This window comes from Saccopteryx bilineata, chromosome 1, assembly GCF_036850765.1.
Source record: "Saccopteryx bilineata isolate mSacBil1 chromosome 1, mSacBil1_pri_phased_curated, whole genome shotgun sequence".
NCBI classification, from domain to species: Eukaryota; Metazoa; Chordata; class Mammalia; order Chiroptera; family Emballonuridae; genus Saccopteryx; species Saccopteryx bilineata.
This window is the reverse complement of record NC_089490.1, coordinates 224,777,553-225,930,985: the sequence shown is the minus strand read 5'-3', so window position 1 is coordinate 225,930,985 and position 1,153,433 is coordinate 224,777,553. Positions and strand designations below refer to the sequence as shown.

The window sequence follows — 1,153,433 nt, the reverse complement described above, 5'->3', positions numbered from 1 at the left end:
CGAAGCATCTGGAAGCTCCAAGTATAGGTTTTTCTGTTTCTGGTTGAAGATCTTGTTGAGTTTTGGGGGAGATTTATCGGTATCGCTTCCTACCCCGCCATTACTCTGACGTCATCTATGTTACATTTTTTGTTATGCTTTATAGAATTTGTAAAAAAGGGGTTAAAAATTAAAAAAAAACACAGAAAATTATCTTTTTATTTATTTATTTACAGAGACAGAGAGAGAGTGAGAAAGAGGGATAGACAGGGTCAGACAGGAACAGAGAGAGATGAGAAGCATCAATCATCAGTTTTTCATTGTGACAACTTATTTCAGGGGTCCCCAAACTACGACTTGTGGGTCACATGTGGCCCCCGGTCATTTATCCGGCCCCCGCTGCACTTCTGGAAGGGGCACCTCTTTCATTGGTGGTCAATAAGAGGAGCACATTGACCATCTCATTAGCCAAAAGCAAGCCCATAGTTCCCATTGAAATACTGGTTAGTTTGTTGATTTAAATTTACTTGTTTTTTATTTTAAATATTGTATTTGTTCCTGTTTTGTTTTTTTACTTTAAAATAAGATATGTGCAGTGTGCACCACTGCACCACCACAGGTCAGGCCATAGGGATTTGTTCATAGTTTTTTTTTATAGTCCAGCCCTCCAATGGCCTGAGGGACAGTGAACTGACCCTCTGTGTAAAAAGTTTGGGGACCCCTGCCTTAGTTGTTCATTGATTGCTTTCTCATATGTGCTTTGACCATGGGCCTTCAGCAGACTGAGTAACCCCTTGCTGGAGCCAGCAACCTTGGGTCCAAGCTGGTGAGCTTTGTTCAAACCAGATGAGCCCGTGCTCAAGCTGGCGACCTCAGGGTCTCAAACCTGGGTCCTCCACATCCCAGTCCGAAGCTCTATCCACTGCGCCACCACCTGGTCAGGCTCTTTTTATATATAGACACATTCTTAATAAGATTTAGTAGATTCGGCAGGTTTCGGCGCAAATGTGTTAAGTTTTTTCATTCTTGTGTTTATGAGAAACATGAACCTGATGTGTCCTAGCAATTTCTTCAATGTTTGGGCATATATTTGAAAAGCAAACTCTCATTTGATTCCTCATCAATACATTGAAGGATTCCTCTCTTTTTACTCTTAATTGTGTTGAGGGTAGAAAATTCTAATTCACTTAAATAGGATGTTGAAAATTGTAGTAAAATATTCAAAGCTTTTTTAGATATTGCCACATAGTCTTCCTTTATAGAACTCCAAAAGGCTTCAAGAGACAATTCCTTATATTTAATCAATCCAGAACCCCCACCATACATATCATCTTAACTTTATACCAAACAAAGGATACAAGAAACTTGCCTCCAGTCTTTCTGGGGAACATGGGGGGGGGTAGTATAAACAACCCAGCACCACAGCTTAATAGCGTTTTGCAAGCTAATCAGGCAAGTGAGGTGGGGGGTTGGGCAGACTGTCAGTTTACAGCCAATTCCCCACACCTCTGTTCCCCAAAAATCTAAACTCCAAAAACCCTCTTGGTTTTTTGGTCCCCAACAGGCACATCTTTCTCTGGAATACCATAGGGCGCACCAGTGCACCCTGGCGCACACTTTGAGAATCACTGCTCTATCCACTGAGCCAGCCGATCAGGGCTGGTATTAAACTTTCATGTCCATAATCTGTGACAAAGGTAATGAAGGATAGTTACTTAATTTTAAAATTAGGCCCTTTAAAATAAGAAAATGCATGCCTGGCCACATTGCTCAGTAAATAGAGCATTATCCCAGCACACCACGGTCCCAGGTTTAATCCTGGGTCAGGGTACATACAAAAAGCAGCCAATGAGTGCACAACTAAGTGCAACAAGTTGATGGTTCTCTCTCTCTCCTCCCTTCCCCACCTGCAAATCAATGGGAAAATTAAAAAATTGAAACAAGAGAAGGAAGAATCCTAAGAACAAAGAAATCTGAGATTATAGAGCTTTCATTCAAAACCACTTCAAACATGCAAGTGACAGGCATTCTTTAAAAGTGCCTTTTGTTCAACTGCTATGAAAAGAGTCTGTGACCCAACCAATTACCGCAAATAAATGTCTTGACCCAAACCAGAATGTTAAACTAGACTATTTTGATGATTGACTAGGACACTGAGTGTTATCATAATTACCAATAAGATACTTAAGAAAGAGTTGTAGCTCTTTTTGATATTAAAGGTTTTTATTTTTATTTTTTACTTAGAAATTAAATTTAATGGGGTGACAATGATCAATAAGAGTACATAGGTTAAAGGACTTTTTATTAAAAAATTCCAAAAAAAAGAGTAATTTTAATTTAATCATGCTGTCCTGATGGCGGGGGGACACAAGTACTGGTCTTAACATGTTTTGTATCCCCAGTGCCTTGAGTAATGAGTAGCTCATTAAAACCATTCAATAAATATTTGATGAACAAGTAAATGAGTAGGGAACTGAAACAAAACTATACTGAAAAGTACTACCTGAGAATTATAATCTTTAGGATGTAATTCTAGTTTCATTAAAGTTCTGTATTGTTTTCTTCACTGAACAGGAGTATCTGGCCTGCTAATATATAATTAACTTCTAAACCCTAAAGGTCTTCTACATTTCAACTTATTTTCAGAAGAATGCTAGGGTATCCTGAATTTCATTCTGGACATTCCATTGAGGACATCCTGGTTAACATCTTGTTTCAATTTGCAGACATTTCTTGCAGAAAATTGATACCATGTAATCTATACTTTTATCTAATCAAATCCAACAAATATACCTGAAGTTGATTAAGAAACCATACCAAACCAAAGAAAAAGTTAAGCATTTTCATCATTTTTGTGGAGATTATTGGTTATAGCAAGCAGTGCCCCAACCTGGATTAGGACAGAGGCATTGCCTCTCTTTGAGATAGATAAGCTCCATTTTGCTGTTGTTGTTAAAATACCAAGTCCCCCCCCCCCCCCCAAATGCTTTGCAAAACAAAGATCAAATTCAGAACATTTCAATGAGGCTCTAAATTTTCTGAAATCAGATGGCTATCCTTTACTGTCAGGGTGCTGGATTGATATTGAAATTTTGCCTCTTGTATAAAACATTCCAGATGGTAGCATGAGGATCCACACTAGTCATTATAATTTTCTAGGCCTTTTACCAAAATAACTATTGACCAGATAGGTAGAAAGGGAATGAGGCTTCTGAGCTGGGTACATACTTCCCTTTAATCTTTGCAATAGCTCTTCAAGGGAAAGTGATAGTATCCTTTTTTTTCTCAATGAGAAAACAGGCTCAGAAAGTAAAAGTAAATAAAGTCAGGTTGCTAGAAAGTAGTGAAAAGGATGAAAACCCGTTTGACTCCAAAAGACCATATTCTTTTTTTTTTTTTTTTTTTTTCATTTTTCTGAAGCTGGAAACAGGGAGAGACAGTCAGACAGACTCCCGCATGCGCCCGACCGGGATCCACCCGGCACGCCCACCATGGGGCGACGCTCTGCCCACCAGGGGGCGATGCTCTGCCCCTCCGGGGCGTCGCCATGTTGCGACCAGAGCTACTCTAGCGCCTGAGGCAGCGGCCACAGAGCCATCCCCAGCGCCCGGGCCATCTTTGCTCCAATGGAGTCTTGGCTGCGGGAGGGGAAGAGAGAGACAGAGAGGAAAGCACGGCGGAGGGGTGGAGAAGCAAATGGGCGCCTCTCCTGTGTGCCCTGGCCGGGAATCGAACCCGGGTCCTCCGCAAGCTAGGCCCAAAAGACCATATTCTTTTCACTACACAATGCTTCCTTCAGAAAAAGGAAAGCTCTGATCTCGTGTTTACCAAAGTTCATTCTGCGGATGTTCCACAAGCCTAAATGGATTCAACTCATGGTCAAGTAACTTTGGAAATGCCAAGCATGTGCAAGGCAGTGAAGTAGTACACAAAGGGAATGGTCAAGTAACTTTTGGAAATGCCAAGCATGTGCAAGGCATTGAAGTAATACACAAAAGGAATGTTTAATTTTATTTAATCAGCTTTTCCCAAACTTGTTTGACAACCAAACCGAGATTTTTTTTTTACTTGACATTATTAACATCTCTTGAAATGAACTACTTTGGCATATGCTTAAATAGAGTGGAAAAGGAGAAAGAGGATTGAATGAGAGTTTCAACATGGAAATTCCGTTTACAAAGCAATTAAAATGAAAAATTAGCAGTTATGAGGGAAGCAATTAAAAAAGTGTAAGATACAGTCTGTACTCTCAGTGTGGCTGGGAGGCGGGGGTGGGTAGGTAGATGAAGAGAGTAAGAAGCAAAAAGGGAAACATACATAAAATAATAGACAGCATATTTTCAGTGCAGGCTCTTCGTGATTAATGTGGGCTGAAGTTGAAGGAAAGATATGGGAGAGAAAAGAGACCTGGGCGGGATCCTGAGGGATATTAAACTTTAGATAAGGGGAGACACAGAAAAACAAACCATGTTTGGAGGAAAATGAAGAAACAATTGTCAGGAACTATGTAAGGAAAGGTAGGGTTCATCCAGATTATGGACAATCCTACAGAAGCCATTCTGTTGGTAATGATGGAAAGAATGATTAAAACCTGAAAAATAATTTAGAAAGTCAATTAATGTGGATATTAGTGGGATGAGAAAGATTTTTGCATTCTATAATCAACAAGAACCTTGTGCAAAGTTAACAAATGTCTAATGAATCAGTAGATCCTCTAATCCAATTACTCTTGCTCTACAGATCTGATCACTTTAGCCCAGAGGTCCCTTAATTTTCCTAATGTCACAGAGCTCACTTGCAACATCCTTGAGTTGAGAACTCATGTATTCCGACAACCAAGAAGCACAATACTCATGAATTGAGCATAAAATGGTGCCAAAGAAAGAACGTATAGAATGGTGGAGAAAGGCAAGAACGTAAACCAACACATTTGACAAAGGGGTGGTTTCTGTTTGAAGAGGTCCATTTAAAATAAAGACAAACAAAATCTGTTTTACCTCCTCTGCTGCGACTTAGTCCAGTACCTTTTGCAAACAAATGTTACATTTAGAGGTTACTGTCAATAAAGAAGCAAGAATTATAGAAAAAAAACATAAGTTATATTTCTAAAGGCAGTATATCTAAAAAAAATGAGTTAACAGAAAAGGATAAACTTTTTTAGGGGGTGAAGGTTAAACTTCTTTGATTAAAAAAGCGACCAGCTTGAATCCTCCTCCCCCTTTCACCTCGCATTATAATCCTTTTATTTTGGCATTTACTATTACGGACATATCCACATGTATTTGTTTAACTGTGTCTGGTGCTCGGGACTAGCTTCAAAGATACTAATAAAACAAAAACAAAAAAACCCACCACCACAATGAAACTCAAGAGTGACCAAAAAGGTAACACTGACTTAGAGTAAAAAACTTTAATATTAGACTAGGACCTGTGGCCAAGAACGCACACTGTGATACAAAATATATATATATAGGAGAAAGAAGCAGCGTTTCCCCATTAGTCTGGCGCTCACTTTTAGCACCAAAAGTAGGAGCAGAAAGAACCAAAAACACCGAGGGCAAACGGGTTTGCCAGAACAGAGATTATCACTTGTCCCACAACAACCGTGGCCTCACGATAACGTAGCGACTCTCCCGCCACAGATGTCACCCCGCGAGATCAAGAGGCGGGCGGAGCCGGCTGGGCGCGATCTCAGACAAAGACTACCATTCCCGATCCACTAAGGGCCCACGAGTCCAGCAGCTTTAGCAATTTAGTGCATAAAGCATTGTGGGAATCGTAGTCTTTCATTCCCTCAGCTTTTTGAAGGCGGGGAGATCCTATTTTATGTAAATAACCACCTTTTCCGACTACGTTTTTCTTTCCTCTCTTCTCTTCCCCCACCTTCTTTCACGCAGAGTTTAAAAATTCCCGCGGTGCCGGCGCCCAAGGCCGGAACGCTCGCGAGAACTCAGGTCCCCGCGCGGCGATCTCCCTACCATCGCCCCTCCTTCTCCGCGTTCCCTCCCCTCCCCAATCCTCCCCAACCCTCCCCGCTGGGGCGTGTGGGACTTGATCTGTCTGCCCAGGGTAATGCGCAAAGCTGGGCCGGCGCTGTCCAAGCGGAGGAGGCAGAGTCGCGCGGGGGAGGATCCGGAACCGCGGCGCGAGCAGTGTCTGCGTTTCAGTCGCTGAGCAGTCAGCCGGCCTGCTGCCGGTGCGGCACTCTCCGGTTGTGCGGATCCGAGGTGGTCAGGAAGGACACAGACGGAGGCCCGCGAGAACAGCAGCTTCCGCGCGGCAGATGTGTGTGCCTCCTGCCTGTGGTGACCGTGTCTCCCGGGAGATGTTGTGACGGTCCCGCGCGGAGGAGCTCGCGCCTCGCGCCCCACGGGACTCGGCGGCCGCCGCGGCCCAGTCACCCGCCCTTCTCAGGTAGGTAAGGGGAAGGGAAGGAGGGCGTCGAGCCCGCGCGGCGGAGGGCGGGTCCGCGTGGCCAGGCCCGGTGCGGCGACCCGGCTTCTGTCGCCTCGATTCGCTCGCGGGGCCCACCTCGTGTCAGGCCTAGGCCGGGCTTCTATCCACCCGACGAGCGGCTGCGTCCCGGCTCCCGGCGCGGGGACAGGCCCGTGGGGGCGCACGCCGGCGGTGGCGGTTGCGGCACGTTCCAGAGGCGGGTTATGTAAGCTGCGGTTCGGCGTTGCGAGGCTGCGGAGGAACGCTTCTGGCTTTACTCCCTACGCCTTCTACGCTGGCGGACAGGTCCTCCCGGTCTCCGGGCGGGTCTCGACCTCCCCCCAAAGCGATAGAGCGCATGGCGAGCTTCCCTTTGGCTGTTTTGTGTCGGTCTCACGTGGATGTGTACTCCACATTATACGGCGCTTGGCTCAAGTAGGTCCAGGGCGGGGAAAAGTTTGACTCGTGATTTAAAAGGTGCGGTGAGGTGATCAGACAATGGAGATGTAAAATAATCGTACACTTTAGGAGTGCGCATTAATTTGCCTTAGTGGTCCCACCTGGAAACTCGAGGACGATTACTTTTGTTACTGGTTGCCTGGTTTTTTGGGGTGGGGTGGGAGCGAGAAGGAGGGATGTTGATTTTTTTCTCAGAGCCAACAAGATTTATTTTTACTAGCTGTTTATCTTTCTTTTGAATAAGCATTGTAAGAAATTCTTGGAAGAACGTGGGTCCTTTAGGATAAAATATGTCTTTCGGGAACTCTGAATTTTATTTTCAAAGTATCCTAAGGAGCCAGGAGATTTTAAGAAACTCCTTTCGTGAACTTTTAACTGATGGAGTCTCTGAGGAGAGAAGAAATTAGGGCAGGTTTTCTTACTTTGGAGGCTTTAACCAGAGATGACAAGCCCAACTTCAATGAAAGCTTGAGAGATGCTCTTAGTGTGTTAAGCAGTATAGAAAGTCTCGGTTCTAAGCTGCTGAGCTACCTGGCCAGGGCTTTTCAGCACCATTTATTGTATAGACCTAATGTATGCTTTTGCCTCTTTTGTCAAATATTAATCATAAAGACTGCGCTTATTTTTGGGCTCTCTTCTTTGTTCCATTGATGTATATTTCGTTTTTTATGCCAGTACCATGCTGTTTTGATTAACTATCCTTTTGTAGTAAACAAAGTTTGCTGTCAGGTAACGTGATTCCTCCAACTTCGTTTTCATTTCAAGATCACTGTTCTCTTCTGTATTTTTAAAGTTTTGATTTTACTTAGATTTTTTGTTTTTAAGAAAGTATTTGTCATTGATAAAAAAAAGTGGCCTGACTTGTGGTGGCACAGTGAGTAAAGCGTTGGCCTGGAACGCTGAGGTCCCTGGTTCCAAACTCTAGGCTTGCCTGGTCAAGGCACATATGGGAGTTGATGCTTCCCGCCCCTTCCCTCTAAAAATGAATAAAAATAAAATCTTTAAAAAAGTGAAAAATATTTTTAAAATTTGAAAAGTAGCATTAACTATAAAGAAACAAGTCACCCCAAATTTGGATCACACAAAAGTAAACAGTACTTTTTGTGAATGCTTTAGGCATCTCTGTATGCAGATATACAGATAGAATTTATATAGAGACTAATTCTATGAAATGGAATAAACTATAAATACTACTTTTTAGAAAATTAATTTTGTAGATGAAATAAACTAAAATTTATGGAAGAGGAATTTTTAAATTTTCTTTTAATACAACTGTTATTTCTTATAAAACTGGTTTGTTTGTAAAGTCTATTGAGTGGCTTGTTATACTTGTTTTACCAACAGTTTCAGTTTGAAAGTGCTCATTTTCTTCTCTGAGAGTGTCTTGGGCTCAGTGTTCTAATTATGAGTGTAGTCCCATCTGGGAAACCTTTTTTTTTTTTTTTTTTTGTATTTTTCTGAAGCTGGAAACAGGGAGAGACAGACAGACTCCCGCATGCGCCCGACCAGGATCCACCCTGGCAGGCCCACCAGGGTTGATGCTCTGCCCACCAGGGGGTGATGCTCTGCCCCTCCGGGGCGTCACTCTGTTGCGACCAGAGCCACTCTAGCGCCTGGGGCAGAGGCCAAGGAGCCATCCCCAGCGCCTGGCCATCTTTGCTCCAATGGAGCCTCGGCTGCGGGAGGGGAAGAGGGAGACAGAGAAGAAGGAGGGGGTGGGGGTGGGGGTGGAGAAGCTAATGGGCGCTTCTCCTATGTGCCCTGGCCGGGAATCGAACCCGGGTCCCCCGCACACCAGGCCGACGCTCTACCGCTAAGCCAACCGGCCAGGGCTTTTTTTTTTTTAATTCAGTGGGAGAGCGGGAGGCAGAGAGGAGAGGAGTCTTCCTGCATGTGACCCTACAGAGATCCACCCTGCGAGCCCAGTGGAGGGCGATTCTTTGCCCCTCTGGGGCTGAGGCCATGGAGCCATCCTCAGTGGCCAGGGCCAACTCTCTCCAATCAAGACATGGCTGCAGGAGGGGAAGAGAGAGTGAGAAGCAAGAGGGGGAAGGGTGGGGGCGCAGATGGGCACTTCTGTGTGCCTTGACCAGGAATACAACCCAGGGCATCCACACACTGGGCAGATGCTCTATCACCGAGCTAACCCACCATGGCCTGAGAAACTTTTTATCTGGTTAAATGACCTGTACCTTGGACCAACCACTCTCCTGTCAGGGAGACAGACCCCTTAGACCAGTGGTTGTAAAACTTTTTGAAGTCGGGGCACATTTAAAATCCTACAAATGTAGGCACACTATATACAAATTTCTGAGAAATATGTTATAATAAGTCAAATATTAAAGAAAAAATATAAAGTCCAAGCATGCTTTTATGGTAAACAATAAATACAACAAAATTAAATTTATTCTGACATTAAAAACCATTTTTATATTACATTTTATGAGTTATGCTTTTTAGAATTCGTAAAAAAGAGGGGTTAAAAATAAAAAAACTACAAAAAAATTATCTTTTTATATATAGATACATTTTTAGTAAGATTTAGTAAATTCAGCAGGTCCTGGCATGAATGTTTTAAGTTTTTTCATTCTTGTGTTTGTGAGAAACAGGAACCTCATGTGTCCTAGTGATTTCTTCAACGTTTGGGCATATATTTGAAAGGCAAACTCTCATTTCTTCATCAATACATTGAAGAATTCCTCTTTTTACCCTTAATTGTGTTGAGTGCAGAAAACTCCCACCATACTTATCACCTTAAACTTTACACCAAACAAAGGATAGAAGAAACTTGCCTCCAGTCTTTCTGGGGAACATGGGTGTTGTAAACAATCCAGCACCACAGCTTAACAGCCTGTTGCAACCTAATCAGGCAAGTGAGGTGGGAGGTTGGGCAGACTATCAGCTTACAGCCAATTCCCCACACCTCTGTTCCCCAAAAATCTAAACTCCAAAACCCTCTTGGTTTTTTGGTCCCCAAAAGACACATATTTCTCTGGAATACCATAGGGTGCACCTTGAAATCTTCTAGGGTGCACCAGTGCGCCCTGGCACACACTTTGTGAGAACCACTGCATTAGACCTTTAATGCCTTTCTCACAAGAAAGCAACACAGTACACTTGCAAGATAGATGGCCCTCTGCTGAGGTCTTTGGTGTCAGTAACTAGAGTCTTCTAAGACTTGAAAATTTCCAATTTTTCTAGGATTATTTGTTCATCCCTTTAGTTTACTCCAGACTGAAGGGTATTAGAATTCTCTGGATTTTTTGAACTCTGCTTTATTGCTTTATGATGTGTATGTGTGCATGCATACTCACCTCCTTTTTTCATTTTCTACTAGATATTAGAGGAGTGGGTATATATTTGTAACCTATTTGCTGAAAATGAGTAGCAACTTGTATCAATAACAGTTTAATAGTCCATACTTCCTCCCTGATTTGAAATATCAAAACGTTTTTTATCTACGGAATTTTTGTGGTTCTCTGTCTAGATCATCTGTTTCATTCATCTTTCCATTACTAGCCTATATCAGATTGTTTTACTTATTGTAATAAAGTTTATGTTTTCACTATGTGATAAAATTCGTCTTCATTCACTTGTTTGGTTATTTTTAGTGTTTTGCTATTAAGAAAACTATTGTTGATATACATTCTTGTGTGTACCTCTTTCTGTACTGTTGACCTTGAACAATGTTGGGAGATGAGGTAAAGTAAGCTAGAGGAAAGAAAATGTTATTAAGAAAACCATAAGAGAAAATACAATACTTATTGAGAAATATCCTTGTATAAGTGGACCCATGCAGTTCAAACCGTTGTTGTTTAAGGGTCAGCTGCATATGTTTTCAACATGAGTAGGTCACAAAGTCTTTTTTTTTTTTTTTGTATTTTTCTGAAACTAGAAACAGGGAGAGACAGTCAGACTCCCGCATGCGCCTGACGGGGATCCGCCTGACCGGGATCCACCTGGCACGCCCACCAGGGGGTGACGCTCTGCCCACCAGGGGGGCCTCGCTCTGTCGCGACCAGAGCCACTCCAGCACCTGGGGCAGAGGCCAAGGAGCCATCCCCAGCGCCCGGGCCATCTTTGCTCCAATGGAGCCTCGGCTGCGGGAGGGGAAGAGAGAGACAGAGAGGAAGGAGAGGGGGAAGGGTGGAGAAGCAAATGGGCGCTTCTCCTGTGTGCTCTGGCCAGGAATCGAACTTGGGACTTCTGCACGCCAGGCCGACGCTCTACCACTGAGCCAACTGGCCAGGGCCCACAAAGTCTTAAAATGAACTAATATGTCTTTATTCTCTCAGACAATAAGAGGACTATGAATGCTTTATTTAAATTTCCTACATTAACCATTATCATTATTATGTAGTCTGTATTTTAGATTTACCATTTATTTACCAGTACTTGGACACACCATTCTTCTTGTATCTCAGGTCTTCTATCCAATCACTATTCTATGTGAAGTCTTCTACATAAAACCTTTAGAATTTCTTTTTAAGTAAGGTCAATTTTTGGTAAACTTGTTTTTTCTAAAAATATTTTTCATATTCCAAAGGATAATTTCAGTGATATATAATTATATGTTGACAGCTATTTTTGCTTAGAATTTTGAAGACATTCCAGACTTCTAGGTTCCACTGTTGTCATTTTTTTTTTTTAATTTTTATTTATTCATTTTAGAGAAGAGAGAGAGAGAGAAAGAAAGGGGGGAGGAGCAGGAAGCATCAACTCCCATATATGCCTTGACCGGGCAGACCCAGGGTTTTGAACCAGCAACCTCAGCATTCCAGGTCAACGCTTTATCCACTGTGCCACCACAGGTCAGGCACTGTTGTCATTTATTTATTTATGTATTCTATGTAGGATTCACTGGTCTTGATTTCAGAGAACTGGCGTATGTCTACAACTCTGGGAAATAGGTTTAAAAATTTTTCCTTGTTACTGTTAGTGTTAGATTTTAGGAGAATTCTGAATAAACATGTTAGGTCTTCTCCCTCCACTATTTGTTGAGTGGGTATGAAAGAATATTTGTAAGTTCCAAAGAATCATGATGTGCCACTGAGTTTTAGAAAAAGAACTTTACCATTACCTTGGAGACCCATGTGTATTTTTTTAATAATTCCTTTTCCTTCCTCTCAAAGGTAACTACTGTTGTATTCAGTATTGGATTTTGTGTTTATTATTTCCTCGTTTTAACTCATAAGTTTGCTACATGGTTGTATCTTTAGGTAGTATGTTTAGATTTCTGCTTTTTGCTTTATATAAATGTAATTATTCTACACGTATTTTCTACTTTAATCATTTGTTACTACATTTTTTTTTTTTTTGTATTTTTCTGAAGCTGGAAACGGGGAGAGACAGTCAGACAGACTCCCGCATGCGCCCGACCAGGATCCACCCGGCATGCCCACCAGGGGCGATGCTCTGCCCCTCCGGGGCCACTCTAGCGCCTGGGGCAGAGGCCAAGGAGCCATCCCCAGCGACCAGGCCTTGTTACTACATTTTGACGTTTGTCCATATTGTTGCCTGTAGCTGCAACATTCTTGTTTTTACTATTGAGTTGTAAATTTTACTTCATTTTTTAATTCTAGAAGTTTAATTTTTAAAATAAATTTGACCCTTTCTAATTTTTAAGATTTCTTCACTTAGCAAGCTAAATCTTTGATTTCTTTAAGCATATTAAACATTTCTTATTTTCTGATTATTACAATATCTGAAGGCTTCGATGGGCTACTATTGCTGGCTGTTGATCATGAGATCAATGTGATATTGTACTATTGTTATTTTGACTGTGAGCTCATTTTCATTGGAGCTTCATCTTTGAAAACTGAGATACTAGAGAATACCATATTTCTCCATGTATAAGATGCTCTCATGTATAAGATGTACCTTAATTTTGGGGCCCGAAATTTGAAGGAAAAAGAAAAGAACAAGCGCAAAAAGCAGGAAATGCTAGTAAAAACATCTACAACCACTGTATAAGACGCACCCGGTTTTTAGACCCCAAATTTTTTGGGAAAGGGTGTGTCTTATACATGGGGAAATACAGTATTTGGTGGTTTCTTATTGGTTGCTTGGAGCATTACCAACCTGAGAAGACAAGATTAGAGTCACCAGGACTGGATTTGGTAGCTCATCCTCAAGGCCTAAGCCAACTTACTTACTTGTCTTCCAGAATTCCTGCTGGCCCTTCATTTTTGGCTTTGCTAATTCAGTAACCATTGAATAAACATACTTTAATTTTTGGTTGTTTTCAATGGGAGGGTTATTCAGGGAATCTAGACTTGTATATATTGGAAATGTAAGATTTTATATATATATTTTAAAGACATGCGCCAAACTAAGTTCTTGAGGTTACTGTAGATTTGGACATTTTCCATGGACTTTGCCCCCTTTCACTGTAGCAGTTAATTTTCTAAAATTCATATTAATTTTTTTTGTGTGTGAAGTGTTCTTTGAGAGTCTGTCAGCAAATAAGATTAATTGCAATGAACTAGTTTTCAAAAAATAGGGAATCATGTATACCTTTAGGACATCTGGCTTAATGAATCTTCTTATTCTTCAAAGGCTGTTTGGGGAATGTTTTCTTATGAGAGAATACCTCAGACTGAGAGAAGCACATGATATATATTTTATACTCAGATTATAATATTTTAAATTTTTTTCTGTGGCTTTATCTGGTTAGAGATAACCTAGTGCATTATAATAGAAATACACTAATATTTAAAAAAAATATTTACAGTGGAAGTATGCAAGACCTAACAGCTCAAGTGACGAGTGGCCTTCTGCAGTTCCCAGAAGTGACTATTGAAGCCCTTGGAGAAGATGAAATAACATTAGAATCTGTACTTCGGGGGAAGTTTGCTGCAGGTAAAATAATGTTGCTGAATATTTACTAATTCGATTGGTAAGATAAATAATAATAAGCATGTATTGCAATTTCTTTAATGTGGGTGAGAAAAACAGAACTTGGTTAGAGAGAGTCCTTTTTTTTCCCCCCAGAGACAGAGAAAGAGTTACAGAGAGGGATAGCCAGGGACAGACAGACAGGAACGGAGAGAGATGAGAAGCATCAATCATCAGTTTTTCGTTGTGACACCTTAGTTGTTCAATGATTGCTTTCTCATATGTGCCTTAACCGTGGGCCTTCAGCAGATCAAGTAACCCCTTGCTCAAGCCAGCGACCTTGGGCTCAAGCTGGTGAGCTTTTGCTCAAACCAGATGAGCCCGCGGTCAAGCTGGCAACCTCGGGGTCTCGAACCTGGGTCTTCTGCATCCCAGTCCAACGCTCTATCCACTGCGCCACCACCTGGTCAGGCGAGAGTCTTATGTAAATATATTAACATCTATGACTACATATGTAATACAGTGTACATACTCTAGAATAGTGATTTTCTTTCTTTAAAAATTTTTTTTCTTTATTATTATTTTTTCTGAAGTTAGAAACGGGGAGGCAGTCAGACTCTTGCATGTGCCCGACCGAGATCCACCCGGCATGCCCACCAGGGGGCGATGCCCTCCCCATCTTCGGGCGTCGCTCTGCCGCAATCAGAGCCATTCTAGCGCCTGAGGCAGGGGCCACAGAGCCATCCTCAGCGCCCGGGCAAACTTTGCTCCAATGGAGCCTTGGCTGCGGGAGGGGAAGAGAGAGACAGAGAGGAAGGAGAGGGGGAGGGGTGGAGAAGTAGATGGGCGCTTCTCCTGTGTGCCCTGGCTGGGAATCGAACCCAGGACTTATGCACGCCAGGCCAACGCTCTACCACTGAGCCAACCGGCCAGGGCAAAAAAAAAAATTTTTTTTTTTAATTTATTGATTTTTAGAGGAAAGAGAGGGAGAGACAGAAGGAGAGAGAGGAGAAGTAGGAAGCATCAACTCATAGTAGTTGCTTCTCATATGTGCCTTGACCGGGCAAGCCCAGTGTTTCGAACTGACGACCTCAGCATTCCAGGTCGATGCTTTATCCCCTGCGCCACCACAGGCCAGGCGTGGTTTTCTTTCAATGTTTATTTTATTGATTTTGGAGAGAGGAAGGAAGAGAGATGAAGAAAAACAGGAACATCTGTTTCTATATGTGCCCTGACCAGCGATCGAGCCAGCAACTTCTATGCTTCAGGATAACCAACTGAACTATATGGCCAGGGCAGAACGGTGGTTTTCAACCAACGGTCTGCCAGATATTTTGTGCCAGTCCTCAAAAGACTTAACTACCCTGATGTTGTATGAAGATTATAGACCCAGTGATTATAAACTTTAAAATTTTCATGTAACATTATCAGCTCTTCTATAGACCGGCATGGAATTTCTGGTGGACCGGCATTGGTCTGCAGACTGGTGGTTGAAAACCACTACTCGAGAACACATTTTTGGTGACTCTCTGGGGGGAGTGTAGTTTATTTTTCCTTATTGAAAAATGCCATTTGGAAAGTAGAAAGAATACACAGCTGGTTTTTCTTTATAATCAGTAAGTTTTGGTGAGTTTGAATTAGAACCTAAACAGTCTTGTGAGTAGAAAAATTCTGATTTTGATGGCTCTGAGTAAGACAAAATATTCAGAAAATCTTATTTTCATAATTCCATCAATCTAAACAAGATCTCAGTATATGGTTTGGATTATATAATACAGCAGGAAACCATACCAAAGAAGTCATTAAACTGAATTTTAATCTAGTGAAAGATACTGTAGGAGACTTTTCTGGATTTGAATATCACAGCCATCCTTCCTTGCAAGAAAACAAAATATAAATATCGGTCATTTAGCTATTTACAGTACTATTCTGTTGAATATTAAAAGTAGAAATGGTACTGTATGCTAAGTACTGTAACAACTTTTCATTGAGCTAAATATTCGACTTTTCTAAGGAGTAACAAGTCTATGTAGCTGAGGAGCAAATGTGAAGTAACTGGATTTTACACAGATAGTAACAAAAATGAGATTTTAATCCATGCTTTCTATGTCTCCACTCTGCTGTGCTATCCCTTAAACTATACAGCCTCCCCTCAGCTATAGTCAAGTATATTCAACTATCTACTTAGATGCATGAGAGACATTGCAAATTTAGTAGTAAAAGTTACCACTGTCCATCTAGCAGCTCAAGGGAAAATTCAAGGTCTGTTCTTTTTTTCTTTTTTTAAACAGAGACAGAGAGTCAGAGAGAGGGATAGACAGGGACAGACAGACAGGAACGGAGAGATGAGAAGCATCAATCATTAGTTTTTCGTTGCGCATTGTGGCACCTTAGTTTGTTTTCTTGTTCATTGATTGTTTTCTCATATGTGCCTTGACCGCGGGCCTTCAGACCAAGTAACCCCTTGCTCGAGCCAGCAACCTTGGGTCCAAGCTGGTGAGCTTTTGCTCAAACCAGATGAGCCTGCGCTCAAGTTGGCGACCTCGGGGTCTCGAACCTGGGTCCTTGGCATCCCAGTTCGATGCTCTATCCACTGCGCCACCGCCTGGTCAGGCTCAAGGTCTGTTCTTAATGCTTCTGTTTTACTCAACCTTTGCCCCACATTTTATTTATCAGCAAGCAGATCCTTTTAGTTCTGCCTCTATTATAAGATGAACATTCATCCCTGTTAATGACTACCAATGACTAAGCATAAGTATGTATCATCTCCCTACTTCTTCTCTGTTTCCCCCTTATTGTCCATTCCCTGCTTAGCAGCTGGAATAACATTTAAAAACATAAATCAGATTGTCACTGTTCTGCTTAATACCCTTTGCTTACTTTACATTGCATGCATAGTAAAATCCAAACATGACTAGGAAGGGGCCAAGAAGAGCTTCTGTTATTTCTAACAGTTAGTTATGTTTTGTCTTAGATTTTGAAATTCTCTGGGATAGAGTAATTTGTTCTATTTATAACACCTAGTTTAACTGTCAAGGTATAATGTAGTTAAAGTATGAACTTTGGAATTAGACTTGGGGTCTACTTCTGGCTCTGGTATTTGTAGCTGTGTGGCTTTGGGCAAGTTATTTAACTGTTTGCAAGTTTAGTTGCCTTATCTCTGTATTGAGGTGTGACAAGAAGTAAATGAAACTATTTAATTACATAAGATGGTATCTTTACTGATTATTATTATTAAAGTAGTTCAATTTATTGTACTAATTTGAGGACCACTGTTTTATAAATATTTAGATGTCAATTTGGAGATAACATGTAAAGTTTTATATAATAAGTTATAATATATGTAAAAGCTTTTAGTTTCATTGTATACATACAATATTAATATAAGGAACATTTTCGCTTTTTTTTTCTTCTAGGGAAAAATGGACTTGCTTGCTTAACTTGTGGTCCTCAACTTGAGGTAGTAAACTCTTTAACAGGAGAGCGGTTGTCTGCATATAGATTCAGTGGAGTGAATGACGAGCCACCTATAGTCCTAGCTGTGAAAGAGTTCTCTTGGCAGAAGAGAACTGGATTGTTAATTGGATTGGAAGATGCAGAAGGGAGTATTCTCTGTCTCTATGACCTGGGTATATCAAGAGTGGTTAAAGCAGTTGTTCTTCCTGGAAGGGTAGGTACTGGTTAAGATAAGTGGACATTCTGTTTTCAGAACCCCTTCTGGTTAGACAGGTGTGTTCACTTTGTGAAAATTCATCGAGCTATATACACACTTGCTTTAATGGGTATTCATGTAAAAGTTCAAAATGAAAAGTTTATTAAAATATTTATAAAATATTTATTACTGTGGCCTTTTCCCTTTTTCTTTGAGACTATAATTGACTCTTGAACAATGCAGGGGTTAGGGGCACTTAATCCCCCCCACCCCTCAGCACAGTTGAAAATCTGTTTATAACTTTTGACTCCCCTAAAACTTAATAGCTTATGGTTGACAGAAGCCTTACTGATATAGTTAACAGGTACTTTGTATATAAAGTAAGCTAGAGAAAACAATGTTGTTAAAGATAAAATTATAAGGAGGAGAAAGTACATGTACAGTACTGTATGTACTATGAAAAAAATCTAGTGTATGTGGAGCCATGTAGTTCAATCCATGTTGTTTCAAGGGTCAACTTCTAGCCTTGGAGCAATATGGAAAACATGTCTTTGTTATTAAGATTTGAATACTTCATTTAATTTTTTAAACGACTTTATGCATTTTAAAGAGGGAGAAAAGAGAGAGAAAGAAGGGGGAAGCCCAGGGTTTTGAACTGGTGACCTCAGCGTTCCAAGTTGACGCTTTAGCCACTGCACCACCACAGGCCAGGCAAAAAAATACATTTAAATAATGGATTCACTTATAATCACCATTTATTCTAATCTCTGTATGCCCTCCATATATGCCAGGTGTCTTACGCAGTAGTAATTATAGAAGTACTTTGAATTTGGTTTGTCTTAGAAGCACTTAGAAATGTACATGTACACACACTGGAAGAGTAGAATTCTTACTATACTTGGTGTGAAAAAAATATGCATTTAAATATATATAAAAATGTAGGTAATGTATATAGTCATGGAGTAGAGGTTTTTAAGTTAAAACGGAGCTTAATGACAAAATAATGTGTTTTTACAGTTGAGGAAACTGGCCTTGTGGGATCTGAAATAATTTATAGCCTAGTATCTTATTTGTCCTTGCCAGGGGTGATGATTCTAAGACAGAATTAATTTGGCAATACATAGATAGAATGCTTACTATAAATCAAACTATGCTAGATTTTGAAGATAAATAGATGAATTGAACTTGGTCCATGCTGTCAAAAAGCCTGTAGTGCAGAGGGGAAGACCAACAATATGATTATATACAGCATACATATAAGTTTTTTCATAAATTCAGCCATTTAGAACATGGAGAACACCTGAATAAATTCTACTCAAAAAGATTAGACAGCCTGACCTGTGGTGGCGCAGTGGATAAAGTGTCAACCTGGAAACGCTGAGGTTGCCGGTTCAAAACCCTGGGCTTGCCTGGTCAAGGCACATTATGGGAGTTGATGCTTCCTGCTCCTCCCCCCTTCTCTCTCTCTCTCTCTCTCTCTCTCTCTCCCCCTCTCCCCCCTCTCTATAATGAATAAATAAAATCTTCAAAAAATAAAAACAAATAAAAGATTAGACATTTTAGGCTAAGGGACCAGCATGTAAAATGTCACACTATATGGAACATTTGGAAAACAACTTATTTAGAATTGTTTGGGGAAAGACAAAGTAGGAAGTAGGAGCCAGAAATGATGAAAACTAAGGTTGTGAATGGCCTGTTTGCAATTAGGGACCTCTTCCTAAAGTCTATAGTGAGTTTATTTTAAATTTAAAGCAGGCCCTGGCCATTTGGCTCAGTGGTAGAACATCCGCCTGGCCTGTGGAAGTCCCGGGTTAGATGCCCGGTCAGTGCACACAGGAGAAGCAACCATCTGTTTTTCCACCCCTCCTCATCTCTTCTCTTTCTCCCTGTCTCTCTGTATCTCTATTCTGCTCCTGTAGCCATAGCTTGGTTGGAGCAAGTTGGCCCCAGGTGCTGAGGATGGCTCCATGTCTTTTCCTTAGGTGCTATAAAATAAAATAGTTCAGTTGCCAAGCAACAGAGTAGTGGCCCCAGATGGGCTGAGCATTGCCCCATAGAGGGTTTGCCAGGTAGATCCTGGTCAGGGCACTTGTGGGAGTCTGTCTTGTCTGCCTCCCTGCTTCTCACTTAAGAAAAATACAAAATAAATTGAAAGCGGAACTTTAGTGTAAAAAGCTGCTTGGAGCCTGACCTGTGGTGGCACAGTGGATAAAGCATCAACCTGGAACACTGAGGTTGCCAGTTCAAATCCCTTGGGCTTGCCTGTTCAAGGCACATACAGGAAGCAACTACTACGAATTGATGCTTCCTGTTCTCCTCTCCTCTTATTCTGTCTCTTGCTTTCTCTCCCTCATCCTCTCTCTCTCCTCCTGTTCCCTCCCTCCTCTTTTTCAAAATCAAATCTTTTTAAAAAGCTCCTTGGATTGCAGTAGTTAGGTAACTAATGATGAACTTAACCAAGAAAATGACAGTAGAATAAGAGGATGGGACCACTTCAGTATGGACTCAGGAGGTGACTTTTTTTTGGAAAGGACCTTTTTTTTTTTTTTTTTTAAGATTTTATTTATTGATTTTAGAGGAGGGAGACAGACAAAGAGGGGGAAGGGGAGTGGGAGACATCAACTCTTAGTAGTTGCTTCATTTATGTGCCTTGAATGGGCAAGCACAGGTCTTCAAACTGGCAACCTCAGCCTTCAAGGTCGATGCTTTATCCACTGTGCCACCACAGGTCAGGTAGGACTTGTTGATTATTTGGATGAGAGTAATTGAGAAGGAATGTACTTAAGTTGTTTAGTTTGGTGCATGACCGGTATCACATAGGGAAGAGAATACAGGAGAAGGAGAGGTTTGGAGAGTAGTGATAGATAACGTCCAAAGAAGTTTAGTCAACTAGCTTTTTTTTTCTGGGTAGGGCACAATATCCTCTGTTAAATTTGTTTGCTTTTTTCCTGCCTTATTTTAAAATTAAATAAGGTAGCATTGTTGATTATTTTACATAGTATTTGTTTGAGGAATGTAGGCTGTAACAAATTTCTTACCCCTCACTGAGGAAATTGAAGAAAATATGCTGTAGTATTTATAGACATTATTACTATAATTTAGAAAAAGAAGACAGTCCATGAAATTACAGCTTTGAGAATTAGAAACACTACAGAATGTTTTGTGTACTAATGAAATATAGACAGAGCCAGAATTTTGTCATAATAAAAAATTATAGCATGAAGCAAACCTTAATTTTATGTTAATGCATATAGCATTGATAACAGATTTCCTCTTTTCTTTCTAGAACATTTATTAGTATTATAGTAGAAATCACCAAATACTTTATTGTCATGTTATACCTAGTTAATATTTGTGAATTAATAGGAAATAGAAGGAAAGCTAAGGATAAAATAAAATAATAGACTATTAGGTACAAACATTTAAAGTTTAACTCATGAGATGAAGAGGGAAACTAACTCTATAATGTAGCTACAGTATGATTTTCTTTCATTTCAGTCCTTGTCACTAAAATTTTGTGTGAAGTCCATTATATTATAGCCCCCTTTTTTTTTTTTGTATTTTTCTGAAGCTGGAAATGGGGAGAGACAGTCAGACAGACTCCCACATGCGCCCGACCGGGATCCACCCGGCACGCCCACCAGGGGGCGACGCTCTGCCCACCAGGGGGCGATGCTCTGCCCCTCCGGGGCGTCGCTCTGTTGCGACCAGAGCCACTCTAGCTCCTGGGGCAGAGGCCAAGGAGCCATCCTTGCTCCAATGGAGCCTCGCTGCGGGAGGGGAAGAGACAGAGAGGAAGGAGAGGGGGAGGGTTGGAGAAGCAGATGGGCGCTTCTGTGTGCCCTGGCCGGGAATCGAACCTGGGACTTCCGCACGCCAGGCCGACGCTTTACCACTAAGCCAACTGGCCAGGGCCCAATGTAGGTTTAAATTTTATATTTAATGAATTATGTGACTTGAATAACTCAGCTAAGCTTTCCTAGCCTCTGAGTATTGCATCTTTAAACAGGTATAGTTATAATCTAATATTAAAGGGTTATTGTGACCATTAAATTAACCAGTTTGCGCAATGCCTGGCTTATATTAAATTCTCATAAGCATCAGTCATTTGAATTACATGTGTTCTTTTTTTTTAAAGATTTTTTTTACTGATTTTAGAGAGAAGAGAGAGAATGGCATGGGGGAGGATCAGGAAGCATCAACTTATAGTTGTTGCTTCTCATTTGCACCTTGACCGTGCAAACCTAGGGTTTCAAACTGGCAACTTCAGCATTCCAGGTTGACACTGTACACTGTGCCACCACAGGTCAGGCACATAATTTTTTTTAATATATTGATAATAATGGTGTAGCTCCTGTTAGGAGATTTTATTATGTTATTTGGATTCACAAGTATCAAAGGCAGATTTATGTTTTGCTTTGTTTGTTTTTTTTTTTGAAGTGAGAAGTGGGGAGTCAGAGAGACAGACTCCTGCATGTGCCCTATTGGGATCCACCCGGTATGCTCATCAGGAGGTGATGCTCTGCCCATCTGGGCTGTTGCTTCGTTGCAACCGGAACCAATCTGGGGCCTGAGGCAGAGGCCTTAGAGCTATCCTCAGCACCTGGGCCAACTTTGTTCCAGTGGGTTTGGAGGAGGGGAAGAGAGAAATAGAGAGAAAGGAGAGGAGGAAGGATGGAGAAGCAGATGGGCGCTTCTCCTATGTGCCCTGGCCAAGAATCGAACCCAGGACTTCCACACTTTGGGCCAACGCTGTACCGCTGAGCCAACTGGCCAGGGCCTGATTTATGATTTTCTATTAGAAAATGTTTGAAAATATTTGTTATAATGAATAAGTTGCTTTAACCTTAAAATTTGTTATGTTTTAATTGTATTTTTTCAAGTTGAATAAGAAAAGCAAATCATATTCTACTTTCTAGGTAACAGCTATTGAACCTATAATTAATCATGGAGGAGCCAGCGCAAGCACTCAGCATTTGCACCCGAGTTTGCGATGGCTGTTTGGTGTGGCAGCTGTAGTAACTGATGTTGGACAGATCCTTCTTGTTGACCTATGTCTTGATGACTTATCATGCAGTCAGAATGAAGTAGAGGCATCAGGTAATTAGTCATTCTTTGCTTGAAACCAAAAATTGAGCACCTGAATAGTCTCATAAGGGATTGATTTTTAAAAATAAAAAAATTTTACATATAAACTTATTTATGTATTTTTTGCACTGTGGTTACTTTTTACATGTTAGTCTATTGTACTGATGAAGTGTCCATATACTAAAGTAGGCATTGAAAGAGATAAGGATAGTGATTTTCTTTTGTTTTCAGATATGTACTTGCAAAATAGCTATTATTAAGTAAATGCTAGAAGAAGAGCTAAAGTTATAAAATCTTTATCTTTAACCAGACAGTACAAAATTATCCATCCTTGTAGTATGATCTACTTTAGTGTTTTGGCATGGCATACAGTTTATGTTCCTGTGATAAGAGAAGACACAAATAAGTTTTTGTTATTTATTTATTTATTTATTTATTTATTTTTACAGAGACAGAGTCAGAGAGAGGGATAGATAGGGACGGACAGGAACAAAGAGAGATGAGAAGCATCAATCATTAGTTTTTTGTTGTAACACCTTAGTAGTTCATTGATTGCTTTCTCATATGTGCTTTGACTGTGGGGTTACAGCAGACCGAGTAACCCCTTGCTCAAGTCAGCACCTTGGGTCCAAGCTGGTGAACTTTGCTCAAACCAGATGAGCCCGCGCTTAAGCTGGTGACCTCGGGGTCTCAAACCTGGGTCCTCAGCATCCCAGTCCAACGCTCTATCCACTGTGCCATCGCCTGGTCAGGCAAAAATAAGTTTTTTTGAGTATCTTTTTTTTTTTTTTTTTTTTTTTATTAAGCTGGAAACGGGGAGAGACAGGCAGACAGACTCCCGCATGCACCCGACCGGGATCCACCTGGCACGCCCACCAGGGGGCGATGCTCTGCCCCTCCGGGGCGTCGCTCTGCTGCGACCAGAGCCACTCTAGCGCCTGGGGCAGAGGCCAAGGACCATCCCCAGCGCCCGGGCCATTTTTGCTCCAATGGAGCCTTGGCTGCGGGAGGGGAAGAGAGAGACAGAGAGGAAGGAGGGGAGGGTGGAGAAGCAAATGGGCACTTCTCCCATGTGCCCTGGCCGGGAATCGAACCTGGGTCCCCTGCACGGCAGGCCGACGCTCTACCGCTGAGCCAACCGGCCAGGGCCAAAAAATAAGTTTTTTATTAGGAATAACAGTGATTGAGAGTCTTTCCTTACAAAATAACATCCCAAAATAGAACTAATGCTACTCAAATGAAAAAAATGAAAAGAGGCAATTTTTCTATTTCATATTAATGCTTATATTAATATTTTATTGTTTATTAAATGCTTTTAGGATTTTTTTAAAGCATGAGATTCTTGATTGGTTTGTGTGGGTAGGGGAACTAACTTAAAAACTAAAAAAATGTATGTATTTCTTAAAACTTTGAGGAAAGGACTATTTGACCTTTGAGGACCTTCCTGATTTTAAAGCAATTCTATCATATTGCAGATCTGTTCACACACTGGATCAGCTAAAAAAATAGATAACAAACGATCATTATTTTATCCCAGTTTATAATGAGCATAACTAGTAAAAATTGTCATTATGTAATAAAACTGATTAGAACTGCAAGCAGTATAAATTTGAGCAGAAATTTACTGAGGAACTTAGCCATTTATACTAAATTTAAATTGGTAAATTAAGACCTGAAATAATTTGATTTGGCAGAAATAATGGCCACATGTGCACTTAAGAAAAAAAAATCCTTACAGTGATAAAAAAAACTATCAAGTTTATTTAAAGGTTTTTTTTATTTATTTGTTTTACAGAGATAGAGTCAGAGAGAGGGATAGATAAAGACAGACAGATAGGAACGGAGAGAGATGAGAAGCATCAATCATCAGTTTTTCATTGCAACACCTTAGTTGTTCATTGATTGCTTTCTCATGTGTGCTTTGACTGTGGGCCTTCAGCAGACCGAGTAACTTCCTTGTTCGAACCAGCGACCTTGGGTCCAAGCTAGTGAGCTTTGCTCAAACCAGATGAACGCGCGCTCAAACTGGCGACCTCGGGGTCTCGAACCTGGGTCCTTAGCATTCCAGTCTGATGCTCTATCCACTGCGCCACCATCTGGTCAGGCTGTATCAAGAAGTCTGTAACAATCAGTAGTTGAATTTGGCACAAGAAATAATTTTATAATTAAACTCTGTATTGTGATCAGAGATCTGAACTATTATGAGAATTATAAAGCCATTGAATTTTATAACACACAAAAAATTGACTTGGGCTTCAGTGCAAAATTTTTTTGTTTTCAAAAGTAAGTTATGATTCCAACTATTTAGATTTTTTTATTTTTTTTAAGATATCATTTATTGATTTTAAAGAGTGGCGAGAGAGGTAGGGTCAGGAAGCAGCAGCTCGTAATTGTTTCTCACATGTGCTATGACAGGGCAAGCCATAGGTTTCGAATTGGTGACCTTAGTTAGCATTCCAGGTCTACGCTTTATCTACTGTGGACCACCACAGGTCAGGCACAACTGTTTAGATTTTATTGAAATCCACATAACAAAGAAAATGAAGTTCCTAACATTTACTATACTATAAATGCTGTTATGTAATATTTCCAAACCTAATATCTATTTTTTATTTCTAATGGTATTTATTACATATCCTGCCACTTCCGTATATATATAGTCTACCTCATTTTCTTGAATGTTTACAGTATTTTATTGTATGAACTGTTTATTTTGGCAAAATTTAATCAGTTGCTATTCTCTGAAAAAAATGATCAGAAACAGAAGGTATCAGGAGGGTGGGTAACTGTTGAACAATGAGATATGATTTTTCATCCCTTCAAAACAGCACTGAGGGAATCTGCCCTTGCACAGCAGTTGCAGCAATATACAGGCCTGAATAGTTCTTTTCCTTATTAAAGATTTCCAACATCTTCAAGTAGATAAAAGAATATAAGAATTCATATATACCCATCACCTAGATTTAAGTTAGTTTTCAAAATTTAGTCTATGTGCATTTTTTTTTCATTCCCCTTCCCTGTTTTCTTCTGCATTAAGTTAAAGAAAATAATGGTGATTTTACTACATAATCATGATGTCATTACCACTCCTAATCACATTAATGTTAATTCTTTGGTATATTTTTTTATTTTTTTACAGAGATAGAGAGTGAGTCAGAGAGAGGGATAGACAGGGACAGACAGACAGGAACGGAGAGAGATGAGAAGCATCAATAATTAGTTTTTCATTGCACATTGCAACACCTTAGTTGTTCATTGATTGCTTTCTCATATGTGCCTTGACTGCGGGCCTTCTGCAGGCCGAATAACCCCTTGCTGGAGCCAGCAACCTTAGGTTCAAGTTGGTGGGCTTTTGCTCAAACCAGATGAGCTGGTCTCGAACCTGGGTCCACTGCATCCCAGTCCGACGCTCTATCCATTGTGCCACCGCCTGGTCTGGCTCTTTGGTATAGTCTAATAGTAGATTTCTGTTGTTGTCTCTAAAGCATCCTTTTGCATTTAGATTGTTTGAATCAGGACCCAGACGAGGTCTACACGTTACACTTGACATCTCATGTTTCCTTGTTTCCTTGAAGGTAGCACAATACCCTCTCCATCCTTTTCGGTTTTTAGCACCACTAACTTGCTGAAGTATATAGTATGATGCCCCACGTTTTGGAATTACCTGTTTCATGTGATGTCATTTACATTTTGTGTTTTCTGCAAATGTAAGTTATCTCTGATTAGATACAGATTTAACATTTGGCAAGGGTACTTTGGAAGTCCTGGGTTCTTCAAATTGTATCACATCAGGAGACAGACACATGGTACTTGTTTCACATTTAGGGTTCAGATGATGACAGCATAATCCTTTCACTTCCTAAATTTTCCCAGCAACCTTTGTGTCAGTGATTCTCAAATGGGGGTGGTTTTTGCCCTCTAGGAAATTTTTGATATACCTGAAGACATTTTTGGTTATCCTACTGGAGGGAGATGGAGCTACTGATATCTAGAAGGTAGAGGTTGGGATGCTGCTTAAGGTCCTCCAGTGCACAACAGCCCCCACAGTACAGAATTATCTGACCCAAAATGAAGGTATAGCTAAGTTTGAAAAACCCTACTCTAAATTTCATTTATTGTTTCATCTATTGAGATTGTTGCCTAAATCTCTTCTTTCATTAAGGTGCCTCAAAAAATGATTTTAAAATTCTGTTAATCTGAAGAAGAATTTTCTCATTAAGTAGAAGCTATTTGTTTAACTTGAAACACAATTTTTACAGAAAAGGCAGGATATGTGCTTACTCTTTCTCTAAGTACTAATTTTCTTTCTATTTTTTTAGTGCACGGGAGGAGGGGATGCAGAGAGAGAGGGAGGTACAGACAGACAGGAAGGGAGAGAGATGAAAAGCATCAACTCATAGTAGTTTAGTTCATTGATTGTCTTCTCCTATATTCCTTGATAGGGTGAATGGGGTGGGGGACTCCGGCTGAGCTAGCAACCTTGGGCTTCAAGCTGGCAACCATGGGGTTATGGGTATAGTTTTCTAGATATCTGACACTGAGATGTGCCAGGCTCACCTTATGTATTTTCTCCCTTAGACCTGAAACCAACCACTTCTCCAAGGGATTTATTTGGGTAAAATTACATAATTAAATATATTTTGAAACATAGCATTTAAGTAGGATAAGGGTGGCTATTTTATAGCTCATTATACTATACCACTAATCTTATTATGATTTATCCCAGTAGCTTCAGTTGCAGCTTGAATAATGGGTGACATATTTGTTTCTTTGCTGTTTATAATTTATCTTTTTTTTTTTAGACCTTGAGGTTATAGCTGGTATCCCAGCTGACACACCACACGTCAGAGAAAATGCGATAGGAGAAGGACGCCATTTGTGTTTCCAGTTAGTAAGCCCATCAGGAACAGCTGTTTCAACTCTTAGTTACATAAACAGGACGAATCAGCTTGTTGTAGGCTTTTCTGATGGCTATCTAGCACTCTGGAATATGAAAAGCATGAAAAGAGAGTAAGTATAACTTTTTTCTCTGGTTTGATTTTTGGTAGTTTCTATAAATTGTACGCTGTTAATATTTAAATATTAGCTTGAGAAAAGGGATAGATTAATGAGTAACTTTTTCTTTTTTTTGTCTGAAGTTGGAAATGGGGAGGCAATCAGACAGACTCCTGCATGCACCTGACCAGGATCCACCCGGCATGCCCACCAGGGGGCGATCCTTCGCCCATCTGGGGCGTTGCTCTGTTGCAACCAGAGCCATTCTAGTGCCTGAGGCAGAGGCCACAGAGCCATCCTCAGAGCCCGGGCCAACTTTGCTCCAATGGAGCCTTGGCTGCAGGAGGGGAAGAGAGAAACAGAGAGGAAGGAGAAGGGGAGGGGTGGAGAAGCAGATGGGTGCTTCTCCTGTGTGCCCTGGCTGGGAATTGAACCCTGGACTCCTGCACGCCAGGCTGACGCTCTACCACTGAGCCAACCGGCCAGGGCCCAATGAGTAACTTTTGATGGTATTAAATCATGACTTGATATAATAAAGGAATGAATTAGCACATGAATTTAGGTTGATTTAGTGCATACTTATTGATTGATTTTAGAGAAACTTTGATTTGTTCCACTTAATTTATGCATTCATTGATTATTTGTATGTGCCCTGACCGGGGATTGAACCCACAACTTTGGAGTATCAGGACGATGCTCTAACCGACTGAGCTATCTGTCTTTCAGTGTATACTTATTATTATTTTTTGAGAGAGAGAGAGGCAGTGAGATAGAGACAGGAACATCGAGCTGTTCCTATATGTGCCCTGACCGGGAAATTAACTGTCAGCCTTCCCACTCCAGGACAACACCCCAACTGAGCTATCTGGTCAGGGCTGGTTTTGGGTTTTTTTAAATTCATTGATAGGAAGAGAGAGAGAGAGAGGAAGGGGAAGGGAAGCATCCATTTGTTGTTTCACTCAGTCATGCATTCATTGGCGGCTTCTGACGAGGGATCGTGTGTGCCCTGACCAGGGATCGAACCTGCAACCTTGTTATTTTGGGTCAATGCTCTTAACTGACTGAGCTAACTGGCCAGGGCCTCAGTGAATATTTAAAAGGCATTTCAGTTTGCTAGTAAAGCATGGCTAAAGGTAAACCACATATTTATATGGTATGAATTCTTTCAAAGTATTTTCTTCATAACCATATGTAAATATATGTAAAGTAGCAGTTCTCAGTTGACAGAAAGACAAAGTCTTTTTTAAAAATCAAAGTTATAAAGTACGGTTTTAAAATTTTTATGCTGTGAAAAACTTCCCCCGAATATAATTGTATCGATACTTTTTATTAATATATATGGTATTAAAATTGCTAAAGAATTAACCCTTTTTTGAGGAAGGTAGCAAAGAGGCATTATAGGTTTTTAATCTCTATTAAGAGTTAAGTAAATGTCTTTTTGTCTCTTGTTGTCAATTTAATATTCTTCATTTTTTCCAAGATATATTGGACTGTTATTTTGATTAATTTATCTTGCAAATGAGTCAACAAAATAGTCACCCTTTTAATTTTCTACTGCTACTCTTGCCAACAAATTGGTTCCTACTTACCAAGTTTGAATTGAAGGGAAGAAGAGGTGAAAAATAAGATTCCCTCATCTCAAACCAAGCCCATTTCTTACTGTTGGGTTCTTTTATAATAATAGAGTATTACAAGCCCCTTAGGTAAACACTAACTTTGCACTTCCTCAAACTCACATTTTCTGTAAAGTAGCAGTGTTGACAGTGCTGATGCTATTCTCTAGCTCCCTCTGGGAAGTCCCATCTCCACTCTCTTTGCTGATAACTTTTTACCAGCTCTTGTCTTTGAATTGCTCCTGAGGGGAAGGACCTGGAGAATCTGGCTCTTACAGTATTTTCTCTGGCATTATCATCTTTTGTCTAATTTTGCTTTTTAATGGGTTTATGGTAACTTCACATTATAACTCATTTTGTCTTAGTAATGAGAAAACTGACTCTTAAACCCAGGAAGTTGAAATGGAGTGTTGTAGCAATATTTCATCTCTTTCTGGAGTGCGTCTTACTGGGGAGCAGTACACAGTGGCATACATTTATATGTACTGGAAGGGCTGTTCACACATACATGTATGTATGTGCCTTAGTAATCTTAGCTTTCAGTTCTAACTTGGGGTCGGGTGCTGTGCCCATTTTTTGATGTCTTGTACCTTATATATTTTTGCAGATAAGATGGTTATATGAACAGTGGTTGCTCTAACTCATATTTTTACCTTGAGGCACCTTCTTTTTTTCACATAATTATAATTTAAAAGTGAAGCATACTAATATTTGTGTCTGTTATAGGTACTTTACACAATTGGAAGGTGGAAGGGTTCCCGTATATGCTGTTACTTTTCAAGAACCTGAGAATGATCCTCGTAATTGCTGTTACTTGTGGGCTGTTCAGTCTACACAAGATAGGTAAGTGTGATATATGTGGTTTTTTAAAAGGATTTGTGAAAAATGGAGCAGTAGTTATTCTTTAGGAAAGCTTTGTATTTTGTACTACGCTGTCTTTAAGTGAAAGCAACAATTCAGTGAATTAGTGAGTGGTAGTTGAAATGATTTAAAAAGTTATATGATTATTTCTACACGTTTGAATAATTCTCAGATATCAGTAAGAAAGAAATTGTGTGTGCTTTCAATGTTTTGTCAGAGTAAGCCAATTCAGCCTGACCAGGCGGTGGCACAGTAAATAGAGCGTTGGACTGGGATGCGGAGGACCCAGGTTCAAGACCCCCGAGGTCGCCAGCTTGAGCACAGGCTCATCTGTTTTTTTTTGTTTGTTTGTTTGTTTGGTTTTTTTCTGAAGCTGGAAACAGGGAGAGACAGTCAGACAGACTCCCGCATGCGCCCGACGGGATCCACCCGGCACGCCCACCATGGGGCGACACTCTGCCCACCAGGGGGCGATGCTCTGCCTATCCTGGGCGTCGCCATGTTGCGACCAGAGCCACTTTAGCGCCTGAGGCAGAGGCCACAGAGCCATCCCCAGCGCCCGGGCCATCTTTGCTCCAATGGAGCCTTGGCTGCGGGAGGGGAAGAAAGAGACAGAGAGGAAAGCGCGGCGGCGGAGGGTTGGAGAAGCAAATGGGCGCTTCTCCTGTGTGCCCTGGCCGGGAATCGAACCTGGGTCCTCCGCATGCTAGGCCGACGCTCTACCGCTGAGCCAACCGGCCAGGGGGCTCATCTGGTTTGAGCAAAGCTCACTAGCTTGGACCCAAGGTCGCTGGCTCGAGCAAAGGGTTACTCGGTCTGCTGAAGGCCCGCGGTCAAGGCACATATGAGAAAGCAATCAATGAACAACTAAGGTGTGGCAACGAAAAACTGATGATTGATGGTTCTCATCTCTCTCTGTTTCTGTCTTCCCTATCTATCCCTCTCTCTGACTCCCTCTGTCTCTGTAAAAAAAAAAAAAAAAGTAAGCCAATTCAGATGAGCAGTCAACCTGTTATAACCTTAGGCAATTTTTATGGCCCTCTGTTCTCTAGTAAGAACATTTTTTTCCTCTTACAATCTCATTCCTTTGTTCTGTTTTGTATGCTTCATTTTCATTTAACGTTACTCTGTTTTCTAGTCCTACTGGCCTTTTGCAGTATATTTTTAGGATTATTTTGGTTAATTTTTTTCCTATCATAAGCTCTAATTTTGTTTCAGCTACAACTAGAGAGAAATTTTTCATTTCAGTTTAATTTGTAAGTTTTTACATTTCAGTGTAATTGGGTAAGTTTGTTCATTTCCAGTGCTAGAACAGTGTACGTATTGATTTTCTTTTATTTTTCTTAAGTATTTAGTTCTTTTTGGTGATCAGTGAAATTAAAGTTTCATTATAAAGTGGTGTTAATGCTATGATCTTGGTAACTCACTGCTTCCAGTACTTTCTCTTCTGAAGTCTCATCCTTCCTTAGATTTTATGTATCTGAATTGTGGACAGTTTGGGTTTTGTGTTAGATGTTCCCACTTGTGAAGTTTTGTTCTACCTTAAACAGTGGTAAGTCAATGAATGAAGAAATGATTTGTCAGTTCTAGAGAAAAACTGAGAATAATAGGGACAGCTATTGAGATACCCCCTCATTGGGTCAAATCCATATTTCCATTCACCTGAGTGTAATATGTGCCAGCAGCATTGAGGAGTGTGGCTTATGAAAGCTCTGTGTGGTAGGGAATGAGGGTGGCACCTTTATCTAAACAGTTTTTGTATTCTACTTATTTTTTCTTTTAATACTATCTCTTTTGATGATAGTTTTTAAAATTTATTATTATTATTTTTGCAAGAGAGTGACAGATGGGGACAGACAGACAGGAAGGGAGATGAGAAACATCAGTTCTTTGTTGCAGCATCTTATTTGTTTATTGATTGCTTTCTCATATATCCCTTTACTGGGTGGCTTCAGCCAAGCCAGTGACCCCTTGCTCAAGCCAGTAGCCTTAGGCTTCAAGCTGGGAGCCTGTGCTCAAGCTGTCAACCTTGGGGTTTCCAGCCTGGGTCCTCAGCATCCCAGGCCAACACTATCCACTGTGCCACCACCTGGTCAGGCTAAATTTATTATTCTTTGTGTGGATATTTTTCTTTTACTTTTTGTAAATTCTCACCCTAAAGTCTAGAAGGGTTTCCTCTTAAAATTGGTGCTCTCTCTGTTAATATAATCACAAAGCTATCTGAACTTTATCTGCTTCTGATTATTTTGATTTTAGTCTTTTTTTGAGGTAGTTTTTTGAGCAATATATGCATTTTAAGCGCAAATGAATCAGTTTAAAATAACAGCCAGAATAGCGTTTTCTGTTTTTTCTTAATGTGATGCCTCTTATTTATTTATCTTTATTATCTACAACACATTGAATAGTTAACAAATGGGAACAATTCTCTAAAGATTTTTATTTATTGATTTTAGTGAGAGAGAAAGGAAGAGAGAGAGAGAGAGAGAGAGAGAAACATAAATTCATTGTTCCACCTGTTCATGCACTCATTGGTTGATTCTTTTTTTTTAATTTTTTAATTTATTTATTCATTTTAGAGAGGAGAGGGAGAGACAGAGAGAGAGAGGACAGAGAGAGAGAAGGGGGGGAGGAGCTGGAAGCATCAACTCCCATATGTGCCTTGACCAGGCAAGCCCAGGGTTTCGAACCGGCGACCTCAGCATTTCCAGGTTGATGCTTTATCCATTGCGCCACCACAGGTCAGGCAGATTTTTAAATCACTTTATAGTACTCTAAATATTCTTTTACTAGGACAGGTTTAATTTAGTTTTTAATTTACATTATTAATTCCTAAATTACATTTGTCAATATTATTATGAGATTTTTATTTATTTATTTTTAATGTGAGAGACAGACTCCTGCATGTACTCTGACCAGGGTCCACCCAGCAAGCCTTCTGTGGGGCAATGCTTTGCCCACCTGGGATGTTGCTCTGCCCCTCTGGGGTATTGCTCTGTTGCTTGCAGCAGAGCTATTTTTAACATCTGAGGTGAGGCTAGGGAGCAATCCTCAGTGCCGGGAGCCAACTTGCTCAAACCATTCAAGCCCTGGCTGCAGGAGGAGAAGGGACATGTTGGAGAAGCAGATAGTCTCTTCTCCTGTGTGCCCTGACAGGGAATCAAACCTGAGACTTCCACACGCCAGGCCAATGCTGTACTGCTGAACCAACTCACCAGGGCTTGATGTGAGATTTTTTGAGGGGAATCGTATTTTTGTGGACCTCTAGTCTTTGATAACAAAACCTCTTCTTTTATCCCCCTGGACACTGAATACTGTAGCACCTAGTCATTATTATAAATATACTAAAATAATGTAAATTTAGATTATAAATGTATCAGAAAGACAGGTGATGTTGTCTCTTTTGCCCCTGCCTATCAGCGATTGTATGAACAAAAAGAAGAAAAGAATCACTATAGAATGACTATATCACTACACAATTACATGGCTATAGATCTTAAATTGTTGCCATAGTATTTATCAATTACAATAAACTGCAATTTTATTTATTTATTTATTTATTTATTTATATTTTTCTGAAGTTGGAGACGGGGAGGCAGTCAGACTGACTCCCACATGCACCCGACCGGGATTCACCCGGCATGCCCACCAGGGGCGATGCTCCGCCCATCTGGGGCGTTGCTCTGTTGCAACCAGGGCCATTCTAGCGCCTGAGGCAGAGTCCACAGAGCTATCCTCAGAGCCTGGGCCAACTTTGCTCCAATGGAGTCTTGGCTGCGGGAGGGGAAGAGAGAGACAGAGAGGAAGGAGAGGGTTAGGGGTGGAGAAGCAGATGGGCACTTCTCTTGTGTGCCCTGGCCAGGAATCAAACCCGGGACTCCTGTACGCCAGGCCGACGCTCTACCACTGAGCCAACCGGCCAGGGCCAACTGCAATTATTTTTGTAATAATTGAAAAGTAAATGAAAACCTGACTGGTATTCCCTTTAATGTTGGTTTTATTCTTTGGTTTTTTAAGAGGCTGTCTTTGCTTTATGTCCACGTGTATTTTTATTCAAAATTATTAAGGATCTGTTGTATGCTAGTAACTGTTCTGGAGATTGTAGCAGTGCCTAAAACAAATTTCTGTTCTAGATTTTATATTTTAGTGAGAAAGATACTAAAACAATATACTAGTACATATACTTAATATAGTTTCAGATAGTAAGACAGAAAAATTAAGCTGGGAATGGAGATAGAGAGTATGGTGGAGTAGGGAACTGCTGTTTTATATAGTGTAGTTAGGGAATTTTGAATGAAATTGGTTGGGGCAAATAGTAGGGAGAGCCATGGGGAGAACTAGGGGAAAGAATCCAAAGGCCTTTGTAAAATGTCTTTGGGAGAAGTAAGATCAGTAAGGGTAGATTGTGGAGTAATCATAGGTGAAGCCAGAAAAGTAGATCTGGTTTTATTATACGGGGTGTGTAGGTGGGGATACAGGTAAGTGTTTGAATTTAGTCTGGCTACCCTAGATGAATTACATCAATTTCTGGTGGTAGATCCTAAGCATTAGTATTTTCTCAAGGCTCCTCTAGTGATCAAGTAATAGGCAGACAGGATTGGAACCACTTGCCTCAGAATGAGACTAGCTAGAGAAAAGAGGAGAGCTGGGGATTGAGCCTTGCATACCTTCTATACTTAAGAAATATTGGAGATTGAGAATAAGAGGGCAGAAAAACCAGCAGAGGACCAAAGACAATGAAGCATGAGGAACATGAGGAGAATGTGGTATCCTGAAAGCCACATAAAAGCAATGTTTTCAAAAATATCAAGCTAGTAAGCAGAAAAATTCAAATTCAGACAATGTGACTTTGAAATCTGTGCTTTTAATACCTACTGCATGGGTACTTCAGTTTTACGGATTTGATTTGTATCTTTGATTTATATTCTTATTGAGCCACAGTTTGCCGACCAGGGGTATAGGGCAATATCTACATTTTATGTTAAAACCTAATAATATGGAGGATGAGGAAAGAAAGAGCCAAGGACAAAGGAGCAAAGCCAAAAACTTTTCTGTAGTGATGATTCTTTTTACATCCTGTTGGCCAGAACTTGGGTATACTGTAGCTGCAAAGGAAGCTGGGAAATGTGGTATATTTTAGGCAGCCATAGGCCTTACTAAAGCATACCTATTGAAAAGGGGAGAAGGAATCCTGGGCAAAGTCTCTGCTATGTAAGGTTTCACCTAGCAGTGATTTTCAACCTTATTTTTTCATGACACAAACACACACTAATTACTAAGGTCAGTGCCCCTGACTAAATATAACCATTTTCATCTCATGGCACAAATAAATTAGTTACTAAAGAAGAAGAGGTCAGGGCCCCTTTTTCTTTAGTAATTAGTTTATGAGTATGTGAGAAACAAAGGTTGAAAAATCACTGACCTATAGCATGCAAACACCATCAGCTAAGTAAATTGATCAAAATTAAAAATCAGTTTTTGTTTTAAAGGACTATTTTTTGTGAAAACAACCAAAGAAAACAGTTTTTCACAGTGACCTAAGTTTTATCACATACACTCAATATTGTGTGCAAATTAAATTGATTTGGACAGTAAGAGATGCTTAATGTAATTAATGTGATATTTAGGAGAAGTATTAAAGAAAACTAATCTGTTTTTCTTTCAGTGAAGGAGATGTTTTGAGTTTGCATCTGCTTCAGCTAGCCTTTGGTGATAGAAAGTGTTTGGCATCAGGACAAATCTTATATGAGGTAAATGGTATGGCAGTATGGCTTCATATTACCATTTTGTTTATTGTTCACTTATTTTAAGTTGTTACTTTAAGATAATAAAAGTTATTTTTATATTCAAGTTAGGACTGTATTCATAATATAATGGGAAAAGTAACCTATAGATGAGGGATTAGTGGCATAGCAGCTGTTTGGCCAGCATGGCAGTCTTAGCACTCCAGTATCTCTTTCCTCTAAAATGAGGTGTGTACGAAACTGGCTTGTGGCCTAAATAGTACCCAGGGAAATAACCCCATCCATGGTGTGACTTTATCAACAGTCTTTTTAAACATTTTTTATTTGTAAAAGTTTATTTGGGCTAAAACTGAGGAGAGTTGCTGGAGGTACAAGATATCAAATACTGTCTAAATAGTCTTGTCACTGACAATTGCAAAAGAGGCTTAAATGCATCTAGCCTCTCGTATGACTCTTTCTGGCTGAATTTTTGACGAAATTTTGGGGTGCTGCTAAAAGCCATATTTGGTCAACCCTCTCATTCCATTCTCTAGAGCATATTTTCTTAACCTAGTGTTTGAGGGTATAGGGATGGGAATTCATGAGTCCTTGAATTACATGTGGCTTTTTTCCTTTTAAACAAGAAGCAGAAGGGGAGACGGAGATAGATAGACAGGAGGGAAGAGAAACAGGAAAGGAGAGAGAGACAGGAGGGGGGGAGCTCAAGCTGGCTACCTCACAGTCAAGCTGGATGAGCCCATGCTCATGCCCGGCAACCTCGGGGTTTTGACTTGGGACCTCTGTGTCCCAGGTTGACTCTCTTTTCACTGCATCACCACCAGTCAGGCCGTGTGGCATTTTTGTTATGCGTTTTCCTGGGGAAAGTTTTGTAGCCTTTGTCAGATTCTTAAAGGGATTGATGAGCAAAAATATCTTAACATTCTAGATCAAGAATTTTAGTGAGAACTCAGGAGTAGGTTTGCTGGTCTAGCGTATATGTATATTTAATTTCACCAGTTACTCCAGTTTACACTCCAACTGATAGTGCTTGAATGTTCCCATGTCTGATAACAGCTCTAGAAGATTTATTGGTAATTAGTTATTTTTGAGAGATTAAAATAACTAGCCTTTTGAGTTTCATGCTATATAAAATTTTAGAACCCCTTTCTGTGATACATTCTTTTCATGGTTTAACTTTTTAAAACTTTATATTGTGTGAATCTTTTAAGTTTAGAGAACATTTATGACTTTGCTTAGAATCCTATTAAGTTAAAGATTTTTATACATATTCTCTTTCAGGGGTTAGAATACTGTGAAGAAAGGTACACACTGGACCTCACAGGTGGCATGTTTTCTTTGAGGGGACAGACTAGTAATACTAAACTGTTGGGATGCCAGACTATAGAGAAATTTCGATCTCACGGTGACAGGGAGGAAGGCATAAGTGAAGGTTAGTTAAAAGTACTCTTATATGTCATGTGAATGCTTGATTTAATGTTCATTTTGATTTAAAATTTGTGAAAACTTTTCGGTTTGTAGCATTTTCACTTCTTGCAGTTAAAAAATTGGAATACTAGTTAAGGCATTTATCCAGGTGTGTATGAGATACTGGGTATTTATTCTTCATATTGTTATGTAGAACTCAAGAATTGAACAGGTTAAAGAAATGAGGGATTATTGTGTTTTAATCTAAGTCAGAAAACAGACAAAATGGCCTAGTTTTGGCTACTGTGAATAATAGTCTACGAATAACATTTCTCTCTGTATTTTTTTGAGACACATGACAGGACATGCCTTGGTTGCCTTGAATATTTTGTCTCCTCTAGTGTGATTCCTTCTTCCTAGTAAACATCCTGGCATAAAATTGCACATATTTTAGAATTTAACATGGATTCAAATACCAGCTCTTGTCACTAGTTTTGACCTTTGAAGCAGAAATTAGCATTTCTGAACCTCTGCTTCTCCACCTGTGAGTGAGATAATAAAGTTACACCTTTTGCAAAGGGTAGCTATCAAGATTATATATTCTAATGTCATAGGTTCATTCAGTTCTGGGAATGCTCACTAGAGCTCTGGTTGTGTTTGCGTTCTTGTTGGGATTCATTCTCATGGTTAGCTCATCCACCCCAGAGGTCTCTGTCCTCCTCCTCACATCTCTGTTACTCATCCTGATATCACATCCAATCAAGCATGTCAAAACCAGACTCATCAAACTCTTTTCTTCCCTACTTGCATCTTGTAATATTTCCCATTAGTTGTATCTCACATTTTTACTTTCCTCTTTTCTTCTGTTGTTGTCTCCTACTTTGTTCCTATTTTTTCATTCCATAGTCATCATCCAGGTTTTTTTTTTTTTTTTTACCCTTTTACCATGTACCATGTACATCAGTCCTTCTCAACCAGAATTCCTCTAAAGAATTAAGCTCAAAGGCCTAAGGGCATCCATTTTAGGTATTGATCTTCTCTGGTACTAGCTATATACCATTCTTGACAGATTATTCATTCAAATCACTTTCTACTTTCTATCTCTGACACTTCAAAGTTACTAAGGTGTTAACTGAAAGTGAGCCAGAATATAACTTTTATAATGAATAGTTTTTAAATAAGGTGTTCTTGAAATAGAAAAACAGTCAAGGTACAACTGAATGAGTCTCTACTTACAAAATACGATAGAATGCTTTTCGGTAAATTAAATCAAGTACTAATTTATGAGAAAATCTTGCTATACTATTATTTGAGGGATTTTACTTTTGTATTCTTTTTGTTTGTTTGTTTGTTTCTTTTAGCTCTGTCTCCTGACACTAGTGTTTCAGTCTTTACCTGGCAAGTGAATATGTATGGACAAGGAAAGCCTTCTGTATATTTGGGAATTTTTGACATAAACCGTTGGTATCATGCACAAATGCCAGATTCGTTAAGGTACGATTCTCTTTCTCTTTCTCTCTCTCTCTCTCTCTCTCTTGGTATTTTTATGTGTAGCAGTTCAGTAACTTAACAGTTTTGTAAAATTTTCGTTTAGATCTGGAGAGTATCTGCATAATTGCTCTTATTTTGCATTATGGTCACTGGATTCTGTTGTAAGTAGGATGTCTCCACATTACATCTTGGATGTATTCGTACACGAGAGAAGTTTAAGTCGAGGAGTTTGTCCTTCATATTCACCTCCTGAACAGTTTTTTAACCCAAGTTCTTATAATTTTGGTATGTATTTCCCTAACAATACCTTTTGAGAAAAGTAAAATGCAAGAGAGTATGTATGTGTTTATAGTAGTATTTATTCATATCTCATTGTCAGCTAATGTAGGATAACTTTGGAAATTGATACATACATGTACATGAGAAATTTAATACGTTTTATGAAGAAATTATCACTTAAATTTAGAAAAGATTAAATATTTCATGTTTAGTGCATTTATGATAAGGTTTGGTGTCTTAAGATAGAAAAACCTGGAAAATTTATTTTAAAGTTTATTATATGTAATAATTCTATACTTTGGCTAGCAATCTGTTAAGATAAATTTTGTTATTTCAATGCCATCTCAAATATAATATATAAGTGTATTTTTCAAAATTTTTTTTAGATGCCACTTGCTTGTTAAACTCAGGAGTTGTTCATGTATCCTGTACTGGCTTTCAGAAGAAGGTAGGTAGCAGCTAACAATGTGGGCAGTGTTTCTTATTGAACTTAAGTTGAATCATGGATTTAAACTTATGGTAGCTTTTACTAGGTTAATGAGAGGTATTGGGATATGTTTTTTTTTGTTTGTTTGTTTGGTTGGTTGGTTTTTTTTTTCTGAAGCTGGAAACAGGGAGAGACAGACAGACTCCCGCATGTGCCCGATGGGGATCCACCCGGCACGCCCACCAGGGGCAACGCTCTGCCCACCAGGGGGCGATGCTCTGCCCCTCCGGGGCGTTGCTCTGCTGCGAGCACCTGGGGCAGAGGCCAAGGAGCCATCCCCAGCGCCCGGGCATCTTTGCTCCAATGGAGCCTTGGCTGCCGGAGGGGAAGAGAGAGACAGAGAGGAAGGGGGGGTGGTGGAGAAGCAAATGGGCGCTTCTCCTATGTGCCCTGGCCGGGAATCGAACCCGGGTCCCCCACACGCCAGGCCGACGCTCTACCACTGAGCCAACCGGCCAGGGCCTATTGGGATGTTTTTAGCAGCTTTCTGTGGATGTTAGCTACTTGAACCCCAAGGAAAAGAGCAAAGTACATCATTGCCTTACCACATTTTCTTTTATCCTTCTGAATTCTCTTCTCAGAAAGCTTATGAATAATTAAAGTAATGCAAAGAAGGTACCTAGCACAGTGGTGCCATGCCTGGTGATGGCAATGTGGTGAAAAATACCTTTCCACGGAACCATCGAAGTGACAAACCATTTAAGTGATACTCAGCTAGATATGGATGAATGCCATACTTATGCTTTATTTCAGATCCCATTTTTTATTAGAGCAAGAGGAATCAACTGCAGGTTGTGTTTGTGTGTGTGTGCACACATGTTCATTTCATTAGATCTATCATTAGCCTATCAGCTTTAGAAAAGGTAAAAGCAATATAAGCTACCCAAAACATCCTTATTATTTATAATTAGGAAGTATTTGGTTTAGCTCAAGAACCAAAAAACACTTCTCCTTCAAAGAAGTTCAGAAATGCGGTCTTCCACAATTTCCATTTCAGTATTTGTGGTTTTATTCAACATGTTATTGAAAAGTAGAGTAGTGGGTTTATTAAATATTCTTAAATTTGGTTATTTGAGTTGAGAAGTGATTGATATCTTATTGCTCCATCTGTTACAGACTTTAACTTTTTTAAAGAAATCGGGACCATTTCTCAATGAAGTCATTTCAGATGGTTATAATCGATGTCTTGTGGCTGGCCTTCTCTCACCAAGACTTACTGATATTCATCCTTCCAATTTAAGTCAAGTGAGATGATTTTTAACTTTGTTGCTTTTGTGTTTTATGTTATTCACTCTCTTGCTCTCTATCATAAAAATCTATTAGATAATTTCTGCAAAAGTCTGTTAAGTAATACAGTGCCTGCTCTGCATGATCATTAACTAAGATCTTGGATTGGGCTTAAAATTCATACTCCCAGGACCTAATAGGCCATAACTTGGCACCAAATTCACTTAGTTGCATAGACAGGGGTGCCCAAACTTTTTACACAGGGGGCCAGTTACCTGTCCCTCAGACCGCTGGAGGGCTGCCACATACAGTGCTCCTCTCACTGACCACCAATGAAAGAGGTGCCCCTTCTGGAAGTGCGGCGGGGGGCCAGATAAATGGCCTCAGGGGGCCGCAGTTTGGGGACGCCTGGCATAGGATATGGGACAGGAAACACATGGCTATATCAGGCATGTCATGAGTGGAAGTCATTATAATAGTCTAGGGTCCATTTTCCAGCTCCCGGAGAGAACAGGGTAGGTGCAAGAGTGGAAACCATATTGACTTTGAATCTCATTGTATGTAGCGACAGTGTGGTCTCTGATACCAGCTTCACTGGGAACTTGTTAGAATGCATGTTCTTGGTTCCTACCCTAGGGCTACTAAATCAGGAACTCCAGGAATAGAGCTCAGCAGTCTGAGTTTTAATAAAGCCCTTGCTGTGATTCTGATCCAGTGTTTTGAGAACCACTGCACTATAGAAATAAGTATCTTGTGAAAACCTATTAGTAAAGATACCAATTTCCTGCAAAACAAGACAGTTAATAGGACTCAGACTCAGTTATGGAAGCCAAAATCTTACCTTCTTAGTGGTAGTTATAGTCTATTCACAGTTTTCCTAGACCCCAGTATATGTTACCCATCAGGAGATGCCTGGTCATAGCTCATAATTCATATTTATTTTAACTCAGTATTTGCTAGTAAAATATGCTAGAGTAAAGCGATCCCATGGGTTACTTTTCCCATGGAGAAAGAGAGAATGTTTTAACTCTTTCTGCCTAAGCAGTATTTGACTTATTTACACAATTATAGATATATAACAAAAAGTGGGAAAGCCTTTTAAATATCAGATTCAGTGTAAATATTGCTGCTTGTGGTTTAACACCTGACATTTAGTAATTTCATAGAAGTAGAAACATTCAATACTATTGTTATCAGAGTTTTTTCCTTTCCTTTCCCTCCCTCTTATATTGTCTCTGTATAAATATTTATTCACTACATAGTGATCTATGTTAACATTTTTTTCTTTATAACTTTTGGTTTTTCTTAGTGTTCTCAAATGGCCTTAAAAAAAAATCCTTGCCTAGGCTATCATTCACACAACCTTAGCGTTTTCTTTCCTTCTCTCTCTCTTTTCTTTTTTTTCTTTTCTCTTCTCTTTCTCTTTCTCTCTCTCTTTCTCTTTATTTTCTTAACTCCTCAATTTGTTTTTGCTCTTTATGAAACCCCATTAGGCAAACGTTGGCTGTCCTGAATTGATCTTCTATTAACTTCACTCTACTTTCTAGCAGTTAATCTCTTTTGTCTCTGGCTCTATTTTCTGGGAGTTTATTTATTTTTTCCTATTAGATTTTTTAAAATTTGGATCTAATTAAAAATTTCTGTGAGCTAGTATTTTTTCATATTTTTCATAGTGATCTTATTTTTTATGGATGAAATCATCTATTTTTAAAGTTTACGCATTTCCCTGCATTATCTTTTTTCTCTGAGTAATCAAATCAGTTTATTGCTTTTAGTCTTTTTGATGCTAATGGCTATCCTCATTTTTATTTTCTTTTATTTTTTTAAGTTTATTTTATTGATTTTAGAGAGAGGAAGGGAGAGAGCACAAGACAGGAATATCAATCTGTTCCTATACGTGCTCTGACCAGGGACTGAACCGTCAGCCTCTGCACTTATGAACGATGCTCTAACCCAGTGGTCCCCAACCTATTTTGGGCCACAGACTAATGTCAGAAAATATTTTCTCGGACTTACCTTTAGGGTGGGACAGATAAATGTATCACATGACCGAGACAAGCGTCAAGAGTAAGTCTTAGATGGATGTAACAGAGGTAATCTGGTCATTTTTAAAAAATAAAACATTGTTCAGACTTCAATATAAATAAAACGGAAATAATGTAAGTTAGTTATTCTTTCTCTGCAGACCAGTACCAAATGGCCCACAGACTAGTACCGGTCCGTGGCCCCGAAGTTGGGGACCACTGCTCTAACCAACCGAGCTATCCGGCCAGGGCACCAATGGCTGTTCTTAAATATTTGATGGTCCTTAGTCATCTGTTTATATGTTAAGTGAGTCAGTAAGAGATGATAAACTAACTCATATATGTGGGTAGAGTTCATCCAGAGGCCTTCGTTAGGATGATAGATTGGATGTGCACCTTCTCATTAGGGAACCCAGATATTTTCTGGGGTCATTCAGTTTTTCTTTTTTTTTTTTTTAAGGAATTTTTTTTAAAATTTATTTTATTTTTTTATTTATTCATTTTTAGAGAGGACAGAGAGGGAGAGAGAGAGAGACAGAGAGGGAGAGAGAGGAGAGAGAGAAGGGGGGAGGAGCTGGAAGCATCAACTCCCACATATGCCTTGACCAGGCAAGCCCAGGGTTTTGAACCGGCAACCTCAGCATTTCCAGGTCGACGCTTTATCCACTGTGCCACCACAGGTCAGGCCTGGGGTCATTCAGTTTTTACAAAGATTTGTCAGGCTGACCTCCACAGCGTTTTGCTTCAGGGTAACAGAAGTGTGGGACTGTTTCATGTTCTGGTTTAATCTGTTGCCTATTTTCAGTATCATGTTTGACTACCCATTCTCTCCACTTTCCTCTGAACCTATTTTTCCAAGAATGTAACCTAATAAGATTCTGAGAGCCAAACTGCTCTATTTTCATCCCTAGTTCCTCTCTGTGGGGACTTTAGGACATGGTTTTCTTCACACTGCTAAAAAGCCGCATTTTCCCTATTCATTACTGCTTTTCAAAAATTTGTTGAGCTGTCTTAATCTCATGATGCCTTCTCTTTGTCCTTGTTGACTTATACCATCTTTACATAATGATTTTGTAAATAAGTTTTGTTAAGATATAATTTATATATTGTACAATTCACCTGTTTAAGGTATACGATTCATTAGCCATCACCTCTTTCCCTTCTCTCTCCCCCCCAACCTTTTGTAACCACTAATCCACTTTATCTTTATAGATTTAGTTGTTCTAGACATTTCATATAAATGGAATCTTAATAATATATGGCCTTTTGTGGCTGGCTTTAACTTAGCTTATGTTTTCAAGGGTCATTTATGTCATAGCATGTATTAGTACTTCATTTTATGGCTAATATTCTGTATGAGTATACCACATTTTATGTATCCATTCTTCAGTTGATGGACAGTTTTTGACTATTAGGAATAATGCTGCTTTATATAGAGTTCTGGTCTGGTCATGTGTTTTCATTTCTCTTGGTGTTGAATTGCTCGGTGATATGGTCATTTTTATTTTAAGGAACTACCAGACTGTTTTCCAGAGTGGGCTTTACCATTTTACATTCCCACCCAGCAGTGTGCGGATTCTAGATTTTTCCACGTCATTACCAAACCTCATTATTGTCTTTTAGATAGTTATCCTAGTGTGTCATAATGACTTCTAAGCCTTTACAATTTATATTCTGAGCTAGAACTTGCTACCTCTGAGATCACATGTTCTTAATCATTTAATTTCTTCCCCTTTTTTCATGCATGGTATAGGAAGAACAATTAAAAGCTGTATTATCAGCAGCAATCCATACAAGTTCCCTGGGACTTTTGACTGGATACATCAGAAGGTGGATAATGGAGGGTAAGATGATGATTTTTTTTTTTTTTTTAACAGAGACAGAGAGAGGGATAGATAGGGACAGACAGACAGGAAGGGAGAAAGATGAGAAGCATCAATCATCAGTTTTTCATTGTGACACCTTAGTTTTTCATTGATTGCTTTCTCATATGTGCCTTGACTGTGGGCCTTCAGCAGACCAAGTAACCCCTTGCTTGAGCCAGCGACCTTGGGTCCAAGCTGGTGAGCTTTTGCTCAAACCAGATGAGTCTGCGCTCAAGCTGGGGACCTTTGGGTCTCGAACCTGGGTCTTCCGCATCCCAGTTTGACGCTATTCACTGCGCCACCGCCCAGTCAGGCAAGATAATGATTTTTAATGAAAAATTACTTTTCTGTTTTCAGAATTTTATCAACTCACTGTTTGTGGATGTGCTTAAACTTCATTTGGAGATAGTTGTAGATTTGCCTGTAGTACACTATTATAAGACACAGTATAGAGAGATCTCATGCACTCTTGACCATCCCCAACATCACCACCTCAATTGTAAACTCTGGTGAGCCACTAATACAAAAATTAGGATTCTCCATGTTGACCTTTTATAGTCACATCCCTAACCCATGGCAATCACTGATCTATCCTCTATTTCTAGAATTTTTGTCATTTAAAAAAATATTCATAAATGGAGTCATATAGTATGTACCTTCCTGGATTGGCTCTTTTTCACTCATCAAAATTCTCTGGGGATTTATCCAGCGTGGTGTATCACTCACTGACTTTACAGACAACACATTATTTTTGTTTTCGGTCATGTGAGAATAAGTGGAAAACATGATGCTTCTTTACCCATCAGTAAATCAGTAATTTTTTCTAAGGACAAGAATGTTTACTTACAGAACCACTTTTCAAGTATAAAAATCATGAAAATTGCCTGACCAGGTTTTGGCACAGTGGATAGAGCCTCGTCCTGGGATGCAGAGGACCCAGGTTCAGCTGAAGCCCCTGGTCAAGGCACAGATGAGAAGGCAATCAATGTACAACTAAGGTGCTGCAATAAAGAATTGATGCCTCTCATCTCTCTCCCTTCTGTCTTATCTGTCCCTCTGTCTCTCACTAAAAAAAAAAAATAATGAAAATTAACATTGATAACTTGTAATTATCTAACCTAAAGACCTTATTGGGATGATGGGAAAGCAGTTTACAGTTCCCAGCAACACCTGGATTATAGGTCCTTCAATGTGAGTGATGAAAACTATCCCACGTCTCTGTTCAAGGTGCCTTTTTCCCCCTTTTGGAGAATTGGTGAGTTGCCTGGTAAAAGCAGGTAAGAAGTCCTTGGTATAAAGCAGGCAACTTTAGAATATAGATTTCTAAAATTCCCTTGTTTTCCCCCCTGAAACATTTCCCCCAAAAAACAGAAAATGAAACTTTAAATGGTAGAGGAAAATAATAATTCAAATAGCAGAAGGCAACTGCTTAAAAAAATTTCACAAGAAAGACTGCTTATTGAGTACATTATAGAGAGCACAACTTTACCGTGAAAACCCTTGTAATCCTCAAATAGAATTTTATACATATACAAAATACTACTTTATATTTGGGGAGGTATACTCCCAAAGAAAGGGCAGGGATGGAGTGGGTGGTGAAAAAAAAGACCTTATTGGAATCTTTTTTTTTTTTTTTTTTTTTTTTTTCATTTTTCTGAAGCTGGAAACGGAGAGACAGTCAGACAGACTCCCGCATGCGCCCGACCGGGATCCACCCGGCACGCCCAACAGGGGCGACGCTCTGCCCACCAGGGGGCGATGCTCTGCCCATCCTGGGCGTCGCCATGTTGTGACCAGAGCCACTCTAGCGCCTGGGGCAGAGGCCACAGAGCCATCCCCAGCGCCCGGGCCATCTTTGCTCCAATGGAGCCTTGGCTGCGGGAGGGGAAGAGAGAGACAGAGAGGAAAGCGCGGCGGAGGGGTGGAGAAGCAAATGGGCGCTTCTCCTGTGTGCCCTGGCCGGGAATCGAACCCGGGTCCTCCCCACGCTAGGCCGACGCTCTACCGCTGAGCCAACCGGCCAGGGCTCTTATTGGAATCTTACTAATTGTTCCAGTAATGTCCTTTTGTGGCATTTCTGGGCAGGGGGAATCCAGAATTTAATCCAAAATGTATACCGTATTTAATTTTAATGTCTTTTAATCTCTCTTAAATTGGTATAATTCCTAAGAGTTTGTCTTTCCAAAAAATTAACATTTTAAAAGAATATAACTGGGTTATTTTTTAGAGTGTCTTTCAATTTGTGTTTGTTGATTTTTCCTCATGATTAGATTCAGATTTTGCATTTTTCACATAAAGTGAGGCACTGCACTGAGAAGGATATGTGATACCTATTTGTCAACTCCATTAATGTTGATTTTTACCACGTGCCCTTGGTTAGGGTGGTTTCCATCAGGTCTCACCAATGAAAAGGTACTTGTTTTTTGTTTATGATTAATCATTCTTTGTTTTTTCCTTTTATATTTACAAATAAGAACAACCAAATTCTGCTGCTAATTTGCGCTTTGTTCTTGAATGGACATGGAATAAAGTGATCCTCACAAAAGAGGAATTTGACAGGCTATGTAAGTATTAAACTAATCATGATTTATGTTTTAAGTACAGTAACAATAATTTAATCATTTTGAAGTTATTAACTCTGTAAAGAAACCCCAGAAGAAAACTGTGCTTTAATATTAGAGTGACAGAATTACTTTTTGACCAAGATTTTTGCTACAGATGGTTAAACTGGCAAAATGCTGTGTCCACAGTAGCAAGTTGCAGAGTTATGCCTTATTTATCTTGATCTTAGGAGTTTAATTTACAAAAAAATGCTTATGATTGAGTACGGAGAATATGCCAGTTAACTTCTTACTCATTTTTTCTTTAAAAATATTTATGAGTGTAAAGAAGCTAAATACTAGGGTAAAAGCTCATCATCTCTGTTCTCTATCAAGTGTCATTATCAGTCATGCCAAGTTATTTTCCTTCTTGATAGTTTGTTTCCTACTCTGTTGTATGCTTTGAGTTTTGAGGTATCTTGAGACTATTAAAAAGCCATTATGCCCAGTTAGTCAAAACTAATGTTAAGAGGTAATATATGATTGCCCTGTACAAGAAAGGAAAATCTAAGTTTATTTAGAAGTATGACTTTTTTTGTTTTTAATTCTTCCATTGATTTTAGACAGGTGGGGGATGAGAAGGGAGAAAGAGGGAGAGAAGCATCAATCTGTCATTCCATTTAGTTGTTTACTCATTAATTGCTTCTCGTATGTGCTCTGAATGGGGATTGAACCTGTGATCTTTGCACTTTTCCCACTGAGCCACCAGGCCAGGGCCAGAAGTATATTTTTATTTCTATTACTGTCTTACAATGAATGAACAAATGGATTAAAAATTTTTTTTAAGTTTTTTAAAATTTCTATTTATTGGTTTTAGTGAGAGAGGAAGGGGGGGGAGAGAGAGAGGCGCGCGCGCACACACACACACACACGAACATCGATCTGTTCCTGCATGTGCGCTGACCAGGGGTTGAACCAGCAACCTCTATTCTTCAGGATGATGCTCTGTCCGGCCAGGGCAGAAAATTCTTATGAAGTATTAATTATAAAACAACATGGTACATAAAAGTTCTGATAGAGTTACTTGAAGGGGAAACATTTAATGAATATTACTGATTTTTAGTGAATCTGAAGTTAAACCTACATCACCTTCATCTGTGTTCACTTACTGCTGACATCATTCTACATTTAAAAAATACTGTATTTGTCCCTTCTAGTTTTTTTGAGGGTGTTAGCCATTTTTTGGCTGGTCTTTGTAAATCTCATAATGTATAGAATAATTCTGTAGTCAGTAGGATTTGATAAAGTTTGCAGTTGTGAGTTTAATCGGGATTTACTGTGCCGAAACTGATCATGTATTTTATCCTCGAAAGGTACACCGTTATTTGATGGTTCATGTCGTTTCATTGACCCACAGACTATACAATCTGTTCAACAGTGCCATTTGGTTCTAAGCAATCTTAATACAGTCTTACTCTGTTTTGCAACACAGGCCCAGGAGATCACGGAAAGAGGTCTGTTTTATCTTATATAAATGCTGTTTATCTTATATAAATAAATGTTTTATTAAATTTTACTTCTTGATTTTTGAGAAAGAATAAATTTGCTCTTTGAGATGGATTATTTCATTATGTCTCAAATGCTGGGGTTTTGTTTTTGTTTTTTAATGAGAAGCTACAGACTTATTATGTATATGCAGCATGAACTCTTGCTTAAATGAGCTTGGGAAATTTGGAAGTTAAATCTTACCAACTATTAAGGTAGTGCATTTACAGTAGAATTTCACATTTTTATATATAAGTTTTTATTCCCAGAGGTCATTGTAATTTTTTTGTTTTGCCATTTAAACAAAACAGTCAATTTTTTGAAAGGCCTGGTGTGAACAGTCTATATTAATGATACTGTATAGTTTGTATTAATGTTTAAATTTGTCTTTTGAGATTAGCTAAATGGAAGTATAGCTAAAATGGAAACATTTACCTATAACATCAATTTTAGTCAGTGAGTTATTTTATCATTTTGGAAATTATTTGTTCAAGCTAAGTTTGTTCAAAAAATACATGTTGTTAAAAATTACCAAGGAATTAATTTGTTTTTTAAAACCTTTGTCTTGGTATTTCATTTGTGGTTGAAAATCGAAAACCTGAGGTTTAACTCTTCTTTACAGGTCGTATGAACTTAACCAATAAGTGTGTGGTCTCCCAGCTCATCTGTCAGTATGCACAAATGGTTCTTTGGTTCTCTCAGTCTGGGCTTTTACCAGAGGGTTTAGGTAAAATATTAATCTATTAATACTAATCTATAAAAATTAATAAATTTTTGTAATTTTGTTTTCTAATATTTTCTTTCTTCTTCTACCTTACTTATATTTTCTTCTATACTTACCTTTACTTAAATTCTCTTGACTTTATATCTTCAGTATCTCACCCATGCCCAACACACAGATTTTGCATACATGTTTATTGGATTGGGTAACATTTTGAAGGACAGAATATTTGACAAAACATGCGTTCTGAAAGTTGGTTCAGCGATATTACCAGTTATAATTTAGGCCCATACAACTATACATTTTATAATCTAATTTGTCAGTCTTGTTTTCTTAAAGACTCTTTTAATACTGTTCATTACTAATTAATATTATTAGCCAGCATTTAAATACTTTTCTTTTATCTAATGATTCATGCTAATACCACGAATTAGAGAATTTGATTTGTTTGGAATACATTTCCAAGATTGGCATTAGATTTTTTTTTTTTTTTTTTTTTGTATTTTTCTGAAGCTGGAAACGGGGAGAGACAGTCAGACAGACTTCCGCATGCGCCCAACCGGGATCCACCCGGCATGCCCACCAGGGGTGAAGCTCTGCCCACCAGGTGGCGATGCTCTGCCCCTCCGGAGTGTCGCTCTGTCGCTACCAGAGCCACTCTAGCGCCTGGGGCAGAGGCCAAGGAGCCATCCCCAGCGCCCGGGCGTTCTTTGCTCCAATGGAGCCTCGCTGCGGGAGGGGAAGAGAGAGACAGAGAGGAAGGAGAGGGGGAGGGGTGGAGAAGCAGATGGGTGCTTCTCCTGTGTGCCCTGGCCGGGAATCGAACCCAGGACTTCTGCACGCCAGGCCGACGCTCTACCGCTGAGCCAACCAGCCAGGGCGCATTAGATTTTATTTAAAGGTGCTTTCCCACTGTCTATTCTTTCATAGTTCTCTTAGGATCCTTCTTGTTATAGATGTTTATGATAGACTTGGTTTTCTCATTTGTGCATTTATTAATAAAGGGATTGGTAGTAGTATTTAAATTTAACAAGCCTACAAATTAAATTATAAAATTATAGTAAAAATCAATGTGTGTAACCTAAGTATTGACGGGATATTTTGGAAGTATTACTAGCTTTTTTCTCAACTCTTAAAAAAAAAATCTAGATGATGCTGTGCAGTTGTCAAGGTTATGGTACAACTACCCTGTAATTCAGAACTACTACATTGGTCGTCGACAGCAGTGTGAGCGCTTATCAAGGTAAAGTACATCCAGAATCTTCACACAACGTTTTAGAAATTTTTTGTATAAGAAGTCAAAAGGACATCTATAGAACAGAGTCCATCGTGTTATAAAATGATTAAATGGGTGGAACTCTCAGTCAAGGATCAGAATTTGTTACCAACATGACTTTTATTTGTAATGTTTACCTTGACCTAATGGTCATACTTTTATTTTAGAACTTGAGTAGAGCTATTTATTATTTCCTAAATAAAACTTATTTACCATGATTGATTATTAGAGAAGATTCTAGTAAGCATTTTTTTCCTGAGAATTCTTATTCAGAAAAAGACTGGAAGCTGCAATTCATCAGAAAAGCACAAAATATGTTATCAGTTATTTTTTTACATTCTTGCATTTTAGCACTTGGGCGATTTTTTTTTCCTTATCCCCTCCCAATGCTTCTCCTTTTGATAGTAGGTCATTAATTTGAAGTGTTTAATGCTATTGTTTTGATAATAATAATGATTACCACTAATATTTTAAGGATCTTTAATGTTGCCTTGATTGCAGAGGGAAGTGGAACCATGATTATTTGATCATTGATGGACTGGTTTCTCGATTAGGAGACCAAGCTGAGAAGTTGTGGAAACGGGATGAAGGAGGCACAGGAAAATATCCTCCTCCTAGTCTACACGTAGGTTTGCAATAACTGATATCACTTAAAGAGTCTACAGAGTTGTTGGGAGGGAGATATGCTTATTTGTATTTTTCATTCCTGTCCCAGCCTTGGGAAAAACAAAGTGAGTGAATGAATGAATGAAAGAGAAAATGCACTGAATTTTTTTTATCTCTTCTGTAGGCACTACTTGACATATACCTACTAGACAACGTTACTGAAGCAAACAAACATTCTGTTGTATCCTTTAAAATTTTTATCAAAGAATTCATATATTACCAAAATCATAAAATTTCAGACTAGTAGGAACCCTACACATCTAATCCAATCTAATCCCATTTGAATTTTTTTTAAAGGAAGGTTCTTAGCCCATTATCTGTGGGTTGCATATAGATGGTCTATGGTTAACTTAAAACTAGCAAAATTTTGTTTTATTTTATGTTTATTTTTGTAGGACAGGGTCATACCTTTCATCAGATTCTCAAATATATCTGAGGCACTATCAAAATTAAGAACAGCTGTTCTAAAACAATGCTGGATAGTAATCATTCTCAAATAGGTTAATTTATGTACTGAATAGGAATATATTTGTTAGGTTAATTTTTTTTTAAATTTCTTCATTGATTTGGGAAGGGAGAGAGAAAGACAAGCATCAACCTGTTGTTAAACTTAATTATTCCATTTAGTTATGTACCCATTGATTGCTTCTTATAGGTCCCTAGACTGGGGGTTCATTCTGCGATCTCTGTTGCGCCAGGCCAATGCTTTATTCTCTAACCTAGCCAGGGCCTAAGTTAGCTTAATATTACCTTAGATGTTGTGTTGAGCCCTATGGTCTTTGCAGTAAGGTTTTTAAAATTTTATTTTATTTTTTTATTTATTTTTATTTTTTGTATTTTTCTGAAGTTGGAAACGGGGAGGCAGTCAGACAGACTCCTTCATGCGCCCGACCAGGATCCACCTGACATGCCCACCAGGGGGCGATGCTCTGCCCATCTAGGGCATTGCTCTGTTGGGACCAGAGCCATTCTAGCGCCTGAGGCAGAGGCCATGGAGCCATCCTCAGCGCCCGGGCCAACTTTGCTCCGATGGAGCCTTGGTTGCGGGAAGGGAAGAGAGAGACAGTTGAGGAAGGAGAGGGGGAGGGGTACAGAAGCAGATGGGCACTTTTCCTGTGTGCCCTGGCCGGGAATCGAACCCAGGACTGCTGTATGCCAGGTCGATGCTCTACCACTGGGCCAACTGGCCAGGGCCGCAGTAAGGTTTTTGTTCTAAGATATATGATGCATCTGCTTAAGCTGCCAGGTTTTGCTGGATAACTGAAATTTTGTCAATAGCTTTGTTTCTTAAATTTGCTAAGCTACTAACTTCGTGAAGAAAATATGCTTTAGTTCATTTCTTTCGTAGTGGTACCTACTGTTGAGGATGAATGAGTTGGTTGTGGGATTAGCTGTACCACATTTAATAAAACCATACTACCCCTAGCTGGATATCCACAATGGCTTTCTAAACACTGAAAGAAATCTTTCAAGAATCTTTTCTGCTATATTCTGTTGCTACCTATTACAGATATATAGGTAGGAGTTTTTCTTTTTATTATCCTTAATCCTCTTTTAAAAAGACCATTTATTTGCTACTGGATATTATGTATTCCTTCCCAAACAAAATGAATACTTCCATCGAATCATTTCCAACTCACTTTGCCATTCCTTGGGACCAGGTTAAACTTATTCAAGGGTGTTGGCTGATAGATCACAATGACTATGAGGTAAGTCTGTTCACTTAGAATGAAAGCTTTCATAAACTATAAAAATACATAACATTTAAATTTAATATTAGATATATGATGCAATTTACTTCTAGAGGTAACCTGAGGAGTCAGTTTAGGCCGTAAGAATGCAAAGATAAGAAGTGAAGAACCCCAGGTTTTTCACTGTCTGAAGAAGGAAACAAATAGGTAAACAGTTATTAACAGTGCAGACAGGGTGATTGTTATATTAGAAATAGTGTGTTAGCAGAACCACAGAAGGCAGATTTGGTGTTGATCTGTGAAGTTGGTGACAGAAAGATTTTATATAAGAGCTTAATGACACTTGAAAAGTATGAGGCTTTTTAAAAATTGATTTTAGAGAGGAAGAGAGATAGAGAAACATCAATTTGTTCTTACACTTATTTATGCATAAGGCTTTTATTTAAAATAAAATATACTATAGATTAAATTAGATATTTTCAATTTATATTTACCTTGGTTTTATCTTGAGTTTTGTGGCTTTAGTATTGCCTATCTTTTAAAGTATGCCACTGTATCTACACGCAAAGCATTATATTTATATTTCTCAATTTCATGTCATTTTTGCAGAATGGTTTGGATCTTCTGTTTCACCCAGCTACTGCAAAACCTGAGTTGTGGCAGCATTCAAAGATCCTTCAAGCCTTCATGAGTCAGGGCGAGCACAGACAAGCCCTCAGGTACATTCAGACAATGAAGCCAACAATGTCCAGTGATAGTGATATTATCCTTTGCCTCACTGTTTTGCTTTTTAATAGGTAAGTACATATTTCATAAGTACAGTAACACTTTTTATCTTATCTATTAATATAATGGAATTGATGAAATAGTAGCAACATGTATTTTGCTTTTGTTGTATTACATAATATTCTTCCAATTCTTCATCTTTTAACCTTAAGAAAAATGTAAGACATCTTTTATCTAGAATAAGATAAATAAGAAGTACCCTGAGTGTAAAAGAGGAAACCAAAATAAGGTTTAAAATTGTATCTGTTGCTAATTGATAATATTGATAGTTTCCTACATGGATAGTTAATATCTGAGTATACTGAAAAGGAGCCAGAAATATAGAGGAAGAATAAAGTCATGTTGAATGAAGTGATTGTATATTCTTTAAGGGTTTATTCCAATGAGGGTACTCTGATATTTTTGGTAATATTAGTTGCTTGGGTACTGCAGTTGTTTGTATATGATAGTTGCCATTGCACTCTTCTAGAAAGGAAATCTTGAAGCATCTGTTTAAATAAGATCTGAGCAGGGGGTATCTTTGTATTGCTTTATTCTTCCCTTGACAGTATTTTAATGTTCTCTAATCAGCCTGATATATTCACCACTTATAGCAATATTGCTGTAATTATACTTGTCATACATATTAATGGTGACAAGTTAAATGAGATGATTGAAAAAAAATAGTGGTCTGGTTATTGGGTTTTTCTGTTAAATTAGTTGAGGAAATTGCTTGGAACTAAATTTCTTACTATTTCAAACAACCTGTATTGGTTTTTTCAATCTTTTTTTTAAGAAATTTTTATATTAGAAATTGGTCATTTTACCTCAAATTGTCATTTGTGAACCAAATAGTACGTTAGTGTCAACACTCTGAAAGTCTTTATTCTCTTTGGTTAAATAGACTGTATTTCTGAGGGGAGAGGGTTGAATTGGAAGAAAAGTTCTGTAGTTAAATAGTAGGTTAGCGGCCCTGGCCGGTTGGCTCAGAGGTAGAGTGTCGGCCTGGCATGCGGGGGACCTGGGTTCGATTCCCAGCCAGGGCACATAAGAGAAGCGCCCATTTGCTTCTCCACCCTCCCCCTCCTTCCTCTCTGTCTCTCTCTTCCCCTCCCGCACCAAGGCTCCATTGGAGCAAAGATGGCCCGGGCGCTGGGGATGGCTCCTTGGCTTCTGCCCCAGGCGCTGGAGTGGCTCTGGTCGCGGCAGAGCGACGCCCGGAGGGGCAGAGCATCGCCCCCTGGTGGGCAGAGCGTTGCCTCTGGTGGGCATGCTGGGTGGATCCCGGTCAGGCGCATGCGGGAGTCAGTCTGACTGTCTCTCCCCATTTCCAGCTTCAGAAGAAAAAAAAAAAAAAAAAAAATAATAGGTTAGCTACACGTGTAAAACTTAAGTGTCCTCAAAAGTAATGTTATTTGTGAAATAAAAGTAATAAAGTATTTGTGGAAATTGGGTTTGCAATAGTGTTTGGATAGCAGAAAACGTCAAAAATGAATGTAAGTAACTAAAAGCTACAAACGTTTAATAAATGGGTTAAGAATCCAAATACTGAGTTGACTAGTAGCATGTAAATTTTTTCAGTTGCATGTAGGTTTCTCACTCTTGAGTGACTTTAAAAAGGTGGTAATTGATCACTAATGCTTAAATCAAAGAGCAGGTGTTGGTTTTTCTTTTTGATTCCGTTTGTTTATTATTAACATGTTTCTCTGATTTGCTATATTGTGATTTCTTCTTCCTTAGCTATAGCAAATATTAAATATTGCAATTCTAAACCTTATTTAAGTACAGTAAAGCTTCAATTATCCAGTCTCCAGAAATCTAGCAACATTGTGTGCTGTACAGTAAGCTCAGAAATAAAAACAAAGGACCACTCAAAATTTTCTGATTTACCTGGCCTATGGTGGCGCAGTGGATAAACCTTTGGCCTGGAATGCCAAGGTTGCCAGTTTGAAACCGTGGGCTTCCCTGGTCAAGGTACATACAGCAAGCAAGCAATGAATAACTAACATGAAGCAACTATGAGTTATTACTTCCCATTCCATGCTCCCATTTCTCTCCTGTCTCTGTAAAATCAATAAAGTATTTTTTTAAAAATTTCTGATTTATTTCTTTATAAATACGAATTGGTGTAACTTGGTTCACATAGTATTTTTATGTATATCAGTATTCATTTATCAGTCTTTTTTTTAAATTCACTTTTGAAAGGGCTGGATAGTAAAGGAGAGAGATGAGAAGCATCAGTTCTTCATTGCAGCTCTTTAGTTGTTCATTGATTGCTTTCTCATATGTGCCTTGGCAGGGGACTGGGGAGGGGGGGCTGTAGCAGGGTGAGTGACCCATTGCTCAAACCAGCATCCTTGGGCTTCAAACCAGCAACCATGGTTTGAAGCCAGATGAGGCCACACTCAAGCTGGTAAGCCCATGCTCAAGCTGATGGCCTCAGTGCTTCAAACCTGAGTTTTCCACATCCCAGTCTGATGCTCTATTCACTGTGCCACCACCTGGTCAGGCAAACACTGCTTCATTTAATGACCTATTGCTCAGAAAAGGGAGGGCATCAGAGGTGTCCCCACCTGGTGTCTAAAAACTAATTTGACCCATGTTCTCCAGTAAAAGCTTGCCATACATCAGCCAGAATCTACTATTACTAAACTAAACCTTCACCTCCCCATTTAAACACAAAATGCTTGTTTCAATCTTTGCTCTTTCTTTTTTTTAGTGAGAGGGACAGACAGGGAGAGAGATGAGAAGCATCAATTCTTCGTTGTGGCACCTTAGTTGTTCATTGACTGCTTTCTCATATGTGCCTTGTGGGGGGTGGTTGCTTCAGCCAAGCCAGTGACCCCTTGTTCAAGCCAATGACCATGGGGTCATGTCTGTGATCCCATGCTCAAGCCGGATGAGCCCATGCTCAAGCCAGCAACCATGGGGTTTTGAGCTGGGTCCTCTGGGTCCCAGGCTGACACTCTATCCACTGTGCCACTGCCTGGTCAGGCTTTGCTTATTTTCTTTTCTACTCCTCTTTCTCATGCTGTCGTTTCCTTAAAAGCCTGACTTTTCTCTGTGGCACTATACTAATCAATCAGTTCTATCTAGACCACATTAGTTTTTTATCTTCTTGAACTTCTGTGTTTTTACTTTACTTTTCTATTTTTTTTATCCTTAATAATGATGTAGAACAGCATAAGGTAAAGTCTTTAAAGATGCTTTTTGACATTAGTATACTTCATGCAGTGATTAGTAATCAATAAAATTAAGTACTCTTAAATTACAAAGTGTCTTTGAGAATCTAGGTGGATTACTGGTTTTGAATATTTTAAATAGTTTTTCTGGAACTAAACTTTGATAAATACTGATTTCAGGTGCATGATTGAGGCCTGGAGTTTACTGCGACACCATTCTAACAAATTGAATATAGAGGAGTTACTAAAGCACACATATCAAGTCTGTCAGGAAATGGGCTTAATGGAGGATTTACTCAAGTTACCATTTACAGACACTGAGCAGGTAATGGCTTATCAATAAAAGCTTGTGAGAAATTCAGGATATGTTCATAGCTTACAAATCTGCTATGTTCTTCCCTAGGAGTGTTTGGTGAGGTTCTTGCAGTCCAGCACCAGTGTACAGAATCATGAGCTTCTTTTAGTTCACCATTTACAGCGTGCCAACTACGTCCCTGCCTTAAAGCTGAACCAAACTCTGAAGATTAATGTTATGGTATAAACTTGTTTTATTATGGGGGTCAAGAGAATAAGGAAAACTGGTGAGTTGGTTATCAAAGTGCTTGTAGTTTGGTAACCAACCACTGGGTTTTATGTAAATTTGAGCTTAGAAAATCCTCTTCTTACCTTCTATAGTAGAATTAGGAATTGGTATTATTACTTACCTAATTCTTTTATATATGCCATTTCTGTTTAAGTATCTGCCTATAATTTTGCCAGACTAATGACTTCACTCCAGGAACATGGGAGGATGAGGTAGAGGACAGCAGGAGAAATTATATGGTGCAAAGAGCATAGATTTTAGGGATCAGGCTGATTCTCATTTTGCTGTGTGCTTGGAACATACTTTCTGTGCCTTGTCTCCTTGTATGTAAAATGGTATCTCTTTGTGAGGTTGTACAGAGATGTGTAGAAGCTTAGTAAATAACAACTGGTGTTTTCATTAGTTGTGAAGAATCAAACCTTGATGGGAGGAACTTCGAATTATTGATGGGTAAAGTTTAGTAAAGTATGAGATATATGAGGTATGTGTATATGAGGTTCTTGGTTTGGAAGAATGGGTATGTAGGGAGGAGGAGGTATTCTTGGTATTCATAATTGTATTTTAGTATATGTGCTGCCGAAGCGAGCACCATAATTGTATTTTAAATGGTAAATATGTAAACATAGCACCTAATATGTTTGAAGATTAAATTCTTAACCAGTTATGATATATGTTCAATAGAATGATCGTGATCCTCACTTGCGGGAAAGGTCAATGGCTCGAAATTCTTTATTAGAGCAGTATGGGAAAGTTCTTCCTAGAGTCCATCGAAAATTAGCCGTTGAACGAGCTAAGCCTTACCATGTTTCAACGTTTATTCGAAAAGGTAAGATTTCATGAAATATTACAAAATATTGAGTTAGAGTAGATACTGATTACCTTTTACAACCACTGCTATATTTTAGCTCTCTTTTGCTTTGAATCACTATAGTGGTGCCTTTTTTATTGGCCATTCTACTACAGGAAATGTAATGCTTTCTTGGAAGTTTTTACAGTTTAGTAATATAATAAAAAATGAAAGAACTCTTTTTATTTAATTTGAAGATTCTTATCCAACTTTTAGAGAACATGTAGAATAATTTATCACCATATTCCTAAAAGCCCAAATTGTTAAATTTCTGCAAAGATGGTGTTAAACCAAATACAGTATTAACTAAATTCTTACCTTGTGATGTTTTCCAGTCACTCTTATATTAATGTTCTGTTAAAATCCTGCTGTTAGAGATGAAATTATATCCTACATCCTTTATATTACAGTTTCTCGGCCCAAACCATTATCTGCAGTTCCAAAGCAGACTGTACTAGGGACTGTGTTAACAAGATCTACTTTCATCCACAATGTGTTATCTAAAATTGGAGAGGTTTGGAAAAGTGATGAACTGAAAATTAGCACCTTAGCCTATAATAGGTATGTTTTTTTTACACTTTTCATACTCATACTCATGTTACTTGTTCATCTTTCCTGGTTATCAGCATTCATAAACAGTCCAACCTTAGAGGTGATTAATATGTAAAAAGGAAAACTTCTATGTTGGCTACTTTCTTACAAGAAATTTTTAATTTAATGTTCCTTGTGATACATAATCAAAAGTTAACATTTTTATTTTGTTTGTAGTAGTCCTAAAATAGAAGGACCACCTCCTGTGGTATCTTTCCCAGATCCAGAGCTGCCTGGGGCATTTTTTGGAACACCAATTTTAAAAGCATCACAAAAAGTTTCTAGGTAAGAATTTATTAAATCACTTTTAAGACACAATGTTAGAGAATAATTGCACTAATTTTTAATTATCTTTAAAATTTTACAAATAATTTAATAAATTTTACATCAGCTGGTAGACTACTTAGAATTTTTGCTTTATGATTTCAAACTGCCTAGAGAAAAGAAGCAAAACTTTATTAAAATCCTGAGCAAAAGAGATTAACTTGGCTTTCTTTAATCTTGGTGATCTATAATCAAAGGGTTTTTTTAATAGTCTAATTTTGGTTGGCATTAGTGGGTAGTATGTAAATTTAATGGATTTTGATTAGTATATATATATATGATATGATATTAGTTTTTGTTTTTAAGTGAGAGGAGGGGGAAATAGTGATTCAAACTTCCGCATGCACCCGACCAGGATCCACCCAGCAACCCCCATCTGGGGCTGATGCTTGAATCAGCTGAGCTATCCTTAGTGCCCGGGGATGACATTTGAACCAGTGGAGTCACTGGCTGCGAGAGGAAAATAGAGAGAGAAGGAGGGAAAGAAGCAGGTGGTTGCTTTTCATATGTACCCTGACCAGGGATCAAACCCAGGACATCCACATGCCTAGCTGATGCTCTGTCCACTGAGCCAACTGGCCAGGGCCTTGACTAGCATTTCTTTTAATGAAATAGAATAGGATGAAATCAGTGGGCACTGCATACAGTAAGCTAAATGCTGTATTTTATTTTTTATTTATTTTTACTCAGAGGAGGGGAGGTAGAGACAGACTCCCCTGCATGTGCCCAGACTGGGATCTACCCGGCCAGCGCACTAAGGGGAGATGCTCTGCCCTTCTGGGGTGTTGCTCCATTGCCAGCAACTGAGCTCTTAGCACCTAAAGCAGAAACCATGGAACCATCCTCAGCACCTGGGGCCAGCTTGCTCCAGTTGAGACATGGCTGTAGGAGGGAAGGAAAGAGAAAGAGAAGCAAGATGGGGAGAGGTGGGGAAGCAAATGGGTGCTTTTCCTGTGTGGCTTGACTGGAAATTGAACCCGGAACATCCACATGCTGGGCCGATGCTCCACCACTGAGCAACCTAGCCAGGGCCGCTAAATGCTGTTTGACGTAATTTATATTTTGTGTATGATCTGCAGTGTGTTACTTATTTGGATCATGGTCAAAACAGTGAAGAAATCCTAAGGTCTAATATAATAATTAATACTTTCTTTAGAAAATACATTTTTTTTGCCTGACCAGGCGGTGGCGCAGTGATCAAATGTTGGACTGGGATGCGGAGGACCCAGGTTCGAGACCCCAAGGTCACCAACTTGAGTGTGGGCTTATCTGGTTTGAGCAAAAAAAAAAAAAAAAAAAAAAAAAGCTCACTGGCTTGGACCCTAGGTCGCTGGCTCGAGCAAGGGGTTACTCGGTCTGCTGAAGGCCCACAGTCAAGGCACTTATGAGAAAGCAATCAATGAACAACTAAGGTGTCTCAACGAAAAACTAATGATTGATGCTTCTCATCTCTCTCCTTTCCTGTCTGTCTCTATCTATCCCTCTCTCTCTCTCTCTGTCTCTGTAAAAAAGAAAATAAAATACATTTTTTCTTGATCGTTTTTTAGTATAGCATATTAAGTCTTGTTAGTATAAGATCTTGTTGCACAGACCCTGCTTTTGAGGAGCAGTCAATCATAGATACCTAAAATATAAATGTTAGCACAATGTAAGGCATTTACAAAATGTTTATTTGGGATAAAAATATATAAGTAAACAGTTTACAGATACAGAATTTGAATACAAATGAGGTAGAGAAGGAAAAGAAGAGTTAGAACAGGTAACAGAAAGAAATGTCAAGCAGACTGATTGGATATTTGTGTTTAATGGAAATCTCAAAGCTGTGCTTAATATAGAATAACAAGTGGGAAAGACCCTGTATTAATGTATTAAGAAAATGATTCTTGCCTGATCAGGCAGTGGCACAGTGGATAGAGCGTTGGACTGCGACTCGGAAGACCTAGGTTCAAAACCCTGAGGTCACTGGCTTAAGCATGTGCTCATGTGGCTTGAGCACGGGGTCGCTCGTTCTGCTTTAGGGCCCCCCCTGTGGCAAGGCACATATGAGAAAGCAATTAAGGAACTAAGGTGCCACAATGAAGAATTGATGCTTCTCATCTCTCTCCTTCCTCACTGTCCCTCTCTCTGTCTCTCTGTCACACACAAAGAAAATGATTCTTATAAATATGTCCCTAATGGTTAATAAGTTTGATCTTAAAGCACCTATTATCTCTGTTGGTCTGCCCCTGTAACTGTGAAAATCTCATCTGAACATAAAGGATAGAATGACAGGGAAAGGCACAGCAACTGGAATTTTTTATTTCTGGGCACCAAAACATGCTGCACTTTCCTAGTTCTCATCAGGGTCACATAGACATTTTGGGATAGTGATAGGTTATTGTTTTTCTGTTGCTAAAAAGCATAAGCATAAAATAGACTGATTTATTAGGAAATTGGGAAAGGAATGACTTCCTATATGGTTCACCAGATAATAGAACCTGAAAATTTTGTTTTCAGATTTTAATGATTTGTTTGCAATTTAAGTTTTTAAGCTGTTAGGTTATGCCAGCTTAATACAAGGCATCAATGAGATCAGTCTTATCCTCTGATATGAACTGGGTCCAGGGCATTATAGAATACTGTTCAGATTCCATGGTTGTCACTACCTTCATTAATTTGGAAAAAAAAGTGTTCTGTTTTGATGGTCAGTCTAGTGTTTGTTGTGAAAACCGTGAAGGTAGAATAAACCAGTTTTTGTTATGTGCATCACATGTAGGTGAAAGGACGGAATTTTTAAGTGTTGATGAAAATTAATTGTAGCAAGTGGATTGCTGGGGAAATATTGCCCTATTTTCCTTAATATTTTAAATTATTAGCAGTTCATTTTTATTTGAAAATACATGCATGGCACATAGTGGGGTTCAGTAGATATTGATAAAAAAGGAGGGAGGACTAGAATTCTTTATCAGTTGTTAACTGGAATTCCTAATTTTTTTTTTTGCTACTGAATTAAATTTCTGACATTTTGAACATGCATTTCATTAATGCACTTGACTAAGTGTATATATTTTATGTAGTTACCATATTTACCAATGAATGTAGAAGCCTGAGTATTAAATGGAACACTGAATTCTTTTGTTTATTATTATGAATAACTTAAGTTGCTGGGATTTTTCTATTATGTGTGCTCTCATTACAGATTGCTGGATTTGGTTGTTTACCCTGTTCCCCAGCTTTCTCAGTGTTTGGGGTTTATTCAGCAAAGCCCCACAAGACTTCCTTTATCCCTAACATCCAGTTTATCACCACAGAGTTCACAATTAAAAGGTTCACTTCACAATACCTCCAGGGCTTCTGAATTACATTTACTTGAAACTCCTGCAGTAGTTAAGGTGAGTACTACATACCTGCATTCATATGGAGCTAAGAAGCTAATATTTTTTAAGGAGGTAGGAGAAATAAGCTATTTATAACTGGTATTTCTGGATAATCAGTGGGTTTTTTCCAAAATGCTTTCTGTATTTTTACATATTCTTTTATTTTAGTTTTGTATTTTTCTGAAATGAGGAGCGGGGAGGCAGAGACAGACTCCACATGCACCTGACCGGATCCACCCGGCATGCCCGCTAGAGGGTGGTGCTCTGCCCATCTGGGGCATTGCTCCATTTCAACTGGAGCCATTCTAGTGCCTGAGGTGGAGGCCATGGAGCCATTCTCAACGCTCGGGCCAACTTTGCCCCAGTTGAGCCTTGGCTACGGGAGGGGAAGATAGAGACAGAGAGAAAGGAGAGGGGGAAGGGTGGAGAAGCAGATGGGCGCTTCTCCTGTGTGCCCTGGCTGGGAATTGAACCTGGGACTTCCACAAGCCGGGCCGGTGCTCTACCACTGAGCCAACCTGCCAGGGCCTTTACATATTCTTAAATAGACTTTACTGGATTCACCCTTTTTGCTTAAGTAGCATTATACTCAAGATTAGTAATTATATTGTCCTTAAAGTAATGCAAGGCTCTGTGTGGTCATTAGAAATTGGCCTGTATCCTTCAAAAAATGTTTTCACATTCTTGGGTTTGCTTTTTTCTTTTTTAAATTTTATTTCTGATATCATTTTGCTGTTCCTTTATCAAATGCTTTTTTTTTAGTTCTTAGGCTTATTTATTTTAATTTTGACTTTCAGTGCAATTATAAACTGTTACTTTCCTATTAACAGATAATTTGTCTTTAAATTGCCTCCATTCTCTAACAAATTATTAACAGAGAAACTACAAAACCAAATTTATATTGACCAATAACAGTGGTCTTTTACCTTCATATTGTCCAAATGTTTCTACATATGTTGTCCTGGAGCTCCTTGTCCAATGTTCTAGATATAATCCCAGAATCTTCTTTCCTTTTAAAAATGTTTTAAATTGTTTCTGGATACCCAGCATTTGTAGTGAGCCAGGGAATTTATTTTTCAAGTTATTAATAAATGTATTTTAGTAAATTCTCATCTTAAAAAAGTTATTTTAAAAAGTTAAGAAGGTTAGTAAGGTTTTGATCCTCATTTAATATGCAATACAGCATTTCAAACATTTTTTTCTTTTAACAAAAAAATCAAGTTTTATATTGTCTGCAGGTAGGTTAAAATGAAATTAAATCAGGATAATTTTATACTTGCTTCCAAAAACAGTCTAGGAAAAACATCAATGTAACCTTGTAACAGATTCAATAATTTAATGGATAATTTATTAGTCCTTTAGAGAAGAAGTTAAGTGAGGGGATTGTTTTTACTAAATAGTTTCTATGCTAATTATTTTTATAATAAATCCTAATTATTTTTATTATAAAAATTCTCTGAGGATTTATTATAAGGAATTTAGGTACTGTTAGATTCTAAAACATTAGTCTCATTTAGATTAGATTGCTATAATTAAGCTATGTACATACAGTTCATCACAGTTTATTTTTAAGTTGACTTTAAATTGGGAACATAAGCAAGACCTTTAGAATGATTATGGATAATACACTTTTATGTTTTGTAGTCTTAGATATAGAATGCTCTGAATAGAATTTTATATTTTCTAATAATCTGTAATAAAACTTTGTATTGATTGGTTTTATTGGAGTTGAGAATACAGCCACCATTGACTCAGTTGATCCTGTCTGTCCTTATGTATGTGCCTTTTGTAAACACTAATGGCTATTTACATTTACTCTTTGTCATAGAAAGCTAAAACCTTGGCCATGTCAGTTACTTCCTCTGGATTTGCAGAGTTCACTCCTCAGTCCATCCTAAGGTCTGGTCTTCGATCAACACCTTTAGCGTCTCCCTCTCAGTCACCTAGAGGGTCTCTTACTCCTCCTCTACGACTTAAAGAAACTAGAATTTCATTCATGGAAGAAGGCATGACCACAAAATGGATTGCTGGAGTAAGTTTGATATATTTAAGACAAAAAAAGACTTAAAACTATATTAGCTCCTACAAGTAAGAAGTTAGATAATCAATTTAAATCATGTTACTATAGAATTTTATATACAGTCTGACAGATGGGAAATACTGGATTAGTTTGGAAAGAAACTAGGATATTGACTACGCCAAACCCATCATTTACAGGTGAAGAAAGTAGGGCTCAGAAACACCAAGTGAGTTGTTTATAGATAACTATTCGGTATCAAAATTGGGCATATAATCGCCTGATTTTTAGTTGATGAATTTTTTTGTTTGGTTTTTGTTTTTGTTTTTTTTCATTTTTCTGAAGCTGGAAACAGGGAGAGACAGTCAGACAGACTCCTGCATGCGCCCGACCGGGATCCACCCGGCACGCCCAACAGGGGCGACGCTCTGCCCACCAGGGGGCGATGCTCTGCCCATCCTGGGCGTCACCATGTTGCGACCAGAGCCACTCTAGCACCTGGGGCAGAGGCCACAGAGCCATCCCCAGCGCCCGGGCCATCTTTGCTCCAATGGAGCCTTGGCTGCGGGAGGGGACGAGAGAGACAGAGAGGAAGGCGCGGCGGAGGGTTGGAGAAGCAAATGGGCGCTTCTCCTGTGTGCCCTGGCCGGGAATCGAACCTGGGTCCTCCGCACGCTAGGCCGATGCTCTACCGCTGAGCCAACCGGCCAGGGCTGTTTGTTTTTTAACCTATATTGTTTTTGTTTTTCTTACTAAGTTCCTAATTGGTTGTCCTTTTAGGAAGGTATATCTTCAGAGCTCCACTGTGGGTTAATAGGAACCCATTTGATTATTGGTCAGTCTTGAAAATACTGATTTATTTATTAGGGAAACATAAACCAGGAAGTTTATCCTAGTCTCCACCCCCACCTCCATAATTGTGTATGTGAATAGATTGAATTTAGAATACATGAATTCTGAGAAGAGAATCTGGGGAAATATTGAACATGGAAAGGGTAGGTATAATTGGGATGGACAGCTTAGACTTGACTGTGACTTTCTAGTAAAATTTTTTTAAAACCTTTTCTTTAACAGGCTGCAGAGGATGGCAAAACAAAAGTATTTACCAGCGTCCCTTTCTATAAGTGTGGACTTCCGGGAGAAACTGAATGGCTGAAGAACAAATATAAGACACCGTTTTGCCTGAATAGCCCTGCAATGGACCATCCAGAAATGGATATGAGGTCGCAGAATACATCTTCACAAAGTTTGGAGAACCTGGATTTGAACAAAGAAAATAGCAATGTTTCAACTGGATCAGTGGAGTATCAGGATGCACAGTCACCAGGAGAGTTTGAATATGTTTTCATGGCCTCTAAGCCAGCGAGCTCTTTCACTGAACTGATTACTAATTTAACTGAAAAAGGGAAGGACAGTGATAAAGATGTGTTTGAATCCAAAGTAACTCCTCTAGACCTAGAGAAACAATTGGGTAAGAGCTCATTTCCAAGTATTAAAAAGGGCCATTGATGTTCCTTATTTATTTATAAGAGAATGTTTTTCACCATAAGAAAAGCATTGTGATTAAGTAATTATCTGTTTCAATACACACATCTTATTCTTTCCACTTACAAGTAGGTGTGAAATATGAAAGGAGAAGAACATATGTATGTTCTCTTTTTTTATTTGGAAAAGAAGAGTAATGTTTAAGGAAGACTGTCAACTATCATTGTTATTTAAGGCCTTTTTATAGCTATGAGAAATAATACTGATTTAGATAAGATTACTATTACAATTTTTAATTTATTTAGCTTTTCTAAAAAACCACTCTGAAGCCAGGAAGTTTATCCTACTTTCCAACCCCACCTCCAAAATAATCACTGGACAATCCAAATTAATGTACAAAGGCCCATGAATTTATTGTTTTTATATTCATCTATCAAGAAATTTTTAAGTCCCTAATGTACGTTCAAGGTGTGCTAGGTATTGAGGTATGTAAAGTGGACACGCTACCTGCTCACGTATAATTGAGTCCAGTGGACTATGTAAACAAACAGGCACTTACAACGTAGTCGGATAAATGGTATGCTCCGGCAGTGGTTTTCAACTGCCAGTCAGCCAGAAATTTCATGCTGGTCCACAAAAGAGTTAACCACCCTGATGTTGTGTGAAGATTACAGTCTAATCATTGGTTGAAAACCACTGTGGTAGGGAACATAAAAAGGATTAGGGGATAACCGGGAAGGGGCAAGAGTAGGGTTAGTGGGCCAGAACACTTCATTTTTGTTTTTTACCCTTGCACAGTGTTAAGCTTATTTAAAGGTGATTACTAACTTTAAATCTGTCAAGCCAAATACTTTCATGAAAATCTGGGTCATAGTGGTTTCTTTTGGGAAATATTTTCTGCCTTAGCTGATAAGGTTTCTTAAAGTGTGAGTCAAGTGAAGTTTGGGCTACAATGTCTTTATTTCATAAACATAAGTATTATTAAATTGCTCTAAGAATTTAGGACAATTCCTTTTTTTTTCCTTTTTACATAACACTTAGTTATTCATTGATTGTTTCTCATATGTGCCTTGACTGGTGGGCTCCCACTGAGCCAGCGACCTTGGGGTCATGTCTGTGATTTCACGCTTAAGCCAGAGACCTCAGGGTTTTGAATCTGGGTCCTCAGTGTCCCTGGTTTGTGCTCTCTCCACTGTACCACTGTCTGGTCAGGCAGGACTATTTTCATAAACAGTGTATATCTAGAATTTTACATTAATCTTTTCATGTTCTGTGTTCCACTAAAATATTTAAATGGTAACTATTAGGTGAAGATTTTCATGGCAGTATCTTTGATATTCCTAAAATGATTAGGCAGTCTCAAATAGATATTTTTATTGTTTGGGGGGGTTATATAAGACAAATTTTAGAGCAAAATATGCTAGATTTGAATCTGCTGAGCTATTTAACTAGATTTGTGACCTGAGATAGGCAGTATAACTGTGTTTGTTTTTTCACCTTTTTTTTTTTTTTTTTTAATGACAGAGAGGGACAGTTAGGGACAGAAACAGGAAGAGAGAGAGATACGCATCAATTCATGGTTGTGGCACCTTAATTGTTCTTCGATTGCTTTCTCATATGTGCCTTGACCCCGGGGCTTCAGCTGAGCCAGTGACCTTGGGGTCATGTCTATGATCCCATGCTCAAGTCTGTGACCTTGCACTCAATCTGTCGAGCCCGTTTTAAAGCCAGATGAGCCTGTGCTCAAGCTAGTGACCTCAGGGCTTCGAACCTGGGCCCTCTGTGTCCCAGTCCAATGCTCTATCTCTGGTCACACTTATTTTTTCATCTTGAAAATGGGGCTAATTGTACTATCACTTGGAATTTCAAGGTTTAAGTGATTTGATACATGTAAAATATGTGTAGCAGTGCCTGTTATGCCAAAAGTGAGAAGTGGTAGAGTAAAGGGGGGTTGTCTTGGGCTAGACTCAAGATTTAGAAGGAACTGTTGGCAGTCTAATGTCAAGGGAGTGAACCAAAACAAAAAAAGCAGACCTGACAACTCGTTAAAAAGCGGTACTCCAAGACCATGAGTATTTGCTAAACATTTAACATAAGTAGTTATAATAAATATTCTTCACTGTATGGTTTGCAGGCACTTTAGAAGAAGCAGAGACGAAGGAGCTCTTTGCTGCAGAGGAGGCGCTTCCAGTGTTCAATCACATGAGCCCAAGTCAGGGGCCTGAAGCATCTTTGCATGTACCATCAACCCACGAAGGGTAAGTGTTATAGAGATCATTTGAAATGTTGATAATGTTTAATGAAACTGTAACCCAGTAGTAAAATAGTCTATGCATAAATTGGCTCTTACTTAGATCTTTGACATTTTCATATTGGGTAATGTTTTCTGTTATGAAAGAAGTTCATTTATACAATTATGGGCTTATTTAGTCATTATTATCAAATCTTAGAGTGATACTAAACATTTCCTGAATATACAAAAATATACTTGATTGATTGAATTAGGTCCTTTTGTTGAAGACCTAAAGTGTCACAGCCATTCAGTCCTCCATGCCCTTCCATTTTCAGTGGTTTCAGGATGATCAGGTGTGTTTCCTATATTCAGCACCAAGGTGGAGTGTAGGGAAATGGCTCAGAGGCAGTTTGATTGATAAAAGACTCGAGCAAAGTTGTCAGTTTTTAAACTGATTGATGACTTGAACTGTTATGCCCCCTCCTGATTCGTTTATCACTTGCACATTTAGGAGCTATATTAGGTGATGTAGGGCAGCACTACTAAAGCATGGTCTGGCCGATTGATGCGTTTCCAGTTTGTGGTCCACAACAAAATAAGCAGCTTTTGTTAAAATATAAATCAGTACACCACTTCCTATGTTGAAAATTAGTTGAACTAGTAATCAGTGGAGTAATTAATTTCACCTTTGACACAAATTGCAAGACTGGATATGTTTCACATCAGCATTATTAATGACAGTAACACCATTATAGAGGATACCAAAAACGTTGGCAGCTTCAATTAAGTAATAGTAAGAATAATTTACTAAGCTTAACCCACATAAAATATCTTTTAAGACATTGTAAATGGTTTACTTTATAAATCCTGAGAGTGACTTCATAAACCACTCACAGAAATCAGTATCATAGTAGTCACCTCTCATTCAGTAAACTAAATCATACGCTTCTTTTGTGAGAGATCCTAATTAGCTGGAATCTTTGCCAGGCTTTCTTGGAAAAAGTGGGAGAAAATAATATGAAAGAATTATCCATGTTGATTTATTCTGGGTTTTTTTTTTCCTTTTTTTTAAATTAAATTTATTGGGGTGACAGTAACATTAATTATACAGGTTTCTGGGTTTTTTTTGTGTTTTTCTTTTTTGGTGACAGAGATCAAGGGACAGGCAGGCAGGCAGGGAGAGGTATCAGTTCTTCATTGCAACACCTTAGTTGTTCATTGACTGCTTTCTCATATGTGCCTTGACGGGGGGGGGGGGGGGGGGCTTCAGTAGACCGAGTGACCCCTTGCTCAAGCCAGCAATCTTGGGCTCAGGACTGGTGAACCTTGCTCAAACCAGATGAGCCTGCGCTCAAGCTGGTGACCTCAGGGTTTCGAACCCAGGTCCTTGGCGTCCAAGTCCAATGCTCTATCACTGCACCACCACCTGGTCAGGCTTTTTATTTTTATTTTTTTAATTTAATAAAAACATTTCTTGCAATGGGTTTGATGGATACTTTTAACAGTTACGGGACAGAAAACTTTGTGGTCATCGGTGATAAACTAGGTTGGATATTCTCTGTCTGGGCAAGCTAGTTCCTTTGTAAATATAAACTAAGTTGTTGGTTCTTCTTACTATACATGGTGATTGAGATTTACAGATGTATCTTTAAGTTGTTTATAGTCTATATACATGCTTTTTCTTGAACTTTATTTCCCATTTTTAAAAATCAGTGTGGTTTAGATGGATTTTGGGGAAAGGCCAGCTTAGAACAGGAAGGACTCTTATCAGCGTATTTCCAGAACTTAACTTAGGGTGTGGATTAGTCAGGTCCCATGGGGCTCCGTTCTCTTTTTTTTCTTTTTCTTTTTTTTTATTATTTATTTATTTTTGTATTTTCTGAAGCTGGAAACGGGGAGAGACAGTGAGACAGACTCCCGCATGCGCCCGACCAGGATCCACCCGGCTCTGCCCACCAGGGGGCGATGCTGTGCCCCTCCGGGGCGTCGCTCTGCCGCGACCAGAGCCACTCTAGCGTCTGGGGCAGAGGCCAAGGAGCCATCCCCAGCGCCCGGGCCATCTTTGCTCCAATGGAGCCTTGGCTGCAGGAGGGGAAGAGAGAGACAGAGAGGAAGGAGGGGGTGGGAGTGGAGAAGCAAATGGGCGCTTCTCCTATGTGCCCTGGCCGGGAATCGAACCCGGGTCCCCCGCACGCCAGGCCGACGCTCTACCGCTGAGCCAACCGGCCAGGGCCGGGGCTTCGTTCTCAGTCATTTATCATGCTTTTTACCATTAGTAAAATACTGAGCCTGCTTCTGAGGAGATAGGAAATAGTCCATAATATTTGATAGACTTATTAGAAAGTGTGGCCACAGGCATAAGTGTAATTTATACTGGCCAACATTTAAAAATTATTGTACAAGTACTTGTAGTTTAAGGCCATACCATATTGCCAGCAAAGAAAATATTTAGAAAATGGGAAAAACAAATATAGTAATACTTGTTTCTAACTTCACCTGTAAATTTTATAGTGCTATTCAAAATGAACTTGCCTAATATTAATTTATCTAATCGTTGGTTTTCATCAGCAAAGTGACAAGTAGGAGAAGGAGTAGAGTTAAAGCATGTTAGCATAGATGTGATTGTCTCATGCTCTAAAGGATTTTTTTTCTGTTTCTAAAGGCAAACTCTCGCCCCAAAGTCCAAGGTACCAGTTTCAGACGAAGTATCAGTTGAAACCTGCACCTCTTCAAGTCAAACAGGTAACAGTAAATGTACTATTTTGACTCTAGAATTATTTCATTTTAGTGTTCTGAATAAAGAGTTCTAGTCTTAGAACAAAGGAATCTATTATCTAGATTTTTATTCTCTCAACCTTTTATTGCTGGTGTGTTTGGTGTCTGGAGGTGTTATCAGCTATCACAACAGTGGGTTGATTATAAGGCACTGCATGATCCTAACAGTGGAAATCTTACAGTAGTTTTTGTGGACATACTTTCCTTCATTACATCAAAGAAGAGCAAAGTAGATTACCAGACTGCATACCTGTTTCTTGATCTTCTGGGACTCGTGTCTATACAGGGCAACTTCCTTTATATTCTGTTTGTGATCATTTAAGACCAAGATTGGCTTTTTATTATTAGAAAATAATCATAGCCTGACCTGTTTTGGCACAGTGGATAGAACATTGACCAGGAAAGCTGAGGTCCCAGGTTCAAAACCCCAAGGTCACTGGCTTGGGGCCTCCCCCACCCTCAGTCAAGGTACATATCAGAAGCAATCAATAAACAACTAAAATGATGCAATTACAAATTGATGCTTCTCATCTCCCTCCCTTCCTCTGCCTGTTTCTCTCAAAAAAAGAAGAAGGAGAAAAATCAGTCAACAAATGGCTGAATTTACTCCAGGGAAATTAACAAATATATGGAATTAATTTTTTTTTTCCTTTTTAATCCAAATTGCTTTTTGAGTGCTTCCTATCAGTGCCTGGCTATACCGAGATGAGGAAGATACATTTTCCTTGGTGAATTCCCAGGTGGGCTGCCTATGTCCAGAACTTGTCCAAGCATTTTAGTTGGGCCATACTACTATGTTGTGGTGTTGGTGCTCTCTGACAGTAGAGCACATGCTCTTTATTATACCCTTCTGCTCATCATTGCAAATAGGGCTTACTTAGAACAGGCTTGAATAGACCTGTTTCCACCTCCCTCCCCCCAGTTAGGAATGTAGTGTGTTTATTGTAAAATAACCAAGAGAAAATAGTCTGACATGTAAAATAAAAATTCCCATAACCCTATTTAAAGAATCTACTGTCAATAACTTAAAGTGTCTTTTTTCTGAAATTTTTTTCTATGTATATTTCCCCCCATATGTTGAAAGGGGAGGTGTGAGGTGTAAGTTTGGTAGCCAGAGAAGAGGTGCTTGAACCAGAGTGGTTGGGTTCATAACCCAGGTCTGCACTTATTGTGTATAAGACCAGGCTGTACATCTGCTTATCTATAAAATATTAAGAGCTTTAAATGTTAAAAGCTCAGTGATATAAATTATTACCAATTATTATCAAAATAATTTTTTTCCACCTAATATCTTCGACATTTTTCCTTGTCATTAGTTTAGATCAGGGGTCCTCAAACTACGGCCCACGGGCCACATGCGGCCCCCTGAGTCCATCTATCCAGCCCCCACCGCACTTCCGGAAGGGGCACCTCTTTCATTGGTGGTCAGTGAGAGGAGCCCTAGTTCCTATTGAAATACTGGTCAGTTTGTTGATTTAAATTTACTTGGTCTTTATTTTAAATATTGTATTTGTTCCTGTTTTGTTTTTGGTTTTTTTTACTTTAAAATAAGATATGTGCAGTGTGCATAGGGATTTATTCATAGTTTTTTTTATAGTCCGGCCCTCCAACGGTCTGAGGGACAGTGAACTGGCCCCCTGTGTAAAAAGTTTGAGGACCCCTGGTTTAGATTAACTTTGTCCTTTTTAATGGTTATAATAGTATAGATGTTCTGTGACATGCTTAACTATTGAACATTTAGGCTGATCACTATTTTCATTTTGTTCTTTCATTCCTGAAGTCGATATTTTTTGTGTGTGTGACAGAGACAGGGACAGATAGGGACAGAAAGGGGGAGAGATGAAAAGCATCAATTCTTCCTTGCGGCATCTTAGTTATTCATTGACTGCTTTCTCATAATGTGCCTTGATGGGCAGGGTGGGGGGTTCCTCAGAGCGAGTGACCCCTTGCTCAAGCCAGTGAATTTGGGCTCAAGCCAACAACCATGGGGTCATGTCTATGATCCCACACTCAAGCCATCGACCCTATGCTCAAGCTGGTGAGCCCACATTTAAGCCGATGAGCCCGCACTCAAGCCAGCGATGTGGGGGTTTCAAACCTGGGTCCTCTGCGCCTCAGCCTGGTCAGGCAATATTATATGTACATATCTTTGCACATTCTGTGGCAGTGTTTCTATTAAGTAGAATCCTAAACATAGACTTGCCGGGTTAAGGAAGGACTTGCCAGGTTAAGGAAGGCACAGATTATTATTAATATTTCATTTGTTTTCTCCAATGAAGATTGTTTATGCTTTCATACACTGGTGATTGGGGGAAAGTGTGTATTTTCCCATTCCTCTTTGTCAACTGACAGGTAAAAAGCTTTTCATTTTGTTTTATAAGCAGTCATTGTATATTAGGGATACTAATCCCATTATCTTTTTTTTTTTTAATAAATTTTTATTAATGGTAATGGGATGACATTAATAAATAAGGGTACATATATTCAAAGAAAACATGTCTAGGTTATTTTGTCATTAAATTATGTTGCATACCCCTCGCCCAAAGTCAGATTGTCCTCCGCCACCCTCTATCTAGTTCTCTGTGCCCCTCCCCCTCCCCCTAACTCTCTCCCTCCCTCCCTCCCATGTCCTCCCTACCCCCACCCCTGGTAACCACCACACTCTTGTCCATGTCTCTTAGTCTCGTTTTTATGTTCCACCAATGTATGGAATCATGTAGTTCTTGTTTTTTTCTGATTTACTTATTTCACTCTGTATAATGTTATCAAGATCCCACCATTTTGCTGTAAATGATCTGATGTCATCATTTCTTATGGCTGAGTAGTATTCCATAGTGTATATGTGCCACATCTTCTTTATCCAGTCTTCTATTGAAGGGCTTTTTGGTTGTTTCCATGTCTTGGCCACTGTGAACAGTGCTGCAATGAACATGGGGCTACATGTGTCTTTACGTATCAGTGTTTCTGAGGTTTTGGGGTATATACCCAGTAGAGGGATTGCTGGGTCATAAGGTAGTTCTATTTGCAGTTTTTTGAAGAACCACCATACTTTCCTCCATAATGGTTGTACTACTTTATATTCCCACCAACAGTGAATGAGGGTTCCTTTTTCTCCACAGCCTCTCCAACATTTGCTATTACCCGTCTTGTTGATAATAGCTAATCTAACAGGGGTGAGGTGGTATCTCATTGTAGTTTTGATTTGCATTTCTCTAATAACTAATGAAGCTGAGCATCTTTTCATATATCTGTTGGCCATTTGTATCTCTTCTTGGGAGAAGTGTCTGTTCATGTCCTCTTCCCATTTTTTTATTGGATTGTTTGTTTGTTTGTTGTTGAGTTTTATGAGTTCTTTGTAAATTTTGGATATTAGGCCCTTATCTGAGCTGTTGTTTGAAAATATCATTTCCCATTTAGTTGGCTGTCTGTTTATTTTGATATCAGTTTCTCTTGCTGAGCAAAAACTTTTTATTCTGATGTAGTCCCATTCATTTATCTTTGCCTTCACTTCTCTTGCCATTGGAGTCAAGTTCATAAAATGTTCTTTAAAACCCAGGTCCATGATTTTAGTACCTATGTCTTCTTCTATGTACTTTATTGTTTCAGGTCTTATATTTAGGTCTTTGATCCATTTTGAATTAATTTTAGTACACGGGGACAGGCTGTAGTCGAGTTTCATTCTTTTGCATGTGGCTTTCCAGTTTTCCCACCACCATTTGTTGAAGAGGCTTTCTTTTCTCCATTGTGTCTTGTTGGCCCCTTTATCAAAGATTATTTGACCATATATATGTGGTTTTATTTCTGGGCTTTCTATTCTGTTCCATTGGTCTGAGTGTCTATTTTTCTGCCAATACCATGCTGTTTTGATTATCATGGCCCTATAATATAGTTTAAAGTCAGGTATTGTAATGCCCCCAGCTTCATTCTTTTTCCTTAGGATTGCTTTGCCTATTCAGGGTTTTTTATAGTTCCATATAAATCTGATGATTTTTTGTTCCATTTCTTTAAAAAATCTCATAGGAATTTTGATGGGAATTGCATTAAATTTGTATATTGCTTTGGGTAATATGGCCATTTTGATTATATTTATTCTTCCTATTCAAGAACAAGGAATATTTTTCCATCTCATTGTATCTTTTTCGATTTCCCTTAACAATGCTTTGTAATTTTCATTATATAGGTCCTTTACATTCTTTGTTATGTTTATTCCTAGGTATTTTATTTTTTTTGTTGCAATCGTGAAGGGGATTATTTTTTTGAGTTCGTTTTCTAATATTTCATTGTTGGCATATAGAAAGGCTATGGACTTTTGTATGTTAATTTTGTATCCTGCGACCTTACTGTATTGGTTTATTGTTTCTAATAATCTTTTTGTGGAGTCCTTCGGGTTTTCGATGTATAGGATCATATCATCAGCAAAAAGTGATACCTTTACTTCTTCTTTTCCGATATGGATGCCTTTTATTTCTTTGTCTTGTCTGATTGCTCTGGCCAGAACTTCTAGCACCATGTTAAATAAGAGTGGAGAGAGTGGACAACCCTGTCTTGTTCCTGATTTAAGGTAGAAAGTCCTCAGTTTTATGCCGTTTAATATGATGTTGGCTGATGGTTTATCATATATGGCCTTTATCATGTTGAGATATTTTCCTTCTATACCCATTTTGTTGAGAGTCTTAAACATAAAATTGTGTTGTATTTTATCGAAAGCCTTTTCTGCATCTATTGATAAGATCATGTGGTTTTTGTTCTTTGTTTTGTTGATATGGTGTATTACGTTAACCGTTTTGCATATGTTGAACCATCCTTGAGATTCTGGGATGAATCCCACTTGATCATGATGTATTATTTTTTTAATATGTTGTTGTATTCGATTTGCTAGTATTTTGTTTAGTATTTTAGCATCTGTATTCATTAGATATATTGGTCTGTAGTTTTCTTTCTTTGTGCCATCCTTGCCAGGTTTTGGTATGAGGGTTATGTTGGCCTCATAAAATGTGTTTGGAAGTATTGCTTCTTCTTCAATTTTTTGGAAGACTTTGAGTAGAATAGGAACCAAATCTTCTTTGAATGTTTGATAGAATTCACTAGTATAACCGTCTGGGCCTGGACTTTTATTTTTGGGGAGGTTTTTAATAGTTTTTTCTATTTCCTCCCTGCTGATTGGTCTGTTTAGGCTTTCTGCTTCTTCATGACTCAGTCTAGGAAGGTTGTATTGTTCTAGGAATTTATCCATTTCTTCTAGATTGTTGTATTTGGTGGCATATAATTTTTCATAGTATTCTACAATAATTCTTTGTATATCTATGATGTCTGTGGTGATCTCTCCTCTTTCATTTTGGATTTTATTTATTTGAGTCCTGTGCCTTTTTTCCTTGGTGAGTCTTGCCAAGGGTTTGTCAATTTTGTTGATCTTTTCAAAGAACCAGCTCCTTGTTTTATTGATTTTTTCTATAGTTTTTCTGTTCTCTATTTCATTTATTTCTGCTCTGATTTTTATTATCTCCTTTCTTCGGCTGGTTTTGGGTTGTCTTTGTTCTTCTTTTTCTAGTTCCTTAAGGTGTGAAGTTAAGTGGTTTACTTCGGCTCTCTCTTGTTTGTTCATGTAGGCCTGAAGTGATATGAACTTTCCTCTTATTACTGCTTTTGCTGCATCCCAGAGATTCTGATATGTCGTATTTTCATTTTCATTTGTCTGTATATATGTTTTGATCTCTGCGCTTATTTCTTCTTTGACCCATTCATTTTTTAGAAGTATGTTGTTTAGTTTCCACATTTTTGTGGGTTTTTCCCCCTCTTTTTTGCAGTTGAATTCTAGTTTCAAGGCTTTATGATCAGAAAATATGCTTGGTACAACTTCGATTTTTCTGAATTTGCTGATGTTGTCTTTGTGGCCTAACATATGGTCAATTCTTGAGAATGTTCCATGTACACTGGAGAAAAATGTATACTCTGTCGCTTTGGGATGAAGTGTCCTGTAGATGTCTATCATATCCAGGTGTTCTAGTATTTCGTTTAAGGCCACTATATCTTTATTGATTCTCTGTTTGGATAACCGATCTAGAGCCGTCAGCGGTGTATTGTGGTCTCCAAGTATGATTGTATTTTTGTTAGTTTTTGTTTTAAGGTCAATAAGTAGCTGTCTTATATATTTTGGTGCTCCTTGGTTTGGTGCATATATATTAAGGATTGTTATGTCTTCTTGATTCAACTTCCCCTTAATCATTATGAAATGACCATTTTTGTCTCTGAGTACTTTTTCTGTCTTGTAGTCAGCATTATTAGATATGAGTATTGCTACACTTGCTTTTTTTTGGGTGTTTGCTTGGAGTATTGTTTTCCAGCCTTTCACTTTGAATTTGTTTTTATCCTTGTTGCTTAGATGTGTTTCTTGTAGGCAGCATATAGTTGGATTTTCTTTTTTAATCCATTCTGCTACTCTGTGTCTTTTTATTGGTAAGTTTAATCCATTTACATTTAGTGTAATTATTGACACTTGTGGGTTCCCTACTGCCATTTTATAAATTTCTTTCTGTTAGTTTTGTATCTTGTTTGATTCTTCTCTTTTGTTTGTCTATCATTTGTTTTTGTTTGTTTGTGTTCTACACTTCTTTCCTCTGTTGCTACCTTTTTTAAGTTAAGTGTTTTTGTGGTGGTTTTTTCAAGGGTGGTTACCATTAAGTAATGAAAAGGGTACCTACCATATTCATTGTAGTACCCTATCTTATGAGTATTTCTGCACTTCATCGTCCTTCGCTACTGTTAATCTCCATCCTCTCCCCCCTTTTTTTCCTTTGTTGTCACCATTTAAGTTTGGTTTTATTGTGTTCTTGGTGGAGCTGTTACTTGTGGTGTTGTTTTCTTTTGTTCTTTGAATCTGGTTGGAAACCCCCTTTAGTATTTCCTGGAGTGGGGGCTTTCTGCTGATAAATTCTCTCATCTTTTCTGTATTTGTGAATGTTTTTATATCTCCTTCGTATTTGAAGGATAGCTTTGATGGGTATAGTATTCCTCTCTTTCAGGGCTTTAAATATTGGGGTCCACTCTCTTCTAGCTTGTAGAGTTTCTGCTGAGAAATCTGATGATAATCTAATAGGCCTTCCTTTATATGTTGTACTCTTCTTTTCCCTGGCTGCCTTGAGAATTTTTTCTTTGTCATTGGTTTGTGTCATCTTTATTATGATGTGCCTTGGAGTGGGTTTGTTGGGGTTAAGAAAACTCGGTGTTCTGTTTGCTTCTTGAATTTGAGGCTTTAGTTCTTTCCACAGGCTTGGGAAGTTCTCGTCTATTATTTGTTTGAGTATATTCTCCATTCCATTTTCTTTCTCTTCTCCCTCTGATATACCTATTATTCTTATGTTATTCTTTCTGATGGAGTCAGACAATTCCTGTAGGGCTTTCTCGTTTTTTATTATTTTTGAGTCTCTTTCTTCTTCTCTCTGTTGTGCCTCAAGTTGTTTGTCTCCTATTTCACTAATCCTATCTTCAGTCTGGGCTATTCTGTTAGCTAAGCTTGTTACCTCGTTTTTCAGCTCGTGAATTGAGTTTTTCATTTCTGTTTGATTTGTTTTTATAGTTTCAATTTCCTTGGTAATATATTCTTTGTGTTCATTGAGTTGTTTTCTGATCTCCCTAAATTGCCTTTCTGTGTTTTCTTGTATATCTCTGAGTATTTTTAAGATTTCTATTTTAAATTCTCTGTCATTTAGCTCCAAGGCTTCCAATATGTTAAGTCTTTTCTCCATAGATTTTTCCACATCTGTTTGTGTTACCTCTCTTTCTTTTGTATCCATAATATTCGATTTCCTCTTTCTTATTGGCATCTGAGGGGGTGGTCTTGTTGATAGCACACAGGCGCACTCCCTCCGCGGCTTGAATGAACGTCCCTGCGGTAGCTTCCTCCACACTCTCGTCTCTCAGATTCAAGTGATAACAGTCCTTTCGCTTTCAGTTTGTGTGGAATTCCGGAATGCTCCGAGGATAAATTTTTCTGTTTCTAGTTGATAAATTTGTTGTGATTTTGGGGAGATCTGTCGGACACGCTGCTCACGGCGCCATTTCCATGACGTCACCTAATCCCATTATCTATTAAATGTGTAAAAATGCTTTTTTCTAGTTGGTCTTTTTATTTTAAATCTTTATATTGATTTTTGTTAGACACTAAAGGATTTTTAATTTAAAGTTTTGTGTCATTTACAAACTCTTAAATCCAAAGATGGCCTGCAAGTTCTAATGACATAAAATTTTGGCAAAGAGGAAAGTGAAAGGAGGAATTTATTTATTTTTTACTTTTTTTGTATTTTTCTGAAGTTGGAAACGGGGAGGCAGTCAGACTCCCACATGCGCCCGACCAACCGACCGACCGGGATCCACCCGGCATACCCACCAGGGGGCGATGCTCTGCCCATCTGGGGCGTTGCTCTGCTGCAACCAGAGCCATTCTAGCTCCTGAGGCAGAGGCCATAGAGCCATCCCCAGCGCCCAGGCCAACTTTGCTCCAGTGGAGCCTTGGCTGCAGGAGGAGAAGAGAGAGACAGAGAGGAAGGAGATGGGGAGGGGTGGAGAAGCAGATGGGCGCCTCTCCTGTGTGCCTTGGCCGGGAATCGAACCCAGGACTCCTGCATACCAGGCCAATGCTCTACCACTGAGCCAACTGGCCAGGGCCAGGAATTTATTTTTAATGAGCCTACCCCCAAGTATTAAGTGGTGAAGTATATTTGTGGCCATTTGGGTGCTTTCTGCTGAGAGAGATACCTGTCTCCCAGCAGGTCATAGCCAGATTGCCTCCCTCGTGTGGTTCTGTTCAGTACAGTTCGCCATTAACCTGGTAAACGTCGTCATTTCAGGCTAACATAATAAGGAGCAAATACCTGAGCTCAAAGTGTTGATCATGTTGATGTTTCACAATAAATGTAAACATTTATATTCCAGTTGAGAAAAAACAATGTCATTTTTAAATATGAAATTTATCTAATGTTTTTTATCTTTGTGGAAAGCACATGTATTATTTAAGCTGAATAACTGGATCCTGAAGAAACAGGATTAGTGTGTAAATCCTCCTGGGCTTTTCCCCTTTAACATCTTAAAAAGCAGTATAATAAATAGTTTGTCAAGAGAATATTCTTAAATGCAGTGTGCCCTTTTTCCTCTGTTGCTTCCTAAATAGTGTATATATCATTTTTTTCAACTTAAAACATTTTTTTTTCAGCTGTGGCCGATGTTCTTGGTGATAGTGGAAGCTCTGGACTCAGTATCTCTGAAAGTCCTATTGTCTCTGAACATAGGCTTGACCAGGAAACAGCAGCGAATTTAAAAGAAGATGATGATATAGAAGTTGATATATTAAAAGAAAGTATCCACTTAGCAGAAGAAAAGCCTCGAATTTTTGACGGTTCGCCTGATACTCAAGAAGTTCATGTAAAAAAAATTAATTTTTTCATTCTGTCAATCTTTGTTTTTTATTAATTAGGTTTTAAACCATAGTTCAACCTAATGTAGTCATTTATTTTATTGATATATAAGCACCTCTTTGTAAAAATCTGTGTTTAAAAAGTGTATAAATAACTTTGTGGGATATAAAAATACATCTTTTAAGAAATTGTCTTTCTTAACCAAAAACAAAAAGGCTATCATAAAGAAGTCAGTGTTTTAACAATTTTAATTTTTGCTTAATATCTGGTTCAAATGAAAGAGGTTTAGCCATTAGAAAAAATATACTGGCTACTCCAGAGACAAGTATGACATTGCAACTATTCAGAGCGTATATTTGAAAATAATTGAATATGGTTAAATAGAATTTTTATCCCATGCATACTTGTGGGAGAATGTTAGTCACCTGATTGAGGTTGGACTCCTATACGTTGACTTATGGTTTCTAAAAATTCTACCAGTTCTCATCCTCAACATGCAATTTTTATATGATAAATGAATTTGAAATGAGGGAAAACCAACTGTGACGTTTACATAAATTTTGTCTAGTATTTGGAAAGTTTCTTAACTCATAAAAATGTCATAGTTGTCCATATTTATTTTCATGAGTATTCTCACTGTGAAATAGATGGATCAAGTCCCTACTCCTTTAGCTGGGAAGCTTAAAAACTCTGGGTATGGTATAAGTGGGAATCCTCATTTCTGGTTATTTCCAATCTTTCATCTCATTGAATGTTTGGGGCGTGGGAAAATGTCATTGTCTAGGTGGGTGGCAATGTTCTATCTTCTTGGTCAGGAGATCTCTCTGTTACTTTCTACCTCCTCCTTTTTCTCCCCTTCCCTTACCAAAAGGTAAATGCAAGGACCATTCCTTCTTCCACCAAACCCTTGCAGGAGAGGTACTGAACTTGAAAGCCTTAGGAATTTCATGGTTTATGCAGCCCCAGCAAAGGGAAGAGGATTGAGTCTAGCCCAAGGGAGCTTATGTAGGTGACTTCTTCTTCAACCTTATGGGGATCGTGCTGTTTAGAAAAGTGTGATTAGGAAGTTTGGGTGTTGTTTTTCTCTGGTTAATTTTTTCCTTGGGTGAGACTATAGAGTAAGTCCTTAATGCTTCTCACAACTGTGAGCATCGTAGTAATTTTCAGGGTTCTGTTAAGATTGTCTGTTTTAGCCAGGGAAATGTGGATGTTTAATTCCATTCAGAATCTCTTAAGTCTTTTTCGGTCTAGTTATTTTGACTGAGAAAGTCTGATTGCTTAAGTGGATATTTTATAAAGTAAACCCTTAAGTATATGCCGTGTCAAATATAGTTTATACTAAAATTCCTACACCAAGGATGAGATGGTCATTTTAAAACATTGTGTTTTAGGTTAAAATAAATACATATATTAAAATTCTCTAACCAGTCTCATACCTTTAACTCATTTTAGGTGATTGAAAATAAAAAGCTTGAAGTTGAAGATTCAGAACAAGAGACTAAGGATCTCTCATTTAATGAGTATCCCTCAGGAACTCTTAAGCTTCAATATAATTTTGAGACCATAGAACAACAGTTTTGTGACTTACCTGATGATAATAAAGACTCTACTGAGTGCGGAGACATTTCTGAAGTAGATGGGGAACTGTTTGTGGCTCAGAGCAACTTTACCTTGATATTGGAAGGTGAAGAAGAACTTGAAACGGGTGATGCTACAGCATCTAATGTGTTAGCTAAAGCAGCTCACACAGCAACTGAGTCAAAACATGTATACACTGGGGAAAATGGTAATTGTGGACACGTTGCAGATATGCCTGATCAAGAGTCACAAAAGATAGAGTCATTACCATATGTGCCTGAACCAATTAAAGTCGCAATTGCTGAAAATTTACTAGATGTAATTAAAGACACGAGAAGTAAAGAAATTACTTCCGATACAAAGGAACAGTCCATTCATGATAACATACCTTTAATAAGCCAAAAGGTAATACGTTCCACAAAGTTAGTCAAATCTACGTTTAAGACTGTTCAGGAAACAAGTACAGTGACTATAAATGTTAGCCAGGTTAATGACATGATTCCGTCTAGAATTCGAACAAGAAGATGGCGTGTCCAGAGCCCGGATGTCAAATCAGTGCAACAAGAAGACTCAGCAGTCATTGCTACTCCTGAGAGGCTAGGGTTTTCAGTTACAAAGAAAAGCAGAAAAACAAAAGAAATTTCAGAGGCTTCTGAAAGTGCCTTTTCTAATGTCAAAGGAATGTCTCAGAACCAGGAAATACCTCAAAATTCTGTTACTCCAAAGAGAGAAAGAAGAAAGAAAAACATTAATCAAGACATATTAGAGAATATTAATTCTGTGGAACATGAATCACAGGTTACTCCAGGTAGGAAATTGAGAAGTTGGAGATCATTTCAGCTCTCAGAACCAGCAACCATGGGAACTTCTTTTAGAAAAGATGTTAAGCTTTCATCTGTTACAAAAAAGACTCCTAAGAGAATGAAAATATCTGTAGAAAACCAGGAACGTGTTGAAATTGTAAATGATCTAAAAGTTAAGAAAGTAGCAAGTCCTAGCAGAAGTACTAAAATACTGAGACGTACAAATTTAGAAACTTCTGAGGATATAGGACATGAACAAGATGGAAAGTCCAGTGAACAGCAGCTGCCTATTGAGCATAGTAAAAGGGTTCAAAGGAGAGACATTAGGGCATCAGATTTTCGAGAAGACTCTAAACTTGACTCATCCCAGTTGACTGTTAAAGCAGAATTTGATATGCCTGCTACACCTAGGAGACGTGGTAGACCAAGAAAAGTTGCTCCATCAGAAGATGTGGGATCTGAGGCCATTAAGGAAGAGAAAAGTCCCAAGAAGAGCAAAGCTCTCAGCATCCAAAAGAGATCTACAAGAAACACCCCAGCAAAAAGTGAAAACACTGGTGTTGGAAAACCCACTTTGGAAAAATCAGTTTTAGTGCCAAATGAGGAACTTACTACAGTGATGAGCTCTAAGAAAAAGATTACAAAAAGGATTGAAAATCAAAGCCAGAAACGTTCATTACGCTCAAAATCAGAAAAACACATAGATGAAGAATTGATGCACAAGGAACCTAATGACAGAGAAGAAAAATTACTTGCCAAAACTGCTTCAACCAAATTTTCCCGTAGCACAAGGACTAGATCTAGCAAGGCCATCTTACTGCCAGACTTTCCTGAACCAGAAAATGAGTCTTTATTTTCTCCTCCTGTGTCGAAACGACCAAAGAAAGAGAGAGGTACTTTTATTTCTTTTCAAAGCATAGTTTTTATTTTATTCAGTCTTCAGCTTCAGAATTGTTCTAAGAATGATTTAAGGCTCTAATTGATTATTTTTTCTAAAGATTTGTAGTTACAGGGAATTTCATCCCCTACTAAAACAATTTTGATTTTTTAATAGTACAATTTAAAGATTTTTATATTTTAAAGTTTGAGATTCAAGAATTTCCTGATTCATTGTAACCTTTTAAATTCTATAATGCACTTGACTTAGGGTTTATTTATTTATTTATTTATTTATTTATTTTTTAGAATAGTATCATTTCTCTTTATTCTGCCTTTGTATCCTAAGTGACTTAATTTTGGTTCTCCCTGAATAGAATGAGCATTTTTAATCTTAAGTCATGGTATTTGGCCCTTACCCCAAGGGATAGCCATAATCTCAAATTGTTTTTAAAGGAAACAGCAGGATTTTATGGATTACAACACAGAAATATTTAAGTCCATATTCTGCTTCCCATAAACAGGCCTGGCTACATGGCCACCTCTCTCAGGACCACTTATGAGTGCAGGCCTGTACTGTTGGGTTGGCACAACTTAGACCTTCTAAGCAGAGATGATGTTTCTTTCACAAGGGTGAAAATAATTTAAAATCAGGTATACATAAAGTATACATATATATGTACAATCTACGCTATTAAGAATTCTTGCGGGGATTTATCAGAGAGGGAAGCAATTAAGAAAAATGGTCAAATGGTGAAAATGAAGAAAAGACTCAGACACTCGTGCAGCTGAGTAGATCCCGTTACGGTTAGTTCTTTGTAAAGGTGATGAACGTGGTAATATAAACAAATGTGATTATGTACTCATGTCGTGATTTAAGATTTGAATTTCAGCAAAAGAGCTCAGGACTTAACGTGGTGACTTGGTTGTTTTATTTAAACTGTTTTAAACCTTTGCATGTATTTTTAAACACATTAGAAGTGTTCCTGTATAGTTTGCTTCTGACTTGAGGAAAGCCAAGAGAAAGATAAGCCATTTAAAAATCTGCAAACTGCCCGACAAGGCAGTGGTGCAGTGGATAAAGCATCGGACTGGGATGCGGAGGACCCAGGTTCAAAACCCTGAGTGTGCCAGTTTGAGCGTGGGCTCATCTGGTTTGAGCAAGGCTCACCAGCTTAAACCCAAGGTTGCTGGCTTGAGCAAGGGGTCACTGGCTCTGCTGTAGCCCCCCGGTCAAGGCACATATATGAAAGCAATCACTGAGAAACTAAGGTGCCACAACAAAGAATTGATGCTTCTAATCTCTCTCCCTTCCAGTCTGTCTGTTCCTTTCTGTCACAAAAAAAAAAAAGAGAGAAATCTGCGAACTGATATATTCAACATTCAGTTTGCATAAACCTCTTTAAATATTTGAATTTTTGAGGAATGATACCATTCTTTAAAAAAAATTATACTTATGCAGTCATTTGTTATATTTATTTATATAGCCAGGAAAGGCCCCTTTGCCGTGGAATTGATTATTGTCCTAAAAATGATTTGTAGTTGTAAGGGGTATCCCCCAATTTTTTAAATTCAAATCTTTGGTTTTGGTAGTACTGTGTATATTTCAGTTTCTCCATGGTGTGAACAATGTGGTTATACCTTTGCTTTGCATGATGGAGAATGAAATGACAAAATACAACATTTTACCTAACTTACTTAGCCTGCTCTATTCAAGTTAAAATGGAAAAAATACAGCAGTGAAAGTGATGGAAGAATGCTGTAAGATCATTCTTTTATACTTTCCTCATGACTCAGGCAAAGTATAGTAAGTCATTTTGTATGCAGTAGCATGGCGAACTTCAACTCTGCTCTTTGTCATCTACATGGTCATCTATACACCTACTGCAGCTTTTTCTCTAATAAAAATAATGCATGCCCGCCATAGAAAAGTCAAATTTAAAAGTAGATACTCTAGCCATCTAGAGGACCACAAACCATAGCTACATTTTCTTTTTTAAAATTTTTCTGTTGTTTTGAGAGAGAAAGAGAAGGTAAGGGGAGGATGGATGAGGTGAGAGGACGGTCATCAACTCGCTGCTCCACTTAGTTCCATTTAGCTGTGCACTCATTGCTCACTATGTGTCCTGATCAGGACCTGCAACCTTAGTGTGTCTGGACGACACTGTCCACTGAGCAACCCAGCCAGGGCCCTCATTTTCTTACATATTCTTCCCAGTCACTACTGTGTATACAGTTGTTGTGGGTTTTTTTTAAACCAACAAACTGTAGCATGTGTGTATATATTCTTCTCCCCCACCCACTTATTTGGTGAGCTTTCTCAAAACCTGAGTGTGCATGGTTTTTGTATTTTTTTGCTTTTGTTTTATACACATAGGTAAGGTCCCTATGTGGCATTTCATCTCACTAAGTGCCACAGGCTGCATAAACATTCTTATGTTAGGTATTTGAGTTGATTTTTTAATTTTCTAGTGCTAGAAATAGGCACCTCCTAGTATGAGATGATGAATTGCAGAAGAGAAATTTAGGGCTGGGGTCTCTCATTTCTGCTACTTACTAGCTGAGCAGAAAGTTATTTAACCTTTCTGAATCTTGTTTTCTTATCTTTACAATGAAGGTAATAGTGCCTGCCTGGCAGGATTCTTGTGAGTATTCATGGCGTCATCAAGCAATCGCCACCATCGATGCAGTTAGTTTCCTTTCTTCTTTTGCCCTGAGATTATAGTTACTACACTCCTAACACTTCTCTCCACTGTGCCTGTTTAAATTCTAGTTTGTTTTGTTTTGTTTTTGTATTTTTCTGAAGCTGGAAACGGGGAGAGACAGACTCCCGCATGCGCCCGACCAGGATCCACCTGGCACACCCACCAAGGGGCGATGCTCTGCCCCTCCGGGGCGTTGCTCTGCCACGACCAGAGCCACTCTAGCACCTGGGGCAGAGGCCAAGGAGCCATCCCCAGCGCCCGGGCCATCTTTGCTCCAATGGAGCCTCGGCTGCGGGAGGGGAAGAGAGAGACAGAGAGGAAGGAGGGGGGCGGGGTGGAGAAGCAAATGGGCGCTTCTCCTATGTGCCCTGGCCGGGAATCGAACCCGGGTACCCCGCATGCCAGGCCGACGCTCTACCACTGAGCCAACTGGCCAGGGCTTAAATTCTAGTTTTAAAGCTCCTTTAGGGAAGGGTCGGAGGCACGGAGAAGAGTGGATATGGAAGTATTGTATTAGAAAATTAATCTAGATTACATTAGAGGCTGAGGCTTGGTCCTCTAGTCAAAACCTGTCAAAGAAACAGGTTTCTTAGAATTTTATTTAGATGTGTTTTATAGCTAAAAGAGTGCGGAGTTTTGACATTTTAGTAGATTTCCTCATTTCTATTTCTCGTCAGCAGACCTTTAAGAAAGACTTATTATATGCCTGAAGCTATATAGTAGAGTATACATTTATCACTGATTCTCACTGAAACACAGTGAAGTACATGTACACAGGGGAAATGGAAGTTCAGTGAGACGGAGCACCTGCAACGCCCAGGGAATAGGCAATGGGGTCCTGAACCTGGTGTCTGCTGGGTGGTGAAGGCCAGTTAATAAAAACTCAGGGAGTTTTGGAATCAGCCATGGTGGGAATATTTATGCCACAGAAATCGGCCAATACTATAAATTAGAGATAGCTTTTTTTTTTTTCCTTTCCAGAAAGCTATTTATCAGTACATTGCTAGGTCTGAACCCAGGTCTTTTGAACTCCTTAACCCTTAAGTAGCAAGACTGTCAAAATTTATACTCAGGAAGTTTACAGAGCTGGATGAGGAAATTAGCATACCCACACAATATAATAAAGTCTTGTCTGGCCAGCAAGCATATGGAAGGAATGGCGGGTGCTGAACATTTTTATACATGATAATATACTTTTGTATTTACATACCTTTTCAAAGAGTCAGTCTTTGAAAAGCCAAAGAAACTGTTCCTGTGACAGGACAGAAAAATAGAATGTGTCATTTTCAAAAACAGAATATTTGTATGTTTGCTTTTTGATAGCAAAGATGGGAAGTTATCACCAGTAACCCCAAATATTTCTGCCGCTTACCAGCTGGGAGCAAAGATTACTTTGATTTCTGACCTCATGTCTATTCTTTTGTTAAGAATCGTATGTTTTAAAAGAATTCAACACCTTATAGAACTCTTGATTATCCCAGTAAGTGAACTAACATTTAACTATAACTTAGTCATTTTATTTCAAGATTTGTTAGTTATATTCTTGAAATATGACAAAGGCAATCATCTATAAAGCACTTACGGCATGCCACACATTGTTCTTAATCCTTTAATCTTCGCAATAACTTGATCCCATTTCACAGACACTGAGGCACAGAGAGGTCTCATTAACTTACCTTGGGTTCCACAGCTAGGAAGTCTAGAGGCTGGGGTTTAATCTCTGGCAGGCTGGCCCAGCCACTGCATGCCTCTCCACAGTGACATTGCTGACTGCCATTCAGACAGAAGCCCTGTGGGCAGAACAAAGCCCAAGACCAAGTCTATGATAGATGTTTTAAATTCCATATTCTAAACCAATTCTAAATTAAACCGTTTTTATTTATCTGGAATAGCTTCCTATGAGCTTATTTTTTCTATACCAATGTTTTTACTTTTTTTTTAATGCTGTGGACTTTGTTGTTCCCCCTTAACTAGAACAGTTAACTCAGGATGAGCTGGAGGGAAAGGTTTGAGTCTCCTTGTAAATAACATTACTTTTTATAAATAAAATGTCTTTGAAACAGTAGGAATTAGTGAGGCAAACTAGTCCTTCGGTTATGTATAAGATGGATGTTTCCCTCCTCAGACTGAAGAGCAGTAAAGATTGAAACTAGTATAATAATACTGTTTTGTATCTACATACTTGAAATCCTATTTTTATATTATGACATTATTTAGTTTTGAAGCATTAACTATTCCTGAATAATTATCCTAATTATGTAAGGATTTTTCCTGTCATATATCTCATGGGTATCATGTTGTTTGTTATACTAGTGTTTTTCATGTTTGGGGATGTTCCCCCCCTCCCCGCTTTTTAAAGATTTTATTCATTTTGGGGGGAAGAGGGAGAAAGAAGGCAAAGAAGGGGGAGGAGCAGGAAGCATCAACTCCCATATGTGCCTTGACTGGACAAGCCCAGGGTTTCGAACTGGTGACCTCAGTGTACCAGGTCAATGCTTTAGCTACTGTGCCACCACAGACCAGGCTTGTTTACATTTTTCTAATGTACATCATTTGTTTCAAGCCTTTTTTTTCCAATGTGCATGTTATAGAAAGTGATATAAATGCAGTGTTCTTTTTTTTGTTTTAGCTAAAAAACTAGAAGCTCCTGAACAGCTGAAAGAACTAGTTTCAGATTTATCATCTCCATTTGTGCTCTCACCGCCTGCTCTGAGGACCAGGCGGAAGAACATGGCCAGTCCGCCCAGCCTAGCACGTGAACTGGTAAGACATGCAGGATTTAATTTGTATGCTTGTTGAAACGTGCTTGTTTTTTGTTTTTGAAGCAGTGTTCCTAAGTAAACTTTTTAAAAAAGAGCAGACATGTTAGTCTGAAACTGCCTTGTCTACACTTTTGAGACGTCCTATATTTAAAGTAGGTTTGTGTGGTATGTTACTCATGGTGTATTACTATCAAGCAGCTGAAGTTTAAATTACCAATTGGGGGGTAAGTTTTAAATTCTGGTGTCTCATCAGTTATCTGGATGCGTTTATTTAAAATGTAGGTCTCTGAACTTTGGAATGTTATTCATAGACTAGACTTGAAGAGACAGTGTTTCAAAATTGATTCTCTCACCTAATTGCACACAGCCCTAAAATAAAAAGAGTTCAGAGATTGACTATGAACTATGAGACCCTTATTGACCAACATGGATTCACAAGCATTTTTAAATTCTCTGCCATTAGCCAGCTGCTATATGAGAGCAGAGTTACACAGAAATAATTCAGGCAAATTTCTTGTCTTTTAGGAGCTCAGATTAATTAAAGAAGCAAAAACATAATTATTTTGTAGCATGATAAGAATAATTTATACCCCAGTACTCCTAGACAGAAGGTAAAGGAGACAGGCATTCCTGGCAGAGGAAACAGCTGGTGCAAAGATATAGAACCATGACAGTGCCTGGGAGGGGTGGGCTCCATTTGCACACTAGCGAATAGTGCTGTGCATATTGTTTAGATTTAGAAGGGAGTTGGGAACAGAAGGGCAGTGAACAATGGAAGCATCCAAAACAATGAAGCTGTCAGCCCTATCCAGTAGCTCAGTTGGTCAGAGCACTGTCTCAGTACGCCAAGGTTGCAGGTTCGATCCCCGGTTGTGGCACATACAGGTATGAGCCAATGATGTATAAATACATGGAACAACAAATCAATGTTTCTCTCTCTCCCCCTTTCTCTCTCTACAAAATTAATAAATAAAATGTAAAAATGAAACAGGAGACTTGGATGAGCTGAATGTGTGAGGATGAGGAATAAAAAGCTGTGCCAGATGACCAAGTTTTCTACTAAGGAATTTGAGTTCGTTTGGGATGTGTTGAGTTTGAATTCATCAGCATTGTTTGCCTATCCAACTTCACTCCAAATAGTAAATTTAAATTTCAGATGTGTAATTACTTAAGGTTTATCTTTTTTTTTTTTTTTTTTTTTTTTTTATTCATTTTAGAAAGGAGAGAGAGAGGGAGAGAGAGAGAAGGGGGGAGGAGCAGGAAGCATCAACTCCCATATGTGCCTTGACCAAGCAAGCTCAGGGTTTCGAACCGGCGACCTCAGCATTTCCAGGTCGATGCTTTATCCACTGCGCCACCACAGGTCAGGCTTAAGGTTTATCTTTTTAAATGTTTCCCTCCTAGGAAGAGAATGCTGTGGGGCAGAAGGAGGCCAAAAGGACCCGGGCAGACAGAACAAAGCCCGCAAGCAGGTATGGCTTTCTAGCACACTGTATTTTGTTTCTTAACCTGAGATTTAAGAGTTGATATAAAGGAGAAATTAAGCCCATTAGAGAAGGGTAATTCATAGAGGCATTTATAAGCAAGCACGGGCTCTTTGTATGGTTGTTGGTGGATTTCTTTAGCATGAAGCCCCTCCATCCTTTTTAAAGCAGGAGTTTAGTGCCTAGTGAGTCTGTTTCCGCAGCGGGTGGGGGTGGGAGTGCAACGTTCACCTTTTCTTTAGTAGGGATAGTGGCTATTAGTAAAAGTAATTACAGACTTTAAAGTCCTGTGATTATATCACTAATAGCAATAAAACTTGATCCATAGGGAAATTACCCCATTTCAAATGTATTCTATATGGTATTTTATTTATGTTGTACTTAGGCATCATTGAGTTTCATGACAGTAAAGTAATTTATTTTACCTTACTTTAGAAAACTATTCTAAGGAGGCTTTGACTATTAACTAATAACACTATTTACGAACAAAATGGCTTTATATGTATGTGGAAAACTACTTTATACATGTTAGAAAAATATATTCATAATTGCAAGTTGCTGTTTCTCTTATATTCCATGGCCCGCCGAGCAGTACTGGCGAGACCTCCCACCTCCCACACAGCAGTGTTTATTACCTACCATACGAGACATTCAGAGAGCTCTCAGAGTGATTTTTTTTTTTTTACTCTCGAAATCAAAAAGAAAAATTAGCTGCTACAACGTCAAGCTTCACTTCACTTCTCTCCTATAACATGAAAGCGCTGGGAAGGGTGGTCGCCACGGTTCCTTCTCCTGTGTTGGGAAGCCAATTATAGTTTATATTATGATGTCTTCTTACTTGAATTATATCTTTTTTTTCCCAGAATACCAGAAAAAGAAAGTCCTTGGTCACCCCCTCCAGTAGAAATTAAACTGATTTCTCCCTTGGCCACCCCAGCCAGCAGAGTGAGGGGCAAGCCAAGGAGCACTGGAGAAGCGACAGGAAAAGCTCTTGGAAGGAACAGGAAAAAACCATCTTCCTTCCCAAAACAAATTGTACGCAGAAAAATGCTGTAATTTTTTCAAGTTTTTATGTACACCTATTTGTAAAGTCCCAGAATTGTCTGAATTATTAAAAATCATCTAATTTGGAAGACAGTAATTTATATAAATTGTAAATTTTTGTAAGCAGAAGGTCTTCCACAAGTGAAATAACTCTGTATGGAGTCTGATTCTTTAAGTCAAGGCAGTTTTTCCCTATTTTATATTAAGACTTCATACATTTATATAATATGTAAATATGGCTTATTATTGGAATGTTAAATAAAGTATATACTTCACAGTAGTTTGTGTCTGTTAGATTTTTGAGAGGGAATTTGTTTTAGTAATTTTATATGCTAGCAGACATTGGTCCCATTTTCCTTCTCTACAGTTAAAAGTATTAGACCAATCTTAAAATGAGGATGACTGAACTGTTAAATTTTTAAGTTGCTATTTTATAATTTATGCACTTTGCTTCTGTGATAAGATTTCTAATCATACAATGTTTTGGGGGGTTTTTGGTGGTTGCTATGTTCAAATTGAATTATGTAACTTTGCCACTTTTTTGTAGTTGAACAAATTTTGTATATTCTACCTCAAATGAGTAATTTCCAAGTAATGCATTGGTTAAATGTAATTTTGGCATTTCTCGTTCAGCAGGCTTACAGGCTATTATCTTTAAAGTCTCTAAATTATTCAGAGACTAATTATTCAGGTTAGATTGACCGGTTCACTGCTCACTAGTAACTTCTTTAAAATGGTCTGAGAAGGAAGTGGAATGTAAAAGTCTCTCTCATGGATATTCATTGTATCCTGTGCACACCTAGTATTGCTAGAATGCAAAGTATGAACAAATTTTATACTGCTTTGAAGGGGCTTGCTGCTGAATCACAGAAATCCCATAATATTCAGGTTTTCAAACTGAAAGTCTCATAGAACCTCAGGCGCAGACTATTGAGGATGGGCAAAGAGTGTGAGTAGATGTGGGAAAAGGCAGAAAAGGCAAGGAAAAAAAATAAGCCCCTGTTCTCTGAAAAATAACTGTTTCAGTTAAGTGGTGATACATGGTGTAGGTTATAAAAGTCATCAATAAATAAGTGTTATCAAATAATTTATAATAGGCCATTGATAGCATGTAATGAATGGACCATTAATAATTGACAGTCTAGAAACAAACTCAGTTTTTGTTGGCTGAACTTTTAATGTGTTAGTGTGACGTGCAAGCAGTGTGCATTCTACATTATTTTTCTACCAAGTAACAGTGTGAGTAATGGGGAAATGGCAACGACGCCCACGCCAGGGGCCGACAGGGTGAGAGTCGCGGTGCGCGTGCGGCCCTTCAGCCAGGTTGGTGACGAGTGTTGCCTTGCCTTGTCAAAAATTTGACTATGACTTTATTTTTAAATTTTAATAATCAAACTTGTATTTAAGCTGCTTATCATTTATGGAATATTAAACTTATTTAAATGAACTTGTTAAATGAGTAATTTAAAGATCTAAATAATTCAGTAAATAATTTTGTTCTTTGCGCAAGTAGCACAATAAAAAAAATTGACGAGAAATGCACTGTCAAGTTAATAATTTTTAAAGCCAGTGTAGTTTGGTGAATACAGACGTCATATTTTTAATGTACTCCCCCCTCCCCAATAATAGTAAGTCATAAGCAAGCAAATTGCCAAATCTGAATAAATATACTTAACTTCTTACAAATACATTAGTCATTGACCTGTGTTGCTATAGCATTTTGTGATAAAATGGATTAGACTCATTTTAGGACCTTGTAGCATTCGATTTTCTTGGATTACCAGTGCATTAGTAACAGCTTGTTCAGCAAACTTCTGACAGTCTGTTGTGGAAGAAATGCTGTACTAAAGACTGAGGCTTTGCAGGAAGATCCTTTGTTCTCCACTGGTCTGCAGTTTTATGTGAGTGATTTACTTGTAGCAGTGTGTCTCACACAAGTGAAGTAGATGATCTTGGCACCCAGAAAAGAAATCAGGTATAGTTGTGCCTCAACAGATATCGAGGTCTCGAAGTCAGAAGCATTTGAGATGACAGTGAAGTATAAGATTTGGATAAGGGTATACTACACAAAACCACACAAAAATTTATTGGATGTAACTGATCCTGAATGGGAGACAATGAAATGACTTTATAAGAGGTCATCTTTCCCACTTGTGCAACCTGCTGCTTTTTCTCATCCCACAAAATTCAGTGTGTTACTTTGCACATTTTTAGTGTCACTTCTGACCCTTAACATTCATCTATGTTATAGAAAATACTTCAACAACCAGGCAGATATATAATAACTGAAAGAATTGACTTGTGATAAGTGAATTAAATACCTTCCCCCAAGAAAGGAAATAAGACCATTTTATATCCTAACCAATCCACACACTGAAAGCAGCTATTGCAGGGATTATTTTTCATTGGCCTTTAATATTACTAGAATAAGTAATTGCAACTTTTAAACCAAAGGATGTAGAAGTAGACAAAAGTTACATAATCTACAAAGCCTTTAGGTCTCCTCTTCAAAAAGACTGCATTTGATTTGTCTGCCCTGGCCAGGTTGATTAGCTCATGCTAGAAGAGTGGCACGGAGGAAAAAGGATGAATTCAAGAGATGATTGAAGGGAGTTGGTTATGGATCACATGGGGGCAACTGTCTAGGAGACCTGGACTGCCTACTTGCTAAGTTTGTGTAGTCTTTATCTTCATTGTGGGATCAGAGAACAACTTGATGAGACTTATAAGAGGCAATGCAGGCCCTGGCCGGTTGGCTCAGCGGTAGAGCGTCGAACTGGCGTGCGGGGGGACCCGGGTTCGATTCCCGGCCAGGGCACATAGGAGAAGCGCCCATTTGCTTCTCCACCCCCTCCCTCCTTCCTCTCTGTCTCTCTCTTCCCCTCCCGCAGCAGAGGCTCCATTGGAGCAAAGATGGCCCGGGCGCTGGGGATGGCTCCTTGGCCTCTGCCCCAGGCGCTAAAGTGGCTCTGGTCGCAGCAGAGCGAAGCCCCGGAGGGGCAGAGCATCGCCCCTGGTGGGCGTGCCGGGTGGATCCCGGTCGGGCGCATGCGGGAGTCTGTCTGACTGTCTCTCCCCGTTTCCAGCTTCAGAAAAATACAAAAAAATAAAAAAATAAAAAATAAAAAATTAAAAAAAAAAAAAAGAGGCAATGCAGGCCCTGGCCGGTTGGCTCAGCAGTAGAGCGTCGGCCTGGCGTGAGAGGGACCCGGGTTTGATTCCCGGCCAGGGCACATAGGAGAAGCGCCCATTTGCTTCTCCACCACCCCCCTCCTTCCTCTCTGTCTCTCTCTTCCCCTCCCGCAGCTAAGGCTCCATTGGAGCAAAGATGGCCCAGGCGCTGGGGATGGCTCCTTGGCCTCTGCTCCAGGCGCTAGAGTGGCTCTGGTCTCGGCAGAGCAATGCCCCGGAGGGGCAGAGTGTCGCCCCTGGTGGGCGTGCCGGGTGGATCCCGATAGGGCGCATGTGGGAGTCTGTCTGTCTCTCCCCGTTTCCAGCTTCAGGAAAAAAATAAATAAAATTTAAAAAAAAAAGAGGCAATGCATGCTCAGGAGCTATTGAAGTTAGATGTTCAAAACGACTTTTTCACTTATCCACTGTGTAGCCTTAAGCAAGATTTTAAATTCCCAGTGCCTTCCTCTCGTGCAAAATGGAGACATTCATACCTCACAGGGTAGTGGTTATAAAGATGAGATGAAATAAGGTATATAAATTAGCACAGTGCATAATGAGGACTCAATATTAGCTGCTAAAGGTTATTTTTTCACCATAATCTTTTGTAGGGAATCACCCATTTAACCTTCAACCCTCTATGACTTGGATTGGGAAACTTGAGTTAAAAGCCCTGAGTGAATGTCTCTTGGATGCAAACACCAAGAAGCTGTGTGACAGACCTTTTTGTGCAAACACAAAGGAATGCATGTGAACCGCTTTTGAAAATTTCTCTAGCCCCTAGAGTGGTGATGGCAAACGTTTTTATAAAAACCACCCACTTTTGCAGGGCTGGTCAACCTGGTCCCTCCCACCCACTAGTGTCCAGCTTTTCTGGTGGGCCAATCATGGCGCGCTATTTGGTTGCTATGCTACCCATCATAAAAACGCCCACTAGTGGGCGGGAGGTACCAGGTTGACGAGCACTGCAAAAGTGGGTGGTTCTTATAAAAAGGTTTGCCATCACTGCCCTAGAAGTTCTGGATTGCCCCTTCCTTTGAACTTATTAGCAAAAGAATAAGAATATTCTGACCAAATGAGCCCTTTCTCCATGTCAGCAAAATGGCCATTAATCATTCTTCCCCTTGTCACCTGATCTCCCTCCCTTGTAATTCTGTTACCTCTGTTCTGCTTCTGATAATAAAAGCTAAGGGAGAAGGAAATTCAGGAGGTCTCTCTTTTGCCTCAGTTGGCAGAGCTCCCCCTCTCTTCCTCTTAACATAAGTTTGTGTATTGAGTAGGTTTTTACCACTTGACACCAGTAGTTCCCACCGGGCTGGAGTACTACATACAATCTCTTAAGCAGTTTGAGATATAATTCACATCTTACACGTCTCTCATTTAAAGTGTACAATTCAGTGATTTTTAGTAATATGTAACCACAGTAAGTCTTAGAACATTTATTTATTTATTTATTTATTTATTTTTTACAGGGACAGAGAGAATCAGAGAGAGGGATAGATAGGGACAGACAGGAACGGAGAGAGATGAGAAGCATCAATCATCAGTTTTTCGTTGCGACACCTTAGTTGTTCATTGATTGCTTTCTCATATGTGCCTTGACCAGGGGCCTTCAGCAGACGAGTAATTCCTTGCTGGAGCCAGTGACCTTGGGTCCAAGCTGGTGAGCTTTTTGCTCAAACCAGATGAGCCCACGCTCAAGCTGGCGACCTTGGGGTTTCGAACCTGGGTCCTTCTGCATCCCAGTCGGACGCTCTATCCACTGCGCCACTGCCTGGTCAGGCCCTTAGAACATTTATTACCTCCAAAAATAATTTATGCCCTTTAGCTAGTTATTCCCCAGTCAATCCTAAGCAACCACTGATCTAATCCTTGTCTCTATTCCTAAATTGTTCTTTTTGATGGAATAGCTTCTGAATTTTGTTTTAGAATGTTCATTTTTGAATAGACTTAGAATTAATTTTGCATATCAATCTTGTATCCTGCAACCTTACTGAATGCATTTATTCTAAAAGTATTTTAGTGGGTTCTTATGCAAGATGATCTCATCTGCAAATTGAGGTCACTTCACTTCCTTTTCTATCTGGATGCCTTTATTTATCCTGCCCAACTGTCCTGGCTAGAACCTCCAATACAAGACTGAATAGAAGTGTCGAGTACAAATCATCTTGTTCCTGATCTTAGGGGGTAATACTGTCTTGACCATTAAGTATGGTACTAGTTATGGATTTTTCTATAGAAGTTCTTTATCAGATTAAGATTCATTCTACTCCTAATTTGTTGACTTTATCATGAAAAGGTTTGAGATTTTGTCATGTGTTTTCTACACTTGTTGAGATGAGAGGCATTTTTGGTTTTCAGTCCTGATATGATGTATTACATTAAATCACTTTAAGGACATCCAAGATTTGTTTTAGTCAGAGGTAGTAAGGTGACAAACAACTCCAGGAGAATGGAGCTTGCCACACAGAGCCACTTGATGGGGAAGTATCAGAAGGTATGAGGTAGATCAGAAGGTATGAGGAACAAAGAATTGGTGTAGTAGGCTGTTTTGAGCACTTTTTTAAAAACTTGCTTATTAATTTTAGAGAGGAAGAGAGAGAAACAGACTTGTTCCACTTATATATGCATTCATTGGTTGATTCTTGTATGTGCCCGGACCTGGGATAGAACTTGCAACCTTGGAGTATCGGTACGATGCTCTTAACTAGCTGAGCTACTGGGCCATGGCTTGAGCAAGATTGAATAGTTTGAGGAATTTCAGGGGGCTCTAGGGTATGGAGGTGGTCTCTAGTTGTCAGGTACCTGGTCCTGGGGTAATATAAGGCAGAGGAGATACTGGCTGGTGGGTGTGCAAGTTGGATGAAGGAGGTGTTTCGGATATGGGCTTCAGGTTGGTTGGTCTGTATGAGAGGCAAGTTGTTTTCTATCTCTAGTTCATTAGCCCCTGAGAGACAGTTGCTAGACCCCAGGATGCCAAAATATAAAACATGATTAATACTCATTTTCAAATGTTGAACAAAACATACATCCCTAGGATAAACTCCATTTAGTCCTGTGCATAATTCTTTCTAGGTGTTGCTGGATTCAGTTTGTTAATTTGCCGAGTAGTCCTACATCCAAACTTATCACAGATACTGGTGGTAATAGCGGTCATAAAAATAACATTGTTTTGGAAGAGTTTACGAAGAATTGCTTTCTTTATGTTTTTGGTAGAATTCATTAGTCAAGCCATCTTGAGGCCCTTTATGAGAAGTTTTTTTAAATTACTATTACTACTTCAATCTCTTTACTTGCTATAGGTATATTCCGATTGTCAATTTCTTAAATCAGTTGCAGTAAATTGTGTCTAAGAATTTGTTTATTTTATTTAAATCTAAATTATATCTCTTTTATGATCCTTCTTTTACTTCTTTACTAATGGTTTCCTTTAGTTCTGTGAATGTGTTAATGATAGTTCAGTCTTTTCCTGATAACTCCAGCATCTGGCCACTCTGACAGGGTCTGTTGCCTTTTTTCCAGTGTGTGGATCTTACTCTCCTTTTCTTTGCAAGCCTCATAGTTTTATTTCTTTCTTTTATTCTCTTTGCCTTATAGTTTATTAGATAATATTCTGTAGCAGATCTGAGTACTATTCCTCCCATCCCTCTGTACCTTATTGTTATTTGCTTGTTTATTTGCTTAGTGACCAACTGGGTTATTTTCCTGATGTCTGTCCTTGAGCCCCTACCTTTGTTGTTGCTCCCCAGAAAGGCCCAGCTTTGGTGATGCACCTATCACCCTAAGATAACAGCAATTTTCGTAGGGTTCCTGTCCACTCCTGATAACTCTTAGCTGTTAAACTGAAAGCTGTTTTCAAAAATGTCCTGGGGCTCTGGCCGGTTGGCTCAGCGGTAGAGCATTGGCCTGGCTTGTGAAAGTCCCAGGTTTGATTCTCAGTCAGGGCACACAGAGGAAGCACTCATCTGCTTCTCAACCCTTCCCCCTCTCCTTTCCCTCTGTCTCTTCCCCTCCCACAGCCAAGGCTCCATTGGAGCAAAGTTGACCTGGGTGCTGAGGACGGCTCCATGGCCTCTGCCTCAGGGACTAGAATGGCTCCTATTGCAATGGAGCAACAGCCCTGATGGGCAGAGCATCGCCCCCTGGTGGGCATGCCAGTGTATCCCAGTCAGGCACCTGCGGGAATCTGTCTCTCTACCTCCCAGCCTCTCACTTCAGAAAAAAGGACGTCAGAGAAATGGTGCCATGAGGGGTGCTCCTGAGACCTCTCCTTGAAATTTCAACAAATTCAACAACTAGAGACAGAAAAGCAATCTCAGGAACATCTGAAATACACATATATCAAACAAAGGTATGATTGGGTGAAAGGTGGCTGAATATATAATCCGATCTGAAGGAAATAAGACAGAGAATGGAGTATTCCGCTTTCCTCACTGACCTGAGGAAGGGCTGCTTTCACTTGGAACTGAGAGGAAGGGAGGGCTGGGGCCGTGGAAAAAGCTGGGCTAGGGCAGAGACATTCAAGCTGAGGAGAAAGTGTGCCCACAGCTCAGCCCACTTGGAGCTAATGCCAGTGGCAGACCCCGGCAGAGGTGGGCGAGCAGTTGCCTTGTTTACTCCCAGTTTCCCAGTTGGTGAGCGCGGGCAGTGTGCAAGTGGATTCACCTGCTGCTTCGGGTGTGGGTGCCCACGTTCCTGGATAGAGAGGCTGGGTTGGAGACTGTCAGCAGTGGCCCTCTGCGTGGGCTGTGACCAGAGTCTCTGTATAATCCCGGTGCCCCGAACGGCAGCATACAGGAAGTGTGCAGACAGCCAGCTTCCCTACAGGCACAGCACCTCTGACAGCCATTCCAGTGAACAAAGCACATTCCTGGGAAAAAGAACTGCGAAAGTGGTGGGGGGAAGGGCGTGTAGACAGCCTCTGGAGAGCTGACCCGCAGAGTGCTGAAAGGAGTCAAATCCACAGTCTGCTCACTGCCCGGCAGGTTTATGCTGACATCTCTGGCTGACAAAGCCTTCTTTCCCAGGCCTGCAATTTAAGCGGACCTGGAGGAGGGACTTGATAGTTCTCAGGGCCTCTTGCTCTGCAGGCAGTGGCTGGGGCAACTTCCAGCCAGCCAAGACAGGTTAAAAAGTACAGTTCCATGGAACAGACCTCAGAGAACACTGTGGAAGTTAGGTGGGCTGGGCTGTAGGCTTCCAACAAGGGAGAAGCCTGTGGAGAGCAGACCCACGGAGCACTGAGGCAAATTTAACTAGAACCAGAAATCAGCTCACTCCCTTGCTTGCTTGAGCTGGTGGCTCTTGTTGACAAAGCTTTCATACACAGAGCTGTGCTTTGAATGAACCTGGAGGAGGGACTTGGCAGCTTTTAGAGCCTGTTGCTCTGCAGGCAGTGACTGGGGCATCTTGCTACCAGCCGATACAGGTTACAAAGTGCAAAAAGCCTGAGGAGAGCCTGACCTGTGGTGGCACAGTGGATAAAGCGTCGACCTGGAAATGCTGAGGTCGCTGGTTCAAAACCCTGGGCTTGCCTGGTCAAGGCACATATGGGAGTTGATGCTTCCAGCTCCTCCCCCCCTTCTCTCTCTCTGTCTCTCTCTCTCTGTCTGTCTCTCCCTCTCCTCTCTAAAATGAATAAATAAAAATAAATAAATAAAATAAATAAATAAAAAGCCTGAGGAGAGTAAACCCGTGGAGTGCTGAGGCATACTAGACATGCCCAGAGGCTCATAGAAAGACACCTGAAAGGCAATTGGCTCCCAGCCCTGCCTGATTATGCTGGTGGCTCTGGTTGGTAAAACCTAACCCAGAACCCTGCTTTGAGCGGGGAAGAAGGGGGGATTTCTTAGCTCTTAGAGCCTCTTGTTCTCTGGGCAGTGGCTGGGGCAACTTAACATCTGGATCCCCAGACTGCTGGTTCAGGAAGGAGAGATTTAGGAAGAGGCTCCAAAAAAACGGACTCCCATTGTAGGAGCCTTCAAATGCTGACAAGCCCCACCTACGAACAGGACCGAGGCCTAGCTTATGTCATCACCATAGAGATACAACTGCAAATCTTTGCCTAAGAGTGCCACAGGGGCACAACGTGGGGTACAGTGCCACCAGCCAAAAAGAGAAGAAAGAAAAAGGAAAAGATGACCTCTCAAAACCAGGAAAAATTTACAGTCTTCATAACTTTTTCCGTTTTTTTTCTTGTATTTTTTATCTTACTTTTTTTCAACTTGGTCATTTTATCCTCTTTCCATTTTATTCTTTTCCTTTCATTATGAACTTTATTACATTGGTGTTACATTTTCTATTCTTTTTTTTTCTATGAGTGTTACATTCCAAAAAACTTAATTTTTCTCTCTCTGTTTCTTTTTGTTTCTTCTTTTCTCTTTCACTTTTTCTCTCATTCAAATCTCACCCAGAAACAAATAATTTTATTCTGGATTCAAAATTTTTTGTGTGGAATTTTGTGTGCTTTTTACTTCACTTTTTATATTTTTAGCATTTCCCCCAACTCCATCTCTCCATTCTTTTTTTTTTTTTTTCTGAAGCTGGAAACAGGGAGAGACAGTCAGACAGACTCCCGCATGCGCCCCACCGGGATCCACCCGGCACGCCCACCATGGGGCGACGCTCTGCCCACCAGGGGGCGATGTTCTGCCCATCCTGGGCGTCGCCATGTTGCGACCAGAGCCACTCTAGAGCCTGGGGCAGAGGCCACAGAGCCATCCCCAACGCCCGGGCCATGTTTGCTCCAATGGAGCCTTGGCTGCAGGAGGGGAAGAGAGAGACAGAGAGGAAAGTGCGGCGGAGGGGTGGAGAAGCAAATGGGCGCTTCTCCTGTGTGCCCTGGCCGGGAATCGAACCCGGGTCCTCCACACGCTAGACCGACGCTCTACCGCTGAGCCAACCGGCCAGGGCATCTCTCCATTCTATATAGTTTTTGTTTCACTTAATACAATAGAATTTTCATTTTTCACTGTATTTTTTCCTTTGTCCTCTTTTTCCTTTTTTCTTCTCTTCTCTTACATTGTTTCTCTCATTTGACCATCATTTACAAACAAATTATTTTATTCTTGATCCAAATTTTTTCCTTGTGGCATTTTGTGGGTTCTTGCCTCATTTTTTGCCTCCTTGTCACTTCCCCCCAACTCTGGCCCTCCATTCTATGTATTTTTGTTGCACTTAGCACAATAGAATTTTTAGTTTTTCACTGCATTTTCTCAAAAAAAAATTTCTTTTTTTTATCAACTCTTATTATTGTTATTAACAATACCACTCTCAAATGCCACTAAAGAAAAACAAATTGAATATCATGGATACAAAAGACAGTGATGTAGCTCAGATAAATGAGGAAAAATCTACAGAAATATGTTTCAATAGCTTGGAAACCTTGGAGTTAAATGACAGAGAATTTAAAATTGAAGTCCTAAAATTACTCAAGGATATACAAGAAAGCACAGAAAGGCAACTTAGGGAGCTCAAAAAACAATTCAACGAACAAAAAGAATACATCATCAAGGAAATTGCAACTATGAAACGAATCAAACAGAAATGAAAAACTCAATACATGAACTGAAAAACGAGGTAACAAGCTTAGCCAATAGAACAGGCCAGATAGAAGAGAGAATTAGTGACATAAAAGACAGGCAACTAGAGGCACTACAGAGAGAAGAGAGAAACTCATGAATTTAAAAAAATGAGAAAGCCTTACAAGAATTGTCTGACTCCATCGAAAGAGTAACATAAGAATAATGGGTATATCAGAAGGAGAAGAGAGAGAAAATGGAATGGAGAACATAGTCAAACCAATAATAGACGAGAACTTCCCAAGCCTGTAGAAAGAACTAAAGCCTCAAATTCAAGAAGCAAACAGAACACTGAGTTATCTTAACCTTAACAAACCTACTCCAAGGCACATCATAATGAAATTGGCACAAACCAATGACAAAGAAAAAATTCTCAAGACAGCCAGGGAAAAGAAGAATACAACATATAAAGGAAGGCTCATTATATTATTAACAGATTTCTCAGCAGAAACTCTACAAGCTAGAAGAGAGTGGACCCCAATATTTAAAGTCCTGAAAGAGAGGAACTTCCAGACAAGAATACTATACCCATCAAAGCTATCCTTCAAATACGAAGGAGAAATAAAAGCATTCACAGATACAGAAAAGATGAGGGAATTTATCAACAGAAAACTCCCACTTCAGGAAATACTAAAGGGGATTTTCCGACCAGATACAAAGAACAAAACAAAACTAAAAGTAAAAGCTCTGTCAAGATTGCAATAAAAACAAGATTAATCTGTGACAACAAAAACAAAAAGGGGAGAGGACAAAGATTACCAGTAGCAAAGGAGGATGGGGTGCAGAAGCACTCATGAGATAATGTACTATAATGAACATAATATATATCCTTTACATTACTTAATGATAACTACCCTTGAAAAAACCACCACAGAAGCACATGGCTTGAAAAAAGAAGTAACAGAGGAAAGAAGTATGGATACAACTAAACAAAAACAAATGATAGAAAAACAAAAGAGAAGAACCAAACAAGATACAAAACTATCAGAAAGTTATATATAAAATGGCAATAGGAAACCCTCAAGTGTCAATAATTACACTAAATGTAAATGGATTGAACGCACCAATAAAAAGACAAAGTAGCTTCCAACTGTATGCTGCCTACAAGAAACACATCTAAGCTACAAGGATAAAAACAAATTCAAAGTGAAAGGTTGGAAAACAATACTGTAAGCAAATAACATCCAAAAAAAAGCAGGTGTAGTAATACTCATATCTAACAATGCTGACTACAAGACAGCAAAGGTAATCAGAGACAAAAATGGTCATTTCATAATGATAAAGGGGACATTGAATCAAGAAGACATAACACTTTTTAATATTCAATATATATGCACCAAACCAAGAAGCACCAAAATATATAAGACAGCTACTGACTGACTTAAAAACAAAAACCGACACAAATACAATCATACTTGGAGACCTCAATACACCGCTGACACATCTAATTGTTCATCCAAACAAAAAATCAATAAAGAAATATTGGCCTTAAATGAAACACTAGAACAATTGGATATGATAGACATTTACAGGACATCTCATCCCAAAGTGCCAGAGTATACATTTTTCTCTAGTGCATATGGAACATTCTCAAGAATTGACCATATGTTGTGCCCAAAAATAACATCAACAAATTCAGAAAGATTGAAATTATACCAAGCATATTTTCTGATCATAAAGCCTTGAAACTAGAATTCAACTGCAAAAAAAGAGGTAAAAAAAACCCCACAAAAATGTGGAAACTAAACAACATATTAAATACTTCTAAAAAATGAGTGGGTCAAAGTAGAAATAAGCACAGAGATCAAAAGATACATACAGACAAATGAAAATAACAATACGACATATCAGAATCTCTGGGATGCAGCAAAAGCAGTAATAAGAGGGAAGTTCATATCACTACAGGCCTATATGAACAAATAAGAGAGAGCCCAAGTAAACCACTTAACTTTACATCTAAAAAAACTAGAAAAAGAAGAACGAAAACAACCCAAAACCAGCAGGAGAAAGGAAATAGTAAAAATCAGAGCAGAAATAAATGAAATAGAGAACAGAAAAACTATAGAAAAAATTAATAAAACAAGGAGCTGGTTCTTTGAAAAGATCAACAAAATTGATGAACCCTTGGCAAGACTCACTAAGGAAAAAAGAGAAAGGACTCATTTAAACAAAATCCAAAATGAAAGAGGAGAAATCACCACAGATAGCATAGATATGCAAAAAATTATTGTAGAATACTATGAGAAACTGTATGCCATCAAATTTAACAATCTAGAAGAAATGGATAAATTCCTAGAACAATACAATCTTTCTAGACTGAGTCATGAAGAAGAAGAAAGCCTAAACAGACCTATAAGCAGGGAGGAAATAGAAACAACTATCAAAAACCTCCCCCAAAATAAAAGTTCAGGGCCATATGGCTATACTAATGAATTCTATCAAACATTTAAAGAAGACTTGGTTCCTATTCTACTCCAAGTCTTCCAAAAAATTGAAGAAGAAGCAATACTGCCAAACACATTTTATGAGGCCAACATAACCCTCATACCAAAACCTGGCAAGGACAACATAAAAAAAGAAAACTACAGACCAATATCTCTAATGAATACAGACGCTAAAATACTAAACAAAATACTAGCAAATTGAATAGAACAACACATTAAAAAATAATTTATGATCAAGTGGGATCCATCCCAGAATCACAAGGATGGTTCAAAATATGTAAAACAGTTAACGTAATATGTAATCAACAAAACAAAGAACATAAACCATATGATTTTACCAATAGAAGCAGAAAAGGCATTTGATAAAATACAACATTATTTTGTTTAAAACACTCAACAAAATGGGTAGAGAAGGAAAATATCTCAACATAATAAAGGCCATTTATGATAAACCATCAGCTAACATTATATTAAATGGCAAAAAACTGAAGACTTTTCCCCTAAAATCAGAAACAAGACAAGGTTGTCCACTCTCTCCACTCTTATTCAACGTAGTGCTGGAAGTTCTACCCAGAGCAATCAGACAAGAGAAAAAAATAAAAGGCATTCATATTGGGAAAGAAGAAGTAAAGGTTTCACTTTTTGCAGATGATATGATCCTATACATCAAAAACCCCAAAGAATCTACAAAAAGACTACTCGAAACAATAAACCTATACAGTAAGGTCAGAGAATACAAAATTAATATACAAAAGTCCATTGCCTTCCTATATGCCAATAATGAAACATCAGAAAATGAGCTAAAAAAAAATAATAATCCCTTTCATGGTTGCAACAAAATAAAATACCTAGGAATAAACATAAGAAAGAATGTAAAGGACCTATATAACGAAAACTACAAAGCATTGTTAAGGGAAATGGAAAAATATTCCTTGTTCTTGAATAGAAAGAATAAATATAGTCAAAATGACTATATTACCTAAAGCGATATACATATTTAATGCAATTCCCATCAAAATTCCAATGTCATTTTTTAAAGAAATGGAACAAAAAACATCAGGTTTATATGGAACTATAAAAAACCCCGAATAGCTTGACCAGGCGGTGGCGCAGTGGATAGAGTGTCGGACTGGGATGCAGAGGACCCAGGTTCGAGACCCTGAGGTCACCAGCTTGAGCAAGGGCTCATCTGGTTTGAGCAAAAAGCCCATCAGCTTGAACCCAAGGTCGCTGGCTCCAGTAAGGGGCTACTCGGTCTGCTGAAGGCTTGTGGTCAAGGCACATATGAGAAAGCAATCAATGAACAACTAAGGTGTTGCAACGCGCAATGAAAAATTAATGATTCTCAGTGGTAGAGCATCAGCCTGGTGTGCAGGAGTCTCGGGTTCGATTCCCGGCCAGGGCACACAGGAGAAGCGCCCATCTGCTTCTCCACCCCTCCCCCTCTCCCTCCTCTCTGTCTCTCTCTTCACCTCCCGCAGCCAAGGCTCTATTGGAGCAAAGTTTGCCCGGACGCTGGGGATAGCTCTGTGGCCTCTGCCTCAGGCGCTAGAATGGCTCTGGTTGCGGCAGAGCGACGCCCCAAGATGGGCAGAGCATTGCCCCCTGGTGGGCATGCCGGGTGGATCCCGGTAGGGTGCATGCGGGAGTCTGTCTGACTGCCTCCCCATTTCCAACTTCGGAAAAAAAAAGATACAAGAAATACAAAAAAAACCCCAAAAAACAAACTAATGATTGATGCTTCTCATCTCTTTCTGTTCCTGTCTGTCTGTCCTTATCTATCCCTCTCTCTGACTCACTCTCTGTCTCTGTAAAAAACAAACAAACAAACAAAAAAACCCGAATAGCCAAAGCAATCCTAAGGAAAAAGAACAAAGCTGGGGGCATTACAATACCTGATTTCAAACTATATTATAGAGCCACAATAATCAAAACAGCATGGTATTGGCAGAAAAATAGACACTCAGACCAATGGAACAGAATAGAAAGTCCAGAAATAAAACTACATATATATGGTCAAATAATTTTTGATAAAGCTGCCACAACATACAATGGAGAAAAGAAAGCCTCTTCAACAAATGGTGCTGGGAAAACTGGAAAGCCACATGCAAAAGAATGAAACTCGACTACAGTTTGTCCCCTTGTACTAAAATTAATTCAAAATGGATCAAAGACCTAAATATAAGACCTGAAACAATAAAGTACATAGAAGAAAACATGGGTACTAAACTTAAGGACCTTGGTTATAAAGAGCATTTTATGAATTTGACTCCAAAGGCAAAGGAAGTGAAGGCAAAAATAAATGAATGAGACCACATCAGACTAAGAAGTTTTTGCACAAGAGAAACTGACAACAAAATAAACAGACAGCCAACTAAATGGGAGTTGATATTTTCAAACAACAGCACAGATAAGGGCCTAATATCCAAAATATACAAATAACTCACAAAACTCAACAACAAACAAGCAAATAATCCAATAAAAAAATGGGAAGAGGACATAAACAGACACTTCTCCCAGGAAGAAATAGAAATGGCCAACAGATACAGGAAAAGATGCTCATCTTCATTAGCTATTAGAGAAATGCAAATCAAAACCAGAATGAGGGGGAGGAGAGGGAGAGGGTTGAGGGCGGGGAGGGGCACAAGGAAAACCAGTTAGAATGTGACGGAAGACAATTGGACTTTGGGTGATGGGAATGTAGCATAATCAAATGTCAATATAACCTAGAGATGTTTTCTCTGAACATATGTACCCTGATTTATCAATGTCACCCCATTAAAATGAATTTAAAAATAAATAAATAAATAAATAAATAAATAAATAAAAATACTGTAGGGAAAAAAAACTAGTATGAGATACCACCTCACACCTGTGAGATTAGCTATTATTAATAAGACAGGTAATAATAAGTGTTGGAGAGGCTGTGAAGAAAAAGGAACCCTCATCCACTGTTGGTGGGAATGTAAATTAGTACAACCACTATGGAAGAAAATATGGTGGTTCCTCAAAATACAAAAAATAGAACTACCATATGACCCAGCAATCCCTCTACTGGGCATATACCCCCCCAAACTCAAAAACACTGGTATGTAAAGACACATGCAGCCCCATGTTCATTGCAGCATTGTTCACAGTGGCCAAGACATGGAAACAACCAAAAAGTCCTTCAATAGATGACTGGATAAAGAAGATGTGGTACATAAATACAATGGAATATGACTCAGCCATAAGAAATGATGACATTGGATCATTTACAACAACATGGATGGACCTTGATAACATTATACTGAGTGAAATAAGTAAATCAGAAAAAACTAAGAACTATATGACTCCATACATAGGTGGGACATAAAAATGAGACTCAAGCCCTGGCCGGTTGGCTCAGCGGTAGAGCGTCGGCCTAGCGTGCGGAGGACCCGGGTTCGATTCCCGGCCAGGGCACACAGGAGAAGCGCCCATTTGCTTCTCCATCCCTCCGCCGCGCTTTCCTCTCTGTCTCTCTCTTCCCCTCCCGCAGCCAAGGCTCCATTGGAGCAAAGATGGCCCGGGCGCTGGGGATGGCTCTGTGGCCTCTGCCTCAGGCGCTAGAGTGGCTCTGGTCGCAACATGGCGACACCCAGGATGGGCAAAGCATCGCCCCCTGGTGGGCAGAGCGTCACCCCCTGGTGGGCGTGCCGGGTGGATCCCGGTCGGGCGCATGCGGGAGTCTGTCTGACTGTCTCTCCCCGTTTCCAGCTTCAGAAAAATGAAAAAAAAAAAAAAAAAAAAAAAAAAATGAGACTCAGGGTCATGGACAAGAGGGTGGTGGTTACTGGGGGGGAGGGGTTGGGAGAGGGGAGGGGCACAAAGAAAACCAAATAGAAGGTGGTGAAAGACTATATGACTTTGGATGATGGGAATGCAACATAATCAAATGTCAAAATAACCTGGAGATGTTTACTCTGAACATATGTACCCTGGTTGATCAATGTCACCCCATTAAAATTAATAAAAATTTAAAAAAAAGAAAAAATACAAAAAATAAAAAAGAATGTCCTGGAGGCATAAATTGCTCTACAAATTAATCAAATTCGGTTTCTTTGGGGGGAAAAAGTTTTTGAGATCAGTGTTTGACAATTTTTCTGACCCTAGGTAGGTTCCTCCCAGGTCTCTCACTCCCCTGCAAACCAGAGGGCCTATCGTTTAACCTGCATCTTGAATCTCTTCCAGTTACTTTTCATCACCACCTCCTCTGTTCTTGAGAGTACCATTAGGATTGAATTACCTAAGGGGCCAATAGAAGTCTTTTCCTTTGGGAAGAGGTTTAGGTGCTATTCCCCCCCAGACAAGATCTCTCAACCAGAGCCCTGGATTTGTATCTGGGAGAAGGCCAGCTGCTCTGAGTGACATTCCTGCTCTGGAAGTCCACAAGTTGGCCAGGGAACAGCAGCCTGAGCACCTCAGCTGGCCTCCTGGCATGGACTTCAGGAGCAAGTGAAGTCAACAGCCCAGTATTCTCAGTGTTGGGGAGCTGGGTGCACAGGGAAACCCCACACCTCACCCACACTGTCTCCCAGGATGTAGTTCCATCAACAGGGAGATGAGGGCAAGGTGAAAAAAGCTGTGTCCTGCCCCTGCCAGGAAGAAAGCCTTCCAATTTGGAAGCAGGAAGTGAGGGAGCTCTGTGTTCTTGGCTCCAACGGTCTGGGGGAGAGTCTCTACCTTGCAGAGCCAGCAGGGGACATGGCAGAGGGAAGGAAGGGCCTTGCTTCAAGTAGCACAGGCTGCTTTCTTACTGAATTTTGATAGGTACTGCAGAATACATGTTTCCTCATTGGCTGCCTGTCCTTAGGACGATTTCCTGGGACTTCTGAATGGTTACTTTTTTATTATTTTCCCAGTTGCACTGGGAAGTGGACAGTGGGAGCTCCTTACATGGTAATGCTGGAAGTAGGTTTTCTACTGCTATAGTTACTGCTATTTATATAGCTGGGTGTTAGGCAGGCTATTCTCAGAAAGTAAATATGACTAGAGACAAGCCTTTCAATAAGAGCAACTGCTTGTCCTGGTAGCTGCTACAGTAACAGAGCAAAATGAATGAAGGGTAAGTTCCTGGCTTCATTTCTTACAAGATGTGAAGACTTGGGAAGCAATTAACGTGGACCACAAAGAAAAGCTAGCATGATTAACTCTGGATTTGTAATTTGACTACAGAGAGAGAAGAATGCTGGGAGCAAGTGTGTGATTTCCATGCATTCCAGGACCACCACCATCCATGACCCGAAGAATCCGGAACATACGAAGACATTTACTTTTGATCTGGCCTATTGGTCTCACAATGGATTTCAAATGGAAAAAGATGGTGTGTTTACTGCAGTGGGTCCTACTAGTAAATTTGCAGGCCAGGTAAATTGCTTTAAAATACAACATCATTGAAAGGTTATTTTTGTTGTTGTTTTAATGAAGTGTTAACAGTATAACAGCACACTATTTTTCTATGCAAGCTTATAATACATGCTTCCATTTGAGAATTTGGTTTTAAACTGATCCCTTTTTCATGCTACATATGAGGTACAGAAGTGCAGCTATTGTATTGCCTAAATAATTTGTAGGCATTCAAGTCAGTGGATTTCCCAAGGTATTGATGTTGACAAAAGAATGTCAGTCAAGGCCATACAGGTTGGCTCAGTGGTATAGCAGCAGTCTGCCATGTGGATGTCCCAGGTTCAATTCCCAGTCAGGGCACACAAAAGAAGCAACCATCTATTTCTCCACCCTTCCTTCTTCCTCTTCTCTTTCTCTTTCTCTTTCTATCTCTCTCTCTCTCTCTCTCTCTCTCTCTCTCCCCCCTACCCCCCCTTCCCCAGCCATGACTCAATTGGCTGAAGTGACCTAGTTTGTGGCCATTTGTTGTGGTAGTCCTAGCAAACTAACCAGGTGACAAGGTTCTTTAAAAGCAGTCTTTCAGCCTGACCTGTGGTGGCACAGTGGATAAAGCATCGACCTGGAACCCTGAGGTCGCCGGTTTGAAACCCTGGGCTTGCCTGGTCAAGGCACATATGGGAGTTGATGCTTCCTGCTCCTCCTCTGTTCTCTCTCTCCTCTCTAACAATAAAAATGAATAAAATAAAAATAAAGAGTGAAAAGCAGTCTTTCACCATTGTTGTGGGGATTTGCATATTCACATGGGAAAATATGATTTTTTAAAAATTTTATTTATTTTTTATTTTTTTACAGAGACAGAGAGAGAGTCAGAGTGAGGGATAGACAGGAACAGACAGACAGGAACGGAGAGATGAGAAGCATCAATCATTAGTTTTTCGTCGCGCATTGCGACACCTTAGTTGTTCATTGATTGCTTTCTCATATGTGCCTTGACCACGGGCCTTCAGCAGACCGAATAACCCCTTGCTCGAGCCAGCGACCTTGGATCCAAGCTGGCGAGCTTTTTGCTCAAGCCAGATGAGCCCGTGCTCAATCTGGCAACCTCAGGGTCTCGAACCTGGGTCTTCCACATCCCAGTCTGATGCTCTATCCACTGCGCCACCGCCTGGTCAGGCATGAATTTTTTTTTTTTTACAGTGACAGAGAGAGAGTCAGAGAGAGGGATAGATAGGGACAGGCAGACAGGAACAGAGAGAGAGAGATGAGAAGCATCAATCATTAGTTTTTCATTGCTACATCTTAGTTTTCATTGATTGCTTTCTCATATGTGCCTTCAGCAGTCTGAGTAACCCTTTGCTCGAGCCAGCAACCTTGGGTCCAAGCTGGTGAGCTTTACTCAAACCAGATGAGCCCACGCTCAACCTGGCAACCTCGGGGTCTCGAACCTGGGTCCTCTGCATCCCAGTCCGATGCTCTATCCACTGCACCACCGCCCAGTCAGGCAGAAAATATGAATTTTGATCTTTTCCTGCGCCATATACAAAATGAACTCAAAACTGATCAGAGACCTACAATGATACAGCCTCTAAAAGGAAGGACAGGTTAAAATGGTCATGATCTCAGACTTTGCAAAATCACTTCATAGGACACAAACCATAAAGAACAATTAAATAAACAAGACTCATTTTAAAAATATTCTGCTCTTTGAGAGATACCAGTAAGAACATGAAAAGGCAAGCCACAAAGAAAAACATTTTCTAAACAGATATCTGATAAAGTGTGCAAAATATATAATGAATTTTTACAACTTAATATTTTTTAAAAACTGAGTTGTTTTTTGAAATGGCAAAAGAGCAAATCTTTCATATAAATATAAAAGATTTAAATTCCCTAAAGCCAATAAAAAAGTGTCCAACTTTATGAAGGAGACGGAAATTAGCACCACAATGAGATAATACTACACGACCATGAGAATGACAAAAATTAAAAACTGACGATGCCAAATGTTCACACGAATGCAGGATAACTGCAACTTTTAAGAGGGTGCTCATGGCAATGCAAAAAAGGCTCAATTATTTTGGAAAGCAGTTTCTTTAAAATTTAAGCATATACAGTGTGTCCGTAAAGTCATAGTGCACTTTTGACCGGTCACAGGAAAGCAACAAAAGATGATAGAAATGTGAAATCTGCACCAAATAAAAGGAAAACCCTCCCGGTTTCTGTAGGATGATGTGGCAGCATGTGCGCATGTGCAGATGATGACGTAACACCGTGTATACAGCAGAGCAGCCCACGGCCATGTCAGTCGAGATGTGGACGGTACAGAGGAAAGTTCAGTGTGTTCTGTGGCTCACTACATTCGAATCCGTGACCAAAGTGCAACGTGAATATTGGCGCGTTTATAATGAAGTGCCACCACATAGGAATAACATTATTCGGTGGGATAAACAGTTGAAGGAAACCGGCAGTTTGGTGGAGAAACCCTGTTCTGGTAGGTCATCAGTCAGTGATGAGTCTGTAGAGGTTATATGGATAGCTACCTAAGGAGCCCTAAAAAATCTGTGCGTGAGCTCACATCGAACTGCACTGAATAGGTATGAAACTGGGAGAGTTTTCCTTTTATTTGGTGCAGTTCACATTTCTATCATCTTTTGTTGCTTTCCTGTGACCGGTCAAAAGTGCACAATGACTTTATGGACACACTGTACTTAACCACGCAATCCAGCAATTCCAGGAGAAATAAGAATATTATGTCCTCACAAACACCTGTAGACAAACAGCCATAGCAACTTTATATACAATAGTCCCAAACGTCCATCAAACCTGTGAATGGATAATAAAGTGGTGAAATATTTGATAGAATACAGTTCAGCAATAAAAGGAGCTAATCATTACATGCAAATCTCAAAGCCTTGTACTAAGTGAAATAAGCCACATACAAAAGACCACCCACTGTATGATTCACTCAAATGACAACTGTAGAAAAACAAACCTATAGTTACACAAAGTAAATCACTGGTCTCCTGAGGTTGAAAGGGGCAGACAGGGCCTGGGGGCAAAAAGGCTCAAGGGAACGTTTTGCAAGTATTAAAACATTTTTAATTGATTTTAATTTATTGTGTTTACATGGATTCACGTGTCCCCCTGAATGCATTCTCCCTCCCCCATATTCCTCTCAACATCCCCTTTGCCCCCCTCCCACCAACACCCTCACCCCTTCCCTCCAGGATTTACTTTTCTGCTCTCTATAATGCTGGGTTATGTGTATATAATTTCACCAATCTCTTTCCCTTCCCTGATCTCATCCTCTCATCCCCTTTCCCTCTGTCTGCTTTCCCTCTGGTCCCTTTGATCCCGCCTCTCCCTCTATTCTGTTCCTCAGTTCACATTGTTTATTAGATTCCTCAAATGAGTGAGGTCATATGATATTTTTCTTTCTCTGCCTGGCTTATTTCATTTAACATAATAGTTTCCAGGTTCATCCATGTTGTCACAAAAGGTAAGATTTTTTTCTTTTTTCATGGCCCCATAGTATTCCATTGTGTATATGTACCACTGCTTTTTAATCCACTCGTCCACTGACAGACACTTGGGCTGTTTCCAGATCTTGGCTATTGTAAACAATGCTGCCATAAACATGGGGGTGCATTTCTTCTTTTGAATCAGTGATGTGGTATTCTTGGGATATATTCCTAAGACTGGGATGGCTGGGTCAAAAGGCAGTTTCATTTTTAAGTTTTTGAGGAATCTCCACTCTGTTTTCCACAGTGGCTGCACCAGTCTGCATTCCCATCAGCAATGCAGGAGGGCTCCCTTTTCTTCAAATCCTCATCAGCACTTACTATGTGTCATTTTGTTAATGAGCACCATTCTGACTGGTGTGAGGTGATATCTCATTGTGGGTTTTTTTGTTTTTGTTTTTGTTTTTGTTTTTGTTTGTATTTTTTCCTGAAGCTGGAAACGGGTAGAGACAGTCAGACAGACTCCCGCATGCGCCTGACCGAGATCCACCCGGCACACCCACCAGGGGCAACACTCTGCCCACCAGGGAGTGATGCTCTGCCCCTCCGGGGCGTCGCCCTGCCGCGACCAGAGCCACTCTAGCGCCTGGGGCAGAGGCCAAGGAGCCATCCCCAGCGCCCGGGCTATCTTTGCTCCAATGAAGCCTTGGCTGTGGGAGGGGAAGTGAGAGACAGAGAGGAAGGAGGGGGTGGGGGTGGAGAAGCAAATGGGCGGGCGCTTCTCTTATGTGCCCTGGCCGGGAATCAAACCCAGGTCCCCCGCATGCCAGGCCGACGCTCTACCGCTGAGCCAACCGGCCAGGGCCTGTTTTTTTTTGTTTGTTTGTTTTTTTCTGATTTTTTTTAGAAGCTGGAAACGGGGAGAGACAGTCAGACAGACTCCCACATGTGCCCAACCGGGATCCACCCGGCACGTTCACCAGGGGCAACGCTCTGCCTACCAGGGGGCGATGCTCTGCTGCGACCAGAGCCACTCTAGCGCCTGGGGCAGAGGCCAAGGAGCCATCCCCAGCGCCTGGGCCATCTTTGCTCCAATGGAGCCTTGGCTGCGGGAGGGGAAGAGAGAGACAGAGAGGAAAGCACGGCGGAGGGGTGGAGAAGCAAATGGGCGCTTCTCCTGTGTGCCCTGGCCGGAAATCGAACCCGGGTCCCCTGCACACCAGGCCGACACTTTACCACTGAGCCAACCGGCCAGGGCATCTCATTGTGGTTTTAATGTGCATTTCTCTAATAACTAGTGATCTTAAACATTTTTTTATATGCCTATTGGCCATCTGTATTTCCTCTATGGAGAAGTGCCTATTCATTTCTTTTGCCCATTTTTTTTATTGGATTATCTTCCTGGTGTTGAGTTTTACAAGTTCTTTTTTTTTTTTTCTTCGTATTTTTCTGAAGCTGGAAACAGGGAGAGACAGTCAGACAGACTCCCACGTGCGTCCGACTGTGATGCATCCGGCACGCCCACCAGGGGGCGATGCTCTGCCCACCAGGGGGCGTCGCTCTGTTGCAACCAGAGCCACTCTAGCGCCTGGGGCAGAGGCCAAGGAGCCATTCCCAGCACCTGGGCCATCTTTGCTCCAATGGAGCCTCGGCTGCGGAAGGGGAAGAGAGAGACAGAGAGGAAGGAGAGGGGGAGGGGTGGAGAAGCAGATGGGCGCCTCTCCTGTGTGCCCTGGCCGGAAATTGAACCTGGGACTTCTGCATGCCAGGCTGATGCTCTACCACTGAGCCAACCGGCCAGGGTCGAGTTTTACAAGTTCTGTATAAATTTTGGTTATTAACCCCTTATCAGACATATTGTCGAATATGTTCTCCCATTGTGTGGCTTGTGTTTTTATTTTGTTCATATTGTCTTTAGCTGTGCAAAAGCTTTTTAGTTTGATATAGTCCCATTTGTTCATCCTGTCCTTTATTTCACTTGCCCGTGGAGATAAGTCAGCAAATATATTGTTGTGAGAGATGTCGAAGAGCTTACTGCCTATGTTTTCTTCTAAGATGCTTATGGTTTCACAACTTATATTTAAGTCTTTTATCCATTTTGAGTTTATTTTTGTGAATGGTGTAAGTTGGTGATCTAGGTTCATTTTTTTTGCAGGTAGCTCTACAATTTCCCCAACACTATTTGTTAAAGAGGCTGTCTTTACTCTGTTGTATGCTTTAACCTCCTTTGTCAAGTATCAATTGTCCATAAAAGTGTGGGTTTATTTCTGGGTTCTCTGTTCTGTTCCATTGATCTATATGCCTGTTCTTATGTCAGTACCAAGCTGTTTTGAGTACAATGACTTTGTAGTATACCTTGATATCAGGAAGTGTGATACCACCCACTTTATTCTTTTTCAAGATTGCTGAGGCTATTTGTGTTCTTTTTTGGTTCTAAATAAATTTTTGGAATATTTGTCTATATCTTTGAAGTATATCATTGGTATTTTAATAGGAATTGCATTAAATTTATAAATTGCTTTGGGTAATATAGACATTTTAATGATGTTTATTCTTCCTATCCATGAACATGGTATATGCTTCCACTTGTTTGTATCTTCCTTGATTTCTTTTATCAATGTTTTATAATTTTCTGAATACAAGTCTTTAACCTCCTTGGTTAAATTTACTCCTAGGTACTTTATTTTTTTGTTGTTGCAATAGTGAAGGGGATTGTTTTCTTAATTTCTCTTTCACATAGTTCATTGTTGGTATATAAAAATGCCTCTGATTTTTGAATATTAATTTTATATCCTGCCACCTTGCTGAATTCATTTATCAGGTCCATTAGTGTTTTAGACTGAGACTGTAGGGCGGTGTTTCCCAATGTGGGGCCCACGCCCCACAGGGGGGCAATTCGATAGTTAAGGGGGCAATTTGAAAATGGACTCGACACGACTTTAACTCTTTCGCCCCGGGCCATTTAAATGCAATGCTAGATATCAGTGCCAAATTTAACAAAAAATGCAATTCTTAAATAATTGCGGTAAATAATTATTAAGTATAATTTCATTTGATGAGAACAAAATATCAACTGGGTGATTGGTGTCGTCAAGTAAACTTCGTCCTGGGTTCACCGCGGAGTGTGCCGTCTGCCGAGGGGAACCCCGGACGTTTTAAAAACTCGCTAAACAACGCAGTTATTCTCACCTAATTGGCCCATCGCAACTTCTGTAGTGTTTCACTTCATGCATGCAGTTGGTGTTAATTTGAAATAAGTGTCAGTCAAAACTGTTGTAAAAGCTTGTTGATTTAATAAATATACATATATATAGTATAGATATAATTGGTAAGTATTTGATTTTATTTTTATCAATATTAAACTCTTTATTAAGTACTTCTTGCATCGAGGCTAGAAAGCACTAATATTTTATAAATATTATTGGGGCTATAATAGTGCATGCACGACAATTTTAATTTTATAAGCATAACTTTCCAGAAAATTTTGTCAAGTGGAAAAAATATAGATACCTTTTGATTTGCGGTGGTAGTGTAGTAAATGTGTTATATACATTTAAATAAATATGAATTTTTAGTATACATTTACTCTATGTCACATTGAATATATTTTAACACATATTTTAATATTAGTTTTTAATTGATCTTATTTTTATTTCTTATAGCCCATAGTAAAATGAGTGGTGCAAGCAAGAAAAAAACTCGTCAATATTCAGAGGAATATTTAAAATTTGGGTTCATACCCACTGTTCACGATGAGCGGATTCCTTTTTGTCTTTTATGCCAGCAATGCTTGACCAACGAATCAATGAAACGAGGTCGTCTTGAGGCACATTTGAAGGCAAAACACAGTGCTCATATTAATTCAGATTTGAGTTACTCTAAAACTTCAAAGAAAATTTTTGAAAAAAGAACAACATTAAAGTCTCTATTTACTGCTCATACTTCAACTAATAATCGTGTTCTTGAGGCTAGTTATCAAATTTCTTTATTCATCGCTAAAACTGGAGAAAATCACACTATAGGAGAGAATTTAATAAAACCGTCAATATCAGCATTTCTTAAAACGGTTCTTGAAAAAGATGACAAAGATGTAAAAGCTATGCCACTCAGTAACAATACTGTTAGCAGAAGAATAGACAAAATGAGTGAGGATATTGAAAAACAACTTATTGAAAAGCTGAAAACAAGAAAATTCTCCTTGCAAATGGATGAATCAACTTTGAGAGACAGTGAGGCAGTATTGATAACTTACGTAAGATATATTGATAAAGGACATTTTGCTGAAGAAATGTTGTTCTGTAAAAGATTAGAAAGCACCACTACCTCCAAAGATATATATAATAAGCTAAAAAACTACTTAGATGTCAATGATATACCAATGAAAAACATAACATCTTGTGCTGCAGATGGTGCTCCCAATATGATGGGCAAGAAAAATGGCTGCTTAAAATTGATGAAAGATGCGAATCCAGAAATGATTCTTGTGCATTGTGTTATTCATAGGGAAAACTTGGTAGCTAAAAACATCTCGCCTGTTCTGAATGAAGTATTACATACAGTAATAAAGTGTGTTAATGCTATTAAAGCTAGTGCCAAATGTGAGCGTCTTTTCAAGCTATTTTGTGAGGAACAAAATGAAGACCATGTGAGATTTTACTTCATACTGAAGTAAGATGGCTATCTAAAGGAAACTGTTTGAAAAGATTTATGGAACTGTTTGATACTCTTAGTGATTTTTTAAGCGACAAACCTGAAACGAAGTATCTGTTAACAATAGATGGTAAAGCATTTGTGAGTTATTTAGCCGATATCTTTGAAAAACTAAATATATTAAATAAGCAACTTCAAGGAACAAATAAAACTCTTGTTGATGCAAAAGCAAAGATATTTGGTTTCATTACCAATATTGAGTTATGTCAGAAACATATTAACAACAAAAACTTTAAACAGTTTCATTGGCTCCAAAAATGTGAAGTAACTGATACCGCTTTACTTGTTATTGTCAATCATTTGAATATTCTATCGGCTGATTTAAAAGAAAGATTTTCTGATTTAAAACAAATTGATTTCCCAACATGGATGATGCAGCCAATGTTAGTGGATTTGTCTGATATATCAAATATGCAGTATCAAGAAGAACTCACAGAATTGCGAAATGATGAGTCAGTTAAAGTTTTATTTAATATCAAACGAGCGATGGCATGGCTTTGTGAGGAAACAGAAATCAAATACCCAAATTCAACCAAATGTGCAAGAAAACTATTGCTACCGTTTCCATCTTCATTTTCAGCTGAATGTGGATTTAGTGCTGTAAATGATTTACTGGTAAAAAAAAGAAATCGGCTGGATATAACACAACGTGGAGACTTGAGACTAAAGCTAACCAAATTGGAACCTAATAAAAAATCTCTGTGCAGCAAGCATCAAGCGCAAGGATCACACTAAATTAAAATAATAAATTAATATAGAAAAATCTGTATTAAAAGTATTTGGAATTTAAATTTCTGTTTTTCATTATATGTTTTGAAATTTTACTTACTGTGTTTTGTTAACAATTTCATAGTGATTTCTTCCTAGAACCTATCATTTATGTTTATTAAGTGAACAAATCAATTTTTTAATGTTAAAAATTATGTATGTTACATAGGGGGGGACATAAAAATTTTAGAAAGGTTAAGGTGGGGCATGGCATAAAAAGGTTGGAAAACACTGCTGTAGGGTTTTCTATGTACAGAATCATATCATCAGAAAATAATGATAGTTTTACTTCTCCTTTTTCAATTTGGATGCCTTTTATTTCTTCTTCTTGTCTGATTGCTGTGGCTAGGACTTCCAAAACTATGTTGAATAAGAGTGGTGAAAGGGAACACCCCTGCCTTGTTCCTGATCTTAAGGGGATTACTTTTAATTTTTGAAAATTGAGTATGATGTTGGCTGTGGGTTTGTCATAGATGGCCTTTATCATGTTGAGGTATGTTCCCTGTATTCCCACTTTGCTGAGAGTTTTGATCATGAATGGGTGCTGCATTTTATCAAATGCTTTTTATGCATCTGTTGATATTATCATGTGATTTTTATCCTTCCTTTTGTTTATGTGATGAATCACATTGATTTACTTGCAAATATTGTACCAGCCTTGCCTCCCAAGAATAAATGCCACTTGATCATGATGTATGATTGTTTTTCATGTATTGCTGGATCCAGTTTGCTAATATTTTGTTGAGTATTTTAGCATCTAAATTCATCAGGGATATTGGCCTATAGTTTTCTTTCTTTGTATTGTCTCGTTTTGGAATCAGAATTATGCTCACCTCGTAAAAGGAGCTTGGAAGTTTTCTCTCTTCTTGAATTTTTTGAAATAGCTTGAGAAGAATAGGAGTTAGTTCTTCTTTGAATATTTGGTAGAATTTGCCTGTGAAGTTATATGGCCCAGGGCTTTTGTTTTTTGGGAGATTTTTGATCACTGTTTCTATCTCATTTGTTATAATAGGTCTGTTTAGGTTTTCTGATTCTTCCAAATTGATTTTTGAAGATTATATGTTTCAAGGAATTTGTACATTTCACCTAGGTTGTCTTAATTTTTTGGTGTACAGTTCTTCATAGTATTTTCTTACAATCCTTTGTATTTCTGCTGTGTTAGTTGTTACTTCTTCACTATCATTTATAATTTTATTTCTTTGAGTTATTTCTTTTATTTCTTTATTTCTTTTTTTCTTGGTGAGTCTGGTTAAAGGTTCATCAATCTTGTTTACCTTTTCAAAGAACCAACTCTTGGTGTCATTGATCCTCTGTATTTTTTTTTTAGCTTCTATGTAATTTACTTTTGCTCTGATCTTTATTATTTCCTTACTTCTACTTCCTCTGGTCTTTACTTGCTGTTCTTTTTCTAGTTCTTTTAGATGCAGGGTTAAATTGTTTATTTGAGCTTTTTCTAGCTTCTTAAGGTATGCCTGTAATGCTATGAACTTCCCTCTCAGTACTGCTTTTGCTGTGTCCCATAAATTTTGAGTTGTTGTATATTCATTTTCATTTGTTTCAAAAAATTTTTTTATTTCTTCCTTGATCTCATTGTTAACCCATTCATTATTTAATAACATGCTATTTAATTTCCAAGTGTTTTAGTGTTTTTCAGTTTTTCTATTGTGGTTGATTTCTAGTTTCATGCCATTGCGATCAGAGAAAATGCTTGATATGATTTCAATCTTTTTAAATTTATTGAGACTCATTTTGTGTCCTAACATGTGGTCTATCTTAGAGAAAATATCATGAGCACTTGAAAAGAATGCATATTGTGCTGCTTTAGGGTGAAATATTCTGAAGATATCTATTAAATCCAGTTGATCTAGTGTGTCCTTTAAGTCTTCTGTTTCTTTGTTAATTTTCTTTCTTGAGGATCTATCCAGTGCTGTTAGTGGGGTATTGAAACCAACTACTATTGTAGTATTGCTGTGGATCTCATCCTTTATGTTCATTAAAATCTGCTTTACATATTTAGGTGCTCTTATATTAGGTGCATAGATATTTATAATGGTTATATCTTCCTGTTGGATTGCTCCCTTTATCATTATGTAGTGACCTTCTTTATCTCTCACTATAGCCTTTGTTTTTAAGTCTATTTTGTCAGATATAAGTATTGCTACCCCAGTTTTTTTTTCATTTCCATTTGCATGAAATATTTTTTTTCCATCCCTTTACTTTCAGTCTATGTGTATCTTTTGTTCTGAGGTGGGTCTCTTGTAGGCAGCATATGTATGGGTTCTGTTTTCTTTTTTTTGTTTTGTTTTTTGTTTGTTTGTTTGTTTTTCTGAAGCTGGAAACGGGAGAGACAGTCAGACAGACTCCCGCATGCGCCCGACCGGGATCCACCCGGCACGCCCACCAGGGGCAATGCTCTGCCCACCAGGAGGCGATGCTCTGCCCCTCCGGGGGGTCACTCTGCCGTGGTCAGAGCCACTCTAGCGCCTGGGGCAGAGGCCAAGGAGCCATCCCCAGCACCCGGGCCATCTTTGCTCCAATGGAGCCTCAGCTGCGGGAGGGGAAGAGAGAGACAGAGAGGAAAGAGGGGGTGGGGGGTGGAGAAGCAAATGGGCGCTTCTCCTATGTGCCCTGGCCGGGAATCGAACCCGGGTCCCCCGCACACCAGGCCAACGCTCTACCGCTGAGCCAACTGGCCAGGGCCTGGGTTCTGTTTTCTTATCCACCCAGCTACCCCATGTTTTTTTATTGGAGCATTTAATCCATTTACATTTCAGGTTATTATTGATATGTAATTGTTTATTGCCATTTTATTCTTTCAATCTACATTCCTCTTTTACTTGATTATTTTTTCCCCTTTTTGTTCTGTTTATAACAGGCCCCTTACCATTTCCTGCATCACTGGTTTGGTTGCAGTGAATCCCTTGAATTTTTTTTTTTGTCTGGGAAGCTTTTTATTTCTCCTTCAATTTTAAATGATAGCCTTGCTGGATAAACAAATGTTGGTTGTAGGTTCTTGTTCAGCATTACTTTGAATATTTTTTGCCATTCACTTTGGCCTCAAGTGTTTCTGTTGAGAAGTCAGATGTCATCCTTATGAGGCTCATTTGTAGGTGATTCACTGCTTTTCTCTTTCAGCTTTTAGTATTTTTTTTTTATCTCTTAGCTTTGGTATTTTAATTATGATGTGTCTTGATGTAGGTCTCTTTGGGTTCCATTTTAATGGATTCTCTGTGATTCTTGAACTTGTGTGACTTTTTCCTGCATCAATTTAGGAAAGTTTCAGCTATGATTTCTTCAATCAGGTTTTCTATCCCTTGTTCTTTCTCTTCACCTTCAGGAACCCCTATTACAGGGGTCTCAAACTCGCGGCCCGCCCACCAATTTTGTGCGGCCCGCAGACTGGCCCGCAGATTAATCCATGAAGTTTGATTAGTCTGTGGGCCGCACAAAATTGGTGGGCGGGCCGCACGGCCGCGAGTTTGAGACCCCTGCCCTATTATGTGGATGTTGTTTCTCTTCATGTTGTCACAGAGTTCTCTTAGACTTTACTTAGACTTTTTGATCCTCTTTTCTTTCTGCTGTTCTGCATCTGTCCTTTCCCTTATCCTGTCCTCTAAATAGCTGATTCAATCCTCTGCTTCTTCTAGTCTGCTTTTAATTCCTTCTAGTGTAGTATTCATTTCTGATATTGTGTTTGTCATTTTTGTCTGATTCTTTTTTATGATTTCAATGTCCTTTTTGATGCCAGCTATCTCTTTGTTAGGTGCTCCTTTTGTTCATCTATTGTTGCTTTAAGATTCTTTATTTTTTTATATTTAAATTTTTAAATTAATTTTAGTGGGGTGACATTGATAAATCAGGGTACATATGTTCAGAGAAAACAGCTCTAGGTTATTTTGCCATTTGCTTATGCTGCATTCCCATCACCCAAAGTCCAATTGTCTTTCATCACCTTCTAACTGGTTTTATTTGTGCCCCTCCCCTCCCCCATCTGCCTCCCTCTCCTCCCCCCCACCCCGTAACCCCCACACTCTTGTCCATGTCTCTGAGTCTCATTTTTATGTCCCATCTATGTATGTAATCATATAGTTCTTAGTTTTTTCTGATTTACTTATTTCACTCCGTATAATGTTATCAAGGTTCATCCATGTTCTTGTAAATGATCCAATGTCATTATTTCTTATGGCTGAGTAGTATTCCATAGTATATATGTACCAAAGCTTTTTAATCCACTCGTCCTGTGACGGACACTTGGGCTGTTTCCAGATCTTTGCTATTGTGAACAATGCTGCCATAAACATGGGGGTGCATTTCTTCTTTTCATACAGTGCTATGGTGTTCTTTGGGTATATTCCTAACAGTGGGATAGTTGGGTCAAAAGGCAGTTTGATTTTTAATTTTTTGAGGAATATCCATAGTGTTTTCCACAGTGGCTACACCAGTCTGCATTCCCACCAGCAGCGCAGGAGGGTTCCCTTTTCTCCACATCCTCGCCAGCACTTATTCTGTGTTGTTTTGTTGATGAGCGCCATTCTGACTGGTGTGAGGTGATATCTCATTGTAGTTTTAATTTGCATTTCTCTAATGATTAGTGATGTTGAGCATTTTTTCATATGCCTATTGGCCATCTGTATGTCCTCTTTGGAGAAGTGTCTATTCATTTCTTTTTCCCATTTTTGGATTGGATTTTTTGTCTTCCTGGTATTAAGGTTTACAAGTTCTTTATGAATTTTTATTATTAACCCATCAGACGCATTGTCAAATATATTCTCCCATTGTGTAGTTTGTCTTTTTATTCTGTTCTTATTGTCTTTAGCTGTGCAAAAGCTTTTTATTTGATATAGTCCCATTTGTTCATCTTGTCTTTTATTTCACTTGCCTGTGGAGACAAATCGGCAAATATATTGCTGCGAGAAATGTCAGAGACCTTACTGCCTATGTTTTCTTCTAAGATTCTTATGGTTTCACAATTTACATTTAAGTCTTTTATCCATTTTGAGTCTGTTTTTGTGAATGGTGTAAGTTGGTGGTCTAGTTTCATTTTTTTGCAGGTAGCTCTCCAATTTTCCCAACATCATTTGTTGAAGAGGCTGTCTTTACTCCAATGTACGCTCTTACCTCCTTTGTCAAATATCAGTTGTCCATAAAGGTGTGGGTTTATTTCTGGGTTCTCATTTCTGTTCCATTGATCTATATGCTTGTTCTTATGCCAGTACCAGGCTGTTTTGAGTACAATGGCCTTATAGTATAACTTGATATCCGGAACTGTGATACCTCCCACTTTATTCTTCCTTTTCAAGATTGCTGAGGCTATTCGTGTTCTCTTTTGATTCCATATAAATTTTTGGAATATGTGTTCTATATCTTTGCAGTAAGTCATTGGTATCTTAATTGGTATTGCATTGAATTTATAAATTGCTTTGGGTAATATAGACATTTTAATGATGTTTATTCTTCCTAACCATGAGCACGGTATGTGCTCCCACTTGTTTGTATCTTCCCTGATTTCTTTTATCAATGTTTTATAATTTTTTGAGTACAAGTCTTTAATCTCCCTGGTTAAATTTATTCCTAGGTACTTAACTTTTTTGGCTGCAATGGTAAAGGGGACTGATTCCTTAATTTCTCTTCTGACAGTTCATTATTAGTGTATAAAAATGCCTCTGATTTCTGAGTATAATTTTATATCCTGCCACCTTGCTGAATTCATTTATCAGGTCTAGAATTTTTTTGACTGTGACTTTAGGGTTTTCTATATATAATATCATATAATCTGCAAATAATGATAGTTTTACTTCTTCTTTTCCAATTTGGATGCCTTTTATTTCTTCTTCTTGTCTGATTGCTATGGCTAGGTCTTCTTGAATAAGAGTGGTGAAAGGGGGCACCCCTGCCTTGTTCCTGATCTTAAGGGGATTGCTTTTAATTTTTGCCCATTGAGTATGATGTTGGCTGTGGGTTTGTCATAGATGGCCTTTATCATGTTGAGGTATGTTCCCTGTATTCCCACTTTGCTGAGAGTTTTGATCATGAATGGGTGCTGGATTTTATCAAATGCTTTTTCAGTATCTATTGAAATTATCATGTGGTTTTTCTCCTTCCTTTTGTTTATGTGATGAATCACATTGATTGATTTGTGAATATTGTACCAGCCTTGCCTCCCAAAAATAAATCCCACTTGATCGTGGTGTATGATTTTTTTTTTTAATATATTGCTGGATCTGGTTTGCTAATATTTTGTTGAGGATTTTAGCATTTAAATTCATCAGGGATACGTAAAGACACATGCAGCCCCATGTTCATTGCAGCATTGTTCACAGTGGCCAGGACATGGAAACAACCAAAAAGCCCATCAATAGATGACTGGATAAAGAAGATGTGGCACATATATACTATGGAATACTACTCAGCCATAAGAAATGATGACATCGGATCATTTACAAAAAAATGGTGGAATCTTGATAACATTATACGAAGTGAAATAAGTAAATCAGAAAAAAACAGGAACTGCATTATTCCATTACATAGGTGGGATATAAAGTGAGACTAAGAGACATTGATAAGAGTGTGGTGGTTACGGGGGGAGGGGGGAGAGGGAGAAGGAAAAGGGGAGGGGGAGGGGCACAAAAAAAACTAGATAGAAGGTGACAGAGGACAATCTGACTTTGGGTGATGGGTATGCAACATAATTGAACGACAAGATAACCTGGACATGTAATCTTTGAATATATGTATCCTGATTTATTGATGTAGCCCCATTAAAAAATAAAATTATTTTTTTAAAAAATAAATTCATCAGGGATATTGGCCTATAATTTTCTTTCTTTGTGTTGTCTTTGCCTGGTTTTGGGATCAGAATTATGCTTGCCTCATAAAAGGAGCTTGGAAGTCTTCCTTCCTCTTGAATTTTTTGAAATAGCTTGAGAAGGATAGGAATTAGTTCTTTGAATATTTGGTAGAATTCACTTGTGAAGCCATCAGGCCCAGGACTTTTCTTTTTTGGAAGCTTTTTGATAACTGTTTCAATCTCATTTGTTGTATTTGGCCTGTTTAGGTTTTCTGATTCTTCCAGATTAATTTTTGGAAGATTATATGTTTCAAGGAATTTGTCCATTTCATCTACATTGTCTAGTTTTCTGGAGTATAGTTCTTCATAGTATTTTCTTACACTATTTTGTATTTCTGTTGTGTCAGTTGTTATTTCTCCACTCTCATTTCTAATTTTATTTGAGTCCTCTCTTTTTTTCTTGGTGAGTCTGGTTAAAGGTTCATCGATCTTGTTTACTTTTTCAAAGAACCAGCTCCTGGTTTCATTGATTCTCTGTATTGTTTCTTTAGCCTCTATGTCATTTATTTCTGCTCTGATCCTTATTATTTCCTTCCTTCTACTAGCTCTGGGCTTTACTTGCTGTTCTTTTTCTAGTTCTTTTAGATGTAGAGTCAAGTTGTTTAATTGAGCCTTTTCTAGCTTCTTGGGGTATGCTGTAATGCTATGAATTTCCCTCTCAGTACTGCTTTTGCTGTGTCCCATAAACTTTGAGTTGATGTATGCTCATTATTGTTCGTTTCTAGGAATTTTTTAAATTTTCTCTTTGATTTCATTGTTTACTCATTCATTATTTAATAACGTGCTATTTAGTTTCCAAGTGTTTGAGTATTTATCAGTTTTTCTGTTGTGGTTGATATCTAGTTTTATGCCATTGTGATCAGAGAAAGTGCTCGATATGATTTCAATCTTCTTAAATTTGTTAAGACTGCTTTTGTGCCCTAACATGTGGTCTATTCTAGAGAATGTACCATGAGCACTTGAAAAGAATGTATATTCTGCTGCTTTAGGGTAAAAGGTTCTGAAGATATCTATTAAATCCAGTTGATCTAGTACAGTGTTTCCCAACCTTTTTTGTGCCATGCCCCACCTCAACCTTTCTAAAATTTTTATGTCCCCCCCTATGTGACATACATAATTTTTAACATTAAAAAACTGATTTGGGCCCTGGCCGGTTGGCTCAGCGGTAGAGCGTCGGCCTGGCGTGCGGGGGACCCTGGTTCGATTCCTGGCCAGGGCACATAGGAGAAGCGCCCATTTGCTTCTCCACCCCCCCTCCTTCCTCTCTGTCTCTCTCTTCCCCTCCCGCAGCCAAGGCTCCATTGGAGCAAAGATGGCCCGGGTGCTGGGGACGGCTCCTTGGCCTCTGCCCCAGGCGCTGGAGTGGCTCTGGTCATGGCAGATTGATGCCCCGAATGGGGCAGAGCATCGCTCCCTGGTGGGCAGAGCGTTGCCCCTGGTGGGCATGCCGGGTGGATCCCGGTCGGACACATGCGGGAGTCTGTCTGACTGTCTCTCCCTGTTTCCAGCTTCAGAAAAATACAAAAAAAATAAATAAAAGAAAAAAAATTGATTTGTTCACTTAATAAACATAAATGATAGGTTCTAGGAAGAAATCACTATGAAATTGTTAACAAAACACAGTAAGTAAAATTTCAAAACATATAATGAAAAACAGAAATTTAAATTCCAAATACTTTTAATACAGATTTTTCTATATTAATTTATTATTTTAATTTAGTGTGATCCTTGCGCTTGATGCTTGCTGCACAGAGATTTTTTATTAGGTTCCAATTTGGTTAGCTTTAGTCTCAAGTCTCCACGTTGTGTTATATCCAGCCGATTTCTTTTTTTTACCAGTAAATCATTTACAGCACTAAATCCACATTCAGCTGAAAATGAAGATGGAAACGGTAGCAATAGTTTTCTTGCACATTTGGTTGAATTTGGGTATTTGATTTCTGTTTCCTCACAAAGCCATGCCATCGCTCGTTTGATATTAAATAAAACTTTAACTGACTCATCATTTCGCAATTCTGTGAGTTCTTCTTGATACTGCATATTTGATATATCAGACAAATCCACTAACATTGGCTGCATCATCCATGTTGGGAAATCAATTTGTTTTAAATCAGAAAATCTTTCTTTTAAATCAGCCGATAGAATATTCAAATGATTGACAATAACAAGTAAAGCGGTATCAGTTACTTCACATTTTTGGAGCCAATGAAACTGTTTAAAGTTTTTGTTGTTAATATGTTTCTGACATAACTCAATATTGGTAATGAAACCAAATATCTTTGCTTTTGCATCAACAAGAGTTTTATTTGTTCCTTGAAGTTGCTTATTTAATATATTTAGTTTTTCAAAGATATCGGCTAAATAACTCACAAATGCTTTACCATCTATTGTTAACAGATACTTCGTTTCAGGTTTGTCGCTTAAAAAATCACTAAGAGTATCAAACAGTTCCATAAATCTTTTCAAACAGTTTCCTTTAGATAGCCATCTTACTTCAGTATGAAGTAAAATCTCACATGGTCTTCATTTTGTTCCTCACAAAATAGCTTGAAAAGACGCTCACATTTGGCACTAGCTTTAATAGCATTAACACACTTTATTACTGTATGTAATACTTCATTCAGAACAGGCGAGATGTTTTTAGCTACCAAGTTTTCCCTATGAATAACACAATGCACAAGAATCATTTCTGGATTCGCATCTTTCATCAATTTTAAGCAGCCATTTTTCTTGCCCATCATATTGGGAGCACCATCTGCAGCACAAGATGTTATGTTTTTCATTGGTATATCATTGACATCTAAGTAGTTTTTTAGCTTATTATATATATCTTTGGAGGTAGTGGTGCTTTCTAATCTTTTACAGAACAACATTTCTTCAGCAAAATGTCCTTTATCAATATATCTTACGTAAGTTATCAATACTGCCTCACTGTCTCTCAAAGTTGATTCATCCATTTGCAAGGAGAATTTTCTTGTTTTCAGCTTTTCAATAAGTTGTTTTTCAATATCCTCACTCATTTTGTCTATTCTTCTGCTAACAGTATTGTTACTGAGTGGCATAGCTTTTACATCTTTGTCATCTTTTTCAAGAACCGTTTTAAGAAATGCTGATATTGACGGTTTTATTAAATTCTCTCCTATAGTGTGATTTTCTCCAGTTTTAGCGATGAATAAAGAAATTTGATAACTAGCCTCAAGAACACGATTATTAGTTGAAGTATGAGCAGTAAATAGAGACTTTAATGTTGTTCTTTTTTCAAAAATTTTCTTTGAAGTTTTAGAGTAACTCAAATCTGAATTAATATGAGCACTGTGTTTTGCCTTCAAATGTGCCTCAAGACGACCTCGTTTCATTGATTCGTTGGTCAAGCATTGCTGGCATAAAAGACAAAAAGGAATCCGCTCATCGTGAACAGTGGGTATGAACCCAAATTTTAAATATTCCTCTGAATATTGACGAGTTTTTTTCTTGCTTGCACCACTCATTTTACTATGGGCTATAAGAAATAAAAATAAGATCAATTAAAAACTAATATTAAAATATGTGTTAAAATATATTCAATGTGACATAGAGTAAATGTATACTAAAAATTCATATTTATTTAAATGTATATAACACATTTACTACACTACCACCGCAAATCAAAAGGTATCTATATTTTTTCCACTTGACAAAATTTTCTGGAAAGTTATGCTTATAAAATTAAAATTGTCGTGCATGCACTATTATAGCCCCAATAATATTTATAAAATATTAGTGCTTTCTAGCCTCGATGCAAGAAGTACTTAATAAAGAGTTTAATATTGATAAAAATAAAATCAAATACTTACCAATTATATCTATACTATATATATGTATATTTATTAAATCAACGAGCTTTTACAACAGTTTTGACTGACACTTATTTCAAATTAACACCAACTGCATGCATGAAGTGAAACACTACAGAAGTTGCGATGGGCCAATTAGGTGAGAATAACTGCGTTGTTTAGCGAGTTTTTAAAACGTCCGGGGTTCCCCTCGGCAGACGGCACACTCCGCGGTGAACCCAGGACGAAGTTTACTTGACGACGCCAATCACCCAGTTGATATTTTGTTCTCGTCAAACGAAATTATACTTAATAATTATTTACCGCAATTATTTAAGAATTGCATTTTTTGTTAAATTTGGCACCGATATCTAGCATTGCATTTAAATGGCCCCGGGGCGAAAGAGTTAAAGTCGTGTCGAGTCCATTTTCAAATTGCCCCCTTAACTATCGAATTGCCCCCCCTGTGGGGCATGGTCCCCACGTTGGGAAACACCGATCTAGTGTGTCCTTTAAGGCTGCTGTTTCTTTGTTAATATTCTTTCTTGAGGATCTATCCAGTGCTGTTAGTGGGGTATTGAAATCAACTACTATTATAGTATTGCTGTTGAACTTGCCCTTTAAATCCATCAACGTCTGCTTTATATATTTAGGTGCTCCTATATTAGGTGCGTGGATATTTATAATGGTTATATCTTCCTGTTGGATTGCTCCCTTTATCATTATGTAGTGACCTTCTTTATCTCTTACTATAGTGTTTGTTTTAACGTCCATTTTGTCTGATATAAGTATTGCTACCCAAGCTTTCTTTTCATTTTCATTTGCATGAAATATTTTTTTCCATTCATTTATCTTCAGTCTATGTGCATCTTTTTTTTTAAGGTGTGTCTCTTGTAGACAGCATATGTATGGGTCCTGTTTTCTTATCCATGCAGCTACCCTATTTCTTTTGATCAGATCATTTAATCCATTTATGTTTAAGGTTATTATTGATATATAATTGTTTATTGCCATTTTATTCCTTAAAATTGTATTCCTCTTTTGCTATATTCTTTTTCTCCTTTGATCTGTTTACAACAGTGCCCTTAGCGTTTTTTGCAACCTTGGTTTGGTTGTAGTGAATTCCTTGAGTTTTTTTTGTCTGGAAAGCTTTTTATTTCTCCTTCAATTTTAAACGATAGCCTTGCTGTATAAAGTAGTCTTGGTTGTAGGCTCCTGTTCTGCATTACTTTGAATATTTCTTGCCATTCCCTCCTGGCCTCAAGTGTTTCTATTGAGAAGTCAGAAGTCATTCGTATGGGGGCTCCTTTGTAGGTGATAATCTTTTTTTTGTCTAGCAGCTTTTAATATTTTCTGTTTATCACTTAGCTTTGGTATTTTAATTATGATGTGCCTTGGTGTTGATTTCTTTGGGTTTCTCCTTAATGGAGTTCTCTGTGCTTCCTGAACATGTGAGATGTTTTCCTGCCTTAATTGAGGGAAGTTTTCAGCTGTGATATGATTGAACAAAGTCTATATCCCTTGTTCTTTCTTTTCTTCTTCAGGAACCCCTATGATGCAGATGTTATTTCTCTTCTTGTTGTCACAGAGCTCTCTTAGAGTTTCCTCAGGCTTTTTGAGTCTCTTTTCTTTTTTCTGCTCTGCTTCCATGCCTTTATCGTGTCCTCTAATTCACTGATTCGATTCTCAGCTTCATCCATCCTGCTTTTAATTCCTTTCATTGTGTTCTTCATTTCTGATAATGTATTTGTCATTTCTGACTGATTCTTTTTTATTATTTCAATGTCCTTTTTTATATCTGCTATCTATTTAGGTGTTCATAATTATCATCTATTGTTGTTCTAATATCTTTGAGCATCCTAACAATCGTTATTTTAAACTCTGCATCTGGTAATTTGGTTTTATCTGATTCATTCAGGTCCTTTTCTGGGGATTTCTCTTGACTCATTTGTGTTGCATTTCTCTGCCTTCTCATCTTCTCTGTGTAAAAGAAGGTCTTGGCCATTGGAGTCCACTGAGTGTAGCCTCAGTTCCCTAGGTATGGTCTGTCTGCAGGCCCACCACCCCCTCTGCTGTTGCTGCCTAGGGCGTTTTCCCTCTAAGATTCTTAAGCATCCTAACAATCATTATTCTAAACTCTGCATCCGCTATCTTGTTTATTTCTATTTCATTCAATTCTTTTTCTGGGGATTTCTCTTGTTGATTATTTGAATTGCACTTCTCTGTCTTCCCATTTTGTCTCCGTATAAATTAGATACCACTCTAACTATGGTTGTTAGGTCCTGAGATGATGATCTCTGTATCTGGCCACTGGATGTACCTTCCCTGTACCTCCCTTGCCGGAACCTGGTGCATACCAGTGCGGGTCACTGCTTTTGACTGGCCCTTAGCAACATTCTTGGAGCTACAAGTGATCCAGAATTTGTGACTGTCTCTGCTGGGCCCTAATGCCATTGTAACTATCAGCTGCATTCCTAGGCTGGCTTTTATCTACTCTTGGCCAGTGTTTGTGACCTCTTTATTCCTAATGTGAGGTCTTTCTGCCAGCTCCCATCTGCCTTTACATCCTCAGACACTTGGGCACCAGCATAGGCTACAGCTCTGGCTGCTCCATGGTGTGGGGGACTCCTTGCCTCTCTGGGCTCCACCCCCATGGATTTGTGGGAGCCTCTTTGGGCTCTATCCCTCTTCTTTCCAGCACTGACCACTGGACTCCACCCTCCGTGGGTACCCATGGACTGTCTCTCACTGGTTCTGCCCCCCCACTAGCATGCAGGAAGCCTCTTCAGGCTCCGTTCCTCACCTTCTCCAAGTGGGCTGCCTTGCTCCGTCCCCTACGGGCACTTGGCACTCCTCGCCGGTCTTTACCTCCTGTGGGTGCATGTGGGATGCCTCACTCTAGTGGGGTCCACCCTCTTGGGTGCCCAGGAGACCTCTCTGGGCTCCGCTCCCTGCCCTGAAGTGCAGGCTGCCTTGCTGGGCTCTGCTTCCAACAGCAGCTACAGCCACAGCCAGGCCCTCCTGCCCTTCGGAAGGTACTCAGCAGGTTTGTTGTGGCCATGTACCATGTATCTCAGACCTCAGCACTCAAAACCTGTGTCCCTGATACGCCCCCTGCTTCTAAGTGTCTCTCTGCACTGACTAGAGCAGGAGAGCCTCTGGTTGTGTGTGTGTGTGGGGTAATTGCTTCCCTTTGCTGGCTTGGTTCTCCCAGGATGAATGGGCACTTTAAGCTTGGGAAGTGACCCAGTACAGGGGTCAGGGTGGCTGTCCCCCATAGTCTCTCCCTGTGCCCCCAAGACTACACACTCTCCTCTTGAAACTCCAGTTCTCTCGGCACTCCCTGCTCCTGGAGCCCCGGGTAAGTGGCCCTTAATGAGGTTTCCTAAGCAGTCCCTTTAAGACGGATCCTGAGTCTAAGAGTTGTCGCCCTCTTGCAAAGAGCAACCCAGCTCTTCTTTCAGCTAAATACTGTCCATATACCTCCTCTAGTCTCTGGGGCTCCAGTCCTAGGGCTGAGAGTCCACAACTCTCCCGGAAACCCACCCCACCATGAGAGACCCTCCGGGCCACCGCTCACTCCTGGGAGCAGGGCAGCCCTCTCTGTGTCTCCTCTTTTCCCTACCTGCTCAGTGTGGCTCCTTCAGTGTTGCTTGGTTATAGATTCCTCTTAGTTTAGCCAAAAGTTGGTTTTTCAAGATGATTGTTCCTAAGTTAAGTTGTAATCCATTTTGGTTCTGGGGGTTGGGAGTGTCTGCCTACTCTGTCACCATTTTCTCTCTCTAAATCAAAAGCTTCTTAACTCTCAGTATCTGCAGGTATCTGTTTGTCTGTCCATAGGAACACAGGCAGCTAGAGGGCATCTGAGAGCCAGGCAGCCAAGTGGGATGATGCAGGATGGAGGGGAGAGAGGGAGAGTGGCAGGAGGGCTGGGGAGCAAAGGCAAGTGGAGTAGGGAAGGGGTCACTATTAAAATATTTTTAAAAATGTTCATTGTGGGCCCTAGCCAGCTGGCTCAGTGGTAGAATGTTGGCCCAGGAGCTGAGGCTCTATTGGAGCAGGGTTGGCCGGGATGCTGAGAACAGCTCCATGGTCTCTGCCTCAGGGGTTGAATGGCTCAGGCCACAGTGGAGCAATGCCTCAAATGGGCAGAGCATTGCCCCCTAGTGGGCATGCCAGGTGGATCCTGGTTAGGCACATGCAGGAGTCTGTCTCTCTGCCTCCTCACTTCTCACTTCAGAAAAATACAAAAAAACAAAAAGACAAAAGAGTTCATTGTGGTGGTCATCACATGGCCAAATGCATATGTCAAATTTACATAGCTGTATTTATTAAATTGATAAATTTAAGGAATAAATTAATTTTACTTCAATTAGATTAGTCTTTTTCAAAATAATAAAATACTGAGGAATAAATTTAACTAAGGAGGTGAAAGACTTATACACTGAAAACTATGACATTGATGAAAGAAACTGAAGAATATACAAATAAATGGAAAGATCATTTGTACCCATGTTTTGGGCATAAACGTTCACTTAACGTTGTCCATAGGTTTTTGGAAACTGCAACTTTTAAATAAAGTGACATATAACAAAACCAGTTTTACCCCAGGGTAACTGGTCACAAAAACATCACAAAACTTTTAAATAAAGAGTCAAAAACACTTCTGCCTGACCAGGCAGTGGCTCAGTGAATAGTATGTTGGACTGGGAGGCAGAGAACCCAGGTTCAAAACCCCAAGGTCGCCAGCTTGAGCGCGGGCTCATCTGGTTTGAACATGGGCTCACCAGCTTGAGCATAGAGTGGCTGGTTTCAGCATGGGATCATAGACATGACACCATGGTGTCATGGCTTGCACTGGCTCGAGCAAGGGATCAATTGCTCTGCTGTAGCCCCCTGGTCAAGGCACATATGAGAAAGCAGTCAATGAATATACAGAATTGATGCTTCTCATCTTTCTCCCTTCCTGCCTGTCTGTCTGTCCCTATCTGTCCTTCTGTCTCTATCTCTCTTGCTAAAAAAAAAAGTCAGAAACACTTCTGATATTAAACATTAAAATAAATGTTTTTAAGAAACATTGATAAAAACAAGTCAGATAATTCTTTTTAAACTGCTGATTCCAATGCAGGGTCAGTTGTGGCTGGAGCTTTTCAGGGCAGCTCAGGGTGCGAGGAAGGAACCCCCCTGGCCAGGACGCCCTTCCATTGAAGGGTCCCTCACACATACCTACACACTCAGAGCAGGACAATGTCAACACATCAGTTCGCCTCACATGCACTTCTTTGGGATGGGGAGGAAACCAGAGTCCCCAGAGAAAACCCACACAGACATGGGAAGAACATGCAAACTCCACACAGACAGTGGTCCCACTGGGAATCAGTTTTTTTTCACATCAACATTATAAAAGCATGACATTGAACAAACCCACATCATTCGGGGAACTGTTGGATACAAATTAAACGCAATCCCTATCAAAATTCCAATGCCATTTTCACAGAAATAAAACAATCCTCAAATTTATATGGAACCACAATAGACACTGATTAGCCAAAGCAATCTTGAGAAAGAACAAAGCTGCAGGTGTCATGCTTTCTGATTTCAGACTACGTTACAAAGCCATAATGATTACAACAGTATGTTATTGGCATAAAAATGGACACACAGCCCTGGCTGGTTGGCTCAGTGGTAGAGCGTCGGCCTGGCGTGCAGGAGTCCCAGATTCAATTTCAGGCCAGGGCACACAGGAGAAGCTCCCATCTGCTTCTCCACCCTTTCCCCTCTCTTTTTTTTTTTTTAATATTAATATTTTTTAATTAAATTTAATGCAGTGACATTGATAAATCAGGGTACATATGTTGAGAGAAAATATCTCTAGATTATTTTGACATTTGATTGTGCTGTATACCCCTCCTGCAAAGTTAAATTGTCTTCTGTCACCTTCTATCTGGTTTTCTTTGTGCCCCTCCCCTCCCCTAACCCCTCTCTCCTTCTTCACCCCCTCCCCCCTCCCCCAACCCCCCCGCCCCTGTTGCCATCACATTCTTGTTCATGTCTCTGAGTCTCATTTTTATGTCCCTTCTATGTATGGATTCATCTCAGTTTTTTTTCTGATTTACTTATTTCACTCCGTATAATGTTATCAAGGTCCATTCATGTTATTGTAAATGATCCGATGTCATCATTTCTTATGGCTGAGTAGTATTCCATAGTATATATGTACCAAAGTTTTTTAATCCACTCGTCCTCTGACGGACACTTGGGCTGTTTCCAGATCTTCGCTATTGTGAACAATGCTGCCACAAACATGCGGGTGCATTTCTCCTTTTCGAGCCGTTCTATGGTGTCCTTGGGGTATATTCCTAAAAGTGGGATAGCTGGGTCAAAAGGCGGTTCGATTTTCAGTTGTTTTTTTTTTTTAATTTATTCATTTTTTAGAGGGGAGAGGGAGAGACAGAGAGAGAGAGAGAGAGAGAGAGAGAGAGAGAAGGGGGGGAGGAGCTGGAAGCATCAACTCCCATATGTGCCTTGACCAGGCAAGCCCAGGGTTTTGAACCGGCAACCTCAGCATTTCCAGGTCGACACTTTATCCACTGTGCCACCACAGGTCAGGCCTCGTTGCGCGTTCTTAGTTGTTCATTGATTGCTTTCTCATATGTGACTTGACCGCGGGCCTTCAGCAGACCGAGTAACCCCTTGCTGGAGCCAGCGACCTTGGGTCCAAGCTGGTGAGCTTTTTTTTTTTTGCTCAAGCCAGAGGAGCCCGCGCTCAAGCTGGCGACCTCGGGTCTCGAACCTGGGTCCTTCCGCATCCCAGTCCGATGCTCTATCCACTGCGCCACCACCTGGTCAGGCCGATTTTCAGTTTTTTGAGGAATCTCCATACTGTTTTCCACAGTGGCTGCACCAGTCTGCATTCCCACCAGCAGTGCAGGAGGGTCCCCTTTTCTCCACATCCTCGCCAGCACTTATTCTGTGTTGTTTTGTTGATAAGCGCCATTCTGACTGGTGTAAGGTGATATCTCATTGTGGTTTTAATTTGCATTTCTCTAATGATTAGTGATGTTGAGCATTTTTTCATATGCCTATTGGCCATCTGTATGTTCTCTTTGGAGAAGTGTCTATTCATTTCTTTTGCCCATTTTTGGATTGGGTTGTTTGTCTTCCTGGTGTTGAGTTTTACAAGTTCTTTATAAATTTTGGTTATTAACCCCTTATCAGATGTATTGTCAAATATGTTCTCCCATTGTGTAGTTTGTCTTTTTATTCTGTTCTTGTTGTCTTTAGCTGTGCAAAAGCTTTTTAGTTTGATATAGTCCCATTTGTTTATCCTGTCTTTTATTTCACTTCCCCGTGGAGATAAATCAGCAAATATATTGCTCCGAGAGATGTCGGAGAGCTTACTGCCTATGTTTTCTTCTAAGATGCTTATGGTTTCACGGCCTACATTCAAGTCTTTTATCCATTTTGAGTTTATTTTTGTGAGTGGTGTAAGCTGGTGATCTAGTTTCATTTTTTTGCAGGTAGCTGTCCAATTTTCCCAACACCATTTGTTAAAGAGGCTGTCTTTACTCCATTGTATTTCCTTACCTCCTTTGTCAAATATCAGTTGTCCATAGAACTGTGGGTTTATTTCTGGGTTCTCTGTTCTATTCCATTGATCTATATGCCTGTTCTTATGCCAGTACCAGGCTGTTTTGAGTACAATGGCCTTGTAGTATAACTTGATATCAGGAAGTGTGATACCTCCCACTTTATTCTTCTTTTTTAAGATTGCTGAGGCTATTTGTGTCCTTTTTTGGTTCCATATAAATTTTTGGAATATGTGTTCTATATCTTTGAAGTATGTCATTGGTATTTTAATTGGTATTGCATTGAATTTATAAATTGCTTTGGGTAATATAGACATTTTAATGATATTTATTCTTCCTAACCATGAGCATGGTATATGCTTCCACTTGTTAGTATCTTCCTTGATTTCTTTTATCAATGTTTTGTAATTTTCCGAGTACAAGTCTTTAGTCTCCTTGGTTAAGTTTACTCCTAGGTACTTTATTTTTTTGGTTGTAATTATGAAGGGGATTGTTTCCTTAATTTCTCTTTCTGACTGTTCATTGTTGGTGTATAAAAATGCTTCTGATTTCTGAGTATTGATTTTATATCCTGCCACTTTGCCGAATTTATTTATCAGGTCCAGTAGTTTTTTGACTGAGACTTTAGGGTTTTCTATATACAATATCATATCATCTGCAAATAATGATAGTTTTACTTCTTCTTTTCCAACTTGAATGCCTTTTATTTCTTCTTCTTGTCTGATTGCTGTGGCTAGGACTTCCAGGACTATGTTAAATAAGAGTGGTGAAAGGGGGCACCCCTGCCTTGTTCCTGATCTTAAGGGTATTGCTTTTAATTTTTGCCCATTGAGTATGATGTTGGCTGTGGGTTTCTCATAGATGGCTTTTATCATGTTGAGGTATGTTCCCTGTATTCCCACTTTGCTGAGAGTTTTGATCATGAATGGGTGCTGGATTTTATCAAATGCTTTTTCTGCATCTATTGAAATTATCATATGGTTTTTCTCCTTCTTTTTGTTTATGTGATGAATCACATTGATTGATTTATGAATATTGTACCAGCCTTGCCTCCCCAGAATAAATCCCACTTGATCATGGTGTATGATTTTTTCCATATATTGTTGGATCCGGTTTGCTAATATTTTGTTGAGGATTTTAGCATCTATATTCATCAGAAATATTGGCCTATAATTTTCTTTCTTTGTGTGGTCTTTGCCTGGTTTTGGAATCAGAATTATGCTCGCCTCATAAAAGGAGTTTGGAAGTCTTCCTTCCTCTTGAATTTTTTGAAATAGTTTGAGAAGGATAGGAGTTAGTTCTTCTTTGAATATTTGGTAGAATTCCATTGTGAAGCCATCGGGCCCCGGACTTTTCTTTGTTGGGAGTTTTTTGATAACTGTTTCGATCTCCTTTGGTGTAATTGGTCTGTTTAAGTTTTCTGATTCTTCCAGATTGATTTTTGGAAGATTGTATGTTTCAAGGAATTTGTCCATTTCATCTAGGTTGTCTAGTTTTTTGGCATACAGTTCTTCATAGTATTTTCTTACAATATTTTGTATTTCTGTTGTGTCAGTTGTTATTTCTCCTCTCTCATTTCTAATTTTATTTATTTGAGTCCTCTCTCTCTTTTTCTTGGTGAGTCCACTTAAAGGTGCATCAATCTTGTTTACCTTTTCAAAGAACCAGCTCCTAGTTTCATTGATCCTCTGTATTGTTTCTTTAGCCTCTATGTCATTTATTTCTGCTCTGATCTTTATTATTTCCTTCCTTCTACTACATTTGGGCTTTACTTGCTGTTCTTTTTCTAATTCTTTTAGATGCAGGGTTAAGTTGTTTATTTGAGCTTTTTCTAGCTTCTGAAAGTGTGCCTGTAGTGCTATGAACTTCCCTCTCAGCACTGCTTTCGCTGTGTCCCATAAATTTTGAGTTGTTGTATGCTCATTGTCATTCGTTTCTAGGAATTTCTTTATTTCTTCTTTGATCTCATTCTTAATCCATTCATTATTTAACACCCTGCTATTTAGTTTCCATGTGTTTGAGAATTTTTGAGCTTTTCTGCTGTGATTCATTTCTAGTTTCATGCCGTTGTGATCGGAGAAAGTGCTTGATATGATTTCAGTCTTCTTAAATTTGTTGAGAGCACTTTTGTGCCCTAACATGTGGTCTATCCTAGAGAATGTACCATGAGCACTTGAAAAGAATGTATATTCTGCTGCTTTAGGGTGAAAGGTTCTGAAGATATCTATTAAATCGAGTTGATCTAGTGTTTCCAATAAGTCTGCTGTTTCTTTGTTAATTTTCTTTCTTGAGGATCTATCTAGTGATGTTAGTGGGGTATTGAAATCCCCTACTATTATAGTATTGCTGTTGATCTCGCCCTTTAAATCCATCAAAGTCTGTTTTATATATTTGGGTGCTCCTATATTAGGTGCATAGATATTTATAATAGTTATATCTTCCTGTTGGATTACTCCCTTTATCATTATGTAGTAGTCTTCTTTATCTCTTACTATATCCTTTGTTTTAAAGTCCAATTTGTCTGATATAAGTATTGCTACCCCAGCTTTTTTTTCATTTCCATTTGCATGAAACATTTTTTTCCATCCTTTTACCTTCAATCTGTGTGTGTCTTTTGTTCTAAGGTGTGTCTCTTGTAGACAACATATGTATGGGTCCTGTTTTCTTATCCACGCAGCTACCCTATGTCTTTTGATTGGATCATTTAATCCATTTACATTTAAGGTTATTATTGATATGTAGTTGTTTATTGCCATTTTCTTCTTTAAAGGTGTATTCCTTTTTCTTTTTTTTTTTTCTGTATTCTTTTCCCACTTTATCTGTTTACACCAGGCCCCTTAATATTTCCTGCAGCATTGGTTTGGTTGTAATGAATTCCTTGAGTTGTTCTTTGTCTGGGAAGCTTTTTATTTCTCTTTCAATTTTAAACGATAGCCTTGCTGGATAAAGTAGTCTTGCTTGTAGGTTCTTGTTCTGCATTACTTTGAATATTTCTTGCCATTCCCTTCTGGCCTCAAGTGTTTCTGTTGAGAAGTCAGATGTCATCCTTATGGGGGCTCCTTTGTAGGTGATAACTTTTTTTTCTCTTGCAGCTTTTAATATTTTCTCTTTATCGCTTAGCTTTGGTATTTTAATTATGATGTGTCTTGGTGTAGATTTCTTTGGGTTTCTCTTTAATGGAGTCCTCTGTGCTTCTTGGATTTGTGAGAGTTTCTCTTGCATTAATTTAGGGAAGTTTTCAGCTATGATATGATTGAACAAAGTCTCTATCCCTTGTTCTTTTTCTTCTTCTTCAGGAACCCCTATGATGCGGATGTTATTTCTCTTCATGTTGTCACAGAGCTCTCTAAGAGTTTCCTCTGACTTTTTGAGTCTTTTTTCTCTTTTCTTCTCTGCTTTCATGCCTTCATTCCAGTTGTCTTCTAACTCGCTGATTCGATCCTCTGCTCTATCTATCCTGTTTTTAATTCCTTCCATTGTGGTCTTTATTTCTGATATTGTATTTGTCGTCTCCAACTGATTCTTTTTTATACTTGCTATTTCTTTATTTAGGTTTTCAAACTCCCCCTCCATTGTTGTTCTAAGATCCCTAAGCATCCTTACAATCATTATTTTGAACTCCGTATCTGGAAGTTTGATTATTTCCATATCACTCAGTTCATCTCTCGAAAATGTCTCTTGTGGTTTCATTTGGATTGCACTCCTTTGTTTTCTCATCTTCTTCTTCTTCTTTTTTTTATTTGTAGAGTTGATTGAGTCTAGGCTTGGTGTTGTCTGCCTCCAGTTTTCAGTTGTGTTATTTTTAGGTCTTCGTGGGTTGGTATCAGCTATTATTTGTAATCCACTTTCGGATTTGGGCAGCTTTGAAGTCTTGATTTGTTTGTTTTCTTAACAGGTGATAGTCTTGTTAACTGATCTCAGCAGGGGGCTTCCTTGAAACTGTATCCAGGAATGCTGTGGGTGTAACCTGAGACGCTGAAGGTCTCTTCCTCCAACTAATCTCACTGGGGGCAGGGTTTTTTCTCTCAGCTTCAGTAGGGGGAGGTGTATCTCAGATCTCCATGGAGACCTGAGTTACTGCCCCTCCTCCCCACTTCTTGTTTTCAGCTGTGTCTTGTTGTGCTGATTGGAGCTGGATAGATGCCCGGGGATCTCTGATCCGGAAGCACTTCAGCTCTGTTTTGTGAAAGGTTCAGTCCCTCCCCCAGCTATGGCCGCCTCTAGCATGAATGAGTCAGCTTTTTTACTTTGTTTCTTGCATACCTTAGCCCCTCACAGTCTGTCCCTCTCCCTGTCTTTTCCACTTGGGAGATAAGCTGGTCTTTTCAACCCACCTTGCTCCCTGGTCGCCAGGTAAGTGGCTGTGAGCAGTAGTTTCTGCTCTTTTTCCTCTGTGAAATCCTCTCTGGGCTCTCAGCCTCACCCCCCTCCTTCCCTTCCTGTAAGCAGAGGAGATTCAGGCACTCCTTACCAGGATTATTGTGGCTTCCTCTTTGCTCCTTGGTTTTTGAGAGCTGTTCTTGCAGTTCAGTGTTGGTTTTTCATGCTGATTTTTTCTAAATTGATTTGTATTCCAGTTTGGTGTTGAGAGCTGGGTGTCTGTGCATCCGCCTACTCCGCTGCCATCTTCTCTCTCATCTTTCCCCTCTCTTTTCTGTCTATCTTTCTCTTTCCCTCCCACAGCCAGGGTTCCATTGGAGCAGGGTTGGACCAGGTGCTGAGGATGGCTCCACAGCCTCCACCTCAGGCACTAGAATGGCTCCAGTTGCAACAGAACAGTGCCCCAGATGTGCAGAGCATTGCCCCCTAGTGGGCTTGCCAGATGGGTCCTGGTCGGGCACATGAAGGAGTCTGTCTCTCTGCCTCCCCGCTTCTTACTTCAGAGAAATAAATTTTAAAAAAAGGACACACAGATCAATGGAACAGAAGAGAGAGCCCAGAAATAAACCCATGCATTCATTTACAACAAAGAAACCAAAGCATAGAATGGGGACAGTCTTTTCAATAAAGTGCTAAAAAAATGGACAGCCACATGCAAAAGAATGAAACTGGACCCATACCTTACACAGCTCACAAAAATTGACTTGAAATAAAGAATTGAATATCGACTTGAAATCATAAGACTCCCAGAAGAAAACATAAGTAGTAGGCTCCTAGACATCAGTCTTGACAATGATAATTTGAATTTGACACTGAAAGAAACAGTAAACAAGCGGGACAACATCAAGTCATAAAACTTATGTACATAAAGGAAACCATCAAGAAAACAAAAGGCAACAAACGGAATGGGAGAAAATACTTGCTGATTATATATCTGATACATTTTGAAATATCCCCTAATTTTTGTGAGCCGTATATATGAAGAACTCACACAACTCAGTAGCTAAAAACCAAAATTATCAAATTAAAAACCAAGCAGAGAGGCCCTGGCCGGTTGGCTCAGCGGTAGAGCGTCGGCCTAGCGTGCGGAGGACCCAGGTTCGATTCCCGGCCAGGGCACACAGGAGAAGCGCCCATTTGCTTCTCCACCCCTCCGCCGCGTTTTCCTCTCTGTCTCTCTCTTCCCCTCCCGCAGCCAAGGCTCCATTGGAGCAAAGATGGCCCGGGCGCTGGGGATGGCTCTGTGGCCTCTGCCTCAGGCGCTAGAGTGGCTCTGGTCGCAACATGGCGACGCCCAGGATGGGCAGAGCATCGCCCCCTGGTGGGCAGAGCTTCGCCCCATGGTGGGCGTGCCGGGTGGATCCCGGTCGGGCGCATGCGAGAGTCTGTCTGACTGTCTCTCCCTGTTTCCAGCTTCTGAAAAATGAAAAAAAAAAAAAAACACACAAAAAAAAACAAGCAGAGAAACTTTATAGATATTTTCCCAAAGAAAACATACAAACAGGTCCATGAAAAAGTGCTCAACATTACTAATTATCAGGAAGATGCAAATCAAAACCACAATGAAGCATCACATCACAGCTGTTAGAATGGCTGTCACCAAAAAGACAAGGGATGCTAAGTGTTGGCTGGTGAGAATGTGGAGAAAAGGGACCCCTCTGCACTGCTGGTGGGAATATAAATTGGTGCAGCCACTGTGGGAAACAGTATGAAAGTTCCTCAAAAAATTAAGGAGAATTACCTTATGATCTGAAAATTCATCATCTTAAAGAGATATCTGCACTGCCATGTTCGCTGCAGCATTCTCTATAATAGCCAAGACATGGAAACCACCTAAGTGTCCTTCAAAAGATAAATGGATAAAGAAAGTGGGGGATGGGGGTGTGAATATTATTTAGCCATAAAAAAGAAGGAAATCTTGCCAATTGTGACAACATGGATGGACTTTGAGGGCCCAGATAATAAGAGAGTCAGACCACATCCCCTCTTTCAAGCAATTGTGGGCACAGATGTCTGTGTCCTCCCCTCCCCGCCTTAAAGAAAGGATGCTCGTGGATATGTGTGTGTTGAAGAAGTGCTTTAGAACCAGCATGTCTTGTGAAAAAACAACAGAGTTCATCCCCAGAGGAATTAGTGTAGTGATTTTGTGATGTTGTTGTTTGAATTAAAATATACGGAGAAACTAGAAAATTCTTTGACCAGCCTCTGTCCCTTGATGCCTTGCAGGTTTTGTAGACTGACTGAATTTTGCAGAACTAGCCCATGTTCTGGAGAGGCTGCAAAATCCACAAATTCATTATTGATGTAAATTCATTATTGATGGGCACTAGCTAGCTGGAGATCCGTGGTCATCCCTGGGGGTCAGTGTTTTCCAAATCAACAACACCCTTGCTGGTTTCCAGCTTTCTTCCATTGGTTCTAAGACAACATCTGAGTCATATTTCAAGTAGGTTGCATGATGCTACTTAAGGTAGAAGTCATTGGAATGTTTAGTAGGTTTTAAGGGTATTGTTTAAAGCCTGTTAAAGCTGAACATGATGCCTGCGACCTTCTTTCCAGAGGGAGGTTTTCCATGACCTCGGCAGGGGGATTCTGGACAGTGCGTGGCAAGGCTACAATGCTACGCTCCTGGCCTACGGCCAGACCGGCTCTGGAAAAAGCTATTCCATGATCGGGTTTGGCGCAAACAAGGGGCTCATTCCTAAGGTGTGTGAAGAGCTCTTTCAAGCAATTGAGAACCGGGAGAGAAACCAAGAATACCAGGTACATGTTATTCTAAGAGACCTTCTTTAAGAAATTTTACTCCCCATTTTGGAAGTATGCCACCCAAATGGAAGTTACTGGCATCTCCATTCTAGGATGCCTAAATCTTTATTATGTGATCACCAAATCAAGTTGCAGCTAAATACACTGAATTGTTCTGGTTCTCTGGAGATAAACCCAGGGACACCTTTGTAAAAACCATTCTGAGTGTCATAGGAGCAGACACCGTTAGTACTAACGCTGATGAGGGGTTCTTGTTGGGGCTTATTTGCTGCCTTCTTCTACCGAGGTTGTGCATGTGTCCTCATCTTAATGTACTGATCTTTATTTTGAAATAATGTGTTTTGTTTCTTAATCATACCAGCATATTTTTTAAAGATTTATTTATTGATTTGAGAGAGAAAGAAACACTGATTTGTTGTTTCACTTATTTATGCATTCATTGATTGACTCTTATATGTGCCCCGACCCGGGATCAAACCCACAACAACCTTGGTGTACTGGGACAACATTTTAACCAACTGAGACACCCAGCCAGGCCTCAGAATAGTTTCTTACTAATCCTAGCATAGAAGGCACAAGACAATTTTAGATTCATTTGAAGGTTGGTGACATTTTCTAGATGAAGAGTAACCATTAACATAATTAGCTTTAAAACATGACATTAAAGGTCAGCAAATACATGTCAGTATAATCTGTTTCTGCTTTCTCTAAATGGAAAAGAGATTAGATTTATGTTATGAAAATTCAATAATGCATCATCTTTCTATCTTAATTTCTTTCTGATTTTTTTTCATTGAGAGGAGGGGAGATAGACAGACTCTCGCAAGCACCCTGACCGCGATCCACCTAGCAACCCCTGTCTGGGACTGATGCTTAAATCAACCAAGCTATCCTCAGTGCCTGGGCCCACTCACTGGCTATGAGAGGGGAAGAGAGAGGAAGAAGGGGGAGAGGGTGGGAGAGAGAAGCAGATGGTTGCTTCTCCTGTGTGCCCTGACTGGGGATCGAACCTAGGACATCGGCATGCTGGACTGATGCTCTATCCACTGAGTCAACTGTCCAGGGCAATTTCTACCTGATTTTTTTTTTACAGGAACAGAGAGAGAGTCAGAGAGAGTGCTAGATAGGGACAGACAGACAGGAATGAAGAGAAATGAGAAGTATCAATCATCAGTTTTTCGTTGTGGCGCCTTAGTTGTTCATTGATTGCTTTCTCATATATGCCTTGACCGTGGGCCTTCAGCAGACCAAGTAACCTCTTGCTCGAGCCAGTGACCTTGGGTCCAAGCTGGTGAGCTTTTTTTTTTGCTCAAGCCAGATGAGCCCACGCTCAAGCTGGTGACCTCGGGGTCTCGAACCTGGGTCCTTCCGCATCCCAGTCCGACACTCTATCCATTGTGCCACCGCCTGGTCAGGCAATTTCTCCCTGATTTTAAAGTTAATGTGTCTAAGTTAAATATATTCCTTATTTAATATTTTAAAAAGTGTTTTCTTAAACTCTATGCACTGTTTTCTCTGAGTTTATTTTCAATTATTTTTATCTCTTTCATATTGGAGCATTTCTTTGTCTGCTAATCCTTGGTCATTTGTTCCCTCTACAACGTGAGACACTCTGAAGCTAGTTGGGAGCTCTGTGGATCTCAGGTTTAACAGTCATGACTCACCTCAGGGTGACTAACATACAAGCCAGCTTTCCATGGAGGTGGTGGTGGCAAAATATCAGAATCTTAGGGCTTCACCAGAGGCAGCCACAAGCCATGGGTCACTTTGAAGTTCCTGGCAGCGTCCAACAATGACCTTTACCTGCACCAGAGTTCCTCCTAGGAGGCCCCAGAACCAATAGACTGGGTGGTGAGCTTCAGACCACATTAAAACATGACCCAATTAACTATACAAGCAGCACACTCAAAGGGAGATGTCAGCAGGCACCCAACCCTGCTGGGGCGAACCCTACTTCACAGGGTCAGCCCATGCACAGCAGCTCATACACTGTGGTCGGGGTCAATCCTCAGAGTCAGCCAGCCAGAGGGTAAACCCTGTCCACAGATGGACCAACAGTAACCAAGACTCTGTTCAACAACAGGACTCACATAACCCACACAAAGGCCATGCCTGGAGCACTCATCTCAGGTGGTCAAGGGGACTGCACCACTGGACTTCATAGGACACCTACTACATAAGACCACCCCACAAAGACTGGGAGTCACAGCAGATCTGTCTAATACATACAAATAAACACAAAGGGGAACCAAAATGGGGAGATAAAGAAACAGGCCCCAAATGAAAGATCAAAAGAAATCTCCAGAAAAAGAGCTAAATGAAATGGAGGCAAGCAAGTCACCAGACACAGAGTTCAAAGTAATGGTTATAAGGATTCTCAACAGCATGAAAAGGACACAGAAACCATAAACAAGGACCCGTCAGACATGAAGAATGCAATATCCGAAATGAAGGATACACTGGAAGAAACAGTAAGTTGAATGAAGTTGAGAATTGAATTGAATCAGCAACTTGGAAGATAAGGTAGAAACAAACACTCAATTAGAGCAGCAAAAAGAAAAAAGAATGAAAAAGAATGAGGAGAGTTTAAGGGACCTTTGGAACAACATAGGGGAAGGGAGGAAAAGTAGGCGGAGAAGACAACAGAGAGGAACATAGTAAAAAGAATAAAATGATAATAAATACATACCTATTAAGCATCACTTTAAATGTAAATGGCTTACCTGCTGCAATCAAAAGACATAGGGTGGATGAATGGATAAGAAAGCAAGACCCATGTATGTGCTGTCTACAAGAGACCCACCTCGAACAAAAGATACACGAAGACTAAAAGGAAAGGGATGGAAAAAGATATTTCATGCAAATGGAAATTTGAAAAAGCTAGGTAGTGATATTTATATCACACAAAATAGACTTTAAAACAAAGGCTATAAAAAGAGGCAAAGAAGGATACTACATAATGATAAAGGAATCAACCCAGCAAATATTGATGGAATAAAGAAAGAGATTGACAATAATACAGTCATAGTAAGGGATTTTAACACCCTATTAACATCAATGAGTAGATCTTCCAGAGGCCCTGGCTGGTGGCTCAGTGGATAAAGCACTAGCCTGGTGTATGGACATCCTGGGTTTGATTCCCAGTCAGGGAATACAGGAGAAGGGACCATCCACTTCTCTCCCCTTGTTCTCCTTCTCTCCCTCTTCCCCTCCTGTAGCCAGTGGTTTGATTGGTTGGAGCAAGGCCCTAGACACTGAGGATAGCTCTGACTGGTGCTAAAAATAGCTCGGTACTCAAGCATTGGCCCTCCACGGGGTTGCCGTGTGGATCCTGATTGGGGAGCATGTGGGAGTCTCTCTATCTCCCCTATAGATATTCCAGACAGAAAATTGGCAAGGAAATGGTGAAATTACATGACACATTAGACCATTTGGATTGAATTGATATTTTTAGAGCATTTCACCTGAAAGCAGCAGAATACACATTATTTTCTAGTGTACATGGGAGACTTTCTAGGATAGACCACATGTTAGGACACAAAACAAGTCTCAATACATTTAAGATTAAAACCATAAAGTATCTTCTCCAACTATCATGGTATGAAACTAGAAAACAATTACAAGAAAATAAACTGAAAAACACAAAAGCACATGGAGATTATATAACATGTTACTAAACAATGAAATCAAGTAATAAGTCAAAAGACATCTTGAAACAAATGAAAATGAGAACACAACAACTCAAAATCTACGGGACACAATAAAAGCAGTCCTAGTAGAGAAATTCATAGCATTACAGGCCTACCTCAAGAATAAGGAAAATCTGAAATAAACAATCTAACTTTACACATAAAGGAATTTGAAAAAGAACAACAAAGCCCAGATGAGTAGAAAGAAGGAAGTATTAAAGATCAGAGCAGAAAGAAACAAAATAGTCTAAAAAAACAACACAAAAGATCAATGAAACCAAGAGCCGGTTCTTTGAAAAGATAAACGAGATTGATAAACTTTTAACCAGATCCATCAAGAAAAAGTGAGAGAGGACCCAGATAAATAAAATCAGAAATGAAAGAGGAAGTAACAACTGACACCACAAAAATATAAAGAATTCTAAGAAAATATTGTGAACAATTAAATGCCAGAAAATCTGAAAAAAATGGATACATTCCTAGAAACATACAATCTTCCAAAATTGAATCATGAAGAAACAGAGAATCTGAACAGACCTATTACAACCCTAAAATTGAAGCAGGATTAAAAAAATTTTTCCAAGAAACAAAAGTCCTGTCCTGGACGGCTTCACAGATGAATTTTAGCAAGCATTCGAAGAACTCCAAATTCTTCTAAAGTTATTCCAAACATATTAAGAGGGAAGACTCCCCAGCTCATTTTATGAGGTCAGCATTATCCTGAGCTCAAAGCCAGACAAAGACATTGCAAAGAAAGAAAATTTATAGGAAATATTTCTGATGAACATAAGATTGAAAAGTCCTCAACAAAATATTAGTGTAAAAAAAAGTAAAATCTTAGCATTTGTAACAGCATGGATGACATAGAGGGTAGTATACTAAGTCAGAGAAAGACAAATACCATGCAATTTCACTTATATGTGGAATCTAACGAACAAAATAAACAAACAAACAAAAACACACTCATTGATACAGAGAACAGACTAAAGGTTGCCAAAGTACAGGTGAGTTGGGGGACTGGGTTAAAACGATAAAGAAATTAAGAAGTACAAATTGGGAGTTACAAAACAGTAACAGGGATGTGACATACAGCATCGGGAAGACAGTCATTAATATCGTGATAACTGTGCCTGGTGCCACGTGGAACTGGAAACAAAGGGGGTGGCTTTATAAAGTACATACTCACCTAACAGCTGTGCTGTACTGTATACTTGAAACTAATACAAAGTACTAGTGAATGTCAACTGTAATTGAAAAATTAAATTAAAAAAAAAGAATCTTAGGGCTTTTGCTCTAGAATAGAGCCATTCGAATTTCTCTAATCTCTTGCTTAAGAGGTGTGACCTTGGCTAGCAATATTCCAACACATGGTTCGATAAGGACCAGTTTTTCTTTACATATGTTTGGATTGGCGGGTCAGCCATGAAGGCCATAAAGAACCACCTTTTTCTGTTTCTGAGATACACAAACACACACACACAGTTTTGCATCTGTTTTTAATTTATATTAAGAATTTTCTCCATATCATTAAAATTATTTGAGATGGTCAGAATGCATGTGAAATAGAGTTTTACTACAGTAATATTAGCCTTTCACTTTGTTGGACATTTATATTGTTTTCATATTAGTTTTTTCCCCTCCAAAGAGGACAGTTTCAAGGGAATCTCAATTTACTTTATGCTCTTTTCCACGCAGGTGACATTCAGTATGCTGGAAATTTACAACGAACAGGTAATAGTGATCCTGCTTCCTGACACACACACTTGCAGCATCATATGACACAGTCAGAACCTCTCATCTGGCCCTGACCCGCCCTGACCTCGCTCTCCAGCCCATTTCCTGTCCCTTCAGCTCCACTCTGTGCATCAGCCACACAGAGCTGCCCTTCCTTTCCAGACATGTCATTTTCCCACATCTATCCTTTCTCTTGCCTGGAACACTCCCCGCCCCTGCTTTCTCTGCCCTTAGAGAGACAGGTGAACTTTAAGACCCAGCTCAAGCATCAGCTCCTCTAACAACCGGGGCGTGGGCTTCAGTCAGCGTGGCACTGTACAGGGGCTGGCAAACTGTCCTCAAAGGAACAGCTGGTTTGTGTTGTGGGCTTTGGGGCCCATGCACGCTATGGCAACCATTCACCTTTGCCCTCATGGCACAAAGGCAGCCACAAGTGCCGCCAGGTATCATGCTATCAGATGGATACAAAATGAATAGACGTGGCAGTGTTCCAACAGCACTGCTATGGACACTGACACCTGAATTGCACACAATTTTCAAGGTGTCATAAAAGTATTTATTTTATTTTATTTTTTGCCATTTAAAAATGCAGGAAAGCATTCTCACCTCCAGGATCCTACAAACACAGGTTGCGGGCTGGGTCTAGCCCACAGGCCACCGTTTCTACTCCTAGAGCAGTTAGGAAGAGTAGGGTGTCAAATGCCAGCTCTCTCACTTACTACTCATGTCACTCAGCCTGACTTTCCAACCTCAGAGCTCGGTCTGATCATTTATAAAGTAGAGAATTTAAAACAAGACACTACACATTGAGATGTACTAAATCTTACTTTAAAAATTTTTCCATTGATTGTGACAGAGAAAGAAAGAAAGAGCACGCAAGGAGCATCATCTCGTTTCACTTAGTAGTTCCATTTAGTTGTGCACTCATTGGTTTCTTCTCATACATGCCCTGACCATGGGATTGAACCCATGACCTCCATGTGCTGGGATGATGCTTTTACCCACTGAGCCAACAGCCAGGACCTAGATCTTACATTTCTAACATAGTGCCTAGCAAATACTAAATACTCAGCAAGTGTTTTTCCACTCTGTCCTTCCCCTTTGCACTTATTACTGTATACTGTAAAATTTGTGTACATATTTGTATCTCCAAATATAGATAATGAGTTCCTTGTGATTGCCTGTCTATGTGAAGCCCTTAGTGCAGTATTTGTTTTGGAATGGGTGCTCCCTAATGTTTGCTGAATGAGTGAATTGACGAAGGGACCTACCTACAATATAATTATAAATTTCTTATGGGCAGAGAGCATCTCCTAATAATTTCTGTGGACCCCAAGCACTATCTAGAGTCTTGCACTTATTCTTAAATATTGTAGAAGAAAGAAATCTGCAGGTGTTTTCATATTAAGGAGAGAAAATAGCTATTTTGTTTCTTATTTGTTTCCATGGGTCATTTCTTACTGCTGAAAGTTGATAGTAAATTCAAATGGGTCCCTTTTAAGTGTCTATTTCTTTCAAGTTGATGGGGTTGGAAGACAGTATGGCTCTTTTATTTTGCACCAATAATTTTAGTAGGACACATTTATTTCCTTTATTACCAAGTTCTTGTGGGGAAGAATGTGGAAAAGGCACCTCACTGTGGTTCCCCTACTGATGCTTACTGATGGTCATTTCTGGAATTCTGTGTCCTTGTCTCTCAGATAAGAACACTGTACATTTTAAGTCCATAGTCTTTTCATGCCTTATAGTCTATGAGCCTCTGGTAGTTTTCTGTTAGGTACATCAACAGTCAGGGAAAATGAAGTTCATTAGATACCTTTCAGGTTTCTGACATCATACTAGACTCTGCGCATGAATAAAACCCAAGATGTGATTCGTGCCCTAGATAGGTTTAGTGGAAGATAGAACACCCCTCCAGACACTAATATGTTGTATGTGCCACATCAATGGTGAAGAGAAGACACAGATGGGGTGGCGTACCTAGAGCTGCTTGGACTGTCTGGTGGCTGCCCACAGAGCAGTCAGACTGGGCCTTGTAAGTTTGGTGAGGCAGGAGGGGGGTTGGGACTGCAAACAGGGGCACTTTAGGCAGCAGGATGCATATTAACAAGTCCAGGAATACCTGAAAGTGCGTGGCATTTACAGGAATGGGCTGCTGGTATAGCCAGGCTTGGATGCGTGGAGGAGGAAAGGGAAGCATCAGATGGAGCTGAAGACAGGTTACCAGAATGCAAGGGGCCCTTGTCTAGAAGGCAATGGAGACTCGATGGAGGATTTCTATAGGGAAAAGCGATAATCAGAGTAGGGGTTTGAAAAACTGGGGCTTAGGTTTCTCTTAGCAGCAGACTGAGGTTGGATTTAAAGGCATGCCAACCAGAGGCAAGTGAGGAGGTTCTCACAGCAGCCTGGGTAAGAGATGAAGTCTGTGATCATTGGTTTTCATCTTTGGGTACAGCTGGGAGGGTCCTGCTGCCAGGAACTGCCCTGTCTCTGGGCCCCTATACTTCCCTTCTGTCCAGATGAACCTTCCTACCTTTCCCCCAATAACCCTTATTCAGTCACATCTTCACCCTACCATGCCACGTCCTGCAATTTATGAGACTCATTGGAAGTTAGAGAAAAGGCACTTTGATTCTAGGACTTAAAGCCATAGACCACCACAGCTGAGGACTACTTAGAGACAATTTAATCCCATCCTCTCCTCTTATGAAAAGAAAACTGGGAATGTAGGAGGCAGAACCGGGTTTTCTGATCCCCAGCCCAGAACTCCCTGCACTTTTAGCACCAACTACCCCTGTGGGGCCTCTGGCTCCCCCAGACCCCTATAGTCCCATAGCATGGCCCTACTTTGCCTTGTGAGAGGGGGCCTTTGTGGGGGTGGAAAACCCAACATGGACTTTCACCCATGACCGTGGTCTAAGTGTGACATTGCACAGACTTCCAATAATAAGATCTAAAGAAGTACTCATATTCTCTTATTAGGTTTGATTGTAGCAAATACTGTTTGGATTGAATAAGTTTCCCTTGGAAGTAGAGGTTCTAAATGGCCGCGGGGTTTAAGCTAGGCAGAACAGATCTTCCGCTTCCATTAGGTATCGTCAGTGTCACTCACTTCCTGTTTTTATTTTCATCTCTCCCTGTTCTTAGTAAAGTAAGATTTCATTACTTTGAAATAGAGAATTTGTGCTAATTCAGAAAAGGACAGGATGATTTATTTTTATATTATTTCCAAAGGAGCTGCTGATCAAATAAATGAGTTATCAAGTTGCTAGGAGATTTACATTAGTAAGAGAATGATGTTTTCAGGCACAGAAAGTTTAGAAGCTTCTCTTTGAAGTCAGGTAATGGTGAATGCCTATGAAAATATTTCATTATGCTACCCAGCCGTTCATCAGCGCCCTGCATGCAGAGTATCACACATTATTCGTAAGCCCAGCTCTGGTTACACGGTTCCATCAACAAGCATTCAATGAGGGACTACTACATGTCTGGAAAAGTGTTAGTAAAGAGACACGGTCTCACCTGAAGGGAGTTCATGGTTGAAGTGTTCAGTACTTGAAAGTAACAAAACTGAGTTTCTAAAAACAACAAGTTTTGCTTCTGACTTCACTAATTACAACAGCTTGCCCTATTTCCTTGTTTGCCACTTCTCCATTTTTTACTTAGATTATGAGGTTGCCTGTTATCTACAGAAATCCTACACTCATTTATTCATCCAAGAAATATTTGTTGAGCACCTCATATCCCAGGCAGAGCTCTACCAGTAGACAAAACCCCCCGGCTCCCCAGAGTTTACATTTTCCCACAGGTAAGAGATCTGCTGTCTAGAACCAAGAAACCCAGAGGGTTAAGGGTAAGGGAAGACACACAGCTGGGCTTTTATGTGGATGGACTGCGGTCCGTGCCTTGTGAGAACTACGCGCAGATTGAAAGGCTGATGGAACAAGGGACAAGGGTCAGGACCATGGCCTCCACCAACATGAACGCCAGCAGCAGCCGGTCCCACATGGTCATCACCCTTCAGTTCAAGCAGGTGAGAGCTGAGTGAATGCCACTGTCCCCGTCTCCCACCCAGGGTGTTTGTGGGAACGCCTCCTAGTAGCATATTGAGCTGGAGAATATTAAGAATCCTTTCAGATTTGACCTATGGATTAAGGTGGCTACTTCGAGTTATGAGGTTGTAATGTCAGAAGCAGGAGAAAGTTAGGCACTTGCTCTTTCCCCGCCTGTCCCCCACATCCGTGCCCACCCTGGCTCACTGTCATGATGACCCATGAACCTATAGGACCACCAGATATGACAGCCCCTTTCTGGTTTGGGAAGTACCAAAGCATAGTCTTTGAAACCAGCTAATCCATGTAACTCTTTACTAACCAGAATCTTTGGTAAATGAGAGCATTCTTTTGTCCTTCCTACTTCTTGGTGTGGCAATGGAGAGAGATCTCTACAGTGTCACCAGTTTGACTCAGAAGTGGTCACAGTCAGCCCTCCATGTCTGCAGGTTCCAATTGTGTAACACATACTCTGGTTTCTCTTCAGATCACATAAATCTTTCGCCTTTTACCAATTGTGTAACACAAATCTTGGGGAAAAAGTTCCGTTGTTGCTGATGGGTACTACGGGGTTAGGACTGCCCTGGTTGCATCTGTATTGAACTTGTACAGGTGTTTTTCTCATCGTTGTTCTTTAAACAATAACAATATTTACACTGCATTAGGTACTATAAGTAATCTAGAGATGATTTAAAGTGTCCAGGAGGATGTAGGTAGGTTATGTGCTATTTTATAAGGGACTTGAGCATCCTCAGGTTTTGGTACCCAAGAAGGGTCCTGGCACCGATCCCCCCCACCCAGATCTCGAGGAGTGACTGTGTTCATTAAGCCTGGCTGTTAACAATTAGCTATGATTTGACTGCGTCTGTCCCCTAAGCCACAGCACTGGGAATGGAATAATAAATGAAAGGTGTGCTTCTCTAAGCAGGAATAGCGGAAATGCGCTGGGCCATGGATGACTTCATGACCAGCTCCGGAACTTTGGGAAGTAACTTCTGCTTCCTGAGTCTGTTTCCTGTTCTGTAAAATGAGGTGAAGAGCTCTCCTCACAGGAAAGTCAGTAGGCTTGATAAAAATACTGCCTGTTAAAGAACTCTGTAACTTTTAAGTATGACTCACTTAATTTGCCAGATTAGGAAACTTTGTAAACTTTATAAATGGTTTGCCCTATTTTTTACCTTAATATTTTAGAAGAGAAGAAATCATCTAAAAAAAATGGGTATAAAGATCTATAGAGATCAATACTGTTGATTGGTGTCAGTAATAACAGCACTTGTTACTGTATGCCGGGCATGGTTAAAACCATTACATCTATTTTATCTTTTGCTCTCCACACATCCCAACACTGTGCTGATCCCTGTTTTACAGCTGAGAAAGCTGAAACTCTGAAAAGTGAAGTTACCTGCTCAGTCATGTAACCAGGAAGGGTGTCTGAAGGGTTTAAAGTCCATGTTCTCTCCATGTCACTACACACTGATCAGTTACTTCTTTTGCAGATTTCACAATATTTTACATTTAAAATGTTTATTAACTGTAGCAATACCAGAGCAATAATTGGTATCCAATAAATCACTATAAATAGCTTTGCAGAATTGGAAAGGGGCAATTGAGACACACTTGGGCTTCGTACTGTACTATTGTAAAATGTCATTGTTAAAAGGATGGCATTGTGATTTGTAAGTTATATTATATCCTTTTTTTTTTTTAGTGTGAAATGCAATTAGAAAAAAGTATTTTAAAATGTAAACTAGACTGACCTCCTGGGTAGCCTGCTACCTCTCTAATAGCATGATGTGTGGTGTCTTCCTACAGTTTTTCCCAGACAGAGGCCTCACCAAACAGTCCTGCATCAATCTGGTGGATCTGGCTGGGAGTGAAAGGCAGAAAACCTCAGGGTCCGAAGGAGACAGACTGCGGGAAGGATCGCATGTCAACTTAAGTTTAACCAATTTAGGGAATGTTATCAGGTCAATAATCAGTGCAGAGATATTTATTAGTGCCATAAAGTGGCTTCAGATACCAAAAATTAGATCAATCGTAGGTTTTGACTCATGCCTGTCTGGTCCTCCGAAATGTTTTATTCTAAACTAGTTAGTTCCTTTTAAATAAAAAGAACACTAATAAAACTACCACTCAACCCAAGAAATAGTTAAATATTTGGTGTTACTTTCCTGTGCTTTCCTCGGAGGTATCCATCATCTTGAATTTTATGTTCATCTCTCTCTTTCTCTCTCTATCTCTTTCTCCCTCCTTCCTTCCCTCCTTCCCTTCTTTCTTTCATCCTTCTTTGTTTTATCATGTGAATATTATTATTTAGTAGCACTCATTTTTGAACTTTATAAAAAGGAGTGTAAAATATATTGTCTTCTGAATCTTGCTTTTTTAAGTTAGGGTATAAATTAAACTAAATAAAATGCACAAACTTTAAATGTTCAGCTTAATGAATTATATGTGTTATCACCCATATCAAGATATAGAATATTTCTTAAATCAACAAATAACAAGTGTTGGTGAGAATGTGGAGAAAAGAGAACATTTGCCTGACCTGTGGTGGTACAGTGGGTAAAGCATGGACCTGGAATGCTGAGGTCACCAGTTCAAAACCCTGGACTTGCCTGGTTAAGGCACATACAGGAGTTGATGCTTCCTGCTCCTCCCCCCTTCTCTCTCTCTCTCTTTCCTCTCTCTAAAATGAATAAATAAAATATATTAAAAAAAAAAGAAAAGTAAACCCTTGTGCACTGTTGGTTGGAATGCAAATTGATGTAGTTACCTTGGAAAACAGTATAAAGATTCCTTAAAAAATTAAAAATGGAACTATTTTTTGACCTAGCAATTCCACTTCTGGGTACAGATCTGAAGGGGGGAAAAATGCACTCCTATGTTAATTGCATTGTTATTTACAATAGCCAAGATATGGAAGCAGCCCACATTCCCATCAACAGATGAATGGATAAAAAAGCAGTGGTACATATATACAATAGAATATTACTCAGTTAAAGAAAAGAATGAAATCTTACCATTTGCTACAGCATGGACTGACTTAGAGGGTGTTATGCTAAATGAAATGGCAGACAGAAAAAGAGAGATACCACATGATTGCAATTATATGTGGGATCTAAAGAACAGTATAAATGAACGAAGAGAATTGAAAGAGACCCATAAATACAGAGAACAGACTGATGGCTGACTGAAGGGAGGAGCGCTGGGGGGCTGGGTGAAAAGGTGAAGGGATAGAGAAGTACAGACTGGCAGTTACAGAATAGTCGTGGAGTGTCAAGTACAGCATAGAGAATATAGTCAACAATATTGTAATAACTATGCATGGTGCCAGGTGGGCCTTTAAAATATCAGGCAGATCACTTTGTCAAGTACCTGACTGTCAATCCACTATGCTGTGCACTTGAAACTAATAATAATAATAATAATAATAAAAGAAATACTGAATATAAACCAGACTTGAAAAATAAAATAAAAAATAGTAATAGATAACAAAACAATAATGGGAAGATAGAATAAAAACTAGATAAAATAAAACTGAACAAGGAGGAGAGAACAGGGATAAAATTTTGACTTCTCTGAACAGATTTCATTTTAGATTTCACTTTCAAACCAGGTAAATATATTAAATACTTATAAAACAATAATAAATTTACACAGGATTTTTATAAATAAAAGCCAGGTGAAATAAAGGGAAAAGAAAGATTTAGAACATTTTCAAGACCTATTAAGCTCCCTTCTAACTGCTCCTAGCTTTCACTCCCACCAAGAGAAACTGATCTTTGTCAGCAAAGATTAGTTTTGCCTAACTGATACCATGATTATGGTTTATATTTTGCCTTTTTTGTTTTAAGAAAATTTGAGTCAGAAAGGTGTCTCCCTATATTACACATTAGTTCCCATCAAACTGGAGTTGGTTTCAGTGTATATAACAGACATTCTTTTCTTTAGTTTTTTTTTTTCTTAGTAAGAGAGAGAGAGAGAAATGGACAGACAAGAAGGGAGAGAGATGAGGAATATCAGCTCATAGTTATGACAACTTAATTGTCCACTGATTGCTTTCTCATATGTGCCTTGGCCCCAGGGGCTCTAGCCAAACCAGTGACTCCTTGCTCAAGCCAGCAACCTTGGGGTCATATCTATGATCCCACGCTCAAACCTGTGACCTCACTCAATCTAGTGAACCTGTTTGCAAGCCGGATGAGCCCGAGCTCAAGCCAGTAACCTCAGGGTTTTGAACCTGGGTCCTCAGTGTCCCAGGCCAATGCTCTATCCTCTGCACCACCACCTGGTCAGGCTCATTAGTTTTCTTATAGATGATCAGTTTTTCCAGTTACATTTGTTGACTTTTCTCTCCTTCCGCCAGTGAGCTGCTATGCTGCCTCTGCCATATACCAAAGTCCAATACACACTTCACTGTTTCTTGTCTCTTTGATCAGTTGGTCAAAGTCTAAATATAATAAATACTTTACCCTCTTCCTCGATAATACACAGATCCTCATCCTACATATGTAATTGTTGATATGTGATTCAATTCTCTTCTTCTTTTTATTTTTTTAAGATTTTATTTATTCATTTGAGAGAGGAGAGAGAGAAGGAGAGAGAGGGAGAGATAGAAAAGAGAGACACAGGGGGTGGAGAAGGAAGCATCAACTCTCATATGTGCCCTGACCAGGTAAGGCCAGGGTTTTAAACCGGCGACCTCAGCATTCCAGGTCAACGCTCTATCCACTGCGCCACCACAGGCCAGGTTCTCCTTCTTTAACCCCAAAGACATTACTACTTTATACAGTGTTTAGTTACATTATTTTGGGAAGAAAATTATTCACTTCTTAAATCTCAGAGCTGCTAAGATCAATTGTATATTCTTTAGCATTTCCTTAGGGATTTTCTGCTGATGGCAAACTCCCAGTTTTGTTTCTTCCCCCAATCTGCTAGGTTACAGTTTTAGATTTCTTTTCTCTGTGATTGTTTCTCACACAGGGCACAGCCTCCCCTCCTCCTCACCATCTTCAGGGCAGCACTGCTTTCTCTGTGGTCCCTGGAGCGGGGTGGGGATGGGGACATGTTCTTCTCAGTCACTCTTATGTCTGGTGCTGTAGTACTATGGGGTCCTGACTTTCTGGGCTGTTCCTAAGGCTGTGTGACAAAGGCAGGAAACAGACTGAACCCCCTTCCCCACACCTCTCCACACCCTATTGCCTGCCACCCTCTTCGCTGGATCCTAACCCTCCCCTGTACACAGATCCACACTAGCCCGTGGGCTCATCAGGGTTTCAACACAGGTGTTAGGGGGTCAGTCCTTCAGGTCTGGGCTTCCTCTCTGCTCTGGCTTCTACGGGTCCATCTAGGAGAGAGGGCCTACTGAGCTGGTTAACTAGCTTCGGTTGTCTTTTCAGAAGGTGTCTCACTGGGTGTTATTTTGAATCATGTCTCTGATCAATGAGGGTGTTATTTTGAGTCATGTCTCTAATCAATGAGGTCAAGGAGGAATGTGAGACCCCTCTTTGACTTAGCCCCCGAGAGGCAGAGTTTTTCTGATGCATGTTTTTAACACGCTGTTTTGGGTTTTCTTTCTCTTTCAGTGCTCTGGCCGACATAGCCGTGGGGAAGAAAGTCTTGCACATTCCCTACCGAGACTCTGTTCTGACCAAACTGCTGCAGCCTGCCCTGGGTGGGAACAGCAGGACTGCTTTGGTAAGTGATTTTCTTACAACCTTTTAGACTGCTTCAGCCATTATTGTTGTTGTTATTATTACAATTATTCTCCATAGACCACTAACATAACACATGGCACTAACATAGCACATTCTCACCTATTATCTCCCGACTCCTGGAGCTCCTTCTACTACAGTCGTTCAGAGAAAATTTTACATTGATGACTTAAATTTTTTAATTCTTTTCTGTAGTTTTCAGGTTCTCTACAAAGAACATAGTATATTGCTTTTATTTTCAGAAAAAAACTAATCAATTAAAAACAACCAATGTCATATTATTCTAAATCAGCGGTCATTTCATGGCAAAGGTGGAAATTAATTGGACTGTTAGACCCACGCAGATGTTCACACTAGAAAGTAGCTGAATCATGTCCTCTCAGCAAAGACCCCAGACTCTTTTTCTTCTTTTCTTTTTCTTTTTTTTTTCTTAAATGAGAAGTGGGGAGGCAGAGAGATAGACTTCTCCATATGCCTGGACCAGGAGATCCACCGGGCAAGCCCACTAGGGGGTGATGCTCTGCCCATCTGGGGCCGTTTTTCTATTGCTCTGCAACTGAGCATGGAGCCATCTTCAGCCCTGAGGGCCAACTTGTTCCAACCGAGCCATGGCTGAGGGAGAGGAAGAGAGAGAGAGAGAGAGAGAGAAGGGAGAGGGGGAGAGATGAAGAAGCAGATGGTTGCTTCTCCTGTGTGCCCTGACCAGGAGTTGAACCCAGGACATCCACACGCCAGAGTGACACTCTACCACTGAGCTAACTGGTCGGGGCAACCCCAGACTCTTTTTTATTTTTATTTTTTATTTATTTATTTTTTTACAGAGACAGAGAGTGAGTCAGAGAGAGGGATAGATAGGGACAGACAGACAGGAACGGAGAGAGATAAGAAACATCAATCATCAGTTGTTCATTGCGTGTTGCAACACCTTAGTTGTTCATTGATTGCTTTCTCATATGTGCCTTGACCGCGGGCCTTCAGCAGACCGAATAACCCCTTGCTGGAGCCAGCGACCTTGGGTTCAAGCTGGTGGGCTTTTTTGTTTTTTGCTCAAACCAGATGAGCCCGCGCTCAAGCTGGCAACCTTGAGGTCTCGAACCTGGGTCCTCTGCATCCCAGTCGGACGCTCTATCCACTGCGCCACCGCCTGGTGAGGCCCAGACTCTTAATATTGAGTGTTGACCAAGTGGGTGCCATGTACAATGTATTAAATTTAGGGTGTAGGAAGGGCCAAACTGGGGAAAACTCTGCCTCCAGCCTCGTCCTGGCCTCCAGGCTGCTGACCTGGTTACAAGAGAAAAGCTCACTGCTGGGACCTGTCATAGGCATCTCTCTTCAAAATGTGGAGGAAAACACATCTCTTCTCGTTATCATCTAATCTTGCCTAACTATTTTAAATATTTCATTCTAAAGCTTTTCTGATTGTGGCTCTCAATGGGACCCCAAGAACCTGGAATAAAAGGTGGCCCATAAGAATCCAACAGGTCTGAGCAGATGTGTGCAAAGTCACCTGAGAGAGAAGGTGACCCCCAGGTCTGCGAGACAGGGCCCTGACGGAGGCATTACAGTGCTTTAACAAACTATGGGTCAGGTAGGATGTCATCAGTCATCTCAGTAGGCAAATAATAAAGAGAAATTGCAAAGCCAACATCCAAGCTCCAGCATCTCTGTGGCTCCCATCCCTGTTTTAGCATATTTATCTTAAAACCTCATTTTTCTTTAGCATTATCAAAGTAGAGATAATAACAGCCTCCCATTGAAAATACAGGTGGTCCTTGACTTACAATTGTTCAATGTGTGATTGTCCGACTTGATGATGGTGCAGAAGTGTTATGCAGGCAGGGAAGTTGTTATCTTTTCCCTGGCCAGTGATGTGCAGGGCGCCTTCACCCAAGAGGCTGGGCAGCGAGCGGCAGCTCTGTCAGCCACACAGCCGCGAGTATACGGGACCAGTGTGTATTGTGCTGCATTTTTCTGCATATTGTGTTTCGTGTTTTCGCATCCCACCATGTTTACAAAATGCCTGCCTGTGTCTCCTGCCTCTGGAGAGAGGAGGAGAAGGAAAAAGGCAATGACTCTTGAGATGAAACTCAAGAAAACTGCCCAACTCTAGCCTCATGTAAGTATTCCGGGCACATTTAAGCCAGGCTGGGCTAAGCTGTGATGTTCCGTAGGTTGGGTGTGTTAAATGCATTTTCAACCCACAATGGGTTTATCAGGATGTAACCCATCCCAAGTTGAGGAGCCTCTGTATTGCTATGATGATTAAATGCAGTATATAAAAGAACAAGCTTGGCCCTGGCTGGTTGGCTTGGTAGAGCATCCGCCTAGACTGTGGATGTCCTGGGTTCAATTCCCAGTCAGGGCACACAGGAGAAGTGCCCATCTGTTTCTTCACCACCACCCCCACTCTCTTCCCCTGGCTCTATTAGTTGGAGTGAGTTGGCCCTGGCTGCTGAAGATGGCTCAGTGGCCTCCACCTCAGGCACTAAAAAAAAAGAGAAAAAAAAAGGCTTGGTTGCTGAGCAATGGAGCAACAGCCCCAGATGGGCAGAGCATTGCCTCCTAGTGGGCTTGCCAAGTGGCTCCTGGTCAGGCGCATGCGGGAGTCTGTCTCTCTGCCTCCCCTTTTCTCACTAAAATAAAAAAAATTTAAAAAACAACAAGCTTTAAAGGCTGCAAAGCTAAACAAAAGAATAGTCACCAGCCTCTTGTGCTCCGGATCATGGCCTCCAGGTAATGGATTACACTACATGGGTCACTCCATGGGTCACCACAAAAGCAGTCACATTCCCTCCTGTTCACCCTCAGTGACCCTGCCTACCTCCAATCATCACAAAGTTTGTTTTCTCATTTGGATTTTAGAACAATGAACACAAACTCAATAGCCAGACTTACAGACCTACAAGTCATGAGCACCTTTTATTTTTTATGAGCAACTTTTATTGGTCTCTGTAATGCTAATAGTCAACTGTCATGTAAACCCTGAGTAAATCTTCCAGGGACTCCATGCTGAGGACCGTGGAATGAGAGGTCTGCAACCCAGGTGTTCAAGTTAATCAGGGCTGGTTCAAGTCCCAGCTCTGCCCGTTACTATCTGGGTGACCTTGGGCACATTGCTTTTCTCCAAGCCTCAGTCTTCAGAGTTGTCAAGTTTGAACAATACTGTAAATAACACAATGTTCTAGGAATGTTACTACATAAAATTAACAATAACAGCCTGACCTGTGGTGACACAGTGGATAAAGCGTCGACCTGGAAATGCTGAGGTCGCCGGTTCGAAACCCTGGGCTTGCCTGATCAAGGCACATATGGGAGTTGATGCTTCCTGCTCCTCCCCCCTTCTCTCTCTCTCTCGGTCTTTCTCTCCTCTCTCTCTCTGTCTCTCCCTCCCTCTCTCCTTTCTAAAACATAAAAACAAAAACAAAAACAAAAAAAAACAAAACAAAAAAAAAACAATAACATTAAGCCCCTAAATAAAAAACAAACCCTGGACAAGAATGTGATGGTAATGGGGGTGGGGGTGGGGGGTGGGGGAGGCGAGGAAGGAGAGAGGGGGTCGGGGAGGGGAGGGGCACAAAGAAAACCAGATATTGACTCCATCAAAAAGAATAACATAAGAATAATAGGTATATCAGAGGGAGAAGAGAGAGAAAATGGAATGGAGAACATACTCAAACAAATAATAGATGAGAACTTCCCAAGCCTGTGGAAAGAACTAAAGCCTCAAGTTCAAGAAGCAAACAGAACTCCAAGTTTTCTTAACCCCAACAAACCTACTCCAAGGCATATCATAATGAAATTGACACAAACCAACAACAAAGAAAAAATTCTCAAGGCAGCCAGGGAAAAGAAGAATACAACATATAAAGGAAGGCCCAATAGATTATCATCAGATTTCTCAGCAGAAACTCTACAAGCTAGAAGAGAGTGGACCCCAATATTTAAAGTCCTGAAAGAGAGAAACTTTCAGCCACGAATACCATACCCATCAAAGCTATCCTTCAAATACGAAGGAGAAATAAAAACATTCACAGATACAGAAAAGATGAGGGAATTTATCATCAGAAAACCCCCACTCCAGGAATTACTAAAGGGGGTTCTCCAATCAGATACAAAGAACAAAAAAAAAAACAGAGGCACAAGTAAAAGCTCCAAGAAGAACACAATAAAACCAAATTTAAACTGTGACAACAACAAAAAGAAAGAGGGGGAGAAGATGAAGATTAACAGTAGCAAAGGACGATGGAGTGCAAAAGTACTCACAAAATAGTTCGCTACAATGAACAGGGTAGGGACCCTTTTCATTACTCAAAGGTAACCACCATTGAAAAAACCACCACAGAAGCACATGAGATAAAAAAGATAGCAACAGAGGAAAGATGTATGGAATACAACCAAATAAAAACAAAAGATAGAAAAACGAAAGAGAAGGATCAAACAAGACACAAAACTAACAGAAAGCAAGATATAAAATGGCAATAGGGAACTCACAAGTATCAATAATTACACTAAATGTAAATGGATTAAACTCACCAATAAAAAGGCACAGAGTAGCAGAATGGATTAAAAAAGAAAATCCAACTGTATGCTGCCTACAGGAAACTCATCTAAGTAACAAGGATAAAAACAAATTCAAAGTGAAAGGCTGGAAAACAATACTCCAAGCAAATAACATCCAAAAAAAAGCAGGTGTAGCAATACTCATATCGGATAATGCTGACTACAAGACAGGAAAAGTACTCAGAGACAAAAATGGCCATTTCATAATGGCTAAGGGGACACTGAATCAAGAAGACATAACAATTCTTAATATATATGCACCAAACCAAGGAGCACCAAAATATATAAGACAGCTACTTATTGATCTTAAAACAAAAACTGACAAAAATACAATCATACTTGGAGACCTCAATACACCGCTGACGGCTCTAGATCGGTCATCCAAACAGAGAATCAACAAAGACATAGTGGCCTTAAACAAAACACTAGAGCACCTGGATATGATAGACATCTACAGGACATTTCATCCCAAAGTGACTGAGTATACATTTTTCTCCAGTGTACATGGATCATTCTCAAGAATTGACCATATGTTGGGCCACAAAAACAACATCAGCAAATTCAGAAAAATTGAAGTTGTACCAAGCATATTTTCTGATCATAAAGCCTTGAAACTAGAATTCAACTGCAAAAAAGAGGGAAAAAATCCCACAAAAATGTGGAAACTAAACAACATACTTTTAAAAAATGAATGGGTCAAAGAAGAAATAAGTGCAGAGATCAAAAGATATATACAGACTAATGAAAATGACAATACGACATATCAGAATCTATGGGATGCAGCAAAAGCAGTGATAAGAGGGAAGTTCATATCGCTTCAGGCATATATGAACAAACAAGAGAGAGCCCAAGTGAACCACTTAACTTCCCACCTTAAGGAACTAGAAAAAGAAGAACAAAGACAACCCAAAACCAGCCGAAGAAAGGAGATAATAAAAATCAGAGCAGAAATAAATGAATTAGAGAACAGAAAAACTATAGAAAAAATTAATAGAACAAGGAGCTGGTTCTTTGAAAAGATCAACAAAATTGACAAACCCTTGGCAAGACTTACCAAGGAAAAAAGAGAAAGAACTCATATAAACAAAATCCAAAATGAAAGAGGAGAAATCACCACAGACACCGTAGATATACAAAGAATTATTGTAGAATACTATGAAAAACTTTATGCCACTAAATTCAACAACCTAGAAGAAATGGATAAATTCCTAGAACAATACAACCTTCCTAGACTGAGTCAAGAAGAAGCAGAAAGCCTAAACAGACCTATCAGTAGAGAAGAAATAGAAAAAACCATTAAAAACCTCCCCAAAAATAAAAGTCCAGGCCCTGACGGCTATACCAGCGAATTTTATCAAACATTCAAAGAAGACTTGGTTCCTATTCTACTCAAAGTCTTCCAAAAAATTGAAGAAGCAATACTTCCAAACACATTTTATGAGGCCAACATAACCCTCATACCAAAATCAGGCAAGGATGGCACAAAGAAAGAAAACTACAGACCAATATCTCTAATGAATACAGATGCTAAAATACTAAACAAAATACTAGCAAATTGAATACAACAACATATTAAAAAAATAATACATCATGATCAAGTGGGATTCATCCCAGAATCTCAAGGATGGTTCAACATATGTAAAACGGTTAACGTAATACACCATATCAACAAAACAAAGAACAAAAACCACATGATCTTATCAATAGACGCAGAAAAAGCTTTTGATAAAATACAACACAATTTTATGTTTAAGACTCTCAACAAAATGGGTATAGAAGGAAAATATCTCAACATGATAAAGGCCATATATGATAAACCATCAGCTAACATCATATTAAATGGCACTAAACTGAAGGCTTTACCCCTTAAATCCGGAACAAGACAGGGTTGTCCACTCTCTCCACTCTTATTTAATGTGGTACTAGAGGTTCTAGCCAGAGCAATCAGACAAGACAAAGAAATAAAAGGCATCCATATCGGAAAAGAAGAAGTAAAGGTATCACTTTTTGCAGATGATATGATCCTATACATCGAAAACCCCAAAGAATCCACAAAAAGACTACTAGAAACAATAAGTCAATACAGTAAGGTCGCAGGATACAAAATTAACATACAGAAGTCAATAGCCTTTCTATATGCCAACAATGAAACAACTGAGAAGGAACTCAAAAGAATAATCCCCTTCACGATTGCAACAAAAAAAATAAAATAATTAGGAATAAACATAACAAAGAATGTAAAGGACTTATATAATGAAAACTATAAACCATTGTTAAGGGAAATCGAAAAAGATATAATGAGATGGAAAAATATACCTTGTTCTTGGCTAGGAAGAATAAATATAATCAAGATGGCTATATTACCCAAAGCAATATACAAATTTAATGCAATTCTCATCAAACTTCCAATGACATTTTTTAAAGAAATAGAGCAAAAAATCATCAGATTTATATGGAACTATAAAAAACCCCGAATAGCCAAAGCAATCCTAAAGAAAAAGAATGAAGCTGGGGGCATAACAATACCTGACTTCAAACTCTATTATAGGGCCACGACAATCAAAACAGCATGGTATTGGCAGAAAAATAGACACTCAGACCAATGGAACAGAATAGAAAGTCCAGAAATAAAACCACATATATATAGTCAAATAATTTTTGATAAAGGGGCCAACAACACACAATGGAGAAAAGAAAGCCTCTTCAATAAATGGTGCTGGGAAAACTGGAAAGCCACATGCAAAAGAATGAAACTGGACTACAGTCTCTCCCCCTGTACAAAAATTAACTCAAAATGGATCAAAGATCTAAACATAAGACCTGAAACAATTAAGTACATAGAAGAAGACATAGGTACTCAACTCATGGACCTGGGTTTTAAAGAACATTTTATGAATTTGACTCCAATGGCAAGAGAAGTGAAGGCAAAAATTAATGAATGGGACTACATCAGACTAAGAAGTTTTTGCTCAGCAAGAGAAACTGATAACAAAATAAACAGAAAGCCAACTAAATGGGAAATGATATTTTCAAACAACAGCTCAGATAAGGGCCTAATATCCAAAATATACAAAGAACTCATAAAACTCAACAACAAACAAACAAACAATCCAATAAAAAAATGGGAAGAGGATATGAATAGACACTTCTCCCAGGAAGAAATACAAATGGCCAACAGATATATGAAAAGATGCTCATCTTCTTTAGCTATTAGAGAAATGCAAATCAAAACGGCAATGAGATACCACCTCACACCTGTTCGATTAGCTGTTATTAGCAAGTCAGGTAATAGCAAATGTTGGAGAGGCTGTGGAGAAAAAGGAACCCTCATACACTGTTGGTGGGAATGTAAAGTAGTACAACCATTATGGAAGAAAGTATGGTGGTTCCTCAAAAAACTGAAAATAGAACTACCTTATGACCCAGCAATCCCTCTACTGGGTATATATCCCCAAAACTCAGAAACATTGATACGTAAAGACACATGCAGCCCCATGTTTATTGCAGCATTGTTCACAGTGGCCAGGACATGGAAACAACCAAAAAGCCCATCAATAGATGACTGGATAAAGAAGATGTGGCACATATACACTATGGAATACTACTCAGCCATAAGAAATGATGACATCGGAACATTTACAGCAAAATGGTGGGATCTTGATAACATGATACGAAGCGAAATAAGTAAATCAGAAAAAACCAGGAACTGTATTATTCCATACGTAGGTGGGACATAATAGTGAAACTAAGAGACACTGATAAGAGTGTGGTGGTTACGGGGGGGAGGGGGGAATGGGAGAGGGATAGGGGGTGGGGAGGGGCACAAAGAAAACAAGATAGAAGGTGACAGAGGACAATCTGACTTTGGGTGGTGGGTATGCAACATAATTGAACGACAAGATAACCTGGACTTGTTATCTTTGAATATATGTATCCTGATTTATTGATGTCACCCCATTAAAAAAATAAAATTATTAAAAAAAAAAAAAAAAGAAAGAAAACCAGATAGAAGGTGGCAGAAGACAATTTGACTTTGGGTGAGGGGTATACAGCATAATCAAATGTCAAAATAATCTGGAGATGTTTTCTCTGAACATATGTACCCTGATTTATCAATGTCACTGCATTAAATTTAATAATAATTTTTAAAAAACCCTGAAAGGAATGCTTTCTTACAGATAGCAGCCATAAGTCCAGCCGACATCTGCTATGAGGAAACTTTATCGACATTAAGATACGTTGAGAGGTACATTTATGAATATTTATTACCTACATAGTTCTAATTTCTAAAGCTAGCAAGCTCTTCTAGTATCCTGGATGAGTTGGCATATGTTGGGAAGGGGTACAGGGGAAGGTATAACGAAATGATTTGTGAGAGGAGTGAGGAAATAAAACAAGAAGAAATAGAATTGGGGACTCAGGCCCCACCCTGTGCCTGCCTGTCACCCAGTTCTGGGACTGGGAGGAAGCCTGGGCTCCCATTTTGACCCTTAGAGGTTAGAGCATGCTCAGTGTCAAGGGGTCTGGGGCCTGATTGTGTGTTTCTCTTTGCACTTGAAAGGGCTAAAAAGGTCCGGAACAAAGCTGTGGTCAACACCTCGGCACTGGTGAGAGAGTCGCGGGCAGCGAACAGCAAACTGCTGCTCCGATGCGGACACTCCAGAATGGCAGGTAAACTGAATCAATGCCGAGTCCAAACCAGCCGCCAGAGGGCGCTCTAGGAGCCTTGTCCAGGACATTTTGGCTCTGACTTTGGAAAAACAAAATACAAACAACAACAACAAAAAGCACTTCAAGCCTGACCAGGTGGTGGCGCAGTGGATAGAGCGTCGGACTGGGATGCGGAAGGACCCAGGTTCGAGACCCCGAGGTCGCCAGCTTGAGCGCGGGCTCATCTGGCTTGAGCGCGGGCTCATCTGGCTTGAGCAAAGAGCTCACCAGCTTGGACCCAAGGTCGCTGGCTCCAACAGGGGGTTACTCGGTCTGCTGAAGGCCCACGGTCAAGGCACATGTGAGAAAGCAATCAATGAACAACTAAGAAGTCGCATCGCGCAACCAGAAACTGATGATTGATGCTTCTCATCTCTCTCCGTTCCTGTCTGTCTGCCCCTGTCTATCTCTGTCTCTGTAAAAAAAAAAAAAAAAAAAAAAAAAAAAAAAGGCACTTCAAGATAAATGTAGACTCACATGAAGTTGTAAGAAATTGTGTTCCTTCCCTTTAAAATGGTCGTTTTAGTCTATTTTATGGCCATTTTTGAGTCCATAACTTCTACTTGGACGACTTTATCCTCACCAGAGTTGGACCGAGGCCATTTGACTTTTTATTCCACTGATGGCCTCGTGTGATGTTTTAAGAAATGTTTGAAGCTCAGGAAGTGTGAACAGCAGCACCCTTTCCTAAGACAGCTCGACCAGTGGCCGTGCATTACTGTCACCTGGGGAAGGGGCAAGTCATTCTTAAAGTGCCCAGGTGACGCGGCTGTGCAAAATCAGCGAGAACCACACGCGAGTTAAGGCTTGGCTTTCAGTGTGGCAGCACGGGGGTGTATATAATCTTACGCTCATTAATAATTTAGAATGAGATGGATAAAAATGGCAAAATATAGAACTAAGTAAAATTGCCAAAAGCATTCAGCATTCACTCAGTGTTACGGTGAAGTCCAAACCTTCCTATGCCAGTGCTCTGGCCTGAGGTCGCTACCCTGCTCTCAGTACCTGGTCCACTCCCCCAGCAGGCTGTTTTGCCCCAGAGGGACGCTCTGATGGGGGCACTTCTACTGACCAGACACAGCCCTGCGCACTCGGGCACACCCTTGCCCCCCACACAGCAGGCGCCTCCATGCGCAGCCCAGAGGGCAGATCGCCCCATCAGGTAAAGCTCCGAGCCCTACATCCTAACTCACTCCCACTTCAGCTCCAAAAATGCGCTTACTAAGTTCCAGTCCGTGCCTATCCTCGTCCAGGCATGGCTGTGCTTGGTCCCAGAACTCTGTACCACCGAAAACTGGGCACGCTTGACCTAAATGGCATCTAACTCATTGTCCATAAACATAGACACAGAACTGTGAAAAACGTGGAATAAATCATTCTTCCTAAATCCCCTGGCCCAAGAGGAATTCCCTCGAACCACAGTATCAAACGGAACTCTTTTCACATGCCTACACAAATAAAAAACAGAACATGCCTCCTCCTACGAGCACCTCCTTGCTCTAGTTTCCTCAGAATTAAAAGGTGATAGAACTCTGCAGAACTTACCGAGTGATTTCTTCACAGGTCTGTACAGTTCGGTCCCTGCCTCCTGCCGAGACCCCTGGGTCTTGACTGAGGATGGGACTCACTGTAGCCTCACCTTCCCCAACCTGTGGCATGAACATCTCCCCCTTCCAGAGCAACCAGCCGATTTGCTGGCGGAACTCGGGCTTGGGCCTCACACTCATCAGCTGACCTGGGCGCACCTGCTGGAGCAGGCTCGCGAGGAGTGGCAGCAGCACCACGTGGCCGTCGCCCAGGTGAGCTTCACCCCGTACACCTGGAAGTGCAGCCCACCCTGTAGCCAGACACGCACCGCTGTCTGCGCAGCTGCTGCTCAGGTGGGCGGCTGGGTGAGGGCTTCTTCAGTGAACGGGACATGTGACGTACACTAATGTTCTCGGCAAATTTAGGGAGAGACGGGACCGCAGCAATGGGAAGCGAGCCCAGAGGCCTGGCTGCGTATTGCCGAGCCAGGGGAAACTGGGCCCCGGTGGGGCGCGCGGAACCATGCTGTCTACCCTGACGTTCACAGCTCGCACGCACGTGGGCTGCGACGGGAATTTCGTGCATGGGTCAGGGAGAAGCCCTCTCTGCCTCCTGTCAACAAACACTACCACGACGTTACACCCCAAGAGCCACAGGCTGTGAACAAATGCCAAAGTCACGGGCCTGACCTGGCACACTACGGGAGTGGTGGGAGGGGACCAGTCTGACTTCTGAAGGCTCCGGAAGCCCAGGGTGGATGTGAGCCTCTGGTGGGGCAGTGAAGGAAGGAGGCGGTGTATGGCATCAGGGGCCAGGTTAAGTTAGGGTGCAAGGATTCTAGGGGGATGGGCACAACATGGGGTGCACACAGCAGCTGGATGTGTTGTTAGAGTAACAGCAGTTTATGTAAGGGGTAGCTGGGTTTTTGACTCTCACCTGCAAGGGTCAATAGGCATCAGAGTGCAACACAGGATTTGGTATTCTGTGTGGACTGCAAAGTGGGGAGAACTTTTACCCTTTTTACTCTTTTTTTTAATTTTTAAATTTTATTTAGAGAATTAACTTTAACATGGTGACATTGATCAATAAGAGTACATAGATTTCAGGTAAACATTTTTATAGCATTTGAACTGTTGATTATGTTGTATACCCATCACCCAAAGTCAAATCATTTTTCATCACCTTGCATTTTTCCTCTTTACACCTTCCCTCACCCCTCACCTCCCTCCCCCACTTCCGCCTCTCCCTGGTAACCACTTCACTTTTATCTATGTGCATGAGTCGACTCAGTCTTATATCCCCTATGTGTGAAATCATACAGTTCTTAGCTTTTTCTGGTTTACTTATTTTACTCAGAATAATATTCTCAAGGCTCAACCATGTTGTCATAAATGTCTCTATATCATCATTTTTTTTTTCTGTATTTTTCTGAAGCCGGAAACGGGGAGAGACAGTCAGACAGACTCCCGCATGCGCCCGACCGGGATCCACCCGGCACGCCCACCATGGGGCGACGCTCTGCCCACCAGGGGGCGATACTCTGCCCCTCTGGGGCATCGCTCTGTTGCGACTAGAGCCACTCTAGCGCCTGGGGCAGAGGCTGAGGAGCCATCCCCAGCGCCCGGGCCATCTTTGCTCCAGTGGAGCCTCGGCTGCGGGAGGGGAAGAGAGAGACAGAGAGGAAGGAGAGGGGGAGGGGTGGAGAAGCAGATGGGCGCTTCTCCTGTGTGCCCTGGCTGGGAATTGAACCCGGGACTTCTGCACGCCAGGCCGACGCTCTACCACTGAGCCAACCGGCCAGGGCCTATATCATCATTTCTTATGGCTGAGTAGTATTGCATTGTATATATGTACCACATCTTCTTCATACAATCCTCTGTCGAAGGACACTTTGGTTGTTTCTATGTCTTGGTCACTGTGAACAATGCTGCAATGAACGTAAGCCTGCATGTGTCTTTACATACCAATATTTTCGAGTTTTTGTGTAGATACCCAGTATAGGGATTGCTGGGTCATATGATAATTCTAATCTTAATTTTTGAGGAACCATCATACTTTATTCCAGGCCTTTTTTACTCGTTATCGGAACTTCAAAATGTAGAAACTGTCCTCTTTGCGCAATAGCAATCTATTGATACTGTATTCAAGAATGACATGCACTTAGGTAACCAGGGAGGCCAGTACAACACACCAAACCACATTGCCACCCACATCTGCTGTTCTGTGAGCTGGCCAGCAGGACATGGGGAAGACATTTGGGTAGCAGGTCAAGTGGAGACCTAGGGAAGGATTACCCATATTAGGTACAGAAGGGGCACCCAGAGACCCCAAAAGCCTGAAGGAAATGGTGGAGGTTGAAGTCAAAGTGGAGGGAACAATGTGAGGGCAGCTGGGAAGGGGACAGAGAGTGGGAAACTGGCTATGCTTCAGAACAGCCCTTTGTAGACGAACTCAGGCCCCTGACCACAGACCTGCTGAGGGTCTCACCCCTGCGACCAGAGAAGCCCCAGCCCCACCTGGCTTTCCTCCTCTCAGTTTGCTTCACTAAAGTTGATTCGGGCCCTGGCCGGTTGGCTCAGTGGTAGAGCGTCGGCCTGGCGTGTGGGGGACCCGGGTTCTATTCCCGGCCAGGGCACATAGGAGAAGTGCCCATTTGCTTCTCCACCCCCCCCCCCCTTTCCTCTCTGTCTCTCTCTTCCCCTCCCGCAGCCAAGGCTCCATTGGAGCAAAGATGGCCCGGGCGCTGGGGATGGCTCCTTGGCCTCTGCCCAGGCGCTAGAGTGGCTCTGGTCGCGGCAGAGCGACGCCCCAGAGGGGTAGAGCATCGCCCCCTGGTGGGCATAGCATCGCCCCTGGTGGGCGTGCCGGGTGGATCCCGGTCGTGCGCATGCGGGAGTCTGTCCGACTGTCTCTCCCCGTTTCCAGCTTCAGAAAAATACAAAAAAAAATAAAAATAAAAATAAAGTTGATTCTACAGGATGTGGGCTTTGAAGAGAAGTGGCTAGGAAAGGAACAGTGCTCTCTTGAGTCTGCTGGCCCTGTCTGGTGACAGGGACCCTTTCCATTTCTCCTCCAGGAGCGGCAGATGCTGAAGACCCTCCCTCACCTCCTCAACGTCAACGAGGACCCACAGCTCACCGGGGTCCTCAAGTACTTCATTCAGGCTGGTACTTATCCTCTGGACCCTCCTGGTCCTGCTCATGCTTCCTGCCCCAGGAGCATGATTCTTTTTTTTTTTTTCTTATTCTGCTAAGATATATATATAACATAAAGTTCACCATGTTAAGCATTTTTATGTATGTAGTTCAGTGGCATGAAGTACTTTCCCATTGTGCAACTGTCACCCCATCCGTCTCCAGAACTTTTTCATCCTCCCGAACTGAAACTCTGCACCTATTAAACACTAGCTCCCCATTCCCCTCTCCCCAAGGCCTTGGAAGCCACCCTTCTACTTCTTTTCTCTATGAATCTGAATACTCTAGATACCTCATGAGTGGAATCAGACCCAGTATTTGGCCTTTTGTTTGGGTTCTTTCACTCAGCATAATGTCCTCAAGGTCCAGCCGTGTGGTAACATCTGCCAGGATTTCCTTCCAATTTAAGGCTGGATAATATTCACTTGTCTGTGTAGATCACATTTTGTTTATCCATTCATCCATTGGAAAATGGTACAGAATTACAGTCACATCTAGCTTTCCCCACCATAGCTTTGTGAGCACCCAAGATAGGAGGGGGCTTGGCAGGCTGACAGATGGGCAGGGGTAGTGCTGTCAGCACTGGGCAGCAGCAGAGCCTCCCAGACCTGGACTTCCTGGTGGCCAGAGTTCAGTGCAAATCCTCGGGCCCAGATTCAACAGCTTTTCTTCCTCCAGGATTCCTATGAGGAAGGTGGACCTTTTAAAAAGTTAGGAACCCCCCCCCCATACACACACACACATGCAAATACAAAGGCAAAAAGTACAATTATTCCCAAAGTTAGGGTGATGTCCAAGTACCGTTCTGATTAAAACTCCCAGTGGGGAAATCCCTTCACATGATCCTACTGGAGAGGAAATGGTGATCCCCAAACACCAGAAATATTAACTGAAGGTCAAATCCTGAAAATACTTGAAAATAAGTTATACCAATTCTTCTCAGGTTCATGTGATGCTGGTCAGGCTGAGTCCAATGCCCTCACTCTCCAAGGTCTGGGGTAAGTGGACACGAACCATCTTTGTCCAGCATTGGAGATCAGTGACCATGCAATCTGGAGGGATTCTCAAAACCCACTGAGTCATGGTCAGCCCAGGGCACAGATTCTGCTGGATGACCGAGAACAAGAACTTCCCAGCCCTCCCTTCCTCACTGGCCTGGGCAGCCCGACAGATGCAGACGGGGGTGGGGGTGGGGGTGGGGCGCCCTCCCTCTCTCTCTCTTTCTCTCTCTCTCTCTCTCTCTCTCTCTGCAGTCCCTCCTGCTGCGCTAACCTGGTTTCCCTGGCTCTGACCTCAGGAGAAAAGGGAGAGTCAGTTGCTACACTCTGCCTGGTAATTCTTCACAAATAGACAGAAAATCTGGCAGGAAAGGAAGAGAGCAAAAGGGACAGGCCCACGACAGGTTTCTCATGGCCACTGCCAAATGCAAAAGCTTCCTCCAGTCTCTTTCTGTGCTTGCCGCCCTGGCCAGTGGGTCCACGCTTTGAGGCGACCACCTCCCCAAGGACACCCTCGGGATTCCCTAGGGGACCCCTGGGCAGCCCTATGGTGGGTTTTATAAGCTCAAAGCCGCCTTCCACCTCTGTGGCTTCTCTATTTGGGGGCTTCCACTCTAAGGTTCCTTCTCCTCCTTCCAGGACCACTGTGTCCTAGACTGCCCCCAGATTTCTAGCCAATAGACTTGATCAGCTTTTTAAAGAGATAGGCCTTACTGACCATCCCCCCACCCACCCCAGCCCTCCCAAACCCTCCTGGGCCAAAGCACCGGCCCTGAGGGTGGGGGGTCAGTTCTGGGTGAGGGGCAGCTGCCAGGCCCCTTCTCCTGACTCCGCCCGGTGTTCCCCTCCTCTCCCTTTCCAGTCCATGTCTGAGAGGGCTTCTAGTTCAACACGCAGGCCTGTGGGCTACCCAGTGTCTTTCCCACAGGACCCCTGGGCCCCACGCACACAGGGACTGTGGATGGACATGTATCTCAATATCCACAACATTCCATGACAGCTAACAAGTCCAGGAACATTCTAGAACAATTAGGAAGCTAGCCATTCAGGGCACACAGATGACATTCAGGAGCAGCCAAACGGACCCCTCTGAGATCCAGACCCAAACCTTGTAACATATAGAGTCTGGGTTTATATAACAAAGACTCAGAAACAGATCTAAACTTCCCCGTGACACATGAGGCTCATTATTAGTTACCTTCCCACACATCTCTTCTGAAACATCTTGGTGTTCTTCTCCCCTCTACTCAGTCCCAGCAGCCTGTGAGCTTTTGACGGCTCTAGCTGTGACCCCCGCATCTGTCTCCTGGCACCTATCAGCACTCCATTGGTGTTGGTTCTATTAATATAACAATGGCTGGTTGTCTCCCGCCTCTGTGTGCAGGGCCCCTCTGTACCCAGTCCTCCATTGCTGCCTTCAGGAGCCCCCAAATGCTTCAAGTCCCTCTTTAGCAGCTGGGGAGTCTCTCTTAAGTGTGCAAATGAGAAGGAACAACATAAACCATTTACTAAAATCATAATTTGTTTTTGGTCACTTAGACAAACTCGTTTTTTTAGAATTTCAGATAAACATGCTTCCTTCACAAATTTGGATGGTCAGGTGACAGTCACTCCATACAACAAATGCAATGTTGTCGTTAACGGGGTGCCAATCACGACCAAGACGAAGCTGCAGCATTTGGTAAACTGTCCTTCAGGGCCACAGGATTTCCTCAGTCGGACGTGCTGGAGTGGGGGCTGGGCGGGGCTGGGCAGGGCTGGGGGCTAAGCACCTCGTGTCCCTTTGCTACGGTGATATTAAACACAATAATGACATGGTCTCAGCTGTGGAGTTGGGATATCTGATATTAATTTGCTGTGTGTTCTGGGAAGTCACTTCACCTCTTTGCATCTCGCCTATAAGACAGCGAGGGATGCCTGACCAGGCGGTGGCGCAGTGGATAGAGCGTCGGATTGGGATGCGGAGGACCCAAGTTCGAGACCCCAAGGTCACTGGCTTGAGCACAGGATCATCTGTTTTGAGCAAAAGCTCACCAGCTTGAACCCAAGGTCGCTGGCTCCAGCAAAGGGTTACTCGGTCTGCTGAAGGCCCACAGTCAAGGCACATATGAGAAAGCAATCAATGAACAACTAAGGTGTCACAACGCGCAATGAAAAACTAATGATTGCTTCTCGTCTCTCTCCATTCTTGTCTGTCTGTCCCTGTCTATCCCTCTCTCTGACTCACTCTGTCTCTGTAAAAAATAAATAAATTAAAAAAAAAAAGACAGTGAGGGATGAGCTAAGTGGTCACCAAGATCCCACCCAACTCTCACATTTGATGACATTTTAGATTTTTTATTTTTTTATTTTTGTTCAGAGACAGAGAGTCAGAGAGAGGGATAGGTAAGGACAGACAGGAATGGAGAGAGATGAGAAGCATCAATCATCAGTTTTTCATTGCGACACCTTAGTTGTTCATGATTGCTTTCTCATATGTGCCTTGACCGTGGGCCTTCAGCAGACCGAGTAACCCCTTGCTCAAGCTAGCGACCTTGGATCCAAGTTGTTGAGCTTTTTGCTCAAACCAGATGAGCCGGCGCTCAAACCGGTGACCTCGAGGTCTCGAACCTGGGTCCTCCACATCCCAGTCCGACGCTCTATCCACTGCGCCACCGCCTGGTCAGGCACATTTTAGATTTTTTATAGGCCTGCCACTGAGTGGGACTGTGTAGCAACTTTAAACATTGTGTTCTCACCATCTCCCCCCCACCCAGCAGGGGTTCCCCAGCTTCCCCACAGCCCAGCCCCCTTCTCAGTCCTTTCTCCACACTGGAGCCCCACAGCCTGTCAGATAAGCGATTAGGCCACACCCTTCTGGAAATTCTCTGATTACAGCCCTGTTAGGACACCCGCGGAGCTGCCCCTACCTCCCTGCCTCCTCTGACCTCACTGCTTTGCAGGAGCTTCCCCTGGTCACTGTAGGTTGCTCAAAACATCCCCAGCCCTGTTTGGCAGCAGCCTCTCAGCCTCTTCAAAACTTCCACCTTGAAGCCTCACCTTGAAGTCTTCCACATTAGAAGAGGACTTCTCTAATCCCCGGTGTGAATCAAGCCCCCTTACACTCTGCAGAACTGCCCCCCCCCCCTTGAAGCAGCTCTACAGGTCACTACATTGTTAGTCTATAACGTCCTGGAAGGGAGGGTTGGGTCTCTTTGGTCCCCTCTGGTTCCTCGTGCCCGATGGAGAGTCAGTGCTCTGTGGAATAAAGAAAGAAATAAACAAAAACATGCACACAATAGCAAGAGGCCACCCCTTCTTTCCTCCTTTATGGGTCTCTTCCCACAGTCTGGGCTGGTTGCACGGCCTTGGCCTTCCTAGAGAAGGCTGACCTCAGAGGGAGGGTCGTGTGACGTCAGCAACCTTCCACTGAGCTGACCCTCTCTGCCCTAGGACCGCATTATTTTGGGATCCAACAGTGCCTACCTGTACATCGGGTTTCCTTCAGAGCGAGCCAGTGAGGACTTGAGCCGGTTTGACTATGACTTTTTCCAGCTGGAGAGAGCAGCTGCCCAGGGCATGAGTGTGGACAAGCTCGGTGAGCAGCCCTGGGCCCCACCTCTGGCATTTTCCAAGGGGTGATCTGAAAGCACCTGCTTTCACTGTGTGCTCTCCTGCTTTCACTGTGTGCTCTCCTGCTTTTACTGTGTGCTCTCCTGCTTTCACTGTGTGCTCTCCTGCTTTCACTGTGTGCTCTCCTGCTTTTACTGTGTGCTCTCCTGCTTTCACTGTGTGCTCTCCTGCTTTCACTGTGTGCTCTCCTGCTTTCACTGTGTGCTCTCCTGCTTTCTTTGGGAAAATAATCTTTCGTTTTGTCAAACTACAAGGTTAAGAAACTTATTATTTCTATACAAAGAGAGAGTGAACACATGTCATAGATCTAATTCATTAAATTGTTTCTCTCATGAAAGAAGGTATAGATGATTCAAAGGAATAGAGAGGAGGGTGGTATAATTTTGCCTACAGAGGGCAGAAGGCTGAAATGACATTGCTGAATCAGACAAGCTAATTAATGATCTTCAGGGCAATAATCTTCCACTGGACAAAGTCATTTTAATTTGCCAATATAGTAACTATACAATGTTACATTCCTTTGGTGAATCAGAGACTCCTGACACAAGGCTCTACTATGACATTGAAAGGACAGTCATTCGGCCTGACCTGTGGTGGCGCAGTGGATAAAGCATTGATGTGGAACGCTGAGGTCACTGGTTCAAAACCCTGGGCTTGCCTGGTCAAGGCACATATGGGAGTTGATGCTTCCTGCTCCTCCCTCCCCCCCCCCCTCTCTTCTCTAAAATGAATAAATAAATAAAAATAATTTAAAAACACTGAACTTGAAAAAAAAAACGACTTAAAAGAAAGGACAATCATTCTTTTACTTCTCTGCTTGGGATCCTTTGTCTTGACATCTTCTCTCTGCCTTTGAAAACCTGTTCTTCTGAGAACCTCATGTGGCTGTCCGGCAGCCTGTCCTTGGCGCTCAGACATGACCTGCCCTCGCTCTCTGGAGCCTCTTGCTGTGGTGGTGGAGCATCTGTGCATGATTCTTAATTTGGAAACAATTCTTGCAATGTACAGAAATGTTTCAAAAGTAACTCCTAGAACTCTCATACACACTCACTCGAAATTTCAAATTTGTGTTCTAACATGTTGCTATATTTGCTTCATTATGTGAGTGTGTATGGATAAATGTATATACTGTATGTAATATTTTCCTGACCAATTTGAGAACAAGTTGCAGACATGATGCTTCTTTATCCCCAAATGCTTTGTTGTAGCTTTCTTAAGGAAAAGGACATTCTCTTACATAACTACAATACAATTATCAAAATCAGAAAAGCCACATTGATACAATTATCTAATCTATGGACTTTGCTCATGCTTAACTGTTTCAATAACATTCTTTCCAAAGATAAATTCAGGTCCAGGGTCCAGTCCAGGGCCACATGTTGCATTTAGTCATGTCTCTTGGTCTCCTTAATTCAGCAGAATTTATCTTTTATGCCTTTATCTTTCATGACCTTGACGTTTCTGAGGAGTTGAGATCAGGGGTTTTGTGTAATGGTCCGTAGTAGAGTTAGGCTGAGGTTGTAGGTTTTGGGAAGGAATACTACAAAAATGATGCATGTCCTTCTCTGTGCCTCACTTCAGGGGGCAAATGGTGTCTGATTGTCCACTATTGGTGATGTCACCTTGGTGAAGGTGTTGTCTTCCAGGTTTCTCCATCTAAAGTTACTCTATTGTTCTAATTAATAAATATTTTGTGGGGAGGAACTTTGATATGTAGAAATCCTACTACTTTCGTCCACTAGTTTTATCATCCTTTGGTCATTCTTGCTTGGATTGTTTTTATGATTTTGTCAAATGGTGTATTTCTAGCTCTACCATTTCTCCTACCTTTCTGTGAAAAATTTTTACTGTAAGAAAGTTTTCTCTCCTATTTATTTGCTTATTCATGTCAATATGAACTCATAGAATCCTGATCTACTTGATGGGTTTAACCTGTTTCTTTCATAAATTATTTCAGTGTGTAAATGGCCCCAGATCTGGCCAATGGGAGCCCTTCAAGGTAGGTTGTGCTCTTTCTGACCTGTCCTCATAGCTTATTTTCTGGCACACACAGAAAAAATGTTCCAGTTTCATCTCATGGGCTCTCATTCCCAGCTCTGGAGTCAGTTACTGCTCAAGGATCCAGATTCCTTTTAGTGGAGAACAGAATTTATAAATCAAAATCTGGTCCAAGGCATGCAACTGCTATAGAATATATCCGTGTGACATGTAGATAGCCTCCCACACACACATATTTATAGTTTCACCTATATCTATAAAGCTATGAGTTCATTCTGGTACCTCCAATTCCAGTTCAATATTACAGGGTTAATTTTAGGTTTCCCTTTGTGAGGTAACCTTTTTTTTTTTTTTCCTGAAGCTGGAAACGGGGAGAGACAGTCAGACAGACTCCCCCATGCACCCGACTGGGATCCACCCGGCACGCCCACCAGGGGCGACGTTCTGCCCACCAGGGTGCGATGCTCTGCCCCTCTGGGGCGTCACTCCGCTGCGACCAGAGCCACTCCAGCGCCTGGGGCAGAGGCCAAGGAGCCATCCCCAGCACCTGGGCCATCTCCGCTCCAATGGAGCCCCAGTTGCGGGAGGGGAAGAGAGAGACAGAGAGGAAGGGGGAGGGGTGGAGAAGCAAATGGGCGCTTCTCCTATGTGCCCTGGCCGGGAATCGAACCCGGGTCCCCCACACGCCAGGCCGCCGCTCTACTGCTGAGTCAACCGGCCAGGGCCGTGAGGTAACCTTTAATGTAACACATTACATTTTTTGTCCATCTGTCCTCTGGTTTCCATCCCAGCTCCCCTTTTAAACATTTGTCCCAGGAGAGTCCCCTCTCTCCTGCATCATCAAATGCTCTCTGTAGGTCATTCCTGTCACATGCAGACATGCTCCACTATGTCCCACCACAAAAACAAACCCCTACCTTGACCCACATCCCTCTCTAGCTGTTGTCACACTTCCTTTTGGTCATTTTTATAGAAAACTAATAAGCTGTCTCCATTTTCTCATTCTCCTGGGCACGCCTGAACCTGCTCCAGCCTGCTTTCTGTTCCGACTGTTCCTTAACCCTGTGCCCTCCGTGGTCCAGATCTCGGAGCCCTTGTCTGCATACATCGTACTATGGTCTCAGCTACATTCTGCACCACAGCAGGATGCACCACCTTTGTGCAAAACAGTCCCTCCCTTCCCCTACACCAGAGCTTTTTTCTCAGAACTTTTACAAAATAAACTGGTTTGAAACTCACCTCCTTGCTCATTTGCTATTGAAGTTTCTGCCCCAAACCAAATCAAATTGTGTGGCACCAAGCCTGGATACTCTGTCTCTTCATTTATTTGTTCTCAGCGTTGGCAGCACACCTGCTTTCCATCCCATGGTGAGGAGGCTGAATAAGCCCAGACCCTGGACTAAAGGTGCTCAGCACCTACTGAAGACTGTGGGCTCTCAGCAAAACAGCTTTTTAATCACATGGTTGTAACTTTAAAATGTAGACAGTTGATGAACAACCAAATGAGTGAATGAATGAATGAATGAAGCAATGAGCATATCTGTTTGTGCCTAGCCAAACAGCACCCAGAACAAGAGACTAACTCTGACTTGCATCCTGACCTTCCCCAGGGGCCAGGCATGGCGGCAACAGGAGGGCAGACCCCAGTGTCCTGGCTGTGTTTCAGGACTACATTAAGCTCATGCCGCTGGTGGCAGAGGCGAACCAGATGAGTGAGGAGCTGAAGAAGGTGAGCGCTGGGAAATGGCGTCAGGCCCCAAGAGCAAGGGCCTCGGAGAACGGGTTCAGCTCCTCACTCCCATGGCCCCCAACGGCCTCATGGTATAGAGGGAGGCACGGAGGCCCCAGATCCCACAGTGAGCTAGTGACAGAATTTAGGCCAACATCCAGGCCTTCCCTGTCCCAGCCCCTGGTGACCTTTCTTCCCCTCTGGCTGACCACAGCCACTACAGTCACCAGGACACAGACTGACGTGTGCTCGCCACAGCCACCCCATCCCGCACAGAGGAGCCTCAGCACAGGCATCCTGATGGCTCCTCTACCACAGAGGGACCGGGGCTGGGGTCGGGTTAGCTCCCTGCTGACCCAGGATCCCAATCATCAGGAGACTTGCAAGAGACTGAGTCACTTTGGTGAGGACTGCAAGTGTCAGTTCCAGAATAGTGAGGAGTTCTGGTGCTTGGTTATAGCTCTGGGTGGGAATTTCAGGAAACAAGAGCTGGATCATCTTCTTCTGGAAAGCCTCAGTGTGGAGAGACTGAACAATGGCCAAGGTGCCACTGCCTGATAAATGTTGGACTATTAGTAAGACGTGTTTCTCTTACCAGGGACTTACAATGGAACTGAAAGTGAAGAATTTAGCATCATCAGATTCCAGGGGCTATGACCTACAAAAAGAGGTCATGGTGAAGGTGACCAACCAAAGGACTCATGAGGTGAGGCCCCCTCGGGGGCGGGCGTGAGCCCCCACAGGGATTTCTGAGGGCTTCCCTAGGGACAAGGTTAGAGTTAAGCAGCTATAGCCTGTGGAGACCCGGCTAAGGGGCAAGATGTGTTCTGAGTGTGAGCTGGGAGTCTGGGCACAGACTATGGGGAGCAGAGACCCTGCATGTGTTTCCCCTGCTGGGCCCCTCTCTCCCACACAGCACTGAGTTCTGGGATCTTTCCTAACCACCAGTAACGAGCCCTGTTTGTTTTTCAGCATAACTCAAAGGCATTAGTTCTAGCAGTGAGCATGAAAGTTTATCTAACTGATAAAAGTGTCCATGTGCATGTGATTGTGTATGTACATGCACGTGTGTGTATATGTGAGAGATCTGCCATTCAGAAGCAATCGGGAGATCCACACTTTCCTGAAGAATCCAGGAAAGCCTGTCTCTCAACTCTGCTGGTGGACCGTTCCCATTCCTCCCTAGGACCTCAAGACCTGTGTCCTCTTCCTCTAACAGGAAAGAGCAGGCTCATCCTTCGGTGTTCCTTATGTGTCATGCTTTGAATTAGCCACCTAGCTGAATGCTCACTCCTTAGCCCAGCTGCAGAGGATGTGCCCCTAATTCTCAAGTGACCTGTGGGAGAGGTACTCCCTTCCAAACCCTCGGCACACACATGACCCTCCTTAGCAACAAGTCTTGAATGAGCCCCTGGAGGGGCTCACCTGGGCTGGGGACTTTTTAGTCTCTGGATGATTTGCTGGGTTTAACTTTTCTACCCCTTGCCCTAATGTTGACAAAATTTTCTAGATAAAGATCAATTTTAAAAAACTTTTTAAAATTGTGAAATATGACACAAAGAAGCCAGTAAATGTGTATGTTCACATTATATAGTGAACATGTGCATTTGCCATCTGTTCAAGGGGTGTCACATCGTGTCTGGCACCTTGGAGCCTAACCGGCCCCCAGGCCTTGAGCAGCAGGGAACGGCCTGAGTCAGGGCCACTGCCGAGTCTCAACTTCTGAGATGGTTTCCTTTCCTTCCTCCTCCCTTCCTTTGATCAGCTCTGCCTAGGAGGAAGGAAAGGGACGTAGTCTCAGTCCACTCAGGCTTCTACAGCAAAATACCAAAAACGGAAAGGCTTCAACGACAGACATTTCTCACAGTTTTGGGGACTGGGAAGTCCAAGATCAAGGTACCAGCTGGCCTGGTGTCTGCTGAGAACCCTCTTCTTAGTTCATAAGGTGGCCATCCTCACATGGTGGACGGGCAGCGAAGTGATTTGAGGTCTATTTTATAAGGGCACTAATCCCACTCACAGGGCTCCACCCTCATGACCTAACCACCTCCCATAGGCCCCACTTCCTAAAACCATCACACTGGGGGTTATGTGTTGACATACATTCACTTGTGGGGACACAGGCGTTCAGTCTGTAGCAGCATGTGTGATGCTGGCTCACCTCACAGTGGGTCCAGGTGCAGACACAAGTGGCACTTCTAGTGGTAAACCTTGCAAATGTTCACCCACAGACCTTGTGCACCGGGGATGCCACCACAGCTCCTGGGAGGAGATGGCATCAGCCACAGGCAGTTTGTGTGACTCTTGGTCACACATTACAGGCACGTTCAGGAGCAAGCCAGGGCCATGTGAGGGCTGGGAGGGTTTTCTACACTGGGAAGGCTGCCAGCTTGAGGCTACTTTCCAGCAGTACCTTCCCAGAGGCTGTTGGCTCAGGTGAAAGCATTTCCAGCCAGGGAGTCCATGTGCCAGGCCTGCGGGCCCTCCTGCAAGGGTGTCCCTGCCCGTCCTGTCCTGCCGAGCCTCGCTGACCTGTTGAGGATAACATCAGTTTTACCTGCCGCAGGGCCTGTGGTCTGATGCCGCGAGTCATGACGCAGTGGACTGATTCCCTTATCTGATTCCCATGATCTTAGTACTTTACTCTTTGAAAACCCACACCAGCCAGAAGCCCCTTGAACTCTGCTTCCTATATAACACATGCCACTGCCAGGTTCTCATTCAGACTCTGCAACGCCCCTGGAGAGGAACACTACGTTTTCCACTTGACTGGAGGCAAACGGAGAAAGAGGGAAGTCTTTTTAGTATCTGCAGGAAGTCCATTTTATGAAGATATGTAACACTTGAAAGAATGACTTATGTTAGTTTTTTGTTGTTTTTCAAGTTACTCAGAGAAGGAATTGCTGGTTTTACATGGTCACCACTTCTGATGTAACATTTATGGTCAAGAAATTTTGTCTAACTGGAATCCCTTATCCTGAGGCTAATGCACTCATCTTCTCTCTCAGTAGCCAGCGTTGATAGAGGCCCCGTTCCTCACCTAGTGGAGGGACAGACAGTGGCAGGCTGCTGTCCTGGACTTTCTGCTCACACATACTTACTGTTCTGCAGGTTAGTCCCAATACACATCTTACTGGGTCAAAAGTGAGGTGCTGGCTGGGCTACTCTGTTTTCGGGAGGCCCGAGGAAGAATCCATTTCTTTGTCTTTTCAAGCGCCGAGGCTGCCAACCTTCCTTGGCTCACCGCCCTGCCCTCCACCTTCTAGGTCAGCTGACAGCATCTCTCTGACCTGATTCTGCCACGTGGCTTTTCCTCTGACCCTCTATCCTGCCTCTCTCATCCACATTTAAGCCCCTGTGATTACACAGGACCGACCTGGATCATGCAAGCTAATTCCCCTATTTTAAGGTCAGTTATAAGCAAACTGAATCCCCCTTGGTTCTGGAGACTGAGACACGGTCAGCTTTCAAGACCATTGGTCTATATACCACAGGCACCAAACCTTCCTTTCTCCTGGGAGAGTCCCACCTCCTTCATCATCTCCTCTAAGTCAAGTCCTGGGCTGCAGCAACTCAAGCAGTGCTAAATAATAGGTCAGAACTGCATATGGTGCACTTTAAGGACCTCACCCAAGCTGAGTTTGATAACATGGTTATGTGATCTTGGCTACCAAGATCCCAGCCCATCAGAAGAGGCATGCTAGGAAAAATCGCAGAAATGAACTGTTAGAGCAACAGATGAAATCAAATACTGGTGGTTTACCTCTGTGTTTACAGGTGTGGGTTTGGTCAAAAGCCAAGTTCATCAACAGGAAATTCCTGATGGAGGAATTGTACCAGCACCTTCTAGACGGAGAAGACAGCCACATAGCCCAGGAAGACGACCCTTTCTGGGATCCTGTTGAGGTCGTCCACTTGGGCTCAGCGCATATCTGGCTCCAGTCACTGGCCTACTGCATGCAGTTTGAGGAGCAGGTGGAGTTCCTGAACTGCGACGGGCTGGCGGAGGCTGTGCTGCACATCCATGTGACCCCCTGCTCCCCAGCAGGACGGTGGGTCTCTCCTCCCCCACCTTGCTAGTTCCGGGTTGGTCACACGGAGAAAACCCAGAGTGAGCCTGAGTGCTCCTGGGTGTGGGGGGTCACCTTGGTACCCCAGAAAGGTCATTAATGACTTGACCTCATCAAATCTGATATTTGTCATGGCAGCCAATCAGCTGACATGGAATATTTAAAATCCATGCCTAGCAGTATTCAAGCAGCTCAGCACTGCCCTGGGGGACCAAAGGGACAGGGAGGACATCCTGCAGAGTCAGAGAGAAGCTCAGGATGAGAACCAAAGACCTGGGCTGGCGCCCCCTAATGGGCACTCAGAGTACAGCAGCCAGGGTGGCACCTGTGAGGTCTGGTGTCTACCACACAGTGATCTCTCTCCCACACTGAACTCCCCACCCACACTCACTGGTGAGCCCCAAGAGCCAAAAGCAGAAAGCTCACTCCTTCTCCATCCTTGGCACAGGCGCAGTAATTTTTCTGTTCCTTTTCTCGAGGTAGGGGATTGGGGAATCTTTTGTTTCCTTGTCTGGCATCCCTCTGTCCTGTTATCCACCCTTTCTGTGAGTACAGGCTTTGTTTGAATTCTTCTCCACTACCTTTCACACTCCCCATTTCCTCTCTTTAGGCCAGAGGCAATTTAGGCAGTTTTTATAAAAGTGAAAGTCCCACAGCAATTCAAAGCAGAGGGTGGCGGTGGTGTGCATCTGGCCTAGGAGCCAGGGTCCTCACACTTCCAGTGCAATATTTGTGTGAAGAGGACACAGGCTTAAGAGGGAGCATGAGAACCACAAGGTCCCAGGACTCAGAGACCTAGCCGGCCATCGAGTCACCATGTTTACAGGGATTCAAAACTACTTTCTGGTCACTTGACTACCTCAGGCCTCTAGGCTTCCTAGTGGTTCTATTTCCCATCACAAATCAAAAAGGTGGAATTCTAGTTTATAGGTGTCTGTCTTTTGGAGCTTGGTTGACATAGGAGAGGTCCCCTGTTGGGAAGCTGTCCAAACTGCTTTTTGAGCTTGTCGGCTTGGGGTGGGGGGGTGGGGGTGACACTGAAGAGCTCAGCAAGGAAAACGTGGTCTTGAGAGGTAATCTCTGGGCCATCAGCTGGCTCCCCTTAGGTGGCAGCCTCTCTGTCCCAGTGGGAACCTCACTAGGTCTCCCCTGCCAGTTTAACACCCACACCTGGGTGTGTACTGTATGCAGCTGTCACAGAGTCCTGCCTCCTCCTTGGGAAGGTCCACATCTTACCCGAGTGCCAACATTGAGTGGGCTCCCATTAAGTGTCTCTTGAACAAATGAATTCTTGGTAATTTTACCTGTTCTTCCTTCAGTGAACATGGCCATCCTTTAAGGAGCCTATATATTTCCCTTTGACATCACCACCCCGACTTGCTCGGGCCAGGCTAACCTGTGAGCAATGTTCCTTTCTTCTGTTTCTAGAGCATGTGGTGAGGAGGATGTGGTTATTGACCCCTTGGAGCTGTTGGGCAAGAGGATGGATTTCCAGATCCGCATTGAGCGGTGCCTTGGTGCCAAGTGGCTGAAGGAAGACACGGAACGGGGCATTCAGATGGGGTACCAGCCACCCTCAGGGCTGCAGGGCACAAACAGCCCACTCTCTGGGCCCCGGGGGAGGGAGTCTTTCCTCAGTTTTTAAAAATGAGTGAAATTTTCTTAAGTTTCTCTGCTTGCTCAACCCCAAAATGACGATTTCCCTGTCTGTTTAATAAAGAGAAAAGCCACATGTCCCTCCAGGTCGATGACTAATTACTGTGTACTAATCCTTCTAAGTAACTGAAGAGGGTAGAGTCAGAAATTTTAATTATCAGGAAAATATCCAGTAAAATTATATTATCTAAGTAGAATGGTAGTTTTTGTTTTTTACTTGGAAACAAAAGGCTATGTTACAATGTGTCAGAATTACCACATCTGCTTACACTAATTAGGCTAAAAGGATATTATTAAAAGATAAAGCAAGAAAAATTAAGGGAGACTTTGAAGAACAAAAACCAACCACCCACCTCAAATAGAAAATGAATTTCAATTCTGGATTACCTAAAGTAGAAAGTATTTATCGCCTGACCAGGTAATGGCACAGTGAATAAAGCGTCACACTGGGACACAGAGAACCCAGGTTCGAAACCCCAAGGTCACTGGCTTGAGAGCGGGCTCACTAGCTTGAATGAGGGGTCACTGGCTTGAACCCAAGGTGCTGGCTTGAGCAAGGGGTCACTTGCTCTGCTGTAGCCCCCTGATCAAGGCATATATGAGAAAGCAATCAATGAACAACTAAGGTGCTGCAACGAAGAATTGATGCTTCTCATCTCTCTTCCTTCCTGTCTCTCTATCCCTCTCTCCATCACACACACACAAAAAATATCAAAAAATCCTTTTTTTCATCCACATGGTGATGACTGAGTGCTGGAGGCGGTGATTGTGAGGCGCAGTGGAGACCATCCCTTGTCACTAAGCAGTGCAGGCTACAAATCCTGGGCTCATCTGGTCCTTTTCTTTACACACGTGTCCCTCCCGGTTTTATGTGTTCTTTTCTCAGGTACAGAATCTATGACCTTCCACACCCTTTATATACCAAGCCTGTATGGAAAATTGCGAATCCCCAAATTGAAGAGTCTGTCCAATTTACGGCCCTAAATGCATCTCAGGAGTTTCTAAATTATTTACAGACAAATGCTCTCATTGTTGACTTATGGGGTCTTCAAGGTACGAAGTTTACTTGTTCTGCATGAGGCATTCTCCGTCAGACATCATGTCAATATAGCCAAGGCCGTAGAGGAGGTGGAGGAGGGAGGTGGCTAGGGTTTTGACAGCAATAGCTGAGAGCCATCTTCGCCTGGGTCCCTGGACTCTAGTCCACAGGTGATGATGTAGTTTAACATCTCACTCTCTGGGGCTGGACAACCCAGATGTTTCCTTCCTTGATGGTATCTCCCCCACACTGCAGAGGGCTGTGCTGGACTGAGCTGCTCTCAGCTGGACCTCGTGGTCACAGCTGAAGGCCATGTCATGGTGGACACCAAGAAAATTTCTACTCTGGCGGATGGAGGCCAGGTGTGTACATTTCTGTGACATTAAAATGGATGTCACAGATGACTAGGAAATCTCATTAGACAGGTGCTGGGGGATCATCAATGTTCCTTCTCCTTAACAAACGCTCTTGATTACTCCTGTGTACCCTGAGTGAGCCACCTCCCCCATCTTTTTTTCATATGGCAGTAAACACTGCCAGACTCAAAGGACATGCGAATGACCCAAAAAGAGGCTAATGTGACCTGTTTTTTTTGAAGATGCCATCAAACCAGATATCAGAACTTCACCTGAAGCTGCTCAAGTTAGAACAGGAGACAGAGCTGCTCAGGAACATCAACAGAGCCCTCCGAGAGGAAAACATGTTTCTCAAAGACTCGCTTGACAAAACTGGTTCTTGCCAGCAAGGTAAGAGGCTGTCAAGACGTGCTGTTCAGCTTCTCTGTAAACGCCCACGTTTCAATGTGCATTTGTCTAAGAAATGAGCTTGTAGACCAGTGCCTCCAAATCTTGTTTCATAGAAAAAGCAGTCCAAACCAGTGCCTGATAAACGCTGACGCCGTGGAATGCCACCATGATTCATAAATATATGAATACCTGGATCAATACACACATGAGTAACTGCTGGCTTTTCTTTGCCCCAGCACACAAGCCTCCAAATACCCAGACGGGAACTGGGATGACCACGCGGCTGCCACCAGCTCGAGAGGGGAAGCAGACAAGCACTCCGCAAGCCGGCTATGACAGAGAACTGGCCACAGCTCTGAAGGTGTTCTACCAGAGCATGAACATGGCGAGAAGACAGTTCCTCAAAGTGAGGCATTACAAGCCTCCTGTACGTAACCAGAATCCTGGGAGCCATATAATTCATCGTATTAAGATAGTATAGGAAAGTAGCCTGACCAAGTGGTGGCACAGTGGGTAGAGCATCAACCTGGGAGGCTGATGACCCAGGTTCAAAACCCCAAGGTCACCAACTTGAGCATGGGCTCATCTGGCTTGAGTGTGGGGTTGCTGGCTTGAGCATGGGATCATAGACACGACCCCATGGTCACAGGCTTGAAGCCCAAGGTTGCTGACTTGAGCCCAAGGCCGCTGGCTTGAGCAAGGGGTGACTCACTGTGCTGTAGCCCAAATGTCAAGGCACATATGAAAAATCAATCAATGAGTAAGCAATCAATGAACAAGTAAGATGCCGCAACAAAGAATTGATCTTCTCATTTCTTTCCCTTCCTGTCTGTCTTGTTCATATCTGTCCCTCTCTCTGACTCTGTCTCTGTCACAAGAAAAAAACATATTATAGGAAAGTATAATTGGGCTCCTGAAACTGGTATAATTGTGTTAACTAGTGGCACCCTAATAAAGTCAATTAAAAAATAAGTTATAGGAGAAAAATCATGATTCGTTCAATAGATGCTGAAAAAAAACGTGATAAAATCTGGTGTCCTGTCATAATAAAAACTCTAAGCAAACTAGGAATAAAATGACCATTTGTAATCTGATGAAGGCAATCTTAAACAGGAGCTCAGCAAGTATCATGCATAACAGCAACTCACAGAGAGCTCTCCCTGCACACCGGGAACAGTCAGGGATGCCAACTCTCTCTGAAGCTGCTGGATACTACTTTAGAAGTTAGCCAGGGCAGCAAGGCAGGAAATACAAGGTATAAAGATTGGAAAGGGGCCCTGGTCGGCTGGCTCAGCGGTAGAGCGTCGGCCTGGCGTGTGGGGGACCCGGGTTCGATTCCCGGCCAGGGCACATAGGAGAAGCACCCATTTGCTTCTCCACCCCCCCCCTTCCTCTCTCTCTCTTCCCCTCCCACAGCCGAGGCTCCATTGGAGCAAAGATGGCCCGGGAGCTGGGGAGGGCTCCTTGGCCTCTGCCCCAGGCGCTGGAGTGGCTCTGGTCGCGGCAGAGCAACGCCCCGGAGGGGCAGAGCATTGCCCCCTGGTGGGCAGAGCGTCGCCCCTGGTGGGCATGCCGGGTGGATCCCAGTCGGGCGCATGCAGGAGTCTGTCTGACTGTCTCTCCCCGTTTCCAGCTTCAGAAAAATACAAAAAAAAAAAAAAAGATTGGAAAGGAAAAAAAGTAATACCAATATAGCACACATTTATATGATACTAATTAAGTGCTTGCAGTTACTGACTCAATTCTCACAACAACCCTATAATGCAGTACTATGATTAGCTTTATTTGATGAGTCTAGACCAGGGGTAGTCAACCTTTTTATACCTACCACCCACTTTTGTATCTCTGTTAGTAGTAAAATTTTCTAACTGCCCACCAGTTCCACAGTAATGGTGATTTATAAAGTAGGGAAGTAACTTTACTTTATAAAATTTATAAAGCAGAGTTACAGCAAGTTAAAGCATATAATAATAATTACTTACCAAGTACTTTATGTTGGATTTTTGCTAAGTTGGCAGAATAAATCTTTATAAAACAACTTACTATAGTTAAATCTATCTTTTTATTTATACTTTGGTTGCTCCACCACCACCCACCATGAAAGCTGGAACGCCCACTAGTGGGCAGTAGGGACCAGGTTGATCAGCACTGGTCTAGAGCACTGAGAGGGTAAGTGACCTGTGTAGGGATACAAACTAGTAAATAGCAGTGTTTGCCTCCAGACCCAGCCAGGGCTGCTCCACATTCTCTATTCTTCCCCACTGCACTGGGCCGCCTGTTGATATTCCCAGATGGCATGTTTATATAAACAGAAAGTCCAAAAGTATTTATAAGTATATAGAATTACAATGCTTCTGAACACAAAAATCAATACTTAAAAAATTAACTACATTAAAACATAACAGCACTAAGCAGAAACACTTTAATAAAACATACCATTTATAACTGCATTAAATATAGGAACTGTAGTAAGTCCTCAGTTAATGTACATAGGCTCTGCAACTTTAAGAGAAACAATGTATAATGAAAGCAATTTTACCACAGGCAAATGATATAAACAAGAGTTAAGTTCCATCAGCGTCTCACCAACATTTTAGTGAAGTGACATTGAACAAATCGACTTGATTCAAAGACCTGCTGTACTGAGGCCTATGTACTATATACTTCTATAAAACTAGGTATGTCTATAGCAGCAGTTCTCAACCCGTGGGTTGCGACTCCAGCGGGGTCGCCTAAAGCCATCGGAAAATACATAATGCATATCGGGTATTTACATTCCGAATCATAACTGTAGCAAAATTACAGTTATGAAGTAGCCACCAAAATTATTTTTTGGTTTGGGGTCACCACAACATGAGGAACTGTATTGCGGGGTCACGGCATTAGAAAGGTTGAGAACCACTGGTCTATAGAGAACATTTAAATCCTTGTTTGAGAGACGTTAAAGATATAAAGAAGGAAACATGCAATGTCTCCATGGTTTGGAAAAGCTGCTACTGTAGATCTGTCCAGTCTCCCAGAGACTCAATGGAATGCCAATCAAATGTAATGGAAGCTGATGAAATGATTCCATAATTTAGATGGAACTGCAAAAGCCATGCCAAGACCAAGACCAACACCCAAAACAAGGTTGGAAGACTTGCTCTACCTGATATCTAGGCTTATTTTAATGCTATTATAGAAACTAAGGTGTGGCCCAAATATAGGGTAAGATAACCAATGGAAAAGAACAGAAGACCCAGGAATAGATACAGTCAGGACCAAAGACTTGATATAGGACTGAGGTGGAACCACAGATGAGTGGCAAGGATGGCTTTGCAATAACTGGTGCTGTGAGAATTAAAAATACGTACATGGAAAAATGAAATTGGAATCTTATCCAAAACTATACCCAAAAGTCAATTCTGGTGAGAATTAAAGACCTCAATGTGAAAGGTAAAACCCCAACGCTTTTTAGAAGTTCCTTTAGGAGACTCTTCATGTATGACTTCATAGTCAAAAGGATTTCTTAAACATGACACACACACAAACCACCTAGCATTAAAGAACAGTCACCTACATTAATAGACAATATAGGAATCAACTCTGTTTTGCATACTCACAACTGAGAACCTACTTTTGTCTGGCCTTGTATATCATTCCAATCTGAAATGTGTGCAGTATCTCTCCAATTTTTCCTATTGGCAGTAACTAAAGGGTCAGTCAGGTGGCCTTCCTGAACCAAACATACTCCCAGGAACATACAGCCTCTGCTAGCTACTTTCAAATGCAGCTTTCTAGGCCAGAGGGAGAACTTACTAGGCACCCCACTCACACATACAGTATTTTCACTCTAATGATGTATGTCTACTACTATCATTTTTTTTTTAGGAAGATGATCAAATGCTTCGACCATTTGTATATCAACAGTCGCAAATGTTAAAGGACTTTGGGGACCTATTTGAATCCAGCTTGTGGAAACTGAAAAATGATGTAGCCCTTATAGTAAAAAAGAAGAGAGAATGTTTATTGTATAACAAATAATGAGGATACACCAACTGAAAACACTGAGCTTTGAATTGTGAAGATTACTTGAGCAGCTAAGAAGCTTAATGATATAGAATTGTGACAACAATTCCAGTGCCATACGGACTTTTCCTGGACTCCTGCTCCTTGGGACAGCTCCTAACAGACTGAACTGGGGTGGGGTTGCATTTATCAGGGACTTGGCATGGTGTTGGGGCCAACTTGGACTTGGTGAACTTGTTAAGGACACTACTCTTTTATGGATTCTTGTTGTATTGGCCAAGAGTTTGGTTAAAGGCTTTAATCACTGTAAAAAAAAAAAAAAAGAAGACTGGATAAAGAAGATGTGGCACATATACACCATGGTATGCTATTCAGCCATGGGAGATGATGACATTGGATCACTTACAACAAAATGGTGGGATCTTGATAACATTATATGGAGTGAAATAAGTAAATCAGAAAAAAACAAGAACTGCAGGATTCCACACATTGGTGGGACATAAAAATGAGACTAAGAGACATGGAGAAGAGTGTGGTGGTTACGGGGGGCAGGGGGAGGGAAGGAGGGAGAGGGGAAAGGGAGGGGGAGGGGCACAAAGAAAACTAGACTGAAGGTGACGGAGGATAATCTGACTTTGGGTGATGGGTATGCAACAGAATTGAATGAGAAGATAACCTGGACATGTTTTTTTTTAATATATGTACCCTGATTTATTGATGTCACCCCATTAAAATTAATAAAAATTTATTTATTAAAAAAAAAGCTTAATGAACTTGGCTATCAGAGCTGAATTATAGAATCAATGTATTAATCCATTTTCCAATTACTCAAACCTATTTTTTCTACCATTTTTAAAGCAAAGCTCTTCTCCTTCATTTTGATTTAAAATCACATAAAAATGAACCCATATCCAGGTTGAAGGTGAAGAGGGAGATACCAGAAGTGAACGGCCAGCACTCTGAGCTCTGGGATCAAACAGCCTATGGTTAAGTCCTAGTTAAACCTGTCACTTATGAATTGTCTAGAATTGTGTAGTTTGAGGCAAATGACTTTCCTCTCTAAGTCTCTCTTTCCTTTTGTTATACGGGAATGAGAACAGTTAATAAAGTAAAATAAAGCCCTTAGAATAGTTCCTGGTACACAAAAGCAAACTGCCAGTAATATTTTCATGGTAAACAGTTTGAACCATCAAACAGAGCCCTTCTGGTGAGTTTCTTGCTGTCAGACATAGGGCCCAGTTGTTATTCATGCCCTCATTTTGTATCCTTGCTTCTGCACATCTTCCTGATATTAGAGATGATAAAAACTTTCCTCAGACATCAAGAACCCCAAAGACTCTACAAAAATATTACTAGAAACAATAAGCCAATATAGTAAGGTCGCAGATAACAAAATTAATATACAAAATTCCATAGCCTTTCTATATGCCAACAATAAAACATTAGAAAGAATGAACTCAAAAAAAAATCCCCTTCACGATTTCAAAAAAAAAAACCCACAAAACCTAGGAATAAACATAAAGAATGTAAAGGACCTATATAATGAAAACTACAAAGCATTGTTAAGGGAAATCAAAAAAGATATGAGATGGAAAAATATTCCTTGTTCTTGGATAGGAAGAATAAATACAATCAAAATGGCCATATTACCCAAAGCAATATACAAATTTAATGCAATTCCCATCAAAATTCCAATGATATTTTTTAAAGAAATGGAACAAAAAATCATCAGATTTATATGGAACTATAAAAAACCCCGAATAGCCAAAGCAATCCTAAAGAAAAAGAATGAAGCTGGGGGCAATACAATACCTGACTTCAAACTATATTATAGGGCCACGACAATCAAAACAGCATGGTATTGGCAGAAAAATAGACACTCAGACCAATGGAACAGAATAGAAAGTCCAGAAATAAAACCACATATATATAGTCAAATAATTTTTGATAAAGGGGCCAACAACACACAATGGAGAAAAGAAAGCCTCTTCAACAAATGGAGCTGGGAAAACTGGAAAGCCACATGCAAAAGAATGAAACTCGACTAGTTTATCCCCGTGTACTAAAATTAATTCAAAATGGATCAAAGACCTAAATATAAGACCTGAAACAATAAAGTACATAGAAGAAGACACAGGTTCTAAACTCATGGACCTTGGTTTTAAAGAGCATTTTATCAATTTGACTCCAAAGACAAGGGAAGTGAAGGTAAAGATAAATGAATGGGACTACATCAGACTAAGAAGTTTTTTCTCAGCAAGAGAAACTGACAACAAAATAGACAGCCAACTAAATGGGAAATGATATTTTCAAATAACAGCTCAGATAAGGGCCTAATATTCAAAATATACAAAGAACTCATAAAACTCAACAACAAACAAATAATCCAATAAAAAATGGGAAGAGGACATGAACAGACACTTCTCCCAGGAAGAAATAAAAATGGCCAACAGATATATGAAAAGATGCTCATCTTCATTAGCTATTAGAGAAATACAAATCAAAACTGCAATGAGATACCACCTCACACCTGTTAGATTAGCAATTATTAGCAAGACAGGTAATAGCAAATGTTGGAGAGGCTGTGGAGAAAAAGGAACCCTCATTCACTGTTGGTGGGAATGTAAAGTAGTACAACCATTATGGAAGAAAGTATGGTGGTTTCTCAAAAAAGTGAAAATAGAACTACCTTATGAGCCAGCAATCCCTCTACTGGGTATATACCCCCAAAACTCAGAAACATTGATACGTAAAGACACATGCAGCCCCATGTTCACTGCAGCATTGTTCACAGTGGCCAAGACATGGAAACAACCAAAAAGTCCTTCAATAGATGACTGTATAAAGAAGATGTGGCACATATACACTATGGAATACTACTCAGCCATAAGAAATGATGACATCAGATCATTTAAAACAAAATGGTGGGATCTTGATAACATTATACGGAGTGAAATAAATCAGAAAAAAACAAGAACTGCATTATTCCATATGTAGGTGGGACATAAATACGAGACTAAGAGACATAGACAAGAGTGTGGTGGTTGGGGGGGAGAAGGGGGAGAAGAGGGAGGGAGAGGTGAAGGGGAGGGGGAGGGGCACAAAGAAAACTAGATAGAAGGTGACGGAGGACAATCTGACTTTGGGTGATGGGTATGCAACATAATTGAATGACAAGATAACCTGGATATGTTTTCTTTGAACATATGTACCCTGATTTATTGATGTCACCCCATTAAAATTAATAAAAATTAAAAAAATCTTTCCTCCGGTCCCACAAATTAGGACACGGCTGAGACTAGATCCAGACCAGCACTGACAGAGGAAGCAAAGTTAGGATGAACAGGACTACCACCAGGAATCTTCCTCTTCAAGTTAGAGACCCTCTTCCTACTATACAGGTAGCACAGAAGGGACTGCTCACACAATAATAGCTATGTCATGCTTCTCACTGTACAGCAGAAATTCCGTAAAGGAAGTGGCTGCCCTCTTTACATAACTAAAGCACAGAACACTGTGTGTGTTTATTATAGGCTTACCACAAAAGAAAAAGTCCTGTGCTGTGCCTTATTTTAGGGCTATAGTAGAAAACCTAGTTAAAATACAAAAAGTAAATCAGAGAAAAATTTTGCTTAGGTAGTGAAAACCAACAGAAACTTACCAGCTGTATCATTTTAAGGACATAAGGTACCATAAAATGACACAGGTACCAAGTCGGGGAAGACCAATGACAAGCACAAGTGTCAGCTGTACACAGGAAGCACATTTCTAACCACTACTCAAATACCTAGGCAGGTCAGACACAAAACCACCATTCAATTGACAATCCTTTATTAGTCAACTTAGGTAAGTCCAAAGTCAATCAGGGTAGATAGGTGAAAAACTAGGCAAAAATAACAAAAAAGTGCAGTTTCATTTGGCAAAGGCCCGCACCATATGTAGAGAAAGAAGGTCACCGGAGAATAAGGTCCGCTCAGTATTATAGCAAGGAAGCCAGCAGGGCGGCCCTGAGCAGCTGGGGCGCCCAGCCAGGAACCGGTCAGTCAGGTACAGAGACACCATCCCACCCCCATCTGCGGGTTCGTTCATAAAAACTGACCATGATCTTCAGTGAATACGTCAGCCAAATACCAGTTCTCTCTCACAAGCAATAAAGTCATAAAATCAGCTAAGATTTGACATCTAGGGTAAGCTAGTATCATTTCCTGCTTTAATGTGTACATATTTTTAGATTTGGTGATCTTTTCCACATATTGGCAGACAGGCTTATAAAAGAATTTCAGATACCAAAAGAAAAAAAGAGCTATAATTCGTGCATTCTTATGACTCTGGTTAATTCTTTCAGTGTTTAGACTTCAGAGGTGCTAATGACACTAAATTCAATGCCTCGCTGGTTGAGTCTGTCAATCAGCTTTGTCTTGGAGAAAGCTGCTCCTGGCGTGAAGACCCCGCCCCTGGAAAACAAGAACAAGATACAACAGTATGCAAGGCTCTAGGCCTTTCCTCCGCTGGAGGACTAGCTAGCAGGTTCTACAGAGCTCAGGGAAACCTCCTTCTTTTGATTCTATTATGGAACAGTTTTGGTTCTACTCCTAAAGTCAGTCAAATGAGCAAGCAGCTACCACTTGTGGGGAAGCTAGTGCCCAGCATGCCTTTGGTTCAGCAACTAGTGCGGCTGTTTCCAGAAGATGTGTGCTCAGGGCTCCAGCGGCACACGGAGGGTCATCAACCGCGCAGCTGCTATTCATAAAGACAGCCCTCAGATCAGGATGATTACACAGAGACCAGAGTGAAATAAATACAGGCCATCAGTTATTTATGAACCATAAATAAGACCGACTGAATGAAAAAAAGTTTCTTTCAATGTAATGGCTTGAGGTAAACGTTAAATGTTTTCATGAAGGGTATAAAAAGTATTTGAAAAAATTTAATTAGGTTTCACTTTAGTTTTTATGTTTATTACTTAATACTATTTTAGTTCCTAAATTTATACATTCTAAGCCTGAGGGCCTATGCTCTTTCTGTGAAGCTGGCCTATTTTTAGGTAGCAGCTAAATGCTCCAGTAAAGTAGTCCCCCAGGAGGATGCCATGAGTCGACTCACACTGGTGTCATGGTGCCCACTGCCAGCAAGCTACCAGTTGGCACTGATTAGAGAGAGCCTCCTGTTAACATCAGGTAACAACAGGGACCTTTTCTGAGTAGTCAACTTTGGATCTGAGCTATTTATACAAGGAATCTAACTAAAATGACAGGGTTCTTCCCTCTCCTCTCATAAGGAATTTCTTTCTCACAATTTTAATATACCTCTATCTTTGTACCAAAGGAACTGTAAATGCTTATGTGCAGACCCAATGCCTGAAAATTAAATAAAAAAAGAAATCTAAAATAAAACAGATAAAAAGATTTTCAAATGAGAAGAAAACCAGACTTACGGCTTAGGAAGCTCAGAGGCATCATTTAGGAGAGTCAGGGCTGTCTGGACCATGGCTATGGGCGTAGCTACGTAGCCAGCCTCTGCAGAATATGGTTGGTCAAATGAAAAGAAAGTATTCTTGAAGTATGCATTCAACAGCACCCAAAAATCAAAGAGTAGGCTTTCTGTCTAACTCTAGGTACACAGTATTATCTCAAAAAATATTTTGTTCACTTAATCACAAATATAACAATAAACATTTATATATAGCACTTATGAAGTGTTAGGAACTGTATTAAGTGTTTTAAATTTACTAAACTGATTTAATTCTCCTAGCAAATTACATTAAATTAGCACTACTTTTGTCCCCATTTTTCAGATGAGGAAACTGAGACACAGACAGGTCAAGTGACTAGGTCAAACTCACAAAGTTAGGCAGTGGCCAAGCAGACCTGCCCCCAGACAGCTCTAACCCACCGCACTGTACTGCCTCTTGACCATAATCAAAGCCAATGATCCTAGGATTTCTTGTTTCTCTATTAATACACTAAACTTCACTTTTAAAAAAGGACTCAAGCCTGACCAGGCGGTGGCGCAGTGGATAGAGTGTTGGACTGGGATGCGGAGGACCCAGGTTCAAGACCCCAAAGTCCCCAGTTTGAGCGCAGGCTCATCTGGTTTGAGCAAAGCTTACTAGCTTAGACACAAGGTTGCTGGCTCAAGCAAGGGGTTACTCGGTCTGCTGAAGAGGCCCACAGTCAAGGCATATATGAGAGGGCAATCAATGAACAACTAAGGTGTCGCAACAAAAAACTAATGATTGATGCTTCTTATCTCTCTCCATTCCTGTCTGTCTGTCCCTATCTGACTCTCTCTCTGTCTCTGTAAAATAAATAAATAAATAAATAAATAAATAAATAAAATAAAAAAGGACTCAAATTCTTTTTTTTTTTTTTTTTTTTTTTTTTTGTGGCGGAAACAGATTCAGAGAGAGGGACAGATAGGACAGACAGGAAGGGAGAGAGATGAGAAACATCAATTCTTTGTTGCGGCTCCTTAGTTGTTATTGATTTCTCATATGTGCCTTGACTGTGGGGCTACAGCAGACCGAGTAACCCCTTGCTCAAGCCAGCAACCTTGGGCTCAAGCTGGTGAGCCTTGCTCAAACCAGATGAGCCTGTGCTCAAGCTGGAGACCTCGGGATCTCAAACCTGGGTCCCCCATATACCAATTCGATGCTCTATCCACTGTGCCACCACCTGGTCAGGCAGGACTCAAATTCTTAAATGCTGGGTAACTTTAAAAGAAGTCTAACTTCAAGAAGAAGTAACTTTAAGCAAGTTGGACATTAGTGTTTACACTGCGTCAAACAATAAAAACACAGTGAACTTATCCTAACAACCAGGAGAGGAATATGAAATGAAGGAAAGCTGAAAAGGTATCTTTGCCATCTCGCTCGATTAAAACTGCAAAACAAACCCCTGTTGCCTATCAGGGATGACAGTAACTAAACTTATAATTACACTATAATTCACTAGTGGGACTATCTGTACAGTTCTCGAAAATTCATAGCAAAAGTTCTAGAACTTTTTTGGACAACAGTTCCTTTGAACAACCTAACAAAAGCTTTTACTCTCCCCAGAAAAATGAACATGTGCAAACCCATTTTATAAACAATGTCAGGGTAACAGACTATAGAGAAATCTAGGATCAAACAGATAAATATCAACCAGTATCTTGTCTTTTTAATATTAAAATATGCCATTCAGAATTGAGTCATACTAAAAAAGAGAAGGAAAGATACACTAATAAAATTGGATTATACCAGTAATTTCGATTCTTCTTTTGACAGAATCATTTACTAGTAATACTTTAAAAATCTGTGCAAATGCATTTCCAAAACAATTATTCTTTGAAAAGAACAGCATACCATGTTATAGTTTAAGACAATTTAAATTCCCAAGCATTCTTAAGTCATATGTGAAATACCTGGTCCTTTCACCTGAGTACAAATTCTGATATTGGGTCTGTTCTTATCGATATCAGAGCTTTGGCTATATCCTTGACCAAAGAATGTCATTGTAAATGATGAGGCATCCATCTGAGAAAAAGGAAGCAAAAGGTTTATTTAAGAAATGTGTCATTTCCTCCTGAATACAATTTAATCTACTCTCCTGCTTCATATGAGACTATCTCAATAAATAAAAAACATTAATTTTCTATCTGCCAGAATATCCAATAATCCTTTAAGCATGGAGCAAAAGTTAATTGTCTGAAGATGCAAGTTTTGGTGCCTGGTGTGATGCTGGGGGAGGAACAGGAGGAGACAGAGATGAACCTTATATTGTGGCTTACAGAGAGCACCACTAAAATAGGCAGTTTCAGGGCAAAGGCTGAGATAGTTTTTATTTTAGGGTGACAGAATATGACAATCTGGTTTTAGATATCTGTTTGAGATGACAAGACAATAATAGCCAGCAAGTAATGGCAATATGGGCTTGAGGCCCGGATATGTAATTGCTCCACTTAGAGATGTAAAAATTCAATTCCATTTTAGAAGACTTATCAAAGCATCTCTCATAATCACTAAATCACTAAATAAGATCAAGAATTCAGTCATGGTCAATAAATTTTCATTAAGTATCAACTAAAGGTTAGATACTATGTTAGGCCCTGAGACATAAATGCAATATGGTCTCTGCCTTCTTTAATGTATATACTATCTATACACAATATGAGATACAAAAGTTTCAGGCCTCGTTCAGAGGAGGGTATTATTAATCTACTGAGAAAGAAAGTTGGGTTCTGAAGTGGGTTTACACCTGTGCACACACACATACACACACATGCTCTAACAGAAAAGTAGGGTGGATGCCAGAAAGAAAAAACCATTATTTAAATGCGAAGCCAAAGAAGAATGAAGCAAGAAAAGAAAATTATAGACCAATATTCCTGATAAAAATAAATGCAAAAATATCAACATAATACTAGCAAACCAAATTTAACAATACATTAAAAGGATCGTACACTATGATCAAATGGATTCCAGAGACGCAGGAATTATTCAACATCCACAAATCAGTCAATGTGATACCTCACATTCACAAAATGAAGGATAAAAATTACATGAGCACCTCAATAGAAGCAAGAAAAGCATTTAGTAAGATTCAATATCCATTTATGATTAAAAACTCTCAACAAAGCAGGTATAAAGGGAATGTACCTCAATATAATGAAGGTGGTATCTAACAAGCCCACAACTAACATTATAGTCAAAGGCGAAAAGCTGGAAGCTTTTCCTCCAAAATGAGGAGCAAGACTGGGATGCCCACTCGTGCCACTTTTGCCAACAGTATTGGAAGTTCTAACCAGAGCACTTAGGTAAAAAAGGAAAAAAAAGGCATCCAAATTGGAAAAGAAAAAGTAAAACTGTCACTATTTGAAGATGACACATTACTATACATAAAGAGTTCATCAAAAAGCTGTTAGATAAAAAAATTCAATGAAGTTGTAATATATAAAATCAGTAACAAAAATCTATTACGTTCCTATATACTAGTAACGATTTATCAGAAAGAGAAATGAAGAAAACAATATCATCTCTGTTTTTTGGCTAATTACTTCACCTTCCTTCCCACAGACACAGTCAACAGTGTGGTGATGGCCAGAGGTGAGGGAAAGGTGGCCAGAGGTGGGGAAAATGGGGACAGAAAGAGATGTTGCTAGGGCAGAGGGTGCAAGATGCAATGGGCAGATGATGTTTTGTTGAGTTGTGCACTTCAAACCTATACAGTTTTGTGAACCAATGTCATCCAAACAAATTCAATTCAAAAGAAAAGAAAACATAGACTGGCCTGTGGTGATGCAGTGCGTGAAGCATCGACCTGGAACACTGAGGTCGCTGGTTCAAAACCCTGGCCTTGCCTAGTCAAGGCACATACAGGAGTTGATACTTTCTGCTCCTACCCCCTTTTCTCTCCTCTCTCTCTCTCCTCTCCAAAATGAATAAATACAATCTTTAAAAAAAATATCTTTAAACAAAAGAAAACAATCCTATTTACAATTCTATCAAAAAGAATAAAACCTAGAAATAAATTTAACCAAGGAGGCAAAAGACCTGTATATTGAAAACTGTAAGATTTTAATGAAACAAAGTGAAGACGCTACATATAAATGGAGAGATATTCCATGCTCATGGACTGGAAGAATTAATAGAGTTAAAATGTCCATACTGCCCAAAGCAATCTACAGATTCAATGCAATCCCTATTAGAATTCCAATGGCATTTTCACAGAAAGAGAACAACAACAACAAAAAATCCTACAATCTGTATTGAACCGCTAAAAACCCTAAAAGCCAAAGCACAGGTCTGGAAGCTGAAGCCATTACACTCCCTGCTTTCCAACTATATTACTAAGCTTCAGTAACCAAAACAGCACAGTGCTGGCATAAAAACAGACACAGAGATGAACAGAACCGACCTAAAGCTCACGTGCTACCTGATCTGAATCCTCTCAGCTCAGCAAACATTCAGCTTTAGAACCTTCGAAAGTCTGTAGGCCGCTACTACCAATTAATCAGAGCTGGCATGAAAATGAAACCTGCCATCTAGGACTACTAGGTCATGAAGGGCCTCACACCTCCAGAGATGGACTTTCAGCCAGGGTGCTCTCGTGGTGTGAACCGGAGTCACTCAAACTTGATCTGGGACCTTCCTCCCTCTACATCAATGATCTATAGCCTTGGCAGTGTACCTATACTACTAGGGAGCTTTAAAAAAGCCAGAAGCTGGTCCTGGCCAGTTGGCTCAGCGGTAGAGTGTCGGCTCAGCGTGTGGAAGTCCCAGGTTAGATTTCCAGCCAGAGCACACAGGCGAAGCACCCATCTGCTTCTCTGCCCTTCCTCTTCTCCTTTCTCTCTCTCTCTCTCTCTCTCTTCCCCTCCCACAGCCAAGGCTCCATTGGAGCAAAGTTGGCCCTGGTGCTGGGGATGGCTCCATGGCCTCCACCTCTGGCACCAGAATGGCTCCAATTGCAGTGGAGCAATGCCCCAGAGATCGCCCCCTGGTGGGCATGCCATGTAGATCCTGGTTGGGCCCATGTGGGAGTCTGTTTGCCCCCGCCCCCCTCCCACTTCTCACTTGGGGGGGGGGGGGGCTGAAGCCCATGCCGCATTCCAGACCAATAAAATCCGAGTTTCTGGTCAGCAATTGGAGGCTCTCTCTTTGTGGCCCCATTCTACACCTACTAATTCAAAATGTCCAGATGCAGGGTTAGGACATGTATATGGAAAAAACTCCCTGGGCGATTCTGACATATAAAGCCCCAGGTAAGAATCGATGCCAGGACAGTAACAAGTCAGAGAATCATTTTCAAGAAGGTGACAACAGGGCCAGGTCTATGTCACAGATCTCTTCAACAGCCGTGGGAAGATGGATTAGAAAGGAATCATAGGAAGGCTGTGAACAGTTCAGTCAAGAGATAGGGGCCTGTACTAGTCAGAAGTGAAAAGACAACCCAGAAAATGGGAGAAAATATTTGCAAATCACATTGTGATAACGGATTAATATTCAGAGTATATAAAGAACTCTTAAAACTCAACAGCAGGCCCTGGCCCACTGGCTCAGTGGTAGATCATTAGCCCGGCACGTTGGAAGTCCCGAGTTCGATTCCCAGTCAAGGCAAACAGGAGAAGCGCCCTTCTGCTTCCCCACCCTCCCCACCCCGTATCTTTTTCTCTTCTCCTCCTACAGCCATGGCTTGAATGGTTCAAGCAAAGTTGGCCCCTGGGCATTGAGGATGGCTCCAGGGCCTCGGCCTCAGGGACTAAAATAGCTAAGTTGCTGAGAAATGAAGCTGCGGCCCAGATGGGCAGAGAATCACCTGGGAGGGGCTTGCTGGGTGGATCCTGGGTGGGGTACATGCAGGAGTCTCTCTGCCTCCCTATTTCTCAATTAAAACAACAACAATAACAACAAAAACTCAACAGCAAAAACACAAACAACCTGATTCAAAAATAGACAAAGGACCTGAATAGACATTTCTTTAAAGAAGATGTTCAGATAGCCAATGAGCACATAACAAGATGCTCAACATCATTAATCATCACAGAAATGCAAATCTAAACCATGAAATACTACCTCACACCTATTACAATGGCTACTATCTATAAAAATATAAAAAGGCAAACACACAGGAAATAGCAAGCGTTGTAAAGATGTGGAGAAGTGGGAACCCTTGTGCACAGTTAGTAAAAATGTGAAATGGTGCAGCCCCAGTGGAATAGTTTGGTGGTTCCTCAAAACATTAAAAATAGAATTACCAAAGGACCCAATAATTGTTCTTTTGGGTATATACCTAAAGGAACTGAGAGTAGGGTCTCAAAGAGATATCTGCACACCCACGTTCTTGCAGCATTACTCACAATAGCCAAAAGATAGAAGAACCCAAATGTCCATGGACCGACAAATTGGTATGCAAAACGTTAAAACCCTGCTGAACTCAGAGAGTGGAAGAGAAGTGGGCCAAGGGTGGAGCCCTTGGAATAATTTAATCGGCAGCAGAAGTGAGGATATAGCAAAGGAAGAGAAAAAACAGCAGAAACTTTGAGAGCAATAATCTCAGAAGCCAAAGGGAGTATTTCAAGGACAGTAACATCAAAGATAGCAGACAAAATAACTCAGAGCACTTGATGCTCTTGTAGCAGTTATATGGCCACTGAAGAGTAAAGGAAGAGGGGAGGTTTTTTTGGGTGGGAAAGGACACTGGCATAGCTACAGGATGAGGAGAAAGAACCTACAGAGAGACAGGAGGAGAATTTACAGGAGAGAATAGGAATACACAACCTATGGAGTCAGGAAGGATTCTAATCAAAAGGAGCAGTAATGGTACAGTGGATGGAGCACTGGTCTTGGATGCTAAGGAGCCAGGTTTGAAACCCCAAGGTTGCTGGCTTGAGCGTGGGATCATAGACATAACTCCATTGCTGCTGGCTTGAGCAAGGGGTCACTCGCTTTGCTGTAGCCCCCCAGTCAATACACATATGAGAAAGCAATCAATGAACTAAGATGCTTCTCATGTCTGTCTGTCTGTCTCTCTCTCTCTAAAAAAAAAAAAAAGATAGCAGTAATAGTAAAGACTCAGCTGGTTTGACTCTAGGAGCCACCAGACTCGCTATGTGAATGAAGGCAAATACATTCCTCTCTGATTATTTCTAAACCATACAAAGTGGAGAGGATTAGTATCTTCACCTAGGTGGTTGTGGGAGGACTAAATGAAATGTAGAGCAGTAACCCTGTGCCTGCGACACAGGAGTGGCTGAGCATTAAAGTGCACAGGTGGTGGGGTTAGTGCTGTATAGGACACTACTTCTTTGAGAGAGCGGGAAAGGTGGCGGCAATGGAGCGCCGACCACAGCTCTGAGAACAGGAAACAAAAGGCGCACACAGATGTTCTCAGCTCCTTGAGTGAGGGAGGGCTGCACACAGGAAGACAGCTGGCATTGAGGAGAGGTTGAAAGAAGCCCCTGAGAGGAGATGGAGAGATGACTGATGAAAAGCAAAAGAATCAGCAAGTGATGTTAACGGTTTCAGTGAGGGAAGCATGAATTTGGGGTGCTGCCATCCTCTCGCAGTGGAATCCCTCCCACCTGCCTCACAGTGCTTGGTGTAAAGGAGATGAAGGTGAAATGACTCATGGCTGACTCGGGATCTGTAAACCAAATGGTCCAAGATGAAGGCAGGTTGTTGAAAATACTGGACAGGTGATAATTCCATTTACCTACCATAGGGATCCGGGATACATAGAAGGGGGAGGGGGAGGGGGAAGAAGAAGGGGACGGGCAGCTTGGGGGAGGGGTAGCCTGGGGGAGAGAAAGAGAAGGGGTGAAAAGGAGAAGATAACAGGAGAAACATGAAAGAGTAAGATTATTTGAAATCTCGAAGAAGTAAAGAGAACGCAATTTGCGGAGTCAAAGGCTGGGTTCTCATCTCAGCTTGGCCATTTACTCACTGTAGGACTTGAGGCACATTTCTTAACCTTACTGTCCATCAGTTTCCTCATTCGTCAAATGGAGAGAACACCCACTTTAGAGGTGTTTGAAAAGATGAAGTGATCTAACTTATGTAAGGAATGTAAGCATGTCTGTTCCCTAGTAATGCTCCATCAGTCTTAGCTGTTACTTTCACCACACTGAGGAAAAGTAAAAACCAAATAAAGAGAGACCTGGATACAAAAGAAAGAGTTACCTGTTTGTGTGTTGGTCCTTGTTTTGAAAAATAACCAAAGGAGAAGAGCCATGGGAACTAAAGGAGGGAAAAAATCCTTAGTGATTTTTGAAAACTTATGAAAATACTTTTAGATGTAATTTAATAAAAATATTACTTACTTTTATGAGAAGCTGCCTTCCAATGCCAAACCTCACAAAGAATAAAAAGAAAAGTCCTGCAAACATCAGCTTAATGACAGAAGTGATACCTCCCACAGTGACATAAGCAGCATACTGAACCTAGATGAGGAACGTCAAGTCAATGTTACTCGCTACTTGTGTAGGCTGGCTCATATAAGAATGTCAGCTACTTATAACTTATTCTGTAGTCATAAATATCAAACAAACGCAATTTCCACTTAATGACTATGCTATGTTCTGAAAGCTTGTTCAGAAACAGACATTGGGAACATATTTTTAAGAGAACTTGGTCCAAATAGTAATTAGCTTCCTCACTTGAACAAAAACGTGCACATAAACCATATATATAAAAAATTCAATAATGTACCTGAATTTAGCAAGTATACATTACAGAACACTTACAGCCTCTTCTATAAGAAATACTCTTTGAACTTGAGATACTTCCAAGTCTCAGTAGAGAGAGAAACTGTGTACTTCCCTCAAAAAAAGGAGCTGGGTGATCTTCGGAGGTAGTGAGGAGAAGAGGCAAGCACCCAGATAGAAAGATTGTTCTAGCAGCTGAAACTCTGCACAGGGACTGTCCGGTGTTTATAAACCAGGGTTTTCTGTACTGAACTTGTTGCTGTTGTATTACATTAAAAAGGTATTCAGCAGGCCAGATATAAATTGTGGGGGGGGGAGGCTATTACCAACCCCATAACATGCAAAATGCTCTATTTTACTGAATCAGTATTCTTCTGGAAACTGAAGTATGCATTATTTATCTGTTTCTTTTTCTGCCTTATAAACATAAAAATTCTAAATAACCTGTTGGGGAACTATAACAAACATAGAACACTCTCTATTAAAAAATAAATTATGTACGCTTACAGGTGATTGCTCTAAATTTTCATGCAAGTAACGCTGAGTTCGCTTCACAACAGACACATCTGCTCCCAAGAAAGGAATGGAGTAACTGCTGAGTTCTCTGCAGTAAGAAATCGGCCACCTGTAAGAAAGATCCATGTTGCATTTTCTCCATTTACGGTGACCACAATTTTAACTGATAAATTCCTGAATAGAAATTTTAACTTTTCTTGAGGCAGTAATAACAATGAAGATGGCAGATCTGCTATCAATATTTCAGTATTTGTCCTTTGTTCTCTACGCCTACACCCAAACAAGTGACAGGTGAACACAGTAGTATCTTCACATCATGGGCACTTAGTACATGTAGTTTAACTGTTTTACCCCATCAATTTCACTGGACAATGATAAAAAGAACACTCATTTCAACAGCCAGGCTCTGAGGGTAGAGTTCTTACATATAAATACTGTTGATTAATCTACATAAGGTCATCACTTTAAATTGGTGGTTTTATGGCACAAAATTTAATTGATTTTATCAATTTTGATATTGACAGTGAAAAGTCAAAAAATTCATTTTATCCAAAGGTACAAATACATTATTATACTTGAGCTTACAGTAATGTATTACTTATACTTACCTTTTAAAACAATTCTGGACTTACAACCAAATAGTCTCCAGGGTTTTCTTAGTAGCATACTTTATTCATTGCCAGATCAACACAAAATACTTAGACTATGAGTACTAGAAAACAGATTTGGAATTAATCTACCTTCTTTTTAATTTTGGACCAACAATTGGGACAGGTTTCAGATTTGACTGAGTTCGTAGTTTTTTCAAGTTACTTTGATCTCCAAAACCATAAATTGCTGACTTCCAGGTACCATCATGAATGCACAAGCCCTGATAAAATAATTCAACAGTTAAAGAAACATATCTTAAGGGATAGTTACAAAATGTAAAACCAAGTAAGTTATAATCAGCACAAAGAACACTTCCCCTCATGTGACCAGGCAGTGGCGCAGTGGATAGAGTGTTGGACTGGGATGCAGAGGAGCCAGGTTCGAGACCCTGAGGTCAACCAGCTTGAGTGCGGGCTCATCTGGTTTGAGCAAAGCTCACCAGCTTGGACCCAAGGTCACTGGCTCGAGCAAGGGGTTACTCGGTCTGCTGAAGGTCCATGGTCAAGGCACATATGAGAAAGCAATCAATGAACAACTAAGGTGTAGCAACAAAAAACTAATGATTGATGCTTCCCATCTCTTTCCATTCCTGTCTGTCTATCCCTATCTCTGATTCTCTCTCTGTCTCTGTTAAAAAAACAAAAACAAAAAAAACAAACCAACACAAAAAAAAACTTCCCCTCTATTTACTCATGGCATATCCTTTTATGTGGTCATCTTGAGATGAGTTTTCATGACCAGCTAGGCAACAATAACACTCATTAGTTTGGTCATATTCTATGTTTACACCAACAAATATCCTTTCTTCTCTCTTACCATTATTTATACTTTTTTCAATAAGCCATCGCACTTTACTTCATAATTTTCACTCAACTAGTTGAATATAGTCCTTAAAAATTAGCCTCTCTAATCACAATCCTTATATTGATTCCTTAAAATTTCAATATATATTCACAACCACATTCATGCATATGTACACAATACTGTCCCCCTATTCCTTCCCCATAGTATTCAGTGCCCCACCTGCCCTTAACACCCCTCTTGTAGTCCCAAACTATATGTCTTCCACAGAAGTGTCGATAATTTGTTTTTCATTTTAAGGCTTATTAATATGATGTATATTTTAATTTCTTTCCCCAATTCCTCAGTTTCTTACTGATACTGGCCCAACATCGAATCCTTGTGTGATCACACCCACACTTGCAATAACCCACTCAATTCTCAGTTCTTTTGTGAGACTCCTAGCGCTCAGTACCTTACACTCATACAGTGCAATTACGCCTTCCGCAACCTTAACCTCCGACTCCGGTAATAAATGAGTGGCGGAAAGGAGAGCACAGGCGAGCATGTCACACTGGAACTTACTGTCTCAGTGCTGACCCTTCTTCACCTATCTTCTAGGTGGGCCTTTTCATTCTCCATTACGTAAATATTTCAAAAGTAATTTATAATTTTGATTATATATAACTGTATTATGTCCTGCCTTATATGCTGTTTACCTTGTTCGAATGGATAAAGTCATTTAGAAAGATTCAAAACCAGTTTTGTCACAAGACTTTGATAAGCCAGAACAAGGGAACCAATGAAACCATCAGAAGAGTTGGGTTTTCAAATCGTAGCCTTGACGACACCAAAAGGCAGAGAGGCACCAAACCTAATTTCCATTTTGGTACAGATTAATTTCTTCTGTTTTGTTAAAGCTAGAAAAGAGTTAAAAGTCTTAAGGGTTTGATTTGTGAAACTAGTCCAAATCTTGGCCTAGACTATTTGACCCATTTACAAATGTAAAGATTTCCAAACACCAGGATAAAACAGCTTTTTAAAAACCTAAGAATAACTTTCTTGACAAATAAGCCATCCAGAAGGTAAAAATTACATTCCATTTAAAATATCTTTTACTTTATTTCTCTAAAAAAATATAACATAAAAAGGTACACAAAACATATATGTACAATTTAATGGAATTATGAAGCAAACATCCATGTAACCCAGAAGACCTTCCTTCTGTAATCAAGAAAAATCCTTGCTTTTCATTAGAATCTTATCACCTAAGTAATCACGCATAAACAGTATAGTGAGTTTTGCCTATTAACTTTATAGAAATGGGATCATAGAATATATGGTATATTCCTTTGAGCTCAAAATTGTGATGTTTGGATTCATCATGTGTTAGAAGTAACTTCTACTCCACAGCTTAGCTAACTTTTCCTTTTTCTTAATGTGTCTTCTGATAAACATTCTCAATTTTAAATTTATACAAACTTATCACTTATTGTTTATATTTAATACCTCTATGTCTCTTTTAAAAAGCCATTCCCTATACAGCATGGTGACTAATACTGTACTGCATATCTGAATGTTGCTAAGAAAGATCTTAAAAGTTCTTATCACAAGAAAAAAAAATTGTACGTTTGGTGACAGATGTGAACTAGCTTCCCTGCCACGTCTCAAGCCCACACAGAGGAACAAAGAAGATGTGACAGGAACAGAAAGAGAAAAAAGAAAAAAACAGATCTGATAATACCATTTTACATCTAGATCCAATCATACTGTTCAATGGCAGGCGTTCAGTTATATGAATCATAACTATATATATATGTGTGCTCATTAGTCTGAAACCACAATCCACACATACAGAACCATGGCTCATTACTTAAACATGCTCCACATTGTCCCATAGTGATGTCTCTACCATACCATTTCCTCTCCCTTACCCATAGCTCCACAGCTTCTCCAAACATTCTAGATCTCCGGCCTCTCAGTTACAAATACTCTCCAGTCTCAGAGCCCCACAGTATTTGATCTGATCGCTGTCATAACGGACACTTTCTATATCCTGCCAAGCTAAATTATCTCTTTAAAGGCAGGGTTTGAATTTTCTGCATTCATGTATCACTCTATCTTGCACAACTATGTATACTTGCACCACTACACAATACTTGTTGAATGAAGATTTTTGAAAGAGAACAAATACTTATGAAGCATCAAGGAAAGGCACAAAATTGTGTTAAACACACTGGCAATAAAAGTACTATCATAAAAAATGGTCTCAGGCCTGACCTGTGGTGGCGCAGTGGATAAAGCGTCGACCTGGAAATGCTGAGGTCGCCGGTTCGAAACCCTGGGCTTGCCTGGTCAAGGCACATATGGGAGTTGATGCTTCCTGCTCCTCCCCCCTTCTCTCTCTCTCTCTCTCTCTCCTCTCTCTCTCTCCTTTCTAAAATGAATAAAAAATAAATAAAAAATAAAAATAAATAAAAAAGGCTTGCTTTCTAAAAAAAAAAAAAAAAAAAAATGGTCTCATCCCAGAAATACAACTATCTTATGTTCCCAAATAGACTAGTCAGTAAGATTATGTTTTACATCATACATTTCTTGTATCGCCAGAAGAGCACCAAGTTAGGAACAGACTAAAAATGCACTCACTCTGTTCTGAGGTGGTAACTGTCTTGACTGACAACACTTATGCATAACAATGACAGAGACTTCAGTTAGGGTCATGGTAATTCATTCTAAGATAATAAATTGTGTAGTTGTTTTAAAAATAGAGTCTAGCCTGACCAGGCGGTGGTGCAGTGGAAAGAGCGTCGGACTGGGATGCAGAGGACCCAGGTTCGAGACCCCGAGGTCGCCAGCTTGAGTACGGGCTCATCTGGTTTGAGCAAAAGCCCACCAGCTTGAACCCAAGGTCGCTGGCTCCAACAAGGGGCTACTTACTTAGTCTGCTGAAGGCCCGCGGTCAAGGCACATATGAGAAAGCAATCAATGAACAACTAAGGTGTTGCAATGTGCAATGAAAAGCTAATGATTGATGCTTCTCATCTCTCTCCATTCCTGTCTGTCTGTCCCTGTCTATCACTCTCTCTGTAAAAAAAAAAAAAAAAAAAAGAGTCTATTCTTAAAACAAAGGAATTCTCAGCAATCTAGTATCTTTATTTATTTTTTATTTTTTTATTTCTCCAAAGTGAGAAGTGGGGAGGCAGTCAGACTCCCACATGTGCCCCACAGGGATCCACTCCCCCCCCCAAGCATGCCCAGCAAGGGGCGATGCTCTGCCCATCTTGGGCATTGCTCTGTTGCAGCCGGAGCCATTGTAGCACCTGAGATAGAGGCCATGGAGCCATCCTCAGCACTGGGGCAAACTTTGCTCCAATGGAGCCTTGGCTGCAGGAGGGGAAGAGAGAGACAGAGAGGAAGGAGAGGGGGAAGGGTGGAGAAGCAGATGGGCGCTTCTGTGTGCCCTGGCTGGGAATTGAAGCCGGGACTTCCACATGCTGGGCCGACTCTCTGAACCAACTGGCCAGCGCTATATCTTTATTTTTTTTAAATTAAACAAACTGACTTTCATATACTAAAAATTACAAATATATATTAATTAATTGAAATAATTTTTTAAGAGGCAGGTATTATTTTCAAATTGTTTTCAATACTAACATAGAAAACACTTGACAAACAGAAAAACTAACCTCGGGTCCTGAATGTATAGTCAGGAAACTTTCCACTGCAGTCAAAATACCTACAAGAGTAGGGAAATGGTCAAAGTAAAATCAAATAAAATCTCTTTAGCCAGGACAAGTGACAATAAACTATTCCTACTTATTTAGGGACTGCTTTTACTAAGCTTACAGCTGATATTTTCAGAAAATCAATGCTGATAACAGTTTTATTGGAAACAGATTTAAAAAGGAGCTGCAGCCAGGTAAATTGTCAGAAAAGAAGAGAAAAATATGTATGACTTTCATGAAGAAAATATCTAAACTATAGACTGAAAATACTTTTTTAGATAGAGACACACCAGGTCTATGAATTGAAAGACTAAATATTTTAAAGATGCTCAATTCATGTTTTTCTTTTTATTGGGAACAGTTCTGGCGTTGCACTTTTAAGTACAAAGTTAGCTATTGCTCTCTGACATTTATTATATTAAGAAAGTATTCTATTCTTCAATTTTTAAAAATCTGAAATCAGTAAACGATAAGAATTTTCAAATCATTTATTGAGATGGGTACATACTTTTCACCTTTGATATTCTAATCTGATGATTATGTAACTTACTAATAAACAATGGTTTTGATATATTTTTCTTTTAAAATGTCACTGGGTATTTATTAAAACTGTATTTAATACTTCAGAACAAGCACAGCTATATTAAAAATTAAAAACAAAGCATGTTTTTAATATTACCCATTCATAATTTGTTTCTTTTCCCAAGCAGATTTTAGTTCACCACAACTGCACACATGAAACCTTTCTATTGTTAAATGCAGTTATGCTAACTGATCCATACTTACCATTTATTTTATTGCTGGTATATATTACTCCCAGATCTGCTGGAATGGAGTCAAAGCCACTGCTTCCAATGATATAAACCCCCTTTTCTGCTGCTTTTTCATGATACTTCCAATACATTAGTTCCAGAAACTAAAAATTCAAGACAAAACATTTGAGTCAGGGCCCTGGCCGGTTGGCTCAGCAGTAGAGCATCGGCCTGGTGTGCAGGAGTCCCTGGTTCAATTCCCAGCCAGGGTACACAGGAGAGGCGCCCATCTGCTTCTCCACCCCTCGCCCTCTCCTTCCTCCCTGTCTCTCTCTTCCCCTCCCGCAGCCGAGGCTCCATTGGAGCAAAGATGGCCCGGGCGCTGAGGATGGCTCTATGGCCTCTGCCTCAGGTGCTAGAATGGCTCTGGATGTGACAGAGTGACGCCCCAGAGGGGCAGAGCATCGCCCCCTGGTGGGCATGCCGGGTGGATCCTGGTCCGGTGCATGTGGGAGTCTGTCTGACTGCCTCCCCGTTTCCAGCTTTGGAAAAATGAAAAAAACAAACAAACAAACAAACAAACATCTGAGTCAGAGCTATATAGAAACATCTTGACCAATATTAAATGGTTACCTTTAAAGACAAAGCAAATAAAATTTAAAAATGCTAACCAGTGTGGCTCTGCAGTGAAATACGAACTGTCAAATGGTTTTATTTTAAATTTATCTACTAATTTGAGAGAGAGGAAAAGGGGAGAGAGAGGAAATAAGGGTGGGGTGAGAGATGGGGGAGGGGGAGATGATGGAAAGGGAGGACATGGGAGAATGGAGAGAGAGGGAGGGGGAGGGAGAGAGAATACCATCGGTTTCTGTATGTACCCAGGCTGCAGATTGAACCTGCAACCTTTGTGTATCGGGACAGCCCTCTAACCAACTGAGCTACCCAGTTAGGGCTGTCAAAATGCTTCTTCTCACTTATTTGGCAAAAATTTATCACATGTGCCAGGTGCTGATCTGACTTAATGACACTATTACTTTTTTAAAACTAATATCTCTTATAGAAATACCTATTAACACAGGAAAATACAAAGAAAGCAAAAAAGGATATCCCAAATCACATTACCCAGATGAACTTCATTATAGACATATTTCTATACACACCCACACAAAACAGAAAAACAGAGTAGCAGGAAAAGAGGGAATGTGAAAGGGGAATAATGTCTATTCAAATCTTTTGCCTATTTTTTAAAATTATTTTTTTAGAATAGTTTTAGGCTTACATAAAAGTTGAGTAGATTTCCCAAGTACCATCTACCCTGTTTCCCCTATTATTACATTTTACACTATTTGTTAAAATAAAACAAAACTGATACATTATCATCAACTGAAGTCCATAAATTATTCAGATTTCCTAAGCTTTTACCTAATCTCCTTTTTCTGTCCCATTCAGGACACATTACATTCATTGTCATGCCTCCTTAAATTCCTTTTGACTCTTTACAGTTTCTCAGACTCTCCTTGTTTTTGATGATCTTGACGTTTTTGTGGCATATTGTTCAGGTACTATGTAGAATGCCCCTCTCACTGTCATTTACTACATGTTTTTCCTCATGATGAGACTGGGGTTCTAGGTTTTTGGAAGGAAGACCACAGGGGTACAGAGTGCCATTTCATGACATCATATCAAGAATACATACTATCAACACGGTTTATCACTTGATGTTGACCTTGCAAACCTGGGCAAGGAAGTGTTTTTCAGGTTTTCCACTGCAAAGTTATTGTCTTATTCCCCTCCTTTCCATACTGTACTCTTAGGAGGAAGTGACTTTGTGAGGCACACAAGTGGGAGTGGGGGTTACGCTCCCAATCCTTGAGGACAGCAGAGCTACATAAATCATTTGGAATTCTCCTGCATAGATTTGTCTTTTTTCATCCCTTTGCCTATATTTAACTGGATTATCTGAATTTGTATCATGACTTATAAGTCTTCTATATGTATTCAGGATCTTTATTAGGTTTTTTTTCTTTTTTCTTTTTTTTTTGTATTTTTTGTATTTTTCTGAAGCTGGAAACGGGGAGGCAATCAGACAGACTCCTGCATGCGCCCAACCAGGATCCACCCGGCATGCCCACCAGGGGGCAATGCTCGGCCCATCTGGGGGGTTGCTCTATTGCATCCAGAGCCATTCTAGCACCTGAGGCAGAGACCATGGAGCCATCCTCAGCGCCCGGGCCAACTTTGCTCCAATGGAGCCTCAGCTGCGGGAGGGGAAGAGAGACAGGGAGAAAGGAGAGGGGGAGGTGTGGAGAAGCAGATGGGCGCTTCTCCTGTGTGCCCTGGTTGGAAATCGAACGCGGGACTCCTGCACACCAGGCCGACGCTCTACCACTGAGCCAACCAGCCAGGGCTCTTTATTAGGTTTTGATATTACTTTCATGATAAATTTTCAGCCCTGGCTGGATGGCTCAGGGGTAGAGTGTCAGCCCCGTGTGTGGAAGTCCTGGGTTCGATTCCCGGTCAGGGAACACAGAAGTGTCCATCTTCTTCTCCATTTCTCTCCCTACTCCCTCTCACTCTCTCTCTCCCCCTCCCACAGCCAGCTCAAATGGTTCAAGCAAGCTGGCCCTAGATGGCTCCATGGCCTTTTCTCAGGCACTGAAGTAGCTTGGTTGCTGAGCAATGAAGCAGTGGCCCCAGATGGGCAGAGTATTGCCATGTAGGGAGCTTGCTAGGTGGATCCCAGTCAGGGTGCATGTGGGAGTTTGTCTCTCCGCCTCCCTGCCTCTCACTTGAAAAAAACAAAAACTTTTAATCATTTTCTCTGCTCTGGAATATTTTAAACAAGATAGGAATTGGTTTTTGTTTCACTCACGCTTCCTAACTCTTAGTAAATAAATTTTGGTAATTTATCTGTTCCTAGTATTTTCCAATGTACATTATCAATTGATAAACTCAAGCAGGTACTACATTGGCACAATGACTATAGGGACATACAAGCTTACTGTTTTAAAGGAGGTAGTGCAGCTTAGTGCTATTAACACATCACTTCCTGCCATCAGGCAAACCTCAATTCAAGTCCTAGCCTTTCTATTTACTAGTTGCATGACTCTGAACAAGTTATTTAATCTTTCTAAACTTCAATTTACTCATCTATAAAACAGGGGAGAAAGGTGACACCTACTTTATCGGAACATTTTAAAAAGGTTATCTGAAATGCTTTGTAGCACACTGCAGAGCACATGGCAAGCACTCAATGAATGTGAACATTCAAAATTTTTAGGTTGAGGGGATTTGACAGTTATTTTTCTGTAATGCTGTAAAGGTGTCTGATTTTAAAAAGGGAATTTATAATGAAAGTTACCAAAATAAGATTCTGAGAATTCACAGCACATTATTTTAATTAATTCAGTTTATAGCATGCAGTAGCTATAAAAAATCAGCATAGCCTACATAAAAAAGACTTGAAATAAGTGAGATTGTGGGAAGGAAAAAAATTTAAGAAAACTGAAGCAAGACCTTACCACCGTGCTCTCCTGGAAGCCACCAATGGGCTACCATCTCTGAGCACTGGGGAGGAGGCTTCAGCTTCTAAAACGTCTGCAAAATTGCACCCACTATTTTCCACTTTAATAGAAAATTGTGCTATTGATTCTGATTTGTTTTTCAGTTTACATACCTGAGGTTCTCCAGAGATGTCGATACAGCTAGTCCCATTTTCAATACATGCTTTTACTACAGGTTCTCCATAAAACCGATACTGGGGGAATGAAGAAAACCAACAGTTTACTCCTACTTAGCAAGCTCAAATGAACGAAATACCATTCAGTTTTGGAAGTACAGTCTTTGTTATTAAGAATTCAAATATTAACAAAGTAGCCTAAAGATAAATTGAGAAAATCATGTAACTGCAATGCAACAGCTCACACAGGGCAATACAGAAGAACATCTGCGTACCTCTAACTGAAGACAAAATGGGAAGTTTTATACAAGTGATTCATTTAAACTGAATTCTGAAGTAGAATAAGGACAAAGTAAATGCAAAGGTGTAAGAAAGGAGGCTGTTCAGGACACCTGAAGCACAGGGTAGCTGAGGGGAGTGGTAGGTGAGGAGTCTAGAAAGAAGCACTTGGGCCCTATCAGGAAGGACCCTGCGTGCCATGCTATCAACACTGAACTTTATCTGTTCTGAGAGCATCCATTTTCACAGTATAAGTAAAAAATTTTAAAAACCCACAAAAATAAAACTCATAGACACAGGCAACTGTATGGTGATTAGCAGAGGGAAAGGGGCATGAGGGGAGGTAGAAGACAGTAGAGGGGGATAAATAGTGACAGGAGACTTGACTTGGGAGCTAAATACACAATACAATATACAGATGATATATTATAGAACTGTGCACTTGAAACCTATTTAATTTTATTAGCCAACGTCACCCCAATAAATTCAATAAAAATTTAAAATAAAATAAAAATCAACAGAAAACAGTAAGGAAAAGGGATGGATGCTAAAAGTGTGAGGAAAAAGAAGTTGTAAGACTGCTGCTTCCAAGAGTTACTCATCAGGTAAAGAGTAAGCAGAAAGTTGGAATAACCGTGATGGGTTTTTTCCAGAGTGCTGGGGAGGGAAGGGCAAAAGAGCTGGTGAAGAGTATATACGAAAGTAATACAAGCCTGACTGCTGGTGGTGGCGCAGTGGATAGAGCGTCAACCCAGAACACTGAGGATCCTGGTTTGAAGCCCTGTGATGCTAGCTTGAGTGGGGGCTTGCTAGCTTGAGCACAGGGTCACTGGCTTGAAGCCCAAGGTCTCTGGCTTGAGCCCAAGGTCACTGGCTTGAGCAAGGGGTCACTGGCTCTGCTGGAGCCCCTCAGTTAAGGCATATATGAGAAGAAATCAATGAACAACTAAAGTGAAGCAACTACTTACTTATCTCTCTCTCTTTCCTCTCTCTCTCTCTCTCAAAAAAAAAAAAAAGTAATTCAAGCAAAGGACCACAGAATCTAAACTAGTTAAGAATGAGATAAAGCTAAACAAAAATTTAAATATATCTTTACTTGCCAATAATCAAAACACCTTCCTGCCTTCATTTTTTTTTTTAAGATTTTTTTTTTTAAGTCAGAGTAGGGGAGAGACTCACAAAGGGCCACCTGTGATCCACCCAGCAACGTCAGTCTGGGGCAGATACTCTGCCCATCTGGGGCCTCTAAAGAGGAGGCTCTATGCAGCCATCCTCGGTGCCAGAGACTGACGCGCTCAAATCAATAGAGCCATCCTGCCTTCGTTTTTAAAATTATCAACAATTTTCTAGATGCTCAGTGTATAAATGTTTTACCAATTGTGACAGCTTCCTCAAATCAGTAAAGGCCATCAACATTCACCATTACATAGGTCAAAACTGTCTCTTTCACATGTAGTAAGTCCAAGAGCAAAAGTTAGTGGTTCTCTCAAAATACACCCCAACTGGAAGACTTCTCACAGCTCTAACCCTCCTAGCCGGTACCTGGCTTGCCTGGACCATTCCACTGCTACTCCTCTACCACTTACTCTTCCTATCAGAAGTCAAAGAACTTCAAAACTGTAAATCAAACCATGCCCTTGTTTCCAAGCATCCAACGACTTTACCATATTTATAAGAAAATCTAAACCTTGACCAGTCAGACCCAATGATCCCTGGGTATCTCCCCCCTCCCTGCCCTGCTCACGGCCTAGCCACACTGGCCTCTCATATGCTCATCTCAGGAACACCCTTCTCCTCATATACATACCTGCTTTACTCCCTCACCTCTCACGTCTCCAGCAAACGTCAGTTTCTCTCGGAGACCTTCCCCGACCATCCAACAAAGGCTGATGTGTCCATCTCCTAATCTCCTAAACTACTTTATTTTTTTTCCAAAGCACTTATCACTACTTACTATAACCTTATTTTTCATCTCCCCCACTGGACTAGCTCCACGAGAGAGTCAATTTTGTTCACCATTATGTCCCAGGAACCTAGACTAACAAGTTTACACACGTATAACAAAAATTCAATAAATACTGAATAAATGAATGAGTCCTTTTTCAGTCTCTATTTTTGTACAAGTTTTTAACAAATATATTTGTAGAATAATATTGAAATATAATTTATAGATAAATAAAAAGTATATTAGAAGTACATGCTCAAATCCAGACATTTTTAGTTAAGGAGTATGCAGTAAAGAGAAAAAAAGCTTGGCAATGATAGCTGTAAATAATAATCGAACCAAACAAGCCAACACACATTCCTTGAGTATGGTGTCACAGAGTGCCTGTCACTCTCTCTCTCAGGAGATTTTGGTCATATCTATTCGCTAATCACAAGAAGTGAAAACTCCCCGTATGGGGTTAGGCTCTGAACCATCTCTTCTGTCTCCTGCCCTTATGTTCCTCTGGAATATAAAATGCCAGATTGTGCTAGAAATGAATAGTTTGTTCTGATTCAAAGAAGGGCTGATTACTTACTGGCCCTACACAATTGAGGACAACTGCTGCCTGTTTGGCCATTTCATCAAGTGAGGCTGGATTAGTGATATCACAAATTATCGTTCCAACTTCAGATGACAGCGCCGGTCTTCCTGAAACCAGAAATAAATCATTTTAAGTGAATCCTGATGCAGTATTAGATCTTCCAGATCTAATCAGTGATGGCAAAATCCTGAAAGCTAACTCTCCCTTTCAAACAAAAGATAAAACTGTTTTTACCACATAATAAAAAAAAGGGAAAATACTATGGAGGGTGACTAAAAACATTACTAACCTTAAAGAATATATAGTAACATAAGTAATGTGTAAATGATAATCATGTGTTAAATGACAATTTTATAATTGTTTAGATACTGATAAGATGACTGTCCTGACTTCCTCTCTGCAAAGAATTAAAAAAGTTTCTCAACCAGGTACTAAACAATTACATGTGATAAAATGCTATGGGTTGTGGGAAATTGTTAATATCAATATCATGAGAACAAAAGAGGAGGCAGGTGAAAAGCACAGTCTAGGTAAGAACACTCATGCTCATAAAAAGGAAATAATTGGAATTCACTGAATCAAGAGAGAAATGCAGGTTTTGATAGGGCAAGGTGTGTTTCTACAATAACCTGATCTGGGCATCACTAGGCTGTACTGTACAGCCTTATCAAACAGGAAAAAGACAGATATATATCTTCTTTTAATATACCAACAAAAAAATTTTTGAGAGAGAGAAGAAGGCAGAGACAGAGAGGGAAAAGCATCAACTTGTTGCTTCATTTAATTGCTTCTCATATGTGCCCTGTCTGGGGCTCCAACCAGCCACCTCAGGGTCAAGCTGGCACCCTTGGGGCCAAACTGGAGACCTTGGGATTGGTAACATTGAGATTAGCAACCCAGAGCTCAAAGCCAATGATCCTAGGCTTGAACCAGCAACCTTGGCACTTTGGGGTGATGCTCTATCCACTGCGCCACTGGCCAGGGCTGGAAGAATATATATTAATAGTGATTTTTTTTTTTGAAAAGTAAAGAAAGACCAAAAAGCTCTTTGGCCAAGATCCTATATTTGGTAGTGGCAGCACAAAGATAACTACATGGTACCTTCTCTACATAACCACAAACAAAACAGATGCTACATTCCCACCATGAACAGGGCTTTGTGGGGAATGATAATGAAGTGTGATGAAACCTGAACAGGCTCTGGCCAGGTAGCTCCATTGGTTATAGTACTGTCCAGACATGCTGAGGTTGCCAGTTGAATTCCCCAATTGGGGCACATACAAGAATCAACCAATGGCAGAATAAATAAGTGGAACAACAAACTGATGTTTCTCTCTGTCTCTCTCCCCTCCTCTCTGTAAAAATCGATAAATAAAATATTTTTAAAATAGAAGAAAACTGAAGAGAAGAATACAGTATACTCAGAACTCTAACAGGTGCTATTGTCCACACGAGGGGAGACTAGAGACGGAAAAGCCCAGCTTTTTTTTTTTTTTTTTTTTGTATTTTTCTGAAGCTGGAAACGGGGAGAGACAGTCAAAACAAACTCCCGCATGCGCCCGACCGGGATCCACCCGGCACGCCCATCAGGGGGCGTTGCTCTGTTGCGACCAGAGCCACTCCAGCGCCTGGGGCAGAGGCCAAGGAGCCATCCCCAGCTCCCGGGCCTTCTTTGCTCCAATAGAGCCTCGCTGCGGGAGCGGAAGAGAGAGACTGAGAGGAAGGAGAGGGGGAGGGGTGGAGAAGCAGATGGGCGCTTCTCCTGTGTGCCCTGGCCGGGAATCGAACCCCGGACTTCTGCACGCCAGGCGACGCTCTACCACTGAGCCAACCGGCCAGGGCCGGAAAAGCCTAACTTAAAGGCTACCGAGTCCTAATGTAGAAGATGTTTTTTGCCCACCAAGAAGACAGTTTGTGTATGTGTCTTTCTCTCCCCCACATCTGCAGTTAGAACAAGATCTGGCGTAGAAAAGACCACACAATAAAAACCTGTGGAATGAATGCTGAAAAATAGATAAACGCACAAACCAGAAATACAAACTTTGGGGCAGGAGGTGGGAGGTGGATAAAAAGCAAGCCTGCTGGCCCTGGCTGGGTGGTCCAATGGATAAAGCCTGGACCAGGCATCAGAGGGGTACCACCTTTGGTCAGGGTACAAAGAGGAGCAATTAATGAGCGCACAACTAAACGGAACAACTAAGTGGAATGAGTTGATGCTTCTCTCTCTCCTCTCTTCTCTCTAAATTCAATGGAAAAAAATTGGGGAGGGAGGAGTAAGTCTGCCAGAGGATTTTTACGACCTAAATACTATAAGTAAATAACCACAACACCGTTACCAGTAACTCTTAAGCCCTCTCTCCCACCTCTAAAACACTAGACGAAGGGAGAGTACTTTCCTGCAGACACCGACGCTGTACTTCTCTATCCCACCAAACTCGGGAAACCTGCTGTAGAGGGGGACGGAGCGAAAACGAAAAAACTAGTTCTGTACTAATTCGCCAGGGGGGCTCCCCAAATTAAAGGAGAAATTCAAAAGGCCGAAAGAAATGAATAGTTTTCTTTTCACGTGGGGGGCAGAACAAAGCCACGACACTGTTGAGGCATCGCTGTCCTCCTGTCCTCGGGCAGGGTTCGGGGAGCCCGGGGCCGCACCCAGGGAGGAGAAACGCGCGTTCCAGGGGACGGAGCCCTGCGGCCCGGACAGGAGCTCCGGTGTGGCGGCGGGCCCGGTCCCCGCGCCCCCTTTACCCAGCTTCAGGGCCGCCCTCGCCAGCACTCCCTGCAGCTTCTCCTGGGAACGGCCCGCCACGGCCCAGGTCAGACGGGAGCTCCCCTTCGGGTCCACCTGCCCCCGGGCCACCTCCTCGGTCACGAACTGGCCGGTGAAGCCGGAGGCGCCGAACACCACCAGGTGGAAAGGCCTCTCCTTCGTCGCCATGACGAGCACACAGCGAGCCCAGACCCGTGGCGAACAAAGTCCACGGCGCCTGCGCCTTGGCAGCGACCACAGTACCGGGCGTAACAACCGCCTCCGTAGTGACAGCCACAGCCGCCGCCGCCGCCGCCGCGCTCCCGACGGCCCCTGCGCGCCGCCGAGCTGGGGCCGGGGCCGCGGCCGCGCCCTGGTCGCCGGCGCTGCGGCTGAGTTGCGTTCCGGACGGTTTCCGCGCAACCGAGTCGCTTCCGGGGCTGGCGGGACTGCGGGATGCCGCCCCTCCGGAGACCCGCTCCGCTCTGACCGCCGGGGCCTCGCATCGCGTGGCCTGCCCGGAAGCTGCCGCCGGCGGCTGTGCTGTAGGCGGGTGTTGCGCGAGGGAAGAGTTTGCGAAAACCTGAACACTGGAGGGGACTGCGCAGGCCAAGACCTCTTTTTGTTTTCGAAGCACGTTGGACAAGTGCTGTCTGGGTCCCGGGGTCTCCACGGATCATCTCAGCGCTGTCCGGGGCCCAGCCCTGCTCCATCACCTGGGCACCCGAGCCCGGGATCCCACCTCTTGGTCCGCGACACAGTTGTTAAATGTGGAAGCTGCGTGGGGAGATAACTCCCAGAGCCATCTCGCCATTTGGGCTGCGAAGTTAAGTGGTGTTCAGAAAATCCTCAAAATACAAAAGAAATCAAGTTTTTTGACCAATGTTATTCATATATGTAAAAACATTAATATAAATAAATGACTACTAAGTAAAATAAATGGGGCGAAGAGGCAAGTTTCTCAATACAGAGGTATTCCAAATAAATTCCTTGCCCCGCTTTGACTATAGGTTTTGCTAAGTGAATTGCTTCCAACGAGTAGAATATAGAAAGGCCGAGGGAGAGAGGATAACTTGACAGTATTGAAATCTGGTAAACACTACAGTCATCCGAATGATCAAGTTTAACCTCGTCTGGGATAAGTCATGTTGATAGTATGCAACCTTGAGATGATAAGAATGACACTTCACCTTTCTGGTTTTCCTCCCCAAACTCAGGACCTCCATTTAACCATGGTGAATATTCTTTAAAATATCTAAAAAGTATTCCTCAAACTATCAAAGTAATCAGAAACAAGGATAGTCTAAGAAACCGTCAGACAAGAGGAGCCTGGGATGACTAAATTCAATGTAGCCTTGAACAGAAAAAAGACATCAGAGCAAAACTAGTGAAATCCGAATAAAGTGTGGAGTTTAGTTAATAACAATGTACTGATATTGGTTCCTTAATTGTAACAAATATACTAAATTAGTGTAAGATAATAACAATAGGGAAAACATGAGGGATATAAGGGAATGCTCTACTTTTCTGTACAATGCTCTTTCCAACTTTTCTGTAAGTCTAAAATGATTCTCAAAGTTAAAAAGAATTAAAAACCCCATTTATATGCATTTGTTTCAGACACATGTAAATACGTTCTCTCGTTTAATGCCATTCATCAGTAAGCATTTCCAGGGAACCTATTCTGTGTTGAGCCCTAAAATAGATCCTGGGAACACAGTGAGTCCCTACTTGGGGAATAAACAGTTAGTTGTAGTACATGTGACAAAGGAGAAGAACTATCTCTGGGGCAAAAGAAACACTTTTCCTAGGTCACAAGGTGAGGTGATCTATGATAGAGACCCCTGAGTGTGCAATAATGGATACAATTCACTGAGGAGGAAATCTTCGAGAGGAACCTGGCTGTGACTTAAATTAGTAGGGTGTAGATATAAAAGGATTGAAAAAGGGTCTACATCCATACCACCCTGAACGCGCCCAATCTCGTCTGATCTCGGAAGCTAAGCAGGGTCGGGCCTGGTTAGTACTTGGATGGGAAAAAGGGACAGGTGTTCATTTATTGATCCAGTAAGCATTTATTAGGTGTGTCATATGTACCAGGTTCAGAAACCAGGGTCAGACTTGAAGTAAAGTAGTATTTTAATGAACAAGAAGTCACTTGATAAAATTCAACATCTCCTGATTTTCTAAACTTTCATTAAAATAGGAATAGATGGATGTTTTTTAAAGTTATGAAATCAGTGGTCGCTTTGGCAGCACATATACTAAAATGATAAAATCATACAAAAAAAGGTAATGCCAATAACAAAAAATACCCATAACACACAGAACCTAAGAAAAAATATTTCAGTTAGTAAGTCTTCTGGGCACCTATCCCTGAACACATTTTCTTCCCTGTCTCCAAAGTGGCCACTTGCCTAAATTTGGTGTTTATAATTCCTGTTCCTATCTTTCTATTTCTGCCATATATATATTTCTAAGCATTATCATATTGTCTTGTAATACTTTTTAAATAAATGCTAACCACTTTGCATGACCTTCATGATGTCTTTAGCTTAGTCTCAAATGGTTCAGAACAAAATATGTGTGGTATGTGTGTGTAGAGGGAGAGAGTAATACATGCAATGTTACAATGCTTTCGGACAATTTTTGCACAATACAAATTATGCTATAATGAAATTCTTGTGCATATCTTCTAGAGCGCAAACGCAAGAGTATATCTTGATACTGTATATGTCTAGGAATGAAAATGGTTAGTCCTAGAATATTAATATATGAGATGTAATTACATTGCTCTCCAAAACAAATGTACTAGTATACATCCTCAGCAGGATATGAGAATTCTCTGTTGTTTTACATCCTTGCCAACATTTGGTATTGTTCAAACTTTTAATTTTTGTCCATCTGGTGAGTGTAAAATGGTAGATGCTCACGTATTTATTGAGCACCTACTATATTCTAGGCAATGGGAATAAAATACTAGGGATACTGCAATAAACAAACCAAAGCCCCCTCTCTGTTCTTACAGAATTTACATAAAATATAATCTTATAGATATGCACAAATTTGCAAAAATATCTATGAAGAATTCTCATTACAGCATTGTTTGTAATAAAAAACTAGAAGCAACTGAAATGTCCTTTTATCAGAAGTCCTGTTAAACAAAGTATGGTATCATATCGAGTCAATAGAAATTACAGTATGCAGTTAAAAAGAATGAGGTACGTTTATGTATAGTAATATGAAAAATTGTCCAAGGTATATTGTAAGTGAAAAGAACAAGTTTCCTGACAATCTGAGAACACATTAAGATGAAAAGGATGAGTGTATATGCATACAAAAGGTTGGGACAAATCTTAACAAAAATGACAAATCTTAATAAAGCAATAGCTGTAAAATGCTTGGAAACATACCTTACATATAGTCACTGCTCAGTATGTGTTGGCTATTACTAATAATAGCAATAGTGATTGTTATTGGTAAATGGGTTTGTATAAATTATGCAAGAGGAAAGGGACTTACTTGTACCTTTTACCTGTCTATAAGTTTTAAACATTTTCTTGGAACAAATTCATACTACTTTTATAATCATAATTTTTAGAAAAGGGGCAGGTGCTGGCTCTGCAAGAGGGGCCAAGGAGTAGCTATAGGAATCACCCTTCATTATCTGCAGTCTGCCACGGAGGCCAGGTTCCTATTGCCACCAGGGCGTGTTTTTTTTGTTCCACTGTAACACATAACAATATGAATGAACTTCATAAACACTAATTTGAGCAAAGAAAGAGTAAATCTCTATAATTCCATTCATTTAAAGTTCAAAAACGGGCTACATCAATCTATGGTAGTAGGAGTCCTGGAAAAAATTTGCTTTTGCACTGAGCAGTCCCAGAAAGTCAGGTTCTTCTTGAAGTAATCCTCTATTTGAAGGATTTTAGAGGAATATATTCTCTCTAGGGACCGGCACAGAAGTTCATTTTGGCTCTACGGGGAGCACCAAGGAGAAGGAAAGCCCTTATTCGTACAAGGGAAGACAAGGTTGACATATGGACGAGGCTGCTGGCCACCATTTCATGAAGTCAGACATCCAGCCCTCTGAGGGTGAAACCACACATTCATCTTCATTATAAGTATTCAGACTCTGGTTTCAGCCCAGCAGGGAACGGGAAGTTAGGTTCACTGGAAGCTTATCAGGCTGATATATCACAGAACCAGAATATGTCCTGGCTACATAACGCCTCAAATAAACACTTAAACATTTGTAGGGGAGGTAGAAGAGGGTAAAGGGGGCATAAATGGTGATGGAAAGAGACTTGACTTTGGGTCGTGAACACACAATACAATATACAGATGATGTATTGTAAAATTGTAAAATAAATACTTAAATATTTTTCAGAGTGGAAATAACAGTATGTGAAACTTAGGTCTCCCAATTGTTTGCCGTTGTGATGGTTAACTTTAACTGCCTAGGCTACAGTATCCAGATTTTGCCACTCACGAGTGCAGTTGTTGCTATGAAAGTACTTTTAGAAAGTATTTAGGCTTGATCTGTGGTGGCACAGTGGATAGGCTGTTGAGACCACTGTTTTGAAACACTGGACTTGCCCTGTCAAGGCACATATGGGAAGCAACTACTATGAATTGATGCTTCTCACCCCCTCCCCAAGCCAATAAATAAAATATTAAGAAAAAAAATATTTAAACCAGTAGACTCTGAGTAAAGCAGATTACCTTCCATAATGTGGATGAGCCTCATGTAATCAGTTGAAGGCCTCAAGAGGAAAGACTGAAGTCCGCTGAGGAAGAAGGAATTCTGCCTCTGAACTGCCTTTGGGCTCAAGATTGCAACATTAACTCTTTCCTGAGTCTCTAGCCCAATGGCCTGTCCTGCAGATTTTAGATTTGCCACAATTGCATGGGCAAGTTCCTTAAAATAAATTTCTCTCTCTTTCTTTCTCCCCTATACCCCCACCACAGACCCTATTGGTTTTATTTCTCTGGAACTCTGACTAATATAGTTGGTTTAACTCAAATGGAGCATATTTGAATCAAATCAATTAGCTATTCCAAGAAGCAGTCTGTGGATACCTGTGAGTACCCTCATGATGTCCTGGCCACAGCATGTTAGCAGAGCTATGTTACACTGTGGGGGCATTTAGTTTCAACTGGTGTGTTAGTCATGAATAGGTAAAGTGTTTTATTTGTTTTTCCCACAGAAGACATCTAGAAGGCTTAGGGAAAACTTGGCAAACAGAATTTTGCAACATAGACTTCAGAGTCAACAAACAGGCAAAACTGGAACTGCCCTCATTAAAACCATCATATAAAATCATGATTAAACATATCAGAATAATTTGCTTGCTAGTGCCTAAAGGCTTTATGACTCTCAATAAATGATAGACAGATAACAGATAAAAAAACTTCTAGTGGGCATGCGTGCTGCTACTTAAATGGTCATACTATAGACCAGCAGTTCTCAAATGTCATCGTGTATCAGAATCGCCTGGAGGTTCTGTTGAACACAAATTGTAGGATCCCACCTCAAGAGTTTCTGATTCCATAGGCTTAGGACAGGATCTCAGAATCTGCGTTTCTACTGAAGTCCCAGGTAATGCTGATGATCTTGGTCCAAGACCACATTTGAGAAACTTCTGATAGAGAAGATTGATTCATGAGAAGAACTACAGAGAATAGGATGGACGCTGTACATTTGGTAGGTATATTTAGCATCCACCAGAACCCCTCATCTGAAAGTGCCAAATTATTTCAACACAATGATCACTTATTGAGCATTTGCAAGCACCAAGCTAGGTGTCATGCAGCTAAGAAAATATTCCTTGGTTCGTTCTGGCAAAGCCAGCACCTGGAAGGATGTGAGAGTGAGTGAGAGAAAGAAACATCAATTTGCTGTTCCACTTATTTATGCATTCATTGGTTGATTCTTGCATGTGCCCTGACAACCTTGGGGTATCGAGATGACACTCTAACCAACTGAACATCAGGACAGATCTTTAATTATCAAAAGAATTATGCCTACAACCCCACCAAAGATTTGTAATAGTTGTTTTTGGTCCCTTCTGATCTTCATTGACACATGTTCATAGTTGGTGAGTGTTCTGAGGTAGAATATCAATGCAATTCTATGATCTCCTTAACATTTTTGGATGGGCATGTTTCTGATTTCACATTACATTCAAATTTATGAAAAAATTCTGCATAATTCTGATAGACAATTAAAGAACTTCTCTATAGATGTGCATTTAGACTGTTTCTAATTTGTCACTATTAGAAATAATGCTACTATACACATCTTTATAGGGAAAACTTTCTTCTTCTTTTGAATAATTTTAATAGTGTACATTCCCAGATCTGTGATTATTGAGTCAGAAGACCTTGAGATATATTTTCTATTTGTGCTGTTTAACCAGGGAGCCGAATGGGTACAACTTGAACATATTTGCACATAGCAGTACTGCATGAACCTGAATGGCTTATTATAGCTATTGCCAGGATCAAGGTCTGCCAAAAGCAACATCCTGGTGAATGTGCAGTTTTCAGAATTGGGAGCGGAGTGCCTTTCTTCTTATGAATCGCAGCAATGAGGAACAGGTTATGTATTCTTCCTATGCAGTAAATAGGTCCTGATTCACCTTTTATGTGGCAGAAAAGGATTCTCCCAAGACATTCAGGCATTATTTGAATATATTCAACTCAAGGGCCACTCTGTCTTCTGCCTCCTGATAAAAAGTGCTATTTTTAAATAAATGCTTCAGTAAGAAGGAAAAATTTTGTCATTAAAATTTTTTTCATTAGATTCTTTCCCCCAATGTTTATTTATTTTTTTACTTTTATTAATTTTTAGAGAGGAGAGAGAGAGAGAGAGAGAGAGAGAGGAGGGGGAGGGAGGAGCAGGAAACATCAACTCCCATATGTGCCTTGACCAGGCAAGCCCAGGGTTTTGAACTGGCGACCTCAGCATTCCAGGTCGAAGCTTTATCCACTGCGCCACCACAGGTCAGGCCCCCCCAATGTTTATTTTTAAAAATTTCAAACCTATTGGCCCTGGCCAGGTGGCTCAGAGGATAGAGCATCCACCTGATGTGCCAGAGGGCACAGGTTCGATCCTGTCAGGGTACGTATGAGAAGCGATCAATGAGTTAACAATTAAGTGGAACAACTAGATGAAACAAGTTGATACTTCTCTCTCTCTCTCCCTCCCTCCCCTCTCTTTCTTTCTCTCTCTCTCTCTCTAAAGCCAATGAAAAAATTTTAAATTCAACCCTGTTGAAAATAATACAATGAATGCTCATATACTTTCTTCATTCACAAATTGTTAACATTCTCTTACCTTTTCTCTCTAGCCTCATATATATATATATATATATATATATATACATATATATATGAATCATTTGAAAGTTGTAGACATAGAGACACTGACCTCTAATTTTTATAGAACTTATTTCCTGAGAACAAAGATATTCTCCTGTATAACCATAACACTAGTATTCACACTCAAGAAATTTGACATTGTATAAATTTCAGATGCATTCAAATTTCAAATAGTCCCAAAATGTCAAATAAGACTTTTTAAAAACCAGGACCCAACTGAGGACCATGTAGTTCATAGGACCATTCATTTCATTTGACTGACATCTCTTTAACCTCCTTGAATCTAAGAGACTCACCTCACCTTAAAAAAATTATTTTTCACCTGACCAGGCGGTAGCACAGTGGATAGAGTGTTGGACTGGGACGTGCAGGACCCAGGTTCAAGACCTCGAGGTTGCCAGCTTGAGCACAGGCTCATTGGGTTTGAGCAAAGCTCACCAGCTTGAGCCTCAAGGTCACTGGCTTGAGCAAGGGGTTACTCGATCTGCTGTAGCCCCCGGGTCAAGGTACATATGAGAAAGCAATCAATGGACAACTAAGGAACCGCATCGAAAAATTGATGTTTCTCATCTCTCTCCCTTCCTGTCTGTCTGTCCCTCTCTCTGACTCTCTCTATCTCTGCCACACACACACACACACACACACACACACACACACACACACAATCATGACATTAACATTTTGAAGAGTTTATACTGCTTGTCGCATTGAATCTGGATTTGTTTGATTATTGTCTCAGGATTGGATTCAGGTTAAACATTTTTTGGCAAGTTGACTACATTGGTGTTTTGGGTTGGCAGAATTCTAAGATGATTCACAAATAAACCTTCCCCTTGTGTAATCTTCTCCCCCTAAGTGTGGGCAGAACCTGTGAATACTGTATTATGTTACTTAATATGCCAAGAGGGATTTTGCAGATGCAATGAAGGTTTCAGTTGACATAAAACAGGAAGATAATCTGAGTGGACTTGACCTAATCTCATAAAACCTTTAAATTAGAGACAGGAGGCCCTGGCCGGTTGGCTCAGTGGTAGAGTGTTAGCCTGGCGTGCAGGAGTCCTGGGTTCGATTCCCGGCCACGGCACACAGGAGAGGTGCCCATCTGCTTCTCCACACCTCCCCCTCTCCTTCCTCTCTGTCTCTCTCTTCTCCTCCCGCAGCCAAGGCTCCATTGGAGCAAAGTTGGCCAGGGCGCTGAGGATGGCTCCAAGGCCTCTGCCTCAGGCGCTAGAATGGCTCTGGTTGCAACAGATCAACACCCCAGATGGGCAGAGCATCACCCCCGGGTGGGCATGCTGGGTGGATCCTGGTCAGACGCATGCAGGAGTCTGTCTGACTGCCTCCCGGTTTCCAACTTCAGAAAAAAAAATAATAATAATAAATAAATAAATAAATAAATAAATAAGAGACAGGAGAAACTAAAGAGTCAAATCACAAGAAAGATTCAAAGTGTGGTTGCTGGCTTGAAGACAGGTGCTAAAAGCCAGCAAGGAAATAGGAGACCTCAGTCTTACAACCACAAAGGACTTGAATTCTGCCAACAAGCAGAATGACTATAAAAGCAGAATTTACGCAGAGCCTACAGACAAAAGCATTTTGATTTAAGTTTTGTGATATCCTGAGCAGACAGTACCCAAGCCTGCCAACTCACATTTTTAACCTAGGATTCTTCTCAAATCTTTTCTATGTGAGATAGGGTATCAAGATTTATTTTGGCCATATAAATATACAATGTTTTCATCAACATTTATTTAAATAGATATATTTGAAATTGATCTTAAAAAAGTGACAGCTGAAAAACATTGACAAGCCACTTGAGGAGTTCAAACACTAAATATTTGGTGCTATCAAAGGTGTTAATGTTATTTTTCTTAGGTGTGATAATGGTATCATGGTTAAGTATTCTAAATTTTTATAGAGATATGTAGTGAATTTTTTACAGATAAAATGATAGAATGTCTGGGATGGCTTCAAAATAATCCAAGATACTTACTGGCATCAAAAGTTAAAACCATTTTGCCTGACCAGGAGGTGGCTCAGAGAATAAAGTGTGGGACTGGGATGCGGAGGACCCAGGTTCAAAACCCTGAGGTCTCTGGCTTCTGAGCAGGGTCGCTGGCTTGAGCAAAAGGTCACTCGTTCTGCTGCAGCCCCCGGTCAAGGCACATATGAGAAAGCAATCAATGAACAACTAAGGAGACTAAGGAACTGCAATGAAGAATTGATGCTTCTCATCTCTCACCCTTCCTCTCTGTCTGTTCCTATCTGTTCCTCTCTCTGTCTTTCTCTCTGTCTCTGTCACACACACAAAGAAAGTTAAAACCATCTCAGCACCCTAATTATAGGAGTTATTTCTTCTAATCTGGAAAGAATCTGTTATGAAAATTACAATATTGTCAAGACAAGTAAGGAGTTATGTGTTACGTCCAATAATACATATTTAGCCATGTTGACTGAAGCTTATTACACACCCACCTCTAGCTGTCAGACACACTCTTTCCGGTTTTGCCATCTGTTCTCTGCACATGTGAGTTGCCCATCCACATGGGAGGTGATGACTCAGTCTTCAGGGAGATTGTGTTTTGGTTGCTCCATGACTCTCATTTCCACCTTCCATGAACATAAGCAGAGACATGAAGAATCCAGGCTTGGTGCCATCCAGACCCAGTTTTGCCACTGCCCCATGGGACATATTTTTAGACTTGTCTACATTTATGTGACATCTATGAACATTCCAGGAAATAGTGGGGTTTGCTGATTTTTAGAACTTTGTCTTTGGTCTTTCTCTCTCTCTCATTCGTGCACATGCACAGATGGAAAATTCATTTCCAAAATAGTTTTTATTAATTTTTTCTGTTTTACATGTTCTCTGAACCCAATAACATTGTTTTCTCCAAGATCTTTCCTAAATTCTAGTGAGAAAAGAAATCACCATTACTGCAAATTGGAACATTTCAAATAGTAAATATACTCACAAATAAAGATGATATAACTTATCAAACAAAGGGGTAAATACATTGGGACATAATAGATCCCATAATAAGGTCTGGGACTTCTAAATTAATGATTATGACTTAGTTGCCATTCTTGTTTTATGAACACAAAATTCTTCATATAAAAAGGAACTATCTCATTTAATTATCAAACGACCTTGTGGTGTGGATATTCTGACCTCTGTTTGCGCCCATCGAAGCCCCACATGTGGCTGTCCTTCAGCACTCTGAGTTTTATTTCCAAGACCGTCATTCTCTTTCTGGAGCTCCCACTCTGTGAGAAATGGGCCTTGCTTTCTCACTACTGAGCAGTGTCCCTTAAAAAACAGACTTTGTGAGAGCCAGTAGATGGTGTTCTTTGTTTCCTCTTGCCCAAAGGAATATGGTTTTTACGTTTTTTATATGTTGTTTTTTTAAAATTTATTTATTTTTTACAGAGACAGAGAGTGAGTCAGAGAGAGGGATAGACAGTGACAGACTGTCTGGAATGGAGAGAGACGAGAAGCATCAATCATTAGTTTTGCATTGCGCGTTGCAACACCTTAGTTGTTCATTGATTGCTTTCTCATATGCGCCTTGACCATGGGCCTTCAGCAGACTGAGTAACCCCTTGCTGGAGCCAGCGACCTTGAATTCAAGCTGGTGGGCTTTTGCTCAAACCAGATGAGCCCGCGCTCAAGCCAGCAACCTCGGGGTCTCGAACCTGGGTCCTCTACATCCCAGTCTGACACTCTATCCACTGTGCCACCGCCTAGTTAGGCGGTTTTTACGTTTTTTTAAATGTTTTCATTGATTTGGGTGGGGAGTATGGAAGAAGAAGGAGAGAGAGAGAGAGAGAGAGAGAATTAATTTGTTGTTTCACTTAGTTGTTCCATTCAGTTGTGCACTCACTGATTGATTCTCCTACATCAGGGGTCTCAAACTCAACTCAGCATGTGGGCCGCAGAGCAAGATCACAGCCATTCGGCAGGCCGCACTAGGTCTACAAAAAGCAACTGTTACGCAACACTTTTCTCACTGCAGTTGAAAACAAAAAAAAATCAGTACAACAAGCACAATCGTACATGCAGTTTACTCAGTGTCACAAAACGACCAGAAACTGTAGTTCGCATCACAACTGCTGTTAACTAAGCTAATATCTAGCTAGGATGCTAGAGAAATGAAAAATACAAGTAGGCCCCTAGGCTTACTTAATTTTATCCAAAATATTTTGAACTTCGTGGATTAGTCTGCGGGCCGCACAAAATTGTTCGGCGGGCCGCGAGTTTGAGATCCCTGTCCTACGTCCTCTGACTGGGGATCAAACCCATGATATCGGCACACTGGGGTGACACTCTATTCAGTGAGTAACCCAGCCAGGGGCCAAGGCTACGTGTGTTTTGATTGACATATGTGCTTCCAGGATGAAAGCACGTTGGGCAGTCTCATAATAATGCCTCCCATAGTCCTGGCTATAAATAGTGTCTCTGCCCACCACAGCCTTAGCTTAAGCTGTATTTGAATCCTATGGGAGTCATTTAGGAAACAAACTGAATCTGTGTTTTGTTCTTTTCCTGAAAACATTCACATAAAAATAAAAATCAGTGTTTTTAGCCCTGGCCAGATAGCTCAGTTGGTTAGAGCATGGTTCAGATATGCATAGGTTGCTGGTTCCATCCCCAGTCAGGGCACATACACGAACAGGATGTTTCTGTCTGTCTGTCTGTCTCTTTCCCTTCCTCTCTCTTTAAAATCAATAAATAAATTTAAATAAATAAATAAAACCGTGGAACTTAAAAGAAAAATCAGTGTTTTAGACCAACAGGAACACTTATCAAAATATGAGTTTCCACCTGCCTGTGGACACTACCAGCTGACCCATCCAGAACACAAAGCTGAGCTGACTGATGAATGTCTTTTTTAATTTAAATTAAGTGAGTGGCGGAGAGGCAGAGAGACAGGTTCCTGCATGTGCTTGGATCCACCTGTCAAGCCCCCTACTAGGGGGATGCTCTGCTCATCTGGGGCCACTGCTCCATTCCTTGGCAATTGAGCAATTTTAGTGCCTGAGGTAAGGCCATGGAACCATCCTCAGTGCCCAGGGCCAACTTTGCTTGAACCATATGAGCCATGGCTGTGGTAGAAGAGAGAGCGAGAGAGGTGGTTGAGGTGAGGGGGGTAGAGAAGCAGATGGTTGCTTACTCCTGTGTGCCCTCACCGGGTTTGGAATCCAGGACATCACACACCGGGTGGGTGCTCTACCTGATGAGAGCCAGGTGAATGTCTTTTCCTGCCGAAACAAACCTGTAAAATCTAGAAGAGGGGATCACGTACTCAAATGCACAGACTCAAACACAAGGATCCAAGATCACGAAGCATCAGGTAAACATGACAGCAGCAAAGGAAACTAACCAAGCTCCCTAAATAACTGACCCTAAAGACATGGAGATCCATGAACTGTCTGGCAAAAAAAATCAGAATAATCCTGTTAAACAAAGTCAGCAAATTTCAAGAACACACAGTCAACAAAATTTAAAAATAAAATACATGAACAAAACTGAAAAGTTTAATAAATAGAAACCATTAAAACAAACAAACTAGAAATCCTAAAGAATACTGTGACCAAACAGAAGAATTCAATAGAGATTCGGGGACCAGGTGAGAAAGGGACTTCCCCACATAACTTCCATGCTGCTCACTGTTCCGGGTGGAGGGTGGCTCATTTTCACTCACCTCCCGTTCCAGGGGCGTGTCCTGCCTGTCCATCAGCCCTTACAGCCCTGCCCAGGCCTCCCTCTTCCTAATTTCTGAAGGACGTGCGGAATGTCTGGAGGGAAGGTTCATGCGTATGGGGACCATCATAGTGCATGTGTTTGAATTCACCTTTACTCATCTCAGATGACAAATGTGAAGGCTTTTGTCTCAGTCTCGTATAATCAGCTAATAAAAACAGGTCCAGAGGTCTTACCTGTGTCCCTAACCACAGTAAAATTTCCTGGTTGCTTAGTTTCCATTTGATTTTTCACAAGGCTCTCTGTATTCCCAGTAGGCAGGAGTAGGCACCTTCATAAAGTAGATGGGGAAAATAGACAAGGCCCCAGGAGAGGTTTGCCAATCAGCAATTCTCCTACAGGGGAAACCGCCCCCCACCTCCTTTTCTAGGGGTAGCAGCCCTGCTCATAACCCACCAGGTGGCGCTGCTGAGAGACTACCCACCTCATTTAAAGACCCAGCACATTCCCACCTGACTGTCCGTTACTGTCCTGGCTTATTCATTGATTTTTCCATCTCTTCAAACAAACATCCTGACTGCTACCAGGAACCAAGATATGGAAACTGATAATGATTAATAATTAATAATATCACCTGACCACTTACAAATGCCTTTTCGGTAGCTATCAGGCCCAAGTGGAGCTGGGAGGTTGGGTAGGATGAGCAAGAATGTGGTGGGTCAGGTGAGGATTCGGTGGGCTGCACAGGCAGGTGGGAGTGCGCAGGGGCTTGTGGGTGGGACTGGACCCGAGCCAAGGTCCAGGGTGGGACTGACCACACCCTTCCCCAAACGGAGGGCGGCAGCCAAGATGCCCACTTCTTCAGATGCGTCACGCGTGTTTGCCTTCCTGCGGTGTCACGCAAGGTGCCCAGGACAGTGTAAGGTGTGAAGAGAAGGCTGAGATCAGGGGACGGACAGACGGACAGACCCACATTTAATCCAGCTCAGCCAGCTGCTACCTCAATGACCCTGAACAAATCACTTCATGTCTCTGACTTCCAGTTTCTTCTTCTAGAAACTGGTTGAGGATATTTACTTTCATTTGGGGGGAGGTATTCTGCCAGGTTTAAGAACCAGCAGACCTGGGTTCAAGTTCTGAGCTCTGCCACTTATTAATTGTGTGTCCTTGGCAGTCAGCGAACCTCACTGAGTCAGAGTTTCATCTCTAATATGGAGATATAAGATCTACCTCATAGGATTAATGAAAATTTAAGTAACATGTTTTAAACCCTGGGCCTAGGACATAGTGGGTGCTCAATAACTAATATTTCCTCCCTTTTAACTCACCCAGAAATACTCTGTCAGAAATATTGTTTAACAATGTATGCTGTTTTGTATTGCTCACAAATGTTGTACCTGTTTGCCTTGTCTCCACAACAACTTCATAAGGTCATGGATCATGTTGCATAGGTCTGTGCCCAGTACTCAGCAAAGAATAAACAGATCTCCAGGCCAAGTACCCAGCAGGGACACTCAGATGCTGGCACTCTTATTGATCCAGCTACTATCTGAGGAGCCACTAGGCTGAGGCTTATACATTCTGCAACTTTTCCTTTCAGGACTTGAACTTTCTCTGTACCAATGTTCTATCATAGAGGATGCTCATCAGATCACAGAGTGATTCTGTGGCTACTACTACTAACAATAACAATAATAATAGATAAGCTTTATTGAATGTCTCCCAAGTACCAGACAATGGGCTTTATATGCATTATCTTATTTAATCCTCATAACAGCTTTAGGAGGTGATTTATTATTATTTTCTTTCTACAGGTAAGGAAACAGGTTCAAAGAGGTTAAGTAACAAGCTGAGTGTCACATAGCTAGGAATATATAAAGCGGGAAAACTAGGATTTAAGTCCAGGTCTTTCTGACTCTAGAGCTCTTGCCCATGGCTATTCTGCCATCCTGCTTCCAAAGTCATTTGACAAGCATGCAAGCACCTCACACAGTGCCTGGCACATAATAGGTACTCAAAAAAGTTGGCTGTCTTCCTTTAATCAAGAAGTGTAGATACTGAGTCTAGGACGAAACAGGCCTTTTGGTGAACAAGGTGGTATAAAACGTTATCCCTACCCTTGGTGATACACTAGTGAGTCATAAGTTCTGATGCACTAAGAAAACCCTCCAATACCTGAGGATTTTCCAGCTGAGCGCCTGGAAAAAGGCTTGTTTCAGGCAGGCTGTGAGAAGGAGGATGTTGCATTCTCACCTCAGTGTGCATTGCCTTGTGTGAAGATGTCACCATTAGGTACAATGCTCCCAGAAGGTCTCCTTCCCAGGGGAGCGGGTAGGAAGGCAAAGAGTCGGTACAAGGGTCATTCAAGGACTTGGAAGCTCAACTTGGTTTTCTTGAGAGACAGATGCCTCTGTATCCTCTGTCCCAACCCTGAAACCTACAGCCTGCAACCATGTGTTGGTCTTGGGTATCTCTTCCTTGGGGGGAAAAAATATGAGCCTATCACAGAGCTTATTTTTGAAACAAACACAGTTATTTTGAGCAACTATCCCCAAGAATCACTCTAGCCCAACTTGTGTCACAGGAACAAAGTCACCAAGTCCTCCCACCGTCAGAAGGAATGCATCTGGAGGGTGAACCCAAACACAGGAGGGGGAGGGGGAGGGGAAGGGGGAGGGGCCCTCCCTTGGCCTCTTTTTAATCCATCCACCTTACTGGGGAAAACGAGATGCAAGAGAGACAGCAGTGAAGAGAACTAAGCATTTTCTTTTCAAATTGGCAATTACCTGACCACAAAATAAAGGCAAAATCACCAAGTCCTCTGGGTTTTGTGTTGGTATTATCCTTGCTGCTGAGGGTGATCGTGGAAACCAGCAGAGATGTCACAGCTTGGCACCGACATTCCCAGCTTTGAGAACAGATCCTGTAGTTACTCTGGAGTGAGCCTTTTAAAAATAGAAGCCATCTTGATCCTGAGTGAACGGACCCCAAAGTTCTGCTTTTGCCGAGTTCGGAAACGTTTTTGTTTCTCTCCTCTGGCTACACAGAATCTAATAACGCATCAAGAATTAGTTCTGGGCCCTGGCCGGTTGGCTCAGCGGTAGAGCGTCGGCCTGGCGTGCGGGGAACCCGGGTTCGATTCCCGGCCAGGGCACATAGGAGAAGTGCCCATTTGCTTCTCCCCCCCCATCCCCTCCTTCCTCTCTCTCTCTTCCCCTCCCGCAGCCCAGCCGAGGCTCTCCATTGGAGCGAGGATGGCCCGGGCGCTGGGGATGGCTCCTTGGCCTCTGCCCCAGGTGCTACAGTGGCTCTGGTCACGGCAGAGCGACGCCCCGGAGGGGCAGAGCATCGCCCCCTGGTGGGCAGAGCGTCGCCCCTGGTGGGCGTGCCGGGTGGATCCCGGTCGGGCGCATGCGGGAGTCTGTCTGACTGTCTCTCCCCGTTTCCAGCTTCAGAAAAGTACAAAAAAGGAAAAAAAAAGAATTAGTTCTGGCAAAGTCTAGAAAATGTTATATTTGGGCTCTTTTAAGTTGCTAAAGACGGAAACCTAAGTCAACAGAGGTTGGGTATGGAAAAAGGGGAGGTGTGTGCGGGGGATTCATTAGCCTATATGGGGGGAAAGGGCTAAAGCTGTTCTGAAAATATTCAGAGACTCAAAGATGCATTAAGAGTCTCTCTGTTTTGCCACCTCTCACCATGGTGACCCTGTGAACAGATGTCACATTCTAAGCCCCCTCCTGGGCAAGGGGTGTGACTACCAGCAGTCCTGAAGTAACACCTTCACTTTCTTTCTCTTTCAGTTCAAGGGAGAGAAATTGCTTTAGTCACAATAGTTACCCTAGCTGACCACTTGGGGATGCCAACCAGTACGTGTTGCTATCGTCCCCATTGCATAAATGAGGGCACCAATGCTTAGAGAGGTTGAGTGACTTGCCCAAGGTCATTCAGGGGACACAGGATGGAGCTGGGCCTGGAGCCCATGCCCTGTAATGACAAAGCTGTCATCATGATCGCTGTACAGCTTGTGTTACCAGAACATTCCCTCTTTGGGGGTGGGACTTTGATTCTTACAAGGTTGTTTTTCCTCAATCAATTGTCACAATGCTTTCCATGTAATTGGAATTTAATGAATATTATTTGAATAAATGAATACGGAATTCATATAATAGGTAAAGTCATCACAGTAGCCTTCTGTACTCAGAGATTGTCCCCAGAAAATCCAGTTGTTTTGCTATCTCTAGAAACTACCCTTGCCCGTCTTTGGGTATGAAGTCTGTGTTTATTTGAGAATGTGTGTGTGTGCTCTGGCTACCCTGGCCAATGTTAAGATCACCCACATTATGTTGGGAAAATCAGATAAATGCAAAAAAAATAAAACTAGATCATCTTCTTATGCCATATACAAGAATAAACTCAAAATGGATCAAAGACTTAAACGTAAGACTCAAAAGCTAGAAGGAAATGTAGGCAGTGAAACCTTTGATATTTCTCTTAGCAATATTTATTTTTTCTGATAAATCTCCTTGGGCAAGGGAAAAAAACAAACAAAAGTTAACGGGACAACATCAAACTAAAAAGTTATCACACAGCAAAGGAAACCATCAACAAAATGAAGAGACAATCTACTAAATGAAAGAATATATTTGCCAGTGATACATCTGATAAGGGGTTAATATCCAAAATTTATAAAGAACTTGTACTGCCCAACACTAAACCCCTCTCCCCTAAGCAATCCAATTAAAAAATGGGCAAAGGATCTGAATAGACTCTTCTCCAAAGAGGATATACAAGTAGCCAACAGACAGATGAAAAGATGCCCAACATCACTAACCATTAGAGAAAGGCAGATCAAAACTACAGTGAGGTATCACTTCACCCCTCTCAAAGTGGCTATTATCAAAAAGTCCACAAACAAGTGTTGGTGAAGAGAAGAGGGAACCCTTTCATGTACTATTGGTGGGAATGAAGACTGGTGAAACCACTATGGAAACTGTAGGAAGGGTCCTCAAAAAATTAAAAATGGAACTGCCTTATGATCCAGCTTTCCACTTCTGGGTATCTGAAGAAATCAAAAACACTAATTTGAAAGAACATATGCACCCCTATGTTCATTGCAGCATTATTTACAACAGCCACACTATGGAAACAACCCAGTGCCCATCAATAAACAAGAGGATAAAAAGGCAGAAATACATAGATACAATGGAATATTATTCAGCCATAAAAGGAAGGACATCTTGCCATTTGTAACAGCATCGATGGATCGAGAGGGTATCATGCTAACTGAAATAAGTCAGAAAAAGACAAATACCAGATGATTTCATTTATACATGGACTCTAAAGAACAAAATAAACATAACTGAAATAGACTGACAGACATAGAGAGGGGTCTGCGGGTTAACAGAGTGGAGGGGTGTTGGTGGACTGGGTGAAAGGAGAAGGGATTAAGAAGTACAAATTGCCTGACCAGGCAGTGGCGCAGTGGATAGAGTGTCGGACTGGGATGCAGAGGACCCAGGTTCGAGACCCCAAGGTCGCCAGCTTGAGCACGGGCTTATCTTGAGCAAAATTCACCAGCTTGGTCCCAAGGTTGCTGACTCGAGCAAGGGGTTACTCGGTCTGCTGTAGCCCCATGGTCAAGGCACATATGAGAAAGCAATCAATGAACAACTAAGGTGTCACAACGAAAAAAACTAATGATTGATGCTTCTCATCTCTCTCCATTCCTGTTGTTTGTCCCTATCTAGCCCTCTATCTGACTCTCTCTCTGTCTCTGTAAAAAAAAAAAAAAAAGTACAAATTAGTAGTTACAAAGTCATAGGGATCTGTGCACATCATAGGAAATATAGTTAATAGCATTGTGATAACTATGTAAGGTACCAGGTGGGTACTATCAATAGAAATATTGGGGAGAACACTTTGTAAAGTATATGATTGTCTAACCACTATGCTGTTTACTTGAAACTAATGCAAAACAATATTAGATGTAAACTGTAAAAAAAAATAGCATGAACAAATAAATAACTACATTTCAAAAATTAAGATTACCTGAATTAAGTATAGTACATATGATATTCATAGCTACTAGATTTAGGAAGGCAGCATTATTCTAAGAGGTTACTAATTGGTTACTTATTTAGCAGTTAAAATTCTGTATAATTGCTCCTTCACACATAACCTTGGTTGGCCCAGTTTTATGTAGTTACATACTAAATTTGATCTTTTATAATAACAGTGGGCTGGATGTGCACTAAAGGGAACTGTATATCTGGATGCAATAAAAGCTTAGGATATTGTTACAGGCTGAATTGTGTCCTCTAAAAATTTATATATTGAAGTCCAAAACCCCTGCACCTTCAAGTGTGACTTTATTTGGAAACAGGGCCTTAAAAGAGGTAATTTAGCTAAAATGAAGTCATATGGGTGGGTCCTACCTGTTATGACTGGTGTCCTTGTAAAGAGGAGATTAGGACACAAACAGACAAAGAGGGAAGACTATCTGAAGGCAGGGAGAAGATAGACATTTTCAAGGAAAGGAGAGAAACCTCAGAAGAAACCAAACCTGCCAACACCTTGATTTTGGACTTCTAGCCTCCAAAACTGTGAGAAAATAAATTTCTGTTGTGTAAGACACCCAGTTTGTGACATTTTGTTATGGAAGACACAGCAAACTAATACAGACATTAAGGTCTTTTTTTTTTTTTTTTTTTTTTTTGACAGAAACAGAGAGAGAGTCAGAGAGAGGGGTAGATAGGGACAGACAGACAGGAAGGGAGAGAGATGAGAAGCATCAGTTCTTTGTTGCAGCTCCTTAGTTGTTCATTGATTGCTTTCTCATATGTGCCTTGACCAAGTGACCCCTTGCTCAAGCCAGCAACCTTGGGCTCAAGCTGGTAAACCTTGCTCAAACCAGATGAGCTCGTGCTCAAGCTGGTGACCTCGAGGTTTCGAACCTGGTCGTCCGTGTCCAGTCCAATGCTCCATTCACTGCGCCACCGCCTGGTCAGGCCAGACATTAAGGTCTTGATCTGGGAAAGGGCCCTGGAGGACATCCAGTCTATCCCATCTTGGGAGTCTTGATTTGACCCCTTCACTCATCCCTTGTCTTTTCAATAGTCTGTCCTTGAACATCTCCTTTTTGAAGAGCTCCTCCCCTTCCCAGATGCCTATTTCATTTCAGGCACTTTGACAAATAGAAAGCTTTGCAGAGTAAACAAAACATTGGTGCAAATTCTGAAAGCAGCTCTGCAGTGTGATAACTCTCATGGCACAATTTCTTCACAGGCTGGGTTCTCTGGGGAGCAGGCTGTGAAGTGGACTTCAGCATGCAAGAAGTTTTTAAAGGAGTATCCCTGGGATAAGCACCCATGGCAGAGAGGGGACCAAAGCAGGAGTGGGTAGGGAAGAGTCAGGATGCAGTACAGGCTCAAGGACAGCCGTGGCCAACCCACAGGGATCTCCAGAGTTAGAATGCTTTCCGGAATTGTGCCAGTTTGGGCTGAGCTGGCTAGGTCTTCATACCTTGGCTTTGCTCCATCGTTGGATGTGAGCTGCTCTGGGAAGGGCTGTGGTCTTGAGAGGCAGCTTTCAGAAGCTGAGGCAATACCTAAAGCCTATAACCAGTAAGCAGAAGAGTAAGCTCTTCGTCAAGGCTTAGTCTTGAGAACCTCTAATTTGAAGAACAACAATGTGAGCTTGCCACGGAGCTTGTTTATGAAGCAAACTTACAGAGCTATCTTGAACGATCATTTCTAAGAATCATTGTAGCCCAGTGGGACTGGAGCTGGTCACCATGTAACCTCATTGCAGTGAGCACCCCTAGCAGTGGAGGCAACAGGTCTCTCCTTAAAGGGGATTTTGGTCACACTGCACCGTGTTCACCATACATTCTGGTTTCATAAGGTAAATTTGTATTAATGCAGCCTGAAGCATACGAGGTCACATATCACTATTAACTTCTGATGATGACCCATGAAGCCACTTAATTATTCATATGGGTGATATCTGCCTGGAGAGAGGCTCTGGAAGCCCTCAACAGCTGTAAGATTGATTTTCTGAGAATAAAAATTAAATATTTTTTATGTTTGTAACCTGTACGGTCTTCTCCCTGATCTTCATTAAGCTGCCCCAAATAAGACTCCATTTGCACAAGAATGTTATTAAGCAATGATGTATTGCCTGTACTAGGTGGACTTTTTTGAACAAGAGATGTGTATTTCAAAGGGAATTAAATTCCACTCATCAAATAGGAGGAGAAAGAATTTCCGTTCCCTGCAATGTCAGGAGTTGTGTGAACATCTGAGTTAAAATAGCACGTTTTCAATTTATTCCTGTGCTGCTCTAGCCCCTTATTGACTGGGGAAGTACTTAGCTGTCTGAGGGCCCTTCATTAATCTGGCTTTATGGGAACAGAGGGGAATGTTTCCACAGAAGTAGAATTGGAGCCAAAACAAACATTCCCAAACAGCATCAAGTCAAAGGGCTGAAGGAGAAAACAAGAGGAATATGAGAGTTGAGCTTGCAGCCCAGAGTGTGGACCACATTGCGGAGGCAAAGCCCTGGGAATTTGGGCTTTTGGGTACAGTGTGCTTGAAGCCACATCCGCAGAACACAGGACGGGAAGGGTGGTGCCCACCTGCCTTCTCTCTTACCTTGCACTGTTTTCAAGACACATATAGAGATCTTGATAAAAAACAATCCCATCAAATTAAAATCCTAACGACTGCCCTACCTTTGCCCTGACTCTCTTAGTTCTCTTCCACTTCTTTTTTCTAAAACAGTAGGAACATAGCAACAAAGACTTGGAGGCCCAGGTTTCCAGGCAAAGATTTACCATAAAGCTAGAAGATGAAGTGAATCATGTGGGCTTTGTTGACAAGAGCATGCTCTCTTAGTCTGCAGCCCTGATTAGTGAATCGAAGTAGGAAGCCTGGCTCTGATTGGCAGGAGAATTGGGGTGGTGGTGGTGCATGCCCTGATTGGTGGAGAGGAAGAGGAAGTCAGGCTCTCATTAGCAGAAAGTTTTTCCAGTACAAGCCAAGTTTACCCCGTGCCTCCTGTAAAAATACTCATTGCCTGTTCTAAGCCTCTTCTCTCTGGCTCTCACTCCCTCCAGCATGGGGCCCACCTTGAAAGCTATCTGGGTGCTCATCAGTCCCTCCCCACCCTAGAGGGAGACTGCCATGGGGTTAGCCCTCATGAGTTCATTAATGAAAGAAAGGTGGGCTCCAGGACACCGGCCCTGCACTTTCTTCAAGGTGAGGGTCCAGCCCTTTGGTTTACTGGACTTTTGGAAAATGCAGCATTAATTGTCCAAGACAGGCTCTGTGCCCTTTCCAGCCCCAGGTCCTAGCCCCTCCTCCATCCGGTGGCCCTGAGCTTCCACCAGTCTTTTGCTGGGACTGAGCCAAAAAGCATTCTTTCTGGGAATTATGTGAAGTCTCAGAAAGGAATCCATGGATCCAAGATCGGGGTTTCTCTCTGAGGTCTTCTGACTTGTCCCAATTTGTCTTTGTTGGAATAGGAAAAATTTTCATTTTTACCAGAGTATTCCACAGAACTAAAAAAATTCCATCGAAAAATAATATAAGGAAAAGGCAGTACCGTTAGAAACGGGACCTGGTATTGTTAAAGAGGTGAGGACCACGAAGGGTCTGCATTCTATAAGCAACCCCAGAACTAATGCTGCGACTGACTGTGCATTCAATCACTCTCATAGCTAAGACACCAGTGGGCACTGTGAGGTCGCAGAAAGGCTGCCTCTGAGAAGGGCAATGCAGGCGCCTCTGGTCTCCCCCCAGACCCTACCCTCTCTCAGGCTTGCATTTTGTGATTTTTAAAATACCATTTCAATGTTTTCCACTAACATTTACTGTTATTTTAATTATTGACCTCTGAAGCATTTATGCCTTGCTAGACTGAGCAACAACTAGATAGAGAGAAAAAAATTATATGCACACACTCATCAATATGCATGATTTCTAAAATTCTATTATCCTTTATTGTTTTATCCACTATTCTTATTTGTTTTTCCCTCTGACAAATCCAGGATGCTTTGCAGATGTGCAGGCAGACATGGCCTTTACTGAGTCCCACATTAGAATGCAATGGGCAGGGAGCTCAGGGGAGGACTCTTCCCAGGACACGCGGCTCTCGCTCTGTACAAGAGCCTGGCATCTGTCACCTGTGTGCACATGGCTGTGTCACTGGCCTCGCTTGCCCCTCAACCCTCCTCTTCCTGCCCTCTTGTCAATTTATTCCTGCACAGAACGGAAGAGACCAGACGGACCTGCGCCACAGCTCACACTAATGCACTTCTATTTACGAGTCATCATCCTGAACAGAAAATGGGGCTTGCTGTCCGGCAGAGGTCAGAGAGGACGAAAACTCTCATCCTAAGCAACCGGTCTCCCGGACTGAAAACAGAAGATCAGAGGGGCTCACAGTTGCTGCGGAAAAGGCAGTGGCAATGGAAAACTGAGGTCAGGAACATACACCACACGAAAAAGCCATCTTTTATCACAAAAGGAGGGAATGAATAATTTAGTTTTGGTGAGGTGCCGACAGTAGTCTTCTCCCTGGAACAAGGCCTGAATAAAAAACAAGATGACTAAGAGCTGAACAAAGTGGGTGTTATCACCCGTATTTAGCTGTTGCTATCTGAAAACCAGGAGTAAAACACAGTCTTGGGAGTCTGGCCCTGGAGTGTGATAAATACCCATAGGACACACAGCACACAGGTAAAACACGATTTTTTTTGCATTACATCCTAAGCTCTGATTACATTTTCCCTTTTGTGAAAGATTAAAAACATTTTTAAATTCTAGAGACTCAAGAGCTTTGAGTACCACAAATGCCAACGTATTCTGGCCAAATTCTGCCCCTTTGCAGACACATTGATCTCACAGCAGTGCTGATGCTAAATTTTGGTTTACAGACACAGACAGCACAGATGCCGAGGAGATGCAGAAAAGGGAGCTGAACTGCCCTGGAGCTCCTTGTGTTGAATCCCCTGATTCTCTCGCCCTGATGAACCTCTCCCGCTGGTCCTCAGCGCCTGAGCCATAAGACTGCCAGATTTAGCAAGAAACATAGGATACCTGGTTAAATTTGAACTTCAGATTAACAGCAAGTAGTTTTTCAATATAACTCTGTCTTATGCAATAACTAGGCATGCTGGACTTTATCTGGATCCTAGCCATCAAGTGTGTATGTACGGTTGGCCAGGGAAGCCCTCTGCTCCCTACACGGATCCCCCGAGCCTCTCACACAAACACAGGATGGCTACACACCAACGGTCTCAGTGCCTGTGGCTCGCAGAAATGAACTGCTTCTGTTATCTCTCCCACAGGTAAAACTCTGAGTAACTGACCCAGTTACAAAGTTGTAGGTAACAGAAGAGCAATAAGAAGAGGATGTAGTGGCAACTCCCCCAAAAATAGCCTATAGCTATTTCCAGCTTCTTGTTTAGAAGTGGAAAACCTTTCACTAGCTCTTGTTGAGTCTGATCTTAAGGGAGGAGGGATCACTGAAACTCAGATCCCAGCTTCATTTCTGACACAACAGAGCATACTAGACAGTATCTATAGTGGCCTCCTAATAAGTCTAAATGAACATTATTTTAAACAGCCAGGCAATGTTTATACAAGATCTGTTGGCTGATCTCTCTTGATTTGCAGGAAATAGATCCTTTACCAAGTCACTTTGTATATGGAACCACCTGTGGCAGTCTCTTCCTCAAGAAGGTGCTTGGGGCACAGTGGATGCTTCAAAATCTATGGGTCAATTAGTCTATTCTGCCTCTAACCTCCATATACAGCTTCAAAGAACTCCCATTCAACCTAATGCAACTACTGCATTGATCCACCAAATACAGATATCTAAGTTAATTTTTCTCAATGATGGAAAGTAGATTGCCTTTGGATATTCAAAGAACAAGCAAAATTTGAAGTTTAAAGTTATCTTAGAAATTACATATACAACGAAACCGAAGTCTCAAGAGAAGGCTGAGCAGCTTGCTAATATGATCTCATTCATCATTGGGATTCCCAGTCCAGGGATTGCCTCTCCTCTTTGGCCCTCATGTACCACCAAACAATCCTATATCCTGAGCTGTCCCCACAAGGTCGACCAAACTACTATTTCTATCCCAATTATATTAATTATATTTATTTTTCCAATCAAGAAAAAATGAAATTGGGGGGGGGAAGCAAATTGGCTCTATATACAGTCACTTTAGGACCAAATTCCTATCCAGACCAGAAGCTTAGGCAAGAATTATTTTCTTCTTTGTTTGGTTTGTTCAGATCTTATCAACCCCCCAGTCTTGTACTTGGAAAATAAGAACCAGCGTTTTACAGGCTGTCGTCATTCCAATGAATGATGTGAGCCTTCTCTGCTCCCTAAGTGCTTATCTCCTTCCTGACCCTTGATTTAAAGTGATTAAGAAAAGCAGTAAAATCACAAAACCTCACTTTTGATCAATGCATTCCAGTCAGAGGGAGATCAGGTTGTCCTTATAGAGTATCTATAATTAGATTGGGTTTGGAATTTGGACAGCTGCATTGATTGGAAAATAAAAAGCAAGCATCATTGTACATCACCATCTCAACATTTCAGAAGGATCTAGAAGGATCAAAAAGTTGTGAACAACAATAAAAAGCTATGAACAGAACTTGGACTGAAATCAAGGCATTTTGAACCAAGTTGCCTTTATTGCAACACTCTGTTAAGTAGCTAGTTGAGTGGTTAGGTCTTGTACAAACGAGGGGTGATACTTGGAAGCCACCAAATATTTTTTCTAGCCCAATTAAGCAACAATGGTGAAAGGGAGTAAGATATTCTGATACACATTAGGGACTCCCTTACCCCTCATAATACCTTGAAATGATATGAAGCTACAAGTTGAACGTTTTTTAAAATAGCAATGTTATTGAGGCATAATTTATGTCCACAACTGCACTGATATACAGTAAAGTGTATAACTCAATGCATTATGAGATGTAGATACCCATAAATTGATGGCAATCAAGGTTCATTTCTATCAGTCCCTAAAGTTGCCCCATGACCATCCTCCTACTATTCTTTGCCCCTCAGGGAACCACTGATGTCTTTCTGTCACTATGAACGAGTTTGCATTTTTGAACATTTTATATCAATGGAAACACACAATATATACTTGTTTCTGGTTTCCGTTACTCGGAGTGATTATTTTGAGATTCACTCATGTTAATTCATGTTACTCATGTATCCATCATTTGTTTTGTTTTTTTTTTTTTTTATCTCTGAAAAGGCTTCTATTGTAATAATGAAGGAAATGGGTCTTCCCAGTTTTTGGCCATTATAGATAAAGCTCTAGCTTTTACATTTAGATTCATTTTTTCCAAGTTAATTTTTGTTTTGTGAAAGGTAAAGGTCTAAGTCTTCTTTATTACCAATGGGATATGCTGTCGTTCCAGCATTATTTGTTGAAGACTTCCCTTTCTCCCACTGAATGACCTTGGCACTTTGTAGAAGACTGTTTGGCGATATACATGTGGATCTATTTCTGAAATATACTTCCGCCGTACCACGGTTGGTGAGTGTAGCTTTCAGTCTTGAAATCAAGAAGTATAAGTCCTGCTTGACCAGTGGTGATGCAGTGCATAGAGCACCAACCTGGGATACTGAGGACCTAGGTTCGAAACCCCAAGGTTCCCAACTTGAGCGTGGACTCATTGGCTTGAGTGCAGGGTCGCCAATTGAACATGGGATCATCAATTGATCCCATGGTCACTGGCTGTGGCAAGGGATCATTGGCTTGGCTTGAGCCCCCTGGTCAAGGCACATATGAGAAGCAATCGATGAATAAAGTAATACAATGAGTTGATGTTTCTCATCTCTCTCCCTTCCTGTCTGTCTGTCTCTCTCTATATATATATATACACAGGTTTTATGCATATTTTAAATTTGTCTTTCATGTTTCTCATTATTGTAAGTAAAATAAATTTATTCATTAATTTTAAATTTCATGTTTCATTTGCTCATTGCTAGTTTACAGAAACATTTGATTTTTCTGTGTATTGTCCTTACACTCTGTGACCTTGCTAAACTCACTTTTTAAAAAAAAATTTATTTATTCTTTTTAGAGAGAAAGAACAAGGAGAGGAGCAGGAAGCATCAACTCCCATTAATGCCTTGACGAGGCAAGTCCAGGGACTTGAACCAGTGACCTCAGCGTTCCAGGTTGATGCTTCATCCACTGTATCACCACAGGTCAGGCAAAACTCACTTATTCTATAGAATTTTATAGATTCTTTACTATTTTCTTTATAAAAAATCATGTCATTTGCAAAAACTTTTATTTCTTCTTTTCTAATCATTGTGCCTTTTTCTTTCTTTTTCTTGCTCTGATCATTTCTATTCAATATTGTATTTACAGTGGACATTCTTGCCTTGTTCCTGACCTTGGGGAGTAAAGCAATTGGTCTTTCTCCATTAGGGTTTTGATAGCAGCTGTAGATTTTTCAGAAATGCAGAAATGCCCTTGATCAAGTTTACTTCTAGCCCATTTGCTGAGTTTTTAAAAATGAATAGCATAGGAATTTTATACATTTATTGGTATGTTCTTCCTTTTTTTTTTTGTTAAAATGGTGAATTATACGGAGTGATTTTTGAATGTCAAACTAACATTGTATTCCTGGAGTAAATCTCACTTGGTTATGATAGTATACTATCCTTTTTGCATAGTTAGATTGGATCTGCTAATATTTGTTAAGGATTTTTGTGTTTAAGTTCATGAGTGATATTATTGGGGCTTTTGTTACCTTATTGTCTTTGGTGTTAGTATCAGAGTAAAACTGGCCTTACAAAATAACTTGGCAGGTATACTCTCCTTTCTGAAAGAATGTTTTTTAGGATAGGAATTGTCTTCCTTAAATTGATAGAATTTATTGGGGAAGCATCCGAAACTGGAGTCTTGTAAAAAGACTCTTTTACTCTTGTAAAAAGCTTTTCAGTTGTTCTATTCAGACTTTGAAGTTTGAAGAAGGTTCATGACAAGAAACTTTCCACTGCTGGAAGGCCCACCAGCTATTAACCCCACAAATGATAACTAGAAATGACAAGCAGTAATTACTAGAACTTTGGCTATGAGAAGAGATTCCCGTTTATCAAGTTGCTATGCAGGCGGACAGAACTTCTATTCGTCATGGCACCTGGCACCTGGGAGGAAAGAATGAGCTCAAACTTCCACCCCCACACCCTCCTGACCCTTGATTTCTTCACTTTTGTTCCCCCTTCACAAGTTCATTCTCCTTACCAGATGCTCTTTCAAACTGGTATCATTTCCAGTTGCTGAAGCCCCAGACCCCAACTCAGGGCTAGGCACATGGCAGGCAAATGTTTGTCAAAGTACGGATAGCAAGAAGAAACAGATACTGTTTCTGCTCTGTTCTCAGGGCAACAGACAAAAAGCTGAATGCAGGAGTAACTCTTAGAATCAGGGAGAAGAGATGCCCATCGGTTACCATACTCTTTCCCTTAGGGGCCTAAACTCAGGAATAAATTATACTAGAATTTCTTAAGGAAAATTTCAATTCACTATAGATTTTACAGGATTAGTACAGGAGGCTCAATAATAATTATCTTTAAAGTTGCTTTATTTTTTCATTTTTCTTTTTTTTTTTTTTTAGATGAGAAGCATCAATCATTAGTTTTTTATTGCTCATTGAGATACCTTAGTTGTTCATTGATTGCTTTCTCATATGTGCCTTGACCACGGGCCTTCAGCAGACCGAGTAACCCCTTGCTTGAGCCAGCGACCTTGGGTCCAAGCTGGTGAGCTTTTGCTCAAACCAGATGAGCCCACATTCAAGCTGGTGACCTCGGGATCTCGAACCTGGGTCCTTGGCATCCCAGTTTGACGCTCTATCCACTGCGCCACCACCTGGTCAGGTTATTTTTTCATTTTTCTTAAGTGAGAAGCAGGGAGGCAGAGAGACAGACTCCTGCATGTGCCCCAACTAGGATCCACCCAGCAAGCCCCCTACGGGGCGATGCTCTGTCCATCTGGGGCTGTTGCTCCATTGCTCAGCAACTGAGCTATTTTATCACCTGAAGTGAGGCAATGGATCCATCCTCAGTGCTTGGGGCTAATGTGCTCCAACTGAGCTACGGCTGCAGGATAGGAAGAGAGAGAGGAAGAAGGGGAAAGGGGAGGGGTAGAGAAGCAGACAGTTGCTTCTCCTGTGTGCTCTGACCGGGAGTTGAACCTGGGACATCCACATGCCAACTTGAAGCTCTACCACTGAGCCAACCAGCCAGGGCTGAAGTTGTTAAAATAGCAGACAGCACTAGAATTTACACCACGAACCCTACATCACAGTTACTCATTTTGAGGATGGAGGCAATGTGACAGAAGGGTAAGTATATTGAATTTGGGAGTTGCAAGACCTGGACTCCAGGGAATGTGTGTTTACTGATCCAAGTATCAAACAAATAAATGTGAAAACGCTATGACACTGAAGAAAGAAGTATACAAGGGTGGGTTACTATTAATCGAGCCAATAGAAACTAACACAATTAGATAGGTCATGTGAGTGGGAAGACAAAGATTCAGTCTCTCTCTGGACCAGGAGTAAATGCCACAAAGTCAGCTTTAGTGAAACAGGTTAACAGCTAAAGGGATTTCTTCATTCTGTCCCACCTTCTCTCTTTATTTCTCACTTCCCACCCTGCTACACCCACCCACATCCTCCCACCACTCCAGCAAGACCCAATTCACGTCTGTCTTGTGCAACTAAGGCCCATGTTCATATTTCAGACCCTCTCAGCACAATCCACAAATTCACAGCTTAGTAGAGTAAACACCCCAGAGGACTGTGATTTTTAAATGTAAAAGAATGAATCTTCAGAGCCAACTGTAGTTACTACACTAGTGTTTTAGAAGCGAAGGAACCTTTACGTAGGGGCCTATTTGACTTCCCAAAATATTTTGCTATCTACTGGGGGGGGGCAGGCCAATTTGTGAAAATATTTTACTTTCACTTTAAAGCAGTTTTTCTCATCACCTCAGGATTCAAATAAACTCTCTGAGACACTTTGTTGGTGTAGATTTTAAATTACAAACTTGACCTGTTACCCTCAAATACAGTTCTTAAGGAAGATTAGTTACAAACAGTTGTTGAAACTCTCACAGGGCTGAAATAATTACATTATAGTAAAGTTGGATGAATTTTTTATGTTTGAGATAACAATTCTTTCATCACCAGTTGGAATAACTCCAATTCATGCAATAAATAACTATGACATTTCTAAATGTTGTCCTAATTTTTCTAGTTGAGATTTTCATGCCTATTTTAAATCAAGACATCAGTATGCTCCTGAACTCATCCCACCCTCCCTGGGAAGTGGTGAGGACACACGTGGTTCTTCCGAGACTCAACTGGGCCCCTGAGGACCAAGGGATTATCTCAATCCTTTTGGCTCAATGTCAAGGTTCCAGGAAACCTTTGGTTTCAGAAGTAATGGCCCTGGTGGCATCTAGGCCAATACGACACTACAGTTTACTTAGGACTTCAATGGTAACCTGGAAGGGGAGAACAGGAGGGAAGTTTTGATTTATCTTGATATAAAACTGGCAAAAATAAAATTCACCAAATTCCCATAACTAAAAATCAAGAGGGTAAAACAGAAGAGGGTTATCCTGAGGGAGATGCCCCTCACAGCAGACTTTGTGGCTGTCTTTTATAGAACCACATAAGCTAGTACCAACTACATTGACATAGTTTACATACGATTTGAATACAAATTCTTAAAATTTATAATAGAACATCAAAATAATCCTCTAATAAAATCAGCCTTACATATAAGGAATCTAAATTTCAATATCTTGTATACTTCTAAATAAATATCTTTGATCTATACTCCTTGAAAATATTACAGTTTATGGTGACATGAGACAAGTCAGACAGTATTGTAAGTGAAAATAAAACATCAATTTAAAAGTAAACAGCCTAAAAACAGGAGGAACTGAATTTACAGAAAATCAAAGTACTAAGTACACAATAATTAAATATCTACATTGGGATAACAGAATGCGTGCTCAACAACACACTTTAAACGTGTATAAAAAGCCCTTTATAATTCATATGATCTAAATAAATAAGCAGAGACACAAAGGAGGTCCTGTACCAGCCAGTAACAACTAGAAAGTAATTTCTTCCCTTTTCTTTCAGATGATCCTGACAGAAAAAACCCCCACGAAATAATGATCACTTGCTAAATAACTGTAATTCAGGTGTTTTCTTTTAAAATGTTGCCTATGATATAAAAAGCCAAAGCAAGGCTTCCTAAAGGTTAAACCTTAGAAAAGGAAATGCAACCTAACTGACAGATTTAAACAAAAAGAATAGACATTTGCTTAAGACATGATTGAATTTTCACTTCAGGACCCCATAATAGGTCTAAATCAAGCCCATGATATGAGTGTACATTCAAACATCTGAATGCATGATCTGTTAATGCTAAATTATGTTAAGTGATTTATTTCATTTGCCAAAGTATTTTTTTTAATATAGGCCAGAATTAAAAAATCTAGAGGAGAAACTAACATCTTATTTACCTTTGTATTTTAATTTAGATTCTTAGAATGTAATAGGTGCTCAGTAAGTGTTTGCTGAATTGAGTCCAGTGTTCATCCTACTTCAGGAAGCATCAAATCCACGATGCAACTGGTTACCCAAGACTCAGAGGAAGCACTATAATTTTACCTGTAGGCTTGTTATTAATTTCTGGCTAATCAAGTTAATGGTTGCAGATAATTGTCACAGTTTCTCATTTCAGGGCCAAGATTTCTATAACTCATCTGTGCCATAGTTAAACCTTCTTTAAAGATTTGCGCCTGCACAAATCTATACTAAGATAAAAGAATAATTTTTGTTATTTTGTGTTGGGTATTTACTTATGAGTAATTGTCTGAAACATACATGCATGCACACACGCCCACACACACACAACCATTTCACAAATGGAGAACAGAATCTGAAAATAATGCACAAAGCCTAAAATTACACAGCTTCCAAGGTTAACTAGAAAAAGGACATCAAAACCATAGGTAACTCCTTTTGATTGTACACAAACTTATTGCGTACGGCTGGAAGCAATGTCTTTGGACGAACAAATGTAAACCAAGTGTCCTTTAACCGTTAGCTTGACAAGAAAGCTAAAAATGGCATGGCTCCAACACTGCCCTGTTTAATTCCACTCAGTGAGGAAGGGACAGACACGCTCTCCAAAGACCATTCTTCCATCCACAGTGCTCAGATCCACCACTGTTTGATTCTAAAAGTCTCTGCACTGCCATTTAAAGTTGCCATTTCTGATGTCCACAGTTCCTCACTGCAGGGAGGGGACACACATCACTTCACTCCTAAAATAAAAGCTGTTTAGAAAGTTTCACTTTGATTCTCATGGCCAGCATGCCCACGTCTCCAGGATGCTGCTAGGAGAGGTAGATCCAGTGTTTCAGTTCTGCCATTCCTTGCAGGAACTTAGTGTAATAGAAGTCCACGTTGTCTACAAAGTCCATACAGACAGGTGACTCCATGTCACCAAAAGTGCAGTATAATGCAGTTCCTCCAACACTCAGGAAAACCGTCACTATGCACAACAAGATCAGTAAAATACAGGAACCGCTTCCAACTTCATCTGTGAATGAGAACAGAGTAAGGTTAAACTGATACAACAGGGAAATGCAGGCTCCCACCATCTTCTCACTAAGATAACTAGACGTTTCTAATATTAGTCCTCTACGACAGGTGTCACCGACAGAAAGCTGATGCACCTTCTGACTCTACAAGATGCACTTATTAGTTACCATAAAGATATATGCTCATGGAGCTTGTCAATGCTCAACTTAAAACCAGCTCATTTGCCTGACCAGGCGGTGGCACAGTGGATAGATGTTGGACTGGGATGTGGAGGACCCAGGTTTGAGACCCTGAGGTCGCCAGCTTGAGCGCAGGCTCATCTGGTTTAAACAAAGCTTACCAGTGTGGACCCAAGGTCCCTGGCTTGAGCAAAAGGTCACTCGGTCTGCTGTAGCCCCCTGGTCCAGGCACATATGAGAAAGCAATCAATGAACAACTAAGGTGTCGCAACAAAAAACTGATGATTGATGCTTCTCATCTCTCTCCCTTCCTGTCTGTCCCTATCTATACCTCTCTCTGACTCTCTCTCTGTCTCTGTAAAAAACAAACAAACAAACAAACAAACAAACAAAAAACAATAAAACCAGCTCATTTATACAATGAGCTGAATATAATCATTTCCATAAAAAAAAGAAGGAAAAACAAGGCAGTACTTCTTTTGATGTGCTCATAGCATTCTTTTAGAATACAAATTATAAGCTATTAAAATGTCTTTGGAGTGCACATCATGGAGTGCACACCTTAAAGCAAAATCAACTTGATATTAAACAATACAAAATTACTTTGGGTGGGATCACTCTCTCATCAAAATTAAACTCAATTTCATTTTTTTTAAGAGATGAGAGAGACATAGAGAGACAGGAAGGGAGAGAAGTATCAACTTGTAGTAATGTAACTTTAGTTGTTCATTGATTGTTTCTCATATGTGCCTTGACTAGGAGGCTCAAGTTGAGCCAGTGACCTGGAATGCTGAGGTCACTGGTTCGAAACCTCGGGTTTATCCTGTCAAGGCACATATGAGAAGCAACTACTACAAATTGATGCTTCCTGCTAAAATTAAAAAGCTGCTAAAGAAGCCCACCACTCTTTCTCTCTCTCTCGAAACTCTTAAAAAAAGACACATGTGTCTCAGTGTGTATATCCACATATGCACATGTATATATAGAATGTGTCTCAAAAGGATAATAAGAAACTTCAATCAACACTTGGGGGAACCCACAAGAGAAGACTGAAGAACTTACTTTCTTACTTCATTACTATCTGAGTTCCTCATCATTAGCATATGTTACAGTGATATGTGATTATATTATTCCTGTGAAAGATCAAACACCAAAGTCTAAGTCGAGAGGAGACACTCCCCTTCTCCCTCCACAGGCAGACACCGTTAACTGTGGTATGTATTGTTCTTGAACAAACACAAATGGTTTCAGAATTTTCACCTAAGTAGGATTATGTTACCACATTGTTCTATGATTTACAAATTTATGGTTTAATAAATCTTAACAGTTTATATGCATATATGCAAATGAACTGTATACAAATGATTAAATATGATCGCATCCGACACGTTGCACATGTGTGTGTGAGTGTGTATGTTTTGTCATCAGTTCAGTGTTTCCCCACCTTTTCCTCTTTGGCATGAAGCCCTACCACCACCTTCTCTGTGTTCATCTCCTATGTGTCTTTCCTTCTGTTTCTCCATAATCATATATTTATATACAAAATTTAAATGAAGTTTATTTTAAAATATCTATTTTGGCCCTGGCCAGTTGGCTCAGCGGTAGAGTGTCGGCCTGGCGTGCGGGGGACCCGGGTTCGATTCCCGGCCAGGGCACATAGGAGAAGCGCCCATTTGCTTCTCCACCCCCACCCCCTCCTTCCTCTCTGTCTCTCTCTTCCCCTCCCGCAGCCAAGGCTCCATTGGAGCAAAGATGGCCCGGGCACTGGGGATGGCTCCTTGGCCTCTGCCCCAGGCGCTAGAGTGGCAGAGTGATGCCCCGGAGGGGCAGAGCATCATCCCCTGGTGGGCAGAGCGTTGCCCCTGGTGGGCGTGCCGGGTGGATCCCGGTCGGGCGCATGTGGGAGTCTGTCTGACTGTCTCTCCCCGTTTCCAGCTTCAGAAAAAAATGCAAAAAAAAAAAAAAATCTATTTTGTTTCATCTATATGCATTGAAATAATGTTAGAGCTGCACTGTCCAACACGGAAGCTGCGAGGGACATGTGGCCACTGAGCACAAGTTAAGTGACTGGGTTTGTGATGAGAGGGTAACTCAGGGAGATAGGACAGTCAGTTGTAAACCTAGGGCTCCATCCTCCCGGTGAGCAACGATGCTGAGCCCTTTAGCGCAAAGAATGGGACATTTTATCTGAAGAAGAATGGCAGCACTACGTGCAAGGCGCAAAGGTAAAATCAGGGCCGGGGACAGATTGTCTCCAAGGCTTCTACCAGCTTAATAGCTGTCAACATTTAGAAGCCTCTCTCACTTCATGTCATACTCAGAAAGCACAGCTACATGCTCACACTGTTATTTTATAAACACAAGAAGCACACCCACACATCCTGGTGATATTTCTACTCACTCTTACTTACCTAGTAGACCTCAGGTAAACCTAGCAACCACTGTAAGCAGAGGCCTAGGAGGGAAAAGTCTAACAGCAACAGTGTTAAATTGCTGCTCTTAAGAGATGCTTTCTTCTATAGAGTCAAGAAATGACTGAGGAGACTATACTTGTAATCCATAAAATTTTTCCACACATAAAAAATAGGACTATTAACTGCTGCTGACAAGACAAAAGTAGCAGACTCACTAAAAAACAAAACAAACAAAAAACAAAACCCCAAACAAAAAATCTGAAGTGAGTTCTGAATATTGAGGACTGTGTAGGGGATAGGAAGGCCATGAACTGAATTTGGACACTTATCTGAGCAAACAAAATGCTTAGAAATTATTTAAGAACTGATGATAGGTCAATTCTTGGCTTCTTTATAGAAGAGAAAACTATGGCCCAGATTTCTTTTAAAATCCCATCAGCTTTTATCGTACATCAATTCATTCTGTAGCCAACATTGAGAGTCGACCCTGTGTCAGACACCATGCTGAGCAGTCCACTAACCTTGATCCAAGTTATCATCTATTTCTTGGAATCTCACTCTTCGTTTGGATGGTTTCTGTTGCATCTGCGCAGGATGATTTCCTACAGTATCATTCCTCTTCTTTAATATAGAGACCAATCCTTCAGCAGGAACAACCTGTCAGAGATTAGAAGAACCATTTGTTAAATTATGATGGTAAATAATCAATGGTATTTTACATGTAACCCTAACAAGGCTAATTTGATTCCATAGGAGTATGAATTTCTATTATAGGTTTAATTCCTATTAAAAATCACAATTGACCATCAAAACTTAACTATGCAGACGACTGCCAAACACACCTGCACCTGCTCTTCTGAAGCCCTGAATCGATTCCAGGGCCAGGCAGAGTGACCCAGCGCACTGGACTGGCAGTCAGGCCTCCTTTGCCTGCCTTGCTCTGTAGCTCCATTTCCCTGTTCAGTAACCTGCAAAATGATCACTCACAACCCCTCTTTGCTTAATTACTAGCACTCGGTTTTGCTTAGTTACTATATAACTGAGGATGATAATCTAGCAACACTTTTTTTTCGTTTGTTAGCGATTTTTAAAAACTTTATTTTTTATTAAGTGGGAGAGACAAGACTCTCATATATGTCCCTACTGGGATTCACCTGGCAAACCCTCTATGGGGTGATGCTCTGCCATCTGGGACTTGCTCAGCAACTGAGCTATTTTAGCACCTGAGGTGAGGTCATGGAGCATGAGGTGAACATGCTAGAACCATTCAAGCCACAGCTGCAGAAAGGGGGGAAGAGATGGAGGAGCGATAGTCGCTTCTCCTGTGTGCCCTGACCTAGAATCAAACCCCGGACTTCCACATGCCAGGCTGATGCTCTACCACTGAGCCAACTGGCCAAGGCCTCATCAGCAATTTTAAAGAAGTAAACATGTGACACTTCAAATCTTTTTTTTTTCTATTTTGTATTTTTTCAAAGTTAGAAACAGGGAGGCAGTCAGACAGACTCCAGCATGTGCCCAACTGGGATCCACCCGGCATGCCCACCAGGGGGTGATGCTCTGCCCATCTGGGGCATTGCTCCGTTGTGGCTAGAGCCATTCTAGCGCCTGAGGTGGAGGCCATGGAGCCGTCCTCAGTGCTCAGGCCAACTTTGCTCCTATGGAGCCTTGGCTGCAGGAGGAGAAGAAAGAGAGAGGGGGAGGGGTGGAGAAGCATATGGGCACTTATCCTGTGTGCCCTGACCAGGAATCAAACCCGGGATTTTCACACGCTGGGCCAACATTCAACCGCTGAGCCAACTGGCCAGGGCTCAAATTTTTCATAACAACTTTTAACATCAAAATGAGTGTTCTCTCAGTTCCTCTGAGAAACAACACATTTATTAAAGAATACTCGACTTCTCAAAATATGTTAAGGACTTCTCTTCTAGAATCTCTCAAGCCAGTTTACTATAGACACCCCACTTCGAATACGCACAGGCTGGCAAACTGGTTAGTAGGCCAAAGCCCGTGCCTATATTAAATTCAGTAAGATTTAAATGGAACACAGCCAAACCCATTCATCTACATATTGTGTATAGCTGCTTTTGGGCTCTAATGGCAGAACTGAGTAGTTGCAACAGACCCAAAAGTCTAAACTATTTACTATTTGGTTCTTCATAGAAAAAGTTTGCTGTCTAATATCTCTTCAGTTCCCCACCTCTGCCCCTTTCTATGTTTCCTTCTGGTTTTCACTTGGGATACCTTTCTCCTGCCTCCATCCCAGCCCTTACATAGGAACAAAGACAAAAATAAAAACCCTTGCCATTTAGGAGTGAAAAGACTCCAACGCATAGGGAGAATGGGACGAGGGTCTGCTGGTGGAGCTGGGAAGTGGGAAGTCTTAGCAAAGGTCCTCTTGTGCAGCAGGTTGATTCAGAGGTTACCTTGCAAGTGGCTGGCTTGAACAAGTTGCTGGTGATGACATAGATGGGCACTGTGGGGCTAACACTGTAGGTGTCAGTGACCTGCTGGAATCAGATCACTGTAAGGTAAGCACTGCCTGTATGTCATTTAGCTGATCAATGGCATAAAATAATATGATTTCCAGTTCCAGGCCGCCACCTCTGATAATGTGCTATGCATAAATATTACAGGTTCTATTAGGTCTTTTTATAACTCAAGGCTTTTAGAGCCAAGTAACTCAATATAGTCTTCTACCAGGCTTTCCTGAACATGGGTTTATAGAAAACACTATCTCAAAACAAAAACAAAAACAAAAATACACCAAATCAATGTTAGCCATTTATTCTTTTTATAGGAAATATGTGTTTTAGATGATGTCCTTCTTCTGAGAAAACTAAAGTACTTTAGTGACATTAAAGATGGTAAGTACAAATATGCAAAGGAACAACCTTTCAAATCTTGCTTTAGAAAGCAAGGACGTTAAAGAATCCCTTCCTATAACAAAGAAAAATGATTAGACAAGCACCCTGCTGAAACTGAGAGGGAAGAAAGCCCTAACAGCTTCCTTAAGAGCAAAAGATAGAAAACCAAAATTAATTTAATGAATACATTACTACTATAGATATTTTTACTTTTAGCAAATGTAAAATAATGAGGTTTTCATAGACTTTTTCCTCATAGAGTCATACATATATCAATAGTGAATTCACATTACACAGGCATCTTCAAGTTGCTTTAACTCCTTAGAATAAACAATCTGAGGATGAGCCCCAGAGTGGCATTACTGCTAACTGTATTATCTTTGTGATATGGACTTTGAATCTACATATTCAAGACACAGACCCAAGTCATAAATCAAAAGACATTGCAAATATGAATACATGAATGTTGAAAGACTGAGAAAAACTTTGGAAATCATCTAGAAAGACACAGAATGTGCTTGCAATATCGACAAGCTGGTCCTAGGCCTAGCAGCTGGTAGGCCCTACCATAGCTCCTGCTTGGCTTGATCTGGGGTGCTTTGCTCTAAATGTCGTGCAGCTAAGGCAGTGGTCGGCAAACTCATTAGTCAACAGAGCCAAATATCAACAGTACAACGACTGAAATTTTTTTTTTTTTTTTTTTTTTTTTTTTACAGGGACAGAGAGAGAATCAGAAAGAGGGATAGATAGGGACAGACGGGAACAGAGAGAGATGAGAAGCATCAATCATCAGTTTTTCGTTGCGACACCTTAGTTGTTCATTGATTGCTTTCTCATATGTGCCCTGATCGCGGGCCTTCAGCAGACCGAGTAACCCCTTGCTCAAGCCAGCGACCTTGGGTCCAAGCTGGCGAGCTTTTTGCTCAAGCCAGATGAGCCCACGCTCAAACTGGCGACCTCGGAGTATCGAACCTGGGTCCTCTGCATCCCAATTTGATGTTCTATCCACTGTGCCACCGCCTGGTCAGGCCTGAAATTTCTTTTGAGAGCCAAATTTTTTAAACTTAAAGTATATAGGTAGTTACATTGTTATTAACTTAATTAGGGCACTCCTAAGCTGGCCTTTGTGCCCCCACTCAAGGAGCCAAAGAGCCGCATATGGGCTCGCGAACCATGGTTTGCCGACCACTGAGCTAAGGGATACAAGCTTCCAAAGTGGCCCCAGTTTATTTACTATGAGTGGGAATGAACTTTGGCAACTTTTTAAAAGAGGGAAAGCCTGACCTGTGGTGGCGCAGTGGATAAAGCATCGACCTAGAAATGCTGAGGTCGCTGGTTCGAAACCCTGAGCTTGCCTGGTCAAGGCACATATGGGAGTTGATGCTTCCAGCTCCTCCCCCCCCTTCTCTCTCTCTGTCTCTCCTCTCTCTCTCTCCTCTCTAAAATGAATAAATAAAATAAAAAATTAAAAAAAAATCTTTAAAAGAGGGAAAAGTAGAATACGAGAAGTTACAGTTGGGCCAACATTTTGACACTCTTCCTCATCAATGCTTCATTCTTGGCGAAAAAATCTAACCACACCCTACATTTTCTTTTCCTTTTTCTCTCCCACCAAAAACCTGTTGTTTCACCAGGGCCCACCCCAGTGTCTGAAGTACAGTGTGCTCTTTTCCATCTTTGCCTTTCAGGCTTGCTGAAGGATCTTCTCCAGGTTTCTGTTTCCTTTCTAACTGTCCTCTGGTCCTTCAGTATATACATGGAGAACGGGGATGGTGTGCCCTCGTTTAGGCACAGAAGAAGCAAGCCAAGCGAGAAACTCTTAGAAGACAGGTGGGTGTAGGCCTTTCTGTTCTGGCAAGAGTTTTGGGCGGAGCCCTTAGAACCTGCCCTAAGGATAAAAATTCCTACTTCACACACCAAGGCTGTGAAACATGAAGAGTTTAAAAAATGACTTCTAGAGTTTTCCTTAATTCTATGGTAGAAGGGAAGTAAGCCAAAACAAGGTCACAGTATTAGTTTGGGGTCTCAATCAAAAAAGTGCCCCATGTTTGTAGGTAGGGTAGGAAGTTGATTTAGGGCACATAGAAACATGTCTCCTCCAAACTACTCTAAAAAACATTCTTATGTCCCCCTTTTACCATAAAGTTGATATTAAAAGGTTAAGAGTTTGTAAATTTCAAAAAAAATATATATATATATATACATATAAAGCTTTAAAATCTAAATTTGGCTTTCCACTTGAATTGCCAAATTTCTTTGCTACCCAAACAAAATATACAAAGCCCTTCCATTATGAACAAAAAAGATGTTTAAGCTGTAATTAATGTAATTGTTACTTGGTGGTACTTACTCAACGAATACGTGCATAATTCAACAACAACAAAACATCCAACTGGCCTAGTCCTTTGTATTTGCAAACAAGTAGTTCTCTTGCACTTCCCTCAAACATCAATGATCATCTGAAATAACATTTTATGAATGAACTGGCTATAAAAACAAAATTATTTTGCAATTCTATGTGCACAGTAAATCTAATTGTGACAAAAAAAACCATTCAGAAGTCTTGGTCTTAGAAATGCCTCTTCACAAAATTAAAGAAACTAGATACCAAATAATATTCTTTTAATGACGTAGGCTTTACTCAATCCAGGACCTCAAGGCTGTTACATTTTGAACATGAACACATGTTTGGTTTCCAACTAACTTGAGAATTAATTTTCACAAGTCACATTAGCTTATTAAAAACAGCTTAAGCGCTAGTAATTTCACTGTAGCAGCACATCTCAAATTTATCACTGGTCTTCTTCATAGGGGAACAAGTGATGTTCTCTGCCTGCTCCTTTAGATGTGGGTTCTATAATAAGACCTATAATTTAGTGAACGGAAAGACATTTACATAATACATCACATTTAATCTTTACGACTTTCATCCAGGTATTATCAGCCCCCTTTAACCGCGAAGGAGCTGCAAGAACAGGCATAAACTTGCAGCACCAGTTACTGGCAGAGTATGAATATACTCTCAAGATTAAACCTCCTCCCATTTTTCCCTACGTGAAAAAGATCTTATTTTAGTACGACTACTAATATTTTGCTTTTTCTGTCTGACTTATTTTGCTCAGCATGATACATACTCTCAAGACCTTATCCATGTTGTTACAAATGGCAATATTTCATTTGTGGTGAAAAGGAGAAGAATCATATGATTCACTGCATGTGGCATATACACAGAAAACAACAAATGACACATCAAACAAAAAACACATCGACACAGGAAAGAGTCTCGTGGTAACCAAAAGGGAAGGGGAAAGGGAAGGGGGGGAGTTAGAGGAGTATAAAAGGGGTCAAATATAAGGTGACAGATTACATTTTGGGTAATGAGTACACAATACAAAATGCAGATGTATTTTAATATTGAACACCTGACACTTATCTAATCCTATTTACCAATGTCACCCCAATAAATTTAATAAAAAGCTTTTATTAGTATCATCTGTTATATTAAATTTAACATGTTTCTTTGTCTTTCCAAAGAAGTTTATAGCTCTAGTAACAAATCTTCATCTTACACATCACCTCTACTAAAAGATACTTAAACTAATGGCTAAATCCATCAATACAGAGACATGGGGGAGAAGATGGTTAGATGAAAGATCTTTTGTGTCATTCAATTAATCTGGAAGTGGACTAATGTAATAGTTACTACTATAACAAATTAACAACATGAGTCACAGCTGGAGCCAGAGGAGGCTGGTATGTGGAGGAGAGCCATCTTCCAGAAAGAACACTCACCTCCACACGCCCTTTTATAACTCGGCAATATGGAGAAAAAGAGGAAAATGAGAATGATGCCAAAGTATGTCCACGTGGAATTTATAAAAGATTTAAAAAGAAAAAGGTTTGTTTTAAATAAAAATAGGAGTTTTATAATGTATCTAAGTTTCTAGATACTTTAAAGGGAGCAATTTAATACAAATAAAATAGGAAAAGAAATGGTAAGAATGTCAAGATACCACCCCATGTTTCAGCCCCCAGTAAACTGCTTAGATAGGTTGCCTCCAGAGCAGAACTCTTTTTTTTTTTTTTTTTTTCATTTTTCTGAAGCTGGAAACAGGGAGAGACAGTCAGACAGACTCCCGCATGCGCCCGACCGGGATCCACCCGGCACGCCCACCAGGGGCGGTGCTCTGCCCCCCAGGGGGCGATGCTCTGCCCATCCTGGGCGTCGCCATATTGCGACCAGAGCCACTCTAGCGCCTGAGGCAGAGGCCACAGAGCCATGCTCAGCGCCCGGGCCATCTTTGCTCCAATGGAGCCTTGGCTGCGGGAGGGGAAGAGAGAGACAGAGAGGAAAGCGCGGCGGAGGGGTGGAGAAGCAAATGGGCGCTTCTCCTATGTGCCCTGGCCGGGAATTGAACCCGGGTCCTCCGCACGCTAGGCCGACGCTCTACCGCTGAGCCAACCGGCCAGGGCCAGAGCAGAACTCTTGATTCTCTTCCCCTCATAACTGGTCCTCTCCACCAAACCCCGATCTTCTCCATCAGCACGTCCTGCCAGTTCCTCCTGCAGAAATATATCTTCGCCACACGCACTGCTTCCCTTGAACCCTCAAAGGCATTACTTCTCTCCTGAGTAACTGCAGCGACCTGACTGCTCTCCTTTCTTTGGCCCCTGCCTCTCTATATTCTAGTTTCCACGGAGCAGCTGGGCAACATCAGGTCCCATCACTCTCCTGCTCCACATCACGCCTCTCCCCACTGTCTGATTTCATTCCAGTTTCTTACCCTGACCCCACAAGGCCCTTCAGGAACTGGCTCCAGCTTACCTCTGCCACCTAACATCCCACCACCTCCTTGTTCACTGGGCCCAGCAGTGCCGGCCCACCTGCTGTCCTCACAGTGCCTTCCCCTCCACCCTGGTTACAAAAGCCTGTTACTCCCTCTCCCCACCAGTTCAGACTCTCCATGTCCCTTTGTCCTGCTGCGATTTCTTCCTAGTCCCGACCAATATCTGAAAATTATACTGTTTATTTTATAGGAATTTGTTATTATGTGCCTCTCCCTCTATAGCATAAGCCTCACGAGAACAGGGGCTTGATCTGTGTTCACTAGTGTCCTAGAATATAGTAGGTGCTCAATAAATGTGCCCAAGAGTAAATGAATACACAGATGAGTAATTTACAGATACATAACACCTACCTATATTTATATGAATACTGTAGCTTTCCCCTTATTTATTTTTCAAAGTGAACTCAGTAAAATAAAATTAAAAAAGAAAAGTCTTACTGTGTAGAGGTGGCTGTTACTTACAATGGGCTATAAAGTTTGTGTTGGCTTTATCAAGAATACAAAAATGTATTCAACAGGGTCCCTACCCTTAGGGAGTTTGCAATTTAGTGCAGAAGACTCATGTATGTGTATGTGTGGGTGTCCTATAAAAACAAGGGAAGACGACAGCTAGCCAGGACTTAAGGAGGAATGACGCTGTGCACTCCCTCATTTGACATTTAGAGGAGTAGTCTGAAGAGAAACATTATGGACTTCAGTGATCAAGGAATAGTGGCAGCAGTTAGCATTTATGGAGTACTGACCATGAGCCAGGCACTGTGCTTGGTATTCCATATGCTAAAAAGGCACACCCTACCATGGGTCGGGAAACTATGGCTTGTGAGCCAGATGTGGCCCTTTTGATAGCTGCATCTGGCTAGCAGACAAATCTTTAATTAAAAAAATAATGTTAAAAATATAAAACATTCTCATGTATTACAATTCATTCATTTCCTAATGTTCATGGTTGTGGGTGGCTGGAGCCAATCAGAGCTGTCCTCTGGGAAAACACCAAATTTTTATTTGATAATGCATAACGTACATGGGTCATTGTATGGCTCTCACGGAATTACATTTTAAAATATGTGGCGTTCATGGCTCTCTCAGCCAAAAAGGTTCCCGACCCCTGCCCTAGACATTGAGGGTTGGGAAGCAGTGTATGCAAAGGAGGCTCATCACTCCACAGCAGAAAGGCATAGAAGGTAAGGATCAAAGGTGACAGATGCGAGGTGTATCTGGGAGGCTGTGGGAGGCCAACTTGACTACAGTATAAGCCAAGTACAAAGGAACAGCAGGAGATGATGCTGGAAAGGTAGACTGGGCCAGATCGCCAAGTCCTGAACAAGTCAAGCAGCACAACATTTATTCTGGAGCCAAAAGAAGTCATGGGAAGAGACTAACAAGGCAAAAAATATTTGACAGCAGAAGTTTAAGCTGAATGTATGTGTTAGACCCAGACCCTCTGGTGTGTTTGTTTCATCTGTAGTGATTTTTTTTTTTTACAGAGGCAGAGAGAGAGTCAGAGAGAGGGATAGATAGGGACAGACAGACAGGAATGAAGAGAGATGAGAAGCATCAATCATCAGTTTTTTGTTGCGACACCTTAGTTGTTCATTGATTGCTTTCTCATATGTGCCTTGACCGCGGGCCTTCAGCAGACCAAGTAACCCCTTGCTCAAGCCAGAGACCTTGGGTCCAAGCTGGTGAACTTTTTTGGGTTTTTTTGCTCAAGCCAGATGAGCCCGTGCTCAAGCTGGTGACCTCAGGGTCTCGAACCTGGGTCCTCTGCATCCCAGTCCGACGCTCTATCCATTGCGCCACCACCTGGTCTGGCTCATCTGTAGTGTTTTACAAAGCTGAATACCTCCAGACAAGGCATGGGAACCTTCTCCTTGTCTCTCTACAACTAAGTCATTTCATTTACTTTTATCACCTGACTGGCCCCTTCGAATATCAGTAAGCTTATACAGTGCTAATACAAGACAGTTTGAAGGGGGAGGAGATGACAATGAGGAGTAGGAAAACTTTATGCAGCTGCTGCAAAAGTCCAGGAAGAGGCAGGAAAGACGCAAATTAAGAGAATGGTTAAAATGGGAAAGGAAAGGAGCTAGGTGCAAGAGACCTGACAATCCAGAAACACCTCATGAATTAGAATTGAGAGCAGGACAAAAAAGAAAGGCAAGATGAGACTTTCTAGCACAAAGAGAAGATAGGCAATCTGTGGATTCTCCTTTGGGAACTCTCTAGACACTTACAAAATCCTGGGTCAACTATTTTGCATGAACCCACTGGAAGTTACTGGATGACTGCCATTCCTCTCCTGTAAGGAAGTTGGACTCCTGCTCCCTTCCAAAGAGCCATTCTGGGCAGAACAGCAATGATTACTGTTTCTAAGATGCTCCCTTGTCCAAGATGCACAGAATAGCTACCAATACGCTTTTATAAAACAGTATTGCTTAGTTCTAGCTTCCCATCTTAACTTCGTAAGGGTATCCATGGTGATTAGTCGCAATGCAACTTAATTTCCCTGATCCCAGTGATCTAGCCAAGAGACAGAGATGAAAACTGCAGAAGTCACTTCAATTAGATGGTTTCTTTGAAGACAAATCAACAGCAACATTGGGCTGTCAGAAAGTTTATGTTCTCCCCTATTTTATGTTCTGTGAAACAGGTAGACTTGAGATAGCTAAGTAAATGTTATCAATTTAGACTGAGGGCAGGGAACGTATGTCGCCCTCAGTTATTACATGATGAATTATTTCTAAAAACTGAGATGACTTAAATTGGAGCATTTAATATTGTTTTCTGAACATATGACATCTCTTCAAATAGATTACACGTGTGTATGTTAATGCAGAAAATGGTTTCTTTCCATGTGGCATATCCTGTTGTTAAAACTTCTCACAAAGCTTAGATGAGGATTACTGTTAAAGTCAATAAATTAATTTCAGTAAAATTTATCCAATATTTGAGTGTCATTTATTTAGAACACAAGACAGGTCCTTCACCCCCACCCATGTTACAGTTTATTATAGGCTGGATGGGCTCTGATTAGCTGTAGGGGGTTGGATCAGAATGTACCCTGAATTTGTATAGCAGATTTCCTCTCAGACTTTGATGCTAGGGACAGCTGAAGAATTTAAAAAGAAGATAATGCAATCCTTTCAGGTTCCAGAACCAAGCATGTCAATGACGTATTAGCATTATCAGGTCCCTCAATAAAGGGGGTTTGGGTTCTGACATGAAAATATATGATGTGTATTGTGATAAAATTTCATCTTTCCCTTAAAACTGGGATACTCAAATTCATCAAACAGATAAGACCTGGAGTCAGACACTGTTGGACTGAAGGTTTTGCACATGTACTGCCCTTAAATTTTAATCACCATATCTGTCACATGGTGGTACTCACACACAAGTTACACACAAGTCACTAAATGAGAGAGTGAGTGAATCTCTCTAACTTCCTGACACTACACACATGATAAACTTTTAAAATATTTATGAAATGAGCACAAATGGTTTGTGTTTGTTTTTTTTTTTACAGAGACAGAGAGAGAGAGTCAGAGAGAGGGATAGACAGGGACAGACAGACAAGAACGAAGTGAGATGAGAAGCATCAATCATTAGTTTTTTGTTGTGACACCTTAGTTGTTCATTGATTGCTTTCTCATATGTGCCTTGACCGTGGGGCTACAGCAGACCAAGTAACCCCTTGCTCGAGCCAGCGACCTTGGGTCGCTGGTAAGCTTTGCTCAAACCAGATGAGCCCACGCTCAAGCTGGCGACCTTGGGGTCTCGAACCTGGGTCCTCCGCATCCCAGTCCGATGCTCTATCCACTGCGCCACCACCTGGTCAGGCGAGCACAAATGTTTTTGATGCTTGTTTAAAACAGTGTAGATGACACTTGTGACGACAGTGTGTCATGCTCCTGTGTATATAACAGCAATGCTGAAGAGAGGAAGCTGTCGTTTTACTCACTAAAACTGCTGCTGGATTCAAAAAGGCTTCCCAAACCTAGAAAAATGTCATTTACACATGAGTAATGTGTGATACTAGGGAATCACTGTAAATACTGTTAGTTCTCTGAGATTTTTGTGTATATTATTTCATTTTATGGGATGAATCCAATTGCTTAAAAAAATCACAACAGGCCTGACCAGGCGGTAGTGGCGCAGTGGATAGAGCATTGGACTAGGATGTGGAGGGACCCAGGTTCGAGACCCTGAGGTTACCAGCTTGAGCACAGGTTCATCTGGTTTGAGCAAAAAGCTCACCAGCTTGGACTCAAGGTCGCTGGCTCAAGCAAGGGGGTTACTCAGTCTGCTGAAGGCCTGCGGTCAAGGCACGTATGAGAAAGCAATCAATGAACAACTAAGGTGTCGCAAAGAAAAAATGATTAATGCTTCTCATCTCTCTCCATTCCTGTCTGTCTGTCTGTCCGTCCGTATCTATCCCTCTCTCTGACTCTCTCTCTGTCCCTGTAAAATAAAACAAAAAAACAAAAAACAACACAACAAACACTTCCACAAATGCTTCCACTGGGTTGGTGGTAGTGATCAAAGCCAAGTCTCACCTGAACCCAGAGCTGAGGGATACAGAAGTTGACAAGGAAATGAAAGCAGAGAGACAAGAAAAAGGGGAGGTACTGGTGAAGGAAGAACAGAGCATGGTGTTCTGTCACAGACACAGTGGGAGAAAGAGTGGCAGGCAGTAAGGAAATATGTGCAGGGCAGTGTCACTGACAGGAGACGTGAGATCTGGGAGAGAGCAGAGGACTCACTGGGACAGGGCAGCCCCATGGACAAAGGCAGAGTGGGTCACAGTGTTCCCTGAGAGCACAAAAAATACTATTCATGAGAATACTCAGTTATTCAGAAACTAGGTTCTGTATCCTGTATTCACAAAAGTATGGAAACATAAATACTATTTCAAAAACAATGCCAGTGAAGTGGCAATGTGAGGCAGCATGGAGTCCCCAAATACCAGGGGCCTCACCTGACTCCTCACAGTGCCTTTGGCACCTGACACACCCAAGAGCCTTCAAAGAGCTTTTCTTCTTATTTTCCTGAACTTTAAAACAGTGTATTAGCAAAGGAGGATGGCTACTTTTATCCTGTCTTCCTCCTCTCTCTTCTTTCTTTTTTGGTATTGATTAGCCTCATTACTTTTAGAAAAACTTTAAAACTTTGAATTATTTGTAATATTTGTCTTAGTCAAGTAGTAAGTATTGTTTGTTCAAATCTAGAGCTTATAAATTAATACTGTAAGAAAGAGAACACTCAGAGCACCTAATTTAAGGGCTTACAAATCCATCCAGTATCTCCTAGTCTCACTGTATCTTAAATGTTTGCTTCATTCCATTATATTGTTTCAAAGAATTAAAAATACATTAACAAGAGAAAGAAACAGAGACACATATTCTATCTTCCAAATGCAAAAGAAGAAAAATGAGATTTCCTTATAAAGAAAGTGACTAATCTTATCTTGATCACAACTCCTAAGACTGCCAAATAAAAGACACAGGATCATAAAAAATGGCATTCATCATGCTTATATCTCGAGGCATGTAATATAACTTCCCAAAGCATAAGCACCACCATTAAATAAAACTCCTAATGATGAAAAATGTACATTAATTATATTTTCCCCTGGTGGTAGAGACTAGGGGAAATTTATAAACACTAAGCAAATAACATACTTGTGCCTCTTAAACATTGTTTTACTTTTCATAGTACTTATATAAATCTCAACTGTACCTCAGCAATCTCTATCCTTTTTGCAAGATCTTCGAGAGAAAGACAGCCCTCCTCAGAAGGCAGGTTTTCCTGTAGACTGTAGGATGCTTCGTCAGGAGAGAGATCTTGAGGGACATCAGAATCTTCCTCTTCGCATGAAAGAGAATCTTCAGCATCTTTTAAGCATCCTTCCAACAGGCTGTTCAGATAGTCTTCTGTTTCTTTATTGACCCGGGCGTCCTGATCTCCCTGTTCCTCTGGGGCCATACACGCCTCCAACAGCCCTGCACTTAAGTCAGAGACTCCAGCATTTCCACAAAGCACGCTCTCAGAGCCCAGCGAGCCGGCCTGCCCCGGTGGGGGCTTTCCATCCCCACCTGTGAGATCAGGTTGCTGCAGCTCCTTTAATTCGTTGTGCTCGTGTGGGTCTGCGGGCAATGCCTCTGAAGCATCCTCAAGTGGCAACTGGAGTTCTTTTCTTTGAGTCTGTGAATATTTCCCCTTGGAATGCAGCACCGGAGGTATGTGGTCAGAGCCTGGGAAAATCAACGGCTCTATCATCGAATGGCTGGAGGATAACACCGTGAGGTCTTCAGCGGTGCCCTCTAGTTGGGCCCCATCCTGGCAGGCCTCGGTCTGAGCCTGCTGCAAGCAGCTCTCATCTTCACAAGCATCCTCCGAAGAGCTTGTCCCAGACCTGCTCCCGGCTGTCTCTGAGGGCTGGGCGTTCAGCTCCTGAGTGGCTTCAGCACTGCGGAGTGGCTCCGCTGTGTGGTCCGTCCCTGCAGCTGCAGGAAGGCTCAGGGGATCTGCCTGGCTGGTCATCTGACGACAGCAGGGACTGTTCCCCAAGGACGCTTCTTTATGCTGGCTTTCTCTACTTGGCTCCATGCCAGGACAAGTTTCACTCTCTGAAGATGAAGAAAAACAAGCTGTTTTGAGATCTGAAACACTTTGTACAGGAGGAAAGAAAAAGAACATATAAATAAGCAACATGTACAACACCAGAATATTGTAACTGTTTGCAAGGATATATTATTTTCCCTCCTCCAGCTTCCCATTACAATTCAACACGCTTTGGGGCAATTCAATCTTCAAATGTTTACCTTACTATGGCTTTGTAAATATTATTCATACTGACCCACACTGCGTCCTGTGAGAAATTTTTCTTTCTCATTTACACATTATTTTCCTTGGTGTTGACAACAGACTCATTACTTCATTTAAAAAAAAAAAAAACTTACTATGCATCTCTAAACTCTGACAGCTGTATAACTCCAACAGAGGTCCCAACAATCTACCAGTTTTAAAACATACCCTTTCCGGCTCTGGAGAGCGTCAGCCTGGCGTGCGGAAGTCCCGGGTTCGATTCCCGGCCAGGGCACACAGGAGAGGTGCCCATCTGCTTCTCCACCCCTCCCCCTCTCCTTCCTCTCTGTCTCTCTCTTCCCCTCCCGCAGCCGAGGCTCCATTGGAGCAAAAGATGGCCCGAGCGCTGGGAATGGCTCCTTGGCCTCTGCCCTAGGCACTAGAGTGACTCTGGTCATGACAGAGCAACGCCCAGATGGGCAGAGCATCGTCCCCTGGTGGGCGTGCTGGGTGGATCCCGGTTGGGTGCATGCGGGAGTCTGTCTGACTGCCTCCCCGTTTCCAGCTTCAGAAAAATCCAAAAAAAAAAAACCAAAAAAAAAACCCCACCAAAGAAAACAAACGAACAAACAAAAAAACATACCCTTTCTGAGCCTCAAACCTGGAGCTGCTCCCGAGGACTGGTGTATATATATACAGGTGTTGCTCCGAATTTCCCTTCCTGGTGATCCTAGGCATTCCCTTTGGTTCTATGTTGGAAACCTTGTTTTCTGGATCCCAGGCACGTGCCAGGTAAACTTTTTAAAGATCCTTCACATCTGAACATCTTTATTCCTTCACCCCTAAAACTAGGGTAAAGTTTTCTAGGTCAGAAATCACTTTCTCTCACTTTTGAAGGCACTGCTGTCCTGTGTCTTGCTCCCAGGAGGAAGGTCAAGTTTCTTAACCATTCTGAATACCAACCTCGTGTAACCTACATTTTCTTCCCAGAAGATTTAGATTCTTCTTTTCCTTGTATCTTGAAATGAGAAGTTTTTTATTCTTTGTGTTAGGTCCTTGGTGGGGCTTTCAATATGGAAACTCAGGACGTTCAAATCTGGGAAATTTTCTTGTATTATTTCTTTGATAATCTGTTCCCTGCCCTTTTCTGTTCTCTCCCTTTAGAATGCTCATTATTAGGATTTTGGCCCTATGGGCTAATCACTAGACCTTATCTGTCCTACTCTTTATCTCTTTGTTTTTGGATCTCTTTGTGTTTGGGACACAGACTCAATGTCAGCCTTCAATTCTTCTAGTTAATTGTTTTTTATTGGCCATCATACATTTTAATTTCCACAAACGTTTCTTTAATTCTCTGACTGTACCTTTTTAAAAACACATCTTATTCTTACCTTCATATATACAATATTTTCTCTAATCTCTATGATAATATTCATTAATTTACAAAAAGTTTTCATCTGTTCTCTGTATTTTGTTTCCTCTGAGTTTCTTTTGGTTTGTCTATCTGATTGGGTCTCCATCTTTTTTTATTTGAGTTTTTCTTAAACGAGGCAACGAGACAATCTGTGATTAAAGGCAAGCCTTCTCCAAGAATAGTTCTTGGTAGGGGGCTGGGCCATTCGTTGGAGGCCCTTACTATGGTTTCTTGAGGTTTTATCTCCTAGACTAATTGCTAGTTTTCCAGAGAGGGAAAAAGATCTGGCTGCCACAGTTCTAAATGCTAAGCGCAGAAAGTAGGCTAACGTTCTCACCACTCAGTCCATAAGATTTTCATTGCATCCTCACTGTCTATATAATACCCCTTCCTTGACTTGTGTCTAAGTCCACAAATCTTCTGTTTCCTGTTCTCTAAAAAATAAACCTCTTGCTTGGTGGAGAGGGACAGAAAAGTCTCAGGGCTTCTTGAACAGTCTTTCTGCCCAATCTCCTGTTGGCAGTCCAAACCTACCTCCTGACGTAGACGTACCCTCTCTATTTCTGATTCCCACACCTTCCAGGCAGGAACCAACATCTTCCCTGCTGACACAGCTTTCGGCTTTCTCTGGTGTACTAAGCCCGTTGCCACCCATCCAGCTGTTTTCCAGCTTCTGGACTTCTCTGATTGGCACATGTGCTGCTAGTCCCTTGCCAGTCCTGTCCTTGTGGGTTTCTGCCTTTTAAGAATCCCTTCCTGATGTTCTAATGATGTGCCAGAAAAAAGAGGGATTAAGTGTTTGATCTACTATGTTTAACCAAAACTATTTTCTGAATTTTCTACATGTATTATAATATAAAACTTATTCTCATTAATATTAACATGATATGCGACCAAAGCATTCATGAACACATTTCTGATACTTTCTGAATATCTCATTAGTTAAGCCTGAACAGTTGAGTGGTATCAGGCTTGAAAAAATAAATTTTTACAGTAAATATTTATTTTAGACTAAAAAACATAAACTAAGTCTGAAATGCTGATAATAGTACAAATTAGTATATCTTCTACAGAGGTTAATTCCAAATTTAAAATGTACATACCTAGTCATCAGGGGAAAGCGAGTTAAAACCACAATGACATACCATTTCATATCTGCTAAAATGACTAAAATACAATAAAAAACTGACAACATTAAATGTCACCAAGTATGTGGTACAACTGAAATTCTCATATATTGCTGGTGGGGAACAAATGGTACAAGAGTGCCACACTAAAGCACTGTTTGGCAATTTCTTAAAAAGTTAAACGTACCTCCCCTATGACCCAGCGATTTCACCCTCATTTTTTTACCTAGAGAAATAAAACATCATCCACAAAGTAATTCCCTAGAATATTTTTTTATGTTCTCTATTTTTATTGATTTAGTCCATCTCCTCTCCATGAGATTGCTATTAGTGAGATGTCTGCTTTGGGGAAGTCTTTGATAATCTACATGCCTTACTTAGAAGCATGCTGCACTTAAATAAGAAACCAGAAGACCAGATTCTAGTTGTGAATCAAAGGATCAAGCAAGTGACTGTGTGCGGCGTCTCAGTTTTCCCATCTGTAACACGTCTCACAGCAGAGGCCAAGCTACCAGTGGTGCCAAGCTAGTCCTGGGCAAGCAACCAGGATTCAGTGTCACACTTAATTAATCAGCCTGTTATAGCTCTCTTCCCAATGTGCATGACACAGACACACATTCACACCCAAATAGGTGGCCATTTTGTGACTTTTTCCCTTCTTAAGATTTTTATGAAGCTAGTTTTGTCTGATTTCCAATAAAAAAATGACTAGAACAGAAGAGATGGGAAGGACAGAATGTAAATAGAATTGACCTAAGGCAATTTCCTAAAGTTGCCTCATAAATATAAAGGAAATAATGTAAGATGGGGGGGGGAACTTTATAAAGAGAAAAAGGAGAATTAAATTGGAGGCATCATCATCATCATCATTATTATCATTTTATCTCTCAGGCAATTCAGTCAAAACATCTGATGCTGCTTATTAATTTAATATTAGGGCTCAGGAACATAAATCCTGGGAATATAAACTAGTACTAAAATCATACATCAGAAAACATAAACATCTTAAAATGTATTCATTTATCTTTATTGTCTAAAGTTTTTATAGTGAGCACACATTACCAATATAAAAAAGTTTCTAAAAATCAGTAACTTTTGACATAAGACACAAAGTAGTACAAAATATATCATAAATACTTTAGAAATATATATGCAAATTACAGTATACCATATGTGAGTCAACATAAAAGGAAAGAAATCAACTGCTATGGATAAATAATCAAGATATATAGAGCTTTAGATAGATAACAGAACCCATTCTGGTCAAGTCCATATAATAATTATTGGCTTTTAAACAGAAAAGAATTCCTGAACACACCAAAACCAATTCTATCTCAGAGCACTTTTGTACACTCTTGTCAGACTGTGTTAGATACATACTCCTGAAAACATGGAAATAACTTTATGTTTTTATAAGAAGTTAGATTTTATAATTTCTATGACTAGATATCTAAAAATAGTTACATAATATAAAAAAAATATATCGCTTTGCTATTTGTCTAGGAAAAGTGTGTGCAAAAAAAAAGAGTAAATACAGAATTTCAGAGGTAACACTGGTAAATATTGTAAGAGGCAGCATCTCTCACAGTCCTCTCTAACTTCAAACATACCCGGCTCTTTGGCTGCTGCTCCACTCTCCTTTGGGTCTTCAGACACTAACAGCTGCTTAAAGCACTTCCTTCCCAGGGTCTTTTCTACAGCTGCTATCTGAAAGGTAAACATATACACACAAAATTAACCACTTTTGGGGAAAGTACTGCATTGTTAGAAAGGTAAAAATAATTCAAGAGAGGTTTATTTTCTAAAAGAGTTCTGATTATAGACATATGACAGAACATTTCTTCTGTAAATATTTTCAAAATACCAATTTCTTACCTTAGGTTTGGATAAAAGAGGACTGTAGAAAAAAAAGAGAAAAAAAAGAATTAGAAAAATTACAGCAGTGATGTGCTTCTAAACAAATGTCACTGAAATGGCTGTTACAAAAAAAATTACAGCTTCTCAGGATTCTAATATTAGCACAGAACACTCCACTGCTGAAACATTAACGCCGGCTCACACAGTTCAAAGGGCAGCAGTATCATGTGTGAATGTCTTCAGAAAGCTAATTACTAATGAAAGCTCCCAAATAAACTACAAATGCTAAAATCCAGAAAAAAGAAGAATGACCCTCTTTTGCTAATAGTGTATATAAAGAGTATTTCACATCTACGTATTTTTTAATTTTTGGTTTGTCATTATAATCTATAATAGATTATGGTAGAAGATAATTTTATTAGCATTATCCATGGAAACAGATTAAAAAAAGTTATTTTTAATGATATTTTAGGGAATACCCAATTTAACAGAATGTATATATTCACCAAGTGGCATGCACAAAAATGTTCACAGCCATTTTATTCACAATATTCAGAAACCAGAAACAATCCAAATGTCTATCAAGAATAGAATGAATAAATTAATTGCTACACAGTCATATAATGAATGCACACAGGAATAAAACAGAACAAATTACTATTGTACACAATAACACATTACACTGCAGACATAATAATGGGCAAAAGATGCTAAATACACTGCTCACAAAAATTAGGATATTTTTAGTCACTTCATATTCATTTTTGAAATATCCCCTAATTTTTGTGAGCAGTGTACAATATATAGTACATTCTGTATGATTACATTTTTATGAAATTACAGAACAGACAAATGTATTGGTACTCAGAAAGTGGTTGCTTTGGGGGGCTGGGTACTGACTTGGTACCTGCATGACGGCACTTTCTGAGGGGCAGGAATGTTCTGTGTCTCGGTGAGAGTAGTAGTTACACGGATACATACGTCTATGTAAACATTCATCAAGCTTGTTCACTTTAATGTACAGATTAACTTGAAAAAAAATTTTTTTTGGTATTTTTCTTTAGTTGGAAACGGGGAGGCAGTCAGACAGACTCCCACATGTGCCCGACCGGGATCCACCCAGCATGCCCACCAGGGGGCGATGCTCTGCCCATCTGGGGCGTTGCTCTGTTGCAATCAGGGCCATTCTAGCGCCTGAGGCAGAGGCCATGGAGCCATCCTCAGCGCTGGGGCCAACTTTGCTCCAATGGAGCCTTGGCTGCAGGAGGGGAAGAGAGAGACAGAGAGGAAGGAGAGGGGGAGGGGTGGAGAAGCAGATGGGCGCTTTTCCCATGTGCCCTGGCCAGGAATTGAACCCGGGACTCCTGCACGCCAGGCTGACGCTCTACCACTGAGCCAACCAGCCAGGGCTCGGAAATATTTTTTATGGTACAAATTTAAGAGTAATAATTTGGGGTCATTACCCAAATTTAAAGCATAAAATGCCATGCTCAGATTAAGTTCAATAAATACATGCTTTTTTAAATAATAAAAATTGTAACGTATTAAAAAATTATTACTTCCATGGGAAGGACAGGGAAAGTGTTTACACAGACTATTTAGAAAGTAAATAATCTCTTTTACCTATTTTTAAAAATTCCATTATTTTAAAACGCTATAAAGTTGAAAGTTAACATATTTAACTGGCTAAGAAGTTAGGCTATAATGCAAAATCCCTCCAAATACTGTTTCAAAGGTTCTAAATGACTAACACAAGGAAACTGTTTCGTGAGAGTTGAGTAAGTTATCACTTCTGAATCTAGAATCATTCTTCAAACACTGGTCTCAGATCCCAAAGCAATTTTCTATCTGCTGCATGAGCTAAGCAACAGTTACTTCTGTTTCTTAAATTACTAATAGAGTTTTAACAGATCTTTGTGTTTCTGAGTAAAAAGGAGAAAGAATTATCAATAGAATAGATTTTCAGCCTTTGCACTGAGGACTCCATATTAGTTTTACATCCCAATCTGCACCAGTTTAATCATTATCACGCTCCTCACCTTCATAATTCTAAGTCTTCAACTATGGATTAAAACCATATTTAAGTGCGATATTATTACTATTAAGATTTAAAGATCTAACTCTTTGATAACAAATCAAGGAATTTAAAATTATCTGGTAAACATAATTTTCCTTCTGCAGTATTTTGGTTAAATATTGTACTGTATTTGCTTTCCATTATTAGACTACTCTTTATAATGTGTTTACTATAATATAGAAACATTGACAAAGAACTATAATAAAAAGTCCTATATACAATTTTTTTCCATCTGAATTGCCCCATCTCTTAACCAGAGATCAAAATTAGAAGCTATATTTAAAATTTTCTAATTAAAAGATACTTTGAACCTATGCAATGTTGACCTTTAACTGAGATCAGTGTAAGAAACGGATAAAAGCTGAGAAAGGAACCTAATCATTTTATTTTATCTGGTTTAATTTCTCCACTGAAAACAGTAACAAAACAAAGAAATGAATCTTGTATCTCATATTCAACGCTACAATTCAACGTTCTTCAAGATTCTAGATTAAGCTCATTCTAAGCAAACATGGAAACACTTACTCTTGATGCGTTAAGCAAAATTTAGTAAGTTGCTCGAAATCTTCACCCTTCAATTCCTTTTCTGAATTCCTTAGAGACGTAACTGTATGTGGTTGTACAGTTTTCCATTTCGTTTCTAAATTTAAAATATTTGTTAGTCACTGACTATTACAAGTCACAATTTGGAGGCAAAAAATAGTTAAGTGACACCACTGATAAAGATTAGCACACTGAATTATCTTCTTAAATAACCCAAAAGTTAACACAGTTAGAAATACCTCAGTGATTACTTATCAATATATGTAAATATCATCTCAGAGACCAAATTAGTCAGTAAAGTATGCAATGGGATCAGAAGAAACGAAATAAGTTGCATGAGTTCTCTTTTTGGCATTGATATGAAGAACAAAATACAAAGAGAGGCTTTCTCACAATGACAAAGCCTTGCAGTAAAAATGCTACTTTCTTTGCAACATTAACTTGACTATAGAAACATTTATTTCTTGACTCAACAAAACCCAGTGGAATATGTTAACTTTCTAGATAGCAACTTGTTAGATGACTGGTAATTCCACATTCTCTGTACTCACCCCATTGTTAGTCTGTACTCACCCCATTGTTCTTGAATGGCAGAAAGATTTGCGAGCAATTGCTCATGATACAATCGTTCAAGCTGGATGAATTTCATTGCTTTCTCATCTGAATAGAAAACTTGAGGAAAACAGATATCCAGACTATTAACATTGAGTCCCACACGTAAAGAACAATGTCCTATATAAATTGAGAAAATCTAAAGCTGACTAAAATTGAGAGAACTCTAAATATTTTAAAATTTAAACAATTCTTAAGGTTTCTTGGTTTTGCACTAGGTACATTTTAATGTACATATTATGTAATAGCGACGGGTTCTATTTTACAAGCACACAGTTGAAACTAAATGAAAACTATAGTGCTCAAAGAGTGCCTGCTTGGTAATATATCTCTAGCAGTCCATTAAACATAACTGGAACCTGACCAGGCAGTGGCACAGTGGATAGAGCGTCAGATTGGATGTGGAGGACCCAGGTTCGAGACCCCAAGGTCGCCGGCTTGAGCGCAGGCTCCTCTGGTTTGAGCAAGGCTCACCAGTTTCAGCCCAAGGTCGCTGGCTTGAGCAAGGAGTCACTCGGTCTGCTCTAGCCCCCCCCCCCCCCTCTTTCAAGGCACATATGAGAAATCAATCAATGAACAACTAAGGAACTGCAACGAAGAATTGATGTTTCTCATCTCCCTCCCTTCCTGTCTGTCTGTCCTTATCTGTCCCTCTCTGTCTATGACACACGCACACACAAAGTAATTTTATTAAAAAAAGAAACATAATTGGAAATAGGACCCATACAAAATCCTGGAATCTAAGTGTTTCCCTTTTTTTCCTCTCTAAATTACTTTCTGTCAAGGAACTGTTAACCTCTTATCAACCTGTTTCTGATTTCAACTCAACTTGATCCTTTATTTATTTATCACTGAATGCTTTTCCCACAAAGCCAAAGGGCTACATGCCTAAACAAGGACAGAGCCAAATATTATATGGGTCTTTTGTAAAAATTTAGTTAACTTGCCATAGTGATTTTCATCATTACGTGATTCTACACTTTTGTAGGTTTTCTCTACAAAAGTGCCACTATCTCCATCTGTCACACATTTAGCATCCATGAGCTTGTGATCAATTGCCCAACTGTCTACCTTCCTTTGGGCCATGTTCTAAATGTTGACCCAGAAAGAAAAAAGAGAAACACTCACTGTTTAGTTTTTTGTCATTCCCAAGATCACTCAGAGGTTTAGTTCTCTCTCTCAGCTGTAGTCTTAAAGATATGCCAGGGATCACAAAATAGGCCAGGGAGAAGCAGGGACAATCCACAATGTTTCTCACTTGACCAAACATAAAAACTCCCTGAAAATTCTGCTAAAACACAGAGTCATGGGTCTGATCTCCAGAAGTTCTGATTGTAAGGCCCATGAGCTTGCATTTCTACGAAGCTCCCAGAGATGTTGATGCTGGTTCATCCCTGCCTCACGGCATACTCTGTTAGTTTAAAAAAAAAAAAAGCATTCTAGCTTGGTTTCCACCAGAACTGAATTTTCTACATACTTTGTAATAAACTTCCATTTTCTGAACTTGTCACCAGCTTATTTGATACAGTTCTGGGTGATAACTGCTTATCCCTCAATCTGCTCAGAGGTGTGATGCAAGTTAATAAGGTTAGGAGGGAAAAACATCACACAGATAAACAAAAACAGAGATTTATGATACTTCCTTTCTAGAGAGCATGTATTGAACCATCCCTCAAAAAGAAGAGTAATTTTTAAAAAGGGAAACTGAGGCCTGACTTGTGGTGGCGCAGTGGATAAAGCATCGACCTGGAAATGCTGAGGTCGCTGGTTCGAAACCCTGGGCTTGCCTGGTCAAGGCACATATGGGAGTTGATGCTTTCGGCTCCTCCCCCCCTTCTCTCTCTCTGTCTTTCTCTCCTCTCCCTCAGACTTTCTCTCTCCTCTCTAAAAAAAATGAATAAAAAAAAAAAATGGAAACTGAGACTGACCAGGCAGTGGTGCAGTGGATACAGCGTCAGCCTTGGAGGCTGAGGACCCAGGTTCGAAACCCCAAGGTCACCAGCTTGAGTATGGGATCATAGCCATGAGTTCTAGGTCACTGGCTTGAGCAAGGGGTCACTGGCTCAGCTGGAGCTCCCTGGTCAAGGCACATGTGAAAAAGCAATCAATGAACAACTAAGGTGCTACAATGAAGAATTGATGCTTCTCATCTCTCTCCCTACCGTCTGTTCCTGTCTGACCCTCTTTCTGTCTCTCAAGTAAATAAATAAATAGGGACACTAAAAAACTGAGGCAAGAATCATACCTATAGAAAGTTAACATACAGTCTCACTTAGAAGATTGTTTATTAAAAGTGAAAAAGTCAACCTTCCCCTTGTAGACATATGGAAGACCATTGTGAGATCTACTATGTTCAAAGTGCTTTGACAGGTTCTACCATGTGAGCATTAGTTGACTTAATACTGCTTTATTCTAAAGGAAGAAAATCCAATGAATTTTTGTTATATTTTTCAGCAATGTGCTCTCCCCTCCTAAACACACAAATATTTAGATTCTGGTAAAACTAGGGCTAATTTATTAAAGGCCAAATTTGGTTAGTTCTAGAGAATTTTCTGGAGTGACAGAAATTCCCTACATCTTGCTTTCTGAGGTGATTACATTGATGTATGCAACTGTTAAAAGCCATTGAAAATGACAGGTCTATACACTTTATTGTATATAAATCTCATTTAAAAAATCGACAGTTTTCTAAGGGTTCTATGAATTTCTTCCTGTAATTAGGAAAAGGATACAGTCCTCCTCCTGGAAATAGGACTCTGCTATCTGTGAAAAATAAACAACAAACAAGAAATTAAATTAAAATTTGGATAAAAAGCCAAATTTGGAAATAGACCTTGAAACTCTAAAAGTCTTTAATATCAAACTAAGAAAACTATTTAGCTACATTTACCAGTTCAGAGGATCTGACTGTGGGCACAGGACACACTGTACCAAAGTAAACAGAAACATTTTTTGGTTTTTATACATTATTCTTCCTTTTCTATTTCAAGTCAAAGCAAACTTCATTGATTCATTAGAGTTTAGAAGTAAGAACTCTAAGAATGAGGAAAATACTAGATAGAGGCTTATAAAGATGTAACACAAGTAAGTGAATGACTTTGTTTTTTGTCAGTTAAAAAGTTGACATGTCACACAATACATGAGACCTTACAATCCCATTTATTTCATTTCTATTACACAAACTACCTCACAGGACACTGACTTTTGGTTCTGTTAATATTACAGAGAAGCTGGGTCACGTGCTAAGAGTTGAGCAATGATGTTTGGAATTTATACAAAGTGCTGCCCAGTATAAAGGGCACTGGATGGAGGGTCCAAAGAGACGGGCTCTCATCCCAGCTGAGGCTTATCACTTACCGGAGTCATTCTAAGGCTTTAAATTTAAAAATTATTTGATTCTGAAAACTTTGAAATCTTTTATCTAGAATATTATTTATAAACAGAACCAAAAACAAGAAAAATTGAGAAATATCTGCATAAACTAACTGTTGTCAGTTTATAATATTTCATACAAGTACTGTATACTTTTTTTTTTTTTTTTTTCTCAAGCTGGAAACGGGGAGAGACAGTCAGACAGACTCCCGCATGTACCCGACCGGGATCCACCCGGCACGCCCACCAAGGGCGATGCTCTGCCCACCAGGGGGCGATGCTCTGCCCCTCCGGGGCGTCGCTCTGCCGCGAACAGAGCCACTCCAGCGCCTGGGGCAGAGGCCAAGGAGCCATCCCCAGCGCCCGGGCCATCTTTGCTCCAATGGAGCCTTGGCTGCGGGAGGGGAAGAGAGAGACAGAGAGGAAGGAGGGGGGGGGGTGGAGAAGCAAATGGGCGCCTCTCCTATGTGCCCTGGCCGGGAATCGAACCCGGGTCCCCCGCACGCCAGGCTGACGCTCTACCGCTGAGCCAACCGGCCAGGGCCAAGTACTGTATACTTTTAAAAGTTTTCACAGATTTGTACTAAATCTATAGTAAAAAAGGCATCCTATTTGTAGATCATTATCTCCATTTTCCAGGTAGCTGCCAATGCAGAGAGCAATGAGCTATTTGTCAAACCTGTAAATCTGCAAGGAAAAGTAATGGTTTTTCCAAATCCCACAGTGGAAACAGCATACTGTTAAAGGAAAATATATGCCTAACTTAAAATTTATTCTATTGCTATAACAGTTTTCTGTGAGCAATACAGGTGTCACCGTTCTGTAAATTTTTAGTTTAAAGTTTTATTCCAGCCTGACCAGGTGGTGGCGCAGTGGATAGAGAGTCAGCCTGGGATGCTGAGGACCCAGGTTCAAAAACCTGAGGTTGCCGGCTTGAGTATAGGCTTGCTGGCTTGAACATGGGATTGTAGACATGACCCCATGGTCACTGGCTTGAGCCCAAAGGTCACTGGATCAGCTGGAGCCCCCTAGTCAAGGCACATATGACAAAGCAATCTATGAACAGCTAAGTTTCTGCAACTATGAGTGGATATTTATCATTTTTCTCTCTTCTTGTCTGTCTATCCCTATCTTTCTAAGAAAAAAAGAAAAAGAAAAAGTACTCATTGTTCACGCAAAAGTTAAAATAAAACAGAAGTAATAGGAATAAAAAGCAAAGCTTTTCCTACTTCCCTATACCAGTTATTTTCATTTGAAGGGAAAATAAACACAGCTAGTTCATAAATATGTTATTTTTTCCCTAAAATTAGCTCTTGGGGAAGAAAGCTTCCTCAGCGCTGTCCCAACAGCCTCCCAAGCTCCTATATGCGGGGTAGAATCCATAACGGAGGACTGGATTTTAGGTTATTACTAACAATGGTCCAGAAGTTGAGTAAGGTTGACAGCGATGGGTTTAATGAAGTACCTGGTGAAGGCAAAGGGGAAGCGTTCTGGAGTCCAGCTGCTCCACCTCACCGCGGATGAGTGAGAACAGAGACTGCAGAGCAGGCCCGGGGGCTCGGGGCTGGTGGTTGGCATTCCCTTCAGCAGGTTCCTTCTCACTAACAGCATGCGAGGCCGCACTGAGCACTTTTTCTTGCATTAAAGGAGTGGAATCTCCTGAAGAAAGTCCTTTCGGAAGTAATTAAAATGCCAATGTTAGGATAAATTTCCATCACGGTGGAACACCTTAACACAATGATGCCTGTTAACAAAATTTTCAAATAAAATTAATTATATGAATAAGCCCCCAGAATCACAGTAATTGCCCCCGATTAAGACTGTGTTGAGCCTGACCAGGCGGTGGCACAGTGAATAGAGCGTCAGACTGGGATACAGAGGACCCAGGTTTGAGACCCCAAGGTCACCAGCTTGAGCACAGGATCATCTGGTTTGAGCAAAGCTCACCAGCTTGAGCCCAAGGTTGCTGGCTTGAGCAAGGGTCACTTGATCTGCTGTAGCTCCACGGTCAAGGCACATATGAGAAAGCAATCAATGAACAACTAAGGTGTCGCAACAAAGAATTGATGTTTCTCATCTCCTTCCTTGCCTGTCTGCCTGTCCCTATCTGTCCCTCTCTCTGACTCTCCCCGTCTCTGCCACAAAAGAAAAAAAAAAAGACTGTGCTGACATGTACTTGCTTCCATTAGCACATACATAAACGATTTTTTTGCAGAATTATAATTAAAAGAGATCTAAATAAAAGCATGCAGGTTAAAACCCGACCCAAAACCTGACTCTCTCAAAGAAACAATGGATTAGCTATATTTTGAAGTCCTACCTTGCCCAAAATGAAACAGAATTGAACAGAGAGATACAACCACTTATCACATGAAACTTCTAGCTAAAGAAGTTCAGTTTCCTCTTTAAATTCTGGTCTGGTGACTTTAGAACTATTTCTGGATCCCAGATGAACAGCAGCAATTCAGCTGCCAGAGCCAATGGCCACAGAAACATTTCTTCTAATTACAAGAAGTAATACAAACTTCTAAAAAGAAAAAGGATAAGGCCCTGGCTGCGTAGTTCAGTTGGTTATAGCGTTGTCCTGCCATGTCGAGGTTGCAGGGTCAATCCCCGGTCAGGGCACATACAAGAATCAACCAATAAATGCATAAATAAGTGGAACAACAAATCGATGTTTCTCTTTGTCTCTCTCGCTTCCCTTTTCTCTAAAAATCAATAAACAAAAATAATAAAAAACTTAAAAAAGAAAAAAAACCCATCAGTAAATAAATGCTTAGTCCATAGCTCCTGAAATGATACACAAAAATTTAAACATTTATTCATTATACAGTATGATAACATAACTTCAACCTTCACTAAAATCTCTGTATCAGCCTGACCAGGCGGTGGCACAGTGGATAGAGCATCGGACTAGGATGCGGAGGACCCAGGTTCGAGACCCTGAGGTCGCCAGCTTGAGCATGAGCTCATCTGGTTTGAGCAAAAAGCTCACCAGCTTGCACCCAAGGTCACTGGTTCCAGCAAGGGCTACATGGTCTGCTGTAGCCCCCTGGTCAGGGCACATATGAGAAAGCAATCAATGAACAACTAAGGTGCTGCAACGAAGAAGTGATACTTCTTGTCTCTCTCCCTTCCTGTCTGTCTCTGACTCTACCTGTCCCTCTGTCTGACTCTCTCTCTGTCTCTGTAAAAAAACAAAACAAAACAAAAACTCTGTATCAGTTTCTAGTTTCCATATTCAGATTGACAGACTGTGACCCTGCACAGACCTTCAGCTAGTCTGCCTCATAAAGGATCTTTCTCAGGAATTCAGTGTGTGTTCACGATTGAGGATGTCCTTCTCAGCTTTCCAGATTGTGTTCAGAGCCCTGTTCTACTGCCTTCTAAAGAAACTCACAGCTCTGGTGAGACTGGTCAATTCTTCACTTCCCTAATAAAATACTTTGTACCTTTCTGAGCAATTACAGGTTTCTAACAGTTGGAACATTTTCTTCTCATCTATGCCTCTTTATGGCCTCCCCTAACGAAACTCGGGTACCATGGTATCCTAATTATAGCCAGCCGGGTCTCAGTACTAAAATTCCAAGTAATGTGCTTTGTAAAAAATAAAATCACCTATAGTAATTTCTTATATTTTAGAAAATTATCTCTTATCTATTTTATATCATTTGGCTTCTGGTAGTAGAAAGTCCAGTGATGGCTGTTATTTTCCAGGGACAGTATTTGTGAAAACATGGGCGATTCTTCTGCTTTCTAATTTTTAAACCACATGGTAGTTCTAAGAAATTTTTCATGGAGAACTACAAAAATAATTAAGAGAATGACTTTTATTTCCCTTTTCTCCAGCCATACAACTAATTTCATATAGACTATGACAAGGGTAGACAGCCATAGTCTAAACTTCTTTTGATAAAATTCTTCCCACATAGTTATCAAATATTAACTCCATGCTTCTTCTTTGAAAAAAATGTTGAAATTTTATAATACTCATTTTCAGTAGAGGGGAGGAATTAAATAAAGTCTTCTAAGAATACTGCCAAAAAAAGTCAAGATTTTAAAAGTTTTCAAAAAAGGGACAGAATCTATCACTACTATCTAAAGGAGGCCAAAAAAGAGTTCCGAATGACAGACATCAAAACAAACATTGTGGATATCTCAGTTATTTAGACAGTGTAGATTCATAATGATCACGATTCCTGCTAAATCCATTTGCTCTGTAATAACGTTACACATAAGTACAATTTGTAAACAAGCAATGCATTAGTGAGTAAAATTATGTACCCAACAAAAGAAATTTTAACAGGAAAAATATTAATCCTATAATATAAGTAATAGACGTCCCAAAAGCCTACAGAAGTCTAAGGATTTCAAGAGAAACAGAAGGCTAATGTGAACAATTAGAAAGAATATAGTACTTTAATCATTAAGAGTAGGAAGTGGATGAAAATATGAACTAAGCTCAGATGGGTTTTTCCAGAGGTATTAATATGTCTGGGAAACTTGTAAAACTCACAACACGAAAGGATTATTTACCAGGGCTTGAAGATCATGAGCTTCAGAGGTGACTTAAATAAAATCATCTTACCTCTTGAGATAACATTTCTTGCTGGGACAGATAGGATAAATCAAACAGTACTAGAACATGAGCAAGAGACTTCAATTCTGTCATTACTGTCTTAGTGACCTTGGAGTAGACATTTTCTGTACTACAGTTTCCTCATCTTTAAGATAAAAGGATTGGCTAGATGAAATCTCAGGTACCTCCTAGATCTGACCATGATAAACATTCAAAATCTCCATAGCGATTCTGATATATAAGAAATGTAGACAGGACGACCCCATACCCCAGTCTACGAGACAGCTCTGACAGAGTCTGATCCCCGACTAACCCAGGGTCAGGCCAAGCCCTGCAGACCCAGCATCTAGGCAAGCAATCATGACCCCAGGCTCCAAGTGTACTCTCCAGCTACAGATACCCCTGTTAACCCTGGTTCCAGACTGGGTCCCTTAGACACAGACTCCCAGCCTGCACCAGAGCCAGGCTGGCCCTCATGGACTAATTCATCAGGCCCACCTCAACAGTCCCCATAAGTTGGCTCCCAAGGACCCAGGATTCAGGTTCTTCCACACAGACTCAAATTTCAGCCTCATCAATGGAAGATTAGGCACCAGGCTGGGTATAGTGGGCCAAAGCACCAAGCCTCCCCACCTACTGATCCAGATACCAGACTTGCCCATTAGGAGTCTAGCATCAAGCTAGCTCATCAACACCACCAATGGACCACCCAGAATCTCTGGACAGTCTGACCAGTGAAAGACCTGCCTGCTGAAGCCATTCTGCAAACACTACTTCAAATGTGTAGATACCAATGCAAGGCCACAAGGATCACAAATAATGAAGAACACAGTACCATCAAAGGAAACTAATAAATCTGTAATAACTAACCCTAAACACATGGAGAGCTGTTGGGCGAAGAGTTCAGAATAATTCTCTTAAAGAAATTCAGTGAATGAAGAAAACACAGATAGACAAGTAAATAGAATTAAGCAAATAATGCAAGAACAAATAAGTTCAACAAAGAAACTGACTTACCCCCCTCCCCCCCCAAAAAAGGCCCTGGCCCATTGGCTCAGTGATAGAGCGTCGGCCTGGCATGTCAAAGTCCAGGGTTTGATTCCCAGTCAGGGCACACAGGATAAGCGCCCATCTGCTTCTCCACCCTTCCCCTTCTCCTTCCTCTTTGTCTCTCTCTTCCCCTCCTGCAGCCAAGGCTCCACTGGAGCAAAGTTGGTGCGGCCTCAGGAGCTAGAATGGCTCCAGCTGCAATGGAGCATTGCCCCCTCGTGGGCATGCTGGGTAGATCCTGGTCAGGTGCATGCGAGAGTCTGTCTGATTGCCTCCTCACTCCTAATTTCGGAAACACACACACACACACACACACACACACACACACACACGCACAAAGTCAAAAAGAATTCCTAGAGCTGAAGAATACATAGACTAAACCAAAGAATTCAATAGAGAAGAAACAGCAGACTCTGCCAAGCAGAATAATCAGTGAACTTGAAGACAGATCATTTGAAATGATCCTAGTCAGAAGTGCAGGTACTTAAATATTTCTTAAGAAAAATGTTGATTAGATATTAATATATATCATGGAGAATACTATAAACTCATACATTCACTGTCAGTTCTCACGACAACCTTATAAAGTAGGTATTAGAAATCATAGATGGTGCAATTGAAATTCATGAAAGAAATTAAATGAAAACATGGGATCTGAAGTCTGGCTGCCTGGGTTTCAATTCTTAATCAATTGTTTTCTAATTCTATGAGTCTGGACAAGTCAATCTTTTTAATACTTATTTTCTCCATCTGTTAAATATAGGATATTGCCTTATTATCATATTGATTCTCTTAAGAACTTACATTTAGATAAGAAATAAAACAGGAGGCACTTCTATTTATCCACAGCTCCATAACCGCTCTTTTCTCTAATAACAACACTTAAGGATTTGGAAGAAAGGTATTAGGAAACGAAAGTACATTCACTGCCTTTATAAAAATATTTTCCTTGACCCAACTGTTGAAGTTCCGTTTCACTACATTGAGGCCAGATCAAATAAAGACTCTGAGGAAAAATTATACCAGCATTCAGAGTCAATCACTGAAACCAGTCAAGCTCCACCACTTCCCTTAGAGCAGTGGTTTTCAACTGTTTTTGCAGGCACTGTCCACGAAAGAGTTAACCACCCTGACGCTGTCAAATTTCTGGTGAACTGGCACCTGTCCACAGACAAGGGCTGGAAAACACTACCCTTTCTCTGATCATGTTCTATCTTGCTAAGGCTGATAGGCAGGAATTATTTGGATGATGCAGGCTGCCAACACAGAGGAAAGACATGTGTGATCATGGTTCTGTGTCCTATTATGGTACATCAAACATGAAGTGAAGTTAGTTTAAACACAAGTTAAATTCAGCAAAAGTGTGACTGCCTAAAGTGTGATTGCCTGGTGTGACAAATAGGTTCGGTCTGAAGACTGCCTGGGATCAAATCCTGAGAGAGTTATTTACTAGCAATATGATACTGAGCCAGGAACTTACTTCTGTGCTTCAGATTCCTCATCTATAAATTGAGGCTAATTGTAGTACTTGGTAAGGTTGGAGAGAATATTAAATGAGATATTCCATATAGAGCATTATCACAGTGGCTGGCACATAGTAAGTGCTCAATAAGTGCTCAGAAACTTTTGTTTTAAAATTCAGTAAGCTATAATCAAATTAACTGTGTGTCTAACACTGAATGCGAAGCTCTGTCAATTTTTTATGATTTTTAAAACATGAAATATAAAACTTACCATTTTAATCATTTTGAAGTATACAATTTAGTGACAGTAACTACTCTTGATGTTGTAAAATCCTCACCACTATTCATTTCTAGAACCTTTTCATCACCCCCAACAGAAACTGTACCCACAAAACACTTTCATTCATTTCCTTCTCTGCTCGATACTGGGTTACCACATTGACCCAGCAGTTCCATATTTTAGGTATGTACAGAAGATAGCTATTGTTGGTCAAATAAGTCTGTAAATATGATATATATGTTTAATTGCGTATAGTTTGCATTGGGTGTGGGGGACAGGCTGTAAGCAGGCAGGATCCTTATAGCCTAAAGCTTAGTTTTAAAACTAAGCTTTTCCCCACACCCTTGACTATTGCTTGATAGGGGGATTCTTATGAGGAATCCCATTATGCCTCAGATAAGTGACTCTGTATCAGAGACATCCTTGTTTGTATATTGGATTAAAGGTTTTAATTTCTACACTATAAAGTGGGGCAGACCAGGAGCGTGTTCTCTCTCTCTCTCTCTCTCTCTCTCTCTCTCTGTTTCTGAGATTAGCATTAGAGAGGAGAGCAAAGTAAGGCCATGTGGAGGAGAGGAGAAGCAGCCAAGATGGTGGAGTGCTGAAGGAGAAGCCAGTTTGTGCAGAGAGAAGGAGATGGGGAACAGAGGTGAGTAAGGCTGGTGAGCTAGAAACCTTTGATTCTAGGAAACTCGGATAAGTCAGTGGCTTTGGGAGCCCTGAATGGAAAGGGAAGGGTTTTCCCACTGTGTGTATTTCTTGCTCGCTGGGTGCAAGCTAGGATTAAAGTTCTTGGCTCCGCTGTTTCATTACCGTCTGTCCTAATCAAATGTGAACCCGTATGGGCCAAGCGGCTGTGACGGCGGCCGTGGCTACTGGCTTTACAGCTATATTTCTAGGTAACACAAAAAGTCACACAGACACACATATACAAATGTTCATAGCAGCACTATTCGCATTTAGCCAAAAGGTGGAAACAACCCAAATATTCATCAACAGACAAATGGCTATACAGAGATACAATGACGTGCATGCTGCACCATGGATGGTCTTGAGGATATTATGTTAATGGAAAAAAGCCAGTCACAGAGGACAAATATCATATGATTCCACTTATATGCGCTATCTAGAATAGGCAAATTCATATACACAGAAAGTAGAGCAGAGGTTACCAGGGGGTAGGGGACTTACTCCTTAATGCTTACAGTCTCTGTTTGGGGTAATAAAAATTTTGAAAACAGTGGTGATGGTTATACAACCTGTAATTAACATCATTGAACTATACACTTAAACTGGCAAATTTATGTATCTATTTTACTATGATAAAAAAAATAGAACAAAATGCCTTCATACCTGTGATTTCACATTACGATTCTTTGAGGCATACCTGAATTCCTCACATCTTCCTCATTTATGCTGATGCATACCTTGGCCATCATTTGGGGAGACAGACCAGAAATAAGTATTCAATATTAATACAAAGTTTAATTAAAGCAAGGTTTCCTATGCCAGACATTCTGTGGTTTACTCTATTCCTCCCACATTTCCTCACCTGGCCTAAGGCTCTACTTAGTATTATGTTAACAGAGGAGAGTGCTCATCATTTAAATATCTTTAATCCTGGGCTAAATGCATTTAAGTGGTAAAAAAGCTGTGTTTCTTCCTTTTCTTTAACTTCATATGAGTGTCTGAAAAGGAGCCAACTTCCTTCTGACCTGACCTGGGGCAAAGGGTACCTAATGTAATTAGGATATAATTATGCTTTGCTCCAAGTGACACATTATCCTCCTGAGCCCTCAGGCGACCATCTCAGTCTTCAGAGGTAGCAGCGGAGGTCTGTAGTTAGCCCTGCTGGCTGCAAACTGCCCTGTGACCTAAGGGAAGTGACCTACTATACACAGTGCACTCACCTGTCTATAGGCCCACCTTAGTAATTAAGCATTTTGCCTCCAGCCACACTGTCTTGAACTCAAAGACTATTATCTATTTTTTCCTCTCAGATGAAAGGCTCACTTGGTTAGGATACACACTTCTCCGAGAACCCTGAACTCAATATTTAGATTTTGTAGATACACAGTGGATCTGAGAAAGCACTTTGAGAAATGAACTTCATGAAACTCCAAGGGAACGCAATGAAAAACTGATGATTGATGCTTCTCATCTCTCTCCGTTCCTGTCTGTCTGTTCCTATCTATCCCTCTCTCTGACTCTCTCTCTGTCCCTGTAAAAAAATTAAAAAAAAAAATCTTACAAAGTCACAGTGCTTAGCTATCCCCTCAAGTGCCACCTCTTTCTTTCTTTCCCTCTCTCTCTCCCTCTCCCTTCCCTTCCTTTCCTTTCCTTTCTCTCTCCCTCTGTCTCTCTTTCTTTCTTTTTTTACAGGGGAAGAGAGAGAGAGTCACAGAGAGGGACAGACAGGGACAGACAGACAAGAACAGAGAGAGATGAGAAGCATCAATCATCAGTTTTTTGTTGTGACACCTTAGTTGTTCATTGATTGCTTTCTCATATGTGCCTTGATCGCAGGCCTTCAGCAGACCAAGCAACCCCTTGCTCGAGCCAGCGACCTTGGGTCCAAGCTGGTGAGCTTTGCTCAAACCAGATGAGCCCGCACTCAAGCTGGCGACCTCGGGGTCTCGAAACTGGGTCCTCAGCATCCCAGTCCGACGCTCTATCCACTGCGCCACCGCCCAGTCAGGCCCAAGTGCCACCACTTTTTAGAGTATGTTCCAAGCTGTTTTCAATTCATACTGAATGTACAATTAGTACATCTTAACATTGCTGGGATTTAGACTCTAAATTTTGTATAATATGCCAACTAGCACCAATGTTTGGGTTCCCTGAGTTTCCTCTTAGAAGTTTGATTAGACATTTTATACTCTAACATGTTTTATTAAACATTAAAAATATGCAAGGGACTTCCCTAAGCATGCAATTAATTTTTCTAATTTTTAAACTTATTATCCAGATCTACAGACAACTCAAGCATCCAAGTTTCAAATGCAATGAATACATTGTTTTTCCATTAGATGTACACTAACAGCTTTGCTAATATGAAAATATCTAAATTTTACTGTATTTCCTGGTTCTTTCTAAGCACATTGAATTCATCAGCTATCATATATACATATATACTATTCACTGGTTCTCCAGCATAAATAAAATTCTCAAAATTTTATGTGACCTCATATAAATTATATGATCTTCTTGTAAATCTAAAATTATAAATAATTTGCTCCTCTAACAAATATAAAGGCATATATTTAAGACCACTTATAAAGGTTCTAAAGTCAAAGCCAGGTACGTAAAAAGCAAACATGCCTTGAGGAGTCATACCTTACAGCAGGGGTCCCCAAACTTTTTACATAGGGGGCCAGTTCACTGTCCCTCAGACTGTTGGAAGGCCGGACTATAAAAAAAACTATGAACAAATCCCTATGCACACTGCACATATCTTATTTTAAAGTAAAAAAAACAAAATGGGAACAAATACACTATTTAAAATAAAGAACAAGTAAATTTAAATCAACAAACTGACCAGTATTTCAATGGGAACTATGCTCCTCTCACTGACCACCAATGAAAGAGGTGCCCCTTCCGGAAGTGCTGTGGGGGCAGATAAATGGCCTCAGGGGGCCGTATGCGGCCCCCGGGCTGTAGTTTGGGGACCGACTCCTACCTTACAGCATGACCAGTTATCACTTCAGATACCAGTTACTACATCAGTGGGCACGAGTAGGAAGGCACTGAACAGTCTTTAGAAATACACATTAGGGGAGAGAGGGGCAGGAATAGGTGAATCCAAAAAGAGAGTATGTATCACAAAGATCCCAGAAGAAACATACTGACAAAAGAGGTTAGATAGAGTTAGAGTCAAATTACACACATTTCTTAATTTTACTTAAGGCTGCTCCTAGTCACACGTCTTAAAACTCATCTTGTGACACACGTGTGGACAACAGCTACCACTGAGAAGCACCTGTTTTGTGCCTGGTACTTTAGAGTGCTTCACATTTTAAGGACATTCCTGCATTTTAAGGACAAGCTTGCAGGACATGCAGGATCTGCCTTCCCACAGGTAAGGAATGAAGCTCAGGGAAATGAGTTTTTTCCTCTAGCTTCAGGCCCCTTTTGTCACCTCCCGATAGCCACACTGTGCAGGCCTCCAGTGGAACCAGGCAGGGCACTGAATAGTGGCAAAGTCCATCTGGAAGGCTTCTTCCTTGCTCATTTTCCATCTGCTGTTTGTCTTCGGCTTTTGCTGAACTGTTTTGTGAAATGTTTAGATGCTATGGTGACTGAGTGAAAGACTGAAGTATGTTGTTATGGCAACCTCGAGAAACTTAATCTGAACTTGTGTTTTACAACCATGCAAAATTTATGCCCAGGAGATTTTCGTGCTGGCAAAATTAGTTGCCAGGGGGTGGGGGATGGAGGATGGGGGATGGGGGATATGAGGAGTGACTGCTAATGGGTATAGGGTTTCTTTTGAGCGGGATAAAATGTTCTGGAATAAGATGGTTGTACAACTCTGTGACTATACAAAACCCACTAAGTTGTACACTTTATAAAGGTGAATTTTATGGCATGCAAATTACCTCTAAATAAAAAAAACTATGGCTATAATCAAAAGAGCAAGGTATGATCAAGCACTGGAGAAATGTGGGAAAATTATAATCCTCACATATTGCTGGTGGGAATGTAAAATGGTGTAGCCACTCTGGAAAATAGTTTGACAGGTCCTCATAAAGTTAAACAGATACTGTATGATCCAATAATTCTACTCCTATCATACAAAGCCCCCCAAACGAAAACATATGTCCACACAAAAACTTGTACATAAGTGTTCACAGGAGCATTATTCACAACAGAGAAAAAGTAGAAATAGCCCAAACACCCAGCAGCGGACAAATAGATAAATGAAATGTGCCATATCCATGCAATGGTGTATCATTTGACCATAGAAGGACTAAAGTACTGATACATGCTACAACATGGGTGAATCTTGAAAACATTATGCTGAGTGAAAGAAGCTAGTCATAAAGACCATCCACTGTATGATTCCATTGATATGAAATGTCCAGAGTGGGCAAGTCTATGACGACAGAAAGTGGATTAGTGGTTGCCTAGGGCTGGGATGGCTCAGGGGAACATGGAAAGTGACTGCTATGGAGATGGGCTTTCTATGGGTGGTAATGAGAACACTCTAAAATTGACTGTGGTGATGGCTGCACAGCTTTCTGAACATGCTAAAAGTCACTGAATTATATACTTTAAGTGGATAAATTATATGGTATGTGAATTATATCTCAAAAAGGCTGTTACAACTTTATAGGCTTGGTGGGCAGCGCCATCTTTAACAAAGTGAGCATAATATATTTTATCTTCCCAACAGGTTTCCAGACTAAAAGAAGAAAACAAAACAAACAAACAAACAAAAAAACTTTATAGGCTCATTTTCATTAATTTTTGGATTATTATTTACCTAAAACTATGCCAGGGAGACTTGAGTGCAGCCTGTGATCCTGCTTAATTGACTATATTGTAAGGGATCAAATTCTCTTAAGGAAAAAATAAGCCCATAATATAATCACAATTGGACTTATATGAGGCCAAGTTCAAGGTTTTTGCAGGTTTATAGAAATGCTTCAGAAAATATATAAATAATTATATGTCTCTGAATACTACTGTCCTATTTTTTTAAAATTATACTAGCTTTGGGACACATGAAAAAGTACTATAAATTAAACTTGATAAGGGAGCATAAGAGTGAATAAATTTACCTCAATGTATGTTTCTAAGAAAGTATTGAGAGAGCACTTGCCTACAATAAACTTACACATAAAAAACTCTACAAAAAACCCCCCCAAAAAACAAACAAAAAAACCTCTACAGATATGCTAGAAGTGAACCACTACACTTTAATCAACTGTAGACTATGTACTATTTCTATTCAGAAATCTAAGACATTCACTGCTCAGAAAGGACTCTGATAGCTATGTGTAGATGAACACCAGCATTATACGTGAGGAAACTGAAGTATAGAATAATTAGGTCTCACTGAGTGACCTAGAACCAGATGATTTGAACTTAGGTTTTACAAGTCTTAATTCAGTTTCTTACACTCTTAAACTCATTTCATATAAGATATATAAAATAAGTTTAAAAAATAATCTGTATTAGAGACTATACCTAAGTTTTATAAATCATATTATTTAATATGCATTAGGGGCTAGTAATCCTACATATAACCTGCTCTCTGGTAGTAAGCACTAAACAACTTTAAATTATACAATCACACCTAGGGAAACTGGAACAAGGTCATGGAAGGGAGGAATAAAAGGATCATAATCTTGAAGCTATGACTGACCCTGATACATATGCAACTAGGTCTCAGTTTTAAATAACATCACAAAATCAGATTAAAGAGGCATAGTCAATCTGCCCTCAAATTATATAAAATAAATAAATTTACATACAAATAGTACTATATATATCATCTGCTAACTTAGGTCTTTTAAGAGAATGCTTTCATATCTCTTGTCAAAATCATTTTAATTTGCTTTAAGTCTACTAAGGAAAAGCAAAGACAAAGGGATCAATAAACTGGAGTCAAATTATGAGTTACATTAAAAAGTTATCCAGTTACCCTGCAGGATTTGTAGAAACTGGAAAGTTTCATCCTTTCACGCCAAATAAAAAATACAAATAGAAACATGATATGAACAGATTGCCTACACCTTTAAGGAGAGAGAACAAACATGAGAGGAGACACTCACTGCACTTCGCTCACAAGGGCCTGACGCAGAGACGTCTGGCCTGGGTGAGGTGGTGCTCACTGAGTCTCAGGGTAGAAAGTACCGGGACTCCCTAACCCTTGATCTGATCAAAAATAACCAGAGGCTGCCTTTTTCCAAGGCAGCTCTATCATTCAGGCAAAATAGGTCACAGCTCTAAACTTTATCAGCCAAACCACATATCTAATAAGAAATACTCTGCATTATTTTGTAGCCTAAGTGATTATAGATAATTACAGCTTGATGCCTTAGTCAACATTATATGCTAATGATATTATTCATCTACTGAGTGAGATGGAAAGGTTCTATAAAGAAGCAGAGTAAGACTGTACAAGCACATAAACTCACAGGTTAGAGCTCAAAGCCACAGTGATGACAAAAGGAAATTTCCAACGCTGACATTGGTAGAATATGGTCTACTTTATAAAGGAAGAGGACTCTATATATTTAACGAAATGGTTGAATTATTTAATGATGGTGCACCCATACTGCGGCACCCTGTGGAGATCCATCACGTGCATGGCATTCCACACAGTTGCAGCTGTATGTGCGACTGCAGAACAAGCTCCAGAACATATTAAGAGAAGAAAAGCAAGACGTAGGACAGAATACACAGTATGGGGTGGGAAGATTTCTTTTTAAGGAATAGTATAAATCGTAATTTTTAAGTTGAATTTATTGAGTTAACACTGGAAAAGATAATTATACAGGTTTCAGGTGCTAAATAGTAATTAAAAACAAATACCTTGTGGTGTCTTCTTCGCAGTGCCACTTTTGCTTCTTGGACTTCTTTTTCCAGGTATTATTTTGTTCCTTCCCAAGGAGTCCTGTCCATCTGTGAGGCCTTCGCAGGAAGTGCCTTCCGAGTTCTCACTTGCAGCCACCTCACAGCTTGGTGTGCTGTCATTGTTGTTGAGACTGTCCTGCTCAGACACTTCAGGTTTGCCCATTGCACTATCACTGCTAGTCAGACAGTCATGCCCATCCCCGTCGAGTTGATTTTCATTTTCATCTGATGCAGAAGGCAAGCGTGTTACTATACTTTCCACACTGCCACCAGGATGACACCCATCTTGTGGTTCTATCTGAAGATTATATGCAGGCGTTTCACTGTCATCCATTAGAGCATCTCTTGTTGATCGTTTAAGTTTCATTAAAGTCCTTCCATGCCTACAATGACAAAAAGAGAAAACCTGCTTCGTTTGTGTTTTTTTGTTGTTGTTGTGTTTTGTTTTGTTTTTTTTTGAGAGAGAGAGAAACAGGAAGGGAGAGAGATGAGAAACATCAATTCACTGTAGAGTTGTCACTGTAGTTGTTCACTAATTGCTTCTCATGTACCTTGACCAGGGGGCTCAAACTGAGCCAGCGACTCCTTGCTCAAGCCCACAACTTTGGGCTTCAAGCCAATTACCTTCAGGCTCATGTCAATGACCTTGGGTCATGTTGATGATCCCTGCTCAAGCTGGCGACCGTAGGCTCAAGCAGGCAAGCCCGCGCTCAAGCTGGCAACCCTGGGATTCTGAATCTGGGTTGACGCTCTATCCACTGCGCCACCAGTCAGGCTACCTCAATTTCTAAATTCTAGGTTCTCAGTGAGCTCTCATTTTCCTCTTCACTTGGGCTTTTGGACTGGAAGTAGAGAATAGCAGGACGTGACTGAAGCTCAACTCTTCCTCATTCACAACCCACTGCACCTCACCTCATTTAGTTCTCATTTGATACAGTGGTTCTCAACCTTGGCTGCATGTTTATTACTTGTGGAGCTTGTCAAATTCTATCCTAAATCTATTATGTCAGAATCTCTGTGGATTGAGCCCAGAGATTATGTATTTTTAAGTTAGTGTATATTAAGATTCTAATGTGTATTACATTGATCCCCGGTCAGGGACCATACCAGAATAGATTGATATTCCTCTCTCTCAAATCAATAAAATAAACATTAAAAAAATGATGTTAGCAAATTCCTTTTGTATAATTGAAAAAAATAAAAGAGGGCCATAATTAACTGTAGGCTATCTAGTTTAAACTTGAAAAAATCTAAATCTGTTCTTTTTTTTTTTTTCTGTATTTTTTTGTATTTTTCCGAAGCTGGAAACGGGGAGAGACAGTCAGACAGACTCCCGCATGCGCCCGACAGGGATCCACCCGGCACGCCCACCAGGGGCGACGCTGTGCCCACCAGGGGGCGACGCTCTGCCCCTCCAGGGTGTTGCTCTTTTGCGACCAGAGCCACTCTAGCGCCTGGGGCAGAGGCCAAGGAGCCATCCCCAGCGCCCGGGCCATCTTTGCTCCAATGGAGCCTCGGCTGTGGGAGGGAAGAGAGAGACAGAGAGGAAGGAGGGGTGGGGGGTGGAGGAGCAAATGGGCGCTTCTCCTATGTGCCGTGGCCGGGAATCGAACCCGAGTCCCCCGCACGCCAGGCCAATGCTCTACCGCTGAGCCAACCGGCCAGGGCCTAAATCTGTTCTAAGGATCCTGCTGACATTTTAAAGATCTAGAGCAGGGGTCCCCAAACTTTTTACACAGGGGGCCAGTTCACTGTCCCTCAGACCGTTGGAGGGCTGGACTATAAAAAAAATATGAACAAATCCCTATGCACACTGCACATATCTTATTTTAAAGTAAAAAAAACAAAATGGGAACAAATACAATATTTAAAATAAAGAACAAGTAAATTTAAATCAACAAACTGACCAGTATTTCAATGGGAACCATGGGCCTGCTTTTGGCTAATGAGATGGTCAATGTGCTCCTCTCACTGACCACCAATGAAAGAGGTGCCCCTTCCGGAAGTGTGGCGGGGGCCGGATAAATGGCCTCAGGGGGCCGCATGCGGCCCGCGGGCCATAGTTTGGGGACCCCTGATCTAGAGAATAGATTTCAAGCCCTTTATCAATCATGTTTTATACTGGTTTATAAAAAGTACATTACATTTAAAGGAAAATGATGCCAGCTAGATATGATTTATTTTTATGTTTGTCAAGCATTATTTTGGGTTTAAATTACATATAATATTCCAGTAATTCTGGGGGGGAAACCTCATTAGTGTATGTAACTAAAAGAGTGGAGACAATCCAAAAGTCCATTAATGAACAGGAAAACAAAATGTGGTATATTCATACAATGAGACATTACTCAGCCATAAAAAGGAATGAAGTTCTGATTAATACTACAACATGGATGAACTCTGAAAACATTAAGCTAAGTGAAATAACCCAAGACAAAAATTGAAAAATATTTCATTTCACTTACATAAAATATCTAGAACAGGCAAATTCACAGATAGAGGAGATAGATTAGAAGTTACCAGGGGCTGAGGGGAGGAGGAAAGGGGAGTGACCGCTTAATGGTGACAGAGTCTTTGCTTAGAGTGATGGAACAGACCTGGACACAGTCACAGTGGTAATGGCTGCATGACAGTGTAAATGTAATTAATGCCACTACACTGTAGATTTAAAAACTGTTAAAATGGTATTTTTTCACAATAAAAACAGAGAAAAGAAATTTATATGGCTATGTAGGACACATGTCAGTCCTTAAAACTGGTAATAGCCTCAGTTATTTTCTAATTTAAGTAAGTCATGTTCTACATGTATTTGCAGCTGAAAAGGTTTTACTTTTACCTGAGGTACAGAGGTCACGTCTCACAGGGACAGGGGGAAGGAGAAGGCAGTCTAAACTCTAGAGAGAGCCCCAAACAGTAACAGTCAAGTCTTGTTGGGTCACTTTCATGCATTAGAAACTGTGCCAGGTACTTTATGTGCCTTCTTTCTAATCCTCCAAAAGGACTACATGGGACATATTCATTCAGCGTTTTAGATGAAGATTCTGAAGGTCAGAGAGGAAAAGCCCCTTGCTTAAGATCATATTCCTAGAAAGAAGTGGGACTGGGTCTGAAACCAGGTCTTGATTTGAATCTGGAGCAGTTTAGCATACTGGCTGAGAGCAGGGGCAGACGGAGGCTCAGATTCTGGCTTTGCCATTGAACTACTGTGTGTGACCTCAGACAGTAACCTAGCATCTCCAAGCTTCAGTTTTCTCATTTGTAAATGTGGAGAATTTAATACCTATCCCGAAGCATCATTTTTGAAACTTAGAAAAGATAAAGCACTTAGCAGAGTACTTGGCCTACAGTAAATGCTCAATGAACGTTAGCCTAACACATTTCAATTGGAATATATATATATATTTAACCATGTAAGAGGCAAGGGGTAGAGAGACAGACTCCTGCATGTGCCCGGATGGGGATCCACCCTGTAACTCCCATTTGGGGCTGATGCTCTGCCCATTTGCTCTGTTGCTTGTAAACCTAGCTATTTTAGCATCTGAGGCGAGGCCACGGAGCCATCTTCAGTGCCTGGGGCCAACTTGCTCACTTGAGCCATGGTTGCAGGAGGGGGGAGGTGGGGAGAAGCAGATGGGTGCTTCTCCTGTGTGCCCCGACAGAGAATTGAACCCGGGACTTCCACACGCCGGCTGATGCTCTACCCCTGAGCCAACCAGCCGGGGCCCAATTGGAATATTTTAATTTAAGTAATAATATAACTTTCCTAATGGGCTTTCTAATCAGTATAGCCTGATTGCCTTTGGAAATAATTATAGATGTTATTTTTGTCTCTTTTTTTGTCTTTTCCTTAAAGATATGCCAACATTGTACGGAACCTGGAGTTAGAAAGAAGCGCAGTTGAAACACATTCAAGGTTATTTGCTATATCTAAATTGCATGTCTATTCAGTAAGAGTCCCTGTGTACTATAACCAATTCTCACAAAAGAGCGACACTGCGGTCACTACACAGCACTGATCCTGACATATTTTGTCTTTTAAAAGCATGACAGTGACCGGCTGCTCAAGCTTCCAGCCTCTTGTGGCAAAATAGCATTCCAAATATGTCCATTGTGAAAAAGTTATTTGCTATGGTGACTCTGCACAGCTGAAGAATTTCAGGCAAACATCAAAACCCACAAAACTTCAAAGAAGCTCTAAATAAACATAACACAGAGTAACTGAATAAAAAAAAATCTACATTTTGTCAAAAATATAATCTCAATCCAGGTTGATTTGACTTCATTTCTGATACATCTTAATGTATATCTGATGAGGCTATAAACATCAGGAGTTACTAAATAAAAAATACAGGAATAGTTAAATACATAATATTATACAATTATTTTATTTAAATGCTTTGAGGAAATTATACATGCTATTTCTCTGTAATTCATACTAATTAGGCCTAAATACTATATATCTACTTCTGAAAGAAGCCAAGATCCTTATGAACTAAAATGTTACCCCAAGTTTAAATCTGATAATGTCTAGCCAAACTGAAACTGAGAAGAAGCCAGTTACCAATCAATAAGGTATTCTATGAAGCATAAATTCAAATTTGGCAACTCAGAATTAAGGAAGAAGTCACCACACCCATATGTTATTGGGTTCATATTTATCAACATTGTGCTTATTATGGTGACTATTTACCACTTTACATTTTCCCTTTTTACTAACCAGACATGTTCAATACCACTCACTAGTTTGGCGATTAAGATTTTGTTTAGACATGTGTACCATATGTGTGAATATGCAATATTCTGTATATCAGCATAACTTGTTTCATTTCCCTCAGCCCTCCCTTTGAAAACAGGGTTCAGTTCAAGATGGCTTACTCATCTACAGAGCCCTTGTTCAAAAACCTATTACATATGTGGAAATGATGGTCAAAAGCCTCCTTTTGTGACAAAGTAGCCATCTCTCTCCTCTCCTCCTTCTCTCTCACACAGACATACACAAGCTTTACTTAGAGGTACAAAATAGAAGCAAATCTATGAAACACAATGTGCCCAAGGACATCTTCGGACATGCAGAAAACCATTCTAAGCAATAATTTCCAACTTTTTTTTTTTTTTTTGTATTTTTCTGAAGCCGGAAACGGGGAGAGACAGTCAGACAGACTCCCACATGCGCCCAACTGGGATCCACCGGCACGCCCACCAGGGGCGATGCTCTGCCCACCAGGGGGCGATGCTCTGCCCCTCCGGGGCATTACTCTGCCGCAACCAGAGCCACTCTAGCGCCTGGGGCAGAGGCCAAGGAGCCATCCCCAGTGCCCGGGCCATCTTTGCTCCAATGGAGACTTGGCTGTGGGAGGGGAAGAGAGAGACAGAGAGGAAGGAGGGGGAGGGGGGATGGAGAAGCAAATGGGCGCTTCTCCTATGTGCCCTGGCCGGAAATTGAACCCGGGTCTCCCGCACGCCAGGTCGACGCTCTACCGCTGAGCCAACCGGCCAGGGCAATAATTTCCAACTTTTATCACTTAATCAGTAATGAGAAATCACGCCTATTTCAGGGTGACTGAATTCATGATTTGAAATGTTCCTAGAAACTGACTTCTATATCACTTGAAGATAAAGGGTGGGCAAATCATAGCAAATGAAATTATCAGATAGCAACACAAGCATTTTCTTTAGTTTCACAGAGTTAATACCACATACAAAAAGGGAATCACAGTATAAAGGAAGGAATCATTTCCCTAGGTTCACACACAAGTTGTGTTTATTTGGTTTTAAATGCTGCTGCTTCTTTTTTATTTTTTTTTTAGTTAAATGCTTCTTTGTTATAAAACATATTGCAACCATACTTTGGAAGCCACACAAAGAGAATCTAAGAACTTGAAAATACTTTTTGGTTCAGACCATAACCACCCTTTTTAAAACAAAAATTAGCCCTGGCCGGTTGGCTCAGCGGTAGAGCGTCGGCCTAGCGTGCGGAGGACCCGGGTTCGATTCCCAGCCAGGGCACACAGGAGAAGCGCCCATTTGCTTCTCCACCCCTCCGCCTCGCTTTCCTCTCTGTCTCTCTCTTCCCTTCCCGCAGCCAAGGCTCCATTGGAGCAAAGATGGCCCGGGCGCTGGGCGTGGCTCTGTGGCCTCTGCCTCAGGCGCTGGAGTGGCTCTGGTTGCAATATGGCTACGCCCAGGATGGGCAGAGCATCGCCCCCTGGTGGGCAGAGCGTTGCCCCTGGTGGGTGTGCTGGGTGGATCCTGGTCGGGCGCATGCGGGAGTCTGTCGGACTGTCTCTCCCTGTTTCCAGCTTAAGAAAAATGAAAAAAAAAAACAAAAAAAAAACAACAACAACAAAACAAAAATTATATTTACTGCTACATATCCAGTATATATCATGGAAACAGTCTAACTAATTTTTAAACTTTGAGCACTTTTCTGCACAAATAGTGATATAACACAATCTATCTACACTTTAAATCATTAAATAGACATGTAAAACTATATATTTTGTTTTAAAACAATAATTCTTGTTAATATAGTGCCAAGAGAAAATAGTTTATTAGGACCTTACCTTAAGAGATCTGACAAAGGCCCTGGCCGATTGGCTCAGCAGTAGAGCGTCAGCCTGGCGTGTGGAAGTCCTGGGTTCGATTCCTGGCCAGGCACACAGGAGAAGCACCCATCTGCTTCTCCACCCTTCTCCTTCTCCTTCCTGTCTCTCTCTTCCCCTCCTGCAGCCAAGGCTCCATTGGAGCAAAGTTGGCCCGGGCGCTGAGGACGGCTTCATGGCCTCTGCCTCAGGCACTAGAATGGCTCTGGCCTCAACAGAGCAATGCCCCATATGGGCAGAGCATTGCTCCTTTGTATGCATGCTGGGTGGATCCTGGTCAGGCTCATGTAGGAATCTGTCTGACTGCCTTCCTGCTTCTAACTTTGGAAAAATACAAAAAACTAAAGGAGGTCTGACAAAATAGCACTGTCCGAATAAACAGCTAATTATTAACACTAATCAACAGTTATTGAATACATGTACTAAGTATTTTTATATATATATATAATTTAATCTTCCCATAGGTCAAAGTGTTTCTATAATTATATCCCTATTACAGGGAAGGAACAGAAAGATTAAATAAATAGGACAAGGTCACACAGTTCATACATAGCAAAGTCAGAATTCAAAGCTCCTGACTCCAGAGTCTATATCTTTAACCACTATAATCATTTTTATAATAATTTCAAAAATATTAACTATTCTCAGATGTATACTTTGTAATCACCAAATTGCTAGCTTTGAGGAGACAGTAACACAATTTCTAGTATCTTGAAATATTTTTTACATATATAACATTTAGAAAATAGGTTGAGACAAAATACAATAAAACCCACCAATAATACTATTTATTTGTTGTACTCTTTAAATGTGATGAATTCTTTTTCTAGGTTCACACGTTAATTTATATAACATCCCTGGTTAGATATCATCATCAAATATTGGACACATCCCCTTGTATACACAGAATAATTTCTACTAGGCGTATCACAGGTATTTACAGAGCAAACATCACAGCAAAATGAAAAATAAAGTGCAAGTCTCTAAACTTTGATCGTGTTCCCCTAATGAGCAAAGTGATTGATTATGCATATATCCACACATGCATATTTGTTAGTAAATTACAGGCACACATACTATACTAATATACAGATGCATTTTAATTTTTAAGCATGTAAAAATAAACATGAAGAAAGGATGAGAGAGTCCTAGATCCGGCAAGGACAGATGAGCTCATTTCAGACAAACTCTGCTGACGGCAGGGACTAGAGAAGCTGGCAGAAAGCATCAGTCTAGAGGCCAGAAAAGCTGAGCAGAGCCTTCAGCAGACTTACAGAACTGGCAGAAACACTGGAGCTCAGGGCCTGCCAAGAAGAGTGAAGCCTGAGGCGTTCAAGTGGGACTGAAAGGACTACACCCTAGCAGAAGAGATGAGCCTGAAATAGACCAGCCCCCACAGGGGACGTAGCTCAGTAGAATCATCTTCAGCTCTGGTTGAATTAAGGAGAGCTCTGCACTAACATGGCTGCTTGCTGGCAACACAACAAATTCTCTCTGGAAGATGGAATCCAATGGTGGTTCAAATTACCTCCACAAAGTTTCATCTATAATGCCCAATATACCAGGTGGGGCAAAAGTAGTTTGAAGTTGTTCGTATGGAAAATAATACAATAACTAATAAATAATAATACCAGAATAAACTCTGTGTTTCGTGTACTTATAACTGTAAACCTACTTTTGCCCCACCCTGTTTAATAAAAAATAACCAGGCATACAAGGATCAAGATTTGACAAAACAGACAAACAAACAAAAAAACTGGGAGGAAAAGTAGTTAACAAAATAGACGCATAGGAAATCCATTTTTGGAGGACTTTAAAATTACTTTCATTGAAATGATCAAGGACTTAGATGAATAGGAGAGAAAATTTCAGAGAACTAAACTGATAACACAGTAGCAAAAGCAAATAGTTTTATTTTGCTTTTATCTAATCACTAGATTTCATTTCAAAAAATCAAATGGATATTCCAGATCTAAAAATACAATAACTGAAATTACTCCAGATATGGAAGTCAAGGGTAACATTTATTAATTTCCAAAAGATTTAAGAACAACAAAGAAATGAGTGTAATTTTTTTATTTTATTCAAAATGGTGACTAATAACTCTTTAATCAATTTAAGAAAACGTCATTTAAATGAATTGCTAAGGGTAAAAACAGAGTAACTTTGCTAAACTCTATTTTCTACTTTTTAAATCCAAACACTGATGTGCACTGGGCCTGGCTAAGCACTCGTTACCAACAAGAACAAATCTTCAACCTCAATATCTGCTTCTTGACTTACACTGATATATGAACGTTTTCTCTCTGTGATAGTTTTAGAATAAATACTAGCCTGAATACAAACTTGAATCTCTAAACTTGTAAGTTATAGCTAAATTAATGCATATGCAAGATAATTCAATACTGTTTTTTACACAGCACACCAACCTATGTCTGTGCACCATCCACAGTCTTGAGTAACTTAAGAGTAACTAAAAGGCCCAGCTGTTTACATCTTATGTGTTTATCTCAAATATCTTTGATGTTTAATAAATTAGTGCTATGCTTCAGTCATCATGATTCTTTGCAGTTACTAAGACAAAAAGAACAGAACACTGAATTGAATGATAGCAATGGATAACATGGAATTATATTCAAAACAACTGAGATAAAACATTTCACTGCATTTAACTTCTAGCAAATGAATACTGTGCTGTGCTTTGCATGGAGAGACAGCAAGACAAAGAAGTTGACTAGCAACTATAATAAAATTATATCTCCAAACCATGACTCACTAGTGGGAATTATTAAATGTACCAGCAGAGATTCTCTGAATGACTTTTAATCAGAGTGACATGATCGGGTTTTCCTATTAGAAGGATCACTTGTGTTATTGTTAGAAGAGTTTTCTTGTCCCTTTTCCAGGATGAGAGAGGATGCTGACAGGAAAGAAAAGGGCCAGTTCAGAGGGAGAAGTAAGAATAACAGGAAAGGGGAAAAAAAGAGTAAACAGGAGAGACAGTGCTAAACAAAGATGATGCAAAGACTGAGGACGTGGGATGGCATCCAAGACACAGGCCTGGGGACAGCCCTTAACCGGGGGAAGGGGCACACTTTGCATTGAGGCAAAAGGATTTGGAGAAGGACATTACAATGGAGTTAAATTGGAGGCATTTGCATTCCGCTATATATCCTTCTCAGGGAAACAGGGAGCAGAATATTTTTGCTGGAGGCAGGTGGAGGTTACAAGGAGCAGTGGCTTGGGAAGCACAGAGAAGGTTTACAACAGCCAGTGGGATATTGCAGGGCTGCTGTTGAGGGCCCACTGAAATTAGTTCTACTATAAACTCATGGTCTCCATTCTACTTGGTCATATACACTGTCTTCAAGTTAATCTCATGGTGCACCCCGCCCCCCCCCCCCCCAATAGCAGCTAAAAGGAAACTCTTTACCATAATGTTCTACATCAGTAGGAACACTGGAGTTTTCTCACCATAATGGAAAGAGATTTCTTCAATCTATCTCATTACCAACTTCCATCTGTACTCCTGCCATTCATTCTGCACAGCTCACCCTTCTTCTCACATACGCTTCACGCCCCCAACTGAATGCAGACTATAAAATCCTTGCCTCTGGTTCATTTTATTGAAGGGGAATGAATTCTTAAAATCCTGATCAATGTTGCAATTGTACTCAAATGTAAACCAGAATTTTATTTAAAAAGTGATAGCACTGCATTTTAAATCAGAAAGCTTGAGTTGTTACTATCTCATTTCTAGGATCTAAGTTCCCTGTAGGATTCATCCTAACTTGGACATTTGATGCATCTCATTATTAATTCCCAAGTTCTCTGTTATTTGTCTTATAATGCTTCAAGTCTAAAACAAATATCACTTTCTAGTTCATTGTTATGTGAGCTGTAACACTCCTTATCTACTTAGAAGTATGGATGGCTACAGGCTAACTTACACATTTTCTTCTGCCACCTGTCACTGTTCACTGCCCCTTATCTGGAAAAACAATGCTACAAGGTTGCCCTCTGAATGGGAACATGACTCTCCTGTCCCACATCCAGGAGAATACTAGTTTTAAACTATTTACACAATACAGGCATTAATTCTTTGTTTTTCACCCAGTGCTCCTTGTAATCGAAAGCACACAGTTGGCCAGCACTAAAGGGTTAGTGTGAGGACAGGAAACAGATCTCCACATGGAGACTAAACTCTGATCTCAAAGCGCTGAGCTAACCTGATGTTAATGTCATCGATTGGGATTGTCTAAGATATACTTAATAGATACAGGGGGAAAAGAGAGAGACAGATGAGACACAACCTGCCCTTAAGCGTTTATAATCAGATAGAAAATGGCTAAAAACCCTGTCCTAACCTTCTTTCCAAAAAAAAAACAACCCAACAAAACAAAAAACCTTTGCTACAGAGAAATGTGATAAATGACAGGAAGGTTCTTTGAGAATTCAAAAGAAAATGACTTTACTAGTAGGGAGTATGTGATGGTTGAATATTTAAGAATATTCAGTTCTATTACAAAAAATAGTAGAAACAGACAAGGAAGAGAGATGAAACCAAGAACAGAATCAAACCGCCTGACGTGTTAGATATAGAGAGACTCAGTAGAGTACTTGTGTGCTAACCATAACTAAGATGGAATGAAAAAGCCTAAGACAACACAATATTTATGATGCCAAACAGGAGAAACCCAATATTCATGCAGGCACTGATGTTCATGAGTATTTAAGTCAACCATCCACTGATGACACACATTCTAGACCTGCACACCCTTTCCCCAGGAAACACAGATGAAATGCATAGCTGCTCATCACACTAGCTGGTGGACAACCACACAAGTCAGGTGTGCCTTGCCCTGTATCTCTTCCCATGAAGCATGTGAGTTCTGGCTCCAGGAACCTTCAGTCTGCTGAGGTGCTTGTCCATCCCCCGCTCTGGTCCATACCATCAGCTGGGAGCACTGACACAGCAGGGAGAGGACAGGACATAGGAATACCGTGTAACCCTGTCCTTGGGTGGGGTGGTTCTTCCACGCTACTTACACTTGAAAGAGCAGAAATAAACATGAGCAAATGAAAAGGTGAGCAAACACATGGTGTGTGTAAGAACAGCAGGTGGCCGGACTTTGGAAAGGAAGTGCTGTTGGAAAGCAGTGATTGGAGAGACTGATAAGCTGAGAGAGGCGGGGCTGTACCATGAAGACAGAGGAATTCAATCCTGCCATTCTCATACCACCTGCTGTGAAAGACCAACATTTTGTCCTCCAGTAGGCCTCGAACCTCTTACTAGAAAAGAGGTAAGAGTAAAGACATATAAAACACAAACTCGATTATATTCAAACACAATTTACTCTGTTGAAATGTCATGAAGTTTCTGAACATTCTTGATTTCTGTGATGAACTCACTGCATACAGGTAACAAACTCTCTGGTGAACTGTCACTGGCTGAAAGACCCCAATTGGAACAGCCCTGTTTTAGACTGTGGAAGAGACTGGGAAACCATGAAAGGCTTTTGAATAAGGGGGTTAGGCTGTCAAACTGTGCTTTATGTAGACTAATCTGATGCTGACAGACCTGCTGGGTTAGAGATGAGAAGCTGGGTTAGAGATGGAGAAGCAGGGTTAGAGACAGGGAAGCAGGGTTAGAGAAGGAGAAGCAAGGTTAGAGAAGAAGAAGCAGGGTTAGAGATGGAGAAGCAGGATTAGAGAAGGAGAAGGGTTAGAGAAAAAGCAGGGTTAGAGAAGGAGAAGCAGGGTTAGAGATGGAGAGGCAGGGTTAGAGAAAGAGAAGCTGGGTTAGAGATGGAGAAGCAGGGTTAGGGATGGAGAAGCTGAGTTAGGGATGGAGAAGCTGGGTTAGAGACAGAGAACCAGGGTTAGAAACGAAATGAGAGAAAGACGAGATCCTGAGCAAGGATGAGTGGTAAGAATTTAAACAAGAGAGACTCTGGAAGTAGAAGGAATGTGGAAGGTAAGAGATAGTAAAGCATCCAGGATCCCCCTAAGACTTTGGTCCCATGGGTCTGGGAGACAGCAGTGTACTGAGAGAACGCAGGAGGAGGAATTATTTGATTGACAGGTGCCTTCTTCCCAGTCACAGCTTCTCTGGCCGCCTGTCCCATCACTTTCCCCCAGCCATCAGAAGTAAATGACCAAAGAGAGACCAGAGTGGGAGAAGGCAGATGAAAAACCAGCAGCAGGGCCCTGGGCAGTTGGCTCAGCGATAGAGCGTCGGCCTGGCATGCAGGGGACCCGGGTTCGATTCCCGGCCAGGGCACATAGGAGAAGCGCCCATCTGCTTGTCCACCCCCCCCCCCTCCTTCCTCTCTGTCTCTCTCTTCCCCTCCCGCAGCCAAGGCTCCATTGAAGCAAAGATGGCCCGGGCGCTGGGGATGGCTCCTTGGCCTCTGCCCCAGGCGCTCGAGTGGCTCTGGTCGCGGCAGAGCGACGCCCCTGGAGGGGCAGAGCATCTCCCCCTGGTGGGCAGAGCGTAGCCCCTGGTGGGCGTGCTGGGTGGATCCCGGTCAGGAGCATGCAGGAGTCTGTCTGACCGTCTCTCCCCATTTCCAGCTTCAGAAAAATACAAACACACACACAAAAAAACAGCAGCAGAGCTGTACTTAATTTAAGCCTTCTGATTTGCGTGAAGGTTGTTATTCTTTGTGTGAAGTCAGAACATCTCATCATTCTTAGCAATTATATCTAAATAAAGTTTTATCTCATTAAAGATAAGGAGCACTTACAAGATATTAACAATTTCATACTTGAATGATATGTACAAAAATTTATAATTACTTTTTAAATTTTGACCAAAAAATGCCTCTTCAAACTCAAATGGTATTAATTATACTGGATAGCACTAAAATGATGAGAAATCATAAAGTAAAAAAATACTTTTGCTTATGATATCCAAAGGCAGATTCCTTAGGGAAGCATCAGAATGTGAGTGGATGTTGTGATGCATTAAAATTTTTTAAATGTGATAAACAGTCAGAAAGATACCAATGTTCTCAAAATTAAATCTAGATATAATATGCTCAATCTTTAGAAAATTATAATTCAAATTAGAAGTTATATGTACTGTGCTAACACTTTACATATCTTATTTTATTTCATTCTCTTAGAAACCCTACCATTTTCTCCATCTTACAGATGAGCAAACAGAGATCCGTAACTTGCTCAAGACTAGGCAAGCAGCAGCGCTAATATCTGAATCCGGGTCCATGCAAACGTGGGGTGTTCACTGTTAATTACCATACTCTGACACTTTTTACAACTTCTTCCTAGCACCAAGGCTAGTGCTAGCTGAACAGTCACTCAAAGACTGTCTGCTGACTGAACAGTCTCCTTCAGTGTATAAGTTTGTTATGGGAAACCCTGACAACAGCTAAGTACCTGGTAGATTTTTTTTTTTAAGGTTTTTTTTTAATTAATTAATTTATTTATTTATTCATTATTAGAGAGGAGAAACAGAGGGAGAGAGAGGAGAGAGAGACAGAGAGAGAGAAGAGGGGAGGAGCTGGAAGCATCAACTCCCATATGTGCCTTGACCAGGCAAGCCCAGGGTTTTTTTTGAGCTGGCGATCTCAGCATTTCCAGGTAGATGCTTTATCCACTGCGCCACCACAGGTCAGGCTGGTAGATTTTTAAGAGTAGAAATACTATTGGATGGCACTTCCAGTCATGTTTTATACTTGAATTACAGTAGTAAAATATTTCTCATGTTATTTGTGAAATCATCAGTTTTCTAGTGATAACAAGAGTTGAACAATTGTTTTATCTGTCACCATCACCGAGACAGAACTCCCTCAGAAGAATGTATAAGCTTGTGGAGAGCGCACGCACACACACATACACACACACACACACACACACACACCCTCATGGGGAGTAAAGCACAATAAATATTTAACAGGAAAAGTAAAAAGGAAGAGGAAGACTAGACCAGGCATCTGCAAAGCCAATGAATGATAAAAGTACATTTTCTGGTAACATCAATTCGCTACAAAAATTGGGGAAGGCAGGCAGATACTATTTTTATGTTAAAACAGATTTATAGCCCTGGCCAGATAGATCAGTGGATTCAAGCATCATCCCGAAGCACAAAGGTTGCCAGTTTGATCCCTGGTCAAGGCACATACAGGAACAGATTGATGTTCCTGTCTCTTTCTCTTTCTCTCCCTTCTTTCACTAAAATCAGTTAAAAAAGAAACAAATAGATTTATAGAACAGGGTAAAAAAATAAAAAACTCCAAGAAATCTTTAGGCTCAAATAGATGACCTAACAGATGTTTAATAACAAATATTTATACACTGCTTATTCTGTGCCACGCAAATATAATACTCTTTTATCTTCACAACAATCCTATTAGGCAATTATTATTAGCACCTCCATTTTATGGATAAGAAAACTATTGATTCATAGATTAAGCAACTCATCCAAGGTCAAACAGCTGTCAGATTGGATCTCAAACCAAGGTGGCCTGGCTCCAGAGCTTACTGTCTCTGGTGGCCACAAACACAAGGTGGAATTTGAGCTAGATGACAAAGAGTTTGGACAACTGAGAAAACGGAGGAAAGGAAGTCCTAAGACTTTTTATCATGTGGCCTGAGGAGATCATTTATCATCAGAGTTTGAGGCAACAGCTAATACAGAATATACACTAAAACATTTCAAAGACTTACCGTATATTTTAAAATAAAATAAGCACTGTAGTTTCCAAGTATCTAGTGGACACTATCTACAGCTTGCTTATGCATTACTGTAGTCTTTATCACAAGTAATTTCATGCCTGTGTGTTATTTGCTAAGTAGACTTCAAATGCCTGAAGCCACAGAATGGGTTTCTTCTTTTGCAATCCTTACCACAACAAAGCCCTAGGTACACAACCTTTTACCTAAGGTAATAGATTTAGAAAAAAATGGTTACATGACTTAGAATGATGTTTAAAATTTACATTTTTTTAAAAAGAGAGAGTAGGGGAGATACAGAGACAGACCCCTCCTGCATGTGCTCCGACCAAGATCTACCTGGCAACCCCCATCTGGAGCTCTGTCCATCTGGGGTTATATTTGCAACTGAGCTATTTTTAGCACCTCAGGTAGAGACTCCACAGATTCATCCTTAGCACCCTGGTGGCGAGCTTGAATCAATTGAGCTATAGCTGTAGGAGGGTTAGAGAGAGAGAGTAGGGGGAAGAAGGAGAAGCAGATGGTCGCTTCTCCTATGTGCCCTGACCGGGAACTGAACCCAAACTTCCACATGCAGGGATGATGCTCTCTACCTCTGAGCCAACTGGCCAGGGCCTAAAATTCACTTAACTATAAAAAAACAAAAATACTATCTGGAAGGAAACAGAAATAGAGGGGAAACTCCAAAGCAAAGAGTATTTTTGTCATTGAAAGATTAAATATAAGGACAAGTCAGCAAATTCCCAAAACAGAAGCATGAATTAGTAAGATGGACCAAGAGAATGGCTATAGGGTTTTAGAAAGAGAATTGGAATAAGGAGGTAAAGTAGGAGAGGGAAGGGGCTATGAGGGGATAACATAGGTGGGGGGGGTATAGAGGTAGAAATAAATAACGAAGTCTAATAACAGTACAAAAGAATTTTTTTGTGCTGCTTAAGTTTTTTCTATTTTTAAAGAAAGATAAAGGTAATGGGAGGAGTGGGAAGCATCACCTCATGGTAGTTACTTCTCTTATGTGCCTTGACCAGGCTAGCCTGGAGTTTCAAACTCAGCATTCCAGGTTGATGCTCTATCTGCTGTGCTATCACAGGCTAGCCTATATTGCTTAAGTTTTTATTTCAAAGGAATTATGAACTTTGAAGATGTTTTAACCACATAACATTTGCACCTGAATGATTTTTTTTGTTTGTTTTAAGTGAGGGGAGGGGAGATACAGAGACAGACTCCTGCATGCACCCTGACCAGGATCCACCAAGCAACCCCTGTCTGGGGCCAATGCTTTGCCCATCTGGGCTCATGCTCACAATTGAGCTATTTTTAGTGCCTGAGGCAGAGCTCAATAGGAGGCTCCACAGAGCCATCCTCAGGACCCAGGGCTGATATGCTTGAATCAATCGAGCCATGGTTGTGGGAGAGGAAGAGGGGGGGGAGGGAGGGAGGGAAGCAGATGGTCGCTTCTTCTGTGTGACTTGACCAGGAATTGAACCTGGGACTTCCACACACCAAATAAGACTTCAAATGCTTGAAGCCACAGAATGGGTTTCTTCTTTTGCAATCCTTACCACAATAGAGCCCTAGGTACATAACCTTTTACCTAAGGTAATAGATTTAGAAAAATCAGGTCCATGTTCTACCACTGAGCCAACCAGCCAGGGCCCTGAATGATTTTCTTAGTACATGTTCTTTTCCTTACTAAAAGTCATAAAACTTAAGCCAGGAGCTAACTTACTCTCTACTCTTCTTTTAAAAAAGGAAAAATTCATTAATTCTATCATTTCAGAAGTTATAAACTTTCAAAATGAGTTTCGGTGATGTTTACTTTTAATTAAGGCTCTCGTCATCTCACACAGCCCTTTTAATCCATCCTGCATATCAGAGGCAGATTACTCCTCAGAAAACACTACCTTTGTGTTTTACACCATAAAATCTGTGACTTGATCTATATGTGGAATGAATATTTCTTTATGTTGCAAAGATCTATAATGACATCTGATTGGTCAATTTAGCTAGTGTCACCCCAATCTTATCTTTTTACTGAGCAACAGAACAATCTAATCATGTCAGATGAGTATCAATATTTCCAACATTCCACAACCATTATCCGATTACCTAAATTCCTATTCTTTTGTGACAGAGAGAGAGAGAGAGAGAGAGAGACAGACAGAGAAGGAAACAACAGGGACAGACAGACAGGAAGAGAGAGAGATGAGAAGCATCAATTCTTCCTTGAGGCACCTTAGTTGTTCATTATTTTCTCATATGTTCCTTGATTGGGGGAGGAGGGACAAGGGCCTACAGCAGAGCGAATGACCCTCTGTTCAAGCCAGTGACTTTGGGCTCAAGCCAGCGACCTTAGGCTTCAAGCCAGTGACCACAGGGTCATGTCTATGATTCCACCCTCAAGCCAGATGAACCTGAGCTCAAGCCTGCAACCTCGGGGTTTCAAACCTGGGTCTTCTGCATCCCAGTCCGACCTCTTATCCACTGCGCCACTGCCTGGTCAGGCTCTAAACTCCTTTTCGCTCTCATTTCCTTATCGTCATTTCCCTGCTGCCATTACAAAGTTCAACCACACCAGGAACTCCTGACTCCTGCTTTCCATGGAAGACAGAAGAAGGAAGTAAAAGGTTAGGTTAGGAGAACAAGCTACAGGGTATTCTGGAAATCCTTTCACATGTGAGGAGCTAGAGCAAAACGGAAACTCTAGCGAAGGCTACACAAAATACATGCTTTCATACAAAGCATTACACAAGTCCATGGAAGCTTTACTTATGAGACAGATCTCAGAATATGTTTCCTCAGCCCAGACATATGTTTCCAGAGCAGAACATTTATTAGTTTTTTGCACACATAGGTATAATCTTTAAGGCTGACAGGGAAGGCAAGCCATATATACATGTCAAAGCCCTGTTGAAGTTCAATGGTAAATTCCTAGGTTTTCCCCAGATATACATCTGAGAAAGGTCTAAAAGTCCATAGGCATCAAAACCCACAAATTAATAATTACCCAAGAGGCCACATGATACAGTAAGAACTACCTCCTGAATGAAATAACTTTTATTTTTCATTTCTTTAACTTTAGGTTAATTTGAGATAGTTCTTTCTTTGGCTGGTGACAATGTGAGCTTTGGTGGATATAGGACCCAGTAGATAATTTTAAAATTAAAGTTCAAATATAAGACTAAAAAGACAAACCCTCATTTTTCTCCTTAGTCACAAAACATTTATAATATATATATTTAAAATAAGAAAGTCACATGACATTGCTTCTAATTTTGGCTCTTTACAGAGCTTACCCAATGCTAGAGGTATAACTAATTAGCATGGCAAAGAACCTCACAAAAAATGGTAAAAAAAAAAAACCAGTTGGAGAACCTAGTGATTTGTAAACTGTTGAAGAAAATAAAGCCTCATGACAATTTGGATTAAGAAGTCACAAAATGGCCTGACCAGGCATTGGAACAGTGGATAGAGCATTGGCTTGGGATGTTAAAGATTCAAGTTCAAAACTCTGAGGTTGCTGGCTTGAGTGTGGGATCACAGACATGACCCCATGATTGCTGGCCTGAGCTCAAAGGTTGCTAGCTTGAAGCCCAAGGTCGTTGGCTTGAACAAGGGGTTGCTGGCTCAGCTGGAGCCCCCATCAAGGCACATATGAGAAAGCAATCAATGAACAACTAAGGTGCCACAACTATGAGTTGATGCTTCTCATCTCTCTCCCTTCCTGTCTGTCTGTCCCTGTCTGTTTCTCTCTCTCTCACACTCTCTCTCGTTTAAAAAAAGAAAGTCGGCCTGCCCTGTGGTGGCACAGTGGATAAAGCGTCGACCTGGAAATGCTGAGGTCACCAGTTTGAAACCCTAGGCTTGCCTGGTCAAGGCACATATGGGAGTTGATGCTTCCAGCTCCTCCACCTTTCTCTCTCTCTGTCTCTCCTCTCTCTCTCTCTCTGTCTCTCCCTCTCCTCTCTAAAATGAATAAATAAATAAAAAAAAGAAAGTCACAAATGGATATAAATAGTCTTTTATAGAAAACTAAATTTTATAATTTTCTAATTAACATAGTTTCTACATAGTTTCCTTTCACTTGAGTTGAACTTAAGGGATGAAGTCATGTCATTTACTTGGTATGAATCCTTTTAAGACCTGATCTAAATTAAAAGTTTTGATTCTCCACAAATGGAAAAAAATATCTAAGGTAACCGTTAGTGCTTCATAAGATAAAAATAACCCTGTTAGGCTTCAATAAATTAAGTACATTTTCACAAGTATAAATCTTAGTCATGTTTTATAGCTCATCTAAAAATTCTTTTTAAAAGAAGTAGTTATAAATTGGTAATACCTACAGAGAGGAAATAGTGAACAAATAAAACAATGCATGCATAAAATCAAAATATAAATGGTATGCTCTCAAATATCCAGGAACAGCATTTTTTACATTACCATCAAGTCCACATATATATATATATATTTGTATTTTTCTGAAGCTGGAAACGGGGAGAGACAGTCAGACAGACTCCCGCATGCGCCCGACCAGGATTCACCCTGCACGCCCACCAGGGGGCGACGCTCTGCCCACCAGGGGGCGATGCTCTGCCCCTCCGGGGCGTCACTCTGTTGCGACCAGAGCCACTCTAGCGCCTGGGGCAGAGGCCAAGGAGCCATCCCCAGCGCCCGGCCATCTTTGCTCCAATGGAGCCCCGCTGCGGGAGGGGAAGAAAGAGACAGAGAGGAAGGAGAGGGGGAGGGGTGGAGAAGCAGATGAGCGCTTCTCCTGTGCCCTGGCCGGGAATCAAACCCAGGACCTCTGCACGCCAGGCCGACGCTCTACCACTGAGCCAACCGGCCAGGGCCGAGTCCACATATTTTAAATAAATTACTTATATATCTGTAATATAAAAACTATTTTAAAATGCTAGTTGACCTTCACTAAATTAGAAAACCACAGCCACCTAATTTACTGGGTTTTTAAAACGGACTAACATAAGAAAAACAAATGTGATTATTCATTCTGGTGTTACTTTACCAAGAAAAACAGGCGAAGTATTCTCATAAGAGAATTTAATAGATATGAGAATTACAAAATATTGAGAATTCCTAAAATCTCCTATATATTATCAATTAAAATGTTAAATGCCCAATGTCAACAATGGTGACTAATTTTGTCACTTACTGCTTCAGAATTCTTCCTAAAAGGGAAAAATAATATGATTTTTCAGTATTTTGATAGATACATACTCACTTTCCTTTTTATATTCTCAATGATGAATAAAAAACAGGAAGTCCTACGGAATGGCAGGGAGGAGCGGAATATGGTAAAAAATTTCCATTTCCCAATATGAGGGGACAAAAGTAGGTTTATAGTTGTTCATATGGAAAATAATACAATTAGTAAGTAATAATACAAGAAAAAACTGTTTTGCGGACTCATGACTGTAAACCTACTTTTGCCCCAACCAGTATGTTAAAGAGCAGAATCTCAAAACTGTTGACAAAAGAATTTAAGAAATCTCAAGCTATTATAAGATTGAGAATTTTTAAATGTGGTATTTCTTTTTTAGGATTTTCCAAGCCCTGGCTGGATAGCTCCATTGGTTAGAGCAGGCACGGCCCACATATGGCCGGTGTAATGAGTTTATGCAGCCCGTGATTAAATTTTTAATATTCTCCGCTACTTTAAAATCTCAGCTACTCAAAAGCAGAAGCGTCTTTGATTATTGGAAATCGAGATATTTAAGAGATCGTGATACGCGGAAAAGAATTCCATGTGTGACTAATCTAGGGTTAACTTCCAATAATTGGTCAAATGGATTCGCAATACTTATTTTTTTAAAAAATTCCATTATAAAGATTTACAACTTTTGTACTCGTCTGTACTCGATATGAACTGTTTGACGTTTAGCGGTGATGTGAAACCCACATTCTTTTAGGTGGAGTTTGCCAGTGCGCACCCAAGACCAAGCAATTCGTTATTTTTGTAGTCAAGTGTGCTGAATCAAGTGGCATTGAAGCATAGACAATAGCTGCAGCTGATAAGTGAAAACGTGTCCAGGCTGTTTGTAAAATGAAATAATTGTTTTATTTGAGATATAACCCCTCCAAGCTCATTCTATTAATTAAATATTGTTTCGGAGAATATATTTGACAATGTGTCTGATAAGGGTTTAATAACCAAAATTTATAAAGAACTTGTAAAACTTAATACCAGGAAGACAAACAATCCAATCCAAATATGGGAAAAAGAAATGAATGGACACTTCTCCAAAGAGGACATACCGATGGCCAATAGGCATATGAAAAAATGCTCAACATCACTAATCATTAGAGAAATGCAAATTAAAACCACAATGAGATATCACCTCACACAAGTCAGAATGGCGCTCATCCACAAAACAACACAGAATATAAGTGCTGGCGAGGATGTGGAGAAAAGGGAACCCTCCTGCTCTGCTGGTGCGAATGCAGACTGGTGCAGCCTCTGTGGAAACCAGTATGGAATTCCTCAAGAAATTAAAAATTGAACTGCCTTTTGACCCAGCTATACCACTGTTAGGAATATACCCCTAGGACACCATAGCACTGTTTGAAAAGAAGAAATGCACCCCCATGTTTATAGTAGCATTGTTCACAATAGCAAAGATATGGAAACAGCCCAAGTGTCCGTCAGTGGATGAGTGAATTAAAAAGCTTTGGTACATATATACAATGGAATACTACTCAGCCATAAGAAATGATGACATTGGATCATTTACAACAACATGGATGGACCTTGATAACATTATACTGAGCAAAATAAGTAAATCAGAAAAAACTAAGAACTATACGATTCCATACATAGGTGGGACATAAAAACGAGACCCAGAGACATGGACAAGAGTGTGGGGGTTACGGGGGGGGGGGGAGGAGAGGGAGGGGGTTGGGGGAGGGGGGGCACAAAGAAAACCAATAGAAGGTAATGGAAGACAATTGGACTTTGGGTGATGGGAATGCAGCATAATCAAATGTCAAAATAACCTAGAGATGTTTTCTCTGAACACATGTACCCTGATTTATCAATGTCACCCCATCAAAATTAATCAAAAAAAAAAAAAAGAATTTGTCTCACGGCTAATTCAGGCAGTTAGAAGAATAGTATAAGGATGCTAATTCTGCTTCTCAGGCCACATCCTGCAAAAGGGGCCCCAAGAAAATTGGTGATTTGGCTCCTCTGATTTTGCCAATTGGATTTAAAAAAAATAGGTCAGGAACGCCCTGAAATGAAACTAACAATACAAGGGCATAAATTTAAAGGACTTTTAGATACTGGAGCTGATGTATCTGTTATTGCTAAGCTACATTGGCCTCCTTCCTGGCCCACTCATGCAGCAGCCACAGAATTACAAAGTATAGGGCAGAGTAAATCCCCTCAACAAAGTTCTAGTTTTTTACATTGGGAAGATTAAGAAGGTCATTCTGGATTTTTTAAGCCTTCTGTGCTCCCTGGATGGCCAGTTAATTTGTGGGGTAGAGGTGTTTTGAAAAATATAGGAGCGTTGCTTGTCAGTCTTAAGGGTTTAGTCAGTAAAGGGTTAGATCAGATGCTTGATCGGGGCTTTTTGCCCACCAAGGGACTAGGGAAAGAAAAGCGAGGAATTCTCACCCCCATAGAAATGGCTCCCAATACCAGAAGGTGTGGATTAGGATATCAAAATTTAGCATGGGGGCCTTGGTAGCTCCTGCTACCCCAATAATGCATTGTGCAGACCCAATTACTTGGAAATCAGATAATCCTGTATGGGTAGACCAATGGCCCCTTTCTCAGGAGAAACTTAGGGCAGCTGCTCAATTGGTACAAGAGCAGCTACAGCTTGGGCACATTGAACCATCTAATAGCCCATGGAATACACTTACATATTTTGATCTTGTTGCCTCCTGGATTATCAAGGGGCATAGGCGACCCTTACAGCTTAGAGGTTTTGAGCCTCAAAATTATTGTTGTTCCTTTTTTCAAAGGATCAACAACAATGGCTCTGGGAAACTTCCACTAAATGGCAAATCGCTTTTGCAAATCAATGGATAACTTTATACTGAAACAGTCAACTTACAATCAGCTCAAAGACTAGAATTATATGCCATTATCATGACTTTTCAGCATTTGCCATATTCCTCCTTTAATCTATATACGGACAGCAAATATTTACTTATGGTTGTTTCCACTATAAAGACTGCTGCCTTAGGGACAACTGCTGATGAACTATTTCAGCAGTTCCTCCTTCTTCAAAGACTTCTGTATCAACATAGAGCTCCATGTTTTATAGGACATATTCAAGCTCACTCCATGCTCCCTGGAGCTTTAGCACAAGGGAATGCCCTTGTTGATCAAGCTACCCAAAAGAAAATTATTTGGAGCAACCATGACAGATTGAGAAATTCAGTCTCATACTATTCATCACCAGAACGCTGCAGCCCTGTGTAAAGTTTCAACTTTCTCGGGAAGCAGCACACCAGATAGGTAGGTAAATCCTGTCCAAGGTGTCCTATACGACAATCTGTCCCTTCATTTGGAGTTAACCCTCAAGGACTCCTACCAGGACAACTTTGGCAAATGGATGTTACTCATAAACCTTCATTTGGCAAACAGCCCTGTGTCCACGTTACAGTGGATACTTATTCTGGATTTATAGTAACCTCTGCCAGAACAGGAGAGGCTGCTAAGCATGTTATAGCTCACTGTCTGTATGCATTTTTCTATTATTGGATTTCCTAAACTGGTTAAAACGGACAATGCTCCTGCGTATGTAGCAAAAGCATTTACTGTATTTTGTCAAACCTTTCGAATTATGGGTATTTCTTACAATCTTTAAAGTCAAGGTATTATTAAAGTGTACCTAGCAAATATTTTAATGTCAATTTAAAAAAATTTTAAAGTGGAGAGTCATATCCTGGAACTTCTACAGGTCTACCATATCATGCTTTTTACTTAAAAATTTTTAAATTTCTTTTGAATGCTGATGAACAGGAGACGCCAAATTTTTTTCTCCTGCAAACTTCTACTTTCTTTTATTTGATCTAGCTAATAACACTGTTTTGCTTTTTCCAAATAGCTCCAGATATACAGAAAAGGTTTATATAGGCAGATGGGGATCCTCAAACCCTTCAGCGAGATCTTCTGAGCATGGCTTTTAAGGCACCAAGAGGCAGAAAAAGCCCAATAGAGATCAGGGGAACTACCAGCTTTTAGGATATGCCCTTAAAGGATCCAACGCCCCAAAGAGGTCTCATAGGATTCCATCTGGGTCCTGCTTCAATAGTGAAAAGGAAGGTCATTGAGCTAAAGCCTGCCAGGCTTACATGCCTTTGCTGTGAGGAAAAAGGGACACTGGAAGGTAGGCTTCCCCCTCCCTCCTCTAAGGGAGGGTTCAGTCTCTTCTAGCCCTGCTCCAGCCACCTATGACCTAACCTTGCCCAGAAAGCTGGGGTTTGCCACTGAAGGCTGAAGGTGCCCAGGGCCGTCGACCCCATCTACGACACTGTGGACAAACCTAGGGTATTTCTTCCAAGAAGCAGGTAAACTGATCTCATTTGCACAGGGGCCACTTAACCATGTCTTGCCTGAATAGTCAGGTTTTTTATTCTTCCCTTGAAGGTCTCTGTTGTGGGTGTTGATAGTTCTATTTTCTGCTGCTTTGTTTTATTGTGTTTCTTTTATTCCTCCTACCTCAATGCCCCACTCATATTTCAGGCTGGGACCTACTCCTAATTTAGAGCTCTCTTTCCCCTTTGCCAACTTCTATTATGAATTTACCTTTGCACCCAGCTTAGTGTATCCCAAGGTTCTCTTTACCACACCACAGTTGCAGAGCTCCAGGGAAAAGCACCCTGGTCTCATCTCTCCCGGCAGAAAAGAACAGAAGCTCCATCTCCACACATGCTGCAGATGGCTTTTCCAGTCTACCTGAATCATTACCAGCTAGAAGCAGTGGTCATTGGGACCTGGACATGAGCTGCAAAGTATAGAATTGTGACAACAATTCCAGTGCCATGCGGACTTTTCCTGGATGTGGACTTTTCCTGGACTCCTGCTCCTTGTGACAGCTCCTAACAGACTGAACTGAGGTTGGGTTGCATTTGCAGGGATCTGGAATGGTGTAGGTGCCAACTTGGACTTGGTGAACATGTTAAGGACACTACTCTTTTATAGATTGTTGTTGTATTGGCCAAGAGTTTGCTTAAAGGCTTTAATCACTGTAAAAAAAAAAAAAAAGACTGGATAAAGAAGATGTGGCACATATACACTAGGGTATGCTCCTTAGCCATAAGAAATGATGACATTGGATCATTTACAACAAAATGGTGGGATCTTGATAACATTATATGGAGTAAACCAAGTAAATCAGAAAAAACAAGAACAGCATGATTCCATACATTGGTGAGTCATAAAAACGAGACTAAAGGACACGAACAAGAGTGTGGTGTTTGGGGGGGGGGGGGGGAGAGGGGAAGGAGAGGGGGAGGGGCACAAAGAAAACTAGATAGAAGGTGATGGAGGACAATCTGACTTTGGGTGATGGGTATGCAACATAATCGAAGGACAAGATAACCTGGACATGTTTTCTTTGAATATATGTACCCTGATTTATTGATGTCACCCCATTAAAATTAATTAAAATTTATTTATAAATAAAAAAATATTGTTTATATTGTTTCGATTGATTGCGATACAGTTTGGATATTTATACAGCATGTAATTATATTTTTATTAAAATATATTAAAATTTTTTTCACTCACATTTATTCATAAACAAATTACATAATAAAATTTTGTCTACTTAAACAAATCATTTTTGTATTTAACATTTTTTCATTTTTTTTAATTTTTTTAATTTTTTTAATTTTTCTGAAGCTGGAAACAGGGAGAGACAGTCAGACAGACTCCCGCATGCGCCCGACCGGGATCCACCCGGCATGCCCACCAGGGGCGACGCTCTGCCCACCAGGGGGCGATGCTCTGCCCATCCTGGGCGTCGCCATGTTGCGACCAGAGCCACTCTAGCACCTGAGGCAGAGGCCACAGAGCCATCCCCAGCGCCCGGGCCATCTTTGCTCCAATGGAGCCTTGGCTGCGGGAGGGGAAGAGAGAGACAGAGAGGAAAGCGCGGCGGAGGGGTGGAGAAGCAAATGGGCGCTTCTCCTGTGTGCCCTGGCCGGGAATCGAACCCGGGTCCTCCACACGCTAGGCCGACGCTCTACCGCTGAGCCAACCGGCCAGGGCACATTTTTTAATTTTAATATTTCGTCCAGCCAGTGAAAAAAGTTTTCTTTCTAATCTGGCCTGGGGGCAAAACCTGTTGGCCATGCCTGGGTTAGAGCATCAACCTGAAGCACAGAGGTTGCTGGTTTGGTCCCTGACCAGGGCACATACAGGAACAAATCCATGTTCCTGTCTCTCTTTCTCTCTCTTCCTTTCTCCCTTCCTCTCTCATTAAAATCAATAAGTAATAATTGTAAAAAAATTGTTCAGACATGATTTTTATTATTTATGGAGGTATAATTGACCAACGATGTATTTCTTTAAAGATTATAAATGAATTACTTTAAATGCAAAAAAACCCAAAAATATTCCCTGACTAAAGCAAATATAACTTCCTCCAAGGGAATAATTCCTAAACAAAGAAAAGAAAAGCTGGGCCTGACCTGTGGTGGTACAGTGGAAAAAGTGCCGACCTGGAAAACAGAGGCCGCCAGTTCAAATCCCTGGCCTTGCTTGGTCAAGGCACATAGGAGAGTTGATGCTTCCTGCCCCCCTTCCCTTCTCTCTCTGTCTCTCTCTCCCTCTCTCTAAAAATGAATAAATTTAAAAATCTTTAAAAAAAAGAAGAAAAGTCTGTATTCCTGTGAATCCTAAAGGCCTCAAACTGGAGAGAATGCTCCAAAACAGTATCAAGACACAAACATTGAGCGTACAATTTCTCAATAAAAACATCATCCTTGCCTGACCAGACAGTGGCGCAGTGGATAGAGCGTTGGACTGGGATGCAGAAAACCCAGGTTCAAGACCCTGAGGTCACCAGCTTGAGCGCGGGCTCATCTGGTTTGAGCAAAAGCTCACCAGCTTGAGCCCAAGGTCAGTGGCTCGAGCAAGGGGTTACTCAGTCTGCTGAAGGCCCGCAGTCAAGGCACATATGAGAAAGCAATCAATGAACAACTAAGGTGTTGCAACACGCCACAAAAAACTAATGATTGACGCTTCTCATCTCTCCGTTCCTGTCTGGTTGTCCCTGTCTATCCGTTTCTCTGACTCTCTCTCTGTCTCAAAAACAAAACAAAACAAAACAAAAAAAACATCATCCTTGTAGAAGCCACTTAAATCGTATTAAAACTTAAAAAACAAAGTGAAAGTTTCCATACTATCAAGTATTCTTCCTCAAATAACAAAAAAAAATTGCTTAGACTATCTGGTCAGATAACTCAGTTGGTTAGAGCATCGTCCCGAAGGCATAGAGGTTGCTGGTTCGATCTCAGTCAGGGCACATATGGGAACAGATGGATGGTCTGTCTCTCTGCCTCTCTCCTTTCCTACCTCTAAAATCAATAAAATAAAAACATTTTTTTTTTTTTCATTTTTCTGAAGCTGGAAACAGGGAGAGACAGTCAGACAGACTCCCGCATGCGCCCGACCAGGATCCACCCGGCACGCCCACCAGGGGGCGATGCTCTGCCCATCCTGGGCGTCGCCATGTTGCGACCAGAGCCACTCTAGCACCTGGGGCAGCGGCCAAGGAGCCATCCCCAGTGCCCGGGCCATCTTTGCTCCAATGGAGCCTTGGCTGCGGGAGGGGAAGAGAGAGACAGAGAGGAAAGCGCGGCGGAGGGGTGGAGAAGCAAATGGGCGCTTCTCCTGTGTGCCCTGGCCGGGAATCGAACCCGGGTCCTCCGCACGCTAGGAAAATAAAAACATTTTTAAAACACAGAATATGCTTGTACCTCTCACACAACAAGCAACATTCCATAACTATCCCCCTCCCTAATTCTGACTTTGAGTCTGTTTACTGACCAGGTGGTTTAAGACTTCTTTATACCATAAAAGGTTGGGGAGGGAGCATGCTTTCTGTGTTAAATTACACTGAATACTAACTAATTAGGCCTTCGGATAAATTTCGACACTAAATGTTGATGTAAATCAGTGCAGCTAAAGTAATATTTAGGAAAGTTTACTAAAGTACAGAGGTCAAGTTAAGAACCATGATTGATCCCTTCTGATCCCCATGGAGGTAAGTTATCTGCAGGGTTACCTTTATAACAGGGTTATCTTTCAGTTATAACAGTTCTGAAGAAGAGAAGTTCCTAGGCAAATCACCACCTCTTTCGCAAAAACAACTTAAAGCTCATACCCTTACCAATCTGTCAGTAACTTTCTATAACTTCCATATTTCCTTTTAAGTTTACCTAAACCACCATACACATGCGTTATTATTCTTTTGTTACTACTCAGGTTCCCAGAGTTTTACAACCAAAAATCATATCCTCTTCCTTTCTCTTTTTAAAAAATATATCTTTAAAGATTTTATTGATTTTACATAGAGAGGAAGGGGCAGGGGAGTTAGAAGGATCAAACATAGTTGCTTCACTTTAGTTGTTTATTGATTGCTCCCTGTATGTGCCTTAACTGGCAACCTTAGGGTTCCAGGGTTGACGTTCGATCCACTGGACCACCACAGGTCAGGCACCTCTTCCTTTTTACATTTGGCATAAAAAATCTTATTTTATATTTGATACGAAATACCATCATATAGAGAAACACATCTAAAAAAACTCTTAGCCATACCTTAATCTTTTTTATTTTCGAGAAAATTTTTATAAGCTTATTTGAGCCAGGGAAGTGTGGTCTCAAAAACTGCCAGCCATACCTAAAATTGATTGAGAAAATAAGTCTACAACAGCAGGAATTCCACCTATTTACAATGAAGTTCAATCTTCCTGTATCCTTAACTTCTCCTACTTAATAATGATACAGTAGCCAAAACTTGAATAGGGCCTTGACACATTGTTGATATGCAGATGTAAATTAATGTAACAATGACACCCCAGGAAATGACTGAGCACACTATCATTTTATAATGCTCACTAAACAAGACACTGGACACCTGTCATCCGCCTCTTTATTAAGTCAACACCAGAGGAAATGATTTTTTGGAACCTTCTTCCTGCATAGAAACTTATCAGTTTGAATATGGCAGCACTTTAGGAAAAGAAATTTTAAATTTACCTCACAGAATTTACCCCAGATTTTCAGGGTAAGAAGACAACTTAAGAACCACACAGTAATCTTAGAGATACGTGCTGCCCAATGAGGTCCCAGCTACCTGTAGCTACTGAGCACTTGATAAGTGGCTAGTCTGAATTCACATATACTGTAAGTTAAAATACACAGCAGATTTGATAGGTTTAGTAAGAAGGAATGTAAAATTATCTCATTATTATCTTTTAAAATTAATTACATATTAAAATGATATGCACTGTTGTAGGCCTAAGCCTTAATTATGACAGCAAAGAAGAACTATCATTTGGCATTTTCCAATTACAACTGCCACTCAAAAGCCAAAAGAAAAAGCAGTATTTCCCCTTCTTTATCAATCACACTGAGATAGTGATAAAAATAATTTAAGAAGAGTATACAGATAATCAGAATCATTTTGCCCTGACACCATTTAAGAGAAAGGTTACCTCAAAAAGGCAAAAATAGCACAGGATGTAAAAACCATACCTTGTAAGAAAGTAAGATGTTAATACACAAACTAAGTGTTTCTAAGGAGGTTGGTCTAAAAGCTGATTACAAGGTTCATCTTTAAAGTGAAAAGGACATTTCCAGCATGTGGGGCCACAGAAACAAAATGCACAAGATTCGTTCTCTTTACTATTCAAATACCTTCAACCACAAACAAGTCATTAACACTATGAAAATGGAAATAATTATCATAACCTAATTCTTTACCTCAAAACCAAAAGAAAAGAACTACATCAGTTTCTATAGGTCAAGTTTGCCACAAATATTATATCCCACAAATATTTTGAAATATAAAAAGCATACTTAAAAGTAAATATTCTTAAACCACAATTTTGAATGTATTTTTTTCAAATGAGAAACTCAACAATACATTCCCATAAATGAACCATGTCTTCCTTTACCATAAAACATCATTTTGCTTTGATTTAAAAATATTTAGGCCTCCAGGGCTCTTGGGGGGAAAACTCCACGTATTTATGAATCTATGAAAATATTTCTTTAGGGGGAGACAGTTCAGTAAAGAATGGTATTCAGGTGTTTAGAGGATGCAAAAGTTACTTACAGAAAATTATTAATTTTCTAATGTACAATAAAAAAATTATGAAAATTAAGATCGAGTCCTCAGGGCCTCCACAACAGTTGATTAGATACTTTTCATAGTGTCCTAACAAATTTATAGTCCACAAAAGGCCATAGCTGTCAATTACTTATCTATTTGATATTCACTAGCTGAGTATAACCTTCAGACTTCTGGTTGATAGATGACACATTCCTTAGATACCTTTTCCTTGTGCATTTAAATGCCAAGCTCAATTACACTCCCAATACAGTAAGCAGAAAGGATTGTACAGTACTTGTTTTCAAATAGGAGTAGCTTGGCTGCAGTTTTCTTTCTTCATGGAAAGGGTAAACCATAAAGCTCTGAGTATAATCAAACACTGCAATCACTTGTAAGGAATCGAGTCCTTTCACATTACCCAGTAGGTAAAAAGCCTGCCAAGATTTCCATTAGAGCATCCTATTTTTAGTGTATTTGGAGCTGGACTTTTAAATTGCATTCCACAGTACAATTTGTTTGACTAAGTTTACACAGGGAACAGAGTAAGTATTCTAAAGTCTTCATCTTTTTTAATCTCCGAAAGGAATTTTAAGCTTTTAAATCTTAATTTTTCGATTTTTAACTTTAAATCTTTTCAACAGGCTAATTAAAAATTAAGGAGATATTGACCCAGAGGAAGGAAGGGAGGGAAGACACCAGGTGGTTCTTGACAACCAAAGTGCCCGGGGTGGGGGGTGGGAAGCAGGTACGAAGGAAAACAGAAACCCTGCACGCGGGGGTGCCGCGACTGCGGGCAGCAGGATGGAGAGGTACGGTGGACGCCGAACGCTCCCCACGGACCCTGGAGAGGACTGGCCACTGGCGCTGGTCCCCTGAGGAGGTAGAAATTGGCGCGATGTGCACGAACAGACCACACAGGGGAGAGGAGAAAGAGGAAAACAGGGGAGTGGCGAGGGGCGGGGGTGGGGGAACTAGGCTACACCTCACCCAGAGGGCAGGGGCGGCGCAGCCGGAGGAAAGCAGCGCAGACGGAGGAGCGCAGGGTGCCAGGAGGCTCTGCACCCTGGCTGTAAGCCGGCCGGCTCTCTGCATCCCGCTCTCGGTCTCCTCACCTGGGAACTGGAGGCGAAAGGAGGGCTACCGCTGGGCGCCGGGGCTGTTTGCAGCCCCACTCGTTGACATGGCGGCCGACGAGCTGTCACAGAGCTTGCTCGGGTCTCCCGCCGCTCAAGTAGAGGAGACACCTCTCCCTTCTCGCCCCGCCTCCCTCTGCACACCCTTCCCGCCTGGGCGGCCCGCGACCGCGGAGCACAGAGCGCTGGCAGCTAGAGAGGAAGCGCAGAGGGCGGACAACCATAGAGTACACTGCCGGGACGGTGCTTTTCTTTATCAGTCCACTCACAGTCCTCTAGCGTCAGCACCTGGCCGGAAACGGAAGTGAGGGGGAAAAGCAGGAGAGGTATTCCGCATGCGTAGTTTGTAGCGTTTGCAGCACCGTAGCTTACCCAGGTGGTGAGGAGATGTTGCACGTGGGGCTCCTCGTGAGGAGTTCGCCGACGTTGTAAGGACTCCGGGTGACATTGGAACAGACCCTAGGATGTAAGGATGTGGGTCTCAGTGGCGGGACTCCCTTTGCGGCTCACGCTGTCAGCCTTTTCTGGTGCTGGTCGCTTTTGCATTTTGAGTTCCGGAGCGGCGAGCTGGAAGGACGTCCCGGCGAGGAACCGCCGTGGTTTGTCTGACTTCCAGCCGCAGCTGGTGCCCAGTCAGGATTTTAGAGAATTGCCCTCGAGAGTGTCCAAGTGCCGCTTACCGTCCAGGCGTTACATAACCAATCCGACACTGGCTGAGACCGTGGTGCAGTTCCTCCTGGGGAAACGAGATGGTTGCAATCTATTCCTAGAATGCAATCCAGGTGAGTCCATCCTGGACTGCATTTTCTTAGATGTTCATCACATCTGCAAACTTTTGACCACCCGTGGGTTGCTGTATAAGACATGGCTCTTTCCTTTAGGCAGCTTATATGGTCAGTATTAATCAAGACACTACAAAATATTTCTGGAGCAGTTCTTATTTTACACTACATTTTGATAGAATATGCTGTTAAATTACATACACCATTTCCCCAAGATAGTTACAATCGCCTCTCCCCCCCTCCCCCAAAGGACTTTTACTTTGCCTTGGGTGAATCTCCTATAGACCAGGGGTGGGGAACCTATGGCTCATGAGCCAGATGTGGCTCTTTTGATGGCTGCATCTGGCTTGCAGACAAATCTTTAATAAAAAAATAACGTTAAAAATATAAAACATTCTCATGTATTACAATCCATTTCCTACTGCTCTTGTTCATGGTTGCCATGGTTGCGGGTGGCTGGAGCCAATCACAGCTGTTCTCCGGGACACCACCAAATTTTTATTGGATAATGCCTAATGTACACAGGTCGTTGAATGGCTCTCACAGAATTACATTTTAAAATATATGGCGTTCGTGGCTCTCTCTGCCAAAAAGGTTCCCGACCCCTTCTATAGACCATTAGTAGGATGCTGACAATACTATATAGATTTATAGACTTCATAAAAAAAAACTTTATAAAGCAGCATTTCCTATCATGAGGAGTCAGTACTGTTTAGGATAGCACATGATTAAATGGTAGGCTGGAGGCAACCCTGTTTGGTGTTTTCCTGAGAGGTAGTGAAACATTGTGATCTTGAGCGCAGGTTTTGCAGTCATTGCCAGAATGAGTTCAAAGCCAAGCAGCACCACTTAAACCAGTTGTGAAGTTGGAGTGCAGTGACTGTACTAATCCCCTGCTTCCTTATATATAAATAAGGAGTGGAATATCTACTTTGGGGATGTTGTAAGAATTAAAATTAGATAGTACATGTAAAACATCTAATTTTTTTGGTACTGAAAGAAATTGTTTCTTTTGTGTATAATTTTCTTGTTCTGTTAATATACTAACTAGGTCCTGGAATCCTGACTGAAGCATTACTTAAAAGAGGTGTCAGAGTGATTGCCCTGGAAAGTGACAAAACTTTTATTCCACATTTGGAGGTAGAGTTTTAGTTTCTGAAAATAACTTACTGTTCAATCAGCTGGTGTTGCAGTGGTTTTGGGAAGTAAACTTAAACACACTATTTATTTTTGTAGAGTCACCTTTAAGGGCCATGCCTTAAATATGTTGTCATCACCAGTGACTAGAACATACCTTATTTCCCCACATATAAGATACTCCCATGTATAAGACACACCTTAACTTTGGGGCCCGAAATTTGAAAAAAATGTATTACATAAAGTTATTGAACTCAAGTTTTATTCATCATAAAATTTATACAACTCATCACTGTCAAAACTCCCATCCATTAGCTTGTCCTCATCTGTGTCTGATGACAAATCACTGTCTTCATATATTGCCTCGTCCTCAGTTCCATCTATGGCATTTGAAATGCCACAACCACTGTATAAGACCCACCCAGTTTTTAGACCCCAAATTTTTCAAAAAAGGTTGCATCTTATACTTGGGGAAATATGGTAGTTAGCAATATTGTTAAATAACTAAAAGTAGAGAAAGTAAAAAAATAAATATTTGCCCTGGCCGGTTGGCTCAGTGGTAGAGAGTCGGCCTGGCGTGCAGAAGTCCTGGGTTCGATTCCTGGCCAGGGCACACAGGAGAAGCGCCCATCTGCTTCTCTACCCCTCCCCCACTCCTTCCTCTCTGTCTTTCTCTTCCCCTCCTGCAGCGAGGCTCCATTGGAGCAAAGATGGCCCGGGCGCTGGGGATGGCTCCTTGGCCTCTGCCCCAGGTGCTAGAGTGGCTCTGGTCGCAACAGAGTGACGCCCCGGAGGGGCAGAGCATCGCCCCCTGGTGGGCGTGCCGGGTGGATCCCGGTCGGGCGCATCCGGGAGTCTGTCTCTTCTCGTTTCTAGCTTCAGAAAAATACCAAAAAAAAAAGTATTTGTTGAGGGTGTTTATTTAGTTTTTTTAGGCTCTTTTTTGTTAAGATAGTTGTACTTTGTCAGGTATTAATTGATTTATATCACAAATTTTAGGGGATAGTAGTAATGTTTTCTTTACATTTGTATTAAGGTGATAATACTTTTTTTTTTTTTTTGTATTTTTCTGAAGCTGGAAATGGGGAGAGATAGACAGACTCCCGCATGCGCCCGACCGGGATCCACCCGGCACGCCCACCAGGGGGCGACGCTCTGCCCACCAGTGGGCGATGCTCTGCCCCTCCGGGGCGTCGCTCTGCCGTGACCAGAGCCACTCTAGCGCCTGGGGCAGAGGCCAAGGAGCCATCCCCAGCACCCGGGCCATCTTTGCTCCAATGGAGCCTCGCTGCAGGAGGGGAAGAGAGAGACAGAGAGGAAGGAGAGGGGGAGGGGTGGAGAAGCAGATGGGCGCTTCTGTGTGCCCTGGCCAGGAATCCAACCGGGACTTCTGCACGCCAGGCCGACGCTCTACCACTGAGCCAACCAGCCAGGGCCGATAATACTTCTTTTAAGAACTTTTTTTTGAAGTAGGTTTTTGCACAACACTGATATTTCTTTTTTTTTTTTTTTTTTGCATTTTTCTGAAGCTGGAAACAGGGAGAGACAGTCAGACAGACTCCCGCATGCGCCCGACCGGGATCCACCCGGCCCGCCCACCAGGGGGCGACGCTCTGCCCACCAGGGGGCGACGCTCTGCCCATCCTGGGCGTCGCCATGTTGCGACCAGAGCCACTCTAGCGCCTGGGGCAGAGGCCACAGAGCCATCCCCAGCGCCCGGGCCATCTTTGCTCCAATGGAGCCTTGGCTGCGGGAGGGGAAGAGAGAGACAGAGAGGAAGGCGCGGCGGAGGGGTGGAGAAGCAAATGGGCGCATCTCCTGTGTGCCCTGGCCGGGAATCGAACCCGGGTCCTCCGCACGCTAGGCCGACGCTCTACCGCTGAGCCAACCGGCCAGGGCTTAACACTGAAATTTCTTAACATTTTACCTCTGTCTTTTAGTCCCTAGGTAAAAAGCTGGGTGGAAAACTAGACGTGGTCCACTGTGACTTCTTTAAATTGGATCCTAGAAGTTATCTAGTAGTAAGACCTGTTGTGGATTCGAAGGTGCTTTTTCGGCATTTGGAAATAAAAACACTTCCTTGGTCAAAAGGTAATTTATGTAATTCACTAAAGAAAATACCTTATAGTTTGCCAGCTTTCTCTAGCAGTGCACCTGGATTGTTGACAAGATTTCTGTGCAATATATCGGCAGATGCTCTTAAGTTGAATATCGTTTTCCCCTCACCTAGACATGAGTAATCTGAGCAGTTGTGCTAAAGCCAAGTTCCATATCAAACAAACATGTGGAGGCTTAGTTTTTATTGAAATAAAATTAATATAGTTTGTTAAACTTAGTTTCATTCAGTAAAATAAGGTCACAGGAAAAAAGAATTTATTCAAACATTTTTGCTTATATTCTTAACAGGTATCCCTTTAAAAGTAGTTGGAATCTTCCCAAATAAAAATGAGAAAAAGGTGATTTGGAAATTTTTACATGACGTATATTCCTGTACCTCTCTACATAGATATGGACGGGTACAACTGAATTTCTTTATTAATGAAACGGACTGCCAGGTAGGTTGTTAACAACTACTTGACTAGTATTTTGTCTTGAAAGAGTTCTGTGATTTTTCTCTATAGTCTTTTTTTTTTTTAAATGAGAAAAGGGGAGATAGACAAACTCCTGCATGTGCCCTGACTGGGATCCACCTGGCAACCCCATGTTAGAGGCCAATGCTCTCCCCATCTGGGGCCATGCTTGCAACCAAACTATTTTTAGCAGCTGAGGCAGAGGCTGCATGGAGCCATCCTCAGCACCCTCGCCAATGTGCTCAAACCAATTGACCCATGGCTGTGGGAAGGAAGAGAGAAGTGGAGGCAGCAGGATGGAGAAGCAGATCTTCTCCTGTGTGCCCTGACTGGGAATTGAACCTAGGACATCCACATCCACAGGCTGGGTTGACACTCTACCACTCAGCCAATTGGCCAGGGCCAATTTTTCTCTAGTCTTAATCTGTATGATTTTATTATGGGCTCATGACATAAAATTCACCATTTTAACTATTTTAAAGTGTACAGTTTACTGGCATTAGGACATTTACATTGTGGTACAACTGTTAACCACCATCTGTGTTTTCTCAGAACTTGTTCTTCATTCCATACGGGAATGCTGTACCCACCAAACACTAACTCTATACATTTCCCCTTTCCACCATCCTCAGCTATCCCTCTACATTCTGTCTCTGTGACTTTGACTATTCTAGATTCCTCACATAAGTGGAATTATACAGTATTTCACTTTGTTTCTGGCTTATTTCACTTAGCATAATGTCTTTAGGGTTTATTCAAGTTGTAGCCATGTGTCAAAATTTTATTCCTTTTTAAGAATGAATAATATTCCATTCTATATATGTACATCACCTTTTGTTTATCTATTTATTTGTCAGTGGACACTTGAGTTGCTTCCACATTTTGATTATTGTAGAGAATGTTGCTGTGAACATCGGTGTGCAAATATCTCTGAGTCTCTGCTTTCATTACTTTGGGTATATATCCAAAAGTGAAATTGCAGGATCATATACTGATTCTGTGTTTAATCTTTTGAGGAACCACCACCGTACTGTATTCCACAGTGGTTGCCCTATTATATTCCCACCAGTTTATCCATATTTTCTCCAATGCCTGTTGTTTTCTGTTTTATTGTTTGTTTTTGTCATACATACTCAAATGGTTTAAAGTATCTCATTGTGGTTTTGAATTTCCATTTTCTTAAATGATTAATGATGATGAACATATTTTATGTGGATACAGATCATTTGTATATGTTTTTTGGAGGAATTAATTGGGTTGTCTATTTTTTTGTTGTTGAGTATTAAAATATTCTTGATATTAATCTCTTCCCAGGTACATGATTTGTAAATATTTCCTCCCTGTTTATAGGTTGCCTTTTTACATTGTTACGGGTTTCAGTCCCCAAATTTATAATTTTAATGATGTCCAATTTGTCTTTTGTTGCTGTTGTTGCCTGTGCCTTGATGTCATATATCAGAAATCACTGCCAAACTCAATGTGATGAAGCTTCCCCTGCTTCCTTCTAATAGTTTTATAGTTTTAGCTCTTATGTTCAGATCTTGATTCATTTTGAATTACTTTTTCAAATAGGAAGTTTAAGTAAGGGTCCAGGTTCATTGTTTTGTATATGGATGTGCAATTTTCCCAACACCTTTGTTGAAAGACCATCTTTCCCCATTGGCACCCTTGTTGAAAAACCACTTGACAATATACATGAGGATCTGTTTCTTTTTTTTTTGTTTTTTTTTTTTTTTTCATTTTTCTGAAGCTGGAAACAGGGAGAGACAGTCAGACAGACTCCCGCATGCGCCCGACCCGACCGGGATCCTCCCGGCACGCCCACCAGGGGCGACGCTCTGCCCACCAGGGGGCGATGCTCTGCCTATCCTGGGCGTCGCCATGTTGCGACCAGAGCCACTCTAGCGCCTGGGGCAGAGGCCACAGAGCCATCCCCAGCGCCTGGGCCAACTTTGCTCCAGTGGAGCCTTGGCTGCGGGAGGGGAAGAGAGAGACAAAGAGGGAAAGCGCGGCGGAGGGGTGGAGAAGCAAATGGGCGCTTCTCCTGTGTGCCCTGGCCGGGAATCGAACCCGGGTCCTCCGCACGCTAGGCCGACGCTCTACCGCTGAGCCAACCGGCCAGGGCGAGGGTCTGTTTCTGAACTCTGTTTTATTCATTTGTTCTATATATTTGTCTTTATGCTAGCACCACACTATTTTGATTACTGGAACTTTGTAAGTTTTGAAATGAGGAATTGTGAATCCTCCAATTTTGTTCTTTTTAGAGATTGTTTAGGTGATTTGTTGTCTCTTGAGATTCTTTATAAATTTTAGGATATTTTAATTACTACATAAATATATCTTTAGGATTTTAGTAGGGATTGCATTCGATTTGTTGATCACTTGGGTAGTATTTACATGTTAACAATGTTAAGTCACTCTGGCTATCAGAGGTAGAGCATTGCCCAGTGTATGAATGTCCCAGGTTTGATTCCTGGTCAGGGCACACAGGAGAAGCGACCATTTGCTTCTCCACCCCTCCACCTGCCCCTTCTTTTTTTCTCTCCCCCCTCCTGTAGCCATGGCTTGATTGTTCAGTTGGTTTGAGCGAGTTGGACCCCCAGCGCTGAGGATGGCTTTGTGGAGCCTCTGCCTCAGGAGATAAAAATAGCTCGGTTGCAAAGCAATGGCCCTAGCTGGGCAGAGAATGGCTGCAGTTTGGGGGCTTGCTGGGTCAACCCTGGTCCCAGATATAGGCGGAATTCTGTCTCTCTGCCTTCCCTCCTCACACTTAGAAAAAATAACAACACCCCACCACCACCAAAATAAAACAATGTTAGGTCTTTAAGTCCATGAACACAGGATGTCTTTTCATTTATTAATGTTTTGGTTAGTTTCTTTCAGCAGTGTTTTGTAGTGTTCAATGTAAGGTGGAATTGTTTTCTTAATTTCCTTTTCAGATTGTTCATTGTTAGTGTATAAAAATACAATTGATTTTTGTGTGTTGATTTTGTATCCTGCAACTTTGCTGAATTCCTTTATTCCAACAGTTTTTTTGTGTGTGGAATGTTCAGGGTTTTAGATTCTACTTTTAATTTGCTGTTATGGAAAGCCATGAAGTCCTTGATACTGCGATGAGAGTTATGTTTCTTTTCTGCCCAGGATGCCTCTTGATATTAATCTTCATACAACAGGAGATGCTTATTTGTATATTACAGAGCTATGGGTTAGAATAGTGGAGCAGAGGCCCTGGCTGGTTGGCTCAGCGGTAGAGCATCGGCCTGGCTTGCGGGGGACCCGGGTTCGATTCCCGGCCAGGGCACATAGGAGAAGTGCCCATTTGCTTCTCCACCACCCCCCCTTCCTCTCTGTCTCTTTCTTCCCCTCCCATAGCCAAGGCTCCATTGGAGCAAAGATGGCCCGGGCGCTGGGGATGGCTCCTTGGCCTCTGCCCCAGGCGCTCGAGTGGCTCTGGTCGCGGCAGAGCGACACCCCGGAGGGGCAGAGCATTGCCCCCTGGTGGGCAGAGCATCATCCCTGGTGGGCGTGCCGGGTGGATCCCGGTCGGGCGCATGTGAGAGTCTGTCTGACTATCTCTCCCCGTTTCCAGCTTGAGAAAAATACAAAAAAAAAAAAAAAAAATAGTGGAGCAGAAATGAAGGGATAATTTATTCATCAAGACCCAGATAGTAAGTAAATATCAATAGTAATTATCTGTGGAAGGAGAGCAGGGGGTTTAGAACCTTGTAGCTGGACATACAGTAAATACATGAACAAATGGAAGGAAGAGAAATGGGAAATGCTTTATCTGGCTTCATCTGGCTGCTAGAATGCTACTTTTTTTTTTAATTTTATTTTTTGTATTTTTCTTTCTTTTTTGGGGGGGGTATTTTTCTGAAGCTGGAAACGGGGAGGCAGTCAGACAGACTCCCGCATGTGCGCGACCAGGATCCACCCGGCATGCCCACCAGGGGGCAATGCTCTGCCCATCTGGGGCGCTGCTCTGTTGCATCCAGAGCCACTCTAGTGCCTGAGGCAGAGGCCATAGAGCCATCCTCAGCGCCCAGGCCATCTTTGCTCCAATGGAACCTTGGCTGCAGGAGGGGAAGAGAGAGACAGAGAGGGAGGAGAGGGGGAGGGGTGGAGAAACAGATGGGCACCTCTCCTGTGTGCCCTGGCTGGGAATTGAACCCGGGACTCCTGTACTCCAGGCCGACGCTCTACCACTGAGCCAACCGGCCAGGGCCTAGAATGCTACTTTTACCGTGGCTATTTTCACATGGAGTTTCCTATTTCTGAGGTGTTCTCCCCTTCCCTGAAGTTTAACCTCTTTTGGGTGTCAGCGTAAACAATTCTTGATTCAAAATTTAATAGCCCACATGGTGCATATTTCTAACACACTAGTCCTTCACAGTAATTAACACATTTTTGTTTTATTCTTTCTTTAGTGAGATTTTGCCCTAATGGGTTAGATATGGTTATAGGAAAGTAATCTCAAATACATTCTGTTTTATTAATTGTACATGATGATATATATCGATATGAAAGTTTAAAAGGCTTTTCTCTTCTTTGAAATGGTTACATTTAAGATTTTGCATTTAATTTTAATTTTCTTTAATGTTTAGGTACCAGTCAGATAATTACTATTAAGACATTTGGTTTTGACTGATTATAGGTTTGTATAACAAGTGCCTTCTGTTTTCCTCCTACTAGAAGATAATGGCAAGTCCCCAGAATCGAAGGAAGTACCAAGCATTGAGTGTGCTCTGGCAGGTGGCCTGTGAGATTGAGCTTCTGCATAAGGTGAGTGAAACCCTTCCCAGTTTCAGCAGGGAACTTGATTGCTTTCGCAGAGGCTGCATTTCAGTGACCAGTGAATGGAGAAAAAAGCCAAGATTAATTTTATGTTTTTTCCAATTGTGGAATATAATAGGGCCAGGTAACTTTGTGCTGTTGTTTTTGTCACAAATATTTTTGTCTTTCTCTGATTATAAAAATATCTGCTCATTTTAAAAATGTAAGCCATGTAAGCCCTGGCCGGTTGGCTCAGCGGTAGAGCGTCGGCCTGGCGTGTGGGGGACCCGGGTTCGATTCCCGGCCAGGACACATAGGAGAGGCGCCCATTTGCTTCTCCACCCCCCACCCCCTCCTTCCTCTCTGTCTCTCTCTTCCCCTCCTGCAGCCAAGGCTCCATTGGAGCAAAGATGGCCCGGGCGCTGAGGATGGCTCCTTGGCCTCTGCCCCAGGTGCTAGAGTGGCTCTGGTCACGGCAGAGCGACGCCCCGGAGGGGCAGAGCGTCACCCCTGGTGGGCGTGCCGGGTGGATCCCGGTCGGGCGTATGCGGGAGTCTGTCTGACTGTCTCTCCCCGTTTCCAGCTTCAGAAAAATACAAAAAAAAAAAAAAAATGTAAGCCATGTAAAAGAAAAGAATAAAAAAAATTACTTCTACCACTGAGAGGTCACTGTTGACATTTGTGGCATAATTTAAGTCTTTTTTCTATGTATTTTTCTTTATATAGTGAAGATTATATTACTGTCTTTTTTTCCCCACTTAATAGCTAATACTTATGTATTTTCCTTTGTCACAGAACATTGTAAGTTTTTTTTTCTTCTTCTTTTTCCAAATGAGAGGAGGATAGATAGAGGGACAGATTCCCACATGTGTCCTGACTAGGATCCACCTGGCAACCCCCATCTGGGGCTGATGCTCTGGCCATCTGGGGCCATGGTTGCAATTGAGTTATTTTTAGCACCTGGGCTGATGTGCTTGAACCAGTCAAGCCATGGCTGCAGAAGAAGTGTGTGTGGGAGGGTGGAGAAGCAAATGGTTGCTTCTCCTGTGTGCCCGGACCAGGAATCAAACCTGGGACATCCACACTCCAGGCTGATGCTCTACCACTGAACCTACAGGCCAGGGGGAACATTTTAAGTTTTTAGTGACTACTTAATACTTCATTATAAAGCATCCCTCCACCTCTGTTTTTTCAGTTTATTTCCTTAGGCAAAATCAGAGTTGTCTAATAGGAATATAATGCAAGCCAGATATGCAATTTTATATTTTTTAGTAGCCACATTATAAAAAAATAAGAAACAGGTAAAATTAATTTAATATTATGTTTAACCTCAATTTGAAATAGTCATTTTGTGTATATACTAGGCCTTTGAAATTCAGTGTGTATTCAACATCTCACTTCAGACTAGACTCATTTTAACTGTTCATTAGTTCTTGCGACTACTGGCTGCCATATTTAATAGCAGGGGTGTGGAGTATAAGAAAAAAATGATAAACATGGTTTCTTTCATATCATAATTTGTACATTCTTTTAGTATATATCAACTAGTTTTTGTATGGTATATGTATGTTTACATATTTTATGAGTCCTTGTTCTTCCAAGGATGTAGTGGTTCAGTTTTTAAGTTTTGCTGTGTGTCTTCATGGATTCCCTTAATTGCTTTTGTCCAGGAACACAGTAAGCCCTTTACTGTTGATACTTATTTGTTAGAATGCTATCTCGTTTGATCTTAGCTTCAGTTTCAATTATATTTTTTCTCTTTAGAACATCCAAGGTTTTTAGGTTGGATTTCTGTTCCTTGTCCTTCATATCTATTCTGCTCTCATCATTTTCCTGTATTCCCAGAAATCTTTCCACATTTAGCCTTCAGTGCGCTGGTCCTGCTTTCTGTCTGTACTGTACATTGTCATTCTGTACGTAATTCTTGGTTCCTCTGAAGTTGTTTCTTACCCCACAGATCTCCTTTTGTTCTGATCAGTGATCAGGATAGTTTTGTTTCCTTGTTACAGTATTTGTGTTCAGGACGCAATGTTGAGTTTTGCCATTTATTAACCTGCGGAAAGGAGAAGTCCTTGTGAACCCAACATTTTAAACATTTGTCTGTTATATATCTACAACCAGAGGGTCATTTGTGGAACTCAATTCGCAGGGTCTTTGAGGTTTCGTCTTCTGTGGCTTTGGTCCATGGTAGCGGGGCCTGCTCTGCACCCAGTGCTGTGAATAGGCCTGAGCGGGGCGGCGGAGGGGGCTCACTGCAGGCTGCCGCAGCCGCTGCTTTGCTTCCTCCACTTAGTGACGTTCCTGGAACTGCTAGCCATTTCAGGGATGGGTAACAATTGCATTTGTCATTCCACTTCCTTTGCCACTTTAGTTAGTAACAAATTGCCATTTTGACAATACTCTTTCAAACACATGCTCAGTATTTTGAGTTTTAGTCTTTTAAGTCTATGTCAGATGCTGCTTTAACCTACTCTTATTTCAGAATTTAATCTGTGTATATACATATATTCTTTTTATAATACATTTTTGGTTGGGCCATATTTTAAAATTGCTTCACATACAAAATTGTATAAACAAAGGTTAGATACAAAAAAGTAATGATCTTTTTAAAAATTGACACCGTATCTTTGTTTATTTCCTTTTATGTCCCAACATATTCAAATGTCCACTAAAGTTAGGGAAAAAATATTTTCATTATTGATCTGATAAACTCATAAACTGATCATGACTCTAATAGCAAAATGTGTAGGTTATTAAAAATTATAACTTGAAAATCTATTTGTGTAATTATATTAAGGATAACTTTCTTTTATCTAAATAAATAATAGAGATACCACTATTGGGATAGAACTTTGATTCTTCTTTTTTTTACATAAAAATAGAGAGAGAGGAGGGAGGTATCACATAATTTGTTTTTTTTAACCAATTAGATTCGTTACAAGGATTCATTCTGTTGTTTAGGGAAGATTTTTTTTTTTTAATTAATTTATTTTTTTTTACAGAGACAGAGAGAGAGTCAGAGTGAGGGATAGACAGGGACAACCAGACAGGAACGGAGAGATGAGAAGCATCAATCATTAGTTTTTCGTTGCGCATTGTGACACCTTAGTTGTTCATTGATTGCTTTCTCATATGTGCCTTGACCATGGGCCTTCAGCAGACCGAGCAATCCCTTGCTTGAGCCAGCGACCTTGGGTCCAAGCTGGTGAATTTTTGCTCAAACCAGATGAGCCCGCGCTCAAGCTGGAGACCTCGGGGTCTCAAACCTGGGTCTTCCGCATCCCAGTCCGACGCTCTATCTACTGCGCCACCACCTGGTCAGGCAAGATATTTTTAAAGGGAGCAATAATTTGGGATACTTTGATCAAATAGAACTAAAAGGAATATCTTTGCTTAATTTCCTTTCAGGAGCCTTTGTCATCATTTGACGTCTACACCCGAAGTAAGCAGCTGGCAAAGCTGGAGTATAAGGTAAGAATAAATGAATACCTTTCCCTTTTTTCCACGTGGAACATCTTTGTTTTCTTTAAGATGATTTGATATTCTGTATCTATTTCCATTTTTAATTTTAGAATATCTAGACATGTTCTTTAAATACCTCACTGCTTTTAATAAATTCATATTATTTTAGAAGAGAATTATATTTTTCAGCTATTTATAGAGAGTATGCTACTAGCATAGTAATAGGCTTAAACAGAATCTGACTTCCATTTTTATCCTTTTTTTTTTTGACAGAGACAGAGAGAGAGTCAGAGAGAGGGACAGACAGGGAGAGAGTCAAAGAGGAAGGGAGAGAGATGAGAAGCATCAGTTCTTGGTTGTGGTACCTTAGTTGTTTACTGATTGCTTTCTCATATGTGTCTTGATTGGGAGGCTACAGCAGACCAAGTGATCCCTTGGTCAGGCCAGCGACCTTGGGCTTCAAGCCAGCGATTTTTGAGCTCAAGCCCGAGACCATGGGGTCATGTCTATGATCTCACACTCAAGACAGTCACCCTGCACTCAAGCTGGTGAGCCTGTGCTCAAGCCGGTGACCTTGGGTTTTTAAACTTGGGTCCTCTGCATCCCAGTCCGATGCTGTATCCACTGCATACCACCTGGTCAGCCTCATTGCCTTTCTTTTTACCAATTGCTTAAGCTGCAGCTATCCAAAACTAGACACTAGAATTGATTATAATTTTCATAGGGGGCTGATATGTCTTCCACAAATATGATTTATATTTAAATATATATGGGATAATATATATTTAAAATATTAAATATTGAAGTATGTATAAAATAAATAAGTGATCACTACCTAATATGTGATATTTCCCAAGTAAACCTAAGGTTTTCTCTTTTCTGAGGAATATTTTTAGGGGGAAAAAGCATCTTAAACTTATATCTAGTCGTACATAGTTCTCATTTTAGTCTGTATAATGTTGCATGCTGGAGCAGGCAAGTAGACTTTCTGTGAGGGCCAGTGGGTAAATGCTTTGTGCTTGGAAGCCCTGTATAGTCTCTAGCACATGTTCTTTGGTTTTTGCTTTTTTTTTAAACAGTACTTTACAAATGTGAAAACCATTCTTAGCTCCAGACTGTACAAAAGAAGCAGGCTCTGGAGCATAGCTTGCCAACTCTATATTTTAAAATAAATTATCCAGTTTGAAATTAAATGTCAATAGTGTTTTTTTATTTTTAGGATCTGGTGGTGTGCTTCACTTACAGAAGAGATTCACTACATGTTAGTTTTATGTTTGGGATTTGATTTCCCCCTATATAAAAGTTAATAAGCTGTTACTTTCTATGGATGGTGGCAAAGGCACAGACTCCTGGCTCAGATGAAGGATTTCTTTTGCCCCCAAGTCCCATAGAGTGGTAGGAAGTGGCATGGTTTCATGGCGTGCATGTAGAGGGTTTCCATTGTTGCTGAGGAACAACACAGAGCTGGTGGAACCATGTTTATAGAAAACATTAAGCAAGCCTGCATTTTGTCTTGAAGGGGATTATTATGTTATTATCCGTCTCTGTGGCTCATGGCAGACCACCCTGAGAAATGGCCCAGCAAAGGGCAGTCAGGGCCTTGCGTTCTTGCATCCATTGCACAGCTGAGAACGAACAGGGTTTCATTCAGGCTCCATGCTGTTTGCCTTTCCAGCAGGTAACTTGAATGAGTAAGTGAACAATGTCTTGCTCTGGCAGTGTTTTATGACTAATACAATTTATTTTTCCTTCTTTCTAGGAATTGTTAGAACAACAAATACAACAAAACCTGTGTTTGGTTCGAATGACTCCTCGTAGAGATTTATTTACACGAAATTTAACACCTATTAACTATGATGTGTTTTTTCACATGTTAAAGCAGTGTTTTATGAAGCGCAATGCCAAACTAATAAATCAATTACAGTAAGTAAGAAGAATAAAAACAATCCATCTTGATTAACAGAATGAGGTACCATGTTCTCACTCATCTAATTCTTGAAAATACTTCCTTTTCCCTGGTGCATATTTTGAGAAAAGTATGTTTTTCACAATATCTGCTGATACCATAATATTTTTTTTCTTCTTTGAAAAAATAGCCAGGGATGCCTATAGTTTGTTTTATCTTTGTCAGAGTATATTCCTAGGATTAACCTTCATGAAGAACTAGCTTGTCACTGGTTGTGGAGAACATTAGCATTATTAGTGGCATACCCACCATCTACATGGTCATTGCCTGTTCTTATTGGTTCTCTTTCCTAATCTAAGTAGGAATGGATCATTATACCAACATAATTTTCCTGCCCGGGACCAAAATTTTTGTTTTTTTACAGAATGCTTTATAAAAATTATAGCTGATACTATCCACTTTGTATCTACCTAAGTATAATTTTTATGTAAGGTTGATGTGTACAATTTTGTTAGCTATGCATTACACCTTGTAATCAGCAGCCCATAGTCATTCAAAGCATTGTCAAAGGATGAGCAAAATGTTAAAATAATCATTTAAATTAATTTGATCATCATTCAGTATATAACTGAAGGAGCTATTGGTTGAACAGTATTATATATTGATCAGTAAAAACAATCCACTATTTTTTATTTTGTTCCCTTGTAGTGGTTGTTTTGAGTGAAACTATCAAGAATTTAGAAAATTTAGAAATAAATAAAGTGAACTGTGGTACAAAATGTTAAAAATTCCCCTTGAGATCTCTGAATTGAAAGCACGTTTCCATCTGTGATGAGAATTATGTTCAAAATCAAAAGTACTGGAAGTATTTTCTCCCAAAACATTTTATTGTAATTGTTTACTTGTTGTTATCAGAGGCTTACTGATGGTTTCTTGCTACGCTGATATGTTTGGCAGTTTTCTGCTTTATAATTTATTCACCATTAATTGTTACATAAAAATGTGAAAGATTATTCCGTCCTTGAAAACTGCCAGACAGCAGTTTCTGCTGTTTTGAACTTACTGAACTTTTATATGAACCTAAATAGAGTAAAGAATATTTTTTCAAAGAAGTAAAAGATGAAAGAGGCAGACAATTGTTTTAAAGGGCCACGTTAAACTAGAATTTTGTGTAGGAATTGATTAGGACATATTAACACCTACATCTGTTCTTTTCATTACAGGTAAGCCATGACACTTCAGGAATAAACATAAAGCTATATATAATATGCAAGCTCTTAAACTAAATAAGATTCATTATATATAATAAATTAGGCATTTTAGATTGGGCTTAGAAGCCAGCTCTATTAATATTAACTGACAGTTTTTATAAAAAAAACAATTTACTTTGAATTTCTTTTGCAGTTCATTGAGTCCAGTTGATGCACTGGAAATATTGAAGAAGATAAAACAAAAGGAAAGAACAAAAGTAATAGAAATGTATCCTCTAGAGTTTAAACAACTTTTTGAAACTATAGAATGTTCCAAAGATTATACCTGTAAGTGGCTGTATGATGATTTCATGGAAGACGTAGTTGTATAGGGCACTGACTGCCAAGACTGTAGCTGGAGCCATTTATTTTATTTGGAAATGATGACACAAATGAAAAAACTAAGTTTGAAAAGCTCACATCCTTTCAACAGAAGGCACAAGTGCACTGGACAAAACAATGGCTGGTATTTTATGCACAGCTGAACAAAATGAATACTTCACTTGTGGATTCAGTCAGCTTAGATTTGTTTTAAATTCCTATCTATGGTCAACATACTGGTAGTTGTAGGGAACTACCAGATGAAATTTAGTTTTAAAAATCCTTTCAGCCAAATACTTTCATTGTATCAATTAAAATATTTCATCTTCACTGTTGATTTTTGCATCCCCCAGGGGGACAAAGAGTTTGTACATTTTTAAGCTTAGAAAGTAAATTAAAACTGATTTAAGTGGTTTGGTTTACTTTTTAGTTTGTCGAAAGTACATATTCACAAATACTGTGCAATAAAATTAACTTTTAATGTGGTTTAAGCTTTCTTAGAAATTAAAATATTTTAAATAAGATATTGTGATTTTTTTCTTTTTTTTTGGTCTCTAATAAAACATAAAATTAAACCTAACCTATTCACTTTAAATTCTGTCATGTACAGTCAGTGTATGCTCAATGAGAAATTCAGTCTGTAATTTAAGTCTCTTGCATTTTTGTTGCATTTTGCAAGTTTATCTGCAGTTAGACCTTAACATGAACCTAAATGAAATTAAGAATGTTTTCTTAGCCCTGGCTGGTTGGCTCAGTGGTAGAGCATCGGACTGGCATGTGGAGGTCTTGGGTTTGATTCCCAGCCAGGGCACACAGGAGAAGCGCCCATCTGCTTCTTCACCCTTTCCCCTTTCCTTCCTATCTCTCTCTTCCCCTCCTGCAGCCAGGGCTCCATTGGAGCAAAGTTGGCCTGGGTGCTGAGGATGGCTCCGTGGCCTCTGCCTCAGGTGCTAGAATGGCTCCGGTTGCATGGAACAATGGCCCAAATGGGCAGAGCATCGCCCCCTGGTGGGCATGCTGGGTGTATTCCAGTCGGGCGAATTTGGGAGTCTGACTGCCTCCCCGCTTCTAACTTCAGAAAAATACAAAAAATAAAAATTTAAAAAATATTTTCTTGGATCATTGAAGAAGCTACCAGATTTTAGCTGAGATTTCGAATCTCCTAAATTAGATCTGTTTGCTATTATTACACTTCGTAATACCTAAGGCGTCTGAGTAACTTTGTGTAGAGTGTTTTCTTAATAACACTTAATCAAACCACTTCTTCCCAACTTCCCTACTGATGTCATTGGTTTACAAATCAATCTGACTGGAAACTAAATCCGTTTCTTATAATTCCTATCCTGCCATTACATAATCATTGTCTGTCTTCCCCCTTTTTCTTTTCTAGTCCTATGCCTTAAGCCTGAATTTTTGTAAATACAGAGGGTTTGGCTAAGTACGGAAACCAAATTTATAGTGGTGCCTTGGGAGAATATGGATGATTAATGAATAAAAGTTATATATTAAAGCAATTAGCCTCTAGGTCTGTGCAAGTGACTGATTTCCATTACTTATATAGAATGGGAAAGTAGTCTGATAGTCACCGTCTTTCATATGGGATGGATGCTGCCGAAAGGTTGTGGGTGTGGGCAGATCTCCTGTTGGGGGGAGCATAGTTGACTGGTATCTTCCTGCTTCTTACCCCCTGAATTCACCACTGTGTTTATGCCAAGGCTATATGTACTTCCTACAGGCTGTTTCTGGACAATGATAAGCATGGTGGAGGTACTAAGATAGGCCCCTAACTGTGGCATGTAAGAAAAGGTGTTAAGTAATGGACCTAATTTCAAGTTCCATGATTTGGGGGGGGGGAGGCAAGCCCCTCGGGTGACACCGCAGTTTTGGCTCAAAGACCCCCTGTTGGTCTGGTTAAACCTTTCTGGGTCTGGGACTTCCTATCCAATCTTCCTTCTCTCCTCCCACAGTCAGACCTGCAGTCACAGCCTGAAGCACCTCACGCCTTCTGCTCCCTTCTCTAAGAACCTTTTGCATGTCTAATCTCAGCATCTGTTTCTCTGCAGACCAAAACCAACACAGGAGTCAAGGGATGTGAAAGTAGCATGAAGAAAATGGTTGAATAGTAAAAGCTAGTTTTAAGTCATTTAGCTGCTGGTATCCAGATACCAGAAATTGAGTAATTCCTGGTGATGATGAGGTCCATTTCTGATACCAGTCAATTTAGGGCAAAACACGAACATATTTTGCCAAAGGGCCTTTTATTTTTGCTGGGAGCTGAGGATAAAAGATGCTTATCTGGTCTCTGAACCCTCCAATACCCGATGAACTTAGCAGAATGTTCAAATGGAATATTGGGAAGATGGCCTGGTATCTCTGAAAAACAAAATTTCACTAGAAGAGTGAAATAGTGACCCATGCAATTAGCTCTAATTAAGCTCATAGTGACTAAAAATGGCTAGGAGAATGAAGAGCTTGAATTATTACAACAGGAGACTCAGTGGTATTTCAGTGTGTTTGTTTTTGGAATATTGATAACTTTGCAATAAGAAAATACTGTAGATGGTTTTCTCTAGAATTTATAAGAATGCAGTCTGTAAATTCAGAAGGTGATTGGTACAAAACAGGCATGCTCTATATTAGTAGGATAAAAAGAATGTTCTATTTTATACAGTATTACCATTTCTTCTCTCATCAATAAATTGTAGAATGGCATTTAACAGGTTACTTATCTGAGCCTTGGTTTTGCATGTGTAAAATGAAAAGGGTTTAACTATGTGGCTTTGATATTCTATAATTATTTGACAATATATATTATCAGAAGTGCAACTCCCATAGGGAGGAAAATTCCTTCTTTGCCCACCACATAAGAAAAATTTTCTGGAGAATGAAGTCAAAAGAAAAGAGCTAACACAAGGAAGTTGGGGTACATCGTTCTGATAACATTTGAGCCCCTGGCTCCTGAAGCCATATACATGTTGAAAGCTAAGCAAATGCCTGAAGCCAGTCAATTTTCTTTTTTATTAAAACTGGTTTTGGATGGAATTCTATTATTTAATTTAAGTGAGAGGAGAGGGTATTGTGAGACAGACTCCCATATGCACCCCGATGGGGATCCACCTGGCAGCCCTCATCTGGGGTCCATGCTCTGCCCATCATGGGCTGATGCTCGCAACTGAGCTATTTTTAGTGCCTGAGGTGGAGGCTCTACAGAGCCATTCTTAGTGCCTGGAGCCTACCTGCTTGAATCAATTGAGCTATAGTTACAGGAGGGGAAGAGAGAGTGACAGAAAGAGATAGGGAGGGAGAGGAGAGAAGCAGATGGTCACTTCTGTGTGTCTTGACCAGATTTGAACCCAAGACTTCCACACCCTGGTTTGACACTTTACCACTGAGCCAACTGTCCAGGGCCTCTATCACTTTCAACCAAGAATCCTAATATAAATACTATCTTAATGGCAGTCATCAATAGCTTCCCATTCCTACATTACCATAGAAACTATTCTGAATTTATTAAAAATTACACATTCACTCCTGAAGCAATGACAGTGGTTAGTGACCTCCAAGCCACCAGCCTGGACCATTGGGTTAATAAAAAGAGGAAAAAATTTTTTTCAGACCCTGTCAGTATATTATTTGCAACATTCTTAAGACTTGAAATAGCAATTTTAGTTACCTGATGAGACATATAATAGACTTTTAAAATAATGCAGTAATTCTTGATTAAATTTCATTTGGTTTATTACTGAAAATGCTGGGTATTCTGTATTAAACATTTACAGCTACTACTTAATTTAGCTCTTGCTAATAAAATAGTGTGTTAAACTTTCAATTAGGGTTTATGGGAAATTCAGCACAACATTCTATGTTCTTATTTTTTTCTTTTTAATCTACTCATTAAAAGCACAGATATAAAAGTAATGAAAAATGATCACTGTCATCCCATTAAATTTAATTTTCTAAAAAAAAAAAAAAGTAATGGAACAAAAAGGCCAAGAAAGCATAGATTTCTATGTATTTTTAAAATTCAACTTAGATTCTTGGTGAAAGCTACCTTTATTAAAACCAATTAGTAGGGATTTTCACTGGAAACATCAAATCTTCACCAAAACTTGGAGAAAGATGGTGAGTTTCAGGATCCTACCCAGGATTTCCATAATATTTACGATACAGAAACCTCTATTCCATATAGCATGAACTCCCATAACATCCTCCAGGCAATTCTCTTTAAAATAAATTTTTTCTATGATTTTCATACAAAAGAAACCTCCCTAAAATTTGTTGAGTGCAGGATAGGACAGAAAGCCTAGAAATTCTGGGGTTCTGTGAATCTGTTTCTATAATAAATCTAAACAGTAATGTGGTCCCTTCTAGGCAACTTTAAATCAGTCATTTTTTATAGTTTCTGAGTAGTCTTTGTATAGGAAATCTGGAACTTGATGCTTGTGATTTATCATTTAAGAATTCTGCTTCCTAGAATTCTTTTTTTTTTTTTTTTCCAGAGAGAGAGGGACAGGCAGACAGGGACGGAGAGACGAGAAGCAAAAATCGTTAGTTTTTCGTTGAGCATTGCGACACCTTAGTTGTTCATTGATTGCTTTCTCATATGTGCCTTGACCGCGGGCCTTCAGCAGACCAAGTATCCCCTTGCTCGGGGTCTCAAACCTGGGTCCTCGGCATCCCAATCCGACGCTCTATCCAACGCCTGGTCAGGCTCCTAGAATTCTTAAATGCCCATTTTACAAGAATTAAGAAATCACAACAGCCTGACCAGACAGTGGCACAGTGGATAGAGCGTTGGACTGGGACGCGGGCGACCCAGGTTTGAGGCCCCAAGATTGCCAGCTTGAGCGCGGGCTCATCTGGTTTGAGCAAAGCTCATCAGCTTGAACCCAAGGTTGCTGGCTTGAGCAAGGGGCCACTTGGCCTGCTGTAGCCCCCGGTGAAGGCACATATGAGAAAGCAGTCAATGAAGAACTAAGGTGCTGCAACGAAGAATTGATGCTTCTCATCTCTCTCCTTTCCTGTCTGTCTGTCCCTATCTGTCCCTCTCTGTCTCTGTCACACACACACACGCACACACACACATCACAACAAATTTAAAAAAATTAAAGTTCATAATACCATAAATATCACAAAATCCAGAAAAATAACATTTATTATTCACTGTAATATATAATGTAAATGTAAAGGGCTCTGTGATACTTTGTTTCCCTTACATTTTTTTTTGCTGTATATTCTGATCACTTTTTCATATGACAACAATTTTATTAGTTTCTACAGAGAAAAAAATCACAACAAATTTGAAAAATTAAATAAATACCATAAACACAGACCAAATCTAGAGTGTTTTAAATAAGTATCTTTCATAGAAATGTACAGGTGATCAATCAGAGGTGTAGGACTCTTTTTATCCCATCATTTTCTGGAATATTGCTTTTATTTCCATGTGGGAGATAGCACACCACCAACCAGTGGAAAATGGGGGGGGGATATATACATACAGTCTAGAAGAAAGACTGAAGGGAATTACACGAACATTTGGGGCAGCTGGCTTTCCGGGTCAGGGTCAGGGGAACAAGGTATACATTTGGGGAAATGAATCATGTCTGGCTCGGTGGAACTATATCCCAGAATAGGAAAGACTAGTTCATCCCATCTCTTAGTATGGAGTCCAGCATAATGTCTTTCCTGAGAACTCTCATATTCTTTAGTAATTAGGAATATTCTATTATAGAATTAGCCCCTGGTTCTCTGGAACTCTTCATGATACTTTGTTTAGTTCAGTAAACAATCTTTGAGTTCCTTCTGTGCATCATGCTGCACTGAGATGAGATGATTTTACTGGTAGAGCTGGTAGAATACTGTATGCAGGCATTACACTATACTTACAGACTTAAAAGTTTAAAATTAAGCTTAGAATAATGTTTCCTTACATCTATGTGGGGCTTCGAAGATTTTTCAAAATACTTGCATGGGATATTTTGCCTATTACTCTGAAAGGTATCATTATCATCATTAAGTTAATAAACGGGTTTGGAAAAGTTACCGAAGGTCATATGGCAGAACTGGGTCCCTGAACAATATCTTTGAAACCTCATCAACTGCTCTTTTCATTATACTACAGCTACTTCTAGACTACAGGAAGTGTCAGAAGTCTGCCTCTCTTGGTTGTGGGAATCAGGGTAGTGCCAGAGTATTCCCTCACAGAGAGTATTTAACTTAATTGCAAAGGCAAAATGTACCTTTATAAGGAAGAGTTCTAGCAGCCATCACTTTAACCAATTAACCAAATTTAGTTTTATTAATAGTGGGACATTAGGCACATTCAAGGTCAATGTGATGAAACATGAAGTGAACAATATAATTTGCAATGTGTTTCTGCTAAAAATACACTTGGATCAAATCAAGCCTCTGAACTCTGATGTCTGGAGCTAGCCTTTATTTTATAGGAAATACAGGGAATAGAGGAACAAATTAAATGATACTGAGAAAAAAACAGCCAGATAAACAGAATGTAGACTCCTAGTTTGGACTCTTAAACATCATCCAACCAGGCGGTCGTGCAGTGGGTAGAGCGTTGGCCTGCGACGCTGAGGACCCAGGTTTGAAACCCTGTGGTTGCTGGCTTGAGACGAAGGTTGCTGGACCAAGGGCTCCGCTGGAGCTCCCCCATCCATCAGGGCACGTATGAGAAAGCAATCAATGAACAACTAAGGTGCCTAATTGAAGAATTGATGCTTCTCATTTCTTTCCCTTTTTTTTTCTTTGTTTTTTATTTTGTATTTTTCTGAAGTTGGAAACGGGGAGGCAGTCAGACAGACTCCCGCATGCGCCCAACCGGGATCCACCTGGCACGCCCACCAGAGGGGCGATGCTCTGCCTATCTGGGGGGTCACTCTGAGGCAGAGGCCACATAGCCATCCTCAGCGCCCAGGCCAGCTTTGCTCCAATGAAGCCTTGGCTGCGGGAGGGGAAGAGAGAGACAGAGAGGAAGGAGAGGGGGAGGGGTGGAGAAGCAGATGGGTGCTTCTCCTGTGTGCCCTGGCTGGAATCGAACCGGGGACTCCTGCACGCCAGGCTGACGCTCTACTACTGAGCCAACCGGCCAGGGCCTTCTTTCCCTTTCTGTCTGTCCCTCTGTCTCGCTTAAAACAACAACAAAAAAGAGTCAATGTCAAAAAGAAAGAAAGGTCATTGTCATGAAAAAGAAAATGGACCTTTGATTGGATCCTGTTTTTTTCTTTAAAAAAAAGTTACAAAAGCCAATGTGAAAGTGAATATGGTTTTCGCTTGCCAGTCTAGCTAGATTAACTTTTTCGTGTGAATGAGTTTGTAGTTTTATAGGACACTGTTCTTATTCTGAGGGAATACATGCTATAGTATTTAATTATTAAATATTATATTATAAAGTAACAGTTATGAAACTTTATGATGTCTTTAACTTACTTTTAAATGATTCCATAATACAATTTACTTTTAAGTGATTCAACAACAATGCACATATATGCATACAAACGGAGCGAGAATGAGCAGAGGTGAAAAAATACCCAAAATTGTCTGATGTACGTGGAGGGAACAAAGGTGTTTATCGTGTTGTCTTCTCAACTTCCCGTTTGTATTATAATTGTACAATATTGGAGGGGAAAAAAATGCCGCCTTTGCTCGTGCATTCGCCTAGGACTCCGGCAGCTCAGTGAGCCGGGAGGGCGCGCCGGGGTACCGCTCAGCCCGCGCCGCAGGGTTCGCCTCCGGACCCCGTCTGAGCATGCTCAGAGGCCTTTCCCGCCCCGCCCCTCGGCGTACGTGTGCGCTCAGGACGTAGGCGCGCGGCTCCCGGCGGCCCGCGAGAAGCTAGCTGCGGGTTGCGGCTGCCTTCTGAGGTTCGGAGCTGCGGCAGGATGGAGCCGCTGAAGGTGGAAAAGTTCAGCACCACCGACAAGGGAAACGGGCTGCGCGCTGTGGCGCCTCTGCGGCCGGGAGAGCTGCTCTTCCGTTCTGATCCCTTGGCATACACGGTATGCAAGGGGAGTCGTGGAGTCGTCTGCGACCGCTGTCTCCTCGGGTACGTACGAAGCGTCCTAGTCCCATCAGTGCGGTCCGAACACAGCCCGCCCCGGGACCGTGCCCGGCCGGGGCTGCAGCGGGGCCCGGCGATGCTGCCGAGGTGCGCAGCCCTGCACTCTTCCTCTCATGCGGTTCCTGGGGGCGCGTCGCGGCTGACGGATTCCGCCGGGCCACCTCGGGCTGCCGTGCGGGATGTGTGTAAGGGGTTGTCCGTCCCAGGCTCTGTCCCTGCAGCTCTGCAGAGCCGAGATGGACTCACTAACATCCACCACCTCCTGGACTGCGGTAGGAATTGGGGAGAGCTGGTGGAGCAGACTTAAGGGGAAGCATTGGGCCGGGGGGGGGGGGGTAATCTCGCTGGGGAACAAGAAGTCTGTCCTGCGGGACAGGTTTCATTAGTGTGGCTGTGGAAATCGCAGTTGGCGGGGGAGGAGGTCGGTGGGAGTAGGGTGGTATAAATCAGGCTCACAGCTGATGCTCCGGCAGGAGAGCACCACCAGGCTTGCAGGAGGTGGAAGAATCTTAGTTTTAGGGAGACACTTTCTATGGTTCCTGTTCTGTTTTGCCTGAAGATGATTGGGATATTCTGGAGATTCCTTAAACTGGAAACACAACTACAGTGTATCAAGTACTGAAATAGACATGCAATATACTGTGCCGTGGGAGCCTGAGTTAGTAAGGCTCCATGGTGTGCTTTGCGTTTAAACGCTGTGCAGGCAAAACTAACCTAGATGGGAGAATTCGTGTTTTATAAGCCTGGAAGTACTGGGCCAATGCAAAGTGTTATGCGCAAGCAATTTATTGAAATATGTGTTCAAGCAACAAATGTTATTGAGAAAAGCTCCGATGATTTTTTTTTCCATCACTGCTCTTCCAGACCCATTTAGCCTGGTATTTGGTTGAATGAAAGTAAGTGCAAAGCTTGACCATTAATCTTACTATGTCCTTATTGGATTCATAATTGAGGAATTTATTTAATTTTGTACTCTAAAGTTACCAAATAATATTTTTATCTGTTGTTTCCTGAAGTAACTGTTAACAGCAACAACAAAAATTTTGAGAGAAAGCTTTGAAATTTTTGTAAACTTTGTGGTTGAAGACCATTCATTCTTTTCAGGACTTGACTTTTGGCTGAAGGTTCTGACAATCGAAAGTCATAGATCTTTGATTCTCATTCAGGCAAATTAGAGAAAGTTGGGCTCTTTATCTTGTTAAATCCTTTGGGGGTGTATCTACAGTTTGAATGTAATCCAAAGTAGAGACTTACTGTTTCTTAAATCCTATGACAGTAATTGTGGAATATGTGTGTCATCTTGTAGATAAAAATCAGGCTACTAAGTTACTTAGTAGTTGGAATAGAAGAGTTTTGGAATGAATACTTGATGACAAATTATTCAATGAATTATCAAAGCTGGACTTGAATCATATGACTGGTGGAATCATCGTTTTCCAAAATCGACTACACAAATCAAGCTGTTTGTAGGTGGGATGCATTTAAAAAAAATTATTGATTGACTTTTAGAGAGAGAGAGAGAGACAGACAGACAGACACATTGATCTGTTGTTCCATTGATTCATTGGTTGATTTTTATATGTGCCCTGACTGGGGATCGAACCTACAACCTTGGCATATGGGGACGATGGTGAACTACCCAGCCAGGGCAGGATGCTTCTCGATTTACTACATTATTTTATTACTTCTATTACTCATCTTTTTTTAATTTGCAAGACTGTTATGATTTAAGCAAAAAAAAAAAAAAAAAAAAAAAAAGGAATTTCATAGACGAATACTGAAGAATTCTTACCATTGCTTTAAAGTCCGGAGGAAACACGACTCTGGAAATGGGCAGGAACCAAGGAAAGTTCCACAGTCAGAATTGTGCTTTAGAAGTAGGTGAGGTTGGGACTTGGGGAGTATGTCATTTCTGATGCTGTCTGTTAGCACTGGGTTCTGCAGCATGTATCACCAACACCCATGCCGTTGGACCCCAGCAGCTGCTTCTCGCTGCCACTGCCTCTGCTGCTGCTTGTGAAACTAGTTATTGTTGGAAAGTTGCTTTCTCAACCGTATTTCTTTTTTCTTTTTCTTTTTTTTTTTTTTGTATTTTTCTGAAGCTGGAAACGGGGAGAGACAGTCAGACAGACTCCCGCATGCGCCCCATCGGGATCCACCTGGCACGCCCACCAGGGGCGATGCTCTGCCCACCAGGGGGCGATGCTCTGCCCCTCCGGGGGGTCGCTCTGCCGAGACCAGAGCCGCTCTAGCGCCTGGGGCAGAGGCCAAGGAGCCATCCCCAGCACCCGGGCCATCTTTGCTCCAATGGAGCCTCGGCTGCGGGAGGGGAAGAGAGAGAGAGAGAGGAAGGAGGGGGTGGGGGTGGAGAAACAAATGGGCGCTTCTCCTATGTGCCCTGGCCGGGAATCGAACCTGGGTCCCCCGCACGCCAGTCTGACGCTCTACCGCTGAGCCAACCGGCCAGGGCCTCAACCGTATTTCTTTGTGATACTAGCTCTGACTCAGCATCCTCAGTGGGTGTCTTGGATTGGTTGAGCTTAGATCACTGCCTGCATCTGAGCTGCAAGGGAAGTTGAGAAGGTATTTGGGCTTTTAGGCTTTTAAGAAAGGAAACAGGCTCTACTTCCCACAGATATTACATGGTAGGAAAATCATCAAACATAAATATAGGAGAAGGGATATATATTAATACCAAGCACCCAAACAAAACAAACTAAAACAGATCCTGGTCGGTTGGCTCAGAGGATAGAGTGCTGGCCTGGCATGTGGATGTCTGGGGTTCCATTCCAGTCAGGTCACACATGAGAAGCGACCATCTGCTTCTTTCCTTCCCCCTCTCCCCCTTCTCTCCCTCTTCCCTTCCCGCAGCCAGTGGCTCTATTGGTTCAAGTGTCTGTCTCAGGCACTGAGGATAGCTCAGTTAATTTGAGTATCAGCTCCAGACAGGGTTGCCAGATGGATCTGGGTTGGGGCACATGCAGGAATCTGTCTCTCTATCTCCTCTCCTCTCAAAAAGAGAAAAAGAAAAAAGAAGGAAAAGAAAAACAAACATGGGAAATTTATACTGACACTTTTTTATTTAGTGCTTTACACACAAAATTTATTTGTACTTCTTTGGTTTTGGTTTGCTTTTGCACTTTTTTTTGTATTGCTAAGCTATAATTCAACTGGGCTGTGGCAGTAGGTGTTCCATTGAACCCTTCCTTCCTCTACAGCAGTTGTGTTTCTGAAATGCCTCGTTGAGAATCACTGCAGCCTGAAAATAGTGTTAGAGAAACCAAGCTTTAATGCATTGTTTTATACAGTTTTCTATTACTGAAAATCTGTCATTATGAGTGTTGGGAAAAGAGCTGTGTTAGGCTTGCTCCCTTGCACTTTGCATGATTAGTGTGTGAGCATGTGGCAGAGACACGTGTGTATAGCCTATATAAGGCTAAGGGTACCTTCCCTCAGGGCGATTTTCTCAGGTTGCTAGCTCACCACTGTTGTTTCCCTGATCCCTGGCCTGACACCCTGAGAAGTGGTTTCTCCCTGCCTGTTTGCTTGCACACCAGGGCGAGAATCTAATAAACAGGTATGGCCAACGCTTTCTGGCTCTGCAGTTACACTACTGTCTGCCCAAATCTAATGTGAACCTGCCTAGCCTCGGCCACTGGCATCACAGTGGGATCCACTTTCTGTGTTCCTTATCACCTTGTAAGTAAAATTTGTTTCTTTATGTATCATCAGTTTTGAAGTTGTTGAGAACAGAGATATATGTTGTAATTTTTGTAGCCTCAATGCCTAGCACATAGTATGCAATTAGTTTGTAGTATGAACGTCTAGCAGGATTGCCCTCTAGCTATTCTTGCCCTTCTGCTGTTTTCCATTTGAATTAAGAAATGGAACGACAATATTTGTAAAAGTTAACAGCAGTTCCATGGTGGGGGTAAGGGGGGAACCAAATATATAATATAAAAGAACAGGTGTTTATTACAATTACTTCATTGCTTTCCAAACGATTTATTGCCATCAGATTCTACCTCATTTCCTTTGGCCTTGGGTTGTTTTGATTCATGCCGTAGTTCTTGCATATTTATTTTTATTAAAGAGAAATTCAAACTTGCTTCATGGCTTTTCTTGCCTTTTTTTTTTTTCTTTTTCTGTTAATAAGGATTGGCTTCTTGTTTTTCATGTGAGTGGAAAAGAAAATGAAATATAAAATTAGGGAAAGATTAAGTGACAAATCATTACTAGAAATAACTTAATCCATTTTTAGTTCAAAGGAACTCAAAAGATTGACAGAGGGGTTATTTGTGCTATCTGGTTATTTTGGTAAATATAGCACATAAACTTCCATTGTAATTATTTTGGTTGTAGGTCTCCTCTCTACCCAAGGTAGTGACCTAAGTCTGGTATTCTTATATCCCTGTCTGAGGTCTAGAACACAGGAGACCCTAAGTGTTCAAGTTGTAAAGGGATAATGTTTTGGGGAGTTTTAAGACACTGTAAATTTGTTTTTTGTTTTCTAAACTTCCAAATTGCCTGCAGTTTCCATGTCAAGAGCTTCTTCTGGTGAACTCTAATAGTTTCTTCTGTAGGATAAAGAGGATATTTTTTCCAATATTAAGCCTGAACGTGAGGCTTAGTGCCTCCCCGGAGGAAAGAGGATGAATTGGAAGTGTTAAGTCCATCTTTCTTAACCCTGGTGAATTGTAGGAAGGAGGGAGACAGAGGTAGGGGAACAGACTATGAGAAATGTATGTTCTGGCCTGCCCTGTCTGGCCAAAGTTCTGAGGTTGAGGTGAGCATGTGAAATGAGCTGAGCAGACAATCAAAAGGAGAGGACTCTAGCGCTGCTCCTTATTTAGAATCTTGAGAGGAGATGGCTATGTAGGTTAGTGCTGTGCCAACATTGAATGCTATAGCACAGCAGTGGTAGAAGGAAGAGGATAGATCAGGGGTCGGGAACCTATGGCTTGCAAGCCAGATGTGGCTCTTTTTTTTTAAAATTTATTCATTATAGAGAGGGGAGAGAGAGTGAGAGAGAGAGAGAGAGAGAGAGAAGGGGGGAGGAGCAGGAAGCATCAACTTCCATATGTGCCTTGACCAGACAAGCCCAGGGTTTTGAACTGGCAACCTCAGCATTTCCAGGTTGACGCTTTATCCACTGCACCACCACAGGTCAGGCCAGATGTGGCTCTTTTGATGGCTGCATCTGGCTCACAGACAACTCTTTAATTAAAAAAATAATGTTAAAAATATAAAACATTCTTGTGTATTATCCATTCATTTCCTACTGCTCATGTTCATGGTTGCAGGTGGCTAGAGCCAATCACAGCTGTCCTCCAGGACAAACCAAATTTTTATTGGATGATGATTAATGTACACGGGTCATTGTATGGTCTTACAGAATTTCATTTAAAAATATGTGGCGTTCATGGCTCTCTCAGCCAAAAGGGTACCTGACCCCTGGGATAGATAGATGAGTCTCTGGTAGTGGGGGATTCCAAAATGCTTTTACACCATTGTGAGGGATGTGGAGGAGCTTAACTGTCTGGTGGAATAGCAGGCATCATGACAAAGGACTGTGTGACTCTAGACTAAAGGTTAGGAACATGAGTACCAGAGATTGGAGCCAGCATGAAGATGGGATGATACTAGTCCAGCCATGGCACTTATTTACCTCCTTGTAGCAGAGACCAGTGGATTCACAGAGACACCAAGATCCAAGGTTGTCTTCCCACCATGAGGATGTCCCATAAACCCTATTTGGAAAACTTTACCTGAAAGCAACTATTTAAATCATCTCTAGTTAAGAGTTAAACTTAAATGTTTGAATGTTAACTGAAAGAGACTGAGATATTCTGTGCCTTACCTTGTGTACTACTTCACTTAGTTCTTATAACGCTAAAAAAGCATCTATTGTGCTTCATAAGCATCAGTATGGACCAGAGAGCATGCTCCACTTGCTGTAGGAGTCTAAATTGATACTGCTCCTTGGGAGGGCAGTGTTAGTACCTATCAAACATGAGCACTGTTTTCCTGATTCTCCTTTTGGGATTCTGATGGAAATACAAATAACAGTGTTTGCGCAGGGATAGTTAACACAGCCTTTTGGTAATTTAAAAAAAGAGGAGAATTTTAATGTCCATTAAAAGATGACTGGTTAAATTATGGTGCGGCCACATTATAGGATACCATCTAGCTGTTAAAACTATAATGGGCCCTGACCTGAAGATGGCAGCAGAGTAGGCAGACGCACAGAATCCCAGCTCTCACCACCAAACTGGAATACAAATCAATTGAGAAACAATCAGCGTGAAAAACCAACTCTGGACTACAAGAACAACTCTCAAAAACCAAGGAGCAAAGAAGAAGCCACAACAAACCTGGTAGAGAGCGCCTGAATCTCCCCAGCTTACAGGAAGGGAGAGGGGGAGTAAGGCTTAGAGCCCAGAGGGGCTCTCACTCCAGGGTAAAGAGCAGAAAATACTGCTCACAGCCACTTGCCTGGCGACCAGGGGGCAAGGTGTGTTGAAAAAACTGGCTTATCTTCCAAGTGGAAAGGGGAGAGAGAGGGAAAGACGGTGAGGGGCAGAGGAATGCAGAGGACAACCTTAAAAGCTGACTCATCCAGTGCTGGAAGCGGCCATAGCTGGGAGAGGGACTGACCCTTCCACAAAACAAAAGACTAAATTGTTTCTGGATCACAGATCTCCAGATATCTCTCCAGTTCCAATCAGCACAAGAAGACACAGCTGAAAACAAGAAGTGGGGAGGAGGGGCAGTAACTCAGGTCTCCATGGATATCTGAGATACCCCTCCCCCTACTGAAGCTGAGAAAACACTCTGCCCCCCAGAGAGATTAATTGCCTGAAGAGGCCTTCAGAGTCTCAGGTTACACCCACCTCATTCCTGGATACAGTTTCAAGGAAGCCCCCTGCTGAGATCAGTAAACAAGAATATCACCTGTTAAGAAAACAAACAAATCAAGACTTCAAAGCGGCCCAAATCAAAAGTGGATTACAAATAATAGCTGATGCCAACCCAAGAAGACCTAGAAATAACACAATTGAAAACTGGAGGCAGACAACACCAAGCCTAGACTCAACCGGCTCTACAAACAAAACACCCAAACACAGATATAATGAGAAGACAAAAAAGTGCAATCCAAATGAAACCACAAGAGAAACATCCAGAAAATGAACTGAGTGATATGGAAATAACCAAACTTCTGGATGCGGAGTTCAAAATAATGATTGTAAGGATGCTTAGGGATCTTAGAACACTAATGGATAGTCATTACAAACACCTAAATAAAGAAATAGCAAGTATAAAAAAGGATATTGAAATATTAAAAAAGACTCAGTCGGAGATGACAAATAACATATCAGAAATGAAGACCACAATGGAAGGAATTAAAAACAGGATGGATAGAGCTGAAGATTGAATCAGTGTGTTGGAGGACAACTTGAATGAAGGCAAGAAAGCAGAGAAGAAAAAAGAAAAGAGACTCAAAAAGTCTGAGGAAACTCTTAGAGAGCTCTGTGACAACATGAAGAGAAATAACATCTGCATCATAGGGGTTCCTGAAGAAGAAGAGAAAGAACAAGGGATAGAGACTTTGTTCAATCATATCATAGCTGAAAACTTCCCTAAATTAATGCAGGAGAACCTCTCACAACTTCAAGAAGCACAGAGAACTCCATTAAAGAGAAACCCAAAGAAACCTACACCAAGACACTTCATAATTAAAATACCAAAGTTAAGAGATAAAGAGAAAATATTAAAAGCTGCAAGAGAGAAAAAAAGCTATCACCTACAAGGGAGCCCCCATAAGGATGACATCTGACCTCTCAACAGAAACACTTGAGGCCAGAAGGGAATGGCAAGAAATATTCAAAGTAATGCAAAACAAGAACCTACAACCAAGACTACTTTATCCAGCAAGGCTATCACTTAAAATTGAAGAAGAAATAAAAAGTTTCCCAGACAAAAAAATCCTCAAAGAATTCATTACAACCAAACCAATGCTGCAGGAAATGTTAAGGGGCATGGTGTAAACAGATCAAAGTGGGAAAAGAATATAGCAAGAAAGGAATACAGCTTTAAAGAAGAAAATGGCAATAAACAACTACATATCAATAATAACTTTAAATGTAAATGAATTAAATGATCCAATCAAAAGACATAGGGTAGCTGCATGGATAAGAAAACAGAACCCATACATATGCTGTCTACAAGAGACACACCTTAAAACAAAAGATGCACATAGATTGAAGGTAAAAGGATGGAAAAAAACATTAAATGCAAATGGAAATGAAAAAAAAAGCTGGGGTAGCAATACTTATATCAGACAAAATGGACTTTAAAACAAAGGATATAGTAAGAGATAAAGAAGGTCACTACATAATGATAAAGGGAATAATCCAACAGGAAGATATAACTATTATAAGTATCTATGCACCTAATATAGGATCACCTAAATATATAAAGCAGATTTTAATGGATATAAAGGGTGAGGTCAACAGCATTACTGTAAAAGTAGGGGATTTCAATACCTCACTAACATCACTGCACAGATCCTCAAGAAAGAAAATTAACAAAGAAACAGCAGACTTAAAGGACACACTAGATCAACTCGATTTAATAGATATCTTCAGAACCTTTCACCCTAAAGCAGCAGAATATACATTCTTTTCAAGTGCTCATGGTACATTCTCTAGGATAGACCACATGTTAGGGCACAAAAGTGGCCTCAACAAATTTAAGAAAATTGAAATCATATCAAGCACTTTCTCTGATCACAATGGCATGAAACTAGAAATGAACCACAACAGAAAAGCTCAATAATTCTCAAACACATGGAAACTAAATAGCAGATTGTTTGATAATGAATGGATTAAGAATGAGATCAAAGAAGAAATAAAAAAATCCCTAGAAACGAATGTCAACAAGCATGCAACAACTCAAAATCTATGGGACACAGCAAAAGCAGTACTGAAAGGGAAGTTCATAGCACTACAGGCACACTTTAATACACTAGAAAAAGTTCAAATAAACAACTTAATCATGCATCTAGAAGAACTAGAAAAAGAACAGCAAGTAAAGCCCAAATGTAGTAGAAGGAAGGAAACAATAAAGATCAGAGCAGAAATAAATGACATAGAGGCTAAAGAAACAATACAGAGGATCAGTGAAACTAGGAACTGGTTCTTTGAAAAGGTAAACAAGATCGATGAACTTTTAACTAGACTCACCAAGAAAAAAAGAGAGAGGACTCAAATAAAATTAGAAATGAGAGTGGAGAAATAACAACTGACACAACAGAAATACAAAATATTGTAAGAAAATACTATGAAGAACTGTATTCCAAAAAAACTAGACAACTTAGATGAAATGGACAAATTTCTTGCAACATATAATTTTCCAAAAATCAATCTGGAAGAATCAGAAAACCTGAACAGACCATTATACCAAATGAGATCGAAACAGTTACCAAAAACTCCCAACAAAGAAAAGTCCGGGGCCTGATGGCTTCACAAGTAAATTCTACCAAATATTCAAAGAAGAACTAACTCCTATCCTCAAGCTATTTCAAAAAATTCAAGGGGAAGGAAGACTTCCAAGCTCCTTTTATGAGGTGAGCATAATTCTGATTCCAAAACCAGGCAAAGACAACACAAAGAAAGAAAATTATAGGCCAATATCCCTGATGAATATAGATGCTAAAATCCTCAACAAAATATTAGCAAACCGAATCCAACAATATATGGAAAAAATCATACACCATGATCAAGTGGGATTTATTCTGGGGAGGCAAGGCTGGTACAATATTCGCAAATCAATCAATATGATTCATCACATAAAAGGAAGGAGAAAAACCACATAATAATTACAATAAATGCAGAAAAAGCATTTGATAAAATCCAGCACCCATTCATGATCTAATCTCTCAGCAAAGTGGGAATACAGAGAACATCCCTCAACATGATAAAGGCCATCTATGACAAACCCACAGCCAACATCATACTCAATGGGCTTAAATTAAAAGCAATCCCCTTAAGATCAGGAACAAAGCAGGGGTGCCCTCTTTCACCACTCTTATTCAACATAGTCCTGGAAGTCCTAGCCACAGCAGTCAGAGAAGAAGAAGAAATAAAAGGCATTCATGTTGGAAAAGAAAAGGTAAAGCTATCATTATTTGCAGATGATATGATATTGTATATAGAAAACCCTAGAGTCTCAGTCAAAAAACGACTGGATTTTATAAATGAATTCAGCAAAGTGGCAGGATATAAAATTAATACTCAGAAATCAGAGGCATTGTTATACGCCAATGAGCAGTCAGAAAGAAAAATTAAGGAAACAATTCCCTTCCTATTACAACCAAAAAAATAAAGTACCTAAGAGTAAATTTAACCAAGGAGACTAAAGACTTGTGCTCGGAAAATTACAAAACATTGATAAAAGAAATCAAGGAAGATACAAACGAGTGGAAGCATATACCGTGCTCATGGTTAGGAAGAATAAACATCATTAAAATGTCTATGTTACCCAAAGCAATCTATAAATTCAATGCAATACCAATTAAAATACCAATGACATACTTCAAAGATATAGATCACGTATTCCAAAAATTTATATGGAACCAAAAGTGAACACGAATAGCCTCAGCAATCTTAAAAAAGAAGAATAAAGGGGGAGGTATCACACTTCCTGATATCAAAGGCTACTGTATTATTATACTACAAGGCTACTGTACTCATAACAGTCTGGTACTGGCTTAAGAACAGGCATATAGATCAATGGAACAGAACAGAGAACCCAAAAATAAACCAACACTTTATGGACAATTGATATTTGACAAAGGAGGTAACTGCATACAATGAAGTAAGGACAGTCTTTTTAACAAATGGTATTGGGAAAATTGGACAGCTACTTGTGAAAAAATGAAGCTAGAGCACCAACTTACACCATTCACAAAAATAAACTCAAAATGGATAAAAGATTTAAATGTAAGGCGTGAAACCATAAGAATCTTAGAAGAAAACATAGGCAGTAATCTCTCCGACATCTCTCGGAGCAATATATTTGCTGATTTATCTCCATGGGGAAGTGAAATAAAAGACAGGATAAGCAAATGGGACTATATCAAACTAAAAAGCTTTTGCACAGCTAAAGACAATAAGAACAGAATAAAATGACAAACTACACAATGAGAGAACATATTTGACAATACATCTGATAAGGGGTTAATAACCAAAATTTATAAAGAACTTATAAATCTCAACCCCAGGAACACAATCCAATCAAAAAATGGGGAAAAGAAATGAATAGACACTTCTCCTAAGAGGATATACAGATGGCCAATAGGTATATGAAAAAATTCTCAACATCATTAATCATTAGAGAAATGCAAATTAAAACCACAATGAGATATCACCTCACACCAGTCAGAATGGCGCTCATCAACAAAACAACACAGAATAAGTGCTGGCAAGGATGTGGAGAAAAGGGAACCCTCCTGCACTGCTGGTGGGAATGCAGACAGGTGTAGCCTCTGTGGAAAACAGTATGGAGATTCCTCCAAAAATTGAAAGTCAAACTGCCTTTTGACACAGCTATCCCACTTTTAGGAATATACCCCAAGAATAGGATAGACCTGCTCCGAAAGGAGAAATGCACCCCCATGTTTATGGCAGCATTGTTCACAATAGCGAAGATCTGGAAACAGCCCAAGTGTGTGTCAGAGGATGAGTGGATTAAAAAGCTTTGGTACATATATACTGTGGAATACTACTCATCCATAAGAAATGATGACATCGGATCATTTATAACAACATGGATGAACTTGATAACATTATACGGAGTAAAATAAGTAAATGAGAAAAAACTAAGAACTATATGAATCCATACATAGATGGGACATAAAAATGAGACTCAGAGACATGGAGAAGAGTGTGATGGTAACGGGGGGGGGGGGGGGCGGGGGTGTAGGGGGGGATGGGGCGAGGAAGGAGAGGGGGTGGGGGAAGGGGAGGGGCACAAAGAAAATCAGATAGAATGTGACGGAAAACAATTTGACTTTGGGTGAGGGGTATACAGCATAATCAAATGTCAAAATAATCTGGAGATGTTTTCTGTGAACATATGTACCCTGATTTATCAATGTCACTGCATTAAATTTAATAATAAAAAAAAGAAAAAAGTATAATGGATCTCTCTGTACAGATGTAAATGGAAGTTCATAAATATTGCTGGGTGAATAAAGTTGTAGAACAATGTATTTTAAATGAGTATAGAAAAGATCTGGAAGAATGTCCCAGAATTCTAATATGATTATTTCTGGAGAATGGGATTTCCGGGAGGGGGTGTGGATATTTTTGTACTTGATATTTTTGTGTTTCCCTCCTAAATAAGCTTGTATCATTTTTGTAATTGCAGATTTAAAAAAAAAATTTAGGAAGTCTTTTTAAAACTTTTGTTTCATTTGAAATTGTATAACGGGATGTGTGCTGCTTGGGATGAAGATAGCCTTTGAAATGCTTGGCAGGTATGCCTTTTTTTTTTTTTTTTTTTTTCTGAAGCTGGAAACGGGGAGAGACAGTCAGACAGACTCCCGCATGCGCCCGACTGGGATCCATCCGGCACGCCCACCAGGGGCGAAGCTCTGCCCACCAGGGGGCGATGCTCTGCCCCTTCGGGGTGTCGCTCTGTTGTGACCAGAGCCACTCTAGCGCCTGGGGCAGAGGCCAAGGAGTCATCCCCAGCGCCTGGGCCATCTTTGCTCCAATGGAGCCTTGGCTGCGGGAGGGGAAGAGAGAGACAGAGAGGAAGGAGGGAGTGGGGGTGGAGACGCAAATGGGAGCCTCTCCTATGTGCTCTGGCCGGGAATCGAACCCAGGTCCCCCGCACGCCAGGCCGACGCTCTACCGCTGAGCCAACCGGCCAGGGCCGGTATGCCTTTTTTTTTAACCTGACATGTGATTAGATCAAGAGTGAACTTCTTGCTAGAAGGTGAGCCAGTTCACTGGCTGTCCATTGGTTATAGGATTTGAACACAGAGAGGTAGAACTCCTGTAGATAGACCTCACAATTTCTCTGCTCTGCCTTTGCTTAAGTTGGGTTATTCAACGTTTCCTTGGTATTTCTGAGATATCACAATATTCTTTAGTAAACTTCAGTCATTTTCCTCAGGGTGCATATAAGAGGTCTACATTTCCCAGCCTCCTTGCAGTACGATTGGGGCCCTGTGACCTTGTTTTGGCCAGTTGGTGTGTGGGCTACAGGTTATACAAGCCATTTCTGCACCAGCTATAAAATAACCCATGCCATGTTCCCTGCTCTCTCTTACCTTGTCTTGATGACTGGAGGCTATCTTGATACGCTACTGAAGCCACCACAGTTCATCCCTTTTCAGCTATACACACCTCATTTAACCTTCATAAATGCAGTATTAGTTTTAGTTTACTGTTTAGATGAGTAAAGGCAGTTATAGTGGCTTTCACTTGGACTTTTATATAGTAATAGCCATTACTCTGTGGGTAAGCAAACAGGGTATTCTGACAGTTGCTGAGGATGTCTATTCTAACTCTGCATTTTAGAACTGGAGAAAAGAACCATAAGTTGGATTTGTGGACCTACTGGACCCACTATGGGATGAATCTGATCCCAAACTCCATTAATCTCCCAAATTTCATAAGCTATTTCTGAGCATTTAGAACAAATGCTATTTTGAGTTTTTAATAATTAACTTAAGTTCAGCACCAAAGGCCAGTAATGCCCCCAAAGTTTGGTTATGTCCTCTTCCCCAGTTTAAAGTCATTTTTGTAAATGGAGGTAGATCTCTTGGAAAAACTAGGAAGGAGAGTTTCAGTATCCATATTTGATTCTGTCATAGTTTTTTTCAAGGGAACCTGACCATAAGTCTTTCATTGGCCCAAATCTGAGAATTGGTAGATGGTTACAGGTCTTTATTTTCCGTTGATTTCATGCGTCCGGTTACCAGACATAGAGCTTCCACGCTAACACTCATCAAGTAAGACTTTTGTAGATTGCTCATCTATTTCAGTTCTAGGGACACTGTGATTCATTAGCCAAGTCAAAGATCTCTGCAGTTCAACCCTTTCTGGTTACCTTTCGGTGCTATTATGGCATTCACTCCACTTTGGCTTTGGTGATTAAGTGCTACCACTTGGTTTGTCCTTGCCACCATGAGATTACATGATCCCCCACTAAATTCAGGAAACCCAGTTTGATGACAGGAGTTAACCACTTTTATTCTGGTCTTTGGGAAATAGCCACCACAAAGCTCTTGAAGGAGGTTTCTCTCATGAGTTTGTTTCTCATAGCTTGGTGAGGAGAATGTTTTCTGTATCCGCCCAAGGACATCATTGTTAAGGGGTGGTTAAGTAGTCTTTGTATGATACTCAGTACTCTGATCTGGCTAATCCATTAGATGCCTTCTTCCTCAGCAATTCAGTTTCATTCCATATTGGTCATTTTTAGGTCCAGTTTTCAGTCAGCCAACCAAACAGAGCATCAGTGTCATTGCCAGTGGCTTGCCAAGCTGTGAAATCCACCATCTCTGTTTAGTGCACCTATATCAATAAATTAAGTTTAATTCAGCACTATCTTCCATCCTAATCCCACAGTCTAGCACTTTTTTTTTTTTTTGCGACAGAGACAGAGAGAGGGACAGATAGCCAGGAAGGGAGAGAGATGAGAAGCATCACGTCTTCGTTGTGGCATGTTAGTTGTTCATTGATTGATTTCTCATATGTGCCTTGACTGGGAGGCTCCAGCAGAATGAGTGACCTCTTGCTCAAGCAACCTAGTGCTCAAGTTAGCGACCATGGGGTCATGTCAATGATTCCACACTCAAGCCGGAGAGCCGGCGCTCAAGCTGGTGAGCTCACACTCAAGCCGGTGACCTTGAGGTTTCGAACCTGGGTCCTCTGTGTCCCAGTCCGATGCTCTCTCCACTGCACCACTGCCTGGTCAGGCTCTAGCACTTTTAATATTCTTTCCTGTATGTGTTTCCCAAGTTTTTGGTGGCAAAGTCTTACAGTTTTTTGGTTTGTAGTGCCCCTGCTCATGAGTTGTACTTTTTAGTTTTATCTTTTGGGTCCTTTCAGGACTTGAGTCTGATCATAGACCTAGAAGCACTTGAGAAGTGGTGAGGCCAGTTTCTGAGGAGGGTTGGTATTCTTCCACAAAGCACATGCTGCAGGGGAAGCCATTGCTGGCTCTTCAGGCAAACGAAGACCAACCTCTTCAGAATGCTTTTCGTGGTAAATGCAATTCAACAGAATTTAGAGGTTCCAAGGTACCCAGTGTCATGTTTGCTTCCTTAATTTAGGCTCCTTCTTACCAATCAGTTCCCTAATTTTATGTAAGAGTTAAACATGTTAGTTTGGAAATTCAGTTAACATTGTCATCCAGTTCTTGCTCCTCCAAGTGTGTCTGTGAGTCAGCAGCATTGTTATCAACTGGGGGCTTATTAGCAATGCAAACTTACTAAGTCAGAGCATACATTTTTCTGTACATGATTTCAAGGTACCTGTGGAATTTGTATTCACAGTAAGCTAATTTCTGTAGGTACTTATAAAGTTCTCAGCAGCCCCGTTATTTGGTAAATATTTCCTTTGAGATTTTTTTTGAGGGGGAGTCTATGATTTGATTTTACATTTAATTCTGTATATGCTACATCTAAAATTTTTACCCATCAAGTTTTACATAATTTCCCATTTCCACAAGGGAGTTTCCTATGAAGTCTTAATTGGATGTGATACTCCCTCTGGTGGAAAGTGGGGTGAAAAGCATGCAGGCATTTTCAGAATAATGACTTGGTTTTCAGCTAATAGAACTTACTATTTCTGTGTGAACCTCCTTTCCAAACTGTTCTCAGCCTCTACAATTTACTGTGACTTTTGTTTTGAATTCTATCACAAATGCAAAGAAGTTAAATTTTATTATAAATAGCTCTATGAAACTCACCATGAAAGAGTACTTGTGCAATTGATATCTGTGCCTTATTAATAATAACAGTTATTCATGTTAAGAGTCAAAACTCTTGTCTGAAACTGCTGGTCACATTTGAATTTGTGGTGAGATAGGGGAAAAATTGAGCCTGTTCACTTACTTATAATGGAATTTATTACCGTGAAAGATTTTGTACAAACGATTTTATCCCCCTATTTTTTGCTGTAATAATTACTTGGTAGGATGAAAAGAATAAATGTGACTGTGTGGGATAATCTTATTTTTTTGTAGCTCATTCTAATCTTAAAACTCAAATGATTGCTTTCCAGAAATAGTTATATTTCTGAACCATTTCTGGAAAGGACATAACTCATGTGATAAACACCTTAGATGTTTTGTTTTTAAAGTAAAAACTGACAAGTAAAGCCATTATTTTACTTATGTAAATATATTAAAATCAGCAAAGTTTCCTTTTTAAAGTTAAGCTTGTTGCCAATTTATGGTTTTACATATGACTATTCATGTTTAATTTTAAACATTGAAGACATTTAAAATTCTACGTTAATACTTATTTTTAAATTCATTACTTTGATTGAGAATTATAATGTCAGGAAGTTCTCTGTTGTTATTGTTAGTCTTTAAGGCAAAAATAAAAAGAGAGCCTGACCAGGCGGTGGCGCAGTGGATAGAGCATCGGACTGGGATGTGGAGGACTCAGGTTCTAGACCCTGAAGTCACTAGCTTGAGCGTGGGCTCATCTGGTTTGAGCAAAGCTCACCATTGGACCCAAGGTCGCTGGCTTGAGCAAGGGGTTACTTGGTCTGCTGTAGCCCCATGGTCAAGACACATATGAGAAAGCAATCAATGAACAACTAAGATGTTGCAATGAAAAACTAATGATTGATGCTTCTCATTTCTCTTTGTTCCTCTCTGTCCCTGTCTATCCCTCTCTCTGACTCTCTCTCTGTTTCTGTAAATAAATAAATAAATAAATAAAGAAACCACACAAAGAGGAAAAGATAGGTTGATAAATTGAGAGATTTAACTTCATAATAGTGAAAAACATCTGTATGTCAAAGCACTGTCTTATAATAGAAAAGCCATGAAACTGAAGGAACCATTTGCAACAAAAAGCATATATATATATATATATATATATATATATTTTTTTTTTTTTTTTTTTTTTTTTTTTTAATTAAGTGAGAGATGGGGAGGCAGACAGACAGGCTCCTGCATGCACCCAGACCAGGATCCACCCAGGAAGCCCTCTACCTGGCGATGCTCTGCCCATCTGGGGCTGCTGCTCTGTTGCTTGGCAACTGAGCTATTTTAGTGACTGAGATGAAGCCATGGAGCCATCCTCAGTGCTTGGGCCAACTTGCTTGAACCTTGAACCATTCGAGCCATGGCTGCAGGAGAGAAAGAGAGAAAGAGAGAGAGAGAGAGAGAGAGAGAGAGAGAGAGAGAGAAAGAAAGAAAGAAGGGGGACGTGTGGAGAAGCAGATGGTCACTTCTTCTGTGTGTCCTGACTGGGAATTGAACCCTGGACATGCACATGCTGAGCCCATGCTCTACCACTGAGCAACTGGCCAGGACCAAAAGCACATATTCTTAATATATAAAAATCATTCACAAATTAATAAGAGAAAGCAACTTTTCTTCTTGGGACTTTTTCCCCCCCTTTGTCTCTGCTTCTGAACAGTTCTGATCTTTAGGTTTCTCTGTGAGAGGTTCTCTTTTGATTTATTGGCTCTCAACATTGGCTACACATTGGAATCATCCAGAGAGCTTTAAATAAATACTCAGGGTTCCACTGTAAACATTCTGATTTAATTGGTTTAGAATGTGGCTTAAGCATGGCAATTTTAAAAGCTTTCCAGGTTTTTATAAGGTGCAGTCTAGGTTGACAACTATTCTCTTTCTTTTTCATATTAACTGACTCCCTTGTCTGCGTCTTTATGTTCAAGGGCTAAGTGGAAATGGCCGCAGCTGGGTTCAGTCAAGCTACTTACGATATCCATAAATAAGTCTGCAAGTTGGATTTTGGACTGTACATTTATATTAGCATGTTCTGTTCACATTTAAATGATTCTCATATGCAGGACAGGCACGTACTACATTGAATTTTTAATTTGAATGTTTGTGATGTTTCTCACAGATGAATTTGATGAGTATATTAAAATTTAATTGTTAGCATTTTTCAGCTTCTGTGTTTACTTCTGTTAGGAAGTAAATGTTAATTAGAAAGATTTATGTTATACAGGTCATCAAGAAAATAGTGCTTGGATATTTAGTAACAGTTTCTCTGAGCAGCTTATTATTTTACTTATTTACTTAATTAGTTTTAGAGAGAGAGGAAGGGAGAAAGAGAGAGGAATATCAGTTTGTTATTTCACTTATTATGCATTCATTGGTTATTCTTATATATGACCTGACCTGGGAATGAATGCATGTCTTAAGCATATGAGAACAACACTCTAACCAACTGAGCTAACCAATGAGAACTAATTTTTTTATTAACTTATTTAATTATTTATTTTTTCCTGAAGTTGGAAACGGGGAGGCAGTCAGACAGATTCCTGCATGCGCCCGACCAGGATCCACCCGGCATGCCCACCAGGGAGCAATGCTCTGCCCACCTGGGGCGTTGCTCTGTTACAACCAGAGCCATTCTAGCACCTGAGGCAGAGGCCATGGAGCCATCCTCAGCGCCCGGGCCAGCTTTGCTCCATTGGAGCCTTGGCTGCTGAAGAGGAAGAGAGAGACAGAGAGGAAGGAGAGGGGGAGGGGTGGAGAAGCAGATGGGTGCCTCTCCTGTGTGCTGTGGCCGGGAATTGAACCCGGGACTCCTGCACGCCAGGCTGACGCTCTACCACTGAGCCAACCGGCCAGGGCCTAATTTATTTTTATTAATTAAATTTTTTAGCAAGTGAGAGAGAAACAGGAAGGGAGGGAGATGAGAAGCATCGACTCCTACTTGCAGCACTTTAGTTGTTCATTGATTGCTTCTGATACGTGACTTTACCAGGAGGTTCTGTCTGAGCCGGTGACCCATTGCTCAAGCCAGTGACCTTGGGCTTGAATCAAGCCAGTAAACTTTAGGCTTAAGCCAGTGACCATGGATCATTTCGATGGTCCCATGCTCAAGCTGGCGACCCCACACTAAAGTTAGTGAGCCTGCACTGAAGCCAGTGACCTTGAGGTTTTGAACATGGGACTTCAGTGTCCCAGGTTGATGCTGTATCACCTGCGCCACCACTGGTCAGGCTTATTTTTTGACTATATAATATTAGATGCTCAGTTTAGGTGCTGAAAGCTTAAGCATTTAATAAATGACTTTCTTAAAGTCAAACCCTTGAATTCAGAGTCTTTACCACCAGCTTTGTAACCAAATGAGTTCATAGCCACCTAGAAATCACTTCCAGTTCAAATCAGCTTCTGCCATCGTGATCCACCAGATGGCAGTGTGGGAACATCAAGTAGGAAAGGTGGCTTGGTGGAAAGCTCCTCTATTTGTACACAATGACAACAGTCTGTAACACAGTTTCATCTATTTGCAGTAGTAGTAGTCAAGTTGTTATAGTAAAATTGATAATAATATAGCATATCTTTCATATTAGAAAACATGTTGAGACAAGAGTTAATATATAAAACCCTCTTTGGTAATGTGTAGCTAGTCCAGTAATTTAGAGATTTAAGTTCAAGTTGTGTTTTTTTGTTGTTTCTTTAGTATATTTTAAAAATTCTTGTGAATGGCATCTGTTAAAATTGTGAAAAAACAATGGTAGACTTACTGAAATATGAAACATTATTTGGAATTAACCATAAATCTACTTGTACTGCATTGAGATTTTCTTTCCTTTTATTAGAAAGGCCCCAATCAACAAAGTATATGAAAGAAGAGAGAGAGAGGGAAAGAAAGAGAGAGGTACCAATCACTGTGTTCTCTGTGAGTGTTTATTGCTGGGGTTTTGGCCCCCTATGTTGTGCCATCATAATCTCTCCATGCTCGTGTGAGAAAGCTGATGTGAGAGTCACAGTTGTATGAGAGAACATAATTGTACAATTGCACAACCCCCTTTCCCATAAATGGTCCCTGAGGCTGTTAGGTCAGCGATAGAGATAACTGAGTGGCTGTTCTTCCAAAGAAGTTCTTCAGTTTCATTTTTAGAGAAAGAAGTCTTTGCATTTGCATACAACAATGCTTTGGCAAATGCTATGTATTTAAGGGGAAGAATAAGGTACCTAGGGGCTCAGGTACATATTTGATGTTAGTTTTAAAACACTTTCAGGCTGTGAATAACTCGAGATACACTGGTGTTCTGGAAGTCTTAATAGCTGTTCTTTTCATTTCCATTTAAGTATGACTCATTAGGCAATGCTCTTTAATGTTTTGCTTGAATTAATGTGAATGTTTTATAAGAATACCAGATTTCAATGACTTATCAACAGTGTAATTCTTAGTTTAATGTTAAAGCACATCAACCTAGGTATACATATCATCAAGGGGGAAATCCTCCTTTGGTTGCCTTAACTTCGGTAACTTACAAAGGAACCTTAAAAAAAAGTAATCTAGGTGCGGTAGAAAATGTTTGTTGCTGTGAACAGTAAATCCTTTCTAAGTATGCAATAGGTTTTGTTTAGGTTCAAGAAAGGGATGTTGAGCTCAATCTGTTAGTATAAAAACATACGGTCTAAGTCAGAAAAACCCCTGAAATTTGGGATAACTAGTTTATCCCTTTGGGAAATCTACTTAAGATTCTTGGGAATCTTAGAGGTTCCCTGGTCCATCCATCTTTGCTTGTGGTGCAATGATTTCTTTGTCCCTGACCCACAGTTTTCTTGCATCTTGCTGGACACTCCCCTACTGAGAAGTAAATGGCTTTGATGTCGTTTGGAACATGTGGAATTTACTAGCTTAATCTTATAGGCTAAAGTTATGTGTCTATTAGTTCAGGGGTTGGACATATCTTTAGAAAAAAAGTGCTGTACTGAGATTGAGTAGCTATGCATCTCCTGATGTGTGGACATTTGTGCCTCTGAGAGAGGGTTGTGGCTGCTAATCTGAGCTGAGGGACAGGGCTTGTACTTGGCCTGCTTTGGGCCATCCGGGGAGGGATGGCTTCCAACAGCCATTGCAGCAGTGACAATAATCTGAGGGATGAAATACCAGTTTATACTAAATGGATGCTTATGTATATGATGGATATGCTTACTGGATGAATCAGCTTATAGAGTGATAAGAAGCATCTGTAACACTGAGGATCAGATCAGTGATGCTTTACATACAACACCGTTGAGTGAGACCATTGGTGTAAAGATTAAATGCCCTGCCTGATCCAGAAGGCCATGTCACCTTTCATGGCAAACTGAGAATCACTTTGATGATAGAAGTTCTGAGCTCTTCAAAAGGAAGATAGCATATTGACCTGAAAGTATTTGAAACAGATTTATTCATGTGTAGTACTATTTTTGTTGGTTGTTTAAAAAATTGAGATCCAAAGAGATCTTTTGGAAAAAACTTACATCGATTGTATTGAGATTTGCTTTTATTTTATCAGAAAGGCACAAAATAGCAGAGTAGAAGGGGGCAGGGAGGATTGATTACTGTTTTCTGTGAATGCACATTGCTAATAAAATAGACTTTTGCTATGCAATGTCATCTTGTAGGAGACATGATGTTAGAACCACAGTTGTATCAGAGAATATAAATATTCCCCTTACCCCGTTCTCTCAGACAGGGTACTAATTGGTATATGTGAATAGATAGGTGTTTATTAGTCTTAACTTGCATAGGGTTTTTGAAACATTTTAATACAATAAAAATTGGTTATTGATGCTGGTTGATATGTGTATGAAGGTATATTATACTTTAATTTCTTGTATTTTTAACATTTTATTGTACAAAGTGTTCAATTAAAAGTGTTTTAAACATGTGTGACAGAAAATCTCACATGGAGTCCCAGGAGCTACACTTTTAACTAAAAATAAGAGTTTTAGGCAGTTGGCTCAGCATTAAAGCATCAGCCCAGTGTGTGGATGTCCCGGGTTCGATTCCTGGTCAGGGCACATAGGAGAAGCGCCCATCTGCTTTTCTACCCCTCCCCATCTCGCTTCTTTCTCTCTCTCTCTCTTCTCCTCCTCTCCTGCAGCCAAGGCGAGTGAGTTGGCCCCAAATGCTGAGGATGGCTCTATGGCCTCTGCCTCAGGTGCTAAAAAATGGCTCTGGTTGCAACCGAGCAAGGGCCCCAGATGGGCAGAGCATCACCACCTAGTGGGCTTGCCGGGTGGATCCCAGTTGTGGTGCATGTGGGAGTCTTATCTCTGCCTCCTCTCCTCTCACTAAAAAAAAAAAAAAAAAAAAAAAAAAAAGAGAAGAGACTTGAACTTATAGTGGTATTTATAAATGTATTCACTTAAGAAGGCTGAATCCAAGCAAAAGTTGTGGGAAAGGGTATAGTTTCTGACCTACCTGACCCTAAATAATTTATTCGACACTTACTGCAATGCAAGCCTCCTATGTGCTAGTCAGTGTTCTAGATACTGAGTTGGCAACAGAGACAAAACAGTTGTCTGCTCTGTTCTCGACAGGTGCCAAGCACGGCATATTTACATGTAATTCACAGTGCCTAGCACAATGCCAGATGGCTAGGTAGACTTTCAGTAAAAGTGTGTTAAATGAATAGCCTTATAAAGTAAGTGCTATTTTTATCTCCATTTGACAGTTGAAGTGACTGAGTCTTGAAGAGGTTTCTGGACCAGTCACACAGCTGTAAATGAGAGCCAGATATTGAACTCTAGTCTTTGTGATATCAAGCCCAAGTTATGAACCATGACTTTGGAATGCTTCCAGGATAGAGGACAGCTATGCACTTGCGTCTACATAGACATTAGCATTGACTTTTATACAGAGCATCCTTTGTGTTTAGTTATACTTTTAATTGAATGTTCTGAATGCAATTAAATTAAACCTCCTATCATTTAAAGCATCGGTTATTAGATACTCTTAATGTGGTTTACATTAGTTTATTTTTCTTGTTTTAAGTTGTTCTGATCCATTGTCTTAATGTTTGGTAAAAAATAACTTAGTACCCAAAACCATGTTCTCCTAGTAGGTCTCCAATAAATATTTGTTAGAATGAAAGACGGAGTGGAAAACTGATTTTTTTGATCCTCTTTGTCTTTAGCTACATGTGTATCTATTTGGAGATTGACTTTTACATTTTTTTTCTACAGCTAGTTGATATTTAATAATTGGTTGTCTTAGTCCCAACAGTGTAGATGGAGGTGGCTTTTGTGTTATAGTACAGGTATAGGCTTTTTAAAATTAAAGGTCCATTCTTAGTGTGTGAGAAATACTTTTCTCAGTGAAGCAATCAACAACTTCACATTAGAAATGAGATATTAGGCCCTGGCCAGTTGGTTCAGTGGTAGAGTGTCGACCCAGCATGTGGATGTCCTAGGTTTGATTCCCAGTCAGGGCACACAGGAGAAGCAACCATCTGCCTCTCTATCCTTCTCCCTCCTCCTCTCCCTCCTCCTCTCTCTTTGTCTTTCTCTCTCTCTCTTCCCCTCCTGCAGCCATAGCTGTGTTGGATCAAGCTCATTAGCCCCAGTTTCTGAGGATGACTCCATGAGCTTCTGCCTCAGGTGCTAAAAATAGCTCAGTTGTGAACATGGCTGTAGATGGGCAGAGCATTGGCTCCAGCGGGCCGTTGTCAAGTGGATCCTGGTTGGGGTGCATGTGAGAGTCTGCCTCTTTATCTCCCCTACTCTCACTTGGAAAAGAAGAAGGAAGAGAAAAAGAAGAAATGCGATAGCATATGGGCCAGAGGAGAAATCCTGGGCATAAGAGTCAGATAGAGCTGGACGTATCCCAGGCATTTTAGTTATAATGTCACCTTCAGTAGTTGCATACATTTCATGGAGTTTAATTTTCTTTTAAAAACATGGTTCTATAATATCTATTGCAATAATAACTATGTAATCTAGTGTTTACTATATGAAAACAAAGAATTATGACATAGTAAGTTTAGATAAACGGCCCATTGGTTACACAGTCACTAGGGTGAATGTGAACCCAGGTCTGCCTAATTGCCAAGCTTGTGCCTGCTTTCTGGTAGGTATGCTGTGAATAATACTTCCCTTCTTTTTCTTCAAGTAGTTTCTCTAGGTTTCAAAAAGAACATTAGAATATATTTATGTTAAGAGATGATTTTTGAATGTAGCATTTTAAAAAGTATGGTTCTTGTTTGAGAAAGCTATTTTTTTTTTTTTTTTCTTTTTCATTTTTCTTAAGCTGGAAACAGGGAGAGACAGTCAGACAGACTCCTGCATGCGCCCGACCGGGATCCACCCGGCACGCCCACCAGGGGCGACGCTCTGCCCACCAGGGGGCGATGCTCTGCCCATCCTGGGCGTCGCCATGTTGCGACCAGAGCCACTCTAGTGCCTGGGGCAGAGGCCACAGAGCCATCCCCAGCGCCCGGGCCATCTTTGCTCCAATGGAGCCTTGGCTGCGGGAGGGGAAGAGAGAGACAGAGAGGAAAGCGCGGCGGAGGGGTGGAGAAGCAAATGGGCGCTTCTCCTGTGTGCCCTGGCCAGGAATCGAACCCGGGTCCTCCGCACGCTAGGCCGACGCTTTACCGCTGAGCCAACCGGCCAGGGCTTGAGAAAGCTATTATAGTTAATTTGGTCAATAAGATTAAATTTTAACTTCTAAGTCTAATAAATTCCTTGATTGTATTTAGTCAGTACCACATAAAGAGGAAAAATATGATGCATAAACAAAGAAAACTAAATAGTCAAAAGAGACTGAACAAGATTGATTTTAAGAAAAAATTTGGTTTAAGTATATTAGCAATTAACCATATTTTAACATTGGTCTAGATTCAGACAAGCAAATTGGTTTTAATTCACATAAGAAATGTCTAAATGTAAGGGCCTAAAGCATGTTGTTTTTAATAGAGAAGTATGACTAGTTGGAACAATATCTTTATGTAATTCCTCCTTTGAAAAGTTGCTGAGTGGAGTAATCCAGAGACAAGTTGTCTTTTGTAGCTTTTTGTGGCATATTTGAGAATTGAATAGTCAAAGAGGTTTGAGACTTAATGATGTATCTGTTTTTACATGTAATTTTCAGTCAAATGCCAAGTTGAAAAGCTTGTCTGCTCTCCCCCACCTCACCCCCAAGGATAAAGGAGTTGTTTTTCTTCTGTATATTTACATGGGAATAAGGAGAAATTTGTTTTTGTCCTGAGAGTAGGAAAAAGAACATTGCTCAAATCAAGTATATTTTAGGTGGTTCTTAAACTTTATTGTAGTTTGAAGCTCTTCTTTTTTTCTCCTAGATGAGAGGAGGAGAGACAATGAGGCAGACTCCTGCAATGTTCTGGACAGGGATCCACCTGGCAATCCCATCTGTGGCTGATGCTTGAGTACCCAGCTATTTTTAGCATCTGAGGCTGCCATGCTCCGGTGGAACTATCCTCAGCTCCTGGGGCTATTCTCAAACCAACTGAGCCGTGGCTGTGGGAGGAGAAGAAAGAGAGAAGGGGCGAGGGTGGGGGTGAGAGGGAGAAGCAGACGGTTGCTTCTCCTGTATGCTCTGATCGGGAATTGAACCCAGGAGATCCATTCACTGGGCTGATGCTCTATCCACTGAACCACTGGTCAGGGTCATAGTTTGAAACTCTTAAGGTCACTTGAAAACAGCACCTTGCTTCATTACTTGAATTTAGAATATAAATGCCTTTTTGCTTACGGTGCTAGGTCCTTATATTTCATCCTCTTTTTAGTGCTACTTGGGCAGCAGAGCAATGGGTTTAGAATCTTTTTACTAAAAGTGTAGTCTGTGGGCCAGCAGCATTGGTGTAACAACATGTTTTTTGGAAATATAAAGTCTTAGGTTCAACTGGATTAGGTTAAAACTAAGTCTTTGGTAACTTTTGGTAAATCTAAGGTTTAATGGGTTTGAGTGGCCATACAGATTTGTTTTACTTTGCTTTGAAAGTCAGTGTTAGCTTTGTTAGTTATAGTGCATTTGGAAAACATGGTTTGGTATATGACAGCTGGCTTCCACAGGATTAGGCAACAAAACCAAACAGCCTCTTGCCAATGTTGGACAATCAGAGGCCTTCCCCTGAGGGACAGACCCACCTCTCTAAAACTTAGGACGTGGAGGAGTTGTCCCAGAAAGTACGCTGAAGGGCTTGAGTCATGTGTGCCCAACTTCCCAAAGTTACCAGTAATATGTCATAAGTGGCTTTTGGATTGCCAATGCATAGTGTCTGTCTACTGTGTGTGTGTGTGTGTGTGTGGGTGATTTTAGTACATAAAAAATGTTTTTCAAACCCTACAAGACCTAGTAGAAAGTCAGTAATATTCCTAGCTAGGAGCAACTGAACTCGTAAAACAATGTTTTTAGAAAAATGGTCCTGGAAGAAGCCTAGAGTGGTAATTTATAGAGGTAGTCATAAAAGACTTTTTTTCTCTGAGATGAATAGGATACTCATCAACAAAAGTAATAATGAGGTAAGGTACTTTTTCCAGTTAAAATAAAAATGTAATAAGTAACATTATAATAAATCAGATTTACTCTAAATATATTCTGGACTCAAACTGCTAAATTACTACTTATCTTCAGGATATAAAACAAGTTAGGTTTAGTTTACTGGTTTTCCTTGTTCCCAGAACCTAAACCACATAAAAAGATTAACTAAAAAATTAAGATACCTCCTAAATGAGGGAATGAGAAAGATTCATTATTGACCAGAAAGTCTAATATGAATCTTTAATAACAATCAAGCTGTTGAAAACCGGAAAAATCCTTAAATAAGGGAACTGTCTCACTCTCTACATTCAAGTAAACAGCAAGTCCTGACTGCTCTTTCTTTGGATGTACCTTGAGTTTGTACATTTGTTTTCACTGCTCCAAGCAGACACACATGCACACACATATACCACACACGCATATATTTATGCATACAGCTCTGTTTATGTATATATACACACATGAATATATACATGCATGCGTGTGTGTGTGTGCACATTTTGTCTGCTTGGACAAGGTGTGTGTATTTTAAAAGAAGAAATGGTCCAGTAAAGCTACATGCACTATATTTGGGAACCTACTAGAAATGCAGAGTCTTAGGCTATACCCCAAACCTACTGAGTCAGAAACTCATTGGGTAAGGTCCTTCAGTCTGAGGTTTTTTGTTTGTTTGTTTTTTAATTGATTTTAGAGAGAGAGGAAGGGAGACAGAGAGAGAGAGACAGGAACATCTGTTCCTGTATGTGCCCTGACTAGGGATCACTGGCAACCTCTGTGCTTCAGGATGATGCTCTAACCAACTGAGCTATCTGGCCAGGGCAAAATTCTAAATCTTTTTATTTTAAATTTTATTTATTGATTTTAGGGGGTGGCAGAGAGAAAGAGAAACATCAAGTCATAGTTGCTTCACTTTAGTTCATTGATTGCTTCTTGTATATATAATATGTACCTTGACCGAGCAAGCCTGGGGTTTCAAACCAGTGACCTTAGCATTCCAGGTTGACGCTCCAACAACTGCACCATCACAGGCCAGGGCTATCAGTTTGAGTTTTAACAAGTTCTCCAGGGGATGGTTCTGATGCACAGTGCAGTGTAAGAACCACTGCTACAAACAGTGTATGAGAGACTTATTTAATTGTGGCTGTAGAATGACTTGTGAATCTTAAGTCTTGGCAATGGAAAAAAAAGTGCAACTAACAGAAGTTGGAAAGAGATGCAGAAGACCAGGTACAAGTTCTCATAACCTTGTTTTGTAAAGGAGGAGTCAAGAGATTTGTAGTTGGTAGAACAAGAAATGAAATTGGAAGCATGTCTTAAAAATAGGCAACAGAAGAACTAAAATTGTGATATAGTGGAAGGGACAGGGAAGTATAAGTTGACTAAAGCATCATGTCCCAACAGGTCATGTCTCATAGATATTTAAAGGTGATAAAGAACTAGTGGGAAAATTTGTTCAGAAAATTGTGAGTACCTGCCAGAAGACCCCCAAACCGAAATGGTTAAATATGTTTGCTTTTGGGGAAGCCGTTTTGTACTTTGACTTTTTAACCATATGCTATATATTACTCTGATTAAATATTTAAAAACAAAATAAAATGTGTTTCAGTCTATTGTGGAGTAATATCTACTTACTAAATTGCAGAAAGGGGTTCCTGTCACTTTTCTGGGTTCTTTTTCACAATCCTCTGACTATTATAATCATACATGGCACTTTCCACATGGATTCAAGGTGAGTGGAGTTGTAGAAATGTGTGTGTTTTTCTGAGGCTCCTGTGACTTGTACTGGGTAATTAACCTTTAGTTTGTTTTCTTCCCATATTTTTATTACTTGAAAGAACATCAGGAATCATTGGAAAGCTGACATCAAGTATTGGTTGAATGCTTACATGTTTTTTTTATAGAATCATTCATGGGTTAAGACATCATAACCAGCACCTTCTTTAGGTTTTTGTTTTCCAAGATGGCCTGAATAACCTCTACATTCCACATTTGATTGTGCCCCCCGCAATTAGCTTTTAAAAGCCAGTGAGGTTAGGAGTCAAATTTGGTACCTGGGCAGTTCTTTTTTGTTTAATTATTAATTTTAATGAGGTGACGTTAATAAATCAGGGTACATATGTTCAGAGAAAATATCTCCAGGTTATTCTGACATTTAATTATGTTGCATACCCATCACCCAAAGTCAAATGGTCTTCCGTCACTTTCTATATGGTTTCCTTTGTGCCCCTCCCTTCCCCTCCCCCCTCTTCCTCCTCCCAACCCCGGTAACCACCACACTCTTGTCCATGTCTCTTAGTCTCGTTTTTATGTCCCACCTATATAGTGAAGTATGCAGTTCTTAGTTTTTTCTGATTTACTTATTTTACTCCGTATAATGTTATCAAGATCCATCCATGTTATTGTAAATGATCTGATGTCATGATTTCTTATGGCTGAGTAGTATTCCATAGTATATATGTACCACATCTTCTTTATCCAGTCATCTATTGAAGGGCTTTTTGGTTGTTTCCATGTCTTTACCCCTGTGACAATGCTGCAATGAACATGGGGCTGCATGTGTCTTTATGTACCAATGTTTTTGAGTTTTGGGGGTATATACCCAGTAGAGGGATTGCTGGGTCATAAGGTAATTCTATTTTCAGTTTTTTGAGGAACCACCATACTTTCTTCCATAATGGTTGTACTACTTTACATTCCCATCAACAGTGAATGAGAGTTCCTTTTTCTCCACAGCCTCTCCAACACTTGCTATTACCTGTCTTGTTGATAATAGCTAATCTCACAGGTGTGAGGTGGTATCTCACTGTAGTTTTGATTTGCATTTCTCTAATAAATAATGAAGATGAGCATCTTTTCATATATCTGTTGGCCATTTGTATTTCTTCTTGGGAGAAGTGTCTGTCATGTCCTCTTTCCATTTTTTATTTTTTTTGTTGTTGCGACACCCTAGTTGTTCATTGATTGCTTTCTCATATGTGCCTTGACCGCAGGCCTTCAGCAGACTGAGTAACCCCTTGCTGGAGCCAGCGACCTTGGGTCCAAGCTGGTGAGCTTTTGCTCAAACCAGATGAGCTCGCACTCAAGCTGGTGACCTCAGGGTCTTGAACCTGGGTCCTTCCTCATCCCAGCCTGACGCTCTATCCACTGCACCACTGTCTGGTCAGGCTCCTCTTTCCATTTTTTTTATTGGATTGTTTGTTTGTTTGTTGTTGAGTTTTATGAGTTCTTTGTATATTTTGGATATTAGGCCCTTACCGGAGCTATTGTTTGAAAATATCATCTCCCGATTAGTTGGCTGTCTGTTTGTTTTGTTATCAGTTTCTCTTGCTGTGCAAAAGCTTCTTAGTCTGATGTGGTCCCATTCATTTATTTTTGCCTTCACTTCCCTTGCCTTTGGAGTCAAATTCATAAAATGCTCTTTATAACCAAGGTCCATGAGTTTAGTACCTATGTTTTCTTCTATGTACTTTATTGTTTCAGGTTTTATATTTAGGTCTTTGATCCATTTTGAATTAATTTTAGTACAAGGGGACAAACTGTAGTTGAGTTTCATTCTTTTGCATGTGGCCTTCCAGTTTTCTCAGCACCATTTGTTGAAGAGGCTTTCTTTTCTCCATTGTGTGTTGTTGGCCCCTTTATTGAAAATTATTTGACCATATATATATGGTTTTATTTCTGGACTTTCTATTCTGTTCCATTGGTCTGAGTGTCTATTTTTCTGACAATACCATGCTGTTTTGATTGTCATGGCTCTATAATATAGTTTGAAGTCAGGTATTGTAATGCCCCAGCTTCATTCTTTTTCCTTAGGATTGCTTTGGCTATTCGAGGTTTTTTATAGTTCCATATAAATCTGATGATTTTTTGTTCCATTTCTTTAAAAAAATTGACCTTTTAAAAATAATTTTGATGGGAATTGCATTGAATTTGTATATTGCTTTGGGTAATATAGTCATTTTGATTATATTTATTCTTTCTATCCAAGAACAAGGAATATTTTCCCATTTCATTGTATCTTTTTTGATTTCCCTTAACAATGCTTAGCTTAGTAGTTTTCATTATATAGGTCCTTTACATTTTCTGTTATGTTTATTCCTAGGTATTTTTTTGTTGTTGTTGCAATCATGAAGGGGATTATTTTTTTGACTTCGTTTTCTGATGTTGGACTTTTTAATTTAATTTAATTTTTTATTAATTTTAATGAGGTGACATTAATAAATCAGGGTAGGCAATGGGTTTTTGTATATTAATTTTGTATCCTGCAACCTTGCTGTATTGGTTTATTGTTTCTAGTCATCTTTTTGTGGAGTCTTTGGGGTTTTCAATGTATTTAGGATCATATCATCTGCAAAAAGTGAAACCTTTACTTCTTCTTTTCTGATATGAATGCCTTTTATTTTTTTATCTTGTCTGATTGCTCTGGCCAGAACTTCTAGCACCACATTAAATAAGAGTAGAGAGAGTGGACAACCCTGTCTTGTTCCTGATTTTAGGGGAAAAGTCCTCAGTTTTATGCCATTTAATATGATGTTAGCTGATGGTTTATCATAAATGGTCTTTATTATGTTGAGATATTTTCCTTCTATACCCATTTTGTTGAGTGTTTTAAACATAAAATTGTATTGTATTTTATCGAATGTCTTTTCTGCATCTATTGATAAGATCATGTGGTTTTTATTCTTTATTTTGTTGATATGTTGTATTACATTAACCGTTTTACATCTGTTGAACCATCTTTGAGATTCTGGGATGAATCCCACTTGATCATGATGTATTATTTTTTTAATATGTTGTTGTATTCGATTTGCTAGTATTTTGTTTAGTATTTTAGCATCTGTATTCATTAGAGATATTGATCTGTAGTTTTCTTTTTTTGTGTTGTCCTTGCCAGGTTTTGGTATGAGGGTTATGTTGGCCTCATAAAATGTGTTTGAAAGTATTGCTTCTTCTTCAATTTTTTGGAAGACTTTGAGTAGAACAGGAACCAAGTCTTCTTTGATAGAATTCACTAGTATAGCCATCTGGCCATGGACTTTTATTTTGGGGCAGGTTTTTAATAGTTTTCTATTTCCTTCCTGCTTATGGGTCTGTTTAGGCTTTCTGCTTCTTCATGACTCAGTCTAGGAAGATTGTATTGTTCTAGGAATTTATCCATTTCTTCTAGATTGTTGAATTTGGTGGTATATAGTTTTTCATAGTATTCTACAATAATTCTTGTGTATCTATGATATCTGTGGTGATGTCTCCTCTTTCATTTTGGATTTTGTTTATATGAGTCCTTTCTCTTTTTTCCTTGGTGAGTCTTGCCAAGGTTTGCCAATTTTGTTGATCTTTTCAAAGAACCAGGTCCTTGTTTTATTAATTTTTTCTATAGTTTTTCTGTTTTCTATTTTATTTATTTCTGCTCTGATTTATTTTTTTGAATTTTTTTCTGAAGTTGGAAACAGGGAGGCAGTCAGACAGACTCCTGCATGTGCCTGACCAGGATCCACCTGGCACGCCCACCAGGGGGAGATGCTATGCCCATCTGGGGCGTCGCTCTGTTGTAACCAGAGCCATTCTAGTGCCTGAGGCAGAGGCCACAGAGCCATCCTCAGCGCCTGGGTTAACTTTGCTCCAATGGAGCCTTGGCTGCGGGAGGGGAAGAGAGAGACAGAGAGGAAGGAGAGGGGGAAGGCTGGAGAAGCAGATGGGCGCTTCTCCTGTGTGCCCTGGCTGGGAATTGAATCTGGGACTCCTGCATGCCAAGCTGACACTGTACCACTGAGCCAACCGGCCAGGGCCTGCTCTGATTTTTATTATTTCCTTTCTCTGCTGGTTTTGGGTTGTCTTTGTTCTTCTGTTTCTAGTTCCTTAAGATGTGAGGTTAAGTGGTTTACTTGGGCTCTCTCTTGTTTGTTCATATAGGCCTGTAGTGATATGAACTTCCCTCTTATTACTGCTTTTGCTGCATCCCAGAGATTCTGATATGTCATATTGTTATTTTCATTTGTCTGTATGTATCTTTTGATCTCTGCGCTTATTTCTTCTTAGACCCACTCATTTTTTAAAAGTATGTTGTTTAGTTTCCACATTTTTGTATGTTTTTTTAACCTCTTTTTTGCAGTTGAATTCTAGTTTCAAGGCTTTATGATCATATAGTATGCTTGGTATAATTTAAATTTTTCTGAATTTGCTAATGTTATTTTTGTGGCCCGACATATGGTCAATTCTTGAGAATGTTCCATGTACACTGGAGAAAAATGTATACTCTGTCACTTTGGGATGAAATGTCCTGTAAATGTCTATTGTATCCAGTTGCTCTAGTGTTTCATTTAAGGCCAATATTTCTTTATTGATTTTCTGTTTGGATGAATGATCTAGAGCTGTGAGTGGTGTATTGAAGTCTCCAAGTATGATTGTATTTTTATCGGTTTTTGTTTTCAGGTCAGTCAGTAGCTGTCATATATCAATATTTTGGTGCTCCTTGGTTTGGTGCATATATATTAAGAAGTGTTATGTCTTCTTGATTCAGTGTCCTCTTAATCATTATGAAATGACCATTTTTGTCTCTGATTACTTTAGCTGTCTTGTAGTCAGCATTGTTAGATATGAGTATTGATACACTTGCTTTTTTTTTTTTTTTTTTTTTTTTCTTTTTTTTCATTTTTCTGAAGCTGGAAACGGGGAGAGACAGTCAGACAGACTCCCGCATGCGCCCGACTGGGATCCACCCGGCACGCCCACCAGGGGCGACGCTCTGCCCACCAGGGGGCGATGCTCTGCCCATCCTGGGCGTCGCCATATTGCGACCAGAGCCACTCTAGCACCTGAGGCAGAGGCCACAGAGCCATCCCCAGCGCCCGGGCCATCTCTGCTCCAATGGAGCCTTGGCTGCGGGAGGGGAAGAGAGAGACAGAGAGGAAAGCGTGGCGGAGGGGTGGAGAAGCAAATGGGCGCTTCTCCTGTGTGCCCTGGCCAGGAATCGAACCCGGGTCCTCCGCACGCTAGGCCGACGCTCTACCGCTGAGCCAACCAGCCAGGGCCACTTGCTTTTTTTGAATGTTATTTGTTTGGAGTATTGTTTTCCAGCCTTTCACTTTGAATTTGTTTTTATCCTTGTTACTTAGATGTGTTTCTTGTAGGCAGCATACAGTTGGATTTTCTTTTTTAATCCATTCTGCTACTCTCTTTTTATTGGTGAGTTCAATCCATTTACATTTAGTGTAATTATTGACAATTGAGAGTTTCCTATTGCCATTTTATATATTACTTTCTGTTAGTTTTGTAACTTGTTTGATTCTTCTGTTTTGTTTTTCTATCATTTGTTTTTGTTTGGTTGTAATCCATACTTATTTCCTCTGTTACTTCTTCTTTCAAGTCATGTGCTTCTGTGGTGGTTTTTTCGGGGGTGGTTACCATTAAGTAATGGAAAGGGTACCTATCATGTTCATTGTAGTACACTATCTCACAGGTGCTTTTGCACTGCATCCTCCTTTTCTACTGTTAATCTTCTCCTCTCCTCTTTTTTGTTTTTGTTGTCACAGTTTAAATTTGATTTTATTTTGTTCTTGGTGGAGCTTTTACTTGTGGTTTTGTTTTGTTTTGTTCTTTGTGTCTGGTTGGAAAACCCCCTTTAGTAATTCCTGAAGTGGGGGTTTTCTGATGATAAATTTCCTCATCTTTTCTGTATCTGAGTGTTTTTATTTTTCCATATTTGAAGGATAGCTTTGATGAGTATAGTATTCTTGGCTGGAAGTTCCTCTCTTTCAGAACTTTAAATATTGGGGTCCACTCTCTCCTAGCTTGTAGAGTTTCTGCTGAGAAATCTGATGATAATCTAATAGGCCTTCCTTTATATGTTTTATTCTTCTTTTCCCTGGCTGCCTTGAGAATCTTTTCTTTGTCGTTGGTTTATACCAATTTCATTATGATGTGCCTTGGAGTAGGTTTGTTGGAGTTAAGATAACTCAGTGTTCTGTTTGCTTTTTGAATTCGAGGCTTTAGTTCTTTCCATATGCTTGTGAATTTCTCGCCTATTATTTGTTTGAATATGTTCTCCATTCCATTTTCTCTCTCTTCTCCTTCTGATATACCTATTATTCTTATGTTGCTCTTTTTGATGGAGTCAGACAATTCCTGTAGGGCTTTCTCATTTTTTTAAATTCGTGAATCTCTTTCCTCTTCTCTCTGTTGTGCTTCAAGTTGCCTGTCTTCTTTCTATGTCACTAATTCTTTCTTCTATCTGGCCTGTTCTATTAGCTAAGCTTGTTACCTTGTTTTTCAGTTCATGAATTGAGTTTTTCATCTCTGTTTGATTTGTTTTCATAGTTTCAATTTCCTTGGTAATATAGTCTTTCTGTTCATTGAGTTTTGTTTTTGTTTTTTGTATTTTTCTGAAGTTGGAAACAGGGAGGCAGTCAGACAGACTCTCGCATGCGCCCGACCTGGACCCATTCTGGCATGCCCACCAGGGAGCGATGCTCTGCCCATCTGGGGTGTCGCTCTGTTGCAACCAGAGCCATTCTAGCGCCTGGGCCAACTTTGCTCCAATGGAGCTTTGGCTGCAGGAGTGGAAAAGAGAGACAGAGAGGAAGGAGAGGTGGAGGGGTGGGGAAGCAGATGGGTGCTTCTCCTGTGTGCCCTGGTTGGGAATCGAACCTGGGACTCCTGCACGCCAGGCCGAGCGTCTACCACTGAGCCAGCTGGCCAGAGCTGAGTGGTTTTTAGCTCCCTAAATTGCCTTTCTGTGTTTTCTTGTATATCTCTGTTTATTTTTAGGATTTCTATTTTAAATTCTCTGTCATTTAACTCCAAGTTTTCCAATTTATTAAAATTTTTTTCTATAGATTTTCCCTCATCTATACATCTCTGTCTTTTGTATTCATGATATTTGATTTCCTTTTCCTTAATGGCATCTGAGGGTGGTTTTGTTAATAACACTAGTGAGAATTAATAAAGAATAAAAAGTAAAAAATATAAATAAAAAATAATTTAAAAAATTGTTTTTTTTTTTAGAAAGTATTGTGAAAAACTGAGAATTATATTGTGCTAAATGGAACAAAAACTACCTAGGACAGAGGGCCTGAGTTGGGGAGAAGTGACAAAGGGGCAAAAAACGAGGTAAGGACACACAAAATGCAAAAAAGGAAAATATTCGAGTCAAGAATAAAATAATTTGCTTGTAAATAATGGTCGAGTGAGAGATATATTGAAAGAAATAAGAAAACAAGAAAAAGAAAAAAAATACTATTGTATTAAGTGGAACAAAAACTACGTAGAATGGAGAGCCAGGGTTGGGGGGAATGCTAATGAGTTAAAAAGCGAAGTAAAAAGCACTCAAAAAGCCACAAAGAAAAAATTTGGATCCAGAATAAAATAATTTGTTTGTGAATGAGGATTTATTGAGAGGAAAAGTGAAAGAGAAAAGAACAAACTAAGAGAGAGGAAGAAGAAAGAAGAAGAAAAAGAAGAAAAAAAGAGAAAAAAATGTTGGTAGTTGGGGCTTGTTAGTGTTTGCAGGCTCCAACAATGGGAGAGTCCATTTTCTCGGAGCTTCTCTCCAAGTCTCTCCTTCCTTAACTAGCAGCCTGGTGATCCAGCTATGAAGTTGCCCCTGCCACTGCCTGGAGAGTAAGTGTTCCTAAGAGCTGGCAAATCCCCACTCTATCCTTACTCAGCACAGGGCTCTGGGTAAGGCTCTGCCAGTCAGAGCCACCAGTGTAATCAGGCAGGGCTGAGAGCTAGTTGCTCTAACGCAGCGGTTCTCAATCTGTGGGTTGCGACCCCGGCGGGGGTCGAACGACCAAAACACAGGGGTCACCTAAAGCCATCGGAAATACGACCCCCGCCGGGGTCGCGACCCACATGTTGAGAACCGCTGCTCTAAGGTGTCTTTCTATGAGCTTCCAGGCATGTCTAGCATGCCTCAGCACTCTGTGGGACCACTCTCCCCAGGCTTTTTGTACTTTGTAACTAACCTGTATTGGCTGGGAAGAAGATGCCCTAGTCACTGCCTGAAGAACAGGAGGTCTTAAAAGCTGCCAAGTCCCTCTTTTTAGTGCACAGCCCTGAGTATGAAAGCTCTGCCGATCAGAGCCACCAGCTTAAGCAGGTAGGGTGGTGTGTTGACTTCTGTTTAGGCTCCTTTCCAAGGTTCCCCGGGTATGTCTAGTTAAATTTGCCTTAGCGTTCCATGAGATTACTCTCTGCAGGCTTCTCTCTTGTTAAAAAGACTACAGCCTAGCCTGCCCAACTTCTGCAGTGTTCTCTGAGGTCTGTTTCATAGGAATGTGTTTTTCACCCTGTATCGGCTGGCAGGAAGTTGTCCTAGCTACTGCAAGCAGAGCAAGAGGCCTAAAAAATATCATGTCTCTCCATTGAGTTCTCTTAGATTGCTGACCTGAGAAAGAAGACCTTGTCAACCAGAGCCGCTGCTGGTGTAAGCCAACTGGGCAGTGAGCGGACTGTTGGTTAAGCTATTTTCAGCAATTGGATCCTCTGGTCTGCTCCAGAGACTGTCTGCAAGCTTCCTGTGCGCCCCTCCCCCTAGCATCTTTGTATTTTTTCTTCCCGAGGAATGTGTTTTTTTAGCCTGTATGGCTGGTGAAGGTGCCCTGCCTGCCCGGAGAGCTCTGGGTGTAGGGAAGTCAGCTTTTGCGCCCTCCCCACATGCTGCTGTTTGGGGTGCAGGGATTACACTGAGACTCTGGTTGCAGTTCACGCAGAAGGCTACCGCTGACAGTCTCCAACCCCGCCCCTCTGTCCAGAACATGGGCACCCATGCCTGGGGTGCTAGGAGGAACCACTCACACACTGTTCACGCTTGCTGACCAGGATATTGGGGATAATGAAGGCAACCGCTCGCTGGCCTTTGCTGGGGTCTGCCGCCGGCTTTAGCTCACGTGGGCTGAGCCACCACAGGCACACTCTTTCCTTGGCTTGAACATCTCTGCCCCAACTCATCTCTTTCCATGCTCCCCAGCCCTCACTTTCTCTCAGTTCCAAGTGAAAGCAGCCCTTGCTCAGGTCAGTGAGGAAGGCGGAGTGCTCCGTTCTCTGTCTTATTTCCTTCAGGGTCGGTTATATATTTAGCCACCTTTTTGCCCAATTGTACCTTTGTTCAGTGTGTGTGTCTTATGCTCCTGGGATCATTTTTCTGTCTCTAGTTGTTAAATTTGTTGAAATTTTGGGGAGAAGTATCGGGAGTCCTCCTCGTGGTGCCATTTCTCTGACGTCACTCTCTGGGCAGTTCTTAACTATTTGACTTTAGGAGCAGTCTTACTACGTTTTTTATAGAATTTCTTTTTATACAAATATAATAAGATATTTATAGACAAGAGATAAAATGTTGTAATCTTACTTAGGGGATCCCTGATGAGCCCACAATGAAATCCAAGTGGAACAATAAGCTGAGCACCAGTGTGTAATTGCTGTGCTAGCTGAGGCTTTAATCCTCTCATAAAATATTTACTCTTGGTATCACGTTGAGTTTTAGATCTTTCCATTGGAAAGTATATTTTGTTAGCTAGCCTAATTATCATTGAAATTAAAGATGAAATGTAAATGCATTTTTCTTTTTAAATATGTTTTAAAATTGGTCAAACCACTTAAAAACACTTTCTATTGGAATAACTTTAAATTTATAGAAATTTGAAAGAATAGACCAGAGAACTCTCATGTGCCCTTTACCCAAATTCAGCACATTTTAACATTTTGCCATATTAACTTTATCATATTTATTTATTTTTAATTTTTTAAAAATGATTTTATTTATTAATTTGAGAGAGGAGAAAGAGAGAGAGAGAGAGAGACAGAAGAGACACAAGGGGGGAGGAGCAGGAAGCATTAACTCCCATATGTGCCTTGACCAGGTAAGCCCAGGGTTTTGAACCTGTGACCTCAGCTTTCCAGGTTGATGCTTTATTCACTGCACCACCACAGGTCAGGCTATCATATTTATTTTTTAATCTATCTATCCATCCACACACACATTTTTTTTTAAACCATTTGAGAATAGACTACATACATACCCCTTTTCCTTAATACATTAGTGTTTCCTAAGAACAAGGATATTCTCTTACATAACAACCACTGGACACTTAAATTCAGGAAACATAGCAATACTTGTATCTATAGTCCATATTTCCAATTTTGTCAGTTATTCCAATAATGTCCTTTGTTGCATTTTTTTCTTTTAGTTTAAGATCCAGCGTGGGATCATGTTACATGTAGTGTCATGACTCTTTAGTCTTCTTTAATCTAGATTAGTTCCTCAGCCTTTCTTAGTCTGTTATGACAATATTTTTTCCTTTGTACTTAATAAGCCAGTCTGTGGAGAGACTTTTTAAAAAAAATTTTTTTTTAAGTTTATTTTTTTTTAAATTTTTTTCTTTATAGGGACAGAGAGAGAGAGAGTCAGAAAGAGGGATAGATAGGGACAGACAGGAACGGAGAGAGATGAGAAGCAGCAATCATCAGTTTTTCCGTGAGACACCTTAGTTGTTCATTGATTGCTCCCTCATATGTGCCTTGTCCGTGGTCCTTCAGCAGTAGAGTAACCCCTTGCTTGAGCCAGCGACCTTGGGTCTAAGCTGTTAAGCATTTTTTATTTTGCTCAAGCCAGATGAGCCCGCGCTCAAGCTGGCAACCTCGGGGCCTCGAACCTGGGTCCTCGGCATCCCAGTCCAACGCTTTATCCACTGCGCCACCACCTGGTCAGGTGAGAGACTTTTTGAGATCATGTAAATATCTATTCGTCTTTTTTTTCTCTGTACACAGAAGTGGGCAAAAGTAGGCTGATAGCTGTGAGTACACGGAACAGTTTATTCTTGTATTATTATTTATTAATTACTATCTGATTTATTTGTATTAATTTGCCTTATTTTATTATTATTGTTATTGTTTCTTTTTTTTTGTATTTTTCCGAAGCTGGAAATGGGGAGAGACAGTCAGACGGACTCCCGCATGCGCCCGACCGGGATCCACCCGGCACGCCCACCAGGGGCGATGCTCTGCCCCTCCAGGGCGTCGCTCTGCCACGACCAGAGCCACTCTAGCGCCTGGGGCAGAGGCCAAGGAGCCATCCCCAGCGCCCGGGCCATCTTTGCTCCAATGGAGCCTTGGCTGCGGGAGGGGAAGAGAGAGACAGAGAGGAAGGAAGGGGTGGGGGTGGAGAAGCAAATGGGCGCTTCTCCTATGTGCCCTGGCCGGGAATCGAACCTGGGTCCCCCGCACGCCAGGCCGATGCTCTACCGCTGAGCCAACCGGCCAGGGCCTTGTTATTGTTTCTTATCCTTACTTATGATTTATTTTTCAGGTAATGGTGGCCGATAATTTAACCTACTTTTGCCCACCCATATATGCAGCATCTATGATTGGTTTTTGCTTGAATTAATATTTACCATGATAGTTGTAAAATAATGCTTTTCTCCTTTACTCCCTCTGCATTTATAAATGTTTACTCTCTTCAAAGGAAGAGTCCCTTTTCCTTCATTTATAGTATGAACACATACTGATAGGTGTAAAAAATAAAAACCTATTTTTTTTATTGGATTACAATCAATTGTTGTTTCATCTATTTTGATGCTGAAATTGTCACAAATATGACTCATAGAAGCCCCTTCAGGCTGGTTTCTGTATTTCTTGATCTCCCTCCATAATTTTCTGGAATACTTTCTTATTCCCTGGCACAACAAAATGTTCCAGCTTTATCTTGTATCTTAACCCACTCAGTCTGGAATTAGCCATTTTTCTAATTTTTTTTTTTTAGCTTTTATTGATATGCTAATACCCAAGTCTAGACTATGAGATAGTGAGATTTACAATAATTTAGGGATTTTCCAACCAAGGGAAATTGTGGGAGAGGAAGAAGACCCAGATTAAAGAAGTAGTTCGTGAGACGTCCCTTGTTTGGGAGGTGTGTTAGATAGGTGATGGTGCTGATGGTGGAGAGCCAGATGGTCAGCAGCAGGGGCCCCTCTAGTGGGGGACATGCTCCTGATTCTTCATGACATACCCTTGTCATGCTGGGATTCTAGAAGTTCCCTTTTGCTATAGTGATGGGCTGTGGAGGTATTGAAAGGGCCATTGGGTAGGCATTGGCCTTGAAAATGACCAAAGGCAAATGATCTTAGTTGTAAAGCTCAGTAATGTGGGCTAGCACAGTGTCCCAAATGGCCATTTGGTAGGGTTAGGGGATGGAGAGAAGAATTGCCTGCAAACGAGTACTATAGAGAATGTTGGGTATGATAGAACTGTTTTGTCTATGCATTTGTGAAAAATTATAGGATTTTATATTAAAAAAGTAAATTTGACTATTTAAATTTTAAAAAGAGACATTGGGTAGTTTTTGACATAGTAAAGAGAAGCCATCCTATAGTGTATGAAAACTCAAATCATCAAATGTTTTGTCTCTCTTATTTTAAATAATATTAGATATTATTTCAATATGTCTTCTAAACTTAGAGCTTCCTTTATTAACTTATGTTTTATCATTAGCATTAATTCCCTATGTCATATGAGACATTATTAACAGTGTATTTGGCACAGTTCCAGAAGTAGATGATTTGGTCGTCTACAGAGGATGGCAGTTTGTAGTTCCTCCTATAATGCATTACTCCAGATTTGTGAATCAGTCCATTTTTCCTAAAACAGTTCAAGCAGTTAGGTAGAGAATCGAAATTATTTGGTAGATTACTATCTTCTGCCATATCTAATTGGGTCTGATGAAACAGATTTTTTACGAGATACTGTCAGTTGGTATTTGAGCACCGCCCCCCACCCCCAGTTTTATTGATATATAATTGATATATTCTATAAGTTCAAGGTGTATATTGTGATGATTTGGTACTTGTGTATTGTGAAATGTTTACCACAATGTTTATATTGTTCTGCATGATGCCTGGAGCAGCATGTATTTGGCACTCAGTAAACATTCTTGTTGACTAATCAAGAGTGTTATAACTTCCGCTATCTGATGGAGATTGGCACTCTTTACGTTAGATAATATATGTTTAAATTTATTTTCCTGGAAGTGAAATCAAAATTTTAGACTCAAGACACTTGGAAAATATAGGAAATACCAGAAAATGTCCAAGGCTTACTTGATGTGCTATTCTTACATTCTCTTAATGTTTTTTAGAAGTTACCTTAAACAATTTAGAATCATCATATGTCTTTGATTTATTTGAACATAGCCATCTTCTTTCTCATGGTCTTCTTTTATTCAGGGCTAACTTGTCATCTCTCTCTTTCTCTTTTTAATGTTTATTGTATTGATTTTAGAGAGAGAGAGTAAGGGAGAGACAGAGACAGGAATATTGATCTGCTCCTTCATGTGCCCTGAATGGGGATCGAACCAGCATCCCCTGCACTTCTGGGCAATGCACTAACCAACTGAGCCATCAAGCCAGGACAAAATTGTCATTTCTTGTAGCTTGATAGTTACCCTGGTGATTATAGGGATTTCTCCTGGTCAGCATTCATTGTAGGTATGGCAGGAACTTACTAAATTTATACTTAGCTAATTAAGAGTTTATAATAATTCTGACATGCTGATTTGAACTTTCTTTATACTATTTAAGGCAAAGAGAAAAGGATTGGTTTAGCTAATTAAAGCTGAACAAGAAGAAATGTTTAATCTACTTGACACAAACCAATAACTGTTTTCAAGAACTTGTAAAATCAACGCTAAGAATATGCCAATTAAAATTATAATATATATTTTTTATTTTTTTATTTTTTTTATTTGTTCATTTTAGAGAGGAGAGGGAGAGACAGAGAGAGAGAGAGAGAGAGAGAGAGAGAGAGAGAGAGGAGAGACAGAGAGAGTGAACAGGGGGAGGAGCTGGAAGCATCAACTCCCATATGTGCCTTGACCAGGCAAGCCCAGTGTTTCGAACCGGCGACCTCAGCATTTCCAGGTTGACGCTTTATCCACTGCGCCACCACAGGTCAGGCTAAAATTATATTTTTTATTAGTTCAAGTACTAATGAATTCTCTAAGGCACAACCTTTGACCATCCTCTTCTTTGGTATTTGTTGAGATTGTTAGGACAAAGAGACTCACTGGTATTTTTTATACTCTTTATGACTCACGGTAGTAAGAAATAGATACTATCTTTGCTATCCAGCATACACACACTTAACTAAAACAAAAGTTATGGAAAAACAGCCTGGCCAGGCAGTGGCGCAGTAGATAGAGTGTTGGCCTGGGATGCTGAGGACCCAGGTTTGAAACCCTGAGGCCACTGGCTTGAGCACAAGCTCACTGGCTTGAGCATGGGGTTGCTGGCTTGAGCATGGGATCATAGACATGACCCCCATGGTCGCTGGCTTGAGCCCAAAGATTGCTGGCTTGAAGCCCAAGATCACTGGCTTGAGCAAGGGGTCACTGGCTCAGCTGGAGCCCCTGGTCAAGTCATGTATAAGAAAGCAACCAATGAACAACTAAGGTGCCTCAACAAAGAATTGATGCTTCTCATCTCTCCCTTCCTATCTGTCTGTCCCCCCCCCCCCCCCCCGGTCTCTTCATTTAAAAAAAAGTTATGGAAAACAATATTTTTTACCTCTTGTGGTACACTCTGTTTTTATTCTCTTATATCTCAAACTTTGAAAACTTTTTGGCACTGACTATATTGATTTTACAAATTGATCAAGAGTCACATTTTGAAGAAGTAGGTACTAGAATTTGAACTTGAGTGTAGAGACCATGGCTTCATCATCTGTCCAATGCCAGGGGCTATCAGTGCCTGGCATGGAGTAGGTGCTCCTGGAAGTTATTGAATGAATTGGTGGTTGGACAAGGGGAGTAAGACATGAAACAGTTATCAAAGGAGTAGATGTTTTGGCAATGAGGTTCTTGGATGTAAGCAAGGCAACAGAGGCCAAGTACTTTTGATTTTTATGGCTGGTATAAGATTTTTGTTTTTGGGTAACACAATCCAGCTTAAGCTAGCTTACACTAAGAAGGATATATTAAAAGGATTTAGAGTGTCTCCTAGAACTGAAGGACAAGGCTGTATCTTGTAACTGGGGAAGGAATTGAAACTAGGGGCTGGAAAGCCTTCAAGAGCCCAGGCATGTTATCCTGGTTTTTTCATCTGTTTTGCTTTGCTTGGCAACTTTTCTCCTTTCCTGTGGAATGGTTTCCTCTGATGCTCAGTCCACATGACAGACAGTTGTGTCCAAATTTCAGTCTGCCTTTTTTATTGCTTGTGATTTATATGTCGTAGAATAAATTAGTCTTCTGATATGTACTGTATGCTACATGTTATCTCAGCTCCCTAGTTTTAGATTAGATCTTCTCTGATATTTGTTCTAAAATTTAGTGTTTCTAATGGCTTTGTTTTACCTTCTGGGTCATATGAATACACCTTATGCACATGTGCGTATATATAATTATTGCTTGCAAAAATGTTAATTAATTCAGCACACTTTCGCAGCATGCATTCTTGTACCAGGTTAGGTTGTAGGATTTTTATGAAGATAAATATAATGCATTTAGAATGGTTTCGCCCCTTAAGGGTTATGGCCCTGATCCAGAAAAGTGTACCAAGTCTGTGTGGTCATGATCTTGGTTCAAAATTAGTCATCAGTTTTTCTATACCTCAGTTTCATCTCTGCCTTCCTTGTTTTGTTCCTTTTACCTCTTACCTTCTCACTGGGATGAAGACTTGTTTTGACCCTTCTTCACTGTGGTTCAGTATTTGTATTCTACATGTGGACTCAGGCCTTAATTCCAGTAACAGTCCTTGTAGCCTGACCCACGGCCCCCCCAGGGAGTTTTTACTAGACATTTCCTGGCATCCTGGGCTCCTCTTGGACCCAAGTCAGAAGAACAAGAGAACTGGACCAGAATATATGGCTCTTATCTTCAAGAAATGCATGGACAGATGGAGAACATAAATTCACAAGTGTTTTTAAATACAACATTTTAACTGTCATAGCTCAAGTTTGAACGAAGTACTATAGGAATGTTTATGCCAATGTTTGTCCCATAGTAGGACCTCCAGAAAAACTTTTGGAAAGAATCAGTAAATGAATGAGGCTGTTCATCTGCTACAGCCTCATGGAAGAGGTAGCATCTGAGCTGATTTTTTGGATAATGAGTGGGTAGTGGATTGGACATTTTTACTGTAAGAACAGCTTGTGCATAGGACCCAAGTAGTGAACTGATGCAGAGCAGTTGAGTGTGAGTGTAGTGTTGATTACAGAGGGAGAATGGCTGAAGGGATTGGTTAGAGCCTGGTTCAAGGCCTGACTGGCCATGGTAGAGAATTTAGACTTGATTCTCTAGGAGCTATGTGAGAATTTCTAGTGAAGGGGTAAGGGGAAGAGATTTATTCTTCTAAAGGTAACTCTGTGGTCTGTCCTAGCCTGGAGTGCAAGAGATGGGCAGTGCGGACATGAATCAAGATGCTGTTTTAAAGGTCTAGGCAAAAGATCATGAAGGCTCCACCTAGAAGCTGTAGTAACAGTGAGAGTGAGAAACTTTAATTTGACATACTTTGGGGAAATAGACTTTTCAGGACTCTGCTCCAACGCAGGGTCAGATGTAACGAGTCTGGTTTAGTCAGTGTATAGGGTGAAGGCAGAGGAGCCAACCTTCAGTCATATCATGCCCTTTCCCCTGTGTCCTCCTTCATGACCGAACCCCTGTCTACCTGGTTAATCATCTTTTAGTCTTGTCTCCAGTTTTCTAATCTCGTAGTTACTTCTTAGACCTGACTATAGAGATTTGGTTAGTCTCTTTGGCTCTTGGCTATTACTCACCCTTTGGTGCTGCCCATTTGTGAATACTTTGAATATTAAAAAAGAAAAAGAAAAAAAAAGAAAATAAACCCCAACAAAAAAACAAAACAAAATTCCAGTCTTATGGGGGAGATAGACATCTACACAATCAGTTAAAATAAATGGTGGTAAATGCTTTCTGGAGACATGGACAGAATATTGTAGAAGCAAGGAGGAAGGACTGCCCATGCTCCTGGGGTCAGTTAAGGAAGGGGGGAGGAAATGCTCTCACTTAGTGCTGGTAGATGAGTATCTCAGGTAGGAGAGAAGTTTGAGGTGCCCGTGGGATATTCAGGAGATGATCCGGAGAGGACGGACTAGAAGATGTACAGGAGCAGTAGGTCTGGACCTTGACTGCTCCTTAGGGAAGCGAAACCACAAGATCGTGCCTTGGTGCTACTCAGAGAGACTCTGACTTCATTCACCTGGATTGACAGGTATGTTTTAAAAGCAACTGAGGTGATGCTGGAGTGCAGCCAGGGTTGACAGTCACTAACCCAGGAGAGAAGTCTTCATGGAGACAGTGGGGACAGGCGATAGCTGACGCCTTAGGTGCAGATTAGTTTGGGAACAGGGAGAATTAGAAGGAAATAGATAGAAAAAACCAGACAAAAATCAAGGAATGTCAACTTTGTAGTGGGGGCAAGGAGGTGCCAGCCGAGACCCTGCAAATATAAACCCTAACTCTTAATTGCACCATGTTTTAACTTAGGTTTTTGATGTATATTTAGCATAACTCTTCCCTCTTTAGACCTAGAGTGGATGTTATTTCAGGATACACCTTAAATGCCTGATTCACATGTATGTTGTTGATTGACAGAGTGATGCAGCTGATAAACATTAATCCTTTTATCATTGATGTAGAAAATTGTGACCTTTAATTTTTTTCATGACCTTTAATTCTTATCAGCAGCAAATATCTATATTTGCCTCCAAGTTTATTTATAAGAAGAATGCATTAATGTAACAATTTCCAGGAATCCATTTTATTTTCTGAATTCAGAGTCACCTGTCATTTTTGCCATAAATTTTTTGAGGCATGAAATAGCCTGCCAGTTGTCTATTGCTCTCAAAGTTAATGAATGGTTATCAATTTATCGTGGGTAATAACCTAGCTGCAAATTGTAAAGAAGGCATTCTATCACTTTCCAGCATTTGCCTCAAGGCTGTCTCTGCCCTTCTGTAGTATCTGCCTTTCCTCCAAGATACAGATGCTAGTGTCTCTAATGCTTTTAATTGAGCACAGTTCTCACTTGGAAGACTATGCTTGGTAATAGTGCAGTGAAATATTAGCTGGTTACATTTTGCTTTGTAATAGATTTTGTTTAAGTAAGATTTTTTGATTTAGGTCATTGTAGTTTTACACTCGACCAGTACCACATTATAGTTTTAGTGCCATTTAAGTTTTATTTTCAATTAATATTCCACTCACTTCTTACAAGTAAGGTGTAGTGGTTTTCCACATCTCTAGCCTGTTGGTTAATGACTGGGAAAACAGGACTGTTTCAAGGAACCTTACTTTATAAAGGCATAGCTCCCTCTACCCCTCCATAATGAAGAGAAGAACTCTAACATGATCTCTTCCAATTCAAGGTTTTGGACTCGACTTCTTCTGTATTTAAAACAACAGCAACAACAAACTGGGTCCATGTCTTTTTCAACTTCACATTTCTCGCACTGAGCATAGTATTTCAACTCAGTAAATATTTGTTGAATTAATGTGAGCTATCACCTGAACTTTCTCCATGATAAGTTTGTGGTATTGTAAAGAGGGTTGTCTTAGGGATGGGAGGATATTGACTTAATTCCATATACTATAGTGGTGAAGGGCATAGGCTCTGGAACCAATATTGCTTGGGTTTATTCCCACCCATCTTTACCATCTTGTTAGCTGCATGACTTTGGGCCACTTATGTTTTCTGGGCCTCCATCTCCCCATCTTTCAAATGGGATAGTTGTACTACTGCATAGAATTGTTATGAAGATTATATGAATTAAGTCAGGGGTCGGGAACCTTTTTGGCTAAGAGAGCCATGAATGCCACATATTTTAAAATGTAATTCCATGAGAGCCATACAACGACCCGTGTATGTTACGCATTATCCAATAAAAATTTGGTGTTGTCCTGGAGGACAGCTGTGATTGGCTGCAGCAACCCGCAACCATGAACATGAGCGGTAGGAAATGAATGGATTGAATACATGAGAATGTTTTATATTTTTAACGTTATTATTATTTTTTATTAAAGATTTGTCTGTGAGCCAGATGCAGCCATCAAAAGAGCCATATCTGGCTTGCGAGCCATAGGTTCCCGACCCCTGAATTAAATGATTTTATAGTTATAAAGTCCTTAGAATAGTGTCTGACACGTGGTAAGCATCATATACATGTTTGCTAAACAAAAAACATAACTTTGTTTGCTTGCATTAGCTAGGAGTTTTAGATCAGTATTAAAAAGTAATGGTGGGCCCTGGCTGGTTGGCTCAGCGGTAGAGCGTCGGCCTAGCGTGCGGAGGACCCGGGTTCGATTCCCGGCCAGGGCACATAGGAGAAGCGCCCATTTGCTTCTCCACCCCTCCGCTGCGCTTTCCTCTCTGTCTCTCTCTTCCCCTCCCGCAGCCAAGGCTCCATTGGAGCAAAGATGGCCCGGGCGCTGGGGATGGCTCTGTGGCCTCTGCCTCAGGCGCTAGAGTGGCTCTGGTCGCAACATGGCGACGCCCAGGATGGGCAGAGCATCGCCCCCTGGTGGGCAGAGCATCGCCCCTGGTGGGCGTGCCGGGTGGATCCCGGTCGGGCGCATGCGGGAGTCTGTCTGACTGTCTCTCCCTGTTTCCAGCTTCAGAAAAATGAAAAAAAAAAAAAAAAAAAAGTAATAGTGAACTTTCTTCATTCCTTCTAGATTTCAACAGAAGTGCTTCTAAAATGCTTCTAATGTTTCATTGTTTCACCAGTCTCCAATAAAACATTAGAAGGTTATGGGCTGATATAAAATTTTGCATTTTTCAGTTATATTAAGGAAATAGTCATAGTCATCTCTTGTTATTTTGCTAAGCATTAAAGATCAGGAATGGTTTAAAATTTTGTCATGTGCTGTTTTGGTCATTAACTTTTATTTTTTGACCTATTTATATAGTTATGTTTATGAGTAAATTTCCTAATATTTAACTATCCTTGTTGCATTGGAATGAACAGTTTGTGCTCATAGCTTGTCTTTCATTTAGAGCACTTCTGTGTTCTTTTCAGTATTACTAGTCAAGTTTTGCATTAGTATTCATAAATGGGATCTGACAGTAATTTTTAATGTGTTCTTTGTCAGGTTTTAGTGTCACTGTGATGCTGTGACTGACAGTTTCCTTCTTTCTCTATATCCTGAAAAGTTTAAATTGTATTATTTCTTCTTTTAAAATTACAAGAATGTTAAATTAGGAAGGGAGTTAAGAGATTTAATCTAGGTGTCTTATTTTTATAGATGAAACAGTGATTTTTTTTTTTTTTTTGTATTTTTTCTGAAGCTGGAAACAGGGAGAGACAGTCAGACAGACTCCCGCATGCGCCCGACCGGGATCCACCCGGCACGCCCACCAGGGGCGAAGCTCTGCCCACCAGGGGGCGATGTTCTGCCCCTCCGGGGCGTCGCGCTGCGGCGACCAGAGCCAGTCTGGCGCCTGGGGCAGAGGCCAAGGAGCCATCCCCAACGCCCGGGCCATCTTTGCTCCAATGGAGCCTTTGGCTGCGGGAGGGGAAGAGAGAGACAGAGAGGAAGGGGGGGGGGGGTGGAGAAGCAAATGGGCGCTTCTCCCATGTGCCCTGGCCGGGAATCGAACCCGGGTCCCCCTGCACGCCAGGCCGACGCTCTACCGCTGAGCCAACTGGCCAGGGCCAGTGTTTTTTTTTTTTATAGCTACCTAATGGTAGATACTTGGGTTGGGGTTGTGCCATGAAAGTGAGGAAATAACATTTGTGGAGCATTTACTTAGGTGTTTAAAAACAGTATCATACAAAGTTAACAGTATCATACTTTTATGTACTCATTAGGTGTGGGTTTGCTTATTTGAATATCTAAAGTCAGAATAAAATATTTAATTTTTAAAAATAGACTTAAAAAAAAAAAAGCAGTTTTAGATGCATAGCATAATTGAGTGGAGAGTATAGAGTTCCCATATGCCCCATGCACACGAACAGTCTCATGCACTATCCACTGCCCCCACCAGACTGGTACATTTGCTACAATTGGTGAACCTACATTGACACGTTATCATCACCCAGGTTATTTTGTCATTCAATTATGTTGCATACCCATCACCCAAAGTCAGATTGTCCTCCGTCACCTTCTATCTAGTTTTCTTTGTGCCCTTCCTCCTCCCCGGTCCCCTCTCCCTCCCCAAGGAGAGATAGTGAGATTCCCACATGTGTCCTGACTGGGATTCACCCACAACCCCCGTCTGGGGCTTATGCTCAAATCAACTGAGCTATCCTCAGCGCCTGGGGCTGACACTCGAACCAGTGGAGCCACCGGCTGCAAGAGGGGAAGAGGGAGGGGAAGAGAAGCAGATGGTTGCTTCTCCTGACTGGGGATTGAACTTCTATACTCTGGACTGATGCTCTATCCACTGAGCTACCAGCCAGGGCCAGAAACCACTGATCTTTTTACTGTCTCTATAGTTTTGCCTCTCCCAGAATGACTTATAGTTGGAATCATATTTGAATTCAGTCTTTTCAGATTGGCTTCTTTCACTTAGTAATATACATTTAAGGTTTCTCCATATCTTTTCATGGCTTGATAGCTCATTTTTAAGTTCTGAATAATATTCCATTTTCTGGATAAAGTTCTGTTGGTTTTAGATGACTGAATGTCTTTCCTGAAGCTCTTATCTCAGTCACCTCCTTTTAATCCCAGAATCTAGTCCATCTGCAAACAAATTTTTATTGAAAGCCATCAAAGTGCTTTGTCACTCTGATGATACAACAGTGATCAAAACAAACATGGGCAATGTCTGTCCTCATGAAACCTGGCATAATTTCTAGAACCTAACAGGTACCTGGTGAATGTGTTTGCTCATGGCCCATCGTTTGAAAGATTCTTTGTCTTCTGTAGTTTTTAAACATAGTAATATTTATTTATTCCCACTAGGTGGCAGTAGAGTCATGTACCCAGAACAATTTGCACCATAATTAAGACACTAATTGTTTACTTATAAATATAATTCTCTTTATAATAAGTAAAATTTAAATCTGTTTATATTAATTCACTGGAATGTAATCACTAATTAATGTAATCACCAATTAAAATGAAAACTTTTAACACATCTTTCAAAATGAATCTTTATAAGTAAAATTTCTCAAATTCTTAACTTTGTCCTTCTTTGTTTAATAATGAAACAGTTATTGCAATTCGGATCCATGCTAGGCATTGTGCTAGTATGGGGGATTCAGAGTTGAATATGATTCTCTTCTTATCTTGATGTCATAATTTAATGAGGGAGACAGACGGGAAAAGAGGTCCTATACATACAGTGAACTATATTGTGTCTTACGTGTACCATTAGATGAGTTTTGACAAATGCATGCACTGTGTAACCCAGATCCCCATCAAGTATACTCATTCCCATCTTGGGGTGGCTATTTTTAAGAGCCATATACAGGCTGAGTGAGCAGAGGAAGCCAGTTGAGAGAAAAATGGAGATGATTAAACCAAGCATTTTCTGAGATTGCAACCTTGTATCTTGAGTTATTGTTTATCAGTTCACATTTAGTGCTTGTGAATCCTGGATGTACTTGGGGTTTGTCCAGGAGATTTTACCTGAACTGGTTTTGGTGGTTTTCTGCCACTTGTAATCCAAATCGTACATCCATGTCAGAATGCCCATTCTTGATTGTCTAAGATGAGGGATTTGGCTCTATACTCCTAATAACATAGCTTAAAAACAAGAGAACAAAAAGTAATTTCCAAACCCAATAGCAATAGGTTATTGAATAGCAGGGTGAAAGGCTGCAATGCTGAAGACTGTAGCCTAATCAAAGCGGTAACTTCATTGAGCACTTACTTTGTGCCTCTATGTTCATCAGCTCCTCTCAGGGCAACCCTAAGCTGTAGTGGTTTTTGCTTCCGTGCCAGGAACGTCAGTGAGGAAACTGATGTTCAGGGAGGTTATAGAACTTGCCTAAGACCATAGCTAAAAGAGTCAGATTTTGAAACTCAGGTTTCTCTGAATCCAAGGTGAGGTCTCCCTGCTCCCCAGGCTCTGCACTTACTCTCAGAGTATGGTCATAGGAGCCGCAGGTTCAGCATCCTGCTAGCAATGCACATCGTCAGGCCTTTGCCAGACCCACGGAATCAGAAACTGTGGGAGTGGGACCGAGCACTTGACATTTTCACAAGCCCTACAGATGGTTCGGATGCATGCCAAAGTGGTGACTCACTGCTTTATATCGAGGAATCCTAACAATCACATGGCAGCGTAGACTGTGTTCCCATTTCATAGGTCAGAAAGTGATGCTAAGATTGACATATTGCTGTGGTGGGTACAGGAAATGATAGATACCAGAGTGGAATCCAGGCCAGTCTGACTGTAAAACCCAGGATCAGGTGAATTTTATGTTAGGTGAATTTCACCTCAGTAAAAACCAACTAATAATCAGCCAGCCGCCATCAACAAAAAACTGTATTAGTTTGCTGGGGCTGCCTTAACAAATTAAAAGAGGAATTTCTCCTGTCACAGTTCTGGAGGCTGGAAGTCTGAAATCAGGGTGTTGGCAGGACTTTCTGTAAAGGCTGTAGTGGGGGATTCTTCCTGGACTCTTTTGAGCTTCCGGCAGTTCCCACCCCGGTCATTTCTTGCCTTGTAGCTGCAAGGCACCAGTCTCTTGTCATTGTTCTCACATGGCTTTCTTCCTATGTGTCTGGGTCTTTATGGGTCCTCGCTGTATTTTTTTCTTGTAAGGACACAAATCATTGGACTTAAGGCCCACCTAATTCAGTATGATCTCACTTTAACGACATCTGCAAAGCCCTATTTCCAAATAAGGTCCCATTCTGAGGTTCCGGGTGGACAAGAATTTTGGGGGCATACTGTCCAATCCACTATAGCCCATTATAGAAAACCAACTGACAATATCTGAGAGTCTGTTTTTGGACACTCTATTCTGTTCTGTTGATGTATGAATCTGTCTATATGTCAGTACTATACCATCTTGATTACTCTAATGTGAGGCCCCCAACTTTATTCCTTGTAGAAATTGCATTAGCTATCTTAGGTCCTTTGCTTTTCCATATCAATTTTAGAATCAGTTTGTCAATCACAATGAGAAAAGCCTGCTGGGATTTTTAAAAATCTTATTTTTATTAATTTTAATGCAGTGACATTGATAAATCAGGATAGATATGTTCTGAGAAAACATCTCCAGATTATTTTGACATTTGATTATGCTGCATACCCCTCACCCAAAGTCAAATTGTCTTCTGTCACCTTCTATCTGGTTTTGTTTGTGACCCTCCCCTCCCTTTACCCCCTCCCTCTTCTTCCTCGCCCCCTCCCCACCCCTCCACCCCACCCTCTGTTACCATCACATTCTTGTCCATGTCTCTGAGTCTCATTTTTTTTTTGAGTCTCATTTTTATGTCTCATCTATGTATGGGTTCAAATAGTTCTTAGTTTTTTCTGATTTACTTATTTCGCTCTGTATAATGTTATCAAGGTCCATCCATGTTATTGTAAATGATCCAATGTCATCATTTCTTATGGCTGAGTAGTATTCCATAATATATATGTACCAAAGCTTTTTAATCCACTCGTCCTCTGATGGACACTTGAGCTATTTCCAGATCTTCGCTATTGTGAACAATGCTGCTATAAACATGGGGGAGCATTTCTCTTTCTGGAACCGTTCTATGGTGTCCTTGGGGTATATTCCTAAAAGTGGGATGGCTGGATCAAAAGTCAGTTCGATTTTCATTTTTTTGAGGAATCTCCATACTGTTTTCCACAGAGGCTGCACCAGTCTGCATTCCCACCAGCAGTGTAAGAGGGTTCCCTTTTCTCCACATCCTCACCATTGTTGATGAGCGCCATTCTGACTGGTGTGAGATGATATCTCATTGTGGTTTTAATTTGCATTTCTCTAATGATTAGTGATGTTGAGCATTTTTTCATATGCCTATTGGCCATCTGTATGTCCTCTTTGGAGAAGTGTCTATTCATTTCTTTTGCCCATTTTTTGATTGGACTGTTTGTCTTTCTGGTGTTGAGATTTACAAGTTCTTTATAAATTTTGGTTATTAACCCCTTATCAGGCGTACTGTCAAATATGTTCTCCCATTGTGTAGTTTGTCTTTTTATTCTGTTCTTATTGTCTTTGGTTGTACAAAAGCTTTTTAGTTTGATATAGTCCCATTTGTTTATCCTGTCTTTTATTTCACTTGCCTGTGGAGATAAATCAGCAAATATATTGCTGCAAGAAATGTCAGAGAGCTTACTGCCTATGTTTTCTTCTAAGATGCTTATGGTTTTATGGCTTACATTTAAGTCTTTTATGCATTTTGAGTTTATTTTTGTGAATGGTGTAAGTTGGTGGTCTAGTTTAATTTTTTTGCAGGTTGCTGTCCAATTTTCCCAACACCATTTGTTGAAGAGGCTGTCTTTACTCCATTGTATGCCCTTACCTCCTTTGTCAAATAATCAGTTGTCCACAGAGCTGTGGGTTTATTTCTGGGTTCTCCGTTCTGTTTCATTGATCTATGTGCCTGTTCTTATGCCAGTACCATGCTGTTTTGAGTACAATGGCCTTGTAGTATATAGCTTGATATCAGGAAGTGTGATACCTCTCCCTTTATTCTTCTTTTTTAAGATTGCTGAGGCTATTCATGTTCACTTTTGGTTCCATATAAATTTTTGGAATATGTGATCTATATCTTTTTTTATTTTTTTTATTTTTTTATTTTTATTGATTTTTTTTTTTTAGAGAGAGAGGAGTGAGAGAGAGAGACAGAGAGAGAGAGAGAGAAGGGGGAGGAGCAGGAAGCATCAACTCCCATATGTGCCTTGACCAGGCAAGCCCAAGGTTTCGAACCGGCGACCTCAGTGTTCCAGGTCGACGCTTTATCCCACTGCGCCACCACAGGTCAGGCCTGATCTATATCTTTAAAGTATGTCATTGATATTTTAATTGGTATTGCATTGAATTTATAAATTGCTTTGGGTAATATAGATATTTTAATGATGTTTATTCTTCCTAACCATGAGCACGGTATATGCTTCCACTTGTTTGTATCTTCCTTGATTTCTTTTATCAATGTTTTATAATTTTCCGAGTACAAGTCTTTAGTCTCCTTGGTTAAATTTACTCTTAGGTACTTTATTTTTTTGGTTGTAATAGTGAAGGGGATTGTTTCCTTAATTTCTCTTTCTGACTGTTCATTGTTGGTGTATAAAAATGCCTCTAATTTCTGAGTATTAATTTTATATCCTACCACTTTGCTGAATTCATTTATCAGGTCTAGTAGTTTTTTGACTGAGACTTTAGGGTTTTCTGTATACAATATCATATCATCTGCAAATAATGATAGCTTTACTTCTTCTTTTCCAACGTGAATGCCTTTTATTTCTTCTTCTTGTCTGATTGCTGTGGCTAGGACTTCCAGGACTATTTTGAATAAGAGTGGTGAAAGGGGGCACCCCTGCCTTGTTCCTGATCTTAAGGGGATTGCTTTTAATTTAAGCCCATTGAGTATGATGTTGGCTGTGGGTTTGTCATAGATGGCTTTTATCATGTTGAGGTATGTTCCCTGTATTCCCACTTTGTTGAGAGTTTTGATCATGAATGGGTGCTGGATTTTATCAAATGCTTTTTCTGCACCTATTGAAATTATCATGTGGTTTTTCTCCTTCCTTTTATTTATGTGATGAATCACATTGATTGATTTGCGAATATTGTACCAGCCTTGCCTCCCCAGAATAAATCCCACTTGATCATGGTGTATGATTTTTTCCATATATTGTTGGATTCGGTTTGCTAATATTTTGTTGAGGATTTTAGCATCTATATTCATCAGGGATATTGGCCTATAATTTTCTTTCTTTGTGTTGTCTTTGTCCTGTTTTGGAATCAGAATTATGCTCGCCTCATAAAAGGAGCTTGGAAGTCTTTCTTCCTCTTGAATTTTTTGAAATAGCTTGAGAAGGATAGGAGTTAGTTCTTCTTTGAATATTTGGTAGAATTCACTTGTGAAGCCAACTGGCCCAGGACTTTTCTTTATTGGGAGTTTTTTGATAACTGTTTTGATCTCATTTGGTGTAATCGGTCTGTTTAGGTTTTCTGATTCTTCCAGATTGATTTTTGGAAGATTGTATGTTTCAAGGAGTTTGTCCATTTCATCTAGGTTTTTTAGTTTTTTGGCATACAGTTCTTCATAATATTTTCTTACAATACTTTATATTTCTGTTGTGTCAGTTGTTATTTCTCCACTCTCATTTCTAATTTTATTTATTTGAATTCTCTCTCTCTTTTTCTTGGTGAGTCTAGTTAAAAGTTCATCGATCTTGTTTATCTTTTCAAAGAACCAGCTCTTAGTTTCATTGATCCTCTGTATTATTTCTTTAGTCTCTATGTCATTTGTTTCTGCTCTGATCTTTATTATTTCCTTCCTTCCACTACATTTGGGCTTTACTTGCTGTTCTTTTTCTAGTTCTTTTATATGCAGGATTAAGTTGTTTATTTGAGCTTTTTCTAGCTTCTTAAACTGTGCCTGTTGTGCTATGAACTTCCGTCTCTGTACTGCTTTCGCTGTGTCCCATAAATTTTGAGTTGTTGTATGCTCATTATCATTCGTTTCTAGGAATTTTTTTATTTCTTCTTTGATCTCATTCTTAATCCATTCATTATTTAACTACCTGCTATTTAGTTTCCATGTGTTTGAGAATTTTTGAGCTTTTCTGTTGTGGTTGATTTTTAGTTTCATGCCACTGTGATCAGAGATAGTGCTTGATATGATTTCAATCTTCTTAAATTTGTTGAGACCACTTTTGTGCCCTAACATGTGGTCTATCCTAGATAATATACCATGTGCACTTGAAAAGAATGTATATTCTGCTGCTTTAGGGTGAAAGGTTCTGAAGATATCTATTAAATCGAGTTGATCTAGTGTGTCCTTTCAGTGTGCTGTTTCTTTGTTAATTTTCTTTCTTGAGGATCTATCTAGTGATGTTAGTGGGGTATTGCAATCCCCTACTATTATAGTATTGCTGTTGATCTCACTCTTTATATCTATCAAAGTCTGCTTTATATATTTAGGAGATCCTATATTAGGTACGTAGATATTTATAATAGTTGTATCTTCCTGTTGGATTGCTCCCTTTATCATTATGTAGTGGCCTTCTTTATCTCTTACTATATTCTTTGTTTTAAAGTCCATTTTGTCTGATATAAGTATTGCTACCCCAGCTTTTTTTCCATTTCCATTTGCATGAAATATTTTTTTTCATTCTTTTACCTTCAGCCTATGGGCATCTTTTGTTTTAAGGTGTATCTCTTGTAGACAGCATATATATGGGTCCTGTTTTCTTATCCATGCAGCTACCCTATGTCTTTTGATTGGATCATTTAATCCATTTACATTTAAGGTTATTATTGATATGTAGTTGTTTATTGCCATTTTTTTCTTTAAAGCTGTATTCCTTTCTTGCTATATTCTTTTCCCACTTTGATCTGTTTACACCATGCCCCTTAAATTCTTTGCAGCATTGGTTTGGTTGTAATGAATTCCTTGAGGGTTTTTTTGTCTGGGAAACTTTTTATTTCTTCTTCAATTTTAAATGATAGCCTTGCTGGATAAAGTAGTCTTGGTTGTGGGTTCTTGTTTTGCATTACTTTGAATATTTCTTGCCATTCCCTTCTGGCCTCAAGTGTTTCTGTTGAGAAGTCGAATGTTATCCTTATGGGGGTTCCTTTGTAGGTAATAGCCTTTTTTTCTCTAGCAGCTTTTAATATTTCTCTTTATCACTTAGCTTTGGTATTTTAATTATGATGTGTCTTGGTGTAGGTTTCTTTGGGTTTCTCTTTAATGGAATTCTCTGTGCTTCTTGAAGTTGTGAGACTTTCTCTTGCATTAATTTAGGAAGTTTTCAGCTATGATATGATTGAACAAAGTCTCTATCACTTGCTCTTTCTCTTCTTCTTCAGGAACCCCTATGATGCGATGTTATTTCTCTTCATGTTGTCACAAAGCTCTCTAAGAGTTTCCTCAGACTTTTTGAGTCTCTTTTCTTTTTTCTTCTCTGCTTTTATGCCTTCATTTCAGTTGTCCTTCAACTCACTGATTCGATCCTCAGCTCTGTCCATCCTGTTTTTAATTCCTTCCATTGTGGTCTTTATTTCTGATATGGTATTTGTCATCTCCGACTGAGTCTTTTTTAATATTTCAATATTCTTTTTTATACTTGCTATTTCTTTATTTAGGTGTTCATAATGACCATCCATTGTTGTTCTAAGATCCCTAAGCATCCTTACAATCATTATTTTGAACTCTGCATCCGGAAGTTTGGTTATTTCCATTTTACTCAGTTCATTTCCTGGATGTTTCTCTTGTGGTTTCATTTGGATTGCACTTCTCTGTCTTCTCATTGTATTTATTTGGGTGTTTTATTTGTAGAGCTGGTTGAGTCTAGGCTTGGTGTTGTCTGCCTCCAGTTTTCAATTGTGTTATTTCTAGGTCTTCTTGGGTTGGCATCAGCTATTATTTGTAATCCACTCTTGGATTTGGGCCACTTTGAAGTCTTGTTTTGTTTGTTTTCGTAGCAGGTGATTGTCTTGTTTGCTGATCTCAGCAGGGGGCTTATTTGAAACTGCATCCAGGAATGTGGTGGGTGTGACCTGAGGCTCTGAAGTCCTCTTCTGCCAGTTAATCCCTCTGGGTGCAGGTTGCTTTCTCTGCTTCAGTAGGGGTTGGTGTATCTCAGATGTCCATGGAGACCTGAGTTACTGCCCCTCCTCCCCACTTCTTGTTTTCAGGTGTGCCTTGTTGTGCTGGTTGGATCTGGAGAGATGTCTGTATCTCTGTGACCTGGAAGTACTTTTGTATTTTGCTTTGTGGAAGGATCAGCCCCTCCCCCAGTTATGGCTGCCTCCAGCACTGAATGAGTCAGCTTTTCAGGTCGTCACTTGCATTTCTCTCCTTTCACCATCCCGTCTCTCTCTCTCTCTCCTTTCTTTTTGGAAGACAAGTGGGCCCTTTCAACACACCTTGTTCCCTGGTCGCCAGGCAAGTGGCTGTGAGCAGTATTTACTGCCCTTTTCCTTGGAGTGAGAGCCCAGCCTCACCCCCCCTCCTCTGTTCCTGTCAGCAGGGGAGATTCCGGTGCTTCCTACCAGGTTTGTTGTGGCTTCTTCTTTGCTCCTTGGTTTTTTGTTGTTTTTTTTTTTTGTATTTTTCCAAAGCTGGAAACGGGGAGAGACAGTCAGACAGACTCCCGCATGCGCCCGACCGGGATCCGCCCGACCGGGATCCACCCGGCACGCCCACCAGGGGGCGACGCTCTGCCCCTCCGGGGCGTCGCTCTAGCGCCTGGGGCAGAGGCCAAGGAGCCATCCCCAGCGCCTGGGCCATCTTTGCTCCAATGGAGCCTCGCTGTGGGAGGGGAAGAGAGAGACAGAGAGGAAGGAGAGGGGGAGGGGTGGAGAAGCAGATGGGTGCTTCTCCTGTGTGCCCTGGCTGGGAATCGAACTTGGGACCCCTTGCATGCCAGGCCGACGCTCTACCACTGAACCAACTGGCCAGGGCCAACTACTTGGTTTTTGAGAGCTGTTCTTGTAGTCCAGATTTGGTTTTTCACGTTGATTGTTCATAAATCAGTTTATAATCCAGTTTGGTGGTGTGAGCTGGGAGTCTGTGTGTCTGCCTACTCGACTGCCATCTTCAAGTCTCTCCCTGCTGGGATTTTGATTGGAATTGCTTAAAATCTATTGATCAATTTTATTTCCACATATTAAGTGAGTTTCCTGATCCTTTTATTTAGCTCTCCCTTTCGTTAGTGTTTAATAGTAAGTAGCTTGAGGTGTTTCTTGGCTTGTGGCTTTGTGACGCTAATCTCTGTCTCCATCTCCACTTGGCCCTCTGTCTGCATCTTCTCTTCTTCAGTAGATTTAGGCCCCACCCGGATATCCAGTATGATTTCATCTTTAGATTCATAATTTAATTATATCTGCAAATACCTGTTTTAAACAAGGTCACATTTTAAATTCCTGGGGTGAAAGCATGTTCATATCTTTTTGGTGTGTTTCAGAATTTGAGTAATTAGTTTATGTGTGCCATGAGATGAAAAAGGTTGAAAATTGCTGGTCTAGACAAAAGATAGAAAAATAACCACTTGCAAAAATGTTTAGTTTGAATCTAATCAAGCCTGTACCAAACTTTAAGATTTTAGGAAACAGCAGGGATAGAGAAACAGGTCAATGACCCCAAGAGGTAAGCAGTCACATCAGTTCAAAATGCATGACATTTAATAAGACCATTTTCTGTGACTTCTTAAGTCACTGTTATAAAAAGCAGAGAGAGAGAGAGAGAGAGAGAGAGAGAGAGAGAATGTGTGTGTGTGTGTGTGTGTGTGTGTGTGTGTGTGTGAGAGAGAGAGAGAGACTATTCTGTAGTCTAGAGGAAACTAAGGAGACATAATTACCACTTGTGATGTATGAACTTAGATTGGATCCAGGTTGAAAGGAGAAATTATAACAAACATTCTTTTACCAGTTGGAGATATTTGAACATAGAGTCTATACTAGATAATATCATGTAATTTTTATTTTCTTGGGTGGGAGAATAGTATGATCATATAAGAAATGTTATTCTTAGGTATCCCACATTGAAGGCTTTAGGGATGTGTTATGATTTCTGTGACTTTCAAATGAGTGAGAAAAAGAACATACACGTTTTTGCATATGTAGAGGGAGATGAAGCAGACATGTCCGATTGTTAACAAATGTTGGATCTGGAGTAAGAATAGGATTGTGATCACTATATCTTTTCCCTCTCAAGTTTTCTATTTGAAAAAAGTGGGAGGAAAACAGTTTTCTTAAAAAGCTGTGTGTGAAAGAGTAGAACTCAGTAATCCAGATGATGATTAGGTGGCAGTTAACTCCCTGGGGAGGTACTGCTGCCTTGAATGGGGAAAGGATGTCGAAGGAAGAACTGACTAAGCATGAAGCTGACCTGTCCTCTGTGATTAATGATATGTATGTGTCCTTCCAGCTCTCCTTTGGTTGTTATCTCTGTAGAATGTAATGTTGAAAAAGAAAGATTGGAAAGAATCATCAATGGTATTGAGAGAATCAATCTTAAAAGACAGGTGAAATAACTTCAGGTATGTGTCGTATGAGTTGGTCAGTGTCTCTCTCTTTCTCTCTCTGATATTACGGGAGAAACTAGGGAAGGTTAGGGTTGTTTTAAGATAGAAAATATTTCTAGTATTTTCCTCTTGTCATACGACTGGAACTGTCTTCTGGATTTTATAGCCAATAATCAATTTTTCTGTTTTGACACAATCAATATGTGTTACAGTATTGATTTTACAAATAATCTTTTTCACAGTGCATTTTGTTATTTGACATTGAGACAATTAACGGAACAAAAAAGTGTAATGCGCACTCTAATTTACTTAATTACTCATGCAATTTCTCAGGAAAAGGCAAAACGCCACATAATACCTTACAATGAAATCTTGTTTCCAAAGGAAATGGTATAATGATAATAATGCACTTTACACTTTAATTTTCATTTATTGGATTTGGAATTGCTTCTTAAAAGCTATATATTGTAAAGCAGGGGCCTCCAAACTTTTCACACAGGAGGCCAGTTCACTGTCCCTCAGACTGTTGGAGCGCTGGACTATAAAAAAACTATGAACAAATCCCTATGCATACTACACATTTCTTATTTTAAAGTAAAAAAACAAAATGGGAACAAATACAGTATGTAAAATAAAGAACGAGTAAATTTAAATCAACAAACTGACCAGCATTTCAATTGGAACTATGCTCCTCTCACTGACCACCAATGAAAGAGGTGCCCCTTCCGGAAGTGTGGCGGGGGCTGGATAAATGGCCTCAGGGGGCCGCATGCGGCCCGTGGGCTGTAGTTTGGGGACCCCCGTTTAAAGTATAGAACTTGCTCTAAGTTACAGTTTGATAAAATTATCTAGGATGCAATTTCTAAATTACTGTGTTACAGAAAAAATAGAAAATTTCTTTTAAATAATGCAGTGTCATTAGATACCTCAACTTACAGAGGTTCATAAAATTTATCCCCATATGGTACCAATCTACACCTTAGATAAGTTTTAATTGAGTTTTTAGAAATGGAACCTCTTGTAGCCAGCGATCCTATTACAAGCTCAAAGAGCTAGCTTGACTGGGTTTAGAAAAACAGCTTCTTAGATTATATCTATGAAGGTAGAAGTTCCATTTACTGAAGATTAGTATATTTTCTCTCCCAAATCAAAGAATTTATTGGATAATACAGCCTTTTTATTTTTGACATTCTTTGAAGGATTATATTGTTTGTATATAATAAATTGTTAACACTTTTATTACTATAGAAATAGAATTATTCCTAGAACTCTTTTGGACAAATGAGGTAACATGTTATCTTATGCTTGGAGGCCCGGATTCCCTGCTACTTGCTGTTTGCTGCATTTAGTGATACACTGTTTCATGGCTTATCCAGCAGTGAAATTGGCCATGATTTTGGGCTCTGCCTCTGCAGAAGTATTGGGAGACTATGCAGTATGCTCTTCAATATCTCAATATTTGGTCTTTGTTTTTAGAAGCAATTGGTATAATTATATCCTGGGTCTTATGATTTCCTTTAGTAAATGGGGAGGTAAAGATAAAAAAAAAAATCAAACCAGTTCTAGCAAAGTTTTAAAAGTATGAAATGGAATTAACTGCTTGTGATCTTGAATGAACTTCATCTGTGGGGTAATTCATGGGTTATGTGTTCATATGTTGTTCAATGTTAACATGTCTAGTAATGCCTTACTTTTTTTAATGAGTCATTGAGTTAATTTCTTCATTTCCAGGATTTTTTTTTTGAATGTCTACTCAAAGGCAAAGTTGCAGATCCACTTCATTTTTTTTTTTTTTTTTGACAGAGACAGAGAGAATCAGAGAGAGAGAGACAGATAGGGACAGACAGACAGGAAGGGAGAGAGATGAGAAGCATCAATTCTTCATTGCAGATCCTTAGTTGTTCACTGATTGCTTTCTCAAATGTTCCTTAACCGGGGGCTACAGTGGACCAAGTGACCCCTTCTCGAGTCAGCGACTTTGGGCTCAAGCTGGTGAGCTTTGCTCAAACCCGATGAGCCCACGCTTAAGCTGACGACCTCAGGGTCTCGAACTTGAGTCCTCGGCATCGCAGTCCGATGCTCTATCCATACTGCACCACAGCCTGGTCAGACTGCAGGTCCACTTCAGAAGTGAGAAGGTTTATGGAATGAAGTCTGGGTCATTCAGGCAGATTAAGTTCTTATCTGCACTAAGCTTTCCCAGACAAATGACTGGAAGTCCCCTTCATACTTGCACAAATTAAATTTCTATCTCTTGGTTTGCAAAAGACTATGTCTGTAGGGGCTTTCTTTTTTCTTTTCTTTTTTTTTTTTTTTTTAAATAAATTTTTATTAATGGTAATGGGATGACATTAATAAATCAGGGTACATATATTCAAAGAAAACATGTCTAGGTTATTTTGTCATCAAATTATGTTGCAAACCCCTCGCCCAAAGTCAGATTGTCCTCCGTCACCCTCTATCTAGTTCTCTGTGCCCCTCCCCCTCCCCCTAACTCTCTCCCTCCCTCCTTCCCATGTCCTCCCCCCCCCACCCTTGGTAACCACCACACTCTTGTCCATGTCTCTTAGTCTCATTTTTATGTTCCACCAATGTATGGAATCATGTAGTTCTTGTTTTTTTCTGATTTGCTTATTTCACTCTTTATAATGTTATCAAGATCCCACCATTTTGCTGTAAATGATCTGATGTCATCATTTCTTATGGCTGAGTAGTATTCCATAGTGTATATGTGCCACATCTTCTTTATCCAGTCTTCTATTGAAGGGCTTTTTGGTTGTTTCCATGTCTTGGCCACTGTGAACAGTGCTGCAATGAACATGGGGCTACATGTGTCTTCACGTATCAATGTTTCTGAGGTTTTGGGGTATATACCCAGTAGAGGGATTGCTGGGTCATAAGGTAGTTCTATTTGCAGTTTTTTGAGGAACCACCATACTTTCCTCCATAATGGTTGTACTACTTTACAGTCCCACCAACAGTGAATGAGGGTTCCTTTTTCTCCACAGCCTCTCCAACATTTGCTATTACCCGTCTTGTTGATAATAGCTAATCTAACAGGAGTGAGGTGGTATCTCATTGTAGTTTTGATTTGCATTTCTCTAATAACTAATGAAGCTGAGCATCTTTTCATATATCTGTTGGCCATTTGTATCTCTTCCTGGGAGAAGTGTCTGTTCATGTCCTCTTCCCATTTTTTTATTGGATTGTTTGTTTGTTTGTTGTTGAGTTTTATGAGTTCTTTGTAAATTTTGGATATTAGGCCCTTATCTGAGCTGTCGTTTGAAAATATCAGTTCCCATATAGTTAGCTGTCTGTTTATTTTGATATCAGTTTCTCTTGCTGAGCAAAAACTTTTAATTCTGATGTAGTCCCTTCATTTATCTTTGCCTTCACTTCTCTTGCCATTGGAGTCAAGTTCATAAAATGTTCTTTAAAACCCAGGTCCATGATTTTAGTACCTATGTCTTCTTCTATGTACTTTATTGTTTCAGGTCTTATATTTAGGTCTTTGATCCATTTTGAATTAATTTTAGTACACGGGGACAGGCTGTAGTCGAGTTTCATTCTTTTGCATGTGGCTTTCCAGTTTTCCCAACACCATTTGTTGAAGAGGCTTTCTTTTCTCCATTGTGTGTTGTTGGCCCCTTTATCAAAGATTATTTGACCATATATATGTGGTTTTATTTCTGGGTTTCTATTCTGTTCCATTGGTCTGAGTGTTTATTTTTCTGCCAATACCATGCTGTTTTGATTATCGTGGCCCTATAATAGAGTTTAAAGTCAGGTATTGTAATGCCCCCAGCTTCATTCTTTTTCCTTAGGATTGTTTTGGCTATTCGGGGTTTTTTATAGTTCCATATAAATCTGATGATTTTTTGTTCCATTTCTTTAAAAAATCTCATAGGGATTTTGATGGGAATTGCATTAAATTTGTATATTGCTTTGGGTAATATGGCCATTTTGATTATATTTATTCTTCCTATCCAAGAACAAGGAATATTTTTCCATCTCATTGTATCTTTTTCGATTTCCCTTAACAATGCTTTGTAATTTTCATTATATAGGTCCTTTACGTTCTTTGTTGTGTTTATTCCTAGGTATTTTATTTTTTTTGTTGCAATCGTGAAGGGGATTATTTTTTTGAGTTCGTTTTCTAATATTTCATTGTTGGCATATAGAAAGGCTATGGACTTTTGTATGTTAATTTTGTATCCTGCGACCTTACTGTATTGGTTTATTGTTTCTAATAATCTTTTTGTGGAGTCCTTCGGGTTTTCGATGTATAGGATCATATCATCAGCAAAAAGTGATAGCTTTACTTCTTCTTTTCCGATATGGATGCCTTTTATTTTTGTCTTGTCTGATTGCTCTGGCCAGAACTTCTAGCACCACGTTGAATAAGAGTGGAGAGAGTGGACAACCCTGTCTTGTTCCTGATTTAAGGTAGAAAGTCCTCAGTTTTATGCCGTTTAATAGGATGTTGGCTGATGGTTTATCATATATGGCCTTTATCATGTTGAGATATTTTCCTTCTATACCCATTTTGTTGAGAGTCTTAAACATAAAATTGTGTTGTATTTTATCAAAAGCCTTTTCTGCATCTATTGATAAGATCATGTGGTTTTTGTTCTTTGTTTTGTTGATATGGTGTATTACGTTAACCGTTTTGCGTATGTTGAACCATCCTTGAGATTCTGGGATGAATCCCACTTGATCATGATGTATTATTTTTTTAATATGTTGTTGTATTCGGTTTGCCAGTATTTTGTTTAGTATTTTAGCATCTGTATTCATTAGAGATATTGGTCTGTAGTTTTCTTTCTTTGTGCCATCCTTGCCAGGTTTTGGTATGAGGGTTATGTTGGCCTCATAAAATGTGTTTGGAAGTATTGCTTCTTCTTCAATTTTTTGGAAGACTTTGAGTAGAATAGGAACCAAGTCTTCTTTGAATGTTTGATAGAATTCACTAGTATAACCGTCAGGGCCTGGACTTTTATTTTTGGGGAGATTTTTAATAGTTTTTTCTATTTCCTCCCTGCTGATTGGTCTGTTTAGGCTTTCTGCTTCTTCATGACTCAGTCTAGGAAGGTTGTATTGTTCTAGGAATTTATCCATTTCTTCTAGATTGTTGTATTTGGTGGCATATAATTTTTCATAGTATTCTACAATAATTCTTTGTATATCTATGATGTCTGTGGTGATCTCTCCTCTTTCATTTTGGATTTTATTTATTTGAGTCCTGTGTCTTTTTTCCTTGGTGAGTCTTGCCAAGGGTTTGTCAATTTTGTTGATCTTTTCAAAGAACCAGCTCCTTGTTTTATTGATTTTTTCTATAGTTTTTCTGTTCTCTATTTCATTTATTTCTGCTCTGATTTTTATTATCTCCTTTCTTCGGCTGGTTTTGGGTTGTCTTTGTTCTTCTTTTTCTAGTTCCTTAAGGTGTGAAGTTAAGTGGTTTACTTCGGCTCTCTCTTGTTTGTTCATATAGGCCTGAAGTGATATGAACTTTCCTCTTATTACTGCTTTTGCTGCATCCCAGAGATTCTGATATGTCGTATTGTCATTTTCATTTGTCTGTATATATCTTTTGATTTCTGCGCTTATTTCTTCTTTGACCCATTCATTTTTTAGAAGTCTGTTGTTTAGTTTCCACATTTTTGTGGGTTTTTCCCCCTCTTTTTTGCAGTTGAATTCTAGTTTCAAGGCTTTATGATCAGAAAATATGCTTGGTACAATTTCAATTTTTCTAAATTTGCTGATATTGTCTTTGTGGCCCAACATATGGTCAATTCTTGAGAATGTTCCATGTACACTAGAGAAAAATGTATACTCTGTCGCTTTGGGATGAAGTGTCCTGTAGATGTCTATCATATCCAGGTGTTCTAGTATTTCGTTTAAGGCCACTATATCTTTATTGATTCTCTGTTTGGATGACCGATCTAGAGCCGTCAGCGGTGTATTGAGGTCTCCAAGTATGATTGTATTTTTGTTAGTTTTTGTTTTAAGGTCAATAAGTAGCTGTCTTATATATTTTGGTGCTCCTTGGTTTGGTGCATATATATTAAGGATTGTTATGTCTTCTTGATTCAACTTCCCCTTAATCATTATGAAATGACCATTTTTGTCTCTGAGTACTTTTTCTGTCTTGTAGTCAGCATTATTAGATATGAGTATTGCTACGCCTGCTTTTTTTTGGGTGTTGTTTGCTTGGAGTATTGTTTTCCAGCCTTTCACTTTGAATTTGTTTTTATCCTTGTTGCTTAGATGTGTTTCTTGTAGGCAGCATATAGTTGGATTTTCTTTTTTAATCCATTCTGCTACTCTGTGTCTTTTTATTGGTAAGTTTAATCCATTTACATTTAGTGTAATTATTGACACTTCTGGGTTCCCTACTGCCATTTTATAAATTGCTTTCTGTTAGTTTTGTATCTAGTTTGATTCTTCTCTTTTGTTTTTCTATCATTTGTTTTTGTTTGTTTGTGTTCCATACTTCTTTCCTCTGTTGCTACCTTTTTTAAGTCAAGTGTTTTTTTTTTTTTTTTTTTTTCTTTCATTTTTCTGAAGCTAGAAACGGGGAGAGACAGTCAGACAGACTCCCGCATGCGCCCGACCGGGATTCACCCGGCATGCCCACCAGGGGCGACGCTCTGCCCACCAGGGGGCGATGCTCTGCCCATCCTGGGTGTCGCCATATTGCGACCAGAGCCACTCTAGCGCCTGAGGCAGAGGCCACAGAGCCATCCCCAGCGCCCGGGCCATCTTTGCTCCAATGGAGCCTTGGCTGCAGGAGGGGAAGAGAGAGACAGAGAGGAAAGCGCGGCGGAGGGGTGGAGAAGCAAATGGGCGCTTCTCCTGTGTGCCCTGGCCGGGAATCGAACCCGGGTCCTCCGCACGCTAGGCCGACGCTCTACCGCTGAGCCAACCGGCCAGGGCAAGTCAAGTGTTTTTGTGGTGGTTTTTTTAAGGGTGGTTACCATTAAGTAATGAAAAGGGTACCTACCATATTCATTGTAGTACCCTATCTTATAAGTATTTCTGCACTTCATCATCCTTTGCTACTGTTAATCTCCATCCTCTCCCCCCTTTTTTTCCTTTGTTGTCACAGTTTAAGTTTGGTTTTATTGTGTTCTTGGTGGAGCTGTTACTTATGGTGTTGTTTTCTTTTGTTCTTTGAATCTGGTTGGAAAACCCCCTTTAGTATTTCCTGGAGTGGGGGCTTTCTGTTGATAAATTCTCTCATCTTTTCTGTATTTGTGAATGTTTTTATATCTCCTTCATACTTGAAGGATAGCTTTGATGGGTATAGTATTCTTGGCTGAAAGTTCCTCTCTTTCAGGGTTTTAAATATTGGGGTCCACTCTTTTCTAGCTTGTAGAGTTTCTGCTGAGAAATCTGATGATAATCTAATAGGCCTTCCTTTATATGTTGTACTCTTCTTTTCCCTGGCTGCCTCGAGAATTTTTTCTTTGTCATTGGTTTGTGTCATCTTTATTATGATGTGCCTTGGAGTGGGTTTGTTGAGGTTAAGAAAACTTGGTGTTCTGTTTGCTTCTTGAATTTGAGGCTTTAGTTCCTTCCACAGGCTTGGGAAGTTCTCGTGTATTATTTGTTTGAGTATATTCTTTATTCCATTTTCTTTCTCTTCTCCCTCTGATATACCTATTATTCTTATGTTATTCTTTCTGATGGAGTCAGACAATTCCTGTAGGGCTTTCTCGTTTTTTATTATTTTTGAGTCTCTTTCTTCTTCTCTCTGTTGTGCCTCAAATTGTTTGTCTTCTATTTCACTAATCCTATCTTCAATCTGGGTTGTTCTGTTAGCTAAGCTTGTTACCTCGTTTTTCAGCTTGTGAATTGAGTTTTTTATTTCTGTTTGATTTGTTTTTATAGTTTCAATTTCCTTGGTAATATATTCTTTGTGTTCATTGAGTTGTTTTCTGATCTCCCTATATTGCCTTTCTGTGTTTTCTCGTATATCTCTGAGTATTTTTAAGATTTCTATTTTAAATTCTCTGTCATTTAGCTCCAAGGCTTCCAATATGTTAAGTCTTTTCTCCATAGATTTTTCCACATCTATTTGTGTTACCTCTCTTTCTTTTGTATCCATAATATTCGATTTCCTCTTTCTTATCGGCATCTGAGGGTGGTTTTTTTTTTTTTTTTTTTTTTTTTCCATTTTTCTGAAGCTGGAAACAGGGAGAGATAGTCAGACAGACTCCCGAATGCGCCCGACCGGGATCCACCCGGCATGCCCACCAGGGGCGACGCTCTGCCCACCAGGGGGCGATGCTCTGCCCATCCTGGGCGTCGCCGTATTGCGACCAGAGCCACTCTAGCGCCTGAGGCAGAGGCCACAGAGCCATCCCCAGCGCCCGGGCCATCTTTGCTCCAATGGAGCCTTGGCTGCGGGAGGGAAAGAGAGACAGAGAGGAAAGCGCGGCGGAGGGGTGGAGAAGCAAATGGGCGCTTCTCCTGTGTGCCCTGGCCGGGAATCGAACCCGGGTTCTCCGCACACTAGGCCGACGCTCTACCGCTGAGCCAACCGGCCAGGGCTGAAGGTGGTCTTATTGATAGCACTAATTAGAATTAATAAAGAGTAAAAAGTAAAAAAAAAAATGGTAAAACACCCTACAAAAAAAAACAGTAATAATTTATTATTTCCCCCTTTTTTTCTCTCTTCTCTTTCCCTCCTCTCCCCTCCTCAGGGAAATATCGTGCCTATAATGGAGGGCCTGATTTGGGGTGAAGAGTTCAAGGGGCAAAAAAAAGGGAGTAGGGACCTACTAAATGCAAAAAAAAAAGGAAGAAAATCTTAGACAAGCATAAGATGATTTGCTTGTAAGTGATGGTCAACTAAGAGATATAATGAGAGGGATAAGAGGGAACCAGAAAAAAGGACCAAAAAATAATAAAGAAGAAAAAATAAAAATAATAAGTAAAAATCTGTTGTATTAAGTGGAGCGAAGACTAAATACAATGGAGAGCTTGGGTTGGGAGGACCCAAAATGCCACAAAAATAAACAAACAAGAAAAAAAAAAAAAACGAAAGCAGAAAAGAGAAATAAAGCCAAAAAAAAGCCTTGAGTCCCAAATTAACTAATTTGTTCGTGATTGAGGAGTATATGGGAGGAAAGTAAAATGAGAAAAGAAAAAGCGAATAGAAAGGAAAAAATAAGAAAAAGAGAAAAACGAAGGAAGAAATAAAATAGGAAGAGAAAAAAACAAAATAAAGCAAGACAAAAAAACAAACAAACAAAAGAGGAGAGAGTGAGAGTTAAGTGTTTTGGAGTATAACCTTAAAGGAGGGTGAGGATGAAGAAGAAAAATAAAATGCAACACTCATGGGTAGTGTAGTTCAAGAAAGGGGAAGCATAAGATGGGCAGAGAATAGAAGGACCGAGGTGGAGGAAATAAAGGCAAAAAGATAGAAGAAACAAACAACAACAACAGAAAAAAATTAGTGGATCAAGTTGTAAAGTCTGTGGGTTTTTCTTGATTTTGAGAGGTTAACTTCTTCCTTTTTCTTTTCTCTCCCTCTTCCTGGTCGGTGACTCTGTACCCCAGGCTCTGCCCCTGTGTCACTCTTAGGTAGGGATTTGCAGTTGATGGGATTCTATGGCAATGTCATATAATTGGCTTTAGTCTTGCTGGAAGTAAAGGCTTGTTGGCGTTTGCAGGGTCCAACGATGAGAGAGTTTGCTTTCCTGGATTCTCTCTCCTAGTCCCCCCTTTCTGAATTAGCAGCCTGGTGATCCAGGTATAAGGCTGCAACTGCTTCTGCCTGGGGAGTAAGAGGCTCAAAGAGCTGGGAAATCCCCACTCTATCCCCACTCAGTGCAAGGCTTTGGGAAAGGCTCTGACAGTCAGGGCCTCCAGTGTAATCAGGCGGGGGTGGGAGTCAATTGTTGTCAAGGTGACTGTTCAGCGCCTATCGTTTAGTTGGACCTCTCAACCCAGGCTTTCCACACTTTGTAGCCTGTTTTTGCAGGGAAGAAGAGGCACTAGTCTCTGCTTACGACTAGTGTAGTATAAACCTTATTATCTGCCAAGTCCTTCTTGTTAGCGTTTATCCCTGAATATGGAGGCTCTATCAATCAGAAGTTGCCCCCGCCCCTTTAGCGAGAGGCACTAAAAAAATATCACGCCTCTTGTCTTGGATCGCTGAACTGAGAGAGATCTTATCAATTAGAACCGAGGGTGCGCAGATTTTATGGGTTAAGCTAATTTCAGTGATTGGGTCGCATCTGTGCTTCCGAAGGTATTTTAGGCTGCCTGCGCGCGCCCCTCCCCCAACGCTTGATTGTTAGCTTGAATGGCTGGGTGAGGTGCCCCGCCCATGGAGAGAATCTCCCAAGCCTCTCCCGCTCGCCCCGCCGCTGGCGGCTGGACCGCACCAGGCGCAGGATAATGGAGCCCCCTGGGTGTGCGGGCCAGCAGGGCGCCCTGGGCGCGTGGAATGCCCAAGGCACGCGCTCGAATGGGGCGCTCCGGGCACCGGTGGCCGGCGACCCCCACTCGCAGTGTGCGGGCCGCTGGGAACGTCAGCGGTGCTCAACCGGACCGGTGCTCGCGGCTCGTGGCGGCTCCCGGCGGCTCGCGGTGGCTCGCGGTGGTGTAGGGGCTTTCTAACTCAGCTCCCTTCACTCATTTTCTTTGTTGGTAATTCTGTCATATGTTCTTAGACTATGGGCACCTTAAACACAATTTGAAATTCAGATGAAGATTTGAGAGTAGCTTAAAAAATAGTACAATCTTATTTGTGCTATGTACCCCTTAGGACAATAGTAAGAAGGGAAATTTCTTTTTTTAAAATTTTCCATTGATTTGAGAGAGAGAGAGAGAGAGAGAGAGAGAGAGAGAATGTGAGAAAAGCATCAACTCAGCTGTTCCACTTAGTTGTTTCATTTAATTGTGCATTCATTGATTGCTTCTTGCGCATTCTCTGACCAGGGGTTAAACCCGTGACCTCTGCGCGCCAGGATGATGTTTTAGCCACTGAGCCACCAGCCAGGGCCAAGAAGGGAACATTCTTATGCTTTTCTTAAAACTGTTCTCTGATTGGGTGAGATTCATGGAAGGAAATTTTAAAGACATAGACTGGCCTGTAATTCAAAATAATGTCTCCATTTTGTCTGAGTTGACTTGATTCTGTTAACAGTCATCTTCTTACTTTCATAGCTGAACTGCTGGCTGTTAACATTTATTAAATGTTAATTAACTACATGGTAGGTTTTATGCTAAGTGCCTCATGTTATCTCATGTATAATCCTCTAAACAATTCAGTGAAGACAGTTATTTAGAACATCATTTTATATCATCATTGTCATCATCATCATCATCTTCATTATCATGATATCATTACATTCACTCCTGTTTTATAGATGAGAACACTGAACCTGAAGCAGATAAAGGACTTTTATATGTAACCATGTGGCCTTCTTTTTGTTGTTGTGGAACATTCCTCCTTTATCCAATTTGTTGAGTGTTTTTATCATGAGTGGATGTTGAATCTTGCCAAATGCATTTTCTGCATCTATTAAGATCATATGATTTTACCTCTCATTCTATTAATTAATATGTGTATGTTGAACTCAATGGTGAATCTTAAAATTTTTTTCTCTAAGATCAGGAATAAGAAAATGCCCAGTTTCACCACTGCTTTTCAACAAAGTACTGCAAGTCCTAGCCAGAGCGATTAGGCAAGAAAAGAAATAAAAGTCATATGAATCATAAAAGAGGAAGTAAAATTGTCCCATTTTGCAGATGACACGATCTTATTTATATATAGGAACTCCTAAAGACTCCACTGAAAAACTGTTAGAACTAATAAACAAGTTCAGTGGAGTTGCAGGGCACAAAATTTAATCTAATGCACAGCATGGTGACTGTAGTTAATAGTGCCATATTGTGTATTTGAAAGTTGCTAAGAGAGTAGATCTTGAAAGTTGTCACCACACACACAAAACTTGTAACTGTGTGAAGTGATGGATGTGTTAACTAGCCTTATTGTGCTAATCATTTCACAATATATGCAGGTACTAAATCATTATGTTATATACCTTAAATTTATACATTATATGTCAATTGTATCTCAATAAGCTGACAGAAGAGGAGATATAGAACTTTTTTTCAGAGTCATGGTTCATGGTGATAGAGCTAAAATCCAAACTCTGGGCCTTATTTTTCCTGAGTCCACAGTCTGCACTCCCATTTCGAACTTGTATATTTTAAAGCTTTACCATGTTGCCCTGTATTCTGACTGCTTCTCTGCTTAGGACATTAGGAGCGATATGTTTTGCAGTTTGTGTGCCTGGCTTCCAACTTTGAGATCAGCTCTGGAGCTGTTTCTTAAATTTGTACTGGAGTATATATATACAACTGGAGTATATATACAACTGGGGTTTCATGGGACCTTTCCAGGGATTTTGCATGCAAAAGTAGTTTTGATGGTATTTAAATGGCCAGTGTACATATTTATTTTCCTGAAATTCGTTACCTGAGAGCTGATTATCCTTTCCTACCTTTCCATTCACAAATTGCTTTTCTCCCACTTGACAAAGACAGTCAGTCATGGTTCTCACCCTGTATGAACCTCTCAATAGTTGATTGCTTTAGTGAGTTAAACCTCTGTCTGATTCGCCCTGTAAAGGGCCCATTTAAGAATTCTTAGTTCCTGAGTGAGAATTTGTAAATAGCAAAACAAAATTGATCAACGTCATAGCTGGAATAGAGCCTAATTACTTAACTTGTTTTTTTTTTTTTTTTGTATTTTTTCGAAGCTGGAAACGGGTAGGCAGACAGACTCCTGCATGCGCCCGACTGGGATCCACCCGGCATGCCCACCAGGGGGCGATGCTCTGCCCATCTTGGGGCGTTGTTCTGCCGCAATCAGAGCCACTTTAGCGCCTGAGGCAGAGGCCACAGAGCCATCCTCAGCGCCCAGGAAAACTTTGCTCCAGTGGAGCCTTGGCTGCGGGAGGGGAAGAGAGAGACAGAGAGGAAGGTGGGGTGTGTGGAGAAGCAGATGGGTGCCTCGCCTGTGTGCCCTGGCCAGGAATTGAACTTGGGACTCCTACACTCCAGGCCGATGCTCTACAAATGGCAGTGCAAGATTCCATGACTTATTTCATTTAGAATTGAATGTGATTGTTGTGTGTGTAGGGGGGTTTATAGGGAAGGCACATTAGCACATTTATTTGAATTGAAAAATGAAGTCAAGCCTGACCTGTGGTGGTGCAGTGGATAAAGTGTCGACCTGGAAATGCTGAGGTCGCCGGTTCGAAACCCTGGGCTTGCCTGGTCAAGGCACATATGGGAGTTGGTGCTTCCAGCTCCTCCCCCCTTCTCTCTCTCTGTCTCTCCTCTCTCTTTGTCTCTCTCTGTCTCTCCCTCTCTTCTCTAAAATGAATAAATAAAAAAAAAGAAAAATGAAGTCAGGCTTTTCTGACAGAAAATAACTTTGATTTGGTTTATTGATTTGACAGTGAGGACAGGCTAGGAATTTGATTGTTTGGTGCACATATTTCATTAAGCAAATGAGTGAAGTTTACAACTTCCAGGGTCACAGCAGTAACATATTTATTTATTTATTTTTAATTAAAATTTTTTTTTTGTATTTTTCTGAAGTTGGAAACGGGGAGGCAGTCAGACAGACTCCCGCATGCGCCCGACTGGGATCCACCCAGCATGCCCATCAGGGGGCGATGCTCTGCCCATCTGGGATGTCGCTCCGCAGCGACCAGAGCCATTCTAGCGCCTGAGACAGAGGCCATGGAGCCATCCTCAGCGCCTGGGCCAACTTTGTTCCAATGGAGCCTTGGCTGCGGGAGGGGAAAAGAGAGAGAGGAAGGAGGGGGGAGGGGTGGAGAAGCAGATGGGCACTTCTCCTGTGTGCCCTGGCCAGGAATCGAACCCAGGACTCCTGCACACCAGGCCAACGCTCTACCACTGAGCCAACTGGCCAGGGCCAGCAATAACATATTTAGAATACATATAAACTGTGGTATTTGTTTGTGTGGGTGTATGTGTATATACACACACATATATATATATATATATTATATATTATTTAGCCATGAAAAAAGAATGAAATCCTGCCATTGGAAACTTCATTGATGAACCTGGAGGTCATCATGCAAAGTCAAATAAGTCAGACACATGATCATTTATATGTGAAATCTAAAAAAGCCAAACTCGTAAAACCAGTGAGTAGAAGGGTGGTTTGCCAGAGCCTGAGGGGTGGAGGAAATGGGGAGATGTTGGTCAAATGATAGAAATTTTCAGTTATAAGATGAATATATTTTGGTGATCTAATTAATGCACAGCATCGTGACTATAGTTAATAATACTGTATTGTACTCTTGAAATTTGCTAAGAGACTATATATTAAATGTTTTCACCACAAAGTAGAAGATAACTATATGAGGTGATGGATGTGTTAATTAGCTTTGTTGAGATAATCATTTCACAATATATAAGAGTATTAAATTATCCTGTTGCCTACCTGGAATACACAATTTTACTTGTCAATTATACCTCAGTAAAGTTGGAAAAATAAAGTACATAAATACTGTGCTGAAACTCATATTAAATTTATGAGTTTATTAAATTTATAAAAATTTAAGATGCCAACCTAAAAATGGCAAAGGACTACAAGATTGTTTGGAGGTGCAACAGCAAAGAAATTGAAGTTCATGGTTTTAGATCATTGTGCCCATCTTAGCCCCACACCAGCCTGACCACCCCTTGCCCAAAGCGGCCTGCAATCCCTGCTTGAGAAAGGACTTAGCACTCACTTCTTCCAAGTATTTTAAAATGAGATCATCTACTGCAGTGGTCCCCAAACCCTGGGCCATGGACTGGTTCCGGTCCGTGGACCATTTGGTACCAGTCTGCAGAGAAAGAATAACTTACATTATTTCCATTTTATTTATATTTAAGTTTGAACGATGTTTTATTTTTAAAAAATGACCAGGCATGGCCCTGGCCAGTTGGCTCAGTGGTAGAGCGTCGGCCTGGCATGCAGGAGTCCCGGGTTCGATTCCTGGCCAGGGCACACAGGAGAAGCGCCCATCTGCTTCTCCACCCCTCCCCCTCTCCTTCCTCTCTGTCTCTCTCTTCCCCTCTCGCAGCCAAGGCTCCATTGGAGCGGGGTTGGCCCGGGCACTGAGGATGGCTCTGTGGCCTCTGCCTCAGGTGCTAGAATGGCTCTGGTTGCAACAGAGCGACGCCCCAGATGGGCAGAGTATCGCCCCCTGATGGGCATGCCAGGTGGATCCTGGTTGGGTACATGTGGGAGTCTGTCTGACTGCCTCCCCGTTTCCAACTTTAGACAAAAAAAACAAACAAAAAAACAAAAAAACAAAACAAAAGAAAAATGACCAGGCAGCACCTCTGTTATATCCGTCTAAGACTCACTCTTGACGCTTGTCTCGGTCACGTGATACATTTATCCGTCCCACCCTAAAGGCCAGTCCGTGAAAATATTTTCTGACATTAAACCGGTCCGTGGCCCAAAAAAAGATTGGGGACCACTGATCTACTGGAAACATTGTAATTAAATTAATCTCAGTTGTCAAATCTCTTTCCTTAGGGACTGCCTCTTAATGTTACCTATGTGCTATGTGTAGATTCTGTAGGAGACTATTGGTGTTTGAGGAGTTATGTTCCACAGCTTAAAAAAAATTTTTTTTAAAGATTTTATTTATTTTAGAGAGGAGAGGAGAGAGAGAGAGAGAGACAGACAGACAGACAGACAGAGAAGGGGGAGAAGCAGGAAGCATCAACTCCCATATGTGCCTTGACCAGGCAAGCCCAGGGTTTTAAACCAGTGATCTCAGCATTCCATGTCAACGCTTTATCTTCTGTGCCACCACAGGTCAGGCTCTACAGCTTTCTAAGGAGATTCAGATTCAATTAATGTTTATTGAGGTCATGACTGTATTATGTCCTGTTGGAGAATTTGGTGACTATTTTACTGTACTTGTAGTAGGTAGAGAAATGTCCAGTTTGAGGACAAATACTCAAAGGTATTAATACTCAGAGGTGTCAAAGAGTTTAACATTATTATAATCTTATTCCTCAATGAAACCAGTAGAACTGATTGAGGTAAGAGGAAATTGAGCAAGTTAGTAACAGGAGATTATGCCAAAATATGTGTATGTGTACCAAAATTTTAATGTAAGAAGAGAGTAAACAAAAACAACCTCAAGGAATGGATAAAACCCAAAATAGAGCTACCACAAGTTTTTCTTTAAATAAGAACATTTTCAATACAGTAGAACTTCAAGTCTGAAGCCAGGTCCCTGAAGCACTTTGTATGGGAAGTTGGTAGGCAGCAATCCTGGAAGGTGGAAAAGGCATCCTAAGTTTGCGTAGGTGGGTGCAGTGATTAGGAGCAGGGACTGGGGAACTAACCTTCCTTCCCAAGGCGTTAGAGTTCTACCTGAGTTTCTCTCCTGTGATCATCCATCCATTCCTGCTTCATCTCACAAAAACTTTGAGTTCACTTTAATGGTTCTAATTCGCCAGTGAACATGTATTCGTTCAGAAGCTATAAACCTCTGGTCTAGTTCAATCTCCAGTTAAGAAACCAAAAACTTAACCTCTAACTGGTCTCTGGTTCCACATCAATACATTTCTTTACCATAAGATTTTCCCTTCTCATTTTCAAGGTGACCACTTTTATTTTTTACTTCTTCTCACTAAACCTTTTCAATAATCTTTTAATAAAAAATTTTCCTTAAGGGTCCATTATTTTGGTCCCCTGTGCTCTAGCTCTGATGGATTGTCACATTATCTACCCCGTCCTTGGCTGAGGAGAAGGTCTTTCACTGTATGACTCAAATACCACCTCCTCTGTGCTGCCATAGCACTTACGTATTATGGCACTTATCACATAGTACGTGGTGCTGTATAACTTGTATCCCGCAGCTAAGGTTGAGAGCCTGAGAGTATGTATTTTCTGGGATTCTTCAATCTTTTCCATAGAGCCAATCACATGGTAGGCATTTTATGCTTATTGATTGAATGAATGGATATATGAACTTCTAAGACAGTAAAGAGAAAGAAGTGAAAAAATAAACTAATAATAGTATCAGCCCACGTTTATGGTGTGTGTATTATGTGACATGGAATCCTCACAACTACCCCATGAATTACTTCTTAACTTTTATTTCATAGGTTTAATCAATTGAGACTGGCTTATAAACTTAGCTTTAAATCATACTGAAGTGAAAACACGAAGTAAGTTTTTGTAGTCCATTTGACTCACTCTAGGTGGCATTAGGGATTAAGACAATGTGCCTAAATTGCTTATCTGCAAAAAGGGGATGACAAAACAAAGTACCTTATATGACCTTTGTGGACAATAATAAGCTAAGGTTATATATATACAACATGCTAGCCACTACATGTTAACAAACAATAGAAATGATCCCTGAAAATATAGTCTTACATGTTAGGTGTCATTATTTCACGACTATGTTAACACTTAACACAATTCAATGTCTTGAATGTCAGACTTCTGGCTATCTTCTTTGTCTGGTTTTTCAGATTAGGTTTTAGGGGAATGTGTTCTCTATACAATTTGAAAGTTGCTTAGGCCCAAAGATGTCAGTGCTGTTCATTTAGCAAAAATGAGAAACTATTCTTTGTCCTTGTTTCAGTGCTTGCTTCAGTTGAGCCACTCGAATGCTTTCCAGTTTTTTGAAGATTTTAAAGTTCCAGTGATATTGGAAAAGGAGTGACCTGGCCAATTCTTAAATAAAAATCATTAGTAACAGGTAGTACCAACTTACCTGTTGTAAGTGAACTTCCGTTTGCTCATCGGGATGGTGGATGGTGGTACTTTCTCAGGGACTCTGGTTAGGGTGGAATGAGATGACTTGACACCCCTATAATCACAGGTTCTGCCACGATGTTATGACTGTGACTTTGCCCTTAGATGAAGTGACCCTGAAACACAGGTATTTTGGTACTTTAATAAGCAACCCCCCATGAATGAGATTCAAGAAAACCACCTTAGAATGAATTTTACTTACTATGATTACTCTCTATAGGTTTTTCTGTGAGCTTCCTAGTAAGCTCTTACAAAGTCATGGGGAAAAATTTCCTCCTTATTTAGCTAGAACATGTGTGCTTATGAATGGCAGGCTAAGGGGAGAGGCACAAAACAGCGATTAAGGGTTACCTGTAATTTGCTTCTGCATAATATAACCAGCTTGGAGGACAAGGTTCTCCACACTAGCAGGTGTGCATGATTCCCAAAGGCCTTAAAGAAGGCAACGGGCATAGGGCATAGATAACGTTACCCCCATGGTACCAAGGGTACTGTTCATTCATGGAGGGATTCCTTCCTCTCAGGAAAATACAAAGGAAGGGGGATATCAGGACGTGCAAAAGGATAGTCATAGATGAAAGCCGCAGCCCTGGAATTATGAAAGGGATTTCTCTGAGAGCTGCAGCTTGCTTGGATTACTCCTGTCTGCTCCAATATAGCAGTCAGACACGAGCCTTTCTTGTCTAGTCACATCAAAGTCAAGATTTTCAACTTCACTTTAAATATTTATGTGCATTTATTTGAATTATTTTTTGCTTTCCCTACCCCCCCCCCCCCCCATAGACATGTACTTGTTGATTTGCAGAGAGAGTTACTACATCATTAGGTTCTGCCTGGAAAGGCTTCTATAAATTTGACTTTGTAATTTTTTAAAAAGTACTGTTGTGATTATTTGGCAGTGACCCTAAATATTATTAAATATTAACACCTGTTTGCTCATAAGTATAATGAGCATGATGATACTTCCTTTTCAGATATTTTATGAGGATGAAAGAATTTATCGACAGTGCTATGTCTGCCATGGCTGGATAGCTTGGTTGGTTAGAGCATCGTCCTGAAGCACAGAGGTTGCTGGTTTGATCCCCAATCAGGGCACATACAGGAACAGATTGGTGTTCTTGTTTCTCTCACTCCCTTTCTCTCTCTCTCTCAAATCAATAAAATAAACAAATGGAAGTGCTACATCTAGTGCTTGTGGTAGATATGTGGTAGGTTTTATTATTGTTTATTTTTAATGAAATTTTAGTGGTATGGGACAAATAATCCTATTGAGTATAAAAGGAAATTACAAAATGGTATCCCAGGTCTTGAAAAAATAAAATTGTATACATATTTTGTGTGTGTATTGATTAAACAATGATTGTCTCTTTTTGTGATATCATTTTCCTTTTTTTCTTGTTATTTTACTATTATAAAGCCCGCACGGCCTGACCTGTGGTGGCACAGTGGATAAAGCGTTGACCTGGAAATGCTGAGGTCACCGGTTCGAAACCCAAGGCTTGCCTGGTCAAGGCACATATGGGAGTTGATGCTTCCAGCTCCTCTCCCCTTGTGTCTCTCCTCTGTCTCTCCCTTCCTCTCTAAAATGAATAAAAAAAAAAAAAAAAAAAAAAAGCCCTCACAACCAATACTATTTACCGGAGTGGAAGCTTTTTTAATTTTCATAACAAATGCTGTTAAAATCCGTCATAAACTGCCTTGAGAAATAATGTTTAAATTTTTCACCCAGTGAGTAAATTGAGGATCTCGCCTTCCCCACCCAGTTGCTTTGCAAGATATATGGATGACATTGTGGTTGGGACACTGACAGTATTGGTGGGAAAAATGCAGAATTATAGGATGGATGATCATCATAAACCTCTCTCAGAATCTATTTTGACTTTTTAAAAATTTTTAAAAAGATTTTTAATCTGAGGTAATAATAGTAAATGATCTGCCAATCAGATTTTTATTTCTTACATATTACATTTGGGTTAAAAGAAGATAAAACCCTGATTGATCCTGTGGTGATAAAATTTCTATCAAAGTTTAACATAAAAAGCAGAAAGTAGTAATCGTTGTTTTCATGTAAAGATATTAAACATTTTAGAACATGTAACACAAGACCAGGCAGTGGTGCAGTGGATAGAGCGTCGGACTGGGATATGGAGGACCCAGGTTCGAGACCCCAAGGTCGCCAGCTTGAGCGTGGGCTCATCTGGTTTAAGCAAAAGAATATGTAACACAGCCACTTCATTTCCAGCATTTGTTTGTCTATCTTCAGTGAAATACTAACCGAACCCAGTGGTAGTAACAGTGGGAAACTATGCTTTGTTGATGAAATAACTTAAAAAATGTATGGAGAGATTAAATTTTAGGTAAAAGTTCACCTTTTTCTTTTAGGTCCATAATATCATTCAAGAAATGGTAGTTGGAGACTCTGAGACCAGAAATGTACTAGAGGAGCTTGATTTCTTAATTAGGTTCCATATATTCTGTTATCAGTGAACACTTTATAGTTAGATCATTTGGGAGGATGGAGGTTTTTCCTTGGGTTATTATATATTCCAAATTAGTAGAACTCAAGAAAATGAAATAATCTTAGACCTAGGATATGTTGGACCCAAGACTTCATATTTGGACCATCATACCTCACTAGCTATCTATCCTAGTAGAATATTTCCTTTTGTGATTGTCTTTTTCCCTTGCCATAATGTTCTCAAGGTGTGTCCCTGTTGCAGCATGTGTCATAATTTTATTCCTTTTTAATGAATTATACAACATTATATACATTATATATACAACATTTTGTTTATCCATTCATCCGTAAATCTATACTTGGATTGCTTCTACCTTTGGCTATTGTGTATAATACAGCTGTGAACGTGGGTATAAAATTATCTATTCAAGATTTGTTTCTGTTTAACTTTCAATTATTTTGTTATTATATCCAGAAATGCAATTGCTCGATCATATGGTAGTTCTGTTTCAAATTTTTTGAGGAACTGCCATACTGTTTTCCAAAATGTCTATGCCATTTTATACTCCCACCAATAGTGCTTAAGGGTTCCAATTTCTCCATATCCTGTCAACCCTTGTTATTTTCTGTTTTTCTTTTTATTTATTTATTTATTTTTTGTATTTTTCTGAAGTTGGAAATGGGGAGGCAGTCAGACAGACTCCTGCATTTGCCTGACTGGGATCCACCCGGTATGCCTGCCAGGGGGCGATGCTCTGCCCCTTTGGGGCATTGCTGTGTCTCAACCAGAGCCATTCTAGCGCCTGAGGCAGAGGCCATGGAGCCATCCTCAGTGCCTGGGCCAACTTTGTTCCAATGGAGCCTTGGCTGCGGGAGGGGAAGAGAGAGACAGAGAGGAAGGAGAGGGGGAGGGGTGGAGAAGCAGATGGGCACCTCTCCTGTGTGCTCTGGCCAGGAATTGAACCCAGGACTCCTGCATGCTAGGCTGATGCTCTACCACTGAGCCAACCGGCCAGGGCCCTGTTTTTCTTTTTAAATCACACTTAAGTTTTATGGGTGCTGTAAGTTTTTTTATGTGTAAATATTGTTTCAGATTTTTTTGGGTACTCTGAATGAACCTAGACTAGTGTTTCCTGAACTTGTTCTGGACCATTAGACTTAACTGTAGAAAGAGTCCTTGCCCAGACCTGTCGAATCAGAATCTCCAGACCTGGATATACATGTATTTGACAATCACCTCAAGTTATGATTCTTATAACCAGACAAATTTCAGAAATACTGATTAGACTTTTCTTTCCCATGATTATTAGTCAGATAGGCTTCACAAACTTCCTATAATCTCCCTCTTGGAGAGTCCCAGTGAACATTAGCTTATTAAAGGATATGTAAAAATCTTCCCAAGACAAGCTGTTTTGTTTCTATTTAGCTTAGCATTTCCCACCTTAACCATAAACAATCTTTTGGCAGCGTATTTAACTTCTTATCCTATGTTATCGTTCCTTAAAACATAGTTCGGCAAATACTGATTTAGACAAATATTTCTTAATTCTCATTCCATGGGAAAACTTAACCATTCTGAAAATTTTACTGCAGAATGATATTAGATGTAGTGATTTACAGCCTTCCTTAACATATTCAGGCCATAACTATCAATTAATTTCCCATGTGAAAGAGGTCTTTTGTTTTCTATGTACATACTATAGTCTGTCTGCTTATAATTAGTGTTGCTGTTCTTTTTCAGTGATTTCTCTAAGGGGTTTTAATTATTTTAGTCTTAAGTTTATAGACTTATTTATTTTAGTTGTTTGATACTAGTGAAATGAAAGGATGTATACCTCGGTTAGAGCATCATCCTGATATGCAGAGGTTGTGGGTTTGGTCCCTGGTCAGGGCACATACAGGAGCAGATCGATGTTTCAGTCTGTCTGTCTCTCTCCCTTCCTCTCTGAAGTCAATAGATAAAATATTTTAAAAAGGATTTTAAGGCCCTGGCCGGTTGGCTCAGTGGTAGAGCGTCGGCCTGGCATGCAGAGGTCCCAGGTTCGATTCCTGGCCAGGGCACACAGGAGAAGCGCCCATCTGCTTCTCCACCCCTCCCCCTCTCCTTCCTCTCTGTCTCTCTCTTCCCCTCCCGCAGCCGAGGCTCCATTGGAGCAAGGATGGTCCGGGCGCTGGGGATGGTTCCTTGGCCTCTGCCCCAGGCGCTAGAGTGGCTCTGGTTGCGGCAGAGCGACGCCCCGGAGGGGCAGAGCATTGCCCCCTGGTGGGCAGAGCGTTGCCCCCTGATGGGCGTGCCGGGTGGATCTCGGTGGGGCACATGCGGGAGTCTGTCTGACTGTCTCTCCCAGTTTCCAGCTTTGGAAAAATACAAAAAAAAAAAAAAAAAAGAAAAAAAAAGGATTTTAAAATGTGAGGGAGAAATGCCCAAAGATCCTTGCTTTTTGTGACTTCAGTGGTCATAGTGAGCCAGGTACTGAAAAATGTTCTATGACCAACATAAACAAAGCACAGCTTGATGTCTGCAAAGCAGAAAATGCCAGGAGTTATCTAGAGCCGAACTTTCCAGTTCAATAGTTACTAACCACCAGCAGTTGTTTAACTTTCTATTAATTAACATAAAAAAATCTACTTTAAGTACAACCATTATGGAAGAAAGTATGGTGGTTCCTCAAAAAACTGAAAACAGAACTACCTTATGACCCAGCAATCCCTCTACTGGGTATATACCCCAAAAACTCAGAAACACTGATAAGTAAAGACACATGCAGCCCCATGTTTATTGCAGCATTGTTCACAATGGCCAGGACATGGAAACAACCAAAAAGCCCGTCAATAGATGACTGGATAAAGAAGATGTGGCACATATACACTATGGAATACTACTCAGCCATAAGAAATGATGACATCGGAACATTTACAGCAAAATGGTGGGATCTTGATAACATGATACGAAGCGAAATAAGTAAATCAAGAAAAAACCAGGAACTGCATTATTCCATATGTAGGTGGGACATAAAAGTGAAACTAAGAGACATTGATAAGAGTGTGGTGGTTACGGGGGGAGGGGGGAATGGGAGAGGGAAAGGGGGAGGGGGAGGGGCACAAAGAAAACAAGATAGAAGGTGACAGAGGACAATCTGACTTTGGGTGATGGGTTATGCAACATAATTGAACGACAAGATAACCTGGACTTGCTATCTTTGAATATATGTATCCTGATTTATTGATGTCACCCCATTAAAAAAAATAAAATTATTATAAAAAAAAATCTACTTTAATCACACACTTCCATTTTCTGTGTTCAATAGCCATCTATGGCTAGTGGTACCTGTATGGGGCAGTCCAGGCACAGAACATTAATACTATTGTAGAAAGCTCTTTTGGCAGTGCCCATCTAGAGGGTCTAAAACAATATGTTTTTTTGTGTGCACTACATGAAGTATGTCAAACTTCCATGTGTCATTTGTGGAGATGATTTGCTGAATAAAGCCATGTGGCCAGAAGAAGTTTTGGGTTTTTTTTATATCTGAAGATAAAGATTTAGAATTAGAAAATAAACCTAACAAAACAACAAAACGAGCAGCAACATACTCCTAAAAATACTCAAACAACAAATGTTGGTGAGGATGTAGAGAAAAGTACACCGTACTGCACTGTTTGTGGGAATGATGATTGGTGCAGCCACTATGGAAAGCAGTGTGGAGAGTCCTCAAAAAATTACAAATGAACTGTCTTATGACCCAGCGATTCCACTTCTGAGTATATATCTGAAGAAACTTAGAACACTAACTTGAAAGAATATATGCACCCCTATGTTCATTGCAGCATTATTTACAACAGCCAAGATATGGAAGGAATGTAAGCGCACATCAATAGACAAGTGGATAAAAAAGCTGTGGTACAAACAGTAGATACAATGGAATATTATTTGGCCATAAAAAAGAACGAAATCTTACCATTTGTGACAGCATGGGTGGACCTAGAGTGTGTTATGTGAAGTGAAATAAGCCAGGCAGAGAAAGACAATTACCATATGGTTTCACTTATATGTGAAATCTTAAGAACAAAATTAACAAAATAGAAACAGATTCATTGATACAGAAAACAGACTGATAGAAATCAGAGGAGAGAGTATTTGTGGGGATGAGTGAAAAAAGTGAGATTAGAAATACTAATTGGCAGTTACAAAATAGGAATGAAAAGTACATCATAAAGAATATAGTCAACAATATTATAATAACTATGCATGGTGCCATGTGGGTTTCTGAAATATTGGGGGGGGAACACTTTGTAAAGTAGATGATTGCCTAACTACTATGCTTTATAACTAAAACTAATACAAAATAATATTGAATGTAAACTTTAATTGAAAAATAAAAATTAAAAAACCCTCAAAAACACAAAGGATTTGTTTATAACCCTTTACATTCTTTACTTCCTTTACTTTTAATTGAACTATTTATACATAAAATACATGTTTATATATTTAATATATACAAAATATCTAAAATATATGTTTAATATATAAAAGCATATAGAAGTTATAGGTTGATGAAGACTTATAAACTGAACACTAATGTCATTAGCAGCCTATAAGGCTTCTTCCTTTTGTGTTGAAAGTATTGCAGAATTTGCTTATTTATTAACAAATACATTTTTATTCTAAATATCAAATGAATTTTGAAACACCGTGTCACAAGAACATTCCTCTTCAATTTATGAAAAAAAATTGGATTTTGAAGTAATTGGAATTGAGATTGTGTCTCCAATCCTTGGTAGTAATACTACCTCCAATTTGTGACACAAAGTAGGTATTTTTAAAAAGTAAAAATTATAGCTAAAGTGCAAATAATAGAATAATTATAAAATATAGCTTTTTAGTTTTTAAGCTGTCTTTTATTAGACATGAGTATAAGAAGCAACAAAAGCACTATTTGTGAACATTTGAGAGAAACTCTTGAATATTTAATACCCACTTATTCACTAGAAGATGAAACATCAAGATTACCAGTTATTCTGCGAATCACCCAAATTTCCATTTCATGTACATTGAAGAAGAAAAAGCTACTGAATTATCTTCAGATTTAGGACTACAAAAAATATTTAACAATATTTGGAGTGATTAAACTCTTCCAAAAAAGGACAATAAAACTATTAGTATTTTTTTCTAGTTGTAAAGTGAAGTTTGGGTCTTGGATGATGATGAAAACCAAAGCATAGAAATGGGTTGGTTTCTAGACTTTTTTGGTTCATACAAAAATCTGAAAATAGGAAAATAATCACATGAATAATTTAAATTTCTTCTATTTATTGAAATAATTTGTAATAAATACATAATTTTAAAATCCTACTTATTGAAGAAGTTAATACAGTGTTTTATAACTAGGTATTGTTAATGGTCTGCAGCAGAGACATTTACTTGCTATTGTAGACTTTTTTCAGAATATTTTGGACTAGAATTTACAAAAATATATATTACATCTTGAATTAGTACAAAATTTGTATACAGGAAGTGGCAAAAATAGGTTTACTGTTGTGAATATGTGAAACAGTTTATTCTTGTATTTTTATTAATTGTATTTTTTCTTTCCTATTTATTAAATTTATTAAGGTGACACTGGTTAACAAAATTATACAGGTTTCAGGTGCACAATTCTAAAAAACATCATTGATATTGTATTCACCACCCCAAGTCATGTATTATTTTCCATACAAACAACTGTAAACATACTTTTACCCAACCCTATATTGATAGTTGAAACTGGTAATACCTTACTACCTGTGATCTGTATATGGTTTATTTGATTCGTCTTTAATCCCTTGTTTAGTTCGTTTAATAAATGCTCTACTAAGTTGATTTTATGACCCACTAATAGGTTACAGCCAGTTACACGAAAATCATGTTCTAATTTCCTACAGAAGCCAAAATTTTGCTAATTAATTGAGGGGCATTTCTTTGTTCCATCTACACATGGGACTGATGGTATAGGTACTCTCTTCATTGGCACTGTTGGCCATCCAAATTGAGGTCTGCCTCAATTTTAGTAAACATATGAATTCCCACAGTCTTTTCTAACCACCACTTAACTAATCTTGCTTAACTCCTGTCTATGTAAAGCTTTGGCGTGGCATAAGGTGTACCCATTCTCCTATGACTGTGTGTTTATTGTGATTTCAGGGAAAAGCTACAGTGAGGGCATTGCTCTTCAGGGGGAGTCTGCAACCTGGCCACCATCACCCCTTCATTGTCTTTTTTTTAATCTCCCTTCATTTTTTTTACACAATTAAAAAATAAGATAAAATTAACACAACACAAAATTCAATATTTTAACCATTTTATTTTATTATTGTTTATTTATTGGTTTTAGAGAGAGAGGAATGGGGGAGAGAGAGAGAAACATTGATTTGTTGTTCCACTTATTTCTGCATTCATTGGTTGCTCATTGTATGTGCTTTGACCAGGGATTGAACCTGCAACCTGGTGTGTCAGGACAACACTCCAACCAACTGAGCTACTCAGCCAATGCTCTTTTCACTTTCTTCATAGTATTCTGTGATGTGCAAAAGCTTTTAATTTTGATGAAGTCCCACTTAGCTATTTTTCATTTGTTATTTGTGTGTTTGATGTCCTATTTAAGAAACTGTTGTCCAAAGCCTGCCTGGTCACTAAAATTTATATCTGTGTTCCTTTTAAGAGTCTTAGGCCTTCCATTTAGTTCGTTGATTCATTTTGAGTTAATTTTTATATACTGCTGGGTGAGGCAGGGGTTCAAATTCATTCTTTTGCATGTGGACATTGTCCCAGTGCCATTTGTTTAAGGACTATTTCAACCCCCATTGTATTTCAGACCTGTCTGTACCTTTATATATGGGAAGAAGGATGGGAATTCTTTGTAGACCTACTCATTGATTCAACATAAGATCCAATAATATTTTTTATTTTTCTTAGACAACTTCATTAAAGTATCACTTAAATATTATGGAATTACCCACTTTATGTATGCAATTCAATAATTGTGAGAGGAGAAGAGTAGGAAAGAACCAGACCCCATACTAGAATACTCTGATGGATACTGAAGGCCATAATTGCTGGTAGGTCTATGAGCATTTGTCTCAGGAGATAAAAAGTGCTTCTTCTGTTCCAAAAAAATCTACCATGTCGTCTTTTGAGAATTTTTTGAATGTTTCCAAGGTAAAGATAGGGGTTGTAGGTTTTTACATAAAAGTAAGTCCAGGGGGACTTGTGAATTGTTGGCCTATACCAGGAAAGTAATTTCTCTGGGTCTGAGTTAAGTACATTTTTCAGTGTCTTGCTCCAGCTGTCTCTCATCAGTCACCCATAAGCTTGTGCTTATAAAGTTCTCTTGATGGTTAAAAATTCAATTACTGTGTGGTTTTATAATAGAAATCTGATCACGTGATACATTTATAGGAAGAAAGATATAAATAAAAGACAGTACTTTACTATTCGATTTTCTATTTTTATTGTTGACATTGTTTATATTTTTGCAAAAGGGAATTGGATTTCATATAGAAAAATTCTCCCTGGATGTGTGCCAGAGTCAGTTTACTGTCATTTTTAGTTGAAAAGGTTTTTCTCTTTTCAAATTGAACATGCATCCTTTTGCATGGCAGATGGGGAAGATCAATAAGCTGCTATAGGGAATTATAGGGTTCCCCCCCAACCTTTGATCTTTGATCTTAAGACAGCTTTTAACCCTGTGGTAATCGCCCAAGAGATTTGAGGAAATACTTTGTAAAACAAAATTATGGGGGCTATGAACACGTAATTGGTGTTCACAAAGCATTTTGTCAAATATAAACGGAATACTTTTAAGAAATCATTATCAGCTGTTATGTGTTTTTATGAGGCTGAATTCTCAGTGTAGTTTATGTCTAAGTGCATTATTGTAATTTAGTTTTGAATTCATTTTATTGTAAGGAAATAATGAGACTTCTTCTTGATATAGCAATAGCTGGAAAAAATCAAATCAACGAACAGCCAAAACTTTCTAATTAGGTTTTAAGACTAAAAATTACATTAGAGCATTTTAATTTGGAATGTTGCTTTTAAGTTGACTTTTTAATAAGCTTTAAATTTGTTTCATAGTTTTATCTTTTAGCAAATAGTTAAATTGTGGTGCAGAAGAGCATTGCTTCTATTGGTAAAACAGAACAAAACAAACAAAAGCTGGAAAGCTGCAAGTTAATGACTTATTTTGAATTCATCAGAGAGTTTAGGATATAGGACACTCAAATAGCTTGAGGACTAAGGTGCCTGCAGAGTGAGACATGAGCCCTTGCATACCAGGGGCAGACATTCTGGGCAGTGGTAAGAATTTAGCTGAATAGTTAAAGAAACTGATGGACGCTGAATGTGGTTAGCAAGGGAGTATGAAATCGCTTGAGGTCACACATAATGGGGTGTTTAATATCTAGTTGTTTAATATCTCTACTAAGTGTTCCCCCAAAAAGACAGGTGAGATTCCTGGGAAAAAGCATCTTTTGGTTCAGGGCTTGGGGAGAAAAGTAGGTGCTACCTATGGAACAAGAAAATCTGCCAGGACCTTTCTTCTCTATCTTCCCTTTCTTTGCTGACTGGAAGCAGGGACCAGGGAGGAAATTATTGAAAAGGAGAAAAAAAATAAAAATAAAAGAATAGGGGGAAAAAACACAGCACAGAGTATCTTCCAGCTATGGAGCATATCAATAGATCTAACATAAGCACAGTTGGAATACTGTAAACCACTAAAAAATTAAATTGGAAGGCAGAACTATGGGGAGTGGAAACAGATCAAGGGTTACCAAGGTTGAGATTGGGGAAGGGGTTGATTTCAAAGGGCAGCCTGAGGGGAATTTCATGATGGTTGTGGTGGATACCTGAGTCTGCATTTATCAAAACCCACAGAATTGTATACCTCAAAGAGTGAATTTTCCTTTATGAAAATACCCCCCCCCCCAACAACCAAGATGTGAGGGGCATACGAATTTACTAAGAACCTAAGTGTTTTATAAATAAATAACATAACTTTATCTTTGAAGGTAGTGGGGACAAATGGAACTGGCCTAGTTAATGTTAGAACATGTAAGGCTAAGGACAGAAAAGAGCTGCACTCAGTCCTGAGTATTGCAGTTACTAAATTTGTTTTTCATGGAAATATGGATTCTTCTGAAACTTGTATGTTTACTAGGGTTGAAATATAGGTATAGTAGATAACAAGAGCCAGGTTTCTGATTGTCAGAGAAATTATAAGAGAAATTCTTGTAGGGAACGGTTACAGGTTAGAATGAACTCCATAGTAATGCATTGCAATTAGAAATGGCAGTTTGGATTTATTCTTTCTTAGCAAGAGATGTAAATACATGGATACAGTATGCAAGGGTTAGTATACATACATAAATTTCTGCTCTCCAGCTGCTGAGAGGGTCTGGCAGCAGGGATACTCCAGTGGCAGTGAGCACATCTGTTGCCCATATTTTGTTTCTAAGTATCATTCTTCAATAAAAGAAACCAAGGTTCCTTGGAGAAGTGGTGATTCTTGGACTGGGTTAAAAAAAATGCCAGATGAGCTTGGAACATCTTGTGGAGCCAGAACCAAGTTTAAAATTATTAAAAATAATAAAAAAGGCTAAAGGGAAAAAATAGTAGGCTTTATTTATTTATTTATTTATTTATTTAAAGAATTAGGGCATATCTAGGGGCATAGGAGTCAACCTGAAGGGCTCTTGGTGGCAAAAACTAGAACAGTTTAAGCAACAAAATGTCATAATAGTTTTGGATGATAACTCACAGAATAAAATAAGTATCTGTGAGATCATAGTGATATAAATGGAAGGAAGGAAGGAAGGACGCAAGGAAAGGGGGGAGGAAAAGGTCGCATACAGAAGACTTTTACTTATAAAGGTAGGAGGAATAAGGAAAATAGAAAGCTACAATTGGAGCACCACAGCAATAGTTACTGCAGGCAGGAGACTAAGGAGACAGGATACTTAAATGCATCATAGAGTCTTGGACAGAACAAAGATGTTACTGGAAAAACTTATTTGTGTGAAATCTGAGTAAAGTCTCTAGTTTAGTTGATAGTTTTGCATCAGTGTTTCTTGGTTCTGATAATTAGGGTATGGTTAAGTAAGATGTTAATATTAGGGGAAGCAGGGTGAAGAGTATATGGGAATTCTCCATGCTAGTATTGCTACTTTCCTGTAAGTTTAAAATTATTTAAAAATAAATAAATTAAAGGGAAAAAATAGCAGGCTTAAAAAAGCCACGCTGCTGCATGATCCCTGAGACAATCTGTAAAAACAAAGCTCCTACCCCAATTACTGGGGATTTCAACCTATGAGATTTAGTTCACTTTAGGAAGATGAGGTTCTACATATTTCAGTCCCCTACTATTGTTACATAGTTTTCTTAAAACAAAGGAGAAGGTTTTACAAATACATTTTCTCCTATAATACTTTAGGGCTTTTACATTCTATTGCTCAAGTGGGTGTGAAGGAAGTTTGAACATGTAGGTATTACTAAAAAACTTCAGGCTTAAAAAAATTTTAAAACTTAGCACCTATAGTCTACTGTTATTTGCATTACTGGATCACAAAATGTTGGAAAACAACTATGTGACAGGTGCGGGGCTGGAGCACATGGTATAAAGATTATTAAGGTGGGTCTCTCCCTTTGATGAACTTGCATTTATTATATTTGGAGAATTAAAAAAAAACGTAGTGAAAGTTTAGTCTCATGGGAAACATTTTATTTATTATTATTATTTAAAAAATTTTTATTTCTTTAATGAGAGATTGTGGGGGGGAGAGAGAGAGAGAGAGAGAGAGAGAGAGAGAGAGAGAGAAAGGAACATCGATCTGTTCCTGTATGTGTCCTGATCGAACTGAACTGGTAAACTCTGTGCTATAACCAACCGAGCTATCTGGCCAGAGCATGGGGGACATTTTAATCAATGTAGTTTTATTTTTCTCATTTTTTTAAAAATGAATTTTACTGGGGTGACATTTATAAATCAGGGTACATATGTTCAGAGAAAACATCTCTAGATTATTTTGACATTTGATTATGCTGCATTCCCATCACCCAAAGTCCAATTGTCTTCTGTCACCTTCTAACTGGTTTTCTTTGTGCCCTTCCCCTCCTCCAACCCCCACCCTCACCTACCCCCAACCCCATAATCCATGTCTCTCAGCCTTTTTTTTTTTTTTTTTGTAATTTTCTGAAGCTGGAAACGGGGAGAGACAGTCAGACAGACTCCCACATGCGCCCGACCGGGATCCACCCAGCACACCCACCAGGGGCAATGCTCTGCCCACCAGGGGGTGATGCTCTGCCCCTCCTGGGTGTCGCTATGTTGCGACCAGAGCCACTCTAGCGCCTGAGGCAGAGGCCACAGAGCCATCCCCAGTGCCCGGGCCATCTTTGCTCCAATGGAGCCTTAGCTGCGGGAGGGGAAGAGAGAGACAGAGAGGAAGGAGAGGGGGAGGGGTGGAGAAGCAGATGGGCACCTCTCCTGTGTGCCCTGGCCAGGAATCGAACCCAGGACTTCTGCACACCAGTCCGACGCTCTACCACTGAGCCAACCGGCCAGGGCCTCTGAGTCTCATTTTTATGTCCCACCTATGTATGGAATCATATAGTTCTTAGTTTTTTCTGATTTACTATTTCGCTCAGTATAATGTTATCAAGGTCCATCCATTTTGTTGTAAATGATCCGATGTCATCATTTCTTATGGCTGAGTAGTATTCCATAGTATATATGTACCAAAGCTTTTTAAGCTACTTGTCCACTGACGGACACTTGGGCTATTTCCAGATCTTTGCTATTGTGAACAATGCTGCCACAAACATGGGGGTGCATTTCTCCTTTTGGAGCAGTTCTATGGTGTTCTTGCGGTATATTCCTAAAACTGGGATAGCTGGGTTAAAAGGCAGTTCGATTTTCAATTTTTTGAGGAATCTCCATACTGTTTTCCACAGTGGCTGCACCAGTCTGCATTCCCACCAGCAGTGCAGGAGGGTTCCCTTTTCTCCACATTATCGCCAGCATTTATTCTGTGTTGTTTGTGGATGGGCGCCATTCTGACTGGTGTGAGGTGATATCTCATTGTGGTTTTAATTTGCATTTCTCTAATGATTAGTGATGTTGAGCATTTTTTCATATGCCTATTGGCTGTCTGTATGTCCTCTTTGGAGAAGTGTCTATTCATTTCTTTTTCCCATTTTTTGATTGGATTGTTTGTGTTCCTGGGGTTGAGATTTATAAGTTCTTTATAAATTTTGGTTATTAACCCCTTATCAGATGTATTGTCAAATATGTTCTCCCATTGTGTAGTTTGTCTTTTAATTCTGTTCTTATCGTCTTTAGCAGTGCAAAAACTTTTTAGTTTGATATAGTCCCATTTGTTTATCCTGTCTTTTATTTCACTTCTCCGTGGAAATAAATTAGCAAATATATCGCTGTGAGAGAAGTCGGAGAGCTTACTGCCTATGTTTTCTTCTAAGATACTTATGGTTTCATGCCTTACATTGAAGTCTTTTATCCATTTTGAGTTCATTTTTGTGAATGGTGTAAGTTGGTGGTCTAGTTTCATTCTTTTTGCAGGTAGTTGTCCTATTTTCCCAACACCATTTATTAAAGAGGCTGTCTTTACTCCATTGTTATTTCCTTACCTCCTTTGTCAAATATTAGTTGTCCATAGAGCTGTGGGTTTATTTCTGGGTTCTCTGTTCTGTTCCATTGATCTATATGCCTGTTCTTAAGCCAATACCAGGCTGTTTTGAGTACAATGGCCTTGTAGTATAACTTGATATCAGGAAGTGTGATACCTCCCACTTTATTCTTCTTTCTTAAGATTGCTGAGGATATTTGTGTTCTTTTTTGGTTCCATATATATTTTTGTAATATGTGATCTATATCTTTGAAGTATGTCATTGGTATTTTAATCGGTATTGCATTGAATTTATAGATTGCTTTGGGTAATATAGACATTTTAATGATGTTTATTCTTCCTAACCATGAGCACGGTATGTGCTTCCACTTGTTTGTATCTTCCTTGATTTCTTTTATCAATGTTTTATAATTTTCCGAGTACAAGTCTTTAGTCTCCTTTGTTAAATTTACTCCTAGGTACTTTATTTTTTTGGTTGTAATAGTGAAGGGGATTGTTTCCTTAATTTCTCTTTCTGACTGTTCATTGTTAGCATATAAGTATTAATTTTATATCCTGCCACTTTGCTGAATTTATCAGGTCCAGTAGCTTTTTAATTGAGACTTTAGGGTTTTCTATATACAATATCATATCATCTGCAAATAATGATAGCTTTACTTCTTTTCCAACTTGAATGCCTTTTATTTCTTCTTCTTGTCTGATTGCTGTAGCTAGGACTTCCAGGACTATGTTGAATAAGAGTGATGAAAAGGGGCACCCTTGCCTTGTTCCTCATCTTAAGGGGATTGCTTTTAATTTAAGCCCATTGAGTATGATGTTGACTGTGGGTTTGTCATAGATGGCTTTTATCATGTTTAGGTATGTTTCCTGTATTCCCACTTTGCTGAGAGGTTTTTTTTTTGTATTTTTCTGAAGCTGGAAACGGGGAGGCAGTCAGACAGACTCCCGCATGCACTAACCAGGATCCACCCGCACGCCCACCAGGGGGCAATGCTCTGCCCATCTAGGGCGTTGCACTGTTGCGACCAGAACAACTATAGCGCCTGGGGCAGAGGCCATGCAGCCATCCTCAGCGCCCGGGCCAACTTTGCTCCAATGGAGCCTTGGCTGTGGGAGGGGAAGAGAGAGACAGAGAGGAAGGAGAGGGGGAGGGGTGGAGAAGCAAATGGGCGCCTCTCCTGTGTGTCCTGGCTGGGAATCGAACCTGGGACTTCCTGCACGCCAGGCCGACCTTCTACCACTGAGCCAACTGACTAAGGCCTGCTGAGAGTTTTGATCATGAACGGGTGCTGGATTTTATCAAATGCTTTTTCTGCATCTATTGTAATTATTATGTGGTTTTTCTCCTTCCTTTTGTTTATGTGATGAATCATATTGATTGATTTGCGAATATTGTACCAGCCTTGCCTCCCCATAATAAATCCCACTTGATCATGGTGTATGATTTTTTCCATATATTGCTGGATCCAGTTTGCCAATATTTTGTTGAGGATTTTAGCATCTATATTCATCAGGGATATTGGCCTATAATTTTTTTTCTTTGTTTTGTCTTTGCCTGGTTTTGGAATCAGAATTATGCTCACCTCATAAAAAAAGCTTGGAAGTCTTCCTTCCTCTTGAATTTTTTGAAATAGCTTGAGAAGGATAGGAGTTAGTTCATCTTTGAATATTTGGTAGAGTTCACTTGTGAAGCCATAAGGCCCCGGATTTTCTTTGTTGGGAGTTCTTTCTTTTTTTTTGTATTTTTTTGAAGTTGGAAACAGGGAGGCAGTCAGACAGACTCCCACATGTGCCCGACCGGGATCCACCTGGCTTGCCCACCAGGGGGCGATGCTCTGCCCTTCTGGGGCGTCGCTCTGTTGCAACAAGAGCCATTTTAGCACCTGAGGCAGAGGCCATAGAGCCATCACCAGCGCCTGGGCCAACCTTGCTCCAATGGAGCCTTGGCTGCGAGAGGGGAAGAGAGAGACAGAGATAAAGGAGAGGAGGAGGGGTGGAGAAGCAGATGGCCGCTTCTCCTGTGTGCCCTTGTATGGGAATCGAACCTGGGACTCCTGCACGCCAGGTCAACTCTCTATCACTGAGCCAACCGGCCAGGGCTTGTTGGGAGTTTTTTGATAACTGTTTCCATCTCTTTTGGTGTAATCGGTCTGTTTAGGTTTTCTGATTCTTCCAGATTGATTTTTGGAAGATATTAGGTTTCAAGTAATTTGTCCATTTCATCTAGGTTGTCTAGCTTTTTGGCATACAGTTCTTCATAGTATTTTCTTACAATATTTTGTATTTCTGTTGTGTCAGTTGTTATTTCTCCACTCTCATTTCAAATTTTATTTATTTGAATCCTCTCTCTTTTTTTCTTGGTGAGTCTAGTTAAAGGTTCATCGATCTTGTTTACCTTTTCAAAGATCCAGCTCCTAGTTTCATTGATCCTCTGTATTGTTTCTTTAGCCTCTATGTCATTTATTTCTGCTCTGATATTCATTATTTCCTTCCTTCTACTACTGTTGGGCTTTACTTGCTGTTCTTTTTTTAGTTCTTTTAGATTCAGGGTTAAGTTGTTTATTTGAGCTTATTCTAGTTTCTTAAAGTGTGCCTGTAGTACTATGAATTTCCCTCTCTGCTCCTTTTGCTGTGTCCCATAGATTTTGAGTTATTGTACGCTCATTGTCATTTGTTTCTAGGAATTTTTAAATTTCTTCTTTGATCTCATTCTTAATCCATTCATTATCAAACAACCTGCTATTTAGTTTCCATGTGTTTGAGAATTTTTGAGCTTTTCTGTTGTGGTTCATTTCTAGTTTCATGCCATTGTGATCAGAGAAAGTGCTTGATATGATTTTAATCTTCTTAAATTTGTTGAGACCACTTTTGTGCCCTAAGATGTGGTCTATCCTAGAGAGTGTACCATGAGCACTTGAAAAGAATGTATATTCTGCTGCTTTAGGGTGAAGGTTCTGAAGATATCTATTAAATCGAGTTGATGTAATATGTCCTTTCAGTGTGCTGATATTTTTAAATTTTCTTTCTTGAGAATCTATCTAGTGATGTTAGTGGGGTATTGAAATCCCCTACTATTATAGTATTACTGTTGATCTCACCCTTTATATCTACCCGTCAAAGTCTGCTTTATATATTTAGGTGATCCTATATTAGGTGCATAGATATTTATAATAGTTACATCTTCCTGTTGGATTACTCCTTTTATCATTATGTAGTGGCCTTCTTTATCTCTTACTATATCCTTTGTTTTAAAGTCCATTTTGTCGGATATAAGTATTGCTACCCCAGCTTTTTTTTAATTTCCATGTGCATGAAATACTTTTTTCCATCCTCTTATCTTCAGTCTATGTGCATCTTTTGTTTTAAGGTGTGTCTCTTGTAGACAGCATATGTATGGGTCCTGTTTTCTTTTTTTTATTTTTTATAAATTTTTATTAATGTTAATGCAGTGACATCAATAAATCAGGGTACATATATTCAAAGAAAACATGTCCAGATTATCATGTCATTCACTTTTGTTGCATACCCATCACCCAAAGTCAGATTGTCCTCCATCACCTTTTATCTAGTTTGTTTTGTGCCCCTCCTCCTCCCTCTCCCCCTCTCCTCCTTCCCTCCCGCGCCACCCCTCCCCCCCACTCACAGTAACCACCACACTCTTGTCCATGTCTCTTAGTCTCGTATTTATGTCCCACCAATGTATGGAATCATGTAATTCTTGTTTTTTTTCTGATTTACTAATTTCACTCCGTATAATATTATCAAGATCCCACCATTTTGTTGTAAGTGATCCGATGTCATCATTTCTTATGGCTGAGTAGTATTCCATAGTGTATATGTACCACATCTTCTTTATCCAGCCTTCTATTGAAGGGCTTTTTGGTTGTTTCCATGTCTTGGCCACTGTGAACAATGCTGCAATGAACGTGGGGCTACATGTGTCTTTACGTATCAATGTTTCTGTGTTCTTGGGGTATATACCCAGTAGAGGGATTGCTGGGTCATAAGGTAGTTCTATTTTCAGTTTTTTGAGGAACCACCATACTTTCTTCCATAATGGTTGCACTACTTTACAGTCCCACCAACAGTGAATGAGGGTTCCTTTTTCTCCACAGCCTCTCCAGCATTTGCTATTACCTGTCTTGTTAATAATAGCTAATCTAACAGGTGTGAGGTGGTATTGCATTGTACTTTTGATTTGCATTTCTCTAATAACTAATGAAGATGAGCATCTTTTCATATATCTGTTGGCCATCTGTATTTCTTCCTGGGAGAAGTGTCTGTTCATTTCCTCTTCCCATTTTTTTATTGGATTGTTTGTTTGTTTGTTGGTGAGTTTTATAAGTTCTTTGTAAATTTTGGATATTAGGCCCTTATCTGAGCTGTTTGAAAATATCTTTTCCCATTTATTTGGCTGTCTGTTTATTTTATTGTCTGTTTCTCTTGCTGAGCAAACACTTTTTAGTCTGATGTGGTCCCATTCATTTATCTTTGCCTTCACTTCTCTTGCCTTTGGAGTCAAATTCATAAAATGCTCTTTAAAACCCAGGTCCATGAGTTTAGTACCTATGTCTTCTTCTAAGTACTTTATTGACCTGTGGTGGCGCAGTAGATAAAGCGTCGACCTGGAAATGCTGAGGTCGCCGGTTCGAAACCCTGGGCTTGCCTGGTCAAGGCATATGTGGGAGTTGATGCTTCCAGATCCTCCCTCCCTTCTCTCTCTCTGTCTCTCCTCTCTCTCTCTCTCTCTCTCTCTCTCTCTCTCTCCTTCTCCTCTCTAAAATGAAAAAAAAAAGACACTGGTGAAAAAGTATCAGTGTGGAGTTCTAAGTACTTTATTGTTTCAGGTGTTATATTTAGGTCTTTGATCCACTTAGAATTAATTTTCGTACAAGGGGACAAGTTGTAGTCGAGTTTCATTCTTCTGCATGTGGCTTTCCAGTTTTCCCAGCACCATTTGTTGAAGAGGCTTTCTTTTCTCCATTGTGTGTTGTTGGCCCCTTTATCAAAAATTATTTGACCATATATATGTGGTTTTATTTCTGGACTTTCTATTCTGTTCCATTGGTGTGAGTGTCTATTTTTCTGCCAATACCATGCTGTTTTGATTGTTGTGGCCCTATAATATAGTTTGAAGTCAGGTATTGTAATGCCCCCAGCTTCATTATTTTTCCTTAGGATTGCTTTAGCTAATCGGGGTTTTTTATAGTTCCATATAAATCTGATGATTTTTTGTTCCATTTCTTTAAAGAATGTCATAGGAATTTTGATGGGAATTGCATTAAATTTATATATTGCTTTGGGTAATATGGCCATTTTGATTATATTTATTCTTCCTACCTACAAACAAGGAATACTTTTCCATCTTATTGTATCTTTTTTTTTTAAAAGATGTATTGATTGGTTTTATTTATTTATTAATTTATTTTTAATTTTTTTCTTTACAGGGACAGAGAGAGAGTCAGAGAGAGGGATAGATAGGGACAGACAGACAGGAACGGAGAGAAATGAGAAGCATCAATCATTAGTTTTTTGTTGCGACACCTTAGTTGTTCATTGATTGCTTTCTCATATGTGCCGTGACTGTGGGCCTTCAGCAGACCAAGTAACCCCTTGCTTGAGCCAGCGACCTTGGATCATCTAAGCTGGTGAGCATTTTTTTATTTTGCTCAAGCGAGATGAGCCCGAGCTCAAGCTGGTGACCTCGGGGTCTTGAACCTGGGTCCTTCCGCATCCCAGTCCAACGCTCTATCCACTGCGCCACCACCTGGTCAGGCTCATTGTATCTTTTTTGATTTCCCTTAACAATGCTTTGTAGTTTTCGATATATAGGTCCTTTCCATTCTTTGTTATGTTTATTCCTAGGTATTTTATTTTTTTGTTGCAATCGTGAGGGGATTATTTTTTTGAGTTCGTTTTCTAGTATTTCATTGTTGGCATAGAGAAAGGGTATGGACTTTTGTATGTTAATTTTGTATCCTGCGACCTTACTGTATTGGTTTATTGTTTCTAGTAATCTTTTTGTGGAGTCTTTCGGGTTTTCGATGTATAGGATCATATCATCTGCAAAAAGTGATACCTTTACTTCTTCTTTTCTGATATGGATGCCTTTTATTTCTTTCTCTTGTCTGATTGCTCTGGCCAGAACTTCTAGCACCATGTCAAATAAGAGTGGAGAGTGGGCAACCCTGTCTTGTTCCTGATTTAAGGTGGAAAGTCCTCAGTTTTATGCCACTTAATACGATGTTGGCTGATGGTTTATCATATATGGCCTTTATGATGTTGAGATATTTTCCTTCTATACCTATTTTGTTGAGTGTCTTAAACATAATGTTTTGTTGTATTTTATCGAATGCCTTTTCTGCATCTATTGATAAGATCATGTGGTTTTTGTTCTTTGTTTTGTTGATGTGGTGTATTACGTTAACCGTTTTATGTATGTTGAACATTTGAGATTCTGGGATGAATCCCACTTTATCATGATGTATTATTTTTTTTTAATATGTTGTTGTATTCGATTTGCCAGTATTTTGTTTAGTATTTTAGCATTTGTATTCATTCGAGATATTGGTCTGTAGTTTTCTTTTTTTTTTTGTGCCATCCTTGCCAGGTTCGGTATGAGGGTTATGTTGGCCTCATAAAATGTGTTTGGAAGTATTGCTTCTTATTCACTTTTTGGAAGACCTGGTGTAGAATAGGGACCAAGTCTTCTTTGAATGTTTGATAGAATTCACTAGTATAGCTGTCTGGGCCTGGACTTTTATTTTTGGGGAGGTTTTTAATGGTTTTTTCTATTTCTTCTCTACTAATAGGTCTGTTTAGGCTTTCTGCTTCTTCATGACTCAGTCTAGGAAGGTTGTATTGTTCTAGGAATTTATCCATTTCTTTTAGGTTGTTGAATTTAATGTCATAAAGTTTTTCATAGTAATCTACAATAATTCTTTGTATATCTACGATGTCCGTGGTGATTTCTCCTCTTTCATTTTGGATTTTGTTTATATGAGTTTTTTCTCTTTTTTCCTTGGTAAGTCTTGCCCGGGGTTTGTCAATTTTGTTGATTTTTTTCAAAGAACCATCTCCTTGTTCTATTAATTTATGTATAGTTTTTCTGTTCTCTATTTCATTTATTTCTGCTCTGATTTTTATTATCTCCTTTCTTCAGCTGGTTTTGGGTTATTTTTGTTCTTCTTTTTCTAGTTCCTTCAGGTGTGAAGTTAAGTGGTTCACTTGGGCTCTCTCTTGTTTGTTCGTATAGGGCTGAAGTGATATGAACTTCCCTTTTATCGCTGCTTTTGCTGCATCCCAGAGATTCTGATATGTCGTATTGTCATTTTCATTTGTCTGTATATATGTTTTGATCTCTGTGCTTATTTCTTCTTTGACCCATTCATTTTTTAAAAGTATGTTGTTTAGTTTCCACATTTTTGTGGGGTTTTTTTCCTCTTTTTTTTTGCAGTTGAATGCTCGTTTCTAGGCTTTATGATCAGAAAATATACTTGGTACAATTTTGATTTTTCTGAATTTGCTGATATTATTTTTATGGCCCAACATATGGTCAATTCTTGAGAATGTTCCATGTGCGCTAGGGAAAAATATATACTCTGTCGCTTTGGGATGAGGTGTCCTGTAGATTTCTATCATATCCAGGTTCTCTAGTGTTTTGTTTAAGGCCACTATATCTTTATTGATTTTTTGTTTTGATGACCGATCTAGAGCCATCAGCGGTGTATTGAGGTCTCCAAGTATGAATGTATTTTTGTCAGTTTTTGTTTTCAGGTCAATAAGTTGCTGTCTTATATATTTTGGTGCTCCTTGATTTGGTGCTTATATATTAAGGATTGTTATGTCTTCTTGATTCAGCATCCCCTTAATCATTATGAAATGATCATTTTTGTCTCTGAGTACTTTTGCTGTTTTGTAGTCAGCATTATTAGATATGAGTATTGCTACGCCTGCTTTTTTTTGGAAGTTATTTGCTTGGAGTATTGTTTTCCAGCCTTTCACTTTGAATTTGTTTTTATCCTTGTTGCTTACATGTGTTTCTTGTAGGCAACATACAGTTGGGATTTTTTTTAATCCATTCTGCTACTCTGTGTCTTTTTATTGATGAGTTTAATCCATTTACGTTTAGTGTAATTATTGATACTTGTGGATTTTCTATTGCTATTTTATAAATTGCTTTCTATTAGCTTTGTATTTGTTTGATTCTTCTCTTTCGTTTTTCTATCATTTGTTTTTGTTTGTTTGTGTTCCATACTTCTCTCCTCTTTTGCTACCTTTTTTAAGTCATTTGCTTTTGTGGTGGTTTTTTCAAGGGTGGTTACCATTAAATAATGAAAAGGTTACCTACCGTATTCATTGTAGTACCCTATCTTGTGAGTGTTTCTGCACTTCATCGTCTTTTGCTACTGTTAATCTCTGTCCTCTCCCCCCTTTTTTTTGCTTTTGTTGTCACAGTTTAAATTTGGTTTTATTGTGTTCTTTGTGGAGCTTTTACTTGTCGTTTTGTTTTGTTTTGTTCTTTGGATCTGGTTGGAAAACCCCCATTAGTATTTCCTGGAGTCGGGGTTTTCTGATGATAAATTCCCTCATCTTTTTTGTATTTGTGAATGTTTTTTATTTCTCTTTTGTATTTGAAGGATAACTTTGATGGGTGTGGTATTCTTGGCTGAAAGTTTCTCTTTCAGGACTTTAAATATTGGGTTCCACTCTCTTCTAGCTTCTAGAGTTTCTGCTGAAAAATCTGATAATCTAATAGGCCTTCCTTTATATGTTGTATTCTTCTTTTCCCTGGCTGCCTTGAGAATTTTTTCTTTGTCGTTGGTTTGTTCCATTTTCATTATGATGTGCCTTGGTGTAGGTTTGTTGTGGTTAAGAAATCTCGGTGTTCTGTTTGCTTCTTGAATTTGAGGCTTTAGTTCTTTCAACAGGCTTGGGAAGTTCTCGTCTATTATTTGTTTGAATTAATTCTCCATTCCATTTTCTCTCTCTTCTCCCTCTGATATACCTATTATTTTTATGTTATTCTTTTTGATGGAGTCAGACAATTCCTGTCGGGCTTTCTCATTTTTACAAATTTTTGAGTCTCTCTCTTCTCTCTGTTGTGCCTCAAGTGCTTGTCTTGTATGTCACTAATCCTCTCTTCTATCTGGCCTGTTCTATTAGCTAAGCTTGTTACCTCATTTTTCAGTTCATGAATTGAGTTTTTCATTTGTTTGATTTGTTTTTATAGTTTCAATTTCCTTGCTAATATATTCTTTGTGTTCGTTGAGTTGTTTTCTGTGCTCCCTAAATTCCCTTTCTGTTTTTTCTTGTATATCTCTGAGTATTTTTAGGATTTCTATTTTAAATTCTCTGTCATTTAGCTCCAAGGTTTCCAGTATATTAAATTTTTTCTTCATAGATTTTTCACATGTATCTGTGTTACTTGTCTTTCTTTTGTATCCATGATATTTGAATTCCTTTTTCTTAATGGCATCTGAGGGTGGTCTTATTGATAGCACTAATGAGAATTAATAAAGAATAAAAAGTAGATTAAATGAAAATAAAAAAATAAAATAAAAAATAAAAAAAATTTTGGAAAAAAACCCAATAATAATTTATTATTTCCTCCCCCTTTTCTTTCTCCTTTTCCCCTCTTCCCTTTTCCTTAGGAAAATATTGTGATAAACTGTGAATTATATTATGCTAAATGAAACAAAAACTGCCTATAACGGAGGGCTTGAGTTGGGGGGAACTCTTCAGGGGGCAAAAAAGTAAGTAGGGACCCACAAAATGCAAAAAAGGAAAAAATTTGGGTGAAGCATAAAATGATTTGCTTGTAAGTAATGGTCGACTAAGTGATATAATGAGAGGGATAAGAGAAAACCGGAAAAAGGGGAAAAAGAACAAACTATTGTATTAAGTGGAGCAAAAACTGAATAGAATGGAGATCCTGGGTTGGGAGGAATGCTACCGAGTTAAAAAGCGAAGTAAAAATCACCCAAAATGCCACAAAAACATCCAAAAAAACTTGAGTCCCAAATTAAATAATTTGTTTGTGATTGAAGATTGAATGAGAGGAAAATTAAAAGTAGAAAAAGAAACTAATAGAAAGGGAAAAACAAGAAAAAGGGGGAAAGGAAAGGAAGAAAAAAGAAAAAACAAACAACAAAAAGAGAGGGAGAGTTAAGGGTTTTCTAGTGTAACCCTCATGGAGAGTAAGGAAGAAGAGAAGAAATAAAATGAAACACTTATGGGTGGTGTAGTTCAAGAAAAGGAAAGAGTAAGATGGGCAGAGAATAACAGGATCAAGTTTGAGGAAATAGAAATAATACTAATAAAGGCAAGAGGATGAAAGAAACAAACAAAGAAAAGAAATAGTGGAAGAAATTATAATAGTGTATGGATTTTTCTTGAATTTGAGAGGTTAACTTCTTCTCCCCTTTTCTTTCCTCTCTCTCTTCCTAGTTGGTGACTCTGTATTCCAGGCTCTGCCCCTGTGGCACGCTTAGGTAGGGATTTGCAGTTGATGAGACTCTAACAGGCATTCCCAAACTATGGCCTGTGGGCCACATGCAGCCCTCTCAGGCCATTTATCCGGCCCCCTGCTGCACTTCCAGAAGGGGCACCTCTTTCATTGGTGGTCAGTGAGAGGAGCACTGTATGTGGCAGCCCTCCAACAGTCTGAGGGACAGTGAACTGGCACCCTGTGTAAAAAGTTTGGGGACCCCTGCTAGTACGGCAATGTCATATATTTGGCTTTAATCTCGTTGGTAGTCAAGGCTTGGAAGCGTTTGCAGGCTCCAACAATGAGAGAGTTTGTTTTCCCAGAGCCTTTCTCCTAGTCTCTCCTTCCTGAATTAGCAGCCTGATGATCCATCTATGAGCCTGCCGCTGCCTCTGCCTGGGGAGTAAGAGGTTTAGAGAGCTGGCAAATCCCCACTCTATCCCCACTTAATGCAGGGCTCTGGGTAAGGCTCTGGCAGTCAGAGCAGCCAGCGTAATCAGGCGGGGTTGGGATCCAGTTGCTCTCAAGGTGACGTTCTCTGAGCTTCTAGGCCTGTTCAGCACACCCAGCACTCTGTGGGACCACTGTCCCCAGGCTTTCCACACTTTGTAGCCTGTTTTGGCTGGGAAGATGATGCCCTAGTCACTGCCTGCAGTACAGGAGGTCTTAACACTGCCAAGTCCCGCTTTTTAGCATATGTCCCTGAGTATGAAAGCTCTGCCAATCAGAAGTTGCCCCCACCCCTTTAGCAAGAGGCACTAAAAAATATCATGCCTGTTGTCTTGGATAGCTGGACTGAGAGAGCTCTTGTCAATTATAGCCGCGTAGGTCAGTTGGGAGGTGAGCAGCCTGTGGGTTAGGCTAATTTCAGCGATTGGATCCGCGGAATTTCTCCAGAATGAACTGCAAGCTGCGCGCGAACCCCTCCCCCAACGCTTGATTGTTAGCTTGAATGGCTGGGTGAGGCGCCCCTCCTGCCTAGAGAAGCTTGGTGTAGGCAAGTTTGCTTGCACCGTTGGAAGCTGCTGCTTGTGGCGGGGGCGAGTAGTCACATGCGGGTGGTTGCTAGGCTGCTTTTGGCCCGAGGCGCGGGAGGCAGGGCTGCTCGCAGCCTGGTGCGTGGGGGGCTGGGCTGCTTGTGGCCCGGCATGGGGGAGGCTGGGCTGCCCGGGGCCCGGGGCTTGGGCGGTCACTCGCAGCACGGGCCGGTGGCTGGGATGCTCGGTGCGTGGCGCACTAGCATTTTCTCGTGTGGGCTGATTCACCACAGGCACACTCTTTCCTCGGCTTGAATGAACGTCCTGGCCGCAGCCTAGCTATCTCCACACCCCTAGCTCCTCCCGACTCTCAGTTCCAAGTGAAAGCAGCCTTTGCTCAGGCTAGTGAGGAAGGCAGAGAGTGTCTTTGTCCAACTTATTTCCCTCAGGGTTGATTATATATTTAGCCAATTTTTCGCTCAATCCTACCTTCGCCTTCAGGGTGTGAAACTCTCGGATGCTCCAAGAATAGGTTTTTCTGTCTCTGGTTGTTGAACTTGTTGAAATTTTGGGGAGATTTTTCGGTCCGTGTCCTAACGGCGCAATTTCTATGACGTCACTTTGGGTCCTGTTTTCTTATCCACACAGCTACCCTATGTCTTTTGATTGGATCATTTAATCCATTTATGTTTAATGTTATTATTGATATGTAGTTGTTTATTGCCATTTTTTTCTTTAAAGGTGTATTCTTTTTTTGCTATATTCTTTTCCCACTTTGATCTGTTTACAACAGGCCCCTTAACATTTCCTGCAGCATTGGTTTGGTTGTAATGAATTCCTTGAGTTGTTTTTTGTCTGGGAAGCTTTTTATTTCTCCTTCGATTTTAAACGATAGCCTTGCTGGATAAAGTAGTCTTGGTTTTAGGTTCTTTTTCTGCATTACTTTGAATATTTCTCACCATTCCCTTCTGGCCTTAAGTGTTTCTGTTGAGAAGTCAGATGTCACCCTTATGGGGGCTCCTTTGAAGGTGATAGCTTTTTTCCTCTTGCAGCTTTTAATATTTTCTCTTTATCACTTAGCTTTGGTTTGGTATTTTAATTATGATAAGTCTTGATGTAGGTTTCTTTGGGTTTCTCTTTAATGGAGTTCTCTGTGCTTCTTGAACTTGTGAGAGTTTCTCCTGCATTAATTTAGGGAAGTTTTCAGCTATGATATGATTGAACAAAGTCTCTATCCCTTGTTCTTTCTCTTGTTCTTCAGGAACTCTTATGATGTGGATGTTATTTCTTTTTATGTTGTCACAGAGCTCTCTTAGAGTTTCCTCAGACTTTTTGAGTCTCTTTTCTTTTTTTTCCTCTGCTTTCTTGCCTTCATTTAAGTTGTCCTCCAACTCGCTGATTTGATCCTCAGCTCTATCCATCCTGTTTTTAATTCCTTTTATTGTGGTCTTCATTTCTGATATGGTATTTTTCATCTCTGACTGATTTTTGTTTTGTATTTTTCTGAAGCTGGGAATGGGGAGAGACAGTCAGATCCACCCGGCATGCCCACCAGGGGGCAATGCTCTGCCCCTCCGAGGTGTCGCTCTGCCACGACCAAAGCCACTCTAGTGCCTGGGGCAGAGGCCAAGGAGCCATCCCCAGCGCCTGGGCCATCTTTGCTCCAATGGAGCCTTGGCTGCGGGAGGAGAAGAGAGAGACAGAGAGGAAGGAGGGGGGGGGAGAAGCAAATGGGCGCTTCTCCTATGTGCCCTGGCCAGGAATCGAACCCGGGTCCCCTGCATGCCAGGCCGACGCTCTACTACCGAGCCAACTGGCCAGGGCCAGACTTATTCTTTTTTAATATTTCAATATCCTTTTTTATACTTGCTATTTCTTTATTTAGGTGTTCATAATGACCATCCATTGTTGTTCTAAGATCCCTAAGCATCCTTACAATCATTATTTTGAACTCTGCATCTGGAAGTTTGGTTATTTTTATATCACTCAGTTCATCTCCTGAAGCTTTCTCTTGTGGTTTCATTTGGATTGCACTTCTTTGTCTTCTCATGTCTGTGTTTTGAGTGTCTTGTTTGTAGAGCTGGTTGAGTCTATGCTTGGTGTTTTCTGCCTCCCGTTTTCAATTGTGTTATTTCTAGGTCTTCTTGGGTTGGCATCAGCTATTATTTGTAATCCACTTTCAGATTTGGGCTGCTTTGAAGTCTTGTTTTGTTTGTTTTTTTAACAGGTGATAGTCTTGTTTACTGGTCTCTGTAGTGGGATTTCTTGAAACTGTATCCAGGTATGTGGTGGGTTTAACCAGAGACTCTGAAGGCCTCTTCTACCAGATAATCTCTCTGCGGGCAGGGTGTTTTCTCAGCTTCAGTAGGGGAAGGTGTATCTCAGATCTCCATGGAGACCTGAGTTACTGCCCCTCCTCCTCACTTCTTGTTTTCAGCTGTGTCCTGTTGTGCTGATTGGACCTGAAGAGATGTCTGGAGATCTGTGATCTGGAAACAATTTAGTCTTTTGTTTTGTGAAAGGATCAGTCCCTCCCCCAGCTATGGCTGCCTCCAGCACTGGATGAGTCAGCTTTTTAGGTCCTCCCCTGCATTCCTCAGCCCCTCACCGTTTGTCCCTCTCTCTCCCTTTTCCTTTTGGAATACAAGCCGGTTCTTTCAACACACCTTGTTCCCTAGTCATCAGGCAATTGGTTGTGAGCAGCATTTTCTGCTCTTTTTTTCCTGGAGTGAGAGCCCAGAGGGCTCACCCCCCCTTTGTTCCTGTTAGCCGGGGAGATTCAGGTGCTCCCTACCAGGTTTGTTGTGGCTTTTTCTTTGCTCCTTGGTTTTGAGAGCTATTCTTGTAGTCCAGAGTTGGTTTTTCACGCTGATTGTTTCTAAATTGATTTGTTTTCCAGTTTGGTGGTGAGAGCTGAGAGTGTGTGTGTCTGCCTACTCTGCTACCAACTTCCGCCTCCTCTCTCCACTCTCATTTTTAATTTTCTTTATTTGAGTCCTCTCTCTTTTTTTCTCAGTGAATCTGGTTAAAGGTTCATCAGTCTTGCTTACCTTTTCAAAGAACCAACTCCTGGTTTCATTGATCCTCTGTATTGTTTCTTTAGCCTCTATGTCATTTATTTCTTCTCTGATCTTTATTATTTTTTTCCTTCTACTACCTCTGGGCTTTACTTGCTGTTCTTTTTCTAGTTCTTTTAGATGTAGGGTCAAGTTGTTTATTTGAGCTTTTTCTAGCTTCTTAAGGTATGCCTGTAATGCTATGAACTTCCCTCTCAGTACTGCTTTTGCTGTGTCCCATAAATTTTGAGTTGATGTATGCTCGTTATCATTTGTTTCTAGGATTTTTAAAATTTCTTCTTTGATCTCATTGTTAACCCATTTGTTATTTTTATTTTTTTTTATTTTTATTTTTTACAGAGACAGAGTGAGTCAGAGAGAGAGATAGACAAAGACAGACAGACAGGAATGGAGAGAGATGAGAAGCATCAATCATTAGTTTTTCATTGCCCGTTGCAACACCTTAGTTGTTCATTGATTGCTTTCTCATATGTGCCTTGACCGTGATCCTTTAGCAGACCGAGTAGCCCTTTGCTGGAGCCAGCGACCTTGGGTTCAAGCTGGTGGGCTTTTGCTCAAACCAGATGAGCCTGCGCTCAAGCTGGTGACCTCGGGGTCTTGAACCTGGGTCCTTTGCATCCCAGTCCAATGTTTTATCCACTGCGCCACTGCCTGGTCAGGCCCCATTTGTTATTTAATATCTTGCTATTTAGTTTATAAGTCTGTGAGTATTTTTCAGTTTTTCTGTTGTCGTTGATTTCTAGTTTCATGCCATTGTGATTAGAGAAAGTGCTTGATATGATTTCAATCTTCTTAAATTTGTTGAGAATGCTTTTGTGCCCTAACATGTGGTCTATCCTAGAGAATGTACCATGAGCACTTGAAAGGATTGTATATTCTGCTGCTTTAGGGTGAAAGATTCTGAAGATACCTATTAAATCGAGTTGATCTAGTGTGTCCTTTCAGTGTGCAGTTTTTTTGTTAATTTTCTTTCTTGAGGATCTATCTAGTGATATTAATGGGGTATTGAAAACCCCTACTATTATAGTATTGCTGTTGATCTCACCCTTTATATCGCTCAAAGTCTGCTTTATATATTTAGGTACTCCTGTATTAGGTGCGTATATATTTATAACGGTTATATCTTCCTGTTGCATTGCTGCCTTTATCATTATGTAGTGACCTTCTTTATCTCTTAGTATAGCCTTTGTTTTAAAGTCTATTTTGTCTGATATAATTATTGCCACCCTAGCTTTTTTTTTCATTTTTAAAGATTTTTTTTTACTTTATTTATTTTTAGAGAGGAGAGAGACAGAGAGGGAGAGAAAGGAGAGAGAGACAGAGAGAGAGAAGGGGGGAGGAGCTGGAAGCATCAACTCCCATATGTGCCTTGACCAGGCAAGCCCAGGGTTTTGAACCGGCGACCTCAGCATTTCCAGGTCGACGCTTTATCCACTGCGCCACCACAGGTCAGGCCTTTTTTTTTCATTTTTATTTGCGTGGAATTTTTTTTTTCCATCCTTTTATCTTCAGTCTATGTGCACCTTTTGTTTTAAGGTGTGTCTCTTGTAGACAGCATATGTATGGGTCCTGTTTTCTTATCCTCGCAGCTACCCTGTCTTTTTATTGTGTCATTTAATCCATTTACATTTAAGGTTATTATTGATATGTAGTTGTTTATTGCCATTTTATTCTTTAAAGCTGTATTTCTCTTTTGCTATATTTTTTTTCTCCTTTGATCTGTTTACAGATCAAAGGCCTCTTAGCATTGCTTTCAACATTGGTTCGGTTGTAGTGAATTCCTTGAATTTTTTTTTGGAAAGCTTTTTATTTCTCCTTCAATTTTAAATGTTAGCCTTACTGGATAAATTAGTCTTGGTTGTAGGCTCTTGTTCTGCATTACTTTGAATATTTCTTGCCATTCCCTTCTGGCCTCAGGTTTTTCTGTTGAGAAGTCGGAAGTTATCTTTTCATCTTTATGGGTGCTCCTGTGTATGTAATAGTTTTTTTTTTCTCTAGCAGCTTTTAATATTTTCTCTTTTTCACTTAGTATTTTAATTATGATGTGTCTTGGTGTAGATTTCTTTGGGTTTCTGATTAATGGAGTTCTCTGTGCTTCTTGAACTTGTAAGGTGTTTTCCTGCCTTAATTGAGGGAAATTCTTAATTGAGGGAAATTTCCAGCTATGATATGTTTGAACAAAGTCTCTATCCCTTGTTCTTTCTCTTCATCAGGAACCCCTATGATGCGGATGTTATTTCTCTTTATATTGTCACAGAGCTCTCCTAGAGTTTCCTCAGACTTTTTGAGTCTCTTTTCTTTTTTCTGCTCTGCTTCCGTGCTTTCATTTATCTTGTCCTTTAACTCGCTGATTAGATTCTCAGCTTCATCCATCCTGCTTTTAATTCCTTCCATTGTGTTCTTTATTTCTGATATTGTATTTGTCATTTCTGACTGATTCGTTTTTATTATTTCAATGTCCTTTTTATATTTGCTATCTTTTTATTTAAGTGTTTGTAGTGGCCATCTATTGTTCTAGTATCTTTGAGCATTCTATCAATCGTTATTGTAAACTTTGCATCTGGTAATTTGGTTATATTTGACTTATTCATGTACTTTCCCTGGGATTTCTCTTGATTCATTCGTGTTGCATTTCTATTCCTTCTCATTTTGTCTGTGTAAAAGAAGATTTTGGGCACTGGAGTACACTGGGTTTGGCCTCTGTCTTCCCTAGGTGTGGTCTGTCTGCAGGCCCACCACCCCCTTTGTTGTGGCTGTGTAGGGCATTCGGGTATGAGTGTTGCTGGTGCCTGTCCACTGGGGCTGTTGCTGTGGTTTCTGCCTCTCCTTTGTGGGAGTGGCTGTGATCATGTTCTCGGATGTACAAGCATCGGTGGCCTTGGCCTTCGCTCCGCTCTTGCTGGTGGCATTATGCTTCGCCCTCAGGGCAGGGGTGAGCACCTTTGCTCAGCTGCGTGTCTCTGCCTGACTCTGGGCTTTCTCCCTGTCCCTGCAGGAGGAGCCCACTCATGGGATGGCTGCAAGCCTTGGCTCCACAGGCTGGGTGGGACTATGCCCATGCTCAGTAGTGGGACTCTGCCTGTTCTGGGCTTTTGTTCCACTCCCGAGGGAGGAGCCGGCTCCCATGTCAGGCCAAAGCTTCGGTTGGTTTAGGAGGCGGGGCAAGGCTGTACTCCTGTGCCCTTGCTCAAGGGCGGTTCTCACCCCTTCCAGGGCTCCTGCCCTTCCCCCGCAGGCTGGATTGCAGGCAGCCCGCAGCTGGGCTTGACCAGTTTTGCACGTCCCCTCCTCCCCGGCCAGCAAGGCTGAGCTCACACCTGGACCTCAGTGGTGGCTAGCCAGCTTCCGCCCTTGCCAACAGAACTGCATTTTCACGTTCTGCCGCCACCCGCCCTCTGGCGAGCCCTCAGCCGTGTGAGTGGTGGCACTCCAGCTCAGACCCTAAGACTCACTATAGTAGTCCCGAAAGCTCCCTCCTTCTAAGCGACTCTGCTCTGAGTGCTGCAGGAGAGCTTGTTTGGCTGGTGTCCATCTTCCCTTTGCTGGTATTGCTGTTTCCAGGGGAAATAGTCACTTCAGGTTTGGGGAGTGACTCGTCCCAGGGCTTAGGGTGGCTGTCTCTCAAAATGTTTCTCCCTGTGCCTCCTAGATTATACTCTCTTCCTGCTACTCCAGTCCTCTCCTCTCTCCCTGTCCCCTGGAGTCCCGGCTGAGTGCTTTTGAGAGAGGTTTTCTGTGAGGTCTTTTTAAGAAGAATCTTGGGTCTGAAAAATCAGTCTCTTCCTCACAAACAGTATCGTGTCTTGTTTCCAGCTAAATACTGTCCATACACCTCTTCTAGGCTCTGGGGCTGCAGGCTGGGGCTTTGTTCCTGGGGTTCAGGACCCTCCCTCTATGCCAGGGGTCCCCAAACTATGGCTCGCGGTCCACATGCGGCCCCCTGAGGCAGTTTATCCGGCCCCCGCTGCACTTCCGGAAGGGGCACCTCTTTCATTGGTGGTCAGTGAGAGGAGCATAGTTCCCATTGAAATACTGGTCAGTTCGTTGATTTAAATTTACTTGTTCTTTATTTTAAATATTGTATTTGTTCCCGTTTTGTTTTTTTTACTTTAAAATAAGATCTGTGCAGTGTGCATAGGGATTTGTTCTTAATTTTTTTTTATAGTCTGGCCCTCCAACGGTCTGAGGGACAGTGAACTGGCCTTCTGTGTAAAAAGTTTGGGGACCCCTGCTCTATGCTAAACTCACTTCCTGCTACGTGAGTCTCTCCTGGCTGCCATTTGCTCCGGGCAGCTGGGCAGCCCTCTCTGTGTTTACGCTTTTCCTACCAGTCTCAGTGTGGCTTCTTCAGTGTTCCTTGTTTGAAATGTCCTCTTAGTTTAGTTCAAAGTTGGTTTTTCCAGATGATGGTTCTTAAAATTAAGTGTTAATCCACTTTGGTTCTGGGAGGTGGATGTTAGTAAATTCGCCTACTCCATCGCCCTCAATGTAGTTTTATTGAGCATGTTTTCTCCACTTTTCTTGTACCTTCTGCTTGGTATTTTCTATTATTTAGAATCTCAACACTATTACTTTTCCTCTTCCTACACCTCCACTCCATTGAAGTCATTTTTGAATTTTCAGTAGTTCCTGGTGGTTTTTCAAACTTATCAAGAGCGGTAATTGGTAATTTTTGTCCTGGATGTACATTATCTAGTATCATAGTTACTCAGAATACGTCTTGTCTTAACATACTTCTCTTATCAAAGAAACTTTTGAATATAAATACAATGCCTTCACTTAAAATTCTGTTTTATTTTACTTATTGCCATACAATAAGAAAATATCTTATGTAACCTGTAAACTCTTTGCAGACAAAGGTGTAAGTACACATTTGGCAATGATTTCAGATAATCACATTCCACGAAAGCTTATCATTTGACCCTCAGTAAACAGCCATGTTTTGGGGCAAAAATGAAGCATCTATTTATCTTGATAATTTTTTTGGTTCTTATTACATTAGTAAATGTATATTGGGGGGTGATTATGATAACTCAAAACAGTGAAAAGTTATATTAAAAAAAGACTGTTGGCTCTGGTCCGGTAGCTCAGTTGCTTAGAGCATTGTCCCAATATGCCAACATTGCAGGTTTTTGATCCCTAGTCAGGGCACATGCAAGACTCAACCACATGGAACAACAAGTAAATTTTTTTCTCTCTCAATTAAAAAAAAAAAAGACTATGGAATGTTTTGTGATGAAAACTGGGAAGGCGTACAGCAAGATCATTGTAAATTAGAAGGTTGCCTTCAAATAGGAATATGATTTAGAAAAAATCTGCCATCAGTTAGGCAGCCAAGACCAAGTAAGTGTGTGCCCTTGTTTTTTTTTCTTCAATAGAATGAGCGAGGAATGTAGCTGAGGATGATAGACATGGGAATCTCTTAAGTGACTCCGTGTCTCACCCGCAATTACTCCGTGAGGTCAAATTCTTTCACTTCTTCCCACTCTCCATTCTTGATGTGTTTTGTTTGCCTTTATGCTATTGCCCTGACATTGGTCTAATATGATTTTAAATGTGAACCATGTAGTTCTTAATGTTGTGTTGTTAAAGGGGTTGTACTGAATTCAGATTCCAAGTGTTTATAAAATGTTACTATTGGCAAACTGAAAAATTCCACTTTTATACACCTTATTTCATTTGATCTTAATTAAGTGAGGTTTTGAAAAATAGCTCAGGCACAATACCATTTTATTGTGTGGGCTGAACTGTCTTGAGAGAATTGTGTGGGAAACCTAAATTGGTCTTTTAAGAGTTACTCATGGAAGGTAGTGGGAAAATGGCATAAAATTTGTATAAAGTGACATACAGAAAGGGCAGTAAGACAATGGAAGTTGAGCTTGTGTGTATGTTTTGGAAGTTACTTCTAATACTGAATGCTAGTGATGACACATTTGCCTACATAAAACCATAATGAGTTTACATTTGAAGATGGAGTACTCATTCATAGAAATAAATTGCTTTATTATTCATGCATCTAGAAGGAGGGAAATGTATGTTACAGTTGTAGCTCGTGATTTGCTTGCTGATTGGTAATATCATGGATTCTATTATTATGCGGAACTTTCTTATTTATAGTTTAATTTGTAATGTATTTGAGCTAATTTTGAGCTTTGTTAGTCAAACATTATGATTTTGTTTGCCTTTGTCTCTTAGAAATATTCTAAGAATTCTGGAATAGTCATTCTATCATATAGTGAAGTCTCACAGCATTTTGAATACTTAACCTGACACAATGAAGAGGGATTTTTCTTCTCAAGTGGACATGAATAACCTTATTAAAGAGAATCTCTTGCTGTTTCTTTACTTTACACAGATTACATATTTTGAGTTTTTGATAAACTTTATTTCCTGGATGATGTCTTTTACTCGATGCTCTCTAACTTTTTAGAAAGCACACCTTGTCCACCTCCTCCACCTCCTTTAAAATCTTTTTTTTGAGAACAAAGAGAATGATTAACTTTTTAATTGATGTATGATGGTATAGTTATCTAAAATGCTTTCATTAAAGCAACTAAGTTTTTTTTAAAGATAGCAAAGTTAAATATGTAATCACTCTCAGAGTAATTAAAATGAATGAATAGATTTAATTTGAAATTGTGTCTGTGTTTTTCTAGGGCGTCACATAACTGATTGTTCTTTATATACATGAAGTTGATAATAAATGGTTCTGAAAACTCCTTTGAGAAAGTGCTAGAAGAAGTAGTAGTACTTTTACACTTTAGTCCAATCTGAGTTTGACATAACTTTTGTATCATTCTTGTGTTGCATCTGCAGTTAATGCACTATATATGTGTATTGTGCTGGGTTTTTTTTCCTCCAAAAAGTATAGCCAGAGATATGGTTTTCAAATAGTGGCTGGTTTTCTCAATCCCAAAAGTACAGGAAATTTTGAAAATTTTAATGGTTTCTTTTATTATAAAATAATAAGCCCCCCCCTTTTTTTTTGTATTTTTCTGAAGCTGGAAACGGGGACAGACAGTCAGACAGACTCCCGCATGCGCCCGACCGGGATCCACCCGGCACGCCCACCAGGGGCGATGCTCTGCCCACCAGGGGGCGATGCTCTGCCCCTCCGGGGTGTCACTCTGCCGCGACCAGAGCCACTCTAGCGCCTGGGGCAGAGGCCAAGGAGCCATCCCCAGAGCCCAGGCCATCTTTGCTCCAATGGAGCCTTGGCTGCGGGAGGGGAAGATAGAGACAGAGAGGAAGGAGGGGGTGGGGGTGGAAAAGCAAATGGGCGCTTCTCCTATGTGCCCTGGCCGGGAATTGAACCCGGGTCCCCCGCACGCCAGGCTGATGCTCTACTGCTGAGCCAACCGGCCAGGGCGTAATAAGCCCTTTTTAAGAAAAGAGAAACTGAGTACAAATGAAGTTTAGGATTGAAGTTTGGTTGCTTAGAGTCAGCTGGCACAGAATGTTGAAGAATTGGAGAATAATTTTTGTAGCAGATATACATAAATTTTCTCCTTTTTATTTAAAAAAATGTTTATTAATTGATTTTAGCAAGAGAGGAAGGGAGAATGAGAGAGAGACAGGAACACTGAATTGTTCCTGTATGTGCCCTAACTGGGAATTGAACCAGCAACCTCTGTTCCTTGGTTTGATGCTCTAACCAACTGAGCTATCCAGCCTCGGCAACTTTGCTCCTTTTAGAAAGCCATCGTACAAAAGGTGTGACCTCATTGACATAATCTTTTCATCAAATTTTGCTAAGCAATTTATTTTCAAGATTTTTGGTTGGTTTCTTTTTCTCAAAAAGTTACTATTGTATTATAATTAAAATAAAAGATGAGTTTGCTCAAAGTGACTAGTTATATTGTTAAATTTGTATTTTTTTTTTTTTTTTTTTTTTTTTTTTTTAGCGAGAGAGGCAAAGAGAGGGACAGATAGGAACAAGCAGACAGATAGGGAAGGGAGAGAGATGAGAAACATCAATTCTTTGTTGCTGCATCTTAGTTGTTCATTGATTGCTTTCTCATATGTGCCTTGACCAAGGGACTGCAGCTGAGCCAGTGACCTCTTGCTCAAGCCAGCGACCTTAAGCTTCAAGTCAGTGACCTTTGGGCTCAAGCTAGTGATCATGGAGTTATGTCTATGATCCCACCCACGCTTAAGCCAGTGACCCCGTGCTCAAGCCGGATGAGCCCCTGGTCAAGCTGGCGACCTCAGGATTTCAAACCTGGGTCCTCTGCATCCCAGGTTGACGCTCTATCCACTGCTCCACTGCCTGGTCAGGTCCTTTTAGTTTTATTGAGATATAATTGACATATCACATATTAGTTTTAGATGTACAACATGATTAGCTTACTTTTGAAAACTTTCATTTAGAAAGCAGTCTTTCCTATTGCATTTAAAAAATTTCATTTTAGAAAAATATGATCCAAAGTTTTGTTTTGTGGAAAACCCCTATAAGTTGCCTATTACTTTATTCTTCAATTTACATAAGAGCACAAGGAAAAGACACAATGGTATTCTGAGGAAGACTTAGAAAACCTATAATGTATTCCAATGTGCCATTTGCTTTCTGTAGTTAGCTTCCTTCCTTCTTGTGCACAATTGCAAGGCTGAAGGCTCTAGTTTCCTTGTTTCTTGTTCTACTAACCTCTTTCTTCTTGGTAAATTGCAAAAACATATACTTTCAAAGGAGTTCAGAAGTTTCTAAAATTATTTTTTTGACTATTATAACTGAAGTTCTTATGTGGAAAATTGTATTGTTTGCAAAGCATTTCATGGCTGTTTTCTTTTTAGGATCTCTAACATGTCGACAGGGCAGACATTATCCTGGTGTAGGTGAAGGAACAGTGACTTCTAGTTAACACAAGCATGGATGTGACATACATAAAAATATGTACTCTCAGTGCTAAACTAGCAAATAATCAGCATTTAATTTAATAGGGAAACATTAGAGATGTTCTCCCTAAGGTCAGAAACATTATACTGGAGGTATTAACATGTCAGGTGACAAGAGAAAACAATTAGAAGCATCATAATTGGCAAACTGTTTTTATTTTCAGTTGATGGCATTTTCTTGGAAAACCCTAGTGAATCAATGGTAAAATTGACTCAAACAATGAACCTAAAGAGCATTATGCCAAGTGAAAGATACCAGACAAAAGACCACGTAGTGTATGATTCCTTTATATGAGATGTTCACAATAGGCAAATCTATAGAAACAGAAAGTAGGTTAGTGGTTACTCAGGCTGGGAGGTGGGGATGGAGAGTGACAGGTTCCTTTTAGGGATGATAAAACTATTTTTTTTTTTTTGTACTTTTCTGAAGCTGGAAATGGGAAGAGACAGTCAGACAGACTCCCGTATGCGCTCCACCGGGATCCACCCGGCACGCCCACCAGGGGCGATGCTCTGCCCCTCCAGGGTATCGCTCTGCCGCGACTAGAGCCACTCTAGTGCCTGGGGCAGAGGCCAAGGAGCTATCCCCAGCGCCCGGGCCATCTTTGCTCCAATGGAGCCTTGGCTGCAGGAGGGGAAGAGAGACAGAGAGGAAGGAGTGGGGAGGGGGGTGGAGAAGCAAATGGGCGCTTCTCCTATGTGCCCTGGCCGGGAATCGAACCCGGGTTCCCCGCACACCAGGCTGACGCTCTACCGCTGAGCCAACTGGCCAGGGCCGATAAAACTATTTTAAAAGTAGATTGTGGTATTGGCTATACAACTCTATAAATATACTAAAGCCTATTGAGTTGTATATTTAAAAGGAGTAAATTTCATGATATGAAAATGGTTTCTTAGTGAAACTTAGTTTTTAAAACTAACTTAAACAGTAAAATAATTCATAGGGTAGTACAATAAAAAGTTAATATAAAAAATCAAAAGCCTTCATATATCATACATAAGTACTAACCAGTTAGAAGATATGATGGAGGAAAAATATACCATTTATAATAGCAACAAAAAAGATAAAATACTTGGGAATTAAACTTTAAAAAACTTAGTTTTAAAAACTTATGGTGCAAAACTTATGGTATATGAAGGTACACACTCCTGAAAGGCTTAAAGTAGAACTGGAGGTTTGACTTGAAAGCCGTTGCTTTGTTCTAGGAAAAGATGAGAGCACTATAAAGTTGTAACCAAGGGTTAGAGTGCTGTATATGGGAGCAAGTAGTGTATACGGAGCCGAGCCCAGGAAGAACCTGTGGGGATGGGGTGGAAGGAAATGGCTGGAATGAAACCTGCTCAGTCTGTGTTAATGAATGAGCTACCACTATTGGCAGCCGGAGCTCTGTCCGTTGGGGATTTCTGTGAAGCTAAGTTGTATAGAATCCACCTCAGAGTAATCTTACCTGAGGGCAAAGAAGTTGGAGTATTTCATCACCAACTTCTGTCCAGCGTTGGTGGCTGGTTTCTGTCTGATTTTGTGGGCTGCAGGGAAGAGCCAGTCATGAGCATGGAAGGGAATGGTGCATGCTGAACAGATCAGCAGCTTATGCTACCATGGTGTTCCAGATCTGCGCTGTGGAGATGTAGAAGATATTCCAGTTTCAGACCAAACTGGATGAACTCGTGGTCTTTGTTTTCTATTTGGCGTCCTATCTCTAGTACCTGGAGAGCTCTGGTCTTCTCTGAGTGAGACCATGAATGAACGAATAAGTCGGAGCAGTTTTGCTTTTTTTTTTTTTTTTTTTTTTGTATTTTTCCGAAGTTGGAAACGGGGAGGCAGTCAGACAGACTCCCGCATGCGCCCGACAGGGATCCACCTGGCATGCCCACCAGGGGGCGATGTTCTGCCCATCTGGGGCGTCGCTCTGCTGCAATCAGAGCCATTCTAAAGCCTGAGGCAGAGGCCACAGAGTGCCCGGGCCAACTTTTGCTCCAGTGGAACCTTGGCTGCGGGAGAGGAAGAGAGAGACAGAGAGGAAGAAGAGGGGGAGGGGTGGAGAAGCGGATGGGCGCGTCTCCTGTGTGCCCTGGCCAGAAATCGAACCGGGGACTCCCGCATGCCAGGCTGACGCTCTACCACTGAGCCAACCGGCCAGGGCCAGTTTTGCATTTTTTGTGCTGAAAAGGCTGGGTGGACTCCTCCTCCACCCGTCCTCTCCACATATCCTCTGTTCATGCCTGCTCACAAGTCTGGACTGGCTCTCGCAAGGGGAGCTGAGCTATTCGTGCTATGACAGTTTTGCATTGAGCCTGGTCAGGGTGAAAGATAACATAAAATGTTGTGTTCTTCATGATATCTTTCTCAGTGCTCAGAGTTAAATGTGATTGTTTCTTTTTAAAATTTTAATTTTTAAAATTACAGTTTACATTTAATATTATTTTATGTTAGTTTCAGGTGTACAGCATAGTGGTTAGACATTTATATTATTTATAAGTGATCCTCCCAGTAAGTCTGATACCCACCTGTCACCAACTATAGTTACTACAATATTATTGACTGTATTCTCCAAGCTGTACTTTATATCTCCATGACTATTTTGTAATACCTAATTATACTTTTTACATCCTTCACAAATATGATTGTTTCTTAATCTGAACTTCTTTTGTACCTTGTTGAAATGAAATATTACACTTAAATGTGCCTAAGAGGTAACAGGGCCTGCAAATCTTACTGAATTTAAAACATTAAGTATATTGGCGTAGGGCAGTCACGTTGACTCTCGGTTGGGCATTACCCTTCCTATTAACATTTCCACCTACAGTGTCTCAGAAGCTCTTCACTTTTAGATTCCTCTGTCCACGTGACTTACCTTATAGGTCTCCAACATCATGCACACCCTTAGACATGCCCTGGAAGGCTTACTCAAGACAGAGAGTATGCCCTTAGGCTAGACATATAATCTGGTTTTCTGTCTGTGTGACATCAGTTACTTTCTTAATTCAACCATTGAAGATAAAGTTTAAAAATTCCATCTCAATAATGTTTTTTATAATTGAGGTAAAATATATATAACATAACAATTGCCTCTGAAACCATTTTAAGTATAATTAATTCAGTGTCCTTAATTATATTTGCAATGTGCAATCATCAACACTATTTCCAAATTTTTTCCATCACCCCAAACAAAAGTTCTGTAACCATTTAACAATGAGTCTCCGTTTCCTCCTCCCCTCAGTCCCTGGTAACCTCTGATTATTTTATGTCTCCTTGAATTTGCCTCTTCTAGATGTTCATATAAGTGGAATTATAGCATATTGTCCTTTCATGTCTGACTTACTTCACTTAAAGTGTTTGATGTTCATCCAATTGTAATAAATATCAGAACTTTATTGGTTTTTGATCTTGGATAGTCATACTAATTTTCTCTTGAAACATTTGTATGGTTTTTAATGCAAAAATGAATTCTTTATTTTCCTCCATTTTCTTCAATATGAACTTAGTAATAGCTTTTTTTACTTTTCCCAGTGGATACTGTTTTAATTGTAGGCTTGTTGATTCATGCTGATGAACAGTAATTTCTTGCAAGTTTTTCTGGCACATAGGGTTCATTTTTCATGTGATTTGCATAAAAATAGTGGTGGTGAATATTAATCAAGTAAGAATATTAAGTCAAAAAGGGCTTAATTAGAGCACACAAATCACATTAGTGGTCCCTCTGCAGGGAACAAATGTTCTCCTAGTTTTGTAGCTTAAAACTTTTTTTTTATTTCAACCCATATAAGTTTATATACATCATTGTATGGATAAGAATTTTGGGGTGTGGTGGGGCAGAACTGTTGCTCATATGAAGTTCTCAAGATTGTTCATTATTATCAGCAGCATGTTTTATATCAAATTGTTTTCCCCAGAACAAAAAATATGGATTTATTCAAACAGTTAAACCAAGATGACTTGTTGAAAATTAGTATGTGAAGGCACTGCTCTGGGTGCCACATAGGAATACACGGAAATACAAGGAACTTGCAGCCTAGTAAACTTACTTATGGGGAGTTAGTACCTGAATGGATGCAGTTCAAGATATAAATATGTTCATCACAAACATGCAGAAAGTTAAACAGCAACATGAAATTAAACAGTGGATTAAGATCGTGGCCCTGGCTGGTAGGCTCAGTGGTAGAGTGTTGGCCTGGTATATGGACGTCCTAGGTTCGATTACTGGTTAGGGCACACAGGAGAAGTGCCTATCTGCTTCTCTGCCCCTCCCCCTCTCCCTTCTCTCTCTCTCTCTCTCTCTCTCTCTCTCTCTCTCTCTCTCTATCTTGCCCTCCTGGCTCTATTGGAGCAGGTTGGCCCTGGGAGCTGAGGATGGTTACACTGCCTCTGCCTCAGGAGCTAAAAAGAGCTTGGTTGCAAGCATGGCCCCAGATGGGTAGAGTATAGCCCCCTAATGGGCTTGCTGGGTGGATTCTAGTCAAGGGGCCTGTAGAAGTCTTGTCTCTGCCTCCTTGCCTTTCACCAAATAAAAAAAGATAAACAAAGATCACCATAAAGGTGATATCAAAGAATAAGTAATAATAATTAAAGGAAAACTAGACTAGAGGTATTCAGTATTTTTTATTTTAAATAGTTAAACCCTTTTTGCCTCCAAATGAAATCTTAAACTAAACCCAAATATATATATATATATATAAAAGTGAGCAATAGCCTGACCAGGCGGTGGCGCAGTGGGTAAAGCGTCGGACTGGGATGCGGAAGACCCAGGTTTGAGACCCCGAGGTCGCCAGCTTGAGCGCGGGCTCATCTGGTTTGAGCAAAAAGCTCACCAGCTTGAGCCCAAGGTTGCTGGCTCAAGCAAGGGGTTACTTAGTCTGCTGAAGGCCTGCAGTCAAGGCACATATGAGAAAGCAATCAATGAACAACTAAGGTGTTGTAACGCTCAATGAAAAACTAATGATTGATGCTTCTCATCTCTCCATTCCTGCCTGTCTATCCCTCTCTCTGACTCTCTCTCTCTGTCGCTGTAAAAGAAAAAAAAAAAAAAAAGTGAGCAATAAAAAAGTCTTATTGCTAGAAGTCAGGGTTCCAGATATGGCTGAGACTCCACCTAAACTCTAGGTTAATTTCTTTATTAGCAGATGGGATTAATAATGGGATTGTTGTGAGGACTAACAATAATGGAGATATCTATATCATATAAAACTCATCTGGAACCTTCTAAGTTTTAAATACATTTTATCTATTAGTATTGCTGATGGCATGAGAACTATTTATATGATAACCACACATTTTGGGTCTTCTAGTAAATTTATGTTAAACCTTAACTTGTATGGAGAAGAGAATGGGTCTCTTCTTGTCTGGATTCTTCTCTGTGTCCTGCCTGAGTTGGGATATTTGGTTCATGCTTCAGGGCTTTGTTAACTTATAATATTTTTAGCTTTTCCTTAGGTATTTTCCAAGAAAAATCTTTAAATGCTGTTAAAAATTAATTTATTTAGAACTTTTGCTTTTCTCTAATATATCAAATCCTTCACATATCTCACTGCTGACTTCATTTATGAATAACAGTGTGTGATGATTCAGGCTTGGTCTTCTCTCTCAAAAGACTGCCTACATTATTTTACGTTTGGTGGCCTCTTCTCCGCATATTCTACAGGTAGAGGGTCCTGGAGTTCAAAGAGAAACGTGGATTGGATTTCCAACTGGGCAAGTATAAGGAGATATATTTTTTTTGTTACACCATTAAATATCTATCCTCCCTTTCTACACATAAATAGCAATTATAGGAAATTATTCTTTAATTGCTTAATATTCAGTATTTACATTAGCACTTCAAAAGAGGATATTTAAGTCTTAAGGTTAATGGTTATGTTTTTTTATGAGTTTTAATAATTTGGGGACTAAAAAGAATCTCACTCTGAATTGCTTATGTACCTTTATGAAGATAGATAGCTACTGTTAAACTTTTCTGTTGAGAATAGAACTGTTATAACTCCATCAGTAACCTTTACTGATAAAAATTAGTTATTTACTCAGTTTTTGCCTACTGAGTATTAGTCCTGGCAGAGAGTATAGACTGATGATTAAAGGCATGGGTTTTGGAGTATGAGGGCCTAGATTTGCATATCAGTTGCACTGTTTACCATGTGACTTTGTTTAACCCAACTTATTTTCTCTATCTAGTTTTCTTATTTGTAAAATGGGGCTAGCTTTGGTATCTACCTCATAGTATTATTATGAAGATTAAATGAGATACTTGGTACAGTTTTTGGTATGTTGTTAGCACCAGTTCTAATAATTGTAATATGTTGTTGAGAGGCAACATGGTGTAATGGAATTAGACAGATATGGTTTATAACCCCTAGGACATGGGATGTGGAGGTGCCTTTTTTTTATTAATTATTTTAATTTATTGTGTTTACATAGATTCAAGTGCCCCACCGAGTACATCCCCCTCAGCCCTGTGTTCCCTTGCTCCCTTACCTCCCACACCTCTCCCCTTCCCTCCAGGATTTGCTTTGCTGTTATCTATAATGCTCTGTTATGTATATATAATTTCACCAATCTCTTTCCCTTCTCTGACCCCATCCTTTCATCCCCTTTCCCTCTGTCTGCTTTCCCTCTGGTCCTTTTAATCCTACATCTGTATCTATTCTGCTCTTCAGTTCACATTGTTCATTGGATTCCTCAAATGAGTGAGGTCATATGATATTTTTCTTTCTCTACCTGGCTTATTTCCCTTAGCATAATAGGTTCCAGGTTCATCCATGTTGTCACAAAAGGTAAGATTTCCTTCTTTTTCATGGCCACATAGTATTCTATTGTATATATGTACCACTGCTTTTTAATCCATTCGTCCACTGAGGGACACGTGGGCTGTTTCCAGATCTTGGCTATTGTAAACAATGCTGCCATAAACATGAGGGTGTATTTCTTCTTTTAAATCAATGATTTGGTATTCTTAGGATATATTCCTAAAAGTGGAATAGCTGGGTCAAAGGGCAGTTCTATTTTTAATTTTTTGAGGAATCTCCATACTGTTTTCCACAGAGGCTGCACAGTCTGCATTCCCACCAGCAGTGCAGGAAGGTTCTCTTTTCTCCACATCCTCGTTAGCACTTATTCTGTGTTGTCTTATTAATGAGGGCCATTCTGACTGGTTTGAGGTGATATCTCATTGTGGTTTTAATTTGCATTTCTCTAATGATTAGTGATGTTGAACATTTTTTCATCTGCCTATTGGTCATCTGTATGTCCTCTTTGGAGAAGTGACTATTCATTTATTAAACCCATTTTTTGATTGGATTGTTTACCTTTCTGGTGTTGTGTTTTACAGTTCTTTATAAATTTTGATTATTAACTCCTTATCAGACGTATTGTCGAACGTGTTTTCCCATTGTGTGGTTTGTCTTTTTATTTTGTTCATATTGTCTTTAGCTGTGCAAAAGCATTTTAGTTTGATATAGTCCCATTTGTTCATTCTGTCCGTTATTTCACTTGCCCGTGGAGGTATATCAGCAAATATATTGCTGTGAGAGATGTCAGAGAGCTTACTGCCTATGTTTCCTTCTAAGATGCTTATGGTTTCACGACTTATATTTAAGTCTTTTATCCATTTTGAGTTTATTTTTGTGAATGGTGTAAGTTGGTGGTCTAGTTTCATTTTTTTGCAGTAGCTGTCCAATTTTCCCAAAACCATTTGTTAAAAAGACTATCTTTACTTCATTGTATGCAGTTACCTCCTTTGTCAAATATCAATTGTCCATAGAGTGTTGGTTTATTTTTGGGTTCTCTGTTCTGTTCCATTGATCTATATGCTGTTCTTATGCCAGTACCAAGCTGTTTTGAGTACAGTGGCCTTGTAGTATAACTTGATATTAGGAAGTGTGGTATCACCTACTTTATTCTTCTTTTTCAAGATTGCTGAGGTTATTCATGTTCTTTTTTGGTTCCATATAAATTTTTGGAATACGTGATCTATATCTTTGAAGTATGTCATTGGTATTTTAATAGGAATTACATTGAATTTATAAATTGCTTTGGGTAATATATACCTTTTAATGATGTTTATTCTTCCTGTCCATGAACACAGTACATGCTTCCACTTGTTTGTATCTTCCTTGATTTCTTTTATCAATGTTTTATAATTTTCTGAGTACGAGTCTTTAGCCTCCGTGGTTAAATTTACTCCTAGGTACTTGATTCTTTTTTGTTGTTATTGTTGCAGTAGTGAAGGGGATTGTTTTCTGAATTTCCCTTTTAGACAGTTTATAGTTGGTGTATAAAAATGTCTCTGATTTCTGAATATTAATTTTATATCCTACCACCTTGCTGAATTCATTTATCAGGTCCAGTAGTTTTTTGACTGCGACTTTAGGGTTTTCTAGGTATTATATTATATCATTTGCAAATAGTAATAGTTTTACTTCTTTTCCAATTTGGATGCCTTTTATTTCTTCTTCTTGTCTGATTGCTGTGGCTAGGACTTCTAGAACTATGTTGAATAGGAGTGCTGAAAGGGGGGCACCCCTGCCTTGTTCCCAATCTTAAGGGGATTGCTTTTATTTTTGCCAGTTGGTTATGATGTTGGCTTCGGGTTTGTCATAGATGGCTTTTATCATGTTGAAGTGTGTTCCCTGTATTCCCACTTTGCTGAGAGTTTTGCTCATGAATGGGTGCTGGATTTTATCAAATGCTTTTTCTGCATCTATTGATATTATCATGTGATTTTTCTCTTTCCTTTTGTTTAAATGATGAATCAGATTGATTGATTTGTGAATATTGTATCCGCCTTGCCTCCCCAGAATAAATCCCACTTGATCATGATGTATGATTTTTTTTATGTATTGATGTATCGGTTTGCTAATATTTTGTTGAGAATTTTAGCATCTAAATTCATCAATTATATTGGCCTATAATTTTCTTTCTTTGTATTGTCTTTGCCTGATTTTGGAATAAGGATTATGCTCTCCTCATAAAAGGAGCTTGGAAGTCTTCCTTCCTCTTGAATTTTTTGAAATAGCTTGAGAAGAATAGGAGTTAGTTCTTCTTTGTATATTTGGTAGAATTTGCCTGTGAAGCCATCTTGCCCAGGGGCTTTTGTTTGTTGGGAGTTTTTTGATAGCTGTTTCAATCTCATTTGTTATAATTGGGTCTGTTTTGGTTTTCTGTTTCTTCCAGAGTGATTTTTGAAAGATTATATGTTTCAAGGAATTTGTCCATTTCACCTAGGTTGTCTAATTTTTTGGCATACAGTTCTTCATAGTATTTTCTTACAATCCTTTGTATTTCTGCTGTGTCAGTTGTTAATTCTCCACTTTCATTTCTAATTTTATTTATTTGAGTCCTCCTTTTTCTTTTTTTTTTAATGCTTTAAAAAATTTTTTTTAAATTCATTTTTTAGAGAGGAGAGGGAGATACAGAGAGAGAGAGAGAAGGCGGGGAGGAGCTGGAAGCATCAACTCCCATATATGCCTTGACCAGGCAAGCCCAGGGTTTCGAACCGGCGACCTCAGCATTTCCAGGGCGACACTTTATCCACTGTGCCACCACAGGTCAGGCATCTCTCTCCTTTTTCTTTGTGAGTTTGGTTAAAGGTTCATCAATCTTGTTTACCTTTTCAAAGAACCAACTCTTGGTTTCATTGATCTTCTGTATTTTTTTTTGGCCTCTCTTTTATTTATTTCTGCTCTTATCTTTATTATTTTCTTCCTTCTACTTCCTCTGGGCTTACTTGCTGTTCTTTCTGTAGTTCTTTAGATGCAGGGTTAAGTTGTTCATTTGAGCTTTTTCTTGCTTCCCTAGGTATGCCTGTAATGCTAGGAACTTCCCTCTCAAGACTGCTTTTGCTATGTTGTATGTTCAATTTTCATTTGTTTCAAGGAAATTTTTTATTTCTTCTTTGATCTCATTGTTAACCTATTCATTGTTTAATAACATGCTATTTAGTTTCCAAGTGTTTGGATGTTTTTTAGTTTTTCTATTGTAGTTGATTTCTAGTTTAATGCCATTGTGATCAGAGAAGATAGTTGATATGATTTCAATCTTCTTAAATTTATTTATTTATTTATTTATTATTATTTTTTTTCATTTTTCTGAAGCTGGAAACAGGGAGAGACAGTCAGACAGACTCCTGCATGCGCCCGACCGGGATCCACCCGGCACGCCCACCAGGGGGCGACGCTATGCCCACCAGGGGGCGATGCTCTGCCCATCCTGGGCATCGCCATGTTGCGACCCTCCTGGGTGTCGCCATATTGCGACCAGAGCCACTCTAGCGCCTGGGGCAGAGGCCACAGAGCCATCCCCAGCGCCCGGGCCATCTTTTGCTCCAATGGAGCCTTGGCTGCGGGAGGGGAAGAGAGAGACAGAGAGGAAGGCGCGGCGGAGGGGTGGAGAAGCAAATGGGCGCTTCTCCTATGTGCCCTGGCCGGGAATCGAACCCGGGTCCTCCGCACGCTAGGCCGACGCTCTACCGCTGAGCCAACCGGCCAGGGCCTCAATCTTCTTAAATTTATTGAGACTTGTTTTGTGTCCTAACATGTGATCTATCCTAGAGAATGTACCATGAGCACTTGAAAAGAATGTATATTCTGCTACTTTAGGGTGAAAGGTTCTGAAGATATCTATTAAATCCAGTTGATCTAGTGTGTCCTTTAAGGCTGCTGTTTCTTTGTTTATTTTCTTTCTTGAGGATCTATCCATTGATGTTAGCGGAGTATTGAAATCCCTTACTATTATATTATTGCTGTTGATTTTGCCCTTTATGTCCATCAAAATCTGCTTTTTATATTTAGGTGCTCCTATATTAGGTGCATAGATATTTATGACAGTTATATCTTCCTGTTGGATTGCTCCCTTTATCATTATGTAGTGACTTTCTTTATCTCTTACTATAGCCTTTATTTTAAAGTCTGTTTTGTCTGATATAAGTATTGCTACCTCATCTTTTTTTCATTTCCATTTGCATGAAATATTTTTTTCGATCCCTTTACTTTCTATTCTTTTACTTTCAGTTTATGTGTATCTTTTGTTTTGAGGTGTGTCTCTTGTAGACAGCATTATGTATGGGTTCTGTTTTCTTATCCACACAGCTACCCTATGTCTTTTGATTGGAACATTTAATCTATTTACATTTAAGGTTATTATTGATATGTTGTTGTTTATTGCCATTTTATTCTTTAAATCTACATTCCTCTTTTACTAGATTCTTCCCCACCCCACTTTGTTCTGTTTACAACAAACCCCTTAACATTTCTTGCAGCATTGGTTTGGTTGTAATGAATTCCTTGAATTTTTTTTTTTTCTTTCTGGGAAGTGTTTTATTTCTCCTTCAATTCTAAATGATAGTCTTGCTGGATAAAAAAGTCTTGAAGGCCTGACCTGTGGTGGTGCAGTGGGATAAAGCCTCCACCTGGAACACTGAGGTTGCCAGTTCAAAACCCTGGGCTTGCCTGGTCAAGGCACATATGGGAGTTGATGCTTCCTGCTCCTCCCTCTTCTCTCTTTCTCTCTCTTTCTCTCTATCCCCTCTCTCTAAAAATCAATAAATAAAATATTAAAAAAAAAGTCTTGAAGTCTTGGTTGTAGGCTCTTGTTTTGCATTACTTTGAATATTTCTTGCCATTCCCTTCTGGCCTCAAGTGTTTCTGTTAAACAGTTGGATGTCATCCTTATTGGGGCTCCTTTGTAGGTGATTGACTGCTTTTCTCTTGCAGCTTTTAGTATTCTTTATTAATCTCTTAGTTTTAGTATTTAATTATGATGTGCCTTGGTGTAGGATCTTTGGGTTTCTCTTTAATGGGATTCTTTTTGCTTTTTGAACTTGTGTGACTTTTTTCTTCATCAATTTAAGTAAGTTTTCAGCTATGATTTCTTCAATCAGGTTCTCTATCCCTTGTTCTTTTTCTTCTTCTTTAGGAACCCCTATGATACGGATGTTGTTTCTCTTTATGTTGTCACAGAGCTGTCCTAGAGTTTCCTCAGACTTTTTGAGCCTCTTTTCTTTTTGCTGTTCTGCTTCTGTGCTTTCATTTATCTTGTTATCTTAATCGCCTGTTTGATTCTCTGCTTCATCCAGCCTGCTTTTAATTCCTTCTAGTGTAGTCTTCATTTCTGATATTGTGTTTGTCATTTCTGTCTGATTCTTTTTTATGATTCAAGTGTCCTTTTTGATGTTTAGTATCTCTTTGTTTAGGTGCTCGTTATGCCCATCTATTTTGTTCTAAGATCCTTGAGCATCCTAAGAATCATTATTCTGAACTCTGCAACTGGTATCTTGGCTATTTCTGTCTCATTCAGTTCTTTTTCTGGGGATTTCTCTTGTTGATTCATTTGAATTGCATTTCTCATTTTTCCCATTTTGTCTTTGTATAGACTTCTCCTTTGGATGTGTTGTTTGTGTAGCTAGCTGAGTGTAGGGTTGGTATTGTCTGCCTCCAGTTTTCAGTTGTGTTGTTTCTAGATCTTCTTGGGTTGGCCCCAGCTGTTATTTGTAATCCGCTGTGGGCTACTTTTCTTCTGCTACTGTTCTTTTTGCTATTTGTGTCATTGTTTTTTATGTCTTAGCTGGGTTAGGTGTGAAGAGTCTTTTCTTAAGATAACACTCTAACTAAGGTTGTTAGGTCCTCAACTGATGCTCTCCATATCTGGCCACTGGATGTACCAGCCTTGGACAGACTAGTGGGGGTCACTGCTTATGACTGGCCCTTAGCATCCTTTTTGGAGGTACAGGAGGTCCAGAATTTGTGACTATGTCTGCTGGGCCCTGATGCTGTTTTAAATATCAGCTACATTCCTAGGCTGGCTTTTCTCTACTCTTGGCCAGTGTGTGTGGCCTCTCTATTCCTGAAGTGAGGTTTTCCCCACGGCCCCCCCTCTGCCTCTGCCTTTTCAAGCACTCTGGCACCGACACTGCCTGGTACACGGGCTTGTGGGCTCATGAGTCGCAGCTCGGGCTGCCCTGTGGGCATGGGTGATTCCTTGCCTCCCCAGTTCTGCCCTCCGTGGGCACACCAGACTCCTCCCCAGGCTCCCCCCCCCCACGGGCATCTTTTGACTGGTGGGAGGCCTCTCCGGGCTCCACTTATTGCTTCCTGGCACAGGCTACTGGGCTCCACCCAAACCACCCCCACATGGGCTGTCTTGCTGGGATCTGCCCCCCTGCTACGCAGGCCAAGCACCGCAGCAGCAGCTAGGCCTTCCCCCCGTTGGGAGGATATTCAGCAGTTTGGGGGGGCGGTTTATCCCAGACTTTAGCTCTCAAAAATCTGTGTCCCTGATGCGCCTCCTGCTTCTAAGTATATCTTTGCACTGAGCAGGAGAGCCTCTGGTGGGTGGGTTAATTGCTTCCCTTTGCTGGCTTGGTTCTCCCAGGAAAATTGGCCACTTTAGGATTGGGGAGTTACCCAGTACAGGGGTCAGGGTGGCTGTCCCTCACAGTCTCTCCCTGTGCCCCCAAGACTACATTCTCTTCTCATAACTCCAGTCTTCTTGGCGCTCCCTGCTCCCAGAGTCCCGGGTAAGTGGCTGTGAAGGAAGAATTCTGCTCGGTCCCTTTATGATGGAACCTGAGTCTGAGAGTTCTGTCTCTCTCTTGCTAACAGTAACCCAGCTCTTCTTTCAGCTAAATACTGTCCGTACGCCTCCTCTAGTGTCTGGGGCTCCAGGCTGGGGTTCTGGTGCTGGTGCTAAGGACCCACAACTCTCCGGGCAAGCCACCCCACTGTGAGAGACCTTTTGGCCGCCTCTCGCTCCGGGGAGCGGGGCAGCCCTTTCCGCATTTCCGCCCTTTTTACCAGCTCAATGTGGTTCCTTTGGTGATGCTTGGTTATAGATTTTTCTTAGTTTAGTCCAAAGTTGGTTTTTCAAGATGATTGTTCTTAAGTTGTAATCCACTTTGGTTCTAGGAGGTGGGAGTTGTAACATCCGCCTACTCCATTGCCCTTTTCCTGATCCCTGGAGGTGTCTTTATATATCACCTTAAACAAATTCTCTGTATTGATTTCTTCAACTCTGAATTGTGGGTAACCTTCTTTATCAGAAAATTGAGAAGGTAAAATACATAGCAAAATTTAAAAACTGCTACTATATTATTCTCTTATTTTCTTTTTGTTTCTTAGTTTAGTTTAGGAATGCTGAAAATCAGGAAACCTTTTAATTCCCTGAAGAAAAAATCAGCCAGTATCTTTTATAAGACATGTTAAGTAGCTCTCATTCAGTATGTTTTATTGGAATTTGTTTTTTTTAATGCCTACCCTATATTTTGCTGAATTACAGGAAATAAATAGAAGGCACTGAATAGCGGTTAAGTATTAAAGAGCTTTAAAGTTTTATATTTAAATACTAATTAAAAAGTAAAAGAATAGGCAATGCAGTTTTGTTTTCATTAGAAGCCATGAGGATAAGAAACTAAAGATAGGTCATGTATGTCAGGGAGATGAGAAAGGACTCCTGTGTTCTGTGTTTGATTTGCTGATGGAATATCTTCAGCATTAGGAACTTGTATTCAAGCTGGGAGAGTGCTGTAGGAACTGTCCAATGGATTGTGAAAGTCATCTTATTTCCTGGATGGTAAAGGTGCTGAGAGGTGTGAGATGATCTGGTGGTGATCAATTTAAGATCATGGTCCTACTCTGTCTGCTCCTGGAATGTGCTGACACAAGTAGTTGACTCAGTGTGAGCGGGCAGTGATAATAGAAGGAGGACAGCATATATTCATACTGGGCAGTCAGAAAGCTGGTGTTGGTGGAGCTCTGATTTTTCTATAGAGTAGAATATCAATAAGAAAATAGCAAGGTGGTATCACATGAGTTTATTCTGTGGACCACCAGTTTTCTCCCCCCAGCACATCAACCTTATGAGGCACAATGTCTCTTTTTCATAAACATAATTTTGAAATACACACACACATCCTGAAGAAAAATAGCTAATATAACTACTTATGCACACAATTTCAAAATATTAATATAATGCCCTAATGATAATATAAAGAAAATAAATGGAAAGCTATCATAAAAGAATATATGTTACCATATATAAATAAATAGTTTGGCACCACAAGACTTCATGGTGAAGAATTATTGTAATTGTGCAGCTCTAATGAAGACTGATAAAGAGTGTGGTGTGGATGATTCAAGTAGCATGACATTATCATCTGAAATGATGAACAGCTCTTGGTAAAGTTTTGGACAAAAAGAGTACCATTTCCTTCGATTTACTTAGTAGTTGCAATCTTAGAAAATGCAACGTATGTTAAATACATTAAACTAATATAAGGATTACTTTTGTTTATATGTAAAAAGGGATTTGCTTCTAGACCTAAATGCACTAGTTGGACATTTGAAAGCTGTGTATATATTATAGTATATAAACATCTTGTCTCCTTCAGTGTGAATGCCTATGGTACACCCCTAATCATTGTGAAAGATAATCACCCTCACAACTTTCTGCCATACTTCCCTGGGCTCAATGACAGCTTTTTTTGAGAGCTTGATTCCCCATCCACATTTGCCAGAGGCTCTGGAAGACAGTACTGCTAAGGACACACCCAAATCCCGGGAGACTTCCCCCTTTCCTATCACTGCCAAACCCATTATCTAAATTATTTCCTAACAAGTAGCTTGGAAATATTTGGTTTGTTTTGGAAGGGAGATGTCAGTATATAGAGACAACATTGCATAATGGTTATGAGCAGGGACCTGGGATCCACAATGCCTGCATTCCAGTCCACTCACTGCCACTTACATGAGTATCTGACCACTCAGGCCTCAGTTTTCTCATCTGAAAATGGGTGGATACATCAAGTCACCTACCGTGTGGGCTTGTGAGGATTCTTGACAGAAAGCACTGTGCACACTGTGTGGAAGAGAGTCTTGTGAGAATAGTGAATAGACAAGGACAGGGTTTCTAAAGGTGAGCAAGAAAATTATTGCATTGTCATTATACAGTGCAGAAAATTAAAAAGATTATGTAGTTTGATTTCTTCTCATAGCGAATCTTTGTATCAGAGTTCTAAATAGATTTTAATGGATAAAATTCATCATCAGTTTTTCCTTTACCTTGCTTTTGGCAGGGATAATAATGGTTAATAGCTAATAATTACAGAGCTCTTGATATGTGCCAAGCTTGGTACTAATAGCTTTACAAGTATTACTTGATTTTTAAACAAACCTATGAAGTTGTTACTATTATTGTCCCTGTTTTTACATATAGAACAATGAGACAGGCTGAGGAATTAATTCAACGATTGCCACAGTTTAGAGAGTCAGACACAAATCATTTAGTTCCAGAGTTCATACTTTTAATTACTGGGCAACATTAAAAAAGGAAATGAGCAGATTAAGACACCACTCCTGCAGAAGAGAAGCCTCCCCCATCCAAGCCTGGGAACAATTTTCGATCAGTTGTGCTGAGTGACTGCTCCTTGACACTTTCTGGTTGACTCTATGATTTTTATATTCAGTGCCCTGGGGAACGTTTGGGTTTTGCTTCAAAAGTGAGTTAACTAGCTTCTAAATCAGGATTTTCCAAAAGCACTTTCCATAATGATGGAAATATTACCTATTTGCTCTGTCAAATATGGTAATCTGCCACTAAACATATGTTGCCGAGGAAGTTAACTTTAACATTTTATTAAATTTTAGTTTTAATAGAAATAGGCTCATGTGACCGGCGCAGGTGAGTAAAGGGGACAGCAAGGAGGAAATGTGTGCAGGGCATTCTAATGCTGCAGTTTGTTGCCTTTTCTGTCTCCTGGATTTGCAGAACTGTCACTCTGCATTTGAACAGGAGCTGCAGTCCGCTATAAGTATAGAAATAATACAGGTACTGGGACCTACTTCTGCTTCTATGTGCCATGTCCTCAGGAGCATCCTTTGTCAGGCAGGTGGCTGCCCCTTGTGAAGTCCTCTGGTGTGCCCAGAAGTCACGGGCTTTAGCAATCCTGGTACTGCTGTACTGGCTCAGGACGCCTTTAATTATTGCAGCATATGTTTCAGCTTTCAGGCTGGAGGAAACGTATTCCCTCCAGCCTGAAGTCAGCACAGATGGGATCTTGAGCTGAGGCCTCAACACGAAAGAACTAACTGCTGCCGACCTCAACAGCTGTGGTTGCCATGGTATATAGAGAGCTTTTGTAACAAAAAGCAAAATTTCTGCCTGTAGCCGTCATCATGATTTGAATTCAAGGTAGGTAAATGAAGGGGAGCATATGTTGTTGGCTTTATTTAGTTTTAAAATAATCAACAGCGGCCCTGGCCAGTTTGCTCAGTGGTGGAGCGTCAGCCTGGCGTGCGGAAGTCCCAGGTTCGATTCCCAGCCAGGGCACACAGGAGAAGCGCCCATCTGCTTCTCCACCCCTCCCCCTCTCCTTCCTCTCTGTCTCTCTCTTCCCCTCCCGCAGCCGAGGCTCCATTGGAGCAAAGATGGCCCGGGTGCTGGGGATGGCTCCTTGGCCTCTGCCCCAGGCGCTGGAGTGGCTCTGGTCGCAACAGAGCGACCCCCCGGAGGGGCAGAGCATCGCCCCCTGGTGGGCAGAGCACCGCCCCCTGGTGGGCGTGCCGGGTGGATCCCGGTCGGGCGCATGCGGGAGTCTGTCTGACTGTCTCTCCCCATTTCCAGCTTCAGAAAAATACAAAAAAAAAAAAAAAAATCAACAGCATTAGAACAGAAGTAGATTGTTTGTGTTTGGTGTGCCCATGTATAGAGCAGTATACATTCCAATTCAGGTGAGTATCCAATCACGAATGAATTTATGTGACAATATTGACCTTGAATCAGGGTATCTGAGCTATTTCAGTGATTAGTGTATGTTTGCTTAAACATAATTTATTTCTTCTTTCTTTTGAGCTTTATAATATGGAATTATTACTGAATATAGTCTGATGGAATTTTTTAAAACTCAACATTACATTTTTAAAATGCATATATGTTATTGTCCCTGGTTATAGCTCATTAATTTTCACTGCTATATGATATTCCACTGTATATAGAACATACCACATCATATTTATTCATTCTCCTGTTGTTTCCTAGTTAAATGTTCTTTCAGTTGATTATACTTTCATTTCAGTTGCATTATTGTTTGAATGTAGCAAGGATAGGGTATAGACTATCTACATCTCAGAAAGTGGGACCAGTAGGAAGAGGGATCAGGAATAGAGGATACATTTAAAATGGAGAGAAGGGAACTAAATATATCCTCTTCTTTTCTGGATACCTGGAACTGTCACTTATGCCATCTCATTTAATACTCATAACAGTCATGTGAGAGCTTTTATATCTCCATTTAATAAGTGAAGAAATGGACATATAGAGAGGAAAAGTAACATTTCCAAGATCGGGCAGACAGTAACAGAGGGAGATAACTGTTCAACTTGAATTTTTCTGACCCAGGTTCGTTATGATCTCTCTGCAAGGGACTGACTAGAACAGCCAGGGTTACATGACTATCAGGAGAGAAAGAGTATATACATGGACAGAGGTAAAAGGTAGGCTCGGTCATTCATTCATTCATTCATTCATTCATTCATTTATTTATTTATTTCAGAGACAGAGAGTCAGAGGGAGGGATAGATAGGGACAGGCAGACAGGAATGGAGAGATGAGAAGCATCAATCATTAGTTTTTTGTTGCGACACCTTAGTTCATTGATTGTTTTCTCATATGTGCCTTGACCGTGGGCCTTCAGCAGACCTAGTAACCCCTTGCTCAAGCCAGCGACCTTGGGTCCAAGCTGGTGAGCTTTGTTCAAACCAGATGAACCCACGCTCAAGCTGGCGACCTCGGGGTCTTGAACCTGGGTCCTCCGCATCCCAATCTGACGCTCTATCCACTGCGCCACCGCCTGTTCAGGCAGGCTCTGTCATTTAAAAGAACAAAGTAAACATAGCACCAGGGACATTTGACTTCAAGGCAGACAAGTGAAGGAAAAGGAAAAGGAACTTCGTGTTTGAGACTCCGTGTATTGCTTTTCAATACAAATCGTTCTGACACTGCATTCTAACTTGGGCTGTGACTTATCTGACTAGCTCAGTAGTACTTACTCTTCTGGTAATTTTCCTTCTGTCGAGAGTAAACTAAAAATCTGTGTAGTCCCAGGATCACCCTTAATCAGCCACAAATAAAATAAGTTGACCCTGATTTATCAGCAATTTGCAATATGAGGTTTTTTTTCTTTAATGAGAATTAGGATAGAATGTGGTGCCAGCCCAGCAAATGAGAGAACTTGTTTTTTTTCAGCCTGCAACATTTTTTACTTCTGTGAGCACAATCTGTAATAGAATATAAGTACATATTCAAAATTTATTTTCATGATTTTGAGTTACTGACTGCTATTGCTAGCCCAAAGCTCATAAAACCTGAGCTATTGTGCAGCTGAATAGAAAAAAATCTCTTTCGGTAAACAGGGGCTGGAAATTGGTATTGCTCTTTGCAGGTGGCCCTTGAACTTGTTTATGTTTTATTTAGGTGTTTAGCAGTGCCATTTGAGTTTCTAATTAAAATTGTGCCTGCATTTTATTTATGAAGCCTCACATAGATTTAATCATCAGGTCAACTTGATGAGGATTTGCAAAGGTAAGCTTTATTGCTTCACACAATGGCTTCTATCCTCTGTCTTGAGTGTGAAGGCAGCATTGATTCATAAGAACATTACAAATATAGCTCAATGACCATTGGAGTATATTGAGTGGGGAATGAAATGCAGAAGTCTATTACAGATACTCTGTCTCTATTAACCTCTTTAACCCTTCCACTTAGTTTGATGGATAGAGGGATTTGTGCCCTGAAATCACAGAGATATTACGTGCTCAGGTGTGGGGTCATCTTTAAGACAGTGTTGTTAATCATGGTAGCAGATCAAGACTCAGTTTAACTGATTTTGAACAGTTTTGCTTCACATTTTATTATTATATTTAATAAATTTGAAAGATATGTAATCAGCAAATCTAATATAGACTTTACTCATTAAAATGAATAAACCCTATTTGTATTTTGATATTTATTATACTTGGTATTTTGGTATGCTAACTTCATGTATATTGAAATTGATGTTCCTCTAATTACCTTAAAAATATTTCAATTCTGTTTTTTGCCATTCTGTTAGGAAAAGAAATGATGAAGGTAGTGTGGTTTAGCAAGGTTAATTTTATACTAGGCTAGAATACATTATAATACTAATCTTAAAATAGCTTTTGAGTTACTGGGCTTTAAAAATATTGTTACTGGAATGTTTTAAAACTATATGATTATCAAATATGTTTTCTGAGTTTAATATTCTTAAAGTTTTCACTTTTAATGACCCTCTTTGGTTACTTCAGAGTAATTACTTTAGCATTCTGAGCAAGCTTTGCTTTGAAAATGATTATTAAATTAATGTAAGAAAATGTGAGTTTTACTACAATGTGATGAAGTTTAGTTCCCCAAACACTTTTTTTAAAGTTAAAGTTAATATTGTATTCATTCACCAGTTTTTTTTATTTCTCAGTTCCAGATTTTGTGAAATTTATGAATTTATGTCAAGTGTTTCTAAAAAGACAGTGGAAGAAATCATATTTTCCCCATATGAATGTTGTGTTCAGTATTATCTTAATAGTACGTGCTTGGATATCATGTAATTCATAGTCCTTATTTTGTGGCTAGGATAATTAAATAAAATGCTTTGGATCTTTTATCACATGGCTAATTATGTTTCCATGGCTTTTTTATTTTTTAACTAAAGTTTTCTATTTCAACTGCAGTTGCTGAAAGGGACAAGAATTAATTGTTTGGAAATGGCCAAGAAACTGTAGTGTGTCAAACTATTAGAAACCATAAAATAACACAATTAATGACTAATGCCAACCATGTTATTTTTTTCTTAAAATTGTCTGAATACCTAAAGTATTTGAAAGAAAATATTGAAATGCAAGAGGTTCCCAGGGTAGCTACAAGGACTGTTTGTAAAGAGCATGTCAGGAATTATGTTTTAGTTACTTATTACATTATTTCCCTGTTGTGAAGGCAGGTGCTGTTTCTCTCCTATTCTATGTTTACCCCCCAGTGCCCAGCATGGTATCTGGCTTAATGTATAATTGTTAGATGAATAAGTGAATGAAGGATTTCTTAAAGTGATAACAGTATCTTAAAACTAGTCACCTAGCTATTGAATTTTTTTTTTAGGGTTATGTTTCTTAAATATATAGCCTTTGGCCAAACGCATGAGGTATTAATCAGTGTCACCCTCAGTAAATTTAATAAAACAGTACCAATTAGAAAAAAATATATAACTTTTGATCTGAGAGGGGTTTCTTTGCCTTTTATTTCTTTTGAAAGTAGTCTAAAAAAAAAGACAAAGTTGAAGATTGTAGCATAAAAATGACAGTAACTTTAGTGGTCTTGTTGAATGGCTTATTAATGTCAGAGTTTTGAATTCTTGGATGCTGTGAGAGCATTACATAAATTTATAAATGTAGTGTATTGATCGTTAGATCAAAATCAGTAATTTCTGTGCTTGACTTTTATGTTTGTTCACACAGAGACTTTTAAAGTTGATGTTAATGTATCTTATTTATGGACATTGAATGCCTCATATATATGCTCTGTAATAAAGTTTATAGGATGACATATTAGTAGAAATCCATAAATGACTTTATAGTCTGGTAGGATATAAGATCTGTAGGAGTAAGTATGTATCTTTCTCACCTTTGTTTCTCTTTCACAGTTCCATTTACAATAATCATTATTTAAAATATATTAAAATATATGTATAATTGAAATCCAAGAGAAAAATCTGCAATTAATTCAAGATTACTCCTTTATGATATGATTGGTTATGCTAGGCAGTTGGCCGTGTGTGAATTAGTTTTTTCACTAATAGAATCCTATTCAAGGAATCTTTCTTAAAACGTGTATTAAGGAGTGGGGTTCTCAAACAGACATCCCAGGCCCTGGCTGATTGGCTCAGCGGTAGAGCGTTGGCCTGGCGTGCGGGGGACCCGGGTTCGATTCCCGGCCAGGGCACATAGGAGAAGCGCCCATTTGCTTCTCCACCCCCCACCCCCTTCTTCCTCTCTGTCTCTCTCTTCCTCTCCCGCAGCCAAGGCTCCGTTGGAGCAGAGATGGCCCAGGCGCTGGGGATGGCTTCTTGGCTTCTGCCCCAGGTGCTGGAGTGGCTCTGGTCGCGGCAGAGCGACACCCCAGAGGGGCAGAGCATTGACCCCTGGTGGGCAGAGCGTCGCCCCTGGTGGGCGTGCTGGGTGGATCCCGGTCGGGTGCATGCGGGAGTCTGTCTGACTGTCTCTCCCCGTTTCCAGCTTCAGAAAAACAACAACAACAAAAAAAAAACCCCCCCAAAACCCCCAGACATCCCATAAGTTACCATTGTCTTTATCAACTGTGAGTGGTGTAGACTCAACCTAATACACTCTGGTCTTTTTATTTTTCTTTTAGCTCAGATTTCTTCCTAAAGGGTACAAGCGATCAGCCACAAACTAAATTTCAGTACTTGAAAAGGATAAATATAACCAAAAGGTTGCAGGGCAGGGATCTTCAGCTCGAAAGAGGAGGGTGTAGTGACACACAGGGGCTCCCGGTTGTTTCCGGTTGGACAGGACCATGCTCCATTGGGAACAGTGCACTTCAGAGGGCAGGAGGGTCGCCAGGCTTTGCTGTGGAGTCAGAGCCTCTGCCTGGCCCTAATTGGTCAACAGTGAGTGTGTGGATGGCTAGTATTGAAGGAGGGATTCAACTGCTACGCACACTGGGAGACCTTTAGAACAGGGGTCCCCAAACCCTGAGGCCCCCTGAGGCCATTTATCTGGCCCCCGCTGCACTTTTTGAAGGGGCACCTCTTTCAATGGTGGTCAGTGAGAGGAGCATAGTTCCCATTGAAATACTGTTCAGTTTGTTGGTTTAAATTTACTTGTTCTTTATTTTAAATATTGTATTTGTTCCTGTTTTATTTTTCTACTTTAAAATAAGATATGTGCAGTGTGCATAGGGATTTGTTCATAGTTTTTTTTTATAGTCCGGCCCTCCAACGGTCTGAGGGGCAGTGAAACTGGCCCCCTGTGTAAAAAGTTTGGGGACCCCTGCTTTAGAGGATCAAGACTACTAATGAGTCCTGAATAATAAATATAGCACATACAAATTTGTTATAAATGTATTTTTTTCTCTATGGGAATTTTGAAATACATTTTGCAGGTGCCAGGTCTGGGGGCAGTTTGAGAGTCACCAGGATTTGTTTGCTTTCTATATCCTTTCCAGGTAACTTCCTTACCTTTACCTGGCAACTGGCCATATTATTGTAGGGCAGAGTTTCAAGCAGTAGGATGCTTTCCCCCTGATTACCGAGGACAGAGAGATGTGCCCTTAAAGAATACCCTAGTTGCTGGGATTTGAGACAGCCACTTTATCTTTTTTCCTCTTCTATATCATAGAGACAGTGATTCCCTCTTAGCCACATATGATTTAAATTTGTATACTGGGGAAAATATAATAGTTTGCTGTGTTTTTATTTTTCTTCCACATATCAGTTGCCCAGGCTCTTGGAGAAACTAATTATGTCCCAACCTTGGCAGAGAGGACTTGCTTTGCTCCATGAACTGCTATATCTGGGGCACTGAGCAAGAACTGTCTTTGATTTGACACTGTGTGCTATTGCATGTCAGAGCTTGTATGAACAAGTGACAGAGGATTCCTTTTTGCTTTTTTAGGGGGGAGAGCTAAAGACCACATTTATTCTGATATAAAATAATTTTACTATCTTCTCCAGTTTGGAGATAGCATATCATTATTTATCTCTTAGTGGAGGAAGAAAAAAGAAGTAAACATTTTTTGACTTTTCTGTTACTAATACATTCCTAATCTATTTCTTTAGATTGTTTTTCATTCAGTAATTCCAGACTCTTTTTTTTTTTTTTGTATTTTTCTGAAGTTGGAAACGGAGGGCAGTCAGACAGACTCCTGCATGCGCCCGACTGGGATCCACCCGGCACGCCCACCAGAGGATGATAATCTGCCCATCCGGGGCGTTGCTCTGTTGCAACCAGAGCCATTCTAGCACCTGAGGCAGAGGCCACAGAGCCATCCTCAGCACCCGGGCCAACTTTGCTCCAATGGAGCCTCGGCTGCAGGAAGGGAAGAGAGAGACAGAGAGGAAGGAGAGGGGGAGGGGTGGAGAAGAAGATGGGCGCTTCTCCTGTGTGCCCTGTCCAGGAATCAAACCTGGGACTCCTGCATGCCAGGCCAATGCTCTACCACTGAACCAACTGGCCAGTGTAATTCCAGACTCTTAACGAAAATCAATTTGTAAGCAGGATGTTTCTGCAAGCTGTGAAACTTGTGTAGTCATCATTTCTCTACTTCTTTGGGACTACCATGAGTCTTTTTTTTTTATTTATTTTATTTTTTTTTTTTCATTTTTCCGAAGCTGGAAACGGGGAGGCAGTCAGACAGACTCCCGCATGCGCCCAACCAGGATCCACCCGGCATGCCCACCGGGGGGCGATACTTTGCCCCTCTGGAGCGTCGCTCTGTTGCGTCCAGAGCCATTCTAGCGCCTGAGGCAGAGGCCACAGAGCCATCCCCAGCGCCCGGGCCATCTTTGCTCCAATGAAGCCTCGCTGCGGGAGGGGAAGAGAGAGACAGAGAGGAAGGAGAGGGGGAGGGGTAGAGAAGCAATTGGGCGCCTCTCTTGTGTGCCCTGGCCAGGAATCGAACCCTGGACTCCTGCACGTCAGGCCGATGCTCTACCGCTGAGCCAACCGGCCAGGGCAACCATGAGTCTTATAACATGCAAACCCTTTGTCATCTTCAAATTTGGTGTGTATTTGTTGGTTGCACAAAAGAAGCAGAACCAAATAATTTTGGTATTGGAAGGAAACTTACTGCATAATGTTGCAGTGCAGGAATTTTTTTTTACATCATGCCTAGCAAATGTGCCTAGTACATTCTCTTTGAACATGACAAGTGACTGGGATCTCTTACCCTTCTCAGGGCACTTCATTTGATTTTTAAACTGTTGCTAGAAAGATCTTCTTTACCTTTAGACACATTCCACCCTTCTCTAACTTCTATTTACTATTTCTTGTTTTAGCCTCTGAAGCTACTTAAAATAGGTGGTCCTTTTCTTTGTAAGACTGCTGATTAATTTTGCTTTTCATTTGACATGTACATTTCTGATTGCCTTTTTTAAAAAAAAAAAAGTCTTTCAATTGGAATTGATGAGCTGATTTTTTTATAAAAGGAAGAATATTTTCAGAAACTGTCTGGTGGCTCTGTTTCTGCTACTTCCTTTCCCCTCTTACTGCTGCCCAAATTTTTTCTCTGTAGGGAAACCTTACTAAGATATTACCATAAAGAGAAAAGCAGTAACTCTTCCAAGGCTCACTGGTTGATATCATCAAACACACAGCTTTGCTCTTGGAGTCAGTTAATGTGTTTTTTTTAAACTTGAGAACTTAAACTTATTTGTTTAGTTATTTGATATGTAAATCTAAACCCAAACATTTAAATGACTCATGTTAAGAAATTTTATTCACACATCAAATAGCAACTGAATGATTCAGAAACTCAGAATTATTATGCTATTTACTTTGCCAAAATTTTATGTTAAAATTATTAAAGCCTGTGGTTGGTAGCTAAGGAAGGGAGAAGATAAAGTTTAAATACTTGCTAGCGTGTTATCACTGAACTAAGGTGTGTTGATTCTCTGTTATTTATTATTATTATTATTACTATTTTTTGTATTTTTCTGAAGCCGGAAACGGGGAGAGACAGTCAGACAGACTCCCGCATGCGCCCGACCGGGATCCACCCGGCACGCCCACCAGGGGCGATGCTCTGCCCATCAGGGGGCGATGCTCTGCCCCTCGGGGCGTCGCTCTGCCGCAACCAGAGCCACTCTAGCGCCTGGGGCAGAGGCCAAGGAGCCATCCCCAGCACCCGGACCATCTCTGCTCCAATGGAGCCTTGGCTGCAGGAGGGGAAGAGAGAGACAGAGAGGAAGGGGGGGGGGGGTGGAAAAGCAAATGGGCGCTTCTCCTATGTGCCCTGGCTGGGAATCGAACCCGAGTCCCCCACATGCCAGGCCGACGCTCTACCGCTGAGCCAACCGGCCAGGGCCTCTGTTATTATTTTTTAAAATAAAAAACAAATGCTTTGTATATTTGGAGATCTTAATTTGTACACAACAGAAATAGCCTCTGAATAACTTAGACAAGAAAAAGGGAGATGAGGAGCCTGGTCTGTGGAAGGCAGGATTCAGGAGAGCCCCAGGGATCTCATCCTCAGCAGGGTTCCTACAGAAAGCATCCTCCCCCAAATTTGGCTGAACTTTTCAGATTGGCTGGACACACTGCCTTCTGAGTATCTTCTGACAGTTGGGGGCTTCTTTTGTTTTCATATCCATTGAAGGCCCCATTGCCTTCTTTGTTTTTTCACTACAACTATAGTGATTTAATTCAAGTGTAGGGCCTATTACTGGTTTTTTTCCTGCCCGCTCATGTTTTTGGGTTTGTCATAGATGTTTTCCAGGGTGGGAGTGATGGTTAAGTTTTGCTCTCTGATTTGTTATGTATTTTGTTTAAGGGGAAAGTGGGGAGATAGAAAAATTATGTCACTACTCTTATTTCCTCAGACTTCTCTCTTGTTTGTTTTTAAATCTCTACTGAATCTTGACTTAAAATTCATTTTATTACTAATATTAATTTGTGAAATCTTTTTTTCTTAAATAATCTTGAAAGATGTTTGTTGATGTTATTTGTCTGACTTTGTCCTTTCTGTTATATCCTTTTGTCTTTTTCATTTTGTATATTTGTCTTGTTATGATTTCCTACCCTTTGCTTTTCTAGGTTTTCTGTTATTTTAAAATTTAAGTTCTTATTTTGCATGTTTAACTCATTAGTTTTCAATTTTTGCTTTTAACATGAACATTTAAAACTGTAAATGGTCCTGTATTACTTTAGCTTTATCTCACAAATTTTGATTTTTAAAATGTTTAACATTTTCTAATTCATGATTATAATTCTTTGACCCTTGAATTTTATAGAAACACACTTTTAAATTTCCATACATATGAGGTTTGACTGTTTTTTTGTTAGTGATTTCTAATTAATTAAATTAGAAATTTATTTTAACAAAAAGGAAAGTGTAAGGTAGGAACAACAAGACAAATATTCCACTTGTTAAAAAACAAAATTCAACTCAGTACATTTCAGACATCTTACTAGCTTGATTCAGTGATTCATGAACTGGGCAGCATCCAAGCTAGCAGAATGGAGCTCCAAGGGGCTGTAAAATGGATGACTTTTATAGACAGCAGGGAGCAGGAGCAGGAAGTTATGTTAGGTGAGAAACTGGGTTGGTTATTACAAGGTCATTTTCCTTAGGCAGTGGCCGGGCTCTATCTGGAAGATTACCTAACTTGTGCTGTTGGGTGTTCCTGATCGACTGGTCTAAGATTCCATTTCTGGGAAAGCTGGAACTGTAATTACATCTCCATTTGATGTGGGGCTAATCTTAAACAACTTTGTTTTGGCCCTTGAATTCTCTTTTTAACACACCTGAGTATATACTTAGAAATGGTTGTAAATTGTATGCTAAATATATTTTCTCACAATGAAAAAAAGACATTGTTATGTGCAAGTCTCACATTGAAGATGAAAGATGTTCTTCTATGCAAAAATCTTAAGGGACCACACAGACGGAGTGAACAGAACATGTTGGTGTCAATACGTTGATTTACGTTTTCTTTCTTCAACCATTTATAGTTCTTGTTCCTAATGTGAAATTTATTTTTTTAACAGGAAGGAAAAGCTGATGCGATGCTCTCAGTGCCGAATTGCCAAGTACTGCAGTGCCAAGTGTCAGGTAGGAGTGTTCAGTGGTCAGGGAAACCTTCACATTCTCCGACTTTTCAGTTTGTCCTCCCATGTGCCTGTTTGTTTCTGTTTTTTCACAATCTGTGATTTATTTTAACTAATTTTCTTTCAGTTTCAAAATAATACATGTATATAGCAAAAGTTACATATAATATATACGTAAAAGTATATATATAATATATATCATGAAAAATAATTTTTTTCTGCTCTCCATCTTCTTGTCTTCATGATCTTAATCCTGTTTACTGGGTGTAACTGCTGTTATGTTTCTTGTGTGTCTTTGCAGCATTTTCTGCTTTCATGTATAAACATATTCATATATCTTTTATTTAAAAACAGAGGTTATTCTGGCACAAATTCTTATATACCTCTATTTTGTTTTTCATTTATTACTGTATCTAGAGGAATTTTTTGTATCATTCCACTTTTCCCATTATGAATATGCTACAATCATACTTTTTCCATTAGTGAATGCTTAACTATTTTCCAGTACTTTGCATCGCCATCAGTGCCTCTCTGGGCATCCTTTTGTGCACATTTTTGCACACTTCCACAAATTCATTGAAAGATAATTATTTTCTCAATTGTATTGATTAGTGAAAGGATATATACATTTTTTTAATTTTTAAAGATAATGCAAAATTGCCTTCCCAGAGTTTGAGTTAATTTATAGCAACTGACAGGTCATGAGAGTACTGCTGTTAACATTTTCTCTGCAATTCTCTAAAGGATGCTTAATTAACATTCAACATGACCTTTACTTCTAACCTTCTGATTAATTGTCTAATAAATGTAATTATGCTCTAATGAATTGTGTCATAATAAAAATTGTAATTGGAAGTTTTCTGTCTGTGTCACGTGTCCCCCACCCTCTGTTTATCCTTTTTGTTTGTTTTTTTTACAGAGACAGAGAGAGAGAGGGATGGATAGGGACAGACAGGAACAGAGAGAGATGAGAAGCATCAATCATTAGTTTTTTGTTGTGACACCTTTGTTCATTGATTGCTTTTTCATATGTGCCTTGACCATGGGTCTTCAGCAGACCGAGTAACCCCTTGCTCAAGCCAGAGACCTTGGGTTCAAGCTGGCGATCTCGGGGGTTTTGAACCTGGGTCCTCAGCATCCCAGTCCAACGCTCTATCCACTGCACCACCGCCTGGTCAGGCCTTTTTGTTTCTTATATATGTATGTGTATTCTGTGAATGCACGCGCACTTCCCCCTAAAGCAGTGGTTCTCAACCTGTGGGTCGCGAACCGCTGCCCTAAAGTTTCTTCTATTCCCTTTTTAAAATTGAGACCATACTTATCTGAGAGATTTCTGCTACCTCCCTTTCTCTCTCTCTCTCTTTTTTTTTTTTTTCTCATTTTTCCGTAGCTGGAAACGGGGAGGCAGTCAGACAGACTCCCGCATGCGCCCGACCAGGATCCACCCGGCATGCCCATCAGGGGGCAATGTTCTGTCCCTCTGGGGCATCGCTCTGTTGCATCCAGAGCCATTCTAGCGCCTGAGGCAGAGGCCACAGAGCCATCCCCAGCGCCCAGGCCATCTTTGCTCCAATGGAGCCTCGGCTGCGGGAGGGGAAGAGAGAGACAGAGAGGAAGGAGAGGGGGAGGGGCGGAGAAGCAGATGGGCGCTTCTCCTGTGTGCCCTGGCTGGGAATTGAATCCGCGCTTCTCCTGTGTGCCCTGGCTGGGAATTGAATCCGGGACTCCTGTATGCCAAGCTGACGCTCTACCACTGAGCCAACCGGCCAGGGCCTCACTTTCTCTCTTGAAAGTAATTTCTCTAGGCTGCAAATAGAGCAATCTTAATGAAAAAGAAACCAAAACGTGCAAAAAAGTTAGAGGGCCCAAATTTTAATGACAATTCTGCCATTAGCTAGTTCAGTTATCCTGGAAAAAACACAGATTTTCTGGGCCTCAGTTTTCTAATCTATCCTACGAATAAGAGCTAATATTTATTAGACACCTACTATGTGCCAGGCACCCTTTTATTTCATTTACTATTTCAGGAATCTTGAGAAGGCAAGTCACCATTTTTATGCTCATATTACTATCAAAGAAAATAAGGTATAGAGTTTGGGAAATGAACCCAGTTAGTGAAAATGTAGACTTTTAATTTCTCTTCTAACCCTAAATTTTATTCTTATGCTAGTATTCTAATTAGACATTGTTTTCATTTTTCTTTTGGATTCTCCTTTAATTTCTGGCTTTCGGTTATATTTTATTTTTGCTAAGGATGCACTCTATCCATCCCTGAGTAGCCCAAAAGAAAAGCTATGAAAATAAAAGATTAGCAATAACACTTTCCTTATAAAAATAGGCAATGTGAGTAATAATTAAATTATTTGTACCTTGTTTTGTAAACTAAAAATTCTGTCAAAGTTAGGAAGATGCTAGATTAGGTAAGATCATTAGCAACCATAATAACAACAACAACAAAAAGAATGGAATGTTTTTTCTAGAAAATAAATTCTAGAAAGATTATTTTATGGTGATGCTTTAGCTATTTTACTCATGTGAAATGGAGCTACCTGTTTCAGGGGACTTCAACTTAAAGTAGATGACATATATTGATAGAATCGATAAATTAACATTTTATTTGACACAAACCTTTTAGATGAACTTTTTTCTATTTTCCATGACTTAAACGTTTACTTTTATTTTCCCCTATTTTTATGAATGTTTTTTTTCCCTATGTTACTTTTTCTTTTTGCAGTACAGGGAGGAAAATAAAAAAACCCATTATCTGATTAGAATGAGTAGAGGGAGTGTAGTGGGTGGATATGTCATTTTGATTCATTATAGTCTATGTATTTTCACCACATTTATTAGCTGTTTACTGTAGCATCAATAAAAATGTCACCATCAGATATACTGTAGGAGGTAATGGGAAATAACCTAGTATGATGAAAGATACCATATATAACACTAGCTAGTGCATATGCTTATATGTGCGTGGGGGTTGGGGCGTGTGTGTAGTGGTGGGATGGGAGTCAAAGATTGGCCAGAACATATGCATTTAAACTGCTCTGTTTAGCTCGTTAAGGGACAGCCATTAAATATTGTAATTATTGTGGATACCTCTAAAGCAGCCCCAGATTAAACTGACAAACTGACCTATGAACAGTAATGAACAGGAGGCAAAAGCACTTGGAATGGAAATTGTATAGAAGGTGCGGATTTGTAGCATAAAATTTATAATGTTTACCCTTGGGGGAACATAACTTTGGTTCAGTAGCTTAGCATTTGATGTGTGGGGCCAGTGCCATCGATGCTTTGTTTATGAGAGCCTATAGAGTGTTACAGGGTGTTATGTCCCTTGTTCCCATAAGGGATGATATCAGTTTTTACATTTTATTATTAAATATAAGCAATATAAGGATACATTTTCATTATAAAAATCAACACAATGTAAAGTAATATGGAATGAAAAGTAAGTCTTACCTCAGCCTCTTCCTGCCATTCCTAATTCTATTTTCCAGAGGTAATCCCTGGTGTTTGTTTTGTGAGTGGAGGACATACACTAAACTGCTAGTCTGTACTTTATATATAGTGTATGCATATAGGGATATACTTACTGCTGTTGGCCAAAATATTTTCTCATCAGTGGCTTTGTATTCCCCTGTGTCTACCGTATTATGAGGTGTCAGATAATGCATAGAGCAGTGGTTCTCAACCTGTGGGTCGCGACCCCGGCGGGGTTCGAACCACCAAAACACAGGGGTCGCCTAAAGCCATAGGAAAATACATATTTATTATACAATACATTTTAAAATAAAATATGTATTTCCGATGGCTTTAGGCGACCCCTGTGTTTTGGTTGTCTGACTCCCGCTGGGGTCGCGACCCACAGGTTGAGAACCGCTGGCATAGAGGGTTTATATATAAGAACCAGTCTTATTTCTATGTTGGCATGCTCAGAACATTACAGATGATTATGAAATCAAAGGGGAGGAGCAGGTTAAGTCTTCATACAAAAAAACATTTTTAAAATTTGCAATATTGAAAGCAAGTAAATCAATTACAAATAAATTCACAAATTATTTCACTTTGGCTAGATTTAATTTGATTCATAATATGCACACTATAATTGAATTAATTACTGAGCAAAATAAGCAGCTGGGTACTGCATCAAACTGCAGTTTATATACTTTTAGAAAGTCCTGTATTATCAGAGAGAGGCTCTTTTTTGTTGATAATTATAGGCCTCTTTAACAATGTGTGTCCTATTTTGGGGTTTATATTTTATGCTTAGATGTAGAATGATTTGATTAATTTTTGATGAATCCCACACTAGTAAGCACTTAATAGGGTGATTTAATAAGTTGGTTTCTAGAATATCATACCCAAAGTGGTGATAGTGAAGCAAGCCAAGCCCTTTGCTTATTTCATAAACAGCTCTGTGCAGGCTTCTGACTGATAGGACATGCAGAGTGTTCTGTAGAGAAGTTGTTTTCATATCTAATTGGAAACAAAAAGGGAATACTATATAAAGCAGGGGTCGATAACTATGGCTTGCGAGCCAGATGTGGCTCTTCTGATGGCTACAACTGGCTCGCAGACAAATCTTTAATAAAAAAAATAGTAACGTTAAAAACATAAAACATTCTCATGTATTACAATCCATTCATTTCCTACCGCTCATGTTCATGGTTGCGGGTGGCTGGAGCCAATCACAGCTGTCCTGTGGGACAACACCAAATTTTTATTGGATAATGCGTAAGGTACATGGGTTGTTGTACGGCTCTCACACAATTCCATTTTAAAATATGTGACGTTCATGGCTCTCTTAGCCAAAAAGGTTCCTGACCCCTGATATAAAGGTTAAAATTATTTGATTGTACTTATATTTCTGAGTTCTAAAAGTGTCTTGTGGCCTGACCAGGCAGTGGCACAGTAGATAGAGCATCGGACTGGTATGCAGAGAACCCAGGTGCTGGCTTGAGTGTGGGATCATAGACATGACCCCATATTCACTGACTTGAGCCCAAAGATTGCTGGCTTGAAGCCCAAGGTTGCTGGCTTTAGCACCAAGGTCTCTCTGGCTTGAGCAAGGGGTCACTGATTCTGTTGTAACCACCCTTCACCCCCCGCTCCCCCCCCCCCCCCCGTCAAGGCACATATGAGAAAGCAATCTGTGAACAACTAAGCTGTTGCAATGAAGACTTGATAGTTTTCATCTCTCTCCCTTCCTGTCTATCTGTCCCTCTCTGTCTCTGTCTCACACACACACACACACACACACACACACACACACACACACACCTGGGGATCTGAGATTTTTCTTTTTTTTGTATTTTTCTGAAGTTAGAAGTGGGGAGGCAGTCAGACTGACTCCTGCATGCGCCCGACTGGGATCCACTCGGCATGCCCACCAGGGGTAATGCTCTGCCCATCTTTTGGGATGGCCTGAATTTCAAATAATCAATGATAACTATATGGAAAATTATATCTCTAAATGGTACTCGTTTTAGATTAAATGATGATATATCTATTGAACACCTTCTACATGCAAGATGCACATAATTAGTAGTTAACTTATTTACAAATACCAGAGATGAAGCTAAGTTGATAAAAGTTTATTGAGTGAGGCCCTGGCCGGTTGCTCAGTGGTAGAGCGTTGGCCTGGCGTGCAGGAATCCTGGGTTTGATTCCCGGCCAGGGCACACAGGAGAAGCGCCCATCTGCTTCTCCACCCCTCCCCCTCTCCTTCCTCTCTGTCTCTCTCTTCCCCTCCCGCAGCCAAGGCTCCACTGGAGCAAAGTTGGCCCCGGCACTGGGGATGGCTGTATGGCCTCTGCCTCAGGCTCTAGCATGGCTCTGGTTGCAACAGAGCAATGCCCGGGCTGGGCAGAGCATTGCCCCCTGGTGGGCGTGCCGGGTGGATCCTGGTTGGGTGCATGCGAGAGTCTGACTGCTTCCCCGTTTCCAACTTCAGAAAAATACAAAAAAGGAAAAGAAAAAAAAAGTTTACTGAGTCTTTGCATTGCAAAAGATTTTATTGATATTACCAAAAGAATTCATGGAAATGTTTTTTAAACATTTAAATAGTAATACATTTGAATCTTTGAGTTACAGATTTTCTAAAATAAACATTAAAAGGTTAAGTTTTTATTAAGCAGTAATTTTGTTTACTCTTCACATAAAAATGCCTATCCCCAAATCACAGTTACTAGATGTAGGATAATTACATATGCTTTTATTTATAAATATAACACATGATATTTATAGAAATTCAAACATTTGGGTAAATAAAAGGAGAAAGGCAAAAATAACTTTTTCTATTAGGAAAAATTAAAACATTATTCCCAATTTTTCAATTCAGTATGTTCAACAAATTTACCATGAGCATTCTTAAACTTCTGTGCATCATACCTCATTTAAATTTGTTAGGATTTATTCATTGTAAATGTTACTTTTGTGCCAACAATATGCACATTAAAATTTTTGATATTCATTACCAAAACGCACGAGAAATGAGGAGAAACTTACAGTTTTACCAGTAAGGCTAGTCTCTAAATCCCTATGCTCTCGACACTTCTAAATACTGTTAGTTTCATTCAACTTTTCTAAACTGATTGGTCACCTATGTTATCTAATTTCTGTTAGCATTTCTTTGATCATTGATGTGGTTTATATATATATATATATTTTTTTCTAGGTATGAATTTCTAAGTTGATAAAAGTTAAATCCCTATCAATTATTATTATTATTATTTTTTTTTATAATTTTATTTTTTTAATGGGGTGACATCAATAAATCAGGATACATATATTCAAAGATAACAAGTCCAGGTTATCTTGTCGTTCAATTATGTTGCATACCCACCACCCAAAGTCAGATTGTCCTCTGTCACCTTCTATCTTGTTCTCTCTGTGCCCCTCCCCACCCCCTATCCCTCTCCCATTCCCCCCTCCCCCCCGTAACCACCACACTCTTATCAGTGTCTCTTAGTTTCACTATTATGTCCCACCTACGTATGGAATAATACAGTTCCTGGTTTTTTCTGATTTACTTATTTCGCTTCGTATCATGTTATCAAGATCCCACCATTTTGCTGTAAATGTTCCGATGTCATCATTTCTTATGGCTGAGTAGTATTCCATAGTGTATATGTGCCACATCTTCTTTATCCAGTCATCTATTGATGGGCTTTTTGGTTGTTTCCATGTCCTGGCCACTGTGAACAATGCTGCAATAAACATGGGGCTGCATGTGTCTTTACGTATCAATGTTTCTGAGTTTTGGGGATATATACCCAGTAGAGGGATTGCTGGGTCATAAGGTAGTTCTATTTTCAGTTTTTTGAGGAACCACCATACTTTCTTCCATAATGGTTGTACTACTTTACATTCCCACCAACAGTGTATGAGGGTTCCTTTTTCTCCACAGCCTCTCCAACATTTGCTATTACCTGACTTGCTAATAACAGCTAATCGAACAGGTGTGAGGTGGTATCTCATTGCCGTTTTGATTTGCATTTCTCTAATAGCTAAAGAAGATGAGCATCTTTTCATATATCTGTTGGCCATTTGTATTTCTTCCTGGGAGAAGTGTCTATTCATATCCTCTTCCCATTTTTTTATTGGATTGTTTGTTTGTTTGTTGTTGAGTTTTATGAGTTCTTTGTATATTTTGGATATTAGGCCCTTATCTGAGCTGTTGTTTGAAAATATCATTTCCCATTTAGTTGGCTTTCTGTTTATTTTGTTATCAGTTTCTCTTGCTGAGCAAAAACTTCTTAGTCTGATGTAGTCCCATTCATTAATTTTTGCCTTCACTTCTCTTGCCATTGGAGTCAAATTCATAAAATGCTCTTTAAAACCCAGGTCCATGAGTTGAGTACCTATGTCTTCTTCTATGTACTTAATTGTTTCAGGTCTTATGTTTAGATCTTTGATCCATTTTGAGTTAATTTTTGTACAGGGAGAGATACTGTAGTCCAGTTTCATTCTTTTGCATGTGGCTTTCCAGTTTTCCCAGCACCATTTATTGAAGAGGCTTTCTTTTCTCCATTGTGTGTTGTTGGCCCCTTTATCAAAAATTATTTGACTATATATATGTGGTTTTATTTCTGGACTTTCTATTCTGTTCCATTGGTCTGAGTGTCTATTTTTCTGCCAATACCATGCTGTTTTGATTGTCGTGGCCCTATAATAGAGTTTGAAGTCAGGTATTGTTATGCCCCCAGCTTCATTCTTTTTCTTTAGGATTGCTTTGGCTATTCGGGGTTTTTTATAGTTCCATATAAATCTGATGATTTTTTGCTCTATTTCTTTAAAAAACGTCATTGGAAGTTTGATGGGAATTGCATTAAATTTGTATATTGCTTTGGGTAATATAGCCATCTTGATTATATTTATTCTTCCTAGCCAAGAACAAGGTATATTCTTCCATCTCATTATATCTTTTTCGATTTCCCTTAACAATGGTTTATAGTTTTCATTATATAAGTCCTTTACATTCTTTGTTATGTTTATTCCTAAGTATTTTATTTTTTTTGTTGCAATCGTGAAGGGGATTATTCTTTTGAGTTCCTTCTCAGTTGTTTCATTGTTGGCATATAGAAAGGCTATTGACTTCTGTATGTTAATTTTGTATCCTGCGACCTTACTGTATTGGCTTATTGTTTCTAGTAGTCTTTTTGTGGATTCTTTGGGGTTTTCGATGTATAGGATCATATCATCTGCAAAAAGTGATACCTTTACTTCTTCTTTTCCGATATGGATGCCTTTTATTTCTTTGTCTTGTCTGATTGCTGTGGCGAGAACCTCTAGTACCACATTAAATAAGAGTGGAGAGAGTGGACAACCCTGTCTTGTTCCTGATTTAAGGGGGAAAGCCTTCAGTTTAGTGCCATTTAATATGATGTTAGCTGATGGTTTATCATATATGGCCTTTATCATGTTGAGATATTTTCCTTCTATACCCATTTTGTTGAGAGTCTTAAACATAAAATTGTGTTGTATTTTATCGAAAGCCTTTTCTGCATCTATTGATAAGATCATGTGGTTTTTGTTCTTTGTTTTGTTGATATGGTGTATTACATTAACCGTTTTACGTATGTTGAACCATCCTTGAGATTCTGGGATGAATCCCACTTCCTATCAATTATTTTTAACCAGTGTGCTTGATCTTGATTGTTTGATTACAAAAGGAGAGGACTGATGAGATGTTACAATAGAAAGTACTTTTATGGACTTTTTCTTTTTTTCTCTTTTAAAAATTGAAATATTCATCCTTTTCTAAGTTATTTTGTAAAAACAACCTTGTATTCTGGAGACATTTAACGTTGTTCACATACATGTTTTAGATTTTGCTTTTCTGGTTTGTGCTCTATTTTTAAATCTTGTTTGTGGTATTAGATCTTCTCCTTCTGATGTATAAAAGTGATTTATTTTTATGTAGTTCAATATGTATATCTTTTCCTTTATGGTTTCTGGCTTTTATGTTCTGCTTAGAAACACTTTCCTCACCTCAGTATTATAAAATGTTCATTCCATAGGATAATAGTTTAGTGATTAGTATAGAATGTGTTTTGTGGTTTCACCTTTTTAACATATATAATGTTCTCTCTTTTTAAACTCAGTATAGCTTAGTGGTTTTCTTCAACCTTGGCTACAAAAGAATCCCATACAGTGATTAAAAACAATTCAAACACCCACCCGATCCTACCCCATTGTTGCTGTCAGAATCTCTAGGGTGGGTCCCAGGCTTTCTAAAAATTTCTTTTATTCAGTGTGAGAAGGGGAGGCAAAGACAGACTCCTGCATTTGCTCCAACTGAGATCTACCTGGAAAGCCCCCTAGGGGGCAATGTTGTGTCCATTTGGGGCATTTCTCCGTTGCTCAGCAACTGACCTCTTCTTAGCACATGAGGCAGAGGCCATGGAGCCTTCCTCAGTGCCTGGGGCCAATTTGCTCTATTAGAGCCATAGCTACAGGACAGGAATGGGGGGGGGGGCAAATGGGAAGGGGTGGTGAAGCAGATGGGCGCTTCACCTGTGTGTCCTGACTGGGAATCAAACCCAGGACGTCCACATGCCTGGCTGACGCTCTACCACTGAGCCAATCAACCAGGGCCCCAGGCTGTGTTATTTAAGAAAATATTTTTAAGTGTATGTGTGTGTGTGTGTGTGTGTGTATGTGTGTTGTACATCCCTATGTATCATTTTTCTATATCTGGATTTTTCAGCTGCTCAGATCCAACTTTACCTTTCTATGACAATTTTTATTGTACTCTCTACTATCTTGAAGTGAAATTTTATAGGTAATACAATCTACCTACTTACAAAGTTTCAGAATTCAGTATCAATATAATGCTATAACTGGAACATGAAAAAGAAAATTATGAGAACTTATAATGAAATAATATGTATGTATAATAAAATAATATGTAAATGCTTAGGTGTGATTAGACTAGAAAACAAGAAGTCATGTACACATACCTCTACAGAGTCACTGTGAAAAGGGAAGTACAAAATGCAGATCAGAAAATGTATTTTATTAGTCATGCAAACACTAAATATTGCTTTTAGTCACTTGCTTTTATGAAATATTGAATAACTTTAGCTAAAGTTCTTAAAGCAGTCTTCCCTTGATTTACCTAGAAAACTCAGTGTTATTCTGTTGGTGGGAATGTAAAGTAGTACAACCATTATGGAAGAAAGTATGGTGGTTCCTCAAAAAACTGAAAATAGAACTACCTTATGACCCAGCAATCCCTCTACTGGGTATATATCCCCAAAACTCAGAAACATTGATACGTAAAGACACATGCAGCCCCATGTTTATTGCAGCATTGTTCACAGTGGCCAGGACATGGAAACAACCAAAAAGCCCATCAATAGATGACTGGATAAAGAAGATGTGGCACATATACACTATGGAATACTACTCAGCCATAAGAAATGATGACATCGGAACATTTACAGCAAAATGGTGGGATCTTGATAACATGATACGAAGCGAAATAAGTAAATAAGAAAAAAACAGGAACTGTATTATTCCATACGTAGGTGGGACATAATAGTGAAACTAAGAGACACTGATAAGAGTGTGGTGGTTACGGGGGGGAGGGGGGAATGGGAGAGGGATAGGGGGTGGGAGGGGCACAAAGAAAACAAGATAGAAGGTGACAGAGGACAATCTGACTTTGGGTGGTGGGTATGCAACATAATTGAACGACAACATAACCTGGACTTGTTATCTTTGAATATATGTATCCTGATTTATTGATGTCACCCCATTAAAAAAATAAAATTATAAAAAAAAACAAAACAAAACAAAACTCAGTGTTATTAAGGCTATGTAAAAACAAGCTTTTTGTTTATATATATGAAAAAAGGTGTAGTTCTAGGCTTATAGCTACAAATAAGTTAATCACCTCATGTTGGACTTGGAACAATTCTTCATTATATAGAAGTATTCTACACAGGATGTCTGTCTGGCATCTCTAGTTCTTGGCCACTAATTGCCCATAGTACTTCCCAAGCACTAGTATCAAAAATACCTCTATGAATTTCCCAAAGAACCTTCAGGATTATCCTTATTGGTAACCATGGGTTTAATTAATGAGTTTATGTACTGAATCAACATAGATACTGTAAAACATGAAAATACAGGGTGGACAAAAGTAGCTGTATAGTTGAGAGTATGTGAAACAGTTTATTTTTGTGTTATTTATTAATTAATGTATCATTTTCCATGTAGATAACTCTAAACCTACTTTTGTCCCACCCTATATATAGATTCTGAAGTTGTTTTTTGAGTCATGTATGTACTGAAAAATGGAATTGACTCATAGAGGTCTTTATTTCCTTTTTTTTTTCATCTAATACTCTTGTCTCCCATTGTGTTTATTTCTTAACACAATATTTTAATTTCCTTTGTCTTTCATGCTAATTTGTGCTTATTGTACATCATTGTCGATTTTCAACTGTGTGAGCAGAAAACATTACAATAATATTGTGAACAAAATCTTAATTACAGCCTGTATTTGCAATAGTGGAAGAAAATAGGAAAATGTAAATCAAGAAGTTTATTTGAAAAACTGGCAGATTTCATGTTTCGTTATAGTATGCCATTGAGGTCCAGACCAGGGTTAAAGTTTATAGAGTGAAGATAACGTCTGATGTTTTTGTATGATTGCGGGGTTTTGCTTCAAAGTCAAATGCAGTTGCTTAAAAGATTTTGTTTGTAAGCCTTTTTTTGATATGCTTCTGTTAGTAAGCCTTATTAAGAAGTGATGGCTGAAGCTGAAAAATAAGTCTTAGCAATTAATCTTCCTTTTGTTTTTTAGTGAGAGAGACAGAGACAAAAAGAGACAGATAGAGGGACAGATAGGGACAGACAGGAAGGGTGAAAGATGAAAAGCATCAGTTCTTTGATGCGGCACATTACTTGTTCACTGATTGCTTTGTCATATGTGCCTTGACTGGGGGGCTACAGCCAAGCCAGTGACCCCATGCTCAAGCTAGTGACCTTTGGGCTCAAGTCAGCAACCATGTGGTCATGTTTATGATACCACACTCAAACTGGTGAGCCTGCACTCAAGCTGGATGAGCTCATAGTCAAGCTGGTGACCCTTGGGGTTTTGAACCTGGGTCCTCTGCATCCCAGGCCAATGCTCTATCCATTGCACCACTCACTGGTCATGCTAACTATTAATGGATTTAAAAACTTGGATTTTAATATCATGCTAAGAAATGGAGTAGGGTGATACTATAATTATCAACTAGTTTCAAGTGATGTGACTGCTTATAAAATTTATAGTATTTATTTAGATTTTATTTGGTTTTTAGATGAAAAGAATGAATATCTTTTTTTGCTAAAGCAATTGGGAAGATAAATATGTTGCCTGATGTTTTTATTCAGTGATCTAGGAATAGCCTTAGGAAACATATTATAGTTTCTAATTACTGTTGAGAAATGAAAGCTGAATATTATGTTAAAGTCCTAAAATTGTTTTTGATAAGAATTCTCAAAAACTTGGATGTTTAAATAATGTCATCTAACATCAACTGATTCATTACCTAGGGGTACATTTTACTGTTACTCAACTCTAGTAAGCTGGGCTGCTCCGATGTGGAGGTTTTCACGAAGTAGTAATAAAGACCTTTTGTAGTTGAGATAAGTGATCTGCTCTAAATATCTTTTGGTCCAAATTATCTTGGCCTTGTTTTACTAGGTGCAATCATTTTCAGCTGGACACTTAATCAGGCTTTGAATGGAGCCAAGGTGCTGTCTCAAAGACCCATTGGCGCTGTGTGGTTTATTTCTCCACACAGAGCCAGTCCATTGAGGGTACCAATCAGGCTTCTCTACTTTCAATACCAAATGAAAACTTCTGCCAGAGTTAGGGTTCTCCCTTCAATCAGCCATCAAAAATACCAACTCTCTAGTTTCCTCTTAATGTGAATGACTGAATTTGACCCACTCTCATTCAAAGACCAGATGAAAGAAAGAAAGTATGTAGCTATATTTGAGTCAGTATATACCAACCTAACTTCCCAAAGGATGGCAATTACAATCTGGGGAATATCTATTAAGTAACATATATGTTTCTTTAATGCAGCTTTTTAGAACTTCTATTATATACTAAGCTAAACATAATATTTTGAATCCCTAAGTAGGATCTTCATTATACTATGTTTTTAAAAGTTATTTGACAATGGAACCATATTTTTTTAGGGATCTTACACATATTGGTAATTGCTAATTGCTCTTCCAAGACAAGTTCCCTGAACAATGGAAACATTTTTCCCACCGAGTTATATTTTAATATTAAGCCTTTTAGTGAGTACAGGCATTAGAAGTAGCTGTATGAAAGGCCATTAAAGTTATAAAGTATTGTTGAAGGCATTGTCTAGTATGTTGATTAGCATTCTCAGAATAAATTCCTCCTATGATTTAATACTTGGTGAAGCTTTGTATTTTTCTTTTCTGTCAGATTAGAATTATATAAGCTATTATGCTTTTATTTTTTCAGCCTTGCCTTTAAGGCAACTCAAATAAGTGTGGTACACAACATAGTAATTACTTAGGTCACATTTAGCATAATAAGAATTTTTACCCCCCCCTTTTTCTATTTATGTAGCTGAGTAGTTAGATCCCAGCAGTTGAGTTTTACTTTCTTCACCTTTATAATAAGGACCTACATTTGGAATATTGTGAATATCAAATGAAATATCCTTTTTTAACTGCTTACTCATGTGTCAGACACACTGTAGAATGTTTAGTAAATGCTATAGGACTATTTTCATAATTTAAACATTTTCTGTATCTAATTTTACAACCTTATTTAATACACATCTTCGAAACAACACAGTCTTGTTTAGAAGTGAGAAGTATAAATACTAAAACAAAAGATTACAAACATCACATTCAGAACATTGATATTGCAGATATGAAGGAACACAGTGAGGTAACCATGAGTAGAGTTGATGAAAGAAGCGGTGTGCCTTTAGTAAACATTGTCTCCAGGATTCAGATGTTAGGAAGTAACAACAACCAACCACCCCTTTACCCAACAACTTGATAAGGTAGTCTTTCTGAGAAAAATGCAGACTTGACACAGTTTTAAAGTAGCTGCAGCTCTTTGGAAATTTTTGGTTGTGCTGTGTGTTTGTTCTACAAGTGGAAAAGAGAAATCCACCTAGGCGGATTGTATCAGCCCAGAAGTTGGGAAGCAGACTTAAAAACTCTGAAATAAAAAGTATCATGAGAGGCAGCAAGATGGTGATGGAGTAGGCGGACATACCAACTTCCACCTCCCAGAACCAAAGTGGATTACAACTTAATTTTAAGAACAATCATCTGGAAAAACCAACTTTGGACTAAACTAAGAGGATTCTTTAACAAAGGAAGACCAAAGAAGCCACACTGAGACTGGTAAAAAAAGAAAAGCTGAAACGCGGAGAGGGTTGCCTAACTCCCAGGAGTGAATGGCAGCCCAGAGAGATGTGGCGGGAAATAAGTTTAGTAGAGAGGGGAGGGCCCTGGGCCCCAGGAACAAAGCCCCAGCCTGAAGTGCCAGAGCCTAGAAGAGACATATAGACAGTATTTAGCTGCAAAACAAGCCAGTATACTGTTTGCGAGAAAGAGACAGATTCTCAGACCTAGGATTCTTTTTAAAGGGACCACGCAGGAAACCTGTTTCACAACCACTCACCTGGGGCTCTGGGGGACAGGGAGAGATAAGAGGACTAGAGTAGCAGGAAGAGAGTGTAATCTAGGAGACACAAGGAGAAACACTTTGAGGGACAGCCACCCTAACCCCTGGGTTGAGTCACTCCTTAAATCAAGAGTGAATATTTTTCCTGGAACCAGAAATACCAGCAAAGGGAAGCAGGTCACCAGCCAAACAGAAGATCTCCTGCTGCACTTAGAGCAGAGTCGCTTAGAAGGAGGGAGCCATCAGGGATACAGTATTGAATGCTAAGGTCTGAGCTGCATTGCCCCCCACACACACACACTGCTCAGTACTTGCCGGAGGGTGGACGGTGGTGGCGGGATGCAGAAATGCAGTCCTGTAGGTGGGGGTGAAAGCTGGGCTGGCTGTGACTGAGACTCGGCATGAGGTCAGTCCTGCCCGGTGGGGGAGAGGCTGAGGGTGGCCGTGGTGGCAGAAGGGGTGCACAAAAGTGGTCCGACCCACGGCTGAGTGCCGGATGAGCAAGAGTGGTCCACAGGGGCAAGGTAAAAGCTGGGAACCATGAGCGCAGGTGCACAGCCCCACCCGCGGCCGAGGCTTGTGGACCGGAGTGTGAGTGCAGCCCCACCAATGGGGGTGGGGCAAAATCAAGGCCAGCCAAGGCTTGTAGCCTGGGCGCATGAACACAGTCCCGCCCATGGAGGAGAGGTAGAAACTGCAGCGACTACAGCAGCGGACCAGCACTAGCAATGCCCTTACCCAAATGCCTGAGGGAGCGGCAGAGGGGGTGGCAGGCCAGCAGACAGACCACACCTAGGAAACCGAGAGGCCAAACCCATCTGATTCCTGTGGCCACACCCTTCTTATACTCAGACAAAATGGGAAGGCAGAGAAATGCAACCCAAATGAATCAAGAGAAATCCCCAGAAAAGGACTTGAATGAGTTGGATATAACCAAATTACCAGATGCAGAGTTTAAAATAATGATTGTTAGGATGCTGAAAGATCTTAGAGCAACAATGGATGGACATAACGAGCACCTAAATAATTAGCAAGTATTATAAGGACATTGAAATAATAAAATAGAATCAGTCATAAATGACAAATACAATATCAGAAATGAGAACCACATTGGAAGGAATTAAAAGCAGGATGGATGAAGCTGTGGGTCAAATCAGTGATTTAGAAGACAAGATAAATGAAAGCATGGAATTAGAGCAGCAAAAGGAAAAGAGGCTCAAAAAGTCTGAGGAAACTCTTAAGAGAGCTCTGTGACAACATGAAGGGAAATAACATCTGCATCGTAGGGATTCCTGAAGAAAAGAAACAACAAAGGATAGAGAGCTTGTTTGAAGAAATCATAGCTGAAAACTTCCCTAAATTGATGCAGGAAGAAGTCACACAGGTTCCAGAAGCACAGCAAATGCCATTAAAGAGAAACCCAAATAAATCTACACCAAGATACATCCTAATTAAAATACCAAAGCTAAGAGATAAAGAACGAATACAAAAAGCTGTAAGAGAAAAGCAGTCTATTACCTAAGAGGAGCCCCCATAAGGATGACATTGGACTTCCCAACAGAAAGTTGGCTAGAAGGGAATGGCAAGAAATATTTAAAGTAATGCAGAAAAGACCCTACAACCAAGACTTCATTATCCAGCAAGGCTATCGTTTAAAATTGAAGGAGAAATAAAAAGCTTCCCAGACAAAAAAACAAACTCAAGGAATTCATTACTACCAAACCAATGCTGCAAGAAATGTTAAGGTATCTGTTGTAAATAGAGCAAAGGGGAAAAAGAATATAGTAAAAGAGGATTGTAGCTTTAAGGAATAAAATGGCAATAAACAACTACGTATCAATAATAACCTTAAGTGTAAATGGATTAAATGGTCCAATCAAAAGACATAGGGTAGCTGCGTGGATAAGAAAACAGGACCCATACATATGCTGCCTACAAGAGACCCACCTCAAAACAAAAGAAACACATAGACTGAAAGTAAAAGGTTGGAAAAAAAATATTTCATGCAAATGGAAATGAAAAAAAAGCTGGGGTAGCAATACTTATATCAGACAAAATAGACTTTAAAACAAAGGCTATAGTAAGAGATAAAGAAGGTCACTACATAATGATAAAGGGAGCAATTCAACAGGAAGATATAACCATTATAAATATCTATGCACCTAATATAGGAACACATAATTATAAAAAGCAGACTTTGATGGATATAAAGGGTGAGATTAACAGCAGTACTATAATAGTAGGGGATTTCATTACCCTACTAAAATCACTGTATAGATCTTCAAGAAAGAAAATTAACAGCCCTGGCCGGTTGGCTCAGTGGTAGAGCGTCGGCCTGGCGTGCAGAAGTCCCGGGTTCGATTCCCTGCCAGGGTACACAGGAGAGGCGCCCATCTGCTTCTCCATCCCTCCCCCTCTCCTTCCTCTCTGTCTCTCCCTTCCCCTCCCGCGGCGAGGCTCCATTGGAGCAAAGATGACCCAGGCACTGGGGATGGCTCCTTGGCCTCTGCCCCAGGTGCTGGAGTGGCTCTGGTTGCGACGGAGCGACACCCCAGACGGGCAGAGCATCACCCCCTGGTGGGCAGAGCGTCGCCCCCTGGTGGGCGTGCCGGGTGGATCCTGGTCGGGTGCATGCGGGAGTCTGTCTGACTGTCTATCCCCGTTTCCAGCTTCGGAAAAATACAGGAAAAAAAAAAAGAAGAAAGAAAATTAACAAAGAAACAGCAACTTTAAAGGACACACTAGATAAACTGTATTTAATGGATATCTTCAGAACCTTTCATCTTAAAGCAGGAGAATATACATTCTTTTCAAGTGCTCATGGTACATTCTCTAGGATGGACCACATGTTAGGGCACAAAAGGGGTCTCAATAAATTTAAGAAGATCGAAATCATATCGAGCACTCTCTCTGATCACAATGGCATGAAACTAGAAATCAACCACAACAGAAAAACTGAAAAATACTCAAACACTTGAAACTAAATAGCATGTTATTAAATAACGAATGGATTAACAATGGGATAAAAAAAGAAATAAAAAATTTCTAGAAACAAATGATAACAAGCATATAACAACTTAAAATTTATGGGACACAGCAAAAGCAGTCCTGAGAGGTAAGTTCATAGCATTACAGGCATACCTTAAGAAGATAGAAAAAGCTCAAATAAACAACTTAGCCCTGCATCTAAAAGAACTAGAAAAAGAACAGTAAGTAAAGCCCAGAGGTAGTAGAAGGAAGGAAATAATAAAGATTGGAGCAAAAATAAATGACATAGAGGCTAAAGAAACAATATAGAAGATCAATGAAACTAGGAGCTGGTTCTTTGAAAAGGTAAACAAGATCAATGAACCTTTAAGCAGACTTACCTAGAAAAAAAGAGAGAGGACTCAAATAAATAAAATTAGAAATGAAAGTGGAGTAATAACAACTGACACAGCAGAAATACAAAGGAATGTAAGAAAATACTATGAAGAACTCTATGCCAAAAAATTAAACAACTTAGGTGAAATGGACAATTTTCTTGAAACACAACCTGGAAGAAACAGAAAACCTAAACAGACCAATTACACCAAAAAAGATCGAAACAGTTATCAAAAATCTCCCAACAAACAAAAGCCCTGGGCGAGATGGCTACACAGGTGAATTCTACCATATATTCAAAGAAGAACTAACTCCTATCCTTCTCAAGCTATTTAAAAATATTCAAGAGGAAGGAAGACTTCCAAGCTCCTTTTATGAGCATAATTCTGATTCCAAAACCAGGCAAAGACAAAACAAAGAAAGAAAATTATAGGCCAATATCCCTGATGATTTTAGATGTTAATATCCTCAACAAAACATTAGCAAACCGGAACCAGCAATACATGAATAAAATCATACATCATGATCAAGTGGGATTTATTCTAGGGAGGCAAGGCTGGTACACTATTTGTAAATCAATCAATGTGATTCATCACATAAAGAAAAGGAAGGAGAAAAACCACATGATAATATCAATAGATGCAGAAAAAGCATTTGATAAAATTCAGCACCCATTCATGATCAAAACTCTCAACAAAGTGGGAATACAGGGAACATACCTCAACATGATAAAGGCCATCTATGACAAACCCACAGCCAACATCATACTCAATGGGCAAAAATAAAAGCAATTTCTTTAGGATCAGGAACAAGGCAGGGGTGCCCCCTTTCACCACTCTTATTCAACATAGTTCTGGAAATCCTAGCCACACCAATCAAACAACAAGAAGAAATAAAAGGCACCCAAATTGGAAAAGAAGAAGTAAGACTATGATTATTTGCAGATGATATGATACTGTATATAGAAAACCCTTAAGTCTCAGTCAAAAAACTACTGGAACTGATAAATGAATTCAGGAAGGTGGCAGGATATAAAATTAATACTCAGAAATCAGAGGCATTTTTATACACCAACAATGAACTGTCAGAAAGAGAAATTAAGAAAACAATCTTCTTCACTATTGCAACAGTAAAAAAATAAAAGTACCTAGGAGTAAATTTAACCAAGGAGGTTAAAGACTTGTACTCGGAAAATTATAAAACATTGATAAAAGAAATCAAGGAAGATACAAACAAGTGGAAGCATATACCATGTTCTTGGATAGGAAGAATAAACACTATTAAAATGTCTATTTTACCCAAAGCAATTTATAAATTTAATGTAATACCAATTAAAATGCCAATGACTTACTTCAAAGATATAGAACAAATATTCCAAGCATTTATATGGAAAAAGAACACAAATAGCCTCAGCAATCTTGAAAAAGAAGAATAAAGTGGGAGGTATCACACTTCCCACTATCAAGTTATACTACAAGGCCATTGTACTCAAGCAGCTTGGTACTGGCATATGACCAGACCTATAGATTAATGGAATAGAACAGAGAACCCAGAAATAAACCCACAGCTTTATGGACAATTGATATTTGACAAAGGAGGTAAGAGCATACAATGGTGTAAAGACAGCCTCTTTAACAAATGGTGTTGTGAATATTGGACATCTACTACAAAAAAATGAAACTAGACCACCAACTTACACCATTCACAAAAATAAACTCAAAATGGATAAAAGATTTAAATATAAGTTGTGAAACCATAAGCATCTTAGAAGAAAACATAGGCAGTAAGCTCTCCGACATCTCTCGCAGCAATATATTTGCTGATATATCTCCACGGGCAAGTGAAATAAAAGACAGGATAAACAAATGGGACTATATCAAACTAAAAAGCTTTTGCATAGCTATAGACAATAAGAAACAGAATAAAAAGACAAACTACACAATGGTAGAACATATTTGACAATACTTCTGATAAGGGGTTAATAACCAAAATTAAAAAAAATACTTGTAAAACTCAACACCAGGAAGATAATCCAATCAAAAATGGGCAAACGAAATGAATAGACACTTCTCCAAAGAGGACATACAGATGGGCAACAGACAGATGAAAAAATTTGAATATCACTAGTCATAAGAGAAATGACCAGTCAGAATGGCGCTCATTAACAAAACAACACAGAATAAGTGCTGGCGAGGATGTAGAGAAAAGGGAACCCTCCTGCACTGCTGGTGGGAATGCAGACTGGTGCAGCCACTGTGGAAAACAGTATGTAGATTCCTCAAAAAATTAAAAATGAAACTGCCTTTTGACCGAGCCACCTGACATTTAGGAATATATCCCAAGGACACCATAGCACTGATTCAAAAGAAGAAATGCACCCTCATGTTTATGACAGCATTGTTCACAATAGTGAAGATCAGGAAACAGCCATGTCCATCAGTGGACGAGTGTATTAAAAAGCTATGGTACAGATATACAATGGAATACTAGGGGGCCATGAAGAAGAAGGAAATCTTACCTTTTGTGTCAACATGGATGGACCTGGAAACTATAATGTTAAGTGAAATAAGCCAGGAAGAGAAAGAAAAATATCATATGACCTCACTCATTTGAGGAATGCAATGAACAATGTGAACTGAGGAATGGAATTGAGACAGAGGAGGGATCAAAGGGACCAGAGGAAAAGAGGACAGAGGGAAATGATAGGATGGGATAAACCTGAAGGGAAAGGGAGAGCACTGTGGGGAGGAGGGCAAGGGAGATGTTGAGGGGAGTATGGTGGAGGGGGGATGCATTCGGGGCGACACTAGAATCTATGTAATCACAATATAATTAAAATCTATTATAAAAAAAAGAAAAATGTATTGTGAGCATCAGGTATTTCAGTGATGGAACTTCCAATTCTCAGTTAGAATAGAACATATTAGACATTTGGTCTTGCTTTCTCCCACTCACTAGGGCTAAAAAGTAGATACTCTGGGTTTAATTTCATGAAATTATTCATATAATTGAAACCATGGCATTTCTGTCTCAAGACTTCGAGAGAGAGCATCCTTCCCTTTAGCCCTCTCATCGCTAGAGTTGCAAGACTGGTGAGTGGCTCACTGGTCTCTTCAGCTATACCAGCTCATGGTTAAATCATGCATTAAGTGACCATATAATTTATCATCCAAACTACGCTTTTCTGAATGAAAAGGGGCACTGTTAATATTTAGGTCAGAACAACATAAATAAGTTAGCCCTGGGAAAACTAAATATTTGGCTAATTACTCCTTTTCTTTGTTAGCTTTATAAACAAAAAGGCTTGATATTTTTTATTCCATTAGCCTTCCTGATAGTTCTAACTCACTTTAGCAGCAGAGAAATTCAGAATGCTCTCAGCTGTGTTTTAATTTTCCTGAACCATGTGTTTTCCGAATTTAAACTGTATTTTCTTTTTGTATTCAACATCACTGTCTATTACTGAATCCTATATAATCAGCTAAATGACTGTCTTATAAATTTATGAAGTAAGTCATAATGATTCTTTCTTTGGACTTCACCAGCTAGGTAATAGCCGAGGGGCAAATTAAAGGACAAAGGTGAAGTGGGCACTCTTAATGCTCACCTGGTAATGGCACACTTGCAAAGACTGAATCCTGAATCATTAATGGTTTTAAAGTACTGCCTTTTTTAAAATTGCAGTTATATATAGGCTATTGCAATTAAATTAATGTTGATAACCGTCAACATTCAAAACCAATGTAAATGGAAGTTAAATTTTTATGTGTTGTGTACTCTCCTACCCTGTCTTCACAGAAAAAAGCTTGGCCCAACCACAAGCACGAATGCAAATGCCTCAGAAGCTGCAAACCCAGGTACCCCCCAGACTCCGTCCGGCTTCTTGGCAGAGTTGTCTTCAAACTTGTGAGTATAGAGCCTGAGAAATATTCTTGGGCTTTAATTTAATGAAAGCACTTGCAGTTGCATGTGTTATTTCTATTTAAGGCTGAATTGAAACCCATGGGAAGATAGAAGGTATATCAGTCCAGGGAGTGTCTTTAGACAAAAGCTGGCTGTTTTCATGTTGATCACAGAGTCAGTGGCAGTGATGAAGTGCATGGCCATGCTTTGAAGGCCCTGTGTGTCATCTTCTGGGACTGGAGACACAAGGTCCGATATCTGTCACATGAGACGTTAGTTACCTTGCCTGAAGTACTTTCCTTCTATGAACTAATGTACAGGGCATGTATATAATTTTGTTGGTTGCCTCTTCAAGTGAGATTTTAATGTGAGGATAATGAATCTTCCCTGGAAGAGTACTTATCTTTTTATTTATAGTCAAGATTCAGTGAAGTCGTTTCTTCAGTTCTTTTCCTCACTCTGCCAGAACAGCAAGCGGCTTCTGTGAAAGCCACCCCTTGTGACAACTTCCAGATGTTTTTGGATCAGGCATTAGTATGAATATCTCTTTATCAGATTATTGCAGGCTCCAGCTCTGTGCTGTCCTGTTTTAATAGACTTTTTTGGCTGTAGAATTTTATAGAGGTTTTGTCTTAGTACTGAATGTACAATGCATATATTACTATTTTCAAATGTGTACATTGTATTGAATTGAAAAATACAAATTTATTTCAAAGCATTAATATATTCAGAGCAACTTTATCATTATGCATCTTTTCACCCACAGGATATTAAAAGTACAATCATTATTATATTTGAGTGTGAACTTGTTTTTCTACTTTATTAATATTGAAAATATAGAGAGCCACTGTTAGAACAGAAATGGGTTGCTTCAGAATCACCCAAGATCCTGGTTCTCGGTTTCCACCCCGACCTGCTGAATCAAAATTGAATAGACAGCAGTAGTAATGATAGTTCATTTCTACTGGGCCCTTACTATTTCTGTGCTCTGTGATAATTGCTTTACATGGTGTACCTCATTTCATCCCCACAAGCCCAGCGAATCAGGTGCCATTGTTACTTCTGTGTTCCAGAAAAGGCTCCTGACTTCTCTTGACTTGAGGTTAAGTAACTTGCCCAAGTTCATACAGTTTGTAATAAATTTATTATTTTTATTCAATCACCTTTGCTTTTTTATGATAATTTGTAATAAAATTCTTAAAATGATACAACTTGTGTGAGTAGAGCTGGGGAAAGAATAAAAGTATGAAAACTTGTAAAAGAGTTTTGCATTTGAAAATTAAGCTAGGGATTACGTCACAACTTACATTTTATTTGAAAGTTGTTACTGATTAAATAGAAAGTAATGAAGAGAAGGAATATACTGTGTGGAAATTTGCCTTTTTAATAGACTTTCATTTAAATGTCTAAGGATACTCAAACATACTCATTTCTGTATTGGAAAATGTGAAGTTGTTTTTGGTGTTTTCCCTTCCTAGATGGAACAAACGCCTTCTGAATCGGAGAAACTTTACTCATTTTATGATCTGGAATCAAGTAAGTGATTGTCAATCAGCATCTTTAACAAAATTCCTGTCATTTATTGTCTGAGCTGGTGAATTGCTTTGTTTTTGTCTCTCTGTTATGTGAGGGAAATCTAACGTTGGTTTATTTAATTTATTCCAGGGTAGCTTTGGCCATATAGGAATTTATAAAGTGCCAGGTGAGGCAGCCAGGAGAGTGGGACACCTAGTCCAGTTGACAAAATAATTTTTGTTCTGTCTCTCCCTTTCTTAGTCTCTTCTTCCCACTCTTGGTTTCTTTTTGCTGTCAGGGAACAGTGATATGAATGGGGTGAGGTTGTGGTATTCCACATTTAGGTTCACTGGCCCTTGAGATAATAAGGAAAGTAGAGAAACTTAGGCTCTCTGACCGCACTGAGCGTTGTTCTTCTCCTGAACCGCCAGGATAGTGGTCAAGGTAGTTGGGAACACTGAAGGGCTTTCTAAATCTGAGTGTTAAGTAATTATAGGGTTTATTTTTCCTTCGTCTTGGCACAGATCCTTTTCATGGAGGTTATGAATAACTCTTACCCAAGAGTAACAAGAGTTCACAGAGTAAATTTGCTACACAGTTTAATGGTTTTGGATGGAGACAAATCTAGTACAGATTTATGGTCATGGAGTCCAAAGTGCCACTGAGAATAAATTATTATTTAAGAATCACCAGTCGTTAGAGAGATGCAAATCAAAACTACAGTGCGATAAACATCTCACACCCACTAAGATGGTAGCTATCAACGAAAAAAAAAAAGAGAAAACAGGTGTTGTCGAGGATGTGGAAGAACTGTTGGTAGGAACGTAGAGTGGTATGTCTGCAATGGCTAACAGTACAGAGGTGCTTCAAAAAATTAATTATACAATTTCCATGACCCTGGAGTCTGGTTATATACCCAAAAGACTTGAAAGCAAATATTTATTCATCCATATTTATAGCAGTATTAGTCAGAACAGCTAAAACAGGGAAGCAACCCAAGTGTCCATTGATGGATGAATGGACGAGCAAAATGTGTTATGTATCCACAATGGGATATTATTCAGCCTTAAAAAGGAAGGAAATACTGACATATGCTTTCATAGATGAACCTTGAGCACATTATGCTAAGTGGTATAAGCTAATCACAGAAAGGCAAATACTGTATGATTTCACTGATGTGAGGTTCTTAGAGTAGTCAAAATCGTAAAGACAGAAAAACAGTGATTACCAAGGGCTGTGGGGAGGCATCAGTGGGAAGTTCATGTTTAATGGGATAGTTTCAGTTTTACAAGATGGAAAGTGTTATGAAGGTGGATGGTCATGATGTTTGCACAACAATGTGAGTATATTGTATGCCTCTGAACTGTACACTTAAAAAATGGTTAAGAAAGATGGTAAGCCCTGGCCGGTTGGCTCAGCGGTAGAGCGTCGGCCTAGCGTGCGGAGGACCCAGGTTCGATTCCCGGCCAGGGCACATAGGAGAAGCGCCCATTTGCTTCTCCACCCCTCCGCCGCGCCTTCCTCTCTGTCTCTCTCTTCCCCTCCCGCAGCCAAGGCTCCATTGGAGCAAAGATGGCCCGGGTGCTGGGGATGGCTCTGTGGCCTCTGCCTCAGGCGCTAGAGTGGCTCTGGTTGCAACATGGCGACGCCCAGGATGGGCAGAGCATTGCCCCCTGGTGGGCAGAGCATCGCCCCTGGTGGACGTGCCGGGTGGATCCCGGTCAGGCGCATGCGGGAGTCTGTCTGACTGTCTCTCCCTGTTTCCAGCTTCAGAAAAATGCAAAAAAAAAGAAAAAGAAAAAGAAAGATGGTAAATTTTATGTTAGTATATTTCACCGCAATTTAAAAAAGGAAAAAAAAAGGAGAACTCATTGGATTAATTGTTATGTTGGACAAGTAATTTAAAGAATATATGTAGGCCTGACCTGTGGTGGCACAGTGGATAAAGCATCGACCTGGAATGCTGAGGTTGCTGGTTCAACACCCTGGGCTTGCCAGGACAAGGCACATATAGGAGCTGATGCTTCCTGCTCCTCGCCACCTTCTCTCTCTCTCTCTCTCTCTCAAATGAATCAAAGCTTTAAAAATTAAAAAAAAAAAAAGAAAAAAAGAGTACATATAGACCTGATATAAGCAGCAGAGCTATATGCTGTGGTTCAACTCATGTTTTCAAGTCTAAATAGAGAACTAATTAATAATTTTTTCCTTGACCTATTACTGCTAAAAAACTAACATCTCTTGCAGTGAGTTGCACTGTTAACATGAGCCCTGCTCAGCACCAGTGTTGTACATGCTGGCTTAAGTGTAATGTACTCAAACATTAATTGAATTGTGCACTCTTAGTTTTAACAACCCTTTGTGGTATAAATTAAACTGAGTTTTTAAAGAGGTGACATTGGCTTTTAAACTTTCTATTTCTGTTTTGGTTGAGGCAGCACCATACCTTGTTTATTGAACCAGGAAATAACTTAGAAATTCAGAGTTCTTTTGGTTGATCCATGTTTTCTTGTTGATGTCCTTTCAAGTGACAGATTTTACCAATTTGAACTTTAGATGAACTTTTTAGTTCTCTCTTTTTTTTGGCCTGTGTGACAATACTATTTCTGTTAGTCATGACCTGGTTGTAAATTGATTCATGGAAAAGTTTCCTTATATTCACTGACTTAATATGCATTTATCATGATTTGACCATGTGTACAGGATGAGGTAGACAACCTGGTAACACCCACTTTTACTGATTTTGTTTCTAATATTCTTTTCATCTGTAGGTTATTTATTTAGTTTTGATACGTGTTTGAGCTTCTATTGTAGATGAACTTTGGCAGAGTTGAATTGCTAAATATGTATCATGATTTGTAGTTGTAAAAAATAAAAAGGTATGTGTTTGCTCTCTGTCAGAATGGAATCTAGGGCAGGAAATATCTAGTTGAACAGTTACCTTTGAACACCTGACAATTATGCATTAAAAATTCACTATGTGATTGTGTTATTTCTTTCTCTTTAAAAAAAGATATTAACAAACTGACTGAAGATAAGAAAGAGGGCCTCAGGCAACTTGCAATGACATTTCAACATTTCATGAGCGAAGAAATACAGGATGCTTCGCAGTTGCCACCTTCCTTTGACATTTTTGAAGCCTTTGCAAAAGTAAGTGTGAAGTTTGGTGTCTTTGCAAATGCCATAAATCAACCCTCCACTCTATTTTGTTGTTGATTCAGGAAAATCCAGGACCCTTCATGTCTTACATCACTCTCCTACCTTAGTAAGCAGAGAATGAAGGAATGCATTGCTTATATTATAAAGGGCACTACTTTTAGTGTTTTATCAGTATCCTTATTAATGGCCCATGTGTGTTCATTGTCTGCTCTCAAGGCATACTCTGCCAATTGCATTCATTTAGTTTTGTCATGGTGTTTCAGCAATAGAGCCTTTTTAAAAAATTAAATTCATTGGGGGTGACAATGGTTAATAAGATTATATAGGTTTCAAATGTACAATTCTATGATATACCATCTGTTATGTTGCATTGTGTGCTGACCACCCAAAGTCACCATGTATTTGACCTCCTTTACCCTTTACAACTCCCTACCCCCTTCTCTCTGGTAACTACCATACTGTTTGTTGTCTGTGTCTATGAGTTTTTGTTTCTTTTGTTTGTTCATTTAAACTCATAAAGTATGTAATGATGCTGTTTATGACATATACATTAGAATTGGGTGGAGAACGCTGGGCAGAGACATGGACTCCTCTCTGCGGCCCTTCTCCTAAATTAGACCAAGAGAAGAAATGGGCACCACAGAATGCACTGCCTCCAGTTGCAACTTCTTTATGTCCAAACTGTCGGGAGTAGTTCCATGCTGACCTTCCTTTCCAAGCTAATTAAGAAGGCTGACCTCACTTGCCTTCAAAGAAGAAAATCCCGTTTTATGTTTTACTTTTGGTCTCACTCATTTATGTGCATCCAGGTTCTGTGCAGTTATTAGACATGCCAGCTTACATTTTAGCTCATCTCACTGTCATTTAAGGCAGTGGTCCCCAACCTTTTTTGGGCTACGGACCGGTTTAATGTCAGAAAATATTTTCATAAACCGACCTTTAGGGTGGGATGGATAAATGTATCACGTGACTAAGACAGGCATCAAGAGTGAGTCTTAGATGGATGTAACAGAGGGAATCTGGTCATTTTTTACTTTGACGATGGACTTTTTAAACATATACAAAAGTAGAGAGACTAGCAGAATGAACTCTCATGTCTTTTGTTATCAAGTCTCTTGGCTACATGAGAAGTGTTTGTTGCTGAATTCACTTATTAAGTAGCCCTTTAAAAAAAATTTAAGTAGATGTTTTTGTTTTTTGGTTTTTTTAAGCCTACTATGTGCAAAGCACTCTTGATACAGGGTTATAGAAATATGTGGCTAATTCTAAATCTGAAAATTATCTACCAAAGTAAAAAACCTCAGTAAGTCAAAAGTCTTACTTGGGGATATTATTATATTTATCAAACTTGCACCTGCCTGGAAAGGAAAAGGGTCAGTGAAGGTTGAGAAGGTTCTTAATCCTGAGAGCATGTTTCATTTCCTTCTGGGCTGATGGTTTTTTTCTAATAGAAGATTGTGATTAATTCTTCAGAAGTTGGCAGTTTATCTTTTGAACACTCTGGGCTTTTCTGTTGAAAAATAGATTGTACTTCCTATTGGACTGGGTTCTCAGCAACAAAGGTGCTTCTGCTGTTTAAGGCTTATTTTTATTTGTAAAACTTTCCTCTCATTACTCCAAAGACTATTGTGTAGTCAGATTTTGGGCATTATATCCAAGTGTTGCTCTTTTGTTTTCTTCTTCTGTAGCACCAGTATTAATCTCTACTCCCCCAACCCTGAAGAATAGCAACTGGTTTTTAAAAATGTTTTTTTTTTAATTTTTTTAAAATTTTTCAACTGCAGTTGGCAAACAATATTTTATTAGTTTCAGGTGTGCAATGTACTGATTAGACATTTATAAAACCTATGAAGTGATCACCCCAATAAATCTAGTACCCAACTGGCACCATACCTAGTTATTCCTATATTATTGACTATATTCCCTGTGCTTCATCCCATGACTGTTTTGTAACTACCAATTTGTACTTCTTAATCCCTTCACCTTTTTCAACCAGTCCCTTCCAGCCCCTCTCCCTTCTGGCAGTCACCACAATGTTCTCAGTATCTGTGAGTTTTTTTCTGTTTTGTTTGTTCATTTATTCTGTTTTTAGATTCCACATACAAATTAAATCATATGATATTTGTTTTTCTTTGTCTAACTTATTTTACTTAGTATAGTATCTTTTTAGATCCACCCATGTCGTTGAAGATGGCAAGATTTTATTGTTTTTTTTTTTATGGGCGAGTAATATTCCATTGTATCTGGGTACCACTGCTTTTTTATCCACTTGTCTATTGATGGGCACCTACGTTGCTTCCATATCTGGACTATTATAAATAAGGCTGCAGTGAACATATGGAATTATATGTATTTCTCAATTAGTGTTTTGGGTTTCTTCAGATAAATACCCAGAAGTGGTTTTGCTGGGTTCTTCTTTGTCTCTTGTTCAAGCCTTTGTTTTAAAGTCTGTCTTGTCTGCCTGGCTAGTGATGACACAGTGGATAGAGCATTGACCTAAGATGCTGAGGTCCTAGGTTTGAAACCCCAAGGTTTCCGGCTTGAATGTGGGATCATCAACATGATCCCATGGTTGCTGACTTGAGCACAGAGGTCTCTGGCTTGAAACCCAAGGTTGCTGGCATGAGCCCAAAATCACTGGCTTGAGCAAGGTGTCACTGGCTCATCTGGAGCCCCCCTGTGAAGGCACCTATCAGAAAGCATTCAGTGAACAACTGAAATTCCAGAACTACGAGTTGATGCTTCTTGTCCTTCTCCCTGTCTCTATTGCTAAAGTCTATTTTTTTCTGGTATAAGTATTGCTACTCCAGATTTTTGTTTGTTTCCGTTTTCATAAAACATATTTTTCTATCCTTTTACTTCTAGTCTGTCTTTCGATCTGAAGTGGGTCTCTTGTAGGCAGCATATGTAAGGGTCTCATTTTCTTACCCATTAAGCCACCCTATGTCTTTTGATTGGAGCATTTAATTCATTTACATTTAAAGTGGTTATTGCTATTTTATTCTTCATATTTTTGATGTTTTTCTTTTCTCTTTTTTCTTAAAGAGGTTCCTTTAACATTTCTTGTCATACTAGTTTGGTGGTGATGAACTCCATTATCTTTTTCATGTCTGGGGGCTATTGGGATTTAGATTGTAAAAGTTTGTTCTATAAATATATCCTGTCCAGTAATAGATTTGTTGCCTGGCTGTACAGTTTAAGTAGCATGAAATATGGGAATGAGAAATTTTTCTAGGGTATCAAGGAGGATTTCACAGGGAAGTAGAAATCTGTGCTGTGAATTTCAGAAGAGAGGACAGTGGTAGGAAGCAGTTACAGACAGTGGTCTAGAAATGTGCCAGGGGGCAGAGGGGGGACTGACTCCTCTAACCCCCTGAGCTGAGAAGAATTTGTTGACCTCCTATGAAGAATTGAAAAGATAGTTGCTTTCTGTGGAGTATGTATTTCATTTATATTTAGAACTTTAAATAAAGCTTGATGTTTAAAATGCTGGTGTTGCATTTTGGTAGTAGAAAATTTGTGAGGGAGGTAGTGCCCCAGAATTTCTATAGAGGGGGTGATATGGAGTGATGATCTGGTTGGATGGACAGACTGAAGTGATTTGCTTGACACTTTGTTTGCATAGCAGTTTGCTTTTTTGTTTTTTGGTTTTTTAGATTGTTACTTGGGGGTGCATGGCTGGATGGAAATAAAGGTATGAGGTATGAGGAAAGTGATGGTTGCCACCGACCCTAATGAAGGTGGCCATAGAATAGGAGGTGCACTGCAGGTTCTTATTTGTATGTTCATGAAAGAGAGGCCAAATTCATCTGTGCTATCTGTTAGATTGTATAGGGAGAAGAAGACACGTGTCTCCATCTCCACAGTGCCCTCCTCCTTCTCATCCCACCCCACATTTTTTTCTTCTCCTTCTGCCTTCAAACAAAGTTTCCCAATAGATTTCAAAATGGGTTTATTTTGGCATGACAATTACAATGGTTCAGTCTACTGATTGAGTTTTAAACATTTACTGCAAATATAGAAAATGTATATATGAGTAATAGTAAATATAAACCTTAAAAGCTGAGAAAATAACAGAGAGAAGACAAATTTAAATGGGACACTGACCATTATGATGGTTAAGTTGCTTTCTCATATTGTAAATGAAGTTCTCTCAACCTCAATCTCCATATGTGTAAATGGAAACAACAATAATAATAATAATAATAATAATACCAAGTTCACAGATTAAAGTACTTAGTGTGTCTCCCACTACTACTGTTGCCTCTTCTCTCAGCTTTATCTATGTCTGATTGTGAGACTTCAGTGTTCTATGTGTCCCTGTGCTGTCAAATTGAGTGCGGTCTGTGGCTGACTGTGAACCAGTCTCGGATGATTGCCCACAGTTTGCCCAGTTCTGATGTCTCTTGAGATGTTGAGAATTACTTATCTTGTTTGAGAAGAAATTTTGCAAACAGGAAATAGTGCCTTTCCTGTAGTAACTGACTTGGTTTCAGCCCACAGCTATTCTGGACAGCAGTCATATACTGTATATTTCCTGTGTTCCTAACAACTCCATGATTTCAGAGTAGTTCCTTGGGATATCACGTAGGAAATGTAAAAACAGGCTTTCTCTGGTGAATGAAATGTTTTTTTTCACATGTCTTAAGAAGATGGAATTAAATATCAAAGTTATTCAGTTGTCATGTTATAATTCACAGAAATGGCACAGTGTGTGTAATATTTTTCTATTCTCTTCCTCAGAATGTACATAGATAATTATTACATTGATCATTGGCAATGATTATTAATAACCTAAACTCAATGTCAGCAGACCTGCTTTGAGCTTATTTTCTATGCACAGAATATAGGTTGTAGAAAAATGTCCTTAATTATTTTTTTCTGGACTTATAACTTCCTCTTCTAAAAATGCATTTGGCAGATTGGAAATGTGATATGATCTGAAAAATAAAGCAGAAAATAAACTAGTTGCACAAAACGTTTCAAAAACAGACAATAAATTGGAAGTAGCAAGAATAAAAGTGACCTTTCTGACCACAAAACATGTCACTGTTAGTGTTTCCAGAGCATTGCAAAATATTTTTAACTTCATAAAATTGTACAATTGCCACAGAGTTTTTTGATTAGAAATTCCACATCTATTTGAGATGTTCCCTCCCATTTCCTTTCAAACAATATAACAATTCTCCTGGTAGCATGTTCTTTTTATTCTTCAGGGCACATATGTGACCTCCAGAACTTGCCTTTCCAAACTCTTATTTTTAATGCTGTTAGTGGCAACTGATTTTGCAATATATACTGTGATTGTATAGCTTTGAAAGTGAGGATTTTAGAAGGCGTTTTTATTTTCTGCTGTGATACTTACATTTTACACATGGTTTTATTCTTAGTAAATTCTTTTTTATTGGAAAATTCTTTTTTATTAGAGTAACAATGGAGACTATGTTAAAGCAAGAATCTTGCTAATTCATAATATGGAAAGAAATAGTAACAATATTTTTCACTGAGATATGTTAGAAAATGATATTATACTCAAGATTACATGTCTGCATTTGGCTGGTATGTGCCATTAGACGTAGAGTGTTAATAATGTGATGTTCTGTTGTAAGCTCTTAATTTTAGTAGAGTATATATATCAGTATGGAAAGGAAATTACTAAGTAACTGTTATTCTCTTTATTTGGTGAAGAATGGTGTACATTAGTAAGAAGCAAGAATACATTGTTGATGATATATTCAGTTTTTTATCTTAAATTTTCAGTTCTGTTGACCCTTTCATTCTGGATATGCTGGTGTTTTATTACTTCAGTGTTACTGATAGACTAATTTGTGGAAAGAATATTACCTTCATTGTTTTGAAAGGTCAGGGGTATGTGTGTATATTTGCCACTTGAGGGTTTCAAATTCATATTGGACCAAATTTTAGAGCTTTTTGTTGATCAGCTCAGTTGGGTTTCACCACTGTAGCATGCTATAAAGTAGTGAGGAAAGCAATCTTTTGAATTAATAAAGTGATGAATTATCTAATTACAAATTTGATGTGAAATGGCAGTATGATAACTTTCACTGCATTACTAAATGATCTCAGTGACTGATCAGATGTGCCTGGTCTCATTAAGGAAAAATATGCCATTAAATATTTAGTATTAAAAGCGAGGAGACACACCAGGATTGCTAACCTCCAGTCACCAGGATGCATGTATCTGTACATTTGGAGGTAGCTGCTGCATGAACATCTCTCTTGTCTGTTCAGAACAGCTGCTTGAAGACTTAGGTATTGGGATTATACCTCTCTTCTGGTTTTAAGTAAAACGAGCAAATAGCCAAGATACTTAACTGCATGCAGCTCCTGGCATTCTAATTATGAAATGCTGATGCATTTCTGATTTATATGTTTTTCCTTTATTACAATAGATTGAATCGCCGGGATTCAAGAGACCATTATTCTCACAAATGTTCTTCTAAGTTAAGTGACATTTGTAGGACATGTGGGCTTTCTAAACAAAAGAAGTCATGTGTGTTTACTGATGATATTTATTTGTCATGTTCTTCTCTTTTAGCCATTCAGTGAATATAGCTCTTCATTTATGTGTAAATAGCCTATGATGATTAGTATATGTTTATCATAGTTAAAGACCAGATGCCAGCTAACTTCTGAAGCTGAGAAGATAATCAGTAAGTTCTTAATTGGCATTTTTACTTATATCTGTGTTGGTCAAGGTAATTACTTCTATAAGGCTTATGCTTTGATTAAAACTATTGATGGCCAAACATGTATGCCAAGCCTGTTGCCTTATCAACTTGAGTGTATAACTTGCCACTAATTCAGAAGAGGTTATGTTTTTATAATGACAAAATGTCATTGTGAAGTGATAGTGGTTACTTTCACTGCTTTGACCTTCCCTTTAGTGACAGAAACCTCCACTAGGGTACTGTGTCTCCCTAATAGAATGTGACTTTCTTAGAGCCAGGAATTACATTATATTTATTTTGAATTCCCAGCAACCCTCATGGTACGCAGTAGGTATTGTTAATTGAATGAAGGAATGCATGACAACTGTCCCTTTGCAGATTTATGGAATATACTTTATTAAATACATTTTAAAAATAATACATTACTGTAAATATACAAGGCTGTGTAAAAAGAAATCTTTGTTATGGTAAAATTGAGAAGTTAGTAAGTTAGTTGATAGCTCAGAATCACAAGAGGCTGTCATTATTCTAAATTCTTCAGGGAATGATGAATCATTATATTAATTATACCAGAGTTAGAAAGCCTATTCTGTAAAAGCATATATAGTTGATATTTTTGGTTTTGTAGGCTGAGGCAAAATTGAGCTATTTCTGTATCATGGTGACTTGTAATTTTTAATAAATGGAGGTAAGGAGGCAGAGAGACAGACATCTGCGTGCACCCCGACCGGGATCCACCTGGCAAACCCCATCTGGGGCTGATGTTCTGCCCATCTGGGGCCACTGCTCAATTCCTAGGCAACCGAGCTATTGTAGCTCCTGAGGTGAGGCCATGGAGCCATCCTCAGCATGTAGGCCAACTTGTTCAAACCATTCAAACCATGGCTGAGGGAGAGGAATAGAGAGAGAAAGAGAAAGAAAGGGCGGAGAAGCAGATGGTTACTTCTCCTATGTGCCCTGACCAGAAATCGAATCTGGGACATCTATATGCTGGACCAACACTCTACTGCTGAGCCAACTGGCCTGGGCCAAGATAAGGCTACTTAAGGTTCTTGTGGCAATGCCTTAACTCTGACATTATAACCGAAAGCTTCTGTGGACAGTAAATAAGTGAATGTGTATGACTGTGTTCCGAAAAATTTGTTTATAGACATTGAACATTGATTTTTGTATCATTTTCACTTCTGCTTAAATATCCTTTTTAAAATTTTTCTCTCAACTATTTATAAATGTAAGAAAGCATTCTTAACTTGAATGCTGTGCAAAAACAAATGGTGGGTCAGATTTGGCTGATGGGCCATTGTGTCCCCGCCTTTAAGTTCTTATTTGTAATCCTGAAGTCTTTTGTGTGTAGGAAACAATATTCTACCAGAAAATTCTCTAATTTTTTTTTTTTTTGTATTTTTCTGAAGCTGGAAACGGAGAGGCAGTCAGACAGACTCCCACATGCGCCCGACTGGGATCCACCCAGCATGCCCACCAGGGGGCAATGCTCTGTCCCTCCGGGGCCTTGCTCTGTCGTGATCAGAGCCACTCTAGCGCCTGGGGCAGAGGCCAAGGAGCCATCCCCAGGGCCCGGGCCATCTTTTGCTCCAATGGAGCCTTGGCTGCAGAAGGGGAAGAGAGAGACAGAGAGGAAGGAGAGGGGGAGGGGTGGAGAAGCAGATGGGTTCCTCTCCTGTGTGCCGGGAATCGAACCCAGGACTTACACACGCCAGGCCGACGCTCTACCACTGAGCCAACCGGCCAGGGCCTCTCTAATATTTTTAAAAAATGATAAGAAATATTTTATCCATTAACTTCTAACAAATCATTAGTTCTACAGTTTTATGTTGCCAGCCACATTTGTAAGCACACTATGTGTACAATAATTTTTTATTGTGTTTTCTTTTTTACTCCAAGAAAACTTAATTCAATAACTTTAAAGTTGTTTTAATTCAGTGAAGACATACAGTATTTCACTAAGGATTAGGAAGAAAATGTATACTTTATTAATGTCTTACATACAGTATCATTATTGGTTTTTCTCCAAGAAATAAATAAGTTATTATTTATTAGTTATTTTCTATGCTGATCATTTGAGAACTTTTTATTAGTTATATGTCCTTATTTCCTATGGTTTCACTACAGGTGTTACATGTTTTTATTTTGCCTTGAAATGAAAATAATACAACTTTCTAGTAGAATTATTTTGACTATATAACTCAGGTTCAGATCGCTTTTTTAGAGCATGGATATTGCGTTCAGACTTTAAACCATAGTTTGACTATTTCTGTTATGAATGAGAAAAACCTCTCATGAGACCAAAAAAAGAAAAAAAAGGTTTAAGGGATATAATATTAATAGTAGTAAAATAATTGTGATTAACTGCTCTGTTAAATTTTGTAACAGGCAGAAACAGAATGATTTTTTTGATAGCAGAAATTAGACATTGGTATATATGATGTGGAAAATAAAGTGACTTGGCACATTATAGAGGTAAGCTGGCAAATTTGGAGATGGCTTCTGTAGGCCAGATTAAAAAAAGGTGTGTCCTGATCAGAGAGAAAATTGCCTCACTACTATCTGTGAGGCTCCATTATTTAATAAAATGTTTCTTTTCAGTACCTAAAGTCACATGTTTACAGTGATAATTTATATAAGTGCTCATTTATAAAGTTGATGAAGGAAGGACAGAAAGCTTGTCATATTAGGCAAGTTGATTGTGGCTCAGTATTTAGAGTAACTTTATCTTTAGAATGGTGTGTCGGGCTGCCCAAGTACAACTTGGAACTACCTTTCCCTGGAAGAGTTTCATTCAGGGTTGACTCACATGCCAGGAGGAGTTATCTCCATGAGTGTAAGATAGGGCTAAGTGATATATAAAGTGTACTTTGAGTTTATGGATTCATGGTAGTCCAAGTCCTGCTTATTCTTAGTTTCAGTTCCAGTCTTTTGGGAAATTCACCTAAACAGGATTGATCTTTCACTGGTATTTTCTATGCTGATCATTTGAGAACTTTTTATTAGTTATATGTCTTCATTTCCTATGGTTCCATTCAGATTTTTTGTTTTTGTTTTGTGGAGTCATGTTATTTAATTCCATAGTAGAACCATGTGATTTTAAGACTGAAAAGATCACAGAAACAATTCAGTTCCATAGCCTGCCTACACCTTCTCCTCTTCCCATGATGCATCAGTTGTGGCTCAGAGTAGGTTATATAATCACCCAGTGACAAGAAAAATGCTAAAATTTGGGCCTTTTGAGCTCATTCTGATGCTCTTTCTGTTAGTTGATGCCTAATTGTTCAAGAAGTAGCTTCTGAGTTGAGGTAAAAATGTGATAAGCAAACAAAACAGTATTACAAACAACTTTTCACAGTATTTATTATATACTTTTTGAGCTTTATTGAGAAGTAATTGACATGTAATATTGCGTAAGTTTAAGGTATGAAATGTGTTGATTTGATATACTTATTTATTGCAAAAGGATTCTGACCTTAGGGTTAGTTAACGCAATCATCATGTTACATAATTACCATCTGTGTGTGTGTGTGTGTGTGTGTGTGTGTGTGTGTGTGTGTGTGTGGTGTGAGAACATTTAAGATCTACTCACTTAGCAACTTTTTAAAAAATATTTTTTAGATATTTATTTATTCATTTTAGAGGGGAGAGGAGATAGAGAGAAAGAGAGAAGGGGGTAAGGAGCAGGAAGCATCAACTCCTGTATGTGCTCTGACCAGGCAAGCCCAGGGTTTCAAACCGGCAACCTCAGTGTTCCAGCTCAATGCTTTATCCACTGCACCACCACAGGTCAGGCATTAGCAACTTTTAAATATGAGATACAGAATTAGTAGTTCTAATGACCATGCTGTCCAATAGATTCCCTGAACTTATTCATAGCTGGAAATACATACCTTGGACCAATGCTTCCTCATTTCCCACACCCTCCTCTGTTTCTTACAATGAAGGTTAACAGAATAAAGCCAGAAAATTAAGACTAAGTTACACCGTAAGATTACTCTTATTAGCATATGAAACTAGATTAGGTTGTCTCTATAATGATGGGTTTCTATCTCAGAAATTCTGTATGGCCGTGTTTATGTGATTGTGGCTTTCCAACCCAGCTGCGTATCCTCCCTTTAGATAACTCAGTTATAAACAGAACTAATGTATTATATACTTGACAATAGGGGATTTGTCTTTTATTCCTCATTTTTTTTTTTTTTTGGTCCTATTCTCAGCCAGGAAGCCAGTGGATATCAGACACTGGCATTTGTCTTACATCAATAGATCAAGGGACAGTTGAGGGTTTTGTCATGTTTTTTAGTAATGCACTAATTCAATTTTATTTTATTTTTAAATTTAATTTAATTTTTTACTGACAAATACTTTTAAAAGATGTAACATTTATCTCCTACAATAACCCTTTGAATTGTTACTGATATTTTCTTTTGTAAATGAGAAGATGCTTAAGGTCATGTGATTTTTAAGTGAAGGAGCCATAGCTTCAGCTTAGCTCTCTTGATTTCACATTTCCCCCTTCCTGCCATATTGCATTCTGTGTTATGTTAGTTCTGTATTGGAGCTCTAATTGTGAACTAGTATAAGCCTTAGGAGAAAAATTCAGAATGTGAGAAATAAGAATATTTGATAAGATTTCTATCACTAACACTGAAGTATTGCTATAGGCAAAGCTTTCCATTATTTAAGATTTCTGTTATCCCTCATACAGGTGGGGTATCCTATCTCTCCCATTCATGCATTCAAGTTTAAAGTGCTGGTAGAGTGGGTGGGAGGAGGGTGGGTCTTTCACACCAAATGATTCTGAACTGATGCTTCCCCAATTCAATGTGAAAATAAAGATGATGGAAATAGAATTTGCATAGAACCAACTACTTTCTGAAATCTGGATTCCACAACCTTGAAGGACTGAATATTAAAACATTAATTATTCAGGAGCCTTCAGATTGGGTCTGTCTTGTTTTCCAGCTATTATTGGATGTGTTTTTCCCCCCTATGAGTCTATAAACATTGCATTTTCAGATTAAGATATTTTATAATGCAGTGGAATATAAATGCAATATAGAAGAAGATCCTTTTTGGTCTTATCGGCACCACTTTTTCTTTATAGGTATTTACTTGACCTTAAACTTTATACCTATACAGGCAGTTAATTTAGAAGTGCTATTTTTGAACAAGTATTGGAACTTCGTGTGACCGAACTTGGCAATTTTGAACCCTATTTCAAGTTTTAGTTAATATTTGTTTTTAGTTTTGATGCTTATATGAAAAATTCATCAAGGCACCGTGGAACACAGAGCTATTTCATTAGGGTCAGCTGAATTCAGAGCAGGATTAAGAATACCCATGATAGCACTTTCTTTCCTACCCTTCTAACCCCTGTGGTGGCAGCATTTTGTTGAGATAACAGGTCTAATGCAGCATCTGGTTGCCCTGTGACTTTCTGGTTGATGTCCTGGGACCTGTTTTATCCTTCATAGCCTTTCAGAGGCTTTTGCATTTCAGGTTTTTAGCAGATGCCAGTAAGGTACAGTATTTCCCCATGTGTAAGACATACCTTTTCCTGAAAAATTTGGGGTCTAAAAACTGGGTGCATCTTATACAATGATTGTAGTTTTTTTTTACTTACATTTCCCACTTTTTTGCACTTGTTTTTGCGCTCAGTGTTGAAGACAATGATTCGTCATCAGACATAGATGAGGACAAGCTAATGGATGGGAGTTTTGACAGTGATGAGGAGTTGTATGAATTTTATGATGAATAAAACTTGAGTTCAATAACTTTATGTAATACATTTTTCCCCAAATTTTGGGCCCCAAATTAAGGTGCGTCTTATACATGGGAGTGTCTTATACATGGGAAATACGGTATGTTATATTGGTGCCTTGGAAGTCTTCTGTAGTAGTAGGTGACTGTGGATTTTCTTGTTTTCCATTTGTCCAAGGTTCTATAGAACAGTACTTATTTAAACCTCAAGTATATAGAGCTTCAGATGGGATACTGTTCACTTTAGAAATCTGTTAATTAACTTCTTTGGTATGACCTGCCCTGATTCTCCTTCTGCCTTTCTTACCATTTTGTTTAAAAATTATTATTTGCTGCTTTCTTTTCCTCCCTCCCTCCCTCCCTCCCTTGTCCTCCCTCCCTCCCTCCCTCCCTCCCTCCCTCCCTCCCTCCCTCCCTTCCTCCCTCCCTCCCTCCCTTCCTTCCTTCCTTCCTTCCTTCCTTCCTTCCTTCCTTCCTTCCTTCCTTCCTTCCTTCCTCCTTCCCTTCCCTCCCCTCCCCTCCCCCCCTCCCCTCCCCTCCCTTCCCTTTCTTCCTTCCTTCTTTTTTTCCTTTTTTCTTCCCTCCCTCCCTCCCTCCCTTTCCCCCTCTCTTTCTCTTTCTCTCTTTTTCTCTCCCTCCTTGCTTTCCTTTTCTTTCTTCTTCTTTAACCTGTAGAATGACAACATTCCCACCGCTATGGCTGACTGGGCTGCCTATTGGCTGGCAGGACCCAAAGCTTCATCTCCAGCCTTGCTCTTTCTTCTGGTCTCCAATCCCCTATCTCCTAGCCACTGATAAAAAACTGTCATTGGCACGGCCTGTTTTAATTTCAGAGTCATCATACTTGCACTCTTTCTTTTCCTCAGTAAGGCATGTTCCTTCTCCACTTTGCTTTCTTTCCTCTTAGCATACAGTCTCCTGACTCAGCCCCAGGGGACCCTCTGGGCTGCCTTTGATTCTTCCCCTCACTTTCCTCCTTGTGCTGCTGATGTTGCCTTTGAACTACTGCTTACTTCTGTTCTTTCCTTTTTATGTATTTTTTTTTGCCACTGACCTAATTCAGGCCCTTTATATTTTGCCTAATCTATTTTTTATTTTTTTATCTCTGCCTTTCACTCTTTTCCTGGATCTTAACCCATTTTTAAATACTGTCACTAGAGATATCTATATTTAAAAAAACAGTTCTGATCATTTGAATCCCCTGTGTAAAAATGTCTTGATTTCTATTGTCTGTTGTCTAAAGTCAAAGTTTTAGAATATGACATTTGAGGACCCAGCAAGCCTCCTCCCATGTGAACTCTCCTGGTGCTGGCTGACTGCTTAGACAGACTGGAAGTGACTTGTGGTGTGACCATTTCTAAGCACCTTGAATAGTGACCAGTCAGTTGCACGGATTCAGTCACTGAATGCTTTTACTTCTTTACGTTGTTGCCTTGTCACTTGTAGTATGTTTTTACTCTTTCATATTATTGTGTTGTCAGTGTGTACAAATGCCCAATCTTGGTGATATCTGAATCACTGTTGCCATGACAGCAGTAATAAATGTAGGCAGGCCAAGTGCCTTTGCAGGTAGGGAATTACTTTGACAGGATAAGGAATTTTTTTAGCCAATTTGTAAAGTTGCCTGTGTATTTGAGAACACACAAGCAGAGTGACAAGTTAGCAAGGCCTGGTTGTGGCTGCTGCTGCTTTGTGTGTACATGCGTGAGCATGGAGGTGGAAATCACCGTGTTCCTTTGACTCAGCCTAAGGAAGTGTGCTTCTGTGTGTGTCATTCTGATTGAGCAGAGGAGATTTAGTGCTGAGTGATAATCAGCAGAAGTGATTGAGTGGGCTTCTGCTTTATCAATGTTGCTGGGTTTGATAATCAACAATTACAAAGATATGATCGGATTTTGGAAATCTATTCCTGGAGGATAATCCATGTCTGTTTGCTAATGGTGTCAGGCTGGCTTCCAGGCTTTCTTTAGAGCAGTGATGATTGTGACAAAGGTAATGTTTTTTTGTTAAATTTTTTTTTAATTTTAATTTTATTTTTTTAATGGGGTGACATCAATAAATCAGGATACATATATTCAAAGATAAGTCCAGGTTATCTTGTCGTTCAATTATGTTGCATACCCATCACCCAAAGTCAGATTGTCCTCTGTCACCTTCTATCTTGTTTTGACAAAGGTAATGTTTTTGTGCTGAAAATATTTTCCTCCTTTCAGTGAGGGTTGAATGATGTTTGTCTCTTCTACCCCCTCAAAGTCAGCAAAGAGAAGCTTGCAAAGTCCTTTGCATTTTGTGAAACTAAGGTATGCTATATAGTTAAAAAGTATTATCTTTCACTTTAATGGAGTAGAGGAATGTTTTCTACATGACAGGGAATATTTAAACTTGGAACATTTTGGTATTTAAAAGTTTCTTTTTTTATATTTTATTTATTCACTTTTAGAGAGAGAGGTGGGGGGAGAGATAGAACAGAGGGAGAAGCAGGAAGCATCAACTCCCATATGTCCTTGACCAGGCAAGCCCAGGGTTTTGAACTGGCAACCTCAGCATTCCAGGTCGACGCTTAATCCAGTGCACCACCACAGGTCAGGCCTAAAAGTTCTTTTGAAAGCAACTTAATGTTTTCAATTATAAAAATAATGCTTCAGTGAGTGACCATTCACATATGGACTCATAGTCAGCGTTAATTGAGTAGGGTTGAAAGCACTCTAAAACCTTGCCATTTCCCAAATGGTCAAGATCCCTTTCCTGATTCCAACCTTGACATATGTAGTTCTTTCCATTTGGCAAGTTATTTTTTATCCTTCAAGACTCACTTCAAGTGGCCCCTTTTCTAGGAAGCCTTAAACATGTCCCATTATGGCAGGAATGGAAAAGGAGACATATGAACTATAAGCAGATAAAAAAATGAGATTGGGCACTTCTGTTATTTTGTCCCTTCAGCCAGGTGCTGGCATGATGAGCTGGCCAGTTTATCACAAGGGAATAGTGAGAGCTCTAGAACTGAACAGCTACCGCGGGTGATTGACAGCAGCTCATGTCCAGACATTTTGAAAATCTTTCCTCTCATTCCATTCATGTCGTTCTCTCTTTTTAGGTAGTGTTTCCTCTGATCATTCTGGTTCTCTGTGAAGAATCAAAAGATTCATGTTTTTTGAACAAGCAGATCTGAAAAAACTGCAAAGTTACTTATTATTGCTAATTATCTTTACAGCAAAATCATAAACATAGGGATTAAATTGTATATAGTATTGTGTACTTTTTCATAAAAATCTTGCTTATGACTTTAATTTCTGTAAATAATATATCAAGTTATGTGAACTAGGAACATTTGGAAATTAGCAGATCCTATTATGAATCTTTTTCTGGGGGAAGATATATTTTGGTAAGCTCATTGCTTTGTTTTAAAAAACCTGGGCTTCCACATATTGTGTCTGATTTTTTACTAAAGCAGAATACATTTGTGCTGAGTTAATCTGCCTTTTCTTGTACCCATTTTCAGGGCTTGTAATTTCTTTAATAGACTTCACCAAATTCTTTGGGCCTGTTTGCACTTACTTTTCTAGAATGGGGTGGGCTCTGCGCTGCCTAATCGTAATTCATAGGAAGAGTGCTATGGGATCAGCTTTTTAAAGCCTCTTGATCATGAAGCCACTCAGCAAATGGCTTCTTCTTTTTCAAAAGCTAGTTGGTATCCCTGGGACCATTTCTACATGAAATACCTATTCCACAGTCCAGCTTTTCTTTTTCTTTAAAATTTTTTTCCCATTGATTTGAGAGAGAAAGAGAGAGGAAGGAAGTGTGTGTGTGTGTGTGTGTGTGTGTGAGAGAGAGAGAGAGAGAGAGAGAGAAAGAAAGAGAGGCATCAACTTGTTTCAACTTACTTGTTTTATTTACTTGTGCACTCATTGGTTGCTTCTTGTACATGCCCTGACCGGGTGTCAAATCTGTGACTTCTGCTTTGCTGGTTTGCAACATCATACACTGAGCCACCTAGCCAGGGCCAGCTTGATCTTTTCTAAGTAGAATTTCAAAGCCCAGTAACTTCAGCAGGTTTTTAGATTGACTTCAGTTAATTCTGATGTCTTTGACATATGGGAGCTTTGAGATATTTTATTTCCTTTTGTGATACACTGGTTGGTTCACTGTCCTGATGCCTGGAGCAGTATACTAATCCAGCTACCTGTTCTTATGCTCTTATCTGCATATATTGTATACCTTGACTTTCCGTTCATGTTCTATATACTGTGACAACATATTTTGACAAGTACATTGTTTTACTAGAATTTGAGTTTGTTCATTGAAATGGGAAGCCCAGATGAAGAGTTTGGGTTATATCAGGGGTCCCCAAACTTTTTACACAGGGGGCCTGTTCACTGTCCCTCAGACTGTTGGAGGGCCGGACTATAAAAAAAACTATGAACAAATCCCTATGCACACTGCACATATCTTATTTTAAAGTAAAAAAACAAAACGGGAACAAATACAATATTTAAAATAAAGAACAAGTAAATTTAAATCAACAAACTGACCAGTATTTCAGTGGGAACTATGGACCTGCTTTTGGCTAATGGGATGGTCAATGTGCTCCTCTCACTGACCACCAATGAAAGAGGTGCCCCTTCCGGAAGTGCAGTGGGGGCCGCATGCGACCTGCGGGCCGTAGTTTGGGGACCCCTGGGTTATATACTTGTTTAACATGAAATATTTCTCAACAATTTACAAATACTTACTGATTTTAGAAAAAATTTTGATGTTCTGTTGATTATACTAATAGATGATGATGCCTTGAAAAACTTTGGCTACAATTAAGCTTTTAAATCTTAGGCAAATAAGTAATTTGCATTTTTCTGTATCAATACTACTTTGGATGCTTATTTTATGTTGCTTTTTAGATTGTTGATATAGTCCTTCCCTTTTTTATTTTCAAGAGACAGCAGAATCCTCAGTATAAGAAAATGTGATTAATTCTCTCACATTGAAGTCATTTAGTCATTCTTTGCCCAACAGCTGCTTTCTATCCAGTACATTGAACATAAAATTCTGGAGTATCTATGTGCTATTATAAATTTTAAATGTGAACCATGCTTCTTTTAAGTATCATATGCTGTTGTTGTTTTAATTTGTCAGTTTGGTGGGCAGTTTTGCTAGACATTGCTTTTGTAGTTAGCCAAGAGACATTCCTTCCAAGCCCCGTATGCTGATGTCACTATGGTATTTAATATTATGTAATGGCAATAAAGAAGTGGGGGGAAATTGATTTGAGTGGTCAATCCAAAGCTCCCTTTATATCTAGAGATAGTGGAGATGTAGGGAAATAGGGTCAAAACACTGCAGTGGGACTCTTAATAGGATATTTTACATCAGAAAGAAGCAGCTTAATACATTTCAGCTCAGCACAGATTGATAATGTATTTTGCTTATTCATTGTAGAAATTTGTATAAATCTTTGGTTTTGATCTGTAATGCAGGCCAGGACAGAAATATATTGTGCAGTGCCACTGAGTGGGTTCCCCAGATCAGGGATGTGAATACCTGGCTCATCTTCAAGTCTAGCTCTTTACAAGCTTGAAGGGACTAAGTTACTTTGGTAACTTGGTTTGTCATAGTTGAATGTTGCCGTTGGATATCAAGAGCAATTTAAAGAAGAAAGTTGGGCTCTTAAATGTCATATTTATTTACTAAGACAAGATAATGAAGATGTTCCTCATATTATGATAGGGTTATGTCCTGAGAAACCCATCATAATTTTAAAATATTAGAAGTTAAAAATGCATTCAACACACCTACCCTGTCGAGAATCATCATTGAATCTAGCCTAGGTAAATGTACTCAGAACACTCACATTAGCTCATAGTTTGGGCAAAATCATCTTACTACTGCTGTCCAGAATTAGAGATTATCATAAAGCATATCACTAGCCCAGGAATAGATCAAAATTTAAAAATTGAAGTATGGTTTCTACTGAATGCTTATCAATTTCATACCTTTGTAAAGTCAAAACAATTGTAAGTTGACAATCATAAGTGTGGGCAGGGGTGGCGTCCATAGGACGTGCTAACTTTGTATACTTAAAAAAAATATTTATTTATTTATTTTTTCAGAGACAGAGCAAGAGTCAGAGAGAGGGATACATAGGGACAGACAGACAGGAACCGAGAGAGATGAGAAGCATCAATCATCAGTTTTTTGTTGCAACTCCTTAGTTGTTCATTGATTGCTTTTTCATATGTGCCTTGACTGTGGGGCTACAGCAGACTGAGTAACCCCCTGCTTGAGCCAGCGACCTTGGATTCAAGCTGGTGAGCTTTTTGCTCACACCAGATGAGCCCACGCTCAAGCTGGGGACCTCGGGTTCTCGAACCTGAGTCTTCCGCATCCCAGTCCGACGCTCTATCCACTGCGCCACTGCCTGGTCAGGCTAACTTTGTATACTTTTTAAAGAAAGAGACCTTAAAGTATTTTTGATTCCTCCTATTAGATTTTCTAATTAAAAATTCTGTGGTAATTAATAAAAGTCAAACTTCAGTTAGAATTTTCCTTCTAAAAATAACTATGTAAGCTTATCTTTTATTTTAAATTATCTTCAAATAGCTTTAGTTCCTTTATCATTCTCCTTAATATTCATTTCTTAACATATTTATGAGAAAGTAGCCCTTATCTGCGTATTATGAGATGGAAGCAGCCTGATTTGACCATTAAAATATTTCTAATGTAGTAGAGCTGTGAAATTACCATGAACTATAATATTTTATGTTAAAAGTACAATTTGGGTTATATTGAACATAACAGGGAGGCTCTTACGCTGTGACTTGTGCTAAAATGACGTTTTCTCTAAGTCTATTAATTTGTTGTTCAAGTTTAACATTTTTCTTGAGGCAATTTTGTATCTTGTGAGATTTTAGAATCAAATGTGAAACAAAATCCTTAGTCATTATTTCACTAAGTGCAGTTTGTCTTCTGTACCATGCTAGCTCTGAGCTCTTTTGTACTTAGTAATTACTATGAGAGCTTTAAGATACATCTCAGATGAGCTTGAGGCAACCTCAGGAAAAGAGAGTCATGTTAGGTAATAGATATTTCTGTAAAGTTACACTTGTCCCTTACCCCAAAAAATTGTATCAAACTTTATCCTACATCTTATGCGCCTCTTCTGCAGATTCAAGCCAAAGCAGATGTGTACTAGTACTTCTGGGGTGAGCTGTAACAAGGCTGAGTGGTACAACCCAGGAAAATAAAAATTTTCAACCAAGACGAAAGTGTCATATCGTATTGGTAGGTTTTTTTTTTTAATTTATTGATTTTAGAGAGAGCAGAAGGGAGAGATGGAGAGAGAGACAGAAGCATCCATCTGTTTTCTGTATGTGCCCTGTCTAGGGATTGAACTGGCAACCTCTGTGTAGCGGGACGATGCTCCAACCAATTGAGCTATCTGGCCAGGGCTTGTATTGGTAGTTTTTAAACAAACAAGCCTCAACCACAGAGATGTATCACAGGGCTGTTCATCTATTATTTCAGATACAAATTTACTAATTTGTAGCTATGGTTCAAAAGCAGCAGAGGCATTGGCAGAAAATTAAATGCAAGCTTACTGTCACAGATTTCTATAGCGACTATGGTAGTACAAGTATTCCCCACTTTCTGAAAGTTTGTATTATGCCACTTTGCTTTTGCGAAAGACCAACATTACTACCTGTTTTTGTTTACTGAGAGAAATCCAAAGAAGGTTTTCTCTTTTATGGAAAAAAACACATAAAGCAAAGTTAGTCTTCAGCATTTGTTTTGTGGTAAGCTGTTATATCTGCAGCATGTACTCCTACACTGAGAGTGGTCCCGCCAAACTTCTTCTCCGGGAACTACACTCAGCATCTCAGCATCAAGCTGCCGTAACTTTGAACTATATCTGTGAGCATCTGAGCTTTAGCTTCATTTATCCTGTGCTCTGTTCACAAGAAATCATCCTAAGGTATCAGATAAGCCTAAGAGAGCTTGTAAGGTTGTTATATTTAGTATAAAACTGGACATAATTATGTGTTTCCATCATGGTGAATGAAATAAAGACCTTGTGCATGCATTGAATTTTGGGTCTGAGAACACTCAAACAATTTTCCATTAAATTAATGGAGATTGCTTTTTTGCTTTATGTTATTTTGGCTTATGAAAGGTTTCATAGGCATGCTCTACTTTCAGAAAGCAGGGAAAACCAGTGTTTTCAAGGTAGTTATGACTAACTAATGTGACTAAATGCTGGGGTACAGAGAATGCCCCCAATGCTAGCTGTGTTCATTAGTTGGTGGGTTTTCAGGCATTGAATCGTGATTCACTTGGTTTTGAAAGTAAAGAAAAAAAATACCTTTTTTTAAAAAAATTAATTTTAATGGGGTGACATTGATAAATCAGGGTACATATGTTCAGAGAAAACATCTCTAGGTTATTTTGATATTTGATAATGCTGTGTTCCCATCACCCAAAGTCCAATTTTCTTCCGTCACCTTCTAACTGGTTTTCTTTGTGCCCCTCCTCTCCCCCAACACCCTGCATCTCCTCCCCCCTACCCCGTAGCCCCCACACTCTTGTCCATGTCTCTGAGTCTCATTTTTATGTCCCACCTATGTATGGAATCATATAGTTCTTAGTTTTTTCTGATTTACTTATTTCGCTCAATATAATGTTATCAAGGTCCATCCCTGTTATTGTAAATGATCTGATGTTATCATTTCTTATGGCTGAGTAGTATTCCATAGTATATATGTACCAAAGCTTTTTAATCCACTCGTCCACTGACGGACATTTGGGCTGTTACCAGATCTTCGCTATTGTGAACGATGCTGCCATAAACATTGGAGTACATTTCTCCTTTTGGAGCAGTTCTATGGTGTTCTTGGGGTATATTCCTAAAAGTGGTATAGCTGGGTCAAGAGGCAGTTCGATTTTTAATTTCTTGAGGAATCTCCATACTGTTTTCCACAGTGGCTGCACCAGTCTGCATTCCCACCAGCAGTGCAGGAGGATTCCCTTTTCTCCACATCCTCGCCAGCACTTAACTCTGTGTTGTTTTGTTGATGAGCGCCATTCTGACTGGTGTGAGGTAATATCTCATTGTGTTTTTTTTTTTTTTTTTTTTTCATTTTTCTGAAGCTGGAAACAGGGAGAGACAGTCCGACAGACTCCCGCATGCGCCCGACCGGGATCCACCCGGCACGCCCACCAGGGGCGACGCTCTGCCCACCAGGGGGCGATGCTCTGCCCATCCTGGGCGTCGCCATGTTGCGACCAGAGCCACTCTAGCGCCTGAGGCAGAGGCCACAGAGCCATCCCCAGCGCCCGGGCCATCTCTGCTCCAATGGAGCCTTGGCTGCGGGAGGGGAAGAGAGAGACAGAGAGGAAAGCGCGGCGGAGGGGTGGAGAAGCAAATGGGCGCTTCTCCTGTGTGCCCTGGCCGGGAATCGAACCCGGGTCCTCCGCACGCTAGGCCGACGCTCTACCGCTGAGCCAACCGGCCAGGGCTCATTGTGTTTTTAATTTGCATTTCTCTAATGATTAGTGATGTTGAGCACTTTTTTATATGCCTATTGGCCATTGGTATGTCCTCTTTGGAGAAGTGTCTATTCATTTCTTTCGCCTATTTTTGATTGGATTGTTTGTCTTCCTGGTATTGAGTTTTACAAGCTCTTTATAAATTTTGGTTATTAACCCCTTATCAGACGTATTGTCAAATATATTCTCCCATTGTGCAGTTTGTCTTTTTATTCTGTTCTTATTGTCTTTAGCTGTGCAAAAGCTTTTTAGTTTGATATAGTCCCATTTGTTTATCCTGTCTTTTATTTCACTTGCCCGTGGAGATAAATCGGCAAATATATTGCTGCGAGAGATGTCAGAGAGCTTACTGCCTATGTTTTCTTCTAAGATGCTTATGGTTTTATGGCTTACATTTAAGTCTTTTATCCATTTTGCGTTTATTTTTGTGAATGGCATAAGTTGGTGGTATAGTTTTATTTTTTTGCAGGTAGCTGTTCAATTTTCCCAACTCCATTTGTTGAAGAGGCTGTCTTTACTCCAATGTATGCTCTTACCTCCTTTGTCAAATATCAGTTGTCCATAAAAGTGTGGGTTTATTTCTGGGTTCTCAGTTCTGTTCCATTGATCTATATGCTTGTTCTTATGCCAGTACCAGGCTGTTTTGAGTACAGTGGCCTTGTAATATAACTTGATATCCGGAAGTGTGATACCTCCCACTTTATTCTTCCTTTTCTAGATTGCTGAGGCTATTTGTGTTCTCTTTTGGTTCCATATAAATTTTTGGAATATGTGTTCTGTATTTTTGAACTAAGTAATTGTATCTTAATTGGTATTGCATTGAATTTATAAATTGCTTTGGGTAATATAGACATTTTAATGTTTATTCTTCCTAACCATAAGCATGGTATATGCTTCCACTTGTTTATATCTTCCCTGATTTCTTTTATTAATGTTTTATAATTTTCCAAGTACAAGTCTTTAATCTCCCTGGTTAAATTTATTCCTAGGTACTTTATTTTTTTGGTTGCAATGGTGAAGGGGTTTGCTTCCTTAATTTCTCTTTCTGACAGTTCATTGTTAATGTATAAAAATGCCTCTGATTTCTGAGTATTAATTTTATATCCTGCCACTTTGCTGAATTCATTTATCAGGGCCAGTAGTTTTCTAACTGAGACTTTAGGGTTTTCTATAAACAATATCATATCATCTGCAAATAACAATAGTTTTACTTCTTGTTTTCCAATTTGGATGCCTTTTATTTTTTTTCTTGTCTGATTGCTGTGGCTAGGATTTCCAGAACTATGTTGAATAAGAGTGGTGAAAGGGGGCACCCCTGCCTTGTTCCGGATCTTAAAGGGATTGCTTTTAATTTTTTCCCATTGAGTATGATGTTGGCTGTGGGTTTGTCATAGATGGCTTTTATCATGTTGAGGTATGTTCCCTGTATTCCCACTTTGCTGAGAGTTTTGATCATGAACGGGTGCTGGATTTTATCAAATACTTTTTCTGCATCTATTGAAATTATCATGTGGTTTTTCTCCTTCCTTTTCTTTATGTGATGAATCACATTGATTGATTTGCGAATATTGTAGCAGCCTTGCCTCCCCAGAATAAATCCCACTTGATCATGGTGTATATTTTTTTTATATATTGCTGGATCCGGTTTGCTAATATTTTGTTGAGGATTTTAGCATCTAAATTCATCAGGGATATTGGCCTATAATTTTCTTTCTTTGTGTTGTCTTTGCCTGGTTTTGGAATCAGAATTTTACTCGCTTAATAAAAGGAGCTTGGAAGTCTTCATTCCTCTTGAATTTTTTGAAATAGCTTGAGAAGGATAGGAGTTAGTTCTTCTTTGAATATTGGGTAGAATTCACTTGTGAAGCCATCAGGCCCAGGACTTTTCTTTTTTGGGAGCTTTTTGATAACTGTTTTGATCTCATTTGTTGTAATTGGTCTGTTTAGGTTTTCTGATTCTTCCAGATTTAATTTTTGGAAGATTATATGTTTCAAGGAATTTGTCCATTTCATCTAGGTTGTCTAGTTTTTTGACGTACAGTTCTTCATAGTATTTTCTTACAATATTTTGTATTTCTGTTTTGTCAGTTGTTATTTCTCACTCTCATTTCCAATTTTATTTATTTGAGTCCTCTCTCTTTTTTTTCTTGGTGAGACTGGTTAAAGGTTCATCAATCTTGTTTACCTTTTCAAAGAACCTGGTTTTATTGATTCTCTGTATTGTGTCTTTAGCCTCTATGTCATTTATTTCTGCTCTGGTCTTTATTATTTCCTTCCTTCTACTACATTTGGGCTTTACTTGCTGTTTTTTTTTTTTTAGTTTTTTTAGATGCAGGGTCAAGTTGTTTATTTGAACTTTTTCTACCTTTTTAAGGTATGCCTATAATACCATGAACTTCCCTCTCAGAACTGCTTTTGCTGTGTCCCATAAATTTTGAGTTGATGTGTGCTCATTATATTTCATTTCTAGGAATTTTAAAATTTCTTCTTTGATCTCATTGTTAACCCATTCGTTATTTAATAACATGCTATTTAGTTTCCAAGTGTTTGAGTATTTTTTAGTTTTTTTGTTGTGGTTGATTTCTAGTTTCATGCCATTGTGATCAGAGAAAGTGCTCGATATGATTTCAATCTTCTTAAATTTGTTCAGACTGCTTTTGTGCCATAACATGTGGTCTATCCTAGAGAATATACCATGAGCACTTGAAAAGAATGTATATTCTGCTGCTTTAGGGTGAAAGGTTCTGAAGATATCTAATAAATCGAGTTGACCTAGTATGTCCTTTAAGTCTGCTGTTTCTGTGTTAATTTTCTTTCTTGAGGATCTACTATTATAGTATTCCTGTTGATCTCGCCCTTTAAATCCATCAAAGTCTGCTTTATATATTTATGTGCTACTATATTAGGTGCATAGATATTTATAATGGTTATATCTTCCTGTTGGATTGCTTCCTTTATCATTATGTAGTGACCTTCTTTATCTCTTACTATAGCCTTTGTTTTAAAGTTCATTTTGTCTGATATAAGTATTGCTACCCTAGCTTTTTTTTCAAATTTATTTACATGAAATATTTTTTTCCATCCTTTTATCTTCAGTGTATGTGTATCTTTTGTTTTAAGGTGTGTTTCTTGTAGACAGCATATGTATGGGTCCTGTTTTCTTTTTTTTTGTTTTTTTCTCAAGTTGGAAATGGGTAGGCAGTCAGACAGACTCCTGCATGCGCCCGACCGGGATCCACTCGGCATGCCCACTAGGGGTGATGCTCTGCCTATCTGGGGCATCACTCTATTGCAACCAGATCCATTCAAGCTCCTGAGGCAGAATCCACAGAGCCATCCTCAGGGCCCGAGCCAACTTTGCTCCAATGGAGCCTTGACTGCCGGAGGGGAAGAGAGAGACAGAGAGGAAGGAGAGAGGGAGGGGTGGAGAAGCAGTTGGGCTCTTCTCCTGTGTGCCCTTGCTCGGAATCGAACCCGGGACTCCTGCATGCCAGGCCGACGCTCTACCACTGAGCCAACCGTCCGGGGCCGGGGCCAGTTTCCTTATTTACGGAGCTACCCTATGTCTTTTGATCTGATCATTTAATCCATTTACATGTAAGGTTATTATTGATATGTAGTTGTTTATTGCTATTTTATTCTTTAAAACTGTATTCCTTTTTTGCTATATTCTTTTTCACCTTTAATCTGTTTACAACAGGTCGCTTAGCATTTCTTGCAGCATTGGTTTGGTTGTAGTGAATTCTTTGAGTTTTTTTTTGTCTGGACAGCTTTTTATTTTTCCTTCAATTTTAAATGATAGCCTTGCTGGATAAAGTAGTCTTGGTTGTAGGCTCTTGTTCTTCATTACTTTGAATGTTTCTTGCCATTCCCTTCTGGCCTCAAGTGTTTCTGTTGAGAAGTCGGAAGTCATCCTTATGGGGGCTCCTTTGTAGGTGATAGTCTTTTTTTCTGTAGCAGCTTTTAATATTTTTTCTTTATCACGTAGCTTTGGTATTTTAATTATGATGTAGTATATCTTGGTGTAGATTTCTTTGGGTTTCTGTTTAATGGAGTTCTCTGTGCTTCTTGAACTTGTAAGATGTTTTCCTGCCTTAATTGAGGGAAGTTTTCAGCTATGATATGTTTGAACAAAGTCTCTATCCCTTGTTCTTTCTCTTCTTCTTCAGGAACCCCTATGATGCTGATGTTATTTCTCTTCATGTTGTCACAGAGCTCCCTTAAAGTTTCCTCAGACTTTTTGAGTGTCTTTTCTTTTTTCTGCTCTGCTTCTGTGCCTTCATTTATCTTGTCCTCTAACTCACTGATTCAATTCTCAGCTTCATGCATCCTGCTTTTAATTCCTTCCATTGTGTTCTTCATTTCTGATATTGTATTTTTCATTTCTGACTGATTCTTTTTTATTATTTCAATGTCCTTTTTTATATTTGCTATTTCTTTATTTAGGTGTTCGTAATGACCATCTATTGTTGTTCTAATATCTGAGCATCCTAACAATCGTTATTGTAAACTCTGCATCTGCTAATTTGGTTATATCTGACTCATTCAGGTCCTTTTTTGGAGATTTCTCTTGATTCAGTTGTGCTGCATTTCTCTATCTTCTCAATTTGTCTGTGTAAAAGAATGTTTTGGCCACTGGCGTCCACTGGGTGTGGCCTCTTTGTTTCCTAGGTGTGGTCTTTTTGCAGGTCTGCCACCCCCTCTGCTGTTGCTGCCTAGGGCGTTTGGGTATGGGCATTGCAGATGCCTGCCCACTGGCACTGTTGCTGTGGTTTCTGCCTCTCCTTCACTGGAGTGGCTGTGATCATGTGCTCTGGTGTACAAGCCTCGGTGGCCTTGGCCTTCATCTGCCCTTGCGGGTGGTGTTATGCTTGGCCCTGAGGGCAGGGGTCAGCACCTTTGCTCTTCTGTGGGTCTCCGCCTGATTCCGGGCTTTCGCTCCGCCCCTGCAGGAGCAGCTTGGTTGTGTGCGGTTGCAAGCCTGGGCTCCACAGGCTGGCGGGACTGCATGCCCACGCTCAGTAGTAGGACTCCACCTGGGCTGGGCTTTTGGCTCCACCCCCGCGAGAGAAGCCGGTTCCCAAGTCAGGCCACAAGCCTCCCGATTCCACGGGCGAGGCAAGGCTGTGCTCTTGCACCCTTGCTCAAGGGTGGGTCTCCACCCCTTCCAGGGCTCCTGCCCTTCCCCCGCAGTCTGGATTGCAGGCAGCCCGCAGCTGGGCTTGACCACTTTTGCACATCCTCTCCTGTCCAGCAGGGCAAGACTGAGCTCACACCTGGGCCTCAGTGGTGGCCAGCTGGCTTCTGCCCTTGCCGACAGAACCGTGCTTCCATTCCCGCTGCCGCCTGCCTTCGGGTGAGCCCTCAGCCATGTGGGTGGGGGCACTGCAGCTCAGACCCTAACACTCACTATTGTTGTCCCAAAAGCTCCCTCCTTCTAAACAACTCTGCTCTGAGTGTCGCGGGACAGCTTGTTTAGCTGGTGTCCTGCTCCCCTTTGCTGTTATTGCTGTTTCCAGGGGAAATATTCACTTCAGATTTGGGGAGTGACTCGTCCCAGGGGTTAGGGTGGCTGTCTCTCAAAATGTTTCTCACTGTGCCCCCTAGATTACATTCTCTTCCTGCTACTCCGGTCCTCTCCTCTCTCCCCGTCCCTTGGAGCCCCGGGTGAGTGATTTTAGAGAGATATTCTGTGAGGTCCCTTTAAGAAGAATCCTGGGTCTGAGAAATCAGTCTCTTTCTCACTAACAGTATTCTGTCTTGTATCCAGCTAAATACTGTCCATACACCTCTTCTAGGCTCTGGGGCTGCAGGTTGGGGCTTTGTTCCTGGGACTGAGGACCCTCCCCTCTCTGCTAAACTCACTTCCCGCCACATGAGTCTCTGCCGGCTGCTGTTCACTCCAGGGAGCTGGGCAGCCCTCTCCGCGTTTTTGCTTTTCCTACCAGTTTCAGTGTGGCTTATTCAGTGTTCCTTGGTTGAAGAGTCCTCTTAGTTTAGTCCAAAGTTGTTTTTTCCAGATGATGGTTCTTAAAATTAGTTTGTAATCCACTTTGCTTCTGGGAGGTGGAAGTAGTTACGTCCTCCTACTCCATAACCATCTTGTCCAAGATTAAATATCTTTATGATACTTTTTTCCTCAGTATTTTTTTATATGTGTCATTGAAGTCTGTTTTTATTGTATTTGTATCAGGTGTTTGTCAATAATAATATTTAGAGAAATACGTGCTTTTTGTGCCATATTCTGTACATTACAGTGGAATTTTTTTAATTCAGTTTTTTGTGTGCTTTGAATTACTTTTTTAAATTTTGAAATATATTTCTGTATGTAAATAGCATGGTTATCACTGTGGGAATTTTTTCAAATTATATTTTGCTGTCTGCTTTGTATAGATTTTTACTAGAGTATTTCTTTTGTATATTCTCTGTAGGGATTCATTCAGATGTGTTTTATATATATTATGGCTTGTTATTTTAGTTACTAGTATCATCTGAAATATATTAGTACCATTATTTAATACAATATGTGTGGTATGGGATTTCATTTAGCAGTAAAATTATTATGCTTTGTTCTATGCCAACTATTTGTTGATTAAGTATGCTTTAAAAAATAACTTTGTGATGTTACATTTATTTTTGTTAGTTGACTGTCATTGTATATCTGACCTTGTTATTTTCACCTGGGTTCCAGTCTATAGTATATGAACACAGTAGTTTTCTTTTACAAAAATTACTTTAAAATCACACACTGTACATATATTATAAAAAGTATCTTTATATAATCTCTACCGGAAAGTTCTGTTCGTTTTTGGAATAAAACAAAATACAAATTTTTCTTACCGTCAATAAACTTTATGAAATAATATAATTGCCATTATTATTGATGATTTCTTGCCAGCGTGAGGGCAATTTGTATATCCTATTTTTGAAAAATGTTTTATCTTTTGATGCAAAAAATTGAACCAGTGCTTGTTTGATATCTTCTTTATTTTTGAATTTTTTGCCCTTCAAAAAATTTTGTAAGGACAAAAACAAGTGATAGTCGGAGGGTGATAAGTCTGGGGAATATGGTGGATGCGACAGACATGCTTCTGTAGCATTTCTTCCTTGTTGAAATTCGTAAAAATTACAGTGGCGTAAATGAACTTTATCAGTAGCCATGGGTACACTATGGCTTCATACATAAGACTAACATGAATCAACTTTGTTTTAGTTAATTTGCTATGTCAGTATGTATACATTAAGTGATAAAAATAGAGAGGCACACATGCACCAAATAAACATGTGCTTACGTGTCAAAACTTGTTGTGATAGAAACGGACAAAACTTTCCGGTAGATCTTATAAATTATCTGTTCTACTTCCTTATATCACTGAGGTTGTCCAGAAGAAACATGTATATATGAAAGAGATTTGTTATAAGAATTGGTTTATTGAACAGTGGAGGCTGAGAGTTCCCACGATCTGCTTTCTGTAAGCTGAAGAACAGGAAAGAGAGTGGTGTAATTCAATCTGAGCCTGAAGGCCTGAGAAATGGGCGCTGATGACAGAAGTCCAAGCTCAAAGGGGCCCGTGGTATAAGTTCTGGTCTGAGTCTGGAGACCCGAGAACTGGAACCACAGATGTCCGAGGGCAGGAGAAGTTGGGTGTCTCAACTCAAGCAAGAGCATGTTTGCTCTTCCTCTGCCTGTTTTTCTATTCAAGCTCAGAGTGGAATGGCTGATGTCCTTCCGCATGGATAAAGATGATGTTCTTTACTGGGTTTACAGATTCAAATGAGAATTTCTTCTGGAGACACATTCATGGACACACTCAGAAATAATGTTTTAGTGACTATCTGGGGATCCCTTAGCCCAGTCAAATTGACACACAAAATTAACCACTCCAGGATATATCTTATGTACTTGTATATCTTCTGTGCAGCAAATATTGTATGGGCAGACTGAATTTTTATAATCAAAATTGCATTTTAAATACATCAGAACATATTGTTTAATAGAATCCTGTAATAATAATAGCTAATATTTATTACAGACTTCCAATGTGTCAGGCTGTATTCTAAGTGTACTAGTTTTTTTACTGCATAACAAATTACTATAAACTTAGTGGCTTAAAACAGCCCCATTTAGTATATACAAGTGTGGGCCAGGGGGCAGGAATTTTGGGAGCTCTTTTAGAATTCTGCCAATCCTAATAAGTGTCCCAACTCATTTAATCCTCACAACAGCCTTACAAAGTAGGCACTGTTCTTAGTGGTGTTTTATAGATGAAAGGACACTTGGTCCAGAGTCATAGATGTAGGAGATCTTGGATAGCAACTTGGGCCCCCTGACTTGAGAGCAGAGACTCTAACTATTTCCATCTACTCAACAACAGTTTCTGTGGTGGGAGATCTGTGTCACAGCTCTTCTGCCACATCTTCTGTATATCTGTAATTCTCTCTCCCATTCTTTCTCATATAGCATTTCTTAGAAGACATACAGACTTGTGTGGTTTAGGAAAACTTCGCTTGGGTCCAATTTTATATATGGACTTGAATTTACTTTCTGGGTCATTTGAGTCATGTCTGAGTCACAAGCCCAACTATTTGCTGGATCTTGTCCATGGAATTGTTTATTTGATCTGAACATTGATATCAATTCATTTTGTGATACCAATTCTTTCCAATACTTTTCAAGTCTAGATTTAATCCATTTTGCTGAAAGATAGGGAGATGTGGCTGCACTGGGTTAGTTACCACATGGCAGTGCTTTTCTTGAGCTAGGCAGCAGCTACTCCTTTTAGTGAGGTGTGAGCTGAGTGCTGTACCCAATGCACTCAGCTCACCCCAACTAGTCTCTCAGATTCAATCTCAGCGTAAATTTGAGCTATACATTTTTAAAAATCATTATAACTGAAGCAGTCTTCTGTTTCTTTACTCCCCCTTATTGTTATGCAATTCTTTCCCCCTGGAATCCCCTCCCCATTGGAAACATACCACATTCTTCAGTGAGGAATTGTAGTTCCACCTTTGCATGAAAACTCTGAAGAGTTTTACATGACAAAAAATCCAGCGTGATGTTGAATGAAGCAAAGAAAGGTATTTGTTGGCTATGAACTGAAGAATGCCTCCTTTCAGCATCGCAAACTCCAGCAGGACAATATATGTCATTAGGTCCTGATCTTCCTCTGTTGCTAGACTTTCTTTCCATGAGATTCCCTCATTCTCAGACAAGCTCTCCCCATGCGGTGGCAAGACACTAGACAGTGGTCAGAGTGTCTTAAGTTTTCATCCTCTCAGCTTCAAATCAAGCATGAAGAGGAACTGTCTTTTTGGTTGCTTTACAAAATTCTCCAGGTTAGCTGTGACTGTATCTAATTAGCATGGCATGGGTCAGGTGTGCACATTTAGCCATTTGCTATATCCAGGGGGATGCAGTCTTTCTATTTGCTCAGCCTGGGTCACATGCCCACCTTTGGCATTAGCTCCAAGAGAGCAGGGAGACAGATAATGGGGAAGAGATGGTTACCGGAGGAATATGGAGAATGAATACTGGATGACATAGTGTATACCTTTATCTTCCCTGCTTACCCAATTGGAAAGGCTGTGTTTCTCTGCTAAACTTCTTTAATACTATCAGTTGGCTATCAAATATTCTGCTTTCTATTATAGTCCGTCATTTGTTTATTCACGTATTTGCCAAACATTTATTTAGTGCTAGTGATGTTTCAGGCATTGTGCAAGGGGCTGGGAATACAGAGATAAAATCAATTGTTCCTGGGGAATTCCCAGTACTAGTGTAAGATTTACTACCCAACTGGATTGTAAAGCTTAAGAGTTGTCAGGAACATTGTTGTGTTCCCTCATTATAGCATGTAACATAATATTTTCCACAAAATAGGATCTTGATAGATAAAGTTTGTGCGTGTGGCTTACTGAAACATAGTTTCATTACTATAAATTTGCTAGAGGAATAAATCTCAGTTTGTGACAATGTTGTTTGCATTCATACCTGAAGAGCAGGAAGTATACAATTTCTTTATCAGCCTTCTATGGAGCTTGGTAATTCTTATATCTCTATTACTCGTTGGCTTATCTTGGCTCCTGGAATAATATTGGATATTCGTGAAGGCAATGAATTGCTTAATACATGTTTGTTGATTGGAATCTGCTGGATGGTGAAAATGTATGTGCTTTGATTACAGGCAACAGTTTCAGTTCTTTTTGTTCATTATCTCTTTGTAGTTTATTTGTTCAGAAGATGTTTCAAGTTCTCATCTACATTTACCAGGCCAATTTGGGTTTTGTTCTTCATGAAGTTTCAACGTGCATTTTGGAACTGGTACTATTCTAATACCTGTCGCAAAGTCAGGGTTGGAATTGGTAATCAAAGAAGACTTATGCCTCTGAAAAGCTAGAACTATCCTTAGGATGGATAGCATTATTATAGAAAGAAAATGAACTCTGCTGACAGGTTGTGTTTTCTATTATCCAATCTGAAGTTAATATACCTTGTTTCTATTTGTTTGCAATAAAATTTAGGCTTTGATTTTCTGAGGTCTTTGTAATCCCTAATGAAAAAACAACTTATGGTATGCTTTAAGAAGTATAAGAGCCAACATTGAATATTGGCCATAGGCCAGGCATTGTGGTTCACATATATTATCTTTTACATCTTCACAACAATTCTATGGGCTAAGTACCATTATTATCCCTGTATTGTAGGAGATAAACTAAGGCTTGGAAAGGTGAAGGAACCTGCCCAAAGTAACCTAGCTAGTTAGTGTTATGAGATATTATTATTCTTTTTAATCCTTGACATTTTATAAGTGCTATAAGTACTAAGTCTTTGTAATTTTACTTTCTTTAGTTATTCATTTCTGTTGGGTTTTAAATTTTGAAATTTGCAAGATAAAACTTTGAGACTTTTGCTCTCCCCCCCACCCCTCCCCCCTCCCACCCCCCCATGAAATTTTTGACGCCATGACAGTTCTAAGCAGACCTAGATATTTTCTCTGGCTTTAAAAGGTAGGGTTGTTTCTTTCTTCTTTATGTAACAGAGTATAATATGCAGGGGATGTTGTATACCTTGATGGCCTAGTCCTCATCAGTACATGATGATAGCTTTTTGTACAGTCTTATTATTAAAGCCACGGTCTAGAAAGTTGTAACCTGGTAGAAGTATATCTTTTAATTTTAGAGCAGAATCACCGAATGTGGCAACTCCTGTATTTCTGAAATTGTGTTACACAGCAGAGCCTTCCGTATACAGTGTTTTGTTTTTTTTTTTGGTTTCGTTTTATATTTAAGTACTTTGAATTTATACCAACCCAGTAGGCATTAGTTGAGTTTGTAAGCTTTACTATGTCTTTTGGTTATAGAAGAAAAGATTAGTAGTCAATGTTTAGATTTCTCTCACTTGACTGCCTTTGCAGTGTTAGCCAGTGCTGTGCAGTTCTGTACCCCCCTTGCCTGCTGTAACAGTGCTAATGACTATTTTACTCAGTAAGCACGTTCCAATCTTCTATGAATCCTTTTCCTCCTATCAGTTCCTTCTTATCTCTGTCTATTAGCAAAATTGTCTCTGAGCCCGCAGTTTCGGTAGACAAGGGAAAAAGCCCATGTTGTTGTCTTTCCAGAAGGGAGGAGAAGAGCAACTATATGGCCCCGTGCCTTTTCATATTAAACATCTCTTAAAAATGAAAGATGATGCAGTGTTTTTCACACTGAAAAACTCTCCTCTACTGTGTTTCATAAATAATATTGGCAATTAAATTCAAGATGCTCTATTAACAGGAACCAAAAAGTAAAGCTGTTTGCCTGTAAAATATGGAGATCATTGTCCTATGAGACAGGGACAAACAGAAATAACACTCATTTAGGACAGAAATGGAAGTCTTGGAAGGAAGATCTTTTAATTTAATTGAAAAGCATTACTAATTCCAGATATATTTATAGCATCCTCTGATCAATGCAGTGGATCTGTGGTATTTATACATCAGAAAAAATAAATGAGTTTTTGACATTTTATGCACGAGAAAATATTTTTTGCCAAGGAATGTATTTAAACTGCTAGGGTAAAAAACAGAAAAGATGGGTGCTGCTTCCCAGCACAAGCCAGTAATTTCAAGGTCTTGACTATAAAAACACATGCCACTGTTGTTTCTTTTACATAAGGAGGGGCTTTATGGGTTTTAAAATTTGAAATATTTGATTTTATGAGGTTTGCTATAAACTTAACCATGTTTTATAAAAATGTCTTCAGCCAATTCTTTTCAGGGGTTTGGGGACAGTTCTCTAATTTTACATTGAAAGTAGAAGGAAAGCTTGACTTATATAGAAAATTTGATTATACAACATTTTCAGGAATGTATTTCAGAAAATAAACTAGTTAATCTTATATAAAAATATCATATATTTATAAAAATATATGTTGACATAAATACACATTTGATGTATAATATAAGATGTATTGTTAAAATAAAGTTATCTGTATATCAATGTGTACCGATAGTATATGTTAAGAAAGAATTGGCCAATGAGGAAAAAAATTTTTCTCTCATGAATGTTGATATTTTCTTACAAAGCCAATTTATTTGTTGAAGTGGAGGGAGTGCAGTTTCTAATCTGATTGTCTTCGAGAACATGGAGCATGCATGTGCTGTTCTGCAAAACCATTACAAAGAGAAAGGATTTGTTCACCGCTGAATTTGTAAGGAAAATGGTACCATGTTTTAGATAGCGGGAGAACCAGGAGGGAGAGACTGTGTGACTTTCATCATCATGACTGAGGCTTTGCTGATCGCATAGAAATGGTTCCTGTCTGCACAAGCAGTCTGCGTGTCCAGACTTCAGAGTGATCTAATTAATAACAATAACTCCTTCCTTCTTTGTTTAGAATCAGTTTATTTTGAATGTGCCCTTCTGACATTTTCTAGATAAAACAAGGTTAAATCATGCAAGGATGTCCTAGAGTTCCACCCCTCCCCTTGCACACATGTGTGTGTGCGTGCGCAGACACACACACACACACACATACACACTAAAACACTAAAATGAAACCTTTGAGCTTTCTTTGAGAAATGTAGTCTTTATAATTCATACTTCTTTTGAGGATTGATTTTGTTCTCCTTTTGATGAATTCTGACTTTCTTGTTTCATGGCTGTCATCCCAGTTGTTTAGCAATTTATTTTTCTTGCTCAAGGAACTGAGTTTTCCAGATCATATGTCTATACCTTGTATTGGGGTCAAGGTCAGAATCTTTTAATTTCATCGATGGAGCTGGTACTGTAACAGAGGGTCTTCTGCTGTATATTTAAATCCCGTCATATTGTCTAAAAACAGTCATATCTTGGCTTTTGGTCAAACAGATACTTTTATTAAATTCCTTGGCTACATCTAGTTTACTTTTCCTTGAGAGAAATATAGCACAATACCACCAGCATTATGATTGCAAATAGATTGTTACTGTGGCAACCCAGCAGTTTTTAATATTAGAATTTTCTTGTTCAAGCAAAGCTTATGACATTGGGAATCTTTCCCTGACTGTGAAAACTTTATGTTGTCTCTTACAGTGGGCACTACCCTGTGTCCATTAAGAAAACTTATTCTTTCGTAAGAACACAATTTCAACTATTTGTTTGCTTATCAATACCTCAGCTGCTATGTTAGGAAGACCTATACTTTGTCAACTGTATTCCCTCTTCAGTTTAGGGTCTTTTATAGTTAGAGATTTTTAAGAGACACTAAGGGAAGAGAATCACTTTGACATCAAAGAAGTTTGCCACCTACCAACTGCATGGGTAGGCATGGGGAAATTGCTGAGGTACCTGGGACTGGTTTTAAAAATTATGAGTTGGAGTATCAGTTCCTGTCTTATTTGTCTTATGGGCTTGTTTTAATAAAATAGCACATAAAATATTTATTACCAGTTTTATTCACAGTGGCTAACAAGAATAATATGTGTGCACTATTCAGGGCTGGGCAAAATTTGGTTTACAGTTGTGAGTAGTTATTATTTATTAATTATTGTATTATCTTTTATATGAACAACTGTAGACATATTTTGCCCCACCCTGTACTAGGATTATTATATATTATCTAATTCAACCCACATAATAACCCTGGAAAATAGGTGCATTATTCCTACTTCTTTCTACATGAAGACATTTATAAACAGAGAGCATTCAATTGGTTAAGCTCAGATCACACAACTATTAAATATTTAGGTGGACTTGGAGCCAGAGTTGTTTATTTGTATTTTCAGTGCTTTTCCCACTAATTCTTGTTCCCACCACAGTATCTGGCACATGGTAGGCACTGGATATTTGTTGAATAAAAGAATACTAAACTGAATACTTCCAGGAAATGATAGTCTGCTCTTAGAAAGAATCACCATTTATTGATAAGCTGAATCTGGACTAGTCAAGAAATCAGAAATTACTAATTCTGCAACAAGGTAGCCTCTAGTTGTTTCTGTAATTTCTTTATAATTACTCATTCATCAGGCCTTTATTAGACCTTACTGCGTGAATTCTGTGTGCCAGGGACCTGGGTATGCAAAGAGGAGTTAGATGGTTTCTGCAGTTGATGGCTGGGGACACACTGAGTAGTCAGGCTCTTTTGAATGTACATAAATTCCTATAAGTGTATATACTAATTTATTAAACATTTACTTCACTGTTAGGATAACTTTGTTATTAGTGCCGAGAGACTATTCCAAATCTTTTGATTCTTTATTAGTACTTGAAAATAGCTAGAAACATATTACTCTGAATTTCTGAGTATATATAGTTTGACATGGATACCTTAAGTGCTCTAGGCCTTATACTAGATGCAGACTTTAAGCCAAATGATTATTTGTTTATCTTACAGTCCTTGAATGCAAATTATGGAGTGCCCTTTATGCTAGCTACTTATATATTTAGTTATAATCTTTGTATAAAGATGATTAACTATAGGTTCATTTTTCAGCTGTGATAGTCACAGTACTAATCTCCATAGAGGGCTCCTGTCCCTAGAGCTCATGGAAGGACATCACACCCAGACTGTGGGTGCCCGGGAAGATGTTGGGAAGGACAAGACCTCTTAGCTGAGTCTCAGAGTCTCTGCAGCTAGACTGAGTTGGGAGAAAGGTTGTCAGGCAAAGGAAGCAGCATATGGCAAAGCACAGATAGAAATGATGTTGCTTTGGGGAAGCTGCTAAGCAATTCATTGCCACCAGAGCATTGCCAGGAGGCAGGAAGTTGATCAGAAATAAGACTAAATAAAGCTAGGCAGGAGCCAAGGCATTGGATCTTATCTTGAAGGAGACAAATTTTTAATTTCGCAGGAGACATGGGATTTGGTGAGTGAGATGTGCTATTGAGAAACATCATTTTAAAGAGGTTTGGAGGATGGTTGGCAGGAGAGTAAAACTGAGACTGGGAGACTAGTGTAGTAATCAAGTCAGGAGGTGACATGGTCCTGTGCCAGGGCAGTGGTATGAGTGGGCAGTGAGAAGGGAGGCCGGAGGGAATGAGAACATTTTAAGAAGGTGGGGTTACTAGGCTTGAAGACTGCCCACTGCGGGGGTGGTAGAGAGAAAAGGAGTCAATGAGGATGCTCATGTTTCTAACTTGGCAAACTTGGGGAGTGATTGGCAGTTCCTTCCAGGAAGACAATGAGTAGTCTTAGGTGTCATTTCTTTAACCCTGCCGGCATGAGTTTGGTTTCAGGGCTGCGGCAGGTGACCACCCACAAGGGACTGTCCGATGAAGTCATGGACGGTTGAAACTGCACCAACATCCATAATTAGTGGAAAAGCACCCCTGTGCCCAGCGATAGTGGCAGCCAATCAGCAAATGCCCTACCACCCTTCTTACCTCCCTACCCTAACCCTTAAAAAGTGGCCTAAGTCTGTAGCTAGGGCTACTCTCCCTTACGAGACAGCCCGGCAGGTTTCCTTTCATTAAAGCCTGTTATACTGGTCTTTTGGACTCCAAGTGATTCTATCAAGTAGAGCAAGAGAAGTTGACAATAAGGGGACGAGAGAGAAAGAGGAGAGGGAGTTGCCTGTGGAGATCATGAATTCTGTTTTGTTGAGATACTTGTGGAACATCCAAGTGGATATATTCAGAAGGACCTGGCCATATGAAACTGAATCTCAAGTGAGACTTTTATTTCAGCATGACCCTTTACCCTAGGATACTGTCAAGTAATAGGTTGCCAAAACCAGCTTACAGTACTTTGTGTAAGGAAAGCTTGTCATATATCACTACTTTTGCTGTGTAACATGGTTTCCTATGGCTTATACCTACAAAGATTTACTTGCTGTACTAGAGTGACTAGTATGTTGTAGTGAATTTTTATACTTGCCCATACAGTGATCATATCTGTTTGAATATGTGACAGTTATAGCGAGTTTAAGACACAGACATATTGGATTGGTTGTGGGAGGTAGAAATGACTCCTTTACTGCCTACCTGTAAGATAATCGAATTCATTTTCCCAAGACCAATATTTTCTTCTTTCTATTGTAATTAGTTTTCTCATTCTGCAAGTTAACTATGATAATAAATACTGAATACTTGGCATGTTTTCTCAAGTATGAAAATAAAAGCCTATACTTAATGTGTAAATTACAGCTGAACATAGGTCCAGACATATGGTTATTAGTGTTGTTTAAATCACTGGGACTTTTTGTCACTACTTTTACAAATGTTCTCAAAGGGCCTTCAGATTGCTTCCTTTTTTGTCTCTTGTTTAAAAAAACTATATTTTTAAATGCATGGATTTCAAATTTATTTGCCCCTTTATGTGGAGGTCCACATCAAACAGCAACAACTAGAATTGAGAAGTCCAGATGCACTGGGCTTGCTTAGATGCCTCGTGGTCTCTAAACATTTGGTCTAGTGTTTCTGGCTAAAAGCCAGCAGCAAATCTACTTTCCGTACAACTGTTAGCTCACTCTCTCCCTTCTCAGAGCATGATCTGCAAAATGTACTCACAAGACATCAAATTTGAATTGCAAATTTGTGTGTGAATATTATTTTACAAGTAGTCAGAAAAAAAATCAAGGGGAAACATTTGCTAATTTGTTACCAAGCTGTACACATAATTTGTAACTGATGCTCATCTTGACCATATAGTCATCAGTTTTCTGTAGGATACGGAAATGCCAATATTCTTTAACCTTTTTCTTTTTTAACTTTATTAACCTACATATTTTCTGTTGTACTCGAAGTAAAAGCTTGTTTAATTGTACCATCACAAGGTGTAAGAAATAGTCTTAATTTTTAAACAGGGGAATTATATATTGTTTTAATGTGTGGAAAATTGCCTGCTTTAAATTGTCGGAGAAATGTGCTTTGAAGTTTATTGATTGTTACACTTTATTCAAAGCTTTGCATTTGTTGATCAAGTAGTTGATGATGAAGATGTCAGTGTGATAAATTATGAGGATTGTGTGTCTAATTATTGTGTTTGCTTCAGAATAAAGCTAGATTTTTTCCATGCCTGGGCAGAGGAAAAAGAGATCAAGTGGGAAGAAAGAATAGAGTTTTTTCACTTCATTTGCTTAGGCTCATGTATTTTTATTTCTTCTGTCTCACCAGCCATGGTATTTATTGCTTATTGATACTAGGAAAACTAAATTCTAGACACTTGAAAGAAAAGCAGTGAAATGAAGGGTGACCAGATGGCAATGGCTTTGATGGTGCGTTGATTATCTGACCCTCAAAGTCAAAGTTAAGCCTTGAAGTTTCTTATAAGCCCACGTATAAGATTGTGCAGGTTATTGTTTTCACACGTGCACTTCCATCTGTGAAGAAACTGCCTGCAGAGAAATCATACCTACAGAGTCTGTAATGTAAGAAATTAACCATATACTCTCTGGATAGCTTTTGTCTCTTCGTTGACTAGTTTCCTCTTTGGACACATGCTACTTATAGTTAACTTTACTGTATTGCTTTTTCTCCTATAGCCAAGATCAATCACAGAGGTTTTGAATATTATAGAAACATTCCTTTAAAGTCCGGGGGAGCACACTTCTGGTCACCAAGGAGATGGCTTCTTAGATCAGGGTACTTGATTTTGATAAGTTATGGTTGTTTTCTTCCCATAGGTCCCATGTACTTATTGTGATAAATATGCAAGTGATTCTCACCATCTGCATTGATGGTTTAGGAATTGTTTTGAGTAGAGTGTCTCTCTATAGTCATAATATTGGCAGATGTTCCCCTCCTGAGGGAGCCTTCCAGTAACCACTAACTTGGGGTGCCCTTGATGACAGCTGTGGACCCCTGTTGGTGAGTCCGTGGCCACTGCTACAGGCCAGGTAGGTAAATCCCCTCTAGCCACTAGCAGCTATGAATAATAACATGCTTATCAAGAGGTTACTGGTGCTAAACTTACTTGAATTATCCTGTAAAATATCTAGTTTTGATTGGTGTCAGTGTGTATTAGATTTATTAGATCTGCAAAGAAAATACAGTATCAAAGTATAATTTTCAAAAAGTTGAAACCTGACTCTCAGAGAAATACACAATTAAATGTAAATGATTTATTAGCTTATTAATGAGGGAACCAGTCAGGGTTATTGCTGGTTACAAGAGAGTTTAGGCATTAAAAATAGTTTGAATAAGACTGCTAGGTTGGGGACAAAACTGATAGTGTTCTGCAGGCAGTAAAAACACAACTTTCAGGATTACATGGAGTTCCAGTGACTGCACTCTAATGGGATAAAGAGTAAATAGCAGTCAAATGCAGGGACATTCTTCTTGAGAATTAAAATAAACCTTGGGCATACCTGTTAAAGTGTTAAAAGGATGGTACCGAAGGGTATGTGACTCTCTTACCTTTTACTTTTTCTATGTTTTGGATAATTTGAGTAACAATGGCTCCTTTATATTCCATAATAGAGCTACTTTTCCTCACTAGCCTCCTTGTCAGCCTGGATGAGGAGAGGGGAAGGTGAGGACTGAGTTTTGCCAGTTTATGTGCCTCTGTTTCTTCTCATTCAGTTTTTCCTGGGTAGCACAGCCTCCTTCAGGTAGTTACCAACTATTCAGCCGTTTGCATTTCTATTTGCTTTCCGTGGTATTGGGAGCAAGGCTGTCCTCTGGTCCTTTGTGTTTCTGCCCAGGTGGTTTATCAGTCTTGTTCCTGGGCTGGACTTGGCCTCTGCTCCTGTGACCTCTCCACCTGGGCCTCGGTCTTCTCCTTCCATTCATCCTGCCCTGTCTTCACCCCCCACTAGGTTACAGCAAGTTCATGATCCCCTGCACACCTGACTCACATGGCTGTAGGAGGCCACTGTTGGTTTTTACTTTCTGTTCGGGGTTGGTTACAAGTTTTGAACCAAATGGGAAGTTTTTCTTAGAGCTGTTGTTTGAAGTCCAGACTACACATTAGAATTACCCGATGGCACATTAAAAATGACCAGTCCCTCATCCCAGACTAGCCCACATGTCTGGGGGTGGGGCAGGCAGTAGAATGTTCCAGAGGCTACCAGGTGACTCTCATGTGCAGCTGTGCTCTGGGGGGCAGGTAACCACCAGTGCCGAGGCTCTTTCCCTAATTGTTAAAACTGATGTTTAAGGGATTTAGAAAACACATTTTCTCCTGATAAGACTTGCTTTTCGCCTGACCAGGTGGTGGCGCAGTGGATAGAGCGTCGGACTGGGATGCGGAAGGACCCAGGTTCGAGACCCCGAGGTCGCCAGCTTGAGCGCGGGCTCATCTGGCTTGAGCAAAGAGCTCACCAGCTTGGACCCAAGGTCGCTGGCTCCAGCAGGGGGTTACTCAGTCTGCTGAAGGCCCATGGTCAAGGCACATGTGAGAAAGCAATCAATAAACAACTAAGAAGTCGCAACGCGCAACGAGGAACTGATGATTGATGCTTCTCATCTCTCTCCGTTCCTGTCTGTCTGTCCCTGTCTATCTCTGCCTCTGTAAAAAACAAAACAAAACAAAACAAAACAACAACAACAACAACAACAACAAAAAATACTTGCTTTTCAAGAATATTGTCTTGCTGTTGACTTAAAATAGGGATTTCTGAGTGCCACTGCTGAACATTGCACCTTTTTCTTTGTGGTCCTATTTCAGCAAACTTAAATATCTCTTAGGCAGATAGGTGCCTCTGGCAAAATATAGGCAGGGAAGCATAGAAGAGGAAAGCTAATTAATATACTTCAAGAATAACATACCCACAGATCAGTGTGGTTATCTCCGTTTTAGAGACGTGGTAACTGGGGCAAGGAAGGGTTTTGGTATCATTTGCCTAAGGTCACTCAGCAAATGATGGAACTAGAATTTAAACTGCTTTTGTTTGACTTTAGCCCTATTTGAACCTCAGGATAAGTTCTTCTAGCCTCCTGACTTAACATAAAATGCCAAATACATTTTTTTTGGGGGGGGGGGATAAACTATTAAACTTGTAATAAAGCTGTAAATTGAATTCTTTAGCTCATCTGACTTAATCATTCAAAGCATCATTTATATGAGCAAATATATTTTAAGTTCAGAAAAACTTTGGGTTTTAAATATCAGACTCTTGGGGGTTGTCTTTATTCATATTCTCTTATCAGTTAGTATTTAGGAAGTTCTAAAATGATTGTTAGTTTTTAAAATGTGATTTTTATTATGCTATGTCTTAGGATCAGATATTTTTTAGAAGTGCTCAACTCTATTTTTATAATGAACATCAATGGTAGAAAATTTAGAATTCAAGAAGTCTGATTATCAAACATTTGCGAGGCAACAAATCCTTTCTTTAATCAACAAACACTGAGCATGTGGTATGCGCCAGGCCCTGTTCTGAGTGCTGAATTTACACAGATGAACAAAAACGGTGCCTCTGGTATTCAGTTATACCAGTAATTTATCGACACATGCAGATTTCTAAAATACAGATCCCCCCCCCCCCCAGACATTGAAGGAGTTGGTAGAAAAGCACTCGTTTTCTCAGAATATGTATGCAGTTATTGTTTTTTTGTCCCACCCAAAAGTTTACATTGAGTGAAAACTTGGGGAAGCGATATGCATGGCAAATTTTAAAGAAATTTGGACTTCCCAAGACTGTGGAAAATACTTGCTTACAAGGGACATTTGTGATGGTCAGAAAAAGTGCTAGCAAGTGCCACACGGCGAGAATTTATTATTGTCTCGCGTTAAGCTTTTTATCGGGGGCAGGGTATGGGTGATGTTGAGGTTTACCTTAGAGTCAGAAACCTCAGAGGGTGGAAATTTTGCTGGAGTTTCATGGTATTGGGGGAATTCACCTTGTAGACCAGGTGACCCTCCGAAGGTAACTCTTAAGTCTGCAGACACTGAAAGGAAAGGGAAAGATCCTTAGCCTGCCACATTCTTTGTTCTGCGTCTGCGACACAATATACCAGATGCTGGATATGGAAAAGCCGCAGCCCTTGTCTGCTGGGGAATCCTCACCTAACAGCTAAAGCAGTACTGATGTGCACATCTGACCCCTTGTGTGTCACATAACGTCCCGATAGTACTCCAGGAAATGGGGAGGCCGCAAGTGACACAGAATGTACATCTCCAGCAACATTTCATTTCTAAGAAATATTTGTGGTCTCTTAACAAGAGCAACTTCCAATGTTTATTTTTTATTCCTCCTAGTTTGCTATGTTACTTCGCTATTGATGCATAGAATTTAAACACTTAACATTCATTTGATGTAAACACCTTTTCTTATTTCTTAATCAGTTATTACAAGCTGGGCTGTTCTGCATAGTGTATCTGAAGGTTGTGCGTAGGTCGCAGTTGTCATGGGGTCTGAAATCGGGAATGTGCAGCGGTCTTTGTTTATGACTGGCTGGTGAGAAGAGTGGGGGATGTAAATTCTAAAGACACAGCAAGCAGGGTTTCTGGTAGATTTCTGTGAGTGCTGTCAGTGCTGTGCACAGATGACCTTGCACTTTTGCTCTTATAGGTATGGCAATTATGATTTTCCTGGTCTCACAGAGGCAAGTGTCATTAAGGGATCAGAATATTTGAAATTTTGGCCATATGGGTTAATTCAAGATCTCTGGTTACCAAAAGAAGACTTATGCAAGTACATGGGTACATGTGAGTGGGAGCAAAGGAAGCCTTCTTGTGGTGCCCAGTATGAGCAGGAGAGGAAAAGGAGAAAGGCAGGCAAGATGGACTCATTTAACTCATTTAAAACCCAGTATAGCTGGAGCAAGGATTCTGAGGATTTATCTGTGTTCAGATTGAGAATCAAGGGCACAACATCAGGAAGGGAGTAACACAGGGGTTGTAATAATGGTAAGAACTCACGGTTATGGAGTACTTATGCTCCAGGTAGTCCAAAGCCCTTTGTGCGTGACAGCTTGGTTTTATAATTGAGGCGGTTTTACTATATTTGATTTAGAAAGGTGGGTGACCTGCCCAAGATTATAGTTGTATAACTTCAGTCTGAACTGAAGTGCTCTGAATGCGAAGCCCAGAAGCTTGACCACTATTTACTTTTCTATGGGGGATCCTGTTCATTAGTAAGCTTTAGATTTTTAAGGTGACCATTGTTGAGCAGAAGAACCCCATTTCTCCTGTCTCATGTTCTTACTGTACCAGAGAAGGTGCAGGAAGAGAAGGTTGAATTCCAGTCCCTCTGAAGGAATGATTTTGCACAGTGGTTTGATGTAGGGTGGGATGACATAGGAAGTATGCACAGTACTGAATCTGGGCTTATTTATTCCTGTTTGGGGAGAGAGATCGAATCATCAGTTTTACCTTAGTTAACAGCCACAACAAACCAGATTTATTTATCATTTTTGCTAGGCAGTTTTTGTTGACTGTTTAGTTATTTTAGTCACGAATACATTCTTCTCATTTTTTTCCATACCATATGTTGAAGCAGAAGTCTCATCTGCTAGAAGGAATATTAAAAGTGCTTACATAACAATAATGTTGATACAAAAGATCATTTGTATCCAAACAAAGAAGTTTAACTACTGTACTTCATTTATCTTCATTTGTCTTAAGGGACAAGAAAAGAAATGTTTAAAAATAAGGGAAAGGGAGGAAGAGAAAAATGCCTTAGCTTTTGGGGAACTAACGGAAATTATGGATCTCTATACTGTGTTTGTTTTCATGAGTTTCTTCCTTCTTCCTGTGATTCTTCTTTCTTTTCATGACTTTATGTTTTCTTTCTTTTTTCTCTTCTTTCCCTCTTCTTAATAGGTTTCTGGTTACAATAAAGTCCAGTGGCATTGTGTCACTACCCTCTGATGTGGGAGCCTTTTTGTTTTGTTTTTCAGCAGACTGGTGTGGAGCTGTGTTTCCATAGCATTCTGTTTGCTCATGTCTTGGGACCCCTTTTCTCGCCATAGTTAAGTATGGAGCTCTATGTTCAGGAGTCAAAACCTTTCTTCTCATTTTTTCTTCCACTACTTCCTCAGTGCTTAACACAGGCCATACATATAATATGCATTTAGAAGCTATGTTTGTTCAACAATATATCCATGTAGATTTTCTGCAGACACTTTTTGAATATGTACTATGTGTCAGGGATGTGGTTGGTTCTGGAGAGACAAAAATGACAATGTCATTATCCCTATGCTTAAGATTCTCACTCTCTTATAGAGGAGAAACTTCTTTTTAAAAGAAAAACATTGTAGTATAGTACAATCAGTATCAGAACCAAGCTTTTCTCATCCATGAAATAAGCATAAAAATACCTATTTCATAGAATTATCAGATGGGGTCAGTCTGCAAAGTACCAACGCATCAAAGCATAGTCCATGACACATAAAATCAACTCATGGCAGCCATTATTATCCATGAAGAATAGTAGGTTCATAAAGAAGGAAGAGATCAAATTTTCCTGAGTTGTCCAGAAAAGAATCTCAAGTGAACTGAGACCCATGGGGCAAGATATGCCACGAACTTGAAGGTAGCTCTGCTTTCTTATCACTTGTGTGGGTGTCCAGTCATATGCTAGAATTCAGTTCTCAAATGTATCTTTTCAATGATGTGTAAGTGCCCACGAGGACCTAGAGGGAAGCTGTTATACTTCTAAGCATCTTTGCTTTCCTATGGTCTTTAGATCTCTGTAAATGTTTGCTGAATTAGTTAACTTGTAGAATAAAATGGTAAGCTCTGGGAAATACTTCTGTGGAATATTAGCATGATTTTAATTGCTAGGTCTTTGCAGAGGCAATAGCTGAAGCTCTTAGGCTAGAAGATGTTCTTCCACTTGCATTAATGGGACTAGCCATCTCATCTATTTTTACATCATGCTTTGCTATGGCAGACTGATCAAATGCAGATTAACTGTAAGACACTGCTAGGTGCTGCAGCTTCTGATGAATGCAGGCACAAAGGCGAGGCCAGCAGGGGTCAGTTGAATACCAGCTTAAGTTGCAAGCGCAGTGTTTTTTTACTTCTCCTCAAAGTGGAATAAGAATAGAAACTGAAATATAGTATAGCCCAACATTTCTAGCTACAGCAGAAAATTGCCAGAAATTGAGGTAGAAATCTCTAATCATTTTCAAAGGATTGTCAAGTCTGTTAGTGACAGAGATAAGCTGTGGCAAAGTAGACGGTTTAGCTCTCTGTTTTCTGACATGGCAACAAATGACTTTCAGCCAAACTTGCTCTCCTCACTGACTCTTGCATTAATATAGGCAAGAAGAAGCTTGGCTTCGATTTTAGTTACTTGGTAAGTTTTATCACATAATACTTTAATTTATGACTATTTTTCTGCTTGCTGGCTATTCAGATAAAGTAATGGTCATCATCACTTTACACATACTACATTGTTCTCTTTCTAAGGTACCACACTGACTTTTTCCTCTCTATACCGTTTATTTGTTGTTCACTATTCTGCATATTTGAGTTTAATGCTAACTGTATTCTAGAAGTTGAGAACCTGCCTTTTTCTTGCACCCAAATTCTTTAGTTGTAGGATAGACTCGCATGCACCTAAGAACTGGTTACAGGCTCTTTGGGTTGTGTGAGCCTTGTCCACTGGGGCCACTTAGATCTAAGAGAGTGGGTGTCCCCAAGAAGGGAATAGGGCACTTGCTTGAAAGGACAAGGACAGTAGGTAACATGCTCCCTGCAGTGCTCTTAGGGACTGTTGTGAGGTCTGTGATGCATGTGTAGTAGCACTCTAGGGTCTGGGGGTGCTGGACATCTAGGGTGATGTCAGGAAGGACAGGGCAGCATTACCTGTTGAACTAAGACATGGCTGAATGGTCTGGATGGCAGGTAGGCTGCTCTGCCTAGTATTGTGTTCTGAAAAAGCCTGCTTAATGGGGCTACATTAAGTTTCTTCTTTTTACCCATTTAAGAATCTCCTTCTCTGTATATATTTTCTATTGTGAGTGACAAATTGCCACAAACTCTGTGACTTAAAACAATGCATATTTATTTTATCTTGCAGTTTCTGTGATTCCAATAATTACTTCCATATTATCTAAGTGTTACAAAACCTCTAATGTAGTCTTTTTTTGGTCTTATTATTCTAAGTTTTACATCTGGGCTTCTTACAATGTGTGACTTTTCTAGAAAGAACATAGTCATATAATAAAAAATACTGATATGAGCACATCAGTGTTTGACCGTGCTCTCTCCCAGGGCGCTTGCTTTGAGCCACTGCTTCTGGATGCTTCTGACGCCCTTCTCCAAATGTGCATGTTTACTTCATGCTTTAAAATAGCTAAATTGCTATATATAATTGAAAGCAATGTAGTGACTTTTAATAAATAATTCACAGTTTTCACTAAATCAGACCTAGAGTTCTTTCATCCTGTTCAGATTCATCCAGATTTTATTGACTAGCCCATAAAGCCTGTGAAATAAAATGCCTCACCATAGTTACAGGCAGTCTGAGAACCTGGTATACCCCATGGGGCACAGCATAAAGCATGTCTCCCTAACTGTGCAGAGAGCTGGTAATGCCCTCTCAGCCTCGCGCCTGGCCTCTGCCTATGTCAGAATTCAACTTTATAGGCAATGAATGGACTAGAAACATAAAGCCAACACTACTGGAGACGTCATTCAAGCATAATACTTGTCAGAATAAATTCAGAAGTCATACCATTTATGGGAGTAAGAATATGAATTTATAAATTGGCCACATCTGGATTCTAATTCTGGCTCCATCACCTACCACCAATTAGCCAACACCTTGAGCCTCAGTTTCCAGAACTAGAAAGTAAGAATATAATATCAACATGACAATGTTAAGAGAGTTAAATTAATTTCTACAATGATAACATAGAAGTCATTCAATCTCATATTTATTGAGTTGTTAATATAGACTGTTATTATATTACTAAGTATATCTACTACTAAGGACAGTGGCAGATCTGGAAAGGGTGACATCAATCAAAGAGCAAGCAGGAAATTGCGAGGCTTCATGAAGGAGGTAAGACTTAACCCTGGGCCTCGAAGGGTTGCTTTAGTTCGGTGTTCAGTGGGATACAGTGGGATTACTGACTGTTAGTGCTATGGGCAAAGGGAGAATTTTATTTATTTGTTCAGTTCAGGCACATGTACTTGTTGGTTGTTATTGATCCTGATTTAGTAAAGAGAACTTGTAAATTTTTATTCTTCGGCAGCTTAAGGATAACCAGTTTATCAAATTAATGGTGATGTTAATTTAAGTTTGGACCATTTTATTAACAGTGAAATGGTTCCCAATTGATAGTTGATACCTTGACAAACTATGTGAGCAATGATAGAGAAGCTGAAGCTTCCCAAAACTAAAAGATATCTGGAGGAATGTGAGTGTGTATCATGGGGCACAGCCCCACACCTGGGCATGGTGAAATACATGAGGCTTGCCCTCTCTCATGCTCACAGAAGAAGACAGAAAGGAGTTGGTTTCTTTAGGGACTGATAAGACAGAGATAAGGACCTTAGACTAGGTCTGGGAATGGAAGTCCAGTGAAATGAGGCTCTGGAATTGAGGTTGACTAAAAGCCTACTTTTTTATTCAACAAGTATTGTTGAGCATATAGCTCTGTGCTCAGATATAGTCTCTGCCTTTGGATTACTTTCCAGAGAGAATATCTCCAGGGTTGTAAGAGAGATACAGAAAAAAAATGGTCTGAGGATATATAGGCATAATGTCTAGTTGAATAGTGAGGAGAATTAGGGATGGCTTAAGAAGCCTGTGACATTGGCACTGGTTCTTAAAGAATGAGTGATATTTTAATAGGGGAGGTGGAGGTGGTATTCACATGTAAACCAGTGAGTTCTTTATAAGATCTATGTGTTCCTATTTTATATCAGGCACAGTTTGCTGCCATTTGGGAATTGCAAGGAGTATAGTCAAATGAAAATTTGAAAAATGTTTTTCCAAAGCATTATTCATATGAGATTTTAGGGACTTGCCTGTGGACTGGGAATAATCAAAAAACATAAACCATATATATATTTTTATTTTTTGAACTGGACCCAGATAATAGATTTATAAGTATTTCATCAACTGAAAAAACTTCAATTATTTGCTGACACATGATTATTAGTTTTGCAGACCATCTAGTCCATATTTGTAATTGTGTCCATTCTCTCTGACCAAGCATGTGCTCGGCAGTCTCCAGGCTGTTTTTGTATTTAGGCCATGCAGATTTATTTTAATATTGCTCTATTTTGTCTTCACTAGGCAGGCAAATATTCTGATAAAAAGTTGCAAAGTGAATTTTGTATTATTTAGCACTAAATACATATTTTGTAACTTTGGGGCAATACATTTGTCAGGTTTATAAAATTACATAATACTATTCATTAAAAAAATTGCCACTTAAGGGAAGAGAATTAAGAAACCATGAAAAAAATGAATGTAAAAAGGAAAATACTATATCTTTTTTGCAATTTGTATTTCTTACTTGGGATTATGCTGCATCTTGAGTTTTTACTTTTAAAAATATATCTTTTTCTTATTACTATTTTAAAGACTGGTAATATACTTTTTCTAAATAAAGTAAAATTATTAAGATTTTGATATACATTAATAAAACTAACAAAAACATATTGAATAACTACCCTGTGTCAGGCCCTTTTTGGACATATAAAGATGAATAAGTGATGTTTTCTGTCTTCATAGACAGTATTATTTGGCATATAGACAATGTACTGTAAAAAACGTTTTAGTACTATAACAGTAGTATGAACAAAATCACTTGCTAATGTAGAGGGAGGAACTTTAATTCAGTTATGGTGGTTTGGAAAACACATTTGAACTAGTCTTTTGCAGGATGAATGTTAAGTTATCTGATGGAAAAAGAATATGGTTGAGAAGGGAAAGGCATAGCATTCCTAGTAGAGTTCTCTCCTTGTCCTTTGAAAAATGCTCAGCTCTTTAAGGATCATAAACTTTAATATATGGTGAGCAAAAAAGTATTAGGTGACTATTAAGGATGGATGAAAATGGAAGAGTTGTTAAGAGAATTCACGTAATTGTCTTTGAAAATCAGATTTTCAGCACACAGAACTAAAAATGTCAGTGGTATCTTGAGGAATAAGCTCAAAATTCTAAGAGATGAGTCAGTTGCATCTGCTCTTTTATAAATAGCAAATATGTGGACCTTAAGTGTTGAAAACATTTGTGAAAGATTAGCTAACAAAGAACAGAAAATTCTCAAACCCAATACCTTGGAGGGAAAATTTATTTTTTCATTAACTGGAAGATTGTCAATGTAAGGGGATGGGACTAATTCTCCCATACTTTCACATAATCCCAATCAAGAAAGCAGGCACTGCGGGAGTATTTTTTGTTGAGCCATTGGTTCATCATTTGCCCTCACAGGAGAAGGCTTATGCAAGCTGGACACTGAGCCTATTTATTAAGATGTGATGGTCACCGAATGCCATTATGTTTCTGACATGTTTATTCCTCCTGCTGATTTGCTAGCTTTTCACTGCTGCTGTGTGTTTATATTGAGACTTGCTGACATGCAGATATCCCAAGAGCTATCATTTTTGAAAGATGTGTTGTTTAAGAATGAGGACTACAGGCTCTCTAGAGCAGTGATGGGCAATCTTTTGAGCTTGGTGTGTCAAAATTCGCCAAAAAACTGAGCATAACTCGGGTGGTGTGTCACTTCAAGAAAAAACCCCATAATTTCATGATATTTATAGTTTAAATAACAGAAATGTATAATTATAATATATAACTGTATTTAATAAACCAAAAACCTAATTATTTAACTTACCTGCTTAGTGACTTCTTTTTTCATCTGTCAGTCGGTTTCTTTTGTTGGTCTTGATATTATTTAACTTGTGTGGGGTGCCGTGAACTAAGATAAGTGAGGGGGAGGGGGAATTCTTTAACCTGCTTATTAGTGACTTTTTTGTTGCTGAATTTCATTGGCTAAATCTTCAATTGAAGGTGGGTATTTTGTACACTTCAAGCCCAAGCAAATGCTACTAACTTCATCTGTCAATCTGTTTCTTTTGTTGGTTTTAATTATTTAACACTGAGAATAAGGTCTCACAAAAGTACATAAAGGGAAAACTTGTGAGTAAAGCCATTGCTATATTTTTCAGGGTGCTAAAAGTGTCTGGTAATTGGTTCCAGGCACTCCAAATTTTTTGTTCGTAGTAGCACTCCTCTTGATTCTCCAAGCGTCACCTTTCCAGCTTCTCAAGCTTTGACCTCAAGTCAACAAACAGCTGAGCCCAGATGCTGTCTTGAAATTCTGCAAGTTGCATCTTATGTAAATTAAGATGGCTGCCGCTATTTCTAATGGCAGGAAACAGCACCCATAGCACAGGCCCTCGCCTCTCCCAGCCTCCCCCTCCCTTATCTCAGTAATGATGGTCAGTTAGAAATCCACGACACCCCAGAACAATAGATTGGATGATGGTTGCTGTGATTATGCGGTTGCTGGTAATGATGATCACAGGGACCCCAGAGATCCCCCGCCCCCCACATTCCGCTGCTCCCTACTCTGCAGGCAGGAAGTGAGGTCAAAGATCCCCTAACGGCCTAACCGGAAGTCCCAGAACTAGACGCTCTGTGCCGGAGTTCTGTTGTTTTGGCCTACAGACCTCCAGCACAGAGTGTCTGCACTACAGGAAATGTTTTATCCTCGAACGCTGCACCTGCCTGTGCAGGATGAAATGTCCTTCTTGGCATGTGGCCCCATACTTCTCTGGTATGTGGTAGCATGCGGCCGCGTGTCATTGAAAATGGCTATGTGTGTCAGTGCTGACACGAGTGTCATAGGTTCGCCATCACGGCTCTAGAGTCTTTTTTTTCTTGATTAATTTTAATGGGGTGACATTGATAAATCAGGGTACATATGTTCAGAGAGAACAGCTCTAGGTTATTTTGCCATTTGCTTATGCTGCATTTCCATCACCCAAAGTCCAATTGTCTTTTGTCACCTTCTAACTGGTTTTCCTTGTGCCTCTCTCCTCCTCCACTTCCCTCCCTCTCCTCCCCCCCACCCTGTAACCCCCACACTCTTGTCCATGTCTCTGAGTCTCATTTTTATGTCCCACCTATGTATGGAATCATATAGTTCTTAGTTTTTTCTGATTTACTTATTTCACTCAGTATAATGTTATCAAGGTTCATCCATGTTGTTATAAAAGATCTGATGTCATCATTTCTTATGGCTGAGTAGTATTACATAGTATATATGTACCAAAGCTTTTTAATCCACTCATGCTCTGATGGATACTTGGGCTGTTTCCAGATCTTTGCTATTGTGAACAATGCTGCCATAAACATGGGGGTGCAATTCTTCTTTTCATACAGTGCTATGGTGTTCTTGAGGTATATTTCTAACAGTGGGATAGCTAGGTCAAAAGGCAGTTCAATTTTTAATTTTTTGAGGAATCTCCATACTGTTTTCCACAGTGGCTGCACCAGTCTGCATTCCCACCAGCAGTGCAGGAGGGTTCCCTTTTCTCCACATCCTCGCCAGCACTTATTCTGTGTTGTTTTGTTGATGAGCGCCATTCTGACTGGTGTGAGGTGTTATCTCATTGTGGTTTTAATTTGCATTTCTCTAATGATTAGTGATGTTGAGCATTTTTTCATATGCCTATTAGCCATCTGTATGTCCTCTTTGGAGAAGTGTCTATTCATTTCTTTTGCCCATTTTTTTTTTTTTTCATTTTTCTGAAGCTGGAAACAGGGAGAGACAGTCAGACAGACTCCCGCATGCGCCCGACCGGGATCCACCCGGCACGCCCACCAGGGGGCGACGCTCTGCCCACCAGGGGGCGATGCTCTGCCCATCCTGGGCGTCGCCATGTTGCGACCCTCCTGGGTGTCGCCATATTGCGACCAGAGCCACTCTAGCGCCTGGGGCAGAGGCCACAGAGCCATCCCCAGCGCCCGGGCCATCTTTTGCTCCAATGGAGCCTTGGCTGCGGGAGGGGAAGAGAGAGACAGAGAGGAAGGCGCGGCGGAGGGGTGGAGAAGCAAATGGGCGCTTCTCCTATGTGCCCTGGCCGGGAATCGAACCCGGGTCCTCCGCACGCTAGGCCAACGCTCTACCGCTGAGCCAACCGGCCAGGGCCTCTTTTGCCCATTTTTTGATTGGATTGTTTGTCTTCCTGGTATTTTTACAAGTTCTTTATAAATTTTGGTTATTAATCCCTTATCAGATGCATCGTCAAATATATTCTCCCATTGTGTAGTTTGTCTTCTTATTCTGTTGTTATTGTCTTTAGCTGTGCAGAAGCTTTTTAGTTTGATATAGTCCCATTTGTTTATCCTGTCTTTTATTTCACTTGCCTATGGAGACAAATAGGCAAATATATTGCTGCAAGAAATGTAAGAGAGCTTACTGCCTATGTTTTCTTCTAAGATGCTTATGGTTTCACAGCTTACATTTAAGACTTTTATCCATTTTGAGTTTATTTTTGTGAATGGTGTAAATTGGTGGTCTAGTTTCATTTTTTTGCAGGTAGCTTTCCAATTTTCCGAACACTATTTTTTGAAGAGGCTGTCTTTACTCCAATGAATGCTCTTACCTCCTTTGTAAAATATCAGCTGTCCATAAAGGTGTGAGTTTATTTCTGGTTTCTCAATTCTGTTCCATTGATCTATATGCCTATTCTTATGCCAGTACCAGGCTGTTATGAGTACAATGCCCTTACAGTATAACTTGATATCAGGAAGTGTGATACCTCCCACTTTATTCTTCCTTTTCAGGATTGCTGAGGCTATTAGTGTTCTCTTTTGGTTCCATATAAATTTTTGGAATATGTGTTCTATATCTTTGAAGTAAGTTGTTGGTATTTTAATTGGTATTGCATTGAATTTATAAATTGCTTTGGGTAATATAGATATTTTAATGATGTTTATTCTTCCTTACCATGAGCACGGTATATGCTCCCACTTCTTTGTATCTTCCCTGATTTCTTTTATCAATGTTTTATAATTTTCTGAGTACAAATCTTTAATCTTTCTGGTTAAATATATTCCAAGGTACTTTATTTTTTTTGGTTGTAATGGTAAAGGGGATTGATTCCTTAATTTCTCTTTCTGAAAGTTCATTGTTAGTGTATAAAAGTGCCTCTGATTTCTGAGTATTTATTTTATATCCTGCCACTTTGCTGAATTCATTTATCAGGTCCAGTAGTTTTTTGACTGTGACTTTAGGGTTTTCTATATACAATATCATATCATCTACAAATAATGATAGTTTTACTTCTTGTTTTCCAATTTGGATGCCTTTTATTTTTTTTCCTTGTCTGATTGCTGTGGCTAGGACTTCCAGGACTATGTTGAATAAGAGTGGTCAAAGTGGGCACCCCTTCCTTGTTCTGGATCTTAAGGGTATTGCTTTTAATTTTTTCCCATTGAGTATGATGTTGGCTGTGGGTTTGTCCTAAATGGCATTTATCATGTTGAGGTATGTTCCCTGTATTCCCACTTTGCTGAGAGTTTTGATCATGAATGGGTGCTGGATTTTATCAAATGCTTTTTCTGCATCTATTGAAATTATCATGTGGTTTTTCTCCTCACTTTGTTTATGTGATGAATCACATTGATTGATTTGCGAATATTGTAGCAGCCTTGCCTCCCAAGAATAAATCCCATTTGATCCTGGTGTATGATTTTTCTCATATATTGCTGGATCCGTTTTGCTATTATTTTTTTTGAGGATTTTAGCATCTAAATTCATCAGGGATATTGGCCTATAATTTTCTTTCTTTGTTTTGTCTTTGCCTGGTTTTGGAATCAGAATTATGCTCACCTCATAAAAGGAGCTTGGAAGTCTTCCTTCCTCTTGAATTTTTTGAAATAGCTTGAGAAGGATAGGAGTTAGTTCTTCTTTGAATATTTGGTAGAATTCACTTGTGAAGCCATCAGGCCCAGGATTTTTCTTTTTTGGGAGGTTTTTGATAACTGTTTCAATCTCATTGTTGTATTCGGTCTGTTTAGGTTTTCTGATTCTTCCAGTTTAATTTTTGGAAGATTATATATTTCAAGGAATTTGTCCATTTCATCTACGTTGTCTAGTTTTTTGGTGTACAATTCTTCTTAATATTTTCTTACAATATTTTGTATTTCTGTTGTGTCAGTTGTTATTTCTCCACTCTCATTTCTAATATTATTTATTTGAGTTCTCTCTCTTTTTTTCTTGGTGAGTCTGCTTAAAGGTTCATCGATCTTTTTTACCTTTTCAAAGAACCAGCTCCTAGTTTCATTGATCCTCTGTATTGTTTCTTTAGCCTCTATGTCATTTATTTCTGCTCCGATCTTTATTATTTCCTTCCTTCTAGTAGCTCTGGGCTTTACTTACTGTTCTTTTTCTAGTTCTTTTAGATGTAGGGTCAAGTTGTTTATTTGAGCTTTTTCTAGCTTCTTGAGGTATGCCTGTAATGCTATGAACTTCCCTCTCAAGACTGCTTTTGCTGTGTCCCATAAATTTTGAGTTGATATATGCTCATTATGGTTCGTTTCTAGGAATTTTAAAATTTCTTCTTTGATCTCATTGTTAACCCATTCGTTATTTAATGACATGCTACTTAGTTTCCAAGTGTTTGAGTATTTTTCAGTTTTTCTGTTGTCGTTGATTTCTAGTTTCATGCCATTGTGATCAGAGAAAGTGCTCGATATGATTTCGATCTTCTTAAATTTGTTGAGACCGCTTTTGTGCCCTAACATGTGGTCTATTTTAGAAAATGTAACATGAGCACTTGAAAAGAATGTATATTATGCAGCTTTAGGGTGAAAGGTTCTGAAGATATCTATTAAATCCAGTTGATCTAGTGTGTGCTTTAAAACTGCTGTTTCTTTGTTAATTTTCTTTCTTGAGGATCTATCTAGTGATGTTAGTGGGGTATTGAAATCCCCTACTATTATACTATTGCTGTTGATCTCGCCCTTTAAATCCATCAAAGTGTGCTTTATATATTTAGGTGCTCCTATATTAGGTACATAGATATTTATAATGGTTATATCTTCCTGTTGGATTGCTCCCTTTACCATTATGTATTGACCTTCTTTATCTCTTACTATAGTCTTTGTTTTAATGTCCATTTTGTCTGATATAAGTATTCCTACCCCAGCTATTTTTTCATGTCCATTTGTGTGAAATATTTTTTCCATCCATTTATCTTCAGTCTATGTGCATCTTTTGTTTTAAGGTGTGTCTCTTGTCGACAGCATATGTATGGGTCCTGTTTTCTTATCCACGCAGCTACCCTATGTCTTTTGATCGGATCATTTAATCCATTCACATTTAAGGTTATTATTGATATGTAATTGTTTAATGCCATTTTATTATTTAAAATTGTATTTCTCTTTTTTTTAATAATTTTTTTTAATGTTAATGTAGTGACATCAATAAATCAGGGTACATATATTCAAAGAAAACATGTCCAGGTTATCTTGTCATTCAATTATGTTGCATACTCATCACTCAAAGTCAAATTGTCATCTGTCACCTTCTATTTTGTTTTCTGTGTGCCCCTCCCCCTCCCCCTTCCCCCCTTCCCCCTTCTCTCCCACGCCCCCTCATACCCCCCACCCCCGGTAACCAACACACTCTTGTCCATGTCTCTTAGTCTCGTTTTTATGTCCCACCAATGTATGGAATCATGTAGTTCTTATTTTCTCTGATTTACTTATTTCTCTCTGTATAATGTTATCAAGATCCCACCATTTTGTTGTAAATGATCCGATGTCATCATTTCTTATGGTTGAGTAGTATTCCATAATGTATATGTGCCACATCTTCATTACCTAGTCTTCTATTGAAGGGATTTTTGGTTGTTTCCATGTCTTGACCACTGTGAACAATGCTGCAATGAACTTGGGTCTACATGTGTCCTTACATATCAATGTTTCTGAGTTTTTGGGGTATATACCCAGTAGAGGGATTGCTGGGTCATAAGGTAGTTCTATTTTCAGTTTTTTGAGGAATCACCATACTTTCTTCCATAATGGTTGTACTACTTTACATTCCCACCAACAGTGAATGAGGGTTCCTTTTTCTCCACAGCCTCTCCAGCATTTGCTATTAACTGTCTTGTTGATAATAGCTAACCTAACAGGTGTGAGGTGGTATCTCATTACAGTTTTGATTTGCATTTCTCTAATAACTAATGAAGATGAACATCTTTTCATATATCTGTTGGCCATTTATATTTCTTTGTGGGAGAAGTGTCTGTTCATGTCCTCTTCCCATTTTTTTATCGGATTGTTTGTTTGTTTGTTGTTGAGTTTTATAAGTTTTTTGTAAATTTTGGGTATTAGGCCCTTATCTGAGCTGTCGTTTGAAAATATCATTTCCCTTTTAGCTGGCTATCTGTTTATTTTGTTGTCCGTTTCTCTTGCTGAGCAAAAACTTCTTAGTCTGATGTAGTCCCATTCATTTATCTTTGCCTTCACTTCCCTTGCCTTTGGAGTCAAATATATAAAATGCTCTTTAAAACCCTGGTCCATGAGTTTAGTACCTATGTCTTCTTCTATGTACTTTATTGTTTCAGGACTTATATTTAGGGTTTTGATCCATTTTGAATTAATTTTACTACAAGGGGACAAGCTGTAGTCGAGTTTCATTCTTTTGCATTTGGCTTTCCAGTTTTCCCAGCACCATTTATTGAAGAAGCTTTCATTTCTCCATTGTGTGTTGTTGGCCCCTTTATCAAAAATTATTTGACCATATATATGTGGTTTTATTTCTGGACTTTCTATTCTGTTTCATTGATCTGAGTGTCTGTTTCTGCCAATACCATGCTGTTTTGATTGTCGTGGCCCTATAACATAGTCAGGTATTGTAATGCCCGCAGCTTCATTCTTTTTCCTTAGGATTACTTTGGCTATTTGGGGTTTTTTTATAGTTCCATATAAATCTGATGATTTTTTGTTCCATTTCTTTAAAGAATGTCATAGGAATTTTGATGGGAATTGCATTAAATTTATAAATTGCGTTGGGTAATATGGCCATTTTAATTATATTTATTCTTTCTATCCACAAACAAGGAATATTTTTTCATCTCATTGTATCTTTTTTGATTTCCCTTAAAGTGCTTTGTAGTTTTCGTTATATAGGTCCTTTACATTTTCTGTTATATTTATTCCTAGGTATTTTATTTTTTTGTTGCAATCGTGAAGGGGATTATTTTTCTGAGTTCCTTTTCTAAAATTTCATTGTTTGCATAGAGAAAGGCTATGGACTTTTGTATGTTAATTTTGTATCCTGCGACCTTACTGTATTTGTTTATTGTTTCTAGTAATCTTTTTGTGGAGTCTTTGTGGTGTTCGATGTATAGGATCATATCATCTGCAAAAAGTGATACCTTTACTTCTTCTTTTCCGATATGGATGCCTTTTATTTTTATTTCTTGTCTGATTGCTCTGGCCAGAACTTCTAATACCACATTAAATAAGAGTGGAAAGAGTGGGCAACCCTGTCTTGTTCCTGATTTAACGTGGAAAGTCCACAGTTTTATGCCATTTAATATGATGTTAGCTGATGGTTTATCATATATGGCCTTTATCATGTTGAGATATTTTCCTTCTATACCCATTTTGTTGAGTGTCTTAAACATAAAGTTGTGTTGTATTTTATCAAATGCCTTTTCTGCATCTATTGATAAGATCATGTGGGTTTTTTTTGTTTTGTTCATACAGTATATTACGTTTACCATTTTACGTATGTTGAACCAATCTTGAGATTCTGGGATGAATCCCACTTGATCATGATGTATTATTTTTTTAATATGTTGTATTCGATTTGCCAGTATTTTGTTTAGTATTTTAGCATCTGTATTCATTAGAGATATTGGTCTGTAGTTTTCTTTTTTTGTGTCATCCTTGCCAGGTTTCGGTATGAGGGTTATGTTGGCCTCATAAAATGTGTTTGGAAGTATTGCTTCTTCTTCAATTTTTTGGCAGACTTTGAGTAGAATAGGAACCAAGTCGTCTTTGAATGTTTAATAGAATTCACTAGTGTAACCGTCTGGGCCTGGACTTTTATTTTTGGGGAGGTTTTTAATAGTTTTTTCTATTTCCTCCCTGCTAATTGGTCTGTTTCTTCATGACTAAATCTAGGAAGGTTGTATTGTTCTAGGAATTTATCCATTTCTTCTAGATTGTTGAATTTGGTGGCATATAGTTTTTTGTAGTATTCTATAATAATTCTTTGTATATCTATGATGTCTGTGGTGATTTCTCCTCTTTTATGTTGGAATTTGTTTATATGAGTCCTTTCTCTTTTTTCCTTGGTGAGTCTTGCCAAGGGTTTGTCAATTTTGTTGATCTTTTCAAAGAATCAGCTCCTTCTTTTATTAATTTTTTCTATAGTTTTTCTGTTCTCTATTTCATTTATTTCTGCTCTGATTTTTATTATTTCCTTTCTTTGGCTGGTTTTGGGTTGTCTTTGTTCTTCTTTTTCTAGTTCCTTAAGGTGTGAAGTTAAGTGGTTCACTTGGGCTCTCTCTTCTTTGTTCATATAGGACTGAAGTGATATGAACTTCCCTCTTATTACTGCTTTTGCTGCATCCCAGAGATTCTGCTATGTCGTATTGTCATTTTCATTTGTCTGTATATATGTTTTGATCTCTGCGCTTATTTCTTCTTTGACCCATTCATTTTTTAAAAGTGTGTTGTTTAGTTTCCACATTTTTGTTGGTTTTCTTTTCTCGTTTTTTTTTGCAGTTGAATTCTAGTTTCAAGGCTTTGTGATCAGAAAACATGCTTGGTACAATTTCAATTTTTCTGAATTTGCTGATGTTATTTTTGTGGCCCAACATATGGTCAATTCTTGAGAATGTTCCATGTACACTAGAGAAAAATGTATACTCTGTCGCTTTGGGATGAAGTGTCCTGTAGATGTCTATCATATCCAGGTGCTCTAATGTTTCATTTAAGGCCAATATATCTTTATTGATTCTTTGTTTTGATGACCAATCTAGAGCCGTTAGTGGTGTATTGAGGTCTCCAAGTATGATTTTATTTTTGTCAGGTTTTTTTTTTGTTTTTTTTTATGAAGCTGGAAACGGGGAGAGACAGTCAGACAGACTTTCACATGTGCTCCACCGGGATCCACCTGGCATGCCCACCAGGGGGCGACACTCTGCCCACCAGGGGGTGATGCTCTGCCCCTCTGGGGCGTCGCTCTTTTGCGACCAGAGCCACTGTAGCGCCTGGGGCAGAGGCCAAGGAGCCATCCCCAGTGCCCAGACTATCTTTGTTCCAATGGAGCCTTGGCTGCGAGAGGGGAAGAGAGAGACAGAGAGGGAGAGGGAGAGGGGGAGGGGTGGAGAAGCAGATGGGCGCTTCTCCTGTGTGCCCTGGCTGGGAATCGAACACGGAACTTCTGCACGCCAGGCTGATGCTCTACCACTGAGCCAACTGGCTAGGGCCTGTCAGTTTTTGTTTTAAGGTCAATAAGTAGCTGTCTTATATATTTTGGTGCTCCTTGGTTTGGTGCATATATATTAAGGATTGTTATGTCTTCTTGATTCAGTGTCCTCTTAATCATTATGAAATAATCATTTTTATCTCTGAGTACTTTTGTCGTCTTGTAGTCAGCATTATTAGATATGAGGATTGCTACGCCTTCTTTTTTTTGGATGTTATTTTTTTGAAATATTGGTTTCCAGCCTTGGACTTTCAATTTGTTTTTATCCTTGTTGCTTAGATGTGTTTTTTGTAGGCAGCACACAGTTGGATTTTTTTTAATCCATTCTGCTGCTCTGTGTCTTTTTATTGGTGAGTGTAATCCATTTACATTTAGTGTAATTATTGACACTTGTGGGTTCCCTATTGCTATTTTATAAATTGCTTTCTGTTAGTTTTGTGTCTTGTTTGATTCTTCTCTTTTGTTTTTCTATCATTTGTTTTTGTTTGTTTGTATTCCATACTTATTTCCTCTGTTTCTACCTTTTTTAAGTCATGTGCTTCCATGGTGATTTTTTCAAAGGTGGTTACCACTAAGTAATGAAAAGGGTACCTACCATATTGATTGTAGCACCCTATTTTATGAGTGTTTCTGCACTTCATCGTCCATTGCTAATGTTGGTCTTTGTCCTCTCCCCCCCCTTTTTTTTGCTTTTGTTGTCACAATTTATATTTGGTTTTATTGTGTTCTTGGTAGAGCTTTTATTTGTGTTTTTGTTTTTTTCTTTGAATCTGGTTGGAAAACCCCCTTTTGTATTTTCTGGAGTGGAGGTTTTCTGATGATAAGTTCCCTCATCTTTTCTGTATTTGTGAATGCTTTTATTTCTCCTTTGTATGTAAAGGATAGTTTTGATGGATATAGTATTCTTGGCTGAAGATTTCTTTCTTTCAGGGCTTTAAATATTGGGGTACACTCTCTTCTAGCTTGTAGAGTTTCTGCTGAGAAATATGATGATTATTTAATAGGTCTTCCTTTATATGTTGTATTCTTCTTTTCCCTGGCTGCCTTGAGAATTTTTTTTTTGTCGTTGGTTTGTGCCATTTTCAGTATGATGTGCCTTGGAGTACTTATGTTGTGGTTAAGAAAACTCGGAGTTCTGTTTGCTTCTTGAATTTGAGGCTTTAGTTTTTTCCACAGGCTTGGGAAGTTCTCGTCGATTATTTGTTTTAATATATTCTCCATTCCATTTTCTCTCTCGTGTCCATCTGATATACCTATTATTCTTATGTTATTCTTTTTGATGGAGTCCAACAATATTTGTAGAGCTTTCTCATTTTTTAAAAAATTTTTGAGTCTCTCTCTTCTTCTCTCTGTTTTGTCTGAAGTTGCTTTTCTTCTATGTCACTAATCCTACCTTCTATCTGGCCTGTTCTATTAGCTAAGCTTTTACTTCGTTTTTCGATTCATGAATTGAGTTTTCATCTCTGTTTTACATGCTTTTATAGTTTCAATTTCCTTGGTAATATATTCTTAGTGTTCGTTGAGTTGTTTTCTGAGCTCCCTAAATTGCCTTTCTGTGTTTTCTTGTATATCTCTGAGTATTTTTAGGATTTCTATTTTAAATTCTCTGTCGTTTAGCTCCAAGGTTTCCAATATATTAAATTTTTTTCCTATAGCTATCTGTGTTACTTCTCTATCTTTTGTATCTATGATATTCGATTTTCTTTTTTTTAATGGCATCTTGAGTGTGGTCTTGTTGATAGTACTTCCCCTTCAGTGTGTGAAACTTCCATATGCTCCAAGGATAGATTTTTCTGTCTCTGGTTGATGAACTTGTTGAAATTTTGGGAAGATTTGTCAGTCTCGCTCCTCACGGCAGCATTTCTCTGATGTCCTGTATTCTTCTTTTGTTATATTCTTTTTCTCCTTTGATCTATTTACTACAGGCCCCTTAGCATTTTTTGCAGCCTTGGTTTGGTTTTAGTGAATTCATTGAGTTTTTTTTTGTCTGGAAAGCTTTTTATTTCTCCTTCAATTTTAAATGATAGCCTTGCTGGATAAAGTAGTCTTTGTTGTAAGCTCTTGTTCTGCTTTACTTTGAATATTTCTTGCCATTCCCTTCTGGCCTCGGAAGTCATCCTTATGGGGGCTCCTTTGTAGGTCATAGTCTTTTTTTCTCTAGCAGCTTTTAATATTTTCTCTTTATCACGTAGCTTTGGTATTTTAATTATGATGTGTCTTCGTTTTGATTTCTTTGGGTTTCTCTTTAATGGAGTTCTCTGTGTTTCCTGAAAATGTGAGATGTTTTCCTGCCTTAATTGAGGGAAGTTTTCAGCTATGATATTTTTGAACAAAGTCTCTATCCCTTGTTCTTTCTCTTCTTCTTCAGGAACCCCTATTATGCGGATGTTATTTCTCTTCATGTTGTCATAGAGGTCTCTTAGATTTTCCTCAGACTTTTTGAGTCTCTTTTTTTTTTCTTCTCTGCTTCCGTGCCTTCAATTATCGTGTTCTCTAACTCGCTGATTCGATTCTCAGCTTCATGCATCCTGCTTTTAATTCCTTCCATTGTGTTCTTCATTTCTGATATTGTATTTTTCATTTTTGAGTGATTCTTTTTTATTATTTCAATCTCCGTTTTTATATCTGCTATCTCTTTTTTTTTTAATAAATTTTTATTAATGGTAATGGGATGACATTAATAAATCAGGGTACATATATTCAAAGAAAACATGTCTAGGTTATTTTGTCATCAAATTATGTTTCAAACCCCTCGCCCAAAGTCAGATTGTCCTCCATCACCCTCTATCTAGTTCTCTGTGCCCCTCCCCCTCCCCCTAACTCTCTCCCTCCCTCCCTCCCATGTCCTCCCTCCCCCCCCACCCTTGGTAACCACCACACTCTTGTCCATGTCTCTTAGTCTCATTTTTATGTTCCACCAATGTATGGAATCATGTAGTTCTTGTTTTTTTCTGATTTACTTATTTCACTCCTTATAATGTTATCAAGATCCCACCATTTTGCTGTAAATGATCCGATGTCATCATTTCTTATGGCTGAGTAGTATTCCATAGTGTATATGTGCCACATCTTCTTTACCCAGTCTTCTATTGAAGGGCTTTTTGGTTGTTTCCATGTCTTGGCCACTGTGAACAGTGCTGCAATGAACATGGGGCTACATGTGTCTTCACGTATCAATGTTTCTGAGGTTTTGGGGTATATACCCAGTAGAGGGATTGCTGGATCATAAGGTAGTTCTATTTGCAGTTTTTTGAGGAACCACCATACTTTCCTCCATAATGGTTGTACTACTTTACAGTCCCACCAACAGTGAATGGGGGTTCCTTTTTCTCCACAGCCTCTCCAACATTTGCTATTACCCGTCTTGTTGATAATAGCTAATCTAACAGGAGTGAGGTGGTATCTCATTGTAGTTTTGATTTGCATTTCTCTAATAACTAATGAAGCTGAGCATCTTTTCATATATCTGTTGGCCATTTGTATCTCTTCCTGGGAGAAGTGTCTGTTCATGTCCTCTTCCCATTTTTTATTGGATTGTTTGTTTGTTTGTTGTTGAGTTTTATGAGTTCTTTGTAAATTTTGGATATTAGGCACTTATCTGAGCTGTCGTTTGAAAATATCAGTTGCCATATAGTTGGCTGTCTGTTTATTTTGATATCAGTTTCTCTTGCTGAGCAAAAACTTTTAATTCTGATGTAGTCCCATTCATTTATCTTTGCCTTCACTTCTCTTGCCATTGGAGTCAAGTTCATAAAATGTTCTTTAAAACCCAGGTCCATGATTTTAGTACCTATGTCTTCTTCTATGTACTTTATTGTTTCAGGTCTTATATTTAGGTCTTTGATCCATTTTGAATTAATTTTAGTACACGGGGACAGGCTGTAGTCGAGTTTCATTCTTTTGCATGTGGCTTTCCAGTTTTCCCAACACCATTTGTTGAAGAGGCATTCTTTTCTCCAATGTGTGTTGTTGGCCCCTTTATCAAAGATTATTTGACCATATATATGTGGTTTTATTTCTGGCCTTTCTATTCTGTTCCATTGGTCTGTCTATTTTTCTGCCAATACCATGCTGTTTTGATTATCGTGGCCCTATAATATAGTTTAAAGTCAGGTATTGTAATGCCCCCAGCTTCATTCTTTTTCCTTAGGATTGTTTTGGCTATTCGGGGTTTTTTATAGTTCCATATAAATCTGATGATTTTTTGTTCCATTTCTTTAAAAAATCTCATAGGGATTTTGATGGGAATTGCATTAAATTTGTATATTGCTTTGGGTAATATGGCCATTTTGATTATATTTATTCTTCCTATCCAAGAACAAGGAATATTTTTCCATCTCATTGTATGTTTTTCGATTTCCCTTAACAATGCTTTGTAATTTTCATTATATAGGTCCTTTACGTTCTTTGTTATGTTTATTCCTAGGTATTTTATTTTTTTTGTTGCAATCGTGAAGGGGATTATTTTTTTGAGTTCGTTTTCTAATATTTCATTGTTGGCATATAGAAAGGCTATGGACTTTTGTATGTTAATTTTGTATCCTGCGACCTTACTATATTGGTTTATTGTTTCTAATAATCTTTTTGTGGAGTCCTTCGGGTTTTCGATGTATAGGATCATATCATCAGCAAAAAGTGATAGCTTTACTTCTTCTTTTCCGATATGGATGCCTTTTATTTTTGTCTTGTCTGATTGCTCTGGCCAGAACTTCTAGCACCACGTTGAATAAGAGTGGAGAGAGTGGACAACCCTGTCTTGTTCCTGATTTAAGGTAGAAAGTCCTCAGTTTTATGCCGTTTAATAGGATGTTGGCTGATGGTTTATCATATATGGCCTTTATCATGTTGAGATATTTTCCTTCTATACCCATTTTGTTGAGAGTCTTAAACATAAAATTGTGTTGTATTTTATCAAAAGCGTTTTCTGCATCTATTGATAAGATCATGTGGTTTTTGTTCTTTGTTTTGTTGATATGGTGTATTACGTTAACCGTTTTGCGTATGTTGAACCATCCTTGAGATTCTGGGATGAATCCCACTTGATCATGATGTATTATTTTTTTAATATGTTGTTGTATTCGGTTTGCCAGTATTTTGTTTAGTATTTTAGCATCTGTATTCATTAGAGATATTGGTCTGTAGTTTTCTTTCTTTGTGCCATCCTTGCCAGGTTTTGGTATGAGGGTTATGTTGGCCTCATAAAATGTGTTTGGAATTATTGCTTCTTCTTCAATTTTTTGGAAGACTTTGAGTAGAATAGGAACCAAGTCTTCTTTGAATGTTTGATAGAATTCACTAGTATAACCGTCTGGGCCTGGACTTTTATTTTTGGGGAGATTTTTAATAGTTTTTTCTATTTCCTCCCTGTTGATTGGTCTGTTTAGGCTTTCTGCTTCTTCATGACTCAGTCTAGGAAGGTTGTATTGTTCTAGGAATTTATCCATTTCTTCTAGATTGTTGTATTTGGTGGGATATAATTTTTCATAGTATTCTACGATAATTCTTTGTATATCTATTATGTCTGTGGTGATCTCTCCTCTTTCATTTTGGATTTTATTTATTTGAGTCCTGTGTCTCTTTTCCTTGGTGAGTCTTGCCAAGGGTTTGTCAATTTTGTTGATCTTTTCAAAGAACCAGCTCCTTGTTTTATTGATTTTTTCTATAGTTTTTCTGTTCTCTATTTCATTTATTTCTGCTCTGATTTTTATTATCTCCTTTCTTCGGCTGGTTTTGGGTTGTCTTTGTTCTTCTTTTTCTAGTTCCTTAAGGTGTGAAGTTAAGTGGTTTACTTCGGCTCTCTCTTGTTTGTTCATATAGGCCTGAAGTGATATGAACTTTCCTCTTATTACTGCTTTTGCTGCATCCCAGAGATTCTGATATGTCGTATTGTCATTTTCATTTGTCTGTATATATCTTTTGATTTCTGCGCTTATTTCTTCTTTGACCCATTCATTTTTTAGAAGTCTGTTGTTTAGTTTCCACATTTTTGTGGGTTTTTCCCCCTCTTTTTTGTAGTTGAATTCTAGTTTCAAGGCTTTATGATCAGAAAATATGCTTGGTACAATTTCAATTTTTCTAAATTTGCTGATATTTTCTTTGTGGCCCAACATATGGTCAATTCTTGAGAATGTTCCATGTACACCAGAGAAAAATGTATACTCTGTCGCTTTGGGATGAAGTGTCCTGTAGATGTCTATCATATCCAGGTGTTCTAGTATTTCGTTTAAGGCCACTATATCTTTATTGATTCTCTGTTTGGATGACCGATCTAGAGCCGTCAGCGGTGTATTGAGGTCTCCAAGTATGATTGTATTTTTGTTAGTTTTTGTTTTAAGGTCAATAAGTAGCTGTCTTATATATTTTGGTGCTCCTTGGTTTGGTGCATATATATTAAGGATTGTTATGTCTTCTTAATTCAACTTCCCCTTAATCATTATGAAATGACCATTTTTGTCTCTGAGTACTTTTTCTGTCTTGTAGTCAGCATTATTAGATATGAGTATTGCTACGCCTGCTTTTTTTTGGGTGTTGTTTGCTTGGAGTATTGTTTTCCAGCCTTTCACTTTGAATTTGTTTTTATCCTTGTTGCTTAGATGTGTTTCTTGTAGGCAGCATATAGTTGGATTTTCTTTTTTAATCCATTTTGCTACTCTGTGTCTTTTTATTGGTAAGTTTAATCCATTTACATTTAGTGTAATTATTGACACTTGTGGGTTCCCTACTGCCATTTTATAAATTGCTTTCTGTTAGTTTTGTATCTAGTTTGATTCTTCTCTTTTGTTTTTCTATCATTTGTTTTTGTTTGTTTGTGTTCCATACTTCTTTCCTCTGTTGCTACCTTTTTTAAGTCAAGTGTTTTTGTGGTGGTTTTTTTAAGGGTGGTTACCATTAAGTAATGAAAAAGGTACCTACCGTATTCATTGTAGTACCCTATCTTATAAGTATTTCTGCACTTCATCATCATTTGCTACTGTTAATCTCCATCCTCTCCCCCCTTTTTTTCTTTGTTGTCACAGTTTAAGTTTGGTTTAATTGTGTTCTTGGTGGAGCTGTTACTTGTGGTGGTGTTTTCTTTTGTTCTTTGAATCTGGTTGGAAAACCCCCTTTAGTATTTCCTGGAGTGGGGGCTTTCTGTTGATAAATTCTCTCATCTTTTCTGTATTTGTGAATGTTTTTATATCTCCTTCATACTTGAAGGATAGCTTTGATGGGTATAGTATTCTGGGCTGAAAGTTCCTCTCTTTCAGGGCTTTAAATATTGGGGTCCACTCTCTTCTAGCTTGTAGAGTTTCTGCTGAGAAATCTGATGATAATCTAATAGGCCTTCCTTTATATGTTGTACTCTTCTTTTCCCTGGCTGCCTTGAGAATTTTTTCTTTGTCATTGGTTTGTGTCTCTTTATTATGATGTGCTTTGGAGTGGGTTTGTTGGGGTTAAGAAAACTTGGTGTTCTGTTTGCTTCTTGAATTTGAGGCTTTAGTTCCTTCCACAGGCTTGGGAAGTTCTCGTCTATTATTTGTTTGAGTATATTCTCCATTCCATTTTCTTTCTCTTCTCCCTCTGATATACCTATTATTCTTATGTTATTCTTTCTGATGGAGTCATACAATTCTTGTAGGGCTTTCTCATTTTTTATTATTTTTGAGTCTCTTTCTTCTTCTCTCTGTTGTGCCTAAAGTTGTTTGTCTTCTATTTCACTAATCCTATCTTCAATCTGGGCTGTTCTGTTAGCTAAGCTTGTTACCTCATTTTTCAGCTCATGAATTGAGTTTTTCATTTCTGTTTGATTTGTTTTTATAGTTTCAATTTCCTTGGTAATATATTCTTTGTGTTCATTGAGTTGTTTTCTGATCTCCCTATATTGCCTTTCTGTGTTTTCCTGTATATCTCTGAGTATTTTTAAGATTTCTATTTTAAATTCTCTGTCATTTAGCTCCAAGGCTTCCAATATGTTAAGTCTTTTCTCCATAGATTTTTCCACATCTATTTGTGTTACCTCTCTTTCTTTTGTATCCATAATATTCGATTTCCTCTTTCTTATCGGCATCTGAGGGTGGTCTTTTTTTTTTTTTTTTTGCTTTTCTTTTTTTTTTTTTGTTATTCTTTTTTTTATTATTATTAAATTTAATGCAGTGACATTGATAAATCAGGGTACATACATTGAGAGAAAATATCTCTAGATTATTTTGACATTTGATTGTGCTATATACCCCTCCCGCAAAGTTAAATTGTCTTCTGTCACCTTCTATCTGGTTTTCTTTGTGCCCCTCCCCTCCCCTAACCCCTCTCTCCTTCTTCACCCCATCCCCCTCTCCCAACCCCTGCCCCTGTTGCCATCACATTCTTGTTCATGTCCCTGAGTCTCATTTTTATGTCCCTTCTATGTATGGATTCATCTTAGTTTTTTTTCTGATTTACTTATTTCACTCCGTATAATGTTGTCAAGGTCCATCCATGTTATTGTAAAGGATCCGATGTCATCATTTCTTATGGCTGAGTAGTATTCCATAGTATATATGTACCAAAGTTTTTTAATCCACTTGTCCTCTGACGGACACTTGGGCTGTTTCCAGATCTTCGCTATTGTGAACAATGCTGCCACAAACATGCGGGTGCATTTCTCCTTTTCGAGCCGTTCTATGGTGTCCTTGGGGTATATTCCTAAAAGTGGGATAGCTGGGTCAAAAGGCAGTTCGATTTTCAGTTTTTTGAGGAATCTCCATACTGTTTTCCACAATGGCTGCACCAGTCTGCATTCCCACCAGCAGTGCGGGAGGGTTCCCTTTTCTCCACATCCTCGCCAGCACTTATTCTGTGTTGTTTTGTTGATAAGCGCCATTCCGACTGGTGTAAGGTGATATCTCATTGTGGTTTTAATTTGCATTTCTCTAATGATTAGTGATGTTGAGCATTTTTTCATATGCCTATTGGCCATCTGTATGTCCTCTTTGGAGAAGTGTCTATTCATCTCTTTTGCCCATTTTTGGATTGGGTTGTTTGTCTTCCTGGTGTTGAGTTTTACAAGTTCTTTATAAATTTTGGTTATTAACCCCTTATCAGACGTATTGCCAAATATGTTCTCCTATTGTGTAGTTTGTCTTTTTATTCTGTTCTTGTTGTCTTTAGCTGTGCAAAAGCTTTTTAGTTTGATATAGTCCCATTTGTTTATCCTGTCTTTTATTTCACTTCCCCGTGGAGATAAATCAGCAAATATATTGCTCCGAGAGATGTCGGAGAGCTTACTGCCTATGTTTTTTTCTAAGATGCTTATAGTTTCAAGGCCTACATTCAAGTCTTTTATCCATTTTGAGTTTATTTTTGTGAGTGGTGTAAGTTGGTGATCTAGTTTCATTTTTTTGCAGGTAGCTGTCCAATTTTCCCAACACCATTTGTTAAAGAGGCTTTCTTTACTCCATTGTATTTCCTTACCTCCTTTGTCAAATATCAGTTGTCCATAGAACTGAGGGTTTATTTCTGGGTTCTCTGTTCTGTTCCATTGATCTATATGCCTGTTCTTATGCCAGTACCAGGCTGTTTTGATTACAATGGCCTTGTAGTATAACTTGATATCAGGAAGTGTGATACCTCCCACTTTATTCTTCTTTTTTAAGATTGCTGAGGCTATTCGTGTCCTTTTTTGGTTTCATATAAATTTTTGGAATATGTGTTCTATATCTTTGAAGTATGTTATTGGTATTTTAATTGGTATTGCATTGAATTTATAAATTGCTTTGGGTAATATAGACATTTTAATGATGTTTATTCTTCCTAACCATGAGCACGGTATATGCTTCCACTTGTTTGTGTCTTCCTTGATTTTTTTTATCAATGTTTTGTAATTTTCCGAGTACAAGTCTTTAGTCTCCTTGGTTAAGTTTACTCCTAGGTACTTTATTTTTTTGGTTGTAATTGTGAAGGGGATTGTTTCCTTAATTTCTCTCTCTGAATGTTCATTGTTAGTGTATAAAAATGCTTCTGATTTCTGTGTATTGATTTTATATCCTGCCACTTTGCTGAATTTATTTATCAGGTCCAGTAGTTTTTTGACTGAGACTTTAGGGTTTTCTATATACAATATCATATCATCTGCAAATAATGATAGTTTTACTTCTTCTTTTCCAACTTGAATGCCTTTTATTTCTTCTTCTTGTTTGATTGCTGTGGCTATGACTTCCAGGACTATGTTAAATAAGAGTGGTGAAAGGGGGCACCCCTGCCTTGTTCCTGATCTTAAGGGCATTGCTTTTAATTTTTGCCCATTGAGTATGATGTTGGCTGTGGGTTTCTCATAGATGGCTTTTATCATGTTGAGGTATGTTCCCTGTATTCCCACTTGCTGAGAGTTTTGATCATGAATGAGTGCTGGATTTTATCAAATGCTTTTTCTGCATCTATTGAAATTATCATATGGTTTTTCTCCTTCTTTTTGTTTATGTGATGAATCACATTGATTGATTTACGAATATTGTACCAGCCTTGCCTCCCCAGAATAAATCCCACTTGGTCATGGTGTATGATTTTTTCCATATATTGTTGGATCCGGTTTGCTAATATTTTGTTGAGGATTTTAGCATCTATATTCATCAGAAAAAAAAATTAGTGGATCAAGTTGTAAAGTCTGTGGGTTTTTCTTGATTTTGAGAGGTTAACTTCTTCTTTTTTCTTTTCTCTCCCTCTTTCTGGTCAGTGACTCTGTACCCCAGGCTCTGCCCCTGTGTCACTCTTAGGTAGGGATTTGCAGTTGATGGGATTCTATGGCAATGTCATATAATTGGCTTTAGTCTTGCTGGAAGTAAAGGCTTCTTGGCATTTGCAAGGTTCAACGATGACAGTGTTTGCTTTCCTGGATTCTCTCTCCTAGTCCCCCCTTTCTGAATTAGCAGCCTGGTGATCCAGCTATAAGGCTGCAACTGCTTCTGCCTGGGGAGTAAGAGGCTCAAAGAGCTGGGAAATCCCCACTCTATCCCCACTCAGTGCAAGGCTTTGGGAAAGGCTCTGATAGTCAGGTCCTCCAGTGTAATCAGGCGGGGGTGGGAGTCAATTTTTGTCAAGGTGACTGATCAGCGCCTATCATTTAGTTGGACCTCTCAACCCAGGCTTTCCACACTTTGTAGCCTGTTTTTGCAGGGAAGAAGAGGCACTAGTCTCTGCTTACGACTAGTGTAGTATAGACCTTATTATCTGCCAAGTCCTTCTTGTTAGCGTTTATCCCTGAATATGGAGGCTCTATCAATCAGAAGTTGCCCCCGCCCCTTTAGCGAGAGGCACTAAAAAATATCATGCCTCTTGTCTTGGATCGCTGAACTGAGAGAGATCTTATCAATTAGAACCGAGGGTGCGCAGATTTTATGGGTTAAGCTAATTTCAGTGATTGGGTCGCAGCTGTGTTTCCGACGGTATTTTAGGCTGCCTGCACGCGCCCCTCCCCCAACGCTTGATTGTTAGCTTGAATGGCTGGGTGAGGTGCCCCGCCCACGGAGAGAATCTCCCTAGCCTCTCCTGCTCGCCCCACCGCTGGTGGCTGGACCGCACCAGGCGCAGGATAATGGAGCTCCCTGGGTGTGCGGGCCAGCAGGGCGCCCTGGGCGCGTGGAATGCCCAAGGCAAGCGCGCGAATGGGGCGCTCCGGGCACCGGTTGCCGGCGACCCCCACTCGCAGTGTGCGGGTCTCTGGGAACATCAGCGGTGCTCAACCGGATCGGGCGCGCGCGCGGCTGCTCATGGCTCGTGGCGGCCGCTCGCGGCGGCGGCTCGTGGGGGCTCGCAGCGGTTCGCGGTGGCGGCTCGCGTCGGCCGCTCGCAGTGGCTCGCGGTTCCCAAGTATATGGGCTGACTCACCACAGGCGCACTTCCTTGCGGTTTGAAAGAATGTCCCTGTGGTAGATTTCTCCACACCCTTGTCTCTCAGATTCAAGTGATAACAGTCCTTTCGCTATCAGTTTGTGTGGAACTCCAGAATGCTCCGAGGATAAATTTTTCTGTTTCTAGTTGATAAATTTGTTGTGATTTAGGGGAGAGCTGTCGGACGCGCTGCTCACGGCGCCATTTCCGTGACGTCACTCTCTGCTATCTCTTTATTTATGTGTTCGTAATGACCATCTATTGTTCTAATATCTTTGAGCACCTTAATAATCGTTATTTTAAACTCTCCATCTGGTAATTTGGTTATATTTGTTTCATTCAGGTCCTTTTCTGGCGATTTCTCTTGACTCATTTGTGTTGCATTTCTCTGCTCTCCTATTCTCTGTGTAAAAGAAGGTCTTGGCCACTGGAGTCTACTGGGTGTGGCCTCTGTTCCCTAGGTATGGTTTGTCTGCAGGTCTGACACCCCGTCTTCTGTTGCTGCATAGGGCGTTTGGGTATGGGTGTAGCCGGTGCCTTTCCACTTGGACTATTGCTGTGGTTTCTGCCTTTCTTTCATGGCATGGCTGTGATCACCTGCTCGGGATTACAAACCTTGGTGGCCTTGGCCTTCGCCCCGCCCCCGTGGGTGGTGTTATGCTCTGCCCTGTGGTCAGTTGCGGGTCTTCGCGTGTTTCCGGGCTTCCGCCTCGCCCTTGCAGGAGGAGTCTGCTCATGGGACACTGCAAGCCTTCGCTCCACAGGCCAGTCAGGACTGCGTGCCCATGCTCAGTAGCGGGTCTTTTTCTGTTTTGTGCTTTTGTCTCCACCCCTTTGGGAGGGTCCGGCTCCCAAGTCAGGCCACAAGCCTTGGTTACCAGTCGGGGCAAGGCTGCACTCCTGCAACCTTGCTCAAGGGCTGTTCTCCACCCCTTCCAGGGTTCCCCCTGTTCTCCTGCAGGCTGGATTACAGGCAGCCCGCAGCTGGTCTTGACAACTTTTGTACGCCCCCTCCTCCCCAGCCGGGCAAGACTGAGCTCACACCTGGGCCCAGTGGTGGCCAGCCAGCTTCCTCCCTTGCTGACAGAACTGTACTTCCACGTCCTGCCGCCGCTCGCCCTCCGGCGAGCCCTCAGTCGTGTGGGTAGGGGTGCTGCAGCTCAGATACTAACACTCACTACTGTAGCGCTGAAAGCTCCCTCCTTCTAAGTGACTCTGCTCTGAGTGACTCTGCTGAGAGCTTGTTTGGCTGCTCTCCTGCTTTCCTTTGCTTGTATTGCTTTTTCTGGGGGGAGTATTCACTTCAGATTTGGGGAGTGACTCGTCCAGGGGTTAGGGTGGCTGTTTCCAAAAATGTTTCTCCCTGTGCCTCCTAGATTACACTCTCTTCCTGCTACTCTAGACCTTTCCTCTCTCCTTGTTCCCCAGAACCCCAGGTGAGTGGTTGTGAGAGAGGTTTTCTGCGCGGTCCCTTTATGAAGAATCCTGGGTCTGAGAAATCAGTCTTTTTCTCACAAACAGTATCCTGTGTTGCATCCAGCCAAATACTGTCCATACTCCTCTTCTAGGCTCTGGGGCTGCAGGCTGGGGCTTTGTTACTGGAATTCAGGACCCTCCCCTCTCTGCTAAACTCCCTTACCGCCATGAGAGTCTCTCCGTGCTGCCGTTGGCTCCGGGGACCTGAGCAGCCTTCTCCACATTTCCGCTTTTCCTACCAGTCTCAGTGTGTCTTCTTCAGTGTTCCTTGGTGGAAGAGTCCTCTTAGTTTAGTCCAAAGTTTGTTTTTCCAGATGATAGTTCTTAAAATTATTCTGTAATCCACTTTGTTTCTGGGAGGTGGGAGTTGGTACGTCCACCTACTCCAGCGCCATCTTGTCTTCGACCCTCTAGAGTCGACCCTTTTGTTTTTTTTCTGCTGGTTCCTATTCACAAGCCAAGAGTTTATTCTAAAAAAGGAAAAATATATAAATACAGGATGAGACAAATGTAGGTTTACAGATGTGCATATGGAAAATAATACAATAATTAATAAATAATAATATAAGAATAAACTATGTTTTGTGTACTCATAACTGTAAACCTACTTTTCCCCTGCCCTGTACTATGATCTGACTGGAAGCTGGGACTGAGTCATTGTCAATAAAGAACTACATGAAAGCAATTAGCTGGTGTTGAGTTCATATTTCACAATATCAGGAAAAACAAACACTAGCATAATTATTTCCTAGGCACCTTTGATTAAAAAGCCACTCTCTAGGTTATTATTTTTTTTCAAATTATCAGTTGGAAACTGACTTTCTTCATCTACTAATAAGATTGCCTGTACTATATTATTGCACAATACAGTTGTGAGCATTAAGTAACAAATCCATGTAAATTTTTTTCAACACAGTAAATACTCTGTAAATGCTAGTTGTTATTCTTGTCTTTCCCTACTTTAGCATCACAACCTTCATCTTTCTTTGTAAATGCTTGCTTCCATGTTTTCTTCTATACTAGTCACTAATAGGTGATGCAGAAGAGTAGCCAGCTAGATCTCATGTCTCAGGAATATAAGCATCCTGTCAAGTTTTGGACAGGGCCAGCTTTGGTCCAGACAATGCTCTTTCAACGACAGTGCCTGCGACCCTTGCAGGATGATACATAATTCACTGTATTATATTCAATATTATAGGCCATAATATTATAAAACTATTCCTTGAAAGACATAGTCTTAGAATCTTGTTGACATACCTGAAACTAATACATCATAATATTGAATGTAAACTGTAATTAAAAAATCAAAATTTTGAAATCTTGTTGAGGTGTGAGAATAATTAACCATAATGAAAATAATAGAAAAACTACCATATTTCATCATTTCTAAGATGCAGACTTTTTCCCACATTTTTTAAATGTCAGAAGTCAGTGAGTGTTTTAAAGTCAATGACATTTTATAAGTAAATTGACAGCATGTTTACTTTCTCAGTGGTACATCTTAGAATCAGTGGCATTTTAGACTTCATGAAATCTGGTAAGTGTTTAACCATGTGGTACTCATAAATAGGGCAGTGAGTGTCTACAAAGAGAAGGGTCAGGACAAGACCTTATGAGGAAGTCATTTGTCTCTCTGCCTGGGTTGTCAAGTGCTCTGGCTTCATTTCTACTGTATGTGGCTCATGTTCACATTTATCAGCTGGACCATCCTAACTGCTTCTGCCTTGTTTTAGACTGAAATTTCTTGTCTGGATTACATTGGTCATCTGCGTCTTTCTTCTTTCACCTTACTTTGAAATGCTCTAAGACTTCCTTTTAAAAATACATAGTTCCAATATTGTTACTACTCTCCTCAAAAGCCTCTAAACATAGCTTCCCCCCTTTTTGGCTCCATAATAAAATGAACACTCTTTTGTGACAGGAAAGCATGATTTGGAAGCATGATCTGGTCCCAGTCCTGAATGGGCCACTTACTAGTCATGTCTCTGGATAGGGTTCTTAATCTCTCTGAACTTTTGTGTTTTTAAGATTGAGGTGATAATAACTCTTCATCTTAGAATGTTTGCAGTTACCTTGCAAAGGCCTAGGTGCACAGCAGATGTTTAAGAAATATTAATTTTTTTTTGGTGACAGGGACAGAGAGAGACAGAGAGGGACAGATAGGGACAGACAGACAGGCAGGGAAAGAGATGAGAAGCATCAATTCTTCGTTGTGGCACCTTAGTTACTCATTGACTGCTTTCTCATATGTGCCTTGACGGAGGGACTACAGCCGGCAGAGTGAACCCTTGCTCAAGCGAGCGACCTTGGGTCCAAGCTGGTGAGCCTTGCTCAAACCAGATGAGCCCACGCGGAAGCTGGCGACCTCAAGGTTTCAAACCTGGGTCCTTCGCGTTTCAGTCCAATGCCCTATCCTTTGTGCCACCGCCTGGTCAGGTGAAATATTAATGTTTTTCCCTACCTCAATCACCTCATCTGTAAAATGGGGATGATCATTTATGCCCTGCTAACGTGGTAGAGTTGCTCTGATGGTCAATGGAAACAATTATGTGAAATCATAAATTATTTTTTATGCTTTAAAATTATTGTATTTTATGCTTTAAACTACTGTTTTGTAAAGTATAAAGTGCTTTGTTAAATTAAGAATATTTTTGTTGCAGTTTTGTAGGCCTTTAACGAATTGATTTCAAGGTTTCTTTCCTGGGTAGTGACTGCAGTGCTCCATTTCCTCTACCTTGGCTGTACATCCCCAGAGTATGCCAGGTGCAGTGCTTTTGTATGTTATAAAATTCTTCGCTGTATTTTATATTTGCATTCATGAAGATTCAGTTCCAATATTCTCACCTTTTTTTATTACACTAAAAAAATTGTTTTTTTCTATGTTTTCTCTCAGAAGTTGTAGGAGTTTGGCCTTTTTGATGTTGGTTGAATTCTTATTTATATTGCATTAATTGTTTTGTCTGTTTTATATCTATTAAATTGAAAACTACTTACAAGCAGGGATATGTCTGTTGGGCAAAGAAGTTTGTAAAATGAGATGAAGTCAGAGTAATGGCGGGGTAGGAAGCGATACCGATAAATCTACCCCAAAACTCAACAAGATCTTCAACCAGAAACAGAAAAACCTATCCTTGGAGCCTCCAGATGTTTCGCAATACACACGAAGGAATGGTCGAGCGAAAAACTGGCTAAATATATAACCAAACCCCAAAGGAAATAGGGAGTAAGAAATGCTCCGCCTTCCTCACTAACCTAAACAGGGTGGCTTTCAAAAGGAACTGAGAATATAGAAACTAAGGCGGGCAAAGGGGGTGAATAGATCCAGGCCGCGGCACAAAATGCCGAACCAGGCTATGGAACAGAGATCCAAGTCGAGGAAAAAATGTATCTGTGGCAACCTGGGCAATACAAGCTAACACTCGTGCCAAACCCAGACAAAGAAAGACAGGTGGGGCAGCCATTTTCCCCGATGCCCTGGTCGGTGTGCGCAGATAGTGGGCGAGAGATTCCTTCCAAAGCCCTGGGAGTGGGCGCCCATGTTATCCCACAGAGAGGCAGAGTCAGAGGCCTTTGTGTGGGCCGAAAGCGGAATATCCGGACCGTCCCAGTGCCCTTAAAAAGCCGCGCACGGGGAGGGAGCGAGAACAAATTCCAGCGCTGGAACTTTTCCTTGCGGGTGGGGTTTTCACTCAGAGGGTGAGGCGGCCGGCCTGATATCCTGGTCTGCGCTCACAGATAGTGAGCGAGAGATTCCTCCAAGTGCCTCAGCAGTGTGCGCCCATGTTATCCCACAGAGGAGCAGAGTCAGGGGCCTTTGTGTGGGCCAAAAGCGGACTCTCGGGCCTCCCCAGCGCCTTGAAAAAGCCGCACACAGGGACGAAGCGAGAGCCAATTCCAACGCTGGAACTTTTGCATGCGGGTGGGGGTTTCACTCAGAATGTGAGACTTCCGGCCTTATATCCCGGTCTGCGCGCACAGATAGTGAGCGAGGGTTTCCTCCAAGCGCCCCGGGAGTGGGTGCCTGCCCGTGTTACCAGACAGAGTGGCAGAGTCAGAGGTCTTTGAGTGGGCAGAAGCCCCGCCTGATTATGCTAGCAGCTCTGACTAACTGAACCTTATCCAGAGCCCTGTCCTGAGTGGGAATAGAGTGGAAAGTTGCCAGCTCTTTGAGCCTCTTACTATCCAGGCAGAGGCAGCAGTAACTCCATAGCTGGATTATCAGGCTACTAATTGAGGAAGGAAAGACTAGGAGAAAGGCTCCAGGAACACGGACTCCCTCACTGGCAGAGCCAATAACTGCTAATGAGCCTCGACTGTCAACAAAACTAAAGCACAATACATGACATCGCAGTAGAGACTTATCAACTGCAAACCTTTACCTGAGCGTGCCAAAGGGGCAGAACCCGGTGTACAGAGTCACTGACCAGGAAGAGGGAGAGAAAAGAAAAAGCAAGAAGATAACCTCTCAAAATCAAGAATAATCCGCAGACTTTATAACCTATCCACTTTATTATATTTGTTCTTTTGATTCTCTTATCTTCATTCTTGATATTTTTTTTTCCTCCTCCAATTTGGTCGTTTAACTCTCTGCCGGTCTTACTCTCTCCTCTCCTTGAAGTACACTACCCATAAGTGTTACATCTCCCATTATCTTTTCTTTCCTCTTCCTTTCTCTCTATGAGGGTTGCACTCCAAAACCCTTAACACTCTCTCTCTCTCTCTCTCCTCTTTTTCTTTTTTCTTCTTTTAGTGGTTCCCTCTTTTTTTCTCTCTCTCTCTCTTTCTTTTCTCCCTCTATATTAGTTTCTTCCTTTCTCCTTTATGTCTCCTCTCATTCAAACCTCAATAACGAACAAATTATCTTACCTGGGACTCAAATTAATATTTGTGGCATTTTAGGTGGTTTTTACTTCACCTTTTTAACTCATTATTATTCCTCCCATCATAACTCTTAGTCAACCAACACCTAAAAGTAAATCATTTTATTCTTGACCCAAATTTTTTCCTTATTTGCTTTTTGTGGATCCAAACCCCCTTCTTTTTTCTTTCTTTTTTTTTTTTGCCCCTTTATTACTTTTCCCCAATTCAGGCCCTCCATTACAGGCATTGTTTGTTCTATTTAATACAATATAATTCACAGTTCACCACAAGATTTTCTCAAGAAACACGGGAGAGAAGAGGAGAGGAAAAAAGGAGGGGAGGGGAATAATTTCCTTTTTAAAAAAATTTTTATTTTATTTTATTTTTATTTCATTATTAATTTTTTTAAAAAAACCAACTCTTTGATTTTTTTATTTTTTTAACTTTTTATTCTTTATTAAATCTCATTAATACTATCAACAAAACCACCCTCACATGCCATTAAGGAAGAGAAAATCGAATATCATGGATACAAAAGAAAGGTAACACAACTAGATGAGGAAAAATCTATGGAGAAAAAATGTAATATATTGGAAACCTTGGAGCTAAATGACAGAGAATTCAAGATAGAAATCCTAAAAGTCCTCCGAGATATACAAGAAAACACAGAAAGGCAATTTAGGGAGCTCAGAAAACAACTCAATGAACACAAAGAATATATGTCCAAGGAAATTGAAACTATAAAAACAAATCAAACAGAGATGAAAAACTCAATTCACGAGCTGAGAAACGAGGTAACAAGCTTAGCTAATAGAACAGGCCAGATAGAAGAGAGGTTTAGTGAAATAGAAGACAAGCAACTTGAGGCACAACAGAGAGAAGAAGAAAGAGACTCAAAAATTAAAAAAAATGAGATAGCCCTACAAGAATTATCTGACTCCATCAGAAAGAATAACATAAGAATAATAGGTATATCAGAGGGAGAAGAGAGAGAAAATGGAATGGAGAACGTACTCACACAAATAATAGATGAGAACTTCCCAAGTCTGTGGAAAGAACTAAAGCCTCAAATTCAAGAAGCAAACAGAACTCCGAGTTTTCTTAACCCCAACAAACCTACTCCAAGGCACATCATAATGAAATTGGCACAAACCAACGGTAAATAAAAAAATCTCAAGGCAGAGAGGGAAAAGAAGAATACAACATATAAAGGATAGCCCATTAGATTAATATCAGATTTCTCAGCAGAACCTCTACAAGCTAGAAGAGAGTGGACCCCAATATTTAAAGTCCTGAAAGAGAGGAACTTTCAGCCATGAATACTATACCCATCAAAGCTATCCTTCAAATACGAAAGAGAAATAAAAACATTCACAAATACAGAAAAGATGAGGGAATTGATCATCAGAAAACCCCCACTCCAGGAATTACTAAAGGGGGTTCTCCAATCAGATACAAAGAACAAAAAAAAAAAAACAAAGCCACAATTAAAAGCTCCAAGAAGAACACAATAAAACCAAATTTAAACTGTGACAACAACAAAAAGAAAGGGGGGGGAGAAGATGGAGATTAACAGTAGCAAAGGACGATGGAGTGCAAAAGTACTCACAAAATAGTGCGCTACAATGAACAGGGTAGGAACCCTTTTCATTACTTAAAGATAATCACCATTGAAAAAACCACCACAGGCCCTGGCCGGTTGGCTCAGTGGTAGAGCGTCGGCGTGGCATGCGGGGGACCCGGATTTGATTCCTGGCCAGGGCACATAGGAGAGGCGCTCATTTGCTTCTCCACCCCGCCCCCCTCCTTCCTCCCTGTCTCTCTCTTCCCCTCCTGCAGCCAAGGCACCATGGGAGCAAAGATGGCCCGGGCGCTGGGGATGGCTCCTTGGCCTCTACCCCAGGCGCTAGAGTGGCTCTGGTCGCGGCAGATCGACGCCCAGGATGGGCAGAGCATCACCCCCTGGTGGGCGTGCCGGGTGGATCCCGGTCGGGCGCATGCGGGAGTCTGTCTGACTGTCTCTCCCCGTTTCCAGCTTCAGAAAAATACAAAAAAAAAAAAAAAAAAAAAAGAAAAAACCACCACAGAAGCACATGAGATAAAAAAGATAGCAGCTGAGGAAAGATGTATGGAACACAACCCAATAAAAACAAAAGATAGAAAAACAAAAGAGGAGGATCAAACAAGACACAAAACTAACAGAAAGCAATATATAAAATGGCAATAGGGAACTCACAAGTGTCAATGGTTACACTAAATGTAAATGGATTAAACTCACCAATAAAAAGGCACAGAGTTGCAGAATGGATTAAAAAAGTAAATCCAACTGTATGCTGCCTACAGGAAACTCATCTAAGTAACAAGTATAAAAACAAATTCAAAGTGAAAGGCTGGAAAACAATACTCCAAGCAAATAACATCCAACTCATATCTGATAATGCTGACTACAAGACAGCAAAAGTACTCAGAGACAAAAATGGCCATTTCATAATGGCTAAGGGGACACTGAATCAAGAACACATAACAATTCTTAATATATATGCACCAAACCAAGGAGCACCAAAATATGTAAGACAGCTTCTTATTGACCTTAAAACAAAAACTGACAAAAATACAATCATACTTGGAGACCTCAATACACCGCTGATGGCTCTAGATCGGTCATCCAAACAGAGAATCAACAAAGATATAGTGGCCTTAAACAAAACACTAGAGCACCTGGATATGATAGACATCTACAGGACATTTCATCCCAAAGTGACTGAGTACATGGATGACTCTCAAGAATTGCCCATATGTTGGGCCACAAAAATAATATCAGCAAATTCAAAAAAATCGAAGTTGTACCAAGCATATTTTCTGATCATAAAGCCTTGAAACTAGAATTCAACTGCAAAAAAGAGGAAAAAAATCCCACAAAAATGTAGAAACTAAACAACATACTTTTAAAAAATGAATGGGTCAAAGAAGAAATAAGTGCAGAGATCAAAACATATATACAGACTAATGAAAATGACAATACGACATATCAGAATCTATGGGATGCAGCAAAAGCAGTAATAAGAGGGAAGTTCATATCACTTCAGGCATATATGAACAAACAAGAGAGAGCCCAAGTGAACCACTTAACTTCACACCATAAGGAACTAGAAAAAGAAGAACAAAGACAACCCAAAACCAGCTGAAGAAAGGAGATAATAAAAATGAGAGCAGAAATAAATGAAATAGAGAACAGAAACTATAGTAAAAATTAATAGAAGAAGGACCTGGTTCTTTGAAAAGATTAACAAAATTGACAAACCCTTTGCAAGACTTACCAAGGAAAAAAGAGAAAGAACTCATATAAACGAAATCCAAAATGAAAGAGGAGAAATCACCATGGACACCATAGATATACAAAGAATTATTGTAGAAAACTATGAAAAACTTCATTCCACTAAATTCAACAACCTAGAAGAAATGGATAAATTCCTAGAACAATACAACCTTCCTAGACTGAGTCAAGAAGAAGCAGAAAGCCTAAACAAACCTATTAGTAGAGAAGAAATAGAAAAAAACCATTAAAAACCTCTCCAAAAATAAAAGTCCAGGCACTGTCGGCTATACCAGCAAATTTTATCAAACATTCAAAGAAGACTTGGTTCCTATTCTACTGAAAGTCCTCCAAAAAATTGAAGAAGAAGCAATACTTCCAAACACATTTTATGAGGCCAACCTAACCCTCATACCAAAACCAGGCAAGAATGGCACAAAAAAAGAAAACTACAGACCAATATCTGTAATGAATACAGATGCTAAAATACTATACAAAATACTAGCAAATCGAATACAACAACATATTAAAAATAATACATCATGATCAAGTGTATTCATCCCAGAATCTCAAGGATGGTTCAACATACGTAAAACGGTTAACGTAATACACCATATCAACAAAACAAAGAACAAAAACCACATGATCTTTTCAATATACGCAGTAAAGGCTTTCGATAAAATACAACACAATTTTATGTTTAAGACTCTCAACAAAATGGGTAGTGAAGAAAAATATCTCAACATGATAAAGACCATATATGATAAACCATCAGCTAACATCATATTAAATGGCACTAAACTGAAGGCTTTCCCCCTTAAATCAGGAACAAGACAGGGTTGTCCACTCTCTCCACTCTTATTTAATGTGGTACTAGAGGTTCTAGCCAGAGCAATCAGACAAGACAAAGAAATAAAAGGCATCCATATCGGAAAAGAACAAGTAAAGGTATCACTTTTTGCAGATGATATGATCCTATACATCAAAAACCCCAAAGAATCCACAAAAAGACTACTAAAAACAATAAGCCAATACAGTAAGGTCGCAGGATACAAAATTAACATACAGAAGTCAATAGCCTTTCTATATGCCAACAATGAAACAATTGAGAACGAACTCAAAAATCCCCTTCACGATTGCAACAAAAAAAATAAAATACTTAGGAATAAACACAACAAAGAATGTAAAGGACTTATATAATGAAAACTATAAACCATTGTTAAGGGAAATCGAAAAAGATATAATGAGATGGAGGAATATACCTTTTTCTTGGTTAGGAAGAATAAATATAATCAAGATGGCCATATTACCCAAAGCAATATACAAATTTAATGCAATTCCCATCAAACTTCCAATGACTTTTTTTAAAGAAGTAGAGGAAAAAATCATCAGATTTATATGGAAGTATAAAAAATCCTGAATAGCCAAAGCAATCCTAAAGAAAAAGAATGAAGCTAGGGGCATTACAATACCTGACTTCAAACTCTATTATAGGGCCACGACAATCAAAACAGCATGGTATTGGCAGAAAAATAGACACTCAGACCAATGGAACAGAATAGAAAGTCCAGAAATAAAACCACATATATATAGTCAAATAATTTTTGATAAAGGGACCAACAACACACAATGGAGAAAATAAAGCCTCTTCAATAAATGGTGCTGGGCAAACTTCAAAGCCACATGCAAAAGAATGAAACTGGACTAGTTTTTCCCCGTGTACTAAAATTATCTCAAAATGGATCAAAGATCTAAACATAAGACCTGAAACAATAAAGTACATAGAAGAAGACATAGGTACTAAACTCATGGACCTGGGTTTTAAAGAGCATTTTATGAACCTGACTCCAAAGGCAAGAGAAGTGAAGGCAAAAATTAAGGAATCGGACTACATCCGACTAAGAAGTTTTTGCTCAGCAAGAGAAAGTGATAACAAAATAAAGAGAAAGCCAAATAAATGGGAAATGATATTTTCAAACAACAGCTCAGATAAGGGCCTAATATCCAAAATATACAAAGAACTCATAAAACTCAACAACAAACAAACTATCCAATAAAAAAATGGGAAAAGGACATGAACAGACACTTCTCCCAGCAGGAAGTACAAATGGCCAACAGATATATGAAAATATGCTCATCTTCTTTAGTTATCAGAGAAATGCGAATCAAAACTGCAAGGAGATACCACCTCACACCTGTTAGATTAGCTATTATTAACAAGACAGGTAATAGCAGATGTTGGAGAGGTTGTGGTTCAAAAGGAACCCTCATACACTGTTGGTAGGAATGTAAAGTAGTATAACCATTATGGAAGAAAGTATGATGGTTCCTCAAAAAACTGAAAATAGCACTACCTTATGACCCAGCAATCCCTCTACTGGGTATATACTCCCAAAACTCAGAAACATTGATACGTAAAGACACATGCAGCCCCATGTTCATTGCAGCATTGTTCACAGTGGCCAGGACATGGAAACAACCAAAAAGTCCTTCAATAGATGACTGGATAAGAAGATGTGGCACATATACACTATGGAATACTACTCAGCCATAAGAAATGATGACATCGGATCATTTACAGCAAAATGGTGGGATCTTGATAACATGATATGAAGTGAAATAAGTAAATAAAAAAAACCCAGGAACTGCATTATTCTATACGTAGGTGGGACATAAAAGTGAAACTAAGAGACATTGATAAGAGTGTGGTGGTTACGAAGGGAGGGAAAGGGGGAGGGGAGGGGCACAAAGAAAACTAGATAGAAGGTGACAGAGGACAATCTGACTTTGGGTGATGGGTATGCAACATAATTGAACAACAAGATAACCTGGACTTGTTATCTTTGAATATATGTATCCTGATTTATTGATGTCGCCCCATTAAAAAAATAAAATTATTAAAAAAAAAGTTTTTAAAATGTGATTTTTATGCTCACTTTTTAAAAAAAATGGCCGCTGCTCATGTGATGCTGCTGCCACGTGATACTGCTAATTACCTTTCTGTTTGGAAAGGGCTTGGTTATGCTGGAGAAGGGATTGTCGTGCCAAAAAGTTTTCAAAAAAAGAGGAGCTAAGAAGCCATTTTTGTAGAAACCACATTGTTGTAGGGAAAGCAACCAGGATGGAGGCTGCTGAAGGGAAACAGAGGTGAGAGTCTTTGTGAGCTCTGCTGAACTGTTGGGGGCCTTTGATTCTAGGAAAGCTGGGAGAAAGTCAGTGGCTTTCGGAGTCCTGAATGGAAAGGGAAGTGTTTTCCCACTGTGTGTATTTACTTGCCCACCTGTGCGAGGCTAGAATAAAGGCATGGCTGACCAGTTTTTGGCTCTGCAGTTTCATTACCATCTATACGAATCTAATGTGAACCTGCACCTGCTTGCCTGCAATGCAGGCATGACTACTGGCCTTACACAGGCAGGGACGTGTCTAATTTAACAAAGCCTTTTGTCTCCAGAAATTGTATACAGTATATTGACTTGAACAAAGTACATGAGGGAGTGAAGAAAGGCAGTGTAGACAGTGGGGTTAATGGCCAAACAGGTAGTGCACATGGAACTTGTAAAGCCAAGTCACATTCATTGCAATGATCAGAGTGTTTGAGAAAATTGTGAGAGGTTTTGAAAGGTAGAGTAGTAAGTATCTGGTTATGGAAGTCCACGAGACCAGCCAGTAAAGATGGAACCCATTGTATCAGGACAACAATTTTCAAGTTTTACCAGCAGAATTTTCTTTTCACATTTGTACACCAAAATCCCACTGCATAAGAAAGATAACAATAGAGTTGCTTTGGTTAGTGAAGATGCTGGATTCCCACTCTTCCTGGATGCTCCCTTTCCTTTATTCACATCATCTTGGCACCCCAGCAGGACAATTGGGACTTAAGGAAGCGAGGTTTGGAGACCAGTGTTTTGCAGATTAGGTTGTACCTTCTTGTGCAGGAGAATAACATTGTGAGAGCTGTGTTTCATGTTGTGTAGCAATGAGAAAGGTAGATTGGAGAGGAGCATGTTGATTTCTTTTTTAGTTGCTTCATTTTCTTTCTTGCTACCTGAGAACAATTTTCAGTCGTTAAGAATTATCCTGTTGAGGATGGGCAGAGCATCGCCCCCTGGTGGACAGAGCGTCGCCCCTGGTGGGCGTGCCCGGTGGATCCCGGTCGGGCGCATGCAGGAGTCTGTCTGACTGTCTCTCCCTGTTTCTAGCTTCAGAAAAATGCAAAAAAAAAAACAAAAAAACAAAAAAAAAGAGAATTATCCTGTTGAACAGTATTTTGTAGGGGACAGTATTAGTTCTTAGCTTGCTAGAGCTTATGCTTTATTCCAGTCAACTACTGCTTATTCAAAATGATACTTAAAATTGGCCTTTGTGAATATGCCTGTTTTGAATTATTGTATCCAGAGCAGTTGATATAAAGGAGATGAATAGCCAAGTGGTAGAATAAAGCCAGAGCTATTGTTTAAGATATGATTGATTTTGCTACTAAAAGGAAGTGTTTTTTATCATTTTGACTTCCGTCGGAAGCTTGTATTCTAAACCCGAGTTTCCTCATACCTATATGTAGGTTATAAATTTATAAAACAAAACACTTATTTATATTCTAGTGGAGTAATATGGTCTTTTGACTAAGACTCAGAAATTAAAAGCTTGTATATCTGTTGGGTGTATAGGCATCTTTTAAAATTAAAAAAATTTCTATTGATTTCAGAGAGAGAAAGAGGAAGCAGAAGAGAGGGAGAGAGAGAGAAGCATCAACTTGTTGTTCTACTTAGTTGTTCCATTTTAGTTGTGCACTCATGGTTGCTTTTCCTATGTCCCCTGACCAGGGATCAAACCTGCAACCATGGTGTGCTGGGATGATGCTTTATCCACTGAACCACCCGGCCTGGGCTGACATCTTTTTTCTTTTTTAATTGAATTTATTGGGGTGACATTGATTAATAAAATTATATAGCTCTGAGGTGTACTATTCTGTATAGGCATTTTACATCTAAGTATTTAGCTTGGCTTAAAGTAATTTGGAAAGAAAAGAGTAGATTAACTGTGTACCACCTGGCAAGGAGAAATACATTTTAAGCAATTACAATCTTATAAATTTTTTTATTTAAGATATGAATAAATGGTTAATATAATTTCTTTTTCTGAGACATACTTTTCTAAATGTTGAGATTTATTGATACTCTGGGTTTTATTATACTTTTGAAAAGAATTGGTATTTTCTTTTTAGAACAAAAAGGCATAATTTGTTGGGGAGTGAGTTATAGAGAAAGAAATGGGTAGTTTTCACATTTTTACTAAAGTTACATCATAAAGTTATTTTGTTTTTTTATTTTTATTATTTTTCTTTTAAAAATATTTTTATTTAGAAAATTAAATTTAATGGGGTGATACTGATGAATAAGAGTACATGGATTCCAGAGTAGACCTATCTATAGCATTTCAACTGTTGATTGTGTTGTGTGCCAATCACCCAAAGTCAAATCATTTTCCGTCGCTGTATATTTGTCCCTCCTATAAGCAGTTACTTTGAACAGTGGTATGAGAAAGTATTTTAAGCAAGATGTTAAATAAAGAAAAACATATAAGGTGATTTATCTGGAATCCTCCATTATGAGGATCAACTGATTCAGGAGCAGGGATTTTTCTGTGTGCCAGAAGGTTTGAAGGCTAGAGAGCAGAGGGAAGGTAGGCAGTCAGTGTCTAGTGTGCTCAGCCCAATGTCTACCTGAACATTTAGTCCCCAGCCTCCCTCATTCCTACTCCAGTATAAAGCTAACATTTAATGAACCCTGGGGCAGGTGCTGAATTTTAATGACCTGAACATATGCTGAATATTTTATATGTTATATCCTTTAGTGCTCTGGATAATCTCTGACATGTAGGCTCGGTGTGATCCTCATTATCTGCATTTACAACACAGAAACTGAGACTCAGAGAAGTGAAGTAACTTGCCTAAGAGCTTTTGAGTGGCAGAGGTAGCATTCAAACTCACTGATATCTGACTGCAGAGTAATCCATGCATTCATCTTAACATTACATGGCTTCTTTCTGTTGCTTTTCTGGCCAATGCATTAGAAGACCATGCCCATGTGATGATTATAATTGAATTAGGTATTCAAATCACAGAATCTTGAAATAGGTAATGTGCGCTGGTTTATTTGCAAACTGGGTTGAGGGAATGTGCTTCATGCTCTATCACATTTTAGTCCTTGGTTGTGTTAATCTGACAAGTAGGTGTTTGTCACTTGACATAGGCACTGTTGGATGCTCATAATCAGTGAAATAATTTCCCTTTAAAATTATTTTTGAAATATATCTGTAGTGTTGAATTTCAGGATGTCTTAAAATAATATCAACCTGGAATCAAATACCTATTTACATGTGTATTTTGTAGAGATCACTAACCAAATAATTCAGTGAGCCTTCCTTGGTAACGTGGTATGGTCAGGCACTGTGCTGGGTGGCTGTGTGGGGCAGGAAGGAGAAATGCACATGTAGGGTTGAGACTGTGCTGAGCATAGGGCCTGCTCCCTACAGAACATACTTTAGAAATTCACTGACTGCAAGTCGGACCATAGTTGAAATTGTGTGATCTGTCTAAACTGAGTTTAATGTCTCTGAGTTTGCTTTTTCATCTGCAATAAAGGGCAATAAAATCCATGTCAGAAGGATTGTTGTCAAGGTTAAGTGAGTTAAAATATGAACAGAAGCCAAGGATCGTGTCTGGCACTTACTAGATGGTTAGTAATTGTTAGTCACACAGTGAAAAATAAATAACATCATCCTTATTCTCAAGGTTTAGAGCTAGGGATTCTCATGCACTGTGAAGCTGTCCTGTAGTTGTCATAGCTCTATATTTGCTTTAAAATTCTGACTGAGCATCACTAATCATCCAAAGGACTTTTAAGTCTAAGAAGAAAACACACATATACAAACATACCCACATACTCCCCTGCTTCTGCACTCATATTTAATTCTCTTGTTCTATGAGAAGAAAATCTTCACAAAGTTATTGCTCAATGCCGTCAAATATTTTCACATTTAGAGGCCCCTGTATAATGCTGAGATCATGAGAGTGAGCAATAGATCAGAATGATCTTATTGAATAAAAATTTGGACACAGAAAGAAATGTGTAGGTGTTGAAATTTCAACAGCTTATTTTTCACTCACTTCTGCACCTACTATAGTTATTATAAACAGATTTATTGCATTTTTTTTCTCCTAAGTGAAAAGTGACTAATCTTCAGAAATAAAGCTGAATGATTCCAAAGGGGCATGATGTATTCATGACACAGGCTGCTGTTTTGTTTGTCTGTACAGGACGCCACTCATTCTAAAGAGCGTTTTCTTTTATTACTTAACAGGAAGGCAGAATGATCTGCTGTTCCTTCCAAACACCAGTGAACTGGTTTCTTTTAGTCCCTGTTGCTTTTTTTTGGGGGGGGGGGAAGATTGCTAGTGTGCAGTGTCTTCGATGCAAATGTGTGTGTGTTGCCTGACCTGTGGTGGCGCAGTGGATAAAGCATTGACCTGGAATGCTGAGGTTGCCGGTTCAAAACCCTGGGCTTGCCCGGTCAAGGCACATATGGGAGTTGAAGCTTCCTGCTCCTCCCCCCTTCTCTCTCTCTCTCTCTCTCTCTCTCTCTCTCTCTCCCCCCCCTCTAAAATGAATAAATAAAAAAAAATCTGTGTGTGTTCACTTTTTAAAGTTAATTCATATTTTAATAATATGTTTTGTGCTTTGTCTATCTTCAGAGTTAGCCATTTTTTAAAAATTTGAGCTTTAAACTAATCATTTTGTATAAAATCATCTAAATCTCATAGGTCATAGTAATGACCTTTCTATATTTTTAAAAGCCTTTGTTTGAAGATTATCATGCCTTTAGTGCTAAAACCCCCACACTTTTTGAATTTGGATTTGAATCACCATTAAAGGGTAAAATGCTATGCCAGTAAGGTGGCATTTAAAAAGCCAGCAACATTGATTAAATTTAAACTACTACTGTTCAGGCATCCATGCTCAACCCTTTTAGAAATACTTTTGAGTTAAAATTGAAATGTCAAATAACGTAAAATTTAAAATACACCTTAGGTTTAGTATTGCCATCATGCAGTATTAAATATTAAACATTAATTTATTTCACACTGCTGGCAGGTCACAATGATTCAGTGTTTAATAAAAAAAAATATTGTCTGCTTGATGACTTCTATGTACAGTAATACATAGAACTGTGTGTGTTTATTTACTGTATATTAATAGGCTTTGTTTTCCTGATGCATACTTAAATATGATTTATGTCATGTATGAATATGCCTGTTTCACACACAATCTATAACCGAAATCCACAAATTTTGGGGAAATATGTCTCTGTTTCTTCTGCGAAGGAAATATTTCTGAAAAGATGCCTCTATCTCATATACTATATTCTTTCCGGTAACCAAGGCACGTGTCATTAGAACCAGGTGCTTCAGAATATATGTACTGCTCACAAAAATTAAGGGATATTTTAAAATGAATGTGAAGCGATAAAAAAAGGAGCATTTGATTATTTTTTTTATTAAACAAGAACATCAGAAAAGCAAATGACAAGTCAACGAAAGTTGTTTGATTATGCAGTTGAGATGTAAAACCAACTTTTATTTCATTGGTGAAAACGCACTGTACAAAAGGCTGAAAGTACTGAAGTATCTGCACATTCCCTGATCCCCTAATTTTTGTGAGCAGTAGTAAAATCTTGCTGTAATTGACTCTATAAAGACTGCTTCTTTAAGTAAAGGGACTGGATCTAAAACAACAGAACGTACTACTTAGAGCAGAATTAAAGCCAAATCTAGAATGAAGAATATTTTATTATATTTTAGAGTTGATGCAGTTATATGTATGATTTGGTCATACCACCAGCTGTGTGACCTTGGGCAAATTACCTATCTCACTGTATTTCTGAGTCTGCATCTGAAAAGTGGATATAATTATAGCTCCTATCTGATGTTGTATATCTGGAACTGTGCCTGGCACATTGCAAACCCATCATTCAGTATGATATATGTGATCAGTTCTGCAGTAGTGCAAAGAAACAGAAACAGAACGAACCATTCAGTATCAACTGAAGTAGCACCATTTTTGAGTGACCTGCTATGGATGCAGGCTGGATATTGTTGCACTTGAGATGAGCCCCAATCACAAAATGATAGCATTCTGTGGAAGGTTTTTTGTATCTACAACTTACCTATAAATATCCCAAGGAGGATGCTACCATTTGAAGTCAGCTCAGTTACTTTCCATTATCAGAAAAAATTGTTCCCATGTGAAGCACTCTCATCCCGGTCCCCAAATTCAAATCCAGCAACTCAAATTTCTGTTGGTTCTAGCTGCTGATTTTCTTTGTATTAAGAAATCACATCTGAAGCCTATATGTGTGGTGCATTTGGTTTTTAGAAGAGCTTAAGGTAGCTGGCTTTAAGGTTTTCATTTTAGTTTATTGACATCTTAAAGCTATGAGCTATCATTGAACAATGGCTGCTTTTTAAAAAGTTGAGGTATAATTGACACATAACACTATTAATTTAAAGTGCGCAACATAATGATTTGCTATTTCTTTATGTTGCAAAATGATCATCATAATAAGTCTAGGTAACATCCATCACCATACATAGTTACAAATTTTTTTCTTGTGATGAAAACGTTTAAGATTTTTCTCCCTTAGCAACTTTCAGGTATGTGATACAGTATTAACCGTAGTCACTGTGCTGTACGTTATATCTCTGTGACTTATTTTATACCTGGAACTTTGTGAGTTTGACCCACTTCACCCATTTTTTCCTCACTCACTCCCTGCCTCTGGCAACCACCAATCTGTTCTTTTTATCTATGAGCTTGGTTTTTATTTTTTTTAAGATATAAGGGAGCCCTGGCTGGATAGCTCAGTTCGTTAGAGCATTGTTCTTATATGTAGAGGTTGCTGGTTCAATCCATGGTCAGAGCACGTACAGAAACAGATTGGTGTTCCTATCGCTCTCTTTTCCTTCCTTTCTATCTAAAATCAATCAATAAATTTAAAGGCCATCCATGTTGTCGCAAATCATAAGATTTTCTTCTTTTTTATGGCTGAATAATGTTCCATTGTATATGAGCATAGAGCCTGCTATACAGAACATACTTAAGAAACATTTATTAAAGGCCAAATTTGAAGTTGTGGTCTATCTCTTTTTTGTGTGTGTGACAGAGAGAGAGAGAAATAATGGATAGAAGGACAGATAGGGACAGACAGACAAGGAAGGGAGAGAGATGAGAAGCATCAATTCTTTGTTGCAGCATCTTAGTTGTTCATTGATTGCTTTGTCATATGTGCCTTGACTAGAGGGCTACAGTAGAGCAACTGACCCCTTGCTCAAGCCAGTGACCTTGAGCTCAAGGCCGTGACCTTGAGCTTTAAGCCAGTGACCTTTGGGCTCAAGCCAGTGACCGTGGGGTCATGTGTATGATCCCATGCTCAAGCCAGTGACCCCCCGCTCAAGCCGGTGAGCTTGCGCTCAATCCAGCGACCTTGGGATTTTGAGCCTGGATCTTCTGCGTCCCAGTCCAATGCTTTATCCACTGCGCCACTGTCTGGTCAGGCGAAATTGTGGTCTATCTAAACTGGGCAAATTAGTTAATGTTTTTACCACATTTATGTTATGTATTGATCTATCAATAGGCAGCTGGATTGCTTCCATATCTTGGCTATTGTAAATAATGCTGCTGGTCACGAGGGTGCAAATATCTTTTCAAGTTAGTGTTTTCATTGTCATCAGATAAATATCTAGAAGTGGAACTACTGAATTATATATGGTAGTTTCATTATTAATTTTTTATTATTAGTTTATTAATAGTTTCATTATTAATTAAGAAACTCCATACTATTTTTCATAGCAGTTGCACCAATTTACATTCCAACCAACAGTGTACAAGAGTTCCATTTCCTCCACATTTTCACCAGCGCATATTTCTTGTCTTTTTGGTAATAGCCATTTTTAGCAGGTGTGAAGGGATATCTCCTTGTGGTCTTGATTTGTGTTTCCCTGAGAATTAGTGATACTGCATACCTTTCCATATACCTGTCGGCTATTTGTCTCCTTTGGCAGAATGTTTATTCAGCTCTTTTACCCATTTTTTCCCCATTGTATTGTTTGTTGTTTTGCTATTGAGTTGTTTGAGTGTTTTATATATTTTGGATGTTAACTCTGTAAAAGATGCATGATTTGCACATATCTTTTTCCATTCCTTAGGTTGCATTTTTATTTTGTTGATGGGTTCCTGTACTGAGCTAAAGCTTTTTGTCTGATGTAGTCCCACTTGTTTGTTTTCGCTTTTGTTGCCTTTGCTTTTGGTGTCATTAGGGTAATTGTATTTACAGTCCAAAGGTTCATAGTCATCCTTAAAAATGTATATCAAACTTACTTTTTTTCCTGTTTGGTAGAATTCTAAACGTGTGAAAATAACTGTACTAGATGGAACTTCAATTGTAATTTGATTTCTGACTCAATAGACAGACATGTGATACTTTGCTACCATTTTGTCAGTGTTATTAGCTGGTCAACTATTCTGATATCAGTGGGGCTGCTTTGGGATTATTCAAGGTGCGATATAAATGTAATGATATTTTACTAGTTTTCTGTAAACTTACGTGTTTCATCTGGTGGAGATTTCTTTTTCTAGATAAAATATTCTTTTATAAAGTGTGAATGTCATCTGTTTTTGCATCTAGTTTATCTGAAAAATTGTCTGCATTGTGTGCTGTAGTTTTGCAATCACTGAAAATTGTGTTCTGAGCTTAGTTGCTTTTCTCTAAGTAGATATACCATGGCAACCAAATTTGTCAAGAAACAGTTGAAGATATGAATATTGTACTATGAAAACGAGATTTTAAAGGAGTAATTATAGACACAGGGTGAGAATAGATTACATAGTGTTAGACTGGAGAATGAGGAGGAAGTAACTCATGATTATTGGAAGTCTATTCTTTAATTTAATTTTTAAAATTTATTTATTTATTTTTAGGTGAGAGTAGGGTAGATAGTGAGGCAGATTCCCGCATGCACCCTGTCTGGGATCCAGCCAGCAACCCCATCTGGGGCTGATGCTCAAATACTGAGCTATTTTTAGCACCTGAGGGTGATGTGCTCCAAAGGAGCTATCCTCAGTGCCTGGAGCTATGCTGACACCAATAGAGCCACTGGCTATGGGGGGCAGGGGAGAAGAGGGAGAGAAGGGAGAGAGGGATGGGGAAGAAACAGATGGCTGCCTCTCCTGTGTGGCCTGACTGAGCATCGAGCCCAGGACATCCATAAACCAGGTTGATGCTCTATCCACTGAGCCACTAGCCAGGGCCTTAATTTTAGATTTCAAACTAAGATTTTTGATAAAATTTTGCAGGTTTGTATTAAGAAAGATGGAGAAAAGGGAAAACAGTTGGTGGGATGATGACGAGAAAGAGGAGCAGGGAAAGGATTACATCTGAATTTTCTCTGCAAGCACTTAAATTTAAGAATAGACTCCATAATGGTACATGCCAGAGGGGACTTCATGTGAAAGTAAACTAGCATAGAATAGACTTGACTACTTAGGGGAATTGTTCTCAGCAGAAAAGAGACAAAGCTTAATATAAAAACGACAAGATCATTCATCTGAGGGGAAATAACCTGAGAGATCATAGAATATTGTATCTAACAGTTGCCAAAGCAGATATTGCAATGAAAGGGCAATGGACTTGGTATGACCTTATATTATTAACTTATAAGAAAAGCTAGTTTTGGAAATACCAAAATACTCACATACATGTAATTTTTTTAAAGGGGAAAGAGAAGCTGTGTTTTATTATTGTTTTAGGTAAAATTGTTTGATCATGCTACACCATGATTTTCAAATATGACTTTCAATGATGATTTTTATAGAACCTATTTTTTTTCAAAAATATTCTCTTCAGTGCATTGAGGAAATTAAAAAAAAAAAAAAAAAAGAACACCAGTAACTATATAGGGTCCATGGTGGGCACTTTTTCATGAATTTAAGCCTGGAAAATATTTATACTAATTTTATGTCTTTTCTGCATTTTGTATGGAATATCAATAACAATAATATCATTATTGTCCAATGGTTTGATTGTGTTTTATAATTTTCACATCTTGTTCATGATCTCAGTTGACCTTCAGAACAACATGGTGAACCAGGTGGATGGTTTCCTCATTCTGTAGGTGAGGACATGGAGGCCCGACTGGCTACACAGCTTGTCCAGGAGAGATGGTAGTTGTGGGTTTGTAACCCTGGCTCTCAGAGCCTGACTGTGAAAGACAGCAGCACAAGCACAGTGAAACCCAAAAGCAGCTTTGATTTAGGAAAAGAACTATTTAAATATTGATCAGTAATTGATGGCGGGGCACACGACTCAGGCTAATCTTTATCAGAAAAACCGTGCCAAAGAGGCAGTCTTTGTGAGCGAGTGGAAGAATTGAAGTTAAATTGTCAGATCTAGATAAATTAGTTTATGTGTACAGATTTGGTCAAAGTTACTTTCCAATAAAATATTATGTCTGTTTGGAGAAGTCTCAAGTTGGAAAGAATGGCAGTTTTTGGATGAGACTTGAGGATTTTAATCTTGTGAAATTTTTTTAAAATCCACAAATCAGTGTGTCAGAGCCCAGCATCTGTTTTGTGACCAGACTTTTCCTGTGGTCACAAAAGGCTGGATAGAATTGTTAAATCATCAATTTTTGTCTTATTGTCCCCAGCCTCACTTTCTTCTGGTTGTTTTCCAGTTCTGAGAAACAGTTTAACCCCAAACACCTCATCAGTGCCTCAGTGTCTTAATCTTTACTTCAAAATTGGTTCTCAAAAGAGATACCCTGGTTCCCCATTAACTATTTCAACTGAGACCCAAACAACCCTTATGTAAACTGAATGACCTACCTGCAACTTTGGGTTTCAGCGTGCTGGTGGGAGGCATTTTGGTGATGAGGAACAGTAGAAGTGGGATAGGGTGTGTCCCCATTACTTACGGAAACATACCTTAATCTGAGGTAGCATTTACCCATAGTAGCCTCCCAATCCTGGCAATAATTAGCTAGATTGTACTACTACCTGGATTGTTTTAGGAGAGGACAACCAAATTTTTCAAAGCAAATATTGTAACCCACTAGGAGAAATTATTTTTGCAAAGAAAGTAGGTGACACTTAGCTATAAAATAAAAGTGTTTTGTGGTTTTTGTTTTCAAGAAGCATCTTTTTAAACAAAAGGTCCCATGTTTAATCAAAAGAAATAAAAACAAGCTTTTTAAAAATAACTTAAATTTTTTTTATTTATTATTGATTTTTAAATAGAGAAGGGAGGGAGAGACACATCAATTTGTTGTTCCGCTCATTTTTGCATTCATTGGTTGATTCTTGTATGTGCCCTGACAGGGATTGAACCTGCAACCTTGGTCTATTGGGACAATGTCCTAACTAACACAGCTGCATTGCCAGGTCCAAAAGTTGGTTTTTTAACATTGTACTTGTAACACATAAAGTTTGAGCTGGAGCTTGAGATATTTCCTCCCAAGCTGGACCTGTAGCTTGAAACTCTGTTACCTGCTTGAATCCAGTGCCTGACAGTCTGTTGTGCTGAGCAGCCAATTTCTCAATGTGGTTCTTGGGTGCTCAGCACAAAGTCTCACAACACACCTGACGCCTGAATTCAGATAGGGCGCCAGGTGCGTTTACAGTTCTTCAAGCCTAACAAGGAATCTGCTTACAAAATAGCATTTGGTCCCTAAATCCATTTAATGAGTATTTTAATGTCTGTAACTAACCAATAAATATGCTGAATGTATTTTCTCCTTAAAAACATTTCAGTGATCTGAAAAATTGGAATTTAGATGTCTTCACCTCTATTTGAGATAAATTAATCATATTCAACAGAGTAAACAACTGGAATCAGGCAAATTCTGTTCGAATTTTGGCAGAAACACTATCATTCAGGCATCTTCTCTGTGCCTCAGTTTCCACATCTGTAAAATGGAGATGCTAAAAAAAAAACAACTTCATAAGGCTGTTGTGGGGATTAAATAAAATGATAGATGCATGCACATTATAAAGTACTTAATATGTGGTATTCTTACTATGTTTTATATAATTCATTTATGAATATGAACCTTCAAGCTTCTTTGGTCATAACAAACACGTACACATAACAAATATATACACAACACATAATATGACCAGTTTATTCCTCATAAGTTATACTTGCTCTGAAATAATACTGTCTATTGGACTTCTCCACTTAGGATGATGACTCCACTTTGGAAATCTCATTACTCAGGATTGATGCCCTTTCCACTATAGCAGGAACCCTGCCTCACAAATAGACTTAATTGGATGAGCCAGTAGAAAAATGTACATTTATATTCCAGGTAGAATCTCATTTGAAGACTATAGCAATGTCCAGTTTACTCTAATAAGCACATTTCCATGGCTACAGTTTACGTCTATAAGCTCTATTCAGGATAAAGAATACTATTAAACAAGAAATTCGAGAAAATATATTTCAAATTCTCTATTGTCCTTTATTTGTACATTATATATAAGTATTGATCTTTGAACAATACAGATTTTAACTATGTGTGTCCACTTATACAAGAATTTTTTCAGTGGACATATTGTCATATACCTGTATCCCCAGGTTTCACATCAGCTGATTCAACCAACAGAATACCAAAAACAATATTTTTGATCCAGGGTTAGAAATTTGTGTTTGCAGAGTACCAACTCAAATTATACGTGGATTTTCAAATGCATGGGGTTGGCGCCCCTAACCCCCACATTGTTCAAGGGTCAACTGTATATTTGAATATCTTCATGGTGTTAAATATGCTTTTCTGTTTTTTTAAAAATTTTATTTATTGATTTTAGCGAGAGAGAAAGGGGGGGGGGAGAGACAGGAACGTAGATCTGTTCCTGTATGTGCCCTGACTGGGGATCGAACTGGCAACCTCTGCACTTCAGGATGACACTCTAACCAACCGAGCTATCCGGCCAGGGCTTAAATATGTTTTGTATAAGAAAAGTAGCTAGTCATAATTGCAGCCAGGGCATAGCAGGAGGTCTGAATATTTATTTTAATCTATTTTAAAGTTAGATTTATTGGGGTGACATTGGTTAATAAAATTATACAGGTTTCAAGTGTATACTCCCATAATACTTTATCTGTACATTCCACTGTGTTCACCACCCAAGTCAAATTTTCTTCCATCACTGTTTGTCCCCCTTTATCCTCCACCACCTGCCTTCAGCTCTTGTAATCTCCATACTGTTGTTTGTGAGTTTTTTTTCCCCTTGCTTAATCCTGTCACCTTTTTTGCCCAATCCCCAACCCCTGGAAGTATACATTTTTGAACTAAGTGCCATGGTTATCAGGGAATTAGCTTCTTTCACTAAATCAATGGGGCACCTTCAAGCTCACATTGCCTAGCTAACTGGAGCCTATGTCTTGGTTTTGGTCTCATCTCCTTTGCTGGTGACTGCCTGTTTCTTGGCATGTTCATTTTTGGTACACTGCTCTGAGCACCCTGGGTACCAACATAGAGAAGGTAATTTTATAAGAAAGAATTAAAAATATTCATTTACCCATTCTAGTCTCCACCCAAACTCCATCTCAGGTGAGAACCACACCCTGATTTATTGTCTTTTATATTTAATTAATATTTTAAAGCTATTAGGAAATAAATTACTTTGATTTCATGTCACATTTCTCTCTTGGGTCAGACTGTCTCATCAATATTAATGCTTAGCTCAAGTGAGAATGCTGTGCTGGTGTATAATTCATACTGGGCAAAGGTGGTGACATGATCTTAAGAAGGTGAGGACCCTAAATTCCTCAGGTTATTAAACAGAAACCCTCTCATCTTCTAATTATTTAGCCATTTGCTACTTGCATAGTGAAAAAGATTGTTCCTCCATTCAGTCCAATCCTTTCCATTTGCTCAAGAGCTCATCACCACGTTATCTTGTCCTGGATGAAGCTGGACCTTTGATTCTTTCATTTGGGTACTAAATTGGTAAGCAAAGCATAGGAACTTGGCTGTCACCTCCCACTCCTCAATTTCATTTTTTGTTAATTTCAGGCTTTATTATCTCTTGAATTGCTTGTTCTTTTTTACATGCCGTCTCAGTGGTTGGTTCTCATGTGACCTGGGTCAGCCATGCTGCATGGCCACAGACTTCCCTGGAGTAAACCTTTGTTGCAAATTATAGATTTTGTGATAACCAAACATAATCAGAGGGAGAGATGGCCATTATTTCTCTTTTTTTATGGAATGGCCCTGGTAATGAGTTACTAAATAGGATCTTGGTGTGTGTAAATTCCTGTATGTACGTCTGGCTAGAGAAAAGTCTCATTTATGAAAATCCTTGATTTAGAAAAATAATTAAGGAAGTGATTTTTTTTGTGATTTAAGAAGGATAAAACATATTATTTCTTTAAATCAGAAACTTTACTGAAACTTAGAAGATAGTTCAACCCATTAAGGGAAGGGAAGAAAAGTAAGGAAGAAGGAAGGGAGATGAATGGGAAATGAACAGGAGAGGGAAGTCTGAACATATCTTCTACATGGTGTGGTGTGACCAGAACATACTAAGATTGCACTGCTCTCGTCTGGCACACTTGGATTTCAGTTAAGAAGAGATACAAGGCTTAGTGAAACCAAATGCCTTGTATTCATGGATCCATTGTACATTAAAACTTAGCTTATAAAACCAGAGCCCAGTCCTGCCCTTTGGACTGTGATGGTTCACTTTGAGCCCACATTTCAGGCCTCAAGCAGATCCTACCACATGACTTTGCTCTCCTTACAGCCCATCCACAAACATTTCCTCAATGTAGTGTGCTAGCCTTTGTGTTGAAAGAAATAGAAACTGCCTCTGGCTAGCTTAAGGAAAAGGGGAATTTGTTGGCTGGACCCTGAATTGTTTTATAAGATAGGAATTCCTTGCTAGCCAAACCAGGTGAACTTGTGGGCCCAACTTATTCTCCAGCATACTGCCTTAGATGTGACTACTCCACCCATTTCCTGTATATGAATGTCTCTGGTTCACATTTTTGTGCCCTAGAATGGAAATCTCTCTGGACCAGTTTGGGTTAGACATCAGTCAGCAGGGCCATGTAGCTCAGAAATGAGCATTGGTGAACATTTCTGGGAATGAGGAATTTGTTAAACTAAGGCTGTTAGCACATGACTTAGCACATGACTGCTTGTATGCTGGGTGCTGTTCCGTCTTCACCCCTGTGGTTATGATGTTCCTTCCGTTTTGCTCTTTCTGCCAGTTGCCAGTCACATCTTCTCAATGCAACTCAGAGTCTCCCTCCTCTGGGCTGCCTTTCCTGCCATCTAGCCAGAGTCGCAGCATTGTGCGATGTTCCCAGAGCATATCATTTACTCCACCTCACGTACTCAGCTCTGTGTGTCTGTGCCCTCTCTTCCCTCCTGCCTCCCCCATCAGACCTGTATTGTGCATTGCTCTGAAGAGTTGACAATATGTGGTGGGTTTAACTGGGAATTGAATTTTTCTGGCAAAGACTACTTACTGATTTGGTTGTGCCCCCAAATTCCTCAGGTCTAATAAATGGACTGCCCACATATTAGCTAACAAGAAAACACTCAGTTGATTTTAATACTGTGATATTTGTAAAAAATAAAAACGTAAAAAGTGCAGTGCCAGTTTTGGGGCATTTGCATTACTTATTTCCAGAAAAGAGAGCTAGCAGGAGAAGGAGCCCTGGAAAATGTGGTCAAGAGCACATTAGTACCAGAGCTTAGGACCTTTTTACATGTCTCAACCTCTGCCAACCTCCCTGTCAGATACTGAGCAACTTCTATCAGAGTGCTGCACCTGCCGTATGGCGTGAGCTTGAATAGGGAGTGCTGTGTTCAGAGTCCTCCTTGCCGATTTACAGTAAAACTGCAGGGACAGTAAGAGCAAGATCGTATCACAAGGACAAAGACAAAAGCCAGGTAGTAAAGGGGAAAGGAAAAGTTTGGTTAAATGAATATATATATAAAACGAGTATATATAAATACATAGATACATATTTTTTTTTAACTAAGAAAAGTCATAATTGACTCTAGCCTTAGCCTTGAGTTTTCTAGCAGCAGGAAAGGAAGTGGAACCATTGTCTAGTAGTAGTCTCAGTAGTCTAGCATCTCAGTTTATCAGAACAGTGACATCCTTGATGAATTAAGATCCTAGGTTTTTGAGCTTTGGGGTTTCCTGTGGCTTTGGTTTCTAATTTGAATTCTGATTTCCTCATCCTGGATATCTTTAATGTATCCTATGTGATTTTACATGTGTAAGCTTTGTAAAACCCTTCATAGGAGAAACTGGAGCATAATTGTGATTAAGTAAGCAAATCAAAAACAAAAAATGAACACATTTAAAAAAGAATTTTATTATCACCATCACCAGAAACAAGTAAATGTCCTGGAAAACATGGCCGAGTCAGCAACTGACCAAGACCTTGGCCTTCTATGTTACCTGTGGTTAAACTGCAGTTACAGAATTAAAAAAAATGTAGCTGTAACTTTTCATATACTTTGGAGCATTCGTAGAAAAATTTGAGCATGAAAAAAATCGTCTTTGCCATCTTGAGGAATCAGTTCTCAGTGGTTCATTGGTGTGGAATGAATGTTAATTCAGGGAAATAGGTCTTTAGCAAGAGTGATGACAAAGTGTCATGAAACTTATGCAGAATCATGTTTTTTCAAACGTTTTCTACTTTAAATTTAACAATTTACCATATTTTTTGCTCCATATGACACACCTGGCCATGAGACACACCTAGGGTTTTAAGGAGGAAAATAAGAAAAAAATATTCTGAACCAAATGAAATGGTGTGTTAAAATAGTTAATAAAATATTGTATTTTTTGCTCCATAAGACACACGGGCATTTTCTTTGCGGAGGGGGGGGGGGAGTGCATCTTATAGAGTAAAAAATATGGTAATTTCTTAGATAAGAGTCTCCATTTTTTGATGGGGTGCTTTAACTTTTGTTTTTATTTGTAAAATGTCCATTTCACTTCTCTCTCTTTTTTTGGAGTGGGGATTATCTTGAGCATGTTGACTATCTGCTTCTCTCTTAATAATGTAGAAATTACATTATTCTAGCACATTCCAAAATATCTTTGTTCTCAATTTTTATTCTTTACACTTCCCTTTGTTGGGAGAGGAAAGTAAAAGGAAAAATAAAAGCTAATAGCTGCCTGATTCCACCAGGAACTTGGCAGAGCTCTAGTCCTTGGTCTGTCCAGTCATAGCAGAATTTAAGAAAACTTACAGCACTAACGAGGCCTGAAAGGCAGGTCGCCACACAGGAGATGGATGCATTGCCCTGCCTGATAGTAACATTATAGAAACTTGAAACCTCAGCATTTTAAAGATCAGTGAGAGATCATTTCTGTATGTGTCCAGAATATTTCATGAATAATGTTTAGGTGGAGTCCATATAAACCCACTTTGTATTAGTACTGAAATGTTTTTTTCTCTACAGGAAACTGTTGTCACTAGATGGTAAAAGAAGACTTATAGTAGGCACTAGAAAACACTGTGTAAAAACCCTGTAAAAGCAGTATTGGAAGTGCTTCCCGTCCTTTTTATTGTACCAAAAATATGAAGCAGAAACGAATTTTGGTTATATATGCAGAAGATCTGCTTTTCTGGTTTATGTTTTATATCTGCCATTATAGACCAAGATAGCATCTTTCAATGTCAAATGGAGTTAGCTGTGCTTCATATCATGGATGGCTTTAAAGCTATTTGCCATTAGTAATAAGGCATTTAAAAATGTGAAAATAAATGATTATTGTATGTACCACTGGTGCTTTTGGTTTGCTGTTTTGCATGAATTAAATCCTATTTATAAGGTAACATTATTCAGAATGAATGGGGGTGGGGGAATGATCCAGAAAATCAGGACTTTTTCACATTCCTAAGTAGAAGTTTCATTCTCCCCAGTGAAGTGAGTCAGCACGTCAGAATTAAACATTCTAATATGTACATAGACATTGCCAAGATGCATTTTAAAATGAAGTCACTCAAGAAAGTACAAAATGCAATAAATTTACATATAAGTATTCCTGAACTCTTTTAGAAGTAGGAGAAGAGTGATGAATAGCTGATTCATGAACTGTAGCTAACTTCTTTTATGGGGTATTTTAGAATCCAATAAAAAAAAGAGGAAAGTATTTTGTGTTAGTGATTTTCATGTGTTAGAGATGATAATGAAATAAGATATCTTTAAACTTTAAACATGAAAATTCAATCAGCAGGGACTCTTTTCTTGTACATTATCCTTTTTTTTTCTTTTCTGATTATCCTTCTTCTGAACCACAGGGCTTGGCAAAATTTGTCACAGTGGAGGGTTGAATCTGTGGTTGCCTGGACATGCATTTTAAATTTGATTACTCAAAAGTATGCATGTATGGAGTATGAAGTTTTTATTGATGGTAGGCTACATTTTAGGTTATATTTCACATTAGATGGGCAGATTGGTTGGCTTTGCACTTTTAAAACATCATCTTTACCTCCAAATAAGAGGGAAAATAACATTAAAAATCTCTAAAGTGTTGTTTCTTTCTGATGTCATTCTTAATCTGTTCTGCTCATTTTCTATGAACTAAGAATTTTTTCTTTACCAACCTTTCCAAGTAGAAATAAAAACAATATTGAAATAGTTACACATTTTTCCAAAAATTGCAGTATGATTTCAAAAACAAAAATTTAGCATATGGACCAACTAATGCAATAAATATAGCCAAAGACTGATTTTGAAAGTAAACTTCAGGAAAACTCCTAGAATATGTAAAAAAAAAAAAAAAAGAAAAAAGAGACTAAGTAATAGACAACTTTGGAAATAAAAGGTTAGCATCTAGGAAGATCAACGTCTTTAGGATATCCAGAAGCAGATAATGTCAAAATAGAGGGAAGGAAGTAATCAATGAAGTCATAGGAGAATTCTTAACAAATCTGCAAAAGCTGCACCAGCCTCAGATTGAAGACTCTCTATATCAGTGGTTCTCAACCTGTGGGTCACGACCCTGGCGGGAGTCGAACGACCAAAACACAGAGGTCGCCTAAAGCCATTGGAAAATACATATTTATTATACAATACATTTTTAAATAAAATATGTATTTCCGATGGCTTTAAGCGACCACTGTGTTTTGGTTGTTCGACCCCCGCCGGGGTCGCGACCCACACAGGTTGAGAACCGCTGCTCTATATGTTGAGTCAGATTAAAAAAAGAAATCCTCTAGTGATGTCAGAGAAATGGCGCTGTGAGGAGCGTGACCGACAAATCTCCCCAAAATTTCAATAAGTCCATCAACCAGAGACAGAAAAATCTATCCTTGGAGTGTCCAGGAGTTCCACACACTTAAGGCGAAGGTAGGATTGAGTGAAAAATTGACTAAATATATAATCAATCCTGAAGGAAATAAGACAGACAAAGGAACACTCTGCCTTCCTCACTAACCTGAGCAAAGGCTGCTTTCACTTGGAACAGAGGGGGTGTGGTAAGGGCGTGGAGAAAGCTAGGCTGCAGCAAGGACATAAGCCAAGGAAAGTGTGTGCCTGTGGTGAATCAGCCCATGCGAGCAAACGCCCATGCGCTGTGAGCAAACGCCTGTGCCACAAGCAGCAGCTGCCACTGGCACACGGGGAGTGCGCCAAAGCGAACTTCCCTATGCCTGAGCTTCTCTAGGCAGGCGGGGCACCTCACCCAGCCATTCAAGCTAACAATCAAGCATCGGCGGAGGGGCGCGGGCAGCTTGCAGTCCTTTCTGGAGCAGATCGGCAGATCCAATCACTGAAATTAGCTTAAACCCACAGTCTGCTCACCTCCCAACTGACCTACGCAGCTCTAATTGACAAGATCTCTCTCAGTTCAGCGATCTAAGACAAGAGGTGTGATATTTTTTAGTGCCTCTTGCTAAAGGGGTGGGGGCAACTTCTGATTGGCAGAGCTTTCATACTCAGGGATATACGCTAGAAAGAGGGACTTGGCAGATGTTAAGACCTCCTGTACTGCAGGCAGCGATTAGGGCATCTTCTTCCCAGGCAAAACAGGTTACAAAGTGCGGAAAGCCTGGGGAGAGTGGTCCCACAGAGTGCTAGGCATGCTGGAAAGGCCTGGAGGCTCATAGAAAGTCACCTTGAGAGCAATTGGCTCCCAGCCCTGCCTGATTACGTTGGCGGCTCTGACTGCCAGAGCCTTACCCAGAGCCCTGCGTTGAGTGGGGATAGAGTGGGGATTTGCCAGCTCTTTGAGCCTCTTACTACCCAGGCAGAGGCAGTGGCAGTGGCAGCCTCATAGCTGGATCATCAGGCTGCTAATTCAGGAAGGAGAGAGGCTCCAGGAAAATGGACTATCTCATTGTCGGAGCCTGCAAATGCTAACAAGCCTTGACTACCAACGAGACTGAAGCCTAATATATGACATTGCCGTAGAGTCTCATCAACTGCAAATCTCTACCTAAGCATGCCACAGGGACAGAGCCTGGGGTACAGAGTCACCGACCAGAAAGAGGGAGATGAAAGAAAAAGGAAGAAGTTAACTTCTCAAAATCAAGAAAAATCTACAGACTTTATAACTTGTTCCACTATTTTTTTGTTTCTTTCATCTTCTTGCCTTTATTATTATTATTTCTATTTCCTCCACCTTGGTCCTTTTATTCTCTGCCCATCTTATTCTTTCCTCTTCTTGAACTACACTACTCATAAGTGTTACATTTTATTTCTTTTCTTCTTTCTTACTCTCTATGAAGGTTACACTCCAAAACCCTTAACTCTCTCTCTCTCTTTTTGTTTTTTTTCTTCTTTTCCTTTTACCCTTTCTCTTATTTCTCCCTCTCTATTAGTTTCTTCTTTTCTCCTTTTACTTTTTCTCTCATTCAATCCTCAATCACGAACAAATTATTTAATTTGGGACTCAAGTTTTTTTTTTTTGGCGGCATTTTGGGTGCTTTTTACTTCGCTTTTTAACTCATTAGTATTCCTCCCAACCCAGGATCTCCATTCTATTTAGTTTTTGCTCCACTTAATACAATAATTATTTTTTTTCCTTTTTCCTGTTTCCCTCTTATACCTCTCATTATATCTCTTAGTCGACCATCACTTACAAACAAATCATTTAATACTTGATCCAAATTTTTTCCTTTTTTGCATTTTGTGGGTCCCTACTTCCTTTTTTGCCCCTTGAAGAGTTCCCCCCAACTCAGGCCCTCCGTTATAGGCAGTTTTTGTTTCATTTACCATAATATAATTCACAGTTCATCACGATATTTTCCTAAGGAGGAGGGGAGACGAGGGGATAGAGAAGAATGAAAGGGGGGGGAAATAATAAATTATTATTGTTTTTTTTTCCAAAAATTTTCCCATTCTTTTTTACCTTTTTTTTTACTTTATATTCTTTATTAATTCTCAATAGTGCTATCAACAAGACCACCCTCAGATGCCATTAAGAAAAAGGAAATCGAATATCATGGATACAAAAGATAGAGAAGTAGCACAGATAGATGTGGAAATATCTATGGAGAAAAAATTTAATATATTGGAAACCTTGGAGCCAAATGACAGAGAATTTAAAATAGAAATCCTAAAAATACTCAGAGATATACAAGAAAACACAGAAAGGCAATTTAGGGAGCTCACAAAACAACGAACACTAAGAATATATTAGCAAGGAAATTGAAACTATAAAAACAAATCAAACAGAAATGAAAAACTCAATTCATGAACTGAAAAACGAGGTAACAAGCTTAGCTAATAGAATAGGCCAGATAGAAGGTAGGATTAGTGAAATAGAAGATAAGCAACTTGAGGCACAACAGAGAGAAGAAGAGAGAGACTCAAAAATTTAAAAAAATGAGAAAGCCCTAAAGGAATTGTCTAACTCCATCATAAGATAGGGTAGTACAATGAACATGGTAGGTACCCTTTTTATTACTTAATGGTGACCACCCTTGAAAAAATCACCACGGAAGCACATGACTTAAAAAAGGTAGCAACAGAGGAAAGAAGTATGGAATACAAACAAACAGAAACAAATGATAGAAAAACAACAGAGAAGAATCAAACAAGATACAAAACTAACAGAAAGCAATTTATAAAATGGCAAGAGGGAACCCACAAGTGTCAATAATTACACTAAATGTAAATGGATTACACTCACCAATAAAAAGACACAGAGTAGCAGAATGAATTAAAAAAGAATATCCAACTGTATGCTGCCTACAAGAAACACATCTAAGCAACAAGGATAAAAACAAATTCAAAGTGAAAGGCTGGAAAACAATACTGCAAGCAAATAACATCCAATAAAAAGCAGGTGTAGCAATACTCATATCTAATAATGTTGACTATAAGACAGAAAAAATACTCTGAGACAAAAATGGTCATTTCATAATGATTAAGGGGAAGTTGAATCAAGAAGACATAACAATTCTTAATATATATGCACCAAACCGAGGAGCACCAAAATATATAAGACAGCTACTTATTGACCTAAAAAGAAAAACTGACAAAAATACAATCATACTTGGAGACCTCAATACACTGCTGACGGCTCTAGATTGGTCATCCAAGCAGAGTATCAGGAAAATATATTGGCCTTATATAAAACACTAGAGCACCTGGATATGATAGACATCTACAGGACACTTCATCCCAAAGTGACAGAGTATACATTTTTCTCTAGTGTACATGAAACAGTCTCAAGAATTGACCATATGCTGGGCCACAAAAATAACATCAGCAAATTCAGAAAAATTGAAATTGTACCAAGTATATTTTCTGATCATAAAGCCTTGAAACTAGAATTCAACTGCAAAGAAGAGGTAAACAAACCCACAAAAATGTAGAAATTAAACAACATAGTTTTAAAAAAAGAAAAGGTCAAAGAAGAAATGAACACAGAGATCAAAAGATATATACAGACATATGAAAATGACAATAAAACATATCAGAATCTCTGGGATGCAGGAAAAGCAGTAATAAGAGGGAAGTTCATAGCACTTCAGGCATATATGAACAAACAAGAGAGAGCCCAAGTGAACCACTTCACACCGTAACAAACTAGAAGAAGAAGAACAAAGACAACCCAAAACTCGCCAAAGAAAGGAAATAATAAAAATCAGAGCAGAAATAAATGAAATAGAGAACAGAAAAACTATAGAAAAAATTATTAAAACAAGGAGCTGGTTCTTTGAAAAGATCAACAAAATTGACAAACCCTTGGCAAGACTCACCAAGAAAAAAAGAGAAAGAATTCATGTAAACAAAATCCAAAGTGCAAGAGGAGAAATCACCACAGACATCATAGATATACAAAGAATTATTGTAGAATACTACAAAAAACTATATGCCACTAAATTCAACAATCTAGAAGAAATAGATAAATTCTTAGAACAATACAATCTTCCTAGACTGAGTCATGAAGAAGCAGAAAGCCTAAACAGACCAATTAGCAAGGAGGAAATAGAAAAAAGTATTGAAAACCTTCCCAAAAATAAACGTCCAGGCCCTGTCGGCTATACCAGCGAATTTTATCAAACATTCAAAGAAGACTTGGTTCCTATTCTACTCAAAGTCTTCCAAAAAATTGAAGAATAAGCAATACTTCCAAACACATTTTATGAGGCCAACATAACCCTCATACCGAAACCTGGCAAGTACGGCACAAAAAAAGAAAACTCCAGACCAATATCTCTAATGAATATAGTTGCGAAAATACTAAACAAAATACTGGCAAATCGAATACAACAACATATTAAAAAAATAGTACATCATGATCAAGTGGGATTCATCCCAGCATCTCAAGGATGTTTCAACATACGTAAAACGGTTAATGTAGTACACCATATCAAGAAAGCAAAGAACAAAAACCACATGATCTTATCAATAGGTTCAGAAAAGGCATTCGATAAAATACAACACAACTTTATGTTTAGGACACTCAACAAAATGGGTATAGAAGGAAAATATCTCAACATGATAAAGGCCATATATGATAAACTATAAGCCAACATCATATTAAATGGCATAAAACTGAGAACTTTCCACCTTAAATCAGGAATAAGACAGGTTTGCCCACTCTCTCCAGTCTTATTTAACTTGGTGGTAGAAGTTCTGGCCAGAGCAATCAGACAAGAGATAGAAATAAAAGGCATCCATATCAGAAAAGAAGAAGTAAAGGTATCACTTTTTGCAGATAATATGATCCTATACATGGAAAACCCCAAAGACTCCACAAAAAGATTACTAGAAACAATAAACCAATACAATGAGGTCGCAGGATACAAAATTAATATACAAAAGTGTATAGCCTTTCTATATGCCAACAAGGAAATATTAGAAAACAAATTCAAAAATATAATATCCTTCACGATTGCACACAAAAAAATAAAATACCTAGGCATAAACATAACAAAGAATGTAAAGGACCTATATAAAGAAAACTACAAAGCATTGTTAAAGGAAATAAAAAAGTACAATGAGGTGGAAAAATATTCCTTGTTCTTGGATAGGACGAATAAATATAATTAAAATGGACATATTACCCAAAGCAATTTATAAATTTAATGCAATTCCCATCAAAATTCCTATGACATTTTTTAAATAAATGGAACAAAAAAATCATCAGATTTATATGGAACTATAAAAACCCTTGAATAGCCAATGCAATCCTAAGGAAAAAGAATGAAGCTGGGGGCATTACAATACCTGACTTCAAACTATATTATAGGGCCACGACAATCAAAACAGCATGGTATTGCAGAAAAATACACACTCAGACCAATGGAACAGAATATAAAGCCCAGAAATAAAACCACATATATATGGTCAAATAATTTTTGATAAAGGGGCCAACAACACACAATAGAGAAAAGAAAGCCTCTTCAATAAATGGTGCTGAGAAAACTGGAAAGCCAAATGCAAAAGAATGAAACTCGACTACAACTTGTCCCCTTGTACTAAAATTAATTCAAAATGGATCAAAACCCTAAATATAAGACCTGAAACAATAAAGTACATAGAAGAAGACAGGTACTAAACTCATGGACCTGGGTTTTAAAGAGCATTTTATGAATTTGACTCCAAATGCAAGAGAAGTGAAGGCAAAGATAAATGAATGGGACTACATCAGACTAAGAAGTTTTTGCTCAGCAAGAGAAATGGAAAACAAAATAAACAGACAGCCAACTAAATGGGAAATTATATTTTCAAACAACAGCTCAGATAAGGGCCTAATATCCAAAATATACAAAGAACTCATAAAACTCAACAACAAAGAAACAATCCAATAAAAAAATGGGAAGAGGACATGAACAGACACTTCTCCCAGGAAGAAATACAAATGGCCAACAGATATATGAAAAGATGCTCATCTTCATTAGTTATTACAGAAATGCAAATCAAAACTACAATGACATACCACCTCACACCTTTTAGATTAGCTATTATCAATAAGACAGGTAATAGCAAATGTTGGAGAGGCTGTGGAGAAAAAAGAACCCTCATTCACTGTTGGTGGGACTGTAAAGTAGTGCAACCATTATGGAAGAAAGTTTGGTGGTTCCTCAAAAAACTGAAAATAGAACTACCTTATGACCCAGCAATCCCTCTACTGGGTATATACCCCAAAACTCAGAAACATTGATACGTAAGGACACATGTAGCCCCATGTTCATTGCAGCATTGTTCACAGTGGCCAAGACATGGAAACAACCAGAAAGCCCGTCAATAGATGACTGGGTAATGAAGATGTGGCACATACACATTATGGAATACTACTCAGCCATGAGAAATGATGACATCGGATCATTTACAACAAAATGGTGGGATCTTGATAACATTATACGGAGTGAAATAAGTAAATCAGAAAAAACCAAGAACTACATGATTCCATACATTGATGAGACATAAAAACGAGACTAAGATACATTGACAAGAGTATGGTCGTTACCGGGGTTGGTGGGGAAGAGGGGGTGCGGGAGGGAAGGCTGGAGATGGGAAAGGGAGGGGGAGGGGCACAAAAAAACTAGATAGATAGTGACGGAGGACAGTCTGACTTTGGGTGACAGATATGCAACATAATTGAATGAGACGATAGCCTGGCCATGTTTTCTTTGAATATATGTACCCTGATTTATTGATGTTACCCCATTAACTTTAATAAAAATTTATTTATAAAAACAAAAAAGGAAATGCATTACTTAGCTTTTCCTGTCTCAGAACTATGTGGATTAAAAATACATATATACCTACATATTTCCAGAGGGAATATATAAATTACAAAAGGTAGAGTACTAGACTACAGTCACATTTCGCAGAAGCTGCCTTGGATTCTAGTAGTTATAGTAGAGTAATATGTTCAAAGTTTGGAGAGAACTTTGAATTAAAAATCTCAAATATGGCGATGGAGTAGGCGGACATACCAACTCCCACCTCCTGGAACCAAAGTGGATAACAAACTAATTTTGTTTTTTTTTAATAATTTTATTTTTTTAATGGGGTGACATCAATAAATCAGGATACATATATTCAAAGATAACAAGTCCAGGTTATCTTGTCATTCAATTATGTTGCATACCCATCACCCAAAGTCAGATTGTCCTCTGTCACCTTCTATCAAGTTTTCTTTGTGCCCCTACCCTCCCCCTTTCCCTCTTCTTTTTCCCCCTCCCTTCGTAACCACCACACTCTTATCAATGTCTCTTAGTTTCACTTTTATGTCCCACCTGCGTATGTAATAATGCAGTTCCTGTTTTTTTCTGATTTACTTATTTCACTTTATATCATGTTATCAAGATCCCACCATTTTGCTGTAAATCAGGGCTCTCAAACTCTCGGCCCGCCGAACAATTTTGCGCGGCCCGCAGACTAATCCACGAAGGTCAAAATATTTTGGATAAAATTAAGTAAGCCTAGGGGCCTACTTGTATTTTTCATTTCTCTAGCATCCTAGCTAGATATTAGCTTAGTTAACAGCAGTTGTGATGCGAACTACAGTTTCTGGTCGTTTTGTGACACTGAGTAAACTGCATGTACGATTGTGCTTGTTGTACTGATTTTTTTTTGTTTTCAACTGCAGTGAGAAAAGTATTGCGTAACAGTTGCCTTTTGTAGACCTAGTTCCCGCCGAACAGCTGTGATCATGCACTGTGGCCCACATGCTGAGTTGAGTTTGAGACCCCTGTTGTAAATGATCTGATGTCATCATTTCTTATGGCTGAGTAGTATTCCTTAGTGTATATGTGCCACATCTTCTTTATCCAGTCATCTATTGATGGGTTTTTTGGTTGTTTCCATGTCCTGGCCACTGTGAACAATGCTGCAATGAACATGGGGCTGCATGTGTCTTTACATATCAATGTTTCTGAGTTTTGGGGGTATATACCCAGTAGAGGGATTGCTGGGTCATAAGGTAGTTCTATTTTCAGTTATTTGAGGAACCACCATACTTTCTTCCATAATGGTTGTACTACTTTATTCCCACCAACAGTGAATGAGGGTTCCTTTTTCTCCACAGCCTCTCCAACATTTGCTATTACCTGTCTTGTTAATAATAGCTAATCTAACAGATGTGAGGTGGTATCTCATTGTAGTTTTGATTTACATTTCTCTGATAACTAAAGAAGATGAGCATCTTTTTATATATCTGTTGACCATTTGTATTTCTTCCTGGGAGAAGTGTCTGTTCATGTCCTCTTCCCATTTTTTTATTGGATTGTTTGTTTGTTGTTGAGTTTTATGAGTTCTTTGTATATTTTGGATATTAGGTCTTATCTGAGCTGTTGTTTTAAAATATCATTTTCCATTTAGTTGGCTTTCTTTTTATTTTGTTATCAGTTTCTCTTGCTGAGCAAAAACTTCTTAGTCTGATGTAGTCCCATTCCTTAATTTTTACCATCACTTCTCTTGCCTTTGGAGTCAAGTTCATAAAATGCTCTTTAAAACCCAGGTCCATGAGTTGAGTACCTATGTCTTCTTCTATGTACTTAATTGTTTCAGGTCTTATGTTTAGATGTTTGATCCATTTTGAGTTAATTTTAGTACAGGGGGATAAACTGTAGTCCAGTTTCATTCTTTTGCATGTGGCTTTTTAGTTTTCCGAGCACCATTTATTGAAGAGGCTTTATTTTCTCCATTGTGTATTGTTGGCCCCTATATCAAAAATTATTTGAATATAGGCCCTGGCTGGTTGGCTCAGCGGTAGAGCGTTGACCTGGCGTGCGGGGGACCTGGGTTCGATTCCCGGCCAGGGCACACAGAAGAAGCGCCCATTTGCTTCTCCACCCCCCCCTCCTTCCTCTCTGTCTCCATCTTCCCCTTCCGCAGCCAAGGCTCCATTGGAGCAATGATGGCCCGGGCGATGGGGATGGCTCCTTGGCCTCTGCCCCAGGCGCTAGAGTGGCTCTGGTCGCAGTAGAGCAACGCCCTGGAGGGGCAGAGCATTGCCCCCTGGTGGGCAGAGCGTTGCCCCTGGTGGGCGTGCCGGGTGGATCCCGGTCGGGCGCATGCAGGAGTGTGTCTTACTGTCTCTCCCCATTTACAGCTTCAGAAAGATACAAAAAAAAATTATTTGACTATTTATATGTGGTTTCATTTCTGGATTTTCTATTCTGTTCCATTGGTCTGAGTGTCTGTTTTTCTGCCAATACCATGCTGTTTTGATTGTCGTGGCCCTATAATATAGTTTGAAGTAAGGTATTGTAACGCCCACAGCTTCATTCATTTTCTGTAGGATTGCTTTGGCTATTCGGGGTTTTTTATAGTTCCATATAAATATGATGATTTTTTGCTCTATTTCTTTAAAAAATGTCATTGGAATTTTGATGGGAATTGCATTAAATTTGTAATTTGCTTTGGGTAATATGGCCATCTTGATTATATTTATTCTTCCTAACCAAGAACAAGGTATATTCTTCCATCTCATTATATCTTTTTTGATTTCCCTTAACAATGGTTTATAGTTTTCATCATATAAGTCCTTTACATTCTTTGTTATTTTTATTCCTAAGAATTTTATTCTTTTTGTTGCAGTCGTGAAGAGGATTATTGTTTTGAGTTCGTTCTCAATTGTTTCATTGTTGGCATATAGAAAGGCTATTGACTTCTGTATGTTAATTTTGTATCCTGCAACCTTACTGTATTGGCTTATTGTTTTTAGTAGTCTTTTTGTGGATTCTTTGGAGGTTTTCGATGTATAGGATCATATCATCTGCAAAAAGTGATACCTTTACTTCTTCTTTTCTGATATGGATGCCTTTTATTTGTCTTGTCTGATTGCTCTGGCTAGAACCTCTAGTACCACATTAAATAAGAGTGGAGAGAGTGGACAACCCTGTCTTGTTCCTGATTGAAGGGGGAAAGCCTTCAGTTTAGTGCCATTTAATATGATGTTAGCTGATGGTTTATAATATATGGTCTTTATCATGTTGAGATATTTTCTTTCACTACCCATTTTGTTGAGAGTCTTAAACATAAAGTTGTGTTGTATTTTATTGAAAGCCTTTTCTACGTCTATTGATAATATCATGTGGTTTTTGTTCTTTGTTTTGTTGATATGGTGTATTACGTTAACTGTTTTACGTATGTTGAACCATCCTTGAGATTCTGGGATGAATACACTTGATCATGATGTATTATTTTTTTAATATGTTGTTGTATTCGATTTGCTAGTATTTTGTATAGTATTTTAGCATCTGTATTTATTAGAGATATTGGTCTGTAGTTTTCTTTTTTTGTGACATCCTTGCCTGGTTTTTGTATGAGGGTTATGTTGGCCTCATAAAATGTGTTTGGAAGTATTGCTTCTTCAATTTTTTGGAAGACTTTCAGTAGAATAGGAACCAAGTCTTTTTTGAATGATAAAATTCACTGGTATAGCCGTCAGGTACTGGACTTTTATTTTTGGAGAGGTTTTTAATGTTTTTTTCTATTTCTTCTCTACTAATAGGTCTGTTTAGGCTTTCTGCTTCTTCTTGACTCAGTCTAGGAAGGTTGTATTGTTCTAGGAATTTATCCATTTCTTCTAGGTTGTTGAATTTAGTGGCATAAACTTTTTCATAGTATTCTACAAGCATTCTTTGTATATCTACTGTGTCCGTGGTGATTTCTCCTCTTTCATTTTGGATTTTGTTTATAAGAGTTCTTTCTCTTTTTTTCTTGGTAAGTCTTGCCAAGGGTTTATAAACTTTGTTGATCTTTTCAAAGAACCACCTCCTTGTTCTATTAATTTTTTTTATAGTTTTTCTGTTCTCTATTTCATTTATTTCTGCTCTGATTTTTATTATCACCTTTCTTTGGCGAGTTTTGGGTTGCCTTTGTTCTTCCTTTTCTAGTTCCTTAATATGTGAAGTTAAGTGGTTCACTTGGGCTCTCTCTTGTTTGTTCATATATGAAGTGATATGAACTTCCCTCTTATCACTGCTTTTGCTGCATCCCATAGATTCTGATATGTCATATTGTCATTTTCATTTGTCTGTATATATGTTTTGATCTCATCGCTTATTTCTTCTTTGACCCATTTATTTTTTAAATGTATGTTGTTTAGTTTCCACTTTTTTGTGGGGTTTTTTCCCTCTTTTTTGCAGTTGAATTCTAGTTTCAAGGCTTTATGATCAGAAAATATGCTTGTTATAACTTCAATTTTTCTGAATTTGCTGATGTTGTTTTTGTGGCCCAACATATGGTCAATTTTTGAGAATGAACTATGTACACTGGAGAAAAATGTATACTCAGTCACTGTGGGATGAAATGTCCTATAGATGTCTATCATATCCAGGTGCTCTCGTGTTTTGTTTAAGGCCACTATATCTTTGTTAATTCTCTGTTTGGATGACCGATCTAGAGCAGTCAGCAGTGTATTGAGGTCTCCAAGTATGATTGTATTTTTGTCAGTTTTTGTTTTAAGGTCTATAAGTAGCTGTCTTATATATTTTGGTGCTCCTCGGTTTGGTGCATATATATTAAGAATTGTTATGTGTTCTTGATTCAGTATCCCCTTAGCCATTATGAAATGGCCATTTTTGTCTCTGAGTACTTTTGCTGTCTTGTAGTCAGCATTATTAGATATGAGTATTGCTACGCCTGCTCGGAGTTCTGTTTGCTTCTTGAATTTGAGGCTTTAGTTCTTTTCACAGGCTTGGGAAGTTCTCATCTATTATTTGTTTGAGTATGTTCTCCATTCCATTTTCTCTTCTTGCTCTGTTATACCTATTATTCTTATGTTATTCTTTTTGATGGAGTCAGATAATTCTTGTAGGGCTATCTCATTTTTTAAAATTTTTATGTCTCTTTCTTCTTCTCTCTGTTGTGCCTCAAGTTGCTTGTCTTCTATTTCACTAATCCTTTCTTCTATCTGGCCTGTTCTATTAGCTAAGCATGTTACCTCGTTTTTCAGCTCATGAATTGAGTTTTTCATCTCTGTTTGATTTGTTTTTATAGTTTCAATTTCCTTGGAAATATATTCTTTGTGTTCATTGGGTTGTTTTCTGAGCTCCCTAAATTGCCTTTCTTTGTTTTCTTGTATATCTCTGAGTATTTTTAGGATTTCTATCTTGAATTCTCTGTCATTTAGCTCCAAGGTTTCCAATATATTAAATTTTTTCTCCGTAGATTTTTACTCATCTATCTGTGTTACTTCTCTTTCTTTTGTATCCATGATATTCTATTTTCTCTTTGTTAATGGCATATGAGGGTGGTTTTGTTGATAGTATTAATGAGATTTAATAAAGAATAAAAAGTTAAAAAAATAAAAAATCAAAGAGTTGTTTTTTTAAAAAAAATTTATAATGAAATAAAGAAAAATAAAATAAAATAAAAATAAAAAAGGAAATTATTCCCCCCCTCCTTTACTCCTCTCCTCTCCTCCCCCCTCTTTCTTTAGAAAATCTTGTGGTGAACTGTGAATTATATTGTGTTAAATAGAACAAACAATGTTTGTAATGGAGGGCCTGAATTTGGGAGAAGTAATAAAGAGGCAAAAAAAAAAGAAAAAAAAAGAAGGGGGCTATGGACACACAAAAAGCAAATAAGGAAATAATTTGGGTGAAGAATAAAATGATATGCTTTTAGGTGTTCGTTCACTGAGAGTTATGATGAGGGGAATAAGAAAGAAACAGGAAAATTGGTGGACAAATTAAAAAATTACTGTTGTATTTAGTGGAGCAAGAACTAGATAAAATGGAGGGCCAGGGATGGGAGCACTGCTAATGAGTTAAAAAGATGAAGTAAAAACCCCCAAAATGCCACAAACATAAGTTTGAGTCCCAGATAAGATAATTTGTTCATTATTTAGGTTTGAATGAGAGAAGACGTTAAGGAGAAAGGAAGAAACTTATATAGAGGGAGAAAAGAAAGAGAGAGAGAGAGAAAAAAAGAGGGAACCACTAAAAGAAGAAAAGAGAGAGAGAGTTAAAAAAAGGAGAGAGAGAGAGAGTTAAGGGTTTTGTAGTGCAACCCTCATAGAGAGAAAGGAAGAGGAAAGTAAAGGTAATGGGAGATGTAACACTTATGGGTAGTGTAGTTCAAGGAGAGGAGAGAGTCAGACCGGCAGAGAGTTAAATGACCAAATTGGAGGAGGAAAAAAATATATCAAGAATGAAGATAAGAGAAAGAAACGAAGAAATATAATAAAATGGGATAGGTTATAAAGTCTGCGGATTATTCTTGATTTTGAGACGTTATCTTCTTGCTTTTTCTTTTCTCTCCCTCTTCCTGGTCAGTGACTCTGTACCCTCGGTTCTGCCCCATTGGCACGCTCAGGTAGAGGTTTGCAGTTGATAAGTCTCTATGGCGATGTCATGTATTGTGCTTCAGTCTCGTTGGCAGTTGAGGCTCATTAGCATTTATAGGCTCTGCCAGTGAGAGAGTCTGTGTTCCTGGAGCCTTTCTCCTAGTCTTTCCTTCCTCAATTAGTAGCCTGATAATCCAGCTATGGGTTTGCTGCTGCCTCTGCCTGGATAGTAAGAGGATCAAAGAGTTGGCAACTTTCCACTCTATTCCCACTCAGCACAGGGCTCTGGGTAAGGCTCAGTCAGTCAGAGCTGCTAGCATAATCAGGCGCATCTTCCTCCCACTCAAAGACCTCTGGCTGTGCCACTCTGTCTGGTAACACGGGCGGGTGCCCACTCCTGGGGCTCTTGGAGGAAACTTTTGCTCACTATCTGCGCGCGCACACCAGGATATCAGGCCGGCAGTCTCACACTCTTGAGTGAAACCCCCACCCGCATGCAAAAGTTCCAGCGTTGGAATTGGCTCTCGCTTCGTCCCCGTGCGTAGCTTTTTCAAGGCACTGGGGCGGCCCTAGATGCCGCTTTTGGCCCACACAATAGCCCCTGACTCTGCCCCTTTGTGGAGTAACTCGGGTGCACACTGCCGAGGCACTTGGAGGAATTTCTCGCTCACTATCTGCGCACGCAGACCAGGATATCAGGCCAGCCGCCTCATCCTGTGAGTGAAACCCCCACCCGCACGGAAGAGTTTCAGTGTTGGAATTAGTTCTCGGTCCCTCCCTGTGCGTGGCTTTTTAAGGGCGCTGGGGCGGTCTGGAGATTCCATTTTCAGCCTACACAAAGGCCTCTGACCCTGCCTCTCTGTGGGATAACATGGGCGCCCACTCCCAGGGCTTTGGAAGGAATCTCTCACCCACTATCTGCACGCGCCGACCAGGATATCGGGGAAAATGGCTGCCCCACTTGTCTTTTTTTGTCTGGGTTTGGCATGAGTGTTAACTTGTATTGCCCGGGTTGCCACAGGAAAAGTTTTTTCTCGACTTGGATCTCCGTGCCACAGTCTGGTTCAGCCGTTTGTGCCACGGCCTGGATCTATTCACCCCCTTTGCCCGCCTTAGTTTCTATATTCTCAGTTCCCAGTGAAAGCCACCCTGTTTAGGTTAGTGAGGAAGGCGGAGCATTTCTTACTCCTTCTTTCCTTCGGGGTTTGATTATATATTTAGCCAATTTTTTGCTCAACCATACCTTCGGGTGTATTGCGAAACATCCGGAGGCTCCAAGGATAGGTTTTTCTGTTTCTGGTTGAAGATCTTGTTGAGTTTTGGGGTATATTTATCGGTATCGCTTCCTACCCCACCATTACTCTGACATCATCTCCTCGATATCAAACTAATTTTAAGTACTATTATCTGGAAAAACCAACTTTGGAATAAACTAAGAGGTCTCTTCAACCAAGGAACACTGAAGAAGCGACACTGAGACTGGTAGGAAAAGCAGAAACGCAGAGAGAACTGCCCAGCTTTCTAGAGTGAACAGCAGCCCTGAGAGACTCATGTGGTGGGAAGTGAGTTTACCAGAGAGGGAAGGGTTCTGAGTCTCAGTAACAAAGTCCCAGCCTGGAGCCCCAGAGCCTAGAAGAGGTGTATGGACAGTAGTTGGAAACAAGCCAGGATACTCTTTGTGAGAAAGAGACTGATTTCTCAAATCCAGGATTCTTCTTAAAGGGACCATGCAGAACACCTCTCTCAGAACCACTCACCCAAGCCTGCGGGGTATGGAGAGAGAGGAGAGGACCGGAGTAACAGGAAGAGAGTGTAATATAGGAGGCACAGGGGGAAACATTGTGGGAGACAGCCACCCTAACCCCTGGGACAAGTCACTCCCCAAATCTGAAGTATTTCCCATGGAAACAGCAATATCAACAAAGGGAAGCAGGACACCAGCCAAACAAGCTTTACTGTGGCACTCAGAGCAGAGTCACTTAGAAGGAGAGAGCTTTCGGTACTACAGTAGTGAGTTTTAGTGTCTGACCTGCAGGACCCCACCCACATGCCTGAGGTTCGCCCGAGGGCGGGCTGTGACGGAACACGGAAGCGCAGTTCTGTTGGCAAAGGCAGAAGCCAGCTGGCCACCACTGAGGCCCAGGTGTAAGCTCAGTCCTGCCCTGCTGGGGAGGAAGGGGTGTGCAAAAGTGGTCAAGTCCTGATGCAGGCCGCCTGTAATCCAGCTTGTGGGAGAAGGGCGTGAACCCAGGAAGGGGTGGAGACCGGCCCTTGAGCAAGGACACAGAATCACAGCCTTATCCCGCCTGCGGAACCGAAGCTTGTGATCTTACTTGGGGGCCGGCTCTTCTCGTGGGTGTGGAGCCCAATGCCCAGTACAGGCGGAGTCCCACTACTGAGCGTGGGCACACAGTCCCACCTGGCCTGTGGAGCCAAGGCTTGCAGCTGTCCAGAAGCGGGCTCCTCCTGCAAGGGCGAGGCGGAAGCCCGGAAACACGTGGAGACCTGAAACTTAGCAAAGGTGCTCACCACTGCACTCAGGGCCAAGCATAATGCCACCATCAGGGGCGGGGCGAAATCCAAGGCCCTGAAGCCTTGTACACTCAAGCACATGATCACAGCCACTCCTTGAAGGAAAGGTGGAAACCACAGCAACAGCCCCAGTGGGCAGGCACCGGCAACGCTCATACCCAAACGCCCTAGGCAGCAACAGCAAAGGGGGTGGCGGACCTGCAGACAGACCTTTTCTAGGGAACAGAGGCCACACCTAGTAGACTGCAGTGGCCAAGACCTTCTTTTACATGGAGAAGATGAGAAGGCAGAAAAATGTAACACAAATGAATCAAGAGAAATCCCCAGAAAAGAAGGTGAATGAGTCAGATATAACCAAATTATCAGATGCAGAGTTTAAAATAACAGTTGTTAGGATGCTCAAAGATATTAGAACAACAATAGATGGTCATTACGAACACCTATATAAAGAGATAGCAAATATAAAAAAAGCACATTGAAATAATAAAAAAGAATCAGTCAGAAATGACAAATATAGTATCAGAAATGAAGAACACAATGGAAGGAATTAAAAGGATGGATGAAGCTGAGAATCAAATCAGCAATTTAGAGGACATGGTAAATAAAGTCACAGAAGCAGAGCAGAAAAAAGAAAAGAGACTAAAAAAGTCTGAGGAAACTCTAAGAGAGCTCTGTGACAACATGAAGAGAAATAACATCTGCATTATAGGGGTTCCTGAAGAAGAAGAGAAAGAACAAGGGATAGAGACTTTGTTCAAGCATATTGTAGCTGAAAACTTCCCTCAATTAAGGCAGGAAAACATATCACATGTTCAGGAAGCACAGAGAACTCCATTAAAGAGAAACCCAAAGAAATCAACACGAAGACACATCATAATTAAAATACCAAAGCTACGTGATAAAGAGAAAATATTAAAAGCTGCTAGAGAAAAAAAGACTATGACCTACAAAGAAGCCCCCATAAGGATGACTTCCGACTTCTCAACAGAAACACTTGAGGCCAGAAGGCAATGGCAAGAAATATTCAAAGTAATACAGAACAAGAGCCTACAATCAAGACTACTTTTCCAGCAAGGCTATTGTTTAAAATGGAAGGAGAAATAAAAAGCTTTCCAAACAAAAAAGAACTCAAGGAATTCACTACAACCAAACCAATGCTGAAAGCAATGCTAAGGGGCCTGTAGTGAACAGATCAAAGGAGAAAAAGAATATCGCAAAAGAGGAATACAATTTTAAAGAATAAAATGGCAATAAACAATTACATATCAAAAATAACCTTAACTGTAAATGGATTAAACGATCCAATCAAAAGACATAAGGTAGCTGCGTGGTAAGGAAACAGGACCCATACATATGCTGTCTACAAGAGATACACCTTAAAACAGAAGATGCACATAGCCTGAAGATAAGTGGATGGAAAAAAATATTTCACGCAAATGGAAATGAAAAAAAAAGCTGGAGCAGCAGTACTTATATCAGACAAAATGGACTTTAAAAGAAAGACTATAGTAAGAGATAAAGAAGGTCACTACATAATTATAAAGGGAGCAATCCAATAGGAAGATATAACCATTATAAATATCTATGCACCTAATATAGGAGCACCTAAATATATAAAGCACACTTTGATGGATTTAAAGGGTGAGATCAACAGCAATACTATAATAGTAGGAGATTTCAATACCCCACTAACATCACTAGATAGATCCTCAAGAAAGAAAATTAACAAAGAAACAGCAGACTTAAAGGACATACTAGATGAACTTGATTTAGTAGTTATCTTCAGAACCTTTCACCCTAAAGAAGCAGAATATACATTCTTTTCAAGTGCTCATGGTACATTTTCTAAAATAGACCACATGTTAGGGCACAAAAGCGGTCTCAACAAATTTAAGAAGATTGAAATGATATCGAGCACTTTCTCTGATCACAATGGCATGAAACTGGAAATCAACCACAACAGAAAAACTGGAAAATACTCAAACATTTGGAAACTAAATAGCATGTTATTAAATAACAAAGGGGTAAATAATGAGATCAAAGAAGAAATTTAAAAATTTCTAGAAATGGAGTGACGTCACGGAAATGGCGCCGTGAGCAGCGCGTCCGACAGCTCTCCCCTAAATCACAACAAATTTATCAACTAGAAACAGAAAAATTTATCCTCGGAGCATTCCGGAGTTCCACACAAACTGATAGCGAAAGGACTGTTATCACTTGAATCTGAGAGACGAGGGTGTGGAGGAATCTACCACAGGGACGTTCTTTCAAACTGCAAGGAAGTGCGCCTGTGGTGAGTCAGCCCATATACTTGGGAACCGTGAGCTGCTGCGAGCGGCCAGCCGCCGGGAGCCCCCGCGAGCGGCCGCCGCGAACTGCCACCGCGAGCGGCCGCCGCGAGCAGCCGCCGCGAGCCGCCGCGAGCAGCCGCGCGCGCGCCCGGTCCGGTTGAGCACCGCTGACGTTCCCAGCGGACCGCACACTGCGAGTGGGGGTCGCCGGCCACCGGTGCCCGGAGCGCCCCATTCACGCGCGTGCCTTGGGCATTCCACGCGCCCAGGGCGCCCTGCTGGCCCGCACACCCAGGGGGCTCCATTATCCTGCGCCTGGTGCGGTCCAGCCGCCAGCGGCGGGGCGAGCGGGAGAGGCTTGGGAGATTCTCTCCGTGGGCGGGGCACCTCACCCAGCCATTCAAGCTAACAATCAAGCGTTGGGGGAGGGGCGCGCGCAGGCAGCCTAAAATACCTTCGGAAGCACAGATGCGACCCAATCACTGAAATTAGCTTAACCCATAAAATCTGCGCACCCTCGGTTCTAATTGATAAGATCTCTCTCAGTTCAGCGATCCAAGACAAGAGGCGTGATATTTTTTAGTGCCTCTCGCTAAAGGGGCGGGGGCAACTTCTGATTGATAGAGCCTCCATATTCAGGGATAAACGCTAACAAGAAGGACTTGGCAGATAATAAGGTCTATACTACACTAGTCGTAAGCAGAGACTAGTGCCTCTTCTTCCCTGCAAAAACAGGCTACAAAGTGTGGAAAGCCTGTGTTGAGAGGTCCAACTAAATGATAGGCGCTGAACAGTCACCTTGACAACAATTGACTCCCACCCCCGCCTGATTACACTGGAGGCCCTGACTGTCAGAGCCTTTCCCAAAGCCTTGCGCTGAGTGGGGATAGAGTGGGGATTTCCCAGCTCTTTGAGCCTCTTACTCCCCAGGCAGAAGCAGTTGCAGCCTTATAGCTGGATCACCAGGCTGCTAGTTCAGAAAGGGGGGACTAGGAGAGAGAATCCAGGAAAGCAAACTCTCTCATCGTTGGACCCTGCAAACGCCAACAAGCCTTTACTTCCAGCAAGACTAAAGCCAATTATATGACATTGCCATAGAATCCCATCAACTGCAAATCCCTACCTAAGAGTGACACAGGGGCAGAGCCTGGGGTACAGAGTCACCGACCAGGAAGAGGGAGAGAAAAGAAAAAGGAAGAAGTTAACCTCTCAAAATCAAGAAAAACCCACAGACTTTACAACTTGATCCACTATTTTTTTTTTGTTGTTGTTGTTGTTGTTGCTTGTTTCTTCTATCTTTTTGCCTTTATTTCCTCCACCTTGGTCCTTCTATTCTCTGCCCATCTTATGCTTCCCCTTTCTTGAACTACACTACCCATGAGTGTTGCATTTTATTTTTCTTCTTCATCCTCACCCTCCTTTAAGGTTATACTCCAAAACACTTAACTCTCACTCTCTCCTCTTTTGTTTTTTTTTTTTTGTCTTGCTTTATTTTGTTTTTTTCTCTTCCTATTTTATTTCTTCCTTCGTTTTTCTCTTTTTCTTATTTTTTCCTTTCTATTCGTTTTTTCTTTTCTCATTTTACTTTCCTCCTATATAATCCTTAATCACGAACAAATTAGTTAATTTGGGACTCAAGGCTTTTTTTTGGCTTTATTTCTCTTTTTTGCTTTTGTTTTTATTTTTTTTCTTGTTTGTTTATTTTTGTGGCATTTTGGGTCCTCCCAACCCAAGGTCTCCATTGTATTTAGTCTTCGCTCCACTTAATACAACAGATTTTTACTTATTATTTTTATTTTTTCTTCTTTATTATTCCTTTTTGGTCCTTTTTTCTGGTTCCCTCTTATCCCTCTCATTATATCTCTTAGTTGACCATCACTTACAAGCAAATCATCTTATGCTTGTCTAAGATTTTCTTCCTTTTTTTTTTTTTTTGCATTTAGTAGGTCCCTACTCCCTTTTTTTGCCCCTTGAACTCTTCACCCCAAATCAGGCCCTCCATTATAGGCATGATATTTCCCTGAGGAGGGGAGAAGAGGGAAAGAGAAGAGAGAAAAAAAGGGGGAAATAATAAATTATTACTGTTTTTTTTTTTTGTGGGGTGTTTTACCTTTTTTTTTTTTTTTTTACTTTTTACTCTTTATTAATTCTAATTAGTGCTATCAATAAGACCACCCTCAGATCCCGATAAGAAAGAGGAAATCGAATATTATGGATACAAAAGAAAGAGAGGTAACACAAATAGATGTGGAAAAATCTATGGAGAAAAGACTTAACATATTGGAAGCCTTGGAGCTAAATGACAGAGAATTTAAAATAGAAATCTTAAAAATACTCAGAGATATACAAGAAAACACAGAAAAGCAATATAGGGAGATCAGAAAACAACTCAATGAACACAAAGAATATATTACCAAGGAAATTGAAACTATAAAAACAAATCAAACAGAGATGAAAAACTCAATTCACGAGCTGAAAAACGAGGTAACAAGCTTAGCTAACAGAACAGCCCAGATTGAAGATAGGATTAGTGAAATAGACGACAAACAACTTGAGGCACAACAGAGAGAAGAAGAAAGAGACTCAAAAATAATAAAAAACGAGAAAGCCCTACAGGAATTGTCTGACTCCATCAAAAAGAATAACATAAGAATAATAGGTATATCAGAGGGAGAAGAGAAAGAAAATGGAATGGAGAATATACTCAAACAAATAATAGACGAGAACTTCCCAAGCCTGTGGAAGGAACTAAAGCCTCAAATTCAAGAACCAAACAGAACACCAAGTTTTCTTAACCCCAACAAACCCACTCCAAGGCACATCATAATAAAGATGACACAAACCAATGACAAAGAAAAAATTCTCAAGGCAGCCAGGGAAAAGAAGAGTACAACATATAAAGGAAGGCCTATTAGATTATCATCAGATTTCTCAGCAGAAACTCTACAAGCTAGAAGAGAGTGGACCCCAATATTTAAAGCCCTGAAAGAGAGGAACTTTCAGCCAAGAAAACTATACCCATCAAAGCTATCCTTCAAGTAGGAAGGAGATATAAAAACATTCACAAATACAGAAAAGATGAGAGAATTTATCAACAGAAAGCCCCCACTCCAGGAAATACTAAAGGGGGTTTTCCAACCAGATTCAAAGAACAAAAGAAAACACCACCACAAGTAACAGCTCCACCAAGAACACAATAAAACCAAACTTAAACTGTGACAACAAAGGAAAAAAAGGGGGGAGAGGATGGAGATTAACAGTAGCAAAGGATGATGAAGTGCAGAAATACTTATAAGATAGGGTACTACAATGAATATGGTAGGTACCCTTTTCATTACTTAATGGTAACCACCCTTAAAAAAACCACCACAAAAACACTTGACTTAAAAAAGGTAGCAACAGAGGAAAGAAGTATGGAACACAAACAAACAAAAACAAATAATAGAAAAACAAAAGAGAAGAATCAAACTAGATACAAAACTAACAGAAAGCAATTTATAAAATGGCAGTAGGGAACCCACAAGTGTCAATAATTACACTAAATGTAAATGGATTAAGCTTACCAATAAGAAGACACAGAGTAGCAGAATGGATTAAAAAAGAAAATCCAACTATATGCTGTCTACAAGAAACACATCTAAGCAACAAGGATAAAAACAAATTCAAAGTGAAAGGCTGGAAAACAATACTCCAAGCAAACAACATCCAAAAAAAAGCAGGCGTAGCAATACTCATATCTAATAATGCTGACTACAAGACAGAAAAAGTACTCAGAGACAAAAATGGTCATTTCATATTGATTAAGGGGAAGTTGAATCAAGAAGACATAACAATCCTTAATATATATGCACCAAACCATGGAGCACCAAAATATATAAGACAGCTACTTACTGACCTTAAAACAAAAACTAACAAAAATACAATCATACTTGGAGACCTCAATACACCGCTGACGGCTCTAGATCGGTCATCCAAACAGAGAATCAATAAAGATATAGTGGCCTTAAACGAAATACTAGAACACCTGGATATGATAGACATCTACAGGACACTTCATCCCAAAGTGACAGAGTATACATTTTTCTCTAGTGTACATGGAACATTCTCAAGAATTGACCATATGTTGGGCCACAAAGACAATATCAGCAAATTTAGAAAAATTGAAATTGTACCAAGCATATTTTCTGATCATAAAGCCTTGAAACTAGAATTCAACTGCAAAAAAGAGGGGGAAAAACCCACAAAAATGTGGAAACTAAACAACATACTTCTAAAAAATGAATGGGTCAAAGAAGAAATAAGTGCAGAAATCAAAAGATATATACAGACAAATGAAAATGAAAATACGACATATCGGAATCTCTGGGATGCAGCAAAAGCAGTAATAAGAGGAAAGTTCATATCACTTCAGGCCTATATGAACAAACAAGAGAGAGCCAAAGTAAACCACTTAACTTCACACCTTAAGGAACTAGAAAAAGAAGAACAAAGACAACCCAAAACCAGCCGAAGAAAGGAGATAATAAAAATGAGAGCAGAAATAAATGAAATAGAGAACAGAAAAACTATAGAAAAAATCAATAAAACAAGGAGCTGGTTCTTTGAAAAGATCAACAAAATTGACAAACCCTTGGCAAGACTCACCAAGGAAAAAAGACACAGGATTCAAATAAATAAAATCCAAAATGAAAGAGGAGAGATCACCACAGACATCATAGATATACAAAGAATTATTGTAGAATACTATGAAAAATTATATGCCACCAAATACAACAATCTAGAAGAAATGGATAAATTCCTAGAACAATACAACCTTCCTAGACTGAGTCAGGAAGAAGCAGAAAGCCTAAACAGACCAATCAGCAGGGAGGAAATAGAAAAAACTATTAAAAATCTCCCCAAAAATAAAAGTCCAGGCCCAGACGGTTATACTAGTGAATTCTATCAAACATTCAAAGAAGACTTGGTTCCTATTCTACTCAAAGTCTTCCAAAAAATTGAAGAAGAAGCAATACTTCCAAACACATTTTATGAGGCCAACATAACCCTCATACCAAAACCTGGCAAGGATGGCACAAAGAAAGAAAACTACAGACCAATATCTCTAATGAATACAGATGCTAAAATACTAAACAAAATACTGGCAAACCGAATACAACAACATATTAAAAAAATAATACATCATGATCAAGTGGGATTCATCCCAGAATCTCAAGGATGGTTCAACATACGCAAAACGGTTAACGTAATACACCATATCAACAAAACAAAGAACAAAAACCACATGATCTTATCAATAGATGCAGAAAAGGCTTTTGATAAAATACAACACAATTTTATGTTTAAGACTCTCAACAAAATGGGTATAGAAGGAAAATATCTCAACATGATAAAGGCCATATATGATAAACCATCAGCCAACATCCTATTAAACGGCATAAAACTGAGGACTTTCTACCTTAAATCAGGAACAAGACAGGGTTGTCCACTCTCTCCACTCTTATTCAACGTGGTGCTAGAAGTTCTGGCCAGAGCAATCAGACAAGACAAAGAAATAAAAGGCATCCATATCGGAAAAGAAGAAGTAAAGCTATCACTTTTTGCTGATGATATGATCCTATACATCGAAAACCCGAAGGACTCCACAAAAAGATTATTAGAAACAATAAACCAATACAGTAAGGTCGCAGGATACAAAATTAACATACAAAAGTCCATAGCCTTTCTATATGCCAACAATGAAATATTAGAAAACGAACTCAAAAAAATAATCCCCTTCACGATTGCAACAAAAAAAATAAAATACCTAGGAATAAACATAACAAAGAACGTAAAGGACCTATATAATGAAAATTACAAAGCATTGTTAAGGGAAATCGAAAAAGATACAATGAGATGGAAAAATATTCCTTGTTCTTGGATAGGAAGAATAAATATAATCAAAATGGCCATATTACCCAAAGCAATATACAAATTTAATGCAATTCCCATCAAAATCCCTATGAGATTTTTTAAAGAAATGGAACAAAAAATCATCAGATTTATATGGAACTATAAAAAACCGCGAATAGCCAAAACAATTTTAAGGAAAAAGAATGAAGCTGGGGGCATTACAATACCTGACTTTAAACTATATTATAGGGCCACGATAATCAAAACAGCATGGTATTGGCAAAAAAATAGACACTCAGACCAATGGAACAGAATAGAAAGCCCAGAAATAAAACCACATATATATGGTGAAATAATCTTTGATAAAGGGGCCAACAACACACAATGGAGAAAAGAAAGCCTCTTCAACAAATGGTGTTGGGAAAACTGGAAAGCCACATGCAAAAGAATGAAACTCGACTACAGCCTGTCCCCGTGTACTAAAATTAATTCAAAATGGATCAAAGACCTAAATATAAGACCTGAAACAATAAAGTACATAGAGGAAGACATAGGTACTAAAATCATGGACCTGGGTTTTAAAGAACATTTTATGAACTTGACTCCAATGGCAATAGAAGTGAAGGCAAAGATAAATGAATGGGACTACATTAGAATTAAAAGTTTTTGCTCAGCAAGAGAAACTGATATCAAAATAAACAGACAGCCAACTATATGGGAACTGATATTTTCAAACGACAGCTCAGATAAGGGCCTAATATCCACAATTTACAAAGAACTCATAAAACTCAACAACAAACAAACAAACAATCCAATAAAAAAATGGGAAGAGGACATGAACAGACACTTCTCCCAGGAAGAGATACAAATGGCCAACAGATATATGAAAAGATGCTCAGCTTCATTAGTTATTAGAGAAATGCAAATCAAAACTACAATGAGATACCACCTCACTCCTGTTAGATTAGCTATTATCAACAAGACGGGTAATAGCAAATGTTGGAGAGGCTGTGGAGAAAAAGGAACCCTCATTCACTGTTGGTGGGACTGTAAAGTAGTACAACCATTATGGAGGAAAGTATGGTGGTTCCTCAAAAAACTACAAATAGAACTATCTTATGACCCAGCAATCCCTCTACTGGGTATATACCCCAAAACCTCAGAAACATTGATACGTGAAGACACATGTAGCCCCATGTTCATTGCAGCACTGTTCACAGTGGCCAAGACATGGAAACAACCAAAAAGCCCTTCAATAGAAGACTGGATAAAGAAGATGTGGCACATATACACTATGGAATACTACTCAGCCATAAGAAATGATGACATCGGATCATTTACAGCAAAATGGTGGGATCTTGATAACATTATAAGGAGTGAAATAAGTAAATCAGAAAAAAACAAGAACTACATGATTCCATACATTGGTGGAACATAAAAATGAGACTAAGAGACATGGACAAGAGTGTGGTGGTTGCCAAGGGTGGGGGGGAGGGAGGACATGGGAGGGAGGGAGGGAGAGAGTTAGGGGGAGGGGGAGGGGCACAGAGAACTAGATAGAGGGTGATGGAGGACAATCTGACTTTGGGCGAGGGGTTTGCAAAATAATTTGATGACAAAATAACCTAGACATGTTTTCTTCGAATATATGTACCCTGATTTATTAATGTCATCCCATTACCATTAATAAAAATTTATTTAAAAAAAAATTTCTAGAAATGAACAATAATGAGCATACATCAACTCAAAATTTATGCGAAACAGCAAAAGCAGTCTTGAGAGGGAAGTTCATAGCATTACAGGCATACCTCAAGAAGCTAGGTAAAGCTTAAATAAACAACTTGACCCTACATCTAAAAGAACTAGAATAAGAACAGTAAGTAAAGCCCAGAGCTAGTAGAAAGAAGGAAATAATAAAGATCAGAGCAGAAATAAATGACATAGAGGCTAAAGAAACAATACAGAGGATCAATGAAATCAGGAGCTGGTTCTTTGAAAAGGTAAACAAGATCTGTGAACCTTTAGCCAGGCTCACCAAGAATAAAAGAGAGAGGACTCAAATAAATAAAATTAGAAATGAGAGTGGAAAAATAACAACTGACACAACAGAAATACAGAATATTGTAAGAAAATACTATGAAGAACTGTACGCCAAAAAACGAGACAACCTAGATGTGATGAACAAATTCCTTGAAACATATAATCTTCCAAAAATTAATATGGAAGAATCAGAAAATCTAAACAGACCAATTACAACAAATGAGATTGAAACAGTTATCAAAAAACTCCCCAAAAAGAGAAGTCCTGGGCCTGATGGCTTCACAAGTGAATTCTACCAAATATTCAAAGAATAACTAACTCCTAACCTTCTCAAGCTGTTTCAAAAAATTCAAGAGGAAGGAAGACGTCCAAGCTCCTTTTATGAGGTGAACATAATTCTGATTCCAAAACAGGACAAAGACAACACAAAGAAAGCAAATTATAGGCCAATATCCCTGATGAATTTAGATGCTAACATATTCAACAAAATATTAGCAAACCGGATCCAGCAATATATGAAAAAAATCATACACCAGGATCAAGTTGGATTTGTTCTTGGGAGGCAAGGATAGAATATTCACAAATAAAGCAATGTGATTCATCACATAAAAAAAATGAAGGAGAAAAACCACATGATAATTTCAAGAGATGCAGAAAAAGCATTTGATAAAATCCAGCACCCATTCATGATCCAAACTCTCAGCAAAGTAGGAATACAGGGAACATTCCTCAACATGATAAAGGCCATCTATGACAAATCCACAGCCAACATCATACTCAATGGGCAAAAATTAAAAGCATTCCCCTTTAGATCAGGAACAAGGCAGGAGTGCCCCTTTCACCGCTCTTATTCAATATAGTTCTGGAAGTCCTAGCCACAGCAATCAGACAAGAAAAAGAAAAGGCATTTAAATTGGAAAAGTAGAAGTAAAACTGTCATTATTTTCAGATGATATGATATTGTATATAGAAAACCCTAAAGTCTCAGTCAAAAAACTACTAGACCTGAGAAATGAATTCAGCAAGGTGGCAGGATATAAAATTAATATTCAGAAAGCAGAGGCATTTTATACACTAACAATGAACTTTCAGAAAGAGAAATTAAGGAATCAATCCCCTTTACCATTGTAACCAAAAAAATAAAGTACCTAGAAATAAATTTAACCAGGGAGATTAAAGATTTGTACTCAGAAAATTATAAAACATTGATCAAAGAAACTAGGGAAGATACAAAGAAGTGGAAGCATATACCGTGCTCATGGTTAGGAAGAATAAACATCATTAAAATGTCTATATTACCCAAAGCAATTTATAAATTCAATGCAATACCGATTAAAATACCCATGACTTACTTCAAAGATATAGAACACATATTCCAAAAATTTATATGGAACCAAATGGGAACACAGATAACCTCAGCAATCTTGAAAAGGAAGAATAAAGTGGGAGGTATCACACTTCCGGATATCAAGTTATAGTGTAAGGCCATTGTACTCAAAAGAGCCTGGTACTGGCATAAGAACAGGCATATAGATCAATGGAACAGAACAGAGAACCCAGAAATAAACTCACACCTTTATGTACAACTGACATTTGACAAAGGAGATAAGAGCATAGCAGGCATCCCCAAACTACGGCCCGCGGGCCACAACAGGCCCCCTGAGGCCATTTATCTGGCCCCCCGCTGCACTTCCAGAAGGGGCACCTCTTTCATTGGTGCTCAGTGAGAGGAGTATTGTATGTGGCGGCCCTCCAATGGTCTGAGGGACAGTGAACTGGCCCCATGTGTAAAAAGTTTGGGGACCCCTGCGACAGCCTCTTCAACAAATGGTGTTGGGAAAATTGGAAAGCTACCTTCAAAAATGAAACTAGACCACCAACTTATACCATTCAGAAAAATCAACTCAAAATGGATAAAGAATTAAATGTAAGCCATAAAACCATAATCATTTTAGAAGAAAACATAGGCAGTAAGCCCTCTGACATTTCTCGCAGCAATATATTTTCCGTTTTGTCTCCACAGGCAAATGAAATAAAAGACAGGATAAATAAATGGGACTATATCAAACTAAAAAGCTTCTGCACAGTTAAAGACAATAAAAAGAGAATAAAAAGACAAACTACACAATGGGAGAATATATTTGACAATGCGTCTGATAAGGGATTAACAACCAAAATTTATAAAGAACTTGTAAAACTTAATACCAGGAAGACAAACAATCCAATCCAAAAATGGGCAAAGGAAATGAATAGACACTTCTCCAAAGAGGACATACAGATGGCTAATAGGCATATGAAAAAGTGCTCAACATCACTAATCATTAGAGAAATGCAAATTAAAACCACAATGAAATATCAACCTCACACCAGTCAGAATGGCGTTCATCAACAAAACAACACAGAATAAGTGCTGGCGAGGATGTGGAGAAAAGGGAACCCTCCTGCACTGCTGGTGGGAATGCAGACTGGTGCAGCCACTGTGGAAACCAGTATGGAAATTTCTCAAAAAATTAAAAATTGAACTGCCTTTTGACCTAGCTATCCCACTGTTTGAAATATACCCCAAGAACACCATAGCACTGTATGAAAAGAAGAAATGCACCCCCATGTTTATGGCAGCATTGTTCAGAATAGCAAAAATCTGGAAACATCCCAAATGTCCGTCAGAGGACGAGTGGATTAAAAAGCTTTGGTACATATATACTATGGAATACTACTCAGCCATAAGAAAAGATGAACTCAGATCATTTACAACAATGTGGATGAACCTCGATAACATTATACTGAGCGAAATAAGTAAATCAGAAAAAACTAAGAACTATATGATTCCGTACATAGGTGGGACATAAAAATGAGACTCAGAGACATGGACAAGAGTGTGGGGGTTACAGGGTGTGGGGGGGGAGGAGTAGGAGGGGGTTGGGAGAGGGGGAGGACCAAAGAAAACCATTTAGAAGGTGACGAAAGACAATTGGACTTTGGGTGATGGGGATGTGGCATAGGCAAGTGTCGGGATAACCTGGAGCTGTTTTTCTAAACATATGTACCCTGATTTATCAATGTCACCCCATTAAAATTAATCAAAAAAGTGGTGTTGTAAAACATATGTAAAAAGGTAAATAATCAAATTTTCAATGAATTTTTTTCAGAAATATTTATTGTGTATCTGAGCAGAGTACTAAATTCAGTATAGTAGTGAAAGTGAACAAATAATATGACTGATAAGGTTTAAAACACAATATTAATAACAACAGTATAAATAATAAAATTTAATTGTTCTAAAAATAATGTCATGTAGCCAAAAGTGTTTTTTAAGTAAGAAGGCAACAATAAAAAAATATATGCATGGATATAAGCAATTTATTACCTAAGATTTCTGTATGAAGATGAAAAATTTCGGAATTTACTTAAGGGAAATGATAAAAAATCCAAGAAAGAGAAGAACTTGAGACATTAGAAAGAGTTGCAGATAAAGTGAAAAAACTGACAGCAGTAAAAAATCGATTCCTTTATTTTGATTCTTGGGACATTTTTGTTAAACAGGAGACACATTTCTTCCTCTGTGGGTTTATCCACAATCCTTAGTTTTAAGGTTAATAATATTTATTTAATTATAATACTGTAGGTGATGTCTAGTGGTTTTTAATCTCCTAAAATTAACTATTGAGAAAGCACAAAAGTCTGAGACCTAATTATGAAAAAGAATTTAATGGTTTATAAGTAAACTCAGACAATATAAAATAATACCATAAGAAAAATCAAGAAGTAAAGGGCCTGACCAGGTAGTGGCGCAGTGAGAGAGTTGGAGTGGGATGCTGAGGACTCAGGTTCAAAACCCCGAGGCTGCAGACTTGAGCATGTGATCACTAGCCTGAGTGTGGGGTCGCTGGCTTGAACATGGGATCATGGACATTACCCCATTGTCACTGGTTTAAAGCCCAAGGTCACTGGCTTGAGCAAGGGATTACATGCTCTGCTATAGCCCCTGAGTCAAAGCACATATGAGAAACCAATGAATTAACTAAGGTGCCACAACAAAGAATTGATGCTTCTCATCTCTCCTCTTTCCTGTTTATCTGTCCCTGTTTCTCTCGCTTAAAAAAATAATAAAACATTATTTAAAATTATAATGATATCTGTACGAAAAATGAAAACATTTTTATGTGTTTGTTTTTCAGAGATAGTGCTATTAGAGAATGGAAGCTTTTCATTTTATACTTTAAAAAATTACGTGCATATGTATTACTTTTCTAGGTTTAAGAAAAGCTAATAAAACAATTGAGGATTGTTAAATTATAGTTCTTTCCAATAATGCGGCACATAAAATGAGTGAGGGAGATTTATACATGTACAGAAATCAAGATTTTAGTTAAGTAAAATAAACTTAAGTTATAGTATGATCTGGATGGCACGATATAATTTAGGTTAAAATGCTTTAATGCTTGTATATATATTCATGTAGAAAAAAACTGTAGAAGGCTACAAAACTCTCACTTCTATTATTCAGTTCTATACTTATTTAAAGGTATTTTTTATCCCTTTTGTAATTATAACACTAAATAAGGGTAATTTGAAGAAAGAGATTGTTTGTAGCCCAGCAAAGGGGAATACTTGCCCAAGACCATCAGGAAGTAAGTGGCAGAGTCGGGACTAACATCCAGTCCGTAGTGGTGTGACCAAGGCTTGCCCAAGGCTTGGGAAATTATAGCCTCCTTCTCTAAATTTCTATTAACCCTCCTAAGACATACCAAATAATAATAGTAACAACAATAAATGACAAACATGTGTGTTAAATTTTATGTAGAGTGTGAATAAAAGCATTTTCAGGAAAAAATAAAAGAGCATCTGCATCCCTGGCATCATGGTAGGGGATGACTATGATTAAGAAGGGCTTCGATAAAGGAGGGGCAGTTGAGCAAAGCCTGGAACAGGGAGCATAGTCTTTAACGGACCAGCGTGACAGTGGTGCGGTGGCCAGTTTCCAGATAGTTCAAGGACACCAAAAATAACTTGTGTGACAAATGCAGTCTTTCCTGTTACTATTCGTGTTTCTATCACAAGAATTAATTCACATACCCTGAAGAAATGGGATGATATTGAATTAACGGGCCGGTCTCTTTGATTTATAAGTGATTTTCCTGGCCTGTCACTGGTGTTTGCCACCAAATACTAGCAGTTGAACTCAAAGTGCAGTAACCGAGGATCACAGCCCAGCCAGAGTGGAGGAACGTGGTTGTGAACCTGAGGCCCCTTCTCTTGCTCGTCTTCACCTGGTTTGGTCATAGTTTTCCCCAGTTTCAGTCCATTTCCATAACTCAATGCCTTTCTTACAAACTACCTACTTTTAAAATATCTTTACCTTTACTCTAAAAGTTCTGTTGTATATTTACTGCAGTATTTCTTTATTAAGAAATTAATGTCTTGTTGTAATGGTGCTAGTACTTTTTGTTAGGTTTTTTAATTTTCTATTTTTTAGGACTCTGGTTACAATATTGTATAGGTTTTGAGTGTTCTGCCTTATAATCCCTCATAGTGCAAGATTTTACCCACTAGCTTAGAAAGCAGGGCTGTCCAATAAAATTTTCTGTGATGATGGAAATGTTTTATATCTTGTTTCTAATATTGTAGCCACTACCCACATGTGGCTATTTAATTTTAACCTCATTAAATGAAATACACAGTTGAGGTCCTCGGTTGTACTAGACATACTTCAAGTCTGCAGTTGCCACTCAGAGGCTCACAGCTCCATGTTGGACAGTGCAGCTACAGAGGGAGGTTGGAGCTCATAAGGATTTGTGAACCTCTTGCAATGACTCCAAGCGCTCTTTCCTGGCATTTCTCTGCCTAAAGGTTAGGAATTTACTCTAGGAGAGAAATTCAAGCAGTGGTTGTAGGATGATATATAACCCTGGGAGGGGAAGCTCTGATAGCAAGTGGCATTGCCATGAGCCCATTGTTGCCTCCAGGGCTGGAGACGGCCCACCCTAGCTATGAATTTCCCCTGGAGCCTGAGGACCATACTGTATTTAGTTCACCTGTGTAGTTATGTGTGCTTATGTATCCGTAACCAGATTATATGTAATTTGAGAGTAGGGATGTTTTTAATCCTGCATCTCCTCAGGGAATAGCACTTTTTTTTTTTTTGCATTTTTCTGAAGCTGGAAACGGGGAGGCAATCAGATAAACTCCCGCATGCCCCCGACCGGGATCCACCCAGCATGCCCACCAGGGAGCGATGCTCTGCCCCTCTGGGGCGTCGCTCTGTTGCAATCCAGAGCCATCCTAGCGCCTGAGGCAGAGGCCACAGAGCCATCCTCAGCGCCCAGGCCATCTTTGCTCCAATGGAGCCTTGGCTGCTGGAGGGGAAGAGAGAGACAGAGAGGAAGGAGAGGGGGAGGGGTGGAGAAGCAGATGGGAGCTTCTTCTGTGTGCCCTGGCTGGGAATAGAACCCTGGACTCCTGCACGCCAGGCCGACGCTCTACCACTGAGCCAACCGGATAGGGCTGGAATAGCACTTTTTAGTAACTCATACAGGAATGGCTTCATTGTCTAGTTTGAAGAAGATGTGTCATTCATATTCCAGTAGAAATGGAGAATAATTCTTCAATTTTAGTGAACTGAAAAGGATTAAATATAGGATGATTAGAAATGAGTGCAGGATTTATGACACTCTCCAATTACAGTGGCTAAAAAACAGTGTTAATTCTTGTTTTTTCTTCTGATTGCGCACATTTGGCCTCAGCCTTACACTTAAGAGCTGGCTTGTTAAGGAGATGTTTGACTTTTTATTTTACTCCAGGTTGCTGTGCAAAAGACCCATCTTTTTTAGAACTAGGAGAGTAGGAAACTAATGCAAAGTGAAATATAAGTCTGTGCTGGAGGATCAGACTCAGTGTCACGTCCCGCTTTGCAGTACTCTGTGCATCTCTGCACAACCCTCCCTTCCTCTTTTTGAACCAAAAGAGTCTCCTAGGCAAAAAAAAACAACCCCTCTTTCCATCCTTTGTATGGATTTTAGTCAATCTTTATGTTAGTTTTGCATTTGCTTCAATAAACACATAGTTTAAACAGTTCTAACTCCAAATTGTATAGCTACAAAAGTCTCTTGTACAAGTTTGATTTATAGAATTCTATATTTTTAAATTAACATCTATAGTGCAGCATGGTTTACTATTTAGCATTTATTAGCTTGCAAAGTTAAATGCAATACACTGTTATGATGAGTTATTTTGAGGTATTAAAATTTAAAACACACAGTGGTGTGTATGATAGGCCAGTAGGGTTCCTGTGTGGGTTGAAGGGGAGCTTTCCCCTGTGCCAGGCTTGCTCTTTAAGGGAGCAGCCATTGCTTTGTGCCTCATTGTAATTCACGCTGCATCCAGCGCTATTGGGAAACTAATGAAAATGCTGGGACTACAAGGCTTTATTTTACTGTTGAGAATTTGCAGTGGTTACAATATTATGTAGTGCCTAATTCTCTTGGTGCAGCATTTTTTTAGTAGTGGTTTTTATTTTCAGGCTAGTGATCCATTTCATTCATTAACCCTTCTAACCACTGAGTATGCCTCATGTCACAAAAGAGCTTCCAAAGGAAAAAGCATGCCTTGAATGTACTATAAATGTAAATGTTCTAATCATTCCTAAATCTCTCTCTCTTACTCCCCTCCCTCTGAATACATATAATATATATATTCAAAGTGTGTGTGTGTGAGTGTATATATATGTTCTCATTGGCAAAAACGATGGTTTTTAAGTCAAACTATGAGAAGATCAGAGTGCTTAAAGAAAAGAAGAAATACTGTCTTTACTAGAATATGATCTCAAGTGATACAACTGTTGCCATAGCAAAATTAGGTTAAATGTATGAAAATCTGTTCATTTCTCCCAAGGAAAAATTAAACTAGGGCATAAGGATTTTTAATGTCACTGTCCCCCTTTCACCTAATTCTCCATCCTTAACACAAAATAAACATTGAGGCTACCCTTCATTTTGAAAAATTGATTTGCTACGGGAGGTTGACTGGTATTGGATTTTGTGTGTGATCTGTATTTGTACCCAAAACAGTAACTGTCATTCGTGCTGCACTTTTGTGTGTCAAATGCTATATCTGATGAATGACTGGGCCACGTATGACTAAGGTGGTTTTGAAATGTAAGTGATATTATCTCTTGGATATTATAAAATGTCTTACAGATCTTATTTTGATGTTTTTTTCCCCTTGCAATTTAAAGCAGTGCTTTCTTAAAGCAGTATTGTATATCAAAGTGTGTGTATGTATTTTATAACTACCAATAACCAGTTTTGAATGTGAAGTTTAGAATGATTATGTTGATGTTTGTCTGAACACTGTAAAAATATCACAGCTGTCTCTTGTATGTTACACCGTACCCTATAGCAGGGTTATATGTGTACTCATTTAATTAAATCCATGGATTGCTGATGCCGATGTCAACTGCCTGGTGACTTCAGAGACTGTGCTCTGCACAGCATCTTTATTACACTCTGCATGTGTCTACAAGCCATATAAAAAAATCAGGAAACAGGAATGAAAACATACCTCTTTGAAAGTGGAATGTCAGCTGGAGTGAGAGAAGGGTAAGGATGATTGATAGTTTAAGAGAATGAAAGATGGCTTTCAGGAATGAATGAAAACAAGGATCTGAGGACATCAAAGATCATACTTAGCTCCAACCCAGGGAAGTCACTGGGCAAGGAAAACTGAATCCATGATTTGAAAAATTCTCTTGAATAAAATGTATTAGTTAGAAACTTAACTAAACTATTTATGTGAAAATATACCTCATATTAAAAATAGTTCTGTCTGAGTTAGAGAGCTGAGCAACTAAGAAAGATACTATCATGACAAATTTATTTTTATTTATTTATTTTTTCTGTATTTTTCTGAAGCCGGAAACGGGGAGAGACAGTCAGACAGACTCCTGCATGCGCCCGACCGGGATCCACCTGGCATGCCCCCCAGGGAGCGACGCTCTGCCCACCATGGGGTGATGCTCTGCCCCTCCGGGGCGTCGCTCTGTTGCGATCAGAGCCACTCTAGCACCTGGTGCAGAGGCCGAGGAGCCATCCCCAGCGCCTGGGAGAGGAAGAGAGAGACAGAGAGGAAGGAGAGGGGGAGGGGTGGAGAAGCAGATGGGTGCTTCTCCTGTGTGCCCTGGCAGGGAATCGAACCTGGGACTTCTGCATGCCAGGCCGACGCTCTACCACTGAACCAACCGGCCAGGGCCATGACAAATTTATATACACATACCTATGCACATCTTCAGCCTAGAACAACTTTAATTTAAATTAATTAAAATAACATCTAATTAAAAACTAGTTTTTTTTTTAAATTGCAGTAACCATATTTCAAGTGTTCAACAGCCACATGTGGCTAGTGGCTACCATATTTGATAGTGCAGATGTAAACCATTTTTGTCATTGCAGAAAGTTATATAGGACAATGCTGCTCTGAAAGAATTTGTCCTTAATCAAGAGAGGCACAACACATACAGTGTGTGTGTGTGTGTGAGTGTGTGTATGCACACACACACACACATATATATACATATATATACACAGACACACATATATATTTATCACAATTTAAGAAACCAAAAAGTTGAGTTTCCAGTGAAATCCTTGTTTTTTAATAATCGCCTGTTTTAAATGTGATCAGGACTATAATATTGTATAGTTATAGGGCTTTTGGGGAGGGGAGGGGAGGGGAGGGAAGGGAGAAGATGCTCTGGGGTTTTTTTTCTGCTTTTCCTTCAGGGTTTTATTTTTAATTGTTTTTTTCTTGTTGGCTATTTCTGTACTGCTGGCATCTGCTGAGCCTTACAGTGGCAAAAATGACATGTAGCAAGTATTTTAAAACAAAGTATTTTTCCTTTTGTAAAAAAAAAAAAAAAAAAAAAAAAAAAATCAAGAGAGGCACAAGGTTCATTACATTATTTATTAATGATAAAGATAAGCCAAACAGTACATTATTGGGGATATATTTTGCAGGTTGCTTTGCCAAGAGACATAATTGTAACCTGAGAGTTATAAACACTGAAGCTATCCCCAGCTCTGCTATAAACTTCTCTATGGAATCTTGGACCTGTTATTGGATCTTCCCAAACTTACAACCTGCCTTTCCTGTTAGTATGTCAGCCTCTCTACTGTTTCCCTGTATCCTTTCTGATTTTCCTTAGGTCATTATTTCATTTTATCTTTTTAAAAATTGATGTTCGCTTATAATATTGAATGTGTTTATGCCAACTACTTTAAATCTTTCTGGTGTGTGAGTGTGTGTTTGTGAATTAGAGAGGAACGACCCATTCTCTTTCTTTCAACCTTGTTTTCCCTACTTGTTAAAAAAAAGGGACTGATATTACCTAATATACAGATCATAAGCAGAATGAGAATTAATGAATTGATCATTGGGAACAATTGGACAAATGTGAAACATTCCATACAATGTATCACAGACATATGGGCCAGACCAAGTAGGAAAAACATTGGTTCTTTTTTTTTTTTTGTATTTTTCTGAAGTTGGAAACGGGGAGACAGTCAGACAGACTCCCACATGAGCCCGACCGGGATCCACCCGGCATGCCCACCAGGGGGTGATGCTCTGCCCATCTGGGGCGTTGCTCTGCCACAACCAGAGCCATTCTAGTGCCTGAGGCAGAGGCCATAGAGCCATCCTCAGAGCCTGGGCCAACTTTGCTCCAATGGAGCCTTGGCTATGGAAGGGGAAGAGAGAGACAGAGAAGAAGGAGAGGGGGAGGTGTGGAGAAGCAGATGGGTGCTTCTCCTGTGTGCCCTTGCCGGGAATCGAACCCGGGTCTCCTGCACGCCAGGCCGACCCTTTACCACTGAGCCAACTGGCCAGGGCCAAAACATTGGTTCTTAAAAGCTTGATGAATTATCAACTTAAAAAATTCTAAGGCATTCTTCAAATTAATGTTTAAATACTATTATATTGAAAATTTTTAATGTGTTTGGACAATGACTATGAAGATGACTATGAAGTTGATGCCTCAATTTTGACCTTCATCTGTCTGAATACCTGGAAAAGCCTATAAAGGCCCATATTTTAGACCTAAAGATATGTAAGAGTTTGTTGTTAGGTACTTATAGATGTAAAGAAGTTGCAATAATATACTATTTTCTGAAAACTCAAAATGCTTGAAATGTGCATATTTATCTTGCACATCACTATGAGATGGATAAGGGGCAATTAAATAATTGATGTAAAGCAAGCTTAGTAGAAACGAAGGTTCTCTGAGTAGTTAATGGAAAGGCCATCAAATAGCATTGACAGTATATTTAGGAGTGAGTCAGAGAGAGAGGACAGACAGAAGCAGACAGACAGGAAGGGAGAGAGATGAGAAGCATCAGTTCTTTATTGTGGCACCTTAGTTGTTCATTGATTGCTTTCTCATATGTGCCTTGACCAGGTGGCTCCAGCAGACTGAGTGACCCCTTGAGCCAGTGACCTTTGGGCTCAAGCCAGCAACCATGGGGTCATGTCTATGATCCCACATTCAAGCTAGCGACCTTGGGGCTTTGAACCTGGGTCTTCAGTGTCCCAGGCCAATGCTCTATCCACTGTGCCACCAACTGGTCAGGCTAGTCTCTCTACTCTCTTTGAGGACAGTGTCCAATCCATTTATGGATATAGAAATGCTACACTTTCAGTTCAACTTGAGACAGCAAATATATGGAAATTTATTTCGACGAATATAATAAAGAGCAAATAAATAGGTACTTATCTCAATGTGAAAGGTGACTGAAACACAGATTGGCTCTCCTTATTAGAAATAGATGATCCGATTTATAGTGAGAGTCTCTTGTTTCTATAGTGAGAGTCTCCCATTTCCAGGTAGAAGAGAATGTTAAAACCTTTTGTGTCCTGTGAGGTAGGCCTACCCTTGCAATCTTTTAATATAAAATGCTACTCATCTGCATGTCTATAAAAATGAAGAATATAATTGATACTAATCCATTCTTAAAGCTCCTGATTAGATGTGGAAGAAAAATAGATATGGAAATAGAAAGATTAGGTTTGGAAGAAAAATGTTATAGATAAAGAGGCTGAATCCAAGAGAGATTGGACCTTAGAGGTAGGTGTATGTGCTGTAGGTAGATATAGTTTATTCAAGAAAGATGTTTTTTAAAATTAGACTTCAGAAGGTTTGAGTGGGGAGATAAAGGGAAAGGATTAAATATGCAGTTTCTTCCAGTAACTTTTATTTTTACTTGCTTTAAGTGCAAAACACACACACACCTCTTGACTTAGGTTCTTTGCAGCCACTGCCGTGTTTCTGTGTGCAGTGATAACAAATTTCCCCTTTCTCATGTGGTCAGGATTTGCAGAGTGGTCTGCACTGGCCCCTCCTCCCTGGCACCTGCCACTCTGCTGGCTCCAGGCACATTTTCAGGCAGGGTAGTGTAGGTGCAGTGAGAAAACGTGTTTCATGAAACAAAAGCTGGTAGTTATTAGTTAAATCACTTCGAAGGATAAATAATTCAAACAATATCTACTTTTTAAAAGGCACTAAAAGTTACAGTGTATCTGATTGGAATTCTCTGCTTTCACCTTATTTTGACCAATTTTTTCAGTGGAGCATGCCCTGATTTTGAAATATCATGTTCATTGCTTATTGCTCTTAACAAGGTAACAAAGAACTGTGTGTATAAAGATGGTGAGAACAGCCTTCTCATCCTGCTGATGTCGATGCAAAGAAAGGTGTATTTTGCTACAACAGATGTTGCCTTTGAAAAGAGCCAGAGATGCCTGTATTTCATCATTTCTGTTTCTTTCCTGATTTTTAGAGCATCTACCTCTCTCCTTTCTCTTCCGAAAGCATGAAGTGAAGATTCATGGAGCCCCAGAACTAGCTCTTTTGTTTTCAGATAACTCTGTTGGGTAAACTTTGGGTGAATAAATTCAAATAACTCAGCCACTGAGAGAGAGAGAGAGAGAGAGAGAGAGAGAGAGAGAGAGAGAGTTGCTTTGAGCCTGAAGTGAACAATGTTTGAGACAAATAAAGTGAAACATTTTTATCATCTCTTCCTTCTCACCCTTTCTTCCTTGTCTTTCATTCTCCTATCAGCCCATTCTAGTGGGACTTTCATTCCCCATATTTCATGGAAACTGTACTAATAAGGTCACCAAAGACCTTTAATTTTGCCAAATTCAGTGCCTTCTCTGTTCTCTTGACTTTCAGAGGCCTTCACACAACTGACAACTTTCTTTTTTTAAAATGGACTCATATTCTGGGTCCTGGCACCCACACTGGCCTCGATTTTCTGTCACTGGGTAGCCATTTATATTCAACATCTTTTGATGGTTTTTGCTTCTCTTCCTAACCTTTAAATATTGGAATTCCCAAAGGCTCTGTCCTAGGTATTCTTCTCTTTTCTTTCTAATTAAACTCTCTCCTGGAAGGGCTCTCATTTAGTTCCATGGCTTTGAATGCTTTCTTGTATACCTGTATATGCCAAAATTTAGAAAGAGTTTTTCCACTGATTTGAGAGTGGGGGAGTGAAGGGAAGCATCGACTCATTGTTCCACGTAGTTGTCTCATTTCATTGTGTACTCATTGCTTGCTTCTCGTACGTGCCCTTACTGAGGATTGAACTGGCTACCTAGGTGCACTGGGATGATGCTTTATCCACTTACCCATCTGGCCCGGGCCTATATATGCCCCAAATTTTTCCCCCAGCTGGTCCCTTTTTTGAACCCTCAATCTAAAGGAGTACCCACTAAATCTACTATATTAGGTTATCTGAGGAGCATTTAGCATTGTCTTGAATTTGTCATTCACTTATTCACTTATTGTTCATTGTCTCTTTACTGCACGAGGACAACCCTTGCCAGTCTTGTTCACTGTGAGGGCAGTACACAGGAAAACCCTCAGGTGTTAAGTGAAAGATGCTCGAATGAATGCTTTGGAAATAAAAGGATTAAAATCCTCTTACAAATGAGAAGTCTTTACAGCCAGAAGAGGTTTTTAATTCTACTCAGCTTATAATCAAAACTGAATCTGGAAACAAGTGAAATGGAATGTTATGATGTGATTAAGTTCATGTGAGTGAAATTATAGAACTTAGCAATTCCAGTGTATTATAATTACTGAAGTTTTCTCTATCCTAAAGGTCCATTCAAAACGCACAATTCCAATCAACTGTACTTGTCAGATAAGAGGAAACTCTAGGGGTATGGAAGAGAAGGGAGACAGAGAGGGGGCAGTCATACTAAAGTGATACTAAGGTTGGGTCAAATCTTTGAATATCTTCAAAAACTATATCATAATGTTAAGTAAGGGGATACTGGGCATCCTCTCTAGTGCCTGTAACTCCATTTTCAGTATTTCTTGAAAATGTTGAAATTAGCAGATAAATACTTTGTGAAATGCTGTATGTCACCCTCAAGCAGGAAATATGGGGACAAAAAACTAAAGTCACACTAATTAGAAGGTTTCTGAGGTTTTGCAGGAAACTCAGGCTATATGGTTGATCTGGGAACAGCCCCCACTCCTGCTCTGTGGCAACACTTCTGTGTTCTTTGCCTGATGAGTCAGTTGTGGGTGGACATGTATCAGCAGCCCCATGGCTTCCCTGTGCCCACCTTTCTCCTCATCCCCAGCTACAGGAGACTCTGTCCCCCTTTCAGAGGAGTTGGGCAGAGAGGTATTTGCTTGAAGATCCAGGGAGGAATCTCAAAATTGCCAGTATCAGAAATAGGGAATCTGTGAATGAATAAGCCCAGGACTATTGGTATGTGACATGGAGTATACTATTTAACTGTGTAGAAAAGATATACATGTATTATTATATGTCAGATAACAACATTAGAGCATATATGTTAGTATCAAATGAAACATGATTATTATAAGGTGGTTCTGTCCCTCAATTACCCACTCATTGATTCTGTTGATTCCTACAGGATGTCTTTGAGAAGCCACTGAAGTGTGACTGGAGAATGCTCAGAGTTCCTGGCAACCTCCAGTTTACACCGATGTTTTAGGTGTTAGCTTTTCTCTTGTCATAAACCTCAGTCCCCTCTGACTCCTTTTGAAGAGGATAAAGAAGAAAATTTTGACTTTTTCTTGTCAACTGAGACTTCATTAATTAAGGAAGGATATACTTATTAAGAATATACTCTATGACAGGTACTCTTGTCAGGGATTTTTATAAATTTTATGTAATTCTCAGAGAAACATCAGGAATTGGGTTTACAAAGGAGATGGAGGCTCTGAGAAATTCGGCTATTTGCTCAAACTTTTTTTTTTTTTTTTTTTTTACAGAGGCAGAGATAGACAGGGACAGACAGACAAGAATGGAGAGAGATGAGAAGCATCAATCATCAGTTTCTCCTTGCGCGTTGCGACTTCTTAGTTGTTCATTGATTGCTTTCTCACATGTGCCTTGACCGCGGGCCTTCAGCAGACCGAGTAACCCCCTGCTGGAGCCAGGACCTTGGGTCCAAGCTGGTGAGCTCTTTGCTCAAGCCAGATGAGCCCGCGCTTAAGCTGGCCACCTCGGGGTCTCGAACCTGGGTCCTTCCGCATCCCAGTCCGACGCTCTATCCACTGCGCCACCACCTGGTCAGGCTATTTGCTCAAACTTTTGCAGCTAATGAGGCGCCGAAAAGCTCAAATCTGAGGTCAATCCATTTTCTGTGTTAACGTCGGTGTCTCCCTCTTGTCTACTATAGAATCTGCATAATAATACCTAACGTTTATCTTGTAGAACCATGAGAACTATAGAGGAATATGAACATAATACCTATAAAAATGCCAAGCTCTGTTATGATTATTAATAGCATTAATTTAACATTACCAACATGTCCTTTTATTTAACTGTCATTTTATACCAAGATTTCTGAATATATGTCGTGATTCTGTGAAGACGTCTCTCTGCAACAGTGGATATTTTAATTATTTGTTAGACTCCGTGTGGTTGTGTTTGGGTTTCTTTGAGAATGAATTTTACACCCTTCTGATTGTTGGCAAATATTCCTACTGAGGAAAAACTATCCATCTGTTCAGCTGGTAGCCAAAACATCACTCTCAAAATAGCAGACTCGGCTCTAACATGAAGTATGATGAGATAGTACAGCACAGAATATGTCATGTCCTAGTTAGCAGATGTGGAAAGAGTTAGTGTCAGTCTGGAAAAACTTTAAGATTTTTTTTTTTTTAATATTTTTATTTTATTTATTCATTTTTTTTTTTAGAGAGGAGAGAGAGAGAGAGGAGAGAGAGACAGAGAGAGAGAAGGGGGAGGAGCTGGAAGCATCAACTCCCATATGTGCCTTGACCAGGCAAGCCCAGGGTTTCAAACCGGTGACCTCAGCATTTCCAGGTCGATGCTTTATCCACTGCGCCACCACATGTCAGGCAAAAACTTTAAGATTTTTATCATATAAAGTTAAGACTGGGTTTAGGACAGTATAGAAAATGCCCAAAATTGCAGTTACAGATATTGGAGTCGGAGTTGAATAAACAGAGTAGTGGAAGGGAAAAAACTACCTAATTAGTTAGCTAAAGCCCAGCCTGTGTGCAACACAGGTTTGACAGCTCATAGGCATTCAAGGAAGGCTGCTGGTGCTCCACTGGAAGGGGTCCCCTTGAGAAGCGGGTCATTTGCTCACACTGTATATTTTTGTGGCACATGGATGTTTTGCTGTGATTATCTGAATGTTACTAGTTTTCTTTTTTCTAAGGCATGGTTCTTGCTTGCAGAACTAGTATAACCTTTATGCTTTTGGGTAGTATTCCCATGCATATTATTGCTTTTTTGTTTTGTTCAATAATTTTTATCATTAAACACATAGGAACAATGTTTATAACATAAGTATAAGACACATATAAAGTAAACAAAAACTTGTATAACAATCAAACAGCCTCAGAAATAGAATATTGCCACTACTTCGGAAGGTCCCTACAGCCCTCCTTTATCTTATCTCCTGTCTACCCCAAGAAGCAAACACGACCTTGAATTTTGTGTTATCTTTCACTGGCTTTTCTTTATATGTCTCCACATATGTACTGCAACCAATATTTGGTTTAGTTTTATATATATATATACTTACAGATATATATTTATTTAATTAAGAAAATTTATTGAGGTGACATTGTTTAATAAAATCATATTGTTTCAAGTGTACAATTCTATAGAACATCATCTGTATATTGTATTGTATGTTCACCACCCAAAGTCAAGTCTCCTTCCATCACTCTTTATCCCTTCTTTACCGTCTTCCACCTCCCTGCTCCTCCCTTCCCTCTGGTAATCACCATACTGTTGTCTGTGTCTATGAGTGTTTTTTGTTTATGTTTTTTTGCTTAAACCCTTCAGCTTTTTTACCCAGCCTTCACAAGCCCCCTCCCCTCTGATAGCTCTCATTCTGTTTTCTGTATCTATGGGTCTGTTTCTATTTTGTGTGGTTATTTATTTTGTTCATTTGATTCCATATATAAGTGAAATTATATGGTACTTGTTTTATTGTCCAAGTCTATTCATGCTGTCACAAAGGCAAGATTAGTTTTATATATTTTTAACTTTATTTAAATAAAGTGAGATTTTGCTCATTTTTTCCAACTTCCTTTTTGACCCAGTATTGTAAGATTTATCAATAATGATGCATCTCATTCAGTTTCACTGCTATATAGTTTTCTATTATGTGAATATATCATAGTTTATTTGCTTTCTGTTTTTTTTTTTTTTTTTTTTTTTTTATAATTTTATTTTTTTAATGGGGTGACATCAATAAATCAGGATACATATATTCAAAGATAACAAGTCCAGGTTATCTTGTCGTTCAATTATGTTGCATACCCACCACCCAAAGTCAGATTGTCCTCTGTCACCTTCTATCTTGTTTTCTTTGTGCCCCTCCCACCCCCTATCCCTCTCCCATTCCCCCCTCCCCACCGTAACCACCACACTCTTATCAATGTCTCTTAGTTTCACTATTATGTCCCACCTACGTATGGAATAATGCAGTTCTTGGTTTTTTCTGATTTACTTATTTCACTTTGTATCATGTTATCAAGATCCCACCATTTTGCTGTAAATGTTCCGATGTCATCATTTCTTATGGCTGAGTAGTATTCCATAGTGTATATGTGCCACATCTTCTTTATCCAGTCATCTATTGATGGGCTTTTTGGTTGTTTCCATGTCCTGGCCACTGTGAACAATGCTGCAATAAACATGGGGCTGCATGTGTCTTTACGTATCAATGTTTCTGAGTTTTGGGGATATATACCCAGTAGAGGGATTGCTGGGTCATAAGGTAGTTCTATTTTCAGTTTTTTGAGGAACCACCATACTTTCTTCCATAATGGTTGTACTACTTTACATTCCCACCAACAGTGTATGAGGGTTCCTTTTTCTCCACAGCCTCTCCAACATTTGCTATTACCTGACTTGCTAATAACAGCTAATCGAACAGGTGTGAGGTGGTATCTCATTGCCGTTTTGATTTGCATTTCTCTAATAGCTAAAGAAGATGAGCATCTTTTCATATATCTGTTGGCCATTTGTATTTCTTCCTGGGAGAAGTGTCTATTCATATCCTCTTCCCATTTTTTTATTGGATTGTTTGTTTGTTTGTTGTTGAGTTTTATGAGTTCTTTGTATATTTTGGATATTAGGCCCTTATCTGAGCTGTTGTTTGAAAATATCATTTCCCATTTAGTTGGCTTTCTGTTTATTTTGTTATCAGTTTCTCTTGCTGAGCAAAAACTTCTTAGTCTGATGTAGTCCCATTCATTAATTTTTGCCTTCACTTCTCTTGCCATTGGAGTCAAATTCATAAAATGCTCTTTAAAACCCAGGTCCATGAGTTGAGTACCTATGTCTTCTTCTATGTACTTAATTGTTTCAGGTCTTATGTTTAGATCTTTGATCCATTTTGAGTTAATTTTTGTACAGGGGGAGAGACTGTAGTCCAGTTTCATTCTTTTGCATGTGGCTTTCCAGTTTTCCCAGCACCATTTATTGAAGAGGCTTTCTTTTCTCCATTGTGTGTTGTTGGCCCCTTTATCAAAAATTATTTGACTATATATATGTGGTTTTATTTCTGGACTTTCTATTCTGTTCCATTGGTCTGAGTGTCTATTTTTCTGCCAATACCATGCTGTTTTGATGGTCGTGGCCCTATAATAGAGTTTGAAGTCAGGTATTGTTATGCCCCCAGCTTCATTCTTTTTCTTTAGGATTGCTTTGGCTATTCTGGGATTTTATAGTTCCATATAAATCTGATGATTTTTTGCTCTATTTCTTTAAAAAATGTCATTGGAATTTTGATGGGAATTGCATTAAATTTGTATATTGCTTTGGGTAATATAGCCATCTTGATTATATTTATTCTTCCTAGCCAAGAACAAGGTATATTCTTCCATCTCATTATATCTTTTTCGATTTCCCTTAACAATGGTTTATAGTTTTCATTATATAAGTCCTTTACATTCTTTGTTATGTTTATTCCTAAGTATTTTATTTTTTTTGTTGCAATCGTGAAGGGGATTATTCTTTTGAGTTCCTTCTCAGTTGTTTCATTGTTGGCATATAGAAAGGCTATTGACTTCTGTATGTTAATTTTGTATCCTGCGACCTTACTGTATTGGCTTATTGTTTCTAGTAGTCTTTTTGTGGATTCTTTGGGGTTTTTGATGTATAGGATCATATCATCTGCAAAAAGTGATACCTTTACTTGTTCTTTTCCGATATGGATGCCTTTTATTTCTTTGTCTTGTCTGATTGCTCTGGCTAGAACCTCTAGTACCACATTAAATAAGAGTGGAGAGAGTGGACAACCCTGTCTTGTTCCTGATTTAAGGGGGAAAGCCTTCAGTTTAGTGCCATTTAATATGATGTTAGCTGATGGTTTATCATATATGGCCTTTATCATGTTGAGATATTTTCCTCCTATACCCATTTTGTTGAGAGTCTTAAACATAAAATTGTGTTGTATTTTATCGAAAGCCTTTTCTGCGTCTATTGATAAGATCATGTGGTTTTTGTTCTTTGTTTTGTTGATATGGTGTATTACATTAACCGTTTTACATATGTTGAACCATCCTTGAGATTCTGGGATGAATCCTACTTGATCATGATGTATTATTTTTTTAATATGTTGTTGTATTCGATTTGCTAGTATTTTGTTTAGTATTTTAGCATCTGTATTCATTAGAGATATTGGTCTGTAGTTTTCTTTTTTTGTGCCATCCTTGCCTGGTTTTGGTATGAGGGTTATGTTGGCCTCATAAAATGTTTTTGGAAGTATTGCTTCTTCTTCAATTTTTTGGAAGACTTTGAGTAGAATAGGAACCAAGTCTTCTTTGAATGTTTGATAAAATTCGCTGGTATAGCCGTCTGGGCCTGGACTTTTATTTTTGGGGAGGTTTTTAATGGTTTTTTCTATTTCTTCTCTACTGATAGGTCTGTTTAGGCTTTCTGCTTCTTCTTGACTCAGTCTAGGAAGGTTGTATTTTTCTAGGAATTTATCCATTTCTTCTAGGTTGTTGAATTTAGTGGCATAAAGTTTTTCATAGTATTCTACAATAATTCTTTGTATATCTACGGTGTCCGTGGTGATTTCTCCTCTTTCATTTTGGATTTTGTTTATATGAGTTCTTTCTCTTTTTTCCTTGGTAAGTCTTGCCAAGGGTTTGTCAATTTTGTTGATCTTTTCAAAGAACCAGCTCCTTGTTCTATTAATTTTTTCTATAGTTTTTCTGTTCTCTAATTCATTTATTTCTGCTCTGATTTTTATTATCTCCTTTCTTCGGCTGGTTTTGGGTTGTCTTTGTTCTTCTTTTTCTAGTTCCTTAAGGTGGGAAGTTAAGTGGTTCACTTGGGCTCTCTCTTGTTTGTTCATATATGCCTGAAGTGATATGAACTTCCCTCTTATCACTGCTTTTGCTGCATCCCATAGATTCTGATATGTCGTATTGTCATTTTCATTAGTCTGTATATATCTTTTGATCTCTGCACTTATTTCTTCTTTGACCCATTCATTTTTTAAAAGTATGTTGTTTAGTTTCCACATTTTTGTGGGATTTTTTTCCTCTTTTTTGCAGTTGAATTCTAGTTTCAAGGCTTTATGATCAGAAAATATGCTTGGTACAACTTCAATTTTTCTGAATTTGCTGATATTGTTTTTGTGGCCCAACATATGGTCAATTCTTGAGAATGATCCATGTACACTGGAGAAAAATGTATACTCAGTCACTTTGGGATGAAATGTCCTGTAGATGTCTATCATATCCAGGTGCTCTAGTGTTTTGTTTAAGGCCTCTATGTCTTTGTTGATTCTCTGTTTGGATGACCGATCTAGAGCCGTCAGCGGTGTATTGAGGTCTCCAAGTATGATTGTATTTTTGTCAGTTTTTGTTTTAAGATCAATAAGTAGCTGTCTTATATATTTTGGTGCTCCTTGGTTTGGTGCATATATATTAAGAATTGTTATGTCTTCTTGATTCAGTGTCCCCTTAGCCATTATGAAATGGCCATTTTTGTCTCTAAGTACTTTTCCTGTCTTGTCGTCAGCATTATCCGATATGAGTATTGCTACACCTGCTTTTTTTTGGATGTTATTTGCTTGGAGTATTGTTTTCCAGCCTTTCACTTTGAATTTGTAGGCAGCATACAGTTGGATTTTCTTTTTTAATCCATTCTGCTACTCTGTGCCTTTTTATTGGTGAGTTTAATCCATTTACATTTAGTGTAATTATTGATACTTGTGAGTTCCCTATTGCCATTTATATCTTGCTTTCTGTTAGTTTTGTGTCTTGTTTGATCCTTCTCTTTCGTTTTTCTATCTTTTGTTTTTATTTGGTTGTATTCCATACATCTTTCCTCTGTTGCTATCTTTTTTATCTCATGTGCTTCTGTGGTGGTTTTTTCAATGGTGGTTACCTTTGAGTAATGAAAAGGGTCCCTACCCTGTTCATTGTAGCGAACTATTTTGTGAGTACTTTTACACTCCATCGTCCTTTGCTACTGTTAATCTCCGTCTTCTCCCCCTCTTTCTTTTTGTTGTTGTCACAGTTTAAATTTGGTTTTATTGTGTTCTTCTTGGAGCTTTTACTTGTGGCTCTGTTTTTTTTTGTTCTTTGTATCTGATTGGAGAACTCCCTTTAGTAATTCCTGGAGTGGGGGTTTTCTGATGATAAATTCCCTCATCTTTTCTGTATCTGTGAATGTTTTTATTTCTCCTTCGTATTTGAAGGATAGCTTTGATGGGTATAGTATTCGTGGCTGAAAGTTCCTCTCTTTCAGGACTTTAAATATTGGGGTCCACTCGCTTCTAGCTTGTAGAGTTTCTGCTGAGAAATCTGATGATAATCTAATGGGCCTTCCTTTATATGTTGTATTCTTCTTTTCCCTGGCTGCCTTGAGAATTTTTTCTTTGCTGTTGGTTTGTGTCAATTTCATTATGATATGCCTTGGAGTAGGTTTGTTGGGGTTAAGAAAACTTGGAGTTCTGTTTGCTTCTTGAACTTGAGGCTTTAGTTCTTTCCACAGGCTTGGGAAGTTCTCATCAATTATTTGTTTAAGTATGTTCTCCATTCCATTTTCTCTCTCTTCTCCCTCTGATATACCTATTATTCTTATGTTATTCTTTTTGATGGAGTCAGATAATTCTTGTAGGGCTATCTCATTTTTTTTAATTTTTGAGTCTCTTTCTTCTTCTCTCTGTTGTGCCTCAAGTTGCTTGTCTTCTATTTCACTAATCCTCTCTTCTATCTGACCTGTTCTATTAGCTAAGCTTGTTACTTCGTTTTTCAGCTCGTGAATTGAGTTTTTCATCTCTGTTTGATTTGTTTTTATAGTTTCAATTTCCTTGGACATATATTCTTTGTGTTCATGGAGTTGTTTTCTGAGCTCCCTATATTGCCTTTCTGTGTTTTCTTGTATATCTTGGAGGATTTTTAGGATTTCTATCTTGAATTCTCTGTCATTTAGCTCCAAGGTTTCCAATATATTAAATTTTTTCTCCATAGATTTTTCCTCATCTAGCTGTGTTACCTCTCTTTCTTTTGTATCCATGATATTCGATTTTCTCTTCCTTAATGGCATCTGAGGGTGGTTTTGTTGATAGTATTAATGAGATTTAATAAAGAATAAAAAGTTAAAAAAAATAAAAAAATAACAAATCGAAAAGAGTTGTTTTTTTTTTTAAAAAATTAATAATGAAATAAAGAAAAATAAAATAAAATAAAAATTTTTTAAAAAAGGAAATTATTCCCCCCCTCTTTTTTTCCTCTCCTCTCCTCTCCCCTCTTTCTTGAGAAAATCTTGTGGTGGACTGTGAGTTATAACAAACAATGCCTGTGATGGAGGGCCTGAATTGGGGAAAAGTAATAAAGGGGCAAAAAAGAGAGAAAGAAAAAAAAAAAAAAAAAGGAAAAAAAAGAAAAAAGAAAAAAAAAAGAGCGTATGGACCCACAAAAAGCAAATAAGGAAAAAATTTGGGTCAAGAATAAAATGATTTGCTTTTAGGTGTTGGTTTTCTAAGAGTTATGATGAGAGGAATAAGAGGAAAATGGAAAAATGGGGGGACCAATTAAAAACTTACTATTGTATTTAGTGGAACAAGAACTAGATAATATGGAGAGCCAGGGATGGGAGCACTGCTAGTGAGTTAAAAAGGTGAAGTAAAAACCCCCCAAAATGCCAGAAACATAGGTTTGAGTCCCAGATAAGATAATTTGTTTGTTATTGAGGTTTGAATGAGAGGAGATGTAAAGGAGAAAGGAAGAAACTAATATAGAGGGAGAAAAGAAAGAGAGAGAGAGATAAAAAGAGGGAACCACTAAAAGAAGAAAAAATAAAGGAGAGAGAGAGAGAGTTAAGGGTTTTGGAGTGCAACCCTCATAGAGAGAAAGGAAGAGAAGAGAAATGATAATGGGAGATGTAACACTTATGGGTAGTGTAGTTCAGGGAGAGGAGAGAGTAAGACCGGTAGAGAGTTAATCGGCCAAATTGGAGGAGGAAAAAAAAGTCTCAAGAATGAAGATAAGAGAAACAAACGAACAAATATAATAAAATGGGATAGGTTATAAAGTCTGCAGATTATTCTTGATTTTGAGAGGTTATCTTCTTGCTTTTTCTTTTCTCTCCCTCTTCCTGGTCGGTGACTCTGTACCCCGGGTTCTGCCCCTTTGGCACGCTCAGGTAGAGGTTTGCAGTTGATAAGTCTCTATGGCAATGTCATGTATTGTGCTTTATTCTCGTTGGGAGTCGAGGCTCATTAGCATTTATAGGCTCCGACAGTGAGAGAGTCCGTGTTCCTGGAACCTTTCTCCTAGTCTTTCCTTCCTCAATTAGTAGCCTGATAGTCCAGGTATGGGGTTGCTGCTGCCTCTGCCTGGATAGTAAGAGGCTCAAATTGCTGGCAACTCCCCACTCTATTTCCACTCAGCACAGGGCTCTGGGTAAGGCTCAGTCAGTCAGAGCTGCTAGCATAATCAGGCGGGCTTTCCGCCCACTCGAAGACCTCTGGCTCTGCCACTCTATCCGGTAACACAAGCGGGCGCCCACTTCTGGGGCGCTTGGAGGAAACTCTCACTCACTGTCTGCAACCAGGATATCCGGCCAGCAGTCTCACGCTCTGAGTGAAACCCCCAACCGCAGGGAAAAGTTGCAGCGTTGGAATTGAGTCTCGCTCCGTCCCCGTGTGCGGCTTTTGCAAGGCGCTGGGGCGGCCCGAGATTCCGCTTTGGCCCACACAAAGGCCCCTGACTCTGCCCCTCTGTGCGATAACACGGGCGCACACTGCCGAGGCACTCGGAGGAATCGCTCACTCCTTATCTGCGCGCGCAAACCAGGAAATGAGGCCGGCCGCGGTTCCCTCTGAGTGAAACAGCCTCCAGCACGGAAAATCTCCACCGTTTGAATTAGTTCTCACTCCCTCCCGTGCGTGGCTTTCCCAGGGCGCTGGGGCTGCCCAGAGACTCTGCCCTCAGCCCACAGAAAGGCCTCTGACCCTGCCTCTCCGTGGGGCAACACGGGCACCCACTTCCGCGGCTTAGGAAGAGATCTCTCGCCCACTAACTGCGCACCAACCAGGAGAACGGGTAAAATGGCCGATCCGCTTGTCTTTCTTTGTTTGGGTTTGGCGCGAGTGTTAGCTTGTATTGCCCGGGTTGCCACAGGATCAGATTTTCCTCGGCTTGGATCTCTGAGCCACAGCCTGGTTCGGCCGTTTTTGTTGTGGCGGCCTGGATCTATTCACCCCCTTTGCCCGCCTCAGTTTCTAAATTCACAGTTACCAGAAAAAGCCGCCCTGTTTAGGTTAGTGAGGAAGGCGGAGCATTTCTTACTCCCTATTTCCTTCGGGGTTTGGTTATATATTTAGCCAATTTTTCACTCAATCATACCTTTGGGTGTATTGCGAAGAATCTGGAAGCTCCAAGTATAGGTTTTTCTGTTTCTGGTTGAAAATCTTGTTGAGTTTTGGGGGAGATTTATCGGTATCGCTTCCTACTCCGCCATTACTCTGACGTCATCTCGCTTTCTGTTTTTAAACTATTACATACTTCATTGCCACAAACACTCTTGAAATTATCTCCTGTTGAACATGTACAGGAGTTTTTGTAGGGTATATAACTTGTAATGGAATCATTGGGTCCTGACTATGCTTATCTCAGCTTCACTAGATAATGTCAAATTGTTTTTCAAGGGGACTGTATATTTATAATGAACACTTTGTGCATCAGAGGTTGCATTGTTTTAAATCTTCGCCAACATTTGACATTGTAGGATTTAAGGAGTATTGTAAAAAAATAATTTTTTTGTATTTTTTTGTAGTTAGAAGTGGAGAGACTCCTGCATGTGCCTGATCAGGATCCACCTGGCATGCCCACGAGGGGGCGATGCTCTGCCCATCTGGGGCTTTGCTCTGTCACAACCAGAGCCATTCTAGCACGTGAGGTGGAGGCCATGGAGCCATCCTCAGCCCCTGGGCCAACTTTGCTCCAATGGATCCTTGGCTGCGGGAGGGGAAGAGAGGGACAGAGAGAAAAGAGAGTGGGAGGGGTGAAGAAGCAGATGGGCGCTTCTGTGTGCCCTGACCGGGAATCGAACCCAGGACTTTCACATGCTGGGTTGACGCTCTACCGCTGAGCCAACCAGCCAGGGCCTAATTATATTTTGCAGTTCTTGAAGGTTTTTGGGGGGGGCTTAGACATTAAAAAACGTTTTCTGCCTGACCTGTGGTGGCGCAGTGGATAAAGCACCGACCTGGAAATGCTGAGGTCGCCGGTTCGAAACCCTGGGCTTGCCTGGTCAAGGCACATATGGGAGTTGATGTTTCCAGCTCCTCCCCCTTCTCTCTCTCTCGGCCTCTCCTCTCTCTCCCTCTCTGTCTTTCTCTCTCCTCTCTAAAAATGAATAAATTAAAAAAAAAAATTAAATAAAAAAAAAACAAAAACAAAAACAAAAAACGTTTTCTCATATTTTTATCTCTTGTTTCTTTAAATGTAGTAAACATTTACTTTAGCTTCTGACAATTGAAATTTGAGATCTTGCATATTTCTGTTGAATCTTACTCAACAGTCTTCATTTTCTTATTTTATTTAATTTATGACTTTAAAAAGAAACTATAAGCTCATGCTTTTTTGAAGTTTTTTGAGGTCTGGACTGAAAGTGTATTCATCTAGAGTGGATTTGCCTTTTGTTCTGGTGGCTAATGAGGGCATTAACAGCCTTGGGTCCCTAAAGTTAATTTCTGTGCTTGAGGAGGCATCTTAGACCAGAAAGATAATGTGAATTTAGGTTGCAGCCTTGGTCAGTTGCCAAGTTATGCTTCTGATTTCTCTGGAAAAAGTTATTCCTCTATCCAGTGCTAAGGTCTAGACTGGCGACATTCTTGCTGCCCCTTCTGTGGAATAGGTTTATTCTAATTCACTCTAAGGGTAAAATCCTTTGGCATCCAGGTCTGTTCAGGAGTTTGGTTTTATATTCTCCACTCTATGCTTGCCTGGCTTAGTGCTCAGGTGGTTGTCAAAATGCAAGTTCAGGGTCCCCAGGTTAGCTAAATGTCTTCAGTGGAAAAGCTAGCTTGAGAGTGTACTCACCTCTCTGGTTTACTGCTTTGGCTCCAGTGTAAATTATCTTTGCAGATTTTTTTTTTTGTCATCTGAAAGGACTCATTTTATATATTTTTCAGTTTTCTTTTTTAAAATAGAATGTCTTATATGCTTTAAGTTTTATTAATATCTTTTTATGATAAACATTTTCAATCATGCAGAATAGAAGAAGGGATAGTATAGTCAGTGTGTATTACCTAGATTCCTTAGTTGTTAGTATTGCCGTTAGTGTGTGTGTGAGTGTGTTTCCTGAACCATTTGGAAGTCATGATATTTGACTTTGTATGTTTTGCTATGCATCTTCTTAAAATAAGACAATTCTCCTTTATAATCACAATACTATAACACACTGTAGACAATGAATAAGAATTCTCTAATATTTTATTTAATACCTAGTCAGTATTCAAATTTCCTGGTTGTTCCTACATATCTTTAATATGTTTCACTCCTAAATGAGAATACAGATAATGTATTTGAAAAGGTGTTTGTCAGCGGGGCTGTTTTGGTAATTTGGTTCATCACTCTCAGCAATGGAAATATATTGATTGGCCTTTTCTGAAGTCTGCTCTTGGCTTTGTTCTTCCTGGTAACCAGCAGTGCTTTCTCTGTCTTTTGCTCTCTATTCACTTTCCCTATGAGATTCCGATTATTTGCATATGAAGTTAAAGGACTATATATACATCAGGTTTTTGAATGATGTTACAATGCTGATGAGATGCCATAGGAACTTAACTCTTATTTATATCAATTAGCCTATGATAAAATTGTTTCATTTTATGTCATTTAAAGTTGCAGACCCTGTTGATATACTTCTTTCTGATGATTTCATAGTTATTTATGTATTTAGCTACACACATGAAGCCCCATGTTTGTATTTTTCTTTGCTACTGCACAGCAGCTCAGTAGGATTTTAAATATTTATATTTTATCTTTTCCTGCACCTGCCCCATGACAATGCACATAGACCATGCAAACAAAGATGTATTTAGTGAAGAGATTGTGAAACCGTTTTATTACTGTCCTGATCTCCATTGGAAATGAAGCTGCTCTTTCAAACACTGTTTAGTCATGCTATCTAGCAGTCAATAATTGTGCAGATTATAATCATGAGCTTCTCTTCAACATGTGTATTGCTATTGTCATAATAACTGGTAAATCATTGCATTTTAATTTGAATGAATAAAAAATAGAAAGCTCAGCAGGAGCATTCTTTAGAATGGGAAAATTCTGGAAAAAAAGAGAAAGACAATAAGGTATATTCATAAATTTTAACTTACTCGATGGTGGAAAATGAATTTGATAAAAGAATGTATGTATATATATGCTTTTATAGTACAGGTAACATTAACATAGGCATATACAATAGTTTTGAGAGTTTAGCTAGTTTAGCTGCAAAATGACTTTTCTCTATCCCTCTTTGTTTTTTAATTTCATTCTTCAGTAATAAAAAGGTACTGCTTCTTGATATTTACCCCTAAATATTGCAGTAGCTGTCTTTGGAAGGTTTTAAAAATATTTTCAGTGACCATTATGGAAATGTTGGCTAGAATGGAACCATGTCTTTGCATGGCAGGACCCAGTGGTCTAAAACATTTTCTATCTTAGCTCTACTTACTAGGGGCATATTTATTGTGTGTTTATTTATTTACTTCAGCATGCTAATATTTTGACTTCTTGGTTTTTATCTTGAACAACTCAGTGTATTTTATTTACCCCATAATAAGTAAGCTGATATTATGAACCTTAACGTGGTGGTTTCAAACCTCATTTTTTTTCTTTATTTTGCCTTGTGTATAGTTAATTGAGAGTTCTGCCTATTTTTCCTTTGAGATTTCTTGCCATGCTTGGTTTAACTCTCTAGCACAGAGTAGACACTATGAAGCTAAATTGCTATAATATTGACACTTGTCTTTTTTCTCGTTAGTCCATCTTGCATTCGTTTACCAAAAAAATATTTTAAAAAATATATCACCTCCCTACTGATTAGAGACCTCGGATGTGACTTCTAATCTCTGACTAAATTTTAAGACCCCTTTGTTGTCTCTTTAAATGTGGAATTATGAAGACCATGTTCTGTTTAGATCAATACTATCACTTTTTAAAAAATCTGGCTGATTATGGAAGATGGGGAGAAGGAGAGTATGTGTTTAATTCAGTACCTAGGAGATTAAGTCATAACCAATTAATTGCATCTTCTGCTTCCTGGTGTCAGAAGGGTTTTTTTTTTTTTTGGTGTTTCAGGAGAGCTTCCACACAAGGCAAGTTAAGGGGGCCAGCTCTGCAGAGTTCTTAACAGCAGGACTTGAGATAGTAGGATCCCCAGGGTATACCTAAAGGCTGTCTTGAAGGAAGAGGAACTATATTGAGTAAGAGAAAGCAGCAGGATAGAAGGAAAAGTACTTTATTCACAGGTAGATTTAAAACGGGTTTACTAAAAGCCAGTGGCCATTACAGATGTTTCCATAGTCCCAGGCATCATGGGAAGATTATCAAGCTGGAGGGAGGGGCGTGCCAGGCTGGGACTGATCTGGACCATGAACTGGGTCATTTTCCTTGCCTGGAAATACAGTTGATAGCACAGGTCTGATATAAGCCAGAAAGCTGAATATTTCCCTGCCCTTGATCTAGCAGACTGGGGAGTGTGGGGTCTGAGAAGTCCTGCTCCTTTTGGCCTCCCTGTGTTACCCATGAAATGGACACCTTTCTCCTAGCCATTTACTCTAATGGTGCATGTGCTAGATGGAAGGAGCGTGGACTGAAGAGGTAGATTGACCTAGGTTTGAGGTTATCTTCTTGACGATTAGCTGCAGGACCCTGTCCTACTTATGTTTCCGTTCAAACTCCAGTTTCCTCCTTTGATAATGGAGATATTAATATGTTCTCTGCCAGTTTAAGCATTGAAAAGTCTGCCCTTCAGTTTTTGGGCTTAGAAACTGACTTTGTCAGCACCCACAATCAGTGAGAAAAAGAATAGGAAACCTTGTTTGTATGTATACAAATAATATGAAATTTAGAGGAAGATTTTAAAGAAATACTGATTTCTATTGACAAGGATCTTGTAATTTTATTTATTTCTCTTTATCATTGACCCTTCAGTCTCTCCAGTGGTTGGGGGTGATCAGCTGTAGATAGTGTGTTCACCTGCCCAGATGCTACTGGAAACATATTGTGTGTACAGACAATATGTTTTTTTTTAATGCTTATACTCCATTGAGTTTATTCTGTTTTTTTTTTAATAATTTTATTTTTTTAATGGGGTGACATCAATAAATCAGGATACATATATTCAAAGATCAACAAGTCCAGGTTATCTTGTCTTTCAATTATGTTGCATACCCATCACCCAAAGTCAGATCATCCTCCGTCACCTTCTATCCAGTTTTCTCTATGCCCCTCCCCCTCCCCCTTTCCCTCTCCCTTTCCACCCTCCCCCCGTAACCACCACACTCATATCAATGTCTCTCAGTCTCACTTCTATGTCCCACCTACGTATGGAATAATGCACTTCCTGTTTTTTTCTGATTTACTTATTTCACTTCGTATAATGTTATCAAGATCCCACCATTTTGCTGTAAATGATCCGATGTCATCATTTCTTATGGCTGAGTAGTATTCCATAGTGTATATGTGCCACATCTTCTTTATCCAGTCATCTATTGACCGGCTTTTTGGTTGTTTCCATGTCCTGGCCACTGTGAACAATGCTGCAATGAACATGGGGGCTGCATGTGTCTTTACGTATTAATGTTTCTGAGTTTTTGGGGTATATACCCAGTAGAAGGATTGCTGGGTCATAAGGTAGTTCTATTTTCAGGGTTTTTTTGGGGTTTTTTTTGCATTTTCTTTCACATTTTTCTGAAGCTGGAAACAGGGAGAGACAGTCAGACAGACTCCCGCATGCGCCCGACCGGGATCCACCCAGCACGCCCACCATGGAGCGACGCTCTGTCCACAAGGGGGCGATGCTCTGCCCATCCTGGGCGTCGTCATGTTGCGACCAGAGCCACTGTAGCGCCTGAGGCAGAGGCCACAGAGCCATCCCCAGCGCCCGGGCCATTTTTGCTCCAATGGAGCCTTGGCTGCGGAGGGGAAGAGAGAGACAGAGAGGAAGGTGCGGCGGAGGGGTGGAGAAGCAAATGGGCGCTTCTCCTGTGTGCCCTGGCCAGCAATCGAACCCGGGTCCTCTGCACGCTTATTTTCAGTTTTTTGAGGAACCACCATACTTTCTTCCATAATGGTTGTACTACTTTACAGTCCCACCAACAGTGTATGAGGGTTCTTTTTTCTTCACAGCCTCTCCAACATTTGCTATTACCTGTCTTGTTAATAATAGCTAATCTAACAGGTGTGAGGTGGTATCTCATTGCAGTTTTGATTTGCATTTCTCTAATAACTAAAGAAGATGAGCATCTTTTCATATATCTGTTGGCCATTTGTACTTCCTCCTGGGAGAAGTGTCTGTTCATGTCCTCTTCCCATTTTTTTATTGGATTGTTTGTTTGTCTGTTGTTGAGTTTTATGAGTTCTTTGTATATTTTGGATATTAGGCCCTTATCTGAGCTGTTGTTTGAAAATATCATTTCCCATTTAGTTGGCTTTCTGTTTATTTTGTTATCAGTTTCTCTTGCTGAGCAAAAACTTCTTAGTCTGATGTAGTCCCATTCCTTAATTTTTGCCTTCACTTCTCTTGCCTTTGGAGTCAAGTTCATAAAATGCTCTTTAAAACCCAGGTCCATGAGTTGAGTACCTATGTCTTTTTTATGTACTTAATTGTTTCAGGTCTTTGATCCATTTTGAGTTAATTGTAGTACAGGGGGACAAACTGTAGTCCAGTTTCATTCTTTTGCATGTGGCTTTCCAGTTTTCTGAGCACCATTTATTGAAGAGGCTTTCTTTTCTCCATTGTGTGTTGTTGGCCCCTTTATCAAAAATTATTTGACTATATATATGTGGTTTTATTTCTGGACTTTCTATTCTGTTCCATTGGTCTGAGTGTCTATTTTTCTGCCAATACCATGCTGTTTTGATTGTCGTGGCCCTATAATATAGTTTGAAGTCAGGTATTGTAATGCCCCCAGCTTCGTTCTTTCTCTTTAGGATTGCTTTGGCTATTCGGGGTTTTTTATAGTTCCATATAAATGTGATGACTTTTTGTTCTATTTCTTTAAAAAATGTCATTGGAATTTTGATGGGAATTGCATTAAATTTGTATATTGCTTTGGGTAATATAGCTATCTTGATTATATTTATTCTTCCTAACCAAGAACAAGGAATATTCTTCATCTCATTATATCTTTCTCGATTTCTCTTAACAATGGTTTATAGTTTTCATTATATAAGTCCTTTACATTCTTTGTTATGTTTATTCCTAAATATTTTTTTGTTGTTGTTGCAATTGTGAAGGGGATTATTGTTTTGAGTTCGTTCTCAATTGTTTCATTGTTGGCATTTAGAAAGGCTATTGACTTCTGTATGTTAATTTTGTATCCTGCAACCTTACTGTATTGGCTTATTGTTTTTAGTAGTCTTTTTGTGGATTCTTTGGGGTTTTTGATGTATAGGATCATATCATCTGCAAAAAGTGATACCTTTACTTGTTCTTTTCCGATATGGATGCCTTTTATTTCTTTGTCTTGTCTGATTGCTCTGGCTAGAACCTCTAGTACCACATTAAATAAGAGTGGAGAGAGTGGACAACCCTGTCTTGTTCCTGATTTAAGGGGGAAAGCCTTCAGTTTAGTGCCATTTAATATGATGTTAGCTGATGGTTTATCATATATGGCCTTTATCATGTTGAGATATTTTCCTTCTATACCCATTTTGTTGAGAGTCTTAAACATAAAATTGTGTTGTATTTAATTGAAATCCTTTTCTGCGTCTATTGATAAGATCATGTGGTTTTTGATCTTTGTTTTGTTGATATGGTGTATTACCTTAATCGTTTTACGTATGTTGAACCATCCTTGAGATTCTGGGATGAATCCCACTTGATCATGATGTATTATTTTCTTAAAATGTTGTTGTATTCGATTTGCTAGTATTTTGTTTAGTATTTTAGCATCTGTATTCATTAGAGATATTGGTCTGTAGTTTTCTTTTTTTGTGCCATCCTTGCCTGGTTTTGGTATGAGGGTTATGTTGGCCTCATAAAATGTGTTTGGAAGTATTGCTTATTCTTCAATTTTTTGGAAGACTTTCAGTAGAATAGGAACCAAGTCTTCTTTGAATGTTTGATAAAATTCGCTGGTATAGCCGTCTGGGCCTGGACTTTTATTTTTGGGGAGGTTTTTAATGTTTTTTTCTATTTCTTCTCTACTAATAGGTCTGTTTAGGCTTTCTGCTTCTTCTTGACTCAGTCTAGGAAGGTTGTATTGTTCTAGGAATTTATCCATTTCTTCTAGGTTGTTGAATTTAGTGGCATAAAGTTTTTCATAGTATTCTACAATAATTCTTTGTATATCTACTGTGTCCGTGGTGATTTCTCCTCTTTCATTTTGGATTTTGTTTTTATGAGTTCTTTCTCTTTTTTCCTTGGTAAGTCTTGCCAAGGGTTTGTCAATTTTGTTGATCTTTTCACAGAACCAGCTCTTTATTCTATTAATTTTTTCTATAGTTTTACTGTTCTCTATTTCATTTATTTCTGCTCTCATTTTTATTTTCACCTTTCTTCGGCTGGTTTTGGGTTGTCTTTGTTCTTCTTTTTCTAGTTCCTTAAGGTGTGAAGTTAAGTGGTTCACTTGGGCTCTCTCTTGTTTGTTCATATATGCCTGAAGTGATATGAACTTCCCTCTTATCACTGCTTTTGCTGCATCCCATAGATTCTGATATGTCGTATTGTCATTTTCATTTGTCTGTATATATCTTGTGATCTCTGCACTTATTTCTTCTTTGACCCATTCATTTTTTAAAAGAATGTTGTTTAGTTTCCACATTTTTGTGGGAATTTTTTCCTCCTTTTTGCAGTTGAATTCTAGTTTCAAGGCTTTATGATCAGAAAATATGCTTGGTACAACTTCGATTTTTCTGAATTTGCTGATGTTGTTTTTGTGGCCCAACATATGGTCAATTCTTGAGAATGATCCATGTACACTGGAGAAAAAAGTATACTCAGTCACTTTGGGATGAAATGTCCTTTAGATGTCTATCATATCCAGGTGCTCTAGTGTTTTGTTTAAGGCCACTATGTCTTTGTTGATTCTCTGTTTGGATGACCGATTTAGAGCCGTCAGCGGTGTATTAAGGTCTCCAAGTATGATTGTATTTTTGTCAGTTTTTGTTTTAAGGTCAATAAGTAGCTGTCTTATATATTTTGGTGCTCCTTGGTTTGGTGCATATATATTAAGAATTGTTATGTGTTCTTGATTCAGTGTCCCCTTAGCCATTATGAAATGGCCATTTTTGTCTTTGAGTACTTTTGCTGTCTTGTATTCAGCATTATCAGATATGAGTATTGCTACGCCTGCTTTTTTTTGGATGTTATTTGCTTGGAGTATTGTTTTCCAGCCTTTCACTTTGAATTTGTTTTTATCCTTGTTACTTAAATGAGTTTCCTGTAGGCAGCATACAGTTGAATTTTCTTTTTTAATCCATTCTGTTACTCTGTGCCTTTTTATTGGTGAGTTTAATCCGTTTACATTTAGTGTAATCATTGACACTTGTGAGTTCCCTATTGCCATTTTATGTATTACTTTCTGTTAGTTTTATGTCTTCTTTGATTCTTCTCTTTTGTTTTTCTATCCTTTTTTTTTATTTGATTGTGTTCCATACATCTTTCCTCTGTTGCTATCTTTTTTATCTCATGTGCTTCTGTGGTGGTTTTTTCAATGGTGGTTACCTTTAAGTAATGAAAAGGGTTCCTACCCTGTTCATTGTAGCACAGTATTTTGTGAGTACTTTTGCACTTCATCGTCCTTTGCTACTGTTAATCTCCATCCTCTCCCCCCTTTCTCTTTGTTGCTGTGACAGTTTAAATTTGGTTTTATTGTGTTCTTCTTGGAGCTTTTACTTGTGGCTTTATTATTATTTTTTTTTGTTCTTTGTATCTGATTGGAGAACCCCCTTTAGTAATTCCTGGAGTGGGGGTTTTCTGATGATCAATTCCCTCATCTTTTCTGTATCTGTGAATGTTTTTATTTCTCCTTCATATTTGAAGGATAGCTTTGATGGGTATAGTATTCGTGGCTGAAAGTTCCTCTCTTTCAGGACTTTAAATATTGGGGTCCACTCTCTTCTAGCTTGTAGAGGTTCTGCTGAGAAATCTGATATTAATCTAATGGGCCTTCCTTTATATGTTGTATTCTTCTTTTCCCTCTCTGCCTTGAGATTTTTTTATTTACCGTTGGTTTGTGCCAATTTCATTATGATGTGCCTTGGAGTAGGTTTGTTGGGGTTAAGAAAACTCGGAGTTCTTTTTCCTTCTTGAATTTGAGGCTTTAGTTCTTTCCACAGGCTTGGGAAGTTCTCATCTATTATTTGTTTGAGTATGTTCTCCATTCCATTTTCTCTCTCTTCTCCCTCTGATATACCTATTATTCTTAGGTTATTCTTTTTGATGGAGTCAGATAATTCTTGTAGGGCTATCTCATTTTTTTTAATTTTTGAGTCTCTTTCTTCTTCTCTCTGTTGTGCCTCAAGTTGCTTATCTTGTATTTCACTAAACCTCTCTTCTATCTGGCCTGTTCTATTAGCTAAGCTTGTTACCTCGTTTCTCAGCTCGTGAATTGAGTTTTTCATCTCTGTTTGATTTGTTTTTATAGTTTCAATTTCCTTGCTAATATATTCTTTGTGTTCATTGAGTTGTTTTCTGAGCTCCCTAAATTCCCTTTCTGTGTTTTCTTGTATATCTCTGAGTATTTTTAGGATTTCTATCTTGAATTCTCTGTCATTTAGCTCCAAGGTTTCCAATATATTAAATTTTTTCTCCATAGATTTTTTTCTCATCTAGCTGTGTTACCTCTCTTTCTTTTGTATCCATGATATTTGATTTTCTCTTCCTTTATGGCATGTGAGGGTGGTTTTGTTGATAGTATTAATGAGATTTAATAAAGAATAAAAAGTTAAAAAAATAAAAAATTGAAAAGAGTTTTTTTTTAATTAATAATGAAATAAAGAAAAATAAAATAAAATAAAAATTAAAAAAAAGGAAATTATTCCCTTCCTCCTTTTTTCCTCTCCTCTCCTCTCCCCTCTTTCTTGAGAAAATCTTGTGGTGAACTGTGAATTATATTGTACTAAATAGAACAAGTAATGCCTGTAATGGAGGGCCTGAATTGGGGAAAAGTAATAAAGGGGCAAGAAAAAAAAATAAAAAAATAATAAAAAAGGGCGGGTATGGACCCACAAAAAGCAAATAATGAAAAAATTTGGATCAAGAATAAAATGATTTGCGTTTAGGTGTTGGTTGACTAAGAGTTATGATGAGAGGAATAAGAGGGAAACAGGAAAATGGGGGGACAAATTAAAAAATTACTATTGTATTTAGTGGAACAAGAGCTTGATAAAATGGAGAGCCAGGGATGGGAGCACTGCTAATGAGTTAAAAAGGTGAAGTAAAAAAACCCCAAAATGCCACAAACATAAGTTTGAGCCCCAGATAAGATAATTTGTTCGTTATTGAGGTTTGAATGAGAGGACACATAAAGGAGAATGGAAGAAACTAATATAGAGGGAGAAAAGAAAGAGAGAGAGAGAGAAAAAAAGAGGGAACCACTAAAAGAAGAAAAAAGAAAAAAGAGGAGAGAGAGAGAGAGAGAGAGAGAGAGTTAAGGGTTTTGGAGTGCAACCCTCATAGAGAGAAAGGAAGAGGAAAGAAAAGATAATGGGAGATGTAACACTTATGGGTAGTGTAGTTCAAGGAGAGGAGAGCATAAGACTGGTAGAGAGTTAAACGACCAAATTAGAGGAGGAGAAAAAAAATCAAGGTTGAAGATAAGAGAAACAAACAAAGAAATATAATAAAATGGGATAGGTTATAAAGTCTGTGGATTATTCTTGATTTTGAGAGGTTATCTTCTTGCTTTTTCTTTTCTCTCCCTCTTCCTGGTTGGTGACTCTGTACCCTCGGTTCTGCCCCTTTGGCATGCTCAGGTAGAGGTTTGCAGTTGATAAGTCTCTATGGTGATGTCATGTATTGTGCTTCAGTCTCGTTGGCAAACAAGGCTCATTAGCATTTATAGGCTCCGCCAGTGAGAGAGTCCATGTTCCTGGAGCCTCTCTCCTAGTCTTTCCTTCCTCAATTAGTAGCCTGATAATCCATCTATGGGGTTGCTGCTGCCTCTGCCTAGATAGTAAGAGGCTCAAAGAGCTGGCAACTCCCTACTCTATTCCCACTCAGCGCAGGGCTCTGGGTAAGGCTCAGTCACTCAGAGCTGCTAGCATAATCAGGCGGGGCTTCCGCCCATTCAAAGACCTCTGGCTCTGCCACTCTGCCAGTAACACGGGCGGGCACCCACTTCTGGGGCACTTGGAGGAAACTCTCGCTCACTATCTGCTCGCGTAGACCAGGATGTCAGGCTGGAAGTCTCGCCCTCTAAGTGAAACCCCCCGCCCTCACTGAAAAGTTCCAGCGTTGGAATTGGCTCTCGCTCCGTCCCCGTGTGTGGCTTTTTCAAGGCGCTGGGGCGGCCTGAGACTCCGCCCTCGACCCACACAAAGGCCCCCGACTCTGCCCCTCCATGGGACAACACGGGCTCCCACTCCCGAGGTGCTGGGAGGAGTCTCCTGCCCACTCTCTGTGCGTGCAGACCAGGATGTCAGGCCGGAAGTCTTGCCCTCTGAGTGAAACCCCCCGCCCGCACTGAAAAGTTCCAGCGTTGGAATTAGCTCTCACTCCCTTCCCGTGCGCGGCTCCCTCAGGGCGCTGGGGCGGCCTGAGATTCAGCTTTTTGGCCCACACAACGGCCCCTGACTCTGCCCTTCTGTGGAATAACACGGGCACGCACTGCCGAGGCACTCGGAGGAATCTCTCGCTCACTATCTGCATGCGCAGACCAGGATATCAGACCAGCAGCCTCACCCTCTGAGTGAAACCCTTGCCCGCACGGAAAAGTTCTAGTGTTGGAATTAGTTCTCGCTCCCTCCCCGTGTGCGGCTCTCCCAGGGCGCTGGGGCAGCCCGGAGGCTTTCGGCCCACACAAAGGCCTCTGACTCTGCCTCTCTGTGGGGTATCACGGGCGCACCCTCCCGGGGCTTTGGAAGGAATCTCTCGCCCACTATCTGCGCTTGCCGACCAGGAGATTGGGTAAAATGGCTGCCCCACTTGTCTTTCTTTGTCTGGGTTTGGCGCGAGTGTTAGCTGTATTGCCCGGGTTGTCACAGGAACAATTTTTCCTCGGCTTGGATCTCCGTGCCACAGCCTGGTTCGGCCGTTTGTGCCGCGGCCTGGATCTATTCACCCCCTTTGCTCGCCTTAGTTTCTATATTCTCGGTTTCCAGTGAAAGCCGCCCTGTTTAGGTTAGTGAGAAAGGCGGAGCATTTCTTACTCCCTGTTTCCTTCGGGGTTTGGTTATATATTTAGCCAATTTTTCGCTTTATCATACCTTTGGGTATATTGCGAAACATCTGGAGGCTCCAAGGATAGGTTTTTCTGTTTCTGGTTGAAGAGCTTGTTGAGTTTTGGGGGAGATTTATCGGTATCGCTTCCTACCCCGCCATTACTCTCAACAATATGTTTTGATACAAGACAAATGCTATTATTCTTGGAGGCCCTGAATCTTCTGGAAGGCCATCAAAGGAGAAGCAGTTATTGTAATCCATTCATAACATACCAAAATATCCTATACCCTGTGCTTGCTACATATTTGTTGAGTTGTTAAATAAAGAATTTTCTTTAGATTAAATGAAATTATATGCTTTTATTATAAGTCCTCTGTGAAAATATTGACTAATTTTATCAGATATTTATGGAAATGCAAAAGTGTTGGAAATACCAATGAAAGTTCTCTATCATTCAACTTGTCCGTACTTAGGAGAATAGCAAGGGCTGAAATTATTATCGCATAATACCCACTCAGATGGATCTCACAACTTACTTAACATATCTGTGTATATATTTTAAGCAGATATCAACTCTTTTTATTGGAAAATGTCACATAAAGTTCCTGGCTTTCATTCTTGTTTTTGCATGAAGATTCCATTCCTTGGTAGGAGATAGTGATGTATTTAGAATTTTATCCCCTCCTCCCAATTGTTATTATTGTGTGTATGTACTTAAGCTTGTAATTTATATTAGAAGCACTAAGTAGTTGAGCTGGTAAGCATGGCCCATCTGAAAGAATACTACCCTGTACTATCAGTGCAGAGACCCTGGCAAATATCGCTGCCATTGGTTATTAAGACTGTAACTAAGACATAAGTTTTAACAGAGATGTGAGATGTGTATGAAACTAGTTTGTAAAGATCATTTGCTTTTTGTTTTTTATGGCAGTACCTTGTGGATTTGCATTTAGAATAATTCATGCTAATGGCTTTCATCTCCCATGAGGTAGCAGAAATCAATTCTAAAATAGCAGAATGAAAGGGTATAGAAAATACAGTCAATGAGCTGTCAAAGAATTTTTTTCATCAAACAAGTCCCACAGCACCCTGTTATACTGACCTTCTCTCACTCTTCTTTCTTGGATTCTTATGGTGATTTGGCTCACGATTTTTTTTTTCCATAATAGGAAAGTAGACACATATGATCAGTGAAACAGAAGGTATTTAAAAATAATACGTTGGAGCAGTGTTTCAATCTTCAGGAAAATAGTGAAGAGGAAATACAGCATTGACTGCTGTTGCTAAGCAACGGCTTTCTCAGCAGATGTGCAGGGACAGTGGTGATGTAACCAGCACAGTAGGCAGGGTAGAGAGTAGCGCAGCTCTGTGATGTTTCCAAGGAATCAGAATCGGAGCCCCGCCTGCCTTCTTCCCTCACAATTTCTTGTGATCAGTCTTTGAGAAGTTAAGATCATACTGTCAGATAGATAGACTGAAAAATTTGGAGCACTTTCAGGATTTTTAGAGAACCATGAATGGATTTATAAAGCCAACTTGAAAGGAATCAGAATTCCTTTCTTTTTAAATTTCAGAAATAAATTTCAGAAATGTTAATTTCCCATTCATGCATTTATCCATTATTCAGGCATATGTTCTCACAGTTATCATATTTAGCCAATATTCAAGGCACTGTGCTGCTCTTAACAGTAGGATCTCTTTGGTATTGCTGACATGTGCATTGTAAGTGTGACGACAGGATTTTATAGAGGTGGCATTGCAACAGTGCGGAGGCCGCCCCAGAGGCTCCTCCGAGGACTCACTCTCTCAAGCTTTAGGCACTTGAGAATCTGTTGGGCAGCTTGTTAGGTTTCTCAGCCCCATTCCTGGTGATCCTATTACCAGAGGCCTGGCACGTAGTTTAGGAATGTGCATTTTAAACAAGCTGCCTGGGTGGTTCCGGTCCTGGTATAGGAGGACCACTCTGGAGTAGACGAATTCATGAAGATTTCATCACTTGCCTGTTTTAGTTCAGGAACGGGAACACTACTTGCTGTGGTTTTGTTTGTTCAAGCTGTGCCTCTTCTAGCGTGATACTTAAGTCCTTCCATATTAACACTACTTTTGATTCAGTAGACCTAGGCTAGCTTGGGTACCTTCTAGAACTTGCTTTGTTAATTTCCCTAACGAGAACGTTGAGGGACAGCCCCACACCTTGGCGCGTGCAAGAAAGAGCACCAAAGAGCAAGAAACCAAGAGGAAGAAATGGGTGTACATACATAAAGAACATAAGCCCTGACCTAAATAATCTGCAGTGCAAATCCCAAAAACTGAATTTTTAAGCACCATTCATTGAAAGCAAGAAACAAACGAATAAGCAAGTACCTGAACCCTCTGGTCAGCTATTTTTTTACCCCAAAGCTGGTAACCTGGCTGTGGCCTGTCCGTTGTGAATCTGGCAAGTCCTTTAATAAAACCTGGTGTGCTTATAAGCTAATAATTATTGCTTATATAGTCTTTTAATAAGATAATTCTTTTTTCTTTCTCCAAATCCCAACTTCGGTCTTACTTAGACCATGTTTGAGATTTCTGCCCTCATGCCTTGTAGTAGTATAGGCTCACATGGTTCTTATTAGTTTATGTACTTGTTAGCCATTCATTTATCAAGTTAAATGACTTATAAATATTGCATTTAAAACTGTTCAAAAGTTATTAAGGTCTGTAATTTATCATTGCTAACATTTCTGACCTTGGTCTTAGTCCCTCACCAGGGTGATGTTCATTGAAAGTATACGGCACAATAGGAAGAAAATTTAAGTTGCACTAAAGGCATTACCAGTACGAGTGGGGAGGCTTAAACTGTTGGCAGTAATCAATAGAATTTAATTTATATACTTTATAATGGAGACATTTTTTGTTACATTTATATTTTCCAAATTGCTTCCATTTTTAAATTAGTTGCCCTCATTTCAGACCGTACTCAGCAGCGAAATAATATATTTTCCAAATCTAAACCATCATATATGGTTTGACCTTTAGCTGAATCAAGTAGTACAGATCAAAGTGAATTATGCCTGAGTGGAAGGGGATTTTTAATGTTGCCCTGTGCTGTGTTTTTCCTCATCCCACATGCTGTTTAATATTATTAATTCAGCTTGAATAATGATGAGTCAGAAAACAGCTTTAGTTGGTTTTGGCTAATGTGTTTTTGGATGTTGTAGAAGTGCCTGTAACACCTGAGTGCTTCCACATAAATAATAGCAATGCATTTTTATTCTGCCCACCAGAGGAAATGCAATGTGATTGCCTGAAAGTGACAGAGAATAGGTTTCTAGACGTGTGTTCTTTTCTTGGTGCAAATATATAATCTCCATTAGTGCTAATAGAGACTGTGTGTTTGCATCCAGGAACTCAGTATTTAGAATAGGACAAGCAGTGGATGTTTGAAGAGTTATTAGAGAACCTTTCAGATAAATTGAAAGACATAAATGACTGAGTACTGGGGAAGTGTACAATAAACCCTTAGAAATGAACCATTCAGAATATTTAACTCTATTATCAGTGAAGTGTTAGTAAAAAGGGAACTATCCACAGATTTAGATTTTTTTTTTTTTAGCTTAAAAGTATCTATGGACCTTTTACAATCATATCAGCTCCCTGGTAACATACTTTACCACATGGAGTCATCGAATAGTGTCTGCCTCATTCTCAGTGCCTGGTATTTAATTTGCTGGTATTATAATGGCTCTTGAAGCAGTTTTGTTGCAGAAACAAAAAGTGAACACAAGGAGACAGCTGTGCTTTCTATTAGCTTATGAAGTAAAGATAACTGTCACCCTAGCATTATTTTATATTAAATAGACACAAAACAAAAATGTATAATTTTACTTTAAAAGCCAGATGCTTGTTAAAATTCCTTGTCACCTGGACTTTTGTATATTGAATTGATTTTGCTTTATATTTTCTTGCTAGAGAGATAATTCATCTAGATAAAAAGCTATTAGACCAAATACAGGCAATATTATGTTTAAGAATGCTTCAAGTCTCTTAAGATGTTAGAAGTCACAGATTTATAGGGAAATAATAATTAACAAAACAAATCAAAACAAAACATGACAGCCCCCAAATAGCTAGGTTTATTTTTACATTTGGTATCCTGAAGGGAAAATAGCTCAGTGAGCTGTATTGGAGAGTCACTGGGAAGTCTTGACCACACTTTTTGTGAGAGCCAGGCTTGACTGGATTAAAGTTGAGGCCGTGGTTTTGACTTTACAAACAGGTGCAGGACAATTATTGATCACTCAGAAAACTTGAAAATTACATGTTTTTTATACTGTAAATTATTCAAGTCCAATTTTCTGTCTAAGACAGTAGATCTTAAAGGTCCTCATTACAAGCAAAAAAATGTTCCATAATTATATGTAGCAACATATCTTGACTAGACTTATTGTGATCATTTTGCAATATATGCAAACATTGAATTAGCATGTTATACGACTGCAACTAATGTTATGTATTGTTCTATGCTATTGATGCTATAATTAAAAAAAAAAGGTGAGAGCTGTATTCTGATCCTGGGCATGTAATCAAATATTGTGATTTTCTTCTTGATTCTAAAATGTACATTTCAGAAAATGGGGAAAATAAAATACTAAAAAATGGTATCTATGTTTTAACCTGTAGCAGTAACTGCAATTATTTTTCCATGTTTATGTATTCTTGCTTTTTGTCAGTATCACATTGTGTCTACAACTTTATATGCTGCTTTTTCACTTATCATATTAAATGCACTGTCACATTTTGTTAAAACTCATTATAAATATGGTTTTAAATAGCAAAAGAAGTCTTACTGAAAAGATGTACTTAATATTGTTCTCTATGGATTCAGTTATATCTAGATTTTTGCTTATATAATATCTATTGCAAAAAAGTTACATTTTCTTTTTTGCCTCCTGCTTCGTTATGTAATAAACATTTTATTTTTTTCTTTACTGATGATATCCTATAATTACAAATTTGTAGACTTTAGATCTTCTGTTTTTCTTTTCATTTTAAATTTTTTATATTCTTTATCTTTTCTTTGAATGCTTTCTCGGCTTTTACTCTTCATACCAGTGTCCTTGATAAAGAGGACACAGATCACAGTTCTAGAATATGGTTTTGTCTCATCAGCACTATTGAGTAGTACCTGATCTATCATCCTTCTCCTTGTTCTGTAGTTGAGTGGAAATAAGAGGACACATGCCCAGGCATTCCATCTGGGAGCTCTGGGAGATTTACAGGTTTACAAAATAAGATGGACATACTAACGTGGACCAAAGAGAACATGAATACTTGGAAGAAGGTGCAGTGTAAATAAATGTCCATCCAGATAATAGGTAATGAGGATCAAATGGTGGTGAAGAATAATTTAAAAGAGAAAAGAAATGAATGAATGGCTTGTACCCAGGAATTCAGATTTTGTGATATTTCGTGTAAACATTTATTCATATAGCCTGGGTATGGCAAATATTTCAAATCTAAATTTTATGTCCAGTGTCCATTATCTCAGTATACTCATTTAAGGTAATCTAAGGTCCTTCTACCTGCCTTACGTGCTGTAGCCTAGAGGGACACTCTCTGCTAATGACCGGTAATGAACTGTTTGGGAAACTCAGTCTGGTTTCTTTAGAAGCTTCTGTGTTTGTCAGCACTTTTGGCAAATTACTATTCCTGATAGTCAAATTGAAAAATTAACATGGATTATATTACTATGAATTTGGCTTTTTATTGTCATTAAGTCAGCTGGGTGATACTGTTTCTAAAAGTGTATTAAAATATAATATGCTTTTTCTAAAGCAGCTAAGGTTTTAAGATTTTCTCTACCTTTTCTGAGTTTTAATAAAGCATCAAATGAAAAGTACTCTCTTTGCCACTCTATGAATAGTTATAGTCAGGATGACAAAGATGACAAATTTCCTTGTCTGAGAAGATGCTGAGTTAGGAGCTCTGTTCAGGTAGTGCCCAAACTGCCTTTATGCACCACAGTGATAAAAATCTAGAAATAAAATTGGTTATTGATTTTGCTTGTTTTGCATTTGTAGTAAGAGAAAAATAATACTTACAATCATTCAAGCATGCAAGTTCTGTGCCGCTTTTTTCTCTCTTGGTATTGTGTGGCTTTTTGTACCACTGGAACTTTCCATATGATATTAACTCAATTTACTTTTTACAGGGAGAGTCAGAGAGAGGGATAGATAGGGATAGACAGACAGGAACGGAGAGATGAGAAGCATCAATCATTAGTTTTTCATTGCGTGTTGCAACACCTTAATTGTTCATTGATTGCTTTCTCATATGTGCCTTGACCGTGGGCCTTCAGCAGACCGAATAACCCCTTACTGGTGCCAGCGACCTTGGGCTTAAGCTGGTGAGCTTTTGCTCAAACCAGATGAGCCCTTGCTCAAGCTGGAGACCTTGAGGTCTCAAACCTTGGTCTTCGCTTCCCAGTCCGATGCTTTATCCACTGTGCCACCGCCTGGTCAGGCAATTTACTTCTTGTGTGTGTCATTTAGCATGCCCAAGTACCTATTTAATTTATTCAGTTGCTGTGTTTACTCACACTATCCATGTGCTTTGACTTTAGAGATAATTCCGAACTCTTTTTATTTACTTCTTACAAGAAAATTTCATGTTGGTTTATGGTAGAGTATTGACTTCAATTTAGATTCTTCCCCCCACCCCCCATTTTGATGTTTGGTTATATATCATCTGGGCTATTTTTTTGTTTTTTAATTTATGATAGTTATTTTCTAGTACTTTTTGTCAATGACAGTTTTCTGATTTCTTTTTAATATATGTAAACATTAGCAGACACATAATTCAGATTTTCACAGAAGGCCTAACATTTTTTATTTTTAAGAAGGAACAAATAAAAGTACTGTATTTTTTACTCCATAAGATGCACTTTTTTCCCCAAAAGTGGAGGGAAAATGCCCTTGTGTCTTATGGAGTGAAAAGTACGGTATTTTAAAAAATATTTTAACACACCATTTGGTTCAGAATTTTTTAATGTAAATTTTTTAATTTATTCATTTTTTTAGAGAGGAGAGAGAGAGACAGAGAGAGAGAGAGAGGAGAGACAGAGAGAGAGAAGGAGGGGAGGAGCTGGAAGCATCAACTCCCATATGTGCCTTGACCAGGCAAGCCCAGGGTTTCGAACCGGGGACCTCAGCATTTCCAGGTCGACGCTTTATCCACTGCGCCACCACAGGTCAGGCCTGGTTCAGAATTTTTTTTTCTTATTTTCCTTCTTAAAACCTTAGGTGTGTCTTATGGTCAGATGTGTCTTATGGAGCAAAAAATATGGTAGGTGGGTTGTTTTTTTTTTGGTCATGCTCATTTTTTTTCTATTTATTCATTTTAGTTTGAAATTGTTGCCAGGTTTTTTTTGTTTGTTTGTTTGTTTTCTGTTTTTTATAAAACATATGTTCAGAGTGTTCTATTTTTCCTATTATTTCTGCATGTAATTGACATTATCCTAAGAATAAAGACTATTATTTCACTCAAGGTTTTCAATAGCAGATGGGGTTCTTACCTTGAATGCCATACCAGGGATAAATGAGGACAATTTTTTGCGTCTGATACGAAAACCTCAGCTGAGACTGTAATTCTATCATGTGGGAGCCTGGTTTTTCTTTAGAAATTGAAGTGAAGATGGGATGTTAGATACTCATCACATTGCTTAAATTGTATATTTTTCCAGATGTTGTAGGTTTTAATTTAAAATTATGATCCCCATTTTCCTCTGTTGAGGAAACCAAGAAAAGTTAAGTCATTTGACTTAACACAGCCGTGAAGCTGGGGGTGTTTTAATCCATTTTTATCTGATTCTTTTTATGCAGGCAATGAACAAAAGCAGGGCTCTATGAGGGTGGGGAGCATCACATTCCCATTTTCCGGTAGAGAGATGTGCTTAGGCTGGACATTGGGGACTGGATGTCTGCTAACGTCACCATCTCCTTTTAAGTACAAAACGCTCTTGACTGTAATTTTCACAGATCCTATGCTCCTGGAGTGCTTAGACCATTCACAACACAAAGGCACATGAGAGGAAGGTAAATCAGTCTAGTCCAGAGGGGACTTAAAAGGCAACAAACTGAGACCCGAGGGCAGCAGTTTTCAACTGCTGTGCCGCAAGAGTTTTTAAGACATGCAAGACTTTGCTATATAGTCAGGAGCACTGACTTTTCCTTTAGATTGTCAATGAAAAAAATGACATCAGCCAACACAATAGCTGTCTGGGGTGAACGAATCAAAATTATACCTATTTTTTTGTCAGATCAGCAAAAAATATATTTTTTTGGTGTGCTGCAGAATTTTTGTAATTTGCTTATGTGTGGCATGAAATGAAAAAGATTGGAAAATGCTGTCCTAGGGTTAGGTCTGGCTTTCAGGCTAGTATATAGTAGAAGATAGTTCTGGCCAGGTATATTTCCCTTCCAACTAAAGTTACCTTTGAAAAGTAAAAGCCAGTAAATTCTAAATGAGGTCCTGTAGGGTTCACTTCTGAGTGAAATGTTAATTAATGAATGTTACCCATCTATTTTGACACTCCTGGCATCATTTTTTAACTCCTGGTGCTTGGCTATGTTCCAAAATGTTAAACAGATAGATCAATGACCTTTTGAATAAATGAAATAGAATTATGTCAGAATTTTCCTTTTGAGGAGCTAAATTTTGCCATTTGGAAGAATAGTGGGACTTTAAGTTCTTGTGTCTTTTAGGAGCACATACATGACATGATAGTCGGGAATCTTGCTAAAACAGTGAATCCGATCAATAAGTGGTGAGTTTTTACAAAATTATTCACAGTAGGATTCTTTGAGTTGGAGTTCTTTCATTGCATTTGGGTCATTCTAGAGAGGTAAGCCAGTTGTTTGTGTTTATTCAACAATCATTTATCAAGTCCACTCTCCATGCGGGACACAGTGCTAAGCATTTGAAACATAGAGATTAAATACATGCTATTTGTCTTCAATGAACTTGTATTTGAGATGGGTGGAGTCATGGGGGCTTCAGCAATAGCTGTTTCTGCAGGCTATGGGGAAAGGAGTTGCCGTAAAGAATCCTGACTTCAGAAGTGTAAGAAATGAATGACAGGTGGGAAATGGAGATAGTGAGAGATTGTGGGAAAAGGAATAGAAAAAATTAGGGGAAAAAAAGAGAGGATAATAGGCCTATTTTATTTGGCCTACATAGAGTTTTTTGTTTTTGATGCTGCCATATAAAACATGGGGAATTTTATGTTAATATATTTCTTGGTTCTCTGGAAAGTCAGCAGAACAGTTTTTACACGTGACTGAGGTTAGCTGGCATTGGGCTGTGGTTGTTACCTTTAGATGGGATGGTGTCCTCTGGTTATCCCCCTGGCCCACTGGTGATCTGCCCCTCTAATTTGGGGTGGAAACTCTGAGTTTAGGGTATTTTCACATCTTGGCAGTTAAGGGAAGCAGCCATATGGAAGAGGGGGAAGACATGGGCTAGGACAGCTTGTTGGTGTTTAAATAGGAAAAGGTTTGCGAATGTAATTTACTGAAGGAGAAGAGCCAAGACTAAGTGAGAGACTGAAGAGGGATCGGGGAGGAGGTGTATTCTTCCAAATTTTCATCTTGGAGTTTCAACCCCCAGTTACCTTACAATGTAAACTGCTTTGTAGATGAGGTCTTTAAAGAGGAGATTGAGTTAAAATGAGGCCTTCTGGGTAAAGCCCTACACCAATATGACTGGTGTCCTTGTACAAGAGCAGGAGACACCAGGGTAGGGCAGGTCCAGCGGGACGGCCTTGTGAGGCCACAGCAAGAGAGCCAAGCAGAGAGGCCTCGGGGGATACCTACCTGCAAACATCTTGATCTCAGACTTCCAGCCTCCAGAGCTGAGAGAAAATAAATTTTGTTTAACTCATTCAGTCTGTGGTGCTTTGTGTAGCAGGAGGTCCTGGGAGGGAGAGGAAGGGGAGGATAATCGAGGTAGAGAGGCTCTGTGAGGGCAGGGGCCTCTAATTGTTGTCTAGAAAATTCCCCAGTACTTTGTGCACATCTGGCTCAAAGCTCATTGAATGTTTGTTGAATGAATGTTCACTGAATTATCAATATGAGAGAAATAGCTCCAGGCTCAGAGGGATTGGCTCTGGAAAAGGGAAGAAAACTGAGGGAGTTCCTTGTGTCCCTGTCTAGTCTTTAGTTTTCTTTATAAAAAGGTTGAGGAGCAATTGATTGGTTTGGTTTCTGCATATGGTGTCACTGGCCATGGAGACTATATATAAGCAGGTATCATATATTTATATATTTACTAACTGAAAAAGACTGGACTATATTTTGTCAGGTAGACGAGGGCTAGAAGTTCTTGTTATCAACTGTTGTTTTCAAGGACAACTTGTATGTCTGAGACAGCATGAATTTAAATCTTCACATCTTGATAGTCTGAAGAGAAGTCATGGGTTAGAGGGAAGGGGGTAAAGTTAGAGCAGCTGTTATTTTCATAAACAGGCTTCATTTCTGGATTTTGTCTGAATACTGTCATTATCATTTTGCTGATATCTCTTCCTTTTCCAAGGTCAGCAGGCCATAACAGCTGGTGGCGCCACATTCCTGATTGCCTAATTAAATATTTCACGTAAAACGCTTATACCATCTGTTTAGGTTACAGATATAGTGACCCAAATAATAAACTGAATAGCATGTGTGTACTTAAATTGATCTAGAGATGGGGCCACATTTTTATGTAGTGGGAAAATGGTGGGCTCGTACTAGTTTAAAAAATGCTCCTGTTTCTGACCTGCTATTAATAGGGCTATTTGTCATTAGGGATTAGTGACTTTGTTTATGTGTTTATATTTTCACCTGGTATCCCTTGTTACCAGTACCATGTATGATGCCTGATAGAATTAGTTGGAAGGGCATTCTTATTTCTAAGAATTGTATTTGTTGCCTTGGTATCACCATATTGTCCTTGGCCATGGAAACTGCAAGGTTAAAAGTAAGCTCTGGAAAAGGGAAGAAAACTGAGGGAGTTCCTTTTGTCCCTGTCCAGCTTTAGTTTTCTTTATACAAAAGGTTGAGGAGCAATTGATTGGTTTGGTTTCTGCATATGGTGTCACTGGCCATGGAGACTATATATAAGCAGGTATCATATATTTATATATTTACTGACTGAAAAAGACTGGACTATATGTTTTTAGTGAATGAATAGGATTCTGTATATAGTATGTGAAAAAACTTGAATGATATGATATTGGCACTTTAAAAAACTTCTATTTCCATTGGGAGGTAGAAGAGAATAGAAAGGCCTAGGTTTGATTCCTTGTGACTTCAGCAAAGAATCTTATGCTCTGTGAATTTTAATTTCAACTCTAGTAAAATAGGGTTGATAATACCTACCTCACAAGGTTGTTTGGAAAAATGGATCAGATGTATGAAATGGAAATGCCTATTATAAACCCTGGAGATTAGTTGGTTATTCCTATCCCCTGCTCCTCCATCACAGTGGACATCTGTGCTCATGCCTTCCCAGCCTCCATACATCCCACATTTACTTTTATAACGTGTATTCCACCTTTGGATACAGGATGGTGTACTTGTCAATCAGGATCCCCTGGTAAGTATAAAACCCAAGCCAGCCAATCAGATGTGTTCTCCGGAGTCCTGAACTAAGTGACAAGATGCTGTAAATGTGTAGAATTGTGTGTGTTCCGAGGGAAGGACTGCTCAGTAAGTGGGGCTATTTAGAGCCCCACCCCTACTGTGCTCCCTCAGAGGACACATTTTAAAAACCAAAGCTGATGCGAGCAGGGTAGCGTCTATTGCTTATGCCCAAGTCCCCTGACTCATACACTTGATTGGGAATAATTCCATAAGCTGAAACATTCATTTGTTTACTGATAACCTCCCTCCCTGTACAACTAGTGCTAGATCTGGAGTGCATTTAGATAAGAGACACAGGAGGTTTCCTGCCCCTCTGCGTGCTCGTGCCAGTGGTTTCCCTGAGGGCACGTGGTCCTGGGGCAGCAGGTCACATAGAGCACAGCTTGAAGCATGACCCCAACTTAACTTTGGCCTCAGCCATCATGACAGTTCCTCTAACTCTAAAAAGGTGAATTAAGAAGTTTTCAAATGAAAAGAGACCTCTTCTGCTCATTAGTATATTTATTTTTTTAAAAGATTTTATTTATTGATATTTGGAGAGAGAGAGAAGAGATAAAAAGAAAGGGAGAGTGAGAAAGAGGGAGGAGAAGCAAGAAGCATCTACTTATAGTAGATGCTTCCTGTATGTGCCTTGACTGAGCAAGCCCAGAGATTTGAACCGGTGACCTCAGCATTTCAGGTCTGTGCTTTATCCACTGCGCCACCACAGGTCAGGCCATAGTATTTTTAAAGAGTACCTAGTACTCTCAACCTTTTCATTTATTTCACTTAATGTCGTCTTTTTATTCATTCAGTCTGGGCAAGAAATAAGTCTTAGCAGTTTTATGTTATAAAGTAGATGACACTAGAAAATTTTGAGCTTGGGCTGAAAATTATGACCTTTGATTATCCATAGTGGTAATTTATTTCTCTGTTTTATGTTGCTATTACAGCATTTAAAGCTGTAGACTAAGATTTAAAAATTTAGAAGCACCAGAGGCATCACTGAATCAGGATGACAAGCCTTTAATGACTATCTTAGATGGTAAAAGCATCTAAGACAGCAATAGTACATGAATATTCATTTAGGACGCATTCATTGGTAGGAAAGATGTTGTAAATCTTATAAGCTTTCCATGTAAGATTTTTTATTAAAAACATTATAATACTTGGCTATTTTTTTTTTATTAAAAGCATCTTCAGATATTTTCATCAAATTCATTTTACTCTTCTTTTTCTATGCCTTACTTGTTGAAAGAAAATAGGCTTTCGGTAGCCCCACATGAATATTAGATGTAAACAGGTAGTGTACACATCATGTGAAACTGCTGACAGCTTTTAAAATCAGTCCTGCAATTTACTCAGAGCCATTAATCACATTGCTGGTTACATCTGTTCTTTGGAGAGAGAACCAGCCTTGCTGTGAATGAGGACCAGGTTGCCAAAGACCTATTCCCAGTGTCATTCAGGGCAGCACATTGGCCTGGTCCTTACTAGAGATGGTTACCCTGTGATAAAGTCACTGCTGATTGGGCCTTGTTTGTCTTATTTTTTCTTGTTGGAGAAGCGGAGATTGTGTTGGCTTTGTCTGAACTTGTGTTGGGACCGTGCTGGCTGTATTCTGTGTACAGGCAAGCACATAACCAGTAAAAATTGATATAGAGAGTTGAGCCATTTTCCAATCCAAGTAGCTGGATCCCAGTCCACACTCTTCATTACAATTACAACATCAAACAAGCAAATAAGTATTTTGAAAACAAAAACAAACCAAAAATGGTACATTATATGATTTAGTATGGAAAGGTTTTATAAGTTTTTAAAATACACTTCTAAATTTAGAACAGCTTAGATTTACAGTAACACTGTGAAGATAGTTCAGTTTTCCCCATTAACACTTTAGAAGACTACATTTGGTACCGTCATTGGACCAGTATTTATACGCTGTTATTAATAAAGTCCATGCTTCATTCAGATTTCCTTACTTTGTACCTCATCCCTTTTTCTGTGCCAGGATCCCCGCAGGGCTCCATGTTACCCTTAATCCTGATGTTGCCTCGGGCTCCTTGTGACAGTTTCTCAGACTAGATTTTGGATCACATGACAGTTTTTAAGGAGTATTGGTCAGGTGTTTCATAGGATGTCCATTCAGTGGAAAGACAATAAGATTTGATTGAGAATTCTCATGATTAGACTGGAGTTTGGAGTTTTGAAGAAGGCCACAGAGGAAAAGTTTCATTTTCATCACATCATATGGAAGGCATACACTATCTATGTGACTTACTGTTGGTGTTGACCTTGATCACCGGGCTGAGGTTGTGTTTGCGAAGTTTCTCCACTGCAGACTTGTTTCCCCTCTTCCATACCGTCCTCTTTGAAAGGAAGTTGCTATGTACAACCACACGAAGCAGTGGGGAGCTATGGCTCGCTTTCTTAGAGGAATAGTATTTAGATAAATTATTTGGAATTCTAATGCATAGGAGATCTGTCTATCCTCCCTAAAATTAATTAGCTAAGCAACTAAATTAATTAATTAGGGCATTTATTTATATCAGTATGGACTCATGGATGTTTATTTTAAACTTTGGGTTATAATCTGACGCTGCTTTATTTGTGTTGTTGCTCGAAGTCTTCCAGCTTTGGCCATTGTCAGCTTTTTCAGGTGGCTCTGGTATCCCTCTGTCATATCCCGTCATTGCAGAGTTTTTTGTTTGTTTTCAGCACTTATTCTTTTTCTGTCTTGTTTTTGTTGTTGTTTTTGTTTGTTTGTTTGTTTTGCCACTACAAAAGATCTAGGCTCATCTTGTATATTTCCTGCTGTAGTCATAGATTCAGCCATTTCTGCCTGGAGCCCTGGCTTCTTTTATTAGAAAATGGCAGCAGAGACCAAGTGCTGGATGCTGGTTCAGTTTGTCACTGCTCAGCTCTATAAAAAGTTCTATACAGTGTGTCCGTAAAGTCATGGTGCACTTTTAACCAGTCACAGGAAAGCAACAAAATACGATAGAAATGTGAAATCTGCACCAAATAAAAGGAAAATTCTCCCAGTTTCTGTAGGATGATGTGGCAGCATGTGTGCATGTGCAGATGATGATGTAACATCGTGTATACAGCGGAGCAGCCCACGGCCATGCCAGTTGAGATGTGGACGGTACAGAGGAAAGTTCAGTGTGTTCTGTGGCTCCCTAAATTCAAATCTGTGACCAAAGTGCAACGTGAATATCAGTGCGTTTATAACGAAGTGCCACCACATAGGAATAACATGACTTGGTGGGATAAGCAGTTGAAGGAAACCAGCAGTTGGGTGGAGAAAACCCGTTCTGGTAGGCCATCAGTCAGTAACGAGTCTGTAGAGGCTATACGGGGTAGCTACCTAAGGAGCCCTAAAAAATCTGTGCATGAGCCCATATCGAATTGCACTGAATAGGTATGAAATGGGGAGAGTTTTCCTTTTATTTGGTGCAGATTTCACATTTCTATCATCTTTTGTTGCTTTCCTGTGACTGGTTAAAAGTGCACCATGACTTTACGGACACACTGTATATAAAGTCTTTACTTAATTTTTTAAGTTATTTGAGCTTCTATACTGAGCAGTACTATTCCATTTAGATATTGGTATTAAATTATTATAGAAATAGTTTTTCATTTGTTTTCCCATGGAGAATGCAGCTAAGAATGAGCAAATATAAAATTTGAAAAGAGCACATAAATTGTAAGAAGTTTCAACCTTGTCTTAGCATTGCATAATTGTCTCTGTAAATTTGCCTTTAGGGTTTTTCAAGATAGCATCTAATGATTTTATACAAAACAGTGATTCCCTGGATAGTGACTGAAGGTATATTTGTGCAGCTACAGTGGATGTTCCATTCAATTCATTTGGATTAGAATTACAGGTGCAGACAGGTCAGCAACTGAGCTGAGAAGCTGGGCGTTTACTGTCTAACACAATGGAAAATGAAAGACAGACTTCAGTATCTAAGGCCAGGAGTGATTCTGAGAGTATGTAAGAGCTAGCACTGCACAAGCATTGATCAGTCAGAACAGGACAGCTGGAAACAACCAGATTCTGTCTGGTGCACTTGGGACAAATGTCACCCCTGCCCAGGCTTTAAGGAACTGCGAGGACCAAGAACCCTTGGCTTATAAATAATATGAAGTAAGTATCTTTTAAGTATCAGTGATATTTCAGGGAAGCTTTCTTAAAATACAGAAATGGCAATTCAGTTTATTTTCTACGGCTTTTATGACAATGCTATCCTCTGTATGATAGTAAATTACTCTGTAAAAACTGTTCTCATTCTTTCAGGGTAAAAAATAGCCAATTATCACAGGCAGCCAACCACTGTGACAGCTGATATCAACAAAGGCTCTGAATCCTTTGGTTAAAAATTCAGCAAAAGCAGAGTTTTTATGCTTCCCAACCTGCTGTTGAGCTGTATGGAAGAACCACTCACCCATTGTAATAATCCAGGCATGTGACAATGTAGTCCAGTGACCTGCAGAGTAATAACCTAGTGGGAGGTATTCTTTGTCAGTATAGGGAATGTCTAAACCACAGAAGATAAAATGTAGAAGAAAGGTGAGCTATTACAATATTGTTTTTCTCTGTGTTTTTTCTTGAGCTATATGTCATATGGTCTAGGAATTCCTGGACCATTTTGGGTTTTAGAGGGTAGGATGTGACTATGCCTGTGTAACTGACAGAATGATGTAGGTCACTGGAATATAGTACAAATACACGTAAGGGTTTATGAAAATTTATCTGTTGTCACAGAGCCCCATGTGGACCACCACTGCGGTACTGCTATTGGACTTTTAAGGAAATCTAACTCTAGAATTGAACTTTATTTCTAGTAGTTTTTTTTTTGGTTTGAGAATGATATCACAGTCATTAAAAATATTTTTTTGCATTCCATTAAATATTTTTAAAATCATTAAGTTAGTAATTATTACTTACTTCATAGTCACAAATGTCCTTTCTATCTCCTGGGATGAAACTGGACATCAACTCAGTAACATCGACTTTATTTCTGCCGGTGCTCTGGGAGTCATACTTTATAAGGGCCAATAAATGTCCAGGAAACTACAGTATTATTTCACATGTGCAACAATTTATGATTTTTCCCCCCAGACCATAACCAGACATTCAGGAAAGGATAGGTGTAGTCAGAGGTGAGAGACTTGAGCTCTCTGCAGGTCCGGTATAGTATAGAAAACTGCAGGGGTGAAAACCAGGTAGCTGCAAGAGAGCTTGTACAGAAGGCTGCAAGGCCACAATTTCTCTCAACTCCTCAGGGTATCCCATTTGTAGGGTGGAGGTGGGATGATATTTCAAGTCAGGATCACCAAGTATGCAGAGCTTATCTTTTGAATATTGCCTGGTGATCTCTGCTGACATTGTGAGGATGGTGTTACCGCACCTCTCTGAGATTGTTCTAGTTCCTGCCTTCTCTTTTCTCTGCCTTCTTCCTTCTTTTCTGCTTTGACTTTGGACCCTTGAAATATTAAAATCCTTCCAAAACGTAGTGAGAGACAAATAATGGCTGAAGTACAAGTTGAAATTTATGACCTTGACTATCTTCTTTTTTGTTGTTGTTCTTTTTCTTTTTGGCATTTTTTACTTAGTCTTGTTGAGTATTAATTTAAATCAGTGTGTTTCACACTGGAAACTAATTCTGGGTTTCACTACTCCTCCCTTTTTCCTACTCTTTTAAAAGTTTAAACTTTAAAAATTGTGCGATGTTTTCTGTGTCGTGCCTATATGCACTGTTTACTTTAGCCCTCACACCAGCCTTATGGGGAATGATTTTGAGGAAACCAATCCAGAGAGGTTATACAACTTGGTGAGGGCCTCACTGTTAGTATGTGTGAGCTGGTGAATGAATTCAGATCTTTTAGCCTCCAAAGCTATGCATTTAAGGACTAGTCTATATTACCTGTCCTTGGAGACAATTACTCAGGTGGAAGTTATATTTAATGTTGGTTTCTTGAAATAAATTAGGTTCCAGAGAAAACAAGAACTTGATCTTAAACTTGGCTCCCTTATTTCCCCTTATTTGTCACCTTGTCAGGTCTATTTTTTTTTTTTAATTTATTTATTTATTTATTCATTTTAGAAAGGAGAGGGAGAGAGAGAGAGGAGAGACAGAGAGAGAGAAGGGGGGGGAGGAGCTGGAAGCATCAACTCCCTACGTGCCTTGACCAGGCAAGCCCAGGGTTTCGAACCGGCGACCTCAGCATTTCCAGGTCAATGCCTTATCCACTGCGCCACCACAGGTCAGGCCAGGTCTATTTAAAAAAATTCTCATAAAGAGAAGGAAAGAAGGAAGGGATCATGATGTTTTCGAAGATACAGTCCTGTCCCTTGCACACACAATTGACAGCTTTTTGCCTTTGCTGTGCCTGGGAGTTTTTATTCTGCCATTTGGTCTTTAAAAGCAGCACATGATGGCATTTCAATTTGTCTTAAAACCTCAGAGGGCACCAGGATACACATATCAAGAAGCTGCAGGTGTATATCACGTCCTCCTCTTCGTTTGGCTCTGAGATACTGGCAGCGTTGAAGAAGGCGGCCACCCTCTGTGATTGAGGTGACTGCTCGTAGGAGGCCGTGGAGGACATCTCTCCAGCATATCCATTTAAAACCACTTCCTTAGCCTCTTGGTATCTTTAATTTTTAAAAAATTTTTTCTATTTGTTATATGTCTCTTCCTGTTGTTTGAGTAAAATTTTAATAACATTTAATACAGCTCTTTGAGATTCATTTTACTTTAAAAAAACTATTCCTTAACATTATAATATAAAAGCACAATTCTGGGAATTAAGAGATCTGTTTATGTTACCTTAAGTAAGGTAACATAAAAAAATAATAGGGTTGACCTAAATGATCTCTAGCCTGTGCTTTGTGATTTTGTGATTCTGTGACTCTAGGACTTAATATTCTCAGAGTCAAAAGTGCACTGTGCGAGTTTTGTTTATTAATATAGAGTCACGGAACTGAAGTATCTTATTTATATAAAAATCGCAACAGGAATTCTTTGTAGTATTTTTAGCACACTTGTATATATAAATTAGCATTGCAGGAGACATTTTATTTGTTGTGTTTCTATTTCTCAAAAAGAAGTGATAGTACTTGAATTGCTATTGATAATTTTTAGTAGTGGAGGAAAAATGGGTAACAGTCTACAGTCTACTTTTTAATAAGGAGAAAAATTCGTTAGCCTGTAAAAATGGTATCTTGGCTTATAACACTATGCTGATTGAGAATTATGGGTGTTGTGCTCAGTGGTTTTTTAAAACCATCATTATATTCACAGTGCATTTCTGAAGCACCCAGCCACACAGAGGATTGTATTAGGAAGTGAAAGAAACAAAATTGTCATTCCTGCTGATTGGGAAATCACTGTTAAACATCAATAGAGTAGTTGTTCTTAGCCCAGGCTTGCTATGACAAAATACCACTGACTTCATGGCTTAAGGAACAGAAATTTATTTTCTCAGAGATCTGGGGCCTACAAGTCAAAGATCAAGGTTCCAGCCAATTTGATTGCTGACGAAGACTTTTCTTTGACTCCCATGGGGCTGCCTTTTGGATATGTTCTCACATGGCCTTTCCTTCCTGTGTACTCCTGGGAGAGAACAGGGTCTCTTATGTCTCTTCTTATAAGGACGCTAATAGTATAGGATCAATGCTTATGACCTCTCTTAATATTAATTACTTCCTTAGAGGCACTTTCTCTAAGTATATTCACATTGGGAGGTAGGGCTTCAACATACGAATTTTGTGGGGGTGCACAAGCATTCAGTCCATAACAAAGTGTGACATTTTAAGAAGCAGAAATCCTCCATCTAAGGTACAGATTGAGGGGTGACCGGACTTCTTTGGGTCAAGGTGTAGCTTCAGATTCTTTCAGCATGTTTAACAGTATCTCAGAAAGGACAAGTGTTTTATATTCTTCTCACTCTTAGAGAATAATAAAATATGATCTTTCATGGATCTTAGGGTGGCTTATTTGGTTTAAAATAATCTAGTATGTGCATAAATGGGGTTATTTCAAGTCCTCTGGTTTTGCTTCCATGCCTAATGCCTTCTCTCATTATTTTTCAAAGCTAGCCTTTTTGACTTTGATATATGTCATATTAGCACCTTGTAAATCCTACTTGTAATACCTTTCTATTACTAAGGTGTAAACACTATTGTTTCTACCCCATTTGCTTCTCTCTGTATCATTTTTATAGGGCCCTTTAACCTGCTAATGTTCCAGGATATTAATTTAAAACAGCCAGCCAAATAATAAAAGCTTCCTCCTCGCCTACAATGACCTGACCTCTTTTTACCTGTTTCCTTTTCAGATTCACTTTGGAAGGCTCAATTTTTATAATCTTTTGAGCTAGTACTTCACCACCCTGATGCTTGCAATTTATAGCAGCCCTATTATTTTCAAGACTTTGTACCTGGAGCACACACCCAGCTACTGTTCTTATTTTCTGAACACACTCCCTTAGCTCAGTCAGGATTTGTATTTAATTTTCTTTCTTTGCCTTGTAGTAAGTGGAATTCCTATTTATATTTTCTATAATCCATTCACCTTGCTTCTTCCTAACTTTGTTATGTCAGTATTTAAGGGTTTTAGTTCAGACATTTTTGGCTTTAATCTCTTAGGCAAACCGGCTCTTGTTCAGCTACATGGTTAGAGCCTCCAGATTAAAGGATGTCTGACGCCCTGTACTTGAATTGGTGCGGGAAATGATTTTTAAGACTCATTTGATGTTTTCTCCTTAGTCTGGTCATTCTCAGGGTCACAAATTAAACTATCTGAAAAATATCGTGTGTTGAATATTGCTACTTTTGCATAGAGGTTTCATTGATTGCCATGGACTTATATAGATTGTCTCATACTTTGGTTGATGGCATTTCTCTTATATTAAGAATGTCATCTACTTGTTCTTGTTTCTAGACTCTAGATTTCAAAAAGCAACATCCATTTTTAAGGGGCCTGACACAAAAGTCAAAAATATAATTGCTAGAGTTAAAGGGGGTGAGATTTTTAACCTGTTAAAGGTAAGCTGTGAGTGAGTTTAGTGTGCTTTGGTAAAAATACTGACATTTTCTATGTCAGCCATGCCCTCTGGCACTTAGGGAGTTGCATTGTGCCTTTTCAACTGGAGCTGGAAAACCTTGATTATGCTTCTATCACAATGAAGAATCAAGGCTATTTGTTACATTAGGGAGGCCTGAGCTTGGCCCATGGAAGGCTTTTCTCCGGTGATGTTGAACACTGGCCTGAGTGACTGTGAGAGGGTCATGTGGAATCAGTTTCTCCAATATTACTCCATGGATGAGATGTAGTAACAGTGAAGAAAGTTGAACTTTGATGGTATCTTCCAAATACAGAAGACTAATATGATTGCTGTGGTCAGTTTTATCTTATTTCCCTGTCACTTGAAGCCTTTCATATGACAGAGAACAATGAGATGTATTAACCAGTACCTCAGATCCATTTCTTAGGTCAGAGCAGTGAATAGGCCCAGGGAGAAGACAGTGTGGTACAGTGGAAAGAGCGCTGTACTAGGATCAGATGTCCAGATGGGGACCCAGCTTTGCAAATGCTGTCACTGGCTCTGTGACGCTGAGCTTGTCACTGCCTCACTTCAAGCCTCAGCTTTCCATTTGTGCTGTGCAGGGGCTTGATTAGGAGAATTCTGAGGGCCCCCTCAGCTCAGCCCTGAAGGTGACAGCGAGAGGGGGGTAGGGGAGAGAGACTACAATGGGGAGATAAACGTGATCAAGGAGCCAAGAAGTAGGAGGAGCACGTGGGGAAGGCGGTGGAGGAGAGAGGGGCAGGAAGGAGATGTCAAGGAGAGGGAAGGAGGCTTTCATTTCAGTGACAAATTGATTAGAAAGACAGTGTTTGCGCATCGTGAATGGGTATTCCCCAGTCTTAGAAGTTGATCGTCCTTTCTCCTTTTAAACTTGGAATTAGTTGGGCAGGATTTGACACAAGTTTGCTTAAATTTCTCCTTCTGTTTTCATAATTAGGTTAAAATTATGCTCTTTTTTTAAGATTTCAAAGAATTATTTTTGTTATTCAAAAATTCCCTTGCCAAATAAACAAAGGTAATTATCTCTATGAAGAGAAGTCACAAAGATGTGAGAGGTGAAGCCATTTATTCAGAAAGTCAGTGTGCTGCGTTAGAATGCAGGTTTCGGCTCGTTCCATCATGCTCTGCCCGCAGTTATGGTGGGCACCTGGAGGATACAGTGCTGAGACCACTGTGTTTGGCACACAAGCAGCAGAAATAATAGCATATCTCAGAGATGGGAGTCCTCCATTCTCTTGGACTTAGATAGGGGAATGAATCTCAAAGCAAGCTACCTTCATTGGTGCACCTATTCATAATTTAGTAGCTGTAATCCTGTCCCTTAGAAATAAAATTATACAAATAAAGAAGACATCTTTATGCACGGTGGACAGAAATTCGGACAGTTCTTTCGTTTGTGTATAGAGGTTGCCCAACGTGGCATTCATGAAATGATACATCTCATAATATTGTCCTTGAATTTCCTGAGTGTCATATGTGGCAAATAGGATGTTGGTTACATTGCTATTACTGAGCAGTCTCAGCTTTAGCGGGGTGGGGAGTATGTCAGTTGATCGTCTAAAATGCATTTTATTAATTCTGTAAGTAGACAGATTTCTTACATTCCAGCTAGATATAATTTCAAGGACAACTGTCCTGAAAGACTGCTCTGGAGACTGAGGCATCTGATTGATGGTGGGATGTAGGGAGAACACCAGAAAAACCCCTTCCTTCTCTGCGTTGTGTTACCATTCTTTATAGTTCACTGGCCGTGACAGATGGCCAGCTCTGCACAGCCTTTTCTCTCAGTGGAATGAAACCTCTAAGAACTAGTGTCTCTCTGTTCACAGGAGCATTTGTTTGCACACTACGTTGGCCCATAATTCCTACCACTTCTCAAGGATGGGAATGCATGTGAAGAGATGGATGATAGTAAATTTCATAGCTTAAGTGGTCATTTTGTTTCTAGGAAAATACAGAACCTGCAGATGTGCATGCTACAGTAGGCTGTGTTCCCTGCATGGTGTTTTGTTGCTGTGAAAGCCTATCCTATCTCTCAGTGACTCCTTGCAGCTCATGCTCTGTTTATGTCGCTTTGGGGAATCCAGAGAGAGGCCTCTGGTGTTGGACAGCAGTTACAGTGGTCGTGGCCCATTCCGTTCTGCCCTCTGTGTGGCAAGCATCACAACCTTGAGTGGAAGGCATTAGATGGGTAGTAGTCTTAATATTGAGTCGCAGAATTTTTGGTTTGTTAAAACTTCCTTATTTGGGGATATATAAAAAGGTTTGCTCCATGAAGAGGTCCTAAGGAGAAAGAAGGGTTGATTCTAAAACACATTATATCTTTACTCACCCCAACCCCAATTGTACTGAGCTAACGGGCAGTTTTGGATTTCTGACATAGACGTGGGAAACATTTCAGACATTGATCACTGTTTTTAGATGATATTAGGGAATCAGCTTGTTATTTTGAATACTGGTAAACAAAGGGAGAGAATCAAGTATTTAACTTGCTTTCCTTTATAAATTGTATCTCAGATTAGCCAAACAGTTGATGAGAGAGACTCTCTTTCAAGAAATAATTCAGTTAATAAATGAGGAAGAATTCAGAAAGTCAGAATTCATTGTGTGGCAACCCCTGATGAGTTAGTAGGTCCAAGTGGTGGGCATGACTGGCTGCTGACACAGAGACCACCTGAGGTCACATACCTCCTGAGGAAGTACACTGTCTAGGAGACATTCTTGCCAACATTTCAAACTATAATCTGATCTGGCCTCTTTCTCTGATTGCCACTTAATAGGAAGTACGAAGGCCAAGGGAACAGTGTGAATTAAACACAATGGAGATACAATTTTAAAAATCTATTGTTCATTGGGCAGCTCTACAGGGCAGATGACTGTTTCAATTAAAAAAAAAGAACCGAAACAAAAAAGAGATGGAGAGGGAAATCTACAGAGTAAAAAGATTTAAGAAGCTTATCAACTAATTCTAATAGCTGGACCTCTTTTGGATACCAGTTTATATAAACTCTTACAAGTTATAATACAATTAGGGGAATGGTTTACTACCTGAATATTTGATGATATTTAAAGAATTATAATATTGAGGTTTTAGAAAATGAGCCCTGTAACTATTGATAGATGAAATGATATGATATCTGGGATTTGCTTCAAAATAATGCAGGAAGTGAATCATAGAGGGTGTAAACGAAGAAAGATTGACCATCGTTACTAAAGCTGGCAGGTACGTGGAGGTATTCTCTCTAACTACGTGTATGTCTGAAATAATCTGTCATAGAATGTTTCCAAAAGAGAATTTCAGGTAAAGATATGTAGTACTAAGGCCTTGGGTACAGTGAAAAGGAATTGAGAAAGTAGGAAAAGAGCTATAAAGTCCTTAGTATTATACCTTATGTGTTCTTTATATTGAATACTTATTTCCAAGCCATGCACACACTTATTCATTTGTGCAATTATTTGTTGTCTTATGTTTGTGAATATTTATTGGGTATATATGTTGTGACAGGGACCAAATTTTTTTCATAAATTAAGTAACAAAATAGAGCCATCACACCCGTGATATTTTTGGCCTTTACTCCTCTATGGCTTCTCTGAACTATATGTGAATACCTCCCAGGCTCGGGGGCCAAAAAAGGCAGTGTATGGTGTCATTCAAGTTTGGTCTTTAATATTCTTCTCAGGGTGGCTCTATCCATCTGCTGGGGCTTTGCCTTCCATTTGAATCATCCAGCTCTTAAAAGTCGTGGGTGCTACCTACTTGGTCCCAGAAGGACCATCTCTGATTCCTGGCATGGTGCATCCAAGTGACTGCCAGTTGAACAACCAGCCACAGATTTCTGGTTGGGATCCTATGGGAAGGCCCCCTCCCCACTGCCATTTCACCTTTGGAACTGTTGTTACACTCTGGAAGATTTTCCAATTACTACCTCTAATTACAAGAAAGAATAAATTACTGAAGCAAGTGAAATTATCTTGTGTGTCATAACAGTAATTAACATTCAAATAGGAAACTGTTGCCATTTTTATAAACATCATTAAGTGGAGGCAGCATCCCTATTGAAAGCAGGAAGCAGGAAGGTGCTGTCTCCTTGAAGCCTGATGTGAGCATGTTCTGCGTGTTTAGAAAATCGGGATGAAGTTGATGTCATTGAAGAGATTGATGTTTGAATAGTCTCACTTTCCTCTAAATACTTAGAAATATAGCAATTTTCTATGCATTTATCATCATCTTCTTGCTCCTTATGGCAGTACACACCCCCCCCCCACACACACACACTGTATTTCCTCATGTATAAGATGCTCCCTTTTCTGAAAAATTTGGGGTCTAAAAACTGGGTGCATCTTATTCAGTGGTTGTGGCATTTCAAATGCCATAGATGGAACTGAGGACGAGGCAATATATGAAGACAGTGATTCATCATCAGACACAGATGAAGACAAGCTAACGGATGGGAGTTTTGACAGTGATGAGGAGTTGTATGAATTTTATGATGATTAAAACTTGAGTTCAATAACTTTATGTAATAAATTATTTTTTCAAATTTCAGGTCCCAAAATTAAGGTGTATCTTTTTTTTATTATTTTTTTTATTTTTTATTATATTTATTTATTTTTTAGAGAGGAGAGAGGCAGAGAGAGAGACAGAGAGAGCAGAGAGAGACAGGGGGGAGGAGCTGGAAGCATCAACTCCCATATGTGCCTTGACCAGGCAAGTCCAGGGTTTCGAACCGGCGACCTCAGCATTTCCAGGTTGACACTTTATCCACTGCGCCACCACAGGTCAGGCCAAGGTGCATCTTATACATAGGAGTGCCTTATACATGGGCAAATATGGTACACACACATATACATGTATGTGGGTGTGTGTGTATATGTGTGTGTGTGTATATGACCTTTCTACCATATTTCAATCTGGCTACAAGACACTGTAGACTAGGTTTTACTTGGAAAGCAGCTCACAACCTTTTCAAATCCCACTCTTCAAAGGTTCTGTGCTCATTCCTTACCTAGTCAGTGCTCTTCTGCTGTGAATATGTTTCTTCTCCTCTGTGGCCTTGACTTCATGTTGTGCCTTTGAGCTCCTTTATGGAGTGGATACACCTACCTTGCTCAGTATAGTTTCTAGCCTACCGTTATCCCATAGTAAGTAGTATTTAGTAGTTTTTAATGGCAGAGCTGAAGTGATAAACTCAAGAGTATAGCAGGAATAACTTTAAAATTATATAGTGATGGTATACTGAACTGGTAAAAATAATGGCATGTAGCAACTTTTATCCAACTTTGGTGACTAGTATGTGGGCAGTTAAAACTTAACAAGGTTTATGAAGATGATTTTAGTCTGCTATTGGTAGTTGAGATGATGAGATTTTTTTTTCTTTTGTATTTTTCTGAAGTTGGAAACGGGGAGGCAGTCAGACAGACTCCCGCATGTGCCCGACCGGGATCCACCCAGCATGCCCACCAAGGGGTGATGCTCTGCCCATCTGAGGCGTCACTCTGGTGCAACCAGAGCCATTCTAGTGCCTGAGGCAGAGGCCATAGAGCCATCTTCAGCGCCTGGGCCAACTTTGCTCCATTGGAGCCTTGGCTTCAGGAAGGGAAGAGAGAGACAGAGAGGAAGGAGAGGGGGAGGGGTGGAGAAGCAGATGGGCGCTTCTTCTGTGTGCCCTGGCCGGGAATCGAACCTGGACTCCTGCACGCCAGGCCAACACTCTACCACTGAGCCAAATGGCCAGGGCTGAGATTTTCTTTTTTGAATTATTTTTATCTATTTGGTAGACTACTACTAAGTCTAGAATTTATTTAGACAGTTGACCTGGAAGTTTGGATACAATTCTGCCTTTGGTAATAATGAGTTGTTATGATCTTTGTTCTGTTTTCTTGTTCTTTTTTTTTCTTCCTGAAGTTGGAAACCGGGATGCAGTCAGACAGACTCCTGCATGTGCCCGACCAGGATCCACCCGGCATGCCCACCAGGGGGCGATGCTCTGCCCATCTGGGGCGTCACTCTGTTGCAACCAGAGCCATTCTAGTGCCTGAGGCAGAGGCCATAGAGCCATCCTCAGCGCCCGAGCCAGCTTTGCTCCAATGGAGCCTTGGCTGCAGGAGGAGAAGAGAGAGACAGAGAGGAAGGAGAGGGAGAGGGGTGAAGAAGCAGATGGGCACTTCTCCTGTGTGCCCTGGCCGGGAATCGAACCTGGGACTCCTGCACGCCAGGCCTATGCTCTACCACTGAGCCAACCAGCCAAGGCTGTTCTTGTTCTTTTTAAGTTTACAAACTCTTAAATGTGACTATTGTGAGTGATAGGGCCTAATTTGAGAAAGCAGTGAAGCTGTCAATTTATGAAAAGATTTTTACCAAGTCATAAATAGAAACATAGATATCTGTACCCTCATACCAAATATAAATAACAGTGGTGCCGATGATATTTAAGTTGCAGGCCTGAAAAGAAATTCAAAATTTCTCTTCATTTTATTTTAGATATAAGTAGAAATATATTCTCACCAATTCTAGTTAAATTTGGGGGATTTATACATTATGTTTGTCTGTTATGCCTGTGTTCTTTTAGCTCAAATAGCTAATTCACCAACTAAGGGGAAGAGCCAGCAATTACCAGCAGTGTTGACAAAAGGCCAGTAAAATTGTTATTCTCATTGCTAGGCATGCATGTCATTTCTGTTTTAAAGAATACTTTTTAGTCACAGTATCAGCTCAGTTTTAAACAGTGTTTTCTAAAAAAAAAAAAAAAAAAAGTGTTTTCTCTACCTGCCAAGGGCTCTGAAGAGCCAATATGCCCCCCCCCAAATTGGTCCCCTTTTTGGATCTGGACAGTGATGAGAGAAAGTAGGAATGGCCTTTGTACACTAGCACTCATCAGTGCAGTTGAGATGAGGCTGGCATTGTATACTGATAATCTAATTTTGCAACTTCATGCTTTGTGTCATGTAAATAGTAAGAACTAGGCCCTGGCCGGTTGGCTCAATGGTAGAGCATCGGCCTGGCGTGCGGGAGTCCCGGGTTCGATTCCCGGCCAGGGCACACAAGAGAGGCGCCCATCTGCTTCTCCACCCCTCCCCCTCTCCTTCCTTTCTGTCTCTCTCTTCCCCTCCCACAGCCAAGGCTCCAATGGAGCAAAGCTGGCCCAGGCGCTAAGGATGGCTCCATGGCCTCTGCCTCAGGCGCTAGAATGGCTCTGGTTGCAACAGAGCAACACCACAGATGGGCAGAGCATCGCCACCTGGTGGGCATGCCGGGTGGATCCAGGTCGGGCACATGCAGGAGTCTGTCTGACTGCTTCCCCATTTCCAACTTCAGAAAAATACAAAAAAAAAAAAAATAGTAAGAACTATGTTGTGGTTGCCAGTGAGGGGCATTGTGTTGGGGGCTAGAGGAGAAAATGGAAAAGAAAGGAGAGTACTGACATGGAATAAAAATCACATTCTTAGTGATTTTTTGTAAGATCAGTTTAGACTGCAAGACTTGTCTCTCATTACTTGCTGATTCTGAATAAAAAGCTATTCTAAAAGGACAATGGAATGTGTAGTCACTTGGGTCAATATGAATTGCTTTTCATGTGTTTCAGATAGGAAACTCTTTTGAATAAATTAAATATTTTGCAAAAGCTTTTTATTTAGTGTTTTATAAAGTATAATGCATTTGGAATTTCTGGCTATTTACGTGTTTCATTTGCAGCGTGCTTAAAAGCCCTCCTCAGTGAGAAGTTGGTAATTAAGTGATTGATAGTCTCGCACTTGACAATTGCACACACCAGTGAATTGCCCTCTGTTTCCAGGATTATCTCCAACAAATGTTCAGCAAAATTGTCAGGGACTAATGGATACTTATTTCCACACATTGTGGGAGTCCTCACAGTGGAATGCCCCTCTCTTCCTGGAAGTATCTTCAGATTTGTGATGGAAAGTGTCGTTCACCTTAAGTAGTTAGACAGGAATATTTAAGGTGTTTTAACCCCCAAGTAGTGAAAGAACTTTAAAGTTTAGGGTATCTCTGTACTGCAAAGATTACCTATATAAAAGCATTGACCTTTTGTTTGTTTGTTTAATGCATGAGTAATTATTCTAAATCTCAAAGACCAAAGCTGTTATTTTACTTGAATGCTAAACCTTTCTCAGGACTACTCTTTGTTTTGTTTTATCTCATATTAGTAGGAACATACTGAGTTTATTGTCATTACTTATATAAACATCATTTTGAAACCTAACTTCAATATTTTTTTTTTTTGTATTTTTCTGAAGTTGGAAACGGGGAGGCAGTCAGACTCCTGCATGCGCCCGACCAGGATCCACCTGGCATGCCCATCAGGGGGCGATGCTCTGCCCCTCTGGGGTGTCGCTCTGTTGCAACCAGAGCCATTCTAGCGCCTGAGGCAGAGGCCATAGAGCCATCCTCAGCGCCGGGGCCAACTTTGCTCCAATGGAGCCTTGGCTGTGGGAGAGGAAGAGAGAGACAGAGAGGAAGGAGAGGGGGAGGGGTGGAGAAGCAGATGGGTGCTTCTCCTGTGTGCCCTGGCTGGGAGTCGAACCTGGGACTCCTGCACGCCAGGCCGACGCTCTACCACTGAGCCAACCGGCCAGGGCCTCCTAACTTCAACTTTTGATGAAATAAAGAAATAGTTGCCTTGTCACAAAATACTATAGTATAGTATTCTGTACTAAATATGATTTTATAAATAAAATTAATGTTTATGTTTGTATCACCAGTATACCTTCTACATGGGGTGTAGGTAGTTACTTTTTGAACCACATTTATATTTTTCCCTGTAATACTCTTTCTTTTTAAAATTGATCTATAATTTACAAACAATAAAATATATAGATTTAGGAATAATTTGATAAGATTTGAAAATTGATATTCATGTAACCCACACTCTCACATTATATAAAATATTCTCATAATCTTAGGAAGTAATATAATATTTAAAACATTTGTAAATTTAAAAGTAGCAGAGATCCTTTGAGTGATGGTCAGAGAAAACCTTTTTGCAGTTTATGAAGTGCTCTCGAGATGAAAGTGGGATGGAACAAAGCAGATATATTATAATTAACAACTTAATAATTGTTGAGGCTCTACTGTTCCAGGTGTTCCTTTGGCCTCTAGAATAGATCCACTATTAATAACCAAATATTCTCAAGTGTAAGCTGCTTACAAGTGACAGCACTCTCCCCACCCCCACAAAAAAAAAATGTTCCAAAAATTTTGATTAAAGCCAAAACGATAGGCAAAGTTGAATCAGGCAAATTAAAACTCAAAGAAAGGGGTTACAATGTTAATGTCAGATAAATAGAATTAATGAAGAGAAGCCTTAAATGAAATAAACTTTTACCTTTCGTAAAGGAAATGCACCTTTGTCTCATTTATCCTTGAAACATTTAGCAAGATTGATTCCTGGTTGGACATCATGACATTGGTTCAGCTATACCCTTTGGTTGGCAACTAGGAAACTTAACTATTGGTCTGAAGTGGAAATCAAAACTTTTTAGAAACTAATAATAGAGAACCATAGAAGGTATGGAGATCAAGCAAAATTGTATTCAGAACATAATTTTAAAAGTAGTTATTCTCTTGAATTTCTTAGTGATTCTTTTTCTGGCTAAAAAAAAAAGATTAGAGGGTGATTTGAAAAGTACCATGTATTTCAGCCCTGGCCGGTTGGCTCAGTGGTAGAGCATCGGCCTGGCGTGCGGGGGACCCGGGTTCGATTCCCGGCCAGGGCACATAGGAGAAGCGCCCATTTGCTTCTCCACCCCCACCCCCTCCTTCCTCTCTGTCTCCCTCTTTCCCTCCCACAGCCAAGGCTCCATTGGAGCAAAGATGGCCCGGGCGCTGGGGATGGCTCCTTGGCCTCTGCCCCAGGCGCTAGAGTGGCTCTGGTCGTGGCAGAGCGACGCCCCGGAGGGGCAGAGCATCGCCCCCTGGTGGGCAGAGCTTCGCCCCTGGTGGGCGTGCCGGGTGGATCCCGGTCAGGCGCATGCGGGAGTCTGTCTGACTGTCTCTCCCCGTTTCCAGCTTCAGAAAAATACAAAAAAGAAAAAAAAAAAAAAAAGAAAGAAAAATACCATGTATTTTGCATATAAAAACTCTGAGAAGACTTGCAATAAAGAAAGTAGTTAAGAGTCCACAAATACCACAAAGACAATGCTGAGAAATATACCAACTTTAAGAAATACAGAGGATAGATTGAAGAGAGATACTCTGTCTTTAGATGATAAGACTAGCTGTATAAAGTAGGTAGTCTCTCCAAATGAAATGTTTTTGAGGCATTTTTCCAGATAATTTTTTAGTGTTTATTTGGAATAATGGACTTAACAAGATAGGGTACCACACAATACACTGAGAATCCACAAAAGAGATTACAGTTAACATATAAACATATGAAAAAAATTAAGCTTACTAATAGTCAAAGAAAGGCAAATCATAAGATGCCATTTGGCAGAAATTAACAAGAAATGTTAATGTTCAAATGTTAGCAAGGCTTCAATAAGACAGGTACTGCTTTTATTGTCTAAATAGATTTATATTTTCAGGACAGAAAATTTAGAAATATTTATCAAGTCTAAAATTATTAATTCAGACCTGATCTGTGGTGGTGCAGTGGATAAAGCGTCGACCTGGAATGCTGAGGTCGCCGGTTCAAAACCCTGGGCCTGCCTGGTCAAGGCACATATGGGAGTTGATGCTTCCTGCTTCTCACCCCTTCTCTCTCTCTCTCTCTCTCTCTCTCTTCTCTCTCTAAAAGTGAATAAATAAAAAATTGTTAATTCATAATGATCCTTATTTGTTGAAACTAGTAAGTATATGTTTATATATATTTAGTATATGTATATATATTTTTTTAATAGCCAAAAAAAAAAGAAAGAAAAAACGAAAAGAAAGTCTAGTGATGTGGAATTGGTTAAATAAATTATGAGTAAAAGTAAAGAGAAGTTACTTTATTTAATAAAATGGGAAGTTATTTAATAATATGGGAAAATAACCATGGTGTAATATTAGTTGAATTATATATGTATAATATCATTCTGATAATTATGAGGAGGACATAACAGTATGTTAAATTCTTAATTTTAGGATAATGCAAAATATATTATTTAATTCTTGCCTTTGATAATCAGAAAATACACCAAAAATATTTCTTTTCTTAAGTTGTAGAATATCAGATTCCCTTTTTATTTCTCCTTTGTATAATTCTTTATCTCCCATAATGGTCAGAAAACAAACAAGGTTGTAGTACTTAGAATCAAGTTGACAAGTTCTGGTTGTCACCTGCCTTGAAAATCAAAATCAAGTCTATACGCTGTGGAAATGGGCTTATATAGGTACATTTTAGACCTAAATCTTTTTTCCATGGCTTTAAAGCTGAAACTCAAACCTGGAACTTGCAGTGCTGTGTATTATAGCATTTTTTCTCTTAAATGTCCTCTATAACTGTGGTCTGGGACACCCAAGAGCATTTTTCTAAAACATCCAGGATTTATTTTTATTTATTTGCTTTTCCAGGAACATGGTTGGTCATTTTTCCCCCATAGTAAGTTCACCTATTAAGCTTGCCTTCTTCATATACTAGAGGTTTTTCCGAGAAAGGAAGTGTTTGGTTTTTTGTTTGTTTGCCTGTACAGACTTTTGACTAATTTTTCTTCTCTTTGCTTGCTAAATTAACTTTGGCATTTTTTCTTTAGATTTATTCACTTTTGACCACCTCTTCTATTCTATCCATTCTTTCTGGCATTGAGAATAAACATGAACTTACCCATGACTCTAATTCCCTGCATCTGTCCTTTGAAGAGCCCATGGGTTGCTATCCCTGTTAATTAGCATGTCAGGGTTTACATTTACTGAATGGAGGGGATGTGGGGAAGGACACGTAAGCTTTTAGAAAACCCAAGCTCACTAAGGAATTCGAGGGAAGAGATGACTTCATTCCTTAATAAAACAGTGAAAAATGACAGGGAAAAAAGTACAGGTATGAAATTGTATATTATAAATTGAAAATTAAATTGGACCAGAGTAGGTAGCAGGTGATACTGAACCCTACCCTAACAGAGCCTCTATCAAGTATAGGATAGAATTGGAGCACTGAAGCCTTTGTACACTGATATTGGATTGATGTCATATGTTATACTGAATACTCCTTTCTAAAGACTGTGCAAGGCATAATTGCAACACATTGCCGAACGATACATGTGACTTTTGGACCTGAGCAGATGAATTGCTTGACATTATTCTTCTGGGTGCAATTAAATTTATCTGTGTATAGAAAAGAGACTGTGTACAATGGTTTATTATCTTCACAGTAATAGGCGGGCATTTCAAAGAAGTGACAAGTATAAAATACAGCAGCCTGAAAACTTTTCTTCATCCTTTTTTATTCCCAGGAATATGCAATGGGACAGACGGATTGGTCCCTGTCTAGTATTTGTGTCACCCAATTTTCATCGTAGACATGGCCTCTGCCTTTTGTGCCACAGTGTAAGATTGCTTTTCCTATGATGTTACAAAGATATAAAGACCAATATTTTGTGTAATGCTTTTCATTATTTTGTGACCATCTTAGCTTTACCAGAGAGTGACTGCTTGAATTTCCTCTTCCCTTCCATGGCGGAGTCTGGCAGTTTCATGCATTTCCCTGTCTCCATGGGAATGCTTCTGTAATTTCGTGGGGAGGCTATCTAAGCAACCTTTATTGATTTGTAAAACATTTTATACCTCTTACTTTGTGTGAACACCATTGTAGTCATGTTACATTGATTAAATTATTTAATACTTACCACACATCTATGAAGTTTCCTATTAATGCCTCCATTTTACAGATGAGGTCCTTGTGCCTCAGAGAGGCAACTTTGTCAAGGTCACATAGCTAGTAAGATGCAGAGTGAACCCAGTCTGTGTGGTTTCAGGGCGTAAGCTCTTAACTACTAAACTGTTACCTTGCTTTGCATCTGGTCTCCTCGAAGCAGTGTGTTTGGAGAGGTGTTATTGGAGAGACTTGCTTAAAAATGACTGAAAGACAAACAACTCAGTTAAAAAATGGGCAAAGGGCTTTAGTCGATGTTTCTCCAAAGAATATGTACGAATGGCCAACACATGAAAAGATGCTTGACACCATTAGTCATCAGGGAAACGAAAATCAAAATCTTACCTAACATTTATCAGGATGGCTATAATAAAAAAGACAGAAAGAGAATACCAAATGTTGATGAGGATGTGGAGAAATTAGAAACCTTGTATATTGCTGGTGGGAATATGAAATGGTGCAGTCACTGTGGAAGATATTTCCTCAAAAAAATTAAACACAGAATTACCATATGACTTAGTAAGCTCACTCCTACATATATACCCAAAAGAACTGAAAACCTATACTTAACAAATACAGCTACATATATGTTCATAGAAGCCCTATGCACAATAGTCAGAATGTAGAAACAGCCCAAATGATCATTAATGGATGAAAGGATAAACTAATTGTTATATCCATACGATGGAATATTATTCAGCCATAAAAAATATTAGGAACTGATAGGTGCCACAACATGGATGAATCTTGAAACATTATGCTAAATAAAAAAGCTAGACTCAAAAGGTGCTACATATTGTATGATTCCAGTTATATGAAATTTTCAAAGTAGATAAATCCATAGAGATGAACTCAGATTGGTCGTTGGCGGGGTTGAGGGAAGGGAGAATGGGAGCAATTGCTTATGGGTACAGGGTTCCTTCTGGCACGATGGAAATGTTTTGTAATGAGAAAAGTAGTATTTGTACAACATTGTGAATGCACTAAATACGATCAAATTGTTAATTTTAAAATGATTAATTTTTTATTGTGTCAATTTCACCTCAATAAAATAAAATAAATACAATAAAAAAAGAAACCCCATGACACCTAGCCTACAGTTGTTGCCTCGATGACAGCATAACATACTATGTGCCAAATAACCAGTTAGACATTCTGCTGAGTGCTTATCATATGCAGAGCACAGTGACCGACATAGTCCCCAGTTTCTAAACGCCTACCACCTCCAGGAATTAACAGAGGGTCAGACAAAATATAAAGGCTCTGTGTTGACTGAGCAGACACTCGGTAAATAAAAGGGTTGCATGTTGGGTAAGCAAAGAGATAATACGCCTTTTCACACCGTGAGTAGTAAGAAGGGAGTTACTAGACTTACACGCATGTTCAGGCAACGTGATGTTATCTTTCTTCTGATTAGGATGGGTTTCAGTCATGCATACTGGAACAAATGCTTCAGGTAAGTGAAATGCTGGTGGAGGAACCTGTGCAAATCTGTGATTTTTTTCTTCATAAATGTGATGGGAGTGCACCCATATGTGGCCCTGTGCAGCATCAGCCTGTGCAGTGTGGGCCTTTGATGTTCTCGGGTTCTTTTCTCAGTTTTCCAGAAGCTTTCATCACCATGGGGTCCCTGAGGAGTTGAAAGAAAATAGTGTTGTTGTTGTTTTTCTTTAAAAAAATATAAAAGAAAACCTTGGGACAGTGAGATGAAGCAGTTTGCCTGAAATTAGGTAACGAGGTGGGGTTGCGGAGGAGAAATCTGTGGCCCTGAATTCCTCACCTCTGCAGTGCAGGTGGATGTGTAGACAGATCTCCTTCTGAGCTTGCTGCTGAGTTGGTAATAGTAATTCCAGGGCCCCCTTGCCCTGACCTGACTTAAGAGCGATAAATGAAAGTGTTTACTTAAAAATGTGTGAATCATCATGTTACCCATGTGTTTCCTGACTGTCTAGTTGGACACATTTTATACATCCTTCTGTTAAGTGAATTTAATAATCAGACATCATCTACCTTCTCCTCTCCCAATCCCCCTATTCACTTTTACCAGCTGTCAACTAACCTAGCCTAAAATACCTGTTTCTCAGTCTCGGGGGACTCTTCCATTTACCCAATGTCTTGCCTAAGAGTTTTCTGGCCTGAGGTCATAAGAGATTCTTCAATTTATAACCCTCCACCCTACCCCTTACCCTTATCAACATTCTTTTTTCTTCTGTCCCTCAATTCCCAGTGGAAGGGAGGTCTCTCTGTGCTTTTCAGATCCTTTTCATTTTATAAGTATCCATTATTTTGTCTTTTCTGCCTTTAAGTGTGGATAGGTCCCTTCTATTAAGGAAGAGAGGAAGGAAGGGAAATTTTTTTTTTTAAAAACCCCTCTATTTATGTTTGAATACATTTCTCCTTTCACAGTAAAAACTTGGATACTGTCTATATCCCTAGTCTTCACTGCCTTTTCTGACACACCTGCCCAGTGTAGCCTGGTGTTCGGGTCCATAACTCACAGACAACTGCTCTAGTTGAAGTCACCCAGAGTTCTCACACTGCTAGATCCAGGGAGGACTCGGTTCTCTTTGACTGTGTGACTGCATGTGTGCTATGGATGACCTGCTGGCTCTGGTGCCACCATCCTCTCCCAGTCTTCTTCCTACACTACCGCCTGCCATATTTGTGGCATACTTCACCTCTTCCTTGGTTCCCTACACACTCTCTCTGGGTGACCTCATTAATCCCTGTGAATTTATTTATAAGCTACTTGTGGCTGATTCCCATATTCAGCCTGTGTTTTAATTACTGTTGTATCCCCCCAGCAGCTAGCACAGACCCGGGTGCACAGCACACCATTGTCTTTGTTGAGTGAATGGGTGGACTGACGGATAGATGTTTTCCTAATAGCACTGGATTACTCCCCCCAAAATTAAAAAAATTATTATAATATTATTGTTACTAATCACCCATCACAGGACTATAAACTGCACGTGAGCACAGATATTGTCAGTCTTTTCCACTGTGAGGACTGTGTGCTGGAGCATAGTAGCCTCTCATTCAATAAGAACAAGGAAGGCGTGTTCCCCCAGGAAGATTCTGGTGCTAAGAACGATTCCTCTGTGACTGGCATCCCCAGTTACTTTTCCCCATCTGTGTGCTCCTCATGGGCACAACCACCGTGTCTGAACCCAGTTTTCACTCCAGTCCCAGTGCTGTCCCTGCCTATGTTAGGTAGAAACTTAGAATCTTTTCTAAGAAATTATGTTCATTCATTCATTCATTTGTTCCTTCCTTTCTTCTCTTCCTCCTTCTTTTCTTTTTCTTTTTCCTTTTTAGCATAGAGAGAAGAAAGGATCAAAGCATAGAGAAACCTGTTCCTTGAGTCTCGGCCTGATGGAACTGGGTCTCCAGAGCATTCCCTCATTTTACGAGAGCAGCCTTATTTTTAATACCATTCTCCCTCAAGCCCTTTTCTAAGGGACCTGTTGGGAGAAACCAGCTGCACACTTTGTGTAGTTTAAACTTCGTGCTAGAAGAGGAGATGCAGCGGAGAACTTGAACTCAAGTCCAATTCATGCCTTCTCCCCTAGGTATTCCTTTAGGAAGAAGTCTCTTCTTTAGGTCTCTGAATAGTGGGTATTTCACTATGAGAGGTTCTGATTTCCCAGGACCCTCTACCAGTGCTCCTTGGCTCTAGTCCCTGTGGTGTATTCTAATGTGACTTCCAACACTGAGGGCAGCACACTCAGGTGTGCACCATGGGCCTGATAGCATCCAAGTGGCATACGCATTTTCTTTTTATCTCCTTGTCTGTTTTTTTTTTTTTTTTTTTGTATTTTTCTGAAGCTGGAAACGGGGAGAGACAGTCAGACAGACTCCCGCATGCGCCCGACCGGGATCCACCCGGCACCCCATCAGGAGGCGACGCTCTGCCCACCAGGGGGTGATGCTCTGCCCCTCCGGGGCGTCGCTCTGCCGTGACCAGAGCGACTCTAGCGCCTGGGGCAGAGGCCAAGGAGTCATCCCCAGTGCCCAGGCCATCTTTGCTCCAATGGAGCCTTGGCTGCGGGAGGGGAAGAGAGAGACAGAGAGGAAGGGGGGGGGGGTGGAGAAGCAAATGGGAGCTTCTCCTATGTGCCCTGGCCGGGAATCGAACCCGGGTCCCCCGCACGCCAGGCCGACGCTCTACCGCTGAGCCAACCGGCCAGGGCCTCCTTGTCTGTTTTTTAAATTGTGTTTGTTCTTTTTATAAAGTGACAGAAGCTAAATTTATTTTTCAAGATGCTTACATGTTTCCTTTTGAAGCACATCTAAATTAATAAACATTGAGCAGAGAAAGCTAATTTTAGTTTGTGTTTTTACCGAGAGCATTCTAATTAAATACGGGCTGAAATAAAAATTAACCAGATCCTTATGTATCTTGCAAAATCTGATCTTTTTTTCTCTGTCTGGTAGGCTGAGACATGACTGCCTTTATTGTCAAGTTCAGTGGAATACAGATAAACATTACAGTGGCCTTACAGTGAATATGCGTGCCTCTATAAAATACAAATATAAATTGGTTAAAGAGCAGTAAAAGATTTTATTTCATGAATGCTTGGCAGCAATATAAAGACATAAACATACTGTTATATTTCAGTGAACTGCAGCCTTACCCCTTGATAGGCTTAATTATTTGCAAGATTATTTCTTTTTATAAAACCTGGGCAAGCTGTGAAATGTCCAGTAACCGGTAAGTATAGTATGAACTCTTATGTTCATTGTCATTTTATAGTCACACATAGTTGTGGTTTTGAGTTTCCAAGCTATACCAGTCATTGGGTAAAAAAGTCACATTAATTTATAATATGAAGGACATGGCATCCATCATCTCTCCCCCCATTAATGTTCCAACGATCTTTCCAAATGAAAGAATGGCAAAAAATAAGTCATGTGCTCCGGGAGTGTGGATATTTCAAGTGTCAGGCTAACAATACAGGTGAAGGTGAGTAATTGTGCAGTAAATCACTATAGTAAGAAATGTAACTGTGACCTGCAGCTGAAGGGATTATGTATGTGACCCCTAAAAACTTAGGATATATTTTAAGTAAGCTCCTTGCACCTTACCATTTAGGCTGGAAATAATTTTTTCTTGAAGAAAGCAAATATCTAGTAACCTAATATCCTCAAAAAAAGTTGTAATTATACACTTAAATAGTTACTCTAAGTTGCTTGTTATGTAGGTATATGGATTATAGTTTATATCCTTTTATGAGAATCTTGATATGCCAATAATCTCTGTGCATCTGGAATAGTGCTCACATTTTATTGCCCTTGAGAGTTGGAGATTTTTTTTTTTTTTTTTTGTATTTTTCTGAAGCTGGAAGCGGGGAGAGACAGTCAGACAGACTCCCGCATGCACCCGACCGGGATCCACCCGGCACGCCCACCAGGGGGCGACGCTCTGCCCACCAGGAGGCGATGCTCTGCCCCTCCGGGGCGTCGCTCTGTCGCGACCAGAGCCACTCTAGCGCCTGGGGCAGAGGCCAAGGAGCCATCCCCAGTGCCCGGGCCATCTTTGCTCCAATGGAGCCTTGGCTGCAGGAGGGGAAGAGAGAGACAGAGAGGAAGGAGAGGGGGAGGGGTGGAGAGGCAGATGGGCGCTTCTCCTGTGTGCCCTGGCCGGGAATCGAACCTGGGACCTCTGCACGCCAGGCCAACGCTCTACCACTGAGCCAACCGGCCAGGGCCTTGGAGGAGATTCTTAGCTAGGCATCATCATGAAGAAATTGGATCTCCAGATTCAGTTTTTGCTGCCCCCAGCTGTTAAGAAGTGCTAGTTATTTTTTTAATGCTGCTGGAAAAGCACAGACTCCTCAGCACTCTGTGAATTTAGGTTCAGAGGTGACACAAACAAAGATTCCACATTCTTATAAACAGGAGATAAGAATTTAAAATGACCCAGCAGCATTCACACCCATTCTCTTAGTTTAGGAAGCATTAATGTGCCTTGAGTGCATGGTGTTCTGATCAGTTGGCCAGTCTTCTGAAATACTTCTCTCTGTGGCGTCAGGCCAGACTGTCTCTGAGGCAAATTCCAGCTGTCACTTGTACCCAGCTATGACACACTTCTTTTACCAGAGCTCTCTCCCACCCTCGACCCCCATACGCTTATTATGTTTAGTTTAACCTAGTTCTGGAGTGTTCCCTTGGAGTTATTGAGGTAAGAATCTTCCTTCGTCTCGTCACCTTGGAGATGCTCATTTCTGTCTCGTGTTACTTACTATAATGCTTCTTCTTCACTTAGGAAACATTGCTCCAGCAGATGTAATTGGTACAGTTAATCAGTCCTTTTCTGACAGTCTCACCAAGGAAAAATTAGCTTAGCCAGCCAGAAAAAAGACAACTTGGTTCAACCTTACTCACTTGTGCTGGGAATTCACACGTCCAGCCACAGTGCCCTCAGATTTGTTCCTGCAACTCTCCAAGCTCCTTGGGCTGCATGCAGGCTTTTATCTCTATTTGTTTACCTTTTCACATTCCACTATTCAACACACATGCACACACACACATGCACATATGCATGCATGCATGCACACACTATTGCTGGCAAACTCCTACTTCCAAAAGGAACCCACATTCATACCGGCAAACCTCCTATCCCAGACCCAGACTATGTGAGGTCCTCTATTAAACCATTATATTCTCCATAATACCCAGTCATTTTTTCATCATAAAGCACTTTTCACAATTTAATATCTTAAATACTTATCCAGTGGTTTAATTCTACTTGGGTAACAGTTTTTTCCACTCGTGTATCCCTGGAGTTTATGTATGAAGCGTATGGTACATATTTGTTGAATTGAAAGAACATTAGCGTTTCACAATTATATTTTTGTTTTGAATGCTGCTATTGGCTTAACTGGGGCAGACAAAAAGGAGCTCTGATAGAGGCCAGAAGAGTCGTGGCTATGTGTTGAAGGAAACAATCAGGACTTGTGATGACATATTCTTGCCTGACAGTCATTTGAGATATACTGTTCCTGGGCAGATCTGTATTTGATAATCTTTTTATTTTATTTTATTTTTAAAATTTTGTTTTTCTTAAATGAGAAGCAGGGAGGCAGAGAGACTAGACTCCCGCATGTGTCCCAACCGGGATCCACCCAGCAAGCCCCTTATGAGGCGATGCTCTGAACATCTAAGATTGCTGTTCTGTTGCTCAGCAATTGAACTATTTTAGTGACAGAAGTAAGGCTAGGGAGCCATCCTCAGTGCCTTGGGCCAACTTGCTCCAACCAAGCCATGGCTGTGGGAGTGGAAGAGAGAGAGAGAAAGAGAGAGAGAGAGAGAGAGAGCGCGCAAAGAGAGGGGGAGGGTGGAGAAGCAGGTGGTCACTTCTCCTGTGTGCCTTGACTGGGAATTAAACCTGGGACTTCTATACACCCAGCCAATGCTCTACTGCTGAGCCAACTGGCCAGGGCCTTGATGATCTTTTTTAAACTTTGGAAGAAAAGGTTTAGGTCATACATTTATTATCAAGAATTTATTGAACAATTACTATGTTGTAGGCAATGCTAGTGTCCCAGTAGAGCCCAAGCTCTATGTTGATCAGGCGTGCCTGATTCGACTTCCCTGTGCAGTGGGACACTCCTGCTTATCAGCAGGGCTGGCAGCCTCTTCAAGACTACTCTTGGGGCGGCTATGAGGATGCTAGTGTTAAATGCCACCAGAGGAAAGACACGACCGACACACAAATTAGTTGCAATAATCACACAGGCAGTTTATTACTTACAAACCCTTTTGGCGTGCCTGGGTACAGCTTAAGGGGGCTCCATCGGCTTGCTCCTTTCGGCTGGCTTTGGTCAGAGCTCAGAGCAGCCTGGAGACAGTCCACATCAACATTGGAGTCTGGGCATCTACTGCAGCAGGGGGCCCCTCAGCTTTAGTACTCTTGCTGGCCAATGCCTTCTAACAGGTGTCAATCTACAGGATTATCACCTCAAACCACCTTTTTGGGAGTTCCTCGCAGGGAACCCCCTTTATGTCAATCTACTGAAATATTTACATTAAACCACTTTTTAAGATGTTCTTATTTTCATTAATTTACAAAGTTAATGTAAATAACACCAAGCTACTTCTTATCTATGTATAACTTCACACACACATACTAACTGGGCTCTGCTTGAAAGTCAGAGTCTGTTTATCACATTACAGAATTATGGCACCAAGTTATTTCTTATCTATGTATAACTTGACACACATACTAACTGGGCTCTCCTTGTAAGTCAGAGTCTGTTCATCATATTACAGAGTTATGGCACTAAGCCACTATATTAATTCCTATCCAATTGGCATAACTTAACTTAATTTTTTTTAAAAATAATTTTTTTTAATGGGGCGACATCAATAAATCAGGATACATATATTCAAAGATAACAACTCCAGGTTATCTTGTTGTTCACTTATGTTGCATACCCATCACCCAAAGTCAGATTGTCCTCTGTCACCTTCTATCTAGTTTTCTTTGTGCCCCTCCCCCTTCCCCTCTCCTTCTCCCCTCCCCATAACCACCACACTCTTTTCAATGTCTCTTAGTTTCACTTTTATGTCCCACCTACGTATGGAATAATGCAGTTCTTGGTTTTTTCTGATTTACTTATTTCACTTTGTATAATGTTATCAAGATCCCACCATTTTGCTGTAAATGATCCGATGTCATCATTTCTTATGGCTGAGTAGTATTCCATAGTGTATATGTGCCACATCTTCTTTATCCAGTCATCTATTGATGGGCTTTTTGGTTGTTTCCATGTCCTGGCCACTGTGAACAATGCTGCAATGAACATGGGGCTGCATGTGTCTTTATGTATCAATGTTTCTGAGTTTTGGGGGTATATACCCAGTAGAGGGATTGCTGGGTCATAAGGTAGTTCTATTTTCAGTTTTTTGAGGAACCACCATACTTTCTTCCATAATGGTTGTACTACTTTATTCCCACCAACAGTGAATGAGGGTTCCTTTTTCTCCACAGCCTCTCCAACATTTGCTATTACCTGTCTTTTTAATAATAGCTAATCTAACAGGTGTGAGGTGGTATCTCATTGCAGTTTTGATTTGCATTTCTCTAATAACTAAAGAAGATGAGCATCTTTTCATATATCTGTTGGCCATTTGTATTTCTTCCTGGGAGAAGTGTCTGTTCATGTCCTCTTCCCATTTTTTTATTGGATTGTTTGTTTGTTTGTTGTTGAGTTTTATGAGTTCTTTGTATATTTTGGATATTAGGTCCTTATCTGAGCAGTTGTTTGAAAATATCATTTCCCATTTAGTTGACTATCTGTTTATTTTGTTATCAGTTTCTTTTGCTGAGCAAAAACTTCTTAGTCTGATGTAGTCCCATTCCTTAATTTTTGCCTTCACTCCTCTTGCCTTTGGAGTCAAATTCATAAAATGCTCTTTAAAACCCAGGTCCATGAGTTTAGTACCTATGTCTTCTTCTATGTACTTAATTGTTTCAGGTCTTATGTTTAGATCTTTGATCCATTTTGAGTTAATTTTTGTACAGGGGGACAAACTGTAGTCCAGTTTCATTCTTTTGCATGTGGCTTTCCAGTTTTCTGAGCACCATTTATTGAAGAGGCTTTCTTTTCTCCATTGTGTGTTGTTGGCCCCTTTATCAAAAATTATTTGACTATATATATGTGGTTTTATTTCTGGACTTTCTATTCTGTTCCATTGGTCTGAGATCTATTTTTCTGCCAATACCATGCTGTTTTGATTGTCGTGGCCCTATAATATAGTTTGAAGTCAGGTATTGTAATGCCCCCAGCTTCATTCTTTTTCTTTAGGATTGCTTTGGCTATTCGGGGTTTTTTATAGTTCCATATAAATCTGATGATTTTTTGCTCTATTTCTTTGAAAAATGTCATTGGAATTTTTATTGGAATTGCATTAAATTTATATATTGCTTTGGGTAATATGGCCATCTTGATTATATTTATTCTTCCTAACCAAGAACAAGGTATATTCTTCCATTTCATTATATCTTTTTTGATTTCCCTTAACAATGGTTTATAGTTTTCATTATATAAGTCCTTTACATTCTTTGTTATGTTTATTCCTAAGTATTTTATTTTTTTGTTGCAATCGTGAAGGGGATTATTCTTTTGAGTTCGTTCTCAAATGTTTCATTGTTGGCATACAGAAAGGCTATTGACTTCTGTATGTTAATTTTGTATCCTGCAACCTTACTGTATTGGCTTATTATTTCTAGTAGTCTTTTTGTGGATTCTTTGGGGTTTTCGATGTATAGGATCATATCATCTGCAAAAAGTGATACCTTTACTTGTTCTTTTCCGATATGGATGCCTTTTATTTCTTTGTCTTGTCTGATTGCTCTGGCTAGAACCTCTAGTACCACATTAAATAAGAGTGGAGAGAGTGGTCAACCCTGTCTTGTTCCTGATTTAAGGGGGAAAGCCTTCAGTTTAGTGCCATTTAATATGATGTTAGCTGATGGTTTATCATATATGGTCTTTATCATGTTGAGATATTTTTCTTCAATACCCATTTTGTTGAGAGTCTTAAACATAAAATTGTGTTGTATTTAATCGAAATCCTTTTCTGCATCTATTGATAAGATCATGTGGTTTTTGATCTTTGTTTTGTTGATATGGTGTATTACGTTAACCGTTTTAGGTATGTTGAACCATTCTTGAGATTCTGGGATGAATCACACTTGATCATGATGTATTATTTTTTTAATATGTTGTATTCGATTTGCCAGTATTTTGTTTAGTATTTTAGCATCTGTATTCATTAGAGATATTGGTCTGTAGTTTTCTTTTTTTGTGCCATCCTTGCCTGGTTTTGGTATGAGGGTTATGTTGGCCTCATAAAATGTGTTTGGAAGTATTGCTTATTCTTCAATTTTTTGGAAGACTTTCAGTAGAATAGGAACCAAATCTTTGAATGTTTGATAAAATTCACTGGTATAGCCGTCTGGGCCTGGACTTTTATTTTTGGGGAGGTTTTTAATGTTTTTTTCTATTTCTTCTCTACTAATAGGTCTGTTTAGGCTTTCTGCTTCTTCTTGACTCAGTCTAGGAAGGTTGTATTGTTCTAGGAATTTATCCATTTCTTCTTGGTTGTTGAATTTAGTGGCATAAACTTTTTCATAGTATTCTACAATAATTCTTTGTATATCTACGGTGTCCGTGGTGATTTCTCCTCTTTCATTTTGGATTTTGTTTTTATGAGTTCTTTCTCTTTTTTCCTTGGTAAGTCTTGCCAAGGGTTTGTCAATTTTGTTCATCTTTTCACAGAACCAGCTCCTTGTTCTATTAATTTTTTCTATAGTTTTTTTGTTCTCTATTTCATTTACTTCTGATCTCATTTTTATTATCTCCTTTCTGTGGCTGGTTTTGGGTTGTCTTTGTTCTTCTTTTTCTAGTTCCTTAAGGTGTGAAGTTAATTGGTTCACTTGGGCTCTCTCTTGTTTGTTCATATATGCCTGAAGTGATATGAACTTCCCTCTTATCACTGCTTTTGTTGCATCCCATAGATTCTGATATGTGGTATTGTCATTTTCATTAGTCTGTATATATCTTTTAATCTCTGCACTTATTTCTTCTTTGACCCATTCATTTTTTAAAAGAATGTTGTTTCGTTTCCACATTTTTGTGGGATTTTTTTCCTTTTTCTTTCAGTTGAATTTTAGTTTCAAGGCTTTATGATCAGAAAATATGCTTGGTACAACTTTGATTTTTCTGAATTTGCTGATGTTGTTTTTGTGGCCCAACATATGGTCAATTCTTGAGAATGATCCATGTGCACTGGAGAAAAAAGTATACTCAGTCACTTTGGGATGAAATGTCCTGTAGATGTCTATCATATCCAGGTGCTCTAGTGTTTTGTTTAAGGCCACTATATTTTTGTTGATTCTCTGTTTGGATGACCGATCTAGAGCCGTCAGCGGTGTATTAAGGTCTCCAAGTATGATTGTATTTTTGTCAGTTTTTTTTTTAAGGTCAATAAGTAGCTGTCTTATATATTTTGGTGCTCCTTGGTTTGGTGCATATATATTAAGAATTGTTATGTGTTCTTGATTCAGTGTCCCCTTAGCCATTATGAAATGGCCATTTTTGTCTCTGAGTACTTTTGCTGTCTTGTAGTCAGCATTATCAGATATGAGTATTGCTTCACCTGCCTTTTTTGGATGTTATTTGCTTGGAATATTGTTTTCCAGCCTTTCACTTTGAATTTGTTTTTATCCTTGTTACTTAAATGAGTTTCCTGTAGGCAGCATACAGTTGGATTTTCTTTTTTAATCCATTCTGCTACTCTGTGCCTTTTTATTAGTGAGTTTAATCCGTTTACATTTAGTGTAATCATTGACACTTGTGATTTCCCTATTGCCATTTTATATATTGCTTTCTGTTAGTTTTGTGTTTTGTTTGATCCTTCTCTTTCGTTTTTCTATCTTTTGTTTTTATTTGGTTGTAGTCCATAGATCTTTCCTCTGTTTCTATCTTTTTTATCTCATGTGCTTCTGTATTACGTTATGATATCGTGTATTACGTTAACCGTTTTAGGTATGTTGAACCATTCTTGAGATTCTGGGATGAATCACACTTGATCATGATGTATTATTTTTTTAATATGTTGTATTCGATTTGCCAGTATTTTGTTTAGTATTTTAGCATCTGTATTCATTAGAGATATTGGTCTGTAGTTTTCTTTTTTTGTGCCATCCTTGCCTGGTTTTGGTATGAGGGTTATGTTGGCGTCATAAAATGTGTTTGGAAGTATTGCTTCTTCTTTAATTTTTTGGAAGACTTTCAGTAGAATAGGAACCAAATCTTCTTTGAATGTTTGATAAAATTCGCAGGTATAGCCGTCTGGGCCTGGACTTTTATTTTTGGGGAGGTTTTTAATGTTTTTTTTCTATTTCTTCTCTACTAATACATCTGTTTAGGCTTTCTGCTTCTTGGTTTTTTCAATGGTGGTTACCTTTAAAGAAAAGGGTTCCTACCCTGTTCATTGTAGCGCACTATTTTGTGAGTACTTTTGCACTTCATCGTCCTTTATTACTGTTAATCTCCATCCTCTCCGCCCCTTTCTTTTTGTTGCTGTCACAGTTTAAATATGGTTTTATTGTGTTCTTCTTGGAGCTTTTCCTTGTGGCTATGTTTTTTTTTGTTGTTGTTCTTTGTATCCGATTGGAGAACCCCCTTTAGTAATTCCTGGAGTGGGGGTTTTCTGATGATCAATTCCCTCATCTTTTCTGTATCTGTGAATGTTTTTATTTCTCCTTCATATTTGAAGGATAGCTTTGATGGGTATAGTATTCGTGGCTGAAAGTTCCTCTCTTTCAGGACTTTAAATATTGGGGTCCACTCTCTTCTAGCTTATAGAGTTTCTGCTGAGAAGTCTGATGATAATCTAATGGGCCTTCCTTTATATGTTGTATTCTTCTTTTCCCTCTCTGCCTTGAGATTTTTTTCTTTGCCGTTGGTTTGTGCCAATTTCATTATGATGTGCCTTGGAGTAGGTTTGTTGGGGTTAAGAAAACTCAGAGTTCTGTTTGCTTCTTGAATTTGAGGCTTTAGTTCTTTCCACAGGCTTGGGAAGTTCTCATCTATTATTTGTTTGAGTATGTTCTCCATTCCATTTTCTCTCTCGTGTCCCTCTGATATACCTATTATTCTTAGGTTATTCTTTTTGATGGAGTCAGATAATTCTTGTAGGGCTATCTCATTTTTTTTAATTTTTGAGTCTCTTTCTTCTTCTCTCTGTTGTGCCTCAAGTTGCTTGTCTTCTATTTCACTAAACCTCTCTTCTATCTGGCCTGTTCTATTAGCTAAGCTTGTTACCTCGTTTTTCAGCTCGTGAGTTGAGCTTTTCATCTCTGTTTGATTTGTTTTTATAGTTTCAATTTCCTTGCTAATATATTCTTTGTGTTCATTGAGTTGTTTTCTGAGCTCTCTAAATTGCCTTTCTGTGTTTTCTTGTATATCTCGGAGGATATTTAGGGTTTCTATCTTAAATTCTCTGTCATTTAGCTCCAAGGTTTCTAATATTAATATATTAAATTTTTTTCTCCATAGATTTTTCCTCATCTAGCTGTGTTACCTCTCTTTCTTTTGTATCCATGATATTCGATTTTCTCTTCCTTTATGGCATGTGAGGGTGGTTTTGTTGATAGTATTAATGAGATTTAATAAAGAATAAAAAGTTAAAAAAATAAAAAATTGAAAAGAGTTCTTTTTAAAATTAATAATGAAATAAAGAAAAATAAAATAAAAATTAAAAAAAAGGAAATTATTTCGCCCCCCTCCTTTTTTCCTCTCCTCTCGTCTCTCCTCTTTCTTGAGAAAATCTTGTGGTGAACTGTGAATTATATTGTACTAAATAGAACAAGCAATGCTTGTAATGGAGGGCCTGAATTAGGGAGAAGTAATAAAGGGGAAAAAAAAAAAAAAGAAAAAGGAAGGGGTATGGACCCACAAAAAGCAAATAAGGAAAAAATTTGGGTCAAGAATAAAATGATTTGCTTTTAGGTGTTGGTTGACTAAGAGTTATGATGAGAGGAATAAGAGGGATACAGGAAAATGGGGAAACAAATTAAAAAATTACTATTGTATTTGTTGGAACAAAAACTAGATAAAATGGAGAGCCAGGGATGGGAGCACTGCTAGTGAGTTAAAAAGGTGAATTAAAAAACCCCCAAAATGTCACAAACATAAGTTTGAGTCCCAGATAAGATAATTTGTTCGTTATTGAGGTTTGAATAAGAGGAGACGTAAGGAGAAAGGAAGAAACTAATATAGAGGGAGAAAAGAGAGAGAGATAAAAAAGAGGGAACCACTAAAAGAAGAAAAATGAAAAAAGAGGAGAGAGGGAGAGTTTTGGAGTGCAACCCCATAGAGAGAAAGGAAGAGGAAAGAAAAGATAATGGGAGATGTAATACTTATGGGTAGTGTAGTTCAAGGAGAGGAGAGAGTAAGACCGGCAGATAGTTAAACGACCAAATTGGAGGAGGAAAAAAAAAAATCAAGAATGAAGATAATAGAAACAAACGAAGAAATATAATAAAATGGGATAGGTTATAAAGTCTCTGGATTATTCTTGATTTTGAGAGGTTATCTTCTTGCTTTTTCTTTTCTCTCCCTCTTCCTGGTCATTGACTCTGTACCCCAGGTTCTGCTCCTTTGGCACGCTCAGGTAGAGGTTTGCAGTTGGTAAGTCTCTATGGCGATGTCATGTATTGTGCTTTAGTCTCGTTGGCAGTCGAGGCTCATTAGCATTTATAGGCTCCGCCAGTGAGAGAGTCCATGTTCCTAGAGCCTTTCTCCTAGTCTTTCTTTCCTCAATTAGTAGCCTGATAATCCAGCTATGGGGTTGCTGCTGCCTCTGCCTGGATAGTAAGAGGCTCAAAGAGCTGGCAACTTCCCACTCTATTCCCACTCAGCACAGGGCTCTGGGTAAGGCTCAGTCAGTCAGAGCTGCTAGCATTATCAGGTGGGGCTTCTGCCCACTCAAAGACCTCTGACTCTGCCACTCTGTCCGGTAACACGGGCGGGCGCCCACTCCCGGGGCACTTGGAGGAAACTCTCACTCACTATCTGCGTGCACAGACCAGGATATCAGGCCGGAAGTCTCACACTCTGAGTGAAACCCCCACCCGCGCAGAAAGTTTCCAGCGTTGGAATTGGCTCTCGCTTCGTCCCCCTGCGCGGCTTTTTCAAGGTACTGGGGCGGCCCGAGATTCCGCTTTTGGCCCACACAAAGGTCCCTGACTCTGCCCCTCTGTGGGATACCACGGGTGCACACTGCCGAGGCACTTGGAGGAATCTCTCGCTCACTATCTGCGAGCGCAGACCAGGATATCAGGCCGGCCGCCTCACCCTCTGAGTGAAACCCCCACCCGCACGGAAATGTTCCAGCGTTGGAATTGGCTCTCACTCCCTCCCTGTGCGCGGCTTTTTCAGGGTTCTGGGGTGGTCCGGAGATTCCGTTTTCGACCCACACAAAGGCCTCTGACTCTGCCTCTCTGTGGGATAACATGGGTGCCTACTCCCTGGGCTTTGGAAGGAATCTCTCGCTCACTATCTGCGTGCGCCGACCAGAGGATTGGGGAAAATGGCTGCCCCACTTGTCTTTCTTTTTCTAGGTTTGGCACGAGATTAGCTTGTATTGCCTGGGTTGCCACAGGAACATTTTTTCCTCAGCTTGGATCTCTGTGCCACAGCCTGGTTCAGCCGTTTGTGCCGCGGCCTGGATCTATTCACCCCCTTTGCCCGCCTTAGTTTCTATATTCTCAGTTCCCAGTGAAAGCAGCCCTGTTTAGATTAGTGAGGAAGGCAGAGCATTTCTTACTCCCTGTTTCCTTTGGGGTTTGATTATATATTTAGGCAATTTTTCACTCGACCGTACCTTCGTGTATATTGCAAAACATCTGGAGGCTCCAAGGATAGGTTTTTCTGTTTCTGGTTGAAAATCTTGTTGAGTTTTGGGGGAGATTTATCAGTATCGCTTCCTACCGCGCCATTATACTTTACTTAATTTTAATAATTATTTTTAATATCCTTTTTAAAAATTTATTCATTTTAGAGAGGAGCAGGAGAGACAGAGAGAGAAAGACAATGAGACAGAGGAGAGACAGAGAGAGAGAAGGGGGGGAGGAGCTGGAAGCATCAACTCCCATATGTGCCTTGACCAGGCAAGCCCAGGGTTTCGAACCGGTGACCTCAGCATTTCCCAGTTGACGCTTTATCCACTGCACCACCACAGGTTAGGCCTATTTTTAATATCCTTTTAATTACTTTTATATATCTTCCATATTTTTATATATATATATATATATTTTTTTTTTTTGTATTTTTCTGAAATTGGAAACAGAGAGGCAGTCAGACAGACTCCCACATGTGCCCGACCGGGATCCACCTGGCATACCCACCAGGGGGCGATGCTCTGCTCATCTGGAGCATCACTCTGCTGCAATCAGAGCCATTCTAGCACCTGAGGCAGAGGCCACAGAGCCATCCTCAGCGCCCGGGCATACTTTGCTCCAATGGAGCCTTGGCTGCGGGAGGGGAAGAGAGAGTTAGAGAGGAAGAAGAAGGGGAAGGGTGGAGAAGCAGATGGGAGCTTCTCCTGTGTGCCCTGACTGGGAATCGAACCCGGGACTCCCGATTGCCAGGCCGACGCTCTGCCACTGACGTAACTGGCCAGGGCCTATTTTATATTTCTATATATTTAATTACTATAACCTTATATTACTACAACAGCTAGGCTCTGGATGTGTCTACATATTGGGAAGGTATACAAGTAAATTAATGATTACAATACTGTATAATACTCAGGACAATAGGGAAACAAAAGAGGCCATCCGTATTACATATGGTGACTGGGGGAGCTTTCTGGAGATGGTGGTGACTGAATTGCTTTTTGAAGTCTTCATAGAAGATAGTTTTATGAAAGCAGGTGCATTGTGGATGAGAAAGTGAGATGGAGGGAACATGTGCAAAGGTGGAGAGAATCTAACCAACAGGGCCCCTGGAGGAAACAGAGTTGCTTATCTTTTTGGTGCTCAGGGTCCTGTTGGGAGAGGCTCAAGGTGAGACTGGAATACAGGCGGGGGCCAGTCAGAAGCCTTTTAATACGCTACTAAATGAATTTGAAGTTTACACTGAAAGCCACTGGGCCCCAGAGAAGAAGAGGCCTCTTGGAGAAAAGAGACCTTTTTAACTACAGGGAAAACAATCTGTCACGCTTGGCAGTGTGTAGTTGAACTTCATTCACCAGGTGTGCCCTGCCACCTGCATTTGCATTCGCAGGTAACTCTACTTTGAGGTGCTGGGGGGCATTGCTGAGGAGTGAACTGAGGGAATGAGGTTCCCTTAAAGCAACTGCTAGAGCACTGGGCTTATCAGATGCTATTATCCTGGGTCTCTGCATGCCTGGCCCTGGCTTTCAGGTGAGAGCTGTAAGCAAACAGCCCCACCTTCCTTAGAACTCTGCCCTGGAGAATTCCAGAGCAGCTTTGCCAGGCCTCCGGGGGTTCTGTTAGACTTACCTTCCCCTTTTAATCTACCAAGATTTCTAAATAATGCCTGTCCTGGTCGTGAGCATCTTCCCAGAGTCTGCCCACAAATCACCCACAATGCCCTCACTCGCCATTGCCTTTTCCCTCCTGTGAGAACTCAGGACCTGCTGGGTTCTGACAGATGGACTTTGAGGTTAGACAACAGCTACCTCCAGAGCTCCCACTTTCTCCATTTTCCTAGACCTCTTTATTCTCTGGTTCCTCTGGAAACTCAATAACCTTTTACTTCATTATGCGGAGCAATTTAACTCGCAAACATCCCCAGGCTCTGGGACCACCCTGCAAATCCAGAAGCTCATTACTGTATCTCAGCACTGAAGGATTGGCAGGAGCTTTGAAATTGCAGCCCCTCTGTTCTCCCTCCCCAGTTGTCTCTGAGAGAAAAGAAGCCTTACAGAGATCGATTTCCCACTCACAGGAGCTCCACACCACAAACTGCGGCCTTAGAATCAGATACTTCAGTTTCTTTTTCCTTTAAATTATATAATTATTTTATTTTATTTTATTGATTTTAATCTGTTGGTTTACATAGATTCTAGTGTTGCCTCGAATGCATTCCCCTTCCCCCGTATTCCCCTTCCCCCGTATTCCCCTCAACGTCTCTCTTGCCCCCTCCCTATAGTGCTCTCCCCCCATCCCTTCAGGTTTATCCCTTCCTATCATCCCCTTTCCCTCTGTCCTCTTTTCCTTTGGTCACTTTGATCCCTGCTCTGTCTCAATTCTGTTCCTCAGTTCTCATTATTCCTTGGATTCCTCAAATAAGTGAGGTCATATGATATTTTTCTTTTTCTGCCTGGCTTATTTCACTTAACATAATTGTTTCCAGGTCCATCCATGTTGTCACAAAAGGTAAGATTTCCTTTTTCATAGCCCCATAGTATTCCATTGTATATCTGTACCAAAGCTTTTTAATCCAATCATCCACTGACAGACACTTGGGCTGTTTCCAGATCTTCGCAATTGTGAATAATAATGTTGCCATAAACATGGGAGTGCATTTCTCCTTTTGAAACAGTGCTATGGTGTTCTTGGGGTATACTCCTAAAAGTGGAATAGCTGGTTCAAAAGGCATTTCGATTTTTAATTTTTTGAGGAATCTCCATAGTGTTTTCCACAGTGGCTGCACCAGTCTGCATTCCCACCAGCAGTGCAGGAGGGTTCCCTTTTCTCCACATCCTCGCCAGCACTTATTCTGTGTTGTTTTGTTGATGAGCGCCATTCTGACTGGTGTGAGGTGGTATCTCATTGTGGTTTTAATTTGCATTTCTCTAATGATTAGTGATGTTGAGCATTTTTTCATATGCCTATTGGCCACCTGTATCTCTTCTTTGGAAAAGTGTCTATTCATGTCTTTTGCCCACTTTTTGATTGGATTTTCCTCGTAGTGTTGAGTTTTACAAGTTCTTTATAAATTTTGGTTATTAACCCCATATCAGATGTCTTGTCAAATATGTTCTCCCATTGTGTTGTTTGTCTTTTTATTCTGTTCTTATTGTCTTTAGCTGTGTAAAAGCTTTTTAGTTTGACATAATCCCATTTGTTTATCCTGTCTTTTATTTCACTCGCCTGTGGAGATAATCAGCAAATATATTGCTCTGAGAGATGTCAGAGAGCTTACTGCCTATGTTTTCTTCTAAGATGTTGATGGTTTCATGGCTTAAATTTAAGTCTTTTATCCATTTTGAGTTTATTTTTGAGAATGGGATAAGTTGGTGGTCTAGTTTCATTTTTTTGCAGGTAGCTTTTCAATTTTCCCAATACCATTTGTTGAAGAGGCTGTCTTTTCTCCAATGTATGCTCTTACCTCCTTTGTCAAATATCAGTTGTCCATAGAGCTGTGGGTTTATTTCTGGGTCCTCTGTTCTGTTCCATTGATCTATATGCCTGTTCTTATGCCAGTACCAGGCTGTTTTGAGTAAAATAGACTTGTAGTATAATTTAATATCAGGAAGTATGATACCTCCCACTTTATTCTTCGTTTTCAAGATTGCTGAGGCTATTTGTGTTTTGTTTTTTGTTTTTTTGGGTTTTTTTGGTTCCATATAAATTTTTGGAATATGTGTCATTGATATTTTAATAGGAACTACACTGAATTTATAGATTGCTTTGGGTAATATAGACATTTTAATGATGTTTATTCTTCCTAACCATGAACACGATATATGCTTCCACTTGTTTGTATCTTTCTTGATTTCTTTCATCAATGTTTTATAATTTCCCGATTATAAGTCTTTCATCTCCTTGATTAAATTTACTCCTAGGTACTTTATTTTTTTGGTTGCAATTGTATTGCTGGATCCAGTTTGCTAATATTTTGTTGAGGATTTTAGCATCTAAATTCATCAGGGATATTGCCCTATAATTTTCTTTCTTTGTGTTATCTTTGCCTGGTTTTGGAATCAGAATTATGCTCACCTCATAAAAGGAGCTTGAAAGTCTTCCTTCCTTTTGAATTTTTTTTTTTTATAAATAAATTTTTATTTTAATGGGGTGACATCAATAAATCAGGGTACATACATTCAAAGAAAACATTTCCAGGTTATCTTGTCATTTAGTTATGTTGCATACCCATCACCCGAAGAGAGATCGTCCTCTGCCACCCTCCATCCATTTCTCTCTGTACCCCTTCCCCTCCCCTCCCCCTCTCCCTTCTTCCCTCCCCCCACCCCCCATAGCCACCACACTCCTGTTCATGCCTCTCAGTCTCGCTTTTATGTCCCACCAATGTATGGAATCCTGCAGTTCCTGTTTTTTTCTGATTCGCTTATCTCACTCCGCACAATGCTACCAAGACTCCACCATTCCGCTATAAGTGATCCAATGTCACCATTTCTCCTAGCTGAATAATATGCCATGGTGTATATGTGCCCCATCTTCTTCATCCAGTCCTCTATTTTTTTTACAGTGATTAAAAGCCTTTAAGCAAACTCTTGGCCAATACAGCAAGAATCCATAAATGAGTAGTGTCCTTAACATGTTCCCCAAGTCCAAGTTGGCCCCCTCACCATTCCAAATCCCTGAAAAATGCAACCCAACCACAGTTCAGTCTGTTAGGAACTGTCACAGGGAGCAGGAGTCCAGGAAAGTTCCCCACAGGAAAAGTCTGTATGGCACTGGAATTGTTGTCACCATTCTATACTTTGCAGCTCATGTCCAAGTCCCAATGACCGCTGCTTCTAGCTGGTAATGATTCAGGTAGACTGGAAAAAGCCATTTGCAGCATGCGTGGATATGGAGCTTCTGTTCTCCTCTGCCTGGAGAGTTGAGACCAGGTTGCTTTTCCCTGGAGCTCTGTGACTGTGGCCTGGTAAAGAGAACCTTGGGATACACTAAGCTGGGTGGCAAAGGTAAATTCATAATACAAGTTGGCAAAAGGAGGAAAGAGCTCTAAATTAAGAGTAGGTCCCAGCCTGAAATAAGAGTGGGGCATTGAGGTAGGAGGAATAAAGGAAACACTATATATTAAGCAAAACAGCAGAAAATAGGACTATCAACACCCACAACAGAGATCTTTGAGGGAAGAATAAAAAACCTGACTATTCAGGCAAAACATAGTTAAGTGGCCCTTGTGCGAATGAGATCAGTTTACCTGCTTCTTGGAAGAAATACCCTAGGCTCGTCCACAGTGTCGTAGATGGGGTCGATGGCCCTGGGCACCTTCAGCCTTCAGTGGCAAATCCCAGCTTTCTGGGCAAGGTTAGGTCATAGGTGGCTGGAGCAGGGCTGGAAGAGACTGAACCCTCCCTTAGAGGAGCGAGGGGGAAGCCCACCTTCCAGTGTCCCTGTTTCCTCACAGCAGAGGTGTGTAAGCCTGGCAGGCTTTAGCTCAATGACCTTCCTTTCCACTATTGAAGCAGGACCCAGATGGCATCCTATGAGACCCCTTTGGGGTGCTGGAGCCTTTAAGGGTGTATCCTAAAAGCTGGTAGTTCCCCCTGATCTCTATTGGGCTTTTTCTGCCTCTAGGTATCTTAAAAGCCATTCTCAGAAGATCTCGCTGAGGGGTTTGAGGATCCCCATCTACCTATATAAATCTTTTCCATATATCTGGAGCTATTTGGAAAAAAGACAGAACAGTGTTATTAGCTAGATCTAATAAAGAAGGTAGATTTGGTATCTCCTGTTCATCAGCTTTCAAAAGAAATGTAATTTTTTTTTTTTAAAGTAAAAAGCATGATATGGTAGACCCGTCGGAGTCATTGAAGACTTTTTTATATATATATATTTTTCTTTTCTTTTATTTATTTATTTATTCATTTTAGAGAGGAGAGAGAGGGAAAGAGAGAGAGAGAGAGAGAGAAGGGGGGAGGAGCAGGAAGCATCAACTCCCATATGTGCCTTGACCAGGCAAGCCCAGGGTTTTGAACCAGCAACCTCAGTGTTTCCAGGTCGACGCTTTATCCACTGTGCCACCACAGGTCAGGCCCTCTTGAATTTTTTGAAATAGCTTTAGAAGGATAGGAGTTAGTTCTTCTTTAAATATTTGGTAGAATTCACTTGTGAAGCCATCAGGCCCACGGCTTTTGTTTGTTGGGAGTTGTTTTTTTTGTTTTTTTTTTTTTTTGTATTTTTCTGAAGCTGGAAACGGGGAGAGACAGTCAGACAGACTCCCGTATGTGCCCTACCGGGATCCACCCGGCACGCCCGGGCCATCCCCGCTCCAATGGAGCCTCGGCTGCGGGAGGGGAAGAGAGAGACAGAGAGGAAGGAGGGGATGGGGGGTGGAGAAGCAAATGGGCGCTTCTCCTATGTGCCCTGGCCGAGAATCGAACCCGGGTCCCCCGCACGCCAGGCTGATGCTCTACCGCTGAGCCAACCGGCCAGGGCCTGTTTGTTGGGAGTTTTTTGATAATTGTTTCGATCTCATTTGGTGTAATCGGTCTGTTTAGGTTTTCTGTTTCTTCCAGATTGATTTTTAAAAGATTATATGTTTCAAGGAATTTGTCCATTTTATCTAGGAAGTCTAATTGTTTGGCATACAGTTCTTCATAGTATTTTCTTACAATCCTTTGTATTTCTGTTGTGTCAGTTATTATTTCTTTACTTTCATTTCCAATTTTATTATTTGACTGTTCTCTCTTTTTTTCTTGATGACTTTGGTTCAAGGTTCATTGATCTTGTTTACCTTTTCCAAGAACCAGCTCCTGGTTTCATTGGTCCTCTGTATTGTTTCTTTAGCTTCTTTGTCATTTATTACCACTCTGATCTTTATATCCTTTTTTCCAATACCTCTGGGCTTTCCTTGCTGTTCTTTTTCTAGTTCTTTTAGATGCAGGGTTAAGTTGTTTATTTGAGTTTTTTCTAGCTTCTTAAGGTATGCCTGTAATGCTATGAATTTCCCTCTCAGTACTGGTTTTACTGTGTCCCATAAATTTTGAGTTGTTGTATGCTCATTATCATTCGTTTCTAGGAATTTTTTTATTCTTCTTTGATCTCATTGTTAACCTATTTGTTATTTAATCACATACTATTTAGTTTACAAGTGTTTGAGTATTTTTCAGTTTTTCTGTTGTGGTTGATTTTTGTTTCATGCCATTATGATCAGAGAAGATGCTTGATATAATTTCAGTCTTCTTAAATTTGTTGAGACCACTTTTGTGCCCTAACATGTTGTCTGTCCTAGAGAATATACCATGAGCACTTGTAAAGAATGTACATTCTGCTGCTTTAGGGTGAAAGGTTCTGACGATATCTATTAAATTCAGTTGATCTAGTGTGTCCTTTAAGTCTGCTGTTTCTTTGTTAATTTTCTTTCTTGAGGATCTACTGAGTGATGTTAGTGGGGTATTGAAATCTCTTACTATTATAGTATTGCTGTTGATCTCGCCCGTTATATCCATCAAAGTCTGCTTTACATATTTAGGTGCTCCTATATTAGGTATGTAGATATTTATAATGGTTATATCTTCCTGTTGGATTTCTCCCTTTTTCATTATGTAGTGATCTTCTTTATCTCTTACTATATTCTTTGTTTTAAAGTCTATTTTGTCAGATATAAGTATTGCTACCCCATCCTTTTTTTTTTTTTTTTTTCATTTTTCTGAAGCTGGAAACAGGGAGAGACAGTCAGACAGACTCCCGCATGCACCCGACCGGGATCCACCCGGCACGCCCACCAGGGGCGGTGCTCTGCCCCCCAGGGGGCGATGCTCTGCCCATCCTGGGCGTCGCCATATTGCGACCAGAGCCACTCTAGCGCCTGAGGCAGAGGCCACAGAGCCATCCCCAGCGCCCGGGCCATCTTTGCTCCAATGGAACCTCGGCTGCGGGAGGGGAAGAGAGAGACAGAGAGGAAAGCGCGGCGGAGGTGTGGAGAAGCAAATGGGTGCTTCTCCTGTGTGCCCTGGCCGGGAATCGAACCCGGGTCCTCTGCACACTAGGCCGACGCTCTACCGCTGAGCCAACCGGCCAGGGCTACCCCATCCTTTTTTTCATTTCCTTTTGCTTGAAATATTTTTTTCCAACCTTTTACTATCTGTTTATGTGTATCTTTTGAATTGAGGTAAGTCTCTTGTAGACAGCATATGTATGGGTCCTGTTTTCTTATCCATGCAGCTACCCTATGTCTTTTGATTGGATCATTTAAACCATTTACATTTTAGGTTATTATTGATATGTAGTTGTTTATTGCCATTTTATTCTTTAAAACTGTATTTCTCTTTTGCTATATATTCTTTTCCCACTTTGATCTGTTTACAGCAGGCCCCTTAACATTTCTTGTAACATTGGTTTGGTTGTAATGAATTCCTTGAGGTTTTTTTGGTCTGGGAAGCTATTTATTTCTCCTTCAATTTAATCGATAGCCTTGCTGGATAATGTAGTCTTGGTTCTAGGCTCTTATTCTGCATCACTTTGAATATTTCTTGCCATTCCTTTCTGGCCTCAAGTGTTTCTGTTGAGAAGTTCGATTTCATCCTTATGGAAGCTCCTTTGTAGGTTATAGCTTTTTTTCCTACATCACCTTTTAATATTTTCTCTTTATCACTTAGCTTTGGTATTTTAATTATGATGTGTCTTGGTGTAGATTTCTTTGGGTATCTCTTTAATGTAATTCTCTGTGCTTCTTGAACTTGTGTGACTTTTTCCTGCATCAATTTAGGGAAATTTTCAGCTATGATTTTATTGAACAAAATCTCTATCCCTTGTTCTTTCTCTTCTTTTTCAGGAATCCCTATGATGCGGATGTTATTTCTCTACATATTGTCACAGAGCTCTTTTAGAATTTCCTCAGACTTTTTTTTTTGTATTTTTCTGAAGGTGGAAACGGGGAGGCAGTCAGACAGACTCCCTTATGCGCCCGACCAGGATCCACCCAGCATGCCCACCAGGGGGCAATGCTCTGCCCATCTGGGGCGTTGCTTTATTGGAACCAGGGCCATTCTAGCGCCTGAGGCAGAGGCCATGGAGCCATCCTCAGCACCCGGGCCAACTTTGCTCCAATGGTGCCTTGGCTGCAGGAAGGGAAGAGAGAGACAGAGAAGAAGGAGAGGGGCAGGGGTGGAGAAGGAGATGGGTGCTTCTCCTGTGTGCCCTGACCAGGAATCAAACCCGGGACTCCTGCATGCCAGGCCAACGCTCTACCACTGAGCCAACCAGTTAGATCCCCCTCAGACTTTTTTAGTCTCTTTTCTTTTTGCTGCTCTGCTTTCATGCCTTTGTTTTCTTGTCCTCTAACTCATTGATTTGATCCTCAGCTTCATCCATCCTGTTTTTAATTTCTTCCATTGTTCTTAATTTCTGATATTATATTTGTCATTTCTGACTGATTCTTTTTTATTATTTCAATGTCCTTTTTTATACTTGTTATCTCTTTATTTAGGTGTTTGTTATATCCATCTATTGTTGTTCTAAGATCTTTGAGCATTCTAACAATCATTATTTTATACTCTGCATCTGGTAATTTCATTATATCTGACTCGTTCAAGTTCTTTTCTGGGGATTTCTCTTGGTTTTTTTGGGTTGCATTTCTCTGCCTTCCTATTTCGTCTGTGTATAAGAAGGGTGTGTCCACTGGAGTCCAATGGGTGTAGCCTCTGTTTTCTAGGTGTGGTCTTTCTTCAGGCTCACCACCCCCTTTGCTGCTGCCTCGGTTGTTTGGGTATGGGTGTTTCTGGTGCCGGGTGCTGTGATTGTCGCTGTGGTTTCCACCACTCCTTTACTGGAGGGGCTGTGTTCACATGTCCGGGTTTACAAGCCTAGGCCTGCCTCATCCTTAATCCCACCCCTGTGGGTAGGGCTGCATGCTGCGCCCGGGGCCGCAAACCATGGCACCACAGGCAGGGTTGCACACCTATGTTCAACCATGGGTCTCTGCCTGTTTCCAGGATTACACCCCGCCCCGGCATGTGGAGCTGTGCTTGCACCTCCAACGGCAGCCCCGGCTCCATGAACCGGGTGGGGCTTCGTGCCCATGCTCAGCCGTGGTTCTCTGCAGTTCCCTCGCTTTCCCCTTTCCCCTGTGGGTGGGATAGCAGGTGAGACTGCTCTTGCTCGCCTGGTCCTGCAACTGGCCGGACTGCTTTTGTGCATCTCTTCCGCCCCCACTGGGGAGACTGAACTCATGCCATGCCTCAGTCAGAACCATCCCGGCTTCCACCCCCGCCAATGCGACTGTGCTTTCATGTCCTGCTGATGATCGCCCTCCTGCAAGCCCTCAGCAGTGTGGGTGGGGCAGTGCAGCTTAGACCCTAGCACTCAATATTGTATTCCTGATAGCTCCCTTCTTCTAAGCGACTCTGCTGTGATTGCCTTGGGAGAGCTTTTTTGGCTGGTGTCCTGCTTCCCTTTCCTGTTATTGCTGGTTCCAGGGGAAATATTCACTTAAGATTTGGGGTGTGACTTAGCCCAGTAGTTAGGGTGGTTGTCCCTCAAAGTGTTTCTCCTGTGTCTCCTAGATTACACTCTCTTCCTGCTACTCCAGACCTCTCCTCTCTCCTCATTCTCCGGAGCCCCGGGTGAGTGGTTGTGAGAGAGGTTTTCTGCGCGGTCCCTTTAAGAAGAATCCTGGGTCTGAGAAATCTGTCTCTTTCTCGCAAACAGTATCCTGGCTTGTTTCACAACTAAATATTGTCCATACGCTTCTTCTAGGCTCTGGGGCTGCAGACTGGGGCTTTGTTCTTGGGATTCAGGACCCTCCCCTCTATGCTAAACTCATTTTCTTCCACGTAGGTCTCTCCAGGCTGCTGTTCACTCCTGGGAGCTGGGCAGCTCTCTCTGCATTTCCACTTTTCCTACCAGTCTCAATGTGGCTTCTTTGGTGTTCCTTGGTTATAGAGTCCTCTTAGTTTAGTCCAAAGTTGGTTTTTCCAGATGATGGTTCTTAAAATTAAGTTGTATTCCACTTTGGTTTTGGGAAGTGGAAGTTGGTACGTCCGCCTACTTCATCGCCATCTTGCCGCCCCTCGAGATACTTCAGTTTCAATTAAAATTTTCTTTTCTGTCCTGACATATTAGATAGGTAAAGAATCACATGGAAATTTCTGTGTGTAGAATTTCAAATAAATGAAAATATTAGAACAAATAAGGAGTACTTCTCATAGAAGTGAGTGAATACGACAGCAGGTGATAACCAGAATGGGTTTGTAAGAATGAATTCTGTCAGTTTAATATTCAGAGGAATATAGTTAAAGCAGAGAAACAAAGATGGCAAAAGAGGACAGGAGTTTGAGTCTGTGCTTAGGACTCAGGTTATCTTTGGGCCTCCTCTCCTTTCTAACTTTGTGAATTTAGCTGAGTCACTTAACCTATGAGTTTGCTCCCTTATTTGTGAAATACAGGTAACACCCACCTCGTGGGCCCGCAGGGGATTTAAATGGGGTTATGTATGCAAAGCATGTCTCCATTTCACCAATCTAGACCTAGGGCAGCGTCAGTTTCTCACTCACGGTATCCCTGAGCTGGGTTCTGTGTTCCTCACATGCCCACACTCCCGTCTGCTGTTTTTCAAGCCCAGCCTGGGGTCCTGTCAGGAACATTGCTTTTCTGTTGTTCTGTCTAGAATGCTTCAGCAGACGCTGCTTGCCACAGGGCAATGCCTACTCACACTTGCTTCTTACTAACTGAGTTCCAGGTTTGGGGACTACAAAAGGCCCATGGCAGTTAAAAACATGCAGCTTCCTGAGCTGCCTTACCGTAGTTGTGGGGTAGTGTTCATATCAGGTGTAAGTTCAGGTTGTGGGCAGGGATGCTGGGAAGGTGCTGATGTGATAGGATCATGTATGAAGGGATTTACTGAGCAGGCGGAGCCTTGTCCCCTTCACTGAGCTCCATTCTTCTTCACCAGAATTCTCACTTCATGCTCAGTAATAGAATGGCCCTTGGGGTGAACATAAAGAAGAAAGGTACACACCAGGGGTGGCAAAGGAACACTTGAAGAAGCTTGGTCCCAGGGGTACTGTGGATCCCCTCTTAGAAACACAACTCTTCTTTGGGTAAACCGTTTCAATTGGCGTTCTGTTGTGAGCAGCTGAATTTATTTCCGACTGTTATACATGATCTTTCTCCACCACATCTTTCTTTTTAATTGTATGACTGGCTTCTTCTTATCATTTGGGCTTGAGTTGAAAATGACCGCTTCCCTGGTCATCCCCTACAGCCCCTCTTCCTTTCACATTCCTATGTTATCACTGTTGTGTTGTCATCATCATTGACACTATCTGAAGTGATCTTGTTTATTTATTTACTTCTTGCTACCGTAAGTCTCATCATCTGTTGAATTGAGCTTCATCAGAATCAGGACCTACTGTATCTTGTTCACTGTTCTATCCGCACAGAGAATTGTGTCTGATACAGAGTAGGAAGATCTCAGTAAATATTTCTTAAATGAATATAAAATGTACTATTTGGATTAATGAACAACTTTTTTGATTTAGTCAATATTTTTTTTTTTGTATTTTTCTGAAGCTGGAAACGGGGAGAGACAGTCAGACTCCCGCATGCGCCTGACTGGGATCCACCCGGCACACCCACCAGGGGCGATGCTCTGCCCACCAGGGGGCGATGCTCTGCCCCTCCAGGACGTCGCTGTGCCGCGACCAGAGCCACTCTAGCGCCTGGGGCCGAGGCCAAGGAGCCATACCCAGCACTTGGGCCATCTTTGCTCCAATGGAGCCTTGGCTGTGGGAGGGGAAGAGAGAGAGAAGAAGGAGGTGGGGTGGAGAAGCAAATGGACACGTCTCCTATGTGTCCTGGCCGGGAATCGAACCCAAGTCCCCCGCACGCCAGGCCGACGCTCTACCGCTGAGCCAACCGGCCAGGGCCAATTTAGTCAATATTTTATTGGGGAGAGGAAAATGAGTTAAAGTGAAATTAATGATCTCAGACTGATTATATATCTATATATTTATACATTCTGTGCTTGTGTACATATTTATGTATTCAGATCAGTAAATTGAGCACTTTTGTGCTAGAAGTTCTTAGCAGTGTCTAGCTTTTCATATTTTTCAATAGATAGTTTATATTACAAAAAGAAAATATAAAAATGTACACTTTACCTTTAATGGGTACTTCTAAAAAAACTAAAGTGAAGCCAGTTTCCTCTTTTAACAATTGTATATTTGTTTATCCTAAAGTGTGTGCTCAGAGTGAACTCTGAAATGTATAGTAAACTTTCAAACAGAATTGCATGTCTTTCCCAGTCGAAAATGCTCTTGCATGTATATCTCAGTGGCTTCCTGACAAAACGTGCTGTTGTGCATGTCATGGCATTCTCTTTCCTCACTGAACATTTCAAAGAATGGCTGTACATAAAGGTGAAATTTTAGTGTTGATGCATCACTTACAAACCAAGGGAACTCTTTTACTTTTCAGCAATGATGAAGGAAGGAGGTTGCGGAATAATGAGTTTATTTTCTATTGTTAAAGTGGCAGCATTCAGGATAAGATGTCTTTACTTAGAAACCAGTCATACCCGCAACTGTGGACCAGTGCAGGAGTTAATAATTTATCCTGCGCTTCCCTGGCCGGTACTCCCAGGCTCTTTATTTATTTAGAGGTCTGCTTGCCTCTGGTTCTGCACCTGCAGCTGTCCATTCAATTTGCTATGCATAGGCAGCAGAGTGGAAGCCCATTACTTAGAATGATTTAAGCATCTTGGTTTCCTGCAATCTTCAACTTTTGGGAATCTCACTTGTAACAGTTCTTCATAAATTATGTCTTCTCTCTAAACCATGGGTCTCTAGACCCTTAATTCAATGATTAGAAACATGTGACACATCAGAATAGAATATACACTGCTCACAAAAATTAGGGGATATTTCAAAATGAATATGAAGCAATAAGATATCCCCTAATTTTTGTGAGCATAAAATAGAAGCCATGGAATATATGGCCTGGTTTGCAGATTCTCAAGGCAGTTTCATTGGGGTTCATATGATTGTTATGTATAATTAATCACAACAGATTGTAGCAGAATACAAAAAAAGGAAGCAAGACCTGTAAAAAGAAGACAAAGCTTATTGTTGTGGCAAGGGGAGCCTCCATCCTTTTAGGATGAGGTGTATAGGATTCCTAGGATATTAAAGTAGGCCTTTTCCATGTAACAAAGAGCATGATTGAAAGGCACAGCTTGAGAAGGAATGCCTTTAGCATCTGTTTCCTGGATGATCTACACGTGATGTGTCAATGACTGAGAGCCTGTCTTTGCGAAGCATGAGTTCATGCGAAAAGGAATTGCTGCTATTTCTTAAGCCAGGCAACACAGTGCAGTGAGGAGCACAGGCACCGGGTCACAAGGGCCATTTGCTGTGTCTGCTCTTGGGAAAGTTGCTCACTGCCTCAGTTTTCTCATCTGTAAACTGGATTCACAGCTTCCTCAGGCACATTTTGCTGACGGGGCTGAAGCACAAGCTGCCAACAGGCAAAAATGTGCCAACAGGGACTTGGTAGGGTGGGGTGGGGGTTGATGGGCACCGTAGGTGACACTTGTGCACTGTTGGTGCTATGATGCCAGGACAGCATGTGTCCTTTGTCTCACACGATGTGACTTCTCAGGTTCATGGGTAGGAGCAGTAAAAAACAGCCTGTTATTATCTGATCAGTGGTGGCACAGTGGGCAGAGTATCATTTGAAACCTCATGGTTGCCAGCTTGAGCATGGGATCATAGACATGACTCTGGTCTCTGGCTTGAGCCCAAAGTCACAAGCTTGAGCAAGGGGTCGTTGACTTGGTGGGAGTGCCCCCCCCCCGTCAGTGCACATATGAGAAGCAATCAATGAATAACATAAAGTGCTGCAACTATGAGTTGATGCTTCTCATCTCTTTCCTTTCCTCCCTCTCTCTTACTCTCTTAAAAAAAAATCCCAAACTCTTCCCAAAAGATATAAGGCTAAGGCTTAAACTCTGCATGGTCTGCATGTGAACATTTTTGTCCTCATGACACCTCTGATTCCTTCCTCCATGAATCAGTTACCCAAACCGGACACTTGGGCTCGGTGTTTCCACGTGGTTTATTCTTGTATTTTATGGAGACAGAAACAGTGGTATGTCCACAATTAGCAATATGGTAATAAATCATTTTAATTAATAGATGTAAAATGGGCTTTGTCAGACCTTCTTATTATACCTACTTACAAGATAGAGATGGTTCGTCTCCCTTATTCCAGGGGAAACGCAGAACAGCGTGAGCGGACTGCAGTCAGTGAGATGATAATGGAAGAACCGAGGAAATGACAAACCAGGTAGTCATTCTCTAATTACAGAAGGCTTAATTACCAATTTACTCATTCATTTAACATTCATGTTCATTTTTGAAATTTATGCTATATTCTGTTACAAATTCTGAGTATAAAAGATTTGGACTAATTGAAGTTCTATATTCTAGACTTCATTTTTAGTAAGGTTGTGGGCATTGTCAAACATGGCGTAATCATTTTATGATAACTGGGGCAAGATATTGGAAAAATTGAGAGTGAGTAGTCTTAATCACAAGTCTGTAAAAAGCTGAACTGAACTCTTCTTCCAAGTATAATCACAACTAGTGTGTGGTCTTGATGAAATTAAAGCTGCACCTGAGATTGCTGACTTATTCTTTTTGTTGAAATAATGTGTTCAGCATGAGTAAGATATAGTAAAAAAAAACCAAAACCAAACCCAAAACCTCAAAATAAGTAAAATGCAATTCACTTTCCTTTGTCAAAGTCATTAGTACTAATGTATAAGTTTGATGTGTCAAGATTGTAGCAGAATTTTGAGACCCTAATAGCTAAGAAATGTGATATATTTTGAGAAAGATGGGAGTATTATTATAGCTGTCCTATCTCTTACACTTTTCTTTGGGTAACATTTATTTCTTTGGACATTTGGTTGTTTGAAAAAGAATAGATTTTGATGTTTTCTTTTGAGACTTCAAAGATATAACATTTATGTTGGAAATTTATGTTTATGTTAAAAGTTACTATGTGTTTCCTTCTATAGAATCAACCCCAGCGAAGTGAGTCAGAAACTGAATTTCTTTTTCTAGAGCTGTGGATACAAAAGATCTGAGAGGTTAAACCTGCTTCTTTATACACAGAAATAAATGTTTGATTCTGATAAAAGAATTACAGAGAATCATAAATTTCTTATGACCTGGGTTAAATGGTAGACAGAGAAATATTTGGGTGAAATTGTATACAGGACAATCTTTGTATGACCTGGAAACTTTGTGTCCTATGAGTGATACTTTTAAAGATGGTCCTTAGAATATTGATCTCTATTTTTAAACATTTTTTTAAAATTAATTTTAATGAGGTGACATCAATAAATCAGGGTACATATGTTCAAAGAAAACATGTCCAGGTTATCTTGTCATTCAGTTATGTTGCATACCCATCACCCAAAGTCAGATTGTCCTCCGTCACCTTCAATCCAGTTTTCATTGTGCCCCTCCCCCTCCCCTTCCCCTCTCCCTCCCTCTCCTCCCACTCCCCATAACCACCACACTCTTATCCATGTCTCTTAGTTTCGTTTTTATGTCCCACCTACGTATGGAATAATGCAGTTCTTGTTTTTTTCTGATTTACTTATTTCACTCCGTATAATGTTATCAAGATCCCACCATTTTGTTGTAAATGATCTGATGTCATCATTTCTTATGGCTGAGTAGTATTCCATAGTGTATATGTGCCACATCTTCTTTATCCAGTCATCTATTGAAGGACTTTTTGGTTGTTTCCATGTCCTGGCCACTGTGAACAATGCTGCAATGAACATGGGACTATATATGTCTTTACGTATCAATATTTCCGAGTTTTGGAGGTATATACCCAGTAGAGGGATTGCTGGGTCATAAGGTAGTTCTATTTTCAGTTTTTTGAGGAACCACCATACTTTCTTCCATAATGATTGTACTACTTTACATTCTCACCAACAGTGAATGAGGGTTCCTTTTTCTCCACAGCCTCTCCAACATTTGCTATTACCTGTCTTGTTAATAATAGCTAATCTAACAGGTGTGAGGTGGTATCTCATTGCAGTTTTGATTTGCATTTCTCTAATAACTAATGAAGATGAACATCTTTTCATATATCTGTTGGCCATTTGTATTTCTTCCTGAGAGAAGTGTCTGTTCATGTCCTCTTCCCATTTTTTTTTATTGGATTGTTTGTTTGTTGTTGAGATTTATGAGTTCTTTGTATATTTTGGATATTAGGCCTTTATCTGAGCTATTGTTTGAAAATATCATTTCCCATTTAGTTGGCTGTCTGTTTATTTTGTTGTCCGTTTCTCTTGCTGAGCAAAAACTTCTTAGTCTGATGTAGTCCCATTCATTAATTTTTGCCTTCACTCCTCTTGCCTTTGGAGTCAAATTCATAAAATGCTCTTTATAACCAAATTCCATGAGTTTAGTACCTATGTCTTCTTCTATGTACTTTGTTGTTTCAGGTCTTATATTTAGGTCTTTGATCCATTTTGAATTAATTTTAGTACAAGGGGACAAGTTGTAGTCGAGTTTCATTCTTTTGCATGTGCTTTCCAGTTTTCCCAGCACCATTTGTTGAAGAGGCTTTCTTTTCTCCATTGTGTGTTGTTGGCCTCTTTATCAAAAATTATTTGATCATATATGTGTGGTTTTATTTCTGGACTTTCTATTCTGTTCCATTGGTCTGAGTGTCTATTTTTCTGCCAATACCATGCTGTTTTGATTGTCGTGGCTCTATAATATAGTTTGAAGTCAGCTTCGTTCTTTCTCTTTAGGATTGCTTTGGCTATTCGGGGGTTTTTATACTTCCATATAAATCTGATGATTTTTTGTTTCATTTCTTTAAAAAATGTCATTGGAATTTTGATGGGAATTTCATTAAATTTGTATATTGCTTTGGGTAACATGGCCGTTTTGATTATATTATATTTATTCTTCCTATCCAAGAACAAGGAATATTTTTCCATTTCATTGTATCTTTTTCGATTTCCCTTACCAATGCTTTGTAGTTTTTGTTATATAGGTCTTTTACATTCTTTTTTTATGTTTATTTCTAGATATTTTATTTTTTTTGTTGCAATTGTGAAGGGGATTATTATTTTATTTTTTTATAAATAAATTTTTATTTTAATGGGGTGACATCAATAAATCAGGGTACATATATTCAAAGAAAACATGTCCAGGTTATCTTTTCATTCAATTCTGTTGCATACCCATCCCCCAAAGAGAGACTGTCCTGCGTCACCTTCTATCTAGTTTTCTTTGTGCTCCTCCCCCTCCCCCTCTCCCTCCTTCCCTCCCCCCGCCCCCCATAACCACCACACTCTTGTCCATGTCTCTTAGTCTCGTTTTTATATCCCACCAATGTATGGAATCCTGCAGTTCTTGTTTTTTTCTGATTTACTTATTTCACTCCGTATAATGTTATCAAGATCCACCATTTTGTTGTAAGTGATCCAATGTCATCATTTCTTATGGCTGAATATATACCATGGTGTATATGTGCCACATCTTCTTTATCTAGTTTTCTATTTTTTTTTAGTGTTTAAAGCCTTTAAGCAAACTCTTGGTCAATACAGCAAGAATCTATAAAAGAGTAGTGTCCTTAACATGTTCGCCAAGTCCAAGTTGGTCCCAACACCATGCCAAATCCCTGAAAAATGCCACCCAATCCCAGTTCAGTCTATTAGGAACTGTCACAACGAGCAGGAGTCCAGGAAAAGTCCACATCCAGGAAAAGTCCGCATGGCACTGGAATTGTTGTCACCATTCTATACTTTGCAGCTCATGTCCAAGTCCCAATGACCGCTGCTTCTAGCTGGTAGTGATTCAGGTAGACTGGAAAAGCCACCTGCAGCATGTGTGGAGATGGAGCAGCTGCTCTCCTCTGCCTGGAGAGATGAGACAGATTGCTTTTCCCTGGAGCTCTGTGACTGTGGCTTGGTAAAGAGAACCTTGGGATACACTAAGCTGGGTGACAAAGGTAGATTCATAATAGAAGTTGGCAAAAGGGGGAAAGAGAGCTCTAAATTAGGAGTAGGTCCCAGCCTGAAATATGAGTGGGGCATTGAGGTAGGAGGACTAAAGGAAACAGTATACATCAAACAAAGCAGCAGAAAATAGGACTATCAACACCCACAACAGAGATCTTCGAGGGAAGAATAAAAAACCTGACTATTAATTGGCCCTTGTGCAAATAAGATCAGTTTACCTGCTTCTTGGAAGAAATACCCTAGACTTGTCCACAGTGCCATAGATGGGGCCAATGGCCCTGGGCACCTTCAGTGGCAAACCCCAGCTTTCTGGGCAAGGTTAGGTCATAGGTGGCTGGAGCAGGACTGGAAGAGACAACCCTCCCTTAGAGGAGCAAGGGGGAAGCCTACCTTCCAGTGTCCCTGTTTTCTCACAGCAGAGGCATGTAAGTCTGGCAGGCTTTACTTCAATGACCTTCCTTTCCACTATTGAAGCAGGATCCAGATGGCATGCTATAAGACCCCTTTGGGGTGTTGGAGCCTTTAAGGGCGTATCCTAAAAGCTGGTAGTTCCCCTGATCTCTATTGGGCTTTTTCTGCCTTTATGTATCTTAAAAGCCATGCTCAGAAGATCTCGCTGAGGGGTTTGAGGATCCGCATCTGCCTATATAAATCTTTTCCATATATCTGGAGCTATTTGGAAAAAGCAAAACAGTGTTATTAGCGGGATCAAATAAAGAAGATAGTAGTTTGCTGGCAAAAAAGATTTGGTGTCTCCTGTTCATCAGCATTCAAAAGAAATTTATTTTTTTTTTTAAGTAAAAAGCATTATATGGTAGACCCGTAGGAGTTTCAGGATATGACTACCCCCTTTTAAGTTTTTTTTAAATTGACCTTAAAATATTTGCTGGGTACACTTTAATAATACCTTAACTTTAAAGATTGTAAGAATGACAAAATACAGTAAATGCTTTTGCTTCATATGCAGGAGCGTTTTCAGTTTAACCAGTTTAGGAAATCCAATAATAGAACAATGCATACAGACAATGAGCTATAACATGCTTAGCAGCCTCTCCTGTTCTGACAGAGGTTACTATAAATCTATAATATGTATCCACTGTAACGTGGACATAGGACTGTTTTCCAAATGAAGGTATATGAGTAACATCCACTTGCTAAGGGGGAATTATTTTTTTGAGTTTGTTCTCTAATGTTTCATTGTTGGCATATAGAAAGGCTATGGACATTTGTATATTAATTTTGTATCCTGCGACCTTGCTGTATTGACTTATTGTTTCTCGTAATCTTTTTGTGGAGTCTTTGGGGTTTTCGATGTATAGGATCATATCGTCCACAAGAAGTGATACCTTTACTTCTTCTTTTCCGATGTGGATGCCTTTTATTTCTTTATCTTGTCTGATTGCTCTAGCTAGAACCTCTAGCACTACATTGAATAAGAGTGGAGAGAGTGGACAACCCTGTCTTGTTCCTGATTTAAGGGGGAAAGTCCTCAGTTTTATGCCATTTAATATGATGTTAGCTGATTGTTTATCATATATGGCCTTTATCATGATGAGATATTTTTCTTCTATACTCGTTTTGTTGAGTGTCTTAAACATAAAATTGTGTTGTATTTTATCAAATGCCTTTTCTGCATCTATTGATAAGATCATGTGGTTTTTGTTCTTTGTTTTGTTGATATGGTGTGTTATGTTAACCGTTTTACATATGTTGAACCATCCTTGAGATGCTGGGATGAATCACACTTGATCATGATGAATTATTTTTTAATATGTTGTTGTATTCGATTTGCTAGTATTTTGTTTAGTATTTTAGCATCTGTATTCATTAGACATATTGGTCTGTAGTTTTCTTTTCTTGTGTTGTCCTTACCAGGTTTTGGTATGAGGATTATGTTGGCCTCATAAAATGTGTTTGGAAGTATTGCTTCTTCTTCAATTTTTTGGCAGACTTTGAGTAGAATAGGAACCAAGTCTTCTTTGAATGTTTGATAGAATTCACTGGTATAACCATCTGGGCCTGGACTTTTATTTTTGGGGAGGTTTTTAATGTTTTTTTTCTATTTCTTCCCTTCTAATTGGTCTCTTTAGGCTTTCTGCTTCTTCTTGACTCAGTTTAGGAAGGTTGTATTGTTTTAGGAATTTATCCATTTCTTCTAGATTGTTGAATTTAGTGGCATATAGTTTTTCATAGTATTCTACAATAATTCTTTGTATATCTATGATATCTGTGGTGATTTCTCCTCTTTCATTTTGTATTTTGTTTATATGAGTCCTTTCTCTTTTTTCCTTGGTGAGTCTTGCCAAGGGTTTGTCAATTTTGTTGATTTTTTCAAAGAACCAGCTCCTTGTTCTATGAATTTTTTCTATAGTTTTTCTGTTCTCTATTTCATTTATTTCTGCTCTGATTTTTATTATCTCCTTTCTTCAGCTGGTTTTGGGTTGTCTTTGTTCTTCTTTTTTAATTCCTTAAAGTGTGAAGTTATGTGGTTTACTTGGGCTCTCTCTTGTTTGTTCATATATGCCTGAAGTGATATGAACTTCCTTTTTATCACTGCTTTTGCTACATCCCAGAAATTCTGATGTGTCGTATTGTCATTTTCATTTGTTTGTATATATCTTTTGATCTCTGCACTTATTTCTTCTTTAACCCATTCATTTTTTAAAAGTATGTTGTTTACTTTCCATATTTTTGTGGGGTTTCCCCCCCTGTTTTTGCAGTTGAATTCTAGTTTTAAGGCTTTATCATCAGAAAATATGCTTGGTACAATTTCCATTTTTCTGAATTTGCTGATGTTATTTTTGTGGCCCAACACATGGTCAGTGCTTGAGAATGTTCCATGTACACTAGAGAAAAATGTATACTCTGTTGCTTTGGAATGAAATGTCCTGTAGATGTCTATCATATCCAGGTGCTCTAGTGTTTTGTTCAAGGCCAATATATCTTTATTGATTTTCTGTTAGGCTGAACGATCTAGAGCTGTCAGCGATGTATTGAGGTCTCCAAGTATGATTGTATTTTTGTCAATTTTTGTTTTAAGGTCAATAAGTAGCTGTCTTATATATTTTGGTGCTCCTTGGTTTGGTGCATATATATTAAGAATTGTTATGTCTCGTTGATTCAGTGTCCCCTTAATCATTATGAAAAGACCATTTTTGTCTCTGAGTACTTTTGCTGTCTTGTAGTCAGCATTATCAGATATGAGTATTGCTACACCTGCTTTTTTTGGATGTTATTTGCTTGGAGTAATATTTCCAGCCTTTCACTTTGATTTTGTTTTTATCCTTGTTGCTTAGATGTGTTTCTTGTAGGCAGCATACAGTTGGATTTTCTTTTTTAATTCAGTCTGCTACTCTGTGTCTTTTTATTGGTGAGTTTAACCATTTACATTTAGTGTAATTATTGACACTTTGGGTTCCCTATTGCCATTTTATAAATTGCTTTCTGTTTGTTTTGTATCTTGTTTGATTCTTCTCTTTTGCTTTTCTATCCTTTGTTTTTGTTTGGTTGTATTCTATACTTCTTTCCTCTGTTGCCATCTTTTTGAAGTCCTGTGCTTCTGTGATGGTTTTTTCAAGGGTGGTTACCACTAAGTAATGAAAAGGGTACCTACCATGTTCATTGCAGTATACTATCTTATAAGTACTTCTGCACTCCATCATCCTTTTTTACTGTTAATTTCTGTACTCTCCCCCTTTTTTGTTTTGTTTTTGTTGTTACAGTTTAAATTTGGTTTTATTATGTTCTTGGTGGAGCTTTTACTTGTGGTTTTGTTTTGTTTGTTTTTTTTGTATCTGGTTGGAAAACCTCCTTTAGTAATTCCTGAAGTGGGGGTTTTCTGATTATAAATTTCCTCATCTTTTCTATATCTGTGAATGTTTTTATTTCTCCTTCATATTTGAAGTATAGCTTTGATGGGTATAGTATTCTTGGCTGAACGTTCCTCTCTTTCAGGACTTTAAATATTGTGGTCCACTCTCTTCTACCTTGTAGAGTTTCTGCTGAGATATCCGATGATAATCTAATAGGCCTTCCTTTATATATTGTATTCTTCTTTTCTTTGGCTCCCTTGAGAATTTTTTCTTTGTTGTTGGTTTGTGCCAATTTCATTATGATATGCCTTGGAGTGGGTTTGTGATGTGCCCTGGAGTGGGTTTGTTGGTGTTAAGAAAATTCGGTGTTCTTTTTTCTTCTAGAATTTGAGGCTTTAGTTCTTTATACAGGCTTAGGAAATTCTCATCTATTATTTGAATACTTTCTGCATTCCATTTTCTCTCCTCCTTCTGATATACCTATTATTCTTATGTTATTCTTTTTGATGGAGTCAGACAATTCCTATAGGGCTTTCTCATTTTTTTAAAAATTTTTGAGTCTCTTTCTCTTTGTTGTGCCTAAAGTTGCTTGTCTTCTATTTCACTAATCCTACCTTCTAGCTGGCCTGTTCTATTAGCTAAGCTTGTTACCTTGTTTTTCAGTTTATGAATTGAGTTTTTCATCTCTGTTTGATTTGTTTTTATAGTTTCATTTTCCTTGGTAATATATTCTTTGTGTTCATTGAGTTGTTTTCTGATCTCTCTAAATTGCCTTTCTGTGTTTTCTTGTATATCTCTGAGTATTTTTAGGATTTCTATTTTAAATTCTCTGTCATTTAGCTCCAAGGTTTCCAATATATTAAATTTTTTCTTTGTAGATTTTTACTCATCTATCTGTGCTACATCTCTGTCTTTTGTATCCATGATATTCAATTTCCTTTTTCTTTATGGCATCTGAGGGTGGTTTTGTTGATAGTACTAATGAGAATTAATAAAACATTAAAAGTAAAAAAAGGAAGGAAAATTTGTTATTTCCCTTTTTTTTCTCCTCTCCTCTCCCCTCCTCCTTGAGAAAAAATTGTGATGAACTGTGAATTATATTGTGCTAAATGAACAAAAACTACATACAATGTAGGGCCTGAGTTGGGGAGAAGTGATAAAGGGGCAAGACAGGATGTATGGATCCACAAAATGCAAAAAAGGAAAAAATTTGGGTCAAGAATGAAGTGGTTTGCTTGTAAGTGATGGTCGACTATGAGATATAATGAGAGGGATAAGAGGGAATCAGGAAAAAGGAAAAATAATTTAGAAAGTTACTATTGTATTAAGTGGAGCAAAAAATAGATATAATGGAGGACCAGGGTTGGAAGAAATGCTTATGAGTTCAAAAGCAAAGTAGAAAGCACCCAAAATGCCACAAAGAAAAATTTAAGTCCCAAATAAAATAATTTGTTCATGATTGAGGATTGAATGAGAGGAAAAGTAAAGGAGAAAAGAAAAAACTAATATAGAGGGAGAAAAAAAGAAAGAGGAAAAAACAAAAAGAAGAAAAAAGAGAAAAGAAGAAAAAGAGAGAGAGAGTTATCGGTTTTGGTGTGCAACCCTCATAGAGAGAAAGGAAGAAGAAAAGAAAGAAAATGGTAAATGTAACACTCCTGGGTAGTATAATTCAAGAGGAGGAAAGAATAAGACGGGCAGAGAACAAAACAACCAAAGTGGAAGAAAAAAAAATAATCAAGACAAGAAGATGAGAGAAACAAACAAACAAAAATGGAGCAGGTTATAAAGTCTGTGGATTTTTCTTGATTTTTAAAGGCTCTCTTCTTCCTTTTTCTTTCCTCTCCTTCTTCCTGTTTGGTGACTCTGTACCCCAGGCTCTGCCCCTGTGGCATGCTTAGGTAGAGATTTGCAGTTGATAAGTCTCTATGGCGATGTCATATATTAGGCTTCTGTCTCGTTGGCAGTCGAGGCTCGTTAGCATTTGCAGTCTCCGACAATGAGAGAGTCCATTTTCCCGGAGCCTCTCTGCTAGTCTTTCCTTCCTGAATTAGCAGCCTGATGATCCAGTTATGGGGTTGCTGCAGCCTCTGCCTGGAGAGTAAGAGTCTCAAAGAGCTGGCAAATCCCCACTCTATCCCTACTCATAGCAGGGCTCTGGGTAAGGCTCTGTCAGTCAGAGCCGCCAGCATAATCAGGCAGTGCTGAGAGCCAATTGCTCTCAAGGTGTCTTTCTATGAGCATCCGGGTGTGTCCAGTATGCCTCAGCACTCTTTGGGACCACTCTCCCCAGGCTGTTTGTACTTTGTAACCTGTTTTGCCTGGGTAAAAGATTCCCTAGTTGCTGTTTGCAAAACAGGAGGTCTTACAAGCTGCCAAATCCCTCTTTTTAACATACATCCCTGAGTATGAAAGCTCTGCCAATCAGAAGTTGTCCCCACCCCTATGTGCATAGCAAGAGGCACTATAAAATATCACTCCTCTTGTATTAGATCGCTGGACTGAGAGAGATCTTGTCAGTTAGAGCTGCATAGGTCAGTTTGGAGGTGGGCAGACTGTGGGTTAAGCTAATCTTTCCCAGGGCTGTTAGCTTCATGGCTGGGTGAGGCGTCCCATCTGCCCGGAGAAGTTCAGGTGTAGGGAAGTTCGCTTTCACGCACTCCCCGTTTACCACTGTTCAGGGTGCAGGAACCACACGGAGACTCTGGTCACAGCCCACGCGAAGGCCTCTGACTCTGCCCCTCTGTCCAGAAACACGGGTGTCCACTCCCAGGGCTCTAGGAGGAACCTCTCACTCACTATCCATGCTCTCGACCACTCACCCGCGGTGAGACAACCTGCCCGCCCGGAGAAGTTCTGATGTAGGGAAATTTGCTTTCTCGCACTCCCCGTGCACCTCTGTTCTGGGTGCAGGAACCACACCGAGACTCTGGTCACAGCCCATGCAAAGGCCTCTGACTCTGCACCTCTGTCCGGTAACATGGGCACCCACTCCCGGGCGCCAGGAGGAACCTCTCGCCCACTATCTGTACTCACTGACCAGGATATCGGAGCTAATGGCGGCCACTACCCGCCCGTCTTTGTCAGGGTCCTGTGCGGGCATTAGCTTGCGTTGGTTGGGTCACCACAGGCACAGTCTTTCCTCAGCTTAGACGTCTGTGCCGCCGCCCAGCTTTCTCCTCACTCTTAGCTCTCTATCTCAGTTCCAAGTGAAAGCAGCCCTAGCTTAGGTTAGTGAGGAAGGCGGAATGTTCCTTTCTCTGTCTTATTTCCTTCAGGGTTGATTATATATTTAGTCAATTTTTCGCACGATCATACCTTCTTGTTCAATGTGTGGTACTTCCTAGATGCTCCTAGGATAGATTTTTCTGTCTCTGGTTGAAGAACTTGTTGAAATTTTGGGGAGATTTATCAGTATTGCTCCTCACGGCGCCATTTCTCTGACGTCACTCTTGATCTCTATTTTGAAGGCACTCCGGATTGAAGTTAATTTTAATATTCTGTCTATTTGGTATATTTTGGATTTTGTCGGATGTAGCAGAAAAATTCCTAAGCAGAATAATTTTTAAAGCATGATTACATTGGATTAGATCAGTAAATTCGTTGCTCATATCAATAATGCTTCCAGTGTTTCTTTGAATTTATTAAAATAATAAAAACTTCTCTATCTGCCTCATTTTTAATGTAGTTCGAACATAGATAAGATTTAATCCCTTTGTTGGCAAAAGTAGTTAAAATTTCCTTTCTGCCCTGGCCCGTTGGCTCAGCGGTAGAGCGTCGGCCTGGCATGCAGGGGACCCGGGTTCGATTCCCGGCCAGGGCACATAGGAGAAGTGCCCATTTGCTTCTCCACCCCCTCTCCTTTCTCTCTGTCTCTCTCTTCCCCTCCCGCAGCCAAGGCTCCATTGGAGCAGAGATGGCCCGGGCGCTGGGGATGGCTCCTTGGCCTCTGCCCCAGGCACTGGAGTGGCTCTGGTCACAGCAGAGCGACGCCCCGGAGGGGCAGAGCATCGCCCCCTGGTGGGCAGAGCGTCGCCCCTGGTGGGCGTGCAGGGTGGATACCGGTCGGGCGCATGCGGGAGTCTGTCTGACTGTCTCTCCTCGTTTCCAGCTTCAGAAAAATACAAAAGAAAAAAAAATTTCCTTTCTGAAATGCAAAGTTTTTTTGACTTTTGCTAGTTAATCTGATAGATTTGTCTTTTAGTTTTCTTGAAATATCGTAGTGAAAACATACCAAAACTGAAATTGCCTATCAATCACAGAAGAGCGAGGGGCATGGCATCTTTGGCGGTGGATGGAGTAGATTCTCAGTGATATTGACAAGGCTCCCAACTTCCTATTTCACTTTGAGTTTTGAACAAGTAGTCAGTCACCCAAGGCTCTGAGTTCCAGGTTCTTCATATGGACAATAGGGCTTCAATTTATATTTCCAGAGTTCTTTTTAGTGCTAATTTTTTTTTATTGTTTAATCAAAATGCAGCAGGAGTTATTTTTTAAATCAAAATTTTCTTATTTTTCATCGCTCTTTTTGATTCCACATCCTTATCTTTTACAGAAACTACTGCCCCATTTCTTTTACAGAAACATTTTTCAAAAGAAGTATTTCTGCTTCTTGGCTCCATTTCTTGTCCTTCCATTTCTTCTTAAATGTATTTCATCACTCTTTACTCCTCACAGCTCTACTCAGATTTCCTGTCAAGGTACCCACTTTGCAATACCCAATGCATTTGTCCTAGGACCCGCTGTAGGGTAGAGTTTCTTTGCTAACCAACTGAGGGTGCTAGACCAAGTCTTTAAGTGTCCTTGGCTGGTTAGGGGGTACAGGCTCTCTGTCATAGCTTCATCCCAATGGCTCAGTTGTGACAATACATTATCACCTTACTTATTACATGAGTAAAGGGCTCATACCTGGAGGGTGTTGGGGTGAGGTAGGGGGGCTCTAGGAATGGGAATTGCATGTTTAATTTCAGGTATCACTAAGTAACCTTTCCTTTGGAATAACCTGTGTAGCGTGCCTAGTGCTGTGCTTATTGTACCTGTCAGATTTTTTTCCATCTTTTCTTCTTCTCTCCATCATTCCTCTGCCCTTTACTGTTGGCCTCTAAGTCAGAGAATGGAATTATAACCACTGAGCACGTCCTGATTCACATGGCCTTCCTCATGCAATAAAGGTATGTTCTTCAGGAGGCTGCTTTCAGGCTTCTTGCTCCGGTCTCTCACTAAGTGAGAGCTGATCCCTGGCTGTACGTGCAGCTCCTGACATGAATCCTCTGAGGCACACGGCCTTTCTCCAGCAATAAATCATTCGAGCTGCTGCTATTCCTGAAGGCGTGTCTTTCCTTGGCCAGGGAAATGAATAGAGTTGGAGCCTCCTCTCCCTGAGGGTCTGCCTAGCAAAGTTTGTTTACAGTGTAAGCATGCTTCAACTTCAAATCTGATCAGTGAATAGGATTCAGGAGGAAGCAAATGGGGTACAGCAGGCACTTTTGCCACCGAAGCAGAAGTGAGGGGGATCTAATCATTCCTGAGCAGACTGTCCTCTGCCAAGCGCCATCATCATGGTGTGCAGATTAATAAGAAAATGGCCTGAGTCTAACTGCAGAAACTACCCAGAGCCATTGCTGGGCTCTTTGTCCATCGGCTTCAGCGAGTATTCTTAGCTGAAACTAATGGGTAATGATTGTAAGAATAGAAGTTGCTATTTGTTAAGCAGCTTTGTTACAGGCTTTATAACTAATTTTCATGACAGCCTTGTGAGTTAGGTGTCAATATCCTGCCTTCACTTTACAAATAAGAACCTGAGGCTCAGAGAAGTTACTGAACTTGATCAAGGTCACGTTGTAGCCACAGTGGCAGACGGAGCTCAGGTTGACTATGATCTGATTCCCAAGCCCTTGTCCTTTCTACTACACACAGTTAATAAATCAGGACCATGACTGGAGAGCCCAGGCTATGTTATGCTTTCTCAACAAATCCGCCATAATATTGGTATCCTCCAAAGCAAAACAAACTTGCTATCTAGAGTAACTCCATTTTAAATTAGTTCAGTTCCTCAGAAGTTGTGTGTGGATGAAAAAACGTGGTGACTTAAGAATGGAATCACATTTCAAATAATTATTTTACTGACATTTCAATTTAAAAAATGTACTTCCAAGGAGCCTGAAATTTTATAAATTTAGTGAATCTACCTAAAATTACTTTGTCATTTTCCAGTTTCATGGGCTTTGCTTTCTAAAAGAGAATACTTATACAACTTTCAGACGTCACACATCCACACACAGACCCCATACCCACATCTTCCTGACTCCAGTTAACAGAATCATCATTGTGTTCTAGAGACTGACTCCAAACTGTTTTCAGGCAGATTATCGTATTTCCCCACACATAAGATGCACCTTAATTTTAGGACCCGAAATTTGAAAAAAAAGTATTACATAAAGTTATTGATCTCAAGTTTTATTCATCATAAAATTCATACAACACCTCATCACTGTTAAAACTCCCATGCATTAGCTTGTCTTCATCTGTGTCTGATGACAAATCACTATCTTCAACACTGAGAGCAAAAACAAGCATGAAAAAGTGGGAAATGCAAGCAAAAAAATCTACAACCACTGTAGAAGATGCACCCAGTTTTTAGACCCCAAATTTTTCAAAAAAGGGTGCGTCTTATACATAGGGAAATACGGTAAGTATATATAATATTTTTATCTTAAGGTCGTGAGAATAATATTTGGCTATAACTACATTTCCCATTATATATATATATTTTTTTTTTCATTTTTTTCTGAAGCTGGAAACAGGGAGAGACAGTCAGACAGACTCCCGCATGCGCCCGACCGGGATCCACCCGGCACGCCCACCAGGGGTGATGCTCTGCCCACCAGGGGGCAGATGCTCTGCCCATCCTGGGCATCGCCATGTTGCGACCAGAGCCACTCTAGCGCCTGAGGCAGAGGCCACAGAGCCATCCCCAGCGCCCGGGCCATCTTTGCTCCAATGGAGCCCTGGCTGCGGGAGGGGAAGAGAGAGACAGAGAGGAAAGCGCGGCGGAGGGGTGGAGAAGCAAATGGGCACTTCTCCTGTGTGCCCTGGCCGGGAATCGAACCCGGGTCCTCCGCACGCTAGGCCGACGCTCTACCGCTGAGCCAACCGGCCAGGGCCTCCCATTATATTTTTAAGAAGCAGTTGCTCCCTGTTTAAATAGATTTGATAGGTTGGTGAAAGTCTCTGGAAATACTCGGTGATACACACAAGTCGATGTGTGCCGTTGCGTGATACTTACATGAAATGGTGGCCAAGTTGACATTTTGGCAGCTTTGTGCTTCCTGGCTACCTATTTCATGTTTTTAGAAATTTTCCAAGGGTCTTATATATGCAAAGTCTGCCTATATGGATAGTTCTGTGAAATGGCTTCTATCAAAAAGAAATGGATAGACTGCCAGTGCCAGCTAGTAAATTACCACATGCTCCTGTCATTAACAGCGACTCTGACTGGAGAAAAAGAAGAAAAAGATAAAAGCAGAATCTTGAAATTTGTTGGTTGGTCAGGTATATTACTCTGTCCATTCTTGTTAATTAGAAGACTCAGACAGTAGTTTTCCATCATGTATTTTTTTTTTGCATTCTTTATTTTTATTTTTTTTTATTAAATTTAATGCAGTGCATTGATAAATCAGGGTACATACGTTGAGAGAAAATATCTCTAGATTATTTTGACATTTGATTGTGCTGTATACCCCTCCCGCAAAGTTAAATTGTCTTCTGTCACCTTCTATCTGGTTTTCTTTGTGCCCCTCCCCTCCCCTAACCCCTCTCTCCTTCTTCACCCCATCCCCCTCTCCCAACGCCCCGCCCCTGTTGCCATCACATTCTTGTTCATGTCTCTGAGTCTCATTTTTATGTCCCTTCTATGTATGGATTCATCTTAGTTTTTTTTCTGATTTACTTATTTCACTCCGTATAATGTTGTCAAGGTCCATCCATGTTATTGTAAATGATCCGATGTCATCATTTCTTATGGCTGAGTAGTATTCCATAGTATATATGTACCAAAGCTTTTTAATCCACTTGTCCTCTGACGGACACTTGGGCTGTCATGTATTTGAAATAGGAAGTCTGTTATTACTTCCTTTTAGGGTATAATTAATCAATTTTAGCTGCAGTATTTTGGATGTTATGGTGAAATAGAGTTTTATTAAAAAACTGTTATTCAATCATAATAGATTAATCAAACTGACCCTATTGTAAACCTAAAAACGAGCTTTTACTAAAGACTCATTACTGCTTTAATGATGCCCATAGAAGAAACTGAATTGAGAAGGGGCTAGCTTAGAATTTTAAGGCTGGCTCCAACTCAGAATTCTGCATCCCAGGGGAAGCGTCACAGTCCTCAGGCTTGCACTGAAGGATGTCAGGTACGTGGGCCTCTCAAACCCTCAGTAATAGTCCATGGGCATATCTGTCAGCACTTGTCAGCTCTGCAGGGAGGCTGTCGATCCTTTCCGGGGGCGATTAGAGCTTAGCTGGCCTCAGGAAGTTGCTTACAAGTGCAGTCAAGGAATGGGGAAGAGAATCTCCAGCTATCCTTCCAGCTAAATTTATAAATCTTTCAGAAACTTCTAGAAGAAGCTTGTTAATTCCGCTGCTGCTCTGTGAGGAAGAAAATGCCTGACTTGATATTGCAAAACAAAACAAAACAAAAAACCTTTGGCAAAGTTACCTTTTCTGCATTAAATCCATCTTGCAGTATCTCAGTATAGTGCCCGTCTGTGGGGCTATGTCGCTGGATGTTCCTCTGGATAAATGGTGTTGACTTATTAGATGGGGGATCCAGGACACCTTTGAAAAGTATAGTGACTGGGGGAAGTTCAGGATTCCAGTCATAAATAAGCAAAAATCTTGAGAATTTAGACTTTACTAATTTGACATCTATGACGATTCACATCAGGCTGCTTTGACACATGTGTTGGCCATGTGTGACCCTGGAGATTTAGTTTCCTCTGAGGCTTTTTGAGATTTTGTTTTCCCAAGAGAGTTATCAGTTTCAGGGAAAGCCTTGCTGTCCTATGGAGAGGCCACCCTGAGCCTTGGGCAGCCCCTGGCAGCCCCTCTGTAGTGTCACATTATATGAGACAGTAACTGTTGATGTTCAAGACGGGAATCTCCACCCTTTTATTTGCAGGCACCCTGATGTACATTTAAACATTTTCTTTCAAGCTATTGAATTTTTTTTTAATGATGCTTAAAAGCATAAGCTTTAGTTATCAGGAGAATAATCCACTGTGGAACAGTTTGTTCAGTGCAGATGCTGGATGCATGTAGCATCATTATCACCATGTCTCCGTTCTCTGTCTCATGGTCACAGTAGCTGCTAGTACTAGTACAACTACTAGTATCGTACTAATAATGACAGCTAGCATTTATAGAGCTTCTATTGTTTGCTAGAAAACGTGCTGTCTTTTTCATGGGTATTATTGTTTCTTAGTCTCACAGAACATTGCACAAGATGCATGTGCCGTTGCTGAATGAGATAGCCGAGGCTCAGAGGAAAGCTTCCTGCCCAAGGTGATGCAGTCAGAAGCTGCGAAACTGGGATTCCAGGTCAAGGCTTTTGATCCCAGAGCCCACCCTCTTACCTGTTTCACTAAGCATTTCAGGAAGAACCTGACACTTGTACCTCATTGGCCATTGTTGGCATGTCTTAGTTTGTACTGATGTGTCTTCTTCATTCATCCTCTTTAGAAGAGATCTTGGCTTTACATATTCTTCTATGTAATTAAAGAATGGTTTATCTATTCTTATGTTTTATTGGTCTTCTGATCAACCAATAAATAATGAAAAAGTTACCTGGGCTTAATGAAGGGCGCTTCACTAAGAGGTGAGTCTAGGTGGTAAGGCTTCCTGTCATTGTGTGTATTCTCCACAGTACATGTAAAAGCCTAGATTCACTATTCTTCACTTTACAGCAGGATTCCTGGCTGCCTCTCCCTCAGGCTGTGCTTTGGAACATCAGCTTGGACAAAACAAAATTGGGAAAAGAAGCCCATCTTTAAGGTCATCTATAATGCATGATTTTTAACCATTTCAGATTTTTTATGCAACATTGGTACATAACAGGAATTTTGAATTTAAAGACATAAGTGAGTAGTCATAAAATTGGAATTTATTCATTTTGTCTGACAAATATGTTTCAAATTCAATCACTCTAATGTGTATGGCATGTGGTTTGATTGTTTTGCTATTAACAGACAAGGGGAATTTTTAGAAAAGGAGAAATAGGGTACAGCGTACTACAAATTCCTTTTCTTCTATATACGTAAAAAGCTGGCAGTTGAAAATAAGTGCATGTTTTAAAGCCAACCCCTATAATACAGTCTTTAAAATACTCACTAAAGGTATGAAAAATAACCTAATGAAGAATGTTTTAGAAAAGTGGGAGGTGCACTGAGTTCTAATTCTGTTTTTTTTTCTGTGGGATCCTGAGGCAATCTCCCAGGTATTGAAATGCTTGTGTTAGCCTCCTGCTTGCATTAAAAGTGGTTTTAAAATATTTTTTGTTCCCATGGGAAAGATCCTCTATAAACAGAAGGTTAAAAGGTTAATTTTAGGACTGTGGTCTATAAAAAATTAAATTTTCCCAGAAAGTTTAATTAGATATTCATATAACACCCAGTCAGTCCTTTTGAACCTGCTGTGAATTTTGACATCACTTATTGATTAGAGCTAGTTCTTTTTGCTGCTTATGAATTATTGATGGGAGATCCCCTCAGGGTGTTCAGGCATTATGAAGGGAGAAGATAAAACCTTTTCCTCAAAGTGGCTCAGCCCAGGGCGTGGTGGCCCCTGTGCCAGGGAAGGCCACCTCCCTTGGGTCCCTGTTGTCTCCACCACCCTGCAGCCCTGCGCAGTGGGGCTGGTGAGAGGAGACACAAAAGGGCTTAGATTGTGCTCTTAAACGCTGATGGACCTGCATGCTTTAGGAAGGATTTTTCATGTGTCTCCCAAGAGCTATTCTAGGAAAGATTTAAACTTCTAAAAAAGAAAATAGATTTTTCAAAAATAGTTGCTAGGATAAGGTAAACCATCCAAAATACATTCTTTATGTATTTTAGGTTGTGCTTTGTTTTTTTTTTAAATCACAGAACCTGAGTATCATTAAAGCACCTGTTTTAATATTAACATCTATAGGCAATGTGTGAATATGTGAGAATACGTGTTAATTCTTGGTGTGCAGCACGTGGGGGCAGTGTGGGGATGGGATAGGGGAGAACTGTGCACAACACCTGTCTTTTTGTTTCTCAGTCTCTGGGGCCAAATTCATAGAACAAGGAAAATGAGTACAACTCACATGTCATTTCTGTTTAACTTGATTTAATTAATTTGAAGAATATCTTTTTAAATAAAAATACTTAGCATTTTAAAAATAATACAGAGAGAAAAAGAGTGTGTATGTGTGTGGAGTGGCTAAGGTATATGATAAAACTATAAGAGGTTTTTCTTCTAAAATTCAGGATAATAATAATAATCTATGATAATTGGCAATTTACTTATTTTCAAACATGCTGCCAGATACCAAATAGCAATCACCAAACCCAAAAGCAGAATTATGTACAAAATTTAATGAAGACAAATTCTTAGTTGACATTAAAATGGAAAAAAAAATCAGCCCAATTTACAATCTACTATTTCCATCTCTCAGTACTTGCAGAGAAATACATGTCTGTGCTTTCTTGGACAGAACTTCAGTTTCAGTCTGTGACTTGGAGGAAAAATCAATTAGGATCTAAGGCTTTGGTTGCTGAAATGGTGATTAGTTGTACCCCATCTACTTGAACCGTCTTTTGACCTGGCAACTATATTTAGGTAGTCATGATATCCAAAGGGGAGAAAAGAACTTAAACTTTTGCAATTGGAAAACCAAGTGATACTTTAAAAAACTTAACTGATCCTTGAAAATTGCTACTTACCAAGGGAAAGTAAAAATGTTACATCAAGTAGGTTGAAAATTGTCTTCTTTGGCTCTTCCTGAGTTTGGCAGTATTTCTGTAGTAAATAATCATTTATCTTCTACTCTGCTGTGTATAGATTTCTATATGGGCACTTTGGGGGAGATATAAAAAAGCAGAAATATGTATTAGGATTGAAGCATGTTAATTTCATGAACTGGAGGGAGGGAGAATGAGGGGTGACTACTAGTAGATAGATACAAGGGTTTCTCTTTGGGGGTGATGAAAATGTTCTGGAATTAAGTAGTGGTGATGCTCACACCACTTTGTGAATATACTAAAAACCACTGAATTAGATGCCTTAAAAGCATGGATATTGTGGCATATGAATTATATCTTAATTTCTTTCTTTTTTTTCTTTTTTTTGTATTTTTCTGAAGCTGGAAATGGGGAGAGACAGTCAGACAGACTCCCGCATGCGCCCGACCGGGATCCACCCGGCACGCCCACCAGGGGCGGGGCTCTGCCCACCAGGGGGCGATGCTCTGCCCCTCCGGGGCGTCGCTCTGCCGCGACCAGAGCCACTCTAGCGCCTGGGGCAGAGGCCAAGGAGCCATCCCCAGCACCTGGGCCATCTTTGCTCCAATGGAGCCTTGGCTGCGGGAGGGGAAGAGAGAGACAGAGAGGAAGGGGGGGGGGTGGAGAAGCAAATGGGCGCTTCTCCTATGTGCCCTGGCCGGGAATCGAACCCGGGTCCCCCAGGCCGACACTCTACCGCTGAGCCAACCGGCCAGGGCCTATATTAATTTCTTAAAAGATCATTAATTCCAAAACTTTAGTTATGACATACATATCTATCTGTGTGTTGTGTAATCAAAAGCAGTGGCTTAGCTTGTAGTACCTGTTGTACCTGTTGTAAGGCTTATTTCTTCTGTGTTACCTACTGCTTCCCGATTAATCTTCCTCAGTCACTTATTTCATAGTGATAGAATCTTCTGGTGAACTCTCCTTGCTTTTAGAGAAGTCTGTGCATGCAGTTGGACAGACTGTGCATGGACAAGTCTCAGGGCTGCCTTTTCCCTTCTGCTGCTTTTTAGGATGGGTTCAAACTCACTGCTTGGCACTTAGGATGATCTGCATCTTAGTTCCAGCCTGCCTTTCATCAGCTTCATTCATTTATGGGCGCCTCCATTCTCATACTTCATTATTTTATTTGTTCATTGGTTCTTCTGTCAGTTGGTTCATTCATTCATTCATTCATTCACTCACTCCTTTCAGTAAACTGTATACCTTGTGTTAAAATTGCCCCCGGTTGGTATGTTCGCTCTGCCCAGTGTGTAAAACCTGTGCTCGTTTCCATCTCAGCTACTTCTTCCCATCCTCTCCCTCAAACTCCTAGACATTCTCAGGATCCTGTTTACTTCTTGCCTATTCTGTACAGCTTTTCTTTGCCATCACATAACCAGTATTTCCTCTAAATGCTTAATAACATAAGAAAAAAACTCAGAGCAGAAATTGAGGCAACAGGAGATTCATTTTCTGACTGTTTCTGGACTCCTCCATGAGGTATCTGTCTAAAGAGTCTGCCTTTCACCTTCCAGATCTAAGCACGAGGGACCTGTGCTTCTGGAATTTATGAAGGATGTCAAACTGAAAAATGAAGGACCACTGCTCATGTGGATAGCTAGTTTTTCATGCTATTGAAGGATAGTAACTACAAATTGAAGAAGAGTTACATATTTGTCAGAGTTGGCCTGAACTTTAAACTTTATGTGTATGGTTGTTACCTCCAATCTGTTGGAACCATGTTGAGATGGTAATTTGAGAACAGGTGAAAAACGCCTCCCATACTTTAGAGGATGTCCATGGGCATTGCTCAATTTGAGAATCTTTTTCTTTTTTCTCATCCAGTTTTTTGTTTTTTAAGGTGAGAGAAGGGGAGATAGTGAGGCAGACTCTCACATGGGCCCAACCAGGATCCATCTGGCAACCCTATCTGGGGCTAATGCTCAAGTACTGAGCTATTTTTGGCACCTAAGGCTGATGTGCTCCAACAGAGCCATCTGAAATATTGATTTACTTTTGCCAGGAAACCTCTTTACATTTCTAGCTCTTACTGCCTACTTCAACATGATCAGAGACCAGAGAGCAGCCCCTCCAGTGTATGAGCCCAGTTTCTGTGTGGTGACTCTGAATATCTTTTAGGGGACATGGTTTTAGGTTGGTTTGACATGCAAACAAATATCCTTTAACTGTAGCTATTATTTGTTGATTGAATGAAAATTAAAAATGAGTCTTGGAGTGAGGGAAAAAAAATTGGGAAACCCAATTTATTGCATCTAATTGTCGAAGTATATGGAAAGTTATATCGTGGTTACTTAAATGCTGTAAAAATAAGAGAATGTTGTGTCTTCTGTTTGGAGATGCTGTTTATAGGTAAATAACATAATAGCCATTGGGAATAAACTGGTGATTATTAACTTTTTTGGTTCACAGATTTTTTTTGAGAAACTGTTAAAAGCTAAGCATATATACGTGCACATGCAAAATTTACATATGATTTCAAAGGGTTCATGGAGCTTGAAGCACTTTAGTGGATCTGCTAGGGTCCACTGTTTTTATAAATAGTAAATGTGTAATTTAAATTTTGCCTATAAAATTTAATGTAAATCATCTAGGTTATTGATAAATTATGTCAATGATCTAGCTGAGCTAAATACATATATGTTTATTACATACTTTATATGAAAGCCACAATTTAAATAATGTCTTAATGGAGCTTAGGTTGAAATGTACTTTTGGAGTACTATTTCTAAAAGGAAAAGAAAATATTTTCAAGTAAAGGCTATTCCTCTTGAAATGTCAGTCATATGCCACTTCTAGAAGGAAAAGTGAGAAAATAAAAATATTTTTCTTAATATAGCAAGTTTCAAAGTGAGCTGACATGCTTATGAAAGTAGGTGGGGGATGGGGTTTGTAAAGGAAGATTAAAATGTCATTTTATCTGAAAGTTTTTGTGATTCCCCAAGCTGTCATTGCTTCTGTATGGAAATGGACTCTTCTGGTCCCAATATCATACATTTTAAAATAGTTTATAAAACAAAACAAAACATGTTCCTTTAGAAGTACTTTTTAAGCCTGTGGATGGCAGTGGTTAAATTATGGTGTTTAAAATGAAAACTGAAGCTAGGGTATAATTTTAATTATAATAATAGCCACAGGAGTGTCAGTTGCTAACTTAGTTGTAGATGTTATTAAACAAGTGACATATTTTCAGGCATTATTTTGATAGCAATTCAGTGGGTTTTTTTGTGATCTCTCTCTGTCTTTGCTATTTTTTAAAGAAAATATGTTCATGGGAGAGGGAGGATGTTTTAATTTCTTTCAGATGATATTTTTTCCTGCTGTTCCCAGTGGAGCACTCCTTCCTCCTCATCAGTAGTTGTCAGTGACGATGAACCAAGAATTATGGTTCTAGAATCTAGATGAAGGGCCATTGTAAAAGGCCCTTCTTTTCATAGATATTCTCCACTGGGTGAAACAGAATTACAGCTACTGAAAGGACAGTGAGATGTTGCCATTAGATACAGTGAGTTTAGTAATATTCGGGCCATTTAAAGGTATTTATTTTGCTCTTTTTAAAAAAAGCCATTCCTCCCTCCCTCCCTCTCGCCCTTCCTCCCTCCCTCCCTCTCGCCCTTCCTCCCTCCCTCCCTCTCTCCCTTCCTCCCTCCCTCCCTCTCTCTCTCCCTTCCTCCTTCCCTTTCTTCCTTCTTTTCGTTCCTCTTTATGGCTTCTCCATCTAGTCAAATACAGCAGTTCCCCCTTATCTGCAGTGTTTTTTTTCCTGGCTTCAGTTACCCATGATCCAAAAATATTCAAGAAAAATTTCAGAAATAAGCAGTTGATAGGTTTTAAATTGTGTGCTGTTTCAAGTAGCGTGATGAAAATTTGTGCCATCCTGCTTCATCCTGCGTAAGACATGAATCATCCTTTTGTCCAGCATCTCCAAGCTCTATCTAACCATCTTCGTTACCAAATCTACTGTTGTGGTAGCTCAGTGATTATGTTCAAGTCACCGTTACTTTACTTATTAATGGCCCTTATGCTCAAGGGCAGAGCAGCTGAACATTCAGATATATCAAAGTGAAGCTGTAAAGTGCTGAGTCCAAAGGTGTGTGTGTATAGGAAAAGTCGTAGTATATATAGAGTTTGGTACCATTCAAAGTTTTAGGTATCCTCTCGGGATCATAGAATGTATTTCCCACAGGTAAAGGGAAACTACTGTATGGAGATTTGCTGTGGAAAACATTGTCACCCATTCCTCACTTGGTGGGATATTGAAATTTTTTTAAGGTTTTATTTATCGATTTGAGAGAGAGGAGAGAGAGAGAAAGGTGGGAAGGTGGAGAGGAATGGGAAGCATCAGCTTGTAATATTTGCCTCTCACATGCACCTTGATCAGGCAAGCCCAGGGATTTGAACCAGTGACCTTAGCATTCCAGGTTGACACTTGATCCTCTGCACCACCACAGGTCAGGCTTGACATTTTCAGTAGACTCGAGTAGAATGGTCAGGATGCTCTGCTTTTTCCTCAGTCATGTCATTTAAGTTTATTTAAATGACATGTTTGGGGTAAGTTACCTTTTCTGCATTAAATTAATGTTCAGTTGTTTAGTTTTTAGAGTTCTTTATACATTCTAGATTTTAGGCCTTTATCAGATGTATGGTTTGAGAATAGTTTTACCTGGTCTGTAATTTGTCTTTTCATCCTCCTAAGTTTTTTGAAGAGAAGTTTTTAATTTTGATGAAGTCCAATTTATCAGTATTTTCTTTTTTTGGATGGTGCTTTTGGTGTCAAGTCTAAGAGCTCTTTGCCTAGTCCTGGATCCCAAAGATTTTATTATTATTTCTGGTCTCTTTCACTGATCTATGTGTGTCCCTCCGCTTGACCACTGTAACTCTGTAATAACTTGAAGTCAAGTAGATTCCTTTTTATGATTATTTTGGTGATTCTAGTTCCTTTGCCTTTCCAAATTTTAGATTAATCTTGTGTATGTTTTAAAAAATTCTTGCTGGGAATTTAATGGTAATTATATTAAACTTGTATGTCAATTTGAGGAAGATTTACATTTTTACTATGTTGAGTCTTCCAATCCATGAACATGATATGTCTTTCCATTTATTTAGATCTCCTGTGATTTCTTTCATCAATATTTTATAGTTTTCATTGTATATGTCCTATACATGTTTTGTTAGATTTATAACTAAGTATTTAATTTTTGAGAAATTATACATGATATTGATTTAAAAATTCTGTGTGTCCACGTGTTCTTGCATGCACATATACAAACTTGCTTGGCTTTGGGATATTTATCTTGTATCCTGAAAAACCTATGGTGATGATATGCATAAGTGCAGATGCTCAAAGCCCTGTCTTTGAGAGCTTTATCTTTCCTCCTTACTGATTGATTGGGTGATTGCATGATGCATTCATTCTTTTATTTAGCAAACATTCACTGCACAACCACTGTGTATATAGCTGTTTGTTAGGTGTCTCTGGTAATCTGAAGTTAAACAACACAGGATCTCATTAAACAAGAAAGGGCAAAAGAGGCAACCATCCACAATACTAGCTATGGTAAAATAAGCATCATTTTGGAGATGAAACCTGTATACGGTGGGAATGCAAATGCAGGAACAAGTTATTATGACTGTGAGGATCTGGAACACCTTCCTGAAAAAAGTAGAATATGTGTGGGGCCAGGCTGATGTTCAATTTCAGGGTAGACAAGAGGAGGGACTGAGGAAGTTGTATGACAGAGGGCTTGCTGTGCTCCCAGTCTTTGAGCCCAAGGTGTGTTGAGCTTTACTGTGATACAGGGGATTGGAGAAGGAGACAAGCTTTGATTGTGGAGACTCTTGGATGCTCTGGTATAAAGTTTAGATTTCAATCTGCAGTAAATAGGGAGCTGTTTAGAGTCTAAACAGGATAATAACATGATTGTGGTGATGGAGGAAGATAATTCTGTTAATAGGGTCAAAGATAAATTAGAAAGTCAAGGATCAGAGGGAAGTAACTTAACTATGAAGCCTTTGCGATAGTTCAGGCGGGAATACAGAAATGCAAAGCTGGTCTCTTTCAAAAAGGTCATGACCATCTGAAGTGCAGTGAGTGGCAGGTAACTGTTGCTTTTCATAGAAATAGCATTTTCTTTTTGTGATTAGAGAGATTAAATTTGTCAGATATATAGAAGAATATAATTGTATTTTTGAAAACAAAAATCACTGTTTTTACATACAGTCTTAAGCGCTTTTTTTTTTTTTTTGCATTTTTCTGAAGCTGGAAACAGGGAGAGACAGTCAGACAGACTCCCGCATGCGCCCGACCGGGATCCACCCGGCTCGCCCACCAGGGGGCGACGCTCTGCCCACCAGGGGGCGATGCTCTGCCCATCCTGGGCGTCGCCATGTTGCGACCCTCCTGGGTGTCGCCATGTTGCGACCAGAGCCACTCTAGCGCCTGGGGCAGAGGCCACAGAGCCATCCCCAGCGCCCGGGCCATCTTTGCTCCAATGGAGCCTTGGCTGCGGGAGGGGAAGAGAGAGACAGAGAGGAAGGCGCGGCGGAGGGGTGGAGAAGCAAATGGGCGCTTCTCCTATGTGCCCTGGCCGGGAATCGAACCCGGGTCCTCCGCACGCTAGGCCGACACTCTACCGCTGAGCCAACCGGCCAGGGCTTAAGCGCTTTTTAAGTAATAATATAGGTTGTAATTTTCCATGAGTGATGCTTTTTAACATAAATTGGTCTTTCAAAAATTTGTTTTATTGATTGATTTTTAGATAGAAGTCTGAGAGAGTAAGAGAAGGAGAAAGAGAAAGAGAGGGGAGAAACAGGAAGCCTCAACTCATAGTAGTTGCTTCCCAGTTGTGCCTTGACCAGGCAGGCCCAGGGTTTTGAACCAGTGACTTCAGCATTCCAGGTTGATGCTTTATCCACTGCGCCACCAGAGGTTAGGCAGCATAAATTGGTCTTATTTCAGGAGGCAGTCACTCTGAGTTATCTGTTTTGTCATTTAACATTTCTGTATTTTGAGTATTGAATGAGTGCAGTATTTGTGAATAGGAGATCAATTTGAGAAAGTCCTGCCTCTATTCATAACCCTGAGCATGTGATATCTGGGAACGAACCACATGAACGGGCAGACAAGCTTAAGTCCTTTTGGTGATAACTTGTCTATCTCAAGCATTTAAACCTTCAAATCCTGAATTGTAGCTTCTCTAAGCTTACAAGTGGAGATCTGTCCACTCATGTGATGAAGTCTGTGATATCAAAAAAACCTAAAACACACAAGTTACTCTGCAGGTGACTTGCTGTGGTCACCTGCTTCTGAAGAACCTGTTTTCTTGGGGACACTTTCTTTTTTGTATTTTTTTGAAGTGAGAACTGGGGAGGCAGACAGACAGACTCCAGCATGCGCCCCACCAGGATCCACCTGGCATGCCCACTAGGGGGCAACGCTCTGCCCATCTGGGGTGTTGTTCCATTGCAACCAAAGCCATTCTAGTGCCAAGGCAGAGGCTATGGAGCCATCCTCAGTGCCTGGGCCAACTTCGCTCCAATGTAGCCCTAGCTGTGGGAGGGGAAGAGAGAGACAGAGAGAAAGGAGAGGGGGCAGTGTGGAGAAGCAGATGGGTCCTTCTCCTGTGTGCCCTGGCCGGGAAATGAACCTGGGACTTCCACATGCCAGGCCGATGCTCTACCGCTGAGCCAACTGGCTAGGGCCTCTTGGGGACACTTTTATTTGCACTTTTAATTCATCCTGGTGTTATGGTATCACTTAATGTTCTCAATTTTCTATTCTCTGTGCTTTTATTTTTTATTTATTTATTTTTGTATTTTTCTGAAGTTAGAAGTGGGGAGGCAGTCAGACAGACTCCCACATGCCCCCTACCGGGTCCTCTCAGCAAGCCCACCAGGGAAGAGAGAGATAAAGAAGAAAAAGAGGGGGTAGGGTGGAGAAGCAGATGGGCACTTCTGTGTGCCCTGATCGGGAATTGAACCTGGGACTTCCACATGCCGGGCCGATGCTCTACCACTGAGCCAACCATCCAGGGCCTATTCTCTGTGCTTTTAAATAGGAAGTAGGCATAGATACAGTTATGTCTTTGACTTACCAGAACTTCATTTTTAAAATACTTGAGATAACACAGTGATGGGCACGCCAAAAAAGTATTTTCTGCCGTGGGGTTGTGGTTGTTTATATGTCAAGAATTTAGTTAGTACTCTCTTTACCTTCCTAAGCTAACAAGTGCTGTGAAATTATCTCCATTTTCAGTCTTAAAAAAGAGAAAGGAATGTGTGCAGAACATCATCAACTCCGATGGAGAAATTACTCATGTGAAGGATGAGTCCTCTCCCAGCAGTCTGTCCTTGTAACCTCTAGTGAGTCCCTTGTCACATTCCCCTTTCTTACATGTGCAAGTTCTTTATTCTGGTTTGATTGAACAGCAGAATCTTAGCTGCAGACTGTCATTGTTCCCTTTGGTCTAGTTTGAATAGTGAACACGAAGCAGAACATGCTGTGAGGTGAGAGGTAATAGCACTGAATGTCAAAAGGTCAGTCCCTCAATGATAGTGTGACCTGGTGAGAAAATGTAATATGCCACGTTTGCACATTGAGATCAACGATGCTTTATTCTTCATTTTTATTTTTATTGCATTCAATGAGTGTCTCCTTTCATCCCAGTGCCTGTTTATGTGCAAGTCTTTGTTTCAAAGGTGTTAATTCAGCAATTACCTATTAAGGCTTTTCATGACTGCAAAAGTGAGATGCTTAGAAATTCACTTGCATTAGAACATTAATTTTCATCTTATGTATTTTATTGAGGGCCCCAGAGAGCAAAAATGGGGTCAAATTTGAGGCTGACTAATCTAGAGACCTTTTGTAGCCCTCCGTCAGGATATCTCTTTCCTTCTAACTCCTCAATCTATCATGGTCTTCACTGTAGTTCTAAAATTGTACTATACTCAATAATTGCTTCCTCAATATTTGTTTTAAAATTTGTTTTGTTTTCTGTTTACTCCTTTTTTGGTCTTTCCGTGCCAGAAGCAAGAGATCTGAAAGCCTGATTCTAGAAAACCCTGGTTTCTTTGTCATAGAAATTGCTCATATGTAGTGTGGTTAACACATGCATCACATGGGTGTGTTGAAACCTTGTCTTTAATTTGATCTGAAGAGTCACTATATATTTTTAAATGAAAGAAAAATGGTGAAAATTGTATTTTAGTGACTTAAATTATATTTATTATACAGGTTTTTTGTTGAGAGGAATTGGATGTGGATTCTACTTCTATATATAGCATAATAAACAAAATTATTCAAGGTTTTAAATACACAATCACCAACATCTTTACCAACTAGAATAAAGTTCCGTAATTGCTAATACGTCAGAAATTCATTGAGGGAAATGTGATCAGGTTGCATTTGCAGTAGAAGGTCATGTTCTATTGCCGTGTCACTGGTGACCTGGCTGAGGCCTGTAGAGTTCCCTGGGCGTGCCCGTAAGGTATATTCTAGCCTGAGACATCATATCCAGTTGTTTTCTCTTTTAAAGGGTATAATTTTTGTCTCTTTCTAGCACTTATGTCACCTGCCTTATATAATAGTATGCCTTTTACTTATCCATCTCCCCATCAGACTGAAAGCTCTGGGGATAGTCTTATGCACTTTTGTGCATTTATATTGCCTGGCACAGTCTATTACACTTAACAGCTGATCAATACGTGTGCTTGTGCACAGCATTGTTGAATTTTAAACCATTTCATTAAGGACCTTCAAATACTCTTAGATACTATTCAGTTGATATAATTAAAAAAAAACCTCAAAAATAATTATTTAAAAATATTTTGAAAGAAAAAAGGAAGACAAGGACATACAAACTTGTGGAATTATAGAGTTGAGCTGGAAAGTTGTTTTTTTTTTTAATTTTTATTTCATTTTAGAGAGAGGAGAGAGAGAGAGAGAGAGAGAGAGAGAAGGGGGGAGGAGCAGAAAGCATCAACTCCCATATGTGCCTTAACCAGGCAAGCCCAGGGCTTCGAACTGGCAACCTCAGCATTCCAGGTTGACGCTTTACCCATTGCGCCACCACAGGTCAGGCATGAGCTGGAAAGTTTTTAAAAACTCACCTTGGCCAACTTCACACGTGACAGACGGAAAAGTTTGTGACTTGCCCCAAATAAAGAGGCGGGTTAAAGTACCCTAGAAAAAGTGTTTCACTCATTGGAACTGCTTTCATAATGAGAGTAGGTAAGGTAATTCATTATTCATTCAACAAATACTTACTATTTGTTATACACAAAATATGGTATTACGCCTCAGCCGTAAGATATAGACAAAGAGAGGTAAAAAAATGTCTTTCTGAAAATGATCTTAAGTGGAAAGAATTAAAACTAAAGAAGTTGGAACCTATTTCGAGATGGACAGAGCAACAGGATGGTGGCAGGGATGGCCGAGGTGGCCGGCATGGAGCACTGACAGGAGGAGGAGCTGACTGCAGCATGGAGACCCTGTTCCAGCCTTTGGTGCTGGGGCTGCTGTGACTTTAAAGCTCCTTTGATACTTGATAGTTCCTGTACAAACATTTCTCAGAAAAAGAATTGGGTGTATGATGGTTTAAGTAGGTCTTTAGGACTTAGTCTACTACCTATGTAAAATAACACCTTGTGCCTGACCTGTGGTGGCGCAGTGGATGGAGCGTCGACCTGGAAATGCTGAGGTTGCCGGTTCAGAACCCTGGGCTTGCCTGGTCAAGGCACATATGGGGGTTGATGCTTCCAGCTCCTCCCCCCTTCTCTCTCTCTGTCTCTCCTCTCTCTCTCTCTCTCCCTCTCCTCTCTAAAAATGAATAAATAAATAAAATAAATTAAAAAAAAAAAAAAGTAGGATGTTTCCACAAAGGGAATAAAAAAAAGAAAATCTTTTAAAAAAAAAAAAAATAAATAACACCTTGCAATACAGTTTTTAATAGCTTTAGTTTTTTAAAAAACAGGCTTAATTTACTTTATTTTTCTTGTATTAAGTTATGCATTTTCGGTTTATTAGGGACAAAAGTATAAAGATCCAAACCAAGGACTGCTGCCATTAGAAATATATCATTTTATAACACAGAATGACCGAGGCTACTGCATTAGATGGCCTGTCTTCTGTCTGGGCCCTCAGATACCTGCATCATGAAGTTCACTTTAATTTGGGATTGCTTTGAAAACAATAAGCTCCATGTAACATCTGACAGGTGTTCTGGTCCTTCAAAATTTCAGATGTTTGTGGTTGGGAACTCCATTGTTGACTAGAGTTAATTCACTTTTTGGTGAGCAGACGGGTTAGGAAAGGAGAATTCATTGTAAAGGGCAGTCTCTTATCTCCCCTTTCATATTCTTTCATTGTGCTTCACTGAGTGTTGGAGAGATGATGTTTCTGGAAATCAAAGTAAAAGTCAAAAACTCAAAGCATGTTTTCTCTTAATAGAAACTTCTTGTGAATAAATTCCATAGATTTAAATTTATGCCTCCTTTGAGAACCATAGGATTTGCTTGAAGTTAATAATTGCTATATTCCACATTGTGGGTTTTTTGTTGGTTTGTTTATTGGATTTTTTGTTTTTGGTACAGATGTAAAAATAGTCCTGATAGTATTTGCCCGATTTCCTTTGTTAGGACATCAGCTGAGCTTGGCCTAGTCACCATACGTCCTGCCTCAAGCTCCAGTTATGTTATAAAGTTAGGAGAATAACCATCTAGAGTTCAGCGAAAAGGATCAGCTAGCAGTTAAATGAAACGTGTACTTCAGTCAAGTATGTAACTTTATTTCTTTAATAAATTGGTACATTTTTGAAAATTACTTGGCAACTGGGGATATTTCACTAACATGTAGTAGGATTACTATTCAGTGAATTATTTTTGAAATATATGATAGGCCCTGGCCAAGTAGCTCAGTTGGTTAAATTGTCGTCTCTATGTGCCAAGGTTGTGGGTTTGATCCCTGGTCAAGGCACATATAAGAATCAACCAATGAATGCATAAATAAGTGGAACAACAAAATGATGTTTCTCTCTCTTTTTCTCTCTCCCTTCATTTTTCTCTGAAATCAATTTTTTTTTTTTTTGTATTTTTCTGAAACTGGAAACGGGGAGGCAGTCAGACAGACTCCCGCATGCGCCCGTCCGGGATTCACCTGGCACACCCACCAGGGGGCGATGCTCTGCCCATCCGGGGCATCACTCTGTTGTGACCAGAGCCACTCTAGTGCCTGAGGCAGAGGCCAAGGAGCTATCCCCAGCACCCGGGCCATCTTTGCTCCAATGGAGCCTTGGCTGTGGGAGGGGAAGAGAGACAGAGAGGAAGGAGAGGAGGAGGGGTGGAAAAACAGATGGGCACTTCTCCTGTGTGCCCTGGCCAGGAATTGAACCCGGGACTTCTGCACGCTAGGCTGACGCTCTACCACTGAGCCAAATTTTTTTTTTAAAGAAATATATGGCAGGTGTTTGGAGTCTTAGCAATTTATCATTTGGCAGCAAAGACTAGTTTTCAAAATTCTTAGTACCATCATATATAAGTACCCTTCCATGAGGATGGGTCGGGGCATGTGGTGGAGATGAACATGTGTGTGGTCTTGATACTGTGTCTGCTTGACTCAATAAAATAGTGAACATTCTTTTTCTTTTTTTTTCTTATTTCTTTCTGTGGTATTAGTCTTTTCTCCCTAAACATTCTATAAAGTACGTTTGTTTTTGAAATAGAATAATAGGGGACTTTTACTTGAAATATCAGTGTAGCTTACTGGAAATGGTATACATTATTATTGAAGAGAGTACAGGTATTGTATTAACTGGCTTTTTATTCTGAACACAGGACATTTTAATGAGCTTGTAGTATTTTGTTTCATTAGAAATCTGTTAAAAAATCTCTTTGTTGTATTGTGATGCTCCTGCCGTGGGTGCTGGTCCCGGATGCCATCATTAACACTGTGTTCTTTGTCTCAGAATGACATCATTGATTACTCATTGTAGGGCCAGTTTCCAAAACATAGTCCTCCCCCTTCCTCCAGCAGTCATTTGTAGTTTCTGCCCTATGGGGTGAGTCTTTATCTTTCATTAAAAGAGTCTGGTATTAGCTGCTTTGAAGACATGAAAGAAAAATAACAATGTTACTTGTCTGGGAATAAACTGAAAATTGAATATTGAGACCAAATAGTGCCTGTATCTGAGGTTAACCTCCATTTATTTTAACAGCTGTATTTAGATGAAGTTTGTCCTGCTTATTTTTAAAAGAGCTTGATGAATGTGAACAATAATTAAGAAAGCGTCCTTTGCAAAATGGAGTGGTCTCGAAATTCATGGAAACCTGCCATTCTGGATCACACGCTAGCAGGAAAGGCCAGCGCATAAATAGCCAAGCCCAGTCCATTATTCTGTGCTATGCACAGGGGGAGGTTGGGTTGGGGATAATGATTTAACAAAACAAGTCACATTCAAGCTTGGCTGGCCTGTGACCCATTATTTCTAAATCAAAATATTCGCCATTCCATTCAGGACATGAGGCAGGCACCATGCCAAATGCTAAGGAAATAGAGGTGAGTGTGACATACCCCCTGTTCTCAAGAGCAGGGATTTGTAGAAGACAGACACATAAACAGATGATTGAAATCCAACAAGTAGAGCTGTGAATGGGCCGCTGGTGGAAGGAGGCAAGAGAGAGAAGACTCTCAATCGGGGAAGAGAGGGCCAGCACAGATCTCACAGGAATGACACTTGAGTTTAGGACAGGGACTGGGAATTTAGTAAGCCAGTCGTGGGTGGGCTGAGGTCTGGTTTCAGACAGAGAAACCTGATCTATGAAAATTTAGGGTGTGATAAGGAATAAAATATATAGCATTCTCAGGAAAAGTGGAGTAGTGTGCAACATGATGAAGCCCGAAAGGCAGCAGGGTATGAAACATCTATTGGGGGATGCAGAGTCGTTCAAGAGTGAGTGTCTCAGAACTAATAGTTAGCTGAAAGAAACAGAGACCCAACTGCAGTGGTGTACATGCGGACATTTATACTGTTATATAAAAGCCTGGAGTGAGTATTCCAGGGCTGGACTTGCAGCCTGAAAGGTCCTCAGAGGTTTGACTCAGTTTGTCTTTTGGCCGTGCTGCACCTGGCTTTCATCATTAAAGTCCTGCCTGGTTCACAGTGGCTGTTGGAACATCAGCTGTTATTCCTGCATTGGGAAAGGAGGGAGAAAGATAGAAAAGCCAAAGAGGGCACATACCGCATGTGTGTAAGTAAACTCCCTCTGAAGTTTCACACAAGACTTCTATTTAACACATTTTTTTAAAAGTAAAGTTCTCTTATTATGGAAAAAGGGAGAGTGGGTGTTGAGAGTAACTAATTGGTGTTCTTTGTCACCTGGTGGGACAGAAGACTTGTGGGGTGAGAGAGGTGTTGAAATCAGCATGAAATTAACAGAAGCAGTCAGTGCACGTTTTTGTTTCTTTGTTTTATGCTTCCCATCACTGACATTCTTCAGTAGGCATAAGTCATAGTTCTAGGTTGACTCATTTGACCTCTGGGTGAAGTGGGCTATATCCCACGTGATACCTGCACGGATAACTCCCTGATGGGATTTAATGTAGGCATCTGTCTCTCTGAGTCTTCAGTGCATTTCAGGTGCAGGATAGAGTTGAATTATATCTCCTGTGACTAATTATTTAGAGCAGTGATTTTCAACCTTTTTTGAGCCACGGTACATTTTTTACATTTACAAAATCCTGGGGCACACCACCTACCAAAATGACACAAAATGACATTCTAACACAGTACATATTATACATATAGTTAATAATATAGTTTCTAAATGTGTTTATACTCACTTAGTGTGAAACCTGGGCCTGTTTCGATGAACACAAAAGGGATATCCTGGCAGAAATGGTAGAAAGACACACATGAAGCTCTTCCTCAACAGTTCTCAGTCTCTCTGTTTTTAGTTTTTATCAGAGTCAAGCTTGAGAAGCTCAGCTCACATAAATATGTGGTTGAAAACGGGAGCAATGTCAAAATAGCTTTGTTGGCCAGAATGGGGAACTCCTTGGCAACAGATAACCAAAAACTGTCCAAAGGAAGATCAGCAAACTTTAGCTTTAAAGTTAGATAACATTGTGATGCATTGTATACCACCCTCTGCGGGGGCCTCTTTTAAAAAGAAAAAGGTCAAATATCTATATACACCATCAGGATAGACATAACCAGCTGAGGCTGAGGCTTCATCTAGTGGTGGCAACATTTACCTCTAGTCCTGACCAGGATTAGAAATTGGGACCATGGGGAGGAGTAGCAGCTTCAACTACTCGCCGGGGCCACACAATGACAAGTGCGGGGCAGCCCGAGTGGGGACCTTCCCGGGTGTGGATGAGAGGTGGCCTACTATTGGTTCATTGCTAGTGGTCGGGATGAATCCTAGAAGGTGATTGGTCAGTGAACGTTCCCTGTGCCTCCACTCTTCCTGTCGCTGATAGCTGGAGGGAATGTGAGGGGAATGTTTATGTTCGGATGGAGGCGGCTGGCCGGATAAATAGCCTCCGCAGGCCGAATCCTGCAGGCGGGCTGTAGTTTGGGGACCCGTGTTTAATTTCCCCACGGCACACCTGACCATGTCTCATGGCACACTGGCTGAAAAACACTGATTTAGAGAACCTCTACTTGGAAAAAACTCTTATCATTTGGCTTTTAAGCTAATTTTTGTCCTTTGAATGGTCTTCAAGATAGCACCCATGGTGTCTTCTGCTTCTTTTTTTATTTTTTGTCTTACATTGAATTTTGGAAAAATAAACTAGAAGGCAGAGTTCTGTTCAGCTACTTTTCCCCCTTAAATTTCTCCTCTATTATATATTTAAAATAATTATTTGTAAAATTTTATAGTGCTTTGGTTTATATACTTGGTTACTGATAATATACAGGCATTTTCAGTACCACTTTCTGTTCTTGTACTCCCTTTTCTTTAAAAGTTAATTATTAGGATTACATAGTTATTATTATTCATCTCTTAGGAATTTATATTGTGAACTACATTGTGATGATAGTGAGGTAGATCAATATATCAATGATCATGACATTATAACTATTAGCTTACAAATTCTTACCAGAAAGAAATCTTGTTATGGAAGAGGTACGTGTATTTGACCAGTGTTGGGAAATAATAGTATTTTATTATTATTTTAGGAATAAAAGAACCCAACTTTTATTTTTTAAATTTTATTTATTTATTTATTTATTTATATTTTTTCGAAGTTAGAAGCGGAGAGGCAGTCAGACAGACTGCTGCATGCACCCAACCGGGATCCACCCAGCATGCCCTCCAGGGGGCAATGCTTTGCTCATCTGGGGTGTTGCTCTGTTGCAACCAGAGCCATTCTAGCGCCTGAGGCAGAGGCCATGGATCCATCCTCAGCACCCAGGCCAACTTTGCTCCAATGGAGCCTTGTCTGTGGGAGGGGAAGAGAGAGATAGAGAAGAAGGAAAGGGGGAAGGGTGGAGAAGCAGGTGGGCACTTCTGTGTGCCATGACCGGAAATTGAACCCACAACTTCCATACGCCAGGCCGACGCTCTACCGCTGAGCCAACTGGCCAGGGCCAAAAGAACCCAATTTTTAAAGCAGTCATGTTTTTACTATATACACAAATGAACTTGTGGCTGCATGCATGACAAAATGGATTTCTAAGTTGCTTCCTACTTAGCAGAATAGTATGGGTGTGGGGAGCCTTCTGTTGTCATCACTGTGGTAGCATAATCTGACACGTGGATTGAATTTTAAGATGCACATGAAATGATTTCTATTGCAAAATGAAAAACTCCTTTAAATAAAAAAGGAAGATAATCAAATCTCAATGCCAACCTGGATTTTGCATTCTATTAACCTACCTGGCTTTGAGATACTTTTGACATCTGGGGAATCTGCTTCCTGTGTCCCGTGTAAGCAGAATGGGACAGCAGGGAAATAGTTGGAAAGCCAACATGCTGGTTTGTTTCCTTCTAATAGTAGCAGTTGTCCAATCAAAACATATTAAAAGGAAGTGAACAAATAATGTATTTATTTAAACCTAAGAATTATTAGAAAAATTAAAATAACATGATTTGGGTTTCTGCTTGTCAATTTTAGCTTAATTTTACAGATGTGGCAAAGATGTTGGATTGTATTTGTGGGTTTTGTTGTTCTAAGATCTGCAGAGCAAACGTGGAGTGGCTTATTTAATGCAGTTCATTTTTCAGTGAGGCTAGTTCCTCACAAGATGTCGTCTGTGTGTTTATAGAAAAGCAGATGCCCAATAGGTTTTTGCAGTTTATTTTAATATGTTTACCCACTGGAGTTAGAGTTTCTAAAGAAAACCATTTCCTTTCTTGTTAAAACAAAGGAGTCTTAAGGCCTTTTGACTGAATTTTGGAGTCAGTTAGTGGTGTAATTTTTATTGTTTTATTCTAAATACATTGCCGTGTGTATATGTTTCTTTCCCCTCCTTATTTGTTGAAAGGAATGAGGTCTAACCAGGCTGATTGGTTTTATGCCCTTGACCTTTGAAAATGTGTTACCTAATTAATTGAAGCAGTGTGACTTTGCTGTAAAAGATGGTTTAAATCACATGGATGTGCCTGGCTAACTAGTTTTATTTACTATATATCAAAGCTATTCTGCTTCTCATTAATATTCTGTATTTCCTTCTTTGTGATTAAAGACACTAAGACAACATAGTTAATGGCTTCTCTCTGAAAGCCAATGTGGTGTTTTGATGTATTCTTCATTTAAGATAAAGAACAATGTTTAGTGCTTAACAGGTAACTAGTGGTTCTTTTCACTAGCTTACAAGGGCAAAGAGACATCATAGAGTTACATGTCATCTGCCTCTGCAAGGGAGCAATGAAGATAAAACTGCTGTTCTGTTCTGAACCCATTGGGTGTGATGTTTGATACTGTGGCAAATTTAACCTATTGATTTCTTTGTTATAGCCTGATTTTTAAAGATATAGCAGTTAAATAAATGGCCTCAATGTAATGTTAAATAAATGGTCTCGAAGTGAGAAGTTATGTTAGTTGTACTATAATGGTAAGGATGTATAGGAAGGCCTGGTGTTTAGCAGAACTTTTTGGGGGTATGTATGCATGTATGTGTGGGTGCCTGTGCCTGTTTGTGTGTGTGTGTGTGTGTGTGTGTGTGTGTGTGTTGCAGTCTCAAGGTGCTTTACACAAAGGCTTACAGTTTGTTCTTAAAGCACATGGAGGCTCATCTAGGCCATCTTCTCTCCTTCTGAGTCCTTTTCACGCTCTCCCTGAGTGGTAGGTGTTATTTGATAAGTGCTACTTGTACAGAACTCATGGGTTTTATCTCATCAAGAAATAGTTACTTTTGCTCTGATCTGTGACCTCAGAGCACATCCCTGTTCACATTATGGGACAACTCTCCTGTGAAAATGTGCTAAAACCCTATGGCTCTTTCCTCTCAGGTATATTTTCCCTCTTGATGTTGTGCCATAGCTCAATAATTCTCCTCCTATTTTTATAAAATGATTTTTTTGTCTGTGTTTTATTTTTGATATCTTCCAGTGCTATGTCTTCAAGTTCACTAATCTTTTTCCTGCACCGTCTTACCTGCCATGGATCTCACCCAGAGCATTTTTCATCTCAGGCATTTTGTTTTCATCTCTAGAACTTTGATTTGGGTCATTTTTGTATTTTTCATGTCCCCGACTTTTGAACATATGAAATACAGTTATAACAACTCTTAATGTCCTTGTTTATTCATTCTAACATCTGCTTCAATTCTGGGTCAGTTTTAATGGTATTATTCCATTTTTATTTATGCCCAATAATGTTTGGTTGAATACTAGATACTGTTATTTTACCTTTTTTGGGTGCTGGATATTTTTTCATTCCCTAAAATCATTCTTAAGCTTTTTGTCTGAAACACAATTAAGTTCCTTAGAAACAGTTTGATTTGGGGAGTCTTTCTTTTCAAATTTGCTTGGTGGGACCAGAGCAGTATTTAATAGGAGTAAGTTACTGCAACAAGACTCTGGGAGTCCACTATCCAATGCCCTATGACCCTGGTTGGCAAACCATGGCTCGTGAACCACATGAGGCTCTTTGGTCCCTTGAGTGTGGCTCTTCCACAAAATACCACGTGCGGGAGCTACCTCGATAAGGAATGTAACTACCTATATAGTTTAAGTTTAAAAAATTTGGCTCTCAAAAGAAATTTCAATTGTTGTACTGTTGATATTTGGCTCTGTTGACTAATGAGTTTGCCAACCACTGCCCTTTGAGATTTCTACTCTGGCCACCTAATTGTTACTTCAAATCCTTTTACTTGGTTTTGCCCTCAGGCAGAACATATGCTGATCAAGTACTCTTGAATATTTAGGATTGACCAGTAGCAGATTATAGAGTTCTCTCTCTGTACAGTTCTTTGCTCTATGGTTTGCTAACCATAAACTCTAGCCTTCTTGGTCCTCCTGTATGCTCAACTTCATCTCCTTGACCCAGGGATCCACTAGGCTTTGCCTCCTTGTGCTGTAGCCTGGAAACTCCCCACATCAATAAGCTGGAGCAATCTTTTTGTTCCTTTTCCATCTCTCAGTCATCACTGGCCTTTGTTCCCTATGTTTCAATGAATGAAAACCTTTCTTTTTATATGCTGTCCAGACTCTTGGTTGTTTTTTGTAGATGGGTAAATCTCATTTGTGTTACTCCATCTTAACTGGTAGCTGAAGTTTCTCTGAGTTCTGAAGCCATTCCTGTCAGAGCCTATGTGAATTTAGTGCCTTTTCCTCCTCTTGTAATTGGATTTCTGTTATTAGTGGTATAAATTTAAGTTTAAGGTCCCACCATGAAAAACTGCATAGCATCCCCAAGAAAAACCATCGCTGTGTTGCCTAGTGGACTTCTCTTTCTTTTGTGGATTCCTAAGTGGTTGTACCGGAAGTGCTATGAGGATGGCCACATAAATGCCTGTTGATGATGATTCAGCACAGAGTAGGCAGTCTGAAGAAGAGCAAAATGAGGTGGCCATTTCTAAGCAAATATGTTTCTCCCCACAGCCCCCTTTTAAAAAAGGTTCAAGTATGAGCCCATAGGGAGCTCACTGTTTTTGGGAGAAACACGCATGCAGTAGAAAACCACATAATAAACTATGACTTTCTAGTTAAAGACTTTTAGGAGCCAGAGACATATTCTTTCACTCCTGGTGCCATTTTAAGAAAAGCAGAACAATACCATTCTGGTGCTCTTTTGTACTTTGGATTTCTTGGTGAAAACAAAGTTATGCATTTTATCATCTGTCAATAAGTCATCAAAGAGCAAAATAAAAATACGTCAAACATTTCTTTTTACTGAGACTGACTTTATTTCCCAAATGACACATTTTATTAATTTATCTAGTATGTAGCCACCTAAATAGAATTTGCTATTTGTTTATATACTTTTTGAAATTGGTGATGGGGTTTATTATGTTTAACATGTGGAGAGCAACTCTAAGCCTTAAATTTTAAGATATGCATTCCCTTTAGCAACAATTCTAATGGAAAAATGGGATTGTTTCTTTTCATTAAATTTCTTCTATTACAAAACATCTGTGAGAAAGTTTGGTCTGCATTGGTACTTTTCCCTATGCTTTAGAAAGCAGAATTATTTCTGTAAAAATATATTATTGAAACATTACTATTCTTTAAGTTAGCATTAAATGAAATAGTTTCTTTTGCAGGTATATTTGAAAAAGTACATTATGATATCTTGCTATTTTCTTTGTTTTGTCTTTTGATACAAAATAAAAAAATATTACTTCTTAAAACTTAAGTGTTCAAAGCACATATGTTTTATGATGTAGGTTTTTCAGTAGCTTTGTCTTATGTATCACATGAAGGAAGAAAAACTACCCCTCTCGCTCTCATCCCACTTTTGGTAACAAGCAATATGTCTTGTCATTTATTTCCTTATTGAAACTGAGTTATTTAGCGAACTTAGGAGACTCTGGTAAAGAATTAGTTTGGGGGAAATCAGACTAATCCTAATATAATTATAACAGAATCAGAAATTTAGCATACAGCTATTAGAACACGTGGCCACTTTTAAATATCTTTTTAAAATGGACAAATATTGAAATATTTTTTGGCACCATTCAGTAGAAATCCTAGAGAAAACAGCTCAGATTTTGGCAGCAACAAGAAAATAGGGATTGGCTCCCCTTTCTGCCTGGTAATTTGTCTTATCTTTTGAGGAATTTAGGGATGCTCATAACCTACAGTCCAGCCTCAATCCCAGAATGACTTAGCACTTAGCAGCTTTAAGTGTGTAGAGAGTATGCCGCCCATTCAATCCAGGGTAAACACCACCATTGAAAACAACAGAATGTCTTGCAAAGTTTAGTATAATACAAGTGATATTTTTCCAAAAGTAATTTCTGTGCAATTTGTGTAAATTAACTGGTCATTAAGCAGCTCTCGAAAGTCCATCATAAGCCGCTTCTTGTTTTAGCTGTAAACTGAGCTGACCTATTGCTAACTAAACTGTTTACCCACGTGGTAAAGTAATGTGGGAAAAAGATCTGTCATTGGTCCACTCAGATAGTGATATTGCATAAGCTAGCTGGGAGCTGCAAAGAGATGTTCACTGTTCTGTGACTACTGGGCACTCACCCTTGTCAACGGGAGCCCAGGAGTAAGCACAATACAGTTTAGTCATGAGCTGCGTAGAGACGTTATGACGTGAGTTAAACCAATGCCCTTGATTGAGAGGAGCCTTTATGAAGAAATGATAGCTGTCCATCTTCACTAGACTTCTTTCTGAGCTGAGATATTGAGAAGAAAAACATTAAGGCAAAAGCAAAAGACTGTTCAGACTGCACTGGATTCTGTCACCTTAGGCATTCCTGGGTCGTGTGGCATGGAAAGCACCACTGCTTGTCCAGTGTGGCTTTTTTTAGCCACATTGGGTTGCCCATGGGTTGCGTTCAACATCATTTGGTCCTCAGTCAAAACAAGAGTGCATTCAACTTATTTGCCCTTACATAGGTGTAACACTGGTAGAAGTGGTTGCTATGACATCCTTTATAGAGTATCCATGGTGATATTGCCTGGATTCTCTTCACTAAGAGAAATAAATGTATGTGAGTTATCTTCTTTGGAGGATGAAACTTCTTAATGAGCTATGAAGGGTAGTGAGAAATCCTCAGGCATTTATGCGAGTACCGTGCTATGCTCAAATACTGTGGGCGGGTCAAGGGCTTTGGTAAGGCTCCATGTCATATCTGTTGTGTTTTGTATTTGTTTCTCTTTGTTAGAGGATTTAGTGACTTGTTTCAAAAAATAAAATGGAAACATCTTAATGAAGGGTTCTGAAATTATATTTAAAATTATCTAAAATTCTATTTTAATTTCCATAATTTAGAACAGTGGTTCTCAACCTGTGGGTCGCGACCCCAGCGGGGGTCGAACGACCAAAACACAGGGGTCGCCTAAAGCCATCGGAAAATATAATACATATTTATTATACAATACATTTTTAAATAAAATTTTGAAAATTCCAATATGTATTTTCCGATCCGCCAGGGTCGCGACCCACAGGTTGAGAACCGCTGATTTAGAAGCTTTACATGGAATCGTATAGTTTAGAAGTAGAAGGGAACTAAGATTTATCTGATGGGACTCTAATTTACAGATGAAGAGACTGAGTTGCCAAATGGTTAGCTGACTTGCCCAAGGCCACACTGTAGCTAGAGACTAAGCCAAGACAGAACCTGACTTAATCATCTGTTGACACATAACCCTTACTCACTGGCATGTAATTTGCAGTTTCCATTCATTCATTGCCAAAATCTGCCACTTCTGAGAGTTCATCTATCCTGGAGTGCGTGAACTTTGCTGAATGAGAAACAGTGTGGCCCTGTGTGGCCTGCTGTGGTTGCAGCTAGAGCTCCTGCTTTTTCTGCCAAGCATTCTGCCTTCCTGCAGCACATGATGGGGAGTCCAGGGAGCTGAAAGAAGAGCCCTGCTCCTCCTGCGCCTTTGCTTATCTCTGCTTCTCCCTCCCTGCTTCCAGTTGGCATGTGGGCATCCTCAGTCAGGCGGGGCCTCTGCTTCCCACCTGAACAGCCCCCTGGTGTGCACCTGCAGCCCCAGGAGTAATTTAATTTAGTGGAACAAGCAAACTTGGAGACCAGGAGGTCTATCATCAGAGCTTTGATAGTGGAGAACTCAGAGGCTTCTCTTCATTTTCTGATGGGCTGGATGTGTGAGGCTGTTTAAATGCAGGTCAATGACTCTCCTGCAAGCAGGCAGGCAGTTAAGGATTTCTTGACCATACAGGGATTTCAGCTGCAGAGAGAGATTAAAAAAAATTCCTTTGATTCTTAAGACATATTAAATTTATTTTTTTCTAATAAAATCTGACCAAAAGGTTAAAAATAAATTTGTCAGATACCAATCGCATTTTCCCTTGAGCTAACTTCAAACCTTAAATGAATGGCATACTGTGATTTGCCTGCTGTGTGCTACACCTTAGTGGGCCGGTGCAGCTGAATGGCAGGGATTCCGTTTAGAAAAATCCTCCCATTCAGGCTGTTTCTAGGACTGTAACAGTCCTTTGCCAGGCTCGGCATAATTTTGTCTTTGTAGTGTGGTATAGAACCAGCCTCATAGGAAGGAATTTCCTTTATGAGATTTGTATTTAGGATGGATTAGTAATTCTCTTAGTTCATTCATCAGATTTTTATCAGTTACAGTCTGTGTCATACACCATGCTGGGTTCTGGGAGATGATTAAGAAACTCCTTTTCTAGTATGAGAAAAGACAAATAAAATTATACCAATATACTGAGTACAGTTTTTGACATGTGCGGAATGTTAGAGCTGTGCAGGGCCCAGACGTAAATATGTCTGGAGCCAAGAAAGACGACACGAGAGAGAGTACACTAGAAGATGAGATGAACTGCCTGGGTGAGGCCCAGAGGGAAGGACCTTCTAAGAGAGGGACAAAGAGCAGGTTCAGGCCCTGGCTGGTTGGCTCAGAGGTAGAGCATTGGCCCAGAGTATGGAAGTCCCTGGTTGGATTCCCAGTCAGGGCACACAGGAGAAGTGACCGTCTGCTTCTCCACTTCTCCCCTTTGTCTTTTTTTATCTCCTTCTCTTCCCCTCCCACAGCTATGGCTAAATTGGTTTGAGCACATTGGCCCCAGTCACTGAGGATGGCTTTGTGGAGCCTCCACCTTAGGCACTAAGAATAGCTCGGTTGAGAGCATGGCCCCAGATGGGCAGAGCATTGGCCCCAGATGGAGATTGTCTGGTGGATCCTGGTCAGGGCACATGCAGGAGTCTGTCTCTCTGTCTCCCCTTCTCTCATTTGGAAAAGAAGAAGAAGAAAGAGGACAAGAAGAAGAAAAGAGCATGTGCAAAGCAATGGATTCTAGAGACAGCATCGAGCAGTCCACTAGTGCCAGCTCAGTGTCACAGCTTGCTGGGGGGGAATAAAGCTAGCATTAGCTTTGCTGGTTGGGCTGTGCTGCCCTGGGTAGTTTGAACTTCATCTTGCATGCAACAGGAGCTAGTGGAGGTTTTCAAGAAAGGGAGTGAAATCAGATTCTTGTTTGTCAAAAATACTTTAGTAGCTAAGTGGTAACTAATGAAGGATGTGAACACCGGAAGTGGGGAATCAGATAGGGAAGCATTTTTTTTTCTGAAGTTGGAAATGGGGAGGCAGTCAGACAGACTCCCGCATGTGCCCAACTAGGGTCCACCCGGCATGCCCACCAGGGGGCGATGCTCTGCTCATCTGGGGCGTCGCTCTGTTGTGACCAGAGCCATTCTAGCGCCTGAGGCAGAGGCCATAGAGCCATCCTCAGCGCCCGGGCCAACTTTGCTCCAATGGAGCCTCGGCTGCAGGAGGGGAAGAGAGAGACAGAGAGGAAGGAGGGGTGGAAGGGTGGAGAAGCAGATGGGCACTTCTCCTGTGTGCCCTGACTGGGAATCAAACCCGGGACTCCTGCATGCCAGGCTGACGCTCTACCACTGAGCCAACTGGCCAGGGCCCAGGGAAGCATTTTTAATGGAAGGTGTTTAAACAGCAGGCTTTGACTGTGATGTCAGAATTGATTTGGGTGAAATTTTAGTGGAAGGCCTGGAACTCAGTAAAGCAAGGGTTTGATAAGAGGGTAAACTTTATTTATTTATTTATTTATTATTATTATATATTTTTACAGAGACAGAGAGAGAGTCAGAGAAAGGGATAGATAGGGACAGAGAGACAGGAACTGAGAGAGATAAAAAGCATCAATCATCAGTTTTTCGTTGCGACACCTTAGTTGTTCATTGATTGCTTTCTCATAAGAGGGTAAGCTTTAGAGCAGGGGTCGGGAACCTATGGCTCGTGAGCCAGATGTGGCTCTTTTGATGGCTGCATCTGGCTCACAGAAAAATCTTTAATAAAAATAATAATAACGTTAAAAATATAAAACATTCTCATGTATTACAATCCATTCATTTCCTACCATTCATGTTCATGGTTGCAGGTGTCTGGGGCCAATCACAGCTGTCCTCCGGGACAACACCAAATTTTTATTGGATAATGCGTGACGTACACGGGTCGTTGTATAGCTCTCATGGAATTACATTTTAAAATATGTGGCATTCATGGCTCTCAGCCAAAAAGGTTCCCGACCCCTGCTTTAGAGACTAGTGAAGGTTGATAGCATTAATTATGGGGGGCATAATCCCTTGAGATTGTAACTAGGGCTATTTTCTGCAATACCTGCATTCTTAGCTAGCTTTCTCCCTCTCTGGCATAGCTCTGATGCCTTTGTATTGCAGTTGTCGGTACTTCTCTGAACTCTAAAATTGCTTGAGGTCGAGGACCAGTTCACTTGGTTGTTGTTATTCTAGCAGTTGGCGCAGTGTTGGGTCTATCTTAGGTGCTTGGTAAATACTTGAATGGGTTGCATATATAAAGATTTTCTCTATTCTTCCTTTGCCCAAGAAGATTTTTGTTATTTTATCAGAAGCAAAACTAGCTAGTTCCATAAGTCAGTTATAGTTTTCATTGTGTGAGCAAGCTTCTCTGGACTTCCATTTTCCAGAAACTGCCCAGGCTTGGATTTGACTGTTTCCATGGTGACTCTTTTAAAGTCCTCATTGTTTAGAGATTACACAGTGAAGTAGATATATACACATATATATTTTTTTTCTGTGGCTCTGTGATGTAAACAGCAATTCTTCCTTAGATTTATTTATTTGGGAGATTTAAAAAAATACTTGTATGTTTCTGGTCTTGAGTTAAATATACTGACAATTGCCATAGTGGGTTCCCATGGCATGGTCACAGCTGGAGGTCTGGTGGCCTTTTGTAAATGGTATTTGGAAGAATGATTAGTTTGGCAAAGCATTAACAGTCTTTTGTATTGTTTCCATCTGCTTTTTGTCTAAAGAGACAAGTGTTGGGATTTTATTTATTTAATGGACTTTGTTTGAATTAGCTAATTTTCCCACTGTCTTGTCCAAAATTGCTGAGGAAAGAGATGAATATTTATTGGAAGGACTTAATCCATTTCTTGCTTGGTGGGGCAATGGAGTGTCACTTTTGTAGCCATCAAACACCTGATGCTCTGATCTTTTCTGACATTAAATTTTTTTTTTTTTGTATTTTTCTGAAGTTGGAAACGGGGAGGCAGTCAGACAGACTCTCACATGTGCCCAACCGGGATCCATCTGGCATGCCCAACAGGGGGCGATGCTCTGCCCATCTGGGGTGTTGCTCTGTTGCAACCAGAGCCATTCTAGTGCCTGAGGCAGAGGCTGCAGAGCCATCCTCAGCACCCAGGCAAACTTTGCTCCAATGGAGCCTCGGTGCGGGAGAGGAAAAGAGAGACAGAGAGGGAGGAGAGGGGGAGGGGTGAAAAAGCAGATGGGCGCTTCTCCTGTGTGCCCTGGCCAGGAATCGAACCCGGGACTCCTACACGCCAGGCCGACGCTCTACCACTAAGCCAACCGGCCAGGACCTCTGACATTAAATTTTAAGACTTCATGAACTCACTTGGTTTTGGTATAAGGCCATATATTTATAGAGCAAGCGGTGGTGGGATATGTTGACTCTATTTCTTTTGGTTTGTTTTCTAAACAAGGGGAAGATGGATAGATTACACTTCAAAAGTTTTTTGATTGAGAGGCTGTTACGTACCCAGCTCTTGCATTATTTTCTCTTATTTCACATTCCCACCAATCCTGCTTGAGCACTGTTGTTATCCTTACTTTGCAATGGAGAACAGTGTTTCAGGGAGTTTAAGGACTCTACAGAGCTCCCTTAGTAGTTAGTATCTGGCTGTTTCAAAGCCTGGGCTTCCTAGATAAGCCTCTGCCTGCACAGTTCCACATGGGCTACAGGGTTTCCGCATGCTGATTTAGTGGATGAAAACTGAAGCAGTTAGACTTGACATCAGCTGGAAGGAGTGATAGTTGTGCTAGGAAAACCAACTGGAGAGAGGACATTTCCATTCTTCCTGGTAATCATGGAAATTATAAGATATTAAGACTCTTAGTTTGAGCAATTGATAGTCTTTTGTCTCTTCTCTGTCATTGTGATGCAGGGACATGTAACCACTGATTAGCTGACTTGCTTGGCACACTTGGCAGACACTGGAACAAACAGGTTCACTCTCCTTGCTGTTTCAAAATTGTGATAATTTTTGCTCTCCCTTGGAGAAATGGATGAGTTCAGAAAACAGTTTTGGGAATATCTTTATTAAACCAATGCATAAGTGATTTCACCTTCAATAAATTTAATTCCTGGCTCCCACCTTAGACCATCAAAGTCTTAAATGAGATAGTTTTGCATGCTCCTGACCTCAGGGTTTTTAATCTGCTGCTGTTGTAGTCTTTTGAGGAGAAGTCTCCCATTACAAAAGATGCTTGAAAAAAATGAATGGCAAGAAATATCAGGAGTATTTCTGAGTGCTTAAATCTGTCTGCAGTCCTGGATACGGGTTAACGTTAACGTGGTTCCATGAATAGGCACAATGCCGAGAGGTGGATTAGGAAGGTTTCCAGGGGCTCTGCCCTCGTGTCAGGCAAAGCTAGAACGTTAGTCAGCTTAGTCAACTGAGCAGGAAAAAGACTGAAAGTGCTTTATCTCACGGCATAATGTTTGTAAATTTTATTCAATTAATTTACAGCTGCAGGGCTCATGAGGTGAAATTAAAATTTTGTAGAGTTTCGATAGGGAAGCAGCCAAACAAGTTTGATTAGCTGTGGATGTTTGTAAAATGAGTTGGCAGTAATGCAAAAATGGGAGGTTTGATTTTCAGGAGGCATGCTGGCACTATGGTGCCCTTTTGGTTCACTGTGGAATGCCCATATTTTCCACCTGTCATTTCAGACATTTCTTCTCTCTCTGAGTCTTCTCCAAGCTAACCTCGTACATTGAAATAAGCAACTTTCATAGTTACGTCTTATTGGAAAGCCTGATTAATTAGTGGAGGTCAGTGGAAATCTTTTTCTTTGTGCACCCTTACAACAAGCTCTTTAATTTTTGTTTGTTTTTCAGTTGTGGGAATTTTAAGAAAGTCTTCCTTCTAAAGGTTGAGGTAGCAGATGTCCCTTTACTTGGAGTTCAGACTGTCAGTCTACCTCCTGAAGATAGACTGTGGCTGAAGGGTCACAAATAAGAGAAACAGCACAGGCTTTCATGTAATATTAAATAAACAGAATTCTTCAAAATAACATTAAATTCATTAAGATTAAATATTGGTATCTTTTGGTGACAGGAGACATTGCCCTAAACCTCAGCAGGTAAATTTCTCCCTGCTAAGCAGGATTTAGTAGCCTATTTAAAACGTCATAGGGGGAATGGGGGAAGGACATAATGGTGGTGTCTTCTACTGTATCTGCAATGTTTTATGTCTTGTGGAAGAGCATCTCAAACAAATATGGAAGGTGGATATGGAGAAATTAGTTGTGTACCTGGGAGTTTATTATATTATTTTCTTTGCTAGTGTTTTTCAGACTGTCTCTGGTGAAAGACTTTTTTTTTTCTTTTTATTTCTAATCTGTCATGGACTGCTACGTGGTCCTGTTGAGCCATAATTAGCCTATAGTTCTGGCCCATGTGCCACTTATCACATAGGGTCATCCAGACCTGTATGTGACCCCAGCCGACACCTTCTTTCCATGAGACAAGCCCATTGATGGTGCAGTTGGATGTCTGAGCCCTGTCAAGTTTCAGTTCTTTTTCTTTATTTTCATTCTTATCTCACTGTGGACCCAGGAGAGCTCCTGGTCAGTGGCATACTCCCAAGTTGCCCTGTTTTAGTCTTTGTGTGCTAGAAATAATTAATAATGAAAGTGTTTAAATACTTCTGGAAATATTTATGTTTTCAAAACTTTCCCATTAGCTCATTTACCTATTCTACATATTTACCCCCAAAGTGGGTCATTGTTTTGTTCCACAAATATGTCTTGATTTTGGAGCTGTGCTGTGTGTTCCAAAACATACTGCCAAAAATTAAGTATTGTTTCTGCCTTTAAGAGTTTGTTACTAAATGCAGGCAGCTTAATCCAGCAAACATATTTTTTTTTGAGCACTTGTTTTGCCTTAGGCTTTATCTTTGGCAGTGAACATTCAAAGATGTATAATTTACAGATTTTTCCAAGGAGTTTCTATTTTATAGAGGAGATAGAGCTAATATTTTGTGTGCTAGACCAGGCATATCAACCAAATACAGTGGAAATCCTGAAAATAGTCATGATTTGTAATTGGGAAGGTTGAAAGGTTTTATAGAGGAGAAGCTTATTTGGACTAGCTCTTCTTAAGGAATGAGTAAGGATTTTTCAAATTGACAAATGGATAAAGTCAAAGGAACAGCATGAACAAATTTAGATATGGCACACAAGCTTGCTAAGAAGTGATCAGTGATAGGCATTGATTGGTGTGACTCCACAATGCACTGAAGAAGCTGAGGTTAGAATGTAGGATGGAACAAAATTGTAGATGGCCTTGAATTTCGGGCTAAGGACTTTGAACTACTTCCTGTTCACATGAGAAGGTTTTAAGGCATGATCAGATTGGTGGTTCGGGCTCAGACAGTATAAAGAGTGGAGTATTAAGGAGAGAGGGCAGAGGAGGAGATTTTATGTGAAAGAAGACCTGGCTCTGGGAATTTAGAGAGGGGATAGATCTAAGCACCATTACTGAGGTGAATAAAAGAGTGAATGGGATGCAAGGAAGGAGAAAGGCTGCATGAGGGTCAGGAGCTCATTAACATGGATAAACTGAATCACAGAGGGCCACATTTTCCTGTGGATGAGGACACAAGTGATTTTTATATCAAAGAGAACAGAGGATAGAAGGATCAATTTCAATGGCCTTGATAGTTTCAAAATTATTGAAGTTATTTCAGGAATGTGAGAAATTCAATGGAAAAAACTGAAATTGAGGATAATAAAACATAAATTTGCCTTCGGGAATGTAATAGGGTTTTAAAATTATTATTATTATTATTGCAGCTAGGATCTTTGGACATATCATTTTATCATATATATGTATGCTCTCACTTTTGAACTCCACATGTTCATTCATTCTTCAGTATTTATTGAAGCCTTATCATGTGAGAAGCATTGGGTTATAAACTGGGGGCAGAAGCCCTGCCTTCAGGAACTCACAGGCTAAACATGGAAGACAGACACTTGGACACAGCAAGGTGGTCTGTATAGGTGGGCTCAAAGAAGAGAAGGCTAATAAGACTGCAGGCCATGAAAGGTATTGAGGAGATGAGTTTTAAGAGTAGTCTTAAGAGATGAGTGCATGTTAAGTAGAAAAAAGTAAGCAGGACCTTCCAAGGAGAAGGTAGTGTAGGGGATGGAGGGGATGGTAAGCTGGGGCCAGATTCTTGAAGGCCCAGTGTTACTTGGAAGAATTTATGGTTGGGTGAGAAAGAGCCTTTGAAAGATCTAAGTCGAGGAGTCAACTTGACTTAAAATTTAGGTTCTGGTGGATTTCACTGGCACCAAGTGGAGAATGGGTGTGAGCTCTACCCTGAAAAAGTGGAATTGGGGACCCTGCAGTGGTTCGTTCAAGAGATGTTTGGGGTCTGAACTAGAGAAGCAATATCCAGGATAGGCTAAGGAGTTAATATTAGAAATGTTAATTATGAGGCAAATAGACAGGAATAGAAATTGATTCAGGTCAGAAAGTGAGAGAGAGGGAAGGAGTGTAGGATGACACAGGTTCAAGGTTGAGGTACTTAAATGGTGAGACCACCGGTACTAATGGCCTGGGGGAGGAAGGTTGTGAGTTCAGCTTAGACAGCATACAGTCACTTGGAGATGTCTAACAGAGAGTTTAGCATTCATATGCAGAGGAATATGGAGAAATTGAAGCTGGAGAGGAGGTTTGGAAGTCATTAACATGTACGACTAAATAGTTTTAACTGATAATGGAAGAGTTTTCACAGCTGAACTAAGAAAATTTCGAACAACTCCATCCTGTTTCATCCTTCATTTAAAATTTACTAACAACCCTAGAAGATAGAAAGTAGGGCTCAGGTTTGAAAATTGACCTCAAAAGACAAAGGAAGTCTGTTTAAATGTGACTGACTGGTTGGTGTTTAACTTTTGCTTCTCTAGGAGGCAGAGTGTAAAGATACTAACGGAGAAGAAGGGGGGGACTTCATCTTTCCTTGACCTGTTTAGTTGAAGACATGTTTTAAAAATGTAAACATTTAATAATTTGAGAATAAGAACAAGATATTAACATAATTTACACATAAAATGCCATTTTAAGTGTACAATTAAATAAAAAATTTATATAAGGTATATTTTTAACGTATGAAAAATACAGTTAGAAACTAAGATTTTAGGTACTGTGATATAGAGAAAGATTAAAATACTGCAAGTAATAGTCAATAGCTAGCAGGGAAATTCTCTGCTAGCTCAGAGGCCATGTGGATGGGGATTAGTGGGGATTTAAGGAGCACTGTTTGTGCTGGATGCTATGCCAGAAGAGGTAAAGCAGACAGGTAGTCTGGTAACATTTTAAAATTTCAAAGGAACTTTACTAAACCATTGCATGAGTGCAGTGGCTGTTGTGTTGTTCCTGTTGGCTGACTTTAGCATTTAATGGCAGATAGTTTATACTAGTGTTGCAATTATCTTTGTTTCACAGTCAAATATTTTATTTGGCTACCTGTGATTAGGAGTATAATTCTAATCAGAAGCAGCCCTGGCATCTTCAGTGGTCATTGACGGGACTTCACACACTTTAAGCTTCATTCATCTGTTTTCTGGAAGGGACAGACACTTTTTAATTTCTTTGCTTTAGCACAGGGGTCCCCAAACTACGGCCCGCGGGCCACATGCGGCCCCATGAGGACATTTATCCGGCCCCCGCCACACTTCCAGAAGGGGCACCTCTTTCATTGGTGGTCAGTGAAAGGAGCATAGTTCCCATTGAAATACTGGTCAGTTTGTTGATTTAAATTTACTTGTTCTTTATTTTAAATATTGTATTTCTTCCCGTTTTGTTTTTTTACTTTAAAATAAGATATGTGCAGTGTGCATAGGGATTTGTTCATAGTTGTTTTTTTTTATAGTCCAGCCCTCCAACAGTCTGAGGGACAGTGAACTGGCCCCCTGTGTAAAAAGTTTGGGGACCCCTGCTTTAGCATAATAGCCTATAGTGCAAGTTAAATGGTAGTTTTTATTGATCTTGTTTTATTGTATTTTGTTTTCTATCCTCAAAGCTTGTTTTCCTCTATGATAATATCTGTAAGACTGCATGAAAAAAAGGTACATGGAGACTAGACATATTCATAGGAGCTGTGTAACATCGTCAGTAAAGGAGGCATTGGTTGTGTGTGGCCTTCCTCTGAGGGTTCCTATTCACTTTCTCAGAGGGTCGCTGTCTGACAATACTCACAAATGCAAGAAATAAAACCCCAGGAAACAATATGGCATAGCTAAACTGTTCATAGCTCAGTAGGTGGGTATCCTCTGTTATGAGAGGGTGAGCACAACCTCGAACTTCGAATCAGACCCCCTGGATATACTTCTTGGTCTCTTTAGCTAGGCTTGCCCAGTTCTCGGGCAGCAAGCAGTCCGGGAGTTGGGGAAGCGGGGATTGCCGCAGGCCTTCGAAAGCAGTGAGTGTTAATGGGACTGACTTAGGTGGTGCCTGTCAGGGGGTGGTGCAATGTGGACGGAGAAGCCTGCAGACATTTAAGTGGCTCAGGAGTGGGGTGATCTAGCTCAGTACTCTGGTGGCAGAGGAAGCTCCCAGTTGACATGTGATTCCTGATTTTCTCATTAACACTGATTTTCTCATTAACAGCCTGGCTTTTTCATGTAAATGAAATCTCTCAATCAACATTTCTGCACTGTTGAAGGAGGTTATGCCAATCTATTAACCCCAGTAAAACCATTAGGAAGTGTGAATGTTAGGTAAATGTGACCTAATGCATCCCACAAATGAATAGAATTTATTATTATTTTTAATTACCCACTCCAATTTTTCTTTTTCTACTGGCCTGGAGAATTACGAGCTGCATATCGATGCTTGACTGTCTATAAATACTAAGCATTGTACTGTTAACAGTTATTTAATGATTTAATCAGAAAGGGCTGGCCTCAGATTTCTGCTGAGGTAATGAGACTTGGCATTGAACATGTTAATTGCAATTGGAAAGAGCTATTAAAAAGGCCATGAGAAGATCTTTCATGAAACTCTTGAATATGCTTCAGACTGAAGCTCTTATTAAATTATGCTAAGGGTGTTTTTTCCTTTCTCCTTAAATCACCTATTAGGCTCATCTAATCAACTTCCTGAATTGTTGTTGCAGAAGAAATTATTATGAATATAATTGTTGGAATTTATCTTCTTTTCCCTCTAATTGTTAGTGAGTCAGTGTTTAATAGATGGTCGTTTTTCTTAGCCCTCCTGAGTCCAAACCAGAATCAATTTGAGATTCTCTTTATATCTTTTTGAGTTTAAGACTTTATTGTCCTAGATATTAGTAATGGGTTTTAGTGCCCAGTAATTGCTCTGTTGCCTCTTGAAGGCATGGCTCTATTTCTTTTGAACTGACAGATTTGCTGTGTCATGTGTTGCACTTAAATCAGTTTATTGACACAGAAAAGCAGAAGGGCAGATGACGTGGTTAAGTTTTGCTCTTCCTTTACTAATAGCTTAGAGAAAGCTGCCACCCCTCTTCCCCCCAGCCAGCATGGGACAGAAAAATTGGGGGAGATTTATTGGTATCGCTTCCTACCGTGCCATTACTCTCAACTGAGCAATTTTTAATGCATCGGGACAGAAAAATTGTGTCACAATAACTATGAAATTGAATATTATTTTGAGTCAACAACTTGCCTAGTAGGTCCAAGGTTAATAAGTATAGGAACTACTTTTTGTTGAAGTCTTAATTATTTGGCCCTAGAATCACAATTTAAGGTTCTGTCAATGCTTTTTCAAGACACTGCACAAAGCAATGAATGAGTCATGTGGATTCTTTTTTAAATCAATGAAGAGTTTGAACAATAGTTTATCAGACATTTCAATAAGCAGAGACTTGGTACCACTTTGAATTTTGTTCAAGGGTGTTGGCCAAATGAAGATTTGACAGCAGTCAGTCTCCATGAGCATTACAGCATGTCAGCTGTTTGGCTGATGACTTGTTTTCAACTCAGCAGTCCCATACAAGCAAATAAATGAAATCTGTTAGTTGAAAACTGTCTTAGATCTCTAGTATTATTTAGACATTGAGATTGGTTGGAAGAGGTTGGCTGAAATTCCCTTTTCTTTTTTCAGAGATGGCCTGAAAATAGTTTGTCAAAATGGTATTGTAATTATTTTTGGAACCTCTCAATATTTTAACATGTGTTTATGTATAAGGTTTATTTGTATGTGTTTATGTTTTGATCAAATGATGAAAATGTATGTGTCCACTCATATAGACATACCTATATTTATATAATACTATTTTTGAAATGTTGAGTATAATAATTTTTTTGCAATTTGAAAACCATTTTAATAGAACAAGGGAACCTGACTGTCTCTGGCTGGAGCTTCATGAATGTGCAGAATTCCTGGGAAAACTCAAGTAATTTATGCAGGGCTTTTAACTTAGGACTTTCTTAGGTTGACATTGACCAAATATTTGAGATATAGTTTTGGCATGCAAGAGGCGTATGAATGAGAACTAATCCCTTTCTTGTTCTTGAGTTACACCTTTGCACTGAATTGTAGTGTCTCTTTGGGTGCATGTGTAGGGACAGTTTTCCCCCAGTTGCTTATTTTTTGAGGGCATGTATTTGTATCTTATTCATATCTTTGATGGGAATAACATATAAAAACACGTCTAATGGTAGTTTAGAAATAAGTAGACACAGGAAGGAAAAAGAAAATTGCAACATTAAAGAAAACAAATGCCACACCAAAAGTGTAAAGATGATGTAAAAGCAAGTAGGTAAAATTTAATGCCAACTGGTGTCTATAATATGTAATGGAAACTAAATGTCTGACTCCACCTAATTTTAATCACAGATGCAGATCTGAAAAAGAAATAAATTCTTGAAGAAGACCACCTAGTCTTGGGCTTGCCGCTAAGGAAGCTCAGTGCAAGTACCTAACAAGGGGATCTAGGTTTCAGACATGACATATTTCTCTACCTCATACTGATAGGATAGGTCAGGAGGTAGGTGTCAAGTCTGATTTGAGCAGGAAGTAGGAGAGGTACTTCCCAGTATGACTGCTCAGAGAGTGGCCCAGTCCTCCCAGGGGGAAGTAATGGTATGGAACTGGAGTGGGATTTGAGTAGAGGGAAGGAGTTAGAGTTAAAGGTTGGAACAAAGGTACAAGCAATTTTGAACATGTCTGTTTGAGAGCTCAAAAGACCTGCTGCTTTTCCTGTTAACTCTGGTCAGGCTAGTACAGTTTGCATGTACACACTGGCAACCACTAAAGGCCTTTTGTACATGGAGAGAATAGGGCCATGGCCCATCTCTGGTTGGCAAACTGCAGCTTGTGAGCCGCATGCGGCTCTTTGGCCCCTTGAGTGCGGCTCTTCCACAAAATACCACATGTGGGTGCTACCTCGGTAAGAAATGTACCTACCTATATAGTTTAAGTTTAAAAAATTTGGCTCTCAAAAGAAATTTCCATCGTTATTCTGTTGCTATTTGGCTCTGCTGCCTAATGAGTTTGCCGACCGCTGGAGGGGAGGGGAGAGGTTACTCGGGGGTCCTCTGTGAGCTGCTGGAACCACCTAGGTGGCCTGCTACCTGCCTTGCACTTTCTGCCTTTGCTATCACCTAGGTGGCCTGCTACCTGCCTTGCACTTTCTGCCTTTGCTATCCCGTCAGAGGGTTGGGCTCACCCAGAGGGATTCTACGCCAGGGAATCCACATAATTTATAACCCAACCCACCCCCTACTTCTCTGTATTTTGCACAAATTAGGAAAACAAATTTAAAGGGAAGTGAATTCTTTTCCTGGATAGAAAATATAAGGAGATCTGAGTGATTTTTTTTTGTTTGAAAAACTATCTTTTTCAGATGTTTTATACAGTCCCCAAATATTTAAGAACTCAAGAAATGAGTTCTTTGTAAGGGAAGAACATTTAACTGGCCCTTGGGGCAACTCTAAATTGTGTATCTCTACCTAGCACTTATGAGACTCCTTAGAGCCTGGATTGTGTTTGAGAAAATGGATCGAACCCAGACAAATCAAAGACTTTGATAAAAACTGTTCCTACACCAGCAGAGAGCCATTGCTTTCTTGCCTTTGATAAGATTGCAGATTATTTTGCAGTTATTGTAAGTGTCTCTTCTCATAAACTTCACTTGTCATATAATTGGAAATTGAATTAAGATGATAAACACTTGCAAGAGCCATGAATCCTTTTGGTCAACAAAAGCCAGTTCTAGTATCTTTTTCATGTGCAGTGTTTTCTTAAGCTGGTTGACTCTTATTAACTCACTTGGAGTCTGAGGCTCAGAACTGCCATGTGTTCTTAGTTGGGTCTCTGTGGTTCTGCTGCAGAGTATTTTTGTTAATCAAAGCATCTAAAAAATATTCCTGTAAATGCAGTGGAATGAGGTTCCAGGTTTCTTAAGTGGAGCAAAGGTTATTGAGGATTTAGACCTCAGATCTTCTTTCTTCTTCCCACTGTCATAATTTTCTAAGTGCTGAGGCATTGCCGATTTGTCTCTCAGTTTATTCAGTACTACTTTTTGCCAGCAAAATGGCCTGGACACAGGCATAATAAGAGACCACTTGCATAGAGCTTCTGCTAAGCTGTCCTGTGGCAAGGGCAGTGAAGGGTTTAGTGTTTCCCATTGTCCATTCTGCTTGCTCTGAGTTTGCTGATTGAAGAAAGCAAGCTCTAGACACTTGAGCTAAGAGGAATAAGCATGAATGCATATGTATGTGTACTCAGTGGCAAGCTGTTCTACATTCTTCCTTCACATTTTTAGGAGTTTGTTAAACTAAAGATGCTTCTACTTCTCAATTGTAGGGGAGGTGGTATTTGATATCCATAAGTTTTACTTACTCAATCCTCACAGAATTGGCTTTCCACATTTATATGGAAAGTATTTTATGTAATTTCCAAGTATTGGGGAAATAGCACTAAAATCATGGTCTGGTAGAAGGTATATTTGTATTAATAGCTTATTAAGAAGAGTGTGAGTGATGGTCTTGATGTATGGAAATAATAATGGGATTGAAGGGATTGTTTCAGGTTATTTCTACTTCAGAGCTGTGCCACCAGGGCTTCGTCATTGGCTTTACTGATTAGACTGGTCACTTTGGTGTCATGGGCTGCCCTTTCTCTGCATCTTCTGCTGGTGAACTGCTGATGCAGCAGTCTTCAGCCCGGGCCTCTAGGCATTGTGTGGTCTTCTCCAGATCTTCAAGTGTGGTCTGTCATGCCAGTCTGTGTTCTCAGAGAACCTTGACTCACCTATCCTTTTATAAGTAAGTATATTTGCATGTCTGACTTCCTTACCATATTATGTGCCTGTGTCTTAATCATCTTTGTATGTACGGTACCTAGCAGAGTATCTGGCATATAACATAAGTTCAATGAATATTTGTTAAATGAACTATTAAATAGCTGTAGCCTAAGGAAGAATAAGGTGTAGGAAAAGACAGGCAAGGAAACAAGTTACAATACTGATGTAAGATATGTGTGAGAACTTTGGAAGGCCAGAGGAGGAGCGCCCAGTCCATCCTGGGAGGCCAGGGAAGGCTGTTTGGAGGAGATGGTGCCTGAGAGGAAGAGGGTCATTGGCTGTAGTGTGGAGAAGCCACTGGTGGGAAGAAGGGCGGAGAGTCTAATAGACACCTGCACCAGGACCAAAGAAGAGAAAGGTCCGACCAAGGTAGGGAGGGGAATGTGGTGAGGAGACGCCAGATTGGAGCACGTGAGAGATACAGTCTGCAGATCTAAGTGCTGCTTAGACATGAAAACTAGGAGCTATGGTCTGCATTAGGTTCATTACAATATAAATTTCTGATATTTCTGGAGGGATGCTTAGACTTGAAGAAAGGAAGTGGAGTGTTCATGTGGTGAGTGACTTGAAAGCCCCGAGAGACAGCTGGAAATAGCCCAATAAGTTTTGTTTTGGAAAAGAAAGAAAGTATTAGTTTGGACCTTTGTGTATCTGCCTGCCCCTTGAAGGGTGATTCTTTGAAAAAGTATAACTCAAGGGTCTTTGGAAGTGTGGGAGGGGAAACTCTCTAGAGAAGAAGCATTTTGAGGGGGAAGCCCTAAGTATCCAAGCATAGACTTTGAGTAATAATTATGTAAAATGTAATAAACTAGACTGTGTTTTGCAGTGAGCAGAAACATAAGGGCGGTACTCACTGTGTCTTTTCTTACCACGTATGCTTAGAACGTCACTCAGCCTCTTGAAGCCTACCTAGGACAGATGGCGGTTGACTGCCTCATAGAGTTGGTTAAAGGATACAGCAGGGGTCCCCAAACTATGGCCTGCAGGCCGCATGCGGCCCCCGCCGCACTTCTGGAAGGGGCACCTCTTTCATTGGTGGTCAGTGAGAAAAGCATAGTTCCCACTGAAATACTGGTCAGTTTGTTAATTTAAATTTACTTGTTCTTTATTTTAAATATTGTATTTGTTCCCGTTTTGTTTTTTTACTTTAAAATAAGATATGTGCAGTGTGCATAGGGATTTGTTCATAGTTTTTTTATAGTCCGGCCCTCCAATGGTCTGAGGGACAGTGAACTGGCTCCCTGTGTAAAAAGTTTGGGGACCCCTGGGATACAGTATATGGCAAGTCCCTCACTCAGAGCCTGGCACGTGAGGTCTCTTTCTCTTTCTTTGTTGGTTGTGGTAGGAGATGATCACCAGCTTTCATGAGAGTATTTTCCTGTGGCCAGAAATAACATCAATATTAAAACCACTGCATAATCCTATTGGTGTCTCCTAAGCAGCTGCTCCCCCTCCCCGTGAGAGGGGCTGGAGCAGTCTCTGGGGGAGAGCACAGCTCTTCCCCAGCTATAAGTGACTTGTTGCAGCTCCCTTCCTAATGTGAAGTGAGTTCTGGTGTTTTGTTACAGTTCAGCCCCTGTCCTTCTGCTAGAGCACACCACACATATGTTGAGTAAACCAGAAGTTATATAGATTATGCATTTCTTCTTTTAAAAAGATGTTTTTGGAGGAAGAGGGAAGTGCCAATAAATGGGATTTATTTCTACTTTTAATGTAGCCAAATAATCACAGTCCTTTGATAACATTTTAGAATTTTATCTTCATGCCAATATAATTTTTGTTGGAATTTGAAAAATAAACCAGAACATTATTGCTCAAAGATATTCTTTTCTAGTGTGAGAAACTTCAAATTTTTGGTGTTCAGGTTTGTTTTTTTCAAGAGGTGAAAATGTGTTTATTCCTGGTTCTCTGGTTTTGGTTTTCTCTGATCTGATAGGTTTTAGGTAATTTTAAACAGCAGTTTAAGTTTGCCTTGTTCCATATAAGAACTTGGGGTCTATTTTCTCTTTGGGAGAGAAAATAAATATTGAAAATAACCCTAACCCTGAAAATGTAAGATTAATCCCACAGTTCTACAATTTAATTAATCATATTTTATCATAAGTAAAGTATGGTACCATATACATGGCCTGTAATCTTAACTGACTTTTTATGCTTAAAGTAAGATTTGAATGAATAGCATCCATAATTAGGACAGAATTTTCTATAACACAGATAAGTAAAAGCTATGTGTGCTTTTAAACATTAAATGTGTGCTTTTTCATTAAATCATTAGAAGAAGTATCCAAATTTTCTGTTTCTGTGATTATTACCAATTTTGCTACTGATGAATAGTGTTAACTGGGTTAAGACAACCATTTTCTTCTCTGTTTTGTCTTCAATGCCCAATAGAGAGCTTATAGGTATTTTGAAGGTTAATGTTTATATAAATGTCCTTTGAGATGAGTAACATTTGAGGCCCCAAATTAATATTCTTGATGCAGAGTTAGTACCAAGCTAATTACTCCTGCCTTTGGGCACTGAGTTTAACTCAGTGAGTGCGTGCTTTTCCAAGAACTATTAGGATTTCTAGCAATGCTACAGTTGCTCACAGAGCTTTGTCTAACCCGCACTAGGATGCATGCTGACAGAACTGCCTGTCCAGGTGCAGTGGAAATGCCACCGCCCAGGTCAGTAGCCTACTCTCCCTGGCCACTGGGGAAGCCTACTCTCCCTGGCCACCACCAAATGTAGAGTCTGTTGTCCCAGTGTGATCCTAGAACTGATTTTAGTCCTTGGCTGCCATCAGGGTTTGTTCAGAAAGAGTATGCCATTCTCTCTGTTTCCTCAGAACTTATTTAGCAAATACTGGTGGCTAACTAATATGTGCCCAGTGAGCTAGAAACCAGGGACAGAGCGATGATTAAGAAAGACAACATTCCTGGCCCTGGCCGGTTGGCTCAGTGGTAGAGTGTCGGCCTGGCATGTAGAAGTCCCGAGTTCAAGTCCCGGTCAGGGCACACAGGAGAAGCGCCCATCTGCTTCTCCACCCCTCCCCCTCTCTTCCCTCTCTGTCTCTCTCTTCCCCTCCCGCAGCCAAGGCTCCACTGGAGCAAAGATGGCCCGGGCGCTGGGGATGGCTCCTTGGCCTCTGCCCCAGGCACTAGAGTGGCTCTGGTCACAACAGAGTGACGCCCCGGAGGGGCAGAGCGTCGCCCCCTGGTGGGCGTGCCGGGTGGATCCCGGTCAGGCGCATGCGGGAGTCTGTCTGACTGTCTCTCCCTGTTTCCGGCTTCAGAAAAATACAGAAAAAAAACAAACAAAAAAAAAAAAAGAAAGAAAGAAAGACAACGTTCCTGATTTCAAGGAGGTTTGTCTAGTGATGGAAGGAAGCTACTGGATCAGTGATAAAAAAGCAGCAAGAGATGCTTTTTGATAAGAGTGACAGGATGGATTTGGAAACAGGCACAGGGATTTGTAGAGTTGGTGGCAAGAATTTGAGGGCCCTTCTGGCCCATAGCTCTCTTTGCTCTGAGGTAACAGGAGGAGTGTTCATCTGCTAGGACTTTCAGGGGCAGTGGGGAACTTGGATGGGAAGAGGGGTCAGTAAGTAGTCATTAGAGAATAAGGAGGCTAGAATTGCAAGACAACCGTTAGGGCTAGTAGAGAGCAGTTCCCATGTGGTGGCGTGAGCTTCTCAGTCACATGGCTTTCCCCTGACTTGACTCAATGAGCGTGCACAGATGACAGGCATCCTGAGGTTTCTTACTCTTCAGTCATAGAAGTGTACTGCTATGAAGGATCCTCGCTATTTTCATTGTTATTAGGTCTATTCAAGAAAACATGCAAAATTTTTATTTATTTATTTATTTATTATTTTGTATTTTTCTGAAGTTAGAAGCAGGGAGACAGAGTGACAGACTCCCGCATGTGCTCAACCGGGATCTACCCAGCATGCCAACTAGGGGGCGATGCTCTGCCCATCTGGGGCGTTGCTCCATTAGGGCCAGAGCCATTCTAGTGCCTGAGGCAGTGACCATGGAGCCGTCTCAGTGCCTGGGCCAACTTTGCCCCAGTGGAGCCTTGGCTGCAGGAGGGGAAGAGAGATAGAGAGGAAGGAGAGGGGGAGGGATGGAGAAGCAGATGGACACTTCTCCTGTGTGCTCTGACCAGGAATCAAATCCCGGGACTTCCACATGCTGGGCCGACACTCTACTGCTGAGCCAACTGGCCAGGGCTTTATTTCTTTTTAAAAATATTTACATCATAAGAAATTTTCAAGAGCCTGTATGATCAGGTTAGTTGGCAAAAATGGTTAAAATCAACATATAGAAAGCACTGACTGTTAAGAAATATATATTTTTCTTTATCATAGATTTCTTTATTTTTTTTGAAGATTAGAGAGAGAGAAAGAGAGACAGAGAGAGAGAAGGGAGGAGGAGCAAGAAACATCAACTCCCATATGTGCCTTGACCGGATAAACACAGGGTTTCGAACCGGTGACCTCAGCATTCCAGGTCGACGCTTTAACTTCTGTGCCACCACAGGTCAGGCAAGAAAAATGCATTTTCTAAGAAATATTGCCTAATGATCCTTCTTTGGAAGCTGGAGATAATGTTATCTGCCTGTCTGAGAAGGAAGTTACAAAGCTAGCTAATTTAAAATGAGAATAAGTGAAAGAAGACATTTTAAAAAGACTTAATAACTGTACGTGCTCAACATGTGTTTTATTGTTCCCTTCCTTTGTTTTCCTTGATGTCTCTTTTCCTCTTCTATATTGTGAAGACATAAGAGGTATTCTACATAAAGTGTTTTAGATTAAGTTATGCATTTTATGGTGAACAGTTGTTCCTAAGAGAGCTTGAAAATGTTCAATTTTCCTTTTCAAATATGAGAATTTATAGGAACTGCATTGCCATAAAGGATCTTATACTGCTGTAAACCTGTGAAACTTTAGTTTTTAGTCCCACGTGATCTATTAGTTTTGTCTGAATATGCCCGCAACATCTGTTCCCAGGGTACTGACCCCAGGCTCTGGTGAGATCTGACATGCAACCCTGGTAGCCTTTGCTTGGGGTCCTGACTGGCAAAAGCTTGTCAGAACTTGTCATTGCCCCTCATAAACTCATTTCAGGGTTCAGCTCTAGAGATCGGTGTATCAAAAGGAACTTTCACTGTAGTTAGTTGTTCCCTTTGGTTGAAATCTACTTAAAAAAAAATCAATGATAATGCCTGGCAGGCTATATCTGTGATCATTTTTATTTTTTTAAAAGTAAGTTACACTTAGATTATTCCTCCTGTATTCTGCAGTACCCATAACATTTTGTACACACACATTCATATTTATGTAAAATGAAACCTTGTGTCAACACACAGATTAACGTGTTTGTCATAACAAAATGTGATTAAAAGTTGATGAAACAGGAACTTCTGGTTCTCCGTGTATTGCTTCAAAGATATAAAAGTACTGAATTACCTTTCCCTTTAAAACACACCCATGCGAACTGCCTCATGTTTATAGGTAATAACAGTAAAGAATAAAGCGAAGGGAGCAAACGGTGCCATTGGCACCACCATGGGCATGCTCCTCAGCCATGTGAGAGGGAGGGAATCCTCCCTTGCTGCCTTTATGGAAGAAAACCGCATTGCCTTTGAAGAGCTTTTATAAACATTCTTGGTAGCTCTGCTACATTTCACTTATGCTCTATTTGAGTCTAATTATCCAGTTTAAGATTTCCAACTCAGAAGTTGATTAGATTCCCAGAGCTGGAGTTTTTTAAGGTATTTCATTCACTTGGTCCTTGTCGTGCAGTGTCTCTGACAGAAGCATTTTACTGCCTTCCTCAGTCCTTTGTTGTAAATAAACAGCTCCCTATGCTGTTGTTCTTGCCATTCAGCTTCGTTTCCGTGTCTCTCAGATGTACGTATGTAGTGACAAACTTCATGTTGCAAACGGATCCAAGCAAATTTCTTACTGATTATTTGGAAATATGTCTGTAGCCGCCCACAGTTAGATGTAAATGAAACGTGAAGGTGTTGTCACCTGCAAGTTCAGTTCCAGGCAGTGTGTTATAATGAAAGCAAGTCCCAGACTGGATCATGCACCAATGTGAACATTTGTTATCAAGCAGCCACTAAAACTGTCACACAGCCTGTTCTGTAAACTTTTTGAAACCCCTAGCTCCGTGTCCTTTTTGGTACTCTAACAAGCACCTTGCAAGCAATCATTCTCTTGAAGCAGATGAGTAGTATTTTAGCTTCAGGAATCAGGTATCACCTAGTTGCAATTGGTTCCATCATACTTTTAAATGTAGGGGGCCTTTAAGAAGGCTATGCTACTGTAGGGTGTCCACATAATTTACTATTCAAACAAGGATACTTTTGAGAACAAAAGGGGGCGCTGTTAATAATTGTGTCAGGTTAAGCGACATAAACTGGGACTGTACCAGGGAAATGCAAACCTGTGATTCCACCTGCATTGAGCATGCTAGATTCTCAGACCCAGTTCATGCGAAGCAAAGATGCCTCTATACTTTTAAAATCCTGTATCCTAAAAACCCATTGTTCCACCAAGGAAAAATTATTTCTATCATCCATAATTCAAATGAACAAACCTTTTCAGGCTGACTAGAGACAAAGATATTCATTCAAAGCCTTTTTGTAGTTATTTCTAGCTTTGTGGTAATGATTAGAGTGTGTCAGTCAATACCTAACTATTCTGGGAATAATTCCTTGTTAGGGTACTTGAGATACTAACCAGCACCATTGGGATGTGCCCTGGAACGCACTAAAACATAAATCACCCTATAATAATTTTCTGTTTTTCTATTGATGTAGTTAAAGTTACTACAAACAGCGTAACCATGCCTTTGCTGGAGCATAAAATCCAGTGGTTTTTTAAAAAGAAAAATGAAAGATTCTTTCTTTTTTTTTTCCTGAAGTGAGAAGTGGAGAGGCAGAGAGACAGAATCCCACATGCGCCTGACCGGGATTCACCTGGCATGCCCACCAGGGGGCAATGCTCTGCCCATCTGGGCTATCGCTCCATTGCAGCCAGAGCCATTCTAGCACCCGAGGGGGAGGCCATGGAGCCACCCTCAGCACCCGGGCCAACTTTACTCCAATGAAGCCTTGGCTGCAGAAGGGGAAGAGAGAGATAAAGAGAAAGGAGAGGGGGAGGGGTGGAGAAGCAGATGGGTGCTTCTCCTGTGTGCCCTGGCTGGGAATTGAACCCGGGACTTCCACATGCTGGGCCGATGCTCTACCAATGAGCCAACCAGCAAGATTAGTGTGTACAGGTTTTTAAAGCTGCATTAGAAGTAAAACACAGGTAGATGCAACATTTAGCAACAACTTGAACTCTCTTTTATGTATTCTTCTGGGCACTCTAGTCATAAAATATTAATGTGCATGTTTAGGGGTAAAATAGTATGCTCTAAAGAATATAGATAGTCACTGATAATTTGTAATCATTTCCTAGATTTTTAAGGTAAATAATTCAACAGTAGCACTGTGGGATCAATAACTTGCTAAAGAATGAATAATGTGATCGATTAACGTTCATTTGTTGCCACTGATAGAGCAATAATAATTTGCCTTCCTATGTTCTGTAGGCATCTAAGAAGAAAATATAGCAGAACTTTAAGGTATCAAACTGTATTTTTCTATATATATATAATTTTCATATAAATACAAAATGAGCGTATATGCCTAATAATGGTCAAAATTCATAGGATGCTAAAGCTGACTCCCCAAAATTCCAGAGATGAACTTTATATAGGCACTTAAAAAGTGCCGGAATACTCCTGACCAGGCAGTGGCGCAGTGGATAGAGCGTTGGACTGAGATGCAGAAGACCCAGGTTCAAGACCCCGAGGTCGCCAGCTTGAGCACGGGCTCATCTGGTTTGAGCAAAAAGCTTACCAGCTTGAGCCCAATGTCGCTGGCTCCAGCAAGGGGTTACTCGGTCTGCTGAAGGCCCGCGGTCAAGGTACATAAAAAAAAAAAAAAAAAAAGTGCCGGAATAAGGTTCTAAGATTAGTAAATTGGGTATTGTATTCTAGGATCAAACAAACACCCCTGTTGTCTTTAGGGTTATCTATCTTTCTACGACAGAAAATTTATGCGTCTATACGGGCAAAAATCTACAGGTATAGCTTACATATTTTAAGTGTTAAAGGATAAGAGCTGTCTTACTCATTTTTATATTCATATGTATATCTACCAAGTAATAAATAGTCTTTCAGTAAATACTCTGTTGCAATACATGTGTTGAATAAATATAGACTCTTTTTTTTTTTTACAAATCTTTTTTTATTTTTTTATTTTATTTATTCATTTTAGAGAGGAGAGAGAGAGACAGAGAGAGAGAGAGAGAGAGAGAGAGAGAGAGAGAGAAGAGAGAGAGACAGGGGGGAGGAGCTGGAAGCATCAACTCCCATATGTGCCCTGACCAGGCAAGCCCAGGGTTTCGAACCGGCGACCTCAGCATTTCCAGGTCGATGCTTTATCCACTGCGCCACCACAGGCCAGGCAATATAGACTCTTACAGCAAAGACTTTTTTTTTTTACACCAACCAAAGGGAAGACAATTGAATAATTTATCTAGCTCATCCATGGTAAAACGTACAGGATGCTAATTGGAGCAGTTCAAATAAATGAGCCAAAAAGGACAAGAGACTGGCCTACCTTTGACTTATTTTTTAATATTTTGACCAACACCATTAATGTTCTTAAATTATGAATTTGTTAGTCAGCCATACAGTAGTATAATATTTTGAATGTTTTTTTTTTAAAGCCCAGAGAATTACATTGAATTAAATTGTGCCCTGAATAAAATGAGATATATTAGAAAGAGTCTGAAACCTAACTTAGCATCTCTCTCTGCCTGGGGTGTCTCCATTGGCAACATATTTCATTGTGAGTAAATGAGTGGATAACATTGAAGAATCATTGCTGAGCTCAGTGATTTTCAACTGGTGCTGCAGAATTTTTATAATTAGTTTACGTGTGCCATGAGATAGACAGGTTTGGTGACTGCTGGCTGAGCTGTGTGTGTAGGAAAGGACATCCCAGCCCTATCATTTCTTCTCTTTCCTTTCCTCGTGGGAACTGTGAATAGAGCAGACCCCGGACTAGATGTGGATTTGCTTTTTTTCTATGTTCTCATTCTTCTATAATTGAATGAAAAATAAGAGACTAAAACATTATAATTGACTTACATGTTTGTGTACATGTTGAAATCTGCCAGTGTATCTCTTACTAGTTCTTGTGCAAATGAGCATATTGACAAGGAGTAGACGAGATAATTGCTGGTTGAGACTCTATAATAGCATTTCCAAAAAGTATTTTCCATGAAACACTAATCCTGTGTGATTGTATCAATGTAAAGTATTCAGGAAATGCTGATGTATAACCCCTGGAGAATCCCACTGTACATAACACTTATGTCTCAGTCAGCTTGGGCTGCTATAATGAATTGCCCAAGACTGGGAGGCTTAAACAACAAATTTATTTTTCATAGTTCTGGAGACTAACAAGTCCCTAATGCAGGTGACAATAGGTTCGGTGTCTGGTGAGAGCCCTTCAAGGACCCTGGGTCTTATAACTGCCTTCTTGCTATGTTCTCACATGGCGGAGAAAGAGAGAATTTATTTGGTGTGTCTTTTTTTCATTTTAATTTTTTATTAAATTTATCGGGGTGATACTGGTTAATAAGATTTTATAGGTTTCAAGTTGTTTCTATGATAGGTATGCTGCATTGTATGCTCACCACCAAAGGCCAAATCATTTTCCATCACCGTATATTTGGACCCCTTTACTCTTTATTACCCCTGCCCCGTTTCCTCTCCTCTATGGCCATACCATCCTGAACATGCCCAATCTAGTCTGGTGTCTCTTCTTATACAGGCACTAATCCCATTCACAAAGCCTCCACCCTCATGACCTAATTACCTCCCCACAGCCTCACTTCCAAATATCATCACTTTGAGGATTAGGACTTTGGCACATGAATTTTGTGGAGACACAAACATTGAATTTATAGCAACTTATTTTGGGAAATGCCGCTTTATTTTACTGTAGTCACTTTAATTTTTAGGTCTGCCTTTTTACTATTTATTTTGTTTGTTCTGTCTTGTTTTTTGTTCTCATGTTTCTCCTTTCTTGCCTTCTTTGAGTTAACTGAAAAAAAATTTGATGGATATTATCTTTTGGCTCTCCGAATAGATATACATCTTCGTATTCTTTTTTTGTGTGTTTTTCCTAGGGATTATATTGCACATATTTAAATTTTTACAGTTTACTTGGAGTTAATATTTTACCATTGCGTGTAAAAATTTAGAGTGCCCCTTTTAGAGTGGCATGTGGCTTACATTTGCATACTTAAAAAAAACTCACAGTGCAGTGTTTATTTTTTTGTTTAAATAGTCATGTATTGTGAGGAAATGGAGAGAATAGCCTTTTCTATCTGCCCACATATTTATCATTTTTAGGTCCTTATTTTTTTCATGAAATTCCAAGTCTCCCTCTGGTACCATTGTCCTTAAGCCTGAAGAATTTCCTTCAATTCTTACTTCTTGTGTTGTACAGAAGTCTTTTAGTTTTCTCTGATATGAAAATGTCTTTATTTTGCTTTAATTCCTGAAGAGTATTTTTTTCTGGGTATAGAGTTATGGGTTGACAGGTTTTTCTTTTCTCCTCTTGGCATGTTTTAGTTTCCAGTTATTGCTGTACCAAATTTCCACACATTCAGTGGCATAAACAGTATGAATGTTTTACCTTATAGTTCTGGAAGTCCCAGTCCAAAGTGATCCAGCAGGCTAACGTCATGGTGCCGGCAAGGCTTGTAGAGCTTCTAGGGGAGAGTCTGCTTTTTTGCTTTTGAGCTTCTAGAGGCTGCTTGCATTTCTTGACTCATGGCCCCATGGACAAAGCCAGTAATTTTAGGCTGAATCCTTATCATTGCCATTTCTCTTGTTTCTGTAGCCTCATACTGTAGATATATCTATAACATTTATTTTTACTTGCCAGCATGCCTTAGATGGCTGTCCGTGTTTACCTCATACAGATCTACTGCACTTGATATTCTATACTCCAGTGTTTCTGCAGGTACTGTTAATTTGTCCAACTAAAATCTCCTGGAAAGCCTTCAATTAATACTATTAATTTAAGCAGCAAAGTCTCATTGATTTTGGAGCTGACTTACTTGAAATTTGTGATAATTAGGCCAAGACTAGAATTAAAATTTATGTTCCAGTTAATGACTGAAAAGAATATTTTTAAGAGATAAATAGCCTTTAAACACTAATTTAAAATGTACCAATTACACATAAACATATCTATTTTTCATCATCTAACAAAGTAGCTTGTTCTGCTCAGTATGTGCATTTGAAGGCAATAAAAGGTACACGCCATTAAAATAGTTCCACAATCAGATTTGTCACTAATTAGAAGTCTTGTAAAATTAAACACAATCATTGCCTCCCCCTCTTCCCCACCACTTCACTTCGTTCTGTTACCTTCTGATTAGAGTTCTGACAGGCCCCTGGATGAGGAATTTGCCTCTTCGAAAGGAGCAAGCCTCCTTGGAGCCAATTCTGTGTGTTTTGGAGAGGGCTACACAGGGACTTTCTCTTCTGGTGCTTTAGTCACCTGAAGCTTTTGTCATTTTGGATGCCATTTTCAAAAGATAAAATGAGAATGGATAAAGGAATGGAAAAAGAGAACTTAAAGCCCATTATTTCAAAATGGGTTTATTTATAAAGTCTCTTACAGATTGGTGCAGAAATGCTCAGGTGCATTTCTGGTTAAACACTAAGGAAGTATAATTGGGCCCAATAAATATTAAATACTACCTTCTCTTTCTACTTCCTTAAGAATTAAGCTTGCTTGTGGCATCTTTTCTCATCTTACACAAGAGGTAAAGTGGATGTTTTCAGTCCAGCTCTTAGGACAGAAGGACTTGAGAACTATGCTGCTAACGTGGGCTTAGGAGTCTCCAGTTCCTACCTTGCTAGCTGTCTGTGCCTCTTTGATTGTTTTCATGACTCTCTAAGCCCCAATTGCCTCTCAGCCTTTGAAATGGATTCAGAAGGCAGGGTGAACATCTCGCAAAGTGTGGTTCCTCCCTTGGAGCTCAGAGTCAGGCCTAAGTAGTGGCCACCACACCCCTGGGTATGCCTCACAGAAGGAAGGGGGTGCGGATGCTGTGCTTGCCTTCTCTTCACAAAGGAGGGCACACACAGTGAGGGTGGATGGTGTCTGAGGCAGCACCCCAGCCCACTGCCCACTGAGGCATCCCCGGGAAGGATGAGAGTGGTCTCTGCCCGGTGCACTCTGAGTGGAAGTCAGCTCTGCAGGTGGCTGAGTTGTTGGAGAGCACTGCTGCATCCAAGTCAGGGCTGTCTGCAGAGGTGCTGAGTTCCTGTTCAGGAGGAGCGACAAAGCAGCTCCTGCATACATCTGCAGTCGGGTAGAGAGAAGTTTGAAAGCAACATGATGAAAAGCACGAGGTGTTATCTTTTGGGACTGAAAATGGCGTCTTTCTCATTGTTGTTGGCTTTGTTTCTTGATTTGAGATTGTGTTTATTTGTTTGGCTTATTATTAAAATAATTATGAAAATAGAACATGCATTTAGGGACTTATATTTAATTTTTGGCAACATTTTTGTTCTTAAATGCTTTGCGTGGTTTATTTGCAAAAACAAACAAACCGTTATTGTAAGTTAGCAGATTAATATCTGCAGACACACCTGCTTTCAAGGTTTTTATCTAATTTTAGGAGCATAATTACCATGACAGCATTCTTTTCTTTTATGTGAAAGGTGGTGGATTTTAACGTGAGTTAAAGGTATCTGGAATGAAGCCTTCCTTAAACAGAAGAAAATTTTCACAACTCAAGCAAATCCTCATAGTTTGTTGTCTTTTATTACAAATGAAAATATTTTTATTTCAACGTTTCTGTTTCAAAACTTTTCTTTTCCTGGGAGAACAAGATAAGGCAGCTACAGTATCATGATTAGGAACACTAGGTCCAGAGCCAGACTTGCTGTGTGACTTCAGTCAAGTTAATTACCATCTCTGGGCCTTAGTGACAGTGTCTAAACAATAGAGATAACAATCCAAAGGATGTTCTACATAGCTGATCATCTCCATTTTGTTTTCAGATGGAAACTACCTTTTTTTTTTTCTTAAGTGAGAGAGACAGAGAGAAGGACAGCTAGAGACAGCCAGATAGGAAAGGAGAAAGATGAGACACATCAATTCTTTGTTGTGGTATTTTAGTTGTTCATTGATTGCTTTCACATATGTGCCTTGACTGGGAGGCTCCAGCTGAGCCAGTGACCCTGTGCTCAAGCCAGCTACCTTAGGCCTCAAGCCAGTGACCTTTGGTCTCAAGCCAGTGACCATGGGGTCATGTCTATGTCCCACACTTAAGTTGGTGAGCCTGCACTCAAGCCGGATGAGCCTGTGATCAAGCCGGTGACCTCAGGGTTTTGAACCTGGGCCCTCTGCATCCCAGGCTAACGCTCTATCCACTGCACCTGGTCAGGCAACCTTATATTTTTTTGTTGTTCTTGTTGTTTTTTTAATTCAGTGAGAGGAAAGGAGGCAGAGACAGACTCCTGTATGTGCCCTGAGCAGGATCCACCTGGCAAACCCACTAGCAGGTGATGCTTTGCCCATCTGGAGGTGAGGCAATGGGGCCATCTTTAGCACTCAGGGTCACCTTGTTCCAGTCAAGCTATGGCTGCAGAAGGGGAAGAATGAGAGAGAGAAATGAGAGAGGGAGGGGTGGGGAAAAGCAGATGGATGCCTCTCCTGTGTGCCCTGAGTGGGAATCGAACCCGGAACATCCACATACTGGGCTGATGCTCTACCACTGAGCCAACCAGCCAGAGCCACAACCTTGTTTTTTGTTCAAACATTCCCGAGTCAGTAATTCTTCTGCTTCCCACATTGCTTTTTGTGATGTTATTGTTGATAGGGAAGTCACCTTTTCATTTACTTCCTGGTCAGAGACGGTAGGAACTACCATATAAGTCAGGCACTGGCCCTTTCCCTGCTGGAGTCATTCTGGATAGATGATCTTGCAGATGCATGGCTTTATGCCAGCAAAACTGGCTCCCTACCAAGGGCCATTCATCCTGATTTCATATAAGAATTTCTTTGACTTGTTACTAAGAGTGGTATTTATTATTATATTTTTTATTAGTATAACAGTAACAAATGCTTGTGTCTTTCATTACTGTTGACAATATGCTTATGGACATTATTGCAATTTTGATAGAGATTAGAAAGCCATGGCTTGGGATTTGACTAGACGAAGGGAAATCAGGTAACAAATAGCTGACATGCTGTGCTCTGTCTCTTACCCTCTGCTTTTCCACTTCCTTCCCAGCTCCCTTCCCAGTCATATCCTCCACCTGAGCATTACATTGAATAGTGAATATTTAATTTTGTTTTATTATTGCTTTTGATTTTTCTTTTTCAATTGTTTGTTTCATCAGAATAAATTTTTTATGCAAAAGAAATGATAAAACATAGATTTGAAGGGAGCAAATAGTACTCCTTTAATAAAGGCAGAAGGACATGATGTCTTTCTACCACTAGGGTGTTCTTTTTTTGCTGACCTGTCATTTAACACCCAATGTCTAGACTTAATAGTCTGGATTTAAACACAAGACACAGAAACAAAATCATCTGGAACTGATTTTTTCACACTAAACACTTCTTTGTGATCCTGCTTTCCAGAAGGCTCTGTCCTCCAACCACACCTCCTGATGAAAACCACTTAGTTCACCAAGAAAGATTTAACTGTCCTTAATTGGTTTTCCAAACAGTCACACATACAGGATTCACTTAGGTTGAAAATTGACTAGCCAGTTGCAAACCACAAATTCATCTGTAGACCCTCTATACAGCCCCTTGTCCCCTGCCATGGAGGGTCTTGCTAAGGACCGTTTGCTCACCTTCCAGCAGTACCTGCTCAGTTTGCCCTGGAGCGCGTGGCCCTTATAACTGTTTGTGGTTTTCCTGCACGTGTGATGCTGACAGAGCCAGATGTCTCCTGGGCACAGTCAACATGTATCTAAGAGCTCTCGTTTCTCTTCCAGGCTATTTCATGCACATGCTTTTCATCCAGATGAAAGAAGAGAATAGATTTAAATCAACTTAATTGTAAAATTACATGTTTAATGAAAATTATGTTGCTTGCTAGACTCATGTCCAGAAGTAATTCTTTGTGATGGTATTGAGCTCTGCTTTCTTTGGGCTGTCCAAGGCTGTGAGCCATGGGAGGACATTGGTGAACAGGGGAGGATCTCTTATTTGTACCAGGAGGCACAAGTATGCAGAACAATGTTGAGATTTAGAATCAGAAGAAACATTTCAAATCCTGACACACCAGGTGATAAAACGATAGAACCCAGATGTTCTCCTCAGCCCCCACACTGACTAGATTTTTCTCTTGTAGTCCAAAAGCTAGGGGAAGAGAAGAATGATAGAGGGAATGCGGGTGGAGGAATGGGGTGGGGGAACGCTTGCTTGGCTTACTTGCGAAGCTAGTTCCAGCTCGACCTACTGTGGTAATTAAGAACCAAACTGTTCTCCCCCACTGGCTGTCTGGAATGTAGACAAATACGGAGATATATAACAACAGTTGCTATAGTGGCGCTCATTGTATCGTAGCACCGATGACAGGGCTTAGTTTATTTTATCACTGTTGAGAATCATGATCTTGTGTCCTACACATTTCACCTTATTCATCTAGCTCTGCCTTCATTAACTATGCTGTCTCCAGATGTCTATAATAGTGATCTCAAAAGGAATCTACTAAGCCATATTCGTCGAACTATTACTATTATTGACTGACTCTTTCTCCCCAAAAGTTTACTAATTCAAAGAAAGATTATTCTTATTAAAGAAAAGTACAAAACTGTCATTCTGTCCTCCCATCCCAGACTAATTACAAAACCACTATCACACCAAATAGTAAACCTTAAATATTTTAACATTTTTCCCCAGCAAGGAGATAGCAGCACACACAATTATACTAAATGATTTCTTTGTCTCTGATCCCAGAGGCTGTGCATCAGTGCTTGAAGATGAGCAAGCCTGCCTGCCCACCCTGTGGGAGCTAATGAACTAGCGTGGATACCTGTGAGTAGGTTAAATACATACACTGTGACAGATAACAATAGAAGGAAAACTTTAAACAATTAATGAGGATCTAGAAAATATTTCCTTAGAAATTCACAGTTCAACTCAGTTTTACAGAGCAGGTTCAAGAGCGCTGAATTCTTCTCTAAGTCATGGCTCACGGTCATAATCATTTACAACATAATTTCAATCTGACTGTACTTTTTTAGAAATTGTGATAATTTTGGGCTTAACTTGGCTAAAATTTACCTTTTCACTGTTTGTAAAAAAATGATTTAAAAAATAGTAATGTGAAAAATATTGCATGCCTAATTTTTAATCAGAGTCATTATCAAATGCTTTCTAAAATGTCTCATTAATATCCAAATTGTTGAGAAGCAAATTACAAATCTATTAATTCATTAACGTTAAGTCTCCTAGGGCAGGGGTTGGCAAACTCATTAGTCAACAGAGCCAAATATCAACAGTACGATGATTGAAATTTCTTTTGAGATCCAAATTTTTTAAACTTAAACTGTATAGGTAGGTACATTCCTTATCGAGGTAGCGCCTGCATGTGGTATTTTGTGGAAGAGCCGCACTCAAGGGGCCAAAGAGCCGCATGTGGCTCATGAGACGCGGTTTGCCGACCACTGTCCTATGGTGTCCAGTAACCAACCATTGAGATAAATTAAACTGAATTGCTTTAAAAATTTAAATCTTTAATTCAATTTTCATTTAGAAATTCAAGTGAATATTTATTAACTTTAGATATTTATATGGTAATAAGCGTTAAATCTTCTTAAGGTTTTTTTTTTTCAAAACATCTAAGCATTTGTTAGAGATTTTATAAAGCAAATTCATGGAAATTATCTCCTGTCCAGGAGTTTATGAAACAAAAGCAGATATATAGTAGAAAAGCATAAAGTAAAAACTTGGATTAAAGGAGAAAAAGAAGGATGTCAGTTAATAGGTAGATATTCTTATAGTAATAAAAAAGGGACTAGGAACAGAATGGGGGTGCTCATTAAGTAGGCAATAAGTTCCTTGAGGCAGAAACTGTACTTTAATTATACAGAATCCCTTTTGACACCTAGTGCAGTGTTTTCCTGTGATGTTGTCAAAGAATGGTTGTCCCAGTTGGAGGACAGGGAATTAACAGAGCCTTGAGAATATTCTCACATCTGAGGCACTAATAATTTCTGGTGTGAATTCTGTGTAGCAGTGTTTAAGTATTTAATAGTAATTTGATTTTTCTGGCTGGTTTGGAACTTGAATTACATAGAAGTGAGGAGGCAAATTGGTAGCATTGTTTGTTTAAATGCAGGGGAATCTTGAGAAGAGTTTTCTCATACTACACTCTTATTTAAATAGCCTCAGTCTATAGATCTGTAGATGAATTTGGAGGTTAAGTACTCCCTTCACCTCCAAATTATTGCATTAATTTGACACAGCATTCCTTTAAATAGTGAGCATCTCAAGTGAATTAAAGTTTTGATTCTGTTTACCCAACTCATTTTACATAGAGCTTTCTGTAGCACTTTGATGGGATAGAGCAAGACACACCTCTGGACTCATCTCTCTGGGCTGCATTCCTACATCCGCTGAGGAAAATATGGACACACCTATGCATGCTTTCTGTTAGACTGACCGAAAGGCAGGAAGTTGAGCTGTAGAACCAGAAGGAAAATTCTTCCTTCTATAAACTGTGCTTCTTGGTCCTTTGGATTCAGCGGGGAATGGGTTTAGAGAAACCTGGAGGGTTTACCTTCTCTAGAGAAAAACGGGATAGTGTTTCCATATCTCTGGATCTGTATACATATTTATTCTGCCTTATTCCAGAAAGAATTAATTTTTTTAAAAGGTAAAAAAAATATGTAAGTGAAATAATCAGAACAAGCAGTTAAGGAAAATAAGTTAAAGTCAGAAGTGGGGTTGGTGTATACATCACATGATGTGAGGACCTACACAGTAACAAGATGGAGATCACTTTTGTTGTTAGCTTTTGAACACACAATACAGTATATAGGAAATGTGTTGTAGAACTGTGCACCTGCAACCTATAGAATTTTGTTAACCTTGTCACCCCAATAAATTCAATTCAAAGTAAAATTAAAACTAAGTTTTAGTCCTCTTGGAGGCTAGAAGAGTGGTCTGACTTCAGGGGACCCCTGCTATAAATGTGATATTCAATCAGCCAGGCAACAAATATTTATTGAAGTTGAACAATTTGTCAGTTACCATGCTGGACACTGGGCATCAGTTAGTGTGTGGGGATAAATCAATGAAATAGACTGGGCAATGGCGGTGCAGTGTGATCAGTTTTACAGAGAAGAACCAGTGTAGGTATCTTGACACTTAATACAAATTGGGAGAAAGGCATATCCTGGAGTTTCTGGAAGAGTCTATACCTTAGCTGAGGTCGAAAGGATATGGACTTCTTAACTCTGGCTAAAGTAGAAAATGCTCCAGAGGGCAAGTAGGTGGTCCAGAGTGGCCAAGGCAAGAAAGTGAGACGCCGTCTGAGAATGGTGTATAATAACTCTATATGATGAATAGAGAGTACAAAGGAGAAATGAGACCAAGAGGTGACTTGGGCACATGAGAAGAGGCTGTCCGTTGTTGCCCTCAGGAGAAGGAGAGCTGCAGGGTTAAGACGTTAGGTCTCAGTCAAGGAGGAACCTGGGGAGAATGGAGTAGAGCAGGGACAGGGAGACCAGAGTGATGTCACTGTAGTGAGTCAGGTAAGGGATGACAGAGGCCTGGATGAAGGTAGTGGTAGGATGGAGAGACGGGGATAGATGCAAGAGTTACAAGGAGCAAAATGATGGGTTTGACCTTGAATAGATGAAGGACAGTGAGGAAGAAGTAGGACCTGAGATTACTCTGGTTTTTGGCACGGCAGCTGGGCAGGAAAGAGTTAACATAGCAGGCCAACTGCTGTCCTTGGGAGGGCTTGCTCACAAGGTTGTCCTTGGCTGACATCTACCAAGTTAGATTTGGGAAGGGTTTTCCTCTTACCTAATAGGAGTGACTCGCTGTGCCCAAACTGTTTGTATAAACATGATGGTTTGTGCTGAACACCTGCTGACCTCCTGGGAGTCTGAAATTAGACAGAGGCTGCCTGTGTGACTGGCCCTCAGTGAAAACCTTGGACATTGAGTCTCGACAAGCTTCCCTGGTTGGTAACATTCCACACGTGTTATCATAACTCCTTGCTGCAGAAGGAAGCACCTCCCACAGGACTCCACGGGAGAGGACCACTGATAACTTGCACTTGGTCGGTTTTCCCAGATTTTGCCCATGCCGTTTGTCCCTTTGCTGACTTCGCTTGGTATCAGTTTGCTGTAATGAATCATAGATAGCCATGAGTACGACAGTATGCTGAGACCCGTGAGTCCTTTCTCGGAATCATCAAAACTGAGGGTGGTCTGGGTTCCTCCTGACACAGTTGGCTCCTGATATCATGGTACCCCACACAGAGATAAAGAGGGCAGGTGTGGGGCAAGAGCAGTAAGTTATGCTGTAAGTTTTATAGTTCTGATTTTGCTTTATTAGAGTTATTTTGGCCTAGCACTTAGTTAATGACTGTACATTGCTTATTTCAAAATTACCAGGAAAATCTAATTTTTTTCAATATACCTACCTTCATTAGGTGGTTAAGGACCTTCAGGCCTAATGATGCTTAGGAATATGGGACATTGTTCAAAGAGGTAATTTCTTTGGGAACATAAGACATTTGCCTTTGAAAAATAAAACTGCATTCATTTCAGAAATGAAATATTTCAATATTTTTGTCATTGAAAGGTAACAATACCCTAAGTGTTCCTGTGTTAGTTCATGGACAAGAGGACTAGTATATGACCTTGGGGAAATTGTACTTAATCAATTGTACTGAATTCAAAATGGAAACACCATCTATCAAGTTCATCATCACGTGGGCTATTGTTTTCTACTTTCAATGTCACATGTTTTTTAAAACTCAGAGTCTTTGCACTGGGCTAGGAGTGGTGGAATGGTAGTCACTTTGGAGAAGCATCCTAAATTTATTTAGCACAGTGTTTTCAAGCCACTCCTGATGAATATTTTTTTCTTAAAGAGAGATCGAGTCACTCACAAATGATGGACTAAAAGGACCCCTAAGCCAATGACAAACTTTGATTATCTCAGGGAAATATTCTTCGGATGGTTTCTTTCACTTATAGAAAATGAATGATGATGGTTTTTATGTTTCCACTAGATCAGTGATGTGAAACACGTCTAGATGAACTCAAGAGTCTTTCCCGATTCTCAGTCCTAATGAGCAGTTCCTTATTTAACTTGTAGGACATTCATTTTTATTTTATTGAAAACTATGAAGACTTTTGGCTGTGGTTGTTGAGATCCTAAAGAAACAGCAGCCAAATAAGCCAATTATACAATAGATGAAAAATCAACTCACTTTCCTCATCCAGATTTTTAGATTCTAATATTATAACCTTTTTTTTCCCTTCTTAAAGAAAATGTAAAGAACTCAAATCAGCTGTCCACATGAAATATTTATATCTGGCAGGTCATGCCAGATATATGGTGTTTAATAAAACCTTTTCTTAAAAGGTATATATTTAGTGGTCTCTGAATTAGCTCTGTTTGTTAACATTACCAAATTTGAAATTACAACTTACTGTATTTTTCTTTTTTTTTTGTATTTTTCCGAAGCTAGAAATGGGGAGAGACAGACAGACTCCTGCATGCGCCCGACTGGGATCCACCCGGCACGCCCACCGGGGGGGCGACGCTCTGCCCACCAGGGGGCGATGCTCTGCCCCTCCGCGGCGTCGCTCTGCCCCGACCAGAGCCACTCTAGCGCCTGGGGCAGAGGCCAAGGAGCCATCCCCAGCGCCCGGGCCATCTTTGCTCCAATGGAGTCTCGGCTGTGGGAGGAGAAGAGAGAGACAGAGAGGAAGGAGAGGGGGAGGGGTGGAGAAACAGATGGGCACTTCTCCTGTGTGCCCTGGCCGGGAATCGAACCCGGGACTTCTGCGCGCCAAGCCGATGCTCTACCACTGAGCCAACCAGCCAGGGCACAACTTACTGTATTTTTCACTCCATAAGATGCACCTGACCAGAAGACACACCTAGGGTTTTAAGGAGGAAAATAAGAAAAACATATTCTGAACCAAACGGTGTGTTAAAATATTGAATAAAATGACATATTTTTCACTCCATAAGACACAGGTATTTTCCTCTCCACTTTTTTTTGGCGGGGAGTGCATCTTATGGAGCAGAAAATACGGTAAATATTCTGCACTGTCTTCTCTATTTTAACTTTCCTATTGATGCTTAAAATGCCTTCTAACATAAATGGATTTTGCTTAACTAATATTGCTAGTAATTAGGGTCATATCAGTTTAAGCTGGGTTTTGTTAGCAAGGCACACATTTCTTCTGTACTAGTTCTCCTAATTGGGTTATAGAAAATGAAGTATTATTATGCCACAGAATAAGTGTCTTATTTGCCTTTTTCTTGAAGCTTGTTATGAAAGTTTCCGTTTAAAAGGAAAGGAACGTTTATTTTCCTTAAATTCATTTATCTCTTGGCCTCCAGTATAAAATTACTTCTTAAAACTTCTGATACTGCTTTCAGTTTGCGTTCTCAAAACTGTGCAACATTCGGATGTGACCAAGGTCAGCTCAGTATGCCTACTAATAAAACAGGAGTAGAAAGATCCTAACGCCAATGGAATAACAGGAGACGAAACACCTTCACTTGGTGTGATATCTGTTTAGTTTTTAAGAAGAATGGATTGAACTACTTCTGATTGAAAAGTTGTTCTATTATGGTAGAATAGTTACAGTTATTTTCATTTGAGTAAATCCTCCCCCCTTGCAAGTGACTGTCTTTTATTACGGGCAACTTTGAGCAACTGTATGCCAGCTAGCTTCAGTGTGACATCAAACTCAGAGGATCCGTTCCCTTTCCTGTTTGCTTTCTGCTCGTACCCCTAGGGAATTTGGAGTCCATTAGAGACGTGAACTTGAGCAGCCAAATAGGTACCTTTGCTAACTATGAGAAACATCACCCACACATTATTTTTATTATACTTAGAGTCCTTTTCTAGAGCATATGGTTTTGAAATTTTCCATAGATTTTTATTGTTTTCCTTAGTAAAGATGGCTCTGCTTTTGCAAGCTGCCATAGTTGACGTTCTGTAGAACAGCAGATTGTTTTAACATGGCCCTTCGGACACCCAGCTGTTATTCTTGACTGTAGAACGACTTCCTCGAGCTTCTTCACACTGGCTTTTCAAAAGTAATCTTCCACATTTTGGAGAAGGAGTAAAATTTATATTTCCCTGGAAAGAGGAAGGCAGAGGAAAGACCCAGTTCTGCCAAAGAGAAAGGAGTTGTTTATTCTTTCATAAGATAATGTGCTACTTTAGGTTACTGGCTGAGATCTGCTTCTGCCATTCACTCTTTCCACCATCCATTTTTAATGTGAAAATTCTTTTTGAAGAACAGTAGTACATTAGAAGGGACAGAGGGAAGGGGAAAAAGATAGAAAGAAGGAAGCAAGGAAAGAAGGGAGGGAGGGAGGGAGGGAGAGAGGGAGGGAGGGAGGGAGGGAGGGAGGGAATCCAAACCACCACTAAGAAGTCACCTTTTTCTTTTCCATTTTTGTTGTAACTCTGCTTTTTGTACATTGTTCTTATATGTGAAATGTATGGAAGAACAATATGTCTAGTATTTATTGAGAATTTATTATGTTCCCAACATTATGTTAAGTGTGTCATATTTATTGTTTCATTTAATCATCACAAAAGCTCTATGGGGTAGATACAGTTGTAATCTCCATTTTGCAATTGAAAAATTTGAGGCAAGAAGAGACCACAATGGTAAGCAGCCCAGGATTGGGACATGGGAAGTGTGACTCTGGGTTTGTGTTCTTCACCTCTGTGTACAACTATTGAGTTAAGTAAGGAGGAATTGCCAAACACAAAAGTTTTGAAACATCTTTTATAAGATGTCCTTAAATGTGAACAGAAGCACCTGTTTTGCACATGTTTTGTTGTGATTAATAAGGCCCAGTTGTCATGTTTTTACATCTTATCCCTTTTCCCCATCATGCCTGGTGAGATCACAGGAAAACACTTTTTTTTTAGTGTACATCAGTGAAGGCATAGAATCACAAACACTGGTTGCAAATTGAGCTTTACTGGTGACTGTCTGTGTGACCTAGGTAAGTAACTTTACCAGGCCAAATCTTAGTTTCCTCACACAAAACCTGTAAGATTCAGTTACTGCAGTAACTAACGATGAAATTGATGCTCCCAAAATATTTGTTGAGCGATTGAACTTTTTCCCTCTTTACTCTCTTTCCTCTTGCTTCCAATAGCGGTGGGGGCTGGGGGAACCTGGTAGACATGGTGGGATGAAATAGAGGGAGGCAGAGAGGAGAGGCATAAATTATATTCTTGCTGATTTTTTGGTGCCTCTTTTTCCGTTATCAACTTTATTGAGCAATAATTTATTTTACAGTTATGTGAATCTATTTAATTGGATGAGTTTTGACAGTTTTATACACCCATGAAACCACAGTTACACTCAAGATACAGAATGTTTCCATTGCTCTCAAAAGATTTCCTATGTCACATTTTTCCTTATACAACACAGGTTTGAACCGCACGGTCCACTTATACACTGATTTTCTTACTCCAATAAATACTTGTGTTGTTTTAGATCCACACTTGAGAGTCTGTGGATGCATAGGGCCAACCAACTATATGCATTATCTACACCACTTTATACAGATGGCTTGAATATCCATGGATTTTGGTGGCTGTGGGGGATCCTGGAACTAGTCCTCTGCAGATACTGAGGGCAAGTTAAGTTTTGGGGAGTCAAAAGTTATACATTTTTTTTTATTGCATGGCGAATTGATATCCCTAAGTCTACTATTTTTTATTGCAGTAAAATATACATAACATGAAATTTGCCATATTAATCATTTTAACTATACAATTCAGTGGCATAAATAACATTCACAGGGTGACGTCACGGAAATGGCGCCGTGAGCAGCGCGTCCGACAGCTCTCCCCTAAATCACAACAAATTTATCAACTAGAAACAGAAAAATTTATCCTCGGAGCATTCCGGAGTTCCACACAAACTGATAGCGAAAGGACTGTTATCACTTGAATCTGAGAGACGAGGGTGTGGAGGAATCTACCACAGGGACGTTCTTTCAAACCGCAAGGAAGTGCGCCTGTGGTGAGTCAGTCCATATACTTGGGAACCGCGAGCCGCCGCCGCGAGCCCCCGCGAACCGCCACCGCGAGCAGCCGCGCGCACGCCCAGTCCGGTTGAGCACCGCTGACGTTCCCAGCGGTCCGCACACTGCGAGTGGGGGTCGCCGGCCACCGGTGCCCGGAGCGCCCCATTCGCGCGCGTGCCTTGGGCATTCCACGCGCCCAGGGCACCCTGCTGGCCCGCACACCCAGGGGGCTCCATTATCCTGCGCCTGGTGCGGTCCAGCGGCCAGCGGCGGGGCGAGCGGGAGAGGCTTGGGAGATTCTCTCCGTGGGCGGGGCACCTCACCCAGCCATTCAAGCTAACAATCAAGCGTTGGGGGAGGGGTGCGCGCAGGCAGCCTAAAATACCTTCGGAAGCACAGCTGCGTCCCAATCACTGAAATTAGCTTAACCCATGAAATCTGCGCACCCTCAGTTCTATTTGATAAGATCTCTCTCAGTTCAGCGATCCAACACAAGAGGCGTGATATTTTTTAGTGCCTCTCGCTAAAGGGGCGGGGGCAACTTCTGATTGATAGAGCCTCCATATTCAGGGATAAACGCTAACAAGAAGGACTTGGCAGATAATAAGGTCTATACTACACTAGTCGTAAGCAGAGACTAGTGCCTCTTCTTCCCTGCAAAAACAGGCTACAAAGTATGGAAAGCCTGGGTTGAGAGGTCCAACTAAATGATAGGCGCTGAACAGTCACCTTGACAACAATTGACTCCCACCCCCGCCTGATTACACTGGAGGCCCTGACTGTCAGAGCCTTTCCCAAAGCCTTGCACTGAGTGGGGATAGAGTGGGGATTTCCCAGCTCTTTGAGCCTCTTACTCCCCAGGCAGAAGCAGTTGCAGCCTTATAGCTGGATCACCAGGCTGCTAATTCAGAAAGGGGGGACTAGGAGAGAGAATCCAGGAAAGCAAACTCTCTCATCGTTGGACCCTGCAAACGCCAACAAGCCTTGACTACCAGCAAGACTAAAGCCAATTATATGACATTGCCATAGAATCCCATCAACTGCAAATCCCTACCTAAGAGTGACACAGGGGCAGAGCCTGGGGTACAGAGTCACCGACCAGGAAGAGGGAGAGAAAAGAAAAAGGAAGAAGTTAACCTCTCAAAATCAAGAAAAACCCACAGACTTTACAACTTGATCCACTAATTTTTTTTTGTTGTTGTTGTTGTTTGTTTCTTCTATCTTTTTGCCTTTATATCCTCCACCTCGGTCCTTCTATTCTCTGCCCATCTCATGCTTCCCCTTTCTTGAACTACACTACCCATGAGTGTTGCATTTTATTTTTCTTCTTCATCCTCACCCTCCTTTAAGGTTATACTCCAAAACACTTAACTCTCACTCTCTCCTCTTTTGTTTTTTTTTTTTGTCTTGCTTTATTTTGTTTTTTTCTCTTCCTATTTTATTTCTTCCTTCGTTGTTCTCTTTTTCTTATTTTTTCCTTTCTATTCGTTTTTTCTTTTCTCATTTTACTTTCATCCCATATAAGCCTCAATCACGAACAAATAAGTTAATTTGGGACTCAAGGCTTTTTTTTGGCTTTATTTCTCTTTTTTGCTTTTGTTTTTATTTTTTTTATTTTTTCTTGTTTGTTTATTTTTGTGGCATTTTGGGTCCTCCCAACCCAAGGTCTCCATTGTATTTAGTCTTCGCTCCACTTAATACAACAGATTTTTACTTATTATTTTTATTTTCTCTTTTTTATTATTCTTTTTTGGTCCTTTTTTCTGGTTCCCTCTTATCCCTCTCATTATATCTCTTAGTTGACTATCACTTACAAGCAAATCATCTTATGCTTGTCTAAGATTTTCTTCCTTTTTTTTTTTTTTTTTTTTTGCATTTAGTAGGCCCCTACTTCCTTTTTTTTGCCCCTTGAACTCTTCACCCCAAATCAGGCCCTCCATTATAGGCACGATATTTCCCTGAGGAGGGGAGAGGAGGGAAAGAGAAGAGAGAAAAAAAGGGGGAAATAATAAATTATTACTGGTTTTTTTTTGTGGGGTGTTTTACCTTTTTTTTTTTTTTTTTTTTTTTACTTTTTACTCTTTATTAATTCTAATTAGTGCTATCAATAAGACCACCCTCAGATGCCGATAAGAAAGAGGAAATCGAATATTATGGATACAAAAGAAAGAGAGGTAACACAAATAGATGTGGAAAAATCTATGGAGAAAAGACTTAATATATTGGAAGCCTTGGAGCTAAATGACAGAGAATTTAAAATAGAAATCTTAAAAATACTCAGAGAGATACAAGAAAACACAGAAAGGCAATATAGGGAGATCAGAAAACAACTCAATGAACACAAAGAATATATTACCAAGGAAATTGAAACTATTAAAACAAATCAAACAGAAATGAAAAACTCAATTCACGAGCTGAAAAACAAAGTAACAAGCTTAGCTAACAGAACAGCCCAGATTGAAGATAGGATTAGTGAAATAGAAGACAAACAACTTTAGGCACAACAGAGAGAAGAAGAAAGAGACTCAAAAATAATAAAAAACGAGAAAGCCCTACAGGAATTGTCTGACTCCATCAGAAAGAATAACATAAGAATAATAGGTATATCAGAGGGAGAAGAGAAAGAAAATGGAATGGAGAATATACTCAAACAAATAATAGACGAGAACTTCCCAAGCCTGTGGAAGGAACTAAAGCCTCAAATTCAAGAAGCAAACAGAACACCAAGTTTTCTTAACCCCAACAAACCCACTCCAAGGCACATCATAATAAAGATGACACAAACCAATGACAAAGAAAAAATTCTCAAGGCAGCCAGGGAAAAGAAGAGTACAACATATAAAGGAAGGCCTATTAGATTATCATCAGATTTCTCAGCAGAAACTCTACAAGCTAGAAGAGAGTGGACCCCAATATTTAAAGCCCTGAAAGAGAGGAACTTTCAGCCAAGAATACTATACCCATCAAAGCTATCCTTCAAGTACGAAGGAGATATAAAAACATTCACAAATACAGAAAAGATGAGAGAATTTATCAACAGAAAGCCCCCACTCCAGGAAATACTAAAGGGGGTTTTCCAACCAGACACAAAGAACAAAACAAAACAACACCACAAGTAACAGCTCCACCAAGAACACAATAAAACCAAACTTAAACTGTGACAACAAAGGAAAAAAAGGGGGGAGAGGATGGAGATTAACAGTAGCAAAGGACGATGAAGTGCAGAAATACTTATAAGATAGGGTACTACAATGAATATGGTAGGTACCCTTTTCATTACTTAATGGTAACCACCCTTAAAAAAACCACCACAAAAACACTTGACTTAAAAAAGGTAGCAACAGAGGAAAGAAGTATGGAACACAAACAAACAAAAACAAATGATAGAAAAACAAAAGAGAAGAATCAAACTAGATACAAAACTAACAGAAAGCAATTTATAAAATGGCAGTAGGGAACCCACAAGTGTCAATAATTACACTAAATGTAAATGGATTAAACTTACCAATAAAAAGACACAGAGTAGCAGAATGGATTAAAAAAGAAAATCCAACTATATGCTGCCTACAAGAAACACATCTAAGCAACAAGGATAAAAACAAATTCAAAGTGAAAGGCTGGAAAACAATACTCCAAGCAAACAACACCCAAGAAAAAGCAGGTGTAGCAATACTCATATCTAATAATGCTGACTACAAGACAGTAAAAGTACTCAGAGACAAAAATGGTCATTTCATAATGATTAAGGGGAAGTTGAATCAAGAAGACATAACAATCCTTAATATATATGCACCAAACCAAGGAGCACCAAAATATATAAGACAGCTACTTATTGACCTTAAAACAAAAACTAACAAAAATACAATCATACTTGGAGACCTCAATACACTGCTGACGGCTCTAGATCGGTCATCCAAACAGAGAATCAATAAAGATATAGTGGCCTTAAACGAAATACTAGAACACCTGGATATGGTAGACATCTACAGGACACTTCATCCCAAAGCGACAGAGTATACATTTTTCTCTAGTGTACATGGAACATTCTCAAGAATTGACCATATGTTGGGCCACAAAGACAATATCAGCAAATTTAGAAAAATTGAAATTGTACCAAGCATATTTTCTGATCATAAAGCCTTGAAACTAGAATTCAACTGCAAAAAAGAGGGGGAAAAACCCACAAAAATGTGGAAACTAAACAACAGACTTCTAAAAAATGAATGGGTCAAAGAAGAAATAAGCGCAGAAATCAAAAGATATATACAGACAAATGAAAATGAAAATACGACATATCAGAATCTCTGGGATGCAGCAAAAGCAGTAATAAGAGGAAAGTTCATATCACTTCAGGCCTATATGAACAAACAAGAGAGAGCCGAAGTAAACCACTTAACTTCACACCTTAAGGAACTAGAAAAAGAAGAACAAAGACAACCCAAAACCAGCCGAAGAAAGGAGATAATAAAAATCAGAGCAGAAATAAATGAAATAGAGAACAGAAAAACTATAGAAAAAATCAATAAAACAAGGAGCTGGTTCTTTGAAAAGATCAACAAAATTGACAAACCCTTGGCAAGACTCACCAAGGAAAAAAGACACAGGACTCAAATAAATAAAATCCAAAATGAAAGAGGAGAGATCACCACAGACATCATAGAAATACAAAGAATTATTGTAGAATACTATGAAAAATTATATGCCACCAAATACAACAATCTAGAAGAAATGGATAAATTCCTAGAACAATACAACCTTCCTAGACTGAGTCATGAAGAAGCAGAAAGCCTAAACAGACCAATCAGCAGGGAGGAAATAGAAAAAACTATTAAAAATCTCCCCAAAAATAAAAGTCCAGGCCCAGACGGTTATACTAGTGAATTCTATCAAACATTCAAAGAAGACTTGGTTCCTATTCTACTCAAAGTCTTCCAAAAAATTGAAGAAGAAGCAATACTTCCAAACACATTTTATGAGGCCAACATAACCCTCATACCAAAACCTGGCAAGGATGGCACAAAGAAAGAAAACTACAGACCAATATCTCTAATGAATACAGATGCTAAAATACTAAACAAAATACTGGCAAACCGAATACAACAACATATTAAAAAAATAATACATCATGATCAAGTGAGATTCATCCCAGAATCTCAAGGATGGTTCAACATACGCAAAACGGTTAACGTAATACACCATATCAACAAAACAAAGAACAAAAACCACATGATCTTATCAATAGATGCAGAAAAGGCTTTTGATAAAATACAACACAATTTTATGTTTAAGACTCTCAACAAAATGGGTATAGAAGGAAAATATCTCAACATGATAAAGGCCATATATGATAAACCATCAGCCAACATCCTATTAAACGGCATAAAACTGAGGACTTTCTACCTTAAATCAGGAACAAGACAGGGTTGTCCACTCTCTCCACTCTTATTCAACGTGGTGCTAGAAGTTCTGGCCAGAGCAATCAGACAAGACAAAGAAATAAAAGGCATCCATATCGGAAAAGAAGAAGTAAAGCTATCACTTTTTGCTGATGATATGATCCTATACATCGAAAACCCGAAGGACTCCACAAAAAGATTATTAGAAACAATAAACCAATACAGTAAGGTCGCAGGATACAAAATTAACATACAAAAGTCCATAGCCTTTCTATATGCCAACAATGAAATATTAGAAAACGAACTCAAAAAAATAATCCCCTTCACGATTGCAACAAAAAAAATAAAATACCTAGGAATAAACATAACAAAGAACGTAAAGGACCTATATAATGAAAATTACAAAGCATTGTTAAGGGAATTCGAAAAAGATACAATGAGATGGAAAAATATTCCTTGTTCTTGGATAGGAAGAATAAATATAATCAAAATGGCCATATTACCCAAAGCAATATACAAATTTAATGCAATTCCCATCAAAATCCCTATGAGATTTTTTAAAGAAATGGAACAAAAAATCATCAGATTTATATGGAACTATAAAAAACCCCGAATAGCCAAAACAATCCTAAGGAAAAAGAATGAAGCTGGGGGCATTACAATACCTGACTTTAAACTATATTATAGGGCCACGATAATCAAAACAGCATGGTATTGGCAGAAAAATAGACACTCAGACCAATGGAACAGAATAGAAAGCCCAGAAATAAAACCACATATATATGGTCAAATAATCTTTGATAAAGGGGCCAACAACACACAATGGAGAAAAGAAAGCCTCTTCAACAAATGGTGTTGGGAAAACTGGAAAGCCACATGCAAAAGAATGAAACTCAACTACAGCCTGTCCCCGTGTACTAAAATTAATTCAAAATGGATCAAAGACCTAAATATAAGACCTGAAACAATAAAGTACATAGAAGAAGACATAGGTACTAAAATCATGGACCTGGGTTTTAAAGAACATTTTATGAACTTGACTCCAATGGCAAGAGAAGTGAAGGCAAAGATAAATGAATGGGACTACATCAGAATTAAAAGTTTTTGCTCAGCAAGAGAAACTGATATCAAAATAAACAGACAGCCAACTATATGGGAACTGATATTTTCAAACGACAGCTCAGATAAGGGCCTAATATCCACAATTTACAAAGAACTCATAAAACTCAACAACAAACAAACAAACAATCCAATAAAAAAATGGGAAGAGGACATGAACAGACACTTCTCCCAGGAAGAGATACAAATGGCCAACAGATATATGAAAAGATGCTCAGCTTCATTAGTTATTAGAGAAATGCAAATCAAAACTACAATGAGATACCACCTCACTCCTGTTAGATTAGCTATTATCAACAAGACGGGTAATAGCAAATGTTGGAGAGGCTGTGGAGAAAAAGGAACCCTCATTCACTGTTGGTGGGACTGTAAAGTAGTACAACCATTATGGAGGAAAGTATGGTGGTTCCTCAAAAAACTGCAAATAGAACTACCTTATGACCCAGCAATCCCTCTACTGGGTATATACCCCAAAACCTCAGAAACATTGATACGTGAAGACACATGTAGCCCCATGTTCATTGCAGCACTGTTCACAGTGGCCAAGACATGGAAACAACCAAAAAGCCCTTCAATAGAAGACTGGATAAAGAAGATGTGGCACATATACACTATGGAATACTACTGAGCCATAAGAAATGATGACATCAGATCATTTACAGCAAAATGGTGGGATCTTGATAACATTATAAAGAGTGAAAAAAGTAAATCAGAAAAAAACAAGAACTACATGATTCCATACATTGGTGGAACATAAAAATGAGACTAAGAGACATGGACAAGAGTGTGGTGGTTACCTAGGGTGGAGGGGGAGGGAGGACATGGGAGGGAGGGAGGGAGGGAGAGAGTTAGGGGGAGGGGGAGGGGTACAGAGAACTAGATAGAGGGTGACGGAGGACAATCTGACTTTGGGCGAGGGGTTTGCAACATAATTTGATGACAAAATAACCTAGACATGTTTTCTTTGAATATATGTACCCTGATTTATTAATGTCATCCCATTACCATTAATAAAAATTTATTTAAAAAAAAAAATAACATTCACAATGTTGTGCAACCATCATCATCGTTTCCAACAGTTTTCATCACCCCAAACAGAACCTCTGCATCCATTAAGTAGTAACTTCTCATTCTCCCCATCCCTCTAACCTCTAGTGACTTCTAATCTGTTTTCTTTCTCTATGAATTTCCCATTCTAGATAGTTTTAATGTAAGTGAATTCATACAATATTCTCCCTTTTGTGTCTGACATTTCATAAAGCATATTATTTTCAAGGTTATTCTGTGTTGTAGCATTTATCAGAACTACATTCCTTTTGGGGGGAGTGAATAATATTCCATTGTATATATTGCAGTTTGTTTATCCACTCATCTACTGACAATACTTGGGTTATTTCCACTCTGGCTATTGTGAATAATCCTGCTATGAACATTGGTATACAAATACATGTTTGAGTCTCTGAGAGAGGGTAAGTCACTTGCCCTCAGTCACACAACTAAAAAATGTTGGAACTGGGATTTAACAGAGGTCTGCTGACTTCAGAGGCCACGCTCTAGTCATCAAAATAATATATTTGGCAACTACAGATATGTATCTAGAGAAATTTTTAGCAGTTATTGCATGCCTGTTTCCCATCTCCTATCTCCTGCAACCTAAAATAAATATATTAAGCATATGAGTGGAGAGATATAGTCATGGATAGATAGTTCTTTGTCTACCATTTTAAAATCACAGTGGACTTGGTTATCACTAGAAAGTCATGTCAGGATAATTTCTGAAATGCATTTTAAGTAACTTGGATTTTTTTTCTCTTGTCTATCTTATCTAGACACCATCAAGCAAAAAATAAATCTTGTCTTACCAGTAATCACATGGAAAGTCATAGGAATTCCCCAAAGTTGTCTAATCGGATACCATTTAATTGGTACGTGTTTGTTGGTCACCCGACATCATTATCATAGCTCACGTGTGAGGACTCAGAATATGGCAGACTTGGATTTCACTTGTTGAAAGTTGTCTGGAACTTTAGTTGTTCCTAATGGTTCTTTCTTCCTCCTTTTAAAAAACAAGAAAAATGAATGGGCTGTTTTATGACCCCTCTTCAATCCTCTGATCACCAGAAAGGAAAATATTGAAAGGCAGGGTGCAGCTGTTTTATGTTGCAATTTATAATCTAATTAAATGTATTTTATCCAGATCATTATGAACTTCATTAGAGCTGGACTTCTTATTAAAAAGATGATGAGTTAGGTTTGTCGAGACTCATCTGGGTCTTTTAAATTTTGTGATCATGCTGGCAGCGCCTGATGAAAAAAATAATTCAATCTGCCTATCTGATTTAGTTGGTCATTTATTTTGGAAAATTCTTGCTTCCACTTTTGCTCACTTTGTTTGTTTTTTTTGTGAGCATGCAGTTTTCAGTATGATTAATAAGTGAAGGTTGCTGTTTTGGAGAGAGTATCATTTGCAAATGATGTTCAGTTGTTTTAGAAGCCTATGTATCATTAAACAGCCTGGTACATAGGAGAAATCAATTTTCTAAAGTAATTGGCATAATCTAGGTCAAAGAGAGATGAAATTACATTTTGCTTGCAATGTTTTTTGTACTGGAGACAAAATTAGTTTTATGGTTTTCAGTTTAATTGCTAATTTCTTCCAGTGTCAGGGAGAAGTATCTTAGAGAGAAATTGATTTGAAAAGGGAAAGCAACTCATGTTTGCCTCATTTACATAATTTTTACATAAAGATTTGAGAGTAATTTTACTGTTTGTTTTAGATAGGATGACCAACTTCTGTGTAACTCCCTAGTCTGTCTTATGAAAAAAGGAATTAATATTAAGGTGTACTGAAGAAAATCTCCTCTTTGCAAAGAATTGTACTTGGGATGTCTTCACAATTTCTGAATCAAGGTATATCTATGGCCTTGAATTTTCTTATCCTTTTAGCTCTAATTATACAATCCTAATGTCATTTATAGCTTTTCCCCACCTGGATAATTTATCAGTTTAATTGTGGTTGGTCCCAAACAATTCTGAGTTGTTATTCAATAAGGTACAATATTAAAATATAATTTGATGGTTAGTATTCAGTTGGAATGTTGACCTTGCCCAACATCTTTAAGCCATGACATCTGCACTTCTGTCGCTCTCTCCCAGCTTGGCTGTATTCACATGTGGGCCTGCTTAATCACACAAGTTCTCCATGCAACTGGCACAATATAACAGAGCTCCCTCAGCAACCTCTGAGTATTCACAACTTTACTCTGAATCTCTCACACAAAGACCCAACTTCTTTTCTCTGTATGCTTTAGCTCCTGATCTGCTTCCTCATGCCTGGCTTAGGATTTTCTTTTGCTTTTTATGACATCATCACGTGCATTGGACTTGACCCTCAGAACCACTTCTTCATTTATGTGCTTTGCTCCCTTCCTCAACAGTAGGGCTGCTCCTCCAGGTAGTACCTTTGTTTATTTTACATGAACAGCATGCCCAGTCTGGCTAGGCCTTGAGACCCTCACTGTTTGCTTAACCTCCTACATATACTACCCTCCTCTTACTTTATGTGGAAGCCTTCATTTAACTATTAGTGTATACATTGAGGCTGTTGGGATTTTTTTTTTTTTTTAAGTGAGAGGAGAGGAGGCAGAGACAGATTCTGGCATGCACCCCACCAGGATCCACCTGGAAAGCCCCATAGAGGGCGATGCTCTGCTCACCTGGGGTCCTTGCTCCGTTGCAATCAGAGCCATTTTATTAGTGCCTGATGTGGAGGCCATGGAGCCATCCTCAGCTTCCGGGGCCAACTTGCTGTAATTGAGCCATGGATACAGGAGGGGAGGAGGAGGAGAGAGAGAGAAGTGAGAGGGGGAGGGTTGGAGAAGCGGATGGGCCCTACTCCAGTGTGCCCTGGCTGGAAATCGAACCCGGGACATCCACACACCAGGCCGATGCTTTACCCTTGAGCCAACTGACCAGGGCTGCTCTTAGGATTTATGATTGGCTAAGATTATATCTATCAACTATTTTTGTCTGTTGCCGTGGGCCTACCTGCCTGGAGACCAGCAATGGGACTTGGGCTTTTTGATGATCTTCTTAATTGGAAATAGTATCAATATAAAAATTCTAGAAACAGCAATGGGTTTAATGAATGCCTACAGTGAACCTCTAATCTTTCATTTTGAAATGAAAAAAACATTGACTTGTGGTCTATGGCCCTAATCACCATGTGTTTGGTTCAAGGCTGCCCATTGGTTGTATTAATATACTCACTGTTTTCTGTAACACTAATATTAAGTTGTATTTCTTATTACTATTTCTTTATATAGGTCATATATATTTTCTTGTTAACTTTATCTTTGCATCATATGCTATGGAGTACTACTTTCTGTATAATATTTTTCATTAAATTTATAGCCTTTTATCTCTAGGGTAGTGAAGGGTTAATGATTTTTTGCTACATTTAGCTCACACCTATGCATCCTAGAAAATTACTTTATAAGCTTAAGATTTTCTTTACTAGAGCTGGACTTTTAAAGTATGTAATCTTATCATCTGCAAGGAAACTATTTGTTTCATCATCAGCCGGAACCTTCAAAACAGAATTTTAAGACTTAATGACAGTCCTTCATGTCGGGTTTCTCATTTTAATAAAAAATGGCTTTAATATTTCATTGTTTAGCATTAAGTTTGCTGCTGAATTTTGCTCAATTGTCTTTATAGTGTTTAATGAATTTTCACCTTTCTGTTTAAGTATTTTAAACACACTTATTTATTGACATCATTAGTTGTATACATTCTGTTCCCCATAAGAGATCTCATTATCTCTGCCTTGATTAGAATGGAGAATTCTTCATCAGAAAATTGTGTGCCTTGTGAAGAAGGCTGGAAATCAGTTTACTGGGTTTACTGTTTTTCAATGACTCGTGATCTATTGCTTCTCTGCTGAACTTGAGACAGAGATGGTAGTATCTCTAAATTAGTTCTCTCTTCATGGACCTATTTATAATGTCTCCCCAAACGATTCATTTGTATGGGATTCTTTACAATGGCATAGTCAGGCTTAGGTTTTTGTGCTTTTCTTTGAAGGTGAACTGGACATTGTGTAATACCTCTGTTTTGCATGGAGTTCTAATTTTTACTGTAGGATGAATACTTACGTATTCACTAAGTACATGGCATTCTGGTGTGTATAGACATGGACTTATTTAAACTTTTTATTATAAATTGAACCATAAATCATTATAGTTTGTACTAAGAACTGAATCCAAGTAATGAATTTTTATTGCACAATGAACTCTCCCTAATTTAGAGAAATATACTGTGAATCAGTTCAGGTTAGATTTGTATTTAATTATTTACAAAACTCTTGAGTTAGAAGAAAATTAGAATGCATATTATTTTGTGCAGTGATTTCTTTCCTTTTTTAAAATGAAAGTCTTGGTCAAAAGAGGCTGCAAGAGAACTTGATTGAGTTCTTGGGAGGGGGAAAGGCCACACCAAGAGCCTGCCCTTTCTCACCAGGGACACCTGAGGACAGGGCAGCAATTGTAGTCAACCCAGAATAGTCCTGTATCAAGTGTTCTAACAGATTTTATTTCACTGGAGATCTCAGAAATCGTCAGTGAATCATTGTTCAGTCCACTTTCTGTGTTCAGGATTCTTGCTGGCCAGAGCCCTAAGTCCAGGGTTTCTGTGACAGGGTAAGGCACACTGCCATAGCTTTGGGGAGCATCCAGGGAAAAACTACGCCCTCCAACAATGATTTTGTTATTCTTTACTGCATATATGACACATCATTCATCATTTTAAAGCATGTTTGTTATAAACGCTGTTTAATCACATTTTAAGGGTAAATAGCATTTATCAAGTTATCATCTAGTATTCCACTCCAAGTCAGCACTGATTGTTCACCACAAACCAACGCCCTGCGGGCAAACATGTGTGTTTATTTTGTGTCCCATTATCTGTCCACAGGCTGTGAGCCAGACCATGGCCCACTGAATTGTCCTTTATTTTCAGGCCGTCCCCCATATTAAAGTAATCATCTTGTTCGGGTAGTGTTGGTCTTATCCCAAGATATGTTTTAATGATGTACACTAGCTCATTTTGCTTTTCTGGACCTTTGCTTTTCTGTGATATTGTTCAAGTATTTTGTGTTTAGAATATGTGTTTTGATTGATTTGCACTTAGAGTTTTACATAGTAGTATGTGCTCAATGACTATTTGTTTCATTGAATGCAGCAGTGCATGGTGGGACTTTGGTTAATTATGCAGTTTTGTGTGGATTATCATAAATTCTTAGATTTCTTGATTTCTCTTTGTCTATTTTATTTTTTATATTAATGGTCATGGGTGAGGCAGTGTTGGTCCATGGAGAAGAGAGAATAGATGATGATGAGGAGGAAGATTATATGATTGTCTGCATGTCTGTATATGTGTATATGTTGGCATGGATTTATTTGTATGTAGGTAAGAATGAGGATGAGGAAGTAGTAAGGATGGTGGAAAAAAGAGACAAAAAAACATATCCTTCCTGATCTGGAAATTGTTTTAGGTAATTCAGGCATCAATAGTCTTGAAGATTCAGAAGGAGGTAACTTTCTAGAGGAGTGAGGAAGAGGGGCTCTATGCAAAGGAAACAGCAGCTGTGAATGACTGGAGAAAAAGCTTTAATTTCTTCTTGGGGGGGGATAGGGTAGAAACCTTTTGAATTTAAGATTCATACAAGGTTCCTGTTTCAGAATCTATTCATTAATCATGTTAAATCCTTTAATATGAATCGATAAAAAATATTCATAAAAAGCAAACTATTGCCATTGAATGTTCTGCTGTTTGGAGTGTGTTCTACTCGCAGCTGCCATTCTCCTCATTGCTTAATATGCAGTTAGGATTTTATAGACAATCTGAGCATGTGCTCTTTATTTATTTATTTTTTATTTTTTTATTTTTTTCATTTTTCTGAAGCTGGAAACAGGGAGAGACAGTCAGACAGACTCCCGCATGCGCCTGACCGGGATCCACCTGGCACGCCCACCATGGGACGAAGCTCTGCCCACCAGGGGGCGATGCTCTGCCCATCCTGGGCGTTGCCATGTTGCGACCAGAGCCACTCTAGCGCCTGAGGCAGAGGTCAAGGAGCCATCCCCAGCGCCCGGGCCATCTTTGCTCCAATGGAGCCTTGGCTGCGGGAGGGGAAGAGAGAGACAGAGAGGAAAGCGCGGTGGAGGGGTGGAGAAGCAAATGGGCGCTTCTCCTGTGTGCCCTGGCCGGGAATCGAACCCGGGTCCTCCGCACGCTAGGCCGACATGTGCTCTTTAAATTATGGATATTTTTTCTGTAAACATTCCAGGAATTCCCCCAATATTTTTAAATTATAGTTGGAAGAACAAGGGCATTGTAAACAGATGGACCTCAGGTTACATCTTTAAAATGTGACTTATCAACTATATGATCTGGGACACATTCCTTAATTTCTTTTCCTTTTTTTAGTCAATGAGAGGAGAGGAGGCAGAGACAGACTCCTACATGTGCCCCAACCAGGATCCATCCAGCAAGCCCACTAGGGGGTAATGCTCTGCCCTTCTGGGGCATTGCTCTGTTGCTCAGCACCAAACTCTTCTTAGCACCTGAGGTAAAGGTCATGAATCCATCTGCAGTGCCTGGGGCCAACTTGCTTGAATTGAGCCATGGCTGCAGTAGGGGAGGAGAAGAGAGAGAGAGAGAAATGAGAGGGGGAGGGGTAGAGAAGCAGATGTGTGCCCTGGCTGGGAATCGAACCTGGGACATCCACGTACTGGGCTGACGCTCTACCACTGGGCCAACCAGCCAGGGCCACCTTAATCTTTTTGATTCTCAGTTTCCTCAACTATGAAATGAACACACACTACAACAAACTTTGTTGGGGATGGTGTTAGAGGAATTGGCACAAAATACCTCATAAGAGCTTAAGAAATAGTAGCTGTTTTTATTGGGAGTTTTATCAAGGAGCACAAGTTATTAAACTTTATGTATTTGTCCATAGCTTTATTTTTCTCATAAAAATTTTAAAGCATCTAAATTGAGCTAGGTTTAACTCTATATGAATCAATTGTAAAAGAGATTATGACACCTCTAATTGTATTCCAGAACCAGATATTATGGTTTTTCTATTATATCCAGTGTATTTGATTGCTCTAGCAGTGAATGTCTCATTCTCTCTGCCTTTAAGATTACTTTCTTGTAGAGCAGCAGTTCTCAACCTGTGGGTTGTGACCCTGGTGGGAGTCGAACGACCAAAACACAGGGGTCGCCTAAAGCCATCGGAAAATACATATCGGAAAATACATATTTATTATTCAATACATTTTTATTTTTATTTTATTTATTCATTTTAGAGAGGAGAGAGAGAGGGAGAGGGAGAGGGAGAGAGAGAGAGAGAGAGAAACTGGGGGGAGGAGCTGAAAGCATCAACTCCCATATGTGCCTTGACCAGGCAAGCCCAAGGTTTCGAACCAGCGACCTCAGCATTTCCAGGTCGACGCTTTATCCACTGCGCCACCACAGGTCAGGCCTCAATATATTTTTAAATAAAATATGTATTTCCGATGGCTTTAGGCGACCCCTGTGTTTTGGTCGTTCGACCCCCGCCGAGGTTGTGACCCACAGGTTGAGAACCACTGTTGTAGAGTGTAATTATTGCTGAATTACCCACCTGGCAGATTTTCTGTTTATTATGTTTATGTGTAGGCCCCCAGGTACACTGTGATATATGCACAGGAACACACACACACACACACACACACACACACACTCCTTTTGTGCAAAATATTTCAACTCTGGACTCTGGACAAGTTAACCGAAAGTTTATAATTAGAAACTCTAGAAATATGTTAATTTTGGCATATGCCACATTTTGTCTTTTGATGTTTAGTATTGTTTCTATTTTGAAATTCAAGTTTTAATTATAAGTGGTTATTGCTCTCTGTTTCTTCTTCCTATTCAAACATAGATAGATGTCAAGTCCGAACCCATTGTCACAGGAGGTACCACAGGCTTTTGGGGTAAGGTACCTTTGCCTCAGTCAGGGTACTTGCTCTATTTTATTGTTCAAACTGCCATGAAAGATTTTATTTGAAATAGTTTCACTATTTAACATATGGTGCCACTACTTAAGACATGCGAGTGGTAGCATAGGCTACCTGATTCAGTTTAAGGTATAGTCTTTCTGCCTGAGTTTCTTGTGGTTTACTATCTTTTGAACATGAAGCCATAAATAGCCAATAAATTCCATTATTTCAAAATAAAAATTTTAAACATTCTTCGTGATGAAACCCTATAAGAAAACCAGCTTGTATCATAGAGAAGGGATAATTTCTCTAATGCTGGGGTCAGCAACCACGTCAGCAACCACGTCTGGCCCGCTTCCTGTTTTTGCAAATCAAGTGTTGTTAGAACACAGCCACACTGACTCATTTGCATATTGATTGTGGATGCTTTCACCTTATGGAGGCAGAATGGAGAAGTTGCAACTGAGACCAACCTTATAGCCCGAAAAGTGCTTATTGCTCTCCATTCCTGTGGCTCCCATGGCTTCAGTGAGGAAGCTCTGTCTCCTCCTCAGTCTGCTTTCAACCTTGGCCAGTTAGCATTGGTCCCAGGAACTGCCTCTTAAATCTTTGTTTTCCTCAACGTACTTGAAATCAATAATACCTTTTTTAAAACTGTGCTCTATCATTTGGGTTTCCTGTTAATTCAGCCCACCCCAACTATTAGCCTGATGTATTAAAACTTTTCCATGCTATACGCCATCCCTCCTTTTCACTTACGATAGATATATGCTTTAGTTATGTGGGGCTGTATCTTTTGAATATTTATTTTGATATGGAGCAGATTGTGGATTAGCAACAAGTAAACAATTGGATAGTTAGAGGATCGAAATATAGGAACAAATCTGGATTACTCAAGTCTGTCTCCTTTTATTTATTTACTTTCTGGGCAATATTTGCCTGAAGTGGGAAATACTGAATATGGATGAGTGCATGTTGCAAACTGATTTTCAGCTGTAATTGCTTTGTAGCACGGACATCGGCGGTGAGAGTAGCCTGGGAATATAGGCAATCAGAGATTGACTCTTACACCTGCCAGATACCATGTGTTGCACATAGCATCCACAGAGAAATTGAAATGCTGCTATCTTGTGACAAGAGGTTCCAATTAATGTGATTCAAATGCATCTGTCTGCTAGTAGCTCACCTCCTGAAATGACAGTTCTGTCCTGATGTTGGAGTCGATCAGAAGGCTGACGGTGAGAGGCTTAGGAGTCATCCCGGGAACATGGCCATGGGGCTGTGACCTCATTCCCTGTCATTTACTTAAACTCAGGAGCATAGTTTACTGGGACTCTCTGAGATGGTAGGCTGGTAACAAGATGGCATGCAAGTGCCATTCTGTGAGCCTGTGTTCCCCAGACCCGTGGCCCTGAGGTAAGGTTTAGCATAGCCAGGCTCTGATCACTGAAAGAAAGGTACATTTACCCTCTTAATTTTGGCATGAAAAGGATTTGGACAGTGTGTGGACCATTTCAGGCCCTGGTTTATAATTAAAGAATTTAAATGGGACCACCTGGTTTTACATATCTTGAGACAATGACCAGGAGGAAAGTGGGTGGTAGGACTTACTCTGCCAGAGACTGCTCATTTTATTTTTGAGGCCAGAACACAATGATGCTTCATCCTCTGAGCGTGCATGTGTGTGTACATGCATGTTTGTGTATTTTCTCTCCCCCTGCTGGTATTGTAACCAGGAGTGTCATACAAGCTAATTTGTGCAGCAGGCATCAGGCCGCAGGGGTCCGAGACTTCTGAGAAAGACAAATGACTTCGCAGCATCAGGAGAGTTCTAAGGATTGCTACAGTTCTTCAGGCCAAGGTCATGTATCAACCAGCATGTAGGACTATGGGAGTCAGCATGTGATTTGATGCTCCCCACCCCTCGCTCCACATGCCCAGATCCCCAGCCCATGCCCACCTCTTCCTTTTCTCAGGTGTGCTGCACTGATGGTCTGTTCCCACATCCTCCTGTTCTCTGACTTCATATGAGACTTTCTCCTTAGCCACGAGTGGGCTCTTACACCCTTGACAACAATTTTACCGTTTCTGTTTTCTTTCTTCAGTGTCTATAACAGAACATACTCATTCACTTTCAGCCATGATTTCTCTCTTTTGACTATGGCTGTTGGCCAACTGAATTGTAGTCCATTGTAGTTTTCCCCACATTTATTCACCTTTTGGATGAAGAAATGTGGTGGTACCCAAATTGTACAGTTTGCCATGGGAATTGGACTGATGCTATTTAGTACAAACTAATATTAATTTTCCCCAAAATTCAGATTTATGAAAAAATAATCTAAATTGGCTAAGAAGTATTTGTGTCATCATCAAACCCTTTCCATGGGGTTTTCATCTGATGCACAAACAAAAATTCACTGCAACACATTCCATCTCTGTACAACTTCCTATAGCAAAGAAACGGACACTGAGTCAGCCTCTCTTATTGCCAAGAACTAATTGTGCTAGGTCCTAAGATGGCAAACCGCAGCTCGCGAGCCACACAGTGCTCTTTGGCCCTTTGAGTGCGGCTCTTTGGCCAGCTTAGGAGTACCCTAATTAAGTTAATAACAATGTACCTACCTATATAGTTTTAAGTTTAAAAACTTTGGCTCTCAAAAGAAATTTTAGTCATTATACTGTTGATATTTGGCTCTGTTGACTAATGAGTTTGCCGACCACTGTCTAGGTGATTTTCCATATACTACTTAAAAATTACTTAATTATTGCTCAATTTTATATATTATTTAATCCTTGTAGTGATATTCTGAAATATGTTACTTTTTATTTCTTTAAAGTAAACCTTTTATTTTAAGGTGATTGTCAATTCACATTTAGTTGGAATAAATAAATACAGAGATATCTCTATGCCCTTGACTCAGTCTCCTCCATTGTCACATCTGGATAAAAAACAGGGGTGGGTAAAAGTAGCTTTACAGTTGTAAGTATGTGAAACACAGAGTTATTTTTGTAGTATTATTTATTAAGTATTGTGTTATTTATTTGTATTACAACTGAAAACCTACTTTTGCCCACCCTTGTATAATATAGTACAGTATCACAACCAGACATTGACATCGACACAGTCAAGAAACCAAGCTAGTCCATCACCACGAGGACTTCACCACGATCCTCCAGGTTGCCCTTTTAAAGCTACATCCACTACTTCTTCACACCACCTCCTCCTCAGCTCCTATAGCCACCAAGCTGTATTCCATTTCTATAATTTTAACATTTCAAGGATATTGTATAAATAGAAGCATACGGTATGTAACCTTTTTTTTTTTTCTGAAGTTGGAAATGGGGAGGCAGTCAGACTCCCACATGCGCCTGACTGGGATCCATCTGGCATGCCCACCAGGGGGCGATGCTCTGCCCATATGGGGCATTGCTCTGTTGCAACCAGAGCCATTCTAGTGCCTGAGGCAGAGGCCATGGAGCCATCCTCAGCGCCTGGGTTAACTTTGCTCCATGGAGCCTCGGCTGCAGGAGGAGAAGAGAAAGACAGAGAGGAAGGAGAGGGGGAGGGGTGGAGAAGCAGATAGACGCTTCTCCTGGATGCCCTGGCCGGGAATCGAACCCAGGACTCCTGCACGCCAGGCCGACACTCTACCACTGAGCAAACCAGCCAGGGCCGGTATGTAACTTTTTGCATTGACTTTTTTCACTTAGCATGAGCACAGTACTCCGGATATTCTTCTAGGTTGTTGAGTGTATCAATAGTTTTATCCTTGCTTACTGCTAAGTATCGTTCTTCACACATTGAAGGATATCTGGGTTGTTTCCAGTTTGAGCGATTACGGATGAAGTTGCTGTAAATATTCATGTACAGGTTTTTATGGGAACATACAATTTCATCTTTGAGGAATGCCTCTTTGGGGCTGTGTGGTGGTTGTATATTTAGCATACAACATGCAATGATTTAAAGTATGTATTTATTAATATTGTTGTTAGAGGAGGAAACTGACTTGCCCAAGGTTATGTATTTAGTAAGTAATAGAGCTATGACTTGATCTCATATCAACCCAAATCCATACCTTTTTCAGTCAAAGATTTTAATACAGTGTGTAGACCAGGGGTCCCCAAACATTTTACCCAGGGGGCCAGTTCACTGTCCCTCAGACCATTGGAGGGCCAGACTATAAAAAAAACTATGAACAAATCCCTATGCACACTGCACATATCTTATTTTAAAGTAAAAAAAACAAAACGGGAACAAATACAATATTTAAAATAAAGAACAAGTAAATTTAAATCAACAAACTGACCAGTATTTCAATGGGAACTATGCTCCTCTCACTGACCACCAATGAAAGAGGTGCCCCTTCCAGAAGTGCGGCAGGGGCCGGATAAATGGCCTCAGGGGGCCGCATGTGGCCCGCGGGCCGTAGTTTAGGGACCCCTGGTGTAGACCTTACATGTAACAGTGTTTGGAATGGGAAACAGAGGCTGCTGTCTTCTCCTGCTTTTGGATCAATAAAAATGAGGCTGAAATTTCATGGTCATCTACTTCTGTTTTTATCTCAAAGAGTAAAACATGAATATCAGTACAGAAGACACCAGAGCCCACAATAGACACGATCAAATTTAGACACATGGCATTTTAATACAAAGGCAGCAAGTTTTATGATCCCATCTTTGCTGGGAGATTGTAAGGCTAGAACCGCTTGCCCAGTGAATCACAGGGACAGCCAGGACTCCGATGGATATAGCTCTCCATCTCTCTTCTATCTGGTTGTCATTTATCATTCAGCTTGGACAGCTTTCAGGACTGGGTCAGGCATCTGGTGACTGGCGATCTTTGGAAAGGCAGTCAATTATTGCTGTGTTTGTGGGACAGATTGGGGGGGGGTTGGGGTATGAGACAATCCCAGGTGTTGATTGATCAAATCATGGAAGGTACTGAAACTTCGATGGTTATTAGATGCACTGCGGGGAATAGCAGCCCCCTTCCCGTACTGTAAAGGGTTATTTCTGGGTGACATCTTGACAGGAAGCTGTCCTTTGGGAGCAGAGTGCTCATTCAGTGTGCCTGACCAACAGTTAATTATTAATATTCCATGCCCTGATAAGTAGAGTGATGTTACTTGGACATCTATTATGGAGCTATTGGTTTTTTTGCGGTTTTTTTCCCAATAAAAAGAAGAAGGTTTTATAAGCAATTTGAGAAAATTGCAGCTACAAAATTGCACATTGCTGCAAGAGTGAAAGGGTTTCTTCTACATAACTTTAGAGACTGTGTAATTTATGCCATTACAGGAAATAGCCTTTCCATTTCAGAGACTTTAAACAAAGGTGGGTGGTTATCACTGCTTTCTGCAGCCTAAACATTGGTTCTGAATTAAAATGGCCGTTTTCAGCTTAGTCTCTGCAGACTAGCATGAAGCTAGAATGAAAATGACCTAATTGTATGCTCATGACAGGAAAGCTTTTGAAATCAGCCTCTTGAAACTTAACATCTTTTTAACCTGAAATAATGTTTATTTCCAGAGGTCAGTATCATTCCATGATAGTAATGGATTTTTCTAGTTAATCCTTCACTCAGTTTCTGACCTCAATATTTAATATATAATAAATACATAATAAAGGAGATTCCAGAAATTGGTCTCATTAAGCTCTCACTCTCTCTTTTCTTGACATACGGATAATTTGCTACCAGGACTATTTAGTATAATCTATTGTAATGGTTACAATGTCAATCATCCTTTTTTTGTTTATGTGACCCTATGTATATTCATGTGAACCTATATATGAGGACCGAGTAATAGAGCCATAAAATATTATTGCTAGAAGCATATGGGAAAAGTACCTAGTCCCAACCCCACATCGTATGTATAAGGAAGTTCCTTACCTGGTGCTGGCCCCCTGTTCAGTTTCGTGTGGGAATGCGAAGCTGGTACTGCACCAGTGATGTTTAAACACCATGCTGGGAAGCAGCTTATCCTGCTCACGAGTGCTGGCCTGCCACACAACCCCCATAAAAACACAGACCCTGGCTGGTTGACTCAGTGGTAGAGCGTCAACCTGGCGTGTGGAAGTCCTGGGTTCAATTCCCAGGCAAGGCACACAGGAGAAGCGCCCATCTGCTTCTCCACCTTTCCCCCTGTCCTTCTCTGTCTCTCTCTTCCTCTCCTGCAGCCAAAGCTCCATTGGAGCAAAGATGGCCTGGGTGCCGAGGATGGCTCCATGGCCTTCTCCTCAGGCGCTAGAATGGCTCCAGTTGCAATGGAGCAACACCCCATATGGGCAGAGCATCGTCCCCTGGTGGACATGCTGGGTGGATCCTGGTCAGGCATATGAGGGAGTCTTTCTCTCTGCCTCTCCGCTTCTAACTTCAGAAAAATTAAAAAAAAAAAAAAAAAAAAAAAAGAAAGAAAGAAAAGAAAAAAAAAAGACCGTATCTTGCTTCTGTCACATCAGATCACTTTTATTTGGGAATTCTATATTTTGGGGCTTATGTAACATGTTGTTTCATATAAGAGTTCTACTTCAAAAAAGGTTTGAAACTACAACCAAGATCTTAGTAAGGCTTCTTAAGGCTTTGTCATCAATGATATATAGTACATGATGTAATTTGTGTGTAGGTTTCTACCTATGATCTTTACTGTGGCAACCATGGAACTTTGAATAAGTTTACTTTACGAGATTGTTTTAGACTATGTAAGTGACTGTCTACCTGCAGTGTGATATAGAGTACCTACCTGCTGTACTTTGCATGTCCCATAGGATTCTGATTTTTATCTATATGATTAATAGAGATGTACTTTAAAGATAACCAACTCATCTTTTCCCAAAGACAAACAGAAGAACTATAATTTTTCTTTTTTTTAAAATTTATTTATTAAATTTAATGCAGTGACATTGATAAATCAGGGTACATATGTTGAGATAAAACATCTCTAGATTATTTTGACATTTGATTGTGCTGTATACCCCTCCCCCAAAGTTAAATTGTCTTCTGTCACCTTCTATCTGGTTTTCTTTGTGCCCCTCCCCTCCCCCAACCCCTCTCTCCTTCTTCACCCCATCCCCCCTCCCCCCACCCCCCATCCCCCACCCCTGTTGCCATCACATTCTTGTTCATGTCTCTGAGTCTCATTTTTATGTCCCTTCTATGTATGGATTCATGTAGTTCTTAGTTTTTTTTCTGATTTACTTATTTCACTCCGTATAATGTTATCAAGGTCCATCCATGTTATTGTAAAGGATCCGATGTCATCATTTCTTATGGCTGAGTAGTACTCCATAGTATATATGTACCAAAGCTTTTTAATCCACTCGTCCTCTGATGGACACTTGGGTTGTTTCCAGATCTTCGCTATTGTGAACAATGCTGCCACAAACATGGGGGTGCATTTCTCCTTTTTGAGCTGTTCTATGGTGTCCTAGGGGTATATTCCTAAAAGTGGGATAGCTGGGTCAAAAGGCAGTTCGATTTTCAGTTTTTTGAGGAATCTCCATACTGTTTTCCACTGTGGCTGCACCAGTCTGCATTCCCACCAGCAGTGCAGGAGGGTTCCCTTTTCTCCACATCCTCGCCAGCACTTATTCTGTGTTGTTTTGTTGATGAGCGCCATTCTGACTGGTGTGAGGTGATATCTCATTGTGGTTTTAATTTTAATTTGCATTTCTCTAATGATTAGTGATGTTGAGCATTTTTTCATATGCCTGTTGGCCATCTGTATGTCCTCTTTGGAGAAGTGTCTATTCATCTCTTTTGCCCATTTTTGGATTGGATTGTTTGTCTTCCTGGTGTTGAGATTTACGAGTTCTTTATAAATTTTGGTTATTAACCCCTTATCAGACGTATTGTCAAATATGTTCCCCCATTGGGTAGTTTGTCTTTTCATTCTGTTCTGTTGTCTTTAGCTGTGCAAAAGCTTTTTAGTTTGATATAGTCCCATTTGTTTATCCTGTCTTTTATTTCACTTCCCCATGGAGATAAATCATCAAATATATTGCTCCGAGAGATGTCGGATAGCTTACTGCCTATGTTTTCTTCTAAGATGCTTATGGTTTCACGGCCTACAGTTAAGTCTTTTATCCATTTTGAGTTTATTTTTGTGAGTGGTGTAAGCTGGTGATCTAGTTTCATTTTTTTGCAGGTAGCTGTCCAATTTTCCCAACACCATTTGTTAAAGAGGCTGTCTTTACTCCATTGTATTTCCTTGCCTCCTTTGTCAAATATCAGTTGTCCATAGAACTGTGGGTTTATTTCTGGGTTCTCTGTTCTGTTCCATTGATCTATATGCCTGTTCTTATGCCAGTACCAGGCTGTTTTGAGTACAATGGCCTTGTAGTATAACTTGATATCAGGAAGTGTGATATCTCCCACTTTATTCTTCTTTTTTAAGATTGCTGAGGCTATTTGTGTTCTCTTTTGGTTCCATATAAATTTTTGGAATATGTGTTCTATATCTTTGAAGTATGTCATTGGTATTTTAATTGGTATTGCATTGAATTTATAGATTGCTTTGGGTAATATAGACATTTTAATGATGTTTATTCTTCCTAACCATGAGCACGGTATATGCTTCCACTTGTTTGTATCTTCCTTGATTTCTTTTATCAATGCTTTGTAATTTTCCGAGTACAAGTCTTTAGTCTCCTTGGTTAAGTTTATTCCTAGGTACTTTATTTTTTTGGTTGTAATTGTGAAGGGGATTGTTTCCTTAATTTCTCTTTCTGACTGTTCATTGTTGGTGTATAAAAATGCCTCTGATTTCTGAGTATTGATTTTATATCCTGCCACTTTGCTGAATTCATTTATCAGTTCCAGTAGCTTTTTGACTGAGACTTTAGGGTTTTCTATATACAATATCATATCATCTGCAAATAATGATAGTTTTACTTCTTCTTTTCCCACTTGAATTCCTTTTATTTCTTCTTCTTGTCTGATAGCTGTGGCTAGGACTTCCAGGACCATGTTAAATAAGAGTGGTGAAAGGGGGCACCCCTGCCTTGTTCCTGATCTTAAGGGTATTGCTTTTAATTTTTGCCCATTGAGTATGATGTTGGCTGTGGGTTTCTCATAGATGGCTTTTATCATGTTGAGGTATGTTCCCTGTATTCCCACTTTGCTGAGAGTTTTGATCATGAATGGGTGCTGGATTTTATCAAATGCTTTTTCTGCATCTATTGAAATTATCATATGGTTTTTCTCCTTCTTTTTGTTTATGTGATGAATCACATTGATTGATTTACGAATATTGTACCATCCTTGCCTCCCCAGAATAAATCCCACTTGATCATGGTGTATGATTTTTTCCATATATTGTTGGATCCGGTTTGCTAATATTTTGTTGAAGATTTTAGCATCTATATTCATCAGAGATATTGGCCTATAATTTTCTTTCTTTGTGTTGTCTTTACCTGGTTTTGGAATCAGAATTATGCTCGCCTCATAAAAGGAGCTTGGAAATCTTCCTTCCTCTTGAATTTTTTGAAATAGTTTGAGAAGGATAGGAGTTAGTTCTTCTTTGAATATTTGGTAGAATTCTGTTGTGAAGCCATCGGGCCCTGGACTTTTCTTTGTTGGGAGTTTTTTGATAACTGTTTCGATCTCCTTTGTTGTAATCGGTCTGTTTAGGTTTTCTGATTCTTCCAGATTGATTTTTGGAAGATTGTATGTTTCAAGGAGTTTGTCCATTTCATCTAGGTTGTCTAGTTTTTTGGCATACAGTTCTTCATAGTATTTTCTTATAATATTTTGTATTTCTGTTATGTTAGTTGTTATTTCTCTTCTCTCATTTCTAATTTTATTTATTTGAGTCCTCTCTCTCTTTTTCTTGGTGAGTTAAAGGTTCATCAATCTTGTTTACCTTTTCAAAGAACCAGCTCCTAGTTTCATTGATCTTCTGTATTGTTTCTTTAGCCTCTATGTCATTTATTTCTGCTCTGATTTTTATTATTTCCTTCCTTCTACTACATTTGGGCTTTACTTGCTGTTCTTTTTCTAATTCTTTTAGATGCAGGGTTAAGTTGTTTATTTGAGCTTTTTCTAGCTTCTGAAAGTGTGCCTGTAGTGCTATGAACTTCCCTCTCAGCACTGCTTTCGCTGTGTCCCATAAATTTTGAGTTGTTGTATGCTCATTGTCATTCGTTTCTAGAAATTTTTTTATTTCTTCTTTGATCTCATCCTTAATCCATTCATTATTTAACAACCTGCTATTTAGTTTCCATGTGTTTGAGAATTTTTGAGCTTTTCTGTTGTGATTCATTTCTAGTTTCATGCCATTGTGATCAGAGAAAGTGCTTGATACGATTTCAGTCTTCTTAAATTTGTTGAGAGCACTTTTGTGCCCTAACATGTGGTCTGTCCTAGAGAATGTACCATGAGCACTTGAAAAGAATGTATATTCTGCTGCTTTAGGGTGAAAGGTTCTGAAGATATCTATTAAATCGAGTTGATCTAGTGTTTCCAATAAGTCTGCTGTTTCTTTGTTAATTTTCTTTCTTGAGGATCTATCTAATGATGTTAGTGGGGTATTGAAATCCCCTACTATTATAGTATTGCTGTTGATCTCGCCCTTTAAATCCATCAAAGTCTGCTTTATATATTTAGGTGCTCCTATATTAGGTGCATAGATATTTATAATAGTTATATCTTCCTGTTGGATTACTCCCTTTATCATTATGTAGTGGCCTTCTTTATCTCTTACTATATCCTTTGTTTTAAAGTCCAATTTGTCCAATATAAGTATTGCTACCCCAGCTTTTTTTTCATTTCCGTTTGCATGAAACCTTTTTTTCCATCCTTTTACCTTCAATCTATGTGTGTTTTTTGTTCGAAGGTGTGTCTCTTGTAGATAACATATGTATGGGTCCTGTTTTCTTATCCATGCAGCTACCCTATGTCTTTTGATTGGATCATTTAATCCATTTACATTTAAGGTTATTATTGATATGTAGTTGTTTATTGCCATTTTCTTCTTTAAAGGTATATTCCTTTTTTTTTTTTTTTTTTTTTTGCTGTAGTCTTTTCCCACTTTGATCTGTTTACACCAGGCCCCTTAATATTTCCTGCAGCATTAGTTTGGTTGTAATGAATTCCTTGAGTTGTTTTTGTCTGGGAAGCTTTTTATTTCTCCTTCGATTTTATTTTTTATTTTTATTTATTTATTTATTTATTTTTTGCATTTTTCTGAAGCTGGAAACAGGGAGAGACAGTCAGACAGACTCCCGCATGTGCACGACCGGGATCCACCCGGCATGCCCACCATGGGGCGACGCTCTGCCCACTAGGGGGCGATGCTCTGCCCATCCTGGGTGTCGCCATGTTGCGACCAGAGCCACTCTAGTGCCTGAGGCAGAGGCCACAGAGCCATCCCCAGCGCCCGGGCCATCTTTGTTCCAATGGAGCCTTGGCTGCGGGAGGGGAAGAGAGAGACAGAGAGGAAGGCGCGGCGGAGGGGTGGAGAAGCAAATGTGCGCTTCTCCTGTGTGCCCTGGCCGGGAATCGAACCCGGGTCCTCCGCACGCTAGGCCGATGCTCTACCGCTGAGCCAACCGGCCAGGGCTCTCCTTCGATTTTAAACGGTAGCCTTGCTGGATAAAGTAGTCTTGGTTGTAGGTTCTTGTTCTGCATTACTTTGAATATTTCTTGCCATTCCCTTCTGGCCTCAAGTGTTTCTGTTGAGAAGTCAGATGTCATCCTTATGGGGGCTCCTTTGTAGGTGATAACTTTTTTTTCTCTTGCAGCTTTTAATATTTTCTCTTTATCACTTAGCTTTGGTATTTTAATTATGATGTGTCTTGGTGTAGGTTTCTTTGGGTTTCTCTTTAATGGAGTCATCTGTGCTTCTTGGATTTGTGAGAGTTTCTCTTGCATTAATTTAGGGAAGTTTTCAGCTATGATATGATTGAACAAAGTCTCTATCCCTTGTTCTTTTTCTTCTTCTTCAGGAACCCCTATGATGCGGATGTTATTTCTCTTCATGTTGTCACAGAGCTCTCTAAGAGTTTCCTCTGACTTTTTGAGTCTTTTTTCTCTTTTCTTCTCTGCTTTCATGCCTTCATTCCAGTTGTCCTCTAACTCACTGATTCGATCCTCTGCTCTATCTATCCTGTTTTTAATTCCTTCCATTGTGGTCTTTATTTCTGATATTGTATTTGTCGTCTCCATCTGATTCTTTTTTATACTTGCTATTTCTTTATTTAGGGGTTCAAACTGCCCCTCTATTGTTGTTCTAAGATCCCTAAGCATCCTTACAATCATTATTTTGAACTCCGCATCTGGAAGTTTGATTATTTCCATATCACTCAGTTCATCTCTCGAAGGTGTCTCTTGTGGTTTCATTTGGATTGCACTCCTTTGTCTTCTCATCCTCTTTTTTTTTGTTGTTTTATTTGTAGAGTTGGTTGAATCTAGGCTTGGTGTTGTCTGCCTCCAGTTTTTAGTTGTGTTATTTCTAGGTCTTCTTGGGTTGGTATCAGCTGTTATCTGTAAATCCACTTTCGGATTTGGGCAGCTTTGAAGTCTTGATTTGTTTGTTTTCTTAACAGGTGATAGTCTTGTTTACTGATCTCAGCAGGGGGCTTCCTTGAAACTGTATCCAGAAATGCCGTGGGTGTAACCTGAGACTCTGAAGGCCTCTTTAGCCAGCTAGACTCTCTGGAGGCTGGGTGTTTTCTCAGCTTCAGTAGGGGGAGGTGTAGCTCAGATCTCCATGGAGACCTGAGTTACTGCCCCTCCTCCCCACTTCTTGTTTTCAGCTGTGTCTTGTTGCGCTGATTGAAGCTGGAGAGATGTCCGGAGGTCTCTGATCTGGAAGCACTTCAGCTCTGTTTTGTGAAAGGTTCAGTCCCTCCCCCAGCTATGGCTGCCTCCAGCACGGATGAGTCAGCTTTTTTAGTTCGTTTCCTGCATTCCTTAGCCCCTCACAGTCTGTCCCTCTCCCTGTCCTCTCCACCTGGGAGATAAGCTGGTCCTTTCAACGCACCTCGCTCCCTGGTCGCCAGGCAAGTGGCTGTGAGCAGTAGTTTCTGCTCCCCTCCCTCCAAGATCCTCTCTGGGCTCTCAGCCCCACCCCCCCCCTCTGTTCCGGCAAGCAGTGGAGGTTCAGGGGCTCCCTACCAGGATTTCTGTGATTTCCTCTTTGCTCCTTGGATTTTGAGAGCCGTTCTTGCAGTTCAGAGTTGGTTTTTCATGCTGATTTTTCCTAAATTGATTTGTATTCCAGTTTGGTGGTGAGAGCTGGGCGTCTGTGCATCCGCCTACTCCGCTGCCATCTTTTTCTCCTATATAATTTTTCTTTCTTTTTTTTTTTTCTTTTTTTTTTTTGTGTATTTCTCTGAAGCTGGAAACGGGAAGAGACAGTCAGACAGACTCCCACATGCGCCCGACCGGGATCCACCCGGCACGCCCACCAGGGGGCGACGCTCTGCCCACCAGGGGGCGATGCTCTGCCCCTCTGGGGCGTCACTCTGCCGCGACCAGAGCCACTCTAGTGCCTGGAGCAGAGGCCAAGGAGCCATCCCCAGGTCCTGGGCCATCTTTGCTCCAATGGAGCCTCGGCTGCGGGAGGGGAAGAGAGAGACAGAGAGGAAGGAGGGGGGGGTGTAGAAGCAAATGGGTGCTTCTCCTATGTGCCCTGGCAGGGAATCGAACCCGGGTCCCCCGTACGCCAGGCCGACGCTCTACCGCTGAGCCAACCGGCCAGGGCCGAACTATAATTTTTCTAGGTGAGTATGTGTTTCAGGGTTCTGTGATTAGACTATGTCTATTCTATTGATAAATAACCAATTACTTATAAGGCGCTGATTTAAATGATAGAACTTGATTTCAAGATTTTTTTATGATCTCTTCTGCAGGACTTAGGGAAGACTAGAAGGACTACATGTTGTTCTGAGGAAAAGGCAACCTTCTTTCTAGGCTAAGGCTCATTTTAGAACACCTGGCTTTAGCACACGTCTTTTTAGGTCACTGAGAATCATACCCTCCCTCTCAGTAAATCACCATGTCTATATAATCTATATCTGTCTGTCTCTCTTTTTTTTTTTTAATAATTTTATTTTTTTAATGGGGTGACATCAATAAATCAGGATACATATATTCAAAGATAACAAGTCCAGGTTATCTTGTCATTCAATTATGTTGCATACCCACCACCCAAAATCAGATTGTCCTCTGTCACCTTCTATCTTGTTTTCTTTGTGCCCCTCCCACCCCCTATCCCTCTCCCATTCCCCCCTCCCCCCCGTAACCACCACACTCTTATCAATGTCTCTTAGTTTCACTATTATGTCCCACCTACGTATGGAATAATACAGTTCCTGGTTTTTTCTGATTTACTTATTTCGCTTCGTATCATGTTATCAAGATCCCACCATTTTGCTGTAAATGTTCCGATGTCATCATTTCTTATGGCTGAGTAGTATTCCATAGTGTATATGTGCCACATCTTCTTTATCCAGTCATCTATTGATGGGCTTTTTGGTTGTTTCCATGTCCTGGCCACTGTGAACAATGCTGCAATAAACATGGGCCTGCATGTGTCTTTACATATCAATGTTTCTGAGTTTTTGGGATATATACCCAGTAGAGGGATTGCTGGGTCATAAGGTAGTTCTATTTTCAGTTTTTTGAGGAACCACCATACTTTCTTCCATAATGGTTGTACTACTTTACATTCCCACCAACAGTGTATGAGGGTTCCTTTTTCTCCACAGCCTCTCCAACATTTGCTATTACCTGACTTGCTAATAACAGCTAATCGAACAGGTGTGAGGTGGTATCTCCTTGCCGTTTTGATTTGCATTTCTCTAATAGCTAAAGATATATCTGTCTGTCTCTTAACTCTTCTCTCTCTCACGCTACTTACCTACCTAACTACCTAAATTTAATCATAAATCTACTCATAACACAGGGAGAGATTATACTCATTGTCTTTATGAAGATGTTATGTTGCTGAGCTTGAGGCCCACATCCACCCCTTCTCTCTGATGAACTACGTCTTAGAAAGTTGGTGCCCTGTTTGTGGCTTAGACCAGAAGAGTGCATAGAGCACCCAGCAGCTTTAGTCATGAGCTCCTTGACCTAATTTACTCCCTTTATGGTTCAATCAGTTAATTCCAGAGAAATTACCTACATAGTCACTAATAGCTTTTTGTTTTTGGAGGGATGTTAGTTGTTGCTATGTTTGACACTATTTGTAAGGGGGGGAAGATTCTTTATGATGGCACTCTTGCGATCATAGTGATCTTTTTTTATTTTTATTTTTGTTTTCCTCCTGCATCAGGTACGTCATAACTTCCTTTCTCAATGGAATATAGCCTTTAACGTTCTGTTGTTCAGACAGAGATTATACTGAGGATCTCCTTTTCCTGGCAAAAGATAAAGTGTAAGCTACACTGCGTATCTTTGACTGTATCCTAGAACTCCTACTGTGTCCTCCACATTATGTTGCAGAAAGTAGATTCTGATATGGTTGGAAAAATACAAAATACTGGTTGTAATAGGAGACCTGTTTTTCATCTCTTTACTCCTAGAAGACCTGGCCCAGATATCTGACTGTCTGTAAATTCATCTGTAGTTTCTTACTTTATCCTCTGCAACCTAATAGTGGTAGTTCCATAATAGTTTAAAGAAGTTACTCTGTCATTATTCTGTATTATTTTCACAAAATGGTCAGTAGTTACCATCCACACAAGTCCATCTGTAGCGATAGCTAACAGCTGCAAGGTGTGTGCAAAGAACCAGGCCCTGTTTAGAGGACTTTGTATGCACTAATTTATGTGTCTCAGAAAAACCCTATGAAGGGGATTCGAGTAGTATCTTCATTTAACTTAGGAAGAAACTAAGCTCCAGATAGGTGAAATAACTTGCCCAACATAAATAGCTAAAAAGTGGAGGGCTTGGATTTGAACTCATGGGTTGAACTCCTGAGAATGCTCTCTTTCCTTCTATGTTATCTGTGTTTCTCCAATTTGAAAGCCATAGCTTATTTTTTGAACAAGACTGGGACCCAAAGTGAAGCAATTCCTTCTCAGCATCATCCTATACACTGAAAAGAAAAAAAAAAGATATATCTTTTTTTCTTGACAGTCCTGAAATAGTTATGATTTTGGAAAATGACAAAGAATGACACCTTTCTCGTGGAAAAAAAAAAAAGGAAAATGATTCAAGCAGCCTTACTTGGTCATTTTCAGACATTTGGTTTGGATTCCATAATCTCATAACAAGACGTATTTGATTCATCATGTACAACTTGCTATAATATCTAATGTCCTTCTCTAATTGCTAATTTTAAAGGACCACAATTTCACATAGGCTATATTCCAGCAAAGCTTTCAATCAGTGTCCCCAGCGTATCATTTCTTGAGACTTGTCACTGATTTGGAAGAGTTTGCCTTTAACATAGATACTTCTGTAATTCCCAGTACTTGAGTCTCTTTGCTGTTCTCATTCACCGGGGACACTCAGTCCAGGACAGCTACCCAGTGAGTTCGAGAGGAACAAAACCTGCCTGTGTGGTCAATGGAGGGTACTCCTGGCTGGGAAGTTCAGACTAATGGGTTGGTAGAACATAGAGTGGTATACCTCATTGCTGTTTTAAAACTTCATAGTCTAACAAGTGACTTCATTCTTCCTAAATTACATCCTACTATCTGGATGTGGAGAAGGGAAACAGAAAGTTATTCACAGAATGAAAATTTAGATAACAGAATTGAGAATGAAGGTTATTATTACTGTGCACTATCATGCTGTGGGATGACCCTGACACCATGGAAACTGTAAAAGTAAAGTCCTTGGTGCCTGAAACTCCTCATTGTCCAAGGGGGTCCAGTGTAACAAGTTGGCATATACATATTCCTACAGACCTTCCATGTGCGCTCATGCACACATATGTACGTAGGCATGTGCACACATAGAGTTATGTTACTTATACTCATTCACAGTTTGCAACTCTCATTTTTCTTTCGCTCAACAATGATTCAAGGTCATCTTCCTATATTAACAGATATAGCTCATCTTTTATTATACACAGCGTAATAGAGATGTAACATAGCCTGACCTGTGGTGGCGCAGTGGATAAAGCGTTGACCTGGAAACACTGAGGTCGCCGGTTCAAAATCCTGGGCTTGCCTGGTCAAGGCACATATGGGAGTTGATGCTTCCTGCTCCTCCCTCCCCCTTCTCTCTCTCTCTCTCTCTCACTCTCTCTCCTCTCTAAAAATTAATAAAAAAAAAAATTTAAAAAAAAAAAAAAAAAAAAAAAAAAAAAGAGATGTAACATAATACTTGCTAACATTTATCGAGTTCTTATTCTGTGTCAGGCATTGTACTAAAACCTTTACTATATATGAGGAAACCAAGAGTCAGAGAGGTTAAGTATCTTGCCCAGGGTCACATAGTCGGTAAGTAGCAAATTCGGGATTTAACCCAAGGCTGTGTGGCACCAGAACCCTGTGTGCACTGAATTCATGTAACCGATCCCTTACAAATGCATGTCGGCCTCTTGTTTCTCAGTGTTCCAAATACTTCTGTAATGAACATCTTTATACATAGATGCTCGTGGAAATAATTCTCTTTGATATATACCTTTTAATATTTGGGAGCCAACCTGTTTTTTTAAAAATAATTTTATTTAGACAATTTTAATGGGGTGACATTGGTCAACTAGAGCACATAGATTTAGAGAAAACATTTCCAGATCATTTTGACATTTGATTATGTTGTATATTCATCACCCAAAGTCAAATTGTCCTCTTTAGCCCTTCATTTGGTTTTCTTTATGCCCCTCCCCTCCCCCACCCCTCCCTCTTCTCCCTTCCCCTCCCCCTGTCAACCACTGCACTCTTATCTATGTCCATGAGTCTCAATTTTGTGTCCCACCTATGTATGGAATCATACAGTTCTTAGTTTTTTCTGATTTACTTATTTCACTCAGTATAATGTTATCAAGGTCCATCCACATTGTCGTAAATGATCCTATGTCATCATTTCTTATGGCTGAGTAGTATTCCATAGTATTTATGTACCACATTTTCTTTATCCAATCATCTATTGAAGGGCTTTTTGGTTGTTTCCATGTCTAGGTCACTGTGAACAATGCTGCAGTGAACATGGGGCTGCATGTGTCTTTACGTACCAATGATTTTGAGTTTTGGGGTAGATACCCAGTAGGGTGATTGCTGGGTCATATGGTAGTTCTATTCTTAATTTTTTGAGGAACCACCATACTTTTTTTTTTTTGTATTTTTCTGAAGCTGGAAACGGGGAGAGACAGTCAGAGAGACTCCCGCATGCGCCCCACCGGGATCCACCTGGCACGCCCACCAGGGGCGACACTCTGCCCACCAGGGGGCGATGCTCTGCCCCTCTGGGGCGTTGCTCTGTTGCGACCAGAGCCACTCTAGCGCCTGGGGCAGAGGCCAAGGAACCATCCCCAGTGCCCGGGCCATCTTTGCTCCAGTGGAGCCTTGGCTGCGGGAGGGGAAGAGAGAGACAGAGAGGAAGGGGGAGGGGTGGAGAAGCAGATGGGCACTTCTCCTGTGTGCCCTGGCCGGGAATAGAACCCGGGACCTCTACACGCCAGGCCGACGCTCTACCATTGAGCCAACCGGCCAGGGCCACCATACTTTTTTCCATAATGGTTGTACTACTTTACATTCCCACCAACAGTGAATGAGGGTTCCTTTTTCTCCACAGCCTCTCCAACACTTGTTATTACCTGTCTTGTTGGTAATAGCTAATCTAACAGGCGTGAGGTGGTATCTCATTGTACTTTTGATTTACATTTCTCTAGTAGCTAATGAAGATGAGCATCTTTTCATACATCTGTTAACCATTTGTATTTCTTCCTGGGAGAATTGTCTATTCATGTCCTTTTCCCATTTTTTTTATTGGATTGTTTGCTTGTTTGTTGTTGAGTTTTGTAAGTTCTTTATATATTTTGGTTATTAGCCCCTTATCTGAGCTGTTGTTAAAAAATTTCATTTTTCATTTATTTGGCTGTCTTTTTTGTTGTCAGTTTCTTTTGCTGTGCAAAAGCTTCTTAGTTTGATACAGTCCCATTCACTTATCTTTGCCTTTACTTCCCTTGCCTTTGGAGTCAAATTCTTAAAATGTCCTCTATGGCCAAGGTCCATGAGTTTAGTACCTATGTTTTCTTCTATGTATTTTATTGTTTCACATTTTATATTTAGGTCTTTGATCCATTTAGAATTAATTTTTGTACAAAGAGACAAACCATAGTCGAGTTTCATTCTTTTACACGTGGCTTTTCAGTTTTCCCAGCACCATTTATTAAAGAGGCTTTCTTTCTCCATTGTGTGTTTTTGGATCCTTTATCAAAGATTATTAGAGCATATATATGTGGTTTTATTTCTGGGCTCTCTATTCTGTTCTGTTGGTCTGAATGTCTTTTTTTTTTTTTTTTTTTTTTTTTTTTGCTAATACCATGCTGTTTTGATTATCGTGGCTCTGTAGTATAATTTGAAGTCGGGTAGTATAATGCCCCCAGCTTCATTTTTTTCCTTTAGAATTATTTTGCCTATTTGGGGGTTTTTATGATTCCTTATAAACCTGATGATTTTTTTTATTCAATTTCTTTAAAAAATGACATTGGAATTTTGATTGGAATTGCATTAAATTTGTATATTGCTTTGGGTAATATGGTCATTTTAACTATATGTATTCTTCCTATCCAAGAACAAGGAATATTTTTCCATTTCATTGTGTCTTTTTTGATTTTCTTTAACAATGTGTTGTAGTTTTCATTATGTAGGTCCTTTATATTCTTTTGTTATGTTTATTTCTAGGTATTTCATTTTTTTGTGTTGTTGTAACCATAAAAAGGATTCTTTTTTTAGTTCATTTTTCTTAAGTTTCATTGTTGGCACATAAGAAAGCAATTGACTTCTGTATGTTAATTTTGTATCCTGCAACCTTACTGTTTATTGTTTCTAATAGTCTTTGGGGTTTTTTATATACAAGATTATATCTTCTGCAAAAAGTGAAACCTTTACTTCTTCTTTCCCAATATGAATGCCTTTTTTTTATTTCTCTTGTCTGATTGCTCTGGCTTCCAGCACTATGTTGAATAGGAGTGGAGAGAGTGGGCAACCTTGTCTTATTCCTGATTTAAGAGAAAAAGTTTTCAGTTTTTTGCCATTTAATATGTTAGCTGATGGTTTGTCATAAATGGCCTTTATTATGTTGAGATATTTTTCTTCTATACCCATTTTGTGGAGTGTTTTAAACATAAAATGATGTTGTATTTTATCAAATGCCTTTTCTACATCTATTGATAGGATCATATGATTTTTGTTCTTTGTTTTGTTGATATGGTGTGTTACGTTAATTGTTTTACGTGTGTTGATCCATCCTTGTGATTCTGGGATGATTTCCACTTGATCATGGTGAATTATTTTTTTAATGTGTTGTTGTTGTTTTTGATTTGCTAGTATTTTATTTAGCATTTTTTGCATCTGTATTCATTAGAGATATTGGTCTGTAGTTTTCTTTTTTTGTGTTGTCCTTATCAGGTTTTGGTATGAGGATTATGTTGGCCTCATAAAATGTGTTTGGAACTATTGCTTCTTCTTAAATTTTTTGAAAGACTTTGAGTAGGATAGGAACCAAATCTTCTTTGAATGTTTGATAGAATTCACTAGTATAGCCATCTAGTGCTGGACTTTTATTTTTGGGGAGGTTTTTGATAGTTGTTTCTATTTCCTCCCTGCTTATGGGTCTGTTTAGGCTTTCTACTTCTTCATGATTCAATCTAGGAAGATTATATTGTTCTAGGAATTTATCCATTTCTTCTAGATTGTTAAATTGGTGGCATATCGTTTTTCATAGTATTCTACAATACTCCTTTGTATATCTATGATATCTGTGGTAATTTCTTCTCTTTCATTTTGGATTTTTTTTATATGAGTCTTTTCTCTTCTTTCCGTAGCAGGTCTTGCCAAGAGTTTGTCAATTTTGTTGATCTTTTCAAAGAACCAGATTCTTGTTTTATTGATTCTTTCTATAGTTTTTCTGTTCTCTATTTCATTTATTTTTGCTCTACTTTTTATTATTCCTTTTTTCTGCTGATTTTGGTTTGCTTTTGTTCTTTTTCTAGTTTCTTAAGATGTGATGTTAAGTTGTTTACTTGGGCTCTCTCTTGTTTGTTCATATGAGCCTGTAATGATATAACTTCCCTCTTATTACTGCTTTTGCTGCATCTCAGAGATTCTGATATGTCATGTTGTCATTTTTGTTTGTATATATCTTTTGATCTCTGCTTTTACTTCTTGTTTGACTCATTTTTTAGAAGTATGTTGTTTAATTTCTACATTTTTGTGGGTTTGTTTACTTCTTTTTTGAAGTTGAATTCTAGTTTCAAAGCTTTATAGTCAGAGAATATGCTTGGTATAATTTCAGTCCTTCTAAATTTGTTGATGTTAATTTTGTGTCCCAACATATGGTCAATTCTTGAAAATGTACCATGTACGCTGGAGAAAAATGTATACTTTGATGTTTTGGGATGAAATGTCCTGTAGATGTTTATCATATCCAATTGTTCTAGTGTTTCATTTAAGGCCAATATTTCTTTATTAGTTTTCTGTTTGGATGAATGATCTAGAACCGTCAGTGGTGTATTGAGGTCTCCAAGTATGATTGTATTTTTGTCAGTTTTTATTTTTAGATCAGTTAGTAGATGTCTTATATACTTTGGTGCTCTTTGGTTTGGTGCATATATATTAAGAAGTGTTATATCTTCTTGATTCAATGTCCCTTTTATCATTATGAAATTAACATCTTTGTCTCTGATTACCTTTGATGTCTTGTAGTCAGCATTGTTAGATATGAGTATGGCTACCCCTGCTTTTCTTTGGATATTATTTGCTTGGAGAATCATTTTCCAGCCTTTCTCTTTGAGTCTATTTTTATATTGTAGCTTAGATGTGTTTCTTGAAGGCAGCATACAGTTGGATTTTCTTTATTGATCCATTCTGCTACTCTGTGTCTTTTTATTGGTGAGTTCAATCCATTTACATTTAATGTAATTATTGACACTTGAGAGTTTCCTATTGCTATTTTATATAATGCTTTCTAATAGCTAGATTTCTTGTTTGGTTCTTCTCTTTCATTTTTCTGTCATTTTTTTTATTTGGTTGTATTCCATACTTCTTTCCTCTGTTTCTTCTTTTTTTAAGTCATGTGTTTCAATAGTGGTATTTTCAGGGGTGGTTACAATTAGGTAATCAAAAGAATATATATCTTATTTATTGTAGTCCATTATCTCATGATTGCTTCTGCACTCCATCCTCCTTTGTTACTGCTAATTTTTGTCTTCTCTCATTTATTTTTTGTTGTCACAGATTATTCTTGTTTTTATTGTCCTCTTGTTGGCACTTTTACTTGTAATTTTGTTTAGTTCTTTATATCTGGTCAGATAACCCCTTTTAATATTTCCTGAAGTGGGGATTTTCTGGTGATAAAATCTCTCATCTTCTCTATATCTGTGAATGTTTTTATTTCCCCTTCATATTTGAAAGAACCCTTTGATGGATATAGTATTCTTGGCTGGAAGTTCTTCTCTTTCATTACTTTAATATTGGGATCCACTCTTCTGGCTTGCAAAGTTTCTGCTGAGAAATCTGATGATAACCTAATGGGCCTTCCATTATATGTTGTAGTCTTCTTTTCCCTAGCTGCCTTGAGGATTTTTTCTTTGTCATTGATTTGTGATGATTTAATTATAATGTGCCTTAGAATAGGTCTGTTTGGGTTAAGGAAACTCAGTGTTCTGTTTGTTTCTTGGATTTGAGGCTCTAATTCTTTCCACAGGCTTGGAAAATTCTCATCAATTATTTGTTGAATATGTTCTCCATTCCTTTTTTTCTCTCTTCTCCTTCTGATACATCCATTATTCTTACATTGCTCTTTCTGATGGAGTCAGACAATTCTTGTGGGGCTTTCTCATTTTTTTTTTAATTTGTGAGTCTCTCTCTTCTTCTGTCTGTAGTATCTCTAGTTGCCTGTCTTCTGTGTCACTAATTCTCTCTTCTATCTGGCCTGTTCTATTAGCTAAGCTTGTCACCTCATTTTTCAGTTCATGTATTGAGTTTTTCATCTCTGTTTGGTTCCTTTTTATAGTTTCAATTTTCTTGATGAAGTATTCTTTTTGTTCATTAAATTGTTTTTTGAGTTCACTAAATTGCATTTTAGAGCTTTCTTGTATTTCACTGAGTACTTTTAGGACTTAAATTTTGAATTCCCTGTCATTTAACTCCAAAGTTTCTACATAATTGAAAATTTTTTCCAGAGATTTTTCATCATCTATCTGAGCTATGTCTCTGTCTTTTGTATCCATGATATTTTATTTCTTTTCCCTTAATGGCATTTGAGAGTGGTATTGTTAATAACACTAATAAGAGATAATTAAGAAAGTAAAATAAAAATTGAAAAAATACAGTGAGAAAATGAAAATTCTATAATGATAAGTGGAACAAAAACTACAGAGAACAAGGAGTAGGAACTGAGGAGAGATGACAAAATAGAGAAAAAAAGTATAGTCAAAAACAAGCAAAATGTCACAAAGAAAAATATGAGTCTGAAAAATAATAATTTGATGGTAAATGATGATCGAATGAGAGCAAAAAAAGAAAAAAGAAAGATGTAGAATAAAAAAAGATAAAGGAGAAGAAATGAGAAGGGAGAATAAAGAAAAAGAAAGGACAAAAAAACAGAATACAAAACAAAGAGAATGAAAAAGAAAGAAGAAAGAAAAAAAACAAGTAAAGGTTTCTGAAATGAAACCCTCACAAAAAACAAGAATGAAAAGTGTAACAAGTGTGGATAATGTAATTCAAAAGGAAAATATTAAAAAAAGAAAATGGAAAGAAGTAAAAATGACAAAAACCGTTTATAAAAAAGTAATGTTTTTTGGTTTTGAGAGATAGCTTCTTCCTTTTTTTCAGCAAGTGGAGCTATACTATGAGTTCTGCCTCTGCATGGCCCTTGGGCAGACGTCCACTGGTGTGTCGCTGCGGCAATGACATAGGCTGGGCCTCAGTCCCGTTGGCAGGTGGTGCTTGTTAGGGCTTTGCAATTATCTGGCTCTAGTAATAGGGGTCTCAGTTTTCCAGGTGCCTATCCGCACATCCTTCCCACTGGAACTAGCAGCCTGGAGACATAGCTGTGGGGTCCGCCTCAGCTACTGTCCTCACAGCAAGGGAATCTATGCACAGCCAGGTCCCCTCTCCAGTGGGGCTCAAAGCACAGTTCTGGGAAAGGCAGTGGAAACCAGAGCTGCCAGTGCAAGTAGGCAGGGCAGGACTCAGACCAAGGACCAAGTTCCTTTATGTTACACACAGGCAAAATTCTATGGGCCAGTGGGCTTATCTGGCATGCCTCAGTGTGCCACAGTTTTAATCTCTATGGGCTTTTTCCGCTTGCGCTGCTTGGACAGGCCCACGACAGACCATGTGTGTGTCCAGCTCCCACAACTGCACACAGATGGTTGCAGCCGCTGTTCAGGCACTAAGCCCAGGCATTCTCAGGCCAAGGGTCTTGGCCCCTGTGCGCACCCAGCACTGGAGATCGTGGAGCCAAGAATGCCCAAAAAATGCTGGTGCTCACTCAGGTGCCCAGTGTTGTTAATCTTGGGCAAAGCACCTCGGCCCATGCATGCTCCTGCTCGCTCCCCGTGCTGATGATGTTAGGTGGAGTCTCTAGCGCTGCTGGGAATACACAAAGATGCTGGCAGTGGCCCACACGAACACACTGTGATGATAATTTTAGGTAGATCTCACCACCTGTGTGCGTGCCTAGTGTCCACAATCTTAGGCAGAGCCAGTGTGATCTTTCCTTTCTTTGGGCGCCCACCCTAATTCCGCTCCATCCCTATTAGTTCAGCCTCTACTCTTCGCCTGGCTCCAAACAAAAGTGCCCTACCTCAGATCAGCACAGAAAGCGAAATGCCCTGTTCTTCGTCTTATATATTCAGTCACTTTTTCACCCAATCATACCTTTGTCTGCTATGTGTAAATTTCAGGTGCTCCTAATGGTTTTTTGTCTGTTTCTTTTTCTGTGTTTAGTTGTTAAATTTGTTGAAATGTCAAAGGGAGAGATTGGGAGAATCTCTCATGTTGCCATTTCTCTGACGTCACCTCCCAACCTGGTTTTAAAAAATGATTTTAGTTTGTCTTCTTTTTAAATTGAATTTATTAGGGCAACTTGGGAAACATAATTATATAGGCAGTCCCTTGACTTGTTTAAACAGGTTCTATACACAAGAGGGGCTGATTCTCTTAGCAGAGCAGTGTATCATCTTGATAATGACAATAGGTTTCAATTCTTTGGTCAATTAATTGGATGCTTACTTACTTAACAAAAGACCTGCCAGTCTTTTCCTGTGCTCAGCAAGTACTCACTCTCAGTAGCTGCTGGAGTCTGTGTTTTCAACTGTCAAGGTAATGCAAGGCCCAGGAGACGGAATCCTAATTATGTCACAGTTTGGGGTATGCCCAGGACTCAAACCTTCCACGAGGTCACAACCAGAATAGCAAAGGAATCTGGTACTCACAGAGTGATGTGCTATTATCTTATGCTCAGTATCACACTGAACAGTGGAGTTTCTTTCCATTTGAATGGGTTTAGATTTGCTAAATGAATAAAAACCATACTAACAAAAACTTGCTCCATGAAATTTTTACCAGTATAGCTGAGAAAGCACAAAGTTGTGAAGCTAAGATGGCTTTTCATTAATAGAGTGATTAATTGCTGCATCAGAGAGTGTGGAGACTGATTGATAATATAATGATTGATAAGTGAATTTCCTGTCTTCCAAAATGCATCTCCTATGCCTCTTTTCTTTTTTTTTTTTTTTTTTTTTTTTGTTTTGTTTTTGTATTTTTCTGAAGCTGGAAACGGGGAGAGACAGTCAGACAGACTCCCGCATGCGCCCGACCGAGATCCACCCGGCACGCCCACCAGGGGCGACGCTCTGCCCACCAGGGGGTGATGCTCTGCCCCTCCGGGGCATCGCTCTGCCGCGACCAGAGCCACTCTAGCGCCTGGGGCAGAGGCCAAGGAGCCATCCCCAGCGCCCAGGCCATCTTTGCTCCAATGGAGCGTTGGCTGCAGGAGGGGAAGAGAGAGACAGAGAGGAAGGAGGGGGGGGTGGAGAAGCAAATGGGCGCCTCTCCTATATGCCCTGGCCGGGAATCGAACCCAGGTCTCCCGCACGACAGGCCGACGCTCTACCGCTGAGCCAACCGGCCAGGGCCCTATGCCTCTTTTCTTTCTCATGCCTACATGGCAGATCCTTATGCTAAGCTGGGTGGCTGGCTGGGCAGGCAGGAAGGTGACTTTGTGGCTTTAGGAACTCAGATCCCTGGGCTTTGGTCCTGACATGGAACCACCTCACACTCTCCCCTCCCTGACCACAGACTGCCCAGTGGGACAGTGAGGAGCAATCAGGAATCAGAATATACCATCTGCACCAGAGAGATTAATTTAGCATTCTCATCAGAGAAAGACTGGAGTCCTGCACCCGCATCATGAGCCTTGACAGCTCCTTTGTCTTCCCTTGAAAGCTCTTCTGCTGGAGGCAGCAGGGACAGAGAAATGTCCTCCCATCTATCGAGGTGACAAGGGGGGTAATGGAGAGACACGTTCATTTGAGGTTCAGGAGACACCCTCCAGTGCTTCTGTTTCTCGGATAATTTGAGGACTACATTGTGATAGTCACACATTTCTGCCATTGGTGTCAAGAATAGGTGCCCATCATCTTAACAAAGCAAATGATGTCCTTTAGCTTTTCTTTCTGCAGTCAAATTTGCCACTGGCACAGACAAACCTATGAAGGTTGGTTCTGACAGCTATTCAATGTGAGTTAGTACCTGTGCATTCAGTTAGTGCTGTAAAAAAGGGTTTCATACTGTAATGGATGTTGACGTTTGATTCAAATATAAAAGTTGAAGAAAGGCCCTCCCAGTAAAAAGTAACATTTCTTATAGCTCCTAACTTAAAGAACCTGAAAGAGAAACCATGATGCTTTGAGGAGGGTGGAAATAAGAGAAGCAGAAAAATGATGAGGATCATGGGTTTTATAATCAGGTTTTTTAATATCAGTCTAGGTTCTGACCTAGAAAAAGTTATTTAAACCCCTGGGCCACAGTTTACTTATCTAGAAAATGGGACTAATGACTATAATAATTATGCTTATAATATAATAAAATTACAATTAGTCATAACAGTATCTACTTTGTAGGTTGTCACAGAATTGAATTAACACACACAAAATGTTTAGAATAGTATCTAGCACTTAGTAAGCCTTCAATTCAATAAATGTTAGCTGCTATCATAATTGCTATTATAAATCCAGGTATTATTTACTAATTATTATTTTGTCAGGCTGCTTTCTTGTAATGATTCAGGAAAAATACAAAAGCATTGAAAACAGTGCAGTGGGAAACTTGGCCATGAAGCTAGGGTTCATGCTTGCAGAAAGGGAAGCAGAAGGTACAGAAATTGCAGGCTTTTGAAACCTAAATAGCCTGACAAGAGGCCTCTTTATTGAGTCAGTTCCCACAGCTCACTAGGGACTTGGGACCACAGGAAGCCTCCCCAGCGAGTTTAGCAGCTCCTCACTGCATATCACCATTTCTGACAATACTTTTGACCTTTGGTACTTTTCTTTTTTTTTTTTTTTAATAAATTTTTATTAATGGTAATGGGATGACATTAATAAATCAGGGTACATATATTCAAAGAAAACATGTCTAGGTTATTTTGTCATCAAATTATGTTGCAAACCCCTCGCCCAAAGTCAGATTGTCCTCCGTCACCCTCTATCTAGTTCTCTGTGCCCCTCCCCCTCCCCCTAACTCTCTCCCTCCCTCCTTCCCATGTCCTCCCCCCCCACCCTTGGTAACCACCACACTCTTGTCCATGTCTCTTAGTCTCATTTTTATGTTCCACCAATGTATGGAATCATGTAGTTCTTGTTTTTTTCTGATTTGCTTATTTCACTCCTTATAATGTTATCAAGATCCCACCATTTTGCTGTAAATGATCTGATGTCATCATTTCTTATGGCTGAGTAGTATTCCATAGTGTATATGTGCCACATCTTCTTTATCCAGTCTTCTATTGAAGGGCTTTTTGGTTGTTTCCATGTCTTGGCCACTGTGAACAGTGCTGCAATGAACATGGGGCTACATGTGTCTTCACGTATCAATGTTTCTGAGGTTTTGGGGTATATACCCAGTAGAGGGATTGCTGGGTCATAAGGTAGTTCTATTTGCAGTTTTTTGAGGAACCACCATACTTTCCTCCATAATGGTTGTACTACTTTACAGTCCCACCAACAGTGAATGAGGGTTCCTTTTTCTCCACAGCCTCTCCAACATTTGCTATTACCCGTCTTGTTGATAATAGCTAATCTAACAGGAGTGAAGTGGTATCTCATTGTAGTTTTGATTTGCATTTCTCTAATAACTAATGAAGCTGAGCATCTTTTCATATATCTGTTGGCCATTTGTATCTCTTCCTGGGAGAAGTGTCTGTTCATGTCCTCTTCCCATTTTTTTATTGGATTGTTTGTTTGTTTGTTGTTGAGTTTTATGAGTTCTTTGTAAATTTTGGATATTAGGCCCTTATCTGAGCTGTCGTTTGAAAATATCAGTTCCCATATAGTTGGCTGTCTGTTTATTTTGATATCAGTTTCTCTTGCTGAGCAAAAACTTTTAATTCTGATGTAGTCCCATTCATTTATCTTTGCCTTCACTTCTCTTGCCATTGGAGTCAAGTTCATAAAATGTTCTTTAAAACCCAGGTCCATGATTTTAGTACCTATGTCTTCTTCTATGTACTTTATTGTTTCAGGTCTTATATTTAGGTCTTTGATCCATTTTGAATTAATTTTAGTACACGGGGACAGGCTGTAGTCGAGTTTCATTCTTTTGCATGTGGCTTTCCAGTTTTCCCAACACCATTTGTTGAAGAGGCTTTCTTTTCTCCATTGTGTGTTGTTGGCCCCTTTATCAAAGATTATTTCACCATATATATGTGGTTTTATTTCTGGGCTTTCTATTCTGTTCCATTGGTCTGAGTGTCTATTTTTTTGCCAATACCATGCTGTTTTGATTATCGTGGCCCTATAATATAGTTTAAAGTCAGGTATTGTAATGCCCCCAGCTTCATTCTTTTTCCTTAGGATTGTTTTGGCTATTCGGGGTTTTTTATAGTTCCATATAAATCTGATGATTTTTTGTTCCATTTCTTTAAAAAATCTCATAGGGATTTTGATGGGAATTGCATTAAATTTGTATATTGCTTTGGGTAATATGGCCATTTTGATTATATTTATTCTTCCTATCCAAGAACAAGGAATATTTTTCCATCTCATTGTATCTTTTTCGATTTCCCTTAACAATGCTTTGTAATTTTCATTATATAGGTCCTTTACGTTCTTTGTTATGTTTATTCCTAGGTATTTTATTTTTTTTGTTGCAATCGTGAAGGGGATTATTTTTTTGAGTTCGTTTTCTAATATTTCATTGTTGGCATATAGACCTTTGGTACTTTTCAAAGGTATTATGCTGAAGAAAAGGGAGTGGCAAAGATGTTTGTTGGACTCTGAGTCTGTAGATCCATCTTCCTGAATTCAGCACGCTGCTGTATTCATGAGCAGCAACGGCAGAAAGCAGACGTCAAATCTTGTCAGTAGTACAGGATTACGTCCAGACAGATCTGAGACAAATGCATTGCTCTGATTGGGCAGAGGAGCTTGTAAATCCTTTGGTTCTAAGAATTGAGTATTTGTGGAAATGATGGTAAAGTACTCTGGCAGGCCAGTGATGGTTCTATAAGCAAGAAGATATGTGCTCTGTGTGTGAAGACAAGAATGTTTTAAAATCTTTTTTCTTTCTAATATGTCTTATATATCTAGTTAAATTTATTCTGCCCCAGCTTTACTGAGGTATAATGGACCCTTGTTTTATTTCTTCATGTTATTGTGCTATGTAAATATTTTCTTTCAATGATCTGAATTTTAAGAAAGCAAAAGTTTGATTTTAATACTGTTCTTTATTTTTTAAATTTATATATTTATTAATATTTTAGTACTAATGTATATTAGTATTTTTAGTACTAGTGTATATGTTTTTTAAATTTAATTCCTTTGTAATTTATTTATTGATTTTAGAGTAAAGAGAGAGAGAGAGAAGCATTGATTTGTTGTTTCACTTATTTATGCATTCATTGGTTAATTCTTGTATGTGCCCAAACCGGGGATCAAACTCACAACCTTTTCATATTGGGATGACACTCTAATCAATTGAGCTACTGAGCCAGGGCTAAGTATATATTTTTTAAAAAGTACCTTGATTTAGTATTAGTATATGTATGTGTGTATATGTGTGTGTGTGTGTGTGTGTGTTTTAGTCATTACCTTGATACTGAAAAAATTAAACTATTGCCTTTGTTTTTCATTGGCATTTAAGATACAGCAAATATATCTAAATAATCAATATATAAATTATTGACAACATATAAACATAGATGTGAAACTTCATGAAGCAGGTGAGTGTCTATGTCAAGACCTCAGCTAAGTGAATCCTTTGTGGAAATAATTTGGCAGGTTTTTGTTTTTTATAATGACTGAATTTGGGAAGATTCTATGAGTAATATTTGTAAATCAAACCTAGCATTTGGAAAAAGCCATTATCTACATTGAAGGTATTTTCCTTTATAGCCTTTCTTTTCCAATATTTTGTTTTAGAAGAAATCAGAAGACAGAAGACTACCTATTAAGCAGAGAGAGAGAATATAGAACAAGGTTTTTTAACCTTGATACTGTTGACAAAATTCTTCTGTTGTGGGGAATGTCCTATATATTGTATGATGCTTATCAGCATCCCTGGCTCCTAGATGCCAGTCACACTCCCCCTACACCACTCACAACAATAAAAAATGTCTGTAGACATTTCCAAATGTCTGCTGGGGCAAAATTACCCTGATTGAGACCACTGGAGTAGGGAATAACAGAAAAGCCAAAAGCTTGGAAAAACATGGGGCCCGGAAAAAGCAGTAAGGAGTTCACATTTTCTAAAATCAACAAAACAAAAGTTTCTATTAAAAAAATACAAGAGGCCCTGGCCAGTTGGCTCAGTGGTAGAGCGTCAGCCTGGCATGCAGGAGTCCCAGGTTTGATTCCCAGCCAGGGCACACAGGAGAAGTGCCCATCTGCTTCTCCACCCCTCCCCCTCTCCTTCCTCTCTGTCTCTCCCTTCACCTCCTGCAGCCAAGGCTCCATTGGAGCAAAGTTGGCCTGGGTGCTGAGTATGGCTCTGTGGCCTCTGCCTCAGGTGCTAGAATGGCTCTGGTTGCAACAGAGCGACGCCCCAGATGGGCAGACCATCGCCCCCTGGTGGGCATGCCGGGTGGATCCCGGTCGGGCACATGCAGGAGTCTGACTGCCTCCCTGTTTCCAACTTCAGAAAAATACCCCCCCCCCAAAAAAAGAATACAGGACCCATACATATGCTGAACAAAAAATGCACACAGACTGAAGATAAAAGGATGGAAAAAATATTTCATGCAAATGGAAATGAAAAAAATACAAGAAATTAAGGACCAAAAAGACATTGGGAATTATTTGCAAGCCTTAAGCCAAAGTATTAGTACCTTTACAATACAAAGATCATTAACTCACCAATAAGCAATTGACAAGATCCCTGTAGATCAATAGGAAAAGCATATAAAGCAGTTTTCACACAGATATATGGCAAACATGTAATTATCAAGCTCGTATATAAAATTGATAATGTCTCTTATTCTTACTCTTTCTCTACAATTCAGTCCAGAACTCATTAGATGAGGTAGAGAAATTAGGTGCCTTGGTTGGGAAGGGTTCTGGGAGAAAGGAGAACCACAGTGGCCCAGAGCAGAATGTCAGAACTCAGGGGAAGTGAGGGAACATTTATAAGTTCATGTCGGAGAGGAACAGGGGGAGAGCAGCAGAGACATGGCTTGTTATTCTGTCAAGGGAGGAAACTAGAATGAAATCTATTCATTGGAAATATTGGTGTGAATCATGATATTCAATATAGAAAGAGATGTGTAGAGTTAAATATATATGTAAGTCTTTGTGTACATGTGTTATGCATATATACATTTCCTAGCTCTGTTCAGTAAGAGTGGGAGCAGAAATACCTAGTGCATGCCTAGTCCTACATCTTGGTTTCTAAATACTGTTGTCTCTTAAAAGTGCTCCTTGGAGAAATGGCTGATTCTGGGACTGGGTCAGAGAAAGTAGATGAATCTGGAATATTTCTTGTTATTCCATAAAGTAAGGAAGTGCACAAAGAAAGACAAAGGTGCTGACCTGTGGTGGCGCAGTGGATAAAGCGTCGACCTGGAAATGCTGAGGTCGCCGGTTTGAAACCCTGGGCTTGCCTGGTCAAGGCACATATGGGAGTTGATGCTTCCAGCTCCTCCCCCTTGTCTCTCTCTCTCCTCTCTCTCTGTCTCTCTCTCTCTCCTCTCTAAAATGAATAAAAATTAAAAAAAAAAAAGACAAAGGTGTAGCAAAAGGATTTGGGAACCAACTTGAATATGGGACAAGTGGGGCGTCAAAATCATATTAATAAAAAACTATAACTCAATAAGTAAAATAGAAATTCATGAGTCCATACTGCTCTGACTAGAGCACTGCTAAGTCTTAATCTGATGAGGAATGAAAGATTTGCATAGCCTCAAAGTAACTCACCCTGCTCCAAGTACTTATTAATTACAAAGGGAAAATGAGGAACTTCACAGTGGAGAAGGCTGGCAGACACCATCTTAACCGAGTGATCAAAGTTAATAGAATCAGTAATAAGACTGATTGCAATTATGTACCACCTGATAGGCTGTAATGAGAAGAACATGGTATCATTACTGTGATATTTCTGCCAAAGATGCATAACCCAAATCTAATTATGAGGAAGCATCAAGCAGCCCCAAATTGAGGGACATTATAAAAAATAACTGGCCTCTAATTTTCAAAGGTGTCACCGTCATGAAAGTTAAGGAAATATAAGCTTTGAGCTGGATCCATTTGCTATGAAAGTCATTATGAAATGATTGGCAAACCTTAAATAGACTCTAAGGATTAGAGGGCAGTCCTGTGTCAGTCTTAACTTTCTAACTTTCATGGTTGTATTGTACAACAGTGTCATTGTGTGATGGAAATACACAATTTGAAGAGAATGGGGCAAACTAACTCTTAAATGGTACAGAAAAAGATAAATTGTACTATTCTTATAACTCATGCAACCTTTCTCTAAATTTGAAATTCTTTCAAAAGAAAAATCAATAAACAATGATAGAAGTGCTGGTAGTCTTATGCCTTGCTGACACACCCTTTGAATAGAAAATTAAAGAAAAGTATCAAAAACCTTAAAAATGTTCATATCCTGGCCCTGGCTGGTTGGCTCAGTGGTAAAGAGTTGACCTGGCATATGGACCTGGGTTTGATTCCCAGTCAGGGCACACAGGAGAAGTGACTATCTGCTTCTCCACCCCTACACCTCCGCCTTCTCTCATTCTCTCTCTTCTCCTGCAGCCAAAGCTCAATTGGTTTGAGTGCATCAACCCCAGGCACTGAGGATGGCTCTGTAGAGCCTCCACTTTAGACACTAAAAATAGCTCGGTTGCAAGCATGGCCCCATTGGGCAGAGCATCGGCCCCAGATGAGAGTTGCTGGGTAGATCTCAGTCGGGAGATATGTGAGAGTCTGTCTCTTTATCTCCTTTTCTCTAACTTGGAAAAAAAGAAAAAGTAATGTTCATATCCTGACTTACACCTGGTATTCTAGTCTATGTAAACAAAGAAAAACTTTGGAAAAAAACTTGTATTGTTAAGTGGAAAATTCATATTAAACTGGGCATATAGTAAGGTTTTTTAGTTTACTTTTAATTCTCATTTTTCACTGAGTACTGTACTTTTAAAAAAAAATTTTTTTTTTCATTTTTCTGAAGCTGGAAACAGGGAGAGACAGTCAGACAGACTCCCGCATGCGCCCGACCGGGATCCACCCGGCACGCCCACCAGGGGCGACGCTCTGCCCACCAGGGGCATATTGCGACCAGAGCCACTCTAGCGCCTGAGGCAGAGGCCACAGAGCCATCCCCAGCACCCGGGCCATCTTTGCTCCAATGGAGCCTTGGCTGTGGGAGGGGAAGAGAGAGACAGAGAGGAAAGCGCGGCGGAGGGGTGGAGAAGCAAATAGGCGCTTCTCCTGTGTGCCCTGGCCGGGAATCGAACCCGGGTCCTCCGCACGCTAGGCTGACGCTCTACCGCTGAGCCAACTGGCCAGGGCCTTGTACTTTTTTAATATAAAATAAAATTCACGATTCATATTGCAAATAGGTTCACAGTTAATATTAAATATATGAATTCTGTTTTTTACAATGATAAATGTTTATGTTTTGCTGAAAATTTTACATGTTTTCTTATTTATGATTTTAATTTATTGTGTTTGCATAGATTCAAATGTCCCACCGAATATATCTCCCCCACCCCTGTGTTCCCCTTGTCACCCCTTTGTTCCCTGCCCCCAATACCTTCCCCCCTTCATTCCAGGATTTGCTGTCCTGTTCTCTATAATGCTGTGTTATGTATATATAATTTCACTAATCTCTTACCCTTCTCTGATCTACCTTCTCTTCCAATTTTCCTCTGTCCACTTTCCCTCTGGTCCCATTGATCTGGCCTCTGCCTCTGTTCCATTCCTCAAATGAGTGAGGTCGTATGATATTTTTCTTTCTCTGACTGGCTTATTTCACTTAGCATGATAGTTTCCAGGTCCATCCATGTTGTCGCAAAAGGTAAGATTTCCTTCTTCCTCACAGCCGAGTAGTATTCCATTGTGTATATCAGGGGTCGCGAGACAGATGTGGCTCTTTTGATGGCTGCATCTGGATTGCAGACAAATCTTTAATAAAAAAAATAATAACATTAAAAATATAAAACATTCTCATGTATTACAATCCATTCATTTCCTACTGCTCATGTTCATGGTTGCGGGTGGCTGAAGCCAATTACAGCTGTCCTCTGGGACAACACCAAATTTTTATTGGATAATGCATAACGTACTTGGGTCATTGTAAGGTCAGGAAGTAAACTTCCCTCCTTTTAATCAAGTAGTCAGCTAGCTAATTCCAGAAACCCTTTTGACAAAGAAGATGGCTAAAAGAAAAAAAGATGAGTATTGTGCTTTTCAACAGGAATGGACAGAGGCATTCGCCTTTGTGGAGAGAGCAGGTTCTGCAGTGTGTCTAATATGCAATGATAAAATTGCATCGATGAAACAGTCAAATATAAAGCGGCACTTCGACACACGCCATACTACATTTGCATCGAAATATCCAGCAGGGGACAGCAGGAAGAAAGCATGTCAAGAGCTACTGTGCAGAGTGCAAGCTAGTCAGCAGCAACTCTGTGTTTGGGCCCAACAAGGTGACTGGAATTCGACTAGCTTTGCTGGTGCTTTAGCAATTGTAAGAAACAGAAAGCCATTCACAGATGGGAAGTATGCCAAAACACTCATGCTTGATGTTGCCAATGAACTTTTTGACGACTTTTTGGATAAAGACAAGATAATCAAACAAATAAAAGACATGTCTCGTTCGGCAAGAACTATTCACAATTGTACCATCATGATGGCAAATCAAACTGAGGCAACACAAGTGAAGGACATAAACGCAGCACCATTCTTTTCTCTCGCTTTGGGTGAGTCAACATATGTAAGCCATTTATCCCAGTTCGGCATGACTGCAAGGTATGCTGTCAGTGACACACTACGTGAGGAAAGTCTTGCTGTTTTGCCTATGAAAGAGACAAGAGGGGAGGATTTATTCAAGTCTTTCACTAAGTTAGCTAAAGAAAAAAATCTACTGATGGATAAACTTATTTTGGCATGTACTCCATGCATGGTGGGAAAAAACAGAGGATTCGTAGCCCTTCTTCATGAACATGAAAAGAGACCCATCCTAAGTTTTCACTGCATCCTACATCAGGAGGCGCTTTGTGCTCAGATGTGTGGCGAGCAGCCTGGTGAGGTGATGTCTCTGGTCATTCGGGTGCAACTTTATTGTTGCCCGAGCTTTAAATGATCACCAGTTTAAAACACTGCTGGATGAAGTTGGGAATAATTATCCTGGTCTGCTTCTGCACAGCAATATGCGTTGGTTGTCAAGAGGGAAGGTGCTCAGCCGTTTTGCGGCTTCTCTGAGCGAAATCCGGACTTTTCTTGAAATGAAAAACGTCGAGCATCCTGAGTTAGCTAACACTGAGTGGCTCCTGAAGTTCTACTATCTCATGATAGACTGAACATCTGAACCAGCTCAATGTGAAACTGCAAGGCGTTGGAAATACAGTCTTATCCCTTCAACAAGCAGTGTTTGCATTTGAAAACAAGCTGGAACTCTTCATCGCTGACATTGAAACAGGTCGTTTACTACACTTTGAAAAACTGGGAGAGTTTAAAGATGCATGCACAGCAAGTGATCCTGCTCAACATCTTGATCTCCAGCAGCTAGCAGGCTTCACATCTAATCTCCTACAGTTATTCAAAGCATGCTTTGGTGAATTTCTTGAGCACACTCATCTTTATAAGTTCATCACCCATGCACATGAGTGTGCAATGGACAGCGCAGACCTGAGTTATATCCCCGGTGTCTCTGTCAGATATTTTGAGCTACAAGCTGCTGACCTGAAGGCCTCAGACATGTGGGTGAATAAGTTCAAGTCACTGAGTGATGATTTGGAAAGACTTGCACGAAAGCAAGCAGAGTTGGCGAGCAAATACAAGTGGGGAGAAATGAAAAAACTTCAAACCGCGAACCAGCTGATTGTCAAAACTTGGAACGGGCTTCCCCTCACATACCGCACACCGCAGCGTGTGAGTATTGCTGTACTGACAATGTTTGGTTTTACGTATGCATGTGAGCAGTCTTTCTCACATCTAAAGAATGTAAGACCAACCTACGATCATGTTTAAAAGATGGAAGTCTCAAAGCCTGCATGAAGCTTAACCTCACCACGTATCAAACAGACTACGAAGCCATCAGCAAAACCATGCAGCACCAGAAGTCGCATTAATGGTAAGAAGTACTTTATTCACCATTGGTTAGCAACAGCATAACAACGTTATTAAAAAGAATTTAGAGACTTATTGTACTTTAAAAGTGTTGGTCTTACATAAAATGCACACATTTACTTGTCTTTAGTGTTAAACATATTGTATGGCTCTCACGGAATTACATTTTAAAATATGTGGCGTTCATGGCTCTTTCAGCCAAAAAGGTTCCTGACCCCTGGTGTATATGTACCATTGCTTTTTAATCCACTCATCCACTGAAGGACACTTGGGCTGCTTCCAGATCTTGACTATTGTAAACAATTCTGCAATAAACATGGGGGTACATTTCTTCTTTTGAATCAGTGATTTCATATTCATAGGATATATTCTTAAAAGTGGGATTGCTGGGTCAAAGGGCAGTTCCATTTTTAATTTTTGAGGAATCTCCATACTGTTTTCCACAGTGGATGCACCAGTCTGCATTCCCATCAGCAGTGCAGGAGGGTTCCCTTTTATCCACACCCTCACCAGCACTTATTCTGTTTTGTTTATGAGCACCATTCTGACTGGTATGAGGTGATATCTCATTGTGGTTTAATTTGCATTTCTCTAATGATTAGTGATGTTGAGCATTTTTTCATATGCCTATTGGCCATCTATATGTCCTCTTTGGAGAAGTGTCTATTCATTTCTTTTGCCCATTTTTGATTAGATTGTTTACCTTCTTGGTGTTGAGTTTTACAAGTTCTTTATAAATTTTGGTTATTAACCCCTTATCAGTCGTATTGGCAAATATATTCTCCCATTGTGTAGGTTGTGTTTTTATTTTGTTAATGGTGTCTTTTGCTGTGCAAAAGCTTTTTAGTTTCATATAGTTCCATTTGTTCATCCTGTCCTTTATTTCACTTGCCCATGGAGATAAATCAGCAAAAATATTACTACAAGAGATATTGGAGAGTTTACTCTCTATGTTTTTTTCCAAGATGTTTATGGTTTCACAACTTACATGTAAGTCTTTTATCCATTTTGAGTTGATTTTAGTGAATGGTGTAAGTTGGTGATCCAGTTTCATTTTTTTGCAAGTATCTGTCCGATTTTCCCAACACCATTTGTTGAAGAAACTGTCTTTACTGCATTGTATGCTCTTACTTCCTTTGTCAAATATCAATTGTTCATATAGGTATGGGTTTATTTCTGGGTTCTCTGTTCTGTTCCATTGATCTGTGTGCCTGTTTTTATGCCAGTACCAAGATGTTTTGAGTAAGTTGGTCTTGTAGTATAACTTGATATCAGGAAGTATGAGGTCCCCCACTTTATTATTCTTTTTCAGGATTGCTGAGGCTATTCATGTTCTTTTTTGGTTCCATATAAATTTTTGGAATATTTGTTCTATATCTTTGAAGTATGTCATTGGTATTTTAATAGGAATTGCATTGAATTTATAGATTGCTTTGGGTAATATAGACATTTTATTGATGTTTATTCTTTCTATCAATGAACATGGTATATGCTTTCACTTGTTTGTATCTTTCTTAATTTCCTTTATCAATGTTTTATAATTTTCCAAGTACAAACCTTTAAATTCTTTGGTTAAATTTACTCCTAAGTACTTTGTTTTTTTGTTGTTGTTGTTGTTGCAATAATAAAGGGGATTGTTTTTTTAAATTCTCTTTCAGACAGTTCATTGTTGGTGTATAAAAATGCCATTGATTTGTGAATATTGATTTTATATCCTGCCACCTTGCTGAAGTCATTTATCAGGTCCAGAAGTCTTTTGACTGAGACTTTAGGGTTTTCTATGTAAGCATCATATCATCAGCAAATACTAATAGTGTTACTTCATCTATTTTAATTTGGATGCCTTTTATCTCTTCTGCTCATCTGATTGCTGTGGCTAGGACTTCCAGAACTATGTTGACTAAGAGTGGTGAAAGGGGGCACCCCTGCCTTGTTCCCGATCTTAAGAGGATTTCTTTTAATTTTTGCCCATTGATTATGATGTTGGCTTTGGGTTTGTCATAGATGGTCTTTATCATGTTGAGGTATCATTCCTGTATCTCAACTTTACTGAGAGTTTTAATCATAAATGGGTGCTAGATTTTATCAAATACTTTTTCTGCATCTATTGATAGTATCATGTAATTTTTAACCTTTCTTTGTTTATGTGTTGATTCACATTGATTGATTTGCAAATATTGTACCAGCCTTGTCTCCCTAGAATAAATCCCTCCTGATCATGAGGTATGATTTTTTTCATGTATTTCTGGATCAGATTTCCTAATATTTTGTTGAGAATTTTAACATCTAAGTTCATCAGAGATATTGGTCTATAGTTTTCTTTGTATTGTCTTTGCCTGGTTTTGGAATCAGTATTATGTTTGCCTCATAAAAGGAGTTTGGAAGTCTTCCCTCCTTTTGAATTTTTTGAAATAGCTTGAGAAGGATAGGAGTTCTTCTTTGAATATTTGGTAAAATTCACCTGTGACGGCATCTGGCCCAGGATTTTTGTTTGTTGGGAGTTTTTTGATTACTGTTTCTATCTCATTTGATGAAATCAGTCTGTTTAGGTTTTCTGATTCTTCTATATTGATTTTTGAAAGATTATATGTTTTGAGGAATTTGTCCATTTTGTCTAGGTTGTCTAATTATATGGCATACAGTTCTTCATAGTATTTTCTTACAATCCTTTGTATTTATTCTGTTTCAGTTATTACTTCTCCTCTCTCGTTTCTAATTTTATTTTTTTGAGTACTTTTTCTTTTTTTCTTGGTGAATCTGATTAAAGGTTCATCTATCTTGTTTACTTTTTCAAAGAACCAGCTCTTGGTTTCATTGATCCTCTGTATAGTTTTTTTTAGCCTCTATGTCATTTATTTTCACTCTGATCTTTATTATTTTTTCCTTCTACTTCCTCTAGGCTTTACTTCCTGTTCTTTTTCTAGTTCTTTTAGATGCAAGGTTAAATTGTTTATTTGAGCCTTTTCTAGCTTCTTAAGGTATGCTTGTAATGCTATGAATTTCCCTCTCAGTACTGCTTTTGCTGTGTCCCATATTTTGAGTTGTTGTATGTTCATTTTCATTTGTTTCAAGAAAATTTTTTATTTTTTCCTTGATCTCATTGTTAACCCATTCATTATTTAATAACATGCTATTTAGTTTCCAAGGGTTTTGAGTGTTTTTCAGTTTGACTATTGCAGTGGATTCCTAGTTTCATGCCATTATGATCCAAGAAGATGCTTGATATGATTTCAATCTTCTTAAATTTATTGAGACTCATTTTGTGTCCTAACATGTGGTCTATCCTAGAGAGTGTACCATGAGCTTTTGAAAAGAATGTATATTCTGCTCTTTAGGGTGTTAGGTTCTGAAGATATCTATTAAATCCTGTTGATCTAGTATGTCCTTTAAGTCCTTTGTTTCTTTGTTAATTTTCTTTCTAGAGGATCTATCCAGTGATGTTAGTGGGGTATTAAAATCCCCTGCTATTATAGTATTGCTGTTGATCTCGCCCTTTAAATCCATCAAAGTCTCCTTTATATTTTAGGTGCTCCTATATTAGGTGCATAGATATTTATAATAGTTAAATCTACCTGTTGGATTGCTTTCTATTTTTTTTTTTTTTGTATTTTTCTGAAGCTGGAAACGGGGAGAGACAGTCAGACAGACTCCCCCATGCGCCCAACCGGGATCCACCTGGCACGCCCACCAGGGGGCGATGATCCGCTCACCAGGGGGCGATGCTCTGCCCCTCCAGGGCGTCGCTCTGTTGCAACCAGAGCCACTCTAGCACCTGGGGCAGAGGCCAAGGAGCCATCCCCAGCGCCCGGGCCATCTTTGCTCCAATGGAGCCTCGGCTGCAGGAGGGGAAGAGAGAGACAGAGAGGAAGGATGGGGGGTGGAGAAGCAGATGGGCGCTTCTCCTGTGTGCCCTGGCTGGGAATCGAATCCGGGACTTCTGCACGCCAGGCCGATGCTCTACCACTGAGCCAACCAGCCAGGGCTGGATTGCTTTCTTAATCATTATGTAGTGACCTTCTTTATTCTTTTGTTTTGAAGTCTATTTTTTCAGATATAAGTATTACTACCCCAGCATTTTTTTTTCATTTCCATTTGCATGAAATAGTTTTTTCTATCCCTTTACTTTTAGTCTATGTGTATCTTTTGTTTTGAGGTGGGTCTCTTGTAGATAGCATATGTACGGGTCCCATTTTCTTATCCACAAAGCTACCCTATATCTTTTGATTGGAGCATTTAATCCATTTACATTTAAGGTTATTATTGATATGTAGTTGTTTATTGCCATCTTATTCTTTAAATCTACATTTCTCTTTTATTAGATTTTTCCCCTTTTGTTCTCTTTACAGCAGGCCCCTTAACATTTCTTATAGCATTGGTTTGGTTGTAATGAATTTTTTGAGGGGTTTTTTGTGTGTATGTCTGGGAAGCTTTTTATTTCTACTTCAATTTTAAATGATAGCCTTGCTGGATAGAGAAGTCGTGGTTGTATGCTTTTGTTTTGCATTACTTTGAATATTTCTTGCCATTCCCTTCTGGCTTCTAATGTTTCTGTTGTGAAGTCAGATGTCATTTTTATGGGGGCTTCTCTGTAGGTAATTGACTGCTTTTGTCTTAAAGCTTTTAGTATTCTTTCTTTATCTCTTAATTTTTGTACTTTAATTATGATGTGTCTTGGTGTGTGCCTCTTTGGGTTCATCCTTAATGGGACTCTGTGCTTCTTAAACTTGTGTGACTTTTTCCTTCATCAATTTAGGGAAGTTTTCAGATATGATTTCTTCAGTCAAATTCTCTATCCCTTGATCTTTCTCTACTCCTTCAGGAACCCCTATGATACAGATGTTATTTCTCTTCAAGTTGTCACATTGCTCTCTTAGAGTTTTCTCAGACTTTTTGAGCCTCTTTTCTTTTTGCTGCTTTGCTTCCTTGCTTTCATTTATTCTGTCCTCTTAATCGCTGATTTGATCCTCAGCTTCATCCATCCTCCTTTTAATTTCTTCTAATGTAGTCTTCATTTCTGATATTGTATTTGTCATTTCTGACTGGTTCTTTTTTATTATTTCAATGTCCTTTTTTATACTTGCTATCTTTTTATATAGGTGCTTGTTATGTCTACCTATTGTTGCTCTAAACTCTTTGAGCATCGTAACAATCATTATATTAAACTCTGCATCCGGTAATTTGGTTATTTTTATCTCATTCAGATCTTTTTCTGGGAATTTCTCTTTTTGATTCATTTGGGTTGCATTTCTCTGCCTTCTCATTTTGTCTGTGTATAAGAAGAGTGTGGCTAGAGGAGTCCAATGGGTGTGGCTTCTGTGTTCCCTAGGTTTGGTTCATCTGCAGGCCAACCACCCCCTCTGCCACTGCTTTGGGCATTTGGGCACAGGCATTGCCGGTGCCAGCCCACCACCACAGTTGCTGCAGATTTCGCCTTGCCTCTGCAGGCAGGACTGCATTTGCATGCCCGGGCTGCAAGCCTTGGTTGGCCTCTGCCCTGCCCCCATGTCCGGGACTGTGTTCATTCATTTGGGCTGCAAGTGTTGGCTTGTATGCTGGAGCTGCAAGCCTCAGCTGGTTCCCTGGCTTCCACCTTGCCCCCACAGGTGAGATTGCAGGCGGGATCACTTTCGTGCTCCCCATCTGAAGCCGAGGCCAGCCCCTGGCTTCTGCCCCCATGGATGGGACTGTACTGGTGCCTGGGATGTGGCCACAGCCTGCTCCCAGCCCTGGCTTCTGCCCCCACTGGTGGAACCAAGCACCTGTGTCCTGCCACTGCCTGCCCTCTGGTGAGCACTCAGCAATGTGGGGTGGCGATGTAGCTCATATCTCAGCATTCAATACTGTACCCCTGATGACTCCCTGCTTCTAAGTGATTCTTTGCTCTGACTGCAGCAGGAGAGCTTCTGTTTGGCTGGTGACCTGCTTCCCTTTGCTGATATTGCTGATTCCAGGAAAAATATTCACTTTAGATTTGGATAGTGACTCAGCCCAGGGGTTAGGGTTGCTATCCCTCAAAGCGTTTCTCCCTGTGCCTCGTAGATTACACTCTCTTCCTGCTACTCTGGTCCTCTCAGCTCTCCCCATCCCCTGGAGCCCCAGGGAGTGGTTGTGAAAGAGGTTTTCTGCACGGTCCCTTTAAGACGAATCCTGGGTTTGGGAAATCTGTGTTTTTCTTGCAAACAGTATCCTGGTTTGTTTTGCAGCTGAATACTGTTTGTATACCTCTTCTAGGCTCTGGGGCTGCAGGACCCTCCCCTCTCTGGGAAACTCCCTTCCCTTCATGTGAATTTCTCTGGGCTGTCACTCGCTCCTGGGAGTTGGACAGCCTCTTCATGTTTCTGCTTTTCCCACCAGTCTCAGTATGGCTTCTTCTGTGATCTTTGGTTATAGATTCCTCTTGGTTTAGCCCAAACTTGGTTTTTCCAGATGATTGTTCTTAAAATTAAATTGTAATCCACTTTGTTTCTGGGAGGTGTAATTTGGAACGTCCACCTACTCCATCGCCATCTTGACCTTCTCCTCCATATATTAGGTTTTGAATAATTTACAAAAACATGAAAGGACTGGGCACTCCCCATCCCCACCACTTGTAGTGCTAGTCCACTTGTAGGAGGGCCCTGAAAGGCCACACTTTGGTGAAACTGTTTCCCCATAACTTCTTTGCAGAATATAGTTTTGTCCATGAAGGTCGTTTCAGTGTCCTTTTCTTTTCTCCTTCAGCCTTAGCCAGCTCCTGTGCTCCCTGGTCCCTGCCCCTCTTCCACAGGATCCACCTTCTTACATTTCACTGAGGACAGGATGTCTTCCATTTCCTGTGTTGAAACATTTTCAGACATTTCACTTTAGCATCAGGTTCCCTTTCCTGTACTGTACAGAGCCCATGTTAATGCTTTCTGTTTCTGATCTGTGCCCGCCAATTGATAGGGTCTGCCGGGCTGTGAGGAGCTCAGGACGCCGCTTCCAGGGTAGTAGAGGAGTGCTCTAGCCTCTGGGACTTCGATTTCAGAATGCTGCCAGGCATTAGAACAGCGGTTCTCAACCTGTGGGTCGCGACCCCGGCAGGTAGGCGACCCCTGTGTTTTGGTCGTTCAACCCCCACCGGGGTCGCGACCCACAGGTTGAGAACCACTGCATTAGAAGCTAGAATCCTCACCTGTCGGAGCTGCACTTTAACGAAACTGATGGGTTCTTTTATAATCTTTAGTTCATAGTAATGTGGCTGGATTCTATGGATCTTACTGGGTACTTTAGTGAGAAATTAGAAGATATCTATTGAAGGCCACAAGGCCTGACACTAGCTTTTATTAAACATCCATTATAAATAAATAATCCTCTTAAAATGTTTACAGTAGTCTTACGAAAGATTTGTCATATTTTTATTTAACACACTAGGAAAGTGGGATTTTGAAAGGTTAGTAATGTGACTGGTTAACCAGCTAGTAAGTGGGAGAGTCAGAAGTAAGCCTGTCTCTTGGTGTAAAGTTCACACTGTTTCCTGAGACTCCGTTCCTCCAAGAAGCACAGGGCAGTGTTTTCTGATCACCGGGAACTCAACAGGTCACACTTCACAATTTGTTGCTGAGGACATACTTTCTCTTAACTGTGAAGTTGCTGATGAAAGCCAAATTTCTCAAATGTCTTTGAATTCTAGCTAGTGTATATTTTTTGTATCTTTCCCCCTTCTATTTATGAGATAATATGAATAAGATATTATAAACAATCTGTAGACCAGAAGGCCTCTTGGGTAGAATTTTCCATCTCCCTGTTCTCAGAAAGCCAGCATGCGGACATCCAATGTGATGGAACAGAGTCAGGCAAGAAAACACGTCATCTCTTTGTGTACAGTCTGTGATTTCAGTGCCATCTTCCACATCCTCATACATTCACTTTCACCCAAATATATTTGTGGGTACTTCTAGCTAAAAGTGCCCAACTATCTCATCCTTGGCTTGTCCTTCTAGGCCTGTGATTTGTCCATCAGTCATTTTTAACTCAGCCTGAGTGCACTGGGGAGATTTCATTGTTAAATCGTCCTAGTAAAAAAACATATATATAATAAAAATATAAAACCCACAAATCCAAAATTAAATAAATTTAGTATCAAAACAATAACTATTATATTATGGTTTAGAAATCTTATAGTAACTGTAGCTACATAATAAACTTACACAGGTGAGTAAAAAATTGAGCTCTAGTTGTTGAAGGAGAGATTCTTGACATGACAGTTTTCTTGAGTATAGAGCACACACAGAAAGCCCGTGAAATGTAATCTATCTTCCTGGCACATTTGAAAATAGTCCTGATTCCTGCGTTTTTCCTTATGGAAATGTAATTCCTGTATCTGTTCATTTCTTACAAATATTAAACATGGTCTTCTGGTGTAGAAGAGTGAAGACAGCGCTCACAACGCGTGGACGGTAGAGTGTTTCCTCTTGATGTGAATTAGAAAACATAATAGACTTCTCAGGGCCCAGAATTGTCAATCACTTACCTACAATGTGCTCCAGGACCTTGTTGCCCTTTTCTTGCATGCATGCTTGGGTGGGTGGGGAGGTATACATGTGTATATTAATCAAAGATCAGAACAAATGTGACAGAATCGATTTTCCTTCTGCATTTTTCCTGCCAGGGTGTTAGCTTGAAGGAAATAACGCCTGTGTGTAGATGATTGTGTGCAGAGGGGCCCAGGGACGGGGCAGGTGGCCCTTACGCAAATCCTATTTTTCTCCTCGACTTTGCATTTACCACAGAGGGACACTTGTATGTGCTATTGATAGAGGTGATTACCAAAACTGTTAGTGTCTCCTGGAAGGTGAAATGACGAAATGCAAAGGCTTTGTGCCAGGGAAGAGATAGACATGGCAGGGCCCGTTGTTTAAGCCAGAGAATAGTTGCAAGGTCTGTTGCACAAACATAGGCACAACTGCTAGGAGGAAACACCCAGTGACTTTTCTGTTCCCTATTCCCAGGGAAGCTCCGACTCTTCATCTATAATCCCATGCACTTGTGATAGAATGGGCTAACAAATGTGGATCTCACAGTGGGAAAGAAAGCCATTTGAGTTGAAAATGTACCCTGGGTCCTTGTTTACATTGTGTGTGATTTTCAATGCTTTCTTATACATTGTGGAGCTTAGGACTCTCCATTTTGGGTGCTTTTCCCTGCAAGAAAACAAAAATGAGAGGAATTTCCCTTCCTTGTAGCTGTTCATGATGGATGAAAACCTAGGAAAGTGCTTGAGACTAGCTGGTGTCCGTGTTTCATTCTGACATCCAGCACGCGATTCATCCACAGTCTGGGGCAGCGCATGTGAATGGCTGCTACGGCTGTCTGTACGTGGACTCATTTGGGTGTCAGATGAGTTGCTCTGTTACTGGGTGTTCGGTCCTGCAGGGAGAGAAGTGGAGATCTTGGGGGCACTAAGTTTATGTAATAGAGCAAATGTGAACTAAGCAGGAGGAGGAATTTCTGACAGATGATATGTGATCATGTAGGTTTCAGTGAGTCCTGTGAGTCCCCAAACCACCTTAATTGCTAGAGACCAAAGCCCCCTGTGTGCTATAATTCAGTGGCTTTCATAGTTAAAGACCTCTGTGTTTAGAAGCAGATGGGTGTGTCAGAAGGCAACACAAGTTCAGCCGAAGAGTGCAGCATTATTGGATTCTAGTCTCTGAGGTTATTGCTGTTTTCTTGACCACTTCTCAGCATTCTAAATTCATAGGAGCTCACACTGTGGTCTTGGCAAATATGGCTTTTCATCCAGAGCATAAACACTGGTCCGGGTGGCTTTCAACCCTCTTTCTTCCATCCCTTTTCTAAATTTCTCACACACCTGGGCCAGACCTGTGGCGCTCACTCTCTGACCCTGCTAAGCTACTACTCGTAAACTTTAAGTTGTGTTATTGAGGACTGACACCAAGCACTGGTGTTTTAGTTCAAGTAAGCCAGAGGCCAGGCAGAGTAGGAAAAGTGAATGTAGAAACAGTGGTAAGTAACAGATGAGGGGCAGAAGACATTTGAGTGATGGTTCTCAACTTTGGACAAGTACTTAAGCTCGTGGGGCCTTGATTTCCCCATCTATGAGGTGAGAGATTTGGGTCAGATCAGATCAGAAGGTTTTGAGGTTTCTTGGACCTCTAATTATGTGCATGTATTTGGGATCTATTTTGTTAGCATCCATTAGGTATTTAAATTTATAATCCTGCTTAAAATGCAGATTTCTAGTCCAAATGCAATGCCAGGCTTTTCTTCCCCTGGATCATATGTGGTGACAAGGTGACCTTGCCAGTCCTCTGCTAGTCTCATGATTCTGGGAGAAAGTTGCATGTTCTTTCTATGACAGAAATTCTCCAAAGTTTTCCTAGGAGACTCAGAGATAAACTGAGCTAAACACAGCTTGCCTTGGGGAAGCCATCTTCTCTGAACCCTCTCCAGCCTAATATTTTTGGTCTTCAATACATAATATCTAAATGGATGATACAAAGTTTATACCCCTAAGGAACATATCATAGTATATGATGTTTTCTAATGGCTATGCTTTGGGACAGTTACCTTAGACCTCCAAACCTTAAGCATGGATACAATTTCTTTTTAATCTAAAAAATTTTTGTGATGGATATTTTAAAATGAGAAAATTAACTCTCCTTTATCTCCCTTTCTCTTTCCTCTTTGGATTTTCTTCCTCATAACTATTCATACAACGAATTGGCAAAGATCATTCAGCTACCTGTTTGCCAAAAACACACTCAAATTTCTCTTTCAAGAACTCATTTTTAAGTGAACCAATATAATAGGACATGAAGAAAACTGAGAAGGAGCTCATTAAGTTATGTTTAATAAACGATGTTACTAACATCGTTGGGTTCTATTGATCTGGTTGCTTGTGTTAGTGGGCATTTCTGTTAAGGGTCAAAAGCTAAGCACAACCCTTGGTGAGTATCTCATGCTGGAGTTCACTGCTCTGTATCGAGAAGTTGCATCACTAATGTGAGTCTGGTAGTGAACAGGTGAGGAGGAGGAGAAATGAAAGTAGATGATAAAACAGGACAATGCGATTTCACCCAGGTTACCCATCTGCAGAGTTAAGGTGTGCAACCTATTCATAAAGACAGATTTTTCAATTTGTCATTTTCTACCTTTGAGTCAGAGCCTAAGCTAAGTGGAAGTAATATCTTCATTTACAAAGAAGTTTTTCTTGGGAAGAATTTTGGTTTCGTCATGTATTTGTAAATTAGGAAATAGATATTAATCATTATTATTGCAGAGTTAAGTGATTTGTATGTGATTAGTTACACATAAAACTGGTATTAGGAAAGAAAAGAGTAGAGATCAGTTTTTAAAAGCCCATTTTTTTCATCTATTTTATATATTTTTTATTTTTACTGTTGCTCCAAATAGAAAGTATAATTCTGTATTCTCTTTCCCACTGGAAATGCAGAAAAGGAGAGAAGCATCTTATAATACCCACAGGTACCATCTCATTGTTTTTATTAATATTCTTCTTGTTATTATGTCAAGTTCTTATTTTTATTGGGGATAATACCAAGGGAGCTTTATAACAAGCTTTATAATATAAATTGTCTTATATGAGACACCATCACCTCTCAATAGCTTCTTCCCCTTCATCCTAGTTGTTCTTCTTGGGGTTACAACAATATTCTGAAGGTATTTTTTTCTTTTATTTTTCCAAGTGAGAGGAGAGGAGATAGAGAGATAGACTCCTGCATGTGCCCCAACCAGGATCCACCTGGCAACCCCCATCTGGGGCTGATGCTGTGCCCATCTGGGGCCATGTTCACAACCAAGCTATTTTTAGTTTCTGAGGTAGAGGCTCCACGGAGCCATCCTCAGCACCCGAGGCCAATGTGCTCGAATTAATCAAGCCATGGCTGTAGGAGGGGAAGAGAGAGATAGAGGGGAGGGTTGGAGAAGCAGATGGTTGCTTCTCCTGTGTGCCCTGGCCCAAAATCAAACCTGGGACATCGGCACACCAGGCCAACACTCTACCACTGAGCAAACTGGCTGGGGCCTCTGAAGGTATTTTTAATGTTTCTTCCCTTTTATTTTTCAATAATGAGAATACTAATACTTGAGTGAGAGGTTGAGACTCCTGCCATCTTCTAATGGAAGTAGTGGTCTCACTTGGACTCTAAGATTTTATCCACCATATTATAGATACAAACCAGTATATTTTCTACTTTGTTACCCTTTCATGTATATGTGTATATGTGTATATGTATATGTACACAGATGCATGTTACAGAGTTATCAAGGTTCTGAGGGAAAATATTTATTCATCAATACTTTTATGACTTCAGTAAAGAAGATGGGGCACATATATACCATGGTATACTATTCAGCTAGAAGAGGTGATGACATCGGATCACTTACAGCAGAATGGTGGAACCTTGATAACATTATGCGGAGTAGAATGGGCGAATCAGAAAAAAACAAGAACTGCAGGAGTCCATACATTGGTGGGACATAGGGGCGAGACTAGGAGACATGGACAGGAGTGTGGTGGTTGCGGGGGGTGGAGGGAGGGAAGGGGGGAAAAGGGGAAGGGGAGGGGGAGGGGGAGGAGTACGGAGAAGACTGGATAGAGGGTGACGGAGGACGATCTCTCTTTGGGTGATGGGTATGCAACAGAACTAGATGACGGGATAACCTGGAGATGTTTTCTTTGAATATATGTGCCCTGATTTATTGATGTCACCCCATTAAAATAAAAATTTATTAAAAAAATACTTTTATGACTTCAAAAAGTGTGAAGACTCAAGTTTAGATGAGTATGTTTTAAAGTTAGGGTCACAGAATCTTCCAAGAAATGGCAAGGACACTTAAGAGTAGGTCAATGAAGTCCTCTAGCTCTGGGATGTTCGGCACCAAAAGCAACCCAAACCCGTCCTCCAGGCTTTCCACCTGTGGCATTCCCCTCATCACAGGGGTCTGCAAAGCATTTAGAACTTGGCCTCTACCATCTGGGGCATCGTGATCATTGTGTCAGATGCTTCATTAAAGTGCTTTGAGTGTGATATCACACTGTAGCCTGAGTTACACTCTTACAGATGTTTTATTAGTTTTGCCATTTATATAGTCATTGTCTGTTGAATGTTGACTATGTAGGCACTAGGCATTTCATAGCAACCCTGGCTTCCTTAATTTTTAGCTAAGGAGAAGAAACCGAGACTCAATGATTGGCCTATGGTGACACTGCCAGCAAGTGGCTTGGATGGCACTTGAACTTGGGTCTCTGACTCCAGAGTCCAAACTCTTCTCCTCTGAGTCTAAGGGGTGGTAGCTCAGCATGCTTACCCACACTCTGCAGGCCCAAACAGAACCCATCCCGTGGTTTAATTTCTTCATGGGGATGCTGAGGGCAAAGGAGAGGTTCTTCGTTTCAAAACAAATGACTTTGGCATTCACAGGGAAGGAAACCCATAAATTTGGCAACAGCTTGCGCTGTGCGAACACTACTGCTTTGTTTTCCCCTCACAGCTCCTCATTAGACAGCTCCCTCCTGTGTGGTTGGAGAAAGGGCAGGAGACTTCAGAGGTGCAGCTACTCCTGAAGGCTCCTTGTTGCCAGAGCTGCTAGTCCTTGCTTTTCAAAATTTGAAAAAGAGGGGCGGCATTCATACAGCCCTTTCCCCTCCGGGTCCCAGCAGACTTCTGAGCAAAGAAACATTAGTGGGCTGAGGGAGGGGAGGCCAGAGGCAGCCTCCTTCCCAGAAACAGGCTTAGCCAGCCCTCAGCTCAGAGGAGTGCCGGCGTCCATGGAGGCCCACCTGCATTTCTTATTTATGTAAAGTTACAGAATGCATAAAGAGCCCTTAGACACCAGACTGGCAAGTGTAACTGATGTGTTCCCAGCCCAGCCCTAGCACATACCGGTAAGGGGTGATCTCCACGCTTTCTCGGAGATGCACGTGGCCGGGCAGATAAGCGTCGCCTGTGGTCCTTCATTACCAGCAAGGCTGAGAAGCCCTGCAAGTTTCCACCTTCCTCTCTTGCCCTGTGCACACATAAGGAAAGGCTGAGAGAAGTGAAGGACTTCCTTATTGTCACAGCTGCTGTCCCGTTAATGCCCGCTCCGGACCCCCAGCATCCCAGGACAGCATCACTGAGTGGTGTCACTATGCTGTGTCTCCTATTGTCACTGTGTAAGCTCTGTCATCACTTTGTTATAAGTCATGGAAGGGACGATGACTTGTACTTCCTCACCCCCCTTTTTTTTGTATTAAAATCATGCCCTTGTACATGGGGAATAACTTGTGTATTGACTGCTTACTTGTAATTTTTCAGAATTCTTATTTCTCACTTCTGAGAAAAGATTTCCCTGGGATGTATTTCTTGTCTTACCTCCTGCCTTTTCTTCCATTCTTTAATAAAAACAAATGAGATCTATCCTTTTAACTGATTTTAAAGTCACAATACAGGATTGTTATCTATAGACACATCGTTCTACAGCAAATCTCTAGAATTTACTTGTCTTTCAAAACTGAAATTTTATCTCCATTGATTAGCAAGTACCCTTTCTTTTAGCCCTGACCTCCACCATTCTATTCTTTGCTATTATGACTTTGACTACTTTGGATACTTTGTGGAAGTGGAGTCATACAGGATTTGTCCTTCTGTGACTGGCTTAAATTACCTAGCATAATGTCCTCAAGGTTCACCCACATTGTGGCATATTGCAGGAATTCCTTTCTTTTTTGTGACAGAGACAACAGAGAGAGGGACAGATGGGGACAGACAGACAGGAAGGGAGAGAGATGAGAAGCATCAGTTCTTTGTTGCGGCACTTTAGTTGTTAATTGATTGCTTTCTCATATGTGCCTTGACCGGGGGGCTACAGCAGACTGAGTGACCCCTTGCTCAAGCCAGCGACCTTGGGCTCAAGCTGGTGAACATTGCTCAAACCAGATGAGCACATGTTTAAGCTGGTGACCTCGGAATCTCAAACCTGGGTCCTTTGCGTCCCAGTCCAATGCCTATCCACTGCACCACCACCTGGTCAGGCAAGAATTTATTCTGTAAAGCTAAGAACTATTTCACTGTATGTACATACCATATTTTTTAATATGTCCATCCTTTGGTGGACATTTAGATTGTTTTCACATCTTGGCCACTGTGCATAATGCCACAGTGACTACAGGAGTGCTAATATCTCTTCGAGATTCTAATTTCAGTTATTTTGGATAAAAACCCAGAATTGGGAGCTTCATTCTTTTCTTAGCTCATTTTCTTCCCCTAACTCTTCCATCTCTGCTCTATAAAAAACCCACAATATCACACATGTGAATCTGGTTAATTAAGGAGCTTCAATTCTGCCTGACCAGGTAGTGGCACAGTGGATAGAGTGTCAGACTGGGACTTGGAGGACCTAAGTTCGAAACCCTGAGGTCACTGGCTTGAATGTGGGATCATAGACATGACCCAGTGGTCACTGGCTTGAGCCCAAGGTTGCTGGCTTGAGCAAGGGGTCACTCATTCTGCTGTAGACTCCTTCCCCTGTAGACTCCTTCCCCCGTCAAGGCACATATGAGAAAGCAATCAATGAACAACTAAGGAGCTGCAACAAAGAATCGATGCTTCTCATCTCTCTCCCTTCCCGTCTGTCTGTCCCTATCTGTCCCTCTCTCTGTCTTTGACACATACACACACACACACACACACACACACACACACACACACACAGGAGCTTCAATTCCTTAGGGTGTTTACTTACTTATTTAGGTATTTACTGCTACCAAATGTTCTGTGTTTAGTCCCCCGTTTTTGAACTCTAGTGAGATTCCCCCCCACTTTTTCCTTCCCCTTTCCTTCCCCTCCCCATCCCTCTCTGGTCAGAAGGTAGAATGGCAAGGCTTGTTTTTCCTACAAAGTATATTTTCACTCCAACAACCTTAAAATTTACCTTGTGGGACCATTGCATATAGTTAGATTCCTTTTAGCAACCACAGCATGTTTTTGCTTTTTTTTTTTTACAAAAAACCAAAGCACAGCCTTTATTTTTTAAAGCAACCCTAAACCATTGTAGAAGAATTGATTCCCAGATGTGCATTCAACATCCCATCTGTCTCTTTTCCCTCACCCTCTAAGTCCCTAGTTCTTCTTAGAGTGCATAAACCCTGCTCACAGAACTTGGGGACACTTCAGTTCTCAAACGCCACGTCCAGCCTAGAGACCTGCTCTGGGTGGAGGTGACTGAGGTGAAACATCTTCAACTATCAGGACATGTACACTGACCTCTGACCCAGGCCAGTACCCCAAATGCAACGATGGGGTCAGGAATGGTCGTGAACGACACTTATGGTAGGTTTGAAGGACTGGCTTCCCATCTCCTTTCTTTGAAGTTTTCATAGGATTCTCTGCAAAAGAATTCTGTAGTGAGCAGAGACTTTCTTATACTTTTGTAATATCATAAAGGTGCTTCTTTACTTCCTTAGACTGTGGCATATTGACTCTTTGCAGAAAAGTGGCCTACAGCCCCGGCTTCACTGTACCACATTGCCATGCAGAGTGGGGCCCCCTTGTTCCTACATTCTCTGAGCTAGCGTCATGGCAGCCCCTCAGAGATGGGTGACTCCCCCTGTTTCACAGGAGCAAACTAAAGTCCAGGGATGTTTTCCAAGGCCAGACAGCTAGTTGGTTTAGAAACCCGAATTTAATTCCAGTTCCAAGCATAGTGTTCTCTACCACATGTGATCACTTCCCAGCCATAAGCATTGACTTTGTGCTACTGTGAGAAAAATGGATACTTTCTCTACAAAGCCTCCAGGCTATGGGAATATTTAGGCTTGCCCTCTCGGCTAAAAAATGGTAAAAAGATAGGAAGAGCCCACATTTGGGAAGCCTTTCTTTTCTCACATTTTTAATGTGTCTCTCCTCCATTTAAATGTTTTGATTATTTTCCCCCTTTAAAAAAAAATTATTTCTGGCAACATCTGTCCACCCATGGGTCTCCCGAGGGAACACTGTTTACCGTGTCCTCTTTTTATGGGTTGTTCCCGCCGGGCTCAGCCCTATGGTCCACGCTGGTGCAGGCCCCGAGCCCATGACCTTTGTACGTACACACAGTGTAGGCTCCCAAGGCTAGAGTCTGCGGCATGGGGAAGCTGGATGAGAGCCTGGGAAGGTTATTTTGTTTAAATTCTTTCCTTGAAGTTCCTTTGGTGAGGAAGCCAGGCTGGAAATCAAACTAGAACAGTTGCATTTCATAGTTACAATGTAATTGGGGACTGTAATTCATGGCCATTAAATTGCTTCCTTTGAAGTATAAGAAAAACCAGAACAACTTTTACGGCCCCTTAACCCACAGGATTATGGTACACATGAATTAAAGTCAAGTGTGTTGTGGACTCTCCCAAGTATGGAGCTGGCAGACTTCCATCCTCACCCTAGCGCTCATGAATTGATTTTCAACTGGAAACTGGGGTGGGGGGGATCATAATCTTTGGAGGCTTTTCCTTCCCTCATCTTTGCTTTTTTACCAAACAGATAAGAGATGGGAAGGCTTATCATGGTGGATCAACTGAAATGGGATTGTTTCTCTACTGGCTCTCTTTGGAAAGGGCAGGAGAATAATTAATGTATGCTCAGCACTGCCTCATTGTCAGCCCTGTGCTGGCTGTTTGGCATACCTGTATTTATTGAAACCTCACAACAATCCTGTGTAGTTAATATTGGTGTTCCCATTCTATAGGTAAGAAGAATGAGATAGGCTGGAGAAATTCAGTAAGTTCAAGGTTACTCGGTAGGCAGTGGTATCCAGATTTCACCAGAGATCTGAGCCAAAGCATGTGCTTTTCCCCTCATCCTTTGTTGCTTTTCAGAACTCACACTAATATGTATAAGTATTTAATGATTATACATGTGATATTTATTATAAGCATGTCCCATGGCATCTTTCTGTCTAATGTTAAAATAGATGCCATTAGAAAAACAGAAAAAAATAGGAAAGTTAGTTATATATTGTTAGAAGGGCAGTGGTTATTTTCATTAAAAGTTGATAACTGAGCCTGACCAGGTGGTGGCACAGTAGATAGAGCATCGGACTGGGATGCGGAGGACTCAGGTTCGAGACCCCAAGGTCGCCAGCTTGAGCGTTGGCTCATCTGGTTTGAGCAAAGCTCACCAGCTTGGACCCAAGGTTTCTGGTTTGAGCAAAGGGTTACTTGGTCTGCTGAAGGCCCGCGGTCAAGGCACATATGAGAAAGCAATCAGTGAACAACTAAGGTGTCATAACGAAAAACTGACGATAGATGCTTCTCATCTCTCTCTGTTCCTGTCTGTCTGTCCCTATCTATCCCTCTCTCTGACTCTCTCTCTGTCCCTGTAAAAAAAAAAAGTTGATAACTGAGATGATTTAAAGATTGGGGGATGGATCTTTTGGAATGTGGAATGTAGAGTTATGCTTCACTTGTTCTAAGAGGAAGTAACCCATAGGAAAGAAAAACATTTGAACTTATATTGTACATATTTCTTAGTGATACATTCTGTCACCTGTATTTATTGCCTTGAAATATTTTTTTTTCCATTTTTCCAAAGCTGGAAACGGGGAGGCAGTCAGACAGACTCCCGCATGCGCCCAACTGGGATCCACCCGGCACACCCACCAGGGGGAGACGCTCTGCCCACCAGGGGGCGATGCTCTGCCCCTCTGGGGCATCGCTCTGCCGAGACCAGAGCCACTCTAGCGCCTGGGGCAGAGGCCAAGGAGCCATCCCCAGCGCCCAGGCCATCTTTCATCTTTGCTCTGCAGAAGGGAAAGAGAGAGACAGAGATGAAGGAGAGGGGGAGGGGTGGAGAAGCAGATGGGTGCTTCTCCTGTGTGCCCTGGCCGGGAATCGAACCCGGGACTCCTGCACGATAGGCTGACGCTCTACCGCTGAGCCAACCAGCCAGGGCCTGCCTTGAAATATTTTCAATATGGACTTATATCTAACAGTATTGGTTAGTCCCACCACTCCACTAGATGGCACTGTAGTAGCATGGATATGCCTGCTGCCCCACCATGGGTTTGAGAAGCAAATAAGAACTTTGTGTTCTGTTAGGATACCCCAAAGCTTAAGGAAGTGTGTATGAGAGCCTGAGTATAATTTTCACGCATCCTAACTTGGTATTTCTTCTCCCCTTTACCATCTTTCCCTCTATTCTTCTAGCATATCTCTTCGTGAAGCCTGCCCACCAACCCTCCTCACTTGTAACTCCACTCTTCTCTCCCTTCCTTTTCACACATCTTTTCTCTTTGATGGGTTACAACTCACTTACATGTGAAACTGATGGTCCTGTTGGAGCCATGCAATGGGACCAACTATGGGGGCTGCTTTGCAAAGTGATCATGTTGCCCTTGAGCCTGGAGTCTTTCCTCACACCTGGCATGGTCTTAGTGAGCTTGCTCTGCTGTTTTTCTCTACAATTAATTTGGTGCTTTTTCAAAAATTATGAGTTTGGGTCTAGCAGATACAATCAGAAGTATAGGGACTCTGGGTGGAGTGTGGGAGGTGTCCAGCTGATCTTGACCTTTTGGGGCATCATTCAGACCAGAGCTGAAGGGAACTGCGAGAGCCTCTGTGTGAATCCCTCTGTTCAGAGAAAGGTGATAGAGACCCAGAGGACCCGGTCTCATCCTGACCCGTTCAGTGCTCTGTCTGAGATGCTGCCAGCTTCCTCTGTGGAGGACCCCCTGTGAATGTTATTTCTTGTAGGGTCTTCATGTTTGAGTGTTACCAGTTCAGAGAAATGACCTGTGTTTGATTACCATTTGTAGTCCAAAAGAGAGTCATAAAATACATTTAAAATAATTTCTGTCTTTCCCGTAAAGTGTCATTGCTATGCGGAATTATTGCGTTTCATTTCTGTCTTCAAACCACATTTCAAACCAGGAGGTTTCTAGGATGCTGACAAGGGGGCTGATGTAAAAACCGACCTCAGAACATGACTTCCTCTTATCATTTGGTGTCTAGAATGAACCTACACATTGCCCCTTCATTGTACCTAGAGCAAGTACAAACTTTCAAAACATCTGTACCTGATAAAGTTGAAGATGGGTTGGCATGTGGAGGAAGTGCTATGGGAACCAAACTTGTAGGCGGGCAAACATGTTTGGACTCGCCTGGCGTATTTTTCTCTTTGGTGCAATTCATCATCTACTGAAATAAAACTTCCTCACTAGTCAGAAGCAACACTTTCCAAGATGTCATTTAATTCACACTAACACTTACAATGAAGTCAGGTGAATAGGTTGGAAGGCAATGTTTTGAGCTGGCCAAATATAATTCTAAATATGGTTCTATTGGCTGAGCTCAGGAGAATTATTTACATCAATCTTGCTTCCCTCTGTCAAAGGGGCTCATTTCAAAAGACACAGGTGAAATAAGATAAATATGTTGTTTATTGGTGGCCTTTGCCTTGCTACCATAAGACTTCAAAAATTAAGTAAAATCTTAGGTGAAATTTGTCTCTAAGTTATCTAGACCAGTAATTTTCAACCTTTTTTGAGCCACGACACGTTTTTTACATTTACAAAATCCTGGGGCACACCACCTACCAAAATGACACAGAATGACACTCTAACACAGTACATATTATACATATAGTTAATAATATAGTTTCTAAATGTATTTATACTCACTTAGTGTGAAACCTGGGCCTGTTTCAATGAACACAAAAGGGATATCCTGGCAGAAATGGTAGAAAGACACACACAAAGCTCTTCCTCAACAGTTCTCAGTCTCTCTGTTTTTAGTTTTTATCAGAGTCAAGCTTGAGAAGCTCAGCTCACATAGATATGTGGTTGAAAACGGGAGCAAATGTCAAAATAGCTTTGTTGGCCAGAATGGGGAACTCCTTGGCAACAGATAACCAAAAACTGCCCAAAGGAAGATCAACAAACTTTAGCTTTAAAGTTAGATAACATTGTGATGCATTGTATATCACCCTCTGCGGGGGGCCTCTTTTAAAAAGAAAAAGGTCAACTATCTATATACACCATCAGGATAGACATAACCAGCTGAGGCTGAGGCTTCATCTAGTGGTGGCAACATTTACCTCTAGTCCTGACCAGGATTAGAAATTGGGACTATGGGGAGGAGTAGCAGCTTCAACTACTCGCCGAGGCCACACAATGACAAGTGTGCTGCAGCCCGAGCGGGGCCTTCCTGGGTGTGGATGAGAAGTGGCCTACTATTGGTTCATCGCTAGTGGTCGGGATGAATCCTAGAAGGTGATTGATCAGTGAGCGTTCCCTGTGCCTCCACTCTTCCTGTCGCTGATAGCTGGAGGGAATGTGAGGGGAATGTTTATGTTCGGTTGGAGGCGGCTGGCGGTGGGCCGGATAAATAGCCTCCGCGGGCCGAATCCCGCATGCGGGCTGTAGTTTGGGGACCCATGTTTAATTTCCCTATGGCACACCTGACCATGTCTCATGGCACACTAGTGTGCCGCGACACACTGGTTGAAAAACACTGATCTAGACATTCAGTAGGTATAAAGTCTTTTTTCAAAGGAATGTAATGTTTTTGTTTTCCAACACTGTATAAACCAAGTAGGAAGTTAACAGATACTCACAGATATTGTTATATTAGTCGTGTTCTCTGCCTTCCAGAATGTTAGTTTCCTAGACAAGATACACTCAGCAATCATGAATGGTCAAGGCAATGCCTGTAGGCTTTGTTATCTTCATTAGTGAATGAGGTAGAAATGAACCTCCTTAATAACTGTTTTGGCCATGTTGCAAACTAAAAGACTGTAACTGAAATGTACATATGGTGGTGGCCCAGGGGAGGGGATCCAGGGCTGGGTTTTGAAGGTCTAGAGAAGTTTTCCATTATCTTTATTTTGGAGCGTGGTTGTCACTCTGGGACATTCTAGAGAGAATGGAAGCCCCTGGCAGACCATAGCCCCTCCTGCCCCACAGGCAAAAAAGGGAAAGAAGTAATATCTCTTATCTTCTCATCCTGGTTTTGTTTCTTCTTCTTTCTCTCTTCTTCCCATCTCTTCTGGGAAGAATAGAAAAGAACTGACACTCTTCAGTGTCCTAGTATGTGTCACCATCTGGCTGGCTTGAGGGTAGGAAACAGGGAGGGGCAGAGGAAACAAGGTAACTGGGTATATTTGTCTGTGGCCTGGCATGCACAATGCCTTCATTAGAAAAACAAGCACCAAGATTCATCTATCTAATCCTTATCAAGAATCTTTATTCTGGGGAATTAAGCAAGAGAAAATGTCTTCAGTCAACTATTATTGAGTATAAATGGGAGTCAAGAACAGTCACAGCCTATCTTATTTAACTTTTTATAATAGCCTTGTAAGATAGGCATAATTACTTCCATTTTATAGCAGAACTCAAAAACAGTTACGTGAACTAGCCAGCACATTGCTTGGAGCTTGGCAGAGAGACTACAAATACAATACTTGCTAAATGAAAAAGTAAGTAAAATATGTGAGAGAGCCAGGATTTAAAACTTAATTTTATAACCTCAAGTCCAGCACTCTTTCTGCTTTATGGTTCCTGGTCTTCCCAGAAGGGACTCAGGTGAGCCTCAAAGATCGGTGGAATCCTCTGCTGTGTATTCAACAGTTAGTGTTTGATTTTGAAAGAAGCAGAGTATGTCGGTTTCATTAACTGTTATCTGTCTCTTATTTTAGTTAGCCTCTAATTATTTATACATCCCTATTCTTAAGCTCCTTTGTTTTATTTGTTTGTTTTGTTTTTTAACTCACCCACATGTCTTTTATACCAGTAGGTGACTTAATTGTTAAAAGTATAGATTCTGGGTGCAAACTTCCTGAGTGTTAATCCAGGCACTGCCACTTATTAGCTGTGTGACCTTGGGCAAGTTATTTAACCTTTAGGTGTCTTAGCATCATTAACTTAAAAACAGGAATAATTTCAATTCCCAGCCAGGGCACACAGGAGAAGCGCCTGTCTGTTTCTCCACCCCTCCCCCTCTCCTTCCTCTCTGTCTCTCTCTTCCCCTCCCGCAGCCAAGGCTCCATTGGAGCAAAGTTGGCCCGGGCTCTGAGAATGGCTCTGTGGACTCTGCCTCAGGCTCTAGAATGGCTCTGGTTGCAACAGAGCGATGCCCCAGAGGGGCAGAGCATCACCCCCTGGTGGGCATGCCGGGTGGATCCCGGTCAGGCGCATGCGGGAGTCTGTCTGACTGCCTCCTCGTTTCCCATTTCCAACTTCAGAAAAAAAAAAAAAAAAAAACCCTCCTAAAAATGGGAATAATAACAGAACCTACATCAAAGGGTTATTGTGAAGATTATCTGTGTTAATATATGTCCTGCACTTGAAAACAATTTCTGGTATAGAATAAATACTATGTATACACATGTAGCTAATGTAGCACCATTATGAATATTATCATTATCCTGTGTTTTTCTACCTTTAGAAGGAAACTCTATGACAACAGAGTATGCCGTTATCGTAGTCTCCCTTTTGTTTTGGTTTTACATTTGGTTGTATTTATTTATTTTATTTTTTTATTTTTTTGTATTTTTCTGAAGTGAGAAGCAGGGAGGCAGACAGACTCCTGCATATGCCCGACCAGGATCCACTGGCAAGCTCACTAGGGGGCGATGCTCTGCCCATCTGGGGTGTTGCTCTGTTGCAGCCAGAGCCGTTCTAGTGCCTGAAGTGGAGGCCATGGATCTGTCCTCAGCACCCAGGCCAATTTTGCTCCAGTGGAGCCTTGGCTGCAGGAGACGAAGAAAGAGATAGAAAGGAGAGGGGGAGGGGTGGAGAAGCATATGGGTGCTTCTCCTGTGTGCCTTGGCAGGAATCACACCCGGAGCTTCCACACGCTGGGCCGACGCTCCACCACTGAGCCAACTGGTCAGGGCCTAATTGGTTGTTTTTATTGTGGTAAAATACACATAACATAAAATTTACCATCTTAACTATTTTTAAATGTACAGTTCAGTGGTATTAATTACACTCATAGTGTTGTACAACCATCACCACTATTTATTTCTGAGACGTTCTTGTTGTTGTCCCAAATAGATCTACCCCATTAAGCAATCATACTCAAGTCCCTGCTTCTTTAGCCCCCAGTAACCTATAACATACTTTCTGTCTCTGCATTTAACTGTTCCAAGTACCTCTGTCATGTGAGTGGAATCATTAGAGTACTTGTTCTTCTGTGTCTGGCTTCTTCACTTAGCATAATGTCCTCAAAGTTCATCCATGTTGTAGCATGTGTCAGAACTTCATTCTTTTTATGACTGAACAATAGTCCATTGTACATATATATCACATTTTGTTTTCCTTTTCCTTTGTCCATGGTCATTTGGGTTGTTTCTACCTCTTAGCTATTGTGAAATAATGCTGCTATGAGCATTGGTACAAGTGTCTATTTATATTAGGTATTTATTGTATAAGCATCTATTTTAGATCCTGATTTTAATTCCTTTAGGTACACACTTAGAAGTGGAATTGCTGGTTCACGTGGTAATTCTTCATTTAGTTCATTGAGGAACTACCAAACTATTTTCTACTCAGTTACACTATATTATCTTCCCACCAGCAGTGTGTAAGCATCCAAGTTTCTCCACATTCTTACCAACAGGTGTTAGTTTTCATTTTTTTTATATGAGCCACTCTGATGAGTATAAAGTGGTGTCTCATTGTGGTTGTCACCAAGTGTCTTGCTAGAAATATAGCTATTAAACAATGAAATACATTTATGATAAAAATTGAAGACATCAAGCTATTTCAGACATGAGTTTGTAATTAGGTTACTGGCTTAGAATTATTTGTTCAATACGAATCATGTCTTGATAGGAGCTATCAGGTTTAAAACCCTGGGAGCTCAGAAAATGAAGTTTTATTGTATTTTTTAGCTGAAGATTAATGATCTGCTTTCCCTCTGGAAAGGCGATTGAGAGAGGGGTGGGATGTCACCTAAGCAGGGCTGTTAGCAGTGAGACACCTCCTGGTCCACACGTCCCTCTCAATGAAATGCTGTGAGCCAGGCCTCAGAAGAGCCTACCTGTGACTGTACGTTTTAGAATTCACTTGCTCACAAGTGTTGGCAGCCTTGGCCCAGGTTTAGCACAATGTTTTCCCTGGAGAAATGCCACGCTTTGGATTTCCTTGTCTACACACTATGTTATTGTCAAACCTTTTAGCTGGGATCAGAAAGAGGTTGGTTTGTCTGGGCATTGCTGCAGTAGCACCTACACATGACCTCCAGTATGAGCGCCTGCCAGAGGAGCCTGTTCTCCCTTCAGGGCAGGTTAGGACCGAAGATGCCTCTGCTAGGGGCTGGGGCTGCTCCCAGCATCTGATCACTCCCTGACTTGTGGGGCCCCTTTTCCCATGCCTTACCTTGTACTTCCTCTTCCGTCCTCATATACGCCCAGCTCTCCAGGTCTCATTTCCCTGGTGCCACTGATGCTTTGGGGGCTGGGAAGGGCCCTGGTGCCACTGATGTCTGTGGGTTGTGATCCTCATCCCTGCAGGGCCACTTGCATTACCGAGTAACCTGGACAGAGTCCCTCACCAACAGCATGCCCTCACCAGCCATGTCTCACTTTTTCTCAGGGGAAATAATCTCTGTCACTGTTGATACACAGCTAGGATTAAGTGAGGTCACATGAGAGGAAAGCACATTGCTAACCCAAAGTGTTGTTACTATATGTCAGAAGCTTCTGGAAGAGAGAAGGGGTCCTCTGTGGCTCACAGCACAGAGCTGAAAGGAAGATGCAGATAATCCCTAAAGTCAATCCTCCAGGGCTCCACCAAGGGACATCCCTAGGTGTCTTTTACACTCACGTGACTCAGTTGCTCTGAGATGTCTTTTAACAAATCAGTCTTCTTCCTTCTGTTCCTTTGCTTCTCCATATTTGGTATTGTTAAATAAGTTCATTAACTGTCTTCTGGTGTAGGGCCAAAGTGTCATCTCTTTGATTCATGTCCGTGCCCTGACTAAGTTCAGAAGTCCACAGGGAGCCATGGCTGACTGGAACACCCCCATGGAAAAATGCTCCACGTGCACATTCCCCAGAACAGATGCTGACGGAGTCTCAGGGCTGATTCATCAATCAGACCTTTGCTGGAATGTAGGTCGTGTCAGGGCTGCAGAATCTGGGGCGGCCTCTGTCATCCAAAGGCAGAAGCATCTCGCTACACATTGGGAAGGAGTGGGAGGAAACTCAAACCTGAGGCTGAGAAATTACTCTTTCCTCTCTACTCTGTCCCCCTCCCACAGGCTTCCAGCTGTGTCCCTGGAGATGTTTGCGGTATGGATGGGGACAAGGGAAAGCCAGCCAGCCCTAATTCTATGTGCTGTCCTTGATTTGAATGGGCTCTTGAATTCTGGGCGTGGCTGTATTTGTTGAAGCTACCCCTACCTATGTATGCGTACTTTCAGGTAAAAGTCTTATGTCTTCTGACCGTCAACATCTGTCAGATATTTATTAAATTCCTACATGTGCCTAGCTTTAGGTGGACAAGGCCTGTCCCATCTGTTTGTTCCATTCTCAGGTGGTTAGATTAGTGTTTAAAGTAATGCCCATATCATGGGATTCTGTTCTCTGCAAACCTGTGAGTGTTGCATGGAGGAAAAGTCCCATCCATCACAACACACTACACCCCTGATCCTGGCCAACTGGTAGGCAGGTGTGGGCCATTGATAGCAAGGGTTTGGGAAATTGGGAGCTGCTGTGAGACTTTGTCATCAATCAGCCAACAGATTGTCTCCGAACATCCTCTCTGCCCCCAGCAGCACACAGAAAATCACTTGAGTTTAGACCCCACCAATGCACTCTTTGTTAGAGCACCACAATGTGTGAGTTCTTTTTGATCAGAAACGACAGTTTATGGGGATATATTTGTAAAGTAAATCAGGAAAATTTATTAAACATTCATTGCATTAAGTATTGTTAACTGCCAGAAGGATATTAGGTGTTGGAAAGTTAGACATTGTAATAGGTATAAATCTCAGTCCAAAAACGATGGTGTGCAAGAAATAACACTTAAATTTTATTCTATAAAGCCACCCAGTTTCTGGCTGTTTCCTCTCTCCACTGGTGTGGTGGAAACTCAATCTCTCTCTTGAGGCTCTGAGGTCAGCCCCAGGACCAAGCTGTTTGGGGCTTAGGGTCTCAGCCAGCCATCTCTGCAGGTCTGGCGGCTCTCTGACGCTTCCCTGCCACATTCAGGATTTGGGAGCTTCCGGTGAAGCTGCATGAGGCTGTGTTCCCAGTTCTGCCTCCTCGGAAGTTGTACTGCCAAGGTGTCAATGCTACTAAGAATCAGCACCCAGGCCCCTGCTCCTTCAGACCCCCAGGCCTCCCCAATCTCCTCACTCTCTCCCCCTGAAGCTCTGAGCAGAGTCTACTCCCTGGGAAGGAGCAATGCAGAGAAGAATACCAGTTCTCTTCACTAGGTAGTGTTCCTTTCCTCCCCCGTATCCAACTAGCTAGTCATCTCTCATATAACGAATCAGTGGGAGTTTACTGCATGTCTTTGGCATGTCTGGCCCCATATTAGGCTTTGGATATATGCAGTTAAGCTAGATTTGTGCTATTTGCTGCATAGTTTGCCTGAAAGCAAATAATGCCTGAGAACAGGGATGGTGCCTCACGGTGTTCACAGCCTGCATTTAGGGAAGGAAGACATGAGAAAAATTCACAGTGAAATTGAGGATAAAAGAGGAGCAGTAAAGTGCTTGCGGGAGAGAAGACGAAGCTTGACAGACAGACTGGCTCCTCTTAAAAGGCCTTGTGGCATACATAGGTGGCATTTCAGGTGGGCCCTAAAAGGTGAGAAGGGTATTTTTGTTTTAGGATGGGAAGGGGGACAGGGCATCCTATGCTAAAGAAACCAGTCATCATAAAGTGCTGTAAATGACATAACTCGTCTGCGAAGTGATGGAACGATTAGAAATTATCTAAGTGGTTATAGCTTACCCTCCTATCTAGCTTGTTCTGTGCATGTTAGAATGCTTTCTGTGCATGTTAGTATGCTTTCAGCCTCATTAATAGAAAAACCACCTCGAACCAGTTAAAACTGTAAAATAAAGGGAACCGTATTAGTGCATAAATCACCAAAAATACAGCATGAGGTCAGGCTTCAGATATGGTTTAATAAAGACTCTTGGTAGCAAAATGGCTTCTGAGTGTCAGGTGTCATGTTGACATTCCCCAAGATCTGGAAGAAGAAAGCCCCCCCTGACCAACCTCCAGAACTCTTTGGGCTCAGCCTGATTGGCTCAGTAGGGCCCATGCACAGCCTCCCTTCCCAGGCTGTCTCTGCGTCAGGTGAGCACCATTCACTGATTGGCTCAGCTCCGGTTATTGCCCATTGCTGTGGCGAGGGAAGCAGGGGCTTGAGGTTGAGTCCTCATATTACATGGCTATCATTATGGAGCACCTACCTCATGCCAACCACCGTGCTTGGGATTTTACTTAATTGTCTCCAGTTCTGAAGAGTTTTTTGAGGTAAGTACTCTTTTGTCAATTTCATTTGAGAAAAACTAAGACTCGGAGAGGAAATACACTTGACCAAGTCTCCATGCCCAGAAAATGGCTGAACCAGGGGTGAAACCAACCTCTCTTTCCAGAGACTGAGCTCTTTTCCATTATATTATGATGTCCTCAGAGGTAGCTGCTACCATTGCTACTATGTTTGGGAAGCTCTGATTGTTAGGGCTGTGTGTGTGTGTGGGGAGGGAGATGGTTTGTCTATTTAATAACGTAAAGAGAAACTGCCTCCTGCTGACTCTGGTGCGTTATGCTAGCCCAGAGCGCTGGAGTCCCTTGGGAGCATTATAAACACAGAGGTGCCTGGCCTCCATGTAGCTCAACAGAATTAGCAGCTGGTGGTGGGACCTTGGAAATTGTATATATTTTTTTAAGTTTCAGAGGTGATTCTGTAGCACAAATAGGTTTGGACCCCCTACATTAGACAGTAACCAGTCTCTTCTCCCTCTCGTATGACAAGGTTTCCACTATGTATGACTGCTGTCGCAGCTCCTGGGCCATTTTCCCCATTAGGTTCACATGTGGTGCTTAAGAGCTGGAGCTTTGGAATCAGAAACATGGAGTTCAGATCCCCTCTCCACTGTTTAATGTCCTATATATATCTCGGGTAAGTTTCTTAATAAGCCTAAGGCTTAGTTTTCTTATTTGTAAAGTGGGAATAATAATGCAGCCTGTATTTTAACAGCTGACATGAGGAATAAGTTGGGAAAACATAGGTGATGTTCTTAGTATGATGCTGGCACACAAGATTCAATGGATACTAATTATTAATGAGCTTCCCTGGTTCCTTCAGCTCTTTTTAATCATGTGTTTTCTGGATCCCTATCTTTTACCCCTAATTTTTGATGCATTCTAATTTTTCTCTTAAAATGTGATTCCCTCCACTTTCTGAAAGGAGGGTGGTGGTGTGGGAGGGTATATGTTAGCACAAAACTCTTGCAATTTAACCACATCAGCAGGCAGTAGGACTGTGACCTCCAGTTGGCTGAATGCAAAATCTCTGCATGCAGTATGTCCCAGATAGTAAACATTTTGGAATTTCCCAGCATGTTTAAGTTTCTTTCTCTTGGGAAATGTATCAGTGGGTGATCACACAAACATCTGGATTCTTCAAGATTGTTTTGGACATTCTTCAACTTGACTACAGGCCTAACCTGTGTTTGGAGGCCGGTTTCATCATACGAGTGGGTTGTTTCCAAGACTGCGATCATCCATTTTATCTAGTGTCGATCTGCCGGCCTTTCCCCGTTCAGCTGCAAGTGATGATTAATTTGAAATGAGGTGCACACTTCCAGCGGACCGTCAACTTGCCTCCTCAACATGCACACTGACATTTCCATACAGTGTTGATGTGTTGGTTTGGGTCTGTTTGCTTTGGTTACTTGATCCCCAAATACACATTTATTTGCCGTGTCTGTCTGAACCAGTTTTCTTTAAACTTCTGTAAGATGAGACTCTGTTAAGCTTGCTGAAGGTAGTGCGCAGCCTGTTGCGAGGCACGTTTATGAAGGTGCTCTGCCGCCTTGCTGTTGGGGTGGGTCACCTTCCCATTGGAGGAGCTGAGAGTGGAGCAAGGGCGAGAGTCTCGAGTTTTTGATGGTGTGCAGGCTGAGCTGCGCAGGCGCAGTAAAGCGGTCACTGAACGTCATGAAAATGCCCCATGCTGGCTGTTCCAGTCAGCTTATGGAGGCATTTACCTCTGGCCCTGACGTTGCATATAATTTTGTTTAGAGTTTCATAATAGCATAAGAGCCCTGGGCTCACTGAGCAGCTGTGGAAGTAGTCGGTCTCATTTGGCCCTGCGACAGGATTGACGGTGCAGTTTCAGAGGTCAGGAATGTGTTTCGAGGTGGCCGTGTTCGATTACAATGCCAGAAAACACACTCAGGTACCTCCAAGAAATGGACAATTCCTGTGTACCAGCTTCGCCCAGACCCCCTCATTCTTCTGAGGACTAGAGGGGGAAAAACTGGTAATGTTCTACAACATTTCTTTAAAATAACAGGCACCTAACCATCCCCAAATCCAGTTTCAGTGGTAACGAGAGCCATTGGTAACTTGCAAAGAGAACGATCAGGTGTAATGGAAGATGTTTGTAATGTAGAGATTAGAAGGGGAGAGTTCCGAAGTCAGGAGACCTGAATGGTGGCCATTACATTGGTTCCCGCGGGAGAAATGAGGCTGACTGAAGCTGGGACAGAGGTCATGTAGACCGGAACACAGGGGCAAACTTGAGTTAGACCCAGGAGGTGGATTGGACAGGCTCAAGATACAATTGATGAGACGTGCAGACTGGTTTGCATGCCTGGGTAATGGCGCGGGGGGGGGGGGGGGGGGGTCATTTTGTTAGAAAATAAAAGAAGGGAAATAGGAATGAGGTAGAAGGTAATGGGTCACTTTTAAACACTGCTGTCTTTGAGGTGCCTGTTGGACAAATAGAATTATTTAACTGGTGACTACTATATTGTAATGCCAGTGGCGAGGCCAGGCAGGTACATGCTGGATTTGGGTAGACGGTAGAGAAACTGTGGAGCCAGAAAGCATTGGGCCATTCCATGTAATAGATTCTCACAATGGTGGGCAAGCACATAGGCAGGGGAAAACCTCTTCTCCGGCACACAAACAGCAAGAATGGCCCCTCACAGTAGTGGGCAGGCAATCTACCAACCACAATCCCCCATCTCTCTCAAGCATAAGCACCCATAACCTTACATAGGCCATACACACATGGTGCTACTACGCACCCATGCACCAATCAGGCAAAGTGCTTGCAGCTGGTAACCCCGCGAGCAAGCCTAACACAGCTGCCCCACATATTTATATTTGAGTTTCAGAAGTGAGGTCTAGAGTTGAAAGTCATCAGAATATAGATGCCAGTTGAAATGTAGGAATAGATGAGAAGCATAGGGCAAGGACAGGGTAAAAGGACTACAACACTTTAGGAGGTGGTGAAAAGCAGATATTATGGAAAGGAGACCAAAGAGAGACAACAAGAGAGCTGGTAGGAGACCAGAATAGAGAGATGTTACAAAGTCTGAGGGAAGAGGCATGCTTTTTGGGCAGGTGAGCAATGCCAGAACTAGGAGAAAGATTAAGATGAGGACTTAAGCATCCATTGACCTGAAAGCCCTATGTCATGCAGGACCATGGGGTATGCAGTTCTGTGGACTTGAGTGAGGAGGTGTCAGGTTGAGAGCAGCAAGGAGTAAGTGGGAAGCAAGAAAGTTGTGTATTGAAAACATTCTTGTGAGAATTTGGATGTGTAAGAAAGGAGAGAGAAATACACTGCCCTCATTCTCAAGGGAGATTTGTTTACATTGTAAGATAAGAGAAATCAACGTGCTTATTATATGTGTAGAGAAAGAAGCAATATGGAGGGAGAGGCTCAAAAATCTGGAATAGCCTGACCTGTGGTGGCGCAGTGGATAAAGCGTCGACCTGGAAATGCTGAGGTCGCCGGTTCGAAACCCTGGGCTTGCCTGGTCAAGGAACATATGGGAGTTGATGCTTCCAGCTCCTCCCCCCTTCTCTCTCTCTGTCTCCCTCTCCTCTCTGTCTCTCTCTCCTCTCTAAAAATGAATAAATAAATAAATTAAAAATATAGAAGAACTATCTTAAAAAAATCTAGAATAAGGGGAAATCAACATAGGTTCTAGAATAATGTTTCACAAATTCTAGTCTGGGACCAGCAGTATCAGCATCACCTGGAAGTTTGTCAGAAAATTAGTAGCCCTCACTTCAGATCTCTCAGAACCCTCCAGGTGATTCTGATGCACACTCTCTTTGGAGAACTGTCCTAGAGGGAGCAGAGCACAGCAGAGGGCTGGGATCCAGAGCCCAGGTTGGTGTACACACCTGGTACGAGGGTGGGGGGCAGTTCTGCAGGGTTCAGTTTCAAATAGTCATGCTGAATGGTCATGAAGTTGATGAAGTTTGCTCCTTATTGTGTAATTCATCTTCGAGAAGTAGGAAGCGGCATTGTCTACTGAAGGATCCCGGGGTAATAGCAGGGTTGATTGCGTCTATTCAAACATAATACACATTTAGGGTTTGGAAACATTGTCTTTTGGTTGAACTAGAATATAATTCATTTTAAGATGAAATATACCTTTATCCCTTCTCTCATTCCATTTCTTTTTCTCCTGGCTCTTTGTCACCAGGTGCAAGCTGTTTTACTGACTGGTTTCTGATTGCTTTGAACTCAAACTGTCCCCAACTCAGCCTTTGAACATTCTGGGCTTTTTGTTTGTGTTTTCCATGGGACTTTTGCATCATTGTCTTTGTTAGTGGCTACTCTGGGGAGGTTGTTGAAATCACATCATTTAGAACCAGAACAAAAGAAAATTAGAGGAAGAGTCTACCACACCAATATGAGAGATTTACAGATGCTATTTTACTAATACTCCAACACAAAAGATTTGAAACCAGTTAGAGAAAAGCAACACGTGTTTTAAGAAGAAAAATTAAACAATGTAAAAATCCTCTGCAGGCCCTGGCCGGTTGGCTCAGCAGTAGAGTGTCGGCCTGGTGTGCGGGGGACCCGGGTTCGATTCCCGGCCAGGGCACACAGGAGAAGCACCCATTTGCTTCTCCACCCCCCCCTCCTTCCTCTCTGTCTCTCTCTTCCCCTCCCGCAGCCAAGGCTCCATTGGAGCAAACATGGCCCGGGCGCTAGGGATGGCTCCTTGGCCTCTGCCCCAGGCGCTAGAGTGGCTCTGGTCGCAACAGAGCGACGCCCCGGAGGGGCAGAGCATCGCCCCCTGGTGGGCAGAGTGTCGCCCCTGGTGGGCGTGCCGGGTGGATCCCGGTCGGGCGCATGCGGGAGTCTGTCTGACTGTCTCTCCCCGTTTCCAGCTTCAGAAAAATACAAAAAAAAAAAAAAAAATCCTCTGCAGACATCTGGTCAAGGGTTCCCAGGACCTTTTTTTTTTTTTTTTTTTGCAGGACTTTTGATCTCAGATATGCTTCTTAGCTGCTCATGAGAGATGGTGGTCATTTCATTTTGTGATGCAGTATCATGGAGGACTTTGACAGAGGAGCAGTGTCTGGGCGTGTCTGTTTCTTATAGAAAAATAATGAACCTGATGTAATTAGCCATGCATTTCCTTTTCCTATTTCCTTTTCGTGAAAATACATCTCTATTCTAGTATAGGTGCACACTATCTGAAGGGCAAAAGACAGAAGTCTGAGGGACAGTGAGATAAGGCAAGGGCGAGGGACCCGTTGTGTGTGTTAGAACTTCAGTGTTGGCTGGTTGCAGAGGAGCAAGGTCATGCTGGGACACTTGCCATCGTGCAGAGCCTCAAGGCTTTAAAGATTCTTCTAAGAAATGCTTGACCACATCTCGTGGTGTGACTACAAAAGCAACAGAGCAGTCCTATCTCTAAATCCAGTAACACTCCTCAGAGCAAATCCAGTGAGCCCTCCTTGTCTGATTGTTTGTTCATCCTTAGGAATAAATAAATGTTCTTTGTAAAAACAGTTTTTATGGAACAAGCACATTTTTCTGCAGTACCTGGATTTTTTGATATGGAGGTTATAAACTATGAATTAAGTGGGCTTAGGAGGGAATTAATTAAAAAAACTTGTTATATTGAGGTTTCTTTGATATACAATATTGAATTTATAAATAATCCTTTCACTGTTATGATGGGTCTGCCTTCTATGATTGCTTTGTATTTGATGAGAAACTGAGACAAATGCCACTTCTATCTAAATCATAAATGTGATCTTGTCCCAAGTGTAACTAAAACTCCCACTGCTTTTAAAGATGATAATTCAGTCTCTCCCCCCCACCCAAATGTTAAGGAACACTATGCCTGAATTTATGTAGGAGAGTCACAGTTCTGCAAACCTCCCATAAGGAGGACACCGCAGTGCTGAGGGTCCCAGTGACCATGGATGTGTCAAAGCCAGACTTACGTGAGTAATGAGAGAGTCTCCTGCCTCACCTGCCTTGAGACAAGCATGGGAGCGAACGTTGAGAGAAAAAAAATAAAAAGAAAACGAATATCAAATTCTTTCTTTATGCAACAAGTTCTATGTGATCATTTTCCAAGTTAAAGGACCCTTTCTTACTTTAAATCTAACCATAAACAATTTTACCAGAACCAGTATTTGCACATGCTTTTAATATTGATGCTAACAGATCTTGCTCAGAAATGCCTTTTTTTTTTTTTTTACAGAAACAGAGAGTCAGAGAGAGGGATAGATAGGGACAGATGGACAGGAACGGAGAGAGATGAGAAGCATCAATCATTAGTTTTTTGTTGCGACACCTTAGTTGTTCATTGATTGCTTTCTTATATGTGCCTTGACTGGGGGACTACAGCAGACCAAGTAACCCCTTGCTCGAGCCAGTGACCTTGGGTCCAAGCTGGTGAGTTTTACTCAAACCAGATGACCCCACGCTCAAGCTGGTGACTTCGGGGTCTCAAACCTGGGTCCTCCGCATCCCAGTCCGACGCTCTATCCACTGTGCCTGGTCAGGCAGAAATGCCTGACTTTCTGTTTCCTTCTTTACTTTGGTTATGGCAGGAGAGAGAGGATTTTTTTCTTTCATATCTGAAATTTTTTTTTTATCAGTACCTTGAGCGTTTGTGTTTATAAAAGTTTGGCCTCTGACAGCTGTTTTGGGTTCAGCTGTGCATGGGAACCCTTAAATTAGAACTCCTTTGCAAGTGTTTATTCCCTTAAAACATTTCTTTTTTTTTGTTTGTTTTTGTTTTTTTGTTTTTGTTTTTTCATTTTTCTGAAGCTGGAAACAGGGAGAGACAGTCAGACAGACTCCCGCATGCGCCCGACCGGGATCCACCCGGCACGCCCACCAGGGGCGACACTCTGCCCACCAGGGGGTGATGCTCTGCCCATCCTGGGCGTCGCCATGTTGCGACCAGAGCCACTCTAGCGCCTGAGGCAGAGGCCACAGAGCCATCCCCAGCGCGCGGGCCATCTTTGCTCTAATGGAGCCTTGGCTGCGGGAGGGGAAGAGAGAGACAGAGAGGAAGTGCAGCGGAGGGGTGGAGAAGCAAATGGGCGCTTCTCCTGTGTGCCCTGGCCGGGAATCAAACCCGGGTCCTCCGCACGCTAGGCCGACGCTCTACTGCTGAGCCAACCGGCCAGGGCCCTTAAAACATTTCTAACGTAAATGTATATAAATTGAAAAAGGATTTAGAAAGGTTTTTCTCAGTTAGGTTTAATCTTTCCTGACAGCCTAGCATTATTGAATTCTTTTAATGATTATGTCCTGTTTGTTTGTCCTGTCTGGTGCTCCCAGAGGGCTCCTGGGTAGTTAGTTAACCAGGCGACACCTAGTGGCAGCACCAAGCTACTCATGGGTTGGCTTCTTGGAGGGGGCAAGAGTCTGGACACCAGTCTGGCCTGGGAGGGCACCTCACTGGTACTACCTGTTATAGAATCTCAACATTTATTTGACTACATATTCATTCTGTACTCAAAGGTCTGTTGAGCATCTGACATCAACCAGGTATTCTAGGTATTGGAGCTAGAGGTCTGAGCCAGCCAGACAAGATTTTGTCCTCTTAGAGCTTAAACTTTAATATAATCACAGTGGAATGGTTCAAATTAGGGGTTGGCCAACTTTTCTGTAAAGGACCAGCTGCTAAGTATTGTATTTCTGGTCTTTGTTATAACTATTCTACTCTGCCCTTGAGCACAGTAACAGCCATACATGATATGTAATTGAATGGCAGGGCTGAGTATCAGTAAAACTTTATTTACAAACCAGGTGGCTGATGTAACAGGAGCTGTAGTTTGACCTGGTAATACCAGGGCTCCCGTGGGGGCAGCATCCATGCCTTACGGCCTGGACCAGGATTTTGTTTCTCAGATTGTGAGCCATCTCTCCAGTCCGCATTAAGCAGTCATAAAGAATGAGTGCATTTCTCAGCATTTGCTGGTTAGTGCAGAATTACTGGCTGCTGCATTTGTCATGTTCTTGGAATTGTTTTCTCTGCCTTGGGTTTAATAGGTTTTCCCAGAATCCTCAGTGAGGAGCTCTCATCCTGATTCGTTCTACATGCCCTGTGTGTGATAAGCAGAATGGAAACAGGCAAATGCAGGTCTAAACCCTGAACGTGAATGAAGCATTTCATTCCTGCTCCCTTCCCACTGGGTAGCGGGGATCGACCTAGCCACAGAATCCCCCCAACAGAGGAACTTCCATTTACTCTGTGTGACCTGGCTCATTCTGGACGCTGTGGGTGATATAAGACGTGGGCTTTGCCCTCAGAGATTTCACAGTCACAGGAGTCAAATGGATGAAGTAAATGCCTGCCTGCTTTCCCCAGCTATGTTTCCCTACCTGTCACCTCACTGCAAGCAGGTGAGCATGACCAAGACCAGGCCCTGTCCTACAGGAGTTCACAGCAAAGCAAACAGAAAAAAACATCTGTAGTCAAATCCGATCAAATGACACAGCCTGTGGTGGAGACCTCCCTGTTTGGATGGCCGAGTTCTTCCTCTGTGTCATTCAGAAGACTTCCCCACCTGCCACCTCTACTCCTGAGAGACAAGTGTCATTATCACCCTCATTTACAGATGAGAAAACTGAGGCACAGGAAACCCAAACTGCACAGCTGATGCATGGCAGGGCTAGCAGACAAAACCATGCAGTCTGGCCTTAGAACCCTTCTCCTAGCCCCAGGCTCTGGAAGGTAATTCTGCTTTTTATAAGTGTGTATGCTGATGTGTGACATCCGGCAGGTTGCATTTATTTTGGCCAAAAATTAAAAACAAAGGTTCTGTAACAGCATTTTGTTCTCCGACAGAAACGTGACTATCCCCTGAATAGTGAGCATTGAAGTTAGAGGCAGTCTGATGCGAGGGCCTGGAGCCAGCCCACAGATGGATTGTTTGGCCAACAGAGGATTTTTAGAAATCTGAATTTGGACACTGCATTCGTTTCCTAGGGTTGTTGTCGCAAAGTACCACAAAATGGGCGGCTTCAAACAACACATTTATTCCTTCCCCATGCTGGGGAATAGAAGTCTGCAATTGGTGCCTGCAGAGCCGGTTCCTCCAGAGGTTCTGAGGAAGGGCCTGTCCCATCCTCTCTCGCTCCTAGTGACAGGTGGAAGTCTTTGATGTCCTTGGCTTATGAATGCGTCACTCTCATCTCTGCCTCTGTCTTCATGTGGAATCCTAGTATCTCTCTCTACACATCCTTCTTATAAGGATCACCAGTCTTATTGGATTAGGGCCCACCCTCCTCCTGTACCACTCCATTTTAACTAATCCTATCCACAGCGACTGTTTCTAAGTACTGGGGATTGGGACTTCAGCATATCTTTTTTGAGGGGGACATCATTCAACCCATAATTGACACCTTTAGACAGGACAGATGTTCCCTCATCATCTCTGCTCCCAACCCCACTATTTTTAACCAAGAACCGAGTGACAGGTCTTTGTTTCTGGTTTCTTAGCTCAGCAGAAACTGACTATTGCCTTCAAGATATTTCTGTTTGGTGGTGTGTTGGTAGTTGACTTTTCTGTAAAGGACTAGATAGTTAATATTTTAGGCTTTTTAGGCATTTCTGGACTTTCTACTCTGCCCTTGAGTACAAAAGAAGCCATAGACAATAAGTAATTGAATGGTAGGGCTTAGTATCAGTAAAACGTTATTTACAAATCAGATGGCGCTATACCACACGGTGTAGTTTGTCCAGATAGTGCTGGGCTTCCAGTGGGGCAGCAGAGAGAGAAGGGTGGAATGATATGTCTCCAGGCGTCTAGCTCCCTTCAGTATGAAGCTCAGTCTGTTTCCACTAGTGATGGTTTCTACCTCCTGATGGAGCAAAAAGCCACATTCCATAAAAGACCTCCCTAGTTTATTATAATAGTCGCATGCTTAAATAATATACACTCATCATGAGAAGATGGGTACTTCAGATTAGGCTGCACTGCCCTGAATTTTTATTCCTTTTCCCAAGTGTTTCCCAGGAGAGTTCTTTACTTAAGCAGGGGAAAGGGCTTTTCAGCCCTGAGCACCATAATTTGGTTTAGCGGGGATTGGAGGTAATGAGGGAAGGGGGAGGAGACTGGGAAGTGTGGGCAGAGGGGCAGTCTGATAACAAACAAGGAAGCCTCTTGAAGGATAAGGCTGGCTGAGCCAACTGGCCTTCTGACTGTCCTCACGAAGGCTTACAGAGCACTAGCCAAAGTCGGACACTTACTGCCTAGTCAGAGGATTTAGAATGACAGTAAAAAAGCTTTTGAAATAGTTCTTCCTTTTTCCCTCCCCTCTATTTAATTTTTTCCAATAAACATGATTTCTACTCATGGAGTAGAAAGCTACACTCCATAAAATGGCTCTTTAATTTTGGAAACATAAAATATCTGTAGGATTGAGTCAATTCTGTTAAGTGACTAACATGATAAATGGCGACTGTTGTACTTATATTTTACTGGACCACCAGCTGACTTTTAATTCTTTTTACAAATCCAATTAATTTCTCATGTAAATGGGCAAAATTTTTTGAGCACCTACCATTATGTTGGATACCACGAGAGACGTGAGAATGGGTAACATGTGATCCTTGCCATAGGGGAGCTTATAAATTAGCAGGGGCTAGAAAATGCATACTGACATCAATGATAGAACTGGGTGGGGACGGGGAAGGGGACAGGGACATAGAAAGGTTCCAAATTTCTCTGGATGCTCAGATCTGGAAGAGTTCATTCATTGTTCACAGAACCAGCATTTACTGAGCACTGCTATATAATGAGTATACATGAGGGGCCTGGACTTTGGAGAGAGACTGCCTGGACCTGGACTTGGCTCTGCTTCTTACTGGCTGTGACCTGAGGGAGGCACTTAACCTCCCTCTGCCTCAGGTTTCCTCATCTGTAAAATGGGGACAATGTTAGTATGCGCCTCATAGGGTTTTGGTGAGTGAGTTTGCACATGCTGAGGAGTGTGACCCATGCCTTCCTGGAGCTCACCTTCAGAAGATGGTAATAACAAATCAGCAGAGAGAGAGACCGGGTACTTGTTGTCCCTCACCTCTTCCCCTTCCAAGTGTACGCAGCAGCTTCTTGTTTTCACCTGACTTTATTTGGCTCAAACTTGTGAAAGTAGAGAGAGAAGCAAATGTCTGTAGCCACCTCATTTAGCAAACATGGTTTTAATCGCAGCAAAAGCAGCAAAGATTCGGTTACTTCATCAAAGCTCTGTGCACTTTGGACACAGCTTGGAGCTGTTTGTTGGAAGTTTTTGTCTTTGCCTTACCCACCCCCCCAACAGCATCCTCATTTCATGACTTTGCCTCTCTTTAGTCAAGGGCAGCAGTGGGGTCTGTGATGTGGAGCCCCCAACCTGTGTGGCAGTGAGGTGCTTTGTGTGATGGTTGTAGTGGTAGTGGTGTCATCATGTATTTATCATCTGCTTCATGCTAGACACTGTGACAACTGCAAATGCTCTCTGTTGGCTAAGATTAGGCCAGGCTCCTGTAACCAATGGATGCAACCAGAATTCAACAGCTCGGAGGAGATAAATGTTTCTTTCTCAGTAACAGTCCAGTGTGAATGTTCCAGGTTGGCAGGTGTCTGTTCCATGCTGTTACTCGGAGCTTGGATTCCTTACCCAGTGTTTCTCCCCATCCCATGAGGGCTTGTCTCCTTGTTCTATCCAGGAGAAGGGGAAGGAGCCCAGGGGCCCAGCCTGCAGCCTCAGGCTTAGGCCCAGGAGTAGCACTCAGTGCTTTCACTTGAAGAGAACTTAGCAACTGGCCGAGCGTTGTCCTGGGTATGTGATTCAGTCCTGGGAGCAGGGAGAACAGATCCTAGTGAACAACAAGCAATCTCCCACACATCCCACATTGTAGGCTTTATTCTGTACATATGAAGAAGAGGAAATTGAACTTGGAGAGGTTACTTAACCCAGTAAATGTGCCTGAGATCGTGAGACTGGAAATAGGAGGGCTCATATTCTAACGCATATCAGATAATCCCTCTTCTCCATCACACACCCCTGCACACTCCCACCTCATCGGAGAACCACTTGGGGTCTATGGGGGAACTTCACGTATGTTAGCCAGCTTATGGCTTCAGAAGCTTGTCTCTAACTGCCAGACTTACCTAGCCAGCTAAAGTGTTTTCATGCTTAGACTCAGAATGAAAATATAGCATAATCCTGCGGCATTAAAATCTGATTTCCTTGACCTTCACTTTCAGGAGATAGCAGTGAGGACAGGGAAACAATCTGGTATCGGGTACTGATTAAAACATTCTGGGACATGGCCTGAGTCCAAATGCATTCAGATCAGTGCCCCTGCTCACTTGCTACAATTGAAGTGAGTTGCCTTGGAACATAGCGAGATCAGCAGTCATCAAGGAGAAGGGCTCAGTGCTTGCAGGAGACTATGCTTGCAAAGACAGCACAGTGTTCATGTCAGACTTCCCTACAGCCAGCTGCTGGCATCTGGGCCTCTTTTAATCACTTATCAGCTATGTAACTGTGGATACATTTCTTAATCTTCCTAAACTTCAGATTTCTCACCTGTAAAGTGGGGTTAATCAAACCTGCTTCACAGCATTGTTTGAAGGTAGTGATCATGTAACAAAGGGCCCACCCAAAGTAGCATGAGGTCCTCCCTCAGGAGGAATAATGCCATCTAATCAGATTAGAGTGTGCATCCTGTTAACAATTTGTGTAAACTAAAACTGCACAGTAGCCAGTTTCGGTGTAACTAGGTGTTCAAATGAAACACATTTTTATATGTTTTCATCATCCTTATGATAAATGTCAACAAAATAATGCTTTTTAGAGACACGTGATTTTTAATTTAATTATGTTTACACAGATTCTAGGGCCACCCCGAATGCATCCCCCCTCCCCCATATTCCCTCAACATCTCCCTTGCTCCCCTCCCCACAGCGCCCTCCCCCCTTCCCTCCAGGTTTATCCCATCCTATCATCCCCTTTCCCTCTGTCCTCTTTTCCTCTGGTCCCTTTGATCCCTCCTCTATCTCAATTACGTTCCTCAGTTCTCATTATTCCTTGGATTCCTCAAATGAGTGAGGTCATATGATATTTTTCTTTCTCTGCCTGGCTTATTTCACTCAACAAAATAGTTTTCAGGTCCCTCCATATTGTTGAAAAAGGTAATATTTCCTTCTTTTTCATAGCCCCATAATATTTCATTGTATATATGTACAAAAGCTTTTTAATCCACTCGTCCACTGACAGACAGTTGGGCTGTTTCCAGATCTTCGCTATTGTTAACAAATGGGACTATATCGATATAAATAGCTTTTGCACAGCTAAAGACAATATGAACAGAATAAAAAGACAAACCACACAATGGGAGAATATATTCAACAATACATCTGATAAGGGGTTAATAACCAAAATTTATAAAGAACTTGTAAAATTCAACACCAGGAAGACAATCCAATAAAAAAATGGGCAAAAGAAATGAATAGACACTTCTCCAAAGAGGACATACAGATGGCCAATAGACAGATGAAAAAATGTTCAACATCACATCATTAGAGAAATGCAAATTAAAACCACAATGAGATATCACCTCACACCAGTCAGAATGGTGCTCATGAACAAAACAACACAGAATAAGTGCTGGCGAGGATGTGGAGAAAAGGGAACCCTCCTGCACTGCTGGTGGGAATGCAGACTGGGGCATCCACTGTGGAAACTGTATGGAGATTCCTCAAAAAATTAGAAATGGAACTGCCCTTTGACCCAGCTATCCCACTTATAGGAATATACCCCAAGAACACCGTATCACCGACTGAAAAAAAGAAATGCACCCCCATGTATATGAGACACATGATTTTTACACACACTTTGAGAAGTAATAAAATCTCCCATTAATGCTAATATCTTTCTAAAGAAGGGAAGACCTAGTGGGGTGACAAAAAGTAAATCACCTTCTTTTGCCTTAATGTGGTCTGAACTTGAAAACCATGCAAATGGTGCTGGTAGGTACTTATTCAGGGGTTTCTGTGTGTATTTGATAGACACCATTTATCTCCAATAGAGGACTCCAAGCTCCTGGCTTTTTTTCTTTCTCAGTTAGTTTGGATTTTCTCAGATCCCTTTGCTGGCTTGTGTACTGTTAAGTGAATGAACGGAGTGTTTCTGGGTCCATGCTGACTGATTTACACCAGGGTGGCTAGCACATTAGCACAGAAACAGGGTCTGACAGGGGCTGGCTGGCCGAGACCCAGCACCTGGGCTCCGTGTTCCCCTGCAGTAGAGCGAGACTGTGGCTGACGCTTGGAAGGCTCATACATGGGGAGCTCTGGCAGGTGTCACAATCATTGCTACTGATGGAAGACGCGGCTATGGTCCTTCTATTGTTAATGATGACCTGCTCACACTGACCACCTTTTGTTATGCTTCATCCCCTGGGTGGTCATCAATTAATTATTGTGATTAATTCTCATAGCGACCCTCTGTTCATTTTAATTCATCCAAGAGATTCATCAAATTCTTAGTTTAAATAAGTACTCTACCAGAGTTATTTTTTATTTTATTATTTTGCCTCCCCTTTGGACTTACATAGAATTCACAAGTACTTACCTTTTTGATGAAATAAATCAGTTTAAATAGTTTCATCTGGGTGATATATTATACAATTAAGTGAGAAAATAATTGCAGTTACAAACATTTAGAGGTGACTTTCACAGGACATGGTAGCAAACCCTGAAGTCTGGAAGTGTCACAGTTTTATGTGACAGAATATTGTCAGCTTCTCTCACGATCGGGGATGGGAAGAGGGGACATTTCCTCAATGGCCTGTGAAAGCATCTTCCACCAGCCCTTGGAACTCACCCTCCATTTGTGAATAGCAAGAGAAAGAGGCAGACCAGAGAAGGCCAACCTCTGTAACATGGGAAGGACATGGGCAGCACAGCGTTATTCATTGGAGCATAGGTCATGTGTGTTTGTGTCTACCATCTACACTGTGACATGAGCATCATGATGTCCATTTTATAGGGAAGCAAACTCAGTTTCAGGGAGATTGAATAACTTTAGCAAGGTCATAAGATTACAGGATGTCAGAGCTAGGATGTAGTACGCCATGAATATCTTAAATTCAAAGCCCTCTACTTTTGCTTTATAGTGGTTTACATTATGCAGCTTGGTAACAAAATGTATCAGGCCTTGAACTTCTTCAATCCCCTGCTATGGATAGTGTCCTTTTTCAATGTAATGCAAATTCTGACCCTGTTTATTGAAAACTTCTAACCATTCATTCTTTAAAAGAGTTTGGGCCTTGAAGGGTGACAGGCATCTCAACTGTGTGCTGATGGCCCTCTCAGGCAGACGACAGCCTGGCACAGGCACAGAGGCAAGGACATCGTGGGCTCGGCAGGAAATGAGGACGAGTTCAATTTGAGGAGACCCGAGTGAGTCAGTAGGGGAGGTTTCATCAGGAGAAGACTGAAGACCTAGGCCAGGAGCTGGGAAGCCCTGGGAGGACCTCTTTGGAGGGAAAATCCAAGTGCTCAGAGCTGTTGTCTCAGATTGTTCTGGCAGCAATATGTAGTAGATTGAAGCAGTGTCAGAAGAAACTGAGGGACAAGAAACAGTCATCTGTATAAGCCGTTAGGGAGCCAGAGGATTCTGGATTTTCATTCAATGCTTCAGAAACCATTAACTGTGTCACAGGTATTCCTCCAAGCTATAAATAAATACTGCACTACACTGGGCAAGGGTTCAGGGTTTGGGAAGTTAGGAACACCCTTAAGCCAGAAAGTAAATTCTCAAAAATTAAATATTCCCTGCAAGTGCTGGGTAAGCAGTGGAAATATGAAAACATGAATCCATGCCACGCCTGCCTGTTGCTTTATACCAGCCATTCCACTGAGACCTGATTTCTCCTGTGGCTATTTGGGTAAATTAGTCACAAATGGAATTATTCAAGGAATGATGCATTTACTTTGCATTTAATGCTTTGCCATTACCCCTCTGTTGAGCTCTTTGATGTCTACTGCTTTAATTGAGAAGAAATTCTTGAGTCATGCCTGCCCCTGAGCTGAGGGCCCCAGGAAGTCTGTGTCACACTGGAGGCAGGCCGATCGTGAGCCCCCCAGATGAACTAAGTCTGTGTTGCATATGCCTCATTTTTTTTTTATATGGCCCAGGACACATCGCCTGAGGTATAGACGCCAGATGTGGGCACAGGCCAGCGTTCTCTGCTTCTCTGGCTGAAACAACTTTGCAGTTTCAGGGACAGTTCCAGGTTTCCACAAATGCCCCGGTGCTAGTGGCTCTTCCCAGACAGCTTGTTCCTGATCCCTCAACCATTATTGACCAGCAGCTACATGCCTGGCTGTGTCTTAGGCATTGACAGAGGAAGTCGCACATGTCAAAATGGTGTTTGGGGTACTGAGCTTCTCTCCATTTCATGTATCTGGTAACTTTTTCATAATTTTAAGAACAGATGAGACGTTTCAGTCATATTTGAAATGTGTATATTCCTACTAGACAGTGAAAGATATGAAAAGCTATAATGATACAGATAATAATGGTCCTAGAATACCATGTAAGAATAAGAATTATGGTGTTTAAAGACTTTTCAGCCTCCTTCTTCTTTCAAAAAACACCCTTCACCATACAGTGACCAGGAGGTTGAGAAACAGCTACACAGATTATACTTGTGATGAGATCAGGGGCCATCAATAACATTGGTCCAGCAGCAATGAGGACAAAGTTATTGGAGGATGGAGGGCTGAGGTAACAGGGTAGAGCTGGGTACACTCAAAGTGCCAACTGCAGTTAGTGAGAAGCCAGCAAATTTTTTGCAGAACTCTGAGAAAACTCAGAAATGAAAGAAACCAGGAATTGAGGAGGGTGGGTTGATGCTGGGAGCTTGAAAGAGAAGGCATGTTGGAGCGCCTGCGTAAGATCCTCCCTCTCTGCTCCATAGCCAGGCATGGTGCTCACTCATACTCAGTTTCCATTTCAGGAGGAGGGCCCCAGACCTCAGGTATCGTAAGGGTTGGGGGACGGGAAGAAAAGGGGCACTGGATTTTCAGAAAGTCTCTTTAAGGGCAAAATCTCTACCAGCCAGGTTTATGCTCTATTGCTTAACATAGAATTTAAAAAGAATCCTGTGCCTAGAAAAAAGACTGGAAGGAAGTACATGATAATGCCCTATTAGAGAACTCTTGGTGATTAATTTTTTCCTCTGTTTTTCACATTTGATTTAATGTATGCCTGTTATTTTCATGCTAAAAACAGCAAAATAATGCAGAAAATTCATTGTAATGAAGAAGGGACAAAAGTGGTTCTCAAGGTTTAGTTAATGTGTTCCTGAGAATTACCTGTTTAAAATTAACTATTATTATTATTATTTTTTAAGATCAGTTTTAGGTTCATAGAAAATTGCCTGGGAAGCACAGAGTTCCCACATTATCTCGTCCCCACACAAGCACAACCTCTCCCAATACTGGCGCGTCCCTCACAGTCATACTTGTTATATTACTGAGCCCATTCATTGCTGGTGGCTGTAGGTTCTATGGGTTTGGACAGATGTATAATAATGTGTGTGTCCACTGTTGTAGTGGACATAGAGCAGTTTCACTGCCCTAAACATTCTCCGTGCTCTGCTGATTCATCCTTCTCTTCCCGCCACCCACTAGCAGTCACTGATGTTTTTACTATCTGCGTCCTTTTGTCTTTTCTAGAATGTCATATTGTTGGAATCATACAGTAGTAGGTAGCCTTTTCAAATAAGGGCTTCTTCAGTTAGTAAAGAATACTTTACTTTTTGAATGTACCACAGTATATTTATCCATTCAGTGACTGAGGGGCATCTTGGTTGCTTCCAGGTTTTGGCAGTTATAAAGAAAGCTGCGGCCCTGGCTGGTTGGCTCAGTGGTAGAGCGATGGCCTGGCGTGCAGGAGTCCTGGGTTTGATTCCCGGCCAGGGCACACAGAAGAAGCGCCCATCTGCTTCTCCACCCTTCCTCCTTTACTTCCTCTCTCTCTCTTCCCTCCCGCAGCCAAGGCTCCATTGGAGCAAAGTTGGCCTGGGCGCTGAGGGTGGCTCTGTGGCCTCTGCCTCAGGCGCTAGAATGGCTCTGTTTGCAACAGAGCAACACCCCAGATGGGCAGAGCATCGCTCCCTGGTGAGTGTGCCGGGTGGATCCCGGTCGGTCGCGTGTGGGAGTCTGTCTGACTGCCTCCGCGTTTCCAACTTCAGAAAAATAAAAACAAAACAAAACAAAAAAACCCAAAAAAAAGAAAGCTGCATTTTATATTATTCCATTTTCTTAGCATATTACACTTCTTTTCAAATTATGTTTTTAGTGGGTACCCTAGACTTTGTAATATACATTTGCAACTAATTCAAGTCCACTTTCAAATAATTCTATACCACTCATCAGTAGCGTAACTTTTAGTAACAAGACAATCCTAATTTCTCCATTATGTTGGTTATATGATTGCTCATTCTTTCACTTATATATAAGCATGCATTATTGAATACATTGTTGCTATTTTTATTTTTAACAGTCTTTGTTTCTTTGATGAAATAAAATAAGAAAAATAAAAGTTTTTATTTTACCTTCCCTTCACTTGTTCCTTCTCTGATGCTCTTTCTTGCTTCATGTTGATCCAAGTTTCTGAACTAGAGCATTTTCCTTTACTCTGACTTAGTTTTAACAGGTCTCCTAGCAACAAATCCCCTCATTTAAAGTTTTTTTTATTTAGAAAATTAAATTTAATGAGGTGATACTGATCAAGAAAATCTTTATTTCTCCTTTACTTTTGAAGAACATTTTCACAGGGTACAGAGTTCTAGGTTGGTGACTTTTTTCTTTCAACGTTTTAAATATTTTACCCTGTTCTCTTCCTGATTACATGGTTTATGAGAAGTTGGATGTAATTCTTTTTTTTTAAATTATTATTAATTTTACTAGGGTGACATCAATAAATCAGGATACATATGTTCAAAGAAAACATGTCCAGATTATCTTGTCAAACAATTATGTTGCATACCCATCATCCAAAGTGAGATTGTTTTCTGTCACCTTCTATCTAGTTTTCTTTGTGCCCCTCTCCCTCCCCCTTTTCCTCCCCCCCTCCCCCCGTAACCACCACAGTCCAGGGGTCTCCAAACTTTTTACACAGGGGGCCAGTTCACTGTCCCTCAGACCATTGGAGGGCTGCCAAATACAGTGGTCCTCTCACTGACCACCAATGAAAGAGGTGACCCTTCCAGAAGTGCAGTGGGGGCTGGATAAATGGCCTCAGGGGGCTGCATTGCGGGCCGTAATTTGGGGACACCTGCACCACACTCTTATCCATGTCTCTTAGTCTCATTTTTATGTCCCACCTACATATGGAATAATGCAGTTCTTTGTTTTTTTCTGATTTACTTATTTCACTTCATATAATGTTATCAAGATCCCACCATTTTGTTGTAAATGATCCAATGTCATCATTTCTTATGGCTGAGTAGTATTCCATAGTGTATATGTGCCACATCATCTTTACCCAGTCTTCTATTGAAGGGCTTTTTGGTTGTTTCCATGTCTTGGCCACTGTGAACAATGCTGCAATGAACATGGGGCTACATGTGTCTTTACATATTGATGTTTCTGAGTTTTGGGGGTATATACCAAAACTCAGAGGGATTGCTGGGTCATAAAGTAGTTCTATTTTCAGTTTTTTGAGGAACCATCATACTTTCTTCCATAATAGTTATACTACTTTACATTCCCACCAACAGTGAATGAGGGTTCCTTTTTCTCCACAGCCTCTCCAACATTTGCTATTACCTGTCTTGTTGATAATAGCTAATCTAACAGGTGTGAGGTGGTATCTCATTGCAGTTTTTATTTGCATTTCTCTAATAACTAAAGAAGATGAACATCTTTTCATATATCTGTTGGCCATTTTATTTCTTCCTGAGAGAAGTGTCTGTTCATGTCCTCTTCCCATTTTTTTATTGAATTGTTTGTTGTTGAGTTTTATGAGTTCTTTGTATACTTTGGATATTAGGCCCTTATCTGAGCTGTTGTTTGAAAATATCATTTCCCATTTAGTTGGCTGTCTATTTATTTTGTTGTCAGTTTCTCTTGCTGAGCAAAAACTTTTTAGTCTGATGTAGTCCCATTCATTTATTTTTGCCTTCACTTCCCTTGCCTTTGGAGTCAAATTCATAAAATGCTCTTTAAAACCCAGGTCCATGAGTTGAGTACCTATGTCTTCTTCTATGTACTTTATTATTTCAGGTCTTATATTTAGGTCTTTGATCCATTTTGAATTAATTTTAGTACAAGGGGACAGACTGTAGTCAAGTTTCATTCTTTTGCATGTGGCTTTCCAGTTTTCCCAGCATCATTTGTTGAAGAGGCTTTCTTTTCTCCATTGTGTGTTGTTAGCTCCTTTATCAAAAATTATTTGATCATATATAAGTGGTTTTATTTCTGGACTTTCTATTCTGTTCCATTTGTCTGAGTGTCTATTTTTCTGCCAATACCATGCCGTTTTGATTGTCATGGCTCTATAATATAGTTTGAAGTCAGGTATTGTAATGCCCCCAGCTTCATTCTTTCTCTTTAGGATTGCTTTGGCTATTTGGGGTTTTTTATAGTTCCATATAAATCTGATGGTTTTTTGTTCCATTTCTTTAAAAAATGTCATTGGAATTTTGATGGGAATTGTATTAAATTTGTATATTGCTTTGGATAATATGGTCATCTTGATTATATTTATTCTTCCTATCCAAGAACAAGGAATATTCTTCCATCTCATTGTATCTTTTTCGATTTCCCTTAACAATGGTTTGTAGTTTTCATTATATAAGTCCTTTACATTCTTTGTTATGTTTATTCCTAGATATTTTCTTTGTTACAATTGTGAAGGGGATTATTTTTTTTTTAGTTCGTTCTCAAATGTTTCATTGTTGGCATATAGAAAGGCTATGGACTATTGTATGTTAATTTTGTATCTTGCGACATTACTGTATTGGCTTATTGTTTCTAGTAGTCTTTTTGTAGATTCTTTGGGGTTTTCAATGTATAGGATAATATCATCTGTGAAAAGTGATACCTTCTTTTTCGATATGGATGTCTTTTATTTCTTTGTCTTATCTGATTGCTCTGGCTAGAACCTCTAGTACCGCATTAAATAGGAGTGGAGAGAGTGGACAACCCTGTCTTGTTCCTGATTTAAGGGGGAAAGCCTTCAGTTTTGTGCCATTTAATATGATGTTAGCTGATGGTTTATCATATATGGCCTTTTATCGTGTTAAGATATTTTCCTTCTATACCCATTTTGTTGAGAGTCTCAAACATAAAATTGTGTTGTATTTTATTGAATGCCTTTCCTACATCTATTGATAAGATCATGTGGTTTTTGTTTTTTTGATATAGTGTATTACGTTAACGTTTTATGTATGTTGAACCATCCTTGAGATTCTGGGATGAATCCCACTTGATCGTGATGTATTATTTTTTTAATATGTTGTTGTATTCGATTTGCTAGTATTTTGTTTAGTAATCTAGCATCTGTATTCATTAGAGATATTGGTCTGTAGTTTTCTTTTTTAGTGCTGTCCTTGCCCAGTTTTGGTATGAGGGATATGTTGGCCTCATAAAATGTGTTTGGAAGTATTGCTTCTTCTTCAGTTTTTTGGCAGACTTTGAGTAGAATAAGAACCAAGACTTCTTTGAATGCTTGATAGAATTCACTAATCTAACTGTCTGGGCCTGGACTTTTATTTTTTGGGAGGTTTTTAATAGTTTTTTTCTATTTCTTCCCTACTAATTGGTCTGTTTAGGCTTTCTGCTTCTTCATGACTCAATCTAGGAAGGTTGTATTGTTCTAGGAATTTATCCATTTCTTGTAGGTTGTTGAATTTAGTGGCATAAAGTTTTTCATAGTATTCTACAATAATTCTTTGTATATCTATGATGTCCATGGTGATTTCTTCTCTTTCATTTTGGGTTTTGTTTATATGAGTTCTTTCTCTTTTTTCCTTGGTAAGTCTTGCCAAGGGTTTGTCAATTTTGTTGATCTTTTCAAAGAACCAGCTCCTTGTTCTATTAATTTATTCTATAGTTTTTCTGTTCTCTATTTCATTTATTTCTGCTCTGATTTTTATTATCTCCTTTCTTCAGCTGGTTTTGAGTTGTCTTTGTTCTTCTTTTTCCAGTTCCTTAAGGTGTGAAGTTAAGTGGTTCACTTGGGTTCTCTCTTGTTTGTTCATATATGCCTGAAGTGGTATGAACTTCCCTCATATCACTGCTTTTGCTGCATCCCATAGATTCTGATATGTTGTATTGTCATTTTCATTTGTCTGTATATATCTTTTGATCTCTGCGCTTATTTCTTCTTTGACCCACTCATTTTTTAAAAGTATGTTGTTTAGTTTCCACATTTTTGTGGGGGGTTTTTTCCTCTTTTTTGCAGTTGAATTCTCATTTCAAGGCTTTATGATCAGAAAATATGCTTGGTACAACTTTGATTTTTCTGAATTTGCTGATGTTGTTTTTTTGGTCCAACATATGGTCAATTCTTCAGAATGATTCATGTACACTGGAGAAAAATGTATACTCTGTCACTTTGGGATGAAATGTCCTGTAGATGTCTATCATATCCAGGTGCTCTAGTGTTTTGTTTAAGGCCACTATATCTTTGTTGATTCTCTGTTTGGATGACCAATCTAGAGCCGTCAGTAGTGTATTGAGGTCTCCAAGTATGATTGTATTTTTGTCAGTTTTTGTTTTAAGGTCAATAAGTAGCTGTCATATATTTTGGTGCTCCTTTGGTGCATATATATTAAGAATTGTTATGTCTTCTTGATTCAGCATCCCCTTAATCATTATGAAATGACCATTTTTGTTTCTTGAGTACTTTTACTGTCTTGTAGTCAGTGTTATCCGATATGAGTATTGCTACGCCTGCTTTTTTTGGGGGTGTTATTTGCTTGGAGTATTGTTTTCTAGCCTTTCACTTTGATTTTGTTTTTATCCTTGTTGCTTAGATGAGTTTCTTGTAGGCAGCATACAGTTGGATTTTCTTTTTTAATCCATTCTGCTATTCTGTGCCTTTTTATTGGTGAGTTTAATCCGTTTATATTTAGGGTAATTATTGACACCTGTGAGTTCCCTTTTGCCATTTTATGCATTGCTTTCTGTTCGTTTTGCGTCTTGTTTGATTCTTCTCTTTCGTTTTTCTATCTTTTGTTTTTGTTTGGTTGTATTCCATACATCTTTCCTCTGTTGCTATCTTTTTTAAATCATGTGTCTGTGGTGGTTTTTTCAGTGATGGTTACCATTAAGTAATGAAAAGGGTTCCTACTCTGTTCATTGTAGTGCACTATCTTGTGAGTACTTTTGCACTCCATCATTCTTTGCTACTGTTAATCTCCGTCCTCGCCGCCCCCCTTTTTTTGTTGTTATCACAGTTTAAATTTGGTTTCATTGTGTTCTTGATGGAGCTTTTACTTGTGGTGTTGTTTTGTTTTGTGCTTTGTATCTGGTTGGAAACCCCGTTTAGTAATTCCTGGAGTGGGGGTTTTCTGATGACAAATTTCCTCATCTTTTCTGTATCTGTAAATGTTTTTATTTCTCCTTTGTATTTGAAGGATAGCTTTGATGGGCATAGTATTCATGGCTGAAAGTTCCTCTCTTTCAGGACTTCAAATATTGTGGTCCACTCTCTTCCAGCTTGTAGAGTTTCTGTTGAGAAAGCTAATGATAATTTAATGGGCCTTCCTTTATATGTTGTATTCTTATTTTCCCTGGCTGCCTTAAGAATTTTTTCTTTGTCGTTGGTTTGTGTCATCTTTATTATGATGTGCCTTGGAGTAGGTTTGTTGGGGTTAAGAAGACTCGGAGTTCTGTTTGCTTCTTGAATTTGAGGTTTTAGTTCTTTCCACAGGCTTGGGAAGTTCTTGTCTATTATTTGTTTGAATATGTTCTCTATTCCATTTTCTCTCTCTTATCCCTCTGATATACCTATTATTCTTATGTTATTCTTTTTGATGGAGTCAGACAATTCCTGTAGGGCTTTCTCATTTTTGTTAATTTTTGAGTCTCTTTCTTCTTCTCTCTGTTGTGCCTCAAGTTGCTTGTCTTCTATTTCACTAGTCCTACCTTCTATCTGGCCTGTTCTATTAGCTAAGCTTGTTACCTCATTTTTCAGCTTGTGAATTGAGTTTTTCATCTCTGTTTGATTTGTTTTTATAGTTTCAGTTTCCTTGGTAATATATTCTTTGTGTTCGTTGAGTTGTTTTCTGAGCTCCCTAAATTGCCTTTCTGTGTTTTCTTGTATATCTCTGAGTATTTTTAGGATTTCTATTTTAAATTCTCTGTCATTTAGCTCCAAGGCTTCCAATATATTAAGTCTTTTCTCCATAGATTTTTCCACATCTATTTGTGTTACCTCTCTGTCTTTTGTAGCCATGATATTCAATTTCTTTTTTCTTAATGGCATCTGAGGGTGGTTTTGTTGATAGTATTAATGAGAATTAATATAGAATAAAAAGTTAAATAAAAAAATAAAAAATAAATAAAATAAAAATTATTATTCCCCCCCCCTTTTTTTCCTGTCCTCTCCTCTACCCTCCTTCTTGAGAAAATCTTGTGGTGAACTGTGAATTATATTGTGATAAATAGAACAAAAACTACCTATAATGGAGGGCCTGAGTTGGGGAGATGTGATAAAGGGGCAAAAAAGTGGGTATGGACCCACAAAATGCAAAAAAGGAAAAAATTTGGGTCAAGAATAAAATGATTTGCTTTTAGGTGATGGTCGGCTAAGAGATATGATGAGAGGAATAAGTGGGAAACAAGAAAAAGGGGAAAAAACTAAAAAATTACTATTGTATTTAGTGGAACAAGAACTAGATAAAATGGAGAACCAGTGTTGGGAGCACTGCTAGTGAGTTAAAAAAAAAATGAAGTAAAAAAACCCCCAAAGCGCCACAAAGAAATATTTGAGTCCCAGATAAAGTAATTTGTTCGTGATTGAGGATTGAATGAGAGGAAAAGTAAAGGAGAAAAGAAGAAACTAATATAGAGGGAGAAAAAAAAATAAAGAGGAAAACACAAAAAGAAGAAAAAAGAATAAAAGGGGAGAGAGAGAGAGAGAGGGAGAGAGTTAAGTGTTTTGGAGTGCAACACTCATAGAGAGAAAGGAAGAAGAAAGAAAAGATAATGGGAGATGTAACACTTACGGGTAGTGTAGTTCAAGGAGAGGAGAGAGTAAGACCAGCAGAGAATTAAACATCCAAATTGGAAGAGGAAGAAAATAATCAAGACAAGAAGATAAGAGAAACAAACGAACAAATATAATAAAATGAGATAGGTTATAAAGTCTGTGGATTATTCTTGATTTTGAGAGGTTATCTTCTTCCTTTTTCTTTTCTCTCCCTCTTCCTGGTCAGTGACTCTGTACCCTGGGTTCTGCCCCTGTGGCACGCTTAGGTAGAGGTTTGCAGTTGATAAGTCTCTATGGCGATGTCATATATTGAGTGGGCTTCAGTCTTGTTGGCAGTCGAGGCTCATTAGCATTTGCAGGCTCTGCCAATGAGAGCGTCCATATTCTCAGAGCCTCTCTCCTAGTCTTTCCTTCCTGAATTAGTAGCCTGATGACCAGCTATGGGACTGCTGCTGCCTCTGCCTTTGCATTTAGTGTGGTACTTCTGGAGGCTCCAAGGATAGATTTTTCTGTCTCTGGTTGAAGATCTTACTGAATTTTCGGGAAGATTTATCGGTATCGCTCCTTACGGCGCCATTTCTCTGACCTGGATGTAATTCTTATCATTGCTCTATACGTAAGGTGGGTTTCCCCATGCCCCTGGTTTGTTTAAGATTTTTAATTTATCTTTGATTTTCTGAAATTTAAATCTGACATGTCTAGGTGTTTGGGTGTTTTTGTGTTGTTGTTGTTCTATGGTTTATTTGTTTGTTTTTCATTTTTCCTGCTTAATGTTCCCTGAATTTCCTAGAGCTGTGGTTTGGCATCTGACATTAATTTGGAGGAGATTTTCAGTCATTATTACTTTAAATAATGCTTCTGTTTCTTTCTCTATTTTACTTCTGATATTCTTATTACACACATGGTATACCTTTTATAGTTGTCCCATAGTTCTTGTATATTCTGTTCTGGTTTTTTCCAGTCTTTTTTCTGTCTGATTTTCCATTTTGGAAGTTTCAGTTGTCATGTCCTCAAAGTCAGAGATGTTTTTCCACCTATCTGTGCCTAATCTACTAATGAGCCTGTCAAAGTTGTTCTTCATTTCTGTTACACTGTCCATCTCTAGCATTTCTGTTTGATTCTTTCTTAGAAATTTTATCTCTTGGCTTACATTATACATCTGTTTTTGCATGTTGTCTCTTTTTCTTTAAAGCCCTTAGCATATTAATCTATATTTTTAAATTACATATCTGGTAATCCCAACATGGCTGCCATATCTGACCTTGGTTCTGATGCTTATTCAGTCTGTTTGAACTGTCTTTCTTTCCTTTTAGTATGCTCTGCAGTTATTTGTTAAAAGGTAGACATGATGTAGTGGGTAAAAGGAGCTGATGTAAATAGGCCTTTAGTACCATCATTGTAGGGTCTGAGGGTCTGGAAAGCATTCGTAGTCCTACAGTTAGGCCTCAGTCTTTTGGTGAGCATGTGCCCTTGGCTGTTGAATACACCAATGATTCTCAGTTCTTTCTTCCTCTTAGAAGGGGCAGAATGGCTAAAGTGGGCTCGAGTTGGGTATCTCTCTTCCCTGAGGTCAGTTGGGCTTTGATAAAACTCTAGTAGGGTTGGCTCTGGAAAAATAGCTTCTTCTGGGCCCAGGCCTTGTAAAGAAGAATAGAATTCTGTGGCATTTTTTGAAATGATTCCTCTTTCCTGGAAGCACAAGAGTACTTTTCTCCAGTATTTACTGGGAGGATTGGGTAGAGGTCTTGGAGGTAAAGCTCACAAAAGTGTGGGGGAACCCTATAACTAGGTCCCCTGGATTTTTTAACTTTCAGACTTGTCCACACTGAGTCTCCAACAGCTCACCAATGACAATCTGGGTTTTCATCCCCTGGCATTGGTTCCCATAGAAGTTTCTGTTATTGTGAGTTGTGATGCTGCGTGTTCCTCTCTCCAGCTTGGAGGCAGCTGTCTGCCCTGTGACCTCACTTCTCTGATGATTCTAAGAAAAAAAAATTTTTTTTTCAGTTTGCTCAGTTTTTTACTTGTTAGTGTGGACGAGTGGCAGTTTCTAAACTCCTAACATGCTAGACTGGAAACCAGGTGTCTAATCCCATGTTTAAAACAGGGCTTTGGACATTTTTATTTTCCTGAACACAATGCTGGCAGCAGAAACTGCATGGTAATCAGAGGTTTCTAGGTTCATGAGAGCTTATAAAAAAGGACCTCATGTCTTACCTGATCAATTCCCCTTGACTCTTTCATAGGTCAGTTTCTGACAAGATCTGAAACTAGCTTTTTGGGTTTTGTCACATATTTAAAATATTATACCAGCAGTAAGCCCATGAGAGGCATTATCATGTATTAAGGGCTACTGTGATTTTTCCTCTTTGGATGTTTCTAGAAACAGTAAAACACAGAGATGATGGGTTTTGTAGCTGTTAGGTCAAACCTTGGCCCAGGATTCTGTGTCCCTGTTTTCTCTTTAGTGCTCACTGCAACCAATGTGCTGGGCTCTGTTTCTCCTTCTCCTCCACCTCATCTGGTCGACATGTTGATAGGATGTTGGCCAGGCTGCCTGACAATGGCACTGAAAGCCATGTGGCTTGTTCGGTCGGAAAGGATATTCAGGAATAAAATAGCCAAGTGGACAGCCCTGCACAAGGCCTGCAATTACAGAGGCATTGAACTTCCAAAGGAGTATAGTGATTACCTCGTCTTTCCTCCTGTCTCACAGTCCTGGAATCAGCCTTAGCAGAACTCTCTCTCTGACAATGTCAGGGTTCTCTGATCATTTCACGTATGGCAGTCTTACAAGATTCATGATCAAGTGAGATGAAGAACTTGAAGCGAAGCAGTGAGAAATTAAACCACTTGCTTAAGTCCCAGGGGCCATGGTAAAAACAGCATGAGGTGAGATTTGTTAGTTGGATCTCACTGTGGAGTTGGTGGCTTTTAAACACATTCATTCTCTACCAACAGCCCTTTAGTCAGGTGCTGGGCGATGTCATGTGTAAAGCAAAAGAAGAAAGCCGCTGGCCCCTGGCGGGTAGGAGGCTGTGAGTGGGACGTGATATCTGGGAGGGAGACTCGGAAGCCAGGCTGCTTGCTGGCCTCGTCTGTAAAGTGTAGATAACCTTCATCCCTCCCCCAGAGGTTTGCTGGAAAAGTCAGGTAACCTCCGGCTATTGTAAACATACAGTTCATTCATTCTTTCCTTTGGTCATTCAAAAAGTTTTTACAAAGCACCTTATCATACTCCAAGCCCTGTTTTAAGCACAGGGTATATCAGTGAACAAAACAGAAGTCTTACTTTATGGAGCTTACATTCTCATGAACACTAATTGTGGGATGATGGGTGTAGGAGACATGGGACCTCTCCTAATGACACCTCGCTGCCCTCCTTGGCTCCGAGGGCTCCTGAGAGCACAGTGTGAAAACCACTGCTGTAGGCCATGTTTCTTAACGTCCAGGACATTGTGCAGGGATGTACTGGAAAACAATCAGAATTATGTGAAAGCACTGAGATTCTCCAATACTGACATAAACTCTTCCAGAAACACCAGGTAGGGGAGAAGAAGGGGTTCTGCGTTAGAGGGCCCAGTCTGGGAGCTAATCAGGGACACGTCTGCTTTGCCTTCCTTAGCTATCTTGAATGCTTGCAGCTGTGTGTCTTATTTTATATCCTATGCAAGCTGATACTTTCGGGTAAAAGGGTGAGAAGGAAATTTAGATCCAAAATACTGACAAGATAAAATGCATTGTCTAAAGATTCATTTCCCTTAAAAATGAAATTACAACCTAGATCTCTTAGCCCACTAATGTGGGGAAAGTGGAAAATTTAAGAAAGTTGTTTCATTGAAAATTTTGTTCCTAGATCAGGGTTGACTCAGTTGGTATCAGAAGAACGAGCGTGTACAGCTCTGCTGAGAGGGGTACAAGAGAAACTTCTCTGTTGTGGTGCCCGAGAGAAGTTTAAGAGACAATGATTTGTGATTTTCTTTAATTCTTTTCAGATACCTACAAACAGTAAAATCTTACCTGATTCTGTCTTCCCTCAGTGATTTTCAAAGACATCTGATAGAATTTCAATAAACTGAATTGACTGGGGAGGATGTTAGGTTTTTGTTTTTTCAATGTTGCCATTTCAAAGGGCTGAACATCACACAGTTGGGGGTCTTTGGCATCCTGCGGAATATGTTTCAAGACAGTTACAATGTTCCAAATGTAAAATTTCCCTTAACATAATTATTCCTTTCCCTCTTCCCAAAGAATGTATAGTTGAAAAGTGAAGAAATCCAGGTTTGTAATGATTCCATAAAATCAGAATTAAGGTACATTGCAAAGACAGTTTTTGGCTATTTAGACTGATTCACTTCTTTCACCAACATTATTTGTTGGTTTTCATGTCTGGATCATTTTCAGCAGAAAAAAAAGATTTTTGCCACTTTACCCAAATTTCTCCTCTCATTGCAAAGAGCCAACAATAACAGCGCCTATGAATCATAGCCATTACTTAATGGACATCAACCTTATAACGGAGAAGATTCAAATGTCTTTCTCTGTAAAATTGCTAGTGGTTGTATATCAACTGCCTTTGGCATCAAGCATAATCAAATATACAAGTGTTAAATCCATGACTACCAAGTGTCTTAAAGAGTATAGCTGATTAATTATGTAAGTCAATACCCATTTTCCTTCAGACTCGGATTTGATCTGCATCATTGGTTTTAATTTTTTCCAGAAGTTGTTCTTCCCATTGCACTCAGATGTGTAGATTTTACTCAGTTTTTTTCTGTGCATCTTATTATTCATAGAAAGGAGCCATCAGACAGAGAAGAAAGTGTGGGTACAAGATGGACACGCAGAGGACTTTCAGTCTTGGTGTGTTGTAGAAGAACATAGTAGGTGATGGGGAGACAATCAAGAACCCTTTCTCAGACTTCGAGCAGTGAGGCGTTTTAGAAGCCTCTATGTAACTATTTTCACCTTTCATTTTATAAATGGGGAAACTGAGGCGATAGGACTTATTTTCCTAAAATCACACCACAGAGTCAGGACTAGAACCCTGGTTTCCTGGTGCCTTTATCTATGTTCTTATTATTGGGTCACTCAAGCTTCTGAGTTGTTGGCTCATCTTCATCAGAAAATGTGGACCAGGAGCCATCTGGAAGCGTAGACTAGCAGCTGGAATAGGTGTTCTGGTCCTAACATCACTCCCCGCTTTGCGTTTGGGGTTCTTTATCACCCGGATAGGTTACTCTATTCCTTAACTTCTGCTTACACACCGGTTCATGAGCTAGACCACTCCTGTTCTAAGAGACTTTCTGTCTGGAGATCCCAGATGTTCTACCCTTGTGGTAAGGTACCAAAGAATTGAAAAATTAATATTGATGTTTTAGGAGAAAGAGTCAGGTTTTTTTGTCCTCTCCTTTCTGTGGGGAGTGAAGGGAAAGAGATATAGGAGTTTTCTGGCTTGCAGAGACCTACTGTGTAGGAAAACCCTCTTTACTAGGAAGCTTAAAGGGCATTTTATAATTTGGGCTAAGCATACAGAGAGATTTTGTGAATATGATTTTATACTTGTGTGTGATTTGCACCAACTCAGGATAGACAACAACACTGTATTGTAAAGAGATCTTGTGCTGGGGAGACTTAGATTCTCCTTCTCCCACCTCTGTGAGAAGACAGGGTAAGGTAAACACCAGCCATGTAGACTCCCCCTCCCCTCCTGAAAGCATGTAATCAATGTATATACCTCTAAACAAAGGAATGGCAAGTGAACACTAGAAAATTTAGGAATATCTTTTTATATGTAGAACAACATTTTCCGCTATTGTATTACCTTGTAAGTTTTAATATGTAGAAATATTTTTATAAATCCTATAGACGAATGTTATAAGCTTGTTAATGAATTGTGTCATCTCTCCCCCTCCTCCTTTTCCTGCCAACCTGTGTGTGATCAAAGGTATATAACCTGCTTCAGGGCTATAGTCGGCACGCATGATTTGGGTCAGCTATGCCCCGTCTTAGCCATATGTGGCCAGCATATTAAATCTCCTCCTATTAATAAAACTCCTTAAAATTCATTTGGACTTGGTGTCTCTATGCTGTGTAAACCCAGTAAAACGTTACTTTATAACACCCTGTGATTTCTGTCCATTCATGCTATTTTTTGTCGCTGATGATGCAGTAGATGCTCGATAGAAAATGAAGTGAACTGTGGACCCTCCCGTCCAGGAGTAACTGCATAGTGTAGTGGGGGAACCAGCAGTAAGTGAGCAGTTGTGGGACTAATACTATGGAGGTTGTGTCCTTTACTCTGGAGGAGCCTAAATTAGACTTCGAGGTGAGGACAAACTTTCTGAAGGAGGAACTCCCTGAAAGAGCTGAACTTTGGAGGAGGAGCTGGATGGATGACACTCCAGCCAGGGGAAGGGCGTTCTGGACAGAGGAGAGCCTGTGGGAAGGCAGAGTCACGCGTCAGCACAGCACTAGCGACTGTGCAATGCTTGGTCTAGCTGGAACAGGAGATTGTGGCACGTGGTTGGAAGGGAGGGGATGAAGGGATGTGGGAGCCAGACTTGAAGGCCGTATTTGATGGGCAGTCTGCATCATGTGTATTGTACTGTCAGCGTAGTGTTTTACGGCCTTCTTCCCTCTTAAAGTACCTTCACGTTTAACCAGTTCTGCTTTGGAGCCTGAGGATCAGACACCACTGTGAGGCTCCTGGGCCTTAGTCTCTTTGTCTGTGAAACGAGACAGATAGTAACTTCTCCCAACTTTTTTTTTTTTTTTTTCATTTTTCCGAAGCTGGAAATGGGGAGGCAGTCAGACAGACTCCCGCATGCACCTGGCATGCCCACCAGGGGGCGATGCTCTGCCCCTCTGGGGCGTCGCTCTGTTGCGTCCAGGTCTAGCACCTGAGGCAGAGGCCACAGAGCCATCCCCAGTGCCCAGGCCATCTTTGCTCCAATGGAGCCTCGGCTGCAGGAGGGGAAGAGAGAGACAGAGAGGAAGGAGAGGGGGAGGGTGGAGAAGCAAATGGGCACTTCTCCTGTGTGCCCTGGCCGGGAATCAAACCTGGGACTCCTGCACGCTAGGCCGACGCTCTACCGCTGAGCCAACCAGCCAGGGCCTTCTCCCAACTTTTGTAGTGATAATGGAGTGTTGGAAAGCCCCTCGTGTAGTCCCTGGCTCACTGCAGCTAGTAAAAGGTGTTGGTTTCCCTTCTCCTAAAGTCTCTGTAGCAATGACATCCCGAGGCCCTGCCTTGGCTGTTACGAGTTCTAACATTAGGTTGACATTCTCTTGCAAGGATCTTTTCATTTGTACCTAACCACACAAGTCCACTTTGGAATTAAGTCCAAAGTGAAGATTTTCCTCACTTCTTCCTCAGGCTTGAGAGAGGAAGTAATTAGGAAGATAAGTTAAAACTTTTCCAGATATCCTGAGTGTAACAGGCTTACTAAGAGAGTTAGATGTTGAGGATCTCTGGAGGGGAAAGACAAAAAGTTTGGGGGAGCTATTGGGTTTGATTGAAGTGTGTGGAGGAGATAGTATCGATAGAACAGATGTTTTGTTTGAAGAAGGGTTTTCAGCTTACTCATATATAGTCACAGTACATCTGGAGCATAGGGAGTGTATTACCTAAAGCACAAAGAAACATATAGCAACCCAGGAGAGGCCAGAGTGTAACAGAAAGAGTTGAATTACCTGCAGTGCAATGGAAGCTCCTTTAGGTAACAAAAGGTATGTCCAGAGTAGTTGAAGTTAGAGAGGACTGGCCACTCCTGGGTCCCCTCCAAGGACCTTTACCAAGAGAAGCAGAGAAGAGGAAATGAATCTAGTGGTGCAGTGAGAAAGGGAAAGGAGGACTATTGAATTATTGAAATGGAAATGAAGAAAAGGGAGGTATGTAGTCTTTATATGTCTGTATGTTTACTGTGTCAGAATAATGGCTTCCTTACTCCCTCCCTCGCTCCTTTCCCTCCTTTCCCTCCCTCCCTCCCTCCTTTCCCTCCCTCGCTCCTTTCCCTCCCTCCCTCCTTTCCCTCCCTCCTTCCTTTCCCTCCCTCGCTCCTTTCCCTCCTTCCCTCCTTTCCCTCCTTCTCCTCCATTCCCTCCCTCCCTCCTTTCCCTCCTTTTCCTCCCTCCCTCCTTTCCCTCTCTCACTCCTTTCCCTCATTCCCTCCTTTCCCTCCTTCCCTCCTTTCCCTCCCTCGCTCCTTTCCCTCCTTCCCTCCTTTCCCTCCCTCGCTCTTTTCCCTCATTCCCTCCTTTCCCTCCTTCCCTCCTTTCCCTCCCTCGCTCCTTTCCCTCCTTTCCTCCTTTCCCTCCTTCCCTCCTTTCCCTCCTTCCCTCCTTTCCCTCCCTCGCTCCTCTCCCTCCCTCGCTCCTCTCCCTCCCTCGCTCCTTTCCCTCCTTCCCCCCTTCCCCTCCCTCCCTCCTTTCCCTCCTTTGCTTCTTTTCCTCCCTCGCTCCTTTCCCTCCCTCACTCCTTTCCCTCCCTCTCTCCCTTCCTCCTTTCTTCCCTCCCTTTCTTCCTCCTTCGCTCCCTCTTTTCCTTCCTTTTTTTCTGTGTGGGAGTGCTAAATAGTTTGGAGTAAATTATGACCATGGTAAAATGATGAGGTCAAATCAAAGTGAGATGAACTTCTGTGACTAATACTCAGTTGCATGGGAAAACTTGTGTGTAGTTGACAGCCTTTTCTTTACCTTTGGATTTAATTCCTTTTCATTATTTTCTATATCAGTTACTTGGAAAGGAATTGGCCAGCCCTGCAGATAAATGCACGCTCATCTGGTTTGGTGTTATCCGTCATCCCCCGCATCCTCACCCACAGTGCTATTGGGACGATTCATTTCTCTTTCAGTAAAATGAGAAATAGAGCAATAGCACTCCAGGATGCCCATCAGTTTTCTAGGGGGTTGGTTCTGCTGAAGAGTGAACATCAAATATGTGAAAAAGGCAGGAAGCAGGATAGGTGTATCGCCTTAAAACGGGTATGCAGTGTTCAGATGGTGACGCAGCAAGACACAAAGCAATGCTCAGCAAAATGTTCTTGTCATTGGCTGAGCTTGAGATGAGGACACAGAAGGGAAGTCAAAATGTCAGTTCTCATGTACACCCTTTGTGTAGCCTTCCCAGGTCTACCTGAGCAAATGTGTATCCAGGAGAGGGGTGTAGCAAAGAGGATAGAGGAGGGGGGTGGGAGGGGCACGGGGAGTAAGCATGGACACTTGTGAACCACAGTGGTTTGTAGGGACTCAGCAGTAAGCACAGAAAAGTAATACCATCAAAAATAACACTCTGCCTGCCCGGCTTGTAGCACATACGCTCATATCACAGTTTCCATTTTGTTCTCTCACTTGTTTTAACTCAGATTATCTGAGTTCTCAGTTTATCTGAGTGTCTGTCCACTGCTAACCTTGGGGGTTATGTAGTTTTGTGGATAAATGTCTCAGATGTTTCTGAGTGTCTGTGCTGTGCTGGGCTCGGGACTGGGGGCGCGTAGTAATGGATCAGTTACATCTTTTACTCAAGTCCATTTATCCACAAAAAAATTTATGGAAGGTCTGCTGTGGGTCAGATACATTAGTAGGTTTAAGCATAAAAAATATCATGATCACTTTATGTAGCCACCTAATAATGAACATTTGGGTCATTTGCAGTTTTTGCATTTACAAACAATGTTACTATAAGCATTCTTCTCATCTATGCCTCCCTGTGCTCATTTGCAAGCAGTTTCTTAGGTGGTGAAAAATGAACTGTAGCCATGTGCATCGACATATGTGAGTCTCAGAAACATGATGTTGAGCCAGAACACACAAATAAACATGAACAATTCACAAAATAGTAAATACAGTTTGATCTCATTTATAAGAAACCAAAAACATATAACACCAAACATTATGTTGTTTGGGAACATACGCATTTGAGATCAAACTATTACACTGGGGAACAAAATTTTTGTTGCATCCACACAAACACTTGTTCTTACCTAACTTGAGTGTGCTGATCTCAAATCTGACATTAGCTTTTCTCTGTAAGCTACAGGTTTTTTGCAATTCAAGATTTTAGGTTTTCATCTTATTGTAAAATTTTCAACATTGAGTTTAGCATAATGAAGTACAATGTCTTCTTGGGCATCGTCTTTGTGAAAATATAATAATTTATATAATGCAGTAAATACACTAATACACTAAAAGATATGATTGCATAAAAATTTGTCTACAATTTCAAAATAGAACATATTAAAACACTTATTTTTATCATAAAATTTGCACAAAACATATAAATTTTATTCAGGCAAAAATTTGTGTTTGTAGCTCTTGCGTTTGTGTACTTGTTGAGGACAATCTTATTTGATGCTCCAGCAGTAGTCTGCTCATCACTAACAGCTCCAAGATTTTCGGAAAACTTATCAAAGTTACTATTCAGGAAGTGAATCTAACACTCATGTTGCATCCAATGTTGCAGAAAGCCAATGGCATCCTTTGAACCAGAAGTTCATAGTTTTCTGCTTTTTTGTTGCCAAGGAAGTTCTTTGTAACTTCCACAAAAAACTGCCATGCTGCTTTCTCCTCCTTATTCATCTGCCTGGCAAATTTTTCGTCACATATGAGGGTTCAAATTTGAGGTCCATTGAATACACCTGCTTTTATCTTCTCGAAAGACAAGGCAGGAAAAGCAGAAACAATATGTTGAAAGCATTCACTTTCTCTATTCAGAGCCTGAACTAACTGCTTCATTAAGCCAGGTTTGATGTGAAGTGGAGGAAAAATGATCCTGTCTTGATTAACTACAGGTTCATTCACAATATTTTGCATCTCTACTTCCAAAGCTTCACGTTTCAGCCACTCCTTCTGTGTCCAGTGTTTCTCCCGAGCTCGGCTGTCCAACAAACACAGAAAGCAAGGATACTTCATGAAACCTCTCTGTTGTCCTAGGAGGAAATTTAGCATTTTAAGATCCACACAAATGATCCAGTTATGCTCCTCATACTTCAGAAAGTCAAGGACAGTTTTTATGTCATTATAATCTTCTCACAGATGAGTTGAATAACCAATTGGAACTGCTGAAAATAGGCAATATATGCACGTGTCACAAATGATGAAATATTGTGCCTTTGATGTTGAAGTGTGTAACAGCCACATATATAACAAAAGATGTCAGGACTATTCTTAAATTTACGCCTACTTGAAGAAGCCATGATTCAATCTTAAAACAAAATAAGAGGGTGTTTTTATCAGATAATAATTTTTTACATTTAAAAACAACTACAATTATGTAAAAGTGATGTTTCCAAACATTAATTGCCTTGTGGTTATATTCAATCCAAGAGTTGTTGCCCTTTAACTCCAATTTAAAAACCAATGCATGCCATTAAGTGTAACAAAAAGAAATTAAAATTACATAAAAACTAGAGCATGCACCAAAAAACAGATTTCAGATTTGGAATCAGCAATGCAGAAATATATAGAAACAGTTCTAAAACCTCATGCAACAGAAAATGAAAAAAAAATTGTTCCCCAGTGTTATACAACAAGCAAGGGAATAAGAAACAAAATTAAGATAGTAATCGCCTCTGAAAGATGGAGAGGAAATAAGATGGGAGGGAGCACAGAGTGTCTTGTATTATTCAATTTATACACGAAGGTACTAGTAATTTCTGTTTATTCAGTGGCGGGGGGCAGGTCAGTGGAACTGTGACATATGTTATGAATATTATCATTATATTTATATTAAATATTCTATTCATATTATAAATATTTAATTTCTTAAAATATTTTTAAAGGGATGTATGGATCATGACATCAAGGAGTTAGTGGTTTTTTGAAAAAGAAATGACCTAAGCAAATAAATGCCATAAAGAGATGAACTCAGCGATGTTCGGTTGTTACTGTCTACTGATAGAGATTTATTTTTACATAATTACCTCTAATTCCAAGTCAAATATGGTTAAGTTCTATATTATATAGGATATTATATAGGAATGAAGCGATCTGAGTCTATAGAAATAAGATTAATAGAAAAGCATCTTGAAGGAGTTGTCATTATAGCTGGATCTTGAAGGATAAATAAAATTGTGAGCAACAGATAGTGATCAAAGCATTTTTTTTGTTTTTGTTTGTTTGTTTTTCAGAGACAGAGTCAGAGAGAGGGATAGATAGGAACAGACAGACAGGAATGAAGAGAGATGAGAAGCATCAATCATTAGTTTTTCGTTGGGACACCTTAGTTGTTCATTGATTGCTTTCTCATATGTGCCTTGACCATGGGCCTACAGCAGACCGAGTCACCCCTTGCTTGAGCCAGAGACCTTGGGCTCAAGCTGGTGAGTTTTGCTCAAACCAGATGAGCCCGTGCTCAAGCTGGCGAGCTTGGGGTCTCGAACCTGGGTCCTCCTCATCCCAGTCGGACGCTCTATCCACTGCGCCATCGCCTGGTCAGGCCAAAGCATTTTTTTTTTTTTAAGGAAGCACTATAAACAAAAATATAGTGTCCAGGACATGGCTTAGGAATGACAAGGAGTCCAGGCAGAGTAACTGAAATATACCGTGACTGTTGGGTACAATGGCAAGGAAGGATTCTTTAATGTCATGTGAAACAATTCCGGCTTTGGCAACCACTGGGTAGATGTCATATTTTTCTCTATCTGGTGATAATTTAAAGAATGGATTGGGAAAAAGGAAGGGGGGAGGGTAGCAGTGGTAGGGCAGAGAACCTACCTTGGATAGTTGCAAACAAGATGATGAAGGTCTAAGACAGGTAGCAGGGGTGGAAATGAAATGAAAGGGACACAGAGGTGTGACCTGATTGGTAATGGAGTTTAGAATGATCAGCTACTTTTTTTAGCTTACGTTTTTTTTTTGTTTGTTTGTTTGTTTTTTCATTTTTCTGAAGCTGGAAACAGGGAGAGACAGTCAGACAGACTCCCGCATGCGCCCGACCGGGATCCACCCGGTACGCCCACCAGGGGCGACGCTCTGCCCACCAGGGGGCGATGCTCTGCCCATCCTGGGCGTCGCCATATTGCGACCAGAGCCACTCTAGCGCCTGGGGCAGAGGCCAAGGAGCCATCCCCAGCGCCCGGGCCATCTTTGCTCCAATGGAGCCTTGGCTGCGGGAGGGGAAGAGAGAGACAGAGAGGAAAGTGCAGCGGAGGGGTGGAGAAGCAAATGGGCGCTTCTCCTGTGTGCCCTGGCCGGGAATCGAACCCGGGTCCTCCGCATGTAGCTTATGTTTTTGTCTGGATTCTATATTGATTCCTGAATCTGTCTCATCTTGATATACATCCATGATTTATTATTGCCATGTAGTGTGCAACTCAGTAAAGGAGTCACCAACGGCATTTTAGCTAACATGTTTAAAACACTTACCTGGGAAACATTAGCAATATTTGACCGCTACAAACATTTATACCTGGGAAAATTATGTAAAGACTAAAGAGAAATATACCTTTATCTAATTAAGGTGTTGATTTATCAGGACATGACCACATATTTGTGACTTGACTACATCAGGGAGTTACCAGTAATAAGCTACTAGATGTAGTATGTATGTGTTTCTTTTTATTTAAAATATTACATCTATTGGCTATTTTATTTTTAATTATTCATGGTAAAGAGGATTACTGTGCTCAAAAAAAGTTAAACAGAAAATTGTTTTTATTATAACCAATATTGTTGAAAATCTTTTTGAAGTTCTGTTATGCTTCAGTAAGTACAATTTGCTAAACGTGTTCATTTTGCTTGGTGTTGAACTTCCACACTTCATTTGTGATATGTAGTTCTGAAGAACAGGCATAAACAAATCAGTGAACAGGCCCTGGCCGGTTGGCTCAGTGGTAGAGCATGGTAGAGCATCGGCCTGGCGTGTGGGGGACCCGGGTTCGATTCCCAGCCAAGGCACATAGGAGAGGCGCCCATTTGCTTCTCCACCCCCACCCCTCTGTTGGGCAGATAAAATGTATTATGCTCACTTTGTAAAAGATAACGCTGCCCACGTGGAGGCCATTGCCCACCCAGGTGATATTAATGTGTTTTGGGGGCAGGCAGGATCGTTGTAGCCTGGGGCTTAGTTTTGGGATTAAGCCTTTCCCACCCTTTTTGATGTGGGGTGGTACAATCCAATCATGCCTCAGAGAAGTGACTTTGTATTTGAGACTTCCCTATTTTGTATATTGGATTAGAGATTGTGAAGCTACAATATAAAATGGGGGCAGAACGAGAGTTTGCCCTCTTGGTTCCTGGGATGATTAGCATGAGAGAGCAGAGGGAGCAGAGCAGAGAGCAGAAAGAGGCCATGTGGCCAGGAGAAGCAGCCAAGATGGCGGAGTGCTGAGTGAGATGCCAGTTTGTGCAGAGTTTGTATCTGGGATAAGGAAGGAGATGGGGAACTGAGGAGAATAAGGCTGGTGAGCTAGAAACCTTTGATTCTAGGAAACTCGGATAAGTCAGTAGCTTTGTGAGCACTGAATGTGAGTGGGTTTTGGAGCCCAGTGTATGTTTTTTACTTGCCCGCCGGGTGCAAGCTAGGATTAAAGACTATGACCCACCAGTTTGTGGCTCCGTTGTTTCTTTACCGACTGTCCGAATCTAATGAAAACCTGCATGGGCTGGGCTGCTTTGATAGTGGCCCTGGCCCTGGCTTCTGGCTCTACACCCTCCTTCCTCTCTGTCTCTCTCTTCCCCTCCTGCAGCTGAGGCTCCATTGGAGCAAAGATGGCCCAGGCGCTGGGGATGGCTCCTTGGCCTCTGCCCCAGGCACTAGAGTGGCTCTGGTCTCGGCAGAGCGATGCCCCAGAGGGGCAGAGCATTGCCCCCTGGTGGGCAGAGCATCGCCCCTGGTGGGCGTGCCTGGTGGATCCCAGTCGGGCGCATGCGGGAGTCTGTCTGACTGTCTCTCCCCGTTTCTAGCTTCAGAAAAATACAAAAAACAAACAAAAAAAAACAGACAAAAAAAATCAGTGAACATACTTTGGCAAGTATAGCAGGGTTTTTGTTATTGCTGTGGTTCATTAAAAAAAAATTGAACCTACTTGTAAGCTACTTTTTTTGTTTGTTTTTGAGATTTGTTTTCCTCGCCTTCTCTAGAGTAACATCCTAAAAGAATATTTTTAATTTAAAGATTTTGCATAGTTGGAGTCCAGTATGTCAGTGTGCAGACAGGTTTCCCAATGTGGAGAATTTAATTAGGGAAGAAAAAAAAAATCTCATCTTGCTTTGTTTCTTTTGCCTATTACATTGATAATAGTTTATATTATGATGGAAAATGTCTAACTATCCCGAATTCTTCTTTGAGGAAATAAACAACAGTTTACCGAAAGGTGTTTATTTTATCACTTTCTGGGATGTTTGGGGATTTCATGATTACATGCCTACCAAGTTCCTTTGTTTTACATTCTTATAGCCTCGCGCTCAGCCTCTAATTGCTACCTGCTTTAGCTGATAACTACCCTTGCTGTTAGGAATCCAGTGCCTTCCTAAAACTGAAGATACTTAGCCTTCACTTTGATATAGCATGTGAGTATGCGCCAACCCCTGCATAAGTAAAGGCTGTTAGATATATTCAAAGGCTTTTGTTGGGACACAACCCTCTTTATGCAGTTGAGACCATTTGGGAAGTTCATGTTTGTTGTCTTAGAAGGTATTTTTGCAATTCTCTGCTGCAGTGTGAGGCCTGTGCTTTATCTGCCTTTATTAAAAACTGATCTGGGCCCTGGCCAGTTGGCTCAGCGGTAGAGAGTTGGCCCGGCGTGTGGAAGTCCCAGGTTTGATTCCCAGCCAGGGCACACAGGAGAAGTGCCCATCTGCTTCTCCACCCTTCCCCCTCTCCTTTCTCTCTGTCTCTCTCTTCCTCTCCTTCAGCCAAGGCTCCATTGGAGCAAAGTTGGCCTGGACACTGAGGATGGCTCCATGGCCTCCACCTCAGGAGCTAGAATGGCTCCGATTGCAGCAGAGCAATGCCCTAGAGGGGCCGAGCATCGCCCCCTGGTGAGCATGCCGTGTGGATCTTGGTTGGACGCGTGCGGGAGTCTGTCTGCCCCCCCTTCTCACTTTGGAAAAAATACAAAAAAAAAAAAAGCTAAAGAAACAAAACACTGGTCTGTCTGCACTAAACTAATGTTAGTGCACATCAACTTTTAATGGGTGAAAGACACATACTTTTCCTTTCATTGATCATTAACAAGAGTATCTGGGGAGATGGTGTCACAGTCTATCAAGTTTGTGTGATTACCATGGTCACAGTGGAGCCCGGTACCCAGTACTCCCCTCGTTTACCCATCAGCTGCCTCTTTCATTTGCTTCTAAAGATCATCTTTCTGATTTATTGTACTGAACTGTCATCAGTCAGCCAGGTAAAGCCATTGTATCTTTCTTCAATTCTTGTCAGTCTTTTATTTTTCTTCATAGCCATCCAAATACATATTGACAGTTGGTAATTCTCATACTTCTTTCCTGTGTGTCTTTGTAACATTTTTGTTGTCAAATCATTGTTCCCTTAATCCTCCTCTTTTTATGCTTTGTCGTCTTTTATTTCATTTTTGCTCCACTTCCCAAAGTGATCCTTGTATTTCAATTTCAGACATGTCTTTTATTGACAATGCTTTGGTTTCTTTTTTCCCTTCAAATGAATTTCACAAGACTAATCTTTACTTAGGGGTATTTCTGTGTTACTTTCTTGGAAACTGACATTTCTTTTCCTGCCACTGATAATGTATAATTTTTTTTTCAGAAACAGCAGATTAATTCTTATTTGGACTGTTAAGCTTTTCATTGTCCCTGAATTGAAAATTGGAAATCTCACATATGCAAATTCAGTGATGCTCGCTTTAATGATCAAAATCTGATTCCTTTAGCGAGTATGTTATGTTTTGCATTTAGATGCTGGGGAAGTAAGGACAGAGGATGAGCAAAATGAAACTGGCAGCAAACAGAAGCATTTGGAATTTAACAATAGCTACACCTGTGTGTGACCCACGAAAAGGAAAACTTTGTGATGGTGAGCAGTAGGGTGACTGTTGAGTCTCACAAATCAGGAAGTGCAGAGGTTTCTTTTTCATGCAGGCATTATTGAGAGCAGTCATTATAAAGGACAATGTAAAGGGAGAGGGGAGTTTTAATGTCCAGACCACAGGCAGCATAATCTGACTTTTAATCATTAGGACTTGTCTATAGTCATGAAAAATAGTTTTTTAAAAAATCTGGAGCCTGACCAGGTGGTGGCACAGTGCATAGAGCATCAGCCTGGAATGCGGAGGACCCAGGTTTGAAACCTCGAGGTCGCCAGCTTTGAGTGTGGGCTCATTTGGTTTGAGCACGGCTCACTAGCTTGAGCCCAAGGTCACTGGCTTGAGCAAGGGGTCTCTCGGTCTGCTGTAGCCCCCCAGTCAAGGCACATGGGAGAAAGCAATCCATGAACAACTAAGGTGCCACAATGAAGAATTGATGCTTCTCATCTCTCTCCCTTTCTGTCTGTCTGTCCCTATCTTCCCCTCTCTCTGTCTCTCACACACAAAACACAAAAAAATTGAAAAGTATGTGTGCACTATGATAAAGTGATGATCATTGAGTAGGTAAGTGACTGTCAGATATTTATATAACCCAAGGACTGCAGGGGACTCTGGGCCACCAAGGACCCTGGCTGGGGTTTAGAAGATTGCCCATTCTTTGGCATTACACATTATAACTGTGATGCAGAAATAGTGTGACCCCTACCCCCAGAGTTTCTTTAGTTGTATAGTTTTTGTATATGTTTATAATATCTTTGTTTAGTTTCCTTATATGATAAGTAGTCTTAAAGGCCAGTGCTCTCAATGAGAAATATCCAACTAAGATTTCAGAACATTTAGTGCCTATCTGTACAATTTGTCATACTAATAAATTACACTGGATTCCATTTGCAGCTTTTCTACCCAAACTGCTCTCCTTGGTTATTTTGAGAGGGCCATGTGATAGGTGGGAAAAAGTAATGTGAACTTGGTTTTAAAGTAATTTAAATTCCATTCCAAGGGAAATTATACTGCTTAACTCAGTATTGAAAGAAGATGTTGGGAACATTTATGTGCATTAAGTCACCTCCAGAGTATAGCCAAATTTGGCAGGGCCATCGACTTGGCACAGCAATGTATTTCTCATTCAATCAGGGTTGCATTTCGGGTTTTGAGTGACTTAGGGTAGCCTGTTCCTATGACAACTATTCAGAGCATGAAAACAAAGATCTTAGAGTGAGGGCGAACGCCAGCAGTCAAGGAGGACAAGCTGACCTGTTTTAAGAGACAGAGGGGTTGCCTGAAGCTCAGGGCCTAATGTGCCTTGTGGTGACATAATGTCCTGAACTCAGGTTCAATTTCTTTTTTTTTTTTTTTTTTTTAATAAATTTTTATTAATGGTAATGGGATGACGTTAATAAATCAGGGTACATATATTCAAAGAAAACATGTCTAGGTTATTTTGTCATCAAATTATGTTGCAAACCCCTCGCCCAAAGTCAGATTGTCCTCCGTCACCCTCTATCTAGTTCTCTGTGCCCCTCCCCCTCCCCCTAACTCTCCCTCCCTCCCTCCCATGTCCTCCCTCCCCCCCCACCCTTGGTAACCACCACACTCTTGTCCATGTCTCTTAGTCTCATTTTTATGTTCCACCATGTATGGAATCATGTAGTTCTTGTTTTTTTCTGATTTGCTTATTTCACTCCTTATAATGTTATCAAGATCCCACCATTTTGCTGTAAATGATCTGATGTCATCATTTCTTATGGCTGAGTAGTATTCCATAGTGTATATGTGCCACATCTTCTTTATCCAGTCTTCTATTGAAGGGCTTTTTGGTTGTTTCCATGTCTTGGCCACTGTGAACAGTGCTGCAATGAACATGGGGCTACATGTGTCTTCACGTATCAATGTTTCTGAGGTTTTGGGGTATATACCCAGTAGAGGGATTGCTGGGTCATAAGGTAGTTCTATTTGCAGTTTTTTGAGGAACCACCATACTTCCTCCATAATGGTTGTACTACTTTACAGTCCCACCAACAGTGAATGAGGGTTCCTTTTTCTCCACAGCCTCTCCAACATTTGCTATTACCCGTCTTGTTGATAATAGCTAATCTAACAGGGGTGAGGTGGTATCTCATTGTAGTTTTGATTTGCATTTCTCTAATAACTAATGAAGCTGAGCATCTTTCATATATCTGTTGGCCATTTGTATCTCTTCCTGGGAGAAGTGTCTGTTCATGTCCTCTTCCCATTTTTTTATTGGATTGTTTGTTTGTTTGTTGTTGAGTTTTATGAGTTCTTTGTAAATTTTGGATATTAGGGCCCTTATCTGAGCTGTCGTTTGAAAATATCAGTTCCCATATAGTTGGCTGTCTGTTTATTTTGATATCAGTTTCTCTTGCTGAGCAAAACTTTAATTCTGATGTAGTCCCATTCATTTATCTTTGCCTTCACTTCTCTTGCCATTGGAGTCAAGTTCATAAAATGTTCTTTAAAACCCAGGTCCATGATTTTAGTACCTATGGTCTTCTTCTATGTACTTTATTGTTTCAGGTCTTATATTTAGGTCTTTGATCCATTTTGAATTAATTTTAGTACACGGGGACAGGCTGTAGTTGAGTTTCATTCTTTTGCATGTGGCTTTCCAGTTTTCCCAACATCATTTGTTGAAGAGGCTTTCTTTTCTCCATTGTGTGTTGTTGGCCCCTTTATCAAAGATTATTTGACCATATATATGTGGTTTTATTTCTGGGCTTTCTATTCTGTTCCATTGGTCTGAGTGTCTATTTTTCTGCCAATACCATGCTGTTTAATTATCGTGGCCTATAAATATAGTTTAAAGTCAGGTATTGTAATGCCCCCAGCTTCATTCTTTTTCCTTAGGATTGTTTTGGCTATTCGGGGTTTTTATAGTTCCATATAAATCTGATGATTTTTTGTTCCATTTCTTTAAAAAATCTCATAGGGATTTTGATGGGAATTGCATTAAATTTGTATATTGCTTTGGGTAATATGGCCATTTTGATTATATTTATTCTTCCTATCCAAGAACAAGGAATATTTTTCCATCTCATTGTATCTTTTTCGATTTCCCTTAACAATGCTTTGTAATTTTCATTATATAGGTCCTTTACCGTTCTTTGTTATGTTTATTCCTAGGTATTTTATTTTTTTTTGTTGCAATCGTGAAGGGGATTATTTTTTGAGTTCGTTTTCTAATATTTCATTGTTGGCATATAGAAAGGCTATGGACTTTTGTATGTTAATTTTGTATCCTGCGACCTTACTGTATTGGTTTATTGTTTCTAATAATCTTTTTGTGGAGTCCCTTCGGGTTTTCGATGTATAGGATCATATCATCAGCAAAAAGTGATAGCTTTACTTCTTCTTTTCCCGATATGGATGCCTTTTATTTCTTTGTCTTGTCTGATTGCTCTGGCCAGAACTTCTAGCACCACGTTGAATAAGAGTGGAGAGAGTGGACACCCTGTCTTGTTCCTGATTTAAGGTAGAAGTCCTCAGTTTTATGCCGTTTAATAGGATGTTGGCTGATGGTTTATCATATATGGCCTTTATCATGTTGAGATATTTTCCTTCTATACCCATTTTGTTGAGAGTCTTAAACATAAAATTGTGTTGTATTTTATCAAAAGCCTTTTCTGCATCTATTGATAAGATCATGTGGTTTTTGTTCTTTGTTTTGTTGATATGGTGTATTACATTAACCGTTTTGCGTATGTTGAACCATCCTTGAGATTCTGGGATGAATCCCACTTGATCATGATGTATTATTTTTTTAATATGTTGTTGTATTCGTTTGCCAGTATTTTGTTTAGTATTTTAGCATCTGTATTCATTAGAGATATTGGTCTGTAGTTTTCTTTCTTTGTGCCATCCTTGCCAGGTTTTGGTATGAGGGTTATGTTGGCCTCATAAAATGTGTTTGGAAGTATTGCTTCTTCTTCAATTTTTTGGAAGACTTTGAGTAGAATAGGAACCAAGTCTTCTTTGAATGTTTGATAGAATTCACTAGTATAACCGTCAGGGCCTGGACTTTTATTTTTGGGTAGATTTTTAATAGTTTTTTCTATTTCCTCCCTGCTGATTGGTCTGTTTAGGCTTTCTGCTTCTTCATGACTCAGTTTAGGAAGGTTGTATTGTTCTAGGAATTTATCCATTTCTTCTAGGTTGTTGTATTTGGTGGCATATAATTTTTCATAGTATTCTACAATAATTCTTTGTATTTCTATGATGTCTGTGGTGATCTCTCCTCTTTCATTTTGGATTTTATTTATTTGAGTCCTGTGTCTTTTTCCTTGGTGAGTCTTGCCAAGGGTTTCTCAATTTTGTTGATCTTTTCAAAGAACCAGCTCCTTGTTTTATTGATTTTTTCTATAGTTTTTCTGTTCTCTATTTCATTTATTTCTGCTCTGATTTTTATTATCTCCTTTCTTCGGCTGGTTTTGGGTTGTCTTTGTTCTTCTTTTTCTAGTTCCTTAAGGTGTGAAGTTAAGTGGTTTACTTCGGCTCTCTCTTGTTTGTTCATATAGGCCTGAAGTGATATGAACTTTCCTCTTATTACTGCTTTTGCTGCATCCCAGAGATTCTGATATGTCGTATTTTCATTTTCATTTGTCTGTATATATCTTTTGATTTCTGCGCTTATTTCTTCTTTGACCCATTCATTTTTTAGAAGTATGTTGTTTAGTTTCCACATTTTTGTGGGTTTTTCCCCCTCTTTTTTGCAGTTGAATTCTAGTTTCAGGGCTTTATGATCAGAAAATATGCTTGGTACAATTTCAATTTTTCTAAATTTGCTGATATTGTCTTTGTGGCCCAACATATGATCAATTCTTGAGAATGTTCCATGTACACTAGAGAAAAATGTATACTCTGTCGCTTTGGGATGAAGTGTCCTGTAGATGTCTATCATATCCAGGTGTTCTAGTATTTCGTTTAAGGCCACTATATCTTTATTGATTCTCTGTTTGGATGACCGATCTAGAGCCGTCAGCGGTGTATTGAGGTCTCCAAGTATGATTGTATTTTTGTTAGTTTTTGTTTAAGGTCAATAAGTAGCTGTCTTATATATTTTGGTGCTCCTTGGTTTGGTGCATATATATTAAGGATTGTTATGTCTTCTTGATTCAACTTCCCCTTAATCATTATGAAATGACCATTTTTGTCTCTGAGTACTTTTTCTGTCTTGTAGTCAGCATTATTAGATATGAGTATTGCTACACCTGCTTTTTTTTGGGTGTTGTTTGCTTGGAGTATTGTTTTCCAGCCTTTCACTTTGAATTTGTTTTTATCCTTGTTGCTTAGATGTGTTTCTTGTAGGCAGCATATAGTTGGATTTTCTTTTTTAATCCATTCTGCTACTCTGTGTCTTTTTATTGGTAAGTTAATCCATTTACATTTAGTGTAATTATTGACACTTGTGGGTTCCCTACTGCCATTTTATAAATTGCTTTCTGTTAGTTTTGTATCTAGTTTGATTCTTCTCTTTTGTTTTTCTATCATTTGTGTTTGTTTGTTTGTGTTCCATACTTCTTTCCTCTGTTGCTACCTTTTTTAAGTCAAGTGTTTTTGTGGTGGTTTTTTTAAGGGTGGTTACCATTAAGTAATGAAAAGGGTACCTACCATATTCATTGTAGTACCCTATCTTATAAGTATTTCTGCACTTCATCATCCTTTGCTACTGTTAATTTCCATCCTCTCCCCCCTTTTTTTCCTTTGTTGTCACAGTTTAAGTTTGGTTTTATTGTGTTCTTGGTGGAGCTGTTACTTGTGGTGTTGTTTTCTTTTGTTCTTTGAATCTGGTTGGAAAACCCCCCTTAGTATTTCCTGGAGTGGGGGCTTTCTGTTGATAAATTCTCTCATCTTTTCTGTATTTGTGAATGTTTTTATATCTCCTTCATACTTGAAGGATAGCTTTGATGGGTATGGTATTCTTGGCTGAAAGTTCCTGTCTTTCAGGGCTTTAAATATTGGGGTCCACTCTCTTCTAGCTTGTAGAGTTTCTGCTGAGAAATCTGATGATAATCTAATAGGCCTTCCTTTATATGTTGTACTCTTCTTTTCCCTGGCTGCCTTGAGAATTTTTTCTTTGTCATTGGTTTGTGTCATCTTTATTATGATGTGCCTTGGAGTGGGTTTGTTGGGGTTAAGAAAACTTGGTGTTCTGTTTGCTTCTTGAATTTGAGGCTTTAGTTCCTTCCACAGGCTTGGGAAGTTCTCGTCTATTATTTGTTTGAGTATATTCTCCATTCCATTTTCTTTCTCTTCTCCCTCTGATATACCTATTATTCTTATGTTATTCTTTCTGATGGAGTCAGACAATTCCTGTAGGGCTTTCTCGTTTTTTATTATTTTTGAGTCTCTTTCTTCTTCTCTCTGTTGTGCCTCAAGTTGTTTGTCTTCTATTTCACTAATCCTATCTTCAATCTGGGCTGTTCTGTTAGCTAAGCTTGTTACCTCGTTTTTCAGCTCGTGAATTGAGTTTTTCATTTCTGTTTGATTTGTTTTTATAGTTTCAATTTCCTTGGTAATATATTCTTTGTGTTCATTGAGTTGTTTTCTGATCTCCCTATATTGCCTTTCTGTGTTTTCTTGTATATCTCTGAGTATTTTTAAGATTTCTATTTTAAATTCTCTGTCATTTAGCTCCAAGGCTTCCAATATGTTGTCTTTTCTCCATAGATTTTTCCACATCTATTTGTGTTACCTCTCTTTCTTTTGTATCCATAATATTCGATTTCCTCTTTCTTATCGGCATCTGAGGGTGGTCTTATTGATAGCACTAATTAGAATTAATAAAGAGTAAAAAGAAAAAAAAAAAAAGGGTAAAACACCCCACAAAAAAAACCAGTAATAATTTATTATTTCCCCCTTTTTTCTCTCTTCTCTTTCCCTCCTCTCCCCTCCTCAGGGAAATATCGTGCCTATAATGGAGGGCCTGATTTGGGGTGAAGAGTTCAAGGGGCAAAAAAAGGGAGTAGGGACCTACTAAATGCAAAAAAAAAAAAAAAAAAAAGGAAGAAAATCTTAGACAAGCATAAGATGATTTGCTTGTAAGTGATGGTCAACTAAGAGATATAATGAGAGGGATAAGAGGGAATCAGAAAAAAGGACCAAAAAAGAATAATAAAGAAGAAAAAATAAAAATAATAAGTAAAAATCTGTTGTATTAAGTGGAGCGAAGACTAAATACAATGGAGACCTTGGGTTGGGAGGACCCAAAATGCCACAAAAATAAACAAACAAGAGAGAAAAAAAAATAAAAACAAAAGCAAAAAAGAGAAATAAAACCAAAAAAAAGCCTTGAGTCCAAAATTAAATAATTTGTTCGTGATTGAGGATTATATGGGAGGAAAGTAAAATGAGAAAAGAAAAAACGAATAGAAAGGAAAAAATAAGAAAAAGAGAAAAACGAAGGAAGAAATAAAATAGGAGAAAAAAAACAAAATAAAGCAAGACAAAAAAAAAAAAAAAAAGAGGAGAGAGTGAGAGTTAAGTGTTTTGGAGTATTACCTTAAAGGAGGGTGAGGATGAAGAAGAAAAATAAAATGCAACACTCATGGGTAGTGTAGTTCAAGAAAGGGGAAGCATAAGATGGGCAGAGAATAGAAGGACCGAGGTGGAGGAAATAAAGGCAAAAAGATAGAAGAAACAAGCAACAACAACAACAACAAAAAAGAAATTAGTGGATCAAGTTGTAAAGTCTGTGGGTTTTTCTTGATTTTGAGAGGTTAACTTCTTCCTTTTTCTTTTCTCTCCCTCTTCCTGGTCGGTGACTCTGTACCCCAGGCTCTGTCCCTGTGTCACTCTTAGTTAGGGATTTGCAGTTGATGGGATTCTATGGCAATGTCATATAATTGGCTTTAGTCTTGCTGGAAGTAAAGGCTTGTTGGCGTTTGCAGGGTCCAACGATGAGAGAGTTTGCTTTCCTGGATTCTCTCTCCTAGTCCCCCCTTTCTGAATTAGCAGCCTGGTGATCCAGCTATAAGGCTGCAACTGCTTCTGCCTGGGGAGTAAGAGGCTCAAAGAGCTGGGAAATCCCCACTCTATCCCCACTCAGTGCAAGGCTTTGGGAAAGGCTCTGACAGTCAGGGCCTCCAGCGTAATCAGGCGGGGGTGGGAGTCAATTGTTGTCAAGGTGACTGTTCAGCGCCTATTATTTAGTTGGACCTCTCAACCCAGGCTTTCCACACTTTGTAGCCTGTTTTTGCAGGGAAGAAGAGGCACTAGTCTCTGCTTACGACTAGTGTAGTATAGACCTTATTATCTGCCAAGTCCTTCTTGTTAGCGTTTATCCCTGAATATGGAGGCTCTATCAATCAGAAGTTGCCCCCGCCCCTTTAGCGAGAGGCACTAAAAAAATATCACGCCTCTTGTCTTGGATCGCTGAACTGAGAGAGATCTTATCAATTAGAACCGAGGGTGCGCAGATTTTATGGGTTAAGCTAATTTCAGTGATTGGGTCGCAGCTGTGTTTCAGAAGGTATTTTAGGCTGCCTGTGTGCACCCCTCCCCCAACGCTTGATTGTTAGCTTGAATGGCTGGGTGAGGTGCCCCGCCCACGGAGAGAATCTCCCAAGCCTCTCCCGCTCGCCCCGCCGCTGGCGGCTGGACCGCACCAGGCGCAGGATAATGGAGGCCCCTGGGTGTGCGGGCCAGTAGGGCGCCCTGGGCGCGTGGAATGCCCAAGGCACGCGCGCGAATGGGGCGCTCAGGGCACCGGTGGCCGGCGACCCCCACTCGCAGTGTGTGGGCCGCTGGGAACGTCAGCGGTGCTCAACCGGACCGGGCGCGCGCGCGCGGCGGCGGCTCGTGGCGGCCGCTCGCGGTGGCGGTTCCGCGGGGGCTCGCGGCAGCTCGCTCGCGGTGGCGGTTCGCGGGGGTTCACGGCAGCTCGAGGGCTCGCGGCCGCGAGCGGCGGCTTGCGGTTCCCAAGTATATGGGCTGACTCACCGCGGGCGCACTCCCTGGCGGCTTGAATGAGCGTCGCTGCGGTAGCTTCCTCCACACCCTCGTCTCTCAGATTCAAGTGATAACAGTCCTTTTGCTTTCAGTTTGTGTGGAACTCCGGAATGCTCCGAGGATAAATTTTTCTGTTTCTAGTTGATAAATTTGTTGTGATTTAGGGGAGAGCTGACGGACGCGCTTCTCACGGCGCCATTTCCGTCCTCAGGTTCAATTTATGTCGATCTTGACTTAGGTTCTTCCAGGAACCTGGAGGTATCCATGGTAATATGATATCTCATTAACTACAAAGTGCATATTTTTTTCACAATTTTGCATCTCTGAAATTGGAATCTGTTTTACAGCTGAGAGCCTGACCCAGTTTTTTAACGGTTTCTTTTAGTGTTACATAACAGTGGTGCACCTTAATACTTACTGTTTGTGCCTTATACTTGATGAACTGTGGTAATAGTAATGATGATTTTACTACTAGTCACTAAGCTTCCTGTGTGCCAGAGGCCAGGCCAAGGCCTACATGTATTATCATTTAATATTCATAACTTAGATGGCTCATAACTGTCTTTTAAATTCTGGTCTTTTATTTCTGAGCTTTTCCTAATCAAAATGAATTGGCTAACAGTGTAGAAATCAAGGCATAATTTAGTACACTTTACCTCCCATGAAAACACCAATTTCCTGATATTCTAAATGTGATCAAGTGGTAGTGCAGAAGGCATTGACAGAACAAGAGAAAACAATCACGTTTATTTTAGGGGTGATGGGAGGAGGGCTGGGGTGCGAGGGAAGGTGCTTTGCAGTTCTGGCTCAGCCATCCCTGTCTGAGCGCCTGCAGATACTGTGGCACTCCCAGGACGAAGCATCCGAGCTTCATCTTCTCTCTCTCCCTTTGGTCCCTCGCTCTTCTGCTCTTCCGCTCTTCTGTGGGTGGTTTAGCTTTCCAGCCTGCATGGAGGACAGGATACCCCTCTCTTTGTGTTGCCAATTTGACAATGGTGGCTGGCTGCAGTTAGACAGTGAGGGAGTGGGAAACTCAAAGGCCACCGTGTTGCTCTGAGTCTCCCAGCTGGTCTTCAGGAACCCCAGCCATCCTTTGTGTGGATGATCAGGGAGTGTGGGCCGGCGGGCCCCAGGGCCATGGAGGAGCAGCGGACTCAGAGCTTCTGAATTGATCTGGCAGATTAAAGTGCTGCCCTGCATCATCGCAACCTGGAGTTTGACAGAGTGACTTACAGAGAAATATGGCCGATCATCAGGAAAACCATCTTTGGCCAAGGAAGGCTAACATTCGTCAGATTTAGAAAGAAGCATGACATTTCTCACATTCTCGTTTCACTTGGATCACTAGGCGACGTGGTAAAAGTCTGTTTTTCCTCCTTCCCTCCTGGTGTCCAGCACTGAGCCTGGTGTGTATCAGGCCCTCAGTGAAGGAATGAATAAATCTATTTATGAAGGCCCGAGTCCATCACTATGTTCCTGATCTTGCCTTTCACCTGACCCCCCTCCAGATCCATCCTTTGTCTCCTTCAGGACCAAGTTTCTGGCAAAAAAGGTTATTTTGACAAACTATATTTTGCTAATATGGGAGAGCAGGTGAACATGTAACCTTAGGATCTTGCATTGATTTCTCCTAGACTTCCTTTCCTCGTCCTTAAAATGACAATACTGTACTAACAGCCCCGTGTGAACAGTTAAGAGGACTAGGAGATAAAATGAATGAGGAGCACATCAAAATATAGTCCACAGATGCAACAGGTGTTCCTCTCTCAGGCAGTGTGTTTGGGGGATGGTGAGGGCTTGGCTTTGCTGGAAGACGGGTTTTGTGGCATGATTTTTTCAGGTGGCTTCAGCAAGTGGCAGAGGAAAGCTTTTTTTTTTTTTTTAAATTCAGTAAGAGAAGGGGAGGCAGAGACAGACTCTTGCATGTGCCCTAACTAGGATCCACCCGGCAAGCTCCCTAGGGGGCAATGTCTGCCCACCTGGGGCGTTGCTCCATTGCTCAGCAACTGAGCTCTTAGCACCCAAGGGGGAGCCATCCTCAGTGCCTAGGGCCAACTTGCTCCAATCAAGCCATGACTGTAGGAGGGGAGGAGAAAGAGAGAGAGAGAGACAGACAGAGAAACGGGAGAGGTGGAGAAGCAGATGGGCGCTTCTCCTGTGTGCCCTGACTGGGAATCGAACCCAGGACATCCACCACTGAGCCAACCGGCCAGGACCCAGAGGAAAGCTTCAAGGGCAGGTGGGTTCTCTGCATCCCAAGATCATCTCTACTCATGCAGCAACTCTTCAGGTTCACTGTTGCTTGCTTTGAACCCTTCCTGTGTCTCCTCTCTGGGTTTAAGAAGAAAAAAATTAAATTGTGGTGTTTCAGTCTTTAATATTACTATGCTTTTTTTTTTTTCCTTCTCTCTACTTCCAATAACGTGTAATTGAGAACAGGACATGTTTTTATGGCTTGGAAGCCTTATATAAACCAAAGAAGAAATGAAGTGGGTATTTTGTACCATGTGCTGTGGCTAAACCCTATGTTCCTGTTCCTTTTAATTCTCAGTGTTGAGTTTTGTAATGTCTGCTATTATTAGATGTCACCACCTTCAACTTTTGAAAGTCAGAGTGGTCCGTATAGATATTAAATATATGCTGGTTTTCTTCAATCTAAGGAAGCACATTTTTAAAGTCTGTCATTAAGTTGACATTTTCCCACCGTGACACATACCAAATAAAAAGTTGAGTTAAACTTGTGATTCCAGATTCCAGGCACCGCCTTTGGTGTCCCCTCTTCAGAGGCCTTCCCTGACCTGCCCCAGCTGAGCCAACGGCCCTCTGCTGGCCACTAGGGCAGCTTGCGTGCGATTTATTGGCTAATACAGCTTGTGCCCCTGCTGGTCCCAGTCATTGAGAGCAGAATTGTCACCTTATACCTTTGTCTAGCTCCAGACCGGGTCTGTGGGGATCCCTGAATGGGTCTTTGTTGTGGGAAGGAATAGAGAGGGGAGGGAGAGAAAGGGAAAAAGAGAACAGTAAGAGAACTTTATTTTTTGCTGCATAATGATGGCTGCCTTTGTTAACAATTCTATGTAGAAGTCACAAAGGCTAACAAAGTCACTGATATGAAATAGATTCTGTCCATATTCATTTATTCAGCAAACATATCTTGAACATACTCAGTATGTCAGACCAGTTGGAGCCAGGGTATGGGAAAAAGAATAAAATAGAATTTCTGCTCTCTTGGAACTCAAGTGTAAAGAAATACCCGAACATAGGAGTGGAGGTGTGGACAAGTACTATAGGGCCACAAGCCAAAGTGCTTCCCTCCCCCAGCTGGGCAAGTTCAAGGCTGCCCACGAGAGAAGACTTTTGAGCTGGACCTCATGGGGTTAGTGTGAGTTCAGTAGGTTAGAAGGGCAGGGGCGTTCTAGGCAGAGGACTAGCTCAACCTGCAGAGACATGAAGGTGTGATCAGTGGAGAATTCAGAGGGCACCAGAGAAGAGGGTTGAAGGTTCTGTCAGGACCACATTCAAACTTGGCCTCTCTCCCAGGCCAGCGCTTGTCTGTGTAAAAACCATGCACCTGTATTGCTTCCTTACTCAGCAGTCCTATCAGCTGGCTAAGAAGAGTTTGTCCAAGTTTACGTTTAGCAAGGCACATTACAAAAAAATTAATACATTTAATCTACTTTTACTAATTTCTTCCTCTCTTCACATCTGATGAACTCTGAACGGGGTGAGGGGAGCTCCCTCACAAATCTCGATGGGTCTCCCCTGGAGTGGAGCAGGGGCAGTGTGCTGGAGATTTATATTCTCCAACTCGGAAATCTGTTCAGAGCAGAGGCTGCGGATAGTAACCATATAGGGATTCATTGTGGTGATTAATTTAAAAATGGTATCAGGACAGATAATCAAATTGCGCCCTCGCATTGAAATCCTAGCAGTGCGTTCTGTGTGTCTGTGTTTCTAAGCATGGCTGGAGGAAGTGGGTCGGGCTCACGGCGAACATCCCTAGGGGAGGGGCTTTGTCGGGGCGGGGGTGGGGGGAGTGGGGTCAGAATGAAGCCATGTAGCCATGATTTCTGTTCTTTTACTTCCTTGTGTATTTCTGAACATAAAGGAACGCACATGGAGAGATTCCAAGAGGGACTGGCTAACCTCAGAGCCTAATTTCCTGGAGCCTCTGGACTGTACACTCAGTTGTAACTCTCTCCAGTCTGACCATTCTTTCTCTAGTTCCTTCCTCCCTGACCCCCGCCCACATGGGTCATCAGGCAGTATCCCGGGATTGGGCCTACATGGGCAGCCAGAGAAGGATTGACCCACTGAGGACTCCATCTACTGCCACCGGCTGCCAGAAACAGCTCCACACTAGTCCCCAAAACACCCGCATCAGGCCCATGCGGCTGGGGGATGACTCATACGCACTTGACCTGCTCGAATGGGAAACTCAGGTTTCTGGGGTTTTGCTCCCCGAAGTGTCAAGTGTGATCAGTGTGACAAACCATTGCCTGCCAGAATTTCTCCTGGAAAAATGTTCACCTCCATTTCTACATGGTGAGAGTGACTTCAGCTCACTCTTGAATTTCTTTCATTTGCGGATTACGTGAAGCAGTTTGTTCGTGTTCAGTTTTGTCTTGCACATGGAACATTCTCCCATCGCTTTCTTTTCTCCGTGAACTTGATGGAAAAACGTAGATGACTGAGCTACACTCTGTCGAGTTCAGCCTTCGTCAAGGGTGCGCACCACCTAACGTACTCCATCTAGGAATTTAATTCTGGAACAGAGAGAGTACAGTGAAAAATACTGGCACCGTCCGGGGGGTATGTTGGTTCCAGTTACATGGAAAAAGAATAATGAAACCAAAGAACATTTTTGGAGATTAGAGCTGAATAAAAGAATGTTTAACTGTGACCTAGGGGAGAGAGTTAAGTTCATTGTGACAGTAAACTTTTTGGATAGGAGCATGACTAGATGAAATTAGAGAAAAGACTAATGGCAGAGCTAGGGAAACATGCAACTGTAATAAATTACAGTATTTAAAAATATCATAGTATTTCTGATCCTCAGGATGTGAGATGAAAACTCAGCAATGGGAGTGGTGTTACAGAGCTTTACATTTTGATATATGTTTGACAGACATTGTTTTTTCCATCAGATGACTTATAAAGAGATGAATTGCCAGGTAATATAGTCAGGGAAAGGACAATGGATGGATTTGTGATCATCCTCCCTGTTTTGCTTTCTATTATCAAGGATGACTGTGCAAGCTACAATAAGTTCAGCTGTGAGAAAAGCCCTTACATGAAAATGGGGGTGGGTTTTAGCAAGCTAGCATGTTATCTTTGGCTTCATTCTGTGAGTCCTTCTTTGCTAACATTTGGCCATTTGACTTTGGGAAAAATACAAAATAAGGAGCACAATTTTATGATTGCTGTTCCTTCACTTAATGATATTGGCCTTGATACTGATTTTAGCTTTGACAAGTCATTGTTGAGAACTTTGTATGTCTAGTGTGCATTGTTTGTGACCACAGCTTGAAATATGACAGACACGGTTACATTTCTGGGGACAGACTATACTGGGGTGTACCGAGATCTAGAGGACACAGTTCCAAGTGTCTTGTGAAATGGGATGGACAAAGAAGTCTTCTTATGTAAGATTCTTTCTTTGAATTTTTTTTACTTTGTATTATAAAGTACTTTTGCAAAATTTTATATAATATTCATATAATATAAAGAGAGATTAAAAATTTTCCTATTTAGCCCTGGCCGGTTGGCTCAGTGGTAGAGCGTCGGCCTGGCGTGCAGGGGTCCCGGGTTCGATTCCCGGCCAGGGCACACAGGAGAAGCGCCCATCTGCTTCTCCGCCCCTCCCCCTCTCCTTCCTCTCTGTCTCTCTCTCTTCCCCTCCTGCAGCCAAGGCTCCATTGGAGCAAAGATGGCCCAGGCACTGGGGATGGCTCCTTGGCCTCTGCCCCAGGCGCTAGAGTGGCTCTGGTCGCAACAGAGCGATACCCCTGAGGGGCAGAGCATTGCTCCCTGGTGGGCAGAGTGTCGCCTCTGGAGGGCATCCGGCTGGATCCCCATCAGGTGCATGCGGGAGTCTGTCTGACTGTCTCTCCCCGTTTCCAGCTTCAGAAAAATACCCCCCCCCCAAAAAAAAATTTCTATTTAACAAGTTGTGTTCATGATTTAGTTTGCTTTAAGTTAGCTTTGTACAGGCAGTCCCTGGGTTATGAATGAGATAGGTTCTGTAAGTTTGAAAATGTTTAAGTATTTTTTATGCCCAGAAAGGTAAAAATAAATACTATGTTAAAACAAACATTTGTCTAAATTGCATTTAATAGGTAAATGTACCTGTTCCAACTTACATACAAATTCAACTTAAGAACACATCTATGGAACCTGACTTGTTCATAATCCAGGGACTGCCTGTACCCTACCTCCCTACCCAAAACAGAAGAAAGAAGAAAAACCCCAGTATTATTTTTAAATTAATATTTTTGGTTTGGGCCTCAGACAGCAGCTGGTTTTTATGACCTGGTGTTTACCATTCTTATGGTTTACTGTTTAGAAACAGGCTAGCTTAGATTTTTATAATGTTTGCGTTGTGTTTCTAGGTGACGAGCTAAGAGAGGTTTTAGGTGGCGAGGTGCAAACACATTTCAAATAACACAGTGGAGACTTCAAAGTTTCTATGCCATCTGCTAAAAATAAAGATTACGTGCTCATTATATGTTCTCTTTCTAACATTTTCTAAATACTAGAGATGTTTTGAGGTGCAATGTTAGAATTTCAACCAAACATCATTATATGGAGCATCATGAGTCAAATTTACAGAATTATCACTTTTATGTTCCTTTTTACCTTATTTTCCAACATCCTCCCTTGCTGTCTTTAACCAGTGATTCATTAGGTTTGCAAATGAAATAGCATCTGACAGAGCAAAGCTGGAAACCTCTATAATGTCAGACCACCACAAAGCTAATGGGGAGCTCAGTCTCTGGTTCCCACCCCCCCTTCCAGCCTGCTTACTGATACAACATGGAGACTCTCTGGCTACTTTCTATAAAGGGGAAATGCAGTAATTGCTTTATTTGATTTTTTTTTTAATTGAAGTGGAAACGGACACCATAACCATCCTTTACTGTTGTGAACCTTTTAGAAATACTTGTGCAAATCCTGGGATTTGTGATTTTGTCACTTGGGAAATGCTGCCTTTTGACTCTGAGCTGACCTTCCTTCCGTTGTTCTTCTGGTCTGGAGATTCAGAAACCTTTGTCTTCAGGGCTAGGAAAGATCATAACCGAGGATGCAGAGGAGGGAATTGGGTATCAGGAGATTTGGGAATTGGGTATATGCCTGATTTGAGTCATGAGGTGGATGAATATTTGCCATGACAGTAGGTAGGACCAGGAAATAAAATTTTGACTCTCTTATGGTTTATGAGAAGATTCTGGAAAAACAATTCTGTGTTTAATAAAATGTCATATTCCATGAAAGGAGAGTACTATACCCTGACTATAATACATACTATGCTTTTAAAGCTAGAGCGTTGTTAGTTATAGGAGCATTGGAAGAGGGCAGTTATTTTATATGGAAACCTCTTCTCTTGGTTTTCATACCTGCCAACTCTCCCTGCTTCCTTCCACCACAGAGCGTAGTGAAGCTAAATGCAGTACGTTCCCTTTTGAGAAATTACCTTCAGTCCCTCTAATTCATAAACTCTCTATATCCAAAGTATCCCAAACATTCAACTTATGCTTTAAATAGGGAAATTATAAAGGAGATGGAGATGGTCTTTGAGGAAACTTTATAGTTTGTTTAGAATCTGAGTTCCCTCTTATTTGTGTTAATATATATGTATGTATGCACTTAAATAAAAAGCATTCTTTGAAGTAGGTTAGAAGCCAGCTAAAGCTGCTTGCACACAGACACAGACCAAGTTCTTTGTAAAAATCAGTAATTAGGGCAGGGGGACAGGAAATGGGTGACCTCTTCTGTGATGGTATAGACTTTTGCTGTTCTGAATGGGTTGTAAGTTTTCTTATGGTTGTTCAACTTCACCATTAAAAGGTAACAGTATGGGCCCTGGCGGGTTGGCTCAGTGGTAGAGCGTCGGCATGGCGTGCAGAAGTCCCAGGTTCTATTCCCGGCCAGGGCACCCAGGAGAGGCGCCCATCTGCCTCTCCACCCTCCCCCTCTCCTTCCTCTCTGTCTCTCTCTTCCCCTCCCACAGCCGAGGCTCCATTGGAGCAAAGATGGCCCTGGCGCTGAGGATGGCTCCTTGGCCTCTGCCCCAGGCACTAGAGTGGCTCTGGTCGCAACAGAGCGATGCCTTGGAGGGACAGAGCATCGCCCCCTGGTGGGCAGAGCGTCGCCCCCTGGTGGGCGTGCCGGGTGGATCCCGGTCGGGCGCATGTGGGAGTCTGTCTGACTGTCTCTCCCCATTTCCAGCTTCAGAAAAATACAAAAAAAAAAAAAAAAGGTAACAGTATGGAGATGATTTATTCCTTGTGTCTCAATTTATCTACTGCTATAATAAAAGTCTTCTAGTTCAGAAAATTCGAGAAAAATGTGCAATTTAAACACAGATATGAAAATAAGACTCTGAGGTATTCCCTTTGGGTGTTGGTATTAATCACTATAGGAGAATTTGTAACCTTGGACACAAGTATCAGGTCTGGATCTAGAAGCTGAACTGAATGACATAAGAATTTGGTTCATAGAATATATTTTTTAAAGACTTTAGTTGTTTTTACAAAATAAAGAGGTTCAGTGACCACTTGTACTAACTCACTAGATTTGTATCATCTAGAAAAGATACAATGTTATAAAGGCTTTTGATTATCTCAAAAGAAAAATTATGAAGAGTAAAATTAACTTTTTAATATAATTTTATGGGAAATATTTTTAAAGTAATACTCAAACTCAGTTTTTAGAAAGAAATTTTTTTTTAATTGAAATACAGTAGTCTCCCATTATCCACAGTGTTTAGACTCCAGGACCCCCAGTGGCTGCCTGAAACCACAGACCATGCCAAATCCTGTTATACTATGTTTCCTATACAATTATATTTATGATACTGTTTAATATCTTTCCATCTTAACTAGGAACTTATCACACTCTGTGAGCATAACTTTTGCAGTTTGAGGTGCAATAGCAAAATTAGTATGGATTTCTTTATCCCTTTCACATTAATGGATAGAAGAATCAGTCCCACTCTAGGTCTTAGCAACCACAGCATGATTATTTTTTTCTTTTCCTTAGTAAGTCAAGAACTTTCACCTTTTCCCTTAAAAGAAGCGCTTATGACTTCTTTGTGGCATATTACAATTGCCAGCATCACTATTCTTGCACTCTGGGGCCAAAGGTGACTTGAACACAAGCACTGTGATACCTGTATGGTCCATCTAATAACCAAGATGTCTACTAAGTGACTAGTGGATGGGTAGCATATGCACTGTGGAGGTGCTGGACAATGAAATGGTTCATGTCTTGGGTGGGATAGAACAGGAAGGTGTGTGATTTAAAATGTGAATTATTTCTGGAATTTTCTATTTAATATTTTTGGATTGCAGTTGACCATGGGTAACCAAAAGCATGGAAAGTAAAACAAGGGGGATACTGTCATCCCATTAATATGCCCTCTAGATACATCTTTGTGTGAAGTATGCATTCATTGACTGGTAACTTGTGCAACTTTCTAAGAAAATTGTTTATACAAAGACAATAGTTTGAAAGATGTTTAAACTTATATTTCTGGGTGGTATTTCCATTCTTTTATTTCTTGGCATAAAGAGCACTTCTTTTCATATTTTCACTTAAGCACATACGGATATATCATCTACCCATTCTTTCATTTAAAAAAGAAAAAAACCTAAGAGCTACCTCATATCCACCCTTGCTATCAGCTGTATGCCAAAAATAATTTCTGTAACAGTTTTCTTAGCTAGTGATGAATGGAACCAATATTTTTAATGAAAGTGCGAGTAGACAAAAAATTAAACTTTTTATTCACTAGCTCAGTAACGCTGGCACGTAACTTCTCTCAGAATAATACTAAAGCAGAACTTGTTTAGTATTTGTGAAATAAAACTGGAAAACATCCTATTCACAATTGTGGTGTGGGGCAGAATGAGAGATGAGGGTGGCAGTTTGATAATGAAAATAGGAAAAGGAAAGGAAAGAAATTGAAGAATAAAAGGACAAGATGCAAGAGAAACAAGTGAAGGAGAAGCATGTAAGGACTATCATTCATTTATTCTTTCATTCATTTGCAAATAATTATTTTGTGTCTAAGTATAAGGCTCTGAGAATTTTAAGCAGAGAATCAAACTAGTCCGTGTTCATGTGATGGATAAAGTTGTCGTTCCATCCATTGGATAGATGGGAAAAAGGATGAAACAGAAATTGAACTAGAATGGAGAGAAAGGATAGACAGAAGTATGAGCAGGGACATACAAAGATTGGATGCCTAAGGACAAGAGAGATGGGAGGTTAACTTCTACTCCTTTTCATGGCACAGAACTACATCCATCTCTTTTCCATGCCTACACAGTACCTAGGTTTTGTTTCTGACATCTTCTCTGGTCCTGTTCTGGATAATGACCCTCTGGGCTTGCTGAGGACCGCACCCATGCAACCATCCATCTAGTAGGAAAAAGGTGTCTCAGTCTCTTTTGTGTACGGGGCACTGTGGTGGACATGGGAACACAGTGGTAATGAAATACTATCACTGCCTTCTGAGTATTTCATAGTCCAGTAGTGTCTCATGTCAAGTAAATATCTAACAGTGGCCAGTGTGATACATGCAGCTGACAAGAAAAGGAAAAGGCCTGCCAAGTCTAGGGGTTGGGGCCACGATTCCTGGAGCAGGAGACCGCGAAGTCGACGTTTCCCTCGTTCACGCTTTCTTTTTAAAAACTCCATCAGAGCCCTGGCCAGTTGGCTCAGTGGTAGAGCGTCGGCCTGGCATGCAGAAGTCCCAGGTTCAATTCCCAGCCAGGGCACACAGGAGGGGCGCCCATCTGCTTCTCCACCCCTCCCCCTCTCCTTCCTCTCTGTCTCTCTCTTCCCCTCCCGCAGCCGAGGCTCCAATGGAGCAAAGATGGCCCGGGCGCTGGGGATGGCTCCTTGGCCTCTGCCCCAGGCGCTGGAGTGGCTCTGGTCACAACAGAGCGACGCCCCAGAGGGGCAGAGCATCGCCCCCTGGTGGGCAGAGCATCGCCCCCTGGTGGGCGTGCAGGGTGGATCCAGGTCGGGTGCATGCGGGAGTCTGTCTGACTGTCTCTCCCCATTTCTGGCTTCAGAAAAATACAGAAAAAAAAATAAATAAATAAAAAAGAAAAAAGAAAAACTCCATCAGAATACCCGTTTTATTAGAAAAACATTTACTTTGCTTCACAGGGCAGAAAAGCATTTTCAATTTTCATTGGATTCGAAAGTTAGCACGTGAGATCTCTTTGACCTGGTTTTCTTTGGTGGATGGCATCATGTGAATAACTGATTATATTTCAGAAATATGCATTAGAATTCATATCCCAAAAATTGTACCCATTTTAAAAAGTTTAAAGTTTCCGAAAGAAAACACAAGACTTTTTTATCCTATATTTTTACCACCCATTTTATATATAAATATGGATAGGCAGTATACTGTTTCAACTTAATATAAAAAAGATGCCCTTAAAGCAGTTTAATGAGTGTATGTTTAAAATATGTGTACGTACGCCAATTTAGTCCCTGATCTGAAACTGCAGTTTTATCAGACTTGTGGGAGAAGAATGCCAAATCATGATAGGTTGTACAAGATCACATAGAAAAGCTCTTTAGAGCAGGGCAGGAGTCTCAGAGGACTCGGCGCTTTCTTATATGTACTTGACGTCATTTCATATAAACCTGATTTAGAGAAACTCATTGTCGCTGCTTTTTCCTTTATAGAAACTTTATAACCAGTCAGCATCCATTTATATCACTGGTTCACCTCAAGGCCACAGTGGCCTCTTCCACTCTCTTCTTGATGGGCTTTGGTCCATGTTATCCTGAGTTTATGTCTCCAGCCCTAAATGTTCCCCTGAACTCCACTTACTTCTTCTCAGTCTTGCCTTGGATGTCTAATAAGCCTCTTCAAATTTAACACAACTCGGCCCTGGCCATTTGGCTCAGCGATAGAGTGTTGACCTGGTGTGTGGAAGTCCTGGGTTCGATTCCCCATCAGGACACACAGGAGAAGCGCCCATCTGCTCCACCTTTTCCCTCTCCTTCCTCTCTCTCTCTTCCCCTCCCACAGTCAAGGCTCCACTGGAGCAAAGTTGGCCCGGGCGCTGAGGATGACTCCATGGCCTCTGCCTCAAGTGCTAGAATGGCTCTGGCCACAATGGAGCAATGCCCCAGATGGGCAGAGCATCGCCCCCTGGTGGACATGCCAGGTGGATCCTGGTTGGGTGCATGTGGGAGTCTGACTGCCTTCCCGCTTCTAACTTCGGAAAAATACAAAAATAAAATAAAATTTACCACCACTTTGCAACAAAACTGTAGGATTTCCTCCCAACTCTCTGCAGCAAACTGTTTTTTTTTTTTCTTTCAGTTTTCTTCTGTTTTTTATTTGTCCACAAACTTAATAAATAATTTTCTTTAACAAATGCAAGGAAGATGCAGGAGCACCAGGGAGTGTTTGCTGTTTTGGGATTGCTGTCTGTGCTGTGGGCACCAAGAGCTGCGGCTTTGGGTTCTGTCTGACCTTGGTAGGCCAGCCTCCAGCTGCTCCTTCTGTCTGTGACTCAGACCCCAAGGATTTTCTCTCTACAGCCACAGACCGAAGTGGCATTATTTCTCTTTCTCAGAATTGTGCAAAGCTGTACAGTGAATGGCAACTGCAGACTTCGGTTCAAGTCTTAAACTTTAGCCTTGACTCTTTCATTCCCCATATGCAATCCATCAATAAATCTCTTGGCTACCACCTACTTCTCCCCACTTTGACTGCTACCAGGATCCAAGCCACCATCCTCTCTTGCCTGGGCTGTTGCACTGACCACCTAACTCTTCCCTTTACTGCCATCCTTGTCTTTCTATAATCCATTCTCTCCAGCATGATCCTTTCAAAGTAGAAATCAGATCCATTCACTTCTTGGCTCAGAATCAACCCTGTGGCTTTCTGTTACTCAAAACTAAAATCCAAACGTGGCTATAATCTCCTATATCAGGGGTCCCCAAACTACAGCCTGCGGGCCGCATGCAGCCCCCTGAGGCCATTTATCCAGCCCCCACCACACTTCCAGAAGGGGCACCTCTTTCATTGGTGGTCGGTGAGAGGAGCACAAGATGTGGCGGCGGCACTTATGTACAGTACTACTTCCAGTGATGTGGGACGCACACGTCACAGCTCCGGAAGCGCGTCATATCACTTGTTACGGCTAGCAGTGACAAATATGGAACCGGACATTGACCATCTCATTAGCCAAAAGCAGGCCCATAGTTCCCATTGAAATTCTGGTTAGTTTGTTGATTTAAATTTACTTGTTCTTTATTTTAAATATTGTTTTTGTTCCCGTTTTGTTTTTTGACTTTAAAATAAGATATGCATACTGCACATAGAGATTTGTTCATAGTTTTTTTATAGTCCAGTCCTCTGACAGTCTGAGGAACAGTGAACTGGCCCCCTGTGTAAAAAGTTTGGGGACCCCTGTCCTATATGATCTAGCTGCCTCAATGATCTCAGGTCTTACCCCTCCTCTTCCTACCTACTCTGCTTCAGTCACACTTATCTTTCTGCTGTTACTCTTTACCCAAGAACATTCCCACCACAGGGCCTTTGCACTTGCTCTTTCTCCTGATATGAACTTTTATTCCCTGGATATGTAAATGTTCATTTCCACAGTCCTTAAGGTCTCTGAAATGTCACCTCCTAAAGAGCTTTACTGAGCACGTTGTCCTCTGTCCCGTTACCTTTCTTCCTTAGCATTTATCCACATATGACATGTTTCTGTCCTTGAGTTTTATCTGTCTTCCCCGCTAAACCTTAAGTTTCATGAAGGCAGGAATTTTTTTTCTTTACTGCTCTATCCCCAACCCCTGCCCTGAGGCATTGATGTGTGGCCAGGATCTAGATTTTCTGGTTCAAAGTCCAGTGCTCTTTCAACAGTTGTGTGGCCTTCCATGGGTTTAAGTTCCTTGAGCACAGTGATTATATGTTTTATCTATTTTGTCCACCTCTTTCTAGGGAATAGGATCATGCTGTATACTCAGTGAGGGCTTACCTGTGCCTGGCAAATGCCCTGGCTTGTCTAAACGACTTCCTGTGCTCACAGTGGTCTGTCACCATTTGGCTCATAAGCTCACTCAGGGCACTTCAACTCTGTGGGACTAAGTGACAGACTGCTCTTACGCATCAGATACACAGTGACATTGGGAAACTGGAGGCAGTTTGAGTGAAACTCTGACATGGTAGGAGTCTACTCAGAAAAATAGATTGTGTTCTGAACTATGAACATTTTACGTGGATGCGTAACTTTACGGTGTAGGAATAGACTGAAATTCATAGGCCCTGTGCTGGTTTGCACCTGACATTTTCACAGGGTGTTGGCACTTCTGTAGTTAACCATCTGATGCTCTTAAGGAAAGTGTGTCCTGGGTATATTCTTTTGTAAATGAAAGAGCATTCAAGGTTTGACTTGGATCTTTCCAAAGCTGCTACTAGAAGACCCCTACATTCTATTTTGAAAATTTTGTTCTCTTGCCTGTGAAGTTTCTTAGGTGACTCCAGTAATCCTGATTGTCCCCCCTTGTTTTTACAGGTGATCTGCAATTCGTTCACCATCTGTAATGCAGAGATGCAGGAAGTCGGCGTTGGCCTATATCCTAGGTATGGCAGACAGGGTTTCATTTACTGGAAGAAGCAACCTAACTCCCACCCAGCCCACCTTGTGGAGGTCGTGAGAAACGCTATGGCAGCAGCTACTCCAAGGGCCAGGCTTGAAACCTGATGATAAATTACAAGAAAATGGAAAGTGTTGTTTAAACAAAACAATTTTATAACCCCACGTTATATGCGGTGACAATGATTTTCAAGGGGTGCGTCGCAAGGATTTTTAAAATACCTGACTATTAGCCAGGGCACTGACCTCTTTTACCTTAGATTAAAAAAAATAAAAAAATGACAACAGCCAAGACAACAATAGCTGTCTGGTGTAAATAAATCAAAAGACTTTTTTTTTTTTTTTTTTTTGGTAAGATTGGCAAAAATCATAATCTAGCTTTTGGTGTACTGTAGAATTTCAGTAATTAATTTGTGTGCCATGAGATGAAAATCGCAGTGATATAGAATAACAAAGAGGCAGACCTCAGACCTCAGTTCTTGTTTTCAGGAACTTTGGGTCAGAAGTTGGGGGTTGTGGTGGCTAATGAACCATTACATCAGGATGAAGTTGGTTACTCCCCTCACCCTGGCCTTGGTCTCACTCCCCACCTCCCAGTCTGAATACTTGATTATTTCACCGGTCTTACTGGACAGCAGCATGTGGGTTCATCTTATCTTTAGTGTTGCATATTCGAACCCCATTGCTCCAGGAGACCAGAAGACTGGCTGTCACTGGAGTGACTGCCTGCCTTTGTCACTGGAGCGACTAGACTGTCCTCCCACAGGTTCTCCAGTCACCACTAGTTTCCTTTTGTTTACACACTGTCAGGGTCTAGATACAAATACAGTCTTTTTATAATTAATTGTGAGTCTGAGAATTCCACTTTTCTTCCATCTCACAAGCATCATGACCGACAGCTGTATAGGTGTGGCTCCTCAAAAGCAGGGACGTAGACTGGTTCAGCACGTGTACTCTGAGTTCCGACCACCTGGTTCAAGTCCATCACCACTTACTAGCTACATGTCCTTGGGCAAGTCACTGAACTTCCATGTATCAGTTTCTTTATCTGTAAAATGACCTTCATAAGATTATCATGTTGATTAAATTTGCTAAACAGGCTCACTTACAGTTATTCTAATACTTATCAGATATGGAGACAGCTTCAATCCATTCTCTTTCTCAGATGGTAAAAAATTCACCTGCAAGGTGATAAAATTACTAGGCTTGGCCCAGGATGCAGCAGGATCCAGTTAGCAAGATCATGGTAGCTTTCTCTTTAAGAAAAAGCACTCCCAGTTATTATTCATGGTAGCTGTGGCGGTTCAGGCAGGGTTCTGCTCCTCCAAAGGAGCTAGGTCAGTGGTCCCCAACCTTTTTTGGCCACGGACTGGTTTAATGTCAGAAAATATTTTCACGGACCGGACCGGCCTTTAGGGTGGGATGGATAAATGTATCACATGACCGAGACAAGCGTCAAGAGTGAGTCTTAGATGGATGTAACAGAGGGAATCTGGTCATTTTTTAAAAATAAAACATCGTTCAGACTTAAATATAAATAAAACGGAAATAATTTATTCTTTCTCTGAGGACCGGTACCAAATGGCCCACGGACCAGTACTGTTCCGTGGCCCTGGGGTTGGAGACCACTGAGCTAGACCACTGAGGTCCTGTGTGGGGAAGGTCAGCAGATGTCGGCTGTGTGATGACTGCTGCATCCCGTTATCTGTCTCAGACATTATTTTTTTGCAAGTCAGTTTTTTCCCATCTTCATGTCGAGTTGTCTTACTGCCTGGTATCTAATGAGATACCTACCCACCCCCAAAAAGAATTCAGAAAATGTTTTGGTTTTTCTTTCTTTTCCCTGAAGTGTTTTTATTAATAAATATCCTCAATTAGCCTCTGTCTTGGGGAGCATTTCAGTTCATAGGAAGAGGGCTGGTGACATTTCTGTGGATGCCCCCAGAGGACTCCATCCCTGTGCACTGTCAGCCTTACCTGTCCTTGTTCCCTCCTCCCCTCAAGCTGAAGTGTCTTGTACCTATTGTATTCATTAAATTTAGATATTTGACTCTCTCTGCCAAGCCATGATGGTATCCCTCTTTTTATTTTTGTCCTTGTCTCCAGTATGTCATTGCTCAATCACAGCTGTGACCCCAACTGCTCGATTGTGTTCAATGGGCCCCACCTCTTGCTGCGCGCCATCCGGGACGTCGAAGCCGGAGAAGAGGTAAGGAACCCGTGTTCCCACTCCTCTTCCATCAGAGAACCTCTCAGTGTGGCCCTGAGGGACAGCCTCTTGTTCTCCTGCCACGGAGAAAATGCATAGTACCCCCAACCCAGCAACTGACATACCCACCATTATTTCTCCCAGATTATAGATGGGCTTTTTAAAAATTACCCTTTTTTCTGGATGATGACAGTTCTTGCTGCATGTGTGTGAGAGAGATGTGTGTGTGACAGTGTCTGTGCTTTGCTCACATGATAGTTTGATGGCCTCTCACATTTCTGCAACAAGTCGTGCTTTTTACCTTTGTATGAAGAAAGCAAACGAACTTTACTCTCTTATGTTGTCATTGGACCTTGACTAACCTATCAGCACATGGGTGATTTTTCAAGGGAACACAGGACAGAGAACGTGACCTGTAGCCGTGGATTGGCCTGGACCCTTCCAGTGTTGCAGACTGCCAAGCCAGCCTCTTCTGATGAGGAACCTTCTCAGAAGTCCCGGGTCTGCAGATGGGGTGCTCCAGGCTGCCTGCCTGAGCCTGCCCAGGGTGTGCACAATTACTGCCCTGAGTTCTGGGTTAGAGATATTTATGCTTCATAGAACTCAGTTTCCTTCTACCTTCCAACTTATTATAGTGGATATTTATTGCAGGGAAAACAGCCTATCATAAGGTTTTATTGCATTTATACAGCACTCAGACAATAAAACCTAAACTCAGAGGTACCATATTTTATGTCAACAAGGATTTGGCCTTGATCAGACTCCTCCAAACTGATTTTCAGCTGAACGAGCTGTTGCTTCTATAGATACTTATTGAATTTCGAGGTACACAAGATATCTGTCAACAACCTGGGGAATTGAGGGTTTTTTGGGAGCTATATATGACTTCAAGACAGCTAAGAAGGGGAACTGCAGTCCCTGTTCAGCCATGTTAGCTTGGGAGCTGAGGGCGGGCTTCTGCTGTTGATAATCACGACTATGACATTGATGCTGATGGTCATGTTGTTTTCCTAAATTAAAAAAAACCCAAAACAGGTTCCTTGATAAACAGAAGAAATATTGGAAATGATTGGAATTTTAGGAAACAAAGAAATGATCTGATATTTTGTTTTCTAGGCTTGGCTCAAGGCCCTCTCAAACATCTCTTTTTTGTAGCTTTTCCTAATCTCCCAAATTAAGGGAAGAGCCTCCCCTCTGAGATCTCCTTTATAGTGGGCATTCATATTGTAATTTTCCAGCATTCATTCTGGCTCTTCTGGTGACATCTCTATTCAGCCCCAGCTTCATGAGGACAGGTAGTTGTATCTTACTTCTGTATCTCCTTTAATAGCAGCACTGTGCCTTATACTCCAGAGTCATTCAGTAACTCAGGCAGACTGCCTTCCTGTTAAATCAAGCATGTCAGAAGGACCAGTGCCTCTCATTGGGTGCGCTATTGGCATTCTGATGGGACACTTGTGGATTGCGTAGGACTATTGCATCATTGATGAAGGCCGGTGTCCCTGCTCAGTTAGTGCCTGTAGGCACCCCAGCACCTGAACCCACCTTGCATTTTTAAAACTGATCCCTTGGGGCAGAGGCTGGGTAGAAGGAGAACCGTGAGAAAAGACATTTTGAGGTTGAGAAATAGGTGATTCCTTTTTTGCGAAAATATTTGCTTTACTTAGTTGAGTAAAAGGAAGCAAATTTAGAAATTTTGGTAATTTTGGCATCGGCTTCACGTTTTATCTTTCTTGCTCCCTAGGGCCCCTTGGGTGGTCGAGGTGCTGCCTGGGTTGTAAGGGGTGGAGGGCAAGGCTACACAAGGGAGGCCTGTGCCCGTGCACATGGATGTCCCTCTGAAGCGTCCATGCTTCAGAGCTCCTCAGTCTCTGTTTGTGGAGTGAACAAATGGGGAGTTTGCCAAAGACAAAACCAGAGGCAGAACAGGCCCACCTCCAACCTGAAGCTGCCCCCCAGTCCTCAGCTGTGTCCGACGGGCCCTGGAAAGAAAGGGACGTGTGAGCCAGCACGTTGCCAGTGTGAGGTGGGAACATTTCAGACCTCGGACAAGGAGCACTAGGAAATGGTGTGGCCCCACAACAACAGAAGTCACCATGCTAACTTCTTACCCCTTGTTTCTCTCCACATCAAACCCCCCTGTAACCCCCATTTAGACCATTTTCCTTTATACCAGCACCATTTAGAACACTCTGTCATGGAAGGGTTTTCATTGTGTTGCTGCATTATTGGCTCTGCTGTTAGGTTTGGGGTTTTCTGTCTCCTTGTCCAGCGCCTCCTACAGAGGTAAGTTGTGGCTTACAGGCTAGATTGCCTACTGCTGCCTCTTCAGGGTTTTGTTTAGCTGTGAAACACTTATTATCATCTGACAATCTTCTACAACATGTATTAGAGAAGAAAGCTGGACTGTCCAGACCACTGCCATGGGACTTCCCCATTGGAAGCGGTTGTACTTGTTACGAACAGCGCCACTGGCTGCCAGCACTCTCCAGAGCCATGCCATTGGGAGGAATGTGCTTTGCATGAATTGAGCTTATCCATATCCCTAATGTCAGTTTTAATCTAAAGTGTTCAGGAGTTAAGGCAGTCTGATTCTTCTCCCAGTCATCTTTCCTTATTTGCTCAGTCATTTAACAAATTCACTGTCTACGTCCCGGGTCCCTGCACTGTGGTGGGCATTGGGGGTGCAAAGATGAATACGACTCAGCCTTGTCTTCAAGAAGTCAAGGCACAATGAAAGAAACTGACACAAAACAGAAAACCAGAGTAGAATATGCAAAATACAGGAGTATAAATGTGTAGGGCTTTATGGAAGTTCAGAGTGGGGGCACCCAAGTGGTAGTAAGGGGCAAGGGTAGGGAGTGGTCAAGAAGGCTTCCAGAGAAGTGACTTCTAGACTCGTAAAGCATCTGTAGAGTCAACGTTGGCTAAGACGGGGAAGGTGTTCCATACAAAGGCACAGAGGCCAGAGACAGAATGGTGAATTAATTCAAAGAACAGGAGCAGTTCACATTGATTGACAAGAATTCAGATGTGACCAGCAGATGGGGGACAGGCAATGGAACACCACTGAAATCTTTAAGCAAAGAAACTGCATGATCAGATTTACAGTGTGTCGGCAAGGTCACAAGAATGAGGGTCAAGGTGATGCGTAATTCAGGCAAGAGGTGATGACAGCAGCTGGAAGTCAGGGGGACTCAGGTGGTGGCCCTTGATGGGAGATCTGAAAAATGTAATATATAGAAGCAAAAGTGAGCAGGATGTGATCACTGAATGGCCATGAGGGCATAACAAAGAACAGGAACAAGAATAGCACTCAGGTTTGACTTCTTCTAAAAAGTGAGATTTTTCAGTCTTTGTTTTAGTTCAGAACCAGTCTTTGCATAAACACCTATAATTGTGACAATGTTATTCCAGAAATGGAAATGGAGCCACTTTTTAATTTGGTCACATCCACTCAGTTGTATGTAATGAAAAGATGGGCTTCATGGAAAAGGGCTTCATTTTGCCTTGAAATTTTCAAGGAAATTTGCCTTTGAAAATTTCACATCAGTAGCCAGCTAATCTTTTCACGTTGTGACTGTAACACTGGCATGACTTGCTGCACTTCCCATAACAGCTGCATTAAGATGGGAGGGCAGTGGTCAGTGCCATTAATATGATAATGTGATTTTGTTCTGGTCCATGAAAGCATCCACTGATCGATGGCAAGGTTTAATGTTCATGTTCCTGGTAAATAAGCCCTGTATTTAGTGAGCAGATCTCCATTAAAATCGGCGAGTCAGTGAGTCTTTAATAAAAGTTTTCATTTTTGGCTGATAAAATGATTTATCTGTCATTACCATTTAGTAGTCTGGCTAACTGGGGTGGTTTCTCCCCCAAATATGAACAAAGATGTTTTTGCCATTGAGACCTTCACATTGAGACTCTTTTTATTTTGTGAAGTTCAATGCCATGAAAGAGGCACAACGGGGCATGGGGCAGTGTTCATTGAAAGAGGCGGATCTGAGCCAGGCTTCAAGGAGGAGAGTGTCCTGAAGGAGATGAGAGTGGAGGAATGGGCATCGGCTAGCTGAGGCAGAGACGGGTAGTCCACATTGGCATTGTGTGTGTTCAAAAGTATGCAGTGTTCGTAATTGTGACAGACTCTGCAGGGTGTATGGAGAAGCGTTGGGACGAGAGGCAGACAGAAAATGAGTTGGGAAGCCTTTGTGTGCTTTTATCCCATAGACCAGTGGTCCCCAACCTTTTTTGGGCCACAGACCGGTTTAATGTCAGAAAATATTTTCATGGACCAGCCTTTAGGGTGGGATGGATAAAGGCACAAAATAAAATTATGTGACTGGCGTAAAAACTGTAGTATTTTTAAATATAATTGTTGAACTTACGAGACAAGCGTCAAGAGTGAGTCTTAGACGGATGTAACAGGAAATCTGGTCATTTTTTAAAAATAAAACATCGTTCAGACTTAACTATAAATAAAACGGAAATAATGTAAGTTATTTATTCTTTGCAGACCGGTACCAAATGGCCCATGGACTGGTACCAGTCCGCGGCCCAGGGTTTGGGGACCACTGCCATAGACAGTGAGAAACCATCAGGAATCTTCCTGTGGAGGAATGGCATGATCAGATGTGAGCTGATCTCTCTCAAAGTTGAGAAGCTGAAAGGGAGACTGAAAGCAGCAGGGAGGCCAGTTAGAAAGCCATTGCATAGTCCTGGTGATGTTTCCAAGCAGTTACTGGGTGATGAGGGAGGTCTGAGAGTCTGTTTATTGGGCTGAAATGAAATAACTAGTCTCTTGTTGCCCATCCCCCACCTGGCATGATCATGCATGAGTTTTGGCCTTTGTTATCAAGTCTTGGGTGAATGGAGTATATTTCTCTAGTGTGGCATGTCCCAGACTGTTTGGCTTCACACTGGGCACATTGTAATCACCCTATAGCTCGTGCCAGTTGATCTGATCTGCGAGCTGGGGCTGAGGACTAAAGGTGATGGGCTGGATTGAGAATGAGGGCCCTAGAGGGGACCCAGGAGGGAACACAGATCAGCTCATTTTACCACCTCATCTAAGGCAGCCAGGGACCGGAGAGCCCAATAGAACAAAATGGATGTGTATGCTGCCCCAGACTTACTAACAGACTGCTTTTTTTTTTTTTAATTTATTTTTTTAAATACTTTTATTTTTTTAATGGGGTGACATCAATAAATCAGGATACATATATTCAACTATAACAAATCCAGGTTATCTTGTTGTTCAATTATGTTGCATACCCATCACCCAAAGTCAGATTGTCCTCTGTCACCTTCTATCTTGTTTTCTTTGTGCCCCTCCCAATCCCCCTTTCCCTCTCCCTTCCCCCCCCCCCCCGTAACAACCACACTCTTATCAATGTCTCTTAGTTTCACTTTTATGTTCCACCTACGTATGGAATAATGCAGTTCCTGGTTTTTTATGATTTACTTATTTCGCTTCGTATCATGTTATCAAGATCCCACCATTTTGCTGTAAATGATCCGATGTCATCATTTCTTATGGCTGAGTAGTATTCCATAGTGTATATGTGCCACATCTTCTTTATCCAGTCATCTATTGATGGGCTTTTTGGTTGTTTCCATGTCCTGGCCACTGTGAACAATGCTGCAATGAACATGGGGGCTGCATGTGTCTTTACGTATCAATGTTTCTGAGTTTTGGGGGTATATACCCAGTAGAGGGATTGCTGGGTCATAAGATAGTTTTATTTTCAGTTTTTTGAGGAACCACCATACTTTCTTCCATAATGGTTGTACTACTTTATTCCCACCAACAGTGAATGAGGGTTCCTTTTTCTCCACAGCCTCTCCAACATTTGCTATTACCTGTCTTGTTAATAATAGCTAATCTAACAGGTGTGAGGTAGTATCTCATTGCAGTTTTGATTTGCATTTCTCCAATAACTAAAGAAGATGAGCATCTTTCCATATATCTGTTGGCCATTTGTATTTCTTCCTGGGAGAAGTGTCTGTTCATGTCCTCTTCCCATTTTTTTATTGGATTGTTTGTTTGTTTGTTGTTGAGTTTTATGAGTTCTTTGTATATTTTGGATATTAGGCCCTTATCTGAGCAGTTGTTTGAAAATATCATTTCCCATTTAGTTGGCTGTCTGTTTATTATGTTATCAGTTTCTCTTGCTGAGCAAAAACTTCTTAGTCTGATGTAGTCCCATTCATTAATTTTTGTCTTCACTTCTCTTGCCTGTGGAGTCAAATTCATAAAATGCTCTTTAAAACCCAGGTCCATGAGTTGAGTACCTATGTCTTCTTCTATGTACTTAATTGTTTCAGGTCTTATATTTAGATCTTTGATCCATTTTGAGTTAATTTTAGTACAGGGGGACAAACTGTAGTCCAGTTTCATTCTTTTGCATGTGGCTTTCCAGTTTTCCGAGCACCATTTATTGAAGAGGCTTTATTTTATCCATTGTGTGTTGTTGGCCCCTTTATCAAAAATTATTTGACTATATATATGTGGTTTTATTTCTGGACTTTCTATTCTGTTCCATTGGTCTGAATGTCTATTTTTCTGCCAATACCATGCTGTTTTGATTGTCGTGGCCCTATAATATAGTTTGAAGTCAGGTATTATAATGCCCCCAGCTTCATTCTTTTTCTTTAGGATTGCGTTGGCTATTCGGGGTTTTTTATAGTTCCGTATAAATCTCATGATTTTTTGCTCTATTTCTTTAAAAAAATGTCATTGGAAGTTTGATGGGAATTGCATTAAATTTGTATATTGCTTTGAGTAATATGGCCATCTTGATTATATTTATTCTTCCTAACCAAGAACAAGGTATATTCTTCCATCTCATTATATCTTTTTCGATTTCCCTTAACAATGGTTTATAGTTTTCATTATATAAGTCCTTTACATTCTTTGTTATGTTTATTCCTAAGTATTTTATTTTTTTTGTTGCAATCGTGAAGGGGATTATTCTTTTGAGTTCGTTCTCAATTGTTTCATTGTTGGCATATAAAAAGGCTTTTGACTTCTGTATGTTAATTTTGTATCCTGTGACCTTACTGTATTGGCTTATTGTTTCTAGTAGTCTTTTTGTGGATTCTTTGGGGTTTTCTATGTATAGGATCATATCATCTGCAAAAAGTGATACCTTTACTTCTTCTTTTCCGATATGGATGCCTTTTATTTCTTTGTCTTGTCTGATTGCTCTGGCTAGAACCTCTAGTACCACATTAAATAGGAGTGGAGAGAGTGGACAACCCTGTCTTGTTCCTGATTTAAGGCGGAAAGCCTTCAGTTTAGTGCCATTTAGTATGATGTTAGCTGATGGTTTATCATATATGGCCTTTATCATGTTGAGATATTTTCCTTCTATACCCATTTTGTTGAGAGTCTTAAACATAAAATTGTGTTATATTTAATCGAAAGCCTTTTCTGCGTCTATTGATAAGATCATGTGGTTTTTGTTCTTTGTTTTGTTGATATGGTGTATTTATTACGTTAACCGTTTTAGGTATGTTGAACCATCCTTGAGATTCTGGGATGAATCCCACTTGATCATGATGTATTATTTTTTTAATATGTTGTTGTATTCGATTTGCTAGTATTTTGTTTAGTATTTTAGCATCTGTATTCATTAGAGATATTGGTCTGTAGTTTTCTTTTTTTGTGCCATCCTTGCCTGGTTTTGGTATGAGGGTTATGTTGGCCTCAAAAAATGTGTTTGGAAGTATTGTTTCTTCTTCAATTTTTTGAAAGACTTTGAGTAGAATAGGAACCAAGTCTTCTTTGAATGTTTGATAAAATTCGCTGGTATAGCCGTCAGGGCCTGGACTTTTATTTTTGGGGAGGTTTTTAATAGTTTTTTCTATTTCTTCTCTACTAATAGGTCTGTTTAGGCTTTCTGCTTCTTCTTGACTCAGTCTAGGAAGGTTGTATTGTTCTAGGAATTTATCCATTTCTTGTAGGTTGTTGAATTTAGTGGCATAAAGTTTTTCATAGTATTCTACAATAATTCTTTGTATATCTACGGTGTCCATAGTGATTCCTCCTCTTTCATTTTGGATTTTGTTTATATGAGTTCTTTCTCTTTTTTCCTTGGTAAGTCTTGCCAAGGGTTTGTCTATTTTGTTGATCTTTTCAAAGAACTAGCTCCTTGTTCTATTAATTTTTTCTATAGTTTTTCTGTTCTCTAATTCATTTATTTCTGCTCTGATTTTTATTATCTCCTTTCTTCGGCTGGTTTTGGGTTTTCTTTGTTCTTCTTTTTCTAGTTCATTAAGGTGTGAAGTTAAGTGGTTCACTTGGGCTCTCTCTTGTTTGTTCATATATGCCTGAAGTGATATGAACTTCCCTCTTATAACTGCTTTTGCTGCATCCCATAGATTCTGCTATCTCGTATTGTCATTTTCATTAGTCTGTATATATGTTTTGATCTCTGCACTTATTTCTTCTTTGACCCATTTATTTTTTAAAAGTATGTTGTTTAGTTTTCACATTTTTATGGGATTTTTTTCCTCAATACACCATCAGTGGTGTATTGAGGTCTCCAAGTATGATTGTATTTTTGTCAGTTTTTATTTTAAGGTCAATAAGTAGCTGTCTTATATATTTTGGTGCTCCTTGGTTTGGTGCATATATATTAAGAATTGTTATGTCTTCTTGATTCAGTGTCCCCTTAGCCATTATGAAATGGCCATTTTTGTCTCTGAGTACTTTTGCTGTCTTGTAGTCAGCATTATCAGATATGAGTATTGCTACGCTTGCTTTTTCTTGGATGTTATTTGCTTGGAGTATTGTTTTCCAGCCTTTCACTTTGAATTTGTTTTTTTTCTTGTTACTTAGATGAGTTTCCTGTAGGCAGCATACAGTTGGATTTTCTCTTTTAATCCATTCTGCTACTCTGTGCCTTTTTATTGGTGAGTTTAATCTGTTTACATTTAGTGTAATCATTGACACTTGTGAATTCCCTATTGCCATTTTATAGATTGCTTTCTGTTAGTTTTGTGTCTTCTTTGATCCTTCTCTTTCGTTTTTCTATCTTTTGTTTTTATTTGGTTGTATTCCATACATCTTTCCTCTGTTGCTATCTTTTTTATCTCATGTGCTTCTGTGGTGGTTTTTTTAATGGTGGTTACCTTTAAGTAATGAAAAGGGTTCCTACTCTGTTTATTGTAGTGAACTATTTTGTGAGTACTTTTGCACTCCATCCTCCTTTGCTACTGTTAATCTCCATCTTCTCTCCCCCTTTCTTTTTGTTGTTGTCACAGTTTAAATTTGGTTTTATTGTGTTCTTCTTGGAGCTTTTATTTGTGGCTCTGTTTTTTTTTGTTGTTGTTGTTCTTTGTATCTGATTGGAGAACCCCCTTTAGTAATTCCTGGAGTGGGGGTTTTCTGATGATAAATTCCCTCATCTTTTCTATATCTGTGAATGTTTTTATTTCTCCTTTATATTTGAAGGATAGCTTTGATGGGTATAGTATTCGTGGCTGAAAGTTCCTCTCTTTCAGGACTTTAAATATTGGGGTCCACTCTCTTCTAGCTTGTAGAGTTTCTGCTGAGAAATCTGATGATAATCTAATGGGCCTTCCTTTATATGTTGTATTCTTCTTTTCCCTGGCTGCCTTGAGAATTTTTTCTTTGCTGTTGATTTGTGCCAATTTCATTATGATGTGCCTTGGAGTAGGTTTGTTGGTGTTAAGAAAACTCGGAGTTCTGTTTGCTTCTTGAACTTGAGGCTTTAGTTCTTTCCACAGGCTTGGGAACTTCTCATCTATTATTTGTTTGAGTATGTTTATGTTCTCCATTCCCTTTTCTCTCTCTTCTCCCTCTGATACACCTATTATTCTTATATTATTCTTTCTGATGGAGTCAGATAATTCGTAGGGCTATCTCATTTTTTAAAAATTTTTGAGTCTCTTTCTTCTTCTCTCTGTTGTGCCTCAAGTTGCTTGTCCTCTATTTCACTAATCCTCTCTTCTATCTGATCTGTTCTATTAGCTAAACTTGTTACTTCATTTTTCAGCTTTTGAATTGAGTTTTTCATCTCTGTTTGATTTGTTTTTATAGTTTCAATTTCCTTGGACATATATTCTTTGTGTTCATTGAGTTGTTTTCTGAGCTCCCTAAATTGCCTTTCTGTGTTTTCTTGTATATCTCGGAGGATTTTTAGGATTTCTATCTTGAATTCTCTGTCATTTAGCTCCAAGTTTTCCAATATATTAAATTTTTTCTCCATAGATTTTTCCTCATCTAGCTGTGTTACCTCTCTTTCTTTTGTATCCATGATATTCGATTTTCTCTTCCTAATGGCATCTGAGGGTGGTTTTGTTGATAGTATTAATGAGATTTAATAAAGAATAAAAAGTTAAAAAAATAAAAAATCGAAAAGAGTTGGTTTTTTTAAAAAAAATCAATAATGAAATAAAGAAAAATAAAATAAAATAAAAATTTTAAAAAAAGGAAATTATTCCCCCCCCCTCCTTTTTTCCTCTCCTCTCCTCTCCTCTCCCCTCTTTCTTGAGAAAATCTTGTGATGAACTGTGAATTATAACAAACCATGCCTGTAATGGAGGGCCTGAATTGGGGAAAAGTAATAAAGGGGCAAAAAAAAAAAAAAAAGAAAAGAAATAAGAAAAAAGGGGGTATGGGCCCACAAAAAGCAAATAAGGAAAAAATTTGGGTCAAGAATAAAATGATTTGCTTTTAGGTGTTGGTTGACTAAGAGTTATGATGAGAGGAGTAAGAGGGAACCAGAAAAATGGGGGGACAAATTAAAAAATTACTATTGTATTTAGTGGAACAAGAACTAGATAAAATGGAGAGCCAGAGATGGGAGCACTGCTAGTGAGTTAAAAAGGTGAAGTAAAAAACCCCCAAAATGCCCCAAACATAAGTTTGAGCCCCAGATAAGAGAATTTGTTTGTTATTGAGGTTTGAATGAGAGGAGATGTAAAGGAGAAAGGAAGAAACTAATATAGAGGGAGAAAAGAAAGAGAGAGAGAAAAAAAAGAGGGAACCACTAAAAGAAGAAAAAAGAAAAAAGAGGAGAGAGAGAGAGAGAGAGAGAGAGAGAGAGAGTTAAGGGTTTTAGAGTGCAACCCTCATAGAGAGAAAGGAAGAGGAAAGAAAAGATAATGGGAGATGTAACACTTATGGGTAGTGTAGTTCAAGGAGAGGAGAGAGTAAGACCGGCAGAGAGTTAATCGGCTAAATTGGAGGAGGAAAAAAAATATCAAGAATGAAGATAAGAGAAACAAATGAACAAATATAATAAAATGGGATAGGTTATAAAGTCTGCAGATTATTCTTGATTTTGAGAGGTTATCTTCTTGCTTTTTCTTTTCTCTCCCTCTTCCTGGTCGGTGACTCTGTACCCCGGGTTCTGCCCCTTTGGCACGCTCAGGTAGAGGTTTGCAGTTGATAAGTCTCTATGGCGATGTCATGTATTGTGCTTTAGTCTCGTTGGCAGTCGAGGCTCATTAGCATTTATAGGCTCTGATAGTGAGAGAGTCCGTGTTCCTGGAGCCTTTCTCCTAGTCTTTCCTTCCTCAATCAGTAGCCTGATAATCCAGCTATGGGGTTGCTGCTGCCTCTGCCTGGATAGTAAGAGGCTCAAAGAGCTGGCAACTCCCCACTCTATTTCCACTCAGCACAGGGCTCTGGGTAAGGCTCAGTCAGTCAGAGCTGCTAGCATAATCAGGCGGGGTTTCCGCCCACTCAAAGACCTCTGGCTCTGCCACTCTGTCCGGTAACACAGGCCGGCGCCCACTTCTGAGGCGCTTGGAGGAAACTCTCGCTCACTATCTGCGCGCGCAGACCAGGATATCCAGCCGGCAGTCTCATGCTCTGAGTGAAACCCCCAACAGCATGGAAAAGTTCCAGCGTTGGAATTGGCTCTCGCTCTGTCCCCATGCGCGGCTTTTGCAAGGCGCTGGGGCGGCCCGATATTCTGCTTTGGCCCACACAAAGGCCCCTGACTCTGCCCCTCTGTGCGATAACACGGGCACGCACTGCTGAGGCACTCGGAGGAATCTCTCGCTATCTTCGCGCGCAGACCAGGATATCAGGCTGGCCGCGTTTCCCTCTGAGTGAAACCCCCACCAGCATGGAAAAGTTCCACCGTTGGAATTAGTTCTTGCTCCCTCCCGTGTGCGGCTTTCCCAGGGTGCTGAGGCTGCCCAGAGATTCCACTTTCGGCCCACACAAAGACCTCTGACTCTGCCTTTCTGTGGGGTAACATGGGCACCCACTCCCAGGGCTTTGGAAGAAATCTCTCGCCCACTATCTGCGTGCGCCGACCAGGAGATCGGGTAAAATGGCTGCCCCGCTTGTCTTTCTTTGTCTGGGTTTGGCGCGAGTGTTAGCTTGTATTGCCTGGGTTGCCACAGGAACAGTTTTTCCTTGGCTTGGATCTCCATGCCACAGCCTGGATCTATTCACCCCCTTTGCCCGCCTCAGTTTCTATATTCACAGTTCTCAGAGAAAGCCGCCCTGTTTAGTTTAGTGAGGAAGGCGGAGCATTTCTTACTCCCTATTTCCTTCGGGGTTTGGTTATATATTTAGCCAATTTTTCACTTGACCATACCTTCAGGTGTATTGCGAAACATCTGGAGGCTCCAATGAAAGTTTTTCTGTTTCTGGTTGAAGATCTTGTTGAGTTTTGGGGGAGATTTATCGGTATCGCTTCCTACCCCACCATTACTCTGATGTCATCCTCCTAGACTGCTTTTAAAAGTATGTTTAGCCCTGGCCATTTGGCTCAGTGGTAGAGCGTCGGCCTGGCATTTGGGGGAACCGGGTTCAATTCCTGGCCAGGGCACATAGGAGAAGCGCCCATTTGCTTCTCTACCCCCCCTCCTTCCTCTCTGTCTCTCTCTTCCCCTCCCACAGCTAAGGCTCCATTGGAGCAAAGATGGCCCGGGCGCTGGGGATGGCTCCTTGGCCTCTGCCCCAGGCGCTAGTGTGGCTCTGGTCGCGGCAGAGCGACGCCCCGGAGGGGCAGAGCATCGCCCCCTGGTGGGCAGAGCATCGCCCCTGGTGGGCGTGCCGGGTGGATCCCGGTCGGGCGCATGCGGGAGTGTGTCTGACTGTCTCTCCCCATTTCCAGCTTAAGAAAAATACAAAAAAAAAAAAAGTATGTTTAGAAATCGGTTATTTGGAATTTGGGCGATAGTATTCTCTCTAGATAAGAGGAATCTGCCTGATATGCCTTTTGCACCTCCGAGGCAACCCTGGCTTCAGATCCCAAAGCAAAAGAAAGATTTAGGGAATTAGCAAGTGTCCGTGGTCTCAGCTGAATGAGTCCAGTTGTCACAGAACAGTGCTTAGCACAGGCTTGAGTATTTCAGGTTTGATGGTATGGGGGACTCCTGCACAAGCTAATGTCCACAGCCTCCACAGTGTGAGAAGTGGCAGGGTATTTTAAGAAGAGTGTCAGACTTGAATCAGAGATGTGGGTGCAAATCCCAGGTAGACCGAGACCTTTGCTGGTTTGCGCTGCCTCGTGCTGACTGTCTGGTGAGTGCCCGGCAACGTGACAGAGGTTCAGCAATGCTGTTGTCTACGTTTCTCAGGGTAGGTGCTCTTGCTCTATATATGGAGCAGCATGGTATAGCTGCCTGACACGTGAGGAGCTATGGAGTCAGCCAGATGAGGCCGTGGCTTCTGTCACCCTGGTGATGGCCGTGGCAGAAGTGATAGCTCTAGGTGGCCAGACCATGCCTCCTTCCCCACTGCCTGCTTTAGTGAGGCCCCTCTGAAGCTGTGTTTTCTGTCTCAGCGATGCCCTGCCCTCAACAAGTACAGTCATGCTTTGCAGCCCTGAGATGCTTCCTGTAAGCCTGAGAGAAACCACACCGTTTTGCTCTAGGGAGGCTTTGTCATCTCCCTCCGTGGCTAATCCCACCTCCTTCCTCTTCTACCATATCCCCTTCTTCCCCGCACAGAGACCCCCATAATTACGTTTTACATGTGAAAGCAAATACCTGATATATACAAGCTGATGTATGTTACAGAATAAGAAAAATGAGAGAAGGGTGAGGGAGTTAGGGATACCGGGGTGGGGTGGGAATCGGGCTGTTATTTGAAATAGGGTGGTCAGGTCGGGCCTCAGTGAGAAAGTGAGATTTGATGGAAAGTCAAAAGAGATGAGGGAGGCCACCATGGCAGATGTGGGGGAGGGCAGAGGATCAGCCAGTGTACAGGCCCGGATGGAGCATGTGTGAAGGCAGGGAGAGGCTGGGCTGGCTGGAGTGGGGAGACCAGTAGCAAGACTGGCATTTTACAGGCAGCAGGTGATGGTGGCTCCGACTGAGATGGAGCATCAGAAAAGGCAGAAAGTAGTTGGTTCTGGATTTATATTTAAATTTAGAATTTCCTGATGGATTGGATGGACATGTGAAAGAAAGAGCAGTCAAGGGAGATGCCAAGGTTTCAGGTTGGATAACACAAAAGATTAATTACTGTCAACTAAGTTTGGAAAGACTCCAACAGATCGGGGTGGGCAAGGATCAAGAGTTCGATTGTGTGTGTGTGTATTAGTATTAAGTGAGAGGTAGGGAGGCAGAGACTGATTCCCACATGTGCCCCATCCAGGATCCACCTGGCAAGACTCCTACCAGGTGATTCTCTGCCTGTCTGGGCTGCTGCTCCATAGCTCGGCAGCCGAATTATTTTAGTGCCTGAGGTGAGGCCATGGAACCATCCTCAGCACCTGGGACCAACTTTGCTTGAACCATTTGAGCCATGGCTACGGAAAGGGAAGAGGGGGAAGGAAGGGGGGAGGGGAAGAGAAGCAATGGGTGCTTCTCCTATGTGCCCTAATCAGGGATTGAACCTGGGACATCCACATGATGGGTTGATGTTCTACCACTGAGCCAACTGGTCAGGGCTTGATTTTGTATATTTTGAATTAGACTTTCATCTCTAGTCAAGTGAGAAGTGTGTGAACATCATCGTGTTACCAAAAGACCTATATCTTGAACTGGACTCTATTCTATATCTTGAACTGGGGCTAGAGAGAAACCTGAGCAGTCCCTGATGGCCCTCTCACCTATGACCTTTCCAAGACAGGGCAGAACTGCTGTACTGAACGGGTCCAAGGAAGTCAATTCAACAGCTTCCATCAGTGACTGCATCCTGACATTAAATTCTCTCTGTTGGAAATTATTCCACTCTGTTTTTTTAATCGAGTCCCAAGTAAGAAATCAGTCATCTAATTGCAAAGATACCCAGTCTGGTTGACCCTTAATTCCATGAGGCAGCTATAGAATTGATTAGGACTTAAGAGCAATCTGGCCACATCATCTGCCACCCATTTGATTGCCAGGACTATTTTGACTTCTCATTACAAGTGATTATAGAAGTTATTAAGCAAATCTTTGTAATACCGAACATATAACAGCTCTTGATATTTTACTGTCTAGTGAATAAAAGGGAAGATGTAAAAGTGTCTAGTGTAATGAGCCCAATTCTTTAAATATATATGCTCATCATGTAACAAGGATTGGAAGGTATTGCAAGAAAAATTTTACATGTGATTATTTGGGTGGAGACAATGTCTTATCTTCTTTGTCACACTTTTTGGTGTGTAATAAAAATGTTTTTTTTTAATAATTAGCAATAGTAATAGCCATTTGTTGAAGAAAATGAGCACAGCAGCCACATGGCCCCTTCTCTTTGGTATCCACAGCTCACCATCTGCTACCTGGACACACTGATGACCAGTGCAGAGCGCCGGAAGCAGCTGAGGGACCAGTACTGCTTCAGTTGTGACTGCTCTCGATGCCAAACCCAGGACAAGGTATGTATGGCACACCCTCAAGCATTTCTTGAATAAGTGCTTGTATTTTATTAGAATCGGGGTCATGTTCACCTTTGGTTTATTGTCGCAGTTGAAACCTGGCTAGCTAGCATTGTGTGTTTGGGAAGGGCATGGCTACAAAGGACAGGTAACTGAATTCAGTAGGAGTGGTGTATTTGTCTCAAGAATTCTGGAGAATCTCTGGTCTAGGACAGGAGCAACTTCTCGTCGATGTCATCACAGACCCCGAATCCTTCAGTCTTGCTCCTCAGCCATCCCTAGCATGTGCCCTTTGTCCTCATGGTCCCGGCATGACTGCTGTCCCCAAACCCCACTCGGTCTGTCCAAGCTCTAGACATGGAAGAGGTGCTAGAAAGTAAAAAGCAAAGGGAAGACCTCCGAGGATTTCCACTCCCACCTCGTTGTTCAGGACAGACTCACAGGACAGCTGGGAGCTGTGCAAGAGCTGAGGAAACCGCGCTTGCGCTTTCCAGCATTTATGCTCGAGGAAGATGGGGGTGGGGGTGGCTCTTGGTTAGCCAAGCTGCAGTGTCTGCATGTCCACTGAGATCGTTTTCTTTAAGCTAATGGATTGTTTAATATTGTATCAAGATGCTTCAGAGAAAGAGAACAGGATGTATGTGTGTTACGGCACTATTGCCTCATCCTCCATATACTATATATGCATGTGTGGGTGTATAATACTATTCTGCCATAAAAATCAAGGAAATCTCGCCATTTGCCATAACATGGATGGACCTTGAGGACTTTATGCTAAGTGAAGCGAGGCAGACAGAGAAAGACAAATACTGTAGGTAATGCATGGGAATTGGGCTAGATGGGTGCCCCTTCCAGCCCAATGAGCTCATGCTTCTGTGCAGTGTTTCCTAGTGGAAGCGACTGGATATCTATTTAGATGAGAGCATAAACTTGATTTCAATTAGTTCATCGGTTAATGTTTTACATTTCTATTTATATGACAATATTATTCTGTTCAGCAATATAAATGTCCCTTCTGAATTCTCTGTGCTGTTGATTTGCTTTGAAAAAAATAACAGAAGTAAATTCAGCGGAGTGCATTCCCAAAAGATCATAAATTCAAAATTGGCCCTGGCCAGTTGGCTCAGTGGTAGAGCGTCGGCCTGGCGTGCAGAAGTCCCAGGTTAGATTCCTGGCCAGGGCACACAGGAGAAGCGCCCATCTGCTTCTCCACCCCTCCCCCTCTCCTTCCTCTCTGTCTCTCTCTTCCCCTCCCGCAGCCAAGGCTCCATTGGAGCAAAGATGGCCCGGGCGTTGGGGATGGCTCCTTGGCCTCTACCCCAGGCGCTAGAGTGGCTCTGGTCGTAACAGAGCGACGCCCCGGAGGGGCAGAGCATCACCCCCTGGTGGGCAGAGTGTCGCCCCCTGGTGGGCGTGCCGGGTGGATCCCGGTCGGGCGCATGCGGGAGTCTGACTGTCTCTCCCCGTTTCTAGCTTCAGAAAAATATTAAAAATAAAAATTCAAAATTAGTTCAGTCAGAAGTAAATTTACTTTATTTCCTGGGTTTCAAGTTTTCAGGCTTGTTTTTCTGCTTTTCTTGGAACCTAGAAAATTCATCTGAACAGGTTTCTTCCTCACAAAGTATTTATCAGGTGGCTGCATATTTACCAGGTTGCTGGACTCCCATGCACCCTGTTTCAGGAGGCCACGAGGACTGTAACAATGTGTGTAATCTGCATGTGTGGAGTTAGTTGTCATTTGTAATCAGCAGCGACTTAATTTTTGGAAGAAATAAAAATCTACCTTCTAAAGGAGGTTTTGGAATGATTTGACTTTCCTGGGCATTACCCAGGTCAAAATCCAAGGTGACAGAAGGAAAACAGACTAAATGGAATTGATTGTTTCCCTAAGTTGTGGGTAGTAAGTGGCTGTGCTTCCTAGGATGTCACATGTTTTGTTGCCCCCCCCAAAAAAGCCTTGTTTACTTGCCATGACACATGACACCTGTTCTTTCCTAAAACCTGTTACATTTGATCCTTCTTGTAAACACAGTATCTGTTAATTTACTCCCAGCCCTATTGCCTCCCTCCTAGATTGAAATAGCCCCTAATTGGTCACTTAGCCTTTAGTTTCTTCCCCTTCATCCATCTTACACACTGTTTTATAATGTTTTCTTAAATATCACTGTTTCCATGTCAGGAGTGCAAAGTGTTTAGCATTCTCTTTAGTCTTCAGGATGAACTTTAGAGTCTTACAGTGTCCTCCAAAGTCATAACCCCACAATCCAACTTTGTGTCTTTTCTCTTTTTTCCTCCTCTTCTCTTTTCACCTTGCTTTATATAACTTGTTTTATCTAATTTTACCTCTTTCCCCAGCCAGAAGGTTCTGAAATGGCTTCTAGGCACACAGGCATACACATTCACACATGTACCTAGTTCAACAGCAATAGATTTTATAATGATTTGTGAAATAAGAGTGCCAAGAAATAAGCTGAAAGCAGGTTAGTACCCAGAATGCATGTCATAAGATTTTATATACAAGAAATAAATCACAAATTTACTCTAGATTTCCCAGCAGCCGAAGCTAAAAAACTAATTTCAAATTTTACACATATTTTTCCTGGTGCTTTGGCCTGAGGCACTCACAGGATCCCACTGAGATAGGTCAGCATTCTTAGCGAAACTCCACAGTAATTTAAATAGCTGGTTTTTATAAGATGCCTCAAAGTGGCTGCTTGACATAATTTCTGGTTATAAGTTAATAAAAGAAGTAATAGGAAGGCTACCCCTTGGCCAGGTACCTCAGTTGGTTAGAAAGTCATCCTGATATGCCAAGGTTGCAGGTTCTACCCCTGGTCAGGGCACATACAACATCACCCAATGAATGCACAAATAAGTGGAACAACAAATCTCTATCTCTCCCCCTCCCTCCCTCCCTCATTCACCCTCCCCCTCTCCCTTTCCCTCTCTTTTCTCTATCTTCCTTCCCCCTCTCCCCTCCCTCTCCCCTCTCCCTCTCCTCTCCCTCCCCCTCTCCTTTCTCTTCTCCCTCCCCCTCCCTCCCCCTCTCCTTTCTCTTCTCCCTCTCATTCTTCTTCCCTTCCCTGCTTTCCTTTCTCCTCCCTCTCCTCCCTCCTACTCCCTTTCCTCCCTCCCCTTCCCCTCCCTCTTCCTTCCCCTCTCTCTCTCTTCCCCTACTTCTCCCTGCCTCTCCCTTCCCCTCCCTTCCTCTTCCTCTCTCTCCCTCTCTCTCCTTCTCTTCTTCCCTTGCCCTCCTTCCCTCTCCCTCCAAAATCAATCAATAAAAAATATTTTTAAAAGGTAAAGATATATGTAATCTAGATTCTTATTTCTCTGATGATTCACTACATTCCAAGAGTAAAATTTAGACTATATAGAAGAAAGCAGGGACTGCATGTCCTTTGAGTAATCTGTCATTCATGTTATTTCTTGCTGTCTTACAAATTTTTAAATTTTTATTAAAGTGATAGATGTATACAGTTTGAAAAGTCAAAGGACTAGGACCCAACTGAAAACATCAGCACACTTTCCTCTGCCCCTGCTCAAGTCCTGCTCCCCAGAGGGGACCATTTTGGCTTCTGGCATATATTCCATATTTTCCCAAAACTAAAGCTCCCTTAAATCATATCCTGAGGAACTTTTTTGCTATTAAGTTGGTTTAATGACTAATTTTTATTACTAGGATTGAAAATTTGCTCCTCCCCATATCTCCTGGCTTATGTTTTATTTCCTCCTATTTCTGTTTCATAACTTCTTGTACACTTCTAATGCATGCTACTCTGTTTGTATATTTTTGAACATCCTAATCATACTTGTTTTTAATCTGGGTCAGTCAGTACCATAGTTTATTTTACTAGACTGAAGTCAATGTTCGGATTGTTGATTTGATTTTTTTGAGTCATCTTCCTTAGCATTGCATTTCCTTGAGTGTTTCAGAATTCTGAACAGCAGGCTTATGTTTTAGCTGATTTATGTCTTGTTCTTTTCCCTCTCAATGTGCTCATCCCCTCTGTTTTATAGCTTTGTACTTGCTTTTTCCAGACTCTGCAGGCCCCAGATCAGAACCAGGACTTAGTGGCATTTGGACTTGTTGCATCACAGTGACATGGAGGCAGTTACAGATCCAGTTACTTAGGTGATGGGCCTCTTGGCTCTATCAGCTAGCCTTTACAAGCCTGCAGCTCCCTGTAAATACTTAGCTCAAGGGAACAGGTCATGAGTCCCATATTTTAGCCTCTTTTTTAATAAGCAAGGGAGCCTCATTCATCCCTGGCTTTAAGCCTTAGAACTGACTCTACTCACCTTTCGTATGTGAAGTGCTTATAGTCCCTTTTAACCACTGAAACTGAACTTGTGCCTGCTCTCTCCTGCTCTCAGACCTGCAGTCCTAGCTGCTACTGAGCTTATCTCTTCACATTTCCATTCTATTTTTGGTCCAGGGAGATGCTTATCTTGTTTTTTGACCTAGTAAAGCTATTTTTGATTCTCCATTAATATTTTAATTTTTATTGCTTTGGATTTGGAGTAGAACAGAGCTTTTCAAAGACTGAACCAGACAACATCTTGATTGAAAGTCTGTAGTTTGCTTGCCAAGTACATAGGTAAAAATTCAAGTCATTGGAGGCAGAGGAAAAAGTGAGAATAAACAATGATCTAATTCTCCTGAGCGCTTCCAGGCGTGTGTGCACCTTTCCCCAGGACCAGCCTGTCTGTGCACAGGGATTGGCATCTTTTATCACGGGGCCTTCTGTGGACAGAGAGTTGACTAGTGTCACTCTGAAAGCAGTTTAATAAGTGGCTCTGTAGGGGAAAGCCCTAATAAGTGTCTCATTCCCTGATGCTACAACTCTAAGTCCACTTCCTCCTCCTTTCTTCTATGGAAACAAAGCAGTTAATTATTGTCTTTGGTAATCATTGCAGTTTCTTTTCTGAGATCCCGTTTTGTAACATTGAATTCCCTTTCTTTGATCCCTTCTGAGGCTCTGCCCTCCACCACATCTGTGAGTGAGGGGCCCTGAAGTAGCCCAGCAGCCTACAAAGAAAGGACCTGGGCTAGCATGTGTGACATCTGCCTCAATCCTACATGTGCTGCACCCCAGTCAGGCCATTCCTATTCAGTTGTGAACTTGGGGATGGCAGGCCGGATTGAGCCAAAGGAAGAAACGATGATTGTCTGAAGAAGGAATAAAAGAACATTCGCATTCAAGCTGTAATCAAAGGAAGGCGAGTTCTCTGCATAAGGAAAAGTTTTTATGGTAACTCGAATCCATTGGAAATATGAGTGATTACTTCAAGCTCATTAGTAAACCAAGATGTTTTTCTGCCTCTTTCCTTTGTTTTGTTAAATTAATTGTAAGCAGAAGCACCTCGTGGTGGGATGATGAGCCCAACCAGCTCTGAGTCGTTTTATAAATCAAGTTTTAACAGTCTAAGCAGAATGTGTTTTCTGTTGCTAGGGTTTTCATCATGACCGAATTCCCTTTTTTTCAGGAAGATTAGGAAGATTTGGCAGGGGATTGAAGGAGAGAGAGAGAGGAAGAAAGAGAGAGAATTTGTGTTTGAGTTTTTAAGCAGTCAAAACTGAACATCACTGCATGTTACCTATATCTTGCTCCTCCAAACCAGAATGCAGTGCTGGCTGTCATTAATGTTCAAGTGAGGAAAGGAATTTATTGACTTCATAACCACAGAATTCCATCTGCAATGTTACCGTAAAACAGCAGGAGAACCTCCTGGGCATGGCACAGGGGGCTACAACGTAGGCTGGAAAGTGAACAATGAAGCTCTTGTATTCTCCTAGAGTCTGCTGTTCTCCATGTCACAGACTGTAGGCCTTCTGTACTGCCTTCTCCCTGGAGGACAGACAGGCCTTTCCTCAGCCTTCTTCGTGCAGTGCTGGTTTGTCCAAAAGTCCACTCCAGGGGGAAGAAGGTCTTCACACAATGTGTGATCATGAATCCCAGCTCACAGCTTTTCCTGTTCTTGCACAAACACCTATTTCTTCTGGCTTTGGGTCTACAAGACGCTGTGGCTCAGAGAGCAGATTCGGTGGCAGCAGCTCCTGGGACGCAGAAGTGCATTTCCCCATGTACCAGGCACAGTGCCTCACCTGGCACCTGGCACATGTTGTTCTAGATGGGCTGTGAACACAGGTGATTTTCCTCAGGGAGATTGGAGATGCCAGCCCCTGCCGGAGCTCTGGGGCCCTGACTGTGCGAGGCTCGCTGCTGAGTGCTTGGTACACCTGTCTCATTCATCTACATGGCCTGGGAGTGCTGGTTGCTCTTGTCCCCATTTCGCAGATGGGTAACGAGGGCTTTCAGCTTCACAGTCTGTGTCCTCGACTACTCTACTGTGCTATCATTTTACAAAGCACATATTTTACTGACTGGACTATTTAAAAGTTGGAGTATAATTTGCAGTGAGTAAAATTTACTCTTTTTAGTGTACAGTTCTGAGTTTTGACAAATGCCTGCAAACTGCAGCCCCCAGCACTACCAAGATAAAGAACAGTCACACCCCCATTCCCTCCTGCACTTTGTAGTAAAGCTCTACCCACCCACCCCCACTTCCTAACCCCTGGTCTGCTTTCTGTCACTATGGCTTCACCTTCTCCAGAATGTCATGTAAATTGCTCCAAACAGCCATTTGATCCTGTCTTCTTGGCTTGGCATAACACATTTGATATTCAGCTGTGTCCTTTTTGTACGTGTTTATAAATACGTAATCTCGGTATTTGGCTTCTTTCTGTTGCCAAGCAGTATGCTATTATGTGGCTGTCCCCAGTTTGTTTATCCGTTCACTAACCAAAGGACATTTATGTCCTTCTCCAGTTTGTGGTGGCTATCAGTAAAGCCGCTGTAAGCATTTACATACAGCTTTTGTGTGAATATAAATTTTCAATCCTTTGGATGAATAGCAGGAGTAGGAGGATTGTGGGATCATATGGTAAATATATGTTTAGCTTTATGAGAAATTGGCTGCATCATTCTGAATCCCTAAGAGCAATGAATGAGAGTTCCAATTACTCCACATCCTCACCAGCCTCGATTTTGTCAGTTTTGCTTTTGTTTTAGTTTTTTATCATTCCAGTAGATGTGTAGTGTTGTCACATTGTGGATTTACTTTGCATTTCCTTAATGACTACTGATACATATTTTTCATGTGCTTAGTTTGCTAAGCACATTTGATGATATCTTATTTGATGATATATTTTTTTTTCTTTTTTTTTTTTTTTTAATAAATTTTTATTAATGGTAATGGGATGACATTAATAAATCAGGGTACATATATTCAAAGAAAACATGTCTAGGTTATTTTGTCATCAAATTATGTTGCAAACCCCTCGCCCAAAGTCAGATTGTCCTCCGTCACCCTCTATCTAGTTCTCTGTGCCCCTCCCCCTCCCCCTAACTCTCTCCCTCCCTCCCTCCCATGTCCTCCCTCCCCCCCCACCCTTGGTAACCACCACACTCTTGTCCATGACTCTTAGTCTCATTTTTATGTTCCACCAATGTATGGAATCATGTAGTTCTTGTTTTTTTCTGATTTGCTTATTTCACTCCTTATAATGTTATCAAGATCCCACCATTTTGCTGTAAATGATCCGATGTCATCATTTCTTATGGCTGAGTAGTATTCCATAGTGTATATGTGCCACATCTTCTTTATCCAGTCTTCTATTGAAGGGCTTTTTGGTTGTTTCCATGTCTTGGCCACTGTGAACAGTGCTGCAATGAACATGGGGCTACATGTGTCTTCACGTATCAATGTTTCTGAGGTTTTGGGGTATATACCCAGTAGAGGGATTGCTGGGTCATAAGGTAGTTCTATTTGCAGTTTTTTGAGGAACCACCATACTTTCCTCCATAATGGTTGTACTACTTTACAGTCCCACCAACAGTGAATGAGGGTTCCTTTTTCTCCACAGCCTCTCCAACATTTGCTATTACCTGTCTTGTTGATAATAGCTAATTAACAGGAGTGAGGTGGTATCTCATTGTAGTTTTGATTTGCATTTCTCTAATAACTAATGAAGCTGAGCATCTTTTCATATATCTGTTGGCCATTTGTATCTCTTCCTGGGAGAAGTGTCTGTTCATGTCCTCTTCCCATTTTTTTATTGGATTGTTTGTTTGTTTGTTGTTGAGTTTTATGAGTTCTTTGTAAATTTTGGATATTAGGCCCTTATCTGAGCTGTCGTTTGAAAATATCAGTTCCCATATAGTTGGCTGTCTGTTTATTTTGATATCAGTTTCTCTTGCTGAGCAAAAACTTTTAATTCTGATGTAGTCCCATTCATTTATCTTTGCCTTCACTTCTCTTGCCATTGGAGTCAAGTTCATAAAATGTTCTTTAAAACCCAGGTCCATGATTTTAGTACCTATGTCTTCTTCTATGTACTTTATTGTTTCAGGTCTTATATTTAGGTCTTTGATCCATTTTGAATTAATTTTAGTACACGGGGACAGGCTGTAGTCGAGTTTCATTCTTTTGCATGTGGCTTTCCAGTTTTCCCAACACCATTTGTTGAAGAGGCTTTCTTTTCTCCATTGTGTGTTGTTGGCCCCTTTATCAAAGATTATTTGACCATATATATGTGGTTTTATTTCTGGGCTTTCTATTCTGTTCCATTGGTCTGAGTGTCTATTTTTTTGCCAATACCATGCTGTTTTGATTATCGTGGCCCTATAATATAGTTTAAAGTCAGGTATTGTAATGCCCCCAGCTTCATTCTTTTTCCTTAGGATTGTTTTGGCTATTCGGGGTTTTTTATAGTTCCATATAAATCTGATGATTTTTTGTTCCATTTCTTTAAAAAATCTCATAGGGATTTTGATGGGAATTGCATTAAATTTGTATATTGCTTTGGGTAATATGGCCATTTTGATTATATTTATTCTTCCTATCCAAGAACAAGGAATATTTTTCCATCTCATTGTATCTTTTTCGATTTCCCTTAACAATGCTTTGTAATTTTCATTATATAGGTCCTTTACGTTCTTTGTTATGTTTATTCCTAGGTATTTTATTTTTTTTGTTGCAATCGTGAAGGGGATTATTTTTTTGAGTTCGTTTTCTAATATTTCATTGTTGGCATATAGAAAGGCTATGGACTTTTGTATGTTAATTTTGTATCCTGCGACCTTACTATATTGGTTTATTGTTTCTAATAATCTTTTTGTGGAGTCCTTCGGGTTTTCGATGTATAGGATCATATCATCAGCAAAAAGTGATAGCTTTACTTCTTCTTTTCCGATATGGATGCCTTTTATTTCTTTGTCTTGTCTGATTGCTCTGGCCAGAACTTCTAGCACCACGTTGAATAAGAGTGGAGAGAGTGGACAACCCTGTCTTGTTCCTGATTTAAGGTAGAAAGTCCTCAGTTTTATGCCGTTTAATAGGATGTTGGCTGATGGTTTATCATATATGGCCTTTATCATGTTGAGATATTTTCCTTCTATACCCATTTTGTTGAGAGTCTTAAACATAAAATTGTGTTGTATTTTATCAAAAGCCTTTTCTGCATCTATTGATAAGATCATGTGGTTTTTGTTCTTTGTTTTGTTGATATGGTGTATTACGTTAACCGTTTTGCGTATGTTGAACCATCCTTGAGATTCTGGGATGAATCCCACTTGATCATGATGTATTATTTTTTTAATATGTTGTTGTATTCGGTTTGCCAGTATTTTGTTTAGTATTTTAGCATCTGTATTCATTAGAGATATTGGTCTGTAGTTTTCTTTCTTTGTGCCATCCTTGCCAGGTTTTGGTATGAGGGTTATGTTGGCCTCATAAAATGTGTTTGGAAGTATTGCTTCTTCTTCAATTTTTTGGAAGACTTGGAGTAGAATAGGAACCAAGTCTTCTTTGAATGTTTGATAGAATTCACTAGTATAACTGTCTGGGCCTGGACTTTTATTTTTGGGGAGATTTTTAATAGTTTTTTCTATTTCCTCCCTGCTGATTGGTCTGTTTAGGCTTTCTGCTTCTTCATGACTCAGTCTAGGAAGGTTGTATTGTTCTAGGAATTTATCCATTTCTTCTAGATTGTTGTATTTGGTGGCATATAATTTTTCATAGTATTCTACAATAATACTTTGTATTTCTATGATGTCTGTGGTGATCTCTCCTCTTTCATTTTGGATTTTATTTATTTGAGTCCTGTGTCTTTTTTCCTTGGTGAGTCTTGCCAAGGGTTTGTCAATTTTGTTAATCTTTTCAAAGAACCAGCTCCTTGTTTTATTGATTTTTTCTATAGTTTTTCTGTTCTCTATTTCATTTATTTCTGCTCTGATTTTTATTATCTCCTTTCTTCGGCTGGTTTTGGGTTGTCTTTGTTCTTCTTTTTCTAGTTCCTTAAGGTGTGAAGTTAAGTGGTTTACTTCGGCTCTCTCTTGTTTGTTCATATAGGCCTGAAGTGATATGAACTTTCCTCTTATTACTGCTTTTGCTGCATCCCAGAGATTCTGATATGTCGTATTTTCATTTTCATTAGTCTGTATATATCTTTTGATTTCTGCACTTATTTCTTCTTTGACCCATTCATTTTTTAGAAGTATGTTGTTTAGTTTCCACATTTTTGTGGGTTTTTCCCCCTCTTTTTTGCAGTTGAATTCTAGTTTCAAGGCTTTATGATCAGAAAATATGCTTGGTACAATTTCAATTTTTCTAAATTTGCTGATATTGTCTTTGTGGCCCAACATATGGTCAATTCTTGAGAATGTTCCATGTACACTAGAGAAAAATGTATACTCTGTCGCTTTGGGATGAAGTGTCCTGTAGATGTCTATCATATCCAGGTGTTCTAGTATTTCGTTTAAGGCCACTATATCTTTATTGATTCTCTGTTTGGATGACCGATCTAGAGCCGTCAGCGGTGTATTGAGGTCTCCAAGTATGATTGTATTTTTGTTAGTTTTTGTTTTAAGGTCAATAAGTAGCTGTCTTATATATTTTGGTGCTCCTTGGTTTGGTGCATATATATTAAGGATTGTTATGTCTTCTTGATTCAACTTCCCCTTAATCATTATGAAATGACCATTTTTGTCTCTGAGTACTTTTTCTGTCTTGTAGTCAGCATTATTAGATATGAGTATTGCTACACCTGCTTTTTTTTGGGTGTTGTTTGCTTGGAGTATTGTTTTCCAGCCTTTCACTTTGAATTTGTTTTTATCCTTGTTGCTTAGATGTGTTTCTTGTAGGCAGCATATAGTTGGATTTTCTTTTTTAATCCATTCTGCTACTCTGTGTCTTTTTATTGGTAAGTTTAATCCATTTACATTTAGTGTAATTATTGACACTTGTGGGTTCCCTACTGCCATTTTATAAATTGCTTTCTGTTAGTTTTGTATCTAGTTTGATTCTTCTCTTTTGTTTTTCTATCATTTGTTTTTGTTTGTTTGTGTTCCATACTTCTTTCCTCTGTTGCTACCTTTTTTAAGTCAAGTGTTTTTGTGGTGGTTTTTTTAAGGGTGGTTACCATTAAGTAATGAAAAGGGTACCTACCATATTCATTGTAGTACCCTATCTTATAAGTATTTCTGCACTTCATCATCCTTTGCTACTGTTAATCTCCATCCTCTCCCCCCTTTTTTTCCTTTGTTGTCACAGTTTAAGTTTGGTTTTATTGTGTTCTTGGTGGAGCTGTTACTTGTGGTGTTGTTTTCTTTTGTTCTTTGAATCTGGTTGGAAAACCCCCCTTAGTATTTCCTGGAGTGGGGGCTTTCTGTTGATAAATTCTCTCATCTTTTCTGTATTTGTGAATGTTTTTATATCTCCTTCATACTTGAAGGATAGCTTTGATGGGTATGGTATTCTTGGCTGAAAGTTCCTGTCTTTCAGGGCTTTAAATATTGGGGTCCACTCTCTTCTAGCTTGTAGAGTTTCTGCTGAGAAATCTGATGATAATCTAATAGGCCTTCCTTTATATGTTGTACTCTTCTTTTCCCTGGCTGCCTTGAGAATTTTTTCTTTGTCATTGGTTTGTGTCATCTTTATTATGATGTGCCTTGGAGTGGGTTTGTTGGGGTTAAGAAAACTTGGTGTTCTGTTTGCTTCTTGAATTTGAGGCTTTAGTTCCTTCCACAGGCTTGGGAAGTTCTCGTCTATTATTTGTTTGAGTATATTCTCCATTCCATTTTCTTTCTCTTCTCCCTCTGATATACCTATTATTCTTATGTTATTCTTTCTGATGGAGTCAGACAATTCCTGTAGGGCTTTCTCATTTTTTATTATTTTTGAGTCTCTTTCTTCTTCTCTCTGTTGTGCCTCAAGTTGTTTGTCTTCTATTTCACTAATCCTATCTTCAATCTGGGCTGTTCTGTTAGCTAAGCTTGTTACCTCGTTTTTCAGCTCGTGAATTGAGTTTTTCATTTCTGTTTGATTTGTTTTTATAGTTTCAATTTCCTTGGTAATATATTCTTTGTGTTCATTGAGTTGTTTTCTGATCTCCCTATATTGCCTTTCTGTGTTTTCTTGTATATCTCTGAGTATTTTTAAGATTTCTATTTTAAATTCTCTGTCATTTAGCTCCAAGGCTTCCAATATGTTAAGTCTTTTCTCCATAGATTTTTCCACATCTATTTGTGTTACCTCTCTTTCTTTTGTATCCATAATATTCGATTTCCTCTTTCTTATCGGCATCTGAGGGTGGTCTTATTGATAGCACTAATTAGAATTAATAAAGAGTAAAAAGAAAAAAAAAAAAAAAAAGGGTAAAACACCCCACAAAAAAAAACAGTAATAATTTATTATTTCCCCCTTTTTTTCTCTCTTCTCTTTCCCTCCTCTCCCCTCCTCAGGGAAGTATCGTGCCTATAATGGAGGGCCTGATTTGGGGTGAAGAGTTCAAGGGGCAAAAAAAGGGAGTAGGGACCTACTAAATGCAAAAAAAAAAAAAAAAAAAAAAAAAAGGAAGAAAATCTTAGACAAGCATAAGATGATTTGCTTGTATGTGATGGTCAACTAAGAGATATAATGAGAGGGATAAGAGGGAATCAGAAAAAAGGACCAGAAAAGAATAATAAAGAAGAAAAAATAAAAATAATAAGTAAAAATCTGTTGTATTAAGTGGAGCGAAGACTAAATACAATGGAGACCTTGGGTTGGGAGGACCCAAAATGCCACAAAAATAAACAAACAAGAGAAAAAAAATAAAAACAAAAGCAAAAAAGAGAAATAAAGCCAAAAAAAAGCCTTGAGTCCCAAATTAACTAATTTGTTCGTGATTGAGGATTATATGGGAGGAAAGTAAAATGAGAAAAGAAAAAACGAATAGAAAGGAAAAAATAAGAAAAAGAGAAAAACGAAGGAAGAAATAAAATAGGAGGAGAAAAAAACAAAATAAAGCAAGACAAAAAAAAACAAAAGAGGAGAGAGTGAGAGTTAAGTGTTTTGGAGTATAACCTTAAAGGAGGGTGAGGATGAAGAAGAAAAATAAAATGCAACACTCATGGGTAGTGTAGTTCAAGAAAGGGGAAGCATAAGATGGGCAGAGAATAGAAGGACCGAGGTGGAGGAAATAAAGGCAAAAAGATAGAAGAAACAAACAACAACAACAACAACAAAAAAAAAAATTAGTGGATCAAGTTGTAAAGTCTGTGGGTTTTTCTTGATTTTGAGAGGTTAACTTCTTCCTTTTTCTTTTCTCTCCCTCTTCCTAGTCGGTGACTCTGTACCCCAGGCTCTGCCCCTGTGTCACTCTTAGGTAGGGATTTGCAGTTGATGGGATTCTATGGCAATGTCATATAATTGGCTTTAGTCTTGCTGGAAGTAAAGGCTTGTTGGCGTTTGCAGGGTCCAACGATGAGAGAGTTTGCTTTCCTGGATTCTCTCTCCTAGTCCCCCCTTTCTGAATTAGCAGCCTGGTGATCCAGCTATAAGGCTGCAACTGCTTCTGCCTGGGGAGTAAGAGGCTCAAAGAGCTGGGAAATCCCCACTCTATCCCCACTCAGTGCAAGGCTTTGGGAAAGGCTCTGACAGTCAGGGCCTCCAGTGTAATCAGGCGGGGGTGGGAGTCAATTGTTGTCAAGGTGACTGTTCAGCGCCTATCATTTAGTTGGACCTCTCAACCCAGGCTTTCCACACTTTGTAGCCTGTTTTTGCAGGGAAGAAGAGGCACTAGTCTCTGCTTACGACTAGTGTAGTATAGACCTTATTATCTGCCAAGTCCTTCTTGTTAGCGTTTATCCCTGAATATGGAGGCTCTATCAATCAGAAGTTGCCCCCGTCCCTTTAGCGAGAGGCACTAAAAAATATCACTCCTCTTGTCTTGGATCGCTGAACTGAGAGAGATCTTATCAATTAGAACCGAGGGTGCGCAGATTTTATGGGTTAAGCTAATTTCAGTGATTGGGTCGCAGCTGTGTTTCTGAAGGAATTTTAGGCTGCCTGCGCTCGCCCCTCCCCCAACGCTTGATTGTTAGCTTGAATGGCTGGGTGAGGTGCCCCGCCCACGGAGAGAATCTCCCAAGCCTCTCCCGCTCGCCCCGCCGCTGGCGGCTGGACCGCACCAGGCGCAGGATAATGGAGCCCCCTGGGTGTGCGGGCCAGTAGGGTGCCCTGGGCGCGTGGAATGCCCAAGGCACGCGCGCGAATGGGGCGCTCTGGGCTCTGGTGGCCGGGGACCCCCACTCGCAGTGAGCGGGCCGCTGGGAACGTCAGCGGTGCTCAACCGGACGGGGCGCGCGCGGCTCCTCGCGGCGGCTCGTGGCGGCCGCTCGCGGTGGCAGTTCGCGGGGGTTCGCGGCAGCTCGCGGGGGGGGGGGGGGGGGGGGGGGGGGGGCTCGCGGCGGCTTGCGGTTCCCAAGTATATGGGCTGACTCACCACAGGCGCACTCCCTGGCGGCCTGAATGAGCGTCGCTGAGGTAGTTTCCTACACACCCTCGTCTCTCAGATTCAGGTGATAACAGTCCTTTTGCTTTCAGTTTGTGTGGAACTCCGGAATGCTCCGAGGATAAATTTTTCTGTTTCTAGTTGATAAATTTGTTGTGATTTAGGGGAGAGCTGTCGGACTCGCTTCTCACGGCGCCATTTCCGTGACGTCACTTTGATGATATATTTGTTCAAATCTTTTACCTATTTTAAAAATTGGGTATTTCTATTGAGTTTTAAGAGTATACAATTTTATTCTGTATACATGCAAGTCTTTTATCAGATATGTGCCTCGTAAACATTTTTCCTCATTCTGTGGTTTGTCTTTTCATTCTCTTGAAGTACAGATGTTTTAAACTTTAATGTATACAATTTTTAATATTTTTCTTTATCAGTCTTTTGATGCCATGTTTAAGAAATCTTTGCCAAATCAAAGAGATATTTTCTTCTATGTTTTCTATCAGAAGTTTTGTAGTTTTAGGTTTTATATTTAGATCTTTGGTCCATTTTGAGGTTTGTTCTTTTTTTCTTATGTGTTCAGGATTAATTTTTTTGCATGTGGACGTCCCATTATTGTAGTACCATTTGTTGAATTGGTACCTTATTTATGGCAGTAGGACATAATAGAAAGAGTGTGGAATTAGATGTAGAACATTGGGTTCTAGTCCTGAGCGTCTGCTTGTAATGCTGGAGACTCTAGCCAGAGAGGTCAAATCTGAGGGGTGGCAACAGGGCCGCTGGCACAGGGGAAACAGCTCCCGCTGGAGCCAGATAGTCCTGGGTCCTGCTGCTTCCTGACCATGTCACATGAGCACGTTTCCCTATCTTGATCTAACTTTATCTTGTAGAGTGAGAATAATCTATATTTGGTAAAGCTGCTTTGAGGTTCAATTAGATGATATGAGTATAGCTTGGGAGCTGCGAGACACTCAGTAATGGTAGCCGTTGTTAGTGAGTGAGCTGAGGAAAGGACCTGTATGGAAAGTTCTAGGAATTTTAGCATCCTCAGTCCCATCATTTGCTGACCAGGGTCCCTGAATTACTCACGTAATCTTCTTGATAGTTTTTTAAGTCTTCCTGCTCTAACTCTTAGTAATCTCTGCTTCCCTCCTCGGTTTTGTTCTAGTGACTTCTATGTGCTCCTGTGTAGGGGTGATCAGTTTTCTTTTTACTCTTGTTGTCTCCTTGGTTTACTCCCTCGACTTTAGGGGGGGGGGGGTGACTGCCCGTTGTCACTACTCATGATGTCCTGTTCACTCCTGCAGCCCCTGACCTTGCTCACACTGAGTGTGTGTGGGTGGAGCTGCATATAAGGGTGGCAGTGTGGGTGTGGGGTGTGCTGGACAGGGCTTTAAGGCTGAGAAGTGGACAGCAAAGACCATGCACTGCACGGAGTACCATACCAGGTCATTTCTCCCCTCCCCCCAGGCCCTGGACAGAGCAAATATCCTCCTGGACTCTCTCTTTCCTCAAGTTCTCTCCCAAATGAGCTGACGCCTCTTGTAGTGTTTGCCACATAGGAATTGTTTACACTGGGAATCTTTTGCTCACAAGGAAACAAAAAATGAAATGCCATGGGCCAGACGCCAGACAAGGCCTCCTGTACCGTGTATCCCGGGTTGATTACAGCACCGGGAATGCCACCCACACTTCCTCGGCCTGACCCTGAAAACAGGCCCCTTTAGTGGTCCCAGCAGCTCACCGTGCAGGGGGATGGGCAGCAGGTCTGCTGAAAGCCTGTAGCTGGCCCTGCAGTGGAAACGGGAAGGATGTCCCAAAATCAGGGTCGGAAGGTGGGGTGTTGTCATCCTTCAGTTATCTTACTTGATGTAGAAATTACGGCACATGGTCCCATTCAGAAATAACTGAATTTATTTTACCTGCAAAATGCATTGTCCCCTTATCTATTTGCTGGGCTCAACAGTGAACTTGAAGGCTGACACTTTCATTCCACAGTACTTGCCCAAAGCCTTAAAATATGACATGTTGACTTCATAAAACTTTAGATTCATTCTGCTCTCTGCTTCACAGACTTCTACTAACCCCTCCCTTCTGGAATATGGGAAGAAGCAAACTAGACAGTGAACTTCATGCTAACTATTGGGGTCACTACTTCCCCAGTTGTGGTCAGCCCTTGCAGTGACATGGCCTCCATGGAGGAATGAGGTTGGGGAGTTGGTGCCATTAGCGAGGGCCAGGAGAATATATATATATATATATATATATATAGTTGGTGCCATTGGCGAGGGCCAGGAGAAAATATATATATGTACACACACACACATACATATATATGTAGTGTAGTTCTGTGAACTGGGGATGGAGTTCCACCAAGTGTAGTTCCACTCTGATAACCCTCTATTCTGAACAGTGAGCTTTTGGGTGCCAAGAAAACATGGCGGTGAGCACATGCATTTTCCTTCACACTCTCCCCAAAACCTGCTGAAATGATGGTCAGGTTGAGCTCTTCCTGTGTGTTGTTGATTGTAGACCTGCAGAGCCTAAAAGGTAGGCCCAAAAGAGGTTACTTTTGACTTAGACCCATAAACAAGTATCACAGAGGCTAAGAGGTATGTCAGAGGAGTTCATTGAATTTGAATAGCCAGAAGAAACATTTGGCATCTGGTTCAATACTTTCTCTTTACAGAGAGGAGAAATGACTTGCAGCACTCACTCACTGAGTGACGTTGGCGTGCCCGGACCAGAAAATCCAGGCATCCCAGTTCTTATTGATGAGGCACCTGGGTGTGAAGGCAGTAGTAAAGGGTAAAGGTAAAAGAGTAAACTGGTCTAGAAGTTCCCCCTTTGACTGTTTCTCTAGAAAGATCACTTTCATTTATTTATTCCTCATTTTAAAATGTTTAGTGTTACCTTTATCCAATTTCTCAAGCCCTTTGGAGAATAGAACTATAGAAATAACACCAGAAAGTGAATATATATATTTTAGACTGGTTTTACCATTGGATAATTTGCACATTTTAATTACCTATATAATATTTGTGCAAGACCCTGGACTAACATTAGCTCTCACCTGGGAAGGAGAGAGTAGATTTATCTAAGTAGTAGGAAGAGACTAAACATTAGCTACTGCGGGGCTCCGAGACCTTAGCTCCCACTCCCGACAAGACTGAGATCACAGCGAGCCTTGTCAGTCCCTGGTCTGAACATCAGCCCTCAGGAAGTCAGGCTCCTGCTAGTGCTCAGGACTTAAGCAAACCTAACTTCCCCTTTTTGCTTATTACTTATCCATAATCCCCATTGACCTACAGTCTTTCAGCATCCCTGCTTGAATGCTTTCTTCCCTCCTTTTCCCCCCTTTCTTCTTTCCTCCCTCCTTCAAGTATTTAGTGAGGCGAGGCTTATAAGTCAACTATGAGAATCCTAAGATTAAGATATTGCTCCTTCCAGCAAACCACTTACTTAGATTCAAATGCAGAGTCACACACCAGATATACACTTCAGTTCAGTGTGACACTTTTCTTAATGGAAACCTGTTTGAAGTACAGTGGGAACAGAAGAGGAACAATATCTACCTAGTCAGTCAGGGAGGACTTCACAGAGGAGACATTTGACTTGATGTGTGAGGCTGTTTGTATAGGAGTTTTCAGTGAGATAGGTTCTAAGGGAACGTTCCAGACTGGGACACACCTGTGAAATATCCTGGAGGCTTGGAGAGCATAGTGTATCAGGGAACAATATATAGTTCAGTATTCCTGGACGATAAAGGCTGGTAAGGCTAGTGATTGGGAAAAAGGGTGTGGTCTGCTAGACAAAGAGTTTGGATTTTCACCAAGGAGGAATGGGAAACCCCTGAAGAAAGTGAGGGTTGGCTTTGGACCAGCCACAGCCAGAAAAAAAAAAAAAAGGCACACGCAGAAACATGTCAGAAGCTATTCCATAAGGAAGGAGAATAAAAAATTCTAAAACAGGCCCAGAAATTAGCATGGTTCGCACACCATTACACCTGAAGAAGAAGGGCTTAGTGGGAGCTGCTTTTGCATCTGTGATGGAGGCCTGTCTCCCACCCCCACTAAGAATGAGATGTGATTTGGTCCAGTTAATACCTGGGGATATGGCAAATGGTTTGTTTCAAATACACATCTGCTTACAGATGGTTTCTGGGTGCTTCAATTAAAGATGAGAATGTTTACCATTTGTACTGAGTATTCATTGAAGAGGAAAGGGTGTGAACATTCTCTGAACTAACTGTACTTCTCGGTAATTAGGATGTGGTGTTGCCTCATTTGCAGACATCAGCAAACCTGTTTTCTTCTCTTTCAACTGTTATTACCAAGTTATTTTCAGACCCTGAGAACTCTGAAAAGGTAAAGAGCAATGTAGTTTTTCTCTGTCTCTTGTTTTGATATGTAAATTGGGGCCCTGGAATTATTAAAGCATTGATAATGCTTTTCTGTCTATAAAATTAAAACTTGAACGCTGCAGCTAAAGGCCCATAGAAACAGTTGTCTCTGCATTTGTCGTTAAACCCCTCTCTGCAATAAATTTACTTCTCCTTAATTTAGAATCATCTTGCTAGTTTTAAAATTTAGTCAGTCTTGGCATTTTTTCAATACTTTCTTATGCATCTTAAATGGAATACATAAAGTAGCAGCCAATTAATAAATTATGTCTTTTACAACTGAACTAAAAACATCTTAATTATTTCTATACAATTAGGCAGCATTCACCATGGGGGAGTTCTGCACTGGGGATAATAAACACAGCCTCAGAAGATGAGGAAAATTACCAAGTTTGACATTATATCAATGAATATCTACTTTTTACAACTGCTTCCTATTATGAATAAGGTCAATTAAAGTAATTATAAAAATCATGAATGCTAACCAACTTAATTTCTTATCATTGCCTTTCAGCTCAACAAAGACCCAGAGTCATGTTCCTCCTGAGCCTTTTTTCTGAGGTTGTAGTTCACTATGTCCAGTATAAGAAGGGACAGGGAGAATCTCTCCTGTGCTCAGAGAAGCACCATAGAGAAATACAACACCTAAGGAAGCAGAAGTGATGGGAACAGGGATCTCAGTCTGAAAGAGAAAAGAGATACACCGGGCCCAGGCAGGGTGACTGCTCTTTGAGTCCTCTCTGGGCTTGGGTAGATAGACCTGAGCTGCAGCTGTGCGGATCAGATGTACTGACCTTCCGAACAGTTTCTTTTAAAGACTTGGTGGCAATTCCCCTGCAGGGATCTTCTAAGAACAAGTCTTTTCCATTGTCTGGTCTCTGAATTCCCAGGAAGCTTCCTTGTCCTCTATTCTCAAGCTCTGGAACCCTTTGATTTGCATAAATCCTGGATTCAGTTAGATAACTTGGGGATTAAAAGAAATTCACACATTTTGCCACTAAAAACAAAAAAACCTTTAACCTTTTAAAATTAGATTTTGTAAAAAATCACCCACTCTGGGTTTGGGTTTGGGTTTGGGTTTGGGTTTGGGCCTAGGCCATTTTTATCTATAAATGTTGATCTCTGGAGAGAGGACCAGCAAGTGTAAAGTGAGTACCTGTTATGTGTGCAAAGGTCTAAAGGAAGACCCTGTTCACTGAAGCTTCCTGAAAAGCAAGCCCCCAAAACAGGCAAAAATGAGAAAAGGGTTAGGCCTGCTTGGTTTGTGTTTAAATTCTTACAGTGTTGGGCCCATCTGCATGTCATGACATTCCTTTGGTGTTAATGGTGGGTACAGGCTGCTTCCGGGCAGTGGAGCACGGGGGTGTCGAGTGGTCGGAAAGAAGTGCTTTTCCTCAGGTCCTTTAGCGTGAGCACCCCAAAGAGAGAAACATTATTATACAGGGAGTAAAGCTGGCTTCTTGACTTCAGTCCCAATAGTTTTTGTTTTATTTTGTGTTATTTTTTTAAGCAACAGAGTGGGAAGGGAAGTCAGAAGGGAGAGTTTAAAACTGAAAGAAAGGTAGCAGACTATTCAGTTTCTTTACCCCCAAATAAGTAGAAAATAGCAAAGCTAATGCAGGGTTTCAGACCTTTCTTTCAGTGGTTTCAAGGCTTAAACAAGGTACTCTTGTCAAGTTTATGTAGGGTGTCCCTCAGTCTTAGTGCTGAGAACCCACTTCAGATGTCAGCTGGGTGTTTCTAAGGTAATTGAAGACCACTATATAGTTTGGAAAAAATAAACTGTGTTCATAATGCTCTTGGTTTAGTATCTGGTTACCAAGTGAAGAGCAGAAGGATTTTTAATTTTAACAGCAGAGCTCAAGGGATTGTTTATACTCTTTCTGCATTTGTCATTTCAGACCATTAAAATTGAACAGTCAGGGTTAAATGTAAAATCACTAATATTGTCAATTATGGGTAATTACTGGATATAAGTCTCTCTCCCTAGCAATCATGGTGCTGCTATCTTAGCAATTAGAGAAGCACAGCCTACCCTTCCCATAAAGTATGTACTCTTGAAAACAGTTTGTCCCTTTATTGATTGAGCTTTTCATGCTTCCATAAGCTCATCTCAGTAATTTTTACCCAGGAAAATTACTGCTCCTGCCTTCTAGCCTTTCAATTAAGTATGCTTTACTGTTGTTACCGTTATGGGTGATGTCAGCTCCTGGTTCTCAAGTTCAGCAAAGAAAGAATTTGGAGCCAAGAACTCTAGTGCAAGAGGAAGTTTATTTAACATGCAAAGTTCAAGTACACTTGAAAAGATTTTAACCGGCTGCTCAGAGAGCTGCCTGGACCTTTTGGAAAGAAAGTCACAGAGGCACAGGAAATGAGCCATCTGGGCTGTGCAGACTCAGGGGACAAGTTACAGAGGCAAAAGAAGGGCTCTTGAGGACAGGTTCAGGGGGTTAGCCCAGGACGAGCTGCCACTGCCCGCTGCTTCCTGGTTGCAATCCTGTGGGACCCTTAGAACTTAGAAGAAAGCAAGCAAAGATACATGCCTGAAGAAAGAAGGTATGGACATGCCCTAGAGAGAGAGTGCATACTAGGTTCTTTGTCTTAGGGTTTTTATCTGTTTTCTACAGGCAAGAATTTTAGGGGAGTCCTCAGGAGGATTTCCAGAACATTCACCAGCTTTTTAGATGTGTCCTTTAATTATGCTGATTTATCAAAGTGAACATAGAGTCAGGGACATGGTCTCTACTGATTGGTTGGTGCTGGGGTGAGGGGTCATTGGTGATTGCATCTGGTTTTGCTGCTTTTGTGGGCCTGGAGCTGAAACACAGCTGAATCCTGGATGTTATATCTAGTTTGACCAAAACTCTATCTCTGGTCAACAGATCCAACGCTTTGTTCCTAAGATTATTTGATGCTGATCAGAACCTCATTGTCCTGAGTGCATAATACTTAAGGGAAAAGGAGGCAGGTGGGTCAGGGTGCTGGATGGAGCTAGTTTGAATTTGCTGTCTGCCTCAGTTTCTCCATCCATTTGCCAAGGAATTTTCCTAGCTCCTTACTGTCCTGCCTCACTATGAGATGTATGTAGCATTTAGATTTTCATTAACATAAACATTTTTGTTGTTGTTGTTCACAGAAGGTTGATCATTATTAACTGGTGCAATGTGGTGTCTCACAAAATACATACATGTCATAGAAAAATAATTAACATTCTTGTTCTCTTGGCAACAGATGTGTAACAAAATAAGAGCAGGGACAAGGGGACTCAGTACATTTATTTATCTTAAGTCATTAAGTTGTTGACTCAGAGACCTCACTGCAAGTTTTCCAAACATTTTCTCTTTTTCATCTCTACATTTTCCCCTCTTCTGTCCATGGTGTGATTGATATGTATGGTTGACCTCCAAAAAAAAAACAAAAAACTGCATATTTAATATATACAACTCAATGAGTTTGAAGATAATAACACACCCACGAAACCCTCACCCAAAATTAGAAATTCCTTTTTGGCTTATTGTAGTAACTTAACGTGCAGATGGGCTCTCTTTCAGATGAGAGTAAGGTTTGATGGCTAAGAGTTGTGTTGTTGAAAACCTGGGGAAGGTTTAGAGCAGCTGTTTGGGGCAGTAGGGGCTGGACTAATAAACCAGGCCAGAGTCTGCCAGCCAGCTTGCCAGAATGAGGGTAAGTCAGGCCCCTGTGACTGACCCCAGACTGTTGTCACTGCTTCCTTTCCTCCGGTGACCTGTAATTCTGTAAGTACTTCTCTAGCACCATGTTCCCCTGCCTGGCTTGCTGCGAGTGTGTCTCAGTGGTCTTCTGTTTCTACCCTGCTGTTCTGGGAGTTAGTTTTCATGCAGAAGCTAGGAGGATATTTTCAGAAGGGACTTCTCAGCAACTTCCTACTTCCTTGGAAGGGGAGAGCCAGGTTCACTGACAAGGCTGCAGCCCCTGTGTGGCCGGCTCCTGCTCACCGGTCCAGTGACAGCTCGGTCTCTTGGCTGGAGTATGCCAAGGTCTTTCTTGCCTTGAGACCTTTGCCCTTGGCTCCCTCTGCCTGAACCAGGCTTCCTGTAGCTTTGTGCTTACCGGCTCTTTCTCATTCTTCAGCCCTTAACTTCAACCTCACCTCCCCAGAGGACATCTTTGGCTTCCCTATGAAAACGAGGTGCCTCTCTGCTTGTCATTTATTGTTCCCTCTTTACCTCCATTGTAGCACAAGCCAGTATTTTCTATTACTTGTGTTTGCCTATTATTATATTTATTATTTGCCTATTTGTTAAGAAAGTAAGAATGACCTTCTCAGTCTTGTTTTCTGTGTGTCTTCAGCACCCAACACAGTACTTATATAATTATTACAGCACTTAACAAATTTGTGTTGCAAAAATTGAACAAGTTAATAAATACCGTTATTTGTCTAGCAGTGATTTAAGGTCCATATGCGCTGAGTCACTGAAGTCAGATGCTTGGCAGAGATTCTAGTGTCCTAGTCCACAGACCACTCCCTCCCACCATCCCCCTCTTAAACTCTCTTACACTGGTCCCTTCCTCTCTGTCTCCGTCCCTAAAGCCATTGCTCTATTCAGGGTCATGTAGTCTCTTTCTGGGCTGTTGCAGCATCTGCCGACCTGGTCCTCCTGCCTGCAGTCCCCCCGCCCGCCTGGGTATTTCCACGTGGGCATTTGACAGCGCAGTGATTAGACTTCAGATCCCCCCATGTCTGCATGTTGCTCACCCAGGATCACCCCCCTCTCTGTTGGACTCTGACCCGCTCTTATCCTCAGCTCTCAACCTTAACTTTCTCCCCTTTCTCTCCATGAACTGTTTAATCCAGCCTTGTGTTTTCAGGTCTGTGACATATTCTGAAGGTCCCCAAGTCAGACACTTGAGAAAAAAAATGCCTCTAGGATAAAAGTAGCCTCCCAGTGGCAAGTAACTGCAGACACAGGAGCACAACAGGACTGAGGAGTGGCACCCAGCCTCCCTGTCACCATTCTCGAACTAGGCTCGGTCTCCTCCTCTGCCTTATGCTGGCCATGTCCCTCTATTCCATCTTGCTGTTCCCTCCTGCTGTTCCTTTCAGTCTTGCTGTTCCTCTTGCTGTCCCCTCCTGCTCATCTGCCTTTGATTAACACTTCCCTCGCCTTCCAGCTCAGGCATCCTCTTGGCCAGGACTCTTCCCCTGAGCCCCTGCCGCTGTGCTGCCATAGACCCAGGGCCTCTCTCTCTCTCTCTCTCTCTCTCTCTCTCTCTCTCTCTCATCACATGCAATATTTAGAAATATGTTTACACGGTTCTTTCAACCACTATACCATGAGCCCCTTAAGGCTAAGGCCATGTCCCATCTCTGTCTTTGTGGCTCCAGTGCTTCTCTCCAGTGTACATTTGGGAAATGTTGGCAGGTGTTGAATTAAAGACAGTCTGCAGGGCACATTGTAGTCATAGTGCTGTGGACTTGGTCACTTTGTGTCTGTTATAAATCAAAAGCAGAGTGGGAGATGCCATTGTAGATCGAGTAGACAAGGGGGGAAAGCCTTACCCATTAAGGCTCACAACAAATCTTAACAGTGTTGGCGTGAAAAGTGACAATACGATCACAGAGGTGAGAAGTGACAACTGAGGCCGCAAAGACCAGGCTGGCGGCCTTTGGTCCTGAGTGTGCAATAGAAAAGCATGGGGTGCTTATATAAAATGCAGATACCTGCCTGCCTCTGAGAGGTTCCACTGTCGTTTGCCCAGGTGGGAGCTAGACCTCTGTATTCTTAAAAGCTGTCCAGCTGACTCTAAGTATATCCGTGCATGAAACCCTGCCAGCAGAGGAGAGGACCAAAGCTGGAGGAGCAGTAGGTCTGAGGTTGAAGGGCACTCAGATTTCAGCACCCCTTAGAGCACATGTCTGGTGTGGCTGTGGGTGGGTGGGGGTGTCTGCCTCTGCTATATTTAAAAAGTAGGCATATCACAAATAGTTCACCACCCTTTGGGGATAGAAACAGGTTTTTTGTTATGTTGAATACACTCTATGAAAGTTACTTCTACTACTGTATAGAAGTAAGAAAGTTCCATATTTGTTTACTTCCAGAAAAAAAAAAATTCTTGCCTTTTCTAATTGATGATGGACGTTTACTGATATGGAATCTTAACTTGGAAGTAATCTAGAAAGGTGAGCAGTAAAATAAATGTGAAAGGACAACAGCTGGGGCTCTGTGCTTTTAATGCTCTGTGACTCAGAAAATAAACACTGATCAAAAGTAATGATTTTTATAAATCCTCTGTAGCTAGCTAGCATTGTAGCATTGGGCAAGAATTATGAAGAGAGAGAATTGCGCCATCTCGTATACCCTACATGCGATTTTGGACATCCAAAATTTGTAGGGATCTCATAAGACATCAATATATGGATTAAATCAACACCTATACCATGTGGGGCAGATTTGAGAGTTGATTTGAGATTTGACATTGCCACCACACCAGGTTGAAAGATGCCCATGACTAAGATGACCAACTTTTTTACAGTGAGAAGGACAAAAATAAATTGAAGAAAACAATACCGTAAATAAAAGAAACATTTTATTCATTGCAACAATAATATACTATAATATGATAAATGCATAATAAAAACATTTGCAGTATTTTATATTGTAATTATGCTTACTTACATGCCTATTAATTTTTAATAATAATTGTAAGAAAAAAGTACTCTTTAGATACAAATACGTCACATCACACGCAGTGGATCGACTCTGCATCGAATATGGACATTTACAGATTAGTCTTCCAATATCAAAAAGAAGGACATGTAGGAGGGGAGGATCCTTTTCAAGGGAAGATGGAACTTACAAAAAAAGGACTGTCCTCCCTAAAGGAGGATGATTGGTCACCTTAGTATGACTCAAGTGGCTCAGTGAGCAGTCTGCATGTGCGGGAGTGTTCTGCGTGCGTACTTGGATGTCTTTCCAGTTCTCCCATGATTTCCAGCACACCCTCGGTGAAATCGCTCGCCGCTCCCTGGACCTCCTCCCCCTGTGCAGTGGGGACACTGATCATCATCTGGTAATGTTTATGAAGCTCTGTTAACAGTAATGCGTACTTGGTTTATGAGATGGTTACAGGATAATGGAGGTGGGGCAGGGTGCCAAACATGGCCCGGGCTTTTATCTCTGACATTATAAAGAGGTCCCCTGGCTGCGGGCCAGGCTGGGGTTTACTGGAATACGAAATGCAAACGTGTGCTTTTGGGAGTGGGGGGCACAGAGGGGAAACTCACCATGCATTCAGTCAGCACTCACTCCCAGGGGCGCAGAGTTGCCAGGAGGAGCCTCTGAGTCCTGTCGCTCTTGTACAGGATCCCTCATGGCTGTGAGGTGGGGCAGGACAGAGGTGAACCATGACATTCAGTTACCACCTCTCCCGACCCCTCCCATCCCTGCCAGGCCCTCAGCCCACTGGCGATTGCCCTCTGGAATGACCTACCCCCGCCTTCCCAGAACAGAGCTCTGCATGGATTAATCCACAGACTGCAGAATTGTTTCAGAGTAATTGGAGGGACCCTGGCTTTTCTCCACTCAGAGACACTAAGTCCTGGGCTTTCTTTTTTAAAATATGACTGAGCTATTAAAACTCATTCTTCTCCTCAAACTGGGACATAGGCCTTGGACCTTTTGCTTACTTGGCACGTGGCCAGGGGATCTCAGTGTGTGTCACAAGGCACCGGGGAGCACTGGTGAGTTTGCACCAGCCAACTCTGGAAAGTTGGGGACACAGTTGGAAATGGCATTAACTGATGTGAAGGACGTGCTCTGACATCACATTAAATAACTTTGTTGTGGATTACCCTTATGAAAGCACGTCTAGACTTCTGTCCAGGACTCATTATCTGACATTGTTAGTGTGCGCCCCAACTGAACTATCTCCCTGGTTTGGGACCACAGATGAAATAACCTGATATGCTTGCTTTAGCAGATACGGAAATACCATGTTCACTGAGTTTGAAACATTGCCCACTGTAGTCATTAGATATACAAATATTGGCGGGACCGTGTGAACTAAGTAATCATTGTCAGATTCTTGGGTTGGCAGAGTGCGGGACTGGGTTATGTGTCATCCTCTGTGTATTCTCTGCTCAGTCCTCTGCACACTCTCTGTGCTCCCACTGTTGTGTTGTATACATAAGAAAACTTGGCTTAAAATAGAATGAAGATATTTGCAATTAGTTGCACGCCCACAAATGCCAAAGTTTCTCCTATCAGAATTTCAGGCCCCTCTTCATGCATAGCAGACACCATATACATAGGTGATTAAAGGTGTGGAATGATTCATTTCCATCTCCATGGCAGCTTGCACCAAGTTCTCATCTGGGGAAGCTGAGCCAGGAGGCACCGTTAACCTCCAGGTGCAGCAGCTGGCCAGTGGTGGAGCTGGAACTGGGGCTGCAGCCCCCTCCTTCCGCTCTCACGGTGCTGCCTCTCACGTTCTCACACGCCAGGAGCAGGGGCCCGATCGTGCTGCTATTCATCCTACTTTGATATGTCTCTGGAGAACTCACTTCCAGGTTGTCCCAACCTTCGCTCTCAGAACACTGCCCCTTTGACCTTACCTGATCTTCCTGCTGCTGGTTAAGGCATTGTCCTCTCTGTTTGCGGAGGAGAATGAAAACACTGGATCCCAAGAAGCAAATAAGGGATTCCTGTGGCAGATTGGAGATGGGAGCTGAGGTTTGGGTCTTGGTGAAAATAAAACATGCCCTGAAATTTGGGAGGCTGCTTTATCTTTTTTTTTTTTTTTGTATTTTTCCAAAGTGAGAAGCTGCGGGGAGGAGGCAGACAGACAGACTCCTGCATGCCCCCAACCAGGATCCACCCGGCATACCCACTAGGGGGCGATGCTTGGCCCCTGTGGGGCATTGCTCCACTGCAATCAGAGCCATTCTAGTGCCTGAGGCAGAGGCCATGGAACCATCCTCAGCTCTTGGGCCAACTTTGCTCCAGTGGAGCCCTGGATGCAGGAGGGGAAGAGAGAGATAGGGAGGAAGGAGAGGGGAGGGGTGGAGAAGCTGATGAGCGCTTCTCCTGTGTGCACTGGCCAGGAATTGAACCTGGGACTTCCACACGCCGGGCCGATGCTCTACCACTGAGCCAACCGGCCAGAGCAGGATGCTTTATCTTAATGACAGTTGCCATTAGCACAATGTTTCCTGTGGGGTCCTTGCGTTCCCCCCCATCTCCATCTCAACCCTCCCACCTGGTGGTGTTTATACAATGAGATAGGACTGTTTCCAGAATAGTTAGCAGCCTCACCAGCCATTCACTGATGGTCTGTGTATACTGAAAAAGAACTTTCTCGACTGGTTGAGCCAGTAGTCTACTGCTCCATGTAGTCCCCATTATAGATTCTCAAGAGCATATCTTTTTTTTTGTATCTTTTTTATTTTTTAGACAAATTTAACAGGTGGCATTGGTTAACCAGAGTACATAAATTTAAAGAAAACATCTCCACATCATTTGGATAGTTGATTATGTTGTATACCCATCACCCAAGGTCAAATCATCCTCCGTCACCTTATGTTTTTTTCTATTTACATCCCTCCCCCCCTCTCCTCCCTTCCCCTCCTCCTGGTAACCACTGCACTCTCTTCTATGTCCATGAGTGTCAATTTTGTGTCCCACCTATCTATGGAATCATACAGTTCTTAGCTCCTGATTTACTTATTTCGCTCAGTATAATGTTATCAAGGTCCATTCATTTGTTTGTTGTAAATGATTCTATGTCATCATTTCTTATGGCTGAGTAGTATTCCATAGTATATATGTACCACATCTTCTTTATCCAGTCAAGAGTGTATCTTTCCAGTAGGGGAGGAAGGCACAAGGAAGTGATTCTTCCTTCAATGTTATGTGATGTTTAGTTGCTTTTATTTATCAGCTAATCATGCCAGTTTTCCCCAAAATGTTGCAGTAAAGACAATTTCAGCTTGCACCATAGACACCAGTAGGCTCTTAATGCCCCATGTCTGTGCTGTTTTTTTTTTTTTATTGAAATTGATCTGATTTGATATAAGCAAATGAGCTTCTGTCTCTGAGTACTTAGTCACTGGGTTAGGAATGCCCAGCATGGAGGGAGGGAAGGAGCTGAGGTGGTGGCTGGAAGAGGTCTTTGATGATTGTAGATGTCCCAACTTCACACACTTGAAGCAGTTGTCACTTTCCTAGAAGCTGTGAAGAAGACGTCCCTCCTCCTCCTAGCAATTCTGTGTACCTGAGATTTAACCTTGAACCTGCAGTTGGTTCTAATGTGCAGCCTTGTGGAAATGTATAGTCGCCATAGAGTTGTGCTTTTGCTCGGACATTGGCAAATGTTGGTAGCTACAGTGGGAATTAAACAGAGCAATCCGGCAGTTTCATGGGTTCTTCTCTTCAACATCAGCCTTTGTTTGGACTATTCCTAGTTGTCTAAATGCTCCTAACCTGGATCCAAGGTGTTGACATGCCTGGCTGGCTGGAAAGGGCTTGCCACCCCGAGAAGGGGCCATCTCTTCTGGGGTCAGCCAGCTCAATGGAGTCAGTGAGTGCGAGAAGGGTAAAGCTTTGGGCTCTTGAGTGGACAGAGTTCAGAGCTCTGCTGGCCCCTCCTCTGCACATCACTTGTGGGCACTAAGATCACACTGTTTTATGAAGCAGATTAAATAAAATGGTATAGCAGAGGTTATCTGTAACAGCAGGTAATAGCACCTGGATGGCGCCCTTTCTGTCTACATCATAGTCAAATTCATTGATACAATCATCACGGGTCCCCTTGGGAAGTGCACCAAGCGTTGTGCCTATGGAAGTTGGAGCCCATTTGGTCTGGTTTTAGTGATTGGAGGGGAGTTTGTCTGGGTGGCCAAGGAGAGGAAAGAGCTTCCATTCCAGGCAAAGGGAGTAGGACACGCAGGCATGTGGGCACAGCATGGTTGGTTCTTGATTACCTTGTCACTGTGTTCTGTCTTTCACCAAAGCAGACTCTAGTCAGGCCCCTGCTGGCCCCCTGTTCTCTAGGGTGGGGATCGAAAACTCAGGCCACTGTGTTATTTGTGACATTAGTGTTTCTAGATGGCACAAAGGGTTAGAAGGTGCATCCACTCAGAATTATCATCACTGAAGACACTTAGCTACTGGGAAGTTAAATTTCTTGCCCAGGTCAAAGAGCTAAGGAGCAGGAATTCAGATCCACATTTTATTACTCTAAACCTAGTGTTCCTTTCACTAAGTTCCAATTATTGTGTACAGTAGCTTGCTAATTACTAATTAGAACCTATTCTATAAGATGAGCAGCATGAAGTTGAGTATAGTCCTCCCCTTCCCTTCTTTCCCCAGTCTGCAGTGCCCACAGACTGGCTGGTGGTTGATATGATTGATAATGGCGAATGCTCTATTTTTAACTACTATTTTTCCACCTTATGAAAAAGCCTCTTTTCCCTTCAGTTAAATTTGAACTACTTTCAATTGTTTTTGCCAAAGGAAGTGGAAATTGGTTCCAGCAGAGATGTTTCCTGTGAATGTAAAGATTTAGAATGCTGTTGTGTATTAATCTTTTAGTCCCAGTATATTATTCATGAACCAGGATATCTCCATCTAAGGCACTGCAATTAAACTTTGTTTCCCTCATGCTCTTGAATTTCAGAAATTCCCAATCTCTCCTAAATTTGCACATGATATTTTCACCTCATTCTGCTTTAAAAACAAAATGGGGGGGGGGACTTCTCCATCTTTTAAAACACCAGAATTATTGAATTACTGGAAAAGTTTGTGTGTGCTGTAATTTTATTTCCCTGTCCTATGCTGGCTCTCCCCAGTCCAATCTAATTAGTGTTTGCATAAGGATTAGGTAACAGGAAGTACTGCAAAGCAGACCGCCATTCTTCTCTTCCTTCTAATGCGAACCATCTGAAATTAGCCCAGTGCAGGAGTTTCAACATCAAACGCTGTGAGCCAAGTGAGCACATCTGTTGGAGTGTACCAGATGCAAAGTGGGTCTGGATGGCTGCATCTGCTGTTTGAACCTTAGGGAGCCGGTGGTCACTTCCCCAGTCTTGCTGGGCTCCACCCTTAACCTATGGAAATAACTCTGACTTCTCAGTCACTGTAACCACTGGCCCCTAGCAGGTACGCTTCCTACCCTGAAACCCAAAGGAAGCATTTTTAGCCAATTGAATGTAATTGTGTTGAGTGACATGCTTTTATGTAGTGGTGAGATTATCTCATATCATCTGGTACCTATTTTTTACAGTCAAGGGAATGATGCTAGAGTAGTGATTCATCAGCTGTGTATGTGGGAACTTAGTCGGCCTCACTGAGGCATCCTGGGATAGATGAGGGCAGGGGCGTGGGGGCCAAGTAAGCAACAAGAGGCTCAGGATGAAGTTGGAGGTTGAAGCCACGAGAATCAATGGAGCCCACTCCCAAATCATCTCCATGCTGTGGTCAGAGAGCACAGGTCCCGTGTGAATGTGGGATTTCGTGTGCTGGGGTAGAGATCACAGTTAGGTTCCTTGCCAATCTCTGGGCATTTGGTGTACTGACAGCTACAGTGGGCATGTATCCTTTTCTTACATAACCATGATGTAAGTGTAGAAACAAGTCAAGATAGAAGACATATGGTATGAAAAGAACAGCTTTCTATTTCCTTGGTTGAAATTCTCCTAGTTGTGGAATTAAGGTATTTTATTCTTATAGTACTTGTTGGGCAGATAAAATGTATTATGCTCACTTTGTTAAAGAGGCAGTTGCCCAGGTGATATTAATGGGTGTTGAGAATTGTAGCCTGAGGCTTGGTTTTGGGATAAAGCCTGTCCCACCCTTTTTGGTGTAAGGTGGTACAATCCTATCATGCCTCAGAGAAGTGACTTTGTATTAGAGACTTCCTATTATGTATATTGGATTAAGGGTTTGGATTTCTACACTATAAAATGGGAACGGAGTGGGAGTTTGTCTCCCTTGGTTCCTGAGGTTAGCATGAGAGAGCAGAGAGAATAGAGCCAGCAGCGGGAGGAGGCCACGTGGAGAAGGCCAGGAAAAGCAGCCAAGATGGTGGAGTGCTGAGTGAGATGCCAGTTTGTACAGAGTTTGTATCTGGGATAAGGAAGGAGATGGGGAACTGAGGAGAATAAGGCTGGTGAGCTAGAAACCTTTGATTCTAGGAAACTCGGATAAATCAGTAGCTTTGTGAGCACTGAATGTGACTGGGTTTTGGAGCCCAGTGTGTATTTTTACTTGCCCGCCGGGTGCAAGCTAGATTAAAGACTATGGCCCACCAGTTTTTGGCTCCATGGTTTCTTTACCGACTGTCCGAATCCAATGCGAACCTGCATAGGCCAGGCTGCTGTGATAGTGGCCCTGAGCATGCCTCCTGGCTTTACAGTACTACTACTCATGGATTGTAGATCACTCCTCTCTCTCCATTCATTCACTCTGCCACGAACATTTACTGAATGACTTACCATGTTGGCACTGGGAACACAGGCGTGATTGACCCTGGTCCCTCCAGGTGTCCTGAGGCTAGCTGGAGACACAGTAAGCAGGTCGTGACTGAGACTTGGTGCTCCGAGAGAGGTAGGCAGAGTGGCTGTGGCATCTCGGGGGCTGGGCTACTCAGGGCAGAATAGAGGAGACTTCCCGATGGAGTACATTTGAGGCCGGGTCCTAAAGAGACATATGAGGCAGAAGCGAAGGAAGTGATTGAAAGTGGTGACCCAAGGCAGGGGCAGGGAACTGCAGCCCAGGTCTTGGCAGAGTCCAGACAGACAGGGCTCCAGTCGGAAGAGTGGATACACTGACTGTAAAGGAGAACAGGGACGGTCTGATTCGGGCTGGGGCTGTGAGAGGAAACAAGGTGGCTGAACAAGAAGGACCCAGCTAGAGAGAGACATGACAGAGCAGTGGGGACTTTGCACCCGGCCCTGGGGGGGGGGGGGCGGTCAGTGAGCTGAGTGTCAGAGAAGGAGAATTCAGGGGACTCGTTCTCACCCATTTCCTGAGGATGAGGGGCATGTTCTTCCTTCATAGAAAGTTCCCATGGTTCTGCTGCAAAGTGAAGACAAGCTTTTTCGGGACTTTTCTAAGGCAGTGCAGGACAGTGGTCATGCTGGCTGTGCTCCACTGCTCCCTCATGAGTGGTCGGGCAGAGAGAATGTCATTGTTGCCCAGACCAACCTCATGTGACGGGTGAGGAGGCCAAGGGCATTCAGCTATAGTACATTTCATTTATTAAACTGTATATGTGTAAATGAGTGTTTTCCACCTACTGAGAACAAGCTTCAGGACTCTTCCATTCCAACTTCTTTTACATAGCAAAGCTGAACTTCAAAAAGGAATTTTTTCCTGAACAACTTTGTCTTGAATGAGAGCAAGTGTCTTTGCTATGTTTGGATAAAAAATAATGAAATAAAGACACAGTGTACTAATTTCATACCTCAGGGACTATGAAAAAGAACATACTCATTTACTCCTATATTTGCAAACTAGGAAATCAGATTTAGATTATGCTTCCCTAAGTAGTTTTTGTTTATGTATATGTCCTGTAATGTACAGGAATATGTATAAAAATCAGTACATACATATGTGTGTGTGTATCTGTGTATAACATGTTAGTGTTCTTTCAAACACACACAATGTTCTCCAGTTACCTGGTGTGAGGAGAGGGGACAGAGACCCCATTGTAGGGATAGCTACAGGGGAAGACCCAGAGTGGAGCAGGGAGGGTCAGGAGACGGGAGTGAGAGTGAGTCAATAGTTATCTCTTAGTGAATGTGGCTTTGTCTCACTCCAAAATAAAGTGTTCTCAAGAGCTATTGCTTCTGAATGTTTGGAAGCAATTTCAAAGTTTTGCCTGCTCTTTTGATAAGTAAATAAAGTCTTTGGCTCTTGCCCAAAGAGCAGCTTATCAGATTATGGTGTGGCTTTAGTTGTGAATATAATTGTAATTTGTTGTTCTGCTTGGACTCATAGTCTCACCCTGCTTGGTGGAAGAATATGAGAACCCCAGGTGGGTCCCATGTTGGAGGGTTTTACTGCCCCTTTCCAAATGCCAGTGCTAGGAAAATTGTGGGACCCAAGGGTTGAAGATACTTTGAACTTAGTATTTCACATGTAGCTACTAACTCTTGAAAGTGTGGACACACAGGAAAAATAGGGGACCTGCTTGCTAAACAGTAGGACAGACCTTTAATAAATAGTAGCTCACTTTTGTTTTGAATTGCCTTTTAAATTGTTTTTTATTGATTGATTTATTTTTTATTTTTGCTGAAGTCAAAATTGGTTCACTTCCATGCATGTAATTATGCTCATCTTCCTTTTCCTAGCCTCATTTTGGTTGATAACGCCATATTAATTAAAGTATTGTCTGTAGGTCTCCTAACAAATGATTCTTCCTCTTCCTCCTTGTTGGTCAAATAAGTTTGTAAATATGATGTATATGTTTTCTCGCTTATAGTTTTTATTGGGTGTGGGAGACAGGCTATAAGTTGACTAAGTCCTTACAGCCTAAGGCTTAGTTTTAAGACTAAGCCTTTCCCACCCTTTTAATACTAAAATCTTTTCAACATCCTTCTAATACTAAGATCTTCTCAAAACTAAGCTTTTCCCCACACCCTTGACTGTTGCATGATGGGGGGGGGGGTGCACTCTAATAAGAAATCCCGCAGAAATCCCATTTATGCTTCAGATAAGTGGCTTTGTATCAGAGACTTCCTTAGTTGTATATTGGCTTAACGGCTTTAATTTTCTACACTATAAAATAAAGCAGACTGGGTGCTCTCTTTTTTGGTTCCTGCCATCAGCATTGCAGAGGAGAGGCAGCCAAATGGCAGAGTGCTGAAGGAGAAGTCAGTTTGTGCAGAGTTTGTGCAAAGAGAAGGAGATGGGGAACAGAGATGAATAAGGCTGGTGGGGCCTTTCATTCTAGGAAAACTCAGATTAATCAATGGCTTTGGGAGCCCTGAATGTAAAGGGAAGTGTTTTCCCACTGTGTGTGTTTCTTGCCTGCCAGGTGTGAACTAGGATTAAAGGTAATGGCCCACCAGTTCTTGGCTCTGTTGTTTCATTACCATTTATCCAAATCAAATGTGAACCTGTGTTGGCCAGGTGGCTCTGATGGTGGCTGCAACTACTGGCTTTATATTCCTTCTTCCCCTTTCTGTTTTTTGGATAGAGATATAGACATATTTATATTTATGTATCAGCTTTATTGAGATATATTTCACATACCATATAATTGGCATAAATACCACATTAAAGTGTGTATTTAATAGTTTTTCATGTATTCACAGAATTGTGGAACCGTTATCACAATTTTAGAACATTTCTATTACCCAAAAAAGAAGCCTCATACTATTAGCTGTAACTCTCTAATTCTCTTCAACCTCTCCCTACTAGCCATAGCCAATTACTAATCTACTTTCTGTCTCTGTGGATTTGCCTGTTGTGAACATGTTATGTAAGTGGAATTATATATAATATGCAGGTCTTTGTGACTGGCTTTTCATGGAGCAGTGTGTTCTCAAGGTTCAGCCATGTTGTAGCATGTATCAGTACTTTATTCCTTTTTATTGCCAACTAATATTCCATTGTATGAGTATATCACATTTGATTAATCAGTTGATGGACATTTGGATTGTATCCACTTTTTTCACTATTATGAATAATACTGCTGTGAACATGTATGTACAAGTTTGTGTGTGAACATAATATTTTTATTTTTCTTGGGTATATGTGTGAGTGCTAATTGTGAAATGATATGGTAATTCTGTCCTTAACCTTTTGAGAAAGTGCCAGACTGTGTTTCAAAGTGATTACACCATTTAACATTTCTCTCAGTAGCTTATGAGAGTTCCAGTTTTTCCATATCCTCATCAACACTTATTATATCTGTATTTTTTACTATAACCATCCCAGTGGGTATGAAGTGATATCTCATTGTGGTTTTTATTTGAATTTCCCTAATGACTAATGGTATGAGAATCTTTTCACATGCTTATTGGCCACTTGTGTATCTTCTTTAGAGAAACATCTATTTAGGTTCTTTGACCATTTTTTAATTGAATAATTTGTCTTCCTTTCTGTTTTTTTTTTGTTGTTGTTGTTGTTTTGTCCTGGGCAGGATGCAGATATGCTAACTGGTGATGAGCAAGTATGGAAAGAAGTTAAAGAATCCTTGACAAAAATTGAGGAACTGAAGGCACATTGGAGTATCCTTTTCATGTGTGGATTGAGTTGTACTGTTGGGATTATTGGTTGGAACCTGGTATTAATGAAGCCAAGGCTGGGATTTGACCTCTCCAGTGGGCTTTATTCTGTTCCACGGCCTAGTAATAGGTCAGCAAGTAGTAATCTCTTTATATATAAAAGGTAGCAAATTTCTGGGTCCCATTCCACTTGTAACCTACATCTCTAGGAAAGAATAACTTAGAATCTTAACATTGTGATGTCATTGACCCTCAGATCTAGGAGCTTCTTAGTAAATCAGCCATGGCTACCATGGCAGTGGGAGTTGCTGTACAATAACTATTCTTGGCATAAATAGTGAAGACCATGAGTGAGTGGATCAAAGTTCAATGTAAGGACAGATCACTTCTGCTGGAGGTTATCTGGGAAGACTCCACTGATGTCATACTACTGTGCAAGAGAAATCACAAAGTCAGGGACAGGATTTACAGAGGCAGAGGCTGAGAAGGGTGTCACTTCTAGTAGAGGGGTTGACTTGAGCAAAAATGTGACAAAGGGAAACTACAAGGTAAGAAGAAAGTGACCACAACTGATAGAAATGATTGCAAAGGTCATTCAGATGCCTTGGTAAATGATATCTCCAGCCTGAAGAAAGTCTTCAAGTAAAGTTTCTAATCTAGTGTTCTTTAAAGAATTGTAAGTACAGAAGAGATAGTTAGGCAAATGTTTCTATTTTTAAAGGTGGAATAAGTAATTTCTGAAATCTGTAGCCCAGTGAAGTTTTTGTTTTGTGGTTTGTGTGTGTGCACGTGTGTGTATGTGTGTGTGTGTGTGTTTGTGTGTGGTCTTGGTAAGGAATCTAGAATTGGTTACTGAAGGAACGGGAAAGGAAGCTGTGGTCATCAGGATGCTGCATGGGCTCACCAAGAGCAAGCGAGTCCATAGAATCATGGCTTTCTTTGGTAAAGTTTATAGATTTCCAAAAGAGTTTTGATGAAAAAAAAGTCAAGAAATTTATGCTAGCAGCTAGCATGATCTTACTAAATGGTTGACTAGTTACACCGAAAAAACAATGCTAAATGGATCACTGTTGCTCTGAGTGCTTTGTTCCCACCTCCATCTTCCGCTTTTGTTTCTGAACCCTGAACAAAAATACAGAGAACAGACTCAGCAAACTCCCAAAGGTGTGTAGATGGGGAATATGGTAGGGGTTGGATGATAGAATCAAGAGCCCAAAAGATTCTGAGGACTTGAAATAGTCCCGGATCTAAAAAGATGAAATTCAGCAAGAATAGATGTAAAAGTTATTTGGGTAAAAGGAAAAAAAAATTCAAGTATATAAATATACACAAAGATTAGCAACAGAGGAGAGGAAAGATTTTTAGGGTTTTGATAAACCACAAAATCTAATCAAATATAAGTATAATTTAACCTCCTACAAAACCACTGTGATCTTGGGCTTTATTAATAGAGGGAATAGAAAAATGAGAAAGGTGATGGTGTTAGTCTGATCTTATCTGGAATTTTTATTCAGTTTGGGGACATATTAAGAGGGTTGTAGAAAAACAGATAAGTTTTGAGTGGGACCAGAATCAGAGTGGAATTTGACACACTGTCTATAGGCAGGACTGGGGAGGTTGAGAAAATAGATCTGGGAACAATGGGGCCATTCTTGGGCTTAGAGAGCTGTTACATGGCAGAGGAGTAGACTTGTTCTGTGGGTCCCAGCAGTGGAACCAGGGCCCATGGATGACCTCGCAGCATTCAGTCTCGCCCGGACAAGGCATTAGTGAACTCTGACTCTGTGCCAGAGTAACCCACCTGTTGGCTCAGGCAGGATTAAGAAGACACAGCCCTGTGCTCACAACTCTCATACATAGGGAGTTAGGGAATAGATCAGTTAATACAGATTTGGGTAAAATGCATGTGTAGTGTATTTTATTGCACTTTGCTGTTATGCTTCACAGATGCTGCATTTTTTCCAAATTGAAGGCAAGACCCTCCACCAACAAAAAGTACAACTCACTTTGTTGTGGTGGTCTGGAGCCAAACTTTCAGTCTCCTCGAGGTCTGCCTGTGTGCATCTGGGGGCACCATAGTCACCTATGGGAGGTGAAAGCAGGTTTCCCAGGTGAGGTGACACCTGAGTTGTGTCAGAGGTGGGAGGACTGGTCAGAGCTCACCAGGCTGGCACGGGGAAGGTGAGTCCATCGGAGGGAGTTACAGACCGTGTAATGTGCAGTATCTGCTGGAAATGACCGGTGTTCAGTGTGAGAGAAAGGAAACAGGTGAGGCTTTACAGCCAGGCACAGAGGATATACTGTACGGTTGAGAGGGGACCTGGGGGGATTTGAAGCACTAGAGGAAGATAATTAGATGAGTCAGAGCCCTGCAGTCCAATAGTCTTTGTCTTAAGGAGCTGGTGGATTCCCAAGTGGGTCCACTCTTTCCCCCTAATATTCTATGGTCATTTAAAAATTTTCAGGAATAAGGTGTATATTCTGTCCATTGATGGCCTGATCTCCTTGGTGGGCTTGCCCCCCGCTCAGGTCCTTAGCTCCCCTCCTCACTGCAACAGACTGAGTTGACGTAAACACCAAGCAAATGCCAGTGACTAAATTTTTTAGCAAACACACGCCGATATTGGCTCAGGGGGGAAAAGCCTCTTAGTTAAAATTATTCCATTTTTTTTTTGTTCACTGGCGTGTTTTACAGGGAAGGTTTGCCTTGTTTGCCAGGAGACGGTTGCCAATGTTGTGAAGGGAAATTGACACACAACCCCCTCTAGCTTGCTGGGGGGATAAAGCAGATGTATTCCTATCAGGGGCTGCAGAATATCTCATATGGCTTTTACTTCTAAGGCTTGTCAGCTTCAAACCTCTTTTTTTTTCTTTTTTTTCTTTTTATTTTTCTGAAGCTGGAAATGGGGAGAGACAGTCAGACAGACTCCCGCATGCGCCGCCCGACCAGGATCCACCTGGCACGCCCACCAGGGGCTGCACTCTGCTCACCAGGGGGCGATGCTCTGCCCCTCCAGGGCGTCGCTCTGCCTCGACCAGAGCCACTCTAGCGCCTGGGGCAGAGGCCAAGGAGCCATCCCCAGCGCCCGGGCAATCTTTGCTCCAATGGAGCCTTAGCTGTGGGAGGGGAAGAGAGAGACAGAGAGGAAGGAGGCAGGGGGGGGGGGTGGAGAAGCAAATGGGCGCTTCTCCTATGTGCCCTGGCTGGGAATCGAACCCGGGTCCCCCGCATGCCAGGCCGACGCTCTACCGCTGAGCCAACCAGCCAGGGCCTTCAAACCTCTTTTAAATGAGTTGGAGCACATATGAATGAGTAGGCAAATGATAACGGAGGTCAGACAGCACGATGTGAAATAAGGTGCCGAATCTCGCCACAGAAATGTCTCGCATTGTGTAAGAGGCAGGCATTTCTCCCCACAGTTCATCAAATATCTCATCCTGGAATGCAAAGCCGCAGAGATTGGCCCCGTGATCTGTTTCAGAATCGGTGCCTTGGCTTACATCCTGCTGCCCCGACCTCTGGGGGATGGTTCAGCACACTTGAAACACGTGTGGCAGATGAGTACAAAAGAAAGGTGCCTACTCACCTTCCTCCGATGAGTGTCTCTCTTCTGATACCGCTGTCCACTCTTCCGAGACAGGACTTATCGTAAAATCTTTGAGGGTAACGCACAAGAACTGCAAGGTCACAGTCCTCGGCCATGTGTGTGTTTGTGTGCACGTGGAGACTCAGAATTCTAACCCAGGAAGGCATGCCTTCTGGGGGAGACCCCCACTGGAAAAAAAGTGTATTTCCTGTCAGGGTTAGTAGAGATATTAGTCCCCATTCACACATGTGGGTTGAATGATTTACTCCAAGTGTTGGCTAATGTTTTGGAAAGCAGTGCTCTGAGAGTGGATGCTGGAGGAGGGGACCTTGAAGCAGTCCTGTTTAGGGCAGGACATGCTGTCCTAGGGCCCTGAGGAGGAGGCTTTGACGTGAGGGGTGGGGGAAGGGTGATCACTGGCTAGCTAAGAGATTGGATTGTGTGGGAGGGGGGAGGGGATGTGTGGATGAGGGAAATTCGATCAAACTCAGACCACTGGACCATTTGCCTTAACCCTTGTCACACTCGGAGGTCATGGCACAGGACAAGCAGGAGAGGGGCAGTTATTTTGGGTAGTTTGTATTTGGTGCATGCCACTGTTTCCCACCGTGTCCTTGGCACCCAGAACTCTGCCTGGTTCCCAATAGAACACATAAAGAATTACTTTAAGTTTTAGGCCCTGGCCGGTTGGCTCAGCGGTAGAGCGTCGGCCTAGCGTGCGGAGGACCCGGGTTCAATTCCCGGCCAGGGCACACAGGAGAACCGCACATTTGCTTCTCCACCCCTCCGCCGTGCCTTCCTCTCTGTCTCTTCCCCTCCCGCAGCCAAGGCTCCATTGGAGCAAAGATGGCCCGGGCACTGGGGATGGCTCTGTGGCCTCTGCCCCAGGCGCTGGAGTGGCTCTGGTCGCAACATGGCGACGCCCAGGATGGGCAGAGCATCGCCCCCTGGTGGGCAGAGCATTGCCCCTGGTGGGCGTGCCGGGTGAATCCCGGTCGGGCGCATGCAGGAGTCTGTCTGACTGTCTCTCCCCGTTTCCAGCTTCAGAAAAATGCAAAAAAAAAAAAAAGAATTACTTTAAGTTTTACATACAGTATTTGACTCACTTCTTTTTTTTTTTTTTTTACTGCGACAGAGAGAGTCAGAGAGAGGGATAAATAGGGACAGACAGACAAGAACGGAGAGATGAGAAGCATCAATCATCAGTTTTTCATTGTGACACCTTAGTTGTTCATTGATTGCTTTCTCATACGTGCCTTGACCGTGGGGCTACAACAGACCAAGTAACCCCTTGCTCAAACCAGCGACCTTGGGTCCAAGCTGGTGAGCTTTGCTCAAACCAGATGAGCCCTTGCTCAAGCTGGCAACCTCGGGGTCTCGAACCTGGGTTGTCTGCATCCCAGTCCAATGCTCTATCCACTGTGCCACCGCCTGGTCAGGCTTGACTCATTTCTTACAGTGACATTAAGCACTTTTATTTCTGGCCTACCTCAAAGTGCTTAAATGACTGAGTACCTTAGATGCCTTGCTCAGAACTGCACTTCAGACAAATGGCAGAACCAGCTTACATTGAAATCCAGTTTTCTCTGCAGTCAAAGGCTGTGCCATTTCTGTGACACCTGAAATCTGCGAACCCTTCACCCTGGAATTCCAGTGGCAGGAAGCCAATGACTTTGGTGATGCACAGGTTGAAGGTGGGCGTGGGAGGGATGTACCCCATCCCAGCATCCTCCTTGGCCCCAGCTCACCTAATGGAAGCACAGGAAAGAAAGCCTGTGAGGTTGTTGGGTGTCAGCACTCTCGCTCCAGCTATGCCTCCAGGGTAGTTCTTCTCAAAGGAGTCTGAGGCATGTCCTCAGTGCTCGTCTCTATGCGAGGACAACTTGTAGCAGTCTCAAAGGTTAGTCATTAGGCTCCGTAAGAGTGAGTTACAGTTAACCAGGAAGTCATTGTTGCTCAGAAGTATTGGGTTTTCTGTCCATCCTGTTTAAAGCATCATGCCCCCCTGCCCACAGTGTATGTGCATAAGTCATATTCTTAATAGTGTCTTTTATTTGGGAGGTTTTAAATAAGCACACCTTTTTTTTAGTTAAGTATAGGCTTGCGTCTCTTGTGCTTTATAATCAGCATGTGATTCATTGGAAGTGAAATTCTGCACATGGCTTCCCCCAGTGCGTGCCTGTGGGTTGTGTATTTGGTTCCCTGTATGCTTGAGATTCAAATGACACAAACGCAGGAATGAGCTACTCTTATTTTTTTTTTTTTATCTTTTCACTTTTTCTGAAGCTGGAAACGGGGAGAGACAGTCACACAGACTCCCGCATGCGCCCGACCGGGATCCACCTGGCACACCCACCAGGGGCCACGCTCTACCCACCAGGGGGCGATGCTCTGCCCCTCCGGGGCATTGCTCTGCTGCGACCAGAGCCACTCTAGCGCCTGGGGCAGCAGCCAAGGAGCTATCCCCAGCGCCCAGGCCATCTTTTGCTCCAATGGAGCCTTGGCTGCTGGAGGGGAAGAGAGAGACAGAGAGGAAGGAGGGGGTGGGGGTGGAGAAGCAAATGGGCGCTTCTCCTATGTGCCCTGGCCGGGAATCGAACCCGGTTCCCCCACATGCCAGGCCGACGCTCTACCGCTGAGCCAACCGGCCAGGGCTAGCTACTCTTTTTTAAAAAGAGGAATATTCTTTCATTTTAAATCAATTTTGAAAGAGAAACTAACAGGGTATATCATTTTATTATTTTTTATTTATTTTTTAAATAGCACTGGGTTTTTTTTTTTAAAGATTTTATTTATTCATTTTAGAGAGGAGAGAGAGAAAGGGGGAGAAGCAGGAAGCATCAACTCACATATGTGCCTTGACCAGGGAAGCCTAGGGTTTTGAACCGGCAACTTCAGCATTCCAGGTGGATGCTTTATCCACTGTGCCACCACAGGTCAGGTGGTAAATCATTTTAAACTGAACTAACTTAATCTTTAGTTCAGTTTAATAAACAGCGGCATTCATTTCGTGGCTGGGTTTAAAGAAAATGCATTTAGGAACATGAAGAAAGAGCGGTTCTTTGGAGCTCATCATCCCCCAGAGCACCAGCTTGGTGGGAACATGGCTTGTTGATGTAAACAGAGTGTACTTCTCTGACATGCCACTCACAGGTTATTTTCTCTCAAGTGTGTTTTCACTTGAGAGAAAATAACAGACAACTCATCTGTGAAAAATAATGGGTTCTTCCTTCCCTCCTGTGCCTGGCTGCTCTTCAGCCTTTTGGAGGGTCTCATTTTACATTCTTTGTTTTTCCTTGGTGAAGACAATGAATCCTTAACTCAGGTTAATAACAGAATGGGAGCAGGTTCTGGCCATGTGCCAGACAATCATAAGCAGCAACTCGGAACGGCTTCCGGATCTCAACATCTACCAGCTCAAGGTGCTCGACAGTGCCATGGACGCCTGCATCAACCTGGGTCTGTGGGAGGAGGCGTTATTCTATGGCGTCCGGACCATGGAGCCATACAGGTAAGTCCCAAGGCCAGGGCTAAGTGAAGGAAACCATGTCTTTACTTTGGGCAAAGGGTTGTCATTGCGGGGTCCTGCTGATTGCTGCTTTTTATGGAGTGTTCCATCTGCTTCTCAGTCAGTGTGTACACCAAACTTTCACTCACTCCTCTGTGCATTCCTTTATATATGCATTCACCATTTGTAATGGCCCTTCCATGTGCCGGGCACTGTGGGTGCACAGAAACTGAGGAGATGCTGTCTCGATGGGGGCCAGTGATTACAATTGAGTGTGCTGCTTGCAGTGACAGAAGTGAGCACAGCATTCTGGGGGAGCCAGAGAGGAGCACCAGCTCAGACGTGACATGGGGGCTGGGGTGGGGTCTTCTGTCTGGCTGACAGTAATGATGGTGTCCTCCATTTGTCAGAGCTTTGTGATTTCCAGAGTACCTTCGCTCTAATCATCTGACCTCTTGGCCACCGTAGACCCAAGCAGGGCAGGGAGACAGCCTGCTCAAACATGGCATTGAGTCAGGTAAAGGAACTGTGGGTAATTGTTTCTTGTCTGGCATCAGCTCTTTCCGACCAGTGGATGTTTTGTCCTACATATTCTTATACCTCAGGAGAGCTTGGTGGCACAGAAGTCTGGTGCTGAGAATGTGCTGCTGGTGAGTGTAGGACCCTGGTGTGCAGTGAGCTAAGGACATGTTTGGAGGCCAAATAGGTCGGGTCAAGAGAAAGGGCGCAGAGACATACATTCCGTCGTCTGAGGTTGGAATAACCATCTCCAGAACAGATCAAAGCCACACACTTCTGGGAAGGTGTCCCCAAAGTATCTGGGATCTGGGGAGGTCCCTGAAAGCAAAGGTAGCTCTGCAGACTTGCAGGCATGATGTCAGCCCGAGGGGCCGAGCAGTGGGAGAATCCGGGTCTAAGCCAATGCAGCATGGGATAGCAGGCCGGGAGTGGTTCTAAGTGAAGAAGGAGGGGAGGGCCCACGGCACTGCCTGCCTGTCCCACTTGAGGAAGACCCTCGGGAGACTACTGAGATGGAGAAGTTACCAGGATCAACATGATAAGAACAGAAGCAAGTCTAGAGTCTGGGATATCAGTTCAGGCCTGGGCCAGGAAGAGAGTACCAGCAGAGAGGAACCAGAGATGGCAGAGGTCTGTAGGCCCCTGAGGGGGTTGTCAGAGCTTCTGTAGGTGCTTTCTTCCAGGGCCTGGTGGTTAAACATCTTTGGCTTCCAGACTGTGAGTCAGCATTAATCAACCTGTAAGAGATTGCTTTGGGGGCTGAGACAGAAGACTTTCCCATGATACTGAAATGTGTATTCAATGTGAGGAATCTTGTGGGTTTTCAGAAAATATGAATTGAACACAAAGAGATAAGGCTTCATTCTCTCTGAGCCTCCATGTTGTAATGAGAGGCAGGTGGGGGACAGTTGGCATTATGTCTCTGAACACCAGGGCTCAGTCTCAGGAAGCCAAACCATCGGCTACTGGATAAGTGGTGGATTCCAGCCAGGAGACTCAGACCGAGAAAATTCCTTGTCTCCAGGCCTCCCAGCAGCCACCATCACCGCCGCTGCTGCCCCACCCTCCCTTCTTTTAATGCCCCTGCCTCAAAGCAGACACTTTAGGCTGGCCCACCACTTCATACAGAAGACCACACACTTTCAAATGTGCTGCTTCTGCATGTATTTAAGAATCCTGCCTGACCAGGCAGTGGCGCAGTGGATAGAGTGTCAGACTGGGATGTGGAGGACCCGGGTTCAAAACCCCGAGGTCTCCAGCTTGAGCACGGGCTCATCTGGTTTGAGCAAGGCTCACCAGCTTGAGCTCAAGGTTGCTGGCTCGAGCAAGGGGTTACTTGGTTTGCTGTAGCCCCTCCCTGGTCAAGGCACACATGAGAAAGCAATCAGTGAACAATTAAGGTGCCACAACAAAGAATTGATGCTTCTCATCTCTCTCCCTTCCTGTCTGTCTGTCCCTGTCTGTCTCTCTCTCTGTCTCAGTCCTGTCACCAAAATAAAACCAACAAAATTCTTTTCCCCACACCTATCAAGGAAGGCTTCTTTGAAGAACTAACTGATCCTTTAATTAAATGGCTGCTTGACTGACTAACCATTAAGTCAAATAAAAAGGCTTTTCTTGTAAGCAAGGCCAAGTCCACCAGAATATACTCCATATTGTTTGTTTAGAATACACTGGTCACATTTTCCTGGTGTTTGGCAGGTCACAATCTGCCTGTAAATGAACATTCTCTTCTGACACTGGATGACAGATCTCCAAATCCCCCTCATATCTCTCCCCTGGAACTTGTTAAGGACTTGCTCTGACGTAGTCTGTGTTTCAGGAAATCTGGCTGCATTGATCCACCTCAAGCAATTGAAATCTGAACCATTTGCTTGCAAAGATATAGTAAGGAAAGGGCTATAGGTAATCCAGACCAGCAGAGTTAAGAGAAATGAGAGGGGTAGATGCTGTCTTACTTTGCCTTTTTTTCCTTTAGCTCAAACAAAAGTGAAAATAAAGAACAAATAGGTCAAATGGCTTCTGAACAGTCAGTATGTGTGGCAGGAAGCCAGAAATTGACATGGTTTTTGCCCCTCATGGGTGCGTGAGGGAATTCTCTCTGTGGACCATCAGTCTTCTATTGGTCTCCCTGCAGATGTCTGGGTAGGCTTCTTGTGCACCTTTAGCCAAAGCATGGACAGTTAGGCATGGGTTACCAAGGGGTGACTAGATTGCCAATGGCTGTAACGGTTCTGCAATGTTAATATACTATTTGCAACAACCAGATGGAAGTCAAGTGTATAGTGATGACTTTGTCACTGCTGACCTTGGCTACATTTTAACTGCCGACCTTAGAGGAGAAAGTGTCCATGTTCCATCTCTACCCAAACTGCCATGTAGCCTTCAGCTCCCTGCTTGTTATTCTGTCATATACTTTACTCAGTTCTTTCTGTGATGCAATGCAATATGAAATTCTTTAGGTTTCATAAAGCAAGTTGAAATTCACATACAACAAAATTTATCATCTTTAGCCCATAGTATTTATTCTGAGAGTATCTGTGCATATATCTGTGATTACATATGCACATTTGTCCCTTAGCATTATAAACATTAAACAGAATGAAAGTAATTTTAAAGGATTTCATAAATTTTATTTAAAATTTTAATTAAGTTAAATCTTAACCATGAGATGAATTGGGTTCCAAAGTTAGTTTGCCAGTGGTAGTTAGAACTGGGAAAGTTTGCCTATTGAGGGAGGTGTTACAGGTTATAGTGAGGTTGCCTGACTAGACCATAGTATTACAAATGTTATGCTATAAAACTGAAAAAAAAAAGAAATATACATAAAATTGAACGTGAATTTAAAATTGATTTAAAATATTCTGAATACAAATTAAACTTGATTGTCTTTAGGAACCAGAGAGTGATGTGGAAATAAATAGAGAAGCTGTTTAAGGCTTGTGGAATTCTCAGTATAGACCCACATGTTCTGCTGGCTTAATTCTTGTTGTAAGAATAGTATATGCTTCTAAGAGAGGACATTTTCACAAAGAACACAAAGGTGAAAATCACCCACATTGTTCAAACTCTTGTCCCATTCCCTAAAGATAACCATGGTCAATTTTTTTCCTGAAAATCTCAGTGTGTATTATTACATACACCTCCATTCATAATACACTTCCATTCATAATATACTGCCATAATCCTTTAAAGCTTTCATTGTTTTTTACTCTCTTTTCCCAGCAATCTTTACACTCTGATACTCACCCTTTCCCTCACTCTCAACTCCTTGTGCTCAACACTGCTCACATGGGCTCTTCCATGCTTTTCTTCCTTTCCTTTTTTTTTCTCTCTCTTGTCTCCCTTCTTGTCTATCCTGGGAAGAGACTCAGTCCCAGTCTTGATCTGTTAAATATACCTGGTGAGGTGGTGGGTGGGAAGGGGATGATGAGAAGGAGAAAAGGAAAGAAGAAGCCACAACTTCTTAGTGGGCAGAGAGGAAAAAAAATAGGATCACTTTGTCCCGTGGGCATAACTTGCTTTTTTCACCTTACAACAAAGTGCGGGCATCTGTCCAAATCGGCTCCTGAATATCCACCTCATTCTTTACAACAGATGCGTAGTATTTCTTCTCATGAATATACCATAATTTGTATATCAGCCCCTGTAGTTTCCATTTACATCAATGTTACGATTCACATCCACATACTTGTATGTTTGTGTACTGACGGGACTGAATCTATAGGGTAAAACCATAGGATAAATTTCTGAATGCTGACTGCCTGCATCAAATTTATGTTTACTTTAAATGTCGGTCAATATTACCATCCACCAAGTTGTCCCTCTCTTCTCAAGAGAATTGAGAATGGATGACGTGGTTTTTATTATCTCTGATCTAAATTCATTTCAAAATAGGTAAGGGCCTCTCCTTTTCTTTGATCGGAGCCTGCTCCTATAGAGTGAGATTCGCTGGCATTGACTTTGTGGTCCACAAGGTGTAGTTTTGTGGTGGTGGGAGTGACATTTTTGTGAATGACCTGGGAAAGAGGAAGAACAATGATAAAGGGACTTACATACAAGTTTGGATGCGTGTGTGATGATGCCATGATTAAGAGGGGAGGGGGCTACAAAATCCCCCTCACGGAGAGCAATGCTGAAAACGGAGGTTTTAGCTCCGTCATCTGTGCTTTGTTGTCTGAAAGAAATAGTGGGAGGAGTCGGAGTAAAGTGCAGCTGGTAGTTTGTGTACATAACCTGTTTATCTGTCAGGTGCTTGTAACTCAGATCGCCAGTAATGACATAGAAGCCGTGTCAATTCTGATTTTGCCGGCATTTTTTTAACTTTTCCCTCAGAAGCTTTGACAGGTAAGTTGACAAAATCCATGGTTTCATCCCTTCAGTACCTTCCACGACTGGTTGCAAGCTGGCTTTTCTTCTAAAGATGTACAATTGCTCTTTGTGGGTTTTGTCATCCTTCAGTATGCCAGTCTGGCACAGGGGCCCGTGGAGCTCATGGGTCCCGTCATGGCAGGGGACCCGGGGGACTGATGGGTGCAATCACCCGCCCAGTGCCCGCCTGGGTCTGCCTTTGCTGTCCCCTCATCTCTCTATGTCACACACATGCTGTCAGGTTGCTGGGGTCAGTGAGGCTCATCCCAGGGGCCAGGCTCCCAGAGAATCCATCAGAGCCCCTTTCCCCAGGCGGGGCCTGAGTGTCTTCACTTCGTCCAGTGTTCTGCCCACGTACCTTATTGGCCACCTGTCTTTCTTGTTGAGCTCTTCGGAGTTATTTCCCCCACTGCACGAGCAGAGGTTTTAGTCTCTGCTTACTGATATAGACAATAATCCCTTAGCCACGTAATCTTTTTTTTTCCACACCGTAATTTTCTATTAAAGTATCTAGGGGCTGAAACCTGTAGAAGATTTTGAGAGGCGTGTGTGTGTGTGTGTGTATAAAATACCGAGTAACCTGACTTATCTAAACACAGTCTCTTTTGAGTTCATCAAAGCCCAAATACCTTTGATAGAACCTTTTTACTATCAGACCTTTTAATTCAGAAGGACTCTTTGAATTCCGAGTCTATAGATGATACAAAAAGATGCAGTAAAAATGAAGAGGAGAAAGAATTGACAGTAGTGACAGTGACTTGAATTCAGTTGCTACGTGTTTATTAAACGACTAACTTGGACTAAAAAGAAATTGTGATTTACATAGTGGTTTTTAGCCTTTTTACACTTGGGGACCGGTGAAAATAGAATTACTTCAGGGACTACTGAGGCAGAAATCACCCTGAGTGTAAACACATTTGACTAAGATTATCAGGTCTATAATATCCATACAACATCAGGGTGGTTAGCTCTTTGTGGACGGGCATGAAATTTCTGGAGAATGAGTCCAGAGATAGGTTGTTGAAAACACTGGTTTACAGGATGGATAACCTGGAGCAAATATGAGGCTTTGGCTGGAGAGTAAGGAGAGCATTGCCAGCCATTTCTCTGACTGCACTTTTGAGGTAGCATAGGAATGCAGATAGCTCTCCTTCAGGATCCTCTCCTCTTCCCTTTATCCCGGACCACCTTCCTTGAGATGCCACCTGTGTGTTTAGGTAAAGATGGATTTACTGGCCAGCTGTGCTGGGTGGTCAGCTCTGAACCCACCAGTTGCCTGAGAATGTCTCAGGCTGTAGCCTTAGTTTCAGCAGAGAAATCAAGGACAGCCTGTGGACGGAACTGGCATGAGGCTCTGACCCTGCGGGCCTTGAAGACAGGGGCAGGTGCCGTGGTCCTACCAGTTCTGAACGCAGCAATTCCACTGTGCATTGCTGCCACCTCGGGCTGCTGGTGCTTGGGCCTTGAACCAGTGCTCCAGATTCCTGCAGAGCTTTGAGTGACAGCAGACAGGCTTAGGCCATCTGGCAGCTTCACAGATCAAGCCTTAGTTCAACTTGACTATTTCCGCCCAACACAAAATGATTGGGTGCTGCTGATACACAATTTCTGTTGGGAAGAGGGAGGGTGACCCATGCCTCGCCTCCAATGTGCTGCACATGGCAGAACATGTATAAAGCCTGCGCTTCTGTCACCTTCCAGTCACACAGCTCCATGCCATGTGAGTCTCCAGGCTACTGGAGGGCCACTGCCCAACCATCTCTCAGAGAAGCCCACCTCCTGCTTCACTCACATTGGAATCTACTGAGTTTCTCCAACAGTGCCCCCTGTGCCTAGAGTGCTAGAGACAGGCTGTCCCTGGTTATGAACTAGACAGGTTCTGTAGGTTTGTTCTTGAGTTTATATGTAAGTTGGAACAGGTACATTTATTTATCAAATGCAACTTAGATGTTTGTCTTAACATAGTATTTATTCTTACCTTCCTGTGCATATAAACACTTAAACATTTTCAAATTCAACCTTAAACAATCTTGTATGATGCAGTGATGGACTTGTTGGAGAGGATGGGACTGGTGTTTGAGAGTCAGGTTTGATTCTGCTGCTGGAGTCAGTTTCTTGAAGTAGGCATCCAGGGAGGTTTGTACACAGCTTTTCTTTTTCTCATCATCAGGCCCTGTAGCATCTTAGCCCTTCAGTAACTGTACGGTAAACTTGGGTGAACCTCTCTGTATCACGATCTTGCTCCTCTAATTTTGCCATTCCTGCTTCAGTGAGATGAAAAGCATCAGCTAACTCTTTTGTAGAAAACTTTTTTGGTTCTGGAGTTTCTAGGTCTGTTTTCTTCCCTAAATGCTATCACCTGCTGTTCCAGTTCCATAAAGTCTTTGTTGGTTAGTTGTTTGCCACGGGAGTCGAGTAACTATATGGTATTCACTGATGTCCAACTGCAATTGCTCATGATCCATAAAAGGATTCCTTTTTCTCACTCTGATACTCAGGTGCCAATGCCTGCACATTCCAGTTGGTTCCAGTCTGGGCCTTGGAAATCTGTCATTCTGACCCATTGACTTTCTCTCTGCCTGATGCAAACTTTCTCTTGTTTCCTCCTTCCCTTACCTGGAACAAGAATACCAATACCCTTTGCCCCCAACTCCCACAGCCGTGTACCAACCCCGTTCATTCCCACACCTATACCGACCTAAACTCTTGAGATACCAGGCCATAGGAAATACCTTTCCTCTGTTGCATTTGCCTGATTCCCATTAAACAGCTTCCTGTGAGCAAGATGAAAGCCAACACCAGCCCTGGGGCTGGGTCAGCTGCGCAGGAAAACACTGAGTCTTCTATGTTCACCAGTGTCTCTGAGCAACGGACATGCTCTGAGGAGTGCTCTTTAGTCTTTCTATTTATGAAAGCCTGTCCAGAATGTAAGCATTTCCCATTGTGATTCAGTTTTTCCTTTTTTTAAACTTTCACAAGCCATCTCTGAGCATTCTGACTTTCCTGACGGAAAATTTTCAGTTTCTTATTACAACAAATTGTACCCCTAGCAGCTGGATATAAAATCCTAGGGAATCTTTTGGGATGCATTGAATTCCTCCCGTTGAATCAATCTTTTGCTTGACTGCCCCTATAGCTACATAACTGCTATGTCTTTTCCTTTTTCTCAGCTCTTGAAAGAGAAAGTAGAAAAAAACCTCCCAATTTTCCCTGCAGAGAGCAAACAGCAAATCAGGCAGGCCTGAGAAATGAGAAATGATGGAGGCCACCTTGATAGGCTCAGAAAAAACTGATTAAAACCAACTCTATTTTCTCATAGAGCTTAATTTCTTAAGTCACATGTTTTATGATTTAAAAAAATGATCAGGGCATTCACATGCTATTTATAAACTGTGTAGTTTGAGTGAATTCCACACTGTCTTCAGCAGTTCTCCAAGGATAAATGAATGGATCTTCAATTAAATTGCACAAATAATAATGAGTTCTCCAACCTCAAAAATCTGATCAGTTACAGAGAATGATGAAAGCATTTGTAAGGAACAGTAAGAGGTCCTGAAAGAAATAAAAAGTGGGGTATAAATGGCCCCAAAATGATAATTTCTGGTTTTTGAGACAGCCAAGTTATTTTGAGCATAAAGAAATATCCTGTGGGCTAGTTAATGCACAGCTCTTAAGCTTATGCGAGTGTGCTGGCTGGAAAGATGTGTACTCTAGAGATACGTTCACAAGAAGTGGCCGATCCGGGCGCTAGGACCCTGGAGTGCAAGAGCCCAGGGGCTGCAGCCCTTGAACAGGGCAGAGGATAGGGGCTCTGGGAGCAGTGGGGGGGGGGGGGACATCTGCAGAGTGAATGGGTGATGGAAGTCGTTCTCACCTCACAAAGGGCACCCATCATAGTATCACACTGCCCTTCAGAATTAAAGAAGCACAAATCTGTTTTCCTTGGTAATGGGAAAGATTGCTGTAATACCCTCCTGAGATAAGATAAATCAGGTGCGGCCATTGTAGAAGCGTCTGCCAGCTATCAGCCTCTCGCTAGAGGAATAGGTGAAAGGACTTGAAGAACTCTCCACCTTTCATTTTCTTAAACTGAAAAGCAATCGCTGTTATTTATTAAGACTCAACAACTTGCTCGTCCTTGTAACCCTTGTAGCAAGGAGAAAGTTAGCCTGTCTTCTCTGTATAGTAGGAGGCTAAGAATGAGACTTATGTGTCTTGCCCACTCTATGGCACAACTAGGGTTCAAACTCAAGCCTTGATTTACTTTTTGTTATAATTTACAAAAAAAGAAGCATTTGAGTTAGCTTTACTTGGTTATAAAGGTCTAGACCAGGGGTCCCCAAACTACAGCCCATGGGCCGCATGCGGCCCCCTGAGGCCATTTATCCGGCCCCCACCGCACTTCTGGAAGGGGCACCTCTTTCATTGGTGGTCAGTGAGAGGAGCATAGTTCCCATTGAAATACTGGTCAGTTTGTTGATTTAAATTTACTTGTTCTTTATTTTAAAGATTGTATTTGTTTCCATTTTGTTTTTTTACTTTAAAATAAGATATGTGCAGTGTGCATAGGGATTTGTTCATAGTTTTTTTTATAGTCCGGCCCTCCAACGGTCTGAGGGACAGTGAACTGGCCCCTGTGTAAAGGTTTGGGGACCCCTGGTCTAGACGGTTACTGCACTAGAAGGCTGAAGTGGTCATTACAACTACACCACCCTGCCTTCGTGCTCCATGAATCTATCAAGGTTCTTTTTGTCACATGTGACAAAAATTCAACTCAAAACACCTGAGCACAAAGGAAGTTTGGTGCCCCCATGACTGCATCACTGGGGCACAAGTGATAGATTTCAGAGGTGCTGTCTGGGTCACCAGACATGTGTCTGTCTCTCTCTGTCTCTCAGTCTTTTTCACCTTCTCTCCCTGGATTAGTTTCTCCCTGCTCTGCTCATTCCTCTACCCTGTCCCCACCTTTCCCGCACTGACAGTCTTCCCCACAATGGGGGGTGGAGGAGTGGGGGAGAAGCTGCCTTCCAGTAACCCCTGGCTTACCATTTTCTAACTCTGACAAAAAAAAGGTTCTGTTTCCCTAGCTCCTATTTAAAAATCTGTGTCTCAGACAGATTTCTTAAGCTCCTTGGGTCTCCTGTCCACCCCCGCTTGGACCAGGGGAGGTAAGGTGCTGGCACCCCCACCAGAAACAGGTTTGGAACAGGACAGAGCTTGGGGATGGGTGGGTGCTGGATGACCCAGAAAAATAGATGTTCACTATACGGTTCCACTCAGAAATAGTCGTTAAACAAGGTGGTCTTGATTTGAACCCCTTAAAGTTTCTGGTATTTGACTGGAATTGGAGAGATCAGAAGCTGAGGAGGATGATGGACATTCCTGAGATAAGAAAGGAGGTTTTGAACTTCTGGAAATGGGAGTCCTCAGTCTGTGCAAGTCAGAATCTTTGAAGCTGGGCCTTTTCTAAGTCTGTGTCCTGATGAAGATGCCAGCTTACATAGTGGGCTTTGCATCTCGTGTAATGGATGTGGCGCACTGCAGACACTCAGTGAATATCAGCTACTGTTTTATTGTATTAGCTGCGTGGATCACTGGGAATGTTTGATAGGGATTCTTTGACCAAAGTGAATCTGTCCTTTGCCAGCTCCCTTTATAATAAAGTATCATCTGCTTGTTTTTCTCAAAAAAAAAAAAAAAAAGCCCTGGCTGGTTGGCTCAGTGGTAGAGCGTCAGCCTGGTGTGCAGAAGTCCCGGGTTCGATTCCCGGCCAGGGCACACAGGAGAAGCGCCCATCTGCTTCTCCACCCCTCCCCCTCTCCTTTTTCTCAGTCTCTCTCTTCCCCTCCCGCAGCCAAGGCTCCATTGAAGCAAAGATGGCCCAGGCACTAGGGATGGCTCCTTGGCCTCTGCCCCAGGCGCTAGAGTGGCTCTGGTCGTGGCAGAGCGACGCCCCCGGAGGGGCAGAGCATCGCCCCCTGGTGGGCAGAGCGTCGCCCCCTGGTGGGCGTGCTGGGTGGATCCCGGTCGGGCGCATGCGGGAGTCTGACTGTCTCTCCTCGTTTCTAGCTTCAGAAAAATACAAAAAAAAAAAAGAAATAGTCTAGTAAAAATTTCAGAAAGAAAAGATTCGGAGGTGGTAAGGAGAACCCAAAGGCTGATAAATAAAAAACTATGACTTGGGGGGCATTACCTATTTCTGGCGGTCAGCACTTAGGAACGTAGAAGACTGAATTTATTTTGAAAATGCTACAGAAAGAGTCCACTTAATTTTAGAAGGTATTTGATAATGTCTCCTGGTGCATTTTCTACAGATGGAAAAAAGTATGGGCTAGTGAGGTTCATTTATACGTTTTAATTAGCTGTTTCTGAACTGTAGTCATTAACAGATGGGTAGACTCCTTTGGGGAAATACAGAATAGTATGATGTACCTCAGAACTCCATTTTTCTTTAGTTCTAAGTCAACATTTTTATCAAAGACTAATTGAGAAGAATACACAGAAGTTATGTATTTTAAATCTTTAAGGAATGAAAAGCTAAGAAGAGTAATACTTGGGGACTAAATCAAACTTCAGAATTATTTCCTTAACCAATACCAACAAGATGAACTTAAACAGGAATTCATGCAAGTGTCTGCATTTGTGATTAAAAATTTGTTAATAGGCTTGAGAGTGTCTCTAGTATTTCGTGGTGGATTATTTTTGGCTCTGTCCTCCATTCTCTTTCTTAATAGAACCTCAGACGGCCTGGCCATGGAGTTTGTATATCATTGACTGCAGTGGTAGGCCTTGATTACTTTTCAGGCGTCCCCAAACTACGGCCCGCGGGCCGCATGCGTCCACCCTGAGGCCATTTATCTGGCCCCCGCCGCACTTCTGGAAGGGGCACCTCTTTCATTGGTGGTCAGTGAGAGGAGCACTGTATGTGGCAGCCCTCCAATGGTCTCGGTCTGAAGGACAGTGAACTGGCCCCCTGTGTAAAAAGTTTGGGGACCCCTGCTTAGCTAGTGAATTGCATTTTCCTGGTCATCTGACCCAAGTCAGACCAGTTGGAGCTGATGATGGTCCATTCTTGGAATTTTATTTGATATTAAGAAAGCAGAATTGCTTTTTTCCTATTGTTTATTATTGAGACTATTAGGTCTCTTGGGGCCACGAAATGAGAGAATAGGGACCAACACTAGAAAGCAGAGGTGAAGAATAGAGAGAGACTCTGGTCACATTAAAGCATTGCTTGAATCCAGATTTACCCTTGTACTGTTGTTGAGTTACACAAACACTTCGACTGATAGATTTCATTTTTTGTCAGCCAACTTGTATTGGATTTCTTGGTTCATACAACATAAAGAATCCTAAACTGATATATATGGGGGATCCAGGGAGAGTAGTGCAGTGGCCAAGAAAGCTAACACCTTTGGCTGCATTTTAATATAGTATCAACATCAATGAATTGGATACATGCATCCATCACCCTTTAGCTAGAGTTTCCACCTGAGAGTGACTCGGATGAGAGGAATCTTGTAGCCACATCATATGAGAAACAGCTGATGAGAAGTGGAGAAGACTTTGTGAAGGAGAAGGAGACATGCTATAAATTTTCTGTGTTCAGCCTGACCAGGCGGTGGCACAGTGGATAGAGCGTTGGACTGGGATGCAGAGGACCCAGGTTCGAGACCCCGAGGTCGCTGCTTGAGCGCAGACTCATCTGGTTTGAGCAAAAGCCCACCAGCTTGAACCCAAGGTCGCTGGCTCCAGCAAGGGGTTACTCGGTCTGCTGAAGGCCCACGGTCAAGGCACATATGAGAAAGCAATCAATGAACAACTAAGGTGTTACAACGCACAGTGAAAAACTAATGATTGATGCTTCTCATCTCTCTCCATTCCTGTCTGTCTGTCCCTGTCTATCCCTCTCTCTGACTCACTCTCTGTCTCTGTAAAAAAATAAAAAAATAAAAAATAAATAAATAATTTTCCGTGTTCAAAGGGCTATAGTGCAGGAAGGGAGCAGACACTTTCTCATGCCTAAAGGAGGAGGAGCTCTCTGTGATGTGGAAGGAGGAGGAAGACACAGTCCATGCCAGGATGTTAGGAGGAGAAGTTTACAATTCAAGTGCCCAATAATGGGCCATTCAGTTTTGAAGGGCAGTGAATTCCCCATCTTTGGAAGAAGTTACACAATGTCACCATTAATCAGATTTTATCAAAATAGTTATTGGGTAGGAGGATTGTCCAAATAAGACTTAATCTCCTTCTGGCTGAGATTTTGAATTTTAAAACCTCTATAACCTCTTCTGTTTCAGTCATAAAGAAAGTACAAAAATAAACCAAACCCACTTTAATTGTCTATTGCCTCTATTTTCATTAAGTTATGAATGATATATATGGCCTTTCCTTCCTCTGCATGGTCCTGAGGAATTAATATAGCTCTGATTGCTTATATTTATTTTTCTACAACTTAATAGATAGTGGAGTAAGATAATATATAGTATCTTGAATTTTATATCTATGTGAGATATATATCAGAAGGTAATATTAGCTATATATATGTACACACACACACATACATTACATTCACATACGGTTGACCCTTGAACAACGCAGGAGTTAGGGGTGACCTCACACACCATTGAAAATCCACACATACCTTTGCTTTCCCAAAATTTAACTACTCACAGCCTACAATTGACCAAACGTTTACTTTTTGTATGTCATAGGTAGTATATATTGTGTTCTTACACTAGCGTAAGCTAGAGAAAAGCAAATGTTTTTTAAGGAAAATACAGTACTATTGAAAGATGCTTTTCTGAATATTAACTAATATTGAGATGCTTCCTGAGATCATCAGTTTTTAAAACTCCTAAAAATTCTGGAAGGCTGGCAAAATATTATTTGAAATACAGTTTTTCTATCTAAAGGTTTGACATTTCATATGTGACAAGATTGTTTTAGCTACATTTTGTTTCTTTTCTGTACTTTTGAAGTATCTTTTATTTAAGCATTTGTAATTGTTCTTTCATCAATTTAAAATTTTGATATCTTTGGAATGCTTTTGAAATGTTTAATTGCTAGAAATACTAAATTAATGGTGCTTGACCACTGGAGGAATTACGGAAATAAAACCTTAAAATGCTTGATATTTTAACCGAAGTTTAAAAAGAACATTCAGAAACATCCAAAACAAACCAGAGGCAGCCTAAACAATCTCATATGTGGAAAATTTATCCACTTAATTTATGTTTTACCAGATTTTTGCATATTTAGTAATCTTTGCCACTTGTATATTCCTGTCAGAGCTTTGGAAACATTTCCATTACAAGTAATAAATCTTGAAGGGAAAAAATGGTGGTAAATTTATTAAAATAAAATAATTTATTAAATTGAAATTTCAATGAATTGACTTGCTTTCAAATAAGTTAAACTGGTTTCTTTTCTGCCAAACTGCCCAGAGTTTTCAGTAAATTAATGTACATTTTGAATCTCCAAAGGAAACATTTAGAATAAGATGACAGTTCCTAAATAACTGTAAATGCCATGAACCATGAAGGTATTAGTTTCATGCGGGGAGCCACTACTTGGGAGTCGGCAGTTGAATTGTCTTCTGTGCTTCTGGGCTCTATATTTAAAAGTCCCATTAATTAAATTCTAAAACCTGTATCTCATTCTTAAAATGAAAAGCACTCTCCTCACTTTCAGGCCTGCTTCTTAACAGCAACCTTTAAAAAGCATTTCTGTTTTCAGTACATCCAATAGTTATTTTTATACCTCCAAGTATTTTTAGATAAATGTTTCTTATATATCACCTGATGAAATGATCTACTCCTAATTATAAAATTTTAGCTCATATATCTTCTTTTCTCTATTCATTATCTCCCTTTCCATTAAATAATAATAAGGTTATTTTATTCTTTGACATAAGTGAAACTTCAAACAATAACTGAAATTTTTATTTCTTCATCCACTTTAGGCCATTGATTTATCATTAGCTTAGATCGAGGCTTAGTTCTCTCATTCTTGATGGAGAATTGAAGTATAAAATTCTCATTTCAAAATCATTTTCAGTGATTTTAAAAGCCTATTATACTGTCTTCTAAGATCTATTATTTCTGATGCCAGTTGGATTGGGTTTCTTTGTTGATCACCCATTTTATCTTTTTAAGTTTTTAGGCTCTGCTGCCCTTTGATATTTTGGAAGTTCATATCGACATGTCTGGACATAGGTATTTTTTTTTATTCATCCCAGTCCTTTTCATTATAAAGGCTCTTGTCTTCTTTCATCTCTGGAAAATTTTTTCTTTACTTTTTTCCTTTTTAATTTCTTTTCCTCTATTTTCTCTGTTCTTTATTTCTGAAAGTTTTGTCAGTCAGATGTTAAACTTCTGTTTCCAATGCTTGGGCCTTTTGCTTTAAGTACTGAGGGTTATCCTTAACTTCTAATCTTCTAGACCTTGAATAGAATTTTTATATCTCAGCAAATTGTTGTTTTTAAGTTTACAAGACCTTGTTCTTGAATGATGCCCTTTCTTCTAGCTCCCTAGTCTTACTTTTTGGACACAATGTGTTCTCAAATCTCTCTAAGAATAATTGGCCTTTGTAAAAATTCTCGTCCATTTTTCTGAATGATCTGGCTTTCATGTTTGTAAGGCCAGGAGCTGCCATCATGGCCATTCACATTGCAGGTTCCCATTGGATTTGAGCAGATGGTAAAGAAATGGCGGAGTCGGAGGATGGTGGGCCATCCTATTTATTGGTGTCTCACCAAGACAGGCAAACCACAAAAGAAGACAAGGGAAAAGTAGAAAATCAGCTTTTCCCATGAAGGGCAAGGGATCAGGGAAGCCCCTGCAATCATGATAGCAGGAACTGTGTGTGCAAGCTCCTGGTCTGTCCCACTTTATAGAGTAGAAAACCAAAAACCCTTAATCCAATATACAAACAAGGAAGTCTCTGATACAAAGTCACTTATCTGAGGCATAATTGGATTCCTCATGACAGTGCACCACCCAGATCATACAATCAGTCAAGGGTGTGGGGAAAAGCTTAGTCTTAAAACTAAACCCTAGGCTACAATGACCCAGCCTGCTTATAGCCTGTCCCCCAAACCCAATATAAATCACAAACGAGCAAACATATATCATATTTACAAACTTATTTGACCAACAATGTTCATTTATTTTCCTGTTTATTCTGGTCTATTTCTTGCTGTAAACTTCTCATGAAGTTAAGATGCTTTTTGGTTGTCCACATTATCTAACAACTTTATTGAGATACAGTTCACATACCACCTAAGTTACCCTCTTAAAATTTTGCAATTCAGCCTGACCAGGCGGTGGCGCAGTGGATAGAGCGTCGGACTGGGATGCAGAGGACCCAGGTTCGAGACCCTGAGGTCACCAGCTTGAGTACGGGCTCATCTGGTTTGAGCAAAGCTCACCAGCTTGGACCCAAGGTCGATGGCTCCAGCAAGGAGTTACTCAGTCTGCTGAAGGCCCGCGGTCAAGGCACATATGAGAAAGCAATCAATGAACAACTAAGGTGTCACAATGAAAAACTAATGACTGATGCTTCTCATTTCTCTCTATTCCTGCCTGCCTGTCCCTATCTCTGACTCTCTCTGCCTCTGTAAAAAAAAAAAAAAAAAAAAAAAAAAAAAAAAAAATGCAATTCAGCGGCTTTTGGTATAGTCACGAAGTTGCATGACTATGCCAAAATTAATTTTAGACCATCTTTATCATCTTCTCTTAAGCAACCCCCTAAGAGAACAGCTCCTTAGCTATTATCCCCTAATCTTTTCATCCATCCCCACCCCCTGCCCTGGGCAACCACTGTCCATTCATATTTGGAAATAAGGGAGTAGAGAGGCTAGCTTGTCACTTGGGGGGTTTCAAAATGGAAGTTAGTAAGAACAGTGGTTGGGAAGGAGAAAAGGCAGAGGCTGAGCTTAAATAGCCCTCAAGTCCCAGAAAGCCTGGTGGGAATCAGGACCTTGGAGAGCCCTTGGCGGGGCTAGTGTTGCAGGTGAGCAGTCAAACCAGTCCTGGCTGGTGAGCTTTGTTGTGTATATGGAATTCAGACAGAGGTCTTTCCACTACAGACATGACTGGAATGCCACAGAGTTTAGGTTTCATAAGAGGAACAACATGTCTGTATGTTCACAGATGCACCTGGAGAAATTTTGGCCATGTGGTAGATATATATTTATGTAATTCAGTGTCATATGTTTATGTACTGCCTTACAATTTGCAAAGCAATTTAGTATACTTATCTCTTATTTGATATAGGCAGATGTACAATGTAACTAACTACTGAGGCTTTAACCTATTGGACCCTGCACTTTTATGAGCCCCTTCCAAAACCCTCTTCCCAAGTCTTTATTGAGCAACTTTGCTTTTTAATTTTTTTTTCTTAAAGAAGATCTGCCACATTATATTGTGGTATGTAAGGCATCAGAACACTTGAATTTAGATCTTTCTGCGTAATAGCAGGAGTTTTTAGCCTCAATTTAGAACTATAAAAGCTGTGGCTCACAGAGTTGAGCGCCTTGCTCAAGTTCACACATCTAAGTGGTAGAACATTTCATACCTAAGTGATTTCTCCCACGACTTGTCCTCCTCTCCCCCAAAGGGATGGTGGCTTCAGGCTTCTGCGAAATGCCTGTGCCCAGGGCACTAGCCACAGGAGCAGTGCAGGACCGGGGTGTTCTACTGCTCTCTGTCAGCAAGGGCTGAGCCCCGGGCGGCCCTGCTGATGGCTGGAAATGGGAGGTCCCCCTAAGCTCACAGGCTGCCTCTCTGTCCAGCACAAACCAAGCAAAGACAGCTATACACCCTCCTCCACATTTACACTTTAGTTAGGAAATACCTTTGATAGGTATTTTCTCTGAGCAAAGGAATACCGAATCCTCCTTCCTCCTTCTGTTTCTGAATGAGGTTTTTATCTCATGTTGTTTCATGGTCTTAAACTGTAAGGTCTAAAGCAAAAGAAAAGACAAGTCAGAGATCGTATTGTCAGCTGCCACCTAGTTCGGTGCGTCTCTCAGGCAGGGAAGTCAGTGTCTGCTCCGCGGAGGCGGATCATGCATTCCAGGAGCTGGGTGCTGGCTTTGAAAATTAACTCACCCTCCATGCTTTTCAGCTCCTCAATGGAGTATATTTCATGCCTGCCTTTCCCCAGACACAAGTATATGTTTTTAGTAGAAATCTGAGCTGGTAGTGCCTGGAGGAGATGGTCTCAGATGGCTGCTGGAGGATTGCACTGAATTCTCCAGGGAGAGACCAGAAATCTCTAAATGCCAGGCCCCAAGCTCACATGGAACTCAGCTCGGGGAGGAATTCTTTTCTTCTTTGGACTTCTTTATTCTGAAGTTACCAATCCAGTAGCAGTGTCAGGGGACCAAACTCTCGGGTATTAACACGGTCTGATCAAGAAGGCCGACGTTGCAGAGGCTTCCTTCTGTGCTCCCTGCCCCCACGCCCACGCCTTCACCCCGACCCCAGAGGGGCTGAGAATCACCTAGACTCAGTACCGAGGACTGCTCTTCATGCCATTAGAATACTTGGTTCCCCGTTGGTAAACAGCCACTGTCCCAACCCTCTGCCAGCTCCTCAGGCTCCTTTCATAGGACTTCCCCACAACCCAGGAACCCGAAGGGGTGGGTCACCACAGGAAATGCTGGGACCCTGCTTTATGGCTGTGGCTGGGATCACTTCTGATGCTCAGCAACTGTGCCATGTGGCAGGTTATTTTGAAAAGTCACGCTGACTCCTAGCCAAGTCCGAGCACTTGGGGGAGTTGAAATGGAGAACAGGCCCCAGGTTGTTGGCAGGTCAGAAGCGAAGTTGACCATTTCTGGGTTGAATTCACAGGGCTGCCGAAGTCTCATCAACACAGGTGACAATAAAGACACCGTAAAGCAGCAGCGCAGTCCCCGAGTCCAAGCGGGGCCAATCCTGTGAGCGCAGCACCAGCACCACCCCCACCCCCGCTGTGAGCCAGCGCACGCTTACTGAGCTCCGCTTCCTTATAAGAACATGTGCACAAACCAAAGAACATAAGTCACAGCGAGGCCAGCTTTCATCTGTCAGCAGCTTAGAGTGTTTAGGACAGTCCGCTAACAGTGTGCACTGCAGCGAGGTGCCTGCCCGGCAGCAGATGGAACGTGTAAACCTGACTGACTCAGAGCATTCGCACCTTAGGTGGGCTGTTGGTTGGGCCTGGAACCCACCTTTATAAACAGACTTGTCTCTCAAGATGTCCTGCAAAAAAAGAACCTTCCCCATGGCCAGCCCTGAACGCTGTAGTATGGGCATGGGCAGTTGAGGGCTGGGCAGAGGGTGGAAGCGAGCGGCCGAGAGCCAGGAGTATAAGGTCAGCCTCACTGTCCTTTCAGCTCAGCATAAGCCAGGCTCTCCTGGGTGGAGTCAGAGCTTTGGCCTCATCCTCTTAAATCTCCTGCTTTTGTTCCTACCTAATCCAAGTAGTGTCCTCCTTGTCCCCTGGCCATAGCAGTATTTAAAATTAACCAAATTGGCCAGAATTTGTTTTTGCCAATTGATATTTTCCCAGTGGCTTTAGAGACACCTGTGATGGTCACATCCCGCAATCTGGCTACTGTTTGGCAGGAGCTGGGGACCCCTGGCCATGGAGACTCAGGTGCTGTGCTACAGACACACGTGGATGATATTTGGAGGGTCTAGACCACGGGTAGTCAACCTTTTTATACCTACTGCCCACTTTTGTATCTCTGTTAGTAGTAAAATTTTCTAACCGCCCACCAGTTCCACAGTAATGGTGATTTATAAAGTAGGGAAGTAACTTTACTTTATAAAATTTATAAAGCAGAGTTACAGCAAGTTAAAGCATATAATAATAATTACTTACCAAGTACTTTATGTAGGATTTTCACTAAGTTTGGCAGAATAAATCTCTATAAAACAACTTACTAAAAAAAAAAACTTACTATAGTTAAATCTATCTTTTTATTTATACTTTGGTTGCTCTGCTACCCCCCACCATGAAAGCTGGATCGCCCACTAGTGGGTGGTAGGGACCAGGTTGACTACCACTGGTCTAGACCATTGCAGATAGGGGCTATCTATGCCTAATGAGAATCCATTTATTACTGTGGTCGGGGGAGAGAAGAATGGAGCAGGACGAGGTTGGTCACTCCCCCCAGGGGTTTAAGTAGGAATTAGTATCAGTGAGCCTCATGTTGGGCACGTGTGTGGAGCAGACTTGGTCTGTGGTACCTACTCCCTCTTATTCAGTGCCACTCCTCCTGTAGCCCTTCCCTGCCTCCCACCAGTGGTGGCTCCCCTGGCCCCTCAGGGGCTCAAGGTCTTGTTCTTATTCCCTATGGCCTTCTAAGCCCACTCTTAGACCTTTGTGTCCCTTTGGGGTCTCCTGTCTGGCAAGCTGCCTTTCCTAAGGACATCTGTATTGTAATAGGACCCGAAGTCATAAGCAGAAATGCCGAAGCCCTGATGATCACAGTGTAGTCACCATGCACCAGCCGGAACATTGACCCACAGACCATCTCAGACCTTGAAATCTGTGTGGGTTAACCTGCCTACTTGTGTCTGCAGCCCACCTGGGTTGTGGCTTTTCTTTACTCCTGAACTCTCAGATGGGACGTGACAACAATGGCAAAGCAAGTTTTAGCTGTGCTCTGGATTCCTGCCTGCAAGCAGTATAAATGCTTACATGTCATGTGGGTAGAAAGAGAGGGGGGGGAGAAAGGCCATCTTGATAATATCGGGAAAGAGGCCATCTTGATAATGTCGAGAGAAAGTGACACACTGCCTCCTGGGTGGCATTGGGTTGTTCAGATGGACTCCCTTCAGGTCACCGACATCTTTGTTTTGTCTGATGATGTCAGGAAGTGCGGAGACCACTTTAAAAAGCCTTCTGCTACTCCACGTGGCTCTTGGAGCTGGGGCTATCCCGTGGCTGGGCATCAGAGCACTACGCTTGTACAGGATTAAGGCCACTCAGTATGGTATCAACTATGAAACAGTCTATAGTGGAAAGGAAGCTTGCAGGGAAAGGGAATCCCATGCTTATTAGTCAGCTCTACTCCAGGCACTGGCCAGAAGGCTGCAGACAGACAGACTGTCTCATGTGATTCCAGCAATATCCTTGTCAGGCAGATGGGTACTAGCCTTACTGGGGTGGGCACTTTGTAAGGTATAGCAATGTGTAATCACTATGTTGTACACCTGAAACTAAGAGAATATTGTATGTCAACTGTATTTGAAAAATAAATGTAAAAAAATAGATATTATTATCCCTGGTTTACTGATGAGAAGAGTGTGACTCAAAGAAATGAAGAAACTTGCCCCAGGAGCCAGGACGTGAGGCCTAGATTAACCAGCTCCAAGTGGTGTTCATTTCCTACCATGCCACTCTTTTTTTGGTAAAAGAAGACAGATTTTTAAAAATAAAATAAATAGCTGTCCTCATTGATCACTGAGTTCACCTTGTCAGATAGTTGAAGGGACCCTCTCTCCTCTGACGTGGGATTTTCCCATGAGACTCCCTGTGTGAGTTGTTCATTTGATGAATGGCCCCTCTGCACCTGTGTGTGCCTGCTACCCACCAAATGTTACTGTCATTTAGTCAGAAAAAAGAAACAAAAATAACCCCATGTCCTAAAAGACCTTGTCAGTGGCCAAGACAGAGCCTGGTCTGAGTGACATTAGAATGTCCCCCTTTGGTCTCCCGCTTATGGGCTGAAATGGTGATGGCTCAGCATGTTGCAGTGACCTCCTGCCCTGGAAGACTGCTCCAGCAGGGAGCGTCACAATTGTGAAATGAGTCTGGCCAGGACGTCAATTGTAATTTGCTTCCTAAATTTGCAGCATAGCAGCCTGCCAGTGCATCGTTTTTCAGAGGGTGTTAAAGAGCCCGTATCAGAGGGCCGAAGCCCATTCTGTTAAGGTCGTGCTTGAGGCCTGCCAGTGAAAGGACAGAGAAGTTAGTGGGGGTTGGGGCCCCAGGCTGCCGTCTGTCCTGCCCTGTAGTCCAAGGAGCAGGTCTATTCTGGCTCCAACAGGGGTCAGCGTCTGAGTGCGTGGCTGCCTGGCTAGACAGTTTTTACTCCCAGTTGTGGTGACAAGAGTCAGACACTCCCAAAGGAAGGTCAGCATATCCATCCCCAGCTCACAGAAGTGCAAGCACAGGCATCCCCAGGGTGTGTGAGGGTTCAAACGAACCGAATTCAATGCATCAGAAACATGGCCAAGGAAGACAGAGGCCCTGGAGATCATTCCTTTGTGAGGAAACTTAGCCATGGCCAGGCAGCTGGGACTAGAGGCAGATTCAGGTTCAGAACCCAACTGGCTAAATACAGACTGTGGCCTCCCCTCATTGTCATTTCCCCAAAGAGTACCAATAAGTTTAGGTGAAGAAGGGCTTCTCTGTGAAAGAGGGGTTCTGTGTTCAAATTGACACGGGAGGCAGCGGGTTAGATATGGGACCGCAGGACATCCCAGGGCCTTTAGGGCACCACTGCATTCTAGAATAAAGAATACATCTCTTTACAGTTAAGCGTTTCTGAAATTTGATTAGTACTTAGAATTGGTGCCAGCAGAAGGTCTGAGATGAGGTTGTGGCGTGTAACATACAAAGTTTAAGGAGGCACTCACTCTAAAGTCATGTGGGTATGTCCCTGGGAGTGGGTGCTCCTGGCGTCTCCCATGTCTCACCCTCCTCCCTGCCCTGTTGAGAATGAACCTGCCTGGCACCCAGCAGAGGATGTAGATGTGCTGAGGTGCTCCCTGCCTACACAAAAGGTAGAGACTTTGACAGTCTTCGTAGACACATGCTCGTCTCATGGCCTCTCAGGTGAGTTCTTAAAATAGATTAAATTTTAAATTAGAGCCTTTCATTGTCTCTTAAAATGCCTTTTAAAAGATTAAGTTTTAAAAAGAGAAAAGAAAAACGATTATTAATTACAGTGAAGAAACCTGTTGAATACTACTTACCCAAGTCATTAAGTCACCCCCCTCCCAAAATGAGGAAACCAAGATTGGGGTGTATTGTACAGAGACTTGACCAGTGCTCATTGAGACTGTCAAGGAAGTATTGTAAAACTACCCCAGACCAGAGGAGACTGGGAATGGGAAACATGGCAACTGAATGCAGTATTGTCCCTGCATTGGATTCTGGGACACAGAGAAAACATTGGTGGAAATTCTGGTAAAACCCAAATACAGTCTAGAGTTTAATCAATGTCATTTACCAACAGCAGTGTCTTAGTTTTGACAAATGTCCCATGGTAATGATCTTAATAACAGGAGACCTGGGAACCCTCTATACTATCTTTGCACATTTTCTATAACAAAATGCACCTTTTCCCAAACAAAATGTGTATTTCCAAAGAGAAGATTGTTATGAAGTAGCATTGTAAAAACAAATTTTCCGTCACGTCCCAAGCAGTAGTAGTTTAAGGTGATAGAAACCACCAAATTTCTGGGAATGGACCCTAGAAACTGAAAAGTGAGAAGAGGGTAGGACAGGTCCTAGAATTATGGGTCCTTCTTATGAAGACCCTTTGCTCTGGCTCCAAGCATCTATCCAAAGCTTCCAGCTGACAACGTAGGCAAAGCTGACACCTCCTAGCGGCATGTTATTCAATGAATTCAATGAAAGGAATTAATCATTTTAATGAGAGGAAAAAGCATGTGAAATTCTAATATTCCTTTATAGGATTCAAAATGTTGTTGTTTTTCCTAAAGGTACCAGAGGGATCAAGATCATGAAAAGTTTATAAAAGGCAACTTATCACTATGATATTTAAACATAACTTCCAGAGGTCAAAAGTGACTAAGAAAATGTTCAGACTTCAAAGGCAAAGAATGATTAGATACAAACTGTAACTGAAATACTAAAGAAAAACGTCTCAAGTACCTACACTGGTAGATGTAGGCTCTTATTTAAAAACGAAACTGTATGCTTATCAGGTATTTCTTCCCATTGCTTCTTCCCCAAACTGTTCTTAAATCAATGGAGAACTTACCATTGATGATGTCTCAGAATCCCAGAATAAAGTGAGTGGAATATATTTTTCCAAATGTAACTGTTCTGAAACCCTGGGGTTCCATGGGGCCCACTTGGGTAAAAGTGCTCTTTCTATTTCTTGCCTATTCCCTTGGCACAGGATGAATTCTCAGTATGAAGGCCATCAGGATTGTAGCTGCTAAATTTTGGGATGAGTGTGTTATGCACACACATATTTTATTGAGAGTTTCTGAACCCCAAGGTGTTCTCTGTATAAATGAGCCCTGAAGAGGGAGACCCATGTCCTTGGCTGGTTATTGAGTTAGGCATTGAATTACATGTGACATATAGATCCCCCAGACCTGCCCATTCATTAGAGAATAAGCCTGAAAATTATGGCGGTGCACACAGTCAGCAAAGACATTTCCACTCACCTGCGGAAAAGGCAGTGAGCTGTTTGAAACTTGCCTTCATCACTGAGAGATGATGTCTGGCAAGGTTTCCAATTCAAAACTCCCTAATTGTGAGCCAAGATTTAACTCCTTCACACACACACACACACACACACACACACACACACACACATGTTTGTAAACCTCCTCTCTTCCTTAGAATCAGAACTGTTAACTGTGTCGAGGGCCAGTTTGAAGGTGGATGCCCACAAAGCCTTGCTTGGCAGTGTCTTTGGGTCAGTGATGGGTTAAAGTGTCCTTCCAGCACTTCCCCTCACAAGGGCTTTATTAATACAATCCCTTGCACCAGACTTGACCTTCAATCACTGGAAAACTTTGAGAGCAAATTCAACCAAATGAAAAATACCCTGTCAGACTCCGTCCAAACGTTGGCAAGCTTTGCGTGAGGGGTGCAGTAGTGCGGGCTGGGTCTCAGGTAAGTATTCTGTTGATGGAAACTTCAGGTTGTTAATGGCTCTTCTGCAGCAAGGCTGTAAGGGCAGAGTGGCCTCTGCTGTGGCAGAATAATGAATGAGAGAGAAAGTTACTGAGGCACGTGTTTTGCCCCAAAATAGCCATGGGTGGAGAGGCTGAGAGGTTAAGGGGCATTTATAAGATAGATGTCTTCGCCAGTGTTCGCTCCCCCACCCCAGCTGAAGAGGAGGAAAGCACTTAGTTTCTTGCTCTGTGTAGGTCATGGCTGGAGCTCCACCGCTGTATACAGAGCAGCTATATCTCAGCCAATTTGTCATTTGTGGTCCTATGTGTAGCTCTATTGTGAAGGACAATCATTTATTAGCTCAATAAGGTAGAGCACTGTCATTATAGGATAACAGTGACTGAGGGTGGGCCCCGGCTAAAATATTGAGAAGTGTATCTTTCACACAAACACATGGGCCCAGACTTCTGAAGTTCAAGTACTGTTTACTTGGGATTAGCTCAAGTTTGGTTTAAGAACAGTGTGGAATTTGGATGGGGTTGCTGATCCTGCTTTTTGTGGTGAGAGAAGCCAGGCCAAGGGCTGTGGCGTAAAGTGGGGAGTGAGGCTGGAGGGTGTGCTAGGAGGCCACCCACTGAGAACTGCCACCTCAACTCCAAATGCCAATTCTGCAACTCAATACAGGCATTGTGAGGCTGGGGGGCGACATTTGGAGAGGAAGAAGAAAGAACTCTCTGTCTCTTCCAGGTTAAAGACAGGCATTGCCTGTTTCAGATGCGAGCTTACTGAATCCGCACACAGCTGTGCCACTGTAGTGAACTATGAATCCAATCAGTGGCTGCATGTTGCCAGGAAATTAGTCACCTGTAATCTTTCAACTTTCTGTGGTCATCTGGACAATACTTGCTGATTTCTCTCTGTCACAATTTTTAGGCCCAGAAAGTTCCCCAGAGGAGCATTCTCTCTAGGTTCACAGAAAACAAAAAACAAGTTGGTACCCAGACCAATGCCCGCTCCCTCATACATGTAGCTATTGGGGTCACTGTCACTAGCACTCAGTATGTCTTCATATGAGGTTAGGCATCATTTTTTTAACAGTTTTACTGAGAAATAATTCACATACTATACCCTTTACCTATTTAAAGTGTACAATTCAATAGCTTTCAGTATAGTAGTGGAATGATGCAACCATCTTTTATGCGATGAATTTTAGAACATTTTCATCACCCTAAAAAAATCCCCTTACCCATTAGCAGTCACAGCCTATCAGATGCATCCCCTCATCCCTGGGCAACTAGTCATCTGCTCTCTGTCTTTCTAGCTTTGCCTATTCTGGATATTTTATGTAAATAGACTCTACACTACATGGCCTTTTGTGACTGGCTTCTTTCAGTTGGCCCACTTTCAAGGTTCATGTGTTATAGCACACATGACTATTTCATTTTTATTTTTTTTTGTATTTTTCTGAAGTTGGAAACAGGAAGGCAGTCAGACAGACTCCCGTATGTGCCCGACCGGGATCCACCCGGCATGCCCACCAGGGGCGATGCTCTGCCCCTCTGGGGCGTCGCTCTGTTGCAACCAGAGCCATTCTAGTGCCTGAGGCAGAGACCATGGAGCCATCCTCAGCGCCCAGGCCATCTTTGCTCCAATGGAGCCTTGGCTGCGGGAGGGGAAGAGAGAGACAGAGAGGAAGGTGAGGGGGAAGGGTGGAGAAGCAGATGGGCGCTTCTCCTGTGTACCCTGGCCGGGAATCGAATGCCAGGCCAACATTCTACCACTGAGCCAACTGGCCAGGGCCTCATTTTTTTTAATTGGCAAATAATATCCCATTATGAGGATGTACTAAAATTTATTCATTCATCAGTTGAGGGACATTTGCACTCTTTCCACTTTTTGACTACCAATGCTGTGAACATGTGTGCACACATTTTTATATAGATACATGTTTTAATTTTGATCAAGTATATAATGAGGAATGGAGTTGCTTGATCATATGGGAACTCCATATTTAACATTTGGAGGAACTGCCAAACTGTTTTCCAACATGGGTGTGTAATGTTACCGTCCCACCGGTAACACATAAGGGTTCCAATTTCTCCGTATCTTCACCACCACTTGTTACTTGATTCTAGTCATCCCAGTGAGTGTGCAGGGGTACCTCACTGTAGTTTTGATTTCTTATTGCCATTAGTATTTCTTCTTTAGAGAAATGTCTGTTCAGATCCTTTGCCCGTATTCACTTGAGTTATTTGTCTTTGCATTGAGTTGCAATGGTCCTTTATATATTCTAGAACAAGTGTCTTACCACATGTATGATTAGTAAGTATTTCTTCCATTCTGTGGGGTAGGTATCTTTTCACTTTATTTGTAGCACAAAAGTTTGTAATTTTAATGTCCAATATATAAATATTTATGTTTTTGTTGCTTGTGCTTGATGTCACCTAAGAAACCATTGCCTAATGCAAAGCTGTGAAGATGTATGCCTACGTTTTCTTCTAAGAAGTTTACAGTTTACATTTAGGTCTTCAATCCATTTTGAGTTAATTTTTATATATGAAAGGAGAGATATCCAGTTCTTCTATCACCTTTTAAGAGAGGAAAGAACAGAAGCCCTTTCTGGACAGTCACTCTGGATTGGATCAGGAGCCAACATTTCTACCCAGCTGTATCCCACAGTTAAGTGACAGGTGTCAGAGAATCTAGAAACTCTTGACTTCGGAGAAAACAAACACCTGCTCACATAAAGCAGGAGTGTGCCCAGTGGAAGGACCTGTAGCTGGTATCTTGAGCCCTGGTCTGAGACCCTGCCCGCTTGCTCACCAACCAGGCAGCCTTGGGCAAATCGCTGAACCCCTAAGCTAAAGCTCAATTGTCCCACCTGTGAAAGGGGTGCTGCTGGACTATAAACTCAGGGGAGGCTGGTTTTAAAGAAGCAGCTTGATGAAGTAGGGCCTAATGTGCAGGCAGATGGTGCAAAGCCTCTGAAGGAGGATGCAGGGAGCCGCTGGGGGTTTGCAGGTCTAGGAAGAAGTTGAAGAAGTTGCCCACAGGTCTTGGCTACCAGTGTTGGCCCAGAGTACTGGGAAATGGTAGAATGTCCGACTGTATCTGAAGGCAAAGCTGTATTTTCATGAGTCTGTGGTGGCTTTTATGGGGTCCCCCTAAGGGTGACATATATAGATCCTTGCTGATCACTTTTGGATCTTCATTTTCAAAGATTACCCAGTTAATGTGCAACCTGGTTGAGAAAATGTTGCCTTCCTTTTGTTTGTCATTTGATCCATTCATCTCCCTGTTCATTGAAATAGCAGGCCTTTAGTGGGTGCAGTACAGAAGAGAGATTCTGTTGTGACGTACCTCTCCTTTCCTGCCCTGTGCCTAAACAGTGTCTGATATTTTGATTACCTGCCAGCTGTGTGAAGTGCAAGGTAACTGAGGAAACACCTCAGTGCCAGCCTGTACAAGGCCGCACCATCTCCACCCGCTTTGGGGAAGGTTGCAATGGCCCAAGCCCGAGTGCTTTCAGACGCTCCTTTACAAGTAGGCTGGAGTTACAACTCCTTGTAGTCATGAGTGGGAAAGAAAGCTGGTGTATACCAAAAAATATGACTTTGGGCCTTGGGACCCTAAGTGCTAAGAGCTGATGACTTGCTGTCATTTGGCCATGCCGTGGCCTGGCACCGTGCTTTTCTGCTGGCACACTGCTGTCCCTTGCACAGTCAGCTGTGAGAGGCTGAATCTGGGAACCTTGCCCACCCCATCGCATCTGGTACCCGGCCAGAGTTTTGGTACCACACGGTTTTATCCTGGAGCAAGCCTGGTACTATATCAGGGAACGTCGTCCAATTCTCTTTCCTCGTTTGGCATCTTGCTATTCTCCATGTCCTCTCTCCAGCAGACTAGGATGACAGAAACCCCTGTGTTATGGGCTTCTCCAAAAGGTCACCCAACAGCTGAAGTGAATGACTCGGAGAAAAAACCAGATGACAGAGGGAGAGAGAGTCAACAGAATGGAAGCAGGGACACTGAGAGCTTCTTGAATGCACATCTAGGAAAAGTGCCCATATGGCTGAGCTTGATAAATCCTAATGAGGCTGTTGACATGAGCAGGAGCTTCGCCTGGACACAGTAGCTGGCCCAGGACATTGCAATAACATGTAGTGCCAAGTGGGGATGCTCGAGTTTGAAATGATACAGGCTCTTCGTTCCCCTTACTTTACGGCCTTCCTCAGGTGTGCGGCTCCTGGCCAGGTGTCCCCAGCCTCAGAAAAGGGAGTGTGTGTGTGTGTGTGTGTGTGTGTGTGTGTATGTGAGTGAGAGAGAGAGACAGAGCGACCCTGTGCAAATGGAGGAGGGAGCACAAGCACATCAAAGCTTGAAGAAGGGGCAGAGAGGGAGAGACAAAAATAGATTTTGAGATTGCCCCAAAGAAGATAGAAAAGAAAGAAGACATGAACCAGACCCTCCAAACGCCGTTCCTGCAGCTTGCTGCGGCCCCTTTGTGTGGACTCACCCAGCCCCTCCTCTGGTGCCGATGGCCTCTGGACTCTTTATTTTCCACCAAAGGACTGACTTGCCTGCATCAGGGCTCCATGTCAGTGGGATGGCAGGTAGAGATTGGTAATGAGGGAGGCAGAGGATGAAAGCCACTTTGCTCTCGCAGCGTCTGAGCAGTCTGCGTCCGCCCCCCCCCCCCCCCCCCCCCCGGACTGACAGGGATGAAGCAGGGAGTACATCTTCATCACGGTCGCCTTCTGTTTCTGAAGCACTCACTTTGACTCAGCCCTGTTCTGGTAGAGATTTGAAGACAGTGGATTTTTTTTTTCAATGAGAGGATTTTTTTTTTCAATGAGCTTCATGCCACGTGTATAAAAATGCCTATAGATGGAAGAGTAAGAGAGTGAAGTGCATGTGGCCAGGTGGAGGAGCCATGCTGGAGGGACGCCGGGCAGCAGTGGCCAGAAGGGCAGCAGGATGGCCCTAGAGAATGCTTAGTGAGTCCCTGTCCTGAGCTGAGGGTGTGAGCATCGTGCAGAGGGCCACCACAGAATGATGTCAGCAGTGAAACAGCCGGGCCCCGAGGACCAAGGTAGCAGCTGGCGGCATCTGGTTGTGCCTGTTCCCACATACGGGGAGGGGACCTCTCGTAGTAGAAGTTGCCCTGGGTTGGGTTCCATCTCTCACCTTGCTGTAGCTCAGCTGAGTATTGCATGGCTCGGTCTTCCCATTGTCACGTGTCTGAGGACCCTGTATCACTGAGGGCCACGACAGCCGGCAGTGCACAGCCCTGCTCCCCGTGGTCTGAGCCGACAGAGTGCCCATCTGTGTCCCCGCAGCGCACTCTCTGTGGAGCGCTGGCCACTGCTCTCCACACTGAAACAGACATTGTTTTCTCTTCTCAGTACATGCTCAGTTGTAATCCATTCGGAGAAAGTTCTTCATTTCCTGGGACAGGTATGGCAGAAGGCTGGCTCTGGGAAGGAGCTCCTGTATTGACTTATTCAGTTTCCTTTAAGCTTCATTGGACACGTGGTCTCCTCCCCCAAACCCCAGGACTTTTTTTTTATGGTGATTTTTTTTAAATTATTTATTTATTTATTTATTTATTTATTTATTTATTTATTCATTTTAGAGGAGAGAGAGAGAGGGAGAGGAAGAGAGAGAGAGAAGTGGGGGAGGAGCAGAAAGCATCAACTCCCATATGTGCCTTGACCGGGCAAGCCCAGGGTTTCGAACTGGTGACCTCAGCAGTCCAGGTCGACACTTTATCCACTGCACCACCACAGGTCAGGCCAACCCCAGGACTTTGACCAGTGCCTGTGAGGGGCTCTGGCCCACCTTCTTCTTCTGTTTTACAGGAACCATGGGCCGCAGCTTACCCACATACCTGGAGAAGATACTCGTGGTAGATGGCCACCAGACATGCAGAGGGCAGCTCTGGTGAATGGAAAGGTCAGGGATTTGGAATCACTAAGTCCAAGACCTCCACCTGCTATTTACCAGAGGGGTTGATGCAGTGTGACAGAGGGAAAACTTGGTGGGCTGTAAAGTGCTACAGGAATTACCTTTTGTCACCACCCTTATCTGTAAGGGACACTCTGCTGCCAATGAGCAGGAGAGCAACCACAGGGCGGAGGTGCTGCGAGGACAGAGTAGCTCATGCCACCACCCATCAGGTGGACAGCGGTGTCTGAGTACTTCTGTGGGTGTGATGCTCAGACTCCAGTGTGCATCAGGGCCAACTGGGAGTTAACATTGACCCCCTAGGTTCCCCCTCTGAAATCACCTTGGTTGCTCTGGCATCCAAGTGTAATTAGCTTGCAGCCATTCTGATGCAGGTTACCCCAGAGCTGCACTTGGAGAACAGTTAGAGAACACTGCTGGGACTGGGTAACTGGGGAGACTGGGTGCATGGGGTGGAAGCAAGACACTGATGTGATGTCCACAGGCACCGCTGGGAGGGAGGCAGGGGATGCTTTATGCTGAGATAATCAACATGTCTCTGGCTCTGCCACCCTGGTGTCCCATCTGTCAACAATGTGAGTTCTTGTTTTTTTCTGTCGGGATATTGGCTTCTGGTAGTTGTGGGTAAGAAGCAGTGCTGGACTCTCAGATTTCTTTTGCCAAGTTTTGAATCTATTGATAGTTTTAGAGGGAAGACTGGAGTATGTCCCCATCCAGAGCTTGAACACCTGGCAAGTCAGTGGGAATTCTTGGCTGCATGCGCCAAGTGTGCATCCCTATGCGTCTTGGAGGGAGACCTTGGTGGGGGGTGGTGTTGCTGGTGAAAATAGGGGTCTTCCACAGACTCACGAAGAGCATTTTGGGGACCCAGGCATATGAGGATGGAGTACAGTGGTAAGACTTATTGGAGCAATAACAAAGAACCGCTCCCAGGTGCCCAGTGTCACACCCATGACCAGACGGCTCAGCTGCGTCTTGCTACGGAGTAAGTCTAGTCTCTGGGTCTGCGACTGATGATTCTTCCTGCCCACATTGAGTATCAAGTCCCCTGGGTGGAAGATGTGGCTGTCCCCTGAGGAGTCAGTGAATGTTGTGGCATCTTATTGAGTAAGGGTTAATGTCTGATGCAGCTGCCTACTGTGTTAGGTTAAATGTCTGATTCCATTTGCTCCCTTCCTTTATTAATGACTAGCTAGTTACCTGCACTAACAGTGGGGATTAGCAATGTAAGAGCATCTTCTGTTTCTTACTCTGGAAATCCCACTGTTTGGTAGCAACAGTTTTGTGATTTTCCTTAAAGTCATTTTCCTTACAGATTGTACCTGGAAATGTAGGGACCAAGCAGATCATCCTGCTCTGGCCTCCAGCCAGATGATTTCTGTGAGCTTAGTTTGTGCTTTGTTCATCTTGAGCACTAACTAACCAAAGGCCTTTTTGTGAGGAAGGAGTCTCGGCCCCTTAGTGAAGAGAGTGTATGTATGATGGAACCCAGAGTGCAAGGTCATTGCTGAGGCCCAGGAAGCTAAGGAAAAATACCAGCTGGGAATTCCAAAATTCTGTTAGCTGGAAGGTTTGAAGTCTTCCTGACAGGGGCTCCTAGCAGAGCTGGCCCAAGCTTGGGGACCTGTATGGCTGTAGCTGCAGCCGTCACAGCCACCAGGCAGGTGCAGGTTCCCATCAGATTCGGTCAGATGGTAAAGAAACTGCAGAGCTAAAAACTGGTGGGCCTTTCTTTATTCTAGCCTCACACCTGCAGGCAAGTAAATAAACACACAGGGCACCAAAAGCCACTCACATATTCTCTAGTTCCACAACCGGGAGAATCTTTTCTAGTTTTTCCTAGAATCAAAGGCCCCCTACCAGCCTCAGTCCCTTCTGGTTCCTCTCTGCCAACATGGCTTCTTTCTCTCTAGCACTCTTCCTCCCTGCTCTCACTCTGCAAAAATATGCTTCCTTCTTCCCCTCCTCCTTCTTTTCTTAAAAACTACCTGGGCCCACAAAGACCCCTCCTCCAGCAACATTAACATAACAGTGGCCCTTTCCAAGCAGGAAGGTAATTAGCAGTTTCACCTGGGCAGCAGCCATTTTTGACAATAAAAGTGAGCAAAATAACACAAATTTTACAAACTTATTTGCCCAACAGGACCTCAGTCCACAGGAGCCTGTCCTCAGCAAAGCCGCTCACACAGCACGGGAGATCAGACATGGCAGGAAGATAAAACCCTGCCACCGCTTCCGGTTCACAGGCCCCTGGAGTGGCATGTGTTCAGTACAAGGCGGATGAGACTTTAAAACAAGCACACAGCAAAACAGAGTTCTCCTTTTACCTCCAATTAAATGAAGTCAAGAAAGAACGAATCATCTTTTTAAAAGCTGAACTGCATCTGTCCTTACCCTTGCTGCTGTCTCACAAATTTTTCCACTTTTATTTTCTAATATTTCTATGAAGACAATGGCTTGGATAATTGGACATAGCTAAAAATGACATTATTAAATTCTTTCCATTCAAAGTAGGCAAATACCAGAAATGTGAGTTCTTTCCCTCAGCTGTTCAAACCGTATTTAATAGTTTGTTTAATAATCACATTTACTCCTTTGTTAAATAGTAAGTGCACTAACGTTGACTTAGGTTCCTTTTTGTAGCACCTACAATATATATGTAAGGAAAATTGGCCTTCTGTTTATTTTTCCCTGTTTCTGATTATAAAAGTCATATTGTCTACTGTTTTGAAAAAATGTACAACTGGTGTTCTAATGTGGAAATTCACAATCCCATCACCTAAAAGCAACTACAGTCAATATTTTAGCTCATTTCACACCAGTGATTCATCTACACATAGATAAGTAATTTCGGTGCTTAATCTCTGATGACATCTCAACTCTGAATTTTGCTCCTCTCTCTCTCTCTCTCTCTCAGACAGCTCTCCCACTGGTCCTGTTTCTTTGTGGTCTGTAGAGCCTTTCCCCAGCTTCCTGGTCTTATTTGGAGGCTTAGATGCTTCTAGAAATCACAGTAAACTCTGGTATGCAGCGCCATTCCCCACCTAGTCTTTGATTAGACTTGGGTTTGCCCTTCAAAATCTTAGTTGCTTATCTCTTTTCAGATAATTGTTATTCCCATACTTCTCCCAAATGCAGTAAGCTAGAGAATAGCTTCCTTTCTTGCTGTCTGTAAGGTGTGACTTTTCTGCCTGAGCATCCTCCCTTATTCAAAGGTGGATTCATTTAAATCTTGACCTTGAGGCCAGCTGCTGAGCTTTCACCCAGAAGAGGGAGGGTTGCCTCCCTGTTCTGTGCTGGCCCTTGTAACTTTTATCTAAGGGAACCTTCCAGAGGAAAGAGGCAGCCTATGACCATAGCCCTCTTCTGCACTTTCCTCCTCTTCCTTACATCTCTATTCCTGGCTAACCCACTGAATGAGTGTCACTCACGATAGTTTTTACAAAAAAGAAAAAGAGGTGCATAATTATTATTTAATTATAATAAATTATGTAATATTGTTACTAGACTAAAGAGGTCCATTTGCTTGCGTGTATCAAAGCCCAACAAGGACAAGAATAGGAGCTTGCAGCAAAGAAAGGGGGTTTATTTTTAGGAAGTGCCCCACGCCCAGAGACAGGTAAGCTAGTGCTCAAAGACCCAGCCTCCCATGGCTTCTAGGGAATGGGGTTACACAGGGGAGAATCATTAATCATGGTGACTGAGGGCATTAGGGTCGTGGTCTCCACTGATTGGTCGGCCCTGGGCTGGGATAGCTGATTGGTGCATCTGGTCCTGGGTCTGCTATCCCATCACTTCCCTTGCTGCCCTGCTTTTCTGGGTTTGGAGCTGAAGCACAACTAAGGCCTGGATGTCATCTCTAGTGTGACCTAAACTCTTTCTGGGTCAGCGGAGGAGAGGCTTTGTTCCTGAGATTATTTGATGCCGATCAGAACCTCACTGTATTGAGGGCTTCTTGCTCAGAGGTTGTAAAGCCAGGAGCCAGGGCCAGGGCCACCACTATCAAAGCAGCCCGGCCCATGCAGGTTCGCATTGGATTCGGACAGTCGGTAAAGAAACAACGGAGCCAAAAACTGATGGGCTGTCATCTTTAATTCTAGCTTGCACCCGGCGGGCAAGTAAAAATATACACTGGGCTCCAAAACCCAATCACATTCAGTGCTCACAAAGCCACTGACTTATCTGAGTTTCCTAGAATCAAAGGTTTCTAGCTCACCAGCCTTATTCTCCTCAGTTCCCCATCTTCTTCCTTATCCCAGATACAAACTCTGTACAAACTGGCCTCTCACTCAGCACTCCGCCATCTTGGCTGCTCTTCCTGGCCTCCTCCACATGGCCTCCTTCCGCTGCTGGCTCTACTCTCTCTGCTCTCTCATGCTAACCTCAGGAACCAAGAGCCCAAGCTCCCGCTTCGTCCCCATTTTATAGTGTAGAAATCCAAACCCTTAATCCAATATACAAAATAGGGAAGTCTCTAATACAAAGTCACTTTCTGAGGCATGATGGGATTGTACCGCCCCACATCAAAAAGGGTAGGAAAGGCTTAATCCCAAAACCAAGCCCCAGGCTACAAGGATTCTGCCTGCCTTTAGCCCACCCCAACACACATTAATATCACCTGGGCGACAGCCTCGTCGTGTTATCTTTAACAAAGTGAGCATAATACATTTTATCTGCCCAACAGAGGTGCAGTGTGCAAGGGAGGAGGAGGCAGGCAAAGCCAGTGCTGGGGAGGCCAGTGAATCAGAAGGAAAGAAAGGAGAAAAGTTCACATTAAAGATACAAAGTTTCTAGGTAGTTAAGGTACATCTCTCTCCTCTTGCCCCTTTCAGTGAGCCCGTCTCTCTCTGATTCTTACTACTGGCTGAGTTTCTCATTTGTGTCAAATGAGTAGGAATGTTCTCTGTTGGTTATTCAGACAAGGGGTTGGTTCCCTAGACCTGACCCTAAGCGTCTTTTCCCAGGAAGGGGACTTTCCTCACTCAGGGTTGAACTGGGCTGTAGGGTTGTAAGAACAGCCAAACCTGTACAGAATTTTTGTAGTAACTTATTGGAGCTAGATAGAGGATGCACCACTAGGAAGCAAGATCTCAACAGGCTGTGATAAAATGATGCAAAGAAATAACCATCTGCAGCATTTGTATGTGGTGAGAACTGAGGGAGGGAACAAGAAGGTCACAGGGAGGGGGAAGAAAGTGAGGGGGGATGGATTACAGGATAGTTTATGTTATGTGCTCTCTTGAGGGTGGTCATGCTTTAGAAGGGATCTAGAAAAGGCATTTCTAAGGTGTGTTAACCCAGATGCACAGAAACAATGGGCTTGCTAAAGGCAAAGATAAGCCTTTTACTGAAGAAGTTATCTACCATGACCTGCCATGATCAGATCTCACTGTGAAGTCACTTTCCATAGAACCCTTTTTTTCCAGTGTTATGTGGATCATAAAGGACAGTGATGGTCAGGCATGCCCTCCCACAGAGCACAGTAAAAACATAGACAGGGCTGTGTTCACTCATTGCCTCACCCATTCATCAAACAACTACCGAGGCACCTGCTGGAGGGAGTGGGCATCACAAACCTGGGCAGGATTGTCACATCTGGGGAGCTCAGCTAGCACAGGCTCTCCTGACCACAAGCCTGTCCTCATCACTGCAGAGGCTGAAGCAGTCAGACTGAGAGATACAGAAATTTGGAATTAAAAAGAACTTGTAACAGTCCTCTAAGCCAGTGATCCCCAACCCCTGGGCTGCGGACCGGTACTGGTCCGTGGGCCATTTGGTACCTGTACACAGAGAAAGAATAAATAACTTACATTATTTCCGTTTTATTTATATTTAAGTCTGAATGATGTTTTATTTTTTAAAAATGACCAGATTCCCTCTGTTATATCCGTCTAAGACTCACTCTTGACGCTTGTCTTGGTCACGTGATACATTTATCCGTCCCACCCTAAAGGCCAGTCCGTGAAAATATTTTCTGACATTAAACCAGTCCGTGGCCCAAAAAAGGTTGGGTACCACTGCTCTAAGCCATTCTTAGGGTTTTCTGAAGTAGAAGAAAGATCCATTGAGGTGAATGGCTTGCCCACCCGTAGGTTTGACTGATGTGGCCTGCAGCCAAATCCTGCCCTTGGGTTGGCTCATGTCCCCAAGGTCAAATCAATCCTAAGCCACCAAAATAGTTATCACCTACTTCCACAATGACATTCCATTTCTCTGTCATGGAAAATCAATTTTGAATCAACCTATGCAAAGAAGGGGCATTTTCTAACCTAGTATAACATAGTAGAAAGAACGGGCTTTGGAGCCAGGCCAGCTCATGTGCCAAATTCTTCCAGTTACCAGCTGGGTTATCTCGGGAGGTGAGCTTAGCATCTCAGAACCTCGGTGCTCATCATTTTTAAAGTGAAGATGAGCGTTCATCAGCAGTATCAATCCAGTAGTATCGTAGAGCACCTGTACCACACGCCACCTAATTTTTAACATTCAAGAAATGAAGGTTATTAGTCGCTTGTAATTAGAGTAGGGTTCACTCTTCACTGACTTATGTTTAGGAAGATCACTTTCTCCGAACACTGTTTGTTGTGTACCTGATGGAGCAGGGGGCTGGAGAGGGTGCTGTGTTTGAAAAGGCAAAATGACAGGAACAACCAAATTGTGTCATTAGCTCTTCCCAAAACCTCTGATCAGATGGTTTTTGAAAATCTGAGGATCCTAAGCTCCAGTCCTTTAAAGAAATAATGTTAAAAGTATAGTGTTAAGAAACCCAGGACTTTCAACATTTCAAATCTGCCTGGGAGGACAGATACTAAAAGCATATCTGATGTTTAATGGAATCTGTCTTTTTGATGATAATTACAGCATTCTGAAGTAGGCTTTAAACACATCTGTCTACATGAACTTCTTCAAAATTACTTGCTTCAAGGGGGCATTCAGTCTCTTGCTTAACTTTCAAGTTAGATAACTACTGTTTAAATTGATGGCAGATGTTTGATCTATAAATAAGAGTTGTGCTTTGCACTTCAGTGTCCTGTTTACCTGCCGCACAGTGTTCATTTGCATCCCACCAGGAAGTTGGAAAGGCCGTGAGAGTAGGCATCAGTGATGTGCCAGAATGTGACAGCTGAAGCGCAGCCTTAACACTTCTAAACTCTGAGAGGGACTGCTTCCCTTTCCAGAGACAGGAGGCCCTGGTAAATTAGAAGATGCACCAGTGAGCTTGACAGGAGGTGAGAAGTAATATCGGAGGGGTAATAAGCACTAGGGACTTTGTCCAGGATGTGTGATAACCTTGATCTCTGCTAAGATAGCTTCCCTGGTTTGTTTTTATTCTGCCTCTCAGTGTCCCAGGTCACATGGCTTTAGCAGCAGCATCCTGCCCTCCTATTTCAGTTATTCATTGAGGAATTCTTCAGAAGCTGGTCCTTCTTCCAGTTCCCAGTTAGGTTCACTCATTCGAATTACAGCCTTGTGATGTGGGTCCCAGGGCATATATAGGCTAGACACATCCGTTGTTATGGCTTTCCCTTTTCTGACCCATTCAAACCTAACACCATAGCTCAGGTTCATCCACATGCGCCACCTCAACACTCTCAAAGGCAGCAGGCCATCATGGCACAGTGCAGGGGATACATCAGTCTTGAATCAGCCCAACCGGCCTAGAAGGGAGGGGCTGAAGTGGAGATGACCTTGGCTGAAGGGCACGGAGGTGTCCTATAGACTTGGGCTTCCCAACCACTGGGAGAGCGCTGTCTTGTCTGTTACCATCCTGTCTGTACATGGGCCCCCACAGTTTGGAAATGGAGTAAGGAGGATTGTGGGGAGACTGAACTGATGGGGCCACCCGCAGTGTGGGTCCTCACTCCCCAAGGGAGGGTCCTCAGTACAGGTTGCTATGCAGTGAGCACACCTCACACTTGAGGAGTTCCGGACCGGGTTCTAGACTCTCAGTCCTGTGTTCTCTGAGCACGAGTCCCCCAGCCTGTGGAGGAGAGGCCTCTCCTTGGTCCCCAGCAGCGGAGGTGGCACTGGCCCACAAGAGCTGCTCTGACAAGGGAGCCATGCTCCCCTGGCATAGACCATAGGCACGAATCAAGGGTGGCAAAGCTGACTCCTACCCAGGCAGCAGGGACAGCTGTGGAGCCTGGTGAAACAGACAGTGCCCAAAGAGGGTTGCTCACCTAGCTTTGCCCCGAGACCGAAATCTTGACTCCAGTGGGAAGTTGGGCACCCCACAGCAGCTCCCTAGAGAACCTCTATATCTTGGGGCTCTGTGAAGATGACAGTGAGAGAGAGCTCGCCGTCTATAATGAAGGCTTGACACAGCTTACTCCCAGTGCTTCTAAATAATAAATGACCAAGGAGCACTGGATATCTTGCTCCCTGGCATATTTTATCAGTTTGGCTTAAATGGCAAAAGTTCAAAAAGGTAAATAAATTATCGAGCATATAGAGAAGCTGGTGCTGGCAGCCCTCACTCCCTGCTCTTGAAGAGCTATCTCCGAGCAGTGTGGTCTGGGAACAGCCTTTGTGCGGGCCTGGCCTGGGTCCTCTTTTGTCAGTCTCCCTGTTGTCCTGATAGTCACATGTGCCTGAGCTGGGATCTTGCTTCCTAACCTCCACGAGTTTGTCTTTACTTGGTAATCCAAACAGTGGTGTCCTGATGGTGTCCCCTCTTTCTCTGTAACTGAGTATTCTGTGTCTGTTGGACAGCTGCCACCCTAAGGGAGGGAACAGCAGGCACCCCAAGAAGGGGCACCTCTAGGTACTGGTGCCCGATAGTTGAAAAGCACTATCCCTTCCTCAGGATGGAAAGGCCTGTGTCGCTTCCTCAGTAGACTGAAACCCACATGGCTGGGATGGGAGCCACTCAACCCAGCTGTTGGATCCCTGAGAGCAACACGCACATCTTCCACGCAGCGCTGTGTGTCTGTGCGGGGTTGATATACGTAGAGGCCTGGAGAAAGGAAAAGGGAGGGAAGAGAAAAGTGATGGGTGGTTCTGCACCGTGTTTCCTTCTACTCTTGTTTGCCTGGCAGGCGAAATCATAATCCAGTTACTAAATAATCATCGTGCCCAGGGGCACACTTGTGAGGAGTCTGGTTGTGGTGAGCAGCTACACTGGCAGCACAGAGTTCTCAGTTGTTTGGAGACTCATGACACGTCTTAAAGCACAGCCTGATTTCTTTCTGTACGGAAAGTTCCGTACCAGGGTTGGCCAGCAGCCCCAAGAAGGGACTGAGGCATGACGGGCATGCACGCACACACACATGACACACCACATACCCCAGGAACCTTGGGAAGCTTCGGAGGCCAACATATACTTGAGGAAGGGAGAGAAGTGGTCAGGTCCACCTTCCTCCACATACCCCCTCCTGCACCTGTGCTCACAAGAACTGCTCCTTTCCTAGGCAGTTGGTTCTCAGATCAACTGAAAGTGTTTGAAGGCTAAACTTACTGTATCCTTTTGAATTCTCACCAAGACTTTCTAGTTTCCATCCTTGTCGGACACTCGTGCAGTTGTGTTCCCTTGTGTCCTTTTCCTTTTGCAACGATGTTTTTAAAACATCATGGAAACTGGTGGGGGATGTGTGTGTATCCATGCACGGGTGAGTGCGTGTGCATATGTGTTTGGGGTGGGAGACACATGTCTATACCGGTGCCCAGCTCTGAGAAACAAGAAACAAGTATGGCATCTTTGGATCTGATTCTGAGAAAGAAAGCAGCACCCCAGCCAAGAGGCTTTCTCTGTTTAATGTAGTAGAACTCACCCGCAGGAAACCTGTGTCTGTATTAGCATATTATGAAAATGTGCAGTGCAGCTGCCTGGGCATGACCAGTTTGTTATTGCTGGGGGCCAGCCCGGGTTACGATCTGGAGGAATTTGAATCACCCTTTACATTGTATTCTGGTCTCTTTTTTTTATTTGGGCTGTGGCAGGAGAAGAGAACACTCCCAAGGGATTCAATTATTTCCCTTCAAAATTCTCTTGGAATCATAACTATTAAAAATTGAAGGCACCCATATCTCATGCTATTCAACCTAACTGGTAATTAAAGTGCAATTAAATTTTTCACGATGTAGTTCATGTCTTTTTTTTTTTTCCCAGGGAAATTACGAACTCCAGGCTCTTGAGAGTGATAGGATTAATCTATAGACATTTAATAATTCAGCTTTGATCAGATACAGTCACTGATGGGTCTCTGAGAGGGAGGGGGACACTGTAAAGTATTATTTAGTTATTAATGGTACATTTTAATTTTATTTGGTTTCTTAGAGACCAGAAAATAACTACCAGTTGGTGAGTGAAAGGCCATTTCTGAATTGTGTAATTGCTCTAACTAATGTGTGTCGGTAATTATATCTCTGCTGCTGGGCTTGCTCTCCTCGAGTACCTTTACGTGATTTAGGGTACATTCCTGACCTGTCACCATGAATAAGGTATCCACATTTGGCTAGAAATCAGCGGCTTAATTGATTGACCTTTCCTAGCCTTTGCCAAATGTTTTTTCTCTCTCTCCCTTGCTCTCCTACCTGCCTTTTTTTTTCTTCTTTGTTGGTAAAAATGTTTTTGCACTTTAGGGCTGTGCTAATAAGTAATTTCTTGACTTTTGATCTGAGGCCAGTGGCCCCACAGAGACCTGGTCAGCCCCCATGTCCCTGTGCTCAGAGTACTCTGGCCAGAAGCAGTGGATAGAGCTGCCCGCTGTGGCACACGGAGAGCAGAGAGCATCCCACCTCCCAGCAGCCCTGCCACCTGCCCTGCGAGGCACTCGGGCACCAGGTGGGAGGGGACCTGACTCCAGCAGCAACAGTGGATCATACATCACTTTTGATTGGTAGCAGAGGCCCTGTTGTCAGTTAGACTCATTTCTAACTTTTGCTTTAATTTTTCTTTTTTTAAACCTCTTTTGGAAATTTATTTTAGAGAAATCATATGTCACAAATTGGCAGGGTATAAGTTTAGGACTAGATTAGTGCAAAATAGCAGAGTAGTTAAGAGTTTAGGTATTAGAGTCAAATGAGACTGTGCTGCAACTCCATTGCTTTGAGGTCTCTTGTTTTAGACATAAGTTTCTTAACTGTTCTGAGCTTCTGTTTTCCCATCTCTAAAGCGGGTTGATAACAGTACATGCCTCATAGGGTTGTAATAAGGATCAAAGGAGATAAGTTTTAGCAAGATGCATGGCACAAAATAAGCACTCAACAAATGAGCTGCTAATGTTTAAATTATTGATCTATGGGATAGAGCATTGGCAGATTCTTTTCTTGGCAGATTTTAATTTTACTTCCCCACTTGGAGTAGTTTTAGAATACTTCTTTATACCTCTCTGGACTAGGAGTCTTTCTCTTCTCTTTTTGTCCCTTTGATCTTATCTATGAATAGCAAAGAAGTTGAACAACTTGAAAGGCTGTCTTATTCATCACCATCTTCCCAGCAGCTAAGCTGTTCCAGGGTACATAGTAGGCTCTCAATATCTAAAAGATGGCACAAAAGTGAAGGAATGCCCAAAACAAGCAAGAAGAGGGGTTAGGGAAGAAGAGAACCATCCTCCTTTCTGTATCCTTCTGTCTCAAGTCCCCATAGGCTGTCTGTACAGATGTGGTAGTGAGGGATACAGGAGTATAAATTATGTTAAAATCCTAGCTGCACATTCTTCAATTAATGTGCCCGAGCCTGGATTCTGAAGGCATATTTGTCAGGTAGGACAGCAGCTACTAAATCACATATTAGCTCACAGAAAAATGACACAATGCATCATCACTCTGAACTGGAAACAGTACACAATTTCCTCTGGTTGTCTGGGGCTGCAGATGGGGTGGATGCTGAATATTGATTTTCAGATGGTGACTAGTAGATTGCAACATCTTTTTTGGTTCTGACTCCTCCTTTGCCTATGCCACAAATTTGGGCAGTAAATTAAAATCAATCTTTATTTGCCCAAAACAGATAAATTATAGGAGAATGTAGGCAGAAAAACTTAGGACCCAAATGAGCAGATGGCTATTACATTATGCATTGCACCTCAGCAAATGTTTAACCAACTCAGAAAAATAGACAAAACTGATTTGAAACAGTATTAGTCTAATGTTTTATTACTAAAACAATATGAGATTGCTCTGATAATTTTAATCTAGTAACAATCTGATCATTTAAATTCAGTCTTAGCTCTTGACTTGTGCAGTTTTCTACAGTTCACCTAACCTCCATGCTGTGATGAGGGCAAAATAAGCTTGCTTCTCTCTTACATTCTGAAGACCTGATTGTGAAATCGCCTGATTCCTCCCTTCTCAGCTCTACGGTCAACACTAACATTGGACAAATCTACAGAAAGAGATCCTCCTCTTTGAATGGGAAACACATTCTTTTTTCCTTTACCTAGAATCTTAGATAAACAGTTTATCTGTGTAGCTACCTGGACCTTGATGCCCATGACTTTGTGAATCAGACTAGAAGCCTAAGCTTTTTTGAATCTAATGTGAAATGAGTCCTGCCTCTTATGATTCAGCTGAACATTTTAAGATAGTTTGATCTAGCATCATCAGCTTTTCTGTATATCACAATAGTTATTGTGCGTATATGAGTAAGTATGTATGTGTTTTAATAGGAAGAACTATATCGGCTCGTGTAACTGGAAGGTCTAGGAGGCCTAGTTTCAGGCATAGCTGGACCCAACAGGACATGGTCTCTCTCCATCTCTTACCTGCTTCTCTTGTGCTGGCTTCATATCAGGTACATCAAAGTTTTTAAAAAATATTCAAAGTGATGGGTTCGTGTGAGTTCGTCATCTTTCCATCAATCATTGTTAACTTTAGAAAAAATCAATTAGTTCTTTTTTTAAGAATCTTCACAAATTCTCATACTTCCATAAGATACCTCTGAAATTGTCCTTTGGTCATGTAAGAACCATTTAGCCTACATGTGCCTAGGCTTTGTGTTTGGATTGTCATCTCTCTTCTTGGTATTGTCACCACCCTTGGAGGAAGACCTGTATATAGATCTCCAGTCACCAGGGACCTTTGTGTAGATTTAACCACATGACATGATTGGTAGTCAACCGTTTTCAGTCTTTGAAATTGGCAGGTTCCTATGTGTCAGCCTAAACGTTGCCTTTGGAATGGTCAGTGTTCAGCAGCCCCAGCAATGATGTCTGGAAAACCTTACATGCCTTGGTATTGTTTTGCTGTTGATGGTTTGTTACTGGCCTGTCTTCCCGAGCCTCCTCTGCATGATGTGTAAACAGCTGGAGGCAAGTGACAGAGTGCTTGAACATATGGCAAGGCATTCATAACTGAGCCTGTGCCCAAAATGACCATGTTTCATGTCGCAGTTGGAGGTCTGGCACGCTGTTCCGGAATTTCACCATTAAATTGGGTTCTGTGAGTCAGATAATGAGGAAAGAGAGGAGACATTTTTATAAGCCATAGAGCTTTTCTGCCAGCCCTGTGAGTCTTGCGCATTCATGCTTTTTAATTCATTTCTGCCACTGTTGAGAGGGGCAGGGAGGCAGAGGGTCTATAAACCCCCAAAAGGCCAATCTACCTGTTTGTGTGTCGAGGCGAATAGCAGATTATAGAATTCCTGAGCTGGACAGGACCTGAAAGATGACCTAGCTGCAGCCTCTCACTTTACAGGTGAAAATGTCAAGTTGCAGGAAGTTAACAACTTCGCCCAGAGTTATAGCTAGGGCGGGATCAGAACTCCCGTTGTTGCTTGGTCCTATCTTCATCCTCTTACTCTGTTATCTTAAAGAGCATTGCTCACCTTTCAGAGCTGGGGGTCAGGTGTATTCCCCATCCTCTTCATAGCGTGAATTTTGTTGTGTTCAAAGAAATCCCAGAATTCTAGGTCACAGACAGACCAAATGGGGAGTGTTGGAAACTGGAACCATTTAGAAGGCAGAGATCTGCAGAACCCAGAGCCATGCGTAGACTACAGCCTGAAGCTGCTGACCCGGGACCGCGGAAGGGTGTTGGAATTCCATCTCTAGGCTAGCATCCTTCTGCTCCGGAAGCATAAGAACTATAAAAAAGAAACACACACACACACACACACACACACACACCTTAAAAACAACTAATCATTTTTTAACAGATTAAGTAACTAAAATAAAATTAATTTTTATCTTAATATCAAGTAGCTATTTTTATAATTTATAGTAAAAGAAGAAGAGGAGGCACCTTGTGATTTGGGAAGAAAGGAAGATTAGCATTCAGCTCCCTGACTTTAGGACTTATGCTAACTAAGGGCTGTGCTGGCCTGTAGCAGCTGGCCCTGCTGAGCTGTGGCTAGTGGAAACTTCTAGAAACCCATCTTAGGTACATGGTCAATACCCCCTGTCTATGAGTTTTCACTAATATTTTGCTCATATGCAGGTTTACTCTGAAAACAACTCAAATTCTTTTCAATGACATAACAGAATACATTTGCAGCAATATTTATACATCCCAAAGCCAGCTCACCAGGAATCATTGTACTAAGGTTATAAAACATTCAACTTTGCTTAGCTGATGGGATTGATTGACGGGTATGGCAAAGCCTCAATCAAGATTCTGCAATGACATTATACTTTGGGATAACACCCCGATTTGGTGACATTATTCCAAGTTTGTTATTTCTCATGTTTTTGTTTGGTTTTGGTTTTTGTCACTCATTTGATTTCTTCATATATCATTGTTTTTTTTGTGAACTCTTTCCTGGAGTCTTTTACTCTTTTAACTAAATGCTGGATTTGCTTTTTATTAATCATTATTAGTTTCAGCCCCATTTTTCTAACTCCAGACATTTCAGAAATCCTGATTCCATTCCTCTGCATGAAGGAAGATAACTTACTTTACTGGTTTCCTTTACGTACTTTTAGCTCATTAATTCTTCACAGTAACCCTGTAAGATAGGAATTGTTATCCCCATTTTATAGATGAGAAAATGCAGAGTCCAACGGATTAAGTAGCATGGCCAAGATTACAGAGCTGTTATCCCTTCCTTGGGGCTTTGTAGCAGCTGCGGGTTTGATAAACATGTCCTAAATATGTTCATTGTAATCATGCCGAACAGTGTTGAGTAAGTCCAGGCCAGGAATGGCCTGCTTCCAGTGCCCTCCAGGCAGGAGGGGAACGGTAATCAACATCCTCTGGGAACAGTGTTCAACCACTTAGTAATCCACCTTGTCAAACCTGATACTCTGTTTACTGACACTATTATTGTTTTTGAAAATGCTTTTACATATAAAAGCATCAAACACATTTTTAAAAGTTGAGGTATATTAAACATCTGTAATTGGTTCTGATATAAAATGTAGCACATCCAGACAAAAATAAACTTCTTTAAGATCAAATTCTCTAAGCGGGACCGTTTATTTGGTTTGTCCACCAGAAACTTGACTTTGAAAGCCAAGTCAGACCCAGTGAGTTCTAGTATCAAGAGGGCGTCTTCAATTCAGGATTATATGTGATGAACAAAGAAGCTGTTGAGAACCACTAAGCCCCATGTTCTGTAGTGAGAACTACATCACATTCATTCTACTCAGTATGTCCTACTCTGTTAGTTCTATTAGCCTCTGTTTCCCCTCCATCAGACAGGCAGTGCTAATCTTGAATTACAGTCTCCAAGAAATGAGTCTCTGTCATCAGCCGTCCCTATCTTTCTGATAGGTACTGGACATCTCTAATTTTTCCATGGGTGGTATGGGGTTGTCCGCTACTTATTTTAGGGCCTTTATCACTAATTACAGAAATGTCCTAGTCATATGCTTCTGCACAAATACAGTCTTTAAGAACAAAGTTTTCATCAGCTATTATCCATAGATTCCATTTTCTCAGCCAGTAGTAGCCTCTACTCAAGTTAAGTGCTTGTTAACTTTGTCACATCTGCGTGACAGGTGCTGTCTCACCTGAGGCTTCCGGGTCCACAGCCTTACTTATTAACTTCTCAAAGATGTACATAGTTATTGAGTATCTCCTATGTGCCAGCCACTATTGGACATAGTACTGTTTTTTGAAAAAGCACATATGAATCCTACCACCAGGCACCTAACATCCTATGGCAAGAGGCATACCATAATGACATGATTATAAAAATATGGCATCTGGTGATGGACTGTCTTAAGAGCTCTGCAGGAAAGATGGTCTGTCATGAGACCATACGCTGGAGGGACGTGATGTGGTCTGGTGTTTGGGAAGGGAAGGCTGTTCTGGGAAGGTGACATGAGTTAGCCCCAGGGAAAGCTCGCCGGCTGGCGCCAAGGCAGGAGGGAGTGTGGCACATTCCAGAACCTGCACACCCGCCAGTGTCGTCAGGGGCCAGGGGCAGACGGAAGGTGGGGCAGGACGGGAGGCCCCGAATGAGGCTGGTAAGGTGGGCACGTGCCTTAGTCTGACTGCTGCCTGGTAGGTTTCTCAGGCTTTCTGTTATCAAGTGCAGATGCCACCTTGAGGTGCCTGGGAAGTGATGCCAGCTGCTCACATGGCAGTGTGAGTTCCTGCGCTGCGGCACAGTGCGGGCAGGTGGCCAGGTGCTGCCCAGGGCTGCGGGTGCCACAGGAGTCCTATGTGGCTCACTGATCCTCGGCAGACACCAGCGACAGCTTCCATTCAAGGCCACCGGACGCCTCCTGTCAGCACCAGCCACTGTGTGGGGACAGCACGGTGCCCTGCACAGTTTGCTCCCGTGATTAATGTTGACACTTCACAACAGGCGTAAACATGTTCATTTGCATAAACTCACTCATCATATAGTCTGCTTCAGGGTGACGAAATCTACTTCTTGTCATAAATATCTCAGACTTCACGCATCCAATCCCATAAAGCTTTCATTTAATTAGAAAGGAGAGGGGAGGGACCTCTGAAGGGGAAGGTAGTGCTTCCTGCCTGTGACACACTCGGTGTGACACACTCACTGGTGATTCTGGTGAAGGAGCTGTTTGCAAACCCTTCATGGAAACTAGTTTTGGGGGCCTTGAAAAGCGGAGGATGGGTTTGAGTGTAGGAATTAGAATTTATAGGACTGAGCCACATGTTGTAGACGTGGTAGGCCTTCCTGCTCAGCCCTCAGAGCCCCTCCCTCTCCATGCTGTGGACCTCCTAGGGAGCTCCTTGCCCACCTGTGTAGGACAGAGGAGTGGACACTTGTGGATGCTCACCCCTCACTTTGCTTTCTCTGCATCCAGTCTGATTGGGCAGCTCTCCTGCAGCTCCGATTACCCCCAGGAATGCTCACTCTTCTCAGGGGAGTAGCAGGTTCTCAGATTGTGGAAAGGGCTGGGGGCTGTTCCGTGAAGATTATAGAGGGTGTGAAAAGGGATGAAAGTGGAGAAGAATGTGTGACAGATGGATTAAATGTGTGTGTGAAAAAGTAACAATAGCCAATTCATGGAAACAACCTAAGCTCCAATGGCAGATAAATGGATAAAGAAAATGTGACACGCTTGTGCATGCATGCATGTGCGCTCGCACACACACACACGCAAGACTAAAGACTATTATTCTGCCACAAAAAGAAGGAATTCCTGCCATGTGTGACAACAAGGATGGACCATGAGGGTAATGTGTTAAGTGAAATAAATCAGACAGAGAAAGACAAATGACCTCATGTATATGTGAAATCTTAAAAAAAAGAAACTGATAGAAAAATAGATCAGGTTCGTGTCAGGACATGATGGGGCACTGAGGCACAGTGTGAGGGGAGTGAGAACAGGGACTGAGAGGCTGTTCTGGGGGGAAGGGATGAGAGAGAGAATTGGAGAAAGAAGAAAGTGGAGAGGAAGGGCAGGAGTGGTGACCTGCGAGATTCAGCCACTGTGAGTGAGGAATGAACGGCCACCTGGTGAGGGAAGCCAGAGCCGTGGGATTTGGAGCGATGGCAGCATCAGGACAGGGCTCTGCGCCTGCTCAGCCTTAGGTGGCGCAAGCCCAGCCTGGAGCAAACACTCTGGGGACCAGGGAGAGCTCAGCCCACAACCCTTGGGACTTTTCACTGCTCTGAATGGGCAGGCTGGGAAGCCAGGTCACTTCAGCGTGGAGAAGGCTCAAAGGGTATGTTTACGTGTGTGTGTGTGTGTGTGTGTGTGTGTGTGTGTGTGTGTGTTGGTATGCATGTGTGTGTTTGGGGGGGGTGCAAACTAGTCACAACTCTTCACTCAAGGCTTCTCAGATGCAGGTCCCTGCTGGCTGGGGCCCCTGGGACTGACACTGGGAATGGCCTCTGTGGGGACTACAGCGCCCCGACTGCTGCCCAGCACGGCAAGGCTCTGCTCAGTGATATAACAGGCCCGCTGGGTGGGGGACAGGGATGGGGACCTGGGGGCTGCAACCTGTAACAGCACGATGTGAGAATCCTCTGGTGTCTCCTGGAAGTCAAAATAGCCAGTAACAGGCGAGAGTGGTGTATTTTTCAGAGAGTATGGATGTTTTTACTTTCTGGGCTGTGATTCATTCACGTTGGGAACCATTGGACGTTTATGCCTGATCTGTATTTAGTCTCTGTGCCCCAAGCTACGAATCTGAGATACTGAGTGTCCTTGAACCCACGTCATGAAAAGCTTTACAGCTTTCGAAACTAGAATCCCTGGACTGTGTAGGATACAAATTACTAGAAATGAGCCCTCACAACCTCTTGGAACCCAGAGCAATTGGGTGGACATGTTAACACAGTTCTGAAACCTACCAATAGGGGGCGTTTGCAGAACCTGAAATCTCTTTTAAGGAAAGCCCTGTTCAAAGAAAACCCTGTCAAATTCCCTCATATTCTATATCCTGCTATTTGGTTCTTAAATAGAAAGTTCTTTAAAGTGACTGTTTTGAAAACCTTTCACTCATACTACTAAAGAAGCAATTTCCTCTCTCCCCCGACTTCTGAGTACACTAGTGCAGCTGATAGATTTCTACTTGTCCTTCCAAATTCATCATTATTTGTTAGGGCTTTGCACCTTAAATCAGGGCTTTTTATTTTTGACAGATTAGGCAGAATAGTGGTGCTTTCTATGTAGACAGTGAGAAAGAATGAAAGAAGAAACTCTGAGACTCGTGCTTCCCCAGATGTTTGCTGTGCAGGGGGAACACTAGCCTGGAACCGTGATGGAATGGAGTGACAGAGCTCAGGCTGTGGATGGGGGAGAGGGCCACAATTCTGTGCTCCCTTCTGAATTCAGATGCAGGAATTTTGTGCATATCAAATCCCATTGACTAGCATCACTGGTTTTGAATTTATGATAATTTATGGAGGACTTGGGCTGATATTCACATTTCCAGTATCTCTAGAAGGGGGAGAAATGTTTCCTAAGCACATGATGAATATGTAGGAAATTATAGGGGAAATACTAACCCACTCATGCTGCACGTAGTCCCAAACAAACATTACTAATCATAGTGCCTCACTGCTCGTTAAGGTAGGTCCTACAGATCTCTATTCATCAGTGTTCTGGAGCCATTTCTCTGTGTTATTGGATGGGCTTATCAAAAATCAATCTCTGTTTTACTAAAAGAATCCAGAATTCAAATTTCCATTAAACAAGACATTTCACCATCCTAATTAGTCGCAACTAAAAGGTTTTACTTTATTTTTTCTTTTTGACAAAGTGTGGAAACAACAGACTCTTTGCTTATTGGACATAATAGCAACTTCCAGATGATTCCATCCTCTAGGCAGTGGTAGTCAACCTGGTCCCTATCACCCACTAGTGGGTGTTCCAGCTTTCATGGTGGGTGGTAGCGGAGCAACCAAAGTATAAATAAAAAGATAAATTACTATAGTAAGTTGTTTTGTAAGGATTTAGTCTGCTAAACTTAATGAAAATCCGACATAAAGTACTTGGTAAGTAATTATTATTATATGCTTTAACTTGCTGTAACTCTGCTTTATAAATCTTATAAAGTAAAGTTAATTCCCTACTTTATAAATCACCATTACTATGGAACCGGTGGGCAGTTAGAAATTTTACTACTAACAGAGATACAAAAGTGGGCGGGTAGGTATAAAAAGGTTGACTACCCCTGCTCTAAGGCTTGGAAAGAAAATCAGTATTTCAGCCTAGGGAATCTGCTCTTTCATATTAGGCCATTCCTCTGTACACTCTTGACTTCTGTATTTATAGGTAGCACTACTGTCAGTGTGAGCTGTGTAGGTGAGCTTTGCCAGAAAGACAGAACTGTGACCTGTGGCTTGTGACTGTTTGCAATGTGACTCTGAAGAAAATTAACTGGATACCATAATAAATACTTAGGGTGGGGGCTACTAAAAGAGAGAGGTCAACTAGGACTCTGAGAAGAGCTGAAATGTGAAGACTGAGGATGGCATTGGGGAGAGAAGGACCACGAAGGTTCAGTGCTGGGCTGTTCCTTTGCAGACATGCGGCTGGTCTGGAGGTGAGAGTTTAGGTTGACCAGATAACTGAGGAGATACCAAAGTTGGTGACTGGAGCACGTGGGCCAGTTATAAAGGTAGTCAGGGAATTCCTTGGTAAATGGCACTGTTAGATTATACTTTAAGTCACAAGACACAAAATTACCTAGGACAAATTAAAATGTATGGCCAGGATGGAGGCCAGGTGGACATCTCTGTGGATAAGAAGAAGTGAGATGCAGAGCAGGCACAGAACTGGAGCCACTGGCTGCTGGCTCTGGGACAAAGCAGACTGATGGCTGGTGAGCTGGCTCCTGTAACATATCAAGGACTAGATGCTCTTTGAAGGGGAAGTAGAGTCAGGCTCACTGCTTAAAACCAGGGATGTTTATAAGTGAGAGAAGGCACCCTTACTTAAGACAGGGGGCTGATGAAAGTGACTGCTGATCAATGCCTGGAATGATGGCTTAAATAGAACTTGTGTGGAGGTATAGGACCCCAGACACAGGATCCTGACCGAGATCTGAGCCACACCACCTGCTGGCTTAGTGACTGGGTTTGTATTATTCCCATTACTAAGGGTAGGATCCTGAGCCATCGTTTAAGATTCTGTACTAAAAGGGGGCCCAGGCACTTGTGGAGACAGGGACAGAGAAGAGACAGATGAGAGAGAACATTCCATTGAAAATGAACTTGCAAGTTAAAATTCTAAAACACATGAGAAAATTTAATATCAAGAAAAAGAACCAGTGAAAAATCTATGGGCAGGAGATAAATTCACTCCATATGAAAATAAAATGATAGAATAAAAATTATATATATATATATATATATATATATTTTGAGTACTTAAAGAGAAAAACTAGTATCTACTGGGTGAGTAGGGGGAGCAGACATAAATAAAACAGAATAGGAGCATAGAAACTGAACCAAAACCTTAGAAATGGGAAAATTTTAGTCATTGAAATAAAAATATATAGAGGGACTGGGTATATACCCCAAAAACTCAGAAACACTGATAAGTAAAGACACATGCAGCCCCATGTTTATTGCAGCATTGTTCACAGTGGCCAGGACATGGAAACAACCAAAAATCCCGTCAGTAGATGACTGGATAAAGAAGATGTGGCACATATACACTATGGAATACTACTCAGCCATAAGAAATGATGATATCGGAACATTTACAGCAAAATGGTGGGATCTTGAAAACATGATACGAAGCGAAATAAGTAAATCAGAAAAAACCAGGAACTGCATTATTCCATACGTAGGTGGGACATAAAAGTGAAACTAAGAGACATTGATAAGAGTGTCGTGGTTATGGGGGGAGGGGGGAATAGGAGAGGGAAAGGGGGAGGGGGAGGGGCACAAAGAAAACAAGATAGAAGGTGACAGAGGACAATCTGACTTTGGGTGATGGGTATGCAACATAATTGAATGACAAGATAACCTGGACTTGTTATCTTTGAATATATGTATCCTGATTTATTGATGTCACCCCATTAAAAAAAAATTATTATAAAATATATATATAGAGAGAGAGGGACATTGAATTTAAAGATAATTCTTAGGAAATTGCTCAGAATGCAGCTCAGAGAGACAAAAATGTTTAAAAATATGGAAAAGTAGCTAAGAGGCATGAAGGAAATTTTGAGACCCTCCAATGAACTTCTGATAAGAGGTTCTATACAAAAGAATAGAGCAAATGGCCCGCAAAATTGTAATTTGCCAGAATTTAAAAAAGATGCGAGTCCTCAAATTCAAAGCATACTCCCTAAAACTGAGTAGGATTAAGAAAATAAATCCAAACATTCAAGGACAAAGGCTCTTAAAGCCTGGTTTCAGTTAGGTTGGCAGAACCTCTCATCACCAGCCTTTGATGCCAGAACACATGCAATGAATAGCTTCAATGTGTGGAAGAAGATCATTGTTAAGAAAGAATTCTATCTGTAGCTAGACTATCTTTCAAAAGTAAATCTGAAATGAAGACAGTTTTAAGAAGTATAAAGAAGGCTTCTAAAAGAATTTCTTGTAATAAGCTTGACTTGTTCCCAAAGTGATCAGGATCTTACCAGTTGGTCGTTATCATTAACAAATCAATTTTTGGAGTCTACGGTAGCATAAAGAGTTAGGCATATTAATTTACCAAATCTGTCTACACAGAGAGTTCTGGTCTGCTAAAAGCTGATAGCCACACAAAGGTTGTGAGTTAGCAGCAGACCAGTTTTGCACTGTACCAGTTGTGTGGCTTGGGGCATTTAACTTCTATAAGCTGCAGTTTTCTCATGTTAAATGGGATCAGTAATGTTCACCCTTGTTTTTCTAAGGATTAACTGAGGTAACCCTTATCTAGAAGAGCTCTCAGCACCTAGAATAGTCTTTGGCTAATTGTAAGTTCTTAATAAATATTCTTGGGAGAGAAGGAGAGAGGGAGGAAGGGAAGAGGGGTGGGTTATAAAGCCCCTATGCATATAGCATTCTTTCATCCATGTTTGAGAGCAGGCCAAGAACAATGACACAGAATTCCATAGAGCAGCCTTTTGGGAAGAAATTTACATATAACACTAACACACACAAACATAGGTGTTTAAGATTAGAATGTTTAAAAAACATCTAATCAGAGGCTGCTGTGTCATTGGGCCTGATAGTGAAATCTAATCAGAATGAGGAGAGCAGATGATGGGTGATGGGGGGGCTCAGAAAAAAGGGAGGAAGGCAGTACTTCTGAAGAGAGAGATGAGAAGGAAGACAGGGACAGGGAGGGAAACAGTCAAAGAGGGGAAGGGGCTGTCCTGCTGAAGCTACTCACTGTCATTTCTTCAGTGGCTTTCAAGCACATGTGATCTCTGGGCATCAGCGGCAGTCTGGCTGTAGGCTAAAAAAGACCAGAATTTCTGTTTAATAAATTTAATTTCTACAGAGCAAATGCCCACTGATGCTCATATGAGCCATGCACATGATCTATTTCCCTCCCTTCCCCCTCCCTCCATTTCTTTCCTAAAAGACAGATAAGCTTATTAACTATAGAAAATGATAGTCTGTCTGACAGAGCCCTGCTCCCCAGCCCTACTGAGGAAAAGCACAGACAGCACATGAACCTTGGTTACCGACAGAGCAATAGTGTTGCCATGCCCCGAGTTTGGGACTCCAGCCATTTCCATATGCTATTTCACTGTGTCACAGAGCTAGCAGGATAAACCAATACGTTGCATTAATAAGTGTTGCAAGTAATAACTTTGGTGCCCAAGAGGGATCTGGAAGGCCTCTTGCTGCACTTGCTGACCTCTTTGCCTAGGTGACATCATGGGTTCCCTTTTTCCCAACTGATTTCATTCCCTGCAAAGCAGTTTAATACAGACCTCCCTCGTGGATGAGGAAGAAAGTGGCCAGTTGGAGGAAATGATGAGTTCTTAGAGGCTGGGGAGGCATTACCTATGTGGGGCTTCACTTTTTAAAGGCCCAGCTTGCTAAAGACACAGAGTCTGGTTGATTGGCTGCTGCAGCCGCTTTCCTCTCCCTTCTTCCAGGCTTCGTTTCTTGTATCAAAGACCAGATTCACATCCATGATTCCAGAAAGGGTTCATGTGTATCACCTACCTTTATTTTCCCTGAGTTTTTCAATGCAGTGCATTTTCAACTGAAATATATAGTTTACCCAGCAATATAGAGTCAATTAAGCAAAAAAAAAAAAAAAATCAGTATATCATAGTGGACGCAATTGTGACTGACGGTTAGACGGAACAGAAAGCTGTCAGTCTTGCTTTCAAATTCAGCCTTATCTCAAAGTTTCAAATTTGGGTTAATCCATAATGATGCTCAGCTGTCTTTGCCAAAATAAGTCCTGTCAGTGCAAAGGATTCAAGTCACGGAGTGCACTCCTTCTTCATCCTGGCTTGTCTGTGGCAGTTCCTGCTCCAGACATTCGGCTGCCAGTCTGCCTACAGTGACTTTCTTTAATTCTGTGCTGGTGGCTCCGTCTCACTTTTGGAAAGCACTGACATTTATTGGGTGCTGGCCTGGTTTGGAAGTACGTGTGAAAAGTATAACTTCACTCAGGTCCTGGGCCCTGCTCTTGAAGAGCTTTGCCGACCTTGACTCTGGTAACTGTCCCTGGCCTAGACCTGACACATGTATGAATAAGGTGGGGAAGGTTGGACGCTGTCCTATGTCACCCCGCTCTTCACCAGGGTTGGTTCAGCTGATCTGGAGGGTAGGGGAGTGCACCCTTCCTTCCTCACTACAAAGCAGTATTATCTATATGACCCACATCATACTCAGGACATTCTGGACTTTGTCTCAGTTCCTTGAATACTTTGAGTTTTGTGCCCAAGGACCTTTGCACCTACTGTTTCTTCTGCCCAGAATGTTCTTCCTCAGTTTAATTTTGACTTTGCTATCAGCCCACAACTAAAATGTGTTCTCTTCTGGAACATTCTTCCTGACACTGCAGTTTACAGTAGGTCCCCCTAATATAGAACCCCATGGACCCCTGTCGAACCCTACTCAGTAGACACCAAACTTGTTAAAGGGCCAAACTTTTCAGTGTCTGGCCTTTCCACAGTGATATAAGCTCATAAGGACAGAAACCATTGTTTGCCTTATTTCCCACTTTATCTCTATAGTGCCTGGCACGTAACAGGTGCTCAGTAACTGTTGAATGTATATGTGGATGGATGGATGAACAAACGAACAAATTAGTAGGTAAATGGATTATCTTAGTGCAGGGGTCGGGAACCTTTTTGGCTGAGAGAGCCATGAACACCACATATTTTAAAATGTAATTCCGTGAGAGCCATACAATATGTTTAAACTAAATACAAGTAAATATGTGCATTTTATGTAAGACCAACACTTTTAAAGTACAATAAGTCTCTGAATTCTTTTTAGTAACGTTGATATGCTGTTGCTAACCAATGATGAATAAAGTACTTCTTAACATTAATGCGACTTCTGGTGCTGCATGGTTTTGTAGATGGCTTTGTAGTCTGGTTGATACGTGGTGAGGTTAAGCTTCATGCAGGCATTGAGACTTCCATCTGTTAAATGTGATCGTAAGTTGGTCTTAACGTTCTTTAGATGTGAGAAAGACTGCTCACATGCATACATAGAGCCAAACATTGTCAGTACAGCAATACTCACATGCTGCAGTGTGTGGTATGTGACAGGAAGTGCGTTCCAAGTTTTGACAATCAGCCGGTCCGCGGGTTGAAGATTTTTCATTTCTCTCCACTTGTGTTTGCCCACCAACTCTGCTTGCTGTCGTGCAAGTCTTTCCAAATCTTCATTCAGTGACTTGAACTTACTCACTCACATGTCTGAGGCCTTCAGGTCAGCAGCTTGTAGCTCAAAATCTCTGACGGAGACACCGGGGATGTAACTCAGGTCGGCACTGTCCACTGCACACTCGTGTGGATGGGTGATGAACTTAAAAAGACAAGCACGCCTGACCTGTGGTGGCACAGTGGATAAAGCGTCGACCTGGAAATGCTGAGGTTGCCGGTTCGAAACCCTGGGCTTGCCTGGTCAAGGCACATATGGGAGTTGATGCTTCCTGCTCCTCCCCCTTCTCTCTCTCTCTGTTTCTCTCTCTCTCTCTTCTCTCTAAAAATGAATAAAATTTTTTAAAAAATTAAAAATGTGTTAAAAAGACAAGCACGCTCACGAAATTCTCCAAATCGCACTTTGAATGACTGCAGGAGATTAGATGTGAAGCCCGCTAGCTTCTGGAGATCAAGATGTTGAGCAGGGTCACTTGCTGTGCATGCATCTTTAAACTCTCCCAGTTTTTCAAAGTGTAGTAAACGACCTGTTTCAATGTCCGTGATGAAGAGTTCCAGCTTGTTTTCAAATGCAAACACTGCTTGTTGAAGGGATAAGACTGTATTTCCAACGCCTTGCAGTTTCACATTGAGCTGGTTCAGATGTTCAGTCATGTCCACGAGATAGTAGAACTTCAGGAGCCACTCAGTGTTAGCTAACTCAGGATGCTCGACGTTTTTCATTTCAAGAAAAGTCCGGATTTCACTCAGACAAGCCGTGAAATGGCTGAGCACCTTCCCTCTTGACAACCAATGCACATTGCTGTGCAGAAGCAGACCAGGATAATTATTCCCAACTTCATCCAGCAGTGTTTTAAACTGGCGATCATTTAAAGCTCAGGAACAATAAAGTTGAGCACCCGAATGACCAGCGACATCACCTCACCAAGCTGCTCACCACACATCTGAGCACAAAGCGCCTCCTGATGTAGGATGCAGTGAAAACTTAGGATGGGTCTCTTTTCATGTTCACGAAGAAGCGCTACGAATCCTCTGTTTTTCCTCACCATGTATAGAGCATCATCAGTACATGCTGAAATAAGTTTATCCATTGGTAGAATTTTTTTCGTTAGCAAACTCAGTGAAAGACTTGAATAAATCCTCCCCTCTTGTTGTCTCTTTCATAGGCAAAACAGCAAGACTTTCCTCACATAGTGTGTCACCGACAGCATACCTTGCAGTCACACTGAACTGGGATAAATGGCTTAAGTCTGTTGACTCATCCAAAGTGAGAGAAAAGAATGGTGCATTTATGTCCCTCTCTTGTGTAGTCTCAGTTTGATTTGCCATCATGATGGTACAATCGTGAACAGTTCTTGCCGACAGAGGCATGTCTTTTATTCGTTTGACTATCTTATCTTTATCCAAAAAGTCAAAAAGTTCATTGGCAACATCAAGCATGAATGTTTTGGCATACTCCCCATCTGTGAATGGCTTTCCATTTCTCACAATTGCTAAAGCACCAGCAAAGCTATCTGAATTCCAGTCACCTTGTTGGGTCCAAACACAGAGTTGCTGCTGACTAGCTTGCACTCTGCACAGTAGTTCTTGACATGCTTTCTTCCTGCTGTTCCCCTTTGGATATTTCGATGCAAATGTAGAATGGCGTGTGTTGAAGTGCCGCTTTATATTTGACCATTTCATCAATGCAATTTTATCATTGCATATCAGACATACTGCAGAACCTGCTCTCTCCACATAGGTGAATTCCTCTGTCCATTCCTGCTGAAAAGTATGATATTCCTCTTTTTTTCTTTTAGCCATCTTCTTCGTTAAAAGGGTTTCTGGAATTAGCTAGCTGACTACTTGATTAAAAGGAGGGAAGTTTACTTCCTGACCTCACAATGACCCATGTACGTTACGCATTGTCCAATAAAAATTTGGTATTGTCTCGGAGGAAAGCTGTGTTTGGCTCCAGCCACCCGCAACCATGAACATGAGTGGTAGAAAATGAATGGATTGTAAAACATGAGAATGTTTTATATTTTTAACGTTGTTATTATTTTTTATTAAAGATCTGTCTGCGAGCCAGATGTAGCCATCAAAAGAGCCACATCTGGCTCACGAGCCATAGGTTCCCGACCCGTCTTAGTGTGTCTCCCTCAAGGGTAGGGACTTTTCTTTTGTTAAAATATATGAAGAACTTTGCTTTCCAAGTAGAAATTTGAATCCCTTGAGCAGGAGAATCCATTCATTCATAGATAATCCTTAGGCCAGCAGTATTTTGAGAGCTGCTAAGACAGGAGTAGTCAACCTTTTTTATACCTACCGCCCACTTTTGTATCTCTGTTAGTAGTAAAATTTTCTAACCACCCACCGGTTCACAGTAATGATGATTTATAAAGTAGGAAAGTAACTTTACTTTATAAAATTTATAAAGCAGAGTTACGGCAAGTTAAAGCATATAATAATAATTACCAAGTACTTTATGTCGGATTTTCGCTAAGTTTGGCAGAATAAATCTTTATAAAACAACTTACTACAGTTAAATCTGTCTTTTTATTTATACTTTAGTTGCTCCGCTACCACCCACCATGAAAGCTGGAATGCCCACTAGTGGGCGGTAGGGACCAGGTTGACTACCACTGAGCTAAGAAGTTAGCTATCACTGTTGAGTGGAGTTGGGAAATAATGGAAACCGGTAAAATGAAGAGCTTATGAAATATGCCTTATTTTAGACCTCACTTGACTGGTGCCAGTGTATAGTTTGAAGGAAATTTTCAGAACACAGTCCATGCAATTCTACTCAGATGTAAATAAAAATAGTATTTCATGGCCAACATAACAGATTTGGGTTCATTCCCGATTTATACTACCCCAGTCACTTGTTCTCTATCCATTGAATTCTCAATAATTAGATATTTTCGTTGGTGTAAACTTTTTTATTGGAAGTCTTGTTTGCCCATATCTTGCAATGTTGCAGACTACTAATAACTCCAGTTCTGTGCTAAATTGTACTGGGTCCCAGTACCATTCCTGCTCCGCCAGTTTGGTTGTAGCAGCTTTCCATTTATGAGTGAGCGGTGATGGGACATTGGCCTCATTAGGGAGCTGCCCATGAAAATGTCCCTAAAAGGAGCTATGCTTTAACAGTCATTTAGTTCCCATAGATGGCACAAGATCATGCCATGTGAGATAGAGCGCAAGTCAGTGCACCTATAGCCACTTTTCTAGGCTTAGTAAGTGAGCTGTCATTCCTTCTGCTCTGAACTGTCTGTCGTTCATTTTCATAATTGCAAGCAAAGCACATTGCACTTCTTTACTCTAACAGGCATGTATCGAAAGTGTCACCTGGCCATCTCCATCATATAAAAGATTGGTAGAGAGAGAGGAATACAGACAACAGATCTCATAGTGTTAAATCTTTTCAAATACCAACCACTTAGAAAGTAGAAGAAATGCCTAAAGCGTGCCCTGGACACCTTTCCCCTTTTGAAATTCATTGTGGTGGAGTCCGATTAGATGGTTTCAAGCCCTTCCAGACATCTTGTATTTGCTTCCCAGGACTAAGCAAAGAATAGACATTTCAGAGCAAGGCTGAGGGCATGGCCAGCATATTGCTCACCAAGACTGTACCATGCTTGGTTGTCAATTACCACACACCCGCACCTCAACTCACCATGGTTTCTTAAAATCTAGGAGGTACTTGTACCCCCCAAATATTTTCCCTTGCCACTGATGAAAATTCATCAGTTACTTCATTTTGAATTGTATCCATTAGAAATTCTTCTGAATAAATAAGAATTTCTTCTTCAAAAAGCAAACTCCTCTACAAAATTGTCAGTCACAGCTGTAGTTTCAGCTCATAAGATTGCTTTCTTTTAACACCTTGGTGAGATCAAGCTTTCCACAAGGAAGCTCAGACAGAAAACCATGGGCGAGTTTTTCAGCGTGGGCGAAAGAGCAAAGTGTCTAGGAAACAGAATAGATGGAAAGAGAGTGAAGATGAATGGTACTTACTTCAAAACTTGAATGTGAGTTTTGGCCCAGCACTCAGACTGGCTGTGCTGAGTTGATTGTGGAAGAGATTGCCCCCACAGGAAGCTGGAGGTCCACAGCATGAGTAGCTGCACGTGAACAAAGGCCACATTGGACCTTCAGAGACAGGCCTTTTCCCCAGAAGCATAAACAAGCCCTTTCTAGCAAGAAGAGCTGTAATTTGGAGAAGTGTTAAAAAATATACTTCCAACTGTAAAAATACTGAAGGACTCAGTGCATAGCAAGGTGACCATTCTGCCCTGTGAAATGATGGGATATCTTGTAAAGTGATGGGAATGGAATAACGCATTGATGGGAATGGAATAACGCATTGTGGAGCTATTGTGCTAATGAGCACAGTTGTTTGCTGGCCTTTTTTTCTGTTAGCAAATTATACTACTATATCAACTTGGTAGAACATCAGTAACATCTTTTGGGAATAGCTTGCAAGAGCTGACTTACTCTCTGACAGGATTTTTGAAGACAATGTAATTTGGCACTTTTCAATTTTCTTCAATTTTGCTCAGAGAAAATAGGAGGCTGTGATAAATATTTTCCAATGGCACCTAAAATGGAAACACAGCTGATAGCAGCAGTCTTCTGCTGTCTATTTGGATGCTGGATTCCAGGTTTTCTACACGAAACAATGATGCTGGCAGAGGCATTGGTTTCATATTTTTCTAGCCCCCCCCCCCCTTTTTTTCATTGTAATGGTGAATCTAGTTTTACCTGTAGACTTCTGGTGGTGAGGGGTAATGCCAGGCTGCTGGCATGTTTATGCCCAGTGGAATCAGAGCTGTGTATTAGGGCTATTGACACTGATGGCAAATGTTATAGTTGCACTGTAACAAGTTAACAAAGTGCACAGAAGCGACCTAAGGCAAAACTATTGATTGGTGCAGTTCAGCGAGACAGTAAGGGAGACAGAGGAGATTTGGGAAGCACTGCTGGGTTCAGAACCCAGCTGTTCTGTTCACTGGCTGTACCATCTTGGGCAACTTATATAGCCTCTTAGAACCTTGGGGACACCATTTATACATCTGTATAATCAGGCTAATAAACAGCACTCTTATAATTAGTTACCGGTGAAGTTGTGGATATGAAATTGCTTGGTTGCACAGGAGGAGTTGTTAGTGTAATCTTCATTGCCTTGGTGCCCTGTCTGGCTTTTGGAGCCTCATTTACATTCTTACAGTTCAGCCACCACTGTTGGCCCCACCACCACTAGTCTAAACTCAATGCTCATTCCCATAGAGCCCTGTGCTCTGTAATAAGATGATCCCTTGCAGCCTCTGCCTTGGTCCTTTGGCACACTTGCTCTCTAGATGCTCATTCTTGGGATGCTTTTTCTCAGAGCCTGGCTACCATGTTGGAGAAGCTACATGGAGAGGCCACATCAGTGTTCTGGTCAACAGTCCTGCCTGAGCTTACTCTTCAGCCACCTGAGCTCAGGTGCTCGAATGAGAATGAAAAAACCATCTTAGTATCTTGCTAAAATCAAGTAGATTCTCCAGCCCAGGCAGTTCAGTCTCCAGCTGCTTTGAGGCACCTTCAGCCATTCACATCATTGTAACTGAGGTCCCATGTGTTATAGTGTAGAGCTCTCCCTTTCTTATTTTCTGATGCACAAAATATATGATCATTAGAAAATGGTGGTGGTTCTATACCATTGAATTTGGAATGCTTTATTATACAGCAGTAAGTAACTGGAACAACCATTTGCCATCCCTTGACACTACGATGCCCCTCCTATATTACTTCATTGGCCACGGTACAGTAGAAACCTGGGTACAGTAGAAAGTGAGTTTTCCAAGGAAGAAAACTAGGATTTGCTACTTCTTTATATATATATATATAGAATATATATATATTTTTATATATATAAAAAATTTATATATATATTTTATATATATAAAAATATATATTTTTTTTTTTTTTTACAGAGACAGAGAGAGAGTCAGAGAGACAGATAGACAGGGACAGACAGACAGGAACGGAGAGATGAGAAGCATCAATCATTAGTTTTTCGTTGCGCATTGCAACACCTTAATTGTTCAATGATTGCCTTCTCATACGTGCCTTGACCGCGGGCCTTCAGCAGACCAAGTAACCCCTTGCTTGACGAGCCAGCGACCTTGGGCTCAAGCTGGTGAGCTTTTTGTTCAAACCAGATGAGCCCTCACTCAAGCTGGCGACCTCGGGGTCTCGAACCTTGTGTCTTCCGCATCCCAGTCGACGCTCTATCCACTGCGCCACCACCTGGTCAGGCGGATTTGCTACTTCTGATCTTAATCACTGTCTATAGAAATGCTTGAAATCGCCTTTGGAAATGGTAGAAATATTTTAAAATATGGATTGTGGTGCTTCTTGCTGAACTGTAAAAATTCAATATTGTTCATTTTCCACTTCCTTTGTCTTTCCATATAAGTTTTAGAATAATCTTGTTTATATCTATAAAAACTCTAAATGGGATTTTTATAGGAATTGTGTTTAACGTATAGATCAACTTGGGGATTGACAGCTTCACTATATTGAGTCTTTTTTTTTTTTTACAGGAACAGAGAGAGAGTCAGAGAGAGTGATAGATAGGGACAGACAGACAGGAATGGAGAGAGATGACAAGCATCAATCATCAGTTTTTCATTGCGACACCTTAGTTCATTGATTGCTTTCTCATATGTGCTTTGACTGTGGGCCTTCAGCAGACTGAGTAACCCCTTGCTTGAGCCAGTGACCTTGGTTCCAAGCTAGTAAGCTTTTTCTTGCTCAAGCCAGATGAGCTCGCACTCAAGCTGGAAACCTTGGGGTCTCGAAACTGGGTCCTTCCACATCCCAGTCCGACACTCTATCCACTGTGCCACCGCCTGGTCAGGCTATATTGAGTCTTTTATCCATAATATTTGATTTCCTCTTTCTTATTGGCATCTGAGGGTGGTCTTGTTGATAGCACTAATTAGAATTAATAAAGAGTAAAAAGTAAAAAAAAAAAAAAAAAAGGTAAAACACCCCACAAAAAAAAAACAGTAATAATTTATTATTTCCCCCTTTTTTTCTTTCTTCTCTTTCCCTCCTCTCCCCTCCTCAGGGAAATATCGTGCCTATAATGGAGGGCCTGATTTGGGGTGAAGAGTTCAAGGGGCAAAAAAAGGGAGTAGGGACCTACTAAATGCAAAAAAAAAAAAAAAAAAAGGAAGAAAATTTTAGACAAACATAAGATGATTTGCTTGTAAGTGATGGTCAACTAAGAGATATAATGAGAGGGATAAGAGGGAACCAGAAAAAAGGACCAAAAAAAGAATAATAAAGAAGAAAAAAATAAAAATAATAAGTAAAAATCTGTTGTATTAAGTGGAGCGAAGACTAAATACAATGGAGACCTTGGGTTGGGAGGACCCAAAATGCCACAAAAATAAACAAACAAGAAAAAAACAAAAACAAAAGCAAAAAAGAAAAAGCCAAAAAAAGCCTTGAGTCCCAAATTAACTAATTTGTTCGTGATTGAGGATTAAATGGGAGGAAAGTAAAACGAGAAAAGAAAAAACGAATAGAAAGGAAAAAATAAGAAAAAGAGAAAAATGAAGGAAGAAATAAAAAAGGAAGAGAAAAAAAACAAAATAAAGCAAATCAAAAAAAAAACAAAAGAGGAAAGAGTAAGAGTTAAGTGTTTTGGAGTATAACCTTAAAGGAGGGTGAGGATGAAGAAGAGAAATAAAATGTAACACTTATGGGTAGTGTAGTTCAAGAAAAGGGAAGCATAAGATGGGCAGAGAATAGAAGGACCGAGGTGGAGGAAATACAGGCAATAAGATAGAAGAAACAAACAACAACAAAAAAAAAATTAGTGGAACAAGTTGTAAAGTCTGTGGATTTTTCTTGATTTTGAGAGGTTAACTTCTTCCTTTTTCTTTTCTCTCCCTCTTCCTGGTCGGTGACTCTGTACCCCAGGCTCTGCCCCTGTGTCACACTTAGGTAGGGATTTGCAGTTGATGGGATTCTATGGCAATGTCATATAATTGGCTTTAGTCTTGCTGGTAGTCAAGGCTTGTTGGCGTTTGCAGGGTCCAACGATGAGAGAGTTTACTTTCCTGGATTCTCTCTCCTAGTCCCCCCTTCCTGAATTAGCAGCCTGGTGATCCAGCTATAAGGCTGCAACTGCTTCTGCCTGGGGAGTAAGAAGCGCAAAGAGCTGGGAAATCCCCACTCTATCCCCACTCAGTGCAAGGCTTTGGGAAAGGCTCTGGCAGTCAGGGCCTCCAGTGTAATCAGGCGGGGGTGGGAGTCAATTGTTGTCAAGGTGACTGTTCAGCGCCTAGCATTCAGTTGGACCTCTCAACCCAGGCTTTCCACACTTTGTAGCCTGTTTTGGCTGGGAAGAAGAGGCACTAGTCTCTGCTTGCGACTAGTGTAGTATAGATCTCATTATCTGCCAAGTCCTTCTTGTTAGCGTTTATCCCTGAATATGGAGGCTCTATCAATCAGAAGTTGCCCCCGCCCCTTTAGCGAGAGGCACTAAAAAATATCACGCCTCTTGTCTTGGGTCGCTGAACTGAGAGAGATCTTATCAATTAGAACCGAGGGTGCGCAGATTTCATGGGTTAAGCTAATTTCAGTGATTGGGTCGCAGCTGTGCTCCCGAAGGTATTTTAGGCTGCCTGCGCGCGCCCCTCCCCCAACGCTTGATTGTTAGCTTGAATGGCTGGGTGAGGTGCCCCGCCCACGGAGAGAATCTCCCAAGTAGAAGACCACCCTGGTGCCTCTCCCGCTCGCCCTGCCGCTGGCGGCTGGATCGCACCAGGCGCAGGATAATGGGGCACCCTGGGTGTGCGGGCCAGTAGGGCGCTCTGGGCGTGTGGAATGCCCAGGGCACGCGCGCGAATGGGGTGCTCCGGCCCCGGTGGCTGGCGACTCTCACTCGCAGTGTGCGGGCCGCTGGGAACGTTAGCAGTGCTCGCTCTGCAACCTGACCGGGCACGCCGGTGGCTGCTCGCGCTCCGGAGTGTGGGCGGTGCTCGCTCTGCAACCGTACCGGGCGCGCGCCCGCGGCTGCTCTCGGCTCCCGAGTGTGGGCTGACTCACCACAGGCGCACTCCCTGGCAGCTTGAATGAATGTCGCTGCAGTAGCTTCCTCCACACCCTCGTCTCTCAGATTCAAGTGATAACAGTCCTTTCACTTTCAGTTTGTGTGGAACTCCGGAATGCTCCGAGGATAAATTTTTCTGTTTCTAGTTGATAAATTTGTTGTGATTTAGGGGAGATCTGTCGGACACGCTGCTCACGGCACCATTTCCGTGACGTCACTCTATATTGAGTCTTTTAATCCATGAACATAGCATATCTATTTGATTTCTTTCATCAGTGTTTTGTAATTTTCAGCATACAGATTTTTTACATAGTGGTTTTAGATTTATACCTAAGTATTTTATTTATATAGTGATTATAAATGGTATTATGTCTTTAATTTTGATTTTCATGTGTTCATTGCTAGTATATTGATATACAATTAATTTCTTTTGTGTATTTTTTTTATCCTGTGATGTTACTGAGTTAGTTTATTAGTTCTAGGGATCCTTTTGAAATACTTTGGGATTTTCTCCATGAGCAATGACATCACCTAGAAAGAGGGACAGTTTATTTCTTCCTTTTTAATCTTTTTTCTTTTCTTGCCTTATTACACTGGCTAGTATACTTCCACTAATGAATAAGAGTAATGACAGTGGACATTCTTACCTTTTCCCCAATTTTAGTGAGAAAACATTTAGTCTTAGTACTTGGCAATGGGCATAGCATATAAATTGCCTTTGCTTAGGTCTCATTATCAGAGTTATAACTAGACAGGTGGTTGATATGCTCGGTTCTATAATCTAGTGGATTTTCATCAGTTAAGAACTAGAAAACCTAAATGGCATTTTCTCTTATCCTGATTCTCTGGGACATAAAAGTTGCATTGAAAAATAAACACCCCACAATGTACTTCTGCCAAGGCTTCTTATATCTTCACCTTCACTTATCACGTTATTTAGGTTGCCTGCTTTTGTTGGTATTCATTGTGGCATACCTAGTCTTCACTCTTGCTTCTTAACCCTCTCTCTGCTCTGTTGTTGTTTTCCCTAGAAGTTACAGTCTACACATGGATAAAGGTCTGAATTGGTTAAGGAGAGAGAGGCTCCAGGATGACTGCCTTTGACCACTGCAGAAACCAGCCACACACAGTACAGGGACAGCTGCACAGGTTCCTGCTAGGTCCAGACTTGCATTTCAGGCCCATGATTCAGACAGTGGGAAGGGTCTTCCCACCACTTTCAGGCAGACAGGCTTATCCAGATAGTCTTTCACTATTCATTGCACTCAGCAGAGTTGTGGCTAAGAAGACTTTCTAGATTGGCAATAGGTTAGCTATTCGTACTAGTTTAAAGTTGTATTGTCATTTTAAAAAATGTGTATTTATGTCTTTATAGGCATTTTAATAATAAGTTGGGAGTGTTGTATCCAAAAGTAACTTTTCAGATGCCATTATAACAATGAGTCCCTGACTGATTACTGACTTGTCACAGACAGTCATAGTCTCTTTTTTAAGTGGGAAAAATTGAAAACATAATTATTCTCTTAGAAAAAAGTTTTGCTAGAGGTTTCTTGAAGCCTTCAAGTTAAATCTGAATTCTTTGGCTACTTCTAAAAATGTCTTGTTTAAATTCTTGATTCATTTCCCCTTTGACAGTGGAAAAATAAACAGGTTCCCAAAGGAGAGGAGCCTTTTTGTGAACGTTTACTCTTCCCTGATCTCCTTTCCCTTCTCCTTCCCTTTGAAAAAATCCTGGGTTTGCAGTATTTATGTCTGTGTAGAGTGTCTGCAGTGCTGAAAACTCAGAAGTGTACAAGTTGATAAATATGAAAATAGATTAGTCGTAGCTCCTGTGGCTCTCTAGAAACAAGATGAAAGGAAGTAGAGTAATTTAAGTAGGGATTTGATGCTGTAATTAAATATATGAAATGCACATAATCTATAGTCTAGAGAGAGAATGATATATATTTGCATTCAGAGGGAGAGGAAGAAGATAGAGCTCTGTGCCTACCTGGCCTTCAGAGAGTGTGGATGGAGGGTCTGTTCACTCAGTAAGCTCTGCATGCACAGGTATCAGGAAAATGTATTTTCTCTTATAGCACTGTGCAATTCAGGGAAACCATTGTTCTGCAGTCCTTCTTGCTCCGTAGACCTTCTGTCTTGATCACTTTTCCTCCTCCTCAGGGTCTGCACAGCTTGGTGGTCAGGTACTGATGTAGGCAGAGGCTTTACTCAAGCACCTTAAACCTCGAAGTCTTGCATCTTCTGCTGAGTGTAGGGAGCTATGTGGATTCGGTGGGAGCAGGGTCTCCGGTCTCCCTCGGCCTTACCTTCTGCTGGGCTGCCATGCCTCTCCTGTGTATACTTGCAGTTTCTCAGCTGTCCAAGGGATTCGGAGAGTTCATCTCAGCCCTTCCATGGCTCATTTAGGTAGGGAGGTGGACAGCAATAGCCCCAGGCTAGCAGGCCACAGACTGCATTTTTATAACCCTAACTAAGCTCTAGTGGTTTGTCAAGAATGAACACTTTTGAGTTTGTTTTCTACCTTTGGTCAATTTCTCATGCCCTGAAGCAGTTGCTTCAGGCGATTTTGTTCAATGATTTACTTTTCTTTTTTTGAGAAGAACCTCTGATTACTTTATATCATCATTGACAAAGTTTACTTGCATAAGGTTGTTTTAGAATACACTGTGCTAAAACAACTAAGTTCCTTAGAACAGTCCCTGACATGTAGCAAGGGCTCTGACTTGATATTTACATTATTCTCATTAGTGACAGAGACAACTAGACAGTCACATTGCCTCTCTTCGGCCTCTTCTTGAAACTTCTTTACTATAGACCAGGTGTTAGCAAACTCTATAAAGGACCAGGCAGTAAATACATATTTTAGGCTTTGCAAGCCATAAGGTCAACTCCTCAGTTCTGATGTAGCCTGAGAGCAGCAACAGACAATATGCAAAGGAGTAGGCATGGCTGGATGCCAATAAAACTATTTATGAAACAAGCTGGAGCCATATTTTGCCAACCCCTGCCTTAGCCTCATTTCCTCATGATTCTACATCTAAGCAGTGCCAGCTGCGCGCCCCAACAGGCTGTATTTTCCTTTGAGAGTCACAAAAGAAGAGAACATTTCTGCTTCCCAGCACCACATTCCAGCACCTCCCAACCCCAGTGCTCTGGGAGCCTAAAACTTCCTCACAGCCCAAGGGTTTTCAAGAACTTGGCATCCATATTAGCTGATTTCAGTAAAAGTACCAGTTAGACTTCTAGGATATATGCTGACAACAGCACTCACAGTGTTGTTAGGGATTGACACATTTTGTTATAGCTGCAGACACACAACTTGGTAAGCTTATTGATGGCATAATGTATTTCATCTTATTTAAAACTAGATTGTGCAGCTTTTCATTAGTTTTTAATTTCTGCGAATCTCATTTTTCCTTTCAAACGATGGAAAAATAGATACATTTTTAAACCACAGTGTCCCCTCTTGATTTAACAAGATCTTTTGAGATCATTAAATCCCTAAATTATCTAGTAAACTAATTGTTCTAGTAAACTAATTATTTGTACCCAGAAATTAACACAGAACGTACAATCAGTTTGTAAGACTATTTTACTATTAAATGTATCACACATTCCAAAGTGTATATAAATCATACATGAGTTGTTTAAAGAATGAAAAATAATTCATGTGACCATTTTATGTTCTTTCTAAATATAGAAGATTTGAATTACGTTTTCTTCCTTACTGACATACATGTTATGATTTTTGTATATTTTTATATTTACCCTATTTTAACCTAAAAATACTGTTTTATTTGCCTGTATTCGTAGATTTTTCCCACGTTAAACATTCTCTTTGTTCTTTAGGCCTTTTTGCACCATGGACCTTCCATCTTGGTCACTTTCCTTTCACCAGAAGTATATCCTTCAGAAACTCCATTTTGTTAAGATCTGCCGGTGACAACATCTCAGTTTCTCTTTGTGTAAAAAATGTCTTCATTTCATCCTCTTTCTTTTCTTGATTAAGACTTTATTTTTGACCAGGCAGTGGCACAGTGGATAGAGCGTCAAACTGGGATGCTGAGGACCCAGTTTTGAGACCCCAAGGTCGCCAGCTTGAGCGTGGGCTCATCTGGTTTGAGAGAAAGCTCATCAGCTTGGACCCAAGGTCACTGGCTTGAGCAAGGGGTTACTCCGTCTGCTGAAGGCCCATGGTCAAGGTACATATGAGAAAGCAATCAGTGAACAACTACAAGGTCACAATGCACAACGAAAAACTAGTAATTGATGCTTCTCATCTCTCTGTTCCTGTCTGTCCCTGTCTATTTCTCTCAATGACTCTCTGTCTCTGTAAAAAGAAAAAAAAGACTTTATTTTTTTGTTGACAGAAAAATTCAGTGTAAGGTACAGTTTCCCATATACCAGTGGTCCCCAACCTTTTTTGGGCCACAGACCAGTTTAATGTCAGAAAATATTTTCACAGACCGGCCTTTAGAGTGGGATGGATAAATGTATCACGTGACCGAGACAAACGTCAAGAATGAGTCTTAGATGGGTGTAACAGAGGGAATCTGGTCATTTTTAAAAAGTAAAACATCGTTCAGACTTAAATATAAATAAAACGGAAATAATGTAAGTTAATTATTCTTTCTCTGCGGACCGCTACCGGTCCGCGACCCGGGGGTTGGGGACCACTGCCATATACTACCCTGTGGACAAGTCCTGCCTGGGATGAGGACAACGGAGATGCAAAGACCCGACTCCGGGGACCAGGTTCAGTGACACAGATCCACTTTATTCAGAAAGTAAGCTAGCTTATATACATGGGTTCAGCCAGTAGGACGTTACAGCGTGTCCTTCATAGCCAATGGCTGAAAAGATCAGGGAGCTGCGTGGTTGGCACTAAGTCACTTCCTTATAGCGGGTGAGCTTCCTTCCTGGGTATGCCGAGGAGACTTCTGGGAGCTGGAGTATTCTCACAGCAGTGCATCAGCCACAGCTGCTAGGAATGCGCTCTGCACTCCACCCACACTACCCCACACCTACATGGCCTTCGCCTATTTCCAACACTCTTTACTGTAGTGGTATATTTGTTACAATTGATGAAGCTGCTACATTGATACATCACAGTAACCCAAAGTCCATAGTCTACAATAGGGTTCACCCTTGGTGTTGTATAGTCTATGGGTTTGGACAAATGTATAATGACATTGTACCCATCATTATGGAATCATACAGAGTATTTTTAGTGCCCTCAAATTCCTCTGTGCTCGGCCTACTTATCCCTCCCCTACCCGGGCAACCACTGATTTTTTTATTGTCTCCATGGTTTTGCCCTTTCTAGAATACCATATAGTCAGAGTGTAGCCTGGGCAGATTGGCTTCTTTCACTTAGTAATATGCATTTAAGGTTCCTCCTTGTCTTTTTACAGCTTGATAAGTCATTCCTTCTTAGCATTCGATAATATTCCATTGTCTGTATGTACCATGGTTTATTTATCAGTTAGTTCACCTACTAAAGGATGTCTTGGTTACTTCCAAGTTTTGGCAATTATGGATAAAGGTTCTATAAATATCTGTGTGTAAGTTTTTGTGTGGACCTTACCAAGGAGTGTGATTTCTGGATCTTATAGTTTAGTTTGCTTAGTATGTTTAGTTTTGTAAGTAATCACCAGTCAGTTTTCCGAGTGGCTGTACCATTTTGCATTCGCACCAGCAATGAATAAGAATTTCACTTGTTCCACATCCTCACCTGTATTTGGTGTTGTCGGTGTTCTGGATTTTGGCCATTCTAATAAGTATATAGTAGTATTTCATTGCTGTTTTAATTTGTATTTCCCTGATGATGTATAATGTGGAGACTCTTTTCATATGTTTATTTGCCACTGTATATTTTATTTGATGAGATGTCTGTTCAGATTTTTGGCTCATTTTTTAAATTGGATTATTTTATTTCTTATTGTTGAGTTTAACGAGTTCTTTTTATATTTTTAGGATATCAATCTTTTATGAGTGTGTCTTTTGCAAATATTGTCTCCCAGTCTGTGGCGTATCTTCCCATTCTCTTAACATTGTCTTTTGCAAAGCAAACATTTTTATTTTTTTATTATTTATTTATTTTTTGCGACAGAGAGAGGGACAGATAGGGACAGAGAGACAGGAAGGGAGAGAGATGAGAAGCATCAACTCTATTGTGGCACCTTAGTTGTTCATTGATTGCCTTCTCATATGTGCCTTGACTAGGGGGCTGTAACAGAACAAGTGACCCCTTGCTCAAACCAGTGACCTTGGGCTTCAAGCCAGTGACCTTTGGGCTCAAGCCAGCAATCATGGGGTCATGTCCCACACTCAAGCCAGTGACCTCACGTTCAAGCTAGTGAGCCCATGCTCAAGCTGGCAACGTCGAGATTCAAACCCGGGTCCTCTGTGTCTCAGGCTGATGCTCTATCCACTGTGCCACTGCCTGGTCAGGCAAAACATTTTTAATTTTAATGAAGCCCAGCTTATCAATTGTTTCTTTCGTGGATCATGTGTTTGATGTTGTATTTGAAAAGGTGCCACCAACCCAAAATCATCTCGGTTTTCTTCTGTATTATCTTCTGGGAGTTTTATAGCGTGCATTTTGCATTTAGGTCTGTGGTCCATTTTTAGTTCATTTTTTTAGAGAGTATAAGATCTGTGACTAGATACATGTTTTTGCAAATGGATATTAAAGTTTTCCAGCACCATTTATTGGAAAGATTGTCTTTGCTCCATTGTGTTGCCTTTGGTCCTTTGTCAAAGATAAGTTGATTGTATTTATGTGGCCCTTTCAGAAGTCTGTTCTGTTCCATTGCTCTATTCCTTCACCAGTACCACAATGTTTGATTACTGTAGCTTTATAGTAAGTCCTGAACTTGGGCAGTGTCAGTCTTCCAACTTTGTGTTGGCTATTCTGAGTCTTTTGACTCTGCATATAAACTGTAGGGTCTGTTGCTGACATCACAAAATAATTTGCTGGGATTTTGATTGGGATTACATTGAATTTCTAGGTCAAGTTGGTAAGAACTGACATCTTGATAATATTGAGTCTTCCTATTTATAAACATGGATATTTTCCCATTTACTTAGTTTTTCTTATTTTATTCATCAGAAATTTATAGTTTTTCTTATATAGATCTTGTACATATCTTGTTAGATTTGTACTTAAATATTTTTATTTCATTTTTAGGGGATGCTAATATCTCATTCTTTTTTTTAAGTATTATTGAGATTCAATTCACATGCCATTCAATTTACTCATCTCAAGTGTGCAATTCAGTGGGGTTTTTTGTATATTCAAAGATATGTGCAACCATTGCCACAGTCAATTTTGTAACGTTATCATCACCTTAAAAAGTAATCCTGAACCCTTCAGTTATCTATTTTGATTCTTGAAAGATATTTTTGAGGATATGAAACACTATACTAGGAATTCTTTTTCCAGGGCACATTGAGAATATTATTCTACTGGCTTTTTGCTTCTACTGTTGGCCTTACTGTGACTCTTTTGAATGTAATCTGTCTTTAGGAATTGGCAAGAACGGAGGCTCCCCTATTAGACTTCACAGTGTTGGGTCCCAGGTAGACACTCTACCCAATGTGCCACCACCGGTCAGGCCTCCAGCTCTTTTCTTACCGTCAGATTAATTAATTAATTAATTAATAAGCTCTTTTTATTATTTGATTTAAAGATTCTAACGCCCTGGCCGGTTGGCTCAGTGGTAGAGCGTCGGCCTGGCATGCAGGAGTCCCAGGTTCGATTCCCGGCCAGGACACACAGGAGAGGCGCCCATCTGCTTCTCCACCCCTCCCCCTCTCCTTTCTCTCTGTCTCTTTCTTCCCCTCCCACAGCCAAGGCTCCATTGGAGCAAAAGATGGCCCAGGCGCTAGGGATGGCTCCTTCGCCTATACCCCAGGCGCTAGAGTGGCTCTGGTCATGACAGAGCGACGCTCCAGATGGGCAGAGCATTGCCCCCTGGTGGGCGTGCTGGGTGGAACCCAGTCGGGCGCATGCGGGAGTCTGTCTGACTGCCTCCCCGTTTCCAGCTTCGGAAAAATACAAAAAAAAAAAAAAGAGATTCTAACAATGGATCATGTACAAACAATTATAAATTATCAAACTTCTAAAAGTGAGAAAGCCCTGCATTTTCAGTGAAGGACCTATTTATAGGAAATTACAAGAAATAGAAATGTATTCTTTGTGTTAGGAAATGATCCTGCTTACTCATTTTGGGGATAAAATAAACCCAAGAAAACGCATGGCAACAAGGCAAAATCTTGTTGTAATGTTGTCAAGTCCTGTTATAATGTGAAGCAGTATTATAAAAAGCACTGTGAATTTCATTTTCTCATACTCAGGCGGTAGGAATTGGGGCGTATGGCAGATCCATTCCTGTTAGTGATGTTGGGCCAATAACATGCATCATAAACAACAAGAGTTGAGGGTTCAATCCAGGCTAGACACCAGGGGCTTTCCAACTTTGGAAACAAGTAAGAATTAATGGTTCTGATCCTTGAGTCATCCAAAGGCCAAGCAGTAGAGGTGATGGAGAAGTCAGGACTCATCATCCTACTTGGGGACACAGCACCTTCCGACTCTGCGAATTCATCAAGGTCATGGTAAAAAATAGTTCTTGTTCTGAAGTGGTTTCTGAGGCATATGGTCTGTCTTGTCTTTCTTTGGTTTTATTTCCCCATATTAGTATCTTCTCCCTCTTTTTTACCAAAAGACAACAACAAATGTATCATATCACTAACAAGTCTACCCTACCACAAAGAGATAAATAACTTCATATAACAGGTGGTATAACTGCCTGACCTGTGGTGGCGCAGTGGGTAAAAGCATCGACCTGGAATGCTGAGGTCACTGGTTCGAAACCCTTGTCTTGCCCGGTCAAGGCACATATAGGAGTTGATGCTTCCTGCTTCTCCCCCCTTCTCTTTCTCCGTCTCTCTCTCTCTCTCCTCTCTATCTAAAAATGAATAAATAAAATCTAAAAAAACCAACAGATGGTGTAACTTAAATAGACTTGAAGGAACATCGGATGACTGTGCCTTTTTTCATGCTGCTTTTGTCTCAGTTACCTATCTTATGATACCAAGTTTCTACACCTGAATTAAGACTTAAGGTTGAGCAGAGCCTCTTAAGGTTGAGTGTGAGCTTCTGCTGAGTCTGCAGTCATTGTAGCTGTCAAGTCCATGTGTCTCTGACAGCCTAAGAGAGTATGAGAAGGCTGCTGCATGCTGCTCGTTGTGTGTGTCATTTTATTTCTCTGTGATGTCTAGAATTCAGTAAAATTCCAAAATCTTGTAAAACTTGAGGCAGTTATCTACCAGAATCAGTCATTTCTGAGGGTGAAAAAATGTGAAAACCAGTCTCCTATATTTTTATTATGAAAAATTTCAAACATATACAGAAATAGGGAGAATAATATAATAAACCTTTTAGATAGCCAGCATCCAATTCAATAATTATCAAGACTTTATAACCTTATCTTCTAACTTCTCTGCTCCTTCTTCCTTCATTCAATTATCTTATTCTTTTTGCAGTTCTTAGCATTTATGAATCTGTTACTTGCTGTCTTTCATTACTTTTGAAAATTTTCAGTCATGATGGCTTTATATATTGCTTCTGTCCCAATCTCTCTCTTCTCATTTGAGATTCCAGTCACTATGTGTGAGACCCATGTCTGTCTAGTTTCTATTTCGTTGTCTCATCATGTTTTACAATTGATAATTCCTTTGATCTGCCTTCCAGTTCACTAATTTTTTCCTTGGCTGTGACAAATCTGATGTTAGACTGTTGAGTTCTTCATTTCAGATTTCTGTTTTTCAGTTCTAGAATTTTCATTCGTTATTTTTTTATATACTTTTTAATTTTCTGTTTGTATCTTTGACAACACTGTGGAGATTTTCTTATGTATTGACAAGGCCATTTCATGTACAGATTTCCTAGGTTAGTTGTCTCAGAAATATCTTTTTAGAGTTATTTTGTTTGAATTAAGATGAACAAGGTCTACATGTTGTGCCTGTTATATCTCTTGATCTAGAAAGTTCTCCACTGCTATCTTTTTCTTTTCACATTATTGACCTGTTGAAGATCCTAGGTTAAGGTCCTGCTGAATTTCCCATACCTCGGATTTAGCTGGTTGCTTTTATTTGTTCTCTATTGTTTGTTGTTTTTATGAAATGGAATTTAACTTCATGGGCTTAAATTCCATTTCCCTCTCCCCTCACTATCTTTCCCTCGCCCCCCACACCCCCCCCTTCCCTCCTACTCCTCCTTCATCTCAAGGATGTTTTTTAGGTAGAGCAAAATAATTCCTATTGCATCATATTAGATAGCATGTAATGTCTGGTTGTCCTACTTTACTAATGCTAAGATTAATCACTGGATTCAGATGGTAACAACCTAATCTATCTATTGTGAAATTCTCCATCATTCTTTGATCTACAGGTTTTATCTGTTGATACCTTTTTCCTAAATCAATTATGTCTTTAGAAATTACAAAATTATTTTTCCAATTCAATTGCCATTTCATATATATCATTTAAAATTCATACACTAGAGCCATTTGTCTGCTCTGAAATACAACATATATAGGCAAGTTAAGCTCTCCTTTTAAATTTAGTGATTTTTATATCAGTTCTAAAAATGATAGTCCTGAACAATAAATGGTTTTCTTACCCAATAAAAGCCAAGACTACTCTATAATGAGGCAATGTGATTGATCTTACATTGTGTAGAAAAACTTCAGCAAAACCAAAAGCATGAGTCCTGCCATTAGATATTTTCTTCTTTGCATCCTTTTATTAATTGATTGATTGATTTTTTTTTTTTTTTCTGAAGCTGGAAACGGGGAGAGACAGTCAGACAGACTGCCGTATGCGCCCGACTGGGATCCACCCGGCACACCCACCAGGGGCGACGCTCTGCCCACCAGGGGGCGATGCTCTGCCCCTCGGGGGCATCGCTCTGCCGCGACCAGAGCCACTGTAGCGCCTGGGGCAGAGGCCAAGGAGCCATCCCCAGCGCCCGGGCCATCCCTGCTCCAATGGAGCCTTGGCTGCGGGAGGGGAAGAGAGAGACAGAGAGGAAGGAGGGGGGGTGGAGAAGCAAATGGGCACTTCTCCTATGTGCCCTGGCCGGGAATCGAACCCGGGTCCCCCGCACGCCAGGCCGACGCTCCACCGCTGAGCCAACCGGCCAGGGCCTGATTGATTGATATTTTAGAGAGAAAGAAACATCAATTTGTTTTTCCATTTACTTATGCATTCAATGGTTCATTCTTATATGCAACCTGACTGGGGATAGAACCTACAGCCTTGGTATATTGGGGTGATGCTCTAACCAACTGAGCTACCCAACCAGAACTCTGCATCCTTTTAACTTGAGATATTCCAGTTCCCTGACTCCAAGCTTCCTTGTAAAATATGGCAGCAGGATCCTGGTGCTTATCGGTCTGAGTTAAAGCTAGAGTGTGTGCTGCTGCCCTTCTCTGCTTATTTAAACACATTCTCTCCTGTGCACTTACAGAACCATGGAAGGCCAGTTCTCCACTGCAGGCCCAACATTCTGGAGCATGTGACCACTAACTAGCACTGTGCCTGTGAAAAGAAAATCTGTAACACCCAAACAAGGAGCACACCTTGTCCAGTGACTTTGGTGTTACATTGTTGCTCATGTTTTCTGTGGCAGTGGTATGTTCTGGTTTCTGGGAGTCAGCACTGACTCTGCTGCCCCAGCAGGCCTCCAGGATCTGTGGAATCAGTTGTATGACATTATTGGCATCAGATCCTTGTTTTGTTTTGTTGTTGTTGTTCTCATTACCACCATCCTCCCTAAATCTATCTGCCCTAGAGTCTCTTTTCAAATATCCTGTGCTTTCTATTCTGATAAAATTCTCTCAGTTCCCTTCAGTGGTGGCCGCCGCATAGAAGCCGAAGGTCATACATACATCCTAGCTTCACATTTCTGTCTCCTCACAGCCTGGTCTCAGGCCCTCCTCCTCTCCTCTTCTTTTCTTCTCTCTACTCTCCTCCTCTCCTCTCTCCTCCTATCCTCTCTCCTCTCTTCTCTCCTCTCTTCTCCTCTCCTCCTCTCCTCTCTCCTCCTGTCCTCCTCTCCTCCTCTGCTCCTCTCCTCCTCTCTCCGTTCTCCTCTCCTCCTCTCTTCTCCTCTCTGCCTCACCTCTCCTCCTCTCTCCTCTCTTTCCTCTCTCCTCTCCTCCTCTCATCTCTACTCTCCTCCTCTCTCCTCCTGTCCTCCTCTCCTCCTCTCCTCTCTCCTCTTCTTTTCTCTCCTCTCCTCCTCTCCTATCCCCTCTCTTCTCTCTCCTCTCCTCCTCTCCTCTCTCCTCTCTCTTCTCTTCCTCTCTCCTCTCTCCTCTCTCCTCTCCTCCTCTCCTCTCTCCTCTCCTCCTTTCCTCCTCTCCTCCTCTCCTCCTCTCCTCCTCTCCTCCTCTCCTCCTCTCCTCTCCTCTCTCCTCCTCCTCTCCTCTCTCCTCTCTCCTCCTCTCCTCTCTCCTCTTCTTTTCTCTCCTCTCCTCCTCTCCTATCCCCTCTCTTCTCTCTCCTCTCTCCTCTCCTCTCCTCCTTTCCTCCTCTCCTCCTCTCCTCCTCTCCTCTCTCCTCTCTCCTCTCTCCTCTCCTCCTCTCCTCCTCTCCTCTCTCCTCTCTCCTCTCTCCTCTCTCCTCTCCTCCTCTCCTCCTCTCCTCCTCTCCTCCTCTCCTCTCTCCTCTCTCCTCTCTCCTCTCTCCTCCTCTCCTCTCTCCTCTTCTTTTCTCTCCTCTCCTCCTCTCCTTCTCTCTGCTCTCCCCCTTTTCCACCAGGTCAGCCTCCTGTATACCACGAGAGCTAACCATCCCTTCCATACCCTACACACTTGTCCATGAAGCCCCTAGCCCTGCAGTCTGAACCAGCCCGGCCTCTGTGCTGTCCCTGTGCTCCTCACTGCACTGGAGCACCTGCTGTCAGAGTCATGGTCTGGCAGCTCTCTCTGTCACTCTCGCTGTGTCATGATTCAACCTGCCTTGTACCTGCACCTAGAGTCTAGGTGTCCTAGACTATATGCTAACGAATGACAGGGGCTCACCTTGGCTGCTCTGAGTTCCTTACAGCACTGGGCACACCTGTCATCCGGTCGGCACACCTTCCCTTCTCCTTCTCATTCGCACTCGTGCCAGACACTCGCCGTCCTCAGACACTCTGATGGCTTTTCTGGTCCAGGCTCACAGGCCGGCCTTGGGGTGGGACAGCCGCGTGATTGAAGGCTACTTGCAGGCCCTCCTCTTACTCCACACTGTGACACATGGTCAAGTCAGCGAAAGCCCTGCCCTTGGTGGGGATCATCTCCCAGCAGGAGTGAGCTTCTCCAGTTGTCCTTGGGGTGCTATTCCGGCAAGTGACCATGCTTCTTGTTCCATATGTCAGCTGGGAGGTCTCCAGAAACAATCCAGGTGCAGTCAGCTCCCCAGCCGCGCTTGCTGGGGTACTGCTTGGTAAATATTTATGTGGAAGCCCCCCCCCCCGCCCCAGGTGCTTCCTCTTAACCTCCTCTTTGGTTTTTAGTAACTTGAACTAACCAGGACAGGGACCTGTCATGGCATAATTACACCCCACTTTCTCTGCCATCGTAGAACCCTCTGCTAACTGACATGACAGGCCTCCACTTACTGGGGTGCCTATTTAGTATCAAATTACTTTTTGGCCTTTAAATTTAATTATGCCACATTTATAGCAATAAAATGAAACCTCAAATCCGGGTGTGTTTTTCAAGGAAATGTCCAGGGCAATTTCTGATGATGATGGTGTCCTGTGCTTGCGCCTTTTATTGAGGGATCTCCAGAGCCTCTCCACACAAGTAGGTCATGGCGTTCATTCTCAAAGGGGCAAGGTGGACTGAGCGATTCTTGGCATACCAGGGGAGAAGGACGCTCCGGATCCCAGGTGTTGCCTTTGTCTCTCCCCCGTTCCTCCCTCTCCAGTTCTTTAAAAGAATGGCCAACCTTGTATTGACTTACATACCTCCTTCTCAGATAGTGCTTTCCACTTTTTGGAGAGCATGAATGTAAAGTTTCTATATCATATTTCATGGGGGAGAGCTGAGGTTCAAGGAGAGGAAATGGTTTGCAGTTCGGTTCACCCTCGCCAGTGAACGTGTGTCTCTCCTGGTCGGTCTTCCTCACCTCTGTTACACAGCAGCGCGAAAGCATGAGTCCGAGTTTGTAAACGAAAACCAGCAAGAAGGGCACGTGGTCCATGGCAAGCCTTGCCTGCGTCATGACCCTCAGGACTGTCCCACTGAGACTACGTGCTGACCCCATGGCCTCCCGGCAGACAGCATGTGGGGTGTACTCTTGTTTGTGCTAAGCTTTGGGGACACTCTCTCTCTCTCTCCTCTGCACTCAGCCCAGCCTTCCTCCATCATCCCGGAAACCTTTGCTGGTCCCACCAGCTGTCACCTACCTCTCTGCCTTCATAATGCCTGTGTCATTGTCTCAGTTACTGACAGCTTGAATTGAGCATTACCATGTTACTGTATTTCTCCATGTATAAGACGCACCTTTTTTCTAAAAATTTGGGGTCTATAAACTGGGTGCATCTTATATAGTGGTTGTAGGTTTTTTACTTGCATTTGACAGTGATGAAGAGTTGTATGAATTTTATGATGAATAAAACTTGAATTCAATAACTTTATGTAATACATTTTTTTTCAAATTTCAGGCCCCAAAATTAAGGTGCGTCTTATACATGGGAGCGTCTTATACATGGGGAAATACGGTACTAAGTTAGGCATCATTTGGTCATTGTGTCATGCTCTGTTTTATAATAGTTTTAAACTGTCATGTGAATGTTTGTCTGGTGTCAAATGGGGTTATTGGACCTTGAGGAAAACAGATATAGTCCCCCGGCTCTGGGAACAATCCTGCATATATAGTGGAAACTCAGTAGTCTCGAGAGTAGTGGATGTGGGGGGCAGAAGAAGCCAAACTCTACTCTTCCGTTGAATCTAATACGATAAATCCTTGTTGAATCAAATTGAAGTTATATTGGGCCTGAAACATAGCCCTCCGTTTTCATTCTTGGTCCACTACAACACCTCTTCTATTCTGTGACGTGCGGAATCAGGGAAGAGCTTGCAGGATGGGTGTAGTTCCTGGTTCCCCTCCTCCCAACATGACTGTGGAGTCTGAGGCTGTATCTCTTCTCTGTGTTCATCAGAGAGGTCCCACCAGTGCACTGCGTTCCCAAAGGCTCAGTAGCAGTCACCACCTGTGTGGGCCCTCCTTCCATGGCCTCCTGCTGAGATGCTCCCATGGGAGAAGGAGCCCCTGACACTGTCTGCCCTTTGCTTTCTCGCAGGATCTTCTTCCCGGGGAGCCACCCCGTCAGAGGTGTGCAGGTAATGAAAGTTGGCAAGTTGCAGTTACACCAAGGCATGTTTCCCCAGGCAATGAAGAACCTGAGACTGGTGAGTGTGCTTGGCCAGAAATGCCCTTTCCTGGTGCAGCTAGGCCTCTTTCTCGTGATTTTTAACAGCTGGCTCTACACACATGCGGCTGCATGCACATGTACACACATGTGCACACACACGTGCCCATAAACGTTCAACAGACGGCTCTAAGAACAACTGATTTGTGATGTTTGCTTATTCATGTGCTGTAAACATGTCCACCATGGTTGCTTTGAAACAGTAGCTGTAAAATCAACCAGCTTGCAAAAATCATGAAAATTTAATAATCAGCTCTCACTGGTACAAACTGGCCTCAGAACTCGCAGTGAACAAGTTGCCCTCCTTCATACCTCCTTACCCGCTATCCACAGGCCTAGTGTCCTTACAGTTTAGTGGGGGAAACAGACATGTGAACAAGTGATTAAATCCAGGCTGGAATCCAAGGATCTGTTCTTTTCCTCTAGACTGGCCCTGTCAGGCAGCCCCTTGACCATCGTCTGTCTGCAGTCCACCGTTGCAGCTTTCACCTCCCTCCAGTCCTCCCTCCCTGTCCATACAGCCAGTGCTCACTGGGCCGCTTGTCATTACCAGACACCCTGACCTGCTCACACTTAGGTCTTTGCAAAACTCTTGCTTCTGCCTTAAACAACTTTGCCCTGCGCCCACTCCTGGGCCTGGGAGAACCTACTGAGCCTTCAAGGACCAGATCAAGTGTTGTTTTCTCTTGTGCTCCTCCCACACTGTTCACTCTACCAGGAGAGTGCTTATTCCATAGGAGGTCCCCAGCTCCCTGTCATGCAAGGTACCGAGAACTTAAAAAGTGTCCACTGTTGGAGGAAGGGGGGAATGAGGAAGGGATGAGGAGTGAGGAGTCAATACAATGCTAGCAATAAGTGCCAAGAAACAAAGTAGAGGAGTTGGGTCAGTGTTGGGATGTACTGTTAAAGAGTTACAGGCTCTGGCCGGTTGGCTCAATGGTAGAGCATCAGCCCAGCGTGTGGAAGTCCCAGGTTCCATTCCGTCAGGGCACACAGGAGAAGCACCCATCTGTTTCTCAACCCTTCACTCTCTCTTCCTCTCTGTCTCTCTCTTCCCCTCCCACAGCCAAGGCTCCATTGGAGCAAAGTTGGCCCGGGCACTGAGAATGGCTCCATGGCCTCCACCTCAGGCACTAGAATGGCTCCGGCCACAACGGAGCAATACCACAAATGGGCTAAGCATCGCCCCCTGGTGGGCATGCCAGGTAGATCCCAGTCATATGCATGTGGGAGTCTGTCTACTTCCCTGCTTCTAACTTCGAAAAAATACAAAAAAAAAAGAGTGACACTTATCCGCCTCCACCCCCCCCACCCAGGAATCTGCACCGTCAGAGCTCCCTCTACCCTACATGTGGCTTCCAGAAGAAGAGTTCACATACCCATCTGGTCCAGGATCTGGTTTTTCATGCTGAGACTGGGCTATAGGGTTTCACAGGGAGCACCTGACATTTTAATGGGGTCTCTGGGCCACAGTGCCCTTGTCTGCAGAAGAGCTATAAAGGAGAGACCAGGGCTTTGTAGTAGAATCTCTCACAGAGTCTCAGGGGGCTGGGGGGGTCTCATAGCATGGGAAGTTACCCATATTCAGATGAGGAACAACAACATGTTCCTCATGTGAGGTTTTATTATAGCCATTGTATGCACAACTCTTAAAGGAAACATTAATTCCCTCAGCTACAAAGACAAATCTGAAAGATCCCAAACAGATATCTGGATACTCATTATGGGGTAACATGGGCTGGGCAGATGGTGCTAGCTATCACCAGCTCTTCACATGTCACATTCACTGACCTTTTAAAGCCCTCATGCCCAGTTCCATTCTCTCTTACATCCTTGTGAGGTTTCCTCATCTCCTCCAGAAGCATCCGTTGGTAATAGTTTTAGCATCTTCTATTCCTGGTAACAAAGATAAGCCAAAACATGGACTCTGATAGCTGCCAAATGAAAGATCTTGGAGCAGCATCAGGAAGTCTGCCATGAGAACTGGGGTTAAGTCACTTCCTGTTTGGCTCTGGAAAAGTCACTGAGTCTCTTGCTGGGTTCTGATTATCAACCAGAATACAAATGTGCATCCCCAGCAGTGTCGTGTAGCACAAAGAGCACTCAGATTTAAGAGTTGGTAGGTTCACTCTATGCCCTCCGCCTCAGGCGCTAGAATGGCTCCAGTTGCAGGAGAGCAAAGTCCCAGATGGGCAGAGCATTGCCTCCTGGTGGTCATGCCGGGCGGATCCTGGTCGGGCGCATGTAGGAGTCTTGTCAGTCTGCCGCCCCCTCCGCCTGCTTCTCACTTCGGAAAAATACAAAAAAAAAAAAAAAAAGTTGGTAGGTTCAGGTTCCAGTCTCACCATTTACTAGTTTTGTGGCTTGAGGCAAGTCTTATAATCCTTTTAAATATTATATAATTTTCTTATTTAAAAAATAAGAATATCTACCCTATAAAGTTGTTTGAGAAGTATATGAGGTTACGAGAGTGTTTTTGCCTGGTCCCAAGCATTTTGAGACTCTAAAGGGTTATTATAGGAACCCTCATTCTGATCACTCCCAACTACCTGGTCCCTTTAGCTCTGTTTGTGGTTTGGGTTTATACAGTGTTTCCCCTTTTGAACAGCTACTCTATATAACTGCTCCCTAGCAGGTCACATGGGTATGTTCTGTTTCCCAAGATGAATGGGAGTTCCTCAAGTAACCCCACTTATATACCTTTTGCATTGCCTGGTACTGTATTACCTAACATAGACACACATGCCCCAAATGCAGCAAGTTCTATCAAATTTGTACTTGAATAAATGGATGGATTTTTTGAACGAATAAAGGACTTTTAAAGCCCTACTTTGGTCCTGTTTTTTCAGAAGTATATAGTTAATGGGCTAGATCTTCTCTGGACCTTTGGTGACCATTTGCTAGTAGAGGTATAGCCTGAACACATCCATCTCTTCACAAAGTCATGTGACCCGTAAGTCTAGAAGCTGGTCAGTTTTGTTCTGCAAAAAGCCTCCCTTCCTGAACTTTCTCAGGACCCAGGTAACCTGGAGAGGAGAAAGGGAAGATACATTCTTTGCCTTTTGAAACTAATGTTCTCTGTAGACTGGCAACCCTAGATATTCTTTCTTGTTTTAGAAACTCTGGAAATAATGTAGTGAAATAGCTTGAAAATAACAGTTTCAAAAGCTGAGTTTGGAAGAGAAATCAGAAAAGCTTCAGAATCAGAAATCAGTTACAGATTCAGTTAGGCCCGGCCTGCTGCAGGGAAGGAATCCACTTAGCCTGGCTCTGATTCGGTTTAGGCGTCCGTCTGCCCTGGGCTCAGCTGAGATTCTGTGATTGCCACCACAGAACTGTCCTGAGGTCCCTTCACAATGCTTTCCTCCTGTCTCTAATCTACTTTCATTTCTTTCCATTTATTTCATGGAGAATTTCGTTAGCCACTAATTTGGCTTCCTGGACCTCAAGGGCAGGTGTTCTCATCAGAGCTGTCTTGTTAGTGAGCCTGTTTCTTTTCTGTGAGCCCTGCCCACTGCTGGCTCCCTTACTCGGGGCCAGGCAGTGACTTTGTTACCAGTGCCTGATGAGCTGAAGTCAGGTTAGAAAAAGTAAGACTTCTTCCCCCTCAATAACTGTTTTTTATGTAGATGTCTTTTCTTACGTTACACTGTAATATTTTTTTCCATTTCCATTGCATTTTGATGAAGCATTTTGAAGATTTTTTTATCCTTTATTGTCCTGAACAGGCAGCGCAGGCCCAGTCCTGGACATTGTTCCTCTCATAACTACATAGTTGGTGGCTACTCTCAAGGCATAACCATGCTGGTGTCTAGTTACTCCAGCCTGCACCCTGATTTCAAGCCCCTCAAATGGCTGGGTTAGAGTATGCAATTTTGTTGTTACCATTTCTTAATCTGCTAGTGATTCTTAATATTTTTAGTCATGTTCTTGTTTGGGAATCTGATGAGAACCACTGACTCGCCAGAGAAAAATATACAAACACAACATTTTTTATATTTGGTAGGGAAGGGGGCTTTGGAGACCACCTGAGGCTTCTCCATATACTCCTAAGTGCCCACAGCCTCGAGCTTATAAAGCTCTCTTCTCAGTGTGTAACATCACACCTTAGGGGGCAGATGGGAGAAAAGAAGGCAGGCAGAAGTGAGGGGCCATCTTGTCCATAATGCCTTCAAAGAGTTGTTCAGAAGTACCTGCCTCAGATACTTATGAATGTTCCCTACTGACCTCCAAATAGAGAACTTCAATTTCTGAACTAATGAAAGGAGACAAGTAAAAGAATGGTAAGTAAAATGAAAGTATAGTGATTAAGTCACATTAAAAGAAATAAGCAGAAATTTAGCTACCAGTAAGTGTGAGCCCAGCAATAACTAGGAGCCAGGTGGATAACCAGACAGTACCTCCACCTGGCAGAAACCAGGTGTCCCCCCCCCCATTCTCTGCTGGAACAATGTCAGAGGAAGAAAGCCAGCTAAAACTGAAGGTCTAAATAAAATTCAGAGTCTCAATGAAATCCTCAGAGTGTTCAGGTCGCAACTGAAAATCACTCATCATACCATGAACCAGGAAGATCTCAATTTTAATGAAAAAAAAATCAATATATGCCAATTCTAACATAACAAAGATGTTAGAATTATCTGACAAAGATTTTAAAGCAGCCATCATAAAAATGCTTCAATGAGCAAAACAAATGGAAAAAATAAGAAATCTCAGCAAAGAAATAGAAGAGATGAAGAAGAAGCAAATAGAAAATTTAACAATAAATACAATTACCAAAATAAACAGACTGGAGCTTAACAACAGAATACAGAGGACAGAAGAATGCTTAATGAACTTGAAGACAGGACAATGGAAGCTACCTAATCTGAAAAACAGGTAGATAATGACTAAAAAGGGGGGAAAATTGAACAGAGCCTCAGGACCAATAACAGAAGACATGGCACTGGAGTCCCAGAAGAAAAAGAGAAAGAGGAACAAGTATTTGAAGAAATCATGATGGCCCTGGCCGGTTGGCTCAGCGGTAGAGCGTCGGCCTAGCGTGCGGAGGACCCAGGTTCGATTCCCGGCCAGGGCACACAGGAGAAGCGCCCATTTGCTTCTCCACCCCTCCGCTGCGCTTTCCTCTCTGTCTCTCTCTTCCCCTCCCGCAGCCAAGGCTCCATTGGAGCAAAGATTGCCCGGGCGCTGGGGATGGCTCTGTGGCCTCTGCCTCAGGCGCTAGAGTGGCTCTGGTAGCAACATGGCGACGCCCAGGATGGGCAGAGCATCGCCCCCTGGTGGGCAGAGCGTCGCCCCCTGGTGGGCGTGCCGGGTGGATCCCGGTCGGGCGCATGCGGGAGTCTGTCTGACTGTCTCTCCCTGTTTCCAGCTTCAGAAAAAAAAAAAAAATGAAAGAAATCATGATGGAGGCACCCAAATCAGAAAGTAAGAAATAAAATTATCTTTCTTCACAGATGTCATGTAGAAACCCCTGAAGATACCATATACACCAAAAAACAAACAAACAAAAACCTGTTAAAACTACTAAACAAATCCAGCAAAGTAGCAGAATATAAAATTAATGTGCAAAAGTCAGTTGCATTTCTATATACTGGCCATGAACAATCAAAAAAGGAAATGAAACAGTTCTGTTTACAATAGCATCTAACAGGATAAAATACACAGAACTAACTTAACCAAGGGGATGAAAGAATGGTAGAATGCTGATAAAAGATAAAAGACATAACCCAATTGTAAAAGGTATGGGGAAAAAAAGGCTTGTGGAACCAAAAGGAGAATTAGACAATAGACTGGTGGATACAACTGTAGCTGGGACGTCAGCACCTCTCAGTCAGCAATCAACAGAACAACTAGACAGAAAATCAGGACTGTAGAAGGATTTAACAACACCATCAACCGACAGGACCTAATGGACGTCCAACAATAGCAGCATGTACGTTCTTTCCAAGTACCCGCAGAACTTAGACCAAGGTAGACCATATTCTGGGTCATAAGACAAGTCTCAATAAATGTAAAAGGATTCAAGTCATACAAAGTAAATATTCTGAACACAGTCAAACTAAGTTAGAAATCAGTAATATAATATTTAGAAACAAAACCAGATGGACACCTCCCAGCTCTGTGTCTGGGACTTGGTTGGCCCCTAGAATTTATCAAGTCCAACGCCTCATTCAGTTGAGGAAAAATGAGACTCAGGGAGAAGACACTACTTCTTCAGGGCCCCTCAGGTGCTCAGTAAACATTCACTGGATCTATTGAAGAGGTAAACGTGGTGACTCAATGGCAACTCTTTTACTGGAATAGCCACTCCCACGGGAAGAAGGCACATACCTGAGCTCACCATGTCCTTAACCCCTTCTGAGGTCCCCTGGGCTGCTCTGGTCCCTCTCCCACCTCTGGACAGCCCAGCTCTTTACATCTCTCTTTGTCACACATGGTCCTGCTGTAACTGTCCTCTGGTTGTCTCAGAGCTCTTCCTGGTAAGGCCAAGTCTTGTGCATTATAGCTGCTCAGACAATGTGTCACGAGTAAGGCCATTTTGCCTTCCAGGAGGTCAGGTTCTTCCAGCAGGTCCTACCCTGAGTTATTCAAGGTGGAGAGCAGCGCGGGGCCAGCAGGGGTGCTGCTGCCCTCAGATGGGCCATCAAAGGCTCTAGGGTTTCTGCTGCCCATTGTAACAGGCTTGCTGTGGCTCTGCAGCTGTTGTGGGTCTATGTGTGTGTCTGGCTTCTGACATTTCTTTTGGGACACCCCAGCCCCCCACCCCGTGGCTCCTCCACTCCCCTTTCATCCTGAGATGGGCAGAATGAGAAAGCCTGCTTCCATTTTTCCCTCCTGTGATCTGATCTGAGGGTCTTCTCATGCATTTATTTCTTTTCCCTCTGATTTTATGTCCATATTTAAATCGTGCTTGAGGAAGCCATTTATTGCATTCCCTCAGGCTCATGGTGGAGAGCATATGAGATCCTTGATAAGCTTAATATATTTTTATTAAAAATTAATAAGAAAGCTATATTGCTTGCAAGTTTCAATCATAATTTGATTTAATTCATTTTACTTATAATATATAACCATAATTCTAAAATTACTTTAAAAAGAGCTATGATGAGATTAAAATCTGTGCTGGGACCGACTTTTTTTTTTTTAAGATTTTTATCTATTCATTATAGAGAGAGGGGGGAGAGAGAGAGAGAGAGAGAGAAGGGGGAGGAGCAAGAAGCATCAACTCCCATATGTGCCTTGACCAGGCAAGCCCAGGGTTTTGAACCGGCAACCTCAGCATTTCCAGGTTGACGCTTTATCCACTGCGCCACCACAGGTCAGGCCCTGACTTTATTCCTGAGTGAACCCTGCCTGTCCCATGGCAGGCAGTTCGTGCTGCCATTTCTTGTGTGACATTTAGAGTCAGTACACTGGTACAGTGGCCCCCTCAGAGGCTTCCAGTGAGTCTTCTGTGGATGATTATGTGCAGGCTCTTTTTAAATGCTACCATTAAAAAAAATAAAATTTAATGGAAAGAGATAAGCTTTTTCCAGCCCAAGCTGGCCCCAGTTTTATATTTGCTTAATCTAATTTACATACTGCTGCAGGAAATTAAACCAAAATTATCCTCTCTGACGTGCGCATGTGCGGCTTCCGGGATGGGCTGAGAGAAGGGAGACAGAGCTACAGGGAACAGTGCGCTGGTTTTCAGAGATTTATTGTGAATCTCTTTATTTGGTGGGGGGAGGGGTGTGGAAGTAGCCTTTAAGGAGAGCCAGCCTGGGCCTACGGCCACTTAGGGTTTTTTTTTTTTTTTTTTTTTTCATTTTTCTGAAGCTGGAAACAGGGAAAGACAGTCAGACAGACTCCCGCATGTGCCCGAGCGGGATCCACCCGGCACGCCCACCAGGGGTGATGCTCTGCCCATCCTGGGCGTCGCCATGTTGTGACCAGAGCCACTCTAGCGCCTGAGGCAGAGGCCACAGAGCCATCCCCAGTGCCCGGGCCATCTTTGCTCCAATGGAGCCTTGGCTGCGGGAGGGGAAGAGAGAGACAGAGAGGAAAGCGCGGCGGAGGGGTGGAGAAGCAAATGAGCGCTTCTCCTGTGTGCCCTGGCCGGGAATCCAACCCGGGTCCTCCACACGCTAGGCCGACGCTCTACCGCTGAGCCAACCGGCCAGGGCCCACTTAGGGTTTTCACATCACTGAGAACTGCCGTGCGAGTGACGCCCTGGCCAAGAACAAATTTCCTCCATCAGCAGGTCTGAGTTCCAGCTTACCGTATACTCAGCCTAGTCTGTCATTCATGCACATAAGGAAAACAGTTGCCGATGTATTTTGCCCTTTAATAAGTCCTACTTATTTCTTTCCTCTGTCTCTCCTTTTCTATACCCTGCCCACCGCTCAGAGAAAATGACAGTATTGTTAATTGTATCTGCATTTAGTTTTACCTTCCGACAAGTGATGGGGGTTTTTTAGTCCTCTGCCCCCAAGCTATACTCATTCCCCCTGCTTCCAGCCACCCGTGGATAAGATCTTCTAGTCTTGGTACCCCAAGCCCTATACAAATATCCAGGTTGCCCCCTGCCCCGTCTTTGCTTCCGGCACCGTATTCACCACCCAATAAGAGAAGGCAGAACACCAGCAGGAGCATGTGTACTAGGAAGACCCAGGGCTCCCACAGAGAGTCTCTGAAGCCACATCTAGGAGACCCTCCAGTCCCTTTCCTGGGTCCCTGCAGACTGCTTGATGGTGGAGGCTGCCCAGAGTAGTTATGAAAGGAGTCCTCGGTGGAGTCCTGAGAGCTGGTGCTCACCTTGGGTTGACCTCTCAGGGCAAACATGAGGACGTTGGACCCAGTGGTCTTCATGGCCCTTCACGAGGAAGTGGGCTGGGAGGTGTGGACGTGGGGCCTGGAGGGCAGGCAGCTGTCCCCCACCCACCCACACACCCCACCCACCCCCCGCCGGCTGTGGCACTGCAGTCCCAGCATGGCTGCAGGACTGGAGGCCTCTTGTCCTGCTCTGGGATGAGTGGATCTGTTCCTTTAATGACCACGAAGACTCTGGCTCAGCCACAGTTAATGTTAACTCTCAGGAGAGAGTGCAACTTATGACTGGAAGGAAGGTGGGACCTTGTCATGTTTGAAAACATGCAGATCAGGCTTATGTTGTCAGAGTGATACGAAGATGATGGTCATTAAGCCTGAGTCACGTCACAGAGAAGCCCAGATCATTCTCGAGGTGAGGAACCTGCACAAGTTTAACCTGCAAGGCAATAAGCTGCTGGTCTGGGACTTGTCCTGGGAAACAAGCCAGGCCTCCCCGCAGAGGCATCCAGGAGAGAAGGAGCCCTGGCAGGTCAGGCCTGGCCTTTCTCTGGTCTCCCTGTCTGCGGGGCAGGTGGACGGACAGCTCTTGCTCCTCCTGCAAAGAGCTTTCAGGCAGTGCCGTGGCCTGTTCGTCTTCCTTTGCCAGATCACGGGTCCTGCCCTCTTGTTGAGTAGAAGGAAAGAGAACAGCTTTCAAGTGGGAGCCTTTCCTGTGAAGGAATCTCTGACCTCTGTACAGTGGAGCTCTCAGACCTCAGCTGTCCAGGCCATGGAGGACCCTGGGTGGTGCCTCAGGGAGGGATGGGGGGAGAGTGACTAGTAAGACATTTGCTACCCAATGGCCTCACACTGATTTATCTTCGGCCCAGAGGGATCTCAGCCTGTCTGCAGCCTGCAAAGTGGGGGCTACTCCCAACTCCTCCTCTCCATTTCCAGACACCCCCTCTTAGGACTTTGCTCACAGACACTGTCTACCCACAGGGCAAACACACTCAAGTTACTAGCAAACAAATCCCCAACATCGAGTCTCAGTCCCAGATACCTCATGGGTGTCCCCTCTGGGACACGGGATGATGGTCAGCATCACTACAGGATTGCTGACAGGTTCCGTGGACAGAGCTCTTTTCCAGGCGGAGTCCAGGACCTGAGATGGTGGGCCTTCCTCCCCTCTTCCTCTTCCTCTTCCCCTTCCCTTTTTCTTCTCTTCTCTCCTCTCTGTCTCTCTCAGAGCTAAATCAAGGTCCCCCTGCCTCCCTGTTTTCCTTTAGTCCAATCTAAACGGAACACTTTTAAAGAGGCAAAAACAGAAACCAGGAGCACAGGCTGGAGGCCCTCAGCCCTGAGCACTGCACTTCTCCTGGCTGCAGGTTTCCCTCCATAGAATGAGGCCGTCTGACCACATGACTGCCAGGGTGCTTCCCAGTTTGAAAGTCTGTGGCTTTAGAAAATGTTCACACTCAGAATTGGAATTCTAGGGATGTGTCCTCAGCAGATACTGAGCACAGGCAAAAGGTCATGTGCTGGAAGATCTACATCAATCACATCATAGCGAAAATTGGAAGTCACCTAAATTTCTAAGAGTAGCTGAGTGAATGATGGTCTGTAAACATGGTGGAGTTAATCATAAACATGATGGAATTAATTATGTACTACCATTAAAATGGTAGTTATGCTGGCTATAAATTAACATTGAATGATAGTCACTGTTGTTTGTTGAGAGCTTGTTGTATCAGTTGTTCTCAGCCCTGAAGGCACATCAGAATCTCCGGAACCCAGGTCTCCCCCCAGGGGGTAGTTTGGCACTGGTGGGGTGTGGCACTGGTGTCTCGTTTGAAGCTCCCCAGTTGATGCTTCTATATAGCCATGGCTAAGGCCATGGTATTGCACGCCAGCTACTTTTCAGGGCCTTAATAGCCACCAGGTAAACTTTATGTGTCTCCTTAGGGCACATTCTCATGGAACATAATGGACCTGATGCTCCTCACTTTCTTTCCACCCCCCATTTGAGCAGTGCAGGATGATACTGTCTGTCTCTAGTTTACTTATTACAAAAGCAGTCTTGAGGGTGTTCTGGCTCTTTATTGCTTTATAACAAACCATCCCAAAACTTAGTAAAGGACAACCACCACCATTTAGGCTCACAGAGTATTTGGGGTATTTGGGTCTGGAATTTGAAAAGATCACAAGAGGAATGGCTTGCCTCTTTCCCACCACATCTGAGGTTGCAGCTGGGCACACCGGAATCTTGGCTGTCTTCTGACTAGTGGCTGAAATCATCTGGAGTCTTCTTTGTGCACATTTATGGGGCTAGACTAGGCTGACTTGACAGTTGGGCTCAGCTCCGACTGTCAGAGCTCTTTTCCAGGTGGAGTCTGGAAAAGAGCTGGCCTGCCCATGCAGCTTGGGCTTCCTCACAGCATGGAGGCTCATGGTTCCAGGCAGAGGCTATGTGACCTTTTTTACCTAGCCTGGGAATTCCTTAGCATTACTTCCATTGTACTCTATTCTTAAAGTGGTTACAAGCCCATCCAGATTTCAGAAACATTTTTCAGGTACAATTGACAAGATTTAGTGGTGGACTGAACATGGAGAGTAAAGGAAGGAGTTGTTCAAATACCAATGCTACGTATCATATGACATAAAAAGAATACAAAAAAATTATATGTATATCACAATGAGCATAGATGAGGGTTCAACACTGCATGCACAAATGAAAATTTATTTTAAGCTGGTAGGAGCATGGTATTTCATTTTCAGTACTACCTGATCATTTTATTAACTTTCATTAAGCCTCTGTGACTGCTCTCCAGACCTATGCACTAACAATCCCAGAAGATCGTTGTTGGATGGCAGACCCCAGCGTGACTCCATGAGTGAGTTCGCTTTCCGAGTACCACATTACAGTATCGCCCTGGTTGCTGCATATTCTGGCTCGAGAACCCTGGGCTGCTCACACTGTAGACCCGCAGGGTACTCCCAGCCCTAGTATCAGGGGATAAGATGAGGAGTGGGCCGGGACCCACATGCTTTGGGATCTAATCTGCCTTCTTTTCCCTTTAGGCCTTTGACATTATGAGAGTGACACACGGCAGAGAGCACAGACTCATTGAAGACTTGATTCTGCTCTTGGAAGAATGCGACGCCAACATAAGAGCATCCTAGGGGGGCCCAAGCAGGGCCCCCAATATTGGGGTCGCACACTCAATACTCTGTTTGCCATGTGCCCCTCCCCTCCTGCAAATGCTTTTCTGTGTATGTAGGTAAATAAGGCAGATGTGCAATTTGTAAACCACAGGAATCATTAGTTGTAGAGAAGCATGATTATAATAAATATAAAAAAATTGGGTGCCACCTGGTAATTGTTTTCTTTGCTTCCTCACTGGTAATTGTAACATTTAAGATCTTAACATTAAAGATAGAAAATCCTATTAAAAGCGTGACAGAATAAGTATTAACATTCTCCTTGGATATATATGTAGGGATAATTGAATAAAAATCAGTGTTTGCACATTTGCTTCCTTTTAGTCTTTCTCCATTCGAGCAAGAAGCAGAATTTTCAGAGGTTGTTTGTATGATTTGTGTTAAAGGGTGTCTGTTTCCATTCTTTGTTTCCAGATACATCTCCAACACAAGAAGTTTTATCCTGAATCCTAGAAAGAAGTAATTATAGCTGTTATTAGAAAAGGATATAGGAAGTCTTAGCACAGTGGTCCCCAACCTTGTTTGGGCCACGGACCAGTTTAATCTCAAAAAATATTTTCACAGACCGGCCTTTAGGGTGGGACAGATAAATGTATCACGTGACTGGGACAAGCATCAAGAGTGAGTCTTAGACGGATATAACAGAGGGAATCTGGTCATTTTCAAAAAATAAAACATCGTTCAGACTTAAATATAAATAAAATGGAAATAGTGTAAGCTATTTATTCTTTCTCTGCAGACCAGTACTGGTCCGCAGCCCAGGGGTTGGGGGCCACTGTCTTAGCGGAAAAGAAAAACTGGTTTTCATGTGTCTCATGGCTCTTTTGTAACTCATTCTCAGCATTTGATAAGACTTTGTATATGTCATGCTTTTCTGTCTTGAGTTTTTTTCCTCCAGTTCCCTAGGTCTGTGGTTTGAGCGTGTGATGTGCTGAGCATGGGGCTCTATTACCCCGCAGGAAGCAGGTTCTAGCATTCCAGCCTAAATCAGCCTGGCTTTCTTTCCTTCCTTAATTCTGTGTCATTCCTTAATTCTGTGGCCTGCTTTTCCAGCTTTCTGCTGCAGACAAATAATACAGAAACCCTTTTCTCCTCCACCGGAAAAAAGAAAGGTAAATTCACTTGACTCATCGATCATGAGAGCAGTTGGTCCCTCCTGCTCAGACATGACTCTGGTGGTGACTGGAGCCCTTGGACTCCTGCAGTGGAAAGATTCTTAGAGCGCCTCCTGCCATCCACATCTTATTGTGCACACAAAGGAACAAGCGACAGAGGCTGATGGCAGAATCCAGAACAGCTCTTCATGTTCAGGATTCCCTCCATCCTGTTCAGGGCCCTCCGCACCCTCACAGGGGGCGTGGCAAGTCCTCCAGCCTCGTGGCTGCCCGGGCGACCTACACTGGCAGAATGACATGTGAGTGTCTGGTCAGCTGGAAGGAACCGACCTCGATCTGCAGCGGAGAAAGCTGACAACTGGAGACTGTCGTCTACTTGCTGAACACCTGCTGGTCACTGTTGTTGTTGGAACAGGCACGATCTGCATGCTGTAAGTTCAGCCTTGTCATGAGCCTCTTCTGTTCAAACCACCATCTGTCAAGTATCAGGCGCATCTTCAAGGCACGCAGTATCAGATAACCACAGCAGCACAAGGTGGGTATTTTGAAGCCCGTTTTATAAGTAAGGAAACCAAGGCCTGGAGTCAGGTGCTCTGACACTCTCCTGACTTACTAAGTGACTTTGACAAAGTGGCTTAAGTCTCAGTGTTTTTGAGAGACCAGTTTTACCCAGTTCTGCAAATATGGGTTGAATCGTTACTGTGTTTCTAGGAAAAAGGGAATCGAAGACTGAATAAGACCTGCCCTAAAACGCACACTGTGGGGTATATAGCATTTACATCACTTGGCTTATAATGAATAGCAAACTACTTCAGAATAACATAAATGAATTTTATTTATGACTCTGTGTGTAAGCACTTTGGATTGGAGAGATCTGGTTTGGCCCAGGGTCTACATAGCCATGCCTTTGCAAAGTCCTCTTGCAAGAGCATGGATACGGGGAGAGGAGAAATTGTGGCCATTCATGCAGTTCACCACAGCAGCCCTTAAGCTATTTTGGTGTCATGGAACATTTAGTGAATTTGATGAAATCCATAGACTTTCTTTCTAGAAAAACATTTATGTATGAACAGTGTGCTTTCAGGATCAGGGACTCTTGAACCCCCTGTGGCCCCTCAGTAGACTCCCTGGGGTCCTTTGCCTAATGAAAAATAGACTTGCTACCTTTCAAAATCACTGGTAGAAATTGTTTTGCTTTCTCCTTTTAAATTCATTAGAAAAAGAAAAGTCATAACAGAACAGGTGGGGGTGGTCTTACATACCAACTCTTTTCTGGCCCTGTGTTTGCCAGTTTTCTGAATGAAATTTATCAGTCAGTGATGATCCTGGATTAAGAGATTTGCCTTCATGCCTCCTAAAGAAAGCATGAGAGGCTTTTAAATTCTATCCCGTTTTCTTGGAAGGGGCCCGCGTGCAGCAACCGCCGTCAAAAGCAAACATTTAAGCAGTGGTAAACGTTTAGTGAGCAACTTCACAGCAGAATAATTTTGGAGAAGAGGGAAGGGGACGGAGAACACAATTTGAAAGTCACGTCGCCAGCGGCTGACGGTTCACTGCAGCCCCCGCCTGCAGGGCTGCTGTTTCATTAATCCAGGGTCATTGCAGCGCAGGCTTTCTTCACATGAGTAACCTGATGCCATCAGTCGCTCCTTGGGGATGAGAACACATCTAAACTGAAAACGAACACGCTGGTATAATTTATAGCCACGCCGTTCGAGTGCTAGGAGTGCTGAGGTATGAAGCCGCCTGGAAACCGGCTCCCCATGGGGCAGGCAGCCTCCAGCCAGACAGAGGGGGCGGCCACCACCTGGTGAGGCCAGCCAGACAGCCACAAACCCCAGAGGCCCCCCCAAGCAGGTGTCACTGGGAGGCCAGAGAGACACGCCTTATGTGGGAGCTCTCCTGCATTATTTTCTGAAAATTTTTTCTGGCCCAACCAGGAAGTGATGTCGCAGCCTGCTGGGATCCCAGGGGGAAAAGATCCTAGGCATCTTCTGTGGAGTATCATAAAATCCTATGACAAGTGACCACTGGCGGGACCTTTGAGGAACACCCCCTGGGGAGATGCCCACTTTTCTCTGTGGGGTTTGTAAGTATCATGACACTGCTGATGCACTGCCAGTTGGGACTCCCAACCAGTCCTCGGCCTTCCTGAATGGTTCACCCTCCCACTCTGCCCTTCTGCACAAAGAGAGGACCAATCTCCCTTTTTCCTTTGTCAGAAGAACGTGCTCTGCCTATCATCCCCTGAAATGCTGTGAAGGATTTCGGCCATTCTGTTCCTTTCCCAGGCCCTAAGCAGGCCGCAGCACCTCAGTCCTCAGCCACTGTGAAGACCCCTCCCTGATCTTGCCACTGTCCCTGCCTTCCATCATAGCTGCCAACCATGTCCCCAGAATACTGATGTCATCATTTTCTCGTACATCTCCCTGCCCAAAAACTGACTATAGCTCCCATTGCCACTCCGCTCAAAGTTCAGTCCTCAGACAGGCACTGCTGGTCTGGAACTGCCAAATCTCAGACTCCACGTGAGCCTCCCACACGGCTGCCCCCACCCATCTCCTGGCCCATGGCCGCTTCCTTATCTGCTCCTGTTTGGTCCATGATGACTGAATTCCCTTCTACATCTAGCTAAATCTTATCTACCCATTCCTAAAGGTTTAGCTCAAGCCTTTTTCTTCTTTCAATTTTCAACACCTCCAAATATATTAGTTTGTAACCATAATTATTATTTTTGGGATTCAAAATGTATCAGCTTTGGCTATCGGGATCATTTTCAGGTTGGGTCCTATGGCCTGTGTGTTCCTACCATTTTGGAAATACTCTCACTCTGGGGCACCTTATACCCACCACAGCCATTGTCCTAGGAGCCCTGGTTCCTCTGTCAAGGGCTGGTATTTAGAACCCCTGATCTGGGTCTTTGGTTTGCTTGTTGCCACTAGGATGTCACTGCTTTTTAGGCCGTTTTAAAGTCATGAGTTCACACTGACTCCACCAATTAAAATGCAGTGCCCACATTATTCTTCATCCTCCTCCTTCCATGTTGGTATTTCCCCTACATACACACAAAATAGTTCTGAAGTGACTGCTGCACCCACTCCCAGCAGCAAACCACTGAGGAGACGTTAAGGTTCTTCTCCAGTGCTTTCTGTTCTTAGGCAAAAAATAAAAAGGTTGTATTGTCAGAGTAAAAGTGACTCCTTTGATTGTTTTCTGTGGGATTATATGTAATCCAATTACTATCCAATTGGGGTTATCTGTTTCTATTTTTATTTCACTTTAGGATTGGACCTGCTGTTGATTTCTAGTGGGTATACAAATATCAATATAAATTTTGCTGTGGCAAAAGGTGGTGTAACGAAGAGGCTGGCGCTTAGGTTTTTGTTTGTTTGTATTGCTGGAGGGGTGTCTTCAGTGTAACTCCCTAGAAGTGGAATTGCTGAGTCAGAGGGTAAATGCATGTATCATTTTATCAGATGTTGCTGGATCTACCTTGAGAAGGGTTGTGCAGCCATGCCTGCGTTTCCCTGCAGCCTCGCCAACAGGCTGTGTTGTCCAGCTTCTGGATTTTTGCTAAGCTAATAGACAAGAAGTAGAACCTCAATGAGTGTCTTCAAATATTGAAAAGCCTTTGGTCTTTTTTCTTTTTTATTTTTTTTTTAATTTATTCATTTTAGAGAGGAGAGGGAGGAGAGGGAGAGACAGAGAGAGAGAGAGAGAGAGAGGAGAGACAGAGAGAGAGAAGAGGGGGGGAGGAGCTGGAAGCATCAACTCCCATATGTGCCTTGACCAGGCAAACCCAGGGTTTCGAACTGGCAACCTCAGCATTTCCAGGTCGACGCTTTATCCACTGCGCCACCACAGGTCAGGCGCCTTTGGTCTTTTTTGTGAACTATCCTTCCATGTCATTTGTCCATTTTTCTATCAGATGTTTTAGGTCTTTTTTTCTTTTCTTTCTTCTTGATCTTTAGTGCTTTAGGGAGAATTTTTCCTTTGTAATATTTAATGTCTAAGTTTGTCATTTATTTTCTTGACTTTTTTTTAACTTTTTTAATTTTTTATTGAATTTATTTGGGGTGACATTGGTTAATAAGATTGTACAGGTTTTAGGTGCACAATTCCATAATGCACCATCTGTATATTGCATTGTGTGTTGACCACACCAGCTAAAGTCGCCCTCCATCACCATCTACCCCTCTCTACCCCCTTTCCCTCCTGCAATTCTTTCACTGTTGTCTGTGTATGTTTTTACTTAATCCCTTCACCTATTTACCCAGGCTCTCAGCCCCCTCACCCTACAGCTGTCAGTCTGTATCTATGAGTCTTTCTATTTTATTTGTTCATTTACTTTATTCATTAGATTCCACATATGAGTGACATCATATGGTCCTTGTCTTTCTCTGACTGGCTTATTTCCCTTAGCATAATAACCTCTAGGCTCATTCATACTGTCGCAAAAGGTGAGCTTCCCTTCTTTCTTATAGTATTCCATTGTGTAGACCACAGATTTTTTTTTTTAATTTTTTGGTTTTTTTAAAGACTTTATTCAATTTTCAGAGAGGAGAGAGAGGGAAAGAAGGAGAGAGAGAGAAAGAAGGGGGAGGAGCAGGAAGCATCAATTCCCATATGTGCCTTGACCAGGTAAGCCTGGGGTTTCGAAACGGCAACCTCAGTGTTCCAAATCTATGCTTTATCCCACTGCACCACCACAGGTCAGGCTAGACCACAGATTTTTTATTCATTGATCTACTAATGGGCACTTGGGCTGCTTCCAAATCTTGGCTATTGTAAATAACACTGTAGTGACCATAGGGGTGCGTATATTCTTCCAAGTCAGTGTTTCAGGTTTCTTTGAATATATTCCCAGAAGTGGAATTGCTAGATTATAAGACAGTTCCATTTTTAATTTTGTGTGTTAATTCCATAATATTTTCCACAGTAGCTGCACCAATCTGCATTCCCACCAACAGTACACGATGGTTCCCTTTTCTCCACATCCTTGCCAACACTTGTTTGGTGATTTATTGATGAAAGCCATTCTGACAGTGTGAGGTGACATTGTTGCCCTGGGTTTCTTTGGATCACATTTGTGAAAACATTTCATAAGAACTCTACTCCGTGGTAAACCAGAGTCCAGCTATAAAGTTAACTACGGCCAGCCTGCCCTGTGGCTTTTGATTCTTAGCAGTTTCTGAGTTGGGCTGATACTTAAAAATTTATTCTTCTACAACCATTTTGTAGTCTTGTGTTTAGCCAGCACCTTGCCTGGTTAAGGTTCTTTACCTGGTGGAATGATTCAAATTTTAATCTTGAACTGTCTGGGTTCCTAGTGCTCTTGCCTTTTTGGGTCACTTCAGTCTCCATTAAACTAGACATAAACAAATACTAGGATGTACTTCAGAGAATCCCTGGGTTTCAGGTATGGTCCTTCTCACTGCATAGTGACAATTCAATGTTGGGATCAATGGATCCAACCACAGCAGTGGTCTTCTCCGGGTGACTCAGCAGCATGAAGAGCCCAAATGGTTGTATTGTAGTTCTGTGCTTAGTTTTCTGAGGGGCCTCCATACTGTGGCCACAGCGGCTGCACCAGACTGCACTCCCACCAGCGGTGTGCAAGCGTTCCCTTTTCTGCAGCCCTCACCAGCACTTGTTCTCTGTTGACTTTTTGATAGCCATTCTGACAGGTGCGAGCTGGTATATCTCACTGTGGTCTTGATTTGTGTCCTTCTAATGATGAGCCAGACCACCTTTTGTTTGACCAGACTTGCCATCTAAACTGCCTTTCATATCTGGAATCAGGGGAAAAAATCCTTTGCTGGAACACATATGGATTTGGGGTTAAAAAGTTACCATCAAAAGTGTGGGGTTGTGCTGGGTTGACCGATGAGAGCTGAAACTGGGAACACTTATGGGGAGGTGCTTGGCCCTTGGGCCCTGTAGGCCCAACTCAGGCATGGGGGCGGAGCACCCTCCTCTTATGTAGCCCCTCATTATCTCTGAGGCAGAACAAAATTCACTTTGACTACAATGACCAGTTCCTTTTTACTACTGGGGATGATTTGACTTTGATTTCTAAGAGGTGCCATCTTTTAGCTCAATATGCATCACGGGCCACAAGATCTCTGATTACCAAGGTGACCCTTAGGACAATTTTATGGCAAATTGACTCCCAAATTACAGCCCCTGCAGGGGTCCGCATCTATAATGGCCAGTAACAGCGGCAGCAGGGGGCCCGGTGCCAGGTTTCATCGCAATTAAGTAAGGTTCCTAATGTAATATTTCAGTAAGACCAAGAGGAATGTATCATTAAGACACAAGCTCTGATCTCCTTTAAAAAAAAAGGAGTGCTTGAGTAACCACAGACACTCCCGGATTATGAAGTAATGAAGACAGAATTATTTTCACATGAATTGGGATTTCCCTGCTGCTGAGTTAAGCATGGCCTGCTGTGAGTGAATTTGAATTTTTCCTTTTTTAATTTTTCTCCAAAGGATCAACCCCTCTGATTGTTTCATTTCTCCTGTAGGCATTTTCCTTCTAAGCTGTGAGAATAGGATAATAGAGTCTGAGGACTTGGAAATTACCGAGTACAACCTGTAAAGGTAGCAAGCATCGCCCATAGAATACTTTCTGAGAGATGTCA

General features: G+C 40.5%; 6 protein-coding genes and 2 non-coding genes across 14 annotated transcripts; 4 read left to right on the top strand and 4 right to left on the bottom strand.

Moving 5' to 3' along the window:
• Window positions 1-5,466: 5,466 nt before the first annotated feature.
• On the top strand, window positions 5,467-91,973 carry AHCTF1 (AT-hook containing transcription factor 1). Of its 2 annotated transcripts, none has more exons than XM_066236975.1 (36): window positions 5,467-6,393; window positions 13,607-13,734; window positions 17,127-17,380; window positions 22,282-22,462; window positions 27,253-27,460; window positions 29,785-29,901; window positions 35,582-35,666; window positions 36,939-37,089; window positions 38,426-38,558; window positions 38,659-38,840; window positions 39,221-39,282; window positions 40,438-40,566; window positions 44,326-44,416; window positions 46,912-47,001; window positions 48,351-48,491; window positions 49,145-49,249; window positions 50,393-50,486; window positions 51,021-51,144; window positions 51,310-51,366; window positions 52,748-52,894; window positions 53,486-53,673; window positions 57,004-57,148; window positions 57,227-57,358; window positions 58,088-58,232; window positions 58,664-58,814; window positions 59,025-59,129; window positions 62,347-62,539; window positions 64,353-64,556; window positions 65,616-66,012; window positions 68,161-68,284; window positions 70,922-71,001; window positions 80,240-80,448; window positions 81,894-83,715; window positions 89,033-89,166; window positions 90,570-90,637; window positions 91,513-91,973. In XM_066236975.1, exons 2-36 carry the CDS (start codon window positions 13,614-13,616, stop codon window positions 91,703-91,705), a joined length of 6,762 nt encoding a protein of 2,253 aa, XP_066093072.1. In that variant the 5' UTR covers window positions 5,467-6,393; window positions 13,607-13,613; the 3' UTR covers window positions 91,706-91,973. The 2 variants fall into 2 exon arrangements, with proteins under 2 accessions (XP_066093072.1, XP_066093064.1); XM_066236967.1 differs by having other exon boundaries at window positions 5,468-6,393; window positions 59,022-59,129.
• Window positions 91,974-92,947: 974 nt separating this feature from the next.
• On the top strand, window positions 92,948-197,901 carry LOC136319470 (kinesin-like protein KIF28P). Its single transcript, XM_066252724.1, has 23 exons — window positions 92,948-93,016; window positions 110,085-110,276; window positions 144,382-144,585; window positions 149,973-150,008; window positions 153,820-154,044; window positions 155,876-156,030; window positions 159,649-159,760; window positions 168,516-168,583; window positions 168,899-169,008; window positions 170,725-170,846; window positions 173,651-173,741; window positions 174,712-174,766; window positions 176,324-176,447; window positions 178,199-178,343; window positions 181,987-182,105; window positions 182,704-182,811; window positions 185,883-186,157; window positions 187,604-187,738; window positions 188,718-188,884; window positions 189,126-189,232; window positions 189,469-189,634; window positions 189,853-190,043; window positions 193,487-197,901. Exons 1-23 carry the CDS (start codon window positions 92,948-92,950, stop codon window positions 193,637-193,639), a joined length of 3,129 nt encoding a protein of 1,042 aa, XP_066108821.1. The 3' UTR covers window positions 193,640-197,901.
• Window positions 197,439-223,784, bottom strand: SCCPDH (saccharopine dehydrogenase (putative)). Its single transcript, XM_066236953.1, has 12 exons — window positions 223,467-223,784; window positions 220,713-220,825; window positions 217,909-217,989; window positions 214,267-214,396; window positions 213,442-213,491; window positions 209,065-209,195; window positions 208,316-208,433; window positions 207,425-207,544; window positions 207,285-207,341; window positions 201,029-201,140; window positions 199,059-199,140; window positions 197,439-198,078 (listed from the first exon to the last, which is right to left on the bottom strand). The coding sequence occupies exons 1-12, from the start codon at window positions 223,654-223,656 to the stop codon at window positions 197,973-197,975; spliced, it is 1,290 nt and encodes a 429-aa protein (XP_066093050.1). The 5' UTR covers window positions 223,657-223,784; the 3' UTR covers window positions 197,439-197,972.
• Window positions 223,785-253,304: 29,520 nt separating this feature from the next.
• CNST (consortin, connexin sorting protein) lies at window positions 253,305-331,277 on the bottom strand. Of its 2 annotated transcripts, none has more exons than XM_066236912.1 (11): window positions 331,052-331,277; window positions 299,279-299,703; window positions 285,830-286,035; window positions 283,725-283,755; window positions 280,954-281,040; window positions 280,363-280,477; window positions 277,779-277,800; window positions 277,514-277,610; window positions 272,295-273,184; window positions 259,363-259,498; window positions 253,305-256,246 (listed from the first exon to the last, which is right to left on the bottom strand). In XM_066236912.1, exons 2-11 carry the CDS (start codon window positions 299,685-299,687, stop codon window positions 256,041-256,043), a joined length of 2,199 nt encoding a protein of 732 aa, XP_066093009.1. In that variant the 5' UTR covers window positions 299,688-299,703; window positions 331,052-331,277; the 3' UTR covers window positions 253,305-256,040. The 2 variants fall into 2 exon arrangements, with proteins under 2 accessions (XP_066093009.1, XP_066093016.1); XM_066236919.1 differs by having other exon boundaries at window positions 330,927-331,057.
• A 111-nt stretch (window positions 331,278-331,388) lies between these two features.
• Window positions 331,389-348,677, top strand: TFB2M (transcription factor B2, mitochondrial). Of its 2 annotated transcripts, XM_066236933.1 has the most exons (9): window positions 331,389-331,854; window positions 332,906-332,994; window positions 334,932-335,082; window positions 335,398-335,546; window positions 340,254-340,343; window positions 343,743-343,805; window positions 345,016-345,057; window positions 345,556-345,719; window positions 347,107-348,677. In XM_066236933.1, exons 1-9 carry the CDS (start codon window positions 331,545-331,547, stop codon window positions 347,282-347,284), a joined length of 1,236 nt encoding a protein of 411 aa, XP_066093030.1. In that variant the 5' UTR covers window positions 331,389-331,544; the 3' UTR covers window positions 347,285-348,677. The 2 variants fall into 2 exon arrangements, with proteins under 2 accessions (XP_066093030.1, XP_066093038.1); XM_066236941.1 differs by lacking the exon at window positions 345,016-345,057.
• A 6,426-nt stretch (window positions 348,678-355,103) lies between these two features.
• SMYD3 (SET and MYND domain containing 3) lies at window positions 355,104-1,145,979 on the top strand. Of its 4 annotated transcripts, XM_066253500.1 has the most exons (12): window positions 355,104-355,335; window positions 500,156-500,219; window positions 522,570-522,677; window positions 524,153-524,210; window positions 527,200-527,336; window positions 991,068-991,135; window positions 993,255-993,357; window positions 1,009,050-1,009,160; window positions 1,045,526-1,045,613; window positions 1,052,534-1,052,708; window positions 1,133,531-1,133,639; window positions 1,145,532-1,145,979. In XM_066253500.1, the coding sequence occupies exons 1-12, from the start codon at window positions 355,172-355,174 to the stop codon at window positions 1,145,631-1,145,633; spliced, it is 1,287 nt and encodes a 428-aa protein (XP_066109597.1). In that variant the 5' UTR covers window positions 355,104-355,171; the 3' UTR covers window positions 1,145,634-1,145,979. The 4 variants fall into 4 exon arrangements, with proteins under 4 accessions (XP_066109597.1, XP_066109598.1, XP_066109599.1 ...); XM_066253501.1 differs by lacking the exon at window positions 355,104-355,335 and having other exon boundaries at window positions 500,155-500,227; window positions 522,577-522,677; XM_066253502.1 differs by lacking the exons at window positions 355,104-355,335; window positions 500,156-500,219; window positions 522,570-522,677; window positions 524,153-524,210; window positions 527,200-527,336 and adding an exon at window positions 795,061-795,160.
• On the bottom strand, window positions 885,721-885,796 carry TRNAD-GUC (transfer RNA aspartic acid (anticodon GUC)). Its single transcript has one exon. It is a non-coding gene; the product is annotated as a tRNA-Asp (tRNA).
• Window positions 915,495-915,570, bottom strand: TRNAD-AUC (transfer RNA aspartic acid (anticodon AUC)). The gene has a single exon. It is a non-coding gene; the product is annotated as a tRNA-Asp (tRNA).
• Window positions 1,145,980-1,153,433: the final 7,454 nt, after the last annotated feature.

What these genes read in the sequence shown, in the direction of transcription:
- AHCTF1 (XM_066236967.1), top strand. Translation starts at nt 13,614, where the DNA reads ATGCAAGACCTAACAGCTCAAGTGACGAGTGGCCTTCTGCAGTTCCCA. An exon ending in TAGATCACAATGACTATGAG is followed by an intron (nt 52,895 to 53,485) that starts GTAAGTCTGTTC and finishes TCATTTTTGCAG; the next exon opens with AATGGTTTGGATCTTCTGTT. An exon ending in AGACCTAGAGAAACAATTGG is followed by an intron (nt 66,013 to 68,160) that starts GTAAGAGCTCAT and finishes TATGGTTTGCAG; the next exon opens with GCACTTTAGAAGAAGCAGAG.
- LOC136319470 (XM_066252724.1), top strand. Translation starts at nt 92,948, where the DNA reads ATGGCAACGACGCCCACGCCAGGGGCCGACAGGGTGAGAGTCGCGGTG. An exon ending in CCCTGCTCCCCAGCAGGACG is followed by an intron (nt 186,158 to 187,603) that starts GTGGGTCTCTCC and finishes TTCTGTTTCTAG; the next exon opens with AGCATGTGGTGAGGAGGATG. An exon ending in GAACGGGGCATTCAGATGGG is followed by an intron (nt 187,739 to 188,717) that starts GTACCAGCCACC and finishes TTCTTTTCTCAG; the next exon opens with GTACAGAATCTATGACCTTC.
- CNST (XM_066236912.1), bottom strand. Translation starts at nt 299,687, where the DNA reads ATGAAACTTAAACGATCAACAAGAGATGCTCTAATGGATGACAGTGAA. An exon ending in TGCCATTCAAGAACAATGGG is followed by an intron (nt 280,478 to 280,953) that starts GTGAGTACAGAC and finishes TTTTAAATTTAG; the next exon opens with AAACGAAATGGAAAACTGTA. An exon ending in AGCAGCAGCCAAAGAGCCGG is followed by an intron (nt 273,185 to 277,513) that starts GTATGTTTGAAG and finishes CTTCATCTTCAG; the next exon opens with AGAGTGAAACTTGTCCTGGC.
- SMYD3 (XM_066253500.1), top strand. Translation starts at nt 355,172, where the DNA reads ATGGAGCCGCTGAAGGTGGAAAAGTTCAGCACCACCGACAAGGGAAAC. An exon ending in ATTTTATGATCTGGAATCAA is followed by an intron (nt 524,211 to 527,199) that starts GTAAGTGATTGT and finishes CTTTAAAAAAAG; the next exon opens with ATATTAACAAACTGACTGAA. An exon ending in ACGTCGAAGCCGGAGAAGAG is followed by an intron (nt 993,358 to 1,009,049) that starts GTAAGGAACCCG and finishes TGGTATCCACAG; the next exon opens with CTCACCATCTGCTACCTGGA.
- SCCPDH (XM_066236953.1), bottom strand. Translation starts at nt 223,656, where the DNA reads ATGGCGACGAAGGAGAGGCCTTTCCACCTGGTGGTGTTCGGCGCCTCC. An exon ending in TACTCAGGTGAAAGGACCAG is followed by an intron (nt 199,141 to 201,028) that starts GTATTTCACATA and finishes CATATTCTGCAG; the next exon opens with AGGCTGGCTACGTAGCTACG. An exon ending in GCCTCTGAGCTTCCTAAGCC is followed by an intron (nt 198,079 to 199,058) that starts GTAAGTCTGGTT and finishes CTTGTTTTCCAG; the next exon opens with GGGCGGGGTCTTCACGCCAG.
- TFB2M (XM_066236933.1), top strand. Translation starts at nt 331,545, where the DNA reads ATGTGGGTCTCAGTGGCGGGACTCCCTTTGCGGCTCACGCTGTCAGCC. An exon ending in TTAATGAAACGGACTGCCAG is followed by an intron (nt 335,547 to 340,253) that starts GTAGGTTGTTAA and finishes TCCTCCTACTAG; the next exon opens with AAGATAATGGCAAGTCCCCA. An exon ending in AGATTGAGCTTCTGCATAAG is followed by an intron (nt 340,344 to 343,742) that starts GTGAGTGAAACC and finishes ATTTCCTTTCAG; the next exon opens with GAGCCTTTGTCATCATTTGA.